Below are 1,153,433 nucleotides of genomic sequence, written 5' to 3' on the forward strand. Positions count from 1 at the left end.
AGTTTGAGATCAGCCTGCCCAACATGGTGAAACCCTGTATCTACTAAAAATACAAAAATTAGCCGGGTATGGTGGTGTTCACCTCTAATCCCAGCTACTCAGGAGACTGAGGCGGGGGAATCACTTGAACCTGGGAAGGGGAGGTTGCAGTGAGCCAAGATCTCACCACTGTACTCCAGCCCATGCGACAGAGCAAGACTTAGTCTCAAAACAAACAAAAAATTTTTTTTTCAGAAATATTTATTGAATGCATGAGAGGGAGGGGCAAGTGAAAAACCCCAACAGACTCATTAATTCTTCTGGGTGAGAAAGAATATTAAGTATGACACATGAAAGTGTTTTTGTTTTGACTTTATGAGTTTTTCTTGTATAGTACTTAAAGGTTAACTCTTTAAAAGCAGTGAGTGATATTTTTCATTCACTACAAATACATTCATTTTAACCATTTTAATGGAAATCTTTCTAAATGAGATCTTTATTCTAAAAAATATAGCAACAATAATCTCTTCATATCTTTTACATAATTTGCTTTTTTTTTTTTTTTTTTTTTTTTGAGACGGAGTTTCGCTCTTGTTACCCAGGCTGGAGTGCAATGGCGCGATCTCGGCTCACCGCAACCTCCGCCTCCTGGGTTCAGGCAATTCTCCTGCCTCAGCCTCCTGAGTAGCTGGGATTACAGGCATGAGCCACCATGCCCAGCTAATTTTTTGTATTTTTAGTAGAGACAGGGTTTCACCATGTTGACCAGGATGGTCTCGATCTCTTGACCTCGTGATCCACCCGCCTCGGCCTCCCAAAGTGCTGGGATTACAGGCTTGAGCCACCGCGCCCGGCCTAATTTGCTATTTTAATACACAGTGTTAATGATGCACCTTCAACTTACTGGTATGAACAGGTATTGAACTATTTTCTCATGTGTTATATTTTAAGCTTCATGATGGGAAACTAGTAGGAAGTTAGCAAAAATATGGGGAAAATCAAGAGCATTAATCAAAGAGTTTAGTTGAGGATGTCATAAACCCAGTCTAGGCCTTGCTTCTCATGAAAATCAATAAGCATTCAAAGCTTTGGCTCTTAGGTAGGCAAAAACTAAGAGGTACTAACTAATGAGACAGTGACTAGGTTTACTGTTGAGCTGGTTTACCAATGTGTAAAAGAGAGTTGTTTTCAGGCATATGAGATAAGAGAAGTCTTGATGAGCCTGAATGCTCCTTGGAAAGACTAGAAAGAAGCAAGGCAGAGACAGTTTGACAGTTAACCTGTGAGTACTATTGGTGCCTTTGTGAACACTGCCTAGACTGTGGGCTGTTTTAGTGGATTTTTTTTCTTTTTGAGACAGAGTCTCGCTTTGTCACACAGGCTGGATGGAGTACAGTGGCACGATCCTGGCTCACTGCATCCTCTGCCTCCTGAGTTTCAAGTGATTCTCCTGCCTCGGCCTCCCAGGTAGCTGGGATTACAGGCTTGTGCCACCAGGCCCAGCTAATTTTTTTGTAGTTTTAGTAGAGACGGGATTTCGCCTTGTTAGCCAGGATGGTCTCAAACACCTGACCTCAGGTGATCTGCCCACCTTGGCATCCCAAAGTGCTAGGATGACAGGACTGAGCCACCCGCGCCTGGCCTCCAGTGGGATTTTTAAAAAATCACTAAATAACCTGATTGTTTCTCATCTCAGACACTTGGTTTGCTTCTTTCTTACATCTCTATCTTCAGTCTCAGTTCTAAGGCTTCTCTTACCCCACAAATGCGTATGTCATACTCCCTTTTGACTCTGCTGCCTGATTTGCCTTTTTCCGTTCTTCATCTTATTCCTTTGTCTACATTCTTTCTCATTTTCCTCCATATTCTTACTCTCCCCCTGATTTTGGTGTGTGAGGTATGTAGCTTTGAAAGTAGAATGATCTCTTGCTCTGATCAATAGGGCTACCAACCTGGTATGTCTTTTATTGTCTTTGTACCATTGATTCTTCTAAGTTAGCATTCTCAGAGTGTTTTCTGAGAGCAATAGTGTAGTGTGAGAAGTTAAAAGGCATAAGTTGGGGAAAAGGAAATTCTGTAGACAAATGAATTTGAGAAATGCAGAGTAGAACAAAGTAGCATGACTTTCTTTAAAGTAAGACATCTCAGAGCTGTTAATATATTACATTTGCTTTATGAATTTCTAAAACGGGTTTTTAGCCATGAGTCCAAAGTGTTTTGATAATGGAACTCCCCTTTCTTTTTTCCTGGAAAACCGTCACCTAGGACTAGTGATTGTAAATATTATACCATGCAACGTTTTGGCAATGTGCTTTCTTATGAGCTCATTGATAAGCAGGGGATGTGAGGTTGAGCTCTGATAGCCAGACAGACACCAGAGGCTTGGCTTTAAACACAAATTTAATTTATCTTAATATTTAGAAAAAGTAAGTCACGTGCTTGATGTTCCATTACAGAGAAAAAACTAATAGTTAAAACTTCGATATGATGGAAGAAAAAGAGCACAGGCTTTGGAGTCAAGCATGAGTTCTGATGATGGATCTGTCATTTTCCACATGTGCTATTAGGCAACTCCTTTAACTTCATTGTACTTACTTATCAGTGACATGTGAATAAGGACACTTGCCTTAGAGGGCTATTGTGAGTATTAAATTAGATCAGAAACATATAATATGCATGATATTAGAATCTTAGCCATGTTTACAACCTGGTTGGAGGGGAAACAGTTGTCTTCCATGTATGTATGGGGTTATGCTATGATTGGGTCTAAAATCCAACCAGACGTAGAGGGAAAAAGTTGTTTGAAAACTTCACTTCTAAGGACTGCTGGATGACAAATTACTGGTTTGAATTTGCTGTCAGGGATTTTTTCTTTTTTTTCTTCTTGTTGGATTGATTTTTGTTTTTTCAAGACAGGGTCTTGCTCTGTTGTCCAGGCTGCAGTGCAGTGGCATGATCTCGGCATACTGCAGCCTCAACCTCCCAGGCTCAAGTGATCCTTCCACCTCAACCTCTGCACTACATCCGCACACCACTATGCCTAGCTTTTTTTTTTTTTCTTAATTTTTTTGTAGAGACAAGGTCTCTTCTCTATGTTGCCCAGGCTGGTCTCAAACTCCTGGCTTCAAGCAATCCTCCTGCCACAGCCTCCAAAGGTTGTAGGATTATGGGCGTGAGCCACTGCACCTGGCCTGGGTTTTTTTTGTTTTTGTTTTTGTTTTTGAGAGCAGTTTTAGATTTACAGCAAAGTTGAGAAGATAAAGATGTATCCACATGCCCTCTACCCCCACACATGCATAGCCTGTATCATTATCAACATTCCCCAGTAAAGTGTTACCTTTTTTTTTTTTTTTTTTTTTTGAGATGGAGCCTTGCTCTGTCTCCCAGGCTGAAGTACAGTGGCATAATCTTGGCTCACTGCAACCTGTGCTGCGTGAGTTCAAGCAATTCTCCTGCCTCAACCTCCTGAGTAGCTGGGATTACAGGCATGTGCCACCACGCCCGGGTAACTTTTGTATTTTTAGTAGAGACAGGGTTTCAGCATCTTGGCCAGGCTGGTCTTGAATTCCTGACTTCATGATCCCCCCATCTTGGCCTCCCAAAGGGCCGGGATTACAGGCACGAGCTCTGGCCAAGTGTTACATTTTTTATGATTAGCAAAATGACATTGACACATCACCCAAAGTCCATAGTTTACATTAAAGTTCACTATTGCTATTTTACATTCTATGGGTTTGGACAAACTTATAATGACATGCATCTGCCACTGTAACATCATACAGAATAGTTTCACTGCCCTTAAAAGCCTTTCTGCCCTGCCTATCCATCCATCCATTCCCCAAGTCATGGCCACCAGTTACCTTTTTACTGTCTTTATAATTTGGTCTTTTCCAAGTCATACAGTATGTAACATTTTCAGATTAGCTTCTTTCACTTCATAATCTGCATTTAAGTTTCCTCCATGTTTTCTCATGGCTTGATAGCTAATTTCATTTTAGTTCCAAATAATATTCCATTGTCTGGACATACCACCATTTGTTTATTCATTCACCTATTGAAGATCATGTTGGTTGCTTCCAAGTTTTAGCAATTATGAATAAAACTGCTCTAAACAACTAAATGTATGTTTTGTGTAAATACCAAGTACCATAATTGCTGGTTGGTATGGTAAGAATATGTTTCACTTTTAAGAAATTGCCAAACTATTTTCCAAAGTGATTGTACCATTTTATATTCCTACCAGCAATGAATGAGCACTCCTGTTGCTCTACATCCTCATCGCATTTGGTGTTGGTTTTGGATTTTGTCCATTCTATTAGATTTGTATTAGGTATCTCATTGTTATTTTATTTTTTTGATATTATATCTCATAACTTATTAGTTCCCCCACAGTGGTTAGTAGAAGATTTCTGCTTAAATGTGTTTTACATGTATCATTTAGTCAAGAAAATATTTGTTAAGACATTCACCTACAGTAATATGGAAATCTAAGGTGGCTTGGAGAAAACAGAGTGTATATATAGATTACAAAATATTTAGACAATACAAAGTAGGCCAGGCACAGTGGCTCACGCCTATAATCCCAGCACTTTGGGAGGCCGAGGCAGGTGGATCACAAGGTCAAGAGATCGAGACCATCCTGGTCAACATGGTGAAACCCCGTCTCTACTAAAAATACAAAAAATTAGCTGGGCGTGGTGGCGCACACCTGTAATCCCAGCTACTCAGGAGGCTGAGGCAGGAGAATTGCCCGAACCCAGGAGGCGGAGGTTGCGGTGAGCCGAGATCGCGCCATTGCACTCCAGCCTGGGTAACAAGAGTGAAACTCTGTCTCAAAAAAAAAGCAAATACAAAGTAGTAGCAATGAATTTTTAAAATTTCCATACCCACAAATCACCCTGTTAAAATGTTTGTGAATTATCTTCCAGTCTTCATGTGTATAGATTTTTTTTTTCAGACAGCGTCTCACTCTGTCGCCCAGGTTGCAGTGTAGAGACATAGTCACAGCTCACTGAAGCCTCACCCTCCTAGGCTCAAGCAGTCCTCCCAGCCTGAATAGTTGGGACTACATGTGTGCACCACCATGCCTGGCTAATTTTTTATTTTTTGTAGAGATGAGGTCTCTATGTTGCCCAGGCTAGTTTTGAACACCTGAGCTCAAGCAATCCTCCCACGTTAGCCTCCCAAAATGCTGGGATTACAGGCATGAGCCACCATACCTGGATTTTTGAATAGATTTTCAAACATAGTTTGTAAATATTTAAGTAAACTTTTTCTTTTTGAATAATTTTATATTTATAGAAAAGACACCAAAATAATACATAGGGTTATTGTATACCTTTTGCTAAGTTTTCACTCTTGTTAATGTATTAGCATTGTGGGCCGGGCGCGGTGGCTCAAGCCTGTAATCCCAGCACTTTGGGAGGCCGATGCGGGTGGATCACGAGGTCAAGAGATCGAGACCATCCTGGTCAACATGGTGAAACCCCGTCTCTACTAAAAACACAAAACATTAGCTGGGCATGGTGGCGCGTGCCTGTAATCCCAGCTACTCCGGAGGCTGAGGCAGGAGAATCGCCTGAACCCAGGAGGTGGAGGTTGTGGTGAGCCAAGATTGCGCCATTGCACTCCAGCCTGGGTAACAAGAGCGAAACTCCGTCTCAAAAAAAAAAAAAAAAAAAACATATATATATATATATATATATATATATATATATATATATATATATATTTTAGCATTGTAAGGGTGTCAAAATTAAGAAATCAACATTTCTACAGCACTGTTTTGTTTTGTTTTGAGATGGAGTCTTGCTTTGTCGCCAGGCTGGAGTACAGTGGTGCTCTCTAGGCTCACTGCAACCTGCACCTCCTGGGTTCAAGCAATTCACCTGCTTCAGCCTCCTGAGTAGCTGGGATTACAGGCATGCACCTTCACGCCCAGCTAATTTTTACATTTTTAGTAGAGATAGGGTTTCACCATATTGGTCAGGCTGGTTTTGAACTCCTGACCTCATGATCCACCTGCCTTGGACTTCCAAAGTGCTGGGATTACTGGCATGAGCCACCACACCTGGCCAACACTGTTACCTAAACTACTGAGTGCATTTGTATTTCACCAATTTTCCCATTAATGTCCTCCTTTTACAGGATTCTATCTAGGATACCACATTATTTTTAGTTGTCATGTCCTTCCTGGCCTTTTTGGTTTACGGCAGTTTCTAAGTCTTCCCTTGTTTTTCATGACCTTGGCAGTCTATTTTTTTGAGACAGACTCTCATTCTGTCAACCAGGCTGGAGTGCAGTGGCGAGATCTCGGCTCACTACAACTTCTGCCTCCAGAGTTCAAGTGATTCTCCTGATCTTGGCAGTCTTGAGGAGTTCTGGCCAGATACACTGTAGAATGTCCCCTAATCTGAGTTGGTGTGATGTTTTCCTCACGATTATACCGATGATAAGGGATTTTAGAAAGAATACCCCAAAAGTGAAATGTCCTTCTGGTCACATCATATCAGCTGTATGATATCAACATGACACCATGAGTAATGTTAACATCCATCACGATTTTGGTGATGTCTGTTAGGTTTCTCCACTATAAAGTTACTATGTTTCTCTTTCCCTGCTTATTCTTTGGAAACAGTCACTAAGTCTAGCCCACTCCCACAGGGTCAGGGGGCACCCAAGAATGAAGATTTATCTCCTAGAGAGGGGAGTATCTCTCTCTATATATAATTTGGAAGTCTTCTGCAAAAAAGATTTGTTTCTTCTCCCTTATTTACAAATACTGTTTTTCTTGACTGCATTACTAGCTATACTATAGTTTAGCTAAACAGTCTTCAAATGTTACACATTTAGATGGTATATTATTTTTTACTTAGAGAGTTTTGTATTAATAATTTATAATCATATGATGGGTTTTTTAAATTTGCATTTTTATCTGTAGTGTTTTAAAGACATTCCTTGCTCCAAGGAACATATATTTATAATTTCAAAAAATCAGTACCTCTTGAGCATAGGCCTGCATATTTTATTTAGCTAAGAACTCTTTTATCTCAAAGATTTGAAACTTGGAGCTTTCTGCTGTGATGGTAATCCAGGCAACCCTCCAGCACTGTTCTATCCATTGAACCTCTTTTTCTCAGTCAACTTGACTTGAGTCATTTTTGCATCCCACTTCACTCAGCTCATCAGTCCCTTTCCAACCTCATATGATGCCTGTGACAACAGTCTTCACATTTTTTTTTGCTGCTATAATTCCCCCTGCCAAACATTTTAAGCTGAAATATAACATTTTTTCAACATTTTAATCATTCCAAAAGATGCAGTTTCTAGCATATTATAGATATTTTAAAATAAAAACGTTACATGAAGTGTAGTATAAATACCCACAGCAATTTCATAGCCACTATTATTCATTTTCAGAAAAACATGAATAAATACATTTTTATTTTAAGGAATAAAGAAGTGTTGTTCTTTAATAAAAATGTATTAGCATTTAAAATTTTTCCATATTTGCTCATTCTCCTTGAACTCCCATTTCCATTCTACTTGTCCTGTAGAATTTTGTTTTAATCCAGTACAGATTTGAAAGTACTTTAGGGCCAAGCACAGTGGCTCATGCCTATAATCCCAGCACTTTGGGAGGCTGAGGTGGGCAGATCACCTGACGTTGGGAGTTTGAGACCAGCCTGATCAACATGGAGAACCCCTATTTCTACTAAAAACACAAAATTAGCCCAGTATGATAGCACATGCCTGTAATCCCAGCTACTTGGGAGGCTGAAGTAGGAGAATCGCTTGAACCTGGGAGGCAGAGGTTGCAGTGAGCCGAGATGACGCCATTGCACTCCAGCCTGGACAACAAGAGCAAAACTCCATCTCAAAAAAAGAAAAATTATGCAGTGTACATTTTTTTCTTGTGATTATAGGACAGATTTTTTTCTCAGATTGTTTTTTATTAAAAATTAGTCATATGTAATTAAAAATCAACATATATTACACATTTTAATACATTATTTATTATGAAAATTGTATTGGAAATGCTTCTCTTAAGCAGATGAACCATGATCTATTTTTTTCTAAGTATAATATTTAATGAAAGCCATAGATGGTAAATACTACTCAGTCTGGCAGTTCATATATGTTTTAAATTTTTCGGCTGGGCGCGGTGGCTCAAGCCTGTAATCCCAGCACTTTGGGAGGCCGAGGCGGGTGGATCACGAGGTCAAGAGATCGAGACCATCCTGGTCAACATGGTGAAACCCCGTCTCTACTAAAAATACAAAAAATTAGCTGGGCATGGTGGTGCGTGCCTGTAATCCCAGCTACTCAGGAGGCTGAGGCAGGAGAATTGCCTGAACCCAGGAGGTGGAGGTTGCGGTGAGCCGAGATTGCGCCATTGCACTCCAGCCTGGGTACCAAGAGCGAAACTCCGTCTCAAAAAAAAAAAAAAAAAAAAAAAAAATTTCTTACTAGAAGGTTCAAGTGATTCTCCTACCTCAGCCTCGCAGGTAGCTGGAACTACAGGTGCCTGCCACCACTCCTGGCTAATTTTTTTTTTTTTTTAAAGTAGAAATGGGTTTTAGCCATGTTAGCCAGGATGGTCTCGATCTCCTGACCTCATGATCTGCCCGCCTCGGCCTCCCAAAGTGCTGGGATTACAGGCGTGAGCCACTAGGCCTGGCCAGAAGTTAAAAATTTTTAACATTTTTTTTGTTTGTTTTAGAGATGAGATCTTGCTGTGTTTCCCAAACTGGATTCAAACTCCTGGGCTCAAATGATCCTGTCGCATCAGCCAGGATTACAGGCGCACGCACCACTGCCTAGCTTAAACATTTTATAAGATAGAGATAAACTAGAAGAAAATATCTGATGATAGTTCTTGAAATACAGTTGGCTTTCTATCAGCAGCTTCCGCATTCGTGGATTCGACCAACCCCAATTCTGATGGAAAAAACTACCTGCATTCTGCATTGGTAGAATCCGAGGATGCAGAATCTGCCACCCCCTCACACCACTCCCTCCATCCTACCTCCCCCTGTGAGTGCTAACTAAGGGACGTGAGTATCCAAGGATTATGGTATCCACGGGGGTTTTGGAACAATCCCCCACAGATAAGGAGGGCCAACTCTATATTATTGAATAACACACTCAATTTAAGGGAATCACTTAAATTTTTACCCTGGATTTTAATCAGTATATCTAGAAATATTTAGTAGTCATGGGAAACTTTCCAGTTACATTTTAAGAATCAAGTTTCACCAGTTTATACCACTTCATCTGTGCAGAGATGATTTATTTACCAGCTCTAATGACAAATCTTAAAGATGAGTAGTGAGAACATCTAAGAAGAATTGGCAGAAGGCCGGGCGCGGTGGCTCACACCTGTAATCCCAGCACTTTGGGAGGCCGAGGCGGGTGGATCACGAGGTCAAGAGATCAAGACCATTCTGGTCAACATGGTGAAACCCCGTCTCCACTAAAAATACAAAAATTAGCTGGGCATGGTGGCACACGCCTGTAGTCCCAGCTACTCGGGAGGCTGAGGCAGGAGAATTGCTTGAACCCAGGAGGCGGAGGTTGCAGTGAGCCAAGATCGCGCCATTGCACTCCAACCTGGGTAACGAGCGAAACTCCGTCTCAAAAAAAAAAAAAAAAAAAAGAATTGGCAGGGCATGGTGGCACATGTGGCAGCCCCAGCTACTCAGGAGCCTGAAGTGGGACAATCACTTGAGCCCACCATCGCTTGAGTTCAAGGTTACAGTGAGCTATGATCGCCACTGTACCCCAGTCTGGAAGACAGAGTAAGATCCTGTCTCAAAACAAACAAAAACATATTGTTTATTTGAAGGGAGAGTGAGAAACACTTTAATGTTCTATATCTCTTATCAATGCTATGTTTGTTTTGCTCATGTGGGAGTCTTTCTCTCTTTTCATACATTCAAAAGATAAAAGAGGCAGAACTGGGCCATTTCTTCTTTCTCTCCTAGACCACAAGTGTTGCTAAAGAATGCAGCAAAATCATGTAGGTCCTGTAAGTTAAAATTCATATTAATGTGGCAAGTTTGAATCATATTTCACAAAAGCAGCTATATAAGAAACATTTTATCTGTTTTCTTATGTCAAATAACTCTGACTTTAATACTGTTGACTAGCAGGAAATCCAGTCTCACTGTAGGGTTTCCTTTCTCCTTCTAGAAGTTCACAAGAAGTAGGCTGATGTGCTGCACCAAGTAAATACGAAAGCCTTTTCATCTTCAGACCATCCCTACTGGATGATCCTTTGAATGTCTTGGTAGCCCTAGAGATAGCAAAAAAAAAAAAAAAAAAAAAAAAGGAGAGAATCAGAGAAAGATTAACATAGTAACATAGCTCAGGCTGGGCACGGTGGCTCATGCCTATAATCCCTGCACATTGGGTGGCCAAGGCGGGTGAATCACTTGAGGTCAGGAGTTCAAGACCAACCTGGCCAACATGGTGAAACCCCGTCTCCACTAAAAATACAAAAAATGAACCAGGTATGGTGGTGGGCACCTGTAGTCACCAATGAGTTATACAATGGAGAGGAAACAAAAATTAATGAACGACCAGTTGAATGATCTTAAGAGTTCAGTGGAAGAGTGGTAAGATACTTTTTGAGCTATATTAATCTTTTTTTTTTTTAAGACAAAAAAATAAAGTGTTCGTGCCTGTAATCCTGGCTGACCCAGGAGGATCATTTGAGCCCAGGAGTTTGAATCCAGCCTGGGAAACGTAGCAAGATCTCATTTCTAAAACAAACAAACAAAAAAAGTTTAAAAATTTTACTTTCTAGTAAGAAAAATTTTAAGCCGTGTCAATACTTCTCAAGTTTATACTTAACCTCTTAGCAGATCACCTTTTCCCCACAGAGAAGATCTGCCACCAAGCTCTTCTCAAAGTAGTACTTGTCTTTCTTTGTCCCTGCTACCTCGATGGAAGAGTAAAGAATTTCCCTCGGCCGGGCGCGGTGGCTCAAGCCTGTAATCCCAGCACTTTGGGAGGCCGAGGCGGGCGGATCACGAGGTCAAGAGATCGAGACCATCCTGGTCAACATGGTGAAACCCCGTCTCTACTGAAAATACAAAACAGTAGCTGGGCATGGTGGCACATGCCTGTAATCCCAGCTTCTCAGGAGGCTGAGGCAGGAGAATTACCTGAACCCAGGAGGCGGAGGTTGCGGTGAGCCGAGATCGCGCCATTGCACTCCAGCCTGGGTAACAAGAGCGAAACTCTGTCTCAAAAAAAAAAAAAAAAAAAAAGAATTTCCCTCATGCTGTCACTGTCCAAGGTTAACTCCTTCTATTTGAGGGATGGGGGAAAGGCGATGCCCTGAATTGCAGAGGATCCTGTATTTACTATACCTTTGTTTTCACCATACGAACTCAATAAAATCAAATTCTGAAGAAAAGCTTCACTATGGGTGTATGAAGAGAAGAAAATGAAGCTTTGTAGGGGCCATGTGTTAGAAAAAAAGGTGGAGTAAATACTGCAAATACTGTATTTCTCTCACTTCTGTCCTTTTCTCCATACTTCCGTAGTATCTATAAACAAAGCAGATTTTCCTTGCCTTAAACAAAAACTTTATCTTGATCCTACAGTGTATATATCTCACTTTTTATTTTGAAATAATTATAGATTCACAGAAAGTGGCAAAAATAATATAGAAAGGTCCTTTAGGCCGGGCGCGGTGCCTCAAGCCTGTAATCCCAGCACTTTGGGAGGCTGAGGCGGGTGGATCATGAGGTCAAGAGATCGAGACCATCCTGGTCAACATGGTGAAACCCCGTCTCTACTAAAAATACAAAAAAATTAGCTGGGCATGGTGGCGCATGCTTGTAATCCCAGCTACTCAGGAGGCTGAGGCAGGAGAATTGCCTGAGCCCAGGAGGCGGAGGTTGCGGTGAGCCGAGATCGTGCCATTGCACTCCAGCCTGGATAACAAGAGTGAAACTCTGCCTCAAAAAAAAAAAAAAAAAAGAAAAAGAAAGGTCCTTTAAACCCTTTTCTCATATCCTCCAATGGTTATATCTTAATTATAGTATAATGACAAAATCAGAAAATTGATTTTGGAACAATGTGTATAATTATCTATCACTTATCACACGGTATAGATTCCTGCCACCACAATCAAGATACAGAACTATTCTACCACCACAAAGACCCCTAGTGCTACCCCTTTAGAGTCATCTTCTCCTCCCAATTCCTAACCCTTGGCAATCACTAATCGTTTCTCCATCCCTATAATTTCATCATTTTGAGAATGATTTTTTTTTTTTTTGAGATGGAGTTTTGCTCTTGTTGCTCAGGCTAGAGTGCAATGGCACGATCTTAGCTTATCTTAATGCTCTCGAAACCCATCAAAGTTTTCCTATGTATCAATATCCGTTGCTTTTTATTTCTGAGTAGGATTCCATGGTATGAATATATACAATTTATGGACTCATCAACCTATTGAAGGACATCATAGATGTTTCTAGATTTTCCCTATTACAAATAAAGTTTTGATGAATATTTGTGTATAGTTTTTGTGTAGATATGTTTTTATTTCTCTGGGATAAATGCCCAGAAGTATCATTACTGGGGTGTATCATAGTTGCACACTTAGTTTTTTTAAAATAAACTGCCAAACTATTTTCTAGAGTCGCTGAACCATTTTACATTCTCACCAACAACGTATGAGAAATGTAGTTTTTCTACATCTTCACCAGAATTTGGTATCGTCACTATTTTTTCTTTACACTGTTCTAACAGGGTGGTCTTAATTTGCATTTCCCAAATGGGTAATATTAAACTCCTTTCATATGCTCATTTGCTATCTGTACGTCCTCTGATGAAATAAATGTCTCTTCATGTTCTTTGTTCATTTCCTAGTTGGAGTGGTGTTTTTACTGTTGGGTTTCAAGAATTCTTTTTTTTTTGGCCGGGCGCGGTGGCTCACGCCTGTAATCCCAGCACTTTGGGAGGCCGAGGCGGGTGAATCACGAGGTCAAGAGATCGAGACCATCCCGGTCAACATGGTGAAACCCCATCTCTACTAAAAATACAAAAAATCAGCTGGGCATGGTGGCACGTGCCTGTAATCCCAGCTACTCAGGAGGCTGAGGCAGGAGAATTGCGTGAACCCAGGAGGCGGAGGTTGCGGTGAGCCGAGATCGCGCCATTGCACTCCAGCCTGGGTAACAAGAGGGAAACTCCGTCTCAAAAAAAAAAAAAGAATTTTTTTTTTTTTTGCCACAAGTTGTGTTTTATTTTCATTATTCATACAAATAATTTTCATACATACATACATGTGTATATATATATTTTTTATTCATTTATTTTTTTGAGACAGAGTCTCCCTCTGTCACCCAGGCTGGAGCACAGTGGCTGACCTTGGCTCACTGTAACCTCCACCTCTTGAGTTCAAGCGATTCTCCTGCCTCAGCTTCCTAAGTAGCTAGGATTACAGCTGGCTAATTTTGGTATTTTCAGTAGAGGTGGGGTTTCACCGTGTTAGTCAGGCTGGTCTCAAACTCCTGACCTCAGGTGATCTGCCTGCCTCGGCCTCCCAAAGTGTTGGGATTACAGACATGAGCCACAGCCAGCCACAGAGAATTTGGCATCCCATTGGGGGGTCCCCTCAGAGACCCACAGGTCAGTGGCATGGTGCAGAGAGCCCAGGTTCACAGCGCAGCTTGTGGAGGGTGTCCATCTTGCACGTGGCTCTTTCTCCACATTTCGAGTGGGGGCTCGTAGATGACTGGGGTAGGGAATCCTCGAGGCTCTCAGGAAATTGCACTTCACTTCTGCTCGGTGGTCTCTTTGGTAGGCAGGGTGTTCTGCATCTCTATGGCCTTCAGCTTGGCCTTTTCCAAGCTGGCAATTTCCCCAGGTCTAGTTTGTGTGACATTTTCTTAACCCCTTTCCCTTTTGTCCTGAGAATACTCTCCAGCAGCGCTTGTGGCTGCAGCGTTTACCTGGAGATAACTTTGCCACAGAATATCTCACTTTCATCACTATTTTCACATGGCTCTAGAATATCGACTTTGGAAACAAAAGACATCACTCTGTTCATAGCATTCTGTTTTTAGTAGTGGTATTTCCATTTACAAAATATAGTGATTCTCAATCACTGAAAATGCCAGATCCTTGAAAACATAGCGTTCCTAACGTGGTATTAACATCTTTCTCAAACAGTTGTTGCCTGAAGATTCATTTGATGACTCCGATTTTTCCGAAGTAGACGATTCTTACGATTCAGACTATTCCTATGTTAGTTCTTGTTTAGAATTCCAGGAACAGTTTTTATATTTTACTTTCACATCAAAAATCAGTCAGATTTGCTTCAGCCTCGAAGAGCCTGTTTATGTAAAATTAAATGAGTGCTCCGGGTGCGGTGGCTCAAGCCTGTAATCCCAGCACTTTGGGAGGCAGAGGCGGATGGATCACGAGGTCAAGAGATCGAGACCATCCTGGCCAACATGGTGAAACCCCGTCTCTACTAAAATACAAAAATGAGCTGGGCGTTTGGCACGTGCCTGTGGTCCCAGCTACTCCGGAGGCTGAGGGGAAGAATTGCTTGAACCCGGGAGGTGGAAGTTGCAGTGAGCCAAGACTGCGCCGCTGTGCTCCAGTCTGGCGACAGAGCAAGACTCCCGTCTCAAAAAAAAAAAAAAAAAAAAAAAAAAAAAAAAAAAATTAAATGAGTGGTGGCAGCGAGCTGTCCCTTTTTTTTCTAAACGGGAAAAGGGTTAAGGCAATGTTTCCACTCATGTTGCTGCGGCAAGAGACCCAGTTTCAGGCATTCTTTATACATTCTAGATAAGAGTCCTTTGTCAGACACGTGATTTGCAAATGTTTTCTCCAAATGTGTAGCATGTCTTTTCATCATCCCTATAAGTATTTCACAGACTGAAAGTTTTATGTTTCAATGAGGTCCAACTTACCAGGTTTTTTTGTTTGATTGATTAGCCTTTTGTTGTCATATGTGAGAACTCTTCATCAAGCCCTAGATCCCAAAGACTTTTCTTCTGTTTTTTCTTTAAAACTTTAGAGTTTAACATCTAGTATTTAACTGTGTGGTCTACTTTGAGTTAATTTTTATAAGGTTTAAGTGGAGGTCCAATTTTTTTGTTTATGGATATCTGAATGCTCTAGCACCTTTGTTGAAAAAAGACTATTCTGGTTTTCTTGAATTGCTTTTTCACCTTTGTCAAAAACTTTAGAATAAGCTTTTCTGTATCTATAAAAATTATGCTAGGATATTTTCTTTTGTAAGAGACGGGGTCTCACTATGTTGCCCAGGCTGGAGTGCTTTGGGTATTCACAATCAAGAGCTCAGTACTGATTAGCATGGGAGTTTTGACCTGCTCCATTTCCAACTTTGTCCAGTTCATTCCTCTGTTGACAACCTGGTGCTCCCCGACTCCCAGGAGGTCACCATATTGATATTGAACTTAATATGGGCACCTGATCACTCAGCATAGTGCACTATAGCCTGGAAGTCCTGGACTCAAGCAATTCTCCTGCCTTAGCCCCCTGAATAGCTGGGACTACAAGTATACACTGCACTTCGCTTGCTGGGATTTTGTTAGGAATTAAATTTATACATATGTTATAAATTTAATTATATATATTTATATATACATTTCTATATTACATATTATGTAGAATATATAAAAATATGTATTATAGAAATAAACATATCATATATAATTATATATAACATAGAATATAGAAACATATAATATATGTATATATATAAATTTAATTGAGATGTCTATCAATTTGAGGAAAATTGACATCTTTACTAGGTTGAGTTTTCTAATACTTGAACACAGTATGTCTCTGTTAATTTAGTGCTTTCATTTCTTCAATTAGCATTTTGTAGTGTTCAGCCTACAAGTCCTGTACATGTTTTGTTAGATTTACAACTAAATCTTTTATTTTTTGGAGTGATTGTAGTTTTAATTTCAGTGTTCATTGCTAGTACATAGAAATACAGTTGATTTCTGTATGTTTAGCTTGTATCTTCAGACCTTACTGAACCCACCAGTTAAGTTTAGAAGGTTTTTTTTCTTTTTCTTTTCCTTTTTCTATTTTTTGTAGATCTGTTGGGATCTTCCACATAAACAGTCATGTTATCTGTAAATACAGACAACAAATACACTCTGTGTGATTTCAATACTTTTCAGTTTTCTGAGGACTTTTCTGGCCCAGGATATGGTCTATCTTGTATATGTTACTTGGGTGCTTGAAAGATTGTATGCTCTGCTTTTATTGGATGGAATATTTGATAATTGTCAATTAGATCCTTCTAGATGATGATGTTCTTTTTTTTTTTCTTTTCCTTCTTTTTTTTTTTTTTTTTTTTTTGTGTGTGTGTATGGCGATAGGCTCTCACTATTATTACCCAAGCTGGTCTTGAATGCCTGAGCTTAAGCGATCCTTCCACCTCTGCCCCCCAAAGTGGCATAAGCCACTGCACCGGGCCAGAATTCTTTTTTTTTTTTTTTTTTTTTTTTGAGATGGGGTCTTGCTTTGTCGCTCAGGCTGGAATGCAGTGATGTGATCTCGGCTCGCTGCAACCTCTGCCTCCCGGGTTCATGCAATTCTCCTGCCTCAGCCTCCTGAGGAATGGGACTATGGGAACATGCCACCATGCCCAGCTAATTTTTGTATTTTTAGTAGAGACAGGGTTTAACTATGCTGACCAGGCTGGTCTCAATCTTCTGACCTTGTGATCTACCTGCCTCAGCATCCCAAAGTACTGGGACTACAGGCGTGAGCCACTGTGCCCGGCTGGACCCTTTTGTCATTATGTAATGTTTCTCTCTGTCTCTGGTATTTTTTTTCCTCTGAAGTCTACTTTATCTGATATTAATAAAGCCACTCCTATTTTCTTTTGATAAATATTTGAATTGTATGACTTTTCCAGCTATTCATTTTCAACTAATCCTTTTTTTTTTTTTTTTTTTTTTGAGATGGAGTTTTACTCTTTTGCCCAGGCTGGTGTGCAGTGGCACGATATCAGCTCACTGCAACCTTTGTTTTCCCTTTTCAAGCGATTCTCCTGCCTCAGCCTCTGGAGTAGCTGGGCTTACAGGCACCTGCCACCATGCCCAGCTGATTTTTGTATTTTTAGTAGAGATGGGGTTTCACAATGTTGGCCAGTTGGTCTTGAACTCCTGACCTCAGGTAATCCGCCCACCTTGATCTCCCAAAGTGCTTGGATTACAGGTGTGAGCCACTGTGCCCAGCCATCTTTTTTTATATTTGAAGTATGTTTGTTATAAACAGCAGATAGTTGGATCATATTTTTTTTTAAAGGCTGTGTCTTGCCCAGGCTGGACTTGAACTCTTGGGCTCAAGCAATTCTCTCACCTCAGCCTACTGAGCTGGGCCATATTTTTTTTTATCTGTCTATGCTGTAAATCTTTGTCTTTTAATTGATATAGTTAGATTACTTACATTTAATATGATATTGATATGTTAGGGCTAAATTCTGGCTTTTTGTTTTTTGTTTCCTGTTGGTTCCCTTTGCTTTTTGTTAATTTTCTTTTTCCTGCCTTCCTGTAGGTTATTTGAACTTTTTAGAATTTCATCTTTATTTATCTAGTATTTTTTAGTATATTTCTTTGTATAGTTTTTTAGTGGTTGCTCTAGGTATTACATCATACACATATAATATAACATAGCCTAATTCTTTTGACATCTACCAGTTTGAGTGAAGTACAGAAGACTTCTAAATCCTTTGAAGTCCATTTACCCTCCTTCATTTATAATTGTCTTAAATATTTCCCTTATATTCATCAGGAAACACATCAGATAGCCGGGTGTGGTGCTGCATGCCTATAATCCCAGCTACTGGGGAGAATGAGGCAGGAGAATTGCTTGTACCCAGGAGGTGGAGGTTTTAGTGTGCTGAGATAGCACCGCTGCACTCCAGCCTGCGTGGGAGAGTCAGAGTCCCTATCAAAAAAAAAAAAAAAAAAAAAGAAAAAGAAACACATCAGCCAGGCTTAAAATTTTTGCTTCAACCATTAAATATAATTTAGAAAACTCAATGGGAGAAGTAAAGTCTATTGCATTTACCAATATTTCTTCTTTCTTGATGTCCCAAGTTTCCTTCTATTATTTCCTTTCTGTTTCAATAATTTCCTTTGGTCATTATTTCAGAGAAGGTCTGCTGGCAATAGATTCTCTTAGTTCTTTATTTCATTTGAAAATATTTTGATAGCCCCCCTTTAATCATGAAAAACAGTTTCCGGCCGGGCGCTGGGACTCAAGCCTGTAATCCCAGCACTTTGGGAGGCCGAGGCGGGTGGATCACGAGCTCAAGAGATCGAGACCATCCTGGTCAACATGGTGAAACCCCGTATCTACTAAAAATACAAAAAAATTAGCTGGGCATGGTGGCGCATGCCTGTAATCCCAGCTACTCAGGAGGCTGAGGCAGGAGAATTGCCTGAACCCAGGAGGCGGAGGTTGCGGTGAGCCGAGATCGCGCCATTGCACTCCAGCCTGGGTAACAAGAGCAAAAACTCCATCTCAAAAAAAAAAAAAAAAAAAAAAAAACAGAAGAAGAAAGAAAAAAAAGAAAAACAGTTTCCTAAGACAAAGGATTCTGCATTGCCAGGTCTTTCATTTACTTGAAAATTGTGTACTAAATCCTTCTAACATCCATGGTTTCTGATGAGGAATGGCTGTCATTTGAACGGGTCTTTTTCCTTAATTTTTCTTTCATGGCTTTCAATACTTTTTCCCTTATCTTTAGCTTTAGAATTTTGACTATTGGCCGCTTTAAAGTATTGTCAGAGAATTCCAAAGTTTGTGTCGTCTTGGAGTTGGCATCTGTTGGTTGTCTTTCCTCAATAAGGCTGAGATATTCCCAGTTCTTCATGTGACTAGCAATTTTCAACTATATTCTAAACATTTGGGCTATTACGTTTTAAGACTCTGGATCTTATTTAAAATGTCAGCAGGCCTTGTCTGACACTGCATCGGTGAGAGGAGAAACGTGCTACTTCATTACTGCTGGGTGGAGGTGGAAACCCAGGTTCCCCGCTTGGCCATCTCCTTGGGATGGAGGGCTAAAAGGTGCTTTGTTGGCTTGTCACTGCTAAGTGGAGACAGGAATCTGGGCTCTCCATTAGGCTTCTGCTGACACCACCCTGGCTAAGGGGGAGAAGAATGCCTCATTACTACTCTCCATCAGGCTCCCACTAGCTGTGGGTTTGGGACATTACTGTTGGACAGGGATAAAAGTCAGGCTCCCAATCAAGCATTCTCTGATACACCGCAGCAGAGCAGGGAGGTAGGGCACCTTTTTACAGCCAGGTGAGGGCTTCAATCATCAAACATAATTTAGAGGGGCTGAAGGTGGTGGCTCATGCCTGTAATCCTAGTGCTTTGGGAAGTGGTGGAAGGAGGTAGTGAACAGTAATGTAATAAGCAAAACAGTTTCTGGCATACATATGTATAAATATCTACATAATTCATTTGGATAAATCTTATGTCTCCCTAACTAGTTTCAAAGTTCTGTGAGATCAGAGATCTAATCAGATTTAGTTATTTCACACTTCACACCAGGCAACTGAAAGTGTTCTAATATCACATATTTCTTTCCTTTTTTTTTTTTTTTTTTTTTTTTTGAGACGGAGTTTCGCTCTTGTCACCCAGGCCGGAGTGCAATGGCGCGATCTCGGCTCACCGCAACCTCCGCCTCCTGGGTTCAGGCAATTCTCCTGCCTCAGCCTCCTGAGTAGCTGGGATCACAGGCATGCGCCACCGTGCCAGCTAATTTTTAGTATTTTTAGTAGAGACAGGGTTTCACCATGTTGGCCAGGATGGTCTTGATCTCTTGACCTCATGATCCACCCGCCTCGGCCTCCCAAAGTGCTGGGATTACAGGCTTGAGCCACCGCGCCCGGCCTTAATATCATATATTTCAAACTGCTAGAAACAACACTAGTGTTTTAAAACTGTAACTTTAAACCAAAAATAATTATTTGAGAATGATTCTGTAAGTTTAGCTTCTTCTGACATTAATAACATTTTGTTAGTGAAGCAGAACCACTAGGAGTTTTGGGACAAGAGTTTTCTTTTTCTTTTTTTTAGTAGGAAGTAGACCTTAATTTTGGGAAGAAGTGTAGCAGTGAAGGTCCAATAGGTATGATGGAAGATTAGAGAGGTGGTAACAACTCAACCTGAGAAGCCAAGCAAATCCAGCTGCCAAACTAGCACTATAAGAAGGCTTTTGAGAAGACCTATGGAAAGCTGTACCACGGTTTAGCTACCACGTCAGTGGGTTAGCTGCCAAGTGTATGTTGGGTCTGGGATCATTGATGACCATTGTTGGTCAACAGGATCAGGAGCTGAGAAGAGCCAGATATGGATTGGAAAAGAATAAGGACAAGCTGGAAGCTGCTGGTCCTCTATGTCTGTCTCTTTCTGCGTCTAACCACAATGACTTTTGGACACTATCGTTCCTGCTTCACTTCTACCTCCCAAATCTTAGTCAAAATCATCTTTTGGCCAACTCTAATTTGGAACTCTCTGAAGAAAATTTTGGAAATGTAATCCAGCTTAATGAAGTTGACATAGAACAAACCACTGCACTAAGAAGTAAACTCTGCAAATGGAAATTGAATCCCTGATTAGTAGGGAGTTAAAACAGCCTGGAGGGTTGGGACTGTCTTAGTCTATTTTTTCTCTCTCTTTTGTCCTGGCCAGTATTTTAAGTCTTGAAGCACAGTCTGTCTTCATTGATCTCATTGTGCGAACTGGTTGTCCTCTGCCCCGGTACCTATCTCCTAGAGGGATAAGGGAGTCTTTTCTTTGAATTTAGGCTACAAGATGCTGCCAGGCAATCTTGCTATTTAATTGTTTTTTCCTTTGAGACAGGGTCTTGCTCTTTTGCCCAGGTTGGAGTGCAGTGGCACAACCACAGCTGACTGTAGCCTCTACCTCCCAGGCTCAAGCAATCCTCCTACCTCAGCCTCCCAAGTAGCTGGGACTATAGGTGTGCATCACCATGCCTGGCTATTTTTTAAAATGTTTATAGAGACGGATTTCACTATGCTTCCAACACTGGATCATTTAACTTTCATTGATCATTTTTGAATGTGTATGTTCTTGTTTCTTACATTTCTGTTGGCCTTCCTCTCCTGTTTCTCTATTCTGGGTGCAATTCTTATCTGTTGCCCAGTATAGCCAGCTTGCTCTCTCCTGCATAAGCGTGTTTGTGAACCATTACTTCTGGCTAGTAATTTATCTTTGGGTGATATAGATATCCCATTTTTATTTTTACTAACCAACATGTATTTACTATCAGATATTTAATGAGCATCTAAAATATCATCCCTAGCCAGGAGCAATGGCTCATGCCTGTAATCCCAGCACTATGGGAGGCCAAGGCAGATGGACCACCTAAGGTCAGGAGTTCGACATCAGCCTGGCCAAAATGGAGAAATCCTGTCTCTACTGAAAATACAAAAATTAGCCCAGCATGGTGGCAGGAGCCTGTAATCCCAGCTACACGGGAGGCTGAGGCAGGAGAATCACTTGAACCCGGGAGGCAGAGGTTGCAGTGAGCTGAGATCATGCCATGGAACTCTAGCCTGGGTGACAGAGCAAGACTCCATCACAAACAAAAAAACAAAATGTATCATCCCTATCCCCCACAGAAGCTCAAAGTACAAAAATATCAATAAAAAGGGAGAAAGTAAAAAATACCAACATAGAGCAACAAGTAAATAGCTCGTGGAGGTCAAGAAGGGAATTGAATTCTATCTCCCTATGGGCCCTTTATTTACCTTTTCCAATTAGGGAGCTTAAATTTTCAAATCTTCATAATATTATTCTAGTATTTATGTTACAAATTTGATGCAAAAAGTAAAATTTTTTTTGTTATATAGGATTTAAGGAAGATTTTACTTATTTTTTTAAAATACATTTTTATTTATTTATTTAAAGACAGAGTCTTGCTTTATCGCCAGGCTGGAGTGCAGTGGCACAATCTTGGCTCACTGCAACCTCTGCCTCCTGGGTTCAGGCAATTATTCTGCCTCAGCCTCCCAGGTAGCTAGGATTACGGGCACACGCCACCATGCCTAGCTAATTTTTTTTTTTTTTTTTTTTGAGACAGAGTTTCGCTCTTGTTAACCCAGGCTGGAGTGCAATGGCACGATCTCGGCTCACCGCAACCTCCGCCTCCTGGGTTCAGGCAATTCTCCTGCCTCAGCCTCCTGAGTAGCTGGGATTACAGGCACACGCCACCATGCCCAGCTAATTTTTTGTATTTTTAGTAGAGACGGGGTTTCACCATGTTGACCAGGCTGGTCTCGATCTCTTGACCTCGTGATCCACCCGCCTCGGCCTCCCAAAGTGCTGGGGTTACAGGCTTGAGCCACCGCGCCCGGCCTAATTTTTGTATTTTTAGTAGAGATGGGGTTTCACCATTTTGGTCAGGCTGGTCTCAAACTACTGACCTTGCAATCCACCTGCCTCGGCCTCCCAAAGTGCTGGGATTTTAGATGTGAGCCACCACGCCCAGGCATTTATTTATTTTTTTGAGACAGAGTATCACTGTCACCTGGGCTGGAGTGTAGTGGCATGATCTCAGCTCACTGCAACCTTTGCCCGTTGGATTCAAACAATTTTCCTGCCTCAGCCTCCTGAGAAGCTGAGATTACAGGCACATGCCACTAAGTCCAGCTATTTTTTTGTATTTTTAGTAGAGACAGGGTTTCGCCATGTTGGCCAGGCTGGTCTCGAACTCCTGACTTTGTGACTTGCCCACCTCAGCTTCCCAAAGTGCTGGGATTACAGGCATGAGCCACCGTGCTGGATTTAAGGAATATTTTATAAACAGTATTGAAAAAGCTATATAAATATGTTTGTAAAGGAAGATATAAATAATAATTTAAACCACATAAAGCCAGAACAAACACCATGAAAATGTAAATCTAGAACTAAGAAAACTAGGCTGTGATTTTATTTCCACAGACTATTTGGAAATTCTTTTTCTCTTTGTAGTGTTTCAGTGACATGGACTTCTGGGATTTAGGATTATTTAGTGTTGCATGCATTCACGGAAGCGTACTTGTCTCATAAAATTTGAAATTTAACAGCATAAATAAGCAGTACACTGATGATGGCTTTAGAGCATTTTCTCCATGGTCAACATCATTATTGATGAATACCAGAACAGGTTTTTGAGGACTATTTAGAATGATAGAATTTATTTTTTTTAGTGCAGTTATACATTTCCCCTTTGTATGAGACTAAATGCCATAAACTATTTAGATTATAGGTATAATTTCACTGCATTGTGCATGGATAGGAGGGGGAAATATGCTCATTCATGCTCATTATGAAGTTGAAGTGTGAATTTATACATACATACAATACAATCATCCAAACAGCTGCAGGGCTGAGGAAATGGCCGTAAATATTCTGCAGCAGCAGAGCTGGGAAGCTGTCACATGCTTTCATTTTTTTTTGCTGAAAATTTAGATAAGCGGAAAAATAGGATGTCGAATTAGTTCTGAAAATACAATTCAGACTGTACAGAATTCCTATCTTCTAATTCAATCTGATTTCATTATTTCAGCTTAGAGTGGTTGAGACCCTCAGATTCAATTTAGCATGTTTTTACCCATTCTTACTTCTTGCCTACTGGTTAGGGTGGATGAAGAAAGAGGAAAAGAGGTATGTTGAATGTTTACCTTTGTCTTCTGTCCTAATTTGTTATCAATATGGCACCATAAAATTTTTAAAGATTTTTGGGCCATGTGCAGTCGTTCACACCTGTCTTCCAAGCACTTTGCGAGGCCAAGGCAGGTGGATCATTTGAGGCCAGGAGTTCAAGACCAGCCTGGCCAACATGGTGAAACCCCGTCTCTACTAAAAATACAAAAATTAGCTGGTGTGGTGGTGCATGCCTGTAGTCCTAGCTACTTGGGAAGCTGAGGCAGAATTGCTTCAACCCAGGAGGTGGAGGTTGCAGTGAGCTGAGATCATGCTACTGCACTTTAGCTTGGTGACAGAGTGAGACCTCGTCTTAAAAAAAAATTCGCTTTCAAAGATTTTTTTTTTTTTTTTTTTAAATTTCAGGAGGCTTACAAATGCCAAGATAGCCACATTAAAAATTTTTTTCTGCCGGGCGCGGTGGCTCAAGCCTGTAATCCCAGCACTTTGGGAGGCCGAGGCGGGTGGATCACGAGGTCAAGAGATCGAGACAATCCTGGTCAACATGGTGAAAACCCGTCTTTACTAAAAATACAAAAAATTAGCTGGGCATGGTGGCGTGTGCCTGTAATCCCAGCTACTCAGGAGGCTGAGGCAGGAGAATTGCCTGAACCCAGGAGGCGGAGGTTGCGGTGAGCCGAGATCGCGCCATTGCACTCCAGCCTGGGCAACAAGAGCGAAACTCCGTCTCAAAAAAAAAAAAAAAAAAAAAAAATTTTTTTTCTTTCTTTTTCTTTTTGAGGTGGAGTCTTGCTCTGTCGCCCAGGCTGGAGTACAGTGGTGTGATCTCAGCTCACTATAACATCTGCCTCCTGGGTTCAAGTGATTCTCATGCCTCAGTCTCCTGAATAGCTGGGATTGCAGGCACTCACCACCATGTCCAGCTAATTTTTGTATTTTTAGTAGAGATGGGGTTTTGCCATGTTGGCCAGGCTGGTCTCAAACTCCTGACCTTGTGATCTGCCTGCTTTGGCCGCCCAAAGTGCTGGGATTACAGGTATGAGCCACTGTGCCCAGCCAAAAGCATTTTCTTATTATGATAATGTCGAGAAATGTTAAGTTTATGAATATTGATGAATGCTGAGTGTATGATAGAATATATTGTTTGCTAGGAAGAACAATGGCAAGGAAAATCTAGCCGCCCCCACCAAGTAGAAAACTACCTGGGGCATTCCAAAGTGGCAGGACAAGATATAAATACCACACACCTGTTAAAACAATTCTTTTTTTTTTTTTTTTTTTTTTTTGAGATAGAGTTTCACTCTTGTTACCCAGGCTGGAGTGCAAGGGCGTGATCTTGGCTCACCGCAACCTCCGCTTCCTGGGTTCAGGCAATTCTCCTGCCTCAGCATCCTAAGTAGCTGGGATTACAGGCACGCACCACCACGCTCAGCTAATGTTTTGTATTTTTAATAGATACAGGGTTTACACCATGTTGACCACGATGGTCTCTATCTCTTGACCTCGTGATCCACCCGCCTCGGCCTCCCAAAGTGCTGGGATTACAGGCTTGAGCCACTGCACCTGGCCAAAACAATTCTTTTTTTTTTTTTTTTTTTGAGACGGAGTTTCACTCTTGTTACCCAGGCTGGAGTGCAATGGCGCGATCTCGGCTCACCGCAACCTCCGCCTCCTGGGCTCAGGCAATTCTCCTGCCTCAGCCTCCTGAGTAGCTGGGATTACAGGCACGTACCACCATGCCCAGCTAATTTTTTTTGTATTTTTAGTAGAGACGGGGTTTCACCATGTTGACCAGGTTGGTCTCGATCTCTCCACCTTGTGATCCACCCGCCTCGGCCTCCCAAAGTGCTGGGATTACAGGCTTGAGCCACCGCGCCCGGCTTAACAATTCTTTAAGATATCTGACCCTGCCCCCATGGCTCCCTGATGGAGAATACTTTTTAGGTTGTTTGTGATCAGTGGTAAGTGGGTACCAGCTGACTACTTGGCATGTTTTGTATTATGAGAAAATACTGAACACCTGTTTGTTAATAATGATCACCTGTTCAGAGAGAATAAATGCATGGGTCAGCGTCTAGTTGGGACCTTCAGCCTGGAATGCTGTTAGCCCTGAGGCTCTCAGTTTGGAAGGCTACTGCCTTCCCCGCCCCCACCCCAACAGACCTACTTTGCTGTTCTATCTGCGTGTCTGCCTCTCAGTTCCTTCAGCATGGCCTGGGTGAGGGTCTCTACGGCTGAGCTGACTCTTGGTATGGTAAAATATACATAACAAAATTTACCATTTTATTCATTTTTCAGTTTACAGTTCCATGGCATTCATTACGTTCACATTGTTGTGCAACTATCGTCACTCTGTATCTCCAAAACTTTTAAATCATCCTAAAAACAACACTTCTTGTTCTAACTTACTAGTAGGAGAGTAGGGTCATTGGAATAGAGAGGAAATTAGAAAAACAAATAGCAGATCCCATGTGTTGTTCGGTTTCCTGATGAAAAGACACAGTGAGCAGGAAATTCTTGACCTTGATCAGCAGCCTACCACCAAGGCCTATAAAGAGATATGTTTAAAGAACAGCTCAGAGAACGTATACTGTTCCTTGCTTTGGCATGATGGCTTTGATAACCATGTCTAATCCTTGAATCTGTTGTGCTGAGTTGAGCCTCATGTGATCTTGTGGTATTTTTAAAAATCTGGCCAGGCATGGTGGCTCACTCCTGTAATCCCAGCACTTTCTGATGTGGGCAGATCACGAGGTCAGGAGATCAAGACCATCCTGGCTAAAACAGTGAAACCCCCGTCTCTACTAAAAATATAAAAAATTAGCCGGGCATGGTGGCACATGCCTGTAGTCCCAGCTACTCAGGAGGCTGAGAATCACTTGAACCCGGGAGGAGGAGGTTGCCGTGAGCTGAGATCATGCCACTGCACTCTAGCCTGGTGACAGAGCAACTCCATCTGAAAAAAAAAAAATTCCTGTAGCCCCAAACCTACCCTACACTACCGATAGCCCACACCTGGTCATTCCTAAGGGCAATAATCAGAAAGGTAAAACCAAGAAAAAGGAAACATATGTGTTGAAGGCATAGGGCAGCTCTTCTAAGATCTGTATACTCCCTGTCTTCTTCATCTTGAGCTCCTCTCTGAAATCTTCCTGGTCTTTGACACAGGGCAGTACACGTTCTCCTCTTTAAGAAGTCAATACTATATCTAATTCCTGTCTATTTGGAAACATTGTCCCATTTTATAAAATTCCTAGGTAAGGCCCTGGCCTTAGACAGGGAACTCCTTTACTATCTTCTGGACCATAGCATGTAGGATTACTCTTACTTTTCAGGCACCTTAGAAAGCATAACATGGAAAGCCTTTGTGTAGAAGAAAGCAGTCCAAAATTTCCCTTCAGTTTTTAGCTTTTTAACTCTGATCAAGGCCCAGATTTCCTCCTTGTTGAATTAAATTATTTAAAGATGTTTGGGAGATGGGGAATGGAAATTTGTGCATGAAAATGTACCTTAGGTGATATCAGGGCCTATCCAGAAAGCAGGCATCAGTTGACCAAGGTAACATATCTGTGTCCAATATGCTAGTACAGTTAGTTTTTGTCTCATGAATTTAACACTAGGTGCAAGGGAGCAACCTCATTTTTGGTGATAATACCCTATGAAGTTGTTGTCAGATGGTAAGGTAATGTTTTGCAATGTTATACAAGTGTCGTTTGGTGTCAAAAAGTGATATTTGTGATAAAGCTTTCACCAGGTAGGTCTAAAGCAAAAAAGGGCTCTGTACAGTGGCTCTTGCCTGTAATCCCAGCACTTTGGGAGGCCAAGGCAGGAGGATCATGCCCACTGCACTCCAGCCTGGGTGACAACGTGAGACCTTGTTTCAAAAACAAGCAAACACAAAAAGGCTTAGGGTTAAGCCCACTAGTGTGCCTTTCTTGTGACAAGATCAGCAAAAGTGAAACAATCTTTGAATATACCTCATCTATTTAAAAATCCTTTCCAAGACTGAGTTCTTTTGGTTACAAAAGCTAGTTCCTGCAAGAGTTTTCTACAATGAGTTTGTTAAACTGCAAAATCTGTAGGCACAGTTCTCCACAAGACTGCCCTTACTTTAGGTAACAGCCACAAGTTTGGGGGTTCCGGGGCAACGCTCACTTCTGACCAGTTGGCTATAAATTCAGGGGTTCTCACAGCCACCCTCAGGTTTGATAATTCACTAAAAAGATTCACGGCATTCACTAAAAGTTCTATATGTATTATCATTTTATTACAGCAAAAAGATACAAATCATAATCATCCAAAAGAAGAGATATATCAGGTGACATCTGGGAGGGATCCTAATGCAGAGCTCCCATTGTCTTCAGGGATATGTTACCTGCCCAGTGTCAAAGTGTGAAAATAATCAAGGCGTGTTGCCAGCCAGGGAAACTCATCCAAGTTTCAGTGGCCAGAGTTTTTGTTGAGGTTTCATGACACAGGCATGATTGATTGAATCATTGTGCATGTGGTTGAACTGAATCTCTATCACCTCTCTTCCCAAAGGTCAAGCTGACATTACATGGCTCAAAGCCCCAACCCTCTAATCACATGGTGGTCTTTCTGGCAGCGCAAGCCCACATCTGAAGCTTTTCACTAATAGAAATTTTCAGGTGTGATTTAGGGATTTACAATGAATAACAAAGATACTCCTATCACTTGGACAACTCTAAGGTTTTAGAAATTAATCTCCCAGGGCCAGGCACAGTGGCTCATGCCTGCAACCCCAACATTGTGGGAGGCTGAGGTAGGCAGATTGTTTGAGTCCAGGTATTTGAGACCAGTCCAAGCAACATGGCAAAATGTTATCTCCACAAAAAATACAAACATAAGCTGGGTTTGGTGGTGTGTGCTGGTAGTCCCAGCTACTTCGGAGGCCAAGGTGGGAGGATCACTTGAGCACGGGAGGCAAAGGTTGTAGTGAGCTGAGATTGTACCACTGCACTCCAGCCTGGGCCCTGTCTCAAAAAAGTGAGACCCTGTCTCAAAAAAACAAAAACAAACAACAAAATAAAATAAAGGAGGGCCAGGCGAGGTGGCTCATGCCTGTAATCCTAGCACTAGCACTTTGGGAGGCTGAGGCAGGGGGATCACTTGACCTCAGGAGTTCGAGACGAGCCTGGCCAACATGGTGAAAACCCATCTCTACTAAAAATACAAAAATTAGCCAGGTGCTGTGATGTGTGCCTGTAATCCTAGCTACTTAGGAGGCTGAGGCAGGAGAATCGCTTGAACCCAGGAAGTGGAGGCTGCAGTAAGCCGAGATTGTGCCACTGCACTCCAGCCTGGTGAGACTGTTTCAAAAAAAAAAAGAAAATTATCTCCTAGGAGCTGGGGACAAAGATCTGCAAAACTGCCAAATTATTCATTATATAGTACCTGAGTATTGTTTCCATGGAGGGGAATATGATGGGGGATTTTATGTTTCTGGCTGTCTGATCTGTTGTGTTACTCTAAAAAAAGTCACTTAGTGGGTGACTCCAATTACAGTAATCAGGAAAGTACTGATTTTTTTTTTTTTTTTGTCAGAGCAAAAGAACTTAACTACTGATTTATTACACAGAGTATAAAAGGAAAGTGAAGGCACCTACCTGGAAAGAGAATATAAACCCAATAGTTTGATTTTGTTTTAGCCAAATTATGAAAAATTATAGCCAAGCAGCCAGGTGCGGTGGCTCAGGCCTGTAATCCCAGCACTTTGGGAGGCTGAGGCAGGTGGATCATGAGGTCGAGAGATCGAGACCATCCTGGTCAACATGGTGAAACCCCATCTCTACTAAAAATACAAAACATTAGCTGGGCATGGTGGCGCGTGCCTGCAATCCCAGCTACTCAGGAGGTTGAGGCGGGAGAATTGCCTGAACCCAGGAGGCAGAGGTTGCGGTGAGCCAAGATCGCACCATTGCACTCCAGCCTGGGTAACAAGAGCAAAACTCCATGTCAAAAAAAAAAAAAAAAAATTATAGCCAAGCATTAGACTTTTACCAAGGAATGATTAGGGAGACAAAACACATTATTAAGGATAAGGACCTTACAGGTATTAAAGTTAACAATCCAAAACTTCAAAGCAACTAGAAAGAAAGAAAATAGCTTGAAAAATAATGAACAAAAGCCTGTTGATGTAAGCATGACAATCTGTGACTTCAGTCATCTAGGTCTTGTTTCATGAGTCTCTGATGGAAGCTTCAACTTCGTGCAGTCATCTTGATGTAAGAGTCTTGGGTGGACACCCTCTCCTCATGATCTTGTGGTTTCTGACCCGTAGGGCTTTCTTGTAACTTAAGGATGAGTAAGTTTCTTTACTTGAAAGAAATGGTTCTAAGCATCAGCACCCCAGAGTTTTGGTGTAGTGTTAGATATTTACAGTAACTTATATGGGTCCTTTTCCTCAAGGCTCAAGAGATATTTTCCTCTGAGTTCTCTTCCCCGAGATGAAAAATATCAGAACATTATTAAAATAGAAGACAGTGGAATGATTTCTTGAGGGGTAACAGAAAATTAATATAGAAGCATATAGTCAATCATTATCCTGGGAATAGGAGCACTCCAAGGAGACTCCAGGACTTTTAAATTTGTGCCACAAGGTTATTACAGTGGCCCTTGATTGACAAAAACATTGGAACTTAATAACCTGATGCAAAAATTTTTTGAAGGCAATTATCGTACCAGTCTTTGCACATGAAAAAAGTATATTTCTAAGATATATCACTCAGGGACCAGACAGGAAGCAGAAACCAGATCGGTTTTTTGAACAGGGAAAGTTTAGTATAAAGAATTATTAACTAGCAGGAGATGAGTGAATTAAAAATGGAGTAAACAGGCCGGGCGCGGTGGCTCAAGCCTGTAATCCCAGCACTTTGGGAGGCCGAGGCGGGTGGATCACGAGGTCAAGAGATCGAGACCATCCTGGTCAACATAGTGAAACCCCGTCTCCACTACAAATACAAAAAATTAGCTGGGCATGGTGGCGCATGCCTGTAATCCCAGCTACTCAGGAGGCTGAGGCAGGAGAATTGCCTGAACCCAGGAGGCGGAGGTTGCGGTGAGCCGAGATCGCGCCATTGCACTCCAGCCTGGGTAACAAGAGCGAAACTCCGTCTCAAAAAAAAAAAAAAAAAAAAAAAAAAAAAGGAGTAAACAAGGACTCTGAAGAATCCAGAAGTAGCAGGTGCAGAAAGCTCATCCCTCTAGGCTGAGCTCCTCTCAGCAACCACCACCCCAGAGCTGAGATCTAGACCTCTTCAAAGAAGACATGGTTTTGTTTTGTTTTGGTTTTGTTTTTGAGACAGTTTCCCTCTTGTCATCCAGGGTGGAGTGCAGTGGCACAATCTGGACTCACTGCCGCCTCTGCCTCCCGGGTTCAAGCGATTCTCCTGCCTCAGCCTCCTGAATAGCTGGGATTACAGGCACACACCACCACACCCGGATAATTTTTGTATTTTTAGTAGAGAATGGGTTTCACCATGTTAGCCAGGCTTGTCTTGAACTCCTGACCTCAGATGATCCACCAGCCTAGGCCTCCCAGAGTGTTGGGATTACAGGCGTGAGCCACTGAGCCCGGCCAGAAGTCATATTTACTACAAACACAGCCACACAGTCTGGCAATGGCGAAGACACTTGCTAGAGGGGCCTGTAAAAGTGATTCCATTGCCGGAGGGGATAGGCAGGCAGGACAAGTCTGCAGAAAGGGTTGGCTGTTGCTGGAGGATATAGGTGGCTGGACCTGGACTAAAGTCCCCTTGACAAGAGGAACTATATAGACTGAGGGCACACCTAAAGCTCCTTTGTTAGGCTGTGTATTGAAGACTAAAAATAGAACGCTGGAGCCCAACTGAAAAGTCTTTCCGCAGCTGTGGCCATACAGTGTCATTCTAGCTCCCTCTGCCGATGAACCATAACATTTTATCTGTGGGCAAAAAAAATGATGATAGGGTTCAGCACTGATCATGAATCAGGGCAAAATAGTGTAGATTTGCAATGGAGCGATGACATTAAATTGGTAACTGGCACACAAGCAGTCACAACCATTAAATATTATTAATAATTTCATTTTTATTCCAAATTTTATAGGATTCTCACACTTTTTTTTTTTCTTTGAGATGGAGTCTTGCTCTGTCAACTAGGCTGGAGTGCAATCTGTGATCTCGGCTCACTGCAAACTCTGCCTCCCAGGTTCAAGCGATTCTCCTGCCTCAGCCTTCTGAGTAGCTAGAATTACAGGCTCATGCCATCATGCCCAGCTGATTTTGTATTTTTAGTAAAGACGGGGTTTCACCATGTTGGCCAGACTGGTCTCAAACTCCTGACCTTAGGTAATCCACTTGCCTTGGCCTCCCAAAATGCTGGGATCACAGGCATAATCCACCACACCCAGCCACAGGAAACTAAAGTTCAGAGAATGTCACACATGCCTAATTATGTCTACTATCTTTCTCTTAATTGAAAAAAATCACTTTTTGACTGAACTGGTGGCTATTTCAGTAAATTCAAAGAAAGTTTTGATTTATAAGAGAACTGTAAGAGAACTTTATAGACTGGGCACGGTGTCTAACTAAGCCTGTAATCCCAGCACTTTGGGAGGCCAAGGTGACTGGATCACTTGAGCTCACGAGTTTGAAACCAGCCTGGGCAACATAGTGAAACTCCATCTCTACTAAAAATACAAAAATTAGCAGATGTGGTGGTGCATGCCTGTAATTCCAGCTACTTGGGAGGCTGAGACAGGAGGACAGCTTGAACCCAGAAGGTGGAGTTTGCAGTGAGCTGAGATTGCGCCACTGCACTGCAGCCTGGGCAACAAGAGTGAAACTCCGTCTCAGGCCGGGCGCGGTGGCTCAAGCCTGTAATCCCAGCACTTTGGGAGGCCGAGGCGGATGGATCACGAGGTTGAGAGATCGAGACCATCGTGGTGAACATGGTGAAAGCCCGTCTCTACTAAAAATACAAAACATTAGCTGGGCATGGTGGCACGTGCCTGTAATCCCAGCTACTCAGGAGGCTGAGGCAGGAGAATTGCTTGAACCCAGGAGGTGGAGGTTGCGGTGAGCCGAGATCATGCCATTGCACTCCAGCCTGGGTAACAAGAGCGAAGCTCCGTCTCAAAAAAAACAAAAAACGAAAAACAAAAAACAACTCCGTCTCAAAAAAAAAAAAAAAAAATTAAGGACAGATAATTTAGCAGTTAAAAATTGTACTACAGCCGGGCGCAGTGGCTCATACTTGAAATGTCAGCACTTTGGGAGGCCAAGGTAGGTGACTGCTTGAGCTCAGGAGTTTGAGACCAGCCTCAGCGATACGGTGAAACCCTGTCTCTACTTGAAAAATGCAAAAATTAGCTGGGCTTGGGGGTCTGTGCCTGTAGTCCCAGATACTCAGGAGGCTGAGGTGGGAGGATAGCTTAGGCCATGGAGGTCGAGGCTGTGGTGAGCTGAGATTGTGCTGCTGCGCTACTGCCTGGGTAACAGAGCGAGACCCTGTCTCAAAAACAAAAACAAAAACAAAAACAAAACAAACAAACAAACAAAAAAAACCAACCAACCAACCGAACAAACAAAAAGTTACTAAAAGTACTACAAAGGTACAGCAGTTAAAATAATGTGGTATTGGAACATAGATAGATCCATTGAACAGAACAGAAAAGAAAATCCAGAAACACACACACACATATATGACTATTAAACTTTCATTCCACTTTAAAGGTCAATCTTCTCAAGTATATGTGTTTTTTGGTTGGTTTCAAAGAGGATCTGGCTTCATCGCCCAGGCTAGAATGCAGTGGCACAATCATTGCTCACTGCAACCTCCGCCTCCAGGGCTCAAGCAGTCCTCCTGCTTCAGCCTCCTGAGTAGCTGGGACTACAGGTGTGCACCATCACGCCCAGCTAATTTTTGTATTTTTAGTAGAGATGAGGGCTTTGGCCATGCTGGTCTTGAACTCCTGGGCTCAAGTGATCTGCCCTTCTTGGCCTCCTAGAGTGCAAGAATTTCATGTGTGAGCCACCGTGCAGAGCCCAAGTAGGTGTTTTAAAAGGAGAGGAATTTCTCTCATAGCTGCTTCCAAGTTGACCACCACTTCTCTGTCAGTGGTCCCTCAATCCTTCTGCATTTCTTTGGTTGCGCTGGTTACCATCTAAAACTCACTAACTGCTATGTCCTCTTATATCAATGTCGACAACTCCACAAGAGCTTCTATAGACTAAAAGAAGGTAACATGAGGCAGGCTTAGCTTGCTTCATAAATTGGCCCTCGCTTCCATCTAGGGCTCCAGCTATAAAGCTGTTAGTTGCTCTAAAGAGGAGTTTATAGCATGTGAAGCTATAGACCAGATGTGACTTTTCGCAAGGTTGGAAGCAAAGGGTCTCAAGAAGTTATACACTGCCCAGGGCTCCACTATAGACTCACTTGGTTCTTAACTTTTCTCTTCAGTCCTTAGGTCTCCCCTCCTTTCTGTAACAATGCTTCCTTTTTGGGGGAGGAAATCCCACATTCTAACCACCAGGGCTGGTCTCATTATAGGGGACGTTCTCCTCTCCAGGAGTATGGTTCTCTAAATTTGGGTCATTTCTTTAAGAACAATAGCTCAGAGCAGCAACAAGGAAGTCTAAGATGAGCTTTGGGAGCTGAAGGCCTATTGCAGTCCCATGTGGGCCAATAGCAAATTTGGACCTTTTTCAGATCTTCCCACCAGAGATAACTGCACCTTTTAATTTTGTTTGGAAGTCTATTGAGTAAGTAACTATTGGATTAGAAATACATACATTTATATCACTTGAGGATAAATACTGGAAAATGTTAGTCTAAACTTATAAGTAGGAAGAGAAACACTTTCCTATTGCCTATAATTTGCAAGAACACCACTAATTATATTGGAGTAATTACATTGTTACACACACTGATTTTAATGTCTTTCTTTCACCATTGCCCTCACTCCTACTCCTTAATTTTTGCTTTCAAATTGTGCTCTGTTTAGACCTGCAAGGAGTAATGATAAATAGGCTCATTTCTTAACAATAGGCTTATTTAGAGGATGCTATCTTACCTAGAGAATCTTGGCTAGAGCATTTCAATTATTCATTGTAAGGTTGTAAGTTAACGTCTTAGGCTTAGCACAATTATTTTCTCTCATTTGCGATGGCAGTGGTGGTATAGAGGTGATTTCATGCTTCCAGTTACATAAAAGTGTCATTGCTAAATGTTACTAAACTTCATTAATAATCAGATAAATGTAAACTAAAAGGACAATAGAATAACGATATATAATTTTTTGCCTATCAGATTGGAATTTGATAGGCAAAAAGTGATATATCGATATTCTATTGTCCTTTTAGTTTACATTTATCTGATTAAATATCTAGTGCAGAAGGAAGTAGACACTTTCACCCAATGTTATTATTTGTTTAAGTTGATACAATCTTCCTGGAAGGTAACTTGGTGGTATGTTTAAGTAATTAAAATATGTTGTCAAATAATAACTCCTCAAAAGCTCATTGATTAGAAACTGTTGATTAAGCAAAGTTAAGTGTATTCTATTTTACTGCAGTAAGAAAGTATACCACTTTGACTGAGCCTTAACAGTGCCTCAAAATAGAAAATTAGAACCAATTATTTGTAAGGTTTTAGAGCTTGGGCTAAATGCTTTCAGAGAATGTTAGGAATATGATTGGGATTGGGCACAGTATATTATACAGTAGTTTGATATTGGTGGACACAGCAAGGGAATTGTTTTAAAGCGGTTTTTTTTTTTTTTTTGAGACAGGGTGTCACTCTGGCACTTACACTGTAGTTCAGTGGGTCGATCATGGCTCACTGTAGCCTCAACCTGGGTTCCAGTGATCCCCCAACTCACCCTCCCAAATAGCTGGGACTACAGGCATGTGCTACCATGCCGGGTTAATTTTTGTATTATTTGTAGAGATGGGATTTCTCTATATTGCCCAGGCTAGTCTTGAACTTCTAGCCTCAAGTGATCCCCCCTGCTCAGCTTCCTAAAGTGATGGAATTACAGGCATGAGCCACCATGCCTGCTCTTTACTATCACTTTAAAAGACAAATACATGAAATATACATAGACAGTGTTTTATTTTTTAAATAAAAGGAATAAGTTAATAAACATCTGAATGACTGGATAAATTATGGGCATTTATAAAATAGATCATAATGCCGCCATAAAAAGGAATATTTTTTTCTTATTGACATAGAAATGTCTACGCTTACTAAGTAAAGAAAAAGTATAGAATTACAATGCATATGTTACCATCTGTTTGGCTTCAGGCAGTGATGTGCTAGAGCTGGTTCACACGGGCTTGAGAGAGCACAGGGCCCTTGAGAGCCACATGTGCTCATTTCTTCACAACTGCAGTCAGGCTTCATGCTGGTTGTTTAAAAATTGGTCATAGTGAGAGTATTTAAAATATTTTCATCAAGGAAGTCAGCAAAGACTACAAATCAGGGGAAATTTTTTCCTCCCCCAGAGCTGGTTTACTAGCATGCTGCTGGCTTCAAGTAACAGAAAACACAGCGAGCACAGGCTTAAACTCTAGGGCCATTGCTTACCGCACGGAGATCAGAGGTGGTAGGTAGTTCAGGAAAGGGTTAGCAACTAAATGTGTCATCGAGGATCAAGACTCTTTTTATTCTTATCTCAGTAAATGTGCCCTTACATTTCATTGTTCAGAACTGTTCACATAGCCAACCCTGGCTACAAGGGAGCCTGGGAGAGTCAGTAGCTGATAGCAGGAAACAGGGTAGTCACGAGTCAAACGTGCGTCTTCTGGAGTTGTACCTATTACTGCTACAAACAAGTCAGGGTTTATCAGCAAGGGTGGGGTAGGGAATGGATAAACAACTAACAGTGTCTGCTACTAATGTGTATGTGTGTACATGTGAATAAATACAATGATAGATAAATAAATGCTCATTATTTAAAACAAATAGCTGGGTACGGTGGCTCATGCCTGTAGTCCCAGTTACTTGGGAGACTGAGATGGAAGAATCACTTGAGGCCAGGCATTTGAGGCCAGCTTAGGTAACAGTAAGACCACCCCCCATCTGTAAAAAACAGAAGTATGGTTTTTTTTTGTTTTTGTTTTGAGACAGAGTCTTGCTCTTGTCACCCAGGCTGGAGTGTTGTGGTGTGATCTTGACTCACTGCAACTTCTGCCTCCCAGGTTCAAGCCATTCTTTGCCTCAGCTTTTGGAGCAGCTGGGATTACAGGTGTGCACTACCATACTCAGCTAATTTTTGTATTTTTAGTAGAGACAGGGTTTCTTCATGTTGGCCAGGCTGGTCTTGAACTCCTGGCCTCAAGTGATCCACCCATCTTGGCTTCCCAAAGTGCTGGGATTATAAGTGTGAGACATCTGTGTATGGCCAAAAATTACGTATTTATTTATACATCAAAATGTCTATAAAGAGGCCATGTGAGGTGGCTCATGCCTGTAATCCCAACACTTTGGTAGGCAGAGGTGGGCAGATCACGAGGTCAAGAGATGGAGACCATTCTGGCCAACATTGTGAAACCCCGTCTGTACTAAAAATACAAAAGTTAGCTGGGCGTGATGGTGTGCACCCGTGGTCCCAGCTACTTGGAAGGCTGAGGCAGGAGAATCACTTGCACCTGGGAGGCGGAGGTTGCAGTGAGCCGAGATCGTGCCACTTTCCTCCTGCCTGGCAACAGAGTGAGACTCTGTCTCAAAAAAAAAAAAGTCTATAAAGAAATATAATATATAATACATTCTTAAATGTTTTTAGATCTGGGGTAAAGAGGTTGGACTTTGAGAACACTTTATGTATTTATATATATATGTATTTTATTTATTTTTTAGAAGACTTTAAGAGCAGTTTTGGGCTCACAGCAGAATTAAACAGAAAGCAGTGAGATTTCCTGTATATGCCCTTCCCCACCACATGCATAGCTTCCCCCCTTTTCAGCATCTTCTGCCAGAGTGGTACATTCGTTGCAATACATGAACCATCATAATCATAATCACCCAAAGTCTGTAGTTTATATTAGGGTTCCCTCTTGGTGTTGTATAGTCATGGGCGTAGACAAATTATAATCTACCATTATAGTAGCATATGGAGTAGTTTCACTGGCATAAAAATTGTTTTTGCTCTGCCTATTCATTCCTTTCCCTACCAACCCTTGGCAACCACTGATGTTCTTACTGTCTTCCTTGTTTAATTTTCCAGAATGTCGTATAGGTATACCGTGGAGACTTTGCAGGTTGAGCTCCAAACATTGCAATACAGTAAGTCACACAAATATTTGGATTTCCCAATGCATATAAAAGTTATGTTTACACTATTCTGTAGTCTATTAAGTATGCAATAAGGCTCTGGGCAGTGGCTCATGCCTGTAATCCCAGCACTTTGGGAAGCTAAGGCAGGAGGATCACTTGAGCCTAGGAGTTTGAGATCAAACTGGGTAATGTGGTAAAACCCCATCTTTACAAAAAATACAAAAATATAGCTGGATATAGTGGCACACGCCTGCAGTTCCAGCTACTAAGGAGGACGAGGTGGGAAGATTGCTGACGCTCAAGAGGTTGAGGCTGCAGTGGGCTGTGAGCATGCCACTGCACTTCAGCCTGGGCAACAGAGCAAGACTCTGTCTCTACAAAAAACACAAAAACTAGCTGGGTGTGGTGGTGCACACATATAGTGCCAGCTATGTGGGAGGCTGAGGTGGGAGGATTGCTTGAGCCTGGAAGGCCAAGGCTGCAGTGAGCTGTGATCATGCCACTGCATTCCAGCCTGGGCAACAATGTGAGACCCTACCTCAAAAAACAAAATAAAATAAATAAGTTTTAAATTCTTGTCATTTCGACAGTGTTCACAGCATCTTCACCAGGAGCAGATTCCATCTCAAAAAAACAGTTTCTTGTTCGCTTCAGCAGCACATATACTAAAACTGGAATGATATAGAGAAGATTAGCATGGTCCCTGAGCAAGGATGATAAGCAAATTTGTGAAGTGTTCCATATTTTTTGATAAATGGGATCTAATTAAACTAAAGCGCTTCTGCACAGCAAAAGAAACTACCATCAGAGCAAATAGGCAACCTACAGAATGGGAGAAAATTTTTCCAATCTACCCATTTGACAAAGGTCTAATATCCAGTATCTACAAGAAACAAATTTACAAGAAAAAAACCCCCATCAAAAAGTGGGCAAAGAATATGAACAGACACTTCTCAAAAGAAGACATTTTATGTAGCCAACAAACATATGAAAAAAAGTTCAAATCACTGATCATTAGAGAATTACAAATCAAAACCACAATGAAATACCATCTCACACCAGTCAGAATGGCGATTATTAAAAAGCCAAGAAACAAGAAATGCCAGCAAGGCTGTGGAGAAATAGGAATGCTATTACACTGTTGGTGGGAATGTAAATATCCACTGTAGAAGGCAGTGTGGTAATTCCTCAAGGATCTAGAACCAGAAATACCATTTGACCCAGAAGTCCCATTGCTGGGTATATACCCCAAGGAATATAAATCATTCTATTATAAATATACATGCACATGTATGTTTATTGCAGCATGATTCATAATAACAAAGACATGGAATCAACCCTAACGCCCACCAATAATAGACTGAATTTTAAAAAGTGTGGTACAGACACATTATGGAATGCTATGCAGCCATAAAAAGGAATGAGTTCATGTCCTTTGCAGGGACATGGTTGAAGCTGGGAGCTATCATCCTCAGCAAACTAACATATAGCAACAAAAAACCAAACACCTCATGTTCCCAGTCATAAGTGTTAGCTGAACAATGAGAACACATGGACACAGGGAGGGGAACAACACACACTGGGACCTGCTGGGGGGCAGAGAGAGCATCAGGACAAATAGCTAATGCATGAGGGGCTTAATACCTAGGTGATGAATCTGTATGTTCTGCACATGTATCCCAGAACCTAACATAAAATTAAAGAAAAAAAAAAGGAAATCACCTTCTTTGCTTATTCATAAGAAGAAACTCCTCATTTGTTTAAGTCTTATGATGAGACTGAAACAGTTCAGTCACATCTTTAGGCATCACTTTTTTTTGGAGGAGATAAACCAATTTTATTGTCTATTATGTTATACAAAAATCTACAAATAATAGATTTGTATAGAAAAAAATGGTAATAAATGAGTGTAAAACATATTTAAATTTGGTATTTTTTCCCCATGATATTAGAATGATAATCATTTCAAAGCATGTGTCTAGCTTCAGAGTCAGATTTGTTCAATGGCCAAAGCCTGCCATAAAACTATGACTTTCAGTGTCTGTCTGCTCTACTGGCTCTTGACAAAACTTTTGAGGTTTTCAAGAAAAGTAATGTACTCCTGGTGCTCCAGGGCTGTGCTGAGCTCCACCAACTCATCTGTAAAAGTATTGTCTAGCCCTCGGTCCGCAGGAAATCCATTAGGTGGCCATATAAGGCCCAGTCCAGGGAATCTGTGTTGAGTGTATAATTAGTAACCTTCCATTCAGAGTCACTGTGGACTGAAAGCTAATTTCCCTGATAGAGAAGATGTCACTCTCAGCCTCATCCTCTTGTCCAACCTCATCTGGATAATGACAGTCCAGCACAAGGGCCTTCTTGCCATCATTTTTTATAACTTCAGCCATGAAATTGAGAGTTGATGTCAATTCAGTCTCCTGTTCTACAACCTTCTGTACTTGCGAGGATTCCTCCTCACCATCAAATGTTGGTGGGATCCTGTTGTTAATGTTGAAAGTGACAGTGATTTTACCCCTGGCAGCTTTCCGCGCTAATTTAGCTTCTGTCCCATTCAGTTCCAGCTCCCAACCTCCAGACGTCTTAGGGGGGGTTTTATGCTTCTGGATTTTTCTTTCCTCCTTAATTTGATCACTCAGGAAATCAACAAAAGCTTTATCTCCTTTGGTGTGCAGCACGCTGCAGCCACAGCCGCAGGTGCGAGGCCCATGAGGCCTCAGGAGGCCTGGCGCTCAGGCATCACTTCTAATTCTAGTCCCCTTGCTGTTTCTACCACCTCTGCAGTAGAAATTAAGGAATTAATTCTCAACTGAAGAATTAAACCTCTGAAAGTCATCTATGAGGGTTGGTACCAACTTGTTTCCAACTCCTGTTAATGTTGACATTTTAGCTGGGTGCAGTGACTCATGCCTGTAATCTCAGCTAAGACGGGAGGATCACTTGAGCCCAGGAGTTTGAGACCAGCCTGGGCAATATATGAGTTTGTCTCTAAAAAAAATTAAAAAACAATTAGCCAGGTGTGGTAATGTGATATGTTCCTGCAATCCTAGCGACTGGGGAGGCTGAGGAAGGAGAATTGCTTGAGTCCAGGAGTTTCAGGCTATAGTGAGCCATGATCATGCCACTGCAGTTCAACCTGGGCCACAAAGCAAGACCCTCTCTCTCTCTCTCTTTTTTTTTTTTTGAGACAGAGTCTCACTCTGTCACCCAGGTTGCAGTGCAATGGCAAAACTTGGCTCACTGCAACCTCCACCTCCCAGGATCAAACCATTCTCCTGCCTCAGCCTCCCAAGTCACTGGGACTACAGGCATGTGCCATCACGCCAGGCTAATTTTTGTATGTTTAATAGAGACTTTTTCACCATGTTGGCTAGGCTGGTCTCGAACTTCTGACTTCAAGTGATCTGTCCACCTCTGCCTCAAGATCTTATCTCTTTAAAAAAAAAAAGCTGACATTTTGCTCTCTTCCCATGAGTCACATATGTTCTCACTGGCATCTAGAATGGTTAATTTTTCTCAGAAAGTTTTCAATTTACTTTGCCTAGATCCGTTAGAAGAATCACTATATATGGCAGCACAGTCTTATGAAATTTCTTTCTTTCTTTCTTTTTTTTTTTTCTTGAGATGGAGTCTTGCTCTGCTTACCAGGCTGGAGTACAGTGGCACAACCTCAGATCACTGCAACCTCTGCCTCCCAGGTTCAAGCGATTCTCTTGCATCAGCCTTCTGAGTAGCTGGGATTATAGGCAATGCACCATCACACCCAGCTTATTTTTGTATTTTTGGTAGAGATGGGGTTTCACCATGTTGTCCAGGCTGGTCTGAAACTCCTGACCTCAAGTGATCCACCCACCTCGGCCTCCGAAAGTGTTGGGATTACAGGCATGAGCTACTGCTCCTGGCTGAAATATAGTTCTTAAATAATAAAACTTGAAAGCCAAAAGTCTTCATTGACTCATGCAGAATGGATGCTGTGTTAGCAGGCATGAAAACAGTATCAATCTCCTGGTACATAATCATCAGAGCTCTTGGTTGACCAAGTGCACTGTCAATGAACAATAATATTTTGAAAGTATTTTTTTTTCTGAGCAGTAGGTCTATACACAGGCTTAAAATACTCTGTAAATATGCCATAAAGAGATATACTGTCATCCAGGCTTTGTTGTTTCATTAATAAAGCACAGGCAGGGCCAGGGATGGTGGCTCACACCTATAATCCCAGCAGTTTGGGAGGCTGAAACGGGTGGATCACGAGGTCAAGAGATCAGGACCATCCTGGTCAACATGGTGAAACCCTGTCTCTACTAAAAATACAAAAATTAGCTGGGCGTGGTGGCGCACACCTGTAGTCCCAGCTACTCGGGAGGCTGAGGCAGGAGAATTGCTTGAACCCACAAGGCGGATGTTGCAGTGAGCCGAGATTGAGCCATTGCCCTCCAGCCTGGACAACAAGAGCGAAACACCGTCTAAAAAAAAAAAAAAAGCACAGGCAGAATAGATTAGCGTGATTTTTTCAAGTTGGTAGGATTTTTGGAATGGTAAATAAGCACTGGCTTTAACTTAAATGACCACCTATGGTGATCCCTAACAAGAGTCAGTCTGCTCTTGGAAGCTCTGAAGCCAGGCTTTAATTCACCTCTGTAGGAATCATCTTCCGATAGAAGGCTGTTTTCTGTACGTTAGAAATCTGATGTTTAGTATAGTCATCTTCATCAATGATTTTAGCTAGATCTTCTGGATAGCTTGTTGCAGCTTTTACATCAGCACTGTTGCTTTACCTTGCACTGGTATGTTACAAAGAAGACTTCTTTTTTAAAACTCATGAACCAATCTGCTAGCTTCCAACTTTTCTTCTGCAGCTTCTTCACCTCTCTCAGCCTTCACAGAATTTAAGAGTTAGAGTCTTACTCTGAATTAAGCTTTGGCCTAATTCAGGGAATGTTGCTGGTTTGATCTTCTACCTACACTCTACAACTTTCTTCGTATCAGTAATAAGGCTGTTCCATGTTCTTATAATTTGTGTGTTCACTGGAGTAGTACTTTTAGTTATTATTATTATTTTTTGAGATAGAGTCTCAAGCCTATCACACAGGCTAGACTCAAACTCCTTGCCTCCCATCTTAGCCTCCCAAAGTGCTGGCATTCTCCTGCCTTAGCCTCCCAAAGTGCTGGGATTACAGGCTTGAGCCACCACACCTGCCCTAATTTCCTTCAAGAACTTTTCCTTTGCATTAACATCTTGGCTACCATTTGACAAAATATTCCTAGCTTTCAGCCTGTCTTGGATTTTGACATGCCTTCCTCACTAAGCTTAATCATTTCTAGCTTTTGATTTAAAGTGGGAAGGTATGAGTCTTTCTTTCACTTTAACACTTAGACTTAGAAGTCATTGTAGGGTTATTAATTGGCCTGATGTCAATATTATGTCTCAGGGAATAGGGAGGTATGAGGAGAGGGTGGGGAATGGCTGGTTAGTAGAGCGGTCAGAACACATACGCCATTTATTGATTAAGATTGCTGTCTTATATGAGTGTAGTTTATGGTACCTAAAAACAAATATGATAGTAACATTGAAGATCACTGATCACAAAATTACCATTAATAGATATAATTGTAATAGGAAAATGGAAATATTATGAAAATTACCAAAATGTGACACAGAGACAAGAAGCGAGCACATGCTTTTGGAAAAATGACACTGATAGTCATCTTTGATACAGGGTTACCACAAACCTCCGCTTTGTAAAAAAACATAGTATCTTCAGAGTGAAGTGCAATAAAATGAGATATGCCTATAGATGGAATTATACAGTACGTAGCCTTTCTGACTGCTTAATACACACTTAACTACTTAACTTTCCTCCATGTCTTTCATGCTTTTTTTCTTTCTTTTTTTTTTTTTAGGTAAGTTCTCACTCTGTCACTCAGGTTGGAGTGCAGTAGTGCAATCTTAGCTCACTGCAGCCTTGACCTTCTGGGTTCAAGCAATTCTCATGGCTCAGACTCCTGAGTAGCTGGGACTATAGGCACACACCACCATGCTCAGCTAATTTTTTGTACTTTTAGGAGAGACGGGGTTTCACCATGTTGGCCAGGCTGGTCTTGAACTCCTGGCCTCAAATGATCTGCCCACCTTGGCCTCCCAAAGTGCTGGGATTACAGGCCTGAGCCACCGTGCCCAGGCTTCTCCATGTGTCTTCTCATGGCCTGATAGCTCCTTTCTTTTTAGTGCTCAATGGAATTCTGTTGGCTGGATATATCACAGTTTATTTCTCCATTCACCTACTAAAGGGCATCTTGGTTACTGCCAAGTTGTCAGTTATAAATAAGGCTGCTGTAAACATTTATGTGCAGGTTTTTGTATGGATATGTTTTCTACTCCTTTGGGTGAATGCTAATGAATGTGATTTCTGGATCATGTGGTAAGCATATGTTTAGTTTTGTCAGAAATTGCCCAACTTGTTTCCAAAGTGATTATACCATTTTGTGTTCTCATCTGTAATGAATGAGAGAGTTCCTGTTGCTCCACATCTTTGTCAACATTTGGTGTTGTCAGAGTTTTCGATTTTGGCCATTTAAACAGGGGTGTGGTAACATCTCATTGTTATTTTAATTACATTTCCCTAATTACATGTGATCATGTGATATGCAGCTTATTTTCATATCTTTTTGTTTTTTTGAGCCCTGGAGGTTGAGGCTGCAGTGAGGCCTGATTGTGCCAGTATACTCCAGCCTGGGCAACAGAGCACCACCCTGTTTCAAAAAAAAAAGAGAGAGGCCGGGGGCGGTGGCTCAAGCCTGTAATCCCAGCACTTTGGGAGGCCGAGGCGGGTGGATCACGAGGTCAAGAGATCGAGACCATCCTGGTCAACATGGTGAAACCCCTTCTCTACTAAAAATGCAAAAAATTAGCTGGGCATGGTGGCACGTGCCTGTAATCCCAGCTACTCAGGAAGCTGAGGCAGGAGAATTGCCTGAGCCCAGGAGGAGGAGGTTGTGGTGAGCCGAGATTGCGCCATTGCACTCCAGCCTGGGTAACAAGAGCGAAACTCCGTCTCAAAAAAAAAAAAAAAAAAAAAAAAAGAGAGAAAACAAGAAAAATTAAAAATATTATTTAAAGCTTGTAACATAAAAGTTCTAATCTCATTAGTCAGTTGTAATTTTCCATTTTATTTCTTTTTTTGCCTCCTGGGTTCAGGCAATTCTCCTGCCTCAGCCTCCTGAGTAGCTGGGATTACAGGCACGCGCCACCATGCCCAGCTAATTTTTTGTATTTTTAGTAGAGACGGGGTTTCACCATGTTGACCGGGATGGTCTCGATCTGTCGACCTCGTGATCCACCCGCCTCGGCCTCCCAAAGTGCTGGGATTACAGGTTTGAGCCACCGCGCCCGGCAATTTTCCATTTTATTTCTAAACGTTAGACTGGGCTGTTTTTTCCCTTTATTTCCTTTGGAGCAATTATCCCCTTTATGTTTCTGGTAAAAAGAATCAGGGACGGGCCTCCATTTTAGATCTAAATGACTAAAATTAAACCAATTAAGGTTTCAGTGCTACAAGAATCAAGGAGGTTTTGCATTTATGAGCATTGGCTCTCCCAAGGGAGAAAGGAGGAACGACGGCCTCTACACCTGGTTTCAGGCTGATTACAATCAACATGGAACGAGTTTAGAATACAAGGCTCGTTTTGCATTAAAGACCTTTTTGTGCAGAGGAGGTAGTGGTGGCGAAGACAAAAATATTTAATCAAATCCCGCCAATTTGCATGGCTCTCTGGGGATAGGCTTTCAAAAGTTAGGGAACAAAAGAGGCTTTGGTTTTCCAGTCTCCCTGAGGCGGCAGCAGATCGTGAAGCAGCCGACGGGAGAAACCGAAGTACATACATTACCAGTAAGAGGACGGCGAGTGTGGCGTGTGACAGAGGCGAGAAGCGAGGAAAGAGATACGGAACGCACACGCTACGGCTCCGAGGCGCTCTCCGCGACGTGCCTGGTTATGTAACGTTGATAATGACGGGCGCGGCGACAGCAGGAATGCATTCTTCCGACCTGCTGGCCCCCCTAAGCTGGCATACAACGGGAGGAGGGGACACGAAGCCCTGTGCAGGCAGAGAGCTGTCCAGACAGAGGTAAACCAGGCAGTTGGGCAGAACGCGAGCCCAGAGAATGTCTCCCCAGGCCCCGGCACAGCCCACCGTGGCTGTGGCTCTAAAGATGGGCAGAACCAGTTTCAAAATGCAGGATCTGGGATCCGACCTCTTAGGTTTTTACTCAGCAGGCAGGGAAAAGGGGTTAGAAGCTGGAAATCTGCATTTCCACTCGGCTCTGGCGACTGAGACAGGAAAGCGGGCACCTCGCGCTGAAAAGCCACAGCCGCGGCTGGGCAGGCGGCTCCGTCGCGCGCGTACTGGGAGCTCCTGAGGCGGGAGCACGCGCGGTCGCTAGCCCGCCGCTCCCCAGCAACGGGCGCATGCGCTCGTCCTCCCCTCAGCGGAGGCGCGCTGCTTGGCGGGCGGTCTCCTCCAATCCGAGCCGGCGTTCTCGGAGTACGTAGCCCGGAGCTGCGGGCTGCGGGCTGCGGGAGGCGGGAGGCGGGAGGAAAAGGGCAGGGGGAGCCCGAGTGGGGCTGACCTGTGAAAGTCTGGGAAGGTCTGCGAGAGCAGCGAGTGTTTTCAGCTCCGGAAGTGGCCGTTGTAAACTTCACGTCCCGGGGGCCTGTCCCCTCCTGTCCCCCTTTGCTCTTTGTCCCCCTCCTCTCGGGTCCTAGACTCCGTCGTGTTCCAACAGTTTTTGCTCTTACCCCTGCGGGGTGCCTGGGCCTCCTACCCCTGAGACTTGGAGCGGCCCCCGGGGTCTTGGGTGTGCGGCGTGGACCACGCGAGGCCCCTGAGGTAACCGCAGGGTGTCGGGGCTTCGAGGCGGACGACTCGGGAGGGAGGTGTTGAGACAGTGGGGGCCCCTGAGTGAGTTTGGGCGGCCCCGGGGCTCCCCCTGTTGCCCTTGGGGCACGCCGCCAGCTCCCTGGGCTGGGTCTCCCCGCCCACCTGGAGGAGGACCTCCGCGGAGCATCGTAGCCAGAGGTCGCTGCCGCTGTGCCAGAGCGCCGGCTGGGGACCGGAGGGAAGGCAGAGGGCTGGGACTTGGAGCTGCTTAGGTTTACAATTGCGGGGCGCTTTCCTTCCCGATCATCAGTAAGCGCCCTTGAGGGTGTGGACCACTTCTTAATGCCCCCTCTCCCCTTTTTAAATGCGGGCCACACAGTAGACACTCTACAAGTGTTTGATAAACGAGAATGGGTTGTGCTAGGCTGTCCCCTGCAGCTTCTGCCTACCCTCCAGGACTGAGAGACAGGGGAGTCAGCTGTGCGTTTTCCCTAAGTGGTAAATTTTCTGCAGAAGTGGAGCCGACTTTTTGAATTTTTTTATTCCATTATGATATCGATCCTAGGAAAATACACATTTATTTCATGTATATGTTGTATGTATTTTATGTATAAAATAAATACATCTTTATTTATTAGAAAGAGTTGGTGTCTACATGACATACCGATATTTTATGGTTTTCATAATCTTGGAGAAAAGAACATATGATTTTGTCACTTGTTTTATTTAACAGTTAGTGCCTACTCTTAACAACAGTAGAGCAGGAGAGGAACATGGTTTTACATAAAATGCAGAGGAAACAAAGGCAGTGCAACCTGCTATGAGGAAAGATGAAGGACTTAGTTTGTAGGTTTCTGTATTAGTCTTGGCTCAGCCATTTTTGAGCTGCGTCCCCCCAGGCAAATCACCTAACCTTCCTCGGCATTAGGTTCTGATCTGTCAGATAAGGAGGATGGACTTAGTCTCTAGAGTCTCATTTGATTCTAAAACGTTTTGATTGTTTCAGTCCCTTTGTTTTGGTCTAAGAACCAAACTTTCCCCTTCAAGGTGGATTATGTAACTATAGTGAGGACACTTCCAACACAGGTGTGGTTACTAATGATGACAGACTGCATAGTGAAAGAGGATGGACTTAACCAGATGTGGATTTGAATTCTCATTTTCCAACTGAATGTTTTTACAGAAATTACTCAACATCTCCAAGCCTCAGTTTTCTCATCTGTGAAATGTGCATAATAATCTCATGGAGGTGTTTGGATTAAATGAGATCAGGAATACTGGTCTCAGTATCTGGCATATAGTAAGTGGCTCAGCAATAGGAGTTTCTGTCTTTTCATCCACCCATCCCTCGTTTTTCCTCTGCTGTGAAGACACACTGAAAGATTAGTACATTTGGGATGACCAACTGAAGGACTCAGATGTGAGGTAGAAAAATTTTCTACCAGTAGTGGCTCTGAAATCTAAAGTCGTTTTGCCTTTCGGGCTGATACTTCCTTTCAGGATGTCAGGATCACTGATCCCTTGGCCTCAATTACCCTTTTATCTATTTTAAAAAAATCTTCTCATTGATGAATGATATACGTAATATCCCATCATCTATTTTAGTAGTAATGATGATTAGTTCAACTCCACTACCAAGAGAAGATTAATCTATTAATATATTAACATAAAAAGCTAATTTGAACTTTGCCTTTCTTTATCCATCACTGCTGCTGGATGACCTGGTTTTGGTCTAAACCTGTGAAGGTTCTATCTGGATTGAGAATCCAATGAAGGTCTGAGTAATCTTTTGTTGAGAAGGCCATGACTTGTCAGTTTGGATGTGGAGAAAAATGATGTTTTTAAGAAATCTCCAACAAAGACCAGAAATGATTCCCTGAAAAGTGAGGTCTTACATGCTCCCTGGCTGGGATGAACGGTGTCTTCAGGGCCAATAGCAAGGCGCACAGCAGAGTTTTGGAGTCAGCTAACTTGGATGTAAATCCTGACCCTGTCACTAGAGATGTGACTTTGGGCAGGTGATTGAGTATCTTTAAGTCCTGGTTTAAGTATGGATATTAACATTATCTTCCCCTTCGGGTTGGTGTAGAGTGAAATGAGATGTAGAAAGTTTTTAGCACAATGCCTGGAGAAGGGACTTTTGTGACAGTTGGAATGATGACAGCAGGGAATGACTTTGTGCCATACAGTTGGTTCACAGGTAATGATCAATTGGATAGTTTCTAATGGAAAGTAATATTTAGAGTTAAACAAATATTGAAGAAGAGAAATTCTGATTTTGATTGCATGTCATAAGATATTTTTAATTACTCACATAGTTTGGCCAAATTGTGTATTTTAACTTTGTGGAGTTTCACAGGCAAGTTTCAAGTAAAGCTAGAAATACTATTTAAATAAATACTATTTAAAGGCAGTGTAATTCTTTAACTTAGCTTCCTATTCCACTGAGATTTTCATTACTATACTGTAACCCTAGTTGACTGTCCTCATCATTCCTTGCCTTTTCACCTGGTGGAGGAAGAGGAAGGAGATTTTACTGTACCTTCTCTGCCATGCTTGATTGCATGGGAATCCCATCATAGTTCAGATTCAGCCACTGACCATTCATGTACCTGCTTTTGTGTCTTGGACATTACTTTTAAGTACAGAAGGGTCCATTCCTTCCAGGTTCTAACTCTTTTATTCTGAAGGCAGTTTTCCTGGGGTCTGACCTTCAGGAGCATGGTGATAAGGTGACAAGATTTTGGGACAGTATCTGAAGAGCTTGATAGACTCTCTAGTGCCCTCCACTTAATAGCTGAATGGCTTTTGGGCAAGACAGTTGAGGTTCTCTGAATCAGCTGAGTTTTCTTATAAAGTGAGGATAATAAATCTCAGGTAAGATGACTTATAGTTCAGCTTAATGTGTCACCAGTGGCCTCATAGAAAGAACTTGGGCTTTAGAGTCAGAGAGTTAGGAGTTGGAATCTTGGTTCTGTAACGGTGTGACTTTTTCAAGTTACTTCTTATCTCAGTCTTAGTTTTCTTGGTAGAAAAATGTGATAATCCTTACATTGCAGTGTTGTAAGGACCACAATTCTATATATAAAATAACAAGTACTATGCTTGACACTAGTAGGTGCTCAGTAGATGAATGACAGTGATATTCATTTGTCTGCCACTGTTTCCAGCCTAGTCTTTCAGGTCCCTGGAGAGATGAGATCTCCCCATTCCCGTGTCATCTTAGCCAAAATTCCAACCTCTGTCCTAGGTCAGACTGTTTAATCAGTCACGTGAAACACTGTTATAAAGATCCTTTGGATGTCTGTGTAGGAGTTGTTAGTCAGTTCTCAGCACTGGGGTACAGTCTCCATCTCAGTCTGCTTATTTGAGTTTGTTTTCTTTTGGTGACCTTCCTGAGGTCTAGATAGCTCCATACACTTACAATTTCACTAAACAATTATTTATTGCATCTTTTCCCTAGACCAAATCACCCCAAGCATCTCTCACTCCCTTCCTTTATCAGAGATCATTCTTTTTTTTCGGTTAGTTCTGTGTTTAGTAATATAAGTGGGTGGTGGCCGGGCACTGAATATGTTCTGTATGTATTATTACATTTTAAACATATGAGATTGAGATAGTTATTCCCTTTATATTGATGAGGAAACAGGCTTAAAGAGTTTTAAGTAACTTGCCCAAAGGCCACATACTTATAAGATATTTATTAGAATCCTAATTCAGATCTTTCTGAGTCCAAAACTTACAGTCTTTCTTGGGATATTGGACTTCTACTGGGGATACCAGGAGGCCCTTTTGGCATATTTATATTTGTGTCTATTTGGACTTTATTATTGTTATTTCTCTGTTTAAAATGTTTACCCAGAAACTCCTAACACTGTGGTAAAGTAACTTACTTTGTCTCTGTATAATTTGGAATATCTCCCTTAGAAGAAGGTTCCAAAAAGTAGGTCAGAGTAAGTGACAGATACTCTGTACTTCCCTTCTTCCTCTTTGATTGCTTGGGACGAGGCCTTTGAAAATTATCATGGGATCTTTTGGTTGGGAGTACCTTGGCATCTTTGATGTCTCATTTATGAGAAAGGCTTTGGGGACCCAAAAATGTCCCTGGACTTCACTTTCTTTGAAACTGAATTCTGTGCCCTAGAGATAGGCACTACATACATATTCTTTTTACATTTTCAGGAATAATTTTTCACTGTTTTGATAATTTTTTTTTTTTTTTTTTTTTTTTAAGACAGAGTTTCGCCCTTGTTACCCAGGCTGGAGTGCAATGGCGCGATCTCGGCTCACCGCAACCTCCGCCTCCTGGGTTCAGGCAATTCTCCTGCCTCAGCCTCCTGAGTAGCTGGGATTACAGGCACGTACCACCATGCCCAGCTAATTTTTTGTATTTATAGTAGAGATGGGGTTTCACCATGTTGACCAGGATGGTCTCGATCTCTCGACCTTGTGATCCACCCGCCTCCGCCTCCCAAAGTGCTGGGATTACAAGCTTGAGCCACCGCGCCCGGCTGATAATTTTTCATTTGAGAAAATAATCGAATAGTTTCATTACTTTGTTCTTATAATAAGGAACATCTTTTTAACATTTTGTCATTTTTGTTTCCAATACTTTTTATTTTATTTTAAAATTATTATTAGACAAAAATTTTTTTACGGATGGACTCACTATGTTGCCCAGGCTGGCCTTGAATCTTGGGCTCAAGCAATCCTCTTTTGCCTCAGCCTACTGAATAGCTGGGACTACAGGTACATACCATGATTCTGGCTTCCAATCCTTTTTGAAAGAAATATCTAAAACATTATAGCTTTTTGGAATACAGTATTACATGTGTGTTATACGATAATTATACAATTAAGTCACAGAACAAGAAAACTCTCCAATAATATCAGGACTCAAACTGCTGTTGTATCATTTATTATTTTAACAGACCTCAGATCATCTAACTTGTAAGCCACAGATATCTTAGGCAATTTTAATCATCAAGAAAGAAATATGTCATTAACAAACAGTGGGACATTTTGAAAGAGTTGGAAAACATCATGAATTTGAATGCTTCAAGTAATGGCACTGATGACACCCAAAGGTAAGCTTCTAGTCTCTTCTTGTAGTTGAAGAACACTTTCAGTTACAAGGAACAGGCAGAAGTCAGTCGTTGGTAGAGCTAATTGTAAGAATTCCCATGGGTATATTAAGAGGAGTAGAAATTTTGTGGGACTGAAGGAGCATGAATGAAGCCTCACAGGAATTGGAACTGAATCTAGAGACTTTATGGGGTTTTTGTGCTTCTCTATTAATTTGGACCACAAAAGTCCATGTGTCTGAATTTCTTTCTGTTACTAGAGACTTGCTTGTTCTTTTCCACTACTCTAAATCTTTCCCTCATATTTTTTATTTATAATTGTTTTGTTTTCCTTAACCTCTGTGGCGTTAATTCCTTTCTTCATTGCCCCAGTTCTAATTCATGGTTACTGAATAAGCATTCATTTATTCCTAGCTCTGTTGCTGTTTTGCTTCTTTACTTGGTATCTTTCAGTTTACCGTCCAAGAAGCAACACCTAATTGCTGTTACTCATCTTTTTTGTACCATCAATTTCTGCCCTTGGGTGTGGCGCGTACCTTTAGTTCATTCACCTTTGGTGGGTGGGTCTAAATATAAAACTGGACCACTTAGGGCAGTGCCACTCTCTTCTAAGTGTGCTTTACAAAGAAATAAGTACTGAAATTAAAAGTAAATGTTTAGAAACTTTTATAGTCATGTAACAGAATAATATTCTGTCTGCTGAATCTAAAAATAAAACATTTGGGGTTGTATTCTGTTTTTAAAATTTCTTTAAAAATAATGCATTAAATATATTTTACAAAATCATCACGGGGGTGGGATGAAGATAGCCCTTCCTCGTGTTTAGTTTGAGAAGGACTGATCTAGACTGCCTTTTCAGCAAGGATGTATGGGTGGGACAGGTACCATGACTAATATGTACTTTACCCATAAATTTGCTATACAAAGGTTTTCCACTTAGCTTTTGAAGATAATCCCACCATCCTATTTTTTGAGACAGAGTCTTGCTCTGTTGCCCAGGTTGGAATGTAGTAGCATGATTTTGGTTCACTGCAACCTCCATCTCCTGGGTTCAAGTGATTTTCCTGCTTCATCCTCCTGGGTAGCTAGGATTACAGGCACCTGCGACCAAACCCAGCTAATTTTTTTATTTTTAGGGGAATCAGGGTTTCACCATGTTGGCCAGGCTGGTCTTGAACTCCTGACCTCAAGTGATCCACTCGCCTTAGCCTCCCAGAGTGCTGGGATTACACGTATGAGCTACCACGTCCAGCCAGAAGCCACCTTGAATCCCTTCTGGAGCAAGATAGGGAATGAATAAAATATAAATTTTTTTCTTCACTAAAATTTCATCTTAAAGAGGACTTTTCTTTTTTCGAATGTTGTAAGGGGTAAGTGAGGCTTCATTATTTTGTTCTCTGCCTCCACCTGAGGAATATGGAACAGGAGCTGCTGAATAGAGGATCTTCAAGGTGCCTTCTTGCTCTGTTCTATTGTATATAAATTTCATATATATGTATATATGCATGTATATATTTTAATGCAAATAATACATGTGTTTTTAGAAAATTTAGAAAATGCAAATGACAAAACAATAAAGCTATTTGTAATCTTAGCACTTAGAGTTAACTACTAATAACATTTTGGTAAATGCTATTAAAATTTAAACTAAAATTTAAACATTTTGGTAAATGTCATTAAATTTTAAATTAAAATTTAATTTTAATTTAAAATTAATAGCATTAAAATGTTATTAAATTTTAATAACATTAATTAACATTTAAAAATTAATAACATTAATTAAAATGTTATTAAAATTTAATGACATTTTAATTAATGTTATTTATTAATTTTTAAATGTTATTTAATTAATGTTATTTAATACCATTTAATGTTATTAAAATTAAATTGTCTAGACTTTAAAAATACCAATATTAAATAAATATGTATTTAAAAGTTAGAATATTTCACCTTATTTAGTAGCCTACTTTTTCAAATTTGGAGAAATGTCTTACCACATCAATGCATAAATGCATCATAATTTTTTAACTTTTCTGAGGTGGGGTCTTATTATGTTGCCTACGCTAAGGCAATCCTGGCCTCAGGCAATCCTCCTGCATCAGCTGCAACTATAGGCACACACCACGGCCCCTGCTTGTCATAATTTTTAGTGGCTAAATTACTTTTTATAATTCTAGAATCTGGATACAGTTATTTAAAATCTACTACTAATCTACTTTCTGTTTCTATAGGTTTGCCTTTTCTGAACCATTCATATAAATGGAATCACATGATACATGGTCTTTTGTAGCTTCTTTTACAGGACATACATATTCTTGAGGTTTGTCAAGTTGTAGCATGTAGCAGTACTTCATTTCTTTTTATTGCTGATAGTATTCCATTGTATGGATATACCACATTATGCCCATTTACCAGTTGACAGACATTCGAGTTGTTTCTACTTTTTAGGTACCATGAATAATGCTGCTGTGCACATTTGCATATGTCTTTTTGTTGACATATGTTTTTGTTTCCCTTAGTTAGATTCTTAGGAGCAGCATTGCTGCATCGTATAGTAAATTTATGTTAAAAATTTCAAGAAACTGCCAAATTGTGTTCTAAAGTGATTGGGTCATTTTATATTATCATAGCAATATATGAGAATTTTAGTTGCCCTACATCCTGACCAACACTGGTTTTTATCTTTCTTTTTCAATTTAGCCATTTTGGTGAGTATGAAGTTATATGTTATTGTGGTTATAATTTGAATTTTCCTAATGATTAATGATGTTGAACATCTTTATATGTGCTTTTTGGTCATTCATATATCTTCCTTGGTGAAATGTTTATTCAGATCTTTTGTTTATTTTTAAATTGTGTTATTTATTTTCATGTTACTGAGCTTTAAGAGTTTTTATATATTCAGAATGCAAGTCCTTTATCACATACATGATTTGCTGGCCTGGTGCAGTAACTCATGCCTATAATCCCATGGCTGGGTGTGGTGGCTCACACCTGTAATCCCAGCACTCTGGGAGGCTAAGGTGGGCGTATCACAAGGTCAGGAGTTTGAGACCAGCCTGACCAACATGGTGAAACCCCATCTCTACTAAAAATACAAAAATTAGCCGGGTATGGTGGTGTGCACCTGTAATCTCAGTTGCTCAGCAGGCTGAGGCAGGAGAATTGCTTGAACCCAGGAGGCGGAGGTTGCAATGAGCCGAGATCACATCATTGCACTCTAGATCGCATCACTGCACTCCTGCCTGAGTGACAGAGTGAGACTGGGTTTATTTCTAGAGTCTTAGTGCTGGTATATTGATCTACATGTCTGTTCTTAATCCAATACCACATTGTCTTGATTACTGTAGCTTTATGATAAGCTTTGAAATTAGGAAGCAAAAGTTTTCTCATTTGTTCTTCTTCAAAATTGTTTTGGCTATTTTGAATTCTTTGTCTTTCCATTTGAATTTTAGGATCAGCTTTTCAGTTTCTGCAAAAATGTGTGTTGGGGTTTTAATAGGGATTATATTGAATATGTAGATTAATTTGGGGAGAATTGCCATTTAAATAATATTGAGTTTTCTTTACATGCATGTGACTATGCAGTGTCTTTCCATTTGTTTAGCTTTTCAGCTTGTTTTGACAACATTTTGTATTCTTCGATGTATTAATCTTTCACTTTTTTTCTTTTTCTGAGAAAAAGTCTTGCTCTGTTTCCCAAGCTAGAGTGCAGTGGCATGATTTTAGCTCACTGCATCTTTGAACTGAGCTCAAGTGATCCTCCTGCTTCAGCCTCCTGAGTAGCTAGGACTACAGGCATGTACCACCATGTCTGGCCAATTTTTTTTTTTTTTTTTTTTTTGGTAGAGACAAGATCTTGCTATGTTTCTCAGGCTGGTCTTGAACTCCTGGCCTGAAGCAATCCTGCTTTGGCCTCCCAAAGTGCTGGGAAAGAAAGACATGAGCTATCATACCTAGCCTTTTTATTTCATTAAAATTGTGTATTGCATCAATTAATTTTGAGATGTCATACCAATTTTATGTTTTTGGAATATATCCTGCTTAGTCACGTTGTATAATCTTTTAAAGATGTTTCTGGATTTGGTTTGCCCATTTTTTTTTTTTAAGAGATGAGGTTTTACTCTGTCTACCAGGCCATTGTTCAGTGGTGATCATAGCTCACTGCAGCCTCGAACTCCTGTGCTCAAGTGCGCCTGCCACCTCAGCCTCCCAAGTAGCTGGGACTACAAGTAGGTGCCACCATGCCCAGCTACTTGGTTTGCTAATGTTTTGTTGAGGATTTTTCCGTTTGTATTCATGGATATTAATTTTAATTTTTAATAATTTTAATTTTTTAATTTTTAATAATAATTAATTTTTAATAATTAAACAGATATTAATCTGTTTTCCTTTCTTGTCATAACTTAGTCTAGTTTTGGTATTAGAGTAATGCCAGATTCATAGAATGGATTGGTAAGTGTTCCCTCCCGTTATGTAAAGATTGGTATAATTTTTTTCTTTACATGTTTGGTAGAATTTGCCAGTGAAGCTATCTGTGCTTGAGCTTTCTGTGTGGTTAAATAATACCGTATCTTTATCTGTTATAGATCTATCCAGATTTTAAATTTAGTTTCAGTAATTTGTGTTTTTCTAGGAATTCATCCAATTGATCTGAATTGTTTAATTTGTTGGTATAAAGTTGTTCAGAATATTCTTTTATAATCCTTCTAGATGGTAATGTTTCCTCCTTCATTATTTTCATAATTTGAGTTTTTTTCTTTTTTTCTTGTTAATTTAGCCAAACGTTTATTAACTTTATAGCTCTTTTCAAAGAACCAAATTTTGGTTTCATTGATTCTCTCAGTTTTATTTTAGTCTTAGTCTTATTTTAAAAATTTAAGTTGTATGTGCATGTTATTTAAATAATCCATTGTGCTATAAAGTTTATTAAGTGGCATTACAGAAAACAGCATTACTAATTTCTTTGAGGCAAATCCACTTTTTAGATTCTGAAAAACAATCATTTTTTTCAACTCTCTGAAGTATTTTTCATCTCTCAAATTTTTTTTCCGTGTTGCTAATTTTTTTTTAGTTTTAACTATTATCTACTGACTTCTTGTACAGAAGATCATAATTTAGTTCTCATTCCTGCCTGCTTCCCTTCCTGTTCCCTATATTTAGTGATATTGTAATCTTAGATTAGTTATTCAATGTTTATATTATTATAATTATGAAAACTTTTAAGTTGAGCGTATGTAGTAGTATTCAGTGAATTTTTCTCTTGTACATTTTATTTTGCTTGGATTTAATAATTATCTGGTTTCTTATTTGGTTTGTTTGCTTAGTTTCTATGAACTTATCAGGAATTTAACTTTACTCCAAACAAATTACATAAATCTCTCTATGTTTTTTGTTTCCTCCTCCTCCTCCTCTTCCTCCTCCTTCTTCTCTTCCTCCTCCTCCCCCTCTTCTTCCTCCTCCTCTTCCTCCTCCTTCCTCTTCTTTTTAAGACAGGGTTTCATTCTGTCTCCCAACTGTAGTGCAGTGGCACAATCATGGCTCACTGCAGTCTTGACCTCCTGGGCTCAAGTGATCCTCCTGCTTTGGCCTCCGAAAGTGTTGGAATTACAGATGTGATCCACTACACTTGGTGTATTTTCATCTTCTTAAAGAAATCACTCCCGGAGTCTTTGACCAGTCCCACTGGGACAGATTTCCCTTTAAGTGCTTTGCTGTACAGGTATCATCTTAGTATTTCCTCTCATCACTATCCTGGAAATCCCTCTGTTGTCTTCTTGTGTTGAGTACTCTGCTTCTAGAATCCCATGTCTTTCTTTTTCTCATTTTGGTCCTTATTTTGATAGAGTAAATATCCTGTTAGCCTTCTGAGAAAGTTCATGGGAGATAAATATTTTGAGGCCTAGAAGATCTGAAATTGTCTTTGTCATAGTCTTTCCTTTGGATGATAATTTGTTGGGTTTAAAATTTTAAGTTAGAAATGATTTTTCCCTTGGAATTTTGTCAAGTATTGTAGCATTATTTCCTAATTTTCAGTGTTTCTGTGGAAAAATGATGTCACATTTAAAAAAAGCTTTTATTTTAGGTTTAGGGGCACATGTGCAGGCTTGTTACATAGGCAGACTTGTGCTATGGGTATTTGTTGTACAGATTATTTCATCACCCAGATACTAAGCCTAGTACCCAGTAGTTATTTTTCTATTCCTCTCCTTACCCCAACCCTTTACCCTTAAGTAGTTCCCAGTGTCTGTTATTTTTTTCTTTGTGTCCATGAGTTGTCATTTAGGTTCCATTTGTAAGTGAGAACACATAGCATTTGTTTTTCTGTTCCTGGGTTAGTTTGCTAAGGATAATGGCCTCTAGCTCCGTCCATGTTTCCACAAAAGACAGGATCTCATTCTTTTTAATGGCTGCATGGTATTCTATGCTATTTATGTACTACATTTTCTTTATCCAGTCTGTCATTGATGGGCAGTTAGGTTGATTCCATATCTTTGCTATTGTGGGTAGTGCTGCAGTAGACATTCGTATACATGTATCTTTATGGTAGGATGATTTATATTCCCTCCGGGGGTATACCTAGTAATGGGGTTACTGGGTTGATTAGTAGTTCTGTTTTAAGCTCTTTGAGGAATCACTATGCTGCTTTCCAGAATGGGTGAACTCATTTATATTCCTATCAACAGTGTATAGGAGTTCCCTTTTCTCCTGCAACCTTGCCTCCATCTATTATTTTTTTGACTTTTTAATAGTAACCATTCTGACTGGTGTGAGTTGGTATCTCATTGTGGCTTTGATTTGCATTTCTCTAATGACCACTGATATTGAGCTTTGCTTCATATGCTTGTTGGCTGCATGGATGTCTTCTTTTGGAAAGTGTCTTTTTATGTCCTTTGCCCACTTTATAATAGTTTTTTTTTCTTGTAATTTTGTTTAAGTTGCTTTTAGATGCAGTATATTAGACCTTTGTCGCATGTATAGTTTGCAAATATTTCTTTCCCATTCTTTAGGTTGTCTGTTTACACTGTTGATAGTTTCTTTTGCCATGAAGAGCTCTTAAGTTTAATTAGATCTCATTTGTCAATTTTTGCTTTTGTTGTGATTGCTTCTGGTATCTTTGTCATGACATCTTTTTTTTTTTTTTTTTTTTTTTGAGACGGAGTTTCGCTGTTGTTACCCAGGCTGGAGTGCAATGGCACAATCTCGGCTCACCGCAACCTCCGCCTCCCAGGTTCAGGCAATTCTGCTGCCTCAGCCTCCTGAGTAGCTGGGATTACAGGCACGTGCCACCATGCCCAGCTAATTTTTTTGGATTTTTTAGTAGAGCCGGAGTTTCACCATGTTGACCAGGATGGTCTCGATCTCTTGACCTTGTGATCCACCCGTCTCGGCCTCTCAAAGTGCTGGGATTACAGGCTTGAGCCACCGCGCCCGGCCGTCATGACATCTTTACCCATTCCTGTGTCCAGGATGGTATTGCCTAGGTTGTCTTTCAGGGATTTTTATAGTTAAACATATTTCTTAATCTTTTGTATAAAACTTGTTTATTTCTCTCTGGACTTTGGGGGAACTACTTTTTGTTCTCTGTTTTCTGAAATTTCCATGCATTTAACCTGGACTCTTAATAGGCCCTTTCTGTTTGAAACGTGTATCCTTCAGAATCTGTATTATTTCCATGGATTTTTTTCTTTAACAGTTTCCTCCCCTTCAGAGAGACATTATAGTGCAGTGGTTAAGAGGACATATCACGGAGCCAGGCTTTCAGGGTTTGAATTTCAGCTTTGCCCCTCATTAGCCTTGCGAACATGGGTAATAGGAGTCATAATGGTACCAATCTCATGGGATTATTCTGAAGAATAAATAATTTTATATTATGTAAAATGCTTAGAGCAATGCTTACAAAATAATAAGACTATTTAATGTTTTAAATTTATATTTTCTCATTCTGCTCCTTTATTTAGATTTTGAACTTCTTGGACAGTCTTTTAATTTAAAATATTTCCTGTTTTTTGTCTCCGTCTCTTTTTCCTTTATTTTCTGGGAGATTTTTTTCTTTTATATTTATTTATTTAGTTTTTCATTTTTATTTTTACTTTTTTTGAGATGGAGTTTTGCTCTTGTTGCCCAGGCTTGAGTGCAATGGTGCGATCTCAACTTACTCCAACCTCCGCCTCCCGGGTTCAAGCAATTCTCCTGTCTTAGCCTTCTGAGTAGCTGGGATTACAGGCATCCACCACCATGCCTGGCTAATTTTTATATTTTTTAGTAGAGATGGGGTTTTACCATGTTGGCCAGGCTGATCCTGAACTCCTGACCTCAGGTGATCCACCTATCTCAGCCTCCCAAAGTGCTGGGATTATAGGCATGAGCCACCGCACCTGGCCTGTGTTTTTGATTTTTAAGAGCTGTTTTTTTTCTCTCTGAATATTTTATTTCTCATTGCAGTTATGAATATGATATTATGGATGTTATACTCTCTCCTGTTTTTTTTAGAAGACAATGTTAGTTTCTTTTTTTCTCCTTCTTCTAAGTTGTCATCTTTCTCCATAGTCTTTCAGAGAATAGTTCTTTCCATACACCTTATTTTTGGTCTCTGTTTACCATATTAGATGCTTCCTAAACTTTTGGTAACCCTCGGCTGTCTGCTTATATTGAAAAGTAGGGGCTTAACCTAAAAAGATGACTGGAACCTCAGTGTGTGGGGCCGTGTTTTTGTGGCATGCTCTGTAGGATTATACGGTTAAGCTGTTTTGCTACAGAACCACTGGCATTAGTATTTTTAGGTATTTTTCACCTGCTGCTTAGGTTCTGTAGGGAAGGCACTTCCAGGCACTGCTTGGCTGCCATTGTTCTGGCAAGAACATTCTGGCAAGACAAGTAGTGTTAAACCTCTAGAGCTTCATTCATTATATAACTTTTAACTCAAGCTGCTTGTATGTAGTATGAAAAACTTCAATCATTTATATCTAGTATCTACTGATCCAGAGACCCTCTGTTTCATCCTCTTCAGGGAATAAACCCCTAGTGTTTTTCTGCCAGACTGGGGAAGAGATAGGTACCCAGGTGTGTGGTATACGGGTTAGGGAATCTGAGGATCTAATTATTTTGTTGGCAGAGTTTCAGCTAATTCTCCTGTTTTCTGCTCTGTGTTAACCCCCATTTTCAAAGGTGTTGACAATTACTGAGCTTTTGGGAGTTGTGAGTCACCAATTGTCCACGTGCATTTCTGCTTCCAATATTTTATTACTATTATCTCATCTTTTGTGTTCTTTCTCTTGTGAGTTTATACCTCTGAATTCTGTTCGCTGTTTATTTTTATTTTTGGGAGAGAGTAGTGTGCTTTAGTCTGACTTTTTTCTTTTGGCATTATGTATTACATTTGCAGTAAATAAAATGAATTATTTAAAAAGAAAAAGAGTGGAAGAACCCAGTCTCTTCCAAAATTATCCAGCTTGTGATATGATCAGAAGTACCAACCTTAAATAATCTGGTAATTTCCCATTAGGCAGTGGTTTGTTGCTAGGTATATATCTATATATATATTACTTTGTATTTCTACATAGCTTTTGCAGGGGACATCTTTTACTAGGTTGTGAAATTCTGTAAGTCAAGAACCATGTCATGTTCTCTCTGTTTTTTGAAAAATAAGTTATCAGAAATATCAGAAATTCTCTGAAGTATGCTTTATGAGAAGTACATACATTTTACTGTAGTCTCATTTTATAGGTTGAAGAATGCCTCATCGGATATAAAACAAATACTTAAAAATGAAACAGAGTTGGATATTACTGCTGATCTTAGAAAGAAACTCCATCGGGCTAAAAAAGAAAAATTAGAAATAACAACAAAGCACAATGCAGAGGTACAATTTATTTTCCTCTCAAGTAATGTTAAAAGCTGAATTTGATTTTTTAGATTTATTTCATATGACAAATTCCATGTTTAACCATTAGAACTATACCATGCTTGTGCTTAAAAAGGAAATTATAATAAAGCAAACATGATTTTTAAATGTAGCATAATTGCATCAGAGTATTAAAGTGGAACTTTAATGAATTATTGTTTATTTGTATGTTATCTTAGATTTATTTTAATCGGATCAACTGATTAAAAATATTAATTCGTGAACATGTTTGATGATAAAGGATTTGTTAAGTCAGACATTTTTGAAATCATAATATAGGTTCCTTTAATGTCTCAATTATGGAACAATCTCTGAAGTAAATTTGAGTGTGGAATTTTTAATCATAGTTCAATTCATAAATTAGCTTAGTTTATAAGTCATTACTTCTTTGTTAGTATGTATGTGCATATACATATGTATATTTTATATGTGTAAGTATATATTCCGAGATAGTAGTTTTCCTTCGCTTCTAAAATAATTCATAAGTCATATCTTTAGCCCTCCCTGTCTATTGTGTTCTTTCTCCTTTTTCTCTGTTAAATCTTTCTTATTCTTAAAACTCAATTTAAGCCACCTGGTGTAGTGGGAAGAATATCAAATTACACGGAACTCAATTCATTTCTGGCCTTTCCATTTACAAGATGCGTCATTTTGGACTACTTATTTATCCTGTACACCATTGATTTCTCATTGTGAAATGCTGGTCCCAAAGGGTTGTTGTGACTATTAAGTGAAATAAAATTTGGAAAGTACTTGTGTACTGTAAGACTAGCTGTAATTTATTGACAGTTAAGTGTAAACAGTATGTTTTTCTTCCCTTTTTGCTAAGTTCTGCTGTTCTCATGTTGGGAAACCTTGTAATGTCTTTCTAAGTGAAACCAGCTACTACTTTACTCTTCTACAGCATGTTGCTGTTTCAGATATTTTAGAACTAAAACATTTATATCATGCTTCCCTGCTCTTCTTTAGTTTGTAAACCCTCTGAGAGCTCAAAACAGTGACCATACTTGGTCTCTATACTGCTGATGTTTACTGGCACATAGTAGGCTCTCAGTGGTTGTGTGTTGAATAAATGTATGAAAAGGGTCAGGTGTGGTGGCTCATGCCTATAATTCCAGCACTTTGGGAGGCCAAGGTGGGTGGATCAGTTGAAGTCAGGAGTTTGAGACCAGCCTGGCCAACATGGTGAAACCCCATCTCTACTAAAAATACAAAAATTAGCTGGGCATGGTGGCACACACCAGTAATCACAGCTACCTGGGAGGCTGAGGCAGGAGAATCACTTGAATTGGAAGCCAGAGGTTTCAGTGAGCTTAGATTGTGCCACTGCATTTTAGCCTGGGCAACAGAGGAAACTCCATCTCAAAAAAGAAAAAAAGTATGAAAGGGTGATTTTTTTTTTTCCCTCAGGGTATATAAGGAGCAGTGGTATTGCTGATTAAAATAACAAGAGACGAATACATGATCATTCTTTTTGTATTTTTTAGTAGCAATTGAGGTAATTTTTTTCTTTTTCTTTTTTGAGACCAAGTCTCACTCTGTTGCCTAGGCTGGAGTGGATTGGTGCAATCTCAGGTCACTTCATCCTCTGCTTCCAGGTTCAAGTGATTGGAGAATCACTTGCCTCAGCCTCCCCACTAGATGGGATTACAGGCACTTGCTACCGTGCCTGGCTAATTTTGTATTTTTAGTAGAGAGCATTTCATCATGTTGGCCAGGATGGTCTTGAACTCCTGACCTCAGGTGATCCACCCACCTCAGCCTCCCAAAGTACTGGGATTATAGGTGTGAGCCACCATGCCTGGCCCAATTGAGGTAATTTTTAAGTGATAATTGAAGTAATTGTTTCTATTTACATTGTAATAATCATTATAAAGTGATGTGTTAAATGTATGCTAATTATTCATAAATTCTAAAACTTATTTTTTGAAACCAAATGTACATTTTACTTGAGAGTATTAATGGCATGATAATCATTCCTCTATTAAATAAATTCTTTCACAGCCGGGTGTGGTGGCTCATGCCTGTAATCCCAGCACTTTGGGAGGCCAAAGCAGGAGGATTGCTTGAGCCCAGGAGTTCAAGTCCAGCCTGGGCAACAGAGTGAGACCTTGCATCTATAAAAAATAAAATAAAAATAATATTCTTTCACAATATGTTTATGGTTGTCATTAGGCTTCTCAGCAGAACACACAGTTCTCTTTTATTTGATCAAAATGTTTTGAAACATATGTTCACATTAAAGAGGTAGCAAATTATCTTAGGGAAGGCAGACAGTTTTCTTAAAATAGGATAATTAGTTCAACTCCAGATTTATATTACTAATTATTATTATTTTTTTCAACTTTCCCTCCCCTCTTCTCCCCTCCCCCTCCCCCTCCCCCTCCCCCTTCAAGTGTACCCATCACGAAGCAAAACAGAGAGGAATACAGTCATCTAGAAACTAAGGCCATATTTCCCTTATCAGCTATTCCTAATGCTAACACAAATAATGCAGGGTGATTGGCACAAAATATTTTAAAATACTTCTCTAGGAGTTTTATTGTTGTGAGATCTTGGGCAAGTTACTTCGTTTTTCTGAGCTAGAAGTTTCTTTGATAGGTATTCAAATAACAGATTACTGTTGAGAAGATTTATTAGTAGATATAGGGTATGGGGAGAAGAATTGCCTATAGACTCATAGGTTCCAGATGAGACTAAGTTGCATTGACGTAGATGATTGGGATGGGAAAATGCCATAAGGTTTTCATTATTGCAGTGGTTTTTAGACTCATTTGAGCATAACAATAAAGTGGAAAATAGGACAAAAAGAATGTGAAGCTATTCAGATATCTGGCCCAGCTAGTGGTGGCAGAGCAAGAAAATCCAGATAAATGAGGAAGGGAGAGGGTAAAGAAGAATGACATAACTTCTTTTTTTTTTGAGATAGGGTCTTGCTTTGTCACCCAGGTTGGAGTGCAATGGCATGATCTTGGTTGGCTCACTGCAGCCTCAACCACCTGGACTCAAGTGATCTCCTGCCTCAGCCTCCCAAGTAGCTGGGAATATAGGCACGTGCCACGATGCTCAGCTAATTTTTTGTATTTTTAGTAGAGGCATGGTTTTGTCATGTTGCCCAGGCTGGTCTTGAACTTCTGGGTTCAAGTGATCCACCTGCCTTGGCCTCCCAAAGTGCGGGGACAATAGGTATGAGCCACTGTACCAAGCTGACATAACTTCTTTTAGCCAAAAAATACTGGAAACTTAGGACTATGAGTAGGCTTTATGGCCTGAAGATAGTATCTGACCCAGCCAGTACTCTTAATAGCAGGGATTCTTAAGCTAAAGTCCTCAGAAAGATAAGGAGTCTGTGAACTTGGATTGGGAAAAGTTATAATTTTATTTTTACTAACCCCTAACTGATATTAAGCATTTCCTTCAGTTCTGAGGGGCTTGACCTAGCCAGTCCTCCTTTTAATCAATCATAGAGTGTTTGCAGTACTTGTGAGTATCATCAACAGAAATCAGAGATAGATGTCCCATTTTAGAAATTACACCTCCAGGACAGGTGCTGTGGCTCATATCTGTAATCCCAGCACTTTGGGAGCCTGAGGCGGTTGGATCACTTGAGGTCAGGAGTTTGAGACCAGCCTGGCCAACAGCCTGCCTCTATTAAAAATACAAAAATTAGCTAGGTGTGGTGGTGTGCTCCTGTAATCCCATCTACTTGGGTGGCTGAGGTGGGAGAATCATTTGACCCTGGGAGGCGGAGGTTGCACTGAGCTGAGATTGCGCCCCTGAACTCCAGCCTGGGCAACAGAGCAAGATACTGTCTCAAAAAATAAAAAAAGAAATTATGGTTACTATCACATATTATATTTCAGTTATTTTGTGTGTGTATATATATATATATATATTTGTTGTTGTTTTAAATCTTTTTTTAGAGACAGGGTCTTGCTGTATTGCCCAGGCTAGTGTGCAGTGATGTGATCATAGCTCCTTACAGCCTGGAACTCCTGGGCTCAAGTGATTTTATGCTTCAGCCTCCCAAGTAGCTAGGACTATAGGTTGTGCCATCACACCTGGATCATTTATTTTTATTATTATTTGTAGAGATGGAGTCTTGTGTTTTGCATGTTGTGTCAAACTCCTGGCCTCAAGCAACCTTCCCTCATCAGCCTCTCAAAGTGCTGGGATTACAGGACTGAGTCTTTGCGCCTGGATAGCATTTTAATTTTAAGTAATGTACTTTGTGCCTTTGAAGAGTATGTAGTCAAGGAAAAGGGAGGCTTTGGTTTGCCTCTGTATTGTGTCAGGAAAGTACTGGTATTTTGAGTTATGAAATGATTGTAGGCCAATGTTGAATTCAATTTTCAGTCAACCATCCAAGCCAAACTGTTAGAGTTAACTTAGAAAATCCACATCAATCTTGTACATGTTCTCCACGTTCCTGTGAATACAAGATTAACAAGATCTTTCAGTTCTTCTGCTATATAAGCTGTTTCCTCCTGGAGCAGACTGCATTTTTCCTTCTGTAGCATACTGAGATCTGAGTCAATCTGTGGTGACACAGCAGTGTAGGTGGCTCTCGGAAATTCTCTTGCAAGGCAGCTGCTTCAGGTGTGGATATTACTAAATCTTTCAGCAAGGAAAGGCTGGTTACCTCAGTCAGGGAAGAGGGACTGCTTTTTTTTTTTTTTTGGTAAGGAATGTTCAGGGGGATTTGAGAGTTCATAGTTTTTAGGTTTGTTTAATTCTAAAAATCCTCATCTTGTGTTCTTCCTTCCTGCTTAAAACCCAGCTAACGTTGGGAGGCCGAGGCAGGCGGATCACAGGGTCAGGAGTTCAAGACCAGCCTGGCAACATGGTGAAACCCCATCTCTTCTAAAAATATAAAAATTAGCTGGGCATGGTGGTGGATGCCTGTAGTCCCAGCTGCCTGGGAGGCTGAGGGAGGAGAATCACTTGAATCCGGGAGGCAGAGGTTGCAGTGAGTCGAGATTGTGCCACTGGACTCCAGCCTAGGCGACAGAGAGAGACTCCATCTCAAAAAAAAAAAAAAAACAAAACAAAAAAAACAACAAAAAGACCCAGCTGATACCATCTTAACAGTAGATACTTGGTTGAACTCTTCATTGAACTTGTAATTTTGCATTTCCAATAATTAGATTTTCAGGTTTGTTTATAACCTTATCTGCTCTGGGGCTATAAGAAATAAGCAGTTCTTTAAAGTCACCATAAAAACTCTCTGGTTTTCTGATTGTTTTGTACTGAGATTCTAAAGCTCTGAGATTATAATTTTGTTTTTGTAAATTCTCTAGTATAGTGAGATTTAGCTTTTCTACCCTATAGGCCTTATAGTAAAACAGTACTGCCATCATAGTTAAGCGCGTTCATTACTTCGGTTTTTGAAGGCTTGTTTTCAACTGGCACTTAATCCTAAACAACTGCACACCATAACTTAAAGAACTGTGGTCCCACTGTATGCTGTAGATCACTAGAATCTCATTTTTATATGCAGATAGGCTTTCACTGTGTTCAGGCTTAAATATGTTAGCCACCTAATATTATAAACCCCTCTTGAGACAATTTCCGATACCAAGAGTAATATTACTAGGTGTCCAGTTAGGAAAACAGAAACCACTCTTAAGTCTTACAACAAAGGGACATTAGTAGCGAGTATTGGTTACATAGGTACTAGAAAAGCTGAAAAGACAACTAGAGGAGATTAAGGCAACCCAACAACATTAAGAACTGCTTCTATTCTCAAGGTTGATTAGAGTTAGAATTGGAAAAAGCAAGAACCATGGAGGGAGGGACTATCTATAAGGATTTGCAGCCACAGACAAAACAGGAATAACTGCTTAAGGTAGACCTCGAGAGGCAGGAATATCTTGGCTTCTTCACTTCCCCTCCTGTCAGTCACTCCACATGTGCCTCCCATTGATCTAGCCTATTGAGAAGCCAATTGTCTCTGACCCTTTATCTTCTGTCAAGCTACTTCATGAATACAGATATCACAAATTAGATATTTGATCACTTAAATCTATGTAAAATTGACACTTTTATGACTTTATGATCAGTGATGTTATAATCAAGAGAAATAATATAGACCATATTTATTATCTATACGTTGATGCAATTTGTTTATTTGTTTCATTTAGGGAATAAAAGGAGAGGAAAGAATGAATTTTTACGTGCTTAGTATGCATCATGCATTTTTTGTCTTTTAGTATAAATATTCTTCTCTTCTCTTTTTTTTTTTTTTTTGTGAGACAGTCTTGCTGTCTTCTTCAGGATAGAGTGCAGTGGCGTGGTCTCTGCTCACTGTAGCCTCCGCTTCCCAGGCTCAAGTGATCCTTTCATCTCAGCCTTCCGAGTAGCTAGGATTACAGGCACACACCACCATACCTGGTTAATTTTTGTATTATTATTTTTTTGTATAGAGACAGGGTCTCTCCATGTGGCTTGGGCTGGTCTTAAACTCCTGGGCTTAAGTGATCTGCCTGCCTTGGCCTCCCAAAGTGATGCGATTACAGTTCGTGAGCCCCTGGGTCTGGCCTTTTATTAAAAAAAACAAAAACAAAAACAAAACAAAACAACAGTGTTTTCTTTTGTTATTTTTTTCTTTTATTTGTTTATTTTTTAGACAGGATCTCTTTCTGTCATCCAGGCTGGAGTATAGTGATGCAGCCTTTGCTCACTGTAGCCTCTACCTCCTGGGCTCAAGGGATCCTCTCACCTCAGCCCCCTGGGTAGTAGCTAGGACTACAGGTTTATACCACCATGCCTGGCTAATTTTTTTTTTTTTTTTTTTTTTTTTTGCTAGAGATGGGGTTTCACCATGTTGCCCAGGGTGGTCTCAAACTCCTGGCCTCAAGCAGTCCTCCCACTTTGGCCTCCCAAAGTGCTGGGATTACAGAAGTGGGCCACCATGCCTGGCCAAGGTGTTACTATTTCTGATTAAACATGTAATATATTTTTATTTTTATAAAAAGTGCTTATAAGATTTTTTTTCTCTAGAGAATTCTCTAAAATAAAAATAAATAAATAAATAAACAAACTTAATGAGTGTCATTTTGTAAGGTAGTGCTTTTTTCCCAGTGATTCTGAATATGTAAATTTATAAATTTTTGCTTTGTATATATTATGGAAACAAATTTCTCTAGGAAGCTTACATGTTTGAGTGTATGATCTCATAATCTGTGGACACATGTTGATACCAGAAATCTGTTTTTAGCTGGCATGCTATGAGAGCCAGATTGCCAAGCTACGGTCCGAGGTTGAAAAAGGAGAAGCATTGCGACAAAGTCTGGAGTATGACCTAGCTGTTGCTAGAAAGGAAGCTGGTTTTGGAAGACGGGCTGCTGAAGAAAGATTAGCTGAGGCACATAGGATCCAAGAAAAACTCTATGGTAAGACTGTTTCTATTTCTTCCCATGTTTAGATCGTAACCTGATTAGATATCACTGCTCACTGTTGCGTGTACATCCCATACAGGGTCGGAGGTAGGGTTTTGATTCATTGACTGGCCTTCGATGCACAGACTTTGCTGGAAACATGTAAAAAGTCTTCTGGCAATTTTGTGAACATTTATCTACTTTTGATTAATTTTTTTATTCTGTGGAAAAAGAATTTCAAAATTCTCTTAGTTACTTTTTAGAAGTACTTCTTCCATGAATAATCAACAGAATCATAAAGAGATTTTTGTTTGTTTGTTTTAAATATATATTCTAGGCTCCCCATCACGTGTAATCTGAATCTAAATCTCTAGCTTGAGAATCTGTATGTTCAAGAAGCACTGCCTTTTTCGCGGATTTTGCCAGGTTTAGAAACCACTGGGTTAGAGTGTGGTACCTGGAAAAGAAAAAGGCACTGGATTTAATCCTCAAAAACTGTCTGTTTTATAGCCCTCGGACTTAAATAAACCCTATTTACATATAATATATAAAAATAAATGTGCCTAGATAGCTGTATCACTTACAACAAGCACTCAGATCATGGAACAGAAAGTGATCAGAAGCCCTTTTGCGGCCGGGCGCGGTGGCTCAAGCCTGTAATCCCAGCACTTTGGGAGGCCGAGGCGGGTGGATCACGAGGTCAAGAGATCGAGACCATCCTGGTCAACATGGTGAAACCCTGTCTCTTCTAAAGATACTAAAAATTAGCTGGGCATGGTGGCGTGTGCCTGTAATCCCAGCTACTCAGGAGACTGAGGCAGGAGAATTGCCTGAACCCAGGAGGCGGAGGTTGTGGTGAGCCGAGATCGCGCCATGGCACTCCAGCCTGGGCAGCAAGAGCGAAACTCCGCCTCAAAAAAAAAAAAAAAGAATCCCTTTTGCATGGATAACTACCATACAGGTTTTTAATAGTGTGGATTCATTTTGCTACTTTTTTGTGCTTTTTTTTTTTTTTTTTTTTTTTTTTGAGATGGAGTTTCCCTCTTGTTACCCAGGCTGGAGTGCAATGGCACGATCTCGGCTCACCGCAACCTGCGCCTCCTGGGTTCAGGCAATTCTCCTGCCTCAGCCTCCTGAGTAGCTGGGATTACAGGCACGTGCCACCATGCCCAGCTAATTTTTTGTATTTTTAGTAGAGATGGGGTTTCACCATGTTGACTAGGATGGTCTTGATCTCTCGACCTCGTGATCCACCCGCCTTTGCCTCCCAAAGTGCTGGGATTACAGGCTTGAGCTACCGTGCCCGGCTTTTTTGTGCTTTATATGAATGGAATCATATAGTATATATTCGTTTGTTTCTGGCTTCTGTCCTCCAACATTATGTTTTTGAAATTCATGCATATGGTATGAGAGCTTTGTATTGATATATAGTATTATATTGTGTAAACATCCCACACTTATATTTATTCATTTATTATTGATGGGCATTTGACTAGTGTCCAGTTTTTTATTATTAAGAATAATGTTGCCGGGCGCGGTGGCTCAAGCCTGTAATCCCAGCACTTTGGGAGGCCGAGGCGGGTGGATCACGAGGTCGAGAGATCGAGACCATCCTGGTCAACATAGTGAAACCCCGTCTCTACTAAAAATACAAAAAATTAGCTGGGCATGGTGGCGTGTGCCTGTAATCCCAGCTACTCAGGAGGCTGAGGCAGGAGAATTGCCTGAACCCAGGAGGCGGAGGTTGCGGTGAGCCGAGACCGCGCCATTGCACTCCAGCCTGGGTAACAAGAGCGAAACTCCGTCTAAAAAAAAAAAAAAAAAAGAATAATGTTGATATGAACATTCCTGTACACAGCAGGTTTTAATTAAGTGAACACTGAATGTGAATTCAGATTTAGAGATTTAGATTTAGGTCCTGGTTTTACCACTTACTGACTGATACTTAAACATAGGCTGTTTTAAGGATGAAATGAGAAAATGAAAGTGCTTTGTTATGGAACCAAAAGAGCCCATGTAAGCGAAAAGAACAAATCTGGAGGCATCACATTACCTGACTTCAAACTATACTACAAGGCTATAGTTACTGAAACAACATGGTACTGGTATAAAAATAGGCATGTAGACCAATGGAAAAGAATAGAGTACCCAGAAATAAAGCCAAATACTTACAGCCAACTAATCTTTGACAAAGCAAACACAAACATAAAATGGGGAAAGGACATCCTATTCAGCCAGTAGTGTGGGGATAGTTGGCAAGCCACATGTAGCAGAATGAAGCTGAATCCTTATCTCTCACCTTATATAAAAATTAATTCAAGATGGATCAAAGACTTAAATGTAAGTCTTGAAATCATAAAAATTCTAGAAGATAATATCATAAAAACTCTTTCAGACATTGGCTTAGGCAAAGAGTTCATGACCAAGATCCCAAAAGCAAATGCAGCAACAACAAAGATAAATAGATCTTTAAACTAAAATTAAACTAAAAAACTAATCTAAAAAGCTTTTGTACAGCAAAAGAATAGCAGAGCAAATAGACAACCCACAGACTGGGAGAAAATATTTACAAACTATGCATCTGACAAAGGAGTAATATCCAGAATCTATGAGGAACTCAAATCAGCAAGAAAAAAACAATTCCATCAAAAAGTGGGCAAGAAACATGTATAGACAATTCTCAAAAGAAGATATACAGATGACCAACAAACATATGAAAAAATGTTCACTATCACTAATTATCAAGGACATGCAAATCAAAACCACAATGAGACACCACCTTACTCCTGCAAGAAAGGCCATAATTTAAAAATAAAAAAATAACAGATGTTGGCATGGATGTGGTAAAAGGGAACACTTTTACAGTGCTGGTGGGAATGTAAACTAGTTCAATCACTATGGACAACAGTATGGAGATCTTTAAAGAACTAAAAGTAGAACTACCATTTGATCCAGCAATCCCACTACTGGGTATCTTCCCAGAGGAAAAGAAGTCATATGAAAAAGATACATGCACACGCATGTTTACAGCAGCACGATTTGCAATTGTAAAAATATGGAACCGGCCTAGAAGCCCATCAACCAATGAGTAGATAAAGAATATATGGTATATATACATCAAGGAATACTACTGAACCATAAAACGGAATGAAATAGTGGCATTTGCAGCAACCTGGTTTGAGGTGGAGACCATTATTCTAAGTGAAGTAACTCAGGAATAGAAAACCACTTATAAGTGGGAGCTAAGCTATGAAGATGGAAAGACATAAGAATGATATAATGGACTTTGGGGACTCAGGGGGAAAGATGGGAGCAGGGAGAGGGGCAAAAGTCTACACATTGGGTGCAGTATACACTGCTTGGTTGATGAGAGCACCAGAATCTCGGAAATCACTGCTAAAGAACTTCTCCCTGCAACCGAACACCATCTGTTTCCCAAACTACTGAAATAAAAAATAAAATAAAAAAAAATTGTCCTTGATTTAAAAAAAAGAAAGTGCTTTGTTAACTTCATGTGGCTAAAGAAATGTTGTTATAATTATTGTAACTGTTAAGATCCTTAGTTTTGTTCATCTGTCTGGGATTGTTGACATTGGTCAGAAGTATTTTTGATTATGTAGAGGAGAAAAAGTAATATCTTTTCCTCACCCATGTAAGGTTTACAACTGACAACCCTATAAGAAAACACAGGTTAACAAGAGAAAAAACTAACAAATTTATTTAACAAAGTTTTAGATGACATGTGAGCCTCCAGAAATGAAGACCCAAAGAACTAGTGAAAACTCTATTTTTATGCTAGGTCTGATGAAAGAAGTGGATAGCTGTGGAGAAACATGACTGGACAAAAAGGCTATGACCTAATGTAATAAAATGAGTGGGAAACCCAGCAAGCCTGTTTGTTCAGTGGCATTTCTTTCTTCCAGGTGACAGATCACATGAGGGCCCCATGACCTACTTTCAGAGGCAGTAGGTCAGAGTGGTGACCTTTCTAGATTTTATGTCTTGCTTTGGGGAGAAGGAGGGGTAGAAAACAGGAAGTCAGGGATACCTTTTTTCTGAGGCCCTCTTGTCTCCTTCAGGTGAAAAATATTCAGCATACGGAGGTACCGTAATTGGGGGTATTGTGTTCTGAGCCCCAGTAATTACCTTTGGTGTTTAATAATGGTTATACCACTACCTGGAATTTAGGAATATAAGAATTGGAAGGCACTAGGTATCAAAGTTTGTGACTTTCATTTAACTATGAGGAGAGTGAAGTCCTGGAAAGAAGGGACTCTACGGTAGAGTAAGATAGAGAAATGACTATTAATCACATGAAAAATGCTTAACGTCACTTACTGTCAGGGAAATGCAAATGAAAATCATAGTGGCTGTTATTACACATATATCAGATGGCTGTAATTGAAAAGATTGTCAATACCAAATGTTGGTGAAGATATAGAGCAACAGGGACTCATACTTTTGTTAGTGGGAGTGTAAAATGGTACAACCACTTTTGAAAAAAAAAAAACTGGCAGTTTCTTTTAAAATAAACATGCATTTATCCCATGAGCCAGCAGTCTCATTCTTTATTATTTCCCCATGAGAAAGAAAAACATTTGTCCACAAATGACTTGTAAGAGAATTTCATAGCAGCTCCATTCATGGTCGCCCAAAGTTGGGGAAGAAGATGTTCATTGACAAGAGAATGAAGAAACAATTTGTGTTATATTTATATAATAAAATGCTACACAGCAATAAGAAGGAACCAACTACTAATGTATGCCATAACATGAATTAATCTTCAAAACATTATGCTTAGGGAGACTTTACACACAAGACGATATCCTGTATAGTTCCATTTATGTAAAGTTCTAAGATAGGAAAAACTAATTGTTGGTGAAAAAAAAAATCTAAACAGTGATTGCCTCTGTGGGGTGGGTTGGAAGTGGAGTTGACTGGGGAAGAGTATGAGGGTACTTTTTGGGTTGAAGGAAATGCTCTGTATTTTGGTAGGTGTTTGGGTTACATGAATGTATTTATTGATAAAAATCTCTTTGGATGTTGGCTGGGTGCGGTGGCTCACGCCTGTAATTTCACCACTTTAGGAGGCGGAGGCAGTTGGATTGCTTGAATCCAGGAGTTCAAAACCATCCTGCCAACATAGTGAAACCTGGTCTCTACTTAAAGCAAAAACTAGCCAGGCATATTGGTGCATGCCTGTAATCCCAGCTAATCAGGAGGCTGAGGCAGAATGATCGTTTGAACCTGGAAGACAGAGGTTGCAATGAGCTGAAATTGCACCACTGCACTCCAGCCTGGGTAAAAGAGTGAGACCCTGTCTCAACAACAACAAAAAACAAAAAACTACTTGAACAGTACACTAAAGATTTGTGCATTCTACTAGATGTAAATTTTATCTGTAAAAAATAAAACTATATTAAGTTCTAAGTAATGATATACATGCTGAACTATTTAGGAGTGAAATGTACTGATGTTTGCAACTTGCTTTGAAATGTATAAAATGAAATAACTTACCAATAAGTGCAGAGCAGTTAAAAAAAGAAGAAATGTATAAAATGTATTATGGACCGATGAGTGGATAAATGAATGCATGTGTTGATGGGTGGATGAATATCTGATAAAGCAAATATAGCAAAATGTTACCAATCCTAGAGTCTAGGTTGTAGATATATGGATCTTCACAGCACAATACTTTCAACTTTCTGTGTTTTAAAAATTTTTGCAATGAAACGTTGAGAGTGGTGTAAAAAACCTAATGGAGTTATGAGATAATCCCATAGCAATTGAGATAATAGGGAATGTGACAAGAGAGAAAATTTGGGAAGCTGGAAAGCAAATGGCAGAGGAATAGCTGAGTTAGCATAACTGAGACATTAGAATCCTAAGTTAGGAGTAGGAAAGGCTGAGAGACAAATTCTTAGTCAAAAGGCTTATAAACTGGAAGCACCAGATACCATTGGAATTATGTATGGGAGGGGCAGTAGGGAGTCAAATAAGGAGGGTCAGATGAATGCTGTTTGAGAGGCAGATGGGTCCTTGGATTTCCTTCCATGAGGATGCTACTCTGGGGTTACTTAAGAATTGCTAGTGGAAGTCAGGAGGTTTAATCCCTGGAGATGGTAAAATAGAGAGTCTTTTGACTGGCAAAACCAGGAAGATTCTGAATGCTAGATATTGGGGAACCATTCCTTCCAGCTTCCTTTAATTAATTTTTTTATTTTTAGAGACAGGGTCTCACTTTGTTGCCCAGGCTGGAGGGCAGTGGTGTGATCATAGCTCAGTGCAGCCTTGAACTCCTGGGCCTAAGCCATCCTCCCACCTCAGCTTCCTGAGTAGCTAGGACTAGAGATATATGCCATCACACTTGACTAATTAAAAAAAAATTATTACTTTTTTAGAGACCAGGTTTTGCCATGTTGACCAGGCATGTCAAACTCTTGGCCACAAGCAATCCTCCCACCTTGGCCTCACAAAGTGCTGGGATTACAGGTGTAAGCCACCATGCCCAGCTTCTTTTGTATACTGACTTCCCCAATAGCTAACATCTGGATTTCTTTTTCTTTCTTTCTTTTTTTTAATTGCATTTTAGGTTTTGGGGTACATGTGAAGAACATGCAAGATTGTTGCATAGGTACACACATGGCAGCATGATTTCCTGACTTCCTCCCCTTCACCTATATCTGGCATTTCTCCCCATGCTATGTCTCCCCAACTCCCCACCCCCTGCTGTCCCTCCCCTATTTCCCCCCAACAGACCCCAGTGTGTGATGCTCCCCTCCCTGTGTCCATGTGTTCTCATTGTTCAACACCCACCTATGAGTGAGAACATGCGGTGTTTGATTTTCTTTTCTTGTCTCATCTTGAGAATGATGGTTTCCAGGTTCATCGTGTCCCTACAAAGGACATGAACTCATCTTTTTGATGCCTGCGTAATATTCCATGGTGTATATGTGCCACATTTTCCCTGTCCAGTCTATCATTGATGGCCATTTGGATTGGTTCCAGGTCTTTGCTATTGTAAACAGTGCTGCGATGAACATTCATGTGCATGTGTCCTTATGGTAGAATGATTTATAATCCTTTGGATATATACCCAGTAATGGGATTGCTGGGTCAAATGGAATTTCCATTTCTAGGTCCTTGAGGAATCGCCACACTGTTTTCCACAATGGTTGAACTAATTTATACTCCCACCAACAGTGTAAACGTGTTCCTATTTCTCCTCATCCTCTCCAGCATCTGTCATCTCCAGATTTTTTAATGATTGCCATTCTAACTGGCTTGAGATGGTATCTCAATGTAGTTTTGATTTGCATTTCTCTAATGACCAGTGTAACATCTGGATTTCTATACTCTATTCAGGATGTTTGAGGCCTTTTCTGTGTGTCACCTGACCAAGCTGATATAGTTTGGCTCTGTGTGCCCACCCAAATCTCATTTTGTAGCTCTCATAATTCCCATGTGTTATGGGAGAGACCCAGTAGGAGATGACTGAATCATGGGGGCACATCTTTCCCATGCTGTTCTTGTGATAGTGAATGGGTCTTGAGAGATCTGATGGTTTTAAAAACGGGAGTTTCTCTACACAAGCTCCCTTTTTGCCTGCTGCCACGCATGTAAGATGTGACTTGCTTATCTTTGCCTTCTGCCATGATTGTAAGGCCTCCCCAGCCGTGTAAAACTGTAAGTCTAATAAACCTCTTTCTTTTGTAAATTGCCCAGTCTTGGGTATGTCTTTATCAGCAACGTGAAAAATGGACTAATACAAAGCCAGGAGGAAAAACCTAATGATACTGAGTTGGGAGTTTCCCAATAAATGAGCTAAGAGCGCTGGAGATGCCAAGTGAAGTGTGTGCGTTTTTGATAACTGTGTACTTTTGGTGCCTATACAGTTAGAAATATTTTTCAACCAAGTTTTATGAAAATGCAGACTTTGTTGTACTTTTTTTTTTTTTTGAAGCTGTATTATTACCCCACAGAACATGTCATTGTTGTTTTTTGGGGAAAGGGCATATGTTACTAATAGAGTGTCTCCAAAGTGTATTGATGTGGGGAAAACACCTTTCCCTTCTAGTTTTGAGAGACTTCCTCTTGGCTTCCAGGAGGAGAGATTCCCTGATGTTGACACACATAGCCACCTTGGCACAAACACCTTGTGGTGTGGAAAAACAAATTTGTTTCTATGTCCTCTTCTCCCATTCCACCTTCAGCATAGACTTAACTCCCTTATGCCCAGGCATCTCTTGGGATTGACTCCTGGTAATTGGTTGCCAGTGTATCAGGCAATCTGGACTTTCCAGTAACACCACTGAGATGGCACTTTTCAAAATAGCAGCACGTCTGTTTCTAGATTGTACATCTTTTGATAAATTCTGCCATTTTCATTTCACTTCCTAAAAGTCAGAGTCGGCTTTTGAAAAGTTGTTAAACAACGTGTTAATGTGAAGTGTCAGCCCCCACGCTAAACTTTCCCTGTTCAGAACATCAAATGAAGACTTCATTGGGTTTTATAGTGGCTTTCTGATTTTGGTAGTCCTTTGAAGGAGGGAGTTTGAAAGTTGTATACTGTTAACTGAAATACCTGCCTGCAATACCATTATTGTTTATGAAAAGTATAATTAATAAAGCTGGATACAGTTTGGCTTGGAAAAATTAAGAAATTAAAAATATGATGGCAGAAATTAAAAATATCCCTAGAAGCACTGGAAGATGAAGATGGAAGAAACCTCCCAGAAATTGGAATTAAAAAGACTGATGTAGAAAAATAGGAGAAAGAGATGAAAAAATAAATCTGAAGTCCAATTTGAATAATAGGGAATAGTGAAAGAAAGACGTTAGAGAGAAAACAGAGATGGATAAATCATCAATGAACTTGCTTAAGATAACATCTCAGAACTAAAGGATATAAATGGCCAGATTGAAAGAGTCTATTGAATATTCACTGTTACGGAAAGAAGTAGACTTACTGAAGGCATAGCATTATGAAATTTCAGAAAAATAAAGACAAAGAGAAGATCCTAAAGCTTTCAAGAGAAAAGAAAATTAGGTCAAATGCGAAGGATCATAAGTCAAAATGGCCTCAGACTACTTTCCTGCAATGCTGGGTGAGAGACTGGAACAATGTCTTCTGGAGATGGCTGCTGAATGGGAGGGAGACTTTTAACATATTTCCTTTTGTACCTTTTATACCTTTGTATTTTGAATGTTTTGAATGTATGATTCATTCAAAGTGCAAAGAAATATAATTTAGAAATAGTACTGCTAATGCAACTGTGACATTTTTAGTTTAACTTGTGGTTTTTTTTTTTTTTTTTTTTGAGATGGAGTTTCGCTCTCGTTACCCAGGCTGGAGTGCAATGGCGTGATCTCGGCTCACCGTAACCTCCGCCTCCTGGGTTCAGGCAATTCTCCTGCCTCAGCCTCCTGAGTAGCTGGGATTACAGGCACGTGCCACCATGCCCAGCTAATTTTTTGTATTTTTAGTAGAGACGGGGTTTCACCATGTTGACCAGGATGGTCTCGATCTCTTGACCTCGTGATCCACCCGCCTCGGCCTCCCAAAGTGCTGGGATTACAGGCTTGAGCCACCGCGCCCGGCCTTTAACTTGTGTTTTTATAAACATTTCCTCATTTTGTCTTCACAACAACTTAAAGACGGAGTCTTGCTCTGTTGCCCAGGCTGGAGTGTGTGGGGCAATCTTAGCTCATGGCAACCTCCGCCTCCCAGGATCAAACAATTTTCCTCTCAGCCTCCTGAGTATCTGGGAGTACAGGCGTGTGCCAGCGTGCCCAGCTAATTTTTGTGTTTTTAGTAGAGATGGCGTTTTACCATGTTGGCAAGGCTGGTCATGAATTCCTGACCTCAAGTGATCCACCCGCCTTGGCCTCCCAAAGTGCTAGGAGTGAGCCACCACGTGCCTGGCCTTAACTAGGAACATTTTTATTCCTGGTGAGAACCAGAGAATCAGGGATGTTTAATCAGGTTGCAGGTGATGGAGCCAGACCTGGAAGCATTTCCTTCTTTTCTAGGTGCTGAAACAGAGCAGCAGTGGTAGTGTGTTGATAGGTGTTGATTATCCCTGAGGTAATAGGGTAAGAGGTGAGTTGCACCTAAATCTTGGGAAGTAAATAGCTACAGTTCTAAGGGTTGGGGCAGTGGTTTCCAGTCTCAACTTTGTGACACTTGTGCAAGATATGTCACAACTGGTTTGTTATCAATAGTCAAATATCAACATTTGTAATCTCCTGTTTTTAAACACTTGCCCTATACATCAAAGTCTTAAAAATTAATTTTTCTGGCTGGGCGTGGTGGGTCACTTTGGAAAGTGAGGTGGGTGGATCATGAGGTCAAGAGATTGAGACCATCCTGGCCAACATGGTGAAACCCTGTCTCTACTAAAAACACAAAAACTAGCTGAGGGTGGTGGCATGGTTCTGTAGTCCCAGCTACTTGGGAGGCTGAGGCAGGAGAATCGCTTGAGCCTGGGACACGGAGGTTGCAGTGAGCTGAAATCGTGCCACTGCACTCCAGCCTGGCAACAGAGCGAGACTCCGTGTAAAAAAAAATTGATTTTTCTTCTCTCTCTCTCTCTCTCTCTCTTTCTCTCTCTTTTTTAAATCTGAGAGGAGGATCTCCCTATATTGCCCAGGCTGGTCTTGAACTACGGGGCTGAAGCAATACACCCACCTCAGCCTCCAGAGTAGCTGGGATTACAGGTGTGCACCACCACACTCAGCTTGTTTGTTTTTCTCGAATAGGACAAAAACCCATAGGGTTGCAGCTGTTGCTTGAAGTGCACCTAAAGTTGGATACGCCATCAGAAATATGTCACACTGTTTCATAGCAAAATCGTTGTTGTCTGAAGGAGAAGAAGAGATTGAGAAATTATAGGATAGATTGGTTTAGAGACTGAGTTTTTCAAGAGTTTACTGAACTGGAAAGGTTTTCTTTTTTTTTATCTCAAAAACAAATCTTTTTTTGAATTTTTTTTTAAAGAAAAAAGAATAATAAGAAAAAGAATAAAGAAGAGGAAGAAAGAGAAAGGGAAAGAGGAAGAGGGAGAGAGAATGGGGGTATTGCTTTATTGCCCAGGCTAGAATGCAGTCTAAATATGGGTATGCCTATAATTGTCCTTAATAATGGAGACATGAAAGAAAATGAGGGAAGAGAATAACAAACAAGGAGCCAACCAACATTTCGTTTAAACTTCTAAGTTGATATGATGTGGTACTGATAAGAGAGTATATTTTGTGTATTTAAAGTGGAGAGTCCTATAAATGTTAATTACGTTTACTTGTTCCAGATCTGAGTTCAAGTCCTGGATATCGTTGTTAATTTTCTGTCTCATTGATCTGTCTAATGTTAATGTTGAAGTCTCCCACTATTATTGTGTGGGAGTCTAAGTCTCTTTATAAGTCTTGTATGTCTGGGTATTCCTGTATTGGGTGAGTATATATTTAGGATCTTTAAGTCTTCTTGTTGTTGCGTTGATTCTTTTATCATTATATAATGTCCTTCTTTGCTTCTTTTGATCTTTGTTGTTTTAAAGACTATTTCATCAGGGACAAAAATTGTAACTTCTGCTTTTTATTTATTTATTTTTGCTCTCTGTTTGGTTGGTAAATCTTTCTCCATCCCTTGTTTTGAGTCTTTGTGTATCCTTGAATGTGAGATGGGTCTGGATGCAGCATACCGATGGGTTTTAGTTTTTTGTCCAAATTGCCTGTCTGTCTTTGAATTGGGGAATTTAGTCAATTTAAATTTAGAATTAATAATGATATATGTGAGTTTAATACTGCCATTTAATATTAGCTGGCTGTTTTGCCCATTAGTTGATGTAAATTCTTCATTATATTGATGTTCTTTACTTTTTGGTCTTTTTTAGAAAGGCTGATACTGTTTGTTCCTTTCTATGTGTAGTGGTTCTTTCAGAAGCTCTTGTAAAGTAGGCCTGGTGGTGATGAATTCTCTGAGTGCTTGCTTGTTCACAAAAAACTTTATTTTTCCTTCACTTATGAAGCTTAGTTTGACTGGATGTGAAATTCTTGGTTGAAAGTTCTTTTCTTTAAGGATGTTAAATATCGGTCCCCACTCTCTTCTGGCTTGTAGGGTTTCTGCTGAGATATCTGCTGTAAGTCTGATAGGCTTCCCTTTGTGGGTAACCTGACCTTTCTCTCTGGCTGCCCTTAGTATTTTCTCCTTCATTTCAACCCTGGTGAATCTGACGATTATGTGCCTTGGAGTTGCTCTTCTTGAGGAATATCTTTGTGGTGTTCTCTGTATTACCTGGAGCTGAATATTATCCTACCTTACTAAGTTGGGAAAATTTTCCTGAATAATATCCTGAAGCGTATTTTCCAGCGTGGATTCATTCTCTTCGTCACATTCAGGTACACCTATCAAGCGTAGATTAGGTCTTTTCACATAGTCCCATATTTCTTGGAGACTTTGCTCGTTCCTTTTTATCCTTTTTTCTCTAATCTTGTCTTCTAGTTTTATTTCATTGAGTTGGTCTTCGACCTCTGATATCCTTTCTTCTGCTTGATCAATTCGGCTGTTAAAACTTGTGCATACTTCACGTAGTTCTCGTATTGTGTTTTTCAGTTCCATCAATTCACTTATTTTCCTCTCTAAATTTTGTATTCTTGTTGACATTTCATCAAACCTTTTTTCAAAGTTCTTAGTGTCTTTAGATTGTGTTAAAACAAGTTCTTTTAATTCACCGAAGTTTCTTATTATCCACGTTTTGAAGCCTGCTGCTGTAATTGGAACACACTTGTTCTACATCAAGCCTTGTTTCGTTGCTGATGAGGAACTGGGATCCCCTGCTGAGGGAGAGGCATTCTGATCTTGGGTATTCTCAGCCTTTTTTGACTGTTTTCTTCCCTTCGTTGTAGATTTATCCATCTGTGGTCTTTATAATTACCGTCTGTGTAATTGGGTTTCTGAGTGGACATCCAACTTATTGATTCTCAGCACCGAAATCTGAGCAACCCACTGCGCCGACTAAATCAGCGGCGTTAAGATTGATGGTGCTTTTCTGACTCTGCACCAAGAACCCACGCTCCGAGGCTCCGGCAAAACCGCCTCGCCGGTCACAAGAGTCGCACTGGCGACCTGTGGGGCTCAAATCTCCTGGTGCGTGAGCAATAAGAATTTATGTGAAGGTGTGGCGTCCTCTCGTTCTTAGCATTTTCACTGGGAGCTACAATCCCGAGCTGCTGGTGATCAGCCATCTTGGATCTCTCTCCCCGAACTGGAAAGGTTTTCAAGAGTTTACTGGAATGGAAAGGTTAAATGTTTTATCGTAAGATCATGCTGTAAATGGTGTCAACTCCAATGCCTAGGTTTAGGGCTCCTTGTTATTTAATTCATGGTTGTAAATGTACCTATTATTCTGTTCTTAATAGTACAGAATTCAGAACTTCAAGCAAAGGCAAATGAGATTGAGAAAGCATTTCAGACTTCTCAGCAAAAATGGAAAGAAGAATGCAGACGATTTGAACATGATTTGGAGGAAAGAGACAATATGATCCAAAATTGCAATCGAGAATATGATCTACTTATGAAAGAAAAAAGCAGACTGGAGAAAACTCTACAGGTAAAATAGTTTTTATAAAGGAATTTTCCTATTCACTTAGATGTATTGTACGTTACTTGAAGTTATCCTGGATTTCTTTCCTTCCTTCCTTTTTCCTTCCTCCTACCTTCCCCCCTCCTTTTTTTCTTTTTTAGGGGCATTTTTTCTGGTCTCTTTTGGAGTGTATTAATCTACTTTTTGGGGTGACAGTTTGCAGCCACTAATCAAAATGTTAATAACCAACAAAGCACTTATATAAGCATATTGTAAGAAGGTCAGAATCTAGAGCTCATTTTGTCTAGCTACCTGAAAATTTGGAATTTTAGATATATGGGCCTTACATATTGGTCTAAATATATGATAAATATAGAAAAATATTTGTGTGTTTGATACGAGCTTCATTATCTATGTAGAGCATGTTTTGTATGGATATGATATGTAACATATTTAAATTTTACTAAAATCATTGTGATCCATTTATTCCCTCATTTTTTTGATCTTTTTTTACTCCCTAAAGTAAAAGCGGTATAAAGTTGAAGCTGCCGGTGACTTACAAGGTAGATTTTCAGTTGTCTATATTTGCCATTTTTTGGAATAATGAAAAATGAAAAAACAAACAAAAAAAATGTGACAACACCAGGCATGGTGGTGTATGCCTATAGTTCCCCAGCTAGTAGGGAGGTTGACTTGGGAGGATCACTTGAGACAAGAAGTTTGAGGCCACAGCATATCATGATTGGACCTATGAGTAGCCACTCTACTCCATGTGAGCAACACAGTGAAACCCTGTCTCCAAAAAAAAAAGGAAAAAAACAAATAAAAAAAAACCCTGTGATAAAAATGTTGTATTGTTACCACTGGTGTAAATGGCTTTTTTTGAATTTTGGAAATGTATCTTTACTAAAAATTCATTATACAAAAGCGTTTACAAAATGTAAACGTTTTCGCACAGCGGTTCTCAGATGTTGTCATTGCTAACAGATTTACTTTTGATTTCTTCCACATCAGTAGTATAGTTTGTCTCTTTTGTTTACTACCATATTCCTAGACCCTGGAACAGTAGCTAGCATATAGAAGGGCTCCATTCATATGGGAATCAGGGAGGTTTAGGTGGTAGCTGATATTATAAGTCCTTGAATGGGCCTGTTTAACCTTCCCCACATAAAATGTTTTGAAGTTATGTGGAGAGGAGGGTGACCATGGCAGCATTTCTTTAGCCAATCAGCTTGCACCTCAAGATAGAAGATTTCAATATGATCTCAGTTACTTAGAATAACTGTGCTTTAATTTTAGGCTATTGGCCTTAAACTGATCTGCACAGAGATCCTTGGGACAGTTTGGAGTTGTATTGGAGTCAGTATTTAGCCCTTGGGGGGAAAAAAGCCTCAAGGCTCTTTGTGAGGGCTTTCTATAAGTTATGAGGGTAATATTTATTATACAGATCCATGCTACCATTAGATGGACATGAGAGGCTTTCTTTCTCTCAAATGTAAACCATAGACTTTTTCTTCTTCTGTTAATGGGAACTTAATTTAAAATCCTATAGTTAGAAAATTGAACTTCTTAGCACATTGCCTTTTATATTTTTAAGATATAGATCTTGCAGATTAGATCTTGCAAATGTAGCACACCTTGGAAAACCCAAAAGGAAATGTAATTTTTCAAGTATTGTTTATCTATAGAACTAGAAATTACAGTCCATACTTAAATTTTTTGTTTTTTGCTTTTCATATTTTTAACACTCCAGAGTTACCTTATCCTAATTTGTTGCACAGAATTCTTTTCTTTGCTTCTTTTTCCCTGTTGGAGATACATTGTTCTGTGTCAAATTTATATACAAATTGTCAGGGATAATCCAAACCCTTTGATCACAGGTAGAGATTTCCATATTAAATGGAATCTACTTTGTTTATATATATCATTTGATATCATATATTGACATTTTGTTCAAACCTCTAAAGTTACATTTTTCAGAAAAATTGGATCAAATATATGCCTATATAAACAGGTATATGCAGCCTGTTCCTTAAATATATTTAGGTAATAGGTAAATATATGCTTACATAAGCAAGGTATAACCTGTTGCTTAAATTACCATAGTTTCTTATTCATATCTACATTCTGATGATCACATGATAGTTTTATTAATGATTTTAACATGAATTATGATGAGTTTTAACATCTATAGGCAAGGAGAGCCCCTTTGTACTTTTAAACGGGGGATGAAGGAAGAAAGATAACTTTTATTGATCTAATAGTAAAGCAAGATTTTATTTATATAAAGGAAGCGTTGGAAAAACATCAACAGGAGAAGAATGAGATGGAGTCTCTTATCAGGGAAACAGCATTGGAGGAGTTTAGATTACAAGCAGAACAATGGGAAGCAGAAAGAAGAGAATTACAATTTATAGTACAGGTATTTTAAAAATAATTCAGTTCCTTAAATATATCTTTTTATTGCTTATGATATTCAAAATTACATTAGTGGGATAATTGACTCAAAGGGAAAATAATTTCTAGTTTTGATTCTGGAAGGCCATGTTTCATATGCTGTTATATAACAATAGGGAAACTGTTACCAACAGATACCATTAGTGTTTAGAGTTCACTGATTTCCATTGTATACATTATGTGATTTTTAAGAAGGATGTATATTTTTGGACTAATAGCTGTTTTGAGTAACGTAAAGAAATAGAGTAATAGGATTTTGGATATTGAAGAATCCTAACAAATCATATAGTGTAGTAATTTTTGAACTCTTTTTAAGAAGTACAAATTCTTAATTATCCTCTATTCCTCCAACCCTGAAACACACAGAATCCTTGAGGCTTCTATAGTCCACTTTGAAGATTACTGATTACATCTAATCCCCTTTATACATGAGCAGATGGAGATTTGGAAGTTACTGACTCAGATTATAGACTGAATGATTAATGTAGGAAAAGCCTGCAGGTCTCTGGATCCTCATTCCAGTGTACTTCACATTTTTTCAGATTATATGTATTTATTTTGAAGGAGAGGAAGGAGAAGCTCAAACTCAAACTATTGTGTTATTGTGTGTTTTAAAGGAAATTTGTGAAGTTAATCTTCTTTAAGAAAAAACCCCATGAATCAATGAACTTAAAATTTCAAATGCATTTCTATCACTTCTTCTAATTCTCTTAGAGAGCTTCTTCTAATTATTTATTTTGTGATAATACAATGCATTTTTTGTAATTTTTCTACATAAATTGACAAACTGAAATAACCTAGATGTCAAAGATATGCATTTTTCACAAGAATGAAACATATCCACCTGTAACTTATTACAGTGTCACAAGCAACTTTGCAAGACAGAAGTTGACCAAAAATATGCAAGGAATAGAAGTCACTTGATTTTTTTAAGAGTAAAAGCTGGTAGTGAACAGTGGAAATATTGAATTTGTTGTATATGTAATTATTGAAAATACCAGTGAAACCACAGCTTTTGCAAACCTTTGGTCTTTGTGCAGTGCTTTTCTTCCCAGTCACCTCTTCTGTCGAATCTGGAAGGAACCACCCTTTAGACCTCGTGTATTCTGTGTTTGTAGTTTGTGTAATTAGTTCATTAGTTCACTTGCTTGTTCATTCATTTATTCTCTAAGTACTTACTGAGTTGCTGCTCTGGATACTGATGCTATAAAGCTGATTAACATCTAGTTTCTGACCTGGAAGATATTTCAATGCAGAAACATGTAAAGAGGAAAGTACTGTGTGATAAAATTTTAAATAAAATGCTGTAGGACCACAAAAGAGAAGTTGATTAGCTGCCTGGGAGACTGAGGAAGTCTTCGCAGAGACATGATATTTAAGTTGTTTTTGATAATTTTCTTAAAGGCTGTTTGGAATAAACAGGCAAAATTAAGTGAATTAAAATAGGCCTTCTATTTCTAAACACTCAGCCAGTGATCTAAATTTATAAAATATAATTCAGGCCGGGCACGGTGGCTCAAGCCTGTAATCCCAGCACTTTGGGAGGCCGAGGCGGGTGGATCACGAGTTCAAGAGATCGAGACCATCCTGGTCAACATGGTGAAACCCCGTCTCTACTAAAAATACAAAAAAAAATTAGCTGGGCATGGTGGCACATGCCTGTAATCCCAGCTACTCAGGAGGCTGAGGCAGGAGAATTGCCTGAACCCAGGAGGCGGAGGTTGCGGTGAGCCGAGATCGCGCCATTGCACTCCAGCCTGGGTAACAAGAGCGAAACTCTGTCTCAAAAAAAAAAAAAAAAAAAAAAAAATCAAAGGCCTATATAAAAATATGTATCTGTTGTGATTTTGGTATAACTTCCTGATCAATCCTATAAATCCTCCTAAATGAAACATAGTGGTTATACTGAAGTTTCTATATGAAGTACTAAAAGAAATTCAAATTAGATGTTGGTCTTTCATAATGATGTGTACAGAAAAATGGGGGAATATGCTCCCTAGTTACTACCAGTAGTATCTTGCTTTGCTGCTTTTGTAAGGTAAATTTTATTGTATTTTGTAACTAGAATGGTTAGAGCTTTGTTTCCCAATTTCTTGCCTTTTTTTATTAATAAAAGAAAATAACTTTTCCTTTTATAAATCAATCTTAAGAAACTATTGTGACTTTGTGTTAAAAAATGTTTTTTTAGAAATAATCTGAGGGAGAGAGTCAAATTTTCTTCTCTGTTGGCTTTTGATGAGTTTAGTTTTACATACCATAATTAGGTGTTAGTATCTAATAGTATTCTCTTTGTGTAGCTCTCTAAGAGAATTCAGGTTTTTTTTTTTTTTTTTAAACCTTCTCAGTGAAACCTTATCTTTAATAGACAAAACTTGTTAGAATATTTCTCTTATCTGGGCTTTAGAATTGAGACCCATTATAAAAAGAAAATCTCAATTTTATGCCATGTTCTTTTTCATTATCAGGAATTGGAGCACAAAATAGAGGTATCCTTCTCTGGAATAGTAACATGATTTCTTATTGGTGTTACCTAAAAAGTTACTCATTTTAAGATAGTGTTTCTCATTTCTTTCTTTCTTTTTTTTTTTTTTTTTGAGATAGAGTCTCTCTCTGACACCCAGGCTGGAATGCAGGGGCATAATCTTGGCTCACTGTAGCCTCCACCTCCTGGGTTCAAGTGATTCTTCTGCCTCAGCCTCCAGAGTAGCTGGGATTACAGGCACCTCCCACCATGCCTGGCTAATTTTTTGTATTTTTAGTAGAATGTTAGCCAGGAAGGTCTTTATCTCCTGACCTTGTGATCCACCCGCCTCGGTCTCCCAAAGTGCTGGGATTACAGCAAGAGCTACTGCGCCCAGCCACAAGTGATTCTTCTGTGTAACTGCCTAGAAATATAATTGCTGCGTCTTCAAGCTTATGGATTCACAATTTATGATATATGTTATACAAAGCACCAGTTTATACTCTCCAGCAACAAACACTTTTTAATTGTAGAACTTTGTTGGCCTTGGGGATTTAGACAAGAGGAATTGTTCTGGGTCTTTCAGGAGATAATCATGTTATAGATTAAGGTTGTAGTTAGCTATATTGATATCTTTTATAAGCTAGAAAAGAGGAAGGAGTACATTTAGCTCTGATACTTTTCTAACTATACTCGTGTAATTCTTCTGAATTGGAACGGAACCATATTTTGGATTCTGCGAAATGTTGTTTATATGAGTATCCGTAAAAAATTATACTTTTTGGGTTATGTTTCTGGAAGATGTGGAAAGAAAGCAAGTTTATTTTTTAACAGCCAAATGTAGTTTCCTGTGATGTTAAATGTCAGTTCAAAACCAAGCCTCATTTAAAAATATTTTAAGTTCAACAGCCCCCTCTCGTGGCAAAAAGAAGAAACTTCCTCAATTTCCAATGCCCTTAATATGATTTTATTTCACACACACAGACACACATACATAAGGATGCAGGTATGATTAGAAAATATGTTCTGTAACAAAAATTTTAAATTTACATTTATTTTGGATGGAGGAAAATTTTTTAAAAAATTTCATGAGGTATTTTGTATATTTCTTTTGGATTTTCTTGTGTTACAGTGCATCTCAGAACTGGATTATATTGATAAAACCATAAACCTAAAGCAAATATTTGAACATAGAACCCCCTCAGAGGTGTATATTATCAATGCCCAATATAACCCAGCAATACCATTAATGTAACCAATACTCTCTACCTATCTCATATTAGTGTTTGCCATATTTACTTGAATTGTAAACAAACAGTAAATTGTTATATTGTTGAAGACAATTCTGAATCACCTTCCCATCCTGCCACCACTTCAGCCACAAAGGCATAACTGCCATTCTGAAGTTGGTGTTTAATTTTGTCTGTATACATTGACTGTATATTGTATTATTTTAGTATTTTGTATTTTAAGATATACCATACAGATGCTTCTTTGTTCAACTTGTATTTTTCACTTGTGGTTTTTTTTTTTTTTTTTTTTTTAGATAGGGTCTCACTCTGTCACCCAGGCTGGAGTGCAGTGGCACGATCTTGGCTTACTGCAACCTCTGCCTCCTGGTTTCAAGCAATCCTCCCACCTTAGCCTCCTGAGTAGCTGAGACCACAGGCACGTGCCACCACACCAGGCTAATTTTTATGTATTTAGTAGAGATGGGGTTTCACCATGTTGGCTAGTCTAGTCTCTCAACTCCTGAGCTCAAGTGATCCACCTGCCTTGGCCTATCAAAGTGCTGGAATTACAAGTGTGAGCCACCACGTCTGTCCTACTTGCGTTTTTGAGGTTTATTAAAGTTAATAAATTAGCTTCTGTTCACATAATTTAACTGCTGTATAGTATTTTATCTTGTGTATGTGCTATAATTTACTCATTACCTGACTGCCTTGTCAATTTTCTGTTGTTTATAATAGAATACATGACATTGGTTAATTTATAAAGAAAAGGAATTTATTCTTACAGTTCTGGGGGCAGAGAAGGCTAATGGCAAGGGACTGCATCTGACAAGGGCCTTCTGGAGAATTCAGAGCTGCACAGGGCATTGCTTGCTGGTGGGCTGAGCCTGCCAGCTCAGGTCTCTTTTTATCTTCTTAAAAAGCCACCAGTTCTACTCCCATGATAACCTATTAATCTATTAATCCATGAATGGATTAACCCATTCATGAGGGTAGAGCTCTCATGAACCCAATCCCCTCTTAAAGGCCCCACCTCTCACTACTGTCACATTGAGGATTACATTTCAACGTGAGTTTTGGAAGGGACAGACATTCAAACCATAACACTGACATTGAGATTTAAGTTCTTTCCAAGTTTAAATTAATACAGGCAGTGATTCCATGAACATCAAATGTTTTTATGTGGGTATGTGTTTAATGTATATAAAATATGTGCCAAATTGTTCTCTTAAGTGGGTGTAACAATTTGAAAGAAGAGTTTTTCTTCCTTTACAGCCTCTTGGTATTTTTCAGATTTAATTTCTTTTGAAATAGGGTATGTGTGAAATTGTATCTCATTCTTGCTTAAATTTACTCTTCCTTGATATTGACCATGTTATATTCATTGACCATTCATATTTCTTTTTTGTGACGTACCAGCTTATATTTTTTGCCTTTTTTCTTTTGGATTTTTTGGTATATTTTTATTGATTAATAGGAGTTTTTGGCCAGCGGTGGTGGCTCCTGCCTATAATCCCAGCACTTTAGGAGGCTGAGGTGGGAGAATTGCCTGAGTCCAGGAGTTCGAGACCAGCCTGGGCAGCAGAGATACTGTCTCTGTTAAAAAAATAAAAGTAGCCAGCTGTGGTGGTGCACACCTGTGATCCCAGCAACCAGGGAGGCTGAGGTGAGAGGATTGCTTGAGTCTGGGAGGTCAAGGCTGCACTATGCTATGATTGCAGCCTAGGCTACAGAGCAAGACCCTATCTTAAAAAAAAAAGGAATTTTATTTTGTTTTTAAAAAAATATATTTGGTAACTAACCCTTGGTTACAAATATTCCTTTTTCAAATGTCTCTTCTTTGTAGAGACAGAGAGGCAGTTTACATTGTGTATGATGAACAGTTTTAAATTTTCATTTTTGGACACAGAGTCTCACTCTGTCACCCACACTGGAGTGCAGTGGTGTGATCTTGGCTCACTGCAACCTCCACCTACTGGGTTCAAGTGATTCTCCTGTTTCAGCCTCTGGCGTAGCTGGAATTACAGGTACTGTCACCACATCCATCTAATTTTTTTGTGTGTTTTTAGTAGAGACCGGGTTTCAGCATGTTGGCCATGCTGGTTTGAACTCCTGACCCCAGGTGTTCCACCTGCCTCGGCCCCCCAAAGTACTGGAATTATAGGCATGAGCCGCCATGCCTGGCCTAGTTTTACATTGCAATGTAGTTGAATTTATCAGTGTTTTTCTTTGTAGTAGTGATTGTTTTGTCTTATATAACCCAGAGTCATAAAGATAATGTGTATATAGCATGAGATGCTAATTTTGTTTTTCCAAATGGATAGCCAAGTGTTCTGTACTAGTAATTCAATTGTCTGTTCTTTTACCACATATTGATTTATAATGTCATTTTCATCATATATCAAGTTCTTTCATATCTAAGACTTTGTTCCTGAGTACTCTGTTCTGTTTCACTTACATGTTTGTTTCAGCATTAGTGCTAAATTGTTTTATTCGCTATACCTTCAGAATAAGTCTTAATATCTGGTAGAGAAAGTATCTTTATTCTTGATATTTTTTAGGGATATGGAAGGGGGTTATTATTGGCCTTTTATTTCTCTATGTGAGTTTGAGGAATGGCTTATATTTCTCCATTTTAAAATTTTGATTAAAATTATATTGCATTTGTAGATCAATTTGATATAAAGTTGACATCCTTATAATGCTAATCTCTTCTATTGTCCTTCTTTTTGTATTTTTACTCTTATTTTCTGAGAGATTTTCTTAATTTTATATTGCAGCCTTTCTATTAAATTTTAATCTTTTGGGTTTTTAATTTCTAAGAGCTCATTCTTGTTATTTGATGATACCTTTCTTAATAGTATATTCTCCTTATTTCATGTTTGTAATGTCTTAATTTAACTCTTTGAGAATATAAGTCATATTTGTTTTGAAGATGTCTTCCCCTCACCCCTCCTTTGACGTTGTTGTCCTCTTTTCTTTTTTTATTTTTTGGAGACTGGATCTTGCTCTGCTGCAAAGGCTGGAAATGCAGTAGCCTATCATGGCTCACTGCAGCCTCGATCTCCTGAGCTCAAACCATCCTCCCACCTCAGCCTCTCGAGTACCTGAAACTACAGGTGTGCACCACCACACCTGGCTAATTTCTTAAATTCTTTGTAGAGATAGGGTCTCACTGTGTTGCCTAGCCTCGTCTGGAACTCCTGGGCTCATGTGATTGTCCCACCTTGGCCTCCCAAAGTGCTGGGATTATAGGTGTGAGCTACTGCACCTGGCCTCAATCAAGTATTTTTAAATTAAAATAAATACATTTTTAGATATAATGCTATCACACACTTAATAGACTACAGTATAGTACAAACATTACTTTTATTTGCAATTTTTTGGAAACAAAAAAATCGATGTGATTCACTTTATTGCAATATTTGCTTTATGGCAGTGGCCTGGAACTGAACCAGCAGTATTGCTAAAGTATGCCTATATTAAGAAGTCTATTACCTGAAGAAAATAATTATTAAGCATTTATATATAGCCTCCTATAGAATAGTAATCTTATGAATACGGGGATTCATAAGAATAAGAATAAGGAATTGGAATCTCACACCAGTCAGAATGGCTATTATTAAAAAGTTAAAGAATAACATGTTGGCAAGGTTGTGGAGAAAAGGGAATGCTTATGCATCATTGGCAGGAGTGTAAATTAGTTCAACCATTGTGGAAAACAATGTGGCTATTCCTCAAAGAACTAAAAACAGAACTGCTATTCGATTCCAGCAATCCCATTTCTGGGTATATACTCAAAGGAGTAGAAATTGTTCTACTACAAAGGCACATGGCACGCATATGTTCATTGCAGCACTATTCACAGTAGCAAAGACATGGAGTCAACCTAAATGCTCATCAGTGTTAGACTAGATAAAGAAGATGTGGTATATATACACCATTAAATACTATGCAGCCATAAAAAAAAAACGAGATCATATCATTTGCAGGAACACGAAAGGAGCTGGAGGCCATTATCCTTAGCAAACTAATGCAGGAACAGAAAACCAAACACCACATGTTCTCACTTCTAAGTGAGAACTAAATGGCGAGAACACATGTACACATACGATCAACAGACCCTGGGGCTTACCTAAGGGTGGAGAGTGGGAGAAGGGAGAGGATCAGAAAAAACAACTGTTGGGTACTAGGTTTAGTACCTGGGTGATGAAATAATCTATGCAACAAATCCCTGTGACATGAGGCTACCTATAGAACAAACCTGCACATGTACCCCTGAACCTGAAACAACAGTACAAAACAAAAACAAAAACAAAAACAAAAACAGAAATAGGAACTTGGAGATATGAAATAAGGAGCTGAATTTAAAATGTTTTCTCATCTCTTCACTGTGAACTTAGGCTGCTGGGTGCTTTTCAAACTAGAATTTTTGATAGATAATTATATTTGATGTTTGCAACATACTTGGATTCCCTTAGTATCTTTTGAGTGGCTAGGTATTCTTGGAAGCATATAACATATTCATATGTGTTTATCTACGATTAATGTTATGCTGGCAAGGGAAGTGTGGGAAAGAGGGCTTTTTTTTAAAGGCCTTAAATGAGAACAGTGAATCTAGATTTGTTACTGTGGAAACTGCCTTTGATATATATATGTTAACTTTATGTTTGAACTTTTTCGGTAAAATTCAACTCCCATTTCTGTGTTTAGTTGGGAAATGGGATCGAGAGATTTTAGTATAAGACTACTTGAAGTTACTTTTTCAATAGCTGAACAAAGATTTGAAAGTTTTTTGAAAACCTAAGAGTAAATGAAACACAGCCATCTAGTGGATGCAATTTTAAAAGCTGTAAGCATGTAATTTAAGCACCATGAGCTCATATAAGCATTATTATTAGGCATTCAAGTTAATCATTGCTTATTACACAAAGGGCAATATACATTTAAAAATTTTAATGGGAAGGGGAAACATTATATATGGTTGTTGAACCACGGCATTATATAAATACCTTCAGAGGTTGGTTGAACTAGTAACATTCTCGTATGCTATAACATTTTCCATTGTAATATTAATCAGAGTTTTTGAATTGTAAAACTTCAGTAGTGCTTTTTAAACTCATGGACATTGAGAAACATTGATGGAAAATATCTATCTCTTTTGCCTATTTAAATTAACCTATTATTATGGTTGAAGCACAGATTTAGCTTCTGTGCTTCTGTTGGAGTGACTCTTAGTTGTTGATGGCTTATAAACTTTATTGATGCAAAAATGAATTATTTTCTAGGAGCAAGATACTGCTGTGCAAAATATGCATAAGAAAGTAGAAAAATTAGAAACAGAACATATGGACTGCTCTGACCTTTTACAGCGACAAACAAGCGAACTTGAATTTAGCACTCAACGAGAGGAACGCCTTAGAAAAGAATTTGAGGTACATTTTCTCATTCTTTTATAATATATACGTGTACAACTTATGCACACACACGTACATAAAACCCGTTCTGTGATTTAAGGTTGAAGCGTTTTACTCTGCAATAATATATAAAACTAATTTTAGGGACATTTATTTATAATGTGTATTTGGCTTCTTTGAAAACTTTTTAAATCTGAGTATTTTGTGTTTTGCCCTAGTTTAAAAAAATATATTCATTTTTAACAATGAACTCTCATGGAATATTTTGGAAGTTTGAGAGTGATTGTTTACATTATTAGGTTGAGTAAGCAACGCAGGAAACGTTTTGGTGTACATAGGTTCTACATGATAAAAGTAATATTACATTTTAATTTTGTAGTTTGAAATGTATAATAGCTAGTTTTGTGGAATGTTTTTCCGATGAGACTTACGAAAGGAGCATCAATTTACAGATGAAAAATAGGATTTTTATTAGTGAATGATACTGAAAATAACTTTAATCTTAAGAGAAATCTAATTGATTTCGTTAGTTCATCTTCTTTTTAAAATTTCTCTTTGCTTTGTGGGAAATAAAATATTTGAACAGATAGAGAAGTTTTGTCCTACACATAATTTATAATCTTTACTAGGTAAATAAATAGTTATGAAGAGTATTTAATGGTAAAGTGCTAGAGTTAACACTTCTTAAACTCACTGTGTCATTTAACATTGTTAAGAATAGCAATAAGAGGGCCAAGCGCAGTGGCTCATGCCTGTAATCCTAGTACTTTGGGAGGCCAAGGTGGGTGGATCACCTGAGGTTAGGAGTTCAAGACCAGCCTGGCCATCATGGTGAAACCCCAATCTTAAAAAAAAAAAAAAAGAATAGCAATAAGGATTATAACTTTTGGGAGGAAGAAAATATGATTCCTAACATTTTTAGATAATATGTAAATAAAATGAATAGTAAAATCAGCTTTAAAATTATTGACACTAGTAGAAACATTCAATAAGGAGGCTAGGCAAAAAATAATGTATGACAGTTATGTTTATATTCTTACATACCAGTGATAATCAGATAATCTAATACTGAAAGGTTTTCTTCATCACAGTAACAAAATAGGAATAAAATCAACAAATATATTAAAACTATAAAATTTAACTGAAGGTCTTAAACGAACATGGTGAGATATTATAGGAACACTTAACACTGTAAAGATATACATCTTCCCTAGATTTATTATGGATTAAAGCAATTTCAAGCCCAACTTCAATGGAATTAATTTGGAAAACAGAATCTAGAATTCCTGTAGAATACTAAAGTGACCAGGTGAGAGTATCTAAAATATTTTGATAAGAACTGGGCCGGGCGCGGTGGCTCAAGCCTGTAATCCCAGCACTTTGGGAGGCCGAGGCGGGTGGATCACGAGGTCGAGAGATCGAGACCATCCTGGTCAACATGGTGAAACCCCATCTCTACTAAAAATACAAAAAATTAGCTGGGCATGGTGGCACGTGCCTGTAATTCCAGCTACTCAGGAGGCTGAGGCAGGAGGATTGCCTGAACTCAGGAGGCGGAGGGTGCAGTGAGCCGAGATTGCGCCATTGCACTCCAGCCTGGGTAAAAAGAGCGGAAACTCCGTCTCAAAAAAAAAAAAAAAAAAAAATAGGTGTTTTTCTTTTTTCCCTACCAGAATACATATTATAAAGCTTCAGTGGGGCATCAATTGTTGTTCTTTGGTTGCATTGCAACAGAGACCAACTTTGGTTAACTTAAATAGGAACTTCAGTATGGGAATCATATTCACAGAATCAGAAGGAAGTCTAAGGAATCAAACTGAGAAAACATAGGGATCCCAGAGTCTCTCCACAGGTCTTGGGAGCAGAATTGACGCATGAAGTTGGGGTGAACTGGCATCAATTATTTTCATTCTTTTAAAAAACTATATTCAGGATTTAAATACCAGGAGGAGGACATTTAGTTAAAAGAGGAAATTCACCCCTCAATAAATCCCTCCCAATTCTAACAAAATTAAAACCTCAAAAAAGAATTCTTATAAGATCAGTATGCTGGTAACCAAAAAGTGCAATAACTCTAAGACCAGACTGTATGAGTACTGTGTTAGAACTAATATCTATCTCTCTCTCTATCTGTAGATATATATATAGAGAGATTGGCTTCCCTGGTTCTGAGTTTTTCAGACTTGGACTAAGCCATGCTACTGGCACCCCAGGGTCTCCAGCTTACAGATGGTCTGTCATGGGTTTTAGCCTCCATAACCACACAAACTGGTTCCCATAATAATCTCCTCCCATATATCTATATCTATATATCTATAGATCTATATAGATACAGAAAACTTTAAATATATATAAAAGTGGACACAATAATATTATGAACCTAATATCCATCACCAGCTTCAACAATGATCAATTTATGAATAATCTTGTATCCTTATACCCCTACTGATTTTTCCTCCTCCCATATTATACTGAAATCTCCAGCCATCATATCTCTTTAACCTTAATTTTTTCTTATGATTTCTAAAAATAAGGGGTCTTTTATTTAAAGTTGCATTATTGATATCATATATAAATTGTTTACTGATAATTACTGAATATAGTCAAATATCCAGGCATTATTCAAATTTTAAATTGTCTCATAAATGGCATAAATGTTTATAGTTTGATTCTGAATCTCAATTAGGTCAACATGTCTATATGTCTCTTGAGTCTCATTTAATCTACATGTTCTCCATCTGTATCTTTCTTTTTTTCCTTTTAGCATATTTTTGAACACATCAAATTATTTGTGCTATAGAGTTCCCACTGGTTGTGAAATTTCAGAACATCAGAGATAACAATGTTTCTTAGTATGGATCTTTCTTATTCAGCGTGCAGGACCTGCAGTGGCCGTTTTAGCCAGGAAACTCATGTCCTTCATTTTCAGGAATTCTCATATGTTATTTCTTCACAAAGCCTCCTCGGTTTTTTAAAAAAAATTTTCTTCCTTTCTGAGACTTTTATTATTCAAGTGTTAGACCAACTCAACTGATACTTTACTCTTTCCTTAACTTTCTCTCTTTGTCTTTTTTTTGTTGTTGATGCTTCTTGGGAGATTTGTTTGACTTCACTTTCTAATCTTATAATTGAATATTTCCTTTTTTCTTTTTAATTTCCGGGAGCTAGTTCTCTGTGTCGTTTTTGTACTGTCCTGTTCCTACATTATTACTGCAGTATTCATTTATTCAGTAAATATTTATTGGAGTGTCAGGCACATTTCTGGGTCATAGAGGCCTAGCAGAGAAAAAGAAAAGCCTCCTCCTGCTTCTCCCCCTCCCTTTCCTTCTCCCCCCTTCTTCCTCCTCCTCTTCTTCCTCCTCCTCCTTCTCCACAGAAGGATAGCAGAGAACAAAGAAAAGCCGCCTCCTTCTCTTCCTTGTCATAGAGGCATAGCAGAGAACAAAGAAGAGCCTCCTCCTCCTCCTCCTTCTCTCTTTTTTTTTTGTGAGACAGAGTCTTGCTTTGTTGCCCAGGCTGGCATGCAGTGGTGGTCTCAGCTCACTGTAACCTCCCCCTCCCAGGTTCAAGAGATTTTCCTGCTTCAGCCTCCTGAGTAGGTGGACTTACAGGTGTGTGCCACCATGCCTGGCTAATTTTTTTTATTTTTAGTAGAGACAGGGTTTTACCTTGTTGCCCAGGCTGGTCTTGAACTCCTGTCCTCAAGTGATCAGCTCGCCTTGGCCCCCAGAGTGCTAGGATTACAGGTGTGAGCCACTGTAACTGGCAGAAAAGCCTCTTCCTTCTTGAACTTGACATTCCAGTCAGGAGGAATCACACATTAAATGAAACAATGTATAGTGTGTTAGTTGGTGATAATTCTGTGAACAGTAGTAAAGGAGTCCAGGGGAGGTAATGAATAATAGGGTATCCTTTTATATTGATGGTCATGGAAGGCTAACTTGATAAGGTGACATTTGAGCTGAGACCGGAAGGAAGGAAGGGATTGAGCTGCATGGATATCCCAAGGAAGAACATTCTAGGTAGAAGGAATAGAAGTTGTAAGACCTGAGTTGCAAGTGTATTTGTAATGTTTGAGGAATAGCAAGTAGGCTTTGTGACTGGAATAGAATTGGCAAGAGAGAGACTTGTAGGATCTATAGAATAGCAGACAGATAATACAGGATTTTGAAGGTCTTCTATAGTTCATTGTAAGAACTTTGGTTTTTGTCTAAGAAAGCTACTGGGAAGTTTTGAGCAGAGGAGTGATATGCCTTTTCTCATTTATGTTTTAAAAGCATTATTCTGGACACTCTTTGATAATAGATTACAAAAGACCATTCTGGAGACTATTAAAATAATCTAGTTGACAGGTTATTGTGTTTTAGACAAGGAAGTAGTAGAGGAAAGTTCTGTCTTGCAAAAATGTATCCACATCTGACCATCTCCTCTACTACTACCTTGTAGTAGATTATGAAGTTGAGATGGTCAAATTTGGATATGCTTTTGCAAGATAGAACCCACAGAAATTGCTGATTAATTGAATCTGGATTATGAGAGAGAAAGAGGGAGTAAAGGTTAATGCCAAAGATTTTGGCTTGAGCAGACAAATGAATGGCATTTCCATTACTGAAATGGTAAATAATACAAGTGGAGTAAGTTTGGGAGAGGTCAGGAATTTGGTTTTAGATATGTTAAGTTTGACATTCCTTTTAGACATTCAAGGGGAGGTGAGGGGTAGGCACTTGAATATGTGAATATTGGGTTTAGGGAAGCCTTATTACTGTAGGGTAACAAGGACATGTAAAAAGTTTCATTGGAAAATTTTGAAATATTATAATCTGTAAGTCTTTTCTCTGTATTTCTTTTATTTCTGCAAAAGGATATCTGCTAGTTTCAGGTTTGATGATTATAAAATGAAAGAAGGAAATAGAGGAAGAATCGGGTTATCATGCTATTTAGTATGCAGACTTCCCCCTGGTTTCAGTCTGGTGCACCCCTCTTCCTCCCTCTCCATGTGTATTTCTGTGTTCAGCTTCTGGTTCAGGTTTCTGTTCTTCAGATAACAAACCTTTTGTAAGGGCTAGGGGTATTTGTTTGGCTACTACTTGGGGTAAGGGTGAATGCCTTGAGGTCTGATTTCTTATCGCGATGAGTAAAAAAAAAAAACAACTTTATTGAGATGCAATTTGCATACTATAAATTTGTTCATTTAAGGTGTACAATTCAGTGGTTTTTAGTATATTCACAGCATTGCGCAACCAACACCATAATCAATTTTGGAACATTTTCATCATCCAGTAAGAAACACCCCTCCCACACACATGCACAGAGAAACCCCATACTCATTAGCCATCACTTTTCTATTTCCCCTTTCCTCTCAGCCCTAAGCAACCACGTCTCTCTGTCTTTATGGATTTACCTAATCTAGACATTCCATACAAGTGGAACTACAATATATGATCTTTTGTGACTGACTTCTTACACTTAGCATAATGTGTTCAAGGTTCATCCACGTTGCAGCATGTATTAGTGCTTCATTCTTTTTTATGCCCAAATAATATGCTGTTGTGTAATATATATTTTGTGTATCTGTCCATCAGTTGATGGACATTTGTGTTTGTATTAGTCAGGGTTCTCTAAAGGGGCAGAACTAATAGGATATATGTATACATGAAGGGGAGTTTAAGAATTAACTCACACGATCACAACGTGAAGTCCCACAGTATGCTATTTGCAAGCTGATGAGCAAGGAAGCCAAACCAAATCTTAAAACTTTAAAAGTAGGTAAGCCAACGGTGCAGCCTTCAGTCTGTGGCCAAAGGCCTGAGAGCCCCTGGCAAATTACAGTGTAAGTCTAACAGTCTAAATCTGATGTTCTGGGGCAGGAAGCATCCAGCACGGAGAAAGATGAAGGCTGGAACATTCAGCAAGTCTCCTCATTCCACTTTCTTCTGCTTGCTTTATTCTAGCCACCCTGGCAGCTGATTAGATGGTGGCCACCCAGACTGAAAGTGGGTCCGCCTCTCCCAGTCCACTGACTCAAATGTTAACCTCCTTTGGCAACATCCTCACAGACACAGCCAGGAACAATGCTTTACACCCTTTGATCCAATCAAGTTAACACTCAGTATTTACCATCACAGTGTTGTTTCCACTTTTTTGGCCATAATCAATAATGCCACGATGAACATTCATGTACAAGTTTTTGTGTGGATATGTTTTCAAATATCTTTATTATATATCTAGGAGAGGAATTGCTGGGTCACATGGTAACTATTTGGTTAACATTTGAGAAATTGTCAGTTGTTTTGTAGTGGCAGCACCATTTTACATTCCCACCAGCAAGGTATAAGCGTTCTAGTTTTTCTAGATCCTCACCAACACCTGTTATTGTCATTCTTTTAAGTTATAACCATTCTAGTTGGTGTGAAATGGTACCTCATTGTCGTTTCGATTTGCATTTCTGTGATGATTAATGATGTTGAATATTATTTGATGTGCTTATTAGCCATTCATATGTCTTCTTTGGAGAAATAGCTATTTAGACCCTTGTCCTTTTTAAAAATGAATTATTTATACCGTATGTATATATATATATACACATATAGTCTAGGTAGAAGATAGTCTAGGTAGTCTTTATTTTTCTTCAATTTTTCAAATATACATATATATATGATGTTAACAATGGAGGAAACTGGGTATGGAGTATGTAGATGGACTTAACAACAGAAATGCCAATAAGAACTTGGCAAAGATAAAATCCCTCATACTCTAGCCACACGTGGTTCATTTTTTACAAGATTAGCGAATGAATAAAAATATGAAATTATATTTGAAATAATATATATATATATATTTTTTGAGATGGAGTTTTTTGCTCTTGTTACCCGGGCTGGAGTGCAATGGCGCGATCTCGGCTCACCGCAACCTCCGCCTCCTGGGTTCAGGCGATTCTCCTGCCTCAGCCTCCCGAGTAGCTGGGATTACAGGCACGCGCCACCATGCCCAGCTAACCTTTTGTATTTTTAGTAGAGACGGGGTTTCACCATGTTGACCAGGATGGTATCAATCTCTTGACCTCGTGATCCACCCGCCTCGGCCTCCCAAAGTGCTGGGATTACAGGCTTGAGCCACCGCGCCCGGCCTGAAATAATATTTTAACTTACTTTTCACTTGTGCTGAACATATTTTTTGGCCAATAAATTCAAGAATTCAGTATATTTTATATCATCTTTTTAAATACTATGGTTTGTAGATGCTTTTTAAAAAAGAAATAGGAACCAGGAGCTGTGGCTTATGCCTCAGCACTTTGGGAGACAGAGGTGGACGGATCATTTGAGCCCAGAAGTTCAAGACCAGCCTGGGCAACATGGTGAGACATCTCTACAAAAACTACAAAACTTAGCCAAACATGGTGGAGTCTGCCTGTAGTCAGTCCCAGCTCCTCGGGAGGCTGAGGTGGGGGGATCACTTGAGCTTGGGGAGGTCGAGGCTGTAGTGAGCTGTGATCATGCTACTGCACTGCAGCTTGGGTGGCAAAGTGAGACCCTGTCTCAAAAAAAAAAAAAAAAAAAAAGGATTAGGATAGAGTTAATGTTTTGAATATTAGAATTAAAAAAATCATTTAGAGGTCACTTAAGGGGCCTGGTTTGGTGGCTTACACCTGTAATCCCAGCACTTTGGGAGGCCAAGGTAGGCAGATCATGAGGTCAAGAGTTTGAGACCAGTCTGGTCAACATAGTGAAATCCCGTCTCTACTAAAAATACAAAAAAATTAACCGGGTATGGTGGTGTGTGCCTGTAATTCCAGGTACTTGGGAGGCTAAGGCAGAATTGTGTGAACCCAGGAGGCGGAAGCTGCATTGAGCTGAGATTCTGCCTTTGCACTCCAGCCAGAGTGACAGTGCAAGACTCTGTCTCAGAAAAAAAAGAAGTCACTTAAGGATGCTATAAAACTCTGTGATCACTAAAAGCATTTTATTAATTGTGTTACAGTTGTGAGGCTGTATTATGTAATAGTGATTTCTTTTTTGTTGGTAGGAATCTTGCTAAGGCAATTTTGACTCAGTTAAGAAAATATTGGCCGGATGTGGTGGCTCATACCTGTAATCTCAGCACTTTGGGAAGCTGAGGTGGGCGGATCACTTGAGGTCAGGAGTTTGAGACCAGCCTGGCCAACATGGTGAAACCCCATCTCTATTAAAAATACAAAAATTAGCCGGACATAGTGGCACTCGCCTGTAATCCCAGCTGCTACAGAGGCTGAGGCAGGAGAATCACTTGAACCTGGGAGGTGGAGGCTGCAGTGAGCTGAGATTGTGCTACTGCACTCCTGCCTGGATGCAGAGCAAGACTCCATCTCAAAAACAAAACAAAACAAAACAAAACATAAAACAAACAAAAATATCTAATACCTAAACCTTCAGATATGGTTATGCATAACCCAGTATTGACTTTTTTCTTGTAAAATACTTAATTTCCTCAAAATCTGTTTTTGTTGATTGATATTATAGGTATAAAATTATTTTAGACTAGTTTTATTTTTACTTTATGTTTTTTTCTTCACTGCTGTGTAAATACTTTAGATAATACCAGGTTTCTGCTTTTGGAGAACTTGAAGCTTTGAAGATAGTCTAGGTAGTCTTTATTTTTCTTCAGTTTTTAAGAATTTTACAAGTGGACAGATTTAGCGTTGTAACTTACTTATGATTTCTCATATTTAGATTCTCTTTAAAAGCTTTGCTTTATATTATATATCGTATATTGTATATAAGTTAGTATATTTTGTATTGGCTGTTTGACTGCATAGTGACATAATGAACAACCAGTTGAATTTCTAGAGAGCATTTTGTGTTAGTTTTACACTCAATTGTGGAGACAATAACTACCAATAATTCTAGGTACTTTCAAGTAATTATTGGTGGTATTTTTAAATAAATTAAGCTAAGATGGGATAATAATAAAGAGGAAAATTGTTAAAATTTAATTTAACGAGGTGTATTATTTAATATCATTAATATAAAACTAAAGCAACTAATAATATAGACATTTAGCCTAGTGAATGTTTTAAATTCTAGTGAAGCTTTTTTAACAGTTCCATTTCTTGAAAGGTGATTTTTTTATGTGCCTGAGCCAAAGAAGTTTTTATATATATGAAACATATATATATAAAATTTAAAAATCTTATAAGCTTTATATCACTGTGTCTTAATCATCTTAACATGGATCAATGCTTTCTTAGATTAAAAAAAAACACAACACACTCCCAATCCAATTTTATAAATGCTATACTGGAGACCATAGAATCAAGGGAAAAGTGAACTGGAAAAAGAAATATCCATGGCTTTTATAAACCTCTTTACAACTAGGGGAGTTTATTATCATGGGAAATAAGCTTAACTCAATAAGAAAAGAGAAAAGAGAAGATGCAAACCTAATTCTGAGGAAACCGAAGAATCTTCTGAAGATTATGGTAGAGCGAGAACAGCCTTTGCAAATAAATTCTGAATTGCTTCTGTCAGTCATATTCTATATATTCTATATTATAGTAACTTAAAAAAGGGTGGAAGATAGCATCTTTCTCTAAATGTGTATTACCTTCAAGTGAAAAATGAAAAGAAAAATGTATTTCACCTTTCATAATTGTAGATAAAGACCACCCTGTATGATCCATCTTTTTAAAGCCATCATGTGTTCGTAGGAATCATTTTCAAATATCCATATGCATAGATTACTAACTATAAAATAGGTAAATGATGAAATCACCTGTGTTATACAGTCATAGGTATTACACATTTAAATACAGAATTTTATGTTCATAATAAATTTTAAGATTGGAACTTCAGTTAAATATTTGGTAAATACTCAAGTTTTTGTTGCCAGAAAAGATAGAGATAATTTTTAAAGAAGGTAAATTAGTTTATTATCATGTTCATCAGAATTTGTGATTTGCAAATTCTGTTCCTGATATTTCTTATTTTTATTATCTGTCTTTTTTATTATACCTAAAAGTAATAAAAACTTTTTTTTCCATTAAACTCTTTTATAATCTGAGTGGTATACTTAATTTCTTGCTGAATAAAAAAAATTACAGTGTTCTCCAGTTTATTTCTGTTGTCAGCCTATTGCCTTCATATATCCTTTCTGAAACTGTTAAGGCTCTGTTACCATCCTCAGTGACTTTAACTTTGCATTTTCTGCCTTCAGAACTGCATAGTTAACCACAATCAAGATGACTGGCACAGAGAGCTCTGAATCTTTCTATGTCCTGCTATGCTTTATATGAGCCTGTTTATGTAAAATAATCTAGGGGATTCTGGAAAACAAGTATGTTTTGGCCATTAATAAAATAGTTACAAATGAATTGTAATTCAGAGACAATAAATAGAAGGAATATCCTTTAGAGGCAAATCAATTTTTCTCCACAACATAGGTCTTTTGCTTACTTATAATGGAAAGGCTTACAGATGTGTCAGGACACATTTTGGCCTTTGGGTTAAGGACCTAGTATGGCATGTGGCATACAGAAGTTACTCTATAAATGTTCCATTCTCCTTTTTAGTTGACCTATACAGTAAAATAAGTATTAATGAGATCATCGTGAAAAGGTACAAACCTATTCATTTGTTTTTAATAATCTTTTAAGTGTTTTTATACAGTTGCATTTGTTTAATGGGATTGAATATAAATGTAAAATGGTTGCGTTTGTTTAATTGGATTGACTGTAAATGTAAAATGGTTGGACTTCTGTGAGGGTAGAATAAAGTGGATTGGACTTCCTGACCAATTCACTTCCTGACCAATTCCAACTTCCAGTTGGACTTCCTTCCTGTTCTTTTTTACATGGCAGTTCCCATGTTCTGAGTCACAAAGCAGCATTAATTTTGCCTCTGAGTTGTTTTTTTCATGTACCGTGCTGGCTACATGGAAAGTAGAAGAGCTACTTAAAAACAAATACCATCTTCAAATTAGAATGCCTTATTAAGATTTAAAATATCATGTACCATATAAGGCTGAACTGAAGAATCTTCTGAAGATTATGGTAGAGAGAGAACAGCCTTTGCAAATAAATTCTGAATTGCTTCTGTCATCATATTCTATATTATAGTAACATAAAAAAGGGCAGAAGGTAGCATCTTTCTCTAAATGTGTACTACTATTTTCTAATGATATATTTTTTGTAAAATATGTTATTGTAAAAGTTAAATGAGAAAATACACGAGACTTTTTTGAAAACTGTAGCATGTTAGTATTTAACTCTAGGCATGTTCTCCTCAGTGACATTAAGGTAAACACCCTCTCTCGTGTAGAAGCAACATTAGAAATATAAATGCTTACATTTAAAATGCCAACATTAAAGGTCAGACTAATTGAATAATATTATTGCTTCTTAAGATGTTTGATTAGAATAAGGATGACAAATAGTAAAGGGCTTGTAGACTGTTCTTAATTATGACTCTTCAATATATGACTCTAGTTATTAAGTGTTGTAATATTGTGATGCCTGTTTTACAAATACTTATCAAATACTTGGAGACTTTGACCCTTTGAGGTATCTTTTTGGTAATAAAAAATCATTTGAGCCTTCTGTTTAAGGGCTCAAAAGATAGTATTACTAACTATGCCACCTTCCCTGCCCAGGTAAAGAATAAGTGTTGTAGTTAAATATTAGCACACGTATAATAAAATATTAACAGCTATTAAAGTGTAACAAAATATACTTAGCACTAAAATAAACATTGTAGAATTAATCAGTCTATGATGATTCATTTCCTTGGAATCATCTTTTTGTAGATGGATCATTACTATGTTTATTACTTATGAAAATATCTATTAATGGGAATTATCAGGTGATAAAATCTGGAAAAATAAACAATTACTTTCTGTTTATACAAGTTATTGATATGTTTGGGGTAAACTTTGCATGACTGATTAGGAAACTGTAATATATAACACACTTCTGAGAAAATCATTAACTAGTATGTACTCAGATGATAATTCATCCCATTTTTCTTGATGTCTGTTTTAGTAGACTGAATTTCATATCTAAGTTTTTCTGTTTGACTAATTCTTTTAAGTTCATCTATATCGTTTAAGCTGGATATATTTGGGGGTTTTGTTTACTCAATCTTTCAGCACATTCAATGTAGACATATGTTTTCATAACTTTTGTGAAACTTTTGAAAGAGGCCCATGGAAGCCGTAGAAGCTGATGTGATGCGGAAAGCTTCTGGGTATGTTTGGTTAATTCTACTGCTGAATTTGAGTCATCAGCTCATCCTGGTTTATGATAAAGTAACATGTATTGAAGCGTTGGATAGGAGACATTCTTCTCTATATTGCCATCTTCAAAGACTGAAAACTCGCTTTTCTTAAGTGTAGTAGATGATGTAATGGGGCTTATTATGATTTAGTGAGATATAAATCACAACAAAAAAGAGGTAAATTAACACCTATTATTTACTAAAATAAAAATATTTTGGCAGTACATTGCCAAGGACATGGCAATTAGCTTATAAATGACAAAATATGTGATAATTTTGTGTTACGTACAGAACTGTTGTTTGGCCGGGCGCAGTGGCTCACACCTGTAATCCCAGCACTTTGGGAGGCTGAGGCAGGCGGATCACTTGAGGTCAGGAGTTTGAGATCAGTCTGGCCAAGATGGCAAAACCCCATCTCTACCAAAAATACAAAAAATAGCTGGGTGTGGTGGTGTGTGCTTGTAGTCCCAGCTACTTAGGAGGCTGAAGTAGGAGAATCGCTTGAACCTGGGAGGCAGAGGTTGCAGTGAGCTGAGATTTCATCACTGCACTCCAGATTTCGTCACTGCACTGCAGTCTAAAGAGTGTACAGTACATAGTATAGTGTAATATCTATATACAGGCAACGCTTAAGTAGTTAAATTAACCTGTAGTATATATGTATATGAATTTGTGTTGGATTTTGCATTTTAACCAGAATTTTGTTATGCTTCCTCCCCTTTCTTTGTTGATTACATTAGGATTGAATGCCTGTGAAACAGTTTATGAATGCTGTACTAGTTCTCTTAGGTGGTATTGGGAAAAAAAATTTTTTGAGCAGCATGTTAATGTTCCTCTAGCACCCTCTGCTGGATTTGAGAATTAATTCATTGGAATTGAAGGTTAAAAAAAATTATTAAGAAGGCTTAAATTTAATTATGTCTATCAACAAATCCCACTCTTGGAAGAAGTTTGTTTAAAGATTTGAAGACTTTTTGCTGTTCTTACTGAGTAATTGATAGTTTTAGTAATAAATGGCTTATAATTTTCTGACATTTCATTTTAAAATAAGAACGTATGAAATAAAGACGTGATCTCTGGTTTATTATTTCAACCCCCTTTGTTTTGCTCTAAGCAGGAAAAAGAGAACCTCTTCTTGACTTTTGGAATGAAATCCAGATTATTAATTAATTAATATAACATACATACAGGAAATGAAAACTTGAATTGTTGCTGCATTACAGAATCACTGAATATTTTGCATTTTAGCAAAATATGTGACTATCATTTTGATAGAGAAACTATGTGCTTTTTGGAATCTGAGAAAATATTTTAAGATTGTTAGCCTTGTTTCTTTTCTCTTTGTGCTGTTTATTAGCTTTTTATTTAAAAAATTTATTTCCATAGTTTTTTGGGAAACAGGTAGCGTTTGGTTACATGAGTAAGTTCTTTAGTTGTGGTTTGTGAGATTTGGGTCCTTTACTAGCTTTTAAAATCATTTATTCTCAATCCAGTGGGCTATTTCCTTGCGACTGGCTAGACTTTTTGTGACTTACAGAAAGTGAAATGAGTATACTGGGTACTGAGAAAACTGACTTCAATTCTTAAAGGGCAAGAACTTTATCCTGTGGAGTTAAAAACATTTTTTTTTAAAGAAAAAATTAGCATTGGGCCCACCTAGAGTAATGCTCATTCTGGTCTGGGCTAAACGTAAGAATTTCTCTGCTGCAGTATGTATCATGCTTTATACCTACAACCTCTAGGGGACTCTTGTTCTAAGAATTCAAAGTCAGCATTTAGAAGGAAATTTTTTCCCACAATGAGAATCAGAAGTTTAAGTTAGGTGGCTGTGACTTCTTTGACATTCCAATTAGGGATTCTTTATTTTTTAATTGAGATGTACTTCACATATCATAAAACTTACTCTTTAAAAGTATACAATTCAATGGTTTTAATATGTTCACCAGGCTGTGCAACTATTACCACTATCTAATTCTAGAGCATTTTCATCACCCCGCTAAGAAACTTAATCTCCATTAGCAGTCACTGTCCTTTCTGATCTCTCCTTCTCCTTCATCCTCCTGCAACTACTTAATATACTTTTTGTCTCTGGATTTGTCTATCCTGGACATTTCTTATAAATGAAATCATACAGTTAATCCATGGCATCACATTTGTTGGTACTTCATTCTGTTTTCTGGATGCATGATATTCCATTGTACATATTCACAACATCTTGTTTATTCATTCATCAGATGATGGACATTTGGGTCCATTCCACCTTTGGCTATTATGAAAAATGCTGCTATAAATTTTTGTGCATAATTTTTTGAACCTGCTTTTATTTCTCTTGGGCAAATACATAGGAGTGGAATTGCTGGGTCATATGGTAACTCTATGTTTAACTTTTTGAGCAGCTGCTGAGCTGTTTTCCACAACAGCCAAACCATTTTACATTCCTATCAGTAATGCAGGAGGTTTCCAGTTTTTCCAATTTTTTTCCAATGTTTACTTTCTTTTTTTTAAATTATAGCCACCTAGTGGATGTGAAGGTATCTCTTCATGTTTTTAATTTTCATTTCCCCAATGACTAATAGTGTTGAGCATTGTTTCATGTAGTTACTGGTCATTTACATACCTTCTTTGGATAAATGTCTATTTAAATCCTGTACTCATATTTTGAGTTGTCTTTATTGTATGAGTTCTTTTATTCTGGATACTAGATCATTATACCATGCTCAGATATATGATTTGTAAGTATTTTCTCCTATGCTTTAGATTATCTTTTTGTTTTCCTAATAAAGTCCTTTGATACATATAGTTTTTTTGCCTTTTGGTTTTAAATTTTGTATTGTGGGGTTCCTGTGATATTTTGGTATGTGCATAGAATGTGAAATGATCAAGTGAGTATTTAGATCATCCATCATCTTGAACATTGATCATTTCTATGTGTTGGGAACATTTCAAGACCTCTCTTCTAGCTATTTTGAAATACACATTACATTGTTGTTAACTATAGTCACCCTACTCGGCTATCAAACATTGGAATTTATTCCTTCTATCTAACTGTATGTTTGTACTCATTTGTCAGTCTGTTTGCCTTGCTACCCACACCCCGACACCCTTTCCAGCCTCTGGTAACTATTATAAGTATCATTCTACTCTCTACCTCCATGAGATTACCTTTTTTATTTTTATTTTTTACTTTTTTATAATTTTTTTTTTAATAGAGAAGAGATCTCACTGTGTTGCCCAGACTGGTCTTGAACTCCTGAGCTCAAGCAATCCTCTCACCTTGGCCTTCCAAAGTGCTAGGATAACAGGCATGAGCTACCATGCCTAGCCGAGATTAATGTTTTTAGCTCCCACATATGAGTGAGAACATGCGGTATTTGTCTTTCTGTGTCTAGCTTATTTCACTTAAAATAATGACCTCCAGTTCCATTCATGTTGCTACAAATGACAGGATTTCATTCTTTTTTGTGGCCAAGTAGTATTCCATTGTGTATATATAGCACATTTTCTTTATTCATTTGTTGATGGGCACCTAGGTTGATTCCATATCTTCGCTATTGTGAATAGTGTTGTAATTAAGTTTTTAATTTTGATGAAGTTCTGTTTGTTTGTTTGTTTATTTATTTATTTATGCTTGTGCTTTTGCTATCTAAGAATCCATTGCCAAATCTAAGGTCATGAAGACTTATGATTTTTTTATTTTTATTTTTTTGAGACAGGGTCTTGCTCTGTTTTCCAGATTGGAGTGCAGTGGCATGATCTCAGCTCATTGAAGCCTCAACTTCCTGGGTCCGAGCCCTCCTTTCCACTTTAGCCTCTCAAGTAGCTGAGACCATAGGTGCACCTTACCACACCTGGCTAATTTTGTTTATTTTTTTGCAGAGATGAAGTTTCACTATGTTGCTCAGGCTATGAAGATTTATCCCTATGTTTTCTTCTAGAGCTTTATGGTTTTTAGCTTATATATTTAGGTCATTGATCCATTTAGAATTTATTTTTATATATGATATGAGGTATGGGATCCAAATTTATTCTTTTGCCTATGTATATCCAATTGTCTCAGCATCATTTAATGAAAAGATGAATCTTTTCTATTTAATGGTCATGGCACCATTGTCAAAAATAAATTGACCATCCATTCATGAGTTTATTTCTGGATTATCAACTCCTTTCTGTGGATCTGTATGAATCTATATGTCTATCCTTTATGCTGGTACTACAATTGTTTTGATCACTGTAGTGTTTTTGTTTTTTTTTTTTGGAGGGGGAGTTTCGCTCTTGTTACCGAGGCTGGAGTGCAATGGCGCAATCTTGGCTCACTGCAACCTCCGCCTCCTGGGTTCAGGCAATTCTCCTGCCTCAGCCTCCTGAGTAGCTGGTACTACAGGTGCACGCCACCATGCCCAGCTAATTTTTGTATTTTTAGTAGAGATGGGGTTTCACCTTGTTGACCAGGATGGTCTTGATCTCTTGACCTTGTGATCCACCCGCCTCGGCCTCCCAAAATGCTGGGATTATAGGCGTGAGCCACAGTGCCTGGCCTTTTTTTTTTTTTTTTAAGACAGGGTCTGGCTCTGTCCTCTGTCACCCAGGCTGGAGTGCAGTGGCTCAATCTTTGCTCACTGCAATCTCCGCCTCCAAGACTGAAGCCATTCTCTCACCTTAGCCTCCCTCATAGCTGGGATTACAGGTACCCACCACCACACTTGGCTAATTTTTGTTTTGATAGAGACAGGGTTTCACTGTGTTGCCCAGGCTGGTCTTGAACTCCTGGGCTCAAGCTATCCACCTGCCTCGGCCTCCCAAAGTGCTGGGATTTCAGACATGAGCCACCTTGCTCGGCCGATCACTGTAGTTTTGTAGCGAGTTTTGCAATTGTGACATATGTCTTCCATCTTTATCCTTCTTTTTCAAGACTGTCATGTTAATGTTTGAGAAGTCTTTAGTAAAGAAAATTGTTTTGCTTTAATCATGTGTTTCTCACATGCTTGTGATGATCAAATAGCTTTTTTATGTAATAGCTAACAATATTCTGTGGGACTGATATTCTGTGGAAACATTTTTTGAGAAGGGTGGGAAAAAGTGACTATGTGGGGAATATTTTCTTTGCTTTATCTTAACTACTTCAGCAATATAGGTAGGAATAGATTGAGTTAAAGTTACCCTTCCCATTTACTTTTTCTGTTTAGTCATGAAAGACTTCATTCATTCTAATGTTTTTTGTTGTTGTTGTTGTTGTTGTTGTCATTGTCAAAATATATACATTTTTTTTTTTTAGACAGGGTCTCATTCCTGTTGCCTAGGTTGGAGTGCAGTGGCACAATGACAGCTCACTACAGCCTTGACTTCTGGGCTCAGGTGATCCCACCTTAGTCTCCCAAGTAGCTGGGACTACAGGTGTGTGCCACCATGCCTGGCTAATTTTTTTTTTTGTAGAGAAGGGGCTTTACCATGTTGCGCAGGCTGGCCTTAACCTCCTGCACTCAAGTGATCTGCCTGAGTCAGCCTTCCAAAGTGCTGGGATTACAAGTGTGAGCCACTGTGCCCAGCCTAATTTTGTTAATCGGTAAATAATGACATCATTGCCATACTTCCCCTTTAACCTTAATAACTTTGCTTTTGTTGTTTAAAAATTTCACACATACATGAAAATAGGAAGAATATTACAGTGAACTCCCATGTGCCTATTATTTAGCTTCAACAGTTATCAGCTTATGGCTAGACTTATTTTATGAACACCAACCCCCACCCCAACCCCTAGCTTGATTATTTTCAGCCATATCTAGATATTATATAGTTTTATCCCTGAGCACTTTAGTATGTATTTTTTAAACGATAAGGGTTTATTTTATTTATTAATTAAAAAAATTTATTTAGTTAATTCTTTTGTAGAGATGGGGTCTTTTTCTGTTTCCCAGGCTTTCTCTGTTGCCCTGGCCTCAGGCAGTCCTCTTGCCCTAGCTTCTCAAAGTGTTGGGATTATAGATTTGAGCCACTGTGCCTGGCCTGAAGATAGGGGTTTAAAAAAACACTAATCATTATGACACCTAAAAAAGTAATAATTTCTTAGTTACTTCAAATACCCAAAAGTCCTCATTTCTTAGTTTTCAGAGTGTTTTGCATCTTCAGACAAAACTGCAAATACTAGTTCATCTTTCAGTGGAATGCCTGTAATTTTTAAATACTCTAGTAGTATAAGTTATAAATGTCAGATTTAACTCAAAGTATTATTTTATCCTTTGGATTTAAATTATCTTTAGACCCAAAAGGAGCATATTTGGATTTACTGCTTTCTGTAAAAGAAAACCTATTTTCTAGTGTAATAACTCATTAAGAAATATTTTTGATGGGGTTGTAGAATCTAAATAAAGCGAATAGTTCAATGTAAAAGAATATTTTTTGAATTTCATGTGTGCAAAACAAAAAATGATTATATCCCCAAGCAGGATTACTTCGTGACTGTGAAGGCCGTCAGAACTAAGTCCATGTACAAAGGCCTCTAGAGAAGAAGGGATGTTTGTGTTTATGCTCTGCACTATGATAGTCATTATGGGAAAGATTTGCCCTGAAAGAAGTACAGTCATTTCTTAGTTATTAATAGACTGCTTGATTAGTTTGTGGATTATTCAGTTTTTATTTGTGCTTCTTTTCATTGTGATCCATTAACATCTTTTCTCTGTAAACAGAAATGGTGAGAGAGAAGGAAAATCAGATTAGTCAAGTTGAACATTTAAAAAAATCTTGGCTTAGGCTAAGTGGTTTAGTAAATATAATGAGTATTAATTTTTTCCCCCAAATTTTATCTGGGAAGGGAAATCAAATTAGTAATGCCTTTCTCTGTCACTAATGAACTACCCCATGGACAGACAGGACTCTAGGCATGGCATCTTGAGACATGCTGGGTGTTCCCATAGCTCTCTTTTTTCTGCCCCCAAGAGATTCTTTGTCATGACCAATTCCCTCTTTGGGACTAGTAACCCGGTGCTTCCCAGGGTTGCATTTTCTTAACAAAAATTATATTTAAAAATAAATTTCTACTTTTGGCCAGAAACTGACTCATGCCTGAAAAACTGATAAATTAGACTTCATCTTAATGAAAACTTTTGCTTTGCAAGTGATACTGTTAAGACAGTGAAAAGACATGCCATAGACTGGGAGAAAATATTTGCAAATGATTATGTCCAACAAAAGACTCATTTCCAGATTATATAATGAACTTGTAAAGCTCAGTAATATGAAAATAAACAGCCCAATTAAAAATGGTGAAAATATTTGAACATACACTTCATCAAAGAAGATATACAGATGGCAAACAGGTACATGAAAAGATGCTCAATGTCGTTAGTCATTGGGAAAATGCAAATTAAAACTAAAATGCAATACCACTACATGCCTATTTGTATGTTTACAAAATCTCAAGAAACCCAAAACAAAAAATGACCATGCCAAGTATTGGTGAGGCTGTGGAACAATGGAAAATTTAATACATTGCTGTTGGGAATGTAAATTGGCACCATCACTTTGGAAAACAGTGTGGCAGTTTCTTAAAATATTCATATCATTTGACCGATTCATTTCATTATTCACTATTTACCTCACAGAAATGAAAGTGTGTCTCTACAAAGTCTTGCACGCAAATGCTCATAGCAGTTTTATTTGTAATTGCCTAAACTGGAAACAACTCAAATGTCCATCAGTAGGTGAACAGATAAACCAGTTGTGGTCTATTAACAAAGTGGGACACTATTTGACAATGAAAATGAACGAACTATTGATGCATGCAACCACATGGATGAATCTCAAAATAATTATGTAGGTGAAAAGAAGCCTGGCAATAAAAAGCACAATATATGATTCAATTTATATAAAACTCCAAAAAATACACACTGCTCTATAGTGACAAAAAGCAGGTTAGTGGTTGCTTGGTTATGTGGTGGGGCGGTGAGGACTGGAGGAAGGCATTACCAAGAATCATAATAAATCTTTTAAGAGTGATGAAAATGTTTCCTGTATTGATATTGGCAGTGATTTAATGGGTGTGTATGTGTGTGTGTGTGTAAAAATTTATCAAAAAGTATATTTTCACTATGTGTAGGTTATTATATATAAATTATACCTCAATAAGGTGTGAAGAAAAAGAAAAAGCTCTGGAGCATTCTTCCTGAGCATGAATTTTACATTCCATTCTTGCAAAGATAAAAAAAATGAGGCTGCAGGTACACTAATCTAAAGTGTTAAGTACAGTTCTGGACTGTAGTGATTCATATCTTCTTTATATATACCAATGTTTATGAATTTAAACTTTTAATTTGTTTTCAGGCAACTACTCTGAGAGTGAGGAAATTAGAAGAAAACATTGAAGCAGAAAGAGCAGCACATTTGGAATCAAAATTTAATTCTGAAATTATTCAGGTAAAATGTAAACAAATATTTTGGCCTGGATTTTCTTAATGTGTATTATAATAGCTGGGAAAAACAGCACTATGTTGAGAGAACTAAGGTGTGCATTGAGAATGGGTAACATATTGTTATGACACTCATTATTGTATTTAAGGTTAGGATACAGTTGAGATATGCTGCCTAGTGGAGGAGTTGGCACACTCCAGCCTGCAGGCCAAGTCTCACCCACTGTCTTTTCTTGTGAAGTTTTGTCTTGTTCATAGCTGCTTTTGTGCTACAGTAGCAGAGTAGAGTAGTTGTTAACAGAGAACTTATCTGGCAGTCTACAAAGAAATTTATGATTAGAGTGTTCTTTTTACCAACAGCCGTAGGATGAATTTCTTTTTGAGAACATTGAAAAAATGTACACCTTATTTATTAAGTGCATATCCTATGCATATCACTGTATTAAGAGCTGAAGGTGTAAAGATGAATGAACTCCTTTTGTTAACTTACATTTGATTATCAGAGATACTATCTATCTATCCAGGCATATAGATACTTAGATAGATGTACAAAATACAATGGCAACATAATAAAGAAAAGGATTAAATCTGGGAGGGGAATTAAATGGAGGCCTCATAAGGAAACTATCCCTTCTGTTATGTCTTAGAGAATGAGAAGGAATTTCTAAGAGAAGTGAGAGCAGAGTTTTTACTAGGGGTTGGCACACTACTGCCCATGGACCGAGTCTGACCTACAGCCTTCTTCTCTAAATAAATTTTTATTAGAAGATAATCATGTCTATGTTTTTACATATTGTTTATGGTTGCTTGTTGAGACAGACCTTATGGTCTACAAAATTTAAAATAGTTACTCTGTGGCCCTTTACAGAAAATGTTTACTGACCACTGTTCTAAACAAAGAACTGCTTGAATGAAGCCACTAAATAAGAATGTGCTTGTTTTTTTTTTGAGGAATACTTGTAGTGGTAGGGAAAAGTTTGGAGATAATGGTGGAAGGCATGATGAAGACTAATTATGAAAGTCCTTTTTCATGCTAAGAAACTTAAGACTTATTTTGAAAGCAATGGAAAGCCACTGCAGCTTTTGAGAGACAGATAACAAATCTAAGTTTAAGAAAATAACTCTGGTACCATGTTGGTGGGTAAGGGAAGGGATTGAGGATAGGGGGACAGGTGAAGAGATGGTGAATGCCAGAATCAAGGCAACAACTGTGGCAATGGAAAAGAGGGCTCCTGTGGTTAGAATAATAGCCCCTCAAAAATGTCCACATCCATCCTTATCCTCAGACCCTGTGAATATGTTACCTTATATGGCAAATGGGACTTCACAGATGTGACTTAATTGAGGATCTTGAGATGGGAGTTTGTCCCAGTTTATCTAGTTGAGCCTGATATAATCATAAGAGTCCTTATAAGAGGGAGGCAGGAGGGTCACAGTCACAGACAGAGATGTGATGACAGAAGCGGAGGTCAGAGTAGGCCACCATGAGCCCAGGAATGTGGGTGACCTCTAGAAGTTGGAAAAGGCAAGACAAGAATTCTTCTCTAGCATCTCCAGAAGGAATGGAGCCTTGCTGACCCTGTGATTTTAGTCCCAGAAAACCCATTTCAGACTTCTGACCTCCACAACTGTAAGATAATACATTTATGTTGTTTTAAGTTGCTAGTTTGTGATAATTGGTAATAGCAGTGATTGGAAAGATACAGGGGACACAGTGAAAAGCATGATTATAGGTAATTAACTTGCAGTATGAAGGGAGGGAAAGAGCAATAGAAGAGAACACCAAGGTTTGCAATGTGTGAAAGTGGGCAGATGCAGTTGACTGTCAAATTCTGAAGTCTGAAGAGAGACGATGGTAAATTTTGAACATGTTGACTTTGAGGAGCAGTTTAGAGGTTCATAGTGCTCTTTGAGAATATGGTCATGCAAAGTCACCTGAACAATGTATGTTTACTCTTGTCAGCCTGCTATGTGTGAACAGTTCCTTTCCTTCTATTCTCAAGCAACTGCCTTTAGCTTATCTTGGATCAGCCAGTTTCTCAGGCATTAGGAAAGTTAAGGAAATTATGAAGGAGGAGATTTGTTGGACCTGCTACTTTTTTGAATATAATATTTTATAGACAATTATGACTTTTTGGTTAAATATCTTCTCAGCATTTTGATAATATGCTTTAAAATCTAATAAATGTGGTATTTGTTATGCTTCTGTTAAAGAGATTAATTTAATGAAGATTATATACCTACAATAGTATTTTTGTTTGTTTAAATCCAAGAAGGTAGAAAGTGTCTTTATGAACTTAGATTCTCATATTAACTGTTAAGATGTTCTTATTTCATGCTATTTAGCTGGTTAGTTACTATGTTTGAACATTGCTTTGTGAGAAATGTATTAGACTGTATGAAAATAAAATATATACACCTATTTCCAGAAGAAAAAGTAGTTTTAAGCTTATTTGGCTTTAGCAAGTTTGAAAATTCTCTCACTTTATTTGTGTTCTTGAATTTCATATCAAGTGGGATGTTGGGATTGCCAAAATCAGTAACTGACAAGTAGCTATAAGCAGACAGATTAAAATGAATTTACACTAAAAAAAGTTACTGCCTTGATTTAGGTGTTTGCCTTAGGTGTTCATTATCTCTTCACCCAACTTCCTATCACCACTCCCTTACTTTGCCAATGTTAGTTTTCAGATATATTTTTCTAAAACTTAGATTTGATATTTACATCAAAAGCTACTTGTATTAAAAGCTACTTGTATTAAAAGTTAACTATGTCTAAATTACTTAATTTACATTTTAAAAGACTTAGACTTTTTTTCTATCTTGTTTTAATAAAACAATTTATATCATTTTACCTTATTGTTTAAATAACTCCTTAATGCAAGATGCAACTATATTTGTTGCATCTTGGATGCAGCACTCCCTTCCTTTATATAAAAGATTTTATATTAAAAATTTATGTTTTTACTTTTGACTTTAATGAAATATCATTTTTATCTAAAATTCTCAGATCCCTATATTCGAGCATGTCTGTCTGTTAAAGCAAACTTGTGTAAGTTTTTTTTTTAAAGATCAGGTCACCAAAATGGCATCAATAAGTAGTAAGGCTGAAGTTTTCTTTTTCTTTTCATTGTTTCCTTTTATGATTTCAACTTTTATTTTAGATTCAGGGGTACACATGTAGTTTGTTATCTGGGTATATTGCCTGATGCTGAGATTTGGGACGTGACTGATTTTGTCACCCAGGAGGTCAGCATAGCACCTAATCATTAATTTTTCAACTCTTGCCCCTTTCTCACCCCCCTCCCTCTAGTAGTGTGTATTGCTGCCATCTTTATGTCCATGAGTATCCAGTGTTTAGCTTCTACTTATAAGTGAGAACATGTGGTATTTGGCTTTCTATTCCTGTGTTAATTTGCTTAGGATAAGGGCTTCCAGATGCATCCATGTTGCTGAGCAGGACATGATTTTGTTCTTTTTTAGAGCTGCATAGTAATCCGTGGTATGTATGTACCACATTTTCTTTATCCAATCCATCATTGATTGATGAGCACCTGCATTGATTCCATGTCCTTGCTATTATGAATAGTGCTGTGATGAACATGAAAATGCATGTGTTTTTTTGGTAGAATGATTTATTTTCTTTTGGATATATACCCAGTAATAGGATTGCTGGGTCAAATGATAGTTCTAAGTTTTTTGAGAAATCTCCGCTCCACTTTCCACAGTGGCTGAGCTAATTTACATTCCCACCAGCAGTATATAAACCTTTCCTTTGGCTGAAGTTTTAAATTCATGAAAAATAACGTAATTTCAAAATTAGGTTTCCATTGTAGTTGTGATATATCACTGGGAATATATAGTTAATTGCTATAAAATTAAAAATTATTACCTATTTTTTACTTATATAGTTTAATATTTGATATCTCAGTGCTATGACAGAAAAAATGTAAAGTTTATATGTGAATCATAAATCTATAAATATTTAAAAGTATTTTCAATGAGGTACATCTAATGTCATTCAGTTTCAGAGTAGTTTAATGCGAAGTAAAGTACTAAGTAGCTATAACTAATTATCATCTTATGAAATATTGTTGAATATGTATTTGAAATCTGTTATTAAGTTTGTTTGTAGGCTTTGGTATAAAAATGAGAAACCAGACTTAAAATTAAAAGGGCTGACTCAAATTTGTTATTTTGTAGTTTATTTTTCCTTCAATTGGATTGGTTTATCATTTGTGATTGAGTGTCCTTCTTTTCTGAAAAAAGATAATGATGTAGACAAGAAGAAAATATTTCCCAGATTTACTATTTGACTTAAAAACATTGGATTTAGACAAAATAACAAAGAAAAATAGGGTTTAAGAGGTATAATTTGAAAATTTAAATCGAGTTGCCTCTACATATTTTACTTCCTTACTTTAGTGTAAGAATAAACATTTTATGCCAGGTGCAGTGGCTCACACCTGTAATCTCAGCACTTTGGGAGGCTGAGGCGGGCGGATCACTGGAGGCCAGAAGTTCAGGACCAGCCTGGCCAACATGACAAAACCCTGTCTCTGCTAAAAATACAAAAGTTAGCTGGGCGTGGTGGTGCACACCTGTAGTCCCAGCTACTCCGGAGGCTGAGGCATGAGAATTGCTTGAGCCTGGGAGGTAGAGGTTGCAGTGAGCAGAGATCATGCCACTGTACTCCAGCCTGAGTGACAGAGTGAGACTGTCCCCATCCCCCCAAAAGAATGAATATTTCAAGTATTTCAGAATATTTTTGGGTAATCAGAAATAATTTTGCTAATTATCATTTATATGATTAATTTTGAAACACTTTCATAGTATCTTAGGCTTTGTTTCCTGGTGAGTTTATCTTTCCTAACTCAGGTTGTCTGTTGACATTTTTGTGAGGCGTGTCTCACACAGAGTTCCATAGCTTTTCTCTGAATTCAGGACCCCTGTGCATGCCTCTGTCACAGGAAGGATATACCGTATCATGTTGCAGTCTATGCTCTCTTAAAGCCTATAAATTCTTCAAGAGCTAAGACTGTGTAGTTTCATGATTATTGTATAAATCTTGAGCATTAGAATATTGAGTGGCACATGTTACATACTTAATAAATATTGATTAAATAAACATTGTCTCATTAGATCCTTGTAGCAGCTCCACAAAGTAGATAGTCTAGATGCTGTTATTATTATTCACTATTTATAGATGAGAAGCCTCAAGTATTTCAAGTTTTAGTAACATGCCCAAAGTTGCATTTGTTAATTTTGTAATTCTGGGATTTAGCCTGAGTTTCGTTGGTTTGTTTGTTTTATTCTAGTATCTGTCATGTTTAGACAGAGTCAGACCCAAGTTTTATGGTTCTAAAGCCCATTTTCTATTTAATGTGAAACAGTTTTTTCTATCCCCACCCCCTCTTTAAACTAGTTTCTAAAAAGAAACTATTTTTCTTTTAAACTTTATTTCCTGAAAAGGTAAACTATCTACCGAATTCAAAAATTAAAACAATTTTAAAAGATTGAGAGTTTTTGCTTTCATTCTTGTCCTTCTCATTCCTCTACCTGCTGCCTGCTTATTTTCATTCTTTTCACTTATTTACCCCAAATGTAGCATACTATATACACTGATATGGAATCTGCTATTTTCAACATATATTAGTAATACATTGTTCTTGGACACTATGTGGAGAATTACATAGAAAACTTACTTTTTAATAGTTATTTTGAAAAAAGAATAAACTCATGTATTTTACAGCAACATGGATGGAACTCAAGGCCATTATCTTAAGTGAAACAACTCAGAAAGTCAAATACCACATGTTCTCACTTAGAAGTGAGAGCTAAATAATGTATACATATGGACGTAGAGTATAGAGTAATAGTCATTGGAGACTCAGAAGAGTGGGAGGCTGGAAATGGGGTTGAGGGATGAGCTATTACTTAATGGATACAATGTAAACCTATTGGGTGTTGGTTACACTAAAAATCCAGACTTTGCCACCATGCAATATATCCATGTAACAAAACTGTACTTGTATACCTTAATTAATTTATTTTTGAGATAGAGTCTTGCTCTGTCACCCAGGCTGGGGTGCAGTGGTGCTGTCTTGGCTCACTACAGCCTTGATCTCTCCAGCTCAAGTGATCCTCCCACCTCTACCCCACAAGTTGATTGCATATCACCACGCCCAGCTAATTTTGTATTTTTTTGTAGAGACAGGGTTTCACCATGTTTCCCAGGCTGATTTCAAACTCTTGAGCTCAAGTGATGCACTTGCTTCGGCCTCCCAGAGTGTTGGGATTACAGGCGTGAGCCACTGCACCTGGTCTGTAGGCCTTAAATTTACACACACACACACACACACACACACACACACACACACACGAGTTGTTTTTTAGCCTTTTTACAGCTACATATAATTATTTTTTTTTGAAATGTACTTGTTTATTAATCCTATGGATGGTGGACACAGGGAAATATAGTTTTGTTTGTTTGTTTGTTTGTTTGTTTTTTGAGATGGAGCTTCGCTCTTGTTGCCCAGGCTGGAGTGCAGTGGTGTGATCTCGGCTCACCGCAACCTCTGCCTCCTGGGTTCAAGCAATTCTCTTGCCTCAGCCTCCTGAGTAGCTGGGATTACAGGCATGCATCACCATACCTGGCCAATTTTGTATTTTTTAGTATAGATGGTTTTTTTCCATGTTGGTCAGGCTGGTCTCAAACTCCTGACCTCAGGTGATCTGCCTGCCTTGGCCTGGGAATATAGTTTTAAAATGTCTTTTTATGTAGAATTTCAAGTATATGTGAAAGTAAAATAGTAAAATGAACTTCGCACATACCCATCACCCAGCTTCAATACTTATCTCATGTCAATGGTGTTTTATCTCTTACCTCCTGGAACTCTCCTACCTTCAGACTATTAAAATTGCTTTTTCATTTTTTATTTTGAGGGAAGGTCTCACTCTGTTGACCAGGCTGGAGTGCAGTGGTGCAGTCGCGGCTCACTGCAGCTTCCGACTCCCTGGCTCCGGTGATCCTCTTAGCCTCCTGAGTACCTGGGACTGCAGGCGCGGGCCGACTCCAGACTATTTTGAAGTAAATCTCAGATACTATCTCACTCTAAGCATAACTATTTTAGTCAAATAGTATTGTGTGACCATAAGAGCATCACTTTTCTATAGTAAGAAATCTTGGGAATAAAAAGATCAGTTAAATTTCTTAGGCTTATAAAGATACTCATGTAATAATGTTTCTTATAAGAGAGGACGAATATTTCCCTTTAGTTTTCAAAAACCAGGCCGGGAGCAGTGGCTCATGCCTGTAATCTCAGTGTTTTGGGAGACTAAGGTGGGAAGATCACTTGAAGCTAGCAGTTCAAGACCAGCTTGGGCAACATAGTGAGACCCCATCTCTGCAGTGAGCTGGGGTATGGTGGTGTGTGCACCTTTCGTCCCAGTACTTGAGAGGCTGAGGTGGGAGTATCACTTGAGCCCAGGAATTCAAGGCTGCAGTGAGCTATGATCACACTACTGTACTTCAGCCTGGGTGACAGAGTGAGACCTTGTCTTAAAAAAAAAAACCAAACATTTAATTTATCATATGTTATAAAAGAAGTATCTGAATGGATTAGTAGGTCAAAATTTGAAACTGAAAATTTAGATTGAGTTGTATCAACATATCTGTTTTACTTTGATAGAATGGGATATATTGTATCAGCCTATCCTTGTTCATAACACAGTTAACTCTTCTCTTCATTCTTCCACTCTTTCTCCCTGCCTTTAAACATGTTGAGAAAGGAATAAACTGTCTTTTGTTTGTTTATTTTTCTTTTTTAAGCCGAAGCAGAAAAAAAGAGGTACTTGGATGAATGATAATCTGTTACTGCCAAAGTATTCTACTCAATTTAAGATTGATTCTAGCATTTCTTAGCTTGATTTAATTATTTGTCTGTCATCTGGTAGTTACGGATTCGAGACCTTGAAGGAGCTTTGCAAGTAGAAAAGGCCAGTCAAGCGGAGGCTGTTGCTGATTTGGAAATGATCAAGAATGAATTCAAAGAAGTTGAAAGTGCATATGAACGAGAAAAGCATAATGCACAAGAGAGCTTGGCAAAACTAAATTTGTAAGTATTTTACTGTAAAATTCTCTAAATTAACATAAAGATTTTATAAACGCTATATAAAATATGAATTATACTATGTATTTTAGATATAGCTCCCATTAATGTCAGTAGATTGAGATGAAGGACTTCATCAGAACTATATTTTCCTGTATAGATAAATATGGAAATGCTTTTTTGGGTATTGAAGTATGTTCTAAGTAGCCCAAGAAATTGAGTAATATACTAGAAAGTAAATATACTAATTTAGTTTGTATTATATGATTGATATAATGCAGTATCCTTAAGTATCAAGACCAGCTTTGGCAACATAGTAAGACTTTGTCTCTACAAAAAAATAAAAAAATCAGCCGGGTATTGTGGTGTGCACTCACAGTCCCAGCTACTCAAGAGGCTGAGGTGGGAGGATCACTTGAGCCCAGGAGTTCAAGGCTGAAGTGAGCTATGATCTAAGGCTATGATCTGGAGCTAAGACTTCTAAGCCATGTAAAATGGTCTGTATGGAGATAGATAATATTTGACATTTTCTCAAACTACAGAAATAATAGTAATAGCAGTAACACTACTACTAGTGGCTAACATGCATTGTGGCTCACTGCATACCTAGTATTGCACAGTTTCATTGATCTAGCACCCTATGAGGAAGCTACTTTTAAAAATCCTAGTTTTACAAATGTGGAAATCGAGGCCTAGCAAGAGTAAGGACATACAGTTCATAAATGGCAGAATTAAAATCTTTCTGACTCCTACTGATTTTAACCTTTTTCACTTCAAAAGCCTTTCATCTTCAAAATTCTGTGAAATGCTTTAAGAATTTTATAGTGCTTTAATATGTTTCCAAAAATAAGTCAGTAGTAGACATTTTAAGCCATTTTTCCCCCGGAGGGTGAAATTCATACCACCATTGATATGTGGCATGATAATATATAGGCATATTAGAATTATATTAGTTTCTATTTATGGCAAGTAGGTAATGGTTTTCCATTTACAGACCCAATATAAAGATGCCTTTTAAAATGCTTTATTGGCCAGACATGGTGGCTCACACCTGTGATCCCAGCAGTTTGGGATGCTGAGGCAGGTGGATCACCTGAGTTCAGGAGTTCAAGACTAGCCTGTCCAACATGGTGAAAACCTGTCTCTACTAAAAATACAAAAATTAGTTGGGCCTGGTGGTGCACACCTGTAATCCTAGCTACTTGGGAGGCTGAGGCAGGAGAATCATTTGAACCCAGGAGAGACGGACGTTCCAGTGAGCTGAGATTACACCATTGCACTCCAGCCTGGGCAACAGAGTGAGACCCCATCGTTAAAAAAATGCTTTATTTATTATAAGAAGTGAGTTAACTTAAGTGAAAGTATTACTTAAATAGTGGTAATTTTTGTGAGGATTACAAAAATCATGAAGATTGCACTTGAAAGACTGAAGGACTTTAGAACTCTTTTAAAATGGTGGTTTCTTTAATTAGTAATGCTTATAATATTTTAAAACAATAATTCTTAAATGAATTTTCTTGCTTCCTCTAGTATGACTTAAATGACATCTGTGAATGTTATTTTAAGGACTTATTTCTCCTTTATTTTCTTTGAACCATTGCTTGAATGTGCACATTTAATATATTTGAATGTATTCAAATATTATTCAAATACATATTCCAATATTATTCTGCATATAAATATATTTGAAAGGCTTTTATGTAAAATATAGTGCAGGTTTCTTTATTTTTGCTTTAAGGTAATGATTAGGACCTACAAGTAAAACTTTAAGAAGTCAGAATGAGCTCCCAATCATTAAAACTCTCTAGCAATGAAATAATAGACATCTTTCAGGGAACTAGTGAGCTCCCTACCTTGGGAAATTCAAAACACAGGGTGGATGATTCTCTGTCATGGATATTGAAGAAGAAAATTTTGTAAAGATTGGACTGGAGGAATTTTAACCTACTTGCTAACAATTAAGCTCTGAGTCTAACCTGTATACTTTTCTAATAAGCAATTTTTTCTTTAAGTTTTATTTTGCAGTTATTTGTGTTTTGGTACTTGAAAAATTTTACTCAAGTTTAGTATTCCAGTAAGGACCAACTGACAATTCTAAATATTAGTTACATATTTCAACTAGGCACTAGCTAACTGACACTCCTAATGCTTTAATATAATGTCCCTTATCTGTTCTTCATCTGTATATAACTGTCATGATAAATAAGTTAAATAATAAATAAATAAGAGTAAGTAATAATTAAAGCCCAATAATCATTGAAAATTTCTGTGACTTTCCTTTTCCCATCCTGTTGTCATTTTCCATGTATGTGAAATGAAAGCCACTTTCATCCCTATTATCTATAGTATAAGAAGGAATGATCTGACTTGAAGGATCTACCTGTACTTCCATTTTCCATTTTCTACCTATAATTCTGACTATACTTCAGAATCATTTTCAAAAAACATTTTTTTAAAGATGATTCTGAATTTCTTACACATTTTAAAAAGAAGATTCTGAATTTCTGAGAAAAATTCTGTTGTTTCAGGGTAGTTCTAAGTTTTGGTTAATATATTCCAAATAGAGAATTGATTGATTTAGGGTCTTTAATGTAAATCATACCTTTAACTTACAACTTTGAGAATAGGGAGTTTTGGATTAGGATATTGTTTTACCTGGTGTGAACTGATATAGCAATTCATCATGCCTGAACCTGCCATTAGTTAAGGTTTTTAAGCTTCTGTTTCTTGCCAGGTAGACCTAGGCAGGATCTCACTAAAAGGCAGGAAAAAAAAAACAACAAACCTGTGTGTATATTGCAGAGTTATAGTTTTGGTCCATAGTTTTATAACAATAGACATACCTGCATGAAATTATTTTAGATGGAATGCATATATTCCATAATTCTATAATCAAAATTTCTTAGTATAATTCTTTCCATCTAAAACTTATATTTACAAAACTAAAAGTTTTCAATAATCTTTTGTTTTTTTAATATTTAAAATTTTAAATTATGGGTAAATAATAGTTGTACATATTTATGGGGTACGTGTGATATTTTTATACAAGCATACAATGTGTGATGATCAAATCAGGGTAATTGGGCTATCCATCAGCTCAGGAATTTATCATTTATTTTTGTTAGAAACATTTCAATTCCACTTTTTTAGTTCTTTTGAAATATGTAATAAATTATTGTTAACTATAGTTGCTCTGTTGTACCACCAAACACTAGATCCTGTTTCTTCCATCTAACTGTATTTCTGTACCCATTAACCATCAGAATTTTCAAATATAGTCAAGTCTTCATTAGCTGTGATAACTGATTGCTGGGCTATAGTAGGGAGAAAGAGATCGTAGTAATCCTCAGGTATAGTTGAAACTTACATTTGAAACAACATTAGTCAAATATATCATACTGAATGAACTGCATCTAAATTTCTTTCTTTTTTTTTTTTTTTTGAGATGGAGTTTCGCTCTTGTTACCCAGGCTGGAGTGCAGTGGCGTGATCTTGGCTCACTGCAACCTCTGCCTCCTGGGTTCAGGCAATTCTCCTGCCTCAGCCTCCTGAATAGCTGGGATTACAGACATGTGCCACGATGCCCAGCTAATTTTTTGTATTTTTTTTTTTTTTTTTTTTTTTTGAGACAGAGTTTTGCTCTTGTTACCCAGGCTGGAGTGCAATGGCGCGATCTCGGCTCACCGCAACCTCTGCCTCCTGGGTTCAGGCAATTCTCCTGCCTCAGCCTCCTGAGTAGCTGGGATTACAGGCATGAGCCACCATGCCCAGCTAATTTTTTGTATTTTTAGTAGAAACGGGGTTTCACCATGTTGACCAGGATGGTCTTGATCTCTCGACCTCGTGATCCACCCGCCTCGGCCTCCCAAAGTGCTGGGATTACAGGCTTGAGCCACTGCACCCGGCCTAATTTTTTGTATTTTTAGTAGAGACGGGGTTTCACCATGTTGACCAGGATGGTCTCGATCTCTTGACCTCGTGATCCACCCGCCTTAGCCTCCCAAAGTGCTGGGATTACAGGCTTGAGCCACCGCGCCCGGCTTAAATTTATTTCTTAATATTTAGGAATTTATTTTTCTAAATATATCACTCAAAAGGATAAACAGAACAACAGTATTGTAACTTAGTAGCACTATTTTTGTTTACATTATGTATAAAACATAGTCCAAAGATGGCGATTTGTTAAAATAGCCTGTTATTGTCAAATTCTTAGATGAAGTCTTAAAAAAAAAGAATGAGACTCCAATAGGAAAGAAGGCATCCTAGCTACAGACTTTCTTCTCCCTTCCCTTTCTTGCCTAAATCCTCCACCTTTTAAGTCCTGGCCTTTTCCCATCAGAATTTAGAGACAGGGTCTCTCCTTAACCTGCCCTACTCTTGCCCCACTTACTCCCTCTTGGTTGGAGGTGTTGGCAGCATGGTAGGAGCCAGCTTTTTTGGGTTGTCTGTCAGAATGCTTAACAGCAAGGTGTGTTTCCCCATCTCTTATCTTTTCTCCACTTAGACTCATTTTTATTGTTTAGTTCTACTTTGAGAGATTTACATAACTGTAGCATCCAGTCCTTTTATACATGTTTATTTTAAATTCAAGTTACCCTGCCTTGTAATATTCTTAATCCAAAGGAGGGTATAAAAAAGGGTTAACACTAGAATTGTCTGTGTTCCACCCCAGAGAAAATAATGTTGATTGCTCAGAGTAAGGTCATGTGCTACTCAAAAATTAGCTCTTTATTTGATTATACTAGTAACGTAGACTTCGTTATACTTAGCCACCTTGTCTCCTGCATTATAATTTAATCAGAGGAAACAGTTCTACTACATTTTTAGGAAGATCTCAGATTTAAAATGACAACATTTTAATTTGAATTAAAATTATCCCTTTGGTGGATTATCTACCAAAAAAATACTTCCAAGCTATCTTTCATTATATGTTCATACAGAATGTAAATAGTTTAATACTAACCTGAGCTCTCTATATACATGTATGTATATTCTCTCTTATATATGTGTGTGTGTGTGTGTGTGTGTATGTACACACACACACAGTGGCCTATATATTATATATATGTATGTATATGTGCATATATATGTATATATATGCATACACATATGCACACATACCAATGGCTGTGTGTGTGTAAATGTGTGTTGTCATATATATGTATAAATATATATGACAACACACACACACATATATATATGTGTGTATGAGATGGGGGTCTCACTTTGTCACCTAGACTGGAGTGCAGTGGCACAATCATAGCTCACTGCAACCTTGAACTCCTAGGCTCAAACAATCATCCTGCCCCAGCCTCCTGAGTATCTGGGACCATAGACACATACCACTGTGCCCGGCTAATATTTAAATCATTTTGTAGAGATGGAGTCTTGCTTTGTTGCCCAGCCTAGTCTTGAACTTCTGGCTTAAAATGATATTCCTGCCACAGCCTGCCAAAGTGCTGGGATTACAGGTATAAGCTGCAGCACCCGGCCTATCTGAGCAAAATTTAAATAGGAAGGCAAATTCTTTGAAAAGAAATTCATATGTCTTCAAGGTGAATGTGAATTATTTTTGATTATTCTTCCTTTTGGATTTTTCCATGCCACCAAAGTGGTTCTACTTACATGGACATTCAGATCTGAAACATTTGTTCCATTTCTAATGTTGTATTTTAATTTTAAAATTGTTTGGTAGTACTGTTTTCTCAGTCTTGAGACAGACTCTGAGCTAATCTATGCTACATGGGTTTTGCTTATCAAAAATGATGGCGAAGCCAAGTTAACACTAACCAAAAGTATTTTGCCTGTAGTCTTGGGCATACTATAAATACTTACTATCAAAGGGAAATAATATTGCTTTGAAGTTTTTCATTTAAGAATATATAGTGCTTTTTGTTTGAAAAAGGAAAGGTTGCTTTAGAAAGTCTTTTAGCATGAACATATGATAAGTAGTACATCGGCCATTTGTCTTAAAGGTGTATAATATCAGTTGATATAAGCGTGTTTGAAAAACCTGCCTGATACTTTAACTTTTCAGATTAGAAAGAGAGTATTTCTCCAAAAACAAGAAACTAAACGAAGAGATCGAGGAACAGAAGAAAGTCATTATAGACCTTTCAAAGAGACTCCAATACAGTGAAAAAAGTTGCAGTGAATTACAGGAAGAACTAGTAATGGTAAGGATAAAAAAGAAAACTCTAAGGTAATCACTTTACTGGGTTGTATTTGATGTATAGCAGGGTTTTTCCTCACTACATTCCATGAGTTAATAGTATGAAAGTAGTTTTAATGACATGGACAACAAAATTTTTCAAAAGTGGAAATGCTGATTACATCAGAGATACACATAATGAAACCTCTCTGATTTGGAACAATTGGGAAAACTAACTGAATTAGTAGAAACTCTGAATTATAGAATTTAAAAAAATGTATTCAAGGGTTTTTCTTTTTTTATCCTGCATAAAACAGTATTACTTAGATTAAGGGTAATTAGGGTTTGTAATTAATACAACTGATGATTTCATAGACTTCCTTTTGTAATTGTTTTGTACCTGGTCACTCTCTCTCCATTCCCCAGTAATCTAGCTTTTACACTATAAAGAAATTTATCTTTGTAAAGTATTGATCTGTTTTTGTCAATCTCTCTTTATTTAAAACTCATCAGCATCTCAATATCTGTCTCCGCTTCTTGTATAATCTCAGGACCTTTTCCTTTTGTCTTTGTGTTAACTTTTCTAGCCTCTTCTTTTGCGTTTTCCTTCTGTCTATCCTGCTTCAGCCACATTAGAATGTTCCTTGCTTTCTAAACACACCTTTTCTTTTCTTTGTTGTTTTAAAGATGGGGTTTCACTCTTGCTCAGGATAGAGTGCAATGGTGCAACCCTTCCTTACTGTAATCTCCAACTCCGGGGCTCAAGCAACTCCTTTGCCTCAGTTTTCTGAGTAGCTGGGACTGCAGATGTGTGCCACTATGCTTCTTACAGAGAAGAGGTCTTGCTATGTTGACCAGGCTGGCATCAAACAAGTGGCCTCAAGTGGTCTTCCTGTTTTGGCCTCCCAAAGTACCGGGATTACAGGCATGAACCACTGCACCTGACCTAAATACATCTCTTCATATATTCTTATTTTTATTCAGGTTATTCATTTATTTGACCTGCAATGACTAAAATGCTCCTTTTCTTTTCCATAAACAGATTTCTATACATCCTGTGATGCCCAGCTGTGATATTTTGCAATCTGTGAAGCTTTCTGTGATTCTATCTTCCTCACTCTCATCCACCTTAAGTTAAAATTCTGTCCCTCTTCAACAGTATTTCTTTAGTATTTAGTTCAGCATCTTTATCATAATACTCACGGAAATTTGATGTGTATTATGTCTCCCAAGAGGATGTGAATGCATTGAGGTTAGCTTACTTCATTTTATATACCTAGATTCCACTATAGTATTTGGCTCAATAAACAATTGTCTGATGGATTTACTTGGTTGATGGAGAATCTTCCTCTCTACAGTTTGCTGGCTGCCCCCCCACACCTCCCAGGGAGGGTGTAAAGTTTATGGTAATAACCTATTACTTCTTTGTCTTGTTCTATACATACATACTTTCCTCAGAGACTTGACTACTTCACTTTCAGTTATATCCCAAAAGTTTTAGTGATTTTCGTTATTGAGGACAATGGATATTATTTACCTTCTTGAAAAAGGTGGCCCTGGGTTATACTAGGAATTGGTCACCAAATCAGTGCTGCCCAGATAGAAAGCTAGTAATGGGATACAGTTAAAACTCTTCAGTGTTTTTTCAAATGATCCAATATTATATGCATTTTCCATTTACCTCAAGATATTTGCTGTGCTCTGATTCAGGAATTGGTATCATTGCTTGTTCCAGAAATCAGCCTGCAGTTTGGTATTTTGAATGTGGTGTTTTAGAAAGTTAAGAGCCCTCTGTGTAGTCTCCTGTAGCATCTGTTCACTGTAATATGTTATCCTAAATTTCATGAGCTGTTTTAGCTCTTGCCTCCTAGTTCAGGAAGGAGAAAAATATGTCAGGGTCATTAAGCTGAGTACTGCATTTACTCTGCTTGCTTATTAGTCATTGCACTCAATAGTTCGGAAAATAAGACAGGGTTATAACTAAGAATGGAAGAGTTAAGACATAATCACCAATATAGGTTGCATGAATTTTCCTAATTCTGGTTTTCCAGCACTTTAGTGACTAGATACAAAATAAAATGAGACTGGCTTAACTCACCACAGAACGTATGGGTATTGAGTGATTAAAAAATTTTACTTGGTACCAACAGCTTTTTCCCCTAAAACTTTTACAGAGTGATAGTTGGTCTAAAATAAGGCAAGTGGCAGCTCACCAGCAGCCTTTGTTTGCTTGTTCGGGCCTTCTGCACTCATTTTATTAATCCACTGAACACTATTGTTTTGATAATGATGCTGAAAATTGTAGGTTAATTGTTTCTTCAAAGCTTGATGGATGGCTAAAAGCAGCTGCAGATCTGTGAATAATATAATAGTTCCTTGCTGAATGGGATGTTTGAAAAATTTACTCAGGTTGCCAGACTAAGTGATATACAGTTTACCATACTTGGTGGCTCAGACTATTAATATGTTCCTCTTAATTTTTTCATTTCTTTTAAACTCAGCTTTGCATCTTATTTCTTCCATCTTTGTCTTCTCTGTTTTCTTTCCTATTAGCTTTTAAAAAATGTTTTGTTTTATGCTTATCAGAGCTGTTGTCCTTTATTTCTTTACCTGAACATAATATGAAATTTAAGAGCTATTTAATGAAAATGTCTTTAAATAGTAAGTACAATGTTTTTCTTTTTATAAGCTACTATTCTATCACTTTTCCTAAATATAGTTTTTCTTGTGCATATTCCTTTATTGACTTTTCTCAGTTGATTAGTGGCCTTTGGGGGAAAGAAGGTTTGAAAAATTTCTCTTGAAAGATACTTCTTTCAAATTAAAATTTTAAGCCATAAGAAATGAAGTTTTTCTAGTTCTGCATTCACAGTCTGCCTATTATTTATGCTTTGAATTCTTAATTGTTGTTGACTGAAGAGAGAATGACTTATGAGGAAGATTTCCCTTTTGCTTTTGGAAATGAAATTGTTTTAATGACATCCCATGATTTTATGTACCCTAGTGTGTCTTTTCCACAGTTATATTTCTTTTGAGTGTAATAGTATCAGTGTTTTATAGACTATATATAGGAAACATAAATCACCTACAGGTAATTTTTCTTTCCCTTTGAGGTACCAGCTTGTTTTCTAGTTTAGGTTATGTTCATGGTCATTATTTGAGTCTTGGTCTTTATTTTCTCTGTTACATTGGAAAAGAACATTAAAGTCACTATCCTCGGTAGGTTTACTAGTAAGGTGAAGATGTTATTAATAAGATACAAAGACTTAAGGAAATTTTGAAACTTAGAGATAACTTTGTGTTAGTACGGCATAGCTTTTTGCTGTATCCTGGGCTGGTTACAGCGGCAGAGCTGTTAGAGGCTTTAGAGATCATCTAGCCCAGGATACAGAATGTGCTAATAAACCAGTTGGAAAGTAATAGCTCCCCTGTTTCAAGAGACATAATATATAAATATAGAACATAATTTTAGAAAAATCTAAAACTGTTATGTTATCTTTTGTGTGTATTTAATAAATATAAACCCAGCCAACTTTAATTGTACTTTTATTTGTTTTATTTTTAATTGACACAAAATAATTGTGTTAAAACATATTTATAGGGTACATTGTGATGTTTTGATATATACAACATAAAGTGATCAGATCTGGGTAATTACTATGTTATCTCAAACATTTATCATTTCTTTGTATTCTGATTATACTTTTATATTAATGAATTACTTCTATTCAATGTATAGATTTAAAAGATATGATTAATAAATTAATGGTATATAATGACTATTTTGAATGTCATAGAATTAGTAAAATTTCAACAGGACATTTAAGGACTTAACAAATTTATTTTCATGTTTGAAATAAATGTGAACATGAGATGTGAACACAGAATATGAAACTTGACAATTTGACTATCAATAGTTTTGATTAGAAATTGAGCTTTTAGTTTCAAAATCTATGAATTTAATAATGACTTAATCAACTACTAAATAAAACTGATTTCTAGTTTAAGCTGCTAAGTGATCATGCTTATTAAAGTCCATCTGAGGCTCAACAGATCCAGTTGGATCTTTTAGACATTACTGTGAGTTTTTATATATCTGCCTCTCTTGAAGCAGGGGAGCTGTCATTTTCAAATTCGTATTATTAGAACTTGCTTTGTGCTTTCTGCAATGAAATTTTCTTAAGTCCATTATTTCTTGAGATTTGTTTTCTGCCACTCAGTAATATTTAGTTACAGCTCTAGGAGAGACTTTATATTGAAAAGGGAATTCTAGTTCTCGTGAGGTTTTGCTCAAAGAATGTTTTATTCTCTAAAGAACTTGTGATTGAAAATGGTCAAGTGTATATTTTTTCTCAGTACTTTAGGGGGCTTAACTGATTATATAATAATAATGATTGCTAGCATCAAATATGATTTTGCAAAGTGCTTTGATGGTTATACTTTGTGGTGAAGGTAATATTTCTTGATAATATTTTTACTTCCAATGAACTATTAGGTTTGCTTTAGAAGAACATGTTTCTGATTTTGTAGGAGGTTTCCAAAACTAATGGGCTAGCAAATATTCTATTCTGAATTTTTACTAAAAAAGGATTGATTCCTGTTTTTCACCAAGAATAAGAGTAGTATTTATACATGGGTGTTGTTTTTGCTAATATAAATATCACTTTCTGTTTCTTTTAGTGGCCCTTAAATTTTAATCCTAGTAAATAATTTATTGAGTACATGTCTTTGTGTATTTAAATATTCCTTTTGGGAATTTATGGTATAGGCATAAAGCTTTTGCATTAAGTTTTTTGAAATTTATTTCTATATAAGTTAGTAAATTTTGGTATTCCAAATCTCATTTTTAACCTGGGAAAAATAAAATGGTGTTGTATATGTATGTGTGTGAGAGAGACAGAGAGCACGAGATCAAGAGAGAAATCTTTGTATGTTTAGGCCCATATTCAGATTGAAAGGTAGCATCTGCTGAAAAATAAACAGATTGCTAAAGCTAAGTAAAGAAGGGTAACATTTCATTATGTGAGATAAGCAAGTGGGATCATGGAATACTGACATCCATGGAGGCAGCATGGGTAAACAAGGTGGTAGAGAACTAAGAGACTAGCTAGTTATCATTGATATGATTAGGGAAAAGCTGCTGATGGTAATGATAATGAAAGATACTCAGACCAAATTCTGTTTAGCTTAGCAAGCTCTCTTTGAGCCCATACAAATGCACTGTGCATATAATAGTAACTAGGTACAAGATATGATGAAAAGGTGAGCTGTGAGAGCAAAAGTATATGATGGAGATTCTAGGCTCTGATGCTTCCTTGTTTTTACTTAAAATTTCTACATAATTGTTTAACATATATTTAAATAAAAAACTTAAAAGTTTTGCTTGAGTTCAAAAATGTTCAGAAATTATAAGCACTATGTATTAGTTGCAAAAGTTCAAACTATGTTTAAAATACTTATTTCATTAAAAACACTCATTGATGAAAGGCTTTTTTTAAACCTGTTTGTTTTTCTATTATTTTTAACCTTATTAAAATTGTCCTTAATTGTTTTCCTTGTTATTTATGACTTGAGTCAATTTTTTTTTCATAATCAGCAAGGCCCCTTTACCAATTTTGAGGTATAAATATTTATATATCATTTTTATATGTTTCTTCAAGGGCTTACATTAGAAATTTTTATTTACATGCCTTTTCATTTGTGATACTCATGCTGAGTGAGCAAAAAAAATGAGGGATGAGGGTTTGAAGGATGATTAAAAAGAGATGATGATTATGAAACAGACAGAAAAGAATGACATGTTAGAGTAAGCCAGAAATGCTTTCAGTTCAGCAGTGTGAGAGGTATAGTATCCCAAGGTGCAAATAAAACTAGTTTGTTATCTCATTTTTCTTTCTGGTTAAAGATATTTTATAACTGTTAGAAGCAAATGCTTGTTCCTTGGTACCAAAAAGAAGAACTAGTGCTCAGACAAGGAATTTTCTCAGCAAGGCAATTTTACTTTTTGCAGAAGGGTGCTTCTTGGAAGCCTGATTGTCATGAGAGCACCCCAAACAAAGAAAAGCATAGATTTTTATCCCTGACACATTGAGTGCTTACTGCTGTCTCCTATCTCTGTTGGCTGGAGCTGGACTGCACAATCTAGACTCATCCTGATTGGCTAAAAACTTAAAACTTTCCTAAGTACATAAATGAGTGATGGAGAACAAAGAAAGGAAGGGGGTTGTTTATGGGAAACTAGGAGAATAATAACATTTCCAAATAAGGAAGAGGTTTAGACTGTAAGCTAGGAAATGCCTGGGCATGTTTGGACATGTCTGAGCAGGCTATAGGCCAGAACAAATAACTTGGTTAAAGTAAAAGGACATAGAATGTACTCATTCCCTTATTATATTTAAGTATATTTATATAGGGCTTAACAAAGAGTTATTAGCAAAAAGCAAGGAATCTTGAAGGAAGTTAGTTTTTAAAAGAAACTTATTTCTAACATTTATTCTTTAACAAAAATGGAAACTTTGAAGAGGAACTTTGTACATTTCACATAACCAATATTGACTCCTCTTTCATAATACATTAAGATTTGTCAGCTGTTCATGGTGGCTCATGCCTGTAATCCTAGCACTTTGAGAGGCCAAGCCAGGTGGATCACAAGGTCAGGAGTTCAAGACCAGCCTGGCCAACATGGGGAAACCCTGTCTCTACTAAAAATACAAAAATTAACTGGGCATGGTGGCAGATGCCTGTAAATCTTGGGAGGCTGAGGCAGGAGAATTATGAACCCAGGAGTTGGAGGTTGCAGTGAGCTGAGATCGTGCCATTGCACTCCAGCCAGGGTGACAGGGTGAGATTCCATCTCAAAAAAAAAAAAAAACAAATTTGTTAATCACAACATTTTTTGAACTTTCTTTGAATATTTTGATATTTTTAGTTGCCTGTCTACACTGGTTGTAGATTCATCTCATCATTACAGCATCTAAAGTAGTCCTTGGTTCATGGTGGGTCATGAGTAAATGTTCATCTAAACATCATCTGGTTAGCCAAAATAGCATTAAGGGACCTTTAATCCTAGGGCAACAAATACTGTATGTGAGTTTTGTTTGAGGCAAAGAAATGAGTCCTTTTATTCTACAATTCTTTTAAATTTCTGGGGATGTTTAGCATTATAGAGTTTGTTGTGTCAGTAATTTATCATTAACCTAAACTTATTCTTTATGTCACATGATAAAATATGTTAATAAAAAATTAGAAACAATACTTTACCTTCAGTTAGTACTTTGTTTTCATCTCAACAGTTTTGTTTATTTAGCTAATGAATTCTGTTTTTATTCTCAAATTCCTTGTATATTAACAGGCTGTTAAGAGAACTAGCAACTTTGGGAACAAAATTTAAATATAAGCATAGGCCAGATGTCATGGCTAATACCTATAATCCCAGCACTGTGAGAGGCTAAAGCAGGAGGACTGTTGAGCCCAGGAGTTTAAGACCAGCCTGAGCAACAAACATAGTGAGATTCTCATATCTACAAAAAAATTAGAAAATTAGCTGGATGTGGTGGCATGCACCTGTAGTTCTAGCTACTTGGGAGGCTGAGATGGGAGGATTGCTTGAGCCTGGGAGGTTGAGGCTACAGTAAGCCATGATTATGCCAATGTGCTCCAGCCTGGGGCACAAAGTGAGACCCTGTCTCAATAAATAAATAAATAAATAAATAAATAAATAAAATCACAATTCATCACTTAGAAAACGTAACAAAACCCTGATACGCTCACTGTATGAATGAGGAGTGGAAGCTTCATTAATAAAACTGAAACAATTTGTTAGAAAAAAATCTTGTCAACTGTAGAACAAGTTCATGATGTAATTATTAAATATAGGCTAACTTTTTAATGGCTATATTATTTATAAGACTATTAGCCAGATATCTCTGTAGAATGATTTAAAAATTATATTAATAATTATAAATGTAATAGTAATTTTCAGGTAGATGAACATCTTTTTAAGCCTGATGAGTAAGTAAATCTCTTCTTTGTTCTTTGAAAAATTTTACACTATTCAATCTTTTCTGCCAATTTGACCTTAATTTTGATAACAGTGTGAAAATATTAGCTCATATTTTAGTCAAGATTGAGCCCTATATTTGAAAGAGAATTGTTGTTGAACTAAGAGTTGAATCGAATCTTTATATTAAGCTCACTCCAAGTATGCAGTTTATCTGGCTTTCTATACATATATTCCTGTAAATGTTTATACTGTGATATTGATGGGGACTTCACTTCAGTCAGCTGGCATAATAAAAAGAACGTGAATTTTGGAGGCATATTGATCTGCGTTTTAATCCCAGGCCTATCTCATTTTAGTTGTGTGACTTTAGTGATATTCTTTGTCTGGATCCATTTGCCCATTTGTAAAATGGTGCTAACAGTCTCTGTCATGCAGGGTTTTTGACAAGCATTAAAGATATTAAATGTTTCAAAATAGCAGAGGATGGAAAAAAAAATACCATGCACCTGATTAAAAAAAAGAACCGGAGTGAATATACTGATGACAGACAAAATAGACTTTAGAATAAAAATGTTACTGGAGATAAAGAGGGACATCTCATATTGTTAAAAGGGAAAATCCACCAGAAAAATCTAACAATTGTAAACAGGTATACAACTAACAACAGATCTCCAAACTGTTTGAAGCAAAACCTGACATTATTGAAGGGAGAAATAGACAACAACAATATTTGGGGACTTCAGTACTCCACTTTCAGTAATGGGTAGAATGAGGAAGAATATCAACAAATAAATAGAAGACTCAACAGTACTGTAAACAAATTAGACCTTACATATATCTGTAGAACACCACACCCATTAGCAAGAGAACACACATTCTTCTGAAGTGTACATGAAATATTCTTGTGGATAGATCATATGCTAGGCCATGAAATGAGCCTCAATGAATTTAAAAGGATTGAAATCATACTAAGTATCTTCTCTGACCATAATGAAATTATATTAGAAATTAATAACGGAAGACAACAGAGGAAATATTTACAAATATGTGAAAATTAGATAACACACTCCTAAATAGCCAATGAGTCTGGAAGAAATCATAAGGGAATTAGAAAACACTTTTGAGATGAGTGAAATAAAAAGACAAAATACCAAACTTTGTAGGATGCAGCTAACATTATGCTTAAGAGGGAAACTTATAATCATCTATATTAAAAAAAAATAGTGGAGCATGGTGGTGCAAATCTGTAGTCACAGCTACTTGGAAGGCTGAGGTGGGAGGATTTCTTGAGTCCAAGAGTTTGAGACCAGCCTGGGCAACATAGTGAAACCCCTGTCTTAAAAAAAAAAATCCTCAAATCAATAACCTAACATTTCACTGTAAGAAATGAAAAAAGGAGCAAACTAAACCCCAAACAAGTAGAAGAATAGAAACAGTAAAGACTAACAAGGAAATAAAAAAATAGAGAAAATCAATGAAATCAAAAGATGATTCTTTGAAAAGATAACTAAATTCATAACACTTAGCTACACTCATCAAAAAAAAGAGAAGAGATTCAAATTACTGAAATCATGAACGAAAGGGGAAATAACTACAGACCATGCAGAAATGGAAATAATTGTAAGAGAATACTATGAAAAACTGTATGCCAATAAGTCAGATAATTTAAAATGGACAAATTTCTAGAAAGACACAAATTACCAAAACTGGTTAAGAAGAAACAGAAAATCAGTGCTGTAGCACGGTGTCTTAGAATATCAAATACAAAATAAAAAAAATCAAAAGAGATTGAATTAGTAATCAAAAAACTTTCACAAAGAAAAGCTCAGGCCTAGATAGCTTTACTGATAAATGCATTAAAATGTTTAAGAACAGTTACCACCAATTCTTCATAATTCTTGCAAAAATAGAAGAGGAGATAACACTTCCCATATCATTCTGTGAAGTCAGTATTATTACCTTGATACAAAAGCCAAATATACCAAAAGCAAAGAAAACTATGGACTAATATTCCTTTTGAATATAGATGCCAAAATTCTGAAAACTGTACTAGCAAGCAATCCAGCAAGATATGAAAGAGATATTACACCATGATAAAGTAGGATTTATCTCAGGAATGTAATACTGGTTTAACTCCTGAAAATCAACTAATGTGATAAATTACAGAAGCCAGATGATTATCTCAATAAACACAGAAAAATATCTGATAAAATGCAGCATCCTTTTATGGTAAAAATGCTCAACAAACTAACAATAGAAGGAAACCTCCTACTCAACGTGATGAAGAGCATCTATGGAAAACCTACATCTGACATCACAGTTAATGGTGAAAGACTTAATACTTTCACCATAAGATCAGGAATAAGACAAGGATGTACACTTTCACCATGTCTGCTCAACATTTTACTGGAGGTTTTAGCCAATGGCAATAGCCAAGAAGAAGAAATAAAAGGCATCAGTTTTGGAAAGGAAGAAGTAAATTACCTTTTTGCAGATGACATAATCCTGTATAAATTAGAAAATCCTAAGGAATCTACACATACAGAGAAAATTATTAGAGCTAATAAATGAGTTTAGCAGAGTTGTAGGATACAATGCATGGTCAACTTAGGAAAGCAGTTGTATTTCTGTAACTAGCAATGAGCAATCCAAAAATGAAATTAAGGAAACAATTCTGTTGACAATAAAATAATAAAGAATGTAATTCTTAAGAATAATTTGACGAAAGAAGCATAAAACTTGTCTTTTGAAAACTGCAATTTATCATGGAAAGAAATTAAACAAGGTCAAAACAAATGGAAAAATATCTCATGTTCATGTAAGACTTAATACTGGTAAGATGTTAGTACTCCCTAGATTGATGGTTTAATGTAATCTCTATCAAAATCTCAGTTGACTTTTTGGAAGACAGCTATGCTTACCACTGTACCACCACTGAACTTTTAGTTGGCTTTTTGCAGAAATTAACAAGCAGATTCTAAAATACATATGGAAATAAAAAAAAAGTCTGTGTGGATGAATCCTAACAGATTTTTCTGTTGATAATATGCTATAATTAATTTAACTACTTAACACTTATTTTAGAAACTAGGTATTTCCTAGGGGAAACACTGGGAATACACTGGTGAGGACAAAAAAAAGAGACATTTACTCCCTTCATGGACCTTAAGTTCTATGAGATGGACACATTAATGAAAGACCAACTCAAATAAAAGTGAATCATAATTGTGATAAGTGCTGGGATGAATGTGATAGAGAATTGATATAGTCAGGGAGGTAAAGGACAGTTTTTCTGAGAAAGTGATAATTGAGCTGACATCTAACCAAAGTGATTAATTTTACATATTTTACAGATGTAAGTTTGTCATACAATATCTATTCTTCCATTTTTTTCTGTATCTATCGATATACCTTTCACATCGACTTTTAAATGTACTTAAGTTTCTCATATATTAAACAAAAACAAAATGCTTCTCTGACCTTTCCCTGCTTTCCAACTACTACCCTTTATCTCACCTTCCTTCTTACCAAGAAAGAGTTGTCTAAACTTCCTGTTTCTAGTTATACATCTCTCACTCAAGAAAAAAATTCAGGCTTACTCCTTCTTTAACCTAGTCCAGTCTATGTTATAATTATTGTAACACAGTGAAACATTTCACTCAGGTCACCAATGACTTCCAAACCCAGGAGACACTTTTTAGTCTCCATTTTGCTTCACTATTCTGTTATATTGGGCATGATTGACAGCTCTCTTCTTGAACTTCTTGAAATGTTCCCTTATCTTGATTTTCATGACATTATTCCCCTTCTGTTTTTCTTCTTCTTTTTTTAGTTTTCTTTGCTGACTTCTTTTCTAGTTATTAAATTGCTGGAGTTCCTTAAGTCTTGTCCTAGGCTCTTTTCATTTCCCATCAAACACTTTAAGGCAAGTTTCAGATGTTATCTATAGATGATTCCCAAACCTATAGCTGACCCTGCTTCTAAGATGTATACTAATTATATTCAGCCACCTCCCATACTTTTCTACTTTATTTGTCATTTGTTTATTCAGATATATTTATTTGCAACCCGTTATTTGACAGTCATTGTGCTAGTGCAGAGTGTCTTATGTATCTATAATGAAATATGATTAAAACAATTCATAATTGATATCTCCTGCCAAAAACAAGCAAGCGAGTAAACAAACAAAAATAGCCAAAATAAGGCCCTCTTTCCCGTCATTGTTCTGATTCAGCTATTGAAATCCATCCAGTTCATCTAACTTAAAACCTTGGGATCAGTCTCAACTCTTCTTTTTCTGAGTACTTCCCTTTTCCACATCCAATCCAATCCAGTTCAATGCGTTCTAACCTATTGCAATTTTACTAAAGTGTGGTTATTCTACCTTCTAAGTCTCTGACCAGTGTTCCATTCTTTACCCCTGCTTCCCCTTTCACTGTTAATAAAGCTACTGTCACTTGACTGCTGCAGTAACTTCAAATTGGTTTTAACTGTCTTCACTTTTGACTGCCACTTGGCGACTTGCCATATGACTGCAGTCATGATTTTTAAAGTGTTTCATAATTCCTCTGTCTCAGTTTTCTTATCTGTAAAATTGAGATAAGAATAGCCTTTCCATCATAGGGTTATTGTAAGGATAAAATGAATTATTATATATAAAATACTTAGAACAGTGCTAGGCACTAAGTCCTCAGTAAATTGTTAATAATACCTTGTACACTGTTATATTAAGCCAAGTAAAAGGTATGATTAAGAGAGAAAGATGGTTTATTAATAATAGATTTGAATGGAATCGTTATCTTGTTTATACTTAATTGTGTTATATATGTTCACACTAAAAACCTGCAGCTCTTTTAATACGTGATCTTATTATGTGTAATTTTTTTCATAATTAAAAGGCTAAGAAGCACCAGGCCTTCCTGGTAGAGACATGTGAAAATAACGTGAAAGAATTGGAATCGATCTTGGACAGCTTTACTGTGTCGGGCCAGTGGACATCAGGTTAGTTGAAGGTATAAAATGACAGATGCATCTGTCAATGTTCCAAAGTCACTACATTTTGGGAATTCTGCAGATGCCTCTTATAGTCCCTCATCTCAACATGTTTTGATTTGATGACATGATAAGAGCAGTTCTCACAGCAGTTAGTTGGCCTAGCTGGCTGAGAAAGGGTGACGGAATGTGGACCTGCTGTTGTCCTCCCAGAACTTGATTTACAAGTGTTGGGGTCTGTGTGATTGGACAGACAAGGGCTCACTTGCTGTGTTCTGAATCCAACTGAGAAAAAAGTCCTTACAGTATACCTGCAAGGGGAACAGATGTTTCGATCAAACTGAGCCAAATTCTGAGGCAACCTTCAGCAACTTAAAGGTCATGCATTTAAAAGGTTATGTAGGACACAGGCTGTAGCATAGTGCATGTTCTATACTTTCCAAGCCGGTTTTCTAAGCTGGATTTCGTTTCATACTATCATATACATATACTGTCCAGATAAGAATGCTTAGGTAAAATATTTTAGTTGTAGTTTTAGCCCACTTCATATGATAAAGAGCTATAGAATTATATATTAATTAGGTAGACATATTTTGAGAACTAGCAAAAGCAATGATTGGCTAATGAATTCTGTTCACTATTTCCACTTTCTTGGTGTTTTGTGTATATGTTATTATGTGTGTTATAGTAGCTTTGACATAAATACTTTTACTTTTCTACCTCAGTTTTCTTTCGTCATTTGTTCATTGAAATATATTTATTTGCGACCAGTTATTTGATAGGCATTGTGCTGGTGCAGAGTATCTTATGTATCTCTAATGGAATATGATTAAAACAGAATTCATGATTGACACCTCCTGCCAAAAACAAGCAAGCGTGTAAATAAACAAAAATAGCCAAAAAAGGCCCTCTCTCCTGTCATTGTTCTGATTCAACTACTGAAATCCATGTCAGCTTTGAATTATTTGGTAGTCTTCTAACACATAGTTCTGTTCTTCAAAAGACACATAAAATTAAATTTCTGACTCTTAAAAATTGAGCTGCAGGATTTTAAAAAAAATTCTTTTTAAAATAATCTAACAGCAATTTGGCAAATAAGTTCTTTAGAGAGCTTGTAAGTTCAGGAAGTTTGTTGTCCTTGAAAACTTGGAAGGACCTCATTAAGGCTCATATTTTCCCTTGTGGATCTGTAGATTTCTCAGTTGGTAAGCTGATAGAAATGTAGTGTGCTTTGCTATTGTCTATGTTTTAAGTCCCTGTGTTTTTAGCTTTTATGAAATTAATGTGTAACTATCTTTGTTTTTATTTCAACTTTTCCCGAAAGCATTAGTGTTCATAATTTGTTATCATGGACAAATCAAAGGATATAAAAGTGTCACAAAAGTAGATATAGGTTTCCAGTTTCAATTATATTTATTACAGCTTTGGAGGAGAAAATTTTCCTTTGCACTGGTATGTTTTTATTATTGAGATGTATCAGTGCTGTTTAATGGTATTAGGATCTTTACAAATTATTAAATATTGTCACAGTATATCATATGCCTCAATATTATTTTAAATATTTCTTCAGAGTTGAATTACAAAAGCTAAGAATAATGTGATCATGTCTCCTTTGAGTTTTCAAGTAAAACAGTTGGTAACAAAGCAACTTATAAGTTATTACTAAGCCTACAGTGTTTTCTATTAAAATTTTTTATTTTTATTCTTATCTTAGTAACCATCCTTTTTATCTTCCTAATTTTCTGTACGGATGCGTACTTTGTATATTACAGGGAATGTGTTCCTGGAAAGGACTGCACTGAATTAGTGATTTTTGGATTGTGACAGAGTGGTGACGTTTACATCTTGTGCTGGTTTTTCTCTCTTTTAAACCTTTCTCCCCTCACTGATCCCTTCTCCTCTGCTCTCTGTTTCTCTGTGTGCCTTGGGAGGCTGACTTCTGTGGATCTGGGTTACTTTGCCTTCTGGCTTCTGATTGGGTTTGGACAGTAGGTGCACCCATAGGAGATTAAGGGGGTGAGAGAAGACAGCAGTCAAGATATTTATTTCCTCTGCTCCATTGCATTTTTGGTAGTGGCTTAATTTTTCAACAACCGCAGTGCCTGTCGGGAGGATCCTCTTTTCATGACTGTGGCTCTTGATGAGCTATGGTGACATTCTCTCCACTTGACCTTTTAAGCTAAGGCATTATATTCGTTTTCCACTCTTGTTTGCTCTTGGTACCTCATCATACCTATTTGGGTTTGTTAACCTGTACACATTTCTATAGTCTCTTCGTTAAATTCTCTTGCTGATGACCTCTTATTTAATTTACATCCTGATTGATTTGCATACCTGCTTGGGACCTGGTTTCATTCCTATTCTTGGCTTGCATTAAAACAGCTCTGTGTCTTTATAATGGACTCCCTTTCTGCTCAGATGGAGTTTTTGTTACATAAGCAAGGAAGTGAGTCACAAATTTTTTGGCTTCCCAGTGTGTATAAATGTTATGTATATACTATACTGTAGTCCATTAAGTTGTGGTAGGATTATTTCTTAAAAAATGCACATACCTTAATTAAAAAATACATTATTGGCAAAAAGTGCTAATAATCATCTGAGCCTTCAGCAAATCATAATCTTTTTGCTGGTGGAGAGTCTTGGCTTGATGTTGATGGCTACTGACTGATCAGGGTGGTGGTGGCTGAAGGTTGGGTTAACTGTGGCAATTTCTTTTTGTTACCTAAAAAATGAGTACATAATAATTTTGCATATTTATATACAGATTTATGGGAAACATGTAGTATTTTGATACATTCATAAAATATGTGTAATCATCAAATCAGGGTATTTAAGATAGTGCTCACCTTGAACATTTGTCATTTCTTTCTATTGGGAACACTTAAATCTTCTGGCTATTTTGAAATATAAAATACATTGTTGTTAACTGTAGTCACCCTACTGTGCTATTGAACTCTAGAACTTATTCATTCTATCTAACTGTATGTTTATACCCATTAATCTACCTCTCTTCAATACCACCGCCCACACTGCCACTAGTAATCACTGTTCTACTCTCTACCTCTGTGAGATCCACTTTTTTAGCTCTCACATGTGAGTAAGAACATAGGATATTTGTCTTTCAGTGCCTGGCTTATTTAATTTAACATAATGACCTCCAGTTTTATTTATGTTGCTACAAGTGACAGGATTTTATTCTTTTTTATGGGTAGATAGTATTCTATTGTGTGTGTGTATGTACATGTATATGTATACATACACACACACATCACATACTCTCTCTCTTTTTTTTTAGACACCATATGTTGCTGTGTTGCTCAGGATAGCTTTGAACTCCTGGGCTCAAACAGTCCTGCTGCCTCAGCCTCCCAAGTAGCTAGGACTTTAGGTATGGTAGCATCTGGTTTATACCATATTTTCTTTATCCATTTGTCCAGTGTTGGACACTTAGGTTGATTCTGTATCTTGGTTATTGTGAATAGTACTCTAATACATATGACGATGCAGGTATCCCTTTGATACAATGATTTTCTTTCCTTTGGATAAGTATCAGTAGTGGGATTGCTGGATCATATGATAGCTTTAATTTTAGTATTTTTTTTTTTTTTAAAGGAGATAGAATCTTGGGATGTTGCCCAGGCTAGTCTTGAACTCTTGGTCTCAAGCAGTCTCCACACTATTTTTCATAATAGCTGTACTAATTTACATTCCATCAACAGTGTGTAAGAGTTCTCTTTTCTCCACATTCTGTCCATCATTTGTTATTTTTTTCTTTTGTCTTTTTGCTACTGGCCATTCTAACTGTGGTGAGATGATATCACATTGTGCTTTTGATTTGCATTTCCCTGATTTGTGATGTTGAGCATTTTAAAATATACTTGTTGGCCATTTGTATGTCTTCTTTTGAGAAATGCCTACATATGTCCTTTGCCTACTTTTTGTTGGGATCACTTGGGTGTTTTTTTACTCTTGAGTTGTTTGTGTTCCTTGTATATTCTGCATGTTAGTCCCTGTTTGATGAATAGTTTATAAATATTTTCTCCCATTTTATAGGTTTTCTCTTCACTTTGTTGGGCAGAAGCTGTATAGTTTAATATAGTCCCTTGGTTTATATTTGTTTTTGTTGCCTGTGCTTTTGAGGTTTTAGCCATAAAATCTTTGCCTAGATCAGTGTCCTGAAGGATTTCCCATGTTTTTTTCTATTAGTTTTATAGTTTCAAGTCTAATGTTTGAGTCTTTAATCCATCTTTAGTTGATTTTTTAATACAGTAAGAGATAGGGGTCTACTTTCATTCTTCTACATGTGGATATAATTTCTTAAGATGACAGTGATGAAGTTTGCTGCATCTGTTGACTCTTCCTTTCATGAGAGATTTCTCTATACCATGTGATGCCTTTTGATTACATTCATGTAATATCCTAAATCCTTTGTTGTCATTTTATAATGAACCCCTGAAAGTCATCCACAAAGATTGGGATCAACTTCCAAATTCCTGTTAATGTTGACATTTTGACCTACTCCCATGAATCACAGATGTTTCTAATGGCACCTGAAATGGTGAATTCTTTTCAGAAGTTTTCAGTATAATCTGCCCAAATCCATTAGAGGAATCACTGTCTATGGCAGCTATAGCCTTATGAAATGTATTTCTTAAATAATAAGACTTGAAAGTAAAAATTACTTCTAGATCCATGGGCTACAGAATGGATATTGTGTTACCAGGCATGAAAACAACATTAATCTCCTTATACATTTCAGAGCTCTTGGGTGACCAAGTACATTCTCAGTGAACAATAATATTTTGAAAGGAATCTTTTTTGAGTAGTAGGTCTCAACAGTGGACTTAAAATATTCAGTTAAACATTCTGTAAAGAGATGAGCTGTCATCCATATGAACTGTTTCAACTTGTCATCCAAGTTGAAGCCAATGCTCATTTACCATTTGAAAATCTCACAGCTCTTAAGAATTATGCTGTATCTATTCTATCTGTGCCCTAGTAGCTGGTAATGTAGCTGGTGAGTTTAAGTTCAAGCCAATGCTCATTTACTATTCAAAAAATCCTAGGACCCTTAAGAATTATGCTGTATCTACCCTGCCTGTGCTCTAGAAATGCTTTATAAATGCATAGGCAGAGTGATATGGCATAATTCTTAATGGCCCTAGTATTTTTTTGAATGGCAAATGAGCACTGGCTTCAATTTAAACTCACCAGCTACATTGGCTCCTAACAAGAGTCCAGCCTGTCCTTTGAAGCCTTAAAGCCAGGCAGTGACTTCTCCTCTCTAGCTATGAAAGTCCGAGGTGACATTTTCCAAAAAAGGCTGTTTTGTCTACACTGAAAATCTGTTGTTTAGTGTTGCTCCCTGCATTGGTGATTTTAGCTAGATCTTGCGGATAACTTGCTGCAGCTTCTGCATCAACATTTACTGTTTGACATTACACTTTTATGTTATCCAGAAGGCATCTTTCCTTTAACTTCATAAACCAATCTCTCTTAGCTTTCACCTTTTCTTCTGCAGTTTCCTCACCTCCCTCAGCCTTCATTAAATTAGAGAGTTAGGGCCTTGCTTTTAAGTAGACTTTGGCTTAAGGGAATATTGTGGCTAGTTTGATCTGGGCAGACCATTACAACATTCTCCATGGCAGTAATAAGGCTGATTGTCTTTCTTGTCATTCACATGTTCACTGGAGTAGCACAAATGTGAACTAGAAACCTTCTAGAAAGGTGAATCCTTGTTTATACCCATTAACATACTTCTCTTCATTACCATGCCACCACCAGCCTCTCGTAACCATAATTCTTCTCTCTACCTCTATGACATCATTTTTTTTTCAACTTTCACATATGAATGAGAACATGCAGTATTTGTCTTTCTGTGCCTGGCTTATTTCATTTAACATAATGTTCTCCAGTTTAATCCATGTTGTCGCAAATGACAGAATTCGTTTTTTATGGGTGAATAACATTTCAATGTATCTTAAAAATATATACCACTTAAAAATTAATTTATCCATTGATGGACACTTAGATGAATTCTGTATTTTGGCTGTTGTGAATAGGACTACAAATAACATGGAATTGAAGATGTCTCTTTGAGATACTGATTTCATTGCTTTTGGATACATACTCAGCAATGGGATTGCTGGATCATATGCTAGTTCTATTTTTGGTTTTTTGAGAAAACTTCATACTAGAGCATATGACCTTTATCAGTTAAAGTCACCATCTTCTATGGGCATAGTTTGTGGTGTCCCAAAACAATGACAATAGTAACATCAAAGATTACTGATCATCAATCACCATAATATATATATAATAGTAATGAAAAAGTTTGAAATACTGCAAGAATTACCAACATATGACATGGAGACACAAAGCAAGCACATGGTGTTGGGAAAAATGGTACCGATAGACTTGCTCAAGGCAGGTTGCCACAAACCTGCAATTTCTAAAGATTGTAATACCTGTGAAGTGCAGTAGAATGAAGTGCAATAAAACAAGGTATGCAAGGTATGCTAGAATAGCTTTGAGGGAAACGTTTACTTTAAATAGTGACATTTGTGTGTGTGTGTGTGTGTGTGTGTGTGTGTGTGTGTGTGTTGGTAGCACATTCTTACAATTTGTAACAAAATTAATTCAGTAGCCAAGTGTTAGGTGTGCACATATGGTCCCAGATACTCCTGAGGCTGAGAAAGAAGGATTACTTGAGCCTAGGAGTTCAAGTCCAGACTGGGCAACATAGCAAGATCTCATCATTAACAAATGAGTAAATAAATAATTAATTCTGTTACCTTGGGAAGAATTTTCCAGAGATCTTCTCTTTTGTGGCTATGGCAAGAAGGCAATGGTGCTTTACCTCCTTTTGCTGTCTCGACATATCTTTCAGTTTAATACATACTCTGTATCTAACCTCTATTTCAGGAAAAGTAATCCATGGTAGAAATTTATAGGGATAGTAGCAAAATTGTTTTTTGGTCTTACTTTTCAAAATGAAATGAATGAAAACTATTTTCTTGAATTAGTTTAGAGCCGGCAGTAATTCTCGGTTTGAATTCCCTGTTTCCTTCAGATTTTGTAGTTTTCTACATTAAGAAACTTTCTGATGCAAGTGTCCCACCAATTTATATTCAGGTAGCAGTTAAGCCAAATTTCAGTGAGTCCAAGACGTTCCAGAAGTTATTTACTGAGAGGATTTAACTTGATCTCCTCACCTGTGATCAGTGTAACAGTTTACATCTTGTTTCCTAATGCCTCTAACCTTGGCCTTTGTGACTAATGGGTATCTCTGCTTCCATCTTTGTTCCCCCTCAGTCTGTTTTCTCAGCAGCTATCAGAAGGACCATTTGTGAGCTTAAGTTACAAACTTTCAGGTATAGAGTAAATCCTGGGGATCTAATGTACAACATGGTGAGTATAGTTAAAAATACTAAATTAATGCTGTTTACTTAAAAATTGCTAAGAGAATAGATCTTAAGTATCCTTACAATACACACAGAAAACTAGGTGTGGTGAGGGATGTGTTAATTAACTTGGTTGTGGTAATCACTTCACAGTATATATGGGTATCAAATCATCGTGTTTTGCACCTTGAATATATATAATCTTTTGTGGTAATTATACATCCGTAAAGCTGGATGGAAACAGCATTAAAAAACCTAAATTACAGTGTGTCATTCCTTTGCTCTAAACCTTTTAGGATCCTGTGCTTTACTTAGAAGCCATAGTGGTATCAATGGCTTGCTTGTTTTTCATTGCCTCACCTCTCACTACTATCACCCTCCTTCCCTGTGTTTGGGACACTCTAGCCTTCTGCTGTTTCTTGAATACACCAAGCATGCTCTTGCCTTAGATGCCTTTGTATTGACCATTCCTTCTACCTGGAAAGCTTTTTAGCTAGTGTATCTGCATAGCTCTCTTTCTTATCGTCCTTAGGCCCATGCTCAGATCTCGCCTTCTCCATGAAGCTTGCTCTTTGCCCATTCCTGTGTTATTTGGGCTCACTACGTCTCTCCCTTGCATGCTCTACTTTTTTCTTCCATAGCACCCATTGCAGTTAAACATTTCTATCATACTATATGGAACATTTATTATTACATTTCAGTTCCATGAGGATGAGAATCTTTGTCCCCTTTAATCATTAGTGTGTTTTAAGCAGCTAAAATAATACTTGGCACAAAACAGTCACTCAAAAAGCATTTGTTGAATATGAATAAAAATATGAATGAATATCAGGTTGAAGGTCCATTTTACATTTTAAGTTTTGAGGTTATAAAGGTGACGATGGAATCTCTTTCTAAATTATAGCAGCTCTTTGGGTAGCTTCCATAAGGAGTCATCAGGAAGATTGAACTCCAGTGGAACAGATGTATAATCTTTCATGGATCATACAAAAGTCACCTTGATTGCCTCTACCATTAGGGACATTTATTTCGTATTTCTGCTTTCTACTGCCAACTAAAATTGAAGCACTACAGTTGCTCCTATCTTCTTTCTTTTCAGGTAGAAATTCTTACAGTAGGATGTGTGTGGGGAAATCCTTTTCTACTTTGAACCCGTATAGTTTGTCTTGTCTTGTCTTATCTTCTCTGTCTCTGTCTCTCTCTCTCTCTCTGTCTCTCTCTCTCTCTCTCTCTCTCTCTCTCTCTCTCTCTCTCTTCTCTCTCTCTCTCTCAGGCAGGGTCTCACTCTGTTGGTCAGGCTGGAGTGCAGTGGTTTGTCTTCTGGGCTCAAGTGATCTTCTCACCTCAGCTCCCAAGTAGCTGGGACTACAGCACATGCCACCACGCTTGGCTAAATTTTGTATTTTTTTGTGGAGATGAGGTTTCACCATGTTGCCTAGGCTGGTCTCAAACTCCTGAGTTTCAGCTATCCTCCCACCCCAGCCTCCCAAAGTGCTGGGATTACAGCCATTGTGCCCAGTCTCACGTACTATTTTTGCTGTGAGTATTTCTTCTTATACAGTTTCACCTATGCCTGAAGGTGTCAGCAAACATTAAGAATGCAACTTTTTCTTTTAGGATTCATGAAAGAAAGTCTTTCTTGTGGCTCAGTCTTGAATTTTTATTTTAGGATCGTTGACTTTCATGTTCACTGAGACTCTGACCTTCTTCAGCTTTACTTGAGGAAATCATTTGTAACACCCTAAATGTGTCCTTTTCCTTTCTACCTGGAGAGGCTGAAGGATCCCAGGAAATAAAAGCAGTAGGATTTGATTCCTTTAGGCATGTATATGTCACCTGGGAATTGGGCAGTCTCAGGGAGTACTCTTAGGAAACTCAAGGCAACAAGTTGGACTTTTCCTCCCCTCTCCTCCTTTACTTCTTTCATAAATATTGCCTACACCTAGTGTCCTCTTGAGAATTTTTAATTGTTCTTGTGAACCTTATAGCTGGTATCTTTTTAACTAGAGTCTCATGGGTGGCAGAGAAGCTGAGGATGGCTATAGATGAGCACCACACAGGTTTCCTTTGTTGTTATTTGCAGATTTCTTCTCTCTTGCTTCCCTTATCTCCTAATTCACTGAGGTTTACAAACCAAACTTGCCCCACTTCATTATACTCATAGTTTCAGTTTATGAAATCCAAGGGAGTTGCTTTACTGAGGATTCAACATTTTGTAATGACATCATTAATATATGCCAACGTACATTTTTTGACTTTTCTTAATGCAAAGAATGTTTGTAAATGTCAGAATATTTTGTTTCAGTCATATCTACTTTGGTTACAATTTGATAAAAATAGAAACTCATTTCTATTTTGTTTCATCTATTCAGATTATATTAAAGATAACTGATAGCTGGAATAAAGTGAGACTATGCCATTTAACATTGTGCTAATTGCTACTCATTTCCAACCATCTTTTGTAGTCTTCTTCTTCTCTTCTCTTTGGATTTTCTATCATCTTTTTATTTATACACTTTTGCTCTTCTTTACTTTCCAGTTACATTTCAACTTCATAGGCTTTCCTAGACTAAAAACATGCTATTATTATCCCACTCTTTCCTACTTTTTCTGGAGATGTGAATTTTAAATGACTGAACTGAAACAATTTATTGTGTTTCATCTTGTTAGCCTTATTCCCTTTAAGTTTTAAATTGTAGCAAGTATAATATTGTATAAAGAAAATATTCTGATAGTTTAAAAATACTGATTATTATTAGTGTTTATTGAGACGGAGTCTTGCTCTGTTGCCCAGGCTGAAGTGCAGTAGTGTGATCTTGGCTCACTGCCACCTCCATCTCCTGGATTTAAGCAATTCTCCAGCTTCAGCCTCCCAAATAACTGGGATTACAGACATCAGACTACACCAGGCTGATTTTTGTATTTTTAGTAGAGACGGGGTTTCACCATGTTGGCCAGGCTGGTCTCGAACTCCTGACCTCAGGTGATTCACCCATCTCAGCCTCCCAAAGTGCTGGGATTACAGGCATGAGCCACTGCACCCTAAAGATACTGATTATTAAGCATTGCTTCATGCCTACGTTGTTATTTATGATTTGTAAAACAATCAAGTTTAAAGTGTCAGCTGCCTGGTAGCCTCCTATAAAATAGCTCCAAACTTTCATACAAATGAGTGCATAGAAAAGTTGAAAACGCACAATAATACTGGAAATCAAATAAACATTCACCCTCCCTTGGGAAGAGTATATGTGATATATAGGCAATAGAACTGGAATGAAAGTGCAGTCAGCTTCCTTTTGACTTATCCTCTGACGGTAGATAGACATTTTGTTCCCTTGCCATGGTATCCCCCCTCTTTCAAAAATTTCAATTTTATAATTGAAATAGTTCCCAATTTCAACTATAAAATTGGGAAGCTGTTTTTCTACTGTGTAGGTGCTGTTTTCTGAGGCAATCAGAGTATTTCCCCCATCTTTCTTTCAACTCCCATACCATCTCCTTGTGACTCTCAGAATACAGCCAGCCAGGAATGACCCAGGGATTCAAGGTAAAGTTCTAAGAAGTCTCCTCTGTATTGTCTCTAGGGATTAAGACAAAAAGAATATTGGTAGCAGTTCATACTAGAGATAAAAATTTCCTTATAATCTATCTAATTGTATGTGCCAGAAATCCAGGGAGTAGATTGGGAGATGATACCACTAAAGTTCAGGGATTGCTTCTTGCTGAAAAATGTCGTAGGAACTGTGTACATTTGTGTAGCTTCAGATACTGATGTTAGAGGGAGTTTGATCAGTATGTAATTGATTCAGAGTAGAACTTGGGAGAATTTATACATATAGTCTTTTTTCAAACTTTCTAAGTATGGTTAGGGTTTTATTCTTTTTTTAATTTGAAAATTAAGGAAAAGAAAACTAAATAGAACTTGTGAAAAACTAAGCACCGCAAAACAAGGGGAAAGGAGCAGTACCTGATACATTTAGGACAGACTGGTAAAGTGATTCACCATGGAAATCAGAATAAAATTTAGAAGCTATTTGGCATCCACAGTAGGCTACAAAAAGAAATGACCTTTATCAAATGGGATTAATAAGGAAAGAATAGGCTGAAATAGAAAAAGGTTAATTCTCTCCCTATTCCAGGAAAGCCCAAATGAGACTAACAGGTAGAAGAATGACATAAAGAAGGAGTCTAAGGAAATTAAATTAGGGTGGTGGATTAAAAATTTTTGTGAGTAGCTATGACAGAATTGACATTGCAGAAAGTCTACAGTCTACAATTAATATTATAGATTGGTGATTTGGAAGACAAAGTGCGGAAAAAAGAACACAGATAAAATGCAGAGGAAAAGAACAAATAATTAAAACATAAATCAAGTAAAGAAAAACAAAGGGAAAAACGATAATATGGAGTACCAATGAAAAGATTGTACATCTTTCTAAGGCAAAAACTAGAGTAAATGAAACAAGTGTAATAATTTAAGACATAATTCAAAAACACTTGTTTAAGATAAAAAAGATTGTAGCATGCCAGATGAGATCACTGCTTTATATGGAAAAATAATCAAATAACACCTGCATTTAAATATATTTTTGAAATTTTAAAAACTATAAGAATAAAGAAAAAAAGTGTTACCTATAAGAGCAGAAATATGTATAATGTGTTTTTTCCCTCCCAAGAGAAACCTCAATAAATTTTTCTTTAAAAAAGATAAGATCCTCCTATGATCTTCAAATTCATCCAGTAATTAATTGCATCTTTTAAAATTTTTTATAAAACAATTCAAATATAAAAAAGGAGACAGAATAGTATAAGGAAATCTCTTGCCCACACCAGTCAGATCAACATTTATCAACTTAAGAACCAATCTTATTTCACCTGTTTCCCCTCTGCTGTTATATTGAAGCATATCCCAGCTATTGTTTAATTTCATTCATGAATATTTAAGTTTGACTCTCTAAAAAATGAGGTCTCTTTTAAAATATAAATACATGAACATTATCATATGTAAAAGTTAAACATTTCTTAGTATTATAAATTTCAAATTTTCTTGTATATCTCATAATATCAGTTTGTTTAAATTAGTATGCAAAGAAGGTCTAGACATTATGGTTGGCTAACATGAAAAAATCTGTAGTTTTCCACAACATATCTACAACCATCCAATCTTTGACAAACCAGACAAAAACAAGCAGTGGGGAAAGGATTCCCTGTTTAATAAATGGTGTTGGGAAAACTGGCTAGCCATGTGCAGAAAGCAGAAACTGGACCCCTTCCTGACACCTTACACTAAAATTAACTCCAGATGGATTAAAGACTTAAACATAAGACCTAACACCATAAAAACCCTAGAAGAAAATCTAGGCAAAACCATTCAGGACATAGGCGTAGGCAAGGACTTCATGACCAAAACACCAAAAGCATTGCCAACAAAAGCCAAAATAGACAAATGGGACCTAATCAAACTCCACAGCTTCTGCATGGCAAAAGAAACAGTCATTAGAGTAAATTGGCAACCAACAGAATGGGAAAAAATTTTTGCAGCCTACCCATCTGACAAGGGGCTGGTATCCAGAATTTACAAAGAACTAAAACAGATCTACAAGAAAAAAACAAGCCCATTCAAAAGTGGGTGAAGGATATGAACAGACACTTTACAAAAGAAGACATACAGGGGACGCCAACAAACATGAAAAAATGCTCATCATCACTGGTCATTAGAGAAATGCAAATCAAAACTACATTGAGATACCATCTCACACTGGTTAGAATGGCAATCACTAAAAAATCTGGAGACACCAGATGCTGGAGAGGGTGTGGAGAAATAGGAACACTTTTACAGTGCTGATGGGAGTGTAAATTAGTTCAACCATTGTGGAAGACAGTGTGGTGATTCCTCAATGACCTAAAAATAGAAATCCCATTTGACCCAGCGATCCCATTACTGGGTATATATCCAAAGGATTATAAATCATTCTACTATAAGGACACATGCACATGAATGTTCATTGTAGCACTGTTTACAATAGCAAAGACCTGGAACCAACCCAAATGCCCATCAATGACAGACTGGACAGGGAAAATGTGGTACATATACACCATGGAATATTACGCAGCCATCAAAAATGATGAGTTCGTGTCCTTTGTAGGGACATGGATGAACCTGGAAACCATCATTCTCAGCAAACTGACACAAGAACAGAAAATCAAACACCACATGTTCTCACTCATAGGTGGGTGTTGAACAATGAGAACACATGGACACAGGGAGGGGAGCACTACACACTGGGGTCCGTTGGGTGGAAATGGGGGAGGGACGGGGGGGTGGGGAGGTGGGGAGAGATAGCATGGGGAGAAATGACAGATATAGGTAAGGGGAAGGAAGGCAGCAAATCACACTGCCATGTGTGTACCTATGCAACAATCTTAGTAAGAATAAAGCATTGCCCATTCCATAGTGGAAATTACTCAGTGTAATCAACTTGGCACCAAGTTGCTATCAGATTCTGCCCAGAGAATGGTGGTGTCATATCATGCTCTCAGTGTTTGTCTTTGCTGTTGGTGAATTTGGCACTGAATAGGAGTTGTTACCCTATCAGCCTTGGTGAATGGAAGTTCATACTGTGGAGCCTGTTACCTTTGTCCTTGCTGCTATGACTCTTGTTCAATTTTGTAATGACAAAGATGGATAGGAAAAGACATTGGTTGATATCCATAGAGTACTTCATCTTGCCCTCCTGATTATTAAGATTCTTGTCTACTGAAGTTGATTTGGGCACAGTACCCATTTGAAGAAGTCTGTCCACATACTCTTCCTCAGACAACCTTGTTACCAATTTTCTATTCACATTCTTTCCAGATCCCTAACCATTCAGCCAGACAGTTAGACACCACACATGAATTGATGTATATCTGTACCTTTGGTCATCTTTCATTCTCGGAAGAATGATAGTTACATCCACTACTTAAAATTCTGCTCACTTGGAGGATTCTTTTTACCACTGTTCTTCACAGCCATCCTTGAGCGGGACTATAGTGCTGCTGCAGCTGCCTATTTTTGAATCATGTCAGCATATCATACAGCACCATCTATAAACCAAGCCCATTTTTTTTTTCTATTTGTCAGCTGGTCATAGAGAACTCTCCATGCATCCAAGGTGTAGGTTAAGAGAGAGGGAACAATGTAACATGAATAGGGCCCACGGGAATCTGGACTACTTGCTGATACAACTTAACTTGTGCTTTCAGGACTTATATGCCACTTTCACTTGATGATAGAGTGCTCTTGTGTATGCCAACATTTATGGATTGGTAGGTCACACAGTAACCATTTTATGATGGGCAACCTCTAGTCACATGGTGAATTGTTGGCCATGTATTCAGTATCTGCTGAGGACCAGTAGCAAGTCCAAAGCCAATTTTCAAAAGGAGAATAGTTACCTGTAGAGGATGACTTGCTTTGTTTCTAACTCCTAAAAGTTTACACTATGATTCACTTATAAGGACCTGTGAATTGCCATATACATCTTGAATTCGAATAGTTGCCACTTTCTGTTCGTCAGTGTTAAAACATGAGCGCTAAATGAAGAGACCCCCCCACCCCCCGACCCCGCAAGCAGGCTTTGTGTGAGCAACATGGCTGTGTATTCACCTGGCTGTGGGTGGGCTGGGGCTGAAAAGGGTGTCAGTGGAGGGCGGTGGGATAGGATTTGGTTTTATAGGTTTGGGGTAAACCGTGGAAAGTTACAGAAGTAACTTTAGGGCGTTTTTTTTTTTTTGCAAGCTGGGAGGGGGTCATAGGGTGTGGAGTCAGGAGGTTGGCCAAACTGGGAGGGGGTTGTAGGGTATAGAGTCAGGAAGTTGGCCAAGGTTGATTACAAAGTCTAATGGCCTTGTCAACTGAGGCTGGAATAAGAAACCACAGGGAATGTCTTAAATTGTAGGCTCCACAGGGGTTGATTATTTCTTCCTCTTTTCATTGTCTTTCAGTTACTTTAAATTTTCCAGGAACTCATCTGGAGTGTCCATGCAGGTCACAGAGGTTAACATGGCATCCATGGCACTATCACTCCTTACTATCAGGTCCATTCAGAATGATGGCATCAATTTAGTAGAGAATGAAGTAAAGCATGTGATGTCTTCTGTGATGGAGAGTTGATAAAGATTTCTACATACTAGATTGTGATAGAGAGCCAGGGTTGATACAGCTCTGTGGTAGGGCAGCAACAAAGGTACATTGCTGATCCTGTCAGATAAAACAAAAAGCTGGTTTGGTGGTCTTTACTAAAGGGGTAGAATGAATAGCCTCATTCCAATTGCCAGAAATGTGTAAATATGCTTCAGAAACTGCATGTTTAACTGCAGCAGCAGTTGGAGTCATACTGATTAATTCACTGTCATTCTGTAAGATCCATCTGTGTTCTGCAGCGGCCCTGTTAGGTGAGTTGAATGCTGATGTGATAGGAATCACCATGCCTTTATCTTTCAATCCTTTAAAAGGCACTAATTTCTACACTCTTTCCAGGAGTGTGGCATTACTTTTGATTTGTATTTTGATAGGTAAAAGTTCCAGTGATTTCCTCTTGGCTTTTTCCACTTGGTTTTCCTCTGTAATATTTTCTCACTCATAGGTCAGGTAACCAATGTGGACATTGTGCTGGTTGCTGCATTTGCCTTTTCTAACTATGTATTCCAAACTGGGAGAATAATTATGGGGTGGGTTCAGGTACCTACTGGACCCACTCGAGAGAGGCCTCAGCTAAAACTCAGTTAACTACTTGATCTCTGTAAGCTCCTACCCTGACTATTGAAACCACAATAGCACATTTTAGGTCTCCCTGAATTAATGTTAGTTCAGATCCAGTGTCCAGTTATCCCTGATAAGTGTAGTTAATTCCTCTCTCCCAGTACACAGTTACCCTGTTAGATGGTTACCTTCTTTGAGGAAGGTAAGGAGAAAGATTTACAGTATAATTTTTTTGGCAGTATGTCAGGATTGCTAACAGAGACCCATCCCCTTTATTTAAAGGTCCCTAGGTCTGTGAATTAGCTCAAGTCTGAGAAGCATTTAAGGACTAATTCTTCCTTTTTTGTTTACTTTAGTCGTACTTCTAGTAATCAGACCTAGGACTTTTCTACTTATACAAATCCAGTGAGACTTAACAATGCTGCCCATTTATTTTGGTTCTAGGAACACCATGATCAGTTAGCCAATGCCAGTGATGTCTGTAGGTCAAACCATTTTCTTTATTGCTTTGACTGCACTACCCATTGTGTTAAACATGTCCATTTTGTCTCTGGGAGTTAATTGCTACTATTTGGTCTCTGTTACCCAAGATCCAATCACTCCCACTGAATTCAGGGAAACCATTTTGATGGTACCAGTGTTTGCTGTTATTCTTTGTCTTCTAGCCACATGGAGCTTATCAAGCTACACAGAGTTCATCAAGGAGGCTGGGACTTCCATTACTAATATATTTCTCAAGCCTTGGTAAAGGAAGGGTTTTCTGAATTCTCCCAAAAAACATAGTTAGAGAGTGAGAAGGACTTACATAGTAAATACTTTCCATACGTTAGAAAAGTTATGAACTGTTTTCTCTAAACACTCCAGAATGGCACTAATGTTTGCAAGATAATGAATTTATTTGGCCAGGCATGGTGGCTCACGCCTATTATCCCAGTACTTTAGGAGGCCGAGGTGGGTGGATCAGAAGGTCAGAAGATTGAGACCATCTTGGCTAACACAGTGAAACCTCTTCTCTACTAAAAATACAAAAAATTAGCTGGGTCCACGTGGTGACATGTGCCTGTAGTCCCAGCTACTCGGGAGGCCAAGGCTTGCTTGAACCCAGGAGGTAGAGGTTGCAGTGAGCCAAGATCACACCATTGCACTCCAGCCTGGGCGACAGAGTGAGACTTGTCTCAAAAACAAAACAAAACAAAACAAAACCACAAAAAACTCAAAAAGATGTTTATTTATGAACTCAGTGATTAAGACAATCTTGTTGTAGTCTGAGTTTGAAAAAAGTCTTACTGTTGATAAAATGTTTGTATTTAGTGCTTTTAAAATGAAAATGGAGTTTTCTTAGTTATCAATACATTATATATCATTTGGGTTTTATCAGGTGAACACAAAACTCATTTAAACATTATTTTCTGTTTTCTACTAAAAGATAAAAAATCAACACCAAACAACAGAGTTTATTTTGAAACATGAATGTGACTACTCATATGCTATATTGATAGCTGTATAAAAAAGCTCTGTCTTTTGTCTATATTCTCCCTCCATTATTTCTTATTAAGTCTCCCTTCATGGGATCTTGTAGAAAACTGAAGTAGGTAACAAGATGGTTAAGAAGGTGGAGAAAATAGACTCCATTCATGAAAAGTTACTGTTTTTTCTGTAGAACTATAGATTACTGAGATAATGATGCCAGCTTGAAAAGCAATGATTTATATGAGTTATGAAAAATTATTTAGATTTTGAGATTGTCAAAAAGGAAATGTGTAAATAGAGGACTTGGAAACTTTTTCTACTCCACCTCCTCCTGTGGGCTACTAATCCAAGAAAAGATTTGCTAAAGTACAGGCAGAGTTGAAACCTACTTAAAAGTAAGAGGGAGAGATGGAAACAAGGAGTGGTGATGTAAAAGTATATCCTGGCAGCTACGTATAGAGATAAACTAGCATAGGCAGAGGGAGGGGGAACCTCAGAAGATTTTGAGTTGATGTTATGCAAGTATAAAGTGTTCCTGACATATTCTGTTCTTCATTTGGAATTTGACTTTTGAAAAACTAATTATGATCACTGTTCAAATCTTTTTCACTATTCTTTTATTTGTGAGTTTTTTAAAACTTTCTTTGATAGGATAGCTTTTATAGTTCATTGTTTTTTGGGCCATACTGCAGTGATTAGAGTATTATTAGACAAAATCAAATAAGCCAATAAGGTCCTTGGTTTAGGGTGACCCTTTATTTTTATTTGTTAGCATTTTGTCATTAAGGGATCAGTAAGTATTTCTTTTTATAATAAATTTGGGTGGGACATTGTCTTAGTTCCTGCTGTGACACAATACCTGAGACCAGGTAATTAATAAAGCAAGGAGATTTATTTCTTACTGTTCTGGAGGCTGCAAAATCTAAAATTGGGGGAGCCACATCTGGTGGGGTCCCTCATGCTACGTCATCTCATGGTAGAAGATGAAAGGATAAGAGAGAGCAAGAGTTGGGGAGAGCTCACTTTTATAGCAAATTTACTCCTAAGATAATAAACCCATTCCTGTGATGACATTAATTCATTTGTGAGGGTAGACTCCTCATGACCCAGTAACCTCTTAAAGATTCCACTTCTCAACACTGCAGTGGGGATTAAGTTTCCAACACATGAACTTTGGAGGACATATTCAACCCATAGCAGCTGGAGACTGAGCAAGATGGCTGAATAGAAACCTCCGGTGATCTTCACTCCCACAGGAACATGAACTTTAACAGCTATCTAGGCAAAAAACCACTTTCATAAGAACCAAAAATCAGATGAGCAGTCACAGTACCTGTTTTAAACTTCCTATCACTGAAAGAGGCATGGAAGAGGGTTGAAAGAGAGTCTTGAGTTGCTGACACCACCCCTCTTCCATGTCCTAGCAGCAGCTGAGCGGTGGGGAGAATCTGTGCATTTGGAGGAAGGAGAGCACAGTGATTGTGGGACTTTCATTGAAGCTCAGTACTGCCCTGTCACAGTGGAAAGCAATACTGAGAATAAGCCAGTGCTCATGGAGGGAGCATTTAGACTAGTCCTAGCCAGAGGGAAATTGTCCATCTAAGCAGTTGGAATTTGAACTCTGGCAAGCCTTGTCACTGTGGGCTAAAGTGCTCTCAAGTCCTAAATAAGCTTGAAAGACAATCTTGGCCACAGTGACTGCAACTCCTAGGCAAATCCTAGTGCTGTGCTGAGCTTGGAGCCAGTGGACTTAGAGGGCTTGTGACCTAGTGAGACACCAGCAGGGCAGCAAAGGGAATGCTTGCAGTACCCCACCTCCAACTTCAGGCAGCACAGCTCATAGTTCTGAAATATGCCCTTTCTTTCTACTTGAGAGGTGAGGGAATAGTAGAGAACTTTTTCTTGCAACTTGGATATCAGCTTGGTCACAGAAGGATAAAGCACAAGGAAGAGTTCTGAGACACTCATTCCAGGCCTTAGCTCCCAGATGACATTTCCAGACAGCCTAGTCCAGAAGGGACCCCACTGCCTTAAAGTGAAGAACCCAGTCCTGGCAGGATTTATCACCTATTGACTAAAGAGCCCCTGGGACCTGAATTAATAGCAGCAATACCCTTGTAGTATACACTGTGGACCTTTGGTAAGACTCAGATCTGCTGGTTTGAAGTGTGACCTAGCACATTCACATCTGTAGTGGCTATAGCAAGAGATTCTTTCTGCTTGAGAACAGCAGATAGAGGAATAAATGGGACTTTTTCGTGCAGCTTAGTTAACAGCTTGGCCACAGAGTGGTAGAGCACTAAGTAGCTTCTTGGGGTCCCTGATTCCAGGCCTTGGCTCTTCAATGGCATTTCTGGACTTGCCCTTGGCCAAAGGGGAGTCTCTTGCCCTGAAGGTTGATTCCCAGACCTGGCAGCATTCACCACAAGCTGACAAGCTCTTGGACCTTGAGTGAACATCAGCAGTAGCCTGGAAGTACTCCTGGTGGGCTTGTGACTATGGTGGCCAGGGGAGAGACTCCTCTGCTTATGGAAAAGGGAGGGCAGAGTGGGAAGGACTTTGTCTTGTGCCAGTTTAGCCTCAGTAGAATAGAGTATCAGGAAGATTCCTAAGTTTTCCAGCTCCAGGCCCTGGCTTCTGGACAGCATCTCTGCATCCTTCTAGGACCTGGGGGAACCTGCCATCTTGAAAAGATGGCCACAAGCCTGGCTGGCTTTACCACCTGCTGATTGTGTTGCCCTAGGGCCTTGGGCAAACACAGGCAGTTCCCAAGTAATGGTTATAGCAGGTCTTGGGTGATACTCAGTGCTGTGCTGACTTCAGGCTTGACCTAGTGCAGTCTTAATGGTGGCCACAGGGGTGCTTGTGTCACTTCTCCTCCAGTTTTAGCCCAGCACAGAGAGACTTTGTTTGTTTGAGAGAAAGTAAGAGAAGAGAACAAGAGTTTCTACATAGTAATCCAGATAATTCTTCTGGATTTTATCAAGACCACAGAGGTGGTGCCTCTATGAATTTGCAAGAGCTATAGTGTTACAGGGCTTGGGGTGCCCCCTAATGCAGATATGGCTGCAGTGGCCAAAAACTTAGATCACAACACCTAAAGCCCTTTGAATACCTGGAAAGCCTTCTCAAGAAGGACAGGAACTATCAAGTCCAGACTGCGAAGGCTACAATAACTAACTAACTCTTCAATGCCCAAACACTGACGAACATCCAAAAGCATCAGAACCATCCCAGAAAACATGACTTCAACAAACAAACTAAATAAGGGACCAGAGACCAACCCTGGAGATAAAGAGATGTATGACCTTTCAGATAAGAATTCAAAGTAACTGTTTTGAGGAAACTCAAAGAAATTCAATATAACACAGAGAAGTAATTCAAAATTCTATCAGATAAATTTAACAAAGAGATTGAAATAATTAAAGGGAATCAAGCAGAAATTTTGGAGTTGAAAAATGCAGTTGACATAATGAAGAATGTGCCAGAGTCTCTTCATAGTAGATTTGAGTAAGCAAAAGAAAGAATTAGTGAGCTTGAAGATAGATATTTGAAAATACGCAGTCAGAGGAGACAAAAGAAAACAGAAGAAAGAAAGAATGAGGCACCCTTACAGGATTTAGAAAATAGTCTCAAAATGGCAAATTTAAGAGTTATTGGCCTTCAAGAGGAGGTAGAGAGAGAGAGAGGGATAGAAAGTTTATTCAAATGGATAGTAACAGAACTTTCCAAAGCTGGAGAAATATATCAGTATTCAAGTACAAGATTATAGAACGCCAAGCAGATTTAACCCAGAGAAGACTACCTCAAGGCATTTACTAATCTAGCCATAGCAGACATAAAACTTACTTTGTACTTCAACTAATGTTTATTATATAAACATTTTCAGGAAAGAAAACTTTATTTTACGTAGAATATAAGAATGTGCATAGGTCAGTAAGGAGAGGGCGTTTTGTCCCATTACTGTTCAGCACTCATATTAAGATGATTTTATTCTTCTGAATTTCTAAGAGGAAGTTTTCTCCCTTATTGTAAAAATGCAGATTTCCCGAGTGTCCTTGAATGATTTATTCATGGTCTACTTGTGTAGTAGCAAAAGAAAAGAATTATACATTACATTTTTTTATCTTGTGCAAGAGAGGAATTTTAAAAAATATATTTGGTAAGACCTTTAATAAAATTTTTAATGAGTTGTCTTTCCAACTCATAGTCACTACAAAGAGTACTGTCTCCTCTGTTATCATGGCTCAGAACAGTGTATTTCTTTCCTAGCTGTGATATGTGTTATTTCTACATTACTTTTGGTTTTTAAGTTAAATCTTCTTCTTCTGTTAAAGAAAAACCAAGTTGTACCCATATATAAATTACACCTTGATGAATTTCATAAATATATTAATAACATTTTCTCCAAGATTTAAATATGAGATATCACCAATACCCTGAGGTGAATAAAGTTGCTCTATCATTAACTAAGAATTTTTCCCCTTTCTTCCTTCTTTCTTTATTACTGCCTTTTCCCCCGTCTCCATAAGTCCAGTAGTAGAATGCTTGAACAATGGATAAATGATGTCATATATTTATCTACTATCTTTCTTTCTTTTATTAAACTTTAAATTCTGTAAGGACAGAGGTTATACCCATCTTGTTTATCTCTGTCTGCTTAATGCCTAAGATTAGTATGTAGTAGGAATTCAGTAAATTAGTTGAATGAATGAATGAATGAATAGTAGGACATGTAACATGAATGCTGCTCTTAAATATTAGCTTTGTTGAAAATCTGTTTCTTATATATTGAAATATTTATATTATAAAATATGAGGAGAAATAAAAATATTTTCAGTATGAATATATTTAAACTGAATTTGCTACTTGCTTTTTAACACTTAAAGAATAGCGCGATCAGCCATCAATTTAAAGTAGTTTTTGAAACTCAACTTTTTGGATTAATATTTGGAGCTACATTTGATCATGTGACCTTTATTAGCTCAACTAACATAATTTATGGCCCAACTAAATTAAAGTAGTTTGAGGCCATAATATGGAAATACTCATATTTTTACCATGAGTATCAGTTTTAAGGGTTTTAATTGAAACATGATGTAGGCTATATAGATAATAGCATTTTTATTGTTTATTTCAAATTGTAACTTGAGAATTTTAAGGATTGAAGAATATTTCCAAGTATAACAAAATTATATGCTCTTGGGTTCAGAAATTATTATTTAAGCAAAATAGTGCAGTATAAAAAGCCTGACTAATCAGAAACACAAGGACCACAGTAAGTGTACATAACTCCCCCAAACAATGGTAGTATAGACTATTCATTTAATTTTTGGATAAAAGATATGTACAAACACTGCAGTTACTTAGGAGACATTAAAAAAAAAAAAACCAAAGAAACAACTGCTATGTGGGTCTTGATAAGGTAAAAAGTAGTCATAAACTTAATTTGATCTATTAGGAACTTTAATTTGGCCGCTTGTTTAGAAAGGCTATTAATACTTGGCCATACAGCAGTATACTTGGAGAATAAAATTCTACTCAAAGTTTCATAATGTCTTTTCAGCTCTACCTAATTGTAGTATTTCTGTTACTATTTGCCTAACTTTTGTCCTGTTGTGACTTTAAAGGTATATTTTCATCCTATATTTTTCTCTAGGCATCCACAAGGACAAAGATAAACCTCCCAGCTTCTCTGTTGTCCTTGAGACGTTGAGGCATACTTTGACAGATTACCAGAACAAGCTGGAAGATGCATCTAATGAGGTAACACTTGCACTGTTTGGCTCCACACATATAGCCTTTGGCCTGTACCAGTACGTATTCCTTGCTTGTTACAAAGGTCAAAAAGATTGGGAATGTTGAACTGACAGCTTCACAGATACAAAAAATAATAAATTGTCTGTCACTGTTCTTTCTTTAGGTGTGGCCTAAAGTCATGTCTCACTTATGTTTTCTTCAGTCGTACTATTATTTTCAAAGTTATAAAGACTCTATTGCTTCTTGATCTTCATAATTCATCTGTTTTAACTTAGTGAAAACACTGTGCAAGTAGTTTAAATTAATATGTACCGGATTGAAATGTTAGTATGTTTTTATGACATTTGGTGTAGCTAGTAGAAATTTAGGTTTTGTCAGTATTTTAGGTTAAGATTTCTGAAAACTGTGGAAGTCTTAATAAAAAAGAGAGAAATTAGTTTTTATTCTCTAAAGGGAGTAAAGTGTTGTTAGAAGTTTTTAAAAAACAAGTATCTGTTTGATGTAGCCTGGGAGCTTTTAGTTTGCTGATTGAAAAAGCTCATGCTTCTATTTATCATCTCATTTGTATTGTTTAATGTGTGGGTTGATAATTTTCTTGGGTATTAAAATGTTTTATGAATTCATGCTTTAAAAATTGAAGAGTTTGTCTAGTTACATCTTGTCAAATTATCATATAAAGTAATTACATTAAATACAATTAGTTAGCAAAACAACAAACAGATTGTTAGAGTCAAAGACAAGTCACATAGCGTGGAATTTTGAATTTATCCTTGTGTTTATCTCTTTCTTTCATATAATATAAAGGCCATAAAATGTGTACGTTTCACATTTCAGATGTGGCTTATTTTATTTTAGCTTGCTAAGATGAACAAAGAAGGAAAAGTGAGTCTTCTTAATACCCTCGGTAATTGTTCAGAAGGCATAAAAGAAAATGACCATTGAAATAATTAAATTTCTATAAAGAACAAATGTTATGAAGTCTTTCCCTGTGAGACAAGACAACCTGTATTGTTAGTAGTTTATGAAACTCTTCTGAGGCCTAGGTCTGGAAGCTGCAGGGTAACTAGGAACATATTACCCACAGCGAATTGTTATTTGGGAGGATGAATGTCACATGATCCTCAGCACAGTTGAAAAGTCGACTCAGCAGGCTTTGGCTTAGTAATGCGCTTTGTTGTGAACCAGTGCCAGAGACAGCAGTGGGGAGACCAAGGGGGTGGCTGCAAAGAAAGCAAAAAGAGCAGTCTGACAGAAAGAAGAATGAACTGTCAAAGAAAATAAATCACAAGCGGTGCAGGACCAACTGATGACCTGCCACAAGCCTTCCCAGTAGGACTGCATGTGACCGACCCTGAAGTTGTCATATGGAGTGAGAGACCAGTGAATACCCTCATGATGTATATAAAGAACAGTCTTCTGCTCTGTTCTCTTTTCTTTCCTTATAGATGCCACTGCTTCTGGCATTTTGATCCAGTAGGATTTTTAAGAATAAAGTTGTATTTGTTTACCATAAGTATGAAATCCTTTATCTGGATGTGTAGTAAAAATACAGTAACATCAGTGATATTTTAAGTTTGAATGCTTTCTTTTCTTTTTAGGCATGTGAACTTGTGACAGACGCTATATAGCATTTAACTAAAAGAAATAATTTTTAAAAGGCTGTTAATTACTATTGAAAAATTTGTATTTAAGTCATTGCATAAAAAGAACTTAAAGATTAGTTTTTGAGTTACCCATCCTTGAAAAATGTAAAAAAGTTACTTACATTTTCTTTCATCAGCTAAACAGCATTAATGATGCTAAGGAAAAGGCATGTAATGAGCTTGATTCTACAAAACAGAAGATAGACTCTCACATTAAAAATATAAAGGTATTATTTAGAATAACTTTTACCTTTTGTATTAAGAAACAAATACAGTTATCTAGGGAATATTTTAATATAGAGATATTGAGGTACCCAAAAATATATATTTCTATTTTTTAAATTATGTTTGGATACAATTTTAATTTTTTCTTGTTGATCAAGAGTAACAAGAATGTTTTTTCATTAAAAAAATAAAATTTGATTAGAAATTATTTTGGTTAAAGGAAAATTTGTTTCTCAGATTTAATTATAATACATTATGAAATTCAAATAATTATTTAAGATTAAATGTCCAACCTTAGGTACATATTAAACATATTTTACATAAGCACATCCGTATTTGGAGTCAGTTTTCATCATTTTTAGGGTGGAGCCGTTGTTTTCAGTATATCACGTCTGTTAATGGGCTGAGATCACACCTGGCTAAGGTCCAGGACTATAGTTTATTTTAGTTTCTGTGCTGGTTTTATGTACTACATCTTTGCAAAATTATACTGAGTCAACTCTCAGAAGTTTCTCAGTATTGCTGGAGTTTTATTGTGTTGTTTCATGTTGGGTTTGCCATGGACGCACTTCAATAGAATTTGTTAGGTTCAAGGAAAAATAGTTCAGCAGAATTTTGTGCTACATATTTGGGATTTCTATAAGTATTTGGAATGTCATTGGAAAGTAAATGTTCTTATATTAAATGTAAGATATTTATTTTTAAAATATTATTTAAAAATTTTTGAACTACAGTGTTATTTTTTAAAATAGATTGAAAGGAAACTTCCTTGAAAGAACTTTTTGAAATAAGCCATCATATTAACATTTTATGTGAATGTTCAAGCATAACAAATATTCTAATTTTTTAGCTAAGATATATTTAGAAAATACATTCAGTAAAATATTTTAATTTAAGCAGATGCTTGTTTGCTTTTGCGATTCTTTCATTTTAAAGCTTTGAAAATTTTCAATATGTATTTTATACTAGTGTCGCATCACCCCTTATTGGCTGTCCTTTCTACAGTCTCTTTATTTGGTATCTATGACAGGAACTTCAGGATAAACTGGCTGATGTCAATAAAGAGTTAAGTCATTTACGCACTAAATGTGCAGACCGAGAGGCTTTAATAAGCACTTTAAAAGTGGAACTACAAAATGTGCTACACTGTTGGGAGAAAGAAAAGGCTCGAGCAGCCCAGTCTGAAAGTGAACTACAGAAGATTTCCCAGGCTTTTCATAAGGATGCTGAGGTATTACCTGAGACTAAATGACTGTCAGGAAAGGCCTTTCTCTAATCTCAGTGTTATATATCAAGTGACTATTTTTACTTGTGTTTAATTAAGAAAATTGTTCTGAGCAGAGTATTTTGAAATGTTCATGACAGCTGCAAAATCACTTATTTTATTACTCTTGTGTCATTCTCTTTTGTGAGAGAAATACTATAACTTGCACAACTAATTTTTTTGATTATCATTTGTACAACTATCTTTTTGGACTTTTAGACCATTGTACCTCAAGTAATTATGCTCTTAACAGTCCTTTCAAGATTTGCCTGTTTGCCAATGACAAAATTATTTTTTATTTCAATAGCTTGGTAGATTGACATGGTGGAAAGAATAAGTATTTTGTAATCAGATAGACCTGTACTTGGATTCTGATACTTCTGCTTATAAATAGTGTGGCTGTGGACAAGCTGTACAGCTTAGTGTCACCACATCTTAGCTTCCTTATTTTTTTTTCTTTTTTGAGACAAAGTCTTGCTCTGTTGCCCAGGCTAGAGTGGGGTGGTGCCATCTGGGCTCATTGCAACCTCTGCCTCCCAGTTCAAGTGATTCTCCTGCCTCACCCTCCCAAGTAGCTGGGATTACAGGTGCCTACCACTATGCCTGGCTAATTTTTGTATTTTTAGTAGAAATGGGGTTTCACCATGTTGGCCAGGCTAGTCTCAAACTCCTGACCTCAGGTGATCCTCCCTCCTTGGCCTCCTAAAGTGCTGTGATTACAGGTGTGAGCCACCATGCGTAGCCTAGTTTCCTTATTTGTAAAACAGTAATAATATCAACTTTAACAGACAGCCTCCTTACTCTGTATAATTATAGGATGTTAATAAAAATTTAGAAAAATAAAAGTTCCATAAAATTAAAACTTTTCATTTAGACACTGGAGTGTTGCCTATCGATTTTTGTTTATTAATGGCTTATAAAAATATTATGACACAGTTTCTTATTTTGTGTGAGCCTTTGTGAATGGAATTGTCTTTTAGTTCTTTTTACCCTATGGGTTATAGAGCTAGGCTAGCTAGTAGAATTGGTTTATCTAAGTCATCCTGCATATTGAGTTCATTACTCCAACAAATATGAACATGAATGCCAAGAGAGTAAAAAGGAAACATTCTTTCCACTCTTTACAGTCTGGGATTTAAATTGTGTCCACATGAAGGGGTTGGAATTGCTCTACACATCAGATAATGATTAAAGTAAAGGAAACTAGAAGCCTGATTGTATTGTAAAGTCAGCATGTCTACAGCACTGTGGTTGGGTTCAACATGTGTGAATTGATTTTGGATTTTGGATTCTCTTTTCCTGCCAAATGGATGATTATCATGCATGGTTTATCACAGCCCAAGCAAAAAGGACGTAATAGCGACACTAGGAATTATCCTTGAGGATGAACTTCCTTGAGGATGAACGTAATCACTAGGCAAAATACAGGAGGAAGATTTTTAAGCATTTGTTAAGTTATATTTAGTAAGACTTTAAAACATTTTGACCTAGTTAAAAAATGCAAAAGTCATCGTTAACTGCTTATGAAAAGGCATAGCATATTTGTGAAAAAAATCTGATTTTTTATATTTGTTGTTGTAACCACATTTTCAAAAATTTCCATTTTTAAATTACTGCATTTGGAAAAAAAGTAAGTTGGTATACATAGTGAATTAAAGATATACATTTTGATATTTATAAGAAAATATTCTCTATAACTTATAAAACTTTTGCATATGCTATATTCAGTTTTTAAAAAATCTATAACAGACTTTCTAAATTTTTCTTTTTACATTTGTCCCCTTTAAAAATTTTCTTCCTTTTGATATATTAAAAAATCTTGAGGAAACTTATTTTATCTGTATAAACTATTATTTTGCAGCTCCATAATTACCTTGTCTTTGAGTTCCATGTTTTGGGACTTTACAGATGAAACACCTTATAAAGAGAGCTATTTGACGTTGTAGTTAAGTAAAATCTCCTCATGTGTTCAAATATGATCTGCTCTATACAAATTCTGTAGCATAGTGTTTCTAAGTCATTCAGCAATGGATAGTTTACCAAAGTGGTAATACAATTTTAAAGAACTTTAAAAAAACATATTTCTAATTGGACATTTTTGAAAGTATGTCTTGAGCAGTTATATTCATTTTTGCTATTACTTTATAATATTTAAACAACTAGAAATGCCCAGTGTGCCAAATACTGTATGAACTTAGAAGTGGAGAAAACAAATGAGCCCATCTTCCATATCTTTCATATCACTATCTGCTTTGCCTAAGGGACTTGGGATAGCTTTTCTATAAGTAGTAAGTAAACTGGAATCTCTGGAAGAAGAAGAAAGCTGAGTAACTGTGGTATAACTTTTCTTCATCAGAGTAGAATAACACTCTTTTTTTCTGTATTGCTTTTTGACAAGTAGTATCTGTTTTTGGCAAATGTAAATATTAAATTATAGAATTCCTATATTGAGTTACAGTTATATAGGCTTATGAAGGAGTCTAATCTCGACACCTTGTGTGATAGCTAAGGAAACTTACACCTGAACAGGTGTTTACTCAAATAACAACCTCATCAGTAGCAGAACTGTGGATGAATCTTGGTCTTCTGGCTTCTAGACTTTAGATTTTGGTTTTGAATACCAAGTGTAAGCAATTCCAAATGTTCTATCTGGTGCTTAGTTTTGAATATTTAAAAAAGTCATTAAAATATTCTGAGATTGAGTATTATAATTTCTTTTCAGGTTTTTGAAATTAATTCTTCACTGTTTGTATTATGTATTTTACTTCTTACAATGTTTCTATACAGGAATTACTTTTTTTTTTTTTTTTTTTTTCCTGCAGGAGAAGCTAACCTTCCTTCACACCTTGTATCAGCACTTGGTAGCAGGCTGTGTGCTCATAAAACAACCAGAAGGCATGCTGGATAAATTCTCTTGGTCTGAGCTTTGTGCAGTCTTGCAGGAGAATGTTGATGCCCTGATTGCAGACCTCAACAGGGCTAATGAGAAGGTAACTGTCCTCAGGCACCAGATACCTCTATTAAATTCAGTGACATTTGTCCACATCACAGTATCATTAAGAGGGGCTGACATTCATCTTATTTCAAAAAGAATTTGGATGTTAATAATTCAATACCATTAATTATGGCTTGTCTACAACTCAGTTTGATGCCATTGCTGTGGGCATGTAAATGTGACTGAAGTCTGTATGAAGTCTCTAAGCTCCACTTTCTGTGCAGGACATGCTAATACTACTAGCCAGTATTAGCCACAGGGACCTAATTAAAAGAAAATAAATTAATCTTACTGATGAAGCAATTCAAAGAACTTAGTCATTTACATTAATAAACCAACTCTTTATGTTAGCATAAAATAGAAACAGGGTACAGTTATTCAAAAACATGATCTTAAAATTCTTTGCTTAGGAAATATGAGGTGTTATTTTAAAAGCACTTAAACATTTTAAATTATATGCTTATGATTTGCTTCTTGAAATATAACAAAGTATATATTAGAAAACTCATTCCATGCTTTGGAATGTAAAAAGTGTATTTTGTAGGAGAATATAGTAGACCTTTATGGTAGCATTACTATCTCACAAGCCTAGGAATTCAGTCTCCAACAAGTATTTAAAAACCTGCTTTTGGTTATAAACTATAGCAGTGGCTTAGCAGATCAACGTATGCCACCACTGAAGACATTGGTTCTTATCCTGGGTCTATTGAACTGGTCAGAATTGTGTTTATGTGGTTTAGTTTCCAGGTCTTAGTTACAATGACATTTGCACTTAAGGGACAAGAAGAAAAAACTGTCCTGTAAGTTAAAAAAAAAAAATTCTGTTGAAGTAATAAAACAACATATTGACCCAATTTCAGAGTGATATTTTTTATTATTGAGCATTTTATCTTGGTCCTATTGACAAACACAACCATAGACACTGAGATGCGGCGCTGAGAAATGAGGGAATAAATTATGAGAGTCACAGAGGCTATTCATGATTGTGAATGTGTGCATAATGGATTTGAAAATTACAGATAATTTGAATATGTTTAACTCTATGAGATGGTATTATGTTTTTATTGTTTCAAAACATCCTTAATAGTCATACATTTTAGAAAATGAACACTTTCTTTCCAGTGTTTGAATGTGAAACAAAAAAATGGTTACAACATTCTGCTTCATTTCATGTAAACTGTTTGCAGATTTGAAAATCTTATCTACTTTCTTTCCCATTGAAGTATTTGAATAGCTGGAGCCTTGATTTCAGAAGTAACAATATCTTTTTCAATCTCAGTCAAATTAATTATAGAATAAGTAACTTCATTCGAAAGAGAAGATGAAAAATTTGCCATATAAGTATACAAATGACACTATTTTCTGCTCAAGTATGGCAATTTACTCTGCTATTTTCTTTTTTAAAAAATTTATTTACATTTTATTTTACAATTTTTTAATGATCTTAAGGAATAAAATATATTAGAACATTTTGGGTGTTTTATTGGGGGAGATGACACAAAGAAATGGCTTGTGAACATATTTCATTATCTGTTGCATCTCCCCATATAGATAAGCCATTTAGAGTATATCTGTAAAAACAAGTCTGACACAATGAGAGAGCTTCAGCAGACTCAGGAAGACACCTTTACCAAAGTGGCAGAACAGATCAAAGCCCAAGAGAGCTGCTGGCACAAACAAAAGAAGGAACTGGAGCTGCAGTATTCTGAACTCCTCCTGGAGGTGCAGAAGAGGGCACAGGTATGCTACCATTACAAAGAGCTTTAAAAAATGGATTACTCAGTGTAACCATATGAAGTGTTTTTCTTCTAGTAACAATGCTAAATCAGTTTAAGCTTCTTAACATCATAGAACTTGTTTAGATGCACATACATATGCTTAGATGCACGCATGTATGTGTGTGTGTATGTGTGTTTATATTAAGGATTGTCTTTCCTGTAAGTTTGGAAATATATGGGTTTTTGATTAAAATATCCCCAGATGCATTGATCAGCTAATTAAATGCTAAAATTGTATTTCCTTTATTTATTTATTTATTTATTTATTTATTCTTTATTTTTAAAATGAAAGTTCAAAGTATTTGGTAATATATTGTCAGTTTTAGTGTAAGTATTCTTTTATCTGGTTTACTCCATTTGTGGAGGTTCTTATGTGAACCATCATTTAAATTTATTGGGGTTAAAATCTCTTATGCCTACTGACATTCTATAAGAACTAGCATTATAGTTATAGGCCATGTATCAAAAGTAATTCACTATAAGTTGTATTATGTATTATATCTTGACTGAGAGTAGAAGTTACGGGTTGTTAACATAACCATGTATTTTCTATACAAATTATTGTCAACATTGTTTATGTTGTTAACTATCATCCTCACCTAGTCAGGAATAACAGGATGATAGGGTATACTTTTTTGGCATTGAATTTATTAATAGGTCACTTTTGTTCCTAAGTTAGGATACTTAGGAACCAGAAGGTCATATATTCTTCCCATGGTTGATTATTTAACCTCTTTACTTGATTCATTCATGCTTATATTGGCAAGTCTAACTAAAAAATAACCAAACTATATAAATATATATACACACATATATAAATAAAATTATTATTATGATTATGTTTTATTTGCCAATAACTGGTTTCAGAGGGCATAAAATCAGGCCATTCTGTATCCCCTAATTTAAAGCTCCTTTATGAACTTATGCCTTTCTATATGAATTTGAATGAATCAACAAATGTACCATCTAAAAGTAGTAATTTCTTCATTGAATGCAGACTACAATATTATATGCTCTACGTTTTCTGCTATTGAAGTAAAAGACCTAAACTATTTATTTTAATTTTGTAGGGGAAACATTGATATACAGTGAAGTGCACAGCTCTTAAGTGTATAATTTGATGTTTTAAAAAAGTATTTGATATGTAATATATGTACATACTTATGGGGTACATGTGATATTTTGATACATGAATAGAATGTGTAATGCTCAAGCTAGAGCAGGATGTCTATCACCTTGAACATTTATCATTTCTTTGTATTGGGAACATTTCAAATGTTCTCTTCTTGCTATTTTGATATATACAACATATTGTTGTTAATACAGTCACCCTACTGGGCTATTGAACAGTAGGCCTTATTCTTTCCATCTTAATGTATGTTTGTACCCGTTAACCTACCTCTCTTCATCCCTTCCCTCCTCCAACACACCCTTCCTAGACTGTGGTAACTACAATTTGATGTTTTGATCAATGTAAACATGCATGTGATCATTACCCCATTTAAGACTTCAAACATTTTCATTACCTAGAATGTTCTCGTGTGCTCTCTTCCAGTCAGTTTTATGCCTCATAGGCAACCATTGTTCTGATGTCTGTCGTCATAAATTAGTTTTCACCTGCTCTTGAATTTCCTGTAAGTGGAATCATTCAGAAGTCATTGGTGGTTACCTAATTTCACTGAACATTAATGTTCTGAACATAATGTCATTTATGTTGTTGTGTATATCAGCACTTCATTCTTCTTTGTGGTCATGTAGCATTCCATTTTATCACAGCACCACTATTTGATGGGCTGCGGCTTGATGGATATTTGAATTGTTTCTGCGTTTTAGATATTGTAAATAAAATTGCCACAGACATTATTGTAGAAATCTTTTGTCAACATATGTTTTTATTTCTCTTGGTTAACTACTAAAGTGCAGTTGCCAGGTCATGGGATATGTGTGTGTTCATAAGAAACAAAAGAAACTGTCAGAAGTTTTTTTTAAAAAAAGCTGGTGTCATTTTTATATTCCCACCAGCAAAATATGTAAGTTTCCATTATTCTACATCCTCTGCGGTGCTTGGTATTGTCAGTCTTTTAAATTGTAGTCATTATAGTGGTTTAAAAATGATGTTTCATTGTAGTTTAAAATTGCGTTTTTATGGTGATTCACTATGCTGAGTACCTTTCATATACTTACTGGCTATTTGTATGTCTTCATTTATACAGTGTCTCTTCTACTATTTTCTCATGTAAAAAATAGAAATATTTGTGTTTTAACTGTTAATTTCTAAGAGTTCTTTATATATCCTGGATACATATTCTTTGTCATATATGTGTATCACAATATTTTCTCTCAATCTCTTGCTTGCCTTTTCAGTGTTTCTTTTGATGATCATAAGTTTTAAAATTTTGATGAAGTCCAACTTATAAATCTTTTTCTCTTTTGGCTATCTGTTTATATATGTGAAATGATGTTTCTATACTCCAAGTTTGGGAAGATAATCTCTTGTTTCTTCTAGAAGTTTCATAGTTTTAGCTTACATGTCAAAGTTTGTGATCCCTTTCAAATTAATTTTTGTGTGTGATGTTAGGTAGGGTTTCATTTTTCCCCCTTAATTTATTGTTCCCACATCATTTGTTCAGTACTTTTCTAACTGAATTGCCTTGGTACCTTTGTGAAAAAACAGTTGGCCATATTTAGAAACCACAGACTTGTCTATCTCTATAGTTTTGCTCTCTCCAGAATGTCATATAAATGGAATCATACAGTATATAGCCTTTTGAGTCTGGCAAAATATATTTGAGATTCAGTCACATTGTTGCATGTGTCAGTAGTTCATTCCTTTTTACTGCTGAATAATATCTCATTATATGGCTGTAAAATTTTATCCAGATACTTGCCGATGAGCCTTTGGATTGCTTTTATTCTTTTGGCAGTTATGAGTAAAGATGCTTTAAACATCCATGAAAATGTTTTTGTATGGTCACATTTTCATTTCTCTTGGGTAAATACTTAAGAGTTTGATTTCTAGATTATATGGTAAGTGTATATATGGTTATATGGTAAGTGTAACTTAAGCAACTATTAAATTGTTTTTCAAAGTGACTGTACCATTTTGCACTCTCGCTAGTAATTTAAGAGATTTAGGTTGCTCTGCACCTGTGCCAACGTATGGCTTCATCATTTTTTCTTTTGAATTTTGCCCATTATAATAGGTGTGTAGTGACATGTTGTTGTGATTTTGATTTACATTTTCCCCACTGCCTAATAAATTAAGCATTTATTTATGTGTTTATTTGTTATTTGTGTATCTTTTTTGGTGAATTATCTGTTCAGATATTTTTTTCTGTTTTTAATTGGGTTGTATGTTTTCTTACTGTCTAAGTTTTGAGAATTATTTACATATCTCAGGTTTAAGTCACTTGTCAGATATGTGATTTGTAAATATTTTCTTCTGTTCTTTTAGCAGTACTTTTGCAAAGTAAATGTTTCAAATTTTGATGAGACCCACTTATGAATTTCTCTTAAGGATTGTACTTTTGACATTGCATCTAAGAACTCTTTGCCTAAGATTATAGGCACCAAGATTTTCTCCTATTTTTTCTGTATGTTTTACAGTTTTAAGTTTTACATGTAGGTCTATGATCAATCTTGAGTTAGTTTTATAAAGGTGTAAGGTATGGATTGAGGTAAGTTTTTTTTTCATGTTCATATCCATTCCAGTACCATTTATTGAAGTAATTGTTTTTTAATTGAATTGCCTTTGCACCTTTATCAAAAATCAATTCACTGTTTGTGGCAGTCTATCTCTAGACTTCCTTGTCTGCCCCGTTTATTTGTGTATCTAATTCTTTTTTTTTTTTTCAATACTATACTGATTTAATCACTCTAACCTTTTACTAAGTCTTAAAATCAGGTAGTGTGAGTCTTTCAACTTATTTTTCATCAATGTCCTGAACTCTTTGAAATCTACAGGAAGGCAAGCAATTCACTTTTTTCTCTTTTTGAGACAGACTTTCACCCTGTTGCCTAGACTTGAGTACGGTGGCGCAATCACAGCTCACTGCAGTTTTAACCTCCTGGGGTCAGGTGGTCCTCTCACCTTAGACTGCCAAGTAGCTGGGACTGTGGGCATGCACTACCATGCCCAACTAATTTTATTTAAAAATTTTTTTTGTAGAGATGAGGTCTCACTCATTTCTATGTTGCCCAGGCTGGTCTCTAACTCCTGGCTGGCCTCAAGTGATCCTCCTAACTTGACCTCCCAAAGTGTTGTGATTACAGGCATGAACCACTGTACTCAGCTGCAATTCACATTTTGAAGAGAATCAGTCATAACAAATGCTAATGTTTTAGGAGAGGCTCTCGCTGAAAACTTTTCTCTGAAGAATTTATAACACCTTAGTCTTTGACCCATATGTCTACAAATTGAAATGATCATTTTCATTATTCCTAAAAGTACATTACTATTATAAATTGGCAGCGATTTATTTTGGTTTTATATTTGGTAAACTATTATTATAATACATATTATAGGACTTGTAAATTTTATTTTAGGAAAGTTTGTAATGATTAATTCTATATCTTTTATTCCCAAAATTACAATGCAAATAAAAAGTTTCCATTTTATATTAGTTAATACATTTTCAAAAATTATGTTGATAATCTGCAGGGGAAAAAAATCTGCAGTTGTTATGTAGGATTGTGAGTTATAGAGGATGTTTGGTGTCAGATGCACATAACCATGAGTACATTTCATCTGCTGGGAAATAAATGACTCATTCTTAGAGTCTTGTGTTTAATGTTTGGCCATTGTAAAGAAGTGATTACTGAAAAACAATACATTAAATTAAAAAATAATATTTGAATTTGATTGCTTTTATCTGAGAAAAATGTGATAGATATTTAAAAAGTAATATTTGTAAGAATCTAATATTACTGACTTTTTAAATGTATAAGCTGTAAAACAATTAGTGTAAATGCTACTAGAAAAATGAAATTTGTAGAGAAGGCAGCCTGGTTTTACTATCACAGCATGTTTTTAGCATTGGGTAAAGTTTGCTTGCCACATGTTAGTTAATTCTTGAATTTAAATACGTTGGAGCCATCATGTAAATATATCTCAAGTGTCTGTGCCTACCAAAGTATCTGGGCCCAGTGCCACATACTATTCCATTTACTAACTTTGCTTTTGTAATCTTAGTGCAAAATCTTGTTCTTATTTCTTTTCTATTTGAAAAAGATACAGTTATTGGAACGAGAACTTCCTTTCTAGAAGTAAAGTTTTTTTACTGTCAGTTAAATAAAGGTTACCCTTGATGTAATGTTTATTGTAAACACTTTAGATTTATTTGACATTTTAGCAAAATCAAGTGAGTTTAGATGGAGAACAAAACTCAAGAAAATTCAGGTTCATCGTGCTGTATTGCTTTTATTTTTCATTTACCATGGTATTGAGAGTGTATTTGGCAAGAAACCCAGGTGAATCATAAAAGTGTTATTAAATGTTGAAACTTTTTTCTTCATAATTTAACTCCAAGAATATTCAGAGATAAAGTAGAGCTTATTGGTACTGTTGGAGGTGATAATTCCTTAATGTATGCATGCTAGCCTGCAATGGTTCACAGAGAGTTAGCTACAATCACGTGCGCACTATGTTCTGATGTACTGTGAGTCCATGGGAATGGATACCTCTAATGATATTTTGGAAGAGTCTTCTGACCACTTTTCAAATAATTGCTTCAGATACTGTTTTTCTTAATTATAATATTAGCAGCTGAATTTGTGTCCTGCTTAATATAATTTTCAATGCTTTTGCATATTTTGCATGTGTCTTCTTACATAAGCCCCACCACAGGCATACGAGATAGGTTATTTAAGTATCATTTCTATTTTACAAGTGAGAAATCTAAGGTTCAGACAACTAATACTACTTACTTGTGTAATAAGGAAGTTCTAGGGACAAGATTAGAATAAAGATAACCATATGTAAATGTGTAGCCCATTGCTTGGCATTTAGAAATTACAAAGTGAACGTAATGGACTGTTTTAATACATTGAAATTATCTTTCTTCCTTCAGTCCTTATCTTCCAGTCTCTTTTGCATTATACTGTAGTACTGTTTCTTTTAGAAATATATGCTATTTTTATTTATAAAGCAATACCTGAAAATAGGTCTAATGACATCTCAGTTTCATCTTTATGGAACTCATATTCCCTTTTATTTTTTTGAGATAGTGTCTTACTCCATTGCCCAGGCTAGAGGGCAGTCATGTGCAGAGTTTACTGCAGCTTCAACCTCCCAGGCCTTAGAAATCTCCCTACCTCAAGTCTCCCAAGTAGCTGGGACTACAGGGCATACCACCATGCTCTGCTAATTTTTGTATTTTTTTTTTTAGTAGAGACGGGGTTTGTTCAGGCTGATCTTGAACTCCTGGGCTCAAGCAATAAGCCTGCCTTGGCCTCCCAAAGTGTTGGGATTACAGGTGTGAGCCATGGTGCCTAACCCACATTTTTTTTTTTTTTGAAACAGTGTCTCACTCTATCATCCAGGTAGAGTGCTGTGCTGCAGTCTCTGCTCACTGCAGCCTTGACATCCTGGGCTCAAGTGATCCTCCCACCTCAGCCTCCTGAATAGATGGGACTATACGCATGCACCACCATAGCTGGCTAATTTTTTTAGAGGTAGGATTTTGCCGTGTTTTTTCAAACCATATGCCTGTCTTGGCCTCTCGAAGTGCTAGGATTATAGGCATGAACTGCTGTGCCTGATCTGAACTCACATTTTTAAGTGATTCTTGATTAATTAATGTTTAAACATGATAATGTATGAAAATGCTAAATAATGCAACATTATCAGCCACCCACAAATGGTAGTTCTCTTAATTTGTATTTCTCAGAGTTTTTTTCCTGAGAAACTAAAGTTTTAACATACTATATCATAAAATTGCTACTCTAGATAAGAATATCAAGACAATTTTATATAATTTAGTTAATATTAATAAAAATATGCTATATATGAAATATATAGTATACTGTGTTTCATGCTGTGATACTACCAAAGAGGTATACTATATAGTTTTTTTCTCAAAAAGTATAAAATACACACTTGAGGAGATACATGAAAAAAGTAAATAATATAAGGTTTATCATAGGCTGTACATAATTAGTTGCCAAAAGAATGCTATAAATTTAGAAGATATGGTCAAAGTTTGAGCAGGCTTCATAGAGGAGACTGGTGCCAGCCTGGGCCCTGTTGCCAGGATCTGAAAGCACAGAAGGAAGGGAAACATGGGACAGATCAGAATTTCAAGATAATACTGCTGATTTCCCAAACGGTCAGAGGTAATATCTTTTAATAATCAGCAAACCAAACATTTTGCCTGTATTGACACATTTATTCCTGGTCTACTGATAAGAAGAACTCTGTTCCTTTGAAGGTATGATTTATCCAAAGGGTATTTCATAATTTACAGTGCTTTAGAAACAAAACAGTAAACATAGGCACATACTATTTTTGGCATGTATTTTTGATGTGTTAAATTTATATAATGAAGATAGGGTTTTTAAAATTAAATAAATAACCATTATGGGGCTTGAGAATGTGTGTGTGTGTGTGTGTGTGTGTGTGTGTGTGTGTGTCTGTGTCTGTGTGTGTGTCTATGAAGACTAGATGATAGAATTGCTAATTATATGATAATTCTATAACTTTTTGAGGAACTTCCAAACGGTTTTTAAAAATGGCTGCCTATTTTACAATCCCGTCAGCAATGTCTGAGAGTTCCAGTTTCTCTACAAAGTGTCCTTATTTTTTAGCAGAGAAACATTTATCTAATAGACAAAGCAAGTTAATTTATGTGTTATATTTTTAAATATTACCATAGCTTAAAAAGTCAAGATATGAAACTTATAAAAATAAGACACTTTAAATGAAGTCCTTTGATGTCTATATGTCATTGAATTGTCCAGTTTGCAATTTGCCTTTTTGCCAACGTAAAGAGCAAAAACTCAGCGAGCAAGAGTGATACAAAGAATTTTACTCCCTAGGGAAATGTCTAATTTCTGGCCTAGAGTCTCAAAGTTCACAGAGTGCTGTAAGCTAGTAAGGTGTCCCTCAAAGCTCATGTATTTCAGGAAGTAAGTCCGTGATTCATTAAGGAAAAAAGCTGTCCTTTCTCCCCATTATGGATGCACTTTGAATTTATTAGAGAGTAAAGGAAAACTGGTAAAATTATGTAGTATTTTTGTTATGCTATTGAATTCTGTGCAAAAGATATGCATTCTGTATTTTTAGATTTTTTTTCTTCAGGATTGGAATGTTTTTATGGCGGAATTTGAGAATATTATTTTTTGAAATTAAACACACTGAGGAGCAGGTTATTTCAGTACTAGGAATGCTTTTGTCCCATATGAAAGCTATGTTCCTTATGTTTGTTTTAAAAATACTGGCCTTTAATCTCCTTAGGTGGAAAACATTGGATTTTGTTTTAAAGGCAAATTTGCTTTAAAGCTGTTTTCACCCTTACAATCAAACAGACTTTGTTCTTCAAGAATAATTCACAGTAAATAATGCAATACCTCTGAAAGTAGTTCCCTATGCAAAGTCAGAATTAATTTAAACCAGAATTTGGACATGTAGATAAGTTCCAAATTACATTTGGAATTTTTAAAAAATTATATTTTCCTTTTTTCTAAACCTTTAATTAGGTTTAGATTTTTTCATTCATTGGCCATTTATTCAGTGTCTATTATCAGCAAAACATTGTGCTAAGTGAAATCAGGGATTATTTTATAAAGGGTTACAGTATTTAATTTCTTCAATACTTATTAAATACCTACAGAGTATAGAGCACTGTGACAGACACTATAGTAAATAATTCCTAACCTCTAGGAACTAGCAATCTTTTATTTGAGGGAGAGTAGATATACACATGAAATAAATGAATAGTGTAGAAGTTAAATGCCTGAGTGACCCTTAAGTTCAGAGAAGGTCAAGATCAGTGTGAATGAAAATGGTAGTAAAAGGAGTCATAGAATAGACAGAACCTGAAATGGACTCCGAAAGTTGTTAGTATTCGAATAGTGTTGGGGAGATGGAAGGCAAAGGACCTGGGGGTTCTACAGAACATGTTAAATTGTGAGTAGTGGTGGTGAGACTAATGCCTGTATACTAAAGGAGCACGTCAGCCTCTCCTTGCTCATCAGGTTGAGGATAGTGGGAGATGGCGAATTCTTTACTGGGGAAGACATGTGGGGATGTTGGTACCTGAGGGGAGAACATTGATTCAGTAAAGACAAAAAAGTTAGGTAATAGAATTAGGTAAACCTAGCTGAAGGAGCTTGGGCAAATTGTGTAACTTCTGTAAACCTCAATTTTATTATCAGTAAAAATGTGCCAACCTCATAGATCAGTATAAGGATTAAAAGGAATATATGTAAAGCATTTAGAACAATGCCTGGGATATGAATAAGCACTATAATATTCAAACTATTCCCATTAAAGTAGAGAAATAATAGACCTCATAATATCCAATGAGATTTGGGTTCTAGCAGGAGTGAATTGGAGACTTCGAGACTAAATGGTGTTTTTTTTTTTTTGGTGAGACGGAGTCTTGCTCTGTCACCCAGACTGGAGTGCAGTGGCATGATCTTGGCTCACTGCAACCTCCACCACCTAGATTCAAGCGATTCTCCTGCGTCAGCCTCCCAAGTAACTGGGACTACAGGCGCATGCCACCACGCCTGGCTAATTTTTTATATTTTTAGCACAGATGGGGTTTCACCATGTTAGCCAGATGGTCTCTGTCGCCTGACCACGTGATCTGCCCACCTCGGCCTCCCAGAGTGCTGGGATTACAGGCATGAGCCACTGTGCCTGGCCCTCCAATGCGTATTTTTTATATGTTAATTGGTCTTTTCTTTTTATGCATTTGGATTTTTAGTTTTAGCAATCGTATCTTTATACCAAGATTAAGTAATTTACCTGTATTTTCTTCTAATATTTCTGTGGTTTCACTTTTTTACATATAGATTTATGAACTATTTGGAATTTACTTTTGTATAAGATGTCAGGTATTGATCAATTTTTATATTTTTTTCCAAAAGGCCATCTGATTATTTCACCACCATTTAGTCTGTCTTTTTCCCACTGCCTTGAATTGCTGCGTTTATCATTGAAGTTTTTTTTTTTTGTGCTTAGATCTGTTTCTAGATGTTCAGTTCTGTTTCATTGATCTTTTTGTTTTTTCATGTACAAATAACATGATTTTTAAATTAGAGGGTTTAGAGGTTTTTTTGTTTTTGTTTTTGTTTTTGAGAGAGTCCTGCTCTATTGCCCAGGCTAGAGTGCAGTGGCACACTCCTTGCTCGATTCAACCTCCACTTTTTGGGTTCAAGCAATTCTCCTGCCTTAGCCTCCTAAGTAGCTGGGATTATAGGCATCTGCCACCATGCCCAGCTAATTGGTTTTTTGTATTTTTAGTAGAGATGGAGTTTCACCATGTTGGCCAGGCTGGTCTCGAACTCCTCATCTCAGGTGATCCACCTGCCTCGGCTTGAGTGTTGGGATTACAGACATGAGCCACCATGTCCGGCCTTAATTAGAGGTTTTGTTGGTGTTTTAATGTGTGGTGGGGCTACTTCCTTCTCATTCCTCTTCTTTTTCAGGATTAAACTCAACTTGCCTAGTTCAAGAAAACAAACTGGTTTGTTTTTAAGTGGAATTGCACTGTGTTTTTCAGTTTACTTAGGAAGAATTGAATCTTTGTGATGAGTTAGGCTGTTGAAGTTTGAAATATTATTTTGTGTCTTTCAAATGTATTTAAAACTTTTCCTTATATGGATTTCTCACATTTCAGACTAAATTGATTCCTACATTATTCTATCTTTTTTTATTATGGAATTCTAAATGGGGTTTTCTCTTCCATTATCTTATTTTGTGTTTACATGTATATATTAAGGATATTGATATTTTAAATTGTGGTAAAATACAGATGACATAAAATTTACCATTTCGATCCTTTTAAAGTATACAATTGAGTGGCATTGAGTATGTTCATAGTACTGCACAACCATTACCACTATTTAGCTCCTGAACAGAAACCCAGAACCCATTAAGTAGTCACTCTTTGATCCCTCTTCTCCTCAGCCCCTGGTGACTGAAAATATGTTTTTTGTGTTTATAAATTTTCCTAGTATGTATATTTTGTATAAATGGAGTCATACAAATGTGTCCTTGTATGTCTGGTTTCTTTCTCTTAGCATATTTTTTAAAGGTTTATTTATTTTGTATCATATATTAGTACTTCATTCCTTTTTATGGTTGAATAATATTCTGTTGTGTGTTTATTCATTCATCCCCTGATAGGCATTTGTGTTTTTTCCTACCTTTTGGCTACTGTGAATAATGTTGCTGCAAACAATACAGTCAGTGTTAAATACTAGTGGAGATAGTGGATATTTTTTCCTTGCTCTGGAACTTGGTAAGAATGCTTTGGGTTTTCTCCCATTATTAAGATACTGACTTTAGGATACAGTATCTCTTCCTCTACCTGTATCTACATGCACAGTTTTTATTGTAATTTTGTGTGTAATTTTTGTTGAAAACACTTCTGCCTGAGACACTGAGGTTCACTTTTTTTTCACTTATCTAAGTATTGCTAGTTTGCCTCTTGTATTTTCTAGGTTTTCTATAGTTTTCCTTTCTTTCTCTAATTGAACAAATGAAATTGATTTTGAAGAGAATATGGAATTAACCTTTGTGATTTCCATTTGTTCACCTCATCCTACTCCCAGGTGCTGCAACTCTACGGCTACCCCGGCCATCTTTATTATGTTTCTGATTCTCATATCCCTTTACTAAGAGTAGGGACAGTTCCAGGATTTTATGGCTTCTCATATTTCTGCAGATAAAGTTAAGTTTCCTAGTGTAGCACACAAGGTACTCAGTCATCTGTTTTCTGTGTACTTTTCAAATTTCTATAATTTCCTTCAGTTCTTCAGGTATTCTGAATTGTTTGCATCCTTAGAGCATACTGTGGTGCTTTCTGGCTCTTCCTTTTTTTACATGCTAGTCTTCCTGCTTTAATCTAGCCACAAGCCAAATGTTGGTTTTCTTTTTCCTTAAAGTTTGCCTGGTTTAAGAGGGTTGTTGCACATTCTCTTGTGAGCAGTCTGCCTACCTACTGTTTCTCAGAGTTTCTTGCTGCTTTTAGCACTTCTTTTAGCATACCACTTGCTTTACTAGTGGTCTCTGTGTGGAGTTCTGGAACATAGTCCCATTGATAGAATATGGCTGCCACAGTTTGTTTAAGTGCCCTTCTGTACTCCTACCTTTTTATTGTGAATCTGGGATATCTGGAATATCTCTATCATAGCATTATACCATACTAGTTGATTTACTTGTCTCTTTTCCTAGCACATGGAATTTAAAAAAAAAAAACACTTTTTTTTTTTTTTTTTTTTTTTTTTTTTAAGTGGAGACAGGGTCTTGCACTGTCACCTAAGTTGGTCTCGAATTCCTGGACTAAAGAGATCCTCCAACCTTCACCCTCTTGAGTAGCTAGAACTGTACACATACAACCCTACTTGGCTGACATTTTTCAATTTTTTTGTAGAGACAGGGTCTTACTGTGTTGCCCAGGATGGTCCTAAACTCCTGGCCTCCAGCAATCCTCTCACCTTAGCCTCCAAAACTGCTGGGATTACAGGTGTGAGTCCTCGTTCCTAGCTCCAGTAAATATTTATTGAATGATAAGTGAATAGTACAGGAAATTGGGATCTTTCTTCTTCTTTCTTCTTTCCTCCTTCTCCTCCTCATCCTCCTCGTCCTGCTTCTTTTTCTCTTCTTCTTCTTCCTCCTCCTCTTATTCTTCTTCCTCCTCTTCCTCTTCTTTCTCTTCTTCTTCCTCTTCTTTCTCCTCTTCCTCTTCTTCCTCCTCTTCTTCTTCCTATTCTTCCTCCTCTTCTTTCTCTTCCTCCTCCTACTTTTCCTCCTCCTCCTCCTCCTTTTCTTCCTTCTCCCCCTCCCCCATTACCCTGGCTCACTGCAGCCTCAACTTCTTGGGCTCAATTGATCCTCTGACCGTAGCCTCCCAAGTAGGTGGAACTATAGGTGTGTGCCACCATTCCTAATTTTTTTACTTTTTTTTTGTAGAGACTGGGTCTTGCTATGTTGCCCAGGCTGATCTCAAACTCTTGAGCTCAAGCAATCTTCTCACTTCAACCTCCCAAAGCACTGGGATTACAGGTGTCAGCAACTGTGCCTGGCCCCTCTTAGTTTTATTTTCTCTCAATATTTCTTACTGATTAGGTTAAGATTTCATAGAGAGCCAGTTTATTTTCTAGGATTAATTGTGATTCCTACAGTTAAATTTCTTTTTATTCCAAATTAAGTTTTAGATTGTAAGCACATTGATTAGGCAAAAAGGAACAGAGGGCTACTGAGGCCCAGTAGTATCACTATTAGTATTTTCTGTCACTACTGAAGATGTGCCGTGTACAGCTTTCTGTCTTGGGGAGTTAAGACAGAAACTGAAATAAGCAGTTATCCTTGAGAGACAGTGCCTTCTCATGCATTAAATGTTAGACTGTGCTATTTGTTATATCATTGATTGAACTGGTTGCTTATTTTGGTAAAAAGTACGTCTTTTTTACATCTAGGAAATCCTCTATTGGCAGTGTCATTTCTGTTTAAAAATGGAAATGAAGAGTTAATGAGGAGTGGAAGAAGAGAAATTATTCAGAGAAAGCATGTTTTTCTTTTCTAAATTTGTGTATTTTTGTATAAGTATATAGGAGCTTCATGAAATACTCTTAAATTTATGTGTTCTACTTTATGTAAAGCTTCTATGTAAGAGGATTTAAAAACCATTGTGAAAGACAGTGTGGCGATTCCTCAAGTACCTAGAAATAGAAATTCGATTTGACCCAGCAATCCCATTACTGGGTATATACCCAAAGGATTATGAATCGTTCTATTATAAAGACATATACACATGTATGTTCATTTTGGCACTGTTTACAATAGCAAAGACCTGGAACCAACCCAAATGCCCACCAGTGATAGACTGGATAAGGAAAATGTGGCACATATGTACCATGGAGTACTATGCAGCCATAAAAAATGATGAGTTCGTGTCCTTTGTAGGGACATGGATGAACCTGGAAACCATCATTCTCAACAAACTGACACAACAGAAAATCAAACACTGCATGTTCTCACTCATAGGTGGGTGTTGAACAGTGAGAACACATGGACAGAGGGAGGGGAGCATTACACACTGGGGCCTGTTGGGTGAGCTAAGGGAGGGACAGCAGGGTGTGGGGAGGTTAGGGAGGGATAACATGGGGAGAAATGCCAGATATTGGTGATGGGGGAATGGAGGCAGCAAACCACATTCCCATGTATGAACCTATACAACAATCCTGCATGATCTGCACATGTACCCCCGAACCTAAAGTACAATAAAAAAAAGAAAGAAAAAAAATCAGTGTACACATTCAGATCTAATCTGTTTGGCTCACTGTTGCCGTATCTGACTTTTGTGTAAAGGGAAATTAATATAATGCCTGTTTGTTTCATGATCAAACATATTGTTTGACTTCTTTCATAGACATTTCAAGAAATTGCTGAAAAAAATATGGAAAAATTGAACCATATCGAGAAGTCGCATGAGCAGTTGGTTCTCGAAAATTCGCACTTCAAAAAATTGTTATCACAGACTCAAAGGGAACAGACATCCTTGCTGGCAGCCTGTGCATTGATGGCTGGTGCCTTATATCCCCTCTATAGCCGATCATGTGCCTTATCTACACAGAGAGATTTTCTCCAGGAGCAGGTCAACACCTTTGAATTGTTCAAATTGGAAATTAGAACTCTAGCCCAGGCTTTGTCAACTGTAGAGGAAAAGAAGCAAGAGGAAGCCAAGATGAAAAAAAAAACATTCAAAGGATTGATACGTATATTCCGGAAAGGTGTTATTGCAATTTTGGCAGCAAACAGACTCAAGATTTTGGGCCAATCATGTGCCTCTCTATTTACCTGGATGGAGAGTTTCAAAGAAGGCATAGGCATGTTAGTGTGTTCAGGAGAGCCCAAAGACAAACATAAATTTCCAAGTAAGATAATTTGTGCTTTTAAAAATATAAGTTGCATGTTAGTAAAATACAGTGTGGATATACCTGGCTACTATGGAAAAACTTAAAAAAAAAAAATCATGCAATATGCCAGATAATATAACATAGTCCCCACATGTATGCATATGTGTAGATAGATAAGTGACTATTTTTGTATAAATTAGGCCTTATTTTTTTGTTTTAAACAGATTAAAATATAAGGTGACAAATATATATAATTTCAACTTTGTCTATTTTTATATTTGAATCCTGTGCAGTAAAGTGAAGAGTTTATACAGTGATTTTTCAATTATGTCAATCAAAAACTACCCTACTTCAAATTATCGGTATAATTTATTTTCCATTTCTATGAATAAGCGTGAAATGGGTTAAAAATATTTTGAAGAATCATGAAAATGAGACAAATATATATTTTCCAGCTATTTTTTGAATGCTTGACTATTTTGAAGAAATGATTTAATTTTTAATTTTTAAAAAGCAGACTATTAAGTAATATAGGTAAAACTAAAGAAAATTTTTTTCTATTTTTATTTTTTGGTGTCATTTACAGTTATTTATAAATTAGGTCAAGCTAATCTAAAATTTCTTAATAGATTTTTCCACATCAGGCAATGTTTATAATAGGGTTTGATCTGTTCCTTAAATAGCTGAACACTGCTATGAATTTTAAATATAGATTTTAATAAAGTTTTGTAGACTTTTATAATGGATTTTTTCAATTTTATAGAACATCAAAAGGAGCAGTTGCGTTGTTTACATGCGCTCAGTTGGCTCACCAGTTCTGACCTTCTTGCTGCAATAATCAGTTCTATGGCTGAATTGCAAGAAGTCATTGGTAAAACAGGTATGGTTCCTTCTTTTATGTCCTTGCAAAATACATTTAAGAACAAACGTCCAGAAATTCTTTATGGCACAAATTCTAACAAACCATATAGGGAGAAAATATATTTGTTTTTATCTTTATTTTATTTAGTCACAGAGGGATTAACTCTATACTTAATGATATATTAAATTAATATAAATGTTGTCTTTATTTACAGGGAAATGACATTTCTTGGTGAATGTATCCACCATATTTTTTTTTTTCTTTGTATCTGTTTTTTCCTATGGAAAGCTCATCATTAACTTTTTCTTAAGTAATACTAGCAGTGTTCTTTCGTATGTTTTGGCCTTGTTTCACTTCTACTTCTGGCTGTAGTAAGCTTGAGTAATAAGAGAGCCAGTAGAAAAATTTCCTCTCTTGTTTTGTGATAGATTTTTTTTTTTTTACTCTTTCTCGTTTATTTTAGATAGAGTTAATTTGGATAGTTTGCTCCTTTCCACCTGGTGTGGAACCACTTGTGATTTACAAAGGTTTAAAATGCAAAGTTTTTTTTCTTTTTATGATTCAAGTTGCATGATATTTTTGTCTGAAAGGTTAAATGAAAACTAATTGTACTAATTATGGTCATTTCAGATGCATTACTAGTTAAAATTGTATAATGGACTTGTTAAGATTTGCCTGCTTAATTAAATATAAGCCTAAATATAATTATAACTTGGGATTTAGTTCTTAGACAATTTCACTGTGCAAATATAGATCATTCATTGTGATTTCAAATATCTAAACCTAGACTTTTGTGGTAGGAAACTTGTAACTTAAAGATTATTTTAAGTTGTGCCCACTGATGTTGGTAAGCAATGTGAATATTTAATGTATTGGCAAAACCTCAAGTCTAAGCTAAATGTATTTTAAGAATTTGGTATTATAACTTCAGAGCAAAACTGAACATTCTTTAAAGAGCTTAGAAATAGCTTTTGGATTTGGTTTAAGAAACAGGTGATTTATGTTAGTGTTATTCTTTGTCAGTATGACACTTAAAGGTAGATTGGTTTCTTAAGCTATAATCTTGTTTATGTTATTAATTTATTTAGTGTATTTTTTTCTTACCACTGTGTTATGTATAATCTGGGAGATAAATTAAAAATATGGGAATTGGTCTCATGCTATAGAAAATATGCACAATGGTTAGAGAACAAGAATGACAACTCATGAGTGACTTCAGGCAAATCTAATTAAGGATGAGATAAAGAGATACAGCCTTTAAATGTTACAGGAATCTACAGAAGATGCTGCTTAGTGTGGGCTTATGAGTATAGGGAAAGCTTCAGGGAGGAACTGGTGATTTAGTTAGGCTTAGAATGATGGTAAGTTAGAGAGGAGAGATGGCATTCAGATGATGGACATGGCTAAGCAGAGATGCAGAGGTAAGAATAAACATAGAATGGGGAAGAACAGACATTAAAGAGATGAGAATGAAAATTCATGCCTAGCAGACCTGGCTTGTAGATGATGATTGATAAAGAATAATTTTCTTACTCATGTTGGAAGAAAGCTGTATCGTTGGCATGGGATCAAATTACAGAGGTTTTATAAAATGAGGCAGTAATTTCCTCTGAGCACATTCCAAAAGTAGCCCCTTACAACACTTCTAATGTTAAAATGTAAACACGATAATTAAGACCCTGATAAAGATATGGATAGGTAAGACTTATCAAGTAGAAGGTGATGCCTTTATGTGCTTGCCTCCATCTTGGAGCAGAGATGCCTTTCATATTAGACCTGGCTATGCCTTTAACAGTTAGAGGAAATAGCAAGTTCAGGAAAACTTTTTTTAGGGAAAGTTTTAAATGTTTGTTGGCTAAGAAACACTACTTTGAGTCTACGGCCACACCACCCTGAATGTGCCTGATGTTGTCTGATCTTGGAAGCTAAGCAGGGTTGGGCCTGGTTAGTAAATGGATGGAAGAAACACTAGTTTGAGAAGAGTAAGTGACTGCTAATTAAAAGGAGAGAATTATTGATGTATCACAGTCATGAAGAATATTGGAAGGAATTTGGTCCAGGCAGGTGGATAGTGGAATATTATTGGACTAACACAAAAATTATCAGCATGGATCTTCTCTGGAGATAACTTGACCATCTGAGCTTTTAGAATAATTTCTTCAAATATGATGAGGGGTTTGTTTATATAAAATTTTTCCAGGGTCATGTGTTTTCATTTTAAATTATGTTTTAGTTGTAGAAGTTTCAGGTATTTTGGCAGAAAGGATGGGAACGTATTTTCAGAAAGTTAAAGCATATGAGTAGTTATGAAGAGATAATAGAGTAATAAATATAAAGTCATAAGAGCTTATGTAATAATGTGGCATTTCTAATTTAGTGTATGAATAATCTAAACAGGTAAACATTATTGTATGGTAGTGAGAGTATTAGCTTTGGACAAAGCTAATTTAATTTAATTTTGTATCCAAATCTGCTAGCTATTAGTTGTGTAAAACTGGGCGAGTTATTTAACTTTACTGGGTCTCAGACTCTTTGCCTATAAATGAAGCTATTATCTTCTTCCTGGCTGTTACGAGGATTTAGTGAGATAATACTTGTTGAGCGTTGTGTATAATACTTGACATTTGGTGGGTGCTAAAAAAAATGGTTGTCTCCTTATTACTCATCTCACTGTGAAAGTAGAGTGTAACATAATTGAGCACATATGCACACATGTGCATACACACATACCCGTTTATTCATTTTCAGGCTACTAATTATTAATCTTCTATCCTAAAATTGCTAAGGTGCTCTACAGAGGAGGCAATACATTAGGATTAAGCAGGAATTCCGCCTGACTTTGAATACTGGTTCTGACATTAGCTGTGTGACCTTGGACAAGTAATTTAAATCCTGTGTGCATCAATTTCTTTATATATAGAATGGGAAAAGTAGTTTTACCTATCTCATAGAGTTATTTAGAAGACTAAATTAATACCTTTTTAAAGTGCTTAGAAGAGTCTTTGATTACTGGTTTGCTTACTTTGCTTAGTTCATATATTGGTAATTATTAATATTTATTGCATTAACAGAATAATAACAAAGAAATTCTGTAAAAAATAAGAATAGGTCAAATGAAAATACGTTGGGTTTTTCTTACAATTTCAAGGTTTAAAAAGATGGTTTTGTTGTAAATTAGTATATAAAGATCAAGGAGTAGTTTATTCTCTGAATAGAATGACATTATATGTTTGGAAGATTATTGCCTTTTTTGTAATTATTGGATGACCCCACTTAAAATACCTTAACCAAGTAGGAGTTTTTCCTCCCAAAGAATAGAAAGTCTAGAGATAAGTAGAAATCTGGACTGGGACATTCTTCTCTGATATCATTAGCATGTTCATGTTTGTGCCACTTAGTTTTAAGCTGGCTACTCTACTTCCAGGCATCAGGATTGTGTTTTTGCAAAAGGGAAAAGGGAAGGGCAAAATGTGAAGGTATTCCTACATTGTTGGTGGGAATGAAAAGGATATGGATGCTTTGGAAAAGAGTCTGGAACTTCCTTAAAAAGTTAAACAAAGAGTTTACTCAGCAATTCACTTCTAGGAATGTATCTAAGAGAAAGAGAAATGAAAACATCCATTCATACAAACAAACCAAATCAAGTGTTTGTGAATTGGATTCATTCACAAATGTTCATAGGATCAGCATGCATAAGAGTAAGAAAGTGAAAAGAAAACCCAAATGTCTATCAACTGATGAATAGATAGTATCTAAATGATAAAATATTATTAGATCATAAAAAGGAATAAGATACTGCTACATGCTATAACATGAATGATCCCTGAAGACATTATGCAAAGTGAAAAAGGATGGTGACAAAAGATCACATACTACATGATTCCATTTATTTGAAATGTCCACAATAGACAAATCTAGAGACAGGAAGTAGATTAATGGTTGCCCAAGGCTGAAGTGGGGATTAAGAGAGTATGGGAAATGACTGCTAATGGATATAGAGTTTCTTTTTGGGTTGATAAAAATATTTTAAAATTGGTTGTGCTTATAGTGGTATAATTCTGTGAATATACTAAAAACCATTGATTTGTATACTTTAAATAGGCAAACTGTATGATGTGTTAATTATATCTCAAGAAAGCTGTTAAACATGTGGAGTGATGTGGCCGCTGAATATATTCCTTTATGTCAGGGAGGCAAAAGCTTTCTCAAAAGCTTACCTAGCAGTCTTCTCATCTTGTGTTACTGACCTGAACCTGAATCACATGGTTATTCCTAGCTGGCTAATGGAAGATGGCAACAGAGAAGGGATGGTTTGTGGATGAATTGGATCCACTAATCAAGAAATTCAACACAGAGAGAATTCACTTTTTAAAAAGCAAATATGACTTATTACCTCCACATCTACTGCCCCTCTCCACCATTATAAAGGAAAACTGATCAATTCAGAAACTTGTCATAAGTAAATTAAAAAAGAATAAAAATACAAAAAAAATTTTTTCTATCACTCAGCTTGTGTAAGAATGGTTTCTGTTATTTTTTTCTTTTTAAATAATTTCAACTTTTATTTTAGATCAGGGAGTACATGTGCAAATTTATTACATAGGTATATTGTGTGATGCTGAGGTTTGGGGTACGAATATTCCATCACCCAGGTAGTGAGCATAGTACCCAATAGGAAGTTTTTCAGCCCTTACCCACCTTGTTCCCTCCCTGCTCTAGTGTCTATCCCTGGTGTCTGTTTCCATCTTTATGTCTATGTGTACCCAATGTTTAGCTCCCACTTATAAGTAAAAACATGGTGTTTGCTTTTCTGTTCCTGTGTTAATTTGCTTAGGATAATTAATGGCTGATACAATTTGACTCTATGTCCCCACCCAAATCTCGTCTGAATTGTACTTCCATAATTCCCACGTGTTGTGGGAGGGACCTGGTGGGAGATAATTGAATTATGATGATGGTTTCCCACATACTGTTCTCATGGTAGTGAAGAAGTCTTACAAGATCTGATGGTTTGATAAGGGGAAACCCAGTCCACTTCATTCTCCTTCTCTTTCTTGCTGCCACCATGTGAGACATGTCTTTCACCTTCCACCGTAATTGTGAGGCCTCCTCAGCCATGTGGAACTGTAAGTGCAATAAACCTCTTTCTTTCGTAAATTGCCCAATCTCAGGTATAATTTTATCAGTGATGTGAAAACAGACTAATAAAATAAATTGGTACCAGTAGAGTGGGGCGTTGCTGGAAATATACCTGAAAATGTGGGAGTGACTTTGGAACTAGATAACAGGCAGAGGTTGAAACAGTTTGGAGAGCTCAGAAGAAGAGAGGAAAATGTGGGAAAGTTTGGAACTTCCTAGAGACCTGTTGAATGGTTTTGCCCAAAAGCCTGATAGAGATATGGACAATAAGGTCCAGGCTGAGGTGGTCCCAGATGAAGATGAGGAACTTGTAAGGCATTGGAGCAGAGGTGACTTACTATGTTTTAGCAAAGAGACTGGTGGCATTTTGCCCCTGCCCTAGAGATTTGTGGAACTTTGAACTTGAGAGAGATGATTTAGGGTATCTGGTGGAAGAAGTTTTAAGCAGCAAAGCATTCATGAGGTGACTGGGTGTGCTGGCTCATGCCTGTAATCCCAACCCTTTGGGAGGCCAAGGTGGGTGGATCACGAGGTCAAGAGAATGAGACCATCTTGGCCAACATGGTGAAACCTGGTGTCTACTAAAAATACAAAAACTAGCTGGGTGTGGTGGCACACCTGTAGTCCTAGCTACTCAGGAGGCTGAGGCAGGAGAATCACTTGAGCCTGGGAGGTGGAGGTTGCAGTGAGCTGAAATTGGGAGATTGTGCCACTGCACTCCAGCCTGGTGACAGGGTGAGATTCCATCTCAAAAAAAAAAAAAAAAAGCGATGACTTGGGTACTTTTAAAGGCATTTAGTTTTATAAGGGAAGCAGAGCATAAGAGTTTCGAGAATGTGCAGCCTGACAATGTGTTAGAAAAGAAAAACCCATTTTCTGAGGAGAAATTCAAGCCTGCTACAGAAATTTGCATAAGAAATGAATAGCTGAATATTAATCCCCAAGACAATGGGGAAAGTGTCTCCAGGTCATGTCAGAGGTCTTCAGGACAGCTCTTCCCATCATAGGCACAGAGGCCTAAGAGAAAATTGTTTTGTGGCCTGGTCCCAGAGTCCCCATGCTGTGGTCAGCCTACGAGTCCTGAGTCCCAGCTGCTCCAGCCATGGCTGAAAGGGGCCAACATAGAGCTTCAACCATGGCTTCCGAAGTGCAAGCCCCAAGCCTTGGCAGCTTCCATGTGGTGTGCAGCCTATGGGTGCACAGAAATCAAGTATTAGGGCTCAGGAACCTCTGCCTAGATTCCAGAAGATGCCTAACATCTGCCTAGGTTTCAGGAAATGCCTGGATGCTCAAGCAGAAGTTTGCTGCAGGGGTGGGGCTCTCTTGGAGAACCTCTGCTAGGGCAGTGTGGAAGGGAAATGTGGGGTTGGAGCCCCCACACAGAGTCCCTACGTAGGTATCGCCTACTGGAGCTGTGAGAAGAGGACCATCAGATCCACCCACAGCTTGCACTGTTCACTTGGAAAAGCCGCAGACACTAAAAAAAAAAGAAAAAAAAAAGCCAGACTGTGAAAGCAGCTGGTGGGAGGCTGTTCCCTGCAAAGCAACAGAGGTGGAGCTGCCCAAAACCATGGGGAACCTACCTCTTGCATCAGCGTGACCTGGATATGAGACATGGAGTCAGAGGAGATCATTTTAGACCTTTAACATTTCAGTGCCCTGCTGGATTTCAGACTTGCATGGGGCCTTTGTTTTGATGAATTTCTCCCATTTGGAATGGCTGTATTTACCCAATGCCTGTACCCCCATTGTATCTAGGAAGTAACTAGCTTGCTTTTGATTTTACAGGTTCATAGGCAGAAGGGACATGTCTCAGATGAGACTTTGGAGTGTGGACTTTTGAGTTAGTACTGACATGAGTTAAGACTTCGGGGGACTGTTGGGAAGGCATGATTGGTTTTGAAATGTGAGGTCATGAGATTTGTCGGGGAGTCGGGGTGGAATGATATGGTTTGACTCTATGTCCTTATCCAAATATCATTCTCCCATAATTCCCATGTATTGTGGGAGGGAATTATTTTATTGCTGTGTGGTATGAATAGCAGTTAATAGGAATCATGGGAGTGGTTTCCCTCATACTGTTCTTGTGGTATAAGTCTTGTGAATAAGTCTCACAAGATTTGATGATTTGATAAGGGGAAACTGGTTTTGCTTGATTCTCATTTTCTCTCTTGCCGCTGCCATATGACACGTGCCTTTCATCTTCCACCATGATTGTGAGGTCTCTCTAGCCATGTGAAACTGTAAGTCTAGTAAACCTCTTTCTTTTGTAAATTGCACAGTCTTAGGTATGTCTTTATCAGCAGTGTGAAAACAGACTAACACAGTGGCCTCCAACTGCATCCATGTTGCTGCAAAGGATATGATTTCATTCTTTTTTATTGCTGTGTAGTAGGAATAGTTGCTGTTAACATTTGAGTATGTTTTTCCAATATATTTTTCTTCCCTCCCTCCCTGGCTCTCTCATTCCTTCCTCCTTTCCTCCCTTCTTTCCTTTCCTCTTATCCATCCATTAATTGACTAACAAATGATATCGATATCATAGAGTACCTAGGTTTATATCTTCATTTAAAAGTCAATTTGATATAACCTCAAACTTACAGAAAAGTGGCAAGTATATAACAAAGAACTTTTCTTTTTGGTGAACAGTATGAGAGCAGGTTGATAGTATGATGCTGCATCACTCCCTTATGTTTTAGTGTGCATTTCCAAGACTGCATGTTTTAGTGTTCATTTCAGAGTTGCCTTCTGGTTATTCTCCTGCACAATCAGAATGCAACTGTCAACATCAGGAAATCAACATGGGTACATTACTGTTACTCAGAACCCATTAAACTTTCCCTAGTTGTCCCAACTATGTTCTTTACATAGCAAAAGGATCTAGTTTAGAATTACGTGTTGCATTTAGTCATGTTTCTTTAGTCTCCAGTATGGAAGAGTTCCTGAGTCTTTTCTGAACCAATGTGATTTTGGCATTCTTGAAGATTGCAGGCCAGTTATTTGAAGAATATTCCTTAATTTTGATTTGTCTGGTGTTTTCTCATGATTAGATTCAGTTTGTGCATCTTTTGCAAGAAAACTCACAGAAGTGATACCATACATTACTTATGATACAGTGTCATAACTTCATTTTGAAAATAGTTGTACTTTTTGAGGGTTTTTCTATTTCTATTCTTTTAGAGAATGATTTTTAATTTCTGAGTAATATTTAATTATTTGTATATTCCATAATTTATCTAACCAATTCACAATAGGATATTTTCATCAGAGGACAGGTAGCAGGAATATCAATTTAGCTTTCATTTGTAATTGGCTCATTGTTTTTTGAATCATGTTAAATTATGAGCAGTGTCTTAATTATTTTAGCCAAGTAGGAAATTGAAATGACAGAATCTTGAGGAAATCTGTTTAGTAAGTATTCTGAAAATTCTGAAGTGAAAGAAAATTTTTGTTATGAGGACAGAAGTTTTTTTTTTTTTTTGTACTTTCTCTTTTTTGTTTTTGAGAACTTGCTAAAAATTTAAGCCATTTTAAATATTAGGACTACATATTACTAGCATCACTGACACTTTTTTTAGCTCCAGTAAAACTGTGGTGCATGTATGCCAATACTAAACTTTTAGTATATTAAATAATAAGTGTGTGGCTTTTCATGTTATCTTTGTTCTAAGGTAAGAAAACATTCAGTAAGTCTTTTTAACAAGTAGGTTTTTATCTGTTTAGAGTAAGTTCTGAATTGTATGCATATTATTAACTAGGAGAGAAAATTTACATTAAAACATGTTGGATATAAGGTAAAGTATTAGTTAAGAACTTGGACTCTATATTTGAATCTGGGTACCATTGCTTACTGTTTGTGTGTTATTGGGCAAATTACTTAATCCTGTTTCAGCCTCAGTATCCTAATCTGTAAAATTTGGCTAATAAAAGTTCCTAGCTTTTTTTTTCTTTTCACATTAAGAAGAAATGTAACCTGCTTAGCCAAGCCTTTGTATTTGTAAATGTCCTGTAAATGTTCATTGTTCTGTCTCTTTCTTGTACACTGATGTCTCAGTGGGACCAGCATATTACTTTGTACCTTTTCATGAAACGGAAAGTTCCATAATGATAGCTTGAATTCAATGCATAGAAAGTGCTAAAGGTGATTGCCCCTGCTACCTTCCTAAACTTTTATGATGAACTTATAGGCAGTGGGCAAAGACCCCAGTTTTCATGTTGCCTCTGTAAATACTGGACAGGTGGCAACCTTCTTGCTTTCATTATAGTGTTTGCCCACTTGAGATAAATTACCTCTTCTCAGTATCCAAATGGTGTGCCTGCAAGAGATCATTTACCTCAAACAGGGGAGAATGTTATTTCCACTGAAGGGTTAGGATATCAATCACTATGGGAATGGACTAAAGAATTCTTTAGATAGCTGAACTTTTTGATATGACTGATCCAGACTAAAATTCTCAAGATAGAAACAAATATGCTGATTTGGATTGAAATATCTCTGAACAAACAGAGGAGTAGATGGATATAAGTAGAATGTTAACACATTTTGTCACACATTTCCTCTGTAATTACATCTTAATTATCTAGAAGATAGATGACCCAAATATACCCCTGCTAGTACTACTCAGAACTTTTTTAAAATTGTGTGCTTTGAGTTAACTTTCTAGAGGTCATAGCAACTCTTTCAAGCAAAACTTAGAAGCCTAGGTTGTGTTCAACTTAGCATTGAGGTTTCACACTAAGGAAATTCAAAGTGGGAAGAAAAGATATTGGTACTGATAAACAGTTATTGGCATATATTTAAAAGCTCTGAGGCTTTGTTGAATCTTTAAAAATTATAAAAATAATCTTGCTACTCCAAGTAGCAAGATGGACCAAGAGCATTGGCATCAGCGGGGAATGTGTTACAAATACGTAATCTCAGACCCCACTCCAGACCTACACAATCAGAATGTGCATTTTTAACAGGATCCTCAGGTGATTCATATGCACAATAAAGTTTAAGAAGAGACTTAGAGGATTTTATCATTTTGTTACTTTAATTTTTTAAAAATTTAAAAAATTTTTTGTGTATAGGATTTTGTTACTTATATAATTTCACTCATATCTGGAATTGAAACAAGCACCATCTGAGTATCATTTCTGATGCTTCAGCTGCTAGTGTCTATTTTGGTGAGCCACAATTTAACTTACAGATTTAAAAAAAATTTGTGATTTCTTTTTATTATTACTTTCATATTTTCTCGTATTTTTTTCAAACATTTTCTTATGAAAAATTATAAGCATGCAGAGAATTTGAAAGGTTGCACAGTGAACAGATACTATGTATTTTAAATAGAAATTTTATTTACCTATCAATTTTTAAGAACAATTTTCAAATGGATAATTCATCCTTGAAAGTGTTCATGACTATGCAAAATCTTACTTTTATGTCTTTTATAGAATATGTTTTATAATGCAGATCTAAAATACAAAATCAAAATAATTTTAGGAACCGCAGATGAGGCTTGAACATATTTTGTAGTTTATGGCTAAATTCTTGGCAACTTCTAAGAGGCTGAAGCCTTTTTTTTTTTTTTCAAAGAAGGCCTAACTAAGTTGGATATCCAGATACTATCTAACAAAGCAACATAGTTATCTTTTCAGGTTTTTGTAAAAGAGCAAAGAAAACATTTTCCTTCAAATCTGTACTAAAATGTTACATATGTATTTAGAAAAAAACTTTTACCCCTACCTTTTTCCAGAAAAAAGTATGACAGCTTATAGTTATTTGTAAAATATGGCAACATAATATTCATTAAAACCTAAGCAAAAATAGTTAGAAGCAAATTCAAGCCAGGAATGACATTGCAAAAGCCAGCTATGATGGCACACACACTTGTGTTCACATTTTTGTCTGAGGATTCAGTTGCCAATGATGTAATTAAAAATCAAAATTTAGGAAAAATACAAATGTTCCTTGGGCTAAGAGTAGATAGGAAACTGTCCTGTAGCTCTTAATAAAAAGGGATATCATGTGATAGAATGAACAACATTCTCAGTAATATCAGACATAGCACTTTTTCTTTTAAACCAAATGTATTGGGATATAATTTACATGAAATAAAATATGCTCATTTAACTGTAAAATTTGACTAGTTGTGAAAAATGTGTACACTAGAATGCATTCAAGAAAATGTATAGAACATTCTCTTCATCTGTTTTGGAGTCAATCATTCCTGCTCCTATTGAGTCTAAGGCAACCACTAGTGTCTTCTCTGTCACTTTAGTTTTTTCTGTTCAAGGATTTTATAAATTTCATAAAAATGGGGTCATACAGTGCAAAGGAGTATAGCTGAACTGCACAGGTGGAGGGAACAGTTCTCAAAGGCTGTCCTAACTTCTGACACCATGAATTCAGGGATTCCCAGGGCCACCCTCACTTTGGCCTAGCTGGCTACAAATTAGGGGTCTACATGGACTCCTTTGGGTTAATTTTCTAGAACAAAACTCATAGAACTCAGGAAAGTATTATATTTAGGACTACAGTTTTATTATAACAAAAGGAAACAAATTATAATCAGCCAAAGGAAGAGATGCATAGGGTGAAGTCTGGGACAGCTCCAAGTGCAAAGCTTCTGTTGTCCTTAGCATGTGTTGCCTTCCCGGTACTGATGTATGATGATATGCATGGAGTATGACCAACACAGGAAGCTCACTAGAGCTTTGATGTTCAGAGTTCTTAATGGAAACTTCATTATATAAGCATGATTGAATGGATCATGTGCCACATTGTTGACCTCAATATCTAGCTCTCTTCCTCTTCCTGAAGGTTGGACTGATATCATGTGACTCAAAGCCCTGACCCTCTAATCACATGATTGGTATTTCAGGAATGGCCAGCCCCTATCCAGAGTTGGCATAAAATATCAGATGCTCAACATGAGTCATCTCATTACAAACTATCAGGTGTGGTCCTAGGGGCCCACCACGAATGCAGAAAACACTCTAATCACCCCCAAAATGCCAAGGTTTTAGAGGTTATCTCCCAGGAGCTGGGAAAATGGCCAGACTTCTTCTTAGGTGAAGCCAAATTTCTTACTACCCAAACAACATGTATTCTTACATATCTGGATTCATGTACTTAGTATAATGTTTTTGAGATTTATCTATATTGCCTGTGACTGTAGTATGTTCTTTTTCATTGCTGAGTAGTATTTCATTCTATGGTTATACCAAAATTTGTTCATTCTTTAACTTATTGATGGGCATTAGAGTTGTTTCTACTTCAGAGTATTATGAATAGGTGATATGAATATTCATGTACCTGTCTGTTGCTGGATGTACGTTTTTATTTCTTTTGAGCAGGTACTCAAAGCGTTGTAATTCTTGGATTATAAGCCTATGTTTTGCCTGAAGAAATGAGCTATGCAATTATCTGAGGGGAAAGGGTGATAGTTAGGGAAAGGACATTCTAAGCAGAGGAAATTGAAGTGCAGAAACCCTAACAAAGGAGTGTGCTTGATATTTTTGGGAATGACAAGGAGGCCCAAGTGGCTGAACTGGAGTCATTAGTGACAGAAAGGTAGGAGAGGATGTTAGGGAGAGAGCAAGGGTGAGGGTGAATACCTGCACCTACATTATGCAAATCCTTGTAAACTCTGATAAGAACTTTAGGTTTTATTCTGGATGAAAAGGGATGCCATTGGAAGGTTTTGAGTGAAAGGATGACAAGATCTGATTTAACCTTTTAAAGGTTTATCTCTTCTGACTTCTATGAGGAGTTAAAAGTGTAGGTAGTTAAGGGTGCAGTGTTCTAAGGTGAGGAACAATAGTAGCTTGGAATAGTATAACAGCATTGGATGTGGTTATTGGCTAGATTCTGGAACTATTTTGAAGATAGAGCTGATAGGGATTGCTGATGTATGTTGAATGTGAGCTGTGAATGAAAGATAGGAATCAAGAATAGCTTCAAGGCTTTTGTCATGGACAACTGGTAAATTGAAGCAAGAGTTACTGAAATGGGGATATTAGAGAAGGAACAAGTAGGAAGAGAAAATCAAGAGTTTTCTGGAAATGTTACATCTAAGAAATATATTAGACACCTAAGTGTCAAGTAGGTGATTGGATATCTGAATTCAGGAAAAACATCAAAACAGATAAAATTGTTGGTGCCCTGAGTATAAGTGGTATTTAAAGTTGTGCTGTTGAATGAAGTCATGTAGGGTAGTGATTTTAACCCTGGTTGTACATTAGAATTACCTGTGGAGCTATTTATAAATACTGAAGGCTGCATTCCACCCAGATTTTGGCTAGGGTGGGACATAACTGCTTTGGGGAGTGAGTATAGCTAGAAGATCTCTGAGGACTTGTGGACCTTTCAACATTTAGAGGTTAGGAAATGAGGAAGATAGCAAAGGACTCTGAAGAATAGCCGGTGAGTTGGTTGGTGAACCCTCCTGGTGACCTATAAGCCAAATAAAGTGTTTCACAAATAGGAGTGTAATTAATCATGTGAAATGCTGCTGCTAAGATGAATATGATGAGGATGGAGGAATCACTCCAAATTTGGCAAGATGGAGATAACTGATGACCTTGATGTGACTCTGTTCTGGTGGAGTAGTTGAGACAAAGTCTGACTGCAGTCTGTTAAAGAGAAAGTAAGTCATGTTAAAGACAGTTTTTATGTAAAGGCAAGCATGTACATTGAGTTGAAGCAGATGCAATATTTAGGGGTGAAGGGAGGTTTTTTTATTTTTTTTATTGCATTTTAGGTTTTGGGGTACATGTGAAGAACATGCAAGATTGTTGGATAGGTACACACATGGCAGTGTGATTTGCTGCCTCCCTCCCCATCACCTATATCTGGCATTTCTCCCCATGCTATCTCCTCCCAACTCCCCATCCACCACTGTCCCTCCCCTATTTCCCCTCGACAGACCCCAGTGTGTGATGCTCTCCTCCCTGTGTCCATGTGTTCTCACTGTTCATCACCCACCTATGAGTGAGAACATTTGGTGTTTGATTTTCTGTTCTTGTGTCAGTTTGCTGAGAATGATGGTTTCCAGATTCATCAATGTCCCTACAAAGGACACGAACTCATTGTTTTTCATGGCTGCATAGTATTCCATGGTGTATATGTGCCACATTTTCCCTGTCTAGTCTATCGTCGATGGGCATTTGGGTTGCTTCCAGGTCTTTGCTATTGTAAACAGTGCTGCAGTGAACATTCGTGTGCATGTGTCCTTACAGTAGAACGATTTATAATCCTTTGGATATATACCAAGTAATAGGATTGCTGGGTCAAATGGAATTTCCATTTCTGGGTCCTTGAGGAATCACCACACTGTCTTCCACAGTGGTTGAACTAATTGACACTCCCACCAACAGTGTAAAAGTGTTCCTATTTCTCCTCATCCTCTCCAGCATCTGTTGTCTCCAGATTTTTTAATGATTGCCATTCTAACTGGTGTGAGATGGTATCTCAATGTAGTTTTGATTTGCATTTCTCTAATAACCAGTGATGATGAACATTTTCTCATGTTTGTTGGCCTCATGCATGTCTTCTTTTGTAAAGTGTCTGTTTATATCCTTTGCCCACTTTTGAATGGGCTTGTTTGTTTTTTTCTTAGATCTGTTTTAGTTCTTTGTAAATTCTGGATATCAGCCCTTTGTCAGATGGGTAGAATGCAAAAATTTTTTCCCATTCTGTTGGTTGCCGATTCAGTCTAATGACTGTTTCTTTTGCTGTGCAGAAGCTGTGGAGTTTGATTAGGTTCCATTTGTCTATTTTGGCTTTTGTTGCCAATGGTTTTGGTGTTTTAGTGTTGGTTTTGGTGTTTTGAAGTCCTTGCCTATGCCTGTGTCCTGAATGGTTTTGCCTAGATTTTCTTCCAGGGTTTTTATGGTGTTGGGTCCTATGTTTAAGTCTTTAATCCATCTGGAGTTAATTTTAATGTAAGGTGTAAGGAAGGGGTCCAGTTTCTGCTTTTTGCACACTGCTAGCCAGTTTTCCCAACACCATTTATTAAACAGGGAATCCTTTCCCCATTTCTTGTTTTTGTCAGAGGTTTTTATTTTAAGATGAGAAGTAATTCAGTGTGTTTGTGTCGTAAGGGGAATGATTCAATAGACAAAAGAGAAAAGATTGATACATGAGGGAAGGCACAGCTGCAAATGTAAAGTCTCTGAGTTGATGAAAGGGATGGGGTCCAGTGCACAAAAATGGGGAGGAAGGTTGGCACAAACTGTTCAGGCATTGTAATAGGAGGAAAGGCAGTGTATATGGGTACAGATGCAGGTTGGTTGGTAGATTTGGTAGTAGATGTATGTGAGAATTCTTTTCTGCTTGCTACTATTTAGTAAAATATGCAAGACTATCAATGGAGGAAGGAGATGGAGGAAGGAGAGAAGATATTATTTATTTGAGGAGGAGAGGAGAAAGTGAGAAATAGTCATTCAGGTGAGTGGGAGAGTAAGTTCATTAGATAATTAGCTGCCTAGGTGTCAAGGCATAGGACGTTGTTTTACTTAATCATGTTAGGGTTTTGCCAGGTAAATATAATGGAAAGAAAGCAGCAAGGAAATTGAAAGTATATGCAAGGGAATAGTTATAATTGTCGGGAGAAAATTCTCCATAGTTCTTGTGTTTCTGCATGTCTTGTGAGCAGAGGCACTAACTTTCTTATTTATTTGTAAGCCATCTTTTCAAGGAAGTTTATGTAGCAAACAGCCTTGGAAAATATACTACTTCCCTCCAGAGCAGAGGACATGCTTATTTACTTTCCAGTATAATAAAAAAAAGTTTTCTTTGGGAAAAGATCGGGCAGGTTTGTTTTCAGCTCATTATAAAAGATTTGGGTTTCTGAAGTTCTGGATTTCTCAACTATGACACAAAGCCACTACATGCAAGGCATTAGCCTAAGTCAATGCAAGGCATTAGCCTAGGTCACTGTGTGTCACCTCCATGGGACTTGGGGAGTAAGAGGAACTGTAGTGCATAATAAGCTCCGGCTGCTTCCAGTGCCATGAGTGTTAAAGTCCCTTGTCTCTCACCTAGGAGTCTTGTGTCTTTTGCCAACATTCATGAACTTTGTTAGGGTGAAAGCCAGCAGTATTGTATCTGCAAATCTCTCTCTGACTCTGACCTCCTCTTCTGTGTACCATGTTAAAGGACTCTTGTAATTATGTTGGGTCTACTTGAATAATCTAGGTTAATCTTTTTATTTTAAAGTCTGCTGATTAGCAACCTTCATTCCATCTACAACCTTAATTCCCTCTTGCTTTGTAACATAAAACAGTCACAGGTTCCAGGGATTAGGATGTGGACATCTTTAGCGAGGTCATTATTTTTCTTACACAGCACACATAGTTAAAAAAAATTACAGAGTACATTAGTGGAGACATTTACAGATCACTGTTCTGCCTTTGGTATTCGACATTGCTGATCACTTCTTCCAGATCCTTTTGATGTCCATGGCATCACTCCTGTTTCTCCTCCTTTCATGTCCTGTTTGGGCCTTTCCATTTAATGTGTGTGTGCCCTATGGGTCCTGTCTTGCCCATCCTTCTCCCCTCCTCTCCCCTCCCCTCTCCTTCTCTCTTTCCTTCCTTCCTTCCTTCCTTCCTTCCTTCCACCCTCCCTCCCTCCCTCCCTCCCTCCCTTCCCTCCCTCCCTCCCTCCCTCCCTCCCTCCCTCCCTCCCTCCTTCCTTCCTTCCTTCCTTCCTTCCTTCCTTCCTTCCTTCCTTCCTTCCTTCCTTGCTTTTTGGAGTAGGATTTTAGCTATGGGTCTTTTCTTAGCTATTTTTTTTAAAAAAATTATTTTTAGTAGAGATGGGGTTTCTCCATGTTGCCCAGGCTGGTCTTGAACTCCTGAGCTTAGACAGTGGACCCGCCTTGGCATCCCAAAGTGCTAGGGTTACAAGGGTAAGCCACTGTGCTTAGTCACTTAGCCATGACTTTATTCCTTGTTGTTCAGAGAATTCCCATGTATAGTTAGGGCTTTATTTACCATCTGTATGCTATGGCTTCCAAATGTTATTTGTAACCTAGACCTCATTCCTCATCTGAAAGCCTGTATACCTAGCTTCCTATGAGTGTCCTAAAAAAATCCCTAAAATTTAGCATATTCAAAATTTTACCCACTTTCTTAGTCCCAGAACTTCCTTCTGAAAACTATCTTTGTAATTGACATGACCATCTGCCAAATAGTACCTAAAATAGAAACCTGACAGTCACTGTAACATACTTTTATTCTTACTCTTATTCTTTATATTCTACATTTCTTATTTTTTTTTATCCTTCAGTTATGAATGGTAGCGATAGGCCATGATAATATTAGCAGCATAGTGACTTTGCTACTAATAGAAGTCACAGATATTTTTATATTGTAATACAGTTACTGCAGCTATCTCATGTGTAGTTGATGCTCATCTTAACTAATCAGTAATCATGAAAGTCACCACTTACATGGCAAGTAATCATAGTCTCCCCTGTACCAATAGATGTTGGTACAGTACAGCTGGCCAAGTGAAAGGGCAACTCTGCTCTTAGTTGTTCATCCATCAAAATGAAGTTCTGTGTACTTCATGATGCTTTTCAGCATTCCCTAAATATAAAATTCACTGTTATTTTCTTTGAAAGAGTAGCCTTAAGCACTTGGAAAGACTTCAGAACTCCTTCACAAGAATTACTGAAGTTACTTCTATATAAGTAGCATAAAATTTGAACCATGGATTCATAGTTCTTTTCTTTCCAATACAAATTGCATTGAATATGTTGACCTAGCCAAAGATGAACTCATTGAGTTTAGGACAAAAAACTTACTACACTAGGTTTGGATTTAAAAGCCTTGGAGAATTCTGGTATTTTTTGTGAGAAGCCCTCCCTAAGTTGTAAAACAAACTTCAAAGCTTTAATTACATTTGTAGCATAAATACCGTATTTATGAATCAGGACTTTTATCATTATTAAATATATAAAAAACTTGATGTCCAACATGACATGTATGATGCCCAAGAAGTTCAATGTTCTCATTTGGTTTATGTAGAAACTTTCACTATGCTATGCCTTTTAAAAAACTATCTATATTTTAAATGTACTGTCTTTTACTTAATGGATTAATAATCAAACAAAATATTTTGAAAACTATATTTCAGAAAAATTTGTTTCCTTTGTAATCCCACATTTCTTGATTTATGGATTTAAAATGGTTATTCTGAGAAAGAGAACCACTACCAAAGGTGTCTACAGCACAAATATATCATTCGTCTAAAATATCTAAAATGATAACGAAAGTATTATTGTCTAAATCAAAATATGTTTCTGAATATTCTTATTTGGGGGCATTTGTATAATAATAATACAATATAAATAGGAGTTAATGATTCTTAATCAATGTTACAAGTTCCCTCTCTCCATTGCCCAACACAGTCCCTTAAGTGTATGAGCTATTCTATAGCTAGCTGTTTAGTGAATGAACGAGTAACGTAGTACATGGTGCTTTTAAAAATAGTTTGTTATTTCTGTGAAAATGCTTATGCCCAGTGTAAAACCTTCACAGAATACAGAAACTTACAAAGTAAGTAAAAATCACTCAAAGGGTCAACTCCAACCATTTTTAACATTTTGATGATCTCTACAAGTATTCCATACATATGTACAAATATAATCTCTCTCTCTCTCTCTCTCTCTCTCTCTCACACACACACACACACACACACACACACACACACAGTATTATATGAGGGAATCATATAATCATGCTTCATTGTAATTATTTTCCCCTCAACTCAATGGATAATGAATATCTTTTCATATCAATAAAATAGATCTATATCATTAATTGTATTTAGTTACATACTCATTGCACTGTATATATTTACTGTAATTTACTCAGCAAATTTCCTGTTGATGGATATTTATTTTTTCTTTTTTTTCACCATTTTAAGCAGTATTGTAATCAGCCATACTATAGTTAATATGCTTGTGTATAAAATCATTCTATACTTGTGCAGTTATTTCCTTGCTAAATTCATAAGAAATGGGATTGTATATGTTACATTTAAAAAATACTGTCAGTATGCTTTATGTTGTTCTTTCGTGAGCAGTGTTGAGTATTCTGGTTTTCTCATAATACTTTTGGCACACAAAATTTTGACAATCTCTTTGACCTTTAGGAATGTAAAAGGCAAAAGACACTATAAATTACTTATTTGTATTCTTTGATTGGTAGTTAGGTTGCACATATTTTCATTTGTTTTAAGCCCATTCATATTCTACAGATTATATTATGATCATATTTGGGAGTGTGTATTTGTGTCTTATGGAATTATAAAAACTCTGTGTATCATGTATATTAGCACTTTATCATAGATAGGGCAAATAATTTTGCAGCTGGTGTTTTAATTTTGCTTGTGATATTTTTTATGTAATTTAAAAATTATTAATCATTTATTTCTGATTTTTCTTATGGTAATTTACTTAGAAAGGCTAGCCTAACCTCAAAGTTGTATTGCTCATATTTTAGTAGAATACTTTTGATACATTAAATCTGGAGTTTATCTGGAATTGTTTTTTGTATAAATAGTGAGTAAACGACTAAACTTTATTTGCATCCAGATGACCAGGTAGCTTTTTTTTTTGTGGGGCGGGGCTTATGCGGGGGCAGAGTCTTGCTCTGTTGCCCAGGCTGGAGTCCAGTGGCCAATCTCAGCTTACTGCAACCTCTGCCTCCTGGGTTCAGGTGATTCTTGTGCCTCAGTGTCTCAAGTAGCTGGGATGACAGACATGCACCACCACACTCAGCTGAGTTTTTAAATTTTTAATAGAAATGGGGTTTCTCTGTGTTGGCCAGGCTGGTCTCCAACTCCTGGCCTCAAGTTATCTGCCCACCTTGGCCTCCCGAAGTGCTGGTATTATAGGCATGAGTCACCAGGCCTGGCCTGCACCAATATTTTAAAATTCTGTAATCCATCTTTTCCCTGATTAAGATATACAGTTTATCATGTTAAATTATTATAAATTTGTGGATCTATTTCCTGTATTTCTAGTTTACTCCATTAGTCTCCCAACCTCTTTTACTACTAGTATCATATGGCTTTTTACATGAGTGTATATCCATATGTTTCACAATAAGACAAATTCACTTATTACTTTTTTTTTTTTTATAGTTTTCAAGGCTTGTTTAGCCCAGTAATTTTTTGATAAAAGATTGCTTTGAAGCAAATATCTTACTATAATGTTTGCCTCCCAAGTTTGAAAAATGATGTCCATATTCACCTTTCTTTAATTATTAGCAGTTTGGAACCCAAACATAATTTTTGCTCCGAGGGAATGCCTTAGATTGTGATGTATTGGGGTCACTTAAAAGGAGTTGCATGTAAATAAAGTTGCATATAAATAGTGAAAGATGTTTCTGTGAAAGTAAATAGGGACCAGATGCTTTTCAGCCACGTTTTAAGGAGTTTGAAATCCAGTCTTAGATTAGAGAAAGTCATTGAGGTGTAAAAGCAATGGGTATGATGAGATCCTAGTGTTGTGTTAGGAGTTATTCTGTCTACAACGTGGAGAATGGATTTAAGAGGGGAAAGACTGGAGAAGAGTGTGTCTTAGATATGGCCATGACTATAGAGAAAATGGAATAAATTGGAGAAACATTAAGAACAAGAAATGGGAATATTGCAAGGGAAATGGAGATGTCAGAGTTAACAAAATGTTACCAAGTGTGTAGAACTGAGGTGAAATTTAATTTAGTTAGCAATACTCATTGTTAATATTACTAACATTATTATTAACAGTACTCATTATCGTAATATTTGTTATTGGTACTGTTATACTCATTACTAACATTATTTTAAACATTACTAATTATTACCTTTTTTGGTTAAAGGAATATTTCTAAATCTTTGAGTATGAGGACTTCATTTAATAAGAAAAAAGGTAGATTGCTCTCTCTTCCATATGATAGATGTATTTTTAGTAGCAGTTGATATATGTAATGTTTTCAAGGGACTTTTAATTTTAATACTTAAAATATCATGTATATATATTATTCATGCATATATTTTGTTAGGGCTAAATAAAAATCAAAATGCACAATGGTTAGTGCAGTTGAAAATAGTGGAACTCTTGCAATAACTTTTCAACATCTTTTGTTCCCTACCTTATCAAGATCTGCAGCCCACAGATTTAGAACGACAGGTTGAAACAATTCTTTATGAAATTGTTTTGAAGATTTTAGCCCTAGATGTACATTTTCCCCACTTCTATTGGAAAAAGTAATTTCAGAATATAGGGTTCATCTTTTTATTCAAGACACATTTTATTAAATAGGAGGAAAGTCATTAACAAATGTATTTAATGTAAGAATTTGTTAAGTGTAACAAGTCAAAAATTTAAAACAGTCTAGACAAGTATACATGAGGAACTTTAGTGACTTTGTTTTTTTTCCTCTTATTTCTGTATTATTATACAAATAATTTTACAATCATATCACTAGAGGATTTCTTTGTTTCTTTATTTATTTAAAATAGAATTAATTGCACTCTGACCCAAAAGCAAATACAACAGAAACAAAGATAAATAGATAGGGCACAATTAAACTAAAAAGCTTCTGCACAGTGAAAGAAATAAGCAGCAGAGTTAACAGACAACCTACAGAGTGGGGAGAAAATGTTCACAATCTTCTACAAATAACTCAAATCAGCAAGAACAAAGCAATCTCATTAGGTCAGATGCGGTGGCTCACACCTGTAATCCCAGCACTTTGGGAGGCTGAGGTGGGTGTGTCACTTGAGGTCAGGAGTTCAAGACCAGCCTGGTCAATGTGATGAAACCCCGTCTCTACTAATAATACAAAAATTAGCTGGATGTGGTGGTGGGTGCCTATAACCCCAGCTGCTTGGAAGGCTGAAGTGAGAGAATCACCTGAACCCAGGTGGCGGAGGTTGCAATGAGCTGAGATCGCATCTTTGCACTCCAGCCTAGGTAACAGAGAGAGAGATTCTGTCTCAAAAAAAAAAAAAAAAAAAAAAGAAAAGTAATCAAAAAGTAGGCTAAAGATATGAATAGATAATCCTCAAAAGATATACAAATGGCCAATAAGAATGTTGAAAAATATTCATCACTAATGATTGGGGAAATTCAAATCAAAACCACAATGCCATACCACCTCACTCCTGTAAGAATGGCCATAAAAAAAATATAAATGTTCACATGGATACAATGAAAAGGGAACAGTTTTACACTGTTTGTGGGAATGTAAACTAGTACAACCACTATGGAAAACAGTGTGGAGATTCCCCAACGAACGAAAAGTAAATATACCATTTGATCCAGTAATCCCACTACTAGGCATCTACTCAAAGGAAAAGAAGCCATTATACAAAAAAGATACTTGCACATGCATGTTTATAGCAGCATAATTTGCAATTGCAAAAATGTGAAACCAGCCCAAATGCCCATCAGTCAACAAGTGGATAAAGAAAATATGGTATCTGTATATCATGGAATAGTACTCGGCCATAAAAAGTAATGAAATAATGGTATTTGTAGCAACCTGGTTGGGAATGGAGACCATTATTCTAAGTGAAGTAACTCAGAATGGAAAACCAAATATCATATATTCTCATTCACATGTGGGAGCTACGCTATGAGGATTCAAAGGCATACAAGTGATACATTGGACTTTGGGGACTTGGGGGAAAAGGTGTGGGGTGACGAGGGATAAAAGAGTAAGCACCAGGTCCAGTGTACACTGCCTGGGTGATAGGTGCACCAAAATCTCCGAAATCACCACTAAAATATTTATTCATGTAGCCAAGCACCACCTGTTCCTTCAAACCTATTGAAATATAAAAAATTTCACTCTGTATGTATAATGTGAACTATATTGTAAAAACACTTCTTATAAATTATGTAGTGCTTTTACTGTAATTCATTGAGAGTCAGCAGTTATGACTTTCACTTCTTAAAAATTTAGAAGAATGCCTTGCAGAATTATATTGTTATTTAGTATCACCATTTAGAGCAGTCAGTGTCTATACAAACATTTCTGTGACAAAGTAAAAAACCATTATTTATTAAAATTTAATTACATTTGATTTTTGCTTTTAAAGGCTCTTTGTGAAAATGTCTTTATATCCTGAAATTTCCTAAAATAATGAAATTTTATATTGTTTATTTAAAAATAATATTTGGCATAAGAGTTAAAATTAATTCCTCTTGGTATTATTGAATGCATTCTTGTGTTCAGCATTATTGCAGTTGCTATGGAAATAAATATAATTAATCTATCAAACATATAAAAAATACCCACATATGCTGGGCTGGCACAGTGAAGATAAAGAGTTCATTAAGATGAAAAAAGACACAGATAAATAATTACAAGGTAGTTGGAGAAACAGGGAATACACATATATTAGGTATTGAAATGATATGTTATATTGAATGTTATACACAAAATAAATTTTACTCTTAGTTCATTCATTCAACAGTGGCCTATTTAATTCATACAGTACTTTAGTAAATTCCTTTAACTCAGTATTCTGTATTGTATGTTGATTTCCATATAAAGCTACTTAATTCTTTTTCATCCATTATTTATTTAAAGAATATACTTGTTAACAAAAGTACTGTGTATTTACATTATACTTTGTTTTTTTTTTCCATGGGACTCTCACAGAGTATATTTATAATGAGTGGCATATAGAATTAAACTTATATTGCCTTATATTTATATTCTTAGAAGTTTATACATCAATAACTGATAGAAATAAATTTTACCAGGAGGATTTTATGCTTTTATTCACTTTATTTCCAATTTATGTATAACTCCTAAGCAAGATCATTTTCAAATTCTGACTGCTACATAGATTTTAAAATTTGTCTTTCCTTTAAACATTGAAGAATGTAGAATATAGCTCAAATTTTAGAACAGAATCTCCATGAATGGACAGTTTTTTTATGCCATAGAAAACCACTGGCTGATTACCTTCTCAGTCAATATTGCTCTTCGATGTTGAACTATATGTATTCTTAGAAGTATGAAACATTTTTAATTGGGTAAGACCAGCTAAATTTGCTTTTTGTGCTTATGATGTAAAGACAAGATTTAAATTAACACCAACAGCAGAGGCTCTTAAAAATGTAGAATGTTATACTGTCTATTTAAATAATCTTTCTGTGCTTGTCATTTTACATGGATGTTATCATAAGACAAGTAATGACAGATTAAGACCTACCTAGCAGAGGGAAAATGAAATTACATGACTTTATTAAGGCATAAATAAACCTGTTAACCATTATCTGGAATACCAATTAGTAGAAAGAGCACTGACAATTTTATTTATCAACACTAAATACAATTATTAATTACAGACCTGATGAATCTAGCAGTAAGCAGGCCATGTTGGATATACTGGGACCTTAGGTCCATTATATGAGAAGGATGATTACCAAAATCCTGTGGGGAAATAAGTAATTGTATTTGTAAAATTTTAATTGCCTTGAAATAAGGCAAATTATATTTTCTTGTCTTAGAATACAAATAGTATGGCATGAAGGTAACAAGCTTCAGTAGTTATAAATAGAAAATAGATTTATGTTAAGTTTTAAAACAAAGAAAAGAATGATGAATTTTTAGTATCATAGTATTCCATGTGAATGGCATACCGTAAATACATGCAGGTTTTTTTTTTTTGTTACATTCTTTAGTAGGTCAGCTTTTTTCTGAATTCCTTTTTCTCCTAGTGAAAATAATGTGGGAAGGAACTTTTTGAATGAATTACTACAGGTGAATGGGAATTATGTAATTAAAAATATTTTCATTATGTGATCAGCAGTGTTGTGAAATGAACAAGAGACAATCCACATTTTTTTGTGTCTTTTTTTCTTTTTCTGTGAAGATCCAAATTCCAGAATTTGTGGACATTTACTCATAGGTGCAGCCAAGAATTCTTTTGCAAAACTCATGGAAAAAATTAGTCTGGTAATGGAATGTATACCTCTGCACAGTAGCAGGAGTATTACATATGTAGAAAAAGATTCTCTGGTTCAGAGGCTGGCCCATGGACTTCATAAAGTGAACACCCTGGCCCTAAAATATGGTTTGTGTGGCCATGTGCCCATTATGGTATGTATAAACTTTTATTTAGTAGTAACCTAAGAACTTGTAGGTTTAATTTTGAATCAGCCAAATTTGTAGTTTAAATTATTAGTTGTACACAAATGTACCTGGATCTTCTCTAGAGCTCATGTAAAATTTTATTAAAGTGAATAAAAATACTTCCAAATAAATGTCCAAAATATCAAAATACAAGTCATGGGCCAGGCGCAGTGGCCGATGCCTGTAGTCCCAGTACTTTGGGAGACTGAGGCAGGTGGATCACCTGAGGTCAGGAGTTTGAGACCAGCCTGGCCAACATGGTGAAACGCTGTCTCTACCAAAAATACAAAAATTAGCCAGATGTGGTGGTGGGTTCCTCTAATCTCAGCTACTCAAGGAGGCTGAGGCACGAGAATCGCTTGAACTCAGGAGGTGGAGGTTGCAATGAAACGAAATTGTGCCATTGCACTCCAGCCTGGTCAACAGAGCTCTGTCTCAAAAAAATAAAAAAAATTCATGACATTAGTGCTAAGTTTATTGTTCTCTATAAATGCACTGCAACAGAATTGTATGAGACCCAAACAGCTATCAGTTTCATGTTTAGCCATAGATTATTTCTTTTCTTTAGGTGTTTATTTTTCATAAGCTAAATCATTGGTGACATAAAAAAATAAAGTTTTCACCTCTACGTTTCTGTAATAGCTGGTACTGTTTTTTGGATAATCTAAGTTACATTTAATTTAGAAAAATGGTTATTGCTATTGTTAGTCCATCTGTAGTTACTGTAAAATTGTTCTTATTTAACAACAGAAAAGCACAGCATCATTGCAGAAACAAATATTTGGATTTACACAAAGACTGCATGCTGCAGAAGTAGAGCGCCGCTCACTACGCTTAGAGGTCACAGAATTCAAACGAAGTGTGAATGAAATGAAAAAGGAGCTTGACAAAGCCCAGGGTCTTCAAATTCAGTTAAATGAATTTAAGCAGTCTGTAAGTGTATATCATTTAGAAAACTGTTGCTTTGGTGATATCTGTTTCTTTATCTCGATATCCTTTTTTCTTTAAGTTTTATTATGTTTGATTTTTCAAATCATTCAAAACCCTATTAATAACATTATTTTTTCTTCAGAAAACTTCCCTTCTAAAATGCCCCCAGTTGCTGATGTAGGCTGAGTTTGGGGGGTTTTCGGGGAGAGAGATTTCCTCTCTTTTTCTTTTTTTAATTTTTTTTTTTTTAGATGGAATCTCACTCTATTGTACAGGCTGGAGTGCAGTGGGGTGATCTTGGCTCACTGCAACCTCCGCCTTCTGGGTTCAAGTGATTCTCCTGCCTCAGCCTCCCAAACATATGGGAGGCACCTGCCACCATGTCTGGCTAATTTTTGTATTTTTGGTAGAGATGGGGTTTCTCCATGTTGGCCAGGGTGGTCTCGAACTCTTGACTTCAGGTGATCCACCCACTTTGGCCTCCCAAAGTGCTGGGATTACAGGTGTGAGCCACCACGCCTGGCTTCTTTTCTTCTTATATTGAGTATTTTGAATAAATTAGATTATTTAGTATGAAATTAAATTGCTTTCCCAAAGAAATATTGTTTGTCTCATGTCCACCTATGATTTATATATATTATTTTAAAAAGCAGAAAATAGCTGAAAAAGCAAGGCTGTATGTCAAATACCATTAGATCAAGAACAAAATGTATAAGTGTATGCAGCACAATATAATGCAGACATCCACGTATTCTGTTTGGAGTTGGGATATTATTAACATTGCTGTTTTTAATGTGGATATGGGAACATAGAGTTAAAAGATTACTCTGAAACTTCCAGACTGCGTACAACTTAAAACAGCTACTATAACTTCAGTTTAAATGTGCTTTTAAGTGTATATTTGGTTAATTTGGAATTCACAGTTTTAATATTTGCAGTAACAGAGGCAGCAGCAGGTATAGTAGTTTAGTTTTTAATCCTATGATAATATAATTGTGCTAGTGTTAATATAGGATTTGAACTTGGGTTGTGTGGCTGTATAACTCATGCTTTTATCCACTTCATTATAGTGGTTAATGTTGATATGTAGGTGTGTTAACAAAGGGTTGTTTTGTTAAAAACATACTAGATGAAGAAAAGATGCTATTTTCCTGTAAGAAAATTGGAGAGCATACCTACAACCATTTGTCTCTCACTGATTTCAGACAAAATATATTGGAGAAAATAAAATAAGTTCTTTACAGTTGGTTTAAAATTGTAATATAAAGAAAAACATCCTGCCCACCAAAAGCTATTTAGTACTTTAATGGTTTTAGATTATTATGTCCATCTACTGATGTTCTTTAACAGCTAACCTCCGCATTTGTTAGCTCCTTACACTTGCTTTCACACGACATCTTTCTTATTCTGCATTGCTATACTTGACTGATTCTATTTACTTTACAGAGGAATAAACAGAATACAGCCAGTCTCTGGGAGGGATGGATGGATAAGAGAGAGGCTAAAATTACGCAAGTTTTTAGGTAAAGGGAAAATTTTGGAGGACTGTGAAGGGAACACACATTCTGTTACAACAAGAAAGTCCTGCAAAATGGTGGGGATGCTGATGGAAAGATCTTTACTCACTTGATGGTCAAGTGAATTGGAAAGGACAGAATGGTCTTATGGCAAGGAGTGGTAATTTTAAACAACACAATAAATTAAAGATAGATTACATATTAAAATATATGTTCACAAGACCCAGAGCATAGAGGGATGTTAACAAATAGAAATAGAACTGGAGTGCTGAGAGGAGACTGTTAGATTTGATGTTTTGAAAGCTGAGGGTTTGGTTATAATAGCACAATATGGAGAGTCCAGCAGCTGTTAACAGGGAGTAAAAAGCTGAGTGTTCTGTACCGTCCCAGCACTGTACAAGTATCAGTGACTTATTAGATACACCTTTTACTAGGTGACTTTCAGAAAATGAGGCAACTTTCCTTTGTGGCTTCTGATCAGTTTCATTAATTTATATTAACTTGGGTGAATCATTAGATATCTGTTTTTATGCTACACTATTGGCTTTTAAAATGTCATCATTGTTGAGAAGCGCACTCTTAAATTGTTGAGGAATGCACCCTTAAAAAGAGAAATAAGAGTTTTAAAAGGCAGTTGCTTCATCAAAGTGGCAGGCAAGGTACCTGGTGCCCAAATAAAACTGAGTGCTTATGTAGTCTAATATAGAAAGACCTATGTAATTGATTTATCCTGAAACTTAGTTTCAGCAGAAGTCTTTCTCTCTATATGAACTGCATGCTTGCAGTTCACACACAGAGAAAGACTTCTATTTTTGCATGCTTGCAGTTCATATAGAGAGACAGGCTTTTCTATTTTTGTCTTATTTGTCAGAAAAATCAAAGTCTATATTCAGTTACGATAATTTATACATAGATGCTTAGAATCAAAAGGATTTTTTCCTGCTTTTTCCTCCAAGACTTTTTGAAATTTCAAACCAACCTGCTTTATATTTGTGGCTAATGATATTTCATCCACCTCAAATCCTTTTTTAACAATGGGAAAGTTAGAAATTTTAAATAGATACATGCATACCTTGTGTATTTAAGTGGCCTGAATGATCCCCTTGAGTTTTCCATATATATTTCTCAGGTTATCTACCTTTTGTGAAACCTTCCTCTCCATTATACTTCAAGATGCCTCTGCTGTTTGTTGTATCTAAGTTTCATTTGTTTAAATGTTTTGAACAGGAGATTATACAGGCTTCTCTTGCCCCAGAATCTACATCCCTATCTACAACTGTCATTAGTTATTCCAGAGCAGAATACTGTGCCCTCCAAAGCAGTCACAGTATTGTAAAAACCATGTTGTATATTATGGTGTGCACTTTGTTGGCAGATGCTTATAAATGAATATTCTTTCATTCAACAAATACTGATCACTCACAGTGTCAGGCGTTCTTCTGAATGTTGAATGAAAAGCTAAATGAAGTCCCTGCTTTGTGGAGCTACACCTTTATATGTGTAGTTGGTGGCAGGGTGTGGACAGGCAATAAAAAAAGGGAGATGAATTTAGATAATGACAATGGCTGTGAAGAAAATAAAATAAGATAGCATAATAGAGTGAGTGGGAGTTGGGAGAGGTGCAGTCATGTAAGACCTGAGGAGAAGACATTTGACTGGGAGACCTGAACTATAACATACACTGAACACAAACTTTTAGGTAATCACTTAAAAGCCAAGGAATTTGTTAAAGATTTTAATCCCCACAAACATAATCTTTATGAAAAGTGCTCATGTATGAAAATTTAAACTGAGCATTATGGATTTATTTGGACTTTGAAGAGTTTTTAAAGATTTTATTTGACTGAAAATGATAACTAAGGATGGCTATTGTGCTTTAAAAATCACGGTAGTATTTTTATCTTGACTTATGCAATTAAGAAAAGCTAATTGTATTTTTTTCACGTATCAAGTGCCTAGAAATGTTCATATAATATTCCCTATGTTAACAAATATAGTTTTGAAGATTAAATGATAAAACAATGCAGTTAGCTTTATAATTGATTTCTCCTCCCCTTCCACTTTTTAAAGAAATTGATCACCCATGAGAAGTTTGAAAGTGCATGTGAAGAGCTAAATAATGCATTACTTCGGGAACAGCAGGCACAAATGCTATTGAATGAGCAGGCACAACAACTACAGGAATTGAATTACAGACTTGAATTGCACTCCAGTGAGGAAGCTGACAAAAACCAAACTCTTGGAGAAGCTGTTAAGGTAAGAAAATAAAAGGATATTTGCATAAAGGGATATTTTCTGTTTGTGCGGATCTTGGAGGGAATTATGATATCTGTTGAATAGGGAATAGATCCCAAGATGTGAAATTTTATTCTGTGAGGATAGAATGAAACATGGTTTTGAGACCTCAGTTATAAGCCTGCATTCACATGTATTGAGAAGGTAAAAGTAGTCTTTACTTTCTCGTTGAAAACAAAGTGAAGATCTTTTCCAGTAATAATAATTATTATTAACAATAAAATTATTAACAATAAATTTTTTGTTTCTTTTATCTTCTTCCTCTCTTTATATTTTTGCTTTTCTTATTTTGTACCCAATGGACATTGGAAACTCCATGCATCTTTTGGATTCTGGAAGGTTTTGGTCTGGGTTGCTCGGATTCTTATGTAAGTGCATATGTGGAGAGGAAGGAGGTTTAGTTAGAAAGAATTCTTCTTTCTGTTAAATATTTGTGGTAAAGGTATTTCAAAGGAAAAAAAGAAGCTATCATTTAAAAGTCGTCACTGAGAAAATTACATTAATGGATTTAGGACTATAGTATTTTCTAGAAATGTTAGTTACAAAGTATAATAGAATTCTAGTTTTTTATTATACAACTGTGGATTTTTCACTAGTGAGATTATATTCATTGGAATGGAACTAAATCCAGGGAAACAAAAATGGTATAGCCTCTGTATAGGATATCACACTTAATACAATTAATCAACTCCAAGTTGGTATTAATGTATACAAATAGTACCTATTCTAATATCTTAATACAATTATTATCAATGATAAAATAACAAAAATTTATCGTTAACTTCCTATTTACTAGACATTATGCTAATTACTTTAAAATACTTATGTGCTCTTCACACAAACCGTATGGAATTATTCCTGTTTTATAAATGAGAAAACAGGTACAGAGAGGTGACATAACTCACACATTTTTTAGTATGTAATAGATCTAGGGAGTCAGATTTCACATGTATCTTCCTAACCACCACATCGTATATTCCATCAGTTGATAGCGTACATTTGCCAGGCTCTGTGTTACTGTTTTTACATGAACGATGGCATTTCATTTTAAACTACCTTTGTGAAGGTAGATACTATTATTATGATTTTGATTGTGGTTTTTTTTTTTTTTTTTTTTTGAGTAAATTGAGAGACTTCAATAAACTGGCCCAGGGTGTCCTGGCCTGTAAATGTTGAAATTGAGATTTAGTTTTTAGAAAAATTAGAAAGTATTGAAATCTAAAACAAGAAAGTACACATGAGTTTAAAGAGGAAAATATAGGTGTTCTTTAAGAAGAGAAAAAAATGACCAGGATGGTATTAGTATTTTAGAGTATATTTTTCCAAATATATGTATTAAATTGAACCATTTGAAATTGTTTTTGAACTGCCATTCACAATTGCTACAAAAGAATAAAATATCTAGGAATACAACTAACAAAGGATGTAAAGGACCTCTTCAAGGATAACTACAAACCACTGCTCAACGAAATCAGAGAGGACATAAACAGATGGAAAAACATTCTATGCTCATGATTAGGAAGAATCGGTATCGTGAAAATGGCCATACTGTCCAAAGTAATTTACAGATTCAACGCTATCCCCATCTAGCTACCTCTGATCCTCTTCACAGAACTGGAAAAAACCACTTTAAACTTCATATGGAACCAAAAGAGACCCCACATAGCCAAGTTAATTCTAAGCAAAAAGAACAAAGCTGGAGGCATCACACTACGTGACTTCAAACTATACTACAAAACTACAGTAATCAAAATAGCATGGTACTGGTACCAAAACAGAGATATGGACCAATGGAACAGAACAGAGGCCTCAGAGGCAACACCACACATCTACAACCATCTGATCTTTGACAAACCTGACAAAAACAAGCAATGGGGAAAGGATTCCCTGTTTAATAAATGGTGTTGGGATAACTGGTTAGCCATGTGCAGAAAGCAGAAACTGGACCCCTTCCTGACACATTACACTAGAATTAATTCCAGATGGATTAAAGACTTAAACATAAGACCTAACACCATAAAAACCCTAGAAGAAAACCTAGGCAAAACCATTCAGGACATAGGCATAGGCAAGGACTTCATGACTAAAACACCAAAACCATTGGCAACAAAAGCCAAAATAGACAAATGGGACCTAATCAAACTCTCCAACTTCTGCACAGCAAAAGAAACAATCATTAGAGTGAACTGACAGTCAACAGAATGAGAAAAATTTTTTGTTATCTACCCATCTGACAAAGGGCTAATCAGGAATAACTAAAACAGCTTTCCAAGAAAAAAAGCAAACAAACCCATCCAAAAGTGGGAGAAGGATATGAACAGACACTTTCCAAAAGAAGCCAACACACATATAAAAAATGCTCATCATCACTGATTATTAGAGAAATGCAGATCAAAACTACATTGAGATACTACCTCACGACAGAATGGCTATCATTAAAAAATCTGGAGACAACAGATGCTGAAGAGAATGTGGAGAAATAGGAACACTTTTACACTGTTGGTGGGAGTGTTAATTAGTTCAACCACTGTGGAAGACAGTGTGGCAATTCCTCAAGGATCTAGAAATAGAAATTCCATTTGACCCAGCAATCCCATTACTGGGCATATACCCAAAGGATTATAAATCAAAGGATTATAGGGACACCCACACACATATGGTCATAGTGGCACTGTTTACAATAGCAAAGACCTGAAACGAACCCAAATGCCCATCGACAATGGACTGGACAAGGAAAATGTGGCACGTATACACCAGGGAATACTATGCAGCCATAAGAAATGAGTTTGTGTCCTTTGTAGGGACATGAATGAATCTGGAAACCATCATTCTTAGCAAACTGACACAAGAACAGAAAATCAAACATGGCAAGTTTTCATTTATAGGTAGGTGTTGACCAATGAAAACACATGGACACAGGGAGGGGAGCATCACACACTGGGGTCTGTTGCGGGGGGGAAGGGAGGGACAGTGTCGGTGGGGGGAGGTTGGGGAGGGATAACATGGGGAGAAATGCCAGATGTGGGTGACAGGGGAATGGAGGCAGCAAACCATATTGCTATGTGTATACCTATGCAACAATCCTGCATGATCTGCACATGCACCCCAGAACCTAAAGCACAATTTAAAAAAATAAAAAAATAAAAAATTTGCCTATCCTGAGTCACAGCTTCTGGTAATCACTTCAGTCTACTGTGTGTGATTTATTAAGCTAATTTAATCTTATAGATTTAGATTTATCTTAGCTTCTTTCTCTTCCTTCTCCTCTACCTCCTCCTTCTGTCACTCCTTTCCTTCATCTTTTTTTTCTCTTCTGCTTCCCCTCCCTCTTTTGCTATTATAAGTAAGTTTTAAGATGAACAACCGGTATCTAAATATTATGCACATATCTGTGATTATTTCATCAGGATACATTTCTAGATGAGGAATTACTAGGTCAGAAACCACATACATTAAAAAAATGTATATATAATCAATTGTCCTACAGCAAGTTTCTACTGATTACATTCTCTCCTAAGGTATATGAGAATTGGACCTTTGGGCCTGCCTGGCTATTACTATTTAAAATTTTTTTTTTGCCCATTTGATAGATATGTCCTTGTTACTTTAATTTGTATTTCTTTTATTATTTGTCAAGTTGAAAATTTTTATAAGTATGTTGGTCATTAAACAACATTTTTATGCTTCATGTCCTGTTAATAGATAATGTAATGAACTGTGCTTTGCAGTTAAATGTGAAAAGCATCTAACTGGGTCATATTGAAGTCTTTTTCTCTCTTATAGTTTGTGTTTAGGTTTAATATCTTCCAGCAGATAAAGAGCTGTTCATGTTAATTTTTTTTAAATTGCCAGTAGCTTAAATATTGTCAGGAGTGGAGAATTGTTTAATTACTATCTCTTAATTAGAACTAGCAGGTGGTAATGTGAAAATGCTCCCTTGTCAGAGTCAACCTGGTTTAGTGGAAAAAGCACTGGCCTTGGAACAAGTATTCCCGAATTCAAATCCCAGTTCTGTTGCTTGGGCAAATTATTTAACCTTCTGAGCCTCAGTTTCCTCTTCTGCAGAAATAAGGATAATGATACTTAAGTCACAGGATGTTTATGAGAATGAATTAAGATTCTATTTGAAAAGCAAGTGTATACTTGTTAAATATTCTGTTGTGTTTTCTGTGATGCTTTAAAAAAATAGTTCTTTTTTTACTGTGTCCTATGTACAACTTCTTTTAAAAAACAACGTATATTGTTTCTTCTTTAAAGAAACAAAACAAAATCATGAATAGAATATATGGATACAGAAGGAAAAACAAGTTATCTATTATTTATAATCTGAAAGCAACTACTGCTACCATTTGGGAATTTTTTAAAAAATTTGTATATATATATATATATATATATATATTTTAAAGACAGGGCATCACTCTGTTGCCCAGGCCATGACCTCCCAGGCTTAAGCAATTCTGCTTCACCCAACCAAGAAGCTGGGTCTACAGGCACATGCAACCACACCCAGCTAATTAAAAAATTTTTTTTTTGTAGAGATGGGAACTCCCTGTGTTGCCTAGTCCTGGTCTCAAACTCCTGGGTTCAAGTGAGCCCCTTGTCTTGGCCTCCCAAAGTGCCTGTAACCCCCAAAGGGATTACGGGTGTCAGCTACTGTGCCCAGCCTAAATCATTCCTTTATATGTAATCATTTTTATTAATAATACTTTAGAAAAGATACTCAGAATGGCTTTTTATTTTAATACAGCTAAATCTTGGATTAGAAATTCCTTGCAATAAATGCAGTGCATTAAGAAATCAAGGAAGTCTCCAAGGACAAAAAAACAAACAAACAACAATATTGTCAAATGTTAGTATGTGGAAATCAACATCATGAGTAGATGCTAGGTTTGTCCTGGAGGCAAATACAGGCTGAGCATTCCTAATTTGAAAATCCAAATTCTCTAAAATCAAACTTTTTGAGCACTAACATGACACTCAAAGTAAATGCTCATTGGAGCATTTTGGATTTCAGATTATCAGATTTGGGATGCTCAACTGGTAAGTATATGAATAATGCAAACATTACAAAATCCAAAAACATTTAAAATATGAAATAATTCTGGTCCTGAGTATTTTACATAAGGAATGCTCAACCTATATCAGTATTGATACTGGGAATAGGAAACTAAGCTTTGGGTTCCACCAGCAGATGGGAGCTTGAACTTAAAGCTTCCACATTAAGGAATTGCTTAATAACCTGAAAGGGATAATCAGTAGTATTACATTGTTCTCGGCAAAAGCTAAGGCAAAATTCTGACTGGAAAAAGCCTTGCCTAATCTACTTCCTTCAGAAGCCTCCAAAGAGTAAGATCAATGAAGTAACTGACATGTGAATAGATAGGTATATTAACCTTATATGCAGCCACATTGCTAAACTCTCTTGTCATTTCTAATACTTTATATTGTTTAGGGCATAGACAGTAATATTTATTCTACAGTGATAGTTTTAGTTTTTGTTTCCAAACCGTATCCCTTTAGGTTTTCTTTTTCCCCTCTACTTTACTGCACGGGCTAGGATACAGTGTTAGGTAGAGGTAGAGGTGGTAGGCATCCTTATTTTGTTTCCAATCTTAAAGAAAATCTTGCTTAGATTTCTCCATTAAGAAGGAAATTTTTTCATATGTTTGTTGGCCTCCTGTATGTCTTCTTTTGTAAAGTATCTGTTCATATCCTTCGCCCATTTTTGAATGGGCTTGTTTGTTTTTTTCTTGTAGATCTGCTTTAGTTGTTTGTAAATTCTGGATATCAGCCCCTTGTCAGATGGGTAGACTGCAAAAATTTTTTCCCATTCTGTTGGTTGCCGATTCACTCTACTGACTGTTTCTTTTGCCGTGCAGAAGCTGTGGAGTTTGATTAGGTCCCATTTGTCTATTTTGGCTTTTGTTGCCATTGCTTTTGGCGTTTTGGTCATGAAGTCCTTGCCTACACCTATGTCCTGAATGGTTTTGCCTAGATTTTCTTCTAAGGTTTTTATGGTATTAGGTCTGATGTTTAAGTCTTTAATCCATCTGGAGTTAATTTTGGTGTAAGGTGTCAGGAAGGGGTCCTGTTTCTGCTTTCTGCACATGGCTAGCCAGTTTTCCCAACACCATTTATTAAACAGGGAGTCCTTTCCCCATTGCTTGTTTTTGTCAGGTTTGTCAAAGATCAGATGGTTGTGGGTATGTTGTATTTCCTCTGAGGCCTCTGTTCTGTTCCATTGGTCTATATCTCTGTTTTGGTACCAGTACCATGCTGTTTTGATTACTGTAGCCTTGTAGTATAGTTTGAAGTCCCGTAGTGTGATGCCTCCCGCTTTGTTCTTTTTGCTTAGAATTGACTTGGCTATGCGGGCTCTCTTTTGGTTCCATATGAAGTTTAAGGTGTTTTTTTCCAGTTCTGTGAAGAAGGTCATTGGTAGCTTGATGGGAATAGCATTGAATCTGTAAATTACTTTGGGCAGTATGGCCATTTTCACGATGTTGATTCTTCCTAACCATGAACATGGAATGTTTCTCCATCTGTTTGTATCCTCTCTTATTTCATTGAGCAATGGCTTGTAGTTCTCCTTGAAGAGTTCCTTTACGTTCCTTGTTAGTTGTATTCCTAGGTACTTTATTCTCTTTGTAGCAATTGTGAATGGCAGTTCGTTCTTGATTTGGCTCTCTTGAAGTCTATTACTGGTGTATAGGAATGCTTGTGATTTTTGCACGTTGATTTTGTGTCCTGAGACTTTGCTGAAGTTGTTTATCAGTTTCAGGAGACTTTGGGCTGAGATGATGGGGTCTTGCAGATATACAATCATGTCATCTGCAAATAGAGACAATTTGATTTCCTCCTTTCCAATTTGGATACCCTTTATTTCTTTTTCTTGCCTGATTGCTCTGGCTAGAACTTCCAGTACTGTATTGAATAGGAGTGGTGAGAGAGGGCATCCTTGTCTAGTGCCAGATTTCAAAGGGAATGCTTCCAGTTTTTGCCCATTCAGTATGATATTGGCTGTTGGTTTGTCGTAAATAGCTTTTATTGTTTTGAGATACGTTCCGTCAATACCTAGTTTATTGAGGGTTTTTAGCATAAAGCGTTGTTGAATTTTGTAAAAGCCTTCTCTGCATCAATTGAGATAATCATGTGGTTTTTGTCTTTGGTTCTGTTTATGTGGTGAATTACGTTTATGGACTTGCATATGTTGAACCAGCCTTGCATCCCCGGGATCACTGGTCATCAGAGAAATGCAAATCAAAACCACATTGAGATACCATCTCACACCAGTAAGAATGGCGATCATTAAAAAATCTGGAAACAACAGATGCTGGAGAGGATGTGGAGAAATAGGAACACTTTTACACTGTTGGTGGGAATGTAAATTAATTCAGCCGTTGTGGAAGACAGTGTGGCAATTCCTCAAGGACCTAAAAATAGAAATCCCATTTGACCCAGCAATCCCATTACTGGGTATATATCCAAAGGATTATAAATCATTCTACTACAAGGACACGTGCACACGAATGTTCATTGCAGCACTGTTTACAATAGCAAAGACCTGGAACCAACCCAAATGCCCAACGATGATAGACTGGATAGGGAAAATGTGGTACATATACACCATGGAATATTACGCAGCCATCAAAAATGATGACTTCACGTCCTTTGTAGGGACATGGATGAACCTGGAAACCATCATTCTCAGCAAACTGACACAAGAGCAGAAAATCAAACACCGTATATTCTCACTCATAGGTGGGTGTTGAACAATGAGAACACATGGACACAGGGAGGGGAGCACTACACACTGGGGTCCGTTGGGGGGAAATGGGGGAGGGGCGGGGGGGTGGGGAGGTGGGAAGAGATAGCATGGGGAGAAATGACAGATACAGGTGAGGGGACGGAAGGCAGCAAACCACACTGCCATGTGTGTACCTATGCAACAATCTTGCATGTTCATCACATGTACCCCAAAACCTAAAATGCAATAAAAAAAAAAAGAAGGAAATTTGAGATAGGTTTTTAGTTGATAATCCTTGTTGGGTTAGGGAAGTTATCTTCCTACATTATGCATAATTTAAAAACCTTGGCCGGGCGCAGTGGCTAACGCCTATAATCCCAGCACTCTGGGAGGTGGAGGCAGGCGGATCACCTGAGGTAAGGAGTTTGAGACCAGCCTGGCCAACATGGTGAAATGCCACCTCTACTAAGAACACAAAAATCAGCCAGACGTGGTGGTGGGCACCTGTAATCCCAACTACTCTGGAGGCTGAGGCAGGAGAATCGCTTGAACCTGGAAAGCAGAGGTTGCAGAGATGGTGCCATTGCACTTCAGCTGGGCAACAGATCAAGACTCTATCTCAAAAAAAAAAAAATCATGAATGGATATTGGATATTATGAAATACATTTTATGTATATATTTAGATAATCAGATGATTTTTCTCATTCTGTTGGCATGTTGAATTTGTACAGCCTGTGAGCTAAGAATGGTTTTTACATTTTTAAGGGATTATAAAAAATAAAACCAAAGAACAACATGTGATACAGATGGCATGTGGTACACAAAGCCAAAAATATTTTCTATCAGAAGTTTGCTGACCCTTAGGTTATATTTTAGTATTCTAATGTTAAACCAGCCTTTCATTCCTGAAATAAACCCAGTGTAGTCATGTTGATTTTTTTAAAATACATTGCTGCACACAATTTCTTACTTGGTACTTTTTAAATTTCTGAATTCACTTGGGAGTTTTAGATCTGTAGTCTTAATTGGAATTGTCTTGTAATTTATCTTTCTCCTACTGTCATTGTCACTTTCTTGAAATCAAGATTTTGCTAACATGAAAGGACTTCTCTTCCCACTCCAAACACAGGCAGGGGTGTCGTAGTGCATTTTGTCCTGCTATGACAGAATAACACAGATGGAGTAATTAAATAACAGTAGAAATCTACTTCTCAAGATTCTGGAGACTGGCACTAATATCAAGTTTCTGGCATCTGGTGAGGGCTTTCTTTATGTGTCATCCCATGGCAGAAGGCAGAAGGACAAGAGACTGCTGGCACACACTGGAAAAAGAAAGTAGGGAAGGGGGCCAAACCCATCCTTTTATAAGAAATCCAAATTCATGGGTTAATTTGTAACTCACTTTGCAATAACTGCATTACTTTATTTGTGATGACAGAGCCCTGATGACCTAATCACCTCTTAAAGGTCCCACCTCTCTGCACGGTTGCATTGAGGATTCAGATTTTAACACATGAACTTTGGGAAACACATTCAAACCATAAGCAAGTGGAAATTAGAAAAAATAGAACAAGTGAATTTTGGGGTACATAGCCATGCTTAAAGGGAGCAAAACGTTCAGGTTCTAGAAATAAAGAGAAACAAAACACCAAATGATGAGGACTCAACACGGAATGGTGAGAAGGATCTGAAGACTAATTAGCTCACTGGGGTGTGCAAACCTAGCTGGAGGCTAGAGTTGATAATAATGTTAGGGAAATCTAGGCTTCAAGCTTCAGAGACTAGGAAAGATCTACCTTTGTGAAGCTGGGCATATGGAAGAGCTTCCCTACTGTGAAATGTGGATGAGAAAATCTCTGCCTAGCAGCTACATGAGAATTTGACATGTACTCAGGACTGTGAGTAGGAAAAGTTACTAAAGAAACTGGAACCCAGGTCTGTGCCACACGTAAATACAGGGTCTTAGTTTACACCTTTATGATCCAAAGACTGCTTAGTTGAGATTTAATCTTTAAAGTGAATCAGTCCAGTCACCAGTGTGACCTTGTAGAAGGAAACTTGAAAATGTTCAGAGGGATGCTTCTGCATCTCAATACACTCAAGACTTTTGTGAAAAATTCAGTGTTTGATATAGAGTTTAATATTACAAATCATGTAAAAAATGAATTGCACATCAAATGAGAAAATACACACTTCAGGTGGTAGAAATACTAGAGACGTTGAAATCAGGTACTTAAACAGATACTTTAAAATAAAAATTTTTTGGAATATTCTAAGAATAAGGTATGAATAGAAGTTATAAGACAAGACATGAAAATATAATCATGGATATTATGAACTCAATGAACATTGAGTAGACATTGATTAAACATATTAGCAAATTGGAAGAAAGCTGAGGAAATAACACATAATGCTCTCCAGAAGGACAAAATGATGGATAAGAAATTAAGAGGAAAAAAAAAGAATGAAATATGTTTAATAAAGGAATGAAAGTAGAATACCTTAAGCACCTGTAAACATAGTAATGAGATGACAGAATAACAAAGACAGAAAATCTTTAAAGTTATGGGAGAAAAAAAGATTACTTATAGAAGAATAACAATTAGATTCTAAGAGTAATGACGATTAAAAATAACTTCATTGAGGTGTAATTATAACAATATAATCTGCACTTTAAATATATATGGCTCAGTGCCTTTTGACAAATGCCTATCTTGTGTAACTACCACTAGAGTCAAGGTATAGGACATTGTATTTTTCCTCAAAATTTCTCTTGCACTTCTTTGCATTCAGTCCTCTATTCTCACCCCACTCCACCCTGGCATAGCAGCTCCCGATCCATTATCATTCTAGACTAGATTTGCTTTTCCTAGAGTTTCATATAAATGGAATTTGACAATATATTCTCTTTGTGTTTTCTTTTATTCAGCATTATATATATATATACATATATATATATGTATTTATAATTCCAATTTTTATTTTAGATTTAGGATATACATGTGCAGATTTGTTAACTGGGTATATTGTTTGATGCTGAGGCTTAGGGTGTGATTGATCCTGTCTCTGAGTATAGTAGGTATTGTTGTAGGTGGATAGATACTGAGCATAGTACCCAACAGTTTTACAATTCTTATCCTTACCTCCTTCCTCTAGTAGTTTCTACTGCCTATTGTTGCCATCTTTTATGTCCACGAGTATTCATTTTTACTGCCATTTGTATGTGAGAACATGTGGTATTTGGTTTTATGTTCCTGCATTAATTTGCTTAGGATAATATCCACTTGCATCCATGTTGCCACAAAGCACAACAGAAATAAACATTCTAGAAACCTGTGTCCATGTTCTCACATTTAGCTCCCACTTGTAAGTGAGAACATGTGGTCTTTTGTTTTCTGTTTCTGTATTAGTTTGCTAAGGATAATGGCCTCCAGCTCCATCCATGTCCCTGCAAAAGACATGATCCCATTCCTTTTTATGGCTGCATGGTATTCCATGGTGTATATGTACAACATTTTCTTTATTAAGTGTATCAGTGATGGACATTTGGGTTGATTCCATGTCTTTGCTGTTGTAAATAGTGCTGCAATGAATATACACATGCATCTGCCTTTAAAATAGAACAATTTATATTCCTTTGTGTATATACCCAGTAATGGGATTGTTGGGTTAAATGGTATTTCTGGTTCTAGTTCTTTGAGCAATTGTCCAACCGTCTACCACATGGTTAAACTAATTTACACTCCCACCAACAGTATAAAAATGTTCCTTTTTCTCAACAACCTTGCCAGCATCTGTTATTTTTTGAATTTCTAGTAATTGCCATTCTGACTGGTGTGAGATGGTATCTCATTGTTGTTTTGATTTGCATTTCTCTAATCAATGATGTTGAACTCAATGATGTTGAACTTTTTCACATATGTTTGTTGGCCACATGTATGTCTTCTTTTGAAAAATGTCTATTCATTTCCTTTGCCAACTTTTTAACAAGGCTTTTTTTTTTTTTAATCAAGTTCCTTATAGATTCTGGATATTAGATCTTTGTCAGATGCATAAAATTGTAAAAATTTCTCCCATTCTTAGGTTGTCCATTTATTCTGTTGATAGTTTCTTTTGCTGTGTGGAAGCTCTTTAGTTTAATTAGATACCTTTTGTTAATTTTGCTTTTGTTGCAGTTGCTTTTTGTGTCTTTGCCATGAAATCTTTCCCAGTGTCTATGTCCTGAATGGTATCACCTAGGTTTTTTTCTAGGGTTTTTTATGGTTTTGGGTTTTATATTTAAGTATTTAATCCATCTTGAGTTGATTTTTGTATATGGTATAAGGAAGAAGTACAATTTCAGTTTTTCTGCATATGGCTAGCCAGTTCTCCCAACACCATTTATTAAATAGGGAATCTTTTCCCCATTGCTTGTTTTTGTCAGGTTTGTCAAAGATCAGATGGTTGTAGATCTGTGGTCTTATTTCTGGGTTTCTTATTCTGTTCCATTGGTCTATGTGTCTGTTCTTGTACCAGTACCATGCTATTTTGATTATAAGAACCCTATGGTATAGGTTGAAGTTGGGTAGTGTGTTGCCTACAGTTTTATTTGTTTGTTGGTTTAGGATTGCCTAGGCTATTTGGGCTCTTCTTTGGTTCCATATGAATTTTACAATGGTTTTTTTCTAATTCTGTGAAGAATGTCAATGGTAGTTTAATGGGAATAGCACTGAATCTATAAATTGCTTTGGGTAGTATGGCCATTACACAATATTGATTCTTTCTATCCATGAGCATGGAATGTCTTTCCATTTGTTTGTAGTTCTCCTTGAAGTGATCCTTCACTTCTCTTGTTAGCCGTATTCCTAGGAATTTTATTCTTATTGTGGCAATTGTGAATGGAAGTTCATTTATGATTTGGCTCTTGACTTGCCTATTTTTGGTGTATAGGAATGCTAGTGACTTTTGCACATTGATTTTATATCCTGAGACTTTGCTGAAGTTGCTTATCAGCTTAAGAAGCTTTTGGGCTGAGATGATGGAGTTTTCTTGATAAAGGATTATGTTATCTGCAAACAAAGATAGATTGACTTTCTCTCTATTTGAATACTCTTTCTTTCTTTCTCTTCCCTGATTGCCCTGTCCAGACTTTCCATACTATGTTGAATAGGAGTAGTGAGAGAAGGCAACCTTGTCTTGTGTTGGTTTTTAAGGGGGAATGCTTCTAGCTTTTGCTAATACAGTATGATATTGGCTGTGTTTTTATCATATATGACTTATTATTTGAGGTATGTTCCTTTAGTACCTAGTTTATTGAGAGTTTTTAACATGAAGAGATGTTGAACTTTATTGAAGGTCTTTTTTTGCGTCTATTGTGATTATCAGTGGTTTTTGTCTTTAGTTCTGCTTATGTGATGAATCAGATTTATTGATTTGAGTACAGTGAACCAATCTTGCATCCTGGGGATGAGGTCTACTTATTTGTGGTGGATAAGCTTTTTGATGTGCTGCTGGATTCGGTTTGCCAGCATTTTGCTGAGGATTTTTGCATTGATGTTCATTAAGAACATTGGCCTGGAGATTTCTTGATTTTTGTATCTCTGCCAAGTATTGGTATCAGGATAATGCTGGCCTCATAGAATGAGTTTGGTTGGTAAGCTATTTATTACTGGGAGGAATCTCTCCTCCTCAATATTTAGAATAGTTTCAGAAGGAATGATACCAGCTTTTCTTTGTATCCCTGGTAGAATTCGGCTGTGAATCTGTCTGGTCTTGGGCTTTTTTTGGTTGTTAGGGTATTTATTACTGCCTCAATTTCAAAATTTGTTACAGGTCTATTCAGGGATTCAATTTCATTCTGTTTCAGTCTTGGGAGGGTATATGTGTCAAGGAATTTATTCATTTCTTCTAGGTTTTCTAGTTTATATACATAGAGGTATTATAATATTCTGTGATGGTTGTTTATATTTGTGTGGGTCAGCAGTAGTATCCTCCTTGTCATTTCTAATTGTGTTTATTTGAATCTTCTCTCTTCTTTATTAGTCTAGCTAGTAGTCTATTTTATTAATTTTTTAAAAAAGCCAACTTCTGGATTAATTGATCTTTCAAATGGTTTTTCCTGTCTGTCTCCTTCAGTTCAACTCTGATCTTGATTGTTTCTTGTCTTCTGCTAGCTTTGGGGTTTGTTTACTCTTGATTCTCTAGTTCTTTTCGTTGTGGTGTTAGGTTGTTGACTTGAGATCTTTCTAGCTTTTTGATATGGGCATTTAGTGCTGTCAGCTTCCCTCTTAACATTACTTTAGCTGTGGCATCCCAGAGATTTTTGTACGTTTTAATTTTGTTCTCATTAGTTTCAAATAACTTCTTGATTTCTGCCTTAATTTCATTATTTACCCAAACATCATTCAGGAACAGGTTGTTCAGTTTTTTTCATGTAGTTGTGTGTTTTTGAGTGAATTTTTTTAGTGTTGAGTTCTAATTTGGTTACACTGTGGTCTGAGAAACTGTTGTGATTTCAGTTCTTTTGCATTTGCTGAGGAATGTTTTGATTATGTGATCAATTTTACATAAGTGCTCTGTGGAGATGGGAAGAATGTATATTCTGTTATTTTTGGGTGAGGAGTTCTGTAGACATCTGTCAGGTCCACTTGATCCAGAGCTAAGTTCAGGTCCTGAATATCTTTGTTAATTTTCTATCTGATAATCTGTCTAATATGGCCAGTGGGGTATTAACGTCTCCCAGTATTATTGTGTGGGAGTCTAAGTCTCTTTGAAGGTGTCTAAGAACTTGCTTTATGAAGCTAGATGCTCCTTTATTGTGTGTATATATGTTTAGTATAGTCCTTCTTGTTGAATGCCCTTCTTTGTCTTTTTTGATCTTTATTGGTTTAAAGTTTATTTTGTCAGAAACTAGGATTACAACCCCTGGTTTGTTCTGTTTTCCATTTGTTTGGTAAATTTTTCTCCATCTCTTTATTTTGAGCCTACCTGTGTCTTTGCATGTGAGATGAGTCTCTTGAAGACAGTATACCGATGGGTCTTGGTTCTTTATCTAGTTCCCACTCTGTGTCTTTTAATTGGGGCATTTAGCCCACTTACATTTAAGGTTAGTATTGTTATGTGTAGATTTGATCCTACCATCATGATGTTAGCTGGTTATTTTTCAGACTTGTTTATGTGGCTGCTTCATCGTGGCACTGGTCTGTGTCGGTGTGTTTTTGTAGTTGCTGATAATAGTTTTTTTTTTTTTTTTTTTGAGACGGAGTTTCGCTCTTGTTACCCAGGCTGGCATGCAATGGTGCGATCTTGGCTCACTGCAACATCCGTCTCCTGGGTTCAGACAATTCTCAGCCTCCTGAGTAGCTGGGATTACAGGCACGTGCCACCATGCCCAGCTAATTTTTTGTATTTTTAGTAGAGACAGGATTTCACCATGTTGACCAGGATGGTCTCGATCTCTTGATCTTGTGATCCACCCACCTCAGCCTCCCAAAGTGCTGGGATTACAGGCTTGAGCCACTGTGCCCAGCCCAATAATAGTTTTTCTTTTCAATTTTTAGTGCTTCCTTCAGGAGCCCTTGTAAGTCAGGTCTGATGGTAATGAATTCCCTCAGCATTTGCTTGTCTGAAAAGAATCTTCTTTCTCTTTTGCTTATGAAGCATAATTTGGCTGGATATGAAATTCTTGGTTCAAGAGTTTTTTCTTTGTGAGCGTTAAATATAGGCCTCCAATCTGTTGTGGCATGTGCGGTTTCTGACACTGTTAGACTGATAAGGTTTTCTTTATAGGTGACCTGCTCTTTTTCTCTAGCTACCTTTAGCATTCTTTCTTTCATTTCAATCTTGGAAAATCTGATGATTATGTATCTTGGGATGATCTTGTGTAGAATCTTGCAGGGGTTCTCTGTATTTGTTAAATTTGATTCTTGGCCTCTATAGCAAGTTTGGGGTCATTTTCATTGACAATATTTTGAAATATTTTTCCTAAGTTGTTTGTTTTCTCTCTATCCCTTTCAGGGATGCCAGTAATTTGTAGATTTTGCTGCTTTATGTAACTCCGTATTTCTCAGAGGCTTTATTTGTTTCTTTTCACTTATTTTTCTTTGTTTTTATCTGACTGTCTTATTTCAAGAGCCAGTCTTCAAGTTTGAAAATTCTTTGCTGAGCTTGGTCTATTCTGCTGTTAATATTTGCCATTGCATTGTGAAATTCTTGCATTGTGTATTTTTCCCCTCTTTCAGATCACTTAGGTTCTTCTTTGTGACTGTTTCATCTGTCAGCTCCTGTACTGTTTTATTGTGATTATTAGTTTCCTTGGATTTGTTATACCATGTTCCTCAATCCCAGTGGTCTTTGTTCCTATCCATATTCTGAATTCTATTTCTGTCATTTCAGCCAACTCAATCTAGTTAGGAACCCTTGTTGTAGAACTAATGTAGTCATTTGGGGGATATTAGACACTCTGGCCGTTTGATTTCCCAGAGTTCTTGCATTGGTTCTTGCCATGACTTGTAATTTTTAATTGATTGTTAGCATTGCATTATGTTGCTTCTTTTATAGAGTATTGGGCTTTATTCAGGTAAGCAGTTATTTGTTGTTTAATTTGATCCTTTTGAGATTTGTAAGGATGGATATAAAATAACCTTTAGTCAGGGATGGTTAAGCCTTACTGCTGAGGTAAGTAGAGATCCCTTCTGGGATCTCTACTGAATCACCCATATGATAAATGTAGACTCACCACTTGTCTTAAGGAGACTTGAATGATTCTTAGCCTTGGTGATATCTCTGGAAATTGCTTACTGCTTTGCTTTCTAGTTGCTCACTTGCCTTAACTTACAGATTTTTTGCTATGCACATTCACATCTTATTGTTCAAACAAAGACACAGGACATTTTAAGCTAGAATTACAGATTTATTTTTTAGGGTAATTTCTTCCTCTCCAGAACTCTGCATTATACCTTTGTGGAACAAATTAAAAGTACCCCCCTACCCTGGCCTCCGCTGCCCGCCCGACTTCCCTCCTCTGTTCTTGAGATGTTTCATGTTGTTGACTTGGTCTGTAATATCTTTAGTGGTACTGGACCTCTGAGACTGTTATGTTAGGTATCATTACTTCATTTGGTATAGTTTAGAAGACACTGAAAGCTATATATCCAATGTATTTTTTTTCCTTAACCTTATTAACTTTAGGTAAGTTTGAATTTAAGTTTAGTTACTGTTTTTACTAACATTTTTTTTTATCTTGAGTCCTGTCTTACATATTTTGATTCTTAAGTGACCTTAGATTCTGTTTGGTGGTAGGCATCCTATGTTAATTGAAGATATGGAAGAATGATTAAAATACATAGTTACTTCAATGATAGAGTCTACCTATAGGTAAAATACAGGAGCTTATACAGAAATTTTTACCTTAAGATGTGTTGTTTTACCTTTCTGGCATAATGCAGACAAGTAAGTTGACCTTGGAAGGCATGTTTTAAAGATAGAGCAACTATAAGACAGAACATGTGGGTCTTGCAATCACCATTTAGGTGACAACTAAACACCAACCAGGATCATTTGTTTTGGAATTTATGTGATCAAAAAAACTGTGGACATTATTGTGATTGAGCCATCATACATTTTTATTTGTTTTTTAGCTATTGCATCTAGGATGACCTTAATTAATAACAGTTTTGGTTGCTTTTCTCCTTCTCAGAAGTAACTGATATTATAAGTCTGTGTTCCTTTCTAGACATTTTATATACTTTTGCATGCATTTGTGTGTGTGTGTGCATATATATATATATATATATATATATATAAATAAAACTATATGATAATGTTGTATATTGTGTCTTTTTGTTCCAGAACATGGGCTAGAGATCTACCCATTTATTATTTTAATTGATGTACAGAATTCTGTACTGTGAATATGTCATTATTTATTTAGCTATTCATCTGCTGATTGGCCTTTGGTTTTTGCCAATTTTTAAAATACTGTAGTTTTGAATAAGGAAGCCAAATGCCTGATGGAGCCATGGTAGATCTAGTTCTGGTGCATATACAATAATTTTTAAATTTAATTTAGTAATAGGATCACTTTGCATTTACATATAAGGTGAAATAAGAAGGGGTCAGGATAATTAAATTTTAGAATAGGGACCTGTGATTTGCAGTTTCAATAAATGGAAGGCCTTGGGAATGGCATGGACTCTTGACACTTGTGTGGTTCCTTTGGAAAGGGATAATTTTGCTAGTCGTAATTAATTCTGTCAGTTGTAGAGGAATATTGGAAAAAAAAGCATCTGAAATAGCCCATTGATTTCCCAGAATATTTTTGGTATCTGTAGCTGGTACCAGCCTCGGGCTGGGCTCATCTTCTGAAAATCCATTGTCCCAAAATGAGTTGATTTCTCCCAGTTAGTCTACCAACTATAATTTAATGATATGCTTCTTTGACTTGATCTATATTTCATGTTTATATCATCTGTTAAAAACAAGATTTTGGCCCATGGATAATATGCTGATGGGGTTGGGGAAGAAGAGTAAATTAGGTTCTTATAAATAAATATTTAGGAAATGACAGTAATTTGTGAATTTTTAGCAAACAATAGGAATAGTACAGAAACTGTTACTTCCTTGAAATGACATTGTTTATATGAAATTTTTTTAAAATGTTGCTCTCTGCCTACTAAGTTGGAGATTAAGAATGACTGAATCATTTGGGATTGAAATACAATTGTAGCTATAGATTTTCCTTTTTTTTTCTGAGAAAAGTTAGGTATCTTATATTCTTATAACTTTCAATTACATACAGTAGATATTTTTATTATATGTAGAAAAATTTAAAATATGTTTGTATTTATAGAATCATCTAATGAAGCAAAGAATCTTTTCTGTAAAGTCACAAATCTGATTTATATTTCTGAAAAAATAAATCTTCATGCAATTAATTAATACATATATTTGAGCCTTTATGTGAAAAGTGTAGTACTTGGCTTCATGAAGAATATGTATCAAATGTAATTAGAATATTGACATTCTAATGGTTGGTGAGATTTTGATATGACAATGGATGAGAACTTCTGAAGCTGGAGTGTTATAAAATCTTACATTCTGTGAATCGTCACAGTTTTCTAAGACTGTCCATGAAAAATCTTAGACTTGGTCAAGTGAGACTGGCTTGGGGGAAAAAATATTTATTCACAGTAAGTGTCCCTGATCTTTTGTGTAATTTTGATCCAGCTCTTATTCACATGTCCCTTTTCATCATTGTTTTGTGTAATCTGCTTACTTTTGCTATCTTGTCTTTTATCCCATCAAGCTCTTAGCAGCCTCATGGGGGTCTGAAGACTTATGCTTCTTCTTAGCCCCTTGTATAATTCCTTGCCTTCCTACAACTGCTTTGGTTTTTTCTCTCCTGTGTCTCATTATTATTAGAATGTGAACTCTGTGTTTTTTTGTTTTCCATTCTCAAAAGTTAATTACATTTAGACCAGCATGGGGAAGAATAAGTAAAAAGAATATGTTTATAAAATTTCAAATGGAGTAATCTGCAAAGATAGTTTGGAGTCATTATAGTAATTGTGGCAGAGGGTAACATTTTGTGAGTATTTACCTTCTTTTTATTTTAAATGTGTCCTAATGTTTATATTATTAATAAAATTATTTGCCATACTCTGAGAGTATAGAATGAAAATGTTGCATAAAGTAGTATAGTCACTTAATTTTGAATAACTCGCCATATTTTCTCTGGTAAACCTTTAAACAAAAGAACTCCAACTCTTGTTTTCTTTAAAAAATGTAAAGATCTCTTAGTTGCCAAACCTTGGTTATAATAATAATTAACATCTATCACATAACCCATTTTCATGAAGTAGGATTATTAACATCATTACTTAATTTAAAAGTCTTATCACTTTTTACTTTAATCCCATATATTTTTATCTTCCTAATGACTTATACCATTGAGACTTATAAGGTAGTCAATTATATTTCAAGGTCAGAGAAAAAGAATTAAGAAAGCAACAGCTCTCAGACCACTTTTTAAAAATAATAATTTTAACAGAAGAGTCAATTTAGAAGGTGATGAGAGATTCATAAAAAATTGTCACTTTCATTTTTGTCAGCCTGAACAACAGAAAATATGTAATAATGTAAAATATTCATGTTTTCTGTTTATTATGATGTCTTATTATGACATGATAATTTCCTTTTTTCAAAGTGCATGTTCTCATATACAATTTAAAAAAATGTTTTTTTCATGTTTGAATTTGTTCTCAATGAGTCATAATTTATGTTTTTTAATTGAGTACTACCTTTGATTAGATAATATTTTAAAATTAAAATATTTGAGTTATACAGTTCAACTTTGTATAAACTTTTTTTTAAACAAATGTTATATTTGTTTTTTAAATTACACCTGCTTATTGTAAGAAAAAAATAACATGGAATAAACAAAAATAACTTGTATATAATCTCATCACTCATGTATAAACATTATTATTGTTTTGGCAAATAAAACTAGAAATATGCTATACATAGTTTTGTATCTTGTTTTAGGGGCATGGGGTGACATTATACATATATTTTCAAAAAATCATTCTGGCATCTATTGAAGTATAGACTATAGGTATGCAAAAGTGGAAACAGAGAGACAAGTTAGGAGGCTAACAGTATAATCCAGTTCAGTTCTAAGAAGAATGGCTTAGGACAGAGTGGTAGGACTGCTGAGGTCCACTCCAGGCCCTGCTTGCCGGGGGATTACCTGCAGTGGCTGCAGAACTGTAAGGGTTGCTGCCAGTTTCTTCTGCTCTTTGTCCCAGAAGGATACCCACCAGTTGTCTGTCTGAACTCTCCTTTATGAGGTGACTCTTTGGATATACGTGGGTGAGGGAGCTGCTTGAGGAGACAGTCTGTCCTTTATAGGTGCTCAAGTGCTGAGCTGTGAGCTCCATTTTTCATTCAGAGCCGCTGGGCAGGTACATTTAAGTCTGCTACAGCAGAACTCATAAACTCCCTTTTTTTCCCCCAGGTGCTCTGTCCTGGGAAGGTAGGGCTTTATTTATAAGTTTCTGTCATGCTGCTACCTTTTTTCAGGGCTGCCCTGCCCAGTGAGGAGGCAGCCTAATCACTGTCTGCCTGCAGAGGCTTTGCTGAGCTGCTGTGGGCTCCTCCCAGCTGCCGTGTGAACTTCCCTGCAGTCCTGTTTATATGGGTATAGTTAGAACTGCCTCGGCAATGGCGGCCCACCTCTGTAATTGTGGGCTGCCTCGGCAATGGCAGGCTGCCTCAGCAATGGCAGATTAGCTCCATAGTGGTGGACTACCTCGGTAATGGCGGACACCCCTCCCCCACAGAGCTGGACCCTCCTGGGTTCAGCTGTGCTTGCTGTGAAACTCTCAATCCAGAGCATTTCAGATTGCTGTTTTTTTGTGGGGGTGGGACCAGCCGAGCCTGATCACCTGACTCCCTGCCTCAGATCAATATTAGTTCAGAGAATGTTTCTTTAATAATGTAGGTAGAAGGAAAATAGAGCTATCACGTCTTTGCATTCTCATAAGGATTGTGAGTTATGCTAATAATGTAACCATTATAAAATGGATGCTTTAAGTGGATGTGGATTCTCTGTAATCCTCTAATTTCTGGAAAAACATATATAATAAATAAATATAAATTATACATAGATAGTTAATTAAGGATCAGAGTTTTAAGAAATTGGTCCAATGTCACCTATTAGTAAATTTTGGAGTCAAAACTTGAACTCAGTTCCTGGTGGTCTGGTGGCTAGGGAGAAAAAGAACTTGAACTTGACTGAGATAAGGACCTTTCTTAGAAGTCTTCAATAGTAGGATTTCATGAGAGAGTAAATGTAGAGGATACAGCAATATAAAGGAATAAAATATAAATCAATATTTTATATGTAAGATTAATAGTAATTCTAACAACAAAGAGGGCAGGGGAATCAGTTTGGGCAATGTGAAAAAGATGATATCAGCTTTTGGTTTTGTTTTATTTTGAGATGACTATAAATTTGAGTGAGGAAATGCATAGTTGCTGGTTGTAGTAAAGTGTTAAAGATGAAAAGAGTAAATGAAACATCTTTAAGGCATGAAAGAACAAACAAACGTAGGAAAGATCTAAATTTGGAAGACAGGAGGAAAAAAAGGAGAAACAGAAAACAAACAGGACTTAGAGAAGTCATATGTGAAGAATTTTACTGAGAAAGTGTTCAGTAACATCAAATGCCCATACATATTAGGTGTTTAGTTTGAATCTATTTTGAAAACTTGTTTAAAATAATTTTGCTTACTATATATTCTTAGATTTATATGTTGGAACTCCTTAAAAGAAGATAGTTTTCAAAAGTAAGATTTATTCAGCAGATAGCTATTCCTGGGCGCAAACACATTTCATCTCTTACTGGAAGAAACAGATATGCATAGATTTAAGTTCAATACGGAATAGAAAGAACCTCATTCTGTATAGGGTGCTGCAGAAGCCTGAATATTGTGAGTAAAAGCTGTAGGCTGTCAGAGAATGACAACTAATTTTTTAAACTGTAAAGAAAATGATTTTTCTCAATAATATTTTTCAGAGAAAACTGAATGAAAACATTTTTTTAAAATGTAATGAAAATGATTTTTCTCTGTAATACTTTTCTCTTTTCTAAAAATAAGTCAAAAAATAGCTTATGTTGATGGAAAAAATAATCACCAGGTTTTTTTTATCTTTAGTTCACAAGTGAGCTTTCTCCTTCTTAACTGGCATATGGAAGACTGGGAACTGTATACTATCATGTTAAGTCCTGTCTCTGCTAGGAGAATGGTGAGTCCAAAGGCCAGATTTCACATGGCAAAGAATGGCAAGCATTATTTATTGAGTGTTTAAGATGCATCTGGCTCTCTGATTAATACTTCAAGTATATGGTCACATTCAGTCCTCATAGCAGTCTATATAGTATAGACATCAAAATTTCCTTTTACAGATTAGAAATTAGTGCTCAGGGCTGTTAGTAGTTTGACCAAGTTTCTGCAGGTAGTAAATATTAGAGCAGGAATTTGTATTTCAATCTTTTGGCTCTTTTATTACATCTAATGTGTGAATGGAAAGAGAAGGTAGTAGATATAGATTTTTACTTTTGAGGAATTAGCAAAAGCAGAAAGAAAAGCTGATAGATGATAATTTGAGGGAAGTTGACAGCCAAATGAAATTTAAAGAAATTAGGACCACTTAAATATGTCTGAAATTAAAGCCTTGAATCTGAATATGCATAAAGATGAGAAGAGGGAGATGTGAAGAAAGATAGAAAGACTCAGATAGGGTCTAAAGCATCTAAAATTTAAGGTGGTATAAGTCTATCTCCCCTGTGTTTTCCCTCCTCAGTAAAAATGCTCTGCAAAACTTGCTATTTAAGAGATTCATATTATATATGCTAAAAGAACTATGTGGTCTGGGCACGGTGGCTCACACCTGTAATCCCAGCACTTTGGGAGGCCGAGGTGGGAGGATTGCTTGAGCCCAGGAGTTCAAGACCAGGCTGGACAACATGACAAAACCCCATCTCAACTAAAAAACAAAAAGTAACAATATTAGCCTGGTATGGTTACATGTGCCTATAGTCCCAGCTACTCAAGAAGCTGAGGTGGGAAGATCACCTGAGTCCAGCAGATTGAGGCTGCAGTGAGCCATGACTATGCCACTGTACTCTAGCCTGGGCAATAGAGTGAGACCCTGCTCAAGAAATAAAAATAAAAATATAAAAAGAATCATGTGCAATAATGGTAGCAAATAAGGTATTTTCCGTAATTATAGCATAATAGTAGCTTGCTGCTGAATGAATGAACTTACTAATGATAATCTGTCTTTGGTAGTGAAGTTGGGGTGGCTGTGATTTGTTGAGATTATGTCAGTGTTCCTCAGTGACAATGGCTGGTAGTACCTGGAAAAATCCTTGCTGGAATGCTGTTTGAAATAGTTTTGTATTTTCCTAAGTTACTAAGGCATCAAAGGAATATTTAGTTTAAATTAAATATCCTTATGAGAAAATGTTTTTGTTTGTTTTTATGGTGGTGGAAACCTTTAGGAAGTAAGACATGAAAGACTCATCTGATCTAGATGACCTATTGAGATTTATTTTAGCTTTAAATGTTATAACCCACAGAGGTTTCACAAGCAACCTCTGCAGTATTATAATTCGTATTTTATTTCAGTTACAGAAGAAAGCAGGATATTCATTTTCTAACTTTTATGTTACTATTTGGTGCTTATTAGAAGGAAAGCATATTAAGAAACAGACTTCCCCCCCGCCTAAACAAGCAAAACAGCTGCTTGGCCTTTTCAATGGATTCTAATGATAGTAAAGTCGCTAATAATAGGAAGTTCAGATAGTGAGAATTAGATATTCTCGTTTAATGCAATCCTCTTTACCATGTGGAACAATACACCCAAAGTCTTTAACCATAATGCCAAAAAGAAGATAGGAAAACTCTTATTCTTTGAAATACAGATTTCTCATTATTGGGAGTAGAAAGTAAAGCTATTGGATATTGAAGGATAGTCAAGAATCTATTGGTATTATGCATATATACAGTTCTGTAGAGATAGATTTCAAACACTGCTTAAGACTGGTTAGAATCTTAATTGCTTAAGAATGGTTACAATCTTAAGTATTTGGAAATTGAACATAGAGACCCTGTTGAAGAATGCCTGTAGAGTTGAATAATTCATTATATTATAAATGAGTTTTGGGTGTTTAGCAATTTTGGCTTTTTTTCTTCCTCTTACGGCCATATCTTAATTTTTATAACCAAACTGTGCTTTGTAAGTGCTTTAAAAAATGTCAACAACTTCAAAGAGAAAATACAAAGAAGATGGCTGAAAAGGAACAGTTCTGGAGTACAGTCCCCAGCAAGAACAACGCAGAGGGTGAGTGATCACCACATTTCCAAATGAGTTATTACTGCCCACAGACCAGGAGATTCCCCGGGCTGAAAAGTGCTATGAGTTTCCAGCATGGCTGTTTCAGCTGGCAGAGTGGGTCTCTGCACAAAACCTCACACAAATCTGGGTGGTCATTTCAACTGGCACCTGGAACGCCTGGGAGACAGAGCCACCCATTCAACTAATAAAAAGGGGACTGAAACAGGGAGCCAGGTGATCTGGCTTGGCAGGTTCCACCCCCACAAAGATTGGCAATCTGAAATGCTCTAGATTGAGAGTTTCACAGCAAGTGCAGCTGGACTCAGGATGGTCAGCTCTGTAGGGGGAAGGGCTCTGCCATTACTGAGGCAGTCCACCATTACCAAGGCAGTCAGCCATTACCGAGGCAGTCTGCTATTACTGAGGCATTCTGCCATTACAGAAGTAGTCTGCCATTACTGAGGCAGACTGGCAGTTCTAACTATACCTCTATAAACAAAACCACAAAGAAGTTCACATAGCAGCTGGGCAGAACCCACATCAGCTCAGCAACACCTCTGCTGGCAGACTGTGACTAGGCTACCTCCTTGCTGGGCAGAGCATCTCTGAAAAAAGGCAGCAGCATGTCAGGACCTTATAAATAAAGCCCCACTTTCCCAAGACAGAGCACCTGGGAAAAAAGGCAGTTATGAGTTCTGCTGCAGCAGACTTAAGCGTACCTGCCCAGCAGCTCTGAACAGAACAACAGAGCTCACAGTTCAGCACTTGAGCTCCTATAAGGGACAGACTGTCTCCTCAAGCAGCTCCTCAACCCTTATATATCCAAAGAGACACATCATAAAGGAGAGCTCAGGCTGACATCTTGTGGGTATCCTTCTGGGACAGAGATAACAGAAGAAGAAACTGGCAGCAACCCTTACTGATCTGCAGGTGATCCCCAGGGAAGCAGTGTCTGGAGTGGACCTCCAGCAGTCCTACAGCAGAGGGGCCTGACTGTTAGAAGAAAAACTAAAAAACAGAAATAACTTCATCATCAACAAAAAGGACGCCCACTCAGAGACCCCATCTAAAAGTCACAAACTACAAAGACCACAGGTAGATAAATCCACAAAAATGAGAAGAAATGAGCACAAAAAGGGGGAAAACACCCAAAACCAGAATGCCTCTCCTCCTTTAAGGGATCACAGCTCCTCACTATCAAGGGAACAATGCTGGATGGAGAATGAGTCTGATGAATTGATAGAAACAGGTTTCAGAAGGTGGGTAATAACAAACTTCTCTGAGCTAAAATAACATGTTCTAACCCAATGCAAAGAAGCTAAGAACCTTGAAAAAAGGTTTGATGAAACACAACATGAGTACTTTGTGAACCATACACAAGTTTCAATAGCTGAATTGACCAAGCAGAAGAAAGGATATCAGAAACTGAAGATCAACTCAATGAAATAAAAAGAGAAGGCAGATTAGAGAAAAAAGAGTAAACAGAAATGAACAAAGCCTCCAAGAAATATGGGATTATGTGAAAAGACCTAATTTACATTTGATAGGTATACCTGAATGTAACAGGGAGAATGAATCCAAGCTGGAAAACACTCTCCAGGATATTATCTAGAACTTCCCCAACCTAACAAGGCAGGCCAGTATTCAAGTCCAGGAAATACACAGAACACCAGAAAGATATTCCCCAAGAAGAGCAACCCCAAGGCACATAATCATCAGATTCACTAGGGTTGAAATGAAGGGAAAAAATGCTAAGGGCAGCTAGAGAGAAAGGTTGGGTTACCCACAAAGGGAATCCCATCAGACTCACAGCGGATCTCTCGGCAGAAACGCTGCAAGCCAGAAGAGAGTAGGGGCCAATATTTAATATCCTTAAAGAAAAGAACTTTCAACCTAGAATTTTATATCCAGCCAAACTAAGCTTCATAGGCGAAGGAGAAATAAAATCCTTATGAACAAGCAATTGTTGAGAGATTTCATCACCACTAGGCCTGCCTTACAAGAGTTCCTGAAAGAAGCACTAAACATAGAAAGGAACAACCAGTACCAGCACTGCAAAAACATACCAAATGGTAAAGAGCATCGAAATAATGAAGAAAATGCATTAACCAATGGGCAAAACAACCAGTAAGCATCAAAATGGCAGGATCAAATTTGAACATAACAATACTAATCTTAAATGTAAATGGGCTAAATGCCCCAATCAAAAGAAACAGACTGGCAAATTGGAGAAAAAGTCAAAACCCATTGGTGTGCTATATCGCAGAAACCCATCTCACATGCAAGGACACACATAGGCTCAAAACAAAGGGATAGAGGAATATTTACCAAGCAAATGGAGAGCAAAGAAAAGCAGGAGTTGCAGTCCTAGTCTCTGATAAAATAGACTTTAAACCAACAAACATAAAAAGAGACAAAGAAGGGCATTAATAATGGTAAAAGGATCAATGCAAGAAGAAGAGCTAATGATCCTAAATATATATGCACCCAATACAGGAGCACTCAGATACATAAAGCAAGTTCTTAACGACCTACAAAGAGACTTAGACTCCCACACAATAACAGTGGGAGACTTTAACACTCTACTGTCAATATTAGACAGATCAAAGAGACAGAAAATTCACAAGGATATCCAGGGCTTGAACTCTGGACCAAGCAAACCTAATAGACATTTGCAGAACTCTGCACCCCAAATCCACAGAATATACATTCTTCTCAGCACCATATCACACTACTCTATAATTGACCACTTAATTGGAAGTAAGTCACTCCTCAGAAAATGCAAAAGAATGGAAATCATAACAAACAGTCTCTCAGATTACAGTGCAATCAAATTAGAACTCAGAATTCAGAAACTAACTCAGAACCACACAACTTCATGGAAACGGAACAACTGGCTGTTGAATGTTGACTGGATAAACAATGAAATGAAGGCAGAAATAAAGATGTTCTTCGAAACCAGTAAGAACAAAGACACAATGTACCAGAATCTCTGGGACACATTTAAAGCAGTGTCTAGAGAGAAATTTATAGCAATAAATGGCCACATGAGAAGCAAGGAAAGATCTAAAATCGACACCCTATCATCAAAATTGAAAGAAGTAGAGGAGCGGGATCAAAAAAACTCAAAAGCTAGCAGAAGACAAGAAATAACTAAGATCAGAGCAGAACTGAAGGAGATAAAGACACAAACCCTTCAAAAATCAGTAAATCCAGGAGCTGGTTTTTTTTTTTTTTTTTTTTTTTTTTAAAGATCAACAAAATAGACAGACCACTAGCCAGATTAATAAAAAAGAAAAGAGAGAAGAATCAAATAGATGCAGTAAAAAACAATAAAGGGGATATCACCACCGATTCCACAGAAATACAAACTACCATTAGAGATTACTGCAAACAACTCTATGCACATAAACCAGTAAACCTGGAAGAAATGGATAAATTCCTGGACATTTCCACCCTCCCAAGACTAAACCAGGAAGAAATCGAAACCCTGAATAGACCAATAACAAAGGCTGAAGTTGAGGCAGCAATTAATAGCCTACCAACCAAAAAAAAAAGCCCAGATCTAGATGGGTTCACAGCCGAATTCTACCACACATACAAAGGGGAGCTGGTACCACTCCTTCTGAAACTATTCCAAACAATACAAAAGAAGGAATCCGTCCCAAATCATTTTATGAGACCAACATCATCCTGATACCAAAACCCGGCAGAGACTCAACAAGAAAAGAAAACTTCAGGCCAATATCCATGATATTGGATGCAAAAGTCTTCAATAAAACACTGGCAAACTGATTGCAACAGCACATCAAAAAGTTTATCTATTATGATGAAGTAGGCTTCATCCCAGGGATTTAAGGGTGGTTCAATATACGCAAGTGTATAAACGTAATCCACCACATAAGCAACTAAAGACAAAAACCACAAAATTATCTCAATACATGCAGATAAGGCCTTTAACAAAATTCAGCAGCCCTTTATGTTAAACACATTCAATAAACTAGGTATTGATGGAACATATCTCAAAATAATAAAAGCTATTTATGACAACCCCACAGCCAATATCATACTGAATGGGCAAAAAGTGGAAGCATTTCCTCTGAAATCTGGCACTAGACAAGATGCCGTCTCTCACCACTCCTATTCAATATAGTATTGGAAGTTCTAGCCAGAGCAATCAGGCAAGAAATGGAAATAATCTACCCATCTGACAAAGGGCTAATATCCAGAATCTACAAAGAACAGAAACAAATTTACAAGAAAAAAACAAACCCATTCAAAAGTGGGCGAAGGACATGAATGATCACTTTTCAAAAGAAGTTATGTATGCTGCCCACAAACATGAAAAAATGCTCATCATCTTTGGTCATTAGAGAAATGCAAATCAAAACCACATTTATATACCATCTCACACCAGTTAGAATGACAATCATTAAAAAATCTGGAGACAACAGATGCCGAAGAGGTTGTGGAGAAATAGGAACACTTACACCGTTGCTTGGAGTGTAAATTAGTTCAACCATTGTGGAAGACAGTATGGCGATTCCACAAGGACCTAGAAATAGAAATTCCATTTGACCTGGCAATCCCGTTACTGGGTAATATTCAAAGGATTATAAATTGTTCTATTATAAAGACACGTGTTCATTGCAGCACCGTTTACAATAGCAGACCTGAAACCAACCCAGATGCCCATTGATGATAGACTGGACAAGGAAAATTTGGCACATATACACCATGGAATACTATGCAGCCATAAATGATGATGAGTTTGTGTTCTTTATAGGGACATGGATGAATCTGGAAACTATCATTCTCGGCAAACAGACACAAGAACAGAAAATCAAACACTGCATGTTCTCACTCACAAGTGGGTGTTGAACAGTGGGAACACATCGACACAGGGAGGGGAGTATCACACACTGGGGTCTGTTGTAGGGGAGTAGGGAGGTTGGGGAGGGATAACATAGGGAGAAATGCCAGATATAGGTGACCAGAGGATGGAGGCAGCAAACCCACATTGCCATGTATGCACCTGTGTGACAATCTTACATGTTCTGCACATGTACCCCAGAACCTTAAGTGCAATAATGTGTGTGTGTGTGTGTGTGTGTATCTATATATATATAATTTAAAAATACAAACAAAACGAAATTAGATTATGTAAAAAAGTACTACATTAGGAATCTTTTTAGAGCTGAAGAATTAAAACACACTTGACGCGTTCTTAATTTTCTAATTCTATTAATTTATGAAACCTGGAACTGGAGGTTTACTGGTTTTTTTTCTACATTGTAATTATAGTAATAAATATCTTTGACTGTGACCTTGGAATTTATATTGCAATAGGAAAGATTTATTATAAGTCAATGCTTTGGAAGAAAAATGGGATTATTGCATAAGTGGATTACATGTTATGCATATGTACTTGCATACCATTTGTTCCAGTTAGTTTTGAGCTTTAACTTGTCTTTAGTTTTTCTTTAAAAAACAGAGAGGGTTCTTATTAAATTCAGACTCCTGACAGTTCTTTGTAATATTATTGAGTCAACTACAAAGTAACTACTTTACCTTGAAATGTGCAAAAGGAATCAATAGGCTTACAAAACTGCCTTTAAAAAAATGTTTGTAATCGTATTTTCCTGATAGCCTGAATATCAATATGTATGACCTTTCTTGGTTTGTTTCTTTATTTCGTTTTGTTGCAATATTAAAGTCCCTTATAGTTAGAGGGTGTTTGAGTATTTTGGTTTTGATTTTTGTCCCCTACTTCAGCCTCCTACTTTTTTGTCTTTCTTTTCTTCTTCTTCTTTTTTTTTTTTTTTTTTTTTTTTGGTAAAGAAATACTACTTACAAGGAATTTTCCTTAGGGTGTCTTTATTTTTCAATTCAATCAACTTTTCCCATGATCTTTTTCTTTTTGCTAAAGTTAAGTCTATACAGAATTTTATTTTTTAAACATTTGGTGTGAAATGCCATAGAAATGCCAAATAAATCTATAGTGGGCATTTAAATGGTAAGATACAAGTCAAATCCCTTTCTACTTTAATTTGACCTTATCCAGCTGTGGTTGGCATTTGATCCCTTGGTGTGCCTTCCTTAAATGAGGTTGCATTTTCATCTGAAATACAGTCACGTGTCTTTTAAGGATGGGACTGTGCTCTGAGAAACATGTCAGACAATTTTGTTGTGTAAACATCATATAATATACGTACACAGACCTGGATACATAGCTTTCTACACACATAGGCTCTATGGTAAAGCATATTGCTTCTAGGCTACAAACCTGTACAGAATGTTACTGTACAGAATGCTGCCGGCAGTTGTGACACAATGGTAAGGATTCGTGTTATCTGAACAGAAAAAGTACAGTAGAAATATTGTACAGAAGATAAAAATCATATACCAGTGTAGAGCACTTACCATGATTGGGGCTTGAGGGACTGAAAGTTGCTCAAAGTGACTCAGTGAATGGGTGGTGAGTAAACATGAAGATGTAGGACGTTACTGAATACTACTGTAGACTTATAAGCACTGTATACTTTGACTTCTTTGCAACACTTAGCCTAAAGCACAAACATACTGTAAAGCCATACAAAAACATTTTCTTTATATTATTATTCAGGAAATGTTTTTCTCTTTTTGAAATCCTTTTTTAATGTTTAAAACTTTTTTGTTAAAAACTAAGACATGAATTCACAAGTTAGCCTAAGTCTACATGGGGTCAGGATCATCAAGACATTACTAGGTGATAGGAAATTTTCACCTTCATTATAATCTTATTTTACTTATTTATTTATTTTGAGACCGTTCTGCTCTGTTGCCCAGACTGTAGTGCAGTGGCACAATCTCGGCTCACTGCAACCTCCACCTTCCCGGATCAAGTGATTCTCCTGCCTTAGCCTCCCGAGTAGCTGGGATTACAGGCACACACCACCATGCCTGGCTAATTTTTTTGTACTTTTTAGTAGAGATGGGGTTTCGCCATGTTGGCCAGGCTGGTCTTGAACTCCTGACCCCAAGTAATCTATCCGCCTTAGCCTCCCAAAGTGCTGGGATTATAGGCATGAGCCACTGCACCCGATTTCATTATAATCTTATGAGACTACCATAGTATACATGGTCCAATGTTGACCAAAACCTTATGTGGTACGTGGCTTTATACATTTCTATCTGGAAACTAAAGTGTTCAAATATATATAAACTATTTGGAATTTTGTAAATGATATTCGTTTATGTTATTCCACTTAAAATCTGTGACTGAGTTGATTTTTGTCATTGTTGAATAAGTCTTTAGAATTTTCTCTATAATTAGTTGAATTGGTAATAGGCCAAAATACTTTATTAATACAAATATGCAATTTTATTATCTTATGACTTGTATTTGCTTTAGTGGTTTGTTTTGTTATTAACTAAAATGAGGGTTCTTTGTAAACTTATAAGCCTCCAACGTTGAGGCTTAAGAGACTATGTAAATTTTGTTGGCATTTGTCCTTGCATTAGATAAAAATAGCTAGGATTTATTTCCTAGGCACTTGGCTAAATAATTTGCAGATAATAGTTTCTCATCTAATCTTTTAAACAATTTAAAAAATAACTATTATTGCCCATCATTTGCAGATAAGGAAACAAAGGCACAGAGAATTTAACTTAGCCCAAGTTGCAGAGCTAATAATTAGTGGAGCAAGGACCTGAACCCAGAGATGTTTATTGAGAATGATAGTATCGTAGTAAGATTTTTCTCTTTTAGAACAGTTATTTTCTTTGAATGCGCTACAAAGATTACCCAGACTATATAGTTTATGAAAATATTTGTTTCAGTGGGCTCAATTTTAAAGTAATAAATAGTACATTATAATCTAAAGGACTAATTAAAATTTATTCACTTTTTGAGCATGATATTTTAGTTCTCATTAATCTGAGACTTAGCAATGGTTTTGTTTTAGAAATATTTAATTTAATTGTAGTCAATCATAGTAACCAACTTTAGAATACTATGTTTGTAATAGAATGAGCATAAATTTAAATGTGTCAGTCTTTGGAGGTAATTATCTAATTATATGTTCATATTTCCACTGTGATTAAGTGGCAATGTATAATTCATTTCAGAGGTAATTTTACCCCATGTGGGGATATGTATTCTAAATCATTATACCTTTCTGTTTATAGAAAACATTTAATTAGCATGCTCAAGTTTTATTTGGAAGTTTAGTAATACTATACTGTTAAATCACATCACTATAAGATGTTATTTCAGAAAACACCATTATTTATTCATCTTAATAAATTGCATTTTATTTTAATATATTCACAATGAAGAGGCTACCCAATGAATATGACTTTATAATGCTTTGTTCTTATGGAGTACTGGAAAGTATTATTTTCTATGTTTTAGTCCAGAAAATGTATGAAATAGTATTAACCTTGATAAAATTAGAATGTCTGAAACTGCAAAGGGTAAAACATATTTGTCAGTTTTATCTTTTGCTAGCAGAAGTCTAGCCAATTGCCAAAATGTAGTTAGGATGGTATATGCACTCTACAAGGATTATTGTTAAGAGTACCAACAAGAAAATCACTACGATAGATGAAACAGGATGCTACTTTATGGTGGTTTTACCTTATTTTAGAAGTAAAGTCAGAGTATCAAAGCAAACCAGAATCATCAAGATTATGTCTGTAATGGAAACAGAATTCATCTGTTTCTGATCTATGTCCTGTGACATAGAACATAGAGTCCTTGTGGAATTTAGAAAATCATTTATCGGTGAAGAATGTTGATTTAGGGTTTCTAAGCTGTGTCATGGCTAAAAGTCTTAAAAACAGCAACTTTAATTGTGGAGAGGGTTTGACAAAATCCTGGAAATCAGATGGATATGTATTATGATGTGACTATAAGCTTAAGAAATACTAAACCCCTGTTTATTCCCTAGAGGGAAACAGGTCACTGAAATCTTCCCCCACACCAAGGAGTTGAATTAATGATAGTGATTAAATTTAGTTGCGTATTAGATCTATTTGTATTTACCGTTTGATAAAAAGTTATATAACTGAGCAATTTCCTATCTTTGTTTACTAGAGCACATTAAAAACCAATTTTAATTACTATTGTTATGAAACCCTGTATCTAAACTTAGATTTTGTGATGAAAGTTGAGCTTATGAAGCTTGTGTCAGTTACATTTCTTTTTTTTTTTTTTTGAGATGGAGTTTCTCTTTTGTTGTCCAGTCTGGAGTGCAATGGCACAATCTCGGCTCACTGCAACCTCTGCCTTTTGGGTTTAAGCAATTCTCTTGCCTCAGCCTTCCAAGTAGCCGGGATTACAGGTGTGTGCCACCTGGCTAATTTTGTGTTTTTAGTAGAGACAGGGTTTCACAATGTTGGTTAGGCTGGTCTTGAACTCCTGACCTAAGTGGTCCACCCGCCTTGGCCTCCCAAGGTACTAGGATTAAAGGCATGAGCCACTGTGCCTGGCTATCAATTGCATTTCTTTTTTATTATATAAAGTTTACACACATTATATTGAAAATAATGAAAAATGCTAGTAAGAAAAAAAGTGTTTCACTACTATTTTGATATATCCCTTTCATATTTTTAAGTGTACCTATTTACATATATATGCATATATATTACTAATTTATCATATGCATATTAAAACATGGTATTATGTTTTACAGTATCGAATCCCTCTTTTTTATGGTTGTCTTCACTTTTTTAATTTTAAAATTATTTTTCTGTTATGTCCTTATATCTTCATACCAACTTAAGTCTCATATGACTTGCTGTGATTTTTAAAAAAATTATACTTGAAGTTCTGGGGTACAAGTACAGAATGTGCAGGTTTGTTACATAGGTATACACATCCCATAGTGGTTTGCTGCATCCATTAACCCATTATCTTCATTAGGTATTTCTCCTAATTCTATCCCTCTTCAGCACCCCCTACCCCAGACAGGCCCCAGTGTGTGATGCTCACCTCCCTGTGTCCATGTGTTCTCATTGTTCAACTCCCACTAACGAGTGAGAACATGTGGTGTTTGGCTTAATGTTCCTGTGTTAGTTTGCTGATAATGATGGTTTCCAGCTTCATCCACGTTCCTGCGAAGGACATGACGTCATCTTTTTTATGGCTGCATAGTATTCTATCATGTATATGTGCCACTATCCAGTCTATCATTGATGGGCATTTGTGTTGGTTCCAAGTCTTTGTTATTGTAAACAATGCAGCAGTAAACGCATGTGTGCATGTGTCTTTATAGTAAAATGGTTTATAATCCTTTGGGTATATACCCAGTAATGGGATTGCTGGGTCAAATGGTATTTCTAGTTCTAGATCCTTGAGGAATTGCCACACTGTCTTCCACAATGGTTGAACTAATTTACCCTCCCATTGACAGTATGAAACTGTTCTATTTCTTCACATCCTCTCCAGCATCTGTCTCCAGATTTTTTAATGATCACCATTCTAACTGATGTGAGATGGTTTCTCAGTGGGTTTTGATTTGCATTTCTCTAATGACCAGTGATGATGAGCTTTTTTCATATGTTTCTTGGCCACATAAATGTCTTCTTTTGAGAAGTGTCTCTTCATATCCTTTGCCCACTTTTTGATGGGGTTGTTTGTTTTTTTCTTGTGAATTTATTTTTTTTGTAAATTCTGGATGTTAGCCCATTGTCAGATGGATAGATTGCAAAGATTTTCTCCCATTTTGTAGGTTGCCTGTTCACTCTATTTATAGTTTCTTTTGCTGTGCAGAAGCTCTTTAGTTTAATTAGATCCCATTTGTTGATTTTTGGCTTTTGTTGCCATTGCTTTTGGTGTTTTAGTCATGAAATCTTTGTCCATGCTTATGTCCTGAATGGTATCGTCTAGGTTTTCTTCTAGAGTTTTTATGGTTTTAGGTCTTATGTTTAAGTCTTTAATCCATCTTGAGTTAATTTTTGAATAAGGTCTAAGGAAGGGATCCATTTTCAGCTTTTTGCATATGGCTAGGCAGTTTTTCCAACACCATTTATTAAATAGGGAATCTTTTCCCCATTGCTTGTTTTTGTCAGGTTTGTCAAAGATCAGATGGTTGTAGATGTGTGGCATTATTTTTGAGACCTCTGTTCCATCAATCTACAAATCTGTTTTGGTACCTGTAGCATGCTGTTTTGGTTACTGTAGCCTTGTAGTATAGTTTGAAGTCAGGTAGCTTGATGCCTTCAGCTTTGTTCTTTTTGCTTAGGATTGTCTTGGCTATGCAGGGTCTCTTTTGGTTCCATATGAAGTTTAAGGTGGTTTTTTTTCCAGTTCTGTGAAGAGGGTCATAGGTAGCTCTCCTGTATGAGATGTCCATCGGCCCCTACTAGGAGGTATCTCCCAGTCAGGATACATGGGGGTCAGGGAGCCACTTGAGGAGGCAGTCTGTTCCTTGTCAGAGCTTGAATGCTGTGCTGGGAGATCCACTGCTCCTTTCAGAGCTGCCAGGCAGGGATGTTTAAGTCTGCCGAAGCTGTGACTACAGCCACCCCTTCCCCCAGGTGCTCTGTCCCAGGGAGATGGGGGTTTTATCTATAAGTCCCTGACTGGGACTGCTGCCTTTTTTTTCAGAGATGCCTTGCCCAGATAGGAGGAATCTAGAGAGGAAGATGATAGCAGTGGCTTTTCTTAGCTGCAGTGGGCTTCACCCAGTTTGAACTTCCTGGCAGCTTTGTTTACACTGTAAGGGTAAAACCACCTACTCAAGCCTCCCAAAGGCGGACGTCCCTCCCCCTACCAAGCTCAAGTGTCCCAGGTTGACCTCAGACTGCTGTGCTGGTAGTGAGAATTTCAAATCAGTGGATCTTAGCTTGCTGGGCTCTGTGAGGGTTGGATCCACTGAGCCAGATCACTTGGCTCCCTGGCTTCAGCCCCCTTATCAGGGGAGTGAACAGTTTTGTCTCATTGGCGTTCCAGGTGCTGCTGCTGTATTAAAAAAAAAAAAAACAAAACTCCTGCCACTAGCTCAATGTCTAACCAAACGGCCACCCAAGTTTGTGCTTGAAACCCAGGGCCCTGGTGGCATAGGCACTGGAGGGAATCTCCTGGTCTGCCGGTTGTGAAGACCATGGGAAAAGCACAATATCTTGGCCAGAATGCACTGTTCTTCCCAGTACAGCCCCTAATGGCTTCCCTTGGCTAAGGGAATGAAATCCCCTGATCCCTTCCACTTCCCAGGTGATACCCCACCCTGCTTCAACTTGCTCTCTGTGGGCTGTACCAACTGTCCAACCAGTCCTAATGAGATAAATTGGGTACCTAAATCATAAATGCAGAAATCACCTGCCTTCTGAGTCAGTATCACTGGGAGCTGCAGACCAGAGCTGTTCTAATTCAGCCCTCTTGCCAGTGGACCTGCTGTGATTTTAATATTCAGTTAAACTTCGTTTCTTCCCCAAATGATGCAATATTAAATGAGCCTAGACACTGAGTTTTCTAAAGTATCTCCTGATGACTTCATAGCTATATAATATTAGAGTAAATTGCCAAATGTAGAAAAATGGGTTAAGATACCCTCTCTTATGTTGCTGTGACAAATGACTCTAAACAGTGGCCTTACAACAGCAAGTGATTTCTCATACAGTATGCATATACATCATGAGTCAGCTGTGTGCTTCTGCTTCATATGTCCATACTCTATGAATGAGGCTGATAGAGTGTTCTTTATCTGGAATGCTGTTGCTCTTGTGGTAAAGGTGTCTATGGGACATTCTGTTCTTTTCTCTGCCAGGAAGTAACATTTTACTTCTAGTCACATTTCACTGGCCAAAGCAAGTAACTTGAGCATTTCTGATTTTGATAGGATGGGGAATATATAATCCTCTTTCCAAAAAGGATACCACCAATTTAAGTTGTCAAATTTGATATCAGTGGAACAGGAGAATATACTTTCCCCTCTGGGAGGTGGAACAAATAGTTTGACCAATAGCAAAATCTGCAGTAACTTACCTTTTTCATTATATAGTTAGCCACATTGGCCAAATTTGGTGTAACTTTACATTTTTTTTTTTTTTTTTTTTTTACTGCATTTTAGGTTTTGGGGTACATGTGATGAACATGCAAGATTGTTGCATAGGTACACACATGGCAGTGTGCTTTGCTGCCTTCCGTCCCCTCACCTGTATCTGTCATTTCTCCCCATGCTATCTCTTCCCACCTCCCCACCCCCCGCCCCTAACTTTACATTTTAACATCTGCAACTCTCTTCCCTAGTTTGGTCAGTAGGGTTGAAAATAGTTATCTCTGGGAGCCATATGTCTGGTTGATGCTTTTCTCTCTTGTTCTAGAGGTTTTTTTTTAGTATAAAAGAAAAAGATTATTCAGTGTATTATGATGTTTGTTGTATAAGAAAATTAGAATGTTCTAGAATATGTACTCAATGTCCACCACATTGCACAGAGCGTTTTCTAGGCTCCAGAAGCCATGTTACTGACATTTTAAGGCATCACCACTAGATGGCGATCTCGCTCATTTAGAAGGTTAGAACAACCGTGTTTTTCTTCAGGTGAATGGGTTGGTTACTGAGGGATCAGAAGTGTAAATTATACAAATGATATAGCAAGCTCTTTGTAACCAAAATGGTACTATTTACTGAGTATGTATATATTAATGTAAATATATACATATACACCCTTATACAGGAAAATTCCATTTGAAGCAAACCTATAAAATGCTATGTTTTGCTATGTTACTTCCCCAGAATATATATTTATTTTTCAACTATAACTGCCTGAACAAACACAGGGGTTTTCCTAAGCACAGTCCCTTAAGAAATTGCCCAGAGGCTTGAGTCCATACCTCTGCCTTGTCCCACCAGTGCTTTGAATATGCTTCCAACTGTTGCTGAACCTGTGGTTGTTTTAGTTTTGAGCCTTAATCTTTGTTTTAACAACTCTGTATTACTCAGCTTCACTCTCTTTTTTTTTTTAATTAAGTGAAGAGTGGTTAAAACTTACATATTTCACTCAGATATGTTAAAAAATAACTTTCATGGTTTATCATACTATGGGAAAGCTGGTACCAACGCTTTTAGAAACCCTATTAGAAATCTTACTCAATGGTTATTGCCAGTGGTAGCTTTGTTCTAACCACTTTTTCTTCAAAACAACAGAGTGTAATAACCAAAAAAAATTTTAAACCGTAGACCAAATCATGTAATTCTTCTTAGAAAACAATCACTGAGTTTGTTAATCCACTTTTTGGTGTTCCTAAAATAATATTCTTTCCATCATGTATTTTTGCTATGACTTAGGGTTTATAGCTCTCTATCATGTAATTCAAATAACTTGTAAGATTTAATATAGTAATTAGTAGAAATAGAAAATATATGGCTTGAATGTGCATCTATAGAAAGTAAATGTTTAATATATACTCTGAGTAATGTAAAAGTAAATTTTGATATAATACTCTAGCATATTAAGTAGAACTGTTATAAGCCAGTTCTTTTAAAATAGTTAATACATCATTGTATCTTTTTACTTAAAGATGAAATTGTATTAAACCTTGGTTAGAATTCCACTGAAGATTTAAATGAGCGATCACACTATAGCCATAATGACCTCTTGTATTTACTTTAATTAGGCAGTTACAGCTTATATATTCGATTTCCAGACAGATCACAGCCTAGAATCCTTCAGAAATTTCCCATGGCCTTCTATAACAATAGTTGGCAAGTATATTTAGCCAAAGAACCCTTTCTTTAAATAAAGTCTTATATAAAAGTTGATAGAAAACATTAACACAAATTCCAGTTTTAAGAAGGATGGGAGTTGGGAGTCTAGTAATTCAAGCATCCTCTTCAAATATTGACCAGGCTGGTCTTGAACTCCTGGCCTCAAGCAATCTGCCTGCCTCAGCCTCCTAAAGTACTGAGATTACAGGCATTCACCACTGCTATGCCTGTCTGGATACTAGGTTTTTAGGGATGACATTTTTGAATTAAATTAGGCACATAAGTGTCTTCTTACATAACAGCTACGATTTCCCTAACTAGGGAGAGGTAGCTACAGGTGCTGTATTATTGAGCTTGATATCTTGATATATTGTTGTGATAGGGTGGGTTGCTGTTATAAATATTAAAAAGGTGATATTAGGCAGTCAAATTTTAAGATCTACAGGGAAAGTTAAGTGCTGTTGTTGCTAACTTATAAAGGAAAGATAAACAAATCCATTGCTTTTTGACAGGTTAAAAAAAAGCAGTAGCCCAGTGTATCTTGAATTTATAAAATTCTATACTAAATGGAGTGCTATACAATTAATCATTTCTTTACAAATATTTATTTTTTATTAGTACATTTAATAAGTGATGACAATGATCCTACTTTCACACAAGGGATCTTGAGTTCTGCATTCCTCAATTTTAGATGCTGAAAGTGTATCCTTAAATAATACTGAAGCTCTTATTGGACTTTATTTAATATAAGTATAAGCAACCATTTAAATAGATTAAAATACCTTACTGACTTTATGGAGTTTGATAAATAAGAGAAATATTGGTTTTATATTTCCATGGTGATTTCCCAGTTAGTAGATTTTATGGAAAATCTGAAGACACGGTTACTAATACTAGTGTAGTACAGAGTTTAGAAGGTTTTAGGTTCAGAAGAAGGGCTCACATTTTAGCATAAACCTATGTATTAGTTGTATGACTTTGCTGAAATTACTTCTCTGATTCACAGTTTTCTCATGTAAAACAAGAACGGTAATGCTACATATCTCATTGGATTATAATCAAATGAACTAATGTAATTATAAAGTGCTTGAGTTGTAATGATGATAATGGTACTTAGTTGCTACTCAAGTAATTTTCCCCACTAGTGATTGTAGGGGAAATAACAACAGCAGTTATAATGGCCAGCATTTATTGAATACTTACAATATGAGAGGCACTGTTCTACATGTACAAGAAAATATGTGGAATACTACCCATAGTGAAAGTTAGGAAACATTCGCTGTCCAAAATTTTCTCCCCTGTGGATGTACTTCTAAAATTAAGATAGAAATCAGTGGTAAAATACTTAATGCACAAAAATTCATCCAATGAATACAATTTTAAGAAAAAACTCAAAACTTTGTTTTGTTTACCTTTAAGTCTAAAATAACCTAAATTTATTTTCCCAGTTTTAAATTTGACCTTCAGATTCTGTTAAATAATTGAATTTTATTCAGTTAGTGTTTGATTTACTTTGATTAAAAGTAGTATTATGATATGTAGCTTGTCAAATAATGGTCACTTAAAATCTGTAGTACAATAAAAATATTAATATGAGAGTGTTTTAATTATTATTAGGCTTATTTACTCTGTGATTCAATTATATCACCAAAACCATTCTTGAAATTGAAAGATTAATTCAACAATAGTTTTTTATTTGAATGTTAGAAATCCAGCTATATGAAGCCCTTTATAAATTATTCACATTTTTTCAAGTTCTTCTTTGACGTTTGTTTTAGGTAACTCTCAAATGTTTAAAACACCATTTAAATTTTAAATGATGGTTTTTTACAACTTAATTCATAGCTCGACTCATTAAAAATATTTCCAGGAAATTGAGCAACTTTTTGGACCTCCGCATAGCTGGGGTTGTCACCTCTGTGAAATTCTTGAGTATGCCATAGCTGAGAAGGTCTAACAGAAGAGCCCATGTATATGCTGTCCCCTTGTATTTCTTAGGTATTTGCTAAGAGAATGTAGAGGTCATATAAGAGCTGATTTTGTTATAGTAGCATCATGATGATTGTCATCTGCAGGCAGTTTCTGTCTCATGAGGTCTGCAGTGCAGCCAAATGCAGTTTGCTTTATACTCCAAGAAAACATTACTGCCACATTACTGCTTACATGCTATGTGTCACAATAAATGTAGCTACCACTTGTCAATTTTGTACTTTTCTGAGCATATTTTCTGGTTGAGAGGGTTTTTGTGGTTCTCTTTACTATCCTCCTTTTTTTGTCATTTAAAATGTGTTTTAGCTGTTTCTTTCCCACTTTACTTCACTGTTAGCTAATACATTTAGTCTATCAGAAGGAGTTTTGTGCTTTATACGTAAGGTTAGAACAATAGCATTCGATATATTTTGAATACTTTTATGAGGATCCTTTTTATTCCATTGTATTTTATTATTAATCACTTTTAATTAGTTTGCTGGGAAGAGTTAGCTTTTTTATTTTATATTGACACCATTGAGGAAGATATTTTCAAGGCATATGTGAGAATATAGTACCGATAATCATGCAACAAAATCTTATAGCATACTTGGAAATTTTTAAGTTGAATTTTCATTGCCCATTTGCCCCATTTGTTGTTAATCATCTCTCATGTGGCCTATTTATAAAACTAACATATTTTACACTTTTCTTTGTCAATTTCCTTTTATCTTTTTCAAGTGTGATAAAGTAATTTCGAAAATTATGTTTGTGTGTCTATTGGTAAGTAAATAAATGAGAAAGAAATAATACAGAAATTCATAAGTTGTCATATATAGGTAGAGATTTAAAGAACGCTATGTAATGACATTACATGTAGAAGTATAATTACATTAATTATGCCTTTTACATTTATGTAGTCTTTTACAGTTTATAGGATACCTTAACATCTGTTGTCTTACTAGACATGTGAGTTCTAACTAGGACTGCCATTTATTTAACCCTGAAAGTGGGTACGTTATTTGATCTTCAGCTTCAGTTTATAAACACGTCACCTACCTTCTAGTGTAGGTGTTACTAGAAAACAATAAATGATAGTATTCTTAAGGAAGATTACTTTAAATTACATAACTTTGTATTTAAATTGCCCATATAAAATAGAGGATACCAATATTGAAATTTATTCAAATATAAATTGTACCAGATACCCACATCTTGTATTATTATTTTTATTGCAAATTATCTAATTGTTTATCTTAGAGATTTTCTGGCTTTATCATAAAAAATATTATTCTTTAGTTTCATTTCTAACTTGCTTACCCAGCTCCATTGTAAATTTGGTTGTTGTATCATTTTATATTTATAGTTTCTGTGGCAACCTGCACAGTTTGATCCACTTAGCAAATATTTAATTAATTATTGATAATTATAATTTTTTAGTTGTTTTATTGTAACAGTAGGGCTGAAGATAGCCTTATTTCCTTTTCAAACATTAATTTTACTACATGTATAAACCAAATTTATTGCAATCTAGAGATGTTTATTTAAAGAAACAGACAGGAATAAATTTATTTTTCTTTAAATGTTATATTTTTTCCCCTTGACTAAGGAAATGTAGCCTAGTTCTTATAACACTTGTGTTGTTGTCTTGCCGTTCATTTTGTATGACTAACTTTTTATACCAAATTGAATAAGCCATTAGCTTTTAGTGTGTAGGAATGTAGATCCATAGATATTTCCCATTAGACAAAAGAAAATCTATAAAAGCAATATCCCCTGGGGCTTGGTCTTCCTAGCGGCCTAATGGTCTAAATCACTGCTATACTGTACTCTTATGAGAAAGAACAATGTTGGGTGATTCACTTGGCATCCAGAAATATTAGTTGAAGAGATATGCATATCCTTTAAGATAACGTTAATGTTTATATTATACCACATTTATTAATTCAATATTCCAATTCAGGGAATTCATTTCATAAATTTTTTATTTCAAAAACAATTTCCTAACAGAATGATACACTTTTTATGTCTTATACAGTTTTCAACTAGAATTTGCTGAAACAATGAGAGATACTATATTTATATAGCCACATTGTTTTCATAAGGTTTGTTTTCTAAATAATTTTACTTCAAAAAAGACCTCCACCGGTGATGGTTGCACAACTCTGTGAATACCTACTGAATTGTATACTTTAAAAGAGTGAATTGTTTAGTATGTGGATTATATCTCAATAAAGTTGTTATTTAAAAAATATTTCATTGCACAAAATGTTTTCATGGGTGTGAGGGAATAGAATTTTAATTTATTTTATAATGGATTAAAAATTATTAGCCTTAATAAACATTTGAAAGCTTTAGAATTATAAAATTATATATGACTTAAAATAATTTTTGTTCTTATTTTGTAGTAAAACATGCTTATTATAGAAACTTCGGAAACTATAGACAAGAAAAAATACATTTAAAAAATGTGTGGGTCATTTAATATTCCTATCTACCATGTATTCTATTCCTAAGCTTTTCCTATACTTGACTACTTCCTTTGTATCCATACTTTTCCTGCCATCTTTCATGACTAGTAAATTCCTTTTCATGACCATTTCAAGAAACAATCAGATGCAAATATTTTCTTATAGTATTTCAGTGAAAGCATTAGCTTTTTCTTCCTTAACTGAGAAAATGAAGGTAAGCGATGACATCATTATCTAAAAAAAAATGCAATAAAGATAATATGTAATAGCTTTTGAAGGGCAGTCATTTTGGGATACCATTGTAAAAATTTGCTTTAAACCATTTTGGATTTAAAATGAAAACTGGAAATCTTTGATAAATAACATTGAGACATTGGTTCTTGTGTAGGTAGAATATTTTTTCTGCTTTTTAAAAGACTCTTGTTATCATATCTAGCCTTAACTTTATAACAGCTAAAATGGTTCGCAACACTGTTTAAAGATAAATTCAGTATCAGGCTTTCAATTTTTTTTTTGGTAAATATTAAGACCTGAGTACAAAATGAGGGCTGTATTGTGGATTAAGTGAAATATCTCAAGGCTGTGCTGTTCTGATAACCGAACCTGAAGTGACCTTTCTCAGACACAATTACAGAGCTGTATGTTTTTTCTTTAATTTCATCAGGGGTTTAATTAGTATACAAATAAAACTTCCCTTATCTTCCTTTCTACCTAATTGGCTTGTCTTCACTTATATATGAAGTATGTGAAAGTGGGCTGTAATTAGGGTGACCGTGTTAACCTTTTTTCCTCAAATGTACTGTTGCTTAAAGGCCTCAAGGCCTAAAAACAGTGCTTTGGATTATTGCTTTGCAATCACTATGGCTGTCCCATAGGTTTTCTCATGAGCAGAAGGGCTTTGGGTGCTGCAGGTTCCCACTGCTTAACAGGATCTTCATTCTTCTTCCCACTAAATGTTTATTGATTATCTTGCTGTTCCAGGCTCAGCCTCCAACAACTTAATATCAGGTGACAGTCAGGAGAGTTCTCCAAGTAATTAGAGTTGAGCATTGGGGGAACAATTAGGAGCAGAGTTATTAAACTTGATTTATCCTATTCTCTCCTGAACAGTTTCTTGGATATCAGAACATCACACTTTCACAATCTACCCTGGTTGAGAAATTAGTGGCTAACCTGCTGCTTATCATTGTTGCCTTGCTGCCTAGAGGCACACCCTCTTGGTTTCAGTCATTTGGTTGGAAATATTAGAGTCCATAAAGTTTATCATGGATTTTAATTAGATCAATCTGAACAGGAGAAAAGAAAAGCTGAATTTAAAACTATATATGTGATATATGGATATATATTGGTAAGTGTATATGTGATGTGTATATGTATCTGTACCCTTATGAGAAAGAACTATGTTGGGTGAATATACATATACACAAATATATTTTTCTTTAATTAAAGCTCAGTGTTAGGATTTTTAAATGTTTTGTTTTTGTTATTTAAAAAGGATATGTATTAGGGAAAAGACATATTCTTGAATCATATTTTATGTCTTGGTGTTTTACACATATCCCCATCAATCTTAGGGCCCATGATGTATTTCATGATGTCATTCACCTCTTTCAAACGAGAATTCCAGGTCTATAAATTATAAAATTATGATTTTTTTTCCCAAAAAACTATATTATCTCTTTGTTTTCATATTCAAGGAAGTATGAATTATATAACTTTGTTTGTATCACTTTTTGGTTTTATTCTATGCCCCTGAAATAGTGTAAGCTTTGGAAGAGTTTGATGACTCCTATCATTGTCCCTGAGACATGAAAATGAAAGAATGGAAACGAGAAGATTAAGCTATATTGTAGAAATTCTAATGTTATGAGTTATATCTTCTTTGAAAGTATATGATAGGATTGTCGAAAAGTCAAGTGTGGGTTTATGATAATTCCACAGTCATGGATTCCCTGAGATTGGATCAGCAAGCTTCAATCTCGATAAGGTTGGGGATAATATACTGAATATTGGATAGTCCCTTCACAAATAGGCATCTCTAGTCATAGGAGTTATTGAGCTGAATAATTTGAATTGACTGGCACGAATGTATTGTTTTTGTTGAAAGAATTCAAGCTTTATGCATAACTGGTGGTGGATCATTCGTTTGATCTTCATATCTGAAAAACAGAATTTTATGTTGCTTCAAAGATGTCAGAAATGCTGACTTTAAAAGGAACTTAAAAGGATTTCACTTTTTTAAATAAAGAAATTTCATGATGCTTTAGTGCCTTTATGTTAGTACTGGCACAAAATTAGTAGGTTCAGCGTGGTTTTAAAAATGTATTCATTTTGCCATCTTTTTAGTTTCTTTGAATCAGTGACTATTTATATGGTGGAATGTTTGTGAAGATCTGTTAATAGTGAAGATTTAAAACAAAATACAGTGTCTCATAAGTAGTCATAGTTTGTTTAATTTTTTGATTTATATTTGTTTGATAGTAACTTGATTATTTGAAAAGTGAATGACTGAATTTTAAAAGTTTTAACATTTAAAAATACCTGGTTTAACTGATGATGGCTTTCGATTCACCAGCATTTAGAGTGAATTAATTGGTTTAGCATGTATGCAGCTTGAGTTTTTTATACTATTCAATTTTTTAATACTACCCATTGTGAATGCACTAAAAGAATACTGTTAGAAGAGTTTTAAACATGAAATTATAACATTTTGTTTATTCTTTAGCAGATTTTTGAAGCACAGTATGGATGTTAATGTGGGGCTAAACTAAGCAAGAATAAAAAATTATGTATATGCAGTCAGTTATTTAGCTCACCGTCCAACAAATTTAGTCAAAAACTGTTTGATAAGTTTATTCTAGAAATTCTTTAGACAAAGGAGTAAGAAGATTTTTAGTGCTAAATGATCCTCTGATCCCTGTACTATTTTGCATCCTAGAATTTTAAGTGAAGTTTAGAAATACTTCGCTCAATTGTAAGATTCTGATTCTAAGCCTTCAAGATAATGTTGCACAATTACATCGTGAAATTTTTGCACTAAATAAATATTTCAGATTAAAGTAGATAGCAAATATAAATTAACATATTTTGTACTTCTGTGACTAAGAAAATATTTATAGAACACAAATAATTCTGCATGCAAGTATTATTTATAACTTTCTCTATTAGTTAAAGCATGTTATCATATTTGTGTTGCTATCCTTGACATGAGAGTTATTTACAGGGAAGCAAGTGCATTTTATTTTGGAGTCCAATTTGTTTGTTTGCTGAAATATCCATAGCTACCTAACTATGTATTTATAAAGATAGTAGTGGTACTCTTTAATCTTAAGTTCACCATTTTCTTATAGCTATCCTGCTCTACTTTTTTTTCAATCACATGCATAGTTTGGGCATACGATAGTTCTTTAGTTCTATTGAGAGTAAAATTAAGTCTAACTTTCATGTGCTTTCTACCCTGAAATCTTTATTTTTTCATCATTAAAAGAAAATACAACTTGAGATTTTTATAATCATATTTTTAGTAAGAATGCACTTTATTTGCCTTGCAGAATTAAAAAAAAATAGAACTGTATTTTGTAAGCAAACATTTGCCAAAATATTATCAGTTCTATCATTTCTAATTAGTAAGCATATAAAATTTTTGCAGAAAATTTGTTAAACTTTGATGTGTAATGACCCAAGTCTACTTCTCAGTCAGTCTGTACTCTTCTTTGTTTAATAGCCTATGGCATAAATTGAAGTTAATTATCGGGGCTGACAAGTAACTCTGTTTTCTGTCTGCTTGCAGAGTCTCTCCGAGGCAAAGATGGAGCTGAGAAGAAAAGATCAATCTCTGCGTCAGCTCAATAGACATCTTACCCAGCTGGAGCAGGACAAGCGTCGACTGGAGGAGAACATCCATGATGCAGAGAGTGCCCTCCGCATGGCAGCCAAGTGAGCATTTGGACCTTGGGGAGATCACTTAAAACAGACAAAAGATCAATTCTTACTTTCATGCTCCGGGTTTTAGCCCTGGATAATACAGTGTTAGAAAACAAAAGTACAGCTGTCGTTCTTTGAAATTCTCTGATATATCCTCAAAAAAGAAAACTCTTAACTCAACATACTAAATGTATATTTTATTGAGAAACCTCAGAAAAGTATAAACTTCTGTATAACTGCTAATTATGCTTATTTTAGGCTCTGTCATAGTGTTACATGTTAGAAACTATGTTTTATTAACGTGAAATGTAAGACTGTATTTAAAAGTTTTTCATAATATCCTATGTTATACATTCCTATCCTCTTCTGCCCCACTGTCCCCGAAATTTTGCTCTGCATATATTATTATATACTAATATTGTGAGTAATATTTTCGTAAAGAAATGTTAGCATACAATCAGCATGTGTATCATAGCATTTAAAAAATGCAATAAAAACACATTGATCATGGAAAACTCATTTAATTTTTATAGCTGTATATTCTAATATGTTAAGTAGAAAAATATAGTTTTCAGAGTAGACAACTATGTAAATGGGATGAGACTGTTTTTACTATTTTTTTTTAAACCAGGTAATCAAGTTGACATACATTATGAAGTTCACATTGAATGGTTCTCTTGGGCATTTTTTATTTGTTCCTCATATAAAATTTCATGGAATACTTTAAGACAGTTCTTTGTATAACAGCATGGCTTAAAGAAAATCTATTTTTAAAGATTAACGAAATATCTAATTTGGATAAACTCAATGTTTTCTAAATTTAGGATTCTGAATTTCTTTACTTGCAAAAATATATATGTTAATTAAATATTTTTTGAGACAAACAAGCATAAAATATCATCAAATATGAATATAATCTGTAAACTGCAGAATGTGTATAAATCACTGAACAAGGAATCTGCAGTCTTAGGATATACATAAGCATTGCCACTGGGTTTGTGACATTGCTCAAACATAATGAAAACATGAATTGACACAAGTCCAAAATATTGGCGTATTTGAATAACCACTGATAGTTTTTTTGAAAATTGTAAAACTATGTAACATTGCACCACCATATAAGGTATATGTATTTGTCATTTTTTAAAATTTAAGTTTGACTAAATCAGTTTTTGTTGTTATTATTCAGTCTCAGTTTCATCATGTCAAATGAGAGGCTTAGCTCAGGTAATTTCCAGTGAGTCTTATAGCACTGAGAAATTTCTGAGATGAATGAAAACAGGCTTATAAAACCTCCAGATTCAAATTGTGCTTTCAAAACATTGCTGCTAATTCAGAATTTTGACATGTGTATCATCTGTGACCATGGGCACATGTTTTTATAAAACTAAAGAAAGCTAATTTGAAATCTGGAGAACTAATACATTATTTACAGTTTTCAATTTCAATTTATAATTAGATTTTTATCTGCAGTATTTTCATTCAAACTTTTTATTTCGTCATGAAGTCTAAATTCAGTATACTAGGTTGATAGGATAAACTGGTAACTTTGCATATTCCTAGACAGGTCATGGAGGAGATTTCTGTGTAATTATTATAGCATAAAAAGACTGTGTAGAAAGGAAAATATTATTTTGCATAGTATGGTTATTTATTATATATCCCCATTGCTAAGATTTTAAAAGTCTTTTTCATTAGAAATGAAAGAATAATGTTTTACCATTTACAGCACATTTTAAATTATCAATAATATGATTTTCTTTCTTTGTTTTTCACTTTTTTGCCTTTTTATTCTCCACTACCCCAATTTAGGACAGGCAACAAAATTTAAGATATGAGTTAAATGTGGAAATATGTCAGTGAATATGGTTAGTTTTTACTTTTTAAAAGAGAACAATGACTTCAAAAATCAAAATTTAAAAAGTTAAAATAAATTTAAAAAATAGAACAATGATATCAGACCCTTATTTTTTAATACTAATGACTTATACTAAAATGTGTAACAGTTGTAATAAGGTTTGAGTTTTACTGACAATCTTTCTTTTATTTTTTTCTAGAGACAAAGAATGTGTTGCTAATCACATGAGAGCAGTAGAAAATTCACTCCACAAGGTACTGTAATTTGTATTTAATATTGTTCAGCTTGTATCATGATACCTAGTCATTATTTTTATTAACCACAAAGTATTCTAATTCATTTTGTAACTTAAAAAATAAATTAACAAAAGGATGCTTTGCAAATGACTGGAAATTTCCGTTATTTAGTGCTATATTGAATGCTTTTTTCAGAATTCACTTTATATACCTAATGACACTATGAAAATAATGGTTTCCCCAAACTGATGTAATTGTACTTGGAATTATTTGCAGTCTTTGCTGGACAAAGCAGAGATCATTAAGATTCTCACATGTCTCATAATGATAATATGTTTGACCACACTGTCTAACCTCTTACCACTCTTAAACCAAGGGTCCTATATATATGTATAGAGAGAAACATATACTTTATTTAGTAATACTCACACGTGTAAACTAGGTGGTAATGTTATTCAAATTGAAGTTTTCTTTCTTACTTGTAAGAATATGTTCTTAAAGTAGAAATTTGATTATTTAATATAGTCTATTGTTTTCAAATTTAATTACCTCTGTATGATAAAGTCTGACTTTTAATTTGTAGTGAACAGCATATAAAAGTATTATGATATTAGTAAAAACATAGTATATTTACTGACCATGTATTTTGTTAGCACTCCACTCCACATTGAAAGATGTGTTCATTATTTCACTGTTCAAGAGTAGAGAAATGTTATTCATGTGTTTCTGCTTCTGTCTGATAGACAACTAATTGGAAATGTAAACATCGAGTAAAGATATATGGAATTTATGAATGAATCATATTTAGAATAACCTTGTGAATCAATTAGCTTATATAATATCATTTTATAAATCACTTAAAATACCCTAAAACTAACCCTTTGAAGGTCATATTATATAAAAATTAATAAACTAATAATTAATGCCTTTTAACATTTTAAAAACAATTAGCCTCTGTATCCTTTTATATTTTGAAAGTGACCAGCATTATTTCCTATCAACAAAAGTATTTTGAAAAAAAAAATCTGAGTGCTATTTCCTAAGCTTCCTTGAAACTATGATTTCTCTCCCTCCCCATTTAAAAAAGTTTAGTCAGTATAGTTTAAATATAGTCACATTAAATTCATATGTGCCACAAATCTGAAATTTAGATTTTCAGTGAAAGAGACATCTTTGGTATGTTTTTTTGAACTTGATGGATAGAAAAGTCAATGACGTCATATACATGGCACACCCTTTTATATAGTTAATGTGATTTTGAAATCCAATTGTTTTTTCATCATCCCAGTTGGAGAAAAAAAAAGTTAGATAGCAGCTAACTTGGGGAATGAACTTTGACATCAGAGAAAAACCATCATGAATATGAAATGTTAAATGTTGTACGTTCTTTTCTTATGAAAATGGCAAAATATGTTGTTTAAATATAATAAAGACTGACTGCAACAGGATGATTATAATCATGCAGTTCTTCAGTTGTAGTTCATCTTTGATTTTCGTGTCATATGGAAAGAAAGCTGTCTGTAAAACTGGCCTATAGCCATTGTAGATTTACCTTTGCTTTATGGCTTTTTCTCTCTTCAGATTTAATAGTTAATTTTTTTCATTTATGTCTTTAGAAAATTCTATTAATACAGTGATTTTAAAGTTATCAATTACTTTTCAAGCTTGAAGTGAAAACTGAGGAAAGGCAAATGATATTTGGGGCTAATTCTTTTTTCTGTGAGGTATGCGTGAAAATGAATCAGTGACAAGGAGGTGGCCCAGAGAGTCCTCTGAAGTTCTCAGGAAGATGCAGGCCCACCTGTCCTCATGCCAGAGTTCAACAGGCTTATTTTTCTAGCCACCTTGGACTTCCCACTGACATTTTACTGTCTTTGAGGAAACAAAGAAGAGTACAGAAAGAGGGTCCAGGCTCTTCCATGGGGTGGTAAAAATGGATATGGATACATCCAAACTCTTCAGCAAAGTTTACTGTGCATAGTAAAGTAGTATGATTATTTATATTTCTTACTTTTTTAAAATCCCATGTGTTTTCAAGGTTTGTACCATTTATTTTAGAATAAAACCAAGTTTACCTGCTCAGTTGAATTTTAATGCTAACTTCTGACACAATAATCAAATAGAATAAAGAACTTCTTTTCATCCAGACATTTTTTCTTTTTTTGCATGTTAAGGAAGTTAACCTGAACCTTTTTTTTTTTTTAAGGAAAAACAACTCCATTTTATTTATACTTGTTAGTTTTTAAGCAATACATTTGATTCAACTTTTCAAATACCACAACTGTATTATACAAAACAGTTGATTAGATATTATTTTCAAAATTCCATTTGGGACTTATAACTACTATTTAAAAGGAAGGTCAGCCATTTTAGTTAAAAACATGATTTTTTTCAAAGAAGTGTAAGTTTTATATTAATTTCATTTAAATATATATTTTTATCTATGCCAATTTTTCATGTAGGTCAGAAGTAAATTTTAAAAGACACTCTTTTAGTGGGGGCCAATTTCAAATTATTGGAGATTAAAAAAATAAGAGCAAGAAGAAACAAAATCATCACAACTTTTTGTGAGGTGGGTTTTTTAAAACACACTTTTCTCTTTTGAGTTAAAATCTTAGCTGCTTTTTATTTTTTCTGGAAAATCCAAAACTTGAACTTTTTCTGAAAAAAGAATTTTGAAAAAAATTCACCAGTTTAACCATTTTAAAGTGCGCAATTCAGTGGCTTTCAGTATATGCAACCATTACAGCTAATTTCAAAACATTTACATCACTCCAAAAGAAACTCAGTATGCAAGAAGCAATTATTTCTTATATCCCTTTCCTATACATCCTGGCAAACACTTGCCTTCTGTCTCTCTGGATTTTCCTATTCTGGACATTTAATATAAATGGAATAATACAATATATGGTTTTTGATGTCTGGCTTCTTTCATTTAGCATAATTTATTCAAGGGTCATTCATGTTGTGGCATGTATTGATATGTCATTCCCTTTTATGACTGAATAATATTCCATTGTGTGTTTATACCACATTTTGTTTATGCATTCATCAGCTGATAGACACCGGGTTGTTTCCACTTTTTGGCTGTTATGAATAATGAATGCTGCTGTGAAATTTTGTGTAAAAATTTTTGTTTCAAGGTCTGTTTTCACTTCTCTTGGGTATGTAGCTAGGAGTGGAACTGCTGGATCATATGATAATACTATGATTACATTTTGAGGAACCACAAAACTGTTTTCCACAGTGGCTGCACCATTTTAAATCACCATTATGGATAAGCATTCTAATTTTTCCACGTCCTTGCTCACACTTGTTAGTTCAATTTTTTTAAATGGCCATCATAGTGGCTATTACGTAGTATCTCACTATGGTTTTGATTTGCATTTCCCTAATGACTAACAATGTTGAGCATGTTTTCATGTAATTATTGACTATTTGCATGTCTTCTTTCGAGAAGTGTTTCTTCACATGCTTTGCCCATTTTTAAATTGGGTTGATTGTCTTTTTGTTGTTGGGTTTTAAAAGTTCTTTTCATATTCTGGATACTAGAATCTTATTATACATATGATTTGAAAACATTTTCTCCCATTATCTAGGTTGCCTTTTTTTTAACCTTCTATTTAAATAGTGTCCTTTGATGAACAAAAGTTCTACTATTTGATGAAGTCTAATATATATATATATATATATTTTGCTGCTGCTTGTGTGTTTGGCCTCATATCTAAGAATCCATGTCCAAATGCAAAGTCATGAAGATTTCCCGTGTGTTTTCTTCTAAGAGTTATAGTTTTAGCTCTTATATTTAGGTCATTAGTCCATATAAAATTGATTTTATATATTGTATTATGTAAGGGCCCAACTTCATTCTTTTATTTGGCAATCCAATTATTCCAACACCATTTCTTCAAAAGTCTGTTCTTTTCCCATTGAATGGTCATGGTACTCTTGTTGAAAAATCAGTTGACTATAGATGCATGGGTTTATTACTGGACTCTCAATTCTGTTTCAATGAATTGTATGTCTTTCTTCTTATCAGTACCACAAAGTTTTGATGACTGCATTTTCTATTAAGTTTTGAAATTGAGAAGTGTGAGATTTTGAGATCTCATGATTGTTTTGACTATTCAAGTTCTCTCATAACATTCCATGTGAATTTTGGGATCAGCTTGCCCATTTCCACTAAAGAAGGCAATGGAATTTTGAAAGCTGTTATGCTGAATTTATAGATCAATTTGGGGAGTATTGCTATCTTAACAATATTAAGTCTTGCAATTAATTAACATAGAAGGTCTTTCTACTTATTTAGATCTTCTTTAATTTCTTTCAACAGTATTTTGTGGTTTTCAGTGTACAAGTTATACATTTTCTTGGTTAAGTTTATTCTTAAGTATTTTATTTGTTATGCTATTTTAAATGGAACTGTTTTCTTAAGTCTAACTTTTGATTCTTAACTGTTAGTGTGCAGATGTACAACTGATTTTTGTATGTTCATCTTTTGTATGTTCATCTTTTCTCCTGTAACTGCTGAATTTATTAGCTCTAGTCGTTTTTGTGTGCATGTGTAGCTTCTTTAGGATTTTCTACATGTAAGATTATGTCATCTATAATATAGCTTTACTTATTTCTTTCTAATTTGGATGTCTTTAGTTTCTTTTTCTGATCTAATTATCTGGCTGGAACATCCAGTATGGTGTTGAATAGATATATTGACAGCAGACACCTTTATTTTGTTCTTAAATCTTAAGGGGAAAGTCTTTGGTCTTACACCATTAAGCATGATATTAGCTATGGGTTTTTTTCATAGACTCTTTATCAGTTTGAGAAAGTGCTCTTTTTTTCCAAGTTTTTGTAGTGTTTTTATCATGAAAAGGTGTTGAGTTTTGTCAAATGCTTTTCTTTCTCTCCATCAATTGAGATAATCATGTTGTGCCTCCCCTCCTTCATCCTACTGATGTTTTGTACTACAGGTATTGATCGACTTATGACCTATGCAACTTACGATCATTCGACTTTACGACTACAATCAGCCACAACTGCTCCGTGTCTGGCAGCGCAAACGTTGCCCAGCTGGGTGTACGACAGTGCGGACCAGCTTCTGGCAGCACTACCCTCTCTGCGTGCACTATTTCAACTGTACATATAGCCTACTCAACTTACGACCAAATCGTGTTACGACTGTTCCGCGGTCCCGACCGTGGTCGTAAGTCGAGCACTAGCTGATAACCTAGAATTAAGTATCAGGAACACCATTGTGTTCCTGGGATAAATCTCACTTGATTATGGCGTATGATCATTTGAATATGCTGCTATGTTTGGTTTGCTAGGTTTTTTTTTTTTTTGAAGGTTATTGCATCTAAATTCATAAGACATACTGGTCTGTAGTTTTCTTGTGATAGCTTTGTCAGGCTTTAGGATCAGAGTAATACTGACCTCATAGAATAGGTCAGGAAGTGCTCCCTTCTCTTCATTTTTTTTCAAGAGTTTGAAAGGAATTGGTGTTAATTCTTTTTTTTTTTTTTTTTTTTTTTTTCAAAATGAATTACTTTCTTATTTATTTGCTAAAGTTTCTTCTGTTTTCTTTTTTTTTTTTTTTATTGCATTTTAGGTTTTGGGGTACATGTGATGAACATGCAAGATTGTTGCATAGGTACACACATGGCAGTGTGCTTTGCTGCCTTCCGTCCCCTCACCTGTATCTGTCATTTCTCCCCATGCTATCTCTTCCCACCTCCCCATAAATATTTGGCAGAAGCTCTTAAGTTTAATAAGATCCCATTTGTCTATTTTGGCTTTTGTTGCCATTGTTTTTGGTGTTTTAGTCATGAAGTCCTTGCCTATACCTATGTCCTGAGTGGTGTTGCCTAGGTTTTCTTCTAGGGTTTTTATGGTGTTAGTTCTTATGTTTAAATCTTTAATTCATCTGGAGTTAATTTTTGTATAAGGTATAAGGAAGGGGTCCAGTTTCAGTTTCCTGCTTATGGCTAGCCAGTTTTCCCAACACCATTTATTAAATCATTAGAGTGAACCGGCAATCAACGGAATGGGAAAAAATATTTGCAATCTACCCATCTGACAAAGGGCTAATATCTAGAATCTACAAAAAACTAAAGCAGATTTACAAGAAAAAAAACCCATTCAAAAGTAGACAAAGGATATGAACAGACACTTTTGAGAAGAAGACATATATGCAGCCAACAAACATATGAAAAAATGCTCATCCTCACTGGTCATTAGAGAAATGCAAATCAAAACCACATTGAGATACCATCCCATGCCAGTTAAAATGGTGATCATTAAAAAATCTGGAGACAACAGATGCTAGAGAAGATGTGGAGAAATAGGAACACTTTTACACTGTTGGTGGGAGTGTAAATTAGTTCAACCAGTATGGAAGAAAGTGTGTTGATTCCTCAAGGACCTAGAAATAGAAATTCCATTTGACCCAGCAATCCCATTACTGGGTATATACCCAAAAGATTATAAATCGTTCTATTATAAAGACACATGCACATGTATTTTGTTGTGGCACTGTTTACGATAGCAAAGACCTGGAACCAACCCAAATGCCCATCAGTGATAGACTGGACGAAGAAAATGTGGCACATATACACCATGGAATACTATGCAGCCATAAAAAATGATGAGTTCTTGTCCTTTGTGCAGATATGGATGTATCTAGAAACCATCATTCTCAGCACACAAGAACAGAAAACCAGACACTGAATGTTTTCACTCGTAGATGGGTGAAAACAATGAGAACACTTGGGCACAGGGAAGGGAACAACACTCACAGGGCTGGGTGAGGGGTAGAGGGGATGGGAGGGGAGGGACAGCCGGGGGGTGGGGAAGATGGGGAGGGATAGCACCGGGAGAAATGCCTGATGTAGGCTATGGTGCGGGGGGGGGGGGGATGGAGACAGAAGACCACCATGGCGTGTATGTACCTATGCAACAATCCTGCAGGATGCAGGATGTGCACATGTACGATAGTACATCCTGAGCCCAAAGTACAATAAAAAATCAAAACAAAACAAAACATTTGGCAGAATTCACCAGTGAAACTTTCTGGATCTGGACTTTTCTTATCTGGAAGTTTTTTGATTACTGATTCATTCTTTTCTTGTTACAAATCGACTCAGATTTTCTGTTTCTTTTACAGTCAGTTTTGGTAGTTTGTGTGCTTCTAGGAATTTGTCTGTTTTATCTAAGTTATCTGACTTGTTGATATACAATTGCTTATTATCTTATAGTTGTTTTTGTTTCTGTAAGTTTAGTAGTAATGTCCCCATTTCTGTTTCTGATTTTACTAATTTAGTAACTTTTTCCTTTGTCAGCCTAGGTAAGGCTTGTCAATAGTATTTGTCTTTTAAGGGCCCAACTTTTGGTTTCCGTGATTTGCTCCGTTGTTTTTCTGTTCTCTATTTGGCGTATCTCTGCTCTAAAACTTTTACTATTTCTTCCTTCTATTTGCTTTGGATTCAGTTTGCTCTTTCTCTCTGTCTTTTAACTGCTCCAAGTTGGAAGGTTAGGTTATTGATTTGAGATCTTTCTTCTTTTTTAATGCAGACATTTATAGATTTAGATATCCATCTGAGCACTGCTTACACTGCATCCAAGAAGTTTTAATTTACTATGTTGTTTTTATATTCATCAATTTCAAAGTGTTTTCTAATTTCGGTCATTCCTTCATTGACTTATTTATTATTTAAGAGTGCTTATTAGTTTCTGAATATTTGGAAATTTTCTACAATTTTTTTTTGCTATTGAGTTATAATTTAATTTTATACGGATTGAATACTTTGTTTGATTTCTATTGTTTTTAAGTTTGTTAAAATTTGTTGTATGGTCCAGAATATGGTCTGTCTTGCTGAACGTTAAATGTGCATTTTAAAACAATATGTATTCTTTTGTTAGGTAGAGTGTTCTATGTATGTGTGTTATGACTAGTTATTTTAAGATGTTCAAGTCTTCTAAATCCTAGATTGTCTTTTGTCTAGGTGTCCTATTCATTAGTGAAAGTATGATTTTTGAAGTCTCCAAACGTTATTGTTGAATTCTTTTTCCTTTCAATTTGGTCAGTTTTGCTTCAGATATTTTGAAGTGATGTGGAAATTGTCATATTCTTCTTGATGGATTGACTCTTTTGCCATTATATGATTTCTTTGTTTCTTGCAATAATTTTGATCTTAAAGTCTTTTGTCTGACATTAGCGTAGACACTCCAGCTCTCTTGGTTATTGTTTGCATTGCATATCTTTTTCTGTCTTTTCACTTTTAACCTATGTATGTCTTTGTATTTAAGATGACTCTATTACAGTGTAAAATGAATCATGTTTTTAAAAACACTCATTTTGCTAACTTCTGACTTTTAATTGGAAATTTTGATCAATTTACATTTAATGTAATTGTCATAATGAAGGACATCTGCCATGCTTTTCTACATGTATTATATCTGTTTTGTTCCTCAACTCCTCTACTAGAACTTCTTTTCTGCATTAGATAGATCTTGGGTAGTATACCATTTTTTGTTCCCTTCTCTTTTATTTTACTATACATTTTTAGTTGTTTTCTTAGTGTTAGCTGCGGTGGTACAATTAACATCTTATTTCATAACAGTCTTGTTTTAATTAATGCCAAAGTAATGTCAATTATGTTTAAAAATTTTTGCTTGTATATAGCTTCATCCTTTCTCTTCCTGTTGTTACAAATTACATCCTTATATATTGTGTATCCATCAACATTGTTTTTAATGATTGTTTTATATAGTTGTCTTTTAAATCTATAGGACAAAAAGAAGAGTTACAAACCAAACATACATTAATACTAACTTTTATCTTTCCCTACGTAGTTACCTTTGCTAATGTTCCTTATTTCTTCATGTGAATTTGAGTTACTGGCTAGTGTCCTTTCATTTCAAGACTTCCTTTAGCATTTCTTATTGGGCAGATCTAGTGGTGAACTCCCTTAGCTTTTGTTTATCTTGGAATGTCTTAATTTCTTCTTCATTAGAAAAAAAATTAATATTATTGTGCTAAGAACAATTAATCTAAGATCTAGCCTATTAATGGATTTTTAGTGGGCAATACAGTATTGTTAACCAAAGGTACAACGTTATACAGCAGACTTTGAGAACTTATTCATCTGGTGTAACAGAAGCTTTATACCCATTTATTAACAACTCCCCACTTCCCCCTCACCCATCCCAGCCCTTGGTAACCACCATTCTACTCTTTGTTTCCATAAGTTTGACTATTTTAGATACATCACGTTAGTGGAATTATGTAGTATTTGTTCTGTCAATGGCTTGGTTCACTTAGCATAATGTCCTCAAGGTTCATCCATTTTGTTGCATATCATAGGATTTCCTTTTTTTAAAAGGCTGATTATTTCCTTCTTTTTAAAGGCTGAATAATATTTCATTGTGTGTGTGTGTATATATATATATACACACACACACACCCATATATTTATATATATATGAGTGTGTGTGTGTGTATATACCATATTTTATTTATCCATTTATCTCTCAATGGACATTTAGGTTGTTTATATATGTTGGCTATTATAAATAGTACTGAAGTGAACTTGGGAGTATATATATTTCTTAGAGATTCTGATTGCCATTCTTTTAGATAAATACCCAGAAGTGGTTGCTGAATCATATGGTAGTTCTAATTTTAACTTTTTGTGGAATCTCCGTACTTTTTTCCCCATAACATCTGTACCACTTTACATTTTTTTTGCTTTTATGTACATGGGTTCCAGTTTCTCCACATCCTTGACAACACTTGCCTTTAAATATTTTTTTTTTTTTTTTAAATAATAGCCATCCTAATAGGTATGGGGTAATACCTCATTGTGGTTTTGATTTTTACTTCCTTGATGATGGTGACATTGAGCCTGTTTTCATTGACCATTTGTATGTCTTCTTTGGAGAAATGTCTATTCAACTTCTTAGTCCATTTTAAAATCAGATTATTAGTTTTTGCTATTAAGTTGTATAGAGTTTCAAAATTAACCTCTTATATTTTAGAAATTAACCCCCTTATATGGTTTGCAAATATTTTCTCTCATTCCATAGGTTGCCTTTTTATTATGTTGATTATTGTTATCATTATTATTTTTGCTCTGCAGAAGCTTTTTCATTTGATTTAGTTTTATTTGTCTGATTTCGTTTTTGTTGCTTGTGCTTTTGGTGTCATATCCATGAAATAATTGCAAAGACTAATGTCATGAAGCTTCTCCTCTATGTTTTGTTCTAAAAGATTTATAATTTTGTTTTATGTTTAAATCTTTAATCCATTTTAAATTGATTTTTTAAAATATGGCGTAAAATAGGCTCTTTTTTTTTTTCTTTTGACAGAGTCTTGCTCTGTTGCTAAGGCTGGAGTGCAGTGGCATGATCTCTGCTCATTGCAACCTCTGCCTTCTGGGTTCAAGAGATTCTCATTCCTCAGCCTCCTAAGTAGCTGGAACTATAGTAATGTACCACTGTGCCTGGCTAATTTTTGTGTTTTTAATAGAGGTGGGGTTTCACCATGTTGGTCAGGCTGGTCTTGAACTCCTGACCTCAAGCTATCCACCTGTGTTGGCCTCCCAAAGTGCTGGGATTACAGACATGAACCACTGTGCCCAGCCTAGTTTCATTCTTTAGCAGGTGATATCCAGTTTTCCCAACTCTATTTGTTGAAGGAAACTATCCTTTCCCCATTGTGTATTCTTAGGACTTTTGTCAAGGATCAATTGACCATATATATGTGGATTTATTTCTGGGCTCTCCATTTTGTTCCATAGATCTATATGTCTGTTTCTCTGCCAGTACCATACTGTTTTAAATACTGTAGCTTTGTTTTGTGTATATATATATATGTGTGTGTGTGTGTGTGTGTGTGTGTGTGTGTAAAACAGATATATATATATAACAGAGCTACAGTGTTTATATATATTTATGTATATGTGTATATATGTGTACGTATATATATAATTTTAATATAGATATAAATTTTATATAGATGTAAATTATATATATATATATATATATATATATATATATATATATATATAAAATTTGTTTATTTTTGAGATGGAGTCTCTGTTGCCCAGGCTGGAGTGCAGTGGCATGATCTTGGCTCACTGCAGCCTCTGCCTCCCGTGTTCAAGTGATTCTCCCGCCTCAGCCTCCATGCCTGGCTAATTTTTTTGTATTTTTAGTAGAGAGGGAGTTTTACCACGTTGGCCAGGCTGGTCTCAAACTCCTGACCTCAAGTTATCCACCCATCTCAGCCTCCCAAAGTGCTGGGATTACAAGCGTGAGCCACTGTATCCAGCCATCTTTGTAATATATTTTGAAATCAGGAGGTGTGGGGCCTCCAGCTTGGCCCTTATTTTTCAAACTCTTTTTGGCTATTTGAGGCAGTTTCTGGTTTCATATGAAATTTAGAATTGCTTTTTTCTATTTCTTCAAAAAATGCCACTGGAATTCTGATAGGGATTGCAATGAATCTGTAGATCCCTTTGGGTAGTATGTATATTTTAACAATAATAAGTCTTTCAATTCATGAACACAAAATGTTTTTTTCATATGTTGTGTCTTTAATTTTTTTCACCAATGTTTTGTGTACAAGTCTTTCACCTCTGCAGTTAATTTGTAGGTATTTTATTCTTTTTAATGTGGTTATAAGTGTGATTATTTTCTTAGTGTTTACTTTGGTGTTTACAATTAACATCTTAATTCATAACAATCTAGTTTGAATTAATATTGAACTAGGATATTCCATACATAAGGAATACTCATATGTTCTATGGGGGTTTCTGTGTAGAAGATCATGTCATCTCTTAGTGAGGGACAGTTTTACTTCTTTCTTTTCTGTTTGGATACCTATTATTATTTTCTTGCCAAATCATGGTTGCCAGGACATTCAATGACAGGTTGAATACAAGTGGTAAAAGCAGACATTCTTACTTGCTCATGATTTTGGAGGAAAAACTTTTAAGTTTTTAATCATTGAGTGTGATGTTAGCTATGGACTCTACATATCTGGCCTTTGGTGTGTTCAGGCACTTTTCTTCTGTTCCTAGTTTGTTGAGAGTTTTTTTTTTTTTTAATCATGAAAGGGTATTGAATTTTATCAAATACTTTTTATGCATCTATTGAGATGATTATGTGAATTTTATCCTTCATTCTGTAATGTTGTGTACCACATAATTGATTATTGTATGCTGAACTATTCTTGCATCCCAGGGATAAATCCTACTTTGTAATGGTGCCTAATCCTTTAATTATGCTTTTGAATTCAGTTGCTAATATTTTGTTGAGGTTTTTTGGATCTATATTCCTCAGGGAGATTGACTTGTAATTTTTTGTTTTTTTTCTTTCTTGCGATATCCTTGTCTGGCTTTGGTATCAGGAAAATGCAGGTCTCATGAAATATATTTGGAAGTATTCCCTCCTTTTCAAATTTTTTTGGAGGAATTTGAAAATAATTAACATTAATTATTTAATTAATTTATGGAATTCATCAGTAAAGCCACCTGGTCCTGGGCTTTTCTATGTCAGAAGATTTTTGATTACTGAATCAATCTCCTTACTAGTAGTCAAGATTTTCCCTCCCTTCCTCTCTTCTCCTCTTTCTTTCCTCCCTCTCTCCCTGTCTTCCCTTTTTTACTTACTTTCTTTTTTTTTTTTTGAGACAGGGTCTTGCTCTGTTGCCTAGGCTGGAGGGTGCATTGGCACACTCATAGCTCACTGCAGCCTCAGACTCCTGGGCTCAAGAGATCCTCCCACCTCAGTCTCCCAAGTAGTTGGGACTGCAGGTACAAGCCACTAAACCCTGCTAACTTTTAAATTAGTAGCTTTTTTAGAGACAGCATCTCACTATGTTGCCCAGGCTGTCTTGAACTCCACCTCAAGCCCTCCTCCTCTCTTGACAACCAAAAGTACCAGGATTATAGGTATAAGCCATCACACCCAGCCTCTGTTCAAGACTTTCTAATTTTTTAATCATTCAGTCTTATTAGGTTGCATGTTTCTTAGAATTTATCCATTTCTTCTAGATTATCCACTATGCTGCATATAATTGTTCATAGTAGTCCTCATGATTCTTTTTATTTCTGTGGTATCAGTTATAATTTCTCCTCTTTGTGGTGTTTTTTTTTTGTTCTCTGTTTTTTTTTTCTCTCCTGTTCCAATCTTTATTATTTTTTTCCTTCTGCTAACATTGGGCTTAATTTGTTCTTCTTCTGGTTTCTTGAGGTGCCAAATTAAATTGTTTATTTGAGACCTTTCTTTTTTTATGTAGGTTTTTACTACTGTACTTTTCCCCTTACTGCGCTTTCACTGAGTCTCTTAAGTTTTGATATGTTGTATTTTATTTTCATTTGTTTCAAGATATTTTCTAACTTTCCTAATGATTTCTTTTTTGTACCATTGGTTGTTCAAAAATTTGTTGTTTATTTCTATATATCGTGAATTTTCTAGTTTTTCTTCTGTACTTTGTTTCTGATTTCATTTCATTATAATCAGAAAAAAAGTTATGATTTTAATATTCTTAATAAATCTATTAAGACTTGCTTTGATACCTAACATATGATATATCCTGGAAAATGATCCATGTGCACTTAGAAGAATGTGTGTTCTGCTGCTGTATAGTGGAACGTTCTTCATGTGTCCATTAGGTTTATTTGGTTTATAGTGTTGTTTGTGTTTGCTATTTCTTTGTTGGTTTTCTGACCGGTTATTCTCTCCGTTATTGGAGGTGGGGTAATGAAGTCTCCTACTATTGTTGTTTGCTGTCTATATTCCCTTCAGTTCTGCCAATGTTTGTTTTATATATTTTGGTGCTCTGTTGTTAGGGGTGTGTGTGTGTGTGTGTGTGTGTGTGTGTGTGTGTGTGTATATATATATATATATATACACACATATATATATACACATACATACATATATATGTATACATATGTGTGAGTGTATATAGATAATTGTTAAAATTGTTATATGTTCCTGGTGACTGTACTCTTACATCATTATATAATGTTATTCTTTGTCCCTTCTGACAGTTTTTGGCTTATAATCTATTCTGTATGATTTAAATATATTCACTCCCGCTCTTTTTTGATTACCAAATGGTAACTAATGGAATATCTATTTCCAACACTTTACTTTCAGTCTATTGCACATCCTTAACTCTAAAGTGAGTCTCTTGTAGACAGTGTATAGTTGGATATGTATTTTTTAAAATCCTTTCAGATATTCCATGTCTTTTTATTGGAAGTTAAATTAATTTACATTTGAAGTAATTATTGATAGGGAATTATCTATTATTGCCATTTTGTTCATCATTTTCTGTTTGTCTTATAGTTCATTTGTTTTTGGAGTTCCACAGCTTTTGTAGTTCTTTAGTACATAGTTCTTAGTTCATTTTTCTTCTTTGCTTTCATCCTTTGTGTTTCATTGATTTTTTAAATTGATAAGCTTTTATTCATTTCTTTTTTACTTTTGTGCAACATATGTGGGTATTTTGTTTCCAGTTACCCTGGGGCTAATATAAAATATATTATGCTTATGACAGGTTAAGTTGATAACAACTTAACTTCAATCACATGCAAACTCTACAGTTTTACTCCTCCTCCCTTCACATTTTGTTATTGATGTCACAAGTTACTATACGGTGTATCCATTCACATGTATTTTACTTATAGTTGTTTTTAATACTTTTGTGTTTTCACTTTTATATTAGAAATAAAAGTGATTTACCCACTACCATTAGAGTAATAAAGCATTCTGTATGTCTATATATTTACCTTTGAGTCTTATACTTTCTTATGGTATCATGTCGCTGTTTAGCACTCTATCATTTCTATTTGAAGAACTCCCTTTAACATTTCTTGTAAGGCAAGTCAGTTAGTGATGAACTTACCCAGCTTTTGTCAGGGCAGTCTTTATGTTTCCTTCATTTTTGAAGGACAGTTTTGCCAGGTATAGTGTTCTTAGATGGCATTCTTTTTCCCTTTCAGCTCTTTGAACACATCATCTTACTCCTTTCTGGCTTGCAAAGTCTATTGATAGTTTAATAGGGATTCCCTTGTTTGTAATGAGTCATTTTCTTCTTGCTGCTTTCAGAATTCTCTTTGTCTTTGACTTCAAAATTTTGATTATAATGTATTTTGTTGTGGATTTCTTTAGTTTTATCTTATTAGGGGTTCATTAAGTTTCCTGGATTTGGGTGTTTCTTTTCTTCTCCATATTTGAGAAATTATCAGTCATTATTTTTTTGAATAAACGTTGTGGTCCTTTTCCTTTCTCTTTTTTTTTTCTCGGACTCCTGTAATCCATATATTGGTCTGCTTGATGATTTTCTTTAAGTCCCTTAAGCTATCTTTATTCTTTATTACTATTATTATATTCTTCCTTTGACTGGATGATTTCATGTGGCCTATCTTCAGGTTCACCGATGTTTTTCTTCTGCTGGTTTCAGTCTGCTGTTGAACCCCTCTTGAATTTTTAGTTGAGTTATTATATTCTTCTGCCCTAATATTTGTTTGATTCTCTTAAATTTTCTTATTACTGAAATTCTTACTTTGTTCATGTCTTATTTTTCTGAGCTTATCGATCATTTTATGACAGTATTTTGAATTCTCTTTAAGGTAATTAATATATCTCCATTTCATTAGTATTAATTTCCAGAGTTTTATCTTGTTCCTTTTTTGATTATGTTTTTCTGTTTTTTCATTTTCCTTGACTCTTTGTATTGGTATCTATGCTTTAAAAAAGAAAGAACCTGCCATCTCTCTCAGTCTTCAAGGATTGGTCTTGTGTCAGAGAAGACCTTCACCAATAAACTCAACCAGAGCTTCTATGGGGCTCTCAAACTTCTATGTTAGTCCAAACTGTCATCTTCTTAAAGGCTATGCCTCATCAGGGCTTTGAGACAGGCAAGACAAAAGATAGAAATATTACCCTCTGATAATACATGGAAAAGTTGGAATGTTGTATGTATGCCCAGTTCTTTTCCTCCCAAGGTAGGGGCTGAGAGCTGGGGATTTTTTTCACTGGTCCTTTCTGTGCTGAATAAGGGGAGAGCAGTTATGACTATCTGTGCTCTAGCCCAAACCACCACCTTTTTTTCTCTGTGGGTCTAGCATATGTTGGGTCACATCAATACTCAAACACAGGTGAGACAAAAGCCAATCCTTTAGATAGAACTCAGAAGAGTGGGACATTGGATGCACAGTCCAATTCCTTCCCTTCTTATAGAGAGTTGGGAGCTGAGAGTTACCTCCTCATAATATGGTGCTGTGCTGGGAGTGGGGATTACGATTAGAGAGTGTCTTCAGCTTTCCCAGTGGTTTCAATGTGACTGATTTTTTCTTGTTGCTCAGGTTGCAGGAACCTTTCAGCTACTTTCTGGAATTTTCATAAAGGGAATAGATATGTGCTATGGAATCAGTGTGTCCAGTGGGGAAGGAAAGTCCAGGGCGTCCTATTCCACCACCTGGCTGCTGTCATTTTCCTTCTTTTCTGAGGACATTTTTGTCACAAATATTATTGTTGGTTGACAGTGTTTTTTTTGTTTGTTTTTTTTAACTACCCTCACCTCACCACCTCCAAATTTTCACTTCTTTCACTTTTCATATACATTTTCAATTTTGGAAGACATTGCTCTAGTGGTTTCTTTTAGTTCCTTGTACATGATTTCTTATAAATACATGTATATTAAAAATAACTGATTTAAAGTAATTGTATGGTAAGGTCAATGTTTAGGCTTCCTCAAGGACAGTTTCTATTCATTTCTGTTTTTATTGAAAATGAGCCATACTTTCTTTTTTCTTGGCATACATAATTTTTTGTTGTTGTTGAAAAGAGCCTCTCCAAATGTGCTTAAGTATTTACATTGTGTGAGGTAAAGAGAAAATAGAACAATTATATTAAAATAATTTAAGGATAGAATAATGCCTAGATGGGTAGATAATGTCTGGATTATTTAGGATTAGGTATGATAAAAATAAGTATTTACTAGTTACTAACCAAGTGCCTAATAGACTGATATCTCTCAGTTTACTGCAGCTAAGAGTAAAAGTGAGAAAACTTAGGTAAAATTGAAATGTGAAGAAGAATCTAATAATATTTTTGTAGTCACATTTGTTGTTGAATGAGTAGAATGGCTGCATTCTTGAGGCTTCTGACATAGCATGAGTCCTATAAGTTTGGAAAGATTAACTAAAATGTTTCCTATGTATGGACATAATATACAGGCTTTAAAAGTACCAAAGAATATTCATTGAGAAGTGTTAGATGCTTTTTTCATAAATCATCTAAAAGACAAAACAGGAAATGACAATCCAGAAATCATAAAAACTCCATAATAAGACCTTGCATCTATAAATCCTTTAAATTTATTGGACTGAAATGACACTGAAACAATAATTAGGAAGCCACAGGAGTTTTTGCTGACATCTTTTTGGATTTGTTTCTTCAGAAAAGTTATTTAAAACCTTGAACCCATCATGAAACACCACATTTATAATAATTAAATTCTACAAATGCATTTTTAGGCATATAATGTTCCAGAAACTGTAATAGACTCTGGGGAGACAATATATATTGTGTGTATGTGTGTGTGTATAAAGTTGACCCTTGAACAACATGGGTTTGAATTGTGTGGGTCCACTTATACGTGGATATTCTTCCAACTCTGGTATCCATGAGACAGCAAGACCAACTCCTCTTCCTTCTCCTTCTCAGCCTATTCATCATGAAGATTATGAAGATGAAGACTTTTATGATGATCCACTTCCACTTAATGAATAGTAATTATATTTTCTCTTCCATATGATTTTCTTAACATTTTCTTTTTTCTAGATTACTTTATTGAAAGAATACAGTATATAGTACACATAACACAAAGTATGTGTTAATCAACTGTTTCTGTTATCAGTAAGGTTTCCGATAGTAGACTATTTAGTTAAATTTTGGGGGAGTCAAAAGTTAAATATGGATTTTCAACTCTGTGGGGGTTGGCATTCCTAACCCCCATGTTGTTTGGGGTTCAAGAGTGTGTGTGTGTGTCACAGTTCTCATATGGGGCATACTTAGAAAACTCACAGATTGCCTGGAGGTTTCTTAGAAGAAAACTAATGCATGGGTGGGGCCTAAAAATGTGAGGAAGATGGGAAAAGTATGCTAGCAAAGAGAGTAACATGAGCAACAAGTTCATGGAAGCATGAATGACTAGATATTTTCAGTTCAACATTAAATGCAAAAAAAATGCAAGAGGTGAAGCTCAATGAGGCACGTAGTAGCTAGGTTATGGAAGGACTTTTTGTCATGCTAAGAACCTTGGATCATATAGTGGAAGGAGTGGGGAGCAAACTAGAGTTTAAGCTAGGAGTTGGTATGGTTGGCTTTCCTTATAAAATTTGAGCTCCAGAGAGCAGGTTTGCAAACTGGGTATAGTGAGTAATAAAAGTGGTTTTAAGAGCCACAAGTCTGAATAGACAGTTCTATAGGAAGCTGTATCATTAGGCTAGATTGGGGCTGAGAAGGCTTGAACCAGAAGAGAGATAGCAGGTGGTGTCGGAAGAAAGTATGTGAAACTTATTCAGCAAAGTGGCATATGGTGATGAGAAAGAGCCTCCCCTGATGGGGTAAAGGTACCATTAAAGGATGCTGGAAATACAGAAAGCAGCCTTTTTGTTTAAAATATTTTTATTTTTATTAAGTAGGGAGAAGGGAGACAATGATGAGTTTTGTTTTGGAAATACTGAATTTAAGGTAGTGTGGAATAATCAGCAGGATGTGTGAGTCTGAAACTCAAGGGAAAAGTCAGGGCTGAAGATAAAGGTTTGAGATTGATTAACATAATATTCTGGCAAAGAAAGAAGGCAGTATAGCAATTGACAGGAGAAACAAGACATTATAGATAAATGGGAGGCTAGAAAATGCATTTTGAGAGATTAATTATGCTACTAGAGTTTGAAGTCCTTGAGGGATGGAGTTCTGTCTCCTTAATTTTTATATTCTCAGCATCTATCACTGTGCCTGGTACCCAGTAGGCACTTAATGAATGTTGGTGGAATGAGTCAAACTTTACCTCCGTATAGTCTTTACAGATAACTATAGCCATCTCTAGATTCTAATGGAAGTTTTGCTGATCTTGTCACCTGCTTTGTTTATTTGATTGCTAAAAATAGCATCTGTATTTCACTTTGCCTAATCAAGACCTAGAGGAGGAAGCCTAAATTCAGTTATCAGAATATCTCTAGGAAGGAGGTGTGCTAGCAATGAATTTGCAGGTAATGTAATGACTAGTTTGGTTCCTATGAGATAGAAAGATGATTACTTCTATTCTTAGAGTGGATCGTGGAATGGAATAGTGTCAAACAGGATATGATAGATGAAGACACTGTATAACCAAATCTTTAAATATAATTTTATAATTTTACATTACCAATGATTAACCAGAATAAATAACAATATACAGTTATTTTTGATTTTTAGTTTTCAGTGCATTTATAAGGAGTACAAAGAATAATTTTTAATTTATGAAACTGACAGTATTTTAAAAGTTGAAACTTGATCCCGTGGCTTGTCAATGACTCCCTAAATGTTACTTATGATCTTTGAACTCTTCTCTATTCTCAGTCTCTTGATCTTGGTTCCTGAAGATCAGCTGTGCAGGACACACAGGTGTTAACGCAGCTGGCTTCCTGATGACATCCCTGTCCATATAGCTGTCTTGTGTGTCATTATGCATATTGTTCAGTGTCATTCTGACCTAGCCAAGCTAAAAATGATACTCCAGCTCAAGAGGGATTTAAAAACCTTGACAAACTAAAGATAAGGCACTACAGAATATCATGTACATTTGCTTAGCAGTTTTTAGCTTAACTGCATCTAAATAGCTAATTTCAGCATGTATCTGTCTTTATCCTTTAAAATGATTTATGTTTGGAAAGAAAATATATCTGTGTGGAAGACTGTTAACAATTCTAAAGTGTGTTTTTTTTGTTTGTTTAAATAGCTCAAGGTCAAGGCACTCTGTTTATGAGGTGCATTCTATAGTATACAGCCTATGCCACTGATTTATCATGCTATCTAGTGCCTTTATAAGATGTCCATGATTAAATTACCCCATTTTCCAGCTTGATAATTTGATTTGAATAGTCAGTTTTTAGATCTGTAATTGGGATGTAGCCAGATTGATAATTTGATTCAAGAGGTCCATTTTTTTATTTCTATAATTGGGATGTAACCGTAATGTGTGGTGTGGCTGTGGTGGTGGCTTTTGCCCTCTTTTTTGGTGACAGCAACTGGCAGTCATCAGAGAGTTCTGGCTTTGCTCCAGAGTTGTAGGTTAAGTTAAATAACCTGCCAGCAAAAGAGGGCTAGTTGCTTACCTCCCACTTTTCAAATTACGAGTTTCTATGCTTGCTGCAGTGCCAATGGAATGCCTGCTTCTGCTGAGAGAGTGTCAAGGTCTCTTTTCAGTAGGTGTGGAGCGCAGTGGGAACTGTTGCTTGTATCCTGGACGTTGTGGTTTGGGGATCCTCCCTTACGACATTGTGATCATTGCTACACAGGTAACTTGTTTCTTAGTGTAATAATGTGTGCATATGTGTGTACATTGCATATGTGTGTGTGTGAGTCAGAGACAGAGACAGAGAGAGAGAGAGAGAGAGAGAGAGAGAGAGAGAGAGAGAGAGAGAAACAGGATATGAATGAATGAGAATGCCCACAGGTTCAAGGAAACTATTAAGGAAAATAAAGATGTTTAATATTTATTAATTATCAAAAAACTACTTTTATGAAACAAACATGGTTACTAAGATTGCTGCACAATAGATATAAAGAAAAAAATAGGTGGAAGTACCAAAATCTTAAGTAACTTATTCAACTATTAGTGGTTCATATATTGATATTAAAATGCATTATTATGTGGCACTAAGAGCACTAGACTTAGTATTCTTATATTAGAGATGGCAATGACTGTTTCACAAGGTAGGTAGCAGAATCAAATGATGTAGTGTGGAGAGTACAGTTGTCCCTTTGTTTCCTTGGGGGATTGGTTCCCAGGCCTTCAGTGGATACCAAAATTGATATTTAAGTTCCTGATATAAAATGGTGTAATATCTGCATATAATCTATATACATCCTTCTGTACACTTTAAATTATCTCTAGATTTATTTATAATACCTAATACAATGTAAGTGCTATCTAAATAATTGTTATACTGTATTGTTTGGGAAATACTGAAAAGGAAAAAAGTTTGTACATGTTCAGGACAGATGCAGCTTAAAAAAAATACAGTTCATCGTTGCATCCATGGATGTGGAACCCAAAGATATGGAGGGCCAACTGAACTTAGAAAAGTATGAAGTCCTTTTGGAGGTACTAATTATATTATTACTAATGGAAATAGTGTTGTTATCTCTCTGTCCATCTGATTAATTAAATAGTTAAAGAAAAGGTTAAAGAAGGAGGAAAGTATCCATTTAGATATAACTATCCTATCCCTGAATATCATTCTCATTTCATTGACACACTTTGATCCTTCCTCCTATCACTGAGCATATTATCAGTCTTGTAACTGTCTAATTTCATATATATATGTATAATTTCCTCTTTTTATACATTGTAGAATTCATGAGTTTAGAATGATATTCTTGTCTGATCATAATTCCTAAGAGTCTCTGAAAGCATAGTGTTTTTTTGCTACTGTATATTACAGAGTATATGGTTAACTCTGGCTAGTTCCCTTCTCTTTGTATTTACAAAAGACTGTCCAGTATGCTTCTTCTACTTGTTTAACCAGAATTTATGTTAATTAGGTTTTAGGATAAGTGGTCAGTTGTTGTGACTGGGAAAGTTAGCTGTGGTCAGGAAAGTTAGGACCAGTCAAGTTGTGTACTAGACTGTATAAAACTTGAAAATATATCAGGAGATGGTAAACTAATTTCTGGAAGAATTGCAGAAAGGAACCAGAAAGTGTCTTTGAGATGGCACCCTGTATTGGTGCCACCTCAATATAAGCTTGCCTCACTAGAAATTGTAGATTCTCTCGTGAGAGGTAGTCATTTAAAAAAATCTTTATAAATGATAAAAATATTATCTTTCTTCTGTATCTCCTGAGGAGAGGATGACCATTTTTTTCTGTAAAGGCTAGATAGTAAATATCTCAGGCTTGGTGAACCATTATGGTCTTTGTCTCAACTACTCAACTCTGTCATTGTAACAGGAAAGCAGCCATGGACAATAGGTAAATGAATAGGTATAGTTCTAATAAAACTTTATTTATAATAACAGACAGTGGGCTGGATTTGGTTCCCAGGCTGTAGTGTGCTGACTGTACGCCGCTCTCTGGTGCCTAGGTTGAAAAATGGTGATGCAGGCTGTTCTAGTGCATAGGATGAAAAATAAAAGGAAGAAGGGGAAGCAGTAAATAATTAGTGGAAATGGAAGGAAGTACAAGGGAGGGAGTAGGACAAAGGGGGGCAAGAAAATGGAGGCAAAGTGCAACATGAACACAGGATGATGAGAATGGAGATTATAAGAAATATTGTAGAGGTCTGTTTTCATACTGGAATATATTTGGTAAAAAGGTTTAGTTTGAAGCACTGGAGGCCATAATAGATTAGAGCAAATAAAACTTAAGCAGATTAAAAGTATGACACAAAACCCCAATATCAGTTGCCGTTCCTAGGCATTCAGAATTCAGACAATGTATGCATCTTCTTACATGTTTTTAAGTCTACCTCAGTTTTTACGTATACCTTGACATCTTCTGGCTTGGTATCCTTATTGGTAAAAATACAGCTAAGCTAGTAAATCATTTCATGAGTTTTTTTAAAATTGGAAGATAGAGTCAGAGGGATTTATAGCTGTGCATGATAAAAGATGGAAGGAGGTGAGCAATTTTTCTAAAACTGACTAATTTAATTTCATAGTTGATGCCTAGCACAAATAGCTTTTTTATAAAATTTGTTTTGGTAGGAGCATAACAATTAGAAAACAGATTGTTTACTTGTAAGTAAAGGCTAATCAGAGAAATAGGAATAGTACAGTACAGATCTTGTGGATCACTTAAATCTAGAACTAATTTGTAATGAAATATATTTTAAAGGGATATTTATCTTGAAATAAATATATTTCATGGTACTGTTTTGACTTTTTAGAAGGTTTCATTTATTTTTCTTCTCTTGCTTTTTATGATATATCTATTAGAAATGTCTCTTTTCTGAAAGTATGTAATAAGAAAGGGAGTAAGTAAACTGTTCTTTCTAAAAATCAAAATTTTGGAATAGAAGTAATATAGATTTTAAATATTCTTTTAAAATACGATATTGCATGATTTTAAAGAATGTTATAGAAGGTATAACATTTAATAATGAGATTTATATTGGGAAATTCTGTGAAAAAATTATATGTTAAAAATGAGCTTGTTGGCATTCTGAAGAAGAAAAACATTGTATACATGTATCAGTTGCATGTATAAATAAATGAGAATAAAGAGGTATAGAATCTTAATTATATGATGAATAATGTGTTATAAAGTTTGACTTTTGAAATTATAATTTATTTGAAATTATAATTTAATCAACAGGCAGGTGACTGCTGGTTGTTTTATTCCTAATTCATACTAAACTCTGTACTTGAAAAGATAAACTTACTTTCCCTTTTAGGAAAAAAATAATTTTACTGTTCTAATATTACTTCCAAACCTTTTTAACAGTAAATAATTTGCTTTAGATCCTCATTCTTGAAAATAATAATTTTTTATCTAATAGGCTGTATTTTCTAAAGAAATTCCACATTATCTCTCTTTTAATACATTAGTTACTTTGTTCTCAGCTTGCCTATTCTGTCCTTTTCATGAACAAATTTAATGGAACAAGGTGAGAGTTCTTTTTTACTGTTCTGTGTAGAATCTCCCTGTTCACAACTTGAAATTCAGACGTGCCTTCCTGCATTCTTTCTGAACAGTCTCTTCCTTCTACCCTTTATTTTTCCTGTTCCTTACCGTCTTTATTTTCTTCTCCTTTGCTGCGTGATTGTATTTTTGCTTATCCTAGTGTCACTGTTTTATATTCTTTCAATATGATGCTTTCACTCCCTTTACTCATTTAAATAATTTATAGATAATTCTTTTACTTTTCTAAAAACCTTTCCTAGAAATATTTGAGAATATTTTAGATATCTACTCTCAAAGTTTCAGTTTAATTTAAAAGTGGAAAAAACTTAAAATTTTAGTAGAAGTATTTGTGATATTGCATCTATTTTATATCATCGATCTCTCACTCTTAAAGGCACGCACTGTCAACATTCAGACGATAATTCGTAATTAAATGAAAGTATTAAAGCATGCATATTATTAAAATGATTATGATGTTCGTCATTAGGCATAGCAAAAATAGTTGCATTTTGCAAGTTTTAAAAATTCAATATAAAGAATTGTTTAATTTGGCAAATTAAGTAATGTTATACCAAAAATATTGAAATGACAGTATATCAGTTTTAAATACAAGATGCCACAGCTTAGCATTGCTCATAATGTTTGTTTAGAGAATATAAAATGTGGCCTACTGTTCACTGTATTTCAAGCTTCATGGATGAAGTATGGTGCCTAATACTAATCAGGTTAAAGGACCTTCAGTGCTCGAATTGTGTTGTGGATCATACCTACATTGCTTATGGTTTTTTTTCCCCCTCTCTTTGCCCGTATTAGCAATCTGCTTTTGTACTTTGACATCCAGGATTTCCCTAGTGAATTTTGTCACAGAAAAAAGAGAATCATCAATATCGCAGTTAAACTTGACTTTCAAAGCTAATAGTATCTCATTTGGGGGCTCAAATTTAATAAATTTTCTTTGATTCTGGGTGAGTTTTTAAACATCAAACAATGAATTGGCCAGGGTGCAGTAAAATATTTAGATCTATTGACTATGGTTCAGAAGGGTAGAAGGCAAAACACTAGTGGTTTGATGTTGATAAATTCTCAGAACCTTAATCCACATTAATGTTTTCTTTTATCTGAGTGCACATTGGTGACAAAAAAAGCAAGAGAAGGTATTAATACATGTAAAATACAAAACCTAAAACAAATTTATTTGTAGAATGTGATTTATTTTGTTATGCTAAGTAAGTTTAACAGCATTCTTATCCTGATTGACGACTCTAGAGAATGTTTGTTGCAGATAAATATACATTCTGGATTGGGACTCCAGCATGCATGTGTTACTCACATCATTATAAAAATTGTATCATAGTGTATGTTTTATAGCATACACTTTGACATCTTCTTATTGACGGAAAGTCTTCAGATCAACTTGGGACATATAAGGATTTTTATACCCATAGATTAGCATGAACAGTTAAAGATGTCATATGTTTGTGTGTGTTTTCTGGCTTAAAGAAACTCAATAGGATGTGATAGTTTTGTGAAATGTGTATATATCTTAAGTAGCTAATTAATAGAATAAAAATAACTCAAACAGTTTTACAGTCTGCCCGAGTAGAATAGAAAAATGAGGGAGAAATTTTCTATCTTATATTTTTGCCAAGTTACATTTGAAGTTGCTTGGATAAAACTAGAGATATAAGTGTATTTAATGAATATTTATAGTTATCCTTGTTATTAACCTTTACTACCTCATAAAAAACTTTTTGTTATGTGGCATTAAGCTAATTGTATAATATTTGTTAAATATATGGTAGCAAATAGATAAATTTTTAAAACCTATTCAAGTATAATGAAAGTTAGAAAATATGCCATGTATTGAAAACTCCTATTATTAAACTGTATGACTGAAACGAGAGCTTACTGATTTTAAATGCAAACTAAACTGTGGGATTCTTAAGGCTTTTACTAAGTTTGGAAATTAAAAACCATAATGTCTTTTTTGAATGTTTCCATTTATATGATATAAGGAATATTTTCTAATTTGTCCAGAAGGTGGCAGTGTGATATCAACTGCATGTGATTCCATGCTGAGTAGAGAATGGTTGTTTTCTCCCATATCAGTGATGTGTTTGTATTGTTGCCTTTACGAATACTTAAAATAGAGTACAAATACTACTGATTTTATCTGTTGTTTTGTTTAGAAATTGTGTTGCTGTGTTGATTTATATGTATTTAATCATTAAAATGCAAGTTAAATAAAATCCTGCAATTCTAGAAGAGTAAAAAGGGCAAACAAACCTTTTACTTGTGTATTTTTAAGTCTCCTTTTGTGTTGAGTATATTTGTTTTAATTCTAGGGTACATATTATTGAAGTTTTCTTTTCAAAGACTAGTCCCTAATAATTATGTTGTCCAATATATATCAGTTCATATCAGTTAAACATAACATGTTACTAAGCAGGTGATAATGATTAGGAGATTACTGTTGTTTTTGACTTTGTGAATGTTTGTTCTTCCCTTTTTCTTTTTAGGATGGAACTGTGAAAAAATAATTCAAAACCTCTTGATCAGAAGAGCTCCAGTGACTCTTCTTCCCCTCCCTCATTTCAAGCAGGAGGATGCTTTTTCTTCTTAGCATTCTCCCCCAGCACTCTGAATTAGAGATTTATTTGCAACGAAAAATCAATTAGTCCTAAATTTATTCATGGATTTCAGGTCCAGCGATCAATGCAAGTCCACTCAGTGGGCTCAAGGGGACCCAGTTCATCCCAGTTAATGTGTCTGAAGGGGAATTACCATTGATGCTGTTTTTTTCCCTTTAGGTCAGAGATCAGATCTCGCTGTCATGGTCTGCGGCAAGTAGGAATGACTTCACCCTGCAGCTACCCAAACTGCACCTGGAGACCTTTGCAATGGAGGGGCTGAAGGGCGGGCCAGAGGTGGTAGCATGCCAGGTTAGAGTCTAAATAACATTGTTTGCTACTGAGACATATAGAAAAATAAATTGCACTAACCGGAGAGAATGAAAGCCTCAAAGTATTGTGAATAATTTAAAGGAGATGCAAATAAATGCGTCTTCATTTTTCTTCTATCATGTAGCAATACACTTTACAAAATATTTTTTTCTTTAAAGCCTAGAACTAGCCTATTAAAACAATCCAGAAAAGTGTTTTTAACAAGGAAAAATGTGTTTTATGGCAAAGTACAGTATTAAAAGAAAATACATTCCTGTCAGCAGATGACAAGATACTAGGCTGTTATTTCTTTAAGTAAGTCTCAGTTTGTTGAGAAATAAGTCACTTTATTGTTTGAAATTAAGTCACTTTAGGGAAAAAATAATAAAATAAATCACTTTAGATGTAAACATCAAGAGAGATACCTGAAATTTCTCAATATTAATTCCAAAATATATCCAACCTTTTTAATGAAGTAATTTAATTTCAGCCAAACTAAAACTTACCTGTATTTTCTATTGAAGAGTAATTTACCCTTTAGTATTTAGTTTTAATGACCATTGTAATATGTGAAAACTGGGTCATTTCATTTATAAAACTTAAAATACCAAATTATAAGACCTCAGATAACTTTAAAGTACACTAATAAACTTATTTTTAGAAACATTCAAATATTTTCAGGTGCTGTGGGTATCCTTCTATTTCATGTCACTATTGTATTAATACTATTGTGATCATTTTTTTCCTTGAGGTTATTTTTCTTAATCTGACAAAATGAAATTCAATGTGCCCAAAACCTTCATTACAAAAAGAAAACTATCAACATTATGTAAATTATAGGAAGTCTGATATTTCAAAAGAGATTGTTCTTATTCAAGTACTCTATTTCTTCATGTATGTGTAAGGAGAAATATCTCTTAAAACTTAGTGTGTCTTTCACATGTTGAGATTTAAAATAATCTTTTTCATTCTTTAGTTTATGACCCTGTGGAATTTTAATTTTGTAGGAAATTAATGTCAGTTCCTGTGGAGCTATGTTAATTTTTTATATGTTCCATATTCTAATTTAATTTGTTATTAGTACCAAATTAATGCTCTACAAGGAAAAAAAAATACTCATTGCTTCTTTCATTAGATTGTCCAATATATCTAAAATATATATAATTATAAAACTACGCATAAAATATTTTTATTTTTTGTTATATTGTAGAATGCTGTACCATTATTTAGGATAAGATTTAAAACGTATATTTAAAATTTGATTATCAGTATTTATGAATACAATATGATTTGAAATTTTTCTAGTGGTTGTAAAATAATCCTTCACTTGGCTATTTCAATTCAGAATCTCATAAGTCTTAATATTTGTCATAATTTACAAATAAGGACTTCCTCAAAACTGGATCTTGGTAGTTTGGAAAGAGACTGATTCCCAAAAACGCCCTTTTTGGGGGTGGTTATATCAACAGCAAGAACGAAATGTAGAGACCCATAGTTTAAACTATTGTCTTTTTCAGGTTCTAATAAAAATTGTTACTTACATTCCCACTGGGATAAGTTCCATTGACATGCTGTGATACATCCTGTAGTTTATTAGTGTACATCATAGTTAGAATATTAGGAGACATTTGTGATAATAATAGTACCTACAATTTCAGCGAACACTTAACTATGTACCAGGTACCATACTTAGCTCTTTGAATATATCATCTTATTTAATTCTCACAATGAGCCTGTCAAATAGTTGGCATTATCTCCGTTTTACACTTAAAACAACCACCACCCCCCACAGCAAACACAACAGGTAACTGCTCAGTTCAACAGCAAGGAAAGGGCAGATCCAAGAGCCTGGATTTAAGTCTAATAGAATTTGACTGCTAAGCTGATAAATCTGATACTTAAAAACGTAGATACATATGTTAGATGGTAAGAGTAAAACCTTAGATATCTATAATAGAATTTTTCTTCTATTTATAAAAAATTATACATCTATATATGATATAGATCATAGCTTATGCTGTGTTATAGACCAATTATACCCTAATAGTGTGAAACTCTGATTTCACCTTTTTTTTGCAGTATGAAAATATGTGCATTTATGCTAAGTGTGGCTACTTACTTGGGAATTCAGTAGTTGTTTAACTTTGTACTCCACTCTGTACTGATGAAGTGGACTATTCAGAGTTCTTAACCTTTGATTATGAAGAGAGGATCACTCAGCAGGGTGTGGTAGTATATGAACCATTTGCCCATCTTACTCAGGTATCATTTATAAAAGCAGAAGCTGAAGTTTTCTGTCTTTTTCAATGGGGGCAAACTTTATAATAGGTATAATCCTGAATAGAAGGAGACCAGTGAACACTATTATTGAGTGAAGAGGATGAGTAGATTACTATATTCTCTGAACCCAGAAGAGCACATGACTGATGCTTTTCTATGGAGGAAGATTCAGTTCAATTTGTTTCTGAGATCTGCTACCTTTTCCCACCAATTTCCTTAGCTGAAAAAAAAAAGTAATGCTACTGATCTCTGAGGCTTGCAGTAGGATTGAATGCAGCAATGCATGTGAAGGGGAGTACAGTGCCTAGCCTAGAAAAAGCAGGCACTGCAGGGTGGCTGTTATTATTGTAGCCATTATAAGGCCCTTGTAAAGATGAAGTAAGCAACAGTAGATTGCTTGCATTATTTTTAAGGCATATGTTTTATTTTGAGGAATCATTGTTTAAGATCTTTTTTTCTGTGTCTTTCCATTTAGTTTCTTCACCTTTCTCTGTTTCTTCAAAACTTTAAATAATTTTGATCAAGCACAGGCTTCCATAGCTTTGTATTTACTTTTCCATGGCATGTGATGTTCCAGCGAGGCCTCGTCTCCAGTGAAACCTTTTGTTTAAGTTCCTATAGCAAATTTAAACCTACGTAGTACTTTTATCTTCCAAATAACAGCAAATAGGCTTTCATTACAATATTGAAAAGAATAAAAACACCCATATTAGACCAATTAGCTTTAAATGAAAAGTCCAGTATAATGTGAATGCAGAGAACTTTGTAATAAAAAAGATTCTACTTATATTTTATAAAGATAATACCTATTATTTATTATCTTATACTCTGAATTATATTTTTTTCAGTAATTATGATATGTATTATTGGTAGTAACTGGCAGATATTACCATTTTGATTCAGTAGTAAATAATAAATAATTAAACGAACAGTAACAACATTTGTTGAGTACTTACCCTGGTTCAGTTACTGTGCTAGGCTTCATTCAATAAATGGTACTGGGACGACTGGCTAAACATATGCGAAGATTGAAATTGGACCCTTTCCTTACATCATATACAAAAATCAATCCAAGATGGATAAAATACTTAAATGTAAAACCTAAAACTGTAAAAACCCTGGAGGATGACGTAGGCCATACCATTCTGGACATAGGAACCAGCAAAGATTTCATGATGAAGACTCCAAAAGCAATTGCAACAAAGACAAAAAATGACAAATGTGATCTAATTAAACTTAAGAGCTTCTACACATCAAAAGAAACTATCAACAGAGTAAACAGGCAACCTATAGAATGGGAAAAAATATTGCAAACTATACATCTGATGAAGGTTTAATGTCTAGCATCTATAAGGAACTTAAACAAATTCACAAGAAGAAGCCAACCCCATTAAAAAGTGGCACAAGATATGAACACATACTTTTTAAAAGAAGACATACATGCAAGTTAACAGGCATATGAAAAATAAAGCTCAACAACGTTGTTTATCATTAGAGAAATGCAAATCAAAACCACAGTGAGATACCATCTCCCACCAGTCAGAATGGCTATTATTAGAAAGTCAAAAAAAAGCAGATGCTGATGAGGTTGTGGAGAAAAGGGAACACTTAAACACCGTTGGTGGGATTGTAAATTAGTTCAGCCATAGTGGAAAGCAGTGTGGCAAGTCCTCAAAGAGCTGAAAACAGAACTACCATTTGACCCAGCACTCCCATTACTGAGTATGTACCCAAAGGAATACAAATTGTTCTACCATAAAGACACATGCAGGCATATGTTCACTGTAGCACTATTCACAATAGCAAAACGTGGAATCAAAATGTCCATCCATGGTTGACTGGAACGTGGTACATATACACCATGTAATACTATGCAACCATAAAAAGACCGAGATCATGCTTTCTGTGGGAACATGGATAAAACTGGAGACCATCATCCTTAGCGAACTAATGCAGGAACAGAAAGCCAAATACCACCTGTTCTTATAAGTGGGACCTAAATGATGAGAACACATGGACACATAGAGGAAAACAACTGAGGCCTTGAGGGTGGAGGGTAGAGGAAAAAGGAGAGGATCAGAAAAAGATCACTATTGAAAACTAGGCTTAGTACCTGGTGACAAAGTAATCTGTACAGCAAACCCTTATGACATGAGTTTACCTACATAACAAATCCTAGATTTGGGTTCTAACTTGAATGTGAATATAAGACTTAGTGAATTTGCTGCTTTTTTGGTTGTTGACAGTAAGAAGAGTTTACTACTTGGCAGTTGAAATTTTAGAATACTACTTTAAAGATTTCATATTGCACAAGGAGAACTAAAGTTTCTTCAAAATTTCCTTAGTAGAGTTCTAAGCAATGCTAAACAAAACAAAATATTACAAGAAATGAGATGCTAAGGTGCACTTAGCATCTAAAGAGAAAAGAAGAACTTATTTTCTCTTTTTGTTTCTTTTCTCTTAAAAACTTTGCTGCATAATAGATATACATGGTTTTAGGGTACATGCAATAATTTAATATGTTAATATAATTTGTAAAGCTCAAATCAGTGTGAGTGGGATATAGATCCATCACCTTAAATATTTGTCTTTTCTTTATATTAGAACCATTCAAAGTCTTCTAGCTATTTAAAAATATACAATAGATTGTTGTAAACTGTAGTTACCCTACTGATCTAACACTAAGTCTTATTACTTCCATCACACCATGTATTTGTACCCACTAATCAACTTCTCTTCATCTCTTCCCCATTACCCTTGCTGGACTCTGGTAATCACCAATCTATGTATCTTCATGAGAGTCACTTTTTTAGCTACAACATATGAGTGAGAACATGCAATATTTTTCGTTCTGTGCTTGGCTTATTTCACTTAACAACCTGAAGTTCTATCTATGTTGTTGTAAATGATAGAATTTCATTCCTATCACTTTATTCCTATGGATACATATAATTCATTGTGTATATTGGTATTACATTTTCTTTATTCATTTATTAATGGCACTTAGGTTGGTTCCACATATTGGCTGTTGTGAATAATGCTGTAGTAAAAATGGGAGTACAGATGCCGTTTTATGTATTTATTTCTTTTGTATATATACCCAGTGGTGGAGTTACTATTTTTAGTTTCTATTTTTAGTTTTTTGAGGAAACTCCATACTGTTCTCCATAGTGCCATACTAATTTACATTTTCTCTAATAGTGTGCAAGGATTCTCCTTTCTCCATATTTTTACCAGCATCTATTATTGCCTGTCTTTTTAATATAAGTTTTAACTGGGTTGAGGTGATATAGCTCATTGTAGTTTTGACTTGCATTTCTGTGATGGTTAATGATGTTGAGTATTTTTTTTTCCTATACCTGTTTGCCATTTGTATGTCTTCTTTTGAGAAATATCTATTTAGATCTTTTGCCCACTTTTAAAATTGTTTATTTATTTATTTTTTTTGCTATGGAGTTGTTTGAGTTCCTTGCATATTCTGGTTATTAATCCCTTGCCAGATGGATAATTTGCAAGTGTATTCTCCCATTCTGTGGGTTGTTTCTTTATGTTGTTGATTGCTTCCTTTGCTTTGCAGAAACCTTTTAACTTGATATAATCCCATTTTTCTATTTTTGGCTTGGTTGCCTGTGTTTTCAAAGTCTTACACAAAAAATCTTCGCCCAGACCAATGTCCTGGAGTGTTTCTCCAATGTTTAGAAAAACTTATTTTAAGGGTTTGTTGCAAAGTGAGATAACAATAATGATCTTAGTTTTAATTCAATATCAATATAAATAGCATTTAAATGTTGATTATAGGCATTGTGAGTTATGCCTTGTCATCTTCAATCTATATCTTCTCCTAAGATTTTAGTGTTCGATGACTAGGAAAACTGCTAGATAATTAGCTTTGCATGTCAGCTATTACTAGAGCAGTTTTGGTATTATCCCGTAAGTCTTTTCACTATCGTTTTCTCCCATTATTCCTCCTTCCCTTTCTGTGCCTGATGTTTGATTTCTAGGTTTCTTGTTTGTTTGTTTGTTTGATGGTGGTGGAGAGGTGAATGCATCAGATTTTTAGGACACAATCTTGAGAGTGAAAATATAAAATTTTGCTCTTTTTGTTTAGATACTTTATCAGCCCGTAAAATCCTCCCTCCCTCTCTTCCTTCCTTCCTCCCTTTGTCCCTTCCTCCCTTCCTGCCTTGTGATAGGATCTTTCTCTACTGCCCACACTAGGGTACAGTAGTGTGATCATAGCTGACTGTAGTCTCGAATGCCAGGGTCAAGCAATCTTCCTGCCTCAGCCTGCTGAATAGCTAGGACCACAGGTGTGCACCACCATGCCTACCTAATATATTAAATTTTTGTAGATAATATTTTATTTTTTATTTATTCATTATTTTTTGTAGAAGCACAGTCTTTCTGTGCTGCCCAGACTAGTCTGAAACCTCTGGTCTCAAGCTATCCTCCTGTCTCAGCCTCCCAAAGTGTTGGGATTACAGGCATTAGCCACCATGCCTGGCTCTTATATTTTATTTTAAAAGATTTATTGCAATAAGGTATTTTCTGTATATTTGTTATTAAAACATAGTCTTGCATACTAAGGTAGTGCCTTCTACCTATCAGCTGCTTCTGAAAGGTAGAAGGAGTTCTATAAACTTTTCTTTTTAATATTGGCAGATGAGATATCTTACATCTTGCATCCTGGGTTATATTTCAGACCAGTGGATTTGTTTCTTGTTTTTTTTTCTCATTGAGATTTTTATCTCTTACTACCTTTTGAAAAGGTCAAGATGACATATGAGGGCAAGTAATTGCATCCATATAAAGCTTCTGCCACAATTTTAAAGAATCTTATAACTTTGTACTCCTTAATTCAGCTTAATGTATTTATAAATTATATACCTTGCTGTGATGATCCCGTATCACTGATCTGAACTGAGACTAAGTAAAGTCTGGTAGAACTTCTTATAAATTCATTTTTCTAGTTTTGTTGTTTATTATTAATACTTTTCTTAAAAGGAAAGAATAATTACGAAGGAAATAAAATCATGGCAGAATCAATATTACAGAAGGTTGAAGCGGTTATGCAACTTTGCTAGAAAGTAGTAGAACTGGCAGTAAAGCAGATGAAATCCTTCCCCCTGTAGACACAAATTACATAGGTAGCAGGGATTCTCATTATTTTATACAATTGTTATCTTTTTTGTATGTGTGGAATACAACATTGTTCTTTCTTGTGAAGGATGAGTATGTATTATCATTCTTGTGGCTCTGAAAGTGCTACTGGAGTTCTATCCTAGAATCGCTATTTTCTGTGATCCTTTGACCCTGAATTCTTCCAGCATGTCAGTTCCCTCATCAGTAAAATGGGGATGATCATACCCGGTCTGGTGCATCTTGGGGTGATTATGAGGATTCTATAACATGTATGAAAGAACTTGGAAAATTAAACAGCATTAATAAATATATTTGAAATAATTTTTCTTTAAATATTTGACACATAAACATTCCTTGGTCCTGTATATATAGATTGCTTAGTTTTCAATTTCAGGTTGATATTTTTACCCCTTTCAAAGATATTTTACCCCTTTCAAAGATATTTTTACCCCTTTCAAAGATAAGCAAGTAAATCAATATGCAAATTGGCAATCATAAGTCTGTGCAATCTACTGTATGTTATTAAGTTTGCTAGAAAATCATGCTGATTAGAATGGGAATTACTTTCTTAATAGGATAGTATTTGGAAAAGTTAAAATAATTTTATTTTCTGGGGAAGGAGTCAGCATGGTAGTATTAGGAAAAGCCTATATGGAGAGTCAGAATGCCTGGATTGAAGTCCTGGCCCTGTAATTTAACCACCTTGGTAAGTCACTCAACAGCACCAAGCCACCGTTTCCTCATCTGTAAAAGGTGACAGTGAAGCCCGTCTTGCTTTTGCTCACAGGATTGTCAGAAGATCAGATGAGATAATATGTATGTGGAGGTGATTTTTATGTTAGAAAATGCTATGTTAATAAAAGCTAAGTTGGACTCAACTATAAAAGGCCTAAGGTCAGGAACATAAGTATATTGAGAAATGTTTTAGTGTTTTGACTTTTGGAGGTTTTTGATTGATGACCTATTCAACATGTGCCTTAGAAAAAATGAAATGTTCAACAACTTTATTGTTTCCTCCCAGTTAAGTATACAGCCATTGCTAAGACCCAGGTGGTAAATTCATGCCATATACTACTATTTAAATAATCATATAAAGTAATGCAAACATTACTACTGTTTCCATATTTTAAACCATTTTGTCACCTTTATTTACACCATTTGTTTTTGGGATGATTTCAAATTCTAACTCTGTGAACTGATGAGAGTATTTGCATTTATGTGAAATGTTTGAGATGCAATTAGTAAAAAACAAAAATGACAAAACATATCAAGGTACAGTACAGAATGTTTTTTGTTGTTTTTACAGCTTTCAGTTCTAAGTGGCCTTAAGTAGAAAAGCTGCTGAAATGATGTGAACATAATTTCTTTGTCATTAATATTAAGAGGCAAAAACTAAATCTAAATGATGCTTTGTCTTTTTGTTCAACGCCTATTTTTAAATATAACTCTAACTATTATATCTTTTAATACTTATTATTGAGAGACCGAAGCCTGTGAGCAGTTGAACTTTCAAGTACTACAACCAGACTTGCTATTCGTTTTAGCTACTTGGACAAAAAACATTGTTTGATGGACTGCCTAGGTGAAGACCTGGAAAAGGAAGGGTTATCCACAAATTGAGTGAGTTTATTATGGCTTAGTGATTTGCTGATTGATTTCATTTGCTGTCAGTTAAGGCTTTCTTAACGTCAGTTTTCTTTGCATAATGCCTTGAAATAAAGACTGATGAAGTTCTTCAAATTGATGCCGCTTATATAAACTGACCCTGATTTGCCCTATTCTGCATGACAATTTAAGTGACAGGAGTTAGAAGAAAATACAGCAATGAATATGCACCTTAAGGATTAAGGGAGATGCAGTAAATCATTCGGTCTAAAACTAGGTACAAAGATAATTTCTTGTAATAATTCCACAGATGTTTTACATTTGTTAAACAGACTATTAATATTCTCAAATATATGTTTTCATTATATATGTATGTATGAATTGAAGAAGAGAACTAAGAGTTATCCTAAGAGGGATTCTAATTCTTTTCCCTTTTATTTAAACTTGAAATTATCAAAATCGCAATTTAAAAAATATTTTATTTAGGATATCCACATGCAAAAGAATGAAATTGAACCTTTATCTTACAATGTGCACAAAAATCAACTCAAAATGGATTAAACAATGTTTAAAAAGACCTAATACCATAAAACTGCTAGACGAAACATAGGGAAAAAGCTCCTTAGATTGAGCTTGGCAATGACTTTTTCAATGTGATAACAAAAGCACAGGCAACAAAAGCAAATATAAACACATGGGACTACAGCAAATTAAGAAATTTCTGCCCAACAAAGCAAACAATTAACAAAATGGAAAGGTGACCTGTGGAATGGGAGAAAATATATATATAAACTGTATATGCAGTAAGGAGTTTAATATCCAAAATATATGAGGAACTTATACAACACAATAATCACCTTTTTAAAAAATGAGCAAAGAACCTAAAAAGACATTTTTCCGAAGGACACATGCAAATGGCCAATAAGTATATGAAAAGGTGTTCAACACCTGTAACCATCAGGGAAATGAAAATAAAAACTATAATGAAATATTACATCACAACTGTTAGGATGGCTATTACCAGAAAGTCAAAAGACAAGTGTTAGCAAGGATGTAGAGAAAAGGGAACCCTTGTGCACTATGTAAATTGTAAATTTAAATGTAAATTGGTGTAGTTATTATGGAAAACAGTATGGAATTTTCTCAGGAAATAAAAATAGGACTATCATATGAGTCAACAATCCTACTTCTGGGTATATATCTAAAGGAAATGAAACCATTGTCTTGAAGACCTTTCTGCACTACCATGTTCATTGTAGCATTATTCATAACAGCCAAGATACAGAAACAACCTAAGTGCCCTCTGATGGATGAATGGACAAAGAAAATGTTTACACGCACACACATGCACGCACGCGCACACACACACACACACACAGAGAGAGAGAGAGAGAGAGAGAGAGAGAGGAAAATTCAGCTTTAAAAAGCAAAGGAAATCCTGCAATATGCAACGACATATGTGAACATGGAGGACATTATGCTAAGTGAAATAAGTCAGACACGGAAAGACAAATACTGCGTGATTCCACTTATACATAGAATTAGAAAAATCTAACTCATAGAAAAAGAGTAGAAGGTGGTTACCTGAGGTTGAGGGTGGTTGGGAGAATGAGGAGATAATTGATCAAAGGGTAGAAACTTTCAGTTATAAGATTAATAATCTTGGGAGAGCATGGTACAGTGTTATATTTTATTTATATATATATATATATATATATATATATATATATATATATATATGTGTGTGTGTGTGTGTAAATACAATTGTTTTTTTCCCAGCTACTGAAACACTGTGATACTGCAAATAAACTATGGTCTTAGGAGAATTTCAAGGCACTCTTATTATTTATTCCTTTACAATTACAAAAAGTAAATTCATTTTTTTAGTTGAAAATCAGAAAGCACCTGGGAATCAGTGTCCTCAAAACAAACAAAATGGCTATTTATTAAATATGTGCAATTCTTTGTTTATTAATTATACCTCAGTAAACCTGTTTTAAAAAACTAAAATGGTAATAATATATATTTTTTTTCAGAGTGATACAGTTTAACATCAATGAATTTTGTTATAGAATAGAGATTATAGGGATTATTGAAAGAGATAATAACCCTGGCTGAAGCATGCAAATTCCCAAACCAATTTGCTGTATTACATGAGAATCAGAATGGAATCATGGTGATAAAAGGGCTGGCCCTTAATAAAGGCATAAAATGTTTTCTCTCTTTCTCTCTTTGCCAATTTGCTTTTCTTCAGGTATATTGAAAATTGTTCATATTAGATTTAAGTAAACCAAAAACAAGTACATCAAATTCTTATAATTCTAGCTAAATGTGTATTTAGCACCTCTGTTCAAATTAATGTAAAGAAACCAATTATGGATGTACTTTGCTGAAATTCATAAATAAAGCTAACAGTTTGATATGAAAAGAGGAAAGATAAGGTAGGCAACAATGTGTGGATATGTGTATGTATTTACTCTGAGTCAGTAGCTTAGATTAAGTGAGCTTTCTGAGGAGCTGTTTGTTTCGAGATAATTGACTGAGCAGTTTTTCTTTGGTAGTGAACCACTAGCTCTCAACCCTGCAAGCTATTTATTTCTATAACTTTTCTTTTCATACTAACACTACTCTTTAAGAAAATTTATATATTGAACCCCAAAAGTGAGAATTAGGATGTGTCTTTGGTCCATTGTCAGATCTGATCAAAGCAGTTGCATCTTTATAGGTCGATTATGGAACAGACATATGGGAAGTGCTGGTTATAATTTTGTTTAGTAAGCAAAAAGTATAAATCAAAAAGGGATAATTGAGATAGAAAATGCCCTTTATTAAGCCCCATATATCTTTTGAAGGGGTTAAATAGGCACTTCAAATATAATCCACATTATTAATGAAATTGAAAGGCTCACCAAAATGAACCATACCAATACTTTAGGTTCTTAATTTAATCAAGTGGAACAAGTATGTATGGAATTCCTGTTCTTTATCCAACCCTGTGCTTAATAGGTGACTGGATGAGATGACAGAGAATGAATGAGCATGCAGGGAGGACAAATTAAAAAGAAATAATCCCAGTGTTACCATTCGGAATTACAAGGGGAACAAAACAAGCACAATAGGGGAACCATTGAGTACCAGCATGTTTGCTGTGAGCCTTTGGGAAGTATGAAGATGGGAAAGGGCCTGAATAATCACTAACCTTGTTTTGGACCTTCTCCTCTTCCCCATCTTTTTCTTCTTAAGAAGAGGCATTTGGCTTTAATCTTAATTAGTGTTTTATCCACTGAGTTTCAGTGTGAAATTTTAAAATGTTTTATTTCTCCAACTTGAAAAATGTGAATCAGATATAGAATCATGTCTTCTGCAAACAAAGATAATTTGACTTCCTCCCTTTCTATTTTAATAGCCATTATATCTTTACCTTGCCTGATTGTTTTAGCCAGAACTTCCAATACTGGTATTGTTGAATAGGAGTGGTGAGAGAGGACAGCCTTGTCTTGTGCCATTTGTGAAGGGGAATGCTTCTAGTTTTTGCCATTCTGTATGGTATTGGCTGCGGGTTTGTTATATATGGCTCTTACTATTTTGAGGTATGTTCCTTCAATACCTAGTTTATTGAAGGCCTTTTCTGCATCTATTGAGATAATTAGGTGGTTTTTGTTTTTAGTTGTTGTTTATGTGATGGATCACATTTATTTATTTGTGTATGTTGAAGCAACCTTGCATCCTGGGGATAAGACCAACTTAATCTCAGTCCAAAGCTTCTTAAGCAACTTCAGCAAAGTGTTGGAATACAAAATCAGTGTGCAAAAATCACTAGCATTCCTATACACCAACAACAGGAAAGCCAAGAATCAAATCATGAATGAATTCCCATTCACAATTGCTATGATTGTGAATGGGAACAACAGCAACAACCACCACCACCACCACCTAGGAATACAGCTAGCAAAGGAAGTGAAGGACCTCTTCAAGAAGAGCTAGAAGCCACTGCCCAAAGAAGTCGGAAAGGACACAAACAAAAGGGAATAATATTCCATGCTCAAAGATAGGAAGAATCAATATTGTGAAAATGGCTTTACTGCCCAAAGTAATTTATAGATTTAATGCTATTCCCATTAAACTACCATTGACTTTCTTCACAGAAGTAGAAAAAACTATTGTAAAATTAATATGGAGCCAAAAACCAGCCTGAATAGCCAAGACAATCCTAAGAGAAAAGAGCAAAGCTTGAGGCATCATGCTGTCTGACTTCAAACTATATTACAAGGCTACAGTAACCAAAACAGCTTGGTACTTACACAAGCAGAAATACATAGACCAATGGAACAGAATAGATAATCCAAAAATAAAATTACACACCTACAACATCTGACTTTCACAAACCTGACAAAAACAAGCAATGGGGAAAGATTCCCTATTTAGTAAATGGTGCTGGAAGAACTGGCTAGCTATATGCAGAAAATGGAAACTAGACCCCTTCCTTACACCTTATACAAAAATTAACTCAAGATGGATTAAAGACTTAAATGTAAAACCCAAAACTATAAAAACTTTAGAAAAAAATTTAGGCAGTACCACTCAGGACATAGTCACGGGCACAGATTTCATGATGAAAACACCAAAAGCAATTGCAACCAAAGCAAAATTGATAAATCGGATCTAATTAAACTAAAGAGCTTCTGCACACCAAAAGACACTATCATCAGGGTAAACAGACAACCTACAGACTGGGAGAAAATTTCTGCAGTTTATTCATCTGACAAAGGTCTAATATCCAGAGTCTACAAGCAGCTTAAACAAATTTACAAGAAAAAAACAACCCCAACAAAAAGTGGGTAAAGAACATGAACAGACATTTCTCAAAAGAAGGTACATACAAGTGGTCAACAAACATATGAAAAAAGTCTCAACATCACTGATCATTAAAGAAATGCAAATCAAAACCACAAGGAGATACCATCTTGCACCAGTTAGAATGGCTATTATTAAAAAGTCAAAAACAACAAATGCTGACGAGGTTATGGAGAAAAAGGAACACTTTTGTACTTTTTGTGGGAGTGTAAATTAGTTCAGCCATTGTGGAAGACAGTGTGGTGATTCCTCAAAGACATAGAGGCAGAAATACCATCTAACCCAGTAACCCCATTACTGGGTATATACCAAAGATACATAAATAAATTATTCTGTTATAAAGATACGTGCACATGTATGTTCATTGCAGCACTATTCACAATAGTGAAGACATGAAGTCAACCCAAATGCCCATCGATGATAGGTTGGACAAAGAAAATGTGGTACATACACACCATGGAATATTGTACAGGCATAAAATAGAAGGAGATCATGTTCTTTGCAGGAACATGGATGGAGCTGGAAACCATTATCCTCAACGAACTAATGTACGAACAGAAAACCAAATACCGCATGTTCTTACTTATAAGTGGGAGCTGAATGGTGAGAACACATGGACACATGAAGAGGAACAACACATACGGGGGCCTGTTAGGGGCAAGTTGAGGGGGATGAGCATCAGGAAGAATAGCTAATGGATGCTGGGCTTAATACCTAGGTGCTGGTATGATCTGTGCAGCAAACCACCATGGCACATGTTTGCCTATGTAACCAACCTGCATATCCCGCACATGTACCCCTAAACTTAAAAGTAGGAAAAAAAAAAGAAAAAAGTGAATCAGAACTTGCCATTCCTCCCTTCTTATACAGCTTATTGGCTTCCCATCCCCTTTAAAATAAACTTTAAACTTCTCATTTGGTCTTGGGCTCTTCATGATTTGGGCCCTGCTACTCTCCAACTCCATCACCTTAACACTCTCTGTCTCATTCACTGAACTATAGTGACACTGACTTTTTTCCTGTAACTTGGAAGCAGCACACATATCCCCATTTTAGAGGCTTTGTGCTGGCTGGTCCCTTTACTTGGTATCCCTTTCTCTCAAATTTCTGCAAGGCTTACTTCTTCACTTCATTTATGTCTTTGCATAAATATCACCTCATAGAAGCTGTCTCTCCTTCCTAACTAAAATAACCTCCCTTCTCCCTTCATGCTTCATAGCCCTGACCTAATATTTTTGCTGTTATCTATTTCTCACCAAAATGTAAGAACCAGGAGGTCAGGGCTTTATCTTTGCCACTGTGTCTTCAGCACCTAGAACATAATAGGTACTCAATAATATTTGTTGAATATGTTAATGCATGAACTGGGATTTTCTTCCTTGTGGCCTTTTTGAGAGGCAGAATTGCATGCAAATTAAGGAAAAGAGTAGGAGGTTTGTAATCAACTGGACCTCTGATTTCCAGCCATGTCCCTTTTTAGCAATGTGCCCTTAAGTAAGTTATTTATGAACTCAGCCTTGGAACCTTTATATCTAAAATGTTGCTAAATAATTCCTATTTTTCAAGAACTGTGTAAAAAGTAAGGGATTATTCATGTTGTCACAGAAAACAGACTATATTCTATTTGCATATGCTTTATTTAGTATAGCCAGAGAGAGAATGGCCTTCTTTTGAGTGAGGAGCCTAACTACTCTGCACAGGTGTATCTATTACTTGCTAAGGGTTAGAGGAAGTCAAAATAACTGTGATCTCCAAGGAGTGTACTGTTAGATATCAAATATTCATGTGAATGTTTTCGCTTACCAGGGCAAGATGTCATGATTTTGACATCTGAGCAGAGGTAGACTCCCTGAATTCTAGCTGACACCATTCCAATTGAATCCAAATATTCGCCCATATACTCACATTGTACTCTGTCTTATCTATATGTCAGTAGACTCCAAAGACTCCAAAGTAGCTCTAATGATCTTCATTGTAAAACTCCCAATGATGTCAAGACAGAGTAGGTGCTGAAGAAATAACCATAATAATATATTTGTGTCTGTGATGGAGAGCTAAAGTCATGAAGTTAACCTTCTTCTTGGTTTTCTGTGGCCCACAATTAATTCTGTTTTAGTCACTAACCAAACTACTTAATCAGACCTTGTTTTGCAATACATTAATAAACCCAGTGGCAATTCTATACTTTACAAATATGACAAACATTTTGTAGGCTGCTTACATTTCTAAGTCCCTAAAGCAAGGCAATTTATTAGTATTGTTGTTATCATTAATCTAGTAGTATCTTCTGAGAAACTCATTCTTCTTTGACTTTTTCTAAGATTACTGTTGCCTTTTATGGTTTTCAGGTCCATATGCAATGGTTTTCAACAGAAACTTTTTTCATTCTTTGATTATTTTGTTGACCCCTTTTTCATATTTTTTGTAGGAAACCATGCCTTTTTTTTTCTATATGTCATTGTCCCTTTGTTCTTTCTTTACAATAAACTCTAGCATAGTAAGGGAAGTAATCACCATCAATCTAGAAGCTGCATTTGCCCTTACAATTGGCTTTGATTCAGTTCTGGTTGGAAGTAACATATTTGGAAAAGAATTGGTCTTGTTTTTGGCACATTTAAGTTGTATATGCCATGGTTGAGTGGAGGCCAGAAAAAAGTTTAGAGTCTAAACAAGATACAAAGAAAACATCATTTTTAAAAAGTCTGCTGCAAAAGTGTTTTTCAACTCTGCTGAATATAGTTTCCCGTGAGACTCCTTCTCATACCTGAAAAGCTATTATATTTACATCCTTCAAATATAGTGCCAGTAAAAACTTTGAGTGATGGGATAAGTCAAGTCCAGGGCCATTTCAAATGCGAGAAAAGGAAAATGAACTTGGATTCTCTTTTTCTTATATAAAATAACACCAACAAAACAGCTGAACTACATGCAGCATAACATCAAGTCAATTTACAATTTGTTTTCAGTTGTGCTTGACTAAGAAGGTTGTATATTTGCAACAAAATTGTTTCTAATGACTTCATGGATTACTATCCTTATCATTGTCACCATCATCACTAAAAAGTCTTTTAGTATCTGTATATACACTGCATTCAGTATCTAGTTCCATGTTGTTTTTACCATAGCCTGTATTTAGAAGTCATATATAATTTTAACTGGACGGAGGTGGCTCAGACCAGTCTATAAAGGAATAAAATCTTGTGTATATATACAAACTGTAATACATGTAGGCCTGAAAATGGGCTGTCCAGGGAAACTTCTTATAAATAATGAGGGGGGAGGAACTTGGTTCACTAAAATCCTGGTTTTTATGTAAAAGAAAGGTCATTTTTTTTTCTAGGTAATTTTCTGGGTAGTGCAAGATGAAAGCCTTCCCCATCTTAGTAGTTAAAATGGAAATGGAATGTAATATCTCTGAGTACCATTCCTTCTATACATATATTCATCATGTATGGATCTCATTCAGAATTAGAATTTATGGGGCAGATGAGCCAATCCTATGTGGGCAGGATTTGGGATATCACTTACTTGGTATTTTGCTTGTCAAGTCCTTTACTGAAGATAACAGATCCTTATAGTCAGGCTGCTGAGAGATTCATAGCATATTATCATTTTACATGTACAAGTATACCAGAAGTTGTTTTTCCTTTTCTTCAGAGTAATCTATGGTGTGGATAATAGATGATTTGCTGTAATTTCTAAGCTTATTTTTTTCCATTAAAAAACTAAATCTTTTTCAAATTATATTTTTTTGAGAATCAAAAGATGTTTTGATGGAAGTGTAGAAGTTATATGGCATGATTTGTTAGAATAGAGATTCATTATTTTGTTACAAATGTTTATTGAACACCTACAGAATGAAGTCCCAGAAAATATCATCTGAAGTTTTCATTTGAAATATTTATTTTCATTACATAAACAAAAATTGATAGCACAGAGTCAATGCAGAGTAATACTTATTAGTGAGTGTGAGATCTTTGATAATTCTAGTGTCATAGCAAAATTCAAGAGGAGTTTGCTTTATATCTTTTTCAGTTAATAAAGGAGAGAACATGGATTCAATAAAGGGGAGAAAATGGATTCACCTGATGTTATGTGAATGTTGTCATAAGTTAGCTGTGCACTTTATGAAACTTGGGAAGCCTGGATTAAGTCTGCTTATTTCACTGACAAACAAACAGGCAAACATCAACCAATCCAAATCAAACAAGAAAACTTGCAACACATTGAGTGAACATGGGCTTTGGAATTGGACAGACATGGGTTTGAATCCCAATTCAGCATCACCAAACCATAGTTTCTTAATCTGTAAAGATAATATGAATCTTACAGGATTATTGGAAGGCAGCTATGTTCACCACTGTACCACCAATACATCTACAGGATTATTGTCAGAATTAGAAAAAATATGCAAAGCTTATAATGTGGTGTCTGGTCCATAGCAACTATTGTTACAACCAGGGTTCAGGCAAACCCTGGAACATGGGAACTACAGAGGAAGCTAGAACACCTTTGAGCAAAGATTTCGTAAAAGTATAGGCTTTATTGACTCCCATACATTCTAACTTATTTGACAGTTCCTGATTGTGGAGTGTGGGGTTCACCTCCTTTGGGGCTTACACAGGTTTGCCTTTGAGTGGAGAATTGAGCTAAGTGCATATGCTCCTCTGATTACTGTGACTCTTTTGAGGCAACAGGCTGCAGAGAGTCTCAGAATAGCTGGCGTTGCTATGACAGTCAGTGAGCAAATATAGACAGGTATCTGATATCCTCTTGTGTGATGAGCAAAATGCTAGGTCATTTTATTCAAGTATCTGCATAAGAAGTTATGTGCAGAAGACTGGTTGGTTTAGTCCATGCCTTTGCCAGCTAAATCAGTATCATTTAAAAAAGGTTTAATATGTTATTCTCTTCTTGTTTGTTTCTAAAATTTATATAGACATGTCTATAAATGTGTATATCTTCCCTTTTTAAATTAAATGTTAGAATACTATATATTTACCTTTTTACTTTTTTATTTTGAAATAATTATATATTCACAGAAAAGTATATAAAGAGCTGTGTATGCTTTATCCAGCTTTCCCCAATGTTACATCTTACATCACTTTAGGAAGATATCAAAACCAGAAAATTGGCATTAGTACAATGAATGCATATAGTTCTGTGACTTTTTTGCACATATATATTTGTATAACCACTACCACAATCATGATACAGAAATGTACCAACAAAATTCTCTCTCGACTAACTAGTTTATGGACGTATCACCCCCTACCCTGCCATCATTCCTAACTTGTAGCAGCCATTTAATATTTTCCATTTCTATAATTTTGTCATTTCAATAATGTAATATAAATGCAGTCATACAGAATGTGACTTTTCATGTTGGCTTTTTCACTCAATGTAATGCTCTTAATATTCATCTAAGTTTTTGCATGTATCAATAGTTTATTCCTTTATTGGTCAATATTGATTAATAGTTAATTGGTGACTTGTATTCATTGTATGGATGTATCACAGTTTGTTTAGGCATTCATTCATTGAAGGATACTTTGTGGTTTCTGGATTTTGGCTATTACGTATAAAGCTGCTAGAAACATTTGTATGCAAGTTTGTGTGGGCACAAGTTTTCAATTCTCTAGGATAAGTACTCAGGCATGTGATTGCTTAGCTGTATGTAAGTTACATTTGATTTTTAAGAAAACTGTCAAACTGTTTTCCAGAATGCTATTTTTTTTTACCATGAATGTATGAGAGATCCAGTTTTTCTGCTTCCTTACCATCACTTGGTGTTATCACATTTTTTTCTGCTAGCCATTCTGATAGGTGTAGTGATGTCTTACTATGGTTTTAAGTTTGCATTTCCCTAATGCCTAGTGATTTTTAAAATATCTTTATTTGCTTATTTACTATTTGTATATTCTCTTTGGCAAAATGTATCTCAGTGCCTTTTGCTCATTTTCTAATTGTTTGTCTTTTCACTTTGAGTTTTGAGAGTTGTTTGTATATTCTAGAAAGTAGTTATTTTTCAGATGTGTGGTTTGCAAATATTTTTTCTCTGTCACTTAGTCTTTGTAACAGGATTTTTCACAGACAATAATTTTTAATGAATAGTTTTTGATGAATTTCAGTTTATTTATTTATTTATTTTAAATTGGTCATGCTTTTGATTTTGGGTGTTAGAACTCTTTACCAAGCTCTAGATTCCGAAGATTTTTTCCATATATTTTCTTCTAAAAGTTTCACAGTTTTATATTTTACATTTAAATCTATGATGAATTTTGAGTTAGTTTTGGTATAAGGAGTTTTGGTATAAGGAGTGTTTAGGTTACAGCAATCAGAATTCTAAGAATTCTTCCCCATGTTGTACATCTACTATAAAATCAGTCTTCTCCCCTCCATGGTGGGAGATACCAGCAAATGCAATAGATACCACTCCTGTGATAAGTTATTCATCAAGAGATTGTCCTGGATGGGCCTGACCTAATCAAGAAGACACAGTGTCTGAGAGATGCTCTTCTGCTGGCCTGGAGGAATGCAAACAGCCATGTTGAAAGAGGAGGGGCCATTTGGCAAAGACCTGAGTATGCCCTTTAGGAGCTGAGAGTGATTCTGGGTGACAGCCAGCAAGAAAATGGGGACTTCTGTTTGATGATGGCAAGTAAGTGAATTCTGCCAACTTGAATGAGCTTGGAAGAGGACTCTGCTTCTCATATGAGATCAAAGCTCCAGATCATGCCTTGATTTTAGCCTGCTGAGACCCTGAGCAGAGGGCCCCACTAATACATGCTGGACTGCTGACCCATGAAAATTAAGAAATAATAAAATTTGTGTTGTTTTCAGACATTAAGTTTATGGTTATTTGTTATGCAGCATGCAATACAGATTTTAATACCCTAGAGTGAGGTGCTGCTTTTGTATTTCTATATAGATGATTTTGATTATTGGAGTTTACATCTGGGTGTGAGAGGAAGAAGTAGGACATACATGCTGTGAGGCACTGTGGATTGATAGACTGTCTTCTGGGTTAGGAAGCTTCCTTAGGCTCTGCTCTGCTTTTCTGATTCTAGGGTACATACTCATAGTTTTTGTTTCTGGGGACAAACCCAGCTGCTGCCACCCTGAACATCCCTAAGTATGGGAAGAGTCAACTAGCTCAGTTGCTTCCAGTGTACTTCTACAGTTAGTCACCTGATGCCACAGAGGAGTACTCTCCTAACTGTTTTGATTGCACAGTCTTATTTTTAAGCCAGTTTCCCAACATACACACATTTATCCCTTAATAACTTATATATGTGTTGTTATTAAATAGGCTCTATAACATAGAAAAAGAGAAAATTTTAAAGGTATAATTTTTAAAAGTTTTAGGAGAAAGATTAAAAAGTAAATATAAAAACTATTGAGAAAATGAAAAAGATCAGTAATTGCCAGGAGTTAGAGTGAGCAAGGGATGGATCTGCTGAACACAAGATTGTTAGAGCAGTGAGGTTACTTAGTATGATATTAATAATAGTGAATACATGTATACATTTGTAAAACCCATAGAATGTACAACACCAATAGTGAGCTCTAATGTAAACTGTGGACGTTGGGTGGTAGTGATGTGTCAGCATAGGTTCATTTCTGTTGCAATAAATGCACCACTTTGTAGGAGGGTATTGATATGGAGGAGGCTTTTTGTGTGCGGGGGCAGAGCATGTATGGAAACTCTCTGTACTTTCTGCTCAACTTTTCTGTGAACCTAAATTGCTTTAAAAATCGTTTATTGTATTCAGTTAGGAAAGGAGGAAGTCAAATTGTCTCTATTTGCAGACGACATGATTGTACATTTAGAAGACCCCATTGTCTCAGCCCAAAATATCCTTAAACTGATAAGCAACTTCAGCAAAGTCTCAGGATACAAAAATAATGTGCAGAAATCACAGGCATTCTTCTACGCTAATAACAGAGTAAAAGAGAACCAAATCAAGAGCGAACTCCCATTCACAATTGCTACAAAGAGAATAAAATACCTAGGAATAAAACTAACAAAGGATGTAAAGGACCTCTTCAAGGAGAACTGCAAACCACTGCTCAAGGAAATAAGAGAGGACACAAACAGATGGAAAAACATTCCATGCTCATGGTTAGGAAGAATCAACATTGTGAAAATGGCCACAATGCCCAAAGTAATTTACAGATTCAATGCTATCCCCATCAGGCTACCTATGATCCTCTACACAGAACTGGAAAACCACCTTAAACTTCATGTGGAACCAAAAGACCCCACATACCCAAGACAATCTTAAGCAAAAATATTGTCAAAATATACTACAAGGCTACAGTAATCAAAACAGATTGGTACTGGTATCAAAACAGAGATATAGACCAATGGAAGAGAACAGGCCTCGGAGGCAACGCCACACATCTACAACCATGTGATCTTTGACAAACCTGACCAAAACAAGCAATGGGGAAAGGATTCCCTGTTTAATAAATGGTGTTGGGATAACAGGCTAGCCATGTGCAGAAAACAGAAACTGGACCCCTTCCTGACACCTTACACCAAAATTAACTCCAGATGGGTTAAATACTTAAACATAAGACCTAATACCATAAAAATCCTAGAAGAAAACCTAGGCAAAACCATTCAGGACATAGGTATAGGCAAGGACTTCATGACTAAAACACCAAAAGCATTGGCAACAGAAGCCAAAATAGACAAATGGGACCTAATTAAACTCCAGGGCTTCTGTACAGTAAAGAAACATTCATTAGAGTGAACCAGCAACCAACAGAATGGGAAAAAAATTTTGCCATCTACCCATCTGACAAAGGGCTAATATCCAGAATCTACAAAGAACTAAAACAGATTTACAAGACAAAAACAAACACATTCAAAAGTGGGCAAAGGACATGAACAGACACTTTTCAAAAGAAGACATATATGAAGCCAACAAACATATGAATCATCATCACTGGTCATTAGAGAAATGCAAAGTAAAACTACATTGAGATACCATCTCATGCCAGTTAGAATGGCCATTAAAAAATCTGGAGACAACAGATGCTGGAGAGGATGTGGAGAAATAGGAACACTTTTACACTATTGGTGGGAATGTCAGTTCAACCATTGTGGAAGACAATGTGGTGATTTTTTAAGGACCTAGAAATAGAAATTCCATTTGACCCAGCAATCCCATTACTGAGTATATACCCAAAGGATTATAAATTGTTCTATTATAAAGACACATGCACACATATGTTCATTGTGGCACTGTTTACAATAGCAAAGACTTGGAACCAACCCAAATGCCCATTGATGATAGACTGGACAAGGAAAATGTGGCACATATACACTATGGAATACCATGCAGCCATTAAAAACGATGAGTTTGTGTCCTTTGTAGGGAAATGGATGAATCTAGAAACCATCATTCTCAGCAAACTGACACAAGAACAGAAAATCAAACACAGCATGTTCTCACTCATAGGTGGGTGTTGAAAAATGAGAACACATGAACTCAGGGAGGGGAACATCACAAACTGAGGTCTGTTGGGGGGGACTAGGGAAGGAACAGTGGGGGTAGGGAGATTGGGGAGGGATAACATGGGGAGAGATGCCAGATATAGGTGACAGGGGAATGGAGGCAGCAAACCACATTGCCATGTATGCACCTATGCAACAATTCTTCATGATCTGCATATGTACCCCAGAATCTAAAGTACAATAATAAATTTAATAAATAATATTAAATAATTTAATAAATAATATTAAACAAAAACAAACAAAAAATTGTTTATTAAAAAGTAAGTATGGGCATCCTATAATTTTTTTCTATTTTAACTCACTTTGGTGACTATAAATACCAATAAGTATGCAAGATAATAAATTCTACCTTATAAAGTAAGAAATAACATTTTTATTCTTTACTATGGATTGGCACTGGTGTCTTCACTTGGTCTATTTGTTAAATTAATTGATGTGTTCTGTCAGGTATGTTAAAGGAAGAGTGGAAGGCTTTTGTAATGTAAAGAGGATGAAAATGGCACCCTCACCCTTGTATTTGTGTTTCAACATGAAATTATGTATGTAACTGTTAAGTGAATTTATAGATTAAATTATTTTACATAGTACAGTCTTTACAATAGTTTATAAAGAGATGAGAGATAGACTTTAAAATCTTCTCTTTAAGGTTCACTGTTGTGGCAAAGTGCTTCAAAGTACTCTTGAACCTGAGAATGAATTACGCAATTTTCTTTCAAAAAAAGAGAAAGGTTACAAATCTGTAGAGCTTTTCTTTGATGGCAAGTAGCTATGAGAAACATTCTAGCTAGAAGATATTAAACACATACTCTGTTACTTCAAGGTACAGTGACATTTGTAAAAAATAAAAACTAACTCCTCTATTTGAGTTTTGCAGAGAAATCATTATAAAATAGCTGTTTGGAAATGTTTCCAGAATTATGGACTTTTTTCTCAAAATGATACAAAGCTATAAAAAATCCATGTTTTTTAAAAAAATTTTATTTTATTGCATTTTAGGTTTTGGGGTACACGTGAAGAACATGCAAGATTGTTGCATAGGTACACACGTGGCAGTGTGATTTGCTGCCTTCCTCCCCATCACCTATATCTGGCATTTCTCCTTATGCTATCTCTCCCCAACTCCCCACCCCCCACTGTCCTTCCCCTATTTTCCCCCAACAGACCCCAGTGTGTAGTGCTCCCCTCCCTGTGTCCATGTGTTCTCATTGTTCCAACACTCGCCTATGAGTGAGAGCATGCAGTGTTTGATTTTCTCCTCTTGTGTAAGTTTGCTGAGAATGATGGTTTCCAGGTTCATCCATGTCCCTACAAAGGACACAAACTCATCGTTTTTGATGGCTGCATAGTATTCCATGGTGTATATGTGCCACATTTTCCCTGTCCAGTCTATCATTGATGGGCATTTGGGTTGGTTCCAGGTCTTTGCTATTGTAAACAGTGCTGCAATGAACATTTGTGTGCATGTGTCCTTATAGTAGAATGATTTATAATCCTTTGGATATATAGCCAGTAATGGGATTGCTGGGTCAAATGAAATTTCTATTTCTGGGTCCTTGAGGAATCGCCACACTGTCTTCCACAATGGTTGAACTAATTGACACTCCCACCAACAGTGTAAAAGTGTTCCTATTTCTCCACATCCTCTCCAGTATCTGTTGTCTCCAGATTTTTTAATGATCGCCATTCTAACTGGTGTGAGATGGTATCTCAATGTAGTTTTGATTTGCATTTCTCTGATGACCAGTGATAATGAGCATTTTTTCATGTGTTTGTTGGCCTCCTGTATGTCTTCTTTTGTAAAGTGTCTGTTCATATCCTTTGCCCACTTTTGAATGGGCTTGTTTTTTTCTTGTAAAACTGTTTTAGTTTCTTTGTAAATTCTGGATATCAGCCCTTTGTCAGATGGGTAAACTGCAAAAATTTTTTCCCATTCTGTTGGTTGCTGATTCAGTCTAATGACTCTTTCTTTTGCCGCGCAGAAGCTGTGGAGTTTGATTAGGTCCCATTTGTCTATAAATCTTCAATAAAATACTGGCAAGCCAATTGCAACAGCACATCAAAAAGCTTATCCACCATGATCAAGTAGACTTCATCCCGGGCATGCAGGGCTGGTTCAACATACGCAAGTCTATAAATGTAATTCACCACATAAACAGAACCAGCCGGGCGCGGTGGCTCAAGCCTGTAATCCCAGCACTTTGGGAGGCCGAGGCGGGTGGATCACAAGGTCGAGAGATCGAGACCAACCTGATCAACATGGTGAAACCCCGTCTCTACTAAAAATACAAAAAATTAGCTGGGCATGGTGGCGCGTGCCTATAATCCCAGCTACTCAGGAGGCTGAGGCAGGAGAATTGCCTGAACCCAGGAGGCGGAGGTTGCGGTGAGCCGAGATCGCGCCATTGCACTCCAGCCTGGGTAACAAGGGCGAAACTCCGTCTCAAAAAAAAAAAAAAAAAAAAAAAAAAACAGAACCAAAGACAAAAACCACATGATTATCCCTTTTAGAATGTCGTAAAGATGAAATTTGCAAAATGTGTTTCTCCAAGTTTAGAAAATGGGATAACTTTTGAAATGTGGAACTTTTAATCCTAAAATATTAAAGGCCAGTTCTCTTGTGACTTACAGTGAAAAAATAATCCAGGAGCCTATTACTGTTGGAAGGGAACGTTCTTATCATTCAATAAGCATTTGTGCATGTTTTCAGCCTTTTATACATTTTAGGACCTTAGAAAATAAAAGTATATATGTATGTATATACATACCACATATTTCAGATTGTCTCATTTAGATTTTAGTGGAGAATTTAAAAATAGAACAATAGTAATAATACTACAACAAAATTCAATCGTTTACCAGTTTTAGAGTGCTTTCTTATATTAAATGCAATATAGTTGAAGGGTTAAGAGAATGGATTTGCATGAGAAATACTTGGATTTAAATCCTGACTGCTGTACAACTAGTTGTAAACTTGGGCTAGTTATTTAATTCCTCCAAAATCCTGTGTTTTGCTCTGAAAAACTAAGTTAAAAAAGTACTCCATATGGTTACTGTAAATGTAGATGTAATTAAGCATGTAACATGCTTACATGGTCCCTGCACTTCAGAAATAATAAGCATTAGCTATTTTAATTTTCTGAGCCTAATGAACATTAGCTATTTTATTTTTCTGAACCTTACAACAGTTTTGAAAGTGGACAAGAAAACCAGGCACGGTGGCTCAAGTCTGTAATCCCAGCACTTTGGGAGGCCAAGGTGGGCGGATGACGAAGTCAAGAGATCGAGACCATCCTGGCCAACATGGTGAAACCCCATCTCTGCTAAAAATACAAAAAAATTAGCTGGGTGTGGTGGCATGCGCTTGTAGTCCCAGCTACTTAGGAGGCTGAGGCAGGAGAATTACTTGAACCCGGGAGGCGGAGGGTGCAGTGAGCTGAGATTGTGCCACTGCACTCCAGCCTGGCGCCTGGCGGCAGAGTGAGACTTTGTCTCAAAAAAAAAAAAAAAAGAAAGAAAGAAAGTAGACAAGAAAATGACGCTTTTTCCCATTTTATAGAGGTAGGAGATGGAGGCTCAGAGAGATTATGTGACATTTTCCAACAACATAGACTTGAATCAAAGTAAGAATCAGAAAGAAAAGAAAAACCCAGGACTTGTCATTTCTGATCCACTATCTCAATAGATAAGATACATGAATTTATAAGAATTGAGAGAGACTTGACATGGGAAAAAACAGATGTAATCTAAGAGTTTCTGATTTTTACATACTTCTGAGACACAGGGATCTATTGTGTATTAGTATTAGCTATAAACTTACCTTGAAATAATTCGAAGGGAGATAGGATATGTCAGATATTCCCAGGTAAGAAGTCGTGTAATGCTTATGTAGTGTTTGTTAATAGATTCAAGTATATGTACTTCATCCTTTTATGCCTAGTCTTTAATTATACTTCTGCTTTTTTCAACTTGAACAGACTTTCACTAATAATTTATTCATTAGATTAGGTGTTAAGATTTTACTTTCCCAAACATCATCACCCTTTCCTAGAAGGTATTTTATACTCATATATGGTTTCAACTTAAAGTTTTTATCTTTTCTAATTTTCTTTCCTTCCTTCCTTCCTTCCTTCCCTCCCTCCCTCCCTCCCTCCCTCCCTCCCTCCCTCCTTCCTTCCTTCCTTCCTTCCTTCCTTCCTTCCTTCCGTCCGTCCGTCCGTCATTAATTCAGGCAGTCATTCCAACAAGTACTCACTATGGGCCACTATCATTCCTGAAGCTGCAGATATGTATAGGCACAGTATCTGGCCTTAAGTAGCTCAACAGTCAATAAAGAAGATAAACATGTAAACTAATAAATTTCTGCTAAAGCAATAAATGTAACAGTAGAAGCAGGCATGAAGGGCTCACAGAAAACCAGGGTAGAAGTTAACACTGCCTTTTTTAGGCTCACAAGAGGGTTCTTGAAAGAGATCTGAGCTGGATTTTTAAGGGCAAATATAAATTTATTAGCAAAAAGGTCTGAATTTTCTTACTCATACCTGCAAGTAACTAACTTATCTCTGTTTTGCAAACATTCTATAAATTGTTTCTCTTTCTTTGTTTACTAAATTATTTTTTACATGCATTCCCAATGCTCAAATATATAATTTCTCAAAGGTTTCCTAATTCAGACCCTTAAAATAGAATGTAATTTGCAAATTCTCAGACTGTCTATCATTATACTAAGTTGTGGCTGTTGCAGGAACATTTTTCTTGTAAATAATATAATATTATTTTTGAAAATGTCTTTGAAATGCGGGATTTTATTTTGCTATATTTGAGTTATTTTGAAAGCCTTTTTAAAAAAGGCTTAATAGTGTCCTGGACTTAAAAATCATTACACATTGTTTTAGAAGAAATCTATAAGATATGATTAAACTGTGATGTAACAATTCCCTAAATACTGTGCTGTTTAGGGGAGATAATAAGTTACCAGGACTTGCTTGTGTTAATTATTTTATTATATACAGTCCAATGTGAGGGCATTTTGTGTTACGTGAATGAATATAATTATACTTTTCTTACAAAATCGGAATCATTATTTACTCTTAAAAATCCCAAAATTACTTTAGCTCATTTTGTTTCAAAACATTTGTTTTTTAGATGGATTAAAAATTTTACTAGCTCAGCTTATTTTGAAATATCTTGTTTGTATATCCATTAAGATTGCACCTCTCTTAAGATTGATATTTAGGTCAAATTACAACTTGAATTTAACTTTACTATAGAAAATAACTGTGCCATCTTTTAAAACTGCATTCTAAATTTTAAGCACAATAGATCAAAGTACATCTTATTTAAATAGATACTCTGGAATGAAGTCTCAATTATTTTCTCACAAACTTTCTTAAAATAGTCACTGTTCTCAATATAAAATGTGAGGTTTAGCTTTATTTTAAAGAAAGATGAAAAGTTATTTTAAAATTTTAATGGTTTTGCTTTCAAATTATGGTAATTTTCCTTTGGGGACATATTTATTTGAATTGTGTGTGACATTATTTTTATTTCTTAAGGGTATGATTAAAAGTTTCATGGATGTCTACCAGCTTGCAAGCACTAGAATCACAACATTAGAGAAGGAAATGACATCTCATCGAAGTCACATTGCGGCCTTGAAATCAGAACTTCACACAGCTTGTTTGCGTGAAAATGCAAGTTTACAATCAGTAAGTCCTTGTCTAACAATATTTTTATAACTCTTTGAATCTTGGGTTACATTTAAATTTATGTTTTTAATGTTCATAAGATCACTTGCCAATATATGTGATTTAGGGAAAATGATCAGTCAAGTAACATAAAATTATTTGTGTGGAGAAAAATTTGAAGGAAGAAAAGCAATTTTTTCATTGTCTTATGTATAAAGATATGCATATTGTTATCAATGCTAAAACACTACATCAAGATTCCTTTGTGTTTGGCAGTGCAGCTGACAGTTGGATTTGGCAGTCTGCATAGTTAAAGCTTGCAACTGTCTGAAGATTCAGTGTGTCCCATTAAGACAGAATATTATTAATTATGCGTATAACCAAAATGGTAATTAGAACATGTGATTATTCTCTGTAGAAAACTAGACTTATCCATAATACATGCCTAGCTAAAGATGCATGTTGTGATTCATCTATACGATTAAAATTCAGTTTCAGCAGTTATTTTTGTCTTAAAATTTTAGCCCATGATGAAATTTGGGCTCACTTAAGACTAAAAAAAATTTCTACATTTGAAATATAGTGTTTGGGGAGTTTTAAAAAATGAATGTATAGTGACATAAAGGAATAAGTAAACATTTAAACTTTTCCTCCAACAGTGAGATTCAGAAGGTTACCAATAATTGGAATGTCTTTTTAATTTTTTCTTTGGTTTAATTACAGCAGATTAGGGTGACTTATAAAGAAAACCAGTATCATTTTGCTATTCAGCTGTTGACCCATTTCATATGCTACATTCAGCAGAAGAAAGAGTTAGCATTAACAAATAGACGTATGGCTCTGATCTGATTTCTCACCTTCTTTTGGTCTTAGCTCAAGTGTCAGCATCCAAATAAAGCCTTTGTAACCATGGTATTCAAAATCACAACCATCAACCCTCCTTGCCCTCTGAAAAAACCCTCTCTCTGTTTCTCTTTTGCTCCCTATTTTCTGTCTCCCTTCTAGCTTTCTTATTTTATTTTTTCCCTCTAGCAGCTATCATCAAAACTGACATATGGTGCATTTTATTTATTTGCTTATTGTGTGTTTGCTCCTTACCCTCAGTAGAATATAAGTTCTATAAAGAAAAGCAGTTTTCAGTGTTTGCTTCATTGCTGTGAAGACATTCAGTTTCAGGAGTAGTTTGGCTTATAGTAGGTGTTCAATAAATATTTATTGAGTGAAAAATACTAGTAATTTATCCAATAAATGTAAAAAGGCAGTTATTTGGGACCTGAGTTGTGAGTTCAATTTTTTAAATGACTTTGTTAATTTCTTAATGAGAGATTAGTAAATTTGACCTCCACCACGATAAATTAAAATGAAGAGGAAACTTTTTAAAATTTTGGAGTATTTGGAATTTATTCTAGCCTTTCTCTGAAACATACTCACATTTCTTCCTGCTAACTCTGATTTGATTGGTTAATATTATATTTTACTGTTGTATCAGCTTTGTTGGGTTGTACTATTGTTTATAATTTTTTACTATTATTTAATATTAAAACAATGACTTGTATTTTAAGAAGACCAAACTTGGTAAGGTGAGATCGTTTTTCCATGGGTTCAAAAAATTTTTGCCAATTGTTATGCTACTGGTATCTTAATGAAAGTGTGTTTAATATACCTCACAGTCATAACAAAACTCTACTTCTCAAACATTTTTCTCCTTTGAACATATCTGCAGGATATACTCATCATTTCATTTAGAAGAGGTGGTTCACCTGATAGTGATTTTTCATCTATAGATGTGAAAAATTCCCCCAGGTGATTCTGATGTATCCTTTTAGGAGAATGTAGCCCAATTCTATGTCTTGACAGGATGTGTTCTCTCCTATCTTTTCCCTTAGTTGAGAATCACTGTTTTAAAAATAATAAACTTGTATAATGATTTATATTTTTAAAATATATTTGTATATGCATTTACTAACTTGAACTTTTTAAGAACTCCCTAAAGGAAGGAGAAAAACAAACTTTTGTCTTTGTATTTCATAGGTGAGAGGCAGTATTGTTTCATGGATAAAAGTATGGGTTCTGGAGTTATATCCATTAGGAATACTCTCATGTGTAAATAACAGAAAATCGGACAAGCACAACTTAAAAAAATAGAGGAATGCAGATATCTCTTTGACCTATTAATTTCATTTTCTTTGGATATATACCCAATTGTGGGATTGCTGGATCATGAGATAGTTCTAGTTTTAATTTTTTGAGGAAACCTCATGCTGTTTTCCATGACTGTACTAATTTACATTTCCACAACCAGCATGTGCACAGATTCCTTTTTCTCCACATCTTCACCAACACTTATCTTTTGTTTTTTGTTATTAGCCATTTTAACAGGAGTGAGGTGATATCTCACTGTGGTTTTCATTTGCATTTTCCCAATGATTAATGATATTGAGCATTTTTTCATATACCTGTCCATTTGCATGTCTTCTTTTGAGAAATGTCTACCTAAGTCTTTTGCCAATTTAAAAAATCAGGTTATTTGTTTTTTTGTTGTTGTTTGAGGTCGTTACATATTTTGGATATTAATCCCTTGTCAGATGGATAGCTTGCAAATATTTTCTCCCATCCTGTATATTGTCTCTTCACTGTATTGTTTCCTTTGCTGTGCAGAAGCTTTTTAGTTTGATTTAATCCCATTTGTCTATTTTTGCTTTTATTGCCCATAATTTTTAAGATCATATCCCAAAAAATCATTGCCAAGACCAATGGCATGGAGTTTCCCCACTATGCTTTCTTCTAGTAGTTTCAGAGTTGTGATATCTGCACTTCTATGTTTGTCACAGTACTGTTCACAATAGCCAAGATATATAATCAGCCCAAGTATCCATCAATGGATGGATGGATAAAGGAAATATGGTATATATACACAATAAATACTATTCAGTCATAAAAAAGAACAAAATTTTGTCATTTATGACAATGTGGATGACTCTGTAGGACATTATATTAAATGAAATAAGCTAGGCACAGAAAGACAAATACTGCATGTCACTCATATGTAGAATCTAAAAAAGTAATTTTGTAGTAGAGAACAGATTGGTGGTTACCAGAGGCTGGAGTGGTTAGGGGAGAGGAAGCAATGGGGAGATGTTGGTCAGAGAATATGTAATTACAGTTAGATGGAGGAAATAAGTTCTAGATCTCTATTGTGCAACATGGTGACTATAGTTAATAAAGACATATTATATTCTTGAAAAATGCAAAGAGTGGATTTTAAGTGTTCCCACCATAAAAATGATAACTATGTGAGGTATTACATTTGCTAATTAGCTAGGTTTAATAATTTTACCATGTATGTATACTTCAAAACATGTACATGATAAATACATGCAATTTCATCTGTCGATTAAAAAAATAGAAAACTGATTTTTCTCACGTAGCAGGAAGTCTAGAAGTAGGTGGTTACTGTTATTAGTGGCTCAAAGCCTCTGTGATGGAAAGAAGAAACCGAGAAAGACCATGGTGGAAGAAAGCAAAGGCAAGAGAGGTCTAATATAAGAATGGTTCAGAGAAAAAGGAAGAGGTCAGACTTTGTTCTTTGTCCTAAGAGGAGAGACAAGGTCACTGAAAAATTTTAAAGGAGGAAGGAGCTTGGATTTCCATTTTTAAAAAGATTACTTTGGCTCCAGTGTGAGGAACCAGTTAGACATGAAGAACAAGAGAAAATGGTGTGACTGAAATGATTCCTCGTTTTTTGCGTTTGGAAGTGGATTAATGGTCTAATTTACTGATAAAGAAAACAATGGAATTATTTTATCAGTAAATTTTTATCAGTAAAACATGGGGGGATATTATGAATTTAGTTTTGAGTATGTTTTAGTTTATGAATTTAGTTTTGAGTATGTTGAGTTTGAATTTCCCTTAATCTAATGTTTGAGAATATTAATATCTACTGACATAGATGGTTTGAGCATCTGTAGATCGTTTGAGGTAGTACTTTGTACCATCACATCTGAAAAGCACCGAATGAGTGCAAATTTTCTTTCCTTTGGAACTCACACATCTCTGTGTTCCTTATTACATAGACCATTTTCTACCTGTGTGTAGCAATATGGCAATAATCATTAAGTGGACATTATTTGAGGGAGGAGACAGAGGTGAATAAGACATGGTCTCTGCCCTGGTGAGTTCCTCCTCTAGCTGGGTGAACAGAGACATAAGCAAATCACAAAAATAGGCATAAAAAAATCTGTGTATGCACAGATAAGAGACAAGTACATTCTGTTTAACATTGTCAGAAGAAGGGCTGAGTAGATAATATATTTGTAGGAGTCTCTGAATAATGTATAGCAATGGGACACCTTGTAAAGTGGGAAGAGCAATCAAAATATATATTTTATGTTGATTTAAGGCTTGGATATTTTGGATAGTACATATGTTTAATTAATGAAATTATGACTTTTGTATAATAGGACATGTATTGTTATTTTGGATCCATTCCCTCTCTCTATTAAAGACACCCAACTCACCCAAACAGCCTGTACTCAGTGAGCCCAAGACTGCTTGCAATAGTCATCCCAAACTTCACCTTCATTGGTTCCCAGTCCATTCTTGCACCATCCAGTTCCAGCTTTTTACTTTGTAATCTGATTTGATTCCACTTCTGACCATTTTGTTCTTGATGCTCCTATTTGGTCTACCTAATATTTTTATTTTGGCCATTCTCAAAACTTTATTAACCAGCTGTCTCCTCTAGCACCTACTCCACCTGCTATTTCCCCCTTCTCACAGAGGCTTTAGAATCAGGCAGGCCTGAATATACATTCTGGCACTGTTATTCATCAGCCGTTCAAACACTCTAAGCATCAATTTTGATATTTGTAATATATAGATGAAAATGCCCACATTGTAGGGTTGTTATGGGGATGAAACAAGGACACAGTGTCTGGCATATTAGTAGGTGATCAACAAATATTAGTTCTCTTATCTGTGTGTAAAAAGATTCTCTGATAGTTATATATCTTTCCTACAGCTAAGTTGTACATATAACATTAAGAAATACAAGTTAACTTGAGGACATATTTTTATTTGTAGGTGAAAGAACTAAAACAACCCTTATATTAGTGGTTTTAGCATATAATAAGTACAGTATTACCATTAATTGTTACTATTTATTTAACAAATCAAGGCAGCCAGTATATACTCATTGCTACTTATCCAGCCATTTCACCAGATAAAAAATATTCATTATTAATGAAAAAAACATGTCATGTCATTGTGATGCATATAAAGAGATTGATCATATTGTAGACGTGAATAATTATCTTTAAAAACTATCCCTCTTTAGGTAACATTTTCAGTTTTCTTAGCAACATCCAATAATAATGCTGGAGATCATGTAAAATTTCTCATCAATTGTATACTTGACAGTACTTTAACTTTTCTGGTATGTTGGTCTTTGGCCCGTTAACCTAAGAACTGCTCTAGAGCTTTTATCTTGAGTTATAATAACTAGAAAGGACTTTGAGTAAAGAGATTTTGAGTCCCATATAGCCCAGTAGAGAACAGTACAGCAATCAGAACCAATTGCTTGTGGGTGTTTGGAGACCAGCACGCCTACAGCTATGGAGAAACATGATGCTTCAAGCTTGAAACATAGAATGCCAAACCCAAATACTTTGCTGTGAGTTATGATGCTGCAAACTACGGTACTGATTTGCTTCATTTCCACCCTGTGTATAAACAGTATGTTTTTAATTTTATAGGACTTTATTTATGAGGAAATAATAAATTGCAACTCAGAGGACCATCCCTATCTTTGTAGGAGAAATATCTTTACATCATTGTTCAGATTATGTCAGATTTGATACTTGTCATGTGGTATTATATTCTTAATAAAAAAGGTGAACTGTTTAGATACTTTGGTTCTAGATACTTTGGTTCAGTTAAGATGAAAAAAAAAAAAGAATTCTCTTTCTCTTAAATTCCAAAATAATATTTCACCACATTTATTTTCATTATATTTTATGGATCACAGAGAGATCATTTGTTAATATTAGTGTTGTGTGAATAGAGAAACTGATACAGAATTCAAGTATTTTTCTCCAGGTAAGTTGCTTCTATAAACATTCAAATACTTTAATTGATTATTGGTATTCATTATTGAGTTTTTAGACCTTTGAGAATATTTTTTGAAACAGACAGTTTGTTGAGAGAAGTTATACAGTGCACTTCAATGGTATAAAGTACAGATTCTGGAGTTCAACTCCCTGGCTTTTAATTGGGAACCAATCAGATTACAAGCCAAGACCTCTGATTCCCTGTCAGATGCTTTCCAATGAGACTGCAATGTGGAATAAGACAAATCTTTACCATCATGGCACTTCAAATATAGTGGCGAATACAACCATTTTACAAGTAATTAAAAGAGGGCTGTTAAAATGCAAGCACAGATTGCTTTCAGAGCACATAACTGAGGGACTTCACTTGGGCCTGAATGAGGAAAGGCCTGCTTGAGGAATTGAAATCTCAGTTGAAAAAATGAAGATTAAGTCAGAGTTGACATGAGAAAGCATGGGGAGCTCAAGGGACTAAAGGATGTTTAGCATGGCTGCAGCAGAGCACATTAGATGGAGAATTGTGAGAGATGACACCGGAGGAAAAGGGGCCAGCTGTGTGGCATATAATCTGTGATAAATTTCACTGTTTGAGAAACTCTCTCTGATATCTCTGAAAACTACATTATAAAACATTTACTCCTTTTGCTTAATTTCCCTTATTCCAAATTTCCTTTTTTTCCCACTTCTTCCCAAAATTCACCTACATTTTATGCCCTAAGAGCACTCATTTTACCCTTTTGCTAAATACTGTAGAGTTTCATTAAATTATCTCATATTTTTATTGTCACTGCCAGCTCTGGCCTTTGTATATTAGTAGAGCTGAATACGGAAAACATGAAATATCAAAACATGCCTAGTCAACATGCAAACATATATATTTTTAATCCGTGGCATATATTTCCAAACTTTTAAGGGTTTCTCTTATTCTAGAAACTCAAGAGTTGTTTGTGTAGGAAATGGGGGCCTGGAGGTATTAATACATATTCCAGTGGCCTTGTGCCTTCTTTCTAGAATTTTGTTTTATGTAGTGCAATTTAAGAAGATCTACTTTCATGATGGTGACTAACCCAAATCCTGATAGTGACTTTTAGGACATGATATAAATTTTATATTTATATAAATATAAGTATACATTCATATAATGTAAAAACATTATATATTAGGTATATATTTGCATATAAGCATAAACATTAATACATATTTGTATAGCTCTATTCTTCAGTGATGAAGTTTTACAAGGTTGGAGCGAGAAGTGACAGAAATAAAATTTCAAAATGATCAATACAATTGATTAGTAATCAAGTTGCAGAAAATATGGATAGTAACTGGAAACATAATGCAGTAATACTATTAGTTTTTCAAAGAATGGCAGCAACTAACTATACTTTGGAGTATCTCCCCTACTATTTTATCTTTTTTACTAAATTGAATTCTTTAAGGGTCTCAGTTATCTATTAAACATTTGCACTTTGATTTTCTGCAAACACCTGACATTCACTGAGGTCCCAAACTGAACACTTTTTTTTTTTCTTTGAAACATAGTCTCATTCTTTCGCCCAGGCTGGAGTGCAGTGGTACAATCTCGACTCACTGCAGCCTCCACCTCCCAGGTTCAAGTGATTCTCTGGCCTAGCCTCCCGAGTAGCTGGGACTACAGGCGCATGCCACCACCCCCGGCTATTTTTTTGTATTTTTAGTGACGGGGTTTCACCGTGTTAGCCAAGATGGTCTTGATCTTCTGACCTCGTGATCCACCGGCCTCAGACTCCCAAAGTGCTGGGATTACAGGCATGAGCCACCGCGCCTGGCCCTGAACACTTTTTTCAACACTTCCATGCCCCCTTTTTCTGAATTCTACTTTGCCTACGTTGCTTGTCTCTGAAATAACTGTCTACCTTGTAGCCCAAGGAAGATTCCTTAACTTTTATTCCACTTTCCTTCTATCACCAATATTTAATCTATTGCTAGGCCTTACTGTTTCTACCACTACAAATCTCTTAGACCCATCTTTTATTTCTATATTTATGGTCACATGACCATTTCTCTGGACTATTGCAGTCGTCTTCCAGTACGTTTTCTCTTATTTAGTCTTTTCTCTTCTATCCTCTCTGCCACATTAGTGCCAGAGTCATCATTCCAAAACATAGATATAGTCATGTTATAGCATTACTCAAAACATTTCCAAACTTTTAAAGGTTTCTCATATTCTAGAAACTCAAGAGTTTTTTTTTCTTTCTTTACAGTTTCCTCATAATAAAGTATGAGTTTTTTTTTTTTTTTAACCATTGACATTCTATCATATTCTGATTCCTTCTTGTTTTTTAGACCATTGTTCATTTGGCAGAAGTAAGAGTTCCTTTGTGCTGATCATTTATCATTGTATTTACATGTTCGAGTTCTGTATAGTAGTCTGACTTATAAAACCAGTTAGTTGTGTATGTATTACTATATTGTGAGTCTTTCAGGTGATGTCTTAGTCATTTTTATAATCCATTATAATGATCTGACTTTAATAAATGCTGGTCAATTTTAATTGAAATTAATTAGAATATCACTCCTTTCATAATATTTGTTTGAACTGTACTTCTTATTGGACATACAGCTTTGCACAAACCATGATTCCCTCCAAACTTTTTCCACATCAGATTTTCTTTAATTTCCATTAAACTGCTATGTGTTACTCTGTGTTAGCACTTAATAAAAATGAATAGCATAATTTAAGTATTATTCTATATATGGTAAAAATTTTAAGTAAATACTTTCAAATAATATAAATTGGATATTTTTCTTCTCATTACTTTTCCTAAAAAAAGAAGACAACACAAAATTATTTGCAACAAAGAAGATTTTTTTCAACATACCACTTAAATGATTTTGTCAGATATTTTGGCACCCCTACCTCTGTGTATTTACTTAGAGGTAGAGGTACATAAAATAACCATCTTAATACTTTTTACTCACATGCTAAGTAGTCAGTAAGTGTTTGTTAGTGACAATGATATACAAAGTTAAAATGAACTCTACCTAGGCCTAGCAAAAAGTAAGAGAAACTGAGGTCTAACTTACATAAATCGGTAGAAAGTTTATATTCAAAAATATGTTTCTTGAAGTCTTCCCTCATGCTATATAGAGAAATTAGCTAAAAATGGATCAAAGACCTACATGTAAGAGCTAAAACTATAAAAAAAAATTTTAAATTGTGTTTTCAAACTGATGCATTATAATTGTACATATATCCAGGGTATAATTTGATGTTTTGATACATTTTTATGTTGTATAATGATCCAGTCAGGGTAGTTAGTGTATCCATAATCTCATGCATTTATCATTTCTTTGTGGTGAGAACATTCAAAAGCCTCTCTTCTGGCTGTTTTTTAACATATACCATTTTACCATTAACCATAGTCACATCCATGCAATAAATATTGGAGTGCTGTTATCTCTTTGATCTACTGATTCCATTTCCTTTGGATATTTACCCAGTAGTGGTATTTCTGGGTCATATGGTAATTCTGTTTTTAACTTTTTGAGGAAACTCCATACTGTTTTCCATTAATAGCTGTACTACTTTATAATCCTACCAACAGTGTGTAAGCGTTCCCTTTTTCTCCACATCCTTGAAAAAAACCCAACATTTGTTTTCTTTTGCCTTTTTGGTAATAATGATTGTAACTGAAATGAGAATATATCTCAACGCAGAGAAGATATCTGCATTTTCCTGATGATTTTTTTCATATGCCTGTTATATACTCATATGTCTTCTTTTGAGAAATGTCTATTCAGGTCTTTTGCCTATTTTTAAATTGGGTTATTTCTTTCTTTTCTTTCTTCTTTTTTTTTTTGCTGTTGAGTTGTTTGAGTTTCTTATATATTCTGGATATTAAACCCTTTGAGAGATGTATAATTTACATATATTTTTTGCAATTCTATATGTTGTCTTTTTAATTCTGTCAGTATACTGTTCCCTTTGCTGTGCAAAAGCTGTTTCATTTGATATAATCACATTTGTCAATTTTTGCTTTTGTTGCCTGTGCTTTTGATGTCTGACTTGAAAAACTCTTGCCCAACCCAGAATCATGAAGCATTTCTCCTGTTTTCTTCTAGAACTCTTATAGCTTTGCATTTTACATTTAAATCTGTAATCCATTTTGAGTTGATTTTTTGATATGGTAAGAGGTAGGGGATCTAATGCCATTCTTTTACATGTGGATATTTAGTTTTCCCAACACCATTTACTGAAAAGATTATCCTTTCCCCAGTGTGTGTGCTTAGCACTTTAGGTACATGAATTTATTTCTGAGTTGTATGTTCAGTTCCGTTTGTCTGTGTGTCTGTTTTTATGCCAGTACCATGCTGTTTTTTGCCTACTCTAGCTTTGTAGTATGTTTTGAAGTCAGGTAGTATGATGCCTGCAGCTTTGTTTTATTTGCTCAGAATTGTTTTGGCTATTCAGGGTTTTTGTGTGTGTATGTGATTGCACATGAATTTTAGGATTTATTTTTTCTATTTCTGTGAAGAATGTCATTGATCTTTTGATAGGGACTGCATTACATCTGTAGATCACTTTGGGTAGTATGGCCGTTTTAACAAGATTAATTCTTCCAGACTATGAACCCGAGATATCTTTTCATTTATTTGTATACTCTTCATTTTCTTTTATTAAAATTTATGGTGGTCAGTATATTTTTCACATCTTGGTTACATTGCTTCATAGATATCTTACTTTTTTGTAGCTATTACAAATGGAATTGTTTTCCTGATTTCTCTTTCAGATAATTCACTATTTGGATATAAAAATGCTGCTAATTTTTTATATTGATTTTGTATCCTGAAACTTTACTGAATTTATTAGTTGTAACAGGTTTTTTTTTGGTGGAGTTTTTGGGGTTTTCTATGTATAAGATCATGTTTTCTGCAAACAGGGACAACTTGACATCCTCCTTTACAATTTAGGTACCTTTTGTTTCTTTTTGCCTAATTGCTCTGGCTAGGATTTCCAATACTTTGTTGAATAGAAGTAGTGAACGTGGGTGCCCTTCTTTTCTTCCTGATCTTAGGGGGAAAAACATCTTTTCCCCATAAAATATGATATTAGCTGTGGGTTTCCCATAAGGCCTTTATTGTTTTGAGGTACGTATCTTTTATTCCTCCCTTGTTGAGTGATTTTTATCATGACAGATGTTGATTTTTGTCATCATTTTTCTGTGTCTATTAAAATGATCATATAGTTTTTGTCTTTACATATTAATGTGGTACATCACATTTATGGATTTGTGTATATTAAACCATCCTTGCATCCCCATGATGAATTCTATTTATCACAGTGAATAATCTTTTTAATGTGCTGTTGAGTTTGGTTTGATAGTATCTTGTTGGGAAAGTTTGCCACTATGTTTATCAGGGATATTGGCTTGTAGTTTTGTTTGTTTGTTTGTTTGTTTTTGTTTCTGTTTTTTTGTCTGTGTGTTCTTGTGCAATTCTGGAATCGGGATAATGCTGACCTCATAAAATGAATTTAAAAGTTTTTCCTTCTCTTCAGTTTTCTGGAATAGTTTGAGAAGAATTTTTATTTATTCTTCTTTAAATATTAGCTAGATTTCAGCTGTAAAGTCATCAAGTCCTGAACTTTTCTTTGGTGGAAGGTGTTTTATTACTGATTCAGTTTCCTCACTTGTTATTGTTATTGTTCAGATTTTCTATTTCTTCATAATTTAATCTTGGAAGGTTGTATGCATCCAGGCATTTATCCATTTCTTCTCTGTGATCAAATTTTTTGCTATAGATGTTCATAGTAGTAGCTTATGATCTCTTTTGTTTCTGTGGTATCAATTGTAATATCTTCTTTTTCATCTCTGATATTATTTATTTTTCTCTCCTTTTCTTTGTCTTGCTAAAGGTTTGCCAATTGTGTTTACTTTTTCAAAAAAACAGTGCTTCAGTTTATTGATCTTTTAAATTATTTTTCTTGGTCTCTATTTTTAATAATTATTTCCATCCTTCTATCAATTCTGGGCTTAGTTCATTCTCATTTTTCTAATTCTTGGAGGTGCATCATTAGGTTGTTTATTAGAAATCTTTCTTCTTTTTTAAGGTAGATGTTTATTGCTATAAGCTTTCCTGCAAGAATGGCTTTTGTGTTGTCTCATAGATTTTGATATGGTATCTTTCTATTCTCATTTGTCTCAGGAAATTTAAAATTTCTCTCTTAATTTTCTTGAGCCCTTACCTCATACTACATGTGAAAATTAAGTCAAAATGGATTAAAAACCTACATATAAGGTCTAAAACTATAAACTGCTTAGTAAAACACATAGCAATAAATGTTCATGAGCTTGGATATGGCAATGGATTCTTAGATATCACACCAAAAGGATAAGTGACAAAAGAAAAAAATAAGTTGAACTTCTTCAAAATTAAAAGCATGGAAAGACTCTATCAAGACAGTGAAAAGAAAACCCATAGAATGGGAGAAAATAGGCCGAGGGCGGTGGCTCACGCCTGTAATCCCAGTACTTTGGGAGGCTGAGGCAGGTGGATCACGAGGTCAAGAGATCGAGACCATCCTGGTCACCATGGTGAAACCCCGTCTCTACTAAAAATACAAAAAATTAGCTGGACATGGTGGCGTGTGCCTGTAATCTCAGCTACTCAGGAGGCTGAGACAGGAGAATTGCCTGAACCCAGGAGGCGGAGGTCGTGGTGAGGGGAGATTGCACCATTGCACTCTAGCCTGGGTAACAAGAGTGAAACTCCGTCTCAAAAAAAAAAAAAAAAAAAGAATGGGAGAAAATATTTATAATTATATATCTAATTAATACCTAATATCTGTACTATACAAAGAACTCTTATAACTCAACAACAAAAAGATAATCTAATTTTTAAAAAATCTCAGAGGGCTTCAACAGCTAATTCTCTATAGAAGACATACTTTGGGAGGCTGAGGCAAGAGGATCGCTTGAGGCCAGGGAAACAAGCCTGGATAATGTAGTGAGACCCCATCTCTACAAAAACTAACAAAGATTAACTGGGCATGGTGGCATGGTGCTTGTAGTCCTGGCTACATGTGAGGCCAAGGTGAGAGGATTGCTTGAGCCTGGTTCAAGCTGCAGTTAGCTATGATCATGCCACCTCACTCCAGCCTAGGCAACAGTGTGAGACCCTGTCTCAAAAAAAAATTCAAATAAAAACCACAGTGAGATACCACTTTACACTCACTAGGATGGCCATAATTAAAGGAAAATAGCAAGCACTGAAAGGATGTAGAGAAATTAGAACCTTTATACATTGCTGTTGGGAATGTAAAGTGGTAAACTACTGTGGAAAATGATACCTCAATAAATTAAACTTGGAGTTTCCATATGACCCAGCAAATTCACTCCTACATATGTACCCCAAAGAATTGAAAATTGGCATTCATACAGATACTTGTATACAAATATTTATAGCAGCACTATTTACAAAGCCAAAAGGTGGAAACAAGCCATATGTCTATCAGTTGATGAATGGGTAAATGCCATATATCCAAACTGTGGACTAATAATATAATTCAGCTATAAGAAGGAATGAAGTACTGATATGTGTTACAACACAGATGCACTGTGAAATCATTACGCTAGTGAAAGAAGCCAGACACAAAAGGCCACATTTGTAAGATTCCATTTTATATGAAATATCCAGAATAGGCAAATCCATGGAGACAAGAAAGCACATTAGTGGTTGACAGAGGCTGGGGGAGGAGAGAATGGAGAGTGACTGTTTGATGAGTATGGGATTTCTTTCTGGGGTGATGAAAAGGTTCTGGAACTACATGGAGGTGATGGTTGCATAATGTGAATGTGCCTGATGACATTGAATTGTATACTTTAAAATTGCAAGAATGGTAAATTTTATGTGTGTTTTACCTCATTAAAATATTTCTTTGAGTTCTTGGATGATGTAGAATAGGCAGGTAGTTTGTTGCTTACACAGGATGGCAATATGTTGTATTGAAAAGAGCATGACAGGAAATTTGGGTTCTAGAGTGAACTTCGCTGTTGACTTATCCCAAAACTTTGGGCAATAAATTGGACTGTCTCCCTGGGTCTTGGTTTTCCTGGCCATAAAATGAAAGATTGCTATATGATGAAATCTAAATTCCCTGTCTGCTTTAAAATTCTTCTATTGAAGTTACAAATACTGATTTTGAATCCAAGATTCTAGCTATGTTTTGTCTTGTTACTGTGTCAGTTTACAAGAGAATAAGTATGTTTTAAAATTTATAATAATATAATTATATGTTGAATTTGATTATATTCAGCATATAATGTAAATGTAAATGTAAGCCATTTACAAATGTATACCAGTTATGTAAATCTCACACTGTGACTTGTAACTAGGTAGTCAATAAATCCCCAAAGTAATCAAAAAGTGTATTAGTGTATTTGTAAGGAGTATTTCCTTTTTTTATGCAACATTTTTTGATATTTAATATGTTAGGAATGTGAACTTTTAACTCGTCAGACTATTGTAACATATTTGAAAATTATAGTAATTTGATTAAAATGTTGCCTATAAGGCAAAAGTCTTAGTTAATAGAATCCATATGTAATTAAAAGGCAGAACTAAATGTAATCAGACTCAAGTGACTAGTGCCTTCATATTGATAGTTTTACAATGGCCTCGGGGGTTGAAAGTTTAAATGTTACAGAATGTAACAGCATTGCAGAAAACAACTTAGGCTGGCAGTTTAGCTGTTTGAAAGTCATCAGCGTAGTTACTTGATAAGATGTGACTGACACATTCTAGATTCTCATCATTTTATGAATAGGTACTGTTGGCAGATTGGTAGAAGGACGAGACTGGTGTGCTGGTGGAAAACCATGCTCTGCAGCACTGTGATATAAACAGACCCAGATGAAGGTCCATGCTAGAAGCCAAGCCTCAGCCTTTTTTTCTTTTTTAATAACAGAGTTGCTTAATTTGGGTGAATTCATTTGAATCATATGAAAGTTATAGACACAATATGTACCAAGCCACAAAAAAAGTTAAAGTTTTTTTCCTGAACTTAAAAATAATTATTTTCTCTGGACAGTTTTAAGAGTTGACATCCTGTGTTAGAGTTCTCTAATCATCACCAGCACAATTTACAATCAGAACACACAGAGAGCCAGTTCAGACCAGCTCATCTGTTGATCTTGGCAGAGACCCTACATCTCACTGTGTGCAGCTGCCACTTGAGAATTGAGGGGACTCAGCAGAGAGCGAGAGGAGGGTGGGATGCAAGGCTAGTCAAGGCATGAACACTTGGGCCTGCTCCATTTCAACAGTTGTATGTTGCTTCAAAAAATAGTCTTTTTTATTATACTGCCTCCCCCTATCCCCTTAACCTGAAATTAAATGAGGACCTCTCATGAGCCACTGCGCTCCAGGCATAAGAAATTGTAATGTCTGACTTCCAGAAACAGTCCCGTCAAAATGTGCTTCTGATTAGGTGGCTTAATTACAGCTGTGAAAACAATGTTGATTTAGGCCTCAAGATTCCAGGGCATGTCAGCCGTTATTAGCTAAACTTGGACTGAATCCATCGTTTTAAAACTTGGTACCTCTAAAGTCACCCTGTTTGACAACTTTTTATTTAGGTGGAAAGATTGCCAGAAGCAACACGTTTTATGCAAAATATTGTTCAGTGCACAATTTCAACTGCAGCACCATTAGTGGACATTAAAGAGATAGTTAACTTTGTACTTCAAGAACAAGGAAGTGCTGTTAGTAAAAACAGTAAGTTTTGAATAGTATTTTTAAAGAGTTGACTGGCATACAAATTAATTTTAATTCCTTTAATTCAGTTTTATTTCAAATTCAGCATGTTGGTTTAACCACCCAATTTTATTACACCTAAATTTTCCTGACAGTTTCATTTGCTGTTAGGAAATAAAATTGCAATTTTTTTCAACATGGAAAATAATGGCTAGTTTTAAAAACATTGTGTTTGAAACTTCCTTTGCCTCAAGCTGGTTCAGACACAACCTCAGTTTACTTTTGGAAGGAAATGAACCTCATTAAATTGTTTTTAATATTTTAATATAATATAAGTAAGTTTTCTCATAGTGAGAGAGTTTATTAGACTCATGTATTTACAGCTTCCAGAGAGGTAAATGTTGTAATAATTAGATGATTCCAATACTTTAGAATTTTCTATACAATTGTCACTGGCATAAATATGATAACTATATATTGTAAGTAGTTCCAATTCCATTGTGTTTTAGATGTCTAAAATTCTCCTTATATACTATGAGTAATTTTTTGTCATTAGTTTTAAAGTGGACATTATTTTAAAAGGCATTACCAAAAAAGCACACTGGGGAGTTAAACAGCAAACATAAAGAGTCATAATTCTCATTATAATTTTGGAAGAAAGTTTTGCTTGAAAATTCAGAATTTATGCCAAGCTGAATACCTAAGAGAGAGAGTTAAATGATTTCTTTAAAGTGAAATCTCCTACACCCAAGACATTAAATACAGTGATGTGGATGGTCAAGGCACATCTTTTTCTACTGGGTAAACTCATTGAATATTTAACTCTCTTACTCTGAATCATGTATGGACAAGGAAGCTTTTGTCCAAGTTGAGTTAAGAGTTAATACATAGATAATTAATTATGAGGAATGGATGGGTGAAGAGGTAGGTTGGTAAATGGTATGTTTGTCTTGAAAGAGAAAGATGAGTAACTGATTCAAAATAGAGAACAAATTAGTAATCCATAATCTAAATAATATCAGTAACACCTAATTGCCAGATACTGAAGAGACACTTTACACCTGTATCCACCTCATCTATGATTTCATTTAATCTTCCTACCAATCTTATGAAGGAAATGTTAATTCCCCATATTGCAGATGAGGCAACTCAGTCCCAGAGAGAATATGTAATTTGCTCAATATCATGCTGATTGGGTCTAGATTGGAATCCCTATCTGTGTGTCTAAAACCCGTGCTCTAAACTAAAGATGGGAATAGATTTTCTTTTTGAAAATGAATTCCAGGTTATAAAATAGTAGGGAAAAATTAAGAATGACCAAGTTTAGATGGAATATGCCTTACTCTGCACACACTATTAATAGAGAGGAACAGTTAAGCTTAAATAAAAGTTTTACAGTTTTCTATGGAAAAAACTAATTTCTTTTCTTTTAAAAAATGACTATGAAAGACTGACAAATTCACTGGGTCTATGTCTAAGGCTTTTTACCTAGAACAAAAGGAACTTTCTCTTTCCTTTTGAAGTTATTTTATGCACAGAGAATTGAAAGTGTACATTCTTCCATGTTAGACCGGTTTGAAGTTTGAATATATTGCATTTGTTCTTAAGAATCTATGTTAGCTGAGAAATTGGGAAGAAATAACTGTCTTTCCCAGAACTTTGGCTTAGGGCATACTTTGATAGAATCTGAATTCAGCTTATTCTTTTGGATATTCTTTTGTTCTCAATGTTTGCCTGACACCAACTGGAAAGATATCTTTCCAGAATGTGAGGGCCAACTAAGGTTACAGAACTTTATTTTTCTAGTCTCTACCATTTTATTTCCGATGAGTACTAACTAAGAATATGAATTTGTTTGAAAAAATATACCATACGGATTGTATACATGATTTTATTTAATTTTTCCATGATAAAATGATTGCCTTGATACATCATTTTGTGATAGCTTATGACTTAATTTTTAAAGATATTTTATTGAATAACCTATTAGATATTATAGATTCTTATGATTATAATTATGTACACCCTAGCTGGTTTTGCCTCTTATTGATAATATAACTGTTTTTTTTTTTTTGAGAAAAGAAAATGCTCAAGAAGGAGTTTTGATGACTATACTTATTTATATACTGTATCTAAATAGGTAATATCCATATAGATATCTATATAGATATAAATATTCTCACTATTTCATGGTATACTATTTTGACTATCGAGTAATCACTTTTTAATATCTTAGTTCAGATACTTGCATCTCCTGATTCATATTTATTTGCACACAGAATTCTCCAGTGGTAGAAATATGGTATTTATCCTACACAGGTCAAAAAAAAAAAAAAAAAAAAGAAGAAAAGAAAAGAACCCTGCAGAATATTTGAAGTCAGATTACGGAAACAATTCAACTTTTATAATCACATAGTTTTTTTTTTTTTAATGACACTGCTAAATAAAGGGCATCAGGTGTGTATAATGGTTCTTATCAATGATTCAAAAGAATTAAATTTATCATCATTTTAATACCAAAAATTCATGAAAAAGTATAGGGTAGTTATTTATTAGAAGCAGCGATTAGGTATATCTCACAGTATTGTTTATCTCCATCTCATAAGGATACCTCAGGCTGGGAGTGGGGGAAGCCTAGAGAACAGAATTTTTACCCCCAACACTTCCCCAAGCAGAGTAACTTTACTTTTATGTCATTTAGAAATTAAATTTTGGAATAAGATTTTATGTAATAAATGCATTCTGCTACTTAAAAATTTGGAAGCTCCAGTCCACCCTGGAATAACTGATCTGTTAAGTAAGTAGTAATTTAAGATACCCTGGAACAACTGATCTGTAAATAAGTAGTTATTTAAATATATCATAAAATATCAATTACATACTTAAGGCAAAAAATAATGAAAAAGGAAGGATAATTTTATAATAACTTCTGTACTTTGTAAAATTTGTTACATGACTCCCTGAAAGCCTGAAAATTTAACACTTGTTTTTCTTTCTTCCAACAAAAATACTTCTGCTTTACTCAATGTGTACATGTTTTTTGGCACTACTTGGTACAGATCTTGATTATTGATGCCATACAACTTTATATCATTTGTTTAGGGGAGAAAACCAATACACATAATTTTGCTAAAAGTGTAAAATTATCTTTGATATAATAAAATATATGTAAGCATATGTTTACAGTCTACATACTATATTTGACCTTTATAAACTTAATGAATGGATTTGACCTTTATAAACTTAATGAACTGAAGCATGGATTTCCCACCCATAGTATTTGATCTACCTGTAGAACTCAAAATCTTATCTAATTAAGCTGCAAGTCAGTTAAGGTCAATTCTCTTTTTCAGTGATTGAGGGAATTTACCAGGGAAAGGAAGAATGCTGGTAACTGACTTGACTTCTCAACTTCCCACATAAAAAAGGAACTACACAGTAATTTATTTTTTTCTTTTTTTTTTAAATTGCATTTTAGGTTTTGGGGTACATGCGAAGAACATGCAAGATTGTTGCATAGATACACACAGGGCAGCATGATTTGCTGCCTTCCTCCCCTTCACCTATATCTGGCATTTCTCCCCATGCCATCTCTCCCCAACTCCCCACCCCCTGCAGTCCTGCCCCTCTTTCCCCCCAACAGACCCCAGTGTGTGATGCTCCCCTCCCTGTGTCCATGTGTTCTCATTGTTCAACACCTGCCTATGAGTGAGAACATGTGGTGTTTGATTTTCTGCTCTTGTGTCAGTTTGCTGAGAATGATGGTTTCCAGGTTCATCCCATGTCCCTACAAAGGACACAAACTCATCGTTTTTGATGGCTGCATAGTATTCCATGGTGTATATGTGCCACATTTTCCCTGTCCAGTCTATCATTGATGGGCATTTGGGTTGGTTCCAGGTCTTTGCTATTGTAAACAGTGCTGCAATGAACATTTGTGTGCATGTGTCCTTATAGTAGAACGATTTATAATCCTTTGGATATATAGCCAGTAATGGGATTGCTGGGTCAAATGGAATTTCTATTTCTAGGTCCTTGAGGAATCGTCACACTGTCTTCCACAATGGTTGAACTAATTTACACTCCCACCAGCACTGTAAAAGTGTTCCTATTTCTCCACATCCTCTCCAGCATCTGTTGTCTCCAGATTTTTTAATGATTGCCATTCTAACTGGCACGAGATGGTATCTCAATGTAGTTTCAAGTAGGATTCATCCAGGGGATGCAAGGCTGTTCAACATAAACAAGTCTATAAATGTAATTCACCAGATAAACAGAACCAAAGACAAAAACCACATGATTATCTCAATTGATGCAGAGAAGGCCTTTGACAAAATTAAACAGCCCTTTATGCGAAAAAACCCTCAATAAACTAGGTATTGACAGAACGTATCTCAAAATAATAAAAGCCATTTATGACAAACCAACAGCCAATATCATACTGAATGGGCAAAAACTGGAAGCATTCCCTTTGAAATCTGGCATTAGACAAGGATGCCCTCTCTCACCACTCCTATTCAATATAGTACTGGAAGTTCTAGCCAGAGCAATCAGGCAAGAAAAAGAAATAAAGGGTATTCAAATTGGAAAGGAGGAAATCAAATTGTCTCTATTTGCAGATGACATGATTGTATATCTAGAAGACCCCATCGTCTCAGCCCAAAATCTCCTGAAACTGATAAGCAACTTCAGCAAAGTCTCAGGATACAAAATCAATGTGCAGAAATCACAAGCATTCCTATACACCAACAACAGACTTAAAAAGAGCCAAATCAAGAACGAACTGCCATTCACAACTGCTACAAAGAGAATAAAATACCTAGGAATACAACTAACAAGGAACGTAAAGGACCTCTTCAAGGAGAACTACAAGCCACTGCTCAATGAAATAAGAGAGGACACAAACAGATGGAGAAACATTCCATGTTCAGGGTTAGGAAGAATCAGTATCATGAAAATGACCATACTGCCCAAAGTAATTTACAGATTCAACGCCATCCCCATCAAGCTACCAATGACCTTCTTCACAGAACTGGAAAAAACCACCTTAAACTTCATATGGAACCAAAAGAGAGCCTGCATACCCAAATCAATTCTAAATACACAGTAATTTCTTAATGGGAATAAGGTTGGGTCCCTTTGCATAAAGTCAAACTTGCAGACCAAATGTGGGAACCAATAAGGATATAAAAAGGTCCTAATCTATCAAACATCTCACTAATTTTCTCTCTCCATCTTCCTCAACACAACTTATACATATTCACATTACTGTAACTTTATCTTCTCAATATTTCTACCTTTTATTTTTGAGGCACAGAGTAATCGAAGGATATGCTCCTAATTTTGTGTTGTAGAAAGCAAACTGGATTGTGGAGTCAAGAGCTAAGAACTTGCCTCTAGTCCAGTCCTAGCTACTCAGGGGCATCAGGAGAATTGCATGAGCCTAGGAGTTTAAGACCAACCTGGACAACCTAGTGAGACCCTATCTCTACAAAACAAAACATAGAGTTAAGAAGTTAATCTTTGTACTGCCAACATTAGCTGTATGAACGTGCGTGATTAACCTCTCATGCGGTTCCCACAACTATAAAAGGAGGAGATTGGACTAGACAATCTCTAAGATGCCTTCTAGTACTAAACAAGTGTTTCCTCATTCACTTTATTATTATATTTGTCACAACCTTCCATGCACTTAAAGGTGTCCCTCTCAGGGCCTTGTGCCACGTAATTGTTACCTCACCCAGTCAACAGGCTATTCCAGAGGCTCAAATCATTAACAACAGTGATAGCATATGTTCCAGTTTCTATTTTTTTTAGAATAACAAACAAAATGAGTATTTAAATGTTTCAAGATTTTCACCTTTGAAATTGAATATTTGGCGGCCCAGAATGCATAGAAAGTTAGTGTATTGGTTAATGGAGCTCAGTGGTAGCGATTCATTACTTGGTTAACTTATTACTTTGCTTAACATTTCTGGATACCATTATGATTTCAACCATTTTCACAGTTTCAACATGTTTTTATTCTTATTCACATTTAATTTGCACCTGTAATGTACCATTGGATAGATAGGAAACATTAAAAAAAGTACTGATTTTGAAATTCAGTGATAATAAGGAACCTTAAAAAAAGATAATTAGGGAAATTTACCTCAATCTTCAACAGATCCACAGGTTTCATTCATCTGATCAAAATTCTTATACCAACACTTAATATTTTTAATGTTTCAAACCCAGTGTTAAGAAGTGAGAATTGTGATAACTTTATTCAGATTGGCTGTGCATTTATTGAAAATCAAGTACTACAATATATAATTGGAAAGAAGTGTTAGACAGTAGCAGCCTGAAACCCTCTCTTTTAACTAGCCATTTAGAAACAACATATACAATATTACATAAAAGAAGACAATTCATTTTTAAGCATAAAGTGCAAAGAACGAATATAAGGTCACCAATTATATGATTTTTAGAGTTACCAAGCTTTTGTTTTTTAAAAAATTAAATTAATTTTTACTTAAATTCATTTTTTATTGTGTAAAAAAATCCACATAGACCTGATTGCTTTCTAACATGTTCAGCCACATTTGAATTCTTTTTCTTTTCAAATATACCACTCTCTTCTCCATGAGCCTTTATATATATGCTGATTTCTTGCTTGGAATATTATTTTTAACATTTCACCAACTTGACTTTTTTCCAAAGTTTTAAATCCCAAGTCTCTCCCCAAATATCCTCTTGTATAATTATGATATTAATTGTATCATATTACAATTGATTTTTAGTTGACTAATCCCATTCTAAAAGTGCTATGTGAATAGGAGATTGCTCTATTCTTAGATGTCACCAGAGTACTTGATACTGGTAGATAAGGAATAGTTTGCTAAAAATTCTGTTATAAATTTCAAATTATGTGACTGAAGTTAAAGTTGATAAGCCTCTTTGGAAGTTCAGATATCAAAAAGCAATGACTTTAATTGGTCTTCTGTCTCTAAGGATCCAGAATTTCTTTATTAATGAAGTCTGGTATGTCAGATTATTATTGAAAATGTCATGTTTCTGTGGTCTCCCCATCCCTTTCTTAAGGGAAGGAAAAAGGAAAGGAGAGAAATTGCTGGTCTGTAGTTGTATTTGAATTGTTCACCTGAGATCAGGAATTGTGTCTTTGTTTTTATCTTATTCATTGCCTAGCATACTATTGGAGTACAATAAATAAGTAATAGTGGTGAGGAATATACTGGTAGATAATCTGTAGCCCTTAAAAATAAAGCAAAGAATGGAAGAAATATTCTTTTAAGTTCTAGGTTCAGGTAAAGAGAGTACTTTGGGATATGTTTTTGAGTTTAGTAGGAATCATAATTTCTGCAACAAATAGTCCTTATGTGTTGATATTCCATATCCTTAAGAAGAAAATACTGAATTATGTGATTTCCCAGAAGAAATATAGAAAAATATATAGGGTATTAAAGAAGTTTTAAACTATGATCAAGCACTCCTACAACATTAATAGTAATGTAGAATGGTAATTAAAAAAAAAAAAAAAGGAAAAAGAAACAAAGCAATTCAGGAGGCTGGTGGTAAGAATGTCTCCCCACCTGAGAATAGCCCTGAACTCTGAGCTTTTAACTGCTGAACCCAAACCAAGCTGTTTAAGGAGATGGGTACTGAGTTAAACTGCTGGCTGTCTCGTCAGCTTTATTTGATGTCACTTTTCCCTTTGAAGATTTTGTGTTTCATATCAAGTTCAGGGCAACATAAGAATGGTTCTATACTACATGTGTATTTCTCAGCATTGTGAACAGCTTTGTCTTTATTGTCACTGATATAATTAATTCAGTGATCCTGTTTGGCATGGTGGCAGTTTGTTATTTTCATCAGTTTATGGGTGAGAAGAGCAGAGATATTTAAAAGGAAATGTCAAAAGACTTCTTTTTTTTTTTTTGATCAGTGCCAGAAAAACTTATTTATGATTTAGAACTTATGAGATTTCTATAGGATACATCAGAGAGAGGATGATAAGAAATTGTGCTTGCTTTTATTTCTGCAAATGGTGGAAACATTATATGTTTAACAGGAGCAGGTTATTGATATGAAATAATTTAACAATTACACATGTAATAGCAATGAACTAATACTTGTATATTTAGAACCAGATGAAGATCTAAGTATATTTTTAATTTTGCAAAGCTTGTGGTCTGTAAGTCAGGTATTGTGTATTATTCAACCTTATAGCCTTAGCAGCATCCACACTGTACCTGACTCATTGCTAAGTGCCCAGTGAAGGTTTGTTGAATCAATCAATAAATTATCTTCCCTTTTGAAGAGTTCTAAAATCTTTTAGAGCTTTTTCTCTTCCCATCTTTTATGCAGGCAAGATAGTTGTATCTGCACATGGATTGAATACAGAAAGGCATAATGAAGAGTTGCTGATTTGATGGAACTTATAATCAGTTGGTGAGTCAGGGCAGACTCCCATAGTTGAATAAGGTGATAAATGTCCATGGGGTTTGAAAAGATAAATTTATTTAAAATGAAATGATTAGGGAATATTTTTAAGACATTGTATTTGAGCCTGATTTTGAAGGAATGATAGGGTTTGAACAAGGAATTCCAGGCAGGGAGAACTATGTGAACAGAAACAGGATGCCACTAGCCTATTAGAAAGCAAGGTTAGCCTGTAATCCCAGCACTTTGAGAGGCTGAGGCGGGCGGATCTTGAGGTCAAGAGAGAGACATCCTGCCTAACATGGTGAAACCCCGTTTCTACTACAAAAATACAAAAATTAGCTCTGTGGGTGTGGTATCATGCATTTGCAGTTCAAGCTACTCAGGAGGCCGAGGTAGGAGAATTGCTTGAAAACCCTGGAGGCGGAGGTTGCAGTGAGCTGAGTTCATGCCACTGTACTCCAGCCTGGCAACAGAGCAAGACTCTGTCTCAAAAAAAAAAAAAAAAAAAGAAGTAAGGTTAAACTATGAATTGTTTTTTTCTTTTGCAGTAATGTTGATGTTTTTATTTCTTTCTGAAGTTCTTTACAAATTTTAAAATATATCCATGTACATACCCTTACAACTTTTTTTGTGATAGATATGATATTTGTAAGATTCAGAAAAGTTGGGGGATTTTCTCAGCATCATCTAGTAAGTAAACCAAAGAGCTGAGACTGCTGGCTGTTAGTAAACCATTGTGGCCATTGCTTTTCTTTTTGGCCTAAGTCATCTACACCTAATTACTGAAGCCCCTTGTGACCAATGGGAAGTATCTTTCAGGTAAAGGCATAATCTATGAACATGAAACAGAAGAGGACATGTTGATAATATAGTTTTTGAGCCAGAGAGTTGCTAAAGTGCTGTAAAAGGAAAGGATAGGGAGAAGAAGGATTAGATAACATTTATCCAGCACTGTCCATGTATGAGACTTTTTCAGAGCCTTAAATGTGTTAACGTATTCAATACTTACAACACTCTTATGGGGATATATTATTTTTATGAACTCTTATTATACTGCATTGCTTATTAGGTACTGAAGCAAATATTTGAACACAGGCAGTCCAGCTCAAGAGCCCATTCATAGTAGCTAGGCATGTGGGTTTAAATGAAAGGATGCCTGTAAGGTTCCTGTCATTGTTTTTTTTTTAAGCATTTTAAAAAAAATTATACTTTAGGTCCTGGAGTACATGTGCAGATCATGCAGGATTGTTGCATAGGTACATACATGGCAATGTCATTTGTTGCCTCCATTCCCCCATCACCTATATCTGACATTTCTCCCCGTGTTATCCCTCCCCAACCTCCCCGTCCCCCCAGTGTGCCTCTCCTGGCCTCCCCCAACAGACCTCAGTGTGTGACGCTCCCTTCCCTGTGTCCATGTGTTCTCATGGTTCAACACCTGCTTGTGAGTGAGAACATGGGTGTTTGATTTTCTGTTCTTGTGTCACTTTGCTGAGAATGATGATTTCCAGGTTCATCCATGTCTCTAAAGGACATGAACTCATCGTTTTTTTATGGCTGCATAGTATTCCATGGTGTATATGTGCCACATTTTCTGTGTCCAGTCTATCATTGATGGGTATTTGGGTTGGTTTCAGGTCTTTGCTATTGTAAACAGTGCCACTGTGAACATACATGTGTATGTATATTTATAATAGAACAATTTATAGTCCTTTGGGTATATACCCAGTAATGGGATTGCTGGGTCAAATGGAATTTCTATGTCTAGGTCCTTGAGGAAGCGCAACACTGTCTTCCACAATGGTTGAACTAATTGACACTTCCACCAACAGTGTAAAAGTGTTCCTATTTCTTCACATCCTCTCCAGCATCTGTTATCTCCAGATTTATTAATGATTGCTATTCTAACTGGCGTGAGATGGTATCTCAATGTGATTTTGATTCACATTTCTCTAATAACCAGTGATGATGAACATTTTTTCCTATATTTGTTGGACTCATATATGTCTTCTTTTGAAAAGTGTCTGTTCATATCCTTTGCCCACTTTTGGATGGGTTTGTTTGTCTGTTTCTTGTAAATCTGTTTTAGTTCTTTGTAGATTTTGGATAGAAGTCCTTTGTCAGATGGGTAGATTGCAAAAATTTTTTCCCATTCTGTTGACTGTCAGTTCACTCTAATGATTGTTTCTTTTGCTGTGCAGAAGTTGGGGAGTTTGATTAGGTCCCATTTGTCTATTTTGGCTTTTGTTGCCAAAGCTTTTGGTGTTTTAGTCATGAAGTCCTTGCCTATGCCTATGTCCTGAATGGTTTTGCCTAGGTTTTCTTCTAGGGTTTTTATGGTGTTGGGTCTTATGTTTAAGTCTTTAATCCATCTGGAGTTAATTTTAGTGTAAGGTGTAAGGTGTAAGGAAGGGGTCCAGTTTCTGCTTTCTGCACATTGCTAGCCAGTTTTCCCAACACCATTTATTAAATAGGGAATCTTTTCCCCATTGCTTGTTTTTGGTCAGGTTTGTCTTAAGATCAGATGGTTGTAGATGTGTGGCGTTGCCTCTCAGGCCTCTGTTCTGTTCCATTGGTCTATATCTCTGTTTTGGTACCAGTACCATGCTGTTTTGATTACTGTAGCCTTGTAGTGTAGTTTGAAGTCAGGTAGCTTGATGCCTTCAGCTTTGTTCTTTTTGCTTAGGATTGTCTTGGCTATGCAGGGTCTCTTTTGGTTCCATATGAAGTTTAAGGTGGTTTTTTTTCCAGTTCTGTGAAGAGGGTCATAGGTAGCTTGATGAGGATAGTGTTGAATCTATAAATTACTTTGGGCAGTATGGCCATTTTCACAATATTGATTCTTCCTAACCGTGAGCATGGAATGTTTCTCCATCTGTTTGTGTTGTCTCTTATTTCCTTGAGCAGCAGTTTGTACTTCTCCTTGAAGAGATCCTTTGCATCCTTTGTTAATTGTATTCCTAGGTATTTTATTCTCTTCGTAGCAATTGTGAATGGGAGTTCGCTCATGATTTGACTCTCTTTTACTCTGTTATTGGTGTATAGAAATGCTTGTGATTTCTGCACATTGATTTTGTATCCTGAGACTTTGTTGAAGTTGCTTATCAGTTCAAGGAGATTTTGGGCTGAGATGATAGAGTCTTCTAAATATGCAGTCATGTCATCTGCAAATAGAGACAATTTGACTTCTTCCTTTCCTAATTGAATATGCTTTATTATTGTTAATGCCACCTTCTTTATGTGATAATAAATTGAGTATAGGCATAATTTTTACTTGTTTTCAAAATAGGAAGGAAGTACCAAGGCCTCAAAGTAACTTTCTTATTTTAGGCAGAGCATTGTAGTTTAATTAGAATTCTTACAGCTTTGAATTAGAATGTCTTTTGATGGGCATTTTTGTACCTCTGCTTAAATAAATGTTATTTAGTTAGATTTCAAGACATGTTGTTAAATGCTTCACTTATTGATGACAGGGGGAGATAGAACTTTTATATAGAAACACTTTTAAAATTTTTTTCTGAATTCCAGGGTTTTGTTGTTTAGGTTGTGCAATTAGTATTTTAATTCACCTCAGTTTTATTGTATCAATTAATATTGGTTATAATAAAATTACATCAATTTAGAAACTGAGTCTAAGAAGTCAAAATATGTTGGGTTTTTATAAAGACAACAAATACCTATAACATGAATTTGGATAATGGAAGAACAAGTGATGTGTGTCAACGTTGTTATAAACCCTTTCTGCATATATTTATTAGAAAATTATAATTGCACATGTATCAGATATTCTGAGACCTTAACATTCAGACATTAAAAATTTATGAGGTGTTTATGGAATTTATGGATACAAGTTTATTATGACATCACTTAATGCACTTTAAAAACACCCTACTTGTATACCCATTAAACAGTAATTTCCCATTTTCCCGTCTCCCTAGCTCCTGGCAATCGCCATTCTATTTTTTCTCTATCGTTTTGAGTCTCTAAGTATTTCATATAATTAGAATTTGTTTACAGTATTTGTCTTTATGTGACTGGCTTATTTCACTTAGCATAATGTCCTCAAGGTTCATACATGTTGTAGTGTGGAAGCATATGTCAACATTTCCTTCTTTTGTAAAGCTGAATACTATTCAATTGTATGTATATACTATGTTGTGCTTATTCACTCAGCCACTGATGGACTTGGATTGCTTCCTTGTTTTAGCAATTGTGAATAATGTTGCTATGGATGTGGGTATACAAATAGGTCTCTTCATGACCCTACTTTCAATTCCTTCAAGGATATATTCAAAAGTGGAATTGCTGGATCATTTGGTGATTCTGTGTTTAATTTCTTAAGGAGATACCATACTGTTTTCTACAGTGTTGTACGATTTTACATTTCCACCAACAGAGCAAAGATCCTAATTTCTCCATCTCCTTGCCAACACTTGTGATTATCTGTTTTTTTGATAGTAGGCATTCTAATGGGTGTGAGGTATTATCTCATTGTAGGTTTGATTTGCATTTCCCTAATGATTAGTGTTGTTGAGCATGTTTTTATATGCTTATTTTATATCTTTAGGAGAATTTTGATTCTAGTCCTTTGCCCATTTTAAAATCAGGCATTTTGTTGTCATTGAGTTTTAGGAGTTTTCTGTATATTCTGGATATCAGTCTTTTAACAGATAAATAATATGCAAATATTTTCTCCCATTCTGTGGGCTGCCTTTTTACTTTGTTCATAGGGTCCTTTGATGCACACAATTTTAAAATTATCATAAAGTTTGATTTGTCTAATTTTTTCTTTTGTTGCCTGTGGCTATGGTGTCAAATTCCAAAAATCTTTGCCAAATCCAGGGATGTAAAACTTTCACTCTGTGTTTTCTTCTACAAGTTTTATAATTTGTGGTCTTGCATTAGGTCCTTGATCCATTTTGATTTAATGTCTGTACATAGTGTTCTTCATTCTTTCTTCAATGGAGGTCTTCAGCTTTATTCTTTTGCATGTGGACATTCAGTTCTCCTAGCACTGTTTGTTGAAGACTGTTTTTCCCTCATTAAATGGTGTTGACATCCTTGACAAAACTCATTCAACCATTATCTGATGGTTTACTTCTGAGCTCTCTGTTCCATTCTATTGGTCTTGATCTCTGTCTTTATGCCAGTACATACTGTTTTGAATACTATAGCTTAGTAGTAAGCTTTGAAATCAGGACATGTGAGTCCTGCAGCCTTGTTATTTTTTCAATTTTGTTTTGGGTATTTCAGAGATTATGTATGAGTTTTAGGATGGATTTTGCTATTTCTGCAAAGAATTTCATTGGGATTTTGGTAGGGATTGCACTGACTGTGCACATTGCCTTGGGTGGTATTGACATCTTAACAATATTAAGTCTTCTAATCCATTAACATCGGATGTGTTTCCATTTCTTCATGTTTTTATTGTCTTTCAGCAATGTGTTGTAGTATCTGTTGTACAAATCTTTCATCTCCTTGGTTAAGTTAATGCCTAGGTATTTTATTCTTTTTGATGTTATTTTAGTGGAATTGTTTTTGTAATTTTCTTTTCACATCATTTATTGTTAGGGTATAGAAATGTAACTGATTTTTGTGTGTTGACTTTGTGGCCTCCTAGTTTGCTGAATTCATTTATTAGTTCTTATAGTATTTTGTGTGGAATCTTTAGGGTTTTCTACATGTAAGATTATGTCATCTGCAAAGAGAGATAATTTCACTTCTTCCTTTCCAACTTGAGAGCCTTTTCTTTTTCTTGTATAATTTCTCTTGCTAGAACTTCCAGTACTATGCTGAATACAAGTGGTGAAAGGAGGCAGGTTTGCCTTGTTCCTGATCTTAAAAAGAAAGCTTTCATTCTTTGACCATTGAGTATGATATTTGCTCTGGGCCTCTCATATATATGGCCTTCGTTGTGTTAACATAATTTCCTTTTATTCGTATTTTGATGAGAGTTTTAAATCAGGAAACAGTATTAAATTTAATCATATGCTTTTATACATCTATTGTGATATTATGTGATTTTTTTGCCTTCATTCTGTTAATGTGGTGTATCACATAAACCGATTTTTGTATGTTGAACTCTCCTTGCATTCCAGGGCCACTTAGTTATGGTGTTTGATCATTTTATTGTGCTATTGAATTCAGTTGATTGTATTTTATTGAGGATTTTTGGATCTATATTTATCAGGGATATTTACCTATAGTTTTCTTTTCTTGTGATGTCTTTGTCTGGCTTTAGTAGGGTAATGCTGGCCTAATAAAATTTATTTGGAAGTGTTCCCTTCTCTTCAATTTTTTGAGTTTGAGGAGGGCTAATGTTAAATCTTCTCTAAGTGTTTGGTAGAATGAATCAGTGAAGCCATTTGGTCCTGGGCTTTTCTTGTTGGAAGCTTTGTGATTACTGAATCAATCTCTTTACTAGTTATAGGTCTTTTCCTTTTCCCCTTTTTTTTTTTCTAATTTGTTAGTCCTGGCAGGTTTTATGTTTCTAGGAAATTGTCTGTTTCATTGAAGGTGTTCAATTTGTCAGTACAATTGTTCATAGTACTCTCTTAAATGCGCCCCTCCTCCACCCGATGGAACTGGTACTAATGTCTCCACTTTCTCTTTTGATATTAATAATTTTAGTTTATTTTTTTTCTTGCCTATCTAGCTAAAAGTTTGTCAATCTTTTCAAAGAACCAGCTTTTAGATTCATTGATTTTCTCTATTTTTTTAACTATTTTTTTTAGTCTTTGTTTTGTTTATCTCTGCTCTAATTTTTTTCCCCCTTCCTTCTGCTAGCTTTCAGTTTAGTTTTTTCTCATCTAGTTTCTTAAGTAGTAAAGTTAGGTTGTTGATTTGAGATCTTTTTTGTTTCTTAATGTAAGCTTTTGTAGCTAAACACTTCTCCCTTAGCACTGCATCTCATGAGTTTTGATATGTTGTATTTTCATTTTCATTCATTTCTAAGTTTTTTTTTTTTTAATTTATATTTTGTTCTTATACTTTAAGTTCTGGGGTACATGTGCAGACTGTGTAGGTTTGTTACATAGTTATACATGTGCCATGGTGGTTTACTGCATCCATCATTCTGTCATTTACATTAGGTATTTCTCCTGATGCTATCCATCCCCCAAGCCCCACCCCTGGACAACTCCCACTTATGAGTGAGAACACGCAGTGTTTGTTTTTCTGTTCTTGTGTTATTTTCCTGAGAATGATAGTTCTCAGCTTCATCCATGTCCCTGCAAAGGACATGAACTCACTCATCCTTTTCTTATGGCTGCATAGTATTCCTTGGTGTATATGTGCCACATTTTCCTTTTCCAGCAGTCTAAATATTTTCTGATTTTCCTCATGATTTCTTCTTTGGGCCATTGGTTGTTTAAGAGTGTGTTGTTTAAATTCCACAATTTTGTGAACTTTCCAGTTTTGCTTCTGTTATTGATGTTTAAGTGCTTTCTGTTGTGATCAGAGAAGATACTTTGTATAACATATATCTTTTAAAATTTATTGGGACAACTTGTGGCCTAACATATGGTCTTTCTTGGAAAATGTCCTGTGTGCACTTGAGAAGAATATATATGCTGTTGTTGTGGCCTAGAGTGTTTTATGTATTTTTGTTAGATGTAGTTCATCTGTTGTGTTCTCTATTTTCTTTCCTCTCTTATGTCTTATTGTTCTATATCTATTATTGACAAGTGAGGTATTAAAGTCTCCAACTATTATTGTCCTACTCTCTTTTGGTTACTATTTACATATCTTTCCCATCCTTTCACTTTCAGTCTATATGTGTCTTTGGATCTAAAGTGAGTCTCTCATAGATAACATATAGTTGAATTACATTTTTAATCTAGTCTAACCAATCTCTGTCTTTGTTGGAAAGTTTAAACTATTTACATTTAAATTACATTTAAAATAATTACTGATAAGGAAGGACTTACCTTTCGTTTTGTTTTTTGTTTTTTATATGCCTATGGCCTTTTTGTGCCTCATTTCCTGCATTACTAATTTCTTTTGTGTTTGTTTTTCTTTAGTTAAATGTTTAAATTTATTTCTCATTTTCTTTTGTATATATTCTGGAGATATTTTCTCTGTGGTTATTATTACATTTAACATTCTTAAGTTATTCTAATTTGAATTTATACCAGCTTAACTTTATAATGTACAACTTTGCTCCTTTTATAGCTCCATCTGCACTCCTTTCAGTTGCTGATGTCACAAAATTACATCTTTATACATTGTATGCCCAATAATATGAATTAATAATTCTTTTAAATGCATTAGTCTCTTAAATTATGTTGAAAACAAAATGTGTAGTTACATATCAAAGTTACAATAAGACTAACTTTTAGACTAATAATTGTTTTTATTAATATATTAATCTCTTAAATCATGTAGAAAACCAAATTGCAGTTACAAGCTGTTGTTATAATGATGGTATGTTTTATAATTGCTCATGGATTTATCTTTATTGAGATTTTTATGTCTTTATATAGCTATAATTATGCTAGTGTCTTTTCATTTCACCATGCAGGACTTCCTTGAGCATTTCAGTCAGGGAAGGTCTAGTGGTAATGAGCTCATTGAACTTTTGTTTATCTGAGAATATCTTAATTTTTCCCTCAGTTTCAATAGATAGTTTTGTCAGATATAGGGGTTTTGGTTGACAGTTTTTTCTCTTTTGGGACTTTCAGTATTACTGCCTTCTGGCCTCCAGTTGCTGAGGAGAAATCTGTTTATGATCTTATTAAGGATCCTTTGAATGTGACTAGTTGCCTTTCTCTTTCTGCTTTTGAGATTTTCTTTTTGTCTTTGTTTTCTGGCAGTTCATTTATCTGTCTTGGTGCAGGTCACTTTGAGTTCATCCTACTTGAAGTTCATTGAGCTTTCTGGATGTTTATATATTTCATCAAATTTGGGATGTTTTCAGTCATTGTTTCTTTAGATAGTCTGTCTGCTCCTTTCTTTCTCTCTTTTCATTCTAGCACTCCACAATACATATGTTGCTCTGCTTGTTGTTATCCCACAGGTTCCTTAGGCTCTACTCACTTTTCTTCAATCCTTTTTCTTTGTATTTCTCAGCCTCAGTAATTTCTGTGGTCTTTTCTTGTTGATTTTTGTTTGTTTGTTTGTTTTGTTTTGTTTTGCCTACTCAAATTTGCCTTTGAATCACTGTAGTGAAATTTTCATTTCTGTTATTTTAATTTTTAGCTCCAGAATTTCTTTGTTGTTGTTGTTTTTTGTTTCTTTCTAGGCTTTCTATCTCTTTATTGATATTTCCATTTTGTTCAGCTATTGTTTTCTTGACTTTCTTCACATAGTTCTTTAGTTCTTTGAGCGTCTGTAAGACAATTATTGTAATGTCTTTGTCTCAGAGACCTGCCATCAAATCTTCTTTAGGGATAGTTTCTATTGGTTTATTATTTTCTTTTGAATGAGCCATACTTTCCTGTTTCTTTGTATGCTTTGTTGTTTTTTTGTTGCTGTTGTGGAAAACTGGACATTTGAATCTAATAATATAGTAACTCTGGAAATGAGATTTTCTCCCTTTCTCAGACTTTTCTGATTTTAAAAAAATTGCTTAGCTATCCGTGTGTCAAGGATCAGCCCAAGATGTAAACTTATCGTCTTCTCATGTCTTTTATGGATCTGTAGCTTTCCCTGGGCTCATGTGGTCACTTTCTAATTTTCCTCATATATGTAGTTGCTTTTAAATCTTAGTCCTTAATGTCTGGCCCCAATGGGGGAAAAAGAGAAAGATGAGGAAGGAAGAAAGGATGCTGGCCCTTTAAATTCCCTGGATGTCACTTCAGCTGAGGCTGAGGGCCTTGCAGCAATGTGGTGAGATGCAACAATAATGGTCACCTGCCCTTTGGTACCTCCGTGACTAGAAACAACAATCAGAGCATAGATCCTGGTATTTGGAGAACAAGGTTCTTTTTGCCTACCCTGGCTCCTCCAAGTTACGTGAAAGCTGTTCCAAGGACATTTGCACTGTGTCTGTCGTGGGGCTGGGAGTGGGAGATGAATAGCTGTTGCTGTGCTAAGAGCTAAAATTGACGGAAATTAATCACAATTTACTGTCCAACCCTTCTTCTGGAAGTTTCAAGCTTTTAGTAGACTCTAGAATTCCAAAATAGTATCATCAGACAGATTCTGCCAGTGCAATTGCTGTCTAGGTGGTTCCTGGTGCTTACCACTCTGCCATCCTTCCAGAATCCTCTCAAATCCTTGCTCCTAAGCACTATATTATATTACATTTTTAATAAGATGTGATAAGGTGCTTTGTTTCAGAGATCTGATAGCTTTATTGAGGAAACAGACATATATATAAATACTTATAACAATAATAAGGAATATTAAAGTAGTGCAAGTGAGAAGTGAGAATTATCTGTGTGAGGACAGTAACAGTGGACATAGAGAAGGATTATATTCTAGATAGATTTAGTTGAAAAATGTGGCTGTACTTAAATAAAATTGATGCAGGGCAATTTCCTAATTACTTAGTAATTCATTCAAGATCTCTTTCTTCCTTGGACTTCTGGTAAAAAGTGAGCAGTGTTCAATATAACAAATTTGCATTTATATAAAGAAAGATTTTCTGCAATTTGAAGGCATGTCATGAAAGCACTTCTACTTGGTGACCTGACTTTAAAAGCTTGGAACATCTTCTCAGATTCATAGAATGGCAAGATATGGTCAAATTGTACTTTGCCTAGTGTGAAATAGTAAATATCTGCTGGAATTAGTTCATGATGATGAAAGCTAGGATTCTGCATTCTGTAGTTAGTTTTTCAGCTTTGATTACTGATAGGATACTTGAAATTGAAATCATAATTCTTTCTTAATAACTATAAGGTTCTGCATTTGGATGTCAATAACAAAGAGGCCTATCTTTAACATTTTGTGGCCTCTTTATCACACAGCTAGGTTTCTGAAGGTAGTGTAGTTTATATTACTTTTCCTTTTCTTTACATAACATTGATTTTTTAAAATAACTCAAATTTTCAGAGTGCAAATAAATGAAAACTGATTATATGCTTAGATCTGAACATATTGGGAGGTGAGAGAAAATGTGCAAAATACTTAGATTGTTTTTCAGAAATGTATGAGAATTTTATTTCCTAGCCAAAGATATAGTCAAGTACAATGTGTTTTATTTGAAAGCCTCAGTAGCATGACAAAAATTTACAGAATAATTATTGTTGAATTTGTCCAAAAGTACATGTTTATGAGTGGAGACCGAATTCCATACTTTTCAATATGCCTAGACCTTTCTGCTTTTACTTGTCAGATGCTCTTTTCTAATGCTGGCTAGTCTTTATACAGTACTATTATTAATGATATAGTGGAAAAATTGACTATAAATTGATTGTTAATGTTAAAGTTTGGTAATCTAAAAATCAAATCTTTCTCTCAGTAGGGCCTAAAGAATAGACTTGAAATTTAACTTTAGTCACCTAGAGGTCTGTTTTTTTTTTCTTTAGTAGCTTAATGTATCACTATAATATTTCCTAGATTCCTGTCCAATTCAATATATGGAATGATTAAACTGTAGTCATACTAGTTCTGAGCATACAGGCAAGAAGAAAAGTTGTTAAACATCTTGCTGTGTGTGAGCAGTTCGAGGGCAGGCAGACACCATGCACCTTGACCACCTATTATGAAGCTTTTTGCTGCCGTGTCAAGTGAAAGCGAGTTAATTGGGTGAAGCTGTGGAGCATGTTAGGGGCCTGGTAAAGGGTTGCTATCTGACAGCTGAATGTCAGCAAAAGCCAGTCAAGTGTGGCTGAGAGACAGAGACCTGTCACAAAGTTCCTGCAGACTGGAACACAGTTAGGAAGCTGAAATATGGTTCCGTCTCACTTTCTCCCTCATTGAATCCAAGCACCTTAAAAGATTTTACACTGTATATGTCAACTCTTGTTCTCTAAGCTGTTTCCCCCAACTGTCCTGCATTCAAATGATTGAACAAAAGATGCTAATGTTTAGCAAAGTGAATGTAAATTCCCTTTTTTCCCCTTTTCTGCCCAAGCAGATAGACATTCAACTCAAAGGAAACTTTGAAGGTTTACATCAAACAATTAGATTTACTCAAAATTTAGCTTATAATAGAATCTTTTTCTCAAGAGAGTATGAAAATTGACAAAGTAGTAGAATAAGCAATGCGTTTTCCTCTGATATAGAAAATCAGGCTTTAGGGAGCTAGGATTCCTGTTTGAATGTCTTGAGAATGGACACTGGCCAAGATAACTTTCCTCTTATCTTTTGTCATAGGCTTCTTTCTTTCTAGTGGTCTAAGGTAAAATGCAATAATTATAGCCACCAGAAGGTCAATAAAGATTAACACAGAAAAGAGCAGTAAGTTTCCTTCTGAAACTTCAGACATGTCGAAAGGAGGAATTGAAGAAAGTTGGAATTAAAGAAAATGAAGTTAAACTCTGTTAAATGAACATATTTGCAGAAAGAGGAGTTTAATATTAAAAGATGCCCTATTCACTTTCTTTAGAATATGGACTAGAGTAAGTCCATTAACTCACTCATCCATTTCTTCATTCATTCCACAAGAGGAAGGTATATAGAGTACCTGCTCTGTACCTGTCACTGTGCAGGCCACTGGTAATACAGAAACAAGCAAATGAAATAAACTGTGGCTTCAAGGAATGAACACTCTAACGCAGCACTATTCATTAGAACTTACTGTGATTATAGAAATATGGCTTTGGGGCACTTGGAATATAGATAGTATGACTGAGGAACTGAACTTTAATTTAATTTTATATTAAATTTTAATTAAGGTAAGTTAGTGACGTGGCTACCATATTGAATAGTGCAGGTCTAAGCAAACATAAGACTGTGATACTGTGCTATTATAAAAGTGTTTATGGGATGTTATAATAACACAGAGGTGGGGTATTATATTATATTGTGCAAGGTGACAGACGGCAGGGAAAGTTTGGGGGAAAGGTGATACCTGAAGTAACCCTTGACAAACAGAGAAGTTAACCTGATGAAGGACCTTCCTTCTAAATAGAAAGGGCAGCATACAAAAGTGGCTCCAAGATAGGAGAAAGCAGAGCATGCTTCAGGATCAGCATTTTGATTAGAACTGGAGAGCAAAGCTGTTTTATGAGAAATTACCTTAATGCAATTGTAGTGTCCAAGAAGACTACCAGTCAAGTTATCCAAGAGGTCATAACAGAAGGTGTCACACACCAGATTAATATATTGAAATCACATGGTTTGTTGAATTAATTAAACACACAGTAAAAAGCAAGAAGAGATACAGCAGGGAGCAAGCACAGGGAAGGACCATAACCTGAATTATTGGTTATGCAGTGTTCATGTGCCCTGTCTCTCTGCTGCATCAGCCTCTTCACTTTCTGTGAGGTTATGAGGATCAGGGTTGAGGTTTGTTACAGGGGCCTTGAAAGACTGAAGGTGCCTGAAGCCACTTACACACACTTGCTATCTAGGAGAGATGCAGGGACAAACATGCCTGGCCAGTGGCTATAATTTGCCACTGAGGCTACTGAATAGTTTGTGTTTTATCTGCAGTTATAGGGCCAATTTAAGGATGACATTAACTAGAGGTGGCATATCTCTACCTTATGATGTGGCCTTTCCATCCATTTCTATCTATAAAGTAACATGTTTTACCATATGGATTTTGCCTATGTCTCCCACACACTACTTGCTGATTCATTATCTGTGCTTATTAATATTTCTTAAAAGTTTCATATTTCCTATTTTTCTAGTCTATAATTAGAAATTTGAATATTTTTGAATAACAAGCAAATATACAATAAAGAAGAGATGAAGTAGTAAATAGCAAAGTCTGAAGAGATGACTTGTTTACAAAAATTAAAAGTACATTTAGGTCAGAGAAAGTGAAGAGACAAAAAAACTGATGAAAAATGCTTAGCAAAGAGCTTTGAAACCTATGTCAAAATTATTATCTAGTGGACAACCTACTCTAAGCACAGACTGCATTTCAAGCAAATCTAGGCCTTTTTGAAAAACCTGTGTGCAGATTCTAGAGAGTTAATTTAAATGAGGGCTCTGGCAGCTGGGGAAGGACTAGTAGAGATTTTATGGGCAGGCACCCAGAGGAGGAGATGTGAAGTGGAGAGAATGACCTAATACCTTTATTCCATGTGGGCCTAGGGACTGGCATCTGTACTCCTAGAAAAAGGGCCTACAGGTAGAAGCTAAAGAAATGTTTTGTGACAGACACTGCAAGACACTGGGTTTCAGAGTTGTCACAGTTTTCAGATGACAGAAAGGGAAGGATGGGCACCCCAAATTTTTATTAGCCTAGCAACAAAATTTTTATTAGCTTAGTTACCCATATGGCCTAGCGAGCCCTCTAATACATTGAAGGTAGGCCTTGATGGAGGGATTGCAGACACCAAGCAGCTCTTGATGGGGAATTTACAGGGGTGTTTGAAGCTTGTATGAGCAGGACAGGGAAAGTCCAGGGTAACTTGACTCACCTGGGACTTTGTATCCACAGAATAATGAGGATGGGAAACTTCCAGTGCTATTGTGCATCAAAGCTTATCCTCAAAAAGTAGGAATTATGTGGTTTCATAGTATCTCAACAGATTATAATTTAAGGAGAACTGGATCAGGATGAAGATTAGTTAAGGTCTAATAATCCCCCAAACAGGGAATTTTTATTTGTTTAATTCACTGTTGTATTCCAGTACCTGGAACAGTATTTGGCACATCATAGGCACTCCACAGATTTTTACTGACAAAATAAATGAATAGAGCTAATTTAGGATACTAAGAGGGGATATGGATTTAGATATCTATGTATTATGCAAGCATAGGGAAAATTTATCATATGGAATTGATAATGTAGGGAGTCGATTCCTGAAATATAGCTTAGGGGTATATTATTTTGGAATTCTGTGTTTGCTGTGTTTTACTGTTACATAAGATGTTCTCCCTAGGGATGGGTTTGGTTTGAGATGGCTGGAAATGGTGTGATTATATCAGAAGTAACATTCCTGACTGTCATGTAAAGAAAATGTCATTGCCAGCTAAGTGATTTGTTTTAGAACATGTGCCCCAGTGCTTGTGATTTGAAGGCATTCCGCAGATACAACCCCCAGATCACATGATTTGTCTTACATCTGAAGTGCCTTTCTCTCCCTAAGAAATAGACTACATTCTTTTAACTGAAGATAGCCAGTCCCTCCAGAAAGGCCCAGCTATGGAATTGTTCAAAGGATCCACAGCCCTGGGGAATATAGAACTTATACCATGGTCAGTGGGGAAATAAAGACAGTTTGCAGCATTCCATGAAGAATTGCTAAGGATTTTAGGTGTGATATAATGGAGCAATGAAGGAACATGGCCTAAAACTGCAGTGGAAGGGAGGAGCAGGCAAAAAAAATGGGTTTCAAATTGTAAAATGAGAATTTAATGCTAAAGTTGCTGAGATGTGTGATTGACAGATACTTATATTGTTAGAAAGGTTTAGGAAAGTCATTTCTTTCAAACTATTTGAAATTCTAAATGATTCTTTCCTTCCTCTGCTCTTCTTTACTTGACTGCCTGCTCAGTAATTCCACTCCTTGAAAAACATATTGCTATGAGGTCTAAGTTTATAGCTTCCAGATTATTACTAAAATTTTGACATTGAATAAAAAAGGTTTATAACTTTAAGAGGAAATTCTTCAGTAATGAAATAGTGGTCAGAAAACTTTTGCCTAATAGTTCCCAGAGAGAGTGTGACATGTGTACATTTTGACCACAGAAGTCGTAATTTGGCAGCTGGAAGTGCTATTTGGAGTAAAATGAAGGCACACAAGTTATAAGTAGCCACTCTGCATAAGAAGTTGCATTTGTGCAGAGTAGAGGAACAAGTTATTCAGTGTCATTATTTGTGTAGGTGTTTACTCAGTGTAAAATTGTAAATATGACTTAGGTAACTGAAAACATTGAAATGAATGTTCTTTGCTAGATCAAAATCTTTTCAAAACATGCAAAACACTTATTTGAAGACTTACCCTCTACGACCTTTAACCAATTACATTTTTATTTTAACCACACATTTCAGAGCCATAACTATACTAAAATATATAGATGTGTTTCAATATTTATAAATATATACAGTTTAATTTTTAATAAAGGGTTTTCAGTTATAAAAGTAAAACATGCTTATTATAGGTAATTTGGATAAATACAAATCCTAATCCTAACTCAGAGAACAGAGAAAAAAACCCAAACACTTCCAATACCATGAAACAAGCACCATATGTAATTTCATGTACTACTGACATAGTCTAGCCCTAGGGTCAGCAAAGTACAGCCTGTGGGCCAAATCTGCATGCCACCTGTTTTTGTTTGGCCTGTGAGCTAAGAATGGTTTTAATGTTTTAAATAGTTACTAGAAAAAAAGCAAAAGAATAATAATAGATCATGATACATAAAATTTATGTGAAATTCAGACTTTATTGTCCATAAATAAAGTTATATTGGAACTCAGCCATGCCAATTCATTTGCATATCCTCTATGGCTGCTTGTGTGCTACAACAGCAGTGACTAATGCTTGTAACAGAAAACATATAGCCTACAAAGCATGAAATACCTACTCTCTAGCTCTGTACAAAGGTCTGACCTTTGGTTAGACCCCAGCATTTGTCTATGTTATCCAAAAATTTATAACTGTAAATTTTATAGCTACATAATTTTCTACCACATAGCTATAGCTTACTTAACTATGCTTCTGGGTGAATATGAGATTATTTCCAATTTTTGTTGTTATTAATATAAAGAACCTAATCATAAATGTAATTGTTGGTTCAAATGGCATTAACTATTTAAGACAGTCGCCCAATTATAGATCTAATGGCTCTATCAACTTATACAGTTTTACTAGCAATTTATGAATGCCCACTTCACAATGTTTTCACTTTTATTAACACAGCATAATTTTTAACATTTAATTTTTATCAGCAATAAATGTCTTATTTTATTTTTCATTTCTGATTACTTATAGGAGTTACCATTTTTTTCCCATTTGTTACTCAGTTATAATTTTCCTTTTGTGAACTACCAGGTCATAACTTTCTCTCATGATTCAAATAATTTTAAGGATAAAAAAATATGGAAAGAAAAATTTAACCTTTTAGACCTTATTTTTCTACCCAAACTCTAATTTAGTTCTTTTTTCCAAAGATTATTGAGTTTCTTTTGATTATGTTTTCATTTTGACCACACATTTCAGAGCCATAATTATACTAAAAATATATAGGTGAATTTCAATATATATAAATATATACAGTTTCATTTTTAATAAAGAGTTTTTAGTTATAAAAGTAAAACATTTTGATTTCTTGTGATTCTTTTCTTCAGAAAAAATCGGGATAGATATGCATGTATGTGTGTTTATGCTTATTTTGATATATATATTAATATTTATATATGTATATGTATGCATAAACACATGTATACATTTTGAACTTTCTCTTCTCACTTGGATATATTTCTGTATCAGCCTTTAGATATTTACATCATTTTTTAAATCCTTGTTGTATTATATGGTTGTGTCATACTTCACTTAAATAGGCCTCTGTCGATGGACCTCTGATTTCATTTCTAAATGTTTTGTTTTTCTGTCTAAAAATGATTCAGTGAACATACCTGTATGCTCACCTTGGTGAACTCTTCTGAGCATAGCCATAGAAGAAATGCCTAGTAGTAGAATTGCTGGGTCAAAGGAAGGTATATTTAACATTTCGTCATCCAGAAAGGTTGCACCAGTTTATATCCCTAACTACATGGCATAAGTTTGCCTGATTCCCTCTTCTCACCAGTGGAGATCATCAGACTTTTAAGTTTTTCTCATCTGATATATGAAAAGGAATCTTTAATTGGGATGTATTGTATTTCTTTATGAATGAAGTTTAGCACCTTTTCATATGTTTCTTGGTTATTATACTACTCTCTCCCCCAATCAGACATCCAATTTGCATATGAGGCACAGGCTGGCAGTGATTTCCTGTTATCTGTTTTTTCTCTTTCTTAGTAATAGAGCCTCTGAATGTTACCTGGGCTGCTCAGGAAACAAACAGACAAACTACATTTCCGAGACTCTCTCAAAGCTAAATTAAGTATATGGCATAAGTTCTAGTCAATGAGATGTAAGTAAAAGTGTACAATTTTAGGAAGTGTCTTTAAACGGAAGCAGTGCCTTCTTCTTTGCTCCATCCTCCTTTCTTCTGGCTAGAATGCAGACATACTAGCTGGAACTTGAACAGCCGTTTTTGACCATGAGGTAAAAGCCACATTCTGGGCTATGGAGTCCAAGATAGAAGTAGCCTGGATTCTTGGTAACTTTATATAGCCCTATCAGAGGGAAATAAACTTTTATGTTATTTAAGCCAATGACATTTGTAAGAGTTTTCTCTTACAAATGAACTCAGTCTTAATAAATATGCTACCCTCATTCTATTTTCTAATTACATTATTTTAAGTGATTTGCATACTTTTATGGGGATTATATGCATTGCACATATTTTTGCCAGTTTGTCATTTCAGATTTTCAGGGGCATTTTTCTATATAGTATGCTTGTTTTTATTTATTTGATTTTTGTAACTTTTTATATATTTGTGTGCATAAACATATTTACGTTTCTAATTCTTTCTGAATTGTTTGGGAGTGTATGTTTCTAAGATGGGTAAAATGTGTCCTTTGCATTTTCTGGCCGTTTCTGCCACTGTCTATCAGTTGTGTCCGGATTGGCAGGACAGCAACAGACTGCAAGCACAGGGTATGAAGAGCACTAGGAAGAGGAAGAACAAAAGCCACTTGGGAGAATTTTTCAACTCTTTTTCTAACCTTAACCACATCAGGAAATCTAAACATCCTGGAGAAGAAAATGGGATTTATTGTCTTGTCAGACACAAGGTATCTTGAAGTAATTTAAAATTAAAGTTTAAATGTTCTAGTGTAATTTTATTTATTTATTTATTTATTTATTTATTTATTTATTTATTTTTGAGATGGATCCTTGCTCTTGACACCGAGGCTGGAGTGCAATGGCATGATCTCAGCTCACTGCAACCTCCGCCTCCTGGGTTCAAGGGATTCTCCTTTCTTAGCCTCCTGAGCAGCTGGGATTGCAGGTGTCCACCAGCACGCGCAGCAAATTTTTTGTATTTTTGAGCAGAGATGGGGTTTCACCATGTTGGTCAGGCTGGTCTTGAACTTCTGATTTCAGGTAATCTGCCAGCCTTGGCCTCCCAAAGTGCTGGGATTACGTGCACGAGCCACCACGCCTAACCTTAAATGTTCTAGTGTAATTTAACACCTCAGAGCCTATTTTTTTTCTTTGACTATAACAACATATAAGCTCCTTCGATGAAAGGGCTATAACTTACATTTTTGTGTAAGTTCCATAAGATCTATGTATTTACTCCAGTAAGTACCATAGTCATTCAAATGTTGGACCACAATAAAATATGCTATCAAAATATAAACATTTATTTTAGCCTCTGGCACAATCTATGTACTTTTATTTTCTAGTTTCAGAGAGGTTATTTGAACCCTTATTTTGTTGATGAAATGCCTCTAGATATAAAATAAGCCTGAGGATGTATCTTCTTTGGGTGACATGCTAGGGTAGTGGTCAAGCGTGTAAATAGGAGAGTCAGAGGAACCAACAGACACATCCCTTTCTACCATTACCAAGCTGTGCAACCTGTGGCAATTTATTCTGCTCTCTGAGCCCTAGTCTCATCAACTATAGAATGAAGATAATTGTAGTGCTTTCTGATCAAGTCACTGTGAGAATTCAGCTAATGCCTGTAAAACTAAACCTAGCACAGTGCCTGACATAATGCTCAATACATGTTAGCTATAATTGTAAAGTTGGAATTTATATCACTTGAGTAAAAAGAGAAGTGAAGAAGAGGAGCTACTCTATGCTATGTATCTTTGGGTATATTATTCTATTTAATCCTCATAAAAGTCCTGTGAGGGATTATTCTTCCTCCTTTACAGATAAGGATACAAGCTCACACAGGTTAAATAACTTGTCAAGGATCATGTAATTAGTAAATGGCAGAATGAAGTTTAGAACCTTAGTTCTCTCTATCTTCAAAGCCCATATTCTTTCCATTATTCTTTGCTAAATCTAATTGGGACATAATCTGTATATGTGTGAAATAACAAAATAGTGATAAAACACCAAAACCATGAAGTAATAATATGAGTCATTTGTTTATTCACTCATTTATCATTTAGGAATTTTATTTAGTCCCAGATGTTCTGTTAAGTGCTAGGGGTACAAAGTCATGATTCTATCACACTAAGTACTGAGAGTTTTATAGGGGAAATATAAGAACATACAAATTAGTGAAAAAATAGTAAAATAAATGCTCATGAAGGAATGTAAAAATGAGATTGGTTGTTACAGTTAGCTGTGGTTGGGGAAGGAGGGGAAGAGGATCCAGAAAAGCCTTATCAAAGAGGCAGACCTTGACCGGAGTTTGAAATGTGGAGGACTCACCCAACAAAGAGCAGAAGTGGACAGACTGCAGGGCGGTGTGAAATATGGAATGTCCTATTTAGGGACTCAAGTTCCATGTACCTGGCTTGCACAGTACAAGTGAGGAAATGGTAGGGAGGCTGGACAGGAAAGCCAAGAGCAAGGGCATGGTTATAGGGAAGCATGAAGAATCAAAACCATTGATCCAATCAATCTTCCACGTCAAACAAGTAGCCAAGGCTGAATTAGAACCAAATAGAATGCTGAATGTCTGCCTGAGGACAGAGTTGTTGTGATATGAGTCAAGTTTCTTGCTAATATGCCTACCTCTTTTTTTCTGATTTGTTTCTATCTCTCTGATTGTCCTTTTCAAATCTCTTAAGTACACAGGGCTCTTAGGGTGTTTCCTAATGCAACTTCTTTGCATCGTTCCGTTAACTGACATTTCTTCCCATGCCTTGATGTCAGTAAGATAGTCAAACCAGTCTGTACTAAGGTTTAATGACTTGCAGGGAGAAGAATAGATAAAGCATTCCTACAGGCTTGTAATTGGAGCTAAAAGAATTGGTAACTACTCTATGAGGAATAAATGGCATGATAGCAGGTGTGTGTATGTGTATGTATATTTACATGATACATATATCAAGTATATATATGTGTATATATTTCTAAGGTGAATGTATATGTTTTTGAGTATATATATCTCAGATACAAAATTGAGTATTACACAAGAGAAAACTATGTGATTATTGCCAACTCTGACTGTCGTTATAAACTACAGTGTCCTATGAGACCAGCATGATGACTGGAAAATTGACGGGTAGAATTTGGTGGACTAACCTGAAGCATTTAGAAGAAAGAAAACTTTGTGACACCTAGTATTGAGACTGTTGTGGCAAGAGCATGTTAGGAAGCAAAGTAAAAATGACAAGGGAGCCTCCCTGTAAGACCCTCTTATGGGCGTTTTAATTTCTTCATCTGTTTGTGTGGAGCTGTGCAGGCTACTTAAAAGCAGTCAATAATTTACAGGGGTTCAAACATCATCATGGAGATTGAAGTAATGAAAAGAGTACTATAGGGTTTAATTTAATGAAGCCACATCATTTAAATTGTGGCTTATCTTATCTATTTGGCTTTTATTTATAATGATGTGCAGTGCACAATGTGTATTCTTTCCCCTTAAGAATGGTCTGTCTACATCCTCTCAAGTATATTTGGGAAACTGATTTCTGGGTTAATGTCACTCAAAAAAGTTAGGGTAAATAGTATATGCTGTCACACGTGGAATTATGGCAGACCTGTAGAATTTCAGAGCTAGAAAGAGTCCAGCCCTTCATTTGGATGGACTAATTTACCTGCCCCAAATGACCAAGTCAGATTGTAAAAGATCTGTGAGGAGAAACTAGTCTGCTTATCTTCAGTCTAGTATTCTTTTCATCACACTATGTGCTTAGCATAATCTCCATGCAATGCTACTAAGGCTTACCAAGTCACATTTTTCCTTACTTTTTATAATACTAAATTCTAGAAGACTTAACTTGATCATAAATGTTACACAGGAGACAAATAGCTTAGTTTCAGAAGCCTTGGTCGGCAAAAAGCCTTCTGCTTATAGACAATTTATTGGGTGTTTATTTTATTATTAAACTAATGCTTTATTTATTTATTTTTGTTTGAAAAACATTTGTAGAAAATTAAGGTATTAAAGCCTTGAAAAATGGCTAATGGATGTGTCCAATTACTGTATTTTATAAGATTTTTAAAATGTAGAAATTTAGTAGACACATTTTGTATTGTGAATATGTATTTAGCTGATGGACTATAGCAGTTCAAATAGAATCATTTACAGCTTATTGAGTAAATAAAAGTGCTTCCATAAAGATTCACATGACACCTAGCTTTTATTTTAGGTAACTAATTTCCTTTTGAAAAACTGCCTAAATTTAGATTTATGTAAGAGACAGAACACCTCAGCAGTTTTAAAAGTATTTTATATGACCATGGACTTTACAGATTTAAAATATAACGTCAGGTGGTGAATACTAACTTTAAACGTTCTCTGACAAAAAATTATTTAACTGTCTTTTACTCTCTGTGTTACATTAAAATAGTACAACAGTGTTATGTATTTCTGGATATTATTCTGGATATTTGTGAAAAAGAAAACTAGTCCATATTTACTTTTTATTTTAACATTAACATTCTCAAATCAAAATTTCACCAGAATTGTTACTGGCTTCTTTTTAAGCTATTAAGTGACTTAAAATCAGACTTTACCTCATTTCATGAAAAAAAGCTTTTTTTCTAGCAGTACAGCAGATGATCCCAGCAGCAAAAGCAGTCATTTGTTTTCCTTCATACAGATGTATCTGTCTGTTTACTTTCTAGAGGCTATCTTTTGAGGGGGTACTAGACTTTAAGGAAATATCTCTCTCTCCTTTTTTTTTTTTTTAAATATCTGGAGATTTTAGGTTATTTTCCATGTTTAGGACACAAGGTCAGAAGATAGTGTGCGAAAAGTGAGACCAATATGAAATACTAGGGAAATAACACCCTAATCAAGGTTATTTAGTCAAAAATGTTATATTAGATGAAAGGGTGCTTTCAGACAACATAGTGGAAAGTAGACATATTAGAAAAAGTAGGATGAAAAAAGGCAAAACAGGGGCCTCCTTTGTAGGGTACTAAGATCTGTAGAATATTAAAGAGAAATGAGCAGTTAGTAGAGACTCTCCCTAAAGGACTGCCTGCCTAACTTTGTAATGTGTTAGCTTAATGGATTCACAAGAACAAAAAGGAAAACTTTAAGCACAGCATACAGGTTTGAGTGAATTATGCATATCACTAATATTGACAAAACGGGAATGGTTGGTCAATTTGGCATAGCTACCTTTCTCTAACACATCAAGATGAAAATATCCCCAGTGGATAGCTGACCTTCCTTGGACTGATTCTGCACACCCCTCTATTTTCCCTACATAGTTTTCTTAGACCAGAACTTGAAGTATAAAGATGTATCAAAACAAACTTTTGAAGCATTTCCTGACAATATTCTGTTATAATAAAGAGTACTATGGCTATAACTAGGTTTATTAAGAAGAAAATCAGGCACCACCATTTCCTGCTCTTCCAGCATTCCCCTAACCCCCAGGTCTGGCAGAATGAGAAGTTAGTAGACAGCACTGTAATGTTTATAGCTGCAAAGTCAATCCAGTAATGACCCTGTTAATTCAGACACATCGCTGGGGGAAAAATAAGAAAAAAATGATTCTAGCAGCAGAAAAAAGGCAGGCATCTACACCTCTAGCCTCTGATGTGATGAGATGCCTCTGTTCAGGTTCTGAACTGACATGATCAGGCCCAGCATTAAGGGTTTGCAGGCAAAACCTCATTAATACTACTAATCAGGGTCAACACATGATTTTGGAAATTCTTTTCTTTCCATTGGGGAACCTTGTCCTTCATAGCACTATTTCAAGTGACCATTTTAGGTGTTTTCTAACTTCCAGTGTAAAAAGAGATGATTTCCGTCAGCTATAGGCCTGCAGTAGAGTATCAAGAAATCAAAAGAACAAAGATCAAAGAAAATTGCTGAACTAGGTGTTAGATGCAGATATTGATTTTTTTTCCAGTTGTAGTTTTTTAAAAATCCACAAAAATGGTAACACATACAACAGTTGAATTTCTAATACTTTCCTAAAGCCAGTGATAGCTTGTCTCTTGTTTTTACATGTAGAAACAGTTTTGTATAACATGACATAATAAAGTGGACCTTATAGTTTAAATTATTTTGTTATCAAAACTGTAAGAGGATCTACTAAAAAGTTTTTTTTTTTTAAGAAAACAACCCTGCAATATAAAGTATAATTTTAGTGTGTATACTTATAGCCAGACTTGGTTATTTCAGCAACATTTATTTCCTGGAAATCTGGAAAATTATATCAAACAATTGATCACTATTTTCCTACCATCTTCAAATGTCTTAAAATAATACACACCTGCTTTACTGCTAAGGCTTTCTTCACATTAAATATTAACTACTAGATACCAATGTCACTTAAGGCTTAAATATGTAGCTTTACCAAAATGTTAACTCTGTTGTCCAGTATTTCATGATTATGTGGCATTTTTAAGTTTAATTCCCAACAGTTTCTGGATACCATCAGTGTTCTCAAATATATGACAAATTGTTTTCATTTCCTTATTTTGACATGTGATTTCTAAATACTTACAATAGTCTTTGTCAAAATAGGGTGGTGTTGTGGACATAAAGATGGAAACAGTAGACACTGAGCACCAGGTACTCCTAGAGCAAGGAGAGTGGGAGAGGGTCAAAGAACCACCACTCGCATACTGTGCTCACTACCTGGCTGAGGGGATCATTAGTGCACCATACCTCAGTGACTTACCTGGGGAATTACTATGTAACAAATCTGCAAGTATGCCCCAAAACCTAAAATAATAAAGTTGAAAAAAACCCAGGGTGGTGGCATTATTATTGAAAGTAAAGGTGAAAAGTTCTCACTAGAATTTTGTGTCTCACTCAGTGTGCCGTTTTCTAGAGGTCACTGGGATTGGCTTATTTTTCTTTGTGCTACTTTTGTTAAATAAGTAAAACAGATAGATTTTAAAAACATAAATACTCATAGTTTCTAAGCAATCTAATCTTTCATATTATATGGCACTTATTATATAGCATAATGAAATTTGCTAGCATCAGTTTCTATAAATTGCCAGTGGACTGAAGTCAAGGTAAAAATCTCTTATTGTATTGACTCTTTGATACAATAACTTTATACAATATATTAGTATTTAGGCAAACTCCTGTTGTATAGAAAAGTTCATAAAAGAGCAAATAAGGGATTCAATCACACTTGGAAAATAATTTACCTTTTATATATTGTCATACAGATTATTGAAATAGTAATTGCGATCTCATTTTATATTATAGTGATTATTAGTCTACTTGCCTCTTTATGGTTTTAGGTTCTGTTTGAGAGTTTTCAACTCTGTGTTTATTACTTTTTTCTTTTGTATGTCACAGATAGGATCACGAGACCATTCAAATCTCTCCATTCCTTCAAGAGCTGCTCTTCCTGCTGACACAACTGGTGTTGGGGATTTCTTACCATTGAAAGCTGAGCTTGATACAACTTACACTTTCTTAAAGGAGACATTTATAAATACTGTGCCCCATGCTCTGACATCATCTCACTCCTCTCCAGTGACTATGTCTGCTAATGCCAAAAGACCACCTCAGATTGGATTATGACTTCATGAAATTAAAAAATGAAGGAAGAGTTAACAGTACAATTAAAATGGTTTTGAATGGGGATTTTCTTATCAGTTGACTTTTGTTTCAGCAGAAGTGACAGTAGATTTAAAAAATTTGTGCTATATCTTGATGTATTCTGGTAGCTCTGTCTCCTTGAATAAGAAAATAGCCAACTTTTTTCTCTCCAAGTTTTATTTATTATCACAGTTGCTCATTTTTATGTAACATATTTTTAAATGTTAAGGAATGACACATTTTGGGTAATTTCCCTCAGACTTAAAAAAAATCAATAAGCCATTTTAGTCTCTATCTATCAAAGTTGTTTCATACTTGTCTATTTTAAAGCAGGACTGCAATGCTTTAATAGGATTGAGAGAGCTATTTGAAATGTATGCCAATGATTCCTGTCATTTCATGGCAGCCCGGCCATGGTTCACTGAGCCCCCTCTTCTCTCTTGTCAGCTCAACTGAAGACAAGCATTTAGTTGCAAACTTTAAGCAGGTTGTGCAAAACAGAAATGATGTGACTGCTTCTCCTCCTGCACAATAATGTCACTCCTGGTCAATGTGAGAAGGTCAGGTTGCTCCTTGTAAAGCTACATGATACCACTTGCCCATTTGAACAAGTTAAGTTAACTGCTGAATCTGGTCCCTGCAGGCATTGAAAACTCATTCTTTTAGCAAGTCTGCATTTGATAAGAAAGTAGAGCAATTGTGCTGAAGGATTTCTGTGGTATGTTTAGGCACTTCATAAGGACAGTTCCCACACCAGGATAGCAGGTAATATATTTACTGTAAGCTGAAAAACTTTCAGGTAATGGCTGTTTTGACCTTCAAAATAGACTCCTTTTTTGTTTTTGTTGTTGGTAGGACCCAAGAGTGACGCCCATCTTTGATGCTGACAGAATTTAAAACAAGGCCATTGCCCTGCATTTTCTGCCTTGTAGCACACAAAAGTAAAATTGTATGTCAGGCCGAGATGTCGGCGAGCTGACAAGATGCCCCAGTGACATTTCAGCTAGAAAGAGCAAGTGTCTTGCAACCAAGTGGTCAAATATCAAATAATAGGTCAAGCAGGAAGGAGCTGAGTTCTAACCACAAAGAGGTTTCTGGTAACTTACTTGACAAGCTTTTGGGTGCTTTGTGGCTTGACAAAGTGATGTTCTGTTGGGTATCGCTAGACAGACTGTTCTTTATCGCCTTCAGAAGATCAGACATTGACATTGATTAAACTCTTTAACCCTTAAAGGTTAAATCCTTGCAGTTTGCATCATGGTAAGTGAAGAACAAAAGAATATTTGTAGTAAAAATTTGTTTTTGTATTAATCGTTTAACTCTCTAGTGCTATTAACTTCTGATGTGAACTATAGCTTTTGACAAAGAGTTTTGATACAGAATATTTTTAATATTATTTTTCATTATGGAGTCTCATTATGGATACATTAGAATTGAACAGAATATATTATGGAAGCTTTTTTGTCTTATCTTTACAGTGACATTTGATTCAAATATATCCAGCCGCTGAGAATTTTTTCATTGGCCATGGTAAATAAGATTTTATACTATTTGTTAGTAGCCAAATTAGCGAAGTGATTTATGCCATCTGAGGGAACACAGCAGTATTGCTGTCACACTGTGTAACACATCCTGTTCTTATAATACTGAACTACTATAATTAGCTTTATGTAAAACTTTAGAAAGCTTTCATGTTGAGTGAAATTATATCTTTAACCAAATTTCTCTTAACTCTTTCCTTGGAATTATTTTTAATATGACCTGTGTAACATGACCTGTATGAAATTCACTTACAAATGTATTATAACAAACACGCTATTTATTGTTTTGGTACAGATCATTTAATTTCTGCACATTTCAGAACACCCTTTTCTGCTTTTCCACACAATAATTAGGATATTGTTCATATAGAAATTGATAGTTTTTTAGTTCATGTGAGATCATTGAGCTTACAATTCTCACTATAGAAAAACATTGTTACTATATGTAACCTCTATGTCTAAGTGTTTGTGTGTATACTTGTATTGAATCTGTTTTCAGATCCTAATGATTTTAGAGGAACAAGTACCTTTTAAAATGTGCCTTGGAAAGACCTTGGTCTTCTTGCCTTAATTTTATAATCTGTTAATGGGATAACTCCAAAAATAAATGTATATGTGTCTCCATATATATGGGTATCCATTTTGTACAGTGAATTCTGTGAACCATAAATTCAAAAAGATTATTAAATCAAATCAAAGCATGTCACATTTATAAGCAACTAGATGCTAAAGGCCATAGAAACTGGAGGAACCTCCTGAGTGATCATTAGTATTCACTACCAAACATAGTAATATTTATACCATATGCTTTTTTCCCAGAAGTGAGACCCAGCAGGGGGAGAAGATTTAATGACATATCCTATGGAGATCTGAGAAACTCTAGACTGCTTCTAAGCACCTTAGTGACCAATTGCTGCATATTTGAGATCTCTGTTGTGTTGGAAAGGACAGTTGCTCTATCAGCTTCTTTATCTTTTTAAGAATGATGTATAGAGTAGACATATCTCAGGAGAATGACTTCAAATATTTCTGTAGGAGAAAGGAAGTTTTACTTTACACTTCAGAATGTGGATTTTCTTACCAACCTTCTGTGATCTAGAAAAATACCTGTATCATCTATCCTATTAATTCTTAAAGTTATTGTTCTGATACCTAAGTCCCACTTCTTTATTGAGGGGGTTGCCAACATTTTTAATACACATATTTTGAAATGACATAATACAAAAACAAAGAGGTTTAGGATTGCCAAAATTACCAGGTCAGTGATAATTTAATGAAATAAGCAAATAACCTTTTAAATAGTAGAATGATCACTTTAACAAATATCTGACTCTTACTAAACTTAGTAACTCTATTTCCTATTTCACATTTGTGATATATACTATTATCGAATGTTTAATGAAATTATTACTATTTTTATGTTACTTTATTTACCAGGTGCCTGAATTCATTCTGTAGACCATACTGAATTATAGAAAGTTGATCCTATTTCACTGTGCACTATTTTTTCAAGAGACGGGATCTCACAATGTTGCCCAGGCCAGTGTTGAACTTCTGGGCTCAAGTGATCTTCCCACCTCAGCCTCCTGAGTACCAGGGACTATAGATACATACCACTGTGCCCTCACTGTGAACTTTTTATAGACAAGTTTTCTAATATAAAAGGTGGAAGATAATTAATATTTATTTAGCAACTGTTTTATGCCAGTTATCATAGCAAAACTAATGATCTTACAATAAACCTGTAGCATAGATATTTGCATCACCGTTTTAGACACGAATAACTGAGGATCAAAAATGTTAAGCATCTGACTACCAAAGATCACACAAAACCTAGGAATTAGTAAGCCTAGAGCTGCAGTTCCAAAGTCTGTATTATTTTGATACACTACCAATCCTGCCTTTCAGAAAAAATTAACACGTTTTTTTAAGAGAAAAAAATTTAAAAATTGTCCTGAACAGTTAGGAATAATTTTGAAAAGTATGTTTTGGTTTGAAATCTAGATTTCTTATGAATTGATTAGACTAAACAAAATACGTACATACTAGTATTATTCATGTAAATAGTAACTGTGAAGTTTGTGTCTATCTTTCAAAGGAAACACCACCCTTACTGTGTTGCCCAGTGTCTCTAGCTTGGCCCAGAAGACTACACAGATACTCTGAGAAGCAGACTCTCTGTTGAGAGGTACTGTTGGTGAGCCAGCCTGACCATGCTATTACTTCCCATTGGAATATAATGACATATGCCAAGTAAAGCTGATCAATAAAGCATTCACTTATGTAACTCTTAGGTTGAAGATTTAAAAACATATTTTCTGGACTAGTGTAGAAGGCTGAACAATGGCCCTACAGGATGCCCATGTACTGATCACCAGAACCTGTGAAGGTTACCTTCTATAGCAAAGGGATTTTGCAGGTGTGATTAAGTTAAGGATCTTGAGATGGGGAGATTATCCTGGATTAGCCAGGTGTTCCCTAAATTCAGCAGGAGGTATCTTTGTAAGAGAGGGAGGTGCAGGGGTTGATTTGACTATGGAGAGGAAAAGGTGATTATGATGATGGAAGCCGAAGTTGAAGTGATGTGCTCTAGAGACGGAGGAAGGATTCAGACCTAAGGCATTCAGGGTGGGTGCTAGAAGCAGAAAGAGGCAAAGAAATGGGTTCTCCTTAGAGCCTCCAGGATTGTAAGATAATACATTTGTATTGTTGGTTAAGCCACAAGTTTGTGGTCATTTGTGGCAATATATCACAGCCATCAAAGGAAACTAATACACAAGTAAACTTTTAGTAATTTTTTCAAAAAGATTAATACATTAATCTTTTAATATTAGCAAACAGAGAAAGTGTTCCTTCTTTTAAATTATCCTCATCAGTTGCCTTCATAACTTGAATTTTCAAATTCTTTTCAGTTTCCATTTTATATTCATGGCTTCTGAATATAATAAACAAGTGATTATATAGGGCTAGAATAGAGTCACACTCTATTGCCATCATTTTTGTTCATTCTTCAATTAACCTGTGATTTTAATATATATTTTAATGCCTACAGTTTTAAAATAGATGCCTTAAATGTTTTAAATTTATCTTAAAGATCTATTTTAAATGATTGTTTTTATTGGATTCCATTTTGGTTGGCATATATAATAGCTACCTTACAAAAAAATTGAATCTTGAATGAATTTATATTAATCACAGCTTAAAATAATGATATGGAATTTATGAATTATATATTAAATGTGCCAGAGCATTTTCTTTTACTATTTACCCATGAGTTCAACATGTCCCTGGCCATTTCTTCCTGCCTTTTGTTATAATTGAAGCGAGAGAATTTTAATAATTTTCCCCAACAAGGAAATCTTCTAACATTTTTACAATATAATATTTGAATCCATTTTGTCTTTACTTTGGCGAAATCATATAGTTTTTCCTGATGGTTTAGTTTAATGAGAGAAAGGAGAGCAATTTTAATTGAAATGACTAAGTGTTGAATGAGATCAAACCTAAAATATTGAAGATTTAAACCTAGAGTGTTAAATATTTCAAGTACAGTCAAGAAAAGAAAAGAAAAAGAAAGCCTCTGATTCTGTAAGGAACCCCTCCATTCCTTCAGTCCTCCTGGTTAAGTGAGACATAAATGTGTAAATTTACATATTAGAAGAGCTCCATCTTTTTTTCTTAACCTTAACAATTTTATTACAAGACTCTTTCTGACTGTGGAATGTGTTGATTGACATATCCATATATCAGATGTCCTGTTAGTTCATCCTGTAGGTGCCTGCGTATTTTTTCTGAAAATACGCAGGCACCTACAGTATGAACTAACAGGACATCCACCCCTCCTGCATAATCTTTTTTAATTGTTTTAAACAAATCGGAATCTATAGGTCTCCCTAACTATATCTTCTGGGCAAATTACATTTCCATGGACATAGCAATGGGAAAATGTGGTCTTATTCTTTGCAGTAGTGATACCTAATTAATATCACATGCTATAAGTTGTAAAATCTCCGGATACAGTATGGGAAGGAAATAAATCAAAACAGAACTTTGCTCCTTCCTCTAAATCATCTTATGTGTAGGTGTGGTAGATGCTTAGGCATATGTTTTCAAAGCTCTGACCTTAATGTTAGTCAGGCAGCAGAAGCCCCACAACATCTAAAGCTTTGAAAACTATTGGGTTATATTATCTGAAGACAGTTTTTTTTGTGTGATTTAATTGAGTCATGGTTCATTGTCTTTTATTGCATGTTAATGCCAGTGAAATGCTGATTGTTGACAGAGTCCTCCCAGTGAAGCAACTCCAGAAATGTTGTGTGCTGCTATAGGAAACTACGTAAAATAGGAAGGCTTATTTAGATCTGAAGAAGACTCATCTGACAGGTTAAGAGCTATCAGATATTCATAAATATTCACCATGACAAGACTATAAGGTAAGCTGTCTTCAGTAGATCCCTTCTGTGTTTTGGGTATCTATATAAGAGGAAAATCTTAAATGTGATCTAGGATGAATGGAATTGTATTGGATGCCTAGTAAAAAGAACCGTAAAGTAAATAATTATAGGCTATATGATAGGACATCTCATTTTTGACCTTTTCCTTCAAACAGTAAGCAAAATATATTTTCTTTTTCAATGTTTACTTCCGGTTTAAAAGTAGGAGGCTTAGGCAGTAAAAGTGCACATGGAAAGCTTTGGAACATAGACAGTCCCTGCAAATTGTTTAAGACCTGAGGTTTAAAGACATCAGTTCATTCTGGTGACTTTGATATACAACTGACTATTGAACTCATTGTAAATGCTTCTATGGTTACAGAAGCACCACTTCAGTTTTCCTCTGGGCTGAGGAGGAGTATTCTAAATATGTACTCTGAAGACTAATTAGAAAGATTCCTATGAAGCAGACTTCTCATTCACAGTCATAAAATTTTTTTTTTTTTTTTTTTGAGATGGAGTTTCGCTCGTTACCCAGGCTGGAGTGCAATGGTGCGATCTCGGCTCACAGCAACCTCCGCCTCCCAGGTTCAGGCAATTCTCCTGCCTCAGCCTCCTGAGTAGCTGGGATTACAGGCACGCGCCACCATGCCCAGCTAATTTTTTTGCATTTTTAGTAGAGACGGGGTTTCACCATGTTGACCAGGATGGTCTCGATCTCTTGACCTTGTGATCCACCCGCCTCGGCCTCCCAAAGTGCTGGGATTACAGGCTTGAGCCACCGCGCCCGGCCAAAATGTTTTGTGATAACAAATGGTAGTGGTGTTCTCACTGAAGTGTCATGGGTCCAAGAGGGCACAAACTACATCATAATGTATGTGACTGGTGCACAACAGGTGGAGCTACACAGAACAGTCCTGGCACATGGAGGTCATCATCAGCTTCAGCGTCCTACTTGGGCTTTTTGCTTCCTTTAATCTGTGGGGAGGCAGAATCCCTGTTCTTAAGAGACAATTTTGAGGAAGTCCAACATTGATTTTCCTGAACATGAAGTTAGTCAGAGTAGAAATCCTGGATCACTTTATATCTAAATAGCTTTTGAAATTGGCAATCACCTTTTGACTAGATGTATCTGTTTCACAACAATTCAGGTAAGAATTCAAACACCTAGGTTAGAGCACATACATATATATTCTTAAAAAGATATAATTCACATAACATACAATGTATCCTTTTAAAGTATACAATCCACAGTTTTTCACATATTTCACAAAGATGTATAGTTATCACCATCTAATTCTGGAACATTTGTATTACCCCAAAGAGAACTCTGTACCCATTGGCAATCACTTTCCATTACCCAATCTTCTCTCTCCTGGTGACCATAATCTACTTTCTATCTCTATAGATTTGCCTATTTTTGTATATGTCATATAAATAGAACAATATGTCTAGCTATTTCTATCTGGTTTCCTTCATTGAGACTGATGTTTTCCAGGTTTGTTTATACTGTACTATATATCTACGTCATTTTTTTTAAGTGGAAAAATATTCCACTATATGAATAGACCACATTTTGTTTATTCATTTACCAATTAATTGACTTTTGATTTATTTCCAGTTTTTAAAATTCAAATAGTTTTGTTGTGTGAATTTCTTAGTATTTTTCTATATACAAAGTGGTATCATCTGCAAATAGACGTAGTTTTGCTTCTCCTTTTCCAATCAAAATGCCTTTTATTTATTCTTCTTGCCAAATTGTCTCGGCTGTAGTCTTCAGTATGACATTGAATAGTAGTAGCAAGAGTGAACATACTTGTCATGTTACTGATCTTAGGGGGAAAGCATTAAGTCTTGTACCAGGAAGTAGGACCTTAGCAATTGGGTTTTCATAGATGCCCTTTATCAGGTTGAAAATGTTCCCTTCAATTTTTAGTTTTGTTGGCTGTTTTTAACACAGAAGGATGTTTTCATTTATCAAATATTTTTTCTTTATCTATTGAGATGATCTTGCGGTTTTTGTCCTTTATTCTATTAACAGATGTCTTACTTTAATTGATTTTCACACATTAGACCAATCTTGCCTTCCTGTGATAAATCTCACTTGGTCATGGTGTGGTACATAATCTTTTTTTTTTTTTTTTTTTCATGTTTCTGGATTCAGTTTTCTAGAACTTGTTGTAGATTTTGCATCTCTGAAAATAAGGAGTATTGGTTTGAAGTTTTCTTGTGATATCTTTATCTAGTGTTAGGCTAATACTAGGCTCATAGAAAGAATTGGGAAATTATCCCTTCTCTTCTGTTTTTTGAAAGAGTTTGGGAAAGGTTAATGTTAATTTTTTTAAACATACTTAGAATGTATTAGTGAATTCATCTGGGTCTGAGCTTTTCTTTGTGGGAAATTTTTTTGATTATTAAAAAAAATCTTTTTAAAATGGTAAAATATACATAACAAAAAATTTACAATTTTAACAGTTTTTGAGTATTTAGTCTCTTTACCTAAACAAGCCTGTAGTATTTGGCAAAACTTAATAAAGATTTGAGAATAACTGAAGGGAATTGTATTATAGAAAGTAAAAATATTAAGACTGGAAATAGAAACACTCCTCATGTTTTTAGAGTGGCTCTACTTGGTCTGCTGCCGTGTTCTGGAGGCCAGCTTCCCTCGCCACAGTGAGCATGCCCCATAGTGCATCTCTTTCACGCAGAGTCCAGGCACTCAGTCCACACTGTAAATGTGGAAAAAAAAGTCTCAGCTTTCCTCCCAACCTGCTTCCTAGCCACAGTCTCCTGACAAAAACTGCATACATTTAAAAAAAAAAAAGACTTTCAGATATAATTATACAAAGCAGTTAATGTTTTCTGGAAATCTTCTATTTCAAGTTAGGATCTTGGCTTTACCTTTGTAGAACTAAAAGGTTTATTGAAGTGTTTTTTCAGAAACAGGAATAGTCTGTCCCCAAATTCCAACAACAGCTGTACTTCAGAAAATACATGTTATTTGTAAAATTTCAATGATCCTAGAACCAGTTCTTAAGTTGGACTCAAGTTAGACTTCTTAAATTCCCCCTATCTCCAGAGTGATCTCCCCAGCAAATGGCTCAGAGAAGGGGGTCAGCAGCTCCCCTTCCTCTCAGTACTCTCAGCATCCAAGTTCTATTTCTGAGACAATAGCTATCATGCAAGGCCTCTCTGCTCCCCCCAGGCCCAGGCTTTACAATCTGGGTTCTCTCTCAGTGGAGACCTATTTTAATTGATTTCTTCAAAGCCATCTTTCATGGCCCCAAACGATCTGTAGAGATCTTTTCTTCAATCTTTTCAAGCTCTATAGAAGAAGGTCCTTGGCATTTGTCTAAGGTTTACCATTCTATAATACCCGGACATGTATTCTGTTATAATGTCATGATTGAGATTCTTGGATGTTGCTCATACAGTTTTTTTTTTTTAAATAACTATTTCAAAGCATCTGTTATAGACTGAATTGTGTCCCCCACCCCCATTTGTCTGTTGAAACCTGTATTAGTTCATTTTCACACTGCTGATAAAGACATACCCAAGACTGGACAATTTACAAAAGAAAGAGGTTTAATGGACTTACAATTCCACGTGGCTAAGGAAGCCTCACAATCATAGCAGAAGGCAAGGAGGAGCAAGTCATGTCTTACATTGGTGGCAGCAGGCAAAGAGAGAGAGAATATGCAGGAAAACACCCTTATAATAACCATCAAATCTTGTGAGACTTGCTATCATGAGAATAGCACAGGAAAGACCTGCTCCCATGATTCAGTTACCTCCCTCAACACATGGGAATTCAAGATGAGATTCGGCTGGGGACACAGCCAAACCATATCAAAACCTTAACCTCCAATGTGATAATATTTTGAGATAGGCTTTTTGAGAGGTTCTTCAGATTAGATGAGGTCATGAGGGTCCTCTTGATGGGTTTAATGGCTTTATACGCAAGGGAAGGAAGAAAAAGAAAACCCTCACTCTTTCTGCACCACAAAAGGACACAGTGAGAAGGTGACTTTCTAAAAGCTAGGAAGAGAGCTCTCATCAGGAATCAAATCAGCTGGCACTTTGATTTTGGACTTCCCAGCCTCCTGAAATAAATGTTCATTGCTTAAGCAACCCAGTCTGTGGTGGTATTTTGTTAGTCTGAGCTGACTGAGCATCTTAACTTCCAGTGAAAGTGTCTAATTAATATAAGCAGTGCTGATTTATGTATGATGGGGATGACAAGTGGAAAGATCTGTCTGGTGTAGACATGTAGAAGGTTTTTAACTTGTAACTACCTAAACAATGTTAGATGTTCTTTTGCGGATAGAAATACCCAGCCCATTTTAAAGTAGGCCAGAAAAACTGGGAGATTCTTACTACTTCAGAAACAATGTCTTACCTTTTCTTTTCCATAACCCTTTCCCTTCCCTTTCCACCCCCACCTTTTTCTGGCTCTGTCTGTCTCTTTTCCATATGCTCTCAGCATGACTTCCTAAAGGTACAGATTAAATGGTTGAGGTTATTTGAAAAAGTGTCTGAAGTTCTCCTCCAAGCCAGAAGGAATTGTACTATAAAGTAGAATAATTTGAAAGGGAGGAGTTTGTCTTTTTCATGAACAGTAAAAAGCTTTCATTCTTTTAATAACTGAAAAGCCTTATACTTCTGTTAGAGTCTCTAAGAACCTGTGATAAAGTTCATATCGTAGTTGTAGTTTATTCTGTGAACTGGGAGAATGCAAACTTCTTTTGAGAAGATTCTGGCTCTTTCTGACACACTTCTGCAAGGAGCATACTGAAAGCTGATGTATGAGTGTTACAAATTAAGGTGTTATATTTGTAATTAATATAGAGAAAGATAATATCGCACAGACATAGCCTTTATGCATTTCTGAGAACTTCTCAGAAGTTCAATTAGCAGTAATTGAGCTTGTTTAGTGTTTATGGCCCAGAGTAGTGGTATGAGAATTTAGAACCTTATTAACTCACAAGCTGTGTGTCCTTAGGCAAGTTATTTAACCTTGTGACCCTCAGATTCCTCTCAGGGAAAAGGGAGATAATGATACCTTCTTTGCTGAGCTCTTGTAACTGTGATGTAATAGAGTATTTAGCACACAGCCAAATGGCACACCAAAGTTACTGTCTTGGATGGGGTAATTTGATGATGAGGCACCTAATCCCATTCAAAATTACTGGAAGGAAAGAGGGATAATTCATGGTACCCAACGGCAGGAGTGCAGCCCAGCCTTTAGAGGAAGCAAGGGGTTTCTCGTAATGCAGCCTCCCTCTCCTCTGTTACTGGGGTTGTCTGCTCTCTCATCTCTCGGCCTTTCTGTCCCTCTGCTTCCTTCTCTTTCTTCTACTGACTGGTGCTCTCAGCCTAATTTCCACATGACCCAGGCATGGGCACCATGGCTCTGACTCACTTAATTTTTCCGTTTAAGAACCTAAAAGAGTCATCACCGTTTATTTCCCTGCACTCTTCTGTGTCCAGACAGAAAGGGATGCTACCCATTTAGCAGACACAATGGGAAGAGACGGAGGGGAACATGGGTAGATTCTATAAGAAGGTGGTGTAGGGGCGAGATTGAAATAATGGGCATCTCCAGAAAAGTCACTCGAACATTAACATCCGTTCTCTCTTGAAGGTTGCTTCCTACAAATAAATCCCACCTAAATATGTTAGTTCTTACCCTGGATTTCTTGTGCAGCACTTAACTAAGGACTTGCTTTTGCTTCTTGAAGCTCCTATTCTAGTTTTTTTACAACTACATGATCCTGGTTATCCTCCTACTTTTTTGATAGGTTATTTTCCAGATCTTTTCAGACTCTCCTTCTTCTTTCCTCTTAAATACTGAACATTTTTCAAGGTTATACCTTCCTGCTAACTCTTTTCCCCCAGTTCTCTATCCCTTGATGAAATTCAGCCACAGAGAACTTGAAACACAATAGTTGACAAGTACATGGGAGTGGTCTTCATTTCTCTTTTTTCCGGTATCTTTAATTTTCTAGCAATAGCTTTCTTTAAAACAAAAAAACAAAAACTATTTTAACTTATTTCTCAGACTCTCTTCTTAATGTTTTCAGATATGGCAATATCTCCCATATTTTGTACAGTTTATATTGTGGATTTTGTGATCAGTTTTGGGGTGTGTGTGTGTGTGTGTGTGAGAGAGAGAGAGAGAGAGAGAGAGAGAGAGAGAGAATCTCTGAAGCATATGTAGAATATCTGGGAAAGTGGCTAGCAGGTTCTTAGCACCTTTTTAAGGGATCCTCAGTTCTGCTCCCAAAGTCTCACAGGCAATTGTTCCTGAATAAACAGTTGTGTTTCATACTGTTTGAGAAATCTTTCACTGCTGCTAGATAATTGTGTAAGGAGTTATAATAATCTGCTCAATGGGATGGATGTGATAGCCTGCAATGAGACTAAATCTATAATAATGATTTTATTTGTGTTTGTTCATCCCAAGGTAGGGAGGTAAGAGCTAAAGTTTGTGTGTGTGTGTGTGTGTGTGTGTGTGTGTGTGTGTTGGCATTTGGAAATCAGCACTACTGTATCAACTTTACCTTCAACTGCTAGATAAAGAGGAAATTTAAGTAGATAAACCAGAAATTCTGCTAAAAAAAAATCTTCCCACCCAGAACCGATGAGGCAGCAGAAATAGCTTTTACCACTCCTCTGCAGAGTAGAGACTAGGGACATCTATAGTCCTCTGTAGCAGAATAGACTACAGTATAGTTTCACATCAAGCAAAACTGGTGAGTATTTCTTTGAAATTAGAACCCAGGTGGGCAACAAGATAAAAAAGAAGGCAAAGCCACTGAAGCCATGGGCCCTGGACCAAATGTGAAGTCTGACAGATAATTTGGAGCCCTAAGGCCTGTTGTGGTCAATGAGAAAGCACAGACTTCCAAGTCTCAGAAAGCATACCACAGTGGATGGATATAGCTTCATGCCCAATTAGAGAGGACTTAAAAGATGATACTAACTTTGTGCCAGTAATAGTGCCGCTGTGGTTAGCTATGTGGTTAGGTTTGTAATTATGCACAATCTTTCTGGAAAGCATTTGACCGCGTGTGTGTGTGTGTGTTTGTGTGTGTACACAAATATCTGTATATATGTACGTATACACGTATATATGCCATAATTATTAAATATGTGTATTACCTTTGATACAACTTTTAGGAATCTTTCCTGAGGAAATAACTAGAGAGTTAGGGTAAGATTTCTCTGTGTGATATGCATCATGGAGTTATTTTAAATACATTAGTAAATAAATTGTCCAGTAAATCTTATATTCATTTAATGGACTATCATGCAATATTGAGAATCATTGTTTTATAGAATATTTATTGACATTCAAAGTTCTCATGATTTGATATTTGATGAAAAAGATAGGATAAAAAATTTGCTGTATAAATTTTCCACCCACAGATTTTCATAGATAGAAACTAAGCCTCACAGCAGAGCAGAAAGGGGTCAGTTCTTCTCAACAAAAACAAATATTGTGCTAAGTTTAAAGTCACTATGGACTTTTGCACAAATGGATCTACATTTCAGAATCAAGTCTATTGGTGAGTCAAAGTATTTTTATATGAAAATTTTGATGTATTTCTGTATTTATACATAATATAAATATATATGTATTGGTACATATATGGGAGAAAAGGCATTAAACACATTTGCCAGTGGTGGAATAATGAAAAATTTTTATCTATAATTTTATAAATTTCTAAATTTTTTACAATGAACTTTTGTAATTTTATATTTAGAAGAAAATAAACTCCATAAAGATAGCAGAGGAACATTTCATTGTGGATACAAAGAGGCATACAGGAAGGGAGGCTCCATAATTATGTGGCAAATGGAAATAATCTTACTTGAAATAATAATGCAGTACACCAAATGAAAAGGTTGTTTTTTTGACCAATCATACAAATTTCTTTTCTTCCTAAGTTTTAAGTAAGAGATACACTTGTAGGTATGAGCACGCTGATCCTTTTGTCAGATTATTCCCTTCCAATCAGTTATGCCTTTTAGTCTAACCTGTAAGTCAGCAGCAGTGTCAACACTAGTAACAGGGACAGTCCTTCATTTGGGCTTTGAGTTCCTCATTTGTCCTGGTAGCAAGGCTTTGTGCAAAATCCATTATTCAGATTCTCTCATAATTTCTAAAAATGCCCTATTGTTACATTATCTTACAAACAAGGAAAATGAGACCTAAAGAGATTAAGTGACTTGCCCAAATTAGGCAGCAAAGGAATGGCAGATTCTTCTGATTCTCCCACTTTTGATATACTAGAAAATACTGACAATTTAGGAAGGAACAAGTTAATACTGTAATACATAGAATAACTAAACACTCAAAGATGATAATTCAGTATTTATTTATTTACTTCTGATCTTCCCATGAGAGGCAGAGATGATGCAGTACTTATTTAAAAAGAGAAAAAATGAATATGAGTCCCTTTGACAGACCCATCGGGAGCTTTAGAAAAAGTACTTGATAGTATCCATCAAGAAGTGGTCAGACCACTTGAGTTTTGTGTGCAGCTGTTGATGAAGTCAGATAGACTGGTTAATCAATGGAGAATGTGCAGGCCATTCTTTTCCTTCCCATTATTGGCTAGTTGTAAACTCTGTACTTGGTTGAAAGGCACAACAGAACCAAGTGATGAACAAGAAGGGATAACTTAGTAAAGGAATGAAAGCAGAATCTTAAGAAACTGCTGATGCTTAGGAAATCAAAGGGGCTGATAATAGCAATTAATGATTGTGAAATCTGGATCTCTTTGCTCTGAGTCTTAAAATCAGTTCTAAAACAGAAGAGATTAAAATACATATTGATCTGCTGATAGGCAAAAGGTAGAGTTTAAAAGCAAAGAATTGACCAATATGTATTACATTAATTAAACCCTTCTCTGCGATGTGAATAAACACAAGCTGAAAACTAGTATCTGTGAGTTCCTAAATTGATTCTGCATTGAGTATACTTCAAAGATGCAGGACCATGTCTGTCTGCAATCACCTTCAGAAAGGCTGTCTTGCTGCAGAGGGATGCCATAAGACACTTAGCAGTATCGTTCCAACTGATCCCCGAACTTACTTTACTAATGCAGCGGGTGTAACAGCAACAGGCTTTGAAGTGCAAAGCCTTCCTTCAGTTATGCGCTCATTAAAAACTACCATGTTCTCATAAAAATCCAGGAACTCTAATGGGAAAGATTTTATATGAAGAAGACAACAAAACCCCAGATTGTCCTAGATCCTTGCCCTTTCACTTGTTTGCCTGGCACCTGCTGGAGATGCAGACCAACTTATTGAACTTTAGACATGGCACTCTGTAAAAGTAACTAGGATCTTGAACAACTTTCCTACTGACTTACTCTTAGATAAGTATTTTTATTCTGTTGTTCCTCTCATTTGTTTGTTCATATATGGTCTACTAACACAGGTTCTATATTAAGGGACTGAGAAATGTAGTGATTAAATAATGTAGTAATAGAAATATGGAAATTTAGGTGGTAATATTTCAGATGAGTGGGGAAAGATGTATCCATTAATACATAGCATTAGAATTACTTGCAGTTGTCCAGGAAAAAAACCCACATTGTTTATGCTGAAATAAACTCCAGAAAATAAAAGATTTAAATACTCAAAAATGAGAAATATAAACACACTAGAAATATACATACATGATTTGTTTTTCATAATATTGGCATGGAGAAGGCGTTTCTAGACAAGACTTCAAACCTAAAATCTGTAACAGAAAATGTTGAAAAAATTTTACTATACACAAATTTCAAACTTTTATACAGAAAACACCACTAGCAAATGTCAAAATATAATGAACAAAGTAGAGAAAAAAAAATGTAACACACATAGAAGAAAATGAGCTAATTTCTTTAGCATTTAAGGAACTCTTAAAAATTGGGGGAGGGGAGGATTGAAAAATTACCTATTGAGTATTATGCTGATAACCTGGGTGACAAAATCATCTCTATATCAAACCCTTATGACACAGCTCTCCCATGTAACAAACCTGCACATGTCCTCCTTGAACCTAAAAATAAAAGTTGGAAAGAAGAATAAAGCAACAATATTGTAACAAATGCAAAAAAAAAAAAAGTGTGAAAAAGTAAACATTTTAATTTAAAAATGGACAGGCATTTGAAGTTTCAGTTCCCAGAAAAATGAATACAAGATTGACTGCAGCCTTGTTAGCAAAAGCCAAATCTTGAAGATAAATATTATTTGATGGTATGACTTGTTAACTATGATAACAGCTGTTAAAGGAGTAAGATGAAGTTACACATATTGATATGAAAAGTTGTTCATATTCCCAAAACACAGGATGAGTATCCCTTGTCTGAAATGCTTGGGACTAGAAGTGTTTTAGATTGGGATTTTTTCAAATTTTGGAATATTTGCATATATATAATGAAATATCTTGGGGATAAGACCCAAGTCTAAACACAAAATTCATTTATGTTTCATATGTACCTTATACACACAGCCTGAAAGGAATTGTATACAAAATTCTTAATAACCTTGTGCATGAAACAGTTTGTGTACATTGTGTACATTGAACCATCAAAAAGAAAAGGTGTCACTAATCTTAGCCATCCATGTGGACAATCTGGTTGTTTGGTATAACCTTCATTCCTGACTCTGAATCTATATGCCACCAGTAAGCAATCTTTTTCTTACACTTATTCACACATCAGTGCTTAACAGTAAAAATATAACATACCATTAATACAGTGAAAAAAATAGTGTTCAGGGTAACTAAGCCATTCAGTAGCATCACCAGGATACTGTATCAGCTATTAAACTACAGCAACAACTAACAAACAGCAGGCTTTCAGTCCCCACCTATGATGTTGTGTTTTGATTAAAAGATTGTACACTGTACACTGTATTTTTTTTTTTTTAGGTGAGAAGAAACATTAGAAGCCCTTGAGAGACCAGGAAGTGGGTCCTCAAGCGATGAGTAGGCATTGTGCTGGACGGCTTTTAAAAATTTCCAACAGAGTCATTTGTCTTATTATAACAGTTTTGGTCTTAGAAGTTTCCCTTTGATTTTATAAATGGGCATGATTTCTTGTTCTGTTATTAATGCACACTGCTCTAGTCCTTCAGTGAGCCCATTGGACATTTCACCACATTGTCTGTAGGTACATTTTCTGTGGTGTGAACGTCATCGTAGTAGCCACTATTCCTATAATCACCTTGATTCAGAACTATTTTGCCTATTTCACCGTCAGTCAATGAATGAACAACTGGAGCCTCATTAGCTATGTTAAAAACTTCTTTGATATCCACTTCTTTCAGCATACTGATGGACTCTGAAGGAATATTTTTTTGCATATGTAAGGCAGTCAGACATAACTTTTCTCTTTCAGAGTAGACTCCTTCAAAGTGGACAAGTGGATTCCTTCAAAGTCAACACCTTATTTATCATTATCACTGAATATAATCATAGGCCAGAGGTTGTTCCAGGCATGCCCAATTGTGTCTTTAGTTACTCTGTTTCAAGCATTGCAACAGCATATATGGCATACATTATGCTAAACTCCTTTTGAAGACCCACACCCACACCTCTGTTCCTTGCTGCTAGCTAGCCTGCTATTCAAGAAAGAGTTTTTATATTTACTCTTAATTGGTCTAAGCTACCCTAGTCACATGGTTGAATTAATGAAGTCACATTTGGGGAAAGGTACCTGCCATAACAGGATTGATGAGAATTTCAGCTGGCCAACAAACAGAACAATTGTCAAGGAATAACAAAGTCTTGCAATCTTCCTCCAGTCCAGGTTCCTTGTAGTGAGCGCCAGCTACCAGTACAAAATGTTTGTGAAGCCAGTTGGGAAAGATGTCCCTGGTGATCTATGTCTTTTTGTTAGCATAATAATGGACTAGTAAGAAATGAACTTGTGAAAACAGCAAGTACGCAAACTTGCCTGTCAAAGCAAGTTTACACTTAGGTGTGCCTGCTGCAGTAGATGTCCCAGCGCAGTTATTCTACCCTTGGAATCCTTAATTCTTGTAGGAGCTCTCATCAGCTGTAGTCAGTATCTTTCTGGGGCAATAGTACCTAAACAGTGATGTTTAATCAGCATTATAGACTTGTTCTGGTATCAGATTTTAATCAGTGATGACCTTGCCAAACTCATCAATGAATTTCTTTGCTGCTTTATGATCACCAGATGCATTATCACTACAAATCTTTAAAAACATAACACTGTGTCTTTTTTTACATATCTGCAACCAGTGTGTTGAATATTCAGTTTCCTTCAATTTTCAGTTCATCATGGTAGATCTTTGCTTGTTTCATGATCAACATGCCATTAAGTGTCATATGGTCACTGCTATGTATGTTTTAATACACAATCCAGATCTTAATATATAGCCTTTTGCAGTGTTTTTCTATTTTTCGTTAACTTCTGCTTATCACTTTCAGCATAAAACTTCAATAGTTTATTCTTCTGTTTCTTCAGGTCCTATACAGTGGTCATTCCAACACCGTGCTCTTCTGTAAGAAGTTTCACACTTACACTGCTGTTCAGTTTTTCCAACAAGTTGACTTTCTGTGCTACAGGTAAACATAAATACTTCCTCTTTTTCTTATCATGTTACTCTTAGGGGTATCTGCAGGCCTTTTGACATTTTGAAAAATTTATTTACACCACAGAGCAGAGAATAAGCAGGAAAACACAGGTAGTAATGCACATAGGTCTTGGCCCCATGTGGGGCATCGTGGAGAGCCTGCTGATGGTATGCCTGGTCTGCACACGTGCCATTTTATTACTTTTTATGGGCAGCCTTGCATGGGGGAATCTGGGCATGCACAGAAAATATATATGGCAGCTGGATGGGCCTAGGAGGGCCTTTTTTGAGGCAGTACATTGGATAAACTGTGTATTGTGCACCTGTGTTTTGACTGAAACCTATCACATGAGGTAAGGTGTGGAATTTTCGACTTGTGGCATCATGTCAGCATTCAAAATGTTTTAGATTTTGGAATATTTTAAATTTTGGAATTTTGGACTGGGAATGCTCAGCTAAAAGAGTTTTAAGTTAAAAATACCCAGAAAGTTGTATAACAATGTTTACTATAATCTAATTTGTCTGTGGACATGTATGTCAATCTGGAAGGATATACAATTAATGTTATTAATAGTTAGCTCTGAGAATTAGTAGTGAAGTATAAAAGGATAATTTTAGTCCTGTAGTGTTTGGATTCTTTAGTATATTATTTTTATAATTATTTAAAATATTACTTAAATGATTATAAAGACAAATTGAGGTAAAGTTTCAAACCAGGTAATGAACATGGAATATAAAAACAGATTTATCATGCATTGAGAAAGAGTAATCAACAGGGCTTTGTCCTGTAGTGGTAGAGAGTGGGTAGACTGGTCACTTGTGTCCTGGACCTCACGCTCTTTTATGATTTGTGCCAGTTTGGGTCATTTGGGAAAGACACTAAAACAGAGTTAGGAGTGAGTGAAAGATGTTTATGGAAGAGGAATTCCTGTGAAAGATAAAGGGAAAGAAAGGAAGACTGGGAAGGAAAAGCCTTCAGACTATGTGCTGATCTGACATACAAAGGCCTTCCTTGGAATGGACAGGGAGGAAGACTCAAACCACAGTGCAGGTAAGATTAAGCCAAATCAACATGGAGCTCTAGGGCAGAGACTGCCTCTTACAGAAGGTCCTGTTTGAGGCAGAAATGGCCAGACTCTTGTACCCCTACCATGCTTAGCAGTTGACTGGGGACTGCCTAGAGGAGCATGGCTCCAGCTCCTACACTGTGTAGATCCCAAAGTTGCTGCAGCTGCAGGCTGTGTTAATGGCACTTTTTGCAGCTTAATAGCAAGTGTTTTCTTGAAGGGAGATCAGAGTGGTCCACCTGCTTGGCTGCCAGAGTCCAGATCCACTTCTCTATACAGGTTGAGGGAATAGCAATTCCAGGATTCCACTGGGTCTTTCTTTCTGAGGGGAAATTTACAAGAGGGAGTTTACGGAGACGGACTACAGCCCCTGCTGCTGCGTTTGATCTCAGTGCTGTAAGTGATACTCACTCTTCTCCACTATCCATTTAAAATGCCCTTGCCCTCAGCTGTTACCTCTGCTGGTCTCAGGGACTTACCTGGTAGCATTACTCAAAGCCTCATTTCTGAGGGATTTGAGTCTCTGATGACCATACCCTTCTCAGGCCCTTGTTTATTCACTGTCAAAACTGGGCAAAGACGTTGCCAGTGTGGGTGTGCACAAGTGGATCACCCAGGTTCAACACATATCCTTCCTTTGCACATTTACCCCACTGTGGAACAGAATATTTACCTCCCTCTGATGATCAGCATCAGTTACCCCTGCCAAGAGGGTGACTCTTCTTGCCTGCTGGAGCCCGGATACAAGGAATTCAAAGCACTCCCGTGGTAGTTGTAGCTTGTAGTTCCATGGGATTCTTATCATATCTGTTGGTAAGACTTCAGAGCCCTGAGTTGTGGGAATAGGACACACAGAGTTCCCCAGGGAGATCAGAATGATGACAAATGGAGCCACCCTTCCTTCACCCTTGGTTCCCAGACCCATGTATTCTCCATTTTGGTGAAATGGTGCTATACAGAGCTCTCTGATTCAATATATACTGCACCCTGGAGTACAATACCTCATCTTGCAGAGTATTTCCTCTCAGCTGAGTTTTCAGCAGGTCATTCTGTCACTCTGTCAGGGTGATTTCTTCTGGGTGGTGCAAAGTGAGATATGAGTAGTGAATCCTACCTCTACTTCACTGGGAAATGGGTCTCCAGTCAGATGTTATGTAGTTCCAAGTCTGTGGATCAGGCATTTCATAATGATAGTGATGCTGGCTGAAGTTTTTGGAAGGAAAGGCAAGTACATACCCAGATTGTTTATTCCTTTGAGACTAATCCATTAATCTTTCCAGGATAGCAGAGGACCAATGTAGTCAATTTGTCATTAGGTAGCAAACTGGTCTTTCACTGTTAGTTTCTATTGCTGATAGATTGGACCTTCAGAAGCAGTAGTAACTAGATCAGGCTTGGCAAGTGGTAGTTCACCCTGCTACCCAGGATTATTCATTCCTAGGCAGTGGAGCAGAACTCCCTTCCCTCTTTGAAAACTTGAAGAGAGGGACAGTTCTTGCTCCTTCTCCTCACCAAAACTCTTCCTCCATCAAAACAGGAAAGATGGTCTGTACTGTAGCAACCTGAATTTCTCCTTCCCCAAAGCTCTTTCTCCCAAAGAGACAACTTTTTTTCTGAAAAAAGTCTGAATTTTATTTTGACACTCTATTTCAACATGAGTGCTAAATGTAACCTCAATCATTCAGAGAGTCCAGCCTGGGCAGCATAATTTTTTTTTTTTTAAGTAGAGCATAGTGGCATGCACCTGTAGCCCCAGCTACACAGGATACTGAGGCAGGAGGATTGCTTGAGCCCAGTAGTTCGAGGCTGCCATGAGCTATGATTGCGTCATTGCACGACAGCCTGGATGATACAAAAAGGAAGGAAGGAAGGAGGGAGGGAGGGAGGGAGGGAAAGCAAACAAGGAGGGAGGGAGAGGAGCGAAGGAAGGAAGGAAGAAGGGAGGGAGGGAGTGGGGGAGAGATGGGAAAGCGAACAAGCAAGCCTGCCAACAGGGCCTCATATAATGCCGTCAGAACAGGGTTGAAGCACCTGCAGCTTAGACCTCTCTATCCATACCAAGCAATCCTTGCATCCGAGCTCTCCCCAGGTCTTCTGGTAGTGGTGCAGCATCTTCACTATTGTCACTGCACCAGAAAGCATCCAGCTGTTGCCCCCAAACCCAGGGCTATAGAGACTCCCTCTGTGAGGCTCCTCTAGCCCCTCTATCTGGACACTCCATGCAGCCATATTCAATTCTACTGCTCCTATGCTATCTTCTCCTCTCTTATGGGCCTTCCCACCCAGCAACTGGGCACTGTCCTGGACTGAGACACAGGTTTCTGCTCTTAGATTCCACAACTTATCTGGATATGGGGGAGGGGAAATTAATCATGTCCAAAGACTCCTATGACTCAGCTTGGGAACAGGCCTCAGGCTCTTTTCTCAGGAGCACACTGGTATCGAAGATCTCTTCCTTCTGACTCTTCTCCATCCAGCCATCCTATGAGATTTTTATGTAATTTGGAGGTAAGGTAGCCAGGAGCTGCAACTATTCTGACAAAATCTAATATTTATGGTGACAGCATAATGCCCTGAAACCTGCAAGACTTTAAAGAAGCATTTCTTAACTGGATGCTGTAGGCTTTAGGGACAGAATAATTCTTCATCATGTGAGAGTCACATTGCATGCCCTGCTCCCCAACCCCCAATCCTCCTCATTGTGAAATCCAAAACATGCACACACATTTCCATATGTCTTCCAGCTAAAATTTATGAAACTCACAAAGTTTGTAAAACTACAAACCCAAGACTTTTCTTTCCAGATTATTCTCTATAAGTTTCAAAAACAAGGGATTGACTTTTTTTCTTGCTGTTTTTTGTTACATCTCCCCTCAAGGCAATGTGTATCTCTTGAATTGCCCAAATGAGTTGGATCTCTGTGGCAAAGAAGTGTGGGTGAGAACTCTTTAATACTTCAAAGGTTTCTAGGTAGGAAAAATATTTTAATAATTCTTTAACACTTTCCATTTTCTAATACGTTGAGGTGAGGCCATCAGCAGACTGAGGTGGGGAAGTGATTATAGAGACTTGAGGAAAGGGAAAAAGATGTCAAATATTCATCCTCAGAGAATTTGTGTGTGAGTGTCTCATGTCTTGCCCAGCTATGTATGTCTGTAGTTATCTTTTGACTCCCTATTTCCTTGTGACTTACCAAACCACTCTGGAAGTTTGACCTCCTCATTAGTAAGAAGAGACTTTTTGCTTCACCTACTATGTTTATGTGCAGAAGTGTACGACAACTACCCTCTCTCTGTACCGACAAATGTTATCTTCTCCTATTTCTTTTCTCTGCTAAAATGTACCTATTCTTGTATAATTTTAGCCTTAATGAGACAAGAAGGCTGTCTTCAACTGGATCTCACAGAGTTACAGCCTTTGATGGGGGAGGAGGATGGAATGGAGCAGGAAGGGAGGATCATCATGGTCCAGTGTTTTGTCCTTGGTTTTACGTAGTCCGAAGATGATGATTGGCTCATTCAGAAATCATTGGCTGATTTCACAGTAACTATACTTGCCAAAAGTGTTGTATGTATAAATTGGAAAGCTAATGCGTTGATTTATAATGACATGTAGAACTTTCTAGTGACTCAAAGAAGGGCTTCACTTTTTTAGGATTCAGTTGCCTAGAAAATCAAGATAGGAATCAATTGACAGGAGAGCACAATCTTGTAGAATATTTTGTCCATTTTCTCAAAGGGCTGATGGATTACTCATGCCCTTCTGAAAAAATCTGTCTGTGACTAAATGAATTGCATTCATTAAATGTAGAGCCTCTCTCTCTTGAAGAAAACACTATGGTGCCCTCAAAGTCAGGCTGCCCAGCTTAAATTCCTCTATACTTTGCCCAAGTAAGGAGGGTTTTCTCATATACATATGTGCATGTGTGTGTGTGTGTAGAGAGAGAGAGAGAGAAAGAGTTCTCTCATATATATGTATTTGTATTTACAGTAGGGTGTGTGTGTGTGTGTGTGTGTGTGTGTGCGTGTGCGCGTGTGCACCATTTATGGTAGAAAGATAAGTGGTGTTTTTTTAGGTAACCTAGATCCAAAGGTTTGCTGATGACTTTGTATTTTGCTATTCCAGTCATGCATTGCATAACAACATTTCAGTCAACCATGAACTGCATATACGATGGTGATCCCAGTGGTGGTCCCGTAAGATTACAATGGAGATGGTAGGAAGTGGGGAAGATGGCCAAAAGGAAGCTTCTCTGGAGTGCAGCTACCACTGAGTGAGACAGAACCAGAGTGATATCCGCGTCTCCGAGCGAGGTACCAGTTTTGTTTTAAAGGGACTGGTTGAACAGCAGGATTAACCCCCCAAAAAAGGCAGTGAAAGCAGCCCAAAGGTGTCCAGCCGAGGCAAGGTGGGGCATTGCCCCACCTGGAAAGTGTATCAGGCACGGAGGATCAGTGGGGCATCACCTCCTCGGTTCTCTGAATCAGATACAGCAATTCACTCCGAGACTTTGGCAGCATACAGACCAGGAAAGAGCCGCCTTGCTGAGAACCACCTGGAGTCACAGACCCAGGTGACAGCCCAGGCCAGGAGCCCTGGCCAGACCTGTGCCTTCTGAGTGCAGACCAGGGTGCAGATCTGGACTATTACCAAGAAAGCTTGTGAAAAGGAACTGCCTGTCCCACAGAATAGGTGAATTTAGAAATAGAGTTACAGGCTCAGATAAAATCCAAGTTTTCATGCTTGGCCATTAAGAGATATTCTATGTATGAGGATTGGGATGTCCTACTTCCCCTTAACTGCAAAGTATCCCTTTGGTACTCATATTTCAACCCCCAAAATGCACTTTGCTAAAATGTTTGCTGTGGAGCCACATCCTGCGGATGGAAGCTGAAGAGGTGAGGGCTGTGTGCAAACACATGGCAGGGAGTCTGGATGGGTTTACAGTAAGCACAAGCGCCCCACGGGGACTGCAGCCTTTTACCTCTCACTGCAGGGGATGGGCATTGACCAGGTGATGCAGCCCCAGAAATCAATTCAACACTAATGAGGGCTGCAGCTAGGATCAGAGAGGAACATGTGGGAATTTGTAGATGATGTAGTCAGACTATCTGAGATACGATGGGAGAACCAGAAATGACTAGCCACCCTGTCTGTCCAGTTTGCCTTTCAACACTGCAGATTCAAATATGGGGGAACACAAGCCAATACTGAAGGCCCAAAGCAGAGGCTCAGACATAGGACACTCTCCAGGATGAAATGGAGATTTTAACTAGCATGTCAGCCGAGAGCACAACCAGCACCAGAAGTGAAAATAACTGAAAGAAAGAAAGATGATTTTTTTTGACTTACATGCTCTTGAGAAAGCTGGAAAATTCAGTCTGGAAAAGGAAAAATAGCAAACTTACAGCTATCGCTCGTCTCTTCTAGAACAAAGAAAATGAGCTGGGGGCCCAGTGGGGAAATCTTGTCCAGAGATCTGCTTTTCTTCCTTGACATTACATTAGTTTTGTGCTGCTTGTTTCTCTTTTGTTTTAATTTTTAATGTCTTCGGTGAATTTTCATGGCCCTCACATTGTTCAACTCTAGGTGTCCATTTGTAGCTGCAGTTCACTGAATGCCCCATCACTGCCTTACTGAGCCACCGCCACACATTTCTAATTGGCTTGTCCCTTCAGGTATCTAAATTTGAGACCTCTGTTGTAGAATACTAAGATTTCTTAGTAAATTTAGCAGAGGTTCTAAGTAGTAGAGAATTGATATTTCTAGTCCTGAAGGACAGTGATCTGGCCTTGAGGGTTGTTTGAAGTTAAGAGTTGCAGGAAGTGGTAGATCTCATTTCCCTGGAGGCCCTTAACATTATGGAAGAGTCTGGCCTTGAAAAGATGAGTTGTCCAGTTGCATCTAAAGTAAAAGGCAAACGAGGTTACTATATATATCATATACCACATATATACCATATAAATTACATATATATTACTAATATATACCAGCCGTATGGAAATATTAATCATGTAACATAATGCACCCATTAAAGTGTAGAATTCAGCGGTATAGTATGTTCACAAGTATGTGCAACTTTCACAACAGTCAATTTTAGAACTTTCTTTTCAACCCAGAAAGAAATCCTACATTAGTAGAAATTCTGTAACTCCCACTCCACCTGCCTTAGGCAACCATTAATCTACATTCTATCTCTATAGATTTAACTATTCTAGACCTTTCATATAATCACATAATATGTGTCTTTTGTAAGTGATTACTTTCACATAGCATGATGTTTTCAAGATTCTTGCATGTTGTAATATGAATCACTATTTATTTTCTTTTTATGGTCAAATGATATTCCATTTTGTGGATATTGCCACATTACGTTCATCCATTCATTAGTTGGTGGACATTTGGGTTGCTCCCACCTTTTGGTCATTGTTCATGCTACTATAAACATTCTGTGCAAGTTTTTGTGTGAACATATGGTTTTCATTTCTTTTGAGTACAGTTGACCCATTGTATCTGTAGGTTCTACATCTGTGGATTCATGCAACCATGGATCACAGATCGAAGATATTTGAAAAATAAAAATAAAATAAACAATATAACAATAAAAATACACATTTAAAAAGCAATATACTATAGAAACTATTTACATAGCATTACATTGAATTAGGTATTATAAGTAAACTAGAGATTATTTAAAGTATATAGGAGGATGTGTGTAGCAGGCTGAATGCAAATACTACATTTTTTATAAGGGCCTCGAGCATCCATGGATTTTGATATCCTGGGCCAGGGATGGGGGTGGACTGGAACCAATCTCCTATGGATACCAAGGGGTAACTGTATATACCTAAGAACTTCACATGGTAACTTTATGTTTAGCCATTTGAGAAAGTGCTAAACTCTTTTCTTTCTTTCTTTCTTTTTCTTTTTTTTTTGAGATGGAGCCTTGTTCTGTCACCCAGGCCAGCATGATCTCAGCTCACTGCAGCCTCTGCCTCCTGGGTTCAAGTGATTCTCCTTCCTCAGCCTCAGCCACTCAGCTACTCAGCTGGGACTGCAAGCATGTACCACCATGCCTGGCTAATTTTTTTGTATTTTTAGTAGAGATAAGGTTTCACCATTTTGGCCAGGCTGGTCTTGAACTCCTGACCTCAGGTGATCCACCCGCCTTGGCCTTCCAAAGTGCTGGGATTAAAGGAGTGGGCCACTGTGCCCAGCCGAGAAAGTGCTAGACTGTTTTCAAAAGTAACTGCACCATTTTACATTCCCACTAGCAATATATGAGGGTTCCAGTTTCCCCACATCCTAACACTTGTTATTATCTGACAATAATTTTTTATGGTACTCATCCTAGTGGGTGTGAAGTGTATCTTTGGTTTTGATTTGCATTTCCCTGGTGATTAATGATGTTGAGCGTCTTTTTATGTGTTTATTAGCTATTTATATATCTTTGAAGAAATGACTATAAAGATTCTTTACCCATTTTCAATTGGGTTATTTGCCTTTGTGTTATTGAGCTATAAGTGTTCTTTATGTATTCTGGATACAAGACTCTTATCATATATATGATTTGCAAATAATTTTTCCATTCTGTGGATTGTCTTTTCACTTTCTTTATAGTGTCCTTTGAAGCACAAAAGTTTTAAATTTTAATGACATCTAATTTATCTATTTTTTATTTTTTGTTCATATTTAATACTTTTGGTGTCATATTTAATATTCCATTGCCAAGTCAGAAGACACAAAAATTTATCCCTGTTTTCTTCAAGAGTTCTAGTTTCAGTGCATATGTTTCGAACTTTGATTCATTTTGAGTCAATTTTTTTTAAAGATGTGAGGTAAGAGTTCAATTTCATTCTTTTGTATGTAGTTATCCCAGCATTGTTTGTTAAAAAGACTCTTCTTTCGGCCGGGCGCGGTGGCTCAAGCCTGTAATCCCAGCACTTTGGGAGGCCAAGGCGGGTGGATCACAAGGTCGAGAGATCGAGACCAACCTGGTCAACATGGTGAAACCCCGTCTCTACTAAAAATACAAAAAATCAGCTGGGCATGGTGGCGCGTGCCTATAATCCCAGCTACTCAGGAGGCTGAGGCAGGAGAATTGCCTGAACCCAGGAGGCAGAGGTTGCGGTGAGCCGAGATCGTGCCATTGCACTCCAGCCTGGGTAACAAGAATGAAACTCCGTCTCAAAAAAAAAAAAAAAAAAAAAGACTCTTCTTTCCCACTTTGAATGGTTGTGGCACCATACTAGGTTTCTTCTTAGGGTCTCATCTAAGTCTGACATACATGTCTCCACATTCTTAACCTTAGAGGTCATCCCTCCCTTTAATCTTATCCAGTATGGTCCGAATCCTCACCTTTCATGCATCCAGAAATGTTTTTTTAAAAGTGTTTCCCAAGTCTTTCTGAGATCCCCCTGGAAATGCGTAGGCATCTCATGGATCTATCCTAGTTGTTGCTTGTCCTAAAACGCAGCCCTCTCTCTTTCTGGCCCCTTGTTCTTGCCATTTTGTAATTCCTTCTGACTGCTGCCCCTCTTCTTGCGTTGCTGGGCCCCAAGTCTGGCCATGAGCCTCTCTTCTGCTTCCCAGAGCACAGCTAAGACTATGCAGTAACATCTAACACCATTTTATTGAAGGCATGAGATAAGCAGAATAGAATTTCCATATAGGAGACCATACACATGGTTGGCTATTAAGTATCACTGCCCTGGGTTCCACTCGCCATGCCCATCCATAAAATATTGCCTGGCTATCTGCTGCCTTAATCCTCTGGCCATTATGCAAATTCCAGTGTCAACAGACCTTTTTCAGATAAGCAGGCTCTTGGCCTGTCCAGGCCTCCAACGCTTCTTTTGCCTGATGGAGAAGAATAGCTTTTCTTCCCCAATAATACAATTTCTACAATTGTATTATTATAATTTTGCAAACATATAACTCTGCTTAGAGCATGGATGCTTTTTATATTATGATGGAGCACAGTTTAGGTCCTCTCTGCCTCCCTCTGCCCCAGAAAATGGTATGGGTTTTACTTTGTAGAACTAAGAAGCTCACAAAAATGTCCCTTCAAACTAGAGTTGTCTGACCTTAGGTGGGGTGCCAGTGTCTACATAGAGCTAAAAAGGAAACTTCTTTCCACTCTGAAATAACAGGTGCCCTCCCATCCACATTCCAGATATCAAAGAGGACATCAAACATTGGGGTACAATCTCCAGGAACCCTGTTTCTGAACCTAGTATATCACAGTTGTTTTTCCTTAGCTCACTGTTAATTCTCTAATTAGAAATATTCTTACCTAAATAATTATTTTTCTAACAAAAAAAGGACAGTTATGTCTTATTTCCCATTTCAACTATAAGAAAATATGTTCTTATCTTGGATATGTTATCTTTAAGTTTTTTGATCATTGCCCTGATGATTCTTTCTGGTAAGTGAATGAGAATCACTTAGTGGTTCTAATAATGTCCTACCAAAGCAGAAAGAACCACATACATCAATAGTCAAATTGGTAGAAAATTGAGAATACCCAAATGCCTTTAACAAGAATGATGTGAATATAAGTGACATGCGTGCATTTTTTAAAAATCTAGATAAACTTCTGAGTTATTTAGTCCAATATTATTTGAAAGGGAAATTGAACTAATTTTTAACAAAACATATTTTATTTTAGCTGCTATAAAAATAAATTTGAGGAAAAAAATAAATCTTGAAAGTAGACAGCTAATGGTAATAATCTCTGAGATCTAAAAAATGCATTACAGGAGAATTGAATGCTGGCAACTCTGTTAAAAATAAATAATGTTCTTTTTATTCCAAAACAAGAATTGATCCTTCTCAGTTCTTCATTATTAAAATTCAGAAAACATAGAACCATTTCATAGTCTGAGTAATTTATTTCCTTACATCTCAAGTGCTTCAACAGAGTACCCAACGAAGAGTAGAAACTTAAACAAGAAATAGTCGAATTAGGTAGAGTGGAAATTGAATATTCTCGAGTCTGAGTGTGTGTATGTACTTTGTGGAGGGGAGGTTTTGCTTCTCCATGGTACCTAGCCTGGCTCCTTCATAGAGCAGACTTCACTTTCTTCTTGTTGATTTTACATGAATGGTTCTCATTACCCAAACTTTATATTATGATTCTATAATGTTCAATAAAATAAAAACTTCTTGGGTGGAATACTTTTAATATACAGATTGCTTGGAGGATACTCCAGGCTAGCCAGGATTTTGCAGGGATATACTTGCAGATGTGTCACTAGGGAATGTCTAAAGAATGAACATGCAGGCAGCAAGGGCCTGTGGAGGCAGCCATGTGTCTCTCTGGAATCAGTGAGGAAGGGGGAAGCAGAGCAGCTCAGCCCTCTCACTCCCCCTCAGTGCTTCCAGAGACCCCTGACACAGAAGTTTCCTCCTAAAGAAATGGCCTGCTTAGCCCTTTCCCTTTCTGCGCTTCTTTAGCTTCCTCACTACTGACAATATTCTGATTCAAACATTATTTTCTGAATCCTAGCTCTGTCCTTGGTGATGAGAACACCTAGGTTCAAGTATAAGATCACAGTATAGTGTTATTTGGTATTCCAAGGTCAACAGTCTATAAAAAAAAATCCAAATCTCTGGAGCATGGAGTGCTGAAAAAAGACGGGTTTATAACCAGTGGCATAACATGGCATTGAAAGCCATGGATATGGGTTAGTTTTCCCTGAAAAGAGGGCTTTAGGTTGAGGTCCCAGTAATACCCACACCACATCTGACTGTCATGTGGGAGACCCTGATTTGCTCCCGAGTATCCATCTTCCCCTTTTTCTTTAGTAAGAGGACCTTAATTTATTCAGTTGAAAGATACGGTTCTCCAGCATCTGCAGCTGGGAGGCCAATGGAGTGTATGTAAAGCAGGAGGTTGTATGTATCTTGCAAGAAGCTTCTTTAATGACTCATGGTGAAGGTTCAACACATGCCCTTTTTCCCTTCCTTCTGATGTCTCCTGGCATGGGTATGATGGCTGTCATCTTGGACCATGTGGTGGCTATGAGGTGACCTTGAAGATGCTAAGATGCTGAGATGGAAAGACAGGCACTGGGCCCCTGGATGGACTACCTTTGGACTTCCTTTGTTCCTGAGAGAATCACCTATTCTATCCTGTTTTAAGCTGCCATCATTTAGGAACAGTGCAAGAAGACAGTCCTGCAAGCAGGAATGAAAGATGCAATCTGAAGAATAGTAATGGTATGAAAAATGCTGTATTTTACTCTTTTTTTTAGAGTGAAATTCTCTTAGAGATGAAGTTTTAATAATTCATATAAACTTATTATTCACATTTTTTTTTGAAGAATGACAGGCAAAATGGTCTTTTTTGTTGTTAGGAGTGACAATAGAGCCCAATTACGCAGCTTCTTTTAATAATAGAGCAGAATGTGCATACTTTGTAGAGGCAGGTCCACAGCCACTGTCACCTTTTCTGTGTTAAAAATAGTGAAAATGTATCCATCCCTCCATCTGTCCATATAGTCATTCAGCATTTTCTGAGCTCCTGATTTGCACTAGTACTAGTTTAGGGCAGGATAAAAATGCAAAATAAGATATAGATGTTGCTTTCCCAAAGCTTACAGTTAATTAGGAAATTGATAAATAGGAAATGACAATAGAATGTGAGAAGTTTGAATGAAACTTACTTGTTTCCTTTCTCTGAGGGATTGTCCACTCCCACCAATCAATCAGAAGGTTGTCTTGGTCTCTTACCTTCTCAAGGGTTGTGCACTTTGTCACTGATACTGGGACACCCTGATGACTCAGAGCCTTGTTCCCAGTGGGCCAGTGTCCCTTTAGTGATGGAAGAAGAGACTCTCCTTTTCTCTCTATCACTTCATTTCTGTGGTAGCATCAGATCCCCTTGTGGACTGATTTGCAAATAGGAAGTTCTCTTCTGAAGGTCGTGGCAAACATAGGAGATAACTAAATTCTGGCTAATCAGGACGTTCCTCTGTGCTGCCCAAGGAGGGTCCTTTAAGACTGAAGTCTTTACTTGGAGAGTGTCTCATGCATGGCTTCTCCTGTCCACCTTGCTCCCATGGCCACAGCATCCATGAATGTGGCCTGTCTTTTTAGCTCTGGAAGATTTTAGGGTCTCCTTATTCTTGGTGTGGAAGTTGTATAGGGATCTATCTGGGCATGATTAGTCTATTCCTTAAGCTGGAAATCTAATGAACATATGGAACAAATACACCCATGAGCTTTCATTCTTGTATCATTTCTTTGATTGGTCAGATATTGGCCCTCCTGAATTCATCATCTGGGCCTCTTATCATTTTTCTTAGGTGTTGTTAATTAGTTGGTCAGCTTTTTGGGATATTTACTTGACTTTAATCTCTATATTTCCTATTGAAATTTTTTTTTACTATAACATAGATAATTTTTTTTTCAAAGAATTCCTCATGGATTGCTGGTTGTTCTTTTATAATGGCAGCATGTTCTCCTTCCATGAATACAATTTTGTATCAAACTCTTGCAGAATACAAATGAGAATGATTTTGGTTCACTGAGTGATCACCAGTTCCTCTGAGGTCATTTGTTTGTGTTTGCTCATCTTGGTCATTCTTATTCATGTTTGAGATATTCCCCAGTGTCTGGGATTCCTTTGTTATTTGTTCATGGATGATAGGTAGCATTGCTGTGCATGGATGGAGAGGGTTGACTGGATGAATTTACAGGCAGAGAGCCCACCAGCATCTTGGGAACTCCTAAATGCTTAAATGTATAGGTCTCAGCCCTGGGATACCAACCATCACACCAGCTACCATAGTTTCCCTGAATGGGTGCTTTGACTTCTCAAGCCGAAATCTGACACCTTCACTCTCACACAGTCTCGGGAATACCTTCACTCATCAATCAGATCTGACAGCATTTCCCACTCAAAGTGTCCCCAACACAATATACTCTCTTCTTTCACAAACCTGTTTCCTTCCCTGGGCTTCCTGCGTCTGACTGTTATACTGTCTTTCCAGTATTAAAAAACAGAATAATATCTGAAAGTATCTTATTCTCCTCATCTTCAGTTTCTGAGACCTTGAGGATTCTTCCTGTCTCTGTCCACCCTCTCTCTTTCCATCATAGCCTCTCCAATCAGGTCATCATTATCCCCTGGAAAAAATCCAAGTTTCTCTCTAGCTTTCTGCCTCTCACCTCTCTTACAGTTAGCTGTCAGATTAATATTCCTAGGTATAGTTCTCTTTATATCATTGTGCAGCTCAAAATTCTTTCCTGTATCTCTTCTATTTACTCATTAAGGCCTACCTTCACAATCTGATGTTCAGTGGTTCAACCCACTTCTCTTCCCACCTTCCTATGGGAGGTAGGAGCATGTAGCATGCGCTTTAGGGACATACAGGCACAGCCAGGTGCAGGCTCTGATGCCTACAGGGCAAATTATTTGCCCTCTCTGACCTGTACCTACCTTTCTTATCTCTAACTTCAGGATAATAAAAGCACAGGTATGCCTTGGAGATATTGTGGGTTTGGTTTTGGACCACCAGACTAGAGTGAATACCACAATAAAGTAAGTCACGCAAAGTTTTAAATTTCCCAGTGCATATAAAAGCTATGTTTACATTATACTTTAGTCTGTTAAGTACACTATATTGTAATCTATTAAGACATTTGTCATTAAAAATGTAGATACCTTAATTAAAAGTACTTTATTGTAAAACAAATACAATCATCTGAACCTTCAGCTTGTAATCTTTTCACTGGTAGAAGATCTTGTCTTGATATTGATGGCTGCTGACTGATGAGGATGGTGATTACTGAAGGCTAGGGTGGCTGTGACTACTTATTAAAATAAGACCACAGCGAGATTTGCCACAATAGTTGACTTGTGCTTTCACAAAAGGTTTCTTTTCAGCATGTAATGCTGTTTGATAGCATTTTACACACAGTGGAACTTTTCAAAATTTGTCAGTCCTCTTAACCCCTGCCATTGCTTTAGCAAATTAAGTTTATGCAATATTCGAAATCTTTTGTTTCATTGCAGCAGCATTCCCAGCATCCTCACCAGGAGTAGATTCTATTTCAAGAAAGCATTCTTTCCTCATCCATAATAAACAACTCCTTATTCATTCAAGTTTTCTCATGATATTGCAGAAATTCAGTCACATCTTCAAGCTCCATTTCTAATTTTAGTTCTCTTGCTATTTCTACCATCTTGGCAGTGATTTCCTCAATTGAAGTCTTGAACCCCTCAAAGTCATGCATAAATGTTGGAATGAATTTCTTCCAAATTCCTGTTAATGTTGATATTTTGACCTCCACCCGTGAGTTACTAATGTTCTTAATGGCATCTAGAATGGTGAATCCTTTCCAGGATGTTTTCCATTTACTTTGCCCAGATCCATCAGAGGACTCACCATCTATGGCAGCTATAGTCTTATGAAATGTATTTCTTAAATAACAAGACTAGAAAGTCAAAAGTACTCTTAATCCGTGAGCTGCAGAATGGACATTGTGTTTACAGGCATAATAACAATGTTCATCTCCTTGTATATCTCCATCAGAGATCTAGGGTGACTAGGTGCATTGTCAATAAACAGTAATATTTTGAAAGAAATCTCATTTTTTGAGCAGTAGTTTTTAACAGTAGGCTTAAATATTCAGTAAACCATGCTGTAAACAGGTTTTGTTGTTCCATTTATAGAGAACAGGCAGAGTAGATTTAGCATAATTCTTAAGGGCCCTAGGATTTCAGAATGGTAAATGAGTATTGGCTTTAACTTAAAGTCACCAGCTGCATTAGTTGCTAACAAGAGTGTCAGCCTACCCTTTGAAGCTTTGAAATCTTCCAATATAAGACTGTTTCATCTACATGAAAAATCTGCTGTGTAGTATGCCGTGTTCATCAATGATTTTAGCTAGATCTTCTGGATATCTTGCTGCAGCTTCTACATCACACTTGGTGTTTCACCTTACACTTTTATGTTATGGAGATGGCTTCTTAAACCGCATGAACCAATCTTTTGCTAGCCTCAAAACTTTCTTCTGCAACTTCCTCACCTTTCTCAACCTTCATAGAATTGAAACGAGTTCGTGCCTTGCTCTGGATTAGCCTTTGGCTTAAGAGAATGTTGTGGCTGGTTTAGTCTTCTGTCCAGACCACTAAAAGTAATGCTCTTTAAAGGTTGTATTTATGAAGACTAGTACTGTTATTATTGTTACTGTTCTTATCATGCATCCAATATCCTTCTGTCAAGGTAGTCTCCTCCCTATTTTCTGACTATAGCCCATAATTTCCCACCTCCTCACTCTATAGCCCATAATTTCCCACCCCTGTACTCTGTCTCAAGTGCCCTTCCTCCTTCATATACAGTGTCAAAATTTTTAAATACTTTTAAAATTGTAATAATATACACATAATACAAAATAGACATTTTAGCCATGTTAAGTATAAAGCTTATTGGCATTAAGAGCATTCATATTGTTATACAGCCACTATCCATGTCTAAAAGTTTTCCATTTTCCCAACTGAAATTCTGTACCTATTAAACACTAATTTCTCCCTCTTCTCATCTCTTACAACCACCGTTCTACTTTCTGTCTATGAATTTTACTATCCTGGGTACTCCAAAGAAGTGGAACTATACAGTATTTATTCTTTTATGTCTGGCTTATTTCACTTAGCATAATGTTTTCAAGGTTCATTTGTGTTGTAGCATATATCCAAATTTCATTTATTTTTAAGGCTGAATAATATCCCTTTGTATGTACATAACACATTTTCTTTATCCATTCATTTGTTGATGGACATTTAAGTTGCCTCCACCTTTGGCTATTGTGAATAGTGCTGCTATAAACATGAATGCACAAATTTGTGTCCCTGCTTTCACTTCTTTGGGGTATATACCCAGAAGTAGAAATGCTGGATCATATGGTAGTTCTGTGCTTAGCCTTTTGAGGAACTGTCATACTGTTTCCATAGTGGCAGTGTACCCTGTCAAATTTTAAGTGTCAAGGTCCAATTCCATTGCTGCCTCCTCCATGGATGCTTTTCAAATCCCCTTCTAGATAGAAGAGACTTCTATCTGGAAGGGTCATGGTAGTTTACTTGCAGATCGCCCTCCCTCAGCCTCTTTTAGGAGAGTCTTCTTGGTTTCCCACATAGCTTCGCTTTAAGGCAGGTGCCGAATATGTATTTAGTGAACGAAGGAAGGAAGAAAGGAAGGAAGGAAGGAAGGAAAAAAGGAAGGAAGGAAGGAGACGGAGAGAAAAAGAAAGAAAAAGAAGAAAGGAAAGGAAAGGAAAGGAGGAAGGATGGAAGGAAGGAAGGAAGAAAGAAAGAAGAGTCAAGCAATGGCCAGAACTGCTGACACCTCACAGGGAAGAATGCAGGGGGTTAGTGAAAACACCTCACCCTGGGAGTCATCTCCTGAAATGCTTTGATGCATGGATGAGGTTGATGAGCCACTTCTGCAGTCTCTTCACAAAGCCAGCATAGTGTTATTTCCTTGGCTGACTCTCATTCATTACATTAAGAAGCAGCATGTGTTGCTAGCGTCTGTTGGATTTCCCTAATATGAAAAACAGGTTGCCACTTGGGTCTGCAGAGACATTTGGATGCATTGTGTTTAACTTTTGTTTTCATTGAAAATTTATAGCTGCCACCTTCTACTCTAATGTAATGAATAATTAGAAGCAATTACAAGGAAATTTAGCAAATTACTAAGCCATCTAGGAGTAAAAATTAGTGTTTATGGTGTTCTTCCTTTGCTGTCTGGCAATCCAAAATGATATATGATATGCATACAGACACCATGCACAAATACTTTCCTATGCACCCAACAGTTTTTCAGTAAGATCATAAAAATCAGTGCATGGCATTAGAGTCTTGTGATATTAAAGGGCTTTCTCAGTAAATACGGGATGATGGGGTAGGGGCAGTGGTGAACTTGAGCAGTAAAAACTTAACCAAAAAAAGTTTTTTCGTGGTGGGGTACATTATTTTCTTTTTTAATTTTTCTATTGTACCTTTTAATTTTAAAAATTAAGGAGGAAACCAGACCAGTGAATAAATAGATTAAAATACTGCCTGGAAGATGGCTGAATAGGAACAGCTCTGGAGTGCAGTTCCCAGCGAGAGCAATGCAGAGGGTGAGTTATCACTGCATTTCTAAACAAGGTACCAGATACATCTCAATGGGACTGTTTTCACAGTGGGCATAGCCCAAGAAGGACAAGCTGAGGCAGGGTAGGGCACTGCCTCACCCTGGAAGTGCAATCCCCAGAAGACACCCCCACCACCCGACAGAGGCCATGGGGGCTTTTCCATCCACTCCAGCACTCTGGTTCAGACACTGCACTACTCCTGCAGTTTTTAGCACCCACAAACCAGGAGATTCCCGGGCGGAAAAGCACCACAAGTTTCCAGCACAGCTGTTTTAGCCAGCACCATGGGTTGCTGCACAAGAACTCACACAAATCTGGGCAGCCATTTCAACTGGTGCCTGGAATGCCTGGGAGACAGAGCTGCCCATTCAACTGAAAAGAGGGGACAGGAAGCAGGGAGCCAAGTGATCAGGCTCAGCAGGTTCCATCTTCACAAAGACCAACAATCTGAAATGCTCTGGATTCAGAGTTTTGCGGCAAGCGCAGCTGGACCCAGGATGGTCCTGCTCTGTGGGGGGAAGGGCATCTGCCATTACTGAGGCAGTCTGCCACTGCCGAGGCAGTCCACCATTACTGAGGCAGACTGCCATTACTGAGGGCGTTCTAACCGTACCTCTGTAAACAAAACCGCAAGGAAGTTTACACAGCAGTTGTGCAGAGCCTGTGGCAGCTTAGCAATGCCTCTGCTGGCAGACTGTGACTAGACTGCCTCCTTGATGGGCAGGGCATCTCTGAAAAAAGGCAGCAACATGTCAGGAACTTATAAATAAAGCCCCACCTTCCTGGGACAGAGCACCTGGGAAAATAGGCGTTTATGAGTTCCACTGCAGCAGACTTAAACATACCTGCCCAGCAGCTCTGAATGGAACAACAGAGCTCCCAGCATAGCACTTGAACTCTGATAAGGGACAGACTATCTCCTCAAGTGGCTCCCCAACCCCTGTAGACCCAAAGAGGCACCTCATAAAGGAGAACTCTGACTGACATCTAGTGGGTACCCTTCAGGGACGAAGATGGCAGAATAAGAGACTGGCAGCAGCTCTTACTGTTCTGCAGCCCCTGCAGGTGATTCCCAGACATGCAGGTCTAGAGTGGACCTCCAGTAGTCCTGCAGAGGAACCTGACTGTTTGAAGGAAAACTAAAAAAACAGAAAGAAATATCTTCAACATCAACAAAAAGGATGTCCACTCAGAGACCCCATCCAAAAGTCAACGACTACAGGGACCACAGGTAGATAAATCCATGAAGACAGGAAGAAACCAGCTCAAAAAGGATGAAAACACCAAAAACCAGAATGCCTCTCCTCCTCCAAGGTATCACAACTCCTCACCAGCAAGGGAACAAAGCTGGATGGAGAATGAATCTGATGAATTGACAGAAGCAGGCTTCAGAAGGTGGGTAATAACAAACTTCTTTGAGCAAAACTAACATGTTCTAACCCAATGCAAAGAAGCGAAGAACCTTGAAAAAAGGTTAGATAAAATGCTAATAGAATAACCAACTTAGAGAAGAAGACGATAAACGACTTAATGGAGCTGAAGAACATAACACGAGAATTTCACAAAGCATACACAAGTTTCAATAGCAAATCAACCAAGCAGAAGAAAGGATATCAGAGATTCAGGATCAACTCAACAAAATAAAACGAGAAGGCAAGATTAGAGAAAAAAAGAATGAAAAGAAATGAACAAAGCCTCCAAGAAACATGGGATTATGTGAAAAAACAAAACAAAACAAAACAAAACCCCAAATCTACATTTGATAGGTGTACCTGAATGTAACAGGGAGAATGAATCCATGCTGGAAAACACTCTTCAGGATATTATCCAGGAGAACTTCCCCAACCTAGCAAGGGAGGCCAACATTCAAGTCCAGGAAATACAGAGAATACCACAAAAATATGCCTCAAGAGGAGCAACCCCAAGGCACATAATCGTCAGATTCACCAGGGTGGAAATGAAGGAAAAAATGCTAAGCGCAGCCAGAGAGAAAAGTCTGGTTACCCACAAAGGGAAGCCCATCAGACTCACAGCAGATCTCTTGGCACAAACCCTATACGCCAGAAGGGAGTGGGGGCCAATATTCAACATCCTTAAAGAAAAAAACTTTCAACCTAGAGTGTCGTATCCAGCCAAACTAATCTTCATAAGTGAAGGAGAAATAAAATCCTTTACAAACAAGCAATTACTCAGAGATTTCATCCCCACCAGGCCTGCTTTACAAGCACCCCTGAAAGAAGCACTAAACATAGAAAGGAACAACCAGTACTAGCCACTCCGAAATGTACCAAATGGTAAAGAGCATCGACACAATGAGGAAACTACATCAGCTCATGGGCAAAACAAACAGCATCAAAATAGCAGGATTAAATTCACACATAAAAATATTAACCTTAAATGTGAATTGGCTAAATACCCCAATCAGAAGACACAGACTGGCAAATTCGATAAAAAGGCAAGACCCATCAGTTTACTGTATTCAGGAAACCTATCTCACATGCAAGGACACACATAGGCTAAAAATAAAGGGATGGAGGAAGATTTACCAAGCAAATGGAGAGCAAAAAAAGTAGGAGTCCCAATCCTAGTCTCTGATAAAATGGGCTTTAAACCAAAAAAGATCAAAAGAGACAAGGAAGGGAATTACATAATGGTAAAAGGATCAATGCAAGAAGAGCTAATGATCATAAATATATACACACCCAATATAGGAGCATGCAGATACATAAAGCAAGTTCTTAACAGCCTACAAAGAGACTTAGACTCCCACACAATGATAGTGGGGGACTTTAACCCTCTACTATCAATATTAGACAGATCAACAAGACAGAAAATTAAAAAGGATATCCAAGACTTGAACTCAGATCTGGACCAAGTGGACCTAATAGACATCAACAGAACTCTTCAGCCCAAATTGACAGAATATATATTCTTCTCAGTACCACATCATACCTACTCTTAAACTGACCACATTATAGGAAGTAAATCACTCCTCAGCAAATGCAAAAGAATGGAAATAATAGCAAACAGTCTCTCAGACCACAGTGCAATCAAGTTAGAGCTCGGAATTCAGAAACTAACTCAGAAACGCACAGCTTCATGGAAACTGAACAAATGGCTCCTGAATGTCAACTGGATAAACAATGAAATGAAGGCAGAAATAAAGGTGTTCTTCAAAACCAATGAGAATGAAGACACAACACACCAGAATCTCTAGGACACATTTAAAGCAGTGTCTAGAGGGAAATTTATAACAATAAATGCCCACATGAGAAGCGAGGAAAGCTCTAAAATTGACACCCTATTGTCAAAATTGAAAGAGCTAGAGGAGCAAGATCAAAAAAACTCAAATGCTAGCAGAAGACAAGAAATAACTAAGATCAGAGCAGAACTGAAGGAGATAGAGACACAAAAAGCCCTTCAAAAAATCAATAAATCTGCCAGGCGTGGTGTCTCACACCTGTAATCCCAGCACTTTGGGAGGCCAAGGCGGGTGGATCACGAGGTCAAGAGATCAAGACCCTCCTGGCTAACATGGTGAAACCCCATCTCTACTAAAAGTACAAAAAATTAGCCGGGCATGGTGGTGTGTGCCTATAGTCCTAGCTACTATAGTCCCAGCTACTTGAGAGGCTGAGGCAGGAGAATTTCTTGAAACTGGAAAATGGAAGTTACAGTCCAGGATCATGCCACTGCACTCCAGCCTGGCAATAGAGCAAGACTCTGTCTCAAAAAAAAAAAAAAAATCAATCCAGGAGCTGATTTTTTGAAAAGATCAACAAAATAGACAGACTGCTAGCAGATTATTAAAAAAAATAAAAGAGGGAAGACTCAAATAGATGCAATAAAAAACAATAATGGGGGTATCACCACTGATTCCACAGAAATACAAACTACCATCAGAGATTACTATAGACAACTCTACGCACATAAACCTGTAAACCTGGAAGAAATGGATAAATTCCTGGACACGTGCACCCTCGCAAGCCTAAACCAGGAAGAAGTTGAAACCCTGAATAGACCAATAACAAGGGCTGAAGTTGACGCAGCAATTAATAGCCTACCAACCAAAAAAAGTCCAGGTCCAGATGGGTTCACAGCCGAATTCTACCAGACGTACAAAGAGGAGCTGGTACCACTCCTGAAACTATTCCAAACAATACAAAAAGAGGGAATCCTTCCCATATCATTCTATGAAAGCAACATCATCCTGATACTAAAACCTGGCAGAGACTCAACAAAAAAAACTTTAGGTCAATCTCCATGATGAACATAGATGCAAGAATCTTCAATAAAATACTGGCAAGCTGATTGCAACAGCACATCAAAAAGCTTATCCACCATGATCAAGTAGGCTTCATCCCGGGGATGCAAGGTTGGTTCAACATGCACAAGTCTGTAAACGTAATCCACCACATAAACAGAACCAAAGACAAAAACCACATGATAATCTCAATAGATGCAGAGAAGGCCTTCAACAAAATTAAACAGCCCTTTATGCTAAAAATTCTCAATAAACTAGGTATCAGTGGAATGTGTCTCAAAATAATAAAAGCTATTTATAACAAACCCACAGCCAATATCATACTGAATGGGCAAAAACTGGAAGCATTCCTTTTGAAATCTGGCACTAGACAAGGATGCCCTCTCTCACCACTCCTATTCAATATAGTATTAGAAGTTCTAGCCAGAGCAATCAGGCAAGAAAAAGAAATAAAGGGTATTCAAATAGGAAAGGAGGAAGTCCAGTTGTCTCTATTTGCAGATGACATGATTGCATATTTAGAAGACCACATCGTCTCACCCCAAAATCTCCTGAAACTGATAAGCAACTTCAACAAAGTCTCAGGATACAAAAACAATGTGCAAAAATCACAAACATTCCTATACACCAATAACAGACTAACAGAGAGCCAAATCAAGAACAAACTGTCACTCACAATTGCTACAAAGAGAATAAAATACCTAGGAATAAAACTAACAAAGGATGTAAAAGACCTCTTCAAGAAGAACTACAAACCACTGCTCAAGGAAATAAGAGAGGACACAAGCAGATGGAAAAACATTCCATGCTCATGGTTAGGGAGAATCAATATTGTAAAAATGGCCATACTGCCCAAAGTAATTTATAGATTCACTGCTATCCCCATCAAGCTACCAATGACCTTCTTCACAGAAATGGAAAAATACTACCTTAAACTTCATATGGAACCAAAACAGAGCCCACATAGCCAGGACAATTCTATGCAAAGGGAACAAAGCTGGAGGCATCACGCTACCTGACTTCAAACTATACTACAAGGCTACCATAATTAAAACAGCATAGTACTGGTGCCAAAACAGAGACATAGACCAATGGAACAGAACAGAGGCCTTGGAGGCAACACCACACATCTACAACCATCTGATCTTTGACAAACCTGACCAAAACAAGCAATGGGGAAAGGATTCCCTGTTTAATAAATGGTGTTGGGAAAACCAGCTAGCAATATACAGAAGCAGAAACTGTACCCTTTCCTTACACCTTATACCTTACACTAAAATTAACTCCAGATGGATTAAAGACTTAAACATAAGACCTAACACCATAAAAACCCTAGAAGAAAATCTAGGCAAAACCATTCAGGGCATAGGCATAGGCAATGACTTTAAAACTAAAACACCAAAAGCATTGGCAACAAAAGCCAAAATTGACAAATGGAATCTAACTAAACTCCAGAGCTTCTGTACAGCAAAAGAAATAATCATTAGAGTGAACCGGCAGCCAACAGAATGGGAAAACATTTTTGCAATCTACCCATCTGACAAAGGGCTAATATCCAGAATCTACAAAGAACTAAAACAGCTTTACAAGAAAAAAACAAACAAACCCATAGGCAAAGGATATGAACAGACACGTTTCAAAAGAAGACATATATGAAGCCAACAAACGTATGAAAAAATGCTCATCATCACTGGTCATTAGAGAAGTGCAAATCAAAACTACATTGAGATACCATCTCAAGCCAGTTAGAATGGTGATCATTAAAAAATCTGAAGACAACAGATGCTGGAGAGGATGTGAAGAAACAGGAACACTTTTACACTGTTGGTGGGAGTGTAAATTAGTTCAGCCATTGTGGAAGACAGTGTGGCAATTCCTCAAGTATCTAGAAATAGAAATTCCATTTTGTCCAGAAGGTATATTTCCATTTATATTGCCAAATATATCTTACAATACTATATTTCCATTTTTTGCTTCATTGACAATATTTTCTTTGCATGTTTACATGTATTATTTGCCATTATTTTATCAAACTGCACAAAAAATTACCATTTTGATTTAAAAACTCAGTAGAATCATGTAAACATACCTCAGTGTTACTATGGCCAATCATACAGACAACACATAATTATTTTACATTCCCTATGACTGTAGTTTTAGCTTGTTTCCAATTTTTAACTATTATGAACAATACCATGGTGAACCTCATAGTCCATACAACTTTTAGAATATATTTTAAAGCTAGAATTTTAAGAAGGATTTTAAGTAAAAGAAACTTTTCAAAGTTTTTGAGTCTTATTACCTAATAACTTACCAAAAAGCTTGTATTTAATTTGTTTTTCAACTTGCAGTGCTGAGAATACTTGTTTTACTGCAACTGCACAAACATTAAATGCTGCACAAGCTAGCATTTTGCTAGCTCATGGCACAATTTTAAGTTTTTTTTTTTATTATAACTGACCTTGGGTGAACTTGGAATCAGATTCAGTAGCAAGAAATATAATTCATCTAATGTAATTTACAAATATTTATTTCACAACATGCTTTTTATGAGAAAGAGGCCGAGGTTGAGCTTTGAGGTATGACTTTAAGAGCAGCACCACAGCACTGGTCACAGAGAGAACTGCTCCTGCCTCATGAAGCCACCACAGTAGAGAAGCCAGTATAGGAGAAGCAAACACCACTGCAGCAATCGCTGGGGGAAATGGCAGAAGCAGCACAAAACATGTCCTTATCTTGTTTCTGTCTTCTAAATTAAATAACATCCAGAACCATAGCTCTAAGGGAGTCCAATAAATGTAGTTTTGAGATTTTATTTTCAGCTTCTGGAGTGCAGGAAGACCCCCGGGAAGGTAGGTGGAATAGATGTTAAGTGCTAATCTCCCATATCCACAAGAACATTGTTCATGTGTTTGCAATGCATGTTAACTTATTAGATGAATTGTCAGTTTTAACCCTTTCTGAGCTAACTTGTAAAAGCCAAAGACCAGAAAGATATGATATCATTATTTCTAAGACGCATATAGCATTATCCTTAGCAAAACTGGAGACCTGATGAAAGTGAGAAAAGGAAAAGGCAGGCGATGATTCAGTTTACTCCCGCATTGCAGGGGGTCCCAAATATCTAAGGTAAATTTCTTTGTATATATGTCAATATATAAGCATTAAAAAGAAATAATTTTTTGTTGTGTCTAATACAGGAGCATGCTAATTCAAATATTATTATTTTTCCCTTCCTGATAATAATTGGACTTTATTAATTTATTAAGTTCTTAAATAACTTGTTTCTTCATTGAATGAATTATGATCATTTAAGCATAATCAGTAATAAATCAAAGAATCTTTCATTATCCCTCACTCACCTACTAGGGCTGCTGTGTTCTATAATTCCAGGGTTCACTGATTATGTAGACTATTATGTGAATGGCACCCAGTGGAGTTGTGCTCCAATGCAGTGGCCCTGTCAATTCCCTTAATTCATTAGATAACTGAGTCTACTTTTTTTTTTTCCTTAGACTAACTTTAAGAAAGATGGTGATACCCGAGGGAGCTACAGAAGGTTATAGGGAACTGGGCCCTTAGAAAACCTAGGAGGGCCTTTTTTCAGAGATGTTGTGAACTCAGAAGCCCACCAACATTCTTCTCCAAGGAAATCCCTTTCTATTCATTCCTTTTTGCCATTTGACTTAACAACCAAGATTGAACAATGTTGCCTGTGGATGATAAGACTTTTACTTTGAGGGTTGTTTGGAAAACTAAACCTAAAGAAGTAGTGGATTAATTTAAGGAAACAGGAAAAAATCTGTTGCAAAGGCAAAAAATTAACAGTTCCTTTCAAAGTCCCTCTTCAAAGCCTTTGATTGAGAGTTGACTCTTAACCCATGACTTTTATGACATTGTCAGCAGTATTGCACTATATCGCCCTGCATCCCTAGGGGAAGATTTCTGAACCCTGACCTCTTCTCTCCAGCTACTCCTGTTTAGGAACCAAAGGCAAGTATGACCTCTGTGAGTGGATAGATGAGGGGCCATCCCAAGTAGAGACTAATTCCCTATAGAAGGGATTTTAAATTCTATTGTTAGGGAGACAGAAGGCTACCAGACTTTGGGTGTTTATGACAACCGTTTTTCTTGTTTTCATGTAGGCAAGGGAAAGAGTTGAGCTGTGAGAGGAACCTGGGTTTAGGTAAGGGGTGGTGGGGGTGAAAGAGATTGAGAGAGAGAGAGACAGAGAGAAACAGAAAGACATGGTTAGAGAAATTTCATCTTTTTTGGAAAGGCTACAGTCTTCAGTTACTATGTTTTCTAGATTTTCTAAGACTGTCTGCATTTTAAATATTTACTTTTATTATCCCCATAAAACATCAAACTATTCTGGATATGTAAATATTTTGACAAATGGTAACCGAATGAATCAAGTCATTAATCATTACAAGTGTGTGAACTCATTCTCTTGGTTCTGAGCATGAAGTCAAGGCTATCAAATGGAAAGTTGATGTCACTGATTAGTGACTTCTGGGCAGCAGGGAAGGTATCAGTGGGCTCTGGCACTGAAAATTCTTTTAAAATGCGAATTGAGATTCAGAGGCTTGTGAAGAGATGTTTGGGGAAAAAAAACAGAAAATACAGTAGTTTCCCTTTATCTGCAATGGGTATGTTCCAAGATCCCTAGTGGATGCTTAACACTTTGAGTAGTACTGATCCCTCTACTGGCTGAGCATCCTTAATCTGCAAATTTAAAATCCAAAAGCTCTGTAATCCAAAACTCTCTGAGCATCCACATGATGCCATAAGTGGAAAATTCCATACATAACAACACAAATTTTGTTTCATGCACAAAATTATTAAAAATATTATACTAATTACTTTTAGGCTATTTATATAAGGTATATATGAAACACAAATGAATTTCATGTTTAGACTTGGGTCCTATCCCCAAGATATCTCATTATATATATGCAAATATTCCAAAATCCAAAAAAATCAAAAATTTGAAACACTTCTGGTTCCAAGCATTTCCAGTAAGGGATATTCAAACTGTATATACTATGCATGAATTTCTTTTTCCTTCTTTATAATTTCATGAAGAAATTGTAGAACATGCATTCTTACTGCAGATCTTAACAAGTATAGCATACTATTTTTTTCTTTCCTTATTAAGTGGAAAACATCCACTTTTTCACTTAAAAAAAGACATTTTTGTGACTTCTCTTTTACATATCCAAATTGCTAGCACCACTACTCTTGCACTTTGGAGCTATGATAAAGTAAAATAAAGGTGACCTGAACTCAAGCACTGTGACATAGCAATCAAGATGGCTATTGAGTGACTCACAGTCAAGGAGCATACACACCATGGACACCTAGTTGAGGGCAGGATTCATGTCCCAGATGGGATGGTGTGGGACCGTGCAACACCTCATCACGCTACTCCAAATGGTAAGAAACTTAAAACTTATGAATTGTTTATTTCTGAAAATTTCCATGTAATATTTTTGGACTGTGGATGACCACCAGTAATGGAAACCTCAGAAAACAAAATGTCTGCTAAGGGGAGACTACTAAAAATAATTACTGAGCACATGAATTTCTTTTCACAAGCATAAGTGGGAAGATATGCTAGCAGTTTCACTCACTTTCACTGATGAACAAAGACAAATGCAAGTATTGCACTAATTGTTATATGCTTTTTGCAGATACAATTTTGATTTTTCATTTAAAATTTCCCCTTTCAATAAGACAGTTCTTTAAATTTATAACTATGATTTCACTGTCATATTTTTCTAAGATGTTTTACATAAATAAGCTCAGGAATCAGAGAATGTTTTCAAGTGAAGAAGGCAAAGTAGCTAAAGGCAGGGATTTGGGAGCTGGCTGAAGAATCAAAGCCAGTTTCTGCCACTTGCTAGATTTACAATAAATTGCTTAATATCTCTGTGATTCAGGTCTCTTACTTTAAAAATGGAGGAAATAAATATTTCATAAATGTGTCGTGGTTGAGGATTAAATGACCTGATGTTTAAAAAGTGTTTGACGCAGAGTGGGTATTCATTAAATGATAGCTGTTATGAAAAATACTCATGTGAGCAAAAGTCTTAGAGTCAATTCAAGATTCGTGATGTTCCCCCCATCTCTCTACTATGTGACTAGCTGTTCTCTAGATGGTGTAGGATCTGTTAGTCTGAACCTCTGAGTGAGACCCATGCAGAGTCCCCTGCTGATGAGAGATAAGCATGTGGAATGAGCTAGAAATGTAGTTTTTGCCTCTTTAAACCAGTGAAATGCAGGGGTTGTTTGTTACTGCAGCCTAAGTAGCCCCTTGGAGGAAACACAGATGCTTCCAATACTGCCATATCTAAGACCCAGGGACAGAAATGATTTGGACAGTGCACAGAAAAAGGGACAAGTAGGCATATGAGTGTAGGACACAGTGGTCATGATTGGCAGGAGGTGATGGCTACTCCAGCAGTGAGCAGTATTGTAGAAAATGCATAGAACCCCGTATCCTGACTGACATTGAGTCAAGAAAAATAGTACTCATCTGGAATGGTCTTGAATATACTTGTTCAGTTCCAGGAAAGTCTCAAGGGAGGTTGAAGAGATTTGAAGCCCTCTTGTATGTTTTTATAGGCACGATCTTCTTTCCTTCACTAAACAGGATGGAATTATCATGCAAATGTCTGCAGAGAAGGAAGCACAGATTAGGTGACTGTGGCTACTGTGAGGGCCAAGAAGGCCCTCCCACCCATCCTGTGGGATGCACCACCTATGCCCAGTAGGCCTATGGAGAGGGGAGGGACGGGCAGCACCTGCTCACCCCTGTACCATGCCTGTTCTTCAGCTTCAGCTCTGGATCTCCCAGAGAGGGACTGCTGCCTGCATCTGGGTTCCTGGACAAATAGCAATCTAACAGGAAGTGTTTTCAGATCCCCCCGAAAATAATTGCTTTATATTCCCTTCAAGTAGGTACACCCCATTACCAAACCTGGAATTGAGACCTTTTCTAAATAGAAAAGCGTGAACTTTGTAATAAAGCTTCTTCAGGCCTTTTATCTCCCTGTCCAGGCCAGTGTGTTCTCCAAAAAAGAGGGAAGATGGGCTCCCAAGAGATCACAGTGTCCACCTGCATCCCACCAGCTGAGTCACTTGTCTGCTCCTGCAGCATTGACCTTTATTGAGCAAAACCTTGGAGTACTGGCATTTCAACCACATCCAGGAGGCTGACCACATCCAGGAGAAAGGTAAGCAATCTATTATATGTTGAATTACCAGTGCCCTGATCAAACCCTGGACAGAACATCATCATTTAAATAGCTCATGTCCTGATTCAGTGTTTCCTGAGCACTATGCCACAGAACCCAAGTTCTGGAAGATGTAGATGCTGGGCTACCAAGGGCTTCTCAGGTCAAAGCATTTGGGGGTTCATTGTATTCTGTTTTCCCTTCTCAGCAATTTGAACTGCTTATTAAGACATTAAAGTTATTAAAGTTCTGACAGGTCCTCAAATAAAAAGTAATCTCTTTGACTCAAATAGATTGATTTTGTTATTTTTCTGTATTTTTCTCAAATTTATTTGAATTTGGCTATGAGCCATGTTAGTATAGCAAAATGATTAACGTCTTAAGAAATAAGGAACATTGCTGCATTGACTTAAGTATCGCTCCCTTGATTTATCCCTATGACTTGGGGCAGCACCAACTCTTACCCTATCCAGAGGAATAAGTTAGGTTGGAGATGGAACATGTTTAGTCCAGCCAAGATGTTTGCATGAAGTCCCTGAAGGAGTCAGCCCTTTCCAGCTGGGAGACTTCCAGAATAAACAAAGATGTTCATGAATTCGGTGGGTTCATTGGGCATTACTAATTTTTCATTCAACATTTCTTTTACTTTTTTATCTGAATGTTTCAGTAATTGATCATCTCAAGATCAGTAAGGAATTAACTTAGTCACTGTCACAGCTGAGGTTTTCTGGTGTTCAAATATGCCTATTTTAGACAGAATAGTGCCCCCCACCTACCCACAAAGATATCCACATTCTACTCTCTGGAACCTATGAATATGTTACCTAACATGGCAAAAGGGACTTTCTGTCTAAATTAAGAATCTTGACATGGGGAGATTATCCTAGAATATGTGTGCGGCTCTAATGTAATCACAGGGTGTTTATAAGAGGAAGATAAGAAGGTTCATGAGAGAAAAAAGATGTGATGAGGGAAGCAGAGGTCATAGCAATGCACTTTGAAAATCGAGGAAGGGGCCATGAGCCAAGGACTATGCTGAGACCACCAGAAGCAAGAGCGGTTGAGGCAGACCTAGCAGTACAGGCTCAGAACAGGAACTGAGGGCTACTTTCTTGGATGGGATTGATTTTACCTTCTGCTGCATGCACCCATCACCCCAACCAGTTCCCTTTATTGGGGAAACCAGAGCACGTATCAAGAGGTGGCGTCATTTCAGGAATAGGAAAGTCAGGTGACCAAAGGAAGTTGTGGCAATGCATTATGGATACAACAAACAGAAACAATATGGAAGAATATGTGTGCAGAGGGGATACCTACATATGTGGCACCTGAAATTTGGGGCCACTCAGAGATTGTATTCTGGGAAGCCCAGCCTGTTGGGGATGCCCTTTAGAATATCATACTCCACAGACAAGCTCAAATAATTTGACTTCCTGGCCCTTCCATCTCTATATGCTATATTCTTTTAAAATAAAATCTACCTCCATGCACTACCAAGGGACCTCTTGTTTTCTTTTTGTTTATTTATTTGAGGTGGGGTAGGAGGGCATTGCTTTTTCATTTCATCCTTTTGGGGGCATCCTGGTTTTAGTAGATGCTTTTCAAAGTCTTTCATAATAATGCTTGTCCAGTCTCCTTTTCCTATAGAGTATGGCCAGATGGATAGTGTCAATCATGTAGTAGAGTCACACATTTGCTGTTATACTTAGTATGACTAATTCATCCGTTTCACTTTGATGTACAATTGTCCTCATTTACCTAGAACAGATCCTTGACAGTATAGCTTCCAGCCCCATCACCTCCTTACTCTTACTAGCACATTAAGAGTCAGACTCAGCAGCTGGGAGCTAGAAAAACATCTACATCCTTGCTATTCAAAGTAAAGTCCACTGACCAGCATCATCAGCATCACATTGAAGCTTCCAAGAAATGTAGAATCTTGGGCCACATCTAAGACCTGCTAAATGAGAAACTACTTTAGCAAGAGTCCCAGGTGACAAGTATAGCACTCCTCTAGAAGAATCCACAACATATCAGTGTCATACAAAGGTCTGGGATCAAGCTGTGGGAAAGAAAACCATGTGGGAGATGGAATACCCCATCATTCAGGGGGATGGATACCATCTGTTTGGGACTGCACAGTGTTGGAGGCTGTTATCCTGATGGCATTCACATGCGAACTGCTTCCTAACTCTGATTTTTACTCTTCTACACTGCTCTGAGTATGCTGAGAACCTGCTATTGGGATAACCAATCATCTCAGATGCCTGGGACTGAGGCATTTCTCAGACATGGGACTTTCCATTTTAAAACGAAGACTGTCCTTTCATACATTGCTGGTGGGAATGTAAACAGCTACAGCCACTTTGGAAAACAGTTTGACATTTCCTCAGTAAGTTAAACATAGAATAACCATATGACCCAGCAATTTCATTCCTAAGGGTATACCCCAAATAACTGAAAATATATGTTCACTTAAAAATTTGAACAGGGGGACTGGGCATGGTGGCTCATGCCTGTAATCCTAGCACTTTAGGAGGCCTAGGAGGGCAGATCATGAGATCAGGAGCTCAAGACTGGCCAACATAGTGAAACCCCATCTCTACTAAAAATACAAAAAAAAATTAGCCAGGCTGGGTGGCGGGTGCCTACAGTCACACGCTACTTGGGATTCCTGAGGCAGGAGAATTGCTTGAACCTGGGAGGCAGATGATGCGGTGAGCCGAGATTGCATCATTGCACTCCAGTGTGAGCAACACAGCAAGACTCTGTCACAATACAAAACAAAACAAAACAAAAAACAACAACAACAAAAACTTGAGCAGGGGCTGGGCACGGTGGCTCACACTTGTAATCCCAACACTTTGGGAGGCTAAGGCAGGTGGATCTCCTGGGGTCAGTGGTTTGAGACCAGCCTGGCCAACACGGTGAAACGCTGTCTCTACTAAAAATACAAAAATTAGCCTGATGTGGTGGTGTGCGCCTATAATCCCAGCTACTCAGGAGGCTGAGGCAGGAGAATCACTTGAACTCAGGAGAGATCCTAGGAGTCAAAGCTTGCAGTAAGCTGAGATTGTACCACTGCACTGCAGCCTAACCTGGGTGACAGAGCGAGACTTCATCTCAAACCAAAAAAAAACTCGAACAGGTGTATTCATAGTGGAACTATTCACAGTGGCCAAAAGGAAGAAGCAACTCAAGTGTCCATCAACTGAATGAATAAACAAAATGTGTTTTATGTGTTTTATACAATGGAATATGATTCAACCATTAAAAATAAGCACTGAAACATAGATGAACTATAGCAGAGATGAACCTTGAAAACACTATGCTAAGTGAAAAAAGCTAGTCACAAAAGTCCACTTACTATGTAATTCCTTTTATCTGAAATGTCCATAAGTGGGAAAATTCGTAAAACAGAAAGCAGATCAGTAGTTGCTGAGATCTTTGGGAAGGGGAAATAGGGAATGACTGCTAATGGGTGTAGGGTCTCCTTTGGGAGTAATGAAATGTTCTGGAACTACATAATAGCAGGGGTTGCAAACATTATGAATGTACTAAAAGCCACTTATTGTGCATGCTAAAATAGTGAATTCTGTGTTATGTGACTTTTATCACAATTAAGCACTTCTTTAAAACACATGACAGTCCCAGGCAAAGTGGGACAAGTTGATCACCCTACGGCTAGCATCCACACTCGTAAGGAAACCAGGCTCAACTGTATGGTAAAGGAAGATCACTATACTCAGAGATGCCATGCCAAGCTCCATGTTTTGGTGGAGAGGACCTGGGTCAGAGGAGTGGGTGTCATAACCCATTTCACCCCTCACACAGGAACCTAAAGGTTGTGGAGTCCTCTGCTTGGTAGAACTGGGGTCACCTGAACCCTGCCACCTCAGACCCAGGGTCTCGACAGATACACGTGGTGTTAGATAGACGGGGAGACTCCACCAGTCATTAGCTATTCCTCAAAAACTTGTGCTCATTTGATCACCTCTAATAAAGATTCTCTTGGCTATGAATCCAGACTACCCCTCCCTGGGATCTCTGGGTTTGGGGTGGGAGATTTCACAAGAAGTTGCCACAGGCATCTGGAATCCAGCCAGTGAGTTTTCAAGCCACCTCAAGGGCCCTTGCTCCTTTGTTGCCTTGTGTCTCCTCCCTTTGACCTTCAGGGGCTCAGTTTCACTTTCTGTTTAACCTATTCTTGGACCTTGATTCTCAAAACCCAACTTTTGCTCATCAATTGATAATGGGAGAAATGTTCACTTCTGTCTAGTCCTGGGCTCCCACAGAGCTGAGCAACGATATTCCTCTGCCCCAACTGCCAGAGGCAGGAGATTAGACAGGGATGACAATTAAGGGGTTACTGGTATTAGGAAAATCATTAAAACTGGAGCTATAACTAGGTAAAAAAGAAAAAGCTAGAAATGTGGTTTCACTGGATAAAAAGCAATAATAAGTGAAGCATTCATGAAAATGTTTATCATCTATATTTAATTGCTGTGTAGCATAACACGATTATGTGTATTGGTAAATATGTATTGTATTAATATATTGCCACTTTAGATTTCCCCAGTTAACCCTCTGTGAGTTTACTCAGCCTTCATAATTTATGGCTCATGCAGCATGGTCATCTGTTTCCAACCTAGAAAATTAGTGGGCCTATGCCTCAGGCTTATGAGCTATCAGTTCTATGCCTTGACATTGCACTTGGTGATGCAGGGCAGAAGTAGTTTGGTGGTTTCTCAGCCCAAGGTTGAGTAAACAGATGTCCCGGAGTTGATTTTCCCCAGAATAATTGCATACAATGAGCACAAATGTTTAATTAATCAGGAATCTTGTGCTTATTATCTTTTCTCTGGGCTTCCACTGATAATGACCCAGAGGAAAATTCTTTTCCTTTGTGGGAATGATATTTTATTTAAAGGTTTTCATTTCATCATCTGATCCTCCCCCCAACCCCCTTTTCTAGTAAAAGAGAGAGAAAGAGACTGACTGAGTGAATACCTGGAACACCAACAAAAGAAAGGAACACCCAAGCTCGTGACTGCAGAGAGGCAGTGATGCAGCTGGGTGGAGGGCATCTCCACCGCTCAAGTCAGTCTCCAACCTATGCTGACCTCAGAATAATTTAATATTTTATATTCACTTGATGCAAACTTTGCTCCTCAAAATCAAAGTTGCAAGGAAGGAAAGGGAATTAAGCAAATATTTAACATACAAGAAAGTGGAAAGGCACTTGTGTATGAAGTCAGGTTTGAGTTTTCAAAACTGAGCATTGCAGTCCGGGCTGATTCCCTAATGAAGGGCCCACTCACCAAGCCTGGTGCACGGCACAAAACATTAATCAGAACATTGTTTGCATTAAAGGTCTGAGTTTTCCAGTGGGTAATCATCAGGGAAACCCAGTCAAGGGCGAACAAGGACGGCAGCTCTGATTGATTAAACATCTGCACCAGGGCTAAAAGCAAGACTTACCCTGTTGGTTGTAGAAGAGCTATTGATATTAATGCCACACATGGAATTGGGAAATATCATTTGCTGAAATCCTGTCTGTGTGGAAAGCTCTACATTCAGAGCATATCAAGTTATATCTCTGTATTATTTCAGCTGCTTCCTGTGCCACAAGATGTAAGGAGTTCTGGGCAGAGTAATGGTATACTTAGCTTATCCCTTCAAGAAGGCAGCATTTGAACTAGCCTTGACACATAGGTTAAATTTGGCATCTGGGTGAAGGCTGTACTGTGAAGGGCATTCCAGGGAGTTGGGGGCCAGCGTGAGCAAAAACAGGAGCTATGTCTTCATGGCCATGAGTCTTGGTCTGATTGGAGCTCAGGGACTAGAAAGTCAGTGAGAATCAGTGTTGCAAATGTATGTCCTAATGCCAGACACTGAGACTCAATCTAAAAACCATGGAGCTATTGGAAGCTTCTTCAGTGGTGGATGGGTGGTATGACCACAGTGTTCTCAGAAGAGTGATTTGGAGTAGTGGGGAGAATGGATGTCTGCGTAGGAGAGAGACCAACCTGGAGAAGCATCTGTTAAGATGGTACCTAGTGATGTAGGTCCTAAAGCAGACCAAAGTAGATCTAGTTCAAAAGAGAATGGATTTTCACAGATAAAGTATACTACAAAAAGAGCTACAATGAGGGTTGCCAGATAAAATACAAGACGCTTATATTTGGACACACTGATACTAAATATTATTTGTTGTTTTATCTGAAATAAAAACTTAACTTGTCATCCTTTTTTTTGTTAAGTCTGGCAGCCCCATTTCCTGTCAGTTACCTGGTGTGGCAGCTCTGAGAACGCACTTTTCAGATCTCCAACTGCAGGGAGATTCATTAACTGAGGCCTCAGCTGCTGTATTCTGAAATTGCTTCATTTGTCCCAAGCCTGTGCTTCCCATGGGCTGCTCTCAGTCAGTGACTTGGCATGGCAGGGATGCTAGGCATGGGACCTCTCTGATGGGTGATTTTGGCTCCAGGACTTCTCCTAGTATTGCACTGCAGTCTAAGATACTTCCATACTTCCACCCACCTTGCCTTCCTTCTCTCTCTCCTTTTAATGGAGTCAGATCCCTACTGTAGTCTGACAGCTCTCCAGCCTCTGCTGGCTCCTTTTTTCTCTAGGTGCTTGCCCTCATAAAAAGCTTTGCACATAGAGCCCCTTCTTGGCCTCTTCTTCTAAAAAGACCCAGAGTAATGTATCTCGTGTCCCTAGGGAAGATGGCAGGCACTGTGCCAAGAAAATTTAAAATTTTTAGATGTGGAATAGGAACTATGAGGGCTGTAAGGCAAAAAATGGTAAAAGGAGAGGAGAGAGAGGACTTAGAGGGGGGCAAATTTTTTTTCTGATTTGGGTGTGTTTTAATTAGTCCTTGATGAGTGCACACCCAAATCATGCATAATATGTTTTAAAATGCCCATAATTCTTGTCCACAAAAATTCTGATTTAGGTCTTAGGTTTTAGATGATTCAGATGTCTGTGATCCTGATGTTTCCTTCTGGTTGAGAAACCTTGTTGTTGTTGTTGTTGTTGTTGTTTTTAATTGCATTTTAGGTTTTGGGGTACATGTGAAGAACATGCAAGATTGTTGCATAGGTACACACATGGCAGTATGGTTTGCTGCCTTCCGTCCCCTCACCTGTATCTGACATTTCTCCCCATGCTATCTCTTCCCACCTCCCCACCCCCCATCCCTCCCCCATTTCCCCCCAACGGACCCCAGTGTGTAGTGCTCCCCTCCCTGTGTCCATGTGTTCTCATTGTTCAACACCCGCCTATGAGTGAGAATATGTGGTGTTTGATTTTCTGCTCTTGTGTCAGTTTACTGAGAATGATGGTTTCCAGGTTCATCCATGTCCCTACAAAGGACGTGAAGTCATCGTTTTTTATGGCTGTGTAATATTCCATGGTGTATATGTACCACATTTTCCCTATCCAGTCTATCATCGATGGGCATTTGGGTTGGTTCCAGGTCTTTGCTATTGTAAACAGTGCTGCAATGAACATTCGTGTGCACGTGTCCTTATAGTAGAATGCTTTATAATCCTTTGGATATATACCCAGTAATGGGATTGCTGGGTCAAATGGGATTTCTATTTTTAGGTCCTTGAGAAATCGCCACACTGTCTTCCACAATGGTTTAATTAATTTACATTCCCACCAACAGTGTAAAAGTGTTCCTATTTATCCACATCCTCTCCAGCATCTGTTGTTTCCAGATTTTTTTAATGATCGCCATTCTAACTGGTGTGAGATGGTATCTCAATGTGGTTTTGATTTGCATTTCTCTGATGACCAGTGATGATGAGCATTTTTTCATATGTTTGTTGGCCTCCCGTGTGTCTTCTTTTGTAAAGTATCTGTTCATATCCTTCGCCCATTTTTGAATGGGCTTGTTTGTTTTTTTCTTGTAGATCTGTTTTAGTTCTTTGTAAATTCTGGATATCAGCCCCTTGTCAGATGGGTAGACTGCAAAAATTTTTTCCCATTCTGTTGGTTGCCGATTCACTCTACTGACTGTTTCTTTTGCCATGCAGAAGCTGTGGAGTTTGATTAGGTCCCATTTGTCTATTTTGGCTTTTGTTGCCATTGCTTTTGGCGTTTTGGTCATGAAGTCCTTGCCTACGCCTATGTCCTGAATGGTTTTGCCTAGATTTTCTTCTAGGGTTTTTATGGTGTTAGGTCTGATGTTTAAGTCTTTAATCCATCTGGAGTTAATTTTGGTGTAAGGTGTCAGGAAGGGGTCCTGTTTCTGCTTTCTGCACATGGCTAGCCAATTTTCCCAACACCATTTATTAAACAGGGAATCCTTTCCCCATTGCTTGTTTTTGTCAGGTTTGTTGAAGATCAGATGGTTGTGGGTATGTTGTGTTTCCTGTGAGGTCTCTGTTCTGTTCCATTGGTCTATATCTCTGTTTTGGTACCAGTACTATGCTGTTTTGATTACTGTAGCCTTGTAGTATAGTTTGATATCAAAAAGCTCATCTACCATGATCAAGTAGGATTCATCCGGGGATACAAGGCTGGTTCAACATACGCAAGTCCATAAACGTAATTCACCACATAAACAGAACCAAAGACAAAAACCACATGATTATCTCAATTGATGCAGAGAAGGCTTTTGACAAAATTCAACAGCCCTTTATGCTAAAAACCCTCAATAAACTAGGTATCGACGGAACGTATCTCAAAACAATAAAAGCTATTTACGACAAACCAACAGCCAATATCATACTGAATGGGCAAAAACTGGAAGCATTCCCTTTGAAATCTGGCACTAGACAAGGATGCCCTCTCTCACCACTCCTATTCAATATAGTACTGGAAGTTCTAGCCAGAGCAATCAGGCAAGAAAAAGAAATAAAGGGTATCCAAATTGGAAAGGAGGAAATCAAATTGTCTCTATTTGCAGATGACATGATTGTATATCTAGAAGACTCCATCATCTCAGTCCAAAATCTCCTGAAACTGATAAACAACTTCAGCAAAGTCTCCGGACACAAAATCAACGTGCAAACATCACAAGCATTCCTATACACTAGTAACAGACTTAAAGAGAGCCAAATCAAGAACGAACTGTCATTCGCAATTGCTACAAAGACAATAAAATGCCTAGGAATACAACTAACAAGGAACGTAAAGGACCTCTTCAAGGAGAACTACAAGCCATTGCTCAACGACATAAGAGAGGACACAAACAGATGGAGAAACATTCCATGTTCATGGTTAGGAAGAATCAACATCGTGAAAATGGCCATACTGCCCAAAGTAATTTACAGATTCAACGCTATTCCCATCAAGCTACCAATGACCTTCTTCACAGAACTGGAAAAAAACACCTTAAACTTCATATGGAACCAAAAGAGATCCCGCATAGCCAAGTCAATTTTTGCTTAGAATTCTAAGCAAAAAGAACAAAGCAGGAGAAACCTTGTTTTAAAGGACTTAGGTCAGATGGTAAATAGATTTTGTCTCTAGAGGAACTCTGATAAATTGGTGTTGCTTGGAGGGCTGTGCTGACAAAAGCTGTGTGGCCACCTCTGGGCTCAGGGAAAAAGATCTGGGATTGATTAGGATGGTCTGGTAAGGATGAGGGAATAAGGGTAGTAGGAGTGCTCTGTATTTGTCAGGCCTGCCTACGTTGGTAGACTATTAAAGCCATCATCCTATGCCTGAAAGGAGGCTATTGCTGTAGTCTGGGAAAGAAGCAGAAGGGCCTGAAGTATAGTTGAAGCTGTCAGGCTTAGAAAGGGAAAGATAGGGAGGTAAATGTGACATTTTTGGAGCTAGAAGGAGAAAGACTTGGGAACCAAATTGGTGCACAAAGTAAAGATGAGAAATTCTCGGATAAGATTCTGAGATTTCAGTGACTGAGGGGTGTGTATGTGTTCAACTAGCTGGCCATAGCTCCTTGCCAACTGGACTATCTTAGTTTGGGCTGTTATAGCAAAGTACCTTAATTAGGGTAATTTATAAATAGAACTTTCTTTCCCATATTTCTGGAGACTGGGAAGTCCAAGATCAAGGCTCTGTCACATTTGGTGCCTGGTTAGGGGCTATTCCTCATTGATAGCACCTTTTATTTGTGTTCATATGGCAGAAAGGCAAGAGGGCAAGGCAGCTGTCTGGGGCCTCTTTTTTAAGGGCACTAATCCCGTTCATGAGGAGAGAACCCTCATGACTTAATCATCTCCCAAAGACCCGGCCTTTAATACCATCACCTTGGTGATTTGGTGTCAACACATACATTTCGAGGTGAGGGCACAAACATTTAGACAACAGCAGACTGGTGATTTGAGTTACTCTCTATATACATCATAGCAGTAGCAGCAGCAGTAGTGGTCATCACCAGTCTTTTTATTTTCTAGTTCATTATAACTCTGTTATTTTATATGAATGGTATATGTAAATGAATAGATAAATGTAAAGATTCATATTTAGTTATGCACATATTTGTTGTTTAGATATAAAAATGTGTATAGAAATTTCATCTATTCTGAAGCACTTTACAAGATTTTTTTTACATAGTCTGTAGGTGTGTACCATTCAATTTATCTTTACTAGAAAAAGAATGTGTTGATTTAAACTGGATTTAGATTAAGAATATGAACATTTGATGTGCAAAAGTAGCAATATGTATGGTGTGTTAAGGACAAAAGAACATCTGTCTGGAGGTGCCTCTCACTAGGAGGTCCCATGCTTGGTCAGGCACGCACTCACAGGGAGGGGAGAGGTGACAGAGGCTGTGGGATTGTGACCGCAGAATGCAGAGGACCTGACTCATTTCCCTTCCCGCGCTGCGGGCCATGGTTTGTGGTGGCGGCTCACCACGCTGGCCAAGAGTTTGCCTCTCCTACCATTCCCACTCCATGTGATCTCTTCCCAAGGTGCCAGCTCCTGGCTTTCCATCTGCGGGACGCAGACATTTTTCAAGAGGGTGGAGGGAAAATCAACATGAAGATTAATGGACTTCAAAGCAGAAAGAGAATGAAAATACTGGAAACCTCTGTCTGTGATTCAGCGTTCAGGGGCATAGGAATACACTAGAGACAAAGAAGAAGAGCCAAGTCGAGTTCTGAGGCCAGAACTTTGAGTTTAAGAAGTCACTTAGAGATCTCGCCTTATGCAACATAGCCATGAAATTAGTGGTTGACTGTCGACCACTTTCTCTTCTTTCTTGAATGCTGGTGAGGGGCTTAGGTTTAAGATGAATTTTATGTTTAGGAGCATTCATTTGAAAATAGGTTTTTCAGCCTGCGTTTGTAAAAATAGCTTCTCCCAACCAGAACACCAACGCATGTTCCACATATGTGGACATTCTATGGGATAACATGCTACTGAATACTACACAAAAATAAATTATCAATCTCATTTTAAGTAGTATAGGAAATTTTTAGTGACTTGTAAATCCAATGTTTTACACCCAAAAAATGTGAAAGAATGTTCACTACAAATCTAATGTGTTAAGTTGCATATACATGGACCAGCAGATCCACTCGTCACTGTAGACGCTGGCAGTCATCTAGCCAGACTAGCGTCACAGTGTTTACTGTGATATGCCAAATTACCTGAATCTGTTGCACCCTGATTTCTCTCTAAAAAACCAAGTTGTCATGGTCAGGGAGCTGCTCCCTCAATTGGATCTGTACAGGGCTTTAGGGAAATTGAATGGCCAGTTAAGCTAATCACAGGTGTGAATTCCTTATGGGTCCCCTGAGGACAGCCCAGAGAATGTGTTTCCCAGCTGCAAGAGGTACACTGAATTATAATATGTAACCACTTCCTGAGGGGTGGATATGATTCCCTGGCTGCCAAACAGGGCCATTTTTGATGAGGCTCCACTAGAAGGTACATGTTGAGGTGGGCTAGCTACTGTACATCATGGTCCATGAGCATGCCTTCCACCCCAGGGCTCTGTGGGTTGCGGCAGCCCCCAGCATCCATCTGTACAAGCAGCCCCCAGAGCAGGGCAGGGACTAAGCTCGCCCCTCCTCAGTTCCCACTGCTTACTCTCCAGCAGGGGAGCATGGCCAGTGCTGCTCAGCTCACCAAATGGTGCCAAACAGGCCCTGAGAGCAACATGTTCAAAGGCCTTTTTGTCTAGGAATGCATCCGTGCCGAGGAAGGGAATGTTATGCATGGCATGCACGGATGGGCTTTCAACCCACCCAAATCCAAACCTCATTTTCTCTCTGGGAGACAGAAGGGTGGCAGGAGAGGAAGCCAAGAGGGCAGGATGCTGCCAACATTCAAACGGGAAGGGCCCTACTCTGGAATGAGCACATTGGCAGAGGAATGCATTTTAGAAATGTTGTGGTGAGCGAGACACCAAGGTTTATTTTAAAATGAAAGATTTATGAAAACAGCCTGATACCTGAGGGAAAAAAAGAGACAAGAGTTGAAATAGATGATGGTTTGCAAGCTTGGATGACGTGGAACATGAGAGAGCAATATGAAGCACTGGCAGGGAGGAGAAGGGCCACTGGCCGTGGGCGAGAGGCCAAGAAGAGAGTTCAGGGAGGGCACTGAGGGGCATAGGTGGCCAGTCTGGGATATGGCTTCTCATCCTACTTCCACATTAGTTTCCCTCACCTGGGAGTACTTTCTCACCTGTACAGGGAAGTGGGGACAAGACACATTGTTGTAAGGCACAGATATCCAGGCTGGCTCCTAGGAGCAGACAAAGACTTTTTGTTTGTGTTTTAGAGACAGAGTCTTGCTCTATTGCCCAGGCTGGAGTGCAGTGGCACCATCACAGCTCATAGCAGCCCCAAATTCCTGGGCTCGAGTGGTCCTCCCTCCTAGGCCTCCCAAAGTGTTGGGATTTCAGGCATGAGCCACCATGCCTGGCCAACAGAGAACTTACTGTAAGGATGAGAATTAGCTCCTAGAACCTGAGGAAGGGGTGAGAATCAAGGAAGCTGTAGGGATGTGGCAAAACAGAGACAAATGACAGGCTCTGCAGGACCTGGATTCCAGGTTTAGTGAGCTCTAAAAGTCTTCTGCCCTAGTACAGCTCCCCGGCAAGAGCCACATTCTCAGAAGGGCAATTCTAGCTGGTCTAGCATGGGTCATGTTCTCACCTGCTGACCAGAGGAGGGCACCCAAACTATGAGCCGGGGAAGAGAGGTTCCCAGAAGAGGATTGAGGGAACTGGAGTGGGACAAACAGAAACACCAGTGTCCACTGAGCAGGGTTAGAAGAAAACCACAAGCAGTCATCACCTCAATACCACGGAGTCATAGAAGCAAGGGAAGGCTCTAGAATGTGTCTGTAGTGCTGCTTTGTATGTGCTGTTGCAGGGGTCCCCAACCCCTGGTCCATGGACTGGTACCCGTTTGTGGCCTGTTAGGAACTGGACTGCACAGCAGGAGGTGAGTGGTAGGAGAGTGATAGAAGCTTTATCTGCATTTACAGCCACTCCCCATTGCTCACACTAAGGTCTGAGCTCCACCCCCTAGCAGAACAGCAGCACCATTAGATTCTCATGGGAGTGCAAGCCTTATTGTGAACTGCACATGGGAGGGATCTGGGTTGTGTTCCTTATGATAATCTAATGCCTGATGGTCTGTCGCTGTCTCACATTACCCCCAGATGGGACCACCTAGTTAGAAGAAAACAAGTTCAGGGCTCCGACTGATTCTACACTATCATGAGTTGTATAATTATTTCCTTATATATTACAATGTAATAATAATAGAAACCTAGCACAATAAATCTAATGCGCTTGAACCATTCCGAAACCATCGCCCTGCTGTCCACCCCTTGTCCGTGGAAAAATTTGTCTTACACAAAAAATTGTCCCTGGCGCCAAAAAGGTTGGGAAGCACTGTGTTACTGTATTAACCTCCCACAGTCTCCCTGAGAGAGAGGAAACTGAGGACAGAGGCTCAGGAAATTTGGTTCTCCCAATATCCTGTGCTAAGACTGTGTGGCAGGGCCCCAAGGGCAGGTGTGCCTCCTGGTTGTCAGTAGTGCCCACACAGGGAGCTCAAGGGAGGAGGGGAGCAGAATGGTGTCTTCCAGCCTGAGGCTGCCCCAGAGTTCTGCATGCTTCATATGTGCACAACAGAATGTTTTCACCTAAGCTTCTTAATATAAGTTTGAAGATCAAGTGCTTATCTCATATCTTAAATATTTTCAGGAATGCTGGAAGAGAGAAAACATGCCACCTGGTAGCATTTCCAGAAAGAATTAGCTGGGGAAAGGAAGCTGCAACATGCACTGACAGGGGCTAGGTTCAGTCACTGGCTTTGTGTCGCTACAGAGCCCTTCTTGTTTCCGTAGCAAGACGCGTGGCTTCTCTTGTGTTGGAGTTCCCACCATCAGCGTTTATCAGCCTTTCTTACAAAGAGATGCAAAGATTTAACAGTTTCAGGAGGGAGGCCACCTAATTTGACACACATTTGACACACACATTTGACACATTCTGCACATTCTTGTGGTTGAATAACACCACCTGTAGGCTGGTGAGATGACATTTTCAACGGGTGATAAACTGCCCTTTTTAGCTGATTGTGGGAAGGGAGATCTCACACATTTTTTCCACAGTAATATGATTTCAGCCGAGAACAACTGCAGGAGCCACTGGTGGGAATGCAAGCAAGGTTCATTGTGGAGGTCATTATTGGTATTAGACGTTTCAGTGTGTGTGACATAGTTGAGTTCTCTTGAACTCCTCAAGGAAGCCTCCTGTTGTGAGTTCTGTCCAACAGAATGGACAAGGAGCCAGCATTCTCACCACTGCCCCAATCCTGGGGGACAGGTGGCTTGAGTGTTTTAAAGAGCTAATATAGCCTGAGACTTTACCTATCAAAGTTTCCCTGGATCTCAGGTTGGCACTACAATCGTCTTTTCCATGCTGTGGGCGTTATTCTCAGAGTTTTTACATGTGGAGTCCTCCTTTAGTTTTCAAATTTTGTGGACCCAAGGGTTAACTTGGAGAGTGGGGTCTATCCTCTCCTATCCCCAAGCCAAACGTAATAAATACACAATTGAGAAGAAACATAGTACACTTGATATGCAAAGACAGTTTCAAATTGAGTCTGCCAGCCCCCATCTTTCTACCACATGGCTACCCCTAAGACCTTTGGCTACTCATTAGTAGGCTGAATCAAATGAATTATACACTGAGAATAAAAGAAAAACTTAGATAAGGCAGCATTTTGTAATGGAACTGTTTTCTCAGCTCCCAGGTTTTGACGGCAGCTCTCAGCTAATCCAGATATCTATTTATAATAGCATTTGGAGAGATCCTTCAAACTGAGTCTTAAAAACAAAAAGAACATATGAAGAAAGCATCTACAGGAGGATTTGAACTACATATATGTTAATACATAATTAACATGGGCATTATTATTTGTAAAAAACACAGTGGAGCCCTTTAAACAATTTCAGTTTCTTCCCCCTAAGTCCCTTATGCAGTTATGGCTAAGAGAATTGTCTTCTTTCTTGTGGTGTGCACTTTCTCTTAATTTAACACTCAAGTTCACAGATTATTTCCTGCCATGTGGTCTGTGGGGAATGTCACCACCTGTGACGGGGCTCTTATTTATGAACTGAAGAACGTTCCCCATCTTGGTATGTGGGCTAATTCAAAATCCATTCCAAGTTCCAAGCCTTTATGATGATTTCTAAACGAGATTACCTTTCTCCAGCATTCTTTGCTTACTGCCTGCTTCTAGTTACTTATTTCTCAGGGATTTACCTTTCTTTCGGCATGGCCTTGTAGCTTTCTGTTTCTCTGAATATTTTCTCCCTGCGGCTTCTGTGTGTTTCATTCTCCCCTTACTGAAGATTAGAGGAGGGGATTGATATTTGTTCCAACAAATATTTATTCAATATTCAGTATGTCAGTCACTGGGCTAGGTGTTGTGTGGAAGAGTAACCTCCAAATTTGATCAGAGTTGAAAATAAATTCTACCACTATGCAGAAACATACTCACCTTGATGTTTCCTGTGAAACACTATCAGCACCTTCCCTGGTTACAACAGCTGACTCTTACCTTTAATAATTTCATGCCAACCAGGTGCGGTGGCTCACGCTTGTAATCCCAGCACTTTGGGAGGCCGAGGTGGGCAGATTACAAGGTCATGAGTTCCAGGCCAGCCTGGCCAACATGGTGAAACCCCGTCTCTACTAAAAATACAAAACTTAGCTGGGCATGGTGGCATGTGCCTGTAATCCCAGCTATTTGGAAGGCTGAAGTAGGAGAATCGCTTAAACCAGGACCCAGAGGCAGAGGTTGCAGTGAGCCAAGATCACACCACTGCACTCCAGCCTGGGCTGCAGAGTGAGACTCCATCTCAAAATAATAATAATAGTAATAATAATAATTTTGTGCCCACAGCTGGGGCTACACAACATTGATGGCATAACTCCATACAAGAGAAGTGTTGAAGAAACGTTATTGGTTGCAGAGATGCTAATTATTTTCTCTAATGATCATTTCTTCTCTTCCTCTAGGCCCTTTTGCCAAAAAGTTCTCTCTCCATAGACCAACAGGAAGTACCCTGAGTACTATGAGACCTTGTCTCTGTCCGTAGCTGGCTGCATTGGACATGGATTCCTCACCCAAGGAGAGGAAGACACTGAAACTGCGTTAGTTGTCTTGGGAATGTGAATTGAAAAGGCAAGTATTTATGAATGCTGAGACCTACATTTTGTGGTTTCCACGATGACCCAAGAACAGGCCAAGAAAGCCATCAGCACAGGGAGACGAAAAAGAAATTTGTCAATTTTAACCAGCACAAAAATAATGCCTCTCAACTGTCAATCACGAATTCTGAACTAAGAATCCAATGCCTTACTTGGGTTTGAGGTTTGAATTTACACTATAGATATGGTCTAGGAATATCTGAGATGAGATATTGACATAAAAATGCAATTCTATACTATTCAGCCATAAAAAAAGAATGAAATCCTGTCATTCACAGCAACATGGATGAGCCTGGGGGACCTCATGTTAAGTGAAATAAGTCAGGCACAGAAAGACAAATACTGCGCCTTCTCATTTATGGGGGCTGAAAAAGTTGTGCTCATAGAAGTAAAGAGTGGGATTCTAGGATGGGGGATGGGGAGGAAAGGATGGTTATGGATACGAAATTATAGCTAGATAGAATAAGTTCTAATGATCTATATAGCATTGTAGGATAACCCTAGTTAACAATAATTTATGATATATTTTCAAATAGCTAGAAGAGAGGATTTTGAATGTTTCCAACATACAGAACGATGTGTTTGAGGTGATGAATATTCTATTTACCCTGAATTGATCATTACATATTGCATACATATATCAAAATGCCACTCAGTACCCAATAAATATGTACAATTAGCATGTCAATTAAAAATAAATAGATTAGTAAATGTGATTCTAGGCATGATGCCATGCAATCATGAACCAAGCACAAAACTCTCTACTCAACCCAGCCCACACAAGATCCCCTGAATAGATAAAGTTCCACTGAAGATGATCTCAGCTTCCAAAAGTATGAAGTATATTAGGAAATGATTCCCCATGAGAGAGAACCAATGGATAGAATACACATCAAGATCAGATCCCCAGTCACTTACGATAATAGATGTCTTACATAAAGACTATAAGTGTGTTTAAAGTGATTCAAGGCATAAAATTAGGAATTGAAAACATAATAAATAATGACAAATATATAAGGTACCATGAAAAAAAAGAGATTTGAAAAAGAAATAAAACTTCTAGAAGTAATAAATGTGGTCATCAATTTTAATGGATTAGACATAGTTAAAGGAAAAAGTAGTAAACTGGAAGAGATCTAATTCCAATTCAGAATGCATCACAAAAACATCAACATGTGAGGGAGTAACTAAAGATATGGAAGGAAGAATGGGAAAGAATAAGAGTTTAGAAGAAGAAATAGAAAATGAAGAAGAAATATTCGAGAGAAAAAGGACTGAGAATTTTTTTTACAATGGCTAAAAGATAATTACCATGAGATTCAGAAAGTACAGTAAGCCATGAGCTGAATAAATAAGTGTGAATTCAAATGTCAAGTCCACTGTAATGAAATTGCAATATACTGATGCCGAAAAGTTCTTAAAGCAATTAAGATTTTTTTTGGTAAGAAATATAATTAGACAGGCAGCAGATTTCTTAACAGCAACAACAGAAACCAAAAGTTAATAAGATGACATACCCAAAGCACTATGAAAAATCACTGTCTGTTTGCAATTATATATCCAGCTAAACTATTAGTCAACAACACATATAAAATTAAGATTTTATTTGGTTTGGTCACCAAAAACTCTTGTAACTGCTAAGGGGTTTATTTCAAGTAGAAGAAAATTGAACTAAAAAGGAAGGGATGAGCTCTAAGAGGGGAAGTTAAATTTAAACAAACATTTGTCTATAGAAGTTAATAATATTGACAGATTTTAAAGGCATAAAACGAAAATGAGATATTTGACAACAATAGTAGATAAAATGGGTGGGAGATGTTTGGAGCTCTGAAGATTGATAGATGAGTAGAGATGACACTGTACTTTTCAAAGTCAAGGTGTGTTAAAAATGTAAGGATAACATCTAAAAAGTCTGTATATATATACAGAAATACAAGTAAGACTGATAATTACCAACTCAGTAGAACAGGAAAAGAGGAAATAAAGAAAATGGAATCAATTCCACTAAAAGTTTGGAAAAAAGAAAGCAAAGATCATATATAGCAAGATAAATACAAAGCCCAAACTAAAGTGGCAGAAATAAACCCTAAATAATTGTAAATGAGCTAAATGTGTCTGTTAAAACACAGAGATTCTTAACTTGGATGAAAAAATAAAAATCTATGTGGTTTTATAAGAGAAAATATAAGGGCAAAGAAAAGAACAAAAACAGAAACAAAAATAGAAAAGACCTATCAGGCAAAAAAAAAAAAAAAGCAGCTGAATATAGTTATATTTATGCCAAACTGAAGGGCAAAATTCATGATTATTGATAAAGATTATTATTAAAATGTAACAATTCTAGTACATATAGTACATATATAATATGATAGTCTGAAATAAAAAGCAAAACTTGAAGTTCTAAGAGGAACTGTCAAATTACAATCATAGTAGAAGTTTTAACACATCTGTCTCAGGGAAGTACAGCTGACTTTAAAAACTAGTGGTGAAGACTTTTCAATAAGTCATTTTAGGAATGATAATGACAGTTGTACAAACAGTGCTTCTGGTTCCAGCTCATTGAGGTGTAGGGTCCTTCTTAGGCAAACTTTCCATAGTAAACTGCTATGGGGAGGAGGGAGCAGGATTCTCTGACCTTCGCTGTCACCTGTGCAGGACTCCCTCTTGTGGCTGAGGCCCCTATTCCAGCCTTGACTCAGGGAGGGGGTGATTTTGGCATGTGAGTGCTGTTACGTAACTTGGCTACGATTTTTTTCCTTCTGCTTTTTAAGTTAGTGCAAGCTAGTGTGGCCTCAAGATTCCTTGCACAAAGCTGAGACAGCAGAAAGTTACATGCATTAGTTAGGATGCAGGCTAAATGGCTGTCACAAAGTCAGGGGAAAATACAGTGGCTCAGAGGAGGCCGATTATTGCTACCCCAGGAACAGTCTAGGTTCCCTGCAGGTCGGTAGCCCCAGGCAGGTAGGTGGCACTGTTCCATAAAATCATCCAGCTTCCTTCTACTGTGTTGCTCCAGTAGCCCCTAATGTTGTCCTCTTCCTCATTCTTATGTCTGCGTTCCAACCCATGGGAATGGCAAGCAGCTACTTTAAAAAGATGTGACGCAGGATTTGCACACATTGCTCCCACTCATGTCCCTGTCCTTGGAAATCAGTCATATGGCCCCCCTGAGCTTTGTGGGTGTCTGGGAAATACCATCTCCAGCCAGACGGCCATCTTCCTTGCTCCTGTGTGTGTGTGTGTAATGCAGGGAGGAGGAGGTGAGGGGAGGTGTGTTCATTCTATTGCCAGCAGTAAGGAGATTGGACTGGATGACAGAAGAAAATGAGCAGTGCCTGCCACAGCATACAAGTTTATTTCTAATCATCACCTACTTATTACATGTGAGGGACACTGGAACCTTTCAGAATCTAAGTTTTATCATCTAGAAAACTGCACCTCACAGAGTTGTTATTAATGGCAGTCAAGATGAAGGGAGAGAAGATAAGGTCCGGCTGGGTGCCCTGTTAGCTCCTCACTCTGCAGTTCCTCCTCTGCATAGCACAGAGGCCCCTAGCTAGACGCACACGCCACCACAGAGCCACAGGCACCATGTTGGAGGCGGGCCAACACTTTGCCCAGTCCTGCCTCCGTTCCTGGAGCCCCCTTTCCTTATCCTGATCTCCCCATTTCTCCTTCCTGCCTCTCTCCAGTGAAGGAATTCTGTAGACTGATGGACTGTCATCCAGAAGGCGGAGGCAGACCCCAGATCCCTGAGTTCTTGAAGGAAAGGGATTAATGAGCCCTCAGAGTTGTCTCGGGGCTGGAGCTCATCCTGGTGCCTGCTCCGGCTGGGACGGCCCACCGCAGAGAGAAAGGCAGGCAGCCGCAAAGCTTTGGTCATGCTGCCCCGTAGGTGACCTGTCAGGTTTTGTTTGTGACTGTTTGTGCCCAGTGGTGCAGGTCACACGCTGGGCTCCTTCCAGGAATTTGATCGTTTGCAGTCGTAATGTGCAGGAGCTTGGATCTGTCCGAACAGAGGGTTAAATCATAGAGTGTTTTACAAGAGCAGCTATAGGGAATGCCTTGTTTTCTCCTTATATGGCTATTTTTCTCAGTCCAGAATCCCAGGGTGTATTTTACGTGGTTGAAATACACAAATGGAGTCACAGTCTTAGCCAAACATGCTATGTGGCTTTAAAATTAACAAGCTTCTCTCTACTTCTGTACCCCAAACACATGTTCACATGCACAGTTCTGTTGAGACTCTGCAAAGATACTCTCCTTTTTTTTTAGCCAAAAAATATTTGATGGGGGTGAATTTCTACAATTCCCTTGCTTTATATATGAGAAATACTTCTTTTGAGGATAGTCATTTGCAAGCATGTGGGTAAAATCTAAGCATCAAGTTTTTAATAAGCGGCTACTGTGTGTGTAGCTAGCTCTAGGGTATAAAGACAGAATGGGGTGCCCAATGTTAAAATATGACAAAGCAAGATGTTTAATCAAAGTTCAAGATGACACTGGGCAAAGTAGCAGAAGGCAACAGTAGGTGAGTAAGCATATGAGTTTCCTCTGCCACAGGGGCTCAGAGGAAGGAGAAATCTGTTAGATGGATGTGTTCAGGGCAGATTTCATGGAAGAAGTGGAGATTTGAGCTAGTTTGATTTGGCCAACTAGATCAGTGGGAGTTGGGAGGCATTTGGGTACAGGGAAAAGGCCTGAGGGAAAATGCAGAGGAAATAAACTGAAGAAGCTTTTAGAAGACAGCGTATAATCCAGTGTCTAGAGCAAATGGCTTATGTGGGAAAAAGGAAGCTTAAGTGGGCAAGATAGGCTGAGGCTGGGAACGTACTGTGAAAGTCAGGTGAAGAAGCGGGGCTTTTGGCTTCATGGTAAAGGGAAGGCAGTGAAGACTTTAGTACTTATTTTGATCTGAACCAGGTGTCTGAGTTCCAGGATTTCCAATAATTTATATTTCCAAAACATTATATTTTTCTTTTAGCCCACCTTAGTGAATATCACTTAACCCAGAAAACTAGGATTGGATTAATTAAATATGATGTTTGGATATTGAAAATAAGAGGACTTATTGAAATTTCCTTATTGGTGATTTCATAAATGAGAAATACAGAAATATGTTGAATATAGTTCTTGGCCATACCTTCTGGAACACATACTATGAACTCAGGTTTTGCAGGGAAAAGTTGAATGACCAACTTTCATTCTTTGTGGGCAGAGGAGGAAATTTTGGAGAAAAAATTTGGCATTGGTTTCAGATCCAGAAACACCATATTTTGAGCAAGTTTCAATGAAAATGTGCATTTCAGGGGCATTTTGAAGATGAAACCTGGCATGGGAATTATGTTCCCCAAAGCCCACTTTCTGAGTCTCATTCAGTCTTCATTTTGGTTTTCTTTCAGAGATAAAGCTGAAATTATTGTGCATATAATAATTGCAAAGAAACTGCCAGGGAGTTTTAGACTTTCCCAGACTAGGTCAGCTAGTTTGTGGTGGAGCAAGACTCTTGCAAAGCTGGTGGGATCCAGGCAGCGTCTCTGGAGTAGTAAACTGGCAGTGGGCGGACTCCAGTGGATTAGAGGCAGAGACATACAGTCAAGGAGGCAATCAAATTAGACCAGAGAGCCTGTTGCAGCCAGGCAGGTGTGAGATGGTAACAACTGGGAATGAAGCATGAAAGAGAAAGCCCTAGTGAAGAGGATCATGAGGATTATGGCCTGAGAGAAGAAGGCCCCATCAACCTAACAGGCAGCCTCTGGAGGCCAGGTGGCAGGGAGGGCTTCTGGGCAGGACCAGCTTCAGCAAAGACTGAACGAATGAAGTAGTTTAGTTACCCAGGGACCTTGAGCAAGTTACTTGATTTTTCTGAGCCTCAGCTTCTTCCTGTGCTAAATAAAGTGAATTATAACCCCTGAGGACAAAGTGTTAAGAAGATTAAATGAAAAGGCTGGACGAAGCATCTAGCTCAGTCTCTGGGACACATCTGAGGTCAATACAGATTTTTTGAATGGGTGCCATCAAGAACTGTCAAGCTAGCAATGCTATGGAGACCTGCGGCTTTTCTAGGGGTGAGGGGGGTGATGGGGTTTATGTCCAAGAACAAAAGAGGGGTTCCAGGGAAAAGTATCTTGGAGAATAACTCTCTTTTTTTTGTTTTCATTTCTAATAGTTCATTAAAGAAGATGAGGAAAAATACACACACACATACAGATACCAGATAAAATGGAATGCTTCCTTCTGCTGGAGACATGCTGTAGGTGAGCAAAGTACACCACGGACAGTAGGTGCCCTTTGTAGGCCTCTCAGGGATCATTTGAGATGATGCTATTTTCCTGCTTTAAAACCTCCTTCTAAAATATTTAGTACTTACAGTGGGGAATGGTGAAGCCAGAGAGATAGGGGAAAAACAGGATATATATGGGTTCTATATAATTATTCACTATCAAAATACATATTGTTTGCAAATGTTTATTATAAAATCCGTTGTGTAATACAACTCATTCTTACATGTTTTTGTGTTACTAATGCCATTAATGTATCCTTGTTCTCATATCTTGGATGACTGTTGTTAATTTATTATGACTGTGTGATTTGCATTAGGGAGCTACATTACCAACATTTATTTGGGGTGTTGAAAAGTTATAGATAAATTAGTTTTATAAGAAAACAAAATCTTGGGGATGAGAACTGAAGCATATAGAATGAGGCCAGTTATGAAGATGATAGCAGATTTTATAAAATCATTCTTGGAAATACAATGTGTTCAAAAGCCCCACCACAATATTTGTTTTGCACGGTTCTTTTACATGTGCATTAAGTGGGCTCAACACCAAAAGGGCCACATTTACTTGTGCCACTTCAAAGGCCAAAGGGAATCCTATTGAGGAGAGACTAGTAGGTCCCAGTGCTGGAGGAGATCTTTGGATATCAGGCATGACTCTGTTCCTTACTTCTTTCTTGAACCTTTTCCTACAATAGTACTTGTGGAACCTATACTCTCTACCCATCTCATCATAAATTTGAGGGAGATTTTAAAAAATCGAAGTACTGAATCTTAATGCAGGGCCATTAGGTAGAGTCAAGATCTTGTTTGAGTTTCAAAGAACAATTCAGTGCCATGGCATCACAGATACGTCCATTTTAGTTGCAGTGACCCTTCCAGGGTCTGGAATGTATGGTTAGCATAGGCAAACCCAGCCGAGGAAAGAGAGCTCGGCACTCACTAGGGAAAACAGTGCCATTTATTCTGAGAATGTGCAGAAACAGCATTTGATTGGGAAGAGGCCTTCGGTCATTTATCTCTCACTTTTAAAATGATGAGATCGATGTTTCTCCCCAGTGGGCTGTCCCCCTTCTATTCCGCAACAATACACTACTTATTTTCAAAGAGAAATATGCTTCCAATAAGGGGGAAGGGAGGCTGGGGGTGGTAGTGAAGGGGATCAAGCAACTTTCATTGAAGGATTCATTTTTGATTTAAATATTTTGTTCTAATCTCCAACTTCCTTTTTAACTTGGCAGAATGACCAAAAGAAAAACAATGTCCCTCCCTAGCCCAGTTTACAGGCTGCCAGAGCAGAGGATCTGGTTACTTCTTCCAGATTGTATATGTAGCGTTGTTCAATAGATGAGTTTTTTTTCTTTTTACATCTATTGCTCATGTACATAGGGTTTTCTTTTAATGGCCTGTCAAAGTGGACTTTGGTGAAAAACCACAGGAGAGAAAGAAAAAAGAATGAAAAATATAGATCAAATATAACTAGCTATTTAATACTTTTTTTTTTATTTTTTGGTTCTTTGAGTACATTGTGGAAGGAATTCTCTGCAAGTGATACATCCTGTAACTGTAGGCAGATGTAATCCCCTGGCCGTGACACAGACAAAAATTTCCCTTCACATTGGAGACATTTGCAGCCATTTTGTTCCCTCCCACAAAGAGGAAGTGCACAGGGAGGAGGACGCTCTGGGCCCCATGCACTCCCTGTAATGCTCCAGAATTGTTTTTTTACAGTTCCCGTGGTGCCCCGTGAACCTTGCCTTGGAAGGGAAAGAAGCCCAGGGCGTTGCAGCCTGAAGTTGGAATTTGAGCTGAATCTTCTCCAAAAGCCCTTTGTCCTTCTTGCTGCCAATTTGCCCCACTCCTTGCTTTGAGTCTAGCTTCAAACTCACCTCAAGGACACATACTGAGATTGATTCTGTCCAATCCAATCCCTGCTCTTTTTAGCATTGTCTATAGTGTGTCTTGAGAGGTTACTGTTTGTGTTATAGTCATCTGGATTTGTACCTTTGCTTTGTAAATATGTAAAAAGCATGTTTTTTTCCTTGTGGTGGAGGGTACCTCTACTAGTAGGTATAGGAATAAATTCCTCCTTACTCAGACTAGAAATAGCTCAACACATGTCTTATTTGGGGGTCCCCAAGAAGCACACCCCGAGACAAGGATTTGAGTGCAATGGCTCAGTTGGGAGGAATCCCAGGGGATCCTAGTAGAGGAGTGGAGAAATGAGACAGGGAAGGGAAGGAGGCCACCAAAGGGAGTCTCATCAAGGTAGTGGCCACTTGGACGACTGGATCTTAACACAGCCCAGGAGGCTTGTCAGCTTCAGCACTACTGACATTTTAAGCTGATGATTCTTTGTTATGGGAACTGTCTTATAAATTGCAGAAGGCTTAGCAGCAGCCCTGACTTCTACCTGCTAGGTGCTAATAGCACTCCCTCCTCACGGCTGATTGTCAGGGGTTGTAACAATCAAGGACGTCTCCAGACATTGCCTAGTACTCCCAGTGGGGCAAAACCGCCCATGGTTTAGAACCACAGGAGCAACAGGGAACTCTGGCCATGGGTAGTCTGGCCGCCATGCTCTGAGATGGTAAAGGGCACAGTGAGCCCTGGGGTTTCCACTGCATCCTCTTTTAGAGTCAGAACAGCACTTTGGGAGGCTGAGGAGTGAGCAGAAATGCCCATCACTCAGCAGACAGCTGCCGGGATGAGACAGGACTGCCTGACATAAAACCAATGGAAATATTTGTTTTTGGTGACTCCTTTCTAACTCTGCAAGCTCCCATTAACCTGGTGTCCTCTCCTCCTTCACCTCCATAAAATTCCCTCTAAGAAAAGGTTAGATAAACCCAGGATCTACTTCCCTGGGCTATACACATTCTCAGAGCCTGGAGAGAATTTAAGTTACAGGAAAACAACATTTCTTGGGCCTATTAGGAGGGAGGCAATTTCCCTCTGGGCTATCTCATTAACTCCTCAAATCAGCCCTGCAACAGGTCTTATTAACCCATTTTACACACACACACTGGTTAGGTCACTCCTGTACACAGTTATTGAGGGCAAAGTCCAGGTTTGAATTCAAGTCTCCTTGCATCTAATAAAGGGCATGGATTTTTTGTGTTCAGCACAAGTTGGTGAGTGTGAGGGCAGAATACTTTAGAAAGAGAAATATTTTCAGGAGGACACATGGATGGATGCTGAAGAAACTAACTGAGAAGTAAAGTAGGGTCCGGAGGATGGGAACTGAGGGTTTCAGAGGAGCAGGGTGCATTAGAGCAGGCAGTGGCTGCTTTCTAAGCCCCAAACCAGAGACTTGGGTCCACAGAGCTGTGATTCTGTTCCACGGAGAGCCCCTGCAGGGCAATCTCTTCCTTCCCATGCCACTGAGAGTATTTTGGCAAAGTTATGGCAAAAATTCTCAAAATACCCAAATTCAATGGACATATTTCTCCCTCCTCCACTAGACCTTGACATTTGACACAGTAATATGGTTTGGCTGTGTCCCCACTCAAATCTCATCTTGACTTGTAGCTTCCATAATTTCCATGTGTTGTGGGAGGGACCCAGTGGGAGATAATTGAATCATGGGGTCAGTTTCCCCCATATTGTTCTCATGGTAGTGAAATCAGTCTCATGAGATCTGATGGTTTTATAAGGGGTTTCCCTTTCACTTGGCTCTCTCATTCTCACTTGCCTGCTGTCAAGTAAGATGTGCCTTTCACCTTCCACCAGGATTGTGAGGCCTCCCCAGCCATGTGAAACTGTGAGTCCATTAAACCTCTTTTTCTTTGCAAATTACCCAGCCTTAAGTATGTCTTTATCAGCAGTGTGAAAACGGACTAATACACCCAGTAAACCACTCCCTTCTGGTAATAACCTTCAGTTGTTCTCCAGGCATCTTACTCTCTTCTTTCCTCCCATTGCTCTGACCATTCCCTCCCAGTCCCCTTAGCTGGGTCTTCTCCTACTGCTTGCCGGTAAGCATGGCCTCTAAGGACTACACTCTTGGCCTAATTATTTTATCACTTACCACAGTTTTGCTGGATGACCTCTTAAACAGCAATATATTTAGTTCCTGAATTTAAGAATGGTAATTTTCAAGTCTGATCTCCAGCTCAGACCCTTTAGGGTGGGGAGTGGGGGTGGTATTTTCATCCAAATGTCCTCTGGGTATTTTGAACTCAACATGTACCAAACAGAACCCAGTAATCTCCCTCCAAGTGCCCTTAAATCCGCGATGCCACCCACCCCCCCACCACCGCTAGAATCTCTTTCCGGTTGGTGGTCCATCTATCTATGCAGCTGCCCAAGTCGGAAGTCTGGGAGTGATCCTAAACATCTGCCTTTCACCCACCCCACCTAACAAGCCTCATTCTACCTCCAGCATCTCCAGGTCTGTTTCCTCTGCCCTACCTCCTGCCACTGCTTTAGTACAGGAGCCTTTGGGAGTCATTCCTTGATTATCACCACAGCCTCCAGACTGGTCCCCCTGTCTCTAAAGCCCTTTTAATTATTCATCTATGGCCATTCTTTCTAAAAGATATATGACCATTACCAAATCTGTTTGAAAATTTTTTTAAGTCTAACCATTTTCAGGATAAAATCCAATGGTTTATCTAGACACACCAAGTCCTTTGTTACCAGGGAAATGGGTAAGAGTCAGGAACACCTGGATTCAAATCCTGGTACCTTGGGTAAATGACTAATTCTCTCTCCACCTCTGCTTCCTCAATAGTAAAATAGGGATCAACCACAGTACTCACGTAATCTACAAAAAGCACTTTTAAGAGTGCCTGGCCCATATTAAGAGATCAGTACATATTCTCCATCATCATTGTTGCCTAGCTTCCAGGTTGTGATACGCATGAGGTAAGCAGACACCTGTGGAAGGGCTCTGCCCCTGCACATCCTCTCATTTATTCATCTTTGCTTCCTCATCTGACACAGCATTAGCAGCTCTCAGAGAGGCAGGGAGTGGGGACAGAGGAAGGATGAACACATTGCCTGCATGGGCAAGTTGACCAAAAGGGATGGCTCTCAGTGGAAAAGGACAGGCGAAAGAGCAGTTTTGAGTCAAAGCACCAAGTGACTTATCAAGTTTTGATGTTGGCTGCCAAGCTTGAGCTGTGTCCTCTCTAAGAATTCACTATCCATCCTGTGAGCTTCCTTTGGAGCAAAACTAAGGGGTCTAGAGTGTTTCCAGTACATTCTGCCTGAGGGCTGAACTCGTGGGGTATGTGTAGAGCCCTTATTGAATACAGATGGCATGCTGCATGACAGTGGGGCTGGTGGGGAAAGATGCGGGCTGGTGGGCCTCTCTCTGAGGAGAGGGCTGGCTGAGGGAAGGAAGATGGCAGGTTGCCTTGGAAGACCCCAACTTGAAGAGTAAGCTGGAGGCACTAGGTGAAGTGGGGACGGCTAATGCCAGATTGCAAATTAGTGACCTGGGGTCCTGGTACTCAGTAAGAGTCACAACCTCCCTCCATTTCTTTGAGGGTCCTCCTGTGCTCCTTACCCTTTAGAGATTAAGACCACAGATTAGGGGGCAAAATGTTCAGGGTTAGAACCTCAGTTCTGCCATATGGTAGCCAGTGTAACTTTAGGTGAGTGGGTTTATCTCTCTCTCTCTTTCTGTTTTCTTTTTGAAAGTAAACAAATAAAGAATGGCTACTCCATAGGCAGAACAGCCGGCTTTAATCTCTTTATGCTTCAGTTTTCTCATCTGTAAAGTGAGGATACTTTAATAGTAGCACCCACCTTCCAGAGTTGTGGGAATTTAAATGAATTATTAGAACAGTGCCTGGCACATGGTAAATGCTGTGGACAGGTAGCATTAACAGAGGTATAACAGAGGCATTTAGACCACACAATAGACTGAGAGACAGAAGTGCTGAGTTTGGTGCCAATCATAATATAGAAAGACAAAAAAACCCAAATACCATAATCCCAAATGTTGAAATTCCAAAAGATCAAAATCCTTAAAAATTACAATCCTTAAAGTCTAAAATCCTTAACATCTAAAATCCCTAATGTCTAAATTCAGAAAATCACAATCCTAAAATATTAAAATCCTGAACATTGAAATCCTGAAAGCCAAATTGTAGGGAAAGGATTAGTATATTTTCAGTTGCATGCAGGATTACTGCATTGGGTTAGTTGCACTGTATTAGACAGAACTATTAACTTGTTATTGTCTTTATTTGGAAATAAAGTATGGTTTACGGAGATGTGTGTGGGTGCCAAGTGGATGAGGGGTAGAACTATGGACTTAATTTTAGGTGTCAATTTGACTGAATTAAGGAATTCTGGTAAAGCATTATTTTAGGTGTGTCTGTGAGGATGTTTCCAGCGATTCGTATGTGAATGTGACTGAACTAGGCAGAGAAGATCTGCCCTCAGTGCTGGTGGCACCATCTAATCAGCCAGGGGCCTAAAGAGAACAAACACAGAAGGAAAATTGGACTTTCTGTGAAGCTGGGACAGGCTTTTTTGCTGCTGCCTTGGATATCAGAACTTCAGGCTAGCTGGTCTTTGGGCTCCAGGACTTAGACCAATGGCACCCTGAGTCCTGAGGCTTTTCACCTTGGACTGAGAGTTACACCATCTGCTTTCTAGGTTCTGAGGCTTTCAAGCTTGGACAGAACCACGCTACCAGCATCCCCAGGTCTCCAGCTTGCAGATGGCCTGTCATGGGACTTCTTGGCCTCCAAATCATATGAGCCAATTCCCCAATAAATCACCTCTGATATATCTATATCCATATCCTATTGGTTCTGTCTCTCTGGAGGACTTTGACTAATATAGATTTGGTATAAGGGAAGCCAGACATTATTCTTTCATACTGTATTTCTTTCTCTCTTTCTTTTTTTTTTTTCTTGAGACAGAGTCTTACTCTGTCACACAGGCTGGAATGCAGTGGTGCTATCTTGGCTCACTGCAACCTCTACTTCCGTGGTTCAAGCGATTCTCCCACCTCAGTATCCCAAGTAGTTTGGATTACAGGCACAGGCCACCACACCTGGCTCATTTTTGTATTTTTAGTAGAGATGAGGTTTCGCCATGTTGGCCATGCCAGTCTCGAATTCCTGACCTCTGGTGATCCACCTACCTTGGCCTCCCAGAGTGCTGGGTTTACAGGCATGAGCCACCGTGCCTGACCTTCTTACTGTATTTCTTACAGCACAATGGAAGATCTGTGAAATTTTTGATAAGTCAAGTGTATGAGACTACTTAATAGTAAAGCATAAATGTTTAAAGGCTAATTGTTACTGGTGCTGCAAAAGCATAAATTGCTTAATTGCAATGGTAAGCAATTTCCAATTGTTAAATGGACAGCATATGCTTTCAAAATTTGTAGATCACAACAGTCTACAAATATAATGCTGACTATATTTTGAAGATCTTAGAGGTGAAAATGCAGATAAACAATACAAGAACGCTCCTGTGCCAAATCATTCAATCATGTATGACTTCTGCCCTGTGCACACAGTGCCAGTTCACCACATGTTTTTCTCCTTCACATTATCACCAATACTGGAGGCATGAATTACGTAAACTTTAGGGAGTTCTAATTAGTTTTCTGCACTTTTTCACAAATTTGACACTGCAAAAGTGCATTACCCCAACATTGTCTTTGTATATGAGCATTGCACATGTCCATAAAAATATTGAAACTTCCTCAATAAACAAAGAGATGTCCTTTTTGTGTACCTGCATTTGTGAAAAATAAAATTTTGCAAGATCTGAGCTCTTGAGCTACTGTATATGTGATAGTAACCCCTCAACGTTTTTGAATGATCTTGTCAAATGACCTAGGTTGTCCTTCCAGGTATTTCTGATGACTGCAGTTATAAAGCTGGGTGCACACAATTACCAAAGCTGATGCACTTTTATACATTTCACTTTTTGACCTGTTTCTTTATGAATATGGTTCATCTGCTCATAACTGTTATACTCATGACTGTAGTTAGTATACCTGAGTGTTTATGCTTGCAAAAATATATTTTATTGTGTATTTTATTGTGCAAAGCGGCTTATGAAGTGTTCTGTCATGTTTTTATATGTTTCTCAAATAAATTCCCTTTAAAAACATAAATATCTTTTAAAGAATTTTTAAAATTATTGTTTTACATAATTATATTTTCAAGATTTTGACCTTTCAGGATTTTAACATTCAGGATTTTGTCTTTGGGATGATAGCCTAAGCTCTGCTGGGCTCTAATCTCAACCATGTCGCTAATGATTCACGTCACTTAGTCCCTCTGACCTCAGTTTCCTCATCTAAAAGAGTGTCTGGACAACTGTTTCCATATCAAGCAGGCCCCAGGCCTTGGTTTTGTCTCCTGTGCCTGGAGAAGTTCCAGGCTATCCTCTCTCTCCCTGACTGCTGCCCTTTTCCTCTGTTCACCAAGGCCTGGTTAAGTTTTCTTTGGTTCTCTCTTTAGAGAGCTTTCTGTCTAAAGAGACAGCCCCCTCCTTGACCTTTGTGGCCCAAACACTTCCTGCTGTGGCCAACTTTGAGGTATGACCCATCCTTTGTTGTTTTCCTAAACTCAGTCCACACCGATGAAAAAAAAATACCTTTCTTAAACTTCTCTTGCTATCCAGCACAAGTGCACCATGATGGCTCTGGAATCAAACTCCAGTAATTTGAATCCAGAGTTCTTAACCACTACACTGTCCTCATCATCTCAGGGTGCAAGTGATATCACATCTCCTTAGTTTTCTGACTAAACTGATTTGAGCTCCCTGTTCTCATGCTGATAATAAATACATGCCCAAGATTGGGTAATTTATAAGGGAAAGAGGTTTAATGGACTCACAGTTCCACATGTCTGAGGAGGCCTCATGATCATCGCAGAAGTCTAATGAGCAAAGTCATGTCTTACATGGCGGAAGGCAAGAGAGAGCTTGTGCAGGGAACTCCCATTTATAAAACCATCAGATCTTGTGAGACTTAGTGACTACTGTGAGAGCAGCAGGGGAAAAACCTGCCCTCATGATTCAATTACCTCCCACCCGTCCCTCCCACAACACATGAGAATTTACAGGAGCTACCATTCAAGATGAGATTTGGGTGCGGACACAGCCAAACCATATCACCATATGTTTTGGGGTTGTGTACTCCATGCTCCTGTTGTAGCCTCTCCATCCTTCTGAATTGTTTGTCTCAGTCCAAGTATCGGAGGGAGGCAGGGATGGAGGCTCTGAGGAAACCTCTCATGGTCCTGGTGTCCCTGCTGCTGTTTCTCCGGCATGTCATCATGGCCTGCCACTGTGGAAAGCTGGCCTCACACAGTCCTTCCTGTCTGCTGCTGCTGTGAGACTATGGCTCCTCTGGGCTGTTTCCTGTTGTGAATGAGTGACAGCACCCTCAGGCCCAAGATACTGCTGGATTACACATGTGCTGCCTCTTTTTATTCTTGCAAAGCTCTTACACCATACAAACTTTTCTTCACACTGGAAGTGAGGAAACTGAGGCCTAGAAAGAGTAACTGACTGATCTGCATCTTATATATTAGAGCTTTCCAGCATTTAAAATAAAATTTGCCTCCCAAACCTCCTTTCTGGTGTTAACAATATTCTTAAGAGTTAATCATGGGTCTCCTCACCCAGGGCCCAGGGCCTTTTGTAGTGCCTGCCCTCTGTTTGATTTGTTCCATGATCCCAGGCTCTGAATTTGTTCTGTTTTTATCACTTTCTCTTTCTTCCCCTCTGTTCATTCCACAAATCCTCTTTCTTTCCTCCCCCGACCAACCCCCATTACACTTTGAAAAGTTGTTAAAATCCAGAGTGAGTGAGCATGTCCCATTAAAACCCTTTTCCTTTTCAAACAGAATGTGAGTCTTTCCAGATTCCCTTCTCCCATCACTCGGCTCGCCGTTCAGCCACATTTAAGCCCACTGCTGACAGACGGACTTCCGCTCTTCCTAAGATCCCTCTCCCAGCCAGGAATATTCTATGCACACATTGTTGCTGGAGCAGTAACATTTGCAAAACCTTAACATCCTACTTCTCATATCAGCAGGAATAATTCTTTTCAGAATTGTAGCTGGACAAATCCTAACCGATGGGTGTTAAGTTTCTAAGATCAAAGAACTTTGGAGCTGGAAGGCCTCTTGGAGATCTACAGGCAGCTCTGCTCTAGACAGATGAGGAACTAGAAACCTGCAGAGCTCAGGGGACCTGCCCAAGGTCATCCATCAACTTGAGCCTGGACCAGAACCCAGGTCCCCTGACCCTTGGGCAGTGCCCGGCATCATTGTGATGCAATTTACATCTTCCACCTCTTCTGCATGGCGCAGACAGAGGTCAAGAAGCTATTGCCTCTTTTCTCTCATCCTCCTGCTCCTGTGCCTCTCCATAAAGCAGTCTACTGTCAGCCTGCCTCCTGAGCATGGCCCCTCTCCATCAATGGTGGCAGCAGACGTTATTTGTCATGAAGGCTGAATCACCAAAGGCTGCAGTGTGGGGCAGCCACTGTGAAAGCCCACATCTGAGGAGCAGGAGGCCATGTGGGGTGGAGAAGAGCTAAGGGGTGGGAGGGAGTGGGGTTGGGACTAAAGCCAGAGAGGTTATGGGGATGGGTTGGGAAGCCCTCATAGGTCTCAGTAGGTGATATGGTTTGGTTCTGTGTCCCCACCCAAATCTATCTTGAATTGTAATCCCCACAGGGAAGTGATTGGATTATGGGAGCAGTTTCCCCCATGCTGTTCTCGTGAAGTGAGTGAGTTGTCACAGAATCTGATAGTTTTATAAGCATCTGGCATTTTCCTTGCTTGTGCTTCTCTCTCCTGCCTCCTCATGAAGAAGATTCTTGCTTTCCCTTCACCTTCCACCATGATTATAAGTTTCCTGAGGCCTCTCCAGCCATGTGGAACTGCGAGTCCACTAAACGCTTTTTCTTTATAAATTACCCAGTCTTGAGTACTATCTTTATAGCACTGTGAAAATGGACTAATAGAGTAAGAAATTGGAATTGTATTCTGGGTGGAATGGGAGCCACAGGAAGATTTTTAACAGGGCAAGGATCTGACTTTCATTTTGAAAGGATCGTTGCAGGTCAGAGCTTCTCAGGGAAGTGTTACTGGTATTTTAGATGGGATATTTCTTAATGGTGAGCATTTAGGATGCTAGTCCTTAAGGTACTAAGGCAATGTGCGTTATTGTGACAACCCAGAACCCCAGACATATATCGAAACACCCAGGGGAGGATGGGCAGGTGGAACTACCTTGATGAGAACTTAACGTAGAGACGAAGCCCCTTGGGGCAAGAGTGGATGCAGACAGGCCAGTTGGGAGGCTGCTGCAGTAGCCAGGCAAGAGGGGGCAGTGACTGGCACATTGGTGGAGGTGGGAAAGTAGGATTTGAGGAATTTAATTATGGATGAGGTATTAAAGAGAAGGGCAAAGGAGGACCTCAGATTTTTTGACCTGAGCATTTAGAAAAATGGAGATGTCGTTTATGGAGATTGGAGATCTACAGTAGGGGCAGATATTTTTGTTATCTTTGTTCGTTTATTTGATAGGGAGATGGGATAAAACCACATTTTATTTTTGAGATGCCCAGAGGAGATGTTTTGGCAGATGTCTGAGTCTGGAGTTCAGAAAGAGTTCAGGTGGCAGAGAGAAGTTTGGGGTCCTCTCGGTGGCTACAGCCACAGGCAGACTGAGCTGGGTTACCGAGGAGCCTGAAGGCGGAGCCTGTGGTCCTTGACATTCATGTGAAGGGGAAGAGGAGACCAGTGCAGTAGGAGAAGAACCTGCGAGGGAGGGTTCTGGAATCCTTCTGAGAGAGTGTGCCAGGCTCTGTGTGGGGCCTTTTCACGTCCACTGCCCCTCAGTAACGCCGCTGGGCCCTGTGAGGCTCATAGTATATTGTAGGAAGAAGGCTCTGAGAGAGCATAATCCTTCAGCTTTAGCTTTTGGCAACTGAAACGTGTAATTTCTTGATGATTATCCTCATTTTGCAGCATGGTGCTCTTACTTAGCATCTGCTGAGCACAGCTCTCAAGTAGTGGGAGATAACACGTGTGCCTCCTCCAAGTTCAGGGGCTCAGGAAGGAAGAGGAAGTCACCAGTGGTTCAAGCGGATTATTCCTGATGCTCCCAGCTTTTGAGTATGTTAGGAACTATTGTAGAATGCAGTAATTTCTCTGGGTTCTTTTTAAAGTGAGGAAGTGCTATTAAATCAGAAATTTTACCTTTATTTGAATTAAGAAAAATGCAAACATGTACCCTCTATATGCCAACAATTGGATGGTGAAATATTTTGCAACCATTACAAATGATGTTTCTGAAAAGGAGGGAACAACATGGAAGAATGCTTTTGTTTTACAGTTTGTTTTAACAGACTATAACACTGCATATTTAAGAGGTCACAACCATGTAATCTAAACAAAACAGATATTCAAGAAAAAATCCAAACATTATAAATAATCTGCTAAATTATTAATAGTGGTTTTCATTGGTGGTGGAAAAAAAATTTATATCTTTTCCCTGATTTTATATATTTTCAGCATTTTTGTAATGAGTATATTCTGTATTATTTTAGAGCAGTGTTACCCAACAGAACTTTCTACAACAATGGAAATGGTCTATATTTGTACTGTCTAATCCATACCTGCTAGCCACACATGGCTACTGAGCACTGGAAATGTGATTAATATGACGGAGAAACTGGATTTTTAGTTGTACTAAGTGATTGTTAATTGAAATTGAAATTCAAGTAGCCACATGAACCTAGTGACTACTATATTTGACAGTGAAATTTTTTTGTTCTTCTGTTTTATTTTGTTTTGTTTTTGAGATGGAGTCTCATTCTGTGGCCCAAGCTGGAGTATAGTGGTGTGATCTTGGCTTACTGCAACCTCCACCTCCCGGGTTCAAGCCATCCTCCCATCTTAGCCCCCAGAGTAGCTGGGTCTACAGGGGTGCATCACCACTCCTGGGTAATTTTGTATTTCTATTATAGACAGGGTTTCATCATGTTGGCCAGGCTGGTTTCAAACGCCTGACCTTGAGCGATCTGCCTGCCTTGGCCTCCCAAAGTACAGGGATTACAGGTGTGAGCCATCGTGACTGGCCCTGACAGTGAAGTTTTAAAGGGCAAATATATATATATATATATGCATGAATTATATCTAAATAAAGCTGTTAAAATAATATAAACATTTAAAATGTGCTCACTATATTCTGTTTAAAATTTAATTGTAATGTAGGAATGAGTTTGGATTTCGAAATAGAGAATATAGACTCAGCAGAAGAAAGTACTGGAGTTTTTATAAATTGCTTAATTTCTGGCATAATAAAAATTGATACAGCATTGAGGTTGTTCATGCCTGAGTTCAGTTTTAGTTTAAGAAGAAACAGTAACCTGAACATGATGAGGTGTGTTCTGTGACAGCTTCTGTTATTACGAGTGACATTCTTTTATGTATACGTCTTGATCTTTACACAGGAGTTTATATCATGTGACTAATATTTTTTGAGGTGGCAGCAAAGTTTATTAACCAGATTTTATAGATGAAAATGATGAGAACCATGAAGGTTCAGTTCCCAAAGTCACGAAACAAGAAGCAAAATCAAAGCCCCTTAGTTCTTGAAGCCCAGAGGATTTTATTATCTTTCACAATATGGAGAAAACAGTTTCTAATCAATGGTAGTGGAAAGGGGACTTCCCCAAGGAACTGGAAAGATTTAAGATGTGCTGGTTTTGGTTAAGTTCTTTCAAGGAAGTTGTTTTTTTGGTAGGGCTTTGTTTTGTTTTTGTGTTTTTGGCTTCTAGAGCTGTTATATGATCAGTTCTCAGAAGACAGGGCACTGTGTATCTATCCAAGGTTGCTTTTTTATCTGGTGGAATCTGAACCTTTAGGCTTTCCATGGGAATGCCAAGCCCCAAACCCTTGTCTCTTCATGTGACCTGCCACTGGGTCCCCAGCCCCAAAGTCCCCTCCCCCTTCCTTCTCTCTGCCACATGCAGTTCCTGTTGCCAGATGGAGAGGTAGTAACCATGCCGCCACATGTAGCAGTTTAGGTTTAGAGAGATTTATAAAGGTGCCGAGCTTCCCCTGGATGATGTTCCTGGGTCAGGCACAGTGGGCACAGCCTCAGAGACGTGGCTGCAGATTGAATAGAGTCTGGGACACCTCCCTGTACGCTGTTGTCTGGGTGGCCCTGAGTGTTTGCTCCGAGCAGCAGTTAGCAGTGCAACTGAGCACAAATGAATCCCCTGAATGTTTTCAAACCTAAAGTCTCAATCCCTTTTGGTTCAAATTCTAGGGGAGAGTTGGAGCCAGTTGTGATTTTTTTGAAAAAATAAAAAATTGGTTCACCCGTCTGTCATAGCCGCCAAGAAATATTCACACAAGTGGGACTATCCAAAAAAATGAAGAGTAGCTGTTTTCCAAGACCGATCTCTGGAACTCTCTCCCTCCCCTTACTCAGAACCACTTCCTCTCCTCAAATCTCACTTTAAAACCTTCCTGTTTGCTTTAGCCTATGACTGACTCAGGCCCCATTCATCTTTCTTTCCTCTCTCCTCATGACCACATCCTTCCACTCTCCCCTCATCATCCACTGTGAGAACACTCCCCCACCTCTTTCCTCCCTCCATTTTCCAACCCCATTGCCTGTTACCCTGCAGTGACAGCAGGTATGCAGGGGTTCCTTGCTGGCCTGCAAGGGTCACGTCCCCATCCAGACATGTTTGTGAGCATGGAGGTGCTCTGCACAGGTGCCTGTTCCTTTGCCTGGTTCTTGCAGGAGGAGATAATGAATTTCAGTGGTACTTCTGCCTATGGAGGGACTTTGCAAGGTGTATTTCAGGAGTTACAGATTCAGAAACTGGAGAAGCAGAACACAAAGAGACCTTGTAATAGACCAGCAAAGATACCAATTCCCCGCTGTGTTTCCCTTGAGATACTTCAGGTAAATCCTGAAGGAGAGATGGGGATAAAACAGGCCAAACTGGAGCTGTTGTTTTGCCTGCAGAATAGAATTCTAATTGTCTCTACTGAGCTTCTTATTTCCCCCAAGTAATGAGAAACGTAAATTCCTCAGCAAAGTTCCAAGGCAGGATTGACCCTGGGAAAACAATCCCAGCATAAGCTCAAGTGTTTGAATTCTTTTTGTTCAGGTTGTAGACTCAATACTTTCTAACCACTGTGGTTTCAGTTGTGTTTTCTGAACAACAGGCATGCTGTGGGTTTTCCCACAATGCATTCCTGTCCTCCATTCCAAGATGGTGCCTTTTCCCACAAACATGGAGGCAAATTGGTCTGTTCCCATCTCCACACTGACCTCATTGCTGGCTCCAAAAAAAATGCTTCCAGAACCAAGCAACCCAGATTTTATCTGAGAAACCATGTTCTTGTGTCAGTTTTGATCTTATTACAATAATAACAGCTGCCATTTTCCTGCCACGTTATTGTTTCCAAAGCACATTGGTACTTGCTTGTTATGTACATCAGGCAGGTGTGAATGTTTCTGTTTTACACTTAAAGGACTAAGGTTGACATGACATGTCTAAGGTCACAGAAGTTGAGTGGTGGGGTGAGTATCCACATGGATATTCCTTAGAAACCATGGCCCAGCTAGGCACAGCAGCTCATGGCTGTAACCCCAGCACTTTGGGAGGCTGAGGTGGGCAGATTGCCTGAAGTCAGGAGAGTTCAAGACCAACCTGACTAAGATGGTGAAACCCCGTCTCTACTAAAAATACAAAAATTAGCTGGATGTGGCGGCAGGAGCCTGTAATCAATCCCAGCTACTTGAGAGGCTGAGACAGGAGAATCTCTTGAACTCGGGAGGCTGAGGTTGTAGTGAGCTAAGACCAGGCCATTGTACTCTATCCTGGGTAACAAGCGTGAAACTCCATCTCACATACACACACAAAAAAGAAAAGAAAATGAAAAAAAGAAACCATGGCCCAGTCAGAGGCATCCCCAGGTGAGAATACACATCCAGTGTCTGGAGAGGAATTCACACCATAAGTGATGCTAACAGCACCTCAAGGGGGCTTTCCAGGGGATGGTGGGCTTTTTGCTTGATTTTTGGTAGCAGATCTTTTTTTAAAAAAATCACACCCGACTTACTAAAAAACTTAAAAGTGAGTGAGTCAGTATTACCCATGCTCACCCAAACAGGTGGCAGAGTAATGGAGCTCAGAACTGCGCCTCTGTTTAAGACGACCTGGGATGAAGTCTGGAACAGTTAATTCTGCCTTGTGAAAAACAAATAATGAAAAGCAGGTTTTTATTAAAAACCTGGAAAAACAAGTAAAAAGCAACTGCTCAACCTCCCTTCCCTAATTTTTGAGGGAGTTGTAGAATGTAAATATACATGTATGTAAGTTTGTATTTAATTGTGTATTCATTTTTCTCCTTCACAGGGTCTTCTCTCTGAAGGCTAGTGGCTGGACCTGCACTCGGATGGCAATTCAGGTCCAGTTCCTGAGATCTTGGACTCCAAATGATTTGGGGAAATGAATAGGGAGAGAGTTGTCAGCACTGATGCTGAGGCTGTGAGAGCCATTTCTGAGTGGAGGTGAGGAAAAAGGGAGTGATGACCATGAGGGTCGTTGTGTGGTGCCTTCAGACCACACCTGGGAATGGTGACTTGGGAACTGGCTGACGTGTTTATTTGGTGTGAGGTCAACTACAGCCCTGAGGGCAATAACATGATCCTCATAAAACAGACCCCCCAGGCTGGGCCTCAGCCTGCTTGCTGCCAAACAAGGGTGGTGATCTAATAAATGAGACATGGCTGTCAACTCTCTATAAATGGTGGGTTCATTCACTCCGTGGATGGCACAGCCTCTTCTTTGCCCTTCTGTGTCAGTCCTATTGATTGCTTTTAAACCACCTTCTTGCTTTGTGCTGCTGCTTTCAGATGAAAAGGAAGGGAAAAGAGATTTAATTTTCATGCCCACTAACCACTCCAACAGAACGCTTTGTGAAGAAGGAAGTAAAAGCTATAGGTAGGAGTTAGAAAAAACCATTTCTAGTTATCAGAACAGCAGAAAAAGACCTGAACTTCAGAGTGGACCACGAATGAATATGAATTAGTAACACAGATCTCTTTTCAAAAGCCAACACAAAATGAGGCTGTGTGTTTTGCAAAAGCAGCTGTTCCTGCCACTGGGCTTATGCTTGTCATTCTTTCATGTGTCACAGCCAGACCTAGGAAATTCCCTGGAAAGTCCCCTCCATCACATGCCTGCAGTTTTTCCATTTGAATGTAATTTTGTTGGACCCTGAAAGACTTTTTGATCTTTGGGAAGCTCTTATCACCAAATGGATCTTTCTGCAGGAAGGAGACAGAAGAGAGAGGCAGACTAGGAGATGGGAGCCTGGATCCCAATTTCAGTTCAACTATTACCAGCCAGGCAGCTTTAGGCAAGTCTAGTCATTTCCTTTGCCTCAGTGGCTCTCTGTAAAATGGAATTCTATGAGGATGATGAAAGTAAAAACATTTGCCACTATGCTTGTTAGTGCTCAAGAAATGATTCCTTCCTTCCTGCCTGCCTCTAGTTTTCCATCTGTAAACAAGGGATTCAACTAGAATATCTTTGAGGTCTCTTTAGCTCTAACACTTTGATTCTGTTGGCAGCACCTTGAGAAATTTACAACAAACACCCCAGTGAGTCTTAATCTATTAGATCCCATTCGTTTCTAAAGTGTTGTGATTTTGACTTTGTAGCATAACTTATTTTCTCTCTTCCTGATTTGTTATTTATATATTATATTTAATAGTTTTTGCTTTTTAATGTTGCCACTAATTCTTTGTGGAATAAGAAAAAAGTATAACTAACTGGAGGAAATAATGCATTAGCTGAAAGCCAAGGAATTATAGATAACAGTAATGCTAATATAATACTACTGCTAATAAAATTAACTCCCTTTATTGAACACTTACTATGTGTGAAGAACTGTGCTAAGCACTTTGTAAACACTGGGTCATTTAATCCTCACAGTAACCCCAGGAAGCCATACTTTTCATCTCCATTTTATAGGTGAGGAGACTGAGTCTTAGAGATATCAAGCAACTTGTCCATGGTAAAGCTGAGCTGCAAATTCAGGTTGGGATAACTTGGAGCAGTGGTATGTGGCAAATAGGCACTCAAAACCAAAAGCAAAACCAGAACTCCAAATCCCTGGTTTGCAGCATTTACTGATTTTCATGGTATAAACCCTCCCACTGTGGCTGAATTCAAGTTACCAACAGTTTAAAACCGGCTCAGAAATTTTGAAAACTACCTCACTACCGGGGAACACCAGGAATTATACATTTTACTGTCTTTATTTTAACAATCCACTCTTGCAAGCCAGTCGGAGCCAACCCCAACACATCCCAGAGAGAACCTGTGTTGACCACTAAACTACACTCTCTTTGCTTCACAGGATGGAGCTAGGGGTGATTTAAAACAAAAAACAAAAAACAAAAAAAAACAAGCAACAACAACAAAAAAAAAAAACAAGAAAGGGGAGATAGTTATAGTTATGGACAGAGAACATAAGGAGATTTTGTAGCAGCATTGATGGAGCTGGAGGCCATTGTTCTAAATGAATTAATGCAGGAACAGAAAAGCAAATACTGCATGTTCTCATTCATAAGTGGGAGCTAAACACGGAGCACACATGGACATAAAGAAGGGAACAATAGACAGGACAACTTGAGAGTGGAAGTTGGGAGGAGGGAGTGGATTGAAAAACTAAGTTTATTACGTGGGTGACAAAATCTGTATACCGAAACCTTGAGCCATGCAATTTACCTGTCTAACAAACCTTCCCCTGTATGCTCTGAACCTAAAATAAATGTTGGAAAGCAAACAGAAAGAAAGTAAGGAGGTGAAAAATTCATTCATTCATTCATTCATTCACTCCTGCATTCATTCATTCCACAAAGGCTTTTTGGGAACCAGCTAAGTACCTGGACTTGCTGTATGCACTTTGGATATAGACATGAGTAAGATGAGCAGGTGACCAAGCCTAAAGAGCCTGGAGTGTGTTGGTGAGAGAATGACGTGCACACAAATGATTGAGCACATGATGTGTAGAAGTGTGTCCATGAGTCCAGGGGAACCCAGTGAGGGAGGAGTTAATTCTACCTGGAGATCCTTAAAGGATGGAGTTCCAGGTGACACAAATTTTGCTTCCTTTCCAATTTGTGGAAGTTTCCCTCACTAGAGACATGTGCTCAGCTTATCTCTCAACATTTTGGAACTAAATAGAGAAACCAAAGATGGGCCAGAAGAGGAAGAATGACGCAGAAAGTTTGCTCCTTGGAGTTAGGGATGCTGTTGTGTCACCCCCATATTACTGACACCTGGTACTACAGAGTTGGCTCTAAGTGACTATTTGTTGACTGGATGAATCACTGATGAATAATGATTTGTAAGCTCCAAAGAAGGTTGTTTGCAGAAAGAAGACCCATGATAGCAGGAAAATGTGCGATGTGAGTAGTGATTCCTAAACACTGAAGGTGATTTTCAATTAATAGAGTAAGCAGAAGACACCATGCATGGGCAGGGACTCCAGATGCCCCAGGTGGAGCTAAAATGCTCGGAAGAGAGGAATGTCACTACCTGGTGTACAGGTGGGGACAGCCTTGCTGGGGTTGGTCTGGGGATAGGGTAACTCTCTGGCTCCCACTCTGAGAAGCAGGAGGAGATCTGGCCACAAGTCCTCAAGATGTGTTGAGTTTGGGAATACCTCACTGCTAGGGAATACCAGGAATTATCCAATTCATTGTCTTCATTTAAAAATTCTGTATGGGAGAAGCTAAAAAGTGAAGTTGAGGGGCTTTAGTATATTTCATTTGCATTGGTTTGCTCTTCTGGTTCTTTGATTATCTGAGAGGAGGCTGCTGTTACGGAAAACCGAAAACCAGGGGTGATTTGAATATTCTTCCCTGAGACTTGACTGTTTCTGTAAGAAGTGGATCTAAATGTGCCTTTTGGATATTGTATTCCTCATGATAATCAATGCCTTATGTTCATAGACAGTTCCTAGTTTCCAAAGACTTTCCCTATAATAACATTTGCTCCATCCTCAAAACAGTCAAATGCAAAGGCTTCCATTTTACTAAAGGAGAAAGTATGACTCAAAGAAGTCAAGTAACTCACCCGAGGTCACACAGCTAAATTCTAGCAGAGCCAGGGCCCAAGATAGTAAATTCTAAATGCAGAGACCTTCTTCTTCTCCCACTTTCCTGCCCGAAAATGCCTCTCTCCTGGAGTGAGCAAGTCTTGGCGGAGACACAACAGCAGCTACAAGTGGTCCTCCCGACCATTCCAGAACTCCTTTTTCCACAGTGAAACATTGAACCTGCCTGCCCCAGTTTCCCAGCCATCTCATGACTCGATGAGCAATTGCTTTAACTCTCACAAAATTAGGCCACCTCCAACCTAAATGTAACCTGTTTTCAGAGTGAGACCCTGCATGGAGGCAGCTCTTTTCCTGAAAGGATAACAAAAGCATGCTTTTGTGTGTATTTCACTTGATGGAAAGGAATCCCCAGTGACGCCGTTTTTTCCCCCTGAATTCTCCCAAGTCCAGAATGTATCCAAGTTTCCAATATTATCTCAGAAGAGCCACTCATCTATGAAGATGGCTGCATTGTCTTCCAGCTCGGTAGACAGGGTGTGTGCGAGAGAGGAGGTGAGGGGGTGAGATTAGCGGTGTGGGGAGAGGGCAAGGGAGGCTGAGGGCAGAGGAGGAAGACATGAGAGGAGAAAATGTGTGCAGATGAATGCTGACAAGAGAAGGAAAGAGACAAAAGGGCCAGCCCTGACTCTGGGGTCCCATCTGCCAGGGACACTTTCAGATGATTCTTTTTAGGGCCTGTCAAGGTCTGCCTGGCGAGCTGTCACTTCTCATCACTTGGCTCTCACTGAGCATTTTTGTGTCATTACTGTCATGAAGAGGCCTGGCAACTGGCAAAGAACTTCCTGGGGCGCTACCGGATCCACCATTATTTACCTTTTATCATCTTAGCCGAGTAGTTACGCCGCTGTCAGAGGTAATGGAGACCATGCCACTAAGAAAATTGGCCGTAATTTATTTATCAATTGTTTCTGTATACCACAAAAGCGGCCTTCTACTTTACGGCTGGGTCTAAGGTATTTGAGAGCCCCCGAAGTTCATGGTTTTCCGGTATTCTAAGTTCTACTTACGGCCTTTCCTGTAGATGACACACAACACCGCCCTTGTGGCTTGCAGTCGGTTTTCTTCTTTGCTTTCTTTAGTCACAAATCATCCTGAGGCATCCCTTAAGTGCATTTGTATTGTTAAGTGCACCGGCTTGATTTGGTGTTAATTCAATTTGAGTGCCCTTAATATCTTGCGGGGGTGATGCAATGCAGGCTGCCTGTACCTTGTAAAATCGGGTCCCAGGTCTGCCTGGGAGCAAAGCACCTTTCCCATAGCCACTTACCAAAGTTGCTGATAAAATTTTCATAAGGGAACCTTTTTAGTCTGACCCTATTGTGTTATTCTACCATTAAGTCTTGGAGAACTGAGCTGGCTTCTAGTGACAGCTTATCACATTCTCCATTATTGCTGCCTGCCCAGAGAGCTGGCTGGCTGTATGTAGTGCAAGGTCCCTCCCTCCTGACAGCTTCTGGGCCATTCTGGGAAAAGCTTGTGGGCCAGCACCTCGGGGCTAATGGGAGATTGTCTCTCTGTGGGTGCCGGAGAACTGAGCTCTCTTCCTGATGAGCTGGTTCCTTTCACCTTGGAAAGCTCGAGGGGCCCTAAAGGATGAGGAACCTGAGTGATAAGAAAGGGAGCAGTGAAGGGTGAGCTGAAGTGGAGGAAGAGTTACAAAGCACTTTCCTTAAAACAGCACAGAATGCAGCCAAGACCATGTCAGCACCACTGTGACACACAGCTTGAGGCAGAGGATTAGACCAGGTATTTGTCTTTGAAATATTGGCCTTAGAAACCTGATGACATTATTCACTCAAAGAGAACTCCAAAATCGTGAGCCAGTTGTCTCTGGGTTGGCATCTGAACTCAGTGGCTTATCTGCTTTGTGACCTTGATCAGTTTTCCCATCTGTGAAATGGATTTGTGTGTATGTTTACGGAGGGGGTTTTGTGTGTGTGTGTGTGTGTGTGTGTGTGTGTGCGCGCGTGCACGTGCGTGTGCGTGCGCGCATGTGCTGATAAACTAAACACATAAAGACCACCAAAAACATGGCTATCTTAGAATCCAGGAGGCCCTCAAAGCTCAAGGTGAGAAAGCTGGTTCAGACAGTGCAGAAAGTATCTGGGTACGAAAGATGAGAAAAAGATAAGTCTAGAAACTTGGTCTTCTGATCCTTGACCTAATCTAAGTCCTTTCCATCTCTCTCACTGTCTCCTCAATGCTGTCCATGGACATCTGGAGCTTGAGTAGATTTGGGGTGCACCAGGCTACTTTGTACTTCCTTGATGACAAGATTTTTTTTTTTTTTTGGAGACAGAGTCTCGTACTGTCACACAGGCTGTAGTGCAGTAGCACAATCTTGGCTCACTGCAATCTCTGCCTCCTGGGTTCAAGCAGTTCTCCTGCCTCAGCCTTCAGAGTAGCTGGGAATACAGGCATGTGCCACCATGCCCAGCTAATTTTTTTGTATTTTTAGTTGAGACAGGGTTTCGCCATGTTGGCTAGGATGGTCTCAATCTCCTGACCTCATGAGCTGCCCACCTCAGCCTCCGAAAGTGCTGGGATTACAGGTGTGAGCCACCACTCCCAGCCCGACAAGATTTCTTAACTGCAGACTAACCTCTTCTAGGTCACTCTTCCTTGTTTTGTTGGCTGTGTCTGAGAAATGACTTAAATCTGCCTAACAATGTGAGCATTGCTCCTGCCTGTCTGCTGCGTTGGGTGAAAAAGCATGGTGGTCTGATAAACAGAACTGAGAGATGCTCTTTCAAAAGAGCATTTTAAATTATTGCTCACTGTAGATGTCACAAAAGTATAGATAAAGTGCAAATACTACAGCAAAAGGGAAAAATCATCTGTAATGCCACCTATAACTGCAAAGTCCGGGGCTGTGTTTTCTTCCTCTTTTTCTATGCGCACACACGTGCTCACTTCTTCACCTGCTTGCTCTCTTCAGTATACTGTGATTCTGAGTTCAAACTCTGGCTCCACCACTTGAGCAAGTTACTTAACTTTTCCAGTGTTGTTTCGTCATCTGTTAATGTGGCTTCATGATGGTGCCTTCCTCAGTGTGGATGTTAAGAGAAGCAAATGAGTGAATCTACGTAAATCATGGTGCCTGGCATGCAGTCAGCATTGTACAGAGATTCCTTTAGTATGACAATTATATACCACAGAAACCCGGGGTCATATGATGTATTCTGCCAGAGGTACACTTTTTATAGGGGCAGTTTCTTTGCTCACACCCAGGTGCTAGACGCTAATGCTTTCTTAAACTGCTCTCTCAAACAGGGTCTCAAAGTCAGGAGGAGTCCCTCCCACCTCCTGGTTCAGCACGCCATGGTGAGCATTGCATCTTCATCTCAGAAAAGGTCTGGCAGAAGCTAACACCCAGCATCCTGATTCCTGGAGGAGTTGTTAGACCATTTTATAAACGGGAGGATTAAGACTGAGCAGGTCTTCAAGCACCTGAGGTGGACTTCCCTGCCCCACGTAAGTGACCGGGCCACTCCCTGGCCTGGGTATACACTTTTATTACACTGGAAATTTCAGCCCACATGTAGCAAGGAGTACAGTTAAAATCACGAGAAAAGACTAATTCTCAGAAAAAATGTCTCATGGAAAAAAAGCTCTGAGTGGCTTGGTATATGTGTATGTGTGTGCAGATATGTGTGTATATGACCATTTTGGTGTTTTTGAGCATCTTTTTGTGAGACTCAAAAATGCTGGGAGTGAAAAATGATCATTTCAAACCAGACTGGGCCAGGTAGTATCATCAATTAGGAAGGAAGATCAGAGTCCAGCGGTGTGCATGTGCATGTGCGTGTGCACGTGTGTGTGCGTGGAGACCATATGCACGAAGAAGGCGCCAGCGTGTGAGCCTCTCGGGATGAGCAGGAGGAGCAGATGTGGGCCCGAGGAAGGGAGTAGATTTTGATGAAATATTGGCTAACGCTTGGGGCACCGAAGGAGAAGCAGCTCTGGTCAGGGAACTGTGCTACATTAGAATTTATAATAGATTAGCTTAGCTGCCCCTTGATCTTCAAGGGTATTTGGGGAGCTGAGGACGAGGCGTTTCTGCCTTGATTTTCACAGTGAGAGGAAACCTCTGGAACACTATTCCCAGCCTTTCCTTTTGCACAGCCTAAGGCGGTGAGAGCTTGCTGTTCACACCCCTACTTGGGTCATTTGAAGGAGGCTGACAGTGCCCAGGAATGCTGACATGCTTCAAAACATCACACACAAAAGAACCCACTCAGATTCCTAAGGGGAGTTGCTGTCGGCCCTTCCCAAGCTGGATTCTAACATTGGATGTGATTGCCAGGGCTCCCCCTCCCACAGCAGGGGCACGAAATCCATATTCATTCTGTCCGTCTGCCAGACTCTCCTCTCCCTGTCCATCTGTCTGTCTGTCTGTCTGACTCTGCCTTGCTCTCTGAGGATGTGTGCTCTCATGAAAAGGAGAGTGCACAGGGATGTTCCAGATGAGCTGCTGCCAGCCATGTAGCTTTAAACTCCAATGAGCTGAAGCGGCCGGGAAAGAAAGAGCGAGGGGTGAAGTCTGGTGTGATGTCTTGGCACACTGGGGAGATGATTCATATAACATGAGCCCCTCCGGGTCCATGGTTAAATCCCAGCCTAACATCCCTGGCTGGACTGGAACTCTGAAGTCCAGCCAAGGAGTGTTACTGGTCCTGCCTCGGCAAACAATTGGTAGGTCAGAGGCAAAGGGCAGGGGAGGGGTGATTTTTCACTGGAAAAATTACCTGCTGGGAAGGAAGGAATCATATGATGTGTGTAGTGGGGACATCCAGCCAGGCGAACCTGGCTCTCACATTACAAGCTCCTTTGCAGAAGCCAGAGGGACTTTTTATTGCTGGTGGGGCCCGAGGGCCCAGCAACAGTGGCTCTGGCCTGGTTCTGGCAGGGTGGAGAAGGGGTAGGGGGCCGTGAGGCGGGCTCTGGATGCCAGGGTGGGTGTGAGGAAGGAGGGAGGCCGTGGCTGTCTTCAGACTCACAAACTAAGGCAGGAGGAAGACAGAGGAGAGAGGAGCCACCTGGTTTCCTCTCTGGCCAAGTGCCATGGGGCCTCTATGGCACCTACTTTGGCTTTTGCATGACATTTAACATGTGTGGCCACCCACCTCCACCCTTGGCCTCTGAAACATCCTCTCCTCCTGGACCCACTCTCCCCCTTTCTCACAGCACTCGTTCCCTTTTTAATGTGGAAGTCGTGTAACCCTCTTTCTTCAGGGGAAGCCCCTTTCCAGATGCTTAGTTAATGTGGGTTTGGATGGGAACTTTGGGGCTGGTGACCCAGGCCCAGCCAGAGTGACTGGTTTAAGGAACAGCCCTGTGAGCCAGTGGGGTCCAATCGGAGCCAAAGCTGGAACTTCTGTTGGAATGTTTGGGACAAGGAAGTTCCTTTTCAATTGGGGTTGATGAAATGAGAGGCTAAAAGCCTGAAGCTTCTGGGAGCCATCACAGTGAGAGAGGCTGTGCAAAGGTGAATCCACAGGAGAGAGAGGCAGAGAGGAGACGAGTTCCGATGGCACCATTTGAGCCCTGAGACCTCATCACAGTTGAGGTCAGGATCTACCCCGGACTCTTCAGTCATGCTGCTAACCAAGACATCACCCTCTTTTTCCTCCACTGGGTCTGAGTGTTTCTGTTCCTGTAATTGCCAGCGTTGTGGCTGTCCCTGCATGGAATCCCCTCCTCCCCTCTCCACTGCTGATCTGTGTCTTCCCTATAAGCTGAGCCCTGGACCTTCAGTGTGTGCTCCTCTCTCCTTGCTCCCTCAGACTTTCCAGCTACTCCTGTGGTGTCAGCTGTGCCCTCTGTGGAATGGCCCCTCTCTCGCAGTTGTGTTTTTACTTAGATCTTCTTGCCTGTCCCTGGTGCCTGGCCATCGAGAACATATTCCCACATGAGCGTCATGCACGAGCACACGAACACAGCTGGCTGAGGTCGGTATGTTCCTCCTGCTCCTTGGGAAGAGGAAGCTTCCCTTCCCAACCCTGGAATCTCATCCCCAGGGTTCAAAGTTAGAACTGTCTTTGATTCCTTCTTCTCTTTGTCTGGCCCCGGCCCCAACATTTTAGGCTGTCAAAATTATTTGAATCTTGATTCTTGATGTGTAGCTATGTGTCATATAGTGGACTTCTTCACTGGAATGTGTTGTGTGAGCAGCTAGTATTCTGGGAAGTTATATCATTGCTACCTCATTCAAGGTGACTTAAACCAAGCATTTGTCTTCATGAAGTCATTAGGCAATAGTTTTTATGTGTATATATGTGCATGTATGTGTATATGCCTGTGGGTATTTGTATTATATTCCAACATTTTAAAACTCGGTTTGCCCATAGTTCTTTTATTTTTGTTAAGCTTCTTAATTGTTTTCTACCTCTTTTTCTTTATCTGCAAAATAGAAATATTGAATCATGTTCAGATCAAAAGGCCATGCCTTATTTCTGGCTTGATCTAACTAAGATGAGCACTGTTGTATCTTCTCCTCAGTGACCCTCCTAGGGTGATGCAGCAAGTCAAAAATTCCTATCTATTTACCCTTCATGAGATCTTGGAAGATCCTTTCTTACGAGAAATGTTTTCCAGCCTGAGAGAGAAAGGAAGGCTAAATCAGTGTTCTTAGCAGTTAACCTAGGACTCTGGTATTCTTTACACATCTTTGGCTCTGAGTCCTTATCTAGTAGAAATACTGAGTCCCAAAGCCACCTCAAATCTCCTTCTTTTCCATGGTGGGTGACTTTTGTCTTCTTGAAGGCATTTTGGCTTTTCTGCTGCCCCCCAGCTGTGTCTCTCTGTCTACAGTCAGTAGTTACTGCTTCTATTTTTGCTGGTGTGTGGCATGTCTTTGTTTCTAGTGATTTCATAGTTACCTAACAAGCTCTGATAAAGTTTCATCTGCCTATTAAGTTTATTTGCAGCCCTCTCTCTCATGGAACTTAGAATCCATTTCCCTGGGGCTAGGTGGAAGCACATAGGCTTACGCTTAGACACACTCCTTCCTGCGAGTAGTGGGCCACTCTCTTACCCAAATTTCAGGCACACCATCAGAGCCAACATTCTTCTCATCACTTCTGGGAAGTCCACGGGGTTCTAACATGGACATTGTCAGTTACTTTTAGCATCAATTCTCTCTTTCTTTCTTCCTAATAGAACCCAGATTTTCTGTGGATATTCAACCCTTATACCCAATGCAGCTCAATAACTCAAGAAACATTGATCAAATCTCTCAGAGATGAGTCTGGGTGCATCCAGGCCATCTCCCTTATTGGTCAGGGCTTAAGACAATTCATACTTGATAGTTCCCTGTCAACTATTTGTACAGCGGTGGGCATGGGAACTCATTGGTCAAATAAGACTGAAGGGGAGGATTTTTATTCTATGGTTGGGAGAGTTTTTGTCTCTTGCTCACTGCACATGAACAAGAAAAAATACAGTTCTAGATGTGGTTGACAGTAAACTTGCAATTGTGAAGAAAGCCAGCCTGGTTCAACACCAGCACATGCAGAAAGGCCAAGATGGGAACATGTCAGAGCAGCAGAGCTCCGGCTATGATGTGCCTAGACTTTCTGCTATGTGGGATAATACATTGTTTTTTTATTGTTTACACCTCTATGGGTCTAACACATCTTAATTGACACAGGACCTTAAAGAAAATAAGAATCCTGTGGTCTTGCCAGGTATAGTAGAGCTTCTGAGGTAGGTTTGCGTGGGGAAAACTCAGATTTTCAATGTTGAAATGTTGGCTGTGTTTGTATAATGCAACTAAAATGTTTGCTTCTTATTGATTAGTTTAAAAAAAAACAACCCAGGACAGAGATGCTCATTGCATCCTCAGATGACTCTTCTCTACTGATCTAATATTTTATTCCAGTTATTTTATCTGAATATTCTACGTGTCTTAACTAAAAAGTAGAAATAGTCACATGGCAAGCTGGCCATGTCTTATAAGTAATACATAACTATAAGAACCTTTAAAATCCTTTGAGAACCTGCTCTTGGTTTTGTAAAATTGTCTAAATTACATTGGAAAAGGTAAATATTTAGTTTTGGGAGGACAGCATATATGACTAAAACAGAAAAAGAAAAATATATCATGGCCTTTCATTTCTAGATGACTGCTCTTAGGAACGGTATTTCATGTCTTCCTCACAAAAAAATGTAAATATTCTTTGTAGTATGTAACACCTCTGTTGACTTGGAGAATGAGGGGCTTTATGCTATAAAATGATTTTCAACACTTCAAATCAAATAGCTTATAAGGAATTGAATTATATATGGTCCAAATGAGTTTGATGCAAAATCAATTCATTCATGACTTCATGGTAGGTCAAATGAGTTTTCAAGTTTTAGACATTCAGTCTCTTTTCTCTTGTGACAGCTTCATTTTAATGCCTAAGGACTGGTAGCCTGGGATTTCCTGAATTCCAAGTTATCTTTGGCTAATATAAAACTTCATCAGTATTTTTGACCTGGGCCTGGGTCATTTGCTTTTAGAAAGTAAAGAAGGGCTAATTATTGTAAAGAATAAACTTTTCTAGTTTTATTTTAGGTAATCAAAGCATAACTTCTAGGTTTTCTTTTAGCAAAATGTATATATCTGTGGAGAGTGTGTGCATGTGTGTTTGTCTAAGTACACGCATGCATGAGCTTTTTATAAACCAGTAACAAACAACTTAAGAGATGTGGTAACATAGAATGGACTGTGCATTCTTTTCTTGAGTGAGAGATAATAAATCATTCTTCTCAGGTGAAATCTTTTATTTATGCTTTGGGATTCCATTTTATCGAGAAAGCTTTGGTTTTCCTTTTTGGCTTTGTCTAAGCTGCGTTTTAGCAAGTAATTCAAATCAAGCTGACATTTATTAGTGAGGACATGGTCCACTCCAATCTCATACTCACGGTCCAGCCACTGCCATACACATTTTGCTATGGACTTTCCTATTTGTGACTATGTGTGTGTAATGGCAATGGTGTATGGCTGCAGATTTACTGTCTCTAAGTCAATGGAATGAAATCACTGTGCACTCCCATGCTGTAAGAATTAGTTATCAGGGATTTTTATTTTGTCATTAAAAGAATGATAACCTAAAATCTGAGCAATTAGATAGGGTTATCATAGTCAAGAATACAAGATTTTAGTAATGGGTCCTATGTTGAGAACGTTCCTGTCTCCTAAGACATTTCCACACTCTTAACACTTTATCCTCACAGTAATCCTGGAAGTCAGCAAAGCACACACCATCATCCCTGCCTTATAGTTGAACCACACAACTCAGAGAAGCAAAGTGGTTTTTCCCAAGGTCATTCAGTGACAAAGTGGCAAGTCGTCAGCTTTACACTCACAGCTTCTGGGTTCCACTCTCTTTCTACCAGAGAGAACCAAAGTTGGAAACTATTCTGAGATCACATCCATTCCTCTGTTGTTCTTGATGTTGACATTTAAAGAGTTAAAAAATTTCAACGCTCTTTCTGCATCTAAGGGATACTATTTTGTCCTGATAACCATATCTCCTGGAATTCCCTCTTGTGATTTCAAGAACTCGCTCAGTTAACCATTTTTTGAGTGTCTATTACAGGCTGCAGGGCTCAGTCTTCCCTTTGGTGATCTCACCCTGTTTTCTTGTTTGCAGGGACTGAATTTGGGAGCAAACAATCGATTTTGCTAAGATAAGTGATAGACTCAAGACACTGAAACATGGTTTTTCTACTTGAGTTAATCTGCTCTAACAGAATCTCCCATTGAGTGAATGCTAGGCACGGGTGGCTCCTTTTAAACCTGAATCAATACGTTCCAGAAGTTGTGCTATTAACATTTGAAATCTGTAAAGCAGAATGCTTCAAGTAAAGGCTGCTTCTTTAAATTGGGGAAATGGTATCTTTTGGTCTTGAATGCCATTTTTGTTTAACTCTGAGGAGTACCCGCTTGGTGGCTGACTGCTCACTATCCTCAGCCCCGATCATTTCTCTCTCTGTCTGTCTGTCCTCGGCGACCTGCCTTCCCTGTACCTTAGATACCCAAGAAATACCTTCCAGGTCTGTGTAACTCGCTGCCTTTCTTGTGCTCCTCTCTCTACTTGGCATTCCATACCTCTTCATCCCAGTATTCCTCTTGTCCTCTTTGTCTGCCTCATATCCATGGCTCAGCCTGAGGGCATCAACAGTAACAATGTATTAACTCCCGTGTAACTGAAGTCCACGCATTTTGGTAATTGGCCTAGCATTACCAGTTAGGAAGTGAGCAATTAGAAAGCTAGAAAGTGTATTATTTGAACCCAGACTGCCCTCTTTCCAATTTGCCATGGCGACTCCTCCAACTTCCTACTGCCTGTGCCCATTAATGATGAGTATCTCCGGGCTGCCATCAGGGCTCCTGGGAAGCAGGCCTGAGATGAACTCCGTCAGTTCACACAGTCACAGAAGATTGGATCCAGGCAGGGTTTTGGATGTCATCTAATTCAATCCCTTCATTTAACAGATGGAAAAACTGAGGTGGGGGAATCCAAAAGGCTGGCGAGGTAAGGCAGTATGGCAGAGTAGAATGATCATGGAATTTCATGACAGTCCAGGCTTCAAGTCCAAACTGTTAACCAGTCAAGTGGCCTTGACCAAGTCACTTAATCTCTTTGAGCATCAGTTTCATTTGCTATGAAATGAGAATCATAACACCTAAAAATTATGTGTGTATAGTGCCTACCTGTGGTAGATTTTAAGAACTGATGTCTATTATATTCTGACAACCAGTCTAGTAGCATCTTGCTTGGATCCTGGAAGGGGTCCCCTGAGCTGGAGGGCAGCATGTTAGCCTGTGCCACACAGGGGAAGGAAAGAAATAGCTCATGTGCCCCTTGTCCTCTTCCCCGTCGACACTCCATCCCTAAATGATCTTGTCTCATTCTAATGGCTTGCTGTATTTGTCAGAGCTTGGTCAGGGAAACAGAAGCTTCAAGAGGCATTACAAGCAGTAATGTTTTAATTCAGAGAAGTAGAGTCTTACAACATTGTTGGAAGGGCTGGAGCTAGGGTAGGGGGAACGCAAGCTGCTGACCTCAGCTACATGTAGCACCGAAATGGGTCATTCTCAAATGCCTTCCCTGAAATCACTGTAATTTCAAGAGTCTATAGGAAGCCAATGCCATTGGCCTGCAGCTCCAGGACAAGTGATTCACTGGAGCTTGCTTGGAAACCTCTGCATCTGCCGACCGACCACAGGTCTGCCAGGAACTGATGCTGGAGAACACTGGTTCCAAATCTTGTGCAAGGACTCTTAGAGGCTGACTCTAACCCATGGCTGCACTGGGAAGATTTCTGGGAAATGTCTTTCCAGATCCTCCCCTATGATGCAGACAGAATGTGGTAGGAGGTGGTATTGATATCAAATTATCAGCCCACAAACAAACATGACCTTTATTCCTTTTTAAAACATTTTTTTCATTCTTCACTACATGCAATAAACACTGTCAACGGCACCCAAGACTGCGTGAGACCAAGTCTCTGTGATTATCACAGTATAATAATGACCGCAAGTATGAATCGGAGTGAAAAGTGGAATGTGGCAGTCTTTATTCTTTTTTTAAATTGTTCTTTTATCAGGGATATTGGCCTGACATTTTCTTTTTTCTTTTCGTATGTGTGTGTGTGTGTGAGTGTGTGTGTGTGTGTCTGCCAGGTTTTGGTATCAGGATGATGCTGGCCTCATAAAATCAGTGAGGGAGGAGTCCCTCTTCTTCTACTGTTTGGAATAGTTTCAAAGGAAGGAATGGTACCAGCTCCTCTTTGTACCTCTGGTAGAATTCGGCTGTGAATCCATCTGGTCCTGGGCTTTTTTGGTTTGTAGCCTATTGAATACTGCCTCAATTTCAGAACTTGTTATTGGTCTATTCAGGGATTCAGCTTCTTCCTGGTTCAGTCTTGGGAGTGTGTAAGTATCCAGGAATTTATCCATTTCTTCTAGATTTTCTGGTTTATTTGCATAGAGTTGTTTTTAGTATTCTCTGATGGGAGTTTGTATTTCTGTGGGAACAGTGGTGATATCCCCTTTATCATTTTTTATTGTGTCAATTTGATTCTTCTCTTTCTTCTTCTTTATTAGTCTGGCTAGTTGTCTATTTTGTTAATCTTTTCAAAAAAAAAAAAAAGCCATCTCCTGAATTCACTGATTTTTTGGTAGGGTTTTTCATGTCTCTATCTACTTCAGTTCTGTTCTGATCTTAGTTATTTCTTGCCTTCTAGATTTTGAATTTGTTTCCTCTTGCTTCTCTAGTTCTTTTAATTGTGATGTTAGAGTATTGATTTTGGATCTTTCCTGCTTTCACTTGTGGACATTTAGTGCTATAAATTTCCCTCTAAACACTGCTTTAGCTGTGTCCCAGAGATTCTGGTATGTTGTGTCTTTGTTCTCATTGGTTTCAAAGAACTTTATTTCTGCCTTAATTTAGTCATTTACTCAAGTAGTCATTCAGGAGCAGGTTGTTCAATTTCCATATAGTTGTGTGGTTTTGAGTTAGTTTCTTAATCCTGAGTTGTAATTTGAAATTGCACTGTGGTCTGAGAGACTATTTGTTATGATTTCCATTCTTTTGCATTTTCTGAGGAGTCTTTTACTTCCAATTATGTGGTCAATTTGAGAACGGGTGCAATGTGGTGCTGAGAAGAATGTATGTTCTGTTGATTTGGGTTGGAGAGTTGTGTAGATGTCTATTGGGTCTGCTTTGTCCAGAGCTGAGTTCAAGTCCTGAATATCCTTGTTAATTTTCTGTCTTATTGAACAGCCTAATATTGACAGTAGGGTATTAAAATCTCCCACTATTATTGTGTGGGAGTCTAAGTCTCTTTGTAGGTCTCTAAGAACATGCTTTATGAATCTGGGTGCTCCTGTATTGGGTGCATTTATATTTTGGATAGTTAGCTCTTCTTGTTGCATCGATTCCTTTATCATTATGTAATGCCCTTCTTTGTCTTTTTTTTTTTTTAATCTTTGTTGGTTTAAAGTCTGTTTTATCAGAGACTAGGATTGCAAACCCTGCCTTTTTTTTTCTTTTTTGCTTTCCATTTGCTTGATAAATATTCCTCCATCCTTTTATTTTGAGCCTATGTGTGTTTTTGCACATGAAATGGTTCTCCTGAATACAGCACACTGGTGGATCTTGACTCTTTATCTAATCTGCCAATTCCTGTCTTTTAATTGAGGCATTTAGCCCATTTACATTTAAGGTTAATGTTGTGTATGGATGTCATCCTGTCATTATGATGCTAGTTGGTTATTTTGCCCGTTAGTAGGTGCAGTTTCTTCATAGTGTCAATGGTCTTTACAATTTGGTATGTTTTTGCAGTGGCTGGTACTGGTTGTTCCTTTCCATGTTTAGTGCTTCCTTAAGGAGGTCTTGTAAGGCAAGCCTGGTGGTGACAAAATCTCTCAGCATTGGCTTGTCTGTAAAGGATTTTATTTCTCCTTTGCTTATGAAGCTAAGTTTGTAAAAATCCTCAATAAAATACTGACATACCAAATCCAGCAGCATGTCAAAAAGCTTATCCACCATGATCAAATTGGCTTCATCCCTGAGATGGAAGCCTAGTTCAACATATGCAAATCAATAAACATAATCTATCACATAAACAGAACCCATGACAAAAACCACATGATTATCTCAATAGATGCAGAAAAGGCCTTCAATAAAATTCACATCCCTTCATGCTAAAAACTCTCAATAAACTAGGTATTGAATGGAACATATCTCAAAATAATAAGAGCTATTTATGACAAACCCACAGACAATATCATACTGAATAAGCAAAAGCTGGAAGCATTACCTTTGAAAACTGCACAAGACAAGGATGCCCTCTCTCACCACTCCTATTCAACATAGTATTGGCAGTTCTGGCCAGGGCAATCAGGCAAGGACAAAAAAAATAAAATGTATTCAAATAGGAAGAGATAGAGTCAAATTGCCTCTTTTTGCAGATAACATGATTGTATATTTAGAAAACCCTGTCATCTCAGCCCAAAATTTCCTTAAGCTGATAAGCAACTTCAGCAAAGTCTCAGGATACAAAATCAATGTGTAAAAATCACAAACATTCCTATAAACCAATAATAGACAAACAGAGAGCCAAATCATGAGTGAACTCCCATTCACAATTGCTACAAAGATAATAAAATAGCTGGGAAATACAACTTACAAGTGATGTGAAGGATCTCTTCAAGGAGAACTACAAACCACTCCTCAAGGAAATAAGAGAGGACATGAATAAATAGAAAAACATTCCATGCTCATGGATAGGAAGAATCAGTATTGTGAGGATGGCCATACTGCCCAAAGTAATTTATAGTTTCATTGCTATCCCCACTAAGCTACCATTGACTTTCCTCACAGAATTAGTAAAAACCACTTTAAATTTCATGTGGAACCAAAAAGCCCACATAGCCAAGGGAATTCTAAGCAAAAAAACAAAGTTGGAGGCATCACACTACCTGACTTCAAGCTATGCTACAAGGCTACAGTAACCAAAACCGCATGGTATTGGTACCAAAACAGATATATAGACCAATGGAATAGAACAGAGGCCTTAGAAATAATGCCACATATCTACAAACATCTGATCTTTGACAAGCCTGACAAAAACAAGCAATAGGGAAAGGATTCCCTATTTAATAAATGGTGTTGGGAAAACTGGCTAGCCATGTACAGAAAGCTGAAACTGGATTCCCTCCTTACACCCTATATAAAAATTAACTCAGGATAGATTAAAGATTTAAACTTAAGACCTAAAATCATAAAAACCCTAGAAGAAAACCTAGGCAATACCATTCAGGACATAGGGATGGGCAAAGACTTTATGACTAAAACACCAAAAGCAATGACAACAAAACCAAAATTGACAGAAGGGATCTAATTCAACTAAAGAGCTCTGCACAGCAAAAGGAACTATTATCAGAGTGAGTGGGCAACCTGCAGAATGGGAGAAAATTTTTGCAATCTATCCATCTGACAAAGGGCTAATATCCAGAATCTACATAGAACTTAAACAAATTTTACAAGAAAAAAGAAAAAACATCAAAAAGTAGGTGAAGGATGTGAACAGACACTTCTCAAAATAAGACGTTTTTGTGGCCAACAAACATATGAAAAAAAGCTCATCATCACTGGTCATTAGAGAAATGCAAATCAAAACCGCAATGAGATACAATCTCATGCCAGTTGGAATGGCAATCATTAAAAAGTCAGGAAACAACAGTTGATGAGGATGTGGAGAAATAAGAACATTTTTACAGTTGGTGGGAGTGTAAATTAGTTTAACCATTGTGGAAGACAGTGTGGCAATTCCTCAAGGATCTAAAACCATAAATACCATTTGACCCAGCAATCTTATTACTGGATGTATACCCAAAGGATTATAAATCATTCTACTATAAAGACACATGCACACATATGTTTATTGCAGTAAAATTTACAATAGCAAAGACTTAGAACCAACCCAAATGCCCATCAATAATAGACTGGATAAAGAAAATGTGGCACATATACACCATGAAATACTATTCAGCCATAAAAAAGGCTGAGTTCATGTCCTTTGCAGGGACATGGATGAAGCTGGAAACCATCATTCTCAGCAAACTAACAGAGGAACAGAAAATCAAACACTGCATGTTCTCACTTATAAGTGGGAATTGAACAGTGAGAACACATGGACACAGGGAGGGGAACATCACACACCAGGGCCTGTTGGGATGTGGGGAGCTAGGGGAGGGATAACATTAGGAGAAATACCTCATATAGATGACAGGTTTATAGATGCAGCAAACTACCATGGGACATGTATACCTATGTAATAAACCTACACGTTCTGCACATGTATCCCAGAACTTAAAGTATAGTTTTAAAAAATTACTCTTTTAGCACAAAAAGAGGGGAATAAAAATGAAAGAGAAGGAAACCAATGGCGGCCTCACGATCTACCTATCTATCCCCAAAGCAAACAACTTCTCACCAGTGAAGTTAATTTTTAAAAATTTAGTCATTCCAGTTATTCACTGAGCCTTTATGAAGCCTAACATAGCTTCAAATCCTGGCTAAGAGTAGAAGTTATATTCCGACATAAAGAGAGAGACTCCTAAATCAATAATTCCCAAAATGTCTGATGTAGTGAAGCACTTTCAGAGAATTAATACAATGAAGAAAAATACCATTCCTTTTAAGAGGGCTGATCAGGGCAATAGGAGAAATAATTCTTGAAAGTTGAGACATGTGCCCTGGTTTTTACTTCTGTTTCTTTTTTCCACTCTCTTTCTTCATTTTCTTATTTTCTAGTTCTCTTTTCTGCCTTCTCCCTACTCGTGCCATTTGCTCCTCCCTTTCTAACAGATTTGGCCATATCCAGGGATGGTCACCTCCAACCCAGGAATGCTGATTGTGTGACTGTAAATCATTTGTGGATCACATGATTCACCGACTGAAGCTGACTGATTAATCTGCTAGGTTTCAGAATGTGTCCTTTTTGAACCCCTACTGCATCTCACATACATCTTTGTCACTGGATTTCAAATACAGATAGAACACAGGAAGAGATAAGAGCCATTTTTTCCCAGTATCCTCTCCACCCCCACCCCAAACTCACCATTCTACCCAATGGCAAAGAAATGAGATAATTAGAATTTTTCTTTCATTAAAAAATTTGCAAGATGAGGCTCAAGAGGCGGAGCATGCCAGATGTTGTGGAGAGCATGACTGCTCAGTCCCTTCGGCCACACATGCTGAAGTCATGAAATTGGGAAATCTGACGCAGGAGTCACCATCCAGTGCTGGAGCTGAGAAAGCACCAAACGCTCTGGGACAACTTGTCAACCTGCCAGTCCCTGGAGCACAGGCCTGGTCTGAGGCTGCTCTTGGGCTGTGCTCAGTCAGAGGGAACAGGAGAGTTGGGATTACTGCATATTCTAGGTAACCCTGAAAGGTTCAGATTCAGGGTGAGTTGTGAGCTTGGAATACCAGCAGTTGCGAGGGAAGGACTGCTGATATTTCCGATTCTTCCTGAATGCCTGGAGCGTACCCCCAGGTGAATGATGAAGTACCTTGGATGTATATGTCGATGTTGTAGGTCTCAGAGGAATAAGACAGGATGTTCCAAAAGGTTTAAATGAGAAAATGGGAGAAAGCACATACTTCCATGCTTTTTCGGTTACAGCTATATTGTTTTGAAAATTGCAATGTGAGTGAGTCATCACTTTCTAAAACAAAAAATGAACAGAGACATAAGAGGGAACAAGGTTTGAAATATAGGCTCTGGACTCAGCTTGTTCCTCACTCAGCCCAGTTCCAATCAGTTCTTGATCTGTCCTAAGCTGTTGTTCTAGGTCTAAGTGGTACATTTATCCCAATTTTTAAAAACCTCGGAAGCTTTGAGCTCTGTGCTGTGTTTCTCCAGTATTGACACTACTTGGAAAAGCAAATAGGATCCTCCCCCTCAGCCTTGCTTATCAGCTCTGGGGCCGCTCCAGGGTTTCTTCATTCCCTAAATTCTGGAATGCTTTTCCAGGCTCACATAGAGAGTCACTCCCCAGACACAGGGTCCTATAATCAACATCACCCAGGTGGCCTGACTCTCAAATAAGTTTGGGTGGCAATCACTTGGGAAACTTGTTCTAAATGCAGATTCCAGGCTGCCAGCCCCAAAGGTGTGGGTGGCCCCCACTGGCACCTTTCGTGTGTTTCCAGGTGTGTGTCTGACAGAGTTGCTGAGATAACGCTGGTCTGCCTGGGACAGCTGCATCGGGAACTTCTTTTTGCATTGATGCTTCTGCACCACTTCCTGCTTTGGTTCCCCCGCCCAGCAGGTGCAGACATTTGCTAACAGAGGTTCTTTGCTGTATGTCATAGCATTTTACAACTAGCTTTCTGCAGAACAGCTGAAAAAAAAAGAGTTCAACCTAAACATAGCTGAACAACTTTTACCAGAGCACTAAAGTGATTTCCTCACTGGGCTCTGCTCAGGCAGATCTGAGGAGCTCTGTTCACTCTGGGTTTTTTTGCAAGTTTACCCTGGGCTCACCTTTGGCAAGATTCACCCTGCAAGAGACCTGGACCACCATGTGGGATCTGGTCTCCATGGACTGTCACACTGGCTTATTTCAGACTTGTGTCCCCAGGGGTGGGTAGGAGCTGGCTGAGGCCTCAGGCCAGCTGGGTAGCAGAGCCTCGTGCCCGGCTGGCCCTGTGCTGCCTGGTGGCCTTCTGAGCTCTGCAGCGTGGGTGGTCCTCATGCTGGTAGAGCACAAGGCTGTGGGAGTTCATGGCCCCCTCTGGGGGACATGACGAATGGCCTTGCTGACAAAACGTGGTCTGCTTTCCATCTCTGAGCTATGAACGGTTTCATTTTCAAAGCAGGAAAACAAACCACGGGAACCAGACACAACACACCCAGGCCACAAACGATACAGCCATTTTCTCATCTCAAATAAGGGACCTGCAAAGGTAAAAGAAAAACGGCTTTGTTAGAATTCTCCGATGAAAAACAAATACGGAAAACTCAACCGGAGGTTGTAATGAGACTTCCTTCGCCTTCCCTCCCTGGTCCTTCTGCTGACCTAGTGGAGCCCCAGTCCTCTGTGGTGAGCCAACCTACCTGATTTTGGCCTTCTTCAGGGAGCTTCCCAGAGGCCACTATGGAGGTGCGAGGGGCAGGGAGTAGGGGGGATTCAGGCGGCGGGGGGTGGGGGTACTCTCAGCCCCTCTGTACCCTACCAGCCCCATTTCTATCTGATTAATTGAATACAATTCCATTAAAATTTCTTTTGAAGGAAGGATTCAGCAGCTAAAGAACATTTGAAATATTCTAGTCTAGTCTGATCTCACATGCATTCTGATGAGTGGTTCCAGTGAAGAAATGAGGAAAAAAGAATAGCAATTTCACAAGACGTGCATTGATTTCTGTGCCTCTCCTCTCTCTGATGTTGCCCATTATTTCCCTTTAACCATTTGTTCCTTTCTTTAGGGGTATGATAACTTAAGACTGAGTTCTGAAGAGTGAGAAAGAGCTAGATAAAAATTATATCTCCATATCTTGTGAATGACAAGATAAGCATGTGAGCTAACCAGCATGATAAATGAGCACCCTACCCTGCCTCAGCCTCCAGTAGTTGGCAGGTGGACCCATGTGCCACAACTAGCTCATGGATATAGAAGCTCTCTTGTCTGTGTTCCTATAGTAATAAAGGAAATATAATAGATAAGTTGGGGTAGCTGCCAGATTGATAACGTCTCACCCTCCTATGCCCCCGCCACTGGCCATGTGTGTAAGAAGTGGCTTTGTTTCCCTAACCATAGCTACCTGAGCCAAGCTGGGCCAACAGAGTCTTTCTCTTGCTAGTGACTAAGAGCATAGACTCAGACTAAGCCAGGAGGGGTGGTAAGAGGTTGGACCATAAGCAATGTGGGGAGAGAGGACCATGAGTGAAGGTTGGGGTGCATAAATGAATACAGAGTGCAAGGTGTGCTGGAGGGAGCCCTTGGAAAGGGGTGGGCCCCAGCTGCATCAGGTTAAGATATTTGGATTATTCTTTTAGGCCTTTAGCAGCCATTAGGAGGTGCCTTAAATAGAGACATGAAATCAAATCTAAAATTTACAATGTTGAGTCTAGTGGTCCAGTGAAGATGAATAAGGAGTGGTGAGGTGGTTAGGAGGGTCTGTATCAAAAGAGTTAATGTGTTCACATTTGGAAAAAACTTTATAGAGCGGGTGTCATTGTGTATCAGAGGAGAGGGGATAAGGACTTAAACTGTGGTGTAAGTGTGAAGAAGAAGGAGGAAGAGATTCATAATACAGGCCCAACAGAATCTGTTGACCAGTTGGAGGTGGGTCTGAGGGAGGGGCAAGAGACAAGGGTTATTTAGTCCACAGAAGCACTGATAGGACTTTGTAGGAAAAGAAGCTATTTGGAAAAGTGGTGGCGATGTATATGGAAATGAGTTTTCTCCTTAAGAGTGGGACTATTTTAACATTCAGAGGTCTTTCAGGAGATGTAGTTTCCATCCACACCTTCTACGAAACTAATGTTACAGCAAACAAGTGTCTTACATGATGATGTGAAAAAATCAGAAAGTGCTAACAAGGAGGTCATCCAAGAAACAGGTTATTAAAAAGGAGCATGATATGATTTGGATCTGTGTTCCTGCCCAAATCTCAGATCAAATTGTAATCCCTGGTGTTGGAGGAGGGGCCTGATAGAAGTGACTGGATTCTGGGGGCAGATTTTCTCCTTGCTGTCTCGTGAGAGTGAGTTTGTTCTCATGAGATCTGATTGTTTAAGGGGGTAGCACCTGCTCCATCTCCTCCTCCTCCTCCGGCCATGTGAGACGTGTGTGCTTCCCTTCACCTTCCTCTATGATTGTAAGTTTTCTGAGGCCTCCCCAGTCATGCTTCCTGGGGAGAACCATGAGTAAATTAAACCTCTTTTCTTTGTAAATTACCTAGACTCAGGTATTTCTTTATAGCAGTGTGAGAAGGGACTAATATAGTGTGTGACCCCAGTGCTAATGTGAAGCCCCCTTGGGAGCAGTTGTGCCTCTTAATGATTCCGAGCAGGGCAAGGACACAATAGCCTTCGGTGAGCATGGACTGCTTTGCAGAACCTACATACACATTGGGCCCATGGAAACATGTGGGCCAAACTGCTTTGGGAAAGAAAGCTCAGAACAGATCTTGTTTCCATCAGTTCTTTCCCCTACTCCTATTCTTTTAGAACTTCCCTCAGAGATTTTCTTTCAAGCTTCTGAAATCTACACTTTCTCTCTTGCTCTCTTTTCTTATGTCCCTCTTCCTGTCTCTCTCTCTTTTCTCTCTCTCTCACTCTCTCTCTCGCTCTCTCTCTCTCTCTCATACACACACACACACACACACACACACACACACAAACACGTTGATATATGGAAAACTCTGTGATTTATTAGGATAGTTCTTCTGAATCACCTATTTCCCCACAGAAATGAAGGGAAGATGGAGAGGTGGGGAATCATAGAGCAGGGGCTTTGGTGCCAGGCAAACCTGGTGTTGATTTGTGAATGTGACATTTGCCAGATGTGATTCTGGGTAAAGTACTGAAGTTCTCTGAGCCTCAGTGTCTTTAATACTTCATAGGTCTATTTCAGTATTAGAGGGAGTACACACACACACACACACACACACACACACACACGTATCTATACACACATGCATATATATATATATATATATATATATATATATAGACACACACACACACATACACACACACACACACACACTGCCTCCAACATATGATATATGATACGGGGTATGTCTATATCTAACACCTAGTGCTTAGTAGGCATTTGATAAATACAATGAAATCAGTTCTATGTGTCTATACACTGTGAAGGTTTCCCTCCTACATTGTTTATCATAGTAAATAATGGTCCCACTGTATCTTCCAGCAGGTAAAATTCTCTAGAAACAAAACTTTAGCAAATATCAGCATGGAATTTATTCATGTTTTATTTAATTACTTGGAGCATTTAATGAAGGAATGAATTATTAAATGAGAACATTGATTGTTCCCTCCGTATGGCAAGAAGATCTCCTGTGTATGCTTAAAATAGCTCCATAAAATGTAGAGCAGGCCATAGTAAATTAAAGAAAGGAAGGAAAATGGAACAAGGAATGAAAACACAGTTTAGCCTGTAAGTCTGCATAAATGACAGCCACACCCCAATTATCCCACACCTCTGCATTCAGGATTTCCAGCTGTCTAGATGGGTGGTGAGTCCAGACCCCAAAGAGGATTATATGCTGCTGCAGAAGGTTGAAGATGTATGAGTGCTGTGTTTGTGAGTTAAAAGAAAGCAAGCTCTTTGGTGAGTGTGTGCCTCTAGACCCCTGTACCCTGCTTCACACTGCCCTGTGCCCTGGAAGCCTTGTTCTTAGACTTCTCACGTGTTCTTTGTCCAGTGGAAGCCCTAGAAGGATGTGGAAGGGAGGAAGAAGAGAAAGTTTGAGGTACATATCCCCCGGTCCTCTCTAGTGAGGCTACTGCCCCTCTTCAGTGGGGTCTTTCCTCATGACACACTTCTTCCGAGTTCTAGAAACCACTCCCTTTCCTCATCCATTCAGAGCTAGAGGCAGTGATAACTCCCTTGTTTTTAGACCCAGGATACTGAGCCATCCAGAGTGAACCAGAAGGTAGTTCACTCTGCCCACACTTTGTAGATAGTGCTTTTGTTAAGCCCTTCTAGAGTTCTAATTTGAGCATATCACCTGTTTCCTATTGGGACCTTGACTCCTACAATTAGCACTGATAAAAGCCAAGTCTCCCTCTTATCAAAGGCTGAGAAAACTGAAGGAAGGGAAGCAAAAGAGGAAAATAGAAATTCAGAAAGAAGAGAGGTTCATGAGGGTGATGAAGGGCATCCTTGAAGGACAGAGGAGTAGAGAATGCACAATGCAAAATGGGATAACACCCACTGAGCGAATGGGGGTAAAGAGCTGCAACCGAACCCAGGAGGCCGGCCTATCATCACACTGAGACTCCCCAGCCCTGGAACACACCCTAGGTGTCAAGGTAAAATCATACAAGCCAGTCCACACAGACGGGCATAAATGTTTAGGTCATGGGGAAATTGGGTCCTACTTAGGTCAGTAACTTCTGAGTGCCTCACTGTATTAAGACACAATCTGAGAGTGGATGGTTATGGTTTCTGTAGGCTAGTGTCTAAGAGAAAAAGCTAAATTATATTTCATGTATTCCAAAAGGGAAAGCAATATTTGTTGAAGGCCTACTAATTGTCAGAACAGGTATATTTTAATTCCCACAGCAGCCGGAAAATAAAATAGCATTATCCCCATTTTATTAGGTGAGGAAGTACATTTAGTGAAATTAAGTGCTGAAGGTTGTTTGAAGCTACACAGTTAGTGTGTTTCACAGACAGAAGCTGAATGCAGCCTTTCAGATTTCACTGAGCAACCATGCTAGCTCAACAAAGGATGAATCCTTACCCAGCTTGATCCTTGAATGTTTCCAGTAGCAGAGGCATGACCATATACTTCCATGTTCTGCTAGTTTTTCCAGGACAAGCCTTGCTAAGACTGCACTGTGTTTAAGGTGCACTATTTACAAAGCGGTTCATTGAGATAAATAAGTACATCTCTCAGAATGAATCTGACATATGCTATTGGTGAGAATTCAGACACTGAGCAGCACTGAGCTTCAAATGCTGCTATTGAGAGAGAGGTAGAGAGACTTGTATTTCTCCCTTCTCTGCACCCCTTGCATTCTGCCTGAGGTGGTGATCAACTTTATGTTGGTACCAGTCTGCTTCATGTTAGGAAATGTTATATGGAACTAGCAGTTAGAAGTACCTACTGTGAGAAATGAGGAGGTAGTATGCACTTTAAAGGGAGAGATACGAAAATCATCAGCATAGCCTTTGTAGCCAATCATTTTGTTCAGTGCAATCCACTGGTTACTGAGAACATACACAGCACAGTTAAAGTCAGAGTTCAGCTATCTTTTAGCTCTGTGACTTTGGTCTGGTTAACATCTCTGAGCCTTTTTTCCCCTAATGAATAAAATAGGGCTAATATTATTGCCCTAACTTACAGAGTCATTTTGAAGAGTTCATTACATTCAACCACAATATATGTGCTTGAAAGTATTTGAAATATAGTGGGTCGAAATATATGGTCTCTAGTGTCATCATCATCAAGGACTTCATAGCCTGGTTAGAAGAATATGTGAATAAACCTGCTATTTAGAAAAAAAAGTGTGTTTGTTCTGAGCAGTTTCCCTCAAAAGGAGAGCAAGAAAGCTGGCTTTGGTCCGCACTCTTGAGTGTTGGGGTAAGCCACCTAATTTCCCTGAGCCCCGGTTTTGGCATATTTACAATGGGTTGGTCATATGTCAGCTTCCCAGTGTACTGTGTTAATGAAGTTGATGAAATGAAATCTAATACCTTAGAACACAGAATTACAAGGGACTAAGAGTGCTCCTCACGTACAACACTACTAGTCAGGTTTTTGCCACCTTAAGTTGCTGTTTCAATTCAGAACCAGCCCTTTCCGTTTCTAAAACAATTTCTTGATCCATTTTCCTCTGGAATATTCCCCCTGTGAAGAAACAGACTTACCTGTGTTAGCCAGAGAAAGCATCTAAATTGGGAGTGGGGGAGCAATGAAGATACAATATGCTGTGCGCATATGTGGGCACGTATGTTCCTAGAAAACTTGAGACTTCTGAGGATTTTCAGCACCAAGTCCTGCATCAGGGAGGGCTCATTTTGTTGCTCTGACATGGGATGGATATAATGATAAGCCCTAATTTGAGAAAGCTTTTATTTGGGGGAAGATTTTTATTTTAATAATTTTTCTTAAAACTGAAAAACTAGTCAATATCAAATCCAGTTGATTCCAGACTGTTTAGAGCAAGCTTCCCCAAACTACGGCCCGCGTGCCGCATGCAGCCCCTGAGGCCATTTATCTGGCCCCCTACCGCACTTCAGGAAGGGGCACCTCTTTCATTGGTGGTCAGTGAGATGAGCACAGTATGTGGCGGCCCTCCAACGGTCTGAGGGACAGTGAACTGGCCCCCTGTGTAAAAAGTTTGGGGACGCCTGGTTTAGAGAACAACTGTTATGTTTAAGACCCTGGGTTTGAAAACTTCATCTCTTTAAGGCTTATTTAAAACATCAATTTTTTGATAGTTCTTGGAGATTCAATAAAGCAAAACACCACCAGGCTTTTAGCCACCCTTAGAGGGGTTAGCATCAGACTTCTTAGGAACATTGGTCTGTGCCAGTGGGGATGCACCCTGTTCCCCCGGGTTTATTCTCCTAAGTTTCATTTTCAGAACAGAGAGGAAAAATGGCAGAGGAGCCTCTAGGCTGGGAACGTGGATGGGAAATGGCATTGCAGGGGCTCTCAGAAGGTTCTGGTGAGCAAGGGCGTTGCAAACACAGAGCAAAGATGGGGCAGGTGAAGAAGCTCAAGGGAGCAGGAATCAACCTGAAGACGAATCAGCTGTTTCTGATTTATTGCTGCACACCCTTTTCTAAGCATTTTTAATGTCTTTTTCATAAGAAAAACACTGTGAGCTTCCCTAGTGACTTCTGAAACAAATCTCTGAGAAGCAGCTTGTGGAGGGCACCTTTGTATGAGGTGTGTGAAAGGGCTAATTGAAGGGGGCATCCAAACTCCCATGAGTACACTCCAGCTGGCCATATTAGTGGGCTTCTGGTGGGTGACAGCAGGCTGCACTGGTTTAGCAATGAGATAGCATCAAAAAGAAAGAGATCACACAACAAAGCCATTTAACAAGGACAATGATTAAGAAAAAGACTCAAATAGATCCTCTTCTGCAAGTGGTTAGGAAACTCAGAACAGATGCATGACAAGTTAGTGCATGTTGGCCAAATACGAAGTTGGAAAGAAAGAATGATTATCAAGACACCTACCCATCCTCTCACTGGCCATTGCTTGGCTGTGAAAAAAGGCCAGTCTATGACAAACTAGAGAAGCTAAGAAACCAATGCTGTGTGGAGATAGCTTTCAAGTAAAAAAAAAAAAATCTAATCCAGGCTTTGCAAAACATCAGCAAGTGCATGTAATACCAGCAAAACCTGAGCTTTCAATAAATCAGAAAACAATGGGGGCATTGTCTGAACTCACCAAACAGTCCTTCACTCCCACAGCGCAGAACACTCTAATCTGTGTGCAGCCAAAACTCAGCCTCATCTTATCGAACTAAATTGATTTATGAGAGGAAAAACCTAAAAAGGGAAGCAGCAAAATAATGATATTAATTCTAATAATACATTGACTGGTGCTTGTATAAATCACTCTCCCCACTCAGATTGATTTCATCCGAGTAAAAACTCCACACATAAGCCCATCTCCAGCTGCTCAGCTCAGGCAGCTACCTCAGGCCTCTTCTTGCAGCTAGAGCTTGGGAAAAAGGGTGGGGGGTCTGCTGGAAGTTCATAGGTATTTTGCCTGAGAAAGGCCTGTGGGATCAGCCCCAGAGGTACCAATGTAATTGGCCACACACACAAATGTTGCCGCATCTGAACATTTTTGGCAGCTCATGAAAGCTCCTTTCCTAGAGGCCACTTGAGTGTCCAAATAAAAGGGGATTTTTGTTAGTGAAAACTGGAAAGAATAACCCGTCCTAGGATCAGGCTAATAGGGCCTGGCCTGTTAAAATGTAACACTGGGCTGGCCAGAGCTGGAAGTGTTGCTGGCAAGAGTTGGAAGCAGCTGCGTGGAGAGCCAAGTCTCGCTCCCAAGGAAAACTCTTCTTCCACTTCAGGGGAGTGTTCTGTAGCCCAAAGAGCCTGCCAGACGCCCCCCATCAAGGGCAAGAGCTTCTGTTGGGGCAGATGGGAGAGGGCCTGGGGTTGTTTCTGCCTCCCCCTTCACCCAAGCTTCCCTTTCCAGATTCCCTACCCCATCCCCCAGGCTCTGTGATTCTAGGCAAGTGAGCCTCTATGGCTGACCTCTGTGGACTGTTTCTGCACACGGCCTGGGAACAGCAATTGCTCTCAGTGAGTATGCAGGGTGTTGACAGGCTTGGGCCGAGGGAGCTGGGAGGGAAGCAGAGAAAGCCGGGCTGCAGAAATAAGGCCACAAAGGCCTTCTCTTATCATCAAAGGGCCCCCAGCTGAAGAAAGGTCTACTGCTGCTTGCTGCACAAAGGAAATGCCTTCTGCTGCAAGCCAGTCTCCGCCTTTCTGGGGAACAGAGGCCTGTGGGCTCTGCACCTAGGGTGGCCAGGTAACATCCAGAGTGCCCAGTTAAATTTCAATTTCAGATAAACAATGAATAATATTTTAGCACACATAGGTCCTGAATATTGTGTAAGAAGTAATTAAAATGTATTCTTTATCTGAAATTCAAATTTAATTGGGCATCTGGTATTTTTATTTCTTCTATTAGGCAGAATTCTTAGACGCTCCCCAATGACCCTCCCCCGATGCACTCTCTTACCCCAAAGTGTAAGTGAAACCTATGAATGTGATTCAACATCATTCCTGTGATTATGTTACACTATGCGGCCAAAAGGATTTTTGCAAATGTAATTAAGCTCACTAATCGGTTGACTTTATCAAGTCAATCAAAGAGAAGACTGATCTGGGTGGGCCTAACCAAACTGCATGAACCCTTAATTCTGGGTGTAGAGTCCAGATAAAAAGGAAGCTAGACATTTGACCCAGTAAACCTCAAAGGAGTAAACTGCTGTGCTATGGAGAAGGCCACAGGGCAGGGAGCAGTGGTCAGCATCTAGGAGCTAAGAGTAGCCCCCAGTTGACAGCCAGCAAGAACGCAGGGAACCTCAGCTCCACACTGGAAGGAACTGGGGGTTCTGTCAACAACCTGAGAGCTGGGAAGAAGCCCCCAAGACTTGGACAAGATGACAGGGCCTGGCCAACACCTGGGCTTCAACTATGTGAGACTTGAGCAGAGAACCCATCCAGACCATGCCATACTCCTGAATCAGGGTGACTTTGAGGTACAGAAATACACATTATTTTAAACTGCTGAGTTTGTGATAATACGTTCTACAGCAATAGTAAACTAAAACATTTACTAAATCTGGCAGTCCTCCCTGTATCCTATTGTCTCTGGCATACACTTACAGAGACGGGTTTCTGGTGCAGGCAGCAAGGACTGAAGATAAAGAACAGTAAGGGAAACAGATGCACTGGACCAACTCCTGTGAGCATCCTCTGCAGTCAAAGAGCAGGACTGGAAGAGAAACTATGATATTGTCTGCTTTGGTGCCTGTGTCTTGGCCTCCTGGACCCTGCAGCCCCAATATCTCAGTGTAGATCTGTAGACACATACATACAAGCTTGCTCTCCAACACACCTTCCTTTCCAGGGAGGAGTATCGGGGATGAGCTTGTCACTTGTCTCAGACAGATGCAGTTGCTAGGTCAGTAAGTAAACAGGTGGTCTCAGCCAAAGTTCATTATGGAAGCTGTAGAAACATGCATTTCATGTAAGGATAAACATGTATGTGTGTGTGTGTGTGTGTGTGTGTGTGTGTTGGGGAAAGTAGGTATAAATATAAACAGAGAGGGTGAGACTGTCAATCTAGGACCTCCTTAGGCATGGATTAAGTTTCTGTGCAGATCAAGTAAATAAGCCCTCATAGTCTACAAGAAACTTGGATATCTTTTTTAAAAGGGTCAGAAGACCTGTTTGTGTTTTGCAATTCTCCAAATGTTCTTCTGCTTATGGATTCCCCTAAATTCACTTTCCAACAGCCTCTTTGGTCCCCCTGGTCTCATGCTGCCCTTGAAAGTGGCCGGAGGAAACTCTTAGGTGTCAGGCAGTCAGCATGGAGAGCTGCTTTTCATCCCCTGAGTGTCTGGAGATGTGAGTTTAATGAGAGGCATCGACCTTTGAATTATACAAATGGACCTCTTTAGCAATCACTTCCCTCCCCAGTCCATATCCACCTTCAGCTTTTAATCTTCTCAATTATATTTCCTTTCCATTGATTACTACTTTGCTAACTTTCGGATTGAGCAGGCAGTAAAACCTCAGCCGCACAGGTAATGCAATTGCTTTTCAAGCCTGACGCCTGCATCTCACCTCCTGAGGGGACCCGCAGCCCCCCTACCCCCGCCCTGTTGGGTCTTGGCAGGTCCATCGGCCTTCAATTGATTTTGCAAGATGGCCCCTTCCATCCAAAGATCTGTGCAGTCTTGGTTAGAAAGATGGAGTTTCAGTCCTGAGCTTTTAAGTAGCAAAGATAAGGGGGATTTGTATGCTGATGGGGTGTGGGAAGGGCACTCATAGACACCAACTGTTTGCAGCTAGGCCTGGGAGCAGGGAGCTCTGGGTTCCTTTCCCACCTCTGCTCTGACTTTTTGAGCGACCTTCGTTGAACTACTTAACTTTCTGTGCTTTCCCTCACTGCCATCTGTAAGGGGGAAGACAACGGCACTTGTCTGTGAAAATGCTTTGAGGGAAACTGGCATAAAAGATGCAATGTAAAAGCAAGAGATGGGCAATGTTTTCCATAAAGAGCCCCTTGTTTTCCTCTGCAGGAGGCCTCATTTGAAGGCTAAGAAGAAAAAATGAGAAATGTCCTTGATATCCGAGGCCAGGTGGAGGACGTGGCTTGGGACCAGTTAGAAACCCCTTCTGCGGCTGGGGGCTCCCGCGCTGCTGCCGGGATGTGAGCTCAGCAGGGGCGTGCTGGCAATTGGCCGGCAGAACAAACGAACAGATCCGAGGTCTCTGCATCGAGCAGGACCAAGGGCCATATCAGGATTAGGCCAGCGACCTGACAGCAGCAAGGGGGGCCTGCCTCCCAGTGATTTACAGGCATTGACGCAGGGACCCGGGGTGGGGGAGGAGTCAGAAATTTGGGGACATGTTTAAAACTGGAGGTCGTCCAGAGGAAATTACTCAATAAAAACCAGGTTTCTCTAACTGAATAGATCAATTTACAGCTCATAAGGTGGAAAAAGTCAGACTTCAAGATGCTGGCTGGGTGGGTCTCCTAAGGTTTCCTCCCTTGGCAAAGTGGCTGTGGCTTTGGCTTTCTTACCCCGGGTGCCCCTTCTGTAGCTTTCAGGGCCAGCATTTTTCTTTCTTCTTGTTTTCCTCTTTCACTATGACTTAAATTTGGCTGGTTAAGATTCTTCCCCTCCTCTGCTTCCTCTCACAAGCCTCCCACTTTCAACTTTCACCTCCCTACAGTCCTGTCAGAAAAGCCCCTATTGTTTTTGTTATCCTAATGGTACAGATTCTCTTAGAAGCTTCCCTGGCTCATCTCAACATCCCTCCTCCCTCTGTGTTTTCCTTAGGTTCTCAAAGCTCCCGTGTGTCTCTTCCAGCTGCCCGTGGGCTGTGCTGCTGCATGCCTCTCACCCCTCTATTTCTCTCCCTCTGCCTTTTATCTTCCCAGCCTTTCTGTTTGGTTGCACTTTCGGCCTTTCTCAGCTGCTGCTCAAGTAATTCATCATGAGCATCCAGGAACACCATCACCTATTGACTGAGCTGCTTTAAGCTATGCTGGAGCCATAGAGTTCTCAGCGGGGCAGCATCACAGGAAGATGGTCAGGGCCCAGATAGGGTGGTATTGAAGTTCCATCATCCATCAATCATTCATCCATCCAGGCACCCACCATCCATACATGCATCCATCTATCTGTCCATCCATCCATCCATCCATCCATCCATCCATCCATCCATCCCAGGCTTCATTTAATCATAACATTCATTGCTTTCTTCATTCAACAAACATTCATTGAGCATGTGCTATATCCCAGGCATTGGGCTAGGCACTTGAGAGAGAATGATGATCAAATATAGATGTGGGTCTTGACCTATGAGGTTCAGTGGAAAAGGCAGGCATAAGTAGTCACAGAGACAATGTAAAACTCCAATCAGAGCTAAGGAGAGGTATAGGTACCAGACCATCTCATCAGGATTTGACTGACTTAGGATTGAAGCATTAAGCTGAGGTCTGAAGGCTGCAGGGAGAAAACATGCAGGCAGTAAGGAAAGGTCTTGATAAAGCCTGGCCCTTCTCATCTCTACCAAATTCCTTCCCATTTGCTTGCCAAAGACTAAAATTCTTTTAGCAGAAGTCAAGGCTGTTAGGCCACAGACTTTAAATGCATTGCATCCTATGAGACAATAACAGTGACTTAAATATATTTGTAATAAGGTGTAAATAACGGATATTAATCTTTCTCTGGTAATAGGCCTTATTAGGGGATATAAGTGGCATTTAATATCTGAGGGCAGGAGATGTGTGGGGAAGAAGGCATCCCTAACAAATTGATGGTACCTAGGATGCTGGCACTCTCTCTACACTGTGCCAGGAGCCTGCTCTGCAGGCTCAGGAAAAAGCACACACTCCCTGCCGACCTGCTGCTCCACGTGTCAGTTGACTGGCCTGACAAGCTGTCCCTTCCTCCTCTGGGGCCTTAGTGTTTGCTTCCATAAACTTTGGAGACCAGGCAGTTCTTGAAGCCCAGCACCTCCTTTCTCTTTTTCAGTGGCACTGGTCCCAAATTCAAAGTGGACATTGGGTTTCATGGCTTGATGGCCTCGTAATTGTTTTGGAACTAGCCTTGGATGGATTTACGGTAATGAACTCACCTAACAGCAAACCCATCACGGGCCTCTCTGCAGACAGGATCTTTCCTGAGTGAAGATATTAGAAAACCATTCTGTAAAGGAAAAGCAATACTGACTGGTGACTTCAAGTTTAGGAAAAAACACCACTGTTTGGGTTTTTCTTTTGGCTTCTAACTTTAAATGCTACATTAGCCAGTTGCTAACCAACACGGTTTTTGGCTAGAGTCCTGTTTATGTTGGCACCAAATGTATGTATCACAAGCAGTTTGTGTATTTCTGGGCATGTGTGTATGTGTGTATGAGTCTGTATATATTATAAACTCCAAAACTTTTGAACACAAGGTTTTGTACTCTTTTTACAGATTCTTCTGGCCAAGCAAATAGGCAGCTGGCAGGCAGGGCGTCCATGTGCATTAACGACCTGCTTTCAGGCCACCGCACCCCATCACAGCCACTCTTTGGCTTGACCCAATGTGGCACTAAACTCTCTGGCCTCTCTGGACCCCTGTCCTATTGAGTTATGAATGAATGAGGTGGTTCCTGCCCAGTGAGAGGGGTTCTGGGGACAGTGGGTGTTTTCTGTGTCACCTCAGTCTGTAGGCAAATCGTCAAGAATGCTTGGGACATGGAGTTTTCTCCTAATAGGGGCCAGAAAGGCTCCATGTTTTTGTGGCTTGGCATGAAGCAAACAACTGCTTTTTTGTTCTGTCTTCAAATTATTTGTTCAAACAAAAGGCAGCTGTCATGGGGAGAAAAGTAGGATTTTTCCAGCATTTACCCCTTTCCACGCCCCTCTCTCAGCATGCTCTCGGACTCTGCATTTCCGTAGCTCAGTGTCAGATTTCCAGCCTGCAGACATGCTCCAGAATGCAAAGCCACCTTCTGCCTCTCCCAGGCCTCCCAACCCAGTGCAATTCCAGAGCTAAAGGCAGCATTCGCAGGATGGCACCTTCTCCCTCCAAAACCCCAAAGGATTTCCCAAGCCTGTAAACCATGAATTAGAAACATTCCTTCAGGGACGAACAGTTTGGATAAACAGTGAATTCCAGAAGAAAGATTGCTTTCTCTCAAACTCATATTTCTTTAGAAAGTTGAGAAGTCAGATCTTTTGCCTAACAAGGGATTATTTAATTGAGAGTCATCTCTTAGAAAAGACATGGCTTATCATTTGTATCTCATTAGAATATGGTAAAATATGCTAAACAATAAAACTAAATGCTAGAGAATTTAATCTTCCTCTGAGGCTTGTTGGGATTAGGCCATGTCCTTATCTGCCCAGCACACTCAGGATTTTCCTGCAAGACTTGGGCCAAGGGTCACTCTTCGGGTTCAGGACCTCTGCACCAACTACCCTGGAGCCGCCCTCACTGCCCCGCTGCAAAACTGGGGGGCCTAGGATGCCTCTTCTGCCTCCCCTAGCTCTCGCAGCACTGTCTTGACTCAGTGTTTACATTTTTCATTCTGAAATAATTTCAGACTTATAGAAAAGTTGCCAAAAAAGTATAATGAATTCCTGGATACCAGCGTTTCTCAACCCTTTTCTGATTATCACCAATGAAGAAACTTTGTAGACATTTTTTCCTAATCACCCTCCTATAGGAATTTTTTTTTTCTTTAGAGACAGGGTCTTGCTCTGTCACCCAGGCTGGAGTGCAGTGGTGCGATCATAGCTCACTGCAGCCTTAAATTCCTGGGCTCAAGCGATCCTCCCACCTCAGCCTCCTGAGTTGCTGGGACCACAGGCATGCCACCATGCCTGGCTCCTGACATGAAATTTGAATGGCTCAGATATACTGTATATCTACTTATGGACTTTATGTATATCTGAGCTTTATATGTAAAAAGTAAGGTTTCTTTTATCCCCAAGAACAATTTTCATTCCCTTGAGTAGGATATTGCCTCTGTGGAGAATGTATTTTATATACCATTTACACAAGTTCCCCAAATGCTAATATTTTACCATGTACATACACACTAAATGTGTGTGTATATCACACACACACGCATATACACATATACATAAATATACCCATTTATATATACACACATTTACGTACACAAACATAAACAATATATATACGTATAAATGATCTTTTTCTGCACTATTTGAGAGTAAGTTGCAAAAACATGATGCCTCTTAACCCATAAGTATTTTAGAAAGCATTTCCTATAAACAATGACTTTCTTAACAAAAAATTTTTTTTAACATTTTCATCTCTTTCCAGATGGCCACAAGTTTCTCAAGGTCAGGAGCCTATGTATTAATCATTTTCAGAGACTATCAGAATTGGGCCTGATATGTAGTAGGAGCTATTATAAAAGAATATATTTCATTATAATGTAGCATATTCCATGCATTTATACATAATTTATACATAATATAATAACTATTATAATAAAATGAAAGCTTTATTTCAATATAAATGATACAAAATATAGAGTACTACACATAATAATAAAACATACATGGTTACTCTCAAGTGAGTGGAAAGTTCAGGGTCAGCAGTATAAACTTCAGTCACAAAGTATTCTATAGTTTCAGAAGCTGGAAGAAATTAGGTGGAAAATTGAGAGATTTTGGAAGTCGCTTCGGAAACAGCAAGACACAAAATTAGAAGCTACTCATGGGAGGTCAATGTCATAGGCCAAGAACGACACTCCAATCAACTGGGCTCTCCAGTCATTTGTAGGAGTCTGCCCTTCCAGGCTCAACATTTATTCTTTTCTTTGGGAGGCAGCAATAATCTAGTAACTCAAACACTTTCTTGTCTTCCTGCATTTACTTACTAAGATTTATTGACAACCCTCCACTTAACATATAAATATTGGAGGCTTGTGAATTTTATTTCTTATTTTCTATGTGTTTAGAAAAAAAATAAGTGGCCTAACTTGTATTTCCCTTGATTTCCTTGACGGCAGAATGGGTGTCCCCATAGTGTGCTCTGTGCCGCCCACAGGCACTAGTTAATGTGGCACTGCCCATGTCGGAGGCAGATTCTTCATGGATTCTGAAGTGAACAGATTTAGAATAGGATTTTAGGGATGGGATGACCCACATATAACTTCTTCCAGGAACTTGGCATCATGTGTATGAATATACTCAGTCCAAATAAGCCCCCATTCCACAAAGCATGTAAGTGATGGACAGTTGGCCCTTTGTATTCACCGGTCTGCATCCGCCAATTCAGCCAACCCTGACTGAAAATGTTTGAGAAAAAAATTATAATTAAAAAGTAAAAATATTGCCTTCTGCCATGAGCAAAAGCTTCCTGAAGCCTCACCAGAAGCTGAACAAATGCTAGTGCTATATTTGTACATGCTGCAGAACCATGAACCAAATACACATCTTTTCTTTATATTAAAAAAGAAAAAAATAATTTTGATAATTAGAAAATAGGTTACTTAAAAGAATAGCAATTATAATAAAGAGAAAACACCTACTGAAAAAAAAGGAACAATACAACAATAAAAAGAATACAAATGTTTAAAAATACAGTATAACACCAATTTACGTGGCATTTACATTGCATTATGTATTATAAGTAATCTAAAGATGATTTAAAATATATGGAAGGATGTATGCATATTATATGTAAATGCTATGCCATTTTATATTAAGGACTTCAGTGTCTGAGGATTTTGGTGTGGCAGCCGGTGGGGAAAGGGTCCTGGAACCAAGCCCTCACAGATAATTAACTTTATGATAAGTTGTTGTTGCTGAAGTGAGTTTTACCAATAATGACACAATGTTATTTGACAGTCTTGAGCATAAACGAAAAAAAAGTCGTTGGTACTTAATAATCTGATCACAATTCAAACATATTTTCTTGACTTCCTTGTAGATGGCTGAGCCACCATGTGTCCTTAGACTTCTTGTCTCCAAGAAGACTTAGGAGGCAGCTTCTTTACTAGGTTATCCCAAATCTCATGGGAGAGTGCTAGAACTTAGTTGGGGCGCTTGGGGTGGGGCTGAGAAGAAGGATACAAGGTTTGATGAATATAGAGCAAGAGGGCTGGAGCGGTGGCTCACGCCTGTAATCCCAGCACTTTGGGAGGCTGAGGCGCATGGATCACCTGAAGTCAAGAGTTTGAGACCAGCCCAGCCAACATGGTGAAACCCTGCCTCTGCTAAAAAAGCAAAAATTAGCCGGGTATGGTGGTGAGCACCTGTAATCCCAGCCACTTGGGAGGCTGAGGCAGGAGAATCGCTTGAACCTGAAAGGTGGAGGTTGCAGTGAGCGGAGGTCATGCCATTGTACTCCAGCCTAGGTGACAGAGTGAGACTCCATCTCAAAAAATGTATATTTATATACTCACACACACATACACAGAGAGAGAGAGAGGAGAGAGAGAGAGAGAGAGAGAGAGAGAGAGAGAGAAAGAGAGAGAGCAAGAGGATATATAGGACTAATTTTGTTTAAACAACAATGTCAGTGTTCAGAAGCTGTATTTCCATACTTTGTGCCTTAATTTTCCACTGCAACAAATGACCAGGAGAGCTAATCATGTCTTCCAAACTCAGAGACGAGGGACAAATAGGGCCGGAACAAAGGGTGACACTCGGCCCAGCATCACTGAATCCTGAGCTAGGAGGGAACGCAGGGTTTATAATGTCTTGTACTGTAATTTCTCTGGAAAAAAAAAAGTCCCTGGGAAGAAAGTGACTTGTTTAAATTAAAGTCACAGAGCAAGCTACTGACAAAGTGAAGACTGAAATTCAAGTTTGGCTTCTAATTGGGGAGGTAGAATTCTTTTTTTAAATGCTGTTGGAAAGTCTGAAGATTAATGGGATGAGAATATGTTTTGTTTCTTCTTCTACTTCTTCAAAAGAAGTAGTTTGCATAAATTTAAGTACTTTCTCTACCATTATTTGAAATGATCAAAGAGTCCAATTAAGATTGTATTAATCTCAGACTAAGAAACGGAATAGTTGACCTCATTCATTTTCATTTCTCCACTTTGTGGATGGGTAAAATAGGGTCTAGCTGAAGGTGATGGTGTCTTGTGAGTTCTCTTTGAAGCTCTGGCAGAGTTGGGACAAGGACTTTCTTCCCTAAGCTGGGTATCTGTCGAGTTTCTAGGAGATTACATTGTTCCTTAATGGTGGAGCCTGCCAGTGAGGGCAGGGAAAGTTTAGTTCTACCTCCCTCTCCAAGGCCTAACATGCCCACTATCATTGTACCATGCCCTGGCTCCCTTCTTCCCTACAACTAGGATTTTCACTCTGCTAATACAGTGGTGCCTCGCACCCTAGATTTTTTCCAAACCCTTCTCTCCATTGAAATATATCCATCCTGTGCCCAACTCCCTAATAGCCTCACTCATCTATAAGGGCAAGATGGGTCCCAATAGGCTTATCACAAAAATAATCTAAAGCAATAAGTAAGATAGGCAATGTGGTAGTCTACTCATATAACATTATGCCATGACTAACTTAACATGCACATGGCTCTAAAATACCTACCATTTATGGTAAACTCAATTTTTTAAAGAAATTTTAAGTGTTTTATTGAGTCATATTTATAGCATATAGCAAAAATGATAAAATAGAAAGCCCATGGCTGATTAAAAACTCTTAAAATGTGATTGCATTTTGAGGGAGACACAAGCAATCATTTTGGAGGAGATATTGATCAGCTAGAGAGTGAACATCTCTATATTGTGTAGGTCCAGAATTAGAGTTGGAAGCAGCTTTACCTGAAGTGAATAGTAGCATCCAGTGGACTGAAGAAGGTCCTAAAATGCTAGGTGACAATCTGTAATAGTCACTGGAAACATGGTTGTAGTCCCTGGTGGGAGAATTTCTTTCTTAGTACTATAACCTCTAAGCCAACAGTGTTCCCAGAATGAAATAAGAACATTTTAAAAGTACAGCATTGATTGAAATACTAGCAATACCTTTCCTACTTCCATGCTTTAATCAGTGATACATGCTTTCTGGCTGTGGGAGAAACATCAGAAATAGGACTACTATTTCTTAGTGGTTCACAGGATATTCTGCATCCTGTAGGACTCACTGCAAACTTGCATTCTTGTGTCTCCCAGATGGAGCTGGAACTGAGGCTTCAAAAGTTCATTCTCAGCTACTCAGGAGGCTGAGGAGGGAGGATCACTTGAGTCCAGGAAGTTGAGGCTGCAGTGAGCTATGATCACACCACTGCACTTCATCCTGAGTGACAGAGTGAAACCGTGTCTCAAAAAAAAAAAAAAAAAAAAAAAGTCCATTCTATCACTCCCTAAGACAGCTGCTTCTGGGTGATGGGATATACAGTAACACCATAAATACCATGAGCATAGGATGTCACCTTGCTTCTTTAGCTGAAAAAGGAGTTGATAGGCAACAGTGACACTTTGTACAATAATATTTTGGTTAACAATGTTGCTAATGTCCTAACTTAAAAGGCAAATACATATCCACAAGGTATCCATTCTGTGAGGACAAAACACTGCCTCTTGTGTGGTAGAAGTGGTCCAGTGTAATGAACCTGTCTGGAGGCTGATAACTACTTGTCACAGGCTAGTCCTCTTTGGGTATAAGCCTATATTTGGAGCTTAGGGTGAGTTGTTGCTATTGTCATGTTACCTGATTACTTAGAACTTTCTTGCAACTGAAGTCCATTTAGTGAGCAACCACATGGGACAAAAGAATTCCACACTCTGGGGCCATTTTAAAACCATACCCAGTCTTCTTCTGACTTCCTTGTCATCACCAGTCCACAGTTTTGTTCTCCAAGTTCTCAGTCACTTAGCCAAGCCTGAGGCCACTTCTCATGAAGCAGTGTAGATCTGCGCCTAACACTGCCTAAGATTCTTTAGGAAAACAAAAACACAACATGTGCTGTCCAAGGTTCTGCCCACTGGGAGGATTTCTCTTCTTCACTGCACTTTGGGGCCACTCCTAACAGAAGCTCTAACATCATAGCCATTGATTTCAAGCTCAGAGCCAACTGTTAAATACACACCATGTTTTTCCCTTTTCAGCCAACTCTCAGTCATGGGAAACTCCTAGAGAACAGATGTGGGTTGAGGAAAGAGTAGGGATGTGTCCAGAATGGATATATCAAGAGTGTGAACCACTAAGTCAATCAACAGCCCAGTACCTGCTTGACCTTATCCTCATATAAACACTTCATTTGATGGTGGAGTGTTGTAACATGTGGTTTGGTATCTCATATAATACCCAGTTCTTTGATGGGTACTCAGGTAGCACAGCCACCTGATATCCAGTGGATTGGTGTTCTGACAGTACCAAGGGTTAATAGCTAGTGTAGAGTTTTTCTTACTGATACTAGCATGGCTACTTACACTTCTGAAGTTACCCTCTCACCATAAACAACTGGAGAACTGGCAAAATGTAGGACATAGCTGGTTTATATGTAAATATATAAAAATAAGTTAAACAAAATTGGAAAAAGTCAGTGCATGACTAATTGCTAAATGAAAGAAAACAAACAAGGTAGTCTCTGTATGAATGGCAGCACTCTGCCTGGAATCAATTTCTATATGGCCGTGCACAGGCAGGGACCCCAGATAGTTCCAGGGGCTCATTGAGTTTGAGTTAAGAGACGGAGACTAGAAGTTAATGACACCAAGGTGGGAGTAATTTGCAGAATGGGGTACAGAGAAGACAGAACTGTGCAGAAAATGAGCTCCATAAGTGTGGATACAGGTCTCCTTGAGTCTTTGGCTAAATATCAATATGCACATGCCTAGGGTAAAATACAAAGATGTTGAGTAAAAGAGTGATGGTGAGGGGTTGCCATAAGCTGTGGAATTCCTAGAGTACGCACAGGGAAAAGAGACTTTTTGAGCTTAGGCCACCCAGAGAATCTCCATTGATCACCTGGGGGCAGGAGGACCATGCCCTGGTTGTAGGGCTAAACTATTTCTAGAATAAGGATTACTACTGACCCTCCCTAAAACCTTTAAAACAAGCCATAGAGGGATCAAAATGATCACCAAGTAACTGAACAGACTGCAAAATGAACAAGTCCAATACTTTTTTAAGGAAGAAACAAAATTCAGATATTCAAAGATGTAACATTTACAATGTCCAGGATCCAATTTTAAAAGTATGAAACATAACAAGAAGCAGGAATATGTGATTTATAACCAGCTGATAAATCAGTCAATAGAAAAAAAATCCCAGAAATGTCAGATCTGATGGATTTGTAGATAAAAACTTTAAAGAGCAATTAGAAATGTGCTAAATATACTTACAAATTTGAATTGAAACAAAAATATAAGAAGATAAATGAAAGAAACAAGTCAAATAGAACCATATCAACATCTGAAAAATTCCTGGAGGAGCTGTCAGCAAAATAGATAGCAGAAAAGAAAAAAATAGTGATTTAAAAAATCATAATAGAAACAAATTTAAGAACGGGGAGAAAAAGAGACTAAAAGTGAATGAACCAACTTTTAGTGATCTAAGGGACTAGATCAAGTGGTCTAAGAGACGTGTAATTGTAATCCAGGAGGGACGAGAAAGGAGAACAAAAAAATTTTTTTTGAAGAAATAATCGCTGAAATATTTTCAAATCTGATGAAAGTTACGAATCAACATATCAAAAGATCAACAAATTCCAAGCAAGAACAATGACACAAAGAAAAAATACAAAGAAAAAGACACAAAGAAAATAACACTAAGGTACTTCATGATCAATTTGGTGAAAAATCAGAGATAAAAAGAGCATCTTAAATACAGCCAGAGTGGGGAAAAGCACATTACATTAAAAAAAAGAAAGAAAGAAAGAAAACAAAGATAGGATTAATTGCAGACTTCTCATCAGAATCAGTGCAAACCAGAAGGTCATAAAATCATATCTTTTAAATGCTGTAAGGAAGAAGAAGAAAAAAACCTGTCAACCCAGATTTCTACATCTATCCACTGCTCTGTTGATTAATGGATCATCTGTATATTGTCATTTAAAAAATACAGTGTTCAGAAATACTTCCAAACATTTATCAATTGATTTTGACATGGTTATTCAATGGAGAAAGGATAGTTTTTCAACAAGCAGTACAAGAACAACTGGTTATTTTTATGGAAAAAATGGATCTCAACTTTTGCAATACAGTATGTGCAAAATTTAATTAGAATTAGATAATGGAACTACTACTGAAAGCTAATGGTATAAAATTTCTAAAAGAAAGAATAGCGGAAAATCTGTGTGGATTAAAGGTAGTCAAAATGTGTTAGACAGGAGACAAATCATTAAATTAAATGTGATAATTGAATTTTATCAAAATTAAAAATTCCTGCCCTTTGGAAAATTCCACTAAGAAAATGAAAAGCTAAGCCATAGATCAGGAGAAAATATTCACAGTACATGTATCTGATAAACAACTTGTTTCTGGAATATATAGAAAGTTTTTACAACTCCATAATTTAAAAAAAAAATTAAAATGGGACAAAAATGTAATTAACTAGCCCATGATAAGATGCTCAGCATTATTGGACATCAGGAGAGGAACATTTAAAGAGCTACTATATTCTCATTAGAACAGCTAAAATTTAACACATTGAAAATATCAAATATCAATGTGAAAAACATCTCATATACAAGGTGGTACAACCCCATTTTGGAAAACAGTTCATTGGTTTCTTATAATCTTAAATATTCATTTACCATATGTCCCTGAAATTTCTTATAGGTATTTAGCCAAGAGAAATGAAAATATATGTTCATAAAAAGATATCACAGGAATATTGTAGTAGCTTTATTCATGATAACCAAAACCTGTAAACAATGCAATTGTTTGTTAACAGGTAAACAAATTATGGTATGTCCATACAATGAAATACTTAATCATTAAGGAGGAACAAACTGCTGATACTACTGATACATGTAACAGCACAGAGAATCTTAGAAACATTACATTGAGTGGAAAAAATGCAGAACTCAAGTGTATATACTGCATGATTTTGTTTATGTAAAACTCTAGAAAAGATAAACCAAATGTATAATGACAGAAAAAAGATAAGTGATTGTTGAGGGCTAGGTTCAAAGAAGGATTGGTGCAAAGGGGCAAAATTCTGGTTTGATCAAAGTGCTCCTTATCTTGATTTTGCTGCAGTTTCCCACATGTAAAAATTTATCATAAGCCATTGAACTGTCCACTGAAAATGTTACTTTTTATTGCATGTCAATTATCTCTCAGTAAAGTTGACTTTAAAAAAAAGAGAGAGAGAATATACTAACTTGCTCTTGAGGGCAAACCTTTGCCATCAAACTTCAGAGTTCTTTACTGTGATTCTTCTGTCAAGCCTTGGCATGGGGTACATAGAGTATCCTGAACAGCCACACTTCAAGCACCATTAGATTAGTTAATCCTAAGACCTACAGGTGGAATTGCTTGCACTGTGGCCTGAATCAACTACTTTTGTTTTGGATTCTTTATTAGTCTGTTCTCATGCTACTAATAAAGATATACGCAGGACTGAGTAGTTTATAAAGGAAAGATGTTTAATTGACTCACAGTTCCACATGGCTGGGGGGGGCCTCACAATCGTGGAAGATGGTGAATGAGCAGCAAAGTCATGTCTTACATGGCGGCAGGCAAGAGAGCTTGTGCAGGGAACTCCCGTTTATAAAACCATCAGGTCTTGTGAGACTACTGCAAGAATGGTCTGGCGGGGAAATCATCCCCGTGATTCAATTATCTCCACCTGGCCCCATCCTTGACACATGTGTATTATTACAATTCAAGATGAGATTTGGGTGGGGATACAGCCAAACCATATCAGACTCCATTCAAAGATAGTAGCCAGTGTGTTACTCAGCAACAGGGTCAGAGGAATGCATCCTTATGTGTTGCCTTCAAAAATCCAAAGAGGGTCTGGGTGCAGTGGTTCGTGACTGTAATCCCAACACTTTGGGAGGCTGAGGCAGGTGGATTGCTTGAGGTCAGGAGTTTGAGAAAAGCCTGGCCAACATGGTGAAACCTCATCTCTACTAAAAATACAAAAATTAGCTGGGCATGGTGGCACGTGCCTGTAATCCCGGCTACTCACTAGGCTGAGGTAGTAGAACCACCTAAACCTGGGAGGCAGAGGTTGCAGTGAGCCTCCAAGATTGCACCACTGCACTCTAGACTGGGTGACAGAACAAGACTCTGTCTAAAAAAAAAAAATCCAAAGAGGGATGGGTATGGTAGTTCATGCCTATAATCCCAGCATCTGGGCAACATAGTGAGACCCTGTCTCTATTTTTAAAAAATAGCCAGTTATGGTAGATCATGCTTGAATTCCTATTTAGGAGGCTGGGGCAGGAGGATTGCTTGAGTGCAGAAGTTTGAGGCTACGGTGAGCTATGATCACGCCACTGCAATCCAGCCTCAGTGACAGAGACCCTGTCTCTTAAAAAAAAAAAAAAGAGACAATGTATTGTTTGTTTTTAGTAGTGAGATATGCATGGTGCAGGAATTTTTCTTCTCATTTTGGAGGGGATATTCTGACATTATATATTTATCTGAGCTTCTAGAAACGTCTCTGAAATGCCTGAATTTCCAATGGATGCATCTTGACCTTCTGACATATATGTGTTTGACAAGGCATTTAGGGTATTTGCTCCTGCCTGATCACTTGGTCTATTATTAGCATGATACCATCTAAATTATGGTCCAGCCTAAAGTTTGGTAGATTAATATAAAGATCTTGTTGTTGTAAGTTATGGTATACAGCAAAATAATTAATGCAGTCTTGAGACCAGGGTGGTGAATATATACTGTTATTCCTGTCAGGTAAAAGCAACTTTCTTCTAATAGAGAAAATGTATTCGCAGATCAACAGACATACAGCAAACTCATAGAGTAAAGACAGCAGCAGTTTCAATTGTAGTCATCACCTTACAACACTTAAAATAATACACTATCTTTCTCCAAGATCTGTCTGATCTTTTGCAGAAGTCAAATAGATCAGCTAACTAGAGATGTGATAGAGATCACTTCCCTTGCAACTTTAAAGTCTTTATTGCTAAAATAATTGTGTTAGGCTGCCAGGGTTGCAATGATGCATTTAGTTCATTACTTTGGTATGGAGGGGGTGCCACAGATACTTCTATTTTAGCCGTTGTATCATAAAAGCCCTGATTTTTCAACCCAAGGAGTCAATGTGGTGGTTCTACCAGTTGCTGACTACACCTATTCAAACTACTTAAGAAGTAGTTTGAATTCTTAAGAAGTATGAAAATAACAAAAACATGTGTTCACAGGCATTCTAGGCCCACTGTGAAAGTGAGGTAGCCTCACATTCCAGTTATCAGTGGACTCCCCTAAACATCCATTTTAACTTAGGGACTGTGGTGATTTTCTGGAACCCTAATGATTCGCATTAGTTTTGAGTCACTGTCTAATAATCCCTAAAATGCCCAAATCGTTCTATTTTTCTAGTCCAAAATTATGTGTAACCTTGCTGTGGTTTCCTTTGAGGAACTAGAATGAATATATGGAGTTTTCAAAGTGTGGTCCCTGGACCAGCAGCATCAGTATCATCTGCCAAATTCTCAAAAATGAAAATTCTCAGGACCCACCCCAGCCCCAGTTAATCTTAAACTCTGGGAGTGGAGCCTAGCAATCTGCATTTTAACAAGTCCATATAGGGATTATAAGGGGATTCCCCGTCTGCTCGGCACTTATTCTCTCTCCTGCAGCCCTGTGAAGAGGTACCTTCTGCCATGATTTTAATTTTCCTGAGGCCTCCCCAACCATGTAGAACTTTAAATCAATTAAACCTCTTTTCTTTATGAGTTACCCAGTCTGTTATGTCTTTCATAGCAGTGTGAGAACTGACTAATACCATCATATAACCTTAATGTTGTTAACTACTGTAAGGGTTGTGAACTGCCATAAACTTTTCCTCCTGCGATTAGGCAAAAACCTGCCATAGTGAAACACTGCCCAACTGACCTCAGTGGACTGCCTGATGCCAGCTGACCATGGCACCCCCATATTGAGAGTTCTGCCAGCAGCACTGATGGCAGACTGGACTTACAAACATTCTTTCCTGATAAGAAACCACAGATCCTAAGCCAGTTCCCGCTGGCTTACAGAGATTGCGCACAAGATGTCTCTGTGCCCTGTAGTTCACCTTTTGATGTAAAACTCAAATTCAACCTCATTTTGATGTTAAAATCCCACCCCAAAGTGAACATGGGATGTGTGTCACATGTGTTAACTCGCTGCACATGCACTAGACTTTCTCCGTAAATATTCATATACATCCCCAAACCTGATGAATATGCATGTTAAACAAACCCTGGAAGGCTTAAATGCCTGTTTCCTCTCCCTCTGTGTAGCCTGTGCTCGCTGTTCCCCAGGAGGCTACGTCCCCAATCTGCAGATTGTTACTCTGGACATAACATTTTTCCCTTTTTTCCTTCCTCCATAGATCTCATGTTCGTTTTGTTAACAGCAGTAATTATTACCTTGTTTACTTGTATCTAAAGTGACTTACTGAGGTGAGAGAATCACCTAAGACATCTTAGAAATAAACATCCTGGAATGAGATCCTACCTTAGTGGGGGTCACCAAGGAAATGACTCTGTAAAATCACTTCCCAGAGTTCACAGGGCAGAGGGATGGGATTGGTTGGTGGTAGAAGAAGGCCTGTGGGAGAGGGGGACTGAAATAACTCACGTGGTCCACAGAGAGAAGATGAGGGCCTTGGCTTCAGAGAATGGTTTCTGTGGCACCCAATGCCTCGCACTAGGGCAGGCATCCCCAGACTTTTTACACAGGGGGCCAGTTCACTGTCCCTCAGACTGTTGGAGGGCTGCCACATACTGTGCTCCTCTCACTGACCACCAATGAAAGAGGTGCCCCTTCCTGAAGTGTGGCGGGGGGCCAGATAAATGGTCTCAGGGGGCCACAGTTTGGGGACGCCTGCACTAGGGTATCCAGAAGTCCCCTGGTGCCAGCAAAGGCTTTTGCTGGGGGAGAAATGAGACTACTCCGAGTTGCTGGGTCCTGTAAGAGCACTGAGGATGGCCTGTTCTTGTTTGACTTCTCTGTTTCTCTCTCTCTCTCTCTTTTTTTAAAATAATGATCACCAAATTCCTGTCGTTCTTTGTAGGCAACACCCATTAAACCTAAACGATTCTCCAAGACAAAGAAAACACCATGTCTGGGGACATACGCCAATAAGAAGTCCATGACCTTCTCTTGCTGGGGCACTGGTATTTTTAAAGCAACAAATGCATGATATCAAATGTCCCATAGGCTCCCAAACTGAGCAGATCCAGCAACTGTCTCAGAGAAGAAACAAACTGGGAAATGCCCCCAAACGACTACGGGGTGCGCACAAAAACAGATCATCGAATTCCTATCCCTAATCAGGAAGGCAGGGGGTAGGGTGTGTGTGCCAGAGAGCAGGAGAGAGAGCGAGCTGCTTCTGATGGCTCTGGGAGCCCACTGTTGTCCCCTAATAATGCATAGTTGATGACTGTTGGACCTCCTGCTCACTCCTAGAAAAACACAAGATACAGCACGGTTTCTCACCAAGGACACATTCCACCCAGAAGTCTTTGCCTAAAGGCAAAAATGTTGACTATTTTGCCCCCTCCCCAAGGCCTTCTGGCAGATGACAGCCCCCCTGTGGCTATGTGACTAACTCGCTGTTCTCCAGGGCTGTGGGCAGAGCGAGCTCTGTGGTGCCCAGCCAGGGCTAGTGAGGCCGAGGGCTGAGCAGGTGGCACTGGGCCTCTGAGTTCCCCATCGCTGCCCCATTGGGCTCCTCTGTGGGCCAGAGCCACAGCCACAGCCGCACGCTGTTTCTGATTGTTTTTCAGCAGCAAGCAAAGGCAAAGGTAGAAGAAAGGGAAATGCAGCCTCCAGTGAATGGTAACATTCTGCTTTCTCTAATCCTATTCAGGTGGTGACTGTAGCAAAAAGGAAAAACAGGCCAACAAGCAGGATGGATAAAAACCCTGATTATTACCCTGATGAATGCCAGTTGGCTGAGTTGAATTCAAGTCCCAGTGATGCATTATTAATGGGCCTCAAGTTCCAATCTGAGGTTGAAGATGGGGCTTATGTGAAATTGGAGGGCAGCCATGGGAGGGTCTCTCTCTGGAGAGGGCCGGGGCCAAGGGAGCAGGCAGCCTCTGAGCCTGTCCCAGACCACAGCTGGCTGCATGCCGGCTGGTTCCTCCAGGACCACCTACCGCACACCTGTGACTCTGCTCCTTTTCTCTCAGGGCCCTGCTCCAGGTGATTTATTCTTCCCTGGAGCCTCCCCAAGGCCGGAGTTGGGGAGACAGTGTGCAGAGAGGATGGGGGGAACCACACTCCATCTTCTCCGTTCTCTAGTGAGGGACTTCCCAGTGAGGAGAGTAGAAAACGCTGTCTTGCATGAATAATATGCCTTCTCCTTTGCTCTTTTGAAGAGCTCAGAGCACCTAGCAGACAGGATGTTCTTCACCCTCAGCAACTCCCTGAGGCTGAGTCAGGTTTTGATCCCCTCTCCCATTTTTTTTTTTTAAATAGATGAGGAAATGACAACCCGGAGCCATTGATGTCTGTGAGTCAGCTGGCTGCAGCCAGAAGCTGTGTGGGGATAACAGGAAGCAGACAGAGAAGAGCTGCTCTGCTCAGAGTCCTTCACGGAGGCAAAACATCTCTGGGCTAACCCCATCCTCAATCACTGTAGGCACATGAAAGAGATCCTAACCATTTTAGAAGTCCTGGCCTATGTAATGTCTTGTCTCAGAAGATAGTCAATTAGTAGGGGTTTTGTCTATTTTAACTAGCAAAGGGGTTCTCTTCTAAGAGCATGCTACTGGGTCAATGTAGAAATGCCATTGCAACTCCACCCAAGCAATTGCAAAGCAGAGGAGAAATACTGCTTTTTTTTCAAACTGTAGTCCTGTTGAGCTCAGAAAATGAAGGCAAAACTTCCCTGTCAGATGTCTCTGGGAGATGATTCCCAGATTTTTCTGCCAAATGGATGGAACAAGAAGAGAGGCTTTTGAGTCTCAAGTGTTGTTTAGGTGGTAGATTCACTCTTGGGTGATGATGACTAGTCCCTAACCTTTTGCCTTTATATTTGTGCAGACTCTTGCTAACATTTCTCATGGCCTCTAGACTTTCTTATACCACACTACGCAAACAATGATCTTTCAAAAAACCAAAATCTGATCATGCCACTTGTGTACTGAAAACATACAATAGCTTTTCATAACCTTCAAAATAAAACTTAAACTCCTTAGCACCAGGCATATGAAAGGCTCATTAATTCATTTGTTTGGACATCAAACTGAAATTTACTGGGTGGTACTATTGCCAGCCAGTTCACCACGCACTGGGAATATACTACTTCTGCCAGTGCTGAAAACATAATCTGACGAAGACTCAATGAAATCTGCTTCTAAGAGCTCAGCTCTCCCTCTGCATGTAACTACATTCTTACCTCTTTCACCAGCCAGCTTCACTGGTCCATGAGTTTTCTTCTTCTTTATCCCTGCTGTGCCTCCCAGGTGCCACTCTTGAGTGCTGTGATAAGACATGGTACAATAATTGGGTGTGTTTTGATCTGTTTCTCTATGTATTCTATGAGTCTTTTGATGGCAGAGGCTTTGTCTTATTCATGAGCCCTCAGCACAGAACTCAGCTCATGGTAGGTGACTATAGTGGTCATGGTTCCACAGATACATTGACTTTGGCCAATGAGATGTGAAAAAAAAGTCTGCTGTGGGCTTCTGGAAGATAAATCTCCTTAAGTGACTCTGCCTTGTTTTCTCTAGTGTATAATATCCAGAAGTGACACCCAGAACTGCTGCAGCCATCTTGCTGTCCAAATGGAACTAGCCTTCGAAAGAAACTAGTGGTGAGGACAGCAGGATGCAGAGATGGAGGGAACCTCAGCTTGAGATCATTCTACTTCCAGACTTGAAGTTCTGTAACTTACAAACTTCTTATGACTTAAACCACTCCAAATCAAGGTCCTCTTCCCTTTCTTTCCTGTTCCTTCTTCTCATTCTCCCTTTTCTTTTCCCTCCTTTTCCTTCTTGTCTTCCTCTTTCTTGTTTCCCTTTCTTTATCCTGCTAAAAGCGTCCTGATGTGGAGTTTAGCACCAATCTTTTAGTGGATTGACTGTGTAGGACCCAGCAACTGAGTCTAATTGACAGCATCTGCCATTAATGGTCTTCTCTGCCCTACCGAGCTATAGGCTTTTGAGAAAAGGAAATCTATTTTGCCTAAAATCGCCTATCCCTCTCCTCTCCCAAGTGTCTACTTAATGCCTGCTACGTAGTAAGAAGCTTCACAAATGTTTGTAGAATTGAGTTGGTCTTCAACTACTTTTTTTCCTTTTTCTTAATCCCAATTTATGACTTATCTTTGCACCACGTAAGTCTGCATTTTCCCCTGTACTACTGTTTTCACCATGTTTCCCACTGGAAGGCTTGCCCTCCCCAACAGGATGTTAAGGTCCTAGAAAACGGCATCTGAGATTCATCTCATAGGTCTTTGGTAGCCCACACAGTTCTCAGCATTTGTAGGCTCATAAGAGGCCTTCCTGAAGAACTAACCCGCTGAAACCTTGGATAGCATTGAATCTGTACCTAAGTTGATAATTGTGCACTGTATGCTTATGCTGACCACTACTGCATGCTGGTCTCAGTTCCTTAGTGGTAGAAGTTCTGACCTCCTTCTTCCTTATGCTAGACTATGCCAGGCATGGAGTAGCATTAATAAAGGCTTTGTGATTCATGGATGAGAATATTAAACTATTGTCTCTCCACAAATCACATCCCACAAGGCTCTTTTGATGACCTTAAACATCTCAAGGACTGGTGGAGTGGGGGTGGAGCTAAAATATTTTAGTCTTTTTTGGGACACAGGGCTGTTTTTGGAAGTAATATTACACGCTGATATCCTCGCCAGCCATTAAAATGGCTTTGATGTTATCTCTAGGTAGTTACAGGAAGCTGAGTTTTCTTTCTCAGTCAGACATTTCTGTGTCTGAAGTTCCACTTCTTAGGTGTATGCCTCTGGGTGTCCAAAGAATCATGCACTCACAACTGCTGTTTGCTGAAAGGGCCCTTGGCACCCTGTGCTCTGTCCTTAAGAAGTCCTCTGACAAGCTGCTCCAGCTGCCTGAGTTTCACTCCTTGCCACATGACCAATATTCAAGAATACAGCTCAGCACTTGAAATTATTTACACCAACTCCCAACAAATAACCAACCAGGGAGAGGTAAATATAGGGCCCTATGCATTCCCATTCCTTCACTGCCACTTTTAAACAGAGTTTCTTCTATCTTGGTGAAGGATTTTGACTCTGGGTATAACATAGTACCTCCCAGAGATATTTTAAAGCCTTAAAATCAAGAGAAAACAGGGTTTGGGTAAGAGTCAACAAATCTGTCCTCATTTTGTTCTGATTTATCAGAGTGGCCTAGCTCCCCTCTCCAAAGCCGAAAAACGGGTGTCCTCTGAAGAACGGTTACGCATTCTCTGCCTTGTTTCATTCCACCTGAGTGTGAAGGTGGTGGTGGTGGTGATGAACGGAGGGTGAATCATGTGCGTGTTTACGTGTCAAGAGCATTCACAATATATAGGAGGGAGTGCCAGAAAGCTGGGCTTTTACATTTAATCTCTTGTATTGGTGCTCTGTGGCCAATGAAAATATCCCAATTTAAGACAGCTTTTGACAGGTGAGGCAGTCACTGCAGGCCCTAGAGGCTGCAGAGATGCGCAAGACATATTCAGACCTTCCAGGGACACTATGAGAGATAAGCAAGTCAAAAAAGGAGGACCGACTTTTTTATTGTAAAATTAATTTGCTGTCATAAAAATGGATATAAAGTAGAAATGTATAGTAAAGGGAGTAAAATTTCTACTTCCCCACCTCTAATCTTAGGGATAGACACTATTAAGAGTTTTGCTGTAACTTTTCAGAATTCTTACATATCTAGAAACATGCGTTCTTATGGAATTGAGTCATATTATGCTGACTGTGCTCTAAGGTGTATCATTACACATCGATATATCTTATCCTTGCCCTACTTTCATTGGCTGCACAATATTCCATCATACATGTGTAACATAATGTCTTGTCTTGGATGGACAGTTCAGTTCTCTTTACTCCCTTAGAAGAAGTGTTGCTGTGCACATAGGTTCATCGCAGCACTGTTTACAGTAAGAAAGACCTGGAACCAACCCAAATGCCCATTGATGATAGACTGGACAAGGAAAATGTGGCACATAGACACCATGGAATACTATGTAGCCATAAAAAATGATGAGTTTGTGTCCTTTGTAGGGACATGGATGAATTTGGAAACCATAACCCTCAGCAAACTGACACAAGAACAGAAAATCAAAGACCGCATGTTCTTACCCGTAGGTGGGTGTTGAACAGTGGGAACACATGGACACAGGGAGGGGAGCATCACACACTGGGGTCTGTTGGGGGTGGTAGAGGGGAGGGACAGTGGGGATGGGGAAGTTGGGGGGTGGATAATGTGGGAAGAAATGCCAGATGTAGGTGATGGGAGATGGAGGCAGCAAACCACATTGCCATGTGTTTACCTATGCAACAAGCCTGCATGATCTGCACATGTACCCCAGAACCTAAAGCACAATTTTTAAAAAGAAAGAAAATAAATTTTAAAACATACATTTTTAAAAAGTGTTGTAGTGAACATCTTGTTTATTTATTCTTCTGTACTTGTTAAACCAGCTTCTGCTTAGCGAGATCAAGGAAGATTTCAGCGAAAAGGTGAGATGTTTTTAGAGCTGTGGGAGGCATGAAACAGTGTGAGCAAGGGTAGAAAGAGAATCTATTCAGGCCTCTGTAGGTAGACCTTTTTGGTTGATGTGTAAGTTACGTGGTCTCAATCTTCAGTAACTTTTAAAATGAAGGAGTTGGGGTAAAGGGGCAGTTGACAAGGGAACATACATTCAAGTTTACATCTTTTGAGTTTGCAGTGATGTCATGATACTCACATTTATCTGGAAATGGAGGATATGGGGAAGATGTGAGCCACTGGAGACTGGAGGGCTTTCCTGGAAGCACCGGGAAAGCTAAGACATGTGAAAGAGACATTGTGAAATGATGATTCAACAGGGCTTGTATGTGAAGAGATTCGGTGGAATAACAGGCAGAGTTTCTTCATCTGTAAAACAGGGGCAATTTCCCAGATCTGGGGGTGTTATGAGCACCAAGCAAAATAATGGGTGATCTTTCCGTAAGTAACAGTTACTGCTGTATCAAAATTTAATTTGCTTTATGGACTTTCTCTGTAGTTCCCTAAATAATGGTTATCCCAACATGGCTTTCAGAGTTGCTAGTTTATGGTATAAAGAGGGTGGATTACAATGACCTTTTCAGATAGCAACTGTGAAGTCGCTGAAGGGGGTTGGCTGTGTGTTCTCCGTGATTCAATGGAAACTTAAGATTTACCTCCGAAGATCTATATCTGGACTAAATACTTAGGGCACTTTCACATCTGTGGTTACTGAGTTAAATTTTCCTTTTATCTAATTCAGTCACCCCCACCCACCAAATTATAGAGCCTTGTTTTTGCTTTTCCAGCAGAAAGGATGAGAAGACACACTCCAAATATTTAGTCAGTTTCAGAACTATGTGTTGTTCAAAGCACCTCGAGTACTAGGTTTCTTGAAATAAGAAACTCTATCATCTTACACTGCTGTGTTCCCTTTGGCAGGAGCCTGAACTTTAACCATCCACTTCAAGTGCATAACACGCAGCTAAGTGCAGGGAAAGAATAACAGCCTGAGAGTCTGGAGAGCGAGACTCTAGGCTCAGCTCTTTCACCACCTGGCTGGGGCCACTTCTCTGGGCCTTGATTTTCTTATCAGTAAAATGAGAGGACAGAATGTAATGTTGCCATGTTCCTTGTTTGTGGGACATCATGACCTCTGGGTGCAAACTCCTTGAGAGGTTGATGGGTCAGTATCATAAGGCCTGTTTTGCAGATTTGAAAATGGAAACCCAGAGAGGTGAAGGACTTAGATAAACTTGGGATAGCAAAGGCAATTCCCCAAGAGATGACACCAGAACACCCATTCATCCTTTTCTGTAGTTAACTCTTACTCCTCCTTAAGGTTTTCATTCCAGCATTGCTTCTTCCACATAGCTTCCCCGACTCTCCCTCCAAGTTGGGTTAGAGGCAATGTCTTGGTACGCCATAGAACCCTAAACTTCCTTTCTTAAGGGGAGACCAGAATCAATGCCCCCTAACGGATTACTAACCGGTAACTTGGCAGCCGCCACCCCAGGGATTCTACCAGTATCTCTTCACTTCTCACCCCCTATTCATGCTCTTCTTCCAGATACACTAAACGTCTTTGAGTTTTCTTGGGCCCCACTCCCTCCTACCTCCTGGTCTTTGCATAAACTGGGTTTATTTTGGGGCTTGGAAATTTTCTTTCCCCGTTAATCCATTTCTGTGGTTAACTCTTACTCCTCTTCAAGGTTTCCATCCCATCACTGCTTCTCCCAGATCGCTTTCCCTCTCCCTTCCTCCAAGTCGGGTTAGAGGCAATGTCCTAGGACCCCACGAAACTCTGAACTTCCCCAATCCTTGAGATCGGAGTATTTAGCACCCCACACAGTAAACACCTGTTCACTCATGTCACAGATGAAATATACTTAATAGTTCCCTTAATACTTAATCACAGTGGCTTAAACAAGAGAAACGTCTAATTTTTCTTATGTAACATGAGATCTGGAGATAGTGGTTTAGACCTTTATGATCAGTAGGAACTGGGTTCTTAAACCTTTTTGTTCCCATATCTTTAGTGTTACCTCATGATTGCAAGACAGCTATTGGAGCAGAAGCCATCACAGCCACGAAAGGGGCAGGAACAAAAGGAAATGACTCCCAGAGGAGTCAGCCCACTTTAGAAAACGTTTCTGTAAGCTCTCCCAAAAACCATCTCCTTGCCTGTCTTTAGCTACTATGTAGTGTTTTCACACCCTGGAAAACACTATTTGCTCTTGGTAAGGTAGAAGGAGAGTGTAGCTATAGGGTGGGCCGTCAGAAGCCTCTGTCACCCCAGCTACTCAAGGCAGGGTGGGCAGTCTGTGTCAGTCTATGAGCAGGTAAACCCAGAAACATGGGCATTTAGACATTTTGTAACAATTTGACATTGGCATGGCGTGGTATCAGTCCAGTGGATAGGAAACGAATCCACAGCAGCTGGGGCTCTACCACACAGAGGCTGAGGAGCCCTGGCTGCTGAGGCCTTCTGCCCCGGTCCTCCCGACGAGGGTGCAGACGTCATGAGGGCAGGGAAGTGGCACTCCCTGTTGCACTCACTCTCCTGCAGTACCACGGCTGGAAGAGGAGCTTAGCTGGCCCTTGAGGCAGGATGAGCAGGGACCCACTCGTCACCACCTGGTTCTAGCTCAGCTCACTTTCTGTGGTGGATTTCAGGTTCCTTCCTCTCCCATTTCCCTTCATGATCTTCTTCCTTGCTTTCTCGTTCCCTCCTGGTTCATCTCCTTCGTCCCTCTTTCTCACCTGTCTCTAGAATGTGATGACTCCCAAGCTTCACCACGGAGCGCTCTGCTCCCCTCTCTCTGTGTGCTCCTCCTCGGGGCCTGCCAACTTCAGCACTTTCCCTACTGCAGGAGAAGGCCCCCCGGGTCCCTGCAGGGCTGGGCTTCCTCCGGCCCCAGTGTTCTCCCGCCCTTCTCTCCTCCCCTAGGTCAAGCTGACTCCCAGGATGGGACCACAGCCCCCAGCGTGAACAAGAAGAGTTCTTCTGTTGTTTCTGTGACCCTCTCCCCACTGCTTGTCTTCTTCTACTAGGCTCCCGGGGCTCCTGTAATAAAATACCGCAAACTGGATGCCCTAAGAAAACCAGTTTCTCTCGCATTTCTGGAGGCCGGAAGTCTGAAAGCGTGGTGTTGGCAGTGCCCTGTGCCCTCTGAGGCCTCTGGGAGAGGTGCCTCTTCCAGCTTCTGGGGCCCCAGCCATCCTTGGCTTGAGGCAGGGATCTTCAGTGTCCGCTTCCATGTTCACAGGGTTTCCCTTCCCCTGTGTCTCTGCGTCTTCACGTGGCTGTTGTCGCCTCTGTGTCTGTCTTTTAAAAAAAGCCCCCTGTCACATTGGATGAGGGAACCACCTTACTCCCATGTGATTGCACCGTAACTAATTATACCAACAACATACCCATCCCCTAGCACCACATCCTGAGGTCCTGGGGAACACAGGTGAATGGTATCATTTCTCTTCCTCTTCCTTTTCGTAATTCTTATTTACTGGAAATGTCCATTGAGGTCTCCAGGATGCAGACTCTGAGGCCGAGTTCAAGGTGTTATTAGGGAGGGCTTTTGGAATCAACCCCTCCAGAAGGGGGGTGCCAGGGACCAGGATCGGGCAGAGGGAGAAGTGGGGCTTCGAAACAGGTCAAGGCCAGCCTGCTGGCGCTAAAAGGGCCCTTTGGGCAGCTGTAACTTGGGCCCAAATGACCATGTCTTCTGTGATTAATTGAACTGGTTTGAGGGATTTTTTTTTTTTTTTTTTTTTTTTTTTTTTTTTTTTTTGAGACAGAGTCTCCCACTGTCACCTACGCTGTAGTACAGTGGTGTGATCTCGGCTCACTACAATCTCCACCTCTTGGGTTCAAGCAATTCTCCTGCCTCAGCTTTCCTAGTAGCTGGGACAACAGGCGTGCGCCAGCATGCCCAGCAAATTTTTTTGTGTGTTTTTAGTAGAGACGGGTTTCACCATGTTGGCCAGGATGGTCTCGATCTCCTGACCTCATGATCCACCCACTTCGCCTCCCAAAGTGCTGGGATTACAGGCATGAGCCACCGTGTCCAGCCAGTTTGAGGGATTTTTAATGCTAAAACTAGAAGCGTCCCAGGCCGAAGGGGTTGTTGTCACCTTTACACTTCTGCATCAGTCATGGGGGGTAGGTAGAGGCTCCGTATCCAATAGCCATAATAGCAGATGCAGTCAGAGCTTCCTTCCTAACAATGAGGAGAGAAAACACCTGAAAACAGATTGAATCACCTCTAATGGCTTTCTGTTGAAAAAAATTGAAGGGGACAATGACAAACTGTTTATCTCAGGTTCCTGTCTCAAAAACCCTTGTTGTGTTAAGGCCACATCTCCCTGAGCAGCTCCACCTGCCACACTCCACAATCGGACCCAGCCCTGGGAACATTGACTACAGGCAGCTGAGGAGGGCCCTCTGTTTTTCCCTCTTCCCCTTTGCTCACAGGAGCGCCCCATGGAACCCACATCCCATTTCCCCCAGCTGCTCAGACTGGCTCTGACTCAAGGTCCATACCCTCTTGGGACTATGTGGAACCCCACGAGCTTTGGGGGATTGATCTCCTTCAAAGCATGCTGACCACCCCCTCACCTTACACCAGGCCAAGAGGGGCCCCTGCTTTGGGGCTAATGGTTCTGTTTGTCAGACTACAGTGCTTTCCATCAAAGAGGGAGGGGTACTGCGTGCGAAACTCCCTCCCTCAACACAACACATTTGGTCGCTTGGGCAATTGCCCTTCCCTAATTCAATACACCAACTGTGAGCTCACTCCCCAGGCCTGATCAGGACTGACCAGGTCTTCTCAGCCAGCTTTGCAATCAATGGCTCCAGAAAAGGCAGCTTTATTCACTGAAGTCACAGATCAATGAGACCAGATTTGCATAGGAGCTAACTATATAAATCCTGGGGTGAAGTAATCATTTGTCTTCCCTGCTATCTCCTGGCTTCCCTCCCTCTCGTGTTTCCTCTGCTCCTTATCCTTTCTGCTCTTTTGTCCTTCTCTTCACTCACAATGTCCTTTCTTTAGAGAAGCCTCTTTTCTCCAAACCCCTAAGCCCCCCTGAGGAACGCATCCCCTCTGTACCCCAGATAAATACTCCCATGGTAATTATCTCCTAATTTGCCTTCCTCCTATCACCCCCAGCATTCTGTGAGCAGCTCGTGTGCAGAGATGGCGTTTCACCGATGGTCCGCACTCCGGGACACGGGGCCTGCCTCATGGCAGGTGCTTAGCAGAGTGCCTTGACCGTGTCCTTGACACCCTCCTCTGCTCCTCCTTCGTTCATCTCTCCTCTTTCTCCTCTTCTCTCTTTTCACTTCCCTTTCTTAAGGGAAAGACATCTAAAGGTGCTGTGGAAAGGAGGAGCTAGCATGTAGCTCCGCAATTGTGATTCTTACATCCCAGACACCAAGGAACCACCCTGAGGAATTAGGAATTATTTTCTTGCATGACGATGTCACCTGTTACAGGTGTCCCCAGTGTACACCCTACCCTCAGAAGGTTTTAAGAACATGAAAACCATGCATGCCCTTCTCTTAGTTGAAGGCTTTGGGAGCCTCACTTGGAGGCAGAGGCACCATTTGAACCAAAAGAGTATTGGGGAAGCCTGGAGAACCCGGCTGTTTTAGGTCTTGCTAGGGGATGGTACCTGTAGGCATCCTCTTTCCTTACTTTCTTAACTGACCAAAAATTTGTAATGCTTGCACTGTTTCCAAATAGATAGAATTTTTGGTTTTATTTTTGGCAGCTCTATCATGTTTCCAACAGTTCTAATTTTTTTACTTCTTCTGGGATATTGAAAAAAGTAACACTGGCATGTTTTGGGGGCCTCTCCTCATTGCTACACATAGAGATAGATAATCTTTTCCAAAAAATTGACATGGATTGCTACCAAGACAACCTCCTACAAGATTAGAGATCAGAAAGAAGCCTCAGGGGTCGTCTAGTATGCAGCAGGTTGACACCAGAGGCCCTGGGGTTTTGTCGCGGCTGCCTGTGAGCACTGTAGCTGCTGACAGTCCCATAGCATGGCACAGTGCGGCTCCGTGTCGAACCTTCCTTGAGTCTATGTCAGCTCTCATAAGGGCAGTTACTGTAATCACATCCCTGGTAGATGAGTAATGGAGGCTCCCAAGCGTTCTGTCACTCGCCTGCAATTCCACAGCACCACCTGCAGCGCAAACCCAAACCTTCTATTACTAAATTCCATGCCCTTTCCATTGTGGCACAATGTCCAGGAATGAGCAACATTCCAGAATGATTGGCATTACAGGGAGGTGCTTGACCAGACTCATCTGTCACCCTCCTGGTGGATGCCACTGACTTCGTTGACAATGTGGGAAACATTCCCTGATGAAGCCCACTTTTCCTGGGAAAGGAAACCTGTACTTTGGTCAAGGATATGTAAACAGCAGGGCCTCCCTTCTCCAGCTTCCAAAACAGCTATCAGAGCCCATAGATGGGACCACCATGGCCTGGTTCAAAGCTCTCCTCTTTCTGTGCAGTTTCTTTTCCACCAGGCCTCTCAGTACCCACCTTCCTTCTCCCTCCTGCCCTCTGACCGTACCAAAGCCCATTAATATCTGTTGTCTTCATCAAAAATATTGTGCAGTTACTCTCCTGTCCCAACCTCTGCAGAAAAAGAATCTGGTTAATTAACATTGATTACAATCCACCAACTGCAAGTAAAAATCGATTGCTGCCGTCCCTAATTTGAATGCTCTTCTCTCTCCTTATCTCTTGTGAGAAAGAAAGAGACAGAGAGTGTGAGTCAGAGAAGAGGGGAGAGGAGAGAAGATATTTTTTAAGCACTCCAATTTCCAGGGTCCCTGGCGAAGGACATTAGTGATGTGCCGGTCCTTAGATCTTGCCCACTCTCCTTCAGCGTGGCCATTTTTCAGTGTGACGTCTAATTGCTGCAAATAGTCATCGTGCACATTTGGGCCTTGTTCATAGCTCCCTTCTTTATTGAGAGAGGAGCGATGGTATTGATTCCGGATGGCTAGGGAGAACGCCAGAGAATATTAGTAAGGAGCAGAGAGAACACAGTACATAAACTTTTATGACACAATGTCAAGCTGGATTGTGAAGACATAAATGAAAAGGACAACACGCTCTGTAATTACCACAAGCCCACATCTTCCATCTGCCGGGGACGGGAGCCCAAGCTGACCAGAGGCAAATTGCAAAGAGGGATGGATGGTCCAGCTTGTAGGAACCGTGGCCCGTAGTTGTTGCTCCTCATTGTTGAGAAAAAATATATGGGGCATTAAAAAGCACTTGCTGTGGGTCACAGTGCAGTCCTGAGAAAAGTGCATGGATTATAAAGTCAACTTTGCCGCTTACCGCTAGCCATGTGGCATTGAGCCGGTCACTTCACCTCTCTGAGCCACAGTTCCTTCGCTGCTAACACAGAGATAATAATAACTACTTTGCAGGGATGATATAAAGATTACATGAGATGGTGCATGCAAAAGCCTTTGTTTGGTGCCTGGAAAATACCTGGTTCTTAGCAGACAGCAGATATTATAATCATTGTAACTTTTTTTGTTCCATCGATATTTATGCAGTGTTTTCTATGTATGTGTATGCTGGGGACAGAGTGGGGCCCCAGCCTCATGGATCTCACAGTTCTGTGAAACAGACATTAACCAATTATTTACCCAAATCAATGTGAAAATGCTTATGTAGAAGACACTGGTAAGGAAGGGCACCACACTATAGGAGTGGCTCGTCCAGGGATTTCTGTCGTTCCTACTTTTTCAATAGTCATATTTATTTATTATCTGTCTCTCCCTCTGTAGCGTAAATTCCTTGAGGACGGGTACTCATTCTGTTTGGTTACTTCTCTATCTCTAGTCCCTAGAATAGGGAGTGACATGTGGTAGGCACTCAACAAATATTTACTAAATTAATAGCTGCAGACTTAGGGCACAGAGGAAGAATTTGCACCTGCGTCTTCAGAGCTGATAGTCAAATGGGGTGCGGAAGAAATTAATAGCATTTAAGAGTCCGTGGGATCAGTAGCAGGGTTAGGTACAAAATCAGTTCAACTTACACTCTGAAAACTGTGCCTAGACAGTAGCGTCATGAGGGGTGAATGTGTGATTGGCATCTTGTGTCAAGTAGTAACAGGATGTGGACAGGCAAGGAAACTGGCCATCCTTCTCTGAGCTGCGCTTCTTTGGCTCACACAATGTGAGTGTGCTTGTCAGGGTGGGCTAACTGGTTAGCGAGCAGTGCCCCCACAGGAGCGCCTCTCCACACAGTCTTCAGGGCACAGGCTTTGCATGTCGGCTCAGGAGTCCTTTGCTGGAGCTCCTGCAGGCAGCTGGCAGGTGAGGGAACAGAGACCTGGGAGACCTCAAATGTGGGCACTTCACCCACTCCTTCCTGTGTCAGTCTGGAGATGGCCAAGTCATGGCTCACGTTGCATTGGCAAGAAAAAGTCACACCGCCTCACCTAGGTGCCAGAGAGCTGGGACGTGTGTGTCCAAGCAGTGTGTTCAAGAGGAGGAGTTGGGGGGCGCTCCATGTCCCTTCCACAGTGGATTCAGCAAACACTCATGGAGACTCCAGCGTGTGCCAAGCCCTGGCATCCCAGCTGACCAGAGCTCAGAGCCCTCCAAGAGAGCGCCATCTAGTGGAGAAAACACATAACATAAATAACTGTGATAAGCCTTGCTGTATCACAGGAGCGCAGGCATAAAGTGAGCACAATAGAGGGAGGAGTTAATTCCGCACAGGTTACAGGGCAGGTTCACTGGGCTCAGCCAGCCTGAAAAGGACTTTAATACTCTAACCACTGGTGTGCTGGAGAGGCCTAACTGTACACTAAAGATGTGCGTTTCCCCTGCGATAGTATAGATGTGTCGTTGATAAGCAGCTGTCCAACATGGCACTCAGATTCACAGCCCTCCTTCACCTGTGTAAGGCCTGAGATGAGTTCTCAATGGAATGTTAGCCAAAGGGACGATGATTACCTCTGGGCCATCCGTAAAGGAAAAGGCGTTCCTTCTCCATCCTTTCATTCCTTGTTCATGGCTAAATGCTGATGCCTGAGTTGCTTAGTAAGCTTTATTTGGGGAGAGAAGAGCTGCCATCCTAGTCTCTAAATGACCTGGTGGAGCAAACTTACCCCAGAAGCATCCTGCTGACATAGAACTGCCTCGGACACCATGGGAGTGAGAAGCTGTGTCAATGGATGTGGGTATTATGCATGCTGGATGCATATGTTATAGAGATTCGGTGGCTTAATAGAGGTAACTTGCAGGAGAAGAGCCAGGCAGTAGCTAGAGGGCTTTCCCGATTGAAGAAACAATGGAAACAAAGACTCAGAGGCAAGAAGATGCAGAGTCTATTCAATCTCTTACATGGTTGCTGGGGGTACAAAATGGCACAACCACTTTGGAAAAGTTTAACAGTTGCTTACAAATTCAAACATGTACTATCCCATATCCCAGTAATTCCACCCCTAGGTATTTACCTAAAAAAATGAAAACATCCATCTACAGATAGACTTGTGCTGGAAGTGTTCATTGCAGTTTTATGAATGATAGCCAAAACCTGCAAACAGTCCAAGTATCTCCAATGGATGAATGAATATAAACATTGTGCCATGTTCATATCACAGAATACTATTCAGCAATGAAAAAGAATGGATTACTACTGCACGTAGCAAGATATATTAACATCAAAATTATTATGCTTTATGAAAGGAGTCAGACACAAAAGAGTATATGCTCTGCTTCTTTTCTGTAAAGTTCCAGGCAGGCAAAGCAGCCTGTGGCAATGGAAACCAAGATGGTGGTTGCTTACTGGGGAGAACACTGTCTGTGGGGAGACCTAAGATGCTTTCTGAGATATGGAAATATTGAGGGGGTGGTATTTTCATGTATCAAAACTCATAAAATTGTGTATTTGAGATCTATGCATTTCACTGTATGTAAATGTTCCTTTACTGGAAACTAAACAAAAAGTGTGTTCAGGAAAATGAATAGATAATTTTTACTAGAGCATGAGATTCCAGGGTGGGCAATAGGTGAAGGAGGCAGTAGGATGTGAGGCTGGTGTAGAGTTTGGGGCGTTTGATGCTGAAAGGATTGGGAGTCTATTACCTAAACAGTGGGGAACCATCTAAGGCATTTGAGAAGAGGAGAAGCATGCTCCTGTGCAAGATTTTGGAATGTAAATGGTGCCAGTATGAAGGAGGGGAAAAAGGAAGATGACAAATTTTGTTAGGGGCAGGGGTCCCTATATGCGGTGCACGGACTGGAATTTCCTGAACCGTGTATGCAAAGGCCAGTCCAGGGAGACCGAGGAGGATCTGGTGGCTGTGTTTGCCAAAGGTCGAATGATGGAACAAATAGCTTCTTTTATAAAAAGAATATTTTAATCCCTATGACTCTATAGTAGGATCAGGCCATGTGTTATTATTGGAAATGATTTCTATTATTAGTTACTATTACTACTCTTGGACTGCAGAATGCCAAGGCTTGGGAGGAGCTGGGCTGAGCCCAGAGAAAGAAATGGTCTGTGAAGTTTGCATTTTCCAGAGCTCAGCATGCAGGCACTCAGCCATTTTATGTTCATCCACTCACACCTTGGGTTGTGTTCTTCAGTCTGTGTCAGGAGCTCCGCAGCTTCAGACAGTGGTGACGGGGTGGGGGCCACACCCATAGGGACCTGCTTTTCTGGAAAGCAGCGACGGTGGAACCACAGGGCACAGGCTTAGAGGTTGTGTGGCTACTCAGATGCGCTACTCAGTAGCCAGGTGTGTTTCTTAAATATTCTGGGAGAGACCGTGGCAGGAATGCCTCTCTGCCCTCCTGATTTGGCATGTAGATCAACCTCACTGACTTCTTCAGGGTTCAGAAAAGATGGAAGAACTATCAAAGCGGCTCAGAAAACTCTTGTATATTAAGGAAACATCATGGACATTCTCCGAGTGCTGCTCTGGGCTGGCGCTGAACACAGAATCGGGCAGGACGGACGGGCCTCCCTCGCCTCTTCTGTTTCATTTGCATCAGCCAGCAACATTTCCACGTCGGGTATTTTCCAAGACGGTCCTGAGTCTCTGTATTTTTTTCCTTTTCAGCAAACATGATTCATTAAATGTCAGACCAAATATGACCTTATTTTAGTACGTTTGTCAGACTTTTAAAAAAAATACCTAGAGATTGGAATCCTTTGTCAGTTTCTGAAGTAGGGTCTCATGAGTAGCGGTGATTGTAGTGGTATGTACATAACAGGTGGTCAATAAGTGCTTAAAAGACGCCTAACCTGAGCCACATGGGACCTTCTGGAAGTTAAAGCCAGGCAGCTGCTTCCTAGGGTCTTGTCATCCTGGCTGTGACAACCCTAGGAGCTCCCCTCCAACCTGGTCTGTGGGTGTTATATAATTTCATGGTGATAAGTTCCTACTGAATTGTTGCAATGTTTGCAATCCCACGGTGCCGGGGTCTCTCAGTGGCTGTAGGGGGCCCTCATTTAGTCCACCAGCTGTCCTGAAAGTGCAATACTCATCAGGTTAAGAGTTCTTTAGGGGATCCTTGCCCTGCCCTGAACAGCAGTGGCTTGGACATGATGAATCAATCTTCTTGGAAGCTGCAGATGGTCAGACTTCTTTCCAGACTTCCCTGGAGGTGGAGCTGATTACCAAAGATAACTGGCTTTCTCTGGCAGGGAGACCTGTTTCCCACTATGGGCAAATCTGTGGGCCTCAGAACTCTTGCACACAGGGGCTTTTGTCATGAAGAGGCAGCAAAGCAGAGTAAAAAAACTTTTGAGGCAGGCAGGCCTAGGTTTGAATCCTGACTCTGCCATTTACTAGCAACGGCACCTAATCCATTAACCTCCAAGCCTCAGTTTCCTCATAAATAAATGGAGATGATAATGATAACCACTTGGATTCGTCAGGATAAGTCATGCTAGGTACCATAGCCAGCAAATTTAAATTTCATATTCTTGCCATGAGAAAAGATTGTTTCTCATCCTTGCAAAGTCTAATGTGAATGCTTTGGATCAGCAGCTCTCTTGGTGGCTCCTCTAAGGGAAATAATTCTGAGCTAGGATGCCTTCCATTGTGTGTAACTCCCACCTTCCAGTGGCTGGGAGTCCATGTTTCCAGCCCTGGAAGAGGCAAGAGAAATGTGGGCATGGGTGGAGAGAGAGAAAGAAAACAAGCGTTCTTGAAAAGATGGTCAAGAACAAAAGCTGTCAGGACCTCTGCTCACAAGACATGCTGGAACACAAGAGACTAATGAAGAATTGTCTCCTAACTCTTGGTAGTTGAAATTGGCCATGGTGGGAATATTTACGCCACAGAAATTGGCAAGTGCTACAATCGGTGGAGAGCTGGTTGTTAAGCGTTTCCAAGAATGTCATCGGTCCCCTCCAGCTCTGCGTTGTATGGGCATCTCTGGAGCTGAGCTCTCTCCTCAAACCCCTTGTGTCAAATGAGGTTTGAGAAGGAGGTGATTCTGTTTCCAAGCTCTTTCGTAGAAGTAGTCCCTATGGAAATTGTCATAGAACAGTGTCCTTCACCAGGATGCAAATTCAGTTCTGCCAGCCTCTAGAGGCTGGGTATTTTTCACTAAATCATGCTTTGTTTCAGCGACAAAGTCCGGAGCTCTGCCCATATCATGGAGACATGACGTTCCACATTCTCAACATGGAAAGCAACATTTGCAAGGTCAGAGGCTCTCTCCACTTGCTCTCCTTAATCCTGCCTCACAAGTCTTTGTCCACTTTTGACCTTTTCTCATGCTGCTAGAATGGAGAGATTTTGTGGAGCTGAGAAGGCGCGACTAACAAGGGATGCCCCCTTCCAACAGCCCCAGTACAGAAAAGTTGTCTTCTAAAAATGATTCTTAATCATGCACAGCATGCGCTCAGGCACATGCCCTGTTTCCTAATATTAACATATCCTACTTTTGCCATTTTCTTTTCTGAGACCCCTGGGAACCATTAACAGGGTTTTCCTGCTACCCAGGATTTGCAGGAGACTGCAGATGGGCCCAGAGCTGCCTAAGTGACGTCTGGAAGCATGTGATAGAATTTGCTACTGGAACTCCTGCTTTTCTTACCTGTGACGAACATTCGTCATCATTTCCCAAAATAGCACAGACAGAACAAAGACTTCTCTGGGTCTCTGGGCTAGCCTTGGCCCGGGTCTGTTTGCACTGGAGGACTGGGCTGGGCAGAGGGGATGAGGTTTAGCTTCATTCACCATTGCACTGGAGGAAAGGTGGGGTTCAGCGCATTTTTGGTTGTTTTTACAAACTCAGCGGGACCACTTCAGCCCCACCCCCATCCAATTTTTAATCAGACCTTTCCCCGACTCTGGAACACAGCCACACACAGCCACAAGCTCCAGGCAGCAGTAGATGAATGGCAAAAACCTGAAATGATGTCAACTGCTTGCGCCAAAGCCAAGGAAAATATGCGGGGGCCCTTGGTGGCTTCATCCCGGTGCTTGCTGCAATGCAGCTGCGAGTCATAAGTTTTCCTTCTCAACAGACAGAGCGCCGTACATCTGAACTGGATCCTGAACCTAGCATACCCTTTCCGACCTCTTGCAGCCTCCCCCTGCTGCCTAGCCTCCTTGAAGAACTCAAGTTCTTTAAGATAAAGTCAGAGAGGAGCGTGGGGAAGAATGTGGGGTGGCTAGAACTGGTGGTATGTTGGAAGTGTTTGGGGGAAGAGCTAAAAATCCACAAGGTGTGGCAGTAGGGATGGGGAAGAAATATGACCAGGCAGGGGAGGGGGCAGGAGGATAGAAGATGCAATTCCATCACCACAGTGACTCCAAGAGTTGAGATGGCTGTTTCGGCAACTCAGGACCTTAAGCCAACTCTCTCCTGATTTGTAGAGCTTTGTGCATTTTGTTTTGTGTTTTGAAGAGGCAGAGGCTTGAGTTGCCTAAAATCATTATTCCAGTCTTCCAATTGATTCTAACCATGTAGAATCAAGCCAGAGGGTTTCTGAAAGCTTCTACCCATGGAGACACAGGACAGAGCTGGAGGGCCTCTGAGGACCCAGAGCACCCTTCAGGCCACTTGATGGTGGAAGCATCTCCATGGTCAGTAATTCTCCTTTTGAATCAGAATCACAAAGATGCAGCCCTAGGGGAATAGTGTAAGTACCCAAGCAGTGCATTTTATGGATCAAATGACAAGTCTGCGGAAGCTGTATTATTTTTCAGAGTCCAGCAAGGCCTTGGAGCCTGGGAGAGGGAACGGTTAAGCCTAACTCCCTGCCCACCTCCTGCTCCTCTCCTCCTCCTCCTCCTCCTCCTCCTCCTCCTCCTCCTCCTCCTCCTGCTCCTCCTCCTCCTAGCTGTCTCTTTCTCCCTTGACCCTCTCTAAATTGCTCCAGCCAAGTGAAGTTTAGAGAAAGTAGGGTGTGACAGCATGATGGGATGCAGGGCCGCTCCTCCTCCACACTGACTGCTGGGGCTGGGCTGTGCACACCCGGCTGTCTCCGGGAACGCTGCCTCTCCCCCTCTCACTCCAGCCCAGCCATCGCTGATCCACGGCTTTCATTTTATGATTGTTTTTATACAGCAAGCATTTTGGGGGACAAAAAGAACTCCCCCATGGCTGCCAGCCGTACCGCCTTGCGATTGCGGTAGCAAAGTAGGACTGTGAATGCTGAGTGCTATGGAGTCCCCCTGGGGACCTACATGCCCCAAGACAGTGGACCTGGTGACTCATGTCCTGGCATCCCCTATTCTGAGTCACTTGCCCCTGTGAGAAGGAGATGGGGCTTTAGATCTCCCCAGGAAGATATAAAGATGAGCACAAAGTCAAGAGACCCAGTCCACATTTGAACCTGGAACACCCATTCTCTGACACCAAGAATAAAATTAAAATAGCTTTCCAGGAGCACAGTGAGCGCTCCCAGACTTCAGCTGTCATCATGATTATTAATGTATCACACTGTCTTGGTGCTCTGCATTTGTTTTCTCGAATCCTTATACTAACCAAGCAAGAACGGTAGTTTTATCTTATCTGAAAGATTTGTCTCAGAGAAGTTAAGGAGTTTGCCCAAGGTCACAGAGCTGGGCAGTGTTTGAGGCTGCCTGACTCGAAGTCTAAGCTCTTTGCAGGAGAATACACAGCCTCCTAACACATTTTCTCTGTCTTCTTTCTGTGGGAAGAAAGCAGACACTCTCACCTGCAGTAAGCCCTCAACCCCAGCATTCTCTTCTCCATGACATGGGCTTCGTGTGTGTGTGTAGGTGTGTGTGTATGAGCTGTTATTGCTCCCAGGACTCAAATCTTCCACGCCTGAAATGTGGAGCCAGGTCTCTAAGGTAGAACCCATGACATTGTCTGGTGGGAGCTAGACAATGTCATGGGTTCTACCTTCGAGACCTTCCCAAAGAGCCACAGTAGAACCAAGGGGTGATTGCAGGCATGCATGAATGAATGAACAGACAGATGAGCTAGGAGCTCTAGTTAGTCTATTCTAGTCTCCTTTCTCCTTTCCGCAGGCTACCTACATAGCCCTGTCTTATACTTTCTAATTGAACAAAAATCGGATCAACCTATGAACAGCCCTCAGATACTGTATGCGGGGTCATTGCCAAGGTCAAGGCCAGTCCCATGGCCTATTCTAGGTCTTCTGTGGGGGACACTGGGCTGGAGACAGGAGGCCCACATTTGATTGCCAGTTTTAACCCCAGTAAACTGTGTGAACTTTGTTAGATCTCTTTCCTTCCTTGGGAATTGGCCACTGACTCTGTCAAAGGAGGGTGGTCCTGGTAAAAGGACTATTGTTAAAAAAAAAAAAAAAAGAAAAGAAAAGAAAGAAAGATAAGTGTTGGCATGGAGCCTCCTTGGAAAACTACAAGTAGAACTATTCTGTGATCCAGGAATCGCCCTGCTTGGTACGTAGCCGAAGGCTGTGAAATCAGTATGTCAAAGAGAAGTCTGCGCTCCCGTGTTCACCGCAGCGCTGTTCACAGCAGCCAAGACATGGAAGCGACCTGAGTGCCCATCAACAGAGGAGTGAATAAAGACAACGTAACATATGTAACGGAGTACTATCCAGCCTTAAAAAAGACATTCTGTCATGTATGACAACATACATGGACCTAGAGGACGTTATGTTATGTGGAATAAGCCAGACACAGAAAAACAAATGTCGCATTATCTCAGTTATACATGGAACCTAAAACATCCAGACTCACAGAAGGCGAGAGTAGAATTGTGGTGAGCAGAGGCTGAGGGGAGGGGGCCCTGGGGAGGTGTTAGTCAAAGGGTGCCACATTTCAGTCAGACAGGAAGAAGAAATTCACGAGATCTAAGGTACATCCTGGTGGCTACAGTTTATAACAATATATCGTATACTTAAGAATTGCTGATGGGGTAGATTTTAAGTGTTCTCACCACCCACAGAAAATGATAAATTTGTGAGGCACGCATATGTTAATTCCCTTGATTGAGCTATTTCACTATTATATACATCAACACATCATGTTGTATGCCATAAATATATATCATTTTTATGTCGATTAAAAAAGCCTCTAAAGAGGGTGTGGCCGAGGTCATCTTCTGGAGCCCATCAAAATATGGTGGTCTGTAAGTGGCCTTTGCAGGTGTCCATGGGCATTGCACACATGGCCTTCAGTGCAGGAGCCACAGTCACTGAGAGCCACTGACGCTACAGAGGCTGTCGTTGAATTATCAAGTGTCTGTCACTCAGACCTTAAATCTTCGAGCTCATGGCAGGGTGACTTCCCGTCCTGCAGGCAGCCCTGTCCTCAGAGCCATAATCAGAGAGGGAGGGAAGAGGAATGGAGGTTCAGAATGAGGAACCCCCAGTGCTGGAGGTGAACTACAGGACAGGTGAAGGCAAGGAGAGCCAGGGCAGGGAGGGAGGGAGGAGGAAAATGCAGCTTTCCTGGGCTGGGGACCTACCAAGGACAACAGGCTTTGTAGTGACGCAGGGTCCTCCTCTCTCCTACTCCCTGACTCCTGTGGTAGTGACCCCAGGGAGGAAGAAGCGATGAGTAGGAGCTGGAATCTCTGTCCTCTGTCAGTAGCTCCATCCTGAGCTGATGATATCAATGATTTGGTGATGGTAAGAGAGTCAAAGAGCCTCCCGAGGTAAGACACGGCTTATCAAAAAGCCTCGCTGGGAGTGTGGGTCAGAGAAGGAAACAGGGTCTGAAAGAGGAAAGGCCAGGGGAAAACATCTGCAGGCCAGCCTGTGGCAGTGGGGGAAGGGGGAAGCCGGCATCCACCCACCAGCACAGAAACCGCAAATCATCTCCCTCGGGAGGACCCAGGAGCTACCAGGATGGCAGGGGAGAGGCCTAGATGGCTGGGGCCTGCACGTCAGCCTTGTGCCCCCGAAACAGTAGGTTTCAGGCAGGCTCCACGCCCAGAGCTGCTCCTACCTAAACTGCATGCTGCAGGGTGATGGGTAGGCCTCCTGTCCTTGCTGATCCCCAGCCCCCTAATAACATTCCTGCAGGCAGCTGAAATTTCATCCAGGTATGGGAGGCTTTATTTTTTAGGGAATTATTCATCCTTTTATTGAGCACATACTGTGCCAGGAATTGCACTCAGTATTTTGTATATACTGTATTAGTTCTCCAGAGAAACAGGAGCAAAAGGGTGTGTATTCATATATATTATAAATGATAGAGAGAGAGATAGGGAGAGAAAGAGACATTTATTTTAAGGAATTGGCTCACACAATTGTGGCGACTGGCAAGCTCAAAATCTGCAGGGCAGGCGAGGGGGCTGGAGACACGGGGAAGAGTGGATGTTGCAGTCTTGAGTCTGGAGGCAGAATTCCTTCCTCTTCAGGGGACCTGTGTTTGCTCTTAAGGCCTTCGACTGATTGGATGAGGCCCACCCACACCATGGAGGGAACTCTGCTTTTCTGGAAGTCCATTGATTTAAAAATCCATCACGACTCAAAGAGACCTCCACAGTGACACGTCGGCTGGTGTTGGACCAAACAACTCAGTGCCGTAACCCGGCCAGGTTGATGCATAAAATTGCCAGTGCGCATACTTCACCTCTTTTGATTCTCACAGCAGCTGCATGAAGCAGGCACGACTATAATCCCCATTCCAGGCGAGAACTGAGACTAAAGAGGGCTGACAAGTTGCCAAAAATAACACAGCGAGTAGGTGGCAGAGCCAGGACTGAGATTGAGGGGTGTGTAATGCTGAAGACCACCCTCAGCCAACGCACCACACACCTTCCTTGGCTTTCCTCCCAGAGATCCTATTTGAAAGCACATACACTTGGGAAGAATTGCACACTAAATCAGTCGTGAATTTCTCGCCCGTTCTGTCTTTCTAATATTTTGAGAGTATCTTTGATGAGTCAGAAGTGCGTTAGTGAATCAGTCTGGCCGATCATCTTTTGCCCCCTGGGTCAGCCGTTTTCAATGCTTCTCATCCGGAATGCCCTCATCTCACTGGCATGAACGGGCAAGCCTGGCATGTGGGGCGATGCCCAGCCTGCTTGTGGTTTCTCTGCTTTTTCGTACCACCCTCCAGAAGCACTTTCCTCTCCGAGACCCTGCCCACAAGTTCATTTACTCAGGAATCCCCAACAGGCTTCAAATTGGATTTGGGGTTTCTACTGTCCCAAACCAATCATGGTGGTTGTCTGAGACGTGGGGTTCCCAGGAACTGGAAGCCAGGGTGCCCAACGGCCTCCAGAAGACCAGGCCATCATCCTCCTCCTTTCACTGTCAGAGATCGCTACACCGCTTGGGTACTACTCAGCTGCCTGCGCTTGGAAACATGGGCATCATTCTAACGCCAAGTCAAAGGTAAGGAGAGAAAAGGAAGAGAAGTTTCAATTTCCGTGAAGAACCTTGAGGAATGAATTGCTCAAATTGAAAAGCAAAACTTTTTTCCAGCTTCAGGCTCCCTGGAGAAGGGAGAAAAACCCCAAAAAAGTGAGGTGAGAGAGAGCTTCTCGACTCTTGCCTCAACTCTTATCTGCCCATGGCCCCTCACGGCTCCGTTTCTCCCATTGGTCTCTAGGCCTCTCCCCTCTCTGCTTCCACCTCCTGGATGGAGCTGGATGAAAAAGATCAACAAAGCGACCTCCCCGATTCCTATCAGCTGATGTTCTCTGACCGTAGCAAACAAGACAAATGGTTCCAGCCGCTACAATTCATGACCCTGCCAGGACGCAGACCCAAAGTCAAGCACGCCCCAACGCCGAGACCCCCACGCTGTTTCTCTTGCAGAAGAAATCTGTCTCGTGAGTTCCCTTGCCTCTGTGTGAGAGGGAAGAGGAAGAGAGAAGCCAGCCCGCTTGCACACAAAGCCTCGCATGCTGAAGGCCTGGTGTTCGCTGTTTTGCTGGGTCCCCCCCTGTTCAGGCAGCAGCCCCCAGGCCTTCCGCAGCATTTGCTCCCGGGTTGTGCCACAGCCTGGCTACAGGAAGAGGAAAAAGGCAGACAGATGTTGCTTCTCAGCTTTCAGAGTTTTAGGAGCCACTGGCTCCACAAGATTCCAATACCACAGGTGTTTCTCTACTGGAGCCAAGATGGTCAAGTTACAAGGAGAGACAGAACCTCATTATGCTCCGAGACGTGAGATCAGAGGTGGGGCTGTGTGGGCTTCTTGAAGTTCCTACTTAGGTCTGAATGAGTCAATTGGCCGGGCTTGTCCTCTGCATAAAAACATGGGTTTCATTTCTATTTTCTTTATCAGAGAACTGATTCAACAGCGCTTTATTCCAGTAATGATGTCTCTAAGAGGCTCCTTCGATCACAAGATCCACGCTCCAGGGACCATCAGTTAGGGGGTAAGCCAGACATAAAATAGTCAGAGGTGCCCCGTGGTGGCCAGCTGCCTCTTCCCGCCACGAGTCAAGCTCAGCAGGAAAGAAGGACGTTTTGCTGAGGAAAGACCCACTGCAGACATTAGTGACAGGTGCTCTCTGCGCTGGTGTCAGAGGAAAACATGAAGGAAAGAGAAAAGTGCCCTTCGAAACAACCAAATTCTAAAGAAAATGGTATAAGAATAGGAAGGTTGATACATGAGCCAAATGTTCCAGCCCACAAACACATGGGTTGTACTGGAGGATGGCAGGAAACTTCTATTTCCACTGGTACTGGGGAAAGAAGGCTCTATCTTATGGATATCAATTACATATTTTAAGGCCTCTCCCTCCCTTCCTCACTTGCTTCCTTCCTTCTGCTTTTCTGCCTTCATGAAAATAGAACTATATCTACAGTGAAGTGTGGAATAGTAAGTGCAATTGCTTAGTGTGGGTCTTAAAATTCGTGCTTGAATCTCCATGTTACAGGACTAGCTCACTGATCTTGGAATATGTTGGTTTGGATTCTCTTTGTGTGTGAGTCTAAGAAGCAGAACTTAAAGCTAAATTGAGCATGGATAAATTATCTAGTCCAATCCCCTTACCTTTCAAAAGGGGGGAAGTCAAGACCAGAGAAGTTAAGATTCTTAAAAATCATCACACAGGCAAGAGGAGTCCTAATGTCTGAGTTTGGAAAAGTGATACCAGTTGCAACTGCAGATTTGGCGGGGAGAGGAAGCTCTCTTTTTCCTAGTGGAGGATGAAAGCCTTTCAGAGTCCTCCACTAGCCCCATGACCTCACATCCTTTTGTGAGTGACTTCCCTTTCTCTCTCTCTGTCTTTTTCACTTCAGCCTCATGCTTTAAAGATCTGGAGGTCTTTTGTGTTTTGCAAAAGGCTGCAAGGGCATGCCTGTGTTGGACAACCTATCTTGTGAGGTGTTTTTGTTTTTGATGTTTTTAGAGACAGGGTCTTGCTCTGTTATCCAGGCTGGAGTGCAGTGGCGTGATCATGGCTCACTGCAGCCTTAAACCCCAGGGCTTAAGCGATCCTCCCACCTCAGCCTCCTAAGTAGCTGGGACTACAGGTGTGCACCAGCATGCCTGGCTAATATTTCTACTTTCATTTTTTGTAGAGGGGGAGGCCTGCTATGTTGCCCAGGCTAATCCTGGGCTCAATTGATCCACCTACCTTGGCCTCCCAAAGCACTGAGATTACAGGCATGAGCCACTGTGCCCAGCCTCTTGTGAGGTTCTTAATGGTGAAAGAAAAACTTTAATTGGGAGGGCCCATTTGATCCTCCCTTTGAAAACGTTTGAGGAGGGGATTTTAACAACCACACACAAAGAGCACCAACACAAGAAACAAAAATCAGCTGGGTAATCACAGTACCACGTTTTAACTTTATTTTGTGGAAAGAGACATTGAAGAGGAAAAGGAAAGACCATCCTGAAGTGCTGACACCAGGCACACAGATTCTTCGTGCAGTAAGCAGACCCTGTGTGCTTGAAAGAAGGAGCGCATGGTGATTGTGAGGTTCTACATTGAACTCAGTGCCACCTGTCACAGAGAGCAGAACCCACTATATTCAGTTGGTGCCCCCAGAGAAAGCATTTGGACTGGCCATAGCCAGAGGGTAGTCACCCGTCTCAGCATCAGAGCTTGAGTTCTAGCAAGTCTCACCAACACAGGCAGGAATGTTCTGGGGCCTTAAGTGAACTTGAGAGTCAGTCTAGGCCACAAGGGCTGCAATTCCTAGTCAAGTCCTAGTGCCAAGCTGGGCTCAGGTCCAGTAGGCTGCAGGGGGAGGGGGCATCAGCAACCTGCTGAGACACCAGCCTCCATGGCTTAGGGAGTGCTTGTGCAACCCCTCCCCAACCCCTAGCAGTGGTCCTGCTGCACGGAGAAATCTGCGAGTCTGGGAAGGGGAGAGTGCAGTGGATGTGGGACTTTGCATTGAACTCAGTGCTGCCCTGTTACAGTGGAGACCTGTCAGGATTCATCACCTGCTGACTAAAGACTCCCTGCACCCTGAATAACCAACAATGATACCGAGGTAATATGCCATGGGCTTTGGGCTCTGAGATACACGTCTTCAGGTGTGACCCAGTACATTCCCAGCTGTGGAGGCTGTGGTGAAAGACTCCTTCTTTTTGAGAAAATCAGGGGGAAAGGTGAAGGGAACTCTCCCATGTTTGATTTTTGAACTGGATTCCTGCCTTTGTGTGACCACTTTTTTCTCTCAGAATCTCATCATGGGAACAATGCAATAAAACCAAGGAACCAGGACACCAAAGATGGTTACACGTGGATTTGAGAACACAAGGGAAAATTCCTGGGCTCCCTGAAGAAGGTAAGGTAAGAGTAGAATTTTTACTACCCTCTTAGCCTCTCCACCCTCAATGCTATATCTAATACTTTCAACTCGGAAAAAATAAGAACATTTATAGCATCTCCAGTTTTGAGCATTAATAAAAAGTGAGCTTTCTGATCTCTTGGCTCCTTACCAGTTTGAGTTGGCACCGAGACCTTATTTAAAAAATTTTTTTGTGGGCACATTGTGGGTGTGTATATTTATGGGGCACATGAGATACATTGATACAGACATCCAGTAAGAAACAATAACGTCATGAAAAATGGGGTATCCATCCCCCCAAATATTTATTCTCTGTTTTACAAAAAATCCAGTTATACTCTTTTAGTTATTTTTAAATATACAATTGAATTATTACCCACTGTAACCACCCTGTTGTGCTATCAAATACTAGGTCTTATTTATTCTTTTTATCTAATTTTGTATCCATTAGTCATCTCCACTTTCCTCTTACTCCCAAACCCCCTACCACCACTACCCTTCCCAGCCTCTCATAACTGTCCTTCTATTCTCTATCTCCATGAGTTCAATTATTTTAATTTTTAGCACCCACAAATAAGTGAGAACATGCAAAGTTTGTCTTTCTGTGTCTGGATTATTTCATGCAACATAATGACTTTCAGTTCTATCTATATTGTTGCAAATGACAGCATCTTATTCTTTTTTATGGCTGTATACTACTCCATTATGTTTATATATCATATTTTCTTTAGCCAATTATCTGTTGATTGACATTTAGGTTGCTTCCAAATCTTGGCTATTGTGAACAGTGCTTCAACAGACATGGGAGTACAGATATCTGTTTGATACATTGATTTCCTTTCTTACGAGTATGTACTCAGCAGTGAGATTGCTGGATTGTATGGTAGCTCTGTCTTTAGTTTTCTGAGGAACCGTCAAACTGTTTCTCAGAAACAGTGCTTGTACTAATTTGCATTCCCACCAGCAGTGTACAAAGGTTACCCTTTCTCCACATTCTTTCCAAATTTTGGGGATATTTAAACCATATTTTTCTTGCTCAAAAATGTTCCAGTGACTCTCTTTTACTCTCAGAACAAAATTCAAATTCCCCACCATGACATACAAAGCCCTGCATAATGTAGCTCCTACCTACCCTCACGGCTCCACTTCCTGCCGTTCCTTGTCTTTCATTTTCTTCCAGTCACACTGGCATCTTTGTTTCTCTAATACACAAAATAGTCCCTGCCTCAGGGTCTTTGCACTTGCTGTTTCATCTTCTCCAGTGCCTTCTGCACAAATAGCTCTATATCTAACTCTTGATTTATTCACATTTCTGCTCAAAGAGGCTCCCTTCACCCCACTATTCACCCCATCCATCATTATCTATTCTCTCTACTTGCTTTACTTTTCTTTGTAACACTAATCTATTTATCTGCTGTTTATTTTTGTTTCCTTCCTTCAAATATAGATATCATAAGACTAGAAATTTTGTCTGTGCCCCTAGAGTACTGCTTAGCACCTGGTAAGCACTCATTAAATATTTATAGAAGAAACGAATGAATGACTTCATAGTTACCGTTCATATATCTTTATCTCTCTATGTATATTTTCCAAGTATACACCTACCCAGACACACACTTCTCCTACACACAAATACACACATATCACATGTCATACTAAGCACAAAACATTTGTCCATGAGGTCAGATTCATAAAATTCAAATTTATTAGGCATTAACTGAATATGCTGTAAGTGTAAAGCTCCCTACCAGGTGCAGGGGCAAGAGGAAAGACCTAGACAAAGAAATAAGAATGGTTTGCACTCTCCAGCAAAGCCCTCTTTCCACTGAATCTTCACTAAATCTATTTTGCTGACTGTAATTGTAGCAAAAAATTTACATCAGAAATTATTTATTTACACTCACATATGTCCTGAAACTTCACTTTGTTTTTAAGCATGTTACTTTTATTTTTTTTCCTTTTTTATGTCATTGTGTCCTTGGGATTATAATTACCCTTTTACCCTGAGTTGCAATTTTGGAATTCAGGATGAGGAATACTCCCAGTACCGAGATCACACAATTAATTCTTCAAAATAAGATTTAAAAACTCTGCATTCTGGATGGAAGACCCTGTCTGGTGATTAGTTGCCTGGAAGAGCTTGTTACAAGCCAAATAGAAGGAGCTGTCATCCTGCTGATGGTTTCCAGGGACGAAGGCTCCAGGACCTGCAGTAATTTCATTTGTCATCATTGCAAAACCAGATAGTCACGTGATCTGCCAAGGCCTGCAGCGGAGGAGGCTCACTTGCCAACCGTCCTTAGTTATCAGAACACACGGCAGACAAGGCAACTGCTGGAAATGAGTTATTTCTAGCAGTTATATTATCATTGTCGTGAAAAATGGAGGAGGCATTGAGGTTCGATATACTTGTAAAACTTTCCCAACTCTAGGCAAAAGCTTCTAATGATGAAGATATCTCCAGAAATCATAAACATAACTATCTCCCTTGTCATTGTGAGAACAGGCTCAGAGGAAGCTTTGATCAGACCAAGAGGAGGAGAAAGACATGCGACTCCAGCAGAACCTCCCTACCAGCCCTACCAGTGTGTTAGGTGTCAGCTGGAGGGAGTTCACCTCCAGCAAGACAGCCTGGATCACAGCATCCCAGGAGAATTAAAAACACAGGTGATACTGAGTCAAGTAAGAGTGCCAGTCGAAGGAGGGGAGATCATGACCCGGTGGGCAGTCAGGGCTGCACTCTCGGCCGCCGAGTCTGTCTATCTGTTGATTCATGAAAGTTTCTCAGCCAATACTTTGGGATAAAAGTAGAGGACTCAACTCCCAGGGAAGGAGATTAGCAAGAGCTGAAAAGAGCACAAGGACCTTACCTCAGCCAGGAGAGGCTGTGACGTGGTGGTGACAAACCTCAAAGTTCAGCAACTTAAAACCGTTAAGTTTGTTCTTGCTTGTGCTATATAACCATGGCATCAGCAAAGGACTCGGCTCATCACTGGCACTCAGGGATACAGGCTGATGTTACAGTCACCGTCTCAAACATTGCCAGTCATCCTGCCTGAGAGAAAAGATCTTGCGGTGGGGGACTTGTATCAATCAGTACATGCTCTATCCAAGAAATGACCCACACACAACTCATTGGCCAGGACTAGGTTCCCAGGCTTGACACAAGAGATCCTGGAAGTACAATTTTACCAAGTGAGTACGTGGAAAGGAGAACTGGAAATAGTTGGGAAATACATGAATAAGCAGCCCAACCCCCTCCTGGTTGGTCCTGTGGGATGCTCAGGTCCTAATGAAGAGAACATTGTCCAACTCAGTACCCAGGATCCAGGGGAGTTTGCGAGAGATAATACAAGCCATGAGAAATGACAGAGAAGGAGACATGGCAAAAGCCCAAAATATGAACATCAGCCCACAGAGTGGGGGTGGGAAGCCTGAAGTGGCAGAGAGGCATGATGCCCCTGCCACCTAGGGCAGCCCCTTGGAATGTCATCTAGGTGGTGGATAACTTAATTCCAAACCCGTCCTCTCTCCACGTGGGGACTGAGGCCACAAACACACTCCTTCCTGCAATCCCGAGGGGCTGCACGTCCTCCAGGACCTACAGGAGTTGCCCATCAGAAGATTATAGCTGTGAGAAAATACAGATGGGAAAGTTGGGGAGGAGTGGCGGAGGCTGACACCTGGTGCTTATCTTCCTCTGACTTAGAGAGATGCCTTTATTTTGTTTTCAAGGAATGTCATCGTGAGTCTCAAACACCCACAGGAATAGAGAGAAAGGAGAATTTTTCGAAGCTTTTGAAATTCTCAGATGGGTTCCTAAGGGAGGTAGAGGACTTTTGTTTGCTTAAGGCTCTAAAGCAGAGTTTCACAGTGTAGTTCAAGACCACCTGCGTCTGAATCACAGGGGAGCTTGTCAAACATGCAGCTCCCTGGGCTTCTCCAGACTTGCTGAATCAGGACTTCTGGGGATGGAGCCCAGAAATTTGCATGTTTGACAGGTTTCCCTGGTGCATGTGAAAACTGGAGAACCATTGCCTTAAAAAGGAATAAGACAGCCCTTGGGTGGCACAGGTGGGTCCTCCCTGGAAACAGAAATGGCAGTCCTAGTCCCATGGCCTTAGACTCGAGGGCAGCAGTTTAAAGATTCCCATGGATATCACGAATCAGTCCTGTATTTATTCTGGTTCATAACCTAATTCTGGCGCCAACCTCTACAGTGTTTCAACTTTCCCCAGCATTTGCCGGAGTCTGAACTACCAGTTGCTGCGATGGGAAAGACAGGTGGCTGGGCCTATGAGGCAGGGGATCTGCTCTCCCCAGGAGACAATTACATGCTCAGAAAAGGACAACCATGGCTTGTCCTAAGCAACAGAGGGGAACCCTTGTCAGCATTTTGAAGAGCTGGCGCCATGCTTGAAAGGGGCTGACGGGAGCCACTGATGGGTCTGGCTGAAAAACAATTGCTTATGAGGAGGATCAGTGTCAACTTTGAAGTGAGCCATGCTCGAATTAGCACCGTCGTGGTAACAAGCAGAATGCGCAGGCTGAAATGACATATTTAGTCAGGAAAGAGTCCTGTGTTTAAGGAAGGAGTCTTTCAAAACGAAATAACGCAGGAGACTTGGATGAGAAGCCTCTGGCTCCTTGTTTGTCTGGTTTAAAATTCAGGAAAGTTGACATTTCATTGAGTGGCTCCTTCCCTGGAGTTCCGTGTGTAGCTTCTGTATTTCTGTAGCAGATGGGACCCATCCTTTCTGGATCATTATACGGGTTCCATCATTTATGGTGCCGTGTGTCTTGAAGAGTCATGTAACTTCCATGTGCTCTAGAGTTTCCAAAGGTGGGCTGCCTGGCCCCCTGCTGACTGGGGGGACCCTGAGCAGCTCCGTGGAAGAAGTGAACTAGAGTGGCTGAACCCTGAGAACGCAGGTCCTTTTTCCCCTCCTTAAGGATCATCTCCCTCTAATAATTCGCAGAGTGCTGGTGGTGGTGTGATTCGAGTGAATGGTGGTGCCACCCTCTTTCCAGCCTCCTTTCCCCACACCCGCCTTTGTTTTTTGCTACACCGTGAGCTTCCACTCTCTTAAGTTCTGGCCTGAGCTCTAAAGTCTTGGTCTCCTGATCCCCTCACCTGAGGTTGTCCCTTCTTTTCACAGAGGCTCCCAAGCAAAGCTTATAATGGCCAAATGACGTTCTCAGCCAGGTCCCCTCCTCCTCCTTAGCTCTGAGTAGGTGGTTGGAAATGGGTCAGGAAGCTGGTTATTCTTCCAGTTATCCCTTTGTAAGCCTTTACTTGTTCAACTTCCTCGTGGAGAAAATGTGGGAATAATGCTTCCCTTTAAGAATAATTATTTCTAAAAAGCCTGGCTCAATGCCTGGCAAAAAACAAACAAACAAACAAAAACCATGCCTGCAATACATAGTTCTTGAATTTAATTGGACTGTCATTAATATTACAACGGATACTCTTATGCTATTTCCTTCCTATTTTGAAGCAACATGGATTCAGGCTCCTACATCAGTCACATTACAGATGTCCCAAAAAGCAGGATTTTTCTTTTCTCTCCGTAGCATACAAAACAAACAGCTATACTTGTCTCAATTAAGGAGCAAAACGCTTTTTGCCTCCTTTCTCTTAAAACTATTCTTTACCAGGCTTTGAAACGCACAGTTGGAAGATGTTGACCAGTTTGTAATTGGGAGCTGAAGTCCAGTCCTAGCTCTCTGCACATACCCAGCCAAGTGATTTGACATTCTTCATCCTGGCCTCCCCACCGGTAAAAGTGGGGACAATGTCCATCTTCCTGATGGTCATTTGTCAGCTGTGTTGTACAGAGGAATAGAAAAAGATCTTTCAAACACGTTCAAGTCCTCCAAAGAAAAAGTTGCCATAGTCATCCAAAGCACGAGTCGAGGTCTCAGCTCATTGTTGGAAAATCTTCCAAAAATATTTTTGTGTGGGGGAAAAAGACATCCTGTGTCAATTATCCATTCAGGGTAGCACTTGGAACTCACAAACAGATCGTGAATCACTTCCGGAAGGTTACGGAGTGCGCGCGTTGAGGGTAACTTGCAGCAGAGAAAAAGCTGAACGCAGCTCCTCGCCGCTCGACCATCTGGCGCGCTCCCGCTCCCTCCACCCTTCTGCCGCTCACCTGGCGGAGCGCGGCCCGGGGACGGCAGGGGGCGGCTGTGTGGCTCGGACTCCACGCTGGTGCTGCGGCAGCAAGCGCTGCGAGCCAGCCACGAGACAGGAGAGCCCATTAATTGGCTAATTTTGCTTATAATGTCTGGTCACTGCTTGGCAGGCCCAGCTGTCTCTCGGGTGGGGTTTGCTTCGGCTGGTTTGGAGAACTGGCCTGGCTTGGAATTACTTTTTGAATGACTTAAAATGGCTCCAATCTAGGATCGACTCCCATCTTTGTCTTTCCCTTTGCCCCACACTCTCCGGATCAACCCTTCTGACCCAACTACTTCTGGCAGGCCAGTTGAGAGGGGAACTTCAGTGGGTCTCTCCAAGTTCCTGCTCTTCCCTAACTTCAGACTCTCTCCTTTCAGGTGGGAAAAGATGGCTGGGAACTCTGGGCTAGCCACAGTCCACCTTGGGAATCTGCTTTAATCAAATACGTCACTATCCGAGACACATCTCAGGTTCTAAACTCATCCTGGGTCCCTTGCACTGGGGACATAAACTTCTCAGGCGTTTACTGCAATCCGGATTTCAGCACTTTTCTCCTGAGGGTGTGTGTGTGTGTGTGTGTGTGTGTGTGGTGTGTGCGTTCCTAAGGTATTTTTGGTTCTTTGTGAAAGTTTGCTAGAAATTGCTGATGGAAGATGAGCCCATGGCTGCCCCTCTATTTGATATTTTAGTTTACTGCCAGCTACCCCTGGATGTTTTTCTATTTCTCTAGAATGTTGCTTTGCAGTCTTCTCACAGGCCTTGGAAAACATGCTGTTTTTTTTTTCCCAATACAGCTTCTTTCCAGTACCCCACCCCAAAATTCCTCCCTTTTTAGACCTACAGAGGACCATGTCTCCTACTGTCAACTTCAGAATCTTTAAGAACTTCATAACCTTATATTCTCCTTGTTTTCCCCCAAGAAAATGCTGCTACCAAGTCCTCTTATCTCTTTCTGGGCCTGTGCTGGAAACACCTTTTTATTCCTTAGGGTTTGCCCAGCTCCCTCTTTTATTTGTCAAAGATTTTCTGAAATCCCATTTTCTTCTCAATGACCGTTCTGCCCATTGGAGGGGACTGGTGACTTATCTTAACATCCAATGCTCAGGTGCCTTTTCCTGCTTCCAGCTGTCTCAGCTTCCACATAATGAAGATCCTTTAATTTTCCTATTTGCTCAATGCCTGCAACTTGGCGCGTGTGACTTCTCATCCCCTTGCGTTCGCAGTGTGCAACCTAGGAACGCCACATGTCTTTACCTAGCCTTGTCCGCTCACCGCATGGCTCCAGGTAATTTAGTTTTCCTTCGCAATAATGAGGAGCTCTGGTTTACAAATGGCAAAATGAAGTGCTGATAGATTCCTCAGAACAAATTAGTGGCTTGATTAGACATGGAGATAATCTTTTAGTGCATGAGTTATTTGGTCTCATTCTCTATAGGTTTTCCTTTTTCTTAGATCCGACAAAAGAGGGGAGCCATTCTTTCCATCTAAATTCCACTCCATTTCCCCCAGTACTTGGGGGACATTTTATACATGCTATTGCATGACAATGAAAAACTCGCATTGCAAAGAGCAACCACACTGGAGCCTTTATCTTACTTTTAAATTTCTAACAAGCTCTCAGAATGTGACTTGTTTTTCTTCGGGAAATAATTCAGTTAACAGTCAGTTACGGTTCTTCTCAAGGATAAGATAGAGTCACTGAAATCCAATTCCTTTTGAAGTTTGCCTTTTTAGTGAAAGGGTGACTCTGGGGCTGGGGTGTGTGTGTGTGTGTGTGTGTGTGTGTGTGTGTGTGTGGTGTCTTGGAGTTCTGGAAAAAAGAACAAAACTGTAAGCATCTTGGCGGAAATGTCCATAGCTAAATTCGAAGTTGAGAGCTCTTCCCTGGGCTCAAGTTACACGGGAAACCCAAAACCTGGGCCAAATTCAGCAAAAGGCTGATTTTTAGCTGCGGCCCTTGAGGGCTGGGCAAATTTGATAGTTCATCGGGAGAGGTTTCTTGGGGACCCCAGGTCAGTTTGTGGGAGAGAGTCTGTGTCCAATTAGGACTTGACGTGTAAGGAGAGTTTGCTAATGATCTAACGAACAATTTTGGGTTTCTCTAGAGAGAAGCCACACACACATGCACACACATAGACACAGCCAAACACCTTATCTGGTTTCGCAAGGTTTACATGTGAGGGCCTCTTCCAACTGCGTTTCACTTTGATGTTTTCAGGCTCAGAGAAATGTATTTTATTATTTTTCTTTTTTGAAAAAGGAAATTTTCTGCTGTAAGACATTCAGAAGCCAGAAACAAAGGAGGGAGCGCGCTGCCTCCTCCATGGGATGCATCAGCCCCATTTTTATACCTTTAAGTAGGCCCCTCTGGGATGAACAGTGATGATCACTAGCCGTCACTTCGGAACTCCAACTTTAAAGAAACATTTCTGACACATAAATAATTTGCAAACACTAGGGCCGGAAAAGTCCCGGTGCAGCTTCCCAGTTATTAAGCACAGATCGACACTCAAGCATGCTTTGGTCCCACAGAATCCTTTCACATAAAACAATTAGATCTGCCTATGTATCTTGTCACCAATCAAATCACTGCTTTGTGCTAAAGCAAGATAAATACACGCCTGCATTCCTTGTGCAGGGAAATGGCCTAAGTGAATTATTTTGAAAATCTGATTGTGAGATATGCCTGTTCCCTTTAACAAACAGAAAGGGCAGAGTTGAATGACCATCCTTGTCCTATAAAACCCCAGCTGTAGTGAAATCAGCATCTCATGTTTGCTGCTAGCTAATGGGAGAAAACATTTAGGCAATTGCTACTTCTTTGGAAACACTGTGAAAAGCAACACACACACACAAACAAAAACAGCAGAAGAAAATGTAAAATAGTTTTCAGGTAGCATTTCCAAAAAAAAAAAAAGAAGTCTGAAGAGCCGTATCTTTCTTCCATATGCCTCTCAGCGTCTTTCTCTTTGTTTTGACTGTAACCTTAATTCTCCACATCCAGTATGACAGATAGCGAGAAGACTGCATTCTACCACATGGTTGACATCTTAAAGAAGTTTCACTTACATGGTAGAAGTTTACAGGAGCTTTTTGCTATACTCGAGGGAAGAGAAGGGAAAAAGGAGTGTGTATTTGTGTTTTGTATGTCTACTCATGCAGGATTTTTATTTAAAAACAAAAATTCTGGATGTCTGGAAATAATCGAGACTCCACATAATATATGTCAATAAAGAAAAATGCATAAACAATTCAGATAGCAACGGAAAAACAGATTAATGTAAAATAACATAATTCTGCAACACATTGGCTTCTGCCTTCATTTTAGGTAGTGAAAACACATGTTTGTGTAGCCTGGTTTCCAGGACAGTCCCTTTAAAACGTCTTCAGAAACGTTATCTTATCTCTGGCACACTCCGGCCTTAACACGGAGTCCGATGTCTCTGGGATAATGATTGTGAATGCTCATGAGATCCAGAAAGCAATATGTTAAACATACGGTGTTCAAAACTGTTCATCAGACAGAGACACTGGTATGTGCATATTCTGCGGCGCAGCAGCAGAAAGGACGGAGGGCCTTTATGTTGTCTGATAATGCAGTTCTTTGAAATATTGCTGGCGGACTCTCTTCACATCATGTCACACAGGACGAGAAACGGGACAGGCCCTCTCTGCTTCTCGATTCATCGACCTGCCATACAATACAACAAACCAGCTTTTTCAAGGCCCCCTGAATGAAGGCCTGTGCCTGCAAGGGAAATTTAATTGGATTTCTTTATGGGTTGCAACAATCCAATGAAAAATTATGTAAGAATGGCATGATTCAGTTTCAGCATGCACTTGAATAATAATTTTTTTTATTTATAACAAGAATTCTTTAAAAAAAAAATAAGAAGAAGAATTTTTAAATGAAAACACCCTGCACCAGCACTTTTCAGCTCAACTAGATCAGGCAGCCCAACTTGATACACGGCAGCTTGTGTTGTGTGGATGTTTGTGTCATTGTCCCGGCTTAGAAAATGAATTTAAATGCATAGATTGCAACGCATTCAGAATGGAGTCAGAGGGTTTCAAAAGCACTTGATGTGGCTTTCTGGAAGAATCACGTTGTCTTTAACAATGTCCCCTGCTTTGAACCAAAGTGCATTTGTACATCCTGGAGAGCAGGAAAATGTCCATCACTCCACCCATTCTTCAGAACATCTTTGTGACACATGAATATTAAGTCCTCTGTCACATTTTGACATTTCCAAATTGGTTGTAACAGCATCAAAGATTATTTCTTCTCCTCCTCCTGGAAGTGGGCAAGTGGCTAGTATCTGGCTAAGATCCCTTTTTCTGTTTTTCCTTTGCTAGGACCCTTCCTCTTATTCCCACGGTTCCAGAAAGTCTGGCTACTTGAACAGCATATTAGTTAAAAGGAGCTCATGGCACGCATCTCCATCCACAAACAGCCACGTGGTTGAAATTCAAGGTGGCAGATAATTTAGGTTTATCTCCCTTATTACTTAAGCTGTTCTTTCACTCATCTGTCTTCCTTTATTCATCGAATCACATGCTCTTTCCAATACCCGAATACGTCTTTTGCATCTAGTTCACCTGGAAAACCCATAGTCATTCTTCAAGACTGGGTTAAGTATCATCTCCTCTGAAAGGCCTCTTACAACACTCCACACCATTGCAGAGGACGAGTAAGTACCTCCTCCTCCTCTGCTTGCACATGTCCACTTCTCCATTACAGTCCACGTCACGTAGTTTAACTGTGTTTATAGGTTAGGCTTCCCCAGAAGACAGTGAGATGAATTCAGGGACCCCCAGTCATATATTTTATTGTATCTTTAGCACTTAATATAGTGCCTGCCACTTAAGAACTTAATCGTTCTTAAGTGTGTGAATGAATTGATAAATGGATATATGAAGATAAAAAACAGGTAACTCTCACATATACATGACCAGCAACAACAACAACAAAAATCTATTTTTCCTAGGAAGCAATGTTAAATGCAAGATTTTATACTCCTGAATCAGGGCTCTGTGCTGAATTTCTATAGAAATGACTAAAAGCATCATACTCATTCAAGGAAATGATATGCCTAAAAACTGTACAGTGAAAATTCTTTTAAATACATATATAAGTTGGTTGAACAGGGCAACCTAGTAACCAATCACTTGGTATTTACATGATGTCTCATAATAATAATAGAATTTGACATTAATATGTGCTTTGCAGTTTTCAAAGTACTTTTACATTCTCATTTTCATATTTGTTCAGCTACTACTCACTGAAGGTTTGCTGTTTGCCATCACTCTCCTATTGTGTGCTATATTGAGCTACAGCAGTGAGCAAAATAGGCCTCATGGAACTTACAGTCCAGTGGAGGAGGCAGATTTTAAACTAACCATTGCACAGATCATTAGAACTGCAGACCTAAGTGCTGTGCAGGAAAGGAAGAGATTACGTGGAGAGTCTCTATGACATTTGATTTTACTTGACAGTTACACCTTTGTTGAGGTTACAGATAAGTATTCACCATCACATTTTGAAGGTAGAATCGACAAGTTTACAATGAGGTGAAATTAGAATTCAGTTCTAATATTTCCAAGTCGGACTAGGCATTGAAAATGGCTCCACACTAAATTTCTTGAGCTACTGCTCTGGGCATTTCAGAGATTTTCAGACTGAGGTGGTGGTAAGAGGTCTCAGCTTTGTGAATGGGAAGGACTTGGAGGCCCCAAAGCAGACTTTCACAAGAGTGTATCGCACCTGAAAGGCTTGGTGGTTCTATTGGGTGTCTGTGTTTGAATGGGTACATTTGCATGTAGCCATGCAAATGTAGGGGGACGTGTGGTATTGGTAGGGGCAATGTGCATGGTATCCTCTAGTTTCCTGTTAATTTAAATGAGATGGTCACCATTTGAGTACTTACGACATGCCAGGCATTTACATCTATTGTCTCCATTTTACAGACGACAAAAAGGTAGGAAGCCATGGTGGCTGGTGCTTAGAGAAATTGAGGAAGTTGTCCAAGAACATGGAGCTAAAAGGTGACAGGGCCTGGATTTGAACACAGGTCTGTGGCCTCAAATATCTGTGTATGTTGCTGTACCCATTGCACCTTCTACCTCTTGACCTGCACATCATATGTTTTTATAAATGTGACAACTGCTATCAACAGAACATTTCCATCATCTTTACTCTTACACTGGCACGTGGACATTAGAGAATTCTCAGGACAATCGAGTTGGCTGTTTTCAAGCTATGAAGGCAAATGGGTTTTACATTTGGATAAGAACCTTCCACTCATGTGCACACATGCACAAACACACACATCTCTGCGCTGGAGCTTGTCTTTATAGCTTCACTTTCTTGCCACCAAGAAGAGACCTCAAATGTGTTTCGAGCCTCTCCGACTTCAATGGGATACACATGTGTGCATCTGGAGACAGCATTTGGCTGGTGGAGAAGAAATGAATTGTCATTTTCAGTGACCATGAGAGAAAACTTGATCCAACAGCCTCATTTTACCATGGGAAGTAGCTTTGTTGGTAATAGCCCTAATCTTCTTTTTCAGCGGGCGAACAGGGTAATGATGCTTTTTTCCAAGGGTCATGGGGAAGGGTGGTGCATGAGGGACTAGTTGAGCATTCATGGGAGGAAATAGAATCTCAGGAACTGTAAAACCACTGCCATTCAATCCTGCTCTCGACAGTTCCAGCCCCTCACATTTCAGCCACTCATAACTTTGCAACAAATTCTCCTTTTGGGATAAAAGTTTCCAAGTTCAGTCTCTGCTCCCTGGAGGCCAGCTTTTTATGGGAAATTTGTGCTAAATCAGCAAAGCTATGCTCAAGATGGAGAAATACAAGACACGATGCACTTTCCCTCTGCCAACTTGAAAGAGACGGTCAGCAGGGAACATCCCCTGAGGTTGTATCTCAAGGATGTCTCTTGTTTCTAAAAGTTTCAGGCTTGGATATGAGCATAGCAATGATGAGAAACAATATCACCAGTTTCAGAGATGTCTGGATCAATGACAGAGCCAATAAATGGATATTGCCAGTGAATGTAGACAGATGTGAGAGAGATTGGGAGGGAGTAATGAACAGAGTGATATTGTAACACAGAAAATACTAATTGACAAGGACTTCTTTGATTCAGAAAAAAAAAAAATCTACCAGATTTGAATGGGCAAATACCCTCCTAGAATGTACCCATGTGTGTGCAGATAAGAAATCTCTCAAACTGAGTAGCTGATGTGTCCTGAGCATCAACCAAGTGCCAGGCACCGCATGAAGCCATTGGCATGATGTTCCCCCATTCTCATCACAAGCCTCCATGGCAGAATTTACTATCCCCATCTTACAGATGATGAAACAGAAGTTTGCTCATTCATTTAGCCAATAAATATTTTTGGAAAGTTTACAATGTATTTAAAGCCATGAACAAAACCATAATGTCCCGTTCTTTGGAAGGTCACATTCTAGTGGGGCAGGGCAAAGGCAGACCACAAACAAGTAGTCTGAATATGTCAAGGAGGGATAAGACGGTGAAGAAAAATAAAGCAGGATGTGAGGTGACATTGGATGGCCAAGAGCTCCCTGATGACGTGACATCTAAGCAGGGCCTGAGGAGGAGCATCCTTGATATATTTGAGGATGCACAAGAAGGCCAAGGTGGTTGGAATGGAGAGAACAAGGAAGAGGGGAAAAGAAATAAGTCGAAGAGCTAGTCAAGGGCAAGATCCCGTAGGACTCTGTGGACCTTGAAAAGGCTTCAGATTTTACTCTAATTGCAAAAGCAAGGCATTGGGGAGTGTAAAGCTAGGGTGCACGCTCAGCTGCTGTAATAATTTCATGAAATCAAATTCTCGCTCATGTCACATCCAGAGGTACAGTCCAGGGTCCAGGGCAGTTAGTGTGGCTCTGGTCCACCCTTCCCCAGGGTGTGACGGTGAACAACCTGCAAAAGGGGAAAGGAAGAAGATGAACTTCCTCTTCCTTTAGAGCATGACCTGCACATTGTTCCCGCTCCTTCTACTCACATCCCAAAAAAACGCAACAGTGGGAAAACAGCCTGATTTTAAAATGGGCAAAGATCTGAACAGACACCTCACCAAAGAAGATATGCAGATGGAAAATTAGCAAATTAGCATGAAAAGATGTTCAACGTCATATATTGTTACTCATGGAAATTGCCGATTAAAAGAACAATATACTACTACATACCTACTAGAATGGCTAAAGTCAAAAACTGAAAACACTCTATATTGGTGAGGATGTGGCTCAACAGGAACTCTTACTCATTGGTGGTAAAAATGCAAAGTGGTATGCTGTCGTTGGAAGACAATGTGACAGTTTCTTACACAACTAAACACAGTCTTACCATATGATTTAGCAGTTGTGTTCCTTGGTGTTTACCCAAATGAGTTGGAAACATATGTCCACACCAAAACCTGCACATAGATTTTCATAGCAGCTTTATTCATAATTGCCAAACTTTGTGAGCAACCAAGATGTCTTTCTGTATGTTAAATAAATAAATAAATAAATTGTGATACATCCATACAATATACTACTTATTCAGCACTAAAATGAAATGAGCTATCACATCATGAAGAGACACAGAGGAACTAAACGTATTTTGCTAAGTGAAAGAAGCCAGTGTGAAGACATTGCATACTTGCTAATTCTATTACATTTTGGAAAAGGCAAAACTATAGACACAGTAAAAAGATCAGTGGTTTCCAGGGGGCAGAGGGAAGGGAAGGATGAATAGGCAGCGCACACGGGAGTTTTTTTAGGGCTGTGAAGCTATTCTGTATGATACTGTGATGGTGGAGACATGATATTATGCATTTGCAAAACCTGCAGAAAGTACAAAGCAAAGCGTGAGCCCGAAGGTCCACTGTGAACTTTAGTTAATAATAATGCACCAATATTGGCTCGTCAGCTGTGACAGGCATACCTGTTACAAGATGCAAGATGGGAGTAACAGGGAGAGCCTGGGGTGAGGGTGACATGGAAGGGGGGAGGACATATGTGGGCACTCTCTGTACTTTTTGCTCAATTTTTATGTAAATCTAAAACTGCTACAAAAAATAAGGTGTATTAATTTTTTTAAAAGACCTGGTTTTGAAATTTTAGCTACTACTTTGATATTTAAAGTAAATAAAATCATTGCACAGATCAATAAAAACTCATCTGCAGGCCAGCCATGAGGTGCTGGAGTTTGACCTCTGCCCCGGGGCCCGGTGGCAGCCTCAGAGGTGCTGCCATGGGGCCCTAGGTTCCAAGGAACACAGTGTGACAACCATGGGGCTGCTCCAATCTCCCCTCTTTAGAGAAAAGGAAACTGAGGCTCAGAAAGGTGAAACAATTTGCCCAGCACGACCTGGCCCGTTAGGGACGGAGCGCAGACTGAGATTCTGGGTGCCTGTCAGTTTCTTCCCCAAGATGCCTTTCCTAAGGCCTCAGGACCTCAGCCTCATTTTCCCTCCATTTCATGGTAGAAGACAGGGGCCAGTCGGGCTCATTTTTATAGAGGCAAACCTGAGTTGTTGACGCTTGGACTCAGAAAAGAGGAGGAAAAAAACCGGCTGGTGAGCCTAGGAAACAGACAGGGAAGCTATGGGAAAATGCACCAAGACTATCATCAGAGCTGCTTAGCTGCCAGTTTCTGGCCGGAACCCCACTGGAGCAGTTCCCCAGAGAATTGCAATAAGCGCTCCTCTGCCGTATTTCTTGGGCTGGTAAATGGACTGTTGTATCCTAAAACTTGGTCTGGTTTTATTAGTCCTTTTGCTGAAAAAAGTATCTCAAGACTCCCCAGAATATCACCCCCAATGACGTGTTGAGATGTTCCCACTCTCTATAATCAGAACCACTCAAAGCAAGCCCTCGCCTCTTCCACATTCCATTTAGAATGGAAAATCATTCCTGACTTGGAAAAGGTACAGACCCCTTATCACCCATCCCCCAGTTTAATTTCACGGAGGGTGACAAGAAGAAGGGAGCTGACGTTTGCTGCAAACTTAGTTTCAGTGTGCTCTCTTGTTTAATTCTCACAGCCATACTATGAATTGAAATAGTATTTATTCTAGATTACAGAGGAGGAAGTTAAAACTCAGAGAAGTGCCATAAATACTGGAAATCACACAGCTGATTCACTTAGAGCCAGATCTTAAGCCACACCTGTCTCACTACAAGCTTTTCATTTTCAGTTCAGATTATGGCACACCCTGTACAAATAGGGCCTTGAAGGATGTGTTTTTATCACTCAATTTTACATGCACTAATGATGGATGTTTTGACTGGAGAAGAAAAATGTAAGGAGGCTAAGCCAAGATCCTCCTTCCCACTCCTCAATGCTATCCCTCGGTGGGGAAGGATAAATTCTTCCAGCAGGGTGCTTCCTGCAAGACCTCAATGATGCTTAATTTCTGATCCATAGGTCAGAGATTGAGGTTAAATGTGTGTTGAAAACATTTATGGGAACACAAAGGATTTGGGGGCAAGGGAGCATAGAATTTATGGAGTGGCTATTAATAACTAGTTGCCATTATTGAGCACTGATTGTGTCAGGCACTAATATAAGTCCTGTGCATGCTGTGAGCTATTTTATGCTCACTACCATCCAACAAGGCAGGTGCCATTCCTCCTGCCATTTACAACGAATTAACCGAAGCACAGAAAGGCAGAAAGGTTACCATCTGCCCAAAGTTATATGGGTACTAAATGGTAAACACTGGACTTTGCACTTGGCTGGTATGACTCCCAACCCTCCGCCATAATGTCTGCTCAGCACCTATCAAGTGCCAGCATTGGCATTGGTGTTTTAACCGTGTCACTGGATCCCCACACATCCCTGTGAGGCAAGCACAACCGGTTATGAACATCTGTAGTCAGATTAGCTGGCTTCATCCTGTACGAACTGTGTTGTGTGGGGGCACATTACTTCGCCTCTCTGTACCTCAGTTTTCCCTTTGTAAAATGGGGCTAATAAGTATCAACCTTGTGGGGCTGCTGTGAGGGTAAAAAGTGGTTATATGCATAAGTCATGTCATATTTTTTCCACCTTTTAATAAATGAGAAAAATGAGTTTCAGAGAGAGTAAGTCACTTGCCAAAGATCACACAGCTGGTGAGTGTATTGCCTTCTTGGACAGGAGGAGAAGGGAGTTAGGGGCTGCTTCTGAAATGAAAGTAATTTACTCTAAAATGAATGTAATTTGGACACCAAATGCAGTGGAGAGCAGCCTCTAATAGAGAAAATATGATTTAGTGGTTGGTTTTTAAACTAAACAAATTTACTGTGGTCTCTAAATGAGTCTCATGACAAGACCGAAACATTTCTTTTGCCCCAGATTACCAGTATCATATGTTAAGGAGAGAAAACCAGATGGCTCTTAAGCTGGTGTCGGTAGAAATATATATAGGTGGGCTGTTTTTTATAGCTGTTGGCATATAAAATAAGTCATTATTCTAAATAGAAAAATATTGATGATGTCATCGAGGCCATTGAAAGACACATCAACCTGATCTGATGAACTGGAAAATCAATACTTTCCAAACAAGATGACATGCCTTTTTAATTGGTTGTGTGGGTGTGATATACTGTACACTACAAAGGTTCAAAGTTAATTCTCATTGGTTTGGGGTTTGGGTTGTTGTTTCTGTATGTAGGCACTTTCACATCCACTTAATGTATTATTAATAGCAATAATAGGACCTGCCACGTATGCTTTCTTTCCAAGGAATACATTTATTGGTTATGTTTGCTACCTTATAAGAAGACTGGCATTTCTACCTACTTCTCAGGTGGCCAGAGGATAGCTGCTATGGGTTTGGTCTACATTTAACACAGGGGACATCAGCCAAAGAATATCTCATTTCCCATGGGATATTAATTCAGAGTCAGGTGACTTTCTAGACAAATCCAATCAATTCTGGTGTCGGGTTCTCTGAGCTATTGCCCCGCTTCAAACAAAGCCCAAATGAACTCTGGAAACACAGCCTTGATGTTGAAACATCTTGTCGAAAAGGTCTCGAGGCCAGAGTAAGTGAGGTTAAGAGCAAGGGAGGTGTTGTCTTGCTGCACGGTGTGACTTCCATTAGAAAACTATGCAACATTTTTCTGATATGCAACTTCCTAAGAAGCAGGCCCAGGTAAACATTAAAGGGTTTTTTCCCAAAAGGACTTGACATCCCTTTGGGTGCCTTTCCTTGACTTCGCATCATTTGGGGTAAATTTCCTTTTGTAAAGAGACTGAAAGTCTTGAGAGGCCCAGGTGGGGGAAAAGGCGTGAGTGACCTCTGAAAATTACCTGGGAAAGCAGATCTGGAGGGAACTTGAGATCATTCACTTAGATCCTTTTTGTAGATGAGGAGGGGTTCCAGCTTACACAACGGCCTTATAAACATGAGCTGAATATCAAGTTAAAGTCTTTAAATATTGACTTAGCTTGGTGTTGTTCAGATAACACTAGAAAAGAAGAGAAATAATTTGACCTTCTGTGAAACTCCTGAAATACCCACCTTTTGGAGAAAATGATACATGAAAAGAAAAGAGGAAAAGTCAGAGAAAGGGTCAGAAAAAGGAAGAAGGAAAGGATGCAGAATGAGAGAGAGAGGAGAGGGTGACAAGGAAAGGAGAGAAACTCCCAGACCACACTCTTGAGTCCTCCCATCACCTGCCTCCCAAATACTGCAGCACTTTGTCATGGCCCCTGGGAAGCGGTCCCCTGAACCAAGAACTGTGTGTAAGCCATCAGCCCATAGGCAAAAAATAGCTGGTGTTCTAGACCCCTCCACATATGCTTGGCATCTCTGGATGATACCTAATTATTTTCTCTCGAGAGGCAAAACTGCTAGACCCCCAGTTGTTATGAAGGAAGAGGGGGAGGGAGTTGGATTGTAAGGAGGTGGGGAACGCAGTAGATGAAGCGTGGAAATGGAGAAAGGGCAAAGACCTTGGCCACGTGGGTGGGCTGGGAGGTAGCTAGGACGCTCTCATGCTCTCAAGCAAGTTCTTCTGCAGCGGGTCCCTTCTCATGGGGTATTCATGTTAGAGGAGAAAGCAGCTGTCTTGCTCCAAAAAAACCTTATATTTACAATGGCTGGCACCGACTGAGATATATAAGCCTGCCCCTTAGGAGGGAAGCCCTGAGAACACAGGCCAACCTCAAAATGGTGTTGGCTCTTCACACCTTATCAGCTCTTCATCAATCACAATGACATTTTTTATGGTTGTCTTCCCAGGCCAGGGTCAGAGATAGGGCAGTTGGGCTTGTCTTGTTTTCCTTCCTCATGAGAATGTCGGGTGACCTTGCTGTGCTCTTTTCCACCAGGCTGGCTGGAGGGTTTTTTCTGCTCATTCTGAGCTGCACTGCTGCTGATCAATGCCCAGTACTGGCTGGGAGGGTGGCAGCTCACACGGGGGCTCACTGTGACTGAGTCTCATTTGAGTTCAGCATTTCCATCAGACATGCTTTCTCCACCGCGGGGACCATCAGTGCCACTCTGGGTGGCCCCATGCCAGAGTCAGCCAGGATGAAACAGACCTCATGGTCCAGAAAGTGACCTAAATGCAACAGGTTCATCACCTGACATCATACTTTCTCTATGGAATTGTGACATTGAATTTTCCTGGGACTGACTATCCTGATCATGGATAACAATGATAATGAGAATAATAATAATAAATGCTAACGTGTATTGTGTTCTTATAATGGAAGAGGTTATTACCATCAAAGCACTTTTCCTGAATTAATTCATCTAAATCTTTCAAGAACCCTGTCATACAGATGCTATTATCATCCCCATTTCACAGTTGAAGAAACTAGACCCAACTTGTTTCAATGACTCACCTAAAGCTACTCAGCGGGTCGGTAGTAAGTACTGCTGGATTTTGGATCCAGGCAGTGTGACTTTTGTTTAGAGTCTTAAAACAGTTTGCAAAGATTCTCACAAAAGCCATTTCACCGACTTCTCCACTTAGCTCTGGAAAGAAAGCAGGAGAATTATTATTCTCATTTTACAAACAAGAAAACTCAACTGCAGAGCTTAAGTGATATCCAAGCATAGCTGGCCAGAGCAGAGTGAGTCTGGAACCCCAGTTTCTTCTTTGGTAATTCTAGATCCCTCAGGGTTGAACCTCTGCAAAGTGAAATGCTCAGCCTGGTGATTCCTAAGCTTTCTTCAAGCATCTCATCTAATCACAAATGCTGACTTCATTTTTCTTTAACAGTCCTTAGAATATAGGAAGAAATTTCTTCTCATGGAGGCTAAGTTGTTTTATTTAGAAAAATCTTGCTAATAGCTCCTTAACAAACACAACAAAAACATTTGGCTGGATATTTTGTTCTTCAACAGAACTCTTTAACAGAAGCCTAATATTTACTCAGGATTTCCCTATCTAAAGAATATTAATTAGGAAATGATTAAAGGATATTGACTCTCCTTCCATTCATTGCCTCAAATATTTATGAGAAATGCATATTTATGGAAACGTTTATTTTGTCATCTTTGAATCTACTGTCTTAGTTTGCATACTGTGTTTAATTTTGTCAGGTTTCTCCAAAATCCAGTTGCTAATAGGACCTAAATCTATTAAATATTGACTCCAGCTTTGCCAGACAGAAACATTATTCCGTTAATAATGCAGTTCTAGTAAATATCATTGGTACTGAAAGTGGAATAACATCTCAGTTTGAGTGGTTGTGTTTACTCCCAGGCAAGATACTAGAGAGGGGTTTTCTGACTCGATGTTAGCCAGTTTCTTCTACCATGGGGATTCTTGTGAAAGAAAAAATTGACCGAATTAAAATTGGCCTGTGGGCTTTATTTTTTATTTCCTGTAGCTAAAAGTGTATAAATTGACCTATACTAAATAAAACACAATAATTTGTTCTCGAAATTAGCAAGCACACGTTCCACCCATAAAACTGTTGCTCTGTGATGTGAGACTGGATTTCATTTCAGTGGTCTTGATTTATTGTTTGGTTTGTTTTATTTTAAGGGGGTGGGGCTGAAACCTCTGCAGGACAAATCTATTAAAATGGTTGACCAGAGCAGATTTGTGAAGGTTTATTAATCTTTAAAAAGTCTGAGTCAGTGAATTTAAAGTTTTTAAGTGTTAGAAAGAATTTTTAAAGGCCTTCAAGATGAATATATGTAGCTTAAACAAAAGATTTGATGTGAGCTTGGAGAGATCTTCCTCTACATATTTCACTCTTCTCTTGAAGGTCATTCTCTATGGACTTGCATTTTGTGCTAAAGGGACAGATTTGGTGTCATGCCAGTTGAGAACATGGTGAACTAGGATACCTTAGCTGGCCTGGCAAGGGTCTAGATGCTGTTGAGGTAACTTCCCCAGCAGCTTCCAACCAGCTCCCCTACTCACCACCTTTGTACATCCTCTGAAATGAGTGGGCATAGATAGGAAAGGTGGTAGGCATGTTACTTGGAAGTGAGAGCCAGGAGGTGATTTGGAGAGAGGAGATGGATTTCCATCGACTCCCTTGGGCTAGTTTAAAGTTTCTCTGGGAAAGCAGATTAAAGGCAAAAACCATCAGAACAGCTCAAAAGAGACTTAGTGAATACTGAGGTGTAGATATCTTTATGAAGTGGTGATTTCATTTCTTTTGGGTATATTCCTTTGTATTGCTAAATCATATGGTCATCTGGTAGCCTTATTCACAATAGCCAAGATATGGAAGAAACGGAATTGTCCATCAATGGATGAAGTAATAAGAATTGAGAGATGTGTGTGTGTGTGTGTGTGTGTGTGTGTGTGTATATAATTTAAGGCTAAATTATGTGCATATATAGATACATAATTTCTTTCTGTGTATATATACAAACATATTATATATATATTAGCCATAAAGAAGAAGATTCTGCCATTTGGAACAACACAACATAAATGAACCTAGACAACATTATTAATTAAGCCAATCACAGAAGGAAAAATACTTCATGACCTCACTTATATGTGTAATCTCAAAACAACAACAAGAACTTAGAGAGTAGAAAGGTGGTTATCAGGAGTTAGAGAAATGGGGAGATGGAGGCCAAATAGTACCAAGTCTCAGTTATGTAGGATAAATGAATGCAAAGATCTAACATACAGCATGAGGGCTAAAGTTAGTAATACTGGATCGTTCACTGGAATTTTGCTGGAAGTAGATTTTGGATATTCTTACCACACAAAAAATGTTAACTATGTGTAATGATGGATACATTAATTTGCTTGACTAGTAATCATTTCATGATGTTTATGTATATCAAAACATCATATTATATATCTTAAATATGCACAGTAAATAAATAAAAATGTGCTAAGGAAAAATAGAGAGAAATACTTGAGAAGTTGCTGGATGCAATCATAACTGCTTTGGGGCTCAGGATTCTCAGTTCTAGTGGCACCTAGGCTAAGAAAAAAAAGAACTTACTGATTCATGTGACTAACAAGTTTGGGGTGACTAGTTTTAGCTCTCAGGTTGTCCCAAGGACCCAAATGATACCACCTTTTCCCTCATCTTGGCTCTGTTCCCTACCAGTTGGCTTCATAACCAGACTCCATATAGAGGCAAGATGGCTACCAGCAGTTCAAGTCCAGTAGAAAGGATTTTAGCCTCTCTCCCAGCCCGCCCAGCAAAAATGCCTTTGCATCTTTGCTGCCTCTGATGGGGCCATCTTAGCCCTCGAATTAATTGCAAGGTCCAGGGGAATGAACACTTCGATTAGTCAGGCCTGAGCCATAGGCTGACCTGTAGAGCCAGGGGCAACAGAGAGACAGAGCAGAAGAGGATAAACAGGGCCAACGCCACAGGTGCAGCTGCTGTCACAGTTTGGGACACGAAAGGCATCCCTTTGGGAACTCCCAGAAATAGCTCAGGAAAACTTTGAGGGGGCTCTGTTTCTGGCGATTACATGGATTTGGACCATCATGATTTGGGTATAAAAACAACGTGTTGATTTTCCTTCCAAAGCAAGGCCTAGGACATTTGATTCTACTTGGAACTCTAATAAGACACATGTCACTTAACAAAGTTGTATGAACATTTGTCATAAAATCCCTACAACACTCTATTTAAATCCTTATTATGTTTTGTTTCAGTGCTGTTTTTGAATGTCTCATTCCGGTAAAAAATACAAATTCACTTATAGACTGATTCTGAGGAACTGGAGACAAAGAAGTCTTTATCTAAGGCAGTTATTAAGTTGAAATTTTCTGAGGCAACCTCAGCAGCTGAGAGATGTGATTGCATTTGTCTCTTAAAATGCATTCAGTCTCCACAGTCTCTGTGACTGTGCCGTTTATTCTTCATTCCTCATGTTGTAGGCTTTAGTTTTCTCTCTTTATTTCTTAGGCTTGCCAGGGATCGGTTAATTTTGTCTTTTCAAAGAACCCACTTTGGTTTTACTAGTCACTTACACTTCGCTATTTATATTTCTAAAATTAACCATTCCAGATTTTATTTTTATATAATTTCTCTTCCAACTTTGTTTTAGTTGATTGTTTGCTGTCATTTTTTCTATTTCCTGAAGATCATGTTTAGCTTACTTGTTTCCTTAAATACTAAAACTATACATTTTATTTTGAATACAGTATTAGCCACTACTCATAAATTTTTAACATGTCATTTTTTGGCTACTTTTTTATGTAATTTGTTATTTGATTTGATTTATGCTTTCATTCATGAATTATTTAAAATTTTTCTTTTAATTACCAGACAAGGAAGTTTTGTTTGGTTACCTTTTTGTTGTGGTTATGGCTGGTTTCTAGCTTTATTTCATTATACTGAGACAATTTGACCTCTATGAACTCAACATTTCACATTTTTATAGTTTTTTTTTTTGGTCAAGCACTTTATCAATTTTTTTATATATGTGTATAACGTAAGAGGAAAAGCGAATCTTTGTAACATACATTATATATGTGTACATATGTGTGTGTATATATATATATATATATACTCACATATGTGAAATATTAGAATTTATTATTATTTTACTCCTTTATGTCTTTTTTTTTTTTTTGCCAAAATTGATTGGCTGGAATCTGAGAGAATTGAAGTTCCCCACTATGATTATGGTTTTACCAAACTGTTTGTATATGGTTACAATGTTTTTTATACATCACTTATTGCTGCTATATTTTGCTCATTTTAACAACTCAAAATATTCCTTGTTACCTAATTTCATGTTTTGGCCTCAAGTAGTACTTAATCAGACATTAATATTGGTATTCTTCTTTCGTTTGGTTTGTGTTTGGATGATATCACTGTAGCTATCATTTATTTTTAAACATTTTCATTTTGTTTTAGTTCTCTATAATCTTTTAAACAGTGCCCCATTAAATTTTGTTTTTTTTGTTGTTGTTGTTGATTGGTTTGTTTTTCTAACCTAATTTGTGAGTCTTCGTCTATTAATGAGAAAAATAAAACCATTCACATTAATTGTGGTATCTGGCATGTTTGTTCTGATGCCATCCATGTTATATTTTCTTCTTTTAATTCCTATTTTTCCTTCTTTTCCCTGAATTAAATATTTTTAAATCCCTTTTTCTTTCTCTAATATGAAATTCTGCTACATTTCTTATTTTGTTATATATATATGTGTGTGTAGATATATATGTGTATACATACACATATACACATATATACACATATATATACACATACACACATATTCTATATATGTGTGTGTATATATGTATATACATGTATACATATATACATATATACACACATATATATGTGTGTGTATATATATGTGTGTATATATGTATATATGTGTATATATATGTACACATATATACATATATATACACACACACATATACACATGTATATGGATACATACACACACATATATGCATATATGTATACTCATATATATTCTATACGTGTGTGTATATATATGTGTATATGTACATATGTGTGTAGACACGCATATATATACACATATATGTGTGTATGTATATATATGTACACATATAAATATACACATATATGTATGTGTGTATGTGTGCGTATATGCATATATACACACATACATATATATGTACAGACATATTTTGTTCTTGGAATGATAGTGTGAAAAGTAATGCCTGGAGCTATGGTGACACACATATAGGTGTCACATATATGTGTGTATGTATATGGCACACATATATATACACACACATATGTGTGTATATATCCATATACATTTGTATATGGTGTATATATGCATATACACAAATATATACACACATATGTATATATACACATATACATACACATATATACACATGTATGTATATGTGTGTACATATGTACATATATATGTGTGTATATGTGTATATACACATATACATATATACACCTGTATATGGAGATATATATATATACACACACACACATATACACATGTATATGGCTATATACACACACACATATTCCATATATATGTGTGTGCATATATATGTGTGTATATATGTGTATATATGTACACACATACATATATACATATATGTGTGTGTGTATATGTGTGCATATACACACACACATATATACACACATATGTTTCTTCTTGGAATGAGAGTGTGAAAAGTAATGCCTGGAGCTATGGTGACCATTTTGTGATCATGAAAAAACAGAACATGACAGTCATGAAAAGCCAACACGTTTAAGATGGTGGATTAGCTTAGGCTGGAAAGAGTCAGGTCACTGATGACAGAGTTGAACCACCTAAACATGTTAAGTACTAATGTAGGTACTAATGGCTTAATCCACCATGGTTGACTATTCTATTACCTTCAGCCAAAAGGCTTTCTAATTGGCACACTGATGTTTGGGTTGGTGTACTGCAGTTAGGCAAAGCTCAAAGATGAACATTATTTTGTTCTTAAAATAAATACCAATATATTATAAAAAGAATTCAAGACCCACATGAATTTTTTAAATAAAACAGGAAGCCTCAAAGTGAATTTCTATTTGCCAGGAAGATTTTTAGCTTATGCCTATGGATGGTCACTCTCCTGTGCCCTTAGGAATTTGGAGGGCAAGAGTTTCAGAAAGACACTAGAAAGGCAGACCAATGTTTTTTGTTTAATAAAGATCAATAGTCAAGCAGATTATTGCTGCTGCTGTTGCTGCTGCTGCTGCTGCTGCTGCTGTGATACCATTATTTTTCCACCAGTAACTGAAGAAGAACACATTACTGACAACTCTAAGACATTTGTGCCAAATATCCCAGCCTGGGAAATATCTGATTTTACCATAAAGATTCAGGGAGAATTACAAATATATTTTTCAATTGAATTAAAATTAAGTGAGGCTGTGATTAATAACAGTTAGGGGTTTGTGTTATTTATTATATTTTGAGTTGCCTCTGAGGTGAGCTGCTTTTTAAGCACTTTTTCTTTCTGAAAGGGAAAATGGGCAAAATAATAATGAATGCTACCTGTTATTAGGTACACAGCATGTGCCAGTCACTGTACTGAGCACTTCATAGGCATCAACTCACTAAGTCCTTCCAAGTATTCTAGAACAAGCTGTCAAAGTCATTGTTTTACAAATAGGCAAATCAACACTTAGACACATATAATCGGTGAGAGAAACGTTTATCTGCCAAGTCCATATCTTTAATGTAACACCATACTATCTTCCAAAAAGTAGTTTAATGCCACTTCAAGGCCATGAAACTTACAGTTTAACATAGTGATCTGGATCTTTTAACCAAGGTATCTATGTAATAGAGACATATTTTGAACTGCAGATTTAGTTTTTTATTATTTTCCACATCTTTGAAATTGAATTGGCAGAATGAAACCAATTGATTATCAACGGTATATGGCATGATTTGTTTCCTCATTATCAGCCGGGGCAGTGTTTATCAATAGTCACATGTATACTTACACTGTATTAAGTTTTTGAAAACTCAAATTCAGCACAATACTGATCGTTCTTGAGCCATTAGCTAAGTGAGAAAAAAATCAACAGTATAGTGAGACACATCACAGATAATTTGGACATAGAACAGTAGTTTTCTTCATAAGACAGTGCTCAATAGTCTCTGACTATTTTTCTGTATTGACAAAAAATAATTCCAATTTTCACACTGTCATGGTGCAAATAGAAGTGTGACTTACATCTCACAATTTGCATAGCTGATTTCCTGTCCTTTTGACCATTCTATCATCTGTATGACAGTTATAAAATTGTTTTTCTTTGGGATATCATTGGTATATGCTTATGCTTCAAGGAGTTTCCAAATTAAGCCATGGGTTTATTATATGACACACAGGGAACCTGATCCCAAGTAGTATGATAACCAGACTCTGCAAATCAATAAGTCAGTCTTCATTGATACTCAGAGCTGCAGCTCCAGCCTCAGCAAGCCCTTGGCTTTACTCTGGGTGCCAAGGTACTCAGATGACCAGTTGTGAATACTAAATAGACTCAGCCTTCTTGAGGCCTCGGATTAACCAGCTCGGAATTCTATTCTCCTGATATAGAACAGTCCTGATATATACTTAGTTTAAACACCATGAACCTGCAAGTGGTGCCTGATGAAAAGTCAATACTGGTATCATCTACCAATTTTATTATTATTATTATTTTTTGAGATGGAGTCTTGCTCTGTTGCCCAGGCTGGAGTGCAGTGGCAGGATCTTGGCTCACTGCAACCTTCGCCTCCCAGGTTCAAGTGATTCTCCTGCCACCACACCCAGTTAATTATTATTATTATTTTATATTTTTAGTAGAGACAGGGTTTTACCATGTTGGCCAGGCTGATCTTGAACTCCTGACCTCATGTGACCTGCCTGCCTTAGCCTCCCAAAGTGCTGGGATTACAGGCATGAGCCACTGTGCCTGGCCATTTAATGGTCTTTACTTGTGAATATGGGGATAATGAAGGAAACTTGGATGGCTCTCAGATGAGACCAGTCACCTGCCTTAGTGACATGCCTCACCTTGATCATACTGATACAGCACTAAGGCCACCTGGCATGCCCATGTCCCCCTTCTTGGAGAACTTTCCCTTCCTATAGCTTCTGCTTAAAAGACTTAGGGCTGTCATCTTTGATAACATATGACTTGGACCAGGTATGAATGACTGGACCAAGGATGGGCAGTGCTTCAAGGAAGCCAAGCCAAAGCCACAAGGCATGGCCTGGCCCCCCAAAAGATGAGCAGAATTAACCAACATCTTCATGTCAGCTGAGAGAATGCAATGAGCTATCATCGATGGGAACTGAAGCAGAAAGGACATCCTGGGGTAGAATTGGGCTAAACAACACCCTGGGGAAACAAGTTCTGAGATGAGGAAGTATATATTACAGGGACAAGGGAGCTATGAGGCAGGGACAATATGTGATGCAAAGACATGGTGCATAGGGTGAATGTAGGTCACTGAAAGATGGAAGAGAAAGAGACGTACAGGGAGAGAGTTAGAGAGAGAGAGTGAGTGAAAGAGAGACAAAAAAGGAGAAAGAGAAAGAAGAGAAAGAACTAGTCTCTAAAACTGATCAAACTCTCTCTAATGCTAATAGTTTTCCAATTCCTGCCCATTACTTTGTGGACATTCGCAATAAACCCTCCTTGTTTCTCTGGATGCTTTGCCCTGTTAGGCCATTTTCAGAGGCAGAGAGCTTGAGAGGCTTTCTCTAAAATGTGTCTTAGAGGTCTGGAAATTGAAGTTGGCTCCATTTGGTATGACCTTGACTATGACCCGAGCAGTGTTATTACTAAGAACTAACCCTTCAGAAGGGGCATGCCTAGTAACTAATTCAGATAAGCAGAGTTTGCTTGGTTGGGAATCCTCCGAATTACCTGTGGCCTAATTTTATGAAAGCCCCAGAGAAGAGCCACTGTTTATGGCTGAGGGAGGGGTCCATTGACTTAAAAGAGGGCTTGTCATGCTGGTGGCTCAATGCTTTGACAAGTGGGAAAGGAGAAGTGGAATTATCTAAATGGCTCTGGCTATTTCTCTGTGTATTGTAAGTGCTATATTTCCTGGAAAGAAGCTGGGAGTTAAGAAAATAGTTTTAACCTGTTCTATCAACTTCCTGGCTGCTGTGATACTCAAACCACATTTCAATATTTCTGGGTTTTGTCTGACAAAGTAGAAGTGTGTGGAGGTGGAGATGAGGAGGAGAGGAAGAGGAGGATGTAGTGAAGACGAAATCACAAAACTGGAAGCAATTCAAAGGGTCAGGCACTGCCGGCCCCATCTGCAAGCAGGACTGTTCTAAGTCCTGGGGAGATACACCTCCTACTTCAAATTGGCAACGAGGGCATCCTGTAGATTTAGGCCATTTTACTCGTGCTGCCAAAAGCCTCCTTTGTCAAGGAGACCAGGTCTGGTATCTGATCTTTTTGAGGGAGTACCAGGCAGTTGCCCTTTTTTCCAATCTCTTTTCCATTGCTGCCTTAACATTTTGTGAGTTAAAAGTCATCTGTTTGGGCTACCTATCTCCAGGCATTCTCTTTCAATCTTTATATAAACTTATCAAATAACATTTCTCTAGGGCAGTAGGGAATTGCTGAGTGATTTTGAGATTACCGGGCATCTACGTGGACTGCGGGGGAAAATAAAACAACACTACGATGTGATATGATACAGTATGATATGATATGAAATAACATGACAACATCAATCTGTGGTTTTTAAATTTTTTCATGTATTTATCTCATTTTTCCCACAACACAAAAGATAGATACTTTTATTATTCCCATCTCTCAGGTGAGAAAACCAAGGCTTTGAGAGATTGCATGACTTTTCCAAGCCCCAGACTTAAGGAGCAGAGTCTAGGTGTGACTTGGGTCCTTGGGTTGGGTGATTTTTTTCCCCTACTTTAGGTGGGTTCTCCAGAAAACTGAAGATATTCACAAACTGTTTCAGGTTGGCTTGTTAGCCACGAGGCTGCAGGGTAACAGCATGCAGTGGGCCCTCCTTCCCCCTAAGCAGACCTAGCCCTCTGCAGCGGGGGAGCCTCCAAGAGGCCATGGCACCCCTGAGAAGTAGCAGCCTGGCCAGCCCTCGGGAGAGATGATAAGAGTTGTCTCTTTCCCTAGCACATAAAGTTTTGCAAGAAATCACCAATTCTATTCTCCGCCTTTTCTTTCCACACAAAGGCATGTCACCTTTAGAAAGAAATCTGACCCAAAATGCACTGTTAGCATCTGTATTAATTATCTGTTGGTGCATAACAGCTTGCCCCAACATTTAGCAGCTTAAAACAATAAACATTAGTTATCTTAGTTTCTGTGGGTCAGAAATTTAGGAGTGGCATAGCTTGGTAGTTCCAGCTCCGGGTTTCTCCGAAACCGCAGCCATCCAAGGTTTGACTGGGGGTGGAGGACCCACTTCCGAAGTGGCTCACCCAGTGGCTACTGGGGAGAGATTTCAGTTCCTTGCTAGCTGTTAGCAGGAAGCCTCACTTCCTTGCCATGTGGGCCTCCTACTAAGGCTGCGACAGTGTCCTCATGACATGGCAGCCAGCTTTCCCCAGAGTAAGTAATTCAAGGTAAAGGAGGAAGTCCTGGTACCATTTATATCCGAATCGTGGGAGTCCAGCACTGCCCCTCCGACATACTCCATTCCTTAGAACAAGTCACTAAATACAGCTCACATTTCAGAGAGGGAATTAGAGTCTACCCCTTGAAGGAAAGAATATTAAAGTATTTGTGGCTATTTATTTATTTTATTATTTCTATTTTATTTTCCATTTTTTGAAACAGGGTGTCACTCTGTCACCCAAGCTAGAGTACAGTTGTGTGATCATGGCTCACTGAAAGCTCAGACTCCTGCCTCAGCTTCCCAAGTAGCTAGGACGACAGGTGAGCAGCCCCATGCCTGGCAAACTTTTTTAATTTTTTGTAGAGACCAGGTTTTGCCATGTTGCTCAAGCTGATTTTGAACTCCTGGCCTCAAGCAATCTTCCTGTCTCGGCCTCCCAAAGTGCTGGGATTCCAAGTGTGAGCCATCATGCCTGGCCTATTTGTGCATATTTTAAAACTGCCACACAGGCCCACAGGAGCACTGAGAAATCTCAGCAACATTTAAGAAATTTGTGACTCTCACAATTGGCAGTTGATAAAACTGGAAGGATGAAGGTTTATCTTGGTTATGCAGCTTATTAGACTAGATTATAACTAGATTATAGGATTGTTTTGATGGAGCTCTGAGAAACATTCCAAGAAGCACATAGTCCTAAATATAGCAGGCAGCTGATTACAGTCCATTGCATACAGTGCTCTAACAACCATGGCCAGCATGTATTGATCACTTACTGTGTGCCCATCATTGCCAGAGAGGTTTTACTTGCATTAACTCAACCCTCACAACGACACTATGAGATAGGTACTGACATTATCCCCATTTTACTTACAAGGACAGCTCATAACTGGTAGAGCTGGGATTTTTTTTTAAAAGGCATGAACAGAGTTCTGGCAGAGTCTAGGGAGGAGGAGCCTTTAGCTGTCTCGTCCTGAAAGCCATTCTGAAAGAGGAGAGAGTTGAGCTGGACCATAAAGAATGAGTAGTAGTTTATTGAGCAGACAAGGGAGAAGAGAACACGGTTTGGGCATGCATTGTGACTGCTGAGGCTAGGTTGTGGAGAGCTGCTGGAATTTTCCTACAGGCCCCTCATGTGTTCAGGTAGATGCAGACAGGCTTTCTGTAGTGTTTGCATCTGCGTCTTACACAGTTCATGACCAAAGTCTGATCTTGGTGCCTCCCCAGATAGAATTTCTCACACCAATAGGCCTTTGAGGAGACTGTGGATGGTATGGGAGAAAGAGGAAAATGTCTTCATGTTGCCTGTATCTAGTCAGACTTGGCAGACTGGGAATAAAAGTCATTCTCTTGATTTCATTTCCGACGCCATCTGATTTGCTTTCTTTAAGGCCTGCCACAAACAGGGACCACCACTAGCTAGTTGTCTCACTGGTGTGTCTGGCTGGTCATGCTCAAGCTGGGTAAGTTTCATCCACTTTACTGAGGGTAATAGAGAAGTCTTAAAGCACACGTTATTGACAGAAACCATACATCTATAGGAAAAGTCACACCATGGTCATAGCAAACTCCTATTTAGCATGACTGGGTAAGTAAAGTTGTGGTGATTAATTGAATATTTCATTTAACTAAGGGTTACACAGACAGCATTCATACCTTACTGATTTTCAAATAATTAGAATCCAGCTAAGCATCACTTCGGTCTGAAATAACTCTGTGCATGATTTAATATTTCTATGAAGACTGACTATCAAAAAGGTACCAGAGATTTTGTGGGTTCTTAAGGTCCGTGTTGTAAAGATACGTTAGGTACATGAGACTGAGAAGGGAAAAGAGAGCAAAGAATGTTTTCCTGTGGAAACCACCAAGCTCACCCTGGGGGCTGAGTGTGGATGTCAGCTTAAGAAGTCATGCATCTTCCAGGTTATTCCTGGAAAGAGAAGACCTTCAAAGAGCAACACAGGGCCATTCCAAAGGACAGATGCCACCAAACACAGTGTCTTGGGTTCTCTCTGACCCAGAGCTAGAAAGGCATCTGTGAAAAAAAATTCCCTCCAAATGAAAACCAGCTGCTGAATAGGGTCTAGGTGCAGTTTCCAGGGGCATTGCTTCCTATGGAAGCACTAAAGTATCACTTGAGTACTAAACCTTACCAGAAATATAACAAGATGAGAAAAGTTGTATTCATCAAAAGTGCATGTATTGATGGAATATTTCAATTAAATATTCTTTGCAGTGGATCGGGGTTTCACAATACTTGCATGTCTTTTCATCTTCAAAGGAAATCAGGTCTAGTTTGCTGCAGAGCTTTTGTTTCTTTGGGTGGGATATGCAAATTTGAGGCAGAGCAGAATTGCTAGAAGAGCAAAGGAGAGGCCTATCACTTTCATCGACTGTCCTCTTTCTCTTTCCCTTACTCCTCCACAAAAATGTTGAACAGATATTTAAAGAAAATCAATATGGTAGCATGCTCCATTATTAGGCTTCCTGCTAAGACCATCATGTCAGGGTCCGGCTTTATTCCTCATGCATTGATTGTTTAAAGCTCACTGGCCAACTTACCTTGTGACCCCAATCACCATGCTTTCTGCTATTTCACTGTTAATTATGCTTCCATGAGAAAGTGGGAAGGATGAAAAAGAAATAAGGAAGGAAATCTAAAACAGTCAAGTATTCTACTTTTTGACAATTTGAACTTTTAGAAGAGGGATAAAAATCAATGGAGAGAGTTGAAACGAATGTTTAAAATGAGGTTTAACACACCAGGGCCTGTTGGGGGGTGGGCTGCGAGGGGAGGGAGAGCATTAGGACAAATAGCTAATGTATGCAGGGCTTAAAATCTAGATGATAGGCGCAGCAAACCACCATGGCACAAGTATGCCTATAAAACACACCTACTTACACGTTCTGCACTCGTGTCTCAGAACTTAAAGTAAAATAAAAATAAAGTAAGATTTAAAAGTTGCCTATATCTGGCTTTTAAAATCACGTACACTAAAGGAGATTTTTCAAGAGGCTTTGCAGATGAGGAGGCTTTGCAGATTTTCAAAGCCTGACTGGCTGCGGGTCACGATGTTATTATACCATATAATGACAGCTAATCAATGAGGTACACGAAAGGGTCCCTATGACTGAAAAAGTATAAACGATGTGTCTATCTGGTCATCATATCTTTTTCTTTTTCTTTCTTTCTTCGGTTTTTTTTTTTTTTTTTTTTTTGAGACAGGGTCTCACTCTGTCACCCAGGCTGGAGTGCAGTGGTGCAATCCCACCTCACTGCAGCCTACCTCACTGCAGCCTTGACCTCTTGGGCTCCGGTGATTCTCTTACTTCAGCCTCTCTTGTAGCTGAGACTACAGGTATCGCACCACCATGCTCGGCTGATTTTTGTATTTTTTTTTTGAGGCAGGATTTCACCATGTTGCTCAGGCTGGTCTCCAATCCCTGGGCTCAAGTGATCCGCCATCTCTCTTTCCCAGAGTGCTGGGATTCAGGTGTTAGCCACTGCGCATGGCCCTGCCCATCACTTCTTTGTGTTCTCTTCTTCCTTTTACCTAATGGGAGATAGGAGAAGAGGCCCCCAGGATTACTCATGAAATAGCACAACCAGCCTGGGGTATGTACTTTTATTTGACAAAGATTTATGTAGTGGTTATTATGTGTCAGATAACATTCTAGCAGATTCCGAATATTAACCCATTTTATGGCCATCACAGCCCCATTAGGCAAGTACTGCTGTTATTTTCATTTTATAGATGAGACAACTAGGGCACACCACCAGACAATCTGGCTCAGAAGCCATGCTTCCACGAGAAAGTCCCTATGCCTGCCTGACCTCCGAGCTCTGTTCCTTAAATTTTTCCAGAAGTCTTTCCTGAAGTCCCCTGTGATATGCCTAAACTAATGAACGTCCAGAGGTCTGCTGCCAGTGTGAGCACAGGGACTTTGCTGTCTGGGAAGTGCTCCCTGGAAGGGCCCTCAGGATGCAACAGTAGAGCAACAGGATGACTCCCAGAGGAAATTTCCCAAGTTTCACAAAATTTGGGAGCAGAGGGAGGAAGGCGGGGCGGGTGAGGGCTGTGGCTGGAAGATGCAGTCCATATGGGATTACATTAAGACATCTGTATCTTTGTGCTTGAAAATCTGTGTACATGTGGTTGGTTGGGTGTCCTGTGTGTGAAAGTGTTCATGCATTTATGTTCTAATACCCACCATATACGTGTTTGTGTGTGCATCTATGTGTGTGTATATACATCCTTGGGCTTGTTAATGTACACAGAAGTGCAAGAATAGACTCCTTGTAAAGTGACTTGGTTTCTGTCTTCTTAGTGAATTCAAATTCACATCCGAGAATTCTAAAATCAACAATTTTAATTTTTCCTGAAAGGGCCATTATTTGCTCAGAAGTACATAGGATGAGCAATACATTTGGCATTTTTCTCTTATCTTTAGTGAAGCTGAGGCCCAGCTCGAGAGAAACACAGAGACCCCTGGTATGCGGGCTCCCTAAGCCAGAGCCCATTCCTGTAGGCAGCCAGGACTGTCCCTGGGGCTCATAGGCATTAGCCATCCAGCTATCAAATAAAGATACGGGAGAGCCCTCCAGGTTCCATCTTTCCAAACCTGTAAATCTTAAGACCCCATCTAAGGCCAGCCCTGCAACACCACGTATTCAAGAGCTTTTCAGGGAGCCGCTGCCTCCAAGCCGACAGGGACAAGGAGGCAGAGAATATTACTATCTGCTGTTGCTGCTGCTGCAGTTTTAGCACAAACTGTGAGCACGTCTTTGGGCATTTGTCTGTCTGCAGAGAGGTCAGTCCAGGCTTCTCTAACGGGAAGGTGATGGCTGGAGTGCTCTTTTCCAGGAGAAGCAAAGAACCAGGGATGGAGAGAGGAGTCCCCGGAACTGCACGGCTTGGGGCTTGGTCCAGACTCCGTGGCGAGGAGGGTAAGCAGGCCCAGCAGAGGGCGCCACCGCGCTGGCTCTCATCTGCCGCGCAATGCAGGCAAGGGGGGCGGTATTCAGGAAGACCAAGCAGGGATCGATTCAGTACCGGCCCCCACCCCACCCGCCTCTGCCTGCCTCCTTCTCCTATCTCTTCCCTCCTCCCTGCCCCCTCCCTCCCTTCCCACCCCTCTCTCAGTCTGTCTTTCTTTCTTTCCATCTCTAGCCCCCCATCCCCTCCCCAGCTTGAGCAGCTCACCCCAGGGAACCTCAAGTCTAGTAACGGAGTGTTAATTATGTCTGAGTGGATTCTGGAGAAAAAGAAAACCATATACTGTATCAGCAGAGAAATGGTTTCACTATGAGGAAACTAATGATGCTTTTATCAGGAACAATATAAAGATTGCATTTTTACTAGTGTGTGTCCCACAGGGTTCAGGGCTATGAGATATTTCTGTATCTGGCTTTAGGTTCCTCTGAGCTTTTACATAATCAAATCAATAGAGCCATGATTCACCCTCTGGCAACAACTGCTCCCTGCAAGTTTGCTGTTGCTTCTTTAGTGGCGAGAGAGAAAAATAAATAAATATATGGAAAGGAACTTATTATGAATCTGTAAACATTGATTTGTTTCGTCTTCAGTCTTCCCTTTTAATTGCTCTGCATACAAGTACACACACAGTGTGAGCGTCTAAGTTCACGGCCAGTCAGAGGACGCGGTGGCTCGTGGTTGCCCAGGTATTTGCCATTGTCTGTCTGGAAGGGACGGGTCTTGTTGAGCAGAATCAGAGGTGGAAACTCTCTGCTTGCCTGTCCTCCCGTCTCCTTTTGAGACATTGCGTTCATCTTCTTTCCCATCCCTGTGAATTCCCTACATTCCAGGCATGATTTTGGTTCTTGCCTTTCTCTTTGAGCTATATTGTTTTTATCAGAAATTTTCCTCCCCTCTGCCCGGCAGAAATGATCACCCTTGGAACTACATCTGTCCCCAGCACCATCAGTGAAGCTTCAGACTTCTCTCCCTCCTCAGCCCCCATTCTAAGAACAGCTGGTTGGGACCTCAATGAGAATAAAACATGGGAGTGGGCAGGAGGAGAGAGGGCAGATCTCACCGTTTACTCTGGAGACACATCTTTCCTTCTTCCTCCTCCTATCGCCAGCCCTCACAGTTCACGGAAGGAGAGCGCCAGGAATCACTCCTGAAGTCTTTCGGGACACGTCAGTGTGCCACTCCTTTTCCTCCTCTCCTTTCTTTAAGTAAATAAACAAAGACACCTTCCAGACTAAAACACGGGGGGAGGGTTCAGTGTCGTACTGCTGTGTCATCGACTCCTCACAGGCAAATGTGGATGACTGGGGCCTCAAAATGCAGGTGTTTCAATGTCGCTGACTGCTTGGCATCGACAAAGTCAGCTGATACGATAGGTATGTTCAGCTGGTTTGAAGAAATAAAAACAGGGCCTCACTGGCAATCCGGCTGGTCACAGGGACAGGCAAAGGTTGTCTTGTATTTTCTACTCAGTGCCCAACTTAGAGGCCTTGTTCATACATATGCTTCATTTTCCCATCCTTCAGAAGAAGAAACACCTTGGAAGTAATAACAGAGATAAGGCAGGAAAGAACAGTCACTTGTGTGATCAGGTGTGCTAGGCCCGGGGGATGACGGTCTCACAAAAATAACAATGGCTTCCTAATTTCGACAGCGTGTTCTTTCTGAAGACATGTTCCTGTGACAGTGGTGCCAGGCTCCTCTGAGAGGACAGCGATGACAGGATTCTTTAAGGACCTCACTTCTTTTGGTAAATATTTGTCCCTAGAGAACATCATCTTTCAGGACTCTCAATCCTGCTATATTCTAGGAGTTCCAGGCGTCTGGACCATTGGGATTTAGCTTAGGTTTCAGGAAAGAAAGGGACATTCAAACAGCGCAGGAGATTGTGATACCAGCAACACAGGGTGTTAGCGTACGAACAGTCGCAATGGTGGCCATTTATTGAACATCTGCTGTGTACCAAAGACTGTGCCAGGAGTTTCGCCTGGATTATTGCATTAAGTTAACTTTAACCCTCAAGACAGTATAGCAAAGAAAGGCTTATTATTCCCATGATTGGGAATTGAGACTCAAAAAGATTACATGATTTGCTCAAGGCCACAGAACTGGTACATGATTGAGCAAGGGTTCCAACTAAGTCTCTTTAAGCCTCAGATCTCTGGCCTTCCTGCCATGCCAGCATCACAGTGAGTGTTGAAAACATGCCAAGTTAACCTTGAATGGATCCTGGACAACTTTATTTAGAAATTATATAATTATGTACTTGAAAAAAATTGAATATTCCAAATCATATTATTACCATGTTAAACTCACTGTTTCATAAATATTATTCTTAGAAAAAGGCTATTTGGCTAAGAAAAGGGAATAACTGTAAATCAACTAAGGAAATACACTGAGATGATAGGGAGGATAGATGCAGTAAAAATCACGAGGGAGACCAGCAGGTTGGGGGACGCCACAGTTGGCTGTGCTGCCTTGAAGAGCAGTGACAATGTTGTCAGTAGCTGCCTGGAATGGCATGTGGAGAAGGCGACTGAGGCCCTGTGCGTTGTTTGCTGTGACGTCTGTCGTGGCGCAGGGGGCAGCACTGGAGGTTGCCGGGGGTAACAGCAACTTAAGAGGTATCCTTGCTGTCTTGGATCAAGCCCAACACACATACTTTTTCGGAGGAGGAAGCCCAGAGACATTAACTCAACTCTTCAAATGTCTCAAGGCAATGATTCTACAACCAGAGGCCTCTTTCTAACAAGCCCAAACATTTACTCATGGTTCCAGGTCAATATATTCTGTCATTGGGGAGTGGGGATCATGGTTTTGAAGAATTTCACCCAGTTTAGATTCTTGCCAGTGGAAAGGCAGACCTGGATTAGAATCTTGCCTTCTTCCACCTGTGCTACTGGAAGTAACCGTATCCCTTGTAACCTCTGAGGTTTCTTCCTCTGTGTAGTGGAGAACATCATCATGACAGTGTTATCTAATGAAATAAACTGCATAGAGCACCAATTATGAAATCCGAAGTCGAAGGTCAAGAAACGGTACCTCGTCTTTCCCCTGTCTACAAAATGGATATTTGTTAAAAGCCTACCAGATGCCTCAACCTTTAACCAGTAGGGTTTTCACTACCGTGAAAGCAAGGGGCAATTCCATTTCCCACGCATGCTCAGGAGGCTCTGTGGACTCTCCCCGGCCTACATGGCCCTATCATTGGGCATGCAGCCCTCCACCCTCCCACACAGACACACAGATCCCGACCACACACTCCCAACAAGAAATATCCAAAAATACACCAAGAAAAATCCAATAATACTTACTTGAGGTTTTTAAACTCCTTGGGGGTAGATAGATACAAGGTAGTAAACCAGCATAGGAAAAGAAAAATAGAAAAAAAAACCCACTAAAACTAATAAAAAAAAATCCCATAGGAAGAAAATGGAACCCCCACCCCAAAATGGAGCTAAATTGCGTGGTTGCTGGAGCTGCTTTACTGAAAAGAGGGCCAGAAACTGAGAGCATGGAGCACTTAGACTGGGACTGTTTTCTAAACAGATTTTTTTAGGGCATGTTTTTCACATAGATTAACCTTTCTCAAAACGCCCTGGCCAAAAGTAGTAAAACTCCTGGACTATTAAACTTAAATTAGGGGCCTATGTCGGCTGAGGGACCCAGCTGGGTTTCTTCTGGCAACTGGAGAAAGAAGGAGGCGAGAAGGTGCCACTGGGCCCTGTTACCCTCAGGTGCCCATTTGGTGCCAACTGGGGGATGCTTGATTGAACTTGGCCCCCAGCTAAGAACAGTGGGAGTGGGTGTGAGGGAGCAGTGAGAAAAATTTTAAAAAATAATGAAGGGATATAGGTATGTTGAGAAGCAAAAAAAAAAAAAAAAAAGAAAAAGAAAAATCACATCTGCATATTTTCTGAACCAGCAAGAGAGGTTATGATTACAGCGTCATTTTGTGTTCCTTGTTAAAGCGAGGCATGGCCCCTTAGGACTTGGCAGAGGGTGCCTGGAGGTAGGGTAAGAAGAGGGTGGAGAATGGCCCGAGTTTTATTCAAAACAGTAGGTTTTAGCTAAAGCCAAGTTGGGCAAAAGAGACATGTTCACAAGTCATCACCAGTTGTGGCCAAAGAAAGGTCACTTTCCATCTTGGGATTTTCCGTGGTCCCTGGGGACCAAATTGAAAGCTTTAGGGCTTTGCCTTTGTCCTCAGGAAAGCAAACTCAGCTTCAAGTACCAGTCCCAGGCGGCACACGGGGTCACATTGCCACAGTGGAAGTCCAGCACACCCTGACTTGGTCGGAGGGTACCTGAGGAAAGATCTATAGTGGAAGCTGAGTGGGTTTATTGATCTTATTGGAAAATGGGCATTTCAGCTTCTCAAGAAGCAGCCAGCACAGTCGTGTCAGCAGAGTCCCTTTGGACACATCAACCCAAGCTGGAAAATGTACGAAAACACTTCAGATCTACTGATTCTGGTACTGCCAGCTGTACTGTCTGGTGGCCCATCCAAGAAGAAAGGGAGGGGCTGGGAACAGTGACGGCCTCTCTCTGCGGTCCTGTGTCTGCACCAGAGCAGCCTTGCAGACAGGCCTACAGGCAGGCATGGAAGCTGTCAAGGACCCACCAAGCCTTGGCACAGAGATTGTTGCAATTGGGAAGAAGCTTTAGTTCACAGATGTTTTGCAGCGATGGATGGAACATGAAAAATGTCTGTTGGTGCCACCAGGCCTTGCAGTTGCAATCTGAGTTTGGGCTGCTAGAACACGACCAAAGGAAACAAATGTTTGACCAGAACATCTGAGAACATCTGTTTTGTTTTGCTTGTGTGGATGAGTCTGCTGGCCTGAGGTGTCCGCTTTTGGCTGAGACGCAGCATGGAGGCCTGTTGCAGTCACGCGCATGCCAAACACAGGCGGAGCGGCCAGGGGATTGCACTGGTCCCCGTTTACATCCTAGTACAATGGGTTCCCTTGTTCTATTCCAAATCTCAGCTTACAGCGGTGGAAGGGACAGGACAAAAACGGACCTGGGGTTTGAACGCTCTGGGCCTTCAACTCTTTTTTCTCTCGTTTTCTCAACTTGGATACCAAAGAGCCTCAACTCGCCACCGCTTGGACCACCCCGCAGTAGCCCCCTTCCTTTTTGACCAGGACAAGAAAGAGGGTCCTGAGGGAAAGGGTTTCTAATAGATCCATCCTAGGATACCCTGGAGGAAAGAAAGAGAGAAGGAAAGGAGGAAGGAAAGGAAAGAAAGAGAGGGGGAGGGAGGAAGGAAGAGAGAGAAAAGGAGAAAGAGAGAGAGAAAGAAAGAGAAAGAAAAAGAGAAAAAGAAGGAAGGAGGGAAGAAGGGAAGGTGGGAGGGAAGGAGAGAGAGAAGGAAGGAAGGAAGGAGGGAGGGAAGGAGGGCAGGAAAGCAATTACATTCTGGTGATGTTTTCGTGGGCTTTTTAAGAATGTCCAGACTCCCGTCCAGTGGTGGCTGCCGTTGCTGGGTGGCAGAGATGCTGCCTGGTTTATTCTTAGTAAAGTGCTCAGGGGCGCTGAGCCCGAGGGGCTCTGGAAAGCAAAAACAACAGAACAGAACTAACCGAAGGCCTGCCCTGCCTGCCTCCTAGAGACACGCGACGCTGGGCAAAGGAAGGAGATTGAGGTGGGACTGAGACTTTGCTGCATCGTGAATGCCCGGTTCCCCACCTCCTGCCCCTCAAATCATGATTGTTTTATGTGGTTCTTTTTCCCTTTGGTGAGGAAAATGGGATGTGGTGTCAATTACTGGGAAAAATATACAAAGTCCTAATGGCTAATCTATTCTTCTAAGTATGTGGAAGGCTACTACACCTAAGAGACTTGATCTAATTGTATAATAAAACTCAAATCATTTCCAGCCAGATCGGACATGCCAGGGCTGTTCGAGAAGGCTCACGCTGCTGCTGCTGCTGCCGCCGCTGCCCCGGGCAGGAGAGAGGTGAGCTGACCCTGGAAATTGCTTGTGGGTAAAATCAGAGGAGGATCTGAAGGCAGTCACGAATATGGCTGCGGGGAGCAATGAGGGACCAGGAAGATGCTGGGCCGTAAATAGTATCCTCTTGTTTTATGTGTCTCCAAGGTGGCAGTTGTTTTCTCTGCTAGAATGTCTGTGTCAAGAGCCTAACCTTGGAGAGAAATCCACAATACTGCTCCATGGAGCTCTCTCCCTGCTTCCTCCTTCCCTGGACTCATCGTTCGTAGGTTGTCGTTTAAAAAACAGCACCAAGTGTTTTCACATAATTTATCTTGTTTAATTTCATCCTCCCGACAACCCTCCAAGGAAAATCCAATTATCATTTTACAGATGAAAAATCCAAGACAGGCTATGTTATCCAAAGTTGCCTGGCTAAAAAATGATGGTGCCAGGACTCAAACCCAGGTTTTCTCATTCATTTTGGCCTTTTCTGCTCTCCCACTGCTGTCCCAGTTTGGGGCCAGAGGTCCCCTTTGCAAAGCCCTGTGAAGTGCTTTTGGTGTCAGGGCGTGGTGGAGACCTGAGACTTGGGAGGAAGGTGTGTGCAGTATGGAGCTGGTGGAAGCTCATTTCCTAAAATTAGCTTTTTCCTTTCAACTCTTTCTGATCAGATCTAAAAACATGAAAAGGCTCATAACCAGCCCGTTGCATGTAAATCCAGTGACAGCTTCTAAGGCCACCACAAAAGGCAAAGCCTCTGTTTATTTAAGCATTGGGATTTTCGTTTTTTTTTAAAGAAAGAAAGAAAGAAAAATACATCTGGGAGTCACAGTTGTTGGGTTATAAATGAGCTCTCGCCCCACCGAAGAAAAAAATAATAATTATAATAAAAATAATGGCACCATATTCTCTGATAAACCAGTGCCAGAAAAGCTCTTGGGGATCAAGTTTTGTCAGTCCCCAGCTTTTACCAATTTAAATTCTTGGCAGAGTATTAAAAAAAAAAAAGTATAAGGTATTTGAAACTCCAGTCCCTCAGGTACTAAATCTAGCGTTTCCTGGCAATAGATGAATGTTGCTGGAGTGAAAACCTAGCACCACAGGACCATATCTCCATGGCTGTTCCTATTTATACTTAACAGACAAATATGTCATTCTTTCCGGATCCCTTTATGGGGCCAATTTTTTTTTCTCACGTTACCCACCCACTTCTGATAAAAACGAAGGCCAGTGAAGCCGAGGACACAGACTCTGAGTTAGCAGGATGCTCTTTAGTATCAAAAGCAGTGTTTCCCCCCCCAGCTTAGGTACCCCCTGAGCCACAGGTGTAATAAAGGAGGAACAGAACTCTAGACACACAGACCTCTGTGGAGACTGTGAGGATCGATGTAACCTGGTGACATTCATTCCTTGGTCCCTTCACAGGTTCTTGTTCTTTCTAGGGTGGTTGTGATCCACAGAGAGAGTTGGAGCTAAGATGATTTTGCCAGAACTTGGGTTGGCAAAGGCTTTGTGACTCTTTTTGGGCAGTTAGCAAAAGGATCACTTTTCAGTGTTAAGGTCTACACTCATTCATAAGCTATGGATCCTCTCCTCTATTCGGGGGTCCTGCAATTTCACTTCATCATAAAGCGTTCTCTAGTTGCCTTTCAGAATATCTTTTCTATTCTACTCCTTCTAATTAGGTTTATTCTCTTTTCTCTCCTCTAACCCCTGCTAATGGCATTAAGCATAGCCTGGAAATATCTCAAGTTACTCACCTCCTTGAGTCTACAGACCACATTTCAACCTTCCTCATATAAGAAGGGAAGCGGACACATGTTAATTGAACACCTACTATCTTTTGGGCTCTGTGCTTAGTCCTTCCCCAATTTTATACTTGGATAATGAAACTTACAAGCCTCTAGGAGAGAGGAATGGTATTAACATCGTAAGTACTTCGAAGCCCTGAGAAGCATTGCATAAAATATCACAATGTGACATGTCCATTTCTTTGTCCAATCTAGAGTTTCATATTTTTGCAAGTGGAAAAATGCATCCTTTAACTTTCAGAAAAATGAGTTTTCAGTTAAAGTGTTACGATATCGCAACCCTCTGTACATTGTAAAATATTTATACCATAACCTGAGGGACACAGAGATGTCTCAGCAGGAATGGAAAGTAACTGGGGTGAGGATTTTCGATAAGAAGTTGCCACGGGAACTTTTCACATCTTCTGTGAGCACTACTTAAGCTTTAGCCCACTCATCGGCCTTTCACTGGCTCAGGCTGATGAGATCCTACTCAGTTGTCTAAGGCAACTCGAGAATCACAGCATCTTGTAACAGCATAAGAGGTCGACTTTTCTTTTCGTTCTCCTGCTCCCAAAATAGGGCAGCTGCCCAAGGCAGCCTCTTGCTCTCTGCCCTTTCTTTCTATTCTCTTTATAGAGTTGCTCATCTATTCTCACAATTTCAGCCATGCCCCATGTTGACCCCTCCTTAGGGTCTCAGTCCTATGTGCTTAGCTGCTTGTGGGACATTTCAACATACTGGCCTCACTTCAAACTCAAAATGCCCTGAAACAAATCCTTTTCCTACCAGAGTTTCATATTTGAGCCAATGTCCCCAATTTTCTTAGTACGCACATCTGAAATGCTAAACTGTTCTCAATCTCCTGTCTTTCCTGATATTAGCAATAGTTGCCATTTATTAAGAATCATAGCTAACTTTAATTCAATTCTTCCATATGCCATGGTCATTCTATAGATGAGGAACAAGCTCAGAGATGGGAAGTCACTGGCCCAAGGTCACCTCACTACCTGTGGTGCTACAAGAGGTGGCTTTCAATTCTGATGTTGGTTTGCCCCTCCTTAGAGCCTATGCGCACAACCTCTCCACACTTTGAGGCAATCAGGCAGAACCCTATCAGTTCTTCCTAAGAAATGTCTTTTAAAGTCATAAACACTGGTCTATTTCCAGTTCCCCTTGTCCCTTAACAACTTTCTCCTGGACTGATTTCCCTGGCACCATGATTTCCCTGGCTTCAAGCTTTTTCCATCAGAAGCAACATCAAGAGCTCATCTTGTTAAGTTGCCGTGTTTACCGTATTGAGCAAGAAGCAGCCTCCAGTGGTTCTCCTCCAGGAGAGCAGCCTTGCCCAAACTGCGTTCCTGGAGTATCCCACACACATCCCCTCATTGGTGGACAGAGAATCTGCTCTGTGCCAGGAAATCAATGAGACAGATGAATGGAACTTTCATAATAATAAAAAGTAGATGTTGAATAAAAGTTGCATAGGTGATGAATGTTTCAAAGAAAAATTCAGAATGCTTTTGGGAGCCCTGAAAGGTGAGCCAATATCATCTAGCTGGCTGTTCAGGGAGATTTCTCTGAAGAAGATCCAAATCCTGTTTAGGGTTTATACTGGGTTGAGGGAAGCTAAAGACATGTGTTTGTTCTAGGTCTTCTCCGAGTGTGACGATGTGCTCGAACGTAGCATGACTTTTTTGAGAGGATGACTTTGTACAGAATGTCTTCCAAGTGTCCTTCATCTTGCTGCCTTCTATTTTGTGAAGCATCTTAGAGGTGAGTGTTTCATAGCATACTAGTTGAAGAAAGACTGCCCTAGAGGATAAAGTCCAAGTCTGTCATCCTGGCCTGGGTGTTCCAAACACAATGACTAACTTGTCTTGGATAACGCTGCCCTGCCCTGCCCATCCACCTCACCTCCTGTTAGCGCCTCCCCTTCCACATTAGTGCAATCATTTGCTATTATCGTGGCTCTGCGCTGCTCCTCAGACATGCAGGCCCCCTCCCTGAGAGAAGGCTGCCTTCTCCCCCAACGCTTGTCAAGTCATTCTCCACTCTCCAAGGTGCAATTTGAAATTTCTACTGCAACCAAGAAAACACGACTTCCCTTTTACTTTATTACTTCATCTGGCTCTTGTGTGTTTGCAGTCTTCTAACCCTTAGCTGTATGATTCAATTAGATTAAGCAGATATTGGAATCTAAAGACCTTGGTTCAAGTCCCTGCTTCACATCCACTCTGTGCAAACCTATGCCCTTGGCCTTTCTAAGTTTCAGCTTTCTCATCAGTAAAAAGGAAATATTGGTCCCTCAGAAGATGAGTTGATTTTTCCTTCAAGAGGTATTTTTTGTTGTTGTTTTTGTTTTGTTTCGTTTTGTTTTTGAGACAGGGTCTCACTGTCGCCCAGGCTGGAGTGCAGTGGCAAGATCTCCACCCCCTGCAACCACTGCCTCCCAGGTTCAAGCAATTCTCCTGCCTCAGCCTCCCAAGTAGCTGGGACTACAGGCGCATGCTGCCACACCCAGCTAATTTTTTATATTTTAGTAGAGACAGGGGTTTCACCGTGTTGCCCAGACTGGTTGCAAACTCCTGAGCTCAGGCAATCCGCCCATCTCTACCTCCCAAACTGCAGGGATTACAGGTGTGAGCCATGGCGCCTGGCCAAGAAGTGTTTATTGTTTGTTTGTTTTTTTTGAAAAGGAGCATGAATGTGTAGAGAACGTATCTTTGCAGAAACCCTCTCTCTTGGTCTTTGAGCTAGTCTATCCAGGCTCTTTGCAGAACTCTCCACGAGTTCTCCGTGAGTGCAGTCAGCACGTTTTGGTTGTTTCCCTTTACTCTGCTTCTCTGTTCCCAATACTTCCATCAAAGGAATGAATCAAAGAAAAGCGGTAATGAATCCAGTAAAGCAGATGATTGGCGGCTAGGAGCCGTGTGATTGGCCTGCCAGTCGGGGACTGGGTGCCGTGAGAGGACTGATGTGAATCCACGTGTGAGATTCAGCTGCGTATTGATCAAGTCCATTTGCACGTGAACCTCATCATCAGCTCCTGCTTAAGCCCTCGCTTCCCCGGTAATTGACTCTCGCATATTGATTAAGATGTTGATGTGTCCCAGGATTTCTCGGTGGTGATGCAGTCGTGCCTCCCGGCAGGCCAGGCTGGCAAAGCTCTTGCTGCACGGCTGTCACCAGGCACTCCTTAATGGATAAAGCTGTCATCTGAGAGCTGGAATGTCTTGCAGGCACAAAGACGAAATTAACTGTTCAATAATGTATGGGACATGGAAAAAACTTTACCCAACAACTCGAATTGATTGCTGTAAGTGTTTTGACTGCACTTGCCTGCTTTGCATAAAGTCAGCGACTTTGGCAAGCCTGATGTTCATGCACATCCATTTCTCAGCCTCTTCAGAATAAGAGTTGAGAGACTTCAGCGGCTGCCAGGAATGTGCTGTCTGGAGGGAAGGGGGAAAGAGGGTTAGGAAGTAGATGGCACCACTGACACCGCTCCCTTGGGACCCTTCAGTGATGTATGGGCTTTAAAACAACGTGTTTGTGGCAGTTGATTGGAATCTTGCTGGAATGGGTCATCTTGGGTGAGTTGGGTGAATCACCGGGTATAGAATTCCTGAAGCTCTGTGTCCTCACTTTGCGCCTTCCTTGCCGCCTTCCTTTCTCTGTTAGACTGGGACCTCTTGCAGAGAGAGGCTGTCGGTCAGATCTGTGGGAGGAGGTCTGCTCTTGGTCACATATTTAACACCAGCTCGATAAACAATTTTCATGCATTTAAGTTGGACCCGGCTTATTATTTGGGACTTGGTTAAACACGTGCAGTCTAATGATCCCACAGGTACTAGAAACCACTGTTTCTTCTCCGCTTCTCTCTTTCTAACCTGGGAAAGGGGAAACATACCGAGGCTATACTCTACATCTTTTCTGCCAAGCTCAGTCCTTTAAAAACATAACAAGATCCTTTGAACATAGCTCTGTTTTATCACAGGCTCTTTATTGAAGTTTTAATCAACACAAGCAGCTGACAAAATAGGAGATTGTAGGTTCGGCTGTACATTATGTATCTTCCTTGTGAGTCTGAAAAAATCATAACATTAAAAGAAGAGAAAATAAACAGCCCCGTTTAAAAAACAAACGAATCCCACCAAACCAAGGAAATCCTTTCGCACCCGGAGGAAGGCCTGCCGTGTGGCGTGCCTCATGGAGATCATTACCATAAAACAAATAACCATCTCGTTTCTGTCACCCACTATGAGTGAACTCAAAACCTCAGGCTTGCGTCCAGAGATTCCTTCTCCACAGGCCCAGCCAGCTATGAAGGGAAGGAGGGCACCGGCCCCTCTGTCCAAATCCTCATCCTTTGCTCGGTCCGTCCGCCGTGCCGTGGCTGTAGATGGCGATGCCTCATTCTGGCTGGCAGAGTCCCCTCCTCACCACTGCCTCCATCTCCTTTACCTGCTTCCTTTCTTCCCTTCCCCAACAACAGGACAGATACGTACAAGGGTCTCCACTTCGTGTGTGAGGGAGCACAGGATGAGAAGGAGGAATGCTTTCCTTTTTCTATCCTAATCTCGGGTCCCTTTTTGAAGCCCTTCTGCTGTCTTGCACTCCAAGAAAGGTGTCTCCTGGGCTTGCACAGTGATGCTGTTTCTACCAGCGGTGCATGGAAACTATGAAGAGAGGGATCCTGGGGGCTCCAGCCCAACTGGTGGGACTCCTGCTTTTCTGGCCAAAGTGATGTCTCTTTTCATTGAAAAAGGAAGGCAAGGTCAAAGAGGACTCAGGCGGGGGCGGTGGAGTGTTGTGATGGAGAGCGGGCACTTTGGTTGTTTAGACCTAGATTTGAATCTCAGCTCTGCCACTCACAAGGTGTGGGCCTAGCACCTGCTAAGTTTCTCTATGCACTGACAGAAGGAATGCGTGGGGAGGAGGAGGATGGGCAGGATATGGTCCAGATGGGGCACCCAAGCAAGGAGGGCATACAAAGTGTGAGAAAAATGAGCTGGATGCTGTCCCGAAGGAAAATTTCTTGAAATAACAGATGAATACCTATTGGCAGGGAAGCATTGGAAGATCCAGGCTAGGACTAAGCACACTGGGGACGAGAGGCTTGGTCCGAGCATCTTCAGGGAGTCCGGAGGGTTACGTGCTGCCACGGGCACTGTTGGAGAGCCTTGAAGGCCATGTGGGGCCTGGGAACAAGCATCTGATTCTTGAATAGAACAGTGGCAGGATCTGTCCTTTGGGAATGATTACCTGGCCATACTGGAATAATGGGGAGAGGGCCAGCAGGAGCCCAGACACATGCTTTGTCCGGGATGGCCACCTTGTATTGGGTATCAAGGGCCAAAGCCAAGACTTTCAGCATCAGATAAGGAAATGACATGGTCTTAGCAGGTCTTTGGGGAGGGGGCTGCCCAGCCATCCTGATCCTATCAATACTGCTGTGGCATTCATATCAGAGTTTCCATCTGAGCATAAAGATTTTCCAGGAAGTTTCCCTGGAAGTTCTGTTTCGGTGCATCTTATCAGTTTGCAACCACATCCAGGGAACGGAGCCAGTAGGCCAAGACTTCTTCCTCTCATCCTTCCCTGCTCTTGCTTTCCTCAGATACTTGTTCCCTGAATGTTCTGGCAGATGGTGGTGGTACAATGATGAGAGACACTAGGCTCCTCATCCCAGATGTTCTCAGCCCATAGGAGACAGACAAACTCACACGCAGGCATGGCCAAAGGACAGTACCATTAACTCAAATGAGAAGCATAGTTTACAGAGACTCCTAACTCCCTACTGATCAAGGGTACAGAGGAACGTGGCCTCTCCAAAAAAGTAAGAGAGGTTCCTAACCTCACTCATTGCAATGGGATGAAAGTTTGGGAGAAAATGGAAGAAACACACAGAGGCACGTGATTGGGTCTTATCCAAGTCCACCTGTGCTGCTATAACAAAACACCTCAGATGAGGTTATTTATAAATAACAGAAACGTGTCTCTTACAGCTGTAGAGGCGGGGAAGTCCAAGACCAAGATGCCAGAAGCTTGGTGTCTGTCAAGGCCTTGCCTCTGCTTCAAAGATGGCCCCTTGTGCAGAGTCCTCACGTAGCGGAAGGGAGAGCAGGAGTGGGAGGGGTGAACTTGCTTCCTGAAGCCCTTTTTATAAGGGCACCAACTCCATTCATGAAGGCTAATCACCTCCAAAAGGCCCCACCTCTTAATGCTGTTGCATTGGGAATTAATTTTCAACACGCACTTTGGAGCAACACAAGCATTCAAACTAGAGCAGATCTGCCCAGGCATGTGGTCTGGGAGAAAACCCAGGCAAGCCCAGCAACAGCAGCTCATTTGAGCACTCAGGCTTGCGAGAGGCCACTTTGGAGCCAACGCACAGGTACAGGATTCTCAGAAAAACTTTGCAATTATTCTGTCCACCTTTAACTTCTAGATTTCCCTGGGATACAGGGAGTACTTGCCCTTCAGCCTTAGGAAAGAGAAGTAAATTAGGTCAGAACTGCATTTTGTCCTCATGGGTAAAGGGGCGGGGGATTGTCCCAGAGCTTCGGTAACCAGCGGCCAACTCCCCCAGTCTGTCTCAGGGCAATTACAGTAAGTGATTTGAAGTGGTGTGAATGGAAATGATTTATTCTGAGAACCTTGTCAGTACTGCTGTTAAATCATTTGTATTTCATTATGGGCCAGGAGTGGGCTAGACTAGGTTCCTTTACCTCCGACCCCCATACCGTTTCCACAACTGGTTATTTCAGGTGACAATTAACAGGAAATGACGGTAACAGCCCCAGGGTGGTCACTTTTCTGAGGGACTCTTCGTATTACGTTTCAATTACTTAGAGTCTCCCATCTAAGTCTCCAAAAGGAAATGAGCTACTCCTGTAGTTGTCACAAAAAATCAGTTACTTTTTAAAAAATCTTTCCCAGTCTCTGTTTTGTCAGTTGAGTTTGAGGAAGTTAAACTAAGAGTTAAACTGAAGGTTCTTCTGGGGTCTCATCTGTAGGAAACTCATCTCTTTCTTCTGCAACCCAAACTCCAAAAGACAAAGTCAAAAATGAAAAGCATAAGAAGCAAATAATCATGAGGAATTAGATAGGGTTTGTCTTTTTCCCTCCAATATTTCAATCCCATGCTATGGAGAATGCTCTCAGCAGAGAACCCAGTACTTCCTGCCCTGATGGTCACCGTGCTCTTTCCTTCTCCTCCGAGGGCCTCTGCTTCAGGACCACAGAACAGGATGTGTTGGTTTCCAGGGCGATGTAGCAAACGGAGGTCCCACCCAGACAGCAGGATGTGCAGGAGTTTCTGCTGACCGCGGCCGTCACAGTTGCTGTGGTGCCTTTCTGCTAAGACAGCGAGCCGTGTCTGTTTGAAGTCTGGTCTTTGGGAAGGAGACCCAAGAGAACTTGAGCCGGGCTTGTCTGGATATCAAAGTCCAAATTAAAAATTTATTCCCGTGTTTGAAAAATTCCTGGCCAAAACCTTCATATGGATTTTAAAAAGTACAAACTCCCTGCTTTCTTCAGTGTCTCTGATTGAGGACGAGAGGATTTATTTCAAAAAAGAAAAAATGAAAGCGAGGCCAAATAGTTCCATAAATGGGCTCAGGTCAGACGGCCTCTCAGCTAAATCTGTAAGAAAAGAAATCTGTTAAACCACTTTGGGCAACTGGGAAGCACTTGTATTAGTTATCATTTGCAAATTTTTTTTCCCCTTTCCTATTGCATGTCAGATCACTGGGCTTTTTTTGCTGGATGTAAAGGGTGAAGAATGAGAAAGCGTTTCTATTCTGCCCCCCATACTCCTATCCCATTAGACAGAAAAGTGGAGGAGAAAGCTTTGTTTAAAAGTTGTGATATTGGGAGGGGAAAAAAAGATTGCCAAGCAGAAAATGTAATAGTAATTATGAAATTATTGATATAAATTATTAGGCCAAAACAGAAAAAAACTAAACAAGGAAGGAATGAAAATTTAAGCAATAAAATTAAACTAAGGCCATTAACAAAATATACAGAAGAAGTAGAACTAGCCCGACATGGGGCATTAGTAGTAAAATGGTTTTTTGGTTGTTGGTGTTTTTTGTTTGTTTGTTTTGAGACAAAGTCTTGCTCTGTCACCCAGACTGTAGTGTAATGACACAACTTCCACTCACTGCAACTTCTGCATCCCAGACTCAAGCGATTCTCTTGTCACAGCCTCCCAAATAGCTGGGATTACAGGTGGCAACCACCATGCCCAGTTTTTTTTTTTTTTTTTTTTTTTTTTGTATTTTTAGTAGAGGCAGGGTTTCACCATGTTGGCCAGGCTGGTTTTGAATTCCTGACCTTAAATGATTCATCCATCTCGGCCTCTCAGTGCTGGAATTATAGGCGTAAGCCACCACACCTGGCCGTGAAATGTTGAAACAGAAGTTGAGAATGAGAAGTTAGCTCCAAGGGCAAAACAACTAGATGAAGGATCAGGACGAATACATCAAGTTTAGACTGAAAGCAAGGGGCTGAATAGAAGAAAGTGATAGAACCGTGTCAACAGACAGAAACAATAGCAGGTATGAATGCAGACAGCCCCAGAACTACAAAGACATAAAACAGCCTGCAAAAATGAATGCTAAGCCTTGAATGAATTCATACAGATCCTCTGGTAAAGGCTTTTTGCTTTAGTTGTTGCTTTAGTTAACTTCCTAACTTGAAGTATAACAAAAATCCCTGGTGTACGATTTGATTAATTTTTCAGAGTGAACACACCCACATGACCACCACGTGGACCCGGCCATGGAATAATGCCCTTACCTTAAGGCGGCCATCTTTACTCCCACTCTCCAAGAGTGACCCCTCTTTCGACAGTCATCAGTATAGATTAGTTTTTTCTGTTATTCGAGGTCACATAGAGTCATGCAATATATTTTTATTTCTTCCTTCACTTTATAATTTTTAGCCGTACTGTTGCACATAGTGGTAAGTTGTTCATTCTCAGTGCTATGTAGTATTCCATTGTATATATGCCATAATGAACACCTTTCTACTGTTGATGGACATTTGTGTTGCTTCTAGGCTCTGGCTTGCCTTTTAATGCCCTTGTACACAGACCTCTGTGTGTATATATGTAGGAGAATGGTTGGGTCACAGAGTATGCATATGTTAGCTCTAGTAGACACCACAAAAACAATTTTTCAAAGCAGTTGTACCTGCTTAATTAGCAGATTCCATGCCTGCTAATGAAGTATAAGAATTCCTGTCACTTCAGATTCTCACCATATTCAGCATTGTCAATTTATCTTAAATGTCTATTCTAATAAGAAAGTGGTTAATATTGAATTGTGATTCTAAGTTTGCATACCTAATTCTGTATATTTTCATAAGTCTGTTACCAATTTAGACATCTTTTGTCAAAGGACTGTCAACAATTTTTTGCCCATTTTTAACACATTGTGTGTCCTCTTGTTGTTGTTATATAGGAAATCTTTAAATATTCTGGATATAAGTTCCTTTGTCTGATATATTTTTGGAAGTATCTTCTCCCACTTTATGACTGGCCCTTTAATTCTCTTAAATGTAGGTCTGTGCTCTTTTCTTTCCTTTTCTTTTTTTCATGAGAAATTATTAATTTTAATGAGACCAATTGATCAATCTTTTGTTTCATGGTTAGTAAATTGTATGTGTTGTTTCAGTTTATCTACATCAAGCTCATGAAGATATTCTCATGTGTTATATTGCAGAAGCTTTATTGTTCAACTTTTTACACTTAGGCCTATGTTCCATCTGTAATGGACTTTCATATACGGTGTGAGACAGGGATCAAATAATTGTTTTTCTTTTGGAAGTCCAATTAACCCAACCATTTGTTTTCACACACTACATTGCAGTGGTGCCCATGTTGTAAATCAGGTGATTTCCATGCAGCTGTTTCTGGACTCTCAACTCTGTTCCGCGAATCCATTTGTCTCTATTACACCCATATCATACTGCCTTAGTTACTGTGGCTTTATAATAAGTTTTGATATCCGGTAGTCCAAGTCCTTCAGCTTTCTTCTTTTTCAGTTTGTCTTGACTATTTTTGACACTTTGTATTTCTAGGTAAATTTTAGAATTAGCTTACCAGTTTTTACAAGAAAAGAAAGAAGGGAGGGAGGGAGGGAGGATGGATGGGCGAGAGGAAGCAAGGGAAAGAGGAGAAGGAGAGAGAAAGAAAACCTGCTGGGATTTTGACTAGTGTTGCATGGAAGCAAAGACCAGTTTGAAGAGCATTAACATTTTTACTCTAGGTCTCTCAATCCAATTTACATGTTATATCTCCTCATTAATTTAAGTCTCTAAAAACTATTCTCTGTAATGTTCTGCATTTGCTATGCATTGGTCAGGTGCATATTTTGCTGAATGTATTCCTAACAGGGTGCTTAATTTTTAAAATACTATTGTAAATGGCATTAAATTTAAAGTATTATTTTCCAATACTTGTTGCTAGTACACAAAACCAGCTGATTTTTGTATGTTGACTTTACAGTCATTAGTTTAGCTAAATTTGCTGGCTCATTTCAGTAATTCACCTGTGGAGTCTCTGTATACAATCATGTCGACAGATAATATCAGGTTTGTGACTTTTCTGATTCTTAAGTTTTGAAATTTCTTTCTTTCTTTCTTTCTTTTTTTTCTAAACTACTCTGGCTAAAACCTCCAGTGCAATGTTAGATAGAAGTGGTCAGAGTGAATATCCTTGTCTTGTTCCTGGTCTCCAGTAGAATTGTTTCTAAGTTATTATTAAGTATGGACTGATGTGATGTAGCCATTTAGATTAAAGGGTTCCCTTTTCGTCCTAATTTGATGCCAGTTATATTTTTAATCATGAACAAGTTTTGAGTTTTATCAAATGGTTTTTATTCATGTTTTGAGGTGTTCATATGGTTTTTCTTCTTTATTCTGTTACTGCGGTGAATGATATTGATTGATTTTTAAGTGTTAAACCAAGCTTACGTTTTTGAAATAAACTTTATTTTGTCATGATATCTGATCCTTTTAAAATATCTCTAGATTTGGTTTGCTCAAGAGTTTTGTATCTATATTACAATAAAGGATTGGCCTATAATTTTCTTCTTCTGGAATGTTTTGACAAGTTTCAGTATCAAAGCAATGCTGGACTCATGAAATAAGTAGCAAAGTATTTCTTCCTTTTTCTGATCCCTGGAAGAATTTGTGTAACACTTACATTATATTTTTCTCATATGTTTGAAATAAATTCTTACTTAAATGTCTAGGCCTCAATATTTCTTTGCAGAAATTTTAAATTATGGATTCAATTTCTCTAGCAAATATATGAATATTCACATGATCCATTTCTTCCTTTATCCATTTTTGCATTTTTCTAGGAATTTGTCCATTTCACCTGCATGTTCAAAGACATTGACATAAAATTCATCATAATATCATCTTAATATTTTGTTTAATGTCTGTAGGGTGTGTGTTAGTAGTTTATGCTTTCTTTTTATCTAGGTCAGTCTCTCCAGAAATCTATTTATTAGGCTTTCCCTGAAAATATGGACAAATACATAGAAATTCATTATACAATAAAAAAATTAAGAGACGGCCATCTGAGAGACAGGTGATGTATTGGTAGTTAAAAGCAGGAGAAATTATAGTTTATTGGGAAGCTCACAGGGGACTTAAAGTGGAAAATATTTGAGATAAACCTTGAAGGAAAGGTAGAATTTTGACAGTATAAATAGAAAAAGCATTACTGGCAAAAGAGAAACTTGGATAATGTGTAGCAGAAAGTTGGGGAAAGATGGGATGGTCTGGGCAATCAAGACATTTGAGTCATAGACAATGAGAAGACACTGAATTCATATTTTCAGTATCTTCATATGTTGACTACTTGGAAAATACGAGGAACAATGTTGAGGAAAGACGCTAAGTTGTCCAACCTGGTAATTGGGAGAAGAAAAAGAAGGCAAGAGGAAGGGTTACATTTCAGGCTTAGAAATACAGACTTCGTAGGTCCCAGCACAAAGCTGCAGTCTGGAGCCAACACAGTGGAGGAGCTGTCAAGACAAGACACAGCATGAGGATGTGATCAGGCTGGGTCCAGAACCATGGGCTTTACTCCCACTACAGCATAAGAGGAAGGAGTCGGTGAGCGCAGACCAGAGGGGGGAGCGTGGAGCCACAGAAGCCAAGAAAGCTGGCTTTCCAGCAGGGCAGAGTTGCTTCTATCAGACTCTACAGCTCAGCCGAGGGATGAGGACCCAGAAAGCCACTGGACTCAGCATGTAGGAAATCACTGTGGGCCTTTGTGGTATATTTGGAGACAGTAAATGTCTGGCATCAATGGGAAGACGGAGAAGAGAGGGCTTCATTCTAAGGTGCATGACCTTTCGAGCTGTGCAACCCATTCTGCCTTCCATTCACAATTATTTATTGGTTGCCTCCTTATTCCAGGCACGAAGCTAGGTGTTCATTATATGGTGGTAGACAAAATAGACATGATCCCTCTCCTACGGAGCTCATATCTGATAAGGAACTAAACGTCAAGTAAATATAAAGAAATGATTAAAAACCATGATTAGTGCTTGGGGAGAAAGAAGAAGGAATAATGAGAGAGAATAAAAGGAGGCCGATTTAGAGTGCAAGGGGGATTGGGGAACGCCTGACCATGGATTACATGTAGGGGCATGAATAAGCACTGAAATAATAAGATGGGCTGCTCAAGTGCCTCCTTCAGGGGCCAAGTAAATTCTGTTCTAGAATTTGCTGGGCATCATGACCCCCCAACTTCATCTAATGCCCAAACCTCACTCCCCATCACATGTCTACCTTCAGGAGACAGAGAAATCCGTCAGAAAACAGAAATCACCACAAATCAAATTAAAGGAGAAAATGTGTAGTTCCAGGCAAAATCTTCTTTCAAAGAACGCCAGGAAGATGGATCTACTATTGTTGAGTTATAATGTTGGGAGATTATGAAGGCTAATACGATTAATTGTAATTATCATTTATAATGTATACTCATAATGATATTGCTTCTAGAACATCTTCATTATCTTTCACTTCTGAAATGCGTGGGCTTCCCAACAGATTTCAGACAGGGCTTTTATTGGGCCCAGATCATCAATCCAAACCTTTTAAGGTAAGGGTGTTGCTACCTCAGAAGCCAAAGAGACATTTCCCAGCCTGGAAAGCACTAAATAGTCATTAGCTTCTTCAATCTGTTTACTAGCTGCCTGTCATTGGGGTTCGACAGGCCTCAAAAATCAACACTCTGCTCTATCCGTCCATCACAGGGCTGTCCCACAGACTGTGGTTCTCAAGTGGCCTCAGGCAAGCCTTATTTCATGCCAGAGCTGAGTTCCTGGGGAAAAGCGTGTCTAAATTGAATTTGGTTTATTCAGTTCCATTTGAAATGAAGCCTGTGTTTAAAAGAAAGCCACACTGGATTCTTTTTCAAGCAAGTGTTCACCGTCTGACCTAATTGGTCTCAGAGACCCTAATTTGGAGAGCTTTTGCGCCCTTTGCTTATCACTGTGGCAGTGTCAAAATCAGGATGGTTTCTTTCCACCTCCTATGCTTCAAGTATCACTACTCTCCCGAAGCATCATCGAGGCCCCTCTCCATAACCCCTGGCCACCCTCTGTCTGTCTCAGTTTCCTCTGACTACACTGCAGGACTCCCCAGGCCTCCTCAGTCTTGTCTCACTTGGACACCTGCTTTGTGGGAACCCATGTCCTTGACCATCTCGGCCCATGCACCTCGGCCTGTTTGTATTCAGACCCTTTGGAATCCACAGGGACAACTCACCAGTGACCAGGGGCAGAGCAGCTGTATCAACTCAGCTTGGGGAAGCTCAAGTATCCAGTGATCTTGGCTGTGTGGAGTTTGAAATTAAGCCCGATGTATTACTCACGGCAAAACCAGGGGCCAGCCAAGTTAAATAGAGCACTCCCCGAAACATTCGCGGACTGATTAGAGAAGGAAGCTCTGATTTGAAGAGAGGCTATTTGGTGTCTGCTTTTATTTTTTTAAACAACACGCTTTTCCATTAGTGAGATGGGAAAAGTAGAAACCTCAAAGAATGATATTTATTAATTTAAAAAGTTCACGTCTATGACCATATGCCATGTCCCCTTAACTTCATGATAATGGCCACACATTTTATTGAGATCTTCCTTTGTCCAAAAACTGTGGTAAGTACTTTGTAAGCATTTTCTCGTTTAATCTTTATGAAAACTCTGTGATGTAGTACCACTGTTATTTCCCTTTGCAGATGGGCAAGCTGAGGTCCACGGAGAGTAAGCACACACTATTTTTAAGTGGTAGAGCTAAAATTTGAACCCTGGCAGTCTGCCCTCCTATTCTTACCCACTCTTAAACAAATGTAAGTACCCAGGAGCTTTCACAAAGAGAACACCTCAAGAGAAAGCTGTGACATTACCCCATGGGTTCATAAGTGGGCACAAGTTGGTGTTTTTTGTTTTTTTTTTTTGAAAGAACTCCGAAGGCCAGGAATTCAATAGGTAGAACACACCCCACTGAAACAAGCAGGGTTTGAGTTTGCAGATTATTTTCCAACCAGAAGGAGTTCATTGACTTGGAGTAAGAAAGGAGATCATTTAATGGACTTACAGAAAATTTTTTTGTTTTCACTTTTTTTTTTTCTCTCGCAGAGCAGTTCAAGTCTTCCAGGCCATGGTCCATTCCCTCTGTTGGCGTTTCTACCTGGGATTGTTATGAGAGGCCTGAAGTGAAGTTTCGTGTCCCGCACTGGCCAGGCCTGCCCTCTTGTCTGGTCAGGGCACCCACACTGCCTTTGCAGCCGCATATCCACATACACTTGTTTATTGGAGCGCTGAGAATCTCACTTCTCCAAAAGCCCCGGGAATTAGATTGTTTTCCACACTGAAAGTTTTCATTTGAAAAATAACCCTCTTTGTTTAACTAATGAAAAGGAGGGGCTGCTGCTCGCTTCTCAGGCTGGGTAAGAATTCCATGGGCAGTAATTCTGTTCTCAGTGGAAAATGTTTCAGTTTCTTAATGTTGTTTTGCAGACTGGTCCCTGGCCGGCCCTTGCTCCCAGGACCACACATACACACATGTGCACATTCACCCATGCACAGTGCAGCATTTTTTACCCTTCCCTGTTGGGGATGGTTGCATCCTCTTTTCAACACCTGCAGAGCAAAAACGAGGTGGGTCAGTCGCTGTCACCCAGCCAGAGGCATCCCTGCACGGACGGGAACAGAACGCTTTCCCTGGCCACGCTTTCAACCCCAGAGGCTGGGTGGGCCACAGAGGAAGGAAACTGGACTCCAAATTTCTCCTGTTTCTGAGCATCTCCATGTCAAGCAATTCTCTCACACCATGGAGGGGGTGGTCTGCTACATTCCCTCCTCATTAGGTCCGTATGACGTGGCGATAAACACAATGCTGTCGTCATTGGACTTACAGTATGGCCAAGCATGGTGCTGAGTGGTCTGGACTGCACAAAACAAATCAAAATCTGGCCCCAGGAGACCACTTAGGGGTGGTAGGAAAATCACGGATGCTCGCATTTAGACAGACCTGCACTGTCACTTAAACAGCTCAGCCCACGTGCACACCACTGCTGAACCACTCTGAGCCTTTGCATCCACAGCTACAGGCAAGAGAAGTTCTGTAACTTACACACAGGTGCAGTGCCCTGGATGATGTGTCTCACATAGTTGATGTTCAAGGAACATCTGTCTTCTTGCCTCTCCTTTGTTCTCTGAAAACTAGTGATCTCTTCTCTAGCTGGGGGCCAAACCCCATTTCTATAAAACAAGTTACAACAGTTGAGTGCTGGTCCAGCAGAGCTGAGTCCGGAGCAGGGTGTCCTCACCAAGGTCCTCTGCAGAGCGTGTGTGCACTGTCAAGGGGGTGCTGTGTGCCGGAGGATGGGGGGATCTGACAGCAGTGGGAACTGTGAGGTCTGTTCTCCAGAAATGTAAAGTATTCCTTCTCTCCACAGTCTTTGTATAGGACAGATATATCTGCCCTGAGTATGTGGCTTAGATACAGTTCTGTTTAAAGCAGGCAAAAGGTCTGGGCAAAATAACTGCCACGTGAAAATAGACATTTAGGAGATCCACATGCATTAAATGTAAAGAGAAGATTAGCTGTTAGCATGAGGCAAATGAATAGCTTTAAAAGCAGACAGCGATAGTATGAAACAAGTCTGCCAGTCAGACTGCTTTTAGTTTTAAGTGATGGAAACCTTCTTCTATATTACGTCTAGCAGATAAATAAATCAGTAATTTATTGCTTTATATAACCAAGACATTCTGGGTTAGAGCTTCAGCTGGGGCTGAATACACAAAGTCCTATGATGCTGGTAGGGCTGGCTCTCTTTCTCTCTCCATCTCTTCGTTTTGTCTAGTAGTCTAATTCTCTCCTCTTTCAAATTAGCATCCTACTCTCAACTTAGTAGCTCCAACAGAGAAATTCTGTCTCTCAGTACAGGCATATCAAAACCAGAGAGGATTCTAATGGGCCCAACCCTGAACATGTCACCGGCTAGAGGATAAGGAAATCATTTCTCTGCTACAGAAAGTGCAGATTTAGACAGATCTGTTTCAGCGACACCCTCTCTGTTTAAGCGGCCATGTAGGTCTGTCTAAGTCTGCACTCAACCAAACGTCTGAGTGTCTACTCTGTGCTAGCTGCTGCTCTACCCACTGGGAACGAAGCAGCAGACAGGGCAGGCAGTGCCCTGCTCCCAGGCAGCTTACGGTCTTGTGAGAAGCAGCAGTTTAGTTGAATCCTGCTACTCTGCATCAGGAACCAAACAGAAGTATAGAGTCTTCTCAGTTCACAAAAAAGCCAATTTCTTTATAAAATGAACAGAAAGCCACCAAATACAGTTCTCTACGCTGAAAGTTCCCACATGTAAAACAAGCATACGTATTGTCTCACATTCTGGCCAGCAGGGCAGCCTCAGAGTGGAACCCGCCTGTGGAATGGCACCTCTGGAAGGAATGCAGCAGGCAGTACTGCCAACCAGAAATGGCTGGGGCTTTCAGAAGACATCACTGCTTTGGAGTTTCTTGCAGAAAACTTTCACATTCATCTCACACACAAGGAATGCAAACTGCTTCCATCACAGGAATATATATATATATATATATATACACACACACACACACATATATATGTATGTGTGTGTGTGTGTGTGTGTGTGTGTGTGTGTGGTTTCTGATTAAAAGAAAGCCAGATTCTCTGTGCTACTCTGCAATCAATATTATGAAATGGAATTATACCCTGAGTACACTGTAATGGGGATTGTGGATTTAGGTTAGGAGAGAAAAGGTGGCCTCCCAAAATTTCTGCATTTGGAGGGACAAGTAGATTTGTGTTTTTTGATCACTTGGATGTGTAATGGTGTGGGAGGGCAGTCTCATCAAAAAGAATTTATACAGTATTTGTTACGTGCCTACTATGTACCAATCTTTTGGTTATATAAAAAAACGGCATTTCTGCTTCACGGATAGAGTGGCTAAGTCAGGACCTGCCCATAACCAGAGCACACCACAGTGGTTAAGTGTTGTGAGGCTCTGTGTACAGCACATTACACTGCTACATGTCCAGGGCATGCAGTAATCTCCTAGTGTCTGCGGCGGGGATGAACGGTTTTCTGCTCATTTCTGAATGGCTGGCTGGAACCCCAGCATGGACCTTGCCTGGAAACTAGAGGATTCTGGACAAAGTCGAGGACAGGCTCTAATGTCAGGCCTCAGAGCCACCTGAGGCCACCACCTGTTAAGCATGCTTAACCTCTGTAGACCCAAGGTGGTGTGTGACAAGCATCCCCAGGGCCTGCTGGACAATCATTACTTTTTATTATGTTTCTTCCTGTCAGGTGCTCCAAAATCCACATGGACTGCTCTTATGATTTCAGGTTATCCCAAAAGAGAAACTCAAGAATCAGTGATGAGCACAGCAGGGAGTGAGCCGGCTGCCTATCTCAAAAGGGCACATCACCATAATCACAGATATACCGTGAGCATATGCAGAAAGAATGTACCGAGGGAGTGTGTGTCAGGAGCAAGCAGTCAAGAGGATACATAAATCAGGTGCCCCTCCCAGCATCCCTCTCCCCTACCAAAGCAGTGCCTTTAAAATATGTGATAGGTGCCCACATCGTCTCTCTTGCCCTGCAGAACACCCCTCCCCCAACAGCCACCTTTGCTGCTCTTCCTCTAAATCCACCCGGGGTCTCCCCTGGGCTGGCTGTTGCCTTCATATTTCATGCGGAATGTACAGCTTCCCAGGAGCCTGAGGCATGCCCTGCATTCTGATGCATTGCCCGGCTCTGACACCAGCCAGCTCCAGAGCATGCCTAATGAGGAGGCCGACGCCGAGGCACAAGAGCCAGGCCACGCTGCGGACGGCTGCTGCAAACATGGAGTGGTGTGACAGGAAGCCACCAAGGGGGAATCCGGGGGAAAGATGGCGGTTGCCTTTTAGCCCCAGATACTACAAACATGGGCCAATTTAAACCACACCAGGAATGAATCAGTCTCAAAGAGCAATTTGGATCAAGGAACATCCTTGGGGAAAGCATAAAATTAAAAGAGGAAGGAGAAGCGACAAAACTAAGAGAAGGCTGAAGCCTTAAAATCACTCATATTTCAGTAGGCAGTGTGGTTGCCCATTTTAGTTTTTCTTCTACTGTAGAGCTCCTTCAGGATTCCTTAGAGACCACTTCATTATCTAAAAGATCCTGCCGAACAGAAGTTTTTCCTTTCCTTAAAGCCTCATCTCCCTTAATTTCACACATTATTCCTCGTTTTGACTGGCTCTATCAGGATAAATTGACCCTTGCTTCCCGTGGTACTTACGGCATTTATCCTTGGGTAGAGCCAGAACCTACCATCACCATCCCAAAGCTGTGAGGATGCAATGGTACCATGCTCATCCACCATCTACCTAACACCTTCCCCAAGCCTGGTCCTGTTTCGTCATCCCAGCAACTTGATGGGGAAGGTGCAGATGAGAAAACCAAGAATGACAGAAGTTTATCCAAGGCCATCTATCAGACCAGAGGTCTCAAACATGGGCCAGCCGTCAGCACTTTCAAACAAGCTGGATACCCACTAAAAAAAATCAAAATCCACCAATCCACTTGGTTCTATGTGGAACGATGTAGCAAATCATGATTTCTAATCATTTAATGTAGATACAATATCAGCAAATGAAACTTTACATTTACAAAGGAAAGATGACGACTTATATCATGGACTCTAACAAAGAAATTTCCCTTAAAGCTTTAATTTTGTCATTTGTGTTTCTCTTTCTCTCTCTCTGTGTGTGTGTGTGTGTGTGTGTGTGTGTGTGTGTGTGTGTGTAATAAGCCTTTGGTTTTGCCTCTGAAGATGCTAATTTCATAATTAAATTCGTAGTTCTTTACTGAATACTTACCACATGTCTCACAATTTTCATTAATTGTCTCGTGTCATCCTCCTGACCCTGTGAGCTAGGTGATATTGTCCCACTTTGCAGATGAGGAAACTCTTGCTCAGAGAAGTGATACAGATGGGCCAAGACCACAAAGCTCTGAAGTGGCAGGACAGGAAACTGCCTGGCTTAAAGCTACAGACACTGCTCACAGTAAGCCACGCCATTTTGCAGCCATGTGATATCAAACATCTTTAATATCATTCAGCGCCCTGTGTTTTCCAGCATCATTGTTCTTCATGTGCTTCCTGCCCACTGGGTTCTTGAAGTATTTTCCCTGTTAATTCTTGCTGTTTTCCAAAGGAATCAAATATCAGGATAACCAAGAGATATCTGCATTCCCGTGTTGATTGCAGCATTATTCACAAGAGCTAAGACATGGAATCCACTTGATTGTCCATCCACAAATGAATGGATAAAGAAAATCTGGTGTATACATATAATGAAGTACTACTCAGCCTTAAAAAGAAGGAAATCCTGCCGTTGTTGTTGTTGTTGAGATGGAGTCTTGCTCTGTCACCAGGCTGGAATGCAGTGGCACGATCTCGGTTCACTGCAACTTGCACCTCCCAGGTTCAAGCGATTCTCCTGTCTGAGCCTCCCGAGTAGCTGGGACTATAGGTGTGTGCTTCCACACCTGGCTAATCTTTGTATTTTTAGTAGAGACAGGGTTTCACGACACTGGCTGGGCTGGTCTCGAACTCCTGACCTGGTGATCTGCGCCCCCCGCCCCCCCTCACCCTTCCAAGGTGCTGGATTACAGGCATGAGCCACTGCACCCAGCCCCTGCCTTTTTTGATACCATGGATGAACCTGGAGTCCGTCGTCATAAGTTAAAAAAAGCCCAACACAGAAGGACAAATACTACATGGTCTCACTTATGTTAGGAATCTAAAATGGCCAAACGTAAGGAAGCAGAAAGTAGAATGGTCGTTGCCAGGGTCAGAGGAAGGGAAAAAATGGGGAGAAGTTGGACAAAGGGCACGAAGTTGTATGACATGTGTTAAGTCCTGGAGAGCTACTACCCAGTGTAACGCCTAGAGTTAACGATATTGTACTGTATACCTAAAATTTTGCTAGATCTTAGGATACATGTACAAGAAAACTTGCACCTTTCTTGTGTAGAATTACATTTTACTGGTTCTTTTTTAATGCTTGTTTAGGTTCTGTCCTTTCTAAAAACAGAACAATTCCTAATTTAAAATCCTAAGCTGATTTTTTTGTCGTTTCTGAATACTCTTGGAGTTAGAAGCATAGGAGTCTACAATTGAAAGAAACCTTGGAGATTGTCCATCACTCGCTTGTGGGAATTTTCCCCACAGTAGCTCCAGAAACTGGTCATCTCATCTCTTAAGAATCCTGAATACTACAAAGCACGCTACACCAACAGGCAGCTCAGCCCACTCTCGGACAGTCTGAATTGCTAGAATGCTCTTCCTTGTGCTTTCCTCAACATATAAATTTGGGGATGTAAGGGTGGAAAATTCAACCCATAACAGTCTCTTGTCTGCAAATCAGCGCTTTAGACACATGAAGAAGTCACTCATGTGATTCCTGAAGCTTTTCTTTTTCTGGTTTAACAACCTCCAACTTTTCACCAGACTCCTCTGCCCTGGGAGTCTCTTCCGAACGCACTCTTCTCTTTGTCATTGCCTGAAAGGGTGGCACCCTGCCAGCTGGGCTCAGAGGACCCTACTTCCCCATGTCCGCTCCGGTCGAGTTCACACTCTCAGCTACCTAGGTGTGCAGAGCCAGACTTACGTTCATCACAGACTCTGCTAATTCTCCCAGGTCCCTATCACATGGATGATTCTTAAACCTGGACTCCCCACATCCAGTACCATTGCTGTTTAATTATCTTTCTAGAGTATCGACAAAACAACACTGGCCAAAGAGAAATCTTTTTAGCACTTTGCTGAAAACCTCTTTTCTGAATTTGGGGCTGTGCCAGGTATTTGAGGGTCTTTCAATCACTTTCCACTTCTCACTGCTGCAAACCCTGTTGTAGTCTTCATACCAAATCCAACACAAAAATGAAGATACGTGAAGTGATTTAAAGCCACCTCATTTGCTAATCCTGAAACTCCTGAAACTGAAGTATGTGAAGAGCTGGAGTTTGTTTGGCAAGCTCAGTTTTTCGGAAACATGCCATGTTAATTTCTCATTGTCCTATTGTCTTGTAGATACTGAAGCTTTTTCTCTTAGGATTCGTTCCCTTTTCTTGCAAATATTGAAATTCCCAGTTCTATGTTTTCCCTGGATTATTTCCAAAGAAATAATGCTTCCCTATTCTGAAAATCAGTCCCACATGTCTTCTTCTAATACTTCTGATAAATCCCCTCATAGTGATTCATACTTTTCAGTCCTTTAACAAGTTCACTTCTTAAGCAATTGTTTTGATCAGGTTCTAATTTGGGGGAAGGAAAGGGCAATTGTTTCAAATCCACTGATCTGTACTCCCTAAGAACACCCTTTCTCTTTAGGCTTCCTTTACAGGTATCAAAGAGCTAAGGTGGGGCTGTATGGAAATCAGAAAGTGGAAAGAGGGTAAAACAAGTAGCAGGCTTACAAGAAAAAATAGCCGACTCTGTTTTTCAAAAATTTTTTTGTGGGAATATGATATAGGAGAACTATAGTCCAGAGTGGAAAGTCTTGGGAAACAGGGAGGGGAAAGGTGCGGTGGAAGGGGTATTATAGAGGGACCCGAATTGCCATGGCATGTGAAAAAGATAACCTACCAACCCAAGCAACATCCAGGTCATGAATTCAAGTCTGAATTCTTCCAGGACAAGTTCTGGAATTTCTAGAAAGAAGAGATGTCCTAGTATATTTCACACACAGAGCAGGTCAGCATTTAATACCCTCCCCCATATCACATTAATTTTTGGGAATCAGCATATAGCATTCAATTATAACATTTTTATTTGCGATTTAATTTTAAAACTAACAATTAGCAATTTTAAAAGGAGAAATCTCAACTATAAAGACAGTAGTCAAAGTCAGCAAAATATTTCATATATGCACTAAAACTTATACTTATTAAACAAAAACATTACATCTCACACACAGTTTGCACCGTTCCTCTGTCTTGAATTTCAACCACAAAAACTACAAAAGGTCACATAAAATGACAGCATTGATATAACCCAAGTTTTGTTTTTTCATTCTTACAATCACATACCATCACTTTTTTAAAAATCTGTTGTTTAAAAGCGGGGATATGTTCTATCACAGGAGTGGAAGATATAAACCTGGACTTCCTGCAAATACTGCACCCAAAGTGAACCCCAACAATCTCTACCTGCAGGAATTTACTCTCAGAAGGAAGATAAATATCTGTGTCTATCTGTATCGGAGACCATGTGGATGAGAATTTATGAATTCACTTCCATGTAGAATACAAAGCTTATTCAATTATAAACAATAAAAATGTGCACACATGTAAATAACATTATCTAACAGAGGATTTTGGAGGGCAGAGGGGAGCATATTTTATCATTGACATTCTTTAGCATCACTGGTGTACAGTGATAATACAAATCTGGCCAACAACACTCCAACACTGGGGTTTTCAGCTCTGGCTGCCCCGTCCTTGATGTCTACATCTAACAAGTCACGGGAATGGTGAGCAGAACTGCATACTCAAATACGCCTGGAGTATTGTTGCAGGCAACAAAAACTTGGGCTTGAAATAAGGGTCTGGGTATTGTTTGTGTGGTTAAATCATTCATGGTTATTTCATTTCACAAAATTAGGCTTTGTTTCCTTAGCTCTGCAGATAGCTTCAGGCCATTGACACCATGAGCTGTTTGAGGGACAAAATCCTGTTGTACGCTTCTCTGGGTGGTACCCCTGGTGGTTGTCTCCTCAGATGCTGGGCACACCTGAAGTCGTCTGTCAAGGTCCACAGACGGAGCAATTTCTCTGGTATCATCATCAGTTTAAGAGCAGCTCATCCTCTTTGTGCTATTTGAATTCGTGAATTGCACTCTCTTCTTTCATTTATTACCTATGCTAGTGGGCTTGTTTTTCCCTAAGACAGTTATATAAGACTCTTGATTCTCTGCAGCCCTATGAGCTCATCTTCACTTATTTGGCTTCCACTCCCTCGGAAGATCAAGACTGGGGAAGGAAGGCAGGCAGACAGGCAGGAAGCAGAAAGAAGATCCCCGAAGATCTGAGTGCATTGGATCCGCCTGTGATGATTCAAATCAGGTTCTTGGCACCCCAGGCCTGGTGAGGTTTCCCGATTATCTTTACAAAATGGAAGTAACATGTCCATAGAGGTGTCCTGCGATCCAGGTTGGAGTGTCTAATGGGGGGGTCACAAGATACAGCCCTTAGGAAACTCTGCCCGCTCTTGTGTGCCTTCCTCGGGGAGAGATTCAGCTCTGCTAGGTTGCAGCAATTCCTCCGGCCCACTTCCAGACCCCTCATTTAGCTCTTCATTAAAAGAAAGTCCATTGAGGGGCTTAAACACAAAACTCCCTATAATGGTGAATACTCAGAATTACTTTCCACCTGATACTGCTTCATTTAATTGGACTAAAGCAGGCTCCCCTGGCTCCAGGCTCCCTTGAAATCCTGCCCAAATTTGCCTGGCTCCTGCGTGGGTCTGAGTAAATATGCGGCAGGTGCGCCAAGGGGTTGCGAGCTGGGCGCCCATGAACCGTAATGGTTGCTGCCTGACTGATTCCCCAGCCCCTCCACCCTCCTGCTAAATCCCAGGACCCTCCCTGCTTATGCAAAGAGCGGGCTCCCCAGTGCCGCCTTATGAAGAAGTGGTAGAGCAATTTCATTTAATATTGCTAGTGCTTCCATTAACCTGAGTATATTGCTCTCCATCCTCAATTTAAGACTCCCCTTTTCTCTTGATTATCGCTCTCTTTCAGAGCACCTGAATGTCCTCCCCAGACCTCTAAGCCAGCCTGGAATAAGTTGATGATCAGACGCTACAGCTCCTTGAGTTGTCTGTCTTCAGAGCAATGCAAGCTTCCTGTGCCCCACCTGGACGCCTTGGAGACCAGCCTGGGTTCTCCACTTCGCTCTGAATGAGGCTTCCGCTGGTTGGCTCTGGCGTCGTCTGGACTCACTCTCTCCTCTAGCACTTTCCTTCCTTCCTTTTTTTCTTTTCTCATTCTCTTCTTTTGGCTGTTGAAATTTGTGAGACAAGAATGTGTTTGGAAGCTTTGCAGAGTGAGGTGCAGGGGGACAGAAGTCTGCTAGGGGCTATTTTAAATCTACTTGGTGATTACGTAGATATGTCTGGAGTCTACATGATTGATTGATAAAATCATGAATTCCGCAAACATATATTAAGTGCCTACTATGTGCCAGGCACTCTTATTGGTGCTGAAAATGAATTCTGAGCCAAATAGTAAAGGTTTTTGCTCAGGAAGCTTAAATTCTTATACAGAGATATAGTCAGCAAACATGTTTACAGTACATGCTGATAAAAGGTATGAAGAAAAATAAAGGAGGGTAAGGGCTGGAGAGTGATGGGGAGGCCACTGTGAGCACTGTCGTGTGATGTGGACGCCACTGTGAGCACTGTCGTGTGATGCGGACGCCACTGTGAGCACTCTCGTGTGATGCGGATGCCACTGTGAGCACTCTCGTGTGATGGGGAGGCCACTGTGAGCACTCTCGTGTGATGGGGAGGCCGCTGTGAGCACTCTCGTGTGATGCGGAGGCCACTGTGACACTCTCGTGTGATGGGGAGGCCGCTGTGAGCACTCTTGTGCACTTTCACCCTGCTCTGAATGACACAGGAGACTTCTCTGTATCTGAAGTCTACATAATCTGCAATAGGGAGGATGGTGGGGGTCAGCTAAGGACACCCTTCCCAGGGAGATCAGAACTGGCAGTATACGCAGGGCAATCCCGGCCATCCCGTAGCTTCCCTGTCATGGCTTGTAGGAAGCTGGGGCAGTCCCTTAGGGACACAACCCCAGGCTTTTCTCTGAAGAAGGCCTGGGAAGATGGGGCATTGATATGACTGCCCCACACACAACGGTAATGCATCCTGAGCCATTCTGTCGCCACCGTCAGAGCCCCTCACTCTACCTCTACTCCCTTCAAGCTTCAGGGAAAGGCTAGTGCCTGCCCTGCCGTCCCTTGACTGCTGTGGGCAGCTCAAGATGGAATTAAAGCTGGCTTTCAAAATCTGGGATCAAAGCCAAGTGCAGTGGCTCAGGCCTCTAATTCCAGCACTTTGGGAGGTCGAGGTGGGAGGATCACTGGAGCCCAGGAGTTTGAGACCAGCCCTGGCAGCATAGTGAGGCCCTGTCTACAAAAAAAAAAAAAATTTAACTTAGCCAGGTGTGGTGGTGCCTGCAGGTAGTTCCAGCTACTCAGGAGGTTGAGGTGGGAGGACTGCTTAAGCCTGGGAGGTCAAGGCTGCAGCAAGCCTTGATTGCACCACTGCACTCCAGCCTGGGTGACAAAAGAAGATCCTGTCTCAAAAAAAAAACAATCTGTGGTCATTGGACAACCAGATTCCTAATGCCTTCAGGGCATTAGGCTAGGCCTGGTCTGAATCAAAGTATAGCCTTCTGAACTTGTTAAAAAAATGGGGCCAGGTGCGGTGGCTCACACCTGTAATCCCAGCACTTTGGGAGGCCAAGGCGGGGCGGATCACCTGAGGTCATGAGTTTGAGAACAGCCTTGCCAACATGGTGAAATCCCATCTCTACTAAAAGCACAAAAATTAGCCAGTCATGGTGGCAGGCACCAGTAATCCCAGCTACTCGGGAGGGCGATGCAGGAGAATTGCTTGAACCCGGAAAGAGGAGGTTGCAGTGAGCCAAGATCCCACCACTGCACTCCAGCCTACATGACAAGAGTGAAACTCTGTCTCAAAAAAAAAAAAAAAAAAAAGAAAGAAAGAAAGAAAGAGAAAAAAAAGAATCATGGAGTCTGTCAAATGATCTGAGGAAAAGACAGTTTCCCAAGACAAAGATGCCAGGTCGAGGATGGGGCCCGAGGGAGAGAAAGATCAAATGCCTTCTGTGCAGATGAGTTTCTAGGCCACTGTCTGCAGCTGAGTAATGACTGAAGAAAAGCTCTACACCCAGACTTGGGTTTGAATCTTGGCTGCGCACATCTCGAGTTACCCGGTCTTAGATAAATGACAAACGCTCTCTGAGCCGTTGTGTCCTTGTCGATAGAATGGGTCAGTCATACCTTCTTCATAGAGTTGTTGTGAGAGTTAAAAGAAAAATATAAATGGACACTGCTGAGCCCAAGGAAGGAGCTGGCACTGAGTTGATGACCCTAAATGTCATTTCTGGGATTGTACTTAAGTAGGAAGATGTCCTTATTTTGTGCATATGTGCACTAAGGAATCTAGGAGTGAAATATCACGTCCATAATTTACTTTAAAATATTCCAAAACATACTGTGAAGTAAATATGGCATCTTTTTTCCTTCCCTTGAGAACCTCTAGCCAGCACAATACTTACTCACTTTTATTCAAAATCCAAGTAACATCATCCTTGCCATGGTTTTAAAAACCATTTACTTGTCAACAACTCCAAATTTACATCTGCAAGCCAGACCTGTTTTAAGAACTCCCAACTCAAATATTTGAATGCCAACTTGACATCTCAATGCCAACAAGTCCTAAATGGAATATTTTACATCCCATCCACAAACCCATCCCAACAACCTATTTCCCTGCCCACCCCATCCCACCTTTTTCATCTTGGCAATTAGGACCACTGTTCACCAAGATGTTTAACTCAGAAACCTGGGTCCTGGGCCCTCGTCTTTCTGACGGCAGTGGCAGCCTGTCTGGAACGGCTGCTGCCATGACACTGACTGCAGTGGGAGACATGTGGCTGGGGTAGTGCACTCCATGGGGCTGGCAGGAGTCCAAAGTTGGAGCCATGGGAGCCCCACCCTCCCAAGTGCAGCTGCAGCCAACCAGCCATGGCTGTGGACCCGGACATCCCTGTGATCTCAGTGACCCAGGAAACCCCTTTGTCCCCACAGGCTGGTAATGCCTGTTCTGCTGCCTGGCCTCTCCCCACTCAACAGTACCTGCTCTGATTTTAAAGCAAAGCTGTGGCTGAGCCCAGGCACTATCACAACCCAGCCCAGTGTGTATGTGCTTGGGGCAGCCCTCTGCCACCTTGGCACCCTCTGAACTTTGAGCATCAATGAGCATAGAAGGGAGTCTGAGGGGACACTGAGGGCAGCTGGGCATGGCCCTGCAGGCACCCCCTGACATGAACAGCCTGGGCACCATGGGCAACATGGATGACATATAGATAGCAGTGGGAGGCAGACAGGCTCCTGGGTGGAAAGGGTGAGCCCAGCCCTGTTGAAGTCCCACCTTCATGCCAGGGACAACCTGATGCCTGGGGACCAGGCTACCAGACTAAGAATTTATGGTGCTTTTTTCTGGGTCTGCCCATGGCCACTCATGGACCAATCAGCACACAAATTCTCCCCTCTGATGCTCATAAGAACCCCCAAGTCAGCCAGACTCAGGCAGAGGACAGAACAACCCACCTGTAAATAGGACCCCACTCCAGGTCTCCTCTCCACTGAGGGCTGCAGAGGGAACAGGACGACTTGCTCGAGGACAGGAGCTCCCCACTTTGGGTCTCCTGAGAACTGTTCTGCCACTCAGTGAAGCTTCTCTCTGCCTTGCTCACCCTCCAGTTGTCCACGTACCTCATTCTCCTGGACATGGAACAAGAACTCAAGACCCACCAAATGGTGGGAGTTAAAGAGCGGTCACACAAACAGAGCTGAAACACAACCCCCTGTTCACCACGTTGTGCACAACAAAGAGAGAAGAGCTGTGGCCCTTTGAGAGCCCAGACCTAGGGGCTCCCCAAGCTGGGGCTGTGACACCTTTTTGGTTTCTGTGGCTCCTGACATCTCCATGCTTCCAGGCATCGTTGTATTCCCTCATCTAGAAGCCTGTGCCCTCAGAGGAAGCCACATACAGTGTATCTGGTCCCTCTGCAGCCTTGCACAGAGCAGGTACCTGGAGTTGCCTGCCCTGCCGCAGCAGACAGTATGCCTAGCTGTGAACAGTGGCTGGACCCCACACGTGCTTGCCCGCACACCCCTCACCACTCTGCACCTGGCTCATGCTTTGCAGGTGTGGGATCCTGGTCAGCAGTGCAAAATGAGTAGTGCACAGCCTGCTGGGTTAAGTGGTCAGAACAAGCCCAGTGGGCACGAGCGACTCAGGCAGAAGGCGCCACCAGCCACAGAGGTTTTTGTCTGGCAAAGTGACACCCTAAGGATCCTGTGACACCTCCTCACTGCCACATCCAGTCCATCAGGATTCCCTGTTGATCTTATTCTAAAGATTTCTTCTACCTGCCCCCTTCCGCAACCCTCGCTGAGACCCATACCTAGACCACAACTGCAGCCTATGACGTTTCATCTCCCTGCTTCGGCTCTCGCTCCTTGTAATTCACACCCTCTATGTCCAGCACGAAGGCATATAAGCCCGATCATTTCACTTGCCTACTCAAAATACCAGTAAGCTCCCTCGTGTGTACAGTTACATCCAAACGCCTCGCTTTGGCCTATAAAACCAGGTATGACTTCCGTCTTCTTCTCCACCATCTTCTCCCTCCTGTCCTTCTTCACTCCCTCTCTGCCTTTCACTGCACTCCAGCCACACTGGCCCCCTTTCTGTCTCTCCAACATGCCAATCTCCTTCCCCTTCCGGGCTTTCCATTAGGCTGTTTCATCTTGTTTGAATTCTCTCTCCCTTCCTCTTCCTATTTCTAGCTCCTTCCCATCCTTCTAGTGTCAGCTTACATTTTATCTCTTTGAGTGTCCTATGACACCTAAATCTCAAATAGACCCGCTGTCATTCTCACAGCTCTCTAATCTTTTAAACCTCATAAACGGAAGTATCATTGTTTACCACATATATCCAGTGCTTGGCATAGGGCTCATTAAATATCTGTTCTACAAATGAATGAATTAAAAATTTAGCTGGGCGTGGTGGCTAATGCCTGTAATCCCAACACTTTGGGAGACTGAAGCAGGTGGATCACGTGAGGCTGGGAGTTCGAGACTAACCTGACAAACGTGGAGAAACCCCATCTCTACTAAAAATACAAAATTAGCTGGGCTTGATGGTGCGTGCCTGTAACCACAGCTATCTGGGAGGCTGAGGCAGGAGAATCGCTTGAATCTGGGAGGCAGAGGTTGCAGTGAGCCGAGATCATGCCATTGCATTTCAGCCTGGGCAACAAGAGCTAAACGCTGTCTCAAAAAAAAACAAAAACAAAACTTTACTGTGCTTATTTCAAATTCCCATCTCTGATTCCCACTCCTCTCTTCTCAGCCCCGGGTTCCAGGCCACACCCATTTGCCAGACGCACTGTGGCCAGAGAGCGCCTCTCTGTGAGGCTCTGCAGCTCTCCCGTACCTCCCACCTGCTCACCATTCTGCACTCCGGGACTCTCAGAAGGCAGGTTGGTGACCTGGTAGGTGAAGTGGTACCTGTGGTCCAACACACTGTTGTATACACATACGTAGGTGTTAGTTCTACGTGTTTCCTGTGCAATCTTTTATTTCTCTTGCCACAACTGCTGCCACCAGGTTGCCCATCCGACAACTTCTTCAAAATAGAACCATGCAAACGTAAACAGCAGACTGCAGGCCATCATTTTATCATGATTAGGGCTCCATCAGAGGCCTTCTCCTTGCGCTTTCTGAGGTGGTTTTCTGCTGTTGCTGGGGTCAGCATTTGGACCAGCTTTGAACATGGAAGCCTCTCCCATCTCAGGGTGACTCTGGCTTTCCTATCAGACTCTGTGCTAATGAGAAGTGAATGCTGCAATCACAGGGCTCACTCTGAGGTCACAATTACGTAAGGATTATTAATGAAGCAACAATGTCAAAATTGTGTGAAATCAAACTCAGATTTAAGTACTTAAAATAAACAGATATAAAGTAACAGATGTCCCGTTTTGTTCTCAGATGATTTCATCCCTTGTTAAAAATAAATGTCTGGCTTGAAAGGAACAAAAAAATAAAAGGGACTTTACTTCCATGTTAAAAATTAATTGAATCCAGAGATTGGTAAAGCAACTAAGTGGTGTGGGTTTTTTTTTTTTTCTTAAGGCAAAGACATATTTGTGTTGATTTTTATTTCAGCAAGTAATGAATTCATTACATAGCCCCAACTTTCATAGGCCTAACTCACATCCTTCGAAACCCAAAGGGAAAACGTCTCCAAAGTTATTATGTAGATAAGAATCGGGCCCCGTGTGTCTATCTGAGAAGAATTTAGTTCGACACTAAACCCCAAAGGATGCAGCAGAGGCTTCAAAAATCGGGAGTCCAGAGTGTCATTTTCCAAAGCCACAAATTCCCACTGTGGAGCTCTTGCCTTGGAATTTCAACGTGGAATTCCCAGAGATGACTCCTACTGAAATTAGTAATGGGAAAGGCAAATTAGGTCATCTTGTCCGTCCCCCTGCCAGTTTCCTACACTGTGGTTAATTTTCTCCTCCTTTGATCAGATACATTTTAAATGTTTCAAGAGATGGAAATTGCACCAGTTGTCTCCCTCCAGAGTCTCACCGTCTACTGAAGTTACAGGACTCCATTTCCGCCCGTGAGACTCAGAGGAATTTTTCCAAGAGTGGAAGGTTGTTTGTGGGCTGGAAACTGCCTTTACCTCCCCCAAATTTCTCCTCATTTTCTGGCCATGGCCCAATTCATAGGGATTAGAAAATCCAGAGGTATGTTTATCTGGTCCAAATCACAAAATGGCCCCGAGAACATTCAAAGAAAATAATTTATTTGTAGAATCTGAGTACAAACCACAAGGGGATTGATACTGATGCCCTTGAATAAAAGATGGGGCAGCTTGGAGCCCTGACGGCTCCTGTGCAAGAGAGTTACACATAACATTTATTGGAGGGGGATAAATAATCCAGATCGGAAACCACATGTTCCCAGGAAGAAACTACATGCCTTTCTAAACTGTTAGACACAACTAATAGTAAAAACACTTTGTATTTCTGAATGAATTAAACATATCACTGCCTTTATTTCCAATCTCCATCTCTGAACCCTACACCTGGAAAACCCAACATTATCTTAGCAATGAAAAGCAAAAGACAGAAGAGTGGTGATGATTGCACATGAAGTGCACTGTAGACGTACTCAATGCCACTGAATTGTAAACTTAGAAATGGTTAAAATGGCAAAGAGAAAATCTAAAAAACCAAAGCCATTCTAACTGTACCAGAGGACAATAGGGTGGCTTTCTGCGATGGGTAGAGTGGATGGCCACAGGAGAAAGGGGAATCTCTCCTTCCTTGCTTTAAAGCACACCCCTAGATTCTAGGAGATGAGTCGTGGGCAGTAGACTGAGAGACTGGTGTGGTTTCACACACGACCATCCCTTCCCTTCTCAGCACTTCCCTCTGCACCTATTCCATAGAGGAAGAGGGTGGGACAACATGTTCTCTGAAGTCCCTTCAGCAGTAGCATGTTGCTGTTTACAGCAGACCCTGCTATAGCCAATTCCCCATCCACTCTCCTTTCCACTTACTCATAGAACCTCCTTTTTAATTTTGAGCATCACTATGCCAAATTATTAAAAATAAATAAAAATTAAAAGCTCACTTCCACACCTCCCTTGCAGCTGGGGGTTCGCTATGTGACTCAGGCCTGGCAGATGAGATGTCAGTAGAAGTCCCTGGGGAGGTGGTCTCTGTGCCTTAGACCTTTGTCATCCTCTTTGCTCTGTCGTGGTTGCAATACCTCATGTGATCTTCTTGCAACCCTGGGGATGAAGCAGGAAGAGAGAGGGAAGCTCAGCCTATAGTGATGGGATACAGTGGCCATATAAGCCCTGGACAGACGAATAATTTGCGTAGGTGTGGGTGTAAGTGTGAATGTGTGTCTATCATAAACGCCTTTACTTGTTTAAGCCACTGTAGTATGGCTTTCTGTTACAGCCAAAGGCATTCTTGACTGAAATAAATTTCATGTCAATGACACTTGAAATTCCACATTACTCACTCCTTTGAATGAAGTGCTGGAGGCTTGTGTTAAAATACAAATGCTTTTTGGAAGGGGAATATTTTAAGTTATAACAAGCCATTGATATCCTACATTCAAGAGTGTTTATCAGAATAGCTATTTTGTCCAATGGCAGGAACCTAGAGGAATAGCATAGGCCATGTGGACTTGGGCATGAGGGAGTTTCCTTTAGAAGATGCTGACGTAAAGGAGCTTCCTTACTGAGTCACGGTAGAAACGGAGTCCTGAGGTCTGGGTCAGGAGTGCTGGGGGAGGTGGACAGAGCTCATGGAGAGATGGAGAAAAGCTGGAAAGAATAAGGAGAATGATATGGTTTGGCTGTGTCCCCACCCAAATCTCATCTTGAATTGTAACTCCCACAATTCCCGTGTGACATGGGAGGAACCTGGTGGGAGGTAATTGAATCATGGGGGGTGCATCTTTCCCATGCTATTCTCATGATAGTGAATAAGTCTCATGAGAGCTGATGGTTTTAAAAACGAGTTTCCCTGTGCAAGCTCTCCCTTTGCCTGCTGCCATCCATGTAAGACGTGACTTGATCCCTTTTGCCTTGTGCCATGGCTGTGAGGCCTCCCTAGCCCTGTGGAACTGTAAGTCCATTAAAATTCTTTCTTTTGTAAATTTTGCCGTCTCAGGTATGTCGTTATCGGCAGCATGAAAATAGACTAAAGCAGAGGAGGCCGAATTCTTCCTTGGATTTGTCTCCTGTGGAGACAGCTTCAACACTAAACAGCACCTGAAGGCTCTGACATTTCGAAGGGAGATGGATTTATTCAGTTTGAAGATGCCTCCAATTGTGCTTTCTCCTGCCTGAGTGTGTGTTCCCTCCCCTACAGCCACTTCTGATCTCATCCCTTACTCCACAGCCTGCTGAAAGCCCGGAGCCTGCACTGTCCCTGTCCACCCCCGGGACCCCCCACAGCATGTCTGTACTGGCTTCCCAGCTCTGCTCTCCCAGTGCAGATATGCACTGCCTCAGCCCTTTTGGTCCAATGTCTCCTGGGCCTGGTGTCTCCTGCAACACCAAATGCCTCATGGCCTTTTCTTTCTTCAAAAGAGCCATGTTAAGTGCTCACAGCCCCATACCATTCTAAACTAGATCCATGAACCAGCTCCTTCCATCCCAGCCCTCAGCTCACCCCCACCCCGAGCCAGGGCCCAGAGCCCTCAGTGTTGCCCTGACAGAACAGGGGCCCCCATCAACTGTGTAACAGCCCTAAGCCTGTTCATCCTCCTCCCTCCTCCTCCCCCCAACCTCCACTTGAGGTAACCTCCTTGCTTCTCCTGCTGACAAGTGCCATGCCCTTTGCTACTTCTGCTGTTAAAAGAGAGACCAGTCCCTATAACATTTTTTATGAAGGAAATGACTGCAACATGAGGCTCAGGGTGACAGGCAGAAAACAAGGGCCCTGCCTGTAATCCCAGTACTTTGGGAGGCCAAGGCGGGTGGATCATGAGGCCAGGAGTTCAAGAACAGCCTGGCCAAGATGGAGAGGCGCCATCTCTACTAAAAATACAAGTATTAGCAGGGCGTGGTGGTGTGTGCTTGTAATCCCAGCTACTCGGGAGGCTGAGGCAGGGAATTGCTTGAACCTGGGAGGCAGAACTTGCAGTGAGCCAAGATCACACCACTGCACTCCAGCGTGGGTGAGAGAGCAAAACTCCAAAAAAATAAAAGAAAGAAAGAAAGAAAACAAACACCCTGGAGAATGGGCATTCTGGAGAGAACCCAGAGAAGCCATCCCCACACAGCACAAGCAGGAAGCCCCCATCCCTGAATATCCAAAAAGTCCTGATAAACTCACCCAGGGGCAGGGAACAGAGGCTTTCTTGAGGGGTGGACTTAAATGCATGGATTTAGGCATCAGATGGACCTGATTTATGTCCCTACTCTGCCACCACATAGCTGTGTGACCTGGGGCAAGTCACTTAGCATCTCTTAGCCTTAGTTACCTCTTTGAGTAGGAAGTATAGTTTTAACAGCTCACCTCTCCTAGGCTGCTATGAGAATGCAGTGAGATAAGCCACGAAAAGTAGTATCAATCAGTGTCCGGTCAGGAAACAGAAACCACCCTGGGTATTTCAACAAAGGAGGTTTAATACAAGTGATTGGGTATGAATGTTTTGGAGGGGCTTCTGCAGCAAAACCAGGAAGGCCCTGTTGCTCAGAGATAGGTAACTGCAGGAAGACCCCACCGTCTGGGACAGGAGCCTGTAGGGAGGTGAGGTTGCCCATAGCTCACAAGCTCCGCCCCATGGGGCTGCTCTGGTGCCTCCGCTGCCTCTACTATTGTCACCGTGGCTGCCAGGGTGAGAAAGCAAGGGCCTAGGCCTTTGTGGTCACTGCAGGAGCCCAGGAGCTCAACAGACCCAGGGCACTGTCACTCACCAACTATGGTAGCAGCCCCATGGTTACCAGCTGTCGTCTGCTGCTGCCGCTGCCGCTGCCTCCACCAGCACCAGACACTGGATTAGTTAAAATATCAAAATAATGACTTTTTGCTCCCATTTCCCAGTATTCTGTGCTTCCCATTGACAGAATGGAACCGAAGCTGGCAAGGATGTCTGAGAGATGTAGTTTTCAGGCTTCCAAGTCCTGGATACAGAGGAAGGAATCACTATCACAAACAGCGAAAATCCTGGCAAATAGTAAGTGCTTGATTATGTTAACCCTTATCATCATTGTTATTATTATTTGTAGCATGCCTTATTTTTTTTTTTCTGCAACTGACAAGTAGTGGGGTCTCAATCAAGTTATTTCACTTCTTCACTCTTTCATTTATCTTTCAAGAGAATGAATAAGTGCTGGGCCCCATTCAACAAATAATTTTCTTCTTTCCCTCCTTTATCCAATCAACAAACATTGCTAAGCACCCTGTATCAGCCAGGCAGGGAGCAGGCAACCATGGATACAAGATCAGCAGCATCAGGTTTATGCTATAGGTCACTGTCCAGTGAAATGAAACATTGTGCTGCTTAGTCATCTCGAGTTCACCCTGCTAGTTAGAAGCAAAACAAATGCGCTCCAATTCCAGCGCTCTTTCTTGTTTATTAACTCTCTAATTGTTCTAGCAAAGCCCATGGTCAGGGACCATTTCTTCTACCGCTTCTGTGTGTGCACATAGCCAATAGTCCCTTTCTCCAATAAGTTCCATTACCCACTGCCCATCATCCACCCCCTCCCCCGTCACCTGGGCCTCAGTATCAACTTGTCAATGATGTAGCAGGGAGATGAGCTGCAGAGTGGGTCAGCAGCCTGGGGCCCTGGTCAGCACCTGCAGAGCAATCAGGGTAATAAGGAATGTAAAAATATGAATGCTCTGGGTCTCCATGATTTCCCTGTTTGCCCAATCCGTCACTCTGCTACCCATGGATTTCCCACTATTACTCATGACCCTAATGTGGAGTGGGAGACCCTGTGTATTCCATCTCTTATTCCTGCTCACTCCGAATGCATTTCAAATATTGCCGTGGAAACGTCAATTCCCCAAGCCAAGAAGACCCCCGTTTCCCAGAAGCTACTTCTACAAACTCTAGAATATAGATGAGCCTGGCCCAATCACGAGCTGCATCTGGGCCCAGCGGATTTGCAGCACACCTGCATTGGAGGTAAATCGATTGGTGCTTCTTAATCCTGGCTACCACCAGGCAGGTTCTCTCCTACTCATTGAAGCTTAGTAGCAACATGCCCTTCACTGTAAAGAGAATTTTTTGTCCTCTCACTTGGGACTAAAGGTCAAAGTTTAAATCTATATTTAATGCCATTTTCTGAAAACTGGATTTGTGATTCCCTTTATGTTGGTATTACATATCTTAAGGGATTTCAGGGGGAGAAATCTGGGAAGCCCAGTTTCTGAGAATGACCTTTACTTTAAATGTGTAAATAGGATGGAGCTTGTGTTTCTGGTTTTTAAACCTTCTAATTGTGCTTCCAAAGACAGTTCTGGAAAGCAGCGGCTGTGGTGAGTGGTTACACAGAAGCCACTTTGAAAAGGAGAGACTTTGATTTTTGTCTTATACAGATGAAAGGCCGGAGGCCGTAAGGGCTCATGCTCTTTTGGCCTGCTAGGGACAGTTTCTTTTGAAGCTTTGTACCTGGAGCTACAGTGATCCCACATTAGAATATGCAAATAGTACGGCCTTTAAGTGTCTCGGAAAAGGGAAAGTTCAAATTTACTTAATTCTATTTTTCCTCTGAATTGTATAAAACATTATTGAAGTGGCATCAGAATATCATTCAGAATGTCAGTTTTAGAATATTTCAAATATTTACCTAAAGGTTTTTTCACAGCAGCTTTTGCAGTCTGAATGTGGCACTAAAAGCAGATATAAAATTGACTTTTTTTTGTACTTCGTAAGCTCACACTTGCATAATTAGAAGGTAGAGATAAGGGTCTCTCAGTTTGTCAAGTGTCAGGGTCTCTAGGCAGGATTAATGGATGGATGGCTAGATAGACAGACGGGATAGATTAGATAAAGAGAGATGAATAACTGTAATAATAAATAAATATGCCATGATAAACTTATTTTTTAAAAAACAGATCGACCCTTGTATTATTATCACATAATCCCCAGCTCTCAGACACCTAAAATTTGGCATCTGTTATTTTGCAACGAGATACGATTTGTCCTCCCTGGCTATATGGAAAAGAAGGGTGACCATAAAATTATATTTTTTTATTACTCAACACCATCATAAAATCTGGCTCTGGGAAATTTGCTCTTTGAGGCCTACCAGATGCTTTTGCCCTCCTGCCTCCCTATCACTCCCACAGCAAGGGTCCCCTCCGCAGCCAGCCACTGTCAGGACACTGCACAGGGTTCACTGATGAGAACTGTCTGCACAGGGTCCACTGATGAGAACTGTCTGCACAGGGTCCACTGATGAGAACTGTGAGAACATCGCACCCAGGGAAGGGTCCCCCTGGCCCAGGCTCAATTCAAAAGTGGCAGGACCAGGTCACAATCTCCAGCCTGTCTGACCCAGAATCCACAACCTCCCACTTTATTCTACTTGGTTCCAGAGTAAAGCTCACTAAGCCAACTTAGAAAAAAAAAATGACTTCTTTACAAAGTGAGCCATTTCTTGCAGCATTTATTTTGTTATTTTTATTTTATTTATTTATTTATTTATTTTGAGACAGAGTCTTGCTCTGTCACCAGGCTGGAGTGCAGTGGTGCAATGTCCCCTTACTGCAGCCTCTGCCTCCTGGGTCCAATCGACTCCACTGCCTCAGCCTCCTGAGTAGCTGGGACTGCAGGCATGCACCACCACACCCAGTTAGCTTTTTGTATTTTTAGTAGAGATGGGGTTTCACCATGTTAGCCAGGATGGTTTTGATCTCCTGACCTCATGATCCACCCGCCTCGGCCTCCCAAAGTGCTGAGATTACAGGCATGAGCCACCGCGCCCAGACTAACATTTATTTTTTACCTTCGTTCACACATGTCTATTGGATGCCTCCTCCATCGGGAAGCAAACTCCCAGAAACAGGTTGTGGTAGATGTGGGCTGGCATTTGCAGCCACTTGAATGACCAGATCAGGTCTCAGTGTGGTAAGCACTGAGCTGGCTAGATGGACCCAAGCTGCACATGCCTGGGGCACATTTGTTCACAGTTTACAGCCACAGTGAACTTTGGTTTTTAGAGAGGCATCTAAGTACCCTCTTTATGATTGCCTCAAGCTTTCCTTGCCTCCTGTGGTCATACAGGCCTTAACTGCCACCCTCCCACCTGCAACTTCCAGCCCCTAAACATCCCCTAGGGAAGAACACTGCCCTTCCCCTGCCAATGTCCCTCCACTGATTTCCTGGTTGGTTTTTGTTTCCTCATTCTTGCAAACTGGGCTCCTTCCACTGTCTTCCCACCTTTGTTCCTTTGCCCCCAATAGCTGTCACTGAAACCACTGTTGACCCTTGCCTTTCCAGAATGCCTCCCCCTCCTCCTCCTGCATCCTTTATTTAATGGCAGGCTGCCTTAGGCGAAACTGATTAATCTCACCTCCTCCACGGCCTTTCTTTCTTCCCTGGGGCTCTACGCTACCTCTGCACTTTGTTTCTAGGTGACCTCCTCTATTCCATCACTTTTAACTGTAGCAGACAGGAGGGAATGTCTTTCACACACACACACACACACACACACACACACACACACCCTGAACATACTATCTTCCCTCTATTCCCCATGAGCTCTCTCAAAACTCCTCCTTCTTTTAAGGAAAGTTGCCACCATGTCAAAGTACAATCAAGTTTTATTGTCTTTGCCTGAGGCCATTTCCTTTCTCATTCCCACCTCCTAATCTTCAAGCCTAAGGTACTCATATGATTTGTCATATTGAGACCCTCTTTTCTTTAGGATCTCTGGGAATCTTCCACTCCGTTCTCAGCAAAAATGTCTTAATTCAGGGTTCTTGTCTCTTATAGCTCAGCAAATGTAATGTTTGACATTTCATGATGTAGCCCAAGACAAAAAAACAAGACTGTCACATTAAAGGCAACCTTAAGGAGCTCACATAGTTGTACAACACATTAGAAGCACCTTGTTGTTCATCGCGGGTATTTAATAAATATTGAAACAGTGAAGAAATAGTTAAGAATGTGGTCCCTGGAGTCAGACAGACCAGGATTCAAGTTCTGCCTATATCCCTTGCAATCTCTGAGACCCCAGAGATGTGACTGAATCTCTCAGAGCCTCATTTCCTTTTCCATAAAAGATAAATTATAATCAGAATACTTCTTTCCTGGGCTTGTTGTGAGGATTCAGTGAAATAATGTATACGAAGGCTTAGTTCCAAGTCTGGTACAAAATATTAGGTTGACGCAAAAGTAATACCGTTTTTAGCATTACATTTAATGGCAAAAAGCACAATTACTTTTGCACCAACTTAATAGCATCCAATAGACAAAGAACAAAGCCCTTGGTTTAGGGCCATAGCCTCTTACAGCTTACTTCTTACTCTGATTTTTGTTTTTAAAATCTCTGCTTATTCTAGGCTTAATTGACCAAAAATGACTACCATTACCTCCTAGGCCAATTTCGAGTTGCTTGCTTGTGCCATACATTTGGGGTCTGAAGTTCCACAAGAATCGGACAGCTTCCCAGCTTTTTCTAACACTCTCGGAATTCACCTCTTCACTCTCTATGGCGTTCTACTGCCTGAGAGCTTTGGGGTACGTAGGGGTCACCTTGGAGAAGCATATGGCTTGGAAAGCATTCTCTCTGGCTCACTTGACCCCCACCCAGCTCTACGCCGTGTATGGATTTTTAAGACAAACACGTGAAAGGCATGGACGCAATTCTTCCGCACAAGACTCACCACCAGTTCAACTCTTGCAATTAATTGGCCAGTCAATTCAGTAACATTTTAAAGAAGAATAAATTCCATCGAAGAAACAGGGAATTCAATTCAGTGCAGTCATAGGCTTAGGCTTTTTTCCCCACTCTCATCTTTTTTTTTTTTTTTTTTTTTTTTTTTTTTTTTTGGTTAGTTGTGGTTGAGCCCTCTGCAATTGAGAAAAAACAGTGGGATCTGGTTCACATCAACCTCCTTTAAAGCACTTTCAAGGAAGTTGCCTTGACCAGAGGGCTAAGAAGTAGGCATTTCACTACCTTTTGAGCAAATGGAGATTTTCTTTGTCAGCCCCATAAAGTGAAAGGTCTAGCTGTTCCTAGGAGAGAAAAAAAGGAGCCCAGTTTCATTGTCAAAGCCAAGAACTGGAAGCCAGAACATGTGGAGCTCTTGATTCTGATGATTAATTCTCCATGAAGGCACTTAATTTTCTCTCCTTCATCTTCTGCCTCTGTAAAACAGGAGTAAGCGATACCATAGAATTGCCAGAGATCAATGGGCAGGGACAGGCATTAATGAGGCAGCATATGAAATATTCAGTGAGATTCTTGGCTAAGGAGTTACTAATGATTACATGCTTGCTTACCAACTTCCAGATTTAGCAATTCTGTTGTGTTAGTGCATACTGAAAATTAAAGGATAGCAAGAAGTACAAATTTAATGAGTAAAAAGTCTTCGAGTACTGGTTTGGAAATGCCCCTTGGAGATACAGTCTTCGTTCTAGCTTGCTTTTCTAACTCAGGCGCTGACCACAGGGTGTGACGGCCCTGTTCCTGCAGTCTTCGGGGCCACTGGCTTCACTCTCCATCCGCAGCTTTGTGCTATGGCTTCCAATCTGATTTCACAATAAAAGGTCACATAGCTGCCTTTGGCTGCCAAGTTTCAAATATGCCCTGATGTTAACCCTTTAGAGGTTACAGAATAGTGGCATTTTTCTCAATGCTGTTCCAGTATTCACATAAATGGGTTATCTATGTCCCAAGAATATGCATTCCCCAGCCCCATGTGGGACTCCATAAAGCCATTTCATTTGAATGAGAATGTAAGATGCCTCCAAAACTACATTGATGTTTTTATTTCCTAAATTAATTTTTTTGTGAAGAAAGTTTAACATTCCACCCTCAGAGTGTCTTAACCAGTGAGCATCTTGTAGACAGCTCTTCCCAGACAGCCTGCAACAACTCACTCCATCCCTCCAAAGTCTTTGGGGACTGAAGAAGGTTAGATCCACCAGCTTCCCTCAGACCTGGGCCTCGGGCTTCCTGGACCTCATTCTGACTCTCCTTCGTGTTCTTTATCCTGCTTCTTGAAAAAGCCAACTTGGAGCATATGTGGACAAGCTCCAGAAAGCAGCGTGCTCTCACCAATGAGCCTATCTCGGGGGAAGCCAGACAAAGTCATGTCCCCGACCCCCTTGGTGTAACGAGGCCAGCAGTCAGCTTAGATTGTCTAAGGAAGGAGATACCAGCAGTCAGTCTAAATTCACAGCCCCACAACTCCTCCCTGCCATGAATCACTCTCTCCCCGCTGGCCCACAGAGCTTTTATGCAGCCCTTCAGGGACCTGGGTGCATTGCTGATGCGCCTATCTAGCCCGCTGCCCTCTGAGTCCTTGTGGGCAGTATTAGGATCTTCTCTGTGCTCCTCTGTGCCCAGCACCGTGGCTGACACTTTAGAAGCCTCCACTAATTGTCTGTCAGATGAATCAACAAAGATAAAATATCGGTTGACAATTAACCTACTTCAAAGGATGAACAACTCTATTTCTGGAAACTGTATTGAAGTAATTGGTTCACAGATTAAATCTCTCAAGTGCTTACCGGACAAGTGAGTGAGTGACTTTCTTGGCACACTTCATAATAAGTGACACATCTTTGACCAGTCACCAGGAATGTGAGTTTATCCACCAAGCATTTATGGAGACTCACGTACGTGCCCAGGACTGTTCCAGTACAGCTGGGGAGGGTAGCAGGGAAAGGAAAATAGAATAGAATTGTGAGTCCTGGGTCCTGGCCTCCAGCATCTTAATCCTAATGAGGAGGAACAGATTCAGAAAGCCCCTGGCAGAACACTTGTGACACTCCAAGCTGGCCCCTCAACCCTGGACAAACTTGCTGAGATTTAGACATGGCTCAGCCAGCCAGATTGGTTCTGGTCACAGTGTCTTGCGACCACGTCATGTCACAATGCTGTATGGTCACATCATTAAAACATCCAGACATGCCTTCAGCCATTATGGAGCCAAACCAGTGTCTGTGGGGAGATGAGTGGTTTCAGTGAAATCACAAGTCTGAGAGCAGAAATGGCAAACGAAGAACTTCACTGAGCAAAACCCCTGGAAAAGCAATGGGGCCGTGCCGGCCTCTTCCTTCAGAGCTGCTGTTGCCGCTTCCTCCCACCTGCCTGGATTTCCTAACTTCTCTTGATGAGGTCAGTGTGGCTCCCACATTTTTAAAAATAACTTGGCACCTATTTCCAACCTCCTTTACCCCTCTCTACTGTGGCAGGTGGAAAATCTAAATGTGGTATTTCCCAGCCTCCCTGGTGATCTCTCGGGCAATGAGACAGAACACAGGTCAGCTGGGGGCTTCTTGGAGGGCTTCAGCTCTCCTGGCACTACTGCCACCCAAGTCCCTTTTGTCCTGAACACAGACATGACTGCTCAAGGTGAGGCGAGCCTCTTGTGAACACGAGAGAAAGTTTTTAAAAAGCACAGACACATTGGTCCGGACACCACGGACGCCAAAGCAGCCTTCAGATGTCTTGTTATGTAAGAAAATACAATTCTGTTTAAGTCATTGTTAGGTTTTCTGTTGTATGCAGCTAAACATATTCCTAACTGGATTAGAGAGTTAAAAATGTCCTTTTCTTTACATGAGGAATGATCAGTAAGATATCAAAAGTGAATAACAAATAGGAAAGAGGAATACAGTAGCAGAGAAACTACTGTCCCTGGGACTGACAATGACATTTGTGGAACAGCCCATTGTGGCTGGCTATGGTCACAAAGTGGGCCCCTTTTCCACCTCCCAGTTAACACAGCATAGAACCTTTTAAAATAAATAGTGTTTTTAACAATAAAGCCTCAACTAGTCATCTAACTATCCTCAGGTGTCTAGCGCCAACTCTCAAGTCACTGGCTAGCTCATGTTATTCATGACCAATATTTGGAGAGATGCTTTAATGTTTTAGAAAGCACTTTAGATACATTGTCTGGCATGATCTCTACCACCTTTATCAGCTCCTTAAATACAGACAGGCAGAGGAGTGCCTGCCTGCCTTTAGAGAGGCAATTCTTGAATCTTCTAGAAAATTAGCTTATTAGTCATCGTATGTGAAATATATTCTGGTTTTATGTTTTTAAATACACTTTGTTAGGCAATATAGCATAGTTGGTTCATAGGAACATTACTCATAAGAGCCACAAAGTGGAGACAAGCCAAGTGTCTATCAGCTAATGAATGGATAAGTAAAATGTGGTATAACTGTACAATGGGATATCATTTGACCATAAAAGGGACTGGCATTCTGATACATACCACACCATGGCTGAGCCTTGAAAGCATCTTGCTAAGTGAAAAAGAAGCCAGACACAATGACTACTTATTGTATGATTCCATTTATGTGCAAAGCAGAAAAGGCAAACCTGTAGAGACAGAAGGTAGAGATTAGTGGTTACGAGGAGGGGGAAGCAGGAATGGGAGCAAAGCTAATGGGTATCAAGCTTCTTTTAGGGTGATAAAAGTGTTCTGAAATTAGATAGTGCTGATGGTTGTACAACTTTGAACATATATTAAAAATTGCTGAATTATACACTTTGAAAGGGTGAGTGGGCTGGGCATGGTGGCTCACGCCTGTAATTCCAGCACTTTGGGAGGCTGAGGCGGGCAGATCACCTGAGGTCAAGAGTTCGAGATCAGCCTGGCCAACATGGTGAAACTCTGTCTCTACTGAAAATAGAAAAATTAGCCAGGCATGGTGGTGCGCACCTATAATCCAGCTACTTGGGAGGCTGAGGCAGGAGAATCACTTTAACCTGGGAGGCGGAGGTTGCAGGGAGCAAACTGCACCACTGCACTTCAGCCTGGGCAACAGAGCAAGACTCTGTCTCAAAAGAAAAAACCAAAGGCAAAAAGGGTGAGTTTTATGGTATGTAAACTATACCTCAATAAAGCCGGTATCTTTACCGTATCTCATAATGAGATAAAGCAGTCTTCTTGATTTGAATCCCAACTCTGCCGCATACTGACTGTGTGATTTTGAACAAGTTACTTAACTTCTCTTTGCCTCAGCTTCCTCTTCTATAGAGTGGCTGCAGTAAGACACCCGATCACATAAGACTGCTGGGAGGATTAAATTAATTAAAACTATATATAAAGTACTCAGAATGGTACCTTTCACACAGGGGACACTGTGGAAAAGTGTGTGCTGTTATTATTATTATCATTGTTATCATTATTCAAACCTGGGATTTTTTTTTTTAGATAGAGTTTCACTCTTGTTGCCCAGGCTAAAGTGCAATGGTGTCATCTTGACTCACTGCAACTTCCGTCTCCCGGGTTCAAGCAATTCTCCTGCCTCAACCTCCCGAGTAGCTGGGATTACAGGCATGCACCACCACACCAGGCTAATTTTTTGTATTTTTAGTAGAGACTAGATTACTCCATGTTGGTCAGGCTGGTCTCGAACTCCCAACCTCAGCAAACCTGGGATTTTTATTTGACACAAAGACCATTCTTTGTACCAAGCTGTGGATAAATCTGTTTAGGATTATAGACGATTTTTTGGTGTGGAGTTTGTTGTCCCTTCCTTGTCTGTTTGCTACCGAAGTAGGTATCTGTTTTGTGCTTGGTTTCTTATAGGTACGAAGGTAGTAATTTGGAGCACAAATAAATATCCCCCAGATCTCACCAGCTGGTGATCATACACACACACACACACACACACACACACACACACAAAGCTATGGTTTTGAACCCCGTATATGCTCCAGAAAGGAGCTTGCCTGTGCCTACAGTTTGTTGTTGGAGCTTCAGTGGGCGCCAGGGGCCCGAATTTCTTACCTTTCCTTCCTTTCCTTCCTCTATGGCTCCCATAGAGCTGCCTGAAGAAGCCCCTGCTGCCCCAGGACAGTGAGCGTCCCCAGATAGCCGTTTCCCACCCAGTCTGCCATCTGTGCTGTGTCCAGAGCAGGTTGTGGATCTGCACGGAAAAGAGGTGAATAGAAGCTTCCATGGCCACACCATCACTTCGGCCCCAAAGCGGCGGATCCATGCCAGAATCTCACCTTCTCAGGAGAACAGCTCTCCTGTGCTCTGGCTCTCATTCCTCTGGACATGGGTTCAAACTCTGTCTGCCAGACCAGACTCAAAGTAGTTGTTCCTGCCATTCTAGCCAGTATCTCCCTTTCCTTTCTGCCTCTTTCCAAAAGAAAATGTTCCCCATGCAATTAAAGGAACGGTGGCAAACAGATGCAAATAAGGAGTGAAAAGCGGGCCTGTCTGCAGTAGCAACACCTGGGACCCAGCTTGGCCAGCCAAATGCTCTATCCCAATTCGGATGGAGAACTATCATCTTGACATTACATGAGAGTGAGGTGTAGCAAGGCAGTCTTTCAAAGGAGCAGGCATCATTGATCATTGAATAAACAGTTACTGATCACATACTATGTGCCTGGCGCTAGACTGGTGCCAGGGATATCGTGATGAAGAAATGCAGAATTGCCTTAATCCTCATTTCCAATGAGGAGACACAATGAATGAATGTTGAACACACTTTCCTTTTCATTTGAAACATCGATGATATGCCACCACATTTGGATCAACAAGGCACTTTCCCAGCCTGGCCCCTCCAATTCCCTCCTAGGAGAACAGAAAGATAAACATTCTTTTATATGCAGTTGACATGGTTTTATTTTCATGCACTAGGAGTGGCCTTAATAGACAACAGGCCCTGCTCTCCAGTCGCTGCCAGAAAGAAGAGCTACAGACCATTTATTCTGAAACCACATCCCCAAATATTTAACTGACTTCAGGTTCACAATCCTATACAACTGTTACCTTTTGGCCTATAACATGGGTAAACATATTTGGTGCTTCTCATCTGAAACTCCAGGATAGCACATTAAGCGTCTAGTTCCCAGGTGGTCATCCTATAGTATTCCTCTAGGATAATGAAAATTCTTTTAGGCCAGGTGGTGGAACTCATCTAAAAAACAGAATAAAATATTTTGGGAAGAATTTTAGGAAGCATGATTGAAACAAAAATGAAAAGATCTAATTAATTCTCTGTTAGCCAGAATATTCTCTACCTCTTAGAATTCTGGTTGAAGTTTTCTTATACCCTAGGGCTTGTCATAACCCACTCGAAGTATCGCCCAGCAAGTCTTTATGGGGGCTGCTCCAATGTTTGCGGGGTGCATACTTCCACTTCTGGTATACACCCGAAAGAACTGAAAGTGAGGGCTGGAATGAATATTTATACACAGGCACATGAAAAGCTGCTCAAATTCACTAATCATCAGGAAAAGGCGAATCGAAACCACAATAAGGTACCACCTCACATCCATTAGGATGGCTACTAACAACAAAAGCCAGCTGTGGGTGAGGATGTAAAATGGTACACGTGCTACGGAGCCCCCTCAAAAAGTCAGAAACAGAATTACTGTATGATCCAGAAATTCTACTTGGTATATGCCCAAAGCAACGGAAGGCAGAGTCTGGAGGAAATATTTATGCACATGGAAAGATGCTCAGAGCAGCATTATTCACAATAACTAAAAGGTGAAAGCAACCCAGTGTTCACTGACGGCTGAACAGATAAACAAAATGTGGTATTATCATACAACGGAGTACTATGCAGCTTCAAAAAAGAATGGAATTCTGATACATTCTACAACATGGATGAACCTTGAAGACATTATGTGAAGTGAAATAAGTCAGGCACAAAGAGAACAACACTGTGTGATTTCACTTATGTGAGGTACCTGGAGTAGTTAAATTCATAGAAACAGAAAGTAGAATAGAGATTACCAGGGGCTGGAGGGATCCAGGGCCTGGAAGGAGTTACTGTGGAATGAGTGGAGTTTCAGTACGGAAAGACGGAAAGGTCGAGAGATGGATGGTGGTAATGGGTGCCCAGTGATATGAATGTACTTAACGCCCTTGAATTGTCCACCTAAAAATGCTAAATTTGTTGTTACATACATTTTACAACCGAAGGAAAAAAAAAAAAACCTAAACAGAAAAAGAATAGGTGTACTTAGAATGCCACTTGCACGAATATGAGGAATGATCACAGTAATCTCTCCAGAGCCTTAAGACCTTTCCCTTTTCTGGCTTGTTTATGCCGTAGAGGATGCTCAGCCCCATGGTCTCCATTCTCATCATCCAATAAGGAGTGTCTAAGTAAGTGTCACTGCTGTAACCACATGTAATTTACAAAAATAATATTTCCTCCTTACCATTGGTACTGCCTGTGGCTGCACGCTGAATGGGAATCATTTCAGAAGGTTCCAGCTGGCCTTCCTCAGAAGATAAAGAAAATCCTCTAAAGGATGATTTCAGCATTTCTGGGATCTGCTAAGAAGAGCGTAATGAATGTTGTAGAACAAACCAACTTAAAAAGGTGGTGGGGGTAGATATTGCCGACTTGGAGAAATCCCCTCTACCCTCTTTATACCAAAGGAGCCATATCTCCATCTTATAATAAATGCAAACTTGGAAAGGCTCACAAGCCGGCCTGCCTCTTCAGCTAATGACAGCTTCAATTATGGGGCCTAATCCTGCATTCCTGACACTCCCCTTATTCCTGCATAACTTCCAGGGGAGTCAAAGGGCCCTCCGCCCTGGCCCTGGTGAGGGAGACATTAGTTATGCAGGAGCAGTGCCTGGGGCGTGCTGGCAAATTTAAGGGTCTGTTCATATAACTGCACACACTTGGAAGCCTTAAATCCTCATACTTTGACTCTTCACCTTACACTGAAATAAAAAGCCACAGTAACTCCATTAAAAAATATAAAATTCCTCTACAGGAAATGAATACTAGTTTGCTTCCAATTTACATTGGTTTTAGGTTTCTTCTTCCCACCCCCTTTTAACTTTTAATGTTGGTGTTCCATCTCATGGAAAATATTTTCTATAAGGAAAAAAAACACACAAGCATCATGCAGGGTCTTTGCATTTTATTTACTAAACTGGGCAAAACATCTTTGATTTGCTGGCTCTTCTTACTCCCCGGTAAATCAGTGGGAATTCCTCACAAACACAAGCTTGGCTTAAGTCACTCTGTGGGGACACCTAATGACCTCTGGCTTATTGAGAAGTGGCCTTGTTTTATATACTAATCATCCACCCAGCTATATTAGTAACGAGTCCATAACTCATTTTTATCCTAGGCACACACTGTGCATTATCAGTCTCCTAATTAATCCCAGACAATTCAGGGGGCAGGTATTCTTAGTTCTGATTTTCCTCACTGCTCCTCAAGCCAGAGAGTCAGAGAGTCGGCAAACAGAGGGTCATGCTCTGTGTCCCTGAGGCATGCCCCTGTGTCCCGGCCCAGAGCCCACTCCACCCCCAACACCCTCCCCCTGGACTAGGGAAGCCCTGGGAACCAGCACACCTCTGCTGATCTCTGAGGCCGTGGGGCTTCCTCAGGGGAGAAGGAACCTGGGGTCAGCAGACATCCTGCTAGCCTGCTTAATGGACAAAGTCAACAGAAGCTTCCCCAGAGGCAGAAAATAAATTCAAAGCCTTGGTAGACAGCAAGCAGGCTGGTCTCTGTGCTCTGGGCAGCTGAGACTCCCACACATTTGCCCCAAGCCTTCATTGCACTCACCTTTGTCTCCAGGGATGCAGGGGAGTGGCTCCGGCCTCTCCTCCCCACCTCTCTGAAGAGACGAAGACACAGAACACATTGCTAGGCATCAGTTCCAGAACACTGACCTAGTATTAGCTCCTTTTCAAAAAGCAAGACACAAGCAATTGTACGTTTTCAATCATTTCACTGCTTATTTTTAATGTCCCCAGTTAAAAGGGGAAAGGGGCAGTTGTGGAGCACTTGCTATAGCCAAGCTCTCACCTTGAATGCATGATCTCATTTGATCTTCAGGCAACTCCATGAGCTAAGTACCACGAGTCCCATGTTACAGATGAGGAAACTGAGACGCTCCATATCTGGTCCAATATCACACAGCTGGTGAGTAGATGAACTAGGCTTTCAATCTGGGCCTGCCTGAGCACAAAGCCCATCTCCTTGTCCCGTAGAACTTCATTTAAGGCTCTATGCTAGCTAAGAATCTAAGGGTTCCTGTGCTTGAAAAATGTTTGTCCGTGAGTGTCCAGTATTCCTAAATGGAGTATAAAAATTGCTTCTGCTTTATTTCTTTGTAAAAATCACCATAAATCACGCCCCCAGCTTCCCTTTCTCCCCACGTTCTCAAATCTGGCAATGTGAGTGTTCAACCATGAGCATTGGCATCTATAAACGCCTTCGAAAGAGGACCAGTCCTTTTCACTACTGGGGCCCTCCAGCACTGGAAAACCTTCCCTTGTTGGATTTAAAGGACCACTAGGCTTGGGGTCAGGAGCTCTGTGTTCAAATTCCAACTTCCCCAAGCCTTGGTTTTCTCATCTTTAAACTGGACATAATAATACTCATATTGCTGCTGTCTTTGCAGGGTGATTGTGAAACAATAGTCCTTCCCAGCCTCCTTTCTAAGCTTCTTTTCTAATTAGCACATTTTGGACGCCCTCGGTACAGCGGTCTTGACCGTCTCTCTTCTCACTCCATCCCCCTAGGCAATTCTTGTTCACCCGAATAGTGAGGATGTCAGCACTCCACCCAGCTGCCCTGGGATCTCTTTTCAGGGTTTCTGTGCCCCACCCCTCACCAGCTGTGGTGTGCTTTCAGCTGCACCTGCAGCCCTTGGAGAAGGAAGAGGTGGAGGAGGATTGCCCTCCGGGATTGCCCAGCCCCTCCCATTGAGGTTCCTTCACAATAGTTGAGGAAGCTGTGACTTATTCACCAGAGCCCCCAGGAGAGCAGGCTAAAGCCTGTCCTCTGCAGGGATTACCCCTTGATAATACCTTACCCTGAGATCATCTTTTGCTCGGCTTCTTCTCTTTCCCTGCTCCACTCCCCACTCCCTGACCAGTCTCCCAGGGGAACACAGCCTTAATAAGTAACTTGTACATGACCCCTCATCTCAGGCTGTTTCTAAGGACCTCCTCCAAAAATAATAACGGTTTCTGTTACACCTATTCTTGGCTTCTCCGAGCTCAGACCCAAGCATCTAAATTGCTCCTTGACATCTTTCGTCTTTCTCAATGGCAGCCTCAAGGTCAAACACCAAGAACAGAACTTGTGATCTTTCCATGTTCCCATTGCCTTCCAGTGTTCCCCAGTTCAGTGACCCCTCCTCCTGCGCCCCCTCATCAATCCTTCAAGGTGGAATCCTAGGAATCTCTCAAGGCTTTCTCACCTTTCAACCTACCTTCTTCCTCCCCGACTCCATACAAACCATCTTCAAGCTCCTATCATTTTCATCCCCTAAATATACCTAAAATCTATAAAATAAAATTCTCTGCATCAACTTCTACCATCACCCTGTCCAAGCCACCATCAGCTCTTCTCGAGATACTCATAATTCCCTCTAATACGTTTGCATACCTCTCTCTCTGTTTCCAACATTAGTGATCGTTCCAGTCTAATCATACCTACACAAAGCTCTTCCATAGATTTTTATTGCTCCTAAGTTAAGCAGGAAACTCCCAGCGAGGCCCGCCAGGCCATGCATGGTGCCAACCTCACCTTTCTTTGCACTCCAGCCCTGGCACTGGCCTCCTTCTGTTCTTTTGACCAGAAGGCTTTTCTTCTCTTCCTTTTCATTCTTCCAGGTCTTCCACTCAGCTCAAGCATGGCCTTCTTATCTCCCTGCCTAAGACAGATTTCTTAATTAAGATTCCTGTAACACCGTGTACACCTTCTTCTTAAGACCTGCCACCGTTGCAAGAAGTTGCTGTCAAATGATTACAAGCATGGACCTGTGTGGTCACGTGGCTCAGCAAACCCAGGTCCAACTGCTCTGAGAACAAGTGCTGCATCCAGTTTTTTGCCACTTTATCCTCAGTAGCATCTAGCAGGCGCTCGGTGAACTGCATCATGACTAAATTTAGAAACTGCAGCACCACAGGAAGAGGATTTTAGGAGGGGTGTTTCCCTCAATACAAGCAGGAACAGTGTCTCTTCTGTCGCTGAGATCTTGCCTCAGGCTAGTGTGACCTGGAGAATCAGAGGATTACGCTATCAAATGACAAGTTATTCTCTCTGAAGATGGAAAGACATGAAACACATTGTAGGCATCAGTTCCAAAACATTCAGCTGGTATTAGCTCCTTTTTAAAAGGGAAGACACAAACAATTGCATATTTTCAATCATCTAACTGCTTATTTTTCAATGACCCCAATTAAAAGGGGAAAAGGGTAATTGTGGAGCACCTACAGCAGCCAAGCTCTCAGCCTGAATGCATGAGCTCATTTCAACCTCACAGCAACTCCATGAGGTCAGTACCATGAGCCCCATGCTACAGATGAGGAAACTGAGAAGCTACGTATCTTGCCAGTGTCATACAACTAGTGAGGAGATGAGCTAGGCTTTCAATCCAGGCCTGCCTGAGCACAAATCCCATCTTCTTGTCCTGTAGAACTCCATTTAAGGTTCTACTCAAGACAAAAATCTGGGGTTTCATGTGCTTAAAAACATGTTCATCTGTGAGTGTCCAATATTGCTGAATAGCGTATAATTGCTCCTGCTTTATTTCTTTGTAAAAATCACTATAAATGCTCTTCTCGTATCAGTAAAGGTTGTATTTTGAAACACTATGATTTAAAGTAGAGACCATGAGTTTGTGTATGACAAGCACCAGGCAGTATTTATTTTGCATATGCCCTGAAACTAGTAGGTGCTCAATAAACATTTGTGAAATGAAATTTGATTTATCTCATATTAAGATTAAATACGAGATGGAGATTTGTGGTTCCATTTATTTTCTTCTCCCAGCATTCAAGACCAAGAGTTGGATTTGTTTTAGGAAAATTAAATAATATATTTGGAAACACAATAGTGGCATTTTTCTCTTTAATTACTGCATAACTCAATTAATTACAGAGTGTGGGAATGGAAAGGAATCTATCTGAAGGAGGGCTGGTGCTTTTTAGCAGGAAAGCACATCCGTGATCTTCGTGTTTTATCCCATTCACTACACAAATCTGCGTAGCCCAAGGTAAGCAACATAGCTGAAACTGATTATTTGTCTAGGACTTTCTGGCAGGCCACAAGCAGTGACCATGGCCTCAGTATCCCTGTGACAAGGGAGGCCCCACTTTTGGAAAGAAAAAGGGTGTCCTTTCCAGCTCCTCTAGGAATCCATGTTACATGTGTTGTGTGCTTTATGCTTCTTTGTTGCCGGGTTTGTCTTGTTGAAGTTTGCCTTGATTTGACAACCCTTACAGTCTAGTCAGATTGAAGGGACAGAAAATAAATATCAAATTCTCAGCCTTGGAAAAGGCTCTCGATAATGTCACTCAGAGCCAGCGTTTTGGCCACACTGTATGCTCTAAACAATGCCTTTATACATTAACTTTAGGACTGAAGCCTGCTGCCCTCATTCTAGAATGTCCTGTCCCAGATCATTCCTCCTCCTGGTACAGGTCTCAACTCAATGCCATTTACCCTGACCACCGGTAAGAGGCAGGGCTTTGCACAGCTGTGCATTGGTTTCCAAGCTCTCATCAGTCTCTGAAATTAGCTTGTTTATTTTTCTGTTTACTTGTTTATCTCTTTCCCCAACACTAAAATGTCAACCATGGAAGGGCAAGGATCTGTCTCTATTTCTCCCCCCTCCCTGGACCTACAATGTGCCTGGCACATTAAAAGCACTCAAGATGACTTGTCGTTTTCGTGGATGAGTAATGATTTCATCTGAGCATCACGGTCCACTTTAGAGCAAGAGAATGCTCACCTCCGCTTTAGAGATGAGGCACCTACATCTCTGCGACACTCAGTGATTAGCCTGAAATGACAGGCAGGCCTGTAGCAGAGTCATGACTCGAATCTAGGTCTTCTGTCTGTGATCCGGGAAGGAGAGTGAACTTTTGCCCCAAATTTAGGTCATGCAGGTACTCTTAAAAACAAGGGCCCCATCGAAGATTATCAAATGCCAGCTGCTTTGGGTATAAAGGCCTGATTCAACACTGAATCTGTTCCCTGTACCAGAGACGAAAACTCATCTACAAGATGAACTTGCAGGTGTGGCCCAAGACTGCTTCCTGCAGCAGCTTCTGCGCCTCTGCCTGGGACCCGCGCTCAACCCTGCCTGGCCTTGCCCTCGGGCCACGCTGGCCTCTAGGGCCGTCATTCCAGGAGTCTCAGGCTTGGCTCTAGACTTCTGGCAATTTTTCTGATGTCCTAATTTCTTGATCACCTGTGCTGACACGATCCGATTTCCTTCAATATGTCTTTTTTCCACTCCTGGGAAATTTATGTCTGCTCCGGCATATGTCCCCATCTTCCTTTGTGAAAAGAGAGGCCAGGAGCAGGAGTGGGGGAAAGCCTTTTAATATTTTTTTAGCAAGGTCTTCATGTTCTATCAATAAATTGCCTCTGCTGCTTTTAGAGGCACTGTTGGCTCTTGTACTGACCTCTTGTTCCTTCTGTACTTGAAAAATGCCTTATTATTTATCTTAGCCTCTCTCGCAATCTTTTCATTCCTCACCTTTGCTTTCCTTATCATGTTTTTGCACTTTCTTAACTTTGTGCTGTAATTTCTCTAGCTGAGTCGCTGTCTGATTTTTTTCATGGTTTCTTGCTTTCCTACTTTTGATTACTTCTCCTACCACTACCACGTCGTCTTTAGAGCTATTTGTTTGGCCTGTTCTCTACACTTCGTGTATTTGTTGCTAGGTAGCACATGTTTTCTTTGGGCAGTTTCTATTCATTTCTCTCTGATTACGCTCTTCCATCAGTGGCTGTTCTTTTCAATCTCTTCCTGCCCTTGGCTTTTCTTGGTAGGAGCTGACTGCTTTATTTGATCTGGGATCTCCTGCATGTCCTTCAAAGAGGGTCCTAACGCCTGCTGAGTTTTACTTGGGGTGTGTATTCCTTTGCTAGGGTTACTCTAACAAAATACCACAGACTGGGTGGTTTAAGCAACTTTTTTTTTTTTTTTTTTTTTTTAACATCTTTGGAGTTTGGAAGTCCAAGATCCAGGTGCCATCAGGGTTGGTTTCCTCTGAGGTCCCTCTCCTTGGCTTGTGGAAGGTCACCCTCTTGCTGCCTCTTCACAAGGACTTTTCTTTATGTGGGCACGTCCTTTGTGTCTCTTTTGGGTCCATATTTCCTCTTCTTAAAAGGACACCAGTTAGATCACATTAGGGCCCACCCTGATGGTTCCATTTCTAACGTAATCATCTCTTTCAAGGCTCTAGCTCCAGCCCAGACTAAGACACTACTCTATAGTGACCGCAATTTAGGACCCTCTGCATACCTATGGAATTTGGACACAAGGTGAGCCCAGTTCTGACATCTGTAACATCTCTGTTCTCAGTTGTCCGACAAAACAGCATAGTGAGTGTGTCTCTCTCCCACCATGGGAAGCTGCAGATAACAGACAATCACAGTGAAAGGAAAACCGAGAATGAAGGTAATGGCGGAAACTACCAGGACAATCAAAGTGTATTCAGCCTTACAGGTGCCTGATGCTATGCTATTTTCTGGAATTGCAATGGTAAACGCGCTTACATATGATTAACATGTTTACCCTTATTTTAGGATTTAAATTGTGATGGAGAGAGTCATATTAAGATAAATTTGTATAATATTTTCGGTGTTAAGATAAAGGTTTGTACAGTTGGAGCACAGAGAGCCAGTAGTCTGTTCTGGATGCTGATGGCAGATTTCCTGTGTTTCCAGAGTGTTCACAGGAGTCCATGCACCACAGTAAATATGCCAGTCACCCCTCCCCATCCACGCCCACTCACACCTTGAAAGGTGACATTCAGCTGGGTGTGCCAGCTTATGCCTATAATCCCAGCACTTTGGGAGGCCAAGATGTGCACATTGCTTGAACCCTGGAGTTCAAGACCAGCCTGAACAACATGGAGAAAACCCATCTCTACAAAAAATTATCCAGGCATGTTGGCAGGCACCTGTGGTCCAAGCTACCTGGGAAGTTGGGGTGTGAGGATTACCTGAGCCTGGGAAATCCAGCCTGCAATGAGCCAATATTGCACCACTGCACTCCAGCCTGGGTGACAGAGTGAGACCCTGTCTCAAAAAAAAAAAAAAAAAAAAAGACAAACCAACCCAAATGCCGATCAGTGATAGACTGCATAAAGAAAATGTGGCACATATACACCATGGAATACTATGCAGCCATTAAAAAGGATGAGTTCATGTCCTTTGCAGGGACATGGATGAAGCCGGAAACCATCATTCTCAGCAAACTAACACAAGAACAGAAAACCAAACACTGCATGTTCTCACTCATAAGTGGGAGTTAAACAATAAGGACACACAGTCACAGGAAGGGGAACATCACACACCAGGGCCTGTTGGGTGTGGAAGGCTGGGAGGAATAGCAGGGAAGTGGGGTGCTAGGGGAGGGATAGCTTTAGGAGAAATACCAAATGTAGATGACAGGGTGATGGATGCAGCAAACCACCATAGCATGTGTGTATACCTATGTAACAAACCTGCGTGTTCTGCACATGTACCCCAGAACTTAAAGTATAATTTTTAAAAAAAAGAAAGGTGACATTATAATACCACCTGCACTTACCCCTTCTGGCTCCGGGCACCAATTTACCAATCAGATGTCAATGACCTAATCAGAGCCAACTGGGTTCTCTGTCCTGGGAAGTGGAGCGCCGAGGGATGGAGTCTGGTGTACCCACAGGATGATGGGCACTTGACCCGAAAGGTCATAGGGAGTTGGTCCGGAAGTTGGTGCCGGAGCAAGCCAGGAATGCCTATGAGGCAAAGACATGGGATTCCTAGGCCCCACGTTACAGGAGAGCGGACCTCAGGAAGATGGGGAGTGGACGAGGCACGGAGCTTGGAGAATGGAAGTCCCTGTGCCTCTATCAGGAATTGACATTGGATCATGGTTTCCTGGGTCCAGTCCCCATGGCATCCCACGACACTTCTCTCCTCTTCCCTCCGGGTAGGAGAGTCTGTGGTACCTCCGTAGTAACTTCAGCTAGATTAACTGAACTTTTTTGCCCTGCAACCAGAGCCTACATTACAATAACCTCGTGGTTACCCAACTCTAGTCTTTGGCGCAATTTTTCCTTCTTTACCGTCAAATGCCCGCTCAGTCTTCATTAACCAGACTCAGTGTCGCCACCTCTCCGAAGCCTTCGGTAACAGCTCTCTCCCTTATGATCCTTCAGGATTCTGTTCCTAAGCATTGTATGGCAGTGTAATTTATCTATTTATAAACATTTCACTCCCAGACCACAAGATCCTCAAGAGCAGAGCTCTTGTACCCACGAGGCACTCAGAAAATGTTTGTGGACTTGCCTTAGTGGCTCTGAGTTGGTTCTAGAAGCAGCCTGCCAGTCAATACGCCATCCTATCTGCTGCTCAACCTTCCAGCCACTTGAGGGGCTCTGAGTTTACACTGACCTCCCTGCCTCACCTCTTTACTCTCTGTTCTGTCTTTTCTCAGTCCTCCTGGTGTCCAAGCTTGCCTGCTTGCTGGGTCCCCTGCTCTGTGCAAACTTGACTATCTTTGGATCGGTGACAATTCCAAGGCGACCTCCCTGGGGCAGGGCACAATCTGTTTCCCAGGGTTCTAGAACTCTTTGCTGAGTTTTGGCTCCTCTTAATGGCTTTGTGTGGTTGCCTGGGGCCCATGCTACCTGTGTGTCTGCTCCTGACAGCATCCTCCACCCGATCAAGCCATCTGTTTATTTTGGCTGCATCTCCGTCTTTATGTTCCCTCTTCTGAGAAATAGTGAATGGTAGCTACTCCCTTTAATCAGCCAGAGTCACTACCTTGTCCATCCGGAGAAAAATTGACTCCAGGTCTGTAGCAGCTTTCTTGCATGGGAGAAACCATCAGTGCTCATTTGCTCAGCAAAAACAACAAAAACCTCTTGCTCTGCTGAGACAATTTTCCTTTATGGCTTGCAGGGCCCCCTAGCAAGCCCACCGGGTTTTCCTGCCAACTGCCAGCTATATATCCAAGCTGCTGACTCGCCCCCTGTCAGCCTGGGGCAGCGGGTGGCGATTGGAGAGTTTCACAGCCTCGGGATGTTTATTTGCTTTACTTTCTGTTCTCAGATGGTGGGGGTGGGTGTTTGTAAGAGGGGTTTCTGCCAGTGCACCTACTTTGCTATCCTCTGTACTGATAAGTGTGTAATCGCCTGGGAGAGCAGGGACTTAAACACACTGGGGCTCTGACACTTTCGTCTTCACCTTACGACATCTTTCTGACCTCTGCTTTTGGGAGGGGGGATAAAAAAAGACAGAGACAGATTCAAGTTCAGCCTTGAGAATTTCAAGATGGACTCTCTTGCCTGTCTCTGAACCCCACCTCTGGTGTAGATAGCTCTGCATTTTTATAGATGCTGTGACCTTCCTGTTGATTGGTCTGGAAATGGAGTAAGAACTTCCAGCTAAAATATCCCTGGCTGGTTTCACGTGCCCAGGCTGTTTCTGATCCCCGCAGGAGTGAGCGCTGGATGTCTGGTGGATGCAAGTCTGCTCAGGATGGATCAGTCTCTGGAAAGGCTCCTCCTTGCTTAAGATGAAAGAAACAGCACTCTGCCAGGCAATATCTCAGACCATCCCTTCAACGTCTGGCTGCAGGGCAGGACATGGACCAAGGAATGAAGACAGCTTCCAGCCAGGGCTGAGAGCCCTGAGTGACAGCCGGGGAGTGGACCGTGCCTGGCTTGACTTTCTTCTTCTCCATGGCTTGCTTCTTTCTCCATTAGGAGATCTCAGCACATCAAAATATTAGCTAAGGAGATACTTTAATCTGAGGACAGAGTGACACCTATTTAAACTAACTTATCAATGAAGACAGCTAGAAGGTTTTGCACCTGACCATAAATGATACCCCAAAGCTGTTCTATGAAAACCTGATTTTGTGATTTGGGGCAGCCTAAAAGTATGTGTAATGAAAGAGAAAGAGCACTTAACCGGGAGTCAGGAGCCTTAGTTTCTAATGCTAGGCTGATTATTAACGATGTCACTTTGGGCAAATCATTCTATTTCTCTGGCTTCATTAGTGACCTCAGTGGGAGCAGCCTTAGCAGAAAAACTGACACAGTAATTGCCAAATCCATAGGCTAATTTTCATTCCTCATCCTCCTTGACAACTCCTCCACGTTTGGCACTCTTAATGGCTCTTTTCTTTCTCTGAACGGTCTCTGCTCTTGGCTCCTGGGACCCAGGCTCTGTGAATTCTTCCCGCTCTCTCCCAGCCCTTCACACTCTTCTTCTCTATCCCCCACCATCCCCAACCCAGCACTGCCTGTCCATTGCCTGGTGGTGTCCCCCAAAGCTGTCTCTTTGCCCCTCTTCACCTCACACATATGTCTCATGGATAATCCTGTCCACTCCAACAGATCCAGCCACCATCACTTTGCAGGTAACTGCCATATCTCTCCCTCAGAACTCTGCCCACCTCTCTCCCGAAAGCGGACCAGCCTTTCCAGCAGCCCAGAAGATGCCCTGTCTAGTTACACATTGAACACTTCAAACTCAGTCTCCCTTGACCAAACTCATCATCTTCTGGCATGTGTCCAACCCAGCCCTTGAACCTGAATCCTTGGGGTAGGCTTGTTCTGCCCTGTATATTTCACTCGGTTTCAGGAGCTACGTTGTTTTTCAAGCCCGACTTTCCCTAAAAAGATGCTGCTGCCAAGTCTACCTGAGAGCCATTCCTGACGTCTTCATGCCACTGGCTGCTGCAGTTCAGGTACTCAGGGGCTGTCACCTGCATCTATGAAACAGTACCAGAAGGAGTGAAGAATGGGTTTAGCTGATATTGCAGAAAGCTGAACTTGCTGTGGCTTTCACCAAACAGAGTCTGATCTTTTTCTCACACAATAAGAAATCCAGAACCAATATGGCAGCCCCACAATGCCTCCAGGAGCCCTGCATGCCTCCTGTCTTTCCAGTCAACCACTCTTGCCATATGGCCATCCTCAGTGTGCTTGTCACCTCATGGTCACAGAATGGTTGCTCTTCGTCCACATCCACATTCCAGGCTAGAAGAAAGGGAAGGGCAAAGGAGAAAAAGCAGCTGCCTCCTGAACCCGACCCCTTTCAAAGAGTTCTCCCGGAAGCTCTGCCCAGGGAAAAGTCACTTGACGTTTCAGTGGCCAGAACTGTGTGGTCTGACCACTCCCTCTGCAAGGAAGGTTGGGAATGGCAGTGGGGTTTTGTTTCTTTTGTTTTCTTTCACATGCGGCGCACATTGCCTCTCTGAATAAAACTGGGGTTCTGTTAGGAAGGAAGAAAATGAGAAGTGATGCTGAATCAGCAGATAACCGTGTCTGCAATAGCCTGGCCTTGGTCTCCCAGCAATCAATCTCTTCCCCTACTTCTCTACCCTCCATGTCCCTAAAAAGGGATTGGACCATATTGTTCCCCCGTTCAAACTATCTGTGTTTATTCCTTGTTGGCTACAGAATAAAGAACAAACACCATAGCCCCCAGTCTGGGTCCCATCTTCTTTTCTATGCCCTCCTCTTGTCATCACCCCTCCCCGAGAACACACCATAGACCCCACAGAAATCTCCGTGGTTTCCTCTTCCCACAATGCCAGGCCTCTGCGCATGCCATTCTAGTGCCCTACTGCCTTTCCCGTCGTTGGCCGTTTATTCAGCCCTCATTGCTGGGGAGGGAAGAGGTATGTATCAACTCAGATTTCTTCCTTAACCCTTAAAAGACAGACCTTCCTCACACTTCTGAGTCCTCCCCAGCCCCTGTGGGCTCCACTCCATGGGACAAGGTGCTCTGCCTGAGAAGACAGAGCCTAGCCTTCAGTGGGTTGTGTTCCCAGAGGGTGGGGTCACTGAGTTGAAAGAGAACGCAAATCCCCAAGCATGGTGTAGTCCACTTGTGGCTTTCTCAGGGAAGCCCTGGATCGCCCTCATTGCCCTTATTCACAGCTGCTCCCTTGCGTAAAGCACCCTGAGTGGGACACCTGTGATCTAGGGCAGCAGCCTGTCCTCAGCTGTTCACCCCACTTCTGTGATTCGTCCATGCAGCTGCTTCAGGAAGTCAGCTCAGAATCTTCTCAACAGACTTAGAAGTCTTTCTTGTCCTCTCTGTGGACAGCCTGAGCACAGGGTCCCAGCACTGCTCTCATGGAAGTTAGGGCCCCCAGGCCGAAGGTGTGTATGTGAATTTTTACCAGAGCTTTGCATTGTGGTAAAAGCCTGCACTAGTCATCTAATAAAATCAGTGCTGTGTTTTTCATACAGCTAGCAGGCGTCCCCAGACTTTTTACACAGGGGGCCAGTTCACTGTCCCTCAGACCACTGGAGGGCCGCCACATACTGTGGTCCTCTCACTGACCACCAGTGAAAGAGGTGCCCCTTCCTGAAGTGCGGCAGGGGGCCTGATAAATGGCCTCAGGGGGCCGCATGCGTCCCGCGGGGGCCATAGTTTGGGGATGCCTGACTAGGGATTCTTGCATGCAGACAGTGGTGTGCTGATCAATGTTTAACAGCTGGCTCCGGGGGCAGGGGTAGCTGTAGGAGAAGAGCTCTGGATTTTGGAGATTGCCAATGTCTGCGGTGTAAATACTCCCACATGGCTAAATTCAAGCCACCAATGCAATACAACTGAAAATGTAGTAGGAAAGAGTTAGGCACAACTGGCTCTCTGGGCCAGTTTGATCTGGCTCCAGGGCAAAGCAGGAGACCCCAACAGGGGAAAAGGATGTGGGTTCAAATCTAAACACCAAAGCCACACCCAGAGCTCAGTGACCACCCCCTTAGCCACACCTTCTCTAAACCTACTTCCATCCTTCAAATGGATCCCTCCTTTCCTGGCGATTACACAGCTCTCTGATGATTCTTCTCCCACAGCAGTGTTTTAAAAAATCTTCTTTTGGACGAATGAGTTCACTTTTCATTGACGCCACCAATCATTGACGCCACAGACAGTGAAGGCCTTTCGTGAGCAATGCCCTATTGAATCCTCGTCCGATTGAGGAAGCCGCCACAACTTGGGTCACCACTAGGAGTCACTCTTTAGCATCGGGAATAGACAGGGAGCCTCAATAGCACTTAGCACATAGTAGGGCTAAATGCCCAGGTGTCAAACACATGGAGGAACCACCAAATGTGGGTTAGATGCCCCTTCTTGGGGGGTCCCATAAATCGTGGAATCAGCAGACGTTATCATCCTGTGTACCTACATTCTGTAGCGTCATGTGGTAGGGTGTCTTGTGAGTAGGCAGGATGTGCGCCACCTCTGGGTTGTTCACTGGAGTATTCTGAAACCTAGTACCATGCCCAACACGAAGGAGGTACTAATAGACATCTGCAGCATGAGAGATGGGGCAGAATATGCAGTACTCTAAAATATTCCCTAAGGAGGCTTAGTTTCTTCTTTCATTTTCTTCTTTTATTATTATTACTATTGTTTCTCCCACAATATTTCTGCTTTCAACATGGTGGTACCAAAAGAAAAAGAGAGAGAGAGAAAGAGTTCAATGAATTGCAGCTTCCAGCTGGTTACTGTTATTATTCAAATTTTGGCTTTATCTTTGCAGGCAACTGCTGCCTATGATTTAAGCTATCTCTAACTGAGCAAGGGGCTGTGCCCGTCCACCCACTTGTATTTCCAGAATGCACTTTGCTATGTCAATACACATTACTTGTCACATTGCCATGAGTCTGAGAAGTTTGATCTCCGCTCTTAGATTGTTGTCATGTGTCAAATCACACAGCCCAGGGGGAATGACTCCATTGCGCAGGAAAAGCAGACGTCCAGCCGTGGTCAGACTGCCTCAAAGATAAACACTGCTGCGTAGACCAAAAGAAGAAAGGTCGAAAAACAATCTGAGGCCTCAGACACTGTGAGCCTTCTTCACTTTCCTTTTCCTGCCACTCTGAGGCTTCAATTTTATCAGCATGAGCAAATATACATTTTTCTTTGAACTGACCTTTGAGAGCTTGTCCCACAATATGGGACAAACTTGAGTAGGTGGCCCCGTCATTGGTGAAAAGGGGTGGTACTATGATACCCTCAGCTGGAAGCTGAGTCTGTAAGCCTCCACCCACAGTCCCCTGCTAAATGAAATCTCAGAGAAAACGTAAAAATATGACCAAACTCAGGGAAGAAAAGTCCACATCAGGGAGTATGAGCTACTCAAGCACGAAGGCTGAGATCACTGTTTGCTGCTGCTGCTGCTGGTGGGTTTTCTTTTCTATTTTTGGAGGTCGGCTAAAAACAAACAAACAAATGAATACTAGTTGTTCTCATGAAAGAAGGAGAGGGCAGAAGTCAATCTCCTGTTTAAAGACACCCACACACTTGAAGCAGTTTCCTAGAAAGGCAGATACAGTGCAACTGGGTGTCGCTTAGCACACTCACAGGGCATTTTTACAATACCTCCCAAATCCTCAACGGCTGATCCCGTGGTATGACAGCAGCATGCCACCCTCATTGCACCAGACAAGGATTAGGGAGTAAAATTTGTCATGTATGTAAATTGTAATCACGGTGGATGGTTGTATGTGCTCATTTAGGCATTTTAACAGTGTGTGATGCTATCCTCTCCACAGGACTAATAAGCATTAGCCATAATGAGGTCAGTCAGTCAGGCATTATCAGGGGATTTAATTGGGACATGGGTCTCTGCTGAAGTGAAAATTAATAACTTTTGTCAATGTTCTGGTGAAATGTACTGTCTTATTAAACTATGAGGGTCAATTAGAAAGCATTATGTAATAAAGTCCCCAGCAGCAGAACTCAAATTGAGTTATACCACAGTCATTATTCCAGGGCGAATGCATTTGAAAATGGAAAACCAGAGTGCCATATGGAGGATTTGGGTCAGATTTACAAGCATTGCATGTTAAGGCTTCCACAAGAAGGAAACAATTAAACGTAATACCGAAATAAATCAGCGTGCCGAGCGGGCTGTGCAGGGCCGTGAGCCCCGGGCGGGCCGTGGCCCTGGAGTTGTGACACTGCAAAACGGCACAGTGTCGGGGGGTTTGCAGGGGCTGTGCCAGGCAGCGCCGGCCTGCACATCGCTCCGAGTGCTTAAAATCTGGGGCACACCTGGAAGCCTCGGGCCTGCACACGGACTCATATAAATAACTCTTTATTGTGTAGCTATTAAGACGAGAGATTGCTTTTATTAAAGTGCAAGTTATTGTGGCACAGCAAATTAAAGAATTTTAAAGCATACTAAACAGGCCACTGCTATTCCCCATTCGGTCATGTTTTACGGTTCTTTAGATGGGCAGTGTATTGGGAGGGAGATATAGAGTCTGTGCCGAGACTGGAATCTGACACACGGTTCGGGCACTTTTTCGGGCCAGGAAGGATTGGGAGTGTGGAGCAGAGCTGGTGAGGACCTTGTCCCGGGCCTGAATGTGTGTGTAGGGGTGGGGGTTGGTGTGTGGTGGCGGAGAGGCAGATGTCCCTTCTCGTCTGGAACACTGGGGAGGTGACTCTTGTCTGCGGCATTCTGATAGAGAAGGTCATCTTCACACGGAGCAGAGTTTGAGAGATGGTCTTCAAATAAAGTAGTTAGAAGTTGGAAGAAAGGGAGGGAGGGAGGGAGGGAAGGAGGCCTAAGTGCAGAGGGCGGCAGTATCCCATTACTAAAGAATTACAGCTTCCTCCAACTTTCTTATCTTGACCAACCCCATTCTCTCTGAACTTCTGCTTCACTAGTGAAGTGAGCTAGGGTCTGATTGTTTCCCCATTTATCCCCAATGTTGATTGTGTTTCTCATTAAAAATACATCGCAGGAATGCCCCTTCTTGGCCCCACATCATCCTGGGACCTAGCCTGTCCCCTCCCTCCCACCTCCGTGACTACTGCCCCAACCTGAGCCTCTGCCACCTCCGGCGAGGCCCGGCAAGGCCCGACGGTTGCAGTTTTCGCTCTAGCCCGCTCCTACCCCTTCTCTTCTCAGCAGTCACAGTAATCTTTAAAACACACGTGTCTGACCATGTCACTCCCCTACTGAAAAATCCTTCCATGCCTTCCCTTTGCACATAGGATAAAACCCAAATCCTTTCAATGGCCCTCAGAGCCCTCCCTGAAGTGTCAGGGCTCACCTGCAGGCATGCGTCCCCTCTCACCATCCCCTCAAGTTCTAGAACATATGAAGCTCTTCTTCTACTCAGAGGTTTTGCCCATGCAGTTCTCTGAGACTGGAATCCTCTTCCTCCTGACTGCGTGTGGCTGGTGCCTCTCAAGCTTAGGTAATTCTCTGGGAGGCCTTTCCGAACCATTCTACCTAAAACAGATCCATCCAGAGCTCTCTGTATCCTCACCCCAGGGGGGTTTCTACCATAGTACTTACGGTTTCTAATTTAAAAACAAACCAGACAACAACAGCAAAAACGAAAAACAGTCTTTTTAATGGCCTACTCCTTTTTTCTCCAACATCTTCCGTGATCTGAAATTCTGTAATGGCCAACACTGTATCTGTTTTGTTTTCTGCTGAATCTAGTAATGGGGACAAACAGCAGGTGTTCATTATATGTTCAGTAAGTGAACAACTCATTGAATTAGAAGGTTGCCTTAGTAGAGAATCTAAAGCTTATCCATCTCAACCTCTTTATTTTACTGAAAAAGTATTTCTGAGAATGGTGAGGTAACATGTACAAGGAAAACCGTCAGGAGAGTTGGGGGCTAGGGTCTGGTTTACCCTCAAAACGTTAGTTTCTGGCAGGGCGCCTGATGACTCATGCCTGTAATCTGAGCAATTTGGGAGGCCGAAGCAGGTGGATCACCTGAGGTCAGGAGTTCGAAACCAGCCTGGCCAACATGTTGAAACTCCATCTTTACTATTAATTTAAATACCAAAAGAAAACAAACAGAAAACTAGTCAGGTGTGGTGGTACATGCCTGTAATCCCAGCTACTCCAGAGGCCAAGGCAGGACAATCTCTTGAACCCAGGAGGCAGAAATTACAGTGAGCCAAGATCACTCCACTGCACTCTAGCCTGGGTGACAGAGTGAGACTCCATCTCAAAAGGAAAGTTAGTTTCTTACTTCCTTTGCCCAGTCACGTAGTCCTATTTAACCACACCTTGAATTTACCTCTACTGCAATAAACTGAATGTTTCTGCCCTCGAAATTCATATGTTGAAATTCTAACCCCAACATGATAACATTAGGAGGTGGGGCCTTAGGGAAGTGATTAGGTCTGAGCAGGGAGCCCTCGTGAGTAGGATTGGTCCCCTCAGAAAAGGGAACCCAGGAGTTCTCACACCTGCTTTCTGCCATGTGAGGACTCACTGAGAAGTCCGCAGTCTGCAGGTGGAAGAGGGTCCTCACCAGAACCCAGCTGTGCCGACACCCTCCTCTCACACCCATGACCTCCAAAACTGCGAGAAATAAGTTTCCGTGGCATAAACGAAAGATTACACCTTTGGTATTTTGTTACAGCAGGCTGAACTAAGGCAATCATCCTAAATTCTGCAGTGAAAACATGTTTAAAATAAATGCAAAGACTAAGGCTGCGCTATCAAGAAGGAAAGAAACGATTGATTTCTGGTACGTTCATGCGATGGAATACAGTGGCCTGAGAATGAGTGAACCAAACCTAAAGGCATAAAAACTGTCAAAGCACAAACACATAACATTGACTTAAAACAACAAGTCCCGAAAGAATACATACATGGTGATGGCATTTACACGGAGTTTAAAAAATAAGCAGAACTAAGTGATATGTGGTTAGTGGATATGTGGTCAAACTATGATACAAAATAGGAATAAGCAATACTGTTTTAAAAAATAAAAACACCATTCAGATAGTGGTCCCTTGCCATGTGTTCAGGTGATGGAAAGGAAAGGGGCCGGCCTGAGCAAGAGACCGGGGAGTGGAGGGTAACAGCGTTATTTATCTTTAATTGGGTGGAAGTGTCACGGCTATTCATCTATTTCTCATGCTTCCCTGTTTGTAAGTTTATATTTAGAAAACAATTGACAAGTTGAAAAAAAACTAAAACGAACATGATTTCACCTTTGCCCAAATACACCCCATGTTGGCAAGAAGAGCTTCCTCCCCCTCCTTCAGGGACGCCTCAAAGAGCTTCACCCCAGCTGCCCATTCACTTTTCTTGTTTCTGCGGAGGGAAGACCGATACTCATTTTCATCTTCAGGTCTACCAAATGAGAACTGAGGCAGAGTATGAGGTGAGTCTCTGGAACCCAGAACAGCACTCAAGGGGCAAATGCTTTATACCTCAGCGGATTCGCTCATGCCATTTGCATATAATGACCCCCTGCAGAACAGGCCTAATGAAACAGTATCAGTTTATAAGGCAGGCGACAGGTTCAAAAACCAGATCATCTTTGCACCCAAGCTTTCATTCTCTGACTGTGCTGGGGACAACCACAAAAGCCACGTATTCTAACATTACCCTGCGTGTGTTCATTTCTGAGTCTCTTATGAGGCTCTGTCACACACATGACCTCATTTGATTCTACTCATGACACGGTGTGGAAGACACAGAGCAGATATTTTAGTTCTCATTTCAAGAATGCTGTTTCCTATATATTTTGATGCCTTTCTTCCAGCTGTCAACACCCATTTAATGCTGACAGAATAGAATCCCTGCAGCCTGTTCCTGTGCCAGGTCAACACTGTACAAACAAACAAACAAACAAACAAAAACAGTGTTTGGAAGATGATGACTTTGGGGGCATCCGGCAGGGCCCCTAAGCAAAAATTACCTCCTTACTGGTCCTTCCGCTATTAGCCAACTATTCCTTGCTATCTTCAAGGCCTTGTCACCTTTTGCAATCCCTTATTAAAATGCAAACACCCCTGAAAGTAGCCACTTCGAAAACCAACCCCTTAATGATCTTCCGTGACTGAAAGTGGGTAGGAAATGGGAGCCGGCACCAGGGAAGGGAAGGGGAATGAATGAAGGAGGAAGAGAAGGAGACAAGGAAGCCCAGAGGCAAATCATGCCAACATCGCCCTTTGGTCCAGGGCAGCCTCGTCCTGTGTTTCTGCACAACCTCATTGATGTCACGCTGTCACTTGACTTGAGCCCCTGGACTTGCCGCTGGCACAGAATGCCCTGAGGTGGCCTGTCCATGTCCCTCTGATGATCTGCCACATGCTGATGTCTCCCTCCTTGAGCAATTCTGCTATGTTTGTGGAGGAAGTTCCCACCATAAGGGTTTCTGGATCATTTGTGTTGCTGGTCTCCCTGGGCCATGCTTCTGTTTCCGGAGAGAGTTTTGGCATTGGGCTCCTTCTGACACGTCAGGCTGAAAAGCGAATTTCAGCCAAGAGTTCTGTTGTTTCATTGCAGTTATTTATGAGAAGCTGGTATTTTCAGCTCACAAAGACAATATGAAATTTCAAAACCAAAACATTATCAAGCTATTGGGATACTAGTGAGAAAATAGAAATTGCAAAGTGTTTCTCAAACAGTCTGAATAATTTTCCTTCACTAGGTTTTCCCCAGGAGTAATAACAAATAGAAATGCTACTTGTCTTTTGGAATCTTTTTTGCTGAAAAGTACGAAGTGATTCCAGAGATAGTCTGAACAGAGGGACCCCATCAGCACTTGGTCCTATAGGAAAATGCAATCTGTCTGTACCTTCTTCCCAAGGGGACCAGCGAATGAATGAAAGAATAAATGAATGAACAAACCATTCAGCTACACACACTGAATTTTACAGAGCAAATGCCTGCTAGTCACGCGTTTCTACCCTAGCTTGAGGCCCAATTATTTCTTTATCTAAATAATGTGGGTGTTTTCTTTGATCATATATGTAATATGTGCTCATGATAAAATGCTTAGAAGATACAGAAAAGTATAAAGAAGAAAATAAAAGTCATCCATACTCCTACCCCACAGAAAAGTCTTATTAATATTCAGGTTTCTATCACACACCTGCTCTTCCAAGCTCAGACACATTACATGGCTAAGATCTTGCTGTATATACGATTAGTATCTGTATTAGACAGAATTCTAAGATGGTCCCAGAAGCCACATGCCTTTCTGTAATGCCCTCCCCCTTGAATGTGGGCAGGTGAGACCTGTGACTCTTCTGGGCCATCACTCTCCTGATTTGGTTATGTTCCAGGGCATGACTTTAAGAGAGGGAGATGATCCTAGGTTGGCCTGACCTGTTCAGGTGAGTCTCAACAAAGATTGGGCTTTTCCTGGAGACCGCCACGGAGCATGAGAGGGACTTGAAACAAGGGAGAGTCTCCTTTGGTGGCTGTGAAGATAGAGAGCCCCACATGGCCCAGAATGCTAGAGACCTCCAGGAGCTGAGAGCAACCCCAGTGGACACGCAGCAAGGAAATACGGACCTTGAGCCTACAACCACAGGAACTGAATTCTCCCAAAAATCTGAATGAACTTGAAAGAAGAGCCCAGCTCTAGATGAGAACACAGCCTGGCCAACACCTTAGTTTTGGTATTATGAGACCCTGGGCAGAAAACCCAGTCAAGACTGCTGGGGCTTTTGACCTACAGAATCATAAGATACTAAATGAGTGTTGATATAAGTGGCAAATAAAATCATTTTTGTTATGCAGCAATAGAAAATAATATAACGTTCTGTTTCTTCACTTCACATTACCACTTGGGCTTTGTCTCCTATTAGCATTAACTAAAAATTTAATATCAATGTCCAACGTATATATTTAGATTATAACCCACGTAATGAATCTGCATTTTTGGGCATTTAAATGTAGCCATTACAGGCCTTAGGGATTTGTTATTTGAAAGTTGTGTTGTGTTGTTTTGTTATTTGTGTTTGTTTTGACTTCTGTGGTCACATGAGAGAAAGATGAAGCTTTAACCCCTGAGAGAGAGAAAATGTACTTCTGAAAGGTTTGTTTTGCTTATTTGAAGGGGAGTATTGTACTTTGTGAGAGGGCTTTGTGTTTCAAAGGCAGAGGCCCTAGACACCTGTAGGCTATATTGTCCAAGGAAGAGGATGAAGGATGTGGCCTGCAAACGTTCAACAGATGGGCTCCTCCCTGGCGAATGACTCCCCAAGACTCGGTAAAGAAATAAGACTTGAACTGTGACCTGTGGTAGAGACACGGCCCTATCTGAGCCCAAAGGTCTGGGTGACTTCAGAAGGGCATTGCTACGTGGCTGTCTATGTGACTGACACCACACACTATGGCTAGAGAGGCTCTGCCAACCCAGCTAGGGTGGATGAATTCAGAGCTCTTACCACCCTTGGTTAGTACAGACTTCTCTCAGATTTCATTTCACTTTAGAAAATAGAGAAACGTGGCGTTTCATACATTCCTGGGATGTGGGACATTCCTACCTGTTTCAAAAATAGTACTATGATATATAATTCCACATAAATATATAATCATTTTTATTATTACTTTAATAGATTTCTAGCAATAAATCCAAAGACATACACATTTTAAGGTTCTTTATATAAATGCTAAAATTAGCAGATATCTAGACCTGTAAGCAAAAGTATATATAAGACGCTAGATTCATCATAAAGTCTCTCTTTGCCTTCTGCCCCCAAACATCCTGACATACCAACTTCTAAAGATCTAAGGCCCACAAAAGCACATCCAGGCGCTGGCTGGGCACTCATCAAAAAAACCAGCGGTGTGCAGACTACACTGCATAATCGCGGTGACAGGCAAGACCTGGGGACATACATGCCGCCTCCACCACCCATGGGCTGGGTGAGCTTGTGTAGTTAACTTCCTGGGGCTTCCATACAAGGTACCACAGATGAGGTGGCTTCAATAACAAACAGACGTTGTCTCATAGCTCTGGCAGCTAGAAGTCTGTGATCAGGGTGTTGGGTGGGTCGCATCTTTCTGGGGACTGTGAGGGAAGGGCCTCGTCTAGGCCTCCCTCCTGGCAGTCACCGGCATTCCTTAGCTTACAGATGGCCATTCTCCCTCTTCTCCCTGAGTCTACACATGGTCTTCCCTCTGTGTCCAAATCTCCCTGGTTTTTCCATCGGTCATATTGGATCAGGACCCAACCTAATGACTCCTTCCTAACTTGATCATCCACAAACACCCTTTTCCCAAATAATGTCACATTCACAGGTAAGGAAGGTTAGGATTTCGACCTATAATACCTTGACAAGTCACCTATACTCTCTAATGTACTGTTTCCAGATTACATCAGCAGGCATGACGCTGCCTTCCCCACTGTGAGGATTCAATTTAGATGACAAGTGAAAAGATAGGTAAATGATAGGTAGAGCATTTACCGAATGCCTGGCCCATGCTTATTACTCCATGAATATTGGCTATCAGTGAAAGTTCTTGCTAAAGTATCTCATGACACACACATGGGAGACACAGAAACCCATGCTCAACTGGGCAAGAATGTGCGTTTATGTGGCCCCCCAGTGTCCCTAGAGAAGATTCTCTCTTGCTTTTCTAGTGTCTTTTGCCTTTTTTAATCCAGCCTCTACAAGCAGGTTGTTTGCCCAGACACAGACCTCTCTCCCGCAAAGCCCACTTTGGAGATTGGCGCCCGCCTTCTGCTGCTAGTTAGTTGTTTGAAAAGTGCTGACGCTTCTCTTTATCCACCGTGCCAGGACTCCGTGCCAAGGCTGCCCACACAAGCAAGGCTCACCCTGCATGCCAGGGTTTCAGAAAGTGGACCTGGCATCAACTAAGCATAGGAAGAGAGGCCCTTGTGATGCAATCCTCACACACACACACACACACACACACACGCGCACACACCCCGGCCAGAGACCAGAGACTCCAATCAGTACTTTTAAAAGGAATAGAAATTGCTCAACCTCTTTGATGATATTCAAAGAGTCTTTTTTAATATATGAGAAAGCACATTCTAAATTCTTAACACATCTGGTGTCACCCGCTCTTTTTCCCCCCTCTAAACCCTCTTAATTCCATAATTTAGAAGGTCTTAAGACACCGAAGGATCTCACTGAGGCGTAATTGGGTATCGTGTGCGCTCCAAGTTGCGTCTGATGCCTCATCTCATCCCGGAAACTTTTCCACTGAGCTGGAAAAGAAAAAAGTCTGGGGGTTGGGGGAGCAAGGACAGTGCCCCGCCTGCTCAAGTGGACTCTGACAGGCGGGCTGAGCTGCCTGCAGGAAAATGTTTGCTATTCATTTTGCCCTGACACTCCAGGAGAGGAGCACAATTTCTTTTGTGATTGGAGGTAATGTAATCTACAGGAAAATCAATGTGGGCTGACAGGAGAATCGCCCAGCTGATCTGCAGACCAGAGACACTGAATCACAGCAGCTGAAGGCAGCGTGGCAGCGAGGCAGCTTCCGCAGCCTCCGGGAGAAAGTGGTCTTGGAAAGCTCACACCCTGGGGTGCTCCTAACCCCAAAGGAACCCGTGGACCCAGCTGCCCCAGCCACCAAGAGCTAAGTAGCAAAGGACTCAGTTGTCAGGACAGTGCTAGGGGTACAGAGGGCCATAGCATGCCCTGCTGAGTTACTGAGAATAGACGGAGACACACAGAAGAAAGAAGAGAGACAGAGAACCTGCGACTGTAAGATACAGACAGAAAGAGATAGGGAGTGAGAGACAGACAGACACACACACAAAACAGGGACTTCCGTTTTAAATTGTCTCCTGCTACAAATTGTCCTTTACTACTTTTTAAATTAAAAATTCAGGCTATGTACCCACCATCCCCAAACAGCAATTACTTCAGTAACCAGGAAAGAAAATGTTGCAAAAATAAATAAATAAGATAGACTTAACAAAAACTAGCTCTTGCCACCCCAAAAACATCTGTGCATCTGCTGGCCCCTCGCTGGCCTGGTTCAGCTGACTTCAGCACTCACAGCAGCAGCGGCAGCGGCACCAGCAGCAAAGTTAGCAGGTGTCACCCCAATATGGCTGCGCACTGCTTCCCAGGACTCAGAGACATAAATCAGAACAACGGGCCCAGGCTACCCCTCCCCATATGTCTCCTGTACCTAAGCCACAACCCTCACAGCCTTCTGGCCCTTGGACGCTGGCTTTAAGGCATGACACACCCCCCCCCCCCCAACTTTGGAGGTGAGGGCGCTTTTTTAGAATCTGTGTAACCTTTCTGTGTAGTCAAAACACCCAGGCCATTTATTATTAATACCTGAAGCATGTGGAAAATCACATTTGGGAAAGGAGTGTATTAACTAACAGCCAGAGCCCAGACGTGGAGCACTGGGAGACAGGCCGGCGGTTCCCACTGGTGCCCGTCGGTGCCCATTGCTAATCTCTGACATCAGGAGGAGGCCAGAGAGGCCCAGAGTGGGACGGGGCAAAGAACTGCCGACACATGCAGGCCTCTCGGTGGCCTCCTCCCTCCTGCCTGTAACGAAAACCATCCCCCGTCTCGCCTTCTGCCTGGAGCGTATAACAGGCCTCTTCTATCCCCTCACAAACTTCCTGGCAAAGGCTTCCTATTTCGCCTATTATGTTCCTGGCAGAAAGTTTTAAGGCCACCGAGGCAGCAGTCTCAAACACAGTCTTTTCAAAGACTTGGGGGCAATTCCGAGCCTGAATTGGCTCCGTTTTCTTTCCCTGCGCAGTCCCCGCTCTGCAGTGGAGCTGACAAGGGCTCTGGACAGCGGGACAGCGGGATCCAATAAATCTGAGGCCTGTCTAGGTGCTTCATTTATCAAGAGGCCTAATTTACCCAGGCCCTTTAGACTAATTGCAGATTTGCAAAAACTGCTGAGAGTGTAGAACCGTGTATTGTGAGTGTCCCTTGCCATATTTCCGCTAATGTGTTTCATCTGGAGTGCATAAAGAGGCAGGGAGGCTGATTTTAGACACAGCACTTTGGGGCTAATCCAGCTAAATGATTAGCCCTAAAATTCTGCAGTGACGTCATTTTCCCTACAGTGCTCTGCCAGTCGGGTTGTTTGCTTTATAGTGAGGCATATGTACTCACAGTCACAGGCTCGCTGTCTCGGCATCACGGGGAACTCTGCCCTCCGTGATTGACTTGAGGAATCATCAGTCTGCCCACAGCCTCTGGGTCGCTTCTCAAGATGACAAGCATTGCCAGCAGGAAAACAATCATGGGAAAATGTCACTCTTTAAGGTACTCAGGGAAGCATCATTCTCTGCTAGCACGTACACACACATCCGTGAGTGGGTTACAGGGGAAGTCACCCACGTTCTGGGCAAGGGGCAGGCCCAAGCTGTGTGGGCATGTGTGAGTTACTTGACCTCTCTGAGCCTCAGTTTTCTTCTCTCCAAAAGAGAGACACAAACACCTGTCTTACTCGATGCCCCAAGATAGCTGACAAGGTGGTTATCATGGAGTTTGGAGTCAGAGGGTTCAAGTCCCAGCACTCACATTTCTGAGCTCTGGGACTTGAACCCTCTGACTCCAAACTCCATGGTAACCACCTTGTCAGCTGTCCTGGGGCATCGAGTAAGACAGGTACTCACCCACCCTGAGCCCTGGGCTCCTGCTGCATAGATGTGGATAATAAAAGTGGCCTTCCGAGATTATTGGACTGAACACTTAGCCAGCATCCAGCTCTGCATGCCACAGAGTATAGTTGCTCAAAAAGTAGTAACTCTGACTTGGGTTCATTGGGTCCATGTATTTGTTTCAGAAAGAAGAGCTGAGCTGCATTTGATGGTTTTAAAATACATTCTGCGCCCTGGGAAGTTATGTTCCCACTAAGGGCAAGTAGGTTTGCACTTGGTACAACGTCAGAATTTACAGATCAAAGTTCCTGAAGTTGGTCAGCCTTTCTATATTTCTTTGATATACAGTTCACCCTTGAACAACACAGAGATTAGAGATGTCAACCCCCTGCAGAACCGAAAACTCACATTACTTTTGACTGCCCCCAAGCTTAGCTTCTGATAGCCTACTATCAACTGGAAGCCTTATCAATAACGTAACAGTCAAATAACACATATTTTATATGTTATGTGTATCACATACTGTATTATTGCAATAAAGTAAGCTAGAGAACAAGGAAATGTTATTAAGAAAACCGTAAGGAGGAAAAAACATATTTACTTTTTATTAGGTGGAAGTGGACCATCATAAAGGTCTTCATCCTCCTCATCTTGAGGCTGAGTAGGCTGAGGAGGAGGAGGAAGTTGGTCTTGCTGTCTCATGAGTGGCAGAGGCAGAAGAAAGTCCATTTACAAGTGGATCCAGGCAGTTCAAACCCATGCTGTTCAAAGGTCAACCGTATTTGGGATAAGTAGCAGAAATATCATCTTTCCAGGTAGCCAAAGCCTTCACGGATTCCAAAGTACATAACCTATCTAATATTTATAACATTTACTAGGTGCCTGGTTATGCCGAGCAATGTAATGTGAGCGTTTTACATACAACTGCCTGTCCAATCTTATCCCCAGCTCTTCAAAGTAAGAACTATCCTTATCTCTATCTTACTGATGAGGAAAGTGATGCTTCACGAGATTAAATAATTCATCCAAGATTGCACAGCTGGAAAGAGGTACAGCAGAAACTCTAACCTTAGCCCAGCTGCCCCAAAGCAGGTCCTTTTAAACCAGGACATGACACAGAAGCAAAACGATAGACAGGGACATCTGCAAACCTAAGCCACAACCCAGCGTTGGTTTACTGAGCGTCAAGTACTTTGCTGGGTACTGTCCACACAGGGTCTCTAGTCTTCGCAGCCATGCTGCAAAGTAGGAATTTCTGCTGTTACTCCCATGGTACAGATAAAGAAAGTAAGGCTCGTGCATTCTCACAAGTTACTCAATTTACAACTGGAGGCGTTGGGAGAGGAACTGAAGGCCAGCTGCCCCTTGAGGCGGCCTCTTAAACTCTGTTCTGCTGGGAGGAGGTTCAGCCCTTCAGATGGGCTTGTAAAGCAATGCCCGTGACGGGATTGCTGGACCCATCATCTTTAGACACTGGCTGTGGTCCAGTTGTGAGCATGATCTTCACAACTAAGCCAGAGTAAATGAGGTTATGCTTTAGACACCTTCACAAAGGCCGATGCTTGCCTAAAAACTGTAGGACACAATCCTTTAGCCTAGAGAATTGTTAAATAACAGCCTAGGAGACGCTGAGGGCAAAGCGCTCCGTGTTCTAAGAGTCTGGGTGTTAAGTCATCTTATTAATTGGCCTTCCTAGTGGGAGTGTTTGTCCTGATGGGTCAAAGCTTGAAACAGACACAGCACCCAAAGCCTGGAGACAACATTCGTCTTACATCCCCCACCTCTGATTAAGCAGCTGGGGGCATGGGCCAGGTTGCATGATGGATTCCTCACACATCGTACCATAAATTTACCCCCGAGGGCCAGGTGCGGTGAGTCCCACCTGTGTCAGCATGCTAACACACAGCCTCAGAACCATAACATAGTGTTCTTGTGGGAGGCTGAAATTCATGAAACTCTAGCTGACATTTTGAGCACGCACACACATATCTCAAGATTATCCCACAAGCATATTTCTTGTGGAGAGAGTACTTTTTCCATATTAAAAGATGGCATTAACCTTCAATAGTCCATCACTTGCTTTAATCCTTTCCACCTGTAAATATTTCAGATAAAAATATCACATTGGCTGCGCCTGCATCTTACAAATGTGGCTTAGATCCGGGCTTAGGGGGAGATGACAGGTTGAACTTTATCACTTTCAAATATCCATCAGAACTAGAGCCAATGAGTAGCAGTGGAGAAAGCATGGAATTTGAATCTGAAAGGCCTGGGTTCAAATCTCAGCTTCTTCATTGCTAGCCCAGGGAGTTTGGAAAAGTTGCTCACCAGTTACCGCCATCAGTTTTAGAGTTTCTGCCCTGCAAAAGAGGGCTTTATACACTTTGTCTGTTCACAGGAGGTGCATTTTCCCAAGTGATTGGCCTGAGGATGTGGCTTTTAATTTAAGTCACCGTAAGCATGAGTTGCAGCCCTGTTCCTGGCTTCTTCAAGGCTCATCAATCTCATCTGTGAAATCAGGATCATTCCTTCTTTTCCAAGCCTTGAGCTTCAGAGATGCTGCTTGTATAATCCAAGCACCACACTCCCATCATGAAAGGCAGGTGGAGTGCGGTCCTTTTGTAAATTAAGCTCAAGGCTCTGAAACTAGGGTTGCAAAATGGCAGCCTGCGAGTGAGTGCTATTCCAGCTACGTGTTTTATTTGACTTGCACAAGCCTGTTTATTTGAGCCAGGCTTTAAAAATCAGGACATTTTCCCATAAAAACCTGTATTTCCAGTTCCTCTGGACAAAGCTGAATGTCTGGGCACACAGGACAGTATTTCCACAGATCAATAGCCAACAGGACCTGCAAGGGATGGGGAGCTGCTAACTCTAGCCAGGCAAGCTCACTCTGTGTTCCACAGACCCTAGTTGTCAGCCAGCCTGTGCCCGTACATCCACCACTTCACTCACATCCAATTCTGGCTTCTGCAGCCCCTGCAGTTTGAGACGTCCAGACCCTTGCTTCTCAAAGTGTGGTTTCTGGCCCAGCAGCACCTGGGAGTGTGCTTGAAATGCAGAATCTCAGGTCCTGGCCCAGGATCTGCATCTTAACAAGATCCTGAAGTGATGAGTGTGTGCATGAGGCTTTAAGAAGCTCTGATCCAGAATGTGGGCAGCGATCTGAGACCAAATCCAGCCAGCTACTTTGGTAAATTAAGTTTTCTTGGAATGCAGCCATGCTCATTGTTTCTGAGTTGTATATGGCTGCTTTCACTTACAATGGCAGAGTCGAGTAGTTGCAACAGGCCTCAAAGCCTAAAACACGGACTCTCTGGTTCTTTAGAGGAAGATTTGTTGACCCTTGGTCTAGAAGAATGCTCTAAAAAATATATTTTATTGTCAGTTTCATTAGACATTTCAAGTACTACAGATACCACAACGAGTAAACACACAGGAGAGTTTCTGCAGTCTAACCTACTTTCCCGTCCCCGATTTCTTCTTTATTTGGGGTTTTTAGCTGTCAGCCCTTAGAGAGCCCACAAAGCCTTGGAAGTTAGTCGGAGGGCTCTTCCACCCTGGACATCACCTCTCTCTCTCTCTCTCTCTCTCTCTCTCTCTCTCTCTCAGCCTTCCAGCCTTCCAGCCTTTTCCTCTCTTTTTCATCTTTTCTTCAGGATTCTTCCTCTTCTTTTGCTTGGTCCTTCAGGTTGGTCTAGTGTCCTCTTGGATGAGTTGGGAAAGTAGAACGCTGGACAGGAGGTGGAGGACAGGAGGGCACCCTCTCAGCGTGGTTTCTGCAGTATGAGCAGGGCTTCCACCCTGCCCAGATCCACAGTGCTTCTACAGCAAGATTTTGCTTTAAAGCAAAATTCTCCTCTGGTATCCCAGCCTTATGTATACAGACCCCACTAGAACTGTCCTAAATTGTACGTCGAGCACCTGGCCCATAGAGGATGCTCGGCAGGTGATAGCGGATGTTCCTCTCCTAAGGCATCTTGTGCTCCTTGACTTATCCTGAGGTAGAAAAGCTGTGAAATACTGCAACACGAAATCATTTTTGAGCCAAAAAAAAAATGTCTAGAATCATACCGAACTGCCATATGTGGTATGACGAGTTTTAACTGAACAGTCAACAAAGTCTGTTCACCTTAGAAGCGGAAGGCAGCATTTCAGGTGTGGCACCCAGCAAAGTGTTCACAACATGGGGCGTCCTGCGGACATCCACAGCGACTGGGAATTTCAGGTGGACCCTAGCACTCACTGAGTCTCTGGAGGCGTGTTCCCATACCTGTCCCTGACAGATGAGAGGGCTAGGGCCTCAGAGGCATGTGGCAGCAGGCATTTTTTCACCCAGCTCACGGCCTGCTGCTGACTCATCGCCTGTTCAAACGTGATTCCATTAGGGCAGGACTTCCAGAGACCGGATGTAAGTCCGTGGCGTTTCTGAGCCAGTGAAGGGTTTCACAGCCTGTTCTGGAGCTCGTGCCCAGCTCTTTTGGGAAATGATCCTTAAAGCAGAGCTGATACCAAAGCCACGCTCTCCGCTTTGTGTTTGTTTCATCTTTTCCAGAGCACTGGTTGCCGTTTTCGCCTTAATAATCTTTTCATCTCAGAGAATGGCTCCCCAACCCCTCAGTGATCTCCTCTCCAACTTAATAATTGTAGCTCTTTTCACCTTTCCCCATTAGTCCTGTTTTTCAACGCTTAAAATCACTGCCTTCAAACCATTTCCAAATTCCCTGCCTCCCTATGAACCTGCTTTGTATCTTAAAAATTATATAGAAATGTATTGAGTAAACATATGGATAGGGCGGCTGTGTAGGTATTAATAAACTCCATCACGCTACGGACTTTGCCAAGATTTCTTCTGAAGAAAATGCTCAAAAATGGAGAGTAGTGAAAATAAAGAAAATGCTACCTGCATTTTCTCATTTATTTGCTATTTTGGAGTCAAGGGATGAGGGAGATGATTAACAAAGACCTACTAATAAATCATAATGGTAAAATTAATAATGATAATAGTATTTGAAATGTATAATGTTCAGAGCTCCCAGCTAAGGTTTACATATATTATCTCACTCAATCCTCCTTATAACCTTGTGAGAAAGTACCTTTATGATGCCCATTTTGCAAACAAAGGAAATGAAGATTAAGTAACATATTCAAAGGTGTCTTCTGGTAACATATGGTAAGCTCCCAAAAATGTTTCCATTTTACTCTCAGAGGAGGTAGAATTTTCCACAGAAGCAAGAGAGAATTTGAGAAGCCTATTCAGGGAAGTTTTAGTCCCTACTGACCCCTAGCACCCAGCAATGTGCCTGCCACACAGTAGTTGCTCGGCAAATGTTTGGAATAAATGAATAAACCTCACTGCCCACTTTGAACGTGACGTCGGGGATCCTTGAACAACTTGAGCTGAGATCCAGGTGACAGCACTTAATTCAGACGACCATCACATGACTGATATGGTTTGGCTGTGTCCCCATGCAAATCTCATCTTGAATTGTAGCTCCGATAATCTCCACATGTTGTGGGAGGGACCCGGTGGGAAGTAATTGAATCACGGGGGCAAGTCTTCCACATTGTTCTCGTAGTAGTGAATAAGTCTCATGAGATCTGATGGTTTTATAAAGGACAGTTCCCCCTACACATGCTGTCTTGCCTGCTACCATATAAGACGTGGCTTTGCACCTCCTTCACCTTCTGCCAAGACTGTGAGGCCTCCTCAGCCATGCGAAACTGTCCATTAAGCCTCCTTTCCTTTATAAATTACTCAGTCTCAGGTATGTTTTCATTAGCAGCATGAGAATGAACTAATATAATGACTTGGGAAGGCATTTTCCATTCTGGCTGAGCCATAGGACCACCCAGAGAGCTCTGGAAGGGTGCAGCTTCTCTGGGTCAATCCCAGGCATCCCAAATTGGAGTCTTTGAGGGGCAGCCTGGGGATCCGTACTCGTTACCAAACCTCGCCAGTGACTGTGATGCAGAACTGGATTCAGTGACACCTTCCTTCCCCCACTTTATGCCCAAGGAATGGGAACTTTCTAGACCGTATTCAGACGTGCTCCACTGCTCTCTGGCTTCTGATTAGGTTCAGTCACAATGAGGCACTAGCAGACCAGAAGGTGGGAGAAGAGTGGAGTGGAATGTTTATGCCCCAAATTCCTCCCACCAAGCCACAGGGTGACCATGGCTGGTTCTTCTCCCGCTCCTCAGGTGGCCCTCCCTCAGCCACCGCTACCTCTCCAGGTTCACTTGCTGCTCCTCCCTCCCCCCTTCAGCCCTCCTGCTGCTCCGCTGTGGTCAGCCCGGGTGCTTCTCCAGCACCTTTTAGGCTTCACTTACCACTGCCCACACCTCTGAAAACAGTCCCTTCTCTTACCTCTTTTCAATCCCCCTGTTGTAATGTATTATCTGCTTCCTGCTGAGACCCTGGCTATGAAATTATCCTGAAATTGGGTTTTTTAAAACCCATGGGATAGGATATAAAGGAGACCACCATGGACACCTTTCTAGGGAGTTTGCTCATGGGACCATCCTAAGCCCTCTGTCACTCTGTCCTAACAGCAGACAAGGTCTTCCCTGGCTCTGACTGGCAGGAGCAGCCCAGGTATTCTTTGTTATATTTTGTTCAAAGGAAGAAGGGAGATCCAAATAATATCTTTTGGAGTTACTGAGCTGTGCCATCAGAAGCCTGACTTTAAAGACCATATTAAAAAGAAAACCATTTTCTTCTGAGGTTTCCATGTACAAATTATTAAAAAGCCAATCTGTTTGAGGTAGCTCCCTTCACTCACACCCTGTACCTTGGAAGGCTGGGGCGGTGGGTGAAAGAAATATATGAGCCTTATGGGAATGAGGTTGGGGAGAGAGGCCAGAATTCCCTCCAGAAGGTGAAACTCAGGCTTCAATCACTTCCCCCAAAACCTCAAAGTGAAAACTACTCACAGCCCCAGGCTTTGCCTGTTTTCTGCCCGAGCCCAGTAAATCAGCCCTTTCACATACCACCCAGACCAGCCTCTGCCGAAACAGACTCAGCCCTGAAGAAACCCAAGCTGAGAAAGTTCTCTGCAAACCCAAGCGAGTGCTTGCGAACCTTGGCCAACCTTTCCCAAGTCCTTGGCCCAGCATGCAGGTCAGTGCCTGGTTTAGGGTTTCATAGTGGCAGTTTCAAAGCCGTCTCATTATTACTGATGACCGGGGGTTGCTGAGCACAATTGTGTTTTATAGCCCACTGAGCAGAGGGCCCCAGGAGCTGTGGAAGACTTGCTGCCTCTGAACTTGTACAAAGCACTGATTTCGAAGGTGGGTGGAGGCCACATGCTTAGCTGAAAGTGATCTAAGTGGACGTTGCAAAAGCAGACAACCAGCGCCTATGCACGCATGCAGCAGCCTAAAGATGGGGCAGACACATCCAGGTGTGGCACCCCCTCGTATACAGCCCTCCCTCATCCCTGAAGAAACTCAAGGAAGTTGTGTGCAACTGCTAGGGATGTGGGGCATGTTTTAGTCACTCAGGACATTATCTGATGCCCTTAGGAAAAACTCCTGTTTCAAATTGGACGTATTTTTTGACTCATTGCCTGGGCCATTTTGGTCGGACTAAAACCTGAGCTTTCATTCTTTACCAAGCCCAATGTCTTTATTATCACCATTCATCCCTCATTTCTGGGGCCACAGAAGTTCTGAGAAAAATTAGAGTTGGAGGTTTGGGGAGGAATAATATTTATCAGGGAGCCAGCCAGAGTTCACCCTTGAACACATTTAACCTTCCTTGCAATCTAGAAGGTAATGTGTATCATTACTTTGATTCTTATGGCTAGGAAGACTTCTCAGATTTCTATGCAAAGTCTTTAAGGTAGAAAAGAGAGGTCAGGTTTGTCTGACTGAGAGTCCGGGTAAACCACATGCACTGCCCTGTTGTGTAGGGGGCAGACAGGGGACGTGTCTGTTGTCCACACTTAATTTCATACTTACTTTTTATTTGCAAAATATAAGAAATGACCAAAGAGAAAACAAAATTTATAGACAATCTCATCAGCTTTTAAGATGCAAATAAATTAGGAATTGGAAGTCATTCTGCTCCTGAAATCCCAAGCCCTCATTAGTATAAAACAGTTGGGAGGCCTCTGGCTAATGGAAGAGAGCACACACAGCTTCTGTTGATGTAGACAGGAGGACATTGATTATTTTACGGAATAGGAAGTCCCAAAGCAGCATGGTTCCAGAGTTGGTTAACTCAGTAACTCACATCAATGAGAACACAGGTTTCTTTTATCTTTCCTCTCCGACATTCTCCATGTATGGACTTGGTCCCTGGGTTAGCTCTCTTCATGGTTCCAAAATGGCCTTAGTGATTCCAGATGTCACATTCAGACAAGACAACCTCAGCAGAAGACACGACTCCACTTCTTAAGACAGAGAAACCTCTCCCAGAAACCCATCAGTAGATCCCCATCACCTTTCATTGGCCAAGACCAAGTCACATGCCCATTCCTAACCAATCACTAAAAAGGAAATGGGACTACTTGGATTGGTGTAGACTCGTCGGGATTTGCCCCAGGATTACAATCTCTTTCCCTGTGGGGTTAATATCTGGGTAAAATTAGGGCTCTGTTAGAAAATAAGAAGACATACAGAAGGCCAACAAACATATGAAAAAATGCTCATCATCACTGGTCATTAGAGAAATGCAAATCAAAACCACATTGAGATACCATCTCGCACCAGTTAGAATGGTGATCATTAAAAAATCTGGAGACAGATGCTGGAGAGGATGTAGAGAAATAGGAACACTTTTACACTGTTGGTGGGAGTGTAAATTAATTCAACCATTGTAGAAGACAGTGTGGCGATTCCTCAATGACCTAAAAATAGAAATCCCATTTGACCCAGCAATCCCATTACTGGGTATATATCCAAAGGATTATAAATCGTTCTACTATAAGGACACATGCGCACGAATGTTCATTGCAGCACTGTTTACAATAGCAAAGACCTGGAACCAGCCCAAATGGCCAACAATGATAGACTGGATAGGGAAAATGTGGTACATATACACCATGGAATATTATGCAGCCATCAAAAACGATGAGTTCGTGTCCTTTGTAGGGACATGGATGAACCTGGAAACCATCATTCTCAGCAAACTGACACAAGAGCAGAAAATCAAACACTGCATGTTCTCACTCATAGGTGGGTGTTGAACAATGAGAACACATGGACACAGGGAGGGGAGCACTACACACTGGGGTCCGCTGGGGGGAAATGGGGGAGAGCCGGGGGGGGGTGGGGAGGTGGGAAGAGATAGCATGGGGAGAAATAACAGATACAGGTGAGGGGAAGGAAGGCAGCAAACCACACTGCCATGTGTGTACCTATGCAACAATCTTGCATGTTCTTCACATGTACCCCAAAACCTAAAATGCAATAAAAAAAAAAAAAAGAATGAGGCAGTGGGCCCTGGGTAGGCAGTCAGTAATAATTGCCAAACACACACACATTTACACATAAAACCACAGGTTTCGCCTCTTATTAGTTTGTTCATTATTTCTCAAGACTTTTCACCATGCAAAAAATGTGTGTGTTGCTGCTTTCTTATTAAGAGCGGACTATTGTATTTTTCACTCATTGAGGTTTTTTCATGGTAGAACATACAGGTTTTATTTATTTTTCCTCCATGGGAAAATAGCTCTAATTGAAGAGAGAACTTGTCTTTACTAACCATTCCCCTATTGATCGATATTCATGTCATTTCTATCTTTGTGATGCTATAAATATAATTTTAATTAAACACTGTCGCATGTGCATTTTGACCATTGCATCTCATTTTTATAGGACAGCTACCTAAGGTACTTTTTCAAAAAATTTTAATCATTTGTACCAATTTACACTTGCATCAGTACTGTTCGAGAGTATCTTTGCTGACAATTAAAATTATCATTTTAATTTTTATCAATAGATCAGATTTTTAAAACTTTTTTTTAAAATATATTTCTTGAATAAAGCGTATGGCTTTTCACTATTGGGCATTTGTATGTCATCTGTGAGTTTCCCTTTTACTCCTTGCCCTCTTTTTCTCATTAGACCGTTTCTTCTGGCCCCAGGTTCACTGCTGGGCTCAGATCTGGTTCCATTGTTGCAGCGCCACCAGCAGAGTTCACTGTGGTTGGAGTCTCCACAGGCAAGCTCCACTCCCAGTGAACACTGTAACTCCAAAGGAAAGGCATTTTTTACCTTGAGTAGAAGCCTTGGGTTTAAAGTATGGACCAACCAGAGCCAGCTTTATTCCGCCAGCTTCATGGTTGTGAAGTATGACGTGTCCATGCTTCCTCCCATGCTGTTCTGAGGAACTGGTTATGCCACTTTTTGGACAGTCACAGCTTCTTTAACAGAATCTAATAAAGAGCCTCCAGTTGGCAATAGAGAACAAATCTTCACAGTGAACCCCAGAACTGTGGTAACAGTGGACACCTCCACGAGGAAGCAACAGGGACCAGGGACACCTCCCGCCACTCCTCCCTGTAAGAGATTGTCCCTTCCTTGAAAAGTCAGATGGTCTTGATCACGGCGGGGCAGCCAGCAGGTTTCCTGGTACCAGGCTTTGTGGTGCTTGATGCCTCTGTCAGCATCAGATCGGAAGGAAAACCTGAGCCTGAAGATGGAGCTCATGCCTCCCGGCTTTACCCTGTCCTACCTGCCTTTGCCTCTTTCCCTCATCACTGAATCCTGGATGGTTTAGAGAAGGGACTCTGGAGTCACATGCCAGTCAGCTATGTGACTTAGGGCAAACTAACTCTCTTGCCTCAGTTTCCTTATCTGAAAAATAAGACAATAATGACAACGCCTACCTCATAGGTTTGTGAGTTATTAGAGGTAAAGTACTCAGGACAAAGCCTCGCATGGGTCAGCCCACTGTAAGTGTTTGATATTGTAATTTGTTATTATTATTATTCATCGACCCACCTTGTTGAGTACTCTCAAGTATAGGCATTACAAAGATCAAGATGAATTAGTGATTATCCTCACCCTGACGAAGGGTACAGCCTAAGAGGGAAGGCGGGGAGGTGAAGACATGAGGAGGGTGAAGTGCAGCCGGTGTTGTGAAAGCTCCCTGCGGAGCACCCGGGGACAAGACAGGGGTGGCAGTTTACCTACCTCCCTTCACTGTTTCAACTCGCTAGCCCAGAGTCAGTGTTCTACTAAACTGAAACTTCATTAGGAGCTGAGTCTGAAGAAGAACTTCCTCCAAAGCAGAGTCTGAGCTCACTTAAAGTGTCCCAGACGAGCAAGGGGAATCAGAACGAGGAACAACCACGTGGCATGAAACAACCTAGAACATTCTGAGGACGACAAGTTCAGCGAGGCTAACCGATCGGGAGGGGCCCCAGAGGAGGCTGAATGGGGAGATGGGAGGGGTGACTAACAAGACTGGAAGTATGAAAACCAGTTAGAGAACTTGGTGGTGGTCAGGGGAGAGCTACTGAGAACCGGAACCGAAGCAGAGCCAGCGAAGAGAGCTAGGGGAGCCGGACAGGTACGTCGTTCCGGAGGTAACCCTGACAGTCGGTCAGGCGCAAGCTGACCCAGGCCTGCCTTCAGATCCCAAAGTCCCAGGAGACATGCAGATTAAACTCACTGGGGCCATCATCTATATGGAAGAAAAGGTTTTGCTCAAGAAAAGCAACACTCCGCATCCTACTGGCATGGTTGCAGGACACTTAGTTCTTTGATCAAAGGTTTTCTTCAAGGAAAAAGAAGTCATTTTATTTTGTGTGTGAAAGCGGGATGAGCGTTCACTGTCAGGACTACAGAGATGCTCTCACAGTCAGACCCCACTCTTTCTCTACTGGAGGTGTGAAAAAACAAAAATCGTATGGCTACGGGCAAGGCAATGTAGCCCATGAAGCCAGACGTGACTGCATGATCTCAGAACTCGTGCTTTTCTAAACTTCCCCTCTGTGTGAGAAGCATCTCAGGATTTCAAAACAAACCCATGCTCCCCCAGCATTGCTTCTGGCGCACTGCAGGAGGCAAAGGAGGCATACTCAGCGGCCTGTGCGAGGATTCCCACCGGTAAGTCCTCCGCCCCATCCACGAGCAGTGACACCAGGAAGCACGGAACAGAAGGCCTGCACGGGAGCTCACTTCGGCTCCACCGCAATCGGAAGCATCGCGTTCAAAGAGCCTGCAAACATCTCTTTCTGTTTCAATGTCAAAATTCCCTTCCTCGAAAAATGAAGAACAAGTCCAAATGTATCTCAGTGTATCATCTATCTTTACGAGTGAACAAAGAAGTGAGAGTATTGGATATTAGTATGTTTATTTTTTCCTTTTTCATTTGGTGATGAATTTTTAGTTCATAAAGCATTTCACCGTTATAACAATTTTAAACAAACCATCAAATTGTCCTGGGCACTGCCATCATTTTTTTTAAGGCAAATATATTTATTGACAGCACTTTTATCATGTATTCCATCCATTCAATTGCTTTCCTAACTGAAATGTCTTTCAACAAGTGTGTGCTGTCAAGGTTACCTATCTCCTATCCTGTTCCTATATGTTTCATGGAAAAATACACTGGTATTTGTCAAAAGAAACAGTAATGAGGCTGCCCAGCAGCCAGGTTTAGCCTGCCTTATGCAATACATATGCTCCTAAAAAGTTGGGGCAAAATTTTTGGTAAGTTGTTTCATATTCAATGTCCTTTTAGGAAATAAAAATCAGTAGTAATCTCTTTTTTATATATACATTGAGATTCTGCATGCCAAGTTTTTAAAAATTGAAGTATACCTGTAAGAACCATTTTTAAAATTAGGTAAACATTTATTTATGAGTTTATTCTACATGTATTTATTGAGTACCAACTGTGTGCCAGACAGGGCCCTGAGAAGCTGAGAGCTACAGTACACAAGCCAAACTCCCCACCTTCATGGTGACTGTGGTATAGTCGGACAGTCAGACTAAACAAGTAAATAATTGCACAATATGCTTTCAGACAGCAAAAGAATGCTATAAAGAAAAATAATGCAGGAAAAAGTGATAGAAAATTGTCGGGGGAGGTATTTTAGATCGTGTATTCATTTCCTATTGTTGCATAATCAGTGACCACAAACTTAGTGGCTGAAAAGAAGATACATTTGTTATCTTACTCTATGAATCGGGAATCAAGGCCTGGGTTACCTGGGTTCCCTGGTTAGGTCTCCCAAGGCTGTAATCACAGGATCAGTCAGAGCTGGGGTCTCATCCAAGGCTTGGGGTTCTCTTCCAAACTTGTGGGCTTGCTGGCAGAATTTATTTCTTTGCAGCTGAAGGACTCATGGAGGCCATGCTGCCAAGAGCAGGAGGTGAATGTCTATTACTGCTTCTTTCTCATCTAAGAGCTCACCCGATTGGGTCAGGCCCACTCAAGTTAATCTTTCTTTTCACTAACTCAAAGTCAAGTAAATTTTCACTAACTCAAAGTCAAGAACCTCATGACAGGGGTTCTATCCCCTTGAATTGTAAGTTTCCACCTGCATCAGGACATTATACCAGTGGGCAGGGATCATAAAGGCCACCTTAGAATATTGCCTACCACAGGCAGGGTGTTCAGGGACAGCTTTTTTTATGGAGATGAGATATGAACCAAGATCTAGAAAAAGGCAGAGACTGAGCTACCTAAAACTTTGGCACAAAAGCATACTGGCTTGTGCAAAGGCCCTGTGGCAGAAATTGGTGCATTCAAGAAATCAAAGGAGGCTGGAATTGGAAGCTAGTGAATGCTGGGAGACAGCATGGAGTGAGAGCAGAGAGGAAGGCAGATCCAGAACCTTACAGGTCATACTGATGTCTATGGAAGGCTCTTGCTGGGGAGTGGCAGGATCTGGTTTATCAAAAACCCTCTCTGACTTCTTTGTGAAAAAAGAATTGCAGGGGAAATGTAGAATGGAAGCAAAGAGACTATTAACAAGGCTCTTGCTCAAGTCCAGGCATAAAGGAAAGGTAGTTTGCACTATATAGTAGCTATTGAGTTGGGTAAAACAAACTCAAGGCAGATTTTGGAGCTGGGGTCAATTACACATACTTAAAATGTAATGATTTACGAGCATAGGCCCTGGGTACAAACTTCCTAAGTTCAAATCTTTCATCTACCAAATGCTAGCCATATGAGCTTGAGCAAGTTATTAAACCTCTCTGAACCTTAATGTCCTCATCTGAAAAATGGGGCTTAGTACCTGTCTTGCAGGGTTTTGTGAGCACTAAATGAGATAATAAAGGCAAAGCACTTAACACAGTACTTGGGCACATAATAACGGATACATAAATACCATTTATGCAAATGATATTTATGTATACATAAATGGCTATTGTTATATCTATTGATGATGGATTGAACACGTGATATGGGGAAAAAAGAGAAATCAAGGGTGTTCTCAAGGGCTTTGGCCTGTGTAACGGGGACCATAGTGGAATGAGGAAGACTGAAGGATGCTTTGGTATCAGCTTTTCTAATAGTCCAAAGATCAGAATAGACAATGCACGCATAGGATGGTAGCGGAAAGGTGGGCTTTACAGATTAGGATCTGAAACCCAGCTTTGCCACAAACTCAATATGAGACCTTGACTAACTAGATATCTAGGAACATGTTTCCTCATCTGAAAAAAACAAATAGATTTGCAGGACAGAAGAAGGTAAAGTCCATGGGAGCCCCCAGCACACAGTAGGGCCTCAGAAAATCTGTATGTTATGGTCTGAATGTTTGTGTCCCCCAAAATTCATATGATAAAATTCAAATCCTCAATGTGATGGTGTTAAGAGGTGGCGCCTTTGGGAGATACTTAGGTCATGAAGGTCGAGCCCTCATGAATGGGAGTAGTGCCCTTACAAGGAGAGACATGAGCACTCTCTCACTCTCCTTCCACCATATGAGGATCAAATGAGAAGTCAGCAGTCTACAACCCAAAAGAGGGCTCTCACCAGAACCCAATCATGCTGGCACCCTCATCTCAAACTTATAGACCCAGAACTTTGAGAAATAAAATTCTGTTGTTTATAAGCTATCCAGTCTATTGCACTTGATTATAGCAGTCCAAAGGGACTGAAGCAGTGAGCCTCTCATGCCCCTAAAAAGCACATGGATAGGACAGAAGGAGTATTTCAATTCTTATTTTAGACTCTGATGTACAAGCTGTGGCCTATACACTCACTTAGCCAGGGGGTCGTGCTGTAATGCAGCAGTGCTTTTGGCACTCACTTAAAACAACCTGAGAAAGTTTTGGGGGCTGTCACCAGAAAGCCACTGAGTGGAAAAGACTTTGGCTTCCACAGTGCATTTGCCTATCTGGGATTCTTGCTATGATCTGACAGAAAACAGAAGTAAATGGCTCTATCACCCAAAATGATTTGGTGAACTGTTCTACCCCTAATCACCCCAGGACTCTCCCAGCAATGCTGGGATCCTTCCAAATTCACACACTCACACACTGGGACACAGGAAAGAGCAAGCAAGAGCAAGCAGACCCGAAGAAGGAAGAAGGAATGAATTTTCTCATTGCTAACCTAGTCCAGTCATTCCTAATTCTTAAGATAAAATGTTAATTTCCCTTTAATAGTTTTAGGATCAAGTAGTTCTCACAGAACCTAAGAACTGGAAAGAACCCTGGATTAAACTGCCTAGCTGGCCATTGTTTCTCCTTTAAGATCTCAGCTTCAAGTTTGAGGGGATCATGGCTGGCAGGAGGCAAGACTAGATTGCAGCTCCAGAAAGAGCAGCATGTGGAGGCTCGCATTGTGAATTTTAGCTCCAGGTCAACTGCGAGAACAAACCAGCAATTCCAAGAGGTCCCACAGACCCTCTGAAGGAAGCAGACTGCTCCTGCAGGACCTGGGAGATACCTCAAATACTGTGAGTGCCCCAACTGCAGAAGTGGGAAAGGGAGACCCTCCTTTCCCAAACACACACCCCCACTGGTGAAGCTGAAGGCATGTTTGCAAGAGAAATTTGCAACTTTACCTGGAGCTGAGTCAAGTTAGAGAGCCAAGTGAAATACAGGGGTAGATGAAGCAGCAGAAAGGCCCTGGGAGCTCACTGGGTCCCCCAGCAGCCCATTCCTGCCTGGCACCACAGGGATCCATCAGGAGGGTGACCAGAGGAGCTAGAGGGTGAAACTCCACAGGGAGAGGAACTCTATAGCCGAATTTTGTAACAATTTGAATGGGGCAAGAAGCCTCCGGGCCAGAACTCGAGGGAAGAACTGAAGCCCTTTTCTTTCACAGCTGGAAGGCAGATTGCCTTGGACAAGTTTTCAAGCCCTTCTTGCCCTCTGCCTGGAAACAGACTCAGGGCTGTCGGCAGGGCACAGTGGGAGTGAGACCAGCCCTTTGGTTTGTGTGGAAGCTGGGTGAGGCCTGTGACAGTTGGCTTTCCCCCACTTCCCTGGTAATTTGCATGACTCAGCAGAGGCAGCCAAAATCCTAGGTATACAACTCCAGTGACCTGGGAGTCTCAACCCCATCCCCCACAGCAACTGCAGCAAGACTCGCCCAAGGAGAGTCTGAACTCACACACACTGAGCCCTGCCCCCATTCGATGACCCTTCCCTACCCACCCTGGTAGCAGAAGACAAAGGACACATAATCTTGGGAGTTTTAGGGCCCTGCCCACGAGTGGTCCCTTCTCCACACTGCTACAGCTGATGCTTTCTGGATAGCACCACCTCCTGGCAGGAGGCCAATCAGTGCAAAAATAAAGCACTAAACCACCAAAGCTAAGAACCCTCACGAAGTCCACTGCACCCTCCACCACCTCCACCAGAACAGTTGCTGGTATCTACGGCTGAGAGACCCATAAATGGTTCACATCACAGGACTCTGTGCAGACGGCCCCCCAGTACCAGCCCAGAGCCAGTAGATTTGCTGGGTGGCTAGACCCAGAAGAGAGACAACAATCTCTGCAGTTCGGCTCACAGGAAGCCACATCCATAGGAAAAGGGGGGGAGCACTACATCAGGGAACACCCTGTGGGACAAAAGAATCTGAAAGGGCCTGTCTAGGCCTTCAGCTCTAGACATTTCCTCTGACAGAGACTACCCAAATGAGAAGGAACCAGAAAACCAACCCTGGTAATATGACAGAACAAGACTCTTCAACACCCCCCAAAAAAATCACACTAGTTCACCAGCAATGAATTCAAACACTGAGAAAAAACTCCTGATTGACCTGAAAAAGAATTCAGGAGGTTAGTTATTAAGCTAATCAGGGAGAGACCAGAGAAAGCCGAAGCTCAATGCAAGGAAATCCAAAAAATGATACAAGGAGTGAAGGAAGAAATAGTCAATGAAATAGATAGCTTAAAGGAAAAACCACCAAAAATTCAGGAAACTCTGGACACACTTTTAGAAATGTGAAATGCTCTGGAAAGTCTCAGCAATAGAATTGAACAAGTAGAAGCAAGAAATTCAGAGCTCAAAGACAAGATCTTTAACCCAATCCAACAAAGACAAAGAAAAAAGAATAAGAAAATAGAGCAAAGCCTCCAAGATGTCTGGGATCATGTTAAATGACCAAACCTAAGAATAATCGGTGTTCCTGAGGAAGAAGAGAATTCTAAAAGCTTGGAAAATATATTTGGTGGAATAATTGAGGAAAATTTATTCAGCATACCTAGAGTCCTAGACATACAAATACAAGAAGCACAAAGAACACCTGGGAAATTCATTGCAAAAATAACCTCACTCAGGCACATTGTCATTAGGTTACCCAAAGTTAAGACAAAGGACAGAATCTTAAGCGCTATGAGACAGAACCACCAGGTAACATGTAAAGGAAAACCTAACAGATTAACAACATATTTCTCAGCAGAAACCCTATAAACTAGAAGGGATTGGGGCCCTATCTTCGGCCTCCTCAAACAAAACAATTATCAGCCAAGAATTTTGAATCCAGGGAAACTAAGCATCATATATGTAGGAAAGATATAGTCGTTTTCAGACAAACAAATACTGAGAGAATTCACCATTACCAAGCCACCACCATAAGAACTGCTAAAAGGAGCTCTAAATCTTGAAACAAGTCCTGGAAACACATCAAAACAAAATCCCTTTGAAGCATAAATCATATAGGCCCCATAAAACAAAAATACGAGCTAAAAAGCAAAAGCAAAAAGCAAAAAAATACCAAAGTACACAGGCAACAAAGAGCAATGAATGCAATGGTACCTCACATTTCAATACTAACATTGAATGTAAATGGCCTAAATGCTCCACTTAAAAGATACAGTACTGCAGAATGGACAAGAACTCACTAACCAAGTATCTGCTGCCTTCAGGAGACTCACCTAACACAAAAGGACTCACATAAACTTAAAGTAAAGGGGTGGAAAAAGACAATTCATGCAAATGGACACCAAAAGCAAGCAGGGGTATCTATTCTTAGATAAAACTAACTTTAAAGCAACAATGATTAAAAGAGACAAAGAGTGGCAGTATATAATGGTAAAAGACCTTGTCTAACAGGAAAATATCACAATCCTAAACATATATGCACCTAACACTGGAACTCCCAAATTTATATATAAAACAACTACTAATGAACCTAAGAAATGAGATAGACAGCACACAATAATAGTAGGGGACTTCAGTACTCCACTGACAACATTAGACAGGTCACCAAGACAGAAAGTCAACAAAGAAACAATGGGTATAGTTTTATACCTTGGAACAAATTGACTTAACAGATGTATACAGAACATTTCATCCAACAACTGCAGAATACACATTCTATTCAACAGCACATGAAAGTTTCTCCAAGATAGACCATATGATAGGCCATAATGTGAGCCTCAATAAATTTAAGAAAATTGAAATTATATCAAGCACTCTCTCAGACCACAGTGGACTAAAACTGGAAATCAATTCCAAAAGTAACCTTCAAAGCCATGCAAATATGTGAAAATTAAATAATCTACTCCTGAAAGAGCATTGGGTCAAAACCAAAATCAAGATGGAAATTTAAAAATGTTTTGAACTAATAAATAACAATAATGACACAATCTATCAAAACGTCTGGGATACAGCAAAGGCAGTGCTAAAAGGAAAGTTCTTAGCCCTAAATGCCTACATCAAAAAGTCTGAAAGAGCACAAACAGATAAACTAAAGTCACACCTTAAGTAACTAAAGAAACGAGAACAAACCAAACCCAAACCTAGCAGAAGACAGGAAATAACCAAAATCAGAGCAGAACTAAACAAAACTGAAATAAACAAACAAAAAAAAATACAAAAGATAAATGTAACAAAAAGTGGGTTATTTGAAAAGATAAATAAAATTAACAGACCATTATTAGCAAGATTAACTAAGAAGAGAGAAAATACTAATAACCTCACTATGAAATGAAACAATAGATAGTACAACTGACACCACTGAAATACAAAAGATCATTCAAGGCTACTATGAACACCTTTACACACATAAACTAGAAAACCTAGAGGAGATGGATAAATTCCTGGAAAAAATATAACCTTCTTAGTTTAAATCAGAAAGAATTAGATATCCTGAACAAACCAATAACAAACAGCAAGATTGAAATTGTAATTCAAAAATTACCAAGAACAACAACAACAAAAATCCAGGACCAGACAGATTCACAGCAGAAATTGACCAGACTTTCAAAGAAGAATTGGTACCCATTCTTTGACACTATTCCACAAGATACAGAAAGAAGGAACACTCTGTACTCATTCTATGAAGCCAATATCACCCTAATACCAAAACCACATAAACAGAATTAAAAACAAAAATCACATGATCATCTCAATAGACGCGGAAAAAGCATTCAACAAAATTCAGCATCCCTTTTTGATTAAAACTCTCAGCAAAACCGGCATACAAGGAACATACTTTAATGTAATAAAAGCCATCTATGACAAACCCACAGCCAACATAATACTGAATGGGGAAAAGTTGAAATCATTTCATATAAGAACTGGAACAGGACAAAGATACCCACTCTCACCACTCATCTTCAGCATAGTACTGGAGGTCCTCACCAGAGCAATCAGACAACAGAAAGAAATAAAGGGCATCGAAATCAGTAAAGAGGAAGTCAAAATGTCGCTGTTTGCTGATGACATTATTATTTATCTGGAAAACCCTAAGGACTCTTCCAGAAAGCTCCTGAAACTGATAAAAGAATTCAGTTCTTTTATACATACATATATATCTCTTTTGAGATATATATATACATATATATCTTTGAGATATATATGTGTATATGTATATCTTTATATGTATATGTGTATGTGTATATGAGATATATATGTATATCTTTGAGATATATATATACATATATACATATTTTGAGATATATATATATATACATATATATACATACATATATATATATGTATGTATGTATAAAAGATATATACATACATATATATCTCTTTTGCAGTGACCTGGATGAGACTGGAGATTAATATCTAAGTGAAGTAACTCAGGAGTGGAAAATCAAACATCGTATGTTCTCACTGATATGTGGGAGCTAAGCTATAAGAATAGAAAGGCGTAAGAATGATACAATGGACTTTGGGACCTGTGGGGAAGAGTGGAAGGGGAGCAAGGGATAAGAGACTACAAATATGATGCAGTGTATATTCCCTGGGTGATGGGTGCACCAAAATCTCACAAATCACCACTAAAGAACTTACTCATGTAACCAAATATCATCTGTACCCCAATAGCTTATGAAAAAATAAAATTAAAATAAATAAATAAAAATTTTTAAAACCTCAGATTCCTAAGACTGCTCTCCGGGGAAACCTACCCTAACTCCCCTAGACTAGTTCAGAGCTCTTGTATAATCTCAGGGTTCCCTGTAATGTGTCTTCATGGTCCTTCTCACAGTTCATAATTATTGCTTAAAGTCTTTGTCCCCTCCTAAGCTATAAGCTTTGTGTACACAGAGACAATATCAGTTTTCCTCATCACCTTATCACTAGAGACTTACTATCTTGGTCTATTTGTGCTGCTATAACAAAATATCTTAGACTGGGCAATTTACAAACAACAGAAATTTGTTGTTCACAGTTCTAGATGCTGGCAGGTCCAAGATCAAAGTGGCAGCAGATTCAGTGTCTGATAAGGGCCTGTTTCTCATAAATGACACCTTCTATATGTCTACACATGACAGAAGGAAGAGGCAGCACCACCTATTTCCCAGGTCCTGGGCAAGGCGATAGATTATAGTGGTTTGCAAGATATGATCCTTGTCATTTAGGGTATTATGAGCAATATGATGGTTAACACTCGCACCAATGGTGAACTGAGATCGGATACTGGTGGAAGGGAATGTGCTGGCATTTCCATATCTCAGACTTTGAAGAGGTTTTGAGGAAATATAAGGACTTCAGAATTGGATGGCTGTTGCTGGAAGTTATTGACACCTTGCTTTCCAACAAGAGTCACATTAAACTTGAAGCTACAAGCACTTCCTAGTTACTTCAGGCTTCTGGAGACAAGAAATCTATAGGCAAGAAAGGAAGTAACCCATCCTAACAGGGGTAAATGGCCCTAATCAGGCCCCTATGAGGCAGGGCTGCTGTCACATAATGTCTTTGAACTTGGGTTTTGTGAGTGAAGTCTGCTAGGACCATGGAGCACACATGCGGGCAGAGGAGACAGGCACAGTACGAGTACCTGCTGTCCCTTGCCATCCCCTTCACATAGAGCATTTGCCCCACGGCAGAGAATTTTAGCATACGCATGGGAAAGACTCAAAGTGAGTAAAAGGTAAATGTGTTATGTCTACAAATTAAGTGATAGACTGGGGGTGGTGAGAAAGGGGCTGTGCTGAGAGCCCTGCGAGGCTTTGTCCTCCTTTGAACTAGAATTTGCTTCGAACACAGAAAGAAGGCAATGGCATTCTAAGAAATACAAACAACCTTTCTTGCTGTTGTTACTTCCCTTTATTAGTCAACCACTCATTATCATACTGAATAAACTTGCTTCCACTCTTCTGTACGGATTCACTTTGAATTCTTTCTTGTGCAAGATCCAAGAGCCCTCTCTTGGGGTCTGGATTGGGACCCCTTTCCGGTAACAAGAAGACATCAGAAACTCAACAATAGCGTATCATCACTGAGTCAAAATCCTCTGCCCCAAAACTCAAGTGAATCCATGATGAACCCCTGGCCAAACTCACCAGTTGAAAAGTTTATGTGAACTTTGGGGTTTTGTGCAAAACGTGTAATCAGGCCAGGTTTCAGGTTCCATAACAAAAGTTCTTCCCAGACCGGTGACCGCAAGCCAGTCTGACATTTGTAAGTGCATTTCCATGGAAAAAGAAGGCACTGCTTAATTGCATTAGGAGAATAGTACCACATTCCGTGGGAGAACATTGACATGCTTTGACAAGCATGAGGAAAACGTACTCCTCTCCGTGCTGTGTCCATTTTCTTTGGGGTCATGGCCATTACCGTGGAGATGGCATGCAACGGAGAACTAGAGTTTATTCCCCGAATGAAAACCAAATTGGCAGTTCTTTCTCAGTAATGATCACAGCAACTGCCCAGCATGCCGCTACCAAACCATCCTACTTTCTTCCAGCCACAAGGATTGTAATTCTGTTCTGCACAATGCCCTTCTGGCTTTAGAGCTCCCACAAATGAGAAGGGTGTTAAATGAGGAGACAGTCTCTGGTTGCAGAGAAAGAGCATATAGGTAGAAATAACACATATTGCTGATTCAGTGTTGTTTGTTAGCCAGAAAAATAGAGAAAGGATGTGGAATGAAATCCTTCAAAGACAGTCTTTCAAAGAACAAACGACTCTGGGGAAAGTGTTTTCGGAAGGAAGTCGAAAATTATAGATGTTTCCAACAGGAAAATTGTATAAATGGACATTTCCTAGAAGGGGAGTGTTTAACGGTGCTTCATGAAAGCTAAGAACCATATTTCTGTAACAAGGATAATATTTTGCAAATATTACACTTCTAACTTTTCAGTTTCCTCTTAAATCACCTTCCCCTGCCGTCTTCCACCTCCAAGGCTGAGGCACGAGGCTTATGGCCCCAGGGATACTGCCTAGAACAAAGAGGCCATTGATCAGTTTGAATCTCAAAGCTGACTTTCTTGACCTCTTAAGCAAGAAAATAGTCTTCAAAGCCAGGCATTGTTGAGAAGGAAAGGGATTTTCTAAATTCCTTTAGCTCCCATTAGTATATCAAGAGCCATACCTGGTGGAATAGATCATAGAGATTTACTATATGCCATTAGGATGGGATGTGGAGGAATGGAAAGCTGGCTGCTTTCAGCCTGAGGGATTGGATGAAGAAGGCAGAGGGCAGGGGAGTCAAGGGAAGCCAGTTAGGTCCCCAGTTCTTCTCTCCAGTCCTGCGTCCTGGAAAGGCGGGCATGTTAAATAGACTGAGGGGGTGGGGGCTGCGAATATCAGCAGGCTAGTGAAGCACTTCTTGTCACGCATGTCTGGGGATTCTAGTGGAAGGCTACAAGCCTTAAGGAGAAGTCCTGTGACTGGTCACTGCTGGCCTGGTACGAGGCAATGGGGCAACAGTGGAGGCAGAAGGAACCAGCACGTGAGCCCTGAACAATGGTCCTAGGTCCGTACTGCCCTAGAGATGGCGCCTTGGGGATCCAGAGTATGGAGTACAGAGACGTGGAGGTGCTCAAAAGACTGATGAGATGGTTGAAACCCACAGTCCAAATGAAGAGGCCAGAAGCAGCCCTCAGATCAGAAAACATGGTCAGGTAGACAGTGATTACCAGTACAGGAAGCAGGCTAGGATAGCCACTTTGCAGCAAAGACTGGCAAGGATCTGGAGGATCTCACATGATCCCTTTTTTCCTCTCTACCAAATAATAGGGGAGCTTCCTGAACCACCCCAAAATCACCTTGGGAGGGAGAATGAGCTTTATCTAAAGAGGAGATTTCTAAAAGGGACCATTTAAACCAGCCTTGGGAAAAGGTTGAACATCTAATAAATAAACTATTTAAATTAAAATAAGAACATTTAACTTGGAGGAGACTGCTATAGTGTTAATTGGCAAGTAGGGTAGTGTCCAAGGAAGATCAGCTCAGCTTCAGGAAACACAGAAACTATATAGTGTTGTACATCCGAGTGCGTGGGAGTGACTTTGCCACTCGGCTACATCTTCATTCCTCACTGCTCCTTACCATTCTACTGCATGTGCACATGTCGACTTTCTTTAAGTCAAAGCAAATTTGGTGTTTGGACGTGTCCTCCGGGAAGCCTAGGGGCACAAGAAACTTGCTTTAAAGTCCCAAAAAGGTAATAGCAATTTGAAGTTTGCAAGATATCCTCTTGAGAAGTCCTCAATGCTCACATCATTAGAATGAAAATCAAAGCTGCTGGGAAGACTCACTGAGCCCATGTGCTCCATGTGAAAGTGGAAGTCAGCGTTCTTCTGGGGTGTGGACAGTGTTGCCAGCTGTTGGGAGGAAATGGAAGATGTGGACTGAAAATCACAAGAACCTCTCACCTGTATAGTCTCCATTGAACTATGGTGAGAGGACGTGGTGAAACAAACTAGACAAACTCAGGTTTGCACAAGAACGAAGAATAAACTTAGTGGGGAGAGGTAGCTAGCAACAGTTGCTGAGTGTGGCTCCATTTACATCCACATCTATCTATTCTACAACCTCTACCCTCAAGTTGTGCAGGGCATTGCTTAGCAGACACATGCTAAGCAATGTGGCCCAGGCATCACCCAAGGGCCCTTTCAAGGACGTCGGAAAGCTAAACTTCAAGAGCAAAGCTATAACCTGGGCAACAGAGTGAGACTCTGCCAAAAAAAGGGGGGGTGCAAAGCTGAATCTAGGGGACAGAGTCAGAAAAACAGTTGTATGACTCAAGTCAGCTCCAGCATGATAAACTGTCGCTGAAAGACTACTCTATTGTCACCAATGGTTTTTATGGAGCTACCCATACTTAGAAGCCGTTCTACCCTGGCTCTGCCAACCCTCATTGATTTTTCAGAAGAGTTTCTAAAAATCATGCCCAGTACAGGAGAAGCTCAACTTCTTACAAAAAACTTGGAGAACTGGAAAAGCTCATACTCAAAGTGATTGGCTGACTTGAGCACTGAGGATTAAAGCATGACCAGTCTGTTTTCTTGCTGAGCATTAGGTGTTTCATAGCACAGGAACATTCAGAATAATGGTTCTCTTCCTTTTCAGTAGTATGCCACCAGATTTCCATCTTAGTGTAAAATGTATTCCTGGTAAAACAGGGACACGTTCTGTTCAGGGGATGTCCGTCAGGTGGAGGTAAGCTGAGCCAGCCCTGCACGAGGGTGGAGCAGGATCTCCTGAGTGTGAGAATGTGTAAGAGGTGAGGTCTAAGAAGAAGCTGGTGCCCAGGGCACAGGGTGTTCGCTGGGACACGCAAGACCCCTCCTCAGGAGAGTAGAACAGTGTGCAACCCAGGCAGTCAACAAGTCTGTTCCCAGGCAACTCAGCGCCGTCAGGCAGGCAAGTGAATAGTCAAATATCTGTGGATATAACTTAACTCCGTCACAGGTGCCACCAAAAATTCGGATTCAAGGAGCACAGACAGCAAAAGAGAGAGAACCAGAGGTTCAGTAAAGTACATTCTTGAGGAAGAAAGTCATGCCTCAAGAAAGTCATGCCACATACATCCTTGGCATAGGCTGACATACATTAATTCAACTCCCATCTTTGTGCTGGAAGGCATATCAGAAATCATCTAGTTCCATCCCTTCATGCTTCTATATACATTGATTTTATATTCATGGACTATGCCAAGATAAGATGTAATCCCTGGCTTCAATGCACTCTCACTTAAGATGATATTGTATATTCTATGTCACAGAATTATAGATTCTCTCGTTGAAAGCGGCTAAAATGTTCACCACATCCAACTCCCCGCATCTGATAAAAGAACTCCAACCAAAACACTGTCATCAATTAGTCCTTCAACACTTGTAACTCAAGCACATCCAGTGACCAGAAACTACCTACTGCCTAAGGCAACCCACTCTATCTTTGAGATTGTGGCTCTAAATTACTAAATTACTCTTGGAAATTTCTCATTCTGTATTTCTGGTTAATTATTTGTCATTAGGAACCCTGGACATTAGGTATCTATTTTTAAACTCTTCTCTGCAAGATATTATATGTGCATAGGTAAATGCATATACTTAAACACAGAATCAGCTACTATAGTACTTTCCAAATTAATAGCATTAATCAGAAATAGATTGCACTGTTGAGTGTTCACACACACACAGACACACACACACAAGCACACACATGCGCATATATTGTCACTCCAGTGCTTAAATTGTCATCAAGAATGGTTTATTTATTCAACCATTCACTGCTCTTTTCTTTGGGAATTATTAACAGACCTGAAAAAGTTTTTTTTTGGTTGTTGTTGTTCTTTAAAGAAAAAGCTCACCAATTTGCCTTGAGGCAGAAAAAAGTGAGTGCAATTTATCATTTTACCAAAATAAGTAAACCTCGATGAGGTGAGCACCCATCAATTTCATAAATAAGTTAATAATGGGAATGTCAGCATCAGAACCACCCATTCATTGTCTGGCTATCACATAGGTAAACACAGCCAGTTGACAGACTCTCACCTCAGTATATATCCAAATCATTTTTATGAGATAGACTGTGAGACAAATGATTACAAGTCTCATTGTTATTTTTTAAGTATTAAATACTTTTTTTCCTACCCTATTTCCTTGTTGCACACACTCTAAGACACATCATGTTAATATCTCCTTTTGGTGAGCACTGATGCATCTAACACACATGTCAACTGTAAAACGTCTCAATTTCAGAAATGTCGAGGAGTAGGTGGGAGCATCCATTACAGTTATGGAAATGCACTGTGGTTTCTTTTTTTGAAATGGGGTCTCACTCTGTGGTCCAGGCTGGAGTGCAGTGGTGCGATCTCGACTCACTGCAACCTCCACCTCCTGGGTTCAAGTGATTCTCCTACCTCAGCCTCCTGAGTATCTGGGATTACAGGCACCCGTCACCACACCCAGCTAATTTTCGTGTGTTTAGTAGAGACGGGTTTTCACCATGTTTGCCAGGCTGGTTTCAAACTCCTCACTTCAGGTGATCCACCCTTCTTAGTCTCCCAAAGTGCTGGGATTACAGACAGGAGCCACCACGCCCAGCTCAGAAATGCAGTTTACTTGCCTGAGCATCACAAAAATAACATGCAAGGGATTTTTTCAACTGAACCACTGCAAAGAGAGATGCCCTTGGTTGGGTTTGTTGGGTGTGACAGTGTCCTATAACTTAACCCATCCCCTCCAGATGTGCTCTGGGATCCTCCTGTCTTCAGGAAGGCTGTGCTTTCACCTCTGTTAGCATCTTCTACTGGGTGCATTTAATTCTTCAGCTTTGCAGTTTGGCAGTGGTGCTGAGTGTTTTCCAGCCAACTGAAAAACCAGGGCCAGCTCTAATCTGAAGGCTTCTAGTTTGCTTTTTTTTTAAGCTCCAAGGCTGGTACATCCAAAAACCAGTTGCATTATGAGAAAGGCAGTCCATGAATTATGGAATTATGGACATAAATAGTATTGGGGAAGATTGACCTTCACACAGACAAATAAATAAGTGATCACTGTGAGGCAAACAAGAGCATGTAGATGAATAAGTGATAATCTCAAGAAAACTTTTCTTCCCTGTAAACTAGCAACCCCAAAACTTAGGAGTTTTTCCTTTCCTTCACCGGAGAGCTGTGCGTAATTTCTCCGTAGACCGTCATGTACTGCAGCTGTTGGTCCCTAATGAAACTGAGGCCACCATGTCACATCCCTCAAGCTGCTTTTGTGCACATTGGCACAGTTTTGGGGAGAGTGATGAGCACACTTTTTCTCTTTATGGAAAAGCCATCGTGGGCTGAGCCTGGGGATGGAGAGAGGGACTGGGGATTGGGGAGGGGTCCCTTTTCCCTGGAATAAGCTTTGCAAGATGTTAGTGTAAATCCTGGGAAGAATTAAGAGCAGGTCAGAAGCTCTTTGGGTCACTATGCTTACCCATTCACCGGCAGTCCCTTCCTCAGCTTTGTTCAGCTAATTAATCCCCCCAGACACTTGCATTCACCACATGCAAATTATCACAGAAGGGTGCTTTTTTTTTTCCCCCTGCTATTTTTTCTAAACATTCACTTGAATTATACTCTTCTGACATCAGCTTCCAGGCCCACTGAGGGGTTTCCAACAGCCTAATAACAAACAGATTAGAGGCCAGAGGAGCGTGTACTCCTGGAGTCCCCCTCTGGGTCCAGCTGCGAGCTGTAAGACTGTGCCACGATTACCGGCAAAGGCAGCCGAGGCCGTGGCTCCAACTCTGATGTTCAAATGGAAACTCGGTGTGAAGGCCTCGGGGGGATTCAAGAACACTAACTTTGTTGCCCATCAGAAATGGATAATATTCCCTGTTCTGTTCCTGCTGGGATCAGTTCCAAGTTGGAAAACGGCCTCCTCTCCTAATTCAAGCTGGGGCCAGAGTAGAGCAAGCCTTCTCAGATATTATAAGCCAGTGTGAGCTCAAAAAGGAATTCACCGCTCAAGGCCAAATAGCTTCAAAGCTAATAATCCTCCAGAGTCGGCGTGAGAGTGCTACAACTGTCAATGTCAACCCACACCATGCGAGGTGAGAGCGCAGCTTCAATAATGACATCATGGAGGAGAGGGCAGAGGGCAGCTGCTGCGCAGGGAAGTGCCTGGGCCCTTCAGATCTTTGAAACCTGCAAGGATTTATCTGGACTAACATGTCTCCATGTAGTCATCGCAGTTTTAGGCTACTCTGATTAAGGATTTAGTGTATTCAAAGGGTTTCGGCGGTGCAAGATGACACGTCTTCGGGAGCTCTATTGGATTCCATTATCTTCTCCTCTCTTCTCCGAATGTATCCCTTCCCCAGCTGGGGCCCCCTCCTCCCTGTCACGTCCCCTACCAGGCCTCCAGACAGGCCTCCTCACACGAGCCGCTGGCTCAGCTTGGGGTCCGCCCCCCCCAACCCCCAGCATCTCCCTCGTCTTGTTCATGCCTGGGTTTGATTGTCAAACAGGCTCGGCCGCACTTATGCACTTGAGTGTCAGGATGCAGACCCCAGCAGACTTGAACAAATTCCTCCAGGACTCCCCTGGGCCCTGCATAACTTCTTTAGCCAGCTCAGCGGTGGAAGGAACGCAGGTTCCCGTTAGAAGACACCTAGAGATATATACAGTCATGGTCACAGTTCAAAAGAATAAACTTCACAGAATCCTAGGGGAGGGAAGACAGGGAGAACGTACAGCTCAGGGCAGGAGTAGAAGGTCAGGGAGGAATTTTCCCTCCACCCCTAAAGCCCATGAGGACAAGGCGATTCAGCTTTGCAGTTGGTTGCAGTCCATGAATGATGCTAACAAGAGCTCGTCACACAGTGTGAGTCTATCTGCCAGGCACTGCGGTGACTGCAGGGAAGCCTGAGCTACAGAAGACTCCTCTGGGATGGGAAGCTGCCCTGAAGACGCTGGCAGCAGAGCAGAGGATGTGTGCTCCGCTGCGGCAAGCATGCCTTATGCCTTCCCACGGAGGAAGGAGGGGTCAGCCTGGCCCAAGGTTGGAAGCCCTGGAGTGCAGTGACAAGAACACGGCATCCTAATCAGACATCCCTGAATGTCAGTGCTGGTCTGACTAGCTGCGTGCTCTTGACAAGAGCTTTCACCTCTCCGAACCACCATGTTTTTCTAAAACACAGAGACAGTGCCTCACAGGGTCAGGGTTATGTGAAGACAGAATAAAACAACGCAGGTAAATGACAGCACAGTATCTGGACCCGGCGTGTGTTCAGTAAACGAACGCTGTTATTATCATCGCTATCGTTGTAATTCAAACAGCAGTTTTCTCCTACTCCTAAAGCAGTTAAAAATATTGGAACTTGAGAGACACATAAAAACACTTTAAAGGGAAGAAATATAAACTTCTATGGGTTCAAACATGCACAGCTCCCCATAATGGTTAATGTAAGCGCGCTTCCAGATTAAACACTGCAAGTGTGGTCTACAGGCACGACTCTGGAATGCTGTTGATGGACTTCCACTCAGGAATAACCACAAAAAGCCTGGGACACATTATTGAATTAATCAATATCTGTCCTGGTCCTAACCCTAGGATTTTTTTCTCCTTTGTTTCAAACTTTGGTTTCATATCAAACTCATTAAAGTGTAATTTACACACAATAAAGTGCACGCATTTTAGGTTCACAGTTTTGGTGAGTTTGGGCCAGTATGTTCACCCATATAGCCACCAGGGCGATCAATCTAATGAACATTACCTGCACACCAAAAAGGTCCCTTGTAGCCCTTCCCTGTCAACGCTCGCCCCACCCTCTGCCCTAGGCAACCATTGTTCTCCTTTCTGTCACTATAGATTAGATTTGCCTCTTCTTCCTCTTCAAATAAATGGAATCAAACAGTGTGATTTCTTCTGTGTCTGGCTTCTTTGGCTCAGCATAATGTTATTAAGATTCATTACTGTTGCAAGCATTGGGCTTTATTCTTTTTCATTGTATGGATATACCACATGTTGTTTATCCATTTACCTATTGATGGACAAGCAGATTGTTCCCATTTGGGGATTATTATAAATAAAGCTTCTATAAACATGCATTTCATGTGCTTTTATTTCTGTTGGATAAATATGTAGAAGTGCAATTTCTACAATTTTAAAAGAAACTGCCAAGTAATTCTCCGAGGTGGCTGTGCTACATCACACAGGCACATATCCATCCCGCTGGGATGCGGCTCCACATCCTGGCCAAAAGAAGCAGGGTGCCAAGGAGGGGGTTGTGGGAGAGGTCTGCCCTAGCTGGGGAGAAATATCTTATCACTGACATTGTTTAGAATTGCCGATGCATGGTGATAATAAAAAGCAGATTGGCTTTGTGGTTTCACTATTGTTTGAAAATTCTCTACAGAGAACGCACCCCCTTATTCAGCCTGCTTGCCTTGCCCCACCCTGGACACATCACTTCTCGCCCACAGTTGGTCGACAGCTTTAAACATTAGCTACCTTAGTGTCTGCACGGTGCTATGCTACTGTGGCTGGAATTTGCCTTTCCCTGGCAACTGAGGAAGTTGGACTTGCTGGCCGCTCGTATATCTTCTTTGGTGAGGTGTCCACTCAAATCTTTTGCCTATTTCTAATTGGGCTCTTTGTCTTCTTTTTGTGTTGTAAGAGTTATGCATGGTATCCTGGATGGGAGTGCTTTATCAGGTATGTGTCACAAGTGTTATCTCTTCTCTTCCCAGCACATAGCTCTTGATACTTCCCCCTCCGGCATCCTGCTCATCCAACCTTAAGAACCTGAATAGACCCTGGAGTTTTGCCTCAACTATACTGGTTCACTAAATATGTTTGATTGCAGCTACATGAGCTGCAGAAGTCACAGGTTCCATGATGCCCCTGATTCAAGGAAGCACCGTTTTTTCTTCTTCCTACTGTGGTTTCTGCTGCTGCTGTTATTGCCCCAATTCTAGACTCCAGTTTGAAGCAAGAAGTGCTGTCTCCTGGTCCGCATGCTGCCAGGAATACTTCCCAACTTCCAATGCTTTCCACCACAACCCCATTCCACCTGAGCACCTCAGATGGGCTTTCCCAGGGTTTCACGGCTGAAAGTTCCACTCTGGCCTTTCACCTTACTTCATAGGAAAGGGCCCAGTGCTGGGCTTTATCCTTCCTGAGCACATTCCACCAGCTTTTCTTTCACAGCTCCCACTTCGTGGATTTACTTGTCTACTTCTTCATATCTGTCCATGAACCTGGAACCTCAGTTGGACCATTTGGAAGCCACCATATCCCTTCCCCATGGATCCATCAGGAGCTGGTGTTTCCAAAGATCTGAGGACTTCAGCACCTTCTAGCACAAGGCTGTGAGAGGGAGCGTGCTGGTTTACGGGGATGCGGTTCAGCAATGGTCTACCAACTGGCGAGAGAAGGGAGGGTGGATGGGAGGCAGGAGAGACCAAGACCTGTACAAATTGGCCCATGTGCTACCACAGGAAATATTAGTATCTAACTCCTAGGTAGATTGTAAGGATTAGAAGAGCTGTTACATAAAAGGCACTTACGCATAGCATCTGGCACAGAATAACTGCTCAATAACTGTGAGCTATTAGATCAGGGTCCCTTTTATCTGATGGCCAGTTAATGGAAAAAGTTGTTTAAAAAGAGAAATTAGAGAAAATTATATGACACACCTTCGACATTTTAACTTAAAACCTAAATGTACATCCTTTCACAGTCCTTAGATGTGGACACAACACCTTTCCTTTGAGAATGGGTCCATGGGTGGGCGTGTCCAGCTGTCTTTCCTGAGCAAAGCATCCCTGCCATTTCCAGCTTCCATTTCCTTAAAGTGATACAAAAATATACACTTGCCAAGTAATCAGAATGAAGAATCATTCTCGATGTGTCGATTTTTTCCCAATCTTTTTTAGGTTTGTTTCTAATTGACAGATAGTAATTGTGAAGCTATGGGGTACAGTGTGATGCTTTGATCCTAAGGTGAAGGCACGCCTCCTAAGACTCTGTGGCTCTTTGTGCCTATTGCAAAAACAAGCCTATTGTAATCAGTGATTTAACAAAATGTTCTACAAACAGATGATATAATGAGAACAAAGAGGAAATGTGACTCCTGTGAAAACTAAGTGAAATAGTGTGAGAAGATCAAATGACCATAAGTTGCTAGAAAGCATTGCTTTCTGTTACGTACACATCATGTATACATTTTACATTTCTGTCATGTATGCATTATACACATTCTATATGTACATATGTATGTGTATACACACACACGCACGTGCACACACACACACACACACACACACACACACAATTTGGAACTTGCATGCTCTTTGTTGTTGAACTTTGCCCTGACCTGTGGGATTACTTCTCACACCTCTGGAAAAATCAGCAGGATGACCCTTGAGAGTTAGAAGTCCTGGATTCTAGTCCTGGCTCTGTCACTCACACACCTCATGACCTTGGCAGACCCTCATCCCATTCCCTAGAAGGAAACCGATGCTTTGGTAAGTGGGAAATCTGCCCGCATCGCCCTTGAGGACCAAATGAGACGGTGTGAGCAAAACCCTTTTCACTTTACAGCAGGCTTCAGTCCGAGCAGCTTCTCTTGTCATCTTACCAGTTCCCAAAACCCAGGTGCCAAAGGTCGGGCCATGTGACATTTAGAGGTCTTCCAATTCCAGGCCCCTGTCACTCAGCAGAAGAAAGGGCGAAGACATGCTCCTGCTGTCAGTTCCCCTTAGCATCTGGCCTGAGCCTTCCCTCTGCCCTTTCACTGCTGCCAGAGCACTGTTTATCAGGCAGAGCCCTCCAACCCAGGCTCCAGGCACCTCTGGGGCAGCAGCTGCCAAACTAGACCCCCTCAGCCAGGTTAGCAGGTCTACTCCCTGCCAACGCAGTTAGGCACAGCCGATCTATGCTCGTTCTCAATCTGCCTCTTTTGGAGGGTGGAAATAATTGCTTGGAGTGTGAAGAAGAAACTCACGTTAAGTAGTCCCAGCTACTCAGGAGGCTGAGGCAGGAGAATCGTTTGAACCCGGGAGGCAGAGGCTGCAGTGAGCTGAGATCACCCCAGCCTGGGCGACAGAGAGGGACTCTTGATTCTATCCACGAAGCACCTTCACAGCCTGTAGGGGTGATTCTAAACAGCGAGGGGTAGCAGACAAGATCTGATCCTCAGAGCAGGCCTTTGAGGTGAGCAGGAGTTAGCACCCTCAACTAGGCTGCCTTCTGCACCCCCTCTCCCGGCCTCAGTGCTCCTGAGGCATGAGACACCACACTTTCACAGTCATTTGTCCCCGAAATTGCAAAAGCAATTGTCCAGGAAGGGGACACTTTATGTCAGTCATTTTCCCTGTGGAGTGAATGAGTGAGTCTGCAAAGCTAGCTTGCATTGGGAGAGGGAGAGGAGAGCTTGAGGACTCGGGGTATAGAGAAGAAAATGAGAGGCAGGGGGAAGAACGCAAAGCAAGAGGTTCAGGAGAGACCCTGAGGCCTGGGGCAGAACAAGAGCCTAAAAGCTGGCCCTACACCTCTGCAATGTTCTCCAGCGAGCACCCTCATTTTCCAGAAATAGCTTAAAGAAGCAAAACATGAGAACCAAACAACCATTTTCTGCATCTGTGTGTGTGTGTGTGTGTGTGTGTGTGTTGCCACACAAACCCTAAAATGATCTGATGATTGTTTGAAGTTTTTCATCCAGGATGAACATATTGGCATCCTGAGAATGTTTTTCCCCGACCTAAACCCAGCCCCAATTTTTCCCTCTCCATCTGTGTTCCTTTGGCAGAAACTTGTACCAAAAGAATGAAGGAGTGAAGGGTCATTCTGGGAAGGACCGCCGGGATGCAGGCCAAGCCGGGAATCCTCCGCCGCAGTAAAGCACTTCTGCCTTGAGGCCCGGCCACCAGCCACCCTGGGAAATGGGCTGGTGGAGGAGTTTCAGAGCCGGCGAGAGGGCTGATCTGCAGACCTGTTTCTCTCGTGCTTGCTTTTGCACCAGGTTCACAGCAGCTCCACGTCGGGATTTTTTCAGGTTTTTTTTTCATGTTTTTTCAATCTCCAGCCCTGTTGTCCATACCACATGCTCTATGCAGGAGAGTCAGAAGAGCTTCTGAGGCCTGGAAAATTTGGAGCTGGAATTTCAACCCTGGGGTCTGCACCCTGGAGGGAAGCTGTATCTCCATACGTTTGGAGGCAGAGGGATAACTCCTACGCGTTTACCACCACTGAGAGCCTGGGTGGGACCTGAAGATGTGGGCCCCATGACCTCCAGACAGCTGACTCTGGCTGTTCTGCTCTGATGTGGCCCTTCTGGAAGGAACTGTCCTCTATAAGAGGCATAGCTGTCTCTAAGCTGAGTTATATTATAGGGTCCTCCTTTGCAGGCAAATGGAGGGTCCCTTGGAAAGCAGAAAGAGCATGACAGTGGAATCCCAGTCCTGCCCCTTCTTGAGCAATCAATCTCTTTGAGCCTCACATTTAAATATATCATAGATTTTACGGCAGGATTGCATGAGATCTGAGAACAGCTCCTGGCACAGGTGCCACGGGTTGCAGCCACTTATGTTACCTGCTGTAGCTCCACGTCCTTGTCCCTGGTGAGTTCCCGGTACCATCCGCTGAGAGGGTCAGAGCCAGCCAGGCGGACAAAGCCTGGCACGGATGGCCTTAGCAAAAGATTCTGAGCTATCTGTGTTCTGCTCCCCCATCCCCTTCCCTCCGCTGCTCCCCAGAGCCCTCCATGATGCAGGGGTAGCCCATGCAGCAGTTTTTATGAGTCTAAGTGGTTGCAGAGCAGCCCGTGGCTGCCCATCACCGCTGGAAAGGCCAAGTTGTGCTGATAGGAAGTGATGGTTGATCCCATTTACTTGGAAACGTCCGGGAACGCAGGATTTAAAGGAAGCTCACATTCATACAGCCCTTCTCCTGGGAGCTGAGGCTCAGGGGTGAGACTTGTGGACTGAAATGCAGCAGGGCCTCGTGATTCGGGGAGGGGAAGAGGGAAGGATGGTGGGACTGGTGTCTGGCCCCACGGGCACCAAGGACGATGCTAGTTTTGCCAGTCCTTTATTCAGACCAGGAAGGGAGAGAACAGGGGAGATATTGGGAAGGTTGAAAAGTGCCAGTCGGCAGAGCCTCCACAGAGGGGCAGAGACGGAGGAGGAATAGGCAGGGTCTCGGTGCTATTATTTTGAGCATGCCCAAAGAGGAAGGGGCGGTCAGCCTGCCCAGATTTTGGCAGTCTGAGGCCTGGGCCGGTGAAACATTCCACAGCTTTGTCAACGGTTTAAGAAATGCAAAATTAAACAGTGCCACTATCACCTTGCCAGCTCAAACCAATGACAGCATTGTTCCTTATTTGTTGTGACCCATGAGTGCCCCTTTGAGGCAGCTGGGGGATTGGGTATTATTGATCAGTCCAGGAGGGGAGGATCGCTGGCTTTTTCTAGCATCCTTGTGCATCCAGTGGAGGAGGTCTCTTGTCAATGTAGCCCCCAGACCCAAGCCTTCCTGTAAGACAGTTGCCAGACACACTCAACTCTTTCTTCACCCTCTACCCTTCCTAGATGAGCTGATGGGAATCACTTGGTTTCTCAAGGAGCAGTCCGTCAGAGGCTAGCTCAACAGCTCTTGCCCACTGACAAGCCAGGCCACGTGGACCCAGAGACCGGAAGGCCACCTCTGTTGGGGTATGAGCCACATTTTCCTGGAACCTCCTGCTTATACATCTGTCATATTGACCAGAGTCTTCTCCTCAGGGCAGGGACGCACTGTCACTCCTCACACACCTCCTGGCACATTCTGTGTGTGCTGTTTACTACAGACGACTGGATATAAGTACGATCTCTGACTACAAGGATCACTTAGCTGGCTGGGCAGAGCAAATATATTACCTGTTAAATTTTAGAACAAGCAGAGAGTAGGTATCTGTGACTGTGATATACAGCCACGGTGTCGAGTTGTCACACAGTGGAGCCAAAAGGGAGGTCACAGGGACGGACTGGATTCAGAGGGGTCAACTGACTTGCCCCAAGCCTCACAATCGTTTTGCGGTAGAGACAGGGAAAGATTATCCAGGTTCCTTGCACCTCAGCGCAGTGATGCTTCTGCTCCACCCCCTGCCCACTACATGAAATGAAGAGCTGACAGGCAGGGCTGTGCAGAGCCATGGGAAGGTCTCTAAAACCAGAAAACTCTCGTTCTGAATCCTTCCCACAGCTCTTTGGGACTGGGCAGCCTCATCTCTTATATGGACGCAGTGATGGACAGGCTCCAGTGAAATAATACCCACAGTGCCTACATTCTCAGAGCCTCAGTTTCTGCATCTGTTAAATGGGAACAATAGGGTCCCCTAAATTCTTCCTGTGGGGAGGCTGGATGAGAGAAGGCCTGGGAAGCACCTAACACAACATCCTGCATGCAGCGGCCGCTCAACAAACATGATTGTTCACAAGACTGTCAATTAAAGAAAAAGCCCCATCTTGCAGAAAAGAAGGTTAAAAGCAGGTCTGAGAGCGAAGAGATGCCAGCGCCCCGAGGAGAAAGAGCTTCAGGAGATGAAGAACGACCTTGCAGAGGGGCTCGCGGGGAGGTGAATGGCTGGCGTTTAGCTGAGCCAGGCATTCTCAGCCTGCTGCCCGGGCCCCTGGCCTGGGAAGAGCGCCCTGCGTGTCGGCTGCCAGCACGCCGCGGCGCCGCGTAATTACTAGCAGTTTACTAGCACCGCAGACATCCAGGGTGCACTTCAGCCATCAATTAGCTGCCGCTCACGGCCCCCCTGTGAGGCCCCGTGGTATCAGGACTCCCATTTTTCAGCCAAGGAAACTAAGGTGTAAACAGGTTAAGCAACCAGCCCAAGGTCACACCTTGAGTCAAGCGGTCACCAGGCGCGGAAGCGGCGTCCTTGCTGACTCCCCGGCCTGTCCTTAGCCCACTGGCCCATGCCGCTGCCCATAAAATCCACCGTTTATATCTCGTCAGAAAGCCAGGGAGTGCACCCAGGACATTTGGAGCTGTTCAGTAAGGCCATTCGGCTGATTTCCAAGGCACTGTAGGGTTTTTAAAGAAATGTTTAACCCCTTGCTGTGAGAGGGTGATGGCGGGCGCCGTGACCTTAGTTAGCAGTTTCTTCGCCGGGCTGCTGGTACAGCGGGTGCCGCCTCCTGCCCCCAGCTGGCTTTTGGGATCTGGGCCTGAGTTTGCTTTTTCTCTGCTTGCTCCGCACTAGGGTTTGCAAGCTTGTATCCCCCCAGATTCCTGTGTTGAAACCTAATCCACGATATGCTGGTGTTTGCAGGTGGGGTCTTTGGGAGGTGATCAGGCCATTATCCTCATCACCAGCATTAGTGCTCTTATGTAAGAGGCCCCAGAGAGTTCTCTCTGCCTTTCTACCAGGAGAGGACACAGTGAGCAGGCACTGTCTCTAAACCAGAAAGTGGGCCCTCACCAGACAATGAATCTGCCAGCACCTCGATCTTGGACTTCCCAGCCCCCAGAACTGTGAGCAATCCATTTCTGTCATGGATAAGCCACCCACTCTAAGGTGTTCCGTTACAGCCACACAAAAGGTGCTCCAGTAGCCACACAGTCGAGAGTCATCTGGAGATCACAAAGAGCAGCATTCGGGAGACACTGAGATGGTGAACGCAGAGCACAGCCTCACCTCCAGCTCCCCTCAGTTCCTGGACTTTTCCACACGTTCTCACGGTGTGGAAAGAGAAACCTTGCCTAAGATGGAAAAGCTTCCATGGGTGTACCAGGGAGCTGGCAGGGGGCGGGGCAGTAGGGGACTTACTGTTGCCCGAGGAGCCTGCCAACCCCACAGAGCCTCTCCTGGTGGTGTCTGCCCCGACCACGGGCCTTCCTGCCCTATCCATGCTCCAGACTTTTGAGAGCCCTGGTCTAGCACATGGCCTATTCTTTCCAGGCCCTTCTAGATCACTTGCCATGTGTTCTCAGTTCCTCCCTGTCCCTCATCACCGCTTCCCTAAATCCAATCATCCGCCTCCCTAAAATGTCTCCTAAATATTCCAGAAATTTCTACCAGATAGCCTCACCCCAGGCCTGTCATCACAACTCACCTGGGCCATTGTAACAATGCCCTAAGTGGGCTTCCCTTTGCACCTCGTCCTCTCAGATCCATCACCACATAGCAACCAGATACCCCCATCCTAAATTGCTTAGCCCCAACTGAAAATCTTTCATCTTTATTGCTTGAGGATGAAGCCCAAGATCCTGAATATGGCCTCCCTGACCCCAGCAGATGCTGAGTATGGCCTCCCAGGCCTCAGCACCCTTTCCTCCTCTCCCCACTTAGCATCCCTCCCTCTGACGACTCTGAGCCATACACAGCACCTACCATATTCATCCTCCCTCTGGGCCTTGGAGCTGCCTGGAATGCCCTTTGCCTTCTGCCCTCACCAGCAGAGTCCTCCCATCCTCACTGCTCCACCCAAGCTAGGAAGCCCCCAAACACTCAGTCTGCACCCAGGCACTCTGCATTCCCACAGCACTCTGTGCATGCTGCCCTCACACTCCACAGGGTACTGGGATGATCTGCTTGATGGTCTCTTTCCTCCCATTCCTTACGGCACCCACTGGGCTTTTTCTTGCTGTACAGTGTCCTGAATGTGGCCACAAAGCACTTAGTAACTGCTTATTAAACTTAAATCACTTGCATATCTGATTCTAATGATGTTTGCAATAGCTGATAATTAGTTTATAGGAAGAAAGAGCATAATGGATTCCAACTAGACTGTCATACTCTGCCAAATAAACTTGGGAAACCAAACTTAGTATAAACTAGCCAGCTCTATATTTTCTGTTGAAGTAGCAGACAAGTCACATCACTTCTCTAGACTTGAATTTCCTTTCTGGCAAATCAAAAGATTTGGACTAGATCACAGGTTTCCAAACTGCTGGGAAACCTGGCTAGTCCTGCTGCTGGGATGAGGGAGACTCAGCAGATCAGGACTCCAGGTCGCCAGCACATACCCCCATTCAATCAGAGATTACTTTTCTCTATTTTATCAACTGGCCTTCTGTATAAGATAATTTGAACAAAAAATTCTGCAGCTAGAGAAAGTTTGAAAACTACCTAGCCTACAGCAGTGCCAATGGAGCATTTCAGATAGGGCCAGGGGTCTTTCCATGTCCCTCTCATCACACACTTATGGCCTCAAAGAGTGAAGGTCCTTGAATACAAACAGGGCAATGTTAAGCCAGGAGTATTTTCATCCAATAAGGAGCCCACAGAAGCATTTCTTTTCTTGTGACCTTTGAGAACCTCTGGGGACCTCAGGTATTGAAGGCTACTGTGGGCAGAAAAGTTCAGGCTGTCAGCTGAGTGGCTGAGCTGGCGAGCTGCTAATTGCAGAGAGCAGGCAGAGAGAGCGGGGTGGGGGCGGGGGGCAGGCAGTGGCTGTGTGGCACACAGAGGCCTGGGGGCAGACCCCACTCCAGCCTCCAGCCACACCCACTGCATTTTCCCTGGGGTACTCAGAGGGAACTGGAAACCGATTTAGCATGAAAGATACTAGAGTAACCCTGTTTGCCCAGAACCAACCAGAGCCAATTCCAGCTACTCATGGGCATGAGTTTCCACCTGGAATTTCCAGGTGTAATAAAAACTGAGGGTCTTCAGGGTGGAGTAAGTAATGTGGGAAGCAGCACAGCCTCTTCCTAGAAGTGGAACCGAATGCTCCACCTCCTGGGCATTAGTCACAGCCTGTCCACACCCTCCTCGGCCATGTCTATAACACAGCTGGCACCAGCCACACAAGCTCACACTCATTGCCAGGATCTTGAAGGGCACAGGGTGGGGAGTCAAACGTGTTTGGATTTTTTTTTTTTTTTTTTTTTTGTGAGACAGAGTCTCACTCTGTTGCCAGGCTAGGGTGCTGTGGTTCGATCTCAGTTCACTGCAACCTCCAACTCCCTGGTTCAAGCGACTCTCCTGCCTCAGCCTCCCGAGTAGCTGGGATTACAGACACGTGCCACCACACGCAGCTAATTTTTGTATTTTTAATAGAGATGGGGTTTCACTACGTTGGCCAGGATGGTCTCCATCTCCTTACCTCGTGATCCACCCGCCTTAGCCTCCCAAAGTGCTGGGATTACAGGCGTGAGCCACCGTGCCCGGCCACATGTATGGATTTTACACCCCAACTCTGCCACTCTGCTAACTCTGGGATCTTGGTTAGACAAGAGAATGAATTTGAGCGTCAGTTTTTTTACCCTGTAAAATGGGAACAAGTTATTTAAACTGTCAGTGTTTTAGTTATCACATGCATACAGGCAGAAGGCTGGGCTTGAAGTCAGAAGTTCAAGATCAGCCTGGCCAACATGGCAAAACCCCATCTCTACTGAAAATACAAAAATTAGCCAGGCATGGTGGTACACACCCATAATCCCAGCTACTCAGGAGGCTGAGGTAGGAGAATCGCTTGAACCTGGGAGGTGGAGGTTGCATTGAGCTGAGATCTCGTTACTGGACTCCAGCCTGGGTGACAGAGTGAGACTCTGTCTCAAATAAATAAATAAAGTAAAAATAAAAATAATTGCAATATCTTTGGGTTGTAGGAATTGGGTAAGAAGCACTTGGGACACGCCTGACTCCTTTATGTTCCGTCATTAGGAGGAAGATCCCATTGCTTCCCTGTCTCTTTCCTCTTCACTGATGTTGGCCAGCAGCCCCGCCTCCTGCTTCTCCTGTGACCCCCGCCACGGCCTGCCCAGTGCTGGGCCCCTGCATGGCTAACCTTCCTTACTGTCCAGCACTCTTGTCTGTCCTTCCTACTGGCTTATGTGTCGTCCACCAGCGCCCATGTCTGGGACGCACCCCCTGCATGTATTTGCATGACTTTCAGGAGTAGCCCTCTCCTAGGGTCTCCTTGATGACCCTGGGACTGGAGCAGCACTGTGTTGAGGACAAGACCCTCCGGCTTAAACCCAATGTCAAGATTGAGCAGCCACCTGGCAGGAGACAGGCCACACCCTAGAACAACCCAGAGGGACAGCCAGACCTCCACAGCACTGAAGCCTCTGCATGTGAGAGGCCCAAACACCTGCGCCCTCTGTCCTGACACTGCACTCACCGGGAAGCTTCCAGAGGCTTCCATGGGCCTTGCCTCTAGCCACAGCCTCAAGTGTTCCCTGGAGCGCCTTTCTCAGGTTGTCCGTGCCACACCCATCTATTAGCAATAGAAATGTAGAAGAAGACAGGCATTGCTCCTGAACCTTTTTTCCAAACCCAAGGACACTGAGGCAAAGTGGTAGGAGGCGAATGAACTGGTTTGGAGGGGTGATATTGTAAACTAGAGCATTTTGAATTTCTTTGGCCAGGAGGAATGCCAGATGGAAAAGAAAACAAAACAAACACTTCACTGAGCTGCCCTTAACTCCCAAGGAAGTGTCTGGACTTGGGTTTTCCAACTGATCGCAAAGGCCAGCCAAGCCCCGCGCTCTCCCGCAGTGTCCAGGCAGGGTCATGCAGGTCCTGCTCACCTGCACAGCTGCCTTTGAAGGAATGCAGGTGCTGCCCCTACTGAGGATATGCACTCCTTCACCGTGGCAACTTCCGGATCAGTTTGCCTCTTCTCATCACAAGTGTTCAAGGTCTAACTCTTATGTTATCACTGTAAGGATGAGGACGAGGGGAAGTGGAGCTGGTGGTCTAAGAAAGAAAATTTGAAGCTTACAAAGCACTCACTTAATGGAAGGCATTGAGGCATTGCCCCTCCCATGAAATCCTTCCACACATTATAAGGATGGAAGGGGTTCTTTGCAGAGGGAGTTCCACCTTTGTAGGGACCCATCATGCAAAGTGCGCACAGTAGGGCAAGAAAAGGTGTGGCCTAGGTTGGGTGTACTTTTCAAGGGAGTGTCCCCACCCTCTCAACCAGGTCCCCAAGCTGAGGAAGAGGGAAAGGGAGAGGAGCAGCAGCGTCTGCTCCCTGAGGGAGGAGGGTCCTGACCATCAGCGAGATGCCCAGCTCTGCTGCCTGAACACTGGACAGTCACCACCAAAGTTTGCAAAGCTCCCTATGGGGGATGCAGGAGCCTTTTCTTTTGCTTCTGGATCAGTCTAAGGGAGGCCTCAGGCTAAGCTTATGGCCTGGATGCTGCCCCGATCTGGTCCCATCCTGTCTGTGGCCTCACAGTGATCAACATTGGCAGCCAAAGCTCCCAGAGACCTACAGGTGCAGTCCCCACAGAGCCCTGGGATGCTCCTGAACTTCCTGGACAAGAGTCTGGCCTCTCCCAGGCCCTCCTTTGCAAACCCACCTGTCAACTCTACTGAATTTTCCAGAGCTAGATGCTATGCAAAGACCATGCTGTGTGGAACTGTCACCTTTATTTCACTTGGTTTGTCCATAGTCCAAAGGCTGAGAATGGGAGGGGGCGGGAGCACAGATGCTCCTAACAGAGAGGACACACTGTCTCGGTGAGCCCAAGGTGGCAGCCTTGACCACCACAATGCCTAAGCAGAGCCTCTTGGGGAGCAGAAGGCTGGGCCACTTACTTCCCTCCTCAAGCTTTGGGAACATTAAAAAAAGAAAGAAAGAGAGAGAGAGAAAAAAAAGAAAAAGAAAAAGAAAGAAAGAAAGAAAGAAAGAAAAGAAAGGAAGGAAAGAAGGAAGAAAGAGAGAAGAAAGAAAGAAAGAGTAGGGTTTCAAACACGATGCTATTGTTATTATTTTTTAGTGTTTATGTTTAAGAAATTAACACTTGACACATGCACACAAATACAATGCAGGGTATTGTCTCATTTACAATGCAAAGACAGAACTTATTTTTAAATTTACATATTGAATGATACTGCACCACATTCAAAGTAATGTAGTAAACAGAATGCAACTTTAAAATGGCGCAATGAACATTTCTTCCAGTTCTGCAGCTACAGCCTCATCTTATTTTGTAGATAACATGTAGAGCTGAGACCCTCTCTGATAGTCACTATCACGCAGAAAGGACTTTGGCTGGTGGGGAGGCGGGTGGGACACGATGGCCTGGGGGTTAATGAGGTAAGGACCCTTGCATGGCCAGCCTCCCCTTCCACACCCCAACCCCTACCTCTCCTCTCTTCAGCCTAGTCTCCACGTGGCTGCCCCGTGAGTTTTCAAAAAATGCAAACCCGACTACGTCAGTCCTGTCTGTGAAACCTCCAGGGCCACACATCACCACAGGTACAGCTGAGTGGTGGCTTGTAAAATGTCCACATTTATGGCCACAAAGTCTTTGATATTGCTCCCTTCAGACAACAGAGCCTAATTTACCGAACAGACTGTGGTCCACAGTCTATTGGTCCATGCGATGGCGTGTGACATCTGAGATCAGGACATAAGGCACAGCCTCATGCAGGCTCAGGCCTGTCATGTCCTTTGTCCCCATTCCAGCCCGGGATCCGCAGGCCACCCCCTCTCTGGATCTGTCATCTGCATGTGGCTCTCACATGCCCTAGTGTGATTCTGTCTCCTACTGTCCCCAGCTCTGGAACTGCAGGCCCTCCTGACCTGTCCTCAGTAGATGCCCCTCGGCACTCAGCTCCTTCCTGGCTTTCCCTTCTCTTATTCGCTGAACTTTTTAATGCTGGCCTCAATCCACTAAATTAACTTCACCACCAGCGAATGGGTCATGCATTACCCACCGTTGGAGAACCAGATGCATGATATAAAGGGTGGGGTTTTGTGGGATTTGTTTTTCATTTCTTCATCAATGCAGGATCTCACTTGTGGGCGAGAGAGCTGGGGTGCTCTAGGGCTTGCTCAGAATGAGCCCAAAGGCAGAGAATGAGGGTTCCTCTTCTTCCTGACATCTGAACATGGGGTCACAAACACAAACGCCTGCAAGGGATGTGAACCTGTTCTCAAAGAGCCCTCAAGCTCTGGGCCTCACTGTTCAGGACTGCCGAGGCCAAGGTGAGCCAGGCAGTGTGTCCCTGGCAGCACACAGCAGCCAAGGCCCCACGACACTCTTGGTGGGCTGCCATGCCCCTGCCTCCACCACTGCCAAGTCGCTTGCCCTTTCTGTGCCCATGGTTTCCTCAAATGGAAATAGTAATAGTCTATTATGCTAAACTAGGATAAGGCTGTTTTGAGCATGATATGATAGAATACAGAACTGTGTGGAACTCGTGCCTACCAATAGCTGCCCTGGCTAGGTGAAGCTGAGAGTAAGTATGCAGGTTTCTTATTGCCATATCTCACTTTGTTAAGAGAAGCCGAGAAATCCAGGTTTTTATGGTGGATCTTCTTATTCTGAAGCATTCACGGTTTTTTAAACACTGTGCAAGTTAAGCAAAATCTGTCTGCAGCCGGCTGGGCCCACATCTGGTCAGCTGCCTTAGGTTCCATGCCAGCCTCCTTGGGACTGTGGTGGGGGGCCCCCACCTTTCCTGCCTGCCTCACCTCAGCTTGTTTCTGGAAGAGAAGGGATGCCAGTGGGGAAGGAGGGTGGTTGGGAGAGGGGGGCAAAGGAAAGCCCGCATATGTGGGCGGCGACTTCTGCTGGAAACGTTGATACGCCAGCCCAAGTGACAGATGTATTGAGTTCGTTTCTGCAGGTAATTGTTTAAATGTTACGGCAGCTTTAACATGTCGTCTGTTCAAATGTATTGGTGAGGCAGCCACTCCAAACCTGTAATGTGGGTAATATTTAGATGATTTACTAGGTGAGGCGCAATTTCTGATTCAATCAGAGTTGCATTTGATTCAATAGGTGATGCATCTAATCCGACTGGGAGTCCGTCGAATCCAGAGGTGATGCGTTTGATTCACGGGCTGATGTACCTGATTTAGAAGGTGATGGATCTGGGGCCACGCTGCAGGATTCCAATTCCCCCATGCTGGGTATTTGCTTCAGTGTGTGATGTATGAGTTTTAATAATAAGGCATGCTTTGGGGATGGCAGGGGCTTCCTGACATGTTTGTGGCTGCAGCCGCTTCTAGGCAGAGCCTGTTCTGGCCTGCAGGACCAGACGTGCAAAGCCTAGCTCCGCATGTTTGACCTGAGCCTCCACGTGTCCCCATGACAGCCGTTCTTCTACGATCCGTAGGGGGCCTTCTGTCTGTCTTATTGGAGGGCCACAGATGGGCTCTGTGCTGAGAACCTGCTTCTTTGCATGTGGAGGCCTTCGGGATGGACTTGTCTGTTAAAAGGCATTCATTCTGTGCCCACTCTGCTCTTGTCTGCCCCAAGTTCTTTGAGCCTCACCTGACATTTTGTGGCCCCTCCATGAAAGTCTTATTCGGGTGTGTTATACAGGTTTGAACCAGCATTAGAGGGACTGAATTGTTATATTGCAGTGGGAGGCAAAGGGAAGGGTGCTCCCTGAAATTAGTGGTCAGCCCCTCCCTCCTCTCCTGTTCCTCCCATCGTGTGGCCGGGAATTCCCTTCTGAGAGGAGCTCCTTCTGCTTGCATTCTCTCCTCTGCCTGGAATGCCTGTCTTCCTTACCATAAGCTTTGCAAAGAGCGGTGCACTCTGTCCAGAGTCATAACCTCCTGTCACCCCACTAACAGAAGCCATCCCTGTGCCGAATCTCAGTTCAGCCTAGTAAGAGCAAGCCCTCTCCAGCTTTCTGAGTCTTCTGGCCCTATCAGTATGATAACACATCACTCGAGTTGTCCTATGGTGGGGAGGTTTCTTCTTCACCCTGCTGTCCCCTGCACTGGGCTCAGCACTTGACAGATGGCAGACATGTAACCTTAAAGGAGGGAGTGGAATGAATCATTAATGAAAGAGTAATTTGCGTTTATTGAGCTCCAAGTGTGCTGTAAGTGTTCCAAGTGTAAAGTGCTGATACTGTACAGGGATCACCTCTTTATGTCTTTTAATCCTCACAGCGAACCATATGTAGTAAGAATGCTCATGATCTCCATTACTTCAGTTTCCCCATGCTCAGTACAGATGGGGAAACTGAGCCTCAGCGAAGTTAAATGACTTCCCCCAGGGTTTCACATTGGCAGAATTTGATTTGAATCTCGGTCTCTCAGGCCCCAAGCAGAGCTATTAATTGTTGCATCATTATCCGACCTCCTAGGACCAGACAGACTTCTCCATCCTAGCCCAGGTCAGTGGATGGAGTCCCTGCTGATGCACAGGTGCCCTCAGGGGGACAGAATCATGACACAAGGCAGAATGGCTTGATTGGTAAACTGAGGCACAAGGGGGCGTTAGAGGAAGGAGTAACTAGGGAAGGCTTCCTGAAGGAGGCATTTGATCTAGCCCTGGAGGAAAAGAAGAAGAAAAATGGGGCCGTCAGCTGTGCTAATGTCCATTTTAAGCCACTCTTGGCCCAGTGCTCTAGTCCTCAGGCTGCCCCTAAGTCAGGGGAATCAAAGAAGCTGAGTCTGCAACAATTTGTCTTTGGGGTGACTATTTCCCCACTAGGAGCTGTGTGTGGTCAAAAGTGGAGCCTAGGCCAGCACTACAGACCCGTGTGGGCAGTGATCTCACCTCCACCCAAAAGAGACTGGTCAGCCACCCACCACTTTCCAGTGTGGAGGAAAACTCAACTGAAACCCAAGCTTGGGCCGAGTCCCGGACATTCCCCTGGCAATGGCCCAGCTGCAGGTCATATCTCCCACTCTCTCCCCCAGAATTTAATCCAGAATTCTCCTCCTCCCATTCCTGTCCCTGTCTTGAATCCCCAGAACCCTGGTCCCGCTTCAGGATGGGCCCATCATGAGATGCTCTTAACTGGATAGTGCCATTTTTTGGAGGGCCAGAGTGTTCAACCTGCCCCTGCCCAAGCCTCTAGCAGTCTCGGTCTGAGGGGAAGCCAGGGTGTTGAGTTCAAGACAGGGATCTTCTTCCAAGGACCTAAACACCCGCTGCTCCAGTCCGCAGAACCTGGCCTCCTGATTCCTCGGACTGGGGCCCAGAAACACGCCTTGCTCCAAGCCCTCCACTACAGTGTGGCAATCCCTGTGCTAGGCCATATGTGAGTGGAGAACTCAGCACCAGAGGTCTGACTTCCCCTCTAGCTTCCAGCTATTCCCACACCTCAGCGACCTCCTACTTATTTCTCTTCATCTAAGACCCCAAGACAGCAAATCTGACTGGTTCAGGGCAGCCTATGAGTTGGCACCTCTAGGCAGAGGGGATACCACAGGCACAGTAGGCTCTGGTCAGGGGGTGCAGGCCTCAGTACTGTAGGTCTTTGCAGGCCCAAGAGATCCAGGGGATTTAACAGACATCTCTGAAAACCAGGACTTCACTGGTCATGTGCTGTGTGCCAGACACTTCCATGTTCTTGATCTCATTTCATCCATTCAACCCCGTATTCTAGGCCCATTTTACAGAGAGAAGGTTGAGGCTTAGAAAGGCATGAGGGCTTACCCAGGGTTCTGTGGCAAGTATTTGAAGAACAAAGAGAGCGATATGTGTCAACCCCAAGGCTTCCCCTTTCTCTCTCTCTCTCTCTCTCTCTCTCTCTCTCTCTCTCTCTCTCATCTCTCTGAGGGTGGGCTGTCAGGCACCATGACAGACTGGTGTGGGAGATATTTGGATCAAGTCTATCCTTGTGTTCTCTAATCTCACCACCCAGGCAGAGGCCAACTCTAGCATAAGGCTGGTGATGGGCCAGACTGATGGATTCCTTGGAGGCTGGATGCAGAACAGCTGCCTGCACTCCTTCTGCTGCTTCTAGAGGCCACAGTGGCCCTGATTGCACACATTTTCCCAGGCTGCGGCCGCAAGTGGGGGGTCCTCAGACACAGACAAAAGAATACTCAGCCTTGCAAATGGCTTTGAAAATGGGACCACGGGGATTCCACTTGGCTGACACACTCTGCCCTGGCCCAGGCCTCATCCCCCAGAGGCATCCCCAGCCCCTGCTGGCCAGCTGTGTCTCCCACTGCTGCCCACACCAAAGCCCTGACCACACGGAAATGGCTGCTCAGCCCAGAATTCCCCATCACGCCCCTTCCCACGCAGGGAGGGACAGGAGGCAGGAACAGTGGCAGCAGGAACTATGGGGGCTGACCCTCCACTGACATTGGACATTGTCCACAGACCCTTACAGAGCACCCACCATGGGCCACGCCCCTCATGAGCCAAGCAGGATATTGAAATGGGACTTGCCTCTCATTCCCACCTCAGGTGAGACCTTGATTCTGAGACCGAGGGTCTTAATCCACCCACATGCTAACTAGGGGTGTCAAACCACCTGTACAAAACCCGTTAAGAGGTGACCACAAATGATCCAGCAACAGTTTTTCCAGCCGCCTTCCAATTGGGCACCCCTGGGGACACACGGAGATGCTCCCAAGAATACACAGGCATATATGGTGTTAGGGACATCAATTTCCAGCCCCTCCAATCCAGGCATTCTTTTCTAAAATCAGTTTGTCTGAGCATACACTGATGGTTTCCAGTTTTCCCACCAAAGAAAGAAAGGTTTTACCCATCTTAAAACTGGCTGTGCTGAATCTCCCCTGAATGTAAAATCCTCAGAGCAGCAAACATAGGACTCCAAGAAAGAGTCCAGTAAAAATCCAAGCAAAACATATGTAACATGAATGACAAGCTTGTTGCAAAACTCTGCACCTCCCCTGCTTGCCTGCCTGTCTTTCTTGGGATCAGAATACAAATGTTTCAAATATACATAAAAATGTATATTCACAGTAAAAAGTGAAATCAGAATTTTCCCTTTTTTAATAAAAAGTTCTTATTTAGTGGTTTGGTTTGGCCAATAATATCTACAGTGGATATCTCCCATAAATTGAATGACCCAAATCTGAAGCTTCAAGCTTCTAAATATTTAAAGCACATACATCATCCTATGTCACAGTCAATACACCAGAAATAATGCTTTTATTTTTATTTTTTCGGTAACTAAACTTGTAATGAAAAATTTTTCAATGTCAACTAATGCTCAAGAGGCTGACTAGTTTGCCAAAATCCTATTAGGAGGCCCTCAGTCAACAAATTTGAAGATCATTCCCTTAGTCCACACATCTTCTCCAAGGCAGAGAAGAGGACTGGTCAGTAGTGACTGATAGAGACAGTTTCCTTGGAGGGAGAGTTACCAGCAGTGCTGCTCTGTTCCTGGGCCAGGGAGAGAGGGGTTCTCCTAACTCCAGCCAGATAAGGGGGACTTCAAGGGAACCACACACAGAGAACAAGAATGTTTTCCATGGGGAGAAAGCCACCTCAGCCCTATGGCCAGATACTTACCGAGCTATCAAAGTCTGTGTCCAGGCTTTCTAAATAGAGCCTGCCATGAATCCCCTGGAGTGGGAGACACTGGGCTGATGCTAGACTCTTACCTAGAGAATTCTTAAGGTGAGTGGCCGGAGAAACAGTCTAAAGCAGGAGACAGAGAGAAGGTGACAGCGGGAACAAGCTCTGCTCCCATCAAAGGCAGACAGAGAACACAGGCGATTTTCTCTGGACCTATCAGACCTACAGAAGCCAGCAGGTTTGATTTTGTCTTGATCAAGATTTCCAGCCAAGAGGACTTTCTGCCAGAGGCCCCACAAACAGAGGTTGGAGGCGGCCCAGAGAATGTAAAGGTGAGGGGGTTATCAGATATCAAGAAGAGACTGTCTTCCATGCCAAGGAAGAGCACAGCAGAGGACCCCAGCAGGATCCACAAAAGCTCATCACAAGCAAAGGAGCTTGCCCCAGCCTGGGGTCTCCAGGGCCAGATTACAAGAGACCGGGAAAGAAAGACCTTTTCTGCCATTTGTCTCTTGTGCCCTGCTCCAACCTGAAGGCTTCATAAACTGCGTATCAGTGGAAAAGGAGAGCAAAGGGAAAGCAGCAAAGAGGGGAGGCACAGCTCCTTGCCTGGAATCGAGGCGAGGCTGGGAATAGGGGGAAGCCTTTAAATGAGATGAGAGAGTGAAGCTTTGGTATTAGATGGGACCGGACTTCTAAATACATATTTTGAAACTGAAAACAGAGGGAAGTAATTGTATAGACTGTTTTTGTTCCTCCCAAAATTCAAATGTAGAAATCCTGACCCCCAGTGTAATGGTGCTTGGAAGTGAGGCCTCTGTGAGATGACGGGGTTGTAGGGGTTGAGCCCCCATGAGTGGGAGTAGTGCCCTTACAGAAGGGACCCAGGAGAGCTCCCTCACCCCTTCTGCCATGTGAGGACACCGTGGGAACCAGCTGCTGGCACCTTGATCTGGAACTTCCCAACCTCCAGAACTGTGAGAAGTTCTCTCATTTATAAGCTGCCCCATCTGTTATTCTGTTATAGACACTTGATTAGACTAAGACACTGACCAATAAATTTACCATAGCTGAACTATTGCCAAGGGTGGAGGGAGGACAGACCGTGGTGAAACTACATGAAGTCATGGGTGAGTTTTTGCTTTCTCTGCTTGTTTCCTATAGAGTCAGACCCTCCAAGGAGCTGGAGGGGAGCAGTCAGCCTGGAAGCTCATGGTCAGGCTCCAGAGCAGGCACCAATGGAGACAAAGCCCTTTGGGTAATGGGAGCCAGAGGAGCACAGCCGGTGGTCAGCACTCGGGGAAGACGATGTTGTGAGAGGCAGAGCGTCCCTAGCAGAGCAACACATGTCAGCTGGACAACACACGGGCCAGCCACCAAGTAGAGCAAGAAGTGCTTCGACCAGTGTCTCCACCTGCCCCCCATCAAGCCCCAGTTCAGCAGGGGAAGTGAATATATACTTACAGGACTATAATTCACATGGGCGCCCTCTGTGGCATATGCCAGGAGTTTGGTTCAACTTGTTTTAAGAATTCTGAACCAGGCACAGTAGCTCTGCCTGTGATCCCAAAGTGTTGGGATCAGGTGGGCAGACTGATTAAGCCCAGGAGTTTGAGATCTTCCTGGGCAACAAGATGAAACCCTGTCTCTCTAGGAAAAAAACAACAAAAAAAAACACAAAAATTAGCCAGTCATGGTGGCACACACTTGTAGTCCCAGCTACTCGGGAGACTAAGATGGGAGGATTGCTTAAGCCCCGGAGGTCAAGGCTTCAATGAGCTGTGATTGTGCCACTGTGCCCTACCCTGGGTGATGGAGTGAAATCCTGTCTCTTAAAAAAAGGATATTTAAAGAGAGAATTCACCTTCAGACTGGGGGTGTCTGAATTGGGCTTTGAAAGACTGGAGGCTGAAGGGGCTAAATAGGTGTGCAGAGAAGGAAGCCAGGTGTGCTGAGTGTGGGGCTATGCCTCTAGCACTGCAGGACCAGTGACCTCGCAGAGCCCAGACCGGACTGCATACCATCTGCGGCCCTCTGAAGCCCCAGGTGTGAACCTTCACTGCAGCCAGTCTGGGCTCTGGTTCCAGCTCTGCTGCAAGGTGGCCCTGATCTGGAGCCGCAGACAGAGACTTTGGACATACCAGGCAACCTGCCCCACCAGGTCCATCCTGTTTCTGTTCTGGTTGGCTCCAGAGCCAGCAAATGCACAGATACACATGCATACACATAAACATGCACGTGTACCATCGTGTGCACGCACATATACTGCAGGTGGTACTCACTGGCTACCAAGGCCTTTGGAAAAAAGCAAAGCCCAGCACAAGCAAATATGTTTTACATTCCAAACCCTCACTGGGCCAAACAAGGCGGCCAAAGATGGGGGAGAAAGTGCTGGGCACATCCCACCCACCCATGAAAGCTTTGGCTGAGAGTACTGGCACAACTCCCTTCTGGCAGCCAAGCTGGCCCTCTCACCCAAACAGATGAGCATCATGGTTCCCCGTCCCCACCCAATGGCTGTCTTCCCCCAAACAGGAGGCCACTACAGTCTCAGGAGTACTTAAAGCCCAGGGTCTCATTAGCCTGGAGGTACATGATGTCCTGCCATGGTCATCTTGTTCCTTCATTTGTCCACCCTGTGGAAGGAAGCCAGTTCCCTTAATAAGAACGAAATCTCCAGTCTTCCAAATCAGCACCAGGATAGAGTCTCCTGATGCGGAGGGCAGCTGGTCAGATGGCTGTGCCCTCCCTAGGTGTAACTTTCTCTTAGGCCTGCTGCTTTTGCATCCCATTCCCACCAGCCTGACCCCAGGGGAGTATTGTTCTCCCAAGTGCTCTAGTCCAGGCCTGAACAAAAATACCTAGATTATCTGGAATGACCCCGGTGCACACTCTGGGTTACCCAGACAATGATCTTGCTGGAACCAAAGGCCCCAAATTTCCCTCAGGTTTTTTGGGGTGTGGGGAAGATAGTCTGTAGCTGAGTTATGCTGTCCGTGGGACTGAAATGTCCTCCCTCTGCAGGAAGATTGTGGCACCACATGGATCCCAGGGGCTCTAGGTGCTGGAAGCTGGTGTTCCCAGACAACTCTGGTAAATGCCAGCCTGTCTTACACTAAGTGGTCTAATGACTGCCACCTCTGATAAAATCCCTCTCTTGCTCACCCTGTAGGGGGAAGATCCTGAATGCCCCTGTGGGAATGAAAACCCTCACTAGATCAGCTCAGCTCTGCATGGATGCAGGGGAGAATGGCTAGCTAGAATCATTTCTTCTTCTCCCACAAAGCCGGTCCTTAGCCAAGGCACTGTGGCATCTGTCTCTACCCCAAGACGTGTCAAGGGAACACAGGACCAGAGTCATCAGATAAGAGAAGACCAAAAATGCAGCACAGGTAAGTGGCTGGCATGGGACAGAGGGTGATGGGATGGGGCATGTTTATAACTACTGTTCTTTGGTCCTGCATCATGTGTAGAGATCATGGGTTTCTCTTTGTTTGAATCTATCCCCAAGCATTGCAGGGATTGGATATGCATCATGTCACCTTAATAAATATGCAAAACACTGTTGTTTTCTCTACACTAGCAGCCCCTCTCAATGCAGTCTAAGCATATAAGACACTGAATGATGGAGGGCTAGAGCTAAATGGGGCACCGGGAGAAGACTCAAAAGTGTTCCTTGTCCTTAAGGAGCTGATATTCTGGAAATTGAGTTAGATACGTAATTAGCCAACCAGAGTACAATGGATTAAGTGCCCAGATCAAGTTATGTGTCATATGTTTTGGGCTCCCAGAAAATGACCAATTAACTCCACCTGGGAAAGGGGGCAAAAGTTTCTTACTTTACAGATGAGGAAACTGTTTAGTCTGTATTAGTCTGTTTTCATACTGCTGTAAAATAACTGCAGACTGGGTAATTTATAAAGGACATAGGTTTAATTGATTCACAGTTCAGCATGGCTGGGGAGGCCCCGGGAAACTTACAATCATGGCGGAAGGTGAAGGGGAAACACGGCACCTTCACAAGGCAGCAGGAAGGAGAAGAGCCAAGCAAAGGGGGAAGATCCCATTATAAAACCATCAGATCTTGTAAGAACTCACTCACTATCATGACAACCGCATGGGGGAAACAGCCCCCATGATTCAACTGCCTCCACCTGGTCTCTCCCTTGACACTTGGAAATTTCAGGGATAATAATTCAAGATGAGATTTGGATGGGGACACAAAGCCTAACCATATCAAGTGTCAAGGTGAAACGATTTGCTTAAGGTCAGTGGTAAAGCCCAAGAGAAACCCCAGGACTCGAGACACTGGGCTAGCACTCTGTCTGTCTCTCCAGGGTTTGGGTTGTCCAGGGTGGCCGCCTCCACTCTTTGATAAACCTGATGTTCAGCATCCCAGGAGAAGATGCTCCTGGTCCCTAGGCTGAGTCTCTGGAATGGGACAGGGCAACAAATGCCCTCCCTGTACTAGAGTACCTGGGCAGTGTGGCAGGAGTCAGGGAGGGAGGCAAGGAGGCCACCTGGTTTGGTCCCCCAGCTGCCGGGAAGTGATGCCTCCTGGGCTCATTCAGCAGCTGTTGCTTGCTTGGCATGGTTTAGACAAACCGGCAGATGTCCTCAGAGTGACCTCCCTGACTCAGAGAGTTTGGGAACTGAGGTATTCACTCCCTGGGGCTGGGGGGAACTGGCCAAGGACGGGGCATGAGCTGCTGACTCATTCTCACTGCCTCTTCGTTCTGATACTTGAAAAGTTGGGCAAGAATGGGAAATGAAGGAGCTATCAGAAAAGGGTGAGTTTCAGGACTGCACAATAACACATTCTCCTTTCTCCAAGCCATCTGCTGCAGGCCCTTTCTAAGATGCCAAGAGATCTTGGAGGGTTTCATGCATTCAGGACACAGTGGTCCTTACAAGGTCTCTGGATGGCTGAGCAGAGAGATGAGGGGGAGAGATGATTTTATGAGATGCCAGAGAGACACGGTCAGGTGGAAAGGCTGCCTCAAATATTTTCAGGGTGACCTAAGAAAGATAAACCAGTAAGGAGAGAACAATAGCAGAAAACAGAAGGAAACCAATTTTACGGAACAATAAAGCTTGAAGAACATTAGATATTGTATGGGTTCACTGTATGGACATGTGACTCATTCAGTCACGCAGGGCCCCATACTTGGGAGAAGTCTACTCTTGATTTAAAGCTCTGCTGTTGCCATCTTGAAATTCAGAATAGATTTTTAACAAGAGGCCCAAATATTTATTGTACACTGGGCCATGCAAATTATGTAGCCAGCCTTGCACATGGCCTTATAGTTAAAATAAAAATAAAAAAAAAAAAAGGAGCCCAGAAAGGCAAAATTATGGCTGCTCAGGATCCAGGGTTCCTGGATCTAGAGCAAAACACTGCTCCTTTGCTCTAGAACCAGGGTGAGCACTGTCAGTTCTATTGAGAGTCTACATTGAGTCTGACTCTACTGTCAGTCTCTGTTTAGGGCAAGAGTTTCTGATTCTGGCCTCACCTGCTCCAGGTAGGCCTCTGCAGAGGCTGTGTGGACCACAGCAGCCCAGGTGTCCAAAATGGAAAGCATGCCTTTTTTCCCTGATCATCATCCTCCTCCTCCTTCTAGCCAACCTTGTCTATATAAATGCAATACCAGCCTATTGTCTCAAACTGGGTTCTCATGGTTGAGCTCCATGGTTGTTGGCAGGCTTGATCTTGGACTCCCAGCCCTGGATAATTTGGCGCAAGTGCCTTCATCTTGCTAAGCCTCCATTTTCTAACATAGGAAGCGGGAATAATAATGCTATGAAGCCTCTGGGGTTACCGGGAAGATTAAGTGAGATGATGCAAAACAAACATTTAGCATATCATCTAACCCACAGCTAGCACTCGACAACGTGTTGTGTTTGCTTAGCTTTATGCTACAGCTCCCCTTGTCCTGGCCTAAGATTGTGGCTGGAGAAATCCCTGCCTTTGTCCTTGAAGCTGCTGTCTCATACCCTACGATTCCAACTACAGAGCAACAGGGTCAGCCTCACTTGGCTACTCATTAAAAATGCAGAATCTCAGGCCCCACCCCAGCCCTGCTGAATCAGAATCTGCACTTTTACCAGATTCCTGGGTGATTCATACGGGCATTAAGGTTTGTGACACACTGTGATTTCTAATACACACAGCTGGCCTTTCTTACCCTGCCCTGGGGATATGAGTAACTTCCTAATTCCAGCCAGAATCGTTTTTACAAAGGTAGGACCCAAGCCTACCACGGCAGGTTCGACCAAAGTCTAAGCCCTTCCTGGAGGTTTACAATATGGCTCAAGTAAACCTGGTGAAGAGAGTATTAGTGTGAAAGGTGTATTGGAAGGTAAACGAGCAAGAATCAGGAAACCTGTCAGAGACTACTGCAGTAATCCAAGCAAGAGGTCTGGGGCCAAGAAAACAGGGAGAACGGACTGAGTTACGGAGTTTTATTCAATACAGAATTCAGAAGATTGAACCACCAGGTAGAGCGACAGGGGATGGACCAGACAGCTCTGAGATGCCTTTGAAATAACAGGATGGTACTGCATGTTCAGAGACAAGGTTGGCCGGATGGTGCAGAAGGGGGGCATGATTAGAGAAAGAAGGATGCTTCCCTTTGTAGTTATGTGTCCTGGCAGGAAAAGACTCTTAGTAAGAAGGGTGGGCTTCCTCCGGCATTTACTTCACAAGCAGTGAGTGTTACAGAGATGTGAAATAAGAGCACTACAGTTAAAACACTATGGGTTCAAATCCCGGCTCTTCCACCTGGGAAACGCAGCTTGTCACTCTGAGCAAGTTGATCAACCTCTCTGTGCGTCAGTTTTTACATTTGTAAAATAACCCATCTCAGAGTGTTGCAGTGACGATTAAATGAATTAATATATGTAAAGCATCTAGAACCATGCCTGGTACATAGTGAACACTCAATAAATATTGTCCATTGTTATGGTTGCCTATTAGTCTATCTTCCCAACAAAATTCTGAGGTCCTTGGGGAGAGGGACCTCAACTGAAAGTGTCTTCGTGTCATCTAGCACTTAGCACAGAGCAGGCACACAAATATGGTCCACAAAAATGTATGTTGTTCACTAAAGGTGGCCAGGTGGGCCCATGTGGTATCCGTGTACACATAAATACAGATGTCATACCCTTTACAAATGATCATCTCTTCTCCTCTCCCTTGCCCTAAGCACAGCTTAATGACTCCTAGGTAATGAGAATCTGTGCTCATTCTTTTCTCAGTCTAAACTGACATATGGGCTACCCTGACAACCCAGCCTGCCTCATGGTTAAATACACTCTCTTCAAAGGGTGGCACTGAGTGAGGGGAAACCCGTCCTCTGAAGTTTCCTGTATTTATTTGACAAAGGTGCCCTCCGTGCCGGTCAATAGTGGCAATCTCTCCGTCTTCCATTTCTTGAGGGCAGACATCAAGTCGCTGCCTAGCTCTAGTTATCTGGTCTTGTCAGGGAGAAAGACGAGAAAATGGCAGATTGTAATATAGCATGATACATGTAACTACAGAAGTAGACACAGGGTTCTGGGGGGCTCAGAGGAGGGAGAGGCACCCCAGTCTGATCGCACAGAACTGGCTCCTTCTGTGAGAGGGTAAAGCCAAATGGTGGCCCTGAGTGAACCCCAGTCCTGCCCCCAGCATGCTACACTTCTTGTTTTTCACTATCACACTGCATTTAGAACCCAACAAAATAAAGACTGGAAGCGAAAAGGCAGAGCGCAGAGGCCAAGGCCCAGAAGAACATGCAAAATGGACCGCAGGCGCAGTGTGAGCCTCAGTCACGAGGTAGCTTGGATCCATCGCCCTAGAAGCAGAGCTTGGGATCGGGATTGGGTGTACCTGATTCATCAAGGGAGCGCTCTTCTGGGAAAACCGCAGAGGGAGGGAGAAAAGAAAGTCACAGAAGGAGAAGTAGCAGAGCCAGGATATGGTCTCAGGTAAGGTTTTGTCCTCCTGACCCTCAGGGGTTGGGGGATGAAGAAACTTATCCCCAGCCAGGCAGCTTCCATAGTCAGCTCAACCAAGAAGCGGGCAGCTGGGAGCTGTCAGCAGCCAGGAGTCTCAGCATCTGGGGTGGGTGCACTGGCTCTGGAAAGGGGATCTGAGTGACGCCTCAACATGGACAGGTGCAGGGAAATAAGAGTCAGAAGTGCCAGCGTCACGTCCACGTTCCCCTGAGATCACGTTGGTCTATCTGTGACCTCCGAAAGGACCTTTTTGTGAACAAAGGCGAGCTAACAGGCTCCTTGCAGAACCTCAGTGTGAAACCACATGCGTGGGCAGGGGCCCACACAGCCTGCTGCCGCATGGCGCAGGGCTTACTGTGGATCCATCCCTCTTAGTCTTAGTGTCCTGCGCTACTGCCGAGCCGTGCCTCCCCCATCCTGTCTGTGCATCAGGTATCCGTCCACAAAACACAACTTTGGGTGGTAGAAACAAGTTGATTTGCCCAAAACTATTTGGCACCCCGGGTATCTGGGGTCATGGCTTATACACCAACATCCACCAGTTATCAGCCACAAATTCAAGTGAGAAGGCCAATTTGTCCCCCCAACCCAGTCAGCCTGGAAGAGCAGGAGTGGAATGCAAGTAGGACCCAGGAATTTAGCTCCCAAGTAAATGCTGGGTGTTAGAGATTGAGAGAGTGTTCAGAGAAGCTGTAGGATCTTATTCTAGTGTAATGAGTTCGTGTGTGCATGTGTGTGCGCACGTACAGGTGTGCACGTGTGCATGCATGTGTGTATGCATGTGCGTATACATGTGCACGTGTTGTGTGCTCATGCATGAGCATGCATGTATATGTGCATGTGTGTGTGTACATGTGCTCACAGCCTTCCCTTTGCTGTTCAGAGTCACTTTGGTTGGAAGCAGGACTTTTCAATTCTAGGAAATTAGCTTCAAGTAAGAAATCAGGAAAGTAAAATATAATATTTTAAAAAGATCGCGCCATTGCACTCCAGCCTGGGTAACAAGAGCGAAACTCCATCTCAAAAAAAAAAACAAAAAAAACAAAAAAAAAAAACAATAAAAAACTCTGTCCTAGGAGTTTCATTGCCCCTTACCCAGCCTCAAATAAAGCATCAGTCAGTTTTGTTTGTTTATTTGTTTCCAGTAATTTATGTAAAGAGCTTCCCAGAGTTGTGTGTGAGATAATAACTTAGCCTACCCCTAGTCTCCCATCCCCTCTCCTCTCACTCTAGGGGTCTGATTGCACACCCATCCCTGCTTCTCGAGTGTACTGCTGTTCTGGTGGTTTGGCCCATGCCACTCCTAGATCTGTACCAGAGTCCTAGGGTATAGCTAGGCCTTTGGACACTCAAGGGATGGGAAGCCACTGGCCCTTCCAAGAAGGAAGAAGGCAAGAAGTCACCAACCAGAATGGAGATTCTCACATGTACAAAACCTCCAAAGTCATTTTGCTGTCTTAGATATTTCAGTCTTATTATTAAAGCTGTATGTGTTCGTTGAATACCATTTAGAATATAAGGGTGAAAAAAATCATTTTTCCGCAATCCAGGGAGAACCACTGTCAATATTTCAGCATGCACCTTTTCAGACTTCTTTCTGTGGTGACCAACACTTTTTAGTTGCATCATGGCTACGTTATTTAATATCTTTCTACGTTATTAGATCTTCAACACAAATGTAATAGAGTTCATGGTAGAGAAAGACCATCATTTTTGGGCCTATCTATTATTGTTGGGCCTTTTCTGAGCTGGGTTCTCTGGCCTCTTCTGGCAATTGTGAGTCACCCAGTATTCCTTCAATAAATTCTTTTTCTACTTAACTCAGTATCTATTGATTGCAACTATCCTGATGGATACAGACAGTAAAGCTGTTCTTCATTTCTCACTTTTAAGTAGTGGTGTGGTGAAAATGTTATAATTTTGTGCATTTGCCTGATTTGTTCCTTGAAATTCATCACTAGAAGCAGAATTGCTGGATTCAAAGGTCTGCAAAAGCGTAAGGCTTCTGGTTGATAGTGCCTAATCGTCCCGGGCCTACGGTGCTGGAACTGGATCAAATGTGCTGTGCATTAAGCTTGGAGCTTCACACACAAAAGCACTAAGAGTTACTGCACCTCTCAGGGTAGATGGCATTATAACCGTCTCACAGAGGAGGAAGCCAGAGTCAGTAAGCTGGGTCACTTGTCCTGAGTTATAGCACTGGGCAGTAGCAAAGCTACTTGAGAATGGAGCCCAGATGTACTGGAAATGCTATTTGCCCCTCTAGATGCAACTGCCACTCTCTTCCCCCTGGGAGGCTTATTCTGGACCACAGCATGGCCCCCTTGCCTCTGGCTCCTGTTGGAGCCACTCACTGGGAAGCACGAGCAGGAGTTGTGAGTAGGGAAGGGTAAGAACACAGTATTGATTACCCAGCTTCCTCCCTGGCAGGTCACCCTAGTTGGCTGAGTGCCAGCACCAAAGATGAACCTTCATCTCCCTGGGTTGGAGAGCTTCTCCCTCCACTACCCTCCAGCAAGTCTAAGGACAGAAACAGCTCCTCGCTGGTCCTCACACGGTTCCTGACCATCCCTTATGGCTTTCATTGACCCCACCTACCTCTATGTATTTAACTCCCATGTTAGGGTCACCATCTTTTTTCCTGTTGGGGCACTGACAATAGACCAGGTCTGTCTGGAGCCAAAGTGCAAATATTCGCGTCACACCATTTTACACACAAATGTGGATTTTTTTAACACATCAGTCTCAGCCACTCCAGCTCCTGTGCACATACACACAACCCATGAAAGGTACTTCCACGTTCCACCCATCAGTTCCGTAGAGGTCAATAGACTTGAAAAGCACTGGAGGGAGAGTGAGGCAAGGTCTTTCTGTGTGACCTTGGGCAAGTCCCTCCAGCTGCCCGGCTCTCTTGATTTCAGTTTCCTCATCTGAAAAATGAGGAGCTAGATTAGAAGTTTTCAAAGGTCAGCTATCCCAGGAGAAACAGAACACTGTATACCGAAAGATATTAAATTTACATCTGTACTTTACACACATCTGTACACTTGTGTGTGCGGTATCTGTGCATGGAGAAAGGGAAGCCCTTTTGCAAGCTGAGTGCTGGGACCTTTTATTCCTATGTATTTAGAACCTTTGCTGTTTGTACTTGGCCAGCTTTGGATGGCAAAACAGTCTATTCTCTGTGGAAATTCTGACTTATTTTTCCAGCTGGTCTGCCAGTTGCCAAGAAATGTCATCTGAATACCATTATTTAATCGAAGATTAGCCCACGCCTGTGACATAGGCTGCAACTATTATCTTCTTTGATTTTTTTACATAAGCACACATTTTCTTCACCGATTAGACCTGGCATTAGCAGAAGTAAATGCTGCTTCCTTCTTGGCCAAATAGCCCAGAAAGTCATGAAGTGATCCACTGGGATTGAGGCTGTCTATATGTGTGTGTGAGTGTCCCTGAGTATGTGCCAGGATGCATGTGTGACTGGGAGGATATGCATGTGAGTGTGAGTGAGGAAGTTACTTTTGAAGTCACTTCGTGCAGGGATTCAGAGAGAGTACTTTCCTTGGTTATTGGACATATCAACTTGGCCTCCCAATTTATCAGCTGATGTTCAGCATTTGTTTTCAAATTAGAGCATGTGTGAAACAAACCCCAAATGGGCCTGCCAGGAGGTTTTAGGATGGACCAGACAATATTTGTAACCCAATCGTATTGCAGATCTCCTGGGTAAAGCAAGAGGAGAGGGCAGGGGGCGGCATGAGTTCAAGCTGTAACTGTTGGCTTGGGTGTTGGAAAACTCTAGACTGCATGACCTTAGAAGGCCACCACTTAGCTCTGGAAAGTCTCCAGCCTTTTTAAGCTCCATGTGACGTCCAAGTTTGCCTCTCATCTACTACTTTCAGAGCTTTCTAGGACAATTTTCTCAGTGGCCTTTGTTTAGGCAGTTGAGGTGATAACATTTTATTTTGTTTTGTTTAGATTTTTATCAGGTTGCTCCCAACCAAGCAGGGCCACAACCCAGCCTCAGAGTGGAGCTCATTACAGGGTTGGGGCTTGCTCCCTCGTTCTTGAAGGCCCTTCAGATTCTTTCTTATTTTCCAGGCTCTTGGCCTCTGCCTGGTCCAAGGGCCAAGCTACAGCCAAACATCTAATGCTGCCACTCCCAAATTACTGGCTAAATAAATGATCATCTGCCAGGAAAGAGGAGCTCAGGAACAAAAACTTGGGCCTGGGGGCAACTTGACTCTTCTCATACACCGAGAAGGTGCAAGAGAGGTCACTGGCTTCATTTTTAAGAGCCAAGGTAATTGAGAAATGGCCAAACAACCAGAAATTCTCAGATAGAACTTATCTATACCCCTCTTCACTTCTCCAATTTCATCCCCCAACCTCGTTCTCTTTCCAAAGGCAGTCTGTGGACATGCCAACAACTCAGGAGCAAAGAGAACTGTGCCCCAGGGAACGGTCATACCCTGTCCCCAGCCCTTTGCTGGGGCCTGGTCTGTTGTAGGCACATGAGCATACTTTTTGAAATAATGAATGAATGGGTAAGTCCATGAATGCGAAAGTTCTCAGAGTAAGTCCTCAAGAAAATCTTCTTTGGAAAAGGTGAAGTGGGGACTTGACCTGTGTTTGTTAATATTATAACAGATATCAATGTTTCCCACCCCATTGAGTGATCCAGCCTTCGAATCAAATTAGAAACTCCTTTCAGGCTCCTCACGGTGGGTGGATGAGAGTTGAAGGAGGAGGAGAGGCAAATAGGGAAGAACGGACCAAGGGGAAGGTCAGACCTTCACACCCATATGAGCTCTATCTATGTACATTTCAGTCCTGTTCCCAGACTGCTCAGGGCTTTCCTACCCTGGTGCTCCCTCAGGGAACAAGGGAAGATGACTACATAGGGAAGATAACCAGGAGCCCGACCAGGCCTTATGTTTATTTTTTACTTTTTTGTTACAACTGCTAAGTATAGAGTGACTCATAGGAACTCCAGACAAAGATGACGGTGGAAAAGGAATCTAGCGGATCAGGGGAGGTGTTGAGAAAAAAAAGAAGGGAGGGACTTGAGGTTGGGAGAGAATGGGAAACATGTTTTGTAAGATTTCCAAGATTTTTGGGGGCTGTTGTTAAGGACTTTTTCATAAGACCTGTTACCCTGCTGGGGTTTACATCACTATTTGATCTAAGCCCCAACAGGACGACTACATCTGCTACTAAGCTGTGTTGTAAATGTCTTTAATTTTTATATTTCATCTGAAGGGAGTTGTTAAAGTGAGTTTACAGGGTGATGGCTCTTTGAATAAAAGCCATCAATACTGGAGCAGAGCTCCGTATGACACTTAATTTTCACTCTAATAAGCCCTCCTAAAACATTACAAGATTTAGGAGGGATTTTTTTCCCTTTCTTCTTTTTCCCTTTAACTTCCTTTCCCTCCTTGCATTATTTCTCTCCTCTCCCACTCTCGCGCTCTCCTCTCTTGCTTTCCTTAAAGGACATATTTGAAGAGAACATTTTTGCTCAGATGACACTACTTCTTTTTTTACTGCCAGCCAGATGTGCTCTTGACTTCTGAACAGGAGAAAGGTTTCTTTGAAGTTTTTCAAAGACTTTGCTTTTATTTAGAATTTTTACCCCTTTTCTCTCTCTCCCTGGTGTTTAACTGGTTGGGAAGCCCCAGGAGGGGTTTTCGCATGGGCCTCTTTTCTCTTCCTGGGGCATGAAAGGAATGGGATCAGAGGCGCTCTGTTCCCAGAGAGCCTTCTATTTTCTGCCCCAATGACTCCAAGTATTTTCTGGTAGAGCCGCTGTCCCCAGGAGCAAAAAGAAGATGGCTTTGGATTTTCCCTGGAAGCATGTCTATTAAATGAACAGAACCGTTCTGGTAGTGGTACAGGGGTGAAGAGCACCCCCATCCCATCCCTAAATATCTATCTCCCTACCCTTCCTAAGGAGGGCAAAAAGACTCTCTTCGCTTTCCTGGCCGTGCTGCTGTCATGCTTGCTTAACTGCTCTTGCATGGCACTGAAGTTTGGTTAAAACAAAGATCAGTAATGGGAATTCAGAGGACACATCAGAAAAAGAGAGATTGACACCCTGAAGTAAAACCAGGAGCCCCTCTGAAAGCAATAAGAAAGCTTTCTCTATCTTCACATCCCGCGTAGCACCACAGCCTGGCATCCTGCTCAATACACTTGGAGCAGTTTGTGATTTTCAGGAGGATTGGAAAAGCACTAATGCTTTAGGTGGCGGGGACAGAGAGCTAGAAGACTTGTCTGAAGAACAGGTGAGTCTTCAGCATGACACGCTAGGGCAGAGGATTTGGAGTCTGAAGTTTCCATCAAAGCGCCAGCTGTGTACTGAGTAGCTCTGTCTCTCTCCAGGTGAATGTAAGTTCCAGAAAGGCAGCATCCCCGCCACTGTGTTCCCAGGGCCCAGAAGCGTGCCAGGGACTCCACGAGCAATGGAAAATGTGTGTGGCCTGCATGCATGTGTCTGTTTGACAATAGCCATGATTTCTTTGGAGGAAATGGTGCTCCAGATTCAGGAGAAAAGGTTTTTGTCTTAGAGGTCTTTCAGAGAAAATAGGAACAGGGGGCTCACCAAAAACTTCTTGTGCTGCAAAAATATTTGTGTTTTCTAAAAAACCTCTAAGGTTTTTGAGGAAAATAAATACATTTGGAAATCAGGGGTGTGTTTTGTTTTATACAAAAATAGATTGATTAAAAGCTAGAAAGTCGGGCGCGGTGGCTCAAGCCTGTAATCCCAGCACTTTGGAAGGCCGAGGCGGGTGGATCACAAGGTCAAGAGATCGAGACCAACCTGGTCAACATGGTGAAACCCCGTCTCTACTAAAAATACAAAAAAAATTAGCTGGGCATGGTGGTGCTTGCCTATAATCCCAGCTACTCAGGAGGCTGAGGCAGGAGAATTGCCTGAACCCAGGAGGCGGAGGTTTCGGTGAGCCGAGATTGCGCCATTGCACTCCAGCCTGGGTAACCAGAGCGAAACTCCATCTCAAAAAAAAAAAAAAAAAAAAAAGCCAGGAGTGTGTGTTTACATGTGGGTGTGAGCCCTGTTTTTTATTTGTCTTATGTAAAGTATGTTCACTACTACAGATAATCAGGTTCTCATTTGACCGACCCCTAAAGACTAAAACCCTGAGTCAGAACCAATCAGGTTCAGATATACCATGACACACATGCCTGAAATCATAACACCTTGCAGTGATTGGGCTGTTACAAAAATTATTCTCCCGTCTCTTCCTTCTACTAATTTTTTTGCAGCTGCCATGTTCTTAGGGGTAATGTGGGCATGTGACTTCTGACACGTGGGTACGGTTGTATTGGGACCATGTGATTCATTCAATCCAACAGACTGTAGGTGGTGTTGGTCACTTCAGGGTCAAGTCAGTTCAAAGTCTTTGTGTGCATCTTCCGTCCCTCTCTCCCTGTACTTTAGCATCCCACGAGGCCACGTGTTTCAAATGGTGCTGGTAAAACATCACAGAGCCTCTTCCAACCTGAGTCCCTGAGCGGCTGCAGGAAGTAGGGCCTCTTGCTAACCAGTCTTGGATGTAAAACAAAAGCAACTACATTTTCATCATGATAAATACTGAGATTTCAAGATTGATTTGTGGCCATAGCATGGCCCAGCACATCCTGATTAATGCACCTTTAATAGTCTGGCCAAGCTGTCAAACCAACAAAGGCTCTCCTTCCTAAATGTCTTCTGCATCTATTCCCCTTCATTTCAATGGCCAAGATTCCGGTTTGGACCCCAGCTTCTCAATTGTACGAATAAGCTACCCTTCCATCAGCCTATCCCCTGCTAGTCCATCCTCCATGTAGAAAACGTAGACATGCCATTTTCCGATTCCACACAACGATTTTAAGCATGGCTTAAAATCATGGCACTCCCTTGCTTAAACTGGCTCCCAATAGCCTACAAAATAAAGTCTCAATACTGAAGCCAACTCCACAAAACCCTCCATGATGAAAACTGAGTGCTGTCTTTCCAACTTCTTTTCTCAGATTCCTGAATTAAATGACTCCCTGTCCATGAACCCTCACTGCACATTCTCACCTCTCTCCATTGCCACTTACTTCTCCCAGAAGGCTCAACTCTCCTGATCCCACATCCCAGCTGTTCCTAACCTCAAAGTCTCCAGGGCCAAGTTCTCCATGATAAGGTCTCTCTTTGTAGCTCCATCATGTAGATGAGATCTTGCCCTTATGTGAAGACCCACAGCCCTCATCCTTTCTTGTATCAACCCCTTCCACAGAGCAGTTTTTGGTGTGTTTCACTGAGCAATTCCAGGACATCTTTAACTGCACCACTCTCATCTCATTCACAGGAGCTAGCCCAATGTCACATGTAGTAGCTCAATAAACTTCTGCTGAAAGAATACATGAAGAATAAGCCAATATCTCAGGGACCTAGCAGGATTAAAGCTTACTATTTAATTGTGTGTGGTAGCCTATTGGGTATTTATGTCTGCTATTTTGAGAATATGGTTTGGAAATCACTTTCAGGGTGTTTGTGCAACTCTAGCTCTGGAAATTCTGATTCTATAGCTCTAGAGTGAGTCTCACAAATGCATATTTTAATATGAACAGAAGGAGATTCTGATGCAAGAGCTCTGTAACCTGCATTTTGAGAAAAACTGGGGTGTGTGAGCACATGACTGTGAATGCAAGGGAAATGCATTGGTTGTTTGGGTCACTGGTGAGCAATCCTTTCCAGAAATGGCAAATACATTTTATCTTACTTGTCAACACCAATGCATTGGTAGGGGCGCTCCAGAGGACTGTTTTAAGGAGGTCTCTGGGGCCACATCTGGACTGCACAGGGAGAAGCCCTATGATGGATTGATGATGTCTGCCACAGGATGAGAGCAGAATGTGAAGCCTGTGTGCCAGGTGTCTACCATCACTGCCAGCCCCTTAGTCTGGAGACACAGGACCAATACTTGGAGATGAACATCAAAGGATCATCTGAGTCCTAATCCAGCCCGCAGCCAGAACTGACTTCAACTTCCTCAGGTGACTGTGGCAAGAGTAAATAAGATCAAGATGTCCAGTAAAAGGCATTCCTGAAAAAGAAGCCACAGAGTTGTCATAGTGAACAGTTACTGTTTTTCTCTGCAGCCTCCATTTTCTCCCTTCAATGGTACGTTGAGTTTCAGGGATTTATCCCTCTTCCGTTCTCTTCTACTCTGGTTCCAAGTGGGCATGGGCGGGAATGACCACACCCCCAGTTCCAGGGGTGGGTCCTGATTGGCTGAACTCAAGCAGCTTATCCTATCTCCCCAGTGGCAAGAGCAAAAGAGAGAGATACCCAGGTCTACAGGACTGTAGGAGTTACAGGAGGACTCTCTCCCTTCTGCACGAGGAGAGGTGGAAGGGAGAGGTGTGAAATCTGACCCACTTGAGTGATTTCGTTACCGTCAGATGAGAAACTGCAGCTGCTAAGGGTCCGCTCTGAGCAGTCTGGGGATGAAGTCAACTCTGCAAAAGGCAGATGAGCGGGACCGAGAGAAGCCAGGGCCTGGGGTATCATTTGAGGCACCGGACCGAGTCTGACCTGATATGTGTCTGACCACTGGACTCTTCAGTTGCATGAACCAATACATTGTCTTCATTGCCTAACTGGTCGTTTTAGTCATTTTTCCACAACGCAAGTCCTCACTAACAGTTCTTTGAGGGGAAAATGGAGATTCAGGGGCCTTTGGTCTCAACATATGCCAGAAACTACAGTGGCTCAGACTGTAGGCCCAGCCCGGAATCCATATGTGTCCTAACTGCGGGCACGTGATGTAGCTTTGTGCCTCTGCTGCCATTACCCTAGTGTGAGACTTTCAGTTCAGGAGGAAAGGAAGCAGAAAAGAGTCAGTCCCACAGGGTGACTGGCTCTGAGCTGCTAGCCTGGAGCTCTACTTTCAGCATATGGACCTCAATGGGGCACTGGGCAATGATGCCTGAGCTTTAATTCGTTACACTGGTAAAGGTCTTTGAAGGTGAAAATCGCTGAACATCAGTATTTTGATTCTTTTGAACTTAGGAGCATGTTATTACACATATAAAATAAAAAATCAATAGCCACTGAATTATCTAGAGTAAAAGTGGCTGGTTCACATAGCAGCATATAAATATACAATTACTTTCATGTGATTGAATTTATATTTATGTATTTTAACAGATCGTATTGTAGCACTTTCATGATTAGAATATTTTATTAGTCACCTGTTTTTCTACAATCTCCACTAAAAAGGAAGAATTTATTTCTACCAACCCTTTACTTGTTAGTTTGTGGTTTATTCAAAATCACATATGCAGAAAGCACTTTGAATGAAAAACTACCCTGGACCATAAGGACACAGGGCTCTGTTGGGGGTGCTTTACTTCTTCTTCCCACCATGGGTTATCATTTCTTTTCTAGATTAAAGGTGAAATTGATGAGAATTAGACTGTCTGCAAACTGGAAAAGCAATCACTTAAATAATGACATTGAAATAGATCATTCAGTATCATGTAAATGTCAAGCGTGGGGTCGTTTTTCAAAACAACACCTTTGTTCAACTGCATCAAGTGCACAGACACACGGTGACCAGCTTTGGTGGACAGAGCCCCTCCTCCTTTCTGGCTGTTGATCCCTTGAGCAGTCGTACCCCTCATCCAGACATCCTCTGCTCTGTGGGGTTTGTGTGTGTGTGACAGAGTGAGCAAGAGAGAGAGAGAGAGAGAGAGAGAGAGAGAGAGAGCGAGCAGGGAGGCAGACAAACAGAGAGGGAGCAGGGGTAGATCAGCCCAAGAAAAGGTGCCTTCACCTCTTCTTCTCAAAATGATTATCCTCAGTTTGAGAAAACCAAACTGTTGTTATGATTAAGAAAAAACAAAAAGTGAGCCTCAAACACAAAGCAACTTCCATTCTTGATCTCAGAATTTGGTCTTTAGGTCTTTAAGCACCCTCTGCTTCTTTCCTCTTTCCACCAGAATCACGCTGTCTGGTTTCCTACCTTATGAAATATTATCGATCAGCTTGAAATGGAAGTGGGCTGCAAATTAATGTCTGCAACATTGTCTCCCATCAGATGGTTGGGGCTGGAAAGCCACAGCTTTTAGGATGTTAAATATTTATAGTTATCATCTCAACCAAAATATGAACTTGCACAAAGAAGAACATGATACATATTAATTTGAAAAAGTTTGCCTCATTTTCATGTCATTGGAGAAACCTCAGAAAAATAGGGCCCGGACAGATGTACACCTTGAATATAAGCTTTAAAATACTCCCAGAAGAGAAATGATGAACGCTGCAGCAAATGACTGAAAAGAACCAGCCCGTCTCCTGGAGGAGTGTTTGCCACATCCCTGAGTTGAGAAATGAGTGGCTCATTTAGATGATCCGATTTTCCACTCTTAAATCCGGTGGCCTTTAGCAGGCTCTCAACTCTACTCCCCAATCATGGGGGAAAAAATTGATCAAATATTATTCTAAAAGTCAACTTTTAAAATAATATTTGATGAGCATTTTTTGTAGACAGCAATTGCTTTAGCTTTGTTACCATTGTTGCTGAAATTTTAAATGCCTGAAGGCTAAATATCTGAGATTCATTGTTAACTATATATCTCTCAGCAATGACAGATTTGTGGCGGCTTGTAGATATTTTTGAACATGGAATAATAGTACAGTAAAGAATGAAATGGAATCTCCTTTAGAATTTATTATCACAAGGAAGCGGTAATGAATTTACCTCCCAAGTCTTGGAAAAGAGCACAAGATAGCATTCTGTTTTCTTAGGAATCAAATTCACAATGTAGTTTATCTAGAAGGTGAGCAGGTGACTTTAGGATCTCTGCAAAGGGACAACATATTGAGAATATCACTAAGACTTCACCTGGGCTCCAGGAGGGGTGGCCCCATAAATACTCGCTCCACCAAGATGATTTCTGCCAGAAAGAAAAAACCTCTGAGCCCAAGGTCAAATCATTACTTATATCCACAACTTAATCTTTAAAAAAAATTATGTTGGCTAAGATGCAAATGTTACCACAAAATTAAATAACTCTTATATAAGTTCCAAAATTTGAAGCAAAAGGAAAATACAATCGGGGAAGCAAGACGGAATAAAGAGGTAGTTTTATTCCCTGTCTGCCACTGGGAATTCAACATAGTACTACCTGTGGTTCACAAGTTGGCTCTGAGCTTCCTGGTAGTCATCATGAAGAGAGAAACATGAAAGGTCATGAGATGTAGAGTTTGTAAAGTAAAAATAAACCAGTCGTTCAGAGACGCAACATAGCCATTCCCAATGCTAAGACCAACGAAATAGCTGAGCATCCTTGGGAATAATAAACGCCATCTTCTACAGCATCCTTGATCACAGTGAGTTTCATAGTCTGTATCTTATGAGATGATGAGGCCAAGTTCTTGGTCAAGAGCACACGTGCACCTGGGTTTCCTGAGAAACTTTGAAATTCTATGTGTATGTTAGGGTAGTGGAATCAGACCTAATCCTTCTGAGCACCTTAGCCCATACACATTTACTCTTCTATAAAACACACACGCAGTTTAACAGATAGAACTTGACTCCGTTCTCCAATAACAATACTTTGAAGGTCAGGAATTTCTGTAGTAGGGACACACACTGCCTTTCAAAGTATATCCTCTACAGAAAAGTGTGTCAAGTCCTCATCAAGGTCATGTTTTTTACGGTGACCCAAATACCCCATTATTAATGGTTACCTTAATAAGGTAACATTGCCTGACTCTTATTATGATGAAATAATTTTGTCATCAGCCGTACCTCTAAGGTCTTTTCCTTTCCTTGTCATGCAATAGAAGGGCTTCTCTGAGAATAAATGTAATCATTGAAACACATCTATTATTTGTCTGCCAGCACTTTCCCTTCTGGGATTTTAGGCTACCCCTTTGGCAAAGTTGTTTCTTTTTCTTTGCCCGATCATCCATTTGTGGTTGGGGTCTGAAATTACAGTACTCTAGTCTCTTGCTACAGCTGATTGGTCTAGGGATCACATACAATCCAAAATTGGCTAATCAGAATTCTTTCTCCGGCTTTTTAAACTGGAACTAGAGCAAGCGTTTCAGGCCCTCCTTGGTGGTGAAGTTGTTGTAGACAGTCCCGGGAGCCGTCAGCAGCTGCATTCCCAGCTGGATGATGGCAGCCAGTCTGCAGAGGAGGAGGTGAAGTCAACACAGAGACAAGGGACACAAAAGGAGACCTGGCAGTATCATGTCCTCAGGTTTCAAGGTGTCTCTCAGACCTTTTATAATCCTCCTATTGCCAACTGAAGTTGAGTTTCTGTCACTTGCAAAGAGAAGCCTTGGCTTGTGCGTGCTCCTACGGTTTCTCAAAACTCTTTTACCAAAAAATCCCCAGGTTTGTAGAAACTCAAGTAAGCAGCCTATCCTGAGACTCCTGGGAATATTCCATACCCATTCCCCAGGGGGCCTGCTTGGTTAGGTGACAGTCTGTGTTCACATAGCTTATTCTCATGGAGTGCACAAATAATTAAATAAAGAGCAGAGGCAGATCCTAGGCTTGTGAACATCAGCTTGGGCCCCACGCTCTCCCACTGCCAGCCCCAGACTGATGTCTAGCACAGCTTTACTGTGTCACACAAGAGAATCACAGGGCTCCCTGACCTTGGAATATTTCTAGCAAGTGCTTAATCAGGGCTGCTTGGCAGCCTATATGATTTAGAGACAGTTATATCTGAACCAGCCGTCAAACTAATGTTTTCATAGTCTTTGTAAATTGAGACAGTCTCCCCTTAAGAATGGTATTTCTCCAAATTTGAGCTACAAAATAAAAAGAGGAGAGCAGATTTTTGTGTTACATAATGTGAGTTTTTTTGAATATGGAAATTCGTGCTTTATGACCTGAACTGGAATCCTAGCAAACACATTTTAACTTGTATAAATAGGGTTTAGTCACTATGAGCTGGATTTTTTTTCAAGAGACAAGATCTTACTGTTACCCAATCTAGTCTGGAACTCCTGGCCTCAAGCAATCCTCCTGCCTCAGCCTCCCAACGTGCTTGGATTATAGGCATGAGTCACCATGCCTGGGTAGGGAAAGCAGTATTTTTGTCAAAATCTACCACATTTCATTGATTCTAAAATACTATATAGAATGTGATTGATCATGGATAGGGTATTGTAACTGGCAGGACTTTTTCCTTCTTAGTGATACATAAAATGATAGAAATATCCTATAAGAAATGGTATGCTTTCTTTGATACAATATTGCACTAAACAAGAAAGGCATATTTTAGTTACCATGGTTTTTTCAAGAAAGTAACCTCATGGAAGTACCTCGGTTACTTCCTTTGCTGTCACTGAAACTTTGTGTTGTAGGACTACTTTGGGGAGGCTCAGGTGTGGGCCTAAAGGACCCCAGCAGTCATTGGCAGAGCCCAGCTTAGAACTCAGTGTTCTAGAATTCCAGACAGGGTTCTGCACTTTGTATCAGACTCCTAGCAGTTCCAGGTCAGAAGCACACACAACCAGAGCTCCCTGTCCAACCCCAAACATACTTGCTTTCACCATTTCCAGCCATTCCCAATAAAATTGGTGTTAAGGGAAGAGAGAGAAGGATTAATTGACAAAATGAAAGAAGCAGTCTCTGTGTCCCAGAAATACCACATATTTGGTAACAATGTGGGGCGTGTAGATGTCCCCATCAGGTTCAAACCTCACCATCCTCATTCAGAGTCTTTTTTTGAACCCCAGGACAAGAAGTGAGATCGGTGAGACTCAGCCTATGGCGCACATAGCTACTTGCTCCAGCTCTCCTTCTTATTGATTCTGTATCCTTCATACAGGACAGTCCAGAAAGCCATACCAATCCCACACCGCCTGTGAGATGAGATATTTTTGCATAAAACACTTCAGCATAGTCCGATCCCTTAACCCTCTATAATCGGGATGCAACCTCCACTTCCCACCTCATTGCCTGCCATTTCCCTGTCCCATGCCACAGTGAAATGGAACCACTGTCTGCAGGTAGAGGTCTCATTTTCAGTCACGCTGTCCAAAAAACTCCTTCCTTCTCTTTTGCATGTTCCCTTGCCCATTTACAGCCCCACTAAACACACATGTTTTCTCCATCAGAAACAAGCTGTTTGGGCTCTAAACTCCCATAGCATTCTTTCTGTTGTGTTTATTTTGCACCAAATATGAATTTGTCCCACAATACTAGGCTGCAAATAACATCCCGCTTTAGTCTTTTTTCGCCCCAAACAAAACTCTGCTAATGACCACTAAGGGATGCATCTCTGGAGATATAGGCCTTGGAAGAGGGGACATTGGTACAATGGTTTGGGACAAGGGGTCCGGCAGCCAGCAGGACAAGCCTCAAATCCCACCTCGGCTACTCACTACCCGTAAGACCGCGGGCAAGGGATCTGACTTCTTTCTGCCTCAATATCGTCATCTATAGAAAGGGGACGATAATGGGACCTGTCTCAGAGGAATTTTGTGGAGACTCACTAAAATAATCTACACAAAGGACCTAGCACAGTGCCTGGCATGTAGTAAAGCTCCACCAATGGCATTTATTATTATTAGCACATTTTCCCCTGGCGCTGTGTTGGGTCCTGCAAGAATCTGAGGGCTTAAATTGTACCACAGAAATAAGAAGTGGTCCGTTTCCTTCATCTTTGGTGGTCGTCATCGTGGTCCCTCTACTGTAGGGTGCCACAGGGGAGCAGCTGCCCTCTGCCACTGGCTGGGCTCTGCTGCAGGGGGCGGACTCCAGAGGCTCATCCCACAGGGCTCAGTGCAGCCGCAGACCACTCCCCACCCTGAGCCCCCAAAGCACGGAGCCTAATCCGCAATCAGAAACACAGGAGCTGCCCTTTTAGAAGTCCTGCCAACTGGCCCAGGAAGGCAAGCAAGGGAGGAGGGAAGTTTCTGACCCTTAGAACTTCAATCCTAGTTCCTCCCTGCTTGCCACCCCCACACTTCCTGCCATGCTTTCCCTTCCTGGGCAAGCCCCAGTTAAGCCCTTGATGGCCCTATGTGGGGATCATACCCTAGTTAAGAGACCTAGGGGTTAACATTCCTTTTAGATTCCCATCCTTTTGAGCCTCCCGCAATAGCAAACATGATTATTTTGTTCAGTTATGTCGACACATCCGTGCGCCAGTTGGGATTAGACGGTAAGCTTCTTATGGCCATATCCGTGTCGGATTCACCCCAACTCTGCCTCTGTCTTCTCCAGAGAGTCCTTATTCTGAGTATTTGCAATAGAAAATATCTGGAGGTACTAGACACTCTATTTCCCCTTTCCCTGTGGCCACTCTCCATCCCAAGCCATGGGGGACAAATGCTGCCATTGCATGCTGCTAGTGACTGTGGAGAGAATGACTCCCTAGTCCTTCAAACCAATCTTAAATCCAGGGAACACTGCCTGCCATCAGTCCCCCACCCCTTCCTCACCTCAACTTAATGAGCAAATAACGAAAGAAAATTAAAGCAAAAAAAATTAAACAGCTTTAGCTAAGATCAATAGAATTCTATAAAGCTCTGGGCTGTGGTATTGAGTGAGCGCAGAGTAATCCCCTGCATATTGCATGTTAAGTTAACTTGTAAGAGAAATATGCTCCTTCTCAGCCTCGCACCTTCTCCTCCATGGTGAAGAAGGAAGCTGGGAACACAAATTAAAATAATGTTGATTTAGTTTTTAAAGGGAGTGCCCAGGAGCATTTTCTGCATGGCCAACTGAAAACTCCAGCCCAGGCTGCAGAACGCCTCTCTCTGCACAATACAAAGAGAATATTTGATCCCCAGAGCTCAGCCCGCTGGTGGATTTTTATTTTGTTTTTGGTTTTTGTTTCTTTTCTGCTTTCCTTTGGATCTCAAACTTCTAAATACCAACTTGAAAATTCCTTTTTCGGCAAAGGGTCCCTGCTCCACTCCAATGTGATTGCAGGGAATCATTAGTCCTGATGCATGGCAGTGTGTGATCTGGGCACACCGTGCCAGGGGAAGCCAGTGGGGAAGAACAAGCGTGGTGTGGGTCCCCGTGTCCTGTCATTGGCTTGGCTTCCTCTAGGTGAGGGAGAACTCAGGGAACCGGGCCATCAGGTTTGCTCCTGGCAATTTGGCCACCTCTTCAGGTCCTGCAGACACTCGCCTAAATTCCAACCAGGGAGCCAGCATCAGAAACCATTCATGCCCACTGTATCAGTCCTTTCGAAAGAGAGGCAGGCAAGAGGCAGCCAAGCCTGGTGCCAGGCAACCAGGGCTTGAAGCAGGGGTGGTGGATTCAGGCAGACCCGGGGCCAAACCCCAGCTCCACCATTTACAAGCTACACAACTTTAACCAAGTTAGTTAACACGTCCTAAGTCCTTTCTTTAAAACAGGAATCATAATACCTCTCTCGCAGAACAGTACTGGGGATTAAACGAGATATATCAGGTGAAAACAAATACCTGGCCTAGAATAAATGCTCAGTAAATGTTGGCTTCCTTCTAAAGGGGTGACTCTTGCACCTGGAAATGGGCCACGGCACAGGGCCTGCACACCGAATTCTGAATTCATTTCCAAATCTCCAGCACCAAACACGTTCAACAAGAAAAGCAGGGTGATACATTAATGAATGGCCAGAACCATAGAGCTAATCCTTCATTGCTATCTTGCAAATGCTTTTTCATATTATGAAATTACTTCATGCTTGATATAGAGTTCTTAAGAAGTATAGATAATCAGAGAAGTAAACGTAAATTTTCCAGAATCTTGCCAACAAGAAACAGCTGCCATTACTAAGGTTTAGGTATATAGACTTCTGGGTATTTGTCAACGTGTCTCCAGAAATATAAATATTTATTAAAGCAAGATGGAACCATTCTGAAACACTTTTTACATCACCTCTTTTGCTTATTTAACAAGGGACCAGGAGCGTCTCTCCATGCCATTCAATTTCCTTCTACTATGTGAGTTTTTAAGTGCTGAAAATATGGCATTGATTCCATATACACTAACTTATGTAAAAGGGCTCCTTCTTGGATATCCAGGCTATTTTCAATGTGTCCCTTTTATGGCTGACTGCAGACATCTATCTGTAGATGAACACTTTAGACCTCTATCTTTGTAACTGGGTCTGAATACACCCGAAAAATAAACCCCAACAAATGGAATTGTTGGGTCCAAGACTCTGGAAAAATTTAAGACCCACCAGAAAGGGAGATGAAAACAATGACATTGTGCAGACAAAGCTCACACACAATGCTCACAGGTACCCGACCACCCTTCCAGAGCAAACAGAGCCCCAATCCCAGCCCAGGCGGGATGTTCAGAACTAGGGATGACCTTAGGAGTGGCCAGGACTGGCCACCCCACTAGGGAAGGGGGTGTAGTGGAGAACAGGGCCAGAATTAGGCCAGGTGCCCTCACCTACGGCTATTTGACCCCAGGCAAATATTTTAATGACAGTGAGGCTCTGAGAACTCTGTGAAAATAAGGATAATGGTATTTCCCATCTGCTTTGGGTGGGGGGTTGTTGTAAGGAGCTAATGAAAGCATATCTGTGAAAATGCTTTGCAAACAGCAAATGAAATTGGGGAGGAGCTGCTCTGGGGGCAGCTTAGGGAAATTGAACAGTTTTCCCAAACCTCCAGAGACAATCTTCTCAGTGTGTGGCTTTGGGCTTTTGTTTGAAATGATGTGAATTCCCAGAACATCAGACACACCCACGGTCAAATGTAAGTACAAAACACACCCAAGCCAAGGGTGCTGGGAATCCTGGCCCCTCTTAATTCAGGGTTATTCACCCTGGGTCTGCCTGCCTTCCTTCCTTTCTTTTCTTCCTTCCTTCCACCCATGTAATCAGCTGCCCTGCAGAGCGTAAATTACAAACATCTCCCAAAGCAACTACCTGAAACCCTCACCCATTCCACTCAATGACTTCTGATGGGGAGAGAGAGAAAAAAAAGGAAATAGACCCAGCATCCTTTCTAAGTTATTCAAGTATTTAGGCCACTGGGGGTATTCCTGAGAGCAAACAACTTTGCTCTTGGAGACCTTGAGCAAAGATGGTTAAGGCTGTGGTTTCCTTCCTGCAACCTGAGCTTCAGTCTGGCACAGCATTTGTTACCATAGCTCCTCCAGGGCAGATTCTTGTGGTAGGGATGGTGAGAGTGGGTCAGAAGAACCAAGATCAACCAGTACAACTGTTCTCTCTTGGTCTGTCAGAGCATAAGGCCCTGGAGTTTAATTTGCTTGGCTCTTCAGGAGTGCCCAAGGGAGAGGATACAGCCATGGCGTCTTAGTTTCTGTTTCTGGTTGGGCCAGTAAAGCCCCTTTTTCATCCCTTTTTTCTGCTTATCACTAGAGACAAAAACTAAAAACCATTGCTTCAGGGCTGCTAAAAAGCCGAAAACAAAACCAAACATGTCTATGGAGATATAAATATCTCAACAACCATCACAACCAAATAAGGTGGGTTGGACAAGCTTGGAAAGAATCCCAGTTTGTCAACCCAGAGGTGGCTTCAGTTGCAGTGAGTGCACAGAGGAGCTGCAGACTGAGAAAATGCTCCCATCCTCAAGAATACTTCCTGTATGTGGGGACAGGGAGAAGCTGTTGGGGGTGCAAAGCTGTGAGAGGCAGCATCCACCCCAAGAAGTGCTTAAGAGTTTCTACCTTGTGGTCAGAAGAGCCTGGGCCTGAACTCCAGCTTTGCCACTGCTGTATGCTGCACCTTGGGTAAGTCCATTCACTTTGTTAGGCCTATATAAAATGGGAATAGAGCAGTTTACCTCTAAGAGCTTTACATAGTTTGGCTCTGTGTCCCCACCCAAATCTAATTTTGTAGCTCCCATAATTCCCATGTGTTATGGGAGGGACCAAATGGAGATAATTCAATCATGGGGCCAAGACTTTCGTGCGCTCTTCTCATGATAGTGAATAAGTCTCCTGAGGTCTGATGGTTTTAAGAATGGGCGTTTCCCTGCGCAAACTCTCTCTCTTGTATACCACCATATGAGATATGCCTTTCACCCTCCATCATGATTGCGAAGCCTCCGCAGCCATGTGAAACTGTAAGTACATTAAACATCTTGCTTTTGTAAATTGCCCAGTCTCGCGTATGTCTTTATCATCAGCGTGAAAACGGACTAATACAGAGCTGTTGTGAAGATAAAATAAGATGATGTCAATATAAATGAATATATTGCAGTGACAGACATTTTCCTCAACCATAACCTTTCAGCCCACTCACTTTGCACTCCAACTCCTCCAGCCATGCTATCTTGGCTGAGCCCGGAGCATTATCAGTCACTTTTAGACATTAGAAAAGTTTGATTCTCAGAAATCAATAAAGTCCAGATCCTCCTAACACTAAAACTTCAATTTCTCATCCAATTCAAAGGCCCTCTCTTTCCCCATCTCAGGCCTACGTCAGCCTCAGTAACCTGCAGTTGGGAAGTGGGGGGACTTTTCCTTACTCTCGGTCCCTCCTCCACATCCCCTGGCCCCTCCGGGACTGTGGCAGAAGGAAGGAGGGAAGGTAAATGGTGGTCTTAGACAGTTCAGACTGATATAACAAAACACCGTAAACTGGTATCTTATAAACAACAGATAATTTATTTATTTCTCACAGTCCTGGAGGTGGGGAAGTCCAAGATCCAGTCACTGGCAGATTTGGTGTCTGGTGAGGGCTTCTTCCTGGTTCATAGATAGCTATATTCTCACTGTAACCTCACAAGGCAGAAGGCAGAAGGGAGCTCACAGGTCCTCTTTAAAAAGGGCACTAATCTCATTTATGAAGGCTCCACCCTCATGACCTAATTACCCCTCAAATGCCCCATCTCCTAACACCATAGCACTGGGGATTAGGTTTGAACATATGAATTGAGAGGTCACAAACATTTGATCTATAGTAAGGGCTAAAATGGTCCACGGACTTAGCTGCACTATGAAGATCTGCATGGGGCCCTCTGTGTGGCAGATGGCCAAACCCTGACTCTGTCACTCACGGGCACTCCAGTGCCTTCCTCTACCTCCCTGAAAGCACCTCCTCCCCAACCCCACATCTCCCCTTGTGGTCAAGATTGCCCTGGGAAGGCTGTCCTCTTGGCCATAGCCCTATCAAGAGGGCTCCACTCTTAAGACTGCCCATTCATAGTGCTCACTCTGCTGGGAGGAAACTCAGCATCCTCACCCCTCCAACCCTGGCAGTGGGCAGCATGCCCACCTCAGCCTGTCTCCTCATTCAGCTAGTCTTCTCCTTTGGACTTTTGCAGTTTCAGTGCCTCCATGTGCCAGGGGATGCAGGTTAATTTTGCTTCACAAGATGTCTGACCCACTGGCTGCCTGCCTGACCCACTGGCTGCCTCTCCCATGCCTACTCCCGTGGCAGCTGTGGAAGAATCTAGGTGTTTCTTCAGTTCTACAGTCATTCAGCTAGAGGGTGAGGTGGAGTGATGAGTGAAAGATCAATCCCTCTCTGGCTAATAACCCCAAACGTAGAGTTTTTCTGCTAGGAAATGCATGTCCCTCCACCAGGTAACCAATTCTCTTTAAAGAGATCTTCACTAGCTCTGATGGTACTGACGATGACAGTGCTGACACTTATAGGTCCTTACTATGAGCTAACCACTGTCCTAAGAATTCTAGATGTAGATCTGCCTGGTCCATAAATAATAACTCGTTTAATCCTCACAGTATTCCTATGAGATAGATGCTATCATCACCCCATTTCATAGGTAAGTAAATGAAAGTACAGAGCTCAGTAATTTAGTCAAGTTCCTGCAGCTGGTAGTAGCAGAGAGGAAATTTGAACCCAGACTCTCTGGCTTTAGCTTTTGGACCCTAATCACAAATTCCTATTTCCTCTCTTAAGGAGAGGTAAAGAAAGGACTAAAGCATCTGAAAATATGTTAGTTATTTTTTGGCATGTGCTACAAATGTGTCTAGTACCAATCTTCAGAAAGCAGGAGTATTTGTCGCTCTGTTCTCAGCTTTCAGTCAACCAAAATTCCATAGACAATAGACAAATTCCCATTTAATATGTTGTTATGTATATAAATCTCTTAGAACTTTGCCAACCATTCATCAGCAATAAATGGAAGCTTCAAAACTAGGGAGCTCATGGCTTGAAAGGGAGAGAAATAGCCAGGAAATAGAGCATTGTAATACAGTATAGATACTGTACTACAAAATTTTGTGTCACTAATTCCACAAATATTTATTAGAAACCTATTATAGGCTGTTAGGGGCTGAGGATGTAATGATCAAATTGGATGAGGTTCCCATCCGGTGGAAAGTCCCTGCAATTGGAAGGAAAAATATTCTCTAGAAAGAAGGAATTTATGTTATCTATTGCTACATAAACTATCTCAAATTTAAAGGCTTGAGATGACAACAACCATTTATTGGCTCATAAACCTGCAACTTGGACAGGGCTCAGAGGGGACTTGCTGGGGTCTCTTAGGTGGCTGCAATCAGCTGGGAACTCAGCCAAAGAATATCCATGCAGGTATCACTGACACGTATGGCAACTGGTGCCAGCTGAGAGCTGGTGTGAGTAGATTTTCCTCCAGGTGGCTTCTCTTCCTCCACTAGCCTTCATTGACCTCTTTACCAAATGGCAGCTGGTTTCCAAGAAGGAGGTCTCACTGAGCAAGTATTTATCAAGTTTCTACATTCTAATGTCTCACTGGCCAAGCAAGTCCCATGGCTGGGCCCACAGTCCACATGGGAGGGGATCACACTAAGAGACGCATGGTCCATTGGGGGTGACTGATGGACAGTACCACAAGAAGCTTCACAGGATGTCTGACCCATGGTTGCCTCTCCCAGGGGACTGGGTCAGTTATGTTCCTAGCACCTACCCTCCCTCTAAAAGCTCCGCACCAGCAGGTGGCTCCGGGAGACAGAGCTCAAGTCAGAAGGGCAAAGGATAGGACTTCTTTGTACAAGTCAGAAATTTCCCTTCTGTGTCATCGCCTATGTGGCATCAATTTCAAGAAGCGCCAAGCAGGTCCCCCATCTAAAAAATAACCCCACTCTCTGCCACCTCACCATTATCGTTTCATTCTTTGCGGGGGAAACATTTATGTTTGACTTCAGTAGAGACATCTTTAGTTAATATGGATCAGAACCCCACTGTAAGTGATCTTGTTTGTAGTGTACAATTACAGCAGAGGGTGCACAGACTCTAGCTGGCCTAGAGGAGAGCGTGGGGGCGATCCGCCAGGACTTAGTCTAATGGATCAGAGCAAAGTTTCAGGGCACAGGAAAGCATCCTTTCTGTGGGTTGGTAAGAACATTCTGGCTGCTGTGAAGGGAAATCCTCAGTAGAGTGCAAAAGAGCTAGCAGAACCCTGGGGGTGCTGACTTGGACCTGGGGTGATCGTGTACTTTTAATTCCAAAATTCTCTTCTGCTTTTGTCAACTACTTTCTTTCCCCGAAGGGGCTTTTAGCTTTTGAAACTCAACGTCTAGGAAGAAGTTTCCCTTCATTCTGTTCTCTCCTATCGCACTGTTTCCCTGAGACAATGAATACAGGCTGATTAGCCTAATTAAAGGGGGCAAAGAGCCAAAGAAATTACAATGGTTTGGTGGAGGTGGGCTGGGGGTGCTCTGTGGACATTTCCAAAAATTCTTATCCCATCACATAAGTATGCATAACCTAACCAAGAGTGAGACTTGTGTTGGTCTCACCCCATTGAGTGGGTTCCACCATCATTAATAAATCCATTTATTGTCTTTGTAAATTTGAGAACCTCTCCAGGTATTTTTATAGATGGAGTGGGCTGAGCAGGAGCTACCTTGACTCCAGTAGTCAAGATGCTGGCATCCAGAATGGGAAAATGAGGTAAGTAAATCCCCTTACAAACAGACATGCTCCGTTGGCAATTGCAGCTTTTGCAGAAGAATAGGAAGTGACATGGTCAGAATTGTATTTGGAGAAGATTCATCTGGCAGCAACATACAGGCTGATTTGGAGGTGGGAAATCTAATAATAATGCCCAGGAATTGCAATAGCATCGCAGGGGACGCTGTACTAGGCACCAATGTGGTCACTCCCACTTCATCCTCACATAACTGTGAGGTAGGGTAGTATTTTCTATGCTGTGCAGATAAGAAAATTAATGTCAAAGATATCCAGACACTTGCCCAAGGGCTAAACTGCAAATAAGCAGAGTCAAGATGACATTCAGATCCAGCTGGCTTTGAAGCTCCTGTTTGTATCTGTTTAGAGGCTATGACAATAGCACAGCCAAGACATGATCAAGGCCAGAACTAGGGCACAGAGGCAAATACAGTAAAGAAAACAGCAGACAGAAAGCCATGTGTCAGAGGAGGACTTGAGAGGACCCAGTGCAGACCCGAAGCTGCAGCGAGCTGAGAGAGACAATCTCAGTCCTTCCTGCCTGTGCCTGCAGCAGGCATTGAACTGGGTTGGCTTTTGAACCCAATGAAGAACAATGACGGAAGGCTTTATTGTTGTGTTTTGTTTCAGAAAACTGGTAATTCTTACACATTTCATAAGCTAGGAGCAGAGTAATTATCCACTTATTTAAAGCCATCTCCTCATTTGTGTATTTATTCATTCAGGAAGCTGGTGGGGTGGGGCTGGGGAGGGTGGCAGAAACAGGAAACAGAAAATCCTAGAAAATCATCCATTACTCATAGAGATAGTAGTGCCCTGCTATTACCTGCTCATCACTCGAGGCCAGGCCCCATTCATCCACCTTTGTTGTCCTCTACCGCTTAGCATAGTGCCCTACACACAGTAGACATTCGACATGTGCTTTGAGATAATGAGGCTGACAGTGCCACCCAGGAGACATCCCCTTGCTAGGGTTCCCTGTCACAAGCCTGGCTTGCGGGCCCTTGAGCAAGTCACTTAAAGTCTTGGTGCCTCTGTTTATTCATTTGAAGGACAGGGATAATGATGGCACTTATCTCTCCGGGTTGTTAGTAAGATCAGTGAGCTCTGTGAAGGACTTGACGCCGTGCATTCTGAAAAGATCAGCTGATATTAGCGGCAGCAGTATTGAGTGCTTGGGTCCCGCTAGTATCTGCTACCTTGTCTCAGCCACAGGCCCCCAGGGCTGGTGACAGGGATGCCTGGGTTATTAGATACAGGGCATTCATTGCCAGGCAGAAGCCTGAGCCCGTTGTTCTGAGTAATTATGCTCCAAGTTCTGGGAACCCGCATGTTTTCATCCCTTTAGCAACGCCTCCTGTGCTGCTGCTCGGCTCTGCGCCGAGACTGAGTCTGTGTGGGTTTCCGGAGTCTCCCACTTGTGGAAATGTCTGTTTTAGCAGGATGTCTCCTCTTGGCCTGGGACGCCCTTGCTGAGCCCTGTTTTGTCCCCCTCAGGCATGTGGAGAAGCTACTTTGGCTGACCCTTCCCGCCTACCAGCCCACGGATGCCGCAGGAAGTGCTGACTCTCCAGGTAGGCAAAAAAGACAATCCTTTGGCAGCTCTGACATTCTGGGGAAGGGGTTTCCTGGAAGCACCCTCACCTGCATCCAGTGGTCCTCTTCCCCCGAAGCTTCTAATGCAAACTTCATCTTTCTCCCCCAAGTTGGAGAGACTCAACGGGGGATGAGCTTCCGACTCAACAGAGAATGAGCTTTCTCCCGAGCCCCTCTGCCCTACGGGCTTTCCCATCTCCCTCCCCACTTGACTCTGTGGGGAAGAAGAACTTTCGGTTTCTTGGTCTGACTGCTGGCCCATCAGCTTTCTTCCATGCTTCTCCTTTGGAATTTTCTGCCAAAAGCTGACTTGACCTCCTACTTTTGAGAAAGCCATAGTCACATGGTATAAGAAGTTTTATCCTCCAGCCTCTTGACCTCTGCCTACCAAATCCCTCCTGCCTGTCCCCCACTGGCCACCCTCACAGCTTTCCCTGCAGTGCAGGTGTTTCCTCCTCCTCCTTCAGGTAATCCCTCCTAACACAACCGCCCAGTGGTTCACCTTGTCTGCTGCCTAGACAGAGCCGATTTATCGAGAAAGGACAATAGCAGTAGAGAAAGAGTAATTCTCACTGAGCTGGCTGTACAGGAGATCGGAGTTTTATTATCACTCAAATCAGCCTCCAAAAAAACTCCGGGATTGGGGTTTTTAAGGGCAATTTGGTGGTCAGGGGCCAGTGAGTAGGGACTGCTGATTGGGCTGGTCGGGTCTGAGATAAAATAGGAGTAAAGCTGTCCTCTTGCTCTGAGCCAGTTCCTGGGTGGGGAACAAAACTAGATGCGCCCGTTTATCCATCTGGGTGGTGCCAGCTGGTCTATCAAGCGCAGGGTCTGCAAAATATCTTAGGCACTGGTCTCAGGATTTATAATAATGATGTTATTCCCCAGGAGCAATTTGGGAAGGGTCAGAATCTTGTAGTCCAGCAGCATGACTCCCAACCCATAATTTCTAATCTTGTGGCTAATTTGTTAGTCCAGCAAAGGCAGGCTAGGCCCCAAGCGGAGTGCTTGTTTTGGGCAAAGCACTGCTACAGTCTTTGTTTCAAAGTTAAACTATACGATAAGTTTCTCCCAAAGTTAGTTTGGCCTACCTACACCCAGGAATGAACAAAGGCAGCTTGGAGGTTAGAAGCAAGATGGAGTTGATGAGGTCAGATCTCTTTCACCATAATCATTTTCTTAGTTATAATTTTGCAGCAGTGATTTTGCTCACTCTTGAGAGAATTTTCTCCTGGGCTCTTCTTGGCCCACTGTCAGTCCCCCCTCTCTCGTGCTCCTCTGTTCACTTCCATCTGATGCAAACTTGCAACATTCATTCACACCCAGTGTGAAGAGTTTTGCCGTGACCCCATTGACGTATTTGGCCCGCATCCTATCACATTATTTCCTTTTCAGTTCCAAGCCTCTGGATCTAGAAGTAGGCATCTCTTGCCTCTCCCTCCCTCCCTCCCATTCTCCCCTTAAACCCTTCTCTCCAATTGGTTTTCACCTCAAGGCTCTATTGAAGATGCTCTCCCAAAGGTCTTCAAAAAAACCTGAGCCTCCAAACCAAATGAGCATTTCTTAATCCTTAACCTTCCAGACCTTTCAGAAGGTCCTCCCCACAAACCTCTCCTCCCTGGATTTGTCTGGTGCCTCCCTTCCCCAGCCCTCTGACCTCTCCACCTGCTTTTTTTCTATGTTCTCCTTGAGTTCATTCCAAGACCAGGGTCCTTTTCATCAGGGATCACATGTCACACCTCAATGAGCTTCTCTAGGCCAGTGACTCTCCAATCTGGAGCTACTTCCAGCAAGTCTCTACTTTGCATCTGATAACCAGATCAAACCAATGACTCAATGACTTGGCACCAGCCCTGTCGGCTTTCCCTCCTAAAACCTGCATTTCTCTCAGGGGTCCATGGTTTTTCAGTAACTCCAACTTGCAATGCAGATTCACCAATGTCCTGTGCCCCCACTTTGATTTCTAGGACCTCAAAATTTATGGACTCATCCCCTAAGGGTTTCTTTCCCTCTCCCTCTGTCCTCATGGCCACCCATTCAAGGCTTTGGAGGATCACAAACTGACTTCTTTTCTCTCTAGACTGCCCCCTGAATGTGCCCATTTAGATGTCAATCCTGCCTTTGGTGGCTATGGGATTATTTCAAGCATTTAGATCTCATCTCCCCAAGATTATAAACACTTGGAGGACAGGGACAGAATCATCTTCCTTCAGCCATCCCAGCACAGTGCCATGTGCACTACAGAGACACAGCAAGTACTTTGGAAATACCCACATACTGAATTGGCATTAGCTGGGGCCTGAGACATGTACTCTATAGTGATTGTTTCCTGGGCAGTGATCATGACGGGTCTGCCCCGTCCACATCAACCACTCTCTCCTTACCCCTGGCAGCAATGGTTCTACCCCTCCCAGTCAGCTTCCCAACTCACTCTGACCACCACCCGATGACCTTTGCTTAGGTCTCTGTACTCCCCAATTTCTCTTAGCACCAATGTTGGGGGGGTGGTATAAAGCTTGGTGGGCTTCAGGGAGTGTGTACCCTTAGCACTATATTGCCACTTGGTCTAAATATCTTTCAGTGTAGACTCTGGTCCTTTATTTAGATGCAGAAACTTTTTTAAAATTTGAAACGAAGTTTTGCTCTTGTTGCCTAGGCTGGAGTGTAGTGGCGCGATCTCAACTCACTGCAACCTCCGCCTCCCAGGTTCAAGCAATTCTCCTGTCTCAGCCTCCTGAGTAGCTCCGATTGCAGGCATGCACTTCCATGTCTGGCTAATTTTGTATTTTTTTTTTTTTTTTTTTTTTTTAGTAGAGACAGAGTTTCACCATGTTGGTCAGGCTGGTCTCAAACTCCCGACTTCAGATGACCCACCCGCCTCAGCCTCCTGAAGTGCTGGGATTACAGATATGAGCCCCCACACCAGGTCAAGAGGCAGAAACTTTCTAAAGGCAGGGACTACACTGATTTTGCCAGCCCTGAATGGGGAAGTGTGTGTGCTGAGCCTGGTGACAACACTGGTGCTGAGTATTCCCCCAGGCAGTCCGAAGCTCTCTATGCAAAGTACAAGTAGTTTACATTTTTCTGAATGTGCCCTTTTTTTCAACAGGAAAAAATATCACTTTCATGGGAAAAAAAGTCCAAGTTGGAAAGTTCTTAGTTTTGCTACCATTAGCTAAAAAAAGACCGATTAAAGACAAATGCGCCCATGAGTCAACTGGGAGGTGATTAAGCAGTCACGCTCTGTGCCCTCAGGGAGGTCATTACCTTGAAGAATGCAGCAGCCTCTCCAACTCCTATTAATGGTATATATTGACTGCATCTGTTTTCGAAATCCTTTCCCTTAAGGACCAGGCACACTCCCTCAAGCCCACCAAGCTCCACATCACCCACCCAACACTGGTGATCAAGGTTATGACCTCTGCGCTACCCAGAAAGCCTGACACCGGGACCCTACTAGACCACACAGTGTCGTACAATGCGACCCAATCTGAAGGGTCGAAACATTCACAGAGGGTGAAAATACAGGTGTTAGTAGCTTCAAAGGAGACCACAGACTGCCAACACAGAGCCCAGCAGGTGCCATCCATGGTAGAAAATTGAGAGGAACCTGAAGCTTCACAAGCCACAGGTAGTGTGGCTGGCTGCGACTCCCACTCTGACAGCAGGGTTGGCAGCTGAAGGACTTTAGGGAAATTATTTGTCCGTGAGTCTCAGTTTCCTCATCTAAAAAATATTTACCTTGCAGGGCTGTTGTAAGGATGAGATCATGTCGAACAGGATTTGAGTGCTTACTTTGTGCCAGGCACAATTCCAAGTATTTACATCCATTAAGTCATTTAATCCTCTCAACAAACCTCTGAGACAAGTCTTATTATCCCCATTTTACAATGGAAGAAACTGAGAAGCAAACAGGTTACTTGCCCAAGGTCACCCAGCTAAGAGCTGGTAACCAACCCATAAAGCCCTGATCAGAGTGAAGCCACCACTCCAAAAGTTTTGAGTCAAAAGGGGAGCCCAGTTAGGAGGGGATGAGAGCGGCTGGATATCTACGAGGCGCCCACAGTCTACGAAAAGCGCACAACCCAGCAAAGACCACCCTTAAACGGTCAACAAATGTCGCTGCTTTTTTCTTCCTCTTAATATGTGTGTGAGCTTATGCGTGTGTGTGGGGGGGGTGTGCGTGTGTGTGTGGGGGTGTGAGTGTGTGCATTTATGTGGGTATGCTTGTGTGTGAGTGTGATTCTGAGTATGTTTGCAAGCATGTGTTCATGTGTCCATGTGTGTGACAGAGCGTGTGTGTGTAATGGGAATGGTGGGCTCAGGGATGGGGCGGCTTTGGTTTCTCCATAGCTCCTGCCCCGTGCCCCTCTTCTGTCAGATGCACACAGGTGACCAGAGCCTTAAGAAAACATACGCTCAATCCCTGATTCCCATCTCACAGCCACCCCATTTCTTTGCCTCCTAACTAGCTCCATGTTATTTGTTTTATGCTTTGGCAGCTCCAGTTACATAAGCAATCACCTGTGGCTGCAGATTCTTCACAAAACCTGCTGTAAAGATCATTTTGACCAACCAGACTTTAAAGAAGTATTGGGAAGTGAATCGTTGGAGGTAACAGACTCTGATAAAGACCTACCTTTAGTAATAAAATAGACATTTTTACTCACCCAGAAAACATTTTGGAAGTGCCCATTATGTGCTAAGATTCAAAGCTGTCAGGGCTGTCCCAGCTCTCCAGGGGCTTACAGTCCAGGGGAAGGACAGACAGGAAAGAGCCACAGGGAGGCAGAGATAAGATCCGTGCTTGGGACGCCAACAGAGGGATGCGGAAGCCGCCTCACCAAGCAGCCCTGAAATTGCTAACACCTGCTTCTCCAGCTGCCCTGCTAGAAGTAATCCCACAGCCACCTCACCTGAGCCTTCCAGAAGTTCTCCACTTGAGCTTTCACAGGATTGACCCAATTTGTTACTTTGAATCCCTAATGCCAATGCAGAGAGTGAAAAGCCTGACATCCAACCTTTTACTTATGTCTTCCCCCATCCATGTGCTGAAATCTGTATCAGATTTGTTACTTGAGACACACACAGCATGAGACGCAGTAGTAAATAGTCACTGAGGTTTCCTTCTGTCCAGGGCCACTGTGAGGGCTGGGGGACCAGGACCACCTCTTTCTCCCCTGGCATCACTTTGAAGATGATGAGCTGAGGGGTCAAAGGCCCCTTCATGCCAGAGGAGCTGGGAGTGGACAGAGTGGGGGGTCTTTTGTACTTTATTTTCTCCTGCCTTTTTTTTTTTTTTCTTGAAGCAGGATCTCACTGTATTGCCCAGGCTAGAGTGCAGTGACAGAAGCACACACAGCTCATGGTAGCCTCAACCTCCCAGGCTCAAGCGATCCTACAGCCTCAGCCTCCCAAGTGGCTGGGACTACAGGCAGGCACCACCAAGCCCGGCTGATATTTCCTCTTGCCTTTTTAACACTCCACCAAAGGTCTGCTTCCTATACCAGCACACTCATTCATTAGGCACCAACTTTGCAGACCCCTGAGTGAGGCTTTGATTTGCAGATTTAGGAGGTTGAAAACTTGGGTCTTTCTCAGGATAGATCAAAACTGAATTCCCTCTGGAAACAGAGCTAAGCCCAGCATGGACGAATTTCCTTCAACAAATGGTGCTGAAGGCCAGGCGCAGTGGCTCAGGCCTGTAATCCCAGCACTGTGGGAGGCCGAAGTGGGTGGATCACCGGAGATCGGGAGTTGGAGACCAGCCTGGCCAATATGGTGAAACCAGTCTTTACTAAAAATGCAAAATTCAACCAGGCAAGGTGTCAGGTGCCTGTAATCACAGCTACTCAGGAGGCTGAGGCCAGAGAATTGCTTGAACCTGGGAGGCAGAGGTTGCAGCGAGCCAAGACTGACTGCGCCACTGCACTCCAGCCTGGGGGAAGAGAGCGAAACTTCGTCTCAAAAAAACAAAAAACAAAACAAAACAAAACAAAACAAATGGCGCTGAGAGAGGCAGGTTAGGTGAAAGACAGAGAAAATATCCTACAGCTCCTGCCTGAAGGTGTCCCCTGCCCCCACCCCCTCACTGCCTCCACCCCGTAACCAATGGCACTTCATTCCCAACAAAATATGAACCGAGAAAGAGTGTTGGACACATACAGTAATGAAAATCCATGATTCAACTGTGCGTTCATAATTATTTCATAAATAAATGGCTTCTGGCGAGGCGCATCTGTCTCTCGCCACCGAGTGCGTGCCTTTCATTAATGTATCCCGGCCTACACGGAGCTGGCCGGAGAGCTCCACTCACGTCCTCCTCCTCCTCTCCATCACTGTCCACCAGGAGGTTTTTGTGGTTCAGAAAGAGCTGCAAGCCCCACACTTCTCCGCAAGACTGATGGCTCGTCAATAACATTAGCCAGCATTACGGGCCACGTCGGGCTAAGCAGAATCAATACGGCCAAGTAAAAAGTCTAATAAGTTGACATGGCCATCCTCGGCAGGGCTCACATTACAAGAAATGAGTTTTCTTAAGGAATCAGCATCAGGGCTGCTTAGATGCCCGCACCCAGATGTCCCAAGATTTACAGCGTTGTGTTCAGTTGGTTGGAACAGGACCGGCCGGGAAAAGTAAAACGGTGAGGGGTTAACTGCAAAGTAAAGAGGGCGCTTGGGACACTCTGCTGATAGTGAGGGGCGTGCTTGGGGGGGCCTTCCTGTGATGCAGGACAGCCTTCACCATGAGCCGGCCCCTCCTCACTGCAGGCCACACCTCTCCCATCCCCAGGAGTAGGACCCTATTGAATAATGGGTGGTAGCTCCTTTTCCAGGAAGGCTGCTCAGCACCCTGAATGGCCACGGTCCCCTCAGAAGCTTCACGGAGACCCCCTCCTCGCCTCCCCTCACCCAGAGTCACCATAACTGGAGCAGTGGGTAAGATGCCGCAGAGTTCACTTTCACTAACTCGACTGCTCATCTCTTGAGAGAAGCCCTGTGCAGTTATGCTGGGTGAAAGCATTAGCAAAAGCCTTTGCATAGGTTCAGCCACTTTGGAGACAATGTGCCAGGGCCAGATTCCTCTCCTTATTTCTATCTTCCTTTTCATGCGGAATCTCAGGAGTACAAAGCCTTCAAGAGAACCCAGGCAGTCACTGGAGAGCGCTCACTCAGGTCATCATCTCCTGAGCTCAGACAATTCTTTTGACCCCAAGTCCACAAGCATACATCAAGGGCCCAGGGAACAACGTGGACGATCCAAAGGAGGAGGAGACAGCCTCTGTCCTCGAATTGCTGGTGGAGGAGGTGGAGGCCACGGGCAAGTGCAAAAACTGCCATTGTATCAAGCAGGCTGTTGATGGGGTCCTTTGGTTATTTCAGATACACAAGTGTATTGATGCCCTACTGTGTGCCTGGCATTTCGAAGTGCTGGAGCATAGCAGTGACTAAAATAGACCAAGCCACTGCACTCAGGGAGCTTACACTCTTGTGAGGGTAGGTAGCAAACAGTGAACAATTGGCATTGCAAGTGGCATATTGTTTCAGGAAAACTCTATGAAGGAAAATACAGCAGGTGAGGGAGATGGAAGAGGAGTTGCTGCTTTGAATAGGGATGGTCATCAAGGGCCTCAGAGAGGTAGCAAATTCGAGCAAAAACATGAACCTAAGCAGAGGAGACAAAGTGCAAAGTCTTGTGGCAGGCAGACATACTACTGATGTGTTCAAGGAAGAGCCAGAGGTCAACATGACTGGGCCCAGAGCAGGAAAGGCAGAGACAGCACTGGGAGACACCCAGGGCCCATAGCCTTGAGGACCTTGCCAGCCAGAAGGAGGGTAGATTTCATTCTGTGTATGGCAGGAGGCCCTCAGAGGGTTCTCGGTAGGGAACTGACATGCACGTGCTTTTGCTTTATCCAGATCCCTCTGGCTGCTTTATAGAGAATAGTCCAGGAGAGAAAAAGACGGGGACACGGGACTGAGAGACATGGACCCAGCAGAAGAGAGAGTGCTGGAAGTCGTAGGGTCCTGGGTGCATTTGAAGGTAGAGCCAAAAAAATGTGTTTCTAGGGTAGATGAGGATGTGAAGGAGATAAGGATGAGGCCAGTGTTTTTCACCTGAGCAACTGGATGAAGGCTGGCTCCTTTTCCTCAGATGGGGAGCAGGTTTGGGCAGGTGAAATTGAGAGATCACTTTGGGCTCATTGTGCTTGAAATGCCTATTAGTATCCAAGCAAAGACTAGAGGAGGTGGTTATCTATTCAAGCCTAAAGTTCAGGGAGAGTTTTAGGCTGAGGAGATACATTGGGAAGATATCTGCATATTGATCATAGTGTTTAAAGTCATGTTCATAGACGAGATCACATAGGGAGCCAGTGTGGAAAGAGCAGAGAAGGAATCAGGACTCTGCTTTGCAATCCACCAGCATTTAGAGCAGGCGTCCCCAAACTTTTTACACAGTGGGCCAGTTCACTGTCCCTCAGACCATTGCAGGGCCGCCACATACTGTGCTCCTCTCACTGACCACCAGTGAAAGAGGTGCCCCTTCCTGAAGTGTGGCGGGGGCCGGATAAATGGCCTCGGGGGGCCGCATGCAGCCCGCGGGCCGTAGTTTGGGGACGCCTGATTTAGAGGGTGGAAAGATACGGAGGACCCAGCAGAGAAGACAGAGGATGGTCAGTGAGGTGGTGAGGGTTTGAACGAAGCTCAGAGAGATCACTCAGGAGGGCAATTCATTTTGCCTGGAGGTGGCAGGCATTGAGTATAAACCCTGAAGGACAAAACAAATGTAGCAGTTAGATGGGGGTGGGAGGAGCGAAGGTTGCCAGGGAAAGTGAGAATGGGGAGAGTCAGGGAAGAAAGAACAGCAGGAAAAGAGAGTGTGGGGGAAATGGCTGGGTCTAAGAAATGTCAGGATGTCCAGATAGGCTGGCACAGAAAGTGCATAAGGGGAAGAGCATGGGGGCAAGAGAACAGCATGAATAGCAGTTGGAACCAGGTCCTGAGTGAATGTGAATGGCTGGATGTGATGGGGAAGTGATGGTGAGTTGCACCCAAACCATTCACCAGCCATCACAGAACAGAGAAACCACAGCATCCTCCAATCTACGAGGAGCTCATTAACAGATACCGTGAGATCTCTGAACTAAGGTGCCTTCTTCCCTGTGGCAAAGAACACCCACCATCCTCCATCCTTGCCATTTAACTAGGACCACCATGGAAGATGCGTATGTGATCCCATCACATCTAAGCTCTTGAAAACGTAAGAAAAAATTAAATTGCCATCCGTATAGAACAATTCTAGTTCGTCTATTTGCACATGTCCCTTCAATAAAACGGAGCTAAAACCTCTTTTAAAAATCTGATGCATTTGCCTGATTTATCCGATAAAACAAGGACGAACATATTGTTTTTTCTTTCCCTTAAATATCTACATTGATTTTGTTGTACATTCATCTTGTGTTGTATTTTGAAGACCCAATGATTGTCAGTTCTGCAATAGCTTTGGCCCAAAGTAATAATGTTCCGATGCTTGAAAAGACCTTGTTGCTTCCTGTGGGGGAAACGAAGGCTTATGGAACAATGTCCCTGAGGGACTTAAAATCCATCAGGGATCAGGAGAGAGCACACATAAAATAAGGTGGTGCAGGCACCACAGGCAGTAAATGCTCTAGAAAGAAGAGCCTCGAGCAGGGAGAGATCACCAGAGCAGAGTGGCCGGGAAAGGAAAGCAAGAACACCCGGAGGACCAGCACTGGAGAGGAGGCGTGAAAGGGGAGCAGTGATGACACCACGTGCTGAGTGTGGGCCAGTTAGGAGGCAGGGTAAGGACTTTACAGAGAATATTTTTTAATCTTAGAACAACTCCTTGAGGTAAATACCATTTCACTTCGTTTTAGAAAAAAGCAAAGCAGGCCAGACACAGTGGCTCTCAGCTGTAATCCCAGCACTTTGGGAGGCCAAGGTGGGTGGATTACTTGAGGTCAGGAGTTTGAGATCAGCCTGGGCAACATGGTGAAACTTTGTCTCTACTTAAAATACAGAAAACTAGCTGGGCATGGTGGTGCTCACCTGTAATCCTAGCTATTCAGAAGGCTGAGGCAGGAGAATCACTTGTACCCGGGAGGTGGAGGTTGCAGTGAGCTGGGATTGTACCACTGCACTCCACCTTGGGCAACAGAATGAGACTCTGTCTTAAAAATAAAGAAAAGAAAAAAGCAAACAGGCTCGGGAAAGTTAAGTTCTTGCCAATGGAGGTGTAGCTGTAAGAGGGAGAGGCAGGCACCCACTGCTCCCCAAACCGTAATCATTTACTACCATGGTTTATCCCAGAGAAGAATTGGCTGGAATAAGTTGACACAGGAATGAGAAGGAAGGGACAAATAACTTGAAAGGACATTGGAGGTGGGAGGCCTTGGGCCCTGTAGTCACCAGGTTAAGCTTTAAGACAGAATGTGGCCACTCTTCCATTATAAACAGTGGCATAGAGTACAGCCTAAGAATAACCCCCAGGAAGAACTTCAGCAGACCAAAAATATGCTGATCCCCACAAAACAGGGCCATCTGTGACCCATACAGGACCTTCACACTTCAAATTAATATACCTACCTATAGGAGAAACACAACACTGCCCTCTCTTCAAATCTATTTCCATCAGAAAATGTTCAGGCAACTTTATTTCTGTAAGAATGAGATATTTTCTTGTCTGGGGCCAGAAAGTTGTGGTAATCAATATATACCTCCATTATGCCTATGGTGTGCATGGCGCCTCTTAGATACGACATCTTTGTTCAGAGCACAAAACACTGCTGAAAGAAATCATGTATAATGCAAACAAATGGAAAAACTTCCCATGCTCATGCATTGGAAGAATCAATATCATGAAAATGACCATACCGCCCAAAGCAATCTACAGATTCAATGCAATTCTTATCAAAATGCTAACATTAGTTTTCACAGAATTTTAAAAAAAATTCTAAAATTCATATGGAACCAAAAAAGAACCCAAATAGCCAAAGCAATCTTAACAAAGAGGGTAAATCTGGATGTACCACCTTACCCAGCTTCAAAATATACAAGTCTATAGTAACCAAAACAGCATGGTACTGGTATAAATGTAGATAAATAGACCAATGGAACAGAACAGAGAGAAAACCCAGAATTAAAGCCAAAGGCTTACAACTGATCTTTGACAAAGCACCCAAAAACATAAACTGGAAAAAGGATATTCTATTCAATAAATGGTGCTGGAAAAATTGGACAGTCACATGTAGAAGAATGAAACTGGATCCCTTTCTCTCATCATATACAGAAACTAACTCAAGACAGATTAAAGACCTAAATCTAAGACCTGAAACCATAAACATTCTAGAAGAAAACCTAGGAAAAACTCTTCTGGATATTGGCCTAGGCAAATAATTTATGACTAAGACCCAAAAACAAATGCAAGAAAAATAAAAATAAATAAATGGTACCTAATTAAACTAAAAAGCTTATGCACAGCAAAATAACTAATCATTGTAAATTTTGCAAATGACAAAGCACTAATGTCCACAATCTATAAGGAACTCAAACAAATCAGCAAGAATAAAAACAAATAATTCCATTTAAAAGTGGGCAAAGGGCATGAATAGACATTTCTCAAAGGGTGACATACGAATGTCCAACAAACATATTTTTTAAATGCTCAACATCACTAATCATCAGAGAAAAGCAAATGAAAAGTGCAATGAAATACTACCTTACCCCAACCAGAATGGTCATTATTAAAAAGCCAGAAAGCAATAGGTATTGGCATGGATGTGGTGGAAAAGGGATGCTTCTACACTGCTGGCAGAAATGTAAAATAGTACAACCTCTATGGAAAACAGTATAGGGATTTCTCAAAGAACTAAGAGTAGATTTACCATTCAATCTCGCAATCCCACTACTGGGCATCTAATCAAAGGAAAAGAAATCATTATATCGAAAAGACACCTGTACACATATGTTGATTGCAGTGCAATTCACAGTTGAAAAGATACGGAACTAAGTGCCCATTAACCAATGAATGATAAAGAAAATGTGGTATACATGTAAACACACACACAAACACACACTGTGGAATACTATTCGACTACAAAAAAGAATGAAATAATGTCTTTTGCAGCAATTTAGATGAAACTGAAGGTCATTATTCTAAGCGAAGTAACTCAGGAATAAAAAATCAGATACCATATGTTCTCACTTATAAGTGGAAGCTAAGCTATAGGTACACAAAAGCATACAGAGTGGTGTAATAAACATTAAAGACTCAAGTGGAGAGAGTGGGAGGGAGGTAAGAGATGAAAAAAACCACCTCTTCTGTACAACATACACTACTTGGGCGACAGTTGCACTAAAATACAAGTCAGCATGTAACTGAAAACCACTTGTATCCCCTTCAAAACTATTGAAATAAATTACATATATAATCCATGTATAAGTAACCCATATATATAACTTATATATATATTATATATATCAGTTCACATAATTATCGTTTAATCTTGTAGAAATTTTAGCCAATAAGAAAGGCAAGTAATAGTAAGAAATATAATTATTAGAAACAGGCCAGGCGCGGTGGCTCAAGCCTGTAATCCCAGCACTTTGGGAGGCCGAGGCGGGTGGATCACGAGGTCGACAAATCGAGACCATCCTCGTCAGCATGGTGAAACCCCGTCTCTACTAAAAATACAAAAAATTAGCTGGGCATGGTGGCACGTGCCTGTAATCCCAGCTACTCAGGAGGCTGAGGCAGGAGAATTGCCTGAACCCAGGAGGCGGAGGTTGCGGTGAGCCGAGATCACGCCATTGCACTCCAGCCTGGGTAACAAGAGCAAAACTCCATCTCAAAAAAAAAAAAGAAAGAAAAGAAACAAAGGTCTAGAATAATCATTACTTCCAGATGTCTAAATTATAAAACCAGATAACTTAAGAAAATTAATTTGAAAATTACTAAAGTAAGCAGTTAAAATAACCAAATTTTTAAAAATAATTTTTCTATATACCAAACATAATACATTGAACATATAACAATACAGTATAATGGAAAATAAGACTTTATTTATAAAAGTAACTTAAGAAAAATAACTAAGAAAAACTGTAGCAATAAATATGAAGAACCCATATTTTTTTGAAAATAGAGCTCTACTACAAGTCATAATGGAAGATTTTTTAAATAGAGAAAGATAGCTCCTTTCTGGATAGAACCTGAGTAGACCAAATACTGTAGAATAGTTAATTCTTCCAAATTAGCATCTTTGACTGGTTGTAATTTCACCAAAAATCACAAATGGGATTCTGGAATTCATTGGGAAGAATGGATAAGTGAGAACAACTAATACGTTTTGAGCAATGGTAGATCCTTGCTAGTAGATATCAAAATTTGTTTGCGGTGAGGGAATTGTGCAAAAGATAATGAACAGGTAAACAAAATAGTCATCCCTTAGATCTAGTGTGTAGAAGATGTTAATATGTGATAAAGACAGCATCACATGCTAATCCCACAGATAAGCAAACAAGTGAAAATTAAAATATATTTTTATGACTCAGATTTATAATGATTGAAAAGATTGATAGTATCTAATGTTGATGAAACTATGAGGAAATGACATCACTGGTGGAGAAAGTAAAATGATATATCCTTCCCAGAGGACAACTGTAAATATGTGTGAAAACTTAAATATATTGGAACATCAATTATTATTGAAGAATTGATTCCAAGAAAGTAATCAATAAATACTAATATTCATATGCCTGACTGTTCATTGCTGATTGCTAATATTAACAAAGACAATTGCTTTTTAAAAATAAGTTAAACTTTTTTTTTTCTCTATTTCTTTATGTCTTCTTAAAAAAGAAAAACAGGATATATGCGCAGAACACGCAGGTCTGTTACATAGGTATATTTGTGCCATGGTGGTTTGCTGCACCTTTGACCCATCCTCTAAGTTCTCTCCCGTCACCCCCTCACCCCTCAACAGGCCCTGGTGTGTGTTGTTCCCCTCTCTGTGTCCAAGTGTTCACAACGTTCAGCTCCCACTTATGAGTGAGAACATGTTGTGTTTGGTTTTCTGTTTCTGTGTTCGTTTGCTGAAGATGAGGGCTTCCAGCTTCATCCATGTCCCTGTAAAGGACATTATCTCATTCCTTTTTATGGCTGCATAGTATTCTATGGTGTATATGTACCACATTTTCTTTATCCAGTCTTTCACTGATGGGCATTTGGGTTGGTTCCATGTCTTTGCTATTGTAAATAGTGCTGCAAGGAACATATGTGTGAATGTGTCTTTATAGTAGAATAATTTATATTCCTTTGTGTATATACCCAGCAATGGGTCACATGGTATTTCTGGTTCTAGATCCTTGTGGAATCACTATACTGTCTTCCACAGTGGTTGAACTAATTTACATTCCCACCAACAGTGTAATGGAATTCCTATTTCTCCACAGCCTCACCAGCATCTATTGTTTCCTGACTTGAATAATTACCATTCTGACTGATGTGAGATGGTATCTCATTGTGGTTTTGATGTGCATTTCTCTGATGATACTGCCTCAATTTCAAAGCTTGTTATTGGTCTATTCAGGGATTCAATTTCTTCCTGGCTTAGTCTTGATAGGGTGTATGCACCCAGGAATTTATCCATTTCTTCTAGATTTTCTATTTTATTTGCGTAGAGGTGTTTATAGTATTCTCTGATGGTAGTTGTATTTCTATGGGGTCAGTGAGGATACCCCCTTTGTAATTGTTTGTTGTTATTGTCTATTTGATTCTTCTCTCTTCTTCTTCATTAGTCTAGTTAGTAATCTATCTATTTTGTTAATTTTTTCAAAAAATCAGCTCCTGGATTCATCGATTGTTTTGCAGGGTTTTTCGTGCATAATAAACAAAAGGTGTCCTGCTTATGTGAACATGTTATTCCGATCAGGGTGGCGGTAGAATGAGGCCACCAGCATGGACCAAATCCAAAAGTAGAAAGAAAGGATATATTAGTCTCCTATTGCTATTGTAACAAGTTACCACAAATTTTTGGTGGTTTGAAATGACATAAATGTATTATTTCAAATTTCTGCAGGTGAGATGTCCTATAGAGTCTCACCAAGCTAAAATCAAGGTGACAGCCAGGTTGTGTTCCTCACCAGAAGCTCTGGGTAAACATCTGCTTCCAGCTCATTCTGGTTCGTGGCAGAATTCAGCTCCATCAGATGGTGGGAATAAGGTGGCCATTTCCTTGCTGGACTTCAAACAGGATTCATTCTCAGGGTTTAGAGACATTCATGTTACTTGGCTCCTGCTTCCCTTTCTCCATCTTCAAAGCCAGCAGTAGCCAAGCCCTTTGCATGTTCAAATCTCTTTGATCTCTCTTATTCCTTCTCTCTCTTCTGCTTTCCTCTTTCACCACATCTCTCTGACTCCAGCTGGAGAAGTTTCTCGGCTTTTACATGCTCAAGTGAGTAGATTGGCCCCAGCTAGGTAATCCAGGAAGCTTTATTTTCAGGTCAGCTGATTAGCAAGCTTAATTACATCTATAAAGCCCCTTCACAGCAGTAGCTAGATTCATGTTTGATTAAATAATGAGGGGACAGAATTCTTGAGGGCATATTTTTAGAATCCTGACTATGACAAGGGATTTAGTAAATGAAGTGAGTACCTGCAACATGACAGTCATCCAGAGCCTAAGGACAGACAGGTGACCAACAGATTTCAGGAGCAATTATGTCAGATAGCCAGCTTTATCCTATTATCTGTTTTTGTTTTTGTTTTTGTTTTTGTTTTTTTTTTGGCTTTTCTTTGTTTTATTTTTGTTATTGTTGTTGTTGTTGTTGTTGTTGTTTCGGGTTTTTTTTTTCTGTGATTCCTCTCTGCTATCTCCTCCTATTCACAGCCTGGTATAAATGCTATCTTGGGGAACCGAGTAGGGACTATGTCCATTCTTTGACAGGCTGGCCCTTTCCCTAGGAAAGTAAGCTCTTCCCAGGGCTATTCCAAGCAAACATTCGCGAAATCTAAATTGACTATCATCACCACCATCATCATCAAGATAACTCCCATGTATCACTCATATACTTACCATACGCCACTCATGTGCTTTAGGTGTGTAGTTTATTAAACACAACACTCAGATGAATGAAGCATTATTATTACACCTGTTTTTCAAGTGAAGCCCATTAGTTTAATCAAATTGCCCAAGTTCACTAGCTAGCACAAGGTAACCTGCAACTGGGCCACATGGTCACCACAGCTGCTAGGAAGGCTAGGAAACCCAGTATCTAGCAAAAGGGGTGAGGAAGGAACCACCAAGGACCAGTGGTTTTCAGAATTCCTGAGTGTCTTCAAGACATTCCAGGGATTCTGTGAGGCCCTGCCTTTTCCAATTGTGTCTCTGTATGAGATTGAATTTTCAACTAAAACATCACACCAGTCTGAACACAAAATCCAGCTGTTCTTCTATGGATCCAGACATTAAAGAGATTTGTAAATATGTAAAATAATATCTCATTAGTATTTTGTGTTAGAAAACATGTTTGTTCTCCATAAAATATGTCATTTATGCTGGCATGGAATGAATTTATTATTGCTATTTTTAAGAGAAATATTTTTTAAATTCTCAGTTTCCATTTTTATGTATAAGACATTGATAGATGTAACCCACATTTAAAAAAAAAAAGTTTTTTGGTGTCCTCAGTAAAACTGAAGAGTGCAAATTGGACCTGACACCGAAATTCTTGACCTAGAATCAGGGGTCAGCAAACAATGGCCCTTGGGCAAAATCTAGTCTACCACCTTTTTTGAAATAAAGTTTTGGGGTTTTTTAAATATTGCTATGTTCATGCATCAATATATTGCCTATGGCTGCTTTGCACTAGTAGCGATGAGTAGTGGTGACAAATCCTGTTATGGCCGCAAAGCCTAAAACATTTACTATCTGGCCCTTTAACAAAATAATTGCCAACCTTGACTTAGGCCATCATGATTCGTCATTTGGGGATGGTCTCAAGAGACGAATCTGATGAAGTCTGATTTTTTCTATTGTGGAAAAAAATCAAAATAAATTTTAATCAATTTTCTATATAGATCTGTATCCATCTGGAACAAAAAAATCAGGATTCGATTAGCTATGAACAGGCAGATCTAACAACCTCTGCCCCATGAAGCTTATTTTCCTATTGGGAGCATAGGGTAGAGGTATAGATGCAAACAATCAGTCAGTCAGTGTTGTGTTCCCAGCAGCCAGGACCATGCCTGACACAGGGCATACTCAGAAGATGTTGTTCCATTATTGTCATGAGGAGTTTAGTAATCTGTGAGTTTTCTTTCAGCTTTAGTGTGAAGAATTTTCTAACATGTTTCTGATTCTAGTTCCCACTTCTGCAAGCAACAATCTCCATGGACTTTCACAGTCTTGATGTAACGTTGAGCAATTACAAGGAAACTCCTGCCAGGCATTCTTCCAGAAGGATTTCTGCAGCATTAACCTAATGAAACAATCTTTGTGGCACCAGAGTGGGACTATTTCCCCACGTCCATGTTGAAATTGACAGAATGAATTGTGTCTTAGAGACTCTCAAATACTAATGTCCCCTTTGACTATCTAAGCTGTTGAGTATATTTTAAATGGCTACTCTGCTTAAACCACACTGGCCCAGGGGAGTCTAACCTCTGCCCAATGTTGATAGTCAAAATATTTAGCAACCAACATGACCTAGCGCTTACTGAATGACATGGAAGCTAGCTCCAACAACGCTATGGCCATACTGATGTCCCTGAGCTGAAAATAAGCCCTGCCTCCACGGTCTGTGGGGAATGACTGAATTCCTCTTTTCGGGGGTTGAGTAAGGTTTCTCATATTATGAAACCACTATTTTCTAGATTCTTTGCAGTTTACTAAAAGAGAAAAGCCATTCTTCTGGAGATTATGCTATCTGGAAATGTCCTGTGGTCATGTCCTGACAAGACCTTTGGAGAAGACATCAAAGCAGCTTGTGTTCCCTGCGTCTTCCCTGCCTCAGCCAGCTAGAAGGCATGTGGAGGAAGAAAATGTACATTGCCCAGAGAGACCAGCAGGAGGCAGGAGGATCTTAAGGCAGCTCTAACTCTTATGACCCCAGGTGAGTGTTACATTTAGGTTTGGCTAGACTACTGTCTTCAGTTATTCTATCAAACACTAGTCTAACTGTTGCTGTGAAGGTATTTTGTCGATGTGATTAAAATCTATAATCAGTTTAAGTAAGGAAGATTATCCTAGATTATCCAAGTGGGCTTGATTCAATCAGTTGAAAGGGTTTAGGAGCAGAACTGTGGCTTCCTTGAAGAAGAAATTCCACCTGTGTGCACCTGAGATTTCCAGCCTGATCTTCCTGCCCTGCAGATTCCACACTTGTCTAGCTAGCTCCCCAAAATCATATAAGCCAATTCCTTGCAATAAATCTTGATCTATATTCTGTATGTATCCATATCCATATATCTGTCTAGCTATCTAGCTATGTATGATTTGAATGTGAAATGAAGGGCAAGAGAGGAAGTTTTCCAAGCCAAGATTTGTTGGTGCCTGCCCATTCCAGGGAACCTCTTTTCCTCATGGGACTTTAGGAACTGGCTCTTGATTCACTAAGGAAAAAGCACACTCTGTTCTCCCCAAGCTTCCTGCATCATCACGGCCATGGTGATGCCAAAAAGCAGCAGGTACAGATAAGCAGGAAACATGAGAATGAGTAACTCATTCATTCTTTTTTGTTCACTCAGCCAATATTTCCTGTGTGCTACTCTGAGTCAGGTGCTGTGCTGCATCAAGCATACAGCAGTGAAAGAAGGAAATGGGCTTCCTGCCCTCTTGGAGCTTGTCATCTAGTGGAAGATGCGCGCATGTCAATGAGTAATTCAATGAGAACACTTGAGACTTTCATGGGGTCCCAGCAGGCTGCTGAGGAAGCACGCAAGAGGGACACCCAACTCAAGCAAGAGGGCTGGGGAAGGAAGGCCTCTGTGAAGATGCAGCAGCCAAGTCAAGCCCTGAAGTCAGCCAGGCGGGGCTCACCAAGGGGTGCAGGGAGGAAGTTCTAAGCACAGGGAAGAGTACGCATAGCCCGCAGGTGCCACCGCAGAACATGAGATCGTCGGGGAACTTAAAGAAGGCCAATATGATGGAAATGCAGAATATGAAGTATAGAGATTAGAAAAGATCAGTCGTCCCTTTTGTACACACTGGTAAGGAGCTTTAAACTTTATCCTAAATGGGACCCGTTGACACGTAGTTTTAAGCAGGGGAGTGACAAGGTAAAATCTGTATTTTTTGAGTGTCAGCATGAGGAAGACAACAACATGGTCAGAGAAGGCAATCGGGCCTGAGGAAGAGGACCTGACCTGGGCTCTAGCTGTTCCTGGCCAAGGGCTTCCCCTCCTACTAGGGCAGCTGAGGGGCCTGGGACAGTGTCTGTCTGTTGCTTAAGACCATTCCTCAGTGTGCCTCTCATCAGCCCTGCCAGTCATCTTCTTTAGCCTGAACTTCAGTGGCCTCTTTGTCTTTTTATTAAGACAACAGAAAGATGCAGGGAGGGGAGGGGAGGAGAGGGGAGGGAAAGGGAGTGGAGGGGAGTCAACATTTATCAAGCGCAGTTTCTGTGTTCCAGGTGCTAGGGTTAAGTTGTTTGTATGTCTTCCTTCCATGTAATCCTCACTCGAACTCAGTGAATATCTTAACCCCCATCTCTCCAGGTACAGCCCAGTTGCTCGAGAAGACTGGCTGGTCAACTGGTAGAGTGTCTGCCCAAAACCATGCTCTTCCACCTCCTGCAACACACCAGGAACCCCCACAGCTCCTCTCCTGCTGTGTCTAGGGTGGACCAGGTAAGGGTCCTCACCGCTATAATGTGGGAGCCAGGGTAGGCTCGATGGCTGCACAGTCACAGCAGCAACTGCTGACACCCACACACAGGCTGGCTTAGCTCGGGCCAGATCCTCACTGCTAAGGAGTTACCATTATCATCCCTGATATGGAGGGGGGGAACCCGAAACACTGAGAACGGTGTGTGCTGAGGAAGCCACGGAGCTGGGAGTGGAGCCCCAGCCCCTGATCCAGAGCCTCTGCTCCTCACCACCACACTGCCCTCCTCCAGGGAGCACAGTGGGGGTCCCGGAGCCTCTTTCCATCTGTTGGGTCTCGGTGAAAGGTATGAATTGATCTTGAATGAAAGCCGTGGGCTCCTTACTTGCCTCTTGTAAGAGTCCTAAATTTTAGGCTCTCTGACTTGGTTTGGTATCGCTAAAGCTCTGATACCTTTCATTGTCCTTCATAATTTTACCAACCTTCCTTAGTTCTAGCAATTGAAGTTTGAGAGTTTCTATAGAAAATGTTCTATATTTTAATGCACAAGACAATTGCTGGCTATTTGCAGTACAATGTATGGACTTCAAAGGAACAGAGTAGAAGTGCGCAAATGAATGAATCATCCAAGTATTTCTTCTACAATCCCTTTTTGGTGTGGGGTCATTTACTTGGTTCCTGTGGACATCTGTGTGCTGGAGCACACAGGAGAGCCGGAACGCTCAGCCTGGCACAAGCCTTTGTGTTCAGGGTCAGGTCCTAAGAGTGACAGCCACCTCCATGTCATATTCTTCCAAGAAAGAGTCAGCGGCACCCTGAGGGGGCTGGGTAAGGATTTGGAACCTCACCCAGACAAGGGGGCCTCATTGGTCCCTTCCCCTCCTTCTGAGGGCCCACAGTTGAACCTTGGGCCAGCTCCTCCAGGATGGGCCCGGTGTTAATTATGATGCAATCCCCTGGGCATGCAGCCTCAGCAACAATTTTGGGAGTCAGGGTCCATGTGCAAGGCCATTAACACTAAACATGTTTTAATCCATAATTGTGTGAGATTTATTTAATTTAGGGGCTTTATTTATAGTTCGATCGGAATTGTAATGTATTTTCAGCCCTCCACACTGTGATCTGTCAATTTTTACGGCGTATTTTAATTGTGTTCTTCCAGGCCAGGTGCAAGCAGTTTTCCAAAGCAGGCTGATCAGAGCAAGCCTCCAATTATGTGTGGGGGGAGGGGAGGTGACCTCACACAGGCATGACCCTATGCCACCACTAGAGCAGGGACACTGAAGCTGGGTCCTGGGTCTTCTGAGAGCCACCACTCAGTGGTTGCAGGCATGGTGACCCTCAGCCCCCAGCCCATCCTCTCCTTCTCTGCTCTGGCAGAGCTTGTGTGCCAGAATGAGCTTCCAAAAAGCCTTCCACTCACAGTTTATGTTCCTTTGTTCATTCCTTTGTCCATTTCACAAACATTTACTGAGCACCAACACTGTGGTAGGCTCTGTGTTCAGAATAAGAATACAAAGATGAGTAAGACGATGGCCCAGACTTCAAGCAGCTCATGGTGTCACAGGGGAAGACAAATAAGGAATGATAGAATTTGCTGAGCATCTAGGTGGTGCCAGGTGTTGAAGTATGCGCTAGAGACACAAAGCTTATGGATTCAGGGGATTTGGTCAAAGCTAATTTATCTGAGAGTAATTTGAATGACTAAAATTTGGCTGAGAGCTAGATGCAGGAAAGCAAGTTAGTTAGTAGGGCAATTTGATCCAAACACATACAGGTCTCACCCTCCAAAATGAATAGCTTCTGCTGGTGAGGAATTCTTCACTTAGTTAAACATGAGTGTGTCTTAGTCTTGTTTCTTTTTGAGTCTCGGTAATTTTCAAACACCACCGGAGTACTTTTGCAACCTTTTATGCATCTTTAAACATCTTGTCTGTTTTTCCTTATTTTCTTCCAAATCATTTACTGCCACAAGCTATCAGTATTGGAGTGCGGCACCAGAAATCGAAGTAAAAGAAGATGAAGGAATTAAAATAAGATTTCCCCCACCTGGGAACACATGCTGGAGAAAAGCTGATTCCAACATAGCTGGAGGAGAATGTACCCCCAACTCTGTGCTAACAACCAAGGCACTCAGCAAAGTTGTGGGTCTCGTCCGTGTGATTCATTGAGTTGTCCTGGAACCCGGAACAATGCCTGGCATGAACACGTGATCAACAAATGTTGGATGAATAAATAACGGGTATGAGAAACAAAACAACTAGAGACAATGCTTCACTGGTTTAAAAATGAACGTGTTTTGTCAGGAAACAAAGGAAGAAACCCATATTAATTGGGTGCCTACTGTGGGCCAGGCATCTTGCTAAGTGATTTAGTTCTAAGTCATTAAATCCTCACAACAGTGAGGGGAAGGGTCGTCATTCCCACCTAGCAGGGGACACTGAGGCTCAGGGAGTTTACGTAACTGCTTAGGGTTACCAATTATAAGAGCCAGGAAAAAGAAGGGTGAAGGAGGCTCCTGGGTAAGAGGGTCTACTTTCCCATAGGCTTGCAAGAGCTAAGGCATAATGCATCCTAATTCAGTAACAGCTAATCATGGCCAAACGTTACTCCAGGAGGAATTCAAACAATTGTTAATGTGTAATTATTCAAAATGTTTTCATTTTACAGGTTTATAGAAGCATAGCTTCAGGGCTGAAGCAGTGATGTCCTGTAACATTGAAATAAGAAGGGGCTCTATGATGGGTAATTTACAGAATCATGGGAATGCTTTTGTAACTCTTCATTATCGTTAGGCATTTTCCTGTGTTTCCAAATGAACCCTGGTCCTACTCCTTCTGCTTCTCCTTCTCCTTCTCCTCTCCCTAAGAAACCATCGTTATTTAGGAGGGGCTCCTGCCATGGAATCTGAGGCCTGTTTGTCATTTGCAAAACTTCATGGCAGTGGACTCAAATCAAGGGTGAGAGAGCCATGGGCTCTGATCTGGAGACGAACAAAGCTCAAGAAGCCTACGTTCCTCACCATGAGTCTCCACTGAGGCTAAAGCAAAGGACCCCCCACAGCCACAAGACCATCCACCACCCAAAGAAAATATCAGTCCTTTGGGAGATAAGGAGAAATACAGCACCTGCTTGGAAAAAAACTAGAGAAGACAAGAAAATTCAGTGCAATTCACCAAGCATTTATTGAGGACCCCTGAGTTCCTAGCCCTAAATACAATGGAGCATTAGACAAGATAGCAACTAATACAAGGTTGTTCTCAAGAGTATTACCAAAAGTGTTGCCAACACTGCTAACCCTCTGCAGCAGATTGGGGAAAGCACAATCAGGCAGCCAGCCTGGGAAACTGGAGAAAGCACCCATTTACTCATTAGAGCGATCTCAGTTCAAATCCCCACTCCTCTCATTAATACCTACCTGACACGGAGGGAATTACCTAACTTCTCTGAGCCCAAGTCTTCTCCTCAGTGTAACTGAGCTGAAGGGTTCCAAGGTTAAGGGGTGCTTTTGCAAAAAGAGGATTTGGGTGAGAGGAGGCAATGTCGAGGGAGCGTTGCTGGCAAAAGCAGCGATGTGGCAAAGGGCCTGATAAAAAGGAAGCAAGTCACTATTTCCTGGAAGGTCATACCTAGAGGCAGGTGAAGTCTAGTCTCCAGAGATTCGAGGGAACCTCCCAATCTCTCTAGATAGTCTTTCAGGGAGGCTTTATTTTCTTAGATCCGTAGGGATTGGTGAGAAGAGCCATGGAACAAATGAAGGGTTAGTAGTAGATAATGCTTTGCAGGGAGGTGGGAGCAAACTGTGAAGTTGAGCACTGTTCTAAGGCAGTAAACTTTATCCTTGAGGAGACTGAGGTTTGAAGATCTGAAGGTGGTGCCTTAGGAGGCGGGGGGTCTGGGAGAGCAGTTCAAAGGCTGTAATGATGGGCCCAGTGAGAACCCACCAGAGTGGGAGGGAAGAAGGAGAAGCATTTGTCAAGTGAAGGCATAGAAGTGAGCACTGTTACTGATGGGATCTAGGGAAGAGAGAATATGGCTTTAACACTGGAGAGTTCACTGAATTCGGAAACCCAGGAGGCAGAGAAGTCGGACTGGCAGGAAGAGGATCAGCCTAGATTTACAGCTGCCAAAAACTAAAATGCTAGAAGGATGCTTGCATGCAGGGGATATCCTGCCGGCAGGGGAAAGAGGCGCAAGGGCACAAGCGGAGGCTGACAGGCAGATGCAGACATGGGAGCCAGCTTCAAAAAAGAAAGGGCTGAAGGTGTGGAGTCGGATACAAATCCCTAAGGGAGAAAGGGCAGGGACAACAGGGCCAAGGCAGTACCCCGAAAGACCACCGAGCAATAAGGACTTCAGGATGGAGACCAAGAAAGAGAAATCTCAAGGGAGTCAAGAGAGGAGAGTTTCAAGAATGGTGCTGTCCGCGGCCGAAAGCTGCGGCCGACAAGGGGTATGGAGGAAAGAGCGTGTGAGCAGGTGTTGGTGCGGACACAGGCGACCTCTGTGAGAGTGACAGAGTAATAGGTAAAGAACTGGGATTGTGAGGGTGGAAAGGCAAATGGTTGAAACTGCTGAGAAGAGGGAGATGAGAGGGAGGGACGGGGCCTTCTAGAAGATCTGCAAGAGAGGAGGGAAAGGCCATGTAGTGGTAGGCTGCAGAGGAAGTTTTTGCGAAGATTTGTTGTCTTCTACAGACACACGGTCGCGGGGAGCAGGGGAATGAGAGAGACTGAAGATACGAGAGAGAGAGTGTTCATAGAAAGCAAGAGGACAGACCCAGCAGCCCTGAACGGGACCAGGAAACGCAGAACTCCATGCAAGTCTGACTTCTGGTGCTGGAGAACACCAGCCAGCGAGCAGTGCGAACACAGCCCACGCCTGTGCTGTCCTCACACCCAACAGGAGGACCCATTATTGGCTTCATCGTCAGTGAGATTTCCTACCGAGAATTTCACACCGATGTGATCAGATGCGGGCTCCATCACAGGCTGTTTCAAAACTCTTTGCTCTTTTAAGAATAAGAGTGAAAGCAGGTGACTAGGTTCTCACAACACACCTGAGAGTGGGTGTCGTTGCGACAGTTGTTGTGTCTGAGGCAAGGCCCTAAATTTCAGATTTCCTGGGAGGCTAAGGTCACACTTGCATGCATGCACAGGAACCTTGCTTCTCCACAGCCTGGGCTTTTCTTATGTGAGAAAGGGCAATGCTGCCGAGCTCCTTTTCAATAGTGGGTTCTTTTATCGAGATTTACATTGCTAGCAGCGTCGTGTGTGTGCGTGTGTGTGCGTGCCTGTGTGTGTGTGTGTGAGCACACGTATGTGTGTATTCTAATAGTCCCCAGAATCTCTCACCTTGAACTGTTCTTTTTACATTTTTATGTATTTTAAACTTTATATATCATAATTACACAAGTACTACATAAATACGTTCTTTTTAATTTTTATTTATTTATTTACTCTGAGACATGATCTCACTCTGCCGCCCAGGCTGGAGCTCTGTGGCATGATCACACTGCGACCTCAGACTCCCAGGCTCAAGCAATCCTCCTGCCTTAGCCTCCCGAGTAGCGGGTACTACAGGTGTGTGCCACTATGCCAGGCTAAACATAAATACATTCTCATGGTGAAAATTTTTCAAACAAAATAGGTTTTGCCTCCAGCTCCCTATCCAATCCCATCCCTACCCAAGGAAAATGGACATACACATTCAAATATGTAATTATATTTTGTGGGAAGTTTTCCATAAAGAATTTAGATATTGCTCTTTGCCTTGCTTTCGAAACTTAGCTACAGATCTTAGAGATCTTTCTGTATCAGTATATTCAAATCTACCAACACTATTTTGAAATGACGCATAGCTTGCTCTATAGTATGGATGAAGCGCAGTTCATTTAATCACCTCCCCGCCTCCCTGTGATGAAAATACAGGTTGCTCCAATTTACAAGAAAAACAACCCCTTTAAAAAGTGGGCAAAGGACATGAACAGACACTTGTCAAAATAAGACATATGTGCAGCCAACAAACATATGAAAAAATGTTCAACATCATTGATCGTTAGAAAAATGCAAATCAACCACAAGGAGAAGCTGTCTCTTGCCAGTCAGAATGGCTATTTCTAAACGGTCAAAAAACAAGAGATTCTGATAAGGTTGCAGAGAAATGGGAACACTTCTACACTGCTGCTGGGAGTGTAAATTAGTTCAACCATTGTGAAAGACAGTGTGGCAATTTCTCAAAGACCTAGAAGCGGAAGTGCCATTTGACCCAGAAATCCCATTGGTGGGTATATACCCAAAGGAATGTAAATCATTCTACTATAAAGAGACATGCACACATATGTTCCCTGCAGCACTATTCACAATAACGAAGACATGGAATCAACCTAAATGCTCATCACTGATAGACTGGATAAAGAAAATGTGGTACATATAGTCGATATAGTATAGACTGGATAAAGAAAATGTGGTACATACTATGGAATACCACACAGCCATAAAAAGGAATGAGGTCATGTCCTTTGCAGGGACATGGCTAGAATTGGAAGCTGTCATCCTCAGCAAACTAATGCAGGAAAAGAAAACCAAACACTGCATGTTCTCATTTATAAGTGTCAGCTGAATGATGAGACCATGTGGACTCATGGGGGGAACACACACACTAGGGCCTGTTGTGGGGGTGCCGTGGGAGGGAGAGCATCAGAAAGAATAGCTAATGGATGCTGGGCTTAATATGTAGGTGACGGGCTGCTTTGTGCAGCAAACCACCCTGGCACACGTTTACCTTTGTAACAAACCTGCACATCGTGCGCATGTACCCCAGAATTTACAATAAAAGTTAAAGAAAAAGAAAACCTAAAATGAAAATGTTTATAAGGAAAAAATTCAGGTTATTCCCAATTTTGTACTATTATCAAAATGTCACACACAGCACTTCAGTCCGTCTCTGGTACACACTTAGAATGTTGTGCTACTGTCCAAAAGGCTCTCCTTCCGTCGATGTCAACAGTGTAGGGATCTTGTATGTGTCTCAACACTTTTTTATTACTGTTTTTCCATTTTTGTTACAAGTAAAGAGAGAAGAGGGCAGGGAGGCAGGATGTCTGTGGGGTGTGGCCTAGTGACCAGTGTGTTGAGGAGCATGTCATGTTCTTGAGGAAGGGACCACTTCTCACAACTGCAACCAAGATGGCAGCTGGAACAGCCACTGAGTCATCACGCTCACTGAAATCGCAGTGAAAATGGTGTGACCCTATCATGTGTCAGAGGTTGCCCAAACTACCTCCCAGGCTCTCTGGGTTATCTTCAGGAAGTTTTTATTTACCCAGGGACTCCTGACTCAAGCCTCTGCTTCCACTGTGTTGATGCTTCTTAGGGATTATTTCGCCACCTCCAGGGCGCAGTCCCTTTCCCCATAGCCCTGGTCACACCGGGACTCTTGGTAAGGCAGATTTAAAGGAAACCCTTTTAAACAGTATCTTTTTTTTTTTTTTTTTGAGACGGAGTTTCACTCTTGTTACCCAGGCTGGAGTGCAATGGCGCGATCTCGGCTCACCGCAACCTCCGCCTCCTGGGTTCAGGCAATTCTCCTGCCTCAGCCTCCTGAGTAGCTGGGATTACAGGCACACGCCACCATGCCCAGCTGATTTTTTGTATTTTTAGTAGAGACGGGGTTTCACCATGTTGACCAGGATGGTCTCGAACTCTCGACCTCGTGATCCACCCGCCTCGGCCTCCCAAAGTGCTGGGATTACAGGCTTGAGCCACCGCGCCCGGCTTAAACAGTATCTTAAGGTTTAGTGCTGTTGGTAGTGGGCATCCTTGCCTGTCATTGTTGCTGGGAATTTCTCATCGCCTCCTATCTCCCAGCCAGTTGCTCAGTACTCTCTCCTTCCCACCTTTCCCTCTGTGTGTGTCTTTCTGTGCAGAGTGGCTTCTCCATCTCCTTGTTCCCATGTGTTGTGTATAAATGACACCCTTTACTCTTCTTCCCACACACAAAAAATGGCTTGGGAAATTATTTACTAAACATAGACTTTCCTATCCTTAAGAGGAGCTTTGATGCCAGTGATTAAGGTAACATTTTTTCAGCTCTTAATCAGATAACTACATTATCCTGTGATGCCAAGGTGGTACGTTCACCAGGTCACATTGTAGGTACTCAAAAGATATGTGTAGATTGACCAACCTGTGGACAAATGACATCACCCATTGAAAAGGCTGGATTGATGGACCTATTTAAGAGTGGCAGAAAGGAAATGTGTGGAATTTCATAGGTATATCCCGTCCTAAGAGGAAGAAAACAGATTTTTAAAAACCCACCATTTTAGATTACTTTTTAAAATAGGAATTGCTTCTCTTGAACTAAAGTAACAAAAGGCTGGATCCCCAAATTATCTTCATGCCTTGGGTTAGCCAACACCTGGTACCACTGCCAAGTTCTGCCCTGCCTTTTCTGAAAAGCCTTGAAGGTAAATTCTCCTTGGAATTCGTTGGTTGACCTGCTTCTTAAGGTAAGGATTCTTTTCGGTCTGTGAACCAAGTCTTAAAAACTGAATGTCATGAGCAGATGTGAATGAAATTGTGGAACCTTAAAACTTTTAAGGAAGTCAGGAAATTGTGCTGAACTTAATTTCCTTAGGAGAAGAAAAATAATTTTATACAAAACAGCCACAACTATGTTATTTTCATAGTATAACTAAGAAATAGTCGATTCCTTATTTTCATTACATATATTTAAATAAAATACGTAACTAATTTTTTAGAAATAAAACCACCTAAAAACTAATTTGCTATTTGTGCACATGGACACACAAACACACATTTTACAAGTTTTTATTGTCTCAACTTGCCTTGAGTGTTTTTCACAAACCATTCTTTCCCAGTGGAAGCCTTCCCTGATCAATGTTAACATTCAATGATTTTTTTTTTAAAGATCAATATAAATAATCTCTCCAACATATACACAACAGAGATTGTGAAGAATTTGCTGATTTTGCCCCAAGGGTCCTTCTACCCAGGCAAACTGTGCACTGTAGTGCTGTGAGGACCTCAGGGCAGCCCCTGGGAGAGCCACAGGGAAACTGAGAACTTGAAGGAAGGTGATTCTTTCAAAATTCTACATTTGGATGAATTTTCTATATGAAAATGAATTTTTTTAATTGCTATTTTTTTTTTCCCTTTTTGGCCAAGCATCTGAACTCTTTCTATATGCTTGGGAATTCTCCATCACATGTGTTTTGGTGAGATCATATATCAGTCAGATTACATTATATCTTGGTAACAAATAACCCCTGCAATTCTTAGTGCCTTGCAAAGGTTTAATTCTTGCTAATGCTGCATGCCCCTCATGGGCTTATTGTGGTTCTGTTCCATATCATCTTTACTCTTGGGATTCAGATTGATGCAATAGCCCAATCTAGAACATTGCTGCTCATGAGGCAGAGTGGAAGTAGATGGCAGAGCACACTTTGGCCCTTAATAGGGCGCGATCCACAGCTTTCCAGCTAATATGCCATTGGCCAAAACAAGCAACGTGGTCAAGCCTGATGTCAAAATGGTTGGGAAGCATAATCCTTTCCCCTGGGGGGAAAGTGAATATTTGGGGGCAAAATTACAGTCATTGGAGGCAGATCCCTCCTTTCCACGATGAGCCTGAAAAGACTGGACTAGCAGGGATAGCCTCGGATTTACCAGTCAGATCCACCTACTTGGACTCTCTGAATTGAGAGTTACCATTACAAAAAAAAAAAAAGGCAGGATCAGTGGAGAAATCATTTTGGGTCTACATGGCAGCAATGCTGGCTGTGGTATGTAACACACAGTGCCAATGACAGCAGCCAGGTCCTCACTGCATTCTGTGATGTCATTTTGACTGTCATTTGCTTAATTTTTAGTCTGTCTTGTTCCTATTTGCTTCCTGTGCTTACTAATCCAGCCTTCTTAGCAACTCTGTGAGCTACCAGTATTATCTGATATGTCTTTTCTGTGTAAGCAAGTCAGGGTCGTTCTCTGTTGCTTTCAACTAGATCCCGATTGGTACAGTAAGGCTTCCAGCCAACCCAAACATTTCCACAACTCACTTTCTGATCACCAGATGATTGTTGCCCCGGCCTTGTTACCCCTACACAAATTAAGACCATATCTGTCCATATCTGCCCAATCTACACTAAAAGCTATTGGATAGGAAGCCTGGGAGGTTCCTTGTTCAGTATGGGTTCCGCGCCCTCATAGATTGAAAGGTACTGGGTATTTTTTAAACAACAATAAATGTGGGAAGGGCCTTCTTAGTGGGTGGAGGCCTTAGTGATCTTGAATCAGCAAGTATAAGATTACAGCAAGGTTTCTTTAGAGTAACTATATGTTCTGATTTGCTCAGGACAGTTCCTGATTGCTACTGTTTTGGAACCATTAATGCCAATCAATTATTTTTGGTGCTCCCTTTTCACCCTAAAATGTATCCTGGCTTAGGCAATAAATTATATGGTCATTTTAGCTGTAATGGAAATGGTCTCAGACCAGAAGTCAGAAGATCTGCGTTTTAACCACAACCTTGGCACTGATTTGATCATGACCTTGGCACTGGAGTGACCTTGGGCTAACCCAACACGCTTCCTGTGCCTCAGCCTCACCCATAAACTAGGGGGGTTCACGTAGGTCAGTGTTTGGCAAATTGCATTCCAGTTCACAAGGAAGTACCTCAAAGCCCTTCACAAAGAGGAAAGAGGGTTCCAAATGGGGAAGTGCAATGGTCCCAGAGAACCTCTTCCTTTATTGGTTTCATGCCTTGGGGTTGGACCTAACATTTTGTTTGGAAAGTGTGTTTTTATGATAACCAATAAATACATACACACTTGAAAATCATTGGCCTGGATAATCCTTCAGAACCCAGAAAGTCAAGATTCCTGAGAAGCGCTCTACTGCTTCTCTGCTAACTTCCGTATCCTGGAATTCGATAAGCAGGTCAGGACCAGAAGGGAGTCATTGGCAAGTGGGGATGAGGGATAGGAGGTGCTTCTCACATCTCAGATCATTCCCTCATTTTAAAGGAACAAATACCAAACTCTTTGTTCTGCCAGTCAACACATTTCATTGGATGATGCTGACACTTAACTTACTGTGACTGGTTTTTCAAAGCCCACTTTGATCCCTTAACCCACTCTTGCATCGTTAGCCTATTTCTAGTACATCCTCAGACAGCCCTGGATCTTTCCTGCAGTTTCGCCTCAGCTCAAGGGGCCTCTCATCTTCACTAGGCCAACTTTTAGAGTTCATCCCAACTCCCACGTCTTCCATGAGGCCTCCCTCTTCCACCACAGCCGGCGGATGATTTCCACCCTCCACCCGGAGCTTCTGTGCCTTGCTCAGCAGTTAGCATATCTTGTTATGTGTGCTATTGCTTTTCAGCTCTAAACATACCCTTTTGGATTCTACTCTGTAATACTGGAGCTGGGACTTTGCCAAACCCATTTCTTTCTTGCCAGTTGGCTCCCACTTGCACGTTACCAACAGTGGTAATTCCAGAGGGATTAGAAGGCTGGAGGGAGAGAGTGGACTTGCTCCTTCCTGGGTTCCTGATATTCCTGTCAATGTTGCCCCAAACAGTTGAAGTTGGTTCAAACGTCCAACATTTTTTCCCGTTCCCAGAAACAGCATCATCGTATCACCTCAGAGCTGCTAGCAGTCGCCAGGCAGGGCCCTCTCCTCACAATGTGAATCCCAGTTCTTCAGACCCCCTCCTTCATACTGCAGAGATATGAGCCCTTGCCAGGCAGTGTCACCCTTCTGATCTGAGATGAGGCTTTGTCCACGCTGCTGGAGTAACAGCAGTTGGCAAAAGTATCTCTTTCCAAGAGGTCTAAGCCCCAGTTCCATATGGCCTCTTTCCTGAACGTCTAAGACTCTAGGGACCTAAATTCTTCTTTAGTCTCCTCAGCCCTACATATAGTAGCTGCATCCTTTATTTACTGTGTTTTCCCTCACTGTTCTCCTTTTTCTTTCTCAGCCTTCCAACACCTGTTTAGGCAATTGTCTGTATTAAATTCTTGCTGATGAAATACATAGTAAAGCTTCTACTGTCCAGATTGGACCTTGATTCGTCTACTTCAAGCAGTCACTTGCCACGTTACCCACATTTTTGTTTATTTCTCAGCTATATTGGAAACTTTTAAATTTTATCCTGAGCCACACCCACACAGGAAATCAACAGGTGTGCTTATTATTAGGGGTGTGAGATTCAGAAACGGGGGAAGTATGAAAGGTGAAAAGAGCAGGATTTCTTTCAGAGAAACAGATCTCGGTTCAAATTTCAGTTCTAATGGCCTCTGTTGCTTCTTGGGACCTCAATCTTCTGAACTTTAAAGCACAGAACAATTATCCTTATTTAAAGGTGTTGTGGGGCTTAAATGAGGAAAGGTGGGTAAAGTGCTTAACATAGAACCATGTGCATGGTACAGACTCACAGTGCCCTTCCCTCCACCTGCTTTGATCACTCTGAATATTCTGCAGTTCCTATGTCCACCAAGTAGCTGGCCCTCTCTAGGCACTTTTGTGTCTTTTGAATATTTGTAGGAGAAACATGATTCTCCCTAATTGTAGGCCTAGATTGAGAGTTAGAATTTAGGTGAGTCACTTAGTAGCAATCCTCACATTCTCTATCATGATTAAGTCTTTTCTCTTGCAACACACACACACACACACACACACACACACATACACACTTTTCTACCATGGCCCTCTGTCCCAACCCAATGCAAGATTCATTCTTTTAGACACATAAATTCTTAATAAAATGCCCACACATTCTCATCAGAGCAGCTGAGGGGACCAGCACCATTGTCTACCTCTCTTGGTTTACATAAGCTGTGTCTTGGTGCCAGTCCATTTTATGCTTCTATAAAAGAATATCAGATACTGGGTAATTTATAAAGAACAAAAAATTATTTCTCACATTCTGGAGGCTGCGATGTCTATGATCAAGGCACCGGCAGTTTCTGTGCATGGTGGGGACTGCTGTTTCCAGGATGGTGTATTCACGCTGCCTTGTCTGGAGGGAAGGCACGGTGTCTACTCCCGTGCCTGAAGGTGGAAGGGCAAGAGGGCCAAATGCTCCGAGAAACCGATTTTATAAGGGCTTTAATTACATTCACTTGTGCAGCCTCATTTATAAGGCGTTTTCGTGAGCTAATTACCTCTTAATAGGACCCACCTCTTAATACCATTACATTGGCCATTAAGTTTCAACACCTGAATTTTGGAGGCGATCTATTCAAAACTATAGCAGTCTCTCTCTCTTCCTCTCTTTTTCTCTTCAGACCTGCTCTATTTTCCTCTCACATGCAACCGGTCAGTCCACTTTATATTTCACAGTCCAAATCCTGGACTGCGCCAGGTTAAACAGCTCATTGTTATTTTTAGTTTGTACTAGACCTCCTCAAAGGTCACCTGCTGGCCTGTGAAGGGGCTGTGCTGGAGTCAGGTGTCCATGGCTGGTCAGGCTCTGAACACTGTTTTAAAAAATCAACCTAACATGGCTTCTTCATGGAGGGGCTAAGGCTGAAGCAGTTTTAACTAGCAAGGGAAGTTGGCTGGGCAGACACTGTGATGTGTAAATCATATGCGTGCACTAAAATATTGAAAAATGCCCTCATTACTAAATCCAATTAATGCTTTCCAATTTTGACCTTACCGGACCTCTCTGGAGTGTTTTATATGGTCAACCACTCACTCTTTGATACTTCTAACTTCTTTACCGTCACTTTTGTCCTCCCCTCCCCTCCCCTGCTCTCCCCTGCGCCCCCCTCCCCTCCCCTGCCCTGCCCTTCCCTCCCCTCCCCTGCCCTGCCCTTCCCTCCTCTCCCGTGCCCTGCCCTTCCCTCCCCTCCCCTGCCCTGCCCTTCCCTCCTCTCCCGTGCCCTGCCCTTCCCTCCCCTCCCCTGCCCTGCCCTTCCCTCCCCTCCCCTGCCCTGTCCTTCCCTCCCCTCCCCTGCCCTGCCCTTCCCTCCCCTCCCCTGCCCTGTCCTTCCCTCCCCTCCCCTGCCCTGCCCTTCCCTCCTCTCCCCTGCCCTGCCCTTCCCTCCCCTCCCCTGCCCTCCCCTCCCCTGCCCTTCCCTCCCCTCCCCTGCCCTCCCCTCCCCTGCCCTCCCTTCCCGTCCCCTCCCCTCCCCTCCCCTCCCCTCCCCTCCCCTGGCCTTCTTTCCTTTCACTAGAGTGTAGCTCTCGCTTTACCACCCTTGCGGATCTCCCCTGCTGGTTTCTCTTCCCCACTCACCTCTTACTTTGCAGAAGCAGCTAGCCCAGAATTACCAACATAGACATAACATCTAAGATGTTCTTCATACCTAAGCTCTTGTTTCCCAGTGGTTCTTCAGCCTGTATGTGTATAAAAACAAACTAGAGGAGGTAGGTAGAGACTCGAGGTTTCATCTATCAACCACAATTAAACGATACTGAAGAACTCTAGTGCTGTAGTGAGGAATTAAGAGTTACCAACTCTTCTAGAGAGAAAGACCCTTGGTTGTTAATACCACAAAAATTCCTCCTCTATCCCTGACCATCACAAATTTTTGAAGAGTTCTCCATACCTACCAATGTATGACAGCATATGACGTATCTACCCACAGGAGCGCTGTTAACTTCACACCCATCTTTGCTGCGGTCACTATAATGCCTTGTGCCACTCATCTGACTTCCAGCCTCTGCTGGAAACAAGCCAAAGAATATCTAAACCTTAAGTAGAATTTAAGACCACGGGTTTTTCTATGAGGTTTTATTTTGAACCTCATCATTTTCATATGAACTGCCCTCTGTTAAGGACATTTCTATGAAAGCCAAAATGTAAGAAATACATCATTTAGAGCTGTGGGGTGAGAGGGTGGGGGCGGCAGATTTCAGTCCCTTTGAAATCAGACTGCCAAGGACCTACCCATACTTCCTGTTCTTTTTTTAGAATTCATATACAGTAAAATTGACTTTTGCTCTGTGTATAGTTCTATGAAATGTACTACGTATGTAGATTTGAGTTACCACTACTACAAGCAGGATACAGTAATGTTTCACTGCTTTAAAAACTCCCTCCTGCTATCTCTCTGCAATCATACCCTACCTCCAGCCCAAGACTTGGCTACCATTTACGTGGTTCTCTACACTATGGTTGTGTCTTCTAGAGAACATGATAGAAATGGAAGCATACAGGGCATAACCTTCCATCATAGTTGTCTATGTGTTATGTCCACATACATTGAAAATGCCGGCAGACGACATTGCATTTTTTGCTTCCAAACCATCAAAAATTAACAGAAGAAAAATAATACATTCTATTTGCCCAAGTATTTGTCATTTCCATTGCCCTCTTTTTTCCTTAGGCTCCAGCTTTTCTTCTGGTATTATTTCTCTTCTTTCTAAAGAATTTCCTGTAGCAGCTCTTTTGGAAGATATATGCTGGAAAACAATGAGAATTCCTTCATCTGAGAATGTCAATAATTCAGCTTAATTCTTGAAGAATATTTTTCCTAGATTTGGAATTTGAGTTGACAGTTTCTTCTTTTGGTACTTTGAAAATACTGTTCCATCTCCTTCTGGCTTTCTTGGTTTCTGATGCAAAAACACAGTCATTCCAATGTCCCCCTGTAAGTAAGCCATCTTTCTCTTGGGTTCTTTTCTTTTTGTGATTTACTTCCTTATCTGGAGAATTCCGCAGTTGATTGTGCTGCATGTGAATGTGCATTCCCTTAGCTTTCTCCAGTTCAGGTTCGCTGAGTCTCTTGAACCTGTAGGTTTGTGTCTCTTCCTAAAGAAGTTTTCAGCCATTATTTTTTCAAATACTTGTCTTCACTGAACTCTTTCTCTTCTACGTCTGAAACGTTAATAACAGGCGCGTTCAGAGCCTTGATGTTCTGTGGTTCCTGAGGTTCCGTTCATTGGTGTTCTCTCCAGTGTTCACACTGGATACTGCTCTTGGCCTGTCTTCAAGTTCCCTGGCTTTCCTCTATCACCTCCATCTGCTGTTGAACTATCCGGTGACTCTTTCATTTTAATGACCTTATTTTTCAGGCCTAAAATTTCCATTTGGGTCTTCATGTCTCCTATTTCCTCATTAAGGCTTTCTAGCATTTCATTTGTTCCAAAAGCATTTGCCCTTATTGTTGGAGCACTTAAATAATCCTTGTTCTTAAGTGTTTTCTGATAATTCCAACAGCTTTACCATCTCTTTATTGGCATCTGTACTGTCTTCTCCTGTGTAAAAGGAGATTTTCCTGGTTCTTCATAGACTGAAGAAATTTGAATTGTATCTTGGACATTCTAAATATTGTGTTGTTTTAGTTATCTCTTGCTGCATTACAAATTATTCCAAAACCCAGTTGCTTGAAAGAACATTTATTGTCCCACTGTTTTTCAGTTCGGGCCTAGTGGAGTCCTCTGTGTGGGGTTTATAGCCTCTCAAAGGGCTATAAACAATCTGTTGACCAAGGATCTGCGATCTTACCTAAAGGTCCAGTTGAGCTAAACTGGTGGTCATCGGCAGCATTTATTTTCTTGCTGGCTGTTGAAATGAGGACCTCAGTCCCTCTCTGGCTGTTGACTGGAGGACACCATCAGATCTTTTTGACATAGTCTCTCTCACATGGCAGCTGGCTTCATCAAAGTGTGTAAGCCAAGAAGGCAGTAAGAGTATTAAAGATAGAGTACAGCCGGGGGCGGTGGCTCAAGCCTGTAATCCCAGCACTTTGGGAGGCCGAGGCAGGTGGATCACGAGGTCAAGAGATCGAGACCATCCTGGTCAACATGGTGAAACCCCGTCTCTACTAAAGATACAAAAAATTAGCTGGGCATGGTGGCACGTGCCTGTAATCCCAGCTACTCAGGAGGCTGAGGCAGGAGAATTGCCTGAACCCAGGAGGCGGAGGTTGCGGTGAGCCGAGATGGCGCCATTGCACTCCAGCCTGGGTAACAAGAGCGAAACTCCGTCTCAAAAAAAAAAAAAAAAAAAAAAAAAAGATAGAGTACAGAGTATAGAGGCAGAATACAGAGCATGGAGACATTGCACATTAGCAAGCTAGAAGTCAGAGTGTTTCATAACCCAATCATGGAAGGGACAGCTCAAGATTTTTACCATAGTCTCCCACAATCAAGGGGAGGAGATATGAAAACCAGTATCTGGGAATCATCAGGGAATATCTTAGAAGGCTGCCTACTGGTGGAAGCAGCCCAAGCGTCCATCAATAAATGGATGAATGAACAAAACGCGGCATCCACACACAATAGAATCATATTCAACCTTGACAAGGAAGGAAATTCTGACATATGCTATACAACATGGATGAACCTCGACAACATCATGCAGAGTGAAATAAGCCAGACACAGAAGGACAAACACTGTTTGATTCTGCTTATATGAGGTAACTAGAGTCGTCAAATTTGTAGAGAGACAAAGAATGGCAAGGGGAAAAAGGAATGAGACCAGGCGCGGTGGCTCAGGCCTGTAATCTCAGCACTTTGGGAGGACAAGGCGGGTGAATCATGAGGTCAGGAGTTTGAGACCAGCCTGGACAACATGGTGAAACCCCGTCTCTACTAAAAATACAAAAATTAGCCAAGCTTGGTGGCATGCGCCTGTAGAACCAGCTCTCCGGGAGGCTGAGGCAGGAGAAGGCTTGAACCTGGAAGGCAGAAGTTACAGTGAGCTGAGATCATGCCACTGCACTCCATCTTGGGCGACAGAGTGAGTGAGACTCTGCCTCAAAAAAAAAAAAAAAAAGAGGAATGGGGCATTAGAGTTTAATGGGTACAGAGTTTCTGTTGGGGAACACAAAAAAGTTCTAGCGATGGATGGTGGTGACAGCTGCATACCTGCTCTTGGCCTGTCTTCAAGTTCACTGGCTTTTCCTGTATGTCACAGAACTGTACACTTAAAATTATTCAAATGGTAAATTATATGTTTTGTATATATAATCACAATTTAAAAAAAAAAGAAGTCTGCCTACCACATATGTTACGAGATTCTGGGTCTTGTTAAAATCTTATAAAGAATGTTGATATGATTTTCGGAGGCATTTGACCTAATTGGGTTAAGGCTGCAAGTTCCCACCAGCCTTCTGAGAGTGACAGTTCCAGTGTAAGTTCAGCATCCAAAATCCTGCAGCACTGTTGGGATCTGTCCCATGTGGCTACCCAGTAGCCAGTTTGGGACATAGTTGGCTTGTCTGTCCCGTAACACACTTCTCAAAGTCTATGCAGTGCAGGGCCAGCCCTATGTATGCCCTCCTCAGGGGTAAGCTCAGGCACTGGTCACTTTAAAGGGTCGCTTTCCCAAGGACCTCCCTCTCGATGTCTCCCTGGAACTTCCAGCCTGGCCTTTTCGATCCTCTGGCCAGAGGCTTGTGCTCTGCCCTGCACCTGCTGCCCTTGTGCTCACTTCCAGGGTCAAGTGGCGGGAGGACAGATGGAGATGAAAAGCAAAAGGGAATTCACCACCTTCTTCGGACAATGGCTCCTCCAGCGAGGCAGGAGGATTCCCTCTGGCAGAGTTTTCACCCCTGACGTTTCCTGCTGCCACTGCTGCTTGTGTGGGTTTGAGGCAGGCATAAGAAAATGGGGGAAAAAAAGAAAGAGAAATAGGAAATTTCCCTCCCTCCCTCTGAGCATTTGCTCTTTTCTTCCCAACTCCTTGAGCAGAGGAGAGTTTCTTCTAGAGAGCTCTCTGATCACACCCTGATGCCCACTTCTGGGTTTTGGATTTTGATGAGTTTGGCCCAGGGCATCCTGGAGGGGACCGAATGGCAAAGTACTGCTATTTTGGGGGCACTTTGCAGTCTGGTCTTCCTCCTCAGTGCCTCTGCCTGCTGTTTGCTTTTCACAGCCCTCAGTGGCTGACCCATGCATTCTGTCTGGTTTTAAGCTGTGTTCAGTGGGAGAGATGTTTGTGCTTACCCCATTTTAAGTATGGCTCTGACTTTGGCATTTAACAAAGGACTCCAACCACCCTCCCACCCCCATTCCCCAATCACTCACCCAGTTATGCTATTAATATGAATTGAATGCCTACTCTGTACCAGAAACTATGAGGGCAAGAGAAACATTGCATCTTGAATGTATTTAGAACACGAGACACAACTTCCTAGACTTCACCCATATTTCACCTTCCTGGATTTCACAACTTACTGGCTTCCCACACCCCTTCCCTCCCCGTTTATGCTCACATAGATATAAGAAATGTGAGTGGGTTTTGTATTCTGCTGTTTCCTTGAGAAGGCAAGTACATATAGAAGCCTGAAACCATCCTTACTTCCAAGCTCTGTGGGTGAGGCCGAGGCCGAGGGCTTTGGAAAGAGTGGTGTTTTCAAATGCAGGTTTGTGGTTTTTGAAAGAACAGAAAGCATAAAAGCATAACATTTTGTAGGATTACTTTCGGCTGAAGACCAATTGATGTGACATCTGAAAATAATCAAATAAGTGTCTTGTGTTCAGCCTGCAAATAACTTTGTGAAACTTTGGAAGGAAATTCTCCACTTATGGAAAAAAATAAGAAAAATTGAAATTGAGATCATGGGGGAAGAACAAAGATGGGGAATTACGAGAGTGCTTTGAATTGTTAATAGCATTTGTATTTGTAAAAATGAATCTCTCTAAAAACCTGGAAGTGGCTAATAACTTTAAAATCACCTCGCACGGCACCTGCCCCAAACCCTGATGACTTCCAAATTCAATTGCTTATAATCATTTTGCGGAGCATTCCAAAAACTTGAAGTTGCTACGCAATGCATGGAACTCTGGAATTAACATTTTTAAAGCCCTTGACGTTTATTTTCCTACGAGCTCTTGCATTTAGAAAGAAGTCATGGTATAATCTAACCCTGGAAGATCAAAATATATTGGACTTTTTAAATAAAGATAATAACAGCCAAGAAAACAAAAATGGAAGTGAGCATGATGATAAATAAAGAATGGTAAAGACAAGGCTGAAGGTGGCATTCACAAAAGTCCCAGCGCTGAAGGAGAAGAGACTGCACTTGAAGAAAAAGTCTGCTGCCCAAGGTAAGACAAATTATGACAGGCTGGTGAGGACACTCAGAGGCAAAGAAAATTCAACGTTATCAAAAACCCGGGCTCAAGCAGTAAAGAGAAACTTCCCTCTTGCTTCCATGGTTAGAGGGTGACTTAGAGTTCCTGCAGAACTTCATTAATATACAAGTTGAGTGTTGCTAATATCCAGTGGGGATGACAGACAGTTTTACTTTGTGAATTTCTGGTTTCTAATGATGCATTTGAGCTCTATTTTTCACAGCTGTCCTTGTCTTAATCCTTTACTTCTTTCTCCCTGGGGTTTAATGGTTTCTAGTTACATATCAGCATTTTAAGCAGCATGTCACACATCAGGCAGCACATGGCTTCTGATGGTTATGGCATTTGGGTCACCACTAGTTCTCTGGAAGGACAAGCGCTCCTGCGAACAGCACAGCAAACTCCCTCGTATGATTGGAACACGGCAGCGCAGGTTCAGGGCGCACGTTAGAAATCCAACCAAATGCCTTTTGCAAACAGCAGCTCAATGAGGATTCCTGCCACGAGGCAAAATGCTTGGAAAGTTACTATGCGCTGGCATCACTGGGTTTGGGGTCAGCATGCTGAAACCGGGACTCATTATGTTCCTACCATGCCAACTTGGTGCAATTAGCCTAACATGATAATTTCCTGAAGCCATATGTTGATCTTTAGGGGAGGGAAAGCTTCATATGCCTGATGGCTCTAAGCTCTGACTGGCATGTCCCAGCTTCCAGCAAATTTCCGTAAATCAAGATAACACATAGCAATCAAAGATGAGGTAAGATGGCCAGCCTGGACAGAGAAAGAAAACTTAGAGCAGGATTATGTACTTGTTGCAGGGACTTGGGCTTTTTCTTTTCTTTCCAAGGAGGGTTTCAGAGAAAGGTCACAGGAGTGGCACTGTGTGTAAGGCTGTTCCTCCCCACCCCGCCCCCCACCAAAAAAAATCAATAGAAGGACCTAGAACACAATAAGTTATGTTCCAGGGCAGCATGGCCTGTATTCCCATCGGAGACCTATCAATGCGAACTAGCACTGTTGGGAAATCTCTTCAGCTCCCCCTGTTAATCAATACCTCTGTTCATTATACATCTTTGATGAATATGGGTAATGATTGGGTGCCCAAGAATCAGGTGACTAAAAATAACTGCTCCTTACTGAGGATCAATAGATTATCCCCCCCAGTATTACTTCAGGCAATTCAATATTCTCTGCCGCCCCTCCCCAACCCCCTACCAATGCGATCCTCTCTAGTCTTCATTGATAGATCAGCTCCGGCCTCAGAGCAGCTTTATTAAATTAGTAGCACTTAATCTACTGTCATATTGTCAACTGACACCAGACAAACTGCAAGTGGCAAGCCTTCCAGCAGCTTAGGAGAGCAAGTAGCCACAACCCAGGAGTTCTGATCAGCTTTGTGCAAAGAGCTGTCTTCATGGGTGCCTCTTCACTGAACAGAAGTATTTACAACATTTAAAACAACTTTTTTTTATTTGAGGGAGAATTCTTACCAATTACAGCCTTATTATGACAGATGAAAAGATCATAATTATGCTTGGATTCCCTGCAGGAATGCCTTCACACATCCGTGACATTTAATAACCACATGCCTCAACGGAGTCTGACTTTTCCGAAGTTGCTTAACCTTTCATTTCTTTGTCTTCACCCCAAAATCCATCTATGGGAGCTCAGAGAAATCAAGGAGGGAAACTCCATCAAGGCTAGGTGTCTGGCATCCCTGATACTTTAGGAGAGACACTCAGTCGGTGAGACCTGAGCCTGGGTAGCTCCTTACTGGAGGCCTGAGGGATATAGGCAGCCTGTCCAGAGGCCTGGGGCCAGGGCATTGCTCTAGAGTCCTGGTAGCTTAGGTGTCTGCATTAGAAGCTACAGGAAACTGGAGAGATTTGAGCAGATCTGGCTCTGCCAATGGAGAACAGAAAATTCTAAATTGAAGGGGAGATTACAGCAAAAGTTCCAGTCTTGGTTAGTCTAAATTTTTTTTTTTTTTTTTTTTTTTGAGACAGAGTCTCTTTCTATTGTCCAGGCTGGAGTGCAGTAGCGTGATCTCAGCTCACTGCAACCTCCACCTCTTGGGTTCAAGCGATTCTCCTGCCTCAGTCTCCCAAGCAGCTGAGACTGCAGACCCCCGCCATCATGCCCAGCTAATTTTTTTTCTTTTTTAAGTAGAGATGAGGTTTCACCATATTGGCCAGGCTGGTCTTGAACTCCTGACCTTGTGATCAGCCCGCCTCAGCCTCCCAAAGTGCTGGAATTATAGGCGTGAGCCACTGGGCCCAGCCTAATTTTTAACTTGGATTGGTTTAAGAGTTGGGGGTGATATTAAACACTGCTGAGTCAAAAGCACCTTTTTAAAATAATTTCAACTTTTAGCTATAGGGTAGTACATGGGCAGGTTTATGACATGGGTGTATTGTGTGACACTGAGGTTTGGGGTACAAATGGTCCCATCACCCAGGTGGTGAGCACAGCACCCAGTAGGTGGCCTTTCTGCACCTACTCCTCCTTTCTCAGTGTTCACTGTTCCCATCTTTATGCCCGTGTGTGCTCAACGTTTAGCTCCCAAAATGCACCTTCTCTATGCTTCATCCACGGTCCCTGCACAGCACGACAGGAGGAGGAAATGCTGCTGATTATGACATCTTTCCATCTGCCAGTTTTATTTCTAGATTATAACAAGGACAATTTGTGGAAAGCTGCTGCCAAGAGACTATAAACGAAAAGACAAGCATTCAGTCTGAAAAAATATGAAGTCATCATCCTGGTGGCCGCTGCCCACAAATTTGAAAGAGTTGAGGAAGAAAATTTATTTTTGAAAAGCTCAGGTGCCGAGACACCTAAGTTCTTCCTCTAGTCTTCTTTTCCTCAAAAGAGCAGGGGCTAAGGCTTTGGGAAAAGGACCTCTGGAAAGTCACAGAAAAGGCATCCGCAAAGGGACGGAGGAAGACGGAGGGCAGTGTCTGCTGTGCTCCACTGGGAGTGCCTGGGACCTCTGCAGCTCTGACCCAGCTTTGCCATCATCTCAGCAAAAGAGGAGCCTGGTCTTCCTGAGAAGTCTATTCAATAATACAGTGGTTCAGTCCAAATAGGAGCTTGGCTCTGAGTCCGCCAAGAAGTGTGCTTAAATACGGTGACTTATGCCGAGCTGAGGGGCTGTTCGGCGCATTCTGTAAAGATCTTTTGGCGTGTGTGCAGGGTTTTTGAAATCAAAAAGGTAGGAAGAGATCAGTGACTGATAAATCTTTAATATAAAAATTGTACAAGAATTTTGATACAAATTACAAGAGGTATTTGGACAAAATATGAATAAAATTCCATTTACATCCCCAAACCCTTATGCATTTTATGCAAAAGACATACTGTAGGCAGTTATAGTACAGAAAATACAACCAAAGGAATATAGCAAATAAAACATTTTAATTACCTTACACTACCAATAAAAACAAAAAGCAAAACAGAACAAGACAAAAATAAAACGCTTGTTTAAGGTACATACAGTATTTAGGAAGCTACCAATGTCACAATGATTAGATCGGGGCGATGCAAGCTGACCCCATCCCTTGGTGCAGTTATCTTTTGTAGTACAGACTTTGATTCCGCGGCAGGCTTATTGGAAGAGACTGGTTTTATGCAGATGAGAACAACATAAACCAAAAAAAGGACTCAACTACTAAACTCTGAGAGAGGGAGAGGACATATCTTGGTGAAAATTCCTTTCTTCAAGATACTTCAATTCCCTTTGGCCACTTTTGCTATCAAATATGAAGGCTGAGTCTAACATGTTTGTCACTGGAGACACACCAATGGGTCTAGAGTGAGTGACAGATACGTGTTCTCCCTGCCAGGTGAGGGATCTTGCTAGTTCTAAAAGGACTATTCCATCAGCAGAAGGGGAGAACAGAGCACTTGCTTTCCCAGTTCCCCAACCTGCCCCTTCCCCTCACCTTTGGGGAAGAGCAGCAAGGACTTCATGGAAGAAGCCAGGCAGGGTGTGAGGGGAGCGGGGAAATGGGCATTTGCCTCACTTGGGAACCACCCACGGGTGTGTCAGTCACCCTCAGACTGCTGAGTGAGCTCCACATGAAGAGCCCAGGTCGCCTCAAGCCCAGGTCTTCTCCCGATTTCTAAACTGTCCTCACCCCTCTGACCTTCACGTCCCCATGTTTAGCTGTCCTGCATTCTTTGTACTGGCACTGGCAGAAAAAATGGTAAGATTCTCTGCAGGGCAGCTGAACCAAAGTTTGCACAGGAAAGTGAATGCACCATATATTAGACATCTTAGATAGTCTTATCAGGTTAATATATAATACTAGAACATCTCATTCACGTAATTCACGTTATGTAAACCCTGGATAGGGTAGAACACACGTTTCCAAAGCGATTAAAACCAGGATGAGGGAGAGCATGTTCTACCTTCTTGCTCAAACACTATTTTTTTTTTAGGGGGGTAGGTGAGATCAGAAGAGCAAAGGGTGGGATTAAGAAGGACGATGGAAAAGTCAGGGGAGATTAAGATACATAACGAGGAATGGATTACTTTGTACAAAGACATGCAAAAACACTCCAAATTGAGTACTAGATTAAAAAAAAAACAACAGCCTTGGTTTATACATCTCAAGTGAACCTATTAACTCAGCACATTGTCTGGGAGTTCAAGAGCATCACACCTCATGAACCGATGCTTCTCACAGTGGCTACAGCACTGATTCACAAGTAGGGTAGGGGATGCTTTGTCTCCTAGCATGGAAAAGGCAGGCAGTGAGGCTCCCACTGAAACAGTGCCAGCTCAGTTCACCTTGCAGGGACTGGAGCTTTCTCCCTGTCTTTTGAGAAACATATCCAGGGCCAGATGAATGGAGCTCTCTCACACACCCAGGGTCTCCCTAGAGTCACCTCTCAGTCCTTGCATTCCATGACAGAAGTGGGCAGAGCCAGTGAATAATTGATGGATTTGCCATCTTAGCTGTGCATTATCTCAACATCACATTTGGCAACAGGAAGCCTTATAAAATCTTGGTATAGCACTTAGATACTCTCTCTTCAAGAAATATACTTTTAATACTATCTACTTCTCTCCATTTTTCTTAAAATACCTCTTTCTGCTCTTCCTTCCCTTCAAAGATTTTAAAAAAAGAAAAAAGTGTAACAAAGCATTAAAAAAAAAACTATGACAAGTGTCCTTAAGCATCCCTGTGTTAAGGGGTGAAAGCTAATATCGGTGAGCAGACTTGTGCAATTTTGGCAACTGGGTTTTCAATTAAGATCCTATTAAGATGTCTGATAAACGATTGTAATATACACACACTGCGGAACTGAAGAAGTATTAAGTCGACTACCTGCCTTTTCTCTGACCCAAGAATCCTTGCTCAAAGTGCTTTTCTTCCGAGTCCTCAGACTGGTTCATGAAATGATGTAGCACAGATTTGTCAACATAGATCTGTTACATTGCCTATCCCTAAATCTGTTGCTTTCCTCACCTTGCTAAAGTTCCCATGGAAGATGATACCAATACCTGCATATATCTTTTCTGGTTCGTATCTTGTTGAAATGGGACTGTTTGTAATGGGGACAGCTATCGTCTGTGAGACCCGCTGCGGGAAGGTTGGAAGGAAGCATGACATCCTTTACTTCCAGAAAGAAGATGTGCGAAAGATCTTGCATCTCTTTTAGTCACTACCTACCACTTTTAACCATCATTTGAGTACTTCAGTATACAAAAATAGCAGCTAATCCTGACACATTGTTTGGGCTCAAGACATTTTGGAATGTAACATTTTCATGTATTCTTCCTTTGTACTTTTGGTCCCCCGTCACTCGATTTTCTAAAGCTCACTGTACTTGTACTTACCAAACTTCTTCAAAGTGTAGAATTTACCTTTTACCCAGAGGGTGGTCCTCGTTTTAATGATTAAAGTCCAAAGCCTGGTGCCATTTTTTTTTAGATTGTCGGTCCAGTTGGACAAAATAAGTTAATCTATCATGTTACACTATGGATTTGGAGGGGTCATTGAAAGACACATTTGTACATCTAGATCAATGATTCGATGGCACAGATAAGAAAAAGAAAACTACCATGCATAACCAGTTTATAACGTGCACTTTTTGAAGGGGAAGAAAAACATTTTAATCTTTTCCTTACAGATTGGGGGCAATATAATCTTACTTATGCCACTGACTTGCAGGAAAATTTGCTCTAATTATAGAGTCACACCCATTACTCCCAAAATGGATGGGCATGGAATTGCAATACTTAAGTTTTCAAAGAACCAAAGGATGCTGTCACAGACAGCGTCTCTCCACTGACCCTTTAGTTAAGAAGTCATCTTGTTACCGTCCACTTAATAGCTGGAGAGGGCATGGAGAGGCAGCCTTGGGCTTCCCAAAGACACAGTAGGCGTGTGTATGTGCTTGTATGTTAGGAGGGGAGGAAGAGAGGGAAGAAGAGAGAGGGGGAAGAGAGAGAAAGAAAGAGAGAGAGAGAGAGAGAGAGAGAGAGAGAGAGAGAGATTGTGGATGTGTGTGTACATCAGATAACTCGATGGGAAAGCCTAGACCTTGTAGTCAATTTCTCCTTCACAAGGGGATAAACAGGCAATTACGCATCCTTTTATATTTGATGGCCAAGTGCTGAACTGGAAAGCACACTATTAGTTTGTGTCCCTTCAGGGCCAGGGCAATAAGTAGCCAGGAGAGCTGGGCTGAAGCAGAGAGGGTGTTGTCTGCTGTTAGTGTGACAGTCTTGTCAGCGGCGTTCACATTACTGGAAGGTAATAAAGTGACAAGTACGTTATTAGAAAGATATGAGGTGAAATTGAACTGAAGCTTCTTGCTGCTCAGTCCTGGCTTTTTTCTTTCGTCTTTTGTAATGGTCCACTATTTGTTACAAACTGAGCCCTGTCTTCATACCCCATATAAAAAAGATTTTTTTTCCCTGCAGTAAAGGTCAAATGAATTTACAACAACACTTTAGAGGAAAAGAATAAAGATAGTTTTATGACAACTATAGTATGTTGCTTCAAAAATATATATAGCATTATAATGAACAATAATGCTGATCCAATTCAGTGTACTTGTAAAAATGCTTTTTTTTAAACCTTCTGTTATTAAGCATTTGGATTTTTCAACAAATGCCAAAAAGACAGTATTTGACATACAGTTATTGCCAAATGACCACAAAAATCATTTTGTGCAAGATGTGGGAAGGATGAGGATGATGAAACCACACAAGGACGGATGGGTGTGTGAGTAACAGCGGTAGGAGGTAACTCACTGGTCAGCTGTACAGCTGGATTCACATAATACTGTTTGAAAATGACCATTTATGGTGAGCAACACTCCAGCTAAAGGAAATACGGGACCCGTCTGGGACAGACCAAACATGACCTTAGTACTAACGCAAGCAAGACCATCACATGTGGTTTACCTCTGAGGGAAAACATGAAAAGTTGCTTATGTACCTCACAGAACGGTGAATGAGCTCCCATTTTGCTCAAGGTCTTCAGCCTAGTACTAATGACAATCACAGCTTTGTTGTGTCGCTACAGCGGCCAGCAGGAGCAATGATCAAGAAAGGGATGGTCTAAGCTGGTGTCACTTGCACCTACTCCTCCGTTTGGATCAAAACGGGGTTTTACCACTGGCTTTTTCTATAGCCCAGCTGACCCCTGGCATCTTTTGCTTCGCAGGGGATTCCAGCAAGTGTTTCCTACTCAAAAACAAAGCAAACGCAACCAAAACCTGACAACTGTTTGCTCTTTCTGACCCCAAAGGAACTTCAGCTATTCCACGCAGCTCCTTGCTTTCCTAATCCCTTCCTCAGCGCTGACTCACCTGGTCACGGGAACTCTGCAGGGCGCTAACATCAATAGTCCTTCCTCTCCAGCAAACACTTCAGTGCATTAGCGATTTCCTTTTCTAACTACCCTCTACTTAGTTCTGATGAAGACACTGTGATATTTTTTGGTACCTCTTACTGCCTATCTTATTCATTTAGATTCATCCCCCAAAAATAGACAATGCGAGGGAAAAGCAAAACTACCTAAGTATTTCGAGTTTTGCGGAAGTGATTCTCAAAAATTAGTTTGTTATAATGTATAAACAGAAGTTCTTAAGAAAAGGGTGTAACCACAAGATGAAAGTTTCTTCTGGATGATTTGTTTCTTGATGATAGCAGGTGTAGCATGTCTTATGACAGCTGAATTTTATTTACTGTTAGTCAATCTAACCCAATACTAACAGACCAGATACAACTTAGGACTGCTCAGGTCAACTTGTCAGCAGTTAGCAGCATGTCTGTCTCAATCTGGTGACTAGCTTACGTTTTCATTGTCAACAGCCCTCATTCTCATTTGCTTGGCATACACCTGGGGTGTGTACAGAGAAAGGGGGAAAAAAAGGTCACTCTGTATTTGTGGGAACCTCGTGCATAGCTTCTCCTCAGTAAAATGAGGAGACTGCCTCTGGAACAGCCCATTCTTGATATATTCAGACTTCCCCCCCGCCCCCCACCTTAGAGCAATGTATGCTAATGAAGCTGTTAACCAGTTAAGTGCCTTTCTTCTCTTACTGGAAAGGCCTGGAAATTCATGACTAAAGAAGTAACACTATGAGTACAGTGGCACCATTGTGCCAAAAAGGTTTCAAAAATGTTTGCCATGTTGAAAAGGGAAACACCTTCAAACCTTTAAAAGGCAACAGGCTGAACAGGGCAGCTGGCTAAGATCTGGAATGAGTTACATTGTGTTGACTTATTTAAATACAATTAATACCAGAACAAAGAATGCCAAGGATTTTTATCACACATTTAAACCAAATTACTTATTATCTATCCTTTTCCTTGCCTTCTTTCCATAGCATGCAGATATTCCCGAAAGCAGACTAAACCTGTTATTTACAAAAACATAGTTTTATATGATCAAGACAGTAAGTTTCAACATCAGCTAGAGAACATGCACAGTAATACCAGCCAACTTTGTACCTGTGATAAACTCTGGCTAAAACCAATCACACAGAAAGAAGCTTGTTTGATGAAAATCTACATCACTATTAATTTTCAGCCAGCACAGAATGGATGTGGCTTGGGAGGAACTGTTTTAACAACAGGAAAGTCCTGTGAAAAAATGCATGAGTAGGAATAGGCAAAGATGAAGAGCTCAATGACTAAAATGCTGATCTCTTTATCCTTCCTGTTTGCAAGTAAGCCGTGGGATCACCATCTTAACTAGAATTCTAGTTAAGCCCAAATGCTACAGTCGAGAACAAGGAAAACTTTAGGAACCGAAGAGTTGTACATTTTATGATTTTCCATTGCATGTACTACATCCATCCACTGCCCCATCCCTTTTAAGCAAATAGGCTTTATACTGGAAAATGTTATTTACTCATTTAGAAGGCCACCGTAACAACTGGGCACTTGAGGCACAAAAGTAGTAGCAAATAGGGGAGACACTTCAAAAGTGTCAGCTGTCCAGGACTTACTGCCATTTCTCTGACAAAACACAAGTGAACATATTCATGTTTCCAAGCCAGGGAAACTACTAGAATCTCATTACTTCTGGACTTAACTGGCTATACACATTAACTTAGTTTGCAGCAAGTAACAAACATTTGATCTAAGCCTGGTTCATTTGCTGATGTGACCTGCTAACAGCTATATAATTCACTCAGGAGAGCTATCTGACCTTTTATTTGACATTAAACAGACTAAACATTGCTTTTGTACAAGATGAGTTCTAATAACTCAACCAAGTATAACTTTTCAAAGTTGCTGAAATAAAAACGTGTATTTGTTTTCATAAAGCTACATGTAGTCTATGCACGTTGCAAAAGCCAGAGTTTCTATGTTTTGTTGGGATACTAAAAATATTTTCCCACCCATTTTGAATCTAATCATTTGGTAATGGGGCAACAGCAAAATACAGAGAACGCCGAGAGGACCAAAATGTTTGCAAACAAACTTTCATTATTCTAGTTCAATCTTTCACAAACATACTGTACAGAGTCTTAAATGGTATAAAACAAAGGAAAACATCTCTGTCTATTCAATTTAACATAACACCAAAATAAAGCAGTTAAGACTTTGGGGAATTCAAAGGTACAAGAAAACAAAAACAGTTATTACTAATTCCTCAGCTTTTACCATAAACACTTGTTATTTAACACAGTGTTTGATATAGTTTCTTTTGTACTGCAAATACTTTTGGTCTTTCCTCCCTGTGGAACAAATGAAGAATTCAAATGAACTCCATGGCATCCTCTGAAAGAGGTGAAAAGATAAAGCTCCTAGACACAGCTAGCTTATCTTTAAGAATCTATTGTTTCTGAAATTTTCACAAATAAAAATACTGAATCCCCAACTAATGATACTTATTTTGGGAAACAATAAATACTGTGAGGTACAATAAATCCTACAGGAATAATAATAACAACAGAAACATATTAACAGTTTCCTTTGGCAAATTTAACGGAAGTGAATGCTGATGTGAACATAGAAAAAATAATTACAAAAACATATGAAAAATGGAAACAACATAAGTTAAAACGAAGGGGTATTTCTAACTTTTAGACTGATGAAATGTCTGAGGCCATTCAATGCAAGAAAAGAAATACATTCTCTTTAAATTATTGTGTATTGTTTGACAAAATATTCCTTGTTTATTTATCTCTTCTTTTCCCCTCCACTTAAAAAAAAAAAAAAAAAAAGACAACAAAACAGTCTGCAATGCACACCCTAATGGTTTTGGCTGCATACTGAACTTGAGTAAATATCATCATTTAGTCAGTATGTTGTGGTAGCTGAGGCTGCCGATGTGGTTAACCAGCTCAGGCAACATGTGTAAACATCGGAAACAAAACAAAACAAAAAAGGTTTGGAGAATAGTCTCTCCCCTCTCTCTCACTCTCGATTGCTTGGTTTCAGGCTTGCTTTCATTTCTCTCTGACAAATCGTGTGGGGAAACACAAAACACTCAACAGTGAGACATCCTGCTTTAAAACCCCCTTCTTCTGGCTTTTCAGAAAGGAGTGTTGCTCAATTCAAGTTTAGCACATGTTTTCAAAGCTTCCAAGTACTGCTGCTGCTAAACGCCTTTTGATTTTGTCTATCAAACAGGCCTGAATTACGGTAGGACTGCAGAAATTTGCAACAAATTAGACAGCCATACAACAGGCCGACTCAGTTCAGGGGATTTCTTTTTAAAGGATAAGGGTTAGGGCCTTGGAAATGAGTGTTCAACTCTTTTACTGTATTCATTTTTGTTCCGTAGTGGGTAATTTGGGCTTTTGTATCTTGAAATATTATCCTGACTCTTAAGAATAAATGCCTTGGCTGTTTCACACCACATAATTTTGTTTTCCTTTTATGTAACTTAACATATAAGCAAGAAGGATGCAATGTTGATTCTAATAACATTCGGCACTTGAAAGAATCACCAAGTGTTTTTTTAAAAAGCGGTTTTTGGTGGCCAACAAATTGGCCTGTGGTTATGTTGAGTGACTAATTGTATTTTCTTTTCTGGAAACTTGTGCAAAGTTGGCAGTTCTGTGTTAACACTAATACTTTTGTTTGGCATTTGTGCCCTATACTGACCAGACCATTTTTATACAAGTGAAGTTTTTTTAAAAAAGACACTTACTGAAGTATGGCAATAGTTTAAGGATAAAAAAAGAAGCATGGATATTACACATCCCCTTGTAGTGTATGAAAAAAAGTGCATGACGGGATTTATGTACTAGTACGGGACATTTTTAAAAATCAGATCTGTGCTGTAAAGCATGCCAGCACCTCTTTACCACTATTATCTAACAGGTAGTAAAAACAAGACCATGTTTTTTTTTGTTTGTTTTGTTTTTTTAAAAATGTGCATTAATGCTAACATAAATGAATAGAGCTAGCCAGCAAACTATTTTTTTCCTGCATATCTAACAGCTGGATGTAACTGTAAAAATTAAACAAAAGTTAAACAACCATCAATACAATTGTTTTACATCAATGGCCCCTCAAGGCTAAATATTTACAGGTGAATCTGCCATGCTTAAATTGAGGATTCTTTCAAAACCTTAAAGTTCACAAAAGACAACTGTAAGAAGGTCCTTTTCATTTCTTTTTTCTTTTTTTTCCCTTTTATTTTTGCAGGCGACAGTCATGGGTACAACAAATTGTCTCTTTGGGGAAGACCAAGAATTATTCTGTCAAAACTGGGGCTAGTTGCACACTCTGTGTGTGTGTGTGTGTGTGTGTGTTTAAAGGGGTACTCTGCTTTCACCCTCAAATCAAAGATCCCTCACCTTCCCCAAAACCATAAAGGAAAAGTAAAAAAAATTCAAAAGCACCTAGTGTTTATCTTATTTATCTCAAGGAAATATGTGTGTGTTTACGTAGCCACAGAGCATATATAAATGCGCGCGCACACACACACACACACACACACACACACACACACAGGCACACACCCCGAGGACATAAGCGCACACTGACTATGGCAGTTCAAACACGTAGGCCATCTGGTGAGAGCTGGCATTTGTAGTGTCCATTCTGAGACTAATCTACTGAAGTGAAGGGAATGTTTTTGTGGAGATTAGGGTTCTGACTGTGCCGATTTCGGCTTCGTACAGAGGAAAACATCATATTGCAACCTGGGACTTTGCACTTGTGCATTTCTCGCAAATGCACAGTTTTGTAGTGCACTCTCAGGGTCCCCTTGTTGCTGTACATTTTGTGGCAAATGTTGCACATGATCCCACCATTGCTCCCAGACAAGCTGCTGAACATAAGAGATCCCGAAACTTCAGCTCCTAGGCTGCCAGGGAGGGCAGGGGCCTCGGCCTTGTGTGCCGACTCCCCACTGTCACTCGCCCCATCAATGTCATCGAGAAGAATCCCCTCGTCACTGCCTGCATCAGATTCTCTGGAGGAATGGATGCTGCTGCTGGACTGGAGGCTGGAGGTGGTGCTCAAGTCAAGGACCATGTAGTCCTCCGCCATGCCTCTCCCATACCCGTTCAGGTGGGAGTCTTCAGTCCCTGCGGGAGAGGAGGCGTCTTCCCTGACATCGAGCCCCAGAGGGTGCTGGGCACCATAGATCTTCGCCAAAAATTCATCGCGGAGGTCCTTGCTAAGGGAGGGCTGCGACGAGTCCAGGCCCATGTCATCGAGTTCTTTGGTCAACAGTTTACGATGTAGGTTTATGTTGGCACTGTGTCTAGGAAAGTAAGAGGGAAGGGCGGGGGGTAGGTGAATAGGGCGTGGGGAGGGGTGAGAAAAAGGAGAGCATTTTAAAATTGATTCAGCTTTCACAAGGTATCAAATAAGCACATTCACTGCTAATTACGCCATTATAAAAGCAAGCATTCCCCTATATCCTCAGGATCTGGGAGTTAGTGGTGGTGGTGGGAGGTGCAATCAGGGGAACTTGCCATTAACATAATCTTTATAAGAGAGTAAAATCTATCAATTGTAGGATGAATGCAAACCCATGCACCTTTTTCTCAATGACTTCTCTGTTAGTTTTACTATGTAGCAGCATGAGCTGCATAGAATCTCATGACAGAGATTTTGGAATATATATTAAATAGAATAAGAGAACAGAAACTTTCTGCTTGTCTAAATGGGATAGTCTAAATTTACCTAGAAACAACAAAAATAAATATATTTTCTATACAGAACACTGTATTTTGAGGTATAGAAATAATTCATTTTTTAAAAAGTAAATAGTCTAGATAATTTAGATATAACTTCAAAAAATAATGATATCTTCCTTCTCAACTCTCTATATTTCAAGTTTTAAGGAAAAACAATAGCTAAACAGATTAAACAATTTGAAATAGGGTTACAGACTGTCTTTAACAACACAAATGCCTTTTCTCAGAATCATTTAAGAATCCAGTTAAATCTAATAATAAAATACATTTACTTTTTAGAAGTATCTGCATTTTAGAATCAAAAATGTTTGAGTAATTCTACTTTAAAATTTAATTAAGACAAAAACTGAAAAACAGAAACTTTTTAAAAAATAAAGCCCACCCACCTTTATATATATATATAAAAAGTCATAGTAAACAACAAGAAAAAACCCAAAGGTACAAAAATTAAAACACAGTAAGTACAAAAAAAAAATCAAGCACAACAGTAACATAGGTTTCCTCGATTTTAACAACTGAAACCCCTACTTTACTTAGACAAGCAAAACTTTTATTCTACTCATTGAGTGCTTTGCTTGTGTGTGTGTGTGTGTGTGTGTGTGTGTGTATATATATATATATATATATATATTAAAAAGACAGGATTTGTCCCAGAGAATCCGTTGGGACATTGTGATTTACAAAGCCTGATATGTTATCATCTATCTGAAATCATTGCCTTTGTATTTATATCCCCCATTTATTTTTAAAGTGCCCTTGGGCATATACCTCTCTCCACCTGCAAAGGCTCGCATGTTCAACAGTACCTAAATTGAAGGTTACCCTTCCAAAAAATAAATTACTGTATCTATAGATAAATAAAAGCTTCTCAATACTGGCGGAAGCTCTACATCTTGGAGAAGTAATTGTGATAAAAGAAATGACCTAAATGGCTGATATAAAGTTCAACAGACCTCCCGATTATAATTAAAAGTATGGAAGACCAAAATACATCATTCCATTTGGTGACAAACACGGCTGATATTTCTTAAGAGATGGTTGAGAGGTATGTGCCTCAGAGACAAGAAAGGTGGGGAAGACTTCTCCACCTTTCCACACAAGACAATATACAGCACTCTGGGTTTTAAGGGGCAGAAGGCAGCAGCCCTCTCCAACTGCACTTAGGAAGGCTGAGCTTACCTTGTGACAATAAGATCAGCTTTCTAATCTTTTGCTAAATCGATCACAAAAGAAAGCAAGAATGAGAGACAGAGAGAGAGAGAGAGAGAAAGAGAGAGAAAGAGAGAGAGAAAACAAATTCACATTCTAGACATCTGGTTTTGAAAAACTTAAACAATAAAATAGGGATTTAAAACATCTGATCACAAAATTATTTTCTGTCATAAGCGATCATCCCATATGCTGTCTTGATGATTTTCAGATCAGCTGTATAATCCAAAAATCATAAATCAAATTAAAATAAACCAAATTCACAGCATCATCACCATCATCCACAAATGAGTTCTAAACAGATGCATGCAGTGTGTGGTTATGTAAATGATAAACAGAAGTTGTCCTCACGGTCCCTGCTCTGACACAGTAATTCCCCGTTCCCTTGGCGTCAGATGGCAGATGACTCCAAGTGCAGGTTGCTAAGCAAAGTGCAGGAAATGCCTACTGTGAGGTCTTTACTCTGACATGTGGGTACAACGCCACCAGAGTTATTACAAGAATGTGGAAGTAGAGCTATGCTATGCGCTATTATTCTATTGATAAAACAATCTGCCAAGTATAAGCAGCTCACGAAATCCAACCCCTCTGTTTATTATTTTTAACACCTCCCCTTTTCTTAATTTCACGAGCACACATTTTGCAGTGAGTGTAATCTAGAACTCTGTTGCGTCTCACACACCTGCAGCTACCACTTCCTAGGTTCATTGCTGAGAAAATAGCAGCCAGACACACAGCAGTCACATCAAGACACACTGAATAAGGAAGAATAAATTAACATTGAGAAAAGGACACACTGATCACCCAGATGGACACATCTTCCCTTAGATGACTTGTGAAATTACACATCTCCACCAATATGTTACCAGGAAGAGATTGTCTCTTCTTTTCTCACTTACAGCAGTAGAAATCTGTAATCTAATTAGATGATGTACCAGCCCTCAATATCTGTCAACCAAACGATGTGCAGAAATGTGTAGACCAGCTCTGGCACTCTGTTCAACAGTGTCCCTTTTCCGCTGTCAGCAGTACTGTTGGCCTCTGCTAATATAATTACACTGACTTTTATTCAATTAAGTGCCATCCCTCGCTTTAAAAAAAAAGCTACTTTATCAATTGATTCAGGTGTAATACAATAATAAAGATGAACTCATGGCTGTGCATTAGCTCTGCTCTTCATAACTTCAGTACACGGGTTCATTCATGATAGTCGATTTCCATTATGCAACCACAGTTCAAGAGAATTGATTCTTTTATGTTCAATTCTTAATCTATTTCATTTTTGTTTAATAATCCTCCTAAATGCCATATGCAAAACACTTGAAGTGGAGATAGGAATGATGGACTGAGGAAAGTCTGCGGGTTCACTCTCATGATAGTGGGCTTGAAGATTTTCTCACAGACTCACACAATATTCCTAAGATGTCAGGAAGGAAAGCAGAAGGAAAGCAGACTAAAATTCTTTTGAGAGTACTGATTCTGCCCCATGAGAGGTTAGGGTTCAGTCTCCGTAGAATGGACAAAAGACAGTACTTGATTTTAACAAAGACCTATTGTTGGACTGTTGAATCAGTCAATCCAGACCATTAGCTGTCATAAAATACTGTCCTCATGAGACACAAAGACCTAGGGTTAATAGCAATTTGAGGAATACTACAAGTTTATCTGGATCAGCAAAACTGAAGAGGTGAAAAGAAAGGGAAGATGGAAGAGACACAGAAAGAACTCTCACCTACTGATAATCAGATGTAGAGAGAAGACCCTAAATTGGGAGGAAGGCCACAGAGTGCTAGAAACAGGAGGAGGACTACCTGGTAGAGGAAGCCATACTCTGTTCTATGTAACAACTGGAACAAAGAATCCAAGGAGTAACCAGTTTTGAATTCTCCCAAGATAGATAGAGATGGTTTTTCTAGAAACAGATTAATGTTCTGAATATTTATCTCTAGGAAAGAGGGAAGAATAATCAAAACTAGACTGTATTAAAATTTCTATATTCTATAAGAACATAAACAGTAGAAGGCTTGTTTCTACTTGCTTTGATTTGGAAGGCAATAAATATATATAGAAGGAAATTCCTCTTACAGGAAAAAAAAATGACTGGAATGGAGACAGAAAATGAGTTCACAGGTAGAAGGGGTAAGGATTTGGTCTCAATAACTGCAGTGGTACTCATTAAGCAGTGCTCCAAACCTGAGCCCCAGATGGTCACTTTCAAGAAGAACATAGCTAAATCTTATTCAATCTTATGTGTCCTGCAGGTAAAGTAGAATACTCTGCACAGAGGATGTACTTAAAAGTACATTTGTTTCCCTTCCATCAATAATATGCATGAGTCTTCAAGAAGCATTTTCCCAAAATACACTGTAGAAGGAAGAAAACAATGATCCCAATGTAGGACTCAGTAACACAATATCCAAGAAAAGGCGGTAGTGACACAACAAAGGGTAACTGTGACGCTATTAATACCCTGGTGTGTTATAAGGGAATGCCACAAAATTAGGGCATGAAAAAGCCCTGTAATTTGGGCTATGCTTGGAATTACAAATGCTTCCTTTAAACCTCTGTACTCTTTCTATAATGTGAATTTACCAAAAGCCTCTTAAAGACCAAGATCACCCTTAAAAGCAGAAAGTTATAAAGCCTTGGACTGAGGGGAGGGTGCTGCAGAACCAAACTTCTTTCTTCTGTGAAATGGTGAGTGGCAGTACTCTAACTGAACTGAAGTGGACGACCAGTCTTTATCTGCTCCTTTGATGAACACTTTACCATGCAACCACAGAAGACGCAAAATCCATCCAGTGTAGTCGGGTAAGTGCCAGTGCCCTTTAGAGAGAAAGCAAGTCTCGCCTGGGCCTTCTCCTTCCTCATGCCTCCCTTTCCCACTTGTCCAAATGCCCAGTTAGACTTAATGTGATGTCCAGCCAATAAAAATTAAAACTGAAAACAAACACACTATCTTAAAAAAGTGTTTTGAGGTTTTAAACTTGGCTTTAAGATACAGGGAAGGAGCTTTAAAACAAACAACAAAGAAACAAGTTGCATGACGAAATCAGAAAATAAGACTGTGGCAGTCAGAGACTGAATAATGATTCATGGTATAGGTTGCATGAAGTGCCCAACTTATAACTCTTAATTCTTAATCAGATTTGAGCCATTCTGAACTTAGTGAATCGAAAAAAACACTTGATAATTAATTAGAATTCCTCAAGTGAAAAATAATTGAGGTCCCATTTTTTTTTTTTTTAAGTTTTTGCCTTTATTTTACAGCTCAATTCTGCCATTAAACACACATTCCCAAATTCTCAAATGATACTGTACAGGATGATCATAATGACAGAGCAGATACCATATGCATGCCTATTTGTTTGTATGTATGTGTGTACATATAAGTATATGGGGAGAGGGGGAGAGAGAGAAATTTATATCCAATCTGGGTAAGTCTAGATGCTCGGGTTAGGTGTATTGTGGGACTACCGAGTCAATAATACTTTTGAATAGAAATGTAAAACTGCTATCCAAATCCACAGAAATGAAAAATTAAAACTTCTGCCTGCCTCTCATTAGTCCTTTTCTTATCTGGATTGCTAAAATACTATTACACTTACCTCAAAATTTTTGTATTATCATTTATTAATGATAGGATGCTTATGGCTCTATGCACAAAATGTTACTTTTGACACTATAACTTTCTGTAAAATTAGTAGTTGTTCTACAGGCTATTATTTGAAGATTCTGTCCAAAAGGTCTGAAAACCATCCCTGAGCCCAGAAAGAAAATTCAATGTGAAATTCTAGTGGGTAACACTCAAAAAACCCCAAACGTAAGGAAGTACATATTAAATGCAAAGAACAAAATCTAAGCAAATTCTTGCAAATTAAAAGTCTGAAACTCAGTCATTTCAACCCCTTTCAATATAAAACAAATCATCCATACTGGTCACGCAGACAGTTTCCTCTACATTCAAATTATTCACTTGAAGATAAGCTCCCACCAAACTCTTTAGAGGTTTAGCTAATTTACTGCACAGATACGGCACGTCTGTTGTAATAACAGGTAGGATGTATTGGGGTCGACCATTTATCAGAATTAGACTTCTTTTCTCAATTCACAGTGAATTATGCTGCCTACACGACTCCCCTCTCTCAGAGCCTGCCATCCCCGTACGGCCCCTAATGTGGCAGGCAAACAAAATTGACAGTCTCATCTTGTCAACAAGGGGTGATTCTCCTGAGAAGCCTTCTAACTTTGCAGGGGAAGCAATGTATTAATGTGTTTGTCCCAGGAATGTTAATCATCTTCAAGCTTCCGATCTAACTTTGACGTGAACAAAATCACCAAATTTGTTTACTAAATGAATCGTAATATGCTAATAAGAAAGCATGACATATATGGAAGCGCCAAACAGATGGTTTGTTTACTCCACTTTGCAACTTTATAAATGTTGTAACTCTGAAGATGTTAGTGAGAATTATTGGCTTGTTGGCAGAGGCAAACATGTCTTTCGCATACTAAATCTGGCACTACAGTTAGAAAACAATTTGTCATTGCTGTGGAATGCATAAAAAATGTTAATGTAGTGATGGCATTTGGGAAGGCAGACTGGAGGATGGAAAACGTGTATGCTGGATGCTCAGGTTAAGCGTAGAACTGATATCCAGCAGCACCATTACCTAACCATTTTACTTTTGAGTTGTACCTGACACATCGAGGCTTCTCAAGGGTGCTGATTATTCAGCAGGTGCCTGTTGAACTGTAATGTGAGATGAGTGTTACATTGTGAACAGGATTATGTTTTCACAGCATTTGGAAATGTTCTCAGTCAGGCAGCTCATATGGTGCTCACTTTACTACTACTGTTGGGTAAGAAAAAGCAAAGCCCTGAGCCCTGGCATCTTTTAAGGACTTACTGAGAATAAATCTGAGCTTTAATTCTGAGTTTTATGTTTACCTTGGACAAATTAACCCTCAAGCCTTCCATTCCTTGTTTTATACAGACTGACTTTATGTAAAGATTTTAGAAGCTTTATTTCCAAAATAATGAGTTAATTTTTCTCTTCATATTCACATTTTTTTCGTTTTAAAAGGTTTCGTTTTTAATACGTATAACATAAGGCTTCAATTTCTTTCTGACCTCATGTTCAAAGAAAACGCTTCAAAAATAAACATTCGAAAATGTTTTATATCATTAAAATGGTTCATTTGTTATTTGTTGTTGTTGTTGAGATAGTCTCGCTCTGCTGCCCAGGCTGGAGTGCAGTGGTGCAACCCTGGCTCACTGCAACCTCGGCTCACTGCAACCTCTCTCAGGTTCAAGCGATTCTCACGCCTCAGCTTCCTGAGTAGCTGGGATTACAGGCATGCACCACTACACTCAGCTTTGTGTGTGTGTGTGTGTGTGTGTGTGTGTGTGTATAGATGGAGTTTGCTTTTCTGGCCAGGCTGGTCTTGAACTCTTGGCCTCAAGCAATCTGCCTGTGTTAGCCTCCCAAAGTGCTAGGATTACAGGTGTGAGCCACCACACCCAGCCTAAAATGAGTAATTTATGATCTTCTTAAAAGATAACATTCAGGATGCATGAGTTCACAAGGGAGGTGACAGTATGTCATAGGACAATCAATATTATTATTTAGCTATGACTTTATCTAGAATTCTGTGTTGAAAATGAAGCTAATAAAGACACCTGAACAAAAACAGTGAGCATAATCTAATTTACAACTTGGAGTAAATAATGTCAAAACTACCAGCCAAAACATGAAAACTTCATTTAACCAACCAGCAATGCATGTATGCTAATACATGTTTTAATATTTAGAAACAGAAGAATTTTGTGAAGTTCTTTTTACTTTTTATTTGCACAGGCATAGTTTGAAATGCAGGATTTTGTATTAAAGAAGTACTTATTCCCTCTGATGTTATTAACCACTCCCAACATCCTGGTCCTACATATATAATACATGTTGAGACTACCACTAGTCTTGTGGGATTTCCTGTGTATCACCATATAGCACTGAATTTTTTACCCGAGAAATGAGAGAACAAAGTGATCTACAGAAACCACTGAGTTCATCTTGCTGCCCAAGAATCACTCTGAAGCAAGAAACATTAGCAACTGTTCCAGCCTGGTGCTTATATCTCATTTGAAAGATCTCATTCCTGACCAACAAAGAAAATTTCAATAAAGTACTTTTACTGATTTAACAACAGTGAGCTCCTGGGATTGTCAAAGTGCTAAGTCTTTTCCAAGGAGAGAAGAAATCAGCAGCTCAAATATAATTAACCTTCCATTCTCAATGCAAACTGCCACGCATAGGAGCTCTGCAGTCTATTAGTGAAGTTATAATGGCCAACAGGCAGAAGCAAAATTGGTCAAAAAGTTGGCTGCTGCTGTCATATTTTTGGAATTATGATTAATGGCACTAATAATGTGGATGATTACTGATATGTGTATCTCCAGCAGTTTATCATATTGCTTTGGCTGCCTACGTCCACAATAAACAGGATGCTATCATTTACCTCTTTATTGAAGGCAATCCTTCTCTTGAAGGAGCATATTATAATTACTTTGTAATGTTTTATGTCTTAAACATTTTGCAGCTCTGGACCTTGCCAACTGCTTCGTGTCTACCATTGATTAATTACTGAATGTTTAATCAAAATTTAGAAACTAATGTAGTCATTTATGAGCACACTGCAGTGCCAAAGTAGTTAGGCTTTGCTCCCAAGTTTGGAGAGTGTTGGGTTCAAAATCAAATCCCAGTCATGCATGAGGATCCAAGAATTTCACCTTGGGTGCTCTGAGGTTGCCAATTCCATCTCTGCTGATGAATGGAAGGTAATCTAACTACAGGGTAAACAGCATCTTTACCTACCCACTCTCTTCACTCGATTTCCCTTTCCTCTTTCCTCAATTCCCTCATCAACCGAGCACCACTGTTAGCTGTTGCTGAGAATAAGAAAGTCCTCGTGAATGCCCGTCATGAGAATATAGTTTTGAAGTGGTTAAACAAGTGAAAAATAATTTGCTGGGACAAATACATAAGTTTTTTTTTTAATGCGGATTTTTTATGGTACTGTCATACAACCATTCACCGTTGAAGTTAAGTGTTTTTTTAATACCATTACTGAACTGCTGAAATGGATGCTAATATAGCTTGGAGTGCTAATGTCAAGTCCTGGTAATAAAAAAGACAGACTGCTGAATGAAATAATTTCAAGTAAAAAATAGAACAAAAGTGCTCTCTCTCTCTTGCTCTCCACTTTTATTGAATTGGGACTGACTGAGCCAATTGCTTTAGAAGTCTGTAAAACACAATTACGAGTGAGCGAACTGACCCACCAGTGCCCCCTCAGTGACAGAGCAGACTAAAAAGGCAGCAGAGTTAGAGCGGCTCCCCTCCGCTGGCCATCAGACCTATAAGGCTTCCAGCTGCAGGTCTGTTGTTCTCGGTGCCCAAATCGGTCTTGTTTTACTTACAGAATTGTCTTATTTCCCATCAATGTGATAAAGTAACTTCATACATCACTTTCCAAGATGTAGATGTCTATTCTGGCAATTAAGAATGATCTGTCTCTTGATATTCTTATTTATGTGGATGTTTATGTATAAACACACATACACATTATGTGGATGAATTTAGATTAGAACATTAGCACAATTTTTGAATGGCTGGTAATAATTCAGATTGATATATGCAAGGGCAAAATTGAGGCACCGGTTACATATATTGTTAGAAACACTTATCTTTTTTTTTTTTTTTTCTTTCCTAAGGTAAAGGCAAAATTAGAGCAAGCAACAAAAAGAATTAAACTAGAAGTGGGTAACATTTCTCCCCCTAGTTAATAAAAGAAGTAATAAACTCTATAAAGTACTAGAGTTTAGATCACTAACACTTTAGGCGTAACAGCTTTTTACCAGGAATTTACAACTCCTGTTTTAATTCAAGCAGCCTGCATTAGGACATAAAATCTAGGTATTTTTTAAAAGTAGTTTTATGTGAAATAACTGAAGAAAAACTGTCTTTTCCTTAAAAGTGTTATTTCTCCCTCTGTCTTAGCTTTCCTGCCTCTCCCTCACACACACATCTTGGCACTCAAGAATCAAAGCTACCAAATCCCTCTTTTATGACATTGCAATTTTTTGGCAAGGACAAACTTCTTTCCAATTCTGCCACGTTCATTTATTTGAAGCTTGTGGGAGTCTTATGGCAAACACATTATTTCTGAGAAGGCTTTAAAAAAAGAAAAAAAAATGCTTTACAGCTAAACCTTCACTCTGAAATTTAGGCAAAGAAGGTGTCCTTTTCCCTTGGTATAACCATGAATGAGCACTTACAGCAAAAGAGTTGGTAGCCTTTTACCTAAGAGAGAACTGAACTTACCCGGGTTATATAAGTGAGTGTTAATGTACATGTACAGTCTTACCACCCTCTTCTGGATGGAAAACAGCCTATGTTTTTTAAAAAGAAAAGACTGGCTACAAAATGAGTATCTCGAATGGTTAAATATAAGAAAGATTCACACCATAAAGTCTGTAAGGTCAGATAGATTCAGAGGGAGGTGAAAATCAGGAAGACCGTTTCAAAGTGGTCCCATCATGAAAAATACCACCTGTGCATTCAGTAGGTGCATTCTGCTCAGATATTTTTGCCTGAATTTTCAAGATAATGTTGGCAAGAGTAGTAGATTGTTCCTTTATAAGGAAGGTAAAAATAAGAGCTATGTAGAAGCATTATGTTTGTGCAATAGAAATTATGATGCCACAAAATATATAATGCTCACTCCCATCAATAGAAATTTATAAAAAATCTCTCTGCATCATGAAAAGGAAATCATTCGTCAGCCATGAAGCGTTGTGGTCTATTTGGTACACAGTTCTGGAGACAGTGGAAATGACTGGTGTGGTTCTTGTACTGGAGGAGTGAAAGGTCAGCAGAGGCTTAAATGAGCTTGTCTTGCATCCAGCTGGGCCAGCAGGAGGTCATTAGGAAGATCCGAGGCTCACTTTAGGCTTGACAGAGTCTCTCCCCATGATACAAGGAGACTGTTTTGCTCATTGCTCTTCTCCCAGTATCTAAAAAGAACCCCAGGGACAGGAATGACACTGAAGTTTATCTTACTACCAAAGTTTTGCATGAGGAGGCCACAACTAGCAGTTACTCAGGAGGGGGATTTATTTTGTGTGTTTGCTTCTGACGGAAAGTAATGGAGATAAGCACAAAAGGTCTATTGATCTGGCTCTATTGTGAAACCAAATAGAGTAGCAGGAAAAAAAAAAAAAAAACAAAAAAAAAACCTCTTCCTTAACATTTAGAAGTCAGAGGACCTGCACAACTTTACGTTATAAAAGAATTTTAGACATGGAGACTTGCAGTTTGATTGGCAATGAAACAAAACAGCTAATGCTTTAAAATGTTCTCCTCTTTTACTTGGAGGGGATTACCACATCGTATTTGACAGCTAATTATATTAGGGCAAATATACTAATAGTTGCCTCGAATTGGTGCTAAGTGGCTCATTTCTTAAGAGGTATTGCCTGGTGAAATCGTGTGTACTTGCTGAAAAGCCCTCTCTAGAAAAAGTTCTGCATAAGTTTCCAAACAGAGGGAATGATGGAAAAAATGGATGCTGCTCTGCTGAGAAGGTGATAACAGGAGGTAGGTAACATGTTTTCACATCTTCACCTCTGCTGTTAATGTATGCAGTGGCTCATCAGAGGTAGCTCCTGTTAATTTATTCCTGCACACCTGTACAGGGCTGGAAGTCAGGTAATCAGACAAGCTAAAACTATACATTTCTGCTTTTTAGCTACAGCTACCCAGAGGCCTATATAGGAACAAATTTAGTTCTAGAGACATCAGCAGGTTTGAATAAACCAAATACAGATGTCTTCTTCCACAGCAATAGAGAAGTTTCCATGTTTAGATGTGGACTGATTTAACTAGCAATCAAATGGAAAGTTCACACTTGACACCAATGGTTGCCTAATATTTATTCAAAATTCACCCTCAGCAAATATAATTTTGTCTTTAAATTTATTCATATGGCTAAATCACCTTTCCTACAACTTGAAGATCAAACATATTTGCTTATCTTTCTGATAAAATTTAAGACAAACTTTGACAACTAGTGGCCACAACTCTCAGAGGAAAGGAACAAAGATGGTAAAACTCATGTAGGATGAAAAAGAGACAATGACTTCTTTTTATACAGATCATCCAGTTTCTGAGTTCAAAGTCTTCATTTGAGATGGAGTTTGAGAACTGCCAATCATTAAGACAAATACAAATAGATTTTAACATATGAGCAAATGATAAGGAATACTAGGAAAGAGAACAGAGGGTATTTATTATTTTTCTTCTTGAATAGAAACCAAATGTAACTTATAAATGGGCTTCCCCTAAAAATGGGTGACCTATGCCACTCAGCCCTCCCAGGGAACAAAAATCAAGTCTGAGTAAGAGAAATGATGAAAGGTAAAACTACGCCCAGCTAATTCTGACTATCATGCCCTCTTCAAAAGAATTTCCTGTATGAAGAAAGCAGGTTCCAGGCCAGTTAGAATTTCCTCTTCTCAGGAAAGATTTCATATGTATGCTTCATAATGGAGGGGCAGCCTCCTGTTCCTAATAGAACAGCAGCTCAGCAGCAGACAAATCAAGGGATAAACAAGGAGGAAAGGGTCTTTAGAGACTTTCAAAATCTAACACTACACCATGTTATCAGGATACACTTGAAGACTTTAGCAGTCATCTTAGAGCAGCAGTCTCCAACCTTTTTGGCACCAAGGACCAGTTTCACGGAAGAAAATTTTTCCACAGATGTGAGTCGGGGTATAGTTTTAGGATGATTCAATGATTCAAGCATGTTACATTTATCATTAGATTCTCATAAAGAATGTGCAACCTAGATCCCTTGTATGCACATTTCACAATAGGGTTAGCACTCCTATGAGAATCTGATGCCACCACTGATCTGACAGGAGGTAGAGCTCAGGTGGTAATGCTTGCCTGCTTGCTGGCCCCACTAGCCACTCACCTCCTGCTGTGCAGCCTGGTTCCTAACAGGCTATGGACCAGTACTAGTCTGCAGCCCCGAGGCTGGGGACGCCTGCTTTAAAGCATCAGAGTTCTTTACAGAGAAAATTATTTGCATTTCACTTCTATCACTCAGAATAAAGATTATTCTAACAGCTACCTAGTTAAAGATGACTGTGTGAATCAGCTTGCTCTTTGTCAGTGTGGAATGGTCCTATTGGCTTCTCAATTTACTAAAAACAGACTCATTTACAACTATATAGAAAAGAATAGCTTTGACACTACTGCTTAGAATCTCAGCCCTAATAAATCTTGCATGTGTCTCTCCCTTTCCTCTGTGTCACTCTACACAAAGAGCATTCTTGCTTTTCAAAAACCTTCAACTTGATCTTATAAAATCCAGAAGGACCACAAACAAAGACCTGGAAATCTGCTAATTAACTGCCAAACCTAAAACACAGTATTTAACATCTTTCTACTTCCCATCTTATTCACATGCCTATCTGAGACCAAAAATGCAACTAACTCATGTATAACCACCTTGGAAGAGGCCCAGGCAGACCTGTGTAAAATTCCTCCAAGGTGTTCTAATCATGAAGAAAGCTGCTTTTATAAACAGAAGGAAGAGGGCAATTCTGTTAGCTTTATGACAGGCATCCTAGAAACCCTATAGCCTTGCACACTTCAGCCCCACTCAAAATCCCCTCTAATGCTTTATTTGCACAAGGAAGACATTGTGGAGTCAAGGATGGATGAAATTGAGACTCTGGGGAGAGGAAAGAAATGGGCCTGAGGACAGCAGGATTAGAGACAAAGGAGGGTTTCTGTTTGAGAAGGTCTGTTGGCTCAAGAAAAAGGTAAGAAAACGTGTCTTAGCTTCACAGCAAATTGAAAAGGAAAAAATAGGTACACAAACTTCCTGGGGTTCTCATGACTAATAGAGTAAAAATGAAGAGACAGGAGAAGATAAGTCTAAGAGATAGATCAGAGATCCAAGAGGCTTTGTGACTAACGAGATTAAATCACAGGCTGACATTCATTGATGAAATGACAATAAAAGGCTAAAACAGGAATATAGTTATGTTTCACAGTTTACTCTGCTGAGATGCAGGAAGAGGCGGGTAGCCCAATCGCATTACTGGTTATTTGGTGTAGCTAAACTCATAACATTACATTAATTCAAGTCATAGACTCAACCGAGATGAACGCTTTTCTTAAGAAAATATAATGTCGAAATTGAAGTATCAGAACTTCTGTGTTTGTAACCTAGTATCAAGAGTTGTATACTGTTAAAAAGCAAAATTTCAACTGAGAATAAAAAAAGTTTTTAATCTACAATTTTTGCAATTTGCTTTTTCATTTATCTTATGTGACAAAACTCCAAAATGAAAAAGATTGGGCATATTGTGATTTCACCCAAATGAAACCTATCAACCGTCTTCTGAAGTTTGCTACCTTCTGTGTGACTGAACACCCCTGAGAGCACATCTGTACTCTTCTTCACACCTAGAATATCTTGTCATCCTAGATGTGGGTCTGAACTTCAACATGGTTAGTTACTCACTAAGCTCCTGATACTTACAATACAAATGAAGACTGAAAGATTTTCCTGCTATCAATAAATGTTTTGCCTCATTCAAACCAATAAGCAGTACCTCAAAGTGCCTCCCTATGTGTTAAGACATAAACATAAGAGCACTTGTGTTTTTCTAGTAACTGTACATAAATGAAGGCTTCAAACTTTGGGTGTGTAGCCTTTTGGTCTCCCAGCTATTTATTCCAGTAGTATGACTTGCAATATTTTCAGCAAACCAACTAAAACCGTGATAAGAATTTATGCAACTAAGCTCAAATTTTGGCCTGTTTTCAAACACTCCATTTCCATAAATATTTTATGCAGGTTTTCATGAGTCTTTTATTTTTGTTTAAAAAAAATGCAATGCATTAACCTCATTATCAGTAGTATGCTATTTCAAATTTAAAAGAATGAGTATTACTCACAAACTTGGGGGAAGTTGGGTAAAGTATTTTATTATTCAAAACATAGCTATTTTATCTGATGTATTCTGGGACTGTCAATGACAACTTGGAACTGAAATAACGTTGTGTCTATAAACCATTTTTACAGAACAAGGTAGATGAGGATGAAAAATCCTTAAAAAAGTGTTTCTCCTCAACGCATGTTTTGGGTTGTATAGGAGAGCTACTTATTTTTCTTAAAGATTTTGCTTTTCAAAGATTGGGGCCCTTTTATTTCAGTAGAAAGGAAAAAATATTCCTCAAACTTTTATTTAAAAAAGGATTGATCTCCAAATATGAAGACAAACAGAATATCCCAGAGACAGAACACTACTTTTCAGTGGTACTTTTAATGTTACTTTGCCAAAGAACTCTATCCAACTGATAAGCCCTAGAATGACTGCTTATTAGTGGTGGCTCTGTGGAAATTTTTTAGTTAATTTTAATGTGTTTCTTCCACTGATTTCTACCATGTAACAAAATTTTCTCTAAAATACTTTTAAGACAATGTAGAACTAAAACTGCATCTGATATAATGGGAAGAACTAACTGGTGTGTGACCCGGGTTGGGCCGGTGGTGTATTATGTAAATGACCTCCTCACAAGCTTATCTCAACAAACGCAGGATAACTGTGCTATCCTGCCACTGATCACCTTGACACATTCCATTTACATTACATTTTCGTGGAGATTAATAAAGAACCTTGTAGGTTGAGGACCAGCTGCTTCTGTTTAAGCCCAACTTGTTTTAGAGCTGCAACTACATAGCAAGAGTGTGATGTCATCTGAAGGCTGGACTTAATATATTCGAGCTGATCCTCAAAGTACATGCATGCCTCCCCTTCTGTGCATAATCCCCATGGTAGACTATAGTTTATAGAGACGTGCTCAAAGACATTACGAAGTTAAAAAAGAAACCCACAACACCATACCATTTTCCCACATCAACAATTACATCTGTCCCATTTCCTTCTGATATTTTCATGACTCTTAAAGAATTCAAGGACAAACTGAATACTCATGTAAGGAATGATAACATTACTGGTTATACCTACGGAGATGCAGGCTGTCTCGATGTCCTGGACCTATGGTTCTTTCCATCCGTAAATTTCTGTTTCTATATTGGATAAATATGTGTGTATGAAGATAATATATTGATTTAATTAAAAAGCCACATGGCAAAGCAGAAATATAAATATATAAATTTATATATAACAGAAGCTGCGGCTTCTAAGTGAAGGTTCACGGGGAAGCAGGGAACCGTGTACACAGTTACCTTATTCACACCTAGATGCATGAAAACACATACACATACATATACACAGAGCACAGAGAAAAATGGCGTGCATTATGGGAAAGATGGCACATGATTCTGCATGCTTCATCATCACAAGCACCAACCGCAACAATCCTTCATGAGCATGGCAGCCTAGTTATCACGTGGTCACTGCGGACAATCTTTACAGTGCATCAAAAACATCTAAGTTGGATTTCTTTTAGTGTGAAGTCCAACATGACTGAAAACTGGCACCCTCCACCCCCAGCAGGAGCAGCCAATGGAGATTTACTGACCTGTCTCTGCTTCGGCGAGACGGGAACGCAGCATTGCAACCAGCCACTGTGCAGACGTGCATCTCTTTTAAGTGAACGTTCCTGTAGTGAAGTTTCACACTGTAGGAGCTTTTGAAACTCTTCTTGCACACATAACATATTTTGGGGTCTGGGCTAGAACACAGGTCACCTTCTGGGGAGAACTTTTGAGGGCTGCCGTAATTCAGAGACGATGTAAAGCTCTCGTGCAGGGCAGCCATGCTGGCCCCCCCACCGTTGTACAGTCCATACTGGCTCATGTAAAACATGTCGTAAGTGGGATCTGTGAATTCTTCCTTCACCTTGATGATGTCCTGGTGAGAGGGCTCACTGTGGTTCTCGTCGGGCCTCTCACTGTTCATCAGGACTTTTTCACTCACTTCGCTGTGAATGTGCTCATCCCCTTCCATGGATTCCTCGCCCAGTTTGGGCTCTGAAGACTCAGACTCATTCTCATAGTCCCGCTCAGGCTCTTGGTCTTCAGAAGTCATGCTGTCCGCCCTTCTTATTTCAGTCCTTGAAATGCACCGGGTCCTGTTATGCTTGGAAAAGTCCTTCACAGACATGCCTGGGCTCATCTCCTCTTGGGAGTGACAATGATTGTCATGGCTCATGTCATTGACCACAGCTCCACCATCATTGGGGTCATCATCTTCATCATCAAACTCATCGGCAGTATCAATAATTTCCTTCTCAATCTTCACAGGCATGCTTGATTTCCTGGGCTTTTTCTTGGGTGCCAGGTCAGCACTGGGCTCATGGGTGGCCATCATCACTGCTGGCACTACTGGCTCAGAGGGTGGCGGGGGGTGCTGCTCTATGGTACCACTGGCTGGAATGATGGGACTGGTTGGGAGGGAGGTTGGAGGACTCACCATTTCCCCTGGAGTGAGTAAACTTCTATAAAATGGAGGAACTGGTTGTACAGTCTTTAGCCCAGAAAATACCAGCTGGCTAGGGAGAGGATTTTGCAAGACAGGGTCTAGAGGGGGAGTGGTAAAACCCATTGGGGGCCGGCCAGGACTTGTGAGTGCCAGATTTGATTTTGTACTTGCTATGACTGGGGTGGCAGCTCCTGAGGTGCCCCGAATTAAATCTTTGTCTCGGTTATTCCTTAGCATAGGCATGTGAAGGCGGGGGTTGGGGTTTGCACTGTGGCGATTACGACTTCGGAGGGAGCTAAAGACCATATTGCAACCTTCAATGGTGCATCGATGCTTGATCTTCAGGTGAACAGCATTATAATGAATTTTGAGAGTACCTTTGTCATAGAATGTCTTCCCACAGGCATTACAGAACACTCTTCCTTTCCTAGAGGCTGACCCCATCCTTCTCATCCGATGAATCCGGAATGAGCTTTTTGGGTGTTCAGTTTTGGTTAGATCACTGACTGGGGCAGAATTCTGAATGGGAGAGACACAGGCTGGCTCGGTTTTGGGCTCCACATTAGTAATGCTGGTCAGGGCATTTCTATTGGGCGTTTGATCATTCTTATAAGGTGTGGGAGAAACTTCGGATTCGCTGCTCTCATTATATTCATTCTGGGTTGAAAGGCTGGGTTCCCGCAGCCTCAACCCTGGTTGCTCTAACAGTAGCCCGTTTGGAGGCAACCCTAGCAGCGGTGCTGAGACAGGGTTTATGTACTGGAATGGAAGCAGAAATGCAAGGCTGTTTGGGATGTTTTCGAAGTGATGAATGCTGGAAGGATTGCTGTTCTCTAAGTGAGCAAGGAGGCTGGGACTCCTGGTACGATTATTGCTCTCAATGAAAGTCCTTATATCTGAGTCTGTCTTTGAAGATGGTACAGCCACGGCCTGCCCTTCTTTTTCCTGAATTGCCATCAGCTCCACAATGGATTTGGTTTCTCCAAACCGCAGAAACTGCTGAAGGGTGATGATTTCTTCTTCTCGAGACATGATGGCCCAGCGGTCCAGCACCTTGCCGGCAGCATCCTAGAGGCCACATCAAAGAAACAACAAAGACAAACACAAAAACTTATTGATTGTGCATAATTATTCAATGCAACGGAAGGTGCTCTGTGTGCTCATAAAACACTGAGAGCAAGAGCAGAAAACAACATGCAAGCACTGTTAATGAAAGTCAACCCACAAAGCAAACTTTTCTGCCATGCAAATGTAGTAATTAGAGTCACAGTTAGAGAAACAGATTGAGTTTAATAATGTCAAAGCAAACAAAACGTAGACCACTGGGGCTCTGTGATCTAAAACGCCTTTAGTACTGCTTTTTTTTTTTTTTTAACAACAATGATCTATGTACTATGCAACTATTTTTGCATATATTAGTATTAGTATAAGATATGAACCCTTGCTGTGAAATCCAATATAAATGAAAAAAATGGTACCTTGGTCCTTATTAAATAGTGATACTATAGGAAGGAATTAAGTACATTTTGTGAAATTTACTGCTTCAACATAAGCAGACATGACACTGGATTCAATGATGAAAATTCCTTTAAGTAGGAGTTATATGAATTTCTGAATCAAAAAGATGAATAAAGCAGCATTACCCATGATATCTTGTTACTAAACTGTATCTTATCTTTTTTTTTTAGAATGGCTATATTTTAGTATCATTTAATAGCAGGCAATTTCATAAGGAAAAGTAAGAAAAACATCACTCATAAAAGGTAATTGTACTTTTCCTGAAAATTGGTTATAATCCTATGATTCAAAGTTTGAGTTAGACTTAATGTATTTGACTTTTTATGATCTTGTTATAAATGACAGTCATAGATATTTAAAAAGTAAACATGTGATGGATTTAGATAGAATAAATGTGTAAAAAGTTGTCTCTCAGCATCCTCCTCTGATAGCAAAGGGAGTCCACAGAGAATACACATCAGTAATCACCAGACTATGTGTTGTTAAATATACATTAAAAAGCATTTCACACTTTCATTTTTGCTAGTAACTATGAGATTTGCCTGGAGGTAGGACTTTAAAATCCTGCAATGTAATGTCAGGCAATCCATTTCAGCATGGATTGAGAGAAATCTATTCAAACACTTAAATAATGACTCCATCACTTTCTAGGGCACCATTCTTCCCATCAGGACAGCACACTTTGCATGCCTCTGTGAATGACACTTGCCCAAATACTGACCAGGAATTTGAAAAAGCATAAAACTTCTTAAAAACAAAATGGCAAGATACTTATTAATTACAAAGGGAAAATCATAACATTATCATGGAAAAACCTAACAGACCCTACCTTAAAAGGGTGATCGAAGTTACCACTGCCAGTGGAAATCAGGCCATCATGTCCTATTTGTTAGGACCCACTGCGAAGGGCACAACATCACTTTTGTGACATTATTTTAATGATATGGTTTGGCTGTGTGCCCACCCAAATCTCATCTTGAATTGTAGCTCCCATAATCCCCACAGGTCAAGGAAGGGAACTGGTGGGAGGTAACTGAATCATGGGGGTGGGTCTTTCCTGTGCTGTTCTTATGATAGTGATTAAGTGTCATGAGATCTGATGGTTTTATAAAGGGGAGTTCCCTCGCACATGCTCTTGCTTGCTGTTGTGTAAGATGTGACTCTGCTCCTCCTTTACCTTCCACCATGCTTGTGGGACCTCCTGAGCCATGTGGAACTGCGAGTCAATTAATACTCTTTATAAATTACCCAGTCTCAGGTATGTCTTTATCAGCAGCATGAGAATTTTTACACGTTCTAAAAATTTATAACCTCAACTTGATCATCAGAAAAAATCAGGCAAACCAAAATTAAGGGGCATTCTAGGAAACGGTGGACAGTACTCTACAAAGCAGAAAGTTCAGGAAATATATATATGTTTTTTTAAATAAAGAATGGTTCCAGATTAGAGAGGACTAATAAAACATAATTGTGTGATCCTAGATCTGGAAAAAGACTTTAGTGGGAAAACTAGCAATACCTGAATAAAGTCTCTAAATTAGTTAATAGTATTATACCCATCTGAATTTTCCCGTTTCAACCACTGTGTTTTGATTATGTAGGATGTTATACTAGGGGAAGCATGAGGAGAGGCATAAGGGATCTGTACTGCTTTTGCAAGGGAAAAGTCTCTCTTCAACCTGTGGTCATAAAATTCTCTCTGAAACACTATCATAGGGTCTGAACCATTATGGCTAGTTTGATTAAGTGGGTATTTGTCATTTACAAGAACTACTTTTTTTAAAAAAAAGCTCTGATAGTTATGTGCTCCCCTTTATAAGGCTTACTCTTACCATCCTATCATTTTCCATAAGGAATCTATATAAGTACGTGCATGTGGGTGTCCATTCCTATGGAAAGTATCAAACACAGATGTTTTTAGAATAGGGGTAACAGGGAAGAGTGTTGGTGCTATAGTTAAATAGAGAAATAAATTGTGATTTTAAATTGATAATCTCATTTGATCCCTATCATAACTTGCAGAGCTCAGAGAACAGATGAGAAATAAGAAAAGAAAGCTAAGATAGGCTGTTAAGGTTGTCAAGATGCTAATTTGAGGCCCAGAAGTTGAACAGAAAAATTCTGACTCTAAGTTCAGAGTGTGTCCACAGTACTCAGCGGCTGTCATTCCGTGATGCCATTTCCCAGGTGAGCCCATTGAATTTGCAGCAGTAAGGAGCAGTACTTCTGAGGAAGTCTTTCCTAGAGTGTTGTAATGTCCTCTTGCATACCATCTTTCTTTTACCATCAAATCTACTCTCTTTAGTGTTCTTTTACAGAGCCTTTCACCAAAGATTAATTTCTCAGGCTGAGCTCCAATCTGAGCAAGTACAATGGTATCTTCCCCTAGGTTCTTCCAAGGAAGCCTGTACCTAAATCTACATGTCAATGATGTACTTACACAACTGGCAGCCTCTGGTAATAAAATGCAGCTCAGAAACCATAGCAACTGATCGACCCCACTTGAGGCATCTCATTTCCATCACCCTTCTGTCTTCCCTGTCCCAACAGGACAGAGCAGTCCCATATGGTCTCTCCTGGACCACCACAATGCCTGCTGCTATTTCTAAAACCACTGCCTTTTAGTGCTCAGTTGCTGTCTCTGCTAAAATGGAGTCAGTTACGTTAAACTACTTGCTTTTGGTGAAAGAGGTCCAGGTAAGTATGATTTAGAACTTTGCTAGTTCCTGAATCATAAAAGAGAAGCTTCATTTATAGTGGTAATAGAAGCAGCAATTTATACATACACAGATATACAACATAGCATATTTGCAAACAAATATACTTAACAACAGGGCACTGAACTAGAATCCCCTTGATAACACCACAGATGTCCTTTCCAAAGAAGTCATCAATGGCTGGGTGTTGCGGCTCATGCCTGTAATCCCAACACTTAGGAAGGCCAAGGTGGGAAGATGGCTTAAGCCCTGGGCAACATGGCAAGACCCTGTCTCTACAAAAATTAAAAAATGAGTCAAGTGTGGTGGTGCCTGCCTATAGTCTTAGTTACTTGGGAGTTTGAGGTGGAAGGACTGCTTGAACCCAGAAGGTTGAAGCTGCAGTGAGCCATGACAATACCACTGTACTTCAGCCTGGGAAACAGAGCAAGACTCTGTCTCAAAAAACAAAAAGTCATTATCAATTTGATCAAGATTATCTAATTCATTACATTTATAAATGGAGAGACTGCAATAAGAAACAAAGCTGATCTTAGGCAACCTAACAAGCATGCAAACTGGATGTTAAGAATGGTTAGCAGGTTTTTTTTGCCTAACCTGATTGAAGGGAGTTAGAAAGCATTCAAGGGAAAAAAGAAAGGCCAAGTTTTTTTTCGGAAGATCTTTCTGATAGAATTAAGTATGGTTTGGTGCTGTGATTCTGAAACACTGGTTTAAGATCCTTCTGTGAAGGTAACAACCTCTATGAATGGTCTACATTGCTATTCAAAATGGACCATTGTCAGTTGGATGGCCTTTTTTTTTTTTTTTAACCCATCTTCAACAAAAGTAACCACATGAAAAATTTAGGACAACTGGACACTGCTGCAACAACTAAAGACATGATAATTTTTTTTTAGTCAATTTATTTTTATTGTATTTAACTTAAGTATTGGCTCAAGACTGATTAGGAAGAAAAGTTACTCCTCCACACAAATAGTATAAATGGTCAAATAAACTTTACAAAAGTAAATTGAAGTCATAAAAGGAATTAGGTACTATCATGCAATAAACACTAATAAATAAAAATTCAGTCTGTTAGGCTAGGATGAAGATCCTGACTACCAACCAACTCAGGCTGGGCCACTGGTCTTATGCATGAATAATATGTTAACATCAGAGCATATAACTGAACTCTTGGTCCTCCCTGCAATTTTGTAGTTGGTGAGACAATTCTTGTAGGTTTTCCCATTTGTAACCAGAGCTCAGTGACTTTTAACCCTTCAGGCTGAAAAATGTTACTGACAAAATGAGGATAATAAGATTTACCCTGTTAAGTTAAATGCAAGGTATTATTATAAGCATTAATTTCCTGTGAAAATAACTTGCTATCCTATTAATTAAAAGATGAGTAACACTAAATAATACAGACTTATAAACCAGTTTCACTGGGTTCAGAAAAAGTATAAAAGACTTAAAATATTTACATCTACACATATGAAATAAAAAGACTTCCTTTTGTTACTTCATTGGAACTGGTGATTATCACTCGTAGAAATCTGGCACCCTGTTCCTGTATGGCTCTGCCAAGTGACTTTTTAAAACTTTTTCTTGTAGGATCAAATGCATGGTTTAAATGGTTTTATTTGAGTCCTTTTCCACATCAAAGCACTTCAATGATTTATAGTTTTAAAATCAAAGTAAAATAGGGTTGACTGGTTTCTCTTATTCGGAAAGAGGGATAGTAGAGAAGGAACGGATGTGAAGAGATGGAAGAGAAACCAAATTGTCTAGAAGAGAAGAGAAACCAGATTGTCTTTGGGATAATTGGACTGTCGAGTGACCTCAAACTCAGTTGAACAAGGAGCCTACCTGTGTTCATAGCAAGCTACAAGTCATATCACAGCACACAGGAAACCAACTGCTTGCTTTCTGTCCAAGAATGGAAATGAGGAAGAAGCACTGTACGCAGCACAGATCTAAGGCCTATTTGCTCCAGTAGTCAAATTATTAAGAAGTACGCAGCCAGGCACTGTAACTAATGCCTGTAATCCCAGCAGTTTGGGAGGCAGAGGTAGGCAGATCACTTGGGGTCAGGAGTTCAAGACCAGACTGGTCAACATGGTAAAACCCTGTCTCTACTAAAAATACAAAAAATTAGCTGGGCATGGTGGCTGGCACCTGTAATTCCATCTACGCAGGGGGCTGAGGCATGAGAATCTCTTGAACCCAGGAGGTGGAGGTTGCAGAGTGAGACTCTGTCTCACAAACATATATACACACACACAAAGCAAAGCAAGAAACAAATGGTTTAACTCTAAAAGACAGTTGCAGGGTAATTTAATTTTCTGTTCAGTTATATGAACTTATTTTCAGTCAAATTTAAGGCATAATTTAAAGGAAAATCCTAAAGTGATTAGCTAAAAACTAAAAATATTTCCCCCTTGATATAACTGTAGAGCTTTAAATTAAATGACACTGACCTGTAAAGGACTGCTGACTACGTAGAACAGAATCAGAGGCTTATGAGATGTGTCTATTTTTTCATGTCTAGATTTGCACAGCATGCTATCTTAAGGAATTATTTCATCATAAGCACATTGACAATTTATTTTCTTAACCAGTTTCCTACTGTACTTTTCTAATCTTTTAATTCAAATTTCAAAACTAGAGGAATGGGTTGGGTAGAAGGTGGAGAAATTACCAAATTTCAAGCTTACCTAGCTTAAGTATTCCATTAGGTAAAATGAAACAGTAATTGCTGAATTAAAAACTGATGAAACAATACTATGCAAAACTTAAACCATAAATTTTACCAGGTTTTCTAGATGTTCAAGTCTTAGGGGTAAAGAAATTTTGAGTTATCTATATTGAATAGTACCGCACAATAAAAAGAACTAGGCTACTGAGATATACACTACAACATGGATGACTCTTCAAAAGCATCATACTAAGAATGAAAGAGGTTAGACCCAAAGACATACAAACTCTACTGTTCTAAGCATGTGAAATTCTGGAAAAGGTAGGGGAAAGGGACCAAGTACAAACAACATCAGGGAACTTTTTGGGGTGGTGAGAGAGTTGTACACTGTGATTGTGCTGAGGTTTCTATAACCATATAGATTGTACACTTAAAACTGGTGGATTTTATTGTATGGAAAGTATAGGTCAATGAAGTTGATTCAAAAAATTAAATTATGCAAATTGCTTGAACTCTCACACACATAACTCAACATTTGCAGCTTTCCACTGTTTATAAGCCACCTAACTCCTTGTCTCCTGTATAATAGCACAGCCAAATCACAGGCACACATGCTCTATTAGTGGAGTGTGTAAGACAATTCATTGTGACATGGTGAGTCAACATGAAAATTTCAATTTATTTTTACCTAAAAGATAGGTATTTGCTAATATCATACATATATACAGTTTAGAAGCAGCTTTACATGTAGGTGGGTACTTGCTCACATCATGTATTTTTACTAATTGGGTATGTAATCATAAAACTCTGGAGACTGCCTCTCTACAGAGCTAACACCAATGTGTAGCAGGCATGTGTTATGCACATACACCCTGCAAGACACTGATAATCCTCCTTTGCTTGCCTCCGCCTGCCTTTGGGCTGACTTCTTGGTTAGGTGGACATGAATCAGAATGTGATCCAGCAATTAAGAGATATATCATCTAACTTCTGGATCGCCTCAGGAGTGAGTGATGATGGGCTCAGACCATTATCTCAGATGATATGGACAGGGGCATTCGATAAACTTCTAGCTAGGGGTCAGCAAATGGAGAGCTCCTGGATCTCACATGTGGGTTGGAGAGAGCTGGCTCTGAGTGCTGAAAGTAGGAGTTTCAGGGAGATATTCTGTGGAAGAGAAACCTTTAAGCATTCAAACAGTTTTGAAAAAAAAAAAAAAACTTATACATAAAATGTGCAGTCCTGTCCTCTCTCATTCTCCTGCCAGGTACCTGTTTGGTAACTGAGATGGGTCCATATGTAATAAGCAGATATCTCAATCTTAAATTGTCATTCTAAAGTCAGTATTTAAACTCTTCTCTTAGTCAGAAAGTTCAACTGATCTGACTGCTCCCTACTATTTCAGAGTCATTTTTCCCCTTTTTTGTTAGATTATGTTTGTAAGACTTGGCTTTCCCAAGTGTGCATGGGTCAATTTGTATGTCTATGTGCCTGCATGTGTGTGTATGAGCAGGCAAGATGGGGAGAAGAATAAAAATGGCCATACAAAAAGTTCTTACTGAAAACAACAGATTCTGGGAAGCATTTAGGGAAAATTTTCAAGCAATGTTGTGATAATTTCTGAGAAACACTTAAAAGTATGTGGAAAAAGAACATGGTATGTTTATTTGTTTTAGCAAATTTACATTAAACACATATTTCTTGCTGGGCACTGACAGAGATGCAATGCTAGCATACACAATATACATCAGAGCAGTTTGCCCGTAAGTAAACAAAATTATACTATTCTCCATTCACACAAAGCTCTTTTATTTCAGGCTAATGTTTCCAGGAGGCCAGCTGGAACAACTGTAATATTTGTAGGCAGAATGAAACATACTCATTCATATCATGGTTGCACCAAATGGTTCAAATTAGACCTTTTTTAAAAAAATCAACATTCGCTTTGGGTAATGAAAGCCCTACTCAATTTCCATGGTTTAGAAATTTGTATTTTGCGGAACTTCTCAATAGCATCGCTTTACCTTCAAAACACAATGCTGACCAGTCACATCCCTCCTCTCCTCTCCAGAACAGGGATGTCCCATGAATAAGAATCTTCAGGGTGTGGCATGGACAGAAAGAATGATTTCCAAATAAAAATTCAGACTGGACTTTAGCTTTTTAACATTGATCTATGTGAACAAACAGGCTTTCCTCATTCACCCCAAACTGCCTTTGTCATGAAATAAGTATGCAAACATTAGAGATAGGTGTGTACCAGCTTGCTGTAATTACACAGCTAATGCTAAATTCATTATATCCAGATAATAAACTTAATTTGAAATATCTCTCCTATTCTTCCTCTGCCCAAGGGGAAATGAATGCTACAGGAATAACCACCATTGGTTACAATGTTGGGGTTCTCAAAAAACTGCATTAAAGAAGTTTCCATCAAGATAAATGCCTTATTAGTCCTTGTTAGCTGACATGCTAACATTAAAATATTTCTGTACACACTGAATGCATACAAAGACTGACGTTTTAAAGGACTTACTCATTACACACATGTGCATGTACACAAACACATGTATGAATACAGAAGCTACTGACCTTGGCTCACTATTGTTATATATTACTCTCATTATAAATCAGTCTTATTATAGCATTCAAAGTACTCCACTTTAGTGAATGGTGATATAATTAGGTAAGGCATATCAAACTACTCGCAAAAAAAAAAAAAAGTACATAGTCAAAGAATCCTTCTCCTTGGATAAAAGTGGAAGTTTGAGGAGCATGGCTTGTGACTCTAGTTCTTAGAAGAAGGAAGAAGCAACATGGCAATTTTATGTTTTAGGTGTTGAAGTAGTGGCTTTGATATATTTTCCAGTATACTAATATTCATAAGTTTTTCTGATCCATATTTGAAAAAACAATGGAAAGGATACTTTTTAAAAGAAACAATGTATTCACAAGTAGAACAATATACCCTCCAAAAATGATCACCTCTCTAACCAAAATAACATTGCCAAAATGCCAGGACACTAGTTTCATGTGATTCTTATGATTTTAAAAACATATTGCTTGACATTTGGTTTAAAAAATTCACTGTTATAGAATGTTCTTGATTATGGACCAGATAATTCATAGAGTACTATCCCTTTTTTCTTCAGTAACAGTCTATACAGCGTTTTTTATTTTAAAAACAGTGATTATGATATATCACTCTGGGGTTACAACATATTTAATCATAGAAGCTCCAGCTAAGCTCTATTAAAGGCCTGTCAGGATTTCTTCCTTGTACTGAAGAATTTTAGCTTGTCTAGCTTAAAACCAGCCATATGCATTTCCTCCATGGGCATTTGTTTGCAAATAAATAAAGAAGGTGCCTTGCTTTGCCATATAAGAAAAAAATTCAAAGGAGTAAATTACTTTCTGCAATGTCTGGAATTGCACTTCAAAGATTCCAAAGTATTTTTCAAGCTACTTTGCTCCATTGTAAATCAAACCTGAGAAACTTTTAGACACAATACATTTTAATATTTAATGAGAATAACTTAGGAATCATTTAAGTTTCAAAACAGAAAATCCTAAATCCAGTTGATATTCCTAGTACACCAATCTTTAAAATCAAATTACCTGTGGTCCTTAATTTAGGCACAGAGTATCTAGCCCCAAGCAGATTTTGTATCTTAAAGTTGCAATTTTTGACTTATGCTAAATATAACATACACAAATCCAACCTTAGAGGAAAGTAAAATTAATGCTCACATGTAAAGAAGAGTCATATTAAACTTTGTAAGCCTTACTAAAAATCCAACTTTAAAATTCTGTTATTCTATTTTTAATGCCTAGAATCTGAACACACAAATCATCTTAATTAAAATGTTAAAACTCTTTTACTTTTCACCAATATATTTTTAGAAAATGTGCATTTATGACTGAAAGTATGCCTTTATCTGAAAGTTCCTGTGTTATCCTATGCTGATGTTTCCCTTGATGTTTCTGTCTGGTGCTGCTTATCAGTGACATAATTAGAGTCACTAATTCTTTTGGATTAATTTTGACTCCTGGTCAATTCAATGATCAGTGCAAGTAAAAATTTTGCTTTAAGACTAGGGTAACTGCCCAAGGAGTCCCTAAGAGGCCTTGGAAACCCCCAAATCATACCAGTAGCATTTGTGAAAATTCTGCAACTTGAAGATTCAAAATAAACATTATGTATCAATAAAATTATGTAAACAAACATCTGTAGTCTTGTGGAAATCTTTGCAGCTCAAAAACTAGCAGTATTTGTACACAAGACCCTCACCTCAATTAAACTCTTTAATAGTTCTTCACATGGAGATCATAACTAGCAGAGAGTCTAGAGGGTACTTATTTTGCAGTTTAGAACAGCAAAGGAACAGTTTGGGATCCTTAAGGAAAACACTAGCAACAGGAGAAAAGAAAGGAACAGTCCTTGCAATGGCCTTGTTTTCCTGTCCACTCAGACATAAAGATAAATCCCTGGTCTTAGGACAGCTATCAATCTGCTTGCTGTACAATGAACAGAGCTCAACAGAACCCTATCTTAGGACAGCCATCAATCTGCTTTAGAATAAACAGAGCTCACCAGAGCCCTCTCTGACTTCTTTGCTTTGAGGTCTACATTTTCTAGCTTACCTCTCCTTGCATAACCAAAGTTCTGCTACTAAATTTGTAGACAGTTTCTAAATACTTGTAGGGCTCTATTGGGGCTTTACATTTCTAAACATAAATGCCAGAGTCCCTGGCATTTCCAAATATGCTTTCACATAATGTCTGAAAAACAGCAAATACAGGTGCAAAAATCATTTTTACATGATGAAAGTCGTTTTACACATCAAGTAAGGGCCAAAACTTGAACAGTTCAAGGCTACAACCTCTAATCTTTGAGGTTTCAACTGTACAATCAAGATTCTTGATACTGGTAAAGAGCTTCCAAAGCTTGAATGGATGATTCTATTTCACGTATTATACTTTGAATTACTTTACAACTGAAGCTGACTGAGCAACCCCAAGGAACTTTAACATATTCATTAGAATGTGACGGAGTAGGGGGAGAAAGGGACAGAACCCTCACTAAACAGTATTCCATGAAACAGTGAGGACTGAGTATTCCATAAAACACACTGAGGATTGAGTGTGTGACTGAACAGAAAGATGTATTGGGAGATCTGACTTTGTTCTTTTCTGGGTATAAGAATAGCTGTAGAACACAAAGATTAATTTCCTGCTTTAGCATTCATCAGGGAACAACACATTATTACTTGTAACACACACACAAGGCTGTTGATGGATCTACTTTCCTTTGATTGCTCAGATTAAATGTGTTCCTATAAAAGGCACCCACACATACACATGTGTGTATAACTGTAAATCCACATATGCATTAATAGTTTGTGTTTCTGTGTATTTATAAGCCACTATCAACATAGAGATTATATATTTTATTGGGCCACAAAAGAGAGGTGTTTGGGGGTTGGTGGCTGACTGAACAAATATAGATCAAAAACAGAATAATCAGAGTAAACAATCAATATATGTTAAGATAACAAAAACTCAGAAACTCAAAATGAAAAAAGGATAAAAGGAGAAAGCGCACATCGTAGAGCAGAAGGTAATAACGGCGTCTGCGTGTCTTAATACCCTCTTGTCCCAGCAGTCCTGACTTTCTAAGCAGCCCACTTCTCCACATTAACGGTAGTCATTTGGAGAGCAGCAAACGTGCCATTAGAAGCACTTTTACAAGTGTATATTCATCCACCAATTAGCTTAATGTGGCCGCTTTCTGCATATTTTCTATCCAGGCTTGCACAAATCTTATTAATATTTTCCCCTAGCGCTTTGACAGATTACCTTGTCATTATGCATCCTGGAGCCTTTTAAACAATATGGGTAAACTACTGTTTGTGAGGTTAATGACAATTATCCCCTAATTACTGCATAAGTCACTCAGTCCACTTTATCTCATAGGCAGGGTTCTGCTCTGTGTATCTGCCATTGTGTCACTGTAAATGAATCTTGTATTGCTATGTTTATCTGCCATTGCCTTGTAAATTATACCAACAGAAGAATGAACAAATTATTGCATGTCATCACTTAAATACTACTTCTGAAATAAAAATAAAAAAAGCTTTGGCACAGAGCTTAAATTTTAGCAGATCACAATTAGTAAAAACATATTTAATGTTTTATGCTGCATTTCGGGGCTGATAGCTTGGAATTTAGTAGTGGAATCACAACAATGGAAATGGCGGTGAGTGGGAGGTGAAAAGAAATGGGAATCAAAGTTAAAGCGGGGGTAACTAAAATTGTAATGTCAATGTGATGACCTGAATACATTTCCTATTATTTTGATAGCTGATACAGCATTCTGAAGTATTTTCCAAGGTTCATCAATTTTAAATCAAATTAAATGGGTTAGGAATAAGCCACACTCTTCAGCTGGGATCATTTTTTTCGGTGACTTATAACTAGTCCAGACATAAAACACAGAATCTTTGTAATTGAGAACAGATAATGTAATAAAGGCCACAGGCTAAGCCAATTTCATTGATGCATTTTTAAACATTATTAAACAGGTTCAGAAACAATGTTTCCAAAGTTGCATTTCGAATTGTTTAATAATGTTTACATCGGTGAAATTAGTTTAGGCCATTGCTGCATCACAGTGACTACATCTGCTCTGATAAAATTTACAGGGAAAATTAGGATAAAATGAGCATCTTTAAATAATAATTTTAAAAAGACAGATTGCATCAACTGCAGCTAATTTAGAAGAATTTGTTTTTAATCTGAAATCTATGATTCTGCAGATTATCAGGTAAATAAACGTTTGTATGAGAACAGGAAGAAACATCTGGCTTCCTGAGATGACTGCCATTTATTATTTTAAAACATTTTCAAATGTGAAATATTCAAAATTCTTCCACTACATGACACCAAGGTAGCTGATAACTGGCAAGCACAAGTAACAGGACCACACCAACTGGAAGGATAGCTTTCACTCTCAATTAGTTGGGCGTGCAGAAAGCTTGCATCAAATCGCCTTATGACAGCCATGGGTTTGTACGGAGAGACTCGTAACACTGATGATAAAGCTGTTTGGTAGAAACATGCATGTACACCATACAGTACCTCTTGCTGCACTTGCTGAACAGGCTGGAAGAAACAGCTGCAGCAAAGGGAAAGGAAAACATGAAAGCTGGAGTTGACAGGCCTAACCCAGGGAGTCTAAGCACAACCCCTCTGGTTCTGATCCCCAGAGAGTGATCTCAGTGTCTGTCCTGCATTAAAGCAATGCAACTTCAACTGAGCAGGTGCTGCAGGCAAAAACGGAAGCACCAAACTCTTTCAGTCGTTTCAGTTAAGGGGACTGAGATGGCAGTTAAGACAGGCATCACTGTGATGACCAGTAAGGGGTTAAAATCTTTCCTGATTCATTTAACTATCTAGGCTATCTATGGAGGTAAGTCTGAGGAAAGTGAATTTCTAAATCATTAACTATCTTTATCTGTTAAGGTTAGATTACGTTACCTTTTTACCTTTGCTAATGTTCTATCTACTTTGCTGCCTGGGAAAAACAACGTGTGTTTAGCAGGGACAATTAAGAGAGAGAAACTCATGGTGTCACCTCAAAGAAGGCAAGCACCAACAGGATTTTACCGAGTTTGTGAAATCAATGCTGGTTACAGAAAGGGGGGCAATCCTGGAAGGATCAATGTAAATGCCAAAAGGTACCTGGGTATAAGTTAACAGCTGAAGACAAGCCATTAAGAAAATAGGATTTCCCTACTCGCCTCAATCCACTTTTTACACACTTTCATCAAATTTCTAAAAAAACAAGGTTGGGAATATTTCACCCCCCTTCTTAGCAAACCTTTCATGGCTCCCTAATGTACACAGTATAAATAATAAATCCTCTTACCTGGCTTCTGAAGTCCCCGCAATATAGACTCAACCTACATTTCCAACATCATCTCCTGCCAAGACCTCTGAAGCTCCAGCTACAAAGAGCTACTTATCATAAATGATCCTGAACACTGCAAAATCTCACCTGCTTCTGCACCCCTTCTGCCTTTCTGGAATGACCATTTCCATCCTTCAAAGCCCAATGGAAATGAACCTCTCCATGAAATGTTTCCTCTGCTACCTTTTTCCTTCCTCCTCTCCACTCCCATTAAGAATGACCTGCCACTTCAGTGATCTGCTTGTATTTCAGTGATCTGCTTATATGTCTCTGTCATGTAGGTCTCTTTAGCTCAAGTTTATTATCCTTGATATTCTCGCTGGCAAGAAGAATCAATGCTCAACGAGTTTATAAACACTATGAATGTAGGAGTTGGGGGGCAGTTTAGAAATCATCTAGTGCCATGTCTTGTCTTTACATAGGAAGAAATTAACAATTAAGTATCTTGCTCAAGATCAAGAGGCTAAAGTGTAAGTAGCTGACTTGGGACAAGAATCTAGCTGGCCTGACCTGCTTTTCCTAAAAATGTAAACTAGTTCCTTAGGACCATTGGTGCAGAGAGGCAGCATCATTACTAGTGTGCTAAGGGTGGGGAACAAGTTAAGAATGACAGTTTTAGCAAAAGGCATATATTTTAAATATTTTAAAATTTAATCCTCATTGTTTTTTCCCCTGCAAGTACCAGTAAGTTAACTATTATTCTTAGAAAATGCTTTTGGGAATGAGATTATCTTTATTAGTGGTACATTTTCTTAATCAAAGGTAAATCCTAGTGTACTTTTAAAAAACTAGCAAAACGCAACACTGTCTCTCATATAGTTGCCATTTATGTAAAGGCCTATGGAGTGAACAAATGAATTAAATCAGCCAGTTTAATATTAGACACAGAAATAACAAATCATTACAATTATAAATGTGTGTGTGTGCACATACTTTCTTCTTTCATCTTATCTTCTGCAAGTAACTTCTTGTATTTATTAATTCCTGAATTCTCTTCTGGTTTTCCCCTCCCTTCCTGCAATTTCTAATTTCTATCCTGCATCTGTTAGATCTATTTTATAAGGAACATTTCAACTCTATGGATGTCTTTAGGGATCTGGCCTATGGATCAATGTAATCAGTTGCTCAAAAGAAACTTCTATCTGAATTCTTAAAACAAAACAAAACTAAACCAAAACCTAAAACCCATAAAGGCACAGAGGTCTGTTTTTAACTAAAACGCTATTTTCAAGCTAAAGGACAGCTTTAAACAATACTGTCTGTGCGTTGGTCTCCTCATATATGAAATGGGTTTAAGAGTAACTACCTGCTAGAGCAAAGAAAATGAAAGAAAAATACTAGTACCTACACTTTGCTGAGCCCTGGCAATGAGCCAAGCAGGAAGCGAGGTGACATATGTATTATGTTCATCTATACTCAAATCAGGCTTGAGGTACTATTATCAAACCCACTTTAAAGATGGGAAAACTGAGGTGCATCAAATTTGAGTAATTTGCCTAAGATCATAAAGTGAGTAATGTTTGAAGCCAGGATTCAAACAAGTAGCTTGAGTCGAGCACTCCACTGAGACACCTTTTGCAGACTGCGCACCTGCCTGCCCACACCCATCCAAACCCCATCAGTGTCCTCTCCTACTTTCTCTATTTCCCATTACTTTTCTGAAATCCAGGCCCGAAGAGTTAAAGAGAGTTTCATATACCTGTCTCTTGCATGTCTCTTTATACCTATTCTCCCAAGCTTAGTAACAGCTCACATTACATCCTAACTGGATTATTTTGATAGGTGCTATTGTTCCCATTCACTCCTTTCACCGCACTCACATTTTGACTACATTGTGGTGTCAAGGCACTTTTTCTAAAGTGCGTCTTTGACCACATTACAACTCCTCCCTTTAAAATAAACCTCAGCCAGACTCAGTAGCTCATGCCTGTACGTCCCAGCTACTCGGGAGGCTGAGACAGGAGAACTGCCTGAACCTGGGAGTCAGAGATTGCACTGAGTGGAGATCATGCCACTGCACTTCAGCCTGGGTGACAGAGTGAGACTCCATCTCAAACAAAACAAAACAAAACCTCAATGGTGTCCTTTGCTAAATGATTTAAGCATAAATTCTTTGGTGCTGTCATTCAAGAGCTTCCCTAATCTACCTTTTATATCTTAGTTCTAACATACACACTCTGACACTGTACCAGAACTAGAGGCCTTAACTTTCAGTGAACATGCTATCTGCTTCCACCACCACCATTTTGCTTATGCTACCCCTTCTACTTAGAATTCTGTCATGCATCTACTGGGGAAGCATTCATGGCCCACCTATCAAATGTTATCTCTCTCTTGAATTCTGTGATCTGTTCAGAAGTCCCATTCTGTTTTTCTTGTGGTTTTTATCACATTCTATTTTATATCTACGTGCCACATGTAATCTTAGATAATCCCTTGCAGTATAGCCAGCTCAGTACAGAGGCTCCAAAACACACATCTTTCCACCCCTAGAGCAGAGCTTGGATAGTACTAAAACCATCACATTTACAATTCAATTAATTTTTTTTTAAATTTTAGAAATAAGAGTCTCACTCTGCTGCCCAGGCTGGAGTGCAGTGGTGTGATCATAGCTCACTTCAGCCTCTGACTCCTTGGCTCAAGTGATCCTCTTGTCTCAGCCTCTCAAGTAGCTAGGACTACAGGCATGTGCCACCATGCCGAACTAGTTTTTTATTTCAGTTTTTTAGAGATGGGATCTCATTATGTTACCCAGGCTGGTCCTGAACTCCTGAGTTCAAGTGATCCTCCTGCCTCAGTCTCCCAAAGTGTTAGGATTACAGGCATGAGCCACACAACACACTTTTTATGAATTATGCTGCTCTTATACCTAATTTATTTCTGTTGAAAACTAACCACTTGTTACATCTGTAAACCTGACTACCTTCTTTAGAGACATCCTTACTAAAAAAAAAAAAAATAAAACAAAAGCAGCCAGTGTGAGCCTAAAACCTAAGTTTTCCAATGTCCAGTTACGCAGTCACATTTGCAAACATAGACATCCAGTTTTATATGATACAATCAGAAATAAGAATATTGTTTTCTTATACAAGTAAATATTCATTTTTCTGAAAATATTTTAAGATCTTGGTTAGGCCTATGCTTCTGAGTTCATTTTGTTACAGAACTGTTTATAGTTTTAAGGGCAAAAACTTAAATTTCCTAAAATGTAAAAATAAATGGCAATAGAGAAAATGAGCGGCTATCTCAGAAACACAAGCTGGAAGGGAAAAGAAATGCAGGGACTAGAAACTAAGTATGAGAAAGGGAGCCTCAAAGTGCAAATGTGGGATGTGATTATACATTTAAAAGCTGATAGACTAGAGGCAATTTCCAATTGTGGCCAAAAATTTAATTATCCAATGGTGAAACTCAGTATTAGCACATTTAAAATATTTTAACCAAAGCAATATGTAGCTAAGTCCTGGGCAGAGTCTGAGATATACCAGCATCAGCAGGTGGACAGAGGGAGAAGTAATAGAGAGCATCATTTACAGAAGACTTGGTAAGACTAAAATGGCCAAGAGAAAATAAACACATAGGTACAAGAAGGTAGAGACTAGTTAGTTTTGAATATATCCATTTAATTCTTAATATGGAGCTCTGGTCCTATATCAAAAAGAAAATACACAGAGTAGGGGAGGAAGGGAAAGCATAGTAAATAAAGCAATGTTAATGAATGGATATAAAATGTATTTTAAAAGAAATATTATCCAAGGACCTTCAGGCAATCCAAGTTATAAAATATAAAAGGCTTTTGCTTATTTTACTTTTCATACCTATTAGCATTTGTTATTTCCAAATCTGTGGCTATAATGGTTCCATGGAATAAAAAACTTGCTTGAAAATGTACTAACTTTTGTAATTAGTGAATTCCTTCTCTCTGTGAACAACAGTGCAATGAAAGAGCTCAAGTCATTGCTTAGGATCAACAGACAGCTGATTTCCTAAATCACCAGGGGGACTTTGTTCTTTACTCATCACATCTATTAGAGGAAGAAAAGGTACTACTAAATAACAACTACCTATCGAGGACTTATGCCAGTTTAATATGAAATTCTGGTCAACATTTCACTATTGAAAATAATGTAGCCCCGGATGGGGGTATTCTTTGTAAAAAATAAACATTTTCTTAATGGCCAAAAAAAAAAAAGAATGTGGAAAATCTTTTATTTTTTACTTGTTGTCATTACCTATCAAGTCAGGAGGGAACATTTTTGTCATCTAATCTTTCTTTCAGCATCTGTTTTATGGAGTCGAATACAGACACTGCCTATAAATTCACATATTCTATTTGCTTGATGTTCAATTTTCTCCAGAGTAAGGCATGAAGGCTATCCTACTAGATCAAAAAGGCAAAGCGTATGTGAGGTGAACACTTGCAGACAAAACCAGAGTCCTACCAGGCCAAGAGGAGCAGGTAAAGTCAAGGTGGCCAGCAGCCACTCCTGCATCCAGTCTCTGTCCTGTCCTTTCTCCCCAGCTGCTCTGGTGGATGATATTCCCTTGTCCTCATAAGGATGCAAGTAGAGTCCTTTCAAATGGAGATAGACATGAAAAACTCTAGCAAATTCTCTGTTGGCATAGTAGGAAAAGACATGAAAAATATCCAAGAAGTAGGATACTGGAATATCAAAACATTTAACTCTAATTTCAGGTAATTTTTATTTTAATGTGTTAACTCAAAAAACACTTCCATGCGAGGGTCAATGGTCACTTTACTTCAGTAAGAAGAATTCTAGTTAATACAGGTTTCTGATTATTAAAATAGTAGACAGCAGAGAAAATGTGTGCGTGTATGTGCTCGGAGGAGAGAGAGAGAGAGAAAAGAGAATGAACATTGTGTTAAGCATCTCTCCTTTATCCGTCAGTTCTAATGGAAGTAGAGAACAATGAATGAACTTGCAATAATGTGAAAATATCCAAGAAGTGGCCACCTGATTACATTATATTCCAAACATATTCACTGACTAAATTCAACGACAAAATAAAGTAGTCCTTAGGAAGATGATCATATGGAATGAGGGGTGTCAACAGAAAAAGTTTTCAGGCACCCCTTCTGAATTTCTGACATTTTTCCTCATATGGAACCTTATGTAAGTTAGTTTTAACTACTGTGTTGGGGGTCCTGGACCCTCAGATCAGTCCCAGGATCAGTGAGATTCACAGGACCCACTATAGCAATGAGATACAGAACAGTACCAGCACAGGGCAACATGCAAACTTCAGAGGAAACCAGGTACACACTTCCAGTGGTGCTCCCAGAGGAGTCACACAGGATGCACACAATCCCTCCAGTGTTAAATTGTGACAACAGCTGGGAGGTGCTGTCTCCAAGGGAAGCTCCTTAGCAATTCAGTGCCCACAGTTTTTGTGGGAGTGGTCGCATACGCATGCTTTGCTTAGCATGGTCCAAAATTCTAGATTCCCAGAAGAAAAGCGTACGTTCAGCATAAAGCACATTATTTACAGTGTAGGAACAATGAGCCACTCTTTTATCAGGTGAGGAAATGGTGGGAACACTCCCAAAATCCAAGTTCCTAGAAGCCAGCCAAGGACCAAGCTGGCAAGCAGGCCTCCCTAAAGAGGGCAGTCTCAGGCCTGCTAACCCTTTTTCCACACCTTCCCATTGTTTCAGATCCACCACTGTTTCTGATCTGCACCCCCACTGACATCTAACACAAAGAGAGATTCTGTAATGGTGGCTCCAGGTGGCCTTCAGCTCAGCTCTGTCGCTTGATTCAGGAATGGGTGGGTGGGTGGGAGAAAGAGATAGAATGTGTGCCTTTATCTGAGCATAGGTGTGATTTATTAGTGCCCGCTACAGTGTCCACTTAGGTTGAGTTAAAAAATAATAACATTACTGAAAACTTAGTCTGTCCTAAGGGGGAAAAACTCTACCATTATAAACTGTGCAATAACAGATACAGGAGATTAAGGCTCATAGAAGCCAAGGAACCATGCTAGCTTCATTTCCTTCAGAGAGCAGCCATTATATTAGCATTTAATATATCAAATGTTATTTATTGGAAGATGCAACTAATCGTTTCCCAAAGAGGCCTCTGGTCCAGTAGAGGCTGGAAAAGCAGCTTTTGTAGTCCCTCTCAACATTTACTTCTAGAATTTACTTCTAATAACAAAAATCAATATTGGGATGTTAACAAATCTCTTGATTTTGATTTTGTATTCAAATAGGGTAGAAAATCTTCATTGTGGTCTGAAACTGGGTTGTCAATTCTTGGCCTACAAATACGACATATCCTATTTATTTATGGCAATCTGCTAGAATCATGAGATAATGAAGGAAGAAAAAAAATCAATGTAGGCAGCATTTTTAAAAAAACAATCCGCCAACTACATGTAGAAGTGTACAAAAAACATTTCCTAAAGCCCTTTGGCAAGGAAGACACTGACCTTCAGACTTAACTAATGGGCTATCATAAATATGTATTACAGAGAGGGAGGTGTGATATAAATTTGGCTCCAACGAAAAGTAGTAACTACTGTTTACTGAGCACTCACTATGTGCAAGGCACCAAGGGAACAGGCACTTCACATGCACTTACCTCACTAATTACTCCATCACTCAGTGCACACATGAAGCCCAGAAACTACATTTCAGCTCAAGTCCAGAGTGAGCAGAGAACAATGAGCAAGTACACGCAATGTCCTTCTGTTTAGTTTCCTGGTTTTAGTAAGAGCACCCCTGTTGAGGAGGGACATGGCAGAAGAAAACACATTCCTTCCCCTTCACAAGGGTGAGGCAAGTGCAGAAACCCTACAGTCTCTTGTGAATAACACCACTAATCAAGAAGAAATCCTTACTTAAGGAAAAAAAAAAAAACTATAGAGTTAAACAGAAGCCAAAATACACCCATATACATGCACTTCCACTCCCTTAGGATATGAGTCAGAATTCAGTGTCATGAATCGGCCTGTGTCCTAGCATGTGTCCTAACATGCACACTCATGTTCTCTTATACCATGACCTTCCTCCAACTCTACAAAAGAGTTTCATGCTCACATGTAGCTAGAAAAAAAACAAGAAACACAACTGAGGGTGTACTTTATAAACAACATTCAGGGAGTTTCCAGGCCTTTGTAAGTAATGCTCTTAGGTCACAGGTGTTGCATTTGTTTTCTGTGTCTTTAGGGTAAAGCTCTCTGCAAAGGATTTTACTGAGGGTGGGGGGTGGTATTTGAAGGCTTTGGGCAAAATGAAACATGGTGGTCTTTGATCACTCCAAGCCAACAAGGAAGAACACACCTATTTGTAAAAGTCCCTGATCCAAGAACATTACAATTCTCCACAGAAACACAAGCAATGCACGGCAGGAGAATGGGGACTCAGGACTTAGGCCCGAGGCACCCACATACATAGCAACAAAGAAAACAGCATGCAAACAGCAGCTGTACTGCCATACAGTGAAGATGGAGGCTGGTTTTTAGATCTAACATTGGAGAGAACAAAGGCATCCCAATTAATCACAAGTCAGTCAAGTGGAAAGTTCGGGCTTATGCACCTTATCAACAAATAAAAAGAAAAAAAATCATAGCAAATGCATATATTTTGGCCTATATTTTTCATGTATATAAACAACAGATTGCACAGACTTCTCAAGGCCACAGCTGCCAGCTACATTATCCCTTTCTGAAAGGGCTTTGAGAAAGAAAATGAAAGGGGTAAAAATATTTCCATTTTATTTCCAAGAGAGGGCGAGCACACATTCAAGTGAGCAAACTGTTGTCAGGTAAGTTTTTGTTTGCCTTAAAGACAATTTTAATACAGATTTCTGATAAATTTCAAGTCATTTAATAAATATTAAAGTTGATAACAATTATCAAAGCACCAACTTTAAGTTATAATCTAGAGAAATTTTAAAAGGTAGCAAGATGAGAGGAGCAACAGTACATTATTGAAGGGAAATTTAGTAAAAGATCGGTGTTATTACAAAGCACTGACCATCAGGTAAAAGGATTAAGTTCTGATTGTAACAACCCTGAAATTCTCCCTTCTTGGAAATAAGTGGAGGTAGAACGAAGAGAAAAAAAAATCAAAACAAAATAAGGCTGGATGCAGTGGCTCATGCCTGTAATCCTAACACTTCGGGAGCCTGAGGCAGGTGAGTTGCTTGAGGGCAGGTGAGTTGCTTGAGGCCAGGAGTGCAAGACCAGCCTAGCCAACATGGTGAAACCCTGTCTCTACTAAAAATACAAAAAATAGCCAGGTGTGATGATGCACATCTGTAATCCCAGTTACTCAGGGGATGGAGACACGAGAACCACTTGAACTTGGGGGGCAAAGGTTGCAGTGAGCCAAGATCATGCCCCTGCAATCTAGACTGGGTGACGGGATGAGATTCTGTCAAAAAATCCAAACCAAAACAAAACAAAATACAATGCAATCCTGTATTATATGAGGTATGGAGTCACAGAGCGATGCTTCAACAACAAGTCTTTTATTTACTATGATCTGCGTGACTACCCTGAGCCTCAGTTTCCCAGGTGCAAAACAAGATGAGAAATTCCTGATTTTTAGGGTTATTATCAGGACTGAATGAAATGACATAGCAGTACTCATGAAAGGCCTCACAGAATTCTAGGCACATGGCAGGCACTCCATAAATGATTGATTATACAGATAATAGACACTTGTGGCCATAGCATAAACCCAAGGATTAACTGAAATCTTGATCCTACATCTAGAAATACGACTATACAATGTCATCTATCAAGAAAGCAGATAAGATAGTATACAGTAAGTACCATAATAGACTTTTAAGGATAATATTTTTAAATTACATCAATATTCATTTTTAATTACTGGAAAAATTATACTTTGATTAGTTAAGGCTCTCTAGGTTATAGGTAAAACATGCAGAGATAAGATTCTTTATCATAAATAATGGAATAAATTTTCTGAATATTTTACATGTGAATGCCGCTAACTTGAATCAGTAAGTCTTTTTTTAAAATGATCATTTTATATCCCTATGTTGATCTGTTAGTTGGGGCTGTGTGTGTAAGAACAAGAAAGTGCACGTGCAGAGAAACCAGGCGCTTCCATGTTTTTAATTAAAGTATGGCAGGAGTCTGTTTCTGCTTCTCCAGAAGAACAAGTACAGAAACTTCCTTCACAGAACAGAGAAGCCACTTGAATGAGGATTTATGCTGCGATTAGAGCCAAATATCTTTAAAATGAAGCAATCGCATAGGTTATTTTGTAAATATTTTATTAATCCTCTAAGAGCCTCCTAAGTGAGGCCTCACAGATACTTAGATTCTTAATCTGCTATGAATAAATGTCTCAATCCAGCGCCTGCATTCCAATGATCTAGGACTACATGATGGGGGAGTAGGGTGGGGGGAGTTGTAAGGAGGTTTCGGGTATCACAGGTGCAACTCCCTATCAAGGCACAGAACCCGGGACATGCCAGCTCACCAGGGACTGCTCGCTCCAATGATTCAAGGAGATTACAAAAATGCAACAGGCCTTGATGTCAGCTACGTGGTTTTACACACCTATGTCAGGGGCTCACAACCTTCTTGGGAATTTATTCAAGTATAAGAGTTACTTGGTTTCTAACAACATTATGCACCTGCCACTGAGCTGGAAGCCTGCTCACTTCTCATGTGCATGCAGTTCACAATTGCTGGTAGTGCTCTCTTCCGTATGAAAGTAAACAAACTCTTGCTTCTGCTTCCTAACAAATAATTTCTTTAATGCCTTTCCTTGATGTCATTCACATACCTCCAGTTGTAGACATACAGTTACAAGATGAATTCAGAGCCTCCTGCCTTTCATCACATGCAGTTCCTATTAACATTTAATGAGTGTCCATCGGCAAGTCTATGGATTGCTTTTTCCTCTGCCATTCTCTCAGAAATCCTCCTGCTGTCTCTGGACTAACCCAGGATTTCTTCACTCATGTTCTTTATTTTTTTATAACTCAAAACCATCTCCATCCACCAGCCAAAGAAAAAAGTTATTAAAGCCAGTTAGAACATGACATGCTGATATCAATTCAATTTGGCTTTATTATAAGAATTAATAAAGTGATACATCTAAGAAGTGCTCAGGAGCAATCTCCTGAGATTCTGCCCCGAACTTTTATATTGAGATAAAGCACCTACGCCTCTACCTTCTTCTCTACCTTCTCCAAAGCTTGAATTAAATGTTTGCCTTTAAGCGTAAACTTGTGTAAAGTGGAAGCTAAGACCCAATCTTATAACTCCTAATGGCAAAATGGCAAAATGATTAACACAAAGAGCCACAAGACAAAGTCTGGAGTAAAATGAGAAGAAAAAAGCCCCCTCTAACACCAGAAAAAGACTCCATGTAGTGGCAATTGGGAAGGGCACACACAAAGGGTTTCACTTGCAGGATACTTTATCAAGTTTCTTCCAGCTACATCATCCCTCTTCCACAATGGAAATGGCGGGGGAGACAGAATATATCATCAATCTGCAAAGAGATCCAAAGACCAAGTCATTTTTCTATTACTGCTTGTTCCTGGTCTTCACATTCTACTCCTTTGAGAGAGATGCCCCTCCCTCTCTCTGTTCTTTGTTGTCGTGTATGATGTTCTAGTTATTTAATATTATGTCTCTTGTGTGCTCCAGATCCTGAATGAAACCAGCTGAAGTTTCTTCCCTTTTTAAAGTCTTGTTTGATTTCCTAGTTTTATGCCCACGTTTCAGACCTATCCTCTTCCTTCTCCAGAACTGACCATTTCCCCCGGAACCTACCCATTTCTTTCATTCCTCACGTTACTCCACTGGCCTCTCTTTCCATTTTCACTCCTGAAAGCAATGTTGTTCTGAAAGGTGTGCAAGAAGACTAGTAGAATCTAAGAGTGTGCTGACTGTGTGTAACAGGAAACATGTATCATCTCACAGAAAATGAAATAGAAGTTAAGTTTCAGGAGACTGAATGAGGGTGAATGAGAGCATGTTTTGACAACATTTTGAAAAGTTAAGAAAAATGACTATGCTGAAAATTTGCCACTGTGAACATACAAGTATCTATTAAATTCTTGACTGATCTATCCAAAATGAAGGGTGTACCTGATGCCATCTCACTCCACTGACAAAATTAGAATTAAATTCCCATTTGTTGCAAATGATGGTTACATATTAACAATGACAGGAGATTATTTTCTAATTCCTCCTCTGACTACAAAATTCACAACTGAAAAAGAGGCAAAAATAGGACCAGGCCTGGTGGCTCATGTCTGTAATCCTAGCACTTTTAAAGGCCAGAGAGAGCAGATTACTTGAGGCTAGGAGTTGGAGACCATACAGGCCAACATGGCAAAACCCTGTTTCTACTAAAATTACAAAAATTAGTTGGGCTTGGTGATGCACGCTTGTAATCCAAGCTATGTGGGAGGCTGAAACAAGAGAACTGCTTGAACCCAGAGGTTACAGTGAGCCAAGATCATGCTACTACACTCTAGCCTGGGTCACAGAGCAAGATCTTGTCTCAACAAAAAAGAAGACAAAAATAAATGATTGAAGATGGGAGGGGACAGGTCGTAGACCCTAATAATAGCTGACAGCTCTTTAAGACCCTCAAATAAATAAATAATTATTAAAAACGTATTTATTCATTTTCTCTCCAGGCTGATGTTCAGACAATAGGCACAGGACTGGCATGGCACACAGGGCAATGTCTGGGCGTCTGCTCCAAGTGTGCAGTGTCAGTGCCATTCAGGTCATTAGGATTAAGACTAAATACTACCCATGCTATTTCATATTTCATATTTAAAGACTTAATATTTATGTATCAAGCCTGGAAGAAGGGAAGAAACTTCAGCTGGGGTCATGCAGGATCTGAACCACAGAAAGAGACATAATATTAAATAACTAGAACATCATACATGAAAACAAAGAACAAAGAGAGGAAGGGGGCATCTCTTTGCAGACTGATGATATGTTCTGTCTCCCCCGCCATTTCCACTGTGGAAGAGGGATGATGTAGCTGGAAGTTATTTGATAAAGAATCCTACGAGTAAAGCCCTTCGTGTGTACCTTTGCCACTTTCCATTAGTATTAAGTACTTAAATACTTAACATTTAAATATTAAGATTAAATATTTTCCTAAACATACCTGCTTTCCTTTCTTCTCAGAATATCTCGAAAGAAGAGTCTTTAATTTTTGTCTTTGTATTTTTTTTAACTATATCATTACAGGGTGTGATGCATTTTTTTTTCATTCAAATCCTATCTTTTCTACTTATCAATCCTGAAAAAGTTAAACTAATCACGTTATCCTTTCACAAGTCTTCCATCAAGATAGATGATATCCATGACTGAACTATGATCTATGTGCTTACACCTAAACAAATCAGGAAGCAATAGCTCTTCCTATAGCCTTTCTCAGTGCTAACTTAGCCTTTAGGATGATTCAGTGAATTCTAACACATGACTTTTAATCATTTCACTCTCTTGCCCGAAGTTTTGCCATGGCACCTTCTTCCAGAAGAATGGTCAACAGGCCCATGATCAGTGACAAAATATGAGTACACAGTGCCACCCTGGTACACTTACAGGGGCAAGATATAAATGTGTTAACAAGGCCAGGCACGGTGGCTCATGCCTATAATCCCAGCACTTTGGGAGGCTGAAGCAGGCGGATCACCTGAGGTCAGGAGTTCAAGACCAGCCTGGCAAAACCCCATCTCTACTAAAAATTCAAAAATTTGTCAGGCATGGTGGCAGGTGCCTGTAGTCCCAGTTATGTAGGAGGCTAGAGGCAGGAGAATTGCTTGAACCCAAGGAGCAGAGGTTGCATTGAGCTGAGATCACACCACTGCACTCCAGCCTGGGTGACAGTGAGACTCCATCTCAAAAAAGAAAAAAAAGTGTTAATAACCAGCAGAGCCAGGAAAAAGGCAACAATCAATCTGAACAGATGTCAACATGCCATAACTGATTAGAACAAACACCAGCCACAAAAACAATTATTGGGCTACAATTTGTATACTGGTTGAATATCACATTAAAATCATGTACTTACAGTATTAATATTTAATGCCTCATAAATATATAACGTATATAATGAATATTATAAGATAAATTATAACAAAAGAAGGAGAAAATAAACAGAAATTCAACACCTCATTAACATATCTCAATAAATTGACTAAACTACCTAACTAAAAAAAAGTTCCACTTAGGAGATGACTGGCACAGAGTATGAACTTCAAATGCCTCTTCTGGGTAACAAGGTTCTTTCATGATCTTGTGCCTGACCAGATTCTTATGCTCCAGAAATACTGATTCACAAAATCCTGGAACATGCTATCACATCTTCCAGTTCTATCCTGCAGTGCATGCTGTTATAGTACTGTGTTCCTGAAAATCTCCCTCACTCCCTTTCTTTTTTCTTTTCTTTCCTTTTTTTTTTTTTTTTTTTTTTTTGAGACAGGTTCTCACTCTGTCACCTAGGCTATAGTGTAGTGGCACCAACACAGCTCATTGCAGCCTTGATCTCTTGGGCTCAAGTGTTCCTCCTGCCTTGACCTTCAAAAGTGCTGGGATTACAGGCATGAGCTACCATGCCTGGCCTTACTCTCATTTCTTGAGTGTCACTTTGAATGCAACCTACCTCTTTTGGAAAGCCTTTTTTGACTGCCCAAGACACTTAGAGGCTCCTTTTCTTATTAATGTTACCATAACGATGGGTAATATGTTTTGAACATTTGTTTTCCACCAAGTATTCTGCTAGGTATTTTATACGTAGTATCTTGAATATTCATTTCCCTAACAACCACCAGGAGGTGGGTACTATTATCATCTCTAAGCTGAAGTTTAAGAAGGTTTAAAATGTTATTCAAGGTGACACAGCTAAGAGAAGGGAGGGGAGATATCTAGGCCAAATCTGAAACCAAAGAGCATACTCATATACCTCTAGTTGTCCATATTCCCAATAATACAAATTATCACATACCACTGTAACTGTCAGTTTGCATGACAACAGGAATAGTATCTTTTCACCCTTATATTCACATCAAGCTCATGAAAATGCTTGCTGAATGAATATATCTAGTTAAAATCTTGGATTTTAAAAAATTGATTATGCGCTTTTCAGCTTATGTGCTATGGAACATTACATTTTATATCTGTGTGTGCTTTTTATATTTTAAACACTGCTAACAAACTAGGTACTGTATTATGACAAAATTTTAGCTTATAAGGAGTAAAACTTGCTTTCACCTACAGCAGTAAGAAGCTAAGAAAAAGAGCATGTTCAGACAGTACTAATGATTTGATATGGTTTGGCTGTGTCCCCACCAAAACGTTAACTTGAGTTGTATCTCTCAGAATTCCCACATGTTGTGGGAGGGACCCAGGGGCAGGTAACTGAATCATGGGAACAGGTCTTCCTGTGCTATTCTCATGATAGTGAGTAAGTCTCAGGAGATCTGATGGGTGTATCAGGGGTTTCCGCTTTTGCTTCTTCCTCATTTTTTCTCTTGCTGCCACCATGTAAGCAGTGCCTTTCATTTCCCACCATGATTCTGAGACTTCCAGCCATGTGGAAGTGTAAGTCCAATTAAACCTCTTTTTGTTTCCAGTCTCTGATATATCTTTATCAGCAGCATGAAAACAAACTAATACAGTAAATTGGTACCAGCAGAGTTGGGTGCTATGGAAGAGATATCTGAAAATGTGGAAACGACTTTGGAACTGGGTAATAGACAGAAGTTGGAACAGTTTGGAGAGCTCAGAAGAAGATAGGAAAGTTTGGAACACTTCCTAGAGACTTGTTGAATGGCCTTGCCCAAAATGCTGATACAATAAGGACAATAAAATTTGGGCAAGGTGGTCTCAGATGGAGATGAGGAACTTGTAAGGAAACTGGAGCAAAGGTGACTCTTGTTATGTTTTAGCAAAGAGATTGGCGGCACTTCGCCCCTGCCCTAGAGATCTACAGAACTTTGAACTTCAGAGAGATGATTTAGGGTATCTGGCAGAAGAAATTTCTAAGCAGCAAAGAATTTAAGACTTGCATGCTGTTAATGGCATTCAGTTTTATAAGGGAAGCACAGCATAAAAGTTTGAAAAAATTGCAGCTTGACTATGTGACAAAAAAGAAAAACTCATTTTCTGGGGAGAAATTCAAGCCAGCTGCAGAAATCTGCATTAGTAGCAAGAAGCCTAATGTTAATCCCCAAGACCAGGGGGAAAATGTCTCCATGCCATGTCAGAGAACTTCCTGACAGCCCCTTCAATCACAGACCCAGAGGCTCAGGAGGAAAAAGTGGTTTGGTGGGCTGGGCCCAGGGTCCCTGTGCTGTGTGCAGCTTAGGGACTTGGTGTCCCGTGTCCCAGCCCTTCCAGCTGTGGCTGAAAGGGGCCAATATACAGCTCAGTCTGTGACTTCAGAGGGTGGAAGCCCCAAGCCTTGGCAGCTTCCACATGGTGTTGAGTGTGTGGGTGCACAGATTTGGGAACCTCACCTAGATTTTAGACAACGTATGAAAACACCTGGATGCCCTGGCAAAAGTTTGCTGCAGGGGTGGGACCCTCATGGAGAACTCCTGCTGGGGCAGCACAGAAGAAAAACGTAGGGTGGGAGCCCCCACACAAAGTCCCTGATAGGGCACTGCCTAGTGGAGCTGTAAGAGGAGGGTCACCGTCCTTTAGACTCCAGAATGGTAAATCCACTGACAACTTGCACTGTGCGCCCAGAAAACATACAGAGAGACACTCAACACCAGCCCATGAAGCAGCCATGAGGGAGGCTGTCCCCCTGCAAAGCCCCAGGGGTGGAGCTGCCCAAGACCATGGGAACTCACCTCCTGCATCACCATGATCTGGATGTGAGACCTGGATGGAGTCAAAACAGACCATTTTGGAGCTTTAAGATTTGACTGCCCTGCTGGATTTCAGACTTGCATGGCCCTGTAACCCCTTTGTTTTGGCCAATTTCTCCCATTTGGAATAGCTGTATTTACCCAATACCTGCACCCCCGTTGTATCTAGGAAACAACTAGCTTAATTTTGATTTTTTTTGTTTTTTTTTTGTTTTTTTTTTTTGAGGCAGAGTCTCACTCTGTCACCCAGGCTGGAGTGCAGGGGTGCAATCTCAGCTCAATGCAACCCCTGCCTCCTGGGTTCAAGTGATTATCTTGCCTCAGCCTCCAGAGTAGCTGGGAGTACAGGTATGTGCCACCATGCCCAGCCATTTTTTGTATTTTCAGTAGAGACAGGATTTCACTATGTTGGCCAGGTTGGTCTCAAGGTCCTGACCTCATGATCTGCCCACATCAGCCTCCTAAAGTGCTGGGATTACATCTTGCTTTTGATTTTACAGGCTCACAGGCAGAAGAGACTTGCCTTGTCTCAGACGAGACTTCGGAGTGTGGACTTTTGGGTTAATGCTGAAATGAGTTAAGCCTTTGAGGGACTGTTGGGAAGGTATAATTGGTTTTGAAATGTGAGGACATGAGATTTGGTGGGGCCAGGGGGAGAATGATGGTTTCTCTGTGTCTCCACCCACATCTCAACTTGACTTATATCTCCCAGAACTCCCACGTTGTAGGAGGGACCCAAGGGGAGGTAACTGAATCATGGGGGCAGGTCCTTCCCATGCTATTCTTGCGATATTAAGTCCCACAAGATCTGATGGGTTTATCAGGAGTTTCCACTTTTGCTTCTTCCTCATTTTTTCTCTTGCCACCGCCATGTAAGAAGTGCCTTTCACCTCCTGCTGTGATTTTGAGGCCTTCCCAGCCATGGTGGAACTGTAAGTCCAATTAAACGTCTTTTTGTTCCTTGTTTTGGGTATGTCTTTATCAGCAGCATGAAAACAGAACTAATACATGATTCGCTTAAGATTTGTACGGATATATGCCAAAGGCCTCACAAGCACTATGTTGCTCTGCAGTGACACAAAGGAAAAGGAGTCTGGACAGTAAAGGTATAACCTCATTCCTTTTTCATGTTACTTCTCCTTCCCTCTCACTTCCTGGGAGAAAGGAGGAAAAAAGAGAAACAGACAGGGTGAGTGTGAAAAAGAGTTGCAGGGGTAGGGGTAAAACACCTGTGTTCATCTGTACATGTGTTATATACTTGCCTCTTACCCTATAACATGGCAACATGTTTTAAAACTATGTCAAAAGTTATTTCAAAACTCACAGTATGTTGCTATGGTGCATGCTGCTGCAAAGAAAAAGCTAATGGGCTCTCTACTTAATGTGATTACAGCCATTATTGACATAATGCCAGGAAGACGCAAAACCATTAGCATTACGCTACAGCTCACTTAAGCATCCACTCAGATTCGGTATTTGATCCACAATTTTAATTTTGTTCTGCTCTATTCAGAGTTGCATTACACAAAATGTATAATTAAAAGCTTCTGTGATTCTCTCTAATTCTCAAATTAAAAACATAGCAAACATTTGTAGTTCTAATCCACCAGAAATTAATAAATCAAATAGTGTCTTTTATCCTCTTTCCTCCATACAATTCAGATTGCAGATTGGGAATACTTTTTCCTGCAACAGAGTATGCTACAGAAGGAGCAGCTGCTCAAAGAAAAGTCAAGTCTCCAAACTGTCTACTGTAAAGGCAAGTGAGAACCTCGAGGCCTAGCAGCACCCATAGCCTTATAATTCCAAGCTTTAAGCCGGAAGGGCTTTCTGGAAAGAAAAATTTTAATCAATTCACCATAAATCCTTTTGATGCATTCTCCTTCATTAGCTCACTTTGTCAAGCATACACATGCTCCTAATTTCATTTAATCAAATGCACCATGTCTTTCTGTCAACAGTGAAGCAATTCCCATGTCCAAAGGATCTCCTATCAACTCCCTAGCCAGGGCAGCCTGGAGGGGAAGCTGATGAGAAAGAGGAGTTTTGCTTTATCCACCATTAAAACTGAACGGGCTTCCCCCTAAAGATCTGCCATCAAGAGCCGAGACGCTGACACCACTCCTAGTTCCACTGCTACTAGACGCCTTCATCACTTGCAGTAACAGAGGATGATGATTCGCTATAATAAAAACAGTATCTACTCCCCTGTGGAAGATAATCCCAGGGAAGTTCTAGAAGGAGTATTAAAAACAGCAGCAGAGCAAAGAGGGGGGGTGCCTATCTAAACCTAGGCTGCCACACTGCCCTGGAGTTTCTCCTGTACACAACCCTTTTGGTTGCCATGGCCAGTTCTTCCAGCAGGCCATGCTTCTCCAAGTATATAACCCCTCATCGTCACCATTTTCCTCATTAATTGCAACTCATCCTTCAGACCTCTGCTCAAAGCTCACTTTGTCAAGGAAGTGACTCCAAGAAGTGCCCTAGATGACTTGTTTTTTTAACCCGTGTGTGTATGTTTTAAACTAAACAAAACAAAAACCTCTGGCAGTTTGACACTGTCTCCTTTCCCTAGTCTATAAGCGCCAAAAAAAGCAGGAATCATGGGCTTATCGAGCTCACCATTTTAACTTCTAGAACCTCTCAGCTTCATCTGGCACATAGAAGGCACCCCAAAAATACATGTCAAATGACTGAATGCTGAATTAATCTACCACAATCCAATGGTCTTCCTATACATGCCAAATTTCTGTCATTTTCTACAAATATTTAGTATTGTAAGGTGATCATTCCTGAAATCATATTTTTTTTTTAAAAAAAGTATAATGAAGCAAAGGTTTTGAAATGTACAAAAATTGTCCAAATTGTGGGTTTCACATGTGTCTGTAGTAGGGAAAGAACATTAGCAGGGAGGGGTCAGAAGTAATGTAGGATTCAGAAATGAGGTAAAGTAGCAGAAGCCTTCAAGAGGAGCCCCAATATTCAATTAGAACTTAAATATAAGTATTGCCGAAACTACCATATTGCTCCATCGGGGTAGAAAAGGAAAGGACAGGAAGAAAAGGATCAAGAGAGAAAAAGACCTCTCCCTGAAGAACAGTCTAAGTATCACTGGGGTCTGTATTCCCAGCACTTTGGGAAGCCAAGGCAGGAGGATCAATTGAGGTCAAGAGAGGGAGGTTACAAGCAAGCTATGATCACTCCACTGCACTCCAGTGTGGGTGACAGAGTGACACACTGTCTTTCAAAAGAGAAAATTTAAAAAGTATCATGCAGCTTTGGAACACTCTTTGATTACCATTAGGGTCTAGCATTGGTTTTTTAAAAAACTTTAATAAAAATGTGACAAGGTCTTTTTTTTTAAAAGTCCTTGATTTTCTTAACAAATCTTAAAATATCTGAGCAATAACCAAAGCTGTCTCACTAAGACAGTCATTTATTAATGTCAAACTTAAACATTTTTTCAAAAGAAGGAGTTAGTTTTCTATTACTCTCTTGTATCTGTTTTGTAAGCTTCCCAATTATAAATTTTTAGCTATTTGTTCTTACTGAAAAGCTAAGAACTTTACATTTAGACATTTAACATATCTAGACTATTCCTTATAACCCTAAAAATGTTTATGAGGAAAATATATATTTCATTTCAGCTTTAACATTATAGAATTTTCTTTCCTATCAAATTTGGTATCTCTATGTCTTTGTTTCATAATCCTTAATTAAGATGTGTTTTCTCTTGAATGCTTTCAAAAGGACAGGGATCCTCAGAGTAGGCCTGGAAGGAAACCTCCTTTAGCTCCTACTTTAGAAGTGACTCCTAGAACAAAGAGGATACTTTCCTCTGGTGGGGGTACCTGACCCCCGATTTGAACTTCTCAGCATGTCTTTTTGTAGGTGCTTAGGAACTATAATTTCTCCTTAGCAAAAAACTTGAGTGGGCCCCAGCATCTTTCCATATTCTGCAGACAGATGACAGGAGTAGTCAGGCAGAAAAAAACCCCAGCTGTATCTGGCTCATTACAGTATGAGGTAGTTCATTTCATTGTTTCATGGCTCTAACTGTTCTTTGTCTTTCCTTCCACTGGACTGAAATCTGCTTTCCTATAAATTTTGGTCCTCTGAGGTATTAACAAAAGCAATCTGACTCCTGGTCCACGTGGACACCCTTACAGATGGGGAGGAGATTCCATTCTGGCAGGCTTTTCTCCAGCACAAACACTGGGGTATCTGGCTTCCCCATGGTCGGTCTGCAGACCCTTCACCACCCTGGCCATGATTGGTGGTCGCATTTCAATTGTTCAATGCTTCTCATACATGATGGTACCCGGAATAAAAAGCAAGATACCAGAAGAAGGGGATAATATCACTGTAATTCTGCTGTTAATGAGAAAAGGCACTTTTTCTTAAAAAGGCACATGACATGAATCACACAAAATACAAACATTTTGAGCTTAATATTTCCTCCACATGGTTATAAAATACTGACTCTTTCTTAGATGTCATCTATAACCTAATTTCTGATCTTATTCTTCAATGAACAGTGTTAGTATAACAGAATATTCAGCTTAAAAACATCTTTTAACACAAATTATAAGATGAAAGCACCATTAGATGTCATAAGTATAGATCACAGAATGTACAGATGCTTATTAGCTTCAGAAAATGTGAACTCCATATTAACCATATAACTGCTGGCAAACTCTTCTAGGTCAAAAAGGAACATCAGTGTGTAAGAGTACCTCTAAATTAAAGTTAACTATTTTGTGGCTCCCCGTATTCTCCTCTCTCAAAACTCTTCCAGCTCTAACTAAAGCAGCATGACCCTGATATTAAATAGATGACCAACAGGCAAATGGGACTTCAATCCACAAAAACAAAAAGGACTCCAAAAAAGAAAAATTTGGTGGTTGGGGCTTGGTGCTGTGGCTCATGCCTATAATCCCAGCACTTTGGGAGGCCAAGGTGGGTAGATAACCTGAGGTCAGGAGTTCGGGACCAGCCTGGCCAACATGGTGAAACCCTGTCTCTAGTAAAAATACAAAAATAAGCCACGTGTGTTGGCATGCACCTGTAATCCCAAGTGCTCGGGAGTCTGAGGCAAGAGAACTGCTTGAACTCAGGGAGCAGAGGCTGCAGTGAGCCCACTGTGGCACTGCACTTCAGCCTGGGCAACACAGTGAGAGTCTGTCTGAAAAAAGAAAAGAAAAGTTGGTGGTTGGAAATTTATACCCAACTTTGACTAAAATGGGATTTCAGAGGGCGTGTTCATGTGTGTGTTTCAGATGACTTCAACTGCTGAGTTGAAATGTATTCACTATATTCTCATGCCAAAGAATACAGTGCTTAGGAAAAGTTGTCAAGTTTCAAAAAGGTTCATTTTCCCTTCAGTTATAGGGATGTGTAAGAGTCTTCCCCTTTAATATTTTATTTTCAAAATTTTCCAATATGCAGAAAAGCCTAAAGAACTGTATAGTGAGCACTTACTTATCTACCACCTAAATTCTACAATTAACATTTTATTACATTTGCTTTTAAGAGTCTTTTTATGTAGCATTGATCAGCATGAGGTAACAGTCCTATAATTTACAATTTTGAGGGGAAAGTTCCTGATATCACTGGGTTAGCACTCTTTTTTTTTAGTTAAGAGTCTTGCTCTGTTGCCCAGGCTGGAGTGCAATGGCATGATCTCAGCTTACTGCAACCTTCGCCACCCAGGTTCAAGTTACTCTCCTGCCTCAGCCTCCTGAGTAGCTGGGACTACAAGCACATGCCACCACACCAGGCTAGTTTTTGTATTTTTAGTAGAGACAGGGTTTCACCATGTTGGCCAGGATGCTTTCGATCTCCAGACCTCATGATCTACCTGCCTTGGCCTCCCAAAGTGCTGGGATTACAGAGGTAAGGCACCGTGCCCCACCAGCACTTATTTTTAAAGTACAGAAATAAACTTTTCAAGTGCTTAATTTAGGCTAATATAATTTTGCTTGCATTTAAGATCTAACTTCTTTCTTTATGCACACTGGGTAAAATATCTGCTAGATTATTTATCTGTTTATTTTAACAGCTCAGCACAAACATAGTAAAATGTTATCTGTAACAGCTTAACCTTTGGAAAAATAGTTTGACAGTTTCCAAATGTTTCTAAAATCTTGAAAATTATTTGTAAGCTGCTTGTGGTACCCCATGAATCAGCTTAAGTTATTATCATAAAGTAAGTACAGCAGCTATTATGATATTCGGTATTTAATATGTGGCAGGTATCATTCTAAGAAATACGTTGCATATTTTAGCTCATTCAATACATATAACATCCCCATTAAATAGGTACTTTTATTATTATCACCTCCATTTTAAAAATAAGAAACATGGGATATAAAGAGTCAAAGACCTCACAAGTGGTAGAGGTGAGATTCAAACTCTGGGAGCCTGGAACTGCAGACTTTTTGACTTCTCAATACACTGCACAGCCTCTCTAGCAAACACAAACAACCCCGTGCCTGATAAAAATCCAACTTGTCACTACCATCCCATCGCTGATGTTACTGCTAACTTAGGAACTGGTTATTTTCATTTCAGAAACTGAAGCAATGTTCGATTTCAATGAATCATTTTTAAAGCCAACAAGTTGTTAGTTTCTGAGTAAAAATTACATGTACAAGGTATATTGTGGTTGTAATATATTTGGAATAGAAAGTATATATCTACACTGAGAATGAAATTAATGCCTGTACATAAACACAGACAGTCCAATATGCAAAGAATATGTGTAATCTTAGACAAGTTAATTAATTTCTCTGAACCTACATCCTTGTTGACAAAATGAGGGTAATACTAAAGTATCAGTACCAACTTCACGGGGATCATTATGTGAATTATACTGGATAATCTGAGTTCCAAAGAATGTGTAATAGAATAAGCACTCAATAAATGTTAGCTACAAACACATATTAAATGCTTAGCACTGTATGTAGCACATGCTAGACACTAAAAACTGTTGTCAGTAATAATATTAACAATAACAATAGAATATCAATACATGTCAATAATAACTAATGTTCACTGACACCATGGGGGAAATTATAGATCCATAATTTTGCTTTAATGTTTCCAAAAGAACAATTTTATTCTTAGTCAAACATAGTCTTCCAGAAGATTGCATTATAAAGGATACTTCTGACTGAATCAAGATGACTAAATAGTACTACAGCAGATTTAGCAGAATAACTTAATTTATAAATAAATCAAATAGGTATCAGTGCAAGGTCTCTGCTGGCTATTATATCCCATTATGTCAATCCAATAGTGTTGGGAAACCTTTAAAAAATACTATAAATATTCAGCTATAGAAACTCAAACTAATAGGCAAAAAAAAAAAAAAAAAAAAAACCCTTCTTACATTAAACAACAAAAGAAGGAATTAAAGTCTACTCTGACAGTTTAAATTCTAAGTTAGCACTGATAAAGGGGATTGCAGACACTGATGCTAAGACTCTCATTTCTCTACACTCACAGAAGGATGAAGAGACATATAGTCTTTCTTACTGCCAAACCCCACAGCCTGCAGATAATTTACAGTATCTGCTACTTCTTCTCTATCAGGAATTACTGGGATCACAAGAAAAGATGTCCTTTCCTCTGTGTTTCTAATTTAAATGAACAAATCCAGAAGAATCAACCTCTGTATCATTACAATCTTCAGACTCCAGGACTCTCTGGATCATACCGGGGTCTTAGAATGAGTCGCTGAACCCCTCAGATAGCTTTAAGTGAAAAGTCATGCAAAGGTCCAGGGCTCTCCTTGGCCAGCCCATCAGTCCACTCATGTGTGACTAACACCCCAACTATCCATCTGTCTGGACCATTTAGTCTTTGCGGATACAAATGGCAATTTGCTGTCCATTTTCGATTACACTTGTATTTTCTCCACCGTATCTAACAGCATGTAAAACAAAAAGTGCCATTTTGTACACACAAAGGCACTTACCAGGGCTCAGTGGATCTCAACACCATGCACTCTGAAAGGATTGATGATAGTGTGATGGGAATGGGACAGGAAATGAACAACTGTGTTTTCCCCTGTTAATACCATAATGCAACTTTATTGCTAAAAAAAAAAAAAAGAGTATATTCTCTACCACCTTGTGCCACTGAAAAAGACACTGCTGAAACCAAGAGACTTCTGTCCTGATACAAGCAGCTGTATCATGTTTCATTTCCTTACATACTATTCCCGTCCTTTCATATCCATTATTTCATTGCTCTCAAATTACATGTATCTGAACGGTTTCCTCAAGACACAAGATTCTAATACTATAAAGCTCTGTGGTTTTGGCTGCAAGTGGGCAATCCAGTCCTTAAACAGATGCTAAGCAAGACCATATCCAGGTTTCCCAAAATTTTGGTAAAACATAGTTAGCAATAATTAGCAATGATTACATGGTATACAGAGTGGTATATACAGTAAATGCCATGAATTAGGAAGAAGTCATAAATCTCCAGAGGTCAAAATACTAACTTTGAACCCCACACAGCTAATTCTATTGCTATTGCAGGATCAAGAACTTTGGAAAGCATCTGTTTAACTCAAAATACACACGCGTATGTGTAGACTATTTTGAGAGATACTTATTTCTACAGTAACAAAAAGGGAGTCGGCTAAAAGGCAAGGTGCCCGTGTAAAAAATTTTCTAAAGAACTGTCCCTGACCAAATGGACTTGAGAGTCACCCACGAAAGATGTAACAGACTTTCAGATTTTTAAGCACTCATCTTCAAGCATGATCCTATCCTAAAGCTTTTCTTTGCTCCACTCACCCAAACTACTTTGTAGACTTTTCTATACACCATGGTTGCTTAATAAATCCTGGCTGATAAAGATAATGGCAAGAGAAAAATCTATTCAGAACTCCAAATCACCTGCCAACTCCTCTATTCCTTCTGGCTCTCCCAGGAGAAAGTGGTTGCGATTATCTTCTTAAAATGACCCCAAGGCTTCTGCCGGGGTGTCATGTCCTCTCCAAGCTCAGGCACCTCCATCTGACTACTAACTTCCTCCTGTTGACTAATTACTAACACACACTCTCTCTCTCTCATTACATTTTGAACAATCTATGCCGTTTACACCTCATAGCTCAGAAAAGGTAGCATAGTAGCTGGTGTAGGGATGTGACAGAATGTTTTTATTCCACCCCCGAAATAAAGCTCCTTGTTTTTGACACACTGGAAAATGTACAACCAGAGAGTGCTCGAGGCGAAGATGCCATCCCAGCCTTACATCTGTCTGCTTTCATTTGTCTACAACTGTGCTTATAGATAAAACAAGCTTTCCAGATGTCATCACAAGCAGGGCTCATATGCTGACTTCACTGAGACACCATTGTTGGCTGCCAGCATAACAGAGTTGTAAAACTAAAATATTTAAACTCTGAGCTACTCAAAACAACTCTGAATGTCACACAGGATCTTATTTCAGGATTAATTAATGTACACCCCAATAAAATAATCATGTGTTAAAAACAGAGCTGGCTGGCATGCAAGTGGATCTAATTTTCCTTTTTCCAACTGTTCCAATGGCATGCAATAGCATCATCAAGAAATTTCCAAAGGACAGCGTTTATGTGCATACCCTATCAAGCTCTTAAGTTTCAGATGCTGCATTTCACCGTGCCAAGACTTATATGTTCTCATTGTTTAAAACAGACATAATGAACCTAAGATGAACAAAAGCAATATGCCAGGCACAGACTATAAAGACATTTCCACTGTCAGAGGGGAAGACCAATGACAAGTGATGGGGGAGATTACTAAGAGGCATTGTTATACACATCCATATGTGAAGCCTGGCTTCAGGCAACCTGGTATCAGGGAGCTTCAATGTTTGTTTGAGAACACAGTATCCCTGTGGTTATAATTACAACCACTGTACAAAAAGAGTACTGCAGTAGTTTCATATGCCCTTAACAAAGGAGGACACATCACTCCTGTGCTTCCGGAAAAATGCCTCACACACACACACACACACACACACACACAATTATTTCTATTTTTTTCCTCTGAACCTACCCAACAATTTCCAGAAGCCACAGCCTTCTGGAATTTCTGGTTAATTTAATAAGAGACCAACTTTGCATTAACCCAGTCAAGGCATCACATAGGGTCTGTCAGGGCTGGTCCTACAACCCACTGGGCTCATTTCGCATTCCTGGGGCTTACCAAAAAATTAAAATTAAAAAGCACGTTCTAGCCTGGGCAACATAGTGAGACCCTGTCTTTACAAAAAGATTTTTAAAAACAGACAAGCATGGTGGTGCGTGCCTGTAGTTCCAATTGCTTAGGAGGCTCAGGTAGGATGACTGCTTGAGCCCAGGAGGGCGAGACTGCAGTGAGCTATTATCGCATCACTGCACTCTAGCCTGAGCAACACAGTGAGACCCTGTCTCAAAAAGAAAAGACAGAAAAGAAAAAGCATGTTCCAGGCAGTCCACAACCCTTCTCAATCACCCACTCATACCCCCAAGGTACTGTAGAATAAAACATTTACTTGCAATGGCTTTCCAGGAGACCATTTATAGAGAGGGAAAAAAAAGTCAGTTACTTTGCTTTCCCACCATCTTCAATGTTCCCATCTTCTCTTGAGCTGATCTAGTTTGAATCCTCTGAAAATAAATCACCCCAAAGCACTCAAGATTTCCCTAAAGGCTCCAGCAGGCTTCCTGCTTTTTGTGTTTCCACTCCTGTGCCGGGAGGCTAATGTGTTTTAGGAATGCTGTTTTAATGCAAAGAACTTAGTAGAGTCAAAATGACCTGCCATAGGGATCCATCTGCCTCTGATGATCCTGGCCTCTGTCACTCCTGTTTTAGCCAGAGAGGAAGAGGTCAGAGGAAAATGAAGACCTGGGTGTTAAATTCTGGTCATTTCTAAGTGTTAGGACAGCACCTATACTTCTTGAAATCAGAATAGTAATATCATTCCAGGTTCTGTGGGACTCGATGTTCCTTCTTCATGTGGCTAAATTTTTAGGTTGGGGCAGGAAGAATTAATACTGAAGCACAGCCTGCACTTAATCTTCTGACACCCAAACCAGTACATAATCATTTTATTATCTTCCCAGTACTATGCTTGGACAATGTCATCAGCAACATTCTCTTCATAAAATTATTATGAGTGATGCTTACATTAACCCTAATTTTTAGCTTTTCAGCAAACACATATTCCTCAAAAACATTTAATAATACATTCGACTCTCAAATATTTGCACTAAAGTTTACTTTCTGCTCTTTAAAGTTCTCCTGGGTTTCTATAGTTATGTAAATTATTCTTATTCTTATTCTTATTATTATTTTGAGACAGAGTGTCACTCTGTAGCCCAGGCTGGAGTGCAGTGGCATGACCTTGGCTCACTGCAACCTCTGCCTCCTGGGTCATGGTTCAAGCAATTCTCCTGCCTCAGCCTCCCAAGTAGCTGGGATTACAAGTACATGTCACCACGTCCAGCTAATTTTTGTATTTTTTTTTTTTTGAGACGGAGTTTCGCTCTTGTTACCCAGGCTGGAGTGCAATGGCGCGATCTCGGCTCACCGCAACCTCCGCCTCCTGGGCTCAGGCAATTCTCCTGCCTCAGCCTCCTGAGTAGCTGGGATTACAGGCATGCGCCACCATGCCCAGCTAGTTTTTTGTATTTTTAGTAGAGACGGGTTTCATCATGTTGACCAGGATGGTCTCGATCTCTCGACCTCGTGATCCACCCGCCTCGGCCTCCCAAAGTGATGGGATTACAGGCTTGAGCCACCGCGCCCGGCTAATTTTTGTATTTTTAATAGAGATGGGGTTTCACCATGTTGGTCAGGCCGGTCTTGAACTCCTGACCTCGTGATCTGTCATACCCCACACCCCCGACCTTCCAAAGTGCTGGAATTACAGGCATAAGCCACCACACCCAGCCACCAGGGATGCAAATTATTAAACTGTAGCAACGTGGGAGATTCACAGGCAGTTTTTTTTTTTGGTAGAGACAGGGTCTCTCTATATTGCCCAGGATGGAGTGGTGGGATCACAGCTCACTGTTGCATGAAACTCGTGGGCTCAAGCAGTCCTCCTGCCAGCCTCCTGAGGAGCTGGGACTACAGACACATGCCACCATGCCTAATCTTTTTTATAGAGATAGTACCTCAGTATGTTGCCAGGCGGTCTTTTGGATCATGACATCCTCTCATCTTGGCCTCACAAAGTACCAGAATTACAGTTGTGAGTCACCACGCTCGGCCACAGGCATCATTAATCTCATTTTTGCCTTTTAAATCTACTGGAAAACTCAGAAGTGACACTTTCTCTATTCCCCTTTTACAGATAAGAAAAGAGATGTGTAACTCAGTTACCTGTTTGCCTAAGGGCAAGACAATAAGCCTGGGGCTGAGTCAGTTTACTTGAAGAACAACTGGAAGCACAGTCTTGAGGGGGTCAAACGTCGTCTCCTAACTACAGACCAGAGAATGTAATAATAGCAGTATGTGGCCGGGGTGAAGGGGCCAGTTCTAAACACTGACACCTAACAGGATCAGCGGTGTTACTCTCAGGTCCTTATTTGAATACCATTGCATTTAAAAATAACCGAATTTAACAATTCAGAAGTTCTGATGTATGTTTTATAAAAATGTATGAGAGACCTAAAAGCCATGGAGAGCCATAACTTTGAGCTGCCTCATTTGTTTCTCTTTTATTACAGTCCTGCACAGTGGGCACAAGCTCTTCACTGAAAAGAGAACATTAAATCTTTATTCTAAACTGTTTTAGCAGAACAATATTAATAGTTGAGTATTATTTTGTCTGACTTAAAAAATACCATTCAAATAAGACCAAAGAGAGCACTGAACCCCAGCCAAGTCCTGTGAGAAAAAAGTGACAAGCTATCTTCAGAAACAGTAATCTCTTGTCATTCTTAAGACTCTGGTAACAAGTCCACTGCTGTGTAAGCCCAAAAGCCTATTTCTTGGAGTGAAGGTAAGCTATTGAGAAATAAACATTTCTCTCAGTCCCCCTTAATAGGGAAAGCAGCCACATGGAATATCCTCTCTTCCTCGAATGTCTGTGTGGTCTTTCCTAACGCAGGATCAGTAAGCAAACCATGAGGAAACCACTTTGTTTCCATGGATATTTTACCATAGATGGAGAAACAGGACAAGATTTAAGTTTAGAAGAGAGGGTTCAATCCTGGAAAATATTCAGGCAGCAGTATAATTCAATTCAGCAAAAACCCCAATATGACTGTTTTTGGCCCTATCTTTGGAGCTCTTTGCTTTATCTTTGTATTACCAAGCTACATTATTCCCCATGGCATGCAAAAAGGCACCATTTCCCCTTTCCTTATATGGCAGTGTGGGTTACTACAAACAATTTCAGTAGGATTAGCCAAAAACCTTAACAATGGCCTTTTTCTTGGGTTTCCAATTTTCTATCAAATTCACAAGGGGTTTTTCTCCCAAACCTACTATACCTTGATATTCCAAATAACATAAAAAATAAAAATGTTCACAACTCATAAGTTAGGAAGTGTGTTTTCTGCTCTAAAGACCTCTGTAAGTAATCAGAGGGGTGACAACAGTACTAACAGCTAAATGGGGTTTACATAGCACTAGCAGGCCTATACTTACACTAACAGAAAAATTATACTGAACCTAGTTTGAACTCACAGAAATAAATTAAGCAACGTTTACAGGAATATTCACAGTATCTCTACATAAACACTACTGAGTCAAATGTTTTAGTGAGAAACAAAATTTTCTCTAATTAGCAAATGAATGTGTTTAGTCTGGAGATCTTTTCATGCGCTAAAATATCTAATTCAGGGCTTAGCCTGCAAATATGACAGATTAAGTAGTGCCTTAGATACTGTATTGACTGTAAGTTCCTATAAAAAGAAATGCTGTAGTGCAAGCATGCGTGAAATTATTTCAATCTTAATCCTGATCATTCAGTTTGCCTGTCGCTAGCCAATCAAGGACCAAAGATTAAAGTCTAAACTAGATAAAAACCAAAACAATCTTAAAAGATGATGACCTGTGTTCCTAAACAGCAGAATTAAAAATTAACATATGAATTTTCTAAGTCAGTGTTGTCCAACAGAAATATGTGATCCACAGAAGTAATTTTAAGCTTTTAAATAATAAGAAAAAAGTAAAAGAGGTAAAATTAGATTCACTTTCAATAATGTATTTTACTTAATCCAACAGTCCAAAATATTGTCAGTTCAACATATTACTAATACAAAGATTTGTTAATATTACAAATTTTGTTTTTGTAATAAATCTTTAAAATCTGGTATTTTACCTTTACTGTGTATCTCAATTTGGTATGGAATCCTTGAAATATGGCTATGCAACTAAGGAAATCAATTTTTAATTTAATTTAATTTAAATTTAAATAGACACATGTGGCTAGTGGCTACTGTGTTAGACAGCATAGGTCTATAGTTTATTATCTAATTTACCTTTCAATGAGATAACAGTTTTAACATGCAGCAAAATTCTAGGACTAGAGAAATCTAAAAAGACAAAATATAAAGCATCAATCATTGCTGGTCTCAGGGTAGGAAGGCTGAGTTAAAATGTATATGCAAATATGATCCATGGTTTACATAAATGTGTTTCTGACATTTTTCATTCCCATGCACACATGTGGTGATATGTGACTTGACATCCTAAGGAGAAAAACACATCACCCATCTTCAAAGGCTCTCAGTTGATATTTATGTTACCTGCCTTTCTCCTCCCCAAAGGCTAACTCCGTGGCAGGTTTGAAGTACTTTGAAAAGGAAACATTCTTGAGTGATATGAGTGTTACATAAGGGGGACTAAAAAGTTTCTTACCCTCTAAAAATTTCTTATGTTCAGGTGACTTAAAAGAACGTTAAAAAAACCTGAGGAGGTGGCAGAACTTACTGCTCAAAACGACCAGCAGTAGAATAAGAGCCCTTGTGTATCTGCCACTGATTAGTTATGTGAACTTGATCAAGTTATTAAGCTCCTTACTTCTTACTTGGTTAACAATACTATTTCTCCTTTCCTTGAAAATTTTTTCTGCAAGGAAACAATACGTATATCTTTTCTATTCTTCCAGTAACACTCAAATGCAAGCGTCTAATTTAATGTAATTCAAGTAGGAGCCCCTCCAAAGCAAAGGCCTTTCTTCGCATTGTTAGAGTGAAAGCTCACTGTATTAGTCCATTTCATGCTGCTGATGAAGACAGTAATACCCGAGACAGGGAATAAGAAAGGTTTAATTGGACGAAGAGTTCCATGTGGCTGAGGAGGTCTCAGAATCATGGTGGGAGGCGAGAGGCACTTACATGGTAGCAGCAAGAAAAAATAAAGCAAAAGCAGAAACCCCTGATAAACCCATCAGATCTTGTGAGACTTACTCACTATCACGAGAATAGCACAGGAAAGACCGCCCCCATGGTTCAATTACCCCGTCCCTCCCACAATGCATGGGAATTCTGGGAGATACAATTCGAGTTGAGATTTAGGTGGGGACACAGCCAAAAACGTATCACTCACCTTCCCCAAAACTTTCATCTAATACACACCTTTATTAGTACAAATTTTAGAGTTTTCTCACTTTATATCAGACGTGTGTGTGTGTGTGTGTGTGTGTGTGTGTGTGTGTGTATTTAAGGACACATCTCTTTTCCATTAGACTGTGAACACCTAGAGGGCAGGGACCCTGGCCTAGTGATCCTTAAGATTCCTCAATCAGGTCTTCCATACAGCTGTGCTGGATTAAAAGTATTCTACACTCCCTAAAGAAAAGAAGCTACAAAAAGAGAAACATTCACCAGAGCGTCCCAACTTCCAAAGGGCTTAGTCTGGAGTTGAAGAGATAAACACAACTACGTAACAATAAAATGCAGTGCAGCTGCTTTCATATCAGAATGAGCATTCCCTAATACTCTAGGTGCTCAAAGGTTTGTGGAGGAGCACTTCTTGGAACAGAGTCAAGCAGAATTGAATAGGACTTTTAGGACTTGAAACAGTGGCATATTAAGACCTAAGATTCTACAGACCATATGGCTCCATATGAGCAGAGGTGTGGAAGTGGAGCGCAAGTCTAGAGGACAGGATGCAGAGAGACAACATGGTTGTGGTGGGTTCCCACAGGGTATGAAAGAGCAGAGACTGATTACTGAAATGAGGATGAACCCATGGCACTGAGAGCAAAGACAAGTATTTTCATATTATATGTTGCAGTCAGTGAAAAGTCGCTGAGAATCTTGAGTGGAGAGTGAAGTGATGAGAGTGGAATTTATGGAAAAAGGATCTGGCCACAGCTTTAAGGGCACAAATGGCTGGAGGCAATGCTGCTAATCAAGTAACACCCTTCTAATGCAGTGATATGCTCAACAGGTGGAAAGGGTCTCGTGCTGGGGAGGCCATTCAAATGAAGAGGAACATGCATTTCTCAGAAACAAGATCTGATAATGACAAAACTTAAAGAGGATCAGAGGTAACAGTCAAAATAATTAAAAAAAAACACAAAACTACAGCACGCCTAGTATTCCCTCAAAATATTTTTTTCTAACTATGTTGGATAACTTGAAAGCTGGGGAAATGGCAGTAATTCTAAGAGAGCCTGGGAAATGGGAAGAAGGCTTAAGAAAACAGTGAATTTAGTTTGGGCCATATTACAATGAAAGAGGATGGAAGTTTATCCAATTGAAAAGGTGAAGTGGGCAGCTGAAGATATGCATCATACCTTGTTCACTTGCAATGCGAGCAGGTGCACTTGCTCATTAGGGGTGGATTACCGGTCTCTTAGGGCTATTTCACTGCGGTTTAGATCCCATCTTTTTTTAAGTTACACAGATACAAAGAAAAAATTACTATTACTTGTGTGCTTATGCCAACAAATTAATCAGAATCATTTTTCCTTCTTTAAGACATATTGATGTCCATAGCATACTAAATAAACAAAACTAATAAGCTATACTCCCATATGCTCACATACTACTTCTTTTACAAATCAATTTACCAAGGGTCAGTTATTTTTTCTAGACCTGATTATAACAGTTTCATCTATAAATACAATTTTATAATTTAATGAAATTTTATAAAACCAATGAAATATGATTGTAAAAAAAGTTCATTCTATCAAAACTAAGTTGAGTGATTCACGGAGTCATCATAATGTTTTTGTTGTTTTGGTTTTTTGCTTTTTTTTTCTTAAAAAAAATTCTGCTCTCACATGGTATGAACAAGAAAAATATTGAAGGATTGGAGGATTCTACACTCAAGACTACTGACTCATGTCTAAGTGCCAGGTTTACTTTAGAGCAATCAGAGGTGAAAATCAGCGATACATTACAGTTGTGGTATATGTAAGAAGTCAGAACTCTAATGAGCACAACCACCCATACTTAAGTAAAGGCCTTGGCTAATCTCAAAATAAATGCACATTTCTCTATTTTAAGTTTAAAATGCTTAAAACATGTAGTTGTTTGTTTTGGTAAAGATTCACCACTTCAACTGATTCACTAGCTATTGGTCCTGGTTGTGAAAATAGGAGGGATTTTCTTACTGCATATGGCTTCTTCAAAGCAACAAAAGCACTCAGAGAATTAACTTTAATATGTGTTTACCTGACAGGTTGTAAAGATGTTCCTGCTGTGATGTATGGTCCACTGAGAAATCACATGAGGCATTTCCAGTCTTTGAGGAATACATGTCATGCATCAAACAACTAGCAAAAGCTCCATCCTGAGGGTGGCAAAGGCCTGCATACTTTTTTTTCCTCCTATACCTATCCATAAAATCTACTCAATTAATGATGGGTAGTAAGCATCATTACAAATAAGTCACAGAAAACTGTTGCTAAAATCTTTATTGGCAATCTGAAACGGTGTGTCTTATGTCAACTTAACATGTAGGTTAAGTTTTTTATAGGCATCACTAAGATGACATCTTGATCATTAGTATAAATAACATTCAGAACATTACGGTACCATTAAGAAAACGTTTCCTGGTGATCATCCATACTGCAGAGTATGAAACAGACTTAGAGCTCCTCCGCTTTACCTCATTTTTATTCAAAAAATTCACAGAGGAAACTGTAAATGAACAATTAAGCCACTTCGTTTTCATATAAATCCTATTTTGAAGAAACAAAGTACGCACACAGAGAAAGCACTCATTCATTACCAACATACAGGTAAGCAAAACCACTGACCTGTTTCTCAGAAAACACACTAAGGTGCTCTATCCATTTCCCAGCCAACACATCCTGATAGGTTTTAGAATCAAAAAGCAGTTACATCTGCCTTATCTGACCACATCCAGATCTGGCCAACAACCTGAAGTTAGAAGTCATCAATTGAGAAGATCTCTTCAAAGTACAATGTTGATACAAAAATAATTTGAATTTCTAATTAGGGGTGGGGATGTGTAAGAGGGAACACACAACTCATTCATTCAGAGCTGTCCTGAGCACCTACTATAATAAATGTGGCAACATGTTAGGTACACTAGGTAGACTAGGATGAAGGAAACCCTGAAATAATCTTCCAGCTCTACAGTGGCCTCTGTCCCTCCTTTCTTCAGTTAATAAACATTTAAGACATGCCTATACTGTGCTATGTATGGACTGAGAATACAAATCCAAATAAGACCCCCATGGAGCTTATATGGTTTAACGGAAGAGTTAGATAAAAGGATAAAAGCAAGGCATTCGTGTTGCTCCCACGCGGGGAAAAGGTACCCTACCTGCAACAGCAGATGGCAAGGCAGACCTTCCAGCAGAGGTGACTTCTGAGCCTAGCCTGTGAAGATGAGCCAAGCAGGTGAAGATGAACCATAAGTAGATGCAGCAGCAAGTAGAAAGGCACAGAGGGTAGGGGAAAGCATGGCGTATTTAGAGAGAGCAGAAAGATGGAAAAGATGCAGGCATATAGGACATGAAGAAGTCTGACGACACAAGGCTGGAGAGGCAGGCAGGAGCCAAGTTCATTCAGTCCTCCATTCAACTAGTAGTTACTGACCATGTGCTGCATGTTTGGCTTTGTCCTTGGCACTGGGGATACAACAGTGAATAAAAGAGACAAACCCACACCCTAGTGGAGCTAAAACCCTGGTGGAAAAAAACAAACACTAAATAAAATATGAACTATGTTAGAAAATATTTCTTTTTTTTTTTTTGAGACGGAGTCTCGCTCAGTCGCCAGGCTGGAGTGCAGTGTTGCGATCTCGGCTCACTGCAACCTCTGCCTCCCGAATTCAAGTGATTCTCCTGTCTCAGCCTCCCGAGTAGCCTGGATTACAGGCGTGCACCACCATGCCCAACAAATTGTCATATTTTTAGTAGAGACGGGGTTTCACCATGTTGGCCAGGATGGTCTCAATCTCCTGACCTAGCAATCCGCCCACCTTGGCCTCCCAAGTGTTGGGATTACCGGTGTGAGCCACTGTGCCCAGCCAGAAAAGAATTTTTAAGGAAGAAAAAACAAAGTGAAGAAAGAGGACCTAAAATGGTATGTGTGAAGAAAGTCTGAAAATTCAAATACAGTAGTCAGGAAAAGAGTCACTGAGAAGACTTCCGAGTCGAGATCTAAGATGCGAAGGCAAAGATTTTTAAGGAGAAGAAACAGCAAGGAAGCCAGTGTGGCTAAAGTTGAGCAAGTGAAGGAGGGAGAGAGAAGGAGATACAGTCAGAGACCAAGGGAAAGGGAGACAGGTCATGTAAGGCTGGCAAGTCCTGTGGGGTTTTGATCAAGATTTGGCAGGCTGTGTACAAGAGCTTGGATTTTCTTTCAACCCAGGAGGAAGTCAATGAAGTACCATTAGCAAGTGTGACCTTCCATGAGTTGGAGGAAAGAACAGGTTAGCAGACAGAAGATCAGTTAAGAGGTTGCTGCAGAGATCCAAGGGGAGAGGGGATTATTACAGCCTGAATAAGGTGGTGACAAATCATCAATGTCTATCTAAGTTATCAGGCAGATATTAAAAGAGGACAGTTGTAGTTTAACCTACTTGGCTTTCTTGGTCTAAGATGAGAGACGGCAGCAAGAGGAAAAAAATCAGCAGCAAATATTCCCAGGTATTATTTAAATTCAACATGAAATGAAATGCTTTTCTGTTCCATATAGTGAGATCATGCCATCAACTCTGAGGATTTGGGGCTCAAAGGCCAGAAGACCACTGTTGGACTTAAGCAGATCACATACTCAGAAGCACCAGCATTGTGACCGTGAACATCCACCTGAAAGATAACACGGTTCCCTGCGCTCTGGCTAGAGATGCGGGTCCAGTCCACCTGGGGACAGGGTGCTCAGTGTGTGCACTGCACAAAGTGCCACCAAAATGGCAAGTCTGGCTGAATGTAGTTCAGTCTTGGCTCACCACGGCCAAGCCATGTGCTCTGGTTTGGGGTTCATCTGCTCAGAAAGAACACCTCCTCTAATTTCCATAAAGGTTCAACATGGGCTGGCTAGGGCCCAGTGGCAGGGGCTTAGAAATTTGTACTTGATTTCATGGCTCCTAGAAGGCTAAGGAAGACTCAGGACATTAGTTTGACTCAAATCAGCAAAAGTGATTCTGATGTAGGAAATGGCTGAGATCCTTAGGAGTATTACACTACGTTGGACTATGCAGGCTCCTACTACAGAATGTTTCTTTTTTTTTTTTTAAGATGGAGTTTTGCTCTTGTTGCCCAGGCTGGAGTGCAATGCCGTGATTTCTGCTCACTGCAACCTCCACCTCCTGGATTCAAGCAATTCTCCTGCCTCAGGCTCCAGAGTAGCTAGGATTACTGGCATCCGCCACCATGCCCAGCTAATTTTTTTATCTTTAGTAGGATGGGGTTTTGCCATGTTGGCCAGGCTATTCTCGAACTCCTGATCTCAGGCAATCCACCCACCTTGGCCTCCCAAAGTGCTGGGATTACCGGCCTGAGCCACTGCTCCTGGCCCTTTAGAATGTTTCATTTTTTAAAAAAACATAATGATACCAGAACCCACATCTAATGTGGTTCTGTTCTTCTTTTACTAAGATAAGGAATTCAGAGTCTACATTTTTTTCCCTAGATGATTCTGTTTAGGACACATGCACAAAGAATATGGTTTATTTCTTTAGAACCAGGATTGGACTATTAAGAATAGCACCATTATTGTTTCTATGCAAACATTCAAAAGAGCCCAAAGTTGTGCTTAAGCACAATTACCTTAATGTCAGTTGATATTTTACAATACAACTGTGAGGCACTTTATTTTTAAGGCAGTTTAACCTGACTCCTTCATTCCTAAGAACAGACATTTAAGGTTTAAATCTAGGATTCTCGATAAAATGATTAAGCTATGCTCAGCAGTTTCTTTAAATATTTAAGATAATTTTCATCATCTAAATATCTGTGGTATATGTTTTTTCTTGCGTTTATCAGGAGTAGGAGATCCATATCCTTTCTAGAGGCAGGGAGGGGATGATCTCAAAAATCAAAATACTCTGCCAAGCTCTTTAGAAGCCTTAGGCTACGGTGAGAAAACTTTATTCAAACATGTCCATTCAAACAGATGCTGTATTTACCTGACACCCAGCTGCTGTTTATAGGGCTAGGATCTGGAAGGTGTTCGTTTCTAAAGTATCTTTCTAACCTCACAACTTTGGTTCCATCATCACATCAGCAGCCTCACAGCGAGTACTACTACCATCGTCAGCATGTCATTAGACATGCATGCTGCTCTTTTTCTGAAGATAGCAGAGTAATTCCACGCATTAGGCTGTGATCCACATGTTCCTCAGCGTCTGGCATTGCCTGGCAGGAAGGTGAAGGGCTCAGGAAATCTGTTCACCCTTGTGGTCACTATTGCATTGTTTCAAGCACGGCCATTCTGGCAGCCTTTTGGGAGCTCTAATATCAGAAAGGGGTTTTCTTGTCATCTCCAAGTTTGGAACAGGGAGTTCCCTAAATACCCAGTTTATGATGTAGGCCTAATTTCTAGATATTGCAAAAAACAGTACTGAATATCTCATTCATCCTAAAAACATTTCTGTGAAGTAGATGCAGGCAGTTATTATTCTGTCCGTATTAGAGGATGAAAGTATAGCACTGAGAGTTTTAATAATGTTAATTCAAGTTGGCTTTATCAGCGAAAGCAGAGACCACACCTACTCCTTGACTTAAGTCTGAATATTACATATTCTCTAATTCATTCTCAAATTCATATTTACTGATTGCTTATTAGATGCCACACATTATACTGGAAACCAAGCACATAAAATAACATAACAGAAATGATCTCTGCTCCCATGGACCTTCAAGTCTACTGAGGGAGATGGGTATTAAGTAAACAAACAGGTAAACAAATACAGGACTACAAAGCATAAAAATTGCTCTAAAGAAAATATGTGGTGGCTAGGAAAAAAAGGCAAAAGTCATTTAGACTGGGTGGCATTTAAGGTGACAGTAGAGTGGGAATTAGCCAGGTAAAAAGGTTGGGCTAAAAACATCCACCATCATACAGGACACACTGTATACCCTAGAAAGAACAATCATACAGAAAAAAACAGGTTAGCCAGTCACACCTGTGAATAAGCAAAGAGACTTTAAAAAATTCTCTGTTGTCCAAGATACTTGCATATGTGTGTTTATCGCAGCATAATTCACAATTGCAAAATCATAGAACCAACTCAAATGCCCATCAATCAATGAGTGGATAAGGAAACTGTGAAATACATTTATATGATGGAATACTATGCAGCCATAATAAGGAATAAATTAACAGCATTTGCAGTGATCTGGATGAGATTGGAAACTATTATTCTAAGTGAAGTAACTCAGGAATGAAAAACCAAACATTACATGTTCTCACTGATATTTGAGAGTTAAGCTATGAGGCTGCAAAGGCGTAAGAATGATACAATGGGCTTTGGGGACTTGGGGGAAGACTGCGAGACGGGGGCAAGGGATAAAAGACTACAAATAGGGTGCAGTGTATACTGCTTGGGTGATGGGTGGACCAAATCATCACTAAAGAACTTACTCATGTAACCAAATACTATCTGTACCCCAAGGAACTCATGGAAAAATAAAAAATAAATATAAAACCTATAATTAAAAAAACAACAAAAAAACCCACAAGAAATTCTCTGTTTTCTTCTGTTTCCTACCTTAAATTATGATGCCAGATATTGGGAAACAGACCTTACTGACAATGAAGAAGCCTGGATTCCAGGTCCATCTCTACCGCTGATTCTCGGCCCTACTGTCCTATTCTCAGTGGCCCCCGGAAAAGGTGTGTATCTGTCAGGGGTTGAAACCATCTTATCTTCCCTGGGCTGCTGGATATCAAATAGGAGAAAAATATGAATACAAACAACAGAAATTCTACAAATGCTAGACAGATTGGAGATATTTAATAACTGTTTCATTAGTTAATACTATTAGCATACCTGCCATAAGAAAAACAGGTATGTTCGGCACTTAGAAAAAAACACAATGCAATCAAATTCCCATTTTAAAATATAAATATTAATGATTATAGTTAAAATATGCTGCACTCTTACTATTGGTTGGGCATCATGCCAAGGTTTTTAATTCTTATGTAAATAAGAATTAAATCTCACTTAATTCTTATGTATATCTTCCAAGGTGGGTATTATTCTCATTTAACAAATGAGAGAAAGGAGGCTTAGTGAGTTAAGTTACCTTTCTGAGGGCAACGTGGAAGTTAGTGCTTACTTAAGCAGTCTGATTCCAGAGCCTATATTTAGAGATTAGTTTGTATTAATCTACTGTTAATTAAATATTAATTATATTACTATGAAATGACCTGGCATTTTAATTATACCACACTAAATCACCTGGATTCTTCCTCTGGCATATCTCAAGCCCATCCCTTCTCTTCCATTTGCACTACCATCAAATATAGCTCCTCCCTGAATATCTGTTTTTTTTTTTTGTTTGTTTGTTTTTGTTTGTTTTTGTTTTTGAGACAGAGTCTTACTCTGTCATCCAAACTGGAATGCAGTGGCACAATCTCAGCTCACTGCAATCTCTGCCTCCTGGGTTCAAGCAATTCTCAAGCCTCAGCCTCCCAAGTAGCTAGGACTACAGGTGCCCACCACTACGCCCAGCTAACTTTTTGTATTTTTAGTAGAGATGGGGTTTCACCGTATTTGCCAGGCTGGTCTTGAACTCCTAACCTCTACTAAGACAGCTTTGGCCTCCCAAAGTGCTGGGATTACAGGCGTGAGCTACTGCGTCTGGCCCTCACTAAATATCTTTTACAATACCTCAAATTGCCTTCTAATTGGTTCTTCTGGCTAAGAAAATATCTTCAATCTTCAATCCAACTGCTCAATTAACTACTATCATACTAAGGCTCTTGGAACTCAGCTTTCTGGATTTCATTCTTCCACTTTAAACCTTCAGTAACCCCAGACTATGAAATGGGGCCCCATTTCATAGCTGGGGATTCACAAACTCCCAGAGTCTGAGCCTGGCAGCCTGCTGCTCCCAACTGCTCCTTAATTCCTGCAGCCCAGCCCACTGGCTGAAACATGTCTCTACCCACATGCATGCTCAGGCTACCCTGGTTTCCACTACATTCCCTCTCTCCTCTGCCTCTCTGCCCCTCTCCAAGAATCCTCTCCTTACCATTCCGAATCCTACCCATCCACCAAAACTCAAGTCTGATGTGTCTCATTAAGCCTGCTCCAGTTTTTAGTAACCTTGCCTGTCCCCAACACCCTTGGGCATTTAATGAGTATCCAATTCACTTGACTTCTTGCCAACTCTTGCATTCTTATTTAATATTTACATTCTTTTTTCTACATCTATAGAATTTGTCTCTGTAACCATATGAAAGCTGATGGCAAGAACAAACAATATTTTTATTTTTATTTTTCTCAAGGTTGTAAACCCAAAGCAGATAAATAAAAAAATATCTAGAATGAAAAAAATATTTCACTCACTTGAAGTATATATATAGTTCATATATGACTAAACAATTAGAATCTCCTTTGTCTTTGCCCATCCAGTCATAAATGCAAATCTGAGTTATGCTAACCAATCTTTTACATATGCTTGCAAATTTTGGCCAAAGGATTCAGTTTTTCAGGGTGGACAGAGCAGGAGGCACAGGGCAGTGAAAATAATGATCATCGCTTAATTATTTCCAAATATGGATTTGAAAGAAGCATTACTAGTGGCAAAATAGGACTATGTTAAGATTACACTACTACTATCTGTTGGTGCTTTATACCTAATAAAGTCCTTTCACAGGAATGAGATAGGTAGTTACTGGGTTGTCTAATGTCCCACAACTAATAACTAAACATCAGTATTTGAACCAATCTCTTATAAGGCAGTGTCTTTTTTAGTATACTGTTATAAATCACACTAAGACAGTGGTTAACAGCATGGATTCCAGAGCTAGACTGTGTGGGTTCGAATCTCACCTCTGCCACTTTTAACTGTATGAAACTGAGCAAGTTACCTAAGTGATCTGTGCCTTAGTTTCTGTCTATGTAGAAGAAAGTTAGTAATCATACTTACTACAGAGAGTTGGTTTGGTAATAAAATGAGCAAATATAAGTAAAGCACTTAAAATTACATACGTGCTTTCTAATGCTATTGTGATTGTACAATAACAGAAATCTATTAGCCTTCTAAACATTCTTCTGAAGGGAGTCTTTATTATTCATATGAATGAAGAGTGCTTATTCTTTTCACCAAAAATCTTCAGGAACAAGGGAAATAACTTATCTCATGAGTCAGCAATGAAAACCATTCCTCAACACACCTCTTGACTAATGATAATAATGATATCAATGCCTTTTATATAACCTTCTCAGAGTTCACAACTTTTCAATACTTTCCACACATTTTACCCTCACAACCACTCAGTGAGATAGATGGACAGATGGCTGGGTGTGCAAATGGAGGATGAAAGATATATAAAACCTTAGATTCAGATGACTTCATTGGGGCTAAGTAGCTCTTGCAGAGTTTAATACATGCTTTCAGAACTAAACCCCAATCTCCCACAGTCTGCAAAACAGAAAGTATTCCTCTAGAGTTCACTTATCCCGAGATACATACAAAATTGAAGAAGCATAAATAAGGGCCCTACAAGCTCTCTGTCCACAACTGGTTTGACAGAAATGCTGATCCCATTATGGGCTGGATGAATGGCTAAGTGGGTTTTAAAAAACTGAAGGTAATCAACACTCAAAAGGAAGGTCAGGAAGCTAAGGTCTGTGTTACCCTGACCTCTGGTAGGGTTGCAGACTGTGAAAGACACCCACTGCAAACTACAGCCTCTACTCCACTGGTTGAATTGCTAAAGAACAGAGAATAAGTGACTAAGCCTGGGAAATACCAAGGCACTTTGCCATTTTCTTCCATATTTAAAATGCGTTTCTAATTTGCAAGGGTTTGTTTGACTGCCAGTCCCAAGAAAAAGGTCTCCTCAGATAAATGAGTTTAGGAAATGTAACATATCTTTTTGTTGGTTGGGGTTGTGGGAGTAGGGGCTGGTGGCTCATGCCTGTAATCCTAGCTCTTTGGGAAGCAGAGATGGGAGGATCACTTGAGGGTAGGAATTTGAGACTAGCCTGGGCAACATGGTGAGACCCCACCAGTAGAAAAAATAAGAAAAATTAGCCAGGCATGGTGGCACATATCTGTAGTCCCAGTTACTTGGAAGAATCACTTGAGCTCAGGAGTTTGAGGTTACAGTGAGCTATGATCATGCCACTGCATTCTAGCCTGGGCAACAGAGCAAGACTCTATCTCTAACAACAAAAAGAAGTTTCTAAAAAATTTTGAATAAAAGACTGGGTTAATATTTTTTTTAACACAGCCTTTCCCAAACTCATTAGAACTTTGTAACTTTTAAAGTACAAAAGTCACTAACATTCCATAGAATAAATGGTTTTGGGATACACCCTTGGGAACAGAGGTTTAGACATATTTCCACACTTTTTTTTGTTTTGCTTTTCTTCCCCCTCTTTTTCTTGGGGTGAATGGTTCACTTGAAGAGTATCATTCTGACACTTAGCTTTCTGTCTGCTTAGATTTATAATCAAGGTCCTCCACAGGTCTGAGGAGGCCACAGAATCATGCAAGAAAGCTATACAAAGTCATAGCCAGAATTGCAGGAAAAATCATACTTCACATAAAAATATAAAGATGCTTCATTTCATAAGATTGCATCAACAAGAAGATTTATTCTGCTGAAAAGAAAGTCTGTGAATTGTCATACAGGCTTTTACCTGATGAGGAGATGGTGTTAATCCCACAGAGGGCAAAACAAAGGCATAAATATCAGAAGGTGGATTCATGTGGACTCATGAAGTGACCTAAAAGAAGAGCCACAACAAGCATATTCTAATATACCCTAGATTTATGGGATTGTAACTCAATCAATGAAACCATACCAAGAAGACTTTCCAAAAGCACAAGGAAGTTCAGTGAATTCATAACAGTTAAATGAATTGTCTCTTGCCTTGAAATAAATTTTCATATGTAAAAGAGAAATTGTGCACAGTTTGCTATAGAGGGTATTTGAAAGAAAAACAGAAAAGCACGTAAGAGGAAAAACATTCTTAAAATGCAATATATATGGTTTACTAACCTCCTTCAGCACCCCCACCATAATTTTGTCCCAAAATGTTACAACAAACACCATTTCCAAGCAATGCTGGGTATAGCTAAGAATGAGGACATTTAGAGGGTTAAAAATGAAGCAAAATATCATTCTTCCTGGGCCCAGCTCCAAACTCTATACCACAGATGGGCAGAAGGAGACAAATTAACAACCCCGTGCCTACTTTAATTCATGCCCTCACAATCCATCTAAGTTTTTTTTTTTTGGCTCATTTTTGTTTTTCTAATAAATTTTTTTTTTTAAATCAGAACTACAAAATACATGGGCACAAAGGCAGTGAGGAAGGAGTTAAAGGACACTCATATATCCTCGGTCAACATCAGGCAATATAGTCATTGGTTGAGAACTAGGTTTCTAATCAGATGGTGATAGGACAAATTCAAGAAGTAGAAAAATGGGGTCAAGCAGTCTCTCAATAGAAAATCTGATAAATGATAATCTGGGAGAGTTGGCCTAAATAAGGCATATCTCAACTTTTTACTATCACTGATATCTATAGACATGACAATATTTATTCAAGTTTTTATTTGTCACCAGAATGTTATAAATATATACGGATATACAAACTACAAATCAATAACACCTTTATAAATACCTTAAGGACCATTACTTAGCAATTATGTGGGCCTCTTCATGTGCCAATACGATACAATTTTCAACATGCCGATAAACCCATTAAACATATTTATGGTGATAGTTATTAAGTTCAAGAGGTTTTATCCAGGAATTATAGTTCAATAAGAAAAATAATCTTGTAGTGAATCAGAAAACATACTTTTTCTAGACAAGAAATGAATATATCCTGATTTTATAAACATACTCAGCACCTACAGGCAAGTTGGAATCCATAAAGCAAATTTAAGTAGTAACACACCTGCACTTACTAGGTGTCATCTCAGCAACAGCACCCATTTCTCTAAGTCATAGTTTCCTCATCTGTGAAATAAGGATTATTTTCTACACTGTATGTAAAAATGCTTATAAAGGTAAGTGATAAATAAGCATGTTCCAAAAAAAGCAGTCATACCATTTACTGAGAATCAAATTTCTTAGAGGTTATAGAAAAACAAATTCTGGAATACATGTGTTCCAGAATTCATACATGTACTAATGCATGTATTCCAGAGTCCAGGTCCACATATTCTGAAAGAACTGTCTTCCTCTTTCACAAATACATCTATTCCAAACTATCCAAGATGCTTGATGAACCCCTGTGACATACTGACTCCCAGAATAGACTGGTTAATAACTTTGCTTCTTTTCTAAATTCAGATTAAAATGTAAATTCTTAAAGTAGACTCTGAAAGTTGCAAGAAAGATACAGACCCCAAAAATACTGGAGATCAGTCAAGATTTGATAAATTTCATTATCTCTAGGTCCTATATAAAAAAAAAACTATAAATAAGTAAATAAAAGTTTCAATACTAAAAATGTGTTCTCATCTTGCACTAACAAGTTAGAACTATGGGACCAGCCAGGCACAGTAGGACGTGCCTGTAGTCCCAGCTACTGAGGAAGCTGAGGCGGCCGGATCACTTGGGGCCAGCACAGTTCGACACTGCAGTGTACTGTGATTGCATTTGTGAATAGCCGCTACACTCCAGCATAGGCAACACAGCAAGACCTCACAGCTTAAGAAAAACAACACAAAACTGTGGGACCATATAATGGTCACAAGAAGCTCAAGTTCTAGGGAACACTAGTTTTAACATTATTGTCTTCAGAATTTCTTTATCATGTAGTAGGTAAAAGAGAGGACTATGAAGTCAAATGTCCAGGTTTGAAACACAATTATCTGCCACTTACAACATAAATTGAGGCAACACTGCTAACTTTTCTGAGCCTTGTTTTCCTCATCTGTAAAATGGAAAGAATAGAAACTATCTTCTAGGGGTACTGGGAAGAACAAATGTGATAAAATGTTTAAGACAGATACGGCACAGAACTTAGAAATAATTATAACCATCAAGTCTGCGCCACCCTGCATGAGTAGCAAATCACATCCCACACCATGCCACTGCAATTTTCCAGTAACAGTCTGCATTGCTTGAGGCCCAGTACTGACATTTTTTGCTCTAATCTTTGTTTATAGAAGGAGTAAATAATCCAAACAAAGAACATTCCAGTATGCAGTACTGATGGTTACACGATAAGGCAGGGCCAGGCACCAACACTAGGACTGGCTATCTATGAAGGTGAAAACACATAACTTTGATAATGAAGCTGTCTTCTGATTTATAGAAGCTAAGTTGTCTTAACTCTTGGGATTCAGAGCCAACCAAGGTCTAGAGAAAACTCTGCCTGGAAGGACAAAGCAGAATACGCAGCCAGGATTTAAAGAGAGAAGATTTTAAGCTTGAAACACTAAAGCTGTTCTAAAAGAAAGTAGTGCTTTAAGTTTACGAGAAAACTTTTTAAAAGAGAATCAGAAAGGTTTTAAGTCCTTATCAGTAATAGTTACATTAAAGACCCCCCCCCCCAAAAAAAAACATACGTGGTTCCCTCACATAACTTCATCTCTTTAATCACAGTGCTAAGAACTTCTATCAGGTAATTTGAATTTCATTTTAGCATTCATAATAATATTAACACCCCAAGCAGAAAAGTCAGTTTCTTAAGCTGCGAGGCCAGAGCTTCATTTTAGCATATTTGTAGGATAGTCACAGGTACACAAAGTCTCAATAATTACATTTACAATCTCTTTCAAAAATTCTGGAGTACACGAACCAGAAACACTTCCTCAAATAAACAGCATAATTGTAGCTTTCTGGTAGTTCTTTTCACTAAGTCCAAAGACTTAGTAAGAAGTGGACTCTGAAAAGCCAGTTGACGAAACTGGCACAGACACTGGGCCATGAAAGCTTTTAAAAAACTATCGCAAACTTTTCCCATTAAAACTTGGATGGAAACTGTAAAAAAGTTTTTACCTTTTTAATGGTCAAGTGTAGGTTAAAAAAAAAAAAACATACCGAGTTTCACAAACTTTTTACAGGCATAACAAGTTTTTAGAAAAGTCACAAAAATACTTATGTGAGAGTAGATGGAGGCCACCCACTCAGTTCTGGATGGGACCTCAAAAGACCTTCAGGAAGACAACCATTATTTGTCAAGGAAAGTCCTGGATATAACCAGCTTCTTTGCCATAACTCTTCTTAATCCCACGCTTAAGCGAAATTATCTGCTGTTTCCTAAACAGGTCTCATGATTTTCTGCCCTGTGTCATCTGGCAAGTTGAAATTCTATCTACTCTTACTGGCTCAGATAAAGTACACTTCCCTCTCTCTCTTTTTTCTTTTTTTTTGGCAGGGGTAGGGGGACGGAGTCTCACCCTGTCACCCAGGCTGGAGTGCAATGGCGTGATCTTGGCTTACTGCAACCTCCATCTCTCGGGTTCAAATGATTCTCTTGCCTCAGTCTCCCAAGTAGCTGGGATTATAGGTACCCACCTCCACACCCAACTAATTTTTGTATTTTTAGTAGAGATGGAGTTTCATCATGTTGGCCATGCTGGGTTTTTATGTTTTGTTTTTTGGTTTTGTTCTCCCCAGCCCAGGCTGGAGTGCCACACTGTGATCTCAGCTCACTGCATCCTCCATTTCCTAGGTTCAAGCAATTCTCCGGCCGCAGCCTCCCAAGTAGCTGGGATTATAGGCGCAGGCCACCACACCCAGCTAATTTTTCTATTTTTAGTGAGAGACAGGGTTTTATCATGTTTGCCAGGCTGGTCTTGAACTCCTGACCTCAGTGATCTGCCAGCTTCAGCCTCCCAAAGTCCTGGGATTATAGGCATGAGCTACCACGCCTCGCCTACACTTCTCTGTACAGCCCTCCTGACCTTGTGGAATGAAAGGAACCTTTCCTACTTTCAAGAACTTCTAAAGCACTTTATATCCAGATATCTCATATTGTACATACTATTTTCTATCAAACGGTACAATTATTTATAGAGAAATCTCATCTTTCTCCCTTGTCTATAAGCCTCTTGAGGGCAGGGTGTCTATTTCCTTCTTTTTTTTTTTTCTTTTTTGAGACAGAGTCTTGTTCTGTCACCCACACTGGAGTGTGGAGTGCAATGGCTTGATTTTTGCTCAACTTCTGCCTCCTGGGTTCAAGCAATTCTCCTGCCTCAACCTCCCAAGTAGCTGAGACTACAGGCACATGCCACCATGCCAGGCTAACTTTTTGTATTTTTATTTTTATTTTATTCTATTTTTTGGGGATGAAGCCTTACTCTGTTGCCCAAGCTGGAGTGCATTGGTGTGATCTCTGCTCACTGCAACCTCCACCCCCTGGGTTCAAGTGACTCTCCTGCCTCAGCCTCCTGAGTAGTTGGGATGACAGGTATGTGCCACCATGCCCAGCTAATTTTTGTATTTTCAGTAGAGACGGGGTTTCAATGTGTTGACCAGGTTGGTCTTGAACCCCTGACCTCGTGTCTTCCAGTTTCAGCCTTCCAAAGTGCTGAGATTACAGGCTTGAGCCACCGCATTTGGCCTGTATTTTTAGTCAAAACAGGGTTTCACCATGTTGGCCAGGCTGGTCTTGAACTCCCTACCTCAGGTGATCTGCCTGCTGCGGCTGCCCAAAGTGCTGAAATTACAGGTGTGAGCCACCGTGCCCAGCCCATTTCCTTCTTTAAGCTTCCTATTCAACAACTTGCTCGTACAGTAGGTCCACAATAAACACTTAGTAATGAATAAATGAACTTTTACATATAGCATTAGTGCAAACCTAAAAATAATTGAGAATACTCTCCTGCTTGCTTAAAGCAGCCAAACTATTGAGAGCTTTCCAAAGCAGAGTTATATTATACTTACGCAATAGTACATAACGATAGCTCATTATTATAACAGTTCACTACCAATGAGAATGCAAATTACAGAAAATTTTAGTCATTGAGTATTGATGACCTATCCAGCATTTTACTAGGCACAGAGTATATGAAGGTAAGCAAGAAATAGTTTCTCTGCCACTAAGGAATCTGAAGTCTAGTGAGAGAGATAAAACAGGTAACAGCAGCATATAAAGTTTAAGTACTACAACAAAGGTCTGCATTGCTTCTTTGTCCATAATTCAACATATTAACAAATTTTAAGATGTTGCTATAAAGCCTAAAGGAAACTTACTTATTCTGCTAAATAGATCCTCAGGCTATCTTGGACTTGATTATCATGGACATTTCCAAGACATCAATCAACTCTTAAACAGGTTTTAGTACGTAGAATTCTTGCCACATACTTAGGTAGACTGTATCACCAACATCTTAGAGTTAATAATACAAAGCAACAAAAGAGACATAGTCCTTCAATCTCTCACTATTAATGCTCAGTAAAAAACAACACAATTCTTGATTTTCTCACTACAAGATGTTCAAACCACTATCCATTCTGTTTTACTTCTGCCATGTATATGTTGGCTTGAACATCAGAAGAAAATTCTTCTAATTTCTTCACACCTGAATTTACTTAACACATTATTGCCAGAATAATTCTTCTGTCGTGCAATTTTCATCCGGTTGTTCCACGTAGGTCAAAACTCTTACTGGTTCTTGGCTCTTTATGCTCAGGGGCCCAAATCCACACTTTCATACACTATGTAATCCCCTGCTAAACAAAGTAGTTTTTTAACTTCTGCTTTTCTTCTATCCAGAATATTCTGCCTTCTGCCCACAAAACAGTCTACTTCTCTGATCTGTGCATGTTTTACACATCTTTTTTTTTTTTTCCCCTAAAGAGACACGGTCTTGCTCTGTCATCCAGGCTGGATTACAGTGGTGCAGTCAGCTCACTGTAACCTCAAACTTTCTGAGCCCAAGCAATCCTCCTGCCTTAGCCTCCCAAGTAGCTGGGACTACAAGTGCATGCCATCACATCTGGCTGTTTTTTTTATTATTTTATTTTTAGTAAAGACAGAGTCTTACTATGTTGCCAAAGCTGGTCTCAAACTCTTGGCCTCAAACTCCTGGCCTCAGCCTGTCAAAGCGTTGAGATTACAAGTGTAAGCAACCATGCTCAGCTTATGTTTCACACATCTTAAAACTCACCCCAAATGCCCACTTCATCTTCAGCACCTTTGATATCTAGGAACAAGTCTCATCCTCTCAGGGAAGCTGTCATTTAAAGAAAGCCACCTGGTTCTGGTATCTTCTCTTGCAGGTCACCCAGTCACTTAAGTCCTCAAATTCTAACATATACATTCCTACTTATTGGCACATAAATGTTGGTAAATGTACTAGAATCATTTCATGCAAGGAAGCCGTTGTCTACAGTTCTTGAGGACAGGAAACATATAAATGTCTCTAACTGTCAGGAGTAAGGGCCTTGCACACATAAGTTACTCAGTCAATTCCACTAATAACAGTGCTATCCGACATACTAAGAATGCATACAACATCACAAAGTTTTCTAAAACAGTATTAAGAAACAGCTGACTCCTCTGTGCATATCCATCCCAGTTTCAGAAAACCAGGATGATAGCAAAAGGAACAGTTTAAACTAGGCGTCCCCAAACTTTTTACATAGAGGGCCAGTTCACTGTCCTCAGTCTGTTGGAGGGCCGCCACATACTGTGCTACTCTCACTGACCACCAGTGAAGGAGGTGCCCCGTCCTGAAGTGCGGCGGGGGGCCGGATAAATGGCCTCAGGGGGCCAAATGCGGCTCGTGGGCCGTAGTTTGGGGACGCCTGGTTTAAACTGAGAGTAAGTCAAAGTTACTATCCTGGATAAAAGTAATTCTGTAGGCTTCAAAGATCGTTTCAGTTCCATACCAAAGTACAAAGTTACAAAACCTGTCAAATTTCTATTCAGCAGAGCAGGAAAATTGTTATCTGGCCAAAGAAAGCAGTATTACTGGCTATTTTAAAAGAATCTCCAAAGCTCCAAGTTATAAAGTCATTTAACTACTAAAGAAGAAATATGTAGAGGTTGTTTGTACAATTCTAAGAAACAGAGGTCACCTGGATGAACTTTCAACCTGTAATGGTTAGCTGACATGATTCTTCTGTCCAGATTTTGGGTTCTAAAATTAAGGTGAGTTTGAGTGCAAGTATTTTTGAATATTCTAGGCTGTTTCCAGGTCTTACATGGGTTAGACAGTTTTTTCCTTCTGGTGTCTAACAAATGGCTAAAAAGACCTGTCTGTACCTCAGATGTTGGAGAAATTGTTCAGGAACATTTCATCCCTGCAAGGTTCTGAGTCACAACACACTGCCACGGTCAGGGAGACCTCCGTTAATCAAGGAAGTGCTAGCCACATATTCACTCAAGCTGTCTTAGAGAAGCTGGCCTCAGTGCCCACTGTTCTTTTTTCCACAGATCATCCATCATCTTTATAAAAGAGAAAATGTTCAACTTCCTCACTGGGTGGAAAGCCTCCTGCTAGGCCTGCATCTTGGTTTCCTTTCTGCCTAGTTGGTGATTTGCCTACAGGCACACAATAGCTATCAAAAGCAAACTATCCTACTTGGTCATGAAAAGAAAGGGAGGAGATCCACTTATCACCCCTGTGTAATATAACCAAGATATAAAAGGCAGGAAGCACAGAAGCATCTGACCTCCTTTCAGGTATCTTCTTTCACTTACTCTTAGATTTGGTGTATCATCCACTCAATCAGGGACATTCACTGAGTCCTGACATAGCTATATGCTGTATATATTTGCACCAGCTTTTCAAATACAAGATCTAAAACTTGGTTAGTTTCTTTTTCATAGGTCAGAAATCAACAGATAAGCCTTTACAGATTTTTTGAAATCATTTGCTCTGCCCCAAACTATGGCACATTACAGGAGAGGGAAGATGTAGAGAAAATTCCAGGGGAATAAATTGACCTACAAATGTTATCAAATTTTATCAATGAGTGATGTATGAAATTCTCAGGTGATTCACTGCTGGGGTGGTATTTGGTGTTAAAGTGAGGAAACTGAAAATTTCACTGAGCTAGCTGGCTTCACTGTCTTTAATCTGAGTAATGACTGTGAGATTTTACATGGGCAAAAAGTTACAATTCCTTCCAGATGACCTCAATATGCAATTCTCATTGAAATACTTTTTCAGACCTATGGGTTATACTTGAAGGCTGTCAGGAAACACACATTTGTTCCACAAAAGGCAGAGAGAATAACAGGCAAAATTTGGAGCTAATTTGGGAACAAATTTTTATATTTAACAAAAGCCACTTAGCTTTTCTTTAATATAAAAGCTTTCTCAGAAAAGCTAATGGAGATCACTACATTTCCTTTCTCCTTTTTTTCTTTAAGAAACGGAGTATTGTTCTGTCACCCAGGCTGAAGTGCAGTTGTGCAATCATACCTCACTACAGCCTCAAACTCCAGGGCTCATGGGATCCTTCCATCTCAGCCTCCTGAGTAGGTGGGACTACAGATGCCTGACACTATGCCTGGCTGGTTTTAAAATCTTTTGTAGAGAAAGGGTCTTGCTTTGTTGCCCAGGCTGGTCTTGAACTCCTGGACTCAAGGGGTCATTCTGTCTAATTTTTCCAATGCACTGGGATCACAGGCATGAGCCACCATGGCTGGCAATAAATTTCGTTTTGGTTTTTTTGTTTGTTTGTTTGTTTTGGCAGGGTCTTGCTTTGTCACCCAGGCTGGAGTGCAATGGCTCAAACACAGCTCACTGTAGTCTCAACCACCCAGGATTAAGTGATCCTTCTACCTCAGTAGGAGGGTCACTGGGACCACAGGTGCAAGCCACCATGCCCAGCTCATTTTTGTATTTTTTGTAGAGATGGGGTTTCGCCATGTTGCCCAGGCAGGTCTTGAACTCCTCAGCTCAAGTGATCTATGGGCCTCAGCCTCTCAAGGTGTTGAGATTACAGGCATGAGCCACACTGCACCTGGCTAATAAATATACACTAAACCTAACTCCAGGGGCAAAAGAATCAAGAACTTTTGCTGATAAAGTAAGCAAAGGTATTTTTCTCTGTATTATACAAGTAATACTATTTCACCAAACAAGCACAAGGCTATCACACTAAAGCATCTATGTACTTGTGTGTCTATGCCAGCCAGTAATACATTAAAACATTCATTTAAAATTCCATCAAAAGTGCTCTCCATAAAAATCTCATTATGATACTTATAATACTAATGCAAATGTACACAATAGAATAAAAAATTTATGTGAAACCTACTTTTATTTGCTTGAATCAAGCGATTAATCTATTAATCTATCGTATACACACGTGAATACACACAAACATCTTACTGCTTGAACAAAACTTCACAAGCATTACCCTCCTCAATATTAATATTTTTCTTTCCTTGAAGTAATGAGGAAATGAAATCTTTAAAAGGGTACTTGATCATCAAATTACTGATAAATTCTTCTGTTCTCTCAAATAGAATAACTGAGTATTTTTTAAAATCATGCTATTTCAGCATATGGTAAATAAAATTCGAAGTAATTTAAAACTCATGATGTTACTAAAACATCATGAGTCACAATAATCCTCAAGCCAACAACTTGCAATCAAACTAATGAGAGCTTTTTTCTGCCTCGGTCACATAACCTGTAAAATGGGATAATGCTGACACAGAGCAGTCCTGAAGACCAATAAAGCTAACACACACACACACACACACACACACACACACACACACACACACACAGAACCTGAGCATGATGTAATTAAGTAAACAACCAACTGAACTAAATTGTTGCATGATGACAAAGGCACATCCAATAAAACTACTTTGTTGTTTCACTTTATACACTTATTTTTAAGGGTAGTATGTGGATAAATGCATCTTTTATGTACACTATAAAACTATGATGTTTTAAGGGGTTTCTATAAAAAACTACTAAGAATCTTTTTGATATAAAATTATAACTTTTTATCAAATAAAACAATCATCTCAAACATCAATTAGTATGTTTTCCCGGAGAAGGGTAGCACTGGCATAAAGCGTAACTTTCTTCGTAAAATACAAACTTTTAAAAAATAATGAGATGTGGCTGGGCATGGGTTCATGCCTGAAATCCCAGCACTTTGGGAGGTTCAGATAGGCAGATCACTTGAGGCCAGGATTTCGAGACCAACCTGGCCAACATAGTGAAACCTGTCTCTACTAAAAATAGAAATATTAGCTGGGCATGTTGGCACATTCTTGTAATTCCAGCTACTTGGGAGGCTGAGACATGAGATCACTTGAACCTGCAGAGGTTACAGAGACCTGAGATCACGCCACCACACTCCAGCCTGGGCGAGAAAATAAGACTGTCTCAAATGAAATTATAAAAAAAGAAAAACATAATAAGGAAATGAAGTATTTATGCAAATGAAAGGTATATAATATTATTTGTTTATTATTATTTTCCCTCAAAATTTGAGAACTTTATTACAGTAAATAGCTTTTATGAAGACAGGGGTCTAAGACATGAGAAAAGGGTCTTAATAAATAAGAAATTTCTCGAGTACAATGAAACACAGAGGGTATAGGACCAGGAATAAAGTTAGACTCTTCTTTCAAAGATGCTAGTTTTATTCAAATTTGTAGATGAGCCATAGCTGGGAAGGACTGTAGGTTGAAGACTGACACACAACTCAGAAGAGAGAAGGGCAGTCATACAGCTGGGGATTAGAATTACAGGTAAAATAATACAAATGATGAACTAGGGAGTTTCTTATGGGAACGTCCTATGGATAAGCAAATTCATGTGCTTCAAAACATTATGCCATTATTCTACTCTACACTGGTGTTTATGCCTTATGAGATGAAATGTTAGCTTCTGTGAAGGTCCAAGACTAATTTCTTTTCAAGAATACTAGCAAGAATACTATTGCCAGATAAGCAGGAATCACCTATACATGTGGACATCTCCTGCCACTTTCTTCTCTGAGATGGCAGGATATCACTGTTTTCCAGTGGAAATCTGAACCACCAAAGTCCTATTTCCACACCCTGGTCCAATCCTTCAGTGAAGCACCACCAGCCAGCAAGGCAGGTTCACCTGATTACTTGAGATACATCTGATTTCAAGGGATGAAATACCTCTATTGTCTCCAGACCATGCAGCCTGAGAGTTACTAGGTTTAAACCAAATTTTCATGCTCCTTCTGTGCAAAGAACCAATGTACTGTCTACCATCCAAAGAGGATAGCTGCCAACACACCCCTGAGTGGTCCAAGTAGCTGAAAGTCCATTGGGAAGACAACAAAAGAAAGTGGACCTTCAGGATGCAGAGCAGGAAGATCAGAATGATGAGCAAAAGCCAGAATCTTTCATTACGTGTTTCTCACCCAACCCTGAAATCTAATTGTTTAGATTTTTTTTTAAAAAAGGGAGGGGGGAATAAAATTCTGGTAATAAAGGAGCGGTTCTGAAAAGCAGCTCTGTACTAGCCATCTGTTATCTGTATCATAAACTTTCTCTCCTCTCTTGTTTATCTTTTAGATGCTTAGAGCTGACATGCGAATTTCAGTTGTCCTCCCCCCAACAGGTGGGCATGTTTGTTTCTTTTTTGAATTGTAGTGGTAACATTTTTCTTCTAAGGGATCTTAATTTCTATCATCACCAGGAACTGTTGTTAGCAAGGGATCCACATCTTGATGATGACAGAATTTTAAAAAAATTTTTTTCACATGGAGAGAGAAACAGTTACCAATAAAACCACTTCTTTCTTCATTGCTAATGGCAATCACTGGGTAAGTGAATCATCTTGTTTTTAGTAATTTCCAAATATTGAATTTAAAACCATTGCATTGATACTGATTCCAGATATATATTCTGATTTCTGAATTGGCAAACTATCTGGCACTTACACTGACCCAGAAGGGAACAGAAGGCAGGAAAGAGAACTCCCTTTCATGCACAGCTATCAGTACTGTTGGTTATTTACAGAATTCTTGTGTCAATAGGACCACTGAACAAGTGTTAATATTGCAAGTGGAAGCAATATCCAGAGGGAATTCAACACCTTAGCTGCATGGAGCAGAGCATGGAGATCCGAGAGGGAATCGTGTCAGCTCCAAGAAGCCGATGGTCTGTGAGTCTGTAGCTGTCAGTGGTCTGAAATGGAGCTACTTCAAAGCTGACTGGGCTGTGACCTGAACACTGCATCGCTGCGCCTGGTGAGAAGAGGATCAATGACTGTTTGCTGGGCTCTAGTCATCCCCTTGGCTAATGAAAGCTGTGCTGAAAGGAATGCTATGGGGCCTCTGGGCAGCCTGCAGCCTGGCATTTGCAGAGTTTGTTATATAGCTTGGCTGGTGAGTGCACACGGCACCAAAGCCTCCCTCACCCTCACCCCCCCTTCCTTCCCTGTTCTATCCCACCAACTCCCCTCTGGCTGTCTGTTTAGTGTCACTCAGTTGGGATGGATCCCGTTAAAGATCTGACGCTTAGTGAGGACTCGGAGGTGTCTGGAACGCCTGTCTCTAATCATAAACACCACAGCTGGCAATGATGTGGTCAAAAAAAAAATCACCTTGATCCAGTACACATTCTCTTTGATGTCTCTGTAGCGAGTTCACTGCCCAGAGAAAAAGGTACGATTTAAAAAAAAAAATTTTTTTTAAACCTCTGAAAAAAAATCAAGCTTGACATTCTCAAATTATAACCATATGACTTTCAATTCCATGCTTAAAAAAAAGAAAAAAATATATATATCTCATTGCATTTTGTTCTAAGAAATTCAGAAAAGAGGCATCTGACAATGATAACATGAAACAGGTTTGGAAGATAATGGCAGTTTGAGAGGAAAACACTTCCAAAAGGGAAAAAAAAAAAAGTCAGACTGCCACTACCAAAAAAGGAAGAAGTCTTCTGCCAAAGATTGCAAACTGCAGTGACCTTAAGTAAGAGACTGTAGCTGATTCAAGGGAAAATGAAAACTTTTCAAAGACAACACTGCTTGAGCTGTGCCACTGTTTCTAAGTGCCTTATGCCCTCTTGCCTTTCAGGTGGCCTGGTAAACACACAGCCTAACTGTGCTTCCAGCCCCAGGCCGCAGGGTTCTAATGAATATTCAGCCACATTAACATGCATTTTCTTTGTGTTGTTCTTCTTCTTCTTCTTTTTTTTTTTTTTAATCCTACCAAGACAGGGCTGGTGTAGACAATGTCCTTGTGATGCCATGTCAGGTATCTGAACTGTGAGATGCATTTTGCAAGTTAAATGCTAAGAAGCCCCATTGATTACGGGGAAACTTTACAAAAACAAATATAACTACATTAACCTTCTAAAGAAATAAGTTTACAATGCTAACAGTTATGCAGTTCTCAAGATAATTCATGAGACCTGATATAAACTGAGATAAATATTATTCACGTATCATCAATGTCCAAATTACATTCATAGGTACCCAGAAACCCCCTGAATACAGGCTGAGAACTCAGAGATTCTTTATTTCTATCCCAAAGCGAGTTCTTTCTAGTACACACGTTCTAAATATACAAACAAGCACACAAAACAAACTCAGTTAAGTGTGTGCTTCTTTTTCTTTTTTAATCTTAAAATCCAAGGTCAGGTGAAAAATCTCTTAAGACTAATAGGAGACTAATTATTAATTTATAGTTTCAACTTACTTGAAAAGTGAAGAAATAAAAAGGTATTTTAATCCAGATAGTTTTAAAATTTGTCACATGGAAAGCATCTCTTATACTTCTTTCGAATGCAGTAAAATTACCAGGTGATTCTAATTCTAAATAAGGTAAATGTTAATTAGATGTTTCTGGTTTCTTTGATTCCGAGCAAAATCGCAAAAGGCTTTCAACTGGTCAGTTGCACTGTGACACAACCAATGTTTAAGAATCACTCTATAAACGGCACCCAGGAATGCAGCAGCAACACATGCAGTAACAATATCCAGACGAAGCCAAAAAGTTTGGATACCGCTGTGTTGTTCTAAACTGACTGAGGTTTTGCAGACTAACAACATTCCCCAATAATGATGATGGTGTCTTTAGATTGAGATAAGATTCAAATTTATTGAGGGTTATTTACTGTTGTGTATAAGGTTTTGTGTGTTAAGGAGTGAAGTAGCCAGTCAAAGGAGGGCAACTTGGCTGGGCTCACAGCTGAGAAACCTCAGTAGTTTGCATATCCCTATAAGGTAATTTCTTTCCTTTTTTAACATAGGCAAGGCAATCAAATGTTAGTCAATCTTAACAAAATCAAAGGCAAGGATTCGCTACTATATACCGAAATGCTAGCATTCACTGCATATTTGCCTTACAGTAGTAAGGCTTTTGTGGTATCTCGCATTAAGTAAATAAAGCTCTACCAAATATTTTAGCCCAATCCTGATCATGAGTATGTGTTTTAAAAAGCATTGCTTGCCACAAAGAAGAGGCAGTGGGAGGATAATTCTTATACACTGGAATTCACAGTGACAAATTAATTGCAAACACACACGTGCACACAAGTACACACAAACTTAAGTAAATGTACACACCTGACCTGGTGTCCTGTGATACAAAGGATCAGGTTTACGATAGCATAAAGTTCATTAGTTTACTTCCTTTCTCCAAAGCTTAAAGGAGGCCAAAAAAAAAAAATCAGGTCATTCATTTAATTTTTGAAAGAAAATATGCCTGGGGTGTTTATATAAACACAGTAAATTGTAGGTTTGATGTACCATATAAATTTTTATTTCTAAAGTGGGGTAACAAGTCATAGGGTCCTAAGTTTTCTAAGATGAATAATGTTCTAGATAATTACAGAATTCTCAGCCATACTTCAGATTTGTAAACCAATCCAAAATGGCACTTGGCACAAATATCTCATGCCAGGGTTTCTACCAAATGCTTTGAAAACTTACGGTCTGAGAGGAACACAAACTGGTTATTGGGCCCACCAGTGACATCTTGAGAGTGAAATCTGGAAAGGAGGGACAACAGATGTGTGTATACATTTTCTACAATATATACTTATGTGTAGCTTGAATTCCTTACAAAAATATTACAATGAAAACTAAATTTAAAAATATGGCTGAATGTGGTTGCTCACACATGTAATCCTAGTACTTTGGGAGGCTGAGGGGGGAGAATCACTTAGCCCAGGAGTTCAAGACCAGCCTGGACAACATAGCAAGACCCTGCCTCTACCAAATACAAAAAATAAAAAATTAGCTGGTCATGGTGGTGTGCACCTGTGGTCCCACCTACTCAGGGGGCTGAAGTGGAAGGATTGCCTAAGCCCGGAGGTCAAGGCTGCAGTGAGCACTCCACTGGACTCCAGCCTGTGTAATAGAGCAAAACTATGTCTCTAAAAATAACAGCAATAAAATAAAATAGAAAACATGCCTTTTAAAGTATAAGGGGCAAATGCCCCCACCTTACTCGTATTCATCATATTCTACTAAAATCTCTGTTACGTGAAATTTTGTATGTAAAGGTGCAAAAGTCATATTTTAATAAAACCAGAAAACAAATGCCTTTATCATATAGTTTGGTGGGTCAAACAAACAAAAACCAAACATGCTACCAGCATGTCTTTATGCTGAGAAAAGGTGTGCTTGCCAGAATTGTCATATTAATTTTAAGAAAGAAACAGAGGCAAGCACTGTGCTTCAATTTCTTTTAAATAGGGATGAATGCTTCCTTTACCAGCCCTACTTTCTCAGCTGTCACTAAAATGTAACAGAGAGTAGTGTCTAGGGACTGTGTCTCTCGGAGGTGTGACCTTCATTTGTATAATAAATCCCAGTGTAGTCCATGAGCAATAGAGGGGAGGGATAGGTATGAGGGGGTGATTCTTCCAGAAGAAATTTTGTCTAGAGCTGCAAAGAGGTATAACCTAGTTGAAGGGCTCAAGGGTCAGAGACAAGGATTCTGAAAATTCTAATGTAAAGGCCAAAATATAGGAATCGGAACCTTTGTCTCAAATCATCCTTAGCAGATTTAGGAGATAACCTCTTAGGATATAGAGATTCAAAGAAGAGAAAGCTGTGTTCCTCTGGACAGGTACAGACAATCCTCACTTCTGGGAGAGTTTCTTGTTTTCGTAGTGGCTAATGATCCTAACGGCCGTGGTTGGACTCCAAAGGCAGCACACTCTTAGACCTGGGGCTGCTGCTAAGTGAAACATGAGGTTAGATGGAAAGACTGTCCAAGGCTGCCATGCTGTTAGCAGACAATAACAACAAAAATAGCTACTACTTGTGGAGTTCTCATTAGGTACTAGGCACTTAACTACCATTTTCTCCACTTTTTCTGCAATCTTGTAAGGTAGACATTATCATTTCTATTTTACAGAAGAGAAAAGTGAGGTACATTGAGGTTAAGTAATTTGCTTAAGTCATACAACTGGCAAGAGAAAGAATTAGACTTTGACACTATATCAAAGACTGTGTTTGGCCTGCTTCCAGGTAGAACTAAAGGAGCTATACACCAGTGGAGAACAGACATCACTGGCAGGGACCCGTGCTGTAAGGTCTTGGGACCAACCATGGCAAGAATCCAATCACCAAATCAAATTATCTTTAAGAATCCTTCTTGAGAAAGTCTAATGGGCAGATAACAACACATATTGGCTACCATAATCTTCTGAAGGATGATGTCTGCTCCCTTTTCCTCCAGCTAAATGCATATGCACAGTAGCTCCAGAAGGCCTATGGGGAAACATTTCCCATGCTTCTTGATGGGACTCTGAGACAAGGGTAAAACAATCATCTCACACTATGGAACACCAACCTGACATTTGGGCTCTTCCAGATTGAGGCATTCTTGTCATAAGGAACACAGAAAAGGAAACATCGAAGGTCAGTACTTCATTACGCGAGTGATTTTGAGGGCAAAGGAGAGAAGCAAGGGAGAAAATCTAGAACAAGAAAGAAGCCAGATTCAAAAAGAAAAGAAGAAATGGTTAAGTACAAAATTGAGAAGGAAAGGAACTGGTGTAAAATCAGTCTGAATGAAGACCAAGAGAGTCCTGTTCCTCCGGAATATTGCAAGTAGTTGCATGCACAGACATTTTTCACTATCCAAATCTGTCTTCTTCCTGTGTTTAGACAATGATAGCATAGATAGCAAGAGGTTGAGACCAAGAGATAGGACATTCTCTGAACAGCACATTAAGAGAGTGTAGACCAAGGGAGACTCCTTTCATCCTAACAGCCCAATCTAAGTAATTTATCCTGATCTATTTCATTCCCGAGTACAGAGAGCTCAAGTTCACACAGTGAGGAATAACCGTACTTTGTGATTCTAGGTTCCACTGTACCTGCATAAGCTACGGACATACATGCCCGTTACTACAGATTTCTTATATCAGGCCACTTGAATGACTTTATTTAAATAAAAATCCTATCTTCAGTATGGCACAAGCGTGGGTTAAAAACAAATAGCAAAGAAAAACAGAAGTCCAAGGCAATTTGAATAATTTCCTACAAGAATGACTGATTGGGGTCTTTCTCCACGTATACCAATATTAGTGTTTTACTCCAGCCTCTAATCAATTTACATGGGTTTACTTCAATCCCAAGGGAGCTGTGGGGCCATCCCCACACCACGGAGCAAGGCATAAGAGGAAATCCATCAGACAGGACAATCACTAAAAAAAGTGATACAGAGACAGCGTTTAGGTTTCTTGAAGATAAAGAAATGGCTAGGTTGCCTGGGAGTTTTCTAGAGACTCAAGATATGACAGATATGGCCAATATATTTGGGAGAGACCAGGAAAGGTCTACCAGAAACTGCTTTCAAAATAAAGGGACAAAAAAGAAGGGACCTCACCTGGTGTCCTCCAAATCTCTCCACAACCCAACCAAAATCTTCCATCAAATTTCCACCGGAAATAAAAGGTCTAAGTGGGAATGGGGACAACACTGCCGATTTTGCAATGTGAGCAGCGACATCATGACACTTCAGTGCTTTATGAAATAATGTGTTAACATGGCAGTACGTCATTTACCTGCCATAAATAGGTAAAATGTGAATGGTTTACATCATTAGAGAAGAAAACATAATGTGTGCAAATATACATATTTCGTACATTATGAAAAGGGTAATGTACTATTCTGAGGGAGGGAGGGAATGAGAATTAAAGACTCACCAACAATTCTTTTTATGTGTGTGCCTTTATGGTTTTTTTACATGTATTTTACATTTTCCTTCCAGAGATTCTTTGTAACATGAGATTCTTTAAAAGTGCTACTTCCTACTAACAGTAGTCAGCAACATTAAAACTCCATATCATGTTAAATTGGATTTTTGAGCTCTGATTTTACCTTAAATGGAGGGGGGGGTGTGCATTTTTTAAGCCATAGCAAGAAATCCAGGGGATAGTTGCAACTGCTTTTAAATACTCATATTTTTGTATGAGTATTAGGCCTGTCTGTGACAATATTCTTGGAAAAAATTAAAAAGTTCCCTTCCTCCAATAACATGCTCGACATCCTCTTTTGCCAGAGGCACTCACTCATTATATAAATCAAACCAGCACAGAGCACTAGACAAAAAGTAACCAGTAATGCCCAGCACATTCCTCTGCTTGAGCTGAGATGATTTTGGTGCATTGCATGCAGATGTCAGGTATTTTAATAAAGAGCTCCATTGTGCAGGCCCCACTACTCCTCCTTAGCTCCCAGCACTCCCTGAAAAGGGGGGCAGGGGGAGAGGGGAAGAGCGACAGCCATTCCAGCTGGAGCTGGAACCTCGTCTGAGTCAGGAAAACCACAGCTCATAAGCAAAGAGGAAGCATAATGTTCTACAAGGACAAAACATTAGCAGAAATGTCACTCAGCCCCAGTTCCACATGTTGGCTGCCACGGCCTCTTCCTCCTAGCATGCCCGATTGATATAAATTCCATCTGCTCAGCAGCCAAGTGACAGAGAAGAAATACCGGCATCTGGTCTCCATTGCTGTCGGGTTTTTGTTCCATGTAAGACCTTAGCTAGAGACATATGAAGAGATGAAGGTGCTGGCAAGCGACTAAAAGGCTGAACTGGCAAAAGGAGACTTTCTGATGCTTTTCACACTACACTCTAGACTTTTTACAGGGGTGGGGGAGGGTGTCACCGAGACGTGATAACCTGAACGGTGGGAGCCAAGAGGCCCGAAGGTCATTTCATGATTTTTAAGGTTTGAAGCTTTTTAAAGAGTTTTAGTGTTAAAAACTGTAAAGCACAACACTTACTCCCCTTTCCAACCATTCAATGCAACAGAAGGCAACTAAGTCACAGAAGAATGTTCTTCGGCTAATTTTCCCCCCTTCTCTTAAACATCCACTGGTTTGGACCTGCTCCACAGGCACTTTATATTCTCCTGAGGAGCAGATGAAAAATGCCAAAAATCAAAACCACCACTCTGTTTTAACCCCCTGTTGTCCAGAAGATATAAAGTCATCTATCAAGCCACGATGGGAAAGAAAAGCCAGTCTATGTCCCATAAAGAAAGCTGGATGCTCCATGAGATCACTCCCACCAATCTCTCAGGCCATCATTGAATTATTCACTCCATCAGAAGATTGAGAAAAGTGAAAAAGAAACATGGAAGCAGAGACGGTGAGAGAACACATGAGGATCAAGTTTCAGTGTCTATTTGTGTGTTTTCAAGACGGTGACAATGAAAATGGCTCTATTCACAAATACAACAGGGAAAGGGTTTTTAAAATAAAACAATGGCAGGTCCTAATGCTGCCTTGAAAAACCCTCTTCAAAGTATGACCAAAGAGAAGAAAGGTATAAACTTTCTAGAAAAAGAATACAAAAAGAATTAAAAGAATCTGTTAATAACTGTTCATTATATAACTTGAATAGATTTTTAGCTTCATCCAAAAAACAAAACAACAATATATGAGACTGTGGTGTGAAATAATCTCCACCTTCCTCTTTACTACTTATTGAGCACTTGAGGTGGGAACACCATGCATAGTTAAGAGAAGCGAATCATAATAAAGACAATGAAGTTAAATAAAATGACAAGGAAGCCAGTAGCAACAGAGTTGACAGTGACCCCTTTGAAACTATCAGTCCTGGAACTGATTGCTACCAGTGTTCATGACTGAGGAAACTGTAATGAAGTATAGTATGAGCTACTAGTAGACACCAGAGTTACCAGAAGTGAATGGAGCTTCAGCTCAGGTCTCTCATTTGCCTAGGTCCTTAGGAGTTTCAGTGTAAGAGAACATCCCAGGTGGAGAGGAGAAGCCAGGGTGCAAACATGCAAGATTTCTAGGCAAGCATTTCTGACAAGTTCCTTAAGGAAATTCAGAAGGAAATGGCCCAACTCTCCATTATTCCTGTTTCCATTTTCTGTTTTTTGGGGTGATTTCTTTTCTTTTTTTAATGCCTGCCTAAATGCAGATTTTTTTTTGTTGATTTCTTATTCTAAATACACATTATACCTTAAAATATTAAGAGCTTAAATATAATAGTCTATTTGCTAATTAGGACTCTGATGTTCCTATGTATAATAATCTATTGAACATGTTTTACATACGTTATGTAAATAAACATCATTAAAATAACAATACAGTGGAAGAAAAAATAGATGAATGAAAAATCTTATTAATAGTAAGCCCTATACAACAACATTAATTACCTTAAGAAACACAACAATCCTGGTTGAAAAATTTTATTCAGTAAGATTGAAATTCAGGCCGAGATGCAGTGGCTCACGCCTGTAATCCCAGCACTTTGGGACACCAAGGTGGGAAGATGATATGAGGCCAGAAGTTCAAGACCAGCCTGGGCAACACAGTTTAATCCTGTCTCTATAATATAAAAATTAGCTGGGTGTGGTGGTGCCTACCTGCAGTCCTAGCTACTCATAAGGCTGAGGTGGGAGGATCACTTGAGCCTGAAAGGTCAAAGCTGCAGTGAGCTGTGATCACACTATTGCACCCTAGTTGGGTGACAGGGTGAAACTCTGTGGAAGGATGGAGGGAGGGAATATTAAGTGAAAAATGAAAAGTGCAGAATAATGTGCTCACTATATTCCTCTTCACCATTTTTTTTATCCAATACACAGAAATACATTGTGCTTTATATGCACAGATTATTTCTAGAACTATACCCAATATCAGACTTACTTTCAACCATAGAGTTCTTTATAAGAGGGAGAGAGGAGATTGAAATTCCCTGAATATAAATACAACATAAAATACTAGTAGGTAACATTGATAACTAGATAACATTAACTAGTTCACACTGTTTTAAGGACTTGAAGATCTTTCTAAGCCAGATTCAGGAATCAAAAGTCAATCAAAAGATAGGCACACAACTTAAAAAAAGAAAACCAACTATGCAACAAAACAAATGAAAAGTGAAAGCAAAAACAAGGTAGAGAGCTGAAAACCAACTACAAACAAGTATTTGCAATAGAGATACATTGTGGGATAATTATCTTTAGATACAAAAATATGCTAAAAATGTAAAGAATTTACAAAGCAACAGAAATATGGAAATAACTTGAAAAGACATTTAGAAAAAAATAGAAACAGAAATGACTGATAATCATAAAAAGATGGTAAGCCTTACTCATTAACAGAAATGCAAATAAAAGCAATGTACTACCATTTATCCCCTATCAACAACCAGAATGCCAAAGATCAAAAATTTGTTTCTCAACCCTAATCTATCAGTGAATGACGGAAGAGACACATCAATTATGATACATCCATACAATGCAGCTGTTAAAAAAGAATGAGGTAGCTCTTTATGTGCTGATATGAAATTGTTTACAGGATATATTATTAAGTGAAAAAGGAAAAGTGCAGAATAATGTGCTCACTATATTCCTCTTCACCATTTTTATCAAACACACAGAAAGATATGTTGTGTTTTATATGTACAGACTATTTTAGAACTATACCCCAATATCAGACTTACTTTCAACCATATAGTCCTTTATATAATTTTTTTTATTAAAGGTCTATCTTCCTTTTTAGAATAGCTTTTAACTTTAAAAGTGTATTTGATACAGCACAATCAAGAGTCTATCCTTGAACTTATGACTAAATACTTTTTGTTTCAATATATTTCATCATTCTATCTACTAGAATGTATATGTAAGTTCATATAGACATAAGCTGTCCTTGTCCTTATAAAAGTAAACTAAAATGCTTTATTCTGGGTTTTTATTCTTGAGCCTCCCTCAACACAACAAAAACAAAAACTAAAAATGCTAAGTTTCTTACTCTTTTCAGATCGCTATTGTATTTATATACAAACACATACATACATATGTATGTATGTATGTATATAAGGCATATGTGTACATACCTGTGTGGCAAAGTATATGGCATTTTTCTGGGTATTAAAAAAGTGATCATTTGCTCATTCCTTACACCCAGTGAGATAAGGATAACAAAGATCATTTACAGGGTAAATTCATTTCCAAATGAAAACCAAACCAACATAATACCTAACTGATTTACCTCCTTAGAAGATTTATTTTAAAAACATAGTCTGTGTCCACAGACACTTGGGATTACTTCCTGACGCAGTTTAATGCCTTTTTTTTTTTTTTGGCCTTCTGATACACCTTACTCTTGGCCACTTCCTGAGTCATGTCTGAAGAAATCCTATAATGCCAAGACATATCCTCAGACAAAGAAATGTACGTTAATCACTCATTTAAACGGTAAAAAACAATCGAAATGTTTTCTTATCTGACCCCCTGGTGCCAGCACAGTATACAATAAACCATACGTGCCATAATATATTTCCTAAACTCCCCATTTATATGACCATATGTCAATGGAAAGTGAGTTTATAAAAAATAAATTCTCATTCTCTTAACATAAATTTATTGAGATTCTATGACATGCCCAGAATGTGGATATAGCAAACAACACTATGTACCATCCATCAAAAAACTTACAATCCAGTAGGATAAAAAGACAAGTAAACAAACAGTTATTATAGGGCATAATAGGGAATAAATGAAAAGTGCCATAGGGGCATTTTAGTTGGTACAGTCAATGCCAAAGAGAGAGAGCAGTAGAAGTTTCCTGAAAAAGTGATGGCTAGGTTGAGACCTAAATGCAGGTAGGAATTAATCTGGAGAAGTGTTGGAAGTAGCACACTTCAGGAATAGAGAGTGGACGCAAGAGAGCACATGTCCAAACAGAGGAATTCCAGACTGCTAAAGGACTGGTGGGCAGTTCACATCTTCTGCATGATAGCTACTGGCCTCGCACTCTTAAGCTTCAGAAATAGGCAGAATGTCATACCTGATAGATTCACTAACCTAATCAAATACACCATCCCTTAGTCTGCAAACATCAGAGGATGCTGCTGCTGTGATAATTAGGTATAAGTATAGCATCAGAGAAACAGGAAAGTTGTATCTGCTGCTGGTCATCGTCACCACCCATCTCCCCCAGTCCCCCATCTACCCCTGTGCACTGCTTTGGGGTCTAAATGGGAGTCTTATCATCTATTGCTCAAAACATAATGCCACCTTTCTCAAATTGCATGAGAAGGTGTTCAGCTGCCTGCGTGTGAAGCCCACCGACACAACTTCCTGCAAGTATATGGCTGCTGGGGTGACTTAGGAGCTGAAAGAACCTGCTTAAGCTTCAATAGCAGGCCAGAGCACTACTTCTCCATGAACGACAACTGATGGGTCAAATCACTAGGGAGATGCTGAAGAGTTATTAATGGTGACAGGTACACTACCTGGGAGACAGGTTGAGAGGCAAAAAAGATTATTTATAAGCGAATAGTTAACAGCTGTACCTACTGCTAAGCATTACATGGATGCCACAAACTGTAGAATTCAAATCCTGAGTTATTCAAGCACGAACAACTGCCTGTCACCCAAATGCAACGCTTCGCTACAAATTAAGGTGGGAGAGACAAGATGCTCCAACACTGCCTCACCCAGGAAGGCAATGTCATCCCCGAGTTCAGGTAAGAGGTGGAAAAAGGATGAGATAACCATGAGGTAAATTACAGTTCTTAACAACGATGAATTTGCAAGAACAGCTTTATAATTTTTCCCGGGGGCTTTAACAACAGAACAGATGCCAAATGCATCTTGTATTACCGAGAGTAAAATGGACTTGAGAGTGAGGAGAGATTGAAGAGTTGTGGTATCAGAATGGCAAAATGAGAAGAAGAATCATGACAAAGAAATGACAGAGGTTTGTTTTTTAAAACTTTAAATAATTATTACTTAATTGTTACTAACAAACTCCATTAACAATATATGACTTATTTTCTAAAATGAGAATAGTCCTTGAATATAATCTCTTATTTTTTCTTTTCTTCTCCTTAACAGTTCTTGTTTTGTGGTGGGAAAACAATTATTGAGGACGTTTATTCTCCTAAATTTTCAACTCAATACGTATTGAGCTTTCAGGCTTTTCAGAACACTGAGTTGAGAGAAACAACTTCCACTGTTGATTTTCTAAATGTTAATATTCAATGAGATGGTTTCTACAGTTATCTACTTCATTTATGGTCCAGAGTCATGTTAGAGTAGCATAAATATTCCTATCAAAGTGACAGATATCTTATTTATCCAAAATATAATAGATTTAGAAGTACCTGCTTAATGACCTGGCAATTCTATTTCTAAATATTTATTCTACAAAAACAAACATATAAGGCTATTTCCTACAATGTTTGAAAAATGCCAACATTGAAAACAAGCCAACTCTCTTTAAATAAGTGATTAAATAAATTATAATATATCCACATAATGGGAAATTATATGGAGGTTCAAAGAATGGATGAGATCTCTCTTTCCTAACATGGAAAGAGGCCTGTATTCGTTTCCTAGGTCTGCCACACCAAATTACTACAATTGTAGTGGCTTAAAACAATGAAAATATATTCTCTCTCTATTCCAGAGGCCAGAAGTTTGCAATCGAAGTGTGAGGACAGCTGTGCTCCTCTCAGAGGCTCTGGGAAAGAATGTGTTTCAGGCCTCTCTCCTAGCTTCTGGTGGCTCTGCTGCCATCTTTACCGTACCTCCTCCTCTGCATACGTCTTCTCCTCTGTGCGTAATCTCCTAATGTTTTATAAGGATACCCAAGATGGTAGTTAAAGCCTACCCACAGAGTCCAAGATTATCTCCTTATCTTAAAATCCTTGACTTACATATGCAAAAACCCTTTTTTTCCAAATAAGGTACCATTCACAGGCTCCAGGGATTTGACATGGATATTTTGAGCAGAGATGGGTAGGTATTTTTCGGTCAACCACAAAATACATTTTTTAAACAACAGGATATAAAAATATGCATCAAATGAATCCATTTATTAATAATCATAATTAGTGCCATAGATACATAATGATAACATATGGAGAACTATTACCTCTACAAAAAGGGGCTGCGGATGGTTTTCATTTTTGCATTATATATTAGTGCAATGTTTGAATTTTATATTAACTTTGTATTACTTTCATAAGCAAAAACCAGTAGCACATATTTAAAAGGAAGCTTTGAAATATTTTGACATTTTCCCAAATTTTCTTACCTAATTCTGGTCCCTGTTGTGGAAAAAGGGTTTAGTCAAAACTGCATGATAGATGATGATTACCAATTGTTCTAATGGAATAAAATTATATAAATAATAAAAATATTAAGTCATAATTTCTGAGTATGCTATTTATTAAGTAGACTGCTATAGTTTCTAAGAATGAAAAGTTTTATTCTTAATCCAACCTTCTATGAATACCTGACAACTGTTCCATTAAATAAATCCCCAAACCCGAATCTGTGACCTCTCTTTCAAAACTGTGGTTTTATTTTCATTATTTATTTATTTATGAGACAGAGTCTCGCTCAGTTGTCCAGGCTAGAGTGCAATGACATGATCTCAGCTCACCACAACCTCCACCTCGTGGGCTCAAGCGATTCTTCTGCCTCAGTCTCTAGTATCTGTGATTACAGGTGTACACCACACACTACCATACCCAGCTAATTTTTGTATTTTTAGTAGAGATGGGGTTTTACCTTCATCATGTTGGCCAGGCTGGTCTTCAACTATTGACTTCAAGTGACCTGCCCACCTCGGCCTCCCAAAGTGCTGGAGTTATAGGCATGAGCCACTATACCCGGTCAAAAAAGTGAAGTTTTTTTTTTTTTTTTTTTTTTTTTTTAATGCCATTCTAAGGTTGAATATGCACAGGCATGAATTACTGAAGTGGCATTACTATTCACCTTGCCCTTTACAAAATTTCTCTCTTTGCAGATTTTCTCCCTGAATATAGTTTCATCTTCAAGTTTTATTACACCTGCAAAATTCAGTTAACAACATCTTTAACTGATGAACATCTCCTGGAACAAAAGTTCCAGAAATCACTGTATATTGTCTATTCCACATCTTTCCCTTCTTCATGAAAATTGCTAAGCTCTATGAAAGCCAACTGGAGTTCCCTGGATTCTCTCTCTCAGGAGTCTAAAAAAATTGATGAGCCTTTTCTCTGTCTAGGAGAGAGGACAATGATCAAGATGAGCTTTTACGGAAAATATTATATTGTGCTGAGAAATCTGTCAAGAGCGGGAAAAGCACTTCATACAGGGGGAATGAAAACCATAATGTTGAGAGAAATGCCTGCCTTAACTTTTTGCCTTTGTACCCAATGCAAAAAGTTAATGCAGGCATTTCTCTCAGCATATGAAATGCCTACTGTGTGAAGGATTGCACCACAAACCATGATGTATATTGTAAGCTGTGTGGGCAGAACTTCTGGTGTCTGAGAATCTGACAAGAAGAGAAATGAGTTCACTAACGGCAGACTGTTGCTCTGACACGTGGCCAGCCAGCAAGCCGAGGCATGAAGAGATGCAGGAGAAGAGCATGAGCTGGACAGGTGTCATGTGCAAGCAGCTCTGCAGTCAGGGCTCACGGTGCCTGATAATTACGGATACTGTCAGATCTGCCAAGAGACATATTTAGCAATGAGCTGGGAGGGGTCAGGGGGAGGTAGGCATATTACGAAACTTGCCACCCACCTCCCATTGGCACTATCAGTTTCCAAGGCTCTATTAAAGATAATCAAGGATGCCTAGCCTCCCCTGAGATCAAGAGGAGACGGTGATTATGAAAATAATAACAGTTTTAAAAATTACCTAAATGTTCTAAGGGAGCCTTTATTTCTGGCAGTGTTAAACACTCACAAGTAAGAAGGTCGAAAACAAAAACAAACTAGAAGACCACAGTAGCCTCAGTCTGAAAGGCCACTCCAGGGCTACTTAAGCCAAACACTCTCTGTGAGTTCAGTGGTTAGGCTTTTCCCTCCTCTGGGTGGCATTCCAAAGGCTTCTCCTTCACATGTGCAAAAACAAGAAAGCGGTAACAAGACGCTACAGCAGATTTCTGTTTCAGACTACGTTTCTGAGGGAATAGCAAAAAAGAAAAAAAAAATCCAGCAAGAGAGGGAGAAGCTTTTCTTTCATTTAATTTTTTTTTAAACAAAAACCACCTAGAGACACTGGTCTGTGAAGCCAAGTTTGTTAAAGTACAAGTGTAATTTACTTTTATAAACATAACTTCACAGAGCTATCAGTAGGTTTCATTTTCAGTAAAAACAAACAGAAAAAAGAAGCTGCAAAATAATTATAAAACATATGGCGCAAACTCTGGCTGTGTTTATTTTATAACAGTTAACATTATTTACAGTGTGATCTGGTCAGAATTAATACTCAAAGGGTTATATACAAAATATGTCACATTTTTCTTCTTCACCATGCACACCATTAGTTTTGTCAACCCATCTAAATGAATTTATCTAGAGATCTCCTGTATTACCCCAAAGAAATCAATTATATTTTAACATATCATTTTATTCGAAATGCTTGAGTAACACCACCAATAAACTGCCAATAGTTATGTAGGAGGAAGCTCATCCTCTTCTTAAACAGGAAAGTTTGACAAAATGCACTTAAAATCCTGCCATTTTGTTGCATGAGATTCTTAAATCACACCCTGTCCATTTCATTATCTCAGTTGCTAATGCACATTAAATTTCTAAAGATTTCAGTTTATTTTTTGGTAACAACACAGCTACTACTTTCTGTTACACATAAATTATCAATATATCCTACTGAGTAAAACTATTTAAGTAGCTTATCCTTGATACTGGAGTGGCATTAGGAAGCACTGACTACAGGATCTGCTAAATAAGAAGTCAAGATAGAACTTTATCCTTTTATTATTCAAGTGGGAGACGTACAATAGCCAAGAGACATATAAACAGAAAAAAAATAAGAATAATTTTGTAATGAAAATCTTAAATATTTTCCCTGCCCTTTTATTAAAAGACTCTAGTATTCTGCTCTCGTTCAAGGCCTTCTATTAATATAAATACCAAAATTTATGGGACTAAGTGGTGTTTAGTAATGTGAGCTGAAACAGAAAACGGCTACTTTCCCTCCCTGTGCACACAGACACAAGACATCTAACTTTGCAATCTAATTCTGATCTCTCCCACAACAGACACTGACCACAACCTGTCTTCCTATCACAAGAAATGGTTTTGTGCAATAGTGTGCCAGAGCTGGCTCACGCCAGCCTATGAGAGCTGATGATTAAACATTCAGAAATTTTGGGAATTAGTGGTTCAATCACAGAAATTATTAAATAATAAATTTTATAAAAATGCAATGAAAACATTAAAAACAATAATAGATACTCAAAATGTATCACTTCTAATTATTTAACATTTTACTATTATCTATGTTCTTCTAATTATTTGACTACATTTTACTATTAACTGTTGCTCTTAAAATTATTCGCTTCTCCTTACATTTGATGTGGTGGAAATACCATATAATAATGTGAGGCTAAGCATCTCTTCCCAACTCCATGTTCAGTGACTCATGTTGATAGGCTGAAATCAGCCATCATGGGATATTTTTACCAGCAAACACTTGGAAATCAGGGTTTGTTTGATTGTTTGTTTTCATTTAGAAAGCTATTGTAAAGCTACCAACACACCGCTAGGAACCTCTAAATAATAAATGACTCTCTAGTTTCAAAGCTTAAGACTTTATTTGTAAATATACACTAATATAAACTCTATAGTCCCATCTGTACCCTTGTGGGAAAAAGAAGGAAAAAAGATAATTTTGCTATGACAGAAAAATTAACTATAAATTTTATTTGGATCACTTATTTTTATGAAGTCTTGTAAAACATAACATGGAACATGATTTCCGGATATGAAAAACATTAGATATGACAAATGAAATATATGGTTTGTGTCTTGGACAGGAAACACCCTGCATGCCTCTGGAAACAAACACAAAGATTAAATATAAGGCACACAGGTTTTTTTAATGCCTAGATTATTCTGTTTTTATAATAAATTAGTAAATGATATTCTAGTCATTACAAATCTTTGTGTTGTTGAAAACTGTCAGTTGATCTATGATAAAAATACAACTAAGGAATCAAGCATAAAAGAGAGAAATAATTCTGAATCAAAGCCAATAAAATAAGATAGCTTATAGGTATTAAAATGTAAGAAACTTTAGGGATAAGTTACTCTTGGTTAAACATGTAGCAATATCTGTTAAGATGAAAATGAGGATGAATAAAATATTCATATTTTTAAAACTAAATCTAGGTAGGAAGAAAAATCTGCCTATTTGTATTATATGATACATCCACAGACTCATTCTTTCAATTTGTCCTTTATAAACCTAAAACAAACATTACATTTTTCAACATTACTGCTATTTGTAAATCATGTGTAAAAAGGAAACACAATGTAACTAAATAGCAAACGATTCAAAAATCCTACAAATGCCAACAAGGAGAAAAGTAGGCAGGAAAAACATTACTAGAGTTTTAAAATGTATGTTTTTATAGGTCTTCCTATAGCAGCCAGCAAAATTTTATTAGAGAGAAACATAATCTAAAAAATCAATTTTTAAGACAACCATTCTTACTAGTAATATAACAAATTTCAATGTAACAACCAAAAGGGTCTGGCTTCTAAAATTCATTTTTAAAAACATCTGTGTCTACTAAACACTGGTAGACTGTGTGACCATCAAGTAAACCAATAATGGTGTAAGTGCTTTTTAAAATAGTCCTATTCTGAATGAATTATTACTGTTATGATTTGAAGAAAAATATTATTCAATATAAAGAATTCTAGATGTGAATTTTAGAAGACGAAATTTTGAGGATTACTAGTTTTGACACTGTTAAGCTTTCTTATCAAGTATGTTTTTCTTCCTTGATCTAACATCGTAGAAGTCTTCCTGTTTTAGTTTTACAGTAAATGAGACTGCCCATGCATGAGAGAATCACACAAAAGTAATGCAGGAATGGACATCTAACTGTGTAACCTAATTCTGATTTGTACCATGGTTGCAAAACCACATCATAAAGAATCATAAGAAATCATTTCTAAAAATCTGTGTCTTTCTTCCTCCTGCATTACCCTTTCCCTTATTCTGTCTCTTAAAACAGACCATATATAAAACTGAAATATATTGTCATTTATCATACCTAACAGTTTATGAACCCTGATCTTAATTTAAATTATAAATTGCATGTTTATCTTCCAGAAGCAAATAATGCACTAAATTGCTTTCACCCCAAGTATCTCTCTTTATATTCTTTTATAAGTAGGTATACTCATTAACAAAAAATGATTCTCCATCCATCCGTAAGGTACAAAGAAACAATGATCAAGCTAGTTTTTTATTTACTTAGCAGAAGATGGCTTTTGTATATTTTCATAAATAACCTAGATATGATTTCTTCAAAAAACATTCACAGTTTGGAGGAGTTTAACCTAGATGATAGAGTAAATGGCAGGAAAAAAAGCAAAGCTTTTATACTTTGGCTCTGAAATGTAACGAAATAGCAAACCATTCAAAAATCTTAATCTTTTGGTTAAACATGTAGCAGTATCTGTTATGATGAAAATGAGGATGAATCAAATATTCATATTCTTAAAACTAAATCTAGGCAGGAAGAAAAATCTGCCTCTTTTTTCCTGTAGCTCTGTAGATAATAAAATGATTTCCAAATTTTTAACTTGTGTCACAATTGACATTTCTACATATAAAAAAATCTTAATCACCTATAAAACTAAGTTTTCAAAAATCCTAGGTAGCTGCCCAGTTCTGAGAAATAAAACTAGGAAATCCAAACTCTTGGGCTTATTGGTTATGGCAAGGTTGCCCAAATGTTTTTAAAAGATAAGAGAAAACACTTACTGTCATTTACGTATCTTTGCAAGGCTGATGGTAAAGAAAAGATTGGGGTGATTTTTAAGCATTAGTTTAAAAAAGAAATTTTGTAGATTCCATCTCTTTCACATTAATATTTCTGGACAGAGGAATAGAAATTGTTTAGAAAGTTGCATGGATATTTTATGTTCACAACAAACATAGGTCTGCAACCTTATCAATTTCCTAGATTCCTGTATACCCAACCTTGAAGCCTGGAATCGACCTATGAGCACCTTTTTTTTCTCCCTCATCTAGTGCATCCAGTCAGCAAGTTTATCTAACCCTGCTGTTTATCCTCCCTGGCATTACTCTTGAATGCCAGCCTTATTTCTGCTTGAACTTCGGTGACAGCTTTCAAACCAGACAGCCTGGCTCAGGATTCCTTAGTTCCACACAGATCCCAGTACCAAATGAAGCTTCCTAAGACACTGAATCAGGTGAGTGAAGATTACAGTACTGGCCCCCAAATTGCTCATGTCTTTGGTATCCATATCCTGGAGTAATCATCTGCCATTCCAGCTCTGGGCTTTGTAATGTGACTGGCTTTGGCTGATGGCATGATAGCAAATATAAAGCAAGCAGACACTTTACAAGTGTCCAAGCCTGCACACTGGGACTTGCCCTCTTCTGCTGCTCTTAAGAACCCTACAACTATCTGCAGGTGAACAAGCCCAAGTTAACCTGCTGAAGGATGCCTGATAAATTGCCAGGTTATCTCCACTGCCCCAACAACAGCAAGTTAACAACCTAATAGCCAGATATGTAAATGAGCCATCCTAGACCAATCAACCCCAGGTCAATAGGACAGCTCACTGCAGATATGCCCAGCTGACTCACAGACTTGTGAAAAATAATAAAATGGTGGGAATTTAAATCACTATTAATATACTAATGTATATACTACTCACTTTTAAAAAATCAGCTTTCAGTGAAATACAACTCTTTAACCCAGTAATAAATGCCCTTGGTGTTCTGGTTCTTGTACCCCTTTCTAGACCTCTTCCAAACCTTTTATAGCCCATTCTGTATTTCAGAATGGACATTGTTAAAGGCATGCACCATTGTGGAAAAACTAGAAATGCTAACTAAATTTAACAAAAGCTGTCTAAAATACCCTATGTGGTCCTTCTTATTGTGAAGTTCAGCAAAATTCTTTTCTGTAGAAGGTCTTAAAAGACAATCATTAATAAGCTGAGGTATGTGAGTTTTCATTCTATCTACATGTATTTCTGGCCCCACAATTTAAGACTCATAAAAACATAATTTTGTTTTTATTTTTCCCTTTCTTTTCATAAACATAAATTGTACAGCCTGTTTGACACGGAGAAAACAAATTCCCCTATTCCTTCAGTCTTGTATTTAAGTCCTGTCCCCAATAACTGTCACATTAAATAAAGCTTTGTTTATATATCCCATACATATTTCATTAGAATTCAATCTAATACTATACTTTAAATGGAAAGAGAAAATATAATAATCTTTCAGATGAATTTTCAAATTTTTGCTCTTTCTGCCAAAGATATATTTTGGAAAATAAGAGAAAATTTTGGGAACATTATCTAAGCCAAATTTTAGTTTCTGTTCTAAACCAATTTCTATAAACAAAAGCAGTTTTTATTACCTGTTTGTTTTACTCCTGAACTGTATGCTCCTCAAGGTTAGTTGAGCTATATAGAGGCAATTCCTTCTATTTAATATTTTACTTTTATCAAAACTAAATATTTAAAATGTTACTAACATATTAGCATCTATAAATCTCACTACCATCCTGCTCATACAACCTATAAAGTGAAAATTATATGGGATATTGTAGAGATCATCCTAAGCAGAAAAATATTCCTGAAACATTATAGAAGTTCCAGATTCAACATAATTATTTAGGTTTTTCAACTACCCTGGATAAAAGATGTCTATACCATTCATACACTTACTCTGTAGGAAAATATGCTTTAATTATCTGAATGTCATTTCAAAGTGAATACACCTCTTTTTTTTTTTTTTTTTGAGACGGAGTTTCGCTCCTGTTACCCACGCTGGAGTGCAATGGCGCGATCTCGGCTCACCACAACCTCCCCCTCCTGGGTTCAGGCAATTCTCCTGCCTCAGCCTCCTAAGTAGCTGAGATTACAGGCAGGTGCCACCATGCCCAGATAATTTTTTGTATTTTTAGTAGAGACGGGGTTTCACCATGTCGACCGGGATGGTCTCGATCTCTTGACCTCGTGATCCACCCGCCTCGGCCTCCCAAAGTGCTGGGATTACAGGCTTGAGCCACTGCGCCTGGCTGTGAATACACCTCTTTATGACTATCTTTCAGATGTATACTATAGAAGTTTGATGTTATTAAATGCATGAGTACATATGGTTTCCTTGAATCTCACTTGAAACACTATGGTATTATTTGAAAAATCTTTTAAAAGTATTCTTAAAAATTACATATTACTCTTTTAGAAATATTATTGCTATAGAAAAAAGTGGACAACAAAAAAAGAACCACAATCCTCCCAAACCCTCCTCAATAGTTATGTAATATTTACCAAGTGAAAATGATTACAAAATATATGTATCAAAAAATGAAAGCAAGAACATTGTAGAAAAATAATGCTTACCTTTTCTACTACAATGATGTTTAAATTCGACCATCTTGACTTTCTATTAATATAAAATAATGCACACAGGAGAAGGTACATTTATCTTTCATAAAAAAAACCAATCCAACAATTTTAACAAAAGCCAAACTGTGACTAAAATAGATGGCAACCAGACTCATAGCAAGACATATTTGACCTGTGGCATGGGAAAATCTAAAAAGTTTGTGATATTTAAACTATCAGACACTCCTTAGGTCTGGGAAACCACAACTTATACCAGGATGCTGTTTGGGCCTTCAAAGCAATATGCTCAAGTGAATAAATCATACATGAAAACCCTATACTATAACATTCTTTTACAAAGTTCCTTTTTAAGAAGTGTTCCCCTTCTAAGGTTGTGCCCCTTTCAGGTCCCAGATACTTTTCCATATGGGAAATGTAATACAGTAAAGCTTCCTTCCAGCCGGTGCCTTGAAAAACATTTATGAAGAAGTTTTACTGTATATCTTTGATAAAATAATTTTGATACTCCAGACATCTCTTCGTCAATGTCATCCTAAAATATGAACCTTAGCAATTATAATTTACATTAACAGCCTAGATCCAGGTGTAAGATAGAACACAGAAAAGAGAGGACAAAGCAGATGGTATTGCCTGAAGGTTCTTCTCACTGTTCTACAAATCAGACACTACTTTTCAGAAGAACCTACTGGCACTAGACTTTCACCTTCTTAATTAATACATACATTACTTATCAGTCAAGCTATCAGATGAACTAAAATTCTATGTACTAAGTGAAGGAACTAACAAAGGGAACACTGACTAATTCTAAATCTGGTACTCTTTAACAGGCACCACAACTTAATAGAAAACATCTACATTAAAAAAAATTTTTTTTATTTTAGGTTTTGGGGTACATGTAAAGAACATGCAAGACTGTTGCATAGGTACATACATAGCAGTGTGATTTGCTGCCTTCCTCTCCTTCACCTATATCTGGCGTTTCTCCCCATGCTATCTCTCCCCAATTCCCCACCTGCCACTGTCCCTCCCCCATTTCCCCCCAACTGACCCCAGTGTGTAGTGCTTCTCCCCTCCCTGTGTCCATGTGTTCTCATTGTTCAACACCTGCCTTTGAGTGAGAACATGCAGTGTTTGATTTTCTGCTCTTGTGTCAGTTTGCTGAGAATGATGATTTCCAGGTTCATCCATGTCCCTACAAAGGACATGAACTCATCGTTTTTGATGGCTGTATAGTATTACATGGTGTATATGTGCCACATTTTCCCTGTCCAGTCTATCATTGATGGTCATTTGGGTTGGTTCCAGGTCTTTGCTATTATAAACAGTGCTGCAATGAACATTCGTGTGCATGTGTCCTTATAGTAGAACAATTTATAATCCTTTGGATATATACCCAGTAGTGGGATTGCTGGGTCAAATGGAATTTCTGTTTCTATGTCCTTAAGGAATCACCACACTGTCTTCCACAATGGTTGAACTAATTTACACTCCCACCAAGAGTGTAAGAGTGTTCCTATTTCTCCACATCCTCTCCAGCATCTGTTGTCTCTAGATTTTTTAATGATTGCCATTCGAACTGGAGTGAGATGGTATCTCAATGTAGTTTTGATCTGCATTTCTCTAATGACCAGGGATGATGAGCATTCTTTCATATGTTTGTTGGCCTCATGTATGTCTTCTTTTGTAAAGTGTCTGTTCATATCGTTCGCCCACTTTTGAATGGGCTTGTTTGAGAAAACATCTACATTTTAATTGGCCCAATTACTCCCCAAGTGACACTGGCAACAGCAATTCCACAGAGATTGCCTTGTTCTAAATGAGTGACTTCACAGGCAGTTTTTGTGAAATGATACTGATGGGGCTAAAAATCATCTTCAAAATCTCACTAAAAGGAAATTTTAAAATAAGTTTTTATTAACTTTCCGAAACATTTTAGTTGAAGAATAGGAAGGAAATATATCTTTGCTGCTTACCTTCTATGCTCAAATAAATAAGTTGGTTTTCCATAATGGACAGCAAAATCTCACTAATTGAAACTAATATAAATGTTTTTAATTCAAAAAGTGGGGGCCAGGTTGAAATTTACTTTTGTTTAGTCAATCATTTAATTGCAGAGTTTGAATTAATATTACTAAAATACAACCAAGACAGCTGAAGAATGTTTAAAATTCCTTAAAGCATTAACTTTTCAAGTAAATTGGTAATATGTCCAAAGAGTCTATTTACATATAATTTATGACTGCAATAATTATAGATCTTACTTATTTTTTCATTAGAAAACATACCCAATGATCTCTCCTTTCTGTTAACTTAGCCTGAGCCACCAACTTCCACTAAACTGAAAGCTGTAACAGAGGGACATGGTGTCTATCTGTTTACCACTTTTAATATACCAGTAACTCAAGTAATTATCTGTTGAATGAATACATTTTCCTGAATCCTCAAAACAGGGGAAATATGGCTGGGAGTGGTGGCTCATGTCTTTAACTCCAACACTTTGGCAGGCCAATGAGGGCAGATCACAACATGAGGAAGTCCCATTTCTACAAAAAACAAAACAACAAATAGCCAGGTGTGGTGGCACGGACTTAAAGTCCCAGATGATTGGGAGGCTGAGGTGGGAGGATGACTTGAGCCAGGGAGGTGGAGGCTGCCGTTAGCCAAGATCATGCCACTGCATTCCAAACTGGCCAACAGAGGGAGACTACATCTCAAAAAAACAAAAAGAATGAAAGAAAAAAAGAAATATAAAATCTGTGACCTCATTAGAATTTTGAAAAAGAATGGAGGATCACAGTTAGAAGACTATACACTAAATAAACAGAATATATCAAATGATACATCTTAAATTAGCAGCAATGGGAGCAAATTTCTATTCACCACCTGTAACTTTTCTAGATGCACCTCCCAAAGTTTTAACCAGATGTCTCAATTCATTTTTATTAAAAATATGCATAGGATAAAAAAAAATTTTCTGTATCTGACCCTCGCAACCCTGCAACTATTTAATGTGATTTTTTTGTAACTCCAAGTTACAACCCAGAATAACCAGAAGTCACTCTGAAATTCTCAAACTTGCAAAAGAAGCAAATATCTACATACAAAAATTTTGTTTCAGGAGAATACCATGGGGAATTTTGACTGGAGAAACATTTCCACTTGTATATTGAAAACAATGAAATCATTATTTAAACACTCTTAAGCTTCAAACTTTCCATTAATCCAAACTGATCTAATTATTAACTCAAAATGCTAGTGTTTTCTCATATTACATATGTCAATATGCATATTACAATGGTTGAGCACATGAGTATAGGGTCTCTATATCTAAAACTTTGACTTAGAGTTGACCAAGTATTTCTCAAATCCTTCAAATAATTTTTGTGGATAATTTTTCAACAGCCTTATATGACATTGTCCTTATAAGACATACAAGCATAACTGGCTAAAAAAATGTATAGGCAAAGGGAGCTAATAGCCTTGCTTAATTAAAATTAAAACTTCAGCATCTTCAGTCCCATTTATGTGATTCTAAAGGAGGCTTCAGTAAGTTGCTCTTTGACAAGAGCATTCAGATTGCAGGGAAGGCTACAAAGGCGCTAATGACATTTACCCCCCTAATAAGAGCTGTTCACACTTCATGGTTTTTCCTTGTTATTGCTCAGGACAGACACTAGCACCTCATTGAAAGATCAGTGCTGCAAGGGAAAAAGGCCCCCTGAGACGTCTCAGACCTGAGGAAAAGCACTAAATCAGGTGATGCTACTAAGATGACATGTTTGATTCTCCAGGGTTCTTACTCACCCTATGGCCATGGATTTGAGGCAGTTAACACACAGCCAATCAAAACCCTCCCCCACTCCCAGAAGACAGGGCCATCCTCTTATGCAGCAGGCATAGTAAAGGCTAGAGAGAAAAGAAAGAAACTTCCTTCAGGTGCCCTAGGTCTGGCAGGATCCAAATGTCTTGTACTGCTCTCAGTTAATCTCCATCGATGTGTGGCTGAATGAGTAACACACTGACCTTTTCACCTAAGAGACCACAATTTGAATCCAACGGAAAGTCACCAGAGAATCAATGGACAGAGGCACTCATATTTTAAAGCAATAAAGCATTGCAAGAAGGGAAAGGGGGGAAAAGTTTTGTTTTTTTTTACCGTGGTTTTGGCCACAGATTCAACCCGGTTTCCCTGGCTCGGCTATTATGAATTGGAACCCTGATTCAGAATTGAAAAGCTCCCAGAACTGCCTCTATGGATCTCAAAATCTGGCACAAGCCCATGGCTACTGCAAGACAGACATTCCCTCACATGTCAATACGTGGAAAAGCAATCCCTGCTGGTGATGGAATGATGGCTGACTCAATGGAATATACTCAGCAGGAACTCTAATTCTGGCAGAGATGACAGCACACAGAGACAAGTAGCTCTTAATTACTCTTTCCAGGGGAATTAAAGTGCATTTTGTTGTTGATTCAAAATTTCTAAACATGTGTGCACACTTATAAAGAGTTAAATGAATGCAGCAATTTAAGGTGCTTCCCCAGTTACCTAATTTTATGCCTTATCAACACACCATAAAATATAAACAGACTTCATATTAACAGATACTCTAGAAACAAAACCTATGGGATACTCTATCGTTTAAATGACAATTTCTCCGGAGCAGCCTGACCTACTATGATCATAAACCAATACTATCAGTGGCCTGTGTTCCAAACATTCTCCTATTTATCCTACTAAGGAAATCTGAAAAAAAATTCCTATTGTGCACAGAGCCTTCCTTCAAAATTACATCTCAGAGAAGATGCAATTTACACCAGTCTTTGAATAACCACATTTACTCAACTGCTGTTTTCAAAATCAGAAAAGGAAAAAAATCCACAGCAGGAAAAGCACATTAAAATAAAAATAGAAAATACAGTAACCACATTACTCACACTAACTAGAAAGCCGCCTCTGACACTATTATTACGGCTTTAAGAGAGAAAATTACATGAGAACAAGGAAATCAGGTTAACATATTTCCTTACAGAGAGAACCCTGGATTCTCAAAGTCTCTGAAAAATGCTTATCTGGAGGTTAACAGGTAAGAAATACAAAGTAAACTGAAGATGAGTTTGAGCAGAAAATACATTCCAGTCAATGTTTCACTGTCTTATTTTGGAAGCCTTATGTATTGTGATCTACTGTAGTCACGCAAGTCCCCCATCTCAAGTCTACCTAGACAGAAAAAGAAAGGGAGAGAGGAAGACAGAGGGAGGGGAAGGGGAGAGAGGGTAAGTGGACACAATAGATCACTCAGTTGCCACCAACGAATGAAAAAACTTCCTAGACAGCAACAGGACCACAATAGTAGGTTTGTAAAACAATCGCTCATGATATCACTAGCTAGTTAGCTACGTCTTATAAAATCTAGGGCTTTCTGCAACAATTGACAGGTCTGTAAACAGTCAGAATCACGAGTGACTTCCCTCAGGAAGAAATGGTGATATGCAAACGTCGGATGAATCAAGAAGAGCTTCTGATCATCAGGCCAAGGCCTGGCCTAGCCACACTCACCAATACCACAGCTCAAAGCTGTTCACCTAACTGAGATTCTAGTCTCCCCCATAAACTTGCTCATACCTCTTTCCAACATAGCATTCTTCCTGTATGGAAAAAAAGCCTTGTTGGATTCCTTTCTACTGAGTAAACAGTACCTCTCTTCTTCCTTAACAATCTCTCCTTTTTCAACAGGTCTTCCTATAGTAACTCAATTTGGTAGTGGTCACTCATTCTCTTAGCAAATGTATTGGCCTACATTTTGTTCTCCAGTTCTGTCAGCATTACATATGGCTATCATGCAGAAAACAAATAAATGTATCTTTATTTATGTTTGTTTCATCTGTATGAATTTAGCAAAAGCTTCCAGAAACCCACATAAATCCTTATCTCATTTTCTACTTTTCACAGCCCTTCAAGATGTCATCTACCAGCACATGACGTATAGATAACTCCAAGGAAACAGAAAGCAGACTACGACTCAGCCTTGAGAGCTTTCCCATGACTCTGTTAGAGTCACAGAGGATTTCAGTTCCTGTGCAACTACCCCTCACCTTCCACTGGGCTCTTCTGTCAAATTGGGGGAAATACTAGAAAAAGACACAGTAGCTCAAATAAAATGTATGGGCAACTCAAAGACTGATAAAGCTCCTGTTGCTCTAGAAACGTAAGAGTTGGGGGCAGGGACTGGGAGGTGACTCTAATTAAGGAATTAAATTTATTGAGCTCCACTGTGAATTTAACATTACTTCTCTTCATCTTAAAAACTCCTTTTTTTTAGGCACCATCAAGAAAATAAGGCTCAAAGAAATTTTGTGCTTTTTGTATGGCTAGAGAGTTAACTGGTGCTAGAATTAAGGTTTAAACCCAAAGCTCAGAGCTTTCCACTTTAAATTCAATAAGAAGGACGTATGAGTGCTGCTCGGGAGATCATACAATTTAATCAGTGCCATCACAGACAATATCCATTTCAAGTAAATCTGAACTGATTCTTATCAAATGGCGACTGGCCAGTGAGCTGTGGACTCATTGCTGCTCCTCCTGGGAGAATGCAAAAGCCCCTATTCATGTCCCACGGGCACAAATCCTATTCCAGCCATCACTGCATTCCATCCTGGAATCTGGTATGCCATATATTTCTATTTTCAACAGTAAAGGGGAGGAATATTTTAACTCAGAGCACAAAACATCAAGCTTTGTCCTTGGATCTAAGGTGTTTATTTTCACTGCTGTTCCAACAGTTAGAGCTTTGGCAAGGGATTCAAAATCCGTGTATTCCACTTCCAGCTTTGCCTCTGCCTGAGGCCTCCCATCACAGTAACTTTAAAACCAAGGATAATAGTCTGTGACACTCTCTCTCTAATAGGGAGGTTAGGAGGCTTGCCAGGACAGTGTTTGTAGAGTGGTCCAAGCACCTTAGAAAACAGACACTATAAATACAATACACTGCTCTAAATGATCTATTTTTTTGCATACCCCCACCAAAGACAGGGGGATCTTGACCAATCACACATGCGATCCTTCTTTCCTGAAAAAGATTCACGTATTGGTAACATAATGCAAGGACCCCTTCCTTAGGTCATGGTGTTGATAATCCTATCTTTACTTGGGGACAAATAATCCCTCCTTTATGTCAAATTTCTGGGTCATCTGTATATTTCTATAATTTATATCATACAACTTTCCATCATTTGTTTATAGCTCAACCATTAGAGTGTTAGTTTTCTGAGAGATCTCCTCTTACATACTCAACATATACTAATAAATCAGTAATTTTTGCTATTTGAAGGATTACTTAAATTAATTCATATCTAGATTCACTGATCTTTCTGCTACAGAAATTTCCTAAAAACCTGTGAGGTCAGGTAATACCCATTTCAAAGGCTGACTGTTTTAAATGTTTTACTTTATGTAATAAGGTACAATCCTAGAAACTCTATTTTAACAAATGCATAAAGTAATCATTCATTCTGTGCCAGAGCTTGTAAAGTCTTGGAAGAGTTGATAAAATAGGAAAATGCAAAGATGATAAAAAAAATAACAGTGTCATATATAGAATAAACCATTACTTGGCCGAGCGTGGTGGCTCATGCCTGCAATCCCAGCACTTTGAGAGACTGAGGTGGGTTGAACACATGAAGTCAGGAGTTTGAGAACAGCCTGGCTAACATGGTGAAACCCCGTCTCCACTAAAAATTTAAAAATTAGCCGGATGTGGTGGCAGGCACCTGTAATCCCAGCTACTTAGGAGACTGAGGCAGGAAAATCATCCGAACTGGGGAGGTGGAGGCTGCAGTGAGCCGAGATCATGCCACTGCACTCCAGCCTGGGAGACAGAGCAAGACTCAGTCTCAAAAAAACAGTAAACCATTACTTTTAAAAATGCACACATATAAATACACACCTTCACAATGTAGTAATGGTTAATATTATTAAGAGTGCTATGGGCTAGTTACTATATTACATACTTTTAAAATATCCTTTGATTTAACCTTTATAGATGAAGAAACTGATGTTCAAGTATGTCTCTCTGCTGGCTAAGAGAGCTACCAAAAGTGGAAACCAAATTTCACAACCAAGTCTGTCCAACTCTAAAGTCCAAAGCCTTTGTTACTACATACTCCTGCCTCTTATTTATATCCAAGTACATCCATATGTACATACATATATACAAGTTTGTGTGTGTGTGTATGTGTGTATTATTTATTGATAATTAAATAGTAGCTACCCTTTTTGCTCTACTGGTTGGAAAGGCATTGTGCTCAAAGAGGCCGAGTGAAATCCAGGATTTAAGGTTACTTTATAGAAACAAAGTTCTAAAATGACCAGGTTGGTGGTAGTCTGTAATAGTCTATTATCGTCATCTTTTTCACTATCATATTAATAGTTAGCATTGGCTGGATATTTAGCAAGTGCCACTACTAAATGCTTTATGTGAATCATTCTACTTTACCTTCGCATCAAAGCCAGGAGTACTATTATTATCCCTGTTTTACAGGTGAGTGAACTGAGGTGAATAAAGACATGGGCCTAATTTTTTCACACATCTAGAAAGAACTGAAGCCAGGATTCAAGCCCATGAATCTGCCTTCACTACACAACTCTGCTGCATTGAGTTTTTCTGGTCCAACTCTATAAAAAGAAGGCATAATTATAGCTATTCCACCACACATGAGTGGGGCACGGACCTGTGCTTATTTTCCCTGGGAGTGTCTGCCAAGCCCATCACTCCTGCTCCTTCTCTCAGTCACATGGTCCCATTTAGACATGAGTTCTGGTCAGCGATGTGAGAAGCAGCACCCCTCTACACTTCTAAGTTTGACTCATGAAAATATCCCATAGAGAACGTGCACCCTCTCTCAGGGTTGCCACCTGGATGAGGAATCTACAATCCCAGAGAATGGCAGAGCCGTAAAATAGCAATGGCCCTAAATTACCTCTTGTCAAATTACCTATGGAAGGAAAGCATTCACCACTAGACTAGGCTTGCAGAGAAAAGAGAAACAAACTTCTGCTGTGTTATGCCACTAGTAGTATTTCAGGATGTACTTATTAAAACAACTGCAATTTATCTTACTAACGCCTAAAACACATTCCCTGTCTTTTTTTAAGCATTTGACATCTGTAGAGAAACATGTTTAGTAACTAGTATTTCTTTGCTATAATTAGTCGGAGTTAACTTTACACACAGATATAAAGGAAAAAATGTAAATTTATTGAGAAGAAGTTCACAACATACATTTCATCTATATTATTTAATCTTTTTAGCCACTCAAAGGTAGGGACAGGAGGGTTATCTTAAGTTTAGAAGGGTATGGGAAGGTTTCTTAATTTTAAAGATGAAGCTACTATGACTGAGAATGACAAAGTTTTCCACATTTAACCCAATCTTGTCTCACTATCCAGAGCCCTTTTGCCATCCAACTCGAAAGGCTTTTATAAACCCAGGAAAGGCTACTGCATCTCCTACTCTCTGCACGTGGTATAGCTGAAATCTTACTAACCAGGTAGAAAATCTTTGTTTTTATACTCAACTACAAAAGGCATATATTCCTGGAAAGGCAAGTCAAAGACCAGAAATTTACAATAAAGCATTAGGGATAAATATCAGATCTGGAAAACAAGTTTTAGTCACAGAAATGAGAGCAAATAGGAGTAAAGGTGACGAAATAGAGTATCAGGAAACAGGCAAGAAAAGGAATGCAAAAGAGGAACCCATTTCACCCAGTTTTGCCCAAGGTCAGACATACATGGTGTGCCACTGAATACAAGAGATCTTAAGTTAGTTTGTCAGTTCCAGACTCTCAGGCCTTCCCTCTTCCCCAAAATCATGCCACTCTGAATCTATAGACTCTCACATAATACATTCTGGAAAGTCAGGCTGGTAGTCTTAAAAACAGAAAACAAGCATCCAAATATTATCCACAGAGTCAAAGATCTGAATTCAAGTCAAACTTCAAAATGTCCTCCTTCCAATATTTAATACACCTCATTATGTATTCAGCTAGGTGCTGGTGTTGGGAAGTGAATTAACAGTGATAAACAAGAGGAGTGTTATCTTCAGGAGGCTTACAGTGGATCAACTGTGCCAGTTAACACTTCCATGATCACGGGAAAGTCACTTAACTTATTTGAGCCTCAACTATACCAAATGTTAATTCACTGGCAACATCTATAAGAGGATGGTGTAAGAGGAGGAAAAGAGGTAACCTATGAACTTGTTCCGCAAAGAGCTGTTTAAATACAAGTGTTTGCTTAATATTGATGTTTTCTACCACATGGATACCACAAAACACTTACTCTACACAGACCACTAGCTAGAAAGCATGGGAGCCTTTACTTTTCTTCTTATTACCCTCAACAGCCCAGCTGCTGCTACAGCAATCAGTCCCTAGGAAGCATGGAGAAAAAACTAAGGACCTTTTGACCAACTGAAGTTACTGGCTATTTCATGAGTTCCATGGTGAAACATCAAGCTATACCAAGTTAAACAGGTTTTCTTAGCCATTAATTTAACAAATATTTATTGAATGCTCTGTATTTGTGGCATTCTCTAGTGAGGAAGCCAGAAAAATAAACATTTTTACAGTTGACTTAATTGATTGATTTGAAATTGTGTTAGGAGTTTGAAGGAAACACAGTCCTAAGATAGAGCTATACTAGAAAAGACCTACGTTGGCAAGGATGGTCCTCTGTAAGAAAGTGAGACTTTGACTGATACCCAAAAGAGAAGAAATTACCCATGCAGAGACACAAGCCGGGTATTCTAGGCAGAAGAAACCTTACATGCATGTGGGGGAAGAGCTGAGTGTGTTCAGGAACTAAACACATTGAATGAGCTTGAAAGGAAGAGGTTATGAAGTGGGAAAGGTTGGTGAAAGCTACTTCTCTACTCTCACAGGCTCTTACTCTAGGCCTCCTTAGAGCCTGTATTATGCTCATGTGTATATGAAACTTAAGAGAAGGATCCAGCATGTAGTTACTCCCAAATCTAACACTGGACTTCTCAAAGATAGATGGCCCCATTCATCTTTGAGGAATGCTCTTCTAATGCCCTGACTGTGCCAGTAAGACACAGGAGAGTTCAGAGGGGCAACACTACTACTCTTCTCATAAGGTTGCAGACACCCGACCTAAATATGCAGAATGTCTGGGCTGCTTCTCTGAATTCTGTAGGACCCACCTGCAAATGAAGAGATCTCCACAGACAGGCTGATGGACGAGCCCTAGCAAGTCAGTTATTTGTTCAAACTGAAAGACTATGAAAACTTGATTTTTAAATGACTAAATTCACTAACGATAATCACCTGTATTCTTATTTCCTAGGTCAAAGACAGAGGGGGAAATGGGAGAAGGACAAAAAAGAGGGCCACTGTTTCTATTCATGGTCAATAAATGTATCATGAGATACAGACCTAAACTACAAATTATTCTTTTTTTTTAAACAGAGTCTTGCTGCAACGCCCAGGCTAGAGTGTAAAGGTGCAATCTCAGCTTACTACAACCTCTGCTTTCTAGGTTCAATTCTCCCACCTCAGCCTCCTGAGTAGCTGGGATTATAGGCACATGGTACCATACCTGGCTAATTCTTGTTTTTTTTTTTTTTTTTTTTTTTTTTTTGAGACGGAGTTTCGCTCTTGTTACCCAGGCTGGAGTGCAATGGCATGGTCTCGGCTCACCGCAACCTCCGCCTCCTGGGTTCAGGCAATTCTCCTGCCTCAGCCTCCTGAGTAGCTGGGATTACAGGCATGCGTCACCATGCCCAGATAATTTTTTGTATTTTTAGTAGAGACGGGGTTTCACCATGTTGACCAGGATGGTCTCGATCTCTTGACCTCGTGATCCACCCACCTCGGCCTCCCAAAGTGCTGGGATTACAGGCTTGAGCCACCGCGCCCGGCCCTAATTCTTGTATTTTTAATAGAGACGGGTGTTTCACCATGTTGGCCAGGATGGTCTCAATTTCCTGATCTCGTGATCCACCCTCATCGGCCTCCCAAAGTGCTGGGATTACAGGTGTGAGCCACCATGTCCAGCCGGAATTAATCTTTAGTAGTAGAAGAAAACCTCATATTCTCTCTTATATTTCATTTTGAGCATCTAATTGCATATTCCCATTTTCGTTGTTTTTTTGTAAAATGCTTAAAAGTTAACTTACCTTTTCTGTGCCTTCTGAATAAATACTTTAATAAGTAGACAGGAGAATACTGGGTCCTTTACATATTACCTGACTTCTTATGCAGCTGTAGTCCAAGTTATTTTATGCATGTTACACTCAACTGCCTAGCTTGTGAATATATATTCACGTAAGAGAAAATTAATTTTATTTTCAAAAGTACAGGATTAACCGTTGTGCCAGCCTTTTAAATGATTCTGTAGCATCACTAACATCTCCCTTTTTCTAACAATGACGTCTTTATAACCACATAGTTTTCAAAGTCCTGTTCCCTTCTTCCCCCTACATCCAAAAATTCAAAATCGGATCAGACAACTGTCATTCTTCCATATTCAAAGGTATCTCAGAAGGCAGGAGTAGCTGGGTACACATGAAGGATGAAGGCTTGAGCCCACAGAGAGTTAAATTAATATCCTGGCTTGACTGGTTCAACTTACCGTACATCTTCATTTGCCCAGAAACACAATCTATAGCCAACTGCTAACCAAGTCAATATGTGGTAAGACTAACAGCCACCCTAACCTGCCTAGATAATTATTCTCCTTTAACTGACATAATATTCAATATACTGTTGTTGAGAGCAATACTGCTAAAATTGATGCCTTGAGGGCTACAAGACAATTGAGTTTTAGCCAGATAAAATGACTTGTACACTAATAGTGCATTATGGGGTTCCACAGCTTTTGGACACACATTTTATAGCCTACTTTTACAAAAATGCCATATACAATTATATTCAAAGTAACTTGTGCACACCTTATCATTACCACATACAATCTTTAAAATACTGGCTGATTACCAAATAATATTACTTTAGAAGAAAAGGGTTTTACTTTTACAGTCTCTGTCTTTTTCCTTAACAAAACAAGCATTTTCTCACTATGTAAGTGATAACGGTTTTGGTGTTCTGAAAACTTTTGCTTTTTTTCCCAAAACAAGAACTGTTTTCACAAAGAACAAGATTATAAATGCTGAATGACAAAAACCATCATTTAAATAAAATCATATTACATCAATTCTACCAATAAAGCAAGACAGAAACTAAACCTAGAATTACTCTAATGTAAAAATCATCTACAGTTTTCTCAAAATGTCAATGTTAGACTCTGAATGGAGAAACATTATATTAAATTTGAGACTGTCAAAATCTGTATTAAAATAATAAAAATTAATTATAATTTAAGTGTCACAATAAATGACAATGTTCTCTCTATGCAATATTTCATCCTAAAATAAGAGACTTTATAAATTTTAGTTCCTGGTTTTACTGAATTTTCCTCTCAAACTTAATTTTTCTTGCAATTTTGTATCTTTAAATCAAACCTGTCCAACCCACAGCCCCTTGGGCTGCATGTGGCACCAGATGGCTCTGAATGTGGTCCAACACAAATCTGTAAACTTCCTTAAAACAGTATGAGTTTTGTTTTTTTTTTTTGCTATATTTATTTTTTAGCTCATCAGCTATTGTTTGTGTTATATTTTATGCATGGCCCAAAACAATTCTTCTTCCAATGTGGCCCATCAAGCTAAAAGATTGGATACCTCTGCTAAATACTGGGTCCTCGTACAAAAAGAAATACAGAGTACATTTACATTTTTAATATTTGCATTAGAGATATGTTCAAATACTGAGGAAAAATTAACATCTAAGTAATTATTTCAAGTAAAATAAAAAACAATAGGACTGTATCACAGAAACATTATCAGGCTTTATATTTACTGCTATCAAAGGGCTACGTAAGCTGAATTGTTAAAATTGCAAATCAGCATAGCCCTGCACATACCTATTTTTCTGGACAGAAAGATGCAATCTATATGCTTGTGTCTCTGCATACGTATGCAGGTATAAATATCTTAGGCAACAAATACACGTGAAACTGAAAGATAATATTAATGACGGAAGTACAAGCAGCATAGTGGAGATAGTAAAGATGGTACAAGATTGGGCCAAAATACTTGCTGGTCTGTCATAAAGAAAAGACTGTTAGCCAAGCTAACAGTTCCATACAAACAACTGTAAGAGGTTTTTCTCTTTGTGTAGGGCAAAATCCATCCAAAACAGACATTAATAATCATGTTGTGGAAATGACTGTAAAAGGATGTAGCACTGCATGCATCTTGGGGCCAGTATAAGCAGGAATTGTGAAACCAGTTCCTTGATTTATTTTTCCTGGCTCCTTCCTCTTAGACCTTGTTCCCTCTCATGTCCCCTAACTATCCAGGACTTATCTTTCTACTTTACCCCACTGAAATATCCCCATCCAGAGGCAAATGAGATAATGCTTGTGAACATGCTCTCTAAACTGAAAACGTAATATATAATTGTTACTATTATCACCATCATCTCATCTTTTGAGGGCCAAATTTTCAAGTTGAGATTCTCACTAAATTTAGACGTCATTCTAGTCTGAGAGCAGACAGGTTATTCCACCTCCCTTGTCTTTCTTTACTTCTACTCACCACCCTTGCACTGCTCTCCTGTTCCAGCTAACAGCTGGAGGTATCACACAGGAAAATGACAAGAATTCATGTGTACTGATGCCAGGTTAAAAAGAGGGGGAGACTGAAGCTCCCTACTCTTCACATGTCAAGCTGGCAGCCAATGCCCGTCATGCAATACACAGTGCCTCAGGGAATAAACAGTAGCGACATCTCCAGCACTATACAAGGCTGGCACAGCCAAAACCAGTTGTTTTTGAAGGGGTCACATCTCCTGGTATTACCTTCATAGAAAATTTCAAAAATTGCTTCAGATTCTACCTTTTCAAATTGAGATCTCCTTCAGCAGGAGCAAGTATTTCTTCATTATCCAGTATAGCCCCTTTAGATCCTGCGGTCTCCCAAAATGCTGTTTTCAACATTGACCCCTCAACAATTGTAGAAAAAGAGAGAGCCATAAACATGTTTCAGAGGCAAAGTATACAATGCAAATGACACACGACATACTGCAAAAATGAGATGAAGAAAGGGAGGGATGGGAGATGGGGGTGCATGAAGGCTGTGGGCCTTCCAGAAAACTCTTAAGCCCTTACCAGGTCAGAAGTGCCATTGATACAAAGGAGACGCTCAAGGCTGGAAGAACAGGTTCTGCAAAGGCCAAATCTAAAACCAAGTCTGTGTGTTTCAGAATGCAGAAATCTGAAGCCTACGATATGACAGTTTACTGGTTCTGTTTATATGAATTCTGTTTATATGAATTACAGTTCTACCTTTGATTTGGAAGAAGAAACAATAAATAGTCACATGTGTACCTGCAGGTACACAAACAACAGAAAAACACCATACCTGCTGCAAACTGAGTATGGAAAAAAGCCCTAACGAACCGAAATGAAGGGTAATTTCAGATTTTCACACACCCATGACCCACATCAAAGAGCCCTCCTTTTTAACAGGGCTATAATAAGACTTGTTGGAGAAGCCAGGAAGCCCATGTTGTAGAGAGTTGAATTCAAAAAGGTGCACACAAAGGTAACTCGAGGCAAGAGGCCATGTTTTTCTTTTAATACACCCTGAGGCCCGATGGTGGCCTGCTTCCACTCTCTCCTTTTCCCTTCCCTGACAAGCCCACTGAAATGACTACTTTACCCAGAGGAGGGTGTGCAGCCCTTCCTGCAAGGGGCAGAAAGGAGACCAGGTTTGCCAAGGGCTCTAACCCTTCCCCACCCAGAGCGGGCCCCAGACACCAGTGTTCATGTCCTCCCCCTACCTGAAGGATGTATCCTCGGACATAGTCCCGCAGGGTCCAGCCAAGGCCGTGCAGTATGTGCAGCACCTCCTCCTGTTTCAGGACGCTGAAGAGGCGGTCCAGCAGGATCTTCAGCCTCACGGGCACTGCCTGCGTTCCGTAGAGCATCAGGCTGCTGATGTCAAACACGACGTTGGACTGTACAATCTCCACTTGCGTGGGGTGGTACAGGTGCTGCGTGCTGAGCTTATCCAAGGCTGCGGTGGTCCCGCCAAAGTTCCAGTGATGGAGGTGGGAATAAAGAGAGAGAACAGGAGTCAGAAACATCACTGTAAGTTACTAGGGCTCCATTTCTATAGATGAATGAATGTTCGCCACAGGTGTTTAAGCAAGATCTTGCAAAGAAAATAGTTATCTGACACCTCCTTTCTGTTTTGTCCTTTTTCTTTTCTATTTTGTAATTTGATGTGTTTATAAATTGCAGGCAACAACAAATACAAAACACATTTAACTTCAAGATAAAGAGCCACTGAGGATGTTTTAAATGACTGTGGCTGGTGCTAAAAACCTAATTAATTTGTTAACTGAACTATGGTTCGACTCAAGTTAACGATGGTGTCCTTTACCCCCTACCAAAACCAAAACCATTCCTAACTCATGCCATACAGGGAGGCTCAATCTATATCACTTTTATGAATAAGATTCACCCCTTATAATACATGAATGGTTAAAGAAGAGGAAGATGGTGTTCTTTAGACGATAGGAGTAAAAGACCTTATTTGGAGGGAATAAGGAAAGCTGACATCTGTGTGTAGGGCTAGTAATTTAACTCAAGTCCTGTTAGCTACAGGGGTTTACCCAAAAACCTAGTTTTCCTAATTTCTCTCATTAGTCACCTGTTAGATAGCTTTTGTGTTCACTGGCATGTTTTCTGAAAGTTATTCAGGATAAAAAGGAAAGAAAATTAAAGTCATAATTTTATAAAGAAGTTACTTCATTAATAGCTCTAAGGGTATAGACGAAAATGGAAACAAATGAGAAGCCAACATTTGGGAATTTCTGTTGTATTTCAGCTAACTGTATTATCTCAGTAGAATAAGCTGAGGATGACCATTCTCAGAGTAAACACTTTCAATAAAACAAAAATTTCAACAATTGGTTATTTTTTTTCTCCTCAAATTTAAGAAACACCATCTCTTAGCTAGAGATAAAAGCCAAAATAAGGTCCTAAATTCTAGTCCCCATCCATATCTGAGTTACTGTACACCCTATTGCTGATAATAGAATTACATTTTGCCTCTGTTTCTCAAACAATAACATTGTCTTATCTGCAGGGCTTAAAGAGATGCTGCAAAGATAAGTGAGATAAGGAGTAAGGGGCACTGTAAACTCCTTAAGAGAACATAAAAGGCATTCAGCACTGTCAGAATTATACACATATGCCCAGTGAGGAACTAAACAAGATGAACACGTAAGTCTGAAGGATGGTCATCTAACCTCATGAGTCGGGCAAATGGGTATCAGCCAACATCTAGGCTCAAGTCATAACTACACCTAAGTTATGTACCTAAGGCTTCCTCAAATTCTAAACCACTGTGTGGCCTTTCTCAGCTGCTTTTCCTAACACCTATCCCTAAACGTATGGGCTATACTACATGTGCATTCTCAGCAACTCCTATTTTACTACACCAGTATTACTGCATGATAATAGAAGAATTTACAAGTACGTGCACACAGATTTTTTAGTGTTTCACATGTATTTTTTCAGGGCTCCTCCTCCACTCTTATTTCCCCCTGACTTGTGGTCACTAGAGAGTTCATGTACTCCTGATAAATTGCTTTCTTACATCTACAGTGTAAAGGCCCTTATCATTTACCCGCTGGCTTCATTCAACACATTTACTCCCAGGAATACTTTGTCAAAGAGTTCGGATTTTCTCATACTTCATTTCTTGCAGCTGATTTGTCTGATCTTTCCTATTCTAGTGGTTAAGTCAACTTTGAATAAATAGCCTTAAAAATTAATTTAACGTTTGGGAAAGATAAGGGATTCACAAGCCTAGGGATTGAAGTTTTCTCTCACTCCACAGGGCATTTAGACGGCAAAAAAAGCAGAAATGGGATATTACTATCCCTGTTCTTCTTCAAGTACAGCTTAACTACTCAGCCTTCTGATGAGTGGCTGCTCTGCTTACAAAATCCAGTGACCAAAATGGGGGGATCTGCTGCTCCTCCACTTCCCTTCATCAGCTCTCCTCAACCATATAGGATAGTTCTTTACAAAACAGACTTCTATGACAACAGCCAATATAAAACTGACGGAAGTCAGCAGAAGGGAAATAAAATGACACAAAATCCTGATTTTTGTGTGTGTGCTTGGCACCTTGCATCTTTGCATTAAGTACATGCAGGTGTGTGTGCAAATACATTCAAATGCGAGGCGAAAAAAACTATAATCCCTCTCCCTCCCACTCATTAAAAAAGGTTCGTTGTTTTAAAAATGAAGAGGACTGAACTATTAAGGGTACAGAAGAAAAGAGAGAATCATCAGAGAATTAAAAGAGCACAGATAGTACAAAAATATTTCCCTAGATAAGCTTTCAAGAACATCAGAGATTGAGGATATTATAAGGACACTAGCTGATTCTTCGTAAGTATACTATATGTCAGTAAGTAGAAATACAGCTGGGCACGGTGGCTCACATCTGTAATCCCAGCACTTTGGGAGGCAAGATGGCAGACTGCCTAAGCCAGAAGTTCAAGACCAGCCTAGGCAATGTGGTGAAACCCTCCCTCTACAAAAAAATGCAAAAATTAGCTGGGCATGGTGGTACACACCTGGGGTCCCAGCAACTCAGGAGGCTGGGGTAAGAAGATCACCTGAGCCCAGGAGATCAAGGCTGTAGTGAGTCATGATTGTATTACTGCACTTCCAGCCTGGGTAACAGAGTGACCAAAAAATAGAAAAAAGAAGAAATACTGTTATAAACCACATAAATAGACAACAAAGGTCCACAACTTTATGTCTATAAGGGCCAGAGAGTAGGTATTTTAGGTTTGTGGGTTATGCACTCTCTTTCACACCTACTCATGCCTGCTGTTATAGCAGGAAAGCAGCCATACATAGATAAGACTTAAATGATTAGGTATGTTGGTGTTCCAATAAAACTTCACTTAGGCTTGTTGCAGTGGCTCACACCTGTAATCCCAGCACTTTGGGAGGTCAAGGCAGGAGAACTGCTTGAGCCCCAGAGTTTGAGATTAGCCTGCGCAACACAGTGAGACTCGTCTCTACAAAAAAAATTTAAAAATTAGTCAGGCATGGAAGCGCATACCTGTAGTTCCAGCTACTTGGAAGTCTGATGTGGAAGGATTGCTTGAGCCCTGGAGGTCAAGGCTGCAGTGCAGCAATGATTGCGTCACTGCACTTCAGCCTGGGTAGAAGAGTAAGACCCTGTCTTCAAAATCAAACAAACAAACAATTTACACAGACACCTCACCAGCTTTGCTTGATGAAAAGGTAGACCAGACATTTAATGGAAGTCAACAGTAGAGCACAAAAAAGCTCTAAGAATGTGATATAGGAAGCAGTTACCTGGGTGATGGGCCATAGACGAAGACTTAGAAACTATTAAACTGGGCCAGGCATGGTGGCTCACACCTGTAATCCCAGCACTCTGGGAGGCTGAGGCAGGCCCATCACTAGGGTCAAGAGATTGAGACCATCCTGGCCAACATGGTAAATTTTAGTAGAGATGGTGTATTTCTGTTTCTACTTAAAATACAAAAATCAGCTGAGTCTGCTGGAGCGCGCCTGTACTCCCAGCTACTCAGGAAGCTGAGGCAGGAGAAATGCTTGAACCCAGAAGGCAGAGGTTGCAGTGAACCGAGATGGGACCACTGCACTCCAGCCTGGCAACAGAGCAAGACTCCAACTCAAAACGAAAAAACAAACAATATATAATATATACATATAAGTTAAAACTGCCTAGCTTGCAAATTTCAGCATAAACGTATCACCATGATCTATCAAATTTCTTGAATATAACTAACTTTTCTGCTTTACAATTACTAGATCATATCAAGTCACCAAATTGTGACAACTTTTGGAGAAGTAGTACCCCTGAAACAATGATACCTGATGATTTTTTTATGAGTCATAGTATCTGTAAGTTGAGAACTGGACTGCTGCCTAATTTCATGATCTTCACGTATCTGACTGTGGAGGAGTCAGGTCTGGATCTTGTAGGGTTAGGAATATGAGTTAGGCCAATGGGACTGTGGAAAAAGTAGGGCAAGAACTTGTTGATCAGGATGGAGTGGGAAAAGATGTCACCTACTTTAATATTTTATGGCCTAAGCATCTGCTAATTTGTCCTATACCAATGGTATTGTCAAGATTCATTTACAGGCCAGGCACAGTCGCTTATTCTGTAATCCCAGCACTTTGGGAAGTCGAGGTGGGCAGATCACCTGAGGTCAGGAGTTTGAGACCAGCCTGGCCAACATGAGGAAACCATATCTCTACTAAAAAATACAAAAAGTAGCCAGGTATGGTGGCAGGTACCTGTAATCCAAGTACTCGGAAGGCTGAGGCAAGAGAATCACTTGAACTCAGAAGGCTGAAGTTTCAGTGAGCCAAGATCGAGCCACTGCATTCCAGCCTGGGAGACAGAGCGAGACTCCATCTCAGAAAAGAAAAGAAAAAAAATGAGATTCATTTTCAAACGAAATCTAACCAGAAGATGTGTATACAAAATATGTAAAAGTAAAGCTGTTCTAGGTGAAGCTGGAGTAATCATGATTTAGAGAAAGTCCAATCATTTATCACTCCCTTTTTCTCTTCAACTTGCTGAAGTAACTCAGTGGACTGAATTCTGGAAGTACAGTTTGAAAAGCCCTTTTCTCTATAGTAAGCTGGTATCAAATTTTTGTCTGATTTGTGTCCACTCTCCTTCATTCTGGTAATAGAAGCTACATTTCCTTTTGGGAACTTCTCCCTTATACTCAACACCAGTATTTCTTTCTTTCTTTCTTTTGAGACAGGTTCTAACTCTATGACCCAGCCTGGAGTGCAGTGGCATAATCACCACTCCCCACAGCCTCTACTTCCTGGGACTCAGTCTCCCAAGTAGCTAGGACTAGAGGTGTGTGCCACCACACCTAATTTTTCAGTTTTTTTTTTCTTTTTTTGGTAGGGATGGGGCTTTCCCATATTGCTCAGCTGGGTCTCAAACTCCTGGACTCAAGTGACCCTATCACCTTGGCCTCCCAAGTGCTGGGATTACAGGCATGAGCCACCATACCCGACCAGTATCAGTATTTCATAGAACTGAATATTCCTTAGCCAGGCCTAGAAAATCAGTCTACTCAAGTACCCTGACCAAAACAACTGGTTCAAGAATAGGCAAGTGACCTAAGTCTGGACAGTGAGATTGAATCCAGGAATTTACTTATAACTACTGGGAATTTCTTCTCTTTCCTCTAAATTTGTAGCTAATAAAATGTGCTTGAGAATGCAAATCATAAGGAGAAGAGCTGGGCTGCAAGAGGATCTGACAAATATCTAGTACTGATAATACTGTTTGATTCAGAAGATTTGGCAGTGCTTGAGGCTGGTACTATCCCTGAAATTTTCTGTTACAGTAGCTAACAAAATCTGTCTCTCCCTGTCACTCCACTACCTCGCCCTCTCCCCTCTACCTTTCTCTCACTGTCTACTTGAAGTCAGAATCTGTAAGCTGGAACTAAAAGAATTCTATTACAACTACTCTTTGAGGTACTTTTCTAGCTGATTAAAAAGTAATTTCAAGGCCAGGCAAAGTGGCTCATGCCTTTAATCCCAGCACTTTGGGAGGCCAAGGTAGGCGGATCACAAGGTCAGGAGTTCAAGACCAACCTGGCCAATATGGCGGAACCCTGTCTCTACTAAAAATACAAAAATTAGCCAGGTATGGTGATACACGCCTGTAGTCCCACTTACTCAGGAGGCTGAGGCAAGAGTATGGCTTGAACTCGGGAGGCAGAGGTTGTAGTGAGACGAGATTGTGCCACTGCACCCCAGCCTGGGCGACTCAAAACAAACAAACAAACAAAAAAACAAGTAATTTCAATTCAAAGTAGTAGTCACTATTCAACTAAAAGTATGTTTGTTTCAGGCCAAATGCAATTCATAATTTCTACAAGGAATGGAATGAAGAGTATTCTAAACAATTTCACATCTTACACAAATTTACAAAGGGTGATGAATGTTTTTAACAGCATTAATAAGGAAAAATAATGGTGAGGAAGAGTGTAAAGAAAATGACCCTTTAAGTACCAACTATATATCGGGTATCATTCTACAGCAATTTTGTCTAACCCAGGGACCACGGCACACATGTGGCCCAGGACAGCTTTGAATGCAGCCCAACGCGAATTTGTAAACTTTCTTAAATGGGATTTTTTTGCAACTTATTTTTAGCTCATCAACTATATCGTCAGTATGTTAGTATATTTTATGTGTGGCCCAAGACAATTCTTCTTCTTCTTCCAATGTGGCTCAGGGAAGCCAAAAGATTGAACATCCCTGCTCTAGGGGCTCACTATTAGCTCATTTAAGCCCTCAATTAAAAAGCATACACACACCACAGTATTATTATTACTGCTTATCCCGAGATCACAGGCTCAATCGGGTTAGGCAACTGGCCTAAGGTCACTTAGCAACTTCACTCAAGAAATTTCTTGTTTTCACCACATGTTCAAATCAACAGTCAATATGAAACTTGCAAGTCTTCATCAGCTGGAAGTCCCTAACTACCAGCAATCTGGGCTACTTGCCCATCACTCTGCTGAAGCAAGCATTTCAAAGGTCACCAACACCTGCCTTTCTGTGAAATGCAATAGCTTTTTTCCTTCATTATTCTCCGCAATCTCTCCATAGCAGTTGACCTTATTGATCACCGCTCCTCCTAAAATGTTCTCCTCCTTCATTCATGCATACATTCATTTATTCACCAGCACCTATTAACTTATCTCTGAGGTACGTGCTGTATGCAGATGCAAAAGTAATTTACGTTGTGGCCTCCACCTTCAAAAGCAGATAGATGTGGGCAATATAAATGCCATAAAAATATTTGATAAAGTACTGTGGGACACAGAAGACAGGGCTGCCGGGAAGGCACAGTCTCCTAACTAGGATGTCAGCAGGCAAGAAAGGAGGAGGAGAGTACTACAGGTAGAGGGAACTGAGACAGTGGTTCTCACTCTGTGTGCATCAGAATCAAGTGGAGGGCCTGCTGGGCTGCCTCCCCCAGAGTTTCTGACTCACCGCATCTGGCCATCAAGAATCTACATTTCTAACAAGTCTCCAGAAGATGCTGATGCTACTGGTCAGGATCTTACTTTGAGAATCAGTGAATTAAGGGGTATGTGTTAGGGAACTATGTAAAGAATGTGAAGCCTTAGGGAAAAATAGTCGGAAATGAGTCCAAAAAGATCAAGTTAGCAGACTGTAAGGAGCTTTATTGTAAAGGCAAAGACCTATGGAAAGCTTATGATTTTATTTCTTGTTAACAGAATTAGGAAACTATTAAACATTTTATAAGATGAAAATGGGTAGGTGTGGTGGCTCACGCCTGAAATCTCAATGCTTTGGGAGGCCGAGGTGGGAGGATCACTTGAAGATAGGAGTTGGAGACCCACCTGGACAACACAGTGAAACCACATCCACAAAAAAAATTTTTTTAGTGAACCAGGCAAGGACAAGCATGGTAAGCCAGGCAAGCCTATAGTCCCTGCTACTTGAGGTAGCAGAGACAGGAGAATAACTTGAGCCCAGAAGTTTCAGGCTGCAGTGAACTATGACCCTGCACTGTACTCCAGCCTGGGCAACAGAAGGAGACCCCATCTCTAAACAGCAAAATATTAAAAGATAAAAATTTTTAGTTTTTTTTTGTTGTTGTTTGTTTGTTTTTTTGAGACGGAGTTTCACTCTTGTTACCCAGGCTGGAGTGCAATGGCACGATCTTGGCTCACCACAACCTCCGCCTCCTGGGTTCAGGCAATTCTCCTGCCTCAGCCTCCTGAGTAGCTGGGATTACAGGCACACGCCACCATGCCCAGCTAATTTTTTGTATTTTTAGTAGAGACGGGGTTTCACCATGTTGACCAGGATGGTCTTGATCTCTTGACCTCGTGATCCACCCACCTCGGCCTCCCAAAGTGCTGTGATTACAGGCTTGAGCCACCGCGCCCGGCCCTAAACATTTTCAGTTTTAGATATAAAATTTTGATAAGAGTGCAGATGTTTAATTAAGGCAATAGTTACCACATGGGAGACATGACACCTGTCTGGCAGGAACAGTGGCTGGCGAAGGTACTGGATAAATCTCGGCCACAGAGCCATAACCCACTAAAGTGGGAAAGTTCAGAAGGTGGAGGGTCGTGTTAACTTCGAAAATTTCCCAGATGATTATAACACGTATGCCCCCACTCACATACCACAATGAAAATTAGAGACAGAAATGGGCAGGGATGGCTTAGAGGCAAGTGAAGACAGGAGAGCATTTTTTAATTACTAGGACATGCCTGAACTCAGTGGACTTCTCAGTACACCATGCCTAAACCCGGGATATAAAAAGGCCTTCCCTGAGGTATGTGAACACAGGGACTCAGTTTCCAGATCTTGCAATTCCATATTTATTCTAAAACTTATCCACTTGAGAATGGGCCTGCAAGTACATGAAGATCATCTATTCCTGTTTCTCTTCTGAAAACTGTACCCTTCCTTCTTGACAAAATAAACGTAAAAACCCTGGCTTGTTATATATGGTTCCCTTGCCCAGCATGCAAAACTCTTCTGAGTGCTAAAATAATTCACAATTTGATTATTAAAAGAATTAATAGGCCAGGTATGGTGGCTCACACCTGCAATCCCAGCACTTTGGAAAGCTGAGGCAGGTGGATTGCTTGAGCCCAGGAGTTCAAAACCAGCCCGGGCAACATGGCAAAACCCCATCTCTACAAAAAATACAAAAATTAGCTGAGCATGGGTGGGAAGTGTCTGTTGTCTCAACTACTCAGAAGGATCACTTGAGCCCATGGAGGTTGAGGCTTCAGTGAGCCATGATTGAGCCACTGCACTCCAGCCTAAGCTACAGAGTGAGACCCTGTCTCAAAAAACAAACAAACAAAAAACAATTAATGAAGGCTCATCTTTCCCTGACTGTACACAGACGAGTAAAGTATAGCTAGATCTGACAGATGATTTAGGACTATGATGAAATGCTCAGAATTCAGACAAAATGCAAAATGGACAATGATAATGAACTCGCCTCTTACATTATTACCTGTTTTAATAATGTATCACTCTTTAGAAAGCATCCTATGGGAGCAAAGCACAGGTGTCCAATAATGAAAATGGTCTCCCTCCCCGAACCCTGCATATTCAAAGCTAAGATAATCTGTTCATTTCTTTTTTCTTTTTGACATAGACTTTCACTCTTGTTGCCCAGGCTGGAGTACAATGGTGCAAGCTTGGCTCACTGTAACCTCTGCTCCCAGGTTCAGGTGATTCTCCTGCCTCAGCCTCCCGAGTAGCTGAGATTATAGGCATGTACCACCAAACCCAGCTAATTTTGTATTTTTAATAGAGACAGGGTTTCTCCATGTTGGTCAGGCTGGTCTCGAACTCTTGAACTCAGGTGATCCACCAGTCTCCACCTCACAAAGTGCTGAGATTACAGGCGTGAGCCACCATGCCAGGCCTGCTAAGATATTCTTTTCAACTATCCTCAACACTCATTCATCCCTAGGAGGCATCAACACCTGGGAAGAAAGGCCCCTAAGCAAATGTAAGTGATGCCTACTTTTTAAAATTTAGTTTGAATACTTTCCTGTCTCTACAAAATTTGTAGAATACACTGAATAAAAGGTATGGGTAAAAATTTTACATAATTTCTTTCAGAAACTATGTTTACCATTTATTAAGTTTACCATTTATTAAGGTAGTTATAGCCTACATAATGAAATAATATCAAAATCTTAAAAGATTTTGAATACCTTCTATATCCTGCTAATAAAAATAACAAAATAAATGATAATCCAAATGTCAAAACACTTAATTGTTAGCAAGTATGTAAATTCTTCTTTCATTAAGCATATAAAAACAGTTTGATCCATGATACCTAGGAAAACTGATAAATATTTTTATATATTAATCTTACCTAATTTTTTCCTGAAGCCCAACACCAAATTGTGTGATACACATGGAATCATATTTATCAAAGTGATATCATGACTTCTAACATACTTCTCACTTCATAAATAACTTAAATTATAATTTAAGTTATTATACACAATTACTAATTAGGTAATGAGAAATAGCATGTCTATTACAAGCTAAAAAAACTAATTTTATTAGCACCGCATTTTATTCTGACTGTTTTAAGTAACGTATCATAAAAGATACATTCCATAACTTACTGATGTGTTTTTATAAGTTTTCTCAAAATGTTTATTAATGCATTTATTTGAACTGAAATATGAATTCAGCTTTTTCTAATAAAAATTAAGTCATATTTGTCAGTCTCCCTGATTAAATATGATCATTTGACCATAATCATTGGATATGCCAATTAGGATACGTGGCAGAAATTTTCATCAATTAGGATAGCTAAATCTGCAACAGTAAGTTAAAAGCATTTTGTTAAAAAGTATTGTAGAAGTTATTCGAATTAAAAACTAATATAGTATTTTTATTTTCTCAATCTATTCTGTGTATGTAGTGATAAACAACATGCCTCTAAACTGAAGACTAAAAATTAAATTTATAGGCCCAAGCTGGTGGCTCATGCCTGAAATCCTAGCACTTTAGGAGACTGAGGTGGGCGAATCACTTGAGGCCAGGAGATCAGGATCAGTTTGACCAACAAAGCAAACCCCTATATATCTACCAAAAAAATTATAAATTATTTAAGATAATTTCTTAATGCTCTTTTCCATAAATTGAAAAAGTAAATGACTTTAACAATAGCTGAATAATAAGGAGGATGGTTTTGATTTCTTTGCTTTTAGCAAAACTAATCAAGTACTGTGTAATTTTTGGCATATAACTTGAAATGACTTCTAAGAAATGAATGACAATGTGATAACGAACCTCCTAGTCCCATGTATTTACATGAACAGATGTCTCAGCAGTTAGAGCTGTAGGAATGAAAGCTGAGAATACAACTGGTAGTGTAACTTTTCTCTTTTTTACAGTAAGTACTATTCATCAATGGATACATGAACTAATCTGAGAAGAAAAAAATTTATAGCCCTATTTCACTGACAGATATATTTCTAACAAAAAGCCACTTTATTTTTAACAAATTGTTGAAATTGGTAATATTTATATTGCTTGAATTTTATCGCTGTGATGACAATTTTTAAAATAAAATTTCTATTTATAGATATTTTATTAATTTTCATTGTAGGCATGCATGTTAAACTGAATAATAAAAGACTTTCCAGTGGACATTTATGGTAATGTTATTTGGGAGAAAAGGATTGGAAACAAGAGTTAAGGACAAAAAATAACGAGTGAAAGCAACAATTTCATGTGTCCAGTGTTTTTAAAAGGTGTTCATTGTCTTCCAGAGTAAGGACAGAATCTCTAGGACCAGACTCCAATCTCAGCTCTGCCACTTACTTGCTTTAAGATATTGGCAAGTAACTTAGCATATGAGAATGTTGGGGTAGTCCTTAGTTTTCAAAACTAAGTATAAGCAAGACACTGACTTAAATACCACAATTTTAATTTAAGAAAAACGGAGAAGAAAGCATAGAGTCCAGAACAAGCTAAGAAGTAGGAGGAAACACAGATGCTTGCAGTGACGATGAGGCACGGTTACAAAATGACTGGGATTTTCCAGTTTGGAAGATATGGAGGTAAAATCAACTGATATTCAGAAGAAATATCAGGTTTCCAGACAAGCCGCCTCTCCAGCTGCTCTCCTGTGATAATCTGCCCCTAGGAATCCAACTACTCCTACACTATGCAGATGATCCCTAACCTTTAAATTTAGCTCTGCCTAAGCTCTACGCCTCAACTCCAAACACAGACTTGACTCCTTTTGCTGTGAAAGGTAGAACTAGGAAACTAGGCTGAAATGCTTGAAGACAGACTTTTTTGTGGGTCTTCTTCTCATAGGTGTTCATTGAGAAAATGTTCTAACTTCAAGAAAAAGGAAAACAAAAAAGCAATTGTCTGTAATCCTACCACCCAAAGCAATGATTGTCCACATGTGGATGTATATGCATCTACTTTTTTTCAACACATAACTTTACAAGGTTGAGGCCATACTGCAGATACAGGTTTCTATCTTGGTGGTGGTGCTGTTTCCCTTAACATTATCTAGCAAGAACATTCAAAATCATCTCTGACTACTTTGCCTTGCTTCCCTAGGTACTCTGTCATCCTTAATCACTTTAAACTTCCATTGCAGGTTTTCCTGGATCAATTCCTTCTTTCTAGACTAATCTCTACCACTTTAGAGCAGGCTTTTAGACCTTCATAACTTCATTACTGCAAGGGCTCCTAACTGATTTGGTCTCTCTCTGTTCTCACTGACCAAGTACATGCTAAATAAAACCAAGTCAATCTCAAAATACTGCTTAAAGTATGTGTTTTCTCTGTTCAAAATTTCCAATGATGCCCCCAGCCTCTTCAAACACAACTACCTCGCTTCTCTCCCACCCAAAGACAAAATCCTTAACCTGGGTCAGAAGACCTTGGACAGACTGATTTACTTTAGTAACTCTCTGATGTGGGCCCTCTGATCTACCCAAAGTGAGATTCCCAAGGCTTTCCATATTACTAGCACTTTACTATTTGGTCACAAAACATGTATTTTCTGCCCCATGCTAAGTTTTAGAGACTTAGTGAAGAACAAAACAGATATTATTTGGGTTCACATACAGACTAATGAGGAAAACAAGAGTTTTAAAAATTACACTGCAGGGCACAGTGGCTCATGCCTGTAATCCAGCACTTTGAGATGCTGAGGTGGGTACTTGAGCTTGAGTTTGAGATCAGCCTGAGCAACATGGTGAGACCCCATCTCTACAATTAGCCAGGCATCCTGGTGTATACCTATACTCTGAGATCCTTGGGAAGCTGAGATGGGAGGATCACTTGAGCCTGGGAGGGTAAGGCTGCAGTGAGCCAAGACTGCACCACTGCACTCCAGCCTAAGCAAAAGAGTAAGAGCACAGACAAACAAAAAAACACATTAACACACAAAATTACAAACTGGGTATGTGACATGAGAACATAATTTAAATGGGGTAGTAGTGAGGTATTCCAGGCAAAGCCAATTCAGCTAAAATATGAACAAGAGAAAAGCCCAAGATGATACGGAGAGACAAGCAAAGTTCTATCTCCAAAGCTCTATTTTTCAGAATTTTTACTTTCAGTGCTCTTCAAGTGCCTTTCCTCTTTTTTATTAACTCCTCTGATGACCTTTTTTTCCCCAGTTTCGATTTATATTCTATTTTCTTTTTCCATGAAGACTACAAAGGCTCCCTCATAGAAGAGGAAATGGACTCTACAGCAGGGGTAGTTTGGTATACCAATCGAGTGAGTGCCAACCATATGCTGCCCATTTCCTGGGATCACTTACGTTCCTACTTATCTCAAGACCTTGATTTTGAGCAGATACCATACTTGAAACAAAATCACTCAAGAATGTTGAGTAATCATATTGTTGGATGGATGAACACAGTTAAGTGTACATAATAGAAGAAAAAAGCCATTATTTTATTTTCACTGAAAGGGTTAATGTGTGATTTCACCATGCCACCCAATTCATAATTTCATACATGTCCCTTTCTCAATTCTTTCTTTTGCTCTTGACAGCATCCCCTCACAAAATAAGTGAAGGTGGGTAATTAAGGCAATTTAGAGGGTAAAGTAGGGTTGCTTGCTAAGCAGGAATTCTGAGTAAACTTCGCGTATTTTCTTTCCTACTATGTCAAGTATTATTTGGGAGATTACAATGCATTTTTAGTAGGAAAACCGGGATAGAAGTCTAACACTGTTAAAGAAAATAATTTTAATAGCAGGGTATATAGACTGAATCATAACATACAGACTTTATGAAAATCATCCACAATAGTAGCACAAATCACTAGATTTGTGATCAATATACTAGACTGCTGGCCTTTTACCTATAGAAAAAGGTGTAGTATAGACCTTAGAAAGGGGTCAGAAAACAGTCATACAGTAATAAGAACAGCATCTACAAAGAAAGGATTATTTTTCTTTTGTAAAAGGCCTGGAGGAAAAACAAAAGGATAAATTAACCTCTTTTTAGTACACAGAATTTCATCTGGAAAAAGCAAAAGCTTTAACTGCAAGATATGGATATTAGTCAGAAAAAGTGGGAAAAATCATACAACACAAGCTTCTTAAACTGTGAATGAGTTTACTGATAGAACATAATTTACTTGGATTTCCTTAAAATGCTAGAAACAGAGACTTAAACTGGCAATTTTATAGCTATAAAACAAAGGAGAAATTGAGGCCTGTATATAATTTCAATAAACACTTTGATAAAATCTATAGTTTTCCAAAGGAACATGTTAGCTAAGCCAAGGGACCCCAAAATGACACTTGAGTCTGAATGAAGAAAACTCATTTATGTGGGAACAGAATTGCCATAAGGACAACAGCTGGGATTTCTGTGCTTCATTAATGTATGTAATATAAATGTAAAATGAGTATAAAGCATAATGCAAAGTAGGTAATAAATGTAAAGTAATATGTACTTTTAACTATACTGCTAACTTAAAGAACAAAGTAATGTCCTTTATAAAATTCAGTTTTCAAATGTATAAAATAGTGCTGCGGGTGGGTGAGGGATGGTTATAAATGAACTTACATCTATCATATGAAATGTGAATAACTATTTTTTATTTCTATTTTAAATAACAGGAATTGCTCCTCAAACCTTCAAATAAATTAAAATAAATGTAAACCTGTAATTCTACAGACTTCACTTCCAATATTTTCTGTGAAGGTCACAGAAATAAGAACATATTCAGATACGTTTTTTTCTTAATGTAAGAGTATAAAAGTGCTTTTCACTGATCCTACAAAATTGGCTCTCAGTGATAGTTTATAGTTCTTAGTTTTCCACAACTTTTTTTTTTTAAACACAACTTTCCTTAAACGTCAAATTCAAGTGACTTAGGTGGTTTCCACAGGAATATGCTCATTTCAGGCCCTGAGGTCCAGTGGAGTCCATCTAGCTGTTCAGGCATGGCAGTGTGAGGCTAACAGCCATTCAGTAAGACAAGAAGTATGCCAAGTAGAATGATTTTTTAAAATCACCTACTTTGTAGAATAAAACAAAAATCTGCATGAAAAGGGTCTAAATGGAAACCTGCTATTTCACTAATTTTCAGTCCTATCCTGGATATTTAAAAATTTTTAATGCTAATTTGAAGTAATTTTACAAGTTTAAAAATAAGGCTTATTCTCTTATTTTGAGAGAAAGCCAAGTGAGCCTTAAATTACAAGGCTAATTGTTTCGAGAACTCCGTGTCTTTTGCCTCAACTCCCTCTAGAATTCCAAATTACAAGCATCAAGTGGTCAGCTTTTAGGATCTCTGGACTACTATTTTAATTTCCAATAGATTAACATTTAACACACGTCTTTAGGGACTGTTTTTATGAAACTCTTTCCATGATTACTTTAAGAGTTCTAAGAATTGTTAGTGATGAGATTTTTATTGGAGGAATTTCTGGGGTCGGATTTTAAAGTTTTGATTATTTATAAACAGAATATTTTTACCATTCCTACCTCACATGTCTAGACCCTAACCTCTGAATTTATGAGGGTGGGGGCTCTTCATTCTTGCTAATACGACCAATAATTTTCAATTATATTGCACTTCATAATAAGCACACTATACCCAATATAATGATGTGTCATTTCAATGTAGCTAGCCCATGAACTTCCACAGGTTTAATGGGATTTTGCGTATTTAGAATTTCATCATAAAGGGGCCCTTTGGAATCATTATCACATCAATCCTTTCCCATTATAAGACTCAGCTCTCTTACCAGGCAAGAGCATCAGGGCTCAAGGCAAAGGCTTAGCCTACTCTTAGATTGTAAGCCAGAACCTAATAAAAGCCTTAACACTTCAGGAGAACATTAATAAAGGGCAATGATGACACATTAAAACTTTTTAGTGAATCAGGAGATCATGAAGGCAGGCAACAATTGTGATTAAGAGAAACATTTCTTATGACTTGAAGTAATATTTAGATCTGCACATTTTATTCACTACTTCTGGGGGAAAGAACTATGTAATTGGGAGCAAATTAAGTACGAAATAACTCATGTTCTATTTAAGTCACAACTTTCTAACTGTAACTGTCAAAGTTGAATTAATTAGGATATTTAATACCAAGGAGAGAGAAGGCTTGCTTCTAGATTTTTTTTTTTTTTAAGAAAAGAAGAAAACGAACGATATGTAGCTAAGAGAGTTGGTCCCCAAGTGTGGTGATAAAAACTGTCAACCCTTATACACAAAGGGTTTTTTTTTTTTCTTGAACAAATAGTTTGTGTTTTTTAAAATGAAAGAACTCCACCGAGCCTACAAATCCTCATTATTATACCTTATATACATTACGTGAATAGTCTTTTTTTTTCTTATCATTTAATACATGAGGGATAATGTATAAATACTCTCATGGTTTATTATGAATGTGATGCCAAACTGTAGGGAAGGAAGAGGGACAAAAGTAGTTCCAATAGGCACCACTGTCCTATGGATTTTAATCAACCTCAGTTGACATGTAAGCAGTATGTGGATATTTGTATGCATATCAATACCAACAACCAGTCCAGGGTAGAATCTGAGCTCCACTTGAGACCATACAGCCAGTATTTCAAGCTGATTGGCCTTTGCCCCCTATGGCCTTATACATAATAAAGTCCTCAAAACAGACTTTGAAAATCATTAACATCTGACTGAGGCACACATAAAAGTATTTCACCACTTGGTTGTCCAGAAGCTCTCTCTCCTGGCTAGAAGACGAAACAGTCCTTGGTTATACGTATTCTCCTGCTCCTTCATTCTTGCATGGCCCACTTTTGGAGGCATGCCTTTGCTCTTTTGCAGCAATTCCACATGAAGGTGGTCTCAGGCAAAGAGAAAATTTTATCTGCAAATGTGACAGTTAGATCGAATAAGAGATTTAGTAATTGAATCTACTTGCTGAAACCAGGTTTGGGGATTATTATTATCATTGCCGCTGCTGTTCTATCCAACCTCCAGTTGCCACAGCCAGCTGAAAGTTGGCTACACAAACCCTGCTTTATTCAATTTATAGATCAGTGGATTAAATGCACAGTACACTGACTATAAAACATATTTCATTTTAAAAGTAACTATTAAGATTTGCTCCCTGAATTAACTATGTACATCTTTTATTAAACAAAATATAAATTCCTCTGCAAGAAAATAATCACCCTACTCCCCAGCTATTCACTTTGAAGACTTAATTTTCTTAAAGGAGCATGCATCTATATAAGAATTTCATTTAGCAAAAACTGCAAAGGCAAGGCATATCTACTATTTGATAAAATATATGCTTTAAACTATCACGTGAAAAAATATTTCAAAATTGAGAGAATTGTGATATAAAAAAACAGCATCTGGTAGGGAAATACCTAAAAGAAAGAAATTATTATACTCAGTCTTTTTTTAAAAAAATGAATGTCACCTTTGTGTCACAAGTATTTTTCCCTCCTTCCCCCAGTAATTCAGGCTGAAATCTCATTCTAAATTTATAATCAATCCTTTTTCCCCACTTGTAATCCCTTAAAATCTCTAGGCTATCACACACACTTTTGGCACTGATATGTGTTTTCTTCTGGATTGCTGGATTTGCTTAATGCATATATCAAGTATCAAACTGCTTTGTATTAGTAATTGTTGGGATAAAAAGACCCTATGTAAAGATTTGCTCATAAAAATGGGTTAAGAGGGCAGTCTTACAGCTTAGGAAAAGTCTAACCTAACGAAATCTTAAATGCGCGAGTAGAAAATGCTAAGAACTGAAGTAGTATCTGCTGATTTTTCCACTAATGTGACCAACATATGATTGAGCAGAGAGGGAAACCTAAGGTTACCACCATCCCATTCTCTATTAGTGGCCTGTTTGACATGTCTGAGTTATCAACAAGGCTAAATATCTTTTGGGATTTAGATCATTGGCAAAACAAAAGCATTTTATACCATCACATGTATTTAATGGAGCACAAACTTTCAGAAAAGAAGTGAAGTGTCCTAAAGTAATGTGAATGAAGAAACAGAGAAGAGATATTGGTTAGTGCTTTAAATTCTGTTTACTAATTTGATCATGATCATAACCCTAATTTCTAATTAGAAAAGTTCAATTAATCGGTACCAACAGGCACAATCAAAATAGTCAATACAAACTGTAAAATGTAGCAATTTTTCATTTAGATATTTTACTGTATTTAAAAACCAGTAATATAAAACCCTTGCCAAATTCACTTAGTTTCTTACTGAGGAACACATATGTGATCTCCTAATTTACAGCTTGCACATACAGATGTTCACACTTAGTAAAAGGGCTTCTTAATAGCTTTTTTAAATTAAAAGTGTGTTGATAATAGGTGTTTTAAATATATCCAAACAACACAGCTGAACTGACAAATGCCTGTCTTCATGCCTCACCATGTCTCACATTGTAGCAAGATTTTATAAGAGAGAAAAGGTTGTATGATTCAGTCGCATATATATAGGATAAATGTTATCCCTCAAAAACTCCAAATGAAATCTTTCATTAATTTTTCTTTCTATGATCTGTTTCCAAGCAGAAAATGTTAGATAGCTATTCGGTTTATGTAGCCGAAAGCAGAACCACACAGCCGTTGCTTGATGCCTGCAGTTTTTTTTTTCCTCTGCAAAACTTTGAACCCCATCCAGCTTTGACACACTGCCTCTTCAGTTAATAACTATCAAGTTTCCCCTTGTCTCCTGTCTACTTTTCTTTGAGGCAATTGCGCACTCAGCACCCCGAGATAATAACACACATCTATAAGATAAAAGCAATGGCATTAATGTAATTGTCTGCCTCTCTCTCTTTAGCCTAATCTTTTTTTTTCCTTCAGTTTTGACTGCCTGTGTGACACCTGTTTTTGTCTCCTCTGATCCTACGACAGGTTTTCCGCTGACAAGGTTTTTGCCTGACAGAGATTCTGCAGACAAGAACATAATAAAATATGAAGAACTGCTTGTCAGAGTTTCTGCCAATGCTCACATGAAATATAGAAAAAAAATGGCTTTTTTTAAGGGGCCCTGTGATGGTCGCTTTTGGCATGACAGAAAAAAAGACCTCCCTAGCCAAGTTCTCCAAGCCAAACAGGTGTTTTCTTTTATGTTAGAGGTTGATTTGTTTTTTAATTTTTACTGATAGTGGAAAACATGATTAGCCAAAAGAAGGCGGGTGGGTAATGTCTTAACCTCAGATTTTTGCAGGCAAAAGAATATTTAAAAACTGGAAAGTAGAAGGTATTTCACTCAAGATTTTATCTTCTGAATAAAACAAAAACATCAACATCTGTTAATGATTAAACAAATTTAACTTCTCTAAAATTTACTTCCTGGATATTTGGGCTACTAAAACCTCCCACTTACCTTTCGCTTATTTTGTTGTCTGAAGACAGAGAGGAAACAGCAAAGGTGAAAACAGAATGAGAACTGGAAAAGAAAAATGCACAAATGGACATACAAACAAGGTGTTTGTAGGCCGTACTTACACCTTAAAATGGGAAGAGGCTGCTGGAAAAGAAACTGGCAATTAGGAATCTGAGTGAGACTTTTCCATAAACTTAAAGTTTCAATAAACCTTTGTTCATGCACCACATGAGAGATGCTGCATTAGGCTCCAGCATCACACAAAGATGAAGTGCCCTTCGTGAGCTTCCCAAGTTAGCGGAAGGAGCAGTATTACCCAGAAACCACCCTCTAGTCTCAGCAAAGTGTGTTGAGAAAATAAAGAAGGGAGCACTTAATTGCTCCAGGGGTGGGGAGTGGTGGTGGAGAGGGGAGTAAAGGGGTGGGAATCCCACTTCCTTGGAGAACAAGGCATAGGAAAGACTGGGCAGGATCAATAGTGCAGCAAGCATGAAAGTACAAAACACTGGGAAAGAGTTTACAGTGGTGAGTCCAGGGACAAGAGCCTGGATTTAAGGTGTTAGGATTCTCACACCAATTGTAACTATTCTGCCATCAAACCACTTTAACCTAAGCTTTAGCTCTCTAAATATATTATCTCACACCTAGAGCCTACAATTACCACGTCTTATAAAAATATAATTCCTGGCCAGGCATGGAGGCTCACAGCTGCAATCTCAGCACTTTGGGAGGCCAACAAAGGAAGATCATTTGCATCTAGGAGTGTGAGACCAGCCTGGGCAACAAGACAAAACCCTATCTCTACAAAAAAATAGCTGGGCGTGGTAGTGCACACCTGTGGTCCCAGCTAGTCAGGAGGCCAAGGTAGGAGGAGTGCTTGAACCCAGGAAGGGGAAGTTGCAGTGAGATGAGATTGCACTATTGCACCTGGGTGACAGAGCATGATCCTGTCTCAAAACAAAAGAAAAAGAAAGAAAAATGTAATTCAAGCCAACATATGTAATTTTAATTTTTCTGGTTTCATCTAAAAGAGTAAAAAATGAAGTGACATTTATTTAAAAATATATTTGACATGATACATCAAAAATATTATCAATATGTAGACAATAAAATAATTCTTAATGACTATTTTACATTCTTTTTTAAAATAAGATGACAGCTCTGAAATGTGGTGTAAACTTTATACTTGCAGTACATCTCAATTTGGACTAGCCAAATTTCAAGTGCTCAAAAGCCACAACAGTGGCTTCCTCACTGGACAGCCAGATCTAGAGTTGCCTTTACATTTCTTAATGAATAGAATCTAAGGCCTAAGACTGTTCTTTCAATTAGATGGGTTTGCATTCAAATTTACAGTGACATTTGACTATACAGAAGGCTAGGAGGCTCATGAGGTGAAAGTGGGGATTTCCCTGGGTACCAGGGAGCAGCTGAAAGGAAAGAGGAATCTCACTACTGGGCCTTTTAACAAATACTGGTTACAACTCTAACCAGTTGTGGTAATAACTGCTTAAAGTAGTTCTTATACAATTCTTTGGGTATATGCTAACTAGGAACAAATTAATTCAGGAAGTGTTTGAAGATATATAAACACCTACAAAAGCAAAACCTGGTAAGGAATGGGATGTATAAACAGCATTTTAGGGCTCCCAGAATGCAATTCAGAGTTCTCTTTAAAATACTGTACTTATCCAGCAATTTCACACTTCAGTAAAGAGGGGAGAGGAGTTGGAAGAAGTTACCATTTATGACATGAGAGAGAAGGAAGAGTGGTTGAAAGGATCAACATGATATTGCTGAGGCATCTGGCGTCCTTATGACCCAGCCAAATCTCCTAGTTTATCCTGAGTGAAAGGAGAGGAGTTGAGTGTGTTTCATTTATAACCCCTTCAATTTGTGTTCTGCTTAACCTGGTGAGCTCCAGTTAATTAAGATGTTCCTATAAACAATTAAGCTTCCTGTAGGATCGTTAGCAAGATATAAAAATTTATGATGTAATAAAATGCAATAAAATGATAAAGTGGTGAGCCCATCAAAGCACTTTACATACAAAAAGATAGGTGTGACAATAGGTAAAAGTAGCCTTAATCTTACCTAAATTCATCTACTTGTGACTTCTGGATTTTTAACAGGTAAATATTAGTTCAATTTATTTTATCTGGTGCACTTCTCAAAATGACTTTTGGTGTAAAATATTCCTTACTGTGTTCAAATAAGGGCTCAAACAACATTTTAGGGGAAATGGAAGGCATGGAACTATACTGGATTTGCTGGGGAAAACAATTTCACCTAGAAAACACTTGGTCCAACAGCCAAGAGAACTGGTGACCTGAACTCTGCCACTGAATACTAAAGATAACCTTCCATGGAAAAAGAAGTAATTTCATCCCATCCCATTTCACATTCATACCTTAAGGGAGAAACTGGATATTATCATTAATATTGATGTTTAATATTATTTCATTGACTTAGTAATAACAATACTAGCTCCTAAAACTGTTCTGTCAGAATACTGGGCTTAACCCTACCCTTTCATTTAATTCTCTCTCAAAATGAATCTGTGATATTTAGATAAATTGCTATTATCAGAATTTCTACATAAAATAATTGTGTCTTAGAAAAGGCATTACTAACAAAAGGCATAGAAGGGATTTGACCACTGGCCCCACCACACCCAAATTTTAATCACCTAAACTTTCCTAAAACATGTCTATCATGTCCTCAGTGTTGAACTCTTATTACTTTTGTAGGAATTTAGCAATAACAAAGACTACACTTATTAAGTATTTACAATGTACAAGGCATCTGGATTATCTCAATTCATCTTAACACTAGGAGCTAGGAGCTCATCATTCACATTTCACAGATGACAGAACAGAAAAATTATACAATTGGCAAGGTTCTACCTACAGTAGGTGATAGAGCTGCAATGTGCATGTAAACAGTCTCATTCAAGAAAAACATTCTATCCTACTTTGTACATTGCCTCCCATTAATTCACCTGAAGCTTTTTTATATCCTGGGGATAGAGCTGCGACGCCGGGCGTGGTGGCTCAAGCCTATAATCCCAGCACTTTGGGAGGCCGAGGCGAGTGGATCACAAGGTCAAGAGATCGAGACCATCCTGGTCAACATGGTGAAACCTCGTCTCTACTAAAAATACAAAAAAATTAGCTGGGCATGGTGGCACGTGCCTGTAATCCCAGCTACTCAGGAGGCTGAGGCAGGAGAATTGCCTGAACCCAGGAGGCGGAGGTTGCGGTGAGCCGAGATAGTGCCATTGCACTCCAGCCTGGGTAACAAGAGTGAAACTCCGTCTCAAAAAAAAAAAAAAGAGCTGCGTGTGTTTCATTCTCAACACCCTCCCAAGAAACTTCTTACCAGCAGACCAGCAGGGACTACACTTGAGGCCAGGTCTTGCCAGCCTCACCTTATTACCTTATGTTCCATCTGAATAAAACAGAGCTAGGAAAAAAAAAAAATCTGGGGAGCTACTAGGCAGAGAGCCCAGGACTTTAAAGGGGAGGCACTGTTTATGCTATGTTTAAAGAAAATTTAAGGAGTTCAAAGCACCATCTGAAAGGTGGGCAGGCTGAGAAACAAATCAAAAGCTGCTCAGGGACACAATGAGAAAATAGTTACTGCCATTAATCAAGCACCAAACCTTTGCATTTGTGAGGATGTCCTCCCTTTAGAGCTTATCCGCAGTGATCAGGGAGTAAAGGAGAGAAGCAGAAAAGGGCACGGTGCCCTCAGGTCAAGCCCAGAAAAGGCTCCTGTGCCAGGCAGGAAAATGGCCTTGTGTTTGCTCTCTAAAAGAAAAAAAAAAAGTCCAAGGACTTTGCTTATGGAGAGACCAGAATCCAGCTGCCTCACCAAAACTAGGAGGGGCTCATTTCCCTAACCAAAAGAAAATTTTGCAGCTAGGCAAAGTCGGGTTTCGGTATTTACAATCTGGAAAAACTAAGTCTACTAGAAAGACAAATTCTTTCAGCAGTTACTGTATCAGCTCCAAGTTTTTCCAAACTAGTGCATCAAGGGAAGAAGACTATAGGGTTTCTAACCTCGTGTTTCTGAACAAAGCCCTAGAAACATCTTACCAAAGGATCAAGTTCTCATTTTGCCACTGCTAAGCTAGCATGTACTCCCCTTCCCCAGAGGACTCAAATTAGTACCTGTGCTACTGTTCACCAAATCCTAAACACCGCTTTGGAAAAAATTTCCACGAAAGAAAATGTTTTTGTTGGGATAGTCTCCAAGCCAGAGCTTTCTGGGAACATTATCTTCCTTTGTCAGAGGAAACTTAGTTGTTTTTCAGTCTCCTTCTCTTTATCTTGACACATTTACAAATTATCATATGGACACTGTTGTGGAGTCACTCAGAATGAGCACGATATCACAGAAATGTCATGCTTTATTCTTATGATAAAGGACTTTCTATTTGGAGTGGGAAGGAGAGAAGACTAGGGATGAAAAGAAATTGGCAAGGCAAGGTTACTATTGGACTGTTTTAGTTATGCTAGGTTTGGGGCTCAAGTCAGCAAGAATATTAGAGAGTTAACAGTTGAGAACAAATGATTTTCACAGATATTTAGACAATTTATAAGAACATAGACTGGGACAAACAATAAAGACACGTGACCCTTCATTGGACAAAATGAAAAATTACTTGTTTTCATCTGCCTTGCTTGTAAGTCCCTACAGAGTACCATGCCTCCAAAAAACTTGAGGAATTTGTAAATAAAATACTGAGAGCTCATGATTCTAAATGTAGGACGGATAGAATCAAAAGCTTTTTGATTATAGGATGCTCATGAGCAACATCCCTGATTTAGGATTTATGCAAATTGAGTCAGAATAAGATTTTCTTTTAGGTATGGGCTTGCCAGATTTAGCAAATAAACATACAGGACTCTCACTTCAATTTGCATGGTAATATTTGTATTTAAAAATCATTTATTGTTTATTGCTATTCAGATTTAATGAAAAATTTGGTATTTTCTGTTTGGGTGAGGGTCTCTATAAATACCCCTAGTCTGAAATGACATATCAAGTACAAGTTCAAAATTCAAATTCAACGATGCTGAGAAAAAAAATTATATCCAGTGAATTACAAAAAAGAAAGGTTTGAAATTAATGGGTTATGTGCATATTAAGTCTTACAGTACATTAAACCATAAGGCTGGTTGGTATATGACACTAAATTAACTTTATGCTTCTCATCATTTCCTGTGGTGAAGAACTGAAGGCTACTTGGCACAGTATTTCACGTATGAGATATGTTTAACAAATATCTACTGACTGATGATCTGGAGGATGCAGACCAGGTCTGCTCACTTTAAGTTAAAAAAATCTTAGAAATTTGGATGAAATATAGGCAGGAAAAAAGCTGGCTTAATTAGTAAATAATTAAAGTAATAATGTAAAACTACCTTTTCCTTGAATGAACTGCATGCAGTAAAAGGAAATCACATTTACAGAATATAATAAAGGAAAGGTTTCAAAATTCCAGTGCAACAAGCATTCTTGCAGGCAGACCTCGGCCAAAGGAAATAACACTGGTATTCATTCAGATCTCTTGGAAGTGAATGAAAATTCTAGCATTCATGCAGCTTGTTGGAATTGCATATCCTTTCATTTAAAGTCAAAGTTAAAAAAAATAAAGAAAATAATTTGCACAGAGAAAGCTACTGTGGGTACATTAAGCTATAAAATGTAATTTTTATTCATTAAGTCTCATATTCTTGCCAAATGCCCACCGCACATACCTAGGAAACAATGGAATTGATTTTTAATTTTTTCCCCCCAAAAAGAGATAGTCTTAACAAATGAGCTCCATCAGAAGTAAAAGTTACTGATTTAGTTTTTTTTTAAAAAATTCTAAATGAATTACCTTTCTAAAATCTGCCCACCTCTTTTATCAAATACACAAATCAAATATACACCATCATGGCATAAAAACAATTTTCAAGTTATATTAGATTACCATTAAATATTTCCTAAAGTCCCTTAGAATTTAGTTTACTTTCTTTCTTATTTTTACTATTTTATTTGTCTTCATCTTAATGGTTTAGAAATAAAGTCTTCATCTGAACTATGGACAGTAAAACTAATTTGCAATAAAACAATAAAAATGGGTCCATGCAGCAGTCCTCAACCTTTACATAATGCCTCCTGTTTTTCACAAAGAGAGCAAACTCCTATTGGTAATGCTTTTCGTTATAAGCAGATATTCTTCAAGGAAGAATAGTTAAGTAGGACTCACTTCCACCTGTACCCAATGCTGGGTGTATTCTAGTAGTACCAGCTAATTGTTAAGATTCTGTAAAATAATTGGCTGAAGTCTCAATTCTGTGAATGGTCAAATAACTTCTCTAGAGGGGAGGCAAATGGTTAAAAGGGGGAAAAAAATCACATCACCAAAAAAGGGAACCCATTACTGCTCTTATCCTGATATCTCAATCTTATTTTGGCACTTTTGAACAAAAAAAAAGAGTTGAACTTCCAGAAAACTGTTGTTGTTTTTCAAGCCATACTCAGATCATTTGAGGTGAAGAAGGAAAAGCATAGAGAAGACAAAGCGAATAAGGGAAAGTAAAGAAATACAGTACTTACAGTATTTCAGTGAATTACGTGGCAGTAAGCTGGAGTCCTTTTACAGAGACTTGACAAAATTAGAAACTCTGAGCCATTTCTGGCCCACCAACTAAGTTATTACAGAGTAGATACGGCCATCTTTTACCAAAAAAAAAAAAAAAAGTTTAAGTAAAGTTAAATTTAGTAAGTCCTGCTTTCTATTATCAGAGTGAAAAGAGCTAAGATTCCTTAATGTGGGGCAGGGTGGTGGTAATGTAGGAAATCCTTTATTAATTTAGTGGGAAATGCCTACTGATATTCAGAACTACTGAGATTCCTTCCCCCCTTAATTCAATAATGCTAAGGATTTTAAGGAAATATTTTGTGAAAAGTAACACAGCCCTCTTAGTATCAATAATTTCAAAACCCAGCAATATAATGAATTAATCACTCTTTATTTTTTATTTATTTATTTTTGAGATAGACTCTCGCTCTGTCACCCAGACTGGAACACAGTAGCATGATCTCAGCTCACTGCAGCCTTGACCTCCTGGGTTCAATCACCCCCCGACCCCCACCCCGCCGCCACAGCCTCCAAAGTAGCTGTGATTGCGGGCGCATGCAACCACACCAGGCTAGTTTTTGTACTTTTTCTAGAGACAAGATTTTGCCATGTTGTCCAGGTTGGTCTTGAACTCCTGGGCTCAAGCAATCCACCTCATGCCTCATCCTCACAAAGTGCTGGGATTACAGGTATGACTCACCATGCCTGGCCTTTAATTTTTTTTTTTTTAACACATTTCTGAAGATTTCTGTAAAGTAGCTAATTTCAAAAACTCAAGCAGGTTTAAGAAGCAATCTGTAAGTCAACGGAGTGTGTGTTTTATGTGTGTGTACATATATAGAGATAAACATATGTGCATATATATGGTATATAATGGGCTATGAAATCCAACATCTTAGGAACAAACTGAAATTGCTGTTAACAAGGGAAAAATAGGAAGATATTTATTCAAGAAAGGAGGTCAACAAATTTCTAAAAATTCTTCATTTTAAAGAGAATACATGACTTTGGCATTTCGTTATTTTTTAGCAGCGGATAGTAACTTTTTTTTATTGACACAATAACAGGTAGAATGTGCATTCAGGGCTACCATGAAACCATTCTAGGCAATGTATCTCGTAGTCTTGTTGCTGTTCCATGCATTTTCAGAGGAAAATCACACACTACAAAACTCAAGTCACTTCCTCCTTGCCCCCCACACAGGACACTGCATGGTATAAGGCAGCCAGAAAGAATGCTGTGTTTCACCTCTGAGCAGAAGTAATTGGAGACATGATTTCAGGGTTTCTGTGCAGAGGGAGGGAATGAAGCAATTAGTTGTAATGCTACGGGCAAAAAGAGTGGGTGCTCTCATCCCAGTGCCAACTCCAAGGCTAGAGGCCAACCCCTCACTGCCGTATTTGCCCTCTTGAATTGGGAGAGTATGGGATTCACATGCCTGAGTGTATGTATTTTGAGCTGTATACAGATATCGCCCTGTTGTGGGAAAAGACAGGTTAAGGTGATAATTGTAAGGGAAAGCATGAGAATTCATTTTGCTAAGGCCTGAGAAGCACGAAAATTAATATCCCAGAAACCTAGAATTTTTAATGATACAGTAGGAAAAGCACAGTCTGGTGTAATAGAAACATCCTATTCAACTTGGGTGAAAAATGACATTCTTCAAAGTCTTTTGAAACAATCACTGGCCAGGAATAATTTATGTTGTTCAAGAAGCAAAAAACATTGCTTTTCCCTTTATACTACTAACGTAATATGCACGTGGACACGGATAGATAAAACAAACTCTGGTGACACCCTTAACTTTTATACTTACAGGCTACCATAGTAGATAGATGATGACAATACAAGATGGCTTTGGCCAAAATGAGAGTGAATGAATGAAATGTCCTTTGTTTAATGACTGGCCTCCCCTTTAGTGTTCATCTATGGTCCATTTTACTTTTAACATGTATTATTTAGAAAGGCTTCAATATTTTCTCTTTACTTTTCAAAATATGTCTGTAAAGTAGGTACTATTAATCCTATTTTACAGACAAGAAAACTGAAGTTCAAAGATATTAACATGTCATAAAGTGGCAGGCCAGGATTTCACCTCAGAACAGTCTACACCCATACTGCCTCCAATGCTCTTAGATTCTTGATGGGTTTAGTACATAAGCTCTATACCTATTACCTAGCAAAATCAATACTTCTTCAGAGAAAAAAGGATATTTCAGAAGTGTTATGGGCTTAACTGTGTTCCCCCAAAATTCCTAAGTTGAAATCATAACCCCTACTATCTCAGAATGTAATTATTTTTAAATATAGGGTCTTTAAAGAGGTGATTAAGTTAAAATGAGACCCTTAAGGTGGGCCCTAATCAATCTGACCAGTGTCCACAGAAGAAGAAATCTGGATGCACAAGACCACACCAGGGGCTGGGCACAGTGATTCACACCTGTAATCCCAGCACTCTGGGAGGCTGAGGTGGGCGGATCACAAGGTCAGGAGCTTGAGACCATCCTGGCCAACCTGGTGAAATCCCATCTCTACTAGAAATATAAAACGTAGCCAGGCATGGCGGCACATACCTATAATCCCAGATACTGAGAAGGCTGAGGAAGGAGAATTGCTCGAACCCGGCAGGTGGAGGTTGCAAATACCAGGGCATGCACTCACAGAGAAGAGACCATGTGAGGGCAGCCATCTACAGACCAGGAGAGGCCTCAGAATGAAACCAGCCCTGCCAACACTTTGATCTTGGAATTCTAGCCTCCAGAGCTTTGAGGATAGAAATTTCTGCTGTCTAAGCCACCCAGACTGTAGTATTTGTTATGGCAGCCCTAGCAAACTAATACAGGAAGAGAGACAAAAATCACTGAATGTACTAACATAGAGACTTCAGAAGTAGCAGCTCGTCTGTTGTTCAAGTCTGGATTGAGAATTCTTACTGATTTGGGCCTTGCTGTTAATAAGGCAGGAAAGCATTTCATCCCTGGGGACATGAAGGATTACAGGACTGTGGCTGCATGGTAGACACATACTCCTTCCCAGGTATTCCTCAGACTACTCTCTCTCACACAATAACATGGCTGAAACGTCCCCGCAACTCCATCACACACGCCCTCACTAGCAAGGTACATGATACATTAAGAGCATTTCGAGGCATGGCCCAGTGTTGTTACCTCAGATCTTGCTAGAATAACATGACATTTATAAAAATACAACCCATTGGATGTTTGGCACTGCTTGGGAATAAAGACTATATCCACTTAAGAGCCAATACCCAGGGCTCTCAAAAAATCTCAAGCCAGGATTTCTTTTTATAAACATTACCTATCTTTTTAAATTCTACAGTCTGGGAGGTGGGAAAAAAAATCTGCTTATTTCCAAGTCTCCTTTTGCTTAAACAGAATAAATATAAACCATACGCAAGAATATGCTGGAAGCTCAGTCAAGGCACATTGACAGAACGGCTCTGTGCACCTAGCAAAAAGCCTCGAGACTCACGTCCTTCGCATGGGGTCTCCCCACCCCAGCACACACCTACACAGAGCTCACACTCTACCTACGTCAACTACCTCCAATCCCCACGCACACTGAAAGGGAGCATTTACAGGTTAAATTTTCAGATACCAGCCAGATAATGTTCCCGTTCACTCTCTCGTCCACCTTAGACCATGCAACATTTAACATCTAGAAGGATAAACTCAGCCCCTAGCACATGTGACAAGGGTGAGCAGTCATTGAGGAGTTCTCAAGCAAGGAGGATTTGCCAGCTTCCCTCTCAGGTCCAGGACCTGAAAGGCCAACTGTGGTATGTTTGAGTTTCCATCAGGCCTGGTGCTTGCTAGCTGCGGCTATGTTCAGTAAGAACCCCACAGCCCAAATGTCCTATAAACATCTCGGCCTTCGGCTGAGAGCTGCTTGCCTAGCACTGCTTCTTGGAGCTGAGAATATTCTGTTTGAGAGCCACAAGCTGAATCTTAACTAACACTTGGAGCACAGCTGACCTCTCTCTCTTCTCCAGCTCAGTGACTGCTCTAACACAAACACACACACACACACACACACACACATACACACACGAACATAATAAGAACGGGAAGAAAAGCCCAGATTTTCCTCACCATGTGCCACCCAGCCATGTTTACAATGATCACAAGTCCTCAGGTTAATCTTCCCTGGCTGAAAACATTCACACGTGCAGTTTACCAGTGTGCAACGGATGGCCTGAAAAATAAAGAAGGGAAAAAAGATCAGCATCTGTTCAAAGATACTATACTCTTTTCACCATTTTAATAAATAATGCCCACTTCCATTTTTAAAGCCTTTATGATGGTAGGAGCCTAGAGAATTTAAAAAATAAATTTAGATATCACCAAAATCTCTTACAAAAGCAGGTAAATAAAACAAACAAAATTCACTCACTAATATAATGTTTTAGGACATTCATGGTAACCTTTAAGTTAGAAACTTTGAATAAAAATAAACGCTGGTATATTCTGAAAGATACTGGATTTATAACATCACAAATCCAAAAGAGAAAAAAGTAGATTGTTGCTAATATATATTTCCACTTAAATTTTTCCACTTGTCAATAAAGCAAAAAATAAATTGTAACAAATTAATATTCAAGTGAAATGTTTATGAAAGTAAAATATGGCACACAAATATTATTATTAGAATATTACTTTTCTTCTGCTGAACTTCAATTAAATGTTGTGCTAAACTATGAAATATATTTTAAAGACACTCCTGTGCCCTGTAAGACCTAATGTATTTCTGTTATTGTTTATCACATCCCAATTCCTTGAGTATTTTATTAATTCTTTTTTCGTTCCTGTTTTGAAAAATACAAAACAAGCCTCCTCTTATTTCAACAGTGACATAAGAAAGTTTAAATTTCGGTTTTAGATGTGACATGAAACAAAAAAATTACTTTATGTGAACATTTTATATCTGGAATAGTACAACTATATTGTAGAAAACCGAAAAACACACTGATCTTTCCTTTCCTTATAATTACTTTTAAAAAACCATCTCACTAGTTAATATTATAAAGTGAATCCATAGTTAAATTAGCATAAATGGAGTGTAACTTTTTATGAATAAAAATCCATGCTTAAGAATTGTGCTGAAGCTGACCTATGCTCTCAGACTACAGTTAATAAATTTATCTCATACAGTTAATTCTAATTTGCATGGAAATTCTGAAGACAGAAGGGATTTAGTCTGATCATTCGCAGATTAACAATCTACTGTAACTACTTGAACTGCCAGGAAAAGATCTCTCTGCAGATTTAGATGCAATCAATGATTACTGATTCTGGGGTGGAGGGGTGGGCATGGGGATACCTGAAACTGCAGCTCTGTGCCTGAAAGCCATGCTCACTTACACAGCTCCAGATGCTCATATTTCTGGAACCATTTGGATTTTTATATAAACTGTCTCATTTGTAACAGGTAGTATTTTAGATATTGTTAACGTGATTGGGACAAATTCTATTTACAGAGAATAAGACTGAGCAGGCTTCTACCATTCCCTGTGCTTTGGATCAGGCAAGTGTAAAGTATTTCTCTTCTATTAATTAACATTAAATCTATGGACCCCTATTTGGTTTCAGATGTTGCAATCCTCACTGTAGACTCAATTCATACTTTACCGGCATCCTTAATGTGTGCTTCTATTTAACACTAGGGAAATATTTAATTGTATAATCTCCCTGATATTTCAGGATCTCTCTTCCACATATGGTCCAATTGCAACTAGGTTGTAAACTTTGTTGTATGTAGAAGTGATTAAAGAAATTTGTAGACTATAAGGAGAAATATTTCTTCCAATCTCAGCTACTCAGGAGGCTGAAACAGGAGAGTAGCTTGAACCCGGGAGGCGGAGGTTGCAATGAGCTGAGATCGCATCACTGCACTCCAGCCTGGGTGACAGAGCAAGACTCTGTCTCGAGGAAAAAAAAAGTTCTTATTTCTATTTCAATAATTTATTGACTGAGAAATATCAGAACATCCCAAGCTAGAAACAGTTTATTTAAATACATGTTCATTAGTTAATGAACTCACAACTACATTGTACTGTGACCAAAATAAAAAGAGCTTAGAGGACAGCGTTTCCACTAAAAACAAGGAACTTTACAAATTATCTAATAATAAATTCAGATATGGGAACTGTTTTAATGTCAAATGAAATGCAATAATAAAAGCTTTCATAAATGCTTTTTAAAAAATACCTCTGTTTTACCAAAATCAAGGGAGGGCCAGTAAAATGAGATGATATTTCAAGGACAGTTAATATAAACTCCAGCATAAAAGACATAAATACTTAAATAATTAATTTGATAGTATTTAATTATTTTATGAAAATATCGTAATTTTGTATTGTCTTTAAAGCATACTTTCATCAACTTTAATTACAGCCATATTCAAGACCAGAGCAAATTAAGAGACTGTGTATTTTATTTTTATGCTTATTTATTTTTTTTACTGGTTGAATCATTCATTCACTTACTCTGAACTAGCTTAGGATTCAAATATTTTGCCTTCCTAAATAACTTTATACATCTGGTACATTTGGGAATTCAACTTTTTAGATCATCATTTCTTTTTACGAATTCTATTCTTTTTGTACCTAAACATACAAACACTGGAACACCTCAACTCCTTTTGTATATAAACACTTAAGCACTAGAATATCCATTTTGTATTTCTATGAATTCCAGAAGGTCTATTTGTTTTAAATTCAGATTTATATAGACTACAATTGTCCCTTAAGGGAATTATATATATTTAAACAATATGGTCTAAATAAATATTTTGAGTAAGAGACTATTGTGGCTTCAAAGGAAATTTTATTCTAAATAACATTTTTGAAACAGCATAAAACTTTGACATACTATTTATTCACAACAAAAAAGAACCAATGTGATCACTGGCCAACTCACCCACATGCAAAAACATAAATTATCATAAAACTATCAAAGCCAGTTAAACATCAAAAATCTATGTGCATTACAAGGAGACAGTTGGGAAGAGTCAAAATGAAGACTCTTTCATTCTTGTGAGCATGTTCACTGCTGCCTCCATTCAGCTAATGTCTGAGTGCCTCCAACCCTCTTCTGGGCAGTTGGGACAAGACTAAGCTGCATGTGTTACATTCTGTGAACTATACACTTTGAAAATGCAGGTATGCAGAAAAGAGCAGACAGTTCAGTCAGACTGTTCCCACCTATCTACGCAGAGATTAGTATTCAGGTCTGGGTAAAGGAGGCCTGCAGGACCCAGCCTAACAAGGGCGCCAGGGTGCCCTGTAACTCTTTCCTCAATTTCCATTATTGGAAACTGTCTGCTCTTTTCTTCATACCTACATTTTCAAAGTTGGTAGTTCACAGAATGTACCACATACAGCTTGATCTTGGTCTGAGTGTGCAAAAGAGGGTTGGAGGCACTCAGACATGGGCTGAAGGGAGGCAGCAGTGAACATGCTCAGCATACCCACAACTCCACAAGAACACCCATAACAACAGCCATAAATTTTCTTAAGTCTGCAATGTATTAAAAGTAATTATTCCTTCTGCTTACCTTTACCATTGACTTCCTGAAAGAGAAATCCATGCACCCAGCAACCAGTGCTTCCACTTCCTCACCACCACCTACATTTTAACTTCACAATCTGGGTTCTGCCCTATACGTGCCTGAAACTGTCTCTCTGAGAGGCGATGTTCTCATCCCATCTGGTGCTTTTTTCTAGTCTCCTTGTCCTCCCAGACTTTGATGCAGCTTGCAGCACTAACTCTCCTTCGTTCCTGGGCTGTAGAGACTGATTATCCTAGCTTTTCTGGCAGCAGCTACTCTCTCCTCTCTCTCTCTCTCTCTCCACTGTAAATAAATACAGGTGTTTCCCATGGCCAAGCTCTTCATTCTTTAATTTGGCAATTTCATGCCCTCCTGCAGCTTCAAATAGCATCACTATGCAAAAACCATCACTTTGGAGCCAGGCACTGCCTCTTAAGTGGTGGGAAGTGGATGGCACTGTCCCTGTGCTCAAGGACTTGATAGTTTGGGGTTATGGGGCAGTGGGTTTAGAGGAGAGACCCTAACTAAGAACATAAAGGAAACCCTTACATAGACTGAAGAACGATTCCTCCTCGTTATTCCACTGTCCTTTCCTCTACCAAACCTCAGGATTTTAATTTATTTACAATAGTAAATTATTACCTGTTATAATTAATAATAGCTAGATTTATTGAATATGTACCATTTTCCAGACATTGCGCTAGAGAGTTTACAAACATAAGCCTTCTTAGTTCTCAGAAAATGGCATAAAATTGTTACTATCATTACTTTTATTTCACAGAGAGGAAACTAAGGTAGAGATAATTTACCACATTACCTAAAGTCACTCAACTAGCAAAGTCACAGATCTAGAAATCAGAACCAACTCTCCATCCCACTGACTAGGAATCTTCTCCCCCTGCCCAAAGACGGAGTCTAGCTCTGTCACCCAGGCTATAGTACAGTGGTGAGATCATGGCTCATTGCAGCCTTGACCTTTCAGGTTCAAGCAATCCTCCCACCTTAGCCTCCCGATTAGCTGGGACTACAGGCATGCACATCACGTTGAGCTAAGAATCTTGAGTTACGATTCCATTCACAGTCATGGGCACAGTTTTCACTGATATTCTGCCTTCCTACAGAACTTATCTATCCCTTCCTTTCTTGTCTTCTACTCTCACTGTTACTACCATAATTCTAGTCTCTTTTTTTCTAGACGATTCAAACCGTCTCCTAATTAACTTTCGCATTTCTCTTCTCTCCCCACCTCTAAGAACATTCTGTCTTCTTAAGAGATCCACATGGTTGATCATTTTGTATTACATTTGCTTGACTGAGGTTATTTTCACCCTCCTGTCAGATTCTGCCTACTAGAGTAAAAACAGTGGCTGTCCATCCTCCTTGGTTAGACACAGCGGACTCCTCTGTTATCCAAATTCTCAATGCCTATTTCTCTAACACCATGCTCTGGACCTTCCCTCCTTCCATGTCCCGCTTAAGTTGTTAATTCCTACTCATTCTTCAGATTTCAAGTATTACTCATTCCCCAGGGCCGCTTCCCTGTCTCCTATTCAAGACTAGTTCCCCATTAGACTTCTGTGTCATAATGGATCTGTCAGAGTACTTAGTACAGGTTGTGAATATTATATTTATTTTGTGATTATCTGATAAGGGTTTGTTTTCCCCTCTAGAATTTAAGTTCCATGAGGGAGAGACAGACATGTGTGTTGGGCTTTCAGTGTATACTGGCAAATAATAGATGCTCAAAAGGCGCTTCAAAAATACATGATTCTCTGAGCCCATTTCCTCATCTGTAAAATGATAGTAACAATGACACTGCAACAGTGGCAAAACACTCAAATGAAATAATGAACATAAAGTCAGTGTTAACCTGTCTGGCAACAGGAAAAGCTCAATAAATGACAATCATTAATGGCCACAAGAAAGTTTCCACAGATTACATTTAAATGATTGTTTTATCTCTTACGATTCTTCCCAATGTATTGTTTTACTCCAACACCTTGCAAATTGCTTAACACGTATTTAGTCTTAATAAATAAATGAACACTTTGACATACATAATACCATATTACTCATACTATAATCCTCTAAGGTAGGCACACAGATTATTATTTCTGTTTTACTATTATGGTTCAGAAACGTTTATGTGTTTTACATGGCTCTTAAATGATCTAGTGGTGGAGAAGACAAATCTCCCAATTATGACTCAGTTTATTTCCATTACCTATAGAAAACTGAAGAAAACTTACAATAAAAATAAGTAAATTATAAATATTCATTTTCAAAAGTACATCTAAAATATACAAAACAGAATAATTTAGTAAAAAATTAATCAGTGTTTGGTCAGTAACACTTTCATATCTGAATATTAAATAAAAGTACATTTGAAAGTATTTTGGATGAGTTCCAAAGCTCAAATACAGAGGATAGGTTCTGTTATCACTAAAACTGAGGTCTCTTTAGCTTTACAATACTTACAGTTGGTCTGAACTCTGCAAGTTCATGTGAATTGAACACCAATCTTCTCATCAAATAATATTTCTCAGGAAAGCACAAATTGTTGTTTCAGTTAACATATAGGGTACTTCACAAAAGAACTATACACAAGGCTAATTAATAAAACTCCTATTAGCTGTTTTTTGTTTTGGGAACACTTACCCTAGTTATCTGCCACAAAATTTAAAAAGGCAAAATACAGCCTTCAGGCAAACAGAAACATAAAACACATATTCCAAAGGACCAATCACAATGAGAGTGGAATGATTTCCTTTCTGGGTTTTGGCATTCCACACACATACAGAACCAGAAAAGCTATTCACAAGGAGTTCTCTTCATGTGTCCATCAACCTTGGCCAATCTCCCATATAAACTTAAAAAAAAAAAAATTCTTTTCTTTTTGAGACAGGATCTTGCTCTGTCACCCAGGCTGGAGTGCACTAGCATAATCATGGTTCACTGCAACCTCCTCCTCTTGGGCTCAAGTGATCCTCCCCACCTCAGCCTCCCAAGTAGCTGGGACTACTGGTACTTGCCACCACATCTGACTAACGTTTGTATTTTTAGTAGAGATGGGGCTTCACCATGTTGCCCAGATTGGTCTCAAACTCCTAAACTCAAGCAATTTGCCTACCTCAACCTCCCAAGTGCTGGGATTACAGGTACGATGAGTCGTTGCGCCTGACATAAAAACCTTTTTAACTCTTCTTTCCCCTTGTTAATTTCTGGAGAGTATAGCAAGATTTACAATATGAATTTATGAAATTTTAAATATTTTAAAATGCTTAATAGTTAAATACATGACCTACATTAATATTAATTTATAGAAAAAGCTAATCATTTATTTAAGTACCCTCAGGTTTAGTGGCTTAAGCCTGTAATCCCAGCACTTTTGGAGGCCGAGGCAGGAGGATAGCTTGAGTCCAGGTATTCGAGACCAGCCTCGGAAACATGGCAAAGTCCCATCTCTACAAAAAATACAAAAATTAGCCAGGTATGTACAGTGGTAAAAGAAAATGCATCACAATAATTAATAAAAGGCTCTAATGGGGGGCGGGGGAGAATTTTTTTCTTTTCCTTTTTGAGACAGTTTTGCTCTTGCTGCCCAGGCTAGAGTGCAATGGCATGATCTCAGCTCACTGCAACCTCTGCCTCCCAGGTTCACAAGATTCTCCTGCCTCAGCCTCCTGAGTAGCTGGGATTTTAGGTGCCCACCATCATGGCCAACTAGTTCTGATATTTTTAGTAAAGACAGGGTTTCACCACGTTGGCCAGGCTGTTCTCAAACCCTTGACCTCAGGTGATCACCCGTCTATGTCTCCCAAAGTGCTGGGATTACATTCATGAACCACTGTGACTGGCTTAAAAAAGAACATTTGTTCTTCAAAGGCATTTCTATCCTAGATGGGAATAATGGCTCATGCCTGTAATCCCAGCAATTTGGAAGGCCGAGGCGAGTGGACAGCTTGAGCCAAAGAGTTTGAGACCAGCCTGGATAACATGGTGAAACCTTATCTCTATAAAAATACAAAAAATTTGCCAGGCATGGTAGCATGTGCCTGTGGTCCTAGCTACTCGGGAGGCTGAGGTGGGAGGATTGCTTGAGCCTCTGAGGTCAAGGATGTAGTGAGCCATGATCACACCACTGCACTCCCAGCCTGGGTGAAAGAGTGAGACCTTTGTAACACACACACACACACAGACACACACACACACACACACACACACACACACGACTTCTACCCTAGTGGAGGAAAATCTGGAATAGCAAATTATCTGTAATAAATCTGAAAGCTAATCATTCTAGGTTTGCCATAGAATATACTGCAATAAACAAAATAATGGCTTGCAAGCATTGTAGATGCAGAGAGTGATCTTGTAAACAAGATTAAAAAGATGAAAAAAACACTTTTATGTAAGTTGTGTATGATATACTAAGACCAGGCGTCCCCAGACTTTTTACACAGGGGGCCAGTTCACTGTCCCTCGGATCCTTGGAAGGCCGCCACATACTGTGCTCCTCTCACTGACCACTAATGAAAGAGGTGCCCCTTCCTGAAGTGCAGCACGGGGGAGTCAGGGGGCGGCGGGGGGCGGCCGGATAAATGGCCTCAGGGGGCCGCATGCAGCCGCAGCTGTAGTTTGGGGACACCTGACTAAAACAGTACTTCACAGTGCCACAAAGACTCTAAAGACCTCACCTGACAGTAATGATGATTTAAGTCAGCAAATATCTACCGGTATAATTTTCAGGACCGTTTTCCCCTCCTGTTTTCATATGCTAATATGTAAAACTAACTGACTTGGAGAATCTATATAACACTGCCTTGGTAGAAGAAATCAACTTCCTAACTGGCCAAGTCACAATGCAGCTGGAGTGAAAAAATTCTGCATTTTTTTTTTTTTTTGCACAGTGAACAACTAGTAGGCTTACTTAAGACCAACATGAACTGCATGACTGCATTTGAGTTTCATTTGTACTTGATTACAAAATTCATCTATGATGAATGTAAAAGAATATCCACCTGTTGTACTGAAGAGTTTTGCAACCAAGGATCAAAAGGAAACAAGATGTGAGTGAGAAAGACACAGAACATGGGTCAAAGGTCTACAGTTTTAAACATCCCACAAAAAAAGCTTTATTAACAACCTAAAAAGTCTATCTAATTCTGACCAGGGACTATTAATATAAATCTATAGTTTTAGTAAGGTGGTTATGTTTTCTGCATTTATACAAAGAAATATGTAAATTTGAGTTTGAATGAACAACGCACATAGAATTTACATGCTATGATTATCAGTGATTAGAAAGCGAATTGTAAGTTAAGGGTCCACAAAAGCATGTTAAAGCGTAGTGTAACTGTCACTGCTCCTAATGTAATAATAACAGTAGCAAATAAGAAACAATGAAGTTATTCTGTCTCCTTAAAAAAAAACCTATTTAAATATTCACATAATGGAAAATTATACCTAAAAGTATGTCTCATATCTGGTGGTAACAACTAGAAAATCAAAAAGTAACCATTCAAAACAGGTCCTTACATTTGTCTAATTGTTTTTAATGTCATGCAAGCTGGTAAAAAATGATCAATTTGTTGTACTTCATGTGTTCTGAAATTTCTTGGTGACTCTTCAACAAAAAACAGATTATATTAGACCTTATGACTGAGAAAGGAGATTCACAAGAGCATGGGTTTGTTGGACTCCCTAAAAGGCCAGGTGTCATTGGTTGAAACTGTGGGCAGCATGGTAAAAGACCAAAAGCTGGGCAATTTAAAGATGATTAAACAAAAACAAAAAAAGAAAAAAAAACTTGAGAAAAATGTTATGAACCAAAGAAATACATAATCTTCACAATAAACACATCCAAAATAATGGAAAGGGAGTCACTGGGAAAAGTTGACCTTTGAACATCATTTGATGCTAAAAATCAGGCGATTTAAAATGTCATTTCATAAAACACTATCCCTCCATCAACTGACAAATGGATAAACAAAATTCAGTATATTGATATAATGAAATTTTATTTGGCCATAAAAAGGAATGAACCACGGATACGTACTGCAACATGAATGAACACGAAAAGCACTAAGCTAAGTTGCAGGAGCCAGTCATAAAAGATCAAATATTATTATTCCATTCGGACGAAATGCTGAGAAGAGGGAAATCTGCAAAGATAAAAAGAAGTTTAGTAGCTGTCTTAGGGAGGATGGGGCTTAGAGTGACAGCTAAAGGGCATGAAGTTTCTTTTTGAGGTGATAAAAATGTTCCAAAAATGACTATGGTGGTAACTGCACCTAACCATAAATATACTAAAATACAGTGAGTATTTTAAATGGGTAGAATGTACAGTAAGTGAAACATATCTCAATAAAGCTGTTTAAAACAGGAAAAGGGTGGGAGGAATCCCACTGTCCCACCTTCTTTCTTTCAGTGGTGTTAAAACCAGCTAATCCCATAAGACATCATTCCCCAACAGATGTAATGCAGTTTATCTTTTGCCCATTAGGTCTTGAATACACAAATACTAAGTGGGTTAATACACGGATAGTGAACAAAGAAATGTTATTACTGCTTGTATCAGAAAATATTTTCTACTCTGAAAATATTAAAACCTTATATATCCATTTAAACATCCACTGCTATTTTTCTATCAGGAAACTCCAGTACATATTTCAAATATTTGAAGGGCAAAAAAGCAAAAACAAAAACAAAACTTCTCAGTTATGATGCTGAGAAATACTATTATCAAAGTAAAAAAACCTCTAAGATAATTTGTTAATAATTGACAATGGTGAATTCTGTCATGTATATGACCAAAAAACAATCCCCAGTTTACTGTGGTGAAAAAATTATTTCAGCAAAAGTCAAGAAACAAATTTGGCTTAGGGGGAGCAAGGAAAGAAGGAAAACCATAAACTTCTGGGTATATGTTTATATATGAGTGTAAATGTTTCTATGACTGTGTGGATATATAAATGCAAACAGGGAGAAACGGACACACACAGGCATACAAATTTTCCCAGACACAGGTCCAATGAGCATCTGTAGTCATTACCTACTATCACAACCTACTATCAATAACCTACTATCAATCAATATAAGAAAGGCCTCATTTAAATAATTTAGAAGTTCAGAGTAAAAATCAACAGCAGGATATAGCCAATTATATAAGGAAAATACCATGCTTCTATGGCATCAAAGCATATGCACGCTTTGGAGAGAGGGAGGGAGGGAGAAAGAGAGGGAGGGAGGGATGGAGAGAGGGGGAGGGGGAGAGAGGGAGAGACAGAGAGAGAGAGAGAGAGAGAGAGAGTTCGTTTCAATTAAATTAGGCCTATGGTAATACAAGCTATTTTGTTAGGCAATTAGTAATATTAAAAAAAAAAACATGAAATGAAAAGGCATTTCAATTTTGGCAAAAACATTTTATTTTCCTACCTAACATTTAACAATTAAGATACTCCATTTATTGCCTGTATACTTACAAATTTTACAGGCTACTTAGGCAGCTGTAATAACATAAATAGAAGGAAATACTCCTTCCATGAACAGACCTATCACCTAATTGAAAATAAGGGGGTTAGCTTGCCATTAAAGGGGAAAAAAAACACATTTTAACTCAGTCTATGTTTACCAGAACATCTAACTTTACATAAAGAGCCAAAGCACTTCTGATATCATATAATGCTAGGTAATAATAATCTCATTTCCTCTTAACGTTGAATCAGCAATTTTGTATTCCATTGATATATATTTTATTCATTTTCACTAATGCAATTTGAAAGATGGTAATGTGATTACATTTCTCTGTGGCATTCACGAAAACAATTACTAATATAATATGATAGAGAAGACATTAATAAGGACAGGATTTATAATGAGATGCAAAAAGACTTACAAACCTTTAAGCACTTTACAAAGAAACTACTCCTCATTAAACAAGAAGGAAGACAAGATGAAACTTAAATTCTAGTTATGTTTTAAAAGCACCTCCAATCCTAGGAAGAACGATCAATTTGCAAGATAATCCCACACTTTGGTGACCAAGCAAAGACATACAGAAGTAACACAAAATTTGTCCCAAGTTGTGTCAAATGTAAGGCATCATCCTAAGTCAGTATCTTTCCCTTCCCAGATAGCATGTGAAGGACTCTCTTAAGAAAGGAGTTCCTCTAAATCTTTATCCTCTTTATAAAAGGAGCTGCCCACCTTATTCCAAATGCCAAAGCACTGTAATCAATCCATTTACTAAGCAAGAGCACAGGTAGGTGACCTTTTAACTAGATTTACTCCTCCAGGTTTGTGATAAAATTTACCCCAGTAAAGCAACAAGGGAGAAAAGTTGTTACATTTTAGAATTTCACATTTCAGATGACAATTGATTACCCAGGCCAATTGAAGACAGATTGAAAGACTAATAATATCCCATGTTTGTACAGTGCTATGAAGCTTGCATAATACTTCAAATACATTCTTGTATTTAATCACCAAAATCCCTAAAATTAGAGATTTTTCAAACAGCAGAAAATGAGGCTCTGAGATTTCCCTAAATGGCCACAGCTAGTAATCCAGGGCTCTTTCCACTCAGCCTGGGGATGGGAGGAAAGGAGCTGGATAATCCCCCTTGTTTCCCTCCTCCTGAATGAGATTTCCTCAGATGTGTTTTCAGCTCCAGTAGGAGCTTATGACCAAACAGGAGACATGAACAAAACTACATAGAAAGGGAGAGGAATGGGTAGAGGTTTAAGCAGCTTGAAAAGTGAGAGAAACTGCTAAGTAAGCAGTTAACAATATATTCTAGGATTTTCTGCAAAAAAGTGGTACACCTTAGATAAAGAAAGTGACCCAGCACAGTATTGTATAGTCTTTAAATGGTTATATTAAGAAATGCCCAAATCTGAAAACAGTGAGATGAGATACTCCCAGGAACACTTGGTTTATTCTATAGCATTTTACTTACCCCTGTCTTGGGACTGTCCATCAGTGACACATCTCAACAAACATTTTAATACCCTCCACTGTACATCTAACTGTGTATCATAATTATCTCTGATTATAAAATAATATATTTCTTCACCTAAAAGCAGGTATCAGCACAGGAATCATACCTATTACAAATAATAATAGTGATATGATGAACAGATCTATGTGCCCCTTATACGTTATTTATGTTAGGTCACAGATTCCCCAGGGGCCTGTGCTGAGACCTGGACTGGCTTCATTAGCGCTTCATATAAATCAATGAAGGCACATCTTGATTTTACCAGTGGCTAGAGTCAGTGGAATTTTTCAAGTGAAACCTCTCAGGTAATACATTTTTTAGAAACACAAATACGATGTTACCGTTTCTTCTAAAAGATGGTTTTCTCAAATTCAAAGGGCTACATTCAGATGCTCAGAGAAATCCCACACATTTCTATAAAATCTGTATGCATCTGAGGGTAAAATGTGCTCCAGGATGTTGAAAAAACATTAATCTCTTTCTTCTTTTAAAGATTAGATGGTTTTTAAAAAGACATAAAGAGAAAGAAAAAACAGATTAGCTACTAAAACAAATGCTTCAACATCACTGAGCAAAGCAAGAGACCTATGGTAATGGTTGTCAGGAACTTTGAGCTAACTCTTGAAAATAAAGAAATAAATAGAAAGTCTTGTGCAATAAAAGAGTCTTCCAGAACAATGTTAATGTCATCTTGGGCATGTGCACTGGGTTCACATGTGTGTCAGCTGAATCAACATAATGGGCTATAACAGCTTCCAAGCAGCTAATATGGTCCATTGGGTCAATAATCCGTGAACTAAGAAGGATTTACTTGATAGACTATAAATGGTTCATAAGAACTCAAGAATCACTCCATCAGATCAAAAATCCCATTTTCATATGGTGCCTTTCTACAAATTAGCCAAAAGAAAGTAATGGCGCTGAAGGACTTCAAGGTCTATCAGCTAAAAATTCATATTTTAAAGAATAGTGTAGAGGAAGGAAATAAAAATTAAATATCTTGGGGCAGGGGGGATCAACCTACTTAAGGGGAAAAATATATTTTCTTAAGGAAAGCTAATATACAGTATGAAATAGCCAAGGTCTTTTTATATTATCCTATACAAATACAAACAACTAAAATACATACATATATACATTCATATTTTCTCTCTGCCTCTCCCCTCCAGATATCTGTACATACTAGATAAACTACAAAACCCTATTTCTAAGATAGCAACAATGCAAAATGAAAATTTGTATTTTATTTTTACCTCTTCACACCATTCGTTTGTGGATCTATGGAGACATTTGGGACAGAATATGGATACTGGCAAATTCTTTCATTTTCACTTACAGAAAAGCAGGCAGAAGAAACTACAAAAGGTAAACAGTACAACTATAATATTTTCAACATTTAAGAGAGAGGAGAGTTGATTCCCCAGCTGGCCAAAGCTTATACAGCCAGCATTTTCAGATAACTGCAACTTCTGCCCTCTCTAGACTGCAGAGAAACAGGAGCCTTTATTCTGTATTTGGGAATTTCATTACATATTCACGCTAGGTGATAGTGGTTGTAGATTAATTTTTAAAAATGTAAGCCTATCTACATGAATAATTGTATTTACCAAGTTCATGGGAACGAAGAAAAGCAGAGAAAAATACTCCAAAAATATAACGGGCTGTAATTAGAATTCTTAACAAGAAAGAATTCCTTTACTCGGGAAGAAAACGTGATCCATCACCTCTTTCTCAAAATGCTATTAGCTTTTCTTCATCATAAGAACAACAAAAAGGAATCATTTCTTTTTCGTTTTATAGAAGTGACACTGAATAAAATAATGGATGTTTTTACATCAAAGTATATTAGCTATTGACATAAGCTTGGTCCTCTTAACTTTTACACAAGGGAAAGAAAAATTCCAATAATTCTGAACGAGACAGATAAAACTTTTCTCTGTGGCTACAGCCATGTACTATTATATGTAACTGCTTATTTTTAAAAAGAGCCTTATTGGTGCTCTCCGAAGGATTTTCTTTTATACATAGCTTTATCCTATAATTTTGTCCCTGTTGGGCACGCTGCCTAAATTTAAACACAAACAGTCAAGCAATGAAGAAACATTAACACATTTACTGTGAACAAAAACTCCCAGATGTACAGTGAAATTTTAATACATTTCAACTTATCTCTTTTACTAATGGGGAGAGTACAAACCCTGCAGGAATTTGCTCTGCAAACTGGTAATTACAGTAGACTCACTTTTTTATAATGCATATGTATAGTCAGACACAAAAAACGCTGGCTGCCTTTTTGATGTAGGTTACAATAGAAATGTTTTTAAAAAATTATGAAAATCTACAGCAATTCTACTAAAGGAATGCATTATTTCATGGAAAAGTGTCCTTTAACTCTGTATGTGGACACAAATAGACATATATTTAGATACTTGCTTTACACACGAGAAGGCACAAGCTTTATCAGCATGCGCTTTCATGTCATTTCCCCCATAATCTTAAGTGTACAAAATAAATCTGCTCCTATTTGTACAAAGCTAGTTGTGATTTTCAATATAATTTATCTATCATATAAAGATGACATTCTTTCATTCCATGCCTGGTTTTTGGGATAGTATTAAAGATTTAAATCTATATATTAAAATCTCACTGAAACTTCTCATTAAATAATTAAGGACTGCAAATCAGTAATTTGTCTCTCAGTACAGGTATATGTGCTTCTTGACGAAAGAGACCATATGTGCATGCCTGAAGAGAATAAGAACCATATACTTTAAAATTAATAACAGTAGCATTGATAATTGATAGAAATGAAATAAAATCTGTTACTATTCACATCACTTGCTAGACACTTTACATTTATCTGTCAAATTTTGGGTTCCATAACAACTTTCTAAGAAATTGAAAACTGCTAGACTGCTAAGAGGCTACAATATATAATTTATGTTAACCTCAGGTTTTCTAAGTATGATCACACTGGGGGAAAAAAGCAGAGAAAGGTTTTAAGTGAACATAACTTTTGTAAAATTATGTGAATTAAAAAATAAAAGAGATAAAGTAGCTAAAATGTCTATTACTGAGTATTATCTAGAAATTCCAGGGAGAATTTTCTAAAAGGAAACTATAAATTCACATGAAATATCTAGGATGTATTTACTACCAGAATATGCAAGTTGCTGTTCAGAAGTCATTGTCTTGTCATCCAACTTCATGTACAAGAGACAAAAGATAAACATTCCTGGTAGGCTTGGCTGTGGCAGAATGTACTCATCACTATGGGAAAGATGTCTAGTTTTAGATATACTAGAGGTACCCTCTTCCAAGTCCACATGCCTTGCTTTTCTTCTAGGCAACACTAGTAACATGCTAACCTTAGGTCTCCCTGTGATTACAGAAAAGAGTATGTTCCCCTCCACCATTCTCATCTACAAACAAAGGCTATTATTATTGTACCTAAAACCCAAAATAAGAAAACAGACTCATCACAACTTAAAAGCCAGGCATTGGCTCATAGGCAAGGCATATATATCTTGGTCAACACCTATTCCTTCTACCTGGAAATTAAATAACATGCTTTCTGTTTTTTAAAAAGCCATACATCAAAATATTTATTTTTCACTATTATTTTCTTAACATTGTTTTTTGCACAAAATATTAAATAGGGTTGTGCCTTAAGTATGAATAAATTAACAAAAAAAGGACACCTCAAGGATATGTAAAACTCCATTCTCTCCAATATCCATTCACACTATATAAACACACAACTGAACATACAAAAGTATGTAGCCTATCATAAACCATTCATCCCTTCATTTGCTAAGACCTGACTACTCCAAAGACAATGCTAGAAGTTATGAAATATAAAAACATAAACAAATATACTTCCTGCTCCCTCCTAACTGAATTGTGCAGCAAAGTGATCTGGAATATGAGCTTAATGCCAACCATATTCAAGTAATTTGGAGAATTAAGTCATAACTTACGTGCTGTAGAGATTTACAACTTTCTTAGGATCAAAATGAAAGAAGTAGAAATTCAATACTCTCTCCTGCTACAAGGCAGAGATGGCTGTGAACAGAAGTCTAGGTACAAAAGCATGTCATAACAAAACACACACACCCTTCTAACACCTTCTCCAAATGAATGACTTCCTTAACTTGTCTTTAAGTAAAGATAAAATGTAGTTTGAGGCCGAGCGTGGTGGCTCACGTGGGTAATCCCAGCACTTTGGGAGGCTGAGGCCAGCAGATCGTAAGGTCAGGAATTTGAGACCAGCCTGTCCAGCATGATGAAACCCGTCCCTACTAAAAATATAAAAAATTAGCAAGCCATGGTGGTGTGCACCGGGCATGGTGGTGCAGCTACTCGGGAGGCTGGGTCAGGAGAATCACTTGAACCCAGGAAGTAGGCTGCAGTGAGCCCGGATCACACCACTGTATTCCAGCCTGGGTGACAGAGCGAGACTCTATTAAGATATGCTTAATACTTTCATACAGCTGCATTTTTCATTGATATATTGATAACATGTGCCCATGTGTTATAGGGTTTCCACTTTTTCAATACAAGTACCATAGGACAAGCCAATCTATTATTGGATGAGCAAATACACACAAAGCAGCTTTGGTGGTCTACAAAGAATAATAAAGGAAAACAGTGACAACCAACAGTTTTACTGTATCACTCACTCACATTTAGAACCCTGATGAAACCTGTATCTAGACTACAGTATGTACTTTAAATAACCCAAGAGGGGCCCTATATGGATGACCACAGATACTACTAGTTATGACACGGAATATCAGTTGGATTTCTGTAAAGTACCTCATAGGTTTGTGAGATGGCTGTTTCCTAGTCTATTTGCACAATTAGTGTGTTCTACCTAAGTGAATCATAAATAGATCAGGAAAACACAATTCAATATGATTTTCGCTGAAACATTATCCGAATATCCATAGAGTTGGTGATAAGCATGCTTTAATGTTTTATGTTTGATCATATCTAGTAAATGTGAGCCTATTATTTTAATTGTAAAATATATTACCTGTGCTCAAGTTGTTTAACACTAAGACACAGCTGCCAGATGGTATGTCTCCAAAAAAAGTAAAGCAGACATAGTAGAATTTTAAGTGGGTGTGTATCTGTACAGTATTATTTTCTTTCAGATAGCCAGATTACTGAAAAATTCAGCATTTTACTCCTTAATCAGAAAATAATAAATTTCAAAGTTAAGGTATATATCCTTCCTTACCTATCCATATTCTAGCTGAAAAACATCATTTTAAATGTTGTCCTATATTTAATATTTCAATTTTGTGTTTCAATTAGTTAAAATAGTAATTTCCCCCTCCCCCAAATCAAACTACTTGTTTAATTTTAAAAAGTTAATGATGCAGGGGGAGGAATCTTCTTGTATTAGAGGTAGTAAAAAGTGATAGTGTTATAAACAAATACAGCTAGTTTGTGTATGAAGAAATACCTGAGACAAGTAACCTGAGGCTCTCTGTACACAGTTATTAGCCTTGCTACTTTTTCATCTGAAAAAAAAAAACAACAAAATGCATAAAAAGGGGGAGAAATGTAAAATATGTGCTAATAATGACTTCAATGTAAAAGTGCCTCTTGCTTTAATTTAGAATCACTGAAAATGGTGATGATACATCTTTGATTATTTAAACATCTTAGAAGGGGCAAGAGGAGTCTGTATATTAAAGGTGAGATTTATCACGTGCTGAGAAAACAAGGTTTCACAACTCAATCTCATCTTCGTTAGGTACAAGCCAAATGTTTCCACTTCCTTAAGCAAAGCAAAAGAAAACCTTTATTTATTAAATATAAAAAAGAACAAGTATATGTCAGAATCATCCATGGTGCTTTACAGAAGTACAGATATCCAGGACCACACTCCAGAATCACAACTTCAAGTGCACTTGCACGCCAGAGAGGAAATGGCTCCTCAAATTTTGTACCTTGGGCACCTCACTTGGCTCACCCTACTCCTGGCCCTGTATTGTTAACACTCTGTGACACCGGTAAGAGGCCAGGAACTGTGCTGAGAACTAAACAAATGGATACAAATGAAAGGAGATGTTCTGTCTAAAGGATTTCAGGGGTAAAGGGAAATCCCAAACTTGTTTTGCATCCCTTGGGACATTGCGAGAGAAGTAAGAAGTTTCCTGAGGAGCCTCATAGGCTTTTCCAAGATTTGAAAGCAGAACCTCTCACAGGGAGCTGAGGTCCAAGCCAACTGTTGAAGCAAGATCCTACTACACACTCCTCAGCCTGAAACTGATGGAGAGGGGAAGAGGAAGCTACAGAGGGCAGGGTCTGGATACCTAAATGGCTATCCATTTTCATTTTAAATGGATGCAGGGAAAAAATATAAATGATTAATATGACGAATCAATTCCCTTAGTAATTCCCTTCCTCCCCACTGCCACCACTCACTAATTTTTCAATATGCATTTAAGAAAGTAGAGAGATTGCCTACAACTGGCCATAACTGCAGTCACACTTTCCTATAACCAGGAGTCTGGTGATATCTCTAAAGTTTAAAAGATAATGTTCAGGAAAGGACCCAGCACAGTCTCTCTAATATAGTAAGTGCTTGGTAATGTTTCCCTTCCCTGTCTTTTCTGTGCCTTCTATATAATCGTCAAAGTATGGAGCCATATACAGCAATCGGGCTTGGACAGTTAGAAGTTGTTAAGGGAAGGGTGCCATTGGGCTTTCGTATTTTTTGGTCATTCCAAACCCTTTGCAGGAACTGAATCTTTCACTCCTGTCCCTTATGAATACAAAACAGGTTCTTTCCGTAATTTATGGTAATTGTAATTAAATTGGGCCAAATGGATTCCAACCTGATTTTTGAAAGACTAATATGCCCTCTTCTGGCTTCTTATTTAAGAAAAAAGGAAAACAAAATGTTCGTTTATTAGATGTGTTAGTTTATTAGTGAGGTAAAAATGGTCTATTCATTTATTTTATTTATAAATAGTATTCTTAATTACTTCATAGAGATTTTCATAGGTAACTGTTAATATTTGGAAGTCCTAACATTAGGTAAAGTGACAATATTTTCCAATGGCGTGGTGTTCACCAGCGGGGCTTTGGACAAAATTTTCCCAAGCCAGAGGACAGTGTAAAGATGATATAAACTGGATGAACAGGGGTCAGAAAAGAAAAATCTAAATGTGGCATACCTACTAGCAAAATCTACGATGTCTTCTCAGTGGTGCCACGTGCCCTATCAGTGCTCCCCACTCTATGCCCACTCAGGCCTGCTTTCACAGCCCAGGGCAGACAGCAATGCCAATTAGTGTCAGTAGTGATGGGGTTTTAGAGACTCGGACCTTTGTCTTAGAGGAAGTGGGCTGCAACCACCAACTTACTGTACAGAAGCAACCTAACAACCCATTAGGTGGAAATGACTTTTCAGCCACTTCCTCCAGGGACTATATCAGAAACTGATGGCTTAGACAGATGAGAACACTTTTACATTTCTGTTTTAACTGCATCCAGGAAGATGGATTTTTATCATTTGATGCTGCCAAATCATCATTTCATCTGCTGCTCTTTTCTATGGTATTCTTTGACTAATAAAATGATAAACTAAATACTTTAGAAATAGAATATGACATCTTATTATATATATTCAAAGCATCTATAGGTTATCCACTGAATTTTTGGGAATATCTAAAAATAGTAAATTTCTTTACTGAAATATTGTTCTGCAAGTAGCATTCCATGCTTTGAAAAGATGTTGATGGTTACCCTTTATCCCTCCAATTGTAATACCAGTATTAAATTAGGTTAAATCTATCAAAAAGCAAAAGTAATCCTACTCCTTGGTCCAGGAAGCAATAAAGTCAGGCACTGCAAACAGAAATGTTCACACCCTCGTAGTAAAGTCAGGGTCAAAGGCTTTAATCCAGCATTATATTTATGTGGTTACAAACCAAAATCAAAATTTACTTCTATTCAGTGTCAGGTAGAATGCTAATGTTATAAAAACTTGTAACCAGTTACAATTAAAATCTTCATATTCTTTAAAACATGTGTTTTTAAAAGTAAATAGTTAATACACATTAACAGCTACCAATGCAAATAACTTTTAACAATCAGGTTCACCCTAACATTACACACCAAGAGTAGCAATTTTTTTGTTTGTGTGCAAAACTGCTCCATTGAAGAATAATTTTGAAATGTTAAACATGTACGTACATAAACATTATTCATCAGCAATAAGCCGCTCTCAAATGCCACAATGAAGACTTCACAATTAGAGCATCCTTTCTGGTCTATGATGCTTCACTTTAGGCAAAACTAAAAAGGAGGTTGCAAGTGGCATGAAATCTGGCAATAACTTAAGATTTTTAGGGGAGCTTCATTATCAACATCCCAAACCTGCTGTTAGTATTTCTGCTCATAACCTCAGCTGATTTTATTAATGTACAGAAAAATATGTAATTTTTCTTTTTTTCTGTTTAGGTGTATTTTCAAACCTCTCTCAAATGCTCTTAAAAATTAGGTATTTTATGAAACAACATTGTGTCACACTACTGCTTAAAATGTTTAGAAATTTCATATAAACTGTCCATTTTTTTCTGTCCTCAAATCAAAGATATAAAAGAACATAAACTCTAGTAAATAAAATATTATATGAGTTTGTATACTAAATAACGTCCTAGATAAATAATACTAAAAGTCTAAATTTTATATGATCTGGATGTTGGCAAGATAGATGTTCAATTCTCTTTATATTGTTCTAATTAGTTCACAATTTTAAAAACACTAACAACTATCTGCTTAGTCAACAGAAATACAATATGAAGCCAATACAAAGCAAATATCTAGGCACTATCTTAATTAGAACCTCTTTTTCTTTCTCTCTGTAAGAGAGTTTTTTGAAAAAAAACATTTTATAAAAGAAAAGCAATGCCCTATTCACATTAATTAAATGCCAACATTTCTCTAATTTTGTGAAAGAAACATGAAGCTGTTATGTTTATTTTGGAAAAGCTGAAATATAAATTATTTTTAATTAAAAAGATCTTGAGAGATAGTCATGATGGCTACAAAATTACTAAAACTATGCTAAAAGCCACTGAACTATATACTTTAAAATGGTTAATATGGGCTGGGCATGGTTGCTCATGCCTGTAATCCCAGCACTTAGGGAGGCCGAGCTGGGTGGATAACCTGAGGTCAGGAGTTCAAGACCAGCCTGGCCAACATGGCAAAACCCCAGCTCTACCAAAAAAAAAAAAAAAATAGCCAGGTGTGGTGGCTGGTTCCTGTAATCCCAGCTACTCTGGAGGTTGAGGCAAGAGAATCACTTGAACCCAGGAGATGGCAGTTGCAATAAGCTGAGATCGTGCCACTGCACTCCAGCCTAGGCAACAGAGCAAGATTCCACCTCACACACAAAAAAAGGTAAAAATCATTAATTTTCATGCTATGTCAATTTGACCTCAATAAAGAAACCAGACCTTGTAAAACAAGACAAAACTACTTCTGGGTGTCAGTCTGTTTTTGTGTGTTTGTTTTGGTAAAGCTAATAAGGCTACTGTACCAAACAAATCCCTCCACTCTTGGGAATTACACAAATAGAGTACAAACTTTCTTAATGGACATATGTTTTTCAACAATGACTTCATGTAATATCCCCTCATACATGCCAAATAACAAGTCAGTGTTTCAAAAGGAGCACACTTACCAATGTAATTACTTTCTGTAAAACACATTAACTAGACTGTGACTTGTATCTAATAATTCATCAACAATAAATTAGTAAAGAGAATGAAAGGAGAAAATACTTTAAAGATTTCATGTTTTCAAGTATGCATTTTTACTTATTTGTATATTTCATGTATTATCTGCAAAGTTAAGTTTAAAAATACTGGCCAGTGCATCTTATGCACTCACTTATCAAGCAGTGTTCTAAACACTCTGAATGGATAAAAATACCCTTAGGAGAGTATCACGCTATCATTATCTCAATTTTACAGGTAAAAACAACAATAAAGCATAGACATGAACTACCTTTGCAAAGGCTGAGACAGGACTCTTGGTCAGCTTCACGACCTACTCTCTAATCCACTATGCTTTACCACCTCTAAGCTTCAACATTTTTATTTATGTCCCCTGACTACTGTTAAGTAACAAGTGTTACATAAAATTGTTTTCCACGTTTAAGATGGAGTGAATGGAAGCTTTACTTATTGCCAAAGAATGAATTCAAAGTGAGAGCTTCAGAAAATATGAAATGGACGTTTATTACAGTACAACAGAGACCAGAGCCATGAAAAGGAGCATTTGTAGAGTTCAGAGTCTATTCATTGATACAATTAGTGGCAATTAATAAAGAGTCCAACCTTTCAAGAATTTTTTTTTTTTGAGATAGGGTCTCACTCTGTTGCCCAGGCTGGAGCATAGTGGCAGGACCACAGGTCACTCTGCAAACTCAACCTTCCCAGGCTCAGGTGATCCTCCCACCTTAGCCTCCCAAGTAGCTGGGGCTACAGGTGCACACCACCACACCTGGCTAACTCTTTCTAATGCCTGACCTCAAGTGACTCACTCACCTTGCCCTCCCAAAGTGCTGGGATTACAGGTGTGACCCACTGCACCCAGTCAAGAACTTTTTTTTTTTTTTTTTTTTTTGAAACAAGCCATTTAGAGTACCTGCTGCTAGAACAGAAAATAAGGGCTTACAACTTCAATTACGGGCAATGTTTGAGTCCTAACTAAGAGAATTACAGTATTTATAAACTGGCTTACATGTATATTTAGAACAATGAATTAATTCAAACGTGTAAAAGACAAAAATTTGAGAGAAGAGAGAATTTTATTTATCTTTTTATTTTTTTGAGACAGAGGGAGTCTCACTTTGTCACCAGGTCTGGAGTGCAGTGGCACAATCTCAGCTCACTGCAACCTCCACCTTACAGGTTCAAGCCATTCTTCTGCCTCAGCCTCCCAAGTAACTGAAATTACAGGTGCCTGCCACCACGTCCAACTAATTTTTTATATCTTTAGTAGGGATGGGGTTTCACCATGTTGGCCAAGCTGGTCTCGAACTCCTGACCTCATGATTTGCCCACCTTGGCCTCCCCAAGTGCTGGGCTTACAGGTGTGAGCCACCAGACCCAGCCAAGATAAAATATTTTTAAACGGATTAGCTTTAAAAGTTAGAGAAATGCAAATCAAAACTACATTGAGATACTATCTCACACCAGTTAGAATGGAGATCATTAAAAAATCTGGAGACAACAGATGCTGGAGAGGATGTGGAGAAACAGGAACGCTTTTACACTGTTGGTGAGAATGTAAATTAGTTCAACCATTGTGGAAAACAACGTGGTAATTCCTTAAGGACTTAGAAATAGAAATTCCATTTGACCCAGCAATCCCACTACTGGGTATATACCCAAAGGATCATACGTTGTTCTACTATAAGGACACACGCACACATATGTTCATCGCAGCACTGTTTACAACAGCAAAGACTTGGAACCAACCCAAATGCCCATCGATGACATACTGGACAGGGAAAATGTGGCACGTATACACCATGGAATACTATGCAGCCATAAAAAAACTATGAGTTCCAGTCCTTTGTAGGGATATGGATGAACCTGGAAACCATCATTCTCAGCAAACTGACACAGGAACAGAGAATCAAGCACTGCATGTTCTCACTCATAGGCAGGTGTTGAACAATGAGAACACATGGACACAGAGAGGGGAGCATCACACACTGAGGTCTGTTGGGAGGGGTGTCTGGGGAGGGACAGTGGGGGGTAGTTAGTTGGGGAGGGGTAACATGGGGAGAAATGCCAGATATAGGTGATGGGGATGGAGGCAGCAAACCACATTGCCATGTATGTACCTATGCAACAATCCTGCATGTTCTTCACATGTACCCCAGAACCTAAAATGCAATAAAATATATATATATATATATATATTTCTTTAAATCTGTCACATTATCATTCTTACTGTATTAACTAACTCTACGAGGTGCTCATTAATCAATTACAGTTCATGTGATTCAAGTACTACACCATCACCTTCTCTGACTTCAAGAAAATCTCCAACTTCTGCAAGAGTAACAACTTCACTTTATACTGTATTTGTATCATGTGGTTTAAAACATCCAAAAATCACTGATAAACTGACCCTTGCAAAGCTAAATCACGGTGGATAATAACATGGTCTATGTTAAAAGGAAAGGGATTTAGGGTTGGATCTAATTTTATAAATGATCGATTTATTAGTATGTATTGTTCTGTTATGTATTTTACTCATTTTTTAAACAAAGTGATAACTGAGGTACTTAGATAATAAAAAGTTGAGATTTTTTTAAAAAGTTAAAAATGAAAAAACATGACAGCTCACTCCATCAGAGACTCTGAGGAATGGATTAGAGGGGAAAAATACATAGGTATTCAACTTTATTTATTTATATGGTTTGGCTCTGTGTCGCCACCCAAATCCCATCTTGTAGCTCCCATAATTCCCAAGTGTTATGGAAGAGATCCAGTGGGAGATGGCTGAATCATCGGGGCAGATCTTTCTCATGCTGTTCTCCTGACAGTGAATGGATTTCACAAGATCTGATGGTTTTTGAAAACGAATTTCTCTGCACAAGCTCTTTTTGCCTGCAGCCATCTGTGTAAGGTGTGACTTGCTCCTAAACAGACTAATACACGTATTGAGACAGGGTCTCACTCTGGTACCCAGGCTGGAGTGCAGTGGTGTGACCACAGCTCACTGCAGCCTCAACCTCCGGGTCTCAGGCAACCTTCCTGTCTCAGCCTCCCAAATAGATGGAACCACAGCAGCATGCCATCACACTTGGCTGACTTTAAAAATAACATTTTTTGTAGAAACAGTCTTGCCATGTTGCCCACACTGATCTCAAACTCCACTGCTCAGGCAATCATTTTGTGTGGGCCTCCCAAAGCGCTGAGATTACAGGTGTGAGCCACCATGTGCTGTGGTATTCAGTTTTAAAAGGGGGACTCATTTTGATAGAAGTAATGCAAAACTTCAGAGAAAGAAAAAACAAACATAAAATAAGGAGAGATAAGGAAGGCAGAGAAAAGGGGTGGTCCTATGAGGTGCCATTTAAAAGAAACATAGGACCAAGTGCACACTTGTAAACTTGGTTGTAACCATTTTAACTCAGTGGTCCTTCTGGCAGGTAGTTAAACTAAAGACATTTAAACAAAAAGAGTTTTGAAAATGGCTACACATTAGGGTGAGTAAACAATTTTATTATATTCTTACAGAATAAATTTTTAAAGCAAAAAATAGTGTTTTGGTCTTCCTACTTTACCAATCTTCCTTAAAATAACACACAGAGAAATTAACAACTCTACTTGAACATAGCATAGTGTGCTAACGTATTTGTATATGCTAACACAGATGCTTTCATTATCAGATGAGGTTCATTTTAAGTCTTTCTGAAATCTGAGATGATGTTTTCCTACCCTATCTAGGCAGTTAAGACTTCGAGATGGAAGGCCCCTTAACATTGTAGTTCCAACTCTAATGACCTCATTTATAGATTAACAAAATGGGTACCCTTTTTAAAAACATAAAAGAAGCAAAATACATTTGGCTTTCCTGAAACATTAATGTGTGAGCATAGTTTTTAATGAGTAAGACAGGGTTTCTAGGACCCCCAACTTACTCTTATGACCAATATCTAGTTCCAGGTATCCAAAAATCCCCATGGTACAAGCAGCAGTCACACTGCCAGAAGGAACCACAACACAAAGCACTGTTTTAAAACTTCAAGAAATTTGAGATATCAAATTTACATCAGGAGAGGGCAGGCTCCAAAAGAGTTGAAAGCTTGTGATTTACAAAATCAATCCTTATCCTCCACTTTTCATGAGCAGAAAAAGATTCCTCAGGGGTACCTCCCGCTTCCTATTTTTATTTATTTTCTCTGAGACCCCAATTCCTCACTTGTAACCATAGAATGGTGCTACTTTTCACACAGCGATTTCGTACACATTAGAAACACTTTTGCTTAAAAAGCCAAGCACAGTGCCACAGAGTAAACAGTAAATAAAAATGTTTATTCCCCCTCCCTCTGTATCTGTACAGGGGAGCTTCGTCTTTCTTTCTTCCCCCTCCTTTCTTGCCTATTAAACTCCCTGCTCCTTAAAACTAAAAATTTATTATGATGATTAATTCTTAGATAAAATAAGCATTGAAAAAAATCAGGTTTTTTTATTTTTTAAAGCTACAGGGTCTTGTTCTGTCACTCAGGCTGAACTCAGTGGCAAGATCATAGCTCACTGAAGCCTTGAACTGGGCTTAAGGAATCTTCCTGCCTCAGCCTCCCAAGTAGCTGGGACCACAGATGCACACTGCATATTTCTACAATATGTGGCTCCCAGACATATACTTTACATGTTAAAATATGCCCTAATTACTTAATAGATAAGTTGATGTCATGAAAAGATTACCTGACAGGGAGTCAGCGAGATCTGAAAAATCTTGGAGGTATTGTTTCCAAGCCTGTCAGAAGCATGCGAACTTGAAAGAGGTCAAAGTCAAATTCTACCTCCTCTTCCATTACATGCGTAAGTTTCAATATGCTCAAAATTTCTTCAAAGCTCTAGGTTTCCATATTTTAGAATAATGCTTTTATTATGTATGTAAGGTTCCTAAACATCCTACCTTGCCAATCTAAGTTCAGCCCCATGTACAGGAAAGGATCTTTGGATTTTTGTTTGTTTCTTTAGTGCCTAGAACACAGCCTTGTGAAAGAAGCCACCAGCTGTTTGAATGAAAGGGGATAGAGCAGGCTTGGCTAACTCTGATCACTGATTGGCTAGAGAAAAGTGCATCCCAGGGAACCTTTCAGAGCCACTGTTTGAAGGCTCTGAGAGCCTTTATAATGAAAGTATCAGACACGAAATCATTACTTCGACAACTATTTTGTGAATGCCTACTCTGTGCTGGGGACTGTATACATAGTATAACACCCACAGGATCTTCAAGAAACTTGAGCTGCAAGGAAAGTAAGTAAGCAATTTCCAATAGAGTGGGGGTAAACCACAGGGTGCTATGATATGCAGAGAAGGTGCACCAGGCTAGTCTTGCTTTATGGAGGTGAACTGAGATAGGAATTTAAAGGTCCAAAGGTGAAAAGCCTGAGCTTCTCCATGACAACAAAAATTGGAGCTAAGCTGGAAAACAAGCTAAATGTGAGCATAGAGAAATAACTGCTAAAACTATGTCCAGCCTGCTAAGAAGACTGAACTCCATCCTTGTATCTTCTATGCTTCCGTTTCTTATGCCACAGGTAGTAAAGGTACATAGAAGATGGCTACAAACTATTCAGGCGCCTGAACAGCAGAATCCTAGGAGTGTGCTTTATGAAATTTATCTATGGGGCACATTTCTATTCTGGTTCTTAATTTAAACTAATCTCAAGAAAGGTCTTTTCTGCTGAACTTCCAGAAAGATCGCTGTTCTTTTTCTTTTATGCAAAAGTGTTGCTCTTCCCCCTTGTGTCTCCAGTATGTCTTGAATCTCTTACTTGCCCTTCTTACTTTTCCCTCGGTACCCCATCTCAGGATTCCTGCCTCTTAGTGTCCTCTGTTTTGATTAAACTGAGAGTAGATGAAACAGGTTTGGCTTTGGTTTGTTCTCATTCTTCTCTGCCATCTTTTGTCCGATAATCACAAGCTCTTAAGAAGGCAAATCACCTCTATCCCTTTATACCAAATCATTTGCATCTCATCCATATTATGGATAAATACAACATGTATCTTCATGAATTCTAAAAGAAATGCCCAGCAACATAATGCAGGTATCACACAATGCAGTGATGAGGGGGAGGAAAAGGGGTAGCAAAACCTGGGTACACCATGTAACCACAACCAGAAAGATAATTGCACAAGGGAATGTACCTAATAATGCAACTGAAGGAGGATATGCTGAATCTGAAGCATTTTAAATTATGCTCATGGAGTAGCATGTGGGAGCCCCCTTTGCTCATCTAGTGGTTTTCATGCCTGCCAGATACACCACTATAATTAAATTCAGTAAAACTTGAAAAGAAGGGCCAATGAGCAACATCTTTCCTTAAATATCCCCAAAAGGAATCTGAGGTTCCCAACAATTTATGTATGACAAGAAAGCAGACTACAGATACAAATTTGAAGGAGTGATAAACTGACAAAATACTTAAATTACTATAATTTATCAGGGTTATAAGGGTCTATGAATTAAAACAGAGATAGGTAATCTCCGATCAGTTGACCCAACAGAATTTAAATGGAATCAATGAACAAGAAAATACAAAGTCAATCTGAAGAAAACTCCTGGTCGCTTTTTAAATGTCATCTACCTTGTGGGAACTTAACTCTCATTCTTATACAAGGTCTTTCACCTTTCCTTGCTTCAGAGTTGAAGCATGGCAACATTCAGAAGATCATTAGGTACATGGAGTCTCTCCTGGGGTACGACATCACACACACTTAAAATAATCAGTCATGAGTGCATACCCATTTTCAAGATGATGTGTGTATAGCAAACTCTGTTGCTCCCTGGCACTTAAAAGAGATTTTTAATTTGTCGTGATAAAGAAAGGAGAAAGTGTCTGTCAGTTAGGCTGCCACTGCTGTCATACTTTTTAATAATACAGCTCCTGTAATTACACTGTGATTCTTTATATTAACTCAGTCAAAGCTTGCTTGGTTTTAGCATGAAAACAATTTATGAAATTACAGAAACAGACTGAATACAGCAGTTCATTTGTTGAAGCAATTATCCAGATCCTTGTCAAAAAAAAAAAAAAAGTACAAGCGAGAGAAGACTGCAATGTACAAAAAATGGTTCTAATTCTACGCTTTAATATGTACAATATGTCTATGGTTGTGCTGAATCATGTTAATAAACTGCAGCCGAAATATATTTGTTACAACACAAAGGAAAGGCGCTATCAATCGTCCTGCCAGATATTTTAGTCACCAAAGCATCCAGCCAGAGTTTCTTCTATAATTTGCAGATGAAGGGAAAGGCTCACAGGATAGCTTTCTAAGGGACCAGATGGATTTTTCTAGTATTTTGAATTATCTGGAAAATAGCTGTAAAGTGAACTATGGCACAAATGCCATTTTTAAATGACACATAAAAATCCAACCCTGGACATCAATCTTATGTTATTTTTTGACTGGTTATCATACAAAAATCCAGGTTCCCAAGCAGCTCCCAAGATAGGAATTTGGAGTATTTGTTGCTGAAAAGGTGAGGCTAATAACAATCAAATGATACCAGAGCTATTGTTTAAATGACCGCATAAAGAACAAAAAAAATTCAAGGTTAAAAAAAAAAAAAAGGTCTCACTTTATACTCTGATAAAGCAAGACACACAGTTTGTTAGCATTCAACCATTAAATAATAACTTGTAAGACCAGCATTGTAAAGTTATGTCATCAAAGTTTCACTAAATATGTTTATCAAATTCTCTGGAATAACAATTAAGCTAAAATTTTAAATATTCTACCTGCAGAGTAAAGGAACAATTGCTGATTTAACAAAATTTTCAAGATTCATATACAAGTAAATTTATCATATAAATATGACTCCAAATGAAATAACTCAAGAAAAAATATTCCTCCATATAAAAATAACCTAGTCTCTTTCTTATAACTAGACCACCTAACTTCAATAAAAGCACATGATTAAATGTTTCCTTTAAATTATTGTATTAGTTAATTTGTAAGAGGTAGAAGAGGGAACAGAGATCTAACACTAAAATAACTAGAAAACAGAAGCAAAAAACCCTCTAAGCTCAAATTATGAATTGTGCAACGAAGTGTTATAAGCAATAAAATGTGGACGTCTTTCTTTCTCCCCACATCTGGAGATAGTTTAGTATACCGATTTCCAGAAACCATGCAATCCTCCAGCCTGACTAGCCCCTTTCATTCACAAATAAACAATTAATAGAATGGGCAACTAATTTTCCAAGTGTTCATATTCATTAGGCTGTTTCCTGAAATTAAGTATCTGCCTCGTGATACAATACTGTACAAACGAAACAGTCTCACACACCCACCTCTTGCCCAGCATACTTTCTCATACCAAACAGAGAACTGGGCATTTACATTTCTATTTTCTATCCTTATATTAGAGTAGAATTTGAAAATCAAATTCCCACTGAATAAGAAATACAAAATATTCTATGACAAGATCCCCTCACCAATCCTTAGCAAGGAATTTTATTCTTGTGGCCTCATCAGTTCAATAAATATTTATCAAACACCTACTATGTGGAAAACAGAATTCTAAACCCTGACATGTAAACATAAATATGTCCTAGAGGAATTTACAACTGAGTAGGGAAATAAACCTGACCACAAATAACTATACTATAAAGTGGAGTGTGATCAATGTGACAAGAGAGGCATAAACAAAATGCTTTAGGGTTCAAGGGAGAGAGACTACTTCTATTGAGGTAATGAGAAAAACCTTAGAGAAGGAAGTGGTTTGGAAGATGGATAGGCTTTCAAGAGGCACTGGACTCAAAGGTCCTCAAGGTCAGAGACCATGTCTTGTTTTACTTGGCACCCACACACATCCCCTAGCTCAGTGCTGGACCATCATCACTTATGACAAACCTACTTAAGTGATTTGAACAAGCCAAGATGGGGAAAGAAGATCATCCAAGAAGATGAACAAGTACTGCCAATGGTGTAGGGTAAAGCAGCATGGGGCTTGTTCAAAGAACATATGAGTTATAGCAGAGAGAATATCTAGGACTATAAGGTTAGAAAGGTAGTCTAAAAAATAAACTGGATCAAAATAAAAGATAGCAGTGAGTTTTATTGTAAATCTGTGAACCATGGGGAACACTGACAATTTCCAAGCACATGACTAATTATTAGAGCCTGTAGGCCTATTTTGCCAGTTTGAATAGGAAAATATCCTGTGTACTTTTCCAATTTTAAAATGCAGACTGCACAAGGGAAGGAAAAAGTACTGTATTAAAGAAATAACTAGAAATATGCAAAAGTTTTAGGAAAAAATCCATTATATGTCTGTAACTCAGAAAAATGTTGATATAACAAATTTTAAATTTAAAAGACAAAGTTAAAAGGAAAAGTAGCCCCAAATGCTACATTATTGAAAATCACTGGTGACAGCAGGTTATGGAGTACTCCCCACTACTACTGTGCAGGCTCCGTCCCTCTTCTGAAAAGATCAGCTATTATCTTCATTTTTCAATTACTGAGATTCTGTCCAAAAAGCTCCCCCTGCTATTTTTCCTATAAGTGACAATGGGTAAATGTAAGGAGGAGGCTCTTAGACCTTTTACCATAATTTGGGCTCCCCTGTGTCCTTGAATACCACCACCACTTCAGCTTTAAGTGAGAAATCTTGGGTAACCAAGACAGCAGACTATGACAATTCCCTGGGATTTCCCAGAAGAAATGGTGACAAGCACACTTGTCACTGGGCATGTCATAGAGGATTGCAAAATTTTCTGAGTTGTCTCAGATTCCAGACAGGCAGTGTATTTTCAATTACTTGTCGGGAGGATGACATGTGACAACTCGATAACCAAATTTAACAGTCACAAGAGGGAGATGAGCAGCACCATATGGAAAACAACCCCCAAATAAAGGAATGGAAATAAATTCAGTATTCTGGTTTGTGTGCCCTTGGAGCCAAACCTAATGAAACACGGCTCAAAACCAAGTGACAGCATGTCCTATAAGTACCAGATATTAATGTTTGGGATTGAAACCCAAAAATGTTAAATTTCACTGTCACAAGCCTCAAGGAAAAATACAAAAGCAATGGAGGTAAGGGTACACCCCGAGATCAATGAATGAACTTCTAGTAGAAATAGTTGGCCACTGGCCAAAACTTGGAAATCTTTCTACAATATTAATGTCATAAAGACATTATTAGCTAGGATGGGGTGTTCCTCACCACAGCCTCCCAAACCCAAGGCAGTACCTAGCACAGAATCAGCAATCAACACATGTATGCTTCAAAAGAGAAACAGATTCAGTTCACTGTGACTGCTTTTGTTTTAAAAACCAACAAAAACACTTGGAACCAACTTTATTTTTCCTGAAAAAAAAAAAAAAATCAAAAAACCTTACTGTAATCAATGTAAGTGGCTTCATTATCATGGTAAAATGTACCTTTTCTCTAAATAAAAAGAAAGGAGGGCAGGGGAGAAGAGGAGGGAAAGAAAAGTTTCTGGGGTATTTTTCCTCTTTTATTATAGTAAGTTGATATGGAAGAACTACATTCATTCATGAAGTTTAAAAAATGGCCAGGAGTAGTGGCTCATGCCAGTAACCCCAGCACTTTGGGAGGCTGAAGCAGGAGGATCCCTGGAACTAGGAATTCAAGACTAGCCTGGGCAATAAAAGGAAACCCTATCTACACATACACACACACACACACACACACACACACACACACACACACACACACGCTCTTAGCTGGGTGTGGTGGCACATGTCTGTGGCCCCAACTACTTGGGAAGCTGAAGTGGGAGGATTACTTGATCTCTGGTCAAGGCTGCAGTGAGCTGTGATCATGCTACTGTATCCTAGTCTGGACAACAGAGTGAGACCCTGTCTTCTCTTTTAAAAATTTTTAAAAATTAAAAAAATAAAAAGCCAAGCAGGCCAGTAATCTTTCCACATACAAAAACAGTCTGCAGGCACACCAGCATGCCCCAAATTAGGCAACATTTACTGCTAAGCACAAGGAACACCGCTTGCAAGAGTGAGGATGCAGAAAGATAAACCCAGTATTATCGCCATAATTAATGAATGGTGGGGCAGCTCATAGGTAATTTAGCAGGTAAGTTAACAATTTTGCCTCACATCTTCCTAGATGTCATAATTTTAGAGTCGGCATTTCTCAAGCTCGTGATATATGCCAGGCATTAGGCTAAATATTTTTACATTAATGTTGATGGGGCTCAGGACATGCTACCCCAAAATATGGCACTTTGACATACTGAATATTTAAGATTAAGAGTTTTGAGAGATGATATATGCAAGGACTCTCAGACACTCCCCCATCCTTTCTCCCAGAAGCAGGCCATAGGATCCTCATGTGAGAGGTGCCCTCCCTAAGACCCAGAGGAAAAAAGCATCGGTATATCTGAAAATGGAGGGACTTCATGAGGAATCTAAATAAGTAGGCCTTACTAAGCTTTCTTCAGTTTACTACTCTTAGCAAACACTTTTTGTCTTATCACATTTTTCCAAGACTGACCATTCTTCATCAAACCTATGATAAGAACATTCAGGTTTAGTTGTTTCTTCAAGTCTTCATTTCCTTATGAGGTCTCCTTCGTCACATAAAATTTATATTAAATAAATTTGTATGCTTTTCTTTGCTAATTTGTCTTTTGTTACAGAGGTAGCAGCTAAAAACTTAGATGAGCAAAAGGAAAATACATTTTTCTTCATCTATAATGTAAATACTTTACATGCATGAATCAATCTAATTTTCATGACAATTGAGTATGATAGGTACTATTGTCTCCATTTTACAGATAAAGAAACTAAGGATCAAGGAGATTAAGGAACTTGACTAAGGCCTCATAGCTGGTCAATGGAAAAAGTGGCATGCAAAACCAAGTCTGAGAGCTCAATGGTCACATTTGTTCAATTCCATTACATCAAGATAACTCCAATTAAGCTGCCAAATCAAGCAATCATGTCCAGTTAATAAGGTTTCCATAACCATACTGAAAATGTCCTAGGCCAGGTATAGCAGCTGACAACTATAATCCCAGAATGCTGAGAGGCCAAAGTGGGAGGATCATTTGAGTACAGGGGTTCGAGACCAGCCTGGGCAACACAGTAAGAGCCTGTCTCTACAAGATAAAGAATAAATAAATCAGGTGAGCAAGGCAGTGCATGCCTGTAGTCCCAGCTCCTTGGGAGGCTGAGGCAGCAGGATTGCTTGAGCCTCAGAAGTTGAGACTGCAGTGAGCCGTGATTGTATGTACCATTGTGCTCCAGCCTGGGTGACAGAGAGAGACCCTGACTCAGAAAATAAAAGAGGCCAGAGGAGGTGGCTCACGCCTGTAATCCCAGCACTTTGGAAAGCCAAGGCAGGCAGATCGCTTAAGCCCAGGAGTTCAAGACCAGTGTGGGCAATATTGCAAGACCCTGCCTCTACAAAATTTTAAAAAATTAGCTGGCCCTGTGGTCCCAGCTACTTGGGAGGCTGAAGCAGGAGAATCCCTACTTGAACCCTACAGGAGGTTGAGGCTGCAAGAAGCCAAGATTGTGACACTTCACTTTAGCCTGGGCAACAGAGTAAAACTCTCTCTCAAAAAAATTTTTTTTAGATTTTAAGTGAATAAAAGGAAGGAAGGAGGAAAAGAAAGAGGGCAAGAGGAAGGGGAAGGAAGGAGGGAAGAAAGGAGGAAAGGAGGGAGGGAGGGAGGAAAGGGAAAAGGGGAGGGGGAGGGAAAGGAGAGGAAAAGGGAGTGGGGAGGGGGAAGAAAAGGGGAAGGGGAGGAAATGGAGAGGGAGAGGATAAGGGGAGGGGAGGGGAGGGGAGGGAAAGGGAGGAGAGGGGAGGGGAGGGACAAAAAGGGAAGGGGAGGAGTGGGGGGGAAGGGGAAAGAGGGGAGGAGAGGGGAGGGGAGGAGTGGGGGAGGGGGAGGAAAAGGGAAAGAGAGGGGAGGGGAGGAGAGGATATAGGAGGAGAGGGGAGGGAAGAGTAGGGGAGGTGGTGTCAGGAGGGGTGGGGACAAAAACTGAACAAGTTCTATTGACTTGCGGGAATTTTCATAAGCGGCTTTCTGTAGCATTTCATAGTATGTTCTTCCTCCGGTTTTGAACTATTCTGTCCTAGTTGCCACTTGTACAAGTATTATTACATCTTTGAGGAACTGTGAAAAAATAGTTGCCACAGATAATCTAAAATGCAGTTTTATGAATTACAACAGGTAATTTGTGAAAGGCTTAAACCACAGTGTTGGCAATTGGGAGTGACTGTTCAGAAAACCACAGAATGCATCTGAAAACACTGAAATTGATATGGGGTCATGATGATCATTGATACATGTAAATTTCAGTTCACTGTCAAGTGCACTTTAACCTTGGCCCTGCAATCGAAATGAAGTACTTACAAAAACAAAACACACTGCTTTTGAACTAAATTTGATTATCAGATATACCTTCTTAGCAACATGTAAACTGATTGTTAATCACTTTGGTTATCAAAAAACACAACTGAAAATATCATTCTGACAAATTATACCTGAGAAAGAATGTATCACCCAAAGAAAGCAAAGCAGAGTATGAAAAGAATTACGAAAATGGCCCTATTTTTAGTTCAAAGTAGAGTTCCCTCAGCTCACACTCTCAACCAAGAGAATCCCCCACAAAGCCCTGTCGAGCCAGCCCCTCCAAATTTTACCTACAGATGGAGGGATAAAACCCAAGATTATCTATAGGAGCTTCTGAGTACAAGGCACTAAGTATGGTTTTTGTAGCAGGCACGAAGATTACTAAAATCCTGGGGCCTTAATGAAGGGTCAGGTTCTAGGAGCTAGAACCTGAAGCATTAGCAGCTCTCAGTATCCAGTTTTATTTTACTACACAAACATACATGCAGCATTTATTACGTATCAGGCACTGTTCTAGGTACCATAAATTCATTCAATCCTCACAATTAATTTCAACTTTTCGGGAAGTAGGTATTGTCCCATTTCACAGATGAGGAACTTGGCTACACAGATACTTCAGAAACCTGTCCAATATCACAGAGACAGTACAAATGATAGAAACAGGATTCAAACCTAAGCACCTTGGCTCCATACTCCCTGTTCTCTGTCACTGTGCTATGTTGCCCTTTCTGGATGACAGTACCAAAGTCTAAAATAAAGGGCTATTTTACACTGACTACAAGCAACTTTTGGAGTTACTAAAGGCAACTTTGGGGGCTACCTGGTCTATGTACCCTCACTGACAGTCTTTTAAGAATGCCATCAATAATCCCTGATCCCATACCCAATGGAACGCTATCTGCCCTATCAGTGAGGCCAGTGCCTTGGGGACTGCCATGCCCAACCCCTCCCTGCCACGTGACCTCTGAGATGGCTGGAGGAGCTGAGTCTCTGTTGGTTGGTTACATTGTCTCTGTGACTTAAACCAGATCATCTGGACACTTTATTCTCTGAGCTGGATTATACCTCAAAAATGTTCAGGTTGCATTTAACACCTCTTTCTCTCTAGGCAAATTTTAGCTCCAGAGCTATTCTATATAGATTTCAGTTCATTCTATAACAGCATAGAGAAAGCTATCCTGTGGACTGCTTTGTAGATGATGAACCTTTTCATTACCAGACTCTGTTCATGGGAGGACCCCAGGAGGAACAAAGCCATAGAGAGCATGGCCACAGACTAGGGACATAACATCAAATATAACGTTCAGAGCTCCCCCCTTATTTACAGAATGCAATCAGCAGCAAGGTGTGTAAATTTCACCTTCAAAAAAGAGGAGTAGGACTCCACATTACAGTACATTACAGTACGCCCTAGGATAAGAGCATCTACAAGTTCTCTAAAACTATCAATCAAAGATCAGGTGAAAACAAGGAGTAAAAAATAGGAAATCCAGAAAGGACAGATACTCATCCTTTCTACATGAGCCTTGATTGCACATAAAGTTATACTCCTCAGAAAACCAATTCATTGTGCTGGTGTTCTCTAAAACTCTAACATGGGCTTTATCTACAGATGAGTGGTTTCATAAAGGTGGAGAACAATAGTTGCAGCTCAAAGGGTCCTGAAGATCTAAGAAGAGACACCCTTCTAAAACACAATCGACTTTTAGGAAAGAAGAAATGAAAATGATTTATCACCAAAAATATTCATCTTTTGACATGGTGACAACTTTAGCTAAGTCACCAAATTTACCAGCATTTCTATAAGTGAAGCAATTCAAAGTATTCTTTATTGAACATCTAAGGTATGCTGGGTGCAAAGATCACTAAAACAAAGCCTCTAAGGGCTCTCTATCACCTAGGGAGTTAGAGTGAGAGAGGGAAAAGAAAGTAATTCAAGTAAATTACAAAAATTCCAAGGAACGGGTGGCTCTGGTCAGGAGGAAAGGGAAAACATGAAGCCAAAATTCCTGGTTAAAATATTCACAGAAAAATAAATATGTACACCATCAATGTTTTTCTCAAGAATATCAAAGAGGGGAGTAAGGAGAAAATTCAAGCCCAACATAATGCCTTAGAAAAACAAAAATAATTTTCTTTAAAACCAAAAAACAAACAAACAACAACAAAAAAACACCAAAAAAGCACCCTTCTGGCACAGCAAGCTTCCTGTGATTGCAGAGTGAAAACTGTACCATAAAAATCCAGTCCGTAAGTGCCAGAGGAAAAGAAACTTTCCCCAAATAACAAAATAAAAATAAACCTTCAGTTAAAATAATATATTACACACTGATGTAAACTGAAATGCTCTTGTCCATGGGTTGAGCTTATGAAACCCTTAAACATGAACATGTAACACTAACAAACTATTTGACATTATTATTTGGGTTCAAAGACTCCCTTTCTCTAAATGTTTATAGCACCATACCAGTTATTTCAACTGAGCTGACACAATGAATTTCAAATGATCTAATACTTTTGACTTACCAGAGGATTAGCACATGATTACCCCGAGTAAAAGGATTATTATTACTGCTGCTCTAAGATATTAACACTTTCTGTAACACACTCTAAGGGCACTGTGTAGATCACTAAAAAATGTGACAAAGTGCATGGGGGAAAGGGGATTTTTAAAAAGCCCGGTGGTAAGTGTTCTTTTTTAAGTTTCCTTGCTTAAAATACAGTGGGCCTCCCAAAGGTAGAATCAACATTTTGCAAGATGCTTTCGGTGGGTATACAAGTCACAGATAAGCAAGTCCAGCATTCAATGCACTCGGGAAATTAAGCCACGTATGGCCTTCTTCCCCTGAAGATCAGGCTCCAAACAAAAACCACCACTTTGTAATAGACAACTAATTCTCATGTAATGAATGACAGAACACAGCATTAATGTACTTAACAAGACAGAGCTAAATTCAATGAAGCTTGACGCCATTTATATGAAAAAGGGTTACATTTGTAGACAGAGCCAAAGGGAGAGAGAAAATCATTCTGAATTCCGAATTAAATAGTGCAGCTTCTGCTCGGGTTTAGCCCTCTCACTAGAAATAAAGATCAGAGCTAAAATATGACCCTTAAAACTGGCAGCAGCAAAGAAAGCTAAATACCACTGTATTAAACTCTCTTAGTGACTGACAAAGAGGCAACAGCTAACGGACTTTGCTCAGAGCTTTTACCAGCCAAAGTGTTACTTCTTCATGGCTAAACTCCTGATCCATTAAAAATGTGCCCTTTCCCTACCAGACTTCATGATAGGCAATTCTGCCATCATCTGATATCATTATAAAAATTTCAGACAACCCAAAGATGACTTAGTAACTACTGCAACTTCTACATACAACGTCGAAACAAAAGATACGGAAGCAAACCATGTGATACAAAATGAGTACACAGAAAACTTTTTATACAGGGCACCGTAAGAAAAGATGTGTCAAAGCCTATGAATACACAATGCCAACTCCCCTTTAACAGTGTCAAGTGCAGAAAATAGATTTTAAACTACATTTAAAAACAGCATATGAACAATGCCAACTATTCTAAAAACAATTTATGAATTATAAGTAGATGAGTGAGTATTTTAACTCCTTGAGCAGGTTTATAGTAAGAACACTGATCTAAACAGCACACTTTATGCATCCGGTGATATGACTTATTTCAGTAGGATGTTCTTACACACACAGAGGTAACACCACCTGGAACTGCTATACCTTAAGGCAGGGAAACCTCGACTTTCCTCTTCTCTCCTCTATCCACAATGTTATCTGGTTCCGCTGTTGTCACAGAGCCAGGGAATAAAGCTCTTCCAGAAACTCACCCAAGATCAAACTGTGCCTGGTGACAGCAATGTCCAGGCCATAAGTAATGTTCAAAGGATTCAACAACGCCTGTGACTGATCATTCTCTTTCCCTTGCCATCACCTGCTGATTTTGTCCAGGTGTTTTATGGCTATCTTGAGGATCTGGAGAGCAGACACAGGGAAGACTTTGCCAATTTCTTTTGTCTGGGATTGTGAATTCCTTACACAGATGGTGGACAGCCTCAGCCCAGGGCAGCACCAGGGTATACTGCCTTCAACCTCCAAAAGGAGAGACAGAGGGAGACTTTTTCTTCTCCTGCAACACTGCCTGTAATGTGTCTATGGTTAGCAAAACTGAGACAGTATAGCTTCACAGGAAAGGAAAAAAGTCAACAACTAACATGAAAATATTTACTTGAAGTATTACTAAGCATTTGCCAAGGAATCAAAAATGTTAATGAGAAAGATAATTCTAGAGTAATGTGTTTCTATTATGAGGACTTAAACAAGGTTTCAGTTACTTTTTCACTTGTATATCAAAGACACCAGGTCTCCTAAATTAACCAAAATCAGACTTTGAAAATCCAAGTCAACCTTTTAAAAGCTATTATACTGCTGTGGTGGAAAGAAAATTGGACTGGTATTTAGACCTAAGCCATCTAATATGGTAGCCACTAGCCACATGTGGGTATTGACCACTTGAAATGTGGCTAGTCCAAATTGAGATGTGCTGAAAGTATAAAATACACTGAATTTTGAAGACTCAGTGTGAAAAAATATAAAATTTCTCAAAAAACACTCATATTGATTATATATGTCTTATATTTATTATACATGGAATTCATAATTGTTGATATACTGAGTTAAATGAAATACATTATTAAAATCAATTTCATCTGTTTCTTTTTACTTTTGTAGTGTGTCTACTAGAAAACTTTAAATTGCGTATGTGCCTCACACGGTTATTTCTACTGGACAATACTGGTCTGGACACTAGGATTCTTGTCCACTTCAGTCTCTTGTTGGTTGTATGACCATAGCCTTCTTTCTTAACCTCCTGAGCTTCATCATGAGAGGGATGAAAATCAAGGACATAGATTCTAAATTTTATAGCTCCCAAAATTATAAAATTTTATCTAGTTATTTTTCAGACATTCATTCCTGAATTCCATGATTCATTTTCGTCTGCGCCCACTCTAAAAGAAGCAGTGAATAACAACCAATAGGAATACAGTTTTATTCATTAATCAGTTGCCTTAAGAACCTATGGCTCTCTCTGATGACTCTTAGACTAAAATTTTTCAGAAGCATTTGCATAATGTTTTTAGCATAGACAAACTTGCAAATCATGAGTCCTATCAGTGATAAATAACTCAAGATGATATATCAAATAAAGAATATGCCTTAAATGGATGTGGATTAACAAAGCCATGAATTGAGTTGCTTGTTTTGTGAATTCAAGCTACAACAGGCACACCTGATTGCAATCCATTTGGTCAGATGGCTACCAAAGCCTCAGAGAAGGTTTAGTGGTTTCTCACTAAACCCAAGAAAGTATATCTGAAATTACAAAATATAATGTTGTTGATCTCTTTTGGAGGTACAATTTTTGACAGAAATAGCTGCACAGATTGCATCAGTTATACCTAACGTTGTGATAATTCATGAAACATCTCTTCACATGGTTCTTGGGTGGCCAGCCTGGAAGAGGGTATTTTCAGAAGCCTGTTGCTCCCACAACTGGCACTAACTGGCAGTGTTAGGTGATTACAAAAGGGCTAAGGAAAAAGCATGTAAAGAACAACAATTTCAGGTGACAATTTAAATACTTAATGATATACTTTAAAAAAAATCTTATTATTTTTATTTATCTACTGTTAAAAAAACCATAAACAATGTTATTCTCTGGTTTCCCTAATATTAATAAACATTTGGTGTCATAGGTTATACTGAAGATTTGAATCAGTTTGCTGTCTGAATCAAAGAAAGAAAACATAAAACAGAAGGAGAGGATTAAATGCAAGTTAGAAATTCAGTATGTTGGCTGGGCGCAGTGGCTCAAGCCTGTAATCCCAGCACTTTGGGAGGCCAAGGCGGGTGGATCACGAGGTCAAGAGATCGAGACCATCCTGGTCAACATGGTGAAACCCCGTCTCTACTAAAAATACAAAAAATTAGCTGGGCATGGTGGCGTGTGCCTGTAATCCCAGCTACTCAGGAGGCTGAGGCAGGAGAATTGCCTGAACCCAGGAGGCGGAGGTTGCGGTGAGCCGAGATTGCGCCACTGCACTCCAGCCTGGGTAACAAGAGTGAAACTCTGCCTCAAAAAAAAAAAAAAGAAATTCAGTATGTTTAATACGCATATTTTTACCAAAATGATGGTGAAACTAAGCCACACATCCTGGTTCACTGAAGGCCTTTATTGGAATACACTGTTGGGTATGTACGACACACATATACCCTTGCTTTATAGACATGTTCCAGTAAATGAGACAGAAAGCAGTCAGGTTAGCCACCAGAGATTGAAAGTATGACATACAAGACCCAGGAGTTAAAAATTCAGCTATTTAGGAGAGAGAGGGCATATTGCACCAGACTTATTTCCTGTCATGATGTGTTTAAAATTCTAATACAAAGGTAGCAGAAAAGAGAGACCAATGAATTATGTTACGTTCTATGTATCCAAAAGGAAGAACTTCTGAAAGAACCGAAAAGACCAAAGTAAAAGACACTAACAGGTAGATGCAAGTGAAGGGGTAGAATAGTATTGTCAAAACTAAGGAGACTGCAGAGAAAACCATCAGAATGGCTTAAACAACTACCCTTTGCAAATCAATTCAGCTGACTACTTAAAAATTTCAACTTAATATGATGTATAGCTGATTTTAAGGATGTAACTTACATGCAAGAAAAACATTAGTTTAAATTATTTGCTTTTAAAATATTCCTAATGCATTACAGATAAATACTAAAGTGAGGCTGGATTAATTCATAGTTGCTCTTTTCTTGGCTAATACCAGATGTATGTGGGTCATAAAGTGAATGGATCTCTCCAAAACCCTTTGGGAAAATCCAGTGAGGCCAGTTTTGAGATCTATCAGTAGTAGGCAAGGTAAAAAGGATTCAGTAAAAAGCAAAGCAAAAGGTAGAAAATAATGTTACCTTAGAACGTGGTTTACTGTGCATTTTTGTCCCCTTGTTTTAATGTTTCTTAAACAGAGAACATGATTTGCTTAAATGTCAAACTTGGAAATCATATAAATTTCAAAAGATCACTTAGCTCAATATTAAATTTTAGCCCAGTCAAGAATTTCTTAATATACCAAATGTATTTTAAAATATTTTCAAGTGCTACTTAAAACTCGTAACTACAATGTTTTTTAAAAGTCTCATTTCTTCACAGCAAGGAGCTTCCAGAAACCACTAAAACATTCTTGCCCTTTGAATGTTTGGGCATGGTCTCTTCATGTGTTATTAATAAGCCAGACGAAGTATTTATATTAATGGCCATACAATGAATATTCAACTGCATGTGGACTCATACCACATGGCTATGAAAACCAAAAGCCACCTTCACGGGGACTTGCCAAACTACCTGATTATACCAAACTTTTCATGGCTTAAACAAAGTTATATAAATGTTCACTATGGTAACAGCACTAGATATATGCACAAAGAAGTATCCGTAATTTTAAAGGGGGAAACAAGAAAAACTGCTCACACAACATAAAAGTTAATTTTACATTAGTATCATTAATATTATACTCACACTGTAACAGCCAAATAAACCTTGTGCTTTAAAAACAGATCAGGTCACTTGAGCTGTCTGCTGCATTCTGCTAAGAAAGCAAAACCTACCATGCATGGCAAGTGTTGACACTCTTCCTCAATGACTTTTATTGTCTCTGGTCAACTTGTAAATCTTCTTTTTCCAAGTATGGAATCAGAATACCTCACTTACAGAAAATTACATCAGTGGTATTAAAAACATATTGAAAACTTTTAAAAATTAATCCAATTAGAAGTCATGCTTTAAAAAAAACCAAAGTTATTTCTCTAGTTTATCTGAGCATTTAAGGTTTTTTCATTCAACAAGTATTTCTTCAAAGAATGATCTTTATGTGGCTGAAATCAGAATGCACACAAGATAGTTTTTCAAGGCCAGCAAGCATTTCCTAACCAAATCCCCCACTTCCTTTGCTAGCTAAACATAACTACTTCAAATGTGTACATCCTTTAAAAAGTTAGAAGAGAGCACCTCACATGTAATAACAGGCAGCTGGGAAGCCAACTGGTGCAGTCGGAGTGCACATTTTAGAAAGCAGCTCTTTAACATTCAATAACTAAGTGGTAATTGGGCACAGAAACATAAACTGTCAAACTGAATCAAAACCCCTTTGCTTTTCAGAGAATTATTTGTAAGATTATACTAGAATTAAATTTGAACATGCATGTACTCTATGCGTTCAGTCAAATTATGAAACAAAAAAAAATGCTGTGCTTTCTTTGGATAAAATTAATGTCAGCTTTGTGTCCTTAAACCAGACCCGATAGGGAAATGACATATGTTTAGTCCTGAAATAGTTGTGGTAATTCAATCCTTGCACTCTCCTTATTTTCTTGATGACAAAGAAAAACTCCCAACTGGCAGGGCCACCTGCACTGATTACTCCTCCATCCACACCCACAGAATATGAAAATGAGCCAATGATCATTAACCTTAATTTCTTCTAACATAAACCTCAGCTCTTTTTCAGTCTTGCTACTCAGGGAACTCCCCTGAGATAAAGGAAAAGAGAAGGCGGGGGGGCGGGGGGAAATAAGGAAACAGGGAGTGAACGCTCAGAGCAAAAGGCGGGGGGTGGTCCAAGTGAAAAGTGGAATCCACTGGCTTTTAAAAAACTGCACAGCTGGTTTATTAAACTTCATACAGCAAAGATGTGATAAAGATAGAGAGATTCTGAGGCATCACTAACCCTCTAGATAGTGAGATACTTTCCTTTCCCAGCAAACAATGAGAAAGGCTGCTTCCTCTCCACCCTCCTTGCCCCCAACCCTGGGCATCCCACTCCTCCACCCAGACATCACTATATAAAGATAGCCAGCAGTAACGATAGGTCTGGACGGCAGGAATGCATGCACGGCGGTAAAATCTCCAGTGTGAGGACCAAAGGGCCTCTACAACCTAAAGAGAGATTTCCAAGGCAAGCACTTGCGATTCCAGTGGCCAATGTCTAGCACCTTCTTGTCATTCACATTCAAATACAGCCAACTAAAATCATTTTTGGTGCAAGCTGTGTGGAGCTACATACCATTAGCATTACATCATCTTCCAATGGATGAGGAGCTAGTTGGGGCCCTTAAAAGAACCACAACGAGAAAGGGAGCAGGATACCTTCAGAAATACCGTCTCTCTAGCACAGATGTGTGTACTGAAAATTATCTTGTAATGTTTGCCTACAGATCTTGGTATATCTTAAGCAGACTCCTCAAAGATAAGACTACAAAAGTGAGGAACAATTCAATATGGCAATCACACATGACCCTGTGTAAAGCATTTCTGAAGCTGAAGGGAAAACAAACTTCAAAAATCATTACATTGCTGAATGAAAGCAGAAAGTCTTTAAAATGCCTGTGTGTGTGTGTGTGTGGGGGGGGGTTAATGCAAAGGCAATAAATGCTTAACGAATATAATAAAAGTCTAACTTTTTTCCTGCAAGTATATTTTCAAGACACATATTGCCTACCCAATGCAAGTAGACAGAGAGAAACTTTCAGCTATCCCTTCATTCTTTCAACCTCAAATCAAGCAGCAGTTACGAGGAGAGTGAGAGAAAGGTAGGGAAAATAAACAAAAACACAGAGACCTGGCTGCAATTTGGTACTGGATTCAGAAGCCCAATTTAAACTCAAACCTGGCTCTTAGGTGCTGGTCCTCACCTCCTTCTTGCCTAGCCTACAAAACGTAAAAGGCAAACATAAACACATACACACTATCTTCTGTTTTCTTCCTCCTTTTTCCCTCCTCTCTAATCAGGTTCTCAAATGTCAATGGTCCCCTCTGGAAGTGAGGACAGGGTGTTGAAGTATTCAGCACCATGAGTCATCTTACTAGATGCTCTAGCAACTGCCTGTGACCTAGCAGTGAGCCAAGATAGCAGGGCTTTTAATAAAGCAGCACTTTCGAACACTCACAGCCCAGTTAATTTAATACCTGCCGCTTGTTTACCAAACAGCACAGGCATGTCTCCCTGTCGATAACTTCCCAGTGACAGTGAGGCGACTGAATCCGGGCATAGAACAGATGCACCTTTTTACGCTCTGTTAAACTGTGTCACAGACTACAGCCCCTGAGCGCATTCTTTTATTTATGCTGCAGCCAGTTGAGCTAATTGTCAGAGACAGACCTGGTTCTAATTCTGCAGAGTCCAGCAACTGCCGGAGTGTATGTAGTGAGGCATGAATGGAGCAGAACTTTAAAAGGGAACAGCTGAAAAACAGAGTCTTCGGGTAGAGGCATAATCTGCCAATATTTTACTTAGACTTTGAAAACACTACCTGTCTCAATAGCAGGTTACAGGAGTGAGGACAAAGGTAAAACAACCCCAGTGTCAGAATGAAGCAGAGCAAGCCAATGTCAAAGCATATTCTTATGTAAAGAGTACACAACACAGCAGAGATGGCATTCATTTTCCAAAGAATATGGTTCGGCCTGTGCAGTTGTAAAATATTCACAAGCTCCAAGACCTGCTGATAGCAGGCCAATATTCAGTGCAGCTCACACCAGCACTTCTGCACAATACCACGTTTGAGCATGACAGAGATACCCTGATGCAAGCCCATTAATGACACCAAAATTACTTAAAAGACTAGTCGCGCAATCCTCCACCACACAACTTGAGTCTGCTTGATCATGTGTGGACAAAGAAACTCCCATTTATTGTTCTCCTCACACCCTGTGGTATTAGAAGTGTTTCTTATGAGCCGTAATACCATACTCATATTTTATCAGTAGCAAGAGTTCACTCCAGTTAAAGTTCTTCACCCATCATGGGCATTTTTCAGCAAATTAATGTCTTTTACTTGCATGACTTCTCTTCATATTATAATTTGGGGTTTAAACAGATCATAATACTTTACAGAAAGTAAAGAGAAAAAGAGCTCAGTATTGATAATTTTTACTACTTATGACTAAATGACCTCAACTAAGGAATAAAAAATTAAGTCATTTGTCTTATGAGGTACAGAGGATATTTTATGGTGTACAATTTAGCTAATAATGGGTTCAGGCCAATCCTTAAGAAGTCACATGTTTTCATTGTCCTTTCACCCCCTGCTTATGTTTTTACCACATCCTAACAAAAACATGACCAGAACTGGTGAAAAACATACGGTTCCAACTAATGAATCACATACTTTCCCGCAAGTACAGTAAGTACTACCAGCTGTGTGACAGTCTTGCTTTGGCAGAGGGACCAGCTTAGAACAAGCCGGCCCATCTGAAAGCAGCTGTACTGAAAAACCACAAGCAATGTAAGTGTGTCTGCCTTCTCAGGGCGGCTTTGTCTCTGTATTATGTCTCTGCTCTGTCCCCAGAACATGCCAGCCATCTTGTTTAGAGAAAGTTTCAGAAATTACAGAGGTAGGAAGAAAATCCACACATTCAAGTAACTAAGTTTTCAGAAAGATGTTGCCTCATAAGAGGTCAATTAAAGAAAAACACCTCTCCCTCACATTCAACTTTCCATATGCATCTTTTGGGGTTTGCCCTAGATTTAAAAGTGTGCATATTTATGTATCTAAGTAAGTGAGGTAGGAGGCAAGGGGAGGAACAGCACAGGATCCAGCTACTTACAGACGGGCTGACACATGCACACGAATACACACAAACACACACGCAGAACAATTCACAGATTATCAACTCATGCCATGAGCTACTGCAAAAAAGCTCTATGATTTAAAGTTGCCATTTATACAACAAGAAGCTTCATTTGTAACCACAGAGCATTCTGAAAAAAATTCCCTGGCAAACCACAGATATTTTTACACAAATGCACTTTTCCTTTCTGTGAAACAACATTCAACTGGATAATCTTTACTGTTAAAGAGAAAGAAAGTCCAGCAGCATTGGTCTAGAAATTTCAGTGGAAATGAAAGGATTTTTAAACTTCTGTAGTGTCTGAAGGCAATAACTAATACATTTTTTTAAATGTCATTAAGTGACCAGTACCTTGTATGTAGCACCTAAGTACCATCTGAGGCTTCTTCTGCAAAAAAAAAAAAAAAAAAAAAAAACACCTAGCATGTCATTCTTCACTTTTCCAAAGTCTCAACCAGAAAAATAAATACAGAGTAGTGAAATTATTTTGGTTTTGTATTTTACATACAGAGAAGTCAAATATAAAGACTAATCGGGAAGGTCTACTTTTGATGTTTATTGCCTAATTTAGACAAACACATTACTCTAATGTTGTAAATATGATTGATTTGGCAATAATCTAATCCAAAAGTTATACTAACATCCCATCTTTTTATTTATACCATAGCTGTATGAATAATTTTTGTTTTGAATAAGCTATCAATATAATACTCAAAAGATGGTCAGAAGACTCACTATATTCATCAGAGAAAATCCTAGCCCCTGTGGTTTCTTGCTAAAATTCACTCTTCCTAAATGAATTTTAATGTTTGTATGTTTGGGGGAGTTCAGTGCTGGGCTGGTCAAAGGCACCTGCTTAGGGTGAATCTAGACATCACCTTGATCCTTATGACTGGAAAAAGACAGCAGATCTGGGAGCTCCAGCAGTAATGGGGAAAGAGCAAATGATGCACATTTGCAGGCATATATCAGAGCTATTCAGGTTCCATTCCACACCACCACATAAAGCAAGTCACATGAATTTTTTGGTTTTCCAATGCATATAAAAGTTATGTTTATTTGATGCTGTAGTCTCTTAAGTGTGCAACAGTATCATGTCTAAAAAACACAGCATACATACATTTAAAATACTTCATTGCTAAAAAATGCTAACAATAGTCTGAACCTTCAGTGAGCTGTAATCTTTTTGTTGGTAGATGGTCTTGCCTAGACATTGATGACTGCTGATTGATCAGGGTGGTGGCTGATAAAGACTGGGGTGGCTGTGGCACCTTTTCATAAAATAGTTTGCCACATCAATTGACTCTTCCATTAGGAAAAGATTTCTCTGTAGTATCTCAAGTTTTTGATAGCATTTTACTCACACTAGGACTTCTTTTAAAATTGGAGTCAATTCTTTCAAATTCTGCCACTGCTTCAATTTGTTTAAAAAAAAATGCAGTATCTGCAAAGTGCAATAAAGTCTAGTGCAATTAAAGGAGGTATGCCAGTGCTCAAACCTGATGAACAGACTCAACTAATACAGACTTGAAAAACAGTACACTGATAAACAAACAGACATATACTTTTAAAAGAATATTGACTCATTTATAGCACTTAGTTCATGTTAAATCTAATAAAGAATACTAGTCTAAGAGGAAAAGTCCAAAACTGAACTATTAAATTACACAGTAAAATCTATCAAGAAAGAGCTAATAGGGCTGAGCCAAAATTATGATTAAATTATGAAAAAAGCATTAAAACTCAGTTATTAATAAGATGGAAAGATAGTTACAAAATATTGATAAGCAAAAAGCAGCTTATAAAGCAGTGTACACTGTATTATCCTCTGTTTTTAAAATGAATACGAAAGAAAAGTCAAAACATAAAATGATTAACACCTGTGTAGACAGAACAAATTGGCAGTGGTTTTACTCTTGTTAAATTCCATTTTCTAAACTTTATTTAGCATGTATAAACTACATGTAGGAAAAATAAGTGTACTTCTTCCCCTTTTTTTAAACAGTATAACAAGTTTGACTTTTAAGAAATGTAGTAAATAGATTTCTGGTCCTCACCTGTAGTTACAGTGCAAAACCTGTATATTATTTAAAAATGTGCTTTAGGAGGCCAAGGTGGGCAGATGATGAGGTCAGGGGATAGAGACCATCTTGGCTAATACAGTGAAACCCTGTGTCTACTAAAAATAAATTAGCCAGGCATGGTGGCACACTCCTGTAGTCCCAGCTACTTGGGAGGCTGAGGCAGGAGAATTGTTTGAACTCAGGAGGCAGAGTTTGCAGTGAGCCAAGACCATGCCACTAAACTCCAGCCTGGGCAACAGAGCGAGACTCCATCTCAAAAAATAAAAAAAATAAAAAATAAAAAAGTGGAGCTTTTCTTAAAATCAAAGATTTACTTTGAACAATTTTTAAAACTACATTTATGGGGTTTATGTGTGTTCTCTGTAAAATCTCAAGACAATGAATTTACTTATCCTCTCCCCAACACCCAGTTTCCCAAGAGTATTTTTTCACAATTTGAGCCAAAAACTAGCCTTTGCTAATTCAACTTTTATATAATTAATGAACTACAGATCTAAATCTTTATCTTTCTAACAAAAATACCTTTTAATAGCACTTAATAGCCAAAGCACTCCCATAAAAAAAGAACCCATACTCCCCACCCCCCATTGAATCACCATTCCTTCATCCCAAAGTCTACTGGCTGCCCTGCAGACCCCAGTCCAGGGCACTGGAGTAGTATGTAATACTATCACAGGATCAATGCAACAAAGCAAATCTGTCAAATACGCTTATCCACATTGAAACATGGCATAAATCACTAGATTAATAACCATACTCTTGTAAGAAGGAACTTAGAATCACATTCAATAATAAGATTTATTATTAAAGAAGCATTGAAAATTTTTCATTCTGCAACTGAGAGGACTGGTATGGACACTCATTTGGCATGTACTTATTAACTGATTTCCACGGCCTACCATCAGGTCCAATGTTTGTGTTTGAACAAGTATAAAGAGACACTTCTTAACATAAAAATCATCTAGTGAGGGAGAAAATACAAATAATTTTAACACATTGTATAGAAGAGTAGAAACACACAGAGCTTTCCAGAGAAACAGAAGAAGGCACCAACTCAGGTGGGGCTTTAGAACGACTTCAGAAAAAAGGCAGAACATATTGAAGCTTAAATACAAGTTTAGTAGCCAACCAGGCAAGATGAGGACTAGGAAGAAAGGAGAACAACATAGAGAATGTTCTGCAATAGGAAACAGCACAGTATCAGCAGAGAACTACCAGCTGGTCTGTGTTGCTGGGGCAATAAGGCGGAGGCAAGAAATGACAAGAACGGTGCACAGAGGAAGGGGCAGGTCCAATCATAGAAGGTCTTGTTTGTCCCTTCACCTAATTTAGCAGTGAGAATGCTCAGTCTCCTTACTCCAGAAGAGTCAGGACTACCCATGTCATCTTGTATGTGATGAGTAGAAACTATTCCCTCCTTTTAATCGTTATTTTTATTTCAAAAAAGAATTTACTGAACTCCTATGTGCCAAGCACTGTTTCAGACACTGAGATCTCAGGGAACAGACAGTCTTGCTCCTCTGTCCCTCCAGGAGCTTACTTTTTGTGAACCCCTCACATTCGGTAATAATTTCTTTAAAAGTGCAAACAAAAAAACTGGCATGGCCTTGCATGTCTTCTGGAGTCTGACAGCAAAGAAAGACTGAAATGAAAAAAAAAATCTATGTATGTAAAAGTACTATATTCTCAAATCATTTTATTAGGTCACATTCCCTCAAAATGATGAACTTATAATTTAATACAACAATTTGTTAAGGCTCTGCTAATTGCAGATATTAGCCTATCAGGCCAACTAAAACTTAGAAAAATTATTCTCTTGACAAAGTAACAGATATGGCCATTTTACATAAGCCATAATGGAGGCAGTGTACACTTACGTCTAGAACACATCTTTGATCACCCTGTACAGACTGCTGTATCTCTGACTGAGACACCCATCCAAAGGTCTAATTTAATGCCATTTGGTAAGATTCCAGATGCAAGAGTGTGATGCAAATTTTGCCAAGTCAAGTTTCAGCACCAACTTTTAAGCAAAAAGTCTATACCCTATAACGGCAACTTTCTCAGTAATTCCTAAAGCAATACTCTTAGGGAAAACAATATAATCGAGTTTTATAGGAGGGTAAGTTTCTTAATACCAGCTGGCAATATTTGGGCCCCGAAGCATGAGAACTGATCATATTAAAATCCAGATACCAGCTATTATATCTAAAATTGTTGCTTCACTCATATTTAGCATGAAGAGGAGCCTATCTGAAGCCGGCTCTATTTAATACAATGTGGTTTTAATTGGAGTCTGTTTTAGATGAGCCACCTGTATTTCATCTTTTTAAAATTATCCATAATTTTCTGCACAATTTGCCTCTGCAACATAACGAAGAGCAGTTAGCTATAAATTATTGCCATTGTTTGGATATCTAAAAAGAGAAAAAAACTCTCTGTTTACCGAAATACAATGGCCCTGTACCAAAGAACAAAATGGGGAGCCCAGGGTTCTACTTCTGTCCACAATGAACAAATGCACAAATGAACAAATGAACAAGGCCGTACATAAACGTTAGTACGCCATAACTAGAAAACAACAGATTAAAACCCTATTAGTCTTACTCCAGCTAAACTTCTTTTATAGCTACTCTGAAGCCTACTATTACGATAACTAAAGTCTCACTTTCTTTCCTACTTAAAAAAAAAAAGTCTCTTTTTTAAACATTTCTAACTGAAAATTCTGCTTCCAGCAACTATCTCAAATAACTTTTTTTTTTTTGTGGTAGTATTGTAGCTCTACTTTGCAATTGTTTCTGTATCATTATATTCTTGGTTTGTTTTCAACCAAAACCATTCAAAAGTTTTTATAATATCATTTCATAATATTTTCCATGTTCATTGTTTTTATCTAATAATTTTTAAGGTATCTGGAAATACAGTATATCATAACATCATGACAATGTTTCCGATTCAGATCCAAGTAAACAGCAGTTTGCAAACTAAGGTATGTTTATTTGCGTGATGCCTGTAAGAACAACCCAAAGAAAACACCACCTAAAATGCAACTTTTAAAGAAGATTATTCAAACAATCTGTTCTGTTACCAAAAACATACCTCAACATATAGGTCAGAATTTCAGTGAGTGTCAAATATATTAAAATTATTTTTGATCACATGCTAAAATAATGCTTGCTCTAGGCTCCTTAGCAAAAGATAAAAGTGTCACAACCCATTTAAATGTGCTGACACTGTTTATTAAACTACACTATCCAAGTTTTCTCGATGCTTACCAGCTAACACAAGTGATTCCTAACTAGTACCTCTCCTCCAAATAGACTGTTCCACAAGTCTCTACTCATCTCGTGTTGATAGGACTATTTATATGAATAGTATTTTCCACTCAATGGACTTAGGTATGCTATAGAAATAGCATCCTTCTCTTTTGCAAATGTCAATGTATTTTTTTTCTTTAATATACTCTATCTATTCCCCTATTATTAAGTTGTGAGCTTGCTTTACCTTGACCCCTATTTAAAACATTCTTATTTGAGTGTATCACCAACAGCTTACATGATTCTCCAAATTTCTCAAAATACAGTTGTCACCATTAGTCACATGAAGTCTGGATACTGTCTGGCGACAAACAGGTAAGCCAAATATGATTAATGTTATTAAGAGTAACCTCAGAATTACTGCCAGTTAGTCATCAAAGTTATCCTATAATTAGACTTTCAAATATTTCATTCTTAGACCCCAGAGTCTTAGCCCAAGAAGCAGTGTACACTGAGGGGTGGAGGAATACATATTAATAAAGACTTTTTTTTTTTTTAATCCAACCCAGTAACACCAGTCATTTCCTTACATATTCAATTACGGAAGTTGTAGCTTGAGTTCAGTGCCACCTGATAGAATCTATTAGTGATGCGATCTGTATAAATTACATACACCATACTCTATATGGAAAACTATTTTCAAAATAACCTATGCTTACTAACAAACACTCTAACCTGGAATATCTGTTGCAGTTTCTCTGGCACTCTTAATTTGCTGCACTATTTCAGCAATTTGTCTGTTCAGATATTTAGTTATGAAGCCAAGGCTTTTGAATTTTCTCACTACCGTTAAAAAGGGATTAATTTTATCCCATGTCATATTAGTCACAAGATAACTGGACTCTTTAAAAGACATCATCAGAAATTATCTTGATCCAGAAATTACTCTGAACACCAGTAGGTAACAGTGCTCCTGCATAAACATACTTGTTTGTGGAAATTACTGATTAATTTTGTTTACTTCATAATTTTATGTATTTTTTTCTTGATCTCTGTCATATAATATGTGTTAGTAAATGTGCCACAGACTCTAACTTTATTTAATATTTTATAATACTTTAGAATACTTTGATAACAGCAAGTATTTTTACATTTTAATAAATGTGGTCTGGTCTTTATGTCAAAATTTTACAAGAATAAGCAGTTTTACTGGAAAGTAACAAAAAATCATTACTGATTAGGAGAGGGCTCAAATTAACCGCAGATTTTTATGTGTATCCAAAAGGTATAATTTGAAGTCATATTTCAAAACCGGACAGACAATTCTATTATACAGATTTCCTGGCCAACTCTTGTTCACAACTCAAATAAGCTAAATATATTTCTAGGTACAATCTATAATAAATTCAACAGATAGGTGACAGAAATGTTTGAGATTTGGTACCAAGATGCCATAATCAGTTTTTAAAATAAAGATTTCTCCAATACAGAGAAGACAAATTTGCTTCTTTAAAACATAACTAACAACATCCCATACTCCATATGGCAAAGGGCAGGATGCTAGGGAGGGCGGGCAGGGGGACAAAAGGGTTCCCAAAAAGAGAATGTGTAGAACAGGGGATACATTAATAGGGTGGGTTGGTTTGTTTTATTAATATTCAGACTGGAAACAATTTAAACTTTATCAAAAAGACTCAAAATCTGCACAAAGCAAAGGGCAAAATCATCTTAGGAATGCTCCTTGGACTATTCCAGAATTTTAGAATATGGAGACTGTTGAGTGAACTGGCATACTTGAAGGCTAAAATCTCAAACTATATTGGCATGTTAGTCATACAACCATAATACTGAACATTTATGTACAGGAAAAAAAAATCTGCTAACATAAAAATAAGGTCTGACCCTCTAAAGTTCATGGTTCTAGAATATGTAAGTTTCAGATGACGCCTTTTTTTTTTTTTTTTTTTTGAGACAAGGTCTTGCTCTGTCACCCAAACTGGAGTGCAGTGGCACAATCACAGCTTACTGCAGCTTCAAACTCCTGGGCTCAAGTGATCCTCTCACCTCAACCTCCCAAGTAGCTGGGAGTACAGGCAGGCCACCATACCCAGCTAATTTTTAATTTTTTGTAGAGATATGGTCTCACTATGTTGCCTAGGGTGGGCTTGAACTCCTGAGCTCTTGGGATCTCCTACCTTGACCTCCCAAAGTGCTAGGATTACAGGTGTGAGCCATCACCCCCAGCTAGATAAGCTTTTTGTATAATACCTACATATCTTTATGCTATGAAAGAAGAATCCAATAACAGATTCCAAATCCAAAGAACACCAAGAAAATGCCTGAAGGAAAGTGGAGACCTTTCAGGTTAATCTACCTTTTATTTCTTCTTCTTTTAGCCAAGTTACTGGAATTCTGTATCTTAACAGATCCTCTAACAAGTCAAACAGATGGGATGTTATTTGAAGCTACAGCATTTATTTAAGCAGTAAACTAAAAAAAAAACTAGTGTTCATGCAAAATCTAGATTCAACTTAAATCATTTGTTCTATATTATTGAATGATTTAATATATATGTATATATATTTTTTAAGTAAAATATATGTATATATATTTTTTTAGGTAAAACATGTATATATATATTTTTAGGTAAAATATATGTATATATATATATATTTTTTTAAGTAAAATACATGTATATATATCTTTTTTACAGCACATACATTGCTTTCCTAGCTAATGGGAAAAATAAGCTAGAAGACCCTTAAGAGTAAATCCTGCTGTGGTTCAAAGACAAGTGCTCTGATTTTTTTCTTCTTCTTGCCATATGGAAAGGGGCAACTTTTTTTTTCTCCATTCTCTTTTCTTGCCATACCCTTATGGCTTTTATTAGCCAAATTAAAGTTTACAGAATTAATTTTGTGTTCAAAATTACTCAATAACAATCCCCATATATGAGCTCTTACAGGAAATCGTACAAAGAAGTAAGCCTCTTAAAGCGCCTAACTGACAAGCAAAATGTAAAAAGAAACTGCCCCCTTTACTGTTCATGTATTCAGACCTAAAGTGAAGTTGGAATTATGTGAGAGATGCAGTGAGAGAGTCAGCAAGCATTCTTACAGTGTAAACACAGCAGTTCAAGTTGTGATGCTCACCCAACATCAAAGCCATCTATCCAGAACATGCAGGGGCAAGACTCCACCAGGGAAGACCTGTCTCTGTCAAACAGATTGCTCTGACTCCCCAAAATAACCCAGTGTGTGATTTAAATCACAACAGTACATAATAACCTCTGGCTTTATCACACAAATTCTAAGTGTTCAAAGCCATAACTAAATTTCTGAGGATGGCCAAAATATTATTTAAAAAAATAAAAACTAACTTTTCTAAAAAGCAGCAGCCTCATGAATTTCAAAGATGTATACACACAACCATGCATCTAACATACCTGTAAAGTGAAGGAGGCCTCACCTAGGTGAGGACAGTGCTCCAGCCACTAGAAATTTTAAGATACAAATGAAACTAGATTAAAAGAAAAAAGCCATCTGTTACATGAAGATTGAACAAGATATATAATGAAAAGAAAAAAATGCATAGATTCAAAATATGAACAGTATTTTGGTGTAGTATATATACAGGGAAATAAACAGATTTTAAGTGTCCAGCAAGAATATATTTTGAAGGGAACATGCAAAACCGAAATACACTTAAATGTGGCTGATAACAAAATCACTGGGACATCACAGGCAACTATAATTAGCAATGAATGACTCTGAACAGGATTGGATCCGCCTCCTCAATTTTAAATGATTGCTTCAAGGTAAATTTCTGGGAACTTCTTTGGTCTGGTAATCAGTCTGGGAGTCTTGTAGGAACAAGCTCTCTCGTGATATTTCCACCACCTCGTGGTTTCTGGCAAGGTTGAGCCGTCTACAGAAACAAGATTTTCTAAGAGTGTTTTGTTATTTCCATTTCCTATCTCATCTGAAACCAAGTGCACAGACAGAAAAATGTTCAAAATATACACATAAGGAAACTTTTCATCAACAAAGTTGTTTCTAAATCAACTCAATGAAATTCATCCATAGTACTTTGAAGAATCAAGGCAGATCATTAGCGAGTATTGGATAAAACAGAAAACTTGGAAGAAAAAAAACAATTAAATATTTTTAAAAATATTCTCCTAACTGTCCAGCATTAAGAATGTTTAATATTTAAGTCATATTAATAAGTTAAGCACCAAAAAAGACTTAAGATTACAAGGATTTTTCCTATACACGTTTCTTCAGGATCAGGTTCCTGTCTGTACCCCTCAAATGGCCTGTATGCCTCTAATGACCTATAAAATCCTAACATACAGGTTCTGTTATTATGCATTATGCTACATTCCACTCATAAAAGGACAGTCCTAGAAATAGATAACCCTTTAAAAGAAAAAAACCCCTTCATATATGAAAATATACTAAACAGAAAATAACAAACTCTAAATAGAACAGGATAATACTATTTTAATGTTTCCTTCTCTCCATTCATTTTAAATGAGTAAAATTGAGTCTCTTTCTAAATGTACATAGATTGCCTCACTTAAAACCACTGGATAGGATTTATGATTCTCAGTAGGGAATGTAACATCTAAACACAATGATAATATAAATTGCAAAAGTTAAAGATAATAATTAGAAAGTAATAATGTCTAGAAAAGCAATGTAACTTAAGGATAATGATTCAATTATTGTTGATTTGAACATGTATTTTATAAGTCCAAGGTTTAAGAAACTCTCATAGGAAGAAAGACGATGTCATGTGTAATAGGCTATTTTGCCTCAAAAGAAAATTTTCCTTAATGTTAACTTAGTAAGTTTGAGGTTATTAAAAGAAATTACTGTACTTTAAAAAAAAAAAACAAATTAATAAAGTATTCTTGGATGACACTTCAGGAGACATTTTATCAAAACTAAATTTTAATTCAATAACATAAATAATGAAAATTTACATGCATAACAGTGTTTTTACTGGTCTCTGTTAAGCACTGGAAAAAATCTGGTCATTTTATTCTAATATTACATTTTAGCATTTGCTTACTAATTACCAGGATCTAGAAAGAAGAAAAGCTCAGATTCTGGCATGTTTATTTCTGTAGACATAGGTCGAATATATATATTTCAAAAATGATTTCAAGTTTTAATAAATAATCACAATCTCAATATACCACTGTTGAATGCTATCACTATATTCTCTTTTCTGTTGTCTTTATGTTAGTGAGTGCCTCTTCGCTAATTCTTATATCAAATTTTTTATGTCCTTAACAACAACAAAACCAAATGAACCTTACAATATCACATGTCAAAAGGCAGAAAAGAAATCTCAAGTTAGGCACAGTGGCTCAGGCCTGTAATCCCAGCGCTTTCAGAGGCTAAGGCAAGAAGATCACTTGATTCCAGGAGTTCCAGACCAGCCTGAATAACATAGTGAGGCCCCCATCTCTACAAAATATTTTTTAATACTTAGCCAGGTGTGGTAGTACATGCCTGCAATCCTAACTACTTAGAAGCTGAAGCAGGAGGACTGCTTAAGCACAGGAGTTCGAAGCTGCAGTGAGCTGTGATCGTACCACTACACTCTAGCCTGGCCAACAGAGTGAGACGCTGCCTCATTCAAATTAAAAAAAATCTCCAAAGTGGATTATATTTTTCCCCCATTATTGACAGAAAGTTTGAGGGATTTTTTTTAAGAGCAATTTTGATTTTTACAGATCTATGAACCCATTTCTATTATAGCATTTCTAAACATTATAAATAAAATGAAGCAATGCAAATCTCTTCTTCATAAAAAAAAATAATAATAAGAGACTAGCGAAGAATTTGATACACCTCTGTCCTTAATTTTCCTAAGTCACATTTCAGGTTAAGAAAATTAAGCAAAAGAAAAAAACAAAGTCCTCAGACTACAAAAGCCAAGAGTAATAAAATAAGTACATTGGTGGTTAAATCCAGAAACCAAATATTCAGAGAGGGTCTCCATCTGTCTCTCTTTCTAAGCTACAGCCATCATTAGCACCACATTTCACATCCAGATCATCTAAACAGATTATATTAAATACAAATACATGACAGTTCAGCTAATTTTGACACTTTTACAATGTTTAACAAAAAACATTTCATGTTAGAACATGGCAATTATTAACTACTAGTTTTCAACTAAATCTTTATTTACTGGTTAATAGTTTCCAAAGAAAGCAGAGAGTCCTCCTGTTCTTATTGCGCTTCAACATTTCAAATTATACAACCCAATTAAGAGGTCATTCTATTAGGCTGAGAAAACTTTCAGAAAACACTCAAATTTATGCAGGAAATTATGAGGAATAGTTTGTCATGTATATTAAGCACGACCTTAGGCATGTATTCTAAGAGAGTTTAACAACCCTATACACCCTTCAGAAATACCCCAACAGGAGGCATCAAACTTTAGCTTGCAGCATTAATTAACAAGCTAGCTAGGGAAGAGCCCAAACTGGGCATCAGAACAGCTGCAACCAAGACATGGCTCTGCCCCTTGTGGTCACAGGACATTCAGCCTCCCGATTTCAGTTCTTACAATGAAACTGACACTATGATCCTGTTACTTTAGAGAGAGAGGGGTCTAAGAACTAAAGAAGCAGTACGTTCACAGGTCTAGAAATTAAGATACCATCACCATGAGCATTTACAGATGTGCCAGGATGTCAATATAGGAAACTAGACCCTCAGAAGAAGACCTCAGAAATGCTCACAGAGATACTCATGAGAATTACTGGATAAAGTAACTACTAGAAAACACAAAGAATGAAGGATTGTTCTATGTTATAGAAAGCATTACCAGAAAAGTTTATTCTCAAAGACAGACCACTCAATACCTTTTTTTTGAGATGGAGTCTCACACTGCTGCCCAGGCTGAAGTGCAGTGGAGCGTGATCTCTGCTCACTGCAACCTCCACCTCTCAGGTTCAAGTGATTCTCTTGTTTCAGCCTCCGGAGTAGCTGGGATTACAGGTGCCCACCACTATGCCTCGCTAATGTTTTGTATTTTTAGTAGAGATGGGGTTTCACATGTTAGCTAGGCTGGTCTTGAACTCCTGACCTCGTGATTCACCTGCCTTGGCCTCTCAAAGTGCTGGGATTAGAGGTATGAGCTGCCTCATGCCTGGCCCACTGATTACTTTTTTAAAATCACTGTACAAAAGTAATCGTACTATATATAGTATGCATAGTATGAGAATTTTTCAAAATACTTCAGATTGCAAATCACTGAAAAAGTCAGAGAAAATTAAAATCATGGAAAATATCTTAAATTATAACAGAAAAGAAATGGTCAGGTGAGTGGGATATTTCTTCTCTCCTTCAAGAACCTTCTCTTTCCCATGCCTGGGAAACATAAAAATCCACACCAAATAAATTTGCTGAGGAACTTTCTCAGATATTTTTAAGTAAGCCATTTTTACTATTATAAATATGTTTACTATCCCAATCTGTTGCCTATTTAATTAATTTCCTGATTGCTTAGTCTAATTTGCTAGACTGTTTCAAAAGATAACTTATCAATTCCCCACTAAAAATTTCTATATTAATAATGTATTCAGATGCAAATTACGTATTGGACTAAACATTCCTGCTATCACGTAAGCATCTGAAATCAGTGGTTCCAGCTAAGATTTCCAAAACTTCTAGTCCAAATAAATGTTATATTTCAATGGGGATATATGGATTAAATGAAATACAACATATATACAAAGATATGACCATGTTAAATATGTATCAAATATGTAAACTCTCTCTCTAATCTACAGCCATCATCCCCACATCAGAATTATTTTTTGGAACAACAAAGAAATAATCAAAACACTAGCCAAGATGATGCTATTTAATGGAATGGCCATTTTTCTGTTTGCTGTTAACATTTAATTAAAAGTCACAGACAAATATCTACTAACTTACTGGTAAAAGATTTTTCCTTCTCAGTAAGTAAACACCCAATGCAGCAAGTTATTAAGCAATATTTATCATCCGATTTACCACCATGTTTCTATAAGCCAAAATAAGTAGTGACCCTTCTTCTAAAACACTCATCTGATACTAGAATATTACCCTGCCAACATGCTCTTTCCACTTCCTTATCCTTTAAATTATAACTAATACAAGTTTTGTTTTTCATTTTTATACTTCAAAGTGAGCACATAAGAATTTTTTTTATGAACAGGGGAGAGAAAACAGTATCTGTAAACATTAACAAGTCTCAATAGCATTCTGTTTTAAAATGCTATTTTAGGCAATATGGCAATAGTTTTTCATTCTGACCTAAGAAACATCTCCAAAGTTCTTTCAAGGGGTACTAATACTGCTACTCATCCTGGACTCCTTTTTGAAAGGTAGAGTACATATTTTAACATACTCTTTGTTACTATATAGCCTTCCTTATTTTCTCCACACTGAGAAAAACAACACAAACCATACTACAAAACCACTGACCAAACCACCCTTCCCATAGCATGCACCTCACTAAAATTTTTCTTCCACTTCTAAGGACACGAACTCTTTTAAGCAAATCTACAACTAGTCGCCAAGCATCCATTTGGCAGTAGGAAGACTGTCATCACTAATACCCCATGCCATCTTAAGATTCAAAAATCAGGAAAGAAAAACAGTGAGTGACATGGAGCCACATTTTCTGTTTTCTTAATTTTGGCTTTCAAAACGTAGTTTAGAATTCCCATGGCTTAAAGAGTGTACACAAAACTTTGTTTCGGGATGAAAAGCAATAATCAAGTTCTTCTAGGAGAAGGTACAGTTAAGTAGCTCAAGAAACATAGTTCTAGAATCAAACTAAATTGAAATAGGGTTCCAATTCCAGCACCTCCACTTACTCTTGCTCTAAAAATGTAGACAAGTTACTTTTTTTTTTTTTTTTTGAGACAGAGTCTCACTCTGTCACCCAGGCTGGAGAGCAATGGCGCGATCTCGGCTCATTGCTACCTCCACGTCCCGGGTTAAAGCAATTTTCCTGCCTCAGCCTCCCAATTAGCTGAGACTACAGATGCACACCACCATACCCAGCTAATTTTTGTATTTTTAGTAGAGACAGGGTTTCACCATGTTGGCCAAGATGGTCTCGATCTCTTGACCTTGTGATCCACCTGCCTTGGCATCTGAAAGTGTTGGGATTACAGGCGTGAGCCACCATACTCAGCCAAGTTACTTTCTCTTTGGGCCTGTTTCCTCATTCATTTGTGAAACAGGAATATGACTACACTTAATTAAGAAAGCAACCCCATAAAACTGCTGTCACAGTGCCTGGTCCACAGTAAGTGCTCCCGAAATTGAACCATGATTATCATAGTAGAAAGAAGACTACGCAAATGAATAAAGATCACCGATCTGTCTTTGCTATACAGACCTGGCATTAATTTGGGATTACAACATATAAGGTTAGCCAGGCATGGTGGCATGCACCTATAATCCCAGCTACTCGGGAGGCAGAGTTGCAGTAAGCCAAGATCACACCACTGCACTCCAGCCTAGATGACAGAGCAAGACTCTGTCTCAAAAAAAAGATGTATAAGATATTAAGAACAGTTCAGGTCCAAACCTGGGAGACCAGAATTTGGGTCTCAAATAATTAGCTATGTACTCACAGATTAATTTTTCCTTCTGTAAGTCTCAGCGACCTCATACGTAAGTAAGAAAGGCTGGTCTGGAATCCACATTCATGGGTTTCAACCTTGGCTGTTATTTGTGAATCTCCTATGGAAATTGAAAGAAATATCCACACATAGCCCCCTCCAGTAAAGACACAACTTTTATTATATTAGTCACAGTATAGGATCTTAGGAGCTATAACTATATATGAGCTTGGGTCCCTCTTATCTTTTAATTCTAGAATTATTTGCTTTTTTGCATGAAAAAATATGGACAAATTGTATTCTAAGCATGTGAAGCCAGCAGCACTCGTATCTGATTTTACTTGGTACTTACAAGGGTAGCAGATATTCAAATATCATTGTTAGCCTCTTCTGGAGTAAATGGGACAAACACATGGCTCTTTTCTGTCCCCGAATTGACCTTCCTCAGCATGATTTAAGATTAAAAATTTTACATTAAAGAAATCTTCAAATAGCTTTCTTCAGCATATTTTCCTCAAGAACAGTGGGAACAAGTAGCCAGTTTTAAAAACGTTGAGTTCTCTTATCACCACAAATTTTCAGAGGAACCTATGGATGGGGTGGAATGGGGTAGGCCTACACCTATATGCCTGTTTTAAGTACTCCAAGAGAACCTTAGAAGAGCTTTCTGATAACCTTTCAGGAAGTCAAAACAGAGATTCATGGATTGACGAATGGTAACCTACAACAAAAGACTTTGAAGTATCTTTTTTTTCTATCCTACCTTTATACAATTATATCAAAGTTTCCTATACATATCAAATCAAAAGATATTCCAGAGATATTTTCATTCTCAATGCAGTCAAGGGGCAAGAAGAGGAAAAAACTCTAGATCTCTAGAATAACCTCAGGTGGCCCCTCTAGTTATTGCAAGATAAGAAGAGAAATGACAAGGTTGAATCAAGTGATCGCTGAGGTTCCATGTACCTTAAATATGTCTTGATTAAAATTTTTTAACAAGATTCTCTTTTGTATGGTATTGAGAGCTGAAAATAAACTTCACGGGCAACAAAACTTAAAATTAAAGCTGGCACTATCTAATCATTATGACTATTAATAGAAAAAAATAAATGCACTCAGTACATTCTAGATATGCTAAGTCATTTATAGTCATTGGGATTCTGAATAATCCCAAATTCTCTAGAATGTGTGTCTTTTTCTTTAAGCTTATGCATTATGTTTATAGAAAAATCACAACTTATCCTTTAAACTATTCATAGCAAAGATGAAAGGAAATATGTAATTAGTGGCATAAGACAGTTAACACAGTGTCAGCCTAAGAGCATCAAGACAGAAACAGAAAGAGAGACAGTAAATAACTAGCACATATCAAACACTGTGCAGCCAGCCCAGCAACTGTGGAGGAGGAGATGAGCTTCCCAATGGAGAGTAGATGCTGCCTTCTGCATGTTCCTTTTCTCTTTCCCTTTTTCTTTTTGGTTAGTGTTGATTTAGATACTTATTTTGCTTTTTCTCTTTCTCTTCAAAGTTTGAAAGAAACTAGAACCTGTTTATGTACTGTTTACAGAAAATCTTAATTTTCTTTGCAAAGCAGCCCCCAACTGTTCAACTTTCTCTGCTTCACAAAGGTATCAGCATTGTAAATTTACGCCGTGATGAAGACACTACATTAATATATTTAAAGAAAGCATTACTGACTGCTGTCCTAATAGTCTCTTAGGTAAACTCTTAACACATATGAGAATTTTTTTAGTCCTTGTCTCTGATTCACAACTAAAAAAGACAATAGAGGAAAAAGACAGTGGAGGAAGAGGCACAGGGAGATAGTCTAGGTTTCTTCTAACTCTGTATTGCTGTGGAAAAATTAAAAGAATCTTGTCTCAAAATATTAATCTTCAAAATGCATACAACAGTTCTTACAACTACTAGTCTTTATTTTAAAAATTATTATTTTGTGCTTTTTCACAGGTTCTGAGACCCTTAAATGAAAAGAAATCAGTGCAGTTAGAGGCTTCAGTTCAGGTCACATTTTTATACTTTTCATAATATTCAATAGATTAACAATTGTATTACATGGGATATTTTATACCCAATACTAAACACATGTGCATCACCACACTGCCTGTGTTATACTTGGGAAGAGATGTCCAGAAAGTATCTGTGGGACCTAGAATAGAAGGTGAGTGGGGTTGGATGTCAGATCTGGAATCACATCCTTGCCCCATCACGGTACAATAGTTGTATAACCATGGGTAAGTTATTTAGGCTTACTTTCATCTACTATCAAGTGTGAATAACAACAGTATTAACATAAATAGGATGTTAGATTATATATAAATTAATGTACATAAAGTCTTAGTCTATTGCTTGTAATGGTTAAATAGTTTAATGAAGAATAAGTATTATTAACCTCATCGACCAGGGCTTCTGCCCTAAAGGTATCTAGAGACCAGAGGGATTGCAAGAACCTCTCAGGTAGCAACTCAAGTCCAGAACCATTCTGGGGCTTCTGAGGCCCTCAAAACCCAGAGAGAAAAACACTGAGGGCAGGACACATTATCAAAAACACACATCAGGAGACTCTCAAAGACAAAGTTCCTTTCAGGTCATTCTACGGGGTTCTGAAAAGGCCTTCGTATTGTTTCAGAATCCTCACTCATACACAGAAACACGTCTGATTTCCACTTGGCAAAACAGTTTTACAAGATAAGTAAGGACACCAAGAGTTTTAAGATGTTCTAAACCATCTCAGTGAACTGGAGGTCACCATTCCTTCTGAAGTTCAGGATGTGAACCAAGAATACCCAGAAGCCTGAGAATTTGGGATGGGCATTCAGCCCACAGCTGGGGAATTCCAGCACCCTTGGGCAGGGAAGTAGTTAAAAAAAAAAAGTGAAAAGTCCAACAACAGTCAACTATTTGTTATCAACTCAAGACTTGCTGCAACTTTAGGTGTTTCCACTATATAGAAACAACTTATAAAATATGTCCAAATATTCAATTTTTAAATGGCTGTTGTTCACAATGAAATACTACTTGGTAATAAAAAAGAAACAAACTACTAATACACACAACAACATGGATAAAATCACCAAACATTATATTGAACAACAACAACAAAAAAAAGCCAGACATAACATAGTACATGCTATTGATCCAATTTATATACCGTTCTTGAATAGGAAAAATGAATCTACTGTTACAGAAATCAAAATAATCGTTGCCATGGGGGAAAGGAGATTAACCGGAAAAGGCATAAAGGAACATTATGGGGTAAAGAAAATGATACGCACTTTGGTTGGGGTGATAGTTTAATATGAGTACATATATTTGTCACAACTCATAAGCTATACACTTAAAATGGGTCTATTTTATTGTGTGTAAATTGTACCCAAGTTTAAGAAATTAGGGGGTAAGCAAAAAAAAAATCTTAAAAGCTCTAGAAGGGATGCAAAAATAGAAGAAAAGGTCACGAAGGGTATGAGACATATTATAACAGCTGGGAATGAATAGAGGGTCCACTGGAATGTCATCCATAGCTGAGTCCCAGGCATAAGTTACATGAGGTTCCCCATATGAAGTATCACAGACAGATATGTTTCATTTGTCAGTTTAGCAGGCCATGCCCACCCATGAGAAGACATGAGAGAACAAGTTAAAAGTGTTATATGTAGGGGAAAGGGGTGTCAGAAGACAAAGAGAATGATGGTTGATTTTATTTAAATGTAACCTGGTTGTAGATGGTATTTCCCATGTATACTCATATTTCTCAAGCAAACATCTACGTATGGTTGTGTTTTCCTGATGTCTATCAGCCCTTCTTTGTTGAGATTTGAGCACAGCACATGTTCCAATTAACTCCACTCTTTGTTGCAACTTGCTGACTTGGGTGTCTGTTGCCAAAAAGGGGTAGGTGGTAGGTTACATAACAAGGATTGGGGTGGAATCTGATGTCAAGTCTGCACAGAGAATTGGCAGAATGTGTGTGGTATGGGTGGGGGCAGGCAGAAGGTAGAAAGACAAAGGGAGACCACAGGAAGAATAACATCCTTAGACAGACTTTGTCAGAGGCAGACCTGCTTAGCTATGTGACTAAGGGAAAGGAGGTCAAAGGTTAGCCAAATTGGAGATAATGAATAGTCAATGTATCAAATGCAGAGAGAGTTTTTCTATTACACAATCATTTTTCCCCTAAGGTGATGCTTCTGGGAAAAGTCTAAGCTGAGAATGACTTTATGAAGAAGCTTGATCCAAGTGCAACCATGATTGAGATTTTTGAGAATGAGAGAGAGAAACGGTTTATCACGTTAAAAGATAAAGTAGCCTTCAAAAGAATTTTTCAAATAAAATACAAGCGATTTGACAATATGTGTATTCCCATCAATTTAGTAAGTAAAATACTGCTCACTAGAAAATAAATATTAAATATGATACTCTTAGGCAGGTTTAATAAAGGTATCTTATACATTCAGATCAATATGCTATTCAAACTCACTTGTGGATCAGCTAGTCTATTCCACTGCCATGAACTATATTCCCAATCTTAATCAACCATCTCCCAATTTTGAAAAATTTTATACATTATTAACAAAAATGAATACCCACCACTAGAAAAAAATTAAGTGACAGAAATTAAATACTAAAAGGCAATCACTATCAAGTATCCCTGAGACTGATCCCGTTCAAGACAAAATTACAGGGAGTCACCAATGTACTCAGTGTGTGTGTGTGTGTGTGTGTGTGTGTGTGTGTGTGTGTTTGTGTTTTAAAAATAGACATATGAAGTTTCTCAGCAATAAACAACAGATTTGGGCAAACATAAAAATTTTTCACTAAAGAGATAAATGCTCTCCTTCTAAGGTAAAGATTTCCTAGACAAAGCAGATGTTATGAAAAAGGAAAACTGCTCCACTATTGCAATTACTGTCACAGTTACTATTTCCATACATCTGGCTGTTTTTAACTGAAACTATATGGTTCAGAGATTCTTTGGGTTTCCATTTCACACAGTAGTAGAACATCGAGACACCAAACTCTGAGGACAGATGGCAGAGTTGGCCGACAGAGGGCTAAATAAGGACTGCATGGTGATAGCAGTGATTGAGAACACAACCAAGTCCTACTAGCCAAGACCAGAGAGATGTGTGTAATGCTGGAAAGCAGCTTAAAAACATGATCCTGAACATGGAATTCCTTTGGCTACCTCAAAGACTAAGGACTTGGGAGAGGTGTCACAAGACAAACACTATTCACTGTACTGAATGCAAAGTAGTAAGGACAGAACCTATCATGACATGTTTAATAACATAATTTTGCTAAGGCAAACTAAGGGGTGGTTAATGAGGTTCCATCAAGTAAGTTATGTGAACTGTGTCACTTGAAAACCACAAAGTATCACATTAGTTAAGAGAAACATTTGACAAGCAGTTTCTAGTCTCTTGACCAATTCCACATTAGACAATCTTGCAAATGACATAATTAACACAGCTTACTTAACTCATCTCTATTTGCAATTCATTAGGAATCGTTTTCCAGCAGAATTATGCCCTCTGAAGGTGACCATGCACGTAAGGGCAGTTAACAAGTATGAGGTACTCAAACTACAATAAAAATGTAGTTTGAGTCAATCACTTTGAGTTAAAACCAATGACATCTTTATGTGCTGAAACGGCATTAACTATTTAGTTCCTTTAGACTCTGTATGAAAGACAAAAACATAGAACTCTATCTTTGATATGTAAGTGTGTGGTTGTATGTATCATCTCATGCTTCGTATACTACTGGAATATTAAATGATTTCTACAAAAATCTGTGTGCATATCCAGTGAAAAAGAATGAGCCTGAATAACATAGAATTTCCAATGGTCTTCCAGGATGGAATCATGGGCCTCAGCACATTCACTGCATCTTGGAGCTGCAAACCAGTGTGTGCTATCCAGGTGAACCAGCCAGTGTTCTGAGAGGCCAGTGATCTGCAGCTGACCAATTCTTTAAGAATCATTAGTTTTGAGAAAGACTTTCCCAGAGTCTTTCAGAAGACCTGGAAGACTTCTTTCTCAGACCCTTATAAATCACAAAGGAGAATCAAGTCCACTGGCAGCAGATCTTTCTTTCCATAAGTTTAATGCTTTTCTCACAAAAACTATTACTAAACTCAAGAGGAAAATTAGGAGCACTGGTGCACAGGAGCTTACAATTAGAGACAGAAAAGGTGGGTATAGGGAGGGAAAAGTATATTCTGTCTGCCTTTGTTTTGTGTAGGGATTAAAAAATATCAATGACTATATGCTTGAAAAGCCACTTCTATAGGCCTCTTTTTCTATCTTTTAAGTTTAAAATCTTATTTTATGTTCAAGTGGCACAATCTATAAGAGAAAGGCATCTATTTCTGATGTATAAATGATGAATTAGCCAAAATTTTGTTGCAGATGATATGTCAATAAACTTCATTTGTTTATGAAGCCAATGCTATAGAATCATAAATAATATAGCATAAGCTTTGGCTCAGTCTACACTAATATGCCAAGATCATTCACTGAGTGGTAAATTTCTGGGGTACCCCAAAGAACAGAACTAAGGAGATACAGAGGCCTTCATAAATCTTCTGTAATGCTGCATTTTAAAACTCTGGGCTAGGGGAGCGTCAAATTTTTGTCCATGGTTTTCAAAATGGAGACACCAAAGAGATTCATTCAATCTGATAAGCTTAGACCTGCAGTCCGCACTCAACCCCGGGAGCACAGCAGAGGAAGGCAAAGACCAAGAAAGCAAAAATAGAGATAAATGCACAGTTAGTTTCAAAAGGACTCTGCCCTGAATACAGAATATTAAAGGCATGATGTCATTCATAAGACACAGGAACTCTTTAAAATTCAAAACAATATTGCCTGTCCACAGGTATTCTTAAATGGAATTTTACTTGTCAACCACTTTTAATGAGGAACAGAGGGCATAAATAGGACCATTCCATTTAAATTATATATGTTTTTAAATTGAAAGTGCATGGAATTTTACTTGTCAACCATTTTTAATAAGGAACAGAGAGCATAAATAGGACCATTCCATTTAAATTATATATGTTTTTAAATTGAAAGTGCATTGTGTCTCAGTGTAGGCAGGACTGGGCCCAACTGGTTAGGGCATCACTGATGTGTTCATGCCTTGGTGGTAAAATATCTGTTTTTACCTATTCTGTAAAGACTTATTAAAGCCTTTTCAGTTCTTCATTCTTCCCTCGTACACTCAAGGTAATTCTGGTCTGAAGTATGAATAACAGAGTCCACCAAACTGCCTGGCTGTTTTCATAGTAGAAAAGTACATTTGAAAAACTATTTTGATATTTTTAAAAAAGACTACTCACTGCTTTGTGTTTATGAATAATGTTATTTCAGACCAAAGTCTGACTTTTAAAGTGCAATACAGCTTTAACTGGAGAATTTATATATATAGACACATATGGGGAAAGAGAGAGAGAGAGAGATAAATGTAGTATTAAGCAGTACAGCATAATCAATTGCATTCGGAAAAGGTAAATATCTTACAGAAGCTTCTAGCTCAAAATATATTACAGCTTCCAGGTAGCCAAAAAAATTATTCACAAAGCTATGCCTTTTGCAATCCTGAGTGTTGCCTACTTTCCAAATTTTTAGGAAATTATGGGTCTACAAAGTTATGTCTGTGTCCCATTTTTTAAATATTGACATGTGCTATACATAATAGAAAATATTTTTCAGTTCTAAAAATTCATTTATTTTGTCATTTTTCTTTCTAGTCAGATAACTCTTTAAAAACAACCATTTCTATATGCCTCGGTTTTCTCACAAGAAAAGATAGTAACTGTTTACCCTAAGATGCCACTCACTCATTCTATTCCACAAGGATGCTATAAGGATTATTTAAAAAAATAAAGGTAGAGTGTTGTAAGCTGTGCAAAAGAGAAGCCTTGAATACAGAAACAAAGATCATCTTAAGCTATACAGTACTTTCAACAGAGACTTATTACAATGCTGTAACTATATCTACCTATTCCTTTTCAAAGTTATCAGGTAGATATTATGTATATTTCCAAATGATAATTTGTTGATTCAATTTTGTTGATGACTTCAATCAGTAAAAGAAAAAAAGTAACTTTAAAAGCCAACCATCTTAACCTTGGATTTCAGCTATAAGCAAAATCAGACCCACTTTAACATTTCCCTGTATTACTCTGACAGCTTCTAAATGCAGCTTTACTTTACTATTGTTTCAAACGATTCACATAACAAAGATTTCATCACTGAACTGGGGAAAAACATTACAAGGTTTGGGTTTCTTATCCTCCACCAGTCACTTGTCCTGGAAGCTAAATAAAACTCCCAGCTCTAGCTGATCATGGCTGGGAGCTCATTAGGCTTTTCCTCACGTTAAATTACTGAAAAGGGTGATGTATTTATAATACAGCTTGCGATGCTATAAAATGGCTCATCAATCTGTTTTATTCATGGAAAGTCCACATAAGGCCACTAGTCTGTTACTGGCAATAAACCTTGGGTGCGTCTTCAAAAGACCTGCATATTAGATAGTGATTTACGCCTCTGTCCAAGAAATCAAACATGATACTAACAAGGCAAGGGATAACTCAACTGACACTTTCAAAAGCAATATAATTTCAGTAGTAAATCAAGTGGTTATAACCTATAGGGAGAAGAGAGAAAGACAATTAGCATGTATATATTAAAGTAAAAACCAAGGTGTTAAGAAATACTAATCCTGAACATTCAGATCTTAAACCATTCCTAATCTATTCTCTGCATTATTTTTCTTACATGGTATTTCTTGCACAGAATATGCATTCCTCATCTGCCATTTTGTAACTGAAATATCCTTTTGTAAAGATACTGATACATTTTAAATAGTTTTGTCTTATTTTTTTTAATACCCAAAGGCAGAGTTGTTCACCTGTTTCTATCCTCAAAATGTAAATCTGTTTTGGAGAGAGATAAAGACCCAACAAAGAGAACAAGAAATATTTAGAATCAACATAAGAAACCAAAATAATTGAGTCTTATTATTTTCGGATAATTGCACTTTTATTAGAAATTTTTTCTCTTAGGAATCTGCAAAACTCAATACTACACAGAGATCTTGTACTTTAACAACAAGTAAAAACTAATTATTAAAAAAATGATTTTTTTTAACTATCGGTTTTCTTTTAGGTTGCCAAACCAGTCACATGAATAGGATGAATGTGAAAATGTAGATGTAGGAAATAATGGGGCTTTTATGAAAGTGAATAAAGAATTCAAGATGCCTTACTTGTTATTTTTATCTTTAGTGGTCTACTTTTTAAAAGTTCATTTTAATAAAAGATTAAGGTGAATTATAAAAATGCAATATACTATCACATACACTGAACCTATCTGCACTGTTTTATTTGAAAAAGAGAAACCTTATTTTTAAAGGAGAGGTTTGTACACCATAAGTGCACATGATATCACCACTTTTCTTCCCCTTCGGTGTGTCTCATATTTTCCTTCAGACAAATTTCGAATCTACTGGAGTTTTCCTCATGGACAGCTCAATGTTATGGACAGGAGTCGTGCATGCAACATCATTCCTAAAAGTGAAAGGGAGAAAGGCATCCTCCCTGTTATTGCTAGTCAAAATAAAACACTCAGCTTCAGCAAAGAGTAACTGAAGCATCTTCCATTTGGAGGCAAGCATTTCTGGCAAACCAAAGTCTTGACACACCAAGCCCAACAGAAGATAGGGTATACTTCTTGAAGGCCCCACTTCCTAATGGTTTATAGGATCAAGTTTTGAACTCCTGATTTCAAAATATTGGGGGTTATATGTTTGTGTTTACATTTGATGATTTCTAAATTACAAACTAGTATTTTCAGTATGAAATTACTTGATTTTCAGAGTAAATGAGTTTTTTAAATGCTGCAAAATGGTTTAAGAGTCCAGTGGATTTTAAGACTATAAAGAGAACGGTGGATTCACATGGATAAATGAATCTGTGTAGTCTTACTGTTAAACAACTTCTAAAATAACTGCAGATCAATTAAGTGTGACAGTTGATTACTTTTCCCCATGTCTCACCAAAGCTTTTGAATAGAAAAAGAGGAAACACACACACTCACAAATGTTAAGTGCCCACACACAGAAATTTCCCTTTCATATGTACAAACAGAAAATAAACTATCTCCTCTTGCCTCCTTAAACACAAAATGCACACACATACACACCACTGCACAGACATTCGTCAGTTTATCTCACAGAAAAATGAAACAAAAAAGGCTTCTTTTTGTGTGTTTTGAGACACACACAAACAAGCACACAGGCTCCCTTCAAGAATCCTGCCTCCAATTTTCTGTCACAAGGAACACTCTGGGGGCCTGGCAGGGGAAGTGTTTGGGAAACAGAAGGAGCCGTTTCAGCAGGCATCGGTTTCTCTCTGTGCCTGTGAAGTGGACATTGGCATATCTTGCCTAGGCTGTTCCTGTGGGGTTCATCTGGTCGGCAGGGTGGGGAATAGTTGTCTGCACCATACCAAGGTCAGCCTGCTAGGTCTGACAGTCTCTGTCTCTGTACAAAGAAAAGAATCAATACTTTTGGACTACGGCTGTGCCCTCAGTGTAAAACAACAAACATGCAGCGTCTGACATGTTTCTAGGTGATTTGTGGCAGAACCTCTTGTCTGATCTGTATCCAGGAGCTGCTGTGTTACTGCTCTTTGCTTTTCGCCTCTCCCAGCCCTTCCTCGGCCCCCCTCCTGCCTGCCCCAGCTCTGTGATGTCTAATACTTTACTCAGGTACAGAGGCGGGTGTTCTACCCTACAGCTACTTGTCACTCAATAAATCACACCTACAAGCGCAGTCTGCACAGAGTGATCTGGGCTTTAACAAAGGATCAGAGGGACAAAGTGCAGGCAAGATGCTGTAATTATAACAAAAATAAAACATTCAGAGACAGGGACAAAAGCACAGGCTCTTAGGCAACTACAGCAGAAACTGTCGTTTTTGTCCTCTTTTTCGGTTTCACTCTCTTAATGCACTCCTACCATCTGTCCTCTGCCGACCCCCAACACCATTTATTTTTGTTGTTCTTGTTCATCTTCATTCTAACTAGAGTTCAAGGCATAACATAAGCATTATTAAAGAATCCATTAAAATAAAAAATGCTCATCTCAGATGTTAAAATGTACATAAGTTGTACTGATGAAAGAGAGGCATTTTTAATAATTATCTTTATTACCTTTAGTTTATATCCTTATCTAAAATATTTGTGCATGCAGGTCCCAAATCCTCCTACAACAGACCAAAATATAACAACAGTACCAAAAGACAGCTATTAATTATGACTCAAACTTAATTATTTGAACACCCATGAAACAATTTAACTCACACAAAAACACACATTTTGTGTGAGTTCATTTGATTAGATATATTTCTTCAGTAAAATGTTAACATGGAGGTTGCTCAGTTTGCTTTGGAACAATTTTATACCAGATCTGTTCCTTTTTATCCATCCCCACACCCCCAAATTTATTTTCCAGAGGAACCATTAGCCAAGTCAGATAAGAAGGTTTCGGACAGTTTATTCTGTTCTAAATATTTTAAATGCAGCAGTGTGAGTTATCCCAGCAATTTCAGTCACATCAGACACCTCTTAATGCAGGAAAAATGATGTTCCATCATGGAGGTCTTGCACAAGTCTCTACTGTAACTGTTGCTGATGAAAATAAAAGTGAGTTAGAATAGCTCTACACTTCCTTCCTAGTCAATCAATGTCTGACAGCACCAGTTCCTTCAGCCATGTACTTCAGCGATGATGGATCAATAACTGTGGTTTAACAACAGGGAGCCACCAATCATTATACGAATGATTAAAAGGGGTCTCACTCACATACACCTCTGCAGACAGACTAGGCCATGAGATCAGAATACTTGCCACATTATGCTTCATATTACAGAAATTCAGGTAAAGGAGGGAAAAACTTGAGGAGGGAAAATCATTAAGATACAGCATAAAGGAAATACCTAATGCTTCATGCTAATGTTGAGCCTTGCTACCTTAAACACAAAGTCTCCAAATTCACTAAAATAAAGATGAATAAAAGCAAATCTAGGGGGAACACTGCTTATTGATACATCCTACGAATTATCAGTGCATTAAGATTACTTGGAATCTGCCCCTATACACGCCCACAGGATGCATTTGTTGACAGTATGAGACTCAGGTAACTATCCTGGAAATCTCTCCTACAGTGACTTACTCTATCTCACTATATTACAGTTCCTCCTTGACTATTTATCTGAAAAGTCTTAAAGGCCCTAAAAAGGCAAGACTACTTCATCTAGGAATAAATAAAGTCCCTAACATAAAACAAAATTCAAGCATTATTGACAAATTAATTAAATGAATGAATCAGGCTTTTAAAAAATCAAGTCTCTTTTTGAAAGAATTCTAACAAAAGACATTGCACAACTTCCTCATGTGCCTAGATAGAAATTTTCCTTGAATTCACTTATTACAAAGCAAAGCACCATGTTTTCAAGCTATCAAACTGTTCCAAATAGCAAAATTCTCCACAATTGCTGACTTTCCTTTCTTATTTGTCTAAAACAGCAGCACACGACTATCCCGGCATGTATAGTCAGGCAGTGACACGTGCTGACCAGGGGCCACTCTGGTCTCAGTACTGTTTTAGAAACCACAGATGTGCTGACCTCTGACAGCAATAAAGATGGACACGTGCAGACATACTAACCACACACTGTAAGTACTTCAGAAGAGGCAGGCACACACAGGGCGGTGTTCTTAACAGGGGAGGTGTGTCACCCAGGAAGCTCTGGGAATGTCTGGAGATATTTTTGGTTGTCACAACTGAGTATGGAGGACAGTTGCTGGTAACCATGAGTGGAGGCCAAGAAGCTGCTGAATCTCCCACAATGCAGCACAAAGAATTATCCAACACAAAATGTCACCAGTTCCATGGCTGAGAAACCCTGTATACAGTTGCTCAGGGAACACAGAAGAAAATGTGCTTAACTCTACCCCAAGAATGGCAGGAGGGAATGGAGGAAAGGAAGAACCCTACTCACCCATGAAAGCTGGGGACAAGAAAAGTGGCTACAGGAAAGGACAAAGGACAAAAGTGAGGCCACCCATGCTAAGGAGTTTCTGTCTCATCCGACACACCAGGAGAACTGACGGTAGGATTCGGGGGTGGGGAAGAACAGAAGTCATGGTACCAATAGGAGAGACAGCCTCAAGAATGCTCAAAGTGGAGTTTGAAATCAAGAAATAACAGGAGGCTCCCTCTCCTCAAGATTTGCTGAGGTGTAACTGGTATATCAAAAAAAAATCACACAAAATTAATGTCTACAATTTGGTGAGTTTGGATATACGTATCCATTCATGTTACCATCACCACAACCAGAATAATAAACATATTCATCGTCTCCAAAAGCTTCCCTGTAGCCCTTTACGGTTTTATTTGTTTTTGTTTTGTGGTATGAACACTTAACATGAGAAGTACCCTCTTAACAAAATTTTAAGTGCACAGTATCGTATTGTTAACTGTAGGCGGTATGTTGTACAGGAGATCTCTGGGACTTACTCATCTTATATAACTGTAAATTTATATGCTTTAGCAAAAACTTCTCATAATGGGTAGGCACTGGGGATGCAGAATAATCAACAGGGAAATAGAAGTCAGTTGCCATTTCAAATTGGGGAAGGAGGTATGAGCTAGGGAGAGGGAGGAGTCTAGGCTGACTTTTTGGTTTCTGGCCAGATAGTGATGCTATTTAAAGTATGGTGGAGGTGACTTTAGGAGGACAAGAGTAGACATTATTGGCTTAGTTTTGAAGTGGATTAACTGAGAGAGCTGAACATACAAACATGGAGCCCTACAGAGAAGCCTGGGCTGGAGAAATAGGTGGGTGGTTATCATCACATCTGCAGAAATTTAAAATAATGGGAATGAGTACAACTGCTCCAAGTGTGCAGGTAAAAACCCAGTATGGAATACTTGGAAAATGTTTATGTTTAAGAGGATACAAAAGATGAACTAGAAAACAAGCAGTTAGAAAAATAAAGATTGAATTGGAAGAATGAAGAGTTAGAAAATCCAAAGACTTGAAGGAGGAGCAAAAGTGGTCAGTGGCATCAAATGTCACAGAGAAATAAGTAGAAGAGAAAAAAGAAATGCTTCTACAATATGCTTCAGATGAAAGGTCAGCTCTCCGGAGCCACTGTAGAGAAGATAAGAAACAGAAGCTAGACTGCAGGAGGCTAAGGCAGAAACGGGACAAGAGGAAACACATTTTTTATGTCCTCTTTCTAAAGGCTGCGTTCTGAATGGAAGTTGAGAGAAAGGGTTTGCCAGATGAGAATACAGATGTGACAGCATGATATACTATATATCATACTGTGACGTATGTGACATATCGTACTGTGACAAATGTCTTCATCTCTGTGACATTTGATGCCACTGACAACTTTTGCTCCTCCTTTAAGTCTTTAGATTTTCTAACTCTTCATTCTTCCAGTTCAATATTTATTTTTCTAACTCCTTGTTTTCTAGTTCATCTAGGCTGAAGGAAATGAGCCTGGACAGAAAGAGGCTTATTGTGTATTAATACTAGGAAAGAATTAAAAATAAACTCTAGAAGAACTAGAGTTTTATCCATATAATGAAATAATGTGCAGACTCTAAAGATGATAGAAGGCTGTCCATAATATTAGACACACAAATACAAAAATGCATCAATGACATTACATCATCAATGATACTATATATCATACTATGATGTCACCTAAAGCGTAGTTTGGGGAGGCTACTTGGGATATATAGGTTTGCTGATCTTAGGGCAGGCAGCTAGGGTTACAGATGATGTTCTTGCTTTTTCTAATCTCTGATTTTCCAAAATTCTTATATTTAATATACACAATAATACATTTTTAAAGGAAGCAACCCTTTAAAGTAAAACAGAGGCTGAATAATAGGCCAGAATTTCTGGGGCAAGAGAAGGGATGGTATCCAGAGCACCTGGAGGTGGAAGGAGATCCTAATTTGCCAGTTTGCAAGGGAATGGGGGCATCTCTGCATTGCAGTACTGTCTAGCAATTTGGAAATTCTTAAAATCTGTAATATATGTAGAATGAGTGAAAATTTTCATTGTTAAACTATTTAGAAATTAACATTTTAATATGTGTGCTATTAAGTGTGTTTGCAGTACAAACCATGGAAACAGACTGCTGTAAGGTTGATGGGAGTATGTGGAGTAGGGGAAGTACTGTAAGGAAGAAGGGTGAAAAAAGAAAGCAAAACTTGGAGCAGTCTGGTGTATTTTAGTCGATTTTCCTAAATGCCACTGTGAAACAAGGCCACTTCAGTTTATACTACCTGAAACTAAAACACACATTAGCTTGGCCAAATGCTTGTTTTCACCATGAATAGTTCCCACATTGTTCAGCATATCACCTTGTGGATTCCTTAATTCCATGCCCCCCCCCCCCCCCCGCCATCAAATGGTCTAAGCCACAATTAGAGGGAACAGTTCCAATGTCAAATTCTTAGCAATTCTCTTATCCTTCCAAATTCTGGGAAAGATCATAGGTCTTACAAGTATGTGCCCAGCCCTTTTCCTCCCCAGCATCAATAAACAACTTGGTCTGTCTCTTAAGGAAAGACTGTACTTTGCCATACAGCTAATTTACTAACTATCCCAGAACAGACAATCCAACTATCAATACGCAGTGCTCTCTTTACCCAGATGTTGAGGGCACTCTTTCTTTTGTCCATACCCCCCACCCCCCTACCCAACGTTTTTTTTCTTAAACTCTTTTCCCTCTAAAACCTTGGCAATGGCTGAAGTGCACATGACCTTCTGGGTTGGCATCATCCCAGCGGAGGATTTTAAGGTGACAGTTTACATTGTCTTAAAATCATCAACTAGGATCAGAAAAATATATTAGGCCAATATACAAACACTGATCATCACAATTATGTCCTTCTTTGAATGTGGGTAAATTTAAGCATGAGTTCATTTGAGAGCTGGGTCCTGGAATGGTGGCTGACTTAAGGAAGGTACTTATAAATATTAGTTGAATGGCTGAATGTATGGATAGATGCACAGGCATGGGTGCATGGCAGATGGATGAAAGACGGGGCATATGAACACACATGGATGTACTGACTTAATGCAGAGGGCCCTGGCAATAGTATTACAGTCACATTAATCGTCCTCCATGTAAAAAGGCTGTCTGTTTCATTGTGCCCTTCTGCAATATCAGGACCCCTGTTCACTGACAGCTATGCTGCTTCTCAAAATCACCAAGCATGGGACGGCACAGTGGCTCATGCTTGTAATCCCAACATTCTGAGAGGCCGAGGTGGACAGAGCACAAGGTGAAGAGATTGAGACCATCCTGACCAACATGATGAAACCCTGTCTCTACTAAAAATACAAAAATTATCTGGGTGTGGTGATGTGCGCCTGTAATCCCAGCTACTCAGGAGGCTGGGGCAGGAGAATCACTTGAACCCAGGAGGTGGAGATTGCAATGAGCCAAGATCTCACCACTGTACTCCAGCCTGCCGTCAGAGCGAGACTCAAAAAAAAAAAAAAAAAAACACCAAGCTTGTTCTTCTGTCTGCTAGAACATTCTTCCCCGATCCCCTGGTCTGTACAGAGCTTGCTCTCTCATTTTATTCAGGTCTCTGCTCAGCTGTCATCTCCTCAGAGTTGCCTTTCTTGGTCACACTGTATAAAACAGCACGCTCCTTCCTCCCTTATTCTCTGCTTTTTTCTTCATAGCCTTTATTATACTCCCTATTTTATCGTTCTTTACTATTTGTCTTCTCCACTAGAATATAATCTCCAAAAGGAAAGAACTTTGCTACAGTCACCACTGTACCTCTAGCAATCAAGCAGATGCCTGAAACAGAATTACATGCCCAGTTAATATTTGAATTCAGCCAAATTATTCTCCACAAATAATTTTATAAATCTAACAGCTCACCCCCCAGTAAGTTTTACCCACACTAGGGACCCCTTAACTAGCTGTTCTGCAATTATACTATGCACTCAGCATTCTGCATCCCTTGCCTACAGTGTCATGGACTTCCCCTTGAAAACTCCACATCTTTCAACCATCAAGGATCAGCTCAAATAGTACTTCCTTTCTAGGCTTACTCTACAGGAAAACATTATCGCTTCTTATCTATACTCCCTCAGCTCTTAATACGTATCGCTTTGTACTAGCTCCTTGTTTATGTGTACACCTCCTACTCTTTAGCAGAACATTAGCTGCCTAAGGTATCCATTAGCATGGACTAAAATTTGCCTTCACAAACAAAGCCCAACTTTATTGGAGAGCAGAAGAAGAGAAAGAATAACAAGGGTGGAAAACTGAGTTTCCACAGAATGTGCCAGCCAATACAACTGCTATACAATCGGCCCTCTGTATCTGTGGGTTCTGCATCCACGAATTCAACCAACTGCAGATTGAAAATATTCAGGGGGAAAAAACAATAAAAATAACAGTAATTTTAATCAATACAGTATACCAATTATATAGTATTTATATTTTATACTGTATTAGGTATTATAAGTAATCTAGAGATGATTTCAAGTGCATGGGAGGATGTATATAGATTATATACATATGAGAAACTAGACCATCCTCAAATGTGGGTATCTGAAGGAGATCCTGGAACCAATTCTCTACAGATACTGACGGATGACTATAGATGATCTAATTTAATCCTAAATATTCTAAAATATATATATCATTATTCCCATTTTAAATATAAGGAAACTGGGGCTCAAGAAAAGTAATTAACCTTCCCAAAGTCACATAGCAAAACTGATTTTACAATCTAGGGCTTCCTTTCTCCATTCCTAGAGACAAAGAAGGTGTGAGTCCTTACCTCATTCCTGTATCATGTGAAGAACAAGATCCAATGGGTAATATACTCATCTTCTAACAAAAAAAAAAAAAACCCTAGGTTTTAGTCTTACAATAGCTAGTCCTTATTAACTGTTAGAACTTACTTGAGTAAACCACATAAACTCTCTCAACCAGTTTCCTCCTTTATGAAACAGCAGGTACCCTCTGCCCTGACTAAATTAAATGTTTACTTGGAGACTGACTTCAATAGTATGCGGAGAAGTGACCAGTATACTATATAGCTGTATGTTAGTTCCCCAGAGATGAAAACCAAGCTAGGGTCCATATTATGGAAGGCTCTAGGGTCCTCTGTCTCATAATTTCAGAGGCCATTAAAGTTTACTGTTATCAGTCTCCTCTCTGCACTCAGGGATTCCTTCCATCACAGTTTCAATATACTAATATTTCTATCGCTTTGGAGACTCCTACTAAGGCAGCCATGAACAACTAATGATCTCATTTTCTTGTCTATTTCTAAAGACTACGTGTGTTGTGAGCACGTGTAATTTGTTGTGACAGCATTCCTGAATTTAAAAACATATATAAATAAAATTAATTTCTCAAAATGTTTTTAATGTCCATGTAAATACACGTAAGAAACACTATTTTGTAAATGTCTACTAGAGAATTAAATATTAGCAGAGGCTTTTAAAAATGAAACCAAAACATTTAATGAATAAAGCTAATCTGAAATTATTTAATTACTTAGCCAACTCCTTAGCATCAAAGACAAGTAACAAGTAAGCTTTAAGTGTATAGAAAACCGCACTAACAATTGTCTTTAAACTTCTAGTTATATTTCTAACAGCTGCAAACATGTTTACCCCAAAAAAAAAAACAGATTGGAATTTAGGACCTTACAAGGTGATAGCAATTTAGTTAACCATTCAAAATAACATTTCTATTCAAGCCATTCAACTCCCAATATTTCTCCTTCAGGGGGAAAACATTCACATATTAGTTCATGAGTCTTCTTTGTGTAGTCAGAATAGATATTCTGGTCCTCTAAATGGTAGATGTTGTGATGCTACATATTTAAAACATTCTAGAATATCTGGTTCAAAAAAGTAAACACAACAAACCTATAACGTGTACAAGAGGCCAAGGTCTCATTCCACTCTACACTAATTACACCACATCGCCAATACTTTACTTAAATTCTAGGAGTCATACCTTAAAATAAATACTGATTACAATGGGACAGAATCAGAGGTAACTAGCCAGATTTTAGCTCCTCACAAGAGAAAATAGCCAGGCTGAGCACAGTTGCTCACACCTGTTAGGCAGCATTTCAGGAGCCCAAGGTGAGTGAATCACCTGAAGTCAAGAGTTTGAGACCAGCCTGGCCAACATGGTGATACTCTGTCTCTATTAAACATACAAAAATTAGCTGGGCATGGTGAGGCATGCCTATAGTCCCAGCTACTCAGGAGGATGAGGCAGGAGAATCATTTAAACTTGGGAGGTGTAGGTTGCAGTGAGCTGAGATCACACCACTGCACTTCAGCCTGGGTGACAGAGACTCTGTCTCAAAAAATGAAATAAAACAAAAGACAATGTCCTACCTAAAACATAGAAAGGAATGAATATTTGATGGTATAAAATCAGGGAGAACTTTCTACTGCTTCCTTCTCTAGAAACACCATTCTTAAAAGGTTACTAAGTCAATGTTTTTTATTATAATTTTAAACAAATGCTTTTAAAGTTGCTATTATATCTAGTAAGTTCCTTAAGCAGTAGGGATATAAAGAGGAAAACTCATGATCTGCCCTCAAGGAGGTTACAGTCTATTTTGGTAACACCCTTTCTGACCACCTCATCTGCTTCATCATAAAGCCAAGCAATTTCATCAACAACATCCCTAACATCTCCCCCACTCACTCCCTCAATTCCAGTGATCCATAGGCAGTCCACTCTGTTTTCAAACTAACACAAATATGGGTTCTTTCTAGTTTACCAAGAGGTTTAGGTATTCCAGCTCTGTGACTCTGGACTACACTATAAAAAGAAGGGACTGAACTTCATAATCTCTAACATTATGATATTCTTGGTACTAATATTCTAGTTCTTAGAACATTTGCTCTAAAATTATGTCTTTCTGAAACTGCATTCAGGTGACTTTACACAGGTAAAAAACACAACAGAGCATTTCAAAAATCTCAAAAAGAGTAATCATGTCCAATAGCCTCAATTCAAACGTGCCTGCTGGGATATCTAACCCACTGAACAAAATTTTAAGTTAAAGAGTCAGGTGTGAATATTATCTCCTTACTAAGAAAGAAAAAATCTGAAAGTTAACACATGAAAACAGATTTTTCCAAATAAACTTTTGCCTAAATAAGTAATTTCTTCTTTGAATAAGTGTACTGTTAAACCTATAGAAACTTGCCTAGAGTCTAAAGTCCAGCTATATTAAATGTATGGTCCAAAACAAGGGAGGAGGTAACCTCCTTCCAAGAAAAGGGCTACCCCAACCATCGAGCCATTATTATTAGAGATTAGTTATGCAAACTGGAATCTCCATTTATCCTCAATTCCATCTTTATCCTGCTTCTCGAATTCATAGGCCTTCATTCCTCCTGTTTCCCAATGTAAAGGGAAATACCACGACAAGAAAAAGACACTCTGGACTTGTGACATCAGCATTCATTTCATCTCAAACACTGAATGTGATAGGGAATGCTCCATGTCACAGATTTCCTCAACATACTCCAGAGTCCCAAGGTTGTCCCTCCTTTCCACGCCAGCCCTTCCCTGGCTGGCATCTACCCATCTTGTTGCTCAGAAGTGTGTTAAACCTTCCCCAATGCTACACTTTGCCCAGAGTGGCTGACTCTCACTAGCCCTCCCAACCACAAGTTCATGAGTCCAGAACTTTCCTATCCAGAGAAATTCCACTGCAATTGCATCCAACCATGGCCTTGACTCATAAACCTACACCAAGTTTTTGCTCAAGGCATCTTTCCTTTTAGCTGAGACTATCTGGAGACACTGAAGAGAACTTCTGGCCTTGTAGGAAGCAACTGCACCTTCAGGGTTTCTATGCAGTAAAAATTCCTGTAAATTGCCTGTATCCAAGTCTGGTCTGGTGTTGGGTAGGATGCTAATCAATGACAAATTCATAAAAACAAAAGGAAAATAAAAGCAGGGGCAATAAGGGAATTCAGAAAAAAGGAGGGGGGTGGCTTCTACAAGAGACCCAGTAAGGAGAGGCTTTGCTGTCTTCAGCTGAAAACATTGTTCTGCTCTGGGATAAACTCTCAGAGTCCCTATCCACGTGAAATGTAACCACCACAATTCTTCACCTATACCATGAAGCACTATGCTGATGCTGCCTATTCTTAGATTCAGAATACTGTGAATCTTAGATTCAGAATAGGCAAGGTATAGGCAGCATCAGCACAATGCTTCATGGTAGAAGCAGAGAAGTGCCTTAGAAATCACAGCAACTATCCTAAACTAAGCCTGTAACTTCTTTTTAAGACAAGGAAGTGCCTTGGCAATCATAGCAACTTTGAAACAGTCATGGTGGCTCATGCCTGTAATCTTAGCACTTTGGGAGTAGATCACCCAAGGAGTTTAAGACTAGCCTGAAAAACATGGTGAAACCCTGTCTCTACTAAAAATACAAAAAATTAGCCAGGAATGGTGATGCATGCCTGTAATCCCAGCTACTCCGGAGGCTCAGGCAGGCGAAACTTGAACCTAGAAGGAGAAGGTTGCAGTGAGCTAAGATTGTGCTCTTGCACTCCAGCCTGGGCAGTAAGAGTGAACCACTGTCTCAAAACAAAAAAATAAATCATAGCAACTTTCCTAAAACTAGACCTGTAAATTCTTTGAGGTTGAGCAGTTCTATCTTATTTTACCATTTGACACTATTTTATGCTACTAAGCATAAAAATACATTTAACATTTGACTAACATCATGAATTTATAGTTAACACTGATTTGGAGATATAAAAATGCATAATGCAAGTTAATTTTCTAATCAGAACAAAATTTATTCCCTCTAAAACCAGGCCATGGAATTGCACAGATCTAGGCACACTGGAGTTAGGATCATTTACAAACATGATCCTTAATAAGTAGGCATTTGATTTTTTTTAAATTACAGGCCTAAAGAAATCTGTAAATATATATTTCCTACCTGTTGAACTATTCCTAGTAAATCATTAGTAACTAATTGAAAAAACACACATTGCCATGATTAGTTTTTTAGTCATACTTACAATAAGAACTAGGATTAAAAATATTAAACTATCTTTAAAATTTTATCTGGTAAATTATCACCGTTTCTCTCCTTGTGCCATTTCAATGCATATATTTATTCGTTAAAACACAGTAATTTTAATAAATACTTCATTGATAACTCCTTTCAATGAGTTATTTCTTACATAAAATTTGAATTCTTATTTCAGTAAATAGGCTGTCATGTGGGTTTTTTAGTATATTTTTCCTATGAAATACATTTTTTTCTATGAAGAGCTACCTTCTAACATACTTTCCTCCAGAGCTCTAGTTTGCCAGAGGGCATCTCTATCTATCTGATTTTGGTCTCATCATCAATTCTCTGTTTTCTTCACTGCAGTAATGTTGGCATTCCCTTGATCTCTGCCATGTCTGCTGCAAATGCTCTCTCCTATAACTCTATGTAGGTTTTATGTGGTTTTTCTCAACATCATGAATCCTTCAATAAAGTAGGAAGGTGGCATTAAAGATATTTAACATGCTTCATTAAAAAAGAGAAACAACAGCTTAAAAACACATGCACAGAAAGGTTACTGACCAATACTTTCAATTATCTAAATGCTACAATGCAACTGACAACACAGTAAACAACATCAAGCTATCCTGGCAATTAAGTAAAAACATCTTTCAAGAAACCATAGGTCAGCTCTCATTACTAAGACTTGTTGGGTGATTCTGGAGCTAAACACTTCAAAACATCCAGCAGATCTGTTTTCCTGGCTCAAACAAGATGTCTAAATAGCAAATATATCTGTTTTGCCACCCACCTGAAATGGAATCTACACTGATCTATACAAAACCAGACGCACAAACATTTTGAAGCAATATATTCTTAATAAATTTTTCATGTTTTGAGGAAGTACTATCTAATTCACTTAAACGTTATTAGCATTATTCAACCTGAACATTTTACTTGCCTGATATATTTTGATTTTTTTTCTGCTCGAGTCTCCGGTTAAAAAATTCACATATAAATTCAAATATTTATGAACTAGTAGTAGAGTGATATTTCACTCTGAAAATATTTAAAGCCAATAAAGAACACTGTAGGCTTCCTATTTCCACTAAAAAGCTAAATATTAATTTCAGAAAAGCACATGTTATACACACACACACACACACACACACACACACACACACACACTGATGTTATAAAAGTACTGTCACTAGAATACATGCTTTGGTTGTTTATCCAAATGGTAATGAGATGTGATGATCTACCTTCTTCAGCCAAGTCCTCTTTTGTAATAATAGCATCCATTTATTTAACAGCTAACCAACATTTGGAGTGCTGTCTATGTTTATTCAGAGAGTTTTTCCCTTTGCAAATCTAACCGGCCTATACAAGAATAAAATCCACAATCAGGCTCTTGTTGGTTCCATGCTCTCCTCAACTGAGATTGGGTAGTAAAAACAATGAAAGTATTGTTACTGACAAAATAATCAACAATGTAGTTAACTTAAAATTAACAGTGGGACTCTACTTACTGCCAAATGTAGTAATTTGAAGTAGTCATCCTCAACAGCCCAAGAAAGTTGATTTCCAATTATCAGAAAGTAAGGATTATCTGAGCAAATAATACTTTTCAACTTCTTATTGACGTAATTAAATTAAATGAGATAGGCTTTGATAGCATTTTGTTTTCCCTCTAGCATAAATTATTTAGATATAAGAAATAGTTTGAAACTAAAATATTTACTGCATTCGTAACATGAAAAGTTAAAAAAGGTATAGTTCAAGTTAATACAGAGAAAACAACATTGCATATTCTTGAGGACCTACTATGTATGGAGTACTATGCTGGATATCAGGATATACAAAGATCAACAACTTTCTTTTTGCCCTCAAGGAAAGCATCTTATAGGTGGGCTTGTCTATTCTCCACTCTTCTTGCAACCCAAAACACTATTTGAGAACTCAGCTAAAACTTCGGCCCCCTTTTTAAATTCTTCCTTGATTTTCCTGTCTTCTGTGATTCCATGGCACAAAGATTGGCATTTATCACATCAAGCAATTATTAGGTACATTCCTCCTAAGAGCCAGGCACAAAAGTGCTGAGACCTGAAAGATGAACAGGACTCACCCTGTCCTTCAGGAAGATCACGGTTAGCAAAGCTCCCATGGAAACACCAGCTTATTTTTATGCACTTGTTTTTCTTCTAAAGAAAGGACACCTCACTGTGTTGCCCAAGTAGGTCTGGAAGTGATCCTCCTGCCTCAGCCTCCTAAGTAACTGACACTATAGGTACAAGCCACTGCACCTGGCTTATTCTTATTCATCTTTACACTGCCAGTCCCTGGCATACCCAGAGAGCATGACATGTTAATTAAGTATCCTATGACCTTTAGATGAGAAATCAGACCAGGTGTGATCACAGTGTGTCATTGTGACACTCTGGGCCTCATTTTTCCATCAAACGATGAGATCACTGTCATTCTCCCATGTGATCTCAGGGTATACCATACATGAGTGAATATTCTGATTTCATGTAAGAGTGGTAAACATACTTAAACAATGTCAAGATGTGCTTTAAACAATTTTAAACCCCTCTAAGCTATGATTTGTTCAATGACTAGGCCTATGCTGAAATCCCATCTTGAAACCTTATTGTAACCATTACTGTGGAATTTACCTTCTGATTTTGACATATTGAGTTCTTTTCTTGTCTCCCCTTATCCATAGATGTATAATTTGGGTCTTCTGTATTCTTTCAAAGGAGGAATTGGCACGGTGGTTGCTGTTACTTAGGGTAAGTGTATAATCTCTTTGACTTGCTCTTGTTGGGCAAACTGCCCAGCAAATATCAATTTTTTTAGAGCTACAAATATGGTTTTAATAGATTCACAGATTTTAAATTATTATAATTCAGAGCACGTCTCTCCCAGGGTGAGCAAATAATTCACAACAATCCATGTAGATGCAAAGGAGATGACAACAGATCAATCTGTATGTGAGTATGTTGACGCAGTGGTTTACTGTTCCTTCTGTCCTTACAGGCCCCACCCCCGATAGACACACGATTTTCATATGAAAAAAAATTGCTTTGATGTAAGAGAGTTTAAATTAGTCATAAAACCCACTTTGGGGACTAAGGAAGACTTACTGTAAATCAGCCACTCAGAAACCACATTTGACATATTTTGGTTATAATGTAACTATAAGTTGCATAATATTGTACATATTGATTGGAGCCTGAGAATATAATGGAAAGCAATTGCTATATATTGAAAGTGACCAACCACAAGATAGAAAACTGTTCCTGAAGAGCCCACTAAGGGAGTAATTTTCCTTATAATATAAAACTCTTATCCTCTAGATGCTATATTCTATCACACCCCTAGGTTACACTTTGCCCTTAAGGTGCTAAGGTATGTTAACCTCCAATAGTCCAACTATTCAACTCCCTTAGATCAAGAGAAAGTTCCAGCAGTGTAACCTCAATTTTTCCTTTATTGAAACAGTACTGGCTATTCTGAATTGGAGCAAAAGAGCAAATCAGATGCACATCTCACTAGACAGCAGCTCCCAATTGATTGAGGATGTTATAACAGCTATAAATTCTTAGCAGAATCTGCCCCTCTGTTGTTTCTCTGTCCTGTCCTTTTACCTTTAAAAATAAAATAATTTATTGAGAGAATTATAGTATGCAAGATACTATATTATGCATTTGCATGATCTTCCTTACATCTACCTGCACAAATAGAGAACTTCTTCTCTACTTACTTAAATTATCATTCCTATAAGCAGTACATATTTCTTTAAACAGCAACAACCAGAAAGAAAAGAAATCAATACCACAGAGAAAGAAATTAATATCAGTTCATTCACATATAAGAAGCAAAAGGTGTTAGAAACTTTTAACTGCAGCTTAGAATGGATGGTAGGAAACTTTGATGTTGTTTCATCTCCTCTGCATGATCCATGACATTAGTTAACCTTATGATTTGTGAACCATGACTCCAATAAAAATAGGTAACTATAATTTAAAAACATATAATTGTGTCATTCAACTGCTTTTGTTAGAAGTTTGTTTCTGAAACAGATTCTTCTATAAAATAAGAACTGAAAGCATGCATAATGTTTTGATCCCACTAGGTACTATTTTTAGTTTTTCCTTGTACCCTTCTCTAAATCTTCACTAATCTATCATATGTTATGGTTTAATAGAAGCATTAACTATACCTATTGGTGTTCCTAGAACCATTGGAAAACTGCAGTGAAGATTTGGGTCTACTTTTGAACATCTGAAAGAGCCAAACTATCCTTTGGCAGAATTCTGCTAAATAACTCCATTTAGAATATATGTATTATATTTTATATAACTTTAAATAAAATATATTAGAAATAAGGTCTTGCTCTGTGGCCCAGGCTGGATGGAATGCAAGGCACGATCATAGTTCACTGTGACCTTTAACTTCTGGGCTCAAGTGATCTTCCCACCTCTGCCTCCTAAAGTTCTGAGATTACAAGCATGAGCCACTGTATCCAGCCAATTTAAGAAGAATATTAAGAGTGGCTGAATGGCTGACAATTTTCTCCCACTCCAAAACCAAGGACATAGAATATAAATGTTTTATGCTTTAGTGTGAATAAAGCAATAGATTTGTGTCCATGAAAGGGAAATGCATTACCTATTCTAGATTATTCTGGACCTAATGGTGAATGACCAGTGCTCGAAGAGGTTAAGATAAAATTATTGAAGGGAATGCAAACAATCCCTTCAAATAACAAAGTGATAATAAAGGTATACCTGAATTCACCTGAGAAGTATTCTACAACAAATGCAACAAAAGAGACATTCAAACAGCAAATACTCCAGAGCTCTCTCTGCTTTTAGACCAAAACCAAAAACAATTAATGGGTTCCCTGGACTACTTAAAAATCCCCTGTGTCGCATCTCTTGTTCTAGCTCATGAACCAAGTTCCCCCATTGATTGCTAATTGGCACCTTACCCTGAGCTTGCCCCACCTGAGTCTTGCTTCCTGACAAGCTGTACAAGACACACATGCACAAGCCAGCAGTGTGAGCAGTCCACGTTTGGACAGCCAAACGGATCAATGGAAATGAGACCCAATGGCTAAATATTTCCTCAGAAGGCCTCAGTGAGAATCAGAACCCATCACTTGTAGTACTGACCATCTCAGTAATTCATCTTTGTGTTGGTTTCTCCTGGTCCTTCATTTCTACTGTAGGATCCTCCCTAAACAAAGTACTACCATGCAAGTCAATGTCTCAACTGTTTATAGAAGGATCCACATTATATCAGCTCCTAAAAGACACACTAAAATGTCTGGATATAGGATAGTATCTGACTGTATCAAAATGAAGGAGAAGGTGAGGCAGTGAAATAACTCACAGCAAAAAGGAAAGGATACGTGATAAAAAGAGAAGAACTACAGAATTGCAGAAAGGCTGGAGAACAAATCTAGCTTTTTGCACGCAGAAGAACAGGCAGCCCATGAAAAGCCATACTCAGGAGAGAATCTCTGCATAGTGCCTTTACCCCAAATCAGCATTTACCTTTACCACCAGGGGTTCTGTCTGACAGAAAATTAGACTAGGTCCCAGAGTTTCTCATTAGATCTGGTCATATGCATCACTTCCAAAATATAAACTGGACATGGAGCTGACACTGTTTATTCAGCTCATTGAGCCCTGCCTCCCATTAGATTTGAGAAGAAGGCTTTGTTCAGCAAGTAAAGGAGAGCAGCTGGCCCAATGTTGGTCACATCTTCAACCCAGAAGACACCTTGTTCACCACATGCCTGAGCTTCCGTCAGCAGAATCCCTGATTTTAATACTGGTTTGACAAGTACCGTTCTGAAACGCTTTCAGAAAACAAACCCAAACTCCATCAAATATATCTACATAGCTCGACAATGACTGAAAACCCAAGTTGCATAATCTAGAGCAGAGCCAAGTGTAACAGTGAAAATATATCTGTGCATACACTGTGAGGTTGTCTTATGCCAGAGTTTCTCTCATTAAGCAAACTCTGAACAAATCATTCATGGGTGATTGGTCACAAATCTTTTAGTGGTTACTGATTCACAAAACCACAGAAATAATACATACTCTGCTAACAGCCAGGGATGTTGCTATGGCATCATAGATAATCAGTGTTGAAACAGGGAGATCTGGGGCACTCCTATGAAGATGAGACAAAAGATCTTTAAAATCATACATCCAAATATCTGACATGTCAAATTGAAAATGTTTAGCATCAACTGTAGACCAATCCAGAGCAAAAAAAAAATCCTAACTGTTCAGGACAAAATAAAATCACAAGTATGATTTTATCATATGACACTCATAATTACCCTATGCATAATCCTAAAAGAACATTGTTCTAAATCCATTCTCTTTATGAGATTAAGTAGCAACAACGAATTCCATCCATCAGGCTCTATTCATAAAAGGTTTTACAAGAGAGATTACCTGTGACATTTTTTTCTACAATTTGTTAGCTACGTTATTGGATGCTATTGCCAAACTCTGTTAAAGAATAAGAGAACATCATGGAGTAGGGAAGCAATTTAAGAGCATGGTGAATAAAATCTACATCTTTAATTTTCCAAAAGAAAAGTTTCCATTTGGGGACACACAGAAACCAACTTCACAGAGTCAAAAGAATAGACAGGAAAAAAGGGCAGGGTGAAAAACACTAAGCAAAAATTCTGAATCAAAAACTAAATAATGACACTTGACAATTTTCCTGTGAGCTAGAATCTCTGTTTAGTTTTTTGGGGGGGTTTTGTGTTTTGTCTTGTTTCGTTTTAGTATATCTGTTTTCTGTTCTCTAGTTGACAGGAGTGCATTCTCATATAAAAGATAATGAATGATGCTTTCATGTATTAGACATAGATTTATATGACTAATAATTATAAACAAAAATACTTTGCATATCAAAAGGGGAAACAAACCTTTGTTTATTCAAGAAATTCCTAATGGCTTCATTTATAAGTAAAACTTTCTCTTTATTTGAGACCCAGTAGCATAGCACAGTATAGCTGGAAGACAGCAGGTAGCTCTTATAATGAACTTTATACAGTTTTGAAGAAATAACATCTAAAAGCAGTTTATTCTTCCAAGATCAGGAGATGAATGGTTCAAAAAGAATAAAAATCCCAGGGAACATTCTAAGATTTAAAAAAAAAAAAAAAAACCACAACTGAGAGGTGGAGGCATTCTTGCTAATTAAAATTTCCAGTTCTTACGGTCTTCTATATACACAAGTCCCAGTCAAGAAAGACCTGCAGGATCAGGCCTGTACCAAGAAGAACTATACCATCATCACATCACATTAACTGTATTATTACTTCATAGGGCTAACCAGCCAGGTTTATACAGAAGAGATTAAATAACAAGATAATCTTATAAACAATGCTCATTTCATCAGTGTACCAAATACGTCTGATTTATATCTTTGACTGTTCTAATTAATTTCTGCATCCACATGTTTTAATTTACACAGCCAGACACCTACACTGCAGTAGGGACAGCCATTTTTTTATGTCTTGAACTTTGAGATGGGTTCATGTTTAGTCTTCCCAATGTTGCTGTTTTAGTTCCCCTACACTTAAAAAATGAAGTGACTGTTATAATACCTTGCACTAAAATTGAAGCATGCAGAAAGAAAATATTTTATCAAACTCAATACCTATCTCTCCTGCCAACATTTTACATTTAATTTTAGTTGGTATAGCTTTACTCAAACGTACAACTAGAACTGTTCATTCCAAAGTTCTGAACCTGCCTTTTCATACTAATATTCCACTCAAAGCCTTTTAGACATGTAAGTTCATTTCATTACAGCATCAATTTTATATCCTCATCCTTGTCTTAATGCAGTTCCTAGAGGCTCAGGGAACAGCTAGTTTTAAAAATATATTATTTCCCCACACGGTGAGAGTTTGGATAATATTTTTAAAACTGCCCCCATAGAATTCTTGTTTATAACAGCAAGTACTACCAGTGAATAGTCAGAAATAAGGAAATTCCAGAGATGGAGGAAATTTCGTCTCATCCCAATTTCCTAGCCAAAAAGATAAAAACATCTCTGAATCCAGACCTACTTATAATACACCATCAGTGATATCACAGTAATGCCAACACTCTTTTAAAACCCCCTAAAAAAATAACGATCTAAAGGAATATCCTGGTGCCAGGATTATTTTAATTTAGTCATTTTACAACTTGTATGGATAGTCTCAGTGTAAGGATGACGATGTGTGTTTATTCAATCAGGCAAGTAAAAAGGTTTTTACTTGTCTTTGATATCAAACTTTTATTTATGGATCTGATCGATGTTGATTTGTAGAACCTTAATACAATAACAGATGTCAGCTATATTATCTGTTTTTTATTATAAATTCCTAAAGGGCAAAGATTCTATCTATTTAGCTAACTTTCTGTAAGATGCAAACATAGTACCATACCCAAAAAGGCACTTAAAGATGGTTTTTATAACGATTTCAAGGGGAATTGGTCTGCGTCTATGCTCCTTGAAATTCCACTGGCACTCACTGAACATTAAAGATTTACACTTTTGTGTTCTTGGGCAATTCCATTATTCAGTTGTCTATAATGGCAGTTTTGAAACAGATTATTGGATGGGAATATTTCTGATTCTTAAAATTTTAAGAATCTGCATTTGAACAACACCTAAATTCTATACAAACTGACACTAGAAAAGGAAAACGGAAAAAATAAAAGCAAGACCCAAATATTGCATTTCTTAGCCTCAAGTTAGCACATTTCACACATGGTGCAGAAAGATATGCTATTTTCATAGGGAAACCTGCTAAGACAACTTAGTGCCTAAAAATGTAGCCTCCTTGCATTCTTCCTCACCTTTACCCCAGCTTTACTGAGGTCCGACTGATACTTATATCGTTTATTTATGTCCACTTGAATCATATAAAACAAAAGAAAATTTTCGTTTTTTTTTTTTTTTTTGAGAGAGACTCTCACTGTGTCACCCAGGCTGGAGTTCGGTGGTGTGGTGATGTGATCTTGACTCACCACAACCTCTGCCTCTCAGCTCAGGCGATTCTCTCACCTCAGCCTCCAGAATAACTGGGACTACAAGCACATCTCACCACACCCAGCTAATTTTTATATTTTTATTTTTAGTAGAAACAGCATTTTATCATGTTTCTCAGGCTGGTCTTGAACTCCTGGGCTCAAGTGACCTGCCTGCCTTGCTCACTTTCCAAAATGCTGGGATTACAGACATAAGCCACTATGCCTGGCCTAATTTTCGATGAAAAGAAAAAATTTAGAATACTGCTAAATAACACTTGTTACTCTAAAGGAATAAAACCCAGTAAATAGTATCTTAAAGATTCTGACACATTAGCAGTGAAGAGTGTGTTACTAACTACGTGATTTTGGTTAAGTAAGTCTTAAAAGTTCTCTGCCTTAGTTTACAAATCAGTAAAGATAATGGGTTACATAACTTAAGATAATTTCCAGCTTGGCCAGGTTCAGTGGCACATGCCTGTAATCCCAGCACTTTGGGAGGCCAAGGCAGATCACTTGAGGTCAGCAGTTTGAGACCAGCCTAACCAACACGGTGAAACCCTGTCTCTACTAAAAATACAAAAAATTAGCCGGGCATAGTGGCAGGTGCCTGTTATCTCAGCTACTCAGGAGGCAAGAGAATTGCTTGAGCCTGGGAGGCAGAGATTGCAGTGAGCCAAGATCATGCCATTATACTCCAGCCTGGGCAACAAAGCAAAGCAAGACTCCATCTCAAAAAAAAAAAAAAAAAAAAAAAGAAGAAGAAGAAGTAATTTCCAGCTTTTAATTTTGAAAACATATGAAAAGAAAAAATACTGATCCTGAAGAATCAAAAACATAAATTGAGATTCTATTATCTACTCAAACAAAAAGATTTTTCTTTTCCTTTGTGTACATGTAGCAGAGAGTATGTGCTCTTAATATAAATTACTAATTATGACTAACTCCAACAAAATACTCAAATACAGTATCACTAGCTATTCTTATAAACTTATAAAAATATGGACATATATACATATATGACATGTGTGTATGTACATACAAAATCCATGCATAGGCACACACCCAAATACAAACACATAATTCTATTTAAGCCAATAATTATTTTATTTTTCTCTATTTTTTTCCTGCTTCTATGAAGCTGCTATGGCTTAGGAATATACATAAGTAAATATAAGCATCTATTTAATACTTCTTATATTAATACTGACAGTTGCCAACATGAACAGCTCATGTTAAGTTCGTTGTCCAAAATCTAGGTAACATTCTCTCACAGAAATATTCGTATTGAGAGAGAATGTAGAAATGTAGTTAGGTTCTCAGGCCATTAACCGAAGTTTACTTAATTGACAATGTATCTGAAATATAGAAAATGAGAAAGGAATTCACAAATTTAATGCTACCTAGGCAGATGCTAAGTTAACAGCAATAGCAGAATAAAGAAGATCTCGAAAATACGTAGGGGCATCCAGTTCACACCACACTAAAGTAAGAACAAGGGAGAGGGGAAAAAAACAAGTTCATGAAACTGTTTTTTTCCCTGTAAATATTTACTAACACACTTCTGAAAGAAAGCGCAAGTCATTGGTTAATATATTATCATTTTCTTATTTGTTTTGAGACACAAATGTACTACACAATGTGGAGGGAGGGAGGGAAATAGTTATCTTGTTCCAAAATGTTCTATGTTCACCTTGGATTCCTTATTCTAGGGAAAAATTATAAAACTATTCTTAGATGAACAATATTTAATTTTTCAAGATATGCAAAAATTTCAGAAAAATATTCTGTCTAATTTTTATCTGCTTGGCCACCAAAAGCTAGTAAAAATAATTTACACAGTAACAACAATGCATTCACTATTAGTTTTGTGCTAGGCAGAGTGCCTTATACACAAGCACCATCTCCTTCAATCTGTCCAACAGAGCCAAGAGATAGGCTGAAGAATTCATCTTTCTATACTCTCCATCAACTAAAACAAAGCTGAAAGATAAAAACACATATGACCAGGTGCGGGGGCTCACACCTATAATCCCAGCACTTTGGGTGGCTGAGGTTGGTGGATTACTTGAGGTTAGGAGTTCGAGACCAGCCCAGCCAATGGTGAAACTCTGTCTCTACTAAAAATACAAAAATTAGCTGGGCACAGTGGTACATGCCTGTAGTCTCAGCTACTCAGGAGGCTGAGGCAAGAGAATCGCTTGAACCTGAGAGGTGGAGGTTACAGTGAGCCGAGATCTCGCCACTGCACTCCAACCTGGGCAACAGAGAGATTCCATCTCAAAAAAAAAAAAAAAAAAAAAAGGACACACACACACACACACAAACACACACACACACACACACACACACACACACACAGTAGCAATATCCCGACTACTGGTCATTCTATTCAACTTCAAACACATCTAAAGTTAGGAAACACAAGTGATTCAACCTAAATGTCTTCCTCCAATGTCCAGAGTAAGAAGGGAGAGGGTATCCCAGAGCCACAAACTTCTGGCTGACTTTTACCAATGCCAATTGCATTCAGGTCCAGGGAAGAGGATAACTCAGCGAGTATTCTGCACTGCTTTTAAAAAGCTCAATCAAGGCTTAATTGCATTCTTTTAAAAAATTCACCAATGGTCACACAACTTTATATAAAAATGAAACCTACATTTTATAATTTTACAAACTAAGTAATTGTAGGTATGAATCTGTTAACTAGTAGCAGAAAAACCAACACATAAATGAAAATGAAATTTCAGTTCACTTTCTATTAGGGTAGAAGATGAGAATCAATTGTAAAGAGAACAAAATTAAGAGGATGCAAAATAAAAGTGAGAATGAAGGAAAGACAAAGAGAGGAAGGAAAAAAGCAGCACGCGCCAGTGAAAGAGAAAAGCAGTGGGGTAAGGAAACGATGAAGGGACAAAGGGAGATAAAATATTTGTAGCAAAACAACTTTTGCCCAACTCTGGACAGAGTTCCAGACCATCACTTGTATCTGTTCTCTTGTCTCTCTCTCTCTCTTGTCTCTCTCTCTCTCATCTCTCTCTCTCTTTCAAATTTCCATGATTATTTTAAAATAAAAGTTCAAGTTTGAAAGTTTCATTTACAAGTAAAGTAATGGCTTTTACTTTACAAATATACTTTGGAACCTACAGACCATTGCTCAGTTTAGTGCACAAAACCTCAGAGCTACCCTGACATTCCAAACCTGACAGTGTTTCCTTTGTAAAGAAATTGAGATGTCTCCTTCCATAGTTCCTGAAAATTACCATCGAAATCAGTGTTCACTAATAGTTCAAAACCTTAAAAATATGTTCATTGCTTGAGGAGTAATCTTCTGTCACCCAAGATAGTTGTTTTTAATAGCAAGAAAACAACATGGATGTGCCCAAAGTGTCAGAAGTTCTCAAAGGAACATTCATAGTTGGTCATCAGAGAGAAATTGTCCTCCAAGCTGCACTATGTACGCAGAGCAAGGGCACCTAATACTGCAATCACAGTCAGACTCTGTAGAAAGGTACACTGTGCCTCAGTTCAGGCTGGGAAAGCACCTCCCACCCATCTCACTGTACCTTTACCTAGTAGCTTGTTTCTTTCCACCCATCCACCCACCCATCCTCTCTACACACCCATAAACCACTGGTCCTTACCATATTCAATACCATAGAAATTCATTAAATAATATACCACTTTCGATATATTGATCCTACAAACTGTAATTCTGTGAAGTGGTTCAACACGATGTCATCACTATACAGCAACTTGTTTCATTTACAGTATCTGTTTCACTTCTACTCATGAGCTAATATAATTCAATTTTTTTTTAACTGCACACAGGCTGCTAGACACATGTGCATGGCAAATGGAATCTGAACTTAGCTTAACAGCCTCATTTATTCCTGATGGTTTAAATTATTTCATCACAATTAATGACACCCCCTCAGCTTCCTGTGCAGCGCTGCCAGATGTTCAGAGACCACAAAGCCACTCTCTTCTTTGACGGCTGGTGACAAGTCGTCCTCTGAAGGACGTTCCCTAGGTACGCGGGCCGGATGACACCTCCACTGCTTAGCACCTCTCTGCCTCCCAGAGTAACCATGGAGAGGAAAAGGCAGGAAGGCATGAGAAACCAGCAAATGCATTAGCGAGGGCAAATTATGTGAAGTGATCTAAACTCAGAGGAACTTGGCTCCTGCCAGAGGAGTTCCTAACCTTGTTGTTTTATGAAAGAGCTCTTTGCCTCCACCTTCCACCACTGGCATCCACGGGGTGCCTACCATGGCGTCAGTCCTCGGGGAAAGTCAGAACAATAATCATATAAACTTTTTCAAAGGGATCTGTTTGGTTTTTAGCAATTTTGTTTTGCATAGGGGGAATGTTATTTAAACTTAACCCTCCGTCATGATCTTCATCTTGTTTTTAAGAGTAAACAGTTAGAAATCATTGTCCTCATGTTCAACTGTAATTATCTTCTATCCTATTCAATAAAAACTTCCAATAGAAACATACAACATTTTGGCAACGCATGGTAAATGACTTTGCACCATTTACCTAGGTTTAGGAGGATTTAATCTTTTCAGGGACTTTTGTTTGTTGTTCTTGCTTGGTTTGTTTGTCACTGTTGTTCTGTTAATCTTTTTGATAAAACATTAAAAACAGACTTCACACTTTGTCTATGTGAAGGTATAATCATTTACCTCCTTTAATAACAAAAAATTTTTTCAGTGCAGGAATTCAGAAATAATTATATTCCTCATTTTAATTTCATATAAAATATAAATTCACATAACCACAGGAAGCTAAGAAGGTAGCAGAAATAGTAAACACACTAACACTTTTAGAATAAGAATCCAATTCCACAACTCTAATTTGGAAAACATTTCCATAAACTAGAGAACATGTGGCAGACATTTTATGGATTATTTTTTAAATGTTTTTAAAAAAAGTTGCTCTTATTCTGGGAATAAGGGGCCTTTCCATTTGCCAAAAAGTGTAATAGGAAAACAGACAGGCCACCTGTGTCAGCCCACCCTATAGTATGAACATGAGCTATAAGGGCATTTTGGAAAATATTTTCCAACTGAAATGAGGAAAAAAAAATCAGTATCAATACAGATTCCAAGCAGATGCAAAAGGCTTCTTGTGCATGTTAGTGATTATGTGTGTGGCCCACACAGGCTAACCAGATTCCTCCAAAATTCAGTGTACTTTCTCTTTTCTAAGCTACTTGTGATTAAAACTAGAGCCTCATCCATATCAATTTTGACAATGGACACGAACACAAAGTATACGAACCAAACCAAACAACTTGAATGTTCTCCCTCGTAGATGGCTTTTTAAGTTCTAAATGACTACTGAATTTTACCAGACACTCCACACTTAATATTTTGACAGTTGTTTATTGAAATTACCTTACTGGGAAGTCCTATGAAACCAACAGTCTAGTTTTTAGAATTGAGGCAGTCAAAGGGAAGCTATAATGGTGGCATACTTGCAGCAAGCAGACAATGGGAAACTCTTAGCACTCCCAGAGTTACGTCAAATTTTCCATGGACCAAAACTAAAATGAAATCGTTCAATTACTGAGAGGTAGATAAGTAAAATAAACAATTAATTTCATACAGTGAAGTCAGGAGAGAGTCATATGGACCTCATTCTGTTGTCTCCAAACATTTTATCAGAGGGGAAAAAGGAGCTGAATAAACTTTAAACTCTCATGTAGGGATGTATTGCTTGTGTGTCCCTGGCAGATGTGGAAAGGAGATGAAATGGGCAAGGGAGAATCAAATATCCCATCGCTGCAGGTTTGCTGAGGGAAAGAGCACTGCAAAGATCTCACATCTGGCAATCATTTGTCAATAGCTGGAAAGAGAACTGCAGGAAACTTTCTGGCTCTTGGAGAAGATGAAAAGACAAAAACCATGTGTCACACACACACACACACACACACACACACAGACAGACACACACACACACACTCAATCTGCAATGGTACAATGACTACTACACTTATGCTGTACCCCTCCATTCCCCCCACTAAATGTAATGATCTTCAGATATACTCTACTCCATGGTCAAAAACATGCAGTCACTTGACTTGTTAAAGCTGCAGTGTATGTACATTTTTCAAATAAACCCCAGGGCTGATGTTAGAAAATCAAAATCAGTCAAGCATAGACCGCCTGGTACTTTGGGCAGGAATCCTTGTGGTTTAGTCAATAAACAGAATCTGAATGAAAGACACCACAGTAACTAGACAGTAACGTTTTGAACAGTTCTCAACCTGAAGGAGGGGGCTGGGGGGCTGGTGCACTGGTGACCAAGGATATAAGGCTACTGGTCCACTTAGATTCCTCTACCTGCAACACGACTTTGTTTGGCACAAGGTCATCTGTTTGGAACAGGAGAAAAAGAGAGAGTGAACTTAAATTTGAGGAGATGTTGTGGATGAATCTGTGAAGGAAACAACCTTTTTTAAAAAAAAAAAAATTATACCTACTTAAAAAGGCGGTAAGGGCAACCTCAGATTTTGTTTAGTTCATACCGGTGTTAAAAATATAGAGAATTTGCTGGCTTCACTGTGAGTTCATAAACATGACCAGCTTTGCCCCAGTAGGTTTATCATGTAATAAAAAGTTTTTAAGATACCCTATACAAAATTAATTAACTTCTCCAACATCATAGGAATTTAAATCTGTTCACAGTGATCGACAGACTTCGATGAGCAGCTTTTGGTTCACCCTGATGCTGCATTTAACTAGCAGCAGCAGCCAAGCTCATCCCTGTGATTCCAGAAGTGAATGCTGCATGTTGTTTAATAACCTGGCAAATTCACAGTAGCTTGTCAAATTATTACAGGAACAGTGTCATCACTAAACAAGCCTGATCACGGTTAATTACAATGCAGACCAGAGAGCAGCCACAATTGTTCATTAATTACAGGAAGCACCTCATTTAAATTTTATGGAAATTTACACTTGCACCCCAGTATGTCTGGAAAAAAAGTGATCCTTCACACATTCACAGAAGAAAGGAGTCTGTGGTTTATAAAACATCACAGTAAATTGTGTCTAATCTAGTATTGAAATATCGGTTCATTATTTACTCTAATTTTCTAAGCACTTCAGTGGTGAAAAATACCGAGTCAAACCCCAGTCAAACCCCACATGGTGAATTCCGAACCAAGAAAAGAATTGTGCTGAGCTAAATGTAACAACTTAATACAGGATGAGGTGTAACTGAACTAACAGAGTAACTTTTCTCTGATAAATGTCAGCAATTAAGGAGAGTCTAAATTAGAACAGCCATTTCTTAGAAGATGATTGTGTAAGAGTTTAATTCTTTGCTACTATTCATCAGTTAACCTCCCAAACTGGAGTACCCACTTCAAAAGCCACTGAAGAGAGTAAAGGAAGTTAAGAGTATCAAAATATTGACTTCCAGTTATTTTTCTGAATCAAGCAGTATTAACACAAAACACAGCAGAGGGCCTTGCAAAAGTCAAGTCAGGCACAGACTTGAAGGATGATAGTCATTTCAAAACCTAAGATACATTCATAGAACAGAGTAGGGGATCTCGGGATTATTCAGAAAGAAAGCTGCTAAGAAATCTGAAATTTTAGGAAAAAAGGCAAAGGTTGAAAAGGAAGATGGCAAAGAGCAGAAAGGGGCTCCACCAGTCACCAGAATTTGTCAGCAAAAATATAAAAGTAAACCAGATTTGAGGGCTGTATGTCTAAACAAAAATCCTTTCTAAGAAAGAATATAAACAAACTGTTGCTCCTAAATTGAGGTGTATGGGAGGTTATTCTCAGAATCAAGAGGCCAAACAGCAAATTCTCTAGTGATGATAATGCGTTGCCCTTGGGGAAAGCCTGTGATACAAGCAGGAAAGGAGAAGATGACTGGCAAGTCATATAGTGAGTTCCCTAGAGTACAAAGCTGTGCTGAAAAGTAAGAAATGGCTCATTCTCTCGGAAAAACTCTAAAAGGACTAGGACACATGCCATGGCAAGAAAGAAAGCAATCTAAGCTAAAAAAAAATACTCCTGAAATAGTTAGCTTTGTAAAAAGTATATTAAGCATCAAGTTTACTATGACTGACATAATGTGGATATGTACTAGGTATTTCTAAAACGTAAAGAAACCATAGTTAAAAGAAGAGAGGAAGAAATGGTTCAAGTGGGTCCCAGTTACTTCACCAACTATCCATAGTTAATCATCTTTCCACACAGTCCACCAAAATGGTGTTACGCAATGAGAAATCCAATAACATGATCACTTTCATTACTTTGTCCAGGAACTTGCTCTTCTTTGCAAGGTCCTTGCTGAACTGTCAACCCCACAATCTGGTTTATCTACAACCAGAATGTTACTTTAACCTGTAAACATAACATTTGCTACATTTTCTACCATAGTATGTCAAAATAATGTGTTCGATAGGTTTTTTTTTCCCGTTTTATTTCACACATCTGCAAAACCCATTTTTCTTTTCACCATAACTCAAGGTTCAAAAACAGATTTCCAACAATCACCCATGACAGAACATTCCAGGTGATGTGTTTGAAGAACATAACTCATCCTACTCAAAAAGGTCAAGGATCAGACTACTCTCCACAAAAAGTCTTCCATCACTCTGCATTTGCGTGTCACACACAAGCTGTTAGCTTTCCAGAACTAGGAAATACATGATCACATCTCGTATGTGTCTCACCTGCTTTTCTGTTGTTATCACAGCCATACACCACCCACATAGTACCAGTTTGGGGAACAGCAGAGCTCAGGTGGTCTTCCCTAGGCCAAGAACAGGTGTGCTAGAGATGGCAAACCCTTCAGTGCCATAAAAACTGAAACCTCCTCCTACCACCACTTCTACCCTCATTCTCACTGGGTAGAAAGTCCATTTTTTTAATGGTTCTCTTTTCTCATTTGTGGTTCTAAATCAGTAAAAAGGTTTTAAAACTGAGCTACTATGCTCATATTATAAGCCTGAAAATTTAGAAAATGATGCCAAATAGAGGTTCTAAAAAAACAGTATTGAGTTTCCTCATGCTAGGGAATGCTATCCATGTTGAAACTTCAGCATCTTTGCATTGGCACATACATTCCTTAAATATTATAAGGTACATGAAGTGGAGACATGCCTTTAGCCAAGATGTCATATTTACATTTTTAATTTGCAATAAACCAAACCACTTCTAATGCCTCAAGACCATACAAAATGAACTCGACTTCAATCCAACAGTTTCACCCCAAAAAATGTACTTTGCTAATACCCTTTTATTACACCACAAGACGTATCTTCCAACCCACAAAGAAAAAAGATATTTATCATGAAGTCCTACTTTTCTTATAAAGCACCCCATTGAATGGCTGCTGCTCTCCTGAGCTGGGAGACCATAATGTAGGGAGCACAACTTACTCACATCTATCCCCGCGTACCTATCACAGTGCTTAGCACATGATCGTCAAAGTGTTAGAAGATGAGAGCTAATATTTACCAGGTCCTGTTATGTCCCAGGCCCTGTACTAACTGCTGAATATATCTTAGGTTCCTTGAATTCTCATCATCGCATTGTGTGGTAAATCTCCTTCTTACAGAAGAGAAACCTAAGACTCACTTAAATTAAGTGACTTGCCAAAGGTCTCACAGCAACTTTTTGTCAACTCTAAGCAGTCAACCTTCAGAGACCATGTTCTTAACTCACTAAAGTATGTATGTATGTCTTAACTGAACAAATGAATGATCTATACAGTTACAGACAACTCATCCTGAAAAGGACCTTTGGCAGAACATATGCTACACCAGTCCCTCTTTACACCTGTCTCAATGGTTGTCATTTCCTGATGGCACTGATATACCCAAATGGCTTTCCGGAACCACCGTTTCTGTGACACCACCCCCAGCTGAGAAAACAGTTAAGACTCCAACCTGGACTTCCAGCCTGTGGTCTGGCTCCTCCAGGTTTGGGCAGAAGTCTGCCCTCAGCACTCTGCCAGTACATGCCAATGGAACCTGAGGGAATACAGCCACGTTAGATGACGTATATGGAGGCTGCTGAGAACTGCACACAGTCACACGTGACCCAGGGAGAGAGGGGAAATCCAAACTGCGGGTCTACAACAGGTCATCATGGCTTGACATGTATGTGACACTTAGTATGCCAAAAAAACAGTGAATACCATATAACAAAGTTTGTTAACTACCAGAAGGTAAATTCCAAGAAGAAAAGAGTGACATAAATTTTGTTTCCCCTTGTATTCACAGCATGTGGCACACAGCAGGCATCTAATAAATATCCATGGGCAGGAGGAGGGGGACAGAAAGAAGAAAATGCAAGAAGGGGAAAAGACTAAAACAGGTATTATTTCTGTTTCACATTGGTAACATAAATTTTTTCTTTTCCTCTTTAATTTTCTTACATAGGAATTAAGGAATATACATTCTACAATGCTTAAGTTCCTTTCTACCCTTAAAATATTTGTTCAAATTTATTTTTCCTGTTTCTAGTGTAGGCTAGTAGAGGCAGACTTATTTATCAGTATTTGTTAATAATAGTTACTCATTTAAACATGTTACCTTTAAGCTTAAAACCTTGCTTTCTATGTCTGTTCTAACAAGGTCATGATTTAATAAATATTTATCTATATCTAAAATTCTATACTGAAAGCCACTAAGATTTCTTTTCAAAATTAAGCTATTATAATTAGTCAGTATCATCCCTAAATACTGTCTACTATTCCTTGCTTATTTCATTTCAAATTTTTAAAGACTAAACAAGGTTTTAGATCCCACCTAAACATGTTTTCTGCTTTTTAAAAGTTTCTAATTGTTTCTCATTATTTCCATACTTATACTACCCTCACTAATCATGTATCTGTCTATAGGTCCCTAACCTCAATAAGCATCATCTCACCTTTGTGTTCTTTCCCTATCAAAGCACTCCTCTGTTTTGTTTTCTTTGACTTTTTAAAAACACCAATTAAGATCATCTATGCTAATCAATTTGCTTTGTTCAGACATCAGTTTTCGGCCATGTATGCTAACTTAGAAGGTGTTTCCCTCTTTCTTTTCCCCCAAGAATCAGTACACTTGTCCAAACTTAAACAATGTTCAGTATACTCCACTTTGCAGGTTCACTAGTGAAAATCACTGGAAAGGGGGAAAAAAAAAGCACTCAGTCAACACTTCAAACATATTTAGGTCCAGTTCTCTCATTCTTTTCAAGTCTTTTATTCTTCTTTCATATGCTCATAAGGTGAAATGGACACAGTATGATCTATCTTTGAAGTTCATAACCACTCTTTGCCCAACAGTTTCACATGTGGAGGCCAATGCACCAGTCATTATGTGGGCATCTTGCGTGTAGATTAACCCACATTTTCCTCTTAATACTCTTATGGACTATGAGCATCTCCATTCTACAAACAAAAAAACTGAGGCTTAGAGCAGATAAATAACTAGCTCAGAATCACGTGTTACTAAGTTGCAAAGCCTGGATTCAAATTTAAGGAATAAGAAAGAAAAGAAGGTTGAGAACACAAATCAAAGAAGTTAATTTTTTTTAATGTAATAACTACATTTAGTGGCATCCATTCTAGAGGCATTTGTTGATGTTTCATCTGAAAGAAATTACCAAGAAAAGACAACAAAGGAAAAAAGTGCTAACAGAAATCAAGACCTACTACTTGTTCCTTGGTCTAGGACAACATAAGCACCAAAAAAGGGAATTTATCCTCTAAACTGAGGAATGAGAAAGAAACGGGCAGGGAGAAGAGTAGAGACACTGTACATTTGTGTTGTGTCACACACAGAAATAATGCTGATTGTACCCCTCAGTTGACGTACAGAGGGCCACTCATGAGTTCTGCAACAGTAATTCTCCCCAGGGAGCAACAGAAGGGAAAAGAAAAAATTAATCTTAGAATTTCCACATCAAAATGAATCCTCCCTCAAACCTTCTTATAAAACCTCAGTGAATGTGACTAAACTAATTAAGGCAGATTCGATAAGCCATATATTGCAAATTAAGTGTAAACCTTACCCAATCTCACATACACAAAACAAATTCCTACTTACCTTAATATTATTTGAACACATCACAAACACTAAGTTTCTAGTTCCTTTTTATCTTCACAGTCACAGAATGCACTTTATAAACACTCTCCAGAGGAAAGGAGAAAGTTAAACAACTACAATAACATGCAACTACAACTTGAGACACTTAGAAATGCACAGTTTCTAAGAGAAAACATAAAGGTCTGTGAGTAAGTTTGAAGGAAACGGTGGCAATCTATCAGTACACTTCAACAATCATAATCAAAAAAAGGAACTAATAGGGAAATGGGTACATTTTCAAACTTAAGAGTGCTAGGATCTCTGAGCAGAAAAATACATCCATAAGAATCTGTGAAAGTGGACTCCCATATTTTCAAAAATGAGGAACTAGGGACTCAAATCAAAATTGGTTCATGAAGTTCGCTGAAGGGTTCATGGTCTAAAAACCTATCACACTCCCACCCCATGCACCACAATCAGTGTCATGGGGAAAATTTTTAACAAGGAAAGGCAAACCATATCTCTTTCTGAATTCATCAAAATGTACCAAGGAAAATACATAGAGAGAAAATTTCATAACCAAATTAGCTGTAATTTAGCACATTTCATTCCACTTTTTGATTTAAAAGCCTCAGAATTAACCAGTTATAAGCAATCAAAAACTGATTGAAGAAACAGCAGATATCAATTGTCTAACTCCTTATTATTACTCTATTATAAATTAGGATAATAAAATATGGGTATACCTAATCATTATTTAATATAAATTTTAAACTGATTTGGGGGATTCCATTTTACCCACTTTTCCTCTGTGCTAGCACCCAGTGCCTATTTTAATGACATGCTATACAGTACAAAGTTTTACTATGACTTCCAAAATGTTAATTGCAGGTACTTAACTTTTATTCTTTGTGTATGCTTGCATATATTGTTTTTAAAGTACTAAGATCATTTAACTTAAAAAAAAAACAGTGAACTGTTCAGCTAATATTTCTAACCACTATGCCACAGGTTTAATTATGGAGTAACTGTCTACAACTGATGTAAATTCCATTATCCTGGAGCTGTAACAGGAAGTCAGAGGCCTTGAAAGGGACCCTCTGAAATCCCCAGGGCAAGTGGAAGCTGAGTACATATCCACTCTCCTGTATATACATACCTCAAAGGAATCATGGTGTCTGAGAGAGCTATTTACAACTAACTTTGTGTATAATCAGCAGAAACAAAAGATACGACAACAAGTATAAAGGCCTCTCTCTCTCTCTCTCTCTCTCTCTCTCTCTCTCTCTCTCCCCCCCCCCCCCCCCCCAGGAGAATTCAGCAAGGGAGGGCCGTGGGCATTCACTTCAGTGTCAAAAGGGCTTCCAGAAAACACATTTTCTGTGGAGCAGGGAGGAAATATGGCAGGCTTCCTACACACACACCACACACACGCACATGCACACACGCGTTCTTTGTTTACTGAGACCACACACACAAAAAAAAAAGCTGTTAGGGACCAGACTTCTGAAAAGAAGACAGAAAAAGCTGCAAGTTGTAAATGAGAGCTACCTTTGAAAATATTTGAAGAGGAATGGCCGTGGGAAATGGGTGGTAGGAAGGAGACAAAGGAAAAAAGGAAAAGGCACAGAAATGGTAACCTGGGGAAAGAATCATATTATGAAGAAAAGTGCTCATAGTCAGGGATGCTTCCTGCAGAGCCAGGGTCCACCTGCAATTTCCATTTTACTTTTAAATATTAAATGTGCAGGTAGGTATCGGCCTGATTGACACTATGAAAGTCACAACCTAAATAAACTAACTTCCATGTTAGCTCCAGTCTCCTCAGTCAAGCTGGCCTCAAGCCCAGATCAGTTCTGAAGTGTATGTGTTTTGGTGGCTTCAGTCCGGCAATGTTGAAGGGACAAAGACCTTGGAAAAGAACGACATACAACCTAAGTTTTAAAAAACAGAGAGAGGGAGAGGAGATAAAGAGAAATGAAGTTCCATCAGAGGACTCCTCAGAGACATGGCTAGGTACAAGCACTGCCAGATTTCAAGCCAAAAGGAAGCCCCAATAGCACTCCAGCCTAATTTCAGTGGTTATACAATGCCAAGCAGCAAGAGGAAAAATCACTCAGATAACACAAAGAGTTCAGGAAGACCATTAAGTGAAATAGATGTGACAATAAGCTCACCAGGAGTCCCTGTGAGAAACAGCAGATAAAGAAAGAAACAAATTACCCAACACTCTAAAGATGAAGATGCACGCTACACATACTGCTGCAGAATAAATGAATATAAAAGCTGAAGCACAGGAAGGTAAGCTACGTGGCGGGGTATGCAGTTAAATCATATCTTATTTTTTCAGCCTACAATTTAACTGTAAGACAACATTCTGGGCTTAAACTTTCTCTAGCATAGGACCTCAGGCTAAGATTCAGAAGGACTAAGAATATAGAACCTAAGCCCGAAGAAGAAACCCACTGATCACTGATCAGAACGCAACTGGTAGATCAAAACAGTGTCAGGCTGGATGTGGTGGATCACACCTGTAATCCTAGCACTGAGGGAGGCCAAGACAGGAGGATCACTTGAGAGCAGGAGTTCTAGACCAGCCTGGGCAACACAGAGAAAAGTAACAGTAAAACAAAATATTAGCTGGGTGTGGTAACACATGCCTGTAATCTTAGCTACTCAGGAAGCTGGAGGTAGGAGAATCACTTAAGCCCAAGAGTTCAAATTTAAAAGGAGGTATGATTGTGCCACTGCACTCCAGCCTAGGTGACAGAGTGAAACCCTGTCTCAAATAAGTATATACATACATACAAAAAACACAGTATTTATACAGCCTGGGTGACAGGGTGAAGCCCTGTCTCAAATACATACAAACATATATATATATATATATATATGTACACATACATAAAACACAGTATCCATTTTCAAATATGGAATGACCAGAAACACATTCATTGTTACAGAGGCCTCAGATGAGGCAGGGTTGTATCAATATGAATATGATAAGGATGGGAAATATTTTATAGAAGAAGAACTAGGTAGAACAGGTGCCAGTGCCTAAAGGAGACACAGATCTCCTCTGAGGTAATCCAGAGCAATGAACTACAGGATCCGCATAAGATAAGAAAATGGAAAAGAGTCAACCAGTATGTGATTCTGTTATGCAACAGGTTGAGAGACATAAACGATGACAATGGAGGTGGGGGGACGCCGGGGATGGGGGGATGCGGCAGGCACAATGTCCTCACAGGCACCAGGAGCTACTTCACTGAGTTCACTCTTGCTCTTCCTCAGGAACTGATCCTCTCGGGTGAGCTGCCAAAGAACAGTACCCTGGGCTCTGTGATAGGAGCCACCTCTGCAGGTACAATTGCAGGAGATTTTCACAGCCACAAACAATAACAAAAATATCTTGCTTTTATACTGTGAAATATGGGATAAAAGGTAAAAATCTCTCTTCCCTGGTGACACCCTGAGGAGCCTAATGGACTATGAATAATGCTAAAATTACATAGAATCTTTCTTCCAGAGTGCTCAAAGGGCTTTACACATAGTATTTATTAATTCCCACATCAGACAAGTAAGGAAGGGGAGAAATTTCCATTGTACTCCTTTCATTTCTAAATGAGAAAACTGAGGTCTATCACCATGGTCTCCCTTTACATTTGATAAAAATTGATAGAAATGAAATAAAGACAAAGTTCTCTCAATGACTTTGCTAATGCTTTACTTGAAAAACATCCTACTATTGGACAGATTTCACCTACTTCCTGCAATTCTTGTTTTGCCTGGGTTTTATCATTGAAGAAAATGAGAATGAAGTTACTTGTACCAGATTCATGGATGGGATCTTTTTTTAATTTTGAGACAGAGACTCACTCTGTCACCAGTTTGGAGTGCAGTGGTGCGATCTCCGCTCACCGCAACTGCTGCCTCCCGGGTTCAAGCAATTCTCCTGCCTCAGCCTCCACAGGCGCCCACCACTACACCCAGCTAATTTTTGTACTTTTAGTAGATATAGGGTTTCTGTACATTGGCCAGGCTGGTCTCAAACTCCTGACCTAAAGTAATCCATCTGCCTCGGCCTCCCAAAGTGCTAGGATTACAGGCATGTGCCACCGCATCCATGAAGTTTTTATATGTAAGAAAGAAAAGTAGGCCTGGCATGGTGGCTCACACCTGTTATCCCAGCACTTTGGGAGGCCAAGGCTGGCAGATCACCTGAAGTCAGGAGTTTGAGACCAGCTTGAACAACATGGAGAAAACACCTTTTTTACTAAAAATACAAAATTAGCTTGGTATGGTGGTATAATCCAGGTATTTGGGAGGCTAAGGCAGGAGAATCACTTGAACCTAGGAAGTCGAGGTTGCAGTGCACTGAGATTGCACCATTGCACTCCAGCCTGGGCAACAAGAGCGAAACTCCATCTCAAAAAAAAAAGGGGTGGGGAGGGACGAGGGAGGAGGAGGAGGAGGAGGGGGGAGGAGGAGGGGGGGAGGAGGAGGAGTAGGAGTAGGAGGAGGAGGAGGAGGAGGAGGAAGAAGAAAATAGAAGAGTACAGAATTAGTTTTCTATTCTGTACTTTTTATTTTCTATTGGTTTGCAATCATTCTTGTAAACCATTATTTTGGAAACTGAACACCCCAGACTATTGCTTATGGGAAAATACATGATCAAGTCTGACAACTGACATTAAATGCAATTTCAAGTATGCCACACCCAGGTTAACTTACTTTCCTCAATGCTCAACTCCAGCTATCTTAAAGACAGGTAATATTAAAAGAGTTCCAGCTTTGCAATTAGACCTCTGTTCAAATCTCTACTGCAGTATCTTGTAAAGTTGCTCACTTACTTATCTCAGAGCCTTGTTTCCTACATCTGTAAAATGAGAATACTTACATTTATTGTGCAGGGTTGGCAAGGTTGAAAGAGATGACACATGTAAAGCACCTAAGCATTCCCAGTGGGTACACAGTGTATCTGTAAACGCTACTTTGTCCCCAGCCCACAAAGCAGCACCGCGGCATACCAATCCAATGAGGGCAGAGAACTTTTGAGACCATGATGGAAGCCATATGGGGGAAAGGAAAGCAAGCCTCAAGGGCCAAAGGAATACTACAAGCAACTGGAGAAACTAAAAATAGACCCAGTAGCTTGGTCTCACTTAGGGGCCAGGGATCAACTCAATCAACTTTTCACAGGCTTCCTAGAGGGATGCTGTATTCAAAGTGTCGGCTCAGAAGAACTGTCAAAGACTTCACTGGGGGCTAGGCGTGGTGGTTCACACCTGTAATCCCAGCCCTTTGGGGGGCCGCTGTGGGTGGATTACCTGAGATTAGGAGTTTGGGACCAGTCTGGCGAACATGGCGAAACCATGTCTCTACTAAAAATATAAAAATTAGCACCATTAGCTAGGCATGGTGGTATGCACCTATAATCCCAGCTACTTGGGAAGGTGAAGCAGGGGAATGCTTGAACCTGGGAGGCAAAGGTTGTAGTGAGCCGAGATCATGCCACTGAACTCCAGCCTGGGCGACAGAGTGAGACTCAGTCTCAAAAAAAAAAAAAAGACTTCACTAGCAGGTGAGGGGGTAGGAGTGGCAAGAAGCAGTACATCTGCCCCTCCTGCAACCAATGCTTTCACAATTAAAATATAAGGTAATTCCTGAGTTCTCTTATGCTAGCAGCTTGGCCTATAAACTATTAAAAAGTAAAGAGTTTCCAGAGAACATGCATAAATAAAATTTGAAGAACCCAACTGTGGGAGGGGTGGGCAGCAAAGTGACAGACAAAACCAACAGCCCAGGTCAGTGCCCAAGGCATGCTCTTTGGCCAAAGATCATTGTGATCATCACCTGAGAGCATGTCTGAAACTCATTTGCACGCCCCACCTGAGACCCACTATGACAGAAACTGGAGGTGGAGAGTCCCTCATCTGTGTTTACAAGCCCTCCACGTGATGCTGACAAGCATTAAAGTTTGAGGCTCACTAGCCCACATAAACTAGAAAACCAAAAAAGAACCGTAAGGCAAAAGCTCTCTAGATGATCACTTCATTTTAGAAAAGATATAACTTAAAACAATGGAGAGAAGGAAGAAGGAGCATATACCAGGGCATAAAACCCTTATCTTCCAACATCTCGCTCTATAAAGAAAGGAAGCCAGGAAAGGAAAAGCTTATGAAAAAAAGCCAAAATGAGCAAGCAACTTGAGCAGTGTGGTGTTGGTAAGGCCAACTCCACATCTGCTGCAAACATTAGAAAGAAATGATGTGGGGACAGAGATTAACTGCAGCATTTACATGAAAAGCACTTTAAAATGATCCAGGTCAACTTGAACTCAGCCACTGCGTTTGCTCCAGCCAGCCTCCCTTCCTAGCTTTCCACCGCAATCAAGAAAGAAGGTGCATTTACCTCTAAGGAGGAAAAAGGCTGCCTTCAAGTAATGACCATCAAGCTACCGAATGCTTTATTTTGGGGGGAGGATGTGGCATTTTTTTAGAAAGGAGTTTACTTAGGAAGAAAATATATCCATCTAAATTGCTTTTACTTCATCAGAGGCACAAAAATGTAACAAATCAAAAGGGTTTTTCCTCTCTCCCTAAATTTAACACAGAAGGGAAAGGGGTGATTGAAAAATGTATGAGAAAAAAGCAGAATAGTGAGTTTGAATGAAATATGATAGAAGAATGTGTTGTGGCATCAGAAAGGGAAAGAAAAAGTAGTAGCTCCCCAAAATTTAACTTCACAGACTGCCCACTGAACCACCTATATTAAACCAATTATGATTTTTTTTTAATGTTTAAGTAGCATACACAGTTTAAGACACAAATACAATGGGCTTTTAGCACTAGAGTAAATGCACAGCGGTTGGCTAGAGATGCAAATTACTCTGGACTAGCACTTTGCCCCATTTGACATGAGTTAGACTTACTATGAAGACGGAGCCTGAAGGAAGGCCACAGATGGTACCAACAGACCAGAGGAATTCCTGCTGCTCTAAACAGGGGAGCCAGGGGAGCCTTTACCTTCTGCCAAAGCTTATAATGTAGCATGTCGAAGATCAATGAATCAACATGGTTTTCTTTGCATGCAAAGCCAGAACACAGGTAATGTTAAGAGAAGAAAGGAAATGAGAAAGCAGATTCAGTCCTGCTGTTCCATACAGTAAGAACTTTCTCAAGTCAAATATAAGTCATACTGTGTACTACACAATTCCCCTCCAAGCCCGCTGAGGACCCCAGACCAAAAAGAGAAAAATGTGCAAAAGCATACAAAGTTTTTTCTAAGGAATACCCCCATCCCCATCCCCAATGCATGGATCTCAACTGGGGTGAAAACTAGGGGAGATGAAAAGCTGCAGTATTCTGTATCAGACAGGTAGAAAGTGAATATAAACCCCTCTTACCAGCAACATCTTTGTTACTGGGGTTCTCAGGAAGTGGAGAGAAGATAAAGTAAAAGGGAGTTATATTTTCCTTGGGGATCTTATAAAAATATTTTTTTCCAAACTGAACATACTTTACTCCTGAAACCTAGTAGCTTTAGAAGCTAAGAAGAGAAGCTTAGTGGATAACAGAATGCTTTATAAATGATAAAATACATGAGACATTTTTTGCTTTTTTGTTGCTGTTGTTATCTGCCTCATAAAAAGACAGAGCTACTTATGTAGTTGACTTACCTAACGATAAGTAATGCTTTAAATACCATTTTCTTTTTCTTTATTTTTATTTTTGAGATAGGGTCTTACTCTGTTGTCCAGGCTGAGATGCAGTGGCATGAAACTGAGACTCACTGAAGCTTAAACTGCTGGGCCCGAGTGATTCCTGTCAGCTAAATTTTTTTTTCCAGTAGAAATGGGCGGGGGGGGTCTCATTATGTTACCCAGGCTGGTCTTGAACTCCTGGCCTCAAGTGATCCTCTTACGGCGGCCTCTCAAAGTACTGGGATTACAGGTGTGAGCCACATCATTTGGCCATATTTTCTCTCTTTCATGCATTCTCTTTAGTGATGTGAAGCTCTTCCCAAGTTTCATCTGTCACCTACCTCCATGTGAACAGGGATCCTAAATCCCTAACCCTTACCTCTCATGTGAGTTTCAGTCCTGCACTTTCAAACTCCCACTACAAGTATCCAGTTAACATCTCAAGCTAAACAAGCACAGCAAATAGGTTCCCTGCTCTCCTTTCTTTACTACAGCTTTCCCTGGACTTTGCTATATTTTTCAATGTTATTACCATAATCCCATTAACAAAGACTCAGAACTGCACATCACTATTAAAGCCTTCTTCTTTTTCCTAAACCTAGTCAGTTCTGACAGCCTTCCATTCTGCCCTTTCAATCCCCTCAGCTGTCCCCCACACACCTTCCAGAATATTTCTAACAAGTACATGCTGAGACCTCTGTAATAACCCTTAAGCAATGATCCCGACTTTATCATCCCACACTTGCCAACTAGTGCTATACACCATCCCTCCAATTGTCAAACACATTCTCCTAGATCACGTTTATAGCTCCCCACCAATTACCAATTACAGATCTTTCCAGGCCCTCTACAATCTAGCTCTAACCTGCTTTTCCAGCTTTATCTTCTTCTTCGTGAAAAATGCTTGATAGACACTCTAATTAGACTATTTTATGTCTCTTGCACACTGATTTGGACTTTCCTAACCTGAAATCGTTCTCATGCTGCTCTTTCGGGAATACCCTCCCCTGTATTCTCCCTTGGAAAACATCCCATTTCCTAATGCCACTTCTTCCATAAAATTTCCTGATACCCTTGGATGAAAGGGATCTCATTGTCCCAAGCGCTCTACGTTCCTTAAGGCTCTAAGCACTACACGATCCAGAACTTTAAATACATGTTTTTCTCTCCTTAGGATCAAGAACTAACTTACTTCTTATTTCTCTTTGTACTTCCCAACAGCACTCGCCATACTGCTTTACATATAGCAGACAGTCAACACATACATACTAAATAATAAATAAATATCTTAAAATTCATAAGAGCACCGGTGATACAATGTTACAAATAGAGTGATTTTAACTATTTCACTATTCCAGCAGATCCTCAACAAACACCCATAAGGCAGGTAGGGGCCAATAATTCCTGTTTTATAGAAACTCAATATGCAAAAAGGTTATTATTTATGCACAGAGCATTTTCCTGAGTATAATTTAGCCTATTAAGGTTCAGTAACTAACTCAATGTCACCCTGTTGATCTGTGGTATATTTCTGCTGAAATGATTCTTCTCCTCTTGGTGGACTTTCCTTTCAGTTTACTTCTGAGTATCTCTAAAACATGACTCTAAGTAACCTTCTAGAAGTGGGGAAACATCATCTTCCCTGCAATGTAAATTTAAGAGGTTTCCAGGTGCAGTGACTCATGCCTGTAACCTAAGCACTTTGGGAGGCCAAGGTGAGCAGATCATGAGGTCAAGAGTTTGAGACCAGACTGGTCAATGTAGTGAAACCAATCTCTACTAAAAATACAAAAATTAGTCAGGTTTGGTGGTGCACACCTGTAGCCCCAGCTACTTGGGAGGCTGAGGCAGAAGAATTGCTTGAACCCAGGAGGCGGAGGTTGCAATGAGCCAAGATCGTGCCATTGCACTCCAGCCTGGGCAACAGAGTGAGACTCCACCTCAAAAAATAAAAAATAATAATATATTAAACAGGTCATTCCTTGCCCAACAAGTTCTCGACATATGCTAAAATCTAAAGTATACAATGTGGCAGGGCACAGTGGCTCACACCTGTAATTTCAGCACTTTGGGAGGCGGAGGCAGGTGGATTGCTTGAGGCCAGGAGATCAAGACCAGCCTGGCCAACATGGTGAAACCCTTCCTCTACTAAAATATAAAAAGGAAAAGCCAAGTATGGGGACACATGCCTGTAATCCCAGCTAGTCAGGAGGCTAACAGGCACAAGAATTGCTTAAACCTGGGAGACGGAGGTTGAAGTGAGCTGAGATTGCCACTGTACTCCAGCCTGTATGACAGAGTATGACTCTATCTCAAAAAAAAAAAAAAAAGTATAGAATGATAAAAGCATATACTGGTATATGTAACCTCTTACTTTAAAATTTACTAGGCTTGGCCGGGCGCAGTGGCTCAAGCCTGTAATCCCAGCACTTTGGGAGGCCGAGGCGGGTAGATCACGAGGTCAAGAGATCGAGACTATCCTCGTCAACTTGATGAAACTCTGTCTCTACTAAAAATACAAAAAAATTAGCTGGACATGGTGGCGCATGCCTGTAATCCCAGCTACTCAGGAGGCTGAGGCAGGAGAATTGCCTGAACCCAGGAGGCGGAGGTTGCGGTGAGCCGAGATCGCGCCATTGCACTCCAGCCTGGGTAACAAGAGCGAAACTCCGTCTCAAAAAAAAAAAAAAAAAAATTTACTAGGCTTCAGGAGTAAGGGCAGGTATGAGAAGCTCCTGCAATAAGTTCTTTAAAATTAAGTATTAATTGCTACATACTTGGAAAGAAAGTCATCAGCCCATTACATTGCCCTGAGATAGAAACACATTTCTAAGAAACTGCAAAAACAGTTTACAGCAAACTAGGGATAAATTTTCATCCCAAATCTGTTTCTACTTGTTTTAAACCCAGGGTAGGCAAACTAGAGCCTTTGGGACAAATGCTATCCTGCTGCCTACTTTTGTAAATGAAATTTTACTGAATTACAATCATGCCTATTCCTTTACATATACAGCTGTTTGGTCCTACAAAAACAAACTTGAATAATTGCTACAGAAACTACACATCTACCTATTTACCATCTGGCCCTGCACAGAAAAGATTTTCCAACCTCTCTCTTAAGTGATGCAAAATTACATTGCTTTCCCTAGCAATATCACATCTAAGACTCCACCTTTAGGAAATAAACATTGACGTACAAGCAAGTACGTTCATATTTAAGCACTACTCTTTTTTTTGTTTTTTTTTTTTAATCCACAAACTAAGAAATCATTAAATAAATTATGATACAATGGCAAACTAGGAATCCATTAAAAGTCATGATGGGCCAGGCGCGGTGGCTCAAGCCTGTAATCCCAGCACTTTGGGAGGCCGAGGCGGGTGGATCACGAGGTCAAGAGGTTGAGACCATCCTGGTCAACATGGTGAAACCCCGTCTCTACTAAAAATACAAAAAATTAGCTGGGCATGGTGGCGCGTGCCTGTAATCCCAGCTACTTAGGAGGCTGAGGCAAGAGAATTGCCTGAACCAGGAAGCGGAGGTTGCAGTGAGCCGAGATCGCGCCATTGCACTCCAGCCTGGGTAACAAGAGCGAAACTCCAGCTCAAAAAAAAAACAGTCATGATGAATGTCAATTTACAGACATGGAAAGATAACTATGATAACACTGAGTTTTTTTAAAGTCACATATACAGGTAATATCATCTCTTTATGTAACTACTGTCTATTCATACATTTGTGAGTACTTGTAAATGAAGAAAGATGACTAAAACTACATTAACAGTTCCTTGGTGATAGCCCTCCAGGCAGTTTTCTCTCTTTGTAGTTTTCTTAATCAGATCTGCCCAATGAACATGTATCCTTTTTATAGAAGTTGTATTAAAAAGTTTTAAAACTGGGGTGGGGCGGGGAAAAAGAAAGTTTTAAAACTATTAAAAATTAAAATCAGCATACAAAGTTTAGATTCTGCAATTTATAAAGCATGGGATTTTCCAGAAAGCTAAGATAGTATTCTTAAGTTATTTTTGGTTTGGGTAGTGATTTTCTTGTTGCTGTTCGCCTTTTTTTTTTTCCTTTTCCTTTTTTTTAAAGACAGAAAGGCCATAAAGCTTACCAATAACCTGCACATCTATAAACTGTCATCCTCACGGTGGCGAGCTAAGTAATATAACGACAAAATCTCTTACAGAAGCAGGCATGGATTAGGAGGAGGAGGAGGAGAGGCTAACAGAATAGTCCTTTGATGGAAATGTATTAATTCAATCAGTGCCTTGCTTCTAGGTTACCATAAAAAGGTTCATAAAGTACCCAAAAGCCACATAAGATTTTAGAATTATGCTGCTCAGTGACTGATTCTCAGTGAAGAGTAAGAAAGGAAAGATTCGTCTCCACCCACATTTTCTTCTGCAAAAGTAAGACTTCTGCAAGAGTAACACAAGTACTTTTTTTAAACTAGTAATTGAAAAGGCCAAGTATATACATGATGCAAGTATAAAGAACCCTGTGCCACTACTGATAAACAGATACCAAGTGAATACTGTATAAGACTACCAAACTAAAACAGTAACAGAAGAAGTTGGTCTAACTCACCCTCTGTGCCAGAATTCACAGGCATCATTTATTTCTAAGCCTCATTTTATAAATGAAGTAACTGAGGTCCAAAGAGGTTATATAACTTTTACAAAGTCATATAAGAAAGAGATCAGTTCAAATGCAGATCAATCTAGCTAAAAGGTCTGGACTCTTCTCACTATATTCATGAAAGAGACATCATATTTCTTTTTTTTTCTTTTTTTTTTTTTTTTTTTGAGATGGAGTCTCCCTCTCTCATCCAGGCTGGAGTGCAGTGGCACGATCTCAGCTCACTGCAACGTCCACCTCCAGGGTTCAAGTGATTCTCCTGCTCAGCCACCCGAGTAGCTGGGACTACAGGTACGTGCCACCACACTCAGCTATTTTTTGTATTTTTTTTTTTTTTTTTTTTTTTTTTTTTTAGTAGAGAGTGGGTTTTACCATGTGGGCCAGGATGGTCTAAATCTCTTGACCTCGTGATCCACCTGCCTCAGCCTCCCAAAGTGCTGGGATTACAGGGCGTGAGCCACCACGCCCAGCCAAGACATTATATTTCTAATAAAGTGCTATGTAAATTCCCAATGTAAATTTATTCGGTGAGAAAACCTGAAATTTCTGGTTTACACAGATATTATAGAATTACCATGTCAGTTAATTTGTTTTAAAAGCAGTATATTTAAAATAGTGTTTTTGATGTCATTGTCCCAGTTAAGTTGATCCACATTATCTTCTCCATCCTTTCAGTTATACATACATGCCTGTATGATACATGCCCTTAACAGATGTAACATGATAAACAGTACCCAAACTTTAACCTTCAAAATGAAGCAAAGTCTGTAGACACAGACTTCAGTTAGACATAAAACTGTGACTTTGTTTTTTCAGACTCTGACCACAGTAAAATTACTTCACTACTATGAATGAAGCAAAATTTGTACCTTGAAAATTAACATTTACAATGAGGCCAAACATGGTTGCTCATTCTGTAATCCTAGCACTTTGGGAAGCTGAGGAGGAGGATTGCTTGGGTTTTTGATAGCAAGACCCTAAATCTACAAAAAATTAGCCAGGCTTGGTGTAGCACCACTGTAGTCCCAGCTACTCTTGAGGCTTAGGATCACTTGAGTCCAGATGTTGGAGGCTGCAGTGAGCTATGATCACACTACTGCACTTCAGCCCAGGAAACAGAGCAATACCTTATCTGTGTTGCCCAAGCTAGACTCAAAACTCCTCGGCTCAAGCAATCCTCCTGCCTCAGCCTCCCAAGTAGCTAGGACTATAGGTGCATGCCAGCAACCCAGCTAGTAATTTTTTTTGATGTGGTATTTACCCCACAGTCTTTCTTAAAGACTCTTTCAAAATTATACTGATTATTAGTCAGGCACGGTGGCTCATGCCTGTAATCCCAACACTTTGGGAGGCTAAGGTGGATGGATCACTTGAGGTCAGGAGTTGGAAACCAGCCAGGCTAATACAGTGAAACCCTATCTCTACTAAAAATAGAAAAAAAAAAAAAAAAAAAAAAAAAACATTAGCTGGGCATAGTGGCACACACCTGTAATCCCAGCTATTCAGGAGGCTAAGACATGAGACTCTCTTGAAAACTGGAGGCAGAGGTTGCAGTGTGCCAAGATCACGCCACCGAACTCCAGCCAGGGCGCCAGAGTGAGACTCTGTCTCAAGAATGAATGAATGAATGAATAAAATAATACTGATTAGCCTTTCCTGTGAATTCCACGTAACACCTCCAAACACAATATAAACAAAACCTTCAAGTCCCAGATGGGGAAACAGAGTTTCACTAGGCCTCATTTTCTGGAGTGTGTGAGTATTAGCCTAAGCAAGGCTTTCTCATCAAGTAATCCAGGGATTCCTAGGACAGGCCTAAAAGATAGATCTCTGGCTCTATCTCTTTTCATCTAGAACAGAGCTGATTTTTATCTATTCTACATATTGGCTTTCTCATAAAATTTAATTTGAAAAGAAATAAAACCAGTGGCCTACAACTAACATTTTTTTCTTTTCTTTTTAAATAGCTAGCTTAAGTTACATATGAAGCATGTGGCAAAGAGGAAAGCAAGGGATTTAGAGTCAACTTTGCTGGATACAGATGTTAGGCCTTGATTTCCTCACCTATAAAACGAAAATACGGGTATCTTCCATGAATGCTTTTGTAAGCATAAATAAGATACCATGGCTACCATCCCTAGCACACTGTGTGTGCTAAAAGGCAGCAATGAAGTTCTTAGTCATCAATTTTCATTTTTGTATGCTTACCAACAGGCCAAAGTAAACACTAAGTCAAATATTTATTTTAGATCTTAAGATGCAGTATGTCCAAACTTTGGTGGGCTAAAAGAAATTAGATGTTAGGCAAAATAACAATACCAATGAAAGACTATCTACAGCTGGGTGCAGTGGCTCACACCTGTAATCCCAGCACTTTGGGAGGCCAAAGCGGGTGGATCACTTGAGGCCAGGAGTTCAAGACCAGCCTGGCCAACATGGCGAAACCCCATCTATACTAAAAACACAAAAATTAGCCGGGCGTGGTGGCAGGTGCCTGTAATCACAGCTACTCAGGAGGCTGAGGCAAGAGAATCCTTTGAACTCGGGAGGCGGAGGTTGCAGTGAGCTGAGATGGTGCCATTGAACTCCAGCTTGGATAACAGAGTGAGACTCCACCTCAAAAAAAAAAAGGCCATCTACAATAATATTAATGTACTTCACATGAAAACACAATTATTTTTGATGAAAACATAATCCTGGGCTAAAAAACAATTTTTAAAAGCCCATTATTTTGCTCAACAAACAATTCCTAAGTCCTTAACTACCCTTTAGGCATTCTGGGAGACTATAAATGAAGATAAACTATTGCCCAGGTATACTTGTATGTTGATTGCTGCTGTTTTGTTTAATTCTATAGAAGTGTAAACACTTGGAGCTTTAGTGCGGTCTTAATTCCATAACTATAAGTAGAATTTCCACAAAACCAGGGACAGAGCCTAGAGTCTAACTTGCAAAATTAAGTTTCAAGCTCTACTATAAAATGCTAATGATTATAAGACAGGAAGCTTTAATTCAAGCAAATGATTAGAACTGATTATACAAAAGCAAGCAGAACCCAACAGGATCTGCCAACTTTACTTCTAATCTACCTGTACGAAAACTGGTAATACAGAAATAATAGCATCACTCTGACATCCAAAAAGATCAACCTAATGAAAATTTTGCAGAGTGGTAAAAACACAGACTAATACATAACACCAGAGTTTCTTTATTTAAAAAAAAAAAAAAAAGACATCTGCTGATGGCATAATACCCCCTTTCCTAGGGATAAATGAAGAAACTAAAAACATTTTATTTAAGCTTACTCCCCCACCACCCCACCCTGCTGTTGCCAAAAATTCAAGCTTCTCAAGGGATGAAACCTGGAAAAGCCACAGAGCAGGTCAAAGGAGGGTGACCTAAGGTTTGTTAAGTATCTACTATGGACTGGAACTTCAAGTGCATTTTCTCATTTCATTTTCATGACAATGTCAAAGCTAAATGTCCTTTTCCCCATTTTAAAAGTGAAGAAAATAAAGGTCAGGGATAAAGTCACTTATCCAAAGTCACAAAGCTAACATACAACAGCATTAGAATCTGCAACTAGACCAATGTTTTCACTATCCCACTAAGTTTCCAAAGCCAAACACCAGTGCCTGGCACAATGGGAGCATAAAAATGCTAAAAGAACAACTGATGATATTTTTTAAGAAAATTTTACTTTATAGGAAGAAATATTCCTATATCAGCTGAAATTTTCTTATTAGAGAGACATGATACTGGAGTAATTCCACTCTTCCCCTCCTGGATTATGAAAGGGAACTTTTAATAAGTCCAATTGGAAAGGACTGAACATAAGTAAAGCATCCTTTTTATAGTTTAAAAAAATGCTTCTATCATCAGGATAACAAATATAATTTTAGATAATCTAAATATTGATAATTTTTCTCCTTAATTTGACAACATTAACCACTTCTTTTAGTATTTAGATAAAATAATTAATTTTAAAATTGGCTGTTAAGTAAAAGAAATAAAAATCCACCACATAATATTCTCCTGAAATATCACATTTTAATATTTAGAACTAAAAAACAAATTACCAAAAAAACCATAATGTTACTAGACTCAACAGAATAAAAAGAAATAATTCTTGAAGTAGTTATTCTCTAGAATGTAAGAAAAAAATATCTAATGAATTCACCTAAAATTTGAAGTGCCAAGTCCATAAATAAAGCTTGATTTTCTCATGGAACTGATTGTTTGTTGTTTTAAGATTTCCCATAAACAATGTCAATATATATGTTTAAAAAGAACAAGCCACCACACAGATACCATTAGTCAGATTATAAACAAGAGGTCTATCTTGACAAAAATCATTGTTTTATAAAAATATACAAATCATGTATTTAAAACTCTATAATAAATAGGGCACACAGGTCCACTCACAGTTTACTTTTTCTGTGCCACAGTCTTGGTAAATTTTTGTTACATGACTTTCTAACTGATAATCAATGGAAAACTAACTTAGCAGCTCTGCAAGTTTTTCCTTGTAACCATTTGGCAGTTATTAAAATGTGCACACACACACACACACACACACACACACACACAAAGTATATACTTATTATTAAGGAAGAGAAAAATAACACCTGACAGGAACATGAAAACAAAGAAAGTATTAAGGTTTGAAACTGAAGAGAAAGGCAGTCCAAAAGTAGAATTCAAACTACTTTTAATATATCTTTTCTTAGGTCATCTTAGGATAATATATATTTCTCTTATACATTGGGGTGAAAATCAGACACATGAATATTTTATAAAGGCACACTACAAAATTAGAAAGCTGTCCCACACATCCACACTTTAATCTGTTATAAATTAACTTGAGTCAGTTCAAATGTTATATGTAACGCGCACGATTACAACTGAAGTCGAATCATACACACCCTCAGTAACTGTAAGCCTAAAACAACTCCAGCAGTGAATGAGACGACTAGAGTTTTCCCTAGAGAGGAACAGGGGTTGGGAGCAATCTGCAAAATGGATATAACTGAGACAAATGCAAAGACTTAAAATATCCTAAAAACCTTAAGATGCTCGTGTGGTTTCAAAACAAAGTCCCTTTATTAGATCCACAGCCCTGATGACTTGCATCTTTCAACCGTTCCGTTTCCAGAACTCCTGATTTTAAATCACACTGAAAACCTCTGGCTGCAATTGAATTAGCATGGTTGGATTTAGCCCTTCCAAATGCCAAAAAAGAAAAAAATAAAATAAAAAGTACCATTCTAAAGTTTGTTTTGTTCTAAACTCGGATCTTCTGCATTCCAAAGTTGTATCCCTCTGACTAATATAAACCGTTACTACAACGAAATGGTTTAAAAAAAAAAAAAAAAAAAAAAAGCCAGTGAAAAGGAATGAGGGAGTAGTAATGGTAACATACAGTACCATGAGCTGCAGCGGCCTCCCAGCCAGTGGTGCAAGGTTAACAGATCAGTCCTGGCCTTCGGGCAGACAGCAGAACACAGCCTTGGGGAAGGGGGGACAGGGACGGAGGCCAGGGGAGGGGGCCCGCTCTCAGGCAGTTTACACAAGAAGGCAGCTCAGCTCCTTTCTGGCGCACTCCTCTCTATCTCCCAACCTCTTTGCGTGTGTCTTGTCATATTTTCTTCAGCTGTTAATTGTCCAGACTCCAAGACTTTAAACAGCCACAGTTTAGGAAAAAGCGAAACCCTTCTAAGTGACCATCACAGCAAATCAGCTTCATGCTAGTGGGTAAAATTTTCCAAGGGAAGTGTTCTTCTGATAGTTCCTGAGTCTCTAAGTCACCCCCACCCCCACCCCCACCAGCCACCACACACACTCCCCTGGAGGGCTAAATGCACTGTGGCAATAAAACATTCATGCGACTTGGAATTTTAACACAATGCCATTTCCCTAGTTTAACCTGAAAGGAATGCACTAGTCACAACAGACTACATCATCCTGCCATTAAACCCTGCCAAGGAACCGCTTTTTTGGCCGCGCTGGGCCAGCTTTGACGGGAAAGGAGTACACAGACCCACACACTGAGCACAGAGGGGCCACCTCTGCTTCCTCAGCCTTATCCAGCAACACCCTGCTCTTGAACATGACCCCTGACCCCTTGCATTGTGACCAGCTTGTGAGGCATGTGTCACCCTGGAACTTCTGCAGAGCCACACACTGAGCAGGCCATTTGCTGCTCCCTCTCAACAGGCTCTTGGGCAGACGCCAAAGGTTCTTTCTTATTATTATTGCTACTATTGAAAGTCTTCTGTTTAAATGTAGGGATACTTTTTCCTTGAGTTGTATAACAGTGTGGCTTGGGGGTTTTTTCCTCTCCTTTGTTTGTTTTGGATTTTTTTAAAAAAACAAACTTTACATTTGCATTGATAATTATGTTATGATTACTGACAAAATAGTTTGCTATGGGGACTGCTTATCAAAGGTGCCAGTTCTTTCACATTTAAGTGACATTCAATTTAGATTTACAAAACACAAAGCCAGAAACAATTCCAATTTATCCTAAAAAGTTTAGAGAAAAATTTGAAAGCGCTGAATTCTAAAACATCCACATTTAACCATTTTACCTGGCTAAAATATTATTACAAAACAAACAAGCAACAATATTAGATCAAAAAGCTGCATGAATTGATTTATTGCTTGTGCAGAGAGTTCTGTCTTCCAAGCAACATAACTGACAAGGAACTATAAAAAAAATATGTATACCAAATGAAAAATTAAAACCACATTAAACGTTTACAAATGTTTTTATTAATTTTTAAAACTGTTCTCATGTAGCCCTTTATAGCCAATCACAACAGTATTAATCTTTGCAAGTTAACAGAAGTCATAGTTTTGCACCCTTTTCTTTTACCACCAATTCTCTCACTACTAAAAGATGCCTTCCAGATTTTCTTTCTTTTTCTGAGCATTCATCTTATTATTTTCATATGATGCACGTTCACTGTTCACTTTCAATCTTGTCCAATTGTTTTATTATTCCTCTGCTGTATTGTATTCACAGGCAATTCTAAACAGCACAAAGTCCCCTCTTTTTGCCCTGACCCTGAGCTACAGCCAGGTGAGCTGTGATTATCCCTGCAGAAGGCAGAAGGTGTTCCAGCTTTAATCTCCTGCAGTGAGGCCATGTCCCCTTTCAGTAACAAATGAAGAACATCTTACTTCATCTAAGAGAATACCCTAAAATACAAAATGATGATCTCAAAGCAAGTTAACATGCACATATAAAATAAAACCAAATTGTCTTCTTTAGAGTAATTTTTGTCTCCTTAGTAGCTGGAATTAGTCTTAAGCCCTAGTTAAAAGACTTTTTTCTTTTTCTTTCCTTTAAACAGACATTATCATGCCTTGAAAAGTCATTCTAATCCCTTCACCTTAGCCAAGCCATGCTAATTCATGAGAGGAGGACAGCAATTAATTTAAAAAAAAAGGAATTAAACTTGACTGGGGGGAGGGGAGAATCAATCCAACTCAGAAGCAAAGGTTACCTAAACCTATGTGAAACATTTCCATTTCAAAATGTAAATGCTGAAATCAAATTGTCAGTTTAATCTATATAAAATAGAGCAATAGATATTTTACTTTTTCCAAGTAATCTGATTTATTATCAACGTGTATATTCAAATTCCAATTTTGATGTTACTAGTGTGAAGTTAGTAGAGTGAAACCCAGTAAAACTGAAGGCAGAATCAAGTGAAGCCACGAGATTAAAATTACAGAGATGAATTTCTATTTAAGTCCAAACAGATACACTTTTTTTCTTGTATCAAGTTACTCAATACAGTGACATCAAAGTTATCTTGGACCGATATTCAGAGGATGAAATGAGGGCTGTGAAAAGAGGTCTGTGAAGCTGCGCTTGCAGCACGTGCAACCCTCTCCATGGTAGTGTCTCTCCTCTGAAGATCTCTGGAACTGTGGAACACATCACTGAAAGACAGGCAATCTCATTTTATTTGTAAACAAGTTGCCAAGTATTTCTTTCTCTTTGTTTTGTTTTGTTTTGTTTTTTTTAAGATGGAGTCTCACTCTGTTGCCCAGGCTGGAGTGCAGTGGCGTGGTTTCAGCTCACTGCAACCTCTGCCTCTTGGGTTGTATCAATTCTTCTGCCTCAGCCTCCTGAGTAGCTGGGATTACAGGCATGTGCCACCACGACTGGCTAATTTTTGCATCTTTAGTAGAAACAGGGTTTTACCATATTGGCCAGGAAGATCTCAGAACTCCTGACCTCAGGTGATCCGTCCACCTTGGCTTCCCAAAGTGCTAGGATTACAGGTGTGAGTCACCACACCCAGCCCAAATAATTATTTATAATCTAAGTATTCACTACTATGGTATAGCCATGCATCACATATTAGGAAATCAGATCATGCTACAAATACCACAATGAAAATTTACTTTATATGAAATTGTACCAGTACAAATAAGTATAATCAGAACAATACAGAACCTGCTAAAGAAAAAAAATGTCCTATCACTACGTTCACCGAAATTCAAAAAGCTGCAAAAAAAGAATCCCCAAAGTTTTACAGAAATGTTAACTTAATTTGGTGGGTAAAATGTGAGATGGGTAAAATCAAATCTGTGATAACCAGCAGTGATTTCCATTATCCTTGAGCCAAAGGAAAACTTTACTGTGTTAAATGGCATTTAGAAATATGAGTTTTAAAGTTCTGTAAGTTACCTTTTTTCTAGAAAGCAAAATAGGTGAGATTTTTCTCACCAACTTCTATTAAAAACAGGACATCCATGTGCAAACCAGCATATATTAATTTATTCTTCTTTGCAGGGATCCATTTAGAGCCGAGGGATTGGCTACATCAACCCCCTCCTCAACACACACATACAACGTGCACGTGCAAGCAAAGGCAGTTAACAGACTCTTAACTCTGAGTGAGGGAAAACCTCAGAGGCAAAGAGATGGAAAAGAACAAGGTATGTGTAGACAAAAGAGAGAAGGAAGGAAAAGCAAAGAGATGGTGTGGGATGAAAACCAGACTGAAAGAAAGGCAAGTCACAGGAAGGGAGGGGTGAGAGGGAAAAAGAAGAATGAGATGGGGAGGAGCGAAATGGAAAGCAGCAGCAGAGTCAGTGGGGAAAAGGAGGGAAAAAGAAAAGGAAGACCGAAGGAAAAAAGGGATTTCTGGCAGAGAGGAGGAGCTGGAGCCCCACAACACAACAGTGGATCAGGCAGCTGGCCGGAGATGCTAATTCAGCGCTTTAACAAATCAATGCCACTTGAAAAGTACAATGCGAGCCCTCACTGGGTAGATGTCAGGGGACTGAGAAAATGCATTCTCAAGTATTTCACATTAAGAGGGAATAATGTGTTAATTTATAACTCTTCACCCTATACACTTGGATTATCTATCTGTGTCAGCGATTTGACTTCTTAAATTTATCAAAAACGCACGCAAAGGGAGGCAGCTTCAGCTTTACCACTGGGAAATGGAGGTTTAGGGAAAGCCTGTCAGCCAGTCCTAGGTAGTTCTGCTGTTCTTTCCGCATTCCCACTTGGGCTGAATTGTTGGTGGGGGTGGCAGCAAGAAGTAAACAAGCCACTGGAGGGGAGATGCAGGGAGGAGGGGAACTCCTGGTCCAGTTACTAAAGCAACCACAGAAAAGGCTTTCTTGGCCTGTGGTTGATTGCATTAGGTACCATCCGTCAAAAGTGACACAGAAGAGAAGGAATAACTTGAATCAGCAACCCAAGCTGCCATCATCAGAATTTACTTTGTGGAAACTTACTTAAGTCTCTCAGCACACCCAGAGAAAAAGAAGCTGCTGACAATTGGATTTTAATTAAACAGTACACTTGTAAGGCCACCAGAGTTCCACAGAGCTTATCAGAATAGGAAGGGAAGAGTGAGTTAAGCTGATTTTGTTAGGTTAGTTTTGAGACAGGGAGGAGAGATGTCAAAGAACTCATATTCCAGCCCAGAATTTAGGAGCCTCATTAGAGGGACTATTTCTTTCTCAACAAAAACCTATTTTATTAAGCATCAAATTCTTGGAACTGTTTCCTAATTATTCCTTATAAAATTTAGTTAACTTTTAATACAATGATTGCACAGTTTCTGACCTGTGGGAGAGACAGAGAAAGACTCCGTTAGTAAGTTTTGTTGCCAAAATTAAAGTATTATCAGACTTAAATTTTCAAAGTGTAAGCACTGTCAACATACAAAGGCAAGTGTGTTAAAATTTTGGAATAAATAGAAGAGAGCAGGTTTCAAGAAAGTGTTTTAATTAAGATTATGTATTCAAAGATATAAAGGGGGAAAGTGGTTATATGTATGAAGGAAAAAAAAGACCCAATTTTGAATAACTTCTACGTTTAAGATTGCCTAGACTACACACAGCAGTATTCTAAACTGGGGGCATTTTTATTTGCTACATGTACAATTGCAACAGAAACAGACATTCTCTTATTTTTCAAGACATTCATATGTAAATGAATGCTGATGAATGGAAATGAGATGCTAAACATGATGGGCAACATTCAACATTTAGTTTTTAAAAAAGGACGAAGTTACTTCACTTGCTGAAGCTTGAATCCCTTCCCTCCTGTACCTGGGCACAAAAAGAAATGAATGACAATGATGGACCTTCCACCAGTTTTCTATTGGTTAAACACCACCTCACAGAGATACCCAAGGCAGAAAACAAACATTCTTTCAGTCCTATGTTTTGCATCTTTCTTATGTCATACATTACACAGGGTCCATTGTTAAAGTAAATATTATATTAGAAACTGAATTTATAAGTAAATAGCCAGAAATATTACAGTGGCATTGAGCCAAAGGGCTAAAATATCCAAAACAGTGTAATTATTTTTTTCTTTCAAAGGAGATAATTAATAAGGAGTTTCCTGGTTCATGACCACAGAGTACACTATTTTCCTTTTTCATAAAATCTTAGGAGACCGAACATATATTCTGGGCAGTGTGTTTGCAGTGGGAATTTTATATATGCATGTATGCTTTTCAACGGTCTCTATTTATGCCCTCAGAGTAGGATTTGTCCTATCCCCAGTTTTTGCATGAATTACCATTCCTGTCTATCCCATCCAAGCTACCCTCACATAAACTATCTATTCTTATCATTATGGTACCATTAAACCCATTCTCCCCTCCCCCTCCCAATTCACCTAAGGGGTTAAAAGACTTCAGTACATTTGTGACTTGTCAGTGACATATAATACCCGGGTCCTTCATGCAATCAACTTTTACTTGACATGTATTTGCTCATCACAGGACCCGCATTACTACTGGGAAAATGAAGAAAAACCTAAATTAACACTTGACATTCAATATGGTCAAGTCCTTAATTGGCTGGGCTTCCTGAGAAAGCAATTTTCTATTCCCCAAACTGTTCGCGTGTCATGTGTGGAGTGCAGCTCTTGGCCATCACTGCTGTCCCTCGCTCCCTCTAATGAGAGCAGATGAATTAGTGCTACGTGACACGATTTGAGCAGGGCTTCCTCCTTCTCCCCTCCCCCTAATCTTTCTCCTGTACCAGTGACAGCTGTGTGGCAAGGGGAAGAAAGAAAAACACAAGAGCAAAGAATCCTGTGAAGGATGATCATTTTTTTAAATGAACCTTAAATGTCTTCTTGAAGCTACAGAACAACACAACCATTTAATTGTGGAGGTGGGAAAGGGGGCTGTTACAAAGATCAGGGGAATCATCTGGCTATGGTTGATTTGGGTTGTATTAACTTCCAGCATGTTTCTTCCATTCCTGGATAGTTGCAGTATTAGACTGTACTGCTCTAATTAAAATGGAATTTACATCCACTTAAAAAGTTTTTGAAAGGTCTGGAGAATGGGTCAACTAGAGAAAAAAAGAGAGAACAGCATGAAGGGATTATTGTTCTAAGATAAATATACCTCTAAGTTAGAGAAAGTCCTTTCAACCATCACTTAGGTCAGGAAGAACCTACAGCACAAAACTATAGTGACACTTTATTTTCAAATACTGTTCGATGTCTGAGCTTAATGCAAACTGCTCTTCTAACTCATTTTGTTTTGTTCCCATTGATTGCTGAATTACTGAAACAAAGTTATTACTTGATCACGGATTTCATTCTATTATTCTGGAGAGAAGGAACATATTCTACTTTAGATGTGCTTGTGTAGCTCAGTAAGAATGAACAGATGCATGAAAGGAAGGCAAGACAGAGTCTGCTTTATTCAAAAATACTAAAAGGTAGATTAAAGCTATTTCTCTGAGTCTTCACTTACTCATTTTGAGACGGAAGAAGTTGTAATTTTAAATCCCTGATGGCTCACCCAATCTGATTAGGACAAAACAGAACTATGGGATAGAAGGGCATGTGGCAACTCATTTAGCAAAGTAATTAGTATAAAATACATGCATAAGTGAAAATAATTAGTGAACGTCACAAACACCTTAGCACTTTGGATTATTACTAAGTTTTATTTAGGTGAGCAACAAGACAAAAATGTTACCTGTGTACAAAAAATTCTATCAAGACTGCACTGGTGTCACAAAATCAAGTTTATGCATGGAAAACACAAAACTATTTCAAGTATAGCTCTACTGCTTCAAGTAGCATGATCATTTATTAACTGTTCCTTTATAATTCTGAATATAATTTATAATCTCAGTAAGTAAAATGAGAGATTTAAAGATATAAAAAGATGGTGAAATCCACTTTTACATTACGTGTAAAGTTATAACCTAAAGCCAAAAATGCTATTTCCAATAATGATAAAGGAAATGAAGCTTTATAAGATTTAAAAAAAAAAAGCAATTCATAACATTTTAGAGTATTATTTCACTAACAGAAGGCAAAAATGTAAATAAAACTTTTTGAACACCTTGAATTTTCAAGCTTGTTGGAACATGATTAGTTTCACACAATAGAAACACTAAAAGATGAGTATAATTTTAGAAGTATTTTCATGGAAGCAAAACACCACAATGGACACACACACTGCACAGATTATCTCTTCTGTGGCCAAAGCACTGATATTTCAAGTATCACTAAGATCGCTTTCGAAAATACATGAGACAGCTTGTGAATGGGAATGTTATCAGGTGTTTAAAAAGAAATAAATAGACAATTTGGTATTCTGGAAAAGTAGCTCAGTCTAATACATCCAGTTAACTGCTACAGTAGCATTATCATCACTGAGCAACAAAGGGCAGTGTATTCTGCCAATAGCTTTAGGGTGACCTTTGCAATGCTGACTAGCCCGTCAAATTCCATCTCTGAGATGCAAGGCATAGACAGGGGGGGTTTATTAACTAAGGTAGGAACTAAAGACTAGTAGGTTCCAAAGGGTAGGCGTTTCACATTCAGGAAATGGGGAATTCCTTTCCCTAAGAAGAGAAGCAGTGTACCATGAGATCAGGCTGAGCAGGCCCATGGTTTTCCCCAAATCATGATCCTTCATGGTGGGAAATTCTCATGTACTAGGACAGCATTAGCAATTTTACATGTTCCTTTTCACCCCAGCTCCATTTTTTAAGGACTGCAATGGAACCCCAATTGGGAATGCGTATAATGGGATCAATGTCATGAGCCCTAGGAATAAAGCTGCAAAGCAGTATTGACATAGTCACAGACCTTTCAACAAATTGTGACCAATACGACTTTTATTTGGAGGTAGTTTCCAACCACTGCCAACAGGATAAATCTATAGAACTCAAGAGGGTAGAAACAATGGGTCAGAAAAATGACAGCACTGAACTGGGAAGCTTTTTCAAGGATCACCTGCAGAAAACCAGCATAGGAAAAGGTACTTTTTTTGATTCAAGAAAGTTAACTGTGACTATGGCAAAGTGACATGCTTAAACTTGATATTCTCTTAGGGATGTGCATGCTTTGAAGCTCATAATAAACTTGAAATGGCTCTGTGGAATGTTAAGGCTTAATGTATATGGTTGGTACCACTGTCATGCCTATACAAAAATATGTCAACTTAGAAATAACTGCACTAACAGCTCCAGGGCATTTAGAATGGAAAGCTTCCCCCATCCCCCAAACCCTGCGTTTTTTTAATTAAGAATTTTACTTTGAACCATAAGAAGCTGCTGCATTAAGTTTCCGACCTAGTTAGTGCAGTTAGAATTAAAATCCTTATTCAATTTTGGCTGGGCGTGGTGCCTCATGCTTCTAATCCCAAAACTTTGGGAGGCTGATGTGGGCAGATCGCTTGAGCTGAGGAGTTTGACCCCAGCCTGGGCAATATGGCAAAACCCTATCTCTACAAGAATCAGGTAGGCGTGGTGGTATGCATCTGTATTCCAGGTACTCCAGAGACTGAGGTTAAGAGGATTGCTTGCACCTGAGAGGCAGAGACAGAGGCCTGCCATGAGCCCAGATTTCACCACTGTGCTCCAGCCTGTGCCACCAAAAAAATACTAACTCGTTTACTTTAGAAATGCATAATGTCTGCCACCCACTTAGTCTATGTTACACATTACACCATTCTCAAAAAGTTTAAACATAGCAGAGAGAAATGAATGCTTTGAAATAGTCTAGCATATATAACAATAAAACCATCTAGCAAACACAAAGCGCTAATGTTACTGTATAAAAATTAACAGCATCTAAAATGATATATTCTTTTATCCTCCGCTCTTCACTACGTCTTTTACTTCAGTGCTTCCCTCCCCTTCTTTTAAAGATACTTTAATTCCCAGTTGAAGGGTTTCCGAAAGTGTTAAGTCACAGCTGTGTTGACGCTGAACTTCTTGAACATGGCATACCAGGATCATTCTGACACATTTATAGATGTTTCCTTACAAGCTGCACCAGCACTTGATTTGAAATATCTGACTTACTACAATATGAACTGTTAATCTCTGGCCTTTTCTTCATTTCAGTTCTTCTCTGCAGTTTTGGAAGCAAACCAACAATTTGTTATGTTTACAACAGAGATGGCTCCCTTCTGATTGGTTTCTGACACTGTTCAGTGATGCTGTTCATCAAGACCCTAGAAAGAATCTAGATACACCTAGGCCCCATTTGCAGATCATTTTAACAAGATGTTCTTGTTTCCTTTTCCCACAAAAATCAATAACAGGATGACCTTCGATTTGAAATTCAAACCAATTAATTACCTGTTCTGTTGAAAATGTTGATATCTGATTTGCCTGGAGAATTTCAATTATGAACAGATTATTTATTTTAAAGAGCCCCTTCAAAAAATATAGACAGGTATTTTAAACCTCATCTTATACCATATAAATAATGTTTTCTTGAAGCATTTATAAAATATTGGCCTTGCACAAATTAGTAGGGGGAAGTTTTCTCCCTTGTGGTCCATTTCCTTCTTGTGACATCATTATCAATTGCTTGGTAAATTACAGCAATCCCACAAAGATTCAGGGCCAAGAATCCACCGATTTAAGGTGAGATGAAAAGCTTTTTATAGTCAAATTCAGCTTTTCATCTACATCAATTACTTACACAAATCATGGGATTATTTTCAGAATTCAGAAATCTTTTATTATTTTTAAATCTTACACTTCTACCTTTACTTAAATTATTTTTTTGTTTTGCCCACACAGTTTATTTTTCTTTAAATGTGGGTCATACGGAGAACAGCAATACATCAAAACTATCAGCACCAGAAATACATTTACTAAACTTTTTTTCTAATTACAGGGGAAAAAAGAAGAATTTGGTTCATCCCAGTGGGGAATTCCCAAGATGAATGATCACATGCAATGAAACTATTATCTTCATCCATTAAAATATTATCTAAAACAGAGGTTTCTATCTGGCAGCCAGAGGGTTGAATATAGCCTGCAGATGAGTTTTGTTTGGACCACACAGTTTTTAAAATATTTGAATAGGTTGCCAAGATTTCAAAATCAGGAGATTTCACATAAAAATCTGGATTTCTGGCTTATCATTAAAAAGAAGCAGGAGCGGATCTGGCAAACTGGGTCTGCATTCCCACCTGGCAACAACTGGCTGGAACCAAGGAGCAGCTACCTCACTGTGGTTGAGACATGAGCTTTCTGGTCCACCACAGTCCCCACTAGACTCACTCTACTTGTTTAATTTTTGTTACCTCCACATGGTCCTTTTAGGCAACTCCTACTCCTTAAAATGTCTCTCTACAGAGAGTTTGCAGAGTTTGTGGGAAAAAAAGGAGAGGATGTTCTCAGGACAAAGATTTAAAAATACATATTTCACAAGTTTACAGAATATAAGACAATGGGTAGCAAGTTTCATTATAATGAAACATTCATGCAAACGAAAGGAAACCATTTTCAGAATTAAACGTTTTTAAAATAGTAAATCTAGAACTAATGACCCGGCCTTACAGAGTGGTTCAACAATCTTTACACTGGTTTTCAATCAGCCACCTATTTCTCTAAAGCCCAGAATAGATGCTCACGTCAAAGTATTACTCAAATTTTGTTCCTTCACGTGTTAACACTTCCACACTTCCTTTCTGGAGCTATCATGTACTTAAGTGAAAACGTACCCTAATGTGAAAATAGGCTATGTCTTCAAGGTAAATTTTAAAAGTCAACATTTAAGATGCATGAATATTATCATAGCAAATATTCACCTTTACTGACTCCACATGTATCTCACCATTTGACATTTATACTTACATTAAATAGACATTATTATAGGTTCAAATGACCCAAAAAATCATGGCATATTTCTTTACAAATGATTATTACCTAAAAGCAGATGTCTATGACAAAGTCACCATGCACTCCTTATATCTACTTTTTTTTTTTAATGAGAGCAATTGCAAGAAGAAAATCTTTTACATTTCATTATTCCAAATCAATCACAACAACCTAGCATTTCTACCTATTAATGGACTTTAAAAACAAATTAAAAATACGCTATTTAGCAGAGGGAAGAAAAGGCCTTTTCATTTCAACCAATTATATTAAAAACAGGCTATCTCTGATGTATTACTACAGTAAAGAAATGCTTAGGTATTATGCAAATTGTAGTAAGTAGGCTATGACCAGTTACATGCCAACTAATTTAGATCAAGTATATATATAGTGTTTTTACATTATGTTTCATCATTGGACCACATGCTTGAAAGATTATTTTTTAAGGTGTTTCCTTCCTAAAGGATTTTTCTTACATTTTTATCTAAAGAATGTAATCCTTGAACATATGCCAAATTTACTTCACAATCGGACTTCCATCCCCAAATTCTCTTGATTCTTAGCAACTTGCACAACTTTAAGTAAACAGTTCACAAAATCATAATAATCATACTGCAGCATTAATTAACTCCTAGGTGAATAAAGAGAAAATACCGTAAATATGAACTCCATAAATGTAGTCATAGGCCTGAATGGCAGTATATTTCTTATGGTAAATATTTTTTCTTAATTTCCATTATGATTTGAGCAATTCGAAATAGACACCGGGACCTCAGTTATTAATTTATCTCTACCCATTCTTTTCACACTTTTCCTCAAACCATTTCTTAGGATGCATCTTAAAGATACGGTCTTAAAGGATGGCCTGCCTGTAAGGAGCACTGAACCAGTGTTCACATTACTTTCTTTAAAATGCCTTGCTGTAATCCAAAACTAAACTTATTTTCTTTCAAGTGTATAGCTTTAAGGGAAAAAATGGAAATTTCTCAAATACTTACTGAGTAAAATGACCCAAAAAGCCCCACAAAAATTAATAAAACAAGCATTCTAAGAAAAGTATATATTCATTATATTTGTGTTGATTTGTCTTTTATACCATATCTCAGAAAGAGAATTTTATGAAACACACAATTCCCTCCCATGATAACCAAAGCTTTAAGCTAGTCTCCTCAGGTTCACATCATGGCAGCTGACTGCATATACGTAAAGCAATTCTAGAAGAATCACAATTTTTAAATATTTGTACATTATTAAGATGAAAAATAAAGTGTGAGATAATGAATATTTTAATATGAGTTCCATGGAGAGAAAAGTATTACTGTCACTTAACTCCTCCTATTAATCACTGCTTTCTACAAAAGAGTATCTCAAAGTAGGCTTCCATTGAAGCTCATTTTGGCATTCTGCAGTTGTAAAAAAAAATAAAAATAAAAGATCAAAATTACAGGACTGCTGGCACATACAGGAACAGTGATTATCAGAATACTCAAAAGGCAAGAAGCAGTTGGTTTATTAAGAAATTATTTAAAATAACTATTTACACCCGTTAAAACAACCAACTTCTCACTTTTACTAAAAGGATGTTTTCAATATAATGAACATCCAAGCTTTTCTGGTCATGAGAAAACCTGGAATATATTATACACGCATGAATGTGGCTCGGGACGCAGGATATGGGATGTGCTTCCTATCAACAGATTAACACTTCATTTTCATTACCCTAATCTCACCACAGGCTGTGAACACTCTCTTTTTCTTATTTGAACAACAATGGTGCATGAAAAACCAAGCTGACAAGCAGGCAAGGTTCATTAAATGCACAAGGCCCTTATTCCCATAACACATCTCACCTGTATGAGGCCAGTGTTCTGGCTTCCCGGCTGGCTACTGAAACAAACTCTCCCAGATGTTGGACTTTGAACTCTTCTTATCCCTTCCTACTTACATCATAATAAATGTCAAAAACAAAGTAAAAAATGAAAAAACTCTTCTCCACAATGAACAGTATTTAGTAATATGACTGGTAACGTATTTTAAGCTCTATTCAGTCCCATGATTACTTTCCAAAGTTGCCCAAGAGAACAATGAAAAGTGGCTAGAAAGGGAAATTATGAGACATTTGAAATCTGAGTCAGAGAGACTCATCCTGGTGTCTCTATCCTAGCTTATTTCTAATTTATTTGAAGAAGGCTGTAGTCTCCCACCTGTTGAAAATGGTAATTCGCAAAATAAGAAACAAATATGCTATTTTCCAATGAATGACAGAGTTTCGCCAAAAAGCTATAGTCAAGGAATAAAAAAGGCTACATTGTATAGTATAAGAAATCATTACAACAAGATTCTTAGGATGGGGAATGCCTCATTGGGGAAAGCCATCCATCCATCCATCCATCCATCCATCCACTCATTGCCTCTGAGGCAACCATTAGCAAATCCTCAACATACATAGAAATAAATCACCTAATTGTCACCAGCCAACCAATGGAGCAGGTATACACTCTCTGGATGTCTATGTATCACATATAAATGCACTATCATGTGGTAATATGGGATTTTTAGTACTTTCCAGAGCAAGACAATAAGTCCTTCCACAAAGTTTACAGCAGGACTTTGGTTTCGGTTCTTTCTAGTAGTCTAATATTTACACCTAAAAAAGAAAGAATAAAAGAAAAGCAATATTAAACAGCAGCTAACCTCGCTGACTCCAAGTTAGGTTCCAGCACGACGTCAACAAAGAGAATGTTTGCAGGCATTGTCATTCAGGGACACACCATGTTCAGTGTATAATTATTCCTCGTATCTTGCAGGTGACATGCCAGCCATGTCCACTGACCTCCAGCACTGGCAGAGGGCACAGTAGTGGGCAGCTCTACCTATGCCTGATCAGAAGTCCCAAATAACCACCCTAATGATTTAAGTCAATGAAATCCTTTTTGATTTAAATGTTGCTAGAAAGGGGAAAAAACATTATTAAAACCCTCTAACAGAGATTATTATTTTAATATTAGTTTTGTTACTATGTTAAGCCAGCTGAAAGCAATTGTTTGTTGTCATATAAAACATTCACTATCCTGATATCTTTCTTTTCAGGCACCTAGTTCAGGCACTCTGATCATAAAATGTGAGTTCTGAAGAACTGTCTAGAGAACCAATAGCCACTAAAAGACACCTTAATAAAGTTGAAAAATTCATGACAGTCTCAAAAAAGCACAGCAGGTACAATACTGAAAGCTCTGTCTTTCCCATGCAGAGTATGTTTTAGTCTTGTCAATTTTAACAATCTCTATGCCTTGTGAGACAATGAGTTAAAATTTATTAAATACAAAATGGGAGTGAATCCTCCTCCTCATGTGTTATATATACTGCATGCTTTAAATTTTAATTTCATAATACCATCCACTAATATTGGCCCTGCCATCATTTCAATTCCTTTTTTAAATGTTTCTATTAACTCTTTATTAGCTACAGTTTGTCTGAAGAGTCATCCCTTCAACCTACTGTACTGCCCTTGGTATCTTTTCCTTCTTCTAGGGAAATACGCTCCTGTAGAAGGCTAGCTGCACGAAATAATAAATCCAAGAATTACGTTTTTAAAAGAAGAAAAAAGGAAAGCAAAATCTCTCTTCAGCTAAGTACTTTCTTATTCAGGCTGAGAATCAAACTGAGCTGCCTTTCGGCACCTCTGAATGATAAGCCGGGGCCCCTGGTTACAGGTTTTTATCATGCCCTTACTTAAAGAACCCTTCTATAGCAGTACTCGGGACAGTCCTGTCGGCACTCACAGAGGACCACACCTGAGGGTGGCACCTCTCTCTCATTCCTCTGCCAGAACGATGTATTGGCAAAAGGGTACTTATTCAATCACTGCTACGTTTCAGGTGCATTTCAATTCTTTTCTATGAGGGCAAAAAAGACCAGTGAAAGTAAGGAGGAATTCAGAATAAGAGAGACAAGAAAAGGGAATAAAGAAAGAAATTACCTCTATAAGAAAGGAAATAGAACAGAATAACCTTGTATTTAGGTCATTAAGTAAATTTCTGCCTATCAAATAGGAATGAAATTTATAAATCAACAGCACTCAATGACACATAAACCCTAAAGACAGTAGCAAAATAAAATTACAGCTCAAAAGTATTGAGTAAATAAGATGTCGGATATGCTCAAGAGAATCAGTTGTTTCAATGAGTAACTTCCTACCGTTCAAGATTATTTTCATTTTCTTTACAGAGAGAAATGAAAAACTGATGGGCTTAATTAAAGAAAAACAAAAGGATATTATTTTGTTGTTAAAGAATCAATTCTTTTTTTAAAATTGGAATGATGATTAATAAGCTGAGAATTTGGTTCCTAAACTAGCCAGTTTGAGTAATGTGTTGATTTTCCACAAGCATTTCCATTAAAGAAAGCTCTGTGAATGAAGAAAAGATACAGCAATTCCTCTCTTCTCCTGATCTCTGCACTTTGTGGCATGAAATGCTACATACAGCATTTGAACAGAATGACACTGCACACTGTCTTCACCCAAATGAACTCCAGTCATAAATTTTTCACCTGAGGGTTTGAATGTACACTGTGAAATCTGTGAGGCTTCCTACAGGGAATATACAAATTAAAAAATAATCAATACTTTTATTTTTTCCTATTCGTTAAACTTTCTTTAAACCTGGGGAGGAAGATGGCAATACAGGTCAGGCTCAATGAGGTGGAAATGTGGAGACCCTGGATGTCATGGCCCCAGACATCATTTCTGGGACATCATGTGCACATTTTAAAAACTTCTTAGACCTTGAGCTGTTTAGCATATTTTTTTGATCTTATTTTTCCTACATCTTTACCAGTTTTTCTTACAGGAAAACATCCCCTCTGTTACCCAGTGTTTTGCTTCTATGTGAGGATATATAAAAGCTGTTGTTCCTGAATTATGTCTCTTTTCCTTTATTTCTCTAAAGCTTAAAAATAGATGTCAGAGTTTCTTGAAAGGGTCTTTGACTCCCTTTCTCCCTGTCTCCCGGGTCCTTCAGTAGATGAAGATCACCTAGCAAAATGTAGAAGCCAGCTACTTTTCTGGAAATAAAAAATGGCATCAGCTTTGGCAGCCATTGGTGAGATCAATCACTTCCTAGGACCCCCAAACAATCTTCTGAGCAAGGCCTAGAGAAGGGCGGTCATTGAGCAGCACCATAAACATAAACATACCACAAAATCATACCATCAAAGGTACAAGAGGATTTTTCACGTGGTGAATTATTTCTACACCGTTAACAAACCAGGCTCCAAACCTCACGTGAAAGGAAATCTTGGAACCATTATATTCCATGTTCTTTGGACAATAACAAGCAGGGAGTCCCACCGAAAATTTCTCTCACTAAAAAAGTCACCCCACCCAATTCACTTTGTTTTGTCTACAACCGCAAAGTTCTCTTGACAGTCTGTGGGGAAAAAGGAGTTAATTCCTAGATCGATTCAAACACTATGGTTCAAATTATGGACACAAGGTAAAAGCAAATTCCAATTTCTTTTCCTCTTCCCTTTTGATATATGTGCTAATCTACAGTGCCAAGTTCAGAAAATACCTCTTGGGCTGTACAGAATCATTAGCTATTCACGTTTATAAGGAAAATCCTCTCAAAAGCTTTGCAGATAGACAATGGTGCAACTTTCTTTAAGTGAGTGTGTGTAATGCATATAAGGTAGAGAGAGGGAGGCACTAGAATGTGTGTTTTTCATTCAAGTGGATGACGCCAGCTCACTATCTGTAACGGACTGTTCCCTTGGAATCAGCTCTCTGTGTCACAACGACCTGGCAAACTTGAATGCTTTCACTATCACTGGAGTCCTTGCAATCCTGCCTTGGTTGTGACCCATTCACTTCTGCCCTAACTTCTCAGAGATGCCTTATTCAGCATCTAATTAGTTAGGGAGGATTTGCCGCAGCTCTTAACCCTGACACAGGAGTGGGAGGATGTGCTGCTGTGGTAGCCCAAATCTGTCCTGTCACTGCATTAATCAGATTTCCATAAAGCTATGTATGAATAATTGGATTTATCAGTGAATGTGAATATGCACTCATAAATATAATTATTAAAAAATACCTACAATTATAGATAAGATATCTACACCTTAGAGGGATTTATTTTTCAACTGCGGTTACTTGGCTCACCTTAGCAAAAGGCTTTACAAATTACACAAACATAATGGACCTATTTGCACATGACAGAAAGGTGAGAAAAAATTAAGCAATTTCAAAATGATTACCTACTATGTTCAAATTCGTTTAAATGAATCATGTTGAAAATAAACTCAAAATTTGTGCACAGGTTTTTAACATGTACAAAATACACAGCTCAGCATATGTTTGTCCATGCTTTATGTGCATTAATGTTTACTTCCTTCCACATGGAATACCACATATGTGAACTATTACTTTCCCACTGCATTACAAATGAGACAGTACCTCTTATGTGAAGTCTGCATGTTATCCATGTATCTTCAAAGTTCAGGACAAAACCAAGCACCTGTCTCTATGCTACAATTTGTATTTTAACAAATACAAATATCCAAATATTCCTATTTTAGTGTTTCATTAGCAAAAAATATACTGAGAATATTTGAATATATGTCTATTGTTAAAAATAAAACATATTACTACTCAAATTAAGAGGGGCCTAAATTGGAGGTAGTATCCTAGTAATTCAACAAGCTAAAACTGCATACTTCTTAATATAATATAAATATTTATTTTAGCATTAAGACCACAAGGTTAGTCAATTTAATCCTTTTTCAGTGAGACAAGATCACCCAAACATACTAACTGTAAGGAAGGGAGTAAAAAGGGAGAAAAGTGCAGAAAGAAAACTAGGGATGGATGACGCCTCGCAATGAAAGTCATTTTCAAAGACCATTAACTATCAACTGCTTTACACAGGGCTTTGATTAAATAAGAATATGCATCCTATGTAAAAAGGGATGTCTATTTGAGTGGGATAGAGTTTAGAATAAAAATGTGTTGTATAACTATAGAGAAGACTCAAACCAGATTGTACAATTAGGTGTCTGACTCATAATATTATATATATGCCTTTTAAATCATTAGTAAATAAATACTTTAAAAAGTGGGGGGGGAGGGGGAAGAACAAAACCATTTTAATTTAAATATATAGATCCCAGAAACTGACATTGGTGGCCTATATAAATAGGAAGAAAAGATTTCTTAAAGACAATTCATACTGAGCACTCTTTTAAATGGATTCTAGCGATGTTCTTACACATTTCTTATATTTTATTTATCATTTCTCTGAAAGGTGCTAGATTTTTATATTAGTAACAAAGTTTGCTTTTACTCTGTCGTATCTCTGGTGAGCAGATGCTCTGATTTTAATGTAAATCGTTGATTTAATTTTTAGTTTTCTTGGTTTGCCCCTCACCTATCTAGAAAATGGTTTCTCTGGTGGTAACTAAAACATCATGCTAATGAGAGACTCTAATGCACAACAGAAAAATGTCACTACTAATAATATTTGCATGAAGTTAAATAAAGCAACTGTAAGTGAATGTCAGACAGTTGTTCTTGAATAAGACACAGTTTCAGAATGAAATTATGTCGTTAATTTTGTTACATCATCGGGTGAATCCTAAATTACTACATAATGATGCACAGTCATTTATAATTCTAACTTAGTATTTCACTCAAGTATGAAAAGAGACCTTATTAAGGGATCTGCATTTTATTTGAAACAGGTTAAATATACCTCACCAATAATAAAAGGTAAATGCCTCTAGTAACACATGAAATGTGGCTATAGCTACTTACCTGTATGGTTTCCTTTCTGAAAAGATTTTTAAATAGACTGGACTATTACATCCCTTGAGATAGAAGAATTTTACTTACTATGCTCTCAAATGCACAAAATACTTATAAAAATAGAAGAATTACCTCTTAAAGTGTGATTTAAAAAAAAAAAAAACTTCAAAAAGCAAGCCTTATTTTTTGCTTTTAACAATACCTCGGGAAACTAAAACAGGTAAAATAAGGTTCATTCTCCACCTGCCACTGACAAACTGACCCAAAGAAGAACTCCCTTTACACAAGAGTCATACCCTTTAAGGTTCTCAAATATTCATCTATATACATAGAAATAATTTGAGAAAATCATACTTCAATATAGAAGAAAAACTGTATAGGCAGAGGAAAATGTAGTAAATAGTCTTAACTTGAACTTTAGGGGTACATACTTAATCCCACTAAATCTAAATTGGCTTCAGATTGTGATGTTTACTACTAGATACAAAGATTTACATGTAAGCAGATCCAGCTTTGCTCATTTCAAACAAAAGACAAAGATTTTTGTCTCCCTTCTTCCTACTTTACTTATAGAACACACAAAACTAGATTACTAAATTTCAGTATTCATGAGACATTTCCCACAAGTTTTTCTATAGTTAAATACTGGTGATATTATTACCTACAACTCAGTTTTGAAACCTTTTATAGCAGCATTACTGGTCAGACTTTTCTAATGTCTAAAAAAAATAATTGAGAAAATATTAGTTTTTATACTATTTAAGAAAACTTAAAAAAAAATAAATTATATTTATTTCATAAGCTAAGTAAATTTTACTTAGAAATTAAAATCATAATCTAGAGAAACCTCTTTATGCCTTAGAAATGAGATATACAGAATTCTACATATTTGATTAAACTGAACAAACTTTTACCTGTAACAAAAGCTGGCTTAACTGTATATACTGAAAGTAATACTTGAAACAGCTGGCTTCAAGAGATTATCAGAGATATAATTTCAGTAAGTCTCTCTCACACACACACACACAGACACACACACACATGCTGAATCAGCATTGCTGATGAAGTATAGGTAAGAAAAACAAACATATTAACTATGAACAGCACACATACTTGTACTCACATAGTTTGAACTTAAGTTCATGTAATATTTATACAAGCTAAAATGTCATCTTGACGAGAAAAATAATGTAAGCTCATACCGTCTTTTATATGATTTCCAAAACTGCACAAGAGGTAAACATTTAGTGACCATGACAGAAAATGCCAGGGTTGGGTGGGTAGGCAGGAGTGATTGCTAACTATATCAAAACCAAAAAAATAAAGAAAACACATTTAAAACTGTGATTTCTCTCCCTTTGTTGTACTATAATTTATAAAGAGCAAAATTAATATTATACAGTTTTAATAGCACCCATTAAGCATAAATTACTTCCCTATATTTCTGTTCTCTCCATGTAGTCATTGATGCTCACCATTACACATGCATGCACACACAGGTACACACAAAATATGCACACAGTCAGACAGCTAGATCAAAGACATCATAAATTTTCCTAATTCTGACCCATCATTTATATTATTTACTTTTATTTGTTTTTTAGGTAAAATGTTTTCCATGACAAAATCTCTTTAGATTCAAATCTAATTGGAAATGGGCTAGTGCCAAATAAGCAATCTAACACCATCTATGTGGTTCAATAGCCATTTATCAATTGATCATTATCTCTATCTGGTTTTATTAACTCTTTTCTAGCTAGAGGGAGACCTAAGCCAATCTTCCCTTCTAACACACACACACACACACACACACACACACACACACGATCTCCACTAACTCAAGGAAACCCCTGAAGGTGACAAATAATTTTTAAAATGAGGCACAAGTTATTTGGTACTAAGATTAGCGAAAACACTCTGCATTCCAACTATGAGAGAGCCACCCAGGCAGGGATGTGTCGCGGTAAACACCTCTAATAGCACTCTGCAGTGACAAGGAGCATCTCTGTGTGGAAATCAACTTCTCACTTTAAAGAATGGGAAACTGCACATGAAGAGTTACTTATTGAGTTTATGTTGATTGCATTTAAATCCCAGCTTACTGTATCAGCAGTAATCAGGGTCCCTCTACAGGATATGTCAAAATACACCTTATTCAAATGCATTTATCCTATCTAGAATTGTGTGCTAAAACTGTTCTCTAGCTAAATGCTACAAAACCCTGGTTGTAGGTAGTATCTCTTGCAAATGTATTTCTAAACTTGTAGTAGTTTATAGTCTGGCAAATTGTTTCATTTTATTATCAACAACTTTGAAAATCTAACTTAAATTTTCATGAACTCTTACGAACAAAAGGGTTTTATTTTTCATTAAAAAAAAAAGGAAAGAAAAATAAAGAAGGAAAGCAGCTGCAGTATTTTCTTCCTCATGAGTGGCACAATATCCATTTCTTAACACCTGCCACCAACTTAAAATCCAAGTATATTTGTCAATAGTACTTTCGTGCTGTGTGGATAATACCCAACTAACTTGCTTTGTGTGGGTTTGGTGCAGGCTTTTGAAAAGCAAGACGTGTATAGGAGGGAGGCACCAGGGAACTTCCCTCCCTCACTTGAGCACAATCCAAGATGAAGTTTCTGGGTTGTGTCCCCTTCCTTTCCTCTCACCCTCGCTCCCCCGCGGAGCCAAGGAGCCAGCAATTGTGCAAGAGGAGCCCGGCGCGCAGGGCGCGTATCACGGAGCGCATGGTACGAGCCGCCGGCTCCGGTGATTAATGATCAGTCACCGATGGCCTCGCGCTCACCGCGTCGGCTTTCCCAGCAGAGCCGGCAAGCCGAGCGCCTCCAGCGCAGCCGGGACGGAGGAGCGGCTCTGGGGAAGACGCCGAGGCTGCGCTCCAGTGAGTGCGCGGGCGGGCGGGCGGGCGGCCGGGCGGGCGAGCGAGCGGGCCGGAGCCGGCGAAGGGAACGCAGGGGCGGGCGCAGAGGGCCGGCTGGCGAGGAGGAGCGGAGCGGGGCCGAGGAGCGAGGACCGGGCGGCACAGCCCGCCACGCACGCCGGCTCCTCCAGCGACCCTCGGCGCCGGCAGCGGGAGCCTGCGCAGCCTCCTCTCTCTTCTCAGGTCTGAACGAAGCTGCTTCCAGCCACATGAAGTCAGCAGGGCTGTTCTGAGGGGCCCCTAGATTTTACGACTGTTTTTTGGGTTGCAGAACCTACTCTGAGAGAGCAGACACTTTGACGAAGTGATTCATATTGACAGATACGTTTCTTGGGTGGTGGCTTTTTTTATTCTTAACAGAAAACAAAGAAATAAATTGTCTTCCCCTGACCCAGGCTGTACTGGGAAACTTTTCAAAAATGTCTCTGCTTTCTTTTACTTCAGTATCCGTTTTCCTTTTTCTTTTAAGACGCCCTTAGGGAAACCATGAAGTAACCCTGCACATTCCAGTAACACAGTTATGACAAAACAGAGCCTAACTAGGAAGTGACCACATTTTAAAAAATATTTAAAAGGAAAGACACCAGGAACAAACGTGCCCATAACAATTCAAGGTTTCTTAAAAAAAAAAAAAAGAAAGAAAGAAAGAAAGAAAAGAAAGTAAGTAACTTACCTGTTGGGACATTCTGAATAAGAGGTTAGTATCAGCGTTTTGCCATGTCCCCATGAACCCTGGTTCAGCCGTAGTCGTTCTGGTTCCGAACTGCATGGAGTTGTCAGTACAGGAGTCTCTTAAAGTCAAGTCTCTTGCCCTCTTTGGCTCTCTGTCTCTCTGTGTCTCTCTTTCTCTCACATCCACTTCTGCCTCTTCTGACTGAAAAGTGAAGGTGGATTTTTTGAGCCTCTTGGCAGCCAGTAGCAGGAGTGTAGTGTAGTTAAGAAGCTGGCTGAACTGTGCATTTCATTTGGGAAGGGGGAGATTTGGGGGAGGGAGGGGGTCAGAGCTTCTTTCGCACCTTCTGCACAGATATCCCTATCATTTATGCATAGATTGTGACTCCCCAAGCTTGCCTTTGCTCAGTTTAACAGCTGCCTGTCAGGTGTGCGGGCAGCACTGGAGACCCAACCATCAGCTTCAAACTCTCAGCCACTGCATGTCATTGGATAACAGAGCTAAGAGTCAACTGCACTGTTCCACTGTCAGGCACCAAATGACACCCTGCACTAACCCCTCTCCAGATATACAGATAGATACACACTTATGCACACTCCAGGCAGCACCACAATCACGGTGCACAGGGCGAGGAGAAGCTAGGGCCCTTCCCCGGGAATTTTTCTCAACAATGCTTTCTGATATAACACGTAGTATCTGACACCAGTCTTTGCTTTAACATTTGTAAAACTGTGATACTTAAATATTTTTTTAATTACACCGAAGAAAATAAAATATTCAGCTGTAAAAGAATGTAACATTGGCTCAATTATGGTCTAAATGTTAGCTCCTGAAGTCATATCGTATGTGCTGGGCTATTTATAACCACATAGAAACTCCCAAATAACATACGTAGAGCTGTGACCTTATACTCTGAAGAGTAAATAAATAAGCCTAGCAGTTTTTGTAACATAGAAGATGCACAATAAACATTCGCCAAATATAAATATATACTATTTAATATCTAGTACCTCAGGCTGTTACTAAACTGAATGTTAAGTAATGAGAAACTGAATGGCAAAGGAAAAAAGTATACCTTTTCTTAAAGCTCAAAAGTAGAAAAAAAAATCCTTTGTTAAAGTTCCTGGATGAAGCATCTGCAATATCCTTTCAAATCACAAAAAAAAAGAAAAAGATCAAGAAAAAAACCCTGTCCCATGTCAGGCAAAAAGTAATGAAAATAAAAACTCCATCTTTCATTCAAGATCTCTGTGGAAAATTCTGTAACGTTTTCCTGCCTGATGAGATACAGCCTTGATAACATGTCGTATTTTTAATTAAACAAGTTTTAAAACTATTCATCTATTTATTAGATAAGTATTTGTCTGCCTTATTTATGGAAAAGCAGCACTGAACAAAATGCACTGTACATAAACAGTAACTTCAAAATGGAAAGCAAAATTCATGCCATCTCATAAAAGTAGTCAGCAGGAAAAAGCCATCCTTCCTAAACTTAAAATGTAAGGAACATTAATCTTCAACCACCTACAAATATCGAGGACAAATGTACCACTCTCCTTGCTCCTTCTTAACTCAAGAATAACAATAAACCTTACTCTCTGAAACAACAAAAGAAACAGAAAAGAGCTTCAATGGCAGCTCTGTGTCATTAGTGGACAATGAGAAAAGATGAGAAAACGTACACTATGTTGACACAAATGTGCCTTCCCCTCTAGAACCGACATCTCCTGAAAGCTTTTCTGTTAAACTTCCGTCCAGTTCACCACCATTAAGCACAAAAAAGTCTCAAAAGAAGCAAATTCAATATCTGAGAGGAAACAAACCAGAACCCAAAGAATTGTTGCCTTAAAATATATTAAGTCCACCTGTGGTCAATAAAAATATTCTTGGTGGGGGGAGGGCAGGAAAAACCCCTACGAGTCAATTGTCAACAGTGACTGTACCTTTACTGCTAGCTATTACCCACTTAAACTCCCTCTAAAATTTGCTAGCCTCTTGATTTCTGAAGTGGCACTCAGTGCCTCAGTCAAGCTGCCTGCTCAGCTCCTGACCTTCCCACTAATGGCTGTTATTTGTGGGAGGCTTAAGGACACTGTCAATAGCAAGCTTCCTCCTCCTTCCACTCAGGCTCTGTTGTATGGCTTTGCCTGCCTGTTCTCTCTCCCTCTCCCTCTCCTTGTCTCTTTCTTCCTCTCCTTCACTCCCTCTTCCTCTTTTTCCAGCCCCTACCCCTTTTTTCTATCAGTCCTGCAGTCCTCTTCTTTCCCAGGTATCCTACCCCCCACTCCACGCACACACTAACAACACAAAAATCAACTGGCATGCAGCAGCAAGCACCTGCAGTAATAGACTCTTTTATTAAAACTGTTATTCTGCAAGACTTGAAATTCCCCGTGGACCGGGCCATGTCAAAGCCGATATAATTAACTAGAGGCTCAGCAACGGATCAATTACCAGACAAGCAAGTGATAGTGAAATCAATGAAAGATCATCAGCCACATTATCAGTGTTGCAACTCATTAGGGCAAAACTGAGAAATGTGCTCAAAGCGAGCCCAAGCAAGGTGGCATTACAAAACAAAGGGCTAATTTGGAGACCCTGCTGTGAACAATCTGTAACAGAATTAGCCTTTTTTCCCCCTAAACTGCACAGCTCCGTAACTAAGTGTGACAGACTGAGAGAAGCAGTTTATTAAGACACCAACCCCAAGTTTATTTAGTTCATAAACTCTCTCCTAGAAAATCAATACAGTCTGTACAGGGTTATTAGGCTGACTAGCTAATACATCCAAATCTAGTCTGCCCAGCCAGCAGTCTTCTGACAAAATGCTACCCAGTATAGGCAAACTGAGCTCTTCCAGACACCAAGGACTCAGGTGTCTCTGACTGAAACAGGTCTGCAATATAACATGTTATTGCCACAACACAAGCCTTAAAAACACCAAGATAGCTTTCTAAGTTTTAAAAAATATTTTTCATAGCAAATATACAAAAGTGCATCTGCTAAATGGATTTGCTCAAACAAAACCTTAACTACGTTGTAACACAACTTTACAAAGAGGACAAGCTTTGTTACAAAAAGAGACAACAATTAATCCAAACTCAGTAATAAATTAAAAAAAGATTTGTTTCTCTAACGCTCATTTTTTACTAAATTTTTTAAAAGAACATTTGGCCCCTCTATAAATCCTCAAGATACATGATCTGAACTTCCACATATAATATAATGTGTAGAACCTTTGATGTTAGGATTATTTCTATCTAGCAAGTGGGGGACACCTGTATCGTTTTAGCAACACAGGTACAAAAAAAATACACCTACAAGGCACAAAGATTTCTTTTGAGTTTTTTTCACTGGCTGCATAGTCTGACAACTATGGAATAACTCTTTGGAATCATTTGTATGAAAATTATTTAAAACTAGAAGGAAGGAGACAGGTATCACTTCCACAATAATTGCCTTTTGCTGCTGATTCTGAGTATTTCAGGTTAAAGAATCAGAAGTGCTTAAAGGCCATCTGTTGGCTTTCCCACACTTACTGATAGTGAGAAAGGGACCATGGCAATTGTGAAGTCCACCAAACTAGGTTTCACTGCATCCCAGTTAAAGACATGGCAGGAATGTGAATACCTCCCCCACACCACAACGCATAAGCAAAAATATACTTAAACACAGTAAGAAGCTCAAAAATATTTTACAATGGTAAAACAGATTGGAGAACTGAAGGGAAAAAAAGACAATGGTTCTGGAAGTGATTTCTGATGTTGACGATGTTTTAACATTTAAAATCTTCCAAGAAGAGGATTGCACTATAACATGCCTTTTGTATACTGGCTCTAAGATACTAAATCCTAAACTTAAAAAGAAATCTTTATTTTCACATGACTACAGTTAAAATTCAATTTATAGATTGCTGTAATTAAACCTTTTCCCTGTAACTTTCGAGCCAACACCTTATTAAGCATTTCATAGCTCATGTTTTGGTGTAATATGTAAAAAAGTCAGACATATATTCTAAGCCTGTGCTATAGGTGCCATGGTTTAGATAGTAATTAAAAGTTGTAATTGCAGGAAATTTTTACTTTTTAAAACCTTTTTGCATATAACTACACACTGTGCATACACCCTCAATGAGATCCAATTAGTTACAAAAAATTTGCATTTCAGTTAGTGTGGGATAACAAGACTATAGGGAGGCACAATGCAATTCCACCAGCAGAGTAAAAAAGTGTGTTCTTTCTTGTTAGCTCTGTAAGCAATAATTCCCACAACCGTTTAAAATGTTACTGATCTTTTCAATACTTGAGTATTACGGTAGGTTTTGGGTTTTTCCCTCAGTTTTCTTTTTAAAAAAATCATATGTTGGTGTACACAAATCAGCCACAGTGAATACATAAAAATGCAACTGAGCAAAGATTTTTGTTTTGTATGTATGTTTGTGGGGTGTTTCCTTTGAGGGGAAGGATATATTGCATACTTTTTCTTCTTTCTACTTACATTCTTTAAAAGCACATTGCTAAAATAAGTTCTGTAACTGGGGGCAAAAAAAACCTCACTGAGTTCTATGTAAATATACATGATTTTATGATAAAAGCATACATTTACTGCACTGAGAATGTACTCTAGGATTTTTTTTTCTGTCTCCAACAATGTAAATCCTGCACAAATATAAAATAAATGTATAGTTTATGTATACAATTTAACAAGCATCTCTATAACTTCTGCTGGTTCATAGAACAATACCTGCAATTCCCTGGGTTCAGTTCAGCAACTGTTAACAGATTCCATAATCTGTAATATGCTCTGCCTTTGCTCTTCTTTTATTCACTATTCATTTTCAAGGCTTGGTTAAGTACAGAGCTGGGTTAAAGATCAGTGGTTTTTCATGTGACACACGCTGGTATTCATTTAATGGCTTGTCAAGACAAAACTGTCCCTGTTCTTGCCAAAATAATAAAAATGACGCTCCACATCGCATGACAATCAGCACTTCCTTATGGCGAAACAACTTGAGCTTTTGTAATTCATTTATTTTATAGGAAAAAAAATGTTAAAAACTGGCTACCCAATCTTTTATGTGGAAATCAGGTTGCCATTCTTGAAGAAGAGTTTTTAAATGTTTTGCCCTCTCCTAATTCTAGAGCAACATGTAAACTAGTTTCTAATCAAATCAGACTTTACCATATAAAAACAATGCTGAAGCTACAAATTCATATGGCATTAAGGTATATAACTTAATATATGCAAATTATGCAGAAGCAGCAGGCTGGACTCAGTCACAGAGGTAGGGGAACCAATCGAGGAAATGTCATTTTTCTTGAGAACAAAGTATGGGACTTGCTTTGCAACATCTGTTGGGCTGTGTGAAATGTTAACAGATGTCTTAAGTGAAAAAAGGAAAAAGAAGTAATAAAGGAAACCTCTTCTGAACAGATAATCCACCCAAATTTCCATATTCCTGATGAAAAAAGTTGACAGCAACCTTTTTCCCTTGTGAAACCTGCCATCCTTACTTTATTGTGTAAAGTTTCATTTTCTATGTGAAGGAGGAAAATTTTTTGACTCACTGTAAAGAAATGAATAGAAAAGAAGTAAAACAATAATTTCAACTCAGGTTTTCCCTTTGTAAAAAATTACACTATAATCTAAGCTCCCTGTTTTCCCTTGACATATGTAAACAGATGAAAAGATAGTAAAAAATTCACCCTCCAATCCAAAAAAAAAAAAAAAAGAAAACTACAGACACACACACACACACACAGATGAAATATTACTCTACTATGCTTACATTAACTCTACTGGCATGGAGTGGGCAGAAGGAGGAAGAGTAAAGAGCAGCTTCTAAGATAAAGTTCTGATATTAAGTCATCTCTACTGATAAAGGTACTCATCTTCACAATTAAGATTCACCTATCATTAGCCATGCCTGGTGTCGGATGCCTGTAATCCCAGCTACTCAGGAGGCTGAGGCAGGAGAATCACTTGAGCTTGGGAGGTTGCAGCTGCAGTGAGTCAAGATTGCACCACTGCACTCCAGCCTGGGCAACAAGGGTGAAACTCCATCTCAAAAAAAAAAAAAAAAAAAAAAAAAAGATTCACCCATCATTTACACCTAAGTCTTTGCACTCTCCGACTGGCTCCTAATTTCCTTTCATTATTATCCTTATAAGAGGATGTAAATCAGCAGTAAAGCTTGATATTCATGAAAAATTTTGAAGTATACTAGTTGGATCCCTATATTTAAACTTTAAGGAACCTAGACAACTACTTTTCTAGTTAACAATTCTCTTTTGTGTTTCAATTTACATATGATCTAGCCAAGCCTAAATGTAGTAGGCTTTAATTCCAATTAACATGTTGATGAATGCATGCCAGCTACTGAATCTTACCTAGTGCCTATCTGTGAATGAATGAAATATACACCTATCTGCTTCTATACGTCTTCTTCTTTGGGAACACCATATTCTATTGCTTATTCTCTTAAAAACCTGGGACATGAATTTGGGTTAACAGCTTAAAGATGAACACATTCAAAATGCACTTAAGGGTCTTTACAGATTCAAATCAGGAAAGAAAAAAATTGCATCATCTCTGATTGCCAGGCTCAATCACTGGCTCCTCTCTGTTAGAATTATACATGTTACTTCATATTTACAACTATACCTTCTCCAGATGGTTCTGGCCACCGTGACTGGGCATTTTAACATAAAGAAGGCTTCATCAGAACAGCCTGAAGATGTGATGGGGCAAGGTCATGGTCCAAGTTGCAAATAAGACAAGCAGGCATGCCTTCAGTTTTCAGTTGGTTTGGTTTATTCCAAAGTACTGTGAGTCCTAGATGGTCCAATGTTTACTCACAAGAACACAATATCCGAGCACGTGACAAAAATAAATAACCACTCACCCATACGGAGGGAGAAAGCTTGTGTACTGAAGACTTCATTATATGCCCTTAGACCAAGAGAGGAAAATAGGCCTTCTGACATGAGGTTGGAGGAGGACACAGGGTCAAATCACTTTAAACAGTGGCACAAACATCCCCCATAACTAAATGTTATCTAAAAGCTTCAACCTTCTCAGCAAAAGGGAGAAACTGCTCTGGTTGACTCGTGTGTCTGTACCAAGTAAAACAGTCAATATAATACACTATCTGCTGACAACCTAATCACGGGCTCAGTTTCATAGAAACACATGGAGGAAATATCCAAAAGCCATAATCCCTTGATGCACTACAAAAATTTAAAAATAAAAGGATTTGAGTAGGGTATGGTAGATGAAGTAGTTTACAAAATGTTAGGTAATGATGAATCCTTAGACTCAAGATATTTGCAGATATAAAAGCAGCTGAGGTCAGCATGAATCTTGTGCCTACAAAAGGTCAAATATTTTACCTACCTTGTTTTGGTTTAAAAAAAGGAAAGTGACTTTTATTAATCTTCTCTCAAGTGCAAACAGTAACAGTGGCTTCTTTCTACCAAACCTATATTCAATGTTTTATGAGAAAATCCAGAAGTAAAGAACCAGTGATAGCTTTACTTAAATGAATTAAAAACAAACAAACAAAACAGGCTGGGGGCACACACAATGGGAAATTACTTTCACATGAACATGAAAGTTGCAAGAATTATAAAGGTAGTGTTAATTCATTTTTGTTTTTGTTTTTGTTTTTGTTTTTTTTTGTTTTTTGAAACAGGATCTCACTCTTCTTCCAGACTGGAGTACAGTGGCATGATCTTGGGTAACTGAAAGCTGTGCCTCCTGGGTTCAAATGATTCTCCTGCCTCAGCCTCCCAAGTAGCTAGGATTCCAGGCGCCTGCCACCAAGCCCAGCTAATTTTTGTATTTCTGGTAAAGACGGGATTTCACCATTTTAGCCAGGCTGGTCTCAAACTCCTCGCCTGAAGTGATCCACCTGCCTTGGCCTCCCAAAATGCTGGGATTATAGGCGTGAGCCACCACACTCAGCAAAGGTAATGTTAATTTCTTTATTTACTTCCTTCTACAGTCTGTGGACCAAGAAGCTTGCAGTCTCATTAAAGATATCATAATAATGGTTTAAATTACTGTCAGAAAAAAAGATTGAGATTCAGCAACATCCAAGAAAATTACGTCACAGGCTGGGCACGGTGGCTCACACCTATAATCCCAGCACTTTGGGAGACTGAGGTAGGTGGATCACTTGAGATCAGGACTTCAAGACCAGCCTGGCCAACATGGCAAAATCCCATCCCTATTAAAAAATTTTTTTTAAAATTAGCAGGCTTCGTGGCACATGCCTGTAATCCCAGCTACTCAGGAGGCTGAGGCAGAAGAATCACTTGAACCCAGGAGGCAGAGATTGCAGCGACCCAAGACTGCACCACCGCACTCTACTCCATTTCAGAAAAGAAAAAGAAAATCATGTTGCAAGGCGGAGCTCAGTACCTCATGAAATTATTGAAAAAAACTCAACACTGCCTTTAGAATGATTACAGAAAAGGCTGGGTGCGTTGGCTCATGTCTGTAAACCCAGCACTTTGGGAGGTTGAGACAGGCAGATCACCTGATATTAGGAGTTCGAGACCAGCCTCAGCAACATGGAGAAACTCTGTCTCTACTAAAAATACAAAAAACGAGCTGGGCATGATGGTGCATGCCTGTAATCCCAGCTATTCAGGAGGCTGAGGTAGGAGAATTGCTTGAACCTGGGAAGTGGAGGTGGAGGTTGCGGTGAACTGAGATCATGCCCTTTGCACTGCAGCCTAAGCAACAAGAGTGAAACTCTTTCTCAAAAAAAAAAAAATAATAATAAATTATCACAGGAAGAAAAAAAACAAACCAACAACACTAAAATGACACTCCCTTATATGCAATTTACAAATCTAAAAAAATCAACTTAAAAATAAAATCCCAGTATACTTAAAGTTTCAAAAATTTTTATAAAACCAGAGACTATTTTTTATTTTTTAAGAGATAGGATCTTACTCTTTCACCCAGGCTAGAGTGCAGTGTACAATCATAGCTCACTGTAACCTCAAACTCCTGGGTTCAAGCAACTTTCCCACCTCGGCCACCACACCTAGCCTTTTTTAAGATGGGGTCTCACTATGTTTCCTAGGCAAGTCTAGGAACTTCTACCCTCAAGCAATCTACTGGTCTTGGTAGAGACTATTTACATACATATATATTTAAATTGAAAAATGTTGAAACGAAACAAATGTTGATGAACTTAAGAGATTGTTTTCAAAATTAAGAAACCCAAAAGATGCCAGAAACCTATTAACAGCAAGTTAAAAACAGGAAGACTGAACCATTAGCTTTGAAGATCTGCATAGTGACTGCCTTCGGTGTAGAACAGTGGCTGGGCAAAGGGACACTTACGGCGTTCAGGTAATGTTAAGTATCTCCATCTAGTAGGTGGTCCTGGGTACATTCACTTTGTAAAATTTATCAGGCTATACACATATTTGTGAACTTTTCTTTAAGTATGTTAAACTTCAGTTTTAAAAGTTTACTACTAACACTATTAAGACAGTACTATTATTAAAAAATAGTGATAACAATAAACTACCCTATAACAGTATGAAAAGAAGAAGAGAAAAAGGAGAAGAGAAATAAGTGTAGGTAGGGAGAGAACCAATAGAAGACAGATACTTTATCACATTCAAAGTCATTCAAATAACCATCATCAAATCTACTACTTTCAATGATTTCTTCAGAGGCAAAAAGTGTCAGGAAGCAAGTCCATAGCTGAGTTTCATAGAATGAAGATGAGTATGAAAGACAGTAAAAGACTGGCGGGAAGAACAGGTGAGAGATATAGCTTAACTAGGCAGACAAAGCATGCGAGTATCTCCAAGTAACTTAAAAGGGAAAAAAAATCAACATACCTCAATTTGAGATGTATCAACCCCACAACATGGGACCTTGAAATATGCTGGCCAGTCTTGCTCACTAAGCCTGTCCTCTGATTTGTAATTAAGGCTATGAGGCGGTGGGGTGGGCCCACGGTGTGCCTATTGAGAGATAAAGCAAATTACATATGCCCAGACAATATTACTTAAAAGCACTGAGTACATCAAAACTTTTAAGAAAGTGTAAATGAAATATACCTATGACCAAAAAAACACATTTTTAAGCGTTAACAGTTTCTAAAGCTGATAGTAGCCAACAGCTAAGTAAACTTTGATAAGAACTAAAGGAACAAAGTAGAAGGTACTGAATAATTTGCTACTTGATAATGAATATACTGTTGTCCTGCCTAGCTCAGTTTCTTACTCCCTTTTCTACCACCCCACCCCGCTCGTTTTTTTTTTTTTTTTTTTTTTTTTTTTTTTGGAGACAGAGTCTTGGTCTGTCACCAGGCTGGAATGCAGTGGCACAATCTGGGCTCACTGAAACCTCCACCTCCTGGGTTCAAGCAATTCTTCCGCCTCAAGCCTCCCGAGTAGCTGGGACCACAGGCACGTGCCACCACGCCTGGCTAGTGCCCGGCCTTCTACCTCTTAAAATGACACTTTTAACTGCTGTTAGGAAATACGAATCAAGCCCCCGCCCCTTGCCAAGTACAAGAAGCTGTGGAGAACACAAAAGTTAAGACACACTCCTTCCTCACAAGTTTACAATCTAATATAGGAGATAAGCTGTGAACAAAACAACCTTAACAAAAACAGAATGGAAAAAGAAACAGTAGCAGAATTCTGAACAACTTAAGAGCTCCCTTCCAGCCAGTGTGGTTTTTAACAACAACAACAACAAAAAACTTTTATGCAGAGGCAGTCTTTGCTCTAGCACTGAGCATCGATTATATTCCTAAAGAAGTAATACAGTTTGACAGGAATGTAAGGGAAGATATACATAGAAGAACAGTGAACAAAATGGATGCAGCGGTTGACAGGAACTATTCTAAAAGTAAGAGTCCAATACCCCGCCATAAACAGTCGCTATTTAGCCTGTTATCCACCAACAGTCAAAACTACCAAAAGCTCAACAGCTGTAAGGTCCGATCATTATTCTACTCCAAGATTTATCTGGTAACAGTGTAACAGATGTACTGAAGTGTGAAAAGACAAAAGCAGGGTCCAATTAGGAAGATATTAAAATAGGCTGGGCACAGTGGCTCATGCCTCTAATCCCAACACTTTGGGAGGCCTAGGCAGGCGCATCATCTGAGGTAAGTAGTTCAAGACCATCCTGTCCAAAATGGTGAAACCCCGTCTCTAATAAAAATACAAAAAAATTACCCAGGCATAGTGGTGCATGCCTAGTCGTCCCAGCTATTCGGGAGGCTGAGGCAGGAGAATCGCTTGAACCAAGAAGGCAGAGGTTGCAGTGAGCAAAGATTGTGCCATTGTACTCCAGACTGGGCAAGAAGAGCGAAATTCTGTCTAAATAAATAAACAAACAAACAAACTGGGTAAATTACTGGCAATAGGGCTATAGGGAAAAAAAGGACACAATACAAAAGATACTGTGAAGATAAAATATAAAATCAAGGGGACCAGAATGACTAATAAATGAGAAGTGTCAACAATGACACTAAAGTTCTAACAGTCTGAGCCTAGGAAAATGGCAGCATTATCAACAGAAATGGGGATGAACTGGTTTGTGAGAATATACAGCAAGCTCAGTATGCAGGAACAGCGAGCAGATCATGCAGATGAGCAGGCAACTAGAAACGTCAGAAAACTGATTAATACTGAAGTTACCAGATCCAGCAGCCATCTACACAGACCTGCTAAAAGAGAGAAAGCAAGTGGCCAAGGTTAGAATCTCAGGGGATGATACCCACAGTTATCAGGAGAAAAGACAGAAGAAACAGTGTTAACAGGAGCACTGTGACTATCCAATGTTCCACATGACAAGGGAAAACAGTTGACAGAAGGTAGCATGCTTCAGAGTTTTAAATAATTTAAAACAACAAGATGATATTAGGGTATGGTAAAACAAAATAAAATAGTAAGTAGTAGCAAATTCAGTAGGAACAAACCAAGAGGCATGGGAATAATAAATACCAAAATCAAAATAGTGCTTAAGGATGGAAAATGGGGAATGGCGGATGGGGAGATTGACAGTGACTCACACAGTTTAATTTAAATAGTAACCCTAGTCTTCAGATGTGTTTGTACATTATTAGTTCCTAAACTCAGCTCAATGGGGGTTCAGTATGCCATTCTTCATGTGTATTTGTGGCTGAAATATTTTATGAGGCTTTGTGCCATAAGAGAGAATGTCTTTGTAAACTGATGGATATCCGGAATCCATACTGCAAAGGCGTTAAGAAGTAAGCAAATCGTGAAGACAAAGAGACAGAAAAGATAAAACATTCTTTGGAGAAATTCTGCAAAGAAAACAAGTAGGAGAAACGTGGTCTGAAAAGTTAAGAGGACCCCGGACAGGTTATGTTCATAAGTTGGCAGTTTGTTTTCACTACAGGGAAAAAAGACACTATCACAGGCAAAAGGGACGAAGCCAGCAGAGAAAAGGATATTGAAGATATAAGCCAGAGGGAAAATGGTATGAAAGGGTCCAAGGAGAGAATATGATCAAGAGCACAAATGAAAAGGGTGCCCCTGGAGGGAGGGGAGGGAACCTTTTTTTTTTCCCCTCAGAAACCAGTTAAGAGATACAGAAAAAACAATCTGTGGTTAAGAAATACATATATTAAAACCGCTCATGTTAGAAAGCCAATTTATTATCAGTCTCCTCCACTATACTGTACACTTCTTAAAAGGAACAGAATTTATCTTTGCTAATTCAGGGTCTCACAGGGTGCTCAATAAACGACAGCTACATGCACAAAATGATCATCTCAGAAAAGTAAAGATGGGGCTATCTACTAAGGGAGACCTGATAGGAAGGAATCGAGGAGTACTAGATGGAAGAAAAGGCTGGGTCCAACTGGAAAGGGTAAAATGAAACTCTGCTGTAACCCCAGCACTTTGAGAGGCCGAGGCAGGTGGACCACTTGAGGTCAGGAGTTTGAGACCAGCCTGACTGACACGGAGAAACACCGTTCCTACTAAAAATACAAAATTATCTGGGTGTGGTGGTACATGCCTGTAATCCTAGCTACTCAGGAGGCTGAGGCAGGACAACTGCTTGAACCTGGGAAGCAGAGGTTGTGGTGACCGAGATTGCACCACTGTACTCCGGCCTGGGCAACAAGAGTGAAATTCCATAAAAAAAGAAAGAAAGAAAGAAAGAGAAAATAAAGAAACTCTGAATCAGTAAGAAATGAGTAACAGAAATGGCAAAGAGCAGAACTTAGCCTGGGTTCCCACAAAGCGTGAAAGTGTGAGAAATAATAAACAAGCTGACTAGGTCCAAAAGAGTATAGCTCAGAGTTCCCAGTCTGGGAAGTAAAATATTTAGAACCAGCAAAGAGTTTTCAATACAAAGAGAAAAATGCCTTGCTCTAAAACATACACCATGCCAGGTGCAGTGGCTCATGCCAATAATCCCAGCAATTTGGGAGGCCAAGGCAGGTGGATCACTGGAGGTCAGGAGTCCAAGACCAGCCTGTCCAACATGGTGGTAAAACCCTGTCTCTACTAAAAATATAAAAATTAGCCAGGTATGTTAGTACACACCTGTAGTTCCAGCTACTCGGGCAGCTGAGGGACAAGAATCGCTTGAACCCGGGAGGTAAAGGTTGCAGTGAGTCAAGATCATACCACTGCACTCCAGCCTGGGTGACAGAGTGAGACTCCATCTCAAAAACAAACAAAAAAACCCCACATATATCTTTGATGGGCAACCATATGTTATAAATCATTGCCATTATGCAGCATTCTCACAGTGTGTAGTTCTTATAAAGAAAATAAAGTAAAACACTGAGAATTGATTTTGGATGAAATTACTTAATTTTTATGTAGGTTTCCCCCAATTCTAAGTGTTTAGTATGTAGAGTTTTTCTAATGTCTTTGACTTTATTTCTGACCAGGAAATTCCCCAAAGCCAATAAAAATCAAAATACTTTATACTATGTCACCTATGTGATTTGAACAAAGGCATCGGAGATATGGAATAATTTCACTTCATTAATAAACATAAGACAAAGCTGAAGAGAGCCAAGTTCCACTCCTTATTGCCCGACTCTTGTCTCCAGAACTGCAATTGTGGTCCAAAGTCACATCAGCTCTCTGCCCAATTAGCAAGGTCTGCATTAGCAGAACTCAGCACTTCTAGTCCAGAATCCCTCTAGAGAGCAGGGAAATGATGGGTTCCATCACCTGGCCAACATCAGCAACCGCCAGAGTCACCTTAGGGACAGAGACAAAGACATTCATCTATTGTACTGGCAGCCCCTACAGCCTGCCTTTCTACCAGAGTCCTTTCTGTGAAGACCACTATCTAAGTGACCTGTCATAGAGCTTTATAAAGCAGCATTAATACTGTGGGCCAAAATGAGATTGATCTTTGAGCTTCGTGGTCTCCTGTTGTCAACAGTGCATTATAAAACCAATACTAAATACTTTATAAACAGGTCTCCCCACAGTATATTAGAAAAACAGTGCATATTTCATGCCCCATAGTTAGGTAGCCACATATCCATCAGACTAATAAATTATTTATTAGGTACTCAGAAGTGCAATAAGAGTCAATAAACTAACTTCTAGATACTTATAAGCTACTATTTCTGTGGAAATTGTACCTGAATGAGAAAACTGTCTCACTAACTGAATGGGGGATCTCAGCTCCCTCAAGTGTACTGTTAGAAGGAAGCACGGGCCACATGAGTGAGAAACGACAAAATCCCCACACACTGAAAAGAGTCCTAGTTATTAAATTACAAAGAAGCGTCATCCAACCCCATGCTCATTTCTTTTCTCTTGTATGTAGATTCCTCTGCTTCTACCATACTTGGAGACAGCTCAGGGAAATAAAAATTGGTGGAAACACTTCTCACACACCCGAGTCAGGCCAGATGACAACCACCAATAATGGTTTGCACTTGACATCTCGAAAGAAACTACACAATGACTTGAGTGTATAAGCTTTCTGCTACATGCATAGCATAGAATTTCAAATGTATGAATCTAAGGTTTAGAGCAGACTTCTTTTTTCCATATTTGGTTAAAGCTCCCAAGCCTATAGACATCCTGTAAGACAGTCCCTGGTGCTCTGTCCAACATTATAAGGCATCTCTTTCCTGGTTCTACCCCGCTGAAAGAGGACCTTCCATTCTAGAATATATTCCAGCCCTTCAAGAAGGAATTTCTTCAGCAAGGAGTTATTTCTCAAACTATCAGAGGCGTGGACCTTTGTGCAGTATTGTGGGTGTCATGGTTTCACATGTTGGCCACATTAATACCGGAGAGCAAGCATCTGTAACCCACAGCTGTGTGCTCCAGCCCCAAGGCACCCGCAGGGCTGATGCCAATGCAAACCACTCTTCCCATCCCACATCTGAACCACACTGGTTTTCTTCAGGAGCCAGAGGCTGAGATACAGTTTTGAAAATGAAGGTTTGGGGTTCTTTCCATTCACACGATGGGTACAGGGTGTTAAGAAGAATACTGCCAGATGGACTGGCTCTTTTTTCCTCCCCCATTCCATACCAAGTGAATAAACCATAAAGAGGCTTATGATGTCAAAGGGTCTTCCAAAATACCCCAGGGTAAAAATCTAAATGGATAAATATATAGATTTTGTTCAAACTGTTATCGGGCTTTTTTTCCCTACCATCTTATACTTTTACTCCTATAGGCTGAAGTTTTTAAGGTTGGAAATATTTTATGCCGGTTAAAAAAAAAAAAAGTGGAATTAAAGGAGAAACATGGGAGAGACTTAGTTTCATATTGCTTTCTCAAAAAGACCTCCCAAATCCTACAAATAATGAATGTTAATGTAGAAATATAGGAGAAGACTGTTTTCTTGTATTACTTTTGCTACTACAACCACTACTGCTAAGATGATTATTCATATTAATGAGTTTGGTATGTAGACAAACTATAAAAGACGCAGTCTCTGACCTCAAGTACTTATCTCTGTCTTTTGGGATTTACTCCTCCTGCTAGATTTACTTTTATTCTTCATACCCTTGCCCAGAGGAAGTGATCATCACTCAGGACTTGGAGCATTTCCATGGGTGGGGTTTAAATATGACAATGAGAAGAAAGAGAACTTTTGCCCTTGGACACAGACAACCTTGGCCCCAAAGCTCAGAATGTCTAGTTTGTGGCAAAGAGAAATATAAACTCCCTGTGAAATTTTGATACTGGTCTCACTGAGCTTTATCAGAAAAACTGTGTAAAATATGAAAGCTTACAGCATTCCAGTGCTTTAGCACATCATGCCCACATATGCAAACTGTATCACACTGTACACTAATGAACTAATAGTAAACAATTTCTCTTCATCCTTGCTGGTGTTATTTACATTTTGTGTGTGTGCTTATAGCATATATAGAAGAAATATATCCAGGGAATCAATTTTGCCAACTGATTGTCAGAGTTCTACAGTGAGATTTCTTCAGTTTGAATAACTGCAGAACCTTTTAACTGTGTGACTTCGGCAAGTTACTTAGCCAAAGTTATTCATCTCTAAAGTGGAATGAATAGTACCTGCTTACCAAATTGTTATGAAGATTAAGTATTTTTATTAGTGCAAAATGTTTAGCCAAGTGCCTAGCATATAAGTACTACAATATCAGTTGCTGCATATGTATGTGTGTGAAAAGAGATTTCAAAGCAGAAGCCCAAAGGCCAAGTTTGGCTTCAGGTGTGTTTTGCTTGGCTCCTCCTAAGTGAGTGTGTATGAGTGTGCATATGTTTAATTATTGCCCAACATGTAAAACACAAGAAATTTTAAATTAAAATATGGATGTTCAGCTGTTGAGGGAATGGGCAGGGAGAGGCAAAAGGTGAGGCATCAAAGAATTAAAAGATACGGCATCAGAAACGTATGTTCCCTCCTGACAACAATCAGCAGGGGAAGAGTAGAAGCTACTCTCTGCAGCATGTAAACTCATTTTATACCCTACAGGTTCTCTCAATTCCTTTACTTGCCTGGCCACTGTTGCTGTCTAAGTTCATGACCCCTGGTCTACAACCCATTCTGTATTAACTTAACATACATGGAGAGTTCATTCACACATAAATGAAAGTCTTATTTATATAAAGTATCAAGTACCAAAATGTTTTCTAATATGCTTGCCTCTGATGACAGTAATACTGAATTGCATTACGTTCTTTTTGCATTTTCCTAAACTCTATATTGTTTTGTTCTGTTTTTTAATATACTTTTAAGTTCTGGGATACACATGCAGAACATAGAGATTTGTTACATAGTTATACAGGTGCCATGGTGGTCTGCTGCACCCGTCAACCCGTCATCTACATTAGGTATTTCTCCTAATACTATCCCTCCCCTAGCTCTCCACCCCGCAACAGACCCCAGTATGTGATGCTCCCCTCCCTGTGTCCATGTGTTCTCATTGTTCAACTCCCACTCATGCATGCGAACATGCGGTGTTTGGTTTACTGTAATATATAAAAGGAGTAAGTAAACTCATTACATTATACATGTGACTGTATCAGGGGCCCTGCTACAAGTATAGACATAGGCTTTAAGACAGCTATTTCTTCAGTAACAGTGGTTCTCAAATATATTTGCTTTTAACTAGGGGACATCTTTTTTGGAAAGAAAAAAATATTGATATTGAATATATGAGACAAGTAGTATAAAGCCTGGGCCTCTTGGCTTCTGCAGCCCAAGACACACAGATTGTAAAGTCTTACCAAAAAATTTTTAGGAAACTAATCTAATCCCATTGCTTTACTGTACAAGAAAGGAAACTGAGGCAAAGTAAAAAAATAAGCTGGTAGCAAAGCCTAGACCATTTTTCAGGGATTGGTTCTCCTAAATGTGTTTATACCAGAGCTCAAAGCAGTTACCCAGAGGTTGAAAATCTAGTATTATACAAGATTTACCCTTCCCAACTTGTGAGAAGTGACTATTAAATTTTTAGGAAACTTACAAGCCAGTTGACTTCACATTGGCCATATTGACCTTGACTGCAATCAGTGTCAGACCCCTCCCCCTTCACATTTAACCCCATGAACCTTATTACACTTTTTTTTTTTTTTTTTGTAACAGGGTCTTGCTCTGTCACCAAGGCTGGAGTGCTGTGATCCAATCTTTGCTAACTGCAACCTCTGCCTACTTAGGTTCAAGGAATTCTCAAACCTCAGCCTCCAGAGTAGCTGGAATTACAGCTATGTGCCACCATGCCCAGCTAATTTTTTTTATTTTTAGCAGAGACAGGGTTTCACCATGTTGGCCAGGCTGGTCTCGAACTCTTGGTCTCGAACTCTTGGCCTCAAGTGATCTGCCCACCTCATCTTCTCAAAGTTCTGGGATTACAGGCACAAGCAACTGTGCCTGGCCCGAACTTTTTTTTAATTAAAAAAAAATTTAATCCAGTTAATTGAGAAAGAATCATACTTTCCATGTAGCAGATACTAAAACATCTGAAATTCTTTCCATTCTTAAAATATATAAAATATCACATCATGCAAAGAAATACAAAGTATACCATGAAAGTATAGTTTATTAAAATTCCACAAGCACAACCAGTGCTGGAGATGTTGACATTTGGCCAAGTTGGGCATCTTCCCAGGGTAGATAAATAATTAAGTATGTGTCCTTATAGCCTCCTTCTAAAGATTTGAGAAATTTCGTGAAAAGTATGAAGAAAAGCCAGACTCTTAAGAGTCACAAAATAAATCTACACCTAAATGTGAACTTCTTACGACGTACAAGGCATTGTGGTAAGTTTTATAAAAGATAAAATTATAGTAAGACGTCAGCATCCAGAGCTCTCAGGAAATGAATCATTCTGGATAGGCACAGAGTCAGGGAGATGGAACTTTGTATTTATTGAGCACCTGTTGTGTGCCAGGTACTATGCAAAACATAAAATATTTTTTCATTCATTCTTCACAGGTCCTATGAGATAGGTATTATTATTCTCATTTTACCAATAAGGAAATTTAAGCTAAGAAGGTTTAGTCACTTGGCCAAAGTCTTATATTAAGTGTCAAAGTGGGAATTCAAGACCAAGTTGGTCTGACTTCAAAATATGTGCTCATCCAAATTTCCAGCATTGCCTCTCCAGGTTTCTACCATTTTAGACAAGAATTTTCTGAAAAGGTGCTGCATATACCCTGTTTTAAGCAGAACATATCTTTCTTGATAGTTAAACAGCAATTAATATCTGGTGGTATCTTTAGGCTTCTAAGTGCTTAGGGCTTCCTATTTGACTTGGCATAGGAAAGAGGAGCTCTAGAAATGCTCTGTTTTTTAAATTCAACAATCTATCATTTTATCCTTTCATAGGTAGTTGTGATTATTAATTGTTTGCCAAACATCTGTCTTCTTCCCAGTTCTAGAATTTGCTATTTTACTATGAGCCTTCCCAAAGGAGTAGTCACTAAAAAGAATGAGGAAAAAAACTCTAAGTACAGATAAGCAACATCTCCAAACAAATCATGAGTAAAAGGCAAGATGCAGAACAGTAAACACCGTGTACTATCATTTACAGAGAAAGAGAAATACAGGAGAAAGAGAGTAGAAAAGAAAAACTGAGGAGGTAACAAATATTTCTAAACTGGGGCTAAGCTATTGCTAGAAATAGCTTTAAGGATCTGCAAATAAGGCTGGGTGTGATGGCTCACAGCTGTAATCCAGTACTTTGGGAGCCTGGGACAGGAGGATTATTTCAGTCTAGGAGTTCAAGAACAGCCTGGGCAATATGGCAAAACCCATCTCTACACAAACTACAGAAATTAGTTGGGCATGGTGTGAAGTACCTATGGTGCCAGCTACTCCAGGGGCTAAAGTGGGAGTGTCACCTGAGCCTGGGGTGTCAAGGCTAGAGTGAGTCCTGATCATGTCACTGCATTCCAGCCTGGGCAACAGAGTGAGACACTGTCTCAAAAATTAAAATGGAAAGAATCTGGTAAACAGGAAAAAAAGGAGAATTTGGCTGGGTGCAGTGGCTCATGCCTGTAATCCCAGCACTTTGGGAGTCTGAGTTGGGCAGATCACTTGAGGTCAGGAGTTTGGGACCAGACTGACCAACATGGCGAAACCCTATCTCCACTAAAAATACAAAAATTAGCCCGTTGTGGTGGTGGGCGCCTGTAGTCCCAGCTACTCAGGAGGCTGAGGCAGGAGAACCGCTAGCACCCAGGAGGTAGAGGTAAGTGGAGATTACACTGAGCCAAAATCGGGCCACTGCACTCCAGCCTGGGCAACAGAGCAAGACCATCTTCCAAAAAAAGGGGGGGTGAGCAATGAAACATTTGTTTTCTCTGTGTAACCTTCAATACTCTTTTTTCATTTTTTACACTGTATATATATATATATATTAGCAATTAACAAAATAAAAAATAATAATATATAATGACAGCCCCGACCGCCAAAGAGAGTTTTACAATTTTAAGGTTCTAAACAGTATATGGGGAAATGACTCTTAACAAGTTCAGTATGTAAGCTTTGTTTCATTCTCCAGGATGTTCAAATTACAGTTCTTGCCTGCTTCTCAACTGTGCTTGTATTAGCCCAGTGTGAACATTTAAAACACAGTCCTCTAACTTCACATGATTTATAGTATAGCTGGAGATACTATTTGTAAATGTACCAGTTAAATAAAAGATGTAAATAACCACTCTCACTTACAAAAGTAGAAATCTACAAGTCAATTCATGTGTTATTAGCTATAGTAGATCCAGGAGCATATGTTATTTGTAAATAACCACTCTCACTTACAAAAGTAGAAATCTACAAGTCAATTCATGTGTTATTAGCTATAGTAGATCCAGGAGCATATGTTATTTGGTAAAAAGAACAATTTGAGCCAAGATTCTTAGACTAAGGAGAATATCAAAAGGCAAACAGAAGACAACATTTCAAATGGGAGGGGGAAGCATGATTAAAAGTATAGTAATCCCAGCACCTTGGGAAACCAAGGCAAGAAACTCAACAGCTTGAGCCTAGGAGTTTGAGACTAGCCTGGGCAGTAGAGTGAGATTCCATCTCTACAAAAAAAACAAAAAATTAGCCAGATGTGATGGTGCACACCTGTGGTCTCAACTACTCAGGAGGCTGAGGTGGGATGACTGCTTGAGCCTGGGAGGTTGAGGCTGCAGTGAGCCATGGTCATGACACTGCTCTCCAGCCTGAGCAACAGAAGGAGATCCTGCGTTTTTTTTTTTAAAAAAAGGTAAGTGTAAGGATGCACTGTTCCTTGTTCCTTGGATAGATGAAAGATATTAATTACTAAAACATGATACTAGAAAGACAATATACAGGCAAACTGTAGAGGCCTTGAAATTTGGACTTTAAGTTTCTGAACATAATAGTTAAGTAACAGATGTTATGTTTCATCCAGGAATGGTGTACAGGGTGCAGCAGAAAACAAACATCTAAGCCAGAAGTATTAAATTAGGGGATTTGTTTGTATTCAAATATCCTCCTACAACGTAAGCGTCAAGAACAAGGAATTTCATCAGTTTTATATTCATCTATACTGCGTGCATTTATACTTGAAACTATAGTAAACACTAACAGAAAATGGACAGACCATCACAGAGCGTGAGGATCTGAACTAGGTAATGTGAGAAATAAATTAACAATTCAGAGTTTTGATTTGTTTTAAAGAATCTACAAGAACTGATGCCTAAATTAATTTTAGCTCTGAGGGAAAAGCAGCTAAAGATAATTACAAGATTTCTAGTTGGAAAAAATAGTGAAGGCAGAGAAATAATTTGGTATTTATATTTATAGCAATATATATACTACACAGTTAAAATATTTCTACCTAAAGTATTTTCTGAAATTGAAAATGGCTGAACATTTAAATTATACTCTACTTTCAATTCTCTACCATCTACTACTGGCTGGCATCTCATCCAACAGCCCCTTATGGCTTCACCACTCATCTCTAAGCTAGTCACATCATCTCCCTTATAGAGTCCACTTTTGCCTTGCATTATGGAGATGTTAGACATAATCTATACATTTAACCAGGGGATAATCTATCCTGTCAGATGGGAATGGGCATCCCTCCAGAATGCCTGGCATACCCAATGAGCAAACACAAGAGATCTCTCAAACAAACTCTAAAATCTGGCATATTTCTACAATGAAATATCATTCTTACTTAGGTCCCAAGCTCAGTTATCTCTGAACTAGACCATAACACATTCTTGCCAAAACCGCTGCCACCCTGTTTCAGGTTTTTATTAATGAACTATTAGGTCTCCTGCTCAACGAGGCTTAAAAGCAAATTCATATCTGCTTCACCACTATATTCTTACCATGCTTGGCATGCTGCCACCTATTCAGAAATGTTGAAAAATTGGGGTGAATGAATCAATAAATGAGTGGTTATAGTAACACAGAAGTTTTACTAGATGAGAAAATGTAAACTAAGGAGCTCATGCATTCTCCATGACCGATTCAGCACACAAATGTTAAATGCTTTCAAGGAAAACACAGTATCACATCTAAGAGATCAGCAATGAACTTTCTCAAAAAAAGTCTATCTTTGTTCCGTTTTAAGAAATCTCCCTATCTTTCGGCTTTACTTGCATTGCAGATTAATTTTTCTCAAAACAAAAGTAAATATCAAATACTGTGAAGAGTCATAAATCATATAAAAAGTTTTAATAACTTTTCTAGAAATCTTAACTCAAGGTGCTGTCCCAAGCACAGTAATATGTATATGTATTTAAAGATTTTTAACAATTATTTCAGCTAGGTGCTGTGGCTCACAGCACTTTGGAGGCCAAGGCGGGTGATCACTTCAGGTTGGGAGTTCAAGACCGGCCTGGTCAACATGGTGAAACCCCATCTCTACTAAAATACAAAAATTATCTGGGCATGATGGTGGGCTCCTGTAATCTTAGCTACTCAGGAGGCTAAGACAGGAGAATTGCTTGAATCTGGGAGGCAGAGGTTGCAGTGAGTCCAGATCACACAACTACACTCCAGCCTGGGCAACAGAGGAAAATTGCCTCAAAAAAAAAAAAATCAACTCAGTAAGATAAAGATCCAGTTTTTTATATACTATAACTTAAAATCCTAGCTGAAAACAAAATTAACTGTTGGCTGATTTTTCTAATAATTTTTAGTTTTTTTAGAAATTAGATCTTTTAAGAAATAAGAGATCCGATGATAAGCTGGATTTACATTTCAGATGGTAAGCTGTTTTGGCTCATTTTGTTTTGTTAAGTTTTTTACTAGTGCCTGAACATGATAAACAAATACAAACTACTATAAAAAATTAAAGACTATAATATTTGCAAATGCTTTCACTTCCTTTTTAGATAGTCCAAAGCCTACTGCTTTAAATTAACTATAACCTGAAAGTTTAGTTTCAAGGCACACTTAGATTGTATCTTCACAATATTAAAACAACTGACCAATGAAGTCAATGTGTTTGGGGGGCAGCAGTAAGTCAAATGAGATGTTTCATGCTGTTGTACACCAAATAACCAGCTGACTGAAGCTGTGAATTAGTAGTTTAATCTTAGAAGTAAAATTCTTATGCAGTCTTAGAGAAAAAGCCATTCTTATAAATTACTTGGAATTAACAGATTTTAAATATAGCCTCTCAAATTGCTAGATTTTTAAATATCACACAAGTTATACAAGAATCTGTATAGTTTTTTTTCTATATTCTCTCTCTGGAAACATATATATCATCAAATAAACAAAATCTCAACAATCTTTTTTAAAACGAGGAAGAAAATATAATAACTTGCTATATTTGTGCATAACAAAGAAACTCCAGGAGTGAGAGCTGGCACAGCCAATACTAAATGTATCCCACATGGTTAATAGCCAGTAAGTTTTGAAAAAGGAAGAGAAAACCTGACACTTAGGGCTTCTAAATGAATACAGTGCACTACATCCACTCTCAGTTATGATTCCAGATGCACAGTTTAACTGTGATTAAAACTTACAGAACTGCACAGAGCCTAACGTCAGGATGTTTCCACGTCCCTTTACATCACGTGAATATCCCAGTTTAAATACAACATGACACTAAAGGTCTAGCAGCAAAGTGGATGACTTGAAACTGTATATTTTATTTTAACAGATCTCACTGACTCCCCTTTTCAGTGGCTGTGGGACAGACACAGCAGTTTGAACACTAACAATGGCTGTTAAAGTAAAGCTTAATCCCAAATGTGTAAGCATTAAACTACATACTTCAAAACGATTTTAGAATATATTTTATTAAATCCTGAAATGCATGTCCTGGTAAATTTCTATATAAATTTGATTTACAAATTCCAGTGAAAATGTGCCACAGCTGGCAGTATAAATTACTACAATAAATCATTATTAAATAACTGTAAATCTTTGTAATGACATAATGCCTAACTTTAAAAAGTATGCAGAAGTAAACATTCGGTGGAAGAAAAGCACTCTTCACATAGGAAAGCAAATTACAAAACTTACCATGCCAACACTACAATGTGATTCAGTGACTAAACAGGGAAATAAAATTCACATAAATAGTACTTAAATCTACAGTGGAGTTGTGCTCACTATTGCATCAAAACGAATCGTACCGTAAGTGGTAAACAGACTCGGGTTTTTAACAGTATCAATCACAGTGCCAACGGGTAAGTCTTACATGTACAGCTGCATCCAATATTTTGTTAGACAATAAAAGCATATTCCAGGTATCAATCAGCAACGCCAGTTTGTCCCTTCTCTAAGGCTTCACAAATATTTCTTTAAAACAATATATTTTTCCACCACCACACTCTCCTTCCATATAGAATACCAGCCTACTTCAAAATAAACTTTAAAAAAAAATACAGAGTTATATTCTTTTTGATGTGGAGGAGATAGGTAGTTACAGTAATCCATTACTTTAGATAACATTTGAAGTGAATCACACTGAATGTCTCCGCCTTACTGAACTCTCCAAAGCTTTTATGTGTCAAAGTGCAGATACTTGGTACTTGTGTCACAACCAACGAGCTCCATGGCTCCAGCCCAGATGGGCTCCAGCAAAGCGATGGGCCTCAGAGCGCCCGCTTATACAGCCTGTGATTTCTGCCTCTGCCTCTCAGGAAGGGTAAATTATTAACCGACACTCTTGTTAACAGAACTGTCTAAAATAAACTCATTAGAAATGTCAGTACACCAAATATTTCATACTGCCAGTTGGTACTGCCTACTTTTGTTTGTATTTATCTTCAGCTCACAGTCAGTTATCATAAAATAAAATGTCTCTGAGTGCCATCTCTACCTATTTTCCAACTTGCCAAACCCCAGTTCCCTAAAGCGTCTCTGGATAAGGACCTTTGCCTCCTCCAACAAGTGTAGAATTTATCAATACGTGACTCTCATGCAGAGGTTGTCCCCAACCCAGAAAACCCGCAAACTGAGCTGTCCGATATAATAAAGAGCAAAGATCATCGCTATTTTAATCCAGATCAAAATGTTTTTGTAAATATAAATGGTTCTCCCACCCCATAGTTAATTTTCGAGTTCAGTTATAGGTTCGAATAGTCACTTCTTTTTCTTTTTTCTTTTCCTTTTTTTTTTTTTTTTTTTGAGATGGAGTCTTGCTGTTGCTCAGGCTGGAGTGCAATGGAGCGATCTGGACTCACCGCAACCTCTGCCTCCCACATCAAGCGATTCTCCTGCCTCAGCCTTTGAGTAGCTGGCATTATAGGCACCCGCCATCACGCCCGGCTAATTTTTGTACTTTTAGTTAAGACGGGGTTTCACCATGTTGGCCAGGCTGGTCTCAAACTCCTGACCTCAGGTGACCCACCCACCTAGGCCTCCCAAAGTGCTGGGATCACAGACATGAGCCACAGCACCAGCCCCAGCCATCTCTTTTTCAATATGCAGCAACTGATTCACTAAGATCATTATTAAATCCATCCACCCAAGAAGTACTGGGGGGCCACAATCATGTCTCTCTTCCCAACAAGATACTTCCTCCTTCACCTCCACTTCCAATCCACACAAAGCCAGTCTCCACATATTGCCCAGTCTCATGAGAGAGCAAAGCATCTGTGCTACTGCCTCAAAAGCTGACACATTCCAGACCAAATAAATATACCAGAAAAAGGATACCTGACTCTGTAAAAAGGCATACACATCTAGAAGTTATGTGTGGAAACAACTGAAAATATTTCCAAATAAGCAACAGTTCAAAAAGAGAGAGCAAGACAGTATGAGAGGACACACAGCCTCAAAAGCAGGAGGCAGAAGCACACAGGGGTGCAGGACAGTCCAGAGGAGACCCAGGGGACTAAAGAGAATGCATCATCAGTGAACAAAAGGAAAGGAGGTTGTGAGGGGAAACCACCTCAGAACATACCCTATTAACAGAAAAGAGAACAAGTCTAGATTACAAGAGTGGGTGACATAAACTTTTAGCTACATTATCCAGGAAAAGGAATCAAAACATGAAAATGTCGACCATTGCTGTGCTTATGAGTTCAGTACCAATAACTCACGGTAATATCCCTATGTTAACTATACAATTATATGACAAAAGAGATGACCACCCCCCTCCTCATTTCTTTCCCATCTCACCATTGCATGTCCCTAAGCTACCTGGTCCATTCCCAGGCTTCAGTACGATCTTTTAAAGGTAACAAATTTCTATATTCAGCCTATGTCTCCCGTCTCCACTATAATGCACTCCTGTCATTTCCAGGGCAGTGTCTAATAGAAACTTCAAACTTGACATCTTCCCAAGTGTCTACCTTATTACTCCTCAAATCTGCTCCACCTCCAGGGCTGCCCACCTCAGTAAATGGCACCATCTGCTATTGAGGGCTTGGCAAATGATTTTCTCCATTTATAAAAGACCATTTTATCCTTCTCTGCCTTTCTTAAGTGTTTCCTTGGAGACTTCCTGAATCTGAGTCCTTACTCTAACCTCTGGAACAGAGATAAATCTCTCTAAAGATTAAGTTCAGTCTCCAGTTTTTACAATGTAGAGATATGGCTAAGTCACGTGCCAAACCAACTCTAGATATGTAAAAAATGAACCTCTGGGATTAGCTCAAGTGTCTCTCATGAGATGTACAAAAGACTGTCAAAAGGGACAGCCCTTACTTTGTCTCTCAAAGAAATGAGAAGTTATTAATAATACACTTTCTTCTGCTGTTCTGTATTAACTGTGATTTTGTCCACAACTTCATAGCCACTTTTGAGATATCTCATGTATAAAATCTTTTTATGATGACTCAATAATAAATTATGTTCTCTCTCTCTCTTCTGTATAGATAATAGATCTTTTTTGTTGGCATGATTATTTTATTTCCCCAACTACCTCCCCCTGCCCCTCTGACACCCCACATGTAGTCAATCTCCAAATCCTTCTGGCTTATCTCCTACATATCTCTGGATCTATCCTCCATTCACCTCTCTATTACTCTGGTACAGACCATCATATTCTGACAGTTGAAACAGCCTCCTACCTCAGCTTCTTGCAGTTGCCTTTTTCTCTATTCTAATACATTCTTGAAATTACATCTGAGTTTCCCAAATCATTTAAGACAACCCTTTAAGATTTTTTTTAATTGCATTTTAGGTTTTGGGATACATGTGAAGAACATGCAAGATTGTTGCAAAGGTACACACATGGCAGTGTGGTTTGCTGCCTTCCTTCCCCTCACCTGTATCTGTCATTTCTCCCCATGCTATCTCTTCCCACCTCCCCACCCCCCCGTCCCTCCCCCATTTCCCCCCAACGGACCCCAGTGTGTAGTGCTCCCCTCCCTGTGTCCATGTGTTCTCATTGTTCAACAACATCCGCCTATGAGTGAGAACATGCGGTGTTTGATTTTCTGCTCTTGTGTTAGTTTGCTGAGAATGATGGTTTCCTTTAAGATTTTATCTCTGCCAACCTAACCATCTTATCACCTTCACACAATAATCACAGATTTTCTCTCTGCTCCAGACATTTTTTGCTTTAAAGCTTTTTCCCTTCCTCATTCCTAAACCTCTCTCTTGCTTTCAGAGATGTTTTCTTAAACTAGACGAGAGACAGTTACTATCTATTCCTAAAGCACCCTGTACTACTTCCCAACACTTTTAATCATTTAATTTCTACCTTCCTTATGGGTCAATAAGCACCATGATGGTAGGGCTCTTTGAACCTGTATCTCCTGTGCCTAGTACAGACAGACTCAATAAATACTTCTGATTGAATGTTCCAACATATAGCTATGAAAGTAGACAAGCAGCTTAAAAGCTATTTAAAAGCGTGCAGATTTACCTATTTTATTATACATATTTATTGTGATGTTAAATCTCCCTGCTACATGGTACATCTTTAATACTGTCATTTTCTAACTAACTAGGAAACGATTATCTGAAGAATCCGAACTCCCCATCATCACTGCTTTTTGGCTACCACCAGCGTCCAGCTTATCAAGACAGAGATGAAATCACTTATGCCCTGGTGCTTGAGTCCAACAAACCCTTGAGCAATTCCTTGACAATTGTCCCACATGACAGAAATGTGAGAAATACCTGTCATAAGTTTCGAGATACTTCTTAAGACCTACCACAGTTACATTCCTACATTTCCTTAAGTCCCTTTCTCAAAACTTCATTGTTAACAGCATTAACAACAGCTAATGAAAATGTTGACTATAGCAGAGCACCGTGGCTCACACCCGCAATCCCAGCACTTTGGGAGGCCGAGGAGGCTGGTCAGGAGTTGGAGACCAGCCTTGGCAACATGGTGAAACCCCATCTCTACTAAAAATGCAAAAATTAGCTGGTCATGGTGGTGGACGCTTATAATCCCAGCTATTCAGGAGGCTGAGATAGGAAATTCCTTGAACCCAGGAGGCTGAGGTTGCAGTGAGCTGAGATCACGCCACTGCACTCCAGCCTGGCGACAGAGCGAGACTCCCTTGAAAGGAAGGAAAGGAAAGGAAGAGAAGGAAGGGGAGGGAAAAGGAGGGGAGTGGAGGGGAAGGAAAGAAAGGAGGGAAGGAGGGAAGGAGGGAAGGAAGGAGGGAAGGAGGGAAGGAGGGAGGGAGGGAGGGAGGAAAGGAAGGAGGGAGGGAATGCTATGTAATTTTACCGTTTACAACAATTATTGAATGCCTACTATATCCCTAGTACAATGGTAGCCCAGCAACCCTTGGTTTGTTTTTTTTTTTTTTAAAGCATACTTGCAATGTCATATCGAGTTCATTCTGTTATTTAAAAGCAAAATTAATTGTAACAATCCATATATAATGAAGTCTTATAAATTACTATTTTATATGAAACCAAATAGCTTTTGTTCCTTTACAGTATTTAGAGTTTAGGTGATAATTTTATTCAACAAATTACAAACACAAAGCAAGGCATATTAGCTAAAAAATCACCACTAATTTAGTGGCTTAAAACACAATGTTCTTATCTTACAGTTATATTGGTCAAAAGTCTGACAGATCTCACTGGGCTAAAGTCAAGGTGTCAGCAGGGCTGCCATCCACTTAAAGAGGCTCAAAGGGAGAATCTGCTTCCTTGTATTTTTCAGCTTCTATCTGCCACCAGCATTCCTTGGCTTAGGGCCCAGCTGCTCCATATTCAAACCCAGCCATGTTGGATCTCTGACCACAGTTATCTCTCTCTGACCACAGCTGGGAAAAAGTTCTCAGCTTTTATTTTATTTTTTTAATATTCACTATCTGGTACTTTTTTTTTAAATTGTTACTGTATTTTAACTTCTGGGGTACATGTGCAGATAGTGCAGGATTGTTACATAGTTCTCAGCTTTTAATGACTTGTATGGTTAGACTGGGTCCACTTAGAAAATCCAGGATTATCTCCCTTATCTCAAAGTCGATCTGCAAAGTCCCTATTTTTTTTTTTTTTCTTTGAGATGGAGTTTACCCTGTTACCCAGGGATGAGTGCAGTGGTGCGATCTTGGCTCACTGCCACCTCTGCCTCCCGGATTCTCTTGCCTCAACTGCCCAAGTAGCGGGGACTACAGGCGTATACTACCACATCCAACTGATTTTTGTATTTGTAGTAGAGACGGGTTTCACCATACTGGCCAGGCAGTCCTCGAACTCCTGACCTCATGATCTGCCCACCTCAGCCTCCCAAAGTCCTGGCGAGAGCCACCATGCCCAGCCCAAAGTCCCTTTTCTTATATAAGGTATATATTCACAAGTTCTTAAAAGTTGGACATGCTTGGGTGGCCATTAGTCTACTGACCACACAAGACATATAAAAATTTTAGGTTAGCATTCTCACACTGAGAATTACAGATTTCTCCATATTCAGTATTTAAAATCTGCCAATTTAATATGAGGCTAAGGCAAAATATATCCATCAATCTTATTATCACAGACAAAATATTTGAAGAATCTCAATCTTATTATCACAAACAAAACCTTTGAAGAATCAACTGGTTTTATTTATATGCACAGATGTAAAATTAAATCAACTTTTAAAAAAATATTATTTAATTATCTTTCATTTGAATGAGGAAAGTATTCTACAGTCAAAGTTTATGGTTTTGTTATAAACAGATTCCTGAGGAAATTTGTTCTGATTTTACCAGTGATAAATTCCAGGAAATGAATTCATTTAAAGTGGGCTATAACACTTAACTTCATGGTAATTGTTTTTAGTTCACACCAAAAAGCAACATAGAGAAATGGATTACAAGTTACAATTCTAACAGCTGGCTATAATCTCACACTTTTATAAGAAGAAGATATGATTTCATGAAAAAATCTAGGCAACTGGAATTGAGGCTTATTTCATAAATCGCTTTTAATATTTTTGTACTTTGTTATGATAAGGGTTTCTTCCACAGAAATCAAGGACCACAACTGAAATTTGTTTTATTCAAGAACAGTATGTTTTCTGTATTGATATTAGAAAGAACTTTAATGGGAAGTATAGTAATTTTTAAGACTTCTGGAGCAGAAAAATCACTAAATAGATTTTTCCTTAATTTTTCTTACTCTGAAGTCTTATTTCTTAATAGAATATAAGTTTATAAACTGAAATGGAAATTACCAGTATCTATATGTATCAGTGTTAAATCCCTGAAAATACATAGGAAGAAAAAAGGAATACTGAACATAGCTTGAAAACAAATCAAAAGAACAATCATTCTTAACCATGCCATTTACATATAATTCAGTTTGATTAGTACCTATTTTAAATCTGCGAAGGCATTCTACAATCACATTTCAAGCTAGAAGTCACGTAAATATCATCGAATAGCTCAATTTTTGGAGACAGAAACTCTTATGAGCTAAGTATTTTCTGAATTTAATTTGCAGTGAAAATGTATAGATATAAGAAGTATCTATTATGCTACTTCCATGGGGGAAGGACGGACAGGAAAAGGTCCTATCAAAGACCATCTAAGTATACCACTAAGTACTCAGCTTCATTTTAAAACAAAGCCAAAAAGGACAAATTCATTGTTACCTCCTCAAAGTGAATAGTATTTTTCAAAATACTATTGCTCTTCAGCAACTCTCAGAAAAATGTACTCACACTACTGGGTAGAATATAAATAGCTAAGTCATTTAATAATTTGGGCCGGGCGCAGTGGCTCAAGCCTGTAATCCCAGCACTTTGGGAAGCCGAGGTGGGTGGATCACGAGGTCAAGAGATCGAGACCATCCTGGTCAACATGGTGAAACCCCGTCTCTACTAAAAATACAAAAATGTAGCTGGGCATGGTGACACATGCCTGTAATCCGAGCTACTCAGGAGGCTGAGGCAGGAGAATTGCCTGAACCCAGAAGGCGGAGGTTGCAGTGAGCCGAGATCGCGCCATTGCACTCCAGCCTGGGTAATAAGAGCGAAACTCCGTCTCAAAAAAATAAAAAAATAAAAAATAGTAATTTGTACATCTACCACCTAGTGGGTCTAAATCATGCATTTTCAATGGGGTGAAAAAATTTAGATATTACAATGGTTTATGGTCCTTCAAAGTTCAACCCTACCAGACAAAATGTTATTCTTAGGATGTAATGAAGGCCTAGGGGTGGGGAGGTTGACTAAAATGCCTAAAAAGGCTCCTTATACCTTGATGGTGAAAACAAGGTCCAAAGCAGGATAAACTCAAGCCTTGTTATCAACTACAGGGTTATCAATACCAGGAGATCCCCTGTAACCTGATTCAAGTCCATCTACTTCTACACCAACACCTCCACTGATCCTAAGACATCTCCAAGGTTAACCCAGTTTGACCATGTAAGAAATTAAAAAAAAAAAAAATCATAGTCCATTGAGTCATTTGTGAACTCACTAAAGGTCTATCTAACCACAGAGAAAGTGGCAAGGGAAATTAATTTAAATTGTGTTTGAATGCTAACTAACAGAAAACAAAGTTGCTGACAGGAAATTTGGGGAGAAGAGGGAAGCAGGGGAAAAGATAATGAGTGCTGCAAAATTTTTTGAAAAAAAAAAAAAAGAGAGAGAAAAAGAAAAGTAGATAACATTGAACCAAGAAGTTTTGTTATCCCTTATCTCCACTTAACAATTTTCAAGACCAGGTGAAGTGGCTTACACCTGTAATCCCAGCTCTCTGGAAGGCTGAGGCAGGAGGATAGCTTGAGCCCAGGAGTTCAAGACCAGCCTGGGAAACACAGAGAGGCCCCGTCTCTACAAAAAAAAAAAAAAAAAAAAAAAAAAAATACAAAAATTAGCTGAGAATGGTGGCATATACCTGCGGCCCCAGCTACTTGGAAGGCTAAGGCAGGAAGCTCACTTGAGCTCAGGAGGTTGAGGCTGCAGTGAGCCTTCACTGTGCCACTGCACTCAGGCCTAGGAGACAGAGCAAGACCCTGTTTCCAAAAAAAGTTTTCACATGTGGGTATGAAAAGGTGAAGAAAAAAATCTTTCCAGTATCGAGGTAGCAACAGTCAGCTGCAATTTCAGAGATAATTTCATTGTTTCACTCTTGATTCTGAAAAACTAGTATCACACCTATAGCAACCATATATCCCTGATTTTCCACAAGAATCCCAATTTCATATAATTGTACTCTTCCTCTTCAAGAAACTGATTCTAAAATACAAAACTATGACATAATATAAGATTTTCCATACAAACAAATCAATACCAGAAAATCCACTGTTAGACTCTTATGCTTTTGCATGGAGAGGGAGTCAGAAAAGCAAACCATTCTATTTAATTTATAAAGCAACATGCTTCTAAGTTCAGGATTCTACTTATGGAAGTTGGAAAACCAAATAATAAATAATGAATGTCTTTACCAATCTATAATTATTTATGGCTTAATTATTTAGTACTCATAATTATGCCACGGCTCCCTTAATATTTTTGATGAACAGAAATAACTTACATTTTAGACCATGACACTCAACTGTTTTAGGTTCCACCTAACTACAAAGATTGAGGAATTAGTGATCTGTAGATGACAAAATTGAAAATGCTACCAAGTTACATGTAGATGACGCAAGAGAGTAATCAGTCCATAAATACCTAATAGAAGTAAAATATATCATGGTACTCAAAGTATTGAAAATTAAAAATAATGAACATGGAGCAAAATCTTTTAGCCAAGAAGAATCAATAGAGTAACCAATATCAGTTTCAGAACGTTCATATAAAGGACAAGGTGGGTTATTTTAGAATAGTGGTATTTGTGAGATCAAAAGCACCTATGCTCCAAGAAGCAAACTCTTCACTCTGGAAGGTGAGGCTTGATCCTCTACTTTTTCATGGACATCATCAAGTTGATGCCATCCAAGGCCATATGGAAGTACATAGCCTTCTGGAATTTTATATGAGGTGTGAGGGAGGAAATATTTGAGACGAAATGCCAGAAGAGGCTGATGTAGGAAATACAATCATCTTGTTCAAAATGCCTTTGAATGCTATCCAAAGACATCCAGAGATCTTTACCCACCCTACCCCCAAAAGTTTTTATCTTTCCTAGTGAAACGGTATTTCGAAAAAACAAACAGAAAAATGAAAGTTGCAAGTAGAAATGAATCAAAGCCCATAACCCATTTCAAAATCCCTGGATGTGTACATTACAGTAAGGAAAGATGAGAATCCACAGAGGCACCAATGGACTCCCCACTTTAGGAAACCCAACACCAACAGCAGCTCCCAGGAAAAGAACAGGAAGTAGACTACAACTATTTGTCTCCTCAATTTTCTGTTTTCATTTTTGTGTTCTTGGTTTTGTTATTTGTTCTTCAGATTAACAGTCAGAGACAACAAGGAACAGAGCCTGGCTTCAAGAGGAAAGAGACAGCTTAAGGTCCTTTGCCAACTTCTAGATTTCGTAGAACATATTCTGAGATGACTATTTAGCATTAAAAAGTGCCCCCTTTGTATATGGCACTGTAACAAAATAACATAAATAACAACAATAATGAAGATGCCTTGCATCTAGTGCCTTATACCTTAAAGTGATTTAATGACTTTAATGGATTGAAGCATCCCTATGAGATCAAAGGCAGATATTATCGTTTCCAGTGTACATAATAGAAAATCAAGGAAGAAAGTTTAAGTGACTTGACCAAGCTTCACTCATAAAATACAGTGATGTTCTGATTAAAGTTACAGGGTTGCTAGTCACTGTGCTGCTTAGATGGCTGCTCAGCTCAACCTGCAGCCTAACCCAAAATGGCCTCTCAAGCTGAGGGGGTTGGTAACAAAGGCTTTAGAAAAGAGATCCATTTAAACTTTGTTAGAAAGGGTTCCAGAGAATGTCAGAAGACAAAATGATTTTTATAGAGAGCGATTCCATTCCCCTCCATTTTTCATGTCCGTACCCCCACAAAACAGTACAATGCAAAATCACCTTCAGGGTCAGTCGTGGTGGCTCATGGGTATATTCCCAGCATTTTGGGAAGCCAAAGTAGGAGTATCTCCTGAGCCCAGGAATTCAAGACCAGCCTAGGAAACATAGCAAAACCCCATCTCTACTAAAAATAAAAATGTCAGCCAGTGGTGGTATGCACCTGTGGTCCCAGCTACATGGGAAGCTGAGGCAGAAGGATCACTCGAGCCCAAGAGGTTGAGGTTCCAGTGAACTGTGTTCATACCACTGCACTCCATTCCTGAGTGACAGAGTGAGACCCTGTTTCAAAAACAAAAACAAAAACAAACAAACAAACAAACAAAAACCATCACCTTCAGATGATAGTGATTTTATGTGAAGTTAGAAAACAAATGAAACATACAGCATGAAAGGGTCAAGAAGGAAAACCTATCATCCAGGTCTTCTCCAGGCTAGTGGTAAGGGGCAGAAAACTGCACAAGCCTGTTACTTTCCAATGATAAAATCTAACAGAATGCCATTCGTTCTGCTAAAAATGAACACAACACACCCAGTGAAAGAGTGCTCAATTACCATGTCACACAGGGTGGCAACATCACCTTTAACCAAAGCCTAGTGTTTGAAAACTACAATAGTCACTCCCTACTGGAAGAATATAGCAAGTGGGGGGAAAAATACTAATCCTAACATGTAGTCTCTTTATGTCCCTTTATTACTTATTTATTTGAGTTACCAAGTATGTGATGAGAATTAAAGTAAGAGTTGGGATTGGTTCCTAATAAAAAAGTTAACCTTGCTCTCTCTTTCCCACCCACACAAAAGTAATTCTGTTTGGGAACTTTAATTTTTTTGGCCCCAACCCATTCTTGGGGTGTGTAGCTCACTCACTGCCAGTAATTGCTTCCATACAATTCTGTGTTTTAAAACATATTTGTGTATTTATGATGATACATGACATTTATATTACATTTGAAACGCCAAACAGGCATACAGATTGTATTTTCTATATTAAGAAATAGTGCCTATGCATGGCACACCAAAGTAGCCACTAGGAAAAAAGTGCCCACAATTTCATTTTTATTTTCAGATCTATCTCTGAATTTTTTGCCCCCTGAACTTTAAAAAATTAATTGGAAACACAAGCTCATTTATTTGGTAAGTAACTCAACTTAAAAAACTGTGACAAGAGATTATGACCATATATCCTGTCATGTAACCAAATTAGTATTACCCAGGTCAATAAGCCATAAATTGTATTAGTTAATAATCATTTTACTTATGGCAATTTTGTTGGCCCTTTTACAAGACTCACCTTAAATATAACAATAGAAAACATATAATAATTACAGCTCACATTTCCTTTCTTGAAATTACTAATATTTTAACCCACGTACTAGTTCATTAATGTGGAATTATACACGTTGACATGGTTTTACTTATTTATTGGTTGTTGTTGTTTTTTTAAAATAAAAAGCAATTCTCTTTCTGCTTTAAAAATCAAATTTTAAGGCCAGGTGCAGTGGCTCATGCCTGTAATCTCAGTACTTTGGGAGGCCAAGGCTGGTAGATCACAAGATCAGGAGATCAAGGCCAGCCTGGCCAAAATGGTGAAACCCTGTCTCTACAAAAAACTGTACAAATTAGCCGGGCATGGTGGCAGGCACCTGTACTCCCAGCTACTTGGGAGGCTAAGGCAGGAGAATTGCTTGAGCCTAGGTGGCAGGGATGTCTGTGAGCCAGTATCACGCCACTGCACTCCAGCCTGGGCAACACAGTGAGATTCCATCTCAAAAAAAAAAAAAAAAAAAAAAAAAATCAAACTTTAAGAACTGGTACCTAAATTTGCTAAATTGAATTTGTTCTTCACAATAAGCTTATTTACGGTCAATGAAAGAACTCAAAATTATCCCAAAAATGAATGAGAGGGAGGGAAAGAGAAAGGAGGAAGGAGGTATGGAGGAAAAAGGGAAGGAAGAAAGGAGAAGAAAGGAGGGGACAGAGAGAACATATCTTCTGTAAGGATACGAAACCTACGGCGGCACATGCTCTGATTTTTTGGAAGGTTATATCTTCCACCTTGGCTCTTGGTTTAGGAAGAAGGAACAACTCTTTGGAGTCAGACAAGGGATAAAGCAGCTACGGACTGACTTTTATCAAATATTTAGTATTCTACACCTATTTGGGGAATTTTTGTCTCATACGGTAAACATACACAAAGAGACGGTCTTATTAGGTAAAAACTTACTAAGTAAAAACTTAACCAATTAGAAAATGTTTTCTGGGGTCACAATGTAGTTTTAAGAACTGAAAATGTTATTCTGGCTAAGGCCCCTAAAATATAGTAATAATTTGCTTAAAATATACACTTAAGATTTTAGATCTATTTTGGAGAATCAAAAATCCACCCCTAAAATGAAGGAATCAAAGCTAAATTTTGCTTTCTATACAGATGGAAACAATATTACTCAATATTATATTTTCAGATGGAGTCTCGTTCTGTCTGTTACCCAGGCTGGAGTGCAGTGGCACAACTTCAGCTCACTGCAACCTCTGCCTTCCGGGTTCAAGTGATTCTCCTGCGTCAGCCTCCCGAGTAGTTGGGACTACAAGCGCGCATGCCGCCACACCCGGCTAAATTTTTGTATTTTTAGTAGAGACGGGGTTTCACAGTGTTAGCCAGGATGGACTTGATCTCGTGATCCGCCCACCTCGGCCTCCCAAAGTGCTGGGATTACAGGCATGAGCCACCGCGCCCAGCCCAATATTATTAAATCTGTTACCATTATTAACATTTTAGTCAAAACTAGTGCCTTTTAAATAGAAATATTTGACTTTAGAAAAAACTGAAGTATGCTTAGGTAATGAAATGCACATAGTCACGGAATCACCACCTGGTCCCCTCCAAAACTAAATATTAAAACCAACCCTAAACTCTTTTGGTAAAAGTAACAGGTTTTTTTCCATGGGCTATAATCACTCAGGAATAATGTCTTAATTAAAGCTGGGCAATGAAACTGTATATTAAGCTTAGTATGTCAAGTCAAAAAAACTTACTTCTTAGCACAACAGGGCATACTCATATAATTTCTTAATGTGTCCTGTTAGGTTTACATATTAGCAGAGATGTAAACGATACCACTTTTCAACCTTAACTGTGAATTTCTTCACTTTTAGTGCTTTCTGTCCCAACTTTAATGTTCTTTTAATGTAGTTTTTCCTATGTGATATATCATATTTATCTCTGTAACCATCCATCACTATTTCGTTTAATTGAGGTTAATTTCTTTCAACTTGGGGGAAGGTGGGAGGGATGAGGGGAATCCTCATTCTGCAGCTCTGAGCACGAACAGCATTCGCAGCTGCTGATTTTTTAATCATGAGGATTGATTTTCAGGATGCTTAAATTCCCCAAATCTGCCCCACTGCCCTCCAATCTGGACCTCAATCAACAATCTACTGGGATGGAAACCCAGTTCCCACCCAGAACCACTTAATGAAAAATTTCTATCTAAGTAAAATCCCTCCAGCTGCGATCTAAGTCCTTTTGTTTATTTTCACTCAAATGGCTAACAGCTGGTACTACCTTCCATGCAAAATTATTTCATGTGTTTGAAAACAGTGATTAACTCATACCTTGGTCTTTACTTCTGCAAAATTAGTTCATTTCTCAAATCTTTTAAACATCTTCTGCTTTTACCTCTGGGCTACAGGTCCTGTTGGAGTTTGGAATTATCAAATGGTCAGAAGTAAGTGAAATGAAGTATATGGTTTAAGGAAGGTTACTTTGCTTTTCCTGAAAAGTCTAGTGTAGAGGGGCTTTAGAGCAGGCTCTCCCAAAAGGCTGGCTGGAGGCTGCTCTCCCCTCACACACAAAAAAACTCCCCCACCCAACCAGTTTTATGGAGTAAAGATGAACCAGAGAGAGGAAAGAGGTACTTCGCAAGTGTAAATACAAAACCCAACAATTTTTAAAGTCATGATTAAGCAGAGACTGGTCAAAGGGTTTTGTTTTGACATGCTAATGACTATCTGTCTACCATCTATATAGCACAGCCTACCTAAGCATCTCTGAACATTATATACTTCAATCCCAAAGGAAAATCTGGGAAGATCTTAACAGTGAGGGAGAGAGATGGAATCCACAACCAAGGTCAGCCCAGCAATCCAGATAATAGACTCTCTCCACATTACAGACCAGAAGTAACCAGCCAATTAAATCTCAAGTATTGATGCATCAAGTGTCCAACACTCAATACACAGGCAATGAGTATTAGTTAAACTGAAATACTGGAGGGCTGGGGGAGAACCTTCTTCATTTGGGCAGTCCTCAGTAATGGGGTAAAAAGTGGCTGGGGGTCGGTGCTGAGAGAGACACAAGGAAACAATTACACACAATGTGAGAGGGCCCTAGGGGCAGAACATGCTAAGGGATATGCCAGCAAAAACCCAAATCAGGCTAGTAAATTGGGCCAGGGAGGATTTTTTTTGTAGAGCTGAGCCTTTCTGGAGATCAATGCTGAGGACAGAAACGGCTTCAGAGTAGAGTCAGCCTCTATACAGAGTTGAGGGAGAGTAGAAGCCAAATGAGGCATCAGGGAAAAAGTAAGAGAAGGTTGTATGCTCTGCCAAGAGGTTCATATTATTATCTATAGATAGTGTAAAGCCAAAATTTGCTGTGGTTTATTTTAAATTTTTATTATTGAGGTTCTCAAACATGTATCATACAAATGTAAAAGTGTAATAGCCCCTCAAGTCTTACTACCTAACTTCAACAATTATCAGCACATGGTCAGTCTTGTTTCACCTCTCCCAAAATCCCCTTTACCTCCCTCCTCCACTGGATAATTTTAAAGAAAATCCAAAACATGACATTATTTCACTAGTAAATACTTCAGTAGCTATCAAAGACTTTTAAGATCTGATATGCTCAAATCTATCACAGCATTAGGTGAAGAGGCAGGTTATGCAATTTTTTTTTTTTTTTTCCTGAGACCAAGTTTCACTCTTGTTGCCCAAGCTGTAGGGAAGTGGCAGGATCTCGGCTCACTGCAACATCCGCCCCCCAGGTTGAAGTGATTCTCCTGCCTCAGCCTCCTGAGTAGCTGGGATTATAGGTGCCCGCCACCACACCTGTTATTTTTTGTATTTTTAATACAGATGGGGTTTCACCATGTTGGTCAGGCTGGTCTCGAACTCCTGACCTCAGGTGATCCGCCCATCTTGGCCTCCCAAAGTGCTAGGATTATAGGTGTGAAGGAACTACCATGCTCAACCAGTTATGCAGTTTAGACACAGAAGTCAGTAAGTGCCACCAAGAAGTGGCAGTGAAAGTGGAGAAGTTATGAGGGATGTCAAGGAATCTTTCTTTAAATCAATCTTCCTACAGTCTTCCTACTAGACAGTGAGAAAGGGGGAATGTTGCAAGAAACTGAGGCGAACTTGGTTTGGATAATGACAATGGAGATGCTGAACAAGAACTGAAAATAAGAAAATAATGCAGAGATGGGGAGATGTGTTTTGTTTGGGATATGTTCGATTTGACAGACCAAATGTACATTTAAGTAGAATAAATGAAAATACTAAGCAAAGAGATGAAAGACAAAGAGCTGATCCAGAGAAGAGAATGAAGGGGATGGAATCCAATTTAACTCAGTAAGTATTTGAAAACAGACAAGTGGCTGGGATAGGTACTAGAGAGACACAGAAGTGGTCCCTACCCTCAAGGAACTTGTAGTCTAATTGGAGAAACAGAAAAACTGCCTACATAAACAAACAAATGAAAAATTAGGATAAGTGCTATAAAAAGAAAATGTATCAAAAGTGGTATATGACTTGAGAAAAAAAATGGAGATTGGGCTAAGATCTGATTAAATCAGGGTTGAATTTAAACAGGGTTCAGAAATAAAAGAAAGGCAGAAAGCAGAGCAGGAAACCTTAAGAAATAGACAAATGATGCAGACAGTGACAGGAGAATAGAAGAAGGGAAGAAGCTGAGAAGCAGGTAGGGGGCAGAACTTCCAGGTTTCTGACTTCCAGAGACCTGAAATGGGGAACAATGGAAGAGGATTAGGTAGAAAAGATCCATCACTAGGCAATAGAAAAGAAAGCAACAGGTTTTTTGTGAGCATTACAAAAAAGATCCTGGAAAGCATAGTACCTGTTCAGGCTACAGCTTAAACTTGAAAGTCAGAGTTCCTGGGCCTTAACAACTGTATACCATTCAGATACAGCACAAAACTAAATAACTGCACTAACTTTTTGTTTAAGTGTCTTGCCATCCCACAGGTCCGCAAGCTTCATGAGCAGGGATGGGTCTATTCTTGCCACTGCTGTACTGGAAGTTCTAGCACAGTGCCTAGCATAAAGTCGGTGTCCAATAAATAACAGAGACTTTATCTCATTTACTCCTCACAACACCAGGTTAACGAAGAAGGATCATTCTCCCCTGTTTTACTGATAGGGAAAATGCCAGTCAGTGAAAAGACAGAGTCACCCAGTTAATAAGTAATGGGGATCACATGATATGACCCCAAATCAGGGACCAGAATCATTGTACAGGCATGAGAGCCAACGGAAAGGAGAGTGGAGCTCAGGGAAGCCATGGGATGTGATGTCAAAGGGCATGGACTTGGCAATGACACCAGGCTTGGATCTAAAACTCCCAAAGCTGCCTGCCCCTTACTAGTCACACAGCTTCCTCATCTACAGAATGAGGGAAGTAGTCTCCAATTTGCCATCTTAAAGACCAAATGATGCCGGATGTAAAGCATCTAGCAGGCTGCCTAGCACACAGTAAGTACTGGATAACAGCATGCTTTGCCACCTCTTACAAGATTTGTGTGGATAGAGCTTATCACTGAAGTTTGCAAACATGAGAAAACCCTGGTGCTATGAAGTAGAGACCAGCCTGTAGCATTTTCAGGCTCTAAGTGGGTGCTCTGAAATAAGCAGAGCCCTCTGGAAATATGGAGAAATTTCCCAGGCCTTGAGACATTTACACAGACCCTGTGGAGAGAGGCTGCAGGAGCTGTATACCTACAGCCTACGGTTTTGCTCAATCAGTTACTTGGCCCAAAATGAATGTCAGGCCCAGCAGTCACAGCCAGAAACAGAGAGGTCATTTCTTCCTAAAGCAGTTCAACACCAGAGGAAACTAACATAATCCCATAGCTCAATGCTAATCTGGAAGGTATGGGCCAAATCTCAGAATGCGAGAGACTGAACACCCAGAGATACAGGAGAGTTGACCTAAGATCAGGGCCAACCCTGTATATTCATAGATATGGGCTGATTGTGCTTTTCCCATTCAGGTAAAACAAAGATGGTGGTTATGAAAAACCTCTCCCCAAAGCTCATCCACACCTTACAAAAATAGTAGGATACTTCTTAATTCACTGGCAATCAGAAGGTAAATTACTAACTGACATGGACATCTCTAAATTAACTTGGTCTGTGGTGTAAGAACTCAATTGACAGGCTTCTGAAGCTAGAAAGGCACCAAAATGACCCATATGAATACTGGAGCAACTACTTACAAATGAAGAGTTTACCCTCAATGACAACAGTAACCAATTACCCAGGGGCTGTTTCACCTGAGAATTTCTACATCTAAGAGCACACCCCCACTTTTCAAAAACACTACCCTCAAGTCATTCAATAATTTTTTTCTCCTGCCTGGGCAACATGGTGAAACCCCATCTCTACAAAAAATATAAAACTTAGCCAGGTATGGTGGTGCACGCCTGCAGACCCAGCTACTCAGAGGCTGAGGTGGGAAAACTGCTTGAGCTCCAGGAGGTGAAGGCTGCAGTGAGTCAAGATAGCAAGTTCATGCCACTGCACTCCAGCCTTAGCAACAGAGCAAGATTCTGTCTCAAAAAAAAAGGAAGAAAAGGGCCGGGCTCAGTGGCTCATGCCTATAATCCCAGCAGTTTGGGAGGCCACGGTAAGTGGATCACCTCGAGGCTAGGCATTTCTGACCAGTCTGGCCACCAAGCTGAAAGCCCATCTCTACTAAAAATACAAAAATCAGCTGAGCATGGTGGCATGCGCTTGTGATCCCAGCTACTCAAGAGGCTGAGGCACGAGAACTGTTTTAACCCAGGAGGCAGAGGTTGCAGTGAGCCAAGATCACACCATTGCTCTCCAGCCTGGGTAACAGAGCGAGACTCTGTCTCAAAAAAAAAAAAAAATTATTAGCAAGGTTACCTGATTTGGAGTGCTATATCTGTCCTCAGGACAAGAGGTGGCACTGAGTCTAACAGGTGTGATAAAAGGTATCAATTTAGTGAGACTGATAGGCTTACAACCCTCTATACTTAAAACAAGGTTTTCAACACAAGCTACTTCAGAAATAATAAATCTTTCAACAGACTGTGTAGGACAATGTGTTCCCAGGTTATGTGAGATCAAAACTCAACTCTTACTGTCTGCAATCTCAGAAGTTCATTAAATACTGCTATATGGCACCCAAAGTTTACTTTTAAGATATGGGTTCATCTTCATCCAAGAGGCAGCTACAAGCATAGGCAGATTATGTGTCACAGTTGGCTTGCCTAGCATATCCTGCATGAATAGTCAGCAAAAAAGATAAGACGTTTACAGATTTTAAAAGCCCACCAACAGCAATACATGAACTATAATGACAAGAAAAAGCCTGACTCCAAAGGACATTCAACTTGATAAAGGTGTCACTATTCAGTTACAGTCCTACCATTTATATTTTTCTTATCAAAGAATGTATTTAACACTTTCTTCAGTTTTCCCTAGAAAGGCATCTTTTGCTAATGACAGATAATCTCCACCAAGAAATTTAAGAATCATTTTATTACCCTCACTACCCTAATCCTCTATAAAGAGGCAACATTTCCAACATCCAAATATTTTAACAGGTACAGTTTTAAGTTAAAGTAGTATCTTTACAGTGGTGGTAGGAGGAGGATGGCAGGGGCTATAAATGGAAAAAGAAATTTTAAATCCCTGTGGCATTATCTACCAGATGTAAGTGAATAATAACTAATATGTCTGCAGCCTCAGCTTTAATCTTAAAACAAATGATAGTATTCAAATATAATATTTTACACATGCAGACTGATAACAGGTTTTTCCTTTATTTCTTGAAGAGTCTGTGAACGACACAATACAAAGTACAATGTATTTAATGAAAGGTTTCCAGGCTGATTTCCCTACAGGTTATTTTCTTTCTTTTCTCTGGAACCCACACACGGGATATACTGCAGGGACGAAGGGTGTATATAAAAATAAACTATGAGCCAGTATCAAAGCTGATACCCTTCTCCTACAGGGGCAAGTGAATTATTAGATCTGTGTCATGAGTGTTTTTTTTTAATATGCCATTGTTCCCACTTGAGCACATTAAATTTTCCATATCCACTTTTAAACCAATATAACCTTTTTTTTCCTTGTTCATAATGTTCATGCTGCACATTAACAGGCAGAAAATCCAAACGCTTAAGTCATCATATAGTAGTTCTACGTAAAGCTTAGTAGATGAAAATCTTTTGCATTTTCCCCCTCTTCAAACTGATGCTATATGAAGTTGGCTAAAACCTTAGGAGGAAAAAAAAAACAACCTCACACCTCATGGGAAACTGTATTAATTTTTTTTGTGTCTTTTATGATTGATCACAAATCCATTTTGAACATTACACTTTTTTTTTTAAGTTTATTATAACTGGTTCAACATCTTCTAGCCCAACAAATTGAAGGTGCTGGAATCTTTTGGTCTGGAAGATGTGTTTGCCAATTATTTTTGCACTAGTGCACATAAACAGGGAAGACTGGATCTTAGGTAGGAGTTATACATTCCTGTACAAAATAATTGTATATTCTATGAAGACTGATTCTTTTTCTGGAGAAATATACAACAACACAAGGGAAATCTTGTACTAGCAGCCTAACTGAAGTGGCAAGATACAATATTAGAAAAACAGAGCTACTTTCATTACTGTGATGCTGTGTGTCAGAATGTCTCTCCTTAATGAACCTGTTTGCAATAAGACTCCGGGTGCAAAGAGGCTATTTAGAGAGACTACTGTGTCTATAGCGAGTCCTTCAAATATCTTTCCACTATTAGACATGCCGCATTGACCAATTCTGTCCTGATTGCTGTTCTTTTTACTATCAAGGGACACTCTTGCCCAGACAGACGGATGGATCAGACACTGCAGTTCATAAAATGTTTACACTGTACACACACATGCACTATGGTACAAGCTACTGAGCTCCAGATCATACAGTGAGTTGAATGTGGCAGTGTCATATGAAGGCTTATGACTTTGCAATATCAATGAAAGGATTTAGGTTAAACTTTGCTCATCCTGCCTGCCTGTCACTCTCAACAAAAAGCCTTTTTTCCCCCTCTCTCTTTCAGTGTATGCCCATGCCCACTGCTCACATGGGAACACTTCAGGCAAATCTTTTTGGCGTCATAAGCTTTTCTAATTCCGTTGGGATTTTTCTCCTAATTGCTGACAAAAGAGGACTACTCATGTCATGCAATCAGGAAAAAAAAAAGGCTGAAGGACAGTGCAATGATAACCATTTTTAAATCGTCCAAAAGGCTTCCTAAAAAGATTTTAAATTCCAACTGACATTGACAGCCACTGAGATGAAGGGGCTTGTTGCTACAGTAAATGAAGCAACAGCCACCTTTTTACCAAGTCTTAACATGAGAGCCCAAGGTGCTTGGAAGAAACTTTCCATTCATCTTACTCTGTGTATGGTCTCATCAACTGCTGGGTGTTGCTATAGCCTTATCTTTCAAACACCTACATGCCAACTGACCTCTACAAAAGCCTTTTTCCTCTGTTCCATTTTCTAACAGTATATCCTTTCTATTCAAATACAAATAATGTGCTTGCCAACCAGTTGCAGATGGTGTTATCCCACACCCCCAATGCCAGCTGTCAAATAGAACTTCAAGCCCAAAGGTGCAAATTGACAGTATACTTTTTTTGAGAGAGAGAGAGAGAGAGAGAGAGAGAGAGAGAGAGAGAGAGAGAGAAAATCTTACTCTATTGTCCAGGCTGGAGTACAGTGTCAGGATCTCAGATAACTGCAACCTCCACCTCCCGAGTTCAAGGGATTCTTGTGCTTTAGCCTCCCAAATAGCTGGGATTACAGGTGTACGCCACCACACCTGGCTAATTTTTGTATTTTTGGTAGAGGCAGGGTTTCACTATGTCGACCAGGTTGGTCTCAAACTCCTGACCTCAAGTGATTGGCCCACCTTAGCCTCCCAAAATGCTGGTATTATGGTGCTGAGATAAAGGGGCTTGTCATTACAGTAAATGGCATCAATCACCGTGCCCGTCCTAATTGCCAGAATACTAATAATTATAACTACTACTCATGATATCTGATAAGGAGCCAGAGAACTGTACATCGAACTGAATCTCAATCTGATGAACCAAATGCATCCAATGACAGTTTTGATTCTGTTTAAAAATTTTCTGTGGCCAGGTACAGTGGCTCACTCCTGTAATCCCAGCACTTTGGGAGGCCGACGTCAGTGGATCACGAGGTCAAGATTGAGACCATACTGGCTGACAATGGTCTCATTAGTGAAACTCATTCTCATTCTCAATGGTGAAACTCCAATGGTGAAACAATGGTCTCATTCTCAATGGTGAAACTCCCATCTCTACTAAAAGTACAAAAAACTAGCTGGGCACAGTGGTATGTGCCTGTAATCCCAGCTACTCGGGAGGCTGAGGCAGGAGAATTGCTTGAACCCTGGAGGAAGAGGTTACAGTAAACCAAGATCATGCCACTGTACTCCAACCTGGGTAACAGAAAGACATTCCATCTCAAAAAAAAAAAAAAGAAAGAAAGAAAGAAAGAAAGAGAAAGAAAAGGAAAGAAAGAAAAATAGAAAAAGAAAGAAAGAAAGAGAAAATTTCTGTAACCACCTCCTTTTTTCTGGACTCAACCTTATATCCTATCAGGCCTGACTATATACAGACCATACCTTGTACTATAGCTCAGACTTCAAAAGCCATTTGGAGTATCTATGATTTCAATGTTTATTTCTCCTCATCCAACTTTTAGATCTCCATTGTGATAAAACTTTCAAATAAATCCTTTATTAAATTACTTTGAACATGTATTAAAAACATACAAGCATTTCTTAATCAAGACATTTGCAATATTGTAAGCCTGTTTAAACATACTGAGCATCTGACTACAGATTCAGGAGCTAGAGGATCCAGAGAGATCATTTTCTACAAAGGAAACTAAGACTACAAAATATTTAAGGAAACCTGATTTGGGCTAAACAACCCAGGATCCTGAACTAAGCCTCTGGATGCCTTATCTGCTGGCCTAGCCCCCACAAGACTGTATCTGTATTACAGTGACCCTCTTGTATTTTGCCAATAAAGCATTTTTTGCTTATTTGTTTTTCCTTTTACTAAAATATGCTCAGTTATATCTGTCATGTTCAACAGTAAAGAAAAAAATACATATAATTCCAAGGAATACCGATAATTCAAACATTATTTCTAGATTCCTTTAGAACAGTTGTTTTCAAAGCTGTGTCTCACAAGTAGCAGCAACATCATCATCTAGGAACTTGTTAGGAATGCAAATTATCAGGCCCTAACTGGGCTCTACAGAATCAAAAGACCTGGGGGTAGGGCCCAGCAATCTGTGATTACACAAGACACGCAAGTGATACTGATGCATGCTCAAGTTTAATAGCTTTTTGAGATTCACTGGCTTCTTTTGAGATTCATATTTTATTTGTAAGTAAATGAAGAATGTCTCCTATAAACTCTAATTTGGGATATAAAAAGAGCAATATACAGAAGTAGCTGCTGGCTCCACAGTGAAGGAGTCCACACCACTGTTTCTTTAAGCACTGATTCTATTAAAAAAAAAAAAAAAACTCACATGATTTCTTCATGTTGTATGTGTATTACAATTAAAACTAAAAATGATTTTTCAGAAACTCTACAGTCTCTAGTCAAATGTATGAAGTGACCAGGGTATCAGTTTCATTCAGTGACAGACCTTGCTCTTTAAGAGCAGTAGCTTCTAGCAGAGGACTAAACACTCATCAAGAGTATCTGCTCAAGGAATGGAAAGACCTTGATCCCAATGAGCCTGAACTTTCAGCTCCTCTGCTTCCAGCCTGGTCTGCTGGTCTACCCATTGGTCTTCTAGGATTATTTATTAAAGGATACTTGCTGAAGGGGTGTGTCACTCTCATTTTCCAAGTCCAAATTGATAAGTGCTTCTTAAGTCTATTAAAGTGTCCTTCCATGTTAAAGCAGGACCAAGTATTTTTTGTCAAAGTCCTCAGTGAAGCTGGTGGTGCTGTGCCTCCTCAAACTGGAGTCCTTGCAACACAAAGGCTGCAGAGGCGCTCAGTGATCAGTTCATTTCAAACTAAAATAATACTGCAATGTACAGCAGTGATGGGCCACCCAGTTCAAAACCAAAACTGCCTGCCCAACACAGTCACTGCCTCAGCAGAACTGAGACCAGAACTGGAACCCTCACCAGGACAGCACTCTGCCCTGACTTTCAGCAGCAAGGGGCCTGATGGAAACTCCTCCATATTTACCCCTACCACTCCATTTACAACTATGGCTTTAGAATATATACCGTGTTTTGTTTTGTTTTGTTTTGTTTTGTTTAGGAGATTTGCTCTTGTTGCCCAGGCTGAAGTGCAATGTCACAATCTCTGCTCACTGCAATCTCCGCCTCCTGGGTTCAAGCAATTCTCCTGCCTCAGCCTCCCAAGCAGCTAAGATTATAGGCGCCCACCACCACGCAGCTTAATTTTTGTATTTTTAGTATAGACGGGGTTTCACCATGTTGCTCAGGCTGGTCTCAAACTCCAGAGCTCGGGTAATCTGCCTGCTTTGGCCTCCCGAAGTGCTAGAATTACAGGTGTGACGCACCTTGCAAAGCCACAGTTGATTTATTTAAGCTCATATTAAAATTATTTAAAATGGCTAATACTCCTTAAGAATATAATCAACTAGCTATAGGCCAGAAACAGACACAAAGGAAGGAAAAACAGTCCTAGATTTAAAATAACCCTAGAAATATCCCAATTTAAGGCAATAGCCAATTAATTAAAAAGATGTACATTTTAATTGTAATGCACAATATAAACCACTCCACTAATTCTTTTACTTGGAAGAAAGCAAGCACTCTTTTTCAGAATATTTAATAAAATTAAACACTTAAGTAATTCCAAATTTGAGGTGATATAATGGACAACATAATAGAAACAAATTAGTTAATTAATAAAAGTCAATAGAAAGAAACTAATGTCAAGGAATCATTAGTTAAAAGATAGGCCAGTGATGGCCAGGCATGGAGGCGCACATCTATAATCCCAGCACTTAGGGAGGCCAATGTGGGCGGATCACCTGAGGTCAGGAGTTCGAGACCAACCTGGTCAACATGGCAGAATCCCATCTCTACTAAAAACGCAAAATTTAACCAGGTGTGGTGGCACATGCCTGTAATCCTAGCTACTCCGGGGGTTGAAGCAAGAGAATTACTTGAACCAAGGAGGTGGAGGTTGCAGTGAGCCAAGATGGAGCCACTGCACTCCAGCCTGAGTGACAGAGTGAGACTCCATCTCAAGAAAAAAAAAATTTTTTTCAATAAAAGATAGGACAGTGCTTTGGGCCAGACAAGGGTAAGAAGAATCTTAGCCAAGGTAAATGAATGTGGGGGTATGAAGAGATTAGAAAACTAGCACCAGTTGAAGAGCAAAATAAGAAACTAAAAGGAGAGAAAAGAAGATATTCTGCCACATGAGTTGCAATATTCAAAAGACCAGTGAAAAATAAGAGGAGCAAATTTGAACTGAATCTATCATTAAACCTCATGGAAATTATTTCATGAGAACTGCTAAGATGTAAAAAGCATGTCAGAATCACTCAAAACTGTAAAATCAAAGCAAGCACTGTTTATAATAACCAAAAAGTAGATATAACCTAAACAACATCCTCTCAAAGAGAAGTGGTGACATTAAGTATAGTACTCCCATACAACCGAATTCTCTAAGACAGGAAAAAATTCATATACATTCCATGTTACTAAACACTGAAAATATCTACACTGGCAGTAAGAAAATGTCAATTAAACAAAACACATACTATGATCTAACTCCTAATTCCAAAGCCACATTAACACATATATATGTATTGTGTATAGAATAAAGACTAGAAAAGTATAAACTAGAATGGCCATAGAAGGTGACTAAATGGCAAATAAATTTTATTTTCTCCTCTCCTTTTCTCTGTTTTCTGCATTTTCCTGTTTTATACATGAAAAATGATTCTTACAATGAGAAAACTGTAAAGATACAAACACATAAATACAACAATTACTCTCACAATGAGGAAATTGTAAAGATACATACACACAAATACTTCTTTTTTAAGGCAATAAATGATGTTCTCTATCAGCAGAAACCAAAGGGAGTGCTGCTATCAGCCAGAGTTATTAGAGCAGTGATAGAATTCCAGAGCCTTCATGAAAACATGATGCTGAGACAAAGATACAAACTTTAGAAGAAAAAAAACCCTAATCTACCAACAATCATCTTAATACATAAATCCTTCTTTTCAGCCAAAAAAAAGTGATGACCTAAGTAAGCCACTACATTCAAAATAATAGTCCAAATAAGAAATAAAAAGGACAATCTATTAAGCCCATATTATATGTCAGATACTTTAACATTATCCTTTCATGACAATTTGCAAGGTGGCATCTGTATTTTGCAGATAAAAGGCTCAAAGGGAACAAGCACACTTCCAGTACACAGTGGACCGGAGAGCCTATACCTAGTTTACCAGACTTCCAAGCCTGAGCTCTTTGCACTGCACAAGGCTCCAAAAGAGATCCTTAATACATAGTTCTCAAAGTGATATAAGCCAAAATTTGGGATGCCCAAACAACTCCAGAAAGGATTCCATTATCCTCTGTTAAATACAAAATAAGTATTATAGAATAGGAGGAAGGAGGAAGGGGAAAGGCACCAAGAGTCTGATGTGAAGGCAGCCAAGCAGACTACGTTAAGGACTTCTGACTGACCCCTAAGAGAAAATGAATTTTTAGAAATGCTCCTTTTGCCTTCTTTTGGGGATAGCAGTGGTAATGCAATGTTCAAACAAAAGATGTTCATTAGAGGCCAGGCTCATACCTGCAATATTAGCACTTTGGGACGCCAAGGCCATTTGACTGCTTGAGGCCAGGAGTTCGAGACTAGCCTGGGCTACATGGCAAAACTTCTTCTCTACAAAAAGTACAAAAACAACAACAACAACAACCAGCCAAGAGCAGTAACACGCAGCTGTAATTCCAGCTACTCCGGAAGCAGAGGTAGAAGGACAGCTAGAGCTCAGAAGCTGGAGGTTGCAGTGAACCAAGATCATGCTACTGCACTCCAGCCTAGAGAACAAAGAGAGACCCTGTCTAAAAAAGAGGAAAAAAAAAAAGACTTTTATTAGTTACCAGAGATATGTAGAAGAAAGCAGATTTAGGAAACATTCAAGAGGTAAAACTGACAAGATCCTACTGATTGATGTGATATTATCTTAAACCCAACAACCGCATAAGCTTAATTCTAAACATATTTATATGTATCTTAAACACTAACAAGCTCTGAAGGCATTTCTAATTTGGGGTATCACAAATTCAGTTCTACCTTAGCTTTTGCCTTTATACTCCACACCCATCCAAACTGATTTACATATTTTAAAGTATTTGATTGACCAACTGATGGATAAATAAAAATGTTCTATAACCACATAATAAAATATTAATAGGCAAAGAAAATAATAAAATATTGATACATGGCACAAGATGGATGTACCCTGAAAATGTAAATAAAAGAAGCCAAAGTACCACATATAGTATAATTCCATTTGTATGAAATGTCCAGAATAGGCAATCCATAGAGAAAAGGCATATTATGGTGGCTGCCTATGGCTGGAGGAATGGTAGTGTTGGCAGGGGCCAGGAAGGTGAAAGCTAAATGGTACAGGTTTCTTTCTGAGATAATAAAAACGTCCTAAAATGGACTATAGTGATGGTTAGACAATATACTAAAAACTGCTGAAACTAGTAAGAACATCTTGGCTGGGCGCAGTGGCTCACGCCTGTAATCCCAGCCACTTCAGGAGGCCAAGGTGGGTGGATCATGAGGTCAAGAGATTGAGACCAGCCTGGCCAACATGGTGAAACCCCATCTCTACTAAAAATACACATATTAGCTGGGCATGGTGGCACACACCTGTAATCCTAGCTACTTGGGAGGCTGAGGCAGGGGAATCACTTGAACCCAGGAGGCAGAGGTTGTAATGACCCGAGATTGTGCCACTGCACTCCAGCCAGGCGACAGGGCAAGACTCCATCTTAAAAAAAAAAAAACCTTAAGTAGGTGAATCGTGTATGTATATTATGTGAATTACACTTCAATAAAGCTTTTTAAAAAAGTATTAGGGGTTTTTTTTTAGATAGTTATTATCTACCGATGTACTGGACACTAAGGCAAACACAGGATAAACAGATGAAGATAACAGGACTTCAGCCCTAGAAAAGCAAACGAATCTACAAAAAATAAAACTCTGTAAACCAAGTGGCTTCCAGTATTATGACAGAATATCTTGTTATGTGGGAAACATCCCTCTTGACATCTTGAAAAAATGTTTACCTAAGAAGCATTCCATTTTTCTTTTGATTCTTAACTCTACAGAGGTATTTATTTAATAACAGATCTATTCCAATTCACTAACCAAAAAGGGTACTTAATTATGCACTTAAAGAAAATTCTCTATAAAATTTGTTTAAAAAAAAAATAGAAGTCATCTCCGGATAAAACACTTTATCCAGGGACTTTTTTTTTAAAGAGTGGTCACTCTAAGAAAATGGAATGTAATAGTTTCATGTTTTTATTAATGCATAACGACATTAGCCTTCAGTTTTGTGTCCAGCCACATAACATCTACTTCAGCTGATATGCTTTTACTTGAACAGATATAATAAAGATGCATTTCCAAATCTGCTCTACATGCAAGTATCTTGGAGATCACTGGTCTAAAATGCCAAAGGTCTGAAGATCTGGATTTAGAACTGCATGTTATCAGGGCTGGACTGATACTGGAAGTGGGTGGGAGACAATGCACACCTATAAAAAGAAGCAGGGGCATTGAAGAAAGGCCATAATCTTTATATTACTCTAAGGAAAGATTTAATTATATGTTTTAATACAAGCACATTTATGGCAGCAATATTTAAAACAGCTAAAGTTAGAAACAATCTACTTTTCCAATATAACTATATTGGAAAATATATAATAAATGATGTATAAATGAATAATAGTTCATAAGAGAATATTGTATAGCCATTAAAATTCATGTTTTCCAAATACCTCCAATGATATGAACATAATGTGATTTTTATATTAACTGTAACATATCAGTTACAAAATAGCATATTTGATATCATCTCAATTTTATAAACCCAAAGATGAAAATTGGTAAGGACAGTTAGAAAATGCTAAGATTATCCATACAATATTATGATGACTTTTAACTTTTAATAATTTTGTATAATTCAATTTCTTTAGAATAAATGAGTATTTCTGTTGGGGGAAGAAATCAATAAGTTTGTAGTCATTTTTCCTCTTCTCATCAAGTAAAATGCACAAGAAAATTATTCTGAGCCAAAATGAAAGTTCTAGTCATCTGAATTCTAGTTGCCTAAAGTTTTAACATAATAGTCTAATGTGATGGCTTCTCTTTTTTTTTTTTTTAATTGCATCTTAGGTTCTGGGGTACATGTAAAGAACATATAAGACTGTTGCATAGGTACACACATGGCAGTGTGGTTTGCTGCCTTCCTCCCCTCCCCATCACCTATATCCAGTATTTCTCCTCATGTTATCCCTCCCCTACCCGCTAATCCCCACTCTCCTGCCCTACTTCCGCCCCCCGACAGACCCCAGTGAGTGATGCGCCCCTCCCTGTGTCCATGTGTTCTCAATGTTCAACACCCACCTATGAGTGAAAATATTCAGTGTTTGATTTTCTGTTCTTGTGTCAGTTTGCTGAGAATGATGGTTTCCAGATTCATCCATGTCCCTACAAAGGACATGAACTCATCGTTTCTTATGGCTGCATAGTATTCCATGGCGTACATGTGCCACATTTTCCCTGCCCAGTCTATCATCGATGGGCATTTGGGTTGGTTCCAGGTCTTTGCTATTGTAAACAGTGCTGCAATGAACATTCATGTGCATGTGCCCTTATAATAGAATGATTTATAATCCTTTGGATATATACCCAGCAATAGGATTGCTGGGTCAAATGGAAATTCTATTTCTAGGTTCTTGAGGAATCGCCACACTGTCTTCCACAATGGTTGAATTAATTTACACTCCCACCAACAGTGTAAAAGTGTTCCTATTTCTCCACATCCTCTCCAGCATCCGTTGTCTCCAGATTTTTTAATGATCGCCATTCTAAGTGGCATGACATGGTATCTCAATGTACTTTTGATCTGCATTTCATTAACGACCAGTGATGAAAAATCTGAAAACATAGGAACATTTTTTCATATGTTTGTTGGCCTAATATATATCTTCTTTTGTAAAGTGTCTGTTCATATCCTTCACCCACTTTTGAACGGGCTTTTTTCTTGTAAATCTGTTTTAGTTCTTTGTAGATTCTGGATATTAGCCCTTTGTCAGATGAGCAGATTGCAAAAATTTTTTCCCATTCTGTTGGTTGCCGATTCACTTTAATGACTGTTTCTTTTGATGACTTCTCTATTTATTCTGGGCTTTTACCAATGTTGTTCTTTATGCCAGGAACTTTTGTAACCACCCTTTCTAGACCCCTTCCTCTGGCTAACTCTGAAGAATAAAGAGACAGAGGTGTCACTTCCTCCAGGAAGTCTTTGGGCACTACTCTCATATGTACTAATAGAACTCTGGGCTTAGGGGTTCCACACCATTTATCATAGTACATGGTACTGTAGTTGCCTGGTTTCATATTCTCCACCCCTACCAGACTCTAGGATACTCTGAAGGCCAGAAATGTCTCCCTTTTATTTACTACTGTGTCCACTATCATTCCTAACATATAGTGTGAGCTTGGAATATTCATTTTAAAATGAATATATTAATGAATGAGTGAATAAGTGAATAGTCTACCTTAGAAGCTAAGCATGCCTAATTCTTAGAAGCATTTACTCGAAGTAAACCAGGGGTGTTGCATGTAATGAAAATATCAGAGTGTGATCATTCAGTACTTTAAGCAAAAGACAGGTCTTAATGCTGCTTGTGTTTTCAAAGTTCAAAAAACTGAAAGCATAAAGCTAGTAGAAAGTTAAAATATAGCCAGTAACAGGCTATTAAATACGTTAATGTCTTAAATACACAACTTGTAAATAAACAGAAGTTGAAATTAACGGAGATAATTAAAACAGATTATACCACATTTCCTAAAGTTGCTTCCCAAAGATCAGATTCAGATGTTTCTTTTATTCATAAGCTTTGAAAAAGTAAATAAAACATTCTGCACACTGCTCACCATAAATCTTAACTTACCATTCAAAATTAATCTAAACACAAACATAACCCTAAAACCTCCTCCAGTCCCACAAATACTCAGACAACCAAAATCTGATTTCCAGGACAGAAGTGTTACTCTACAAACACAATATTTATACTAAAGAGATAAATTATGCAAATCATAATGGTTTATGCTTCTGTTATAGCTACGCTTATTCTTCTGCATACTACAAGTTTTAAGAGTCTACAAGTTTACATAAAGCTCAGGTTGTCTAATGAAACAATTTTACTATTTAGGACAGTTTTAATATTGATTTAGATTTAAGATATATTTGGGAAGAGCTGATGAAAGCTTCAAACAATATGAACTGCTTTACATTATTGACTTAGCACTTGATCTCAGTATCTACACAACAATTTCAAAAATTCACAAATTAAACCTCTACTTCATTTAAACCACTATTATATTCACCTTTCTTCCATTCTATGTAGAAATGTTTTTTAAAAAATAATAATTCCAAAGTATCAAAGCTGTATTTAAATTAGATCAATCATTTCTAGCCTTTGGCTAACTGACAACCTAATAAGCCAAAAGTGTATTGGTAAATTTTCCAAGTACAAGTTCTAAAATTCTTTTAGAGTTTTAATAGATTTTAATACATACATTAAAATGTTGGAAGATTTTTAGAACAATTAAAATTTCAAGCAAAGTAAATAGTGACACCTCAATTAACAGCGAAATAGCATCCGATTTTCTTTTTCTAGTGAATTTGGGGAAAAGGCAAATTTTCTGGTTAAAACAAGAAAAAAAAATTCCTATTCAAGGAATGGAGCAAAGCATCACATGAATAAGAAACAAACGTTACTATCTTTTTAATCAAAGAGACTTTCCTGCCACACTGCTACTGCACTGGAGATTCCGGTAGGACAGACCCAGTCCTGGAGTGGCAGGGAAGACAGCTGCACAAACAGATAATTAGGGTTCAGAGTGTTCAGGGGATGCTGCCCTAAGGTCTTTGCAGTAGTTTGGTGCTACTTCTTTTATTGAGTATTTACCACTACTACTATTATACTACCACTACTAAAAATAAATAAGACAAAGTATTTTCAGGAATTTCTAAACCTACTTTGCAGCACTATACAAATGTACAAATAATTGTCCCACAAGGGACAAAGTAGTAAGTGCCTTAAGAAAAAGACTGCAAAATAAAGAGGTGTTCTTGGGAAACAATATGGATAGGACTCAGTATCAAGAGTGTCAGAAAGAGATGGAGGTAGAAACATAAGCGAGCCTACACTCAAGAAGGGATACTGAGCACAGAGGTAAGATCTTACTTCTGAATACAGAGTCTGCAATAAATGAAGTTTTGGGACTGAACACTGACAAAGTCAGAGATGTTTTTAAAAGCCTCCAGTCTCAATGAGTAGAGTATCCTAGAGAAAGTCTAAAGGTGAAGTGGGCAGGTACTGCAACAACCATATAGGTCAGTGAGAATGAAAAGGCATGACATAAAATCACATTATAAACCACTCCCTGCCCTAATGTGAAACAATCACGAGACTTTTTTTCCAGAAGGCAATGTAAACTAAAACAATCTGCTTCTGGGAATTGATAAATGATAAGCATGGAAGAAGAAATAAGATGGTCATTCAAGTTTTTAAGCGTATGAGACCCAGAGAAGACACACTTCTAGAGGCGAAGTATTCTCTGTATGTGCTTATGCTATAAAGCATTTCATAAAGACAGCTTCCAGTGAACTTTTTGGAAAGGGAATGTGTTTGCACTTTGTAGAAAAGAACTGGGACCTTAAACCCACCTGTGCTGAACCCAACTCCCCACTAGGGGAGGTTCGTATGTGTTCACATGTATGCTCTCATCGCAGTCAAGACAAGGCTGCCCAAGCCTTAAAAGTATCCCACTGGGTAGGTTTGTACGAGGGCCTTCACCTCCTGTTTAACAGTGTGGGTAAGCAGTTGTTCTCTATTTCACAGATATCACCACTACAAAAACTGAGGCCACAGGGAAAGTAAGGGGATCAGGTAACCACTTAAAAGTGATGGAAAATTCTTGCTATGTATTTCTTGTTGAGACAGAGTCTTGCTCTATCCCCCAGGCTGGAGTGCAGTGGCTCAATGTTGGCTCACTGCAACCTCCACCTCCCAGGTTCAAGTGATTCTCCTGCCTCAGCCTCCTAAGCAGCTGAGACTACAGTCCTGCAGTCTTGCACCATTACAGCCGGCTAATTTTTTTTTCTTTTTTTTTTTTTTAGTAGAGACAGGGTTTCACCATGTTGGCCAGACTGGTCTCAAACTCCTGACTTCAGGTGATCCGCCTTCCTCAGCCTCCCAAAATTTTGGGATTACAGGGATGAGCCACCATGTCCAGTCTATGTATTTATGTACTAAAGAATGGATGCAGGCTGGGAACATCCATTCTTGAGTAAATCAGTGAACCAAGGTTGCACCATTCCACTCTATCTTGGGCAACAGAGCTGTCTCCAAAAAGAAAGAGAAAAAAAAAAGGTATGCAAAAATAAAAATGTATAGAAACTTTACAAAAACAAATGGCCATGTGAACATATTGCTGGGGCCTTTTCCAGGCCCTTGAAGGAAAATCCACCTCTGGTTCTCTGCACCTATTTAGAACAATCCTGGAGCTCACTGGTCCTCTGAGAAGGCTTTAAGGAAGGTAGGAAGGAGGTAGTCTTGGGAACCACAGACACCTTCCCTTGTGAGAAACAGCAGCAAACTTTCCTGGACAGCACCAAAAGAGTTAAAATTACCCATGAAAATGCAAGTAGAGAGTGGAGTGGCTCAAACTTGCTGATTACTCTTCTAAGAATCTCATTTGACAGGGGTAAAATACAAAGAAAGTGTGTGCTGGTTTTTACAAAAAACATATGGGAACTTACCTGGGGAAATTTGCTTTCTCTTAACTAAACAAGGAGTCTTTTCAGTTATTCTGAGTTGAAATTGAGAAGGACAGTCTTAATTATAGAAAATGTGGAGAAAAAGTAAGCCATTGGAGAATGGTGACCATGGTGCATTAATATTCAACATCATTCCTGGGTAGGTAGAAGACTAGAACAGGACTTAAAATTTTACATAAAAGACCCAGTACAGAAGAAAGGGAGGGAAAAAAGTCAGTCTCTACCTGAGTAAGCTTATGCACACAAGACTTTTTTTAAAAGAAAGATTAACAAATATTAAAGAAAATTACTTTATCCCCCAAACTGCGGCTCTCCAAAATAAAGTTACAACAGATATCAAATGTAAACCCTTTTCTGTCCTCGATACCATATAATCAGTCATGAAAATGCCTGCATGAGGCAAGCAAATTTCATCAGAACTCCCTCTCTAGCTCGGAACCCCGACTCCAAAAAGGGGGAGAGGCCATGACCAAAATGTGGGGGGCTGAGTCCTGGTGGGAACCCACAGAATGACTGTGATATAGGT

General features: G+C 39.4%; 2 protein-coding genes, 2 long non-coding RNA genes, 1 other non-coding gene and 1 pseudogene across 24 annotated transcripts in view; 2 read left to right on the forward strand and 4 right to left on the reverse strand.

The window, feature by feature from the left end:
* Positions 1-38,608: 38,608 nt before the first annotated feature.
* On the forward strand, positions 38,609-38,713 carry LOC120366445 (U6 spliceosomal RNA). The gene has a single exon (XR_005581110.1). It is a non-coding gene; the product is annotated as a U6 spliceosomal RNA (small nuclear RNA).
* Positions 38,636-44,258, reverse strand: LOC101042274 (complement component 1 Q subcomponent-binding protein, mitochondrial pseudogene; annotated as a pseudogene).
* Positions 44,259-46,013: 1,755 nt separating this feature from the next.
* Positions 46,014-591,384, forward strand: CCDC171 (coiled-coil domain containing 171). Of its 15 annotated transcripts, XM_074394866.1 has the most exons (40): positions 46,503-46,851; positions 51,774-51,929; positions 57,423-57,648; positions 61,653-61,788; positions 69,050-69,224; positions 82,623-82,813; positions 85,077-85,208; positions 94,225-94,371; positions 114,912-115,004; positions 122,954-123,114; positions 129,146-129,284; positions 142,160-142,262; positions 165,529-165,635; positions 167,410-167,499; positions 168,528-168,728; positions 171,584-171,751; positions 173,308-173,496; positions 188,135-188,639; positions 189,385-189,501; positions 214,505-214,731; positions 215,515-215,697; positions 219,282-219,467; positions 267,058-267,203; positions 269,249-269,303; positions 296,005-296,136; positions 325,099-325,251; positions 393,775-393,875; positions 399,076-399,263; positions 406,097-406,173; positions 411,979-423,600; positions 440,078-440,243; positions 446,439-446,526; positions 462,940-463,094; positions 469,991-470,191; positions 539,643-539,754; positions 575,311-575,393; positions 577,094-577,189; positions 581,325-581,404; positions 584,823-584,946; positions 586,041-591,384. In XM_074394866.1, exons 3-28 carry the CDS (start codon positions 57,464-57,466, stop codon positions 399,128-399,130), a joined length of 4,077 nt encoding a protein of 1,358 aa, XP_074250967.1. In that variant the 5' UTR covers positions 46,503-46,851; positions 51,774-51,929; positions 57,423-57,463; the 3' UTR covers positions 399,131-399,263; positions 406,097-406,173; positions 411,979-423,600; positions 440,078-440,243; positions 446,439-446,526; positions 462,940-463,094; positions 469,991-470,191; positions 539,643-539,754; positions 575,311-575,393; positions 577,094-577,189; positions 581,325-581,404; positions 584,823-584,946; positions 586,041-591,384. The 15 variants fall into 15 exon arrangements, with proteins under 15 accessions (XP_074250966.1, XP_074250967.1, XP_074250968.1 ...); XM_074394867.1 differs by lacking the exons at positions 581,325-581,404; positions 584,823-584,946; positions 586,041-591,384 and having other exon boundaries at positions 577,094-579,338; XM_074394863.1 differs by lacking the exons at positions 399,076-399,263; positions 406,097-406,173; positions 411,979-423,600; ... (8 more) ...; positions 584,823-584,946; positions 586,041-591,384 and adding exons at positions 375,058-376,833; positions 378,943-379,032; positions 381,127-381,277; positions 388,709-388,848; positions 392,211-392,267 and having other exon boundaries at positions 46,504-46,851; positions 393,775-393,859.
* On the reverse strand, positions 587,156-653,751 carry LOC141583728 (uncharacterized). Its single transcript, XR_012516584.1, has 4 exons — positions 653,670-653,751; positions 598,837-598,964; positions 598,280-598,343; positions 587,156-587,259 (listed from the first exon to the last, which is right to left on the reverse strand). It is a non-coding gene; the product is annotated as an uncharacterized LOC141583728 (long non-coding RNA).
* Positions 653,752-789,714: 135,963 nt separating this feature from the next.
* BNC2 (basonuclin zinc finger protein 2) overlaps positions 789,715-1,153,433 on the reverse strand; it is a 450,289-nt gene continuing 86,570 nt past the window's right edge. The window contains exons 2-10 of one of the 6 annotated variants that reach the window (XM_074394879.1): positions 1,105,853-1,105,992; positions 1,104,500-1,104,625; positions 1,094,631-1,094,831; positions 1,052,098-1,052,181; positions 948,633-948,735; positions 918,199-918,434; positions 809,248-811,217; positions 808,731-808,792; positions 792,877-792,972 (exon numbers count right to left, since the gene is read on the reverse strand). In XM_074394879.1, coding sequence (XP_074250980.1) covers positions 792,956-792,972; positions 808,731-808,792; positions 809,248-811,217; positions 918,199-918,434; positions 948,633-948,735; positions 1,052,098-1,052,181; positions 1,094,631-1,094,831; positions 1,104,500-1,104,625; positions 1,105,853-1,105,870 — 2,817 coding nt within the window. In that variant the 5' untranslated portion in view covers positions 1,105,871-1,105,992 and the 3' untranslated portion in view covers positions 792,877-792,955. Of the gene's footprint in view, positions 792,973-794,590; positions 794,625-808,726; positions 808,793-809,247; positions 811,218-918,198; positions 918,435-948,632; positions 948,736-1,052,097; positions 1,052,182-1,071,995; positions 1,072,374-1,094,630; positions 1,094,832-1,104,499; positions 1,104,626-1,105,852; positions 1,105,993-1,153,433 lie in introns of those variants that run through there. The other 5 variants (XM_074394881.1, XM_074394875.1, XM_074394876.1 and 2 more) reach the window with 5 other exon arrangements.
* Positions 881,574-903,233, reverse strand: LOC141583729 (uncharacterized). The gene is made up of 2 exons (XR_012516585.1): positions 895,096-903,233; positions 881,574-895,023 (listed from the first exon to the last, which is right to left on the reverse strand). It is a non-coding gene; the product is annotated as an uncharacterized LOC141583729 (long non-coding RNA).

This window comes from Saimiri boliviensis, chromosome 2 (assembly GCF_048565385.1).
Source record: "Saimiri boliviensis isolate mSaiBol1 chromosome 2, mSaiBol1.pri, whole genome shotgun sequence".
NCBI lineage: Eukaryota > Metazoa > Chordata > Mammalia > Primates > Cebidae > Saimiri > Saimiri boliviensis.

Excerpts from the sequence above, each read along its gene's own strand:
- CCDC171 (XM_074394865.1), top strand. The coding sequence starts at position 57,464 with ATGGCTCACTGCAGTCTTGACCTCCTGGGCTCAAGTGATCCTCCTGCT. Across the intron at positions 142,263-165,528 it reads GTCGGGCCAGTGGACATCAG|GCATCCACAAGGACAAAGAT; the intron begins GTTAGTTGAAGG and ends ATTTTTCTCTAG. Across the intron at positions 267,204-269,248 it reads GCCCTCCGCATGGCAGCCAA|AGACAAAGAATGTGTTGCTA; the intron begins GTGAGCATTTGG and ends ATTTTTTTCTAG.